At 40.4% G+C, this 1,153,433-nt stretch overlaps 13 protein-coding genes, 3 long non-coding RNA genes, 1 other non-coding gene and 5 pseudogenes across 33 annotated transcripts; 12 read left to right on the forward strand and 10 right to left on the reverse strand.

Annotated features, from left to right (window-relative positions):
* Positions 1-58,006: 58,006 nt before the first annotated feature.
* On the reverse strand, positions 58,007-76,100 carry LOC100720238 (cytochrome P450 26B1). Of its 2 annotated transcripts, none has more exons than XM_023564784.2 (6): positions 75,873-76,100; positions 72,259-72,483; positions 63,769-64,044; positions 63,438-63,593; positions 61,722-62,006; positions 58,007-61,380 (listed from the first exon to the last, which is right to left on the reverse strand). In XM_023564784.2, the coding sequence occupies exons 1-6, from the start codon at positions 76,074-76,076 to the stop codon at positions 60,988-60,990; spliced, it is 1,539 nt and encodes a 512-aa protein (XP_023420552.1). In that variant the 5' UTR covers positions 76,077-76,100; the 3' UTR covers positions 58,007-60,987. The 2 variants fall into 2 exon arrangements, with proteins under 2 accessions (XP_023420552.1, XP_063086428.1); XM_063230358.1 differs by lacking the exon at positions 75,873-76,100 and adding an exon at positions 75,070-75,532.
* Positions 76,101-102,674: 26,574 nt separating this feature from the next.
* Exoc6b (exocyst complex component 6B) lies at positions 102,675-643,965 on the reverse strand. 2 transcript variants are annotated; one of them, XM_063230357.1, is made up of 23 exons: positions 643,720-643,891; positions 593,539-593,684; positions 573,728-573,893; positions 568,130-568,177; positions 565,754-565,844; positions 565,600-565,645; positions 554,551-554,755; positions 422,265-422,438; positions 414,621-414,689; positions 376,467-376,550; positions 374,589-374,635; positions 373,119-373,239; positions 357,907-357,978; positions 357,033-357,130; positions 355,284-355,389; positions 354,365-354,474; positions 350,857-350,968; positions 343,673-343,807; positions 335,281-335,460; positions 291,228-291,369; positions 250,819-250,892; positions 110,573-110,685; positions 102,675-106,100 (listed from the first exon to the last, which is right to left on the reverse strand). In XM_063230357.1, exons 3-23 carry the CDS (start codon positions 573,857-573,859, stop codon positions 105,974-105,976), a joined length of 2,286 nt encoding a protein of 761 aa, XP_063086427.1. In that variant the 5' UTR covers positions 573,860-573,893; positions 593,539-593,684; positions 643,720-643,891; the 3' UTR covers positions 102,675-105,973. The 2 variants fall into 2 exon arrangements, with proteins under 2 accessions (XP_063086427.1, XP_003469051.1); XM_003469003.5 differs by lacking the exon at positions 593,539-593,684 and having other exon boundaries at positions 643,720-643,965.
* LOC111756581 (U6 spliceosomal RNA) lies at positions 115,510-115,610 on the forward strand (annotated as a pseudogene).
* LOC134471472 (uncharacterized) lies at positions 125,499-127,129 on the forward strand. Its single transcript, XR_010040917.1, has 3 exons — positions 125,499-125,573; positions 125,865-126,014; positions 126,989-127,129. It is a non-coding gene; the product is annotated as an uncharacterized LOC134471472 (long non-coding RNA).
* Positions 139,198-141,116, reverse strand: LOC134471471 (chromobox protein homolog 3-like; annotated as a pseudogene).
* LOC106027527 (translationally-controlled tumor protein-like) lies at positions 431,687-432,424 on the forward strand (annotated as a pseudogene).
* Positions 557,524-557,715, forward strand: LOC111756593 (U2 spliceosomal RNA). The gene has a single exon (XR_002791019.1). It is a non-coding gene; the product is annotated as a U2 spliceosomal RNA (small nuclear RNA).
* Positions 575,278-578,847, forward strand: LOC106027487 (pescadillo homolog; annotated as a pseudogene).
* On the forward strand, positions 613,188-616,447 carry LOC134471470 (uncharacterized). Of its 2 annotated transcripts, XR_010040916.1 has the most exons (3): positions 613,188-613,711; positions 615,501-615,574; positions 615,968-616,447. XR_010040916.1 is itself a non-coding variant. In XM_063230359.1 (2 exons), exons 1-2 carry the CDS (start codon positions 614,915-614,917, stop codon positions 616,055-616,057), a joined length of 750 nt encoding a protein of 249 aa, XP_063086429.1. In that variant the 5' UTR covers positions 614,552-614,914; the 3' UTR covers positions 616,058-616,447. The 2 variants fall into 2 exon arrangements, 1 of the variants encoding a protein (XP_063086429.1); XM_063230359.1 differs by lacking the exon at positions 613,188-613,711 and having other exon boundaries at positions 614,552-615,574.
* Positions 643,966-711,322: 67,357 nt separating the features above from the next.
* Positions 711,323-716,223, reverse strand: LOC134471299 (uncharacterized). Its single transcript, XR_010040658.1, has 2 exons — positions 716,052-716,223; positions 711,323-711,669 (listed from the first exon to the last, which is right to left on the reverse strand). It is a non-coding gene; the product is annotated as an uncharacterized LOC134471299 (long non-coding RNA).
* Spr (sepiapterin reductase) lies at positions 713,991-717,572 on the forward strand. The gene is made up of 3 exons (XM_003469002.5): positions 713,991-714,346; positions 714,901-715,191; positions 717,309-717,572. Exons 1-3 carry the CDS (start codon positions 714,040-714,042, stop codon positions 717,497-717,499), a joined length of 789 nt encoding a protein of 262 aa, XP_003469050.1. The 5' UTR covers positions 713,991-714,039; the 3' UTR covers positions 717,500-717,572.
* A 32,260-nt stretch (positions 717,573-749,832) lies between these two features.
* LOC134471302 (uncharacterized) lies at positions 749,833-751,916 on the reverse strand. The gene is made up of 2 exons (XR_010040660.1): positions 751,777-751,916; positions 749,833-750,595 (listed from the first exon to the last, which is right to left on the reverse strand). It is a non-coding gene; the product is annotated as an uncharacterized LOC134471302 (long non-coding RNA).
* Positions 751,917-753,233: 1,317 nt separating this feature from the next.
* On the forward strand, positions 753,234-769,527 carry Emx1 (empty spiracles homeobox 1). The gene is made up of 3 exons (XM_003469001.5): positions 753,234-754,184; positions 759,820-760,004; positions 768,965-769,527. The coding sequence occupies exons 1-3, from the start codon at positions 753,662-753,664 to the stop codon at positions 769,130-769,132; spliced, it is 876 nt and encodes a 291-aa protein (XP_003469049.3). The 5' UTR covers positions 753,234-753,661; the 3' UTR covers positions 769,133-769,527.
* A 7,016-nt stretch (positions 769,528-776,543) lies between these two features.
* Positions 776,544-884,850, reverse strand: Sfxn5 (sideroflexin 5). Of its 5 annotated transcripts, none has more exons than XM_003469000.5 (14): positions 884,693-884,850; positions 872,727-872,795; positions 858,494-858,571; positions 842,336-842,362; positions 841,724-841,778; positions 840,207-840,232; positions 827,661-827,714; positions 826,693-826,749; positions 825,348-825,413; positions 817,254-817,344; positions 801,478-801,593; positions 799,508-799,593; positions 794,152-794,269; positions 776,544-779,451 (listed from the first exon to the last, which is right to left on the reverse strand). In XM_003469000.5, the coding sequence occupies exons 1-14, from the start codon at positions 884,792-884,794 to the stop codon at positions 779,374-779,376; spliced, it is 1,023 nt and encodes a 340-aa protein (XP_003469048.1). In that variant the 5' UTR covers positions 884,795-884,850; the 3' UTR covers positions 776,544-779,373. The 5 variants fall into 5 exon arrangements, with proteins under 5 accessions (XP_003469048.1, XP_023420549.1, XP_023420550.1 ...); XM_023564781.2 differs by lacking the exon at positions 884,693-884,850 and adding an exon at positions 873,022-873,245; XM_023564782.2 differs by lacking the exon at positions 884,693-884,850 and adding an exon at positions 873,025-873,244.
* On the forward strand, positions 816,025-829,443 carry LOC106027525 (alpha-ketoglutarate dehydrogenase component 4-like; annotated as a pseudogene).
* Positions 884,851-886,519: 1,669 nt separating the features above from the next.
* Rab11fip5 (RAB11 family interacting protein 5) lies at positions 886,520-921,682 on the reverse strand. Of its 5 annotated transcripts, none has more exons than XM_013151579.3 (7): positions 921,080-921,682; positions 899,791-900,227; positions 899,029-899,704; positions 894,602-894,685; positions 891,378-892,985; positions 888,919-889,108; positions 886,520-888,706 (listed from the first exon to the last, which is right to left on the reverse strand). In XM_013151579.3, exons 1-7 carry the CDS (start codon positions 921,508-921,510, stop codon positions 888,503-888,505), a joined length of 3,630 nt encoding a protein of 1,209 aa, XP_013007033.2. In that variant the 5' UTR covers positions 921,511-921,682; the 3' UTR covers positions 886,520-888,502. The 5 variants fall into 5 exon arrangements, with proteins under 5 accessions (XP_013007033.2, XP_063085656.1, XP_005003412.2 ...); XM_063229586.1 differs by having other exon boundaries at positions 891,378-893,300; XM_005003355.4 differs by lacking the exon at positions 894,602-894,685.
* A 90,941-nt stretch (positions 921,683-1,012,623) lies between these two features.
* Positions 1,012,624-1,018,107, forward strand: Noto (notochord homeobox). Its single transcript, XM_003468921.4, has 3 exons — positions 1,012,624-1,013,120; positions 1,016,176-1,016,375; positions 1,017,529-1,018,107. Exons 1-3 carry the CDS (start codon positions 1,012,784-1,012,786, stop codon positions 1,017,685-1,017,687), a joined length of 696 nt encoding a protein of 231 aa, XP_003468969.2. The 5' UTR covers positions 1,012,624-1,012,783; the 3' UTR covers positions 1,017,688-1,018,107.
* Positions 1,018,108-1,018,250: 143 nt separating this feature from the next.
* Smyd5 (SMYD family member 5) lies at positions 1,018,251-1,038,820 on the forward strand. Its single transcript, XM_003468998.5, has 13 exons — positions 1,018,251-1,020,231; positions 1,030,900-1,031,008; positions 1,031,523-1,031,662; positions 1,032,142-1,032,263; positions 1,032,631-1,032,700; positions 1,033,244-1,033,348; positions 1,034,248-1,034,310; positions 1,034,524-1,034,594; positions 1,034,912-1,035,018; positions 1,035,432-1,035,488; positions 1,036,501-1,036,595; positions 1,037,293-1,037,363; positions 1,037,458-1,038,820. The coding sequence occupies exons 1-13, from the start codon at positions 1,020,136-1,020,138 to the stop codon at positions 1,037,600-1,037,602; spliced, it is 1,251 nt and encodes a 416-aa protein (XP_003469046.2). The 5' UTR covers positions 1,018,251-1,020,135; the 3' UTR covers positions 1,037,603-1,038,820.
* Positions 1,038,821-1,039,264: 444 nt separating this feature from the next.
* On the reverse strand, positions 1,039,265-1,044,173 carry Pradc1 (protease associated domain containing 1). Of its 2 annotated transcripts, XM_003468996.5 has the most exons (5): positions 1,043,186-1,043,414; positions 1,041,311-1,041,411; positions 1,040,404-1,040,513; positions 1,040,009-1,040,176; positions 1,039,265-1,039,797 (listed from the first exon to the last, which is right to left on the reverse strand). In XM_003468996.5, exons 1-5 carry the CDS (start codon positions 1,043,388-1,043,390, stop codon positions 1,039,677-1,039,679), a joined length of 705 nt encoding a protein of 234 aa, XP_003469044.2. In that variant the 5' UTR covers positions 1,043,391-1,043,414; the 3' UTR covers positions 1,039,265-1,039,676. The 2 variants fall into 2 exon arrangements, with proteins under 2 accessions (XP_003469044.2, XP_063085662.1); XM_063229592.1 differs by lacking the exon at positions 1,040,009-1,040,176 and having other exon boundaries at positions 1,043,186-1,044,173.
* A 127-nt stretch (positions 1,044,174-1,044,300) lies between these two features.
* Positions 1,044,301-1,068,148, forward strand: Cct7 (chaperonin containing TCP1 subunit 7). Its single transcript, XM_003468995.5, has 12 exons — positions 1,044,301-1,044,422; positions 1,055,505-1,055,658; positions 1,056,570-1,056,676; positions 1,058,406-1,058,531; positions 1,059,416-1,059,468; positions 1,059,812-1,059,983; positions 1,064,474-1,064,638; positions 1,065,336-1,065,524; positions 1,066,120-1,066,217; positions 1,066,551-1,066,683; positions 1,067,147-1,067,353; positions 1,067,784-1,068,148. Exons 1-12 carry the CDS (start codon positions 1,044,417-1,044,419, stop codon positions 1,068,003-1,068,005), a joined length of 1,632 nt encoding a protein of 543 aa, XP_003469043.1. The 5' UTR covers positions 1,044,301-1,044,416; the 3' UTR covers positions 1,068,006-1,068,148.
* A 1,107-nt stretch (positions 1,068,149-1,069,255) lies between these two features.
* Fbxo41 (F-box protein 41) lies at positions 1,069,256-1,106,234 on the reverse strand. 4 transcript variants are annotated; one of them, XM_063229589.1, is made up of 15 exons: positions 1,096,886-1,097,278; positions 1,086,826-1,086,867; positions 1,085,699-1,085,821; positions 1,082,118-1,083,158; positions 1,079,832-1,080,057; positions 1,079,311-1,079,384; positions 1,078,711-1,079,069; positions 1,077,890-1,078,131; positions 1,077,600-1,077,715; positions 1,077,335-1,077,487; positions 1,077,051-1,077,146; positions 1,075,239-1,075,357; positions 1,074,898-1,075,056; positions 1,073,342-1,073,457; positions 1,069,256-1,073,208 (listed from the first exon to the last, which is right to left on the reverse strand). In XM_063229589.1, exons 4-15 carry the CDS (start codon positions 1,083,020-1,083,022, stop codon positions 1,073,146-1,073,148), a joined length of 2,628 nt encoding a protein of 875 aa, XP_063085659.1. In that variant the 5' UTR covers positions 1,083,023-1,083,158; positions 1,085,699-1,085,821; positions 1,086,826-1,086,867; positions 1,096,886-1,097,278; the 3' UTR covers positions 1,069,256-1,073,145. The 4 variants fall into 4 exon arrangements, with proteins under 4 accessions (XP_063085659.1, XP_005003410.2, XP_063085660.1 ...); XM_005003353.3 differs by lacking the exon at positions 1,096,886-1,097,278 and having other exon boundaries at positions 1,086,826-1,086,871; XM_063229590.1 differs by lacking the exons at positions 1,085,699-1,085,821; positions 1,086,826-1,086,867; positions 1,096,886-1,097,278 and adding an exon at positions 1,106,096-1,106,234.
* Positions 1,103,648-1,106,537, reverse strand: Egr4 (early growth response 4). 2 transcript variants are annotated; one of them, XM_003468993.5, is made up of 2 exons: positions 1,106,096-1,106,537; positions 1,103,648-1,105,686 (listed from the first exon to the last, which is right to left on the reverse strand). In XM_003468993.5, exons 1-2 carry the CDS (start codon positions 1,106,229-1,106,231, stop codon positions 1,104,365-1,104,367), a joined length of 1,458 nt encoding a protein of 485 aa, XP_003469041.2. In that variant the 5' UTR covers positions 1,106,232-1,106,537; the 3' UTR covers positions 1,103,648-1,104,364. The 2 variants fall into 2 exon arrangements, with proteins under 2 accessions (XP_003469041.2, XP_023420548.2); XM_023564780.2 differs by having other exon boundaries at positions 1,103,648-1,105,683; positions 1,106,096-1,106,293.
* Positions 1,106,538-1,153,433: the final 46,896 nt, after the last annotated feature.

The following is a 1,153,433-nucleotide window of genomic DNA, read 5'->3' on the forward strand; positions in this document are numbered from 1 at the left end:
TGATGCAGTGTTAACTCTAAGGAACTGGAACATCTTGAAGACAAAATATTTTGTCAGTTCCAGTAGAGATCAGGCTTTATGGTAAAATCAAGGAAGCTCCAGAGGAGATAATCAGACAAAAGTTAATTATTCTGCCAAACTGTTACCATACCTTCCTTGCCTGCCTTGCTATATAAAGCAAGTGGCAAAACTCTATGCTTTATTGTGCCTCAATAAACTTGGGGGTTTGAGTCAGTTTGGGGCTTCACTCCATTCCAGTGAAGATCCTTGGCTTCCCAACAAAGATGTTTTCTCTCTTATGTCTTCATTCATATCTCTAATACAGTTTGTTGGCCTGAACCCAGCAGAGATACCCAGAGGTTGATGTCAGGCATGTGAAATGTATCCTGAGGAAAGCTACAGGATAAATAAAAGTAACCAAAGGCAAAGTCTAGCAACTAGCAAGGCTGTATGAGTGGGATCATCCAAGTTCTTTGGAACTCACGTTTCCCACTGTGTGCCCCAGGTGCCAAATATGGACCTGTAAGACTTAATGTTTGCCCTGCTACATTCTGGTCTAGCTTTGGTCTGGTTCTTTTCTACCTCCCTACTCCTCACTTTTGGTATGGGAACATTTGCCCTATGCCTTGTACTTGGAATTGCTTAACTTGTTTTTTATTTTTATAGAGATTCACAACTAGGATTTTGCCCTCATTCTCAGAAAAGATCTGAACTTGAATTTTTGAATAATGCTGGAGCTTCTGAGACTTTGAGGAAGGGATTGTTGCATTGCCAGCTGTTCATAGGATCGTTGTGTTATGCTAGTCAGAATTATGAATTGCTATTGCTATTATCTCTATTTGGAGATTGGGTGCTGTTTACGGAGATGTGTTCGAGTACGATGTTTGTAAGGATGAAATGTCAACTTGATTGAATTTTGGATCTCCCTGGGGGATTGATGGAGCACAATTTATGGATCATGGACTTGGGGTCTATATCTGTTCACCTGCCCTTTCCTTTCTGGCATCACTCTCCAACTCTACTGCCAGCCCACCATGAAATAAGTAGCTTATACAATGATGTTGCTGCCTTGGAGCCTGTTGACCATAGACTAAACCCTCTTAAAACATGAGCCAAGTTAAACCCCTCTTCCTTTAAGTTATTTTTATTGGTATTGTGTTCCAGTAAAAAGAAAACTAAAGCATTATTATATATAATAAAGATCAATGATGTAATATATATATTCCATGTATACATAATACCCTTGTTGAGTCTTTAACTTCTTGTAATGACCATACCAAGCAATTCCTGGCCTGGTTAAATTGGTCACCTGGTGACATTAGGGTCCTGGTTCAACCTCACTTTGATTCAGTTGCTTTCCCCTGAGTGTTTAAAAACCCTTGCATGGATCCCAATATTAAATTTTCACAGGTAATGTCTAAAAGTTAAAAAAAGAAGGTATTTTTCTCCTTGACTGACTCTTTTTAATAGGAAGAAATTTTTTCCTGGAAGCCCCCTAGCAGGATTCCTGGAGTCCATTGGTCAATTCCTATACCCATACCTAGCTTCTAGGGAGGCTGGGAAGACTATTTTTACCTCTTCCCCCAGAAGGAGGTTTCATACTAAGAGATGCTGAGCTAGAGACTGTACTTCCGTTATTTTGACATTTCTTTCCTTTGGAGCATTTCCATTATCCTATGTATTATTTTCCTGCAGCCAATGAGATATGCCAAGTGTTTTCAAAAGAACTGTAGTATGTCCACATGCTATATTTAGGGTGGAGGGGAATTTTTCATTTGTACCTTTTGAAAGTCACCACATTTAATTTAGTCCATCTCTCAGCCTGACAAGAGCTCTTTGACCTTTGCTCTTTACACTCAATCACCAGTCCTTTTGTCCTGGGTTATACTCTCATACGATAAGGGTATCATCTAAGTTTTCTTCTCCACAGCTACTAAAAGTATTGAACTGACCAAGATATTCTGATCTCAATCTTTCCCAACCTCTTTGGGTATTGTCATTCAGCCCTGAAGAACTGAGTAGGAGCAAAGCCTCAAGTAATCTCAAGAGATGGGAAAGGAGAAAAACCTGCCCGAGCAGGAGGTAAGAGAGGCTTGCGGGGAAGGAAGGAGAAATAGACTGACGTCTAGACTCCCAGAAGTACAGTGTATGTCTTTTCGTAGGCAAACACTCTCTGTTCCCTTCCTCTGCCTGTTTCTTTTTTCCTGCCTGACATCTGTGAGTTACTTCACTTTCAAAGTCCTCCAGACAGGTCTATTTGGGTCAGCTATGGCCATGCAGTAGAGAGTACCCATGCCAGATAAAATCCCTTTACCAGGGTAGCTCATGAGCAGCTCTCCTCCAGCCAATAGGTGGCTTCCTTGAACATAAGTCCTGATTCATGGCCAACCAGTTTTGGGGAGAGAAGCAAGGTCCCAGACCATAATACCCAACATTTAATTGAAAAGAGCTACCTAGAGCTGCCTTCCTCAGAAGAGCTGAAAAGGGTGGCAGACATTTGTCCCACAGACTAAGTACTCTGATACCCAACCTGAAAAAGCAGGGATTCAAGGCTTGTGGGCTGTGGAGGAGCTGGGATCTGGAAGACGACTCTAAAACAGCTGTTCTCTGAGCCCACAGCCAGTTTTCACAGTCAGGAGGTGCCATGGGGCTGTAGAAAGAGAACAGACAGCTAAGGGTGTCCAGCTGGGACCAGAAAAAAGCAGCAAAGAGCGGCATGCAGTGATGCATGTCTGTGAGTGTCCTGCCAGGCCAGGCTGCCAGGCCCAGCCCAGAGGCAGTGTGTGGTTCTCTGGGGAGATGGGATGCAATAGATCAGTAAAGACAAGTGACCAACACCTGGACAGACTGGAGTTCCTAGAAGGGCCCAGGCAGGATACAGGCTAAGGAACAGGATAGGCACTGTATCCCTTGGTTCAAGGAGAGCCCTTGTGTCTGGGGTTAGGGCACTGGGTCAAGGCTGCACCCAGGAGATGACAGTCCTCCCTTACCCAATTACAGACCCAGCTCCTTACATCTCCCATATCCCAAGTTGGGATTTATTATTTCTAGAAAGCTGCCTGTCTACTTGGCTTCAACTGGAGAGAAGGAAAGAGCGTTAGGGAAGGACCAGGCCATCCCAGCCCCTGGATCTCCAGTGGATCTCAGGAGGGTGATTCATTTTGGTTAAAACAGATACATCTGCCTCTACCCTGGCTGCACTCCCACCTCTTAATCTTGTGACCTATTAGAAATGAACATGAAAAACATTTTTTAGATTTGTTGGACAGAGCCAGGTCAGTTCCTCGTGTGACTATTATAGACAGCTAAGTTAGTTAAAATATTAAAGGCAGTCAGACAGAGCTGAGCCCTCCAGAGAGTCAGTGCAGAAGATAAGAACATACTACAGCTGTGGCTGGAGGTACATTCGTTAAAGGTCAGGCTTCAAGACAAAGAAAAATTATTATTACACCCATATACTTCCTCTAGGAATTAGCAGCAGTGATTGATATTCTAAATAGGAACCAATCACCCTGGATGGGGGAACCAAAACCTCCTTAGCTCATTCCTCCTGGTAAGTCCTGTTTGTTTCTTGTGCACTTACTATGTGACTGACTTCCCTAATGGATCCTCATTTAATCAATATTACCTAAGGGACTATATTTGCAATCTTATTAGCTGACCATAGTTTTGTCCTACCTTATATAAGCCTCGCCTTGTGGTTTTGCTCATAAAACTCCTTTGAGAAGCAGGATCCCAGCTCCCCCCCCCCTCAGGACCCCTTCTGTCTCTCAGATAGCTCTCCTCCTCTCAATAAATATTCCTCATTTTAACCTCCATTGTTTGTAGAATTGATTCTTCGATTTTAGAAAACACAAATTCAGCATATTGGACAGTTAGCAGGTTAAGAGTTATATTTCCCTTATATTAGCTAGATTATTTGGAGGTCCTATATCATCCCTGTATCAAGACCATTTTCTTTCACACAGATTTGCAAACTCTATTTTTTACCTGTCCAGTCAAAGACCCTCCCTAGATGTGATATCTTCTATCCTAACCCATTTCCCTGTGGCTCGTAAATGCATGATGCCTCTTGCTCTGGCTTCCTGACCCTCTCACAGGTCCCATGACGTGGTGGAGCACAATTGCCTGGCTCTCTCCAGGCTTGCTGGTTAGGACCCATAACTTACTAACAAAGATATCAGAAGGTCCGTTGAGTGCCCTGGGGGAAGAGTTGGGAATGCCTGAGTCACCAAGAAGCAGGGGTGGACCTGAAAGTCTGCATTAGTTCTGGATCATTCAATTGTGGGAAGGTTTAATTCAGCCCGGGGGGCAAAAGGTGGAGCCCTGGTTTACAGAAGCAAAGGCTCCTGGAGGGTAGTTAGCGTATGAGCCAGTTCCTCACTCACTGTGTAAGATCAAGTCCAAACTGCTCAGCCTTGTACAAGGAAATGACTCTACTGTAGGCAGCAGTTTTTCGGGGTATCAGTACTGTGCATTTTGAAACATGAACACTAGCCAGTAGTGATAAGGTGCCGGAAAATTATTTCACTTGAAAGGCCAGAGGGAGCCTGTGTGTGACGTCAGCTGTAAATGTTTGCTCATCCCTTGGTCTTAGTCATCTCTTCCCTCCAAGGTTACTGGAAATTAGATGTGTCCTACCCTGGAAGCAGAAGGTGTAAAGGTCCTCAAAAATAACATGAACTTGGAACCGAGCATCTTAACACTTTTTAGGCTTCATGTGTGTGATATATCCGTAGTGTTTCACACTTGGCAACTCCCTGCTTCTCACATGGTTCCCCCTTTTAATTACCATATCTTTTCTCAGATTTCCAATTCCTGGAGTCCTCTGTCTCACCTTCTCTAGTCTGTTCCAGAAGTCAACAGTCGCCATTGCTCTCTCCTGAGGACTTTTCTCTCTCCCACGGGTTCCATTTCATTGATTAGCTCAGGACTTTGCTGAACTCCAGAACAAAATCTTAAGAGCACCTCAAACCCAGCAGGTCCAAACCCATCCACCATCACCTCTGATCCACCTGCACTAAACTTTATCTCTGCCAGTGGTTTCTTACCCAACCACTTTTTTTGATTTAAAAAATGGGTGATATTCTTGACTTTCTCTTTCCCTTACCTTTTTCATTCAACCCATCTGCAAATTCCATAACTGGCCCCTTCCTAGGAACTCACAAACCACTTCCTGCACTCCAATGTCCAGTGTCCTTAGCTCCAATGTCTTCTTGCCTCATCAGGCCCCTGTAGTCTCCTAGCTGGTCTTGCTGATCATCCCACTTCCTGTGCACCCTGCCACACAGAACGCATATCTGATATTCTCCCCCTTAAAATATTTTGAGAGATCCAAATCACCTTTGGGAGGTGAGCTCCATCACTGGTCAGGTCTCAGCTCTCGAGTTGGAAGCTGCTTGCTCTTAAGCTCCTGTCCCGCACCACTTAGGCGGTCCCTCGTCAGTCTGCCCTGAGTCTCCTTTGACTCTCAAGCAGGGAATGGTATTTCAAGCCTCCAGGCCTTATTCCAAAATCCTACCATTGTATCACTTGGTCATGGTTTCACCAGCCTGTGGGAACAAATGAGGTCTCTCTCTTGATGATAACCTAGATTTCTCCATGTCATGCAAGAATTTGACATCTTACAATTGCTTCACCAAGTATTTCTAGGAGTCCGCAAGTGTGTCTTGCTTATGTTCATGTACAAATTCAGTTGCCACACAGTGATCTGCTGAGCACTGATGGAGGCTACAGTCCTGTCTTCCCATAATGTCCTGTCTTCCCAGCATCCACTTCATCTTTGCCTCTGTCAGCAGCCAAACTGTCTGACGTCCTGACCCCTTCTAAGCTCTAGAGAGGCTCTTGACTGGTCTAAGCCAGGGTTTCTCGATCTCAGCACTACTGACATTTTGGGCCACTTGGGGGTGGAGATAGGGGGTCCTGTGCATGGTAGGATGTTTAGCAGCATTGCTGGCCTTTATCCACTAGATGCCGGTCACATACTCATCCCTATGACAAAATATTTCTAGGCGTTGTCCAATGTCCCCTAGGGTGCAAAATTACCCATGGTTGTGCATCACTGGTTTGAACCATTTTTCTATGCCATTCCTTTCCATAGATATCTTCTAAGTTTCAATATATAACCTATATTGGTTGACTTTGAATGAAATTCAAGAATTGTGTTCAGTGATTTTGCTTCCCTCCTGCCTAATGTGTCGATCTGGAAACTGAAACCAGCCGTCCTATAAACAAACACAGGACAAACCAGCTATAAGATGAAGCTGAACCATGGAAACAAAAGCGTAAGATGAAAAGAAATCAAGGAGTGACATCCTCTGACTTCGAGATCAAAGTGCCTTTAGCTTACTGCATTGCTGGACATTTCTATACAGGAAACCTATAAATCCTCTTCGTTGTCCATGTCATCTGTAGTTGTCTCCCTGGCGACTGAAACCATGATTGCTCCTTTTCTGTCTGGGCCGGGTCCACAGTCTGACACAGGACCCCGTACAGTTCCTGGATACAACTAACTTTTCCCACTGGGCTTTGAACTCTGCCCCGCGTGTGGCACCTGCTTGCACAGTGGGCCCTGCCACCAACACCCTGAATGTTCGAAATGCAAAACAGGGAAATGGCAGATAGAGTATCTTTCTTCCCTTTGTGTTACTCTCTGGGACAACATAACAAGGCTTGTTGTTCTGGCCACAGTATTACTCAGAGTGTTAGTGAAACAGATTTTGCTTCTCCTAGCATTGCGGCACCCTCTTTCCCAAAAACAAGATATGAATTCTTGGAACAGGGCCAAGGACATATTTAAATAGAAGACACCACCCTGTATTTGATTCCTTTCACCTCTCCAAGGCAATTAGGCCACACGGGGATCCTTTGCATGCTACATTATTCTTTCCCAGAAGGCCCTGCATCCCTCACTCAGACAGACTCTGGTTTATTAGAGTAACGTCACCGTACCAATCAGTCCGTGCTGGTGCGGGCTGCAGTAATAAGCAACTCCAGAATCTCAGTGGCTTGTACCAGCGGTGACTTTTACCCTGTCTGAATTATATTTCTAATATAAACGTAGTGGTTCTATATGTAAATTTATTCAAGTTTCACCACCAACCCTTGAGTGAAATGGTTTCTCCACTTCAGCGTTCTTTGTTTAGATTTTAGAGTCATCTCTGGATTCCATCACCACGCAGTTTTCAGGATGTACTTACGGGTGCAGCGGGCCTGGCATGCTGTCGTGGTGGTGAATGGCTGCTGCCTGCAGATCTGAATGACAGTTTGGCCGAGCTAAGCCTTGATGGCTCACACTTCTTAGTACCTCGCCCCTCGCTGCAGTGGAGCTCACCGGGGAGGTGCCCGAGGCCAGTTGGTACCGTTCTCTACCATGAGTGATTCATTTCAAGGCCTGGATGGCCATATTATTCTTTAGTTTGAACCCTTCTTCCTTCTCAAGGATATGTTCTTTTTGTAACACAATGCAACCTTTCCAATTGTACATTTGGTTTTCCTTTTATATACAAGTTGTCTTTTTTCTTTTTCAGACTTTGTTTTTCCTGCTCCATTTATTCTGTTTATTTTTGCTGAAACCACAGTGAAGTCTTGCTGGACTTCTTTTTATCTGTCTTGAGCAACAACTTATTTTATCTACTCCTATTCTTCTCCATTTCATTTTTTGGAGTTTTTCTTTGGCTGGTTTACTGTGCATCTTGGTCTACTTTCAAAAATGTGTTCCATTCTTGTAATTACCAATAATCCTACCAAGAAGGGTTTTTGTTTTTGTTTTTATGAGATACGGTCTCAGTATGTAGCTCAGACTGGCCCTGAACTCACTATGTGGCCCAGACTGGCCTCAAACTCACAGCAATCCCCCTGCCTCAGCCTCCCGAGTGCTGGGACCACAGGTGTGTGCCACCACACCCAGTCATTCGCTTATATTTCCTTAGGTTGTCAACTTATGTTTTGCCTCGACCCATTTTTTCTTTGGGGGAGAGGGGTACTGGGGATTGAACTTATGACTTCACACTTGCCAAGCAAGCACTTATGCCACTGAGCTAAATCGCCAGCCCTCTACCCATTCTATGTTGCTTCTTTAAATTCTTGTATATTTTATCCGACTTTCTCCTTCTCTTCACAAGTGTGCACAGCCAAACCTTTGTGATGATGGACAGTGTATTATTCTGGATTATTCTTTCATTTCCTTTTTTTGGTTTTGGTATCAGGATTTGAACTCACAACTTCATGCTTGCCAGGCAGGTGCTTTGCCACTGAGCCATATCCCCGGCCCAATTCCTCCATTTCCTGAAGCAATTTTTTTACTGATATGTATCCTACATCAGCTTTTTACTTGCTAAATATTTTTCTCTTTATTCATTAAAACAATTTCTTTCATGATCCCTTTCTTTTTTTTTTTTTTTTTAATTTTCTTTTTTGGTACCAGGGATTGAACTCATAACCTTGCGCTTGCCAAGCAGGTGCTTTGTGACCCTGAGCTAAACCTACGGCTCCTCCCTTTCTATCTTCTTACTCATCATTTACTGGAGAATATTCTTGGCAATGCCTGCTCATAATTCCAGCTAAGGAAATGCCTTGAAACCACTTTTGCACAAAAGCCCTGTGTTCTCTGAACAGACACAGTATCACCCCAAGATCCAGCAGGCACCTTCATTTTGAACCGTGAAATTGAGCAGGTATTTTTTTCAGCACTGTTCTTTGAATATTCTCCCTATTACTTTTACATTTTTACCTGTTCATTTTTTAAAATAAGTTCTACGGAACTTTAACTTATACTTACTAAAAATGTCCAGTATAGTATAGGAGCAACTGAATAACTGTGCAGCCATTAAATCACTATGTTTTTATTTTATGAAAAAAAAAACAATATTTCATAACAAGATTATGGAGAATAGCAATAGTTAATGCATTGCATAGTATTATCATCTTTAAAGGAGTGACTCAGAATACAAGATATGGGCATAAAAATTCTCCAATTGATAATAGCACAGACTTTCCTTTTCTATGAACTAAGAGATGCCAACAGTACAGTTAAATTGCATTTCTCCCCTTTCCCATCCTTCCTTCCCCCTTTCCTCCATTCTAGTTCCTTTTTCCTTTTAAACAACTTGTTCCCATTTCACGATATCTATTCTACATTTTAGGCCATATTTACCGTTTCAATTTCTCATACCCGTGAGACAAAACAATGTTTACAGTTGTGAATCTAATTTATTTCGCTTCTGAGTGTGGGCTCAAGTTGCATCCAATTACCTATAAAAGTCTCAGGTTTCTCCTTCTTTATGGCCAGTAGTACTCCATTGTATAAAAAGACAACATCTTTTTATCTGCTCATTGGTTGATGGACATTTGCATTGTTTCCAGGATTTAGCTATTATAAATTCTGATGCTATAAACATGAATGCACATACATTGCTGTGGAATTTTTAATTCTTCTGGGAAGATATCCAGAAGGGGAATAGCTGGTTAGAATGAGAGCTCTAATCCTAACTTTTTGAAGGATCTCCATACTGATTTCCACAGTGGTTGCACCAGTCTGCACTCCCACCGACAGTGGAGAAGGGTTCCTGTTTCCCCACAGTCCCTCCAGCATTTGTTACTGATTGATTTCTCGACGATAGCCATTCTTTCCAGGGTGAGATGGAATCTCAGTGTTGTTTTAATTGGCATCTCTTGAGTGACAAATGATGTTGAACAGTTTTTCAGATATTTATTTGCCATTTGTATTTCTTCATTTGAGAAATGTGTATTTATCTCAGATACTCTTTTTTGGACTGGGTCTTTGACTTTGGGGGGTCAGATTTTTTTCCAGTTCTTTATACATTTAGATAGAAATCCTTTATCTGAGGGACAACTGGCTATAATATTTTTCCATTCTGTGGGTTGCCTTTTCACTCTGTTGGTGATTTCTTTTGCTGTGCAAAATCTTTGTAATAAGATGAGATCCCAGTTTTTGACTCTTTGAAGTATTTCCCAGTGTAGTTTGGGCTTTGTTCATGATTCTCTGCCTGCACCTATGTTTTCTACCTACTTCCTCTTCCAGTAGATTTAGTGGTACTGTTTAATTATTTAGATCTTTGATCCATTTTTACTTTAGTTTAGTGCATGATGATAGGCATGGTCTAGTTTTAGTCTTTGGCATATGGAGAGCCAGTTTTTCCAGCACCTTTATCATAAAGAGGTTATCTTTCTTCCAGTGAACATGTTTGACCCCTTGGTCAAAGATAAGGTAGCTGAGTGTTTATAATTGTGTCTGCATCTTCTGTTCTGTTCCATTTATCCTCAGGTCTGTTTTTTTGCCAGTACCATGCTGATTTTATCACAGTACTTGTGTAATATAATTTTAAGTCAGGGATTGTGATGCCTCCTGCCTTACCTTTGTTGCCCAGAATTGCTTTTGCTATTCTAGATCTCTTCTGGTTCCAAATTATGTTTAGGTAGGTTTTCTCTAGATCTGTAAGGTATGTTAATGGTATTTTGATTGGGATTGCATTAATTCTGTATAACAATTTTGGGAATATGTCCATTTTCACTATGTTGATTCTTGCTATCCATGAACAAGGGGACCTTTCTATATTCTGATATTTTCTTCCATCCTCTTTTTTAGAGTAATGTAATTTTCAATGTATAGATGTTTTACTTCCTTTGTAAGAGTGCTTCTTTTTGTTTTTTGTTTTTTGGGGTTTTTTTGGCTTTTTCATTTTTTAGCAGTACCAGGGATCGAACTCACGACTGCCTGCTTGTCAGGCAGGCACTTATGCCGCTGAGCTAAATCCCCAGCCCGTAAGTTTGATTCTTAAGTATTTCATTTTTTGGATGCTATTGTGAAAGGTATGGTTTCCCTAATTTCTTGTTCAGTGAGTTTGTTGTTTGTGTACAGGAATGCTATTGATTTTTGAGTACTGTCTTTGTATTCAGCTGTACTACTGAATTTGGTTATTAAATCTAGAAATCTTTTGGTGAAGTTTTTGGGATCTTCTATGCAGAGTATCTTGTCATCTGCAAAAAATGATAATTTAACTTCTTCCTTTCCTATCCTTATTCATTTTATTGCTCTCTCTTGTTTAATTGCTCTTACTAATGTTTCTAGAATTAATGCAATTGAGACTAAGAAAGTAATACAAAAAATTAATGAATTGAAGAGTTGGTTCCTTGAAAGAACAAATAAAATTGATAAACTCTTAGCTATTCATCAAAAAAGGGAAAGAAAATACTCAAATTCGTGCAGTAAAGAATGAAATGGGTGAAATCACTACAGATCTTCAGAAGATCATCAATACCTACTTCAGAAATTTTTACTCTCATAGAATGGAAAACATAGAAGAAATGGACAGATTCCTAGATACTTACAAATTACCAAAGCTGAATCAAGAAGGTATAAAAATTCTGAATAACTCAGTATCAGCTAATCAAATTGAAAATATAACTAAAAATTTATCAATAAAGAAAAGTCCAGGTCTGATGGATTCACTGCTGAATTTTACAAGAAATTTAGAGAAAATTTAATGCCAGTACTCTTCAAACTTTAATGAAATTGAAAGGGGAGCAATACTCCCTAGCCAATTCTTGGTGGCAAATATTACCCTGATACCAAAACCAGAGAAAGATCTAACCAAAAAAAGAGAACTACAGGTCAATCTAATAAACATAGATGTGAAAATCCTCAATAAGATACTAGCAAACAAGATGCAGCAAATTATCGAAGCAATTATTGAAGATCATGCAACATGACCAAGTGAGATACAACCAAAGAATGCAAGGATGGTTCAACATATGAAAATCAATAAATGTAATATACCATATCAACAGAACTAAGGCAAAAATCACATGATCATCTCCATAGATGCAGAACAAGCTTTTGACAAAGACCAGCACTCTTTCATGATAAAAAAAAATACTGCAGAAAATAAAATTAGATGAACTGTATCTCAATCTGGTAAAAGCCATCTATGACAAATCAACTGCCTACACCATATTAAATAGACAAAAAACTGAAAAATTTCACTATAAAATCAGGTACAAGACAAGGATGTCCACTATCACCACTTCTAATCAAAGCACTATTGTAAAGCATTTGTATATCTCTAAAAGTTTCTCTGTGTTCCTTTACATCAGTTCCCTCCTCTGACTCCCTCCGCTTCAGACAACCACCGATCTACTTTCTGTCAATATGATTTTATTTTTCTAAAATTTCATATAACAGAATAAAATAGTATAAAGGTTTTTGTATTTTACTTTTCTCGTTAGCATAAATACTTTTGAGATTCATACTTACTGTTGCATGTTTCCATGTTTTGTTCTTTTTAATTATGGAGTAGTGTTACATAGAAGTGCTGTGGTTTGCTTACATATTCTCCACTTGATGGACATTCGGATTGTTCCTAATTGGGGCCATTATGAATAAAGCTGCTGTGAACATCTACCTACAAACATGTGAGTGGCAAAAATCTTCCCTGTGGGTAAGTATCAGGAGTGGTGTTGCTTGGTTGTATGTTAAGAGTGAACCATGCTGTCTTCCTGAGCTACCCTATATTCCCAAATAATTTGTCAACTTTATAGTTGGTTGTCCTCCACAACACTCGGTATTGTCAATCCATTAAACTTAATTCTAGTAAGTATATCATGGTATCTCATTGTGATTTTGGTTCCTCTGAAAAATAATGAAGTCAAGCACATCTTTTTATTTATTTGTTATCTGCTCATATGTCTTTGTTGGAGAAGAATCTCTTCAAATGTTTTGCTTATTTTTAAGTTAGGTTATTTGTCTTAGCATGGTTTGTAAGACTTTTTTAAAGATTCTGGATGCAAGTCCTTGGTGAGATATATGTGTGGTAATTATATTCTCCCATTGCATGACTTGCTTTTTCATTTTGTCTTCTTGTTTTTTTTTTTTTTTTTTTTTTGTCTTTTTCGTTTTTACCGGTACCAGGGATCGAACTCACAACTGCCTGCTTGTAAGGCAGGCGCTTATGCCGCTGAGCTAAATCCCCAGCCCCTATTTTCTCTTCTTTTTTCTTCTCTATTTTTCACTTTGTTCTAGGAAGGGAACTCAAGACATCAAGCATGTTAAGCATCCTCTCTGCCACTGAGCTACATACCCAGCCTCTTGTTTTCTTAATGATGCCTTTTAAAGAGAAAAACTTGTTAATTTTGCCAGTAACACAGGTGTTTACCAGAGGGTCCCAGGATGCTGGAAGTGGGAGCTAAAGAGAAAACAGAATAACAGAAAGATATTCTGGCCAAAGCTCCCAGTACTAATCTACTTGAGCAGTAGACTGAGTACCTGTGTGTCCTTTGGCCACACAAAAACAGTGTGGGCTGGGTTTGGCTCACATGTCATGGTCTGTCAACCTCTGCTCTAGATGAGTGATATAAATACATATCAGATTATTGAAGTATACAGACAAAAGAAGAGCAAGTCAAGCCCAAAGCCAAAAGAAGAGAGGAAATTATAAAAATCAGAGCAGAAATCAATGCAATAGAGACTAAGAAAACAATCCAAAGAATCAATGAATCAAAGAGTTGGTTCTTTGAAAGAATAAATAAAATCGATAAGCCCCTAGCCAACCTTATTAAAAAAAGGAAAGAAAAAGCTCAAATTCATGCAATAAGAAATGAAAAAGGAGAAATCACTACAGACCCAATAGAAATACAGAGGATCATCAACACCTATTTCGAAAACCTCTACTCTCAAAAGTTTGATAACACAGAAGAAATAGACAGATTCTTAGAAGCATATGAAGTACCAAAGCTAGATCAAGAGGATATAAAACTGTTGAATAACCCAATCTCTGCTAATGAAATTGAAAATGTAATTGGGTCCTTGCCCACCAAGAAGAGCCCAGGCCCAGATGGATTCACTGCAGAATTCTACAAGAAATATAAAGAAGACCTAATGCTGACACTCCTCAAACTATTCAATGAAATTGAAAGGGAAGCAATCCTTCCTAAGTCATTCCTGGAAGCAAATATTACTCTAGTACCAAAACCTGAGAAAGACCCAACTATAAAAGAGAACTATAGACCGATCTCCCTAATGAACACAGATGCAAAAATCCTCAATAAAATATTGGCAAATAGGATCCAGCAAATCATCAAGAAGATTATACACCGTGACCAAGTGGGATTCATCCCAGGAATGCAAGGATGGTTCAACATACGCAAATCAATAAATGTAATCCACCATATCAATAAAGCCAAAAATAAGAATCACATGATCATCTCTATAGATGCAGAAAAAGCCTTCGATAAGGTCCAACACTTATTCATGATAAGAACTTTACAGAAAATTGGAATAAATGGTCTTTACCTCAATATAATAAAGGCCATTTATGACAAACCAACAGCCAGCATCATACTAAATGGCCAAAAATTGAAAGCCTTTACTTTAAAATCGGGTACAAGACAAGGATGTCCTTTATCACCACTCCTATTTAATATAGTACTGGAAGTACTAGCCAGAGCAATTAGGCAAGAAAGAGAAATAAAAGGGGTAAAGATAGGAAAAGAAGAAGTTAAATTATCATTGTTTGCAGATGACATGATACTCTACATAGAAGACCCCCTAAACTCCATTGAAATACTCTTAGATACAATAAATAAATTCAGTAATGTGGCTGGATACAAAATCAATACTCAGAAATCAATAGCATTCCTATACACGAACAACAAAATTACAGAGAGGGAAATAAGAGAAACTGGACTATTCACATTAGCAAGCAAAAAAATGAAATATTTAGGAATTACTCTTACGAAAGAAGTGAAAGACTTATACAGTGAAAATTATAATACACTGAAAAAGGAAATTGAAGATGATCTCAGAAAATGGAAAGACATCCCTTGCTCATGGATAGGAAGAACAAACATTGTGAAAATGGCCATTCTCCCAAAACTGTTATACAGATTCAATGCAATCCCAATAGAAATACCATCAACATACCTTATAGATCTAGAGAAATCACTCCTAAATTTCATCTGGAACCAGAAGAGACCTAGAATCGCAAAGGCAATTCTAAGCAGCAAAGACAAAGCAGGAGGCATCACAATCCCTGACTTGAAGTTATACTACAAAGCAACAGTAGTAAAATCAACATGGTATTGGAATCAAAACAGAGCTGAGGATCAGTGGAATAGATTAGAAGATACAACCACAACTACGAACACACTCAACCACCTTATTTTTGATAAAGGAGCCAAGCAGGTTCACTGGAAGAACGACAGTCTCTTTAATAAATGGTGCTGGAAAAACTGGCTCTCCATTTGCCGAAAACTAAAGCTAGACCCATGTCTATCACCATGTACTAAATTAAAATCTAAATGGGTCAAAGATCTGAATATTAAAACAGAAACACTAAATCTATTGGAAGACAAAATAGGTAGAAACCTTGGAGACATAGGAGTAGGTAAAGAATTCATGAACAGGACTCAAACCGCACGGGAAATACTTCCCAGAATCAATAACTGGGACCACTTCTTATTAAAAAGTTTCTGCATGTCAAAAGAAATCTCCAGCATAGTGAAAAGAAAACCCACAAACTGGGAAAAGATTTTAGTGAACTCTCTCTCAGACAAGGGCCTCTTGTCTAAAACATATAAAGAATTAAAGAAACTCAGACCTCCGAAATTCAAAGATCCAATCCAAAAATGGGCATCTGAGATGAATATGCAATTCTCAGATGAAGAAATGCAAATGGCAAATAAATACATGAAAAAATGCTCATCATCATTGGTCATTAGAGAAATGCAAATTAAAACCACACTGAGATACCATCTCACTCCTGAAAGAATGGCCAGGATCAAGAAAACCGACAACAAATGCTGGAGAGGCTGTGGGGAAAAAGGAACTCTCCTGCACTGCTGGTGGGAGTGTAGACTGGTACAGCCTTTGTGGAGATCTGTCTGGAGATTTCTCAAAAAGTTGGGACTGGAAATCCCATTTATTCCAGCTATTCCACTTCTAGGCATATTCCCAGAAGAACTGAAAGCATCATACCACAGTGATATATGTGTACCTATGTTTATAACAGCACAATTTGTAATCGCCAGATCTTGGAAACAACCCAAGTGCCCATCAACTGAGGAATGGATAAAAAAGTTGTGGTATTTCTATACAATGGAGTATTATTCAGCTATAAAGAAGGATCACATTGAGATATTTATCAATAAATGGGCGCAGCTTGAGACCATACTCATTAGTGAAATAAATCAATCTCGCATGTGTGAATACCGAATAGTTTCCCTAATGTAAATAATGATTCAAATATATAAAAATATGTGGTAATCATGATTCCCCATTAGGTGGCCTTGAAGCCTTATAAAGTTTTCACTCATTAATTAGAAAGGCTTTATTCTGGGCTTCTTGATATGAAAATATTTGAAGCTAGAGTATATGAAGTTTTATCCAAATATTTCAAGGAAAAAGACACTATGGTAACTACTATTAAGTCAGGTTATAAGGTGGTGAAGTACTAGGTTGTTGAAACAGTCATGCTGTGACCTCTATTGTTATATTGTTATGTCCTGTTTTATCTCAATCTCCCCCTTATTGTTTCAAAAAAAATTATTTAGTCATTTCTTATGTTTGTCTTAATTAAAGAAAAAATTCAAAAAAATTAGGATATATAAATAGTAACTCTTTTTGATTTCCTATTAACTTGTTTTGAAGTCCTGTAGTACTCCCACAATCTTGTTTTGACTGATTAGACTCTGTTCCATTCTATATGATAGTATCAAGTTTGAAGACATAGGCAACTACTTTGAAGACAATAAGATTCACTAAGATACCCATTCTGGTTTGACTATTGTCTTCTTTGGAAGTCCTGTAATGTTTACAATGCCTAAGTTTTATTGGTCTTGTTCTCTACTGTTTTGTCCAACTTTATAATAACTAATGAGATAGACAATTCTTTTTAAGGAAACAAGGGACAACGTTGATAACCATTGTTGATAAACTTATACTCTGTTCTACACCATGTGCTATGTCTATCCTTGGTATTGACTGACAGCTTTGTTTTGCCATATTTGACTGTATTCTTCCCCCCCCCAAAGAAAGTAATAAGCACTAAGGAGTAATAAAATCCAAGATGTGTAAATTTTGTTGTAAAAAAGAGAGGGAAAAAAAGAAAAAGAGCTCTAACGGATATAACAGCAAGTGTGTTTGGGGGTGTTAAATAGCTGACTTTATCAATGTTTTTGGAACATTGAACACAGCTGTTTGCAGTCTCCCTGTTTGAATGTCCACCTTGTGTTCTTTGATACTGTGATTTGAGGAACTATTTTCAAGAAGATAGTGTGTAATCTACTAGCAGATGATTTCTTACTGTTATGTTTTTTTGTTTTGTTTTGTTTTGGTTTGGTTTTTTTGTAGTTCTGTATTGCGTGTACCCTTACGCCGCTTTGGTTTGTTTTGTGTTTTTCTCTTTTTCCTCTTAAATAAAAAAAAAATAAAAAAATAAAAAAATAAAAAAAAGAAGTATACAGACAAGAAAGTGTTGGTAGAGATATAACTTTATACAGAAGTTGTAGTCAGGGTTTACAAGTGAATAGTTTCATACAGGACATATAATTTATAGGATTATTTTATAATATTCACCCAAAAAGTTAAATGCAGTAAAGTGTAGGAGACCTGGCCATGCACTAGGGCCCAGAGAATCTAGTGGAGGGCTTAGATGGCACAGCAGTGTCCTGTGTGAGTCCAGCTGGAGGTCTGGAGCCCATGACAATGACTCATGCAAGTCTGTATTATGGATCTGCACCAGAAGGCACAAAGGCCAGTGGTAGAAGCTAGAAAACCTGTGTCAATGGGCGAAGGATCTGTGCCAGCAGGCTGAAGGATCTGCATTTCACTCAAGGTGAGGACCAGAGCTCCCCTGAAGAGAACAGTAGCCACCCCTGGTGTTGTAAGAGCCCAGGCTCCTCTGACAAGGAGAACAGCTGCTTGTATCAGGAAAATCAGCCAGGCAATCTTCTCCAAGGAAATCAATAGCCTGCAATCTTCCCCATCCACTCTCCTTTTATGGTATTCAGGCAGGGATCCTCAGGTGTATCTTCCACACCCAGAACCACACTGACTGAGTTCAGCTCAGCATTGCAAGTTGACTATCACATACATTAATCTATTACATACAGGAAGGCCTCACTAAGAATGGTCCATCCGAGCAAAGTTGAAGGAGCTGGGAGGACCAAAGCCATTTAAATTCCTAAAAGAAGAAGTTCTTAGCCAGAGGAAATACATGTGCAAAGGCCCTGAGGCAGAAGCATTCCTGAAGAACATAAATAATTAAATGCTGCCTTGGTTGAGACATTGTAAGAAAAAGATAAGACTGTAGGATATGAGAATGGAGGTGAGCTAGAGCAGATCACAGAGGACAGGACAGGGGTTCTTGATTCTTTTATGCAACAAGATCTCTAGGATCTTTGTTACATTTCCGAAGTCAGGTCCTGCCCTGAAAAATTCTCATTTAATCAGCACAGGAGTAGGCATTTTTACTTCTTTTTAACATTTTCCACATGATTCTAATACACAGCCAGAGTTAAAAAGCAGTGGCACTGGGCCGTGGAGGTTGAAGAAGATCTGGATTTCTCCAGGAGGCACAGCAGTCATGGGGGATTCTAATGGAGGAATGAGACCACACCCAGTACAATTCGCACCAACTGCTCTGTGGAGAATAGGCCGTAAAAGGGAAGAACAGAAGAAAGGAGTCCACTCAGGAGACTGAACAATGATCCAAGAAAGGAGCTATAAAGTGCTGGCAGTAATGGTGAAGAGAAATTTTAATTAATGCTGTCAAAATTAGCTCTGGATTAATAGTGGACTGTAAGAAGAAGAGCACATTCAAGAATGATTCTAAAAACTTGAACAATTCTAAGGATGGATTTACCATTAGTTACATAGAGGAGACCATGGAGATAACAACTTGGGAAAGGAGAAAGACACTGGAGACGCTTGGTGGACAGTGGGGTAGAGAAGGTAAGCGGGCTGTTGAACGCACATCACATATCTAGAGTCCAGAACAGAGACCCAGACCGTACCTGAAATGTGTTAATCCTCAGGATAGATAGTTCGTAAAGACATCATATTGGATAAGATCACCAAAGGAGGAGATATGGATGGAGAAAAATCCGAGGAATGAACCTCTCAACATTTTGTGGCAATTGACGTGAGGGTTTCCTGAAGAACTTTCTAGGATTTTGCCTTTGAAAATATATTAAGAAGTACTTTTTCATGCAAAGATATACAACTATTCAACTGTAGTTCTTTTATGATGGAATTTTTTTGTATTGTCTTCTTACCCAGTCAGAGAACTAAAGTGCTTAGACAAATGGCTGATTCCAAATCTGGGGGAGGGAAAGTACGAAATAAACCTGAAATGTCTTGTACCAGCAAGCAAAGAAGTATCCAAGAAATGGTGGAAACAGATCAAGAGGATAGAAAGCCCGCTGTCGAAACCTGGGATAATTTGAGCATCAAAATGAATAAAGACAGTAACAGATGATGGTGCTTTGAATAAAGTAAGAATCCACAAGATCATGCTGAGAGGAAACAGAAAGAAAGAGGAAAAACTCTTATAGTAAAGTGTCAGCTAGAAGATTTAAAAGAAATGATACAGTCGGAAATCCATCACCTTTTGACAGTCCTAGTAACAACTAATTTAAGCTAAAATAGATAACAAGATATTCACCAGATTCAGAATACGCCCCACAGATTTTGCATTCATCACAAAAGGAAAGACAGTAATTTCCCAGCAGAAAAGTCTTCCAAACTATTTAGCCAAGTGATGAAAGTTAACATCATCAATAGTGAAGTGAACTCTGTCCTGTGCCTCCCTGAAGGACACAATGTGTCTTATGCTATGTTCCTGCAAAAGTGCACAGCCTATTTTTGATTATAAAGAAATAACACACACACACACACACACACACACACACACACACACACACACACACGGGAAGGCAGATTCTTCAAAACAACTGACTCGTGCATTTCAAAAAATATCAGTGATATGAAAGACAAAGAAAGGCAGAGAGATGATTCCAGATTGATGGAAACTAAATACCTGACAATTAAATACAATGAATGGTCCTGGATTGGATGGGGAGAGGGGACATTGCTACAAAGCATATTATTGAGAAACTTCCCAATATTTGTATGTGGACTAAGTACTAGGTAATAGGATTGTGTCAATGTTAAAAATATTGAATATGATCATGGTATTGTGATTACATAAGAAAATTTCCTATTCTTTGGACAACTCATTCAAAAGATTTTTTTTAAAGATGAAGGGTACATATTGCTTTCAACTCCCTTTTAAAAGTTGCATGTATATATACGCCTATATGTATATATAATATGTATATATGTGTATACATGTATATATGCATTTCAGAGTATGAAAATAAATTATAAAATATTAAAAATTGATGCATATATTAAAGATACGATGAAATTGATTATACTATGCCTATATTTTTGATTTAGTAAATTTGAAAGCTTTTCAAAGCAAAGAGTTAAAAATAAAAATATATGTAATGAAAAGTTAAGATTTGTTTTTATGTGTATTTCAAGGAAGTAATATAACTTAGACTTTGCTTATTGTCTAATTATTTCCAACTCTGTGGACTACCTCCACTGCAAATTTTCACATCTATTTGGATCCGTCCCCGCCATCCTACTCAGTCTCATGTGTCTTTCCGTGTATTTTCTTCCCCAGTAATTGTTGAAGCCTTTAATTATGTTTATTATCTTGTAGAGCAAGTCTACCCACATTGCTGTTATTTAACATTTTCTTTTCCACATATCTATTTTTCCAGAGAAACTTATAATAATTTTATCAGGATTTTCTTAAGAAGAAAGGAATCTCACTGAGGTAGTGATTAAAATTTTGTCATTTACAGATTAATTAAGACAATTGGAATCTTATATTACTTGCTTTTCCTAGAAAAGAAAGTTTGTATCTCTTTTTTTATTCAATTCATATTTTATGTTCCTCTGTAAAGTCTTTTCCTTTTCTTTACATAAATCTTGTACATTCCTTGTTAATCCCAATGAATTTTGTTGCAAAGGAAATGCAATGTATTTCCATGGTTTTATTCTAACAGCTTGCTCATTATCATAGAAAAGGTATTGGTTTTTATAATCATATATCTATATTTTGTGACTATTACCAGACTAAAGTCATTTGTTAGCCATATGACATTTTCAGTTGATTTTTTTAGATATTCAGATTACAGAACCATATCTCCTGAAAATAACAGTAATAACATTTTCTCTTTGGGAATATTTACAGTCCTTATTTTATCTTCTTGTATAATTCAATTCCTAGAACTTCAGCACATTAATAAATAAAAGTGCACATTGAGGCATCCTCATCTTGTTCTTGGACTTAACTGGGCTGTCACTAATGTTTTATCATTAACAATGCTGTTGCTTTGGTTTGAGATGGTTTTTGCACTGTTAAAGGACTGTTCTTTAATTCTTCTGTTTACAAAAGCCAAGAATGGATGGAAACGCCTTTGAATTTTTCTAAAACTGATTTACTAAGCTCTGATTTTGTGCCCAGCTTTGTACCAAGCATTTTGTATTCTTTATATTCATTATTTGATTTATTCTTCATATGACCCTGACTGTTAGATATTGTTTTCCAAATTTTAAAATAGTAAAATTAACCAAGTGTCCACAGTTATGAAGTGAAAAATAAGATAGGATTTGAACGTAAGCTCTTAGATTTCTATGACAATTACAATGTGGTCTTCCACCTTGATCTATTAATATACTTGATCACACTGAGATTCCTAACACTGAAAATTTGCATTGCTAGAATCAGCCCTACTCATACAGAGAATATCACTATCAGAAACATATGGCTGCACTTAGCTTTCTAATATTTTGAGTCTGTTTTTGCAAAACTGAGCTGCAATCCCTTTTGCCCATCTGGTTAGTTGGCATTAGTGACCAGGCAATGCCAGCTTAATAAAATGTTTGGAAAGATGATCGTCTTTATCCATGTGCTAACCCTATTTAAATAACATGAGGGTGGTCTGTTGCTTAGAAGTTTGAAAAAAACATGCCTTTGAAGGAGTCTACGTTTAGTGCTTTTTTGACAAATTTTTCAGCCTTATCTAAGATTATTAGTCTATTCGGTTTTTCTACCACTTCCTCAGTCAAATTTAATAATTTATAGTTTCCTAGAAAATTATCCACTTCATTAAGATTTTCAAATTTATTAGCATAAAGTTATGAAACTCATTTCTTTCTATTTTTCATTTACTTTGTCTCATTTCTCCACTCTCGTAGGCTCTCTTTCCTTAATTACGCTTGCCAGTGGTTTCTGTAATTCACTGGTCTTTTTGAAGAGCCAGACCTGGATTCATTTATCAATTTATGTTTTCCATTTTCTAATCCATTAATTTCTAGGGGATTTCATTATTAGCTTCTCCTTGGGCTGTGGTGGCGATGGTAGTAACTATTTATATTCTCTTTCTGTGGCATCTGGGAATAAATTCAGCCTCATTGATTTTTCTGCTTTTCCATCATTATCATTACTGATGTCTAACTGCCTTTAAGGCCCCGGCGTCACTTGGAGGAGTGATTTTTTAACTTCCTAAGTGGCTTGGGTTTGTTTCTTTGTTTGTTGCTTTTTGTCTGGATTTTCATTTCTAGTTTTCCTGAGTTCTGACCAGAGAAGTTGATCTCTACGATCACCTGATCTGTACACCTATTGATAGTTTCTGTGACATGGTAGAAGCACAGTGTTTGCAAATGATCTCAGCAGTAACTGAAAAGAATGTGCCTGGTCCATGCATCAGAGCACTCAGATGAGGCCCAAGTTAGCTGGAAGGATGGCGGACAGTGTGCCATCCAGCCCTGCCCATGGCTAGAAGAGTCCTGCTCTGTCAGCATTATGGAGATGACAATGCAAATGGAAGAGGTTAACAGATGAGGATCCATGGACAGCAAAAGTGCAGGATGGAATGATGACACTTCCTCATACTGTCCTCCTGCCTTGTCTTGAGATAACAGCTGAGGGTGGCTTGGAGGTTGTCTTTTGGGATGCTTGTGACAGGCAGTAGGTAGGGGTTCTAGGACACCTCTAGGAGCAGCAGCTGCCTAATCGAGTCTCAGTTTTGTGTTTGAATGGGAATGGGCAAAGGGATCAAATGAGTGTCAGAATGTCATTCAAAACAGCCAGGTTTGCTGGCACCCCTCTACCTGCCCAGAACAGACCCTTTTCTCCAGAGGTGTGGTGTGAGAACTAGGCTATGAGGAGGAAACGACTGTTTTCCTCCTGACAGTCTCAGCAAAGAAGAGCCTAGCTGCGCTGGTTCAGTGACTTGGTCTTGCTCAGAAAAAGACAGAGTGCAAATCAAGTATGAAAATCAAGATATGTATGAGTGTGTGTGTGTGTGTGTGTGTGTGTGTGAGTGTGTAAATGCACCTACACTGGTTTGTGGCCAGTACGGTGTGTTCCTCCATTAACTCCCAGACAGCACATCTAATCTCTCCCAAACTTCACCCTGCAATCCTTGCTCCCTGGAACCAGCCTTCTGCCCTTGCTTTGCTCTCTGTGTCCCTTATACTTGTTCCCTCTCTTTCTCCAACCCTCATCCCAGACCCCTCCTATCGAGACAGGCAAATAGAAAATCCTTATGCCTCAAGTGTGCAGAGAAACTGAGCTATCTTTCCTAACACTTCTCTCCAGCCCTCTCTCAAATTGCCTGCACGTTGAGCAGGGCTCCTGGGTACCATGAGAAGGCCTCTCTGCTCTTCCCACTGTCTCTTCCCACTGCTGCCACACTGAAATCCCTCGACTGAGCCAAGTACCATGGTGCAAGCCTGTAATCCTGCACTCAGGAGGCTGACGCAGGAGGTTTGTTATAAAGGCCAGCCTGAGCTACACAGTCAGTTCAAAGCCAGCCTGAACTTTAAAGTAAGACCCTGTTACAAAAACCTGATGCAATTATATACAGACTGGGTGATCCATAAATAATATATCTATAAATAAATTATGGAAACAGAGAAGTGCTAGCAGATTCGGAGTCTGTAAGGCCTCCCTCTCTGCTGCACAAACAGCACCTTATTGCTTTGTCTTCACGTGGTGGGAGGAAGAGCAAAAAGGCCTCGCAGGTCCTTGTAGCCCTTTCACAAGGCATTAATCCCATTCATGAAGCCAGAGCTGTTGTGAGCTAGCCATCTCCTAAAAGGCCCACGCTTTCATACTTCTGCATGGAGTACTAGGTCTCATCATGAGTTCTGGAGGAACACAAATATCCAAACCATACCACCACACTTTATTTGGTGAGAAATGCTAGTCTTCTTCTGTGGGTTGAAAAACAGAGCACTGATTCTCTCTCTGTCTCTGTCTCTGTGTCTGTCTATTTATCTGTCTGTCTGTCTGTCTCTCTCTCTCTCTCTTTCATCCCTTTCAATTTTTAGATTAAAAAATGCTTGAAGTCTCAAATCCCAACTCTTTTTAATAATTAAAAGTATCCACCCTCACTTGATAATAAACTTCATTGTAAACAGTTGTAGGTTACAGTGTGAGTTCTCAGTCCACCTGGCTTTTTCTGGTCAGCGAGAAGCAGTTACAACCTCAGCCCTCAGTGGAAGTGCGTCTGCATCCTTCAGCAGCCAGTCCCCCTGTGCCCAGCGCCTCAGCCTGAGAGCCACAGCCCACCTGTAGGTGTCAGACCCTGGCACACACTGTTCTGTTCCTCACGCTCTTCTGGGATCCTCTCTCGGTAGACATCAAGTGAGCAGAAGACTGACACTGGCTCTGACTCCCCAAAGAAATCCTTCCCTTCGGATTCTCTAAACCACCAACCAGGCCTTTCTCCAGGATGAGCAAGAGCCTGAGAGCCAGGAAGATGGCTGTATTACACTTTCCTTATTTCCCCATATTCTGTCAGGCAGAGGTTCGCAGGGTTAAAATGACCTGAGCTGCTTTAAAAATGAAAGCAGTGCTGAAGGCTGAGTCCCTAGACTCACATTTAGTTAGTGTGGGTGTAGCTCAGGCCCTGGGATTTAAGCTCTGTCTCTAGATGATGATTTTAATGAACAATCAAGAATAAGAACTAGTGTCCTCACACTAAAATGTGTTTATGAAGCGTCTGAGTTGCTTAGGGTTCTTCAGCAGGCTCAGCATGGCGCTGGGGGGCCTGTATTTCTCTAACAAGCCTCCATATGAAGTTGAGGGCTGTGAATTGAGAGCCGTACTCTAAGAACCAAACAGCGAGAATATCTGTGTGCGTTGGCAAAATTCTAATTTTTTTTAAAGCTAGATTTCATTTTTAAGAGCAATGTTAGGTTCACAGCAAAATGTAGTAGAAGGTACAAAAAGTTTCCCTGGCACAGTCTTCCCCATTATTGCTGCAGCTGGTGAACCTACACTGACAGGTGATTACCACCCAGAACCCATGGGTTACGTCAGCAGCATTCCCTGCTGGTGTCGCACTTTCTATGGGCTTGATGCATGTCTAACGATGGGTTTTCACCTTTAGTGCACATAGAGAACAGATTCAATGCCTTAAACTCCTCCATGCTTTGCTTATTCAATGCTCCCTCCCGCCTAGTCCTTGGAAACCACTTAAAACTTCTGACTTTTAAAGTTTTATTATTCATTTACAAATTGCAAAATTCCAAGCAAGTATTTTCCTAAATAAAGCAGGTAAGATGGATCTATAGCAGGTTCTATAGAGACATTGGGGTCAGATGATTCTTTGTTGCAGGACTGCCCCTTGCAAGGTAGGTGGATCAGTAGCCTCCCCAGTTCCCAGCCACCAGCTCCTGTAGTAATGTCCCCACCCCCACAATGTGACAACTGAAAGTGTCCCCAGACTTTGCTACATGTTCCCTGGGACCAGAATTACCTCCGAGCAAGAACACTTAATCTGGATCTATAGAAAGAATTTAGAAAATTTTCAGTTTTTCATTTAAAATTGTATTCATTTATTGGAATTATTTTTATGTTTATTTATTTGTTTATTTTATTTTGGGGGAGTACCAAACATCTGTCTAACTCAGGACCTCACACTTGCTAAGCAAGAGCTGTGCGACTGAGCTAAAGTGTTTGTTGTGGACCAAGCAGACCTCTAGAACAGGGTATAAAAGGTGAGTGAATCAAATGTTTACATTATAACGCAACACTGAGTAGCGGTTGTTATGTGCACAATATAAGGGAATGACAGTGACCTGCAGAAGGGCTGAGCCAGTAGGGGAAATCTCATCACAGAGAGGCAGGGAGAACGCCTTGAAGTCACTTTTGAGCAGCAAAATGAAATGCAAATGAGTTGAATACATGCAGAGTGAGAGAAAAGGACAGATTTTTGCAAACAAAGGGATGGCTGGTGCAAAACCCTGGTGGTGCGTGTGTTTTGATCCCAGAATGAAATCATAGGCTGAGCTGAGGATGAAAAATTTGTCTTTTCTTCCCCCAGCAGATCAAGGAAAGCAACACAGTCTTAGAAGGTGATTCTGCCCTGTTCAGATGGAACCTTGGGGTCTCCAATTTTTTTGTTTTATTGGTACATCTACATTATTTAATTTATTTCTATATAGATTTTGGTCCCCTTGATCTAACAAGTATAGATAGAATATGCTTAAAATCTTCACAGAGACTTGATTTGTGTGTGTCTTCTTTAATTTAAAATAGTTTTTGCTGTTTTTTTTAATGAAATGTAATTTGGTTCATAAAGCTTATGATGTATCTTTTTTGAGGATGATCATCTTGATCAATATAAAACAACACTCTCTTTCCTGGAATTCTATCTCTTTTACTACTAATATTTTACTGGTGCTTTCTTTTTGTTTGCATTATCTCAAACTAATGTTTTCTCAATTCTTTATTTTTTGCATTTTCATACCATTGTACGTTTCTAAAAACCAGTACATATTTCGATTTTTATACAATTGTGTAGTTGTCATCTATTCAGTGAGGAATTTTATATGTTTACATTTTTTGTGAAACTTGTGCGTATAACATTGTTTCTGTAATATTTGATGCTTTCATGTTTCCTTGCTGGTCTTTTTCTGAATTTATGTAAGTGGCCAATTTTTCCTGCCTCTTTTTTCTATAATAATTCAAAAGTCACACACCAGTGACTTGACAAAGTATTGAAAGCACAAAATTTGGCAAATATCAAGAATTAAATAATTAGTTACTGAAGTAAGATAACTTAGGATATTTTTACTGTTTTTTGCCTTGCCTTTGCTTAAGGTTTTGTCTGACTACCTGTATCTTTGGAATTTGTATTTCTTTTCCCTCAAGAATTATTTTTGATGTTTGCATTTGGTTTCACAATCATGTTACAAACAATGGTGTAGACAGTAGCTATTCTTTGTTGGCTTAATTACTCATTCTTGTTTTTCTGCACCTCCTCCTCCATCTTTGGGTTCTTGCTTTGACTCACTCATGTCTTGGTTGGTTGGCGAAACTTTCGGGGGCATTGTATTTCAGGCAGGTTACAAAAGTCCTTACATGTTTCAGAATGTCTCTCTTTTGACCTATATATGAATAATATCTTAGCTATGTACAGAATTTTTCTGAAATATGTTCAGAATTTTGTCTGCCTATGTTCAGAAATTTAAAGTTGCATCTGTGAAGACCAGAATAAGCCATTTTTCTCTCATTGTGTGTAACTTCTTTCCTTCCTGCCTAGACACTAAAAATGTTTTTCCTTAACTCTTGAAACATGAGATTTCATAAAATTACAAGTCTATATGAGCCCTTTTATATTAACTTGCTACTAAAATCTGAAAGCTTACACATTGCTTTAAAGGGAAATCTTCTAGTACAGTGGTATTTCAGTACTCATTGATAATTGGTTCCAGGAGGCCCAAAGAGCGCCAAAAATGACGAGAACCAAACAAATTGTTCCAGGTAGAAAGGGTAGTGAGCCACAAAGCAATTAACACAAAACAAAGGATGAGTACAATTTTCACATTGAAAGGTATGAGCATAGAACTCAATGGGTTTCAATGCAGTCAAGTATCAAGAAATGATTGTTTTTCTTAGATTACACAAATAGTACATTATAAAAAGTAACTGAAACTTCAAATAGAAACTTTAAACAAATACATAGCTTGTTATAAGCTCACTAAATATGTGTTGAATGAATAAGTAAACAAATCAATGGAAGAAGGAATCATTTTTCTCCTTTTTTGGTTTGCTTCACCTGCCTGTTACAGCAACATTGTTGCCTGGGTTCTTAATGCTTTTATGTTTTCTCTACACTTTTTCAAGCTAGTTTTCTAATATTTGGTTGCATGTTATTTGTGGTTTATATTTTTTAATTTTTCTGTTTGTGACTTTTTTAATCGGTACCGGGGATCGAACTCACAACCATGCGCTTTGCAAGGCAGGCGCTGAGCTAAATCTCCAGCCCCTGCTTGTGATTTTTCATATAAAAGAAATTTTCTACTGACTTATTTCCTTTTCACCAGTGCAATGGAGTCTTGTGGAAAAGACAGAAGTAACATAGTTTAATGATTTCCTTCCGTTAATTTTCCCTCATTTTGTGCAGGGACTTTTCCTCCAGGGAACATCTGTTGCCATCCTCAGGTTGGTCCCTGCTGGAGCTGTCCCTCCAGGACATCCCCCCTGCTTTCTGCCCTTCTCAGGGTGCCTGATCTAGTGAACCAGAGCTGACCTCAGAGCAGTGCGGGAATCTCATCTGGATGCCACAGTGCTAGAGTGTGACTTTGGGGGCTAGGTAAGAACCTGAAAAGGCGCTGCGGCTCCTCCTGTGTCCTTGCATCTCTCACCCTGAGGAAGCCCCCATCCTGAGCTGAGGACATCAGGCACCCCTGTATGAGGGTCCAGCGAGGAGGAAATGAACTCTTCTGTGGGCACCAACTTTCTAACCATGCGAATGAGCACTTGACTCACTGATCTCAGCCCGGGCTGTTGTGTTGCAGGCTGCAGTCTCGGAAGCCTTCCCAGAGCCAGAATCATCCAAGAAAGCATCTTCCAAATTTCTGACCCACCAAAACAAGAGATCAGAGTGCTTACTGTTATTATGTTAGGCTGCTATGTTTGTATTTCATTTGTTGGACAGTAGCAGATGACTGATACAGACTTCTTCCTTCAAACTCATTCATCATTTCAATTAATGTCATGTTTTCTCTATTTACCCAGTACTAATATTTTCTCATAGGTTCTGTCAGAGGTAAATCGGATTTAGAATTTTTCATTCCTAAGGAAGAGAGATGAGTGTGCCATGACTGTATTTCTCTTGTCCAGAGGTCTGTCCATGCTGAATGGAAGTTTCCATGGCTTGGAAACCTGATGCCGGTGTCTCATCACAGGATGGAAGGGGTTTCTCCTGCAGTATTTGCACGCCGGTACTAACAGGGATCTGTATCTACCCCACAGCAGAGGGTGAGGTCAGCAGAGCCAGCCACTCCACAGCTCCATCTCTGCCCTCACTATGCCATTCATGGGCCACAATGTAGACCTTTTTCTTACTTGCATAAAGTTCCCTAGCACCTGCGCTGTGTCTCCGAGGGGCTACTGCAGGCTTCCAAGATGTCATGTTGTAGAACATTCCAGAACCAAACGCCCCTGCATCCCTGAAGCCCATCTGTAGCATCAAACAAACTCTCCCTACTGGAAATTCAGAGTGTGTCAGGCATAAATGCCACGCAGGATGAACAAACTCTGGGAAATAATTTGGCATCCTCTTGTACAGCCAAACACTCATGGATCCCACAACCTGTATCTAAAGAAACTCTGGACTTTTAAAATCAGGAAACAAGAATGTTTATACCCACACTGTTTATAACACAAGTAACTTGAAGCAGCCAAATATTCATCAGCTGCAAGACTGATAGATTAAAATACCTTTATTATATGTAACGGACTATTAAACAGTAATAAACTACAATCCACACTGCAACTTAGAAGAATCTTAAAATTCACAATGTGAAGCAAAGGAAGCCAGGGACATGAGAATGGTTTACTAAATGGCAGTCAACATGAAATATTGTTTTGCTTAGGGCTGTATTGGGAAATGGAATGACAGATTAAAAATAGAAAATAAGGGATGAGCATGTAACTAAGGCAAGTTTTTCTGAGGTCAGTGCAAAGCCTGCAGGACAAATCTCTCATCCTGAGTGGTGATTGCATAGTTTTTACTCTGTAATCATTCTTTAACCTGGACACATTGTTTTCCAAAATCTTCAGTGTATGAGAAATGTTTCCCAGCAGGACAAATTGAAAGATTTGAACGAATCTCCTGACTTTGTCTTTGCAGTGAGAGTGTCCTCTGGACTGTACATTGGCTTCCCAGCCCTCTCCCGATGTCAAAGCAGTGGCCTCTCCCCATCTGGGGGGACCCCACAACTTCCCCAGGAGGAACCCACATTAACTGGTCCTCCAGGGGGTCATCAGGTTAAAAAATCCCTGTGTTCAGCCAAACTGGCACCAGATAGAAATTTCTTGGACCTGAAGTCAGCTGCTCCTGGGCCACCTGAAGTCAGAAAGAAATTCCTTCTTGTGCAGAAGCTAGTTTGGGTGGGGTTCCTGTCACTTGCAACTAGAAGAATCCTGAACAGTGCATAAGGGTTTGTTTATTGTCCATTCCTCCAAAGGCATGAGGTCCATTCTGACATGTGTGAGACGGTCTAAAATTTTTACCTACCTCCTCCAACCAGCTGGTTCCAGAGCAGGGGACATTCACTGATTCAATATTCAGAATGAAACTGACAAGTGGCAGGTGTTGGCCTAAGGGCCAAGAGAGCCAGGCTCTACTAATAGTTTTCATCCTGCTAAGCTAGGTGGTTAGGGGGAGGTCCCTACCTCTCCCAGGGACTCAGTCATATCACCCATTTTGTGGCAAACCTGGGACAAATAAAGTTCACATCAGTGCATTCTGTTAATAAAGGTCACTGAGTCAGATACACGGCCACACATAGCATATAATCAGAGGGCACAGGGTAGAGAGTCGTCACCTGGAGAGCTACACTTCCCAACACAGATGTACTGAGCACAGGCACTGTCTGAGAAAGCTTACCTACATCAGGTGTACCCGGGAGCATGCATGGATTGGGGTGGAGGCAGCTTGGTTCCTGCCAAGGAACCATATGGTCGTGTGGGAGTCACTGCCAGCCAGTTTCTGCCAGATGCAACCGTGGTAGACTGAGGAAGAGGTGACATGTAAGCATTCTAATGTCCAGCAGGGATTAGGACCCTGTATGCTTCTCCATCTGCACAAGTTTGCAAAGCGTGCCAACTTTCTAAAAGGGCGCTGTGATTGTCCCAGGGAAAGTCCTGAGGTGTCGGAGCTAAGGTCCCGACACTTCCCCTAAGGCTGACTTTCCACTGTGTAGACAGAGCTTGGGATGGTGCAACATCAGATCTCTCTGTCCTCATCTGCCTTGCTGATGAGCTGATGAGGTCTGGGGCACAGAACACGGCTGCTCTGCCCCTCTTTACTTTGTTCTTGCACTTGGTGGGATGTTTTTGTGAAGACTGATGCAGGATGGATAGTTTTCGGCTGAGCCAAGAGAGGAACGTAGCAGATAAGCTTTAACTTGCACCAAACTGAATCCCTGCTACTTGACTTCCCAGAAGAGGGAGCTGGCCACCTGCAGCGCTCCACAATACTTCACTAGTGCCCAGAGTAAGCACTATGGCAGAAAGCAGATGTATGGAGCAGCTCTCCCATGCTGATGGCTGCAAGAGCCTGGCACTGACTAAGAGCACAAAAGGGTCTTTTCCTGGTCAGCCTATGTAAGAGTCCCACAGCCCTGGTCCTTCCCCAACCTGGGCCCTATGTATTCTTTCTAGTGAGATGGACAGGGTGGCCACAGCCCCCTGCTGCACTGTCTGTGGAAGCCCCCGTCCTCAAATGCCCAGAAGACTGTGAGAACGTATTCTACTCACGTTTTGTTTGCTCTATGCACAAGGAAAAGTTAGTTCTCAGTAGGGGCTGTATGCTCTTAATTCCACTGGAATCTTCTTTCTTATTGAGATGATTCTGCTGCATACAGCCTCTCACCTAAGTCCCCTGAAGTCTTTTGTCATCCTGACAGTCCTTTGGTCCACACAACCCTTTGTGAAGGGGGCTCCACTCTCCCAACTGCGATATGCAAACGGTAATCTCAGGAAGGACTCCAGCTGGCTGTGGAAAGGGCAGGACTATACAGTCAGCCAGGAGGGCCATCTTCCTGTCCCCTACAATAAGGATGGAGGCACCACCATGAGCATCTGGGGCTAGAGAGAAGCCCACCCCCCACACGGCCAGGAGAAAAGTGGGAGAGTAAGCGAGCCATGCTTTGTCTCCGGGGCCCTCAGCCTGCTGCTCCTGTGGGCACCTGTACCTCTGACTGCAGCTCTGGCCCTGTCCCACTGTGTGACGTGTCATGGAGGAAGCAGATTCCCTAGCCAGTCCTCTCCCAAGAGGACTGGAAGGTTCAGATGCAGGGACAGGAAGTGAAAGGAGACAGGTTCACTGGACAAGGCTCTCTGAGGAAGTGGCAGCGTTGTTTGCCATCAGTGCCACCCCTTCCCAGCACTTTCACTGTCTGTGGGTCCCTTGCCTGTCAGTCATCAGCTGAGTCACCAGATGCCCTGGGGCTGGGGGCTGCCTGCCAGAGGCCTGACTCACAGAGCAGAGCGGCTGACTGGTTTCTCCAGCCCCTGCCCCTCCCTGTCATAACATGCCGAGCAAGGGACTGAGGGCAGGAGAGCACGCAGGTATCTCTCTGCTGGGTGCCTCCTCCAGCAGCACGGATGCACAGGACCTCTGTCCTGGATGAGCTGTTCTCCTACCTGGGCGCCAAACCAACCGGGAGGGCCTCCGCTGTGGTCTTCCTGCCCGAACCAAATGGAACCACATGTATGCAGGCATGCTGTGGTGACCAGAAGAACTCAGAATCGCTCCCAACCCTCCTGAGTCCAAGCAGCACTACACAGGTCCCTGGTCCCCTCAGTTCCACAAGACTGGGAAAGTTACCCTAATTTTTGTACCATGGTTTAGACATTTTCCTAACAGCCCACTTGGTCCAGTCATGAAATATAAATTGACACCTTATTTGCATGAAAAATCACTCACAAATTTTCAAGCAAAGGAAATAATGAGACAGCAGGATTTGGGGAAGTAGGTTTATAATCCAAACAGCTCAGGAGGCTGAGACAGGAAGATCAGAAGTTTGAGGCCAGCGTGGGCAATTTAGCAAAATCTCATCTCCAAATAAAATTTGAAAAACAGCCTGGGAGTGTAGCTGAGTGGTAGAGTACTTGCCTCACATGTCTGAGGCTCTGGGTTCAATGTCCAGTACTACCAAAAAAGAAAGAGGTAGCCAGGAAGTAACAGGGCAGCGTCAGAGCTGGGACCCATGCATGGGCCTGAGAACAAAGAGGGCCACTTGCCAGCCACAAACAAGGGAATGGACATCAGCCCCAGACTCCAGGGAGAACATCAAACTCCCTGAGGAAGACAGCCCCTCGGTGCTGCTGGGGGTGATGCTGAGGGCTGAGCGAAGATCACTGCTTGGCCCTTAACCGTCTCACACCTTGTCATAGGTGCAACGCCTGCCACACCCTCCAACCAGTGCACCCCGCCACACCCCACAACCAGTTCTCTCCGAGTGCTGCTCCGGCTTGCAGCCAGCTCTGACCCCCGGGTCATTCAGTTAAGCCATGTGCCTCAGCAGCTGCCCCCACCCTGCATTAGTGCTGCCAGTGTGACCCCTCAGGACGCACTTCCTCCAGTTTGGGCCCACACATGCCCGACTCCTCTTCATACGCACATCGCCCCTCCCAGCCTTTCAGGCACAGCTCCCTGCCTGCCCCTGCAAAGGTGCCCCCTCCCATCACCCCAGCCCTGGGGCCACCTAAAAGCCAGAGACAAGGCTACGTGATGATCTTCTTCCTGCAACTATCTCAGGGCCCTGGTGGAAGTGCTTTGTTCCATTTAGGGCCCCTACCCTGCCCGCCCTCCAGGAAAGGGAAGGGAAGCCACGCCTCGCAACTTTTGCCCCATCCTGGAGCATGAGCAACAGCAGCACCCCAGCCCCTTGTGTAGCCAGCCCACTCCCACCCTCTACTGTCTGCGCTGAGCCAGGAGAGGTCCTGGCCTCCCTACTCACCAGGACCTCCCCCGCGCTTTTGTCTAGCAGAAAACCCCAGGACAGCCTCTGGTGGAGGAATCTGACTAGCTAGCTGTGAGACCCTGGGCAAGTTAATCAGCATGTAGAGCCTCAGTTTCCTTGTCTATAAAAAGAGAAAGAAAAGAAAAATGAAAAGAACAGAAGGACAAGCAGGCCCAGGATATAGGAGAATGATAAACAAAAATGATCTCTTGTTTTTACTGTTACTAAACTAAAAATAGAGAGCACTGCCTCCTAACTGTTACAGATCTCTAGGTTTTTGAGCAGCTATGAACTTTTACCTCTGGGAGTCACTTATGCAAAAATTGGAACTGTGATATTGAGATGTGAAGACCTCCTGAACTTGCCCCAGATCCCAGATTTAAGAACTCTGTTCTGCAAGTGCTGTCTGGGGTCCAGCGCAAGGCTTAGTCCAAGACCAGCATTCACAGTTGCTCTGGCTTGCAGCAAAGCAACGTTTCTGCTGCACTGCTGACCCGTCCAGGGGTGGTGCTCTTAGGTCTGTTCAAGGTGACAGGAGCTCCCATAGGGTTTTGATCTGATGCTAATCAAGGCCTGGAGATGGCAGCAGCTCTCCTAGCAGAAGCAGAGGAAGCCTGTGGGGTGTGCGGCTCCCCCCCCCCCCACTGCTCCCTGAGGGCTGCAGTTTCCCTGTAGGTTGCCTGACACCCCGCAGCATTCTTCATGGGCACTGCCCAGAGGTGAATGCCCTCAGAGGAGCACACTGCGTGCCACACTCTTGCACCCCTCGCCCAGGACAAATTCTACATTCTTTTTAAGCTTTATGTGTTCAAAATACAACGAACCTATGGAAAAGTTTATACCAATATAGAACTGGAGGGTACAGCTTAGTGGTGGAGAGCTTGCCTAGCGTACATAAGCTCTGCATTCTATCTCTAGCACTGCAAAACAAACAAAGCACACAGACAATGAAAGATAAATGTACGATGTTAAAAATATTTATAAAGTTGTTAAAAGAGTAAACCAAAGAACAATAAATTTTTTTTTTGAGACAGGATCTCCCTTGGAGCTCAGCATGCCCTTGAACTCACTGGGTAGCCCAGGCTGGCCTGGAGCTAGCAGTCCTCCTGCTTCAGGTTGTCAAGTGCTGGGATCACAGATATGTGCCACCAAACTCTGCAGCATTCAATGACTTTTGTTTCCACAAACAACTGTTCATGAATTGGGCAGCTTCACACCAAGTCTGGAGCTCCACAGAGGAACTCAGAGTAGAGAGAGGCTGGGCTTTTAGAGGATACACAGGAAAGGAGGGCAGAGGAAACATGTAATTGATCATAGTAATACTGTTACCTTCTAACGACGGGTTTATCCCATTAAGTCCCCACTTTACATAAGTTTGTTGGCTGCTTCTGATTGGAAGTTCTACTTTTCTTCAATATAGGTTTTTATAAAAAATAGTTCCAGTTAAGTTTTGCTTATGTTTGCAAAATAAGCAATTATGAAGTCTAACAGGCTGTGTCTCCATAAGGTTGCTCAGGCCTAGTCTCATTTTTAGTTTACTTTAACCAGTATCGTCAGGATCTAAAAGAGGTTATCTACCCATGAAGACCTTCCTGGGAACTGCAGCTTTGGTCTCACAAACCAAAACTAATAATGTATTAAAAAATATACACCATGTCCAAGTGAAACTTACTTTGAGTATGTAATGCCAGTTTAGCATTCAAAAATAAGTCAATGTAATTCACCAGCTCCATAAGCTAAAGAAGAAAAATTTGATCTTATTACTTTATACCGAAAAAACATTTTACAGGCTCCTCTACCCATTAAAGGAGTAAATCACCAGGAACCAAAAAGGAGCTGAAAGAAAATTAAAAGCTACAGAGAAATTGTGGAAATGGACCACACAATGCAGAGAACAGAATGGAACCGTCCAGAAGCTTACCAGGTTCACAGAAAGAGGAAGCTGCCTCTGCAGACACAAGGTAGGCACCCAAGGCCAGCAACAATGGGGAGAAACACAGATCAGGCAGGAAGCATGGGCCCCAGAGAGGGAATCCAGCACGATACTTGACATCTTGCCAGAGAGTACTTAATCAGCTGCCATTTTGATTGAAGTCTGGGACTCAGAGCAACCAAAACAATCACTTCAGGGTTCCCAGTGTAACCCTCCCACAGTGACTGGGTGAGACACAGCCGGGGTGAATAGTCATAGATGGTAACAGGCCAGACAGAAAAACCTGAGAAGTTTAAACCTAGGCAAGGAACGACACAGGCCAGGCCTTTCTATGGTAAGTTGTGAGGCCTATCTGTGTCACACACAGAAATGGTTTGGGTCTGAATGTGTTAGCATTAATTACTTGAACCCTTGCCCTGTTGCTTGCATCCAGTACAACTTTGAGGTCCAAATGCCTTCCCCATCTACCACCTTGAACAAGGAAACACCTCAGATTGGACAGTTGCTACTCCCCGGGATAAAGAGAGAGACCTCTGGAAATGGGGAGCACCTCATAAACCCATAGGCCTTAGAGCTAGACAGAGAAAACCACGATTTGCTGGATTCCACAACTGTGGCTCCTGGAAAGAAAGTATTTATTCAAAAAATGAAGAGAATTTTTTCTCTTTTTTTTCCCTGCTTTTTTTCTCTTTATTCTTCACTGGTCTCAAAATTGATGGGGAACAACATTGTTTCCGTGATAAAGAGCACCTAGAGAAATTCATGACCATTGAACCAGTACTACAAAAGTTTCTCAAGGTCATCTTAGAAACAGACAATGAAGTCAACAATGCAAAGAAATCAAATACAGTGAGTACACCAGGCAGGGTGAGCAGTTAAGCATAAAGAGGACAAAAAAGGAATCAGTAACAGAAAAATAATGCAATGACAAGAATAAGTCAGTACCTTTCAGTAATCACTTTTTTTTATTTGAAAGAAAAAAATGATAATAACAATAAAGCAGTTTCAAAACAGATTAGGAGAATTACAATAATTAATACATTGCATATTGTTGTCTTCATAGTAGTTATTCAGAGTATAAAATATAAGTGTGATATCTTGTCCAAACAATATTAGCACAAACCTTTCTTTTTAGCAAACTAAGAGAAACTAGCTGTAGAACTATCTTAACTATGCTGGGTATAAATATAATTTTTATTTTTCCCTTTCTTCATTGCACATTTTGATCTTACTTATTCATTTATGTTATCAATCCTAGTGAGACAATATGATGTTTACACATATGGGCCTGATTTATTTCACTTATAAGTATGGTTTTGAATTGCGTTCATTTACCTATAGAGTCTCCAGTTTATCCTTTTTATGGCTAAGTAGTACTCCATTATATTTTTAAAGCATTTTTTATCCATCTCTCAGTTGATGGGCATTTGGGTTGTTTTCTAAGATTTAGTTATTACACATTGTGCTGCTATAATCATGAATGCACATATATCACTGTGTTGTGAAGTTTTTAATTCTTCTGGGAAGATACACAGGAAAGGAACAGCTCAGTTGAATGGGACCTCTAGGTTTTAAAGAATCTCCATATTGATTTCCACGTGATTGCACCAGTTTATACTCCCACCAACAGTTGAGAAGTTTTCCTTTTTCCCCACAGCCCCTCCAGCTTTTATTATTTGAATTTAGAACTTTATAGCACTCTTGATCAGGTCTGGAAGTAAAATTTTTTTTATCAGTACTGGGGATCAAACTCACAGCTGGGCTGTGCTCTTGCAAGGCAGGTGCTTATGTCACTGAGCTAAATCCCCAGCCCCCAGCTTTTATTATTATTTGATTTCTTGATGATAGCCATTCTTTCTGGAGTGAGATGAAATCTCAATGTTGTTTTAATTTGCATCTCTTGAATGACCACTGATGTTGAATATTTTTATGTATTTGTTTGCATATGCATTTTTCAGCTGACAAGTATGTGCTCATCTCAGATACCCACTTATGGGTTGAGTCTTCAAATTTGGGGGTCTGATTTTTTTCAATTATTTGTATGTTCTAAGTAGAATTCCTCTGACTGAGGGACAACTGGCTAAAATTTTTTCCCACTCTGTGGGTTGTCTTTTCACTCTGTTGGTGATTTCTTTTGTTGTGCAAAGGTGATACATTATTTGTTGATCCTTTGCAAAATTTCCTTTGCAATCTGGGTTTTGGTCATGCCTAGCTGCCTATATCTATGTCCTGGAGATTTCTACCTATTTCCTCTTCCAGTAAATTTAGTGTTTCTATTTTAATATTTAGATCTTTGATTCATTTTGACTTTAGTGCATGGTGATAGACATGGGTCTAGTTTTAGCCTTCGGTATGTGGAAAGTCATTTTTCAGCACCATTTATTAAAGAGGTTATCTTTCTTCCAGTCATATTTGGTCTCTTTCTCAAAAATAAGATGACTGAGTATGTTTGGAGCTGCGTCTGTGTCTTCTGCCCCACTGATTCTCAGGCCTGGTTCTCTTTCCCGATACCATTTTGATTTTATCACAGAAACTCTGTAGTGCAATTTCAGGTCTGGAATTAGGATGCCCCTCACTTGTCTTTTTTGCCAGCATTACTCTTGTTCTTCTAGGTCTCGCACTCAGTAATAACTCTCAATGTGAATTGTTTCAATTCTCCAGTGTAAGCACAGAGTGACAGAATAGATCAAGAAACAAAGCCCAATAGTATCTGTATACACAAAACATGTTTACTCCAAAAAGAAATTCACAGATTAAAAATCAAAGAATAAAAACCAATAGCTCACATAATGGGCACCCACAAAAATCAGAAGTCTCTATCCTAATTTCAGATAAAATGGAATTCAAGTGAAACTGATGAAAAGGGAAAAAGAAGATTAGTACAGATTAGTTTGGAAACAACACAAAAGGAAGAGATAATAATTGTAAACATATATGCACCAAACACTAGCATACTCAACTTAGTAAAACAAACACAGCACAGTTATGATGACCTCAGTGCCTCATTGTCATAAATAGACTGCCAAAAATGGACAGATCAGGGCCAGGCACGACGGTACATGACTGTAACTCCAGCACTAGTGAGGCTGAGGTAGGAGGACTGCTGCAAGTTCAAGGCCGGCCTGGGTTATAAAGTGAGTTTAAAGCCAGCATTAATTATATGGTGAAATCCTATCTCAAAAAAAAAAAAAAAGGTGCAAAACAACTAAACAAAAAAGTTAACAAGGAAATATCATAGTTGGAGAGATTCGGCCATGCTGGGGCTAGGAGAAGCCACCAAGAAATCAATTAGCCAGCCTTTCTGGTAAGCCGCACAAGCTGCATGGGTTCCAGGGAGAGAAAAGTCAGACAGTCTACCAGCACGTGGTCTGACAATCAAATTCTGTGCTCCACCCCCATAAGCAACCAGCTGGCTCAGAGCACAGGCGAGTTGACAGCAACTAAGGTGTAAAGCAACTAAATGCTTGTGCTGTTTGGTTGATTTTGCAGACCTGCGGCCAGCGGTCTGAGCATCTCTTGGGAGGATGGCAGTAAAGCAAATTCGGGGGATTTCCTTTTGTCTTGTCTTTGAAGTCCAATATTATTTTCACTGTTTTGCTTTATTCTATATTCTGTTCTGATTGGTTTTATTCTGTTTAGATTTGGGTTTGATTTTGCTATACCTGATGGAATGGACAACTATTGTGAAGATACCAAGATATACTCTGGTAGCTATTGTTGGTTTCCTGCTTTGAAATTCTGCATCAACTTTGCTGCATTGTTTTGATTGGCTTTGTTCTGTTTTGTTTTACTGAATTTTACTATCATTAAAATAAAATTTTTAATAAAAGAAATATCACAGTTGAACCAAACCTAACAAATAGACTCTATAAATATCTGTAGAATGTTCTATCCAACAACAAAAGAATACACATTCTCCTCAGCAGCATGTGGTTGAAACTGTTTCCAAAATATACCATATGTTATCCTATAAAGTAAATATAAAATAATTGAAATTGTACTATGCATATTATCAGATCATAGTGCAATATTACTAGAAATCATTGGCAAAAACAAAACACAGAAATTATGCCAACACATGGAAATATCCTCCTGAATAACCAATAGATCACAAAAGAAAGTAAGGAAAGAATTAGATAGTTCCTAGAATCAAACAATAATGCCAGTACAATATACAAAAACTTATGCACCATAATGAAAGCAGTCCTAACAGGGAGATCCATAGCTATGAATACCCATATCAGAAACAGAGTGAGCCCAGATAGATAACCTAATGAGGCATCTTAGTGTCCTAGAAAAACAAGAACACTTCAAATCCAAAGCTACTACAAGGAAGGAGATTTTACAGATCAGAGCAGCAATTAATGAAATTGATACAAAAAATTACAAAGAATCGAGTCAAAGTGTTGGTTCTTTGAAAAAATAAACAAAATAGGCAAACCCTAAGCCAGTCTTACCAAAAAAGGAAAGAAATGTCCCAAATCAATGCAATTAGAAAAGAAAAAGATGGAAATCACAACAGACATGGCTGAAATCCAGAAGATTGTTAGTAACTACTTGCATAACATGTACTCTAATAAATCGGAGACTTCAGAGAAACGGATAGAACCCTGGATGCATGTGAGTTACTGAACTAGAACCAAGAAGATAATAAAATCAGAAACAACTTAATAACAGGCAATGAAATTGAAGTAACAAAATAATTACCAACCGAAGAAAGCCCAGGTCCTGATGGGTCACTGCCGAATTCTATAAAGCTTCAGGGAAGATGTAATACCAATACCCCTCTCACTATGTAAAGAAATTGAAAGGGAAGGAGTACTCCCAAATCATTCATAGAATCTGCTATCCTGACTCCAAAACTTGAATAGAACCTAACCAAAACAAAACTACTGTACAGACCTTTAAAAAAAATGAATATTGACTCAAAAATCCTTAACAAGATACCGGTAAACAGAATGCAACAAATCATCAAAAAGATCATACATAATGACCAAATAGGCTTCTACCAGTGATGCTGGAATGGTTCAACATGTACAAATCGATAACTTTAATATATCACATAGACAGAAGCAAGGATAAAAATCACATGATCATCTCAATAGTTGCAGAAAACCCATTTGAAAAAACTCCGCATCTATTCATGATAAAACCCTGGGAGGCAATATGTATAGAAAGACCTTATCTCACTCTGATAAAAGCTATTTATGACAAACCAATGGCCAAAGGCTGAAAGCTTAACTTCTAACATTAGAAACATGATAAGGAGATCTCCTATCACTACTCCTGTTCAATATAGCTCTTGAAATACTAGCTAGAGCAATTGGGCAAGAAAAAAAAAAAAAAGAAAAAGGATGTATACAGTAAAGAAAGAAGACAAATAACTTTTATTTGGATAATATAAAAATCAAAAAGATTCCACCAAAAGACTCCTAGAATTAATAGCCAAGTTCAGCAGCATGGAAGGATACATAATCAACACATTAAAGTCAATATGCCAATAGTAAACTCAATGAGAAAGAAATCAGGGAAACAGTACCATTTTCAATAATATCAAGAAAAGTTAAATACTAAGAATTAACCTGATAGAGGAAATTAAAGGCATCTACAACAAAACCTACAATACTCTGGAAAAGGAGATCAAAGAGGACATCAGAATATAGAAAGATATATCCTGTTCCTGGATAGGCAGACCCTATATATTCTAAATGGCCATCCTTCTAAAACTGACATACAAATTTAACACCACCCCAAAGAAAATACCCATAGCCTTTCCTGCAGAACTAGAGAAAATAATCCACAATTCAGATGGAACCAGAAGAGACCTAGAATAGCAAAAGCAATCCCAGATGATAAGAGTAAGCCAGGAGGCATCACAATCTCAGACTTCAAGTTATATTATACAAGTTATAATGATAAAAACACCATGATAGTGGAAGAATACACACACACACACACACACACACACACACACACACACACACGGATTAATGGAACAGAAAAGAGAATGCAGAAACAGCTCCAGACACGTTCTGCTACCTGATCTTTGACAAAGGAGTCAAAAATTTAAGCTGGAGGAAAGATAGACTCTTTAACAAATGATGCTGTGAAAACCAGCTATCCACATGCAGAAGATCCATGGATTAAATGGATCAAAGGTCTAAATATTAAAATAGAAACACTTTAATCTTCTGGAAGATAAACTATGTAAACCTCTCAAAGACATAGGCATAGGTAAGGCTTTCTGAATAGAACTCTAACTGCATATACAGAAAAGAAAGAATTGAAACCCTGTATTGCTCTCACCATCTTGTTTCGACTGATTTTACCCTATTCTGTTTTGCTTGATAGTACCAAGTTTGAGAGTATAGGCAACAACTGCGAAGACAGTAAGATTCACTAGGATGCCCATTCTGGTTTGACTATTACCTTCTTTTGAAGTCCAATAATGTCTCCAATGTTTTGGTTTTATTGGTTTTGTTCTTTACTGTTTTGTTCAATTTTATTGTAACTGATGATATAGCCAATTCTTTTTAAGATAGCAAGAGGCATTATGGTAACCATTGTTGATCACCTTGTGTTCTGTTTTTACATTATGTATTATGTCTATCCTTTTGATTTGACTGACTCTGTTTTGTTATGTCATATTTGGTTTTATTCTCTTCAAAAAAAGTAATAAGAACTGTGGGAGCAATAAAACCCAAAATGTGTAATTGTCATTGTACAAAAGAAAGGAAAGAAAGTGCTCTAAAGGATATAACTGCATGTATATTTAAGATAGATAACCATATTACTGAGTTTTTGTTGGATCATTGAACAGAACTGTTTGCAGTCTCACTGTTTGAATGTCCACTTTATATGCTTTAATTTTGTAACTTGAACAACTATTTCTAAGATGACAATATGTAACTAGTGATATCCTACTGTTTATTTTTTTAAAATTCTGTATAACTTGTACCCTCTTTCTGTTTTTTTTCTTTTCCTCCTTAAATAAAATTTTAAAAAAAGAAAAGGAAGAATGAATATCATCAAGAAATCAAATAACAAATGCCAGGCTTCAGTGAAAAAGGAACCCACATACATTGTTGATGTGACTGTAAACTAATACAGAAGTTATGGAAATCAATATGATGTTTCCTCAAAAAACTAAAGCTAGAAATTCCATTTGACTCACCTGCTCCCCAGCTAGTTATCTTCCCCTAAGAGTTAAAGACATCACATTACAGTAATACATGTAATAGCTATGTTTAAAGCAGTACAATTGGCAATAACTAAATCTTGGAAATAATGCACATGTCCATCAGCAGATGGATGGATTGAGAAAATGGCCTACAAACGCATCAGAGTACTACTTTGTCATAGAGAAGGATGAAGGAATCCTGTTTTTGGAAAATGGATGCATCTTAAGACAATAATTTTATGTGAAATAAATCAGACATAAAACTTCTTTTACTTAAAGAAGAAAAAACAAAAAAGGGTAAAAATAAAACAGAATTTCAAAAAACATATTAACACTAAGAAATCATTAGTTGATAAATTACATATTGTCCTCTTAGAAATACTTGTTTAAGATACAAAATCAAAAAAGTAGATAGACACTTGAACATTGACAGTGCAAACCATTCTGTTCAATGATCCAATGAAAACTTAGTAATAATGTCATCTATCATAGACACTTACACAGTTATATCCTTTAGAGAACTTTCCTTCCCTTTCATTTTTACAATATCTATTACACATTTTGGATCTTATTAGTTCAGTTTTTATTATTTTTTACACTAGAAAGACAATGTAGGGGGCTGGGGATTTAGCTCAGCGGCAGAAGCGCCTGCCTTGCAAGCAGTCAGTCTTGAGTTCGATCCCTGGTACTGATTAAGAAAAAAGAAAGACAATGTGACATTTACTGTGAGTCTTACTTATTTCACTTATGAAGGTAGTCTCAAGATGCCTCCATTTACCTATAAAGGCCTTAAGATCATCCTTTTATAGCTGAGTAATATTCCATGGTATAAAAATACCACTTATTTTTCATCCTTTCTGTGGTTGATGAGCATTTTGGTTGTTTCCAAGATCTAGCTATTACAAATTGTGCTGATGTAAACATGGGTGCACATATATCACTATGACATGACATTTTCAGTTTTTCTTGGAAAATATCCAGAAGGGGAATGGCTTGATTGAATGAAACTTCTAACCCTAATTTGTTGAGGAATCTCCATATTGACTCCTATTAACAGTGGAGCAGTGTTCCTTTTTTCCCCACAGCCTCGCCAACATTTGTTGTCAGTTGATTTCTTGATGGCAGCCATTTTTTCCAGAGTGAGATGAAATCTCAGTGCTGTTTTAATTTGCATTTCTCAAGTGACCAGTGATGGTGAACATTTTTTCATGTATTTACTTGCCATTTGTATATCTTTATCTGAGGAATGTGTGTTCGTCTCAGATGCCCATTTTTGGAGAGGGTCTTTGAATTTGGGGGGCTTGATGTTTTTCAGTTCTTTATATGTTCTGGATATAAGTCCTTTGTCTGAGGGACTGTCAGCTAAAATTTTCTTTTTACTTTTTTGATGATTTCTTTTGAAGTACAAAAAACATTTTAATAAGATGAAATCCCAGTTATTGATTCTTTAAATTATTTCCTGTGCAGTTTGTGTTTTGTTCATGAATTCTCTGAACACTCCTATGCCTTCAAGATTTCTACCTACTTTGTCTTACAGCAGATTTAATGTTTCTGTTTTAATACTTAGATCTTTGATCCATTTTGACTTTAGTGCATGGTGATAGGCATGGGTCTAGTTTCAATCTTTGGCATGTGAAAAGCCAATTTTTCCAACACCATTTATTAAAGAGGCTATCCTTTTTCCAGTGAACATGTTTAGCCCCTTTGTCAAAAATAAGGTGGCTGAGTGTCTTTGTAGTTCTGTTTGCATCTTTTAATCTGTTCCATTGATCCTCAGGACTATCTCTTTTCCAGACCATGCTGACTTTATCACTGTGGCTTTGTAGTATAGTTTCAAGTCAGGAATTGAAATGCCTCCTGCCTGCCTTTGTTGTCCAGAATTGCCTTTGCTATTCCAGGTTTCTTCTGTTTCCAAGTGAATTTTAAGAGTATTTTCTCTATATCTGTAAGATATGTTAATGGTATTTTGATTGGGAATGCTTTAAATCTGTATAACAGTTTTGGGAGTATGGCCATTTTCACAATGTTGGTTCTTCCTAGCCAAAAGCAAGGAATATCTTTCCATTTTCTAATATCCTCTTCGATCTCCCTTTTTAGTATAATTTTCAGCATATAGATCTTTTGCATTCTTGTTTAGATTGATTCCTAGGTATTTCATTTTTTAAGATGCTAATATGAAAGGTGATATTTTCATAATTTCTTAGTAAGTTTTTTGTTTGTGTACAAGAATGCTATTGATTTTTGAGTGTTGACCTATATCTAGCTATACTGCTGAATTTGTTGATTAGCTCTAGTAGTCTTTTAATGGAGTTTTTGGGGTCTTCAATATAAAGTGCCATGTCATCTGCAAATAAGTATTTAACTTCTTCCTTTCCTATCTTTACTCCTTTCTCTTGTCTGATTGCTCTGGCTAATATTTCCAAAACTATATTGAATAGGGATGGTGATAGTGGACATCCTTGTCTTGTTCCTGATTTTAGAGTGAAGGCTTTCAGTTTTTGTCCATTTAGTATAATCTTGGCTGTTGGTTTGTCATACGTGGCCTTTATGAGATTGAGGTAGGTACCATCTATTCCGAGTTTCTGTAGGGTTTTAATCATGAACAAGTGTCGGGCTTTATCAAAAGGTTTTCCTGCATCTATTGAGATGACCATGTGGTTTTTGTTTTTGGCTCTGTTAATGTGGTGTATTACGTTTATTGATTTGCATATGCTAAACTATCCCTGCATTCCTGGAATAAATCCCACTTAGTTGTGATGTACAATCTTTTTGATGATTTGCTGCATTGTATTTGCCAGTATTTTATTGAGAATCTTTACATCAGTGTTTATTAGTGATACTGGTCTATAGTTCTCCTTTTTGGTTGGGTCTTTCTCTGATTTTGGTATCAGCGTGATACTTGCCTCCAGGAATGAGTTGGAATGGATTGCTTCTTTTTCAATTTCATTGAAGAGGTTAAGAAGTATTGGCATCAGATCTTCTCTAAATTTCCAGAAGAATTCAGCTGGAATCCATGAGGACCTGGGATTTTCTTTGTTGGTAAATTTTTAATCCCGTTTTCAATTTCAGTAGCTGATATTGGGTTATTCAAAATTGTTATATCTTCTTGATTGAGCTTTGGTATTTCATAGAAATATGTCCATTTCCTCTGTGTTTTCCATGCTATGTGAGTAAAGATTTTCAAAGCAGGTATTCATGATCTTTGGGACTTCCATGGGATCTGTAATAATTTCTCTCTTTTCAGTCCTTATTGCATAAATTTGAGTTTTTTCTTTCTTTTTCTTGATAAGGTTGGCTAGAGGTTTATCAATTTTGCTTATTCTCTTAAAAAACCCCAGCTCTTTGATTCACTAATTCTTTGTATTTTTTTTAGTTTCAATTGCATTAATCTGATCTTTACAATTTCCTCTCTTCTATGAGCTTTGGATTTGACTTGCTCTTCTTTTTCTGGATGCTTAAGATGTAGTATTAGGTTGTTTGTGCTTGTTCTTTTTTCTTTATGTGACAATTTATTGCTATATATTTCCCTCTGAGGACTACTTAATTGCTTCTGACAGGTTACAGTATGTTGTATCTGCATTATCATTGAATTGTACATATTGCTTTTTATTTCTTCTTTAATTTCACCTGTAACCTACTGGTCATTCAGAAGGTTGTCAATTTCCATGTATTTGTGCAGGTTTTGCAATTTCTTTTGCCATTAATTTCCAATTTCAGTGTGCTATGGCCAGATATTATGCATGGGATAATTTCAATCCCTTTATATTTACTTAAAATGTTTTATGAGCTAATATATGGTCTATTTTGGAGAATGTCCCATGTGCAGCTGAGAAGAATGTATATTCTGATATGGTTAGGTGGACCACTCTGTAAACATCTATTAAGCCTATTTGCTCACAGATATGATTCAATTCTGTTATTTCTTTGCTGACTTTTGTCTAGTTGATCTGTCTCTTTGTGACAGTGAGATATTAAGTCCCCTATTCTGTTCTTGTGTATTTGGTTTTTCATGTCCATTAGCATTTGTCTTATATAGTTGGGTGCTCCTATATTTGGTGCATATATATTTATGATTGTTAGTTCTTTGTAGCAAGCCGAGTGACAGGCATTGCTGCCTAGATGTCTCTCTCTCTCTCCCCTATGGGCACTGCGTCTGCCTACATTAACCATAATCCTCTTCTGCTTACGTCACTTATCTGGATGTGATGGTAACCCTGTTGTATTCATCTGTTTAACCTCTTCCTGTCCCAGCTCCCGCCCTTAGCCTATAAAAGGTGTGATTATTTTCTCAATAAACCGGAGGCTTGATTGGGTTAACATCAACTTGCCTTCGTCTCTTTTTGTCTCCCCTATGTCTTTTATTTAATCCCCGTTTCCCCTCCAGGAGTTCTGAACTTGTTGATCTGCAGGCCGGATCAGTTCTTCTTCTTGAAGTTTTCCACTAACTAATATGTAGTGACTTTTTAATCAATTTAGTTTGAAGTTCACATTGTCTGCAAACCAACAGCTACCTCTGCTTTTTTCTGGGTTCCTGTTGTATGGAATACTGTGTTCCATCCTTTGGCTTTTAATCTACGAGTTTCCTTTTGAGTCAGATGTGTTTCTTGTATACAGCATATTGTGGGATCATGTTTCTTGATCCATTCTGTCAACTAATTTCTTTTGATAGGTGAATTGAAGCCATTTACATTTGTGAATATAACTGATACGTACTGGCTTAACTTTGCCATGTTATGTTCCTGTTGTTTGTTTTCTGCTTTTCCTCCTTGTTTAATTTCTTGCCCTGCCTGGTGGTTTCTTTCTGTTGGTCTGGAGATTGTGGTCATTTCTATCTCTATCTAGTATGTCTTTCAATACTCTTTCTAGAGTTGGTTTGGTGGACATGAATTTCTTCAGTTGTTCTTTGTCATGGAAGTATCTTGCTTCTCCATTAAATTTGAAAGACAGTTTTGTTGGGTACATCAGTCTGGGTTGAAAGTTGTTTTTTTTTTTTCAGGGATTGAAATACTTCACTCCAAGCTTGTCTTGAAGGTTTGTGTTGAAAAGTCTGCTGTGATGCTGATGGGCTTTTCTTGATAGGTGAGTTGTGTCTTTTCTCTAACAGCTTTTAGTATTCTGTTTATATGCTATATGTCTGGGATCTTAATTATTATATGTCTGGTTGTAGATTTATGTTGGTTGTGACTGCTTGGTGTTCTATGTGCCTCACTTATCTGCATATCAGATTTTTTTCTCCATGTTTGTGAAATTTTATGCTATTATTTCTGTGAATAGTTTACCTATGTCATTCGGGCTGACTCCTGCATCTTCATTGATCCCTATTTGTCTTATATTGTTTCTCTTGGCATCATCTTGAAACTGCTGGCTTGTCATTTCATGCTGCTTTGTTTTTAAAAGTTCTACCCTTTCATGATTGCTAACTGAGATCCTGTCCTCAAGGTCCAAAATCTATCCTTAGCTTCATTTAAACAGTTTTTCCAGCTTTCAATACAATTTTTGTTTCTTGAATATCTCTTTGAATTTGTTTCATGGATTCTGCTTGTTTCTATATTGTTCTTTCAAAGTTTCAACCAATTTCTCATGCTCCTGTATTTTTTTATCTATTTCTTCTCTGGCTATACTGAGCAACTCCTTTAGTAAGGTTGTTAGTTCTGTCTTTACATGGGAAACTATTTCTAATATGATTCCTCTATAGCCTCAAGGATTTCTTTATTTAATTTGCTATATTTTCAGAGATTTCTGATGTATGACTTTTAAAGTCCTCTGTTTCAATGTTTTCTGTACTTGCTCCTGATGGACTAGACGTTTGAGATTGCACTTTGTTTTTTTTTTTTTTTTTAATGTGTGTGTTATTTTCACTTTTTGGGCTAATATTTGGTCTTTCAATCCCAATAATCCCAACGGTTGACGTGTGTATGTAGGGTCCTACTGTGTGATTGATGTTTGCCTCATTGTTGACTATCACAATGTAGGGGGTGCCAGGCACCTGTATTTCTTCTACAGGGCTTAAGTGAGTCCCATATTCTTTTTGGGCTGACTAGCCTGGGAGTATTGATGTAAGTCAACCCTTAGTTCCTGCTGTTACTATCTCTTCAGGTTGTTTCAGGTCACCAGATCTCCCTGTCTCTAGTGTTTGTCTCAGCTGAGGTCACTGGGTGTCTCATAAGCCCTTTTAATTTTCTCCAAGTTGGAGGAGCCCTTATTGGCACACTCATCAACCTGCCTGATGTTCTCTGTGTGGAGGAGGGGATCACCCATTCTCTTGCCAAGCTCACCAAGGTGTTACAGTTGGAGGTAGCTTCACTACTGCTCCTATTTACCCATGAAGACTTCTATTTTAGGGGAAAACTCAGCACACTGACTGGAGCCTGCTAAGGTCTTCTGTTTGGGTGAGGGGTTCCTGAGTCTCCCATCAACCCAGCTTGGTTAATGCACTGCAGCCCAAGGTTCTGGGAGAAGGCTGGGAGCCAAAATCAACAGTCGTACTAGGTCCAGAAGGTAGGAGGAGGTCCCCAAGGGCAGCCTGGTGGCCGGCTACATGGCGTGGCGTGCAGGAAGCACTGGCGTAGGCAGGCCTAAGGAAGGTCTATCTGAGAGTGGCAGGCCATGTAGCAGATGCACAACTTAAATATCACATGGTTTCTCTTACATGAGAAACCCAAAATATAAATAAAAGCAAAAAATTAACGGTCAATAATGGGAAACGGAAAGATAGATCTTTTGCAAATGGAAGGGGATGACGGGATGGAAGGAGGAAGGAATGAAAAGAGAAAGATATATTAAAAATTAATATGTGCTACGTGCATGTTTCAACTTCCCACAAGGAAAGTGAGCATTCGTACTACAAACACATACCAATAAAAATTGAAAAAATTTGTCAACCAGGCACAGAGGTACTTACTAGTAGCCTCGTAACTCAGGAGGGTATAGTGGGAGATCACTTAAACTCAAGAGCTTGAGGCCAGTCTGGCAACATACTGAGACCCTGTCCCCGCCAAACAAAACAAAATAAAAACAACAGAACCTCAGCAAATACAGGGGAACTATTTTAGTTTGGTTTATATCTTTAATAAAATATAGCATAAACTGCATTTCATGATGAAAACTCAAATGTTTCTCCCTCGGATTGGGAATAAGTTAAGGATGGCCACTTCACCACTCACATTTAACACAGTATTAAAGTTTTAGCTACTGTAATACAACAAAAAAGGAAAAAAATTCAGATTTGAAGAAAAAATAAAACTGTCCACATTCTCAGCTGACAGAATTGTCTACATAGAAAGATACCAAGGAATCTCACACAACAAAATCCTAATTACTCTAACACTGGCTTTCAGTGCCATTACTATATTCTAATAGTAAACAATGAACATATAGAAACTGAAATTAAACACATGCAGCCTTACCAGTGCAACGTGTCAATACTAGAGAAACAGTGGTTGAGAACTCCCTGAACATCCTCTTCAATTTCTCTGTAAACTTAAAACTGTTCCCCAAAAACCCTCTATTATTTTAAAATACCACAGCAACTACAAGAGAAATGAAATGGTTAAAACTATACTTAAAAATATGGACACAGTGTGCATGCTGAAAATTGCAGGTTAAAAGTGCTGGTTAAAGAAATGGATTAAGACCTAAATGACTGGGACGGCACACCACATCCACGGACGTTAGCACAGTAAAGTCAGCAGCTCCCCCAGACTGACCCAAAGGTTTAATAGAAACTAAAAACTTCCAACAAGGTTTTTTCAATATGAATATTTTATTCTTATATTTTTATAGAAAGGAACACACCCAGAATATCTGAAATAGTCTTTAAGAAGGAAAATGAAGTGGGAGAAATAGCTCTACTTGATATTAAAGCTTATTACATAGAAACAATAATCAAGACTATAGAACATTAGTCAATGGGTAGATACACAGATAAATGAAAAAGAAGAGATCTCTGAAATACATCCAAGAAAATATATATATTCTTCATTTAATCATCAAGTTCTGTTCCTGCAATGAGATCATTAAATGAGTTGGTCACTAAATAAGAAACTGTGTAGAGTATGTACATTACAATATTCAGAGCAAAGAAATGGTCAAAAGAAGCTCCAGATTGATGATTTTACTTTTATTTGCATAACACTGCACCACTGTAATATATAGCAGAACGGCTACAGCACTGTACTATACAGTACAATCAGCAAAAATTACAGCACTGCATAAACAAGGTTTACCGAGCCAAAAAAAAGATATTGAGGCTCTATCAACAAGATGTGCAGAACTGCACTAAAAAAAAAAGGTTATAAATTTGAGCAGTACATAACAAGTCGGTCCTAAGTCCAAACAGTGGTTTAACAGGTAGGTTATTAAATGACGAATACTGGTCCTGTATACCCAGCTGAAAAACTGATGCAATAGAGAACAAGCAGTATATCGATTGGTATTGGAATAATATAATATTCATAGGCCAAAAAAACAAGAAGAAAAAGAAATAAAGAGATGCAAAACAAAGAACTTCAACCTAAGTCTTGTATTCAAAAGACCGTATTCAAAAATTGACTCAAGACTCCCATAAATTTAATTATAAAATATTAAACTAAAGGATTTAAAGTTCTTTGACTTGACATCAAACTTCAATCAAAAGGACCTAATAAAAATTAAAACTCTTGCTTTGTGAAAATCCCTGTTAACAGTATGAGAAGAAGAAATATTCATTAGCCACAGATGCATCAAAGAATTCATTTCTAGACTACAAAAGAACTCGCAATGTCTAGCAGCAAAAACAAAGACACAAACATAAAAGTCAAACAATTCAACTAGAAAATAAGAAAAATACTTTTATCTCACATTGTGGTTTGAAATTTTAATGTTTCCGAAGGTCCACGTGTTAAAGGCTTGGTCTCCAGCCTGTGGTGCTGGCAGGTGGTGGAACCTTAAAGATGAGAGCCTAAAATAGGTGCCTAGGTCATTGGAGCTGTGCCCTTAAGAAGACAATGGAGTACTACTCAGCTATAAAGAAGGATCACGTTGAAATATTTATAAATAAATGGACACAGCTTGAGACCATACTCAGAAGTGAAATAAATCAAACTCACATGTATGAATACGGAATAGCTTCCCTATTGTAAGAAATGATTCAAATATATAAAAGTATGTGGTAATCATGATTCTCCATTATGTGGCTTTGAAGCCTTATAAAGTTTTCACTCACTAATTCGAATGGCTTTATTCTGGGCTGTTTGATATTATTGCCTGTGATGATATGAACAGCTATTTTGAAGAAAACAAGACATCATAATAGCTAGTGCTGATTTACTATCATCTTGTTTTGAAGTCCCACCAAACTGTTGTTCTTCTGTCTCCATTGGTTTTATCATGTTGTATCTTACTGGATTTTATTATATGTGATAGCATAAACAAAAATTTGTATAGGCAAAGAGATAATGTAGAAACCATTGTTCATTTTCTATTAGCTGTGTCTAAATACCCTGTAATACTTTCATCCTCTTGAATAGTTTCATACTGTGTTGATATGTTTGATGCTATAGTATACGAAGTTATATTCAAATATTTCAAGGAAAGACACACTATGGTAGCTACTATTAAGTCGGGTTACCTTGTGGTGAAGCACTAGGTTGCTGAAATTGTCACACTTTGACTTGTTATGTTATTATGTCCTCTTTTATCTCAATCTCCCCCTTTTTCATAAAAATTTTTTATTTTTTTATTTTTTTTAATTAAGGGAAAAAAATCAAAAAAACTAGCAGGATATATTATAATAACTTTTTTGATTTCCTATTAACTTGATTTGAAGCCCTATATTACTCCCACTATCTTGTTTTGACTGATTTTACTCTGTTCCATTCTGTTTGATAGTATCAAGTTTGAGGGTATAGGCAACTACTTTGAAGGCAATAAGATTCACTATGATGCCCATTCTGGTTTGACTATTATATTCTTTTGAAGTCCTGTAAGGTTTCCAATGTTTAGGTTTTATTCGTTTTGTTCTGTACTGTTTTGTTCAATTTTATTATACCTAATGATATAGGCAATTCTTTTTAAAGAAGCAAGAGGCATTATGATAACCATTGTTGATTACCTTTATTCTGTTTTTACATCATGTGCTATGTCCATCCTTTGTTTTGACTGACTGCTTTGTTTTGTCATATTTGGTTTTATTCTCTTCCAAAAAAAAGTAATAAGAACTATGGGAGCAATAAAACCTAAAATGTGTAAATTTGGTTGTAAAAAAGAAAGGGAAAAAAGTGCTCTAGAGGATACAACTGCAAGTGTGTTTAGGTGTGTTAAGCTAGATGACCATATTTCTAAGTTTTTGTTGGATCATTGAACACAACTGTTTGCTGTCTCACTGTTTGAATGTCCACTTTGTGTGCTTTAATCCTGTAACCTGAACAACTATTTCTAAGATGACAGTATGTAATCTATTAGCTGGTGATTTCTTGCCGTTTTTTTTTTTAATTCTGTATTACTTGTACCCTTATACTGTTTTGTTTTTCCTTTAAATAAAAAAAAGAAGACACTGTGACCCCAAGGCACGGGGACCCCAGCTCTTCTCTCTCTTTCCTCCCTACCCTCCTGCTCCACACATTCCTGCCAAGATCGCCTGCACCTCAGACCCAGGCAACTCAGAGCCGAGCAACAGGACCATGTCAGCCTGAGCTGAGACCTCTGAAACAGTGAGCCAGAGTAAAGCTTTCCACGTTGTAGTTGATTTTATCAAGCATTTTTGTCACAGTAAGAAAGCTATAGAACACACAGCATCCAAGACGTTTTACAGACATCACACAATATATGATGTTCTACATCGTTAGCTATTTGGGAAAAGCAACTTAAAATTATAATGAGACACCACTATGGAACTATAAGCAGAGCTAAAACTAAAAACACTGACAACAGCAAGTGCTGGCAAATATGTAAAGCAATAAGATTTCTCACACACGGTTGCTGGGAAGGGACAAAGGCACGGCCACTCTGGAAAATGCTTGGGTCATTTCATACACAGTGGAACTCGCAATATGCCGCATGATGCAATAATTACACTCTTCAGCATTGATCCCAGAGAAATAAAATAATCCCCACCCAAAAGCCTATTTGCAAATTCCATAACAGTTTTACTTACAATAACAAAGACTGTAAACAATTAAAATGTCCTCCAATTAATGAATGGTAAACAAACTGGTATATCTGTTTGGTAGAATAATACTATTTAACAAGAGAAAGAAAAGGGAAAAGAAGAAAGGAAAAGTGATAGAAGGAAAAATGGGAACAAATATTTTGTAAATAAGGAGGAGATGAGGGCTGGAAGGAAGGGAGGAGAATGGGGAAAAAGAAGAATCGAGATGCATCATGCGCAGGTACACACTCCATATGGTGAATGTTAGCATCGTGTATGTCTAAAAATGTACTAACAAAATGAATTTAAAAAGAAGAAAGGAAATATTGATGCACGTGACAACTTGGATGGCTCTTTAAAACACTCCATTATCCTGTGTGAGTGAAACCAATTTCAAAGCGTTATACACTGGATCACTCCCCCTCTTAATCTGGAGGGCTCGAGGATGCACAAACGTGCTAAATGGTATCAAATTATACATATACATTGTATCGGCATCAATTTCCTAGATTTACTATTGAACTACAATGGTGTAAGAAGTCTTCGGGAGAAACTTGGTGAAGAGTACATAGGCTCTGTCTTACACTTTTTAAACTTGTGAATCTATAATTATTTGAATGAGCGTGAGGGGAGAGAGAGGACAGGAGGAAAGGGGGAGCTCTTGGGAGACACAGTATTAGATTTGTTTCACTGGAGAAGGTTTTCATCTTAGTAGTCGAAATAATGTCACATGAAGAAGCAGCAAGTTTTATTTAGAGCTTCTCCGTCTTAACATGTCACTTGGTGTACACGCTCCTCCTGGACTCCCCACACACAATTTCAATAACCCTGGTCTGCTCTTGCGTTGCTAGCTGCTTAGCTGGGCTCTGGGGTAATTCACATTTCCACGCTGCCTACTCATCTCTACCTTAGGTTGTGGATTATACACCACCTCCCTGCCCCCAACAAAGTGACCAATCAGACGTGGGCATGTGTCTCCAATTGAGCTAAAAAAGTCTTTTCCGGAGCTAGCTCTAGGGTCTCAGGGTGAGCCCTTGGGGAACAGCCTATGTGCTGTGTTCTACACAATATTTGAACTACAGGGACTCTAGCCCAAGACCTAGAAGAAGCTGTGAAAAGGAAGGGTTTATGACATGCCAAGTATATGCCAGGCAAAGCAAGAAAGGCTTCTAGTTAGCCTTCCAGACAGCCCATGTCTCTTGCACCTTCGGGTGGACCAGCACCCTGGCCACATGATTTCTACCAGTCAAGGAAGCCCCGCATGCCTCGACCGTCATCCACAGCAGAAGGGTCTGCCACGTCTCTGCAGAGGATGGTCACAGAACCACACTCCATGGCGGCCTTTCTGGGCTGCCCTGTCACTCACTTGCTGTACAGCATAGGGGATCAAGGAAGAGGACCAGAGTTCTGGAATACAAAGGCTTGGGGTCCTCTTTGCAGAGACAGGTCAAGGATGGAGAGACTGGAAAAATTATCATGGAGGAGGCTAAATCAGAGAGTCAGGATAGCCAGGGGTGGGGAAAGAGAAGCTGGCAAGGAAGAGGAGGAGCTGAACCAAAGCCCTGACCTGCTGTCTGCATCAGGTTGCTAAGCCACGCTCAGCGCCCAGAACCCCTACCAGGAGCAGAGCCTCTGCACTCCGAGGAGAATGGTCTGTTCCTTTTGCTCCCAACACAGGTGCACGCAGTGTCTGTTCCACCCTTTGTCCCTCTCTCCTGCTCTTTCAGATCTCTCTCTCTCATTGCTGTCTCTTAGTCTCTCACTTTCTGTCTCTCTGTGTCTCTGTCTCTCTGTGTCTGTCTGTATCTCTCGTTTCTTTCTCTTAGTCTCTCTCTGTCTCTCTCTGTGTGTCTGTCTCTGTCTCCTTCTCTTCCCCAAAGCACCTCAAGCCGAGCAGAGCTGGCCGAGCACTGCCTCTGCTCTTCCCTGGTCACCTCACCCTGCTGGCCTCGAGGCCCCGCTTCTCCCTGCCTGTCCCTGGCTCGCAGCGCCCCGCCAGCCCAGCCAAGGCCAGGCTGTTTTGGAAAAGTGCTGCGAGGTGATAGAATGTGCGGTCTCCGAGTTCCCTCCAAACTGGCGCCCCAGTCTCTGAACAAACAGTGTCCGTGTTTGCTTGTCCACAGTGGCTTGTGTTCTCCTTCCAGGCTAGCAGATCCCAAGGGCAGAAGTCTGGCTGGAGGTGGGTGGGCAGGCAGGAAGGCATCACTGGCTGGCTGAACCCACCGGGGAGAGGCAGGAACAGATGGGCGACGACAGGGTCAGCAGCACCCTGCCACCCTCCACAGGGTGGTCAGGTCAAGGGTGTCCCAGGGACCACGCTTCTTTCACTTCTGCTGGCCACACAGGCCATTCCACCAGGGGAGCTGGAATTTACACGCTAAGGAGCTGCTGCCTTTCCCTGAAAGGTTCCCAGAGCTTCTGCTCCTCACTGACGCTGATGCCCAAGAGAGCACTGAGCCTGGGCATGCCCAGCGTGGGCCCCTGAGAGGTCCTGCCCTCCCTCCACTTCTGTCAGGCCTTAGGAATGTCGCTGCTATTCTGTAATTCTGCTTTTATGGAAAATAGGGGAAACCTCCAGTTCTCTACCCACCTATCCCGGGGATAGTAGAGTGTGAGGGTTAGAGTTTAGTGGGGCCAGGGAAGGATGGACAGAAAGACAGCACAAGGCAGAGACAGGCAGTTGGGGCCTGCTGCTCACCCCGTGGCATTGTCAGGTGTCAAGGTGGCTGGGCTCTGTGACCTGGGTGAGGTGAGATCTTGGTGCCTGGGCCAAGGTGCTCTGAGACGAGTTTGGGTTTGACCAACTGACTATATTGAAATTTTGCAGCCACAAAATGCCTTCTCTCAGGCTAGCTCAGGGGTGGGCCTTTCCTCTCAAGGTCATGACCAGGGCATGGCAGAGGCTAGGACATGGGCAGTCTTTCTGTCCCTAGCATGCAGCTTGCTGGGGGTGGGGAGAGGGTAGGGGAAAGGCTCTCTCATTGACCACCCCCTCATCCAAAATCCTGGGTCTTTGGAACTGTGGTGAGCACTGGTGCTTCTGTACCAGAGACGGCACCCTTCACTGGTCCCTACACTGTGAAAAAGTGTAACTGCTGGCCCAAGATCTCGAGGGCTCAGTCATCAGACAGACTTGAGCAATGTCATCACCTCTGTCCCCTGAGAGCACACTGCCATTTAAATCACACATCCGGGGGCTCAAGGCTCTGAGAATTCCTGCAATACAAGCACCTGCCTAGCGTGATTTTGCCTGTTTCCCAGACATACTTGATCATGGGATCTCTTGCAGTACCCCTGAGAAACACCAGAATGGGGTACCAGACTGAAAGACTGGGGGATCCTGGATCTTGTTTGCTTCACCAAGATGAGCTCCCCGGACAGGATCTCAAAGCTTTGGGTCTTTGTGTCCAGCCCAGAGACATCCGGCACAGTCAGTCATAAACAGTCAACCTTCCCACCGCAGGGAGTCTACCCAGGACACTGTTTCCTCCCCAGGGAGGCCGACTCCTCCCAGGACCCTGCCACAGACTTCATGCTCCACTCAAAGAATGGGCAGCTGCCCCTTAGGACACATGGCCTAGGCAAGGACTTCCTGGGTGCTGCTGATCTGAACATGAGTGGCCACGGAGGCTCTTTCCAGAGAGGCAGGGAGATAGAGACAGACAGGCAAAAGAGACCAAGGTGAGTCCCCACGGTTTATTATGGAAGCCTATAAAAGAGCCACTTTGAGTATTTCCAAAATCACAAAATGCACAACATTCATTTTTAATATGTAACGTGGAATATTATATACAGACTAAAACCACATGACAGCAAAACACACGGCACCAGTTTCATATCAAAACAAAACACACGAGTGCTTTTTCAATATTAAAACAACTGTGATAAAAACATATTAATATTTTGACCATGTTTACAATAGAGAAAAATTCATATTTTACTAAATAACAAATATTTAACAGCAAAAACTTTATACTAAATATCTATTTTGAATTATAACAAAAATAGTACTTATAATAGTTTATAAAGACAGACACAAAATTATAACATTTATGAAAAAAAAAGTTTTGTGTATAAAATAATATTATAGTGTTCCGGGCAGGGTCAGGTTGGTGCCCAGAACATAAACATCAGCGCCCAACATCGAAAGTGCTTCATTCTGCAAGCCCATGGCAGGAATTTTGTGGGGTTTTGTCTTTTTTTAATATCAAGTTACGATAGTTAGGAATGGTAAGTGAGAAAGGGTCACTCATCTACTGCCACTGCTGTGGAACACACACACACACACAACACAGGGACACAGAGACCTCAACACAGATCTACAGAGGGGACGGAGGCGTGGCCCCAGCGGGGTCCTGCAGGCCGGTCAAGAGCTTTCCTCACTGCTCTCCATGTTGCCTTTAGACCCCGTGGGGCAAATGACCCTTCCTTCCTCCTTCACAGGGATCCCTTCCACTTTTCCTTCTCCATTCCCTTCCCCAGGCCACTCCGCAGAAGACCACTGAAGGGTTCCAGAACCTTCCAGCCCCTCCCCTCACCACGGCCACCCTTGCCGTGCTCCCAGCTACTCAGTCAGCATCGATGGTTCAGGGTAAACGGGAGCAGCTTAGAGACCTGAACCTCCCGGACCCTCAGCTCTTTGTAAGAGTAACAGATCCTGCTGGACTCCAGAGCTACTTCGCATGCTTTGATGAGTCTTTACACATTTTGGCCTTTACGTATTTTGTCTTTCAGAACTGGGAGGGGGAATTAGGAGATTTTTGCAGCTTAAAAAAAATTAAATGCTTTTGCCAATAATACCTGTTCCACACTCGCTGTTTTAGTAGTGAAAAGTAGAGAACAAATGTATGTGGGAGTGGGGGATTACAGGACACTCGGGGCTGTCTGTAAAGCCTGAAAGTCGCCCTGCAGAGAGTTGCAAGCGGGTCTGTTGGGGGTTCACCCCTGGACACCACGGTGGAGGAACTGAGCTGGGGACAGGCATTTGCTGTGGTCTCCTGTTCTGGGTTTTCTTGAAAACAGGATTCATTGCTATTACAATGTCAAAAAACAACAGAGAAACACAAAAAGCAAAGAAAAATCTGAAAACAGACAAAATTGCTTAGAGACTCACCAAAGGCCCCAAACCATTGCCAGGACGTGTCCCAAACTGCCAACTCTCAAAATGTCAGGGGCGGGAGCTATTTTGCTTTGAACAGTCATGTCCGCCACCAAATCACTCCTGACACACCTCACCTCACGTACCCTCCTCCTCCTCAGCTCAGGGCAGCCTCCCCGCAGCCTCCAGACCACACAGGCCCGAGTCAGTGCTGAGGAAGGGCCACCCCTACCTCGCCTGGGCTTTGCTTTCGCCTCCTCCCCACACCCAGAGCTGGGCTCAAGCAGACAGTGGCACAGAGGTGGAAGGGACGGCAAGGACACCTTGCCAAGGGCTAAGGGCAAACAGCAAAGTCAGGAAAGGAAGACAGAGGCTCTGGAGCCCATCAGAAGAGAACCCGTATCCTTCTCCATACTCACTAGTGGAGCAGGGGGCATTGGGGTGAAGAGTGGCCAAACTGGAAATTGTGGCAGCCTCTCAGGGCTTTTAATAGGGCAGGGAGGAAAAAATGAGCCACCTTCCCATCTCCAGCAGGGGAAACAGGCACAGACACAGGATGGCAGTCGCGCAGTGAGGCTCTGAGATTAAATCAAATAGCCTGTCTGGAGCCCCCCAGGGGTGGGGAGTGCTGTTCAACCCTCAGCCAAGAAGATAAGGGGCTCGGTTTGACCAGCAACCCTTTCCTCTTTGTTCCCAGATGCCCTGCAGAGGGACAGCTGAGACAGAAGCTAAGGGGATGCAGGTGTTTGTTCCAGACCTCGATAGGGCCGAGACTAGCGAGGCGCAGGTTCCCATGAGCCCAGGGCCTTGCTTGGGTAATTAGAGCAGGGAAAGGCCTGGCTCAGTGGATTCCCATCTTGGAGAAAGGTAGGGATGTCAGTGCACCTGCCCAGGGCCACCAGGGAGTATGCTGGGGAACAGGCCTGAGGCTTCTGTGCCCCAAGATCAGAGGAGAGTACACGTAGCAGCAATAGGTAATTTCAAATGTCCAAACTGGCAGGGCTGGACAGGGGTGCTCTCCGGGCCCTGGCGCCCCCTGCACAGCCAGGTTGACTAGTGATGGGTGACCTAAGGACACTGCTCTTCAGCAGCCACAGCGCCAGGGGCACTGTCTGAGCAGTGGCAGGAGGGGCCGGGGAGCTGAAGAAAGAGCCAAGGTTGGGGGGCCTCTTCCCTCGCTGCCCCAGCACCACCACCTGGCTGCCAGCTAGAAGACAAGGGAGGGAAGGCCCAGGTCAGAAGGTCGCAAGCACACACTGAGGCACAGCCCGCTAACGCGTAACACTGGAGCGGCATGCAAAGCCTGGCCAGGCCATTCCCAAGAGCTAAGCTGCTGGGAAGCGGGGAGACACTGGAGAGAGCAGGGGCCAGGAGAGCCCCATCCCCAGAAAAGACGGGGCCTTTTTGGTGTTGAGTAGGGTTTTCCAAGAAGGGGACCAGAGCAGGGCGAGTATGGGGGCCGCTGGCCCTCCCTGGTGACCCCCTCCCACACACAGGTTTCTACCTCCACTGCCCCCACTCCACGTGGGCTGACTGAGGCTGGCCGTGGGCCTGAGAACCACTACTACACAGTGGCGCTCAGCATGGCCTCGGTCTCTGGCAGAATCTTGTTCTGGTTGGAGTCCAAGCCAAAGAACTTAACACTGAGGCCATCCACGGGGTGCAGGACGGGGACCAAGGTGATGCGGGGGAAGGTCCGGGTGGCCAGCTCAAAGCGGCTGGTGCTGGCCAGCTCCACCGCCAGCACTTTCAGGAAGAGCTTGGCCAGGTGCTTGCCCAGGCAGGTCCGGACGCCACCGCCGAATGGGAGGTAATGGAAGCGGCCATCCTTGTCTTCGCTCCGTGCCTGACTGAAGCGATCAGGGTCGAACACGTTCACGTCTTTGAACACAGGTGCCGTGTCATGGGTATCCCGGATGCTGTACATGACACTCCAGCCTTTGGGAATCTGGAAACCCTGGAGCAAGATGGGGGCCGGAGAGCAGAGTGGTATGAGCACTGCTCACCTTTTTGTCTCCTCCCACAGAGAGCCCCTGGGGTTCCCCAGACCCAGTCACCTCCCCACTCATCATGCTAGTCGGGGCTCCTACTGGTGCATGTCACATGTGCCACCCAGACTGGCCTTATCTCACTCTGCATCTGGACTGCGCCTCTCCCAGAGGACTGAAAGTCCCTTAAGTCAACCACCGTCTCCCTACCAGTGAGAGGTGCCCCACAGGATCTTTCCCACAGGTCATCCCCAAGCCCAGGCAGCACCCAGGGTCCCCTCAGCTCCATGCCCCTGGGGCCCAGGCTCACATCCAGCTCGAAGGTCTGCAGCACAGTCCGGTAGCCGCCAGAAATGGGTGTGAAAAGGCGCATGACCTCCTTGATAACGCAGTCCAGGTAGCGCAGCCCGCTCAGCGTGTCCAGGCGCAGGGTGCCTTCACAGGGGCAGCCGCCACTGTGCAGGATGCCCTGGGTCCGCAGTTCCTCCCGCAGCTTCTCCAGCACAGCTGGGTGCTTCAGCAGCTGCATGATGAGTGAGGTGCTGGCGCTGGCCGTGGTGGCATAGGCCGCGAATATCAGTTCCAGTGTCCCATCCTGCAGCAGCACAGAGAGGGGTGGCACCGTTGACAATCTGGGCCCAGTAAAATGTGTCAGCCCTGTTCTGCCAGCGTCCCCCAGGTCACCTGCGAAGCCCTGCCTGCTTCTTGCTGCCACTGCTGCTTCCCTGTGCCTGAAGGGCTGCAGTTTCCCTTGCTAGTCCCAGCTAGTCCCTTGCTCACTGCGGGGGCAGAAGTACGAGCCTGCTGGCTCCCTAGTGTAGGGCTCCCTCTTACTCACTGTCAGGTGCGGGCCGGCTGCAGCAGGCCTGGTCAGTGCAGCAGGCCTGGTCAGAAAAAGGACAATCCCAGGAGCCAGGCAGTGTGCGTGTGCATGTGTATGTGTGGCAGATAAGAGGATATGACCACCGGCTTTCCAACCCCCAAGAGAAGGATGCTTGTGAGGTGGTCAGGGGGACAGACAGAGGCTGGAGGCAGCCTGGAGCCACAGCCATGAGGGAAGGGAGGAGAGTGCAGTGAGATGGCTGAAGGGAAGTGGTCCCAGAGCCTCGATGAGGTTCTTGGGGACGACACTGGACCATGGGTGTCCACAGAAAGGATCCAGCAAGTCACTGCAGCCCATGCACTGCAGTGTACAGGTGTGGACACTGCGCCCAGAAGTGGATGGAGAGGACAGGGCCCCTTGCTTGCCATGGCATCAAAACTCTTGCTCTTGTGAAAGGAGAAAGTGATGCTAACCTCTTCCTGGTTTTCCAGGAGAAAAGTTAGAGCTCGGAAAGTGGAAAAGGAAAGATCCAGAGACTATGGGGAGGGGAGTCTGCAGTGTCTGTGGGTGCCCAGCAAGTGAGTGAAGTGGAGCATCCCCGAGGTAGAGCAGGGGAAGCCATGCCTGGGGACTAAGGTGGGCAGCCGAGATGACCACAGCCCGGCTAGGCTTAGGAGGGGGGACATAAGAGAGCTCCAAGTGCAACCTCGCGGCAGTGGGTGGGGCTGGAGCCCAAGTTAGGTCCAGTGTCCCCTGGGGGGGTCTGGCCTCTAGCAAGTGGCTTCCCCACTGGGCCTGCACTTCCCCAGGTAGTGAATCTGGAGGGTGTAGACAGTTCAAGGCAGGAAGGAGTCAACAAGCCTTTGACATTGAGCCTGTTCAGAGGTGTGAAGGCAATTTCTAGTGTCTTCTCAAAAGTGACAGATGTGTCAGCAGGACCAGATGCACGGTGCCCAGCTCTATCAGGACCCGTTTATCCCATTCATCCCATGAGTGTGGTAGAGTAGGGCACTCAGCAGGGGCAAGGACACAACTCTGATGTGTCCACCACCCTCCAGCCCAGGTGCAGCAATGGCCAGCACCACTCAGCAGCATATGCAGAGCCCGAGGGGGAAGAGTGGAAATGGCCAGGCACTTTCCCACCCAAGGGAAGCCCGAGGACAGACTGTCAGTGCACACGCTGCTGCTGGAGAAGCCCCACACCTTTAGCTCCTGCATGGTCATCTCCTTCCCATGCTCCTTGCTGCTCTCAATGAGGATGTCCAGTGCATCTGAGTAGTCCTTGCCCTGTGTGCACTGCAACTTCTCTCTGATGGCCTTTTCCAGCCCCTTCTGCAGGATCTGCCGAGCCTGAATGCCCTGTGGAGAGAGGGATCAGTGACCATAGGAAAGGCAGGGCTCCTGTCTGAGCTCATGGCTGCCAGGGAAGGCTCAGCCCACCTTCCTGCTGATACCTCTCCCTTCTGTCTATGTGCCCGTGTGCCAAGGTCCCTGTGGTCAGCACTCCCTCCCCTTCCAGGCCCTCACTGCTCACCCGCCGGTAGCCACTGAAGGGCAGGTCGACAGGCAGAGAGAAAACATTGTCCACAAATTGCTGGTAGACCTCAAAGAGGTGCCCAAGTTCCTCTTCAGGAATACTGAAGCCCAGCAGCACCCGGATGGCCATGCGAAAGGTGAGTTTCTGCGCCTCTTGGTACACATTGATGGCCTCGGGCTGGCTGCTCCAGGCTCGGAGTGTGTCCTGGATGACCAGCTGGATCTTGGGCAGGTAGCTCTCCAGGGCCTCATGGCTGAAGATCTTCGAGAAGATCTGGAGGGCAGGGGAGCAGGCCGAGTTTGGCTCCTAAGCTGATGCAGACCCCTCTCTGCCCAGGTGAGATACAGAGCCCTCAACTCCCTGGGGACACTCCCATGCTCACTCCCTCCACTGAGCTCCCAAGCTCCTCCAGGCACAGCACGCTTTTAGAGTCCCCTACTCTGAATCCCCATTCTACTGTGCATCTGGAGGGAAGGCAGGAAAGACCCACATTAGATAGAAAAGAGCTCATAAGCATTTTTATTCAAAGCTGAGACCTTCCACATAACTCATGGGTAACATGGGTAACATGAACTGTCATCTACTTTTCCAACCCCAGAAAAATGTGCATAACCCCAAACAATGGCAAAGCCTTGGGGACTGCACAGTCCAGCTGCCAACAAGTCTGGGAGGCTGTGGCGAACCCAGCCTTGGCAGGGCACAATAGGAGCTGAATGGGGCAGGAGCATGGAAGCTGCCCTTCCCATTACAGTGGCCCATTACCCAACTCCCAGGCCCTGGGCCAGAAGTTCGCAGGAGGAGTGGGGTACAAGTAGATGCTAGCACAGGGGAGGGTGGGAAACAGTGAGGGGCTATCCTTCTCCAACGGTAAGAGTGTGAAAGTAACCTCACGCTAAAAGGCAAGCAAGCAGGATGTCCCGAGAACCAAACTGTTCTCACTCCCTGAGAAACAACCATTGGGCATAGATACTGCATTTCCTAACAGCTGTACCCTTAAACTGTCTTTGGTGTGGCCAGGTCTGGAGGCCATGGAGTGGGGGCAACAGCTTTCCACCCTAAAAGATCACAAAAACCAACAGAAGCCCTTTTAAATTCCCTGCATCTTCCAGGACCATTTCAAGTAGCCAAGGAGTCCCTGTGTCCACCTCCCCTGCCTTGTGCCCTCCCGATTGGCTGGGCAGCCCCTCTCCGCTGCCCCTGCCCTCAGTGCACAGGAGAGGGAGGATGTTAGTTTATTTACTGACAGCCTACGGGTCTCCCTTATAACCAACTCCATCTCTCCAGTGTCCAGAGCAGAAGGGAGCGCCCTCCACAGCTGGGGCCAAGGGAAAGGTCATCTGGAAAGGTGACGAGGGGCAGGTCATGCAGAGGAAAGAGCCCCCACCCGCCACATGCAAACCACACACACGCGCCTGCCCCCCAAACACAACCACTGCACAAACTGTAAATGTGAGAATTTCCCCTGCAGTCAGCTTGAGGAGGAAAAGGTAACATTTTCCTGGCCTTGGCCCTGCATGGCTAATGGGAGGGCTGGTTTGCAGAAATAACAGTGCTGGCCCTTCAGTGGCCCAGCCGGTGCGCACAATAGCACTTTCATTCCGAAATTCCCGGTGGGCAGAGGGAGGGGGAGGGGGCCGGAGAGCAGCAGAGAGACCCACACTGTTCAGGGCCACTCCTGCTACAAAGGGACAACTGAAAGGTGGAGGATGATAGGAGGTCACTTAGGTCACCTCAGGTCTAGATGGATTACTCGCACCTTGCCCAGCAACAGGGGTTTTTAGTGACTTTCGGTGGGGGTGAGGGGTAAAGGCAGAGTCCTGCGCCTCAGCTTTTCACTCTGGCGTCCTTAGGATTCCAGACTTAGCCCTTGGTCAAGGGGTCTCGTGGAGTGGAGGCAGGCCCAGATTGCTCAGAATTGGCAGCAAGGCCCTTGTAAAACAGCGTAGAGGCCACAGGATGGACAGAAAGTGGCACATAGGAGTGGGACAGACACTCAGTGACTAACACAGTGGGGCAGAAGGATGACTCTGCTGTGACCAGGCCTCTGGAGGGAGGCTGTCGGGGGGACAGGAGGCCACGCTGGCTCAGAGCTGATCAGCCCAGCATATACTGGGAGCACCTTCATGGTAGAGGACAGCCAGGTCCCCAGCACACGTGAGACCTGGCCCCAGAAGTATGGAAGGGGACAGCACAATGTCATACTAGGATTAACCAGTGTAAAAGCTAGCTGGGTCTTGGGTGAGGAAAGTTAGATTACTTGCCCATAAACCTACATTTTAACCAGGTTAAACTTATTTTACATGACCGTGGCCAACTCACCACCCCTGAGACTCAGTTTCCTTATCTGTAAAATGGTGCTTTTGAGCTAAGGGACCTCTTAGACTCCTGCAACTCACAGGGCACTTAAACCCCTATACCACCTTGTTCTTGGTAGGAGCTAATCCCTTTCGAGCAGACAAGTCCAGCAATACTCAAGCCACCTGGAGAAGAACCCACAAGGCCCCACTCTCAAGCCCCCACCTTGGCCCCCAAGAGCCTCCAGGATACCCACAGGAGTGGCCAAACAGGACCACTGACAAGCCCTGCCTGCCCCCTAGCTTATATTCCTTGCGCCCTCTAGCGATAGTTGGCCGAATCACTCCTCACTCCCAAGAGGGCTGGGACAACCCTGGAAGAGAGAAGATCCCAGGGGACCTGGGACTGTGCAAAGGACTTCGAGTCAGGGATCCACAGCTGGCCATCGAGGAGAAGGGGTCTTGAGCTATACCAGGAGTCTGCTGCCACCCTATGCCAACAAGGACTGAAAAGAGAAAGCCAGGATCAGGGCTCTCTTCTGAACCCAGCTCTGGCTTGCCAAGTGACAGCAGCTGGCTATCCCTGGCTCAATTTCTCCACCAGTCTCAGGAGAGCTCTGTAAGATCCTTTTCTACTGTCTGTCCTCGAATTCTCCTCAAAGTCCCTCAAGGAGGGCAAATACCCAAATGCGAAACCAAGGGAAGGTGAGGGGGCAGACAGTCCAGCCCTGGGCAGACTTTGCCCAAAGGTCACCAAGTCCATGCCCCTGCCTCTGGTCCAGCTGTTTCACAAGCATGCAGGCCTCCCAGGCACTGGGAAGACTCCAAGGCTTCATCCCTGGGTCTGTGCCCAACAATATGGGCACTTCCCAAACCGGGGCAGCCCAGAAACCACCGCCCACCACAAAGGACAGGCGGAGGCGGAGATGCTGGCCAGGGCAGAGGGAGGCCTGGGCTGTGTCAGGGAGGGCTGGGTCTGAGGCCACAGCCTGCAAAGGTCAAGACTCGGGCACACTGAGAAGACACGGGAGCAGCTCAGTGTGAGGAGAGGAAGGGTTCCGGCCCCCAGAGCTGACGGCCTAACCGCAGTCTTCACAGGAGCCAGGGCTGCTTGATTGCCCTCTGGGGCTTCCCTGGGAATTCCCAAAAGTGAGCCAAGAATGCCAGACAAAGGTCAATGGGAACCAGCCCAGGGCCAGGCAAAGACCTTCAGAAGGAGCCACAGGTATGGACTTCTCACCACAGTCGCTGGGGAGTTGGGGGCGGAGAGGGTCTTCGGACTGTGAATTACCATGCCAGGGACCTGCAGGAGCTGCAGGGGAGGACAAGAGCTGAGGGAGGAGAGGGAGAGGGAGGATAACCCCTCCGTCCCACCTGATTCCCCAACTGCAGAGCAAGTTCAAGAGTGCATGTCCCTGGTTCCTTCTCTCTCTCTCCCTAACAGAAGCTGATTCTACCACGAGGGTCTCAGGTACCACCCATGGCTGCCAAAGCCCAAATTCCCGATGACTGTCTCAGCCAGGCCCCCTCACCCACCCCCCACTTCAGTGCCAGTGCCCCTGGGAGGCTGACTGCTCTGTCAACCCATGTGATCAGATCACCCCTTCCCCACCTACCGTCAGCTCTGGATGGGTGGCCGCTGGAGTGGGCAGAGCCAGAGAGAGAGCCCACTGCCCAGCTGGCCAGTGACTCAGACTGGGAGGAATGGAAGTGGCTGCCCAGGAGGGGTGGGGACCTGAGCAGGTCACCCAGCCAAGCCACCGGGCCTCAGGCTTCAGAGTGGAAAGAATAACAGGGGCAGGCAGCCGCTGGGGCAGCCGTCCGCACAGGGTGACGCCAAGGTATGTACTTTAAACTAAGTAAGGAGGGGGACAAAAGGACGTCATCTTCCAGGATAGCTGCATCCACTGGGACTCAGCTTCACTCTGAGCCAATCTCCGAGAGCCTCAGGTAGGGAAAGGCCAGACCAGACAGCCCCCTGCCCAACCTGCAGACCCCTTCCCTGCGCTTAGGGGAACATGGTGCCTGTCCCACAGTTGATTCCAGCTCAGATCACACACACACACACACACACACACACACACACACACACACACACACAGCACTTGCAAATACCTGAGCTCCTAACTGGAAAAGATTTGCCTGGTTGCTTTTACCCTCTTCCAGCCACAAGGAAGTGCCCCCTTCCCCAAAGAGAAAGGGCCTTTCCAAAGCCACTGGGCAGGCACAGCTGGCCACACCCAGCAGTACCCCTGAAGCCCCTGCCTCTCACCACTCTAAACCCCAAGGAGCTGCCCTCTACCAGCCCTGGTGGGCTCTGAAGTTATCTAAGTCCTCAAAGGGATCCTCTTCCATGGCCCAATTGATTCTAAGGGTGAGGCCAGCCCTTCTGGCTGATTTGGATTGTTCTCAGCATTTCTCAGACCCCTAGAGCCTCTTCCTTCAAGCTTGGGAAACCCAGAATGGACACAGCAGCTGGCACAGGGTGCTCAGGGCCAGTGCAGACCCCAGCCAAATCTCCCTACTCCGTACCAAGGCCACATGTGTCTTCCAAGGTTGGGAACGTAAACAACACATCAGTTAGCACCACGTTGTATCCCTCCCTACCAGGAAGAAAGACACAAAGAGGAAGAAGGTGGCCCCCATACCCAGTCTGCCCACCCTCCCACTACCTGGCACAAGGGCATGAAGAGGGATGTGCCCACTCCCAGACACGCTGGCGGCTGACTGAGCTTCCTCCCCCACTGACCTTCAGAGAGATCCGCTCCTGCTTCTCATCCTCTCATCCTCTCTGCAGCCGGTGCTAATGCTACAGTAACTTTTGGGTGAAGGATTTCAGCTTGCGGAACAAAGGCTCTGTGCCTGTGCCAGGATCTGCAGCACAGAGCTCTCCGTAGCTGGACTGCTTGGCTGTGTACCACCGTCCTCTCTAAATCAGGCTGAAGTTTCTGCCCTATGCTGAGCCTGGACATGGTTATGGGGCCAGAGACTGTGCCTTGGTGCCCAGAGCTGGATGGGGGGATGTGGGCTGGCCTCCCCCAGGATCTGTCAGAGCCACCTCCTGGCCTTTCCAACCCAACATAAATCTCAGATTTCACTGGGTTTCTAAAGTGAGTACACCAACCCTGAGCCTGACCTCCCCTCTACGCCAGGTGCTGGGCCCAAAGGCCAGGTCAGAGAGACTGGGGTAGTGGCTTCTTAATTCCTGTGCCTCCAAAACCTGGTCCCCCACTTCAGCTTCAGAGACAGAGGGCCTTGTAAGCAGGGGCATACATAGAAAGGACAAGAACACTATTATATCTCCCCATTTCAGGGACTCCAAGGCTGAATGTGTTCCTGAGGTGTTCCCAGGTTCCAAGAGGATATCTCAGGGCCCCTGTGGGGCTGTACCGAAACTGCTAGTCTCCTGGTGCCCAGGTTCAGCCCTATCTGCAAAGAAAATGAGAAAACGCCTAATCCTGCTTTGTGGGACTGGGCATCAGAGGCTTCCAGAACTACCCCCAACTCCTTCTCCATTTCTCTGACAACCCCTTCTCCCACATGCCCAGCCAGACTCCATGGGCCTTTCTAGTGCAATACCCCAGCCTCTCCACGCATTCATCAGAGAGGCACCATGGCCTGCTTCCCAGCCCAGGTGGGAGGGACTCTGAGGCCCTGGCTTCCATAGGTGATGCTGTTACACTGGGTGAGACTTTCTGGACCTTTTCCCTGGCAGCCTCACTCCTGCTGGCCCTGGACCACCAGGGTAGCTGGGGCTAACACCTGGAGGTGCAGGGATGGCAGTGAGGGGCTCCCTCCACACACATCTGGTCAGACCTCCCAGAGAAGGGGTGGGCCATCAGCCCCAATGGAAACAGTGACTCTTCTAGCTCCCTGCCAGCCTGGGCCCCCGCACACCTGGGCCCCGCTTCCTCATATGCACATCCTAGCTTGGCCAGGCCCTAGCTCAGCAGCCCCCTCTCCAGGCACGAACCTGGTTGCAGCCTGGACTGGTTAAGGCAGTATGAATGGTACCCAGCAGCCACTACCCTGGCCACAGGGAGTCCTACAGGCTGTGGGTCCAGAAGACTCGCCAATTTCTCCAAGACAACAGAGATACTCAGAACAAGATCCTTAAATATTCTCTTCATATTCCCCCCCCACAAGCTCTACTTCTTGAGGGCAAAATGGGGTTTTCTGCTTCTCTGAATTTCAACCAAGATTTTCTACAGTTCAGCAAACAGGATCATGGATTTTATCAATCAGGGAGACTTGAGGGAAAAGAGTCTTTTGTTTGACAACTATACATATGGCTCATACCCATCCCATGCAGCAAACATAAAACTAGCACACACAAAGTGGGCCCACACGTGGGGTTTGCAAGCCTCTGTCAAGGTGAACTGGCTTCTGGAGATTCTCCATCCCAAGGAGCCAGAGCACCAGGAACTCAGACCTTCCTGGGATCCCTCACCACGGTCCTAGACTCTGGCCTCACCCTCCTCCCCACCCTTCTCTCTCCCTGCTCTATGTATTCCTCTGGCATTGTTCATCTGGAGTACCGCGCTTCCCTGACCTCTCACCTCCAAGTGCACAATGCAGGTAAAAACCCAGGCCTTTCCAGACAGGTCCTCTCCACCTGGCACCTGACCGCCTGAGGCCAATGGAGGCAGAGGGCAGGATAGTTAGGCAATAGTCTCTCACCCTAAAACCTGCTGCAGCCCCAGGGCCTCACGCTCCAAGCTGCCTTCTTCCCAGCACCCAAGTGCACAGGATGGTGTGCGACTCTACTTCTGCTGGCCAGCCTTTACCTCTTAGCTTGGTCCAAGTCTTACTCAGGCTAAGTCTCAGTTTCCCCTTTTGCGCTAAAGCCTCTGTAAGAAGGAAATGAGGAAACAGTCATATCATTTGGCATTTGGCACTAAGTTCCTGCTTCCCAGTTCTTTCTTCACTCTTTTGAATGGATCTTTGGTGGGGTCCCAGAGACTAGTAGAGACTAGCTAGAGAATCACCATCCATCTATGAAAATATCTTATTACTGAACTTACAGGTCCTCCTAGCCACTCCCCAGAACACCTTTTTTCCAGCTCCGAGCAAGGCCATGGGAGAGAGGCCTTCGGGAGCCCCTTCCCAGCTCCTGAAACACGCACTGGCTCTATGGGGGACGCGCACACCAGACGCTTCCTTTGATTTCTTCTTTTGTCTGCTACCTGAAATTACCCTTCATAGGCATCACCTACTATGAGATGCTGGCCGAGTACAGCACAGTTCCCTAGTTCACCAACAGCACCTCGCGCAGACTTCCGAAGCAGAGGCTGCTCCGGCCCCTCCCCTCCCCCGCGCTGCACCGCCCTCCGGGTGCCCAGAGGCCGCTGCTTCCTTTCCTATAGGTTCCAACCTGGGTGAGTCCTCTGAGCCAATGGAAAAACGGAGTGGGGAAGCCGCGCAGCCTCCCTTCTGCGGCTCGAAGCCCGCAGGTCGGCACCCCGCCCACCAGCAGGCTCAGCTTTCGGGTTACTGCAGTTCAAACAGCACGTGCCGCCTGCGCTCCGCCGCGGCCGCCTCACGCCGGGAGGGGGCGGGGAAGCCTGCTGCGCTCGCCGGCTCGCCTCCTCCGCGCCTCTTCCAGTCGCTCGGGAAATCCACAGGATAAACACCCACTTTCTCTTCCTCTTCAAGGGGCGAACTGCATTTTGATCCTCCGCCCGCGCCAGGCTGCTCTCCCGCTCCTCGTCTTTGCCCCACTGTCCACTTGGTGCGTGCGCGTCCCTCTCCAAGGCAAGGCAGCCAACCCTGGCCGCACGGTGCCCCCAACTTCCCCGGCACGTGCCTGCATTGCCCTCAAAGCAACCTGTGGCCGAAAGGCCAACTTAGCTTCTAGAATGATTAGTCCACGGCATTCCCCCAGAGAAATGTGGCAAAGGGGGGAGCCTGGGCCAACTGTCCCGCCCCAGCTCTTCTCTTCCAGTTCTGTGGAGCGCTGGGAGGATCAGAATCGGACACCCCAGCCCTCATACTGTCAAGCTTTGCCCAAACCACTCCCAAACAGGTCCCATCGGGCCTGGGAGCGCTACTGCACAGATGGCCAGCAAAAGGGGAAGAGAAGGCGCCTGGGGCGGCCTTGGATCCGGACTGGCAGCGGTCTAAGCAAAGAAACAGGGATCCTTGCGGATCTTGACCTTGAGAGGGGTGCAGAAGGAAAGGTCAGCGCTCTTACCTTGCGCTTGTTGCGGTGGATGTCGCCAATGGAGTTGGCCACCGTGTTGGGACCCAGCAGCATGCGAGTGCTGCGCGGCCACTCGGTGCTCACGAGGTGGTGTTCGCCCATGAGAATCTTGCGCACATTCTCCGCGCCGGTCACCCGGATCAGCGGCCGCCCGAGCAAGTGTGTCTTGAATACGTTGCCATACTTCTCCCTCCTGGAGGACTGGAAGCCGGAACCCTGCGGGGGCCACACGGGAGACCTCTCTCAGGGCTCCTGGAGGGGGGGTCCGCCAGGCGGGAGCGGCCGCCCCACCCGGCACCCACGTCCCCACCCCCACCGCCCGCCCTGCACAGACACACGTGCAGGTTTTATTTTTCATAGTGTGCACGAGACTGAGAAGCAGGGCCTGGAGGATAATAAATGTGCGAGGAGGCTGGAGGCCGGGGGCACTCCCGGGAGACTTTTTAGTAATGACTTGCGGGAGGGAAAGGTACCCTGGACCGCGGGATCTGAAGTGGAGGCCTCCGCCCCTCCCAGCCTCCCACCCCCACCGCGCGCACTCCGGAGTCTTTCGGAATAAATATTTCCAGGCTCCTGGCCACGGGCTGGCGAGACCCCGCGGGGTGGCCGCAGGCCAAAGATTATTTATAGCGGTGCGCGGTCTGTGCCCGGAGGCAGTCACTAGAATTGGGGGTTGGAGTTTCCTCCGTCTCCCGTGTGGCCCGCGCGGAGACCTGGCGGCGCTCGGAGGGCTCTGCAGGGTGGGGTCAGGGGCCGAGAACTGAGATTTTCCTAAAACTTTTTGCCCTGGAAATAACTGAGACGGACTTTCGTCGCCGCCCTGGAGTTTGGAACCCGAGCAAGGCGGCGGAAGGCGCTTCCTGCCGGGCGGGGCGGGACCGGGCGGGGCAACCCGCGCAGGTAACCGGATCCCCGGCGGCGGCGGCGGCGGCGGCGGCGGCGGCTCGCGCCCAGGATCGCGGGGCCCCGCCTGGGACTGCAGCTCGGAGGAGCTGGCGGAGCGCACCTCGGAGGGGTGGCAGCGGGGACGTCTGGCTCACCTTTGACGTCGGCACTCGCCACCCCAGCCCAAGTTAACCCTTCTGCAGGTGAGAAAGGCAGGGCGCCACCTGTCCGCCTCCCCTGTTGACCGCCAGGAGACAGATGGACGAGTGGACCTCAGAAACACCCGCTAGGTCATGCAGCCCACAGGGGGACAACGCGGCTCCCCTTTTCCTGGGTCTGGCCCCCTCCTCATTTTCCTTTCTTCCACGGAAAACTGTTCTCCATCTAGATGTGCACACACCCCAGCCCGGCGAAAAGTGACTCTGCAGAACCCGGATTCCTAATCACTTTTCCACATGAGCCTCCGGCCCCGGCGCGCGACAGGGAACGAGCCGGGAGCTCCGGAGCCTGGGGCGGGGGGGTGCGGGGAAGGCAGCCCACTTCCAGGCTGGAGCGTCGGGAAAGCTCCCTCCGCAGCGACGCCGCTGCAGACGGTGTCTACCCCTTTAAGAAAAACCCCGTCGGAGGTGGGGTGCGACAGAGGGGGGTGAGGAGCGGCTTCCTTCCCAGTCTGCTAAAAGGTGTCCTGAGCTCCGTCTGACTCTCTCGTCTCTCCTCTCCTTCTTTTCCTCTGTTTTTCTTTTCTTTAGACACAAAAGTTAGGTTGTGAATTTTCCGAGGTTGCCGCCGTCTCGCCCCCAACCCCCGCCTCTGATCTACCTAACTATAATTAAAGTGCGTTTTTTGTGGCATTAATAAAGAGTTATTTGTCCGCCGTTTCCACGGTCTTCACAAAGAAGACTTTCATAGGGGCGGCCGCTCGGGCCGCGAGTCCAATTTATACAAAAATGTTGTATTTTTAGCCCTCGGCTCTGTTTAGATGGCGCTCGATGGAAACGGAGAGCCCTTGGAGGTCCCCCGTAAAATCTGATAAATGACTCCGAAAAAAATAACGCTGGGATTCAGAGGGTTCCCATTAACTCTTTCAGCACCCTCTACACGCAACCCCCAAATGCACCCCCATCCCCGCAAGATCTAGGGTGCAAGGGTGGAGAGATTCGGTGCTCTCCCCAGCTTCTGTGCAGCCTGCATGTAGACCCCTAGAGGCCATTGTGAGGGGTCATAAGGACATGGGGGGGGGGGGGCAAAGAAAGGTCAGGAAACGGGATGGGGGGGGGCAGGGTAACAGACCACGGGTGAATTCTACAGATAAGCTCTATCAAGGTGGAAGCCCTTGACTATGTGAGTTATTTTATTTTCTAAGATCACGATCAAAAACCTAGACCATCACCTAAATTAACCCTTTGTGTCAAAGAGAGCTTCCGGAGGATATCTTTCTGAGGGATAGCCCAACTGGTTGAAGTGAACCCCACCTCACTAGATGAACACCCTCAAAAAGACCGACTCCGCTACAGGGAAAACCCACAGCGCAGAGAAACCTCGCGTCCCCCTCCTCAACCCACTCGCTGTCACTTGGCCCTGGGCACGGCGGGGCGGGTGTGTGCGCGCTCGCGAGGACTGCACGCGTCTGTTAATTTCAAGCCAAGCTTTCACACCTTTAAACCCGCAGGTCCCCACGCTCACCTTCCCTGCGCGAGGCTGCCTGCTTCAGGATACGCAGGCTTCCCCTAACACCCATTAACACCCAGTAGACAAACGCGTACACTCATACGCCCAAACCCAAACACACCTCGCACGGTTACTCCAGAGGTGCAACCCCCACCCCAGGAAAAAAAAACACTGCTGTGTATCAAATTGCAAAAGCTACTGTCTAGTATTTGACGAGGTTAACTCCAGGTTAATCTCCCCATTACTTACCTGGGTCTGGTACTTGACGCGCCCCACCCCCATGATCACCGGCAGAGTGGATTTTTCGGGGTCTAACAACACATACACTCCCTCTAGATCTCCCACACATCTCTCCAAGTTCCTTTCTCCTGCTAAATTGTCCCCACACGATAAGTAAACAGACATTTCCTCCCCCTCCCCAAGCCGACAGCCCTCAGTCTCAGGCCTCTCATTTTCCTTGGGTTACCTTCTTCCTCTCCCACCACAAAACACACATACACTGGGAAGAACCGGGGACCAGGACTGTTGCACCCGGCACAGCTGGCTACACGTCAGAGCTACAGCCCTGGTCTTGAAGGGGCAACTCAAGCTGCCACTGATACCCCTGCTCCTCTCCAGACTCAGGTTTGGGACCCTGCCTCGCCGTCAAAGCCCGGGGCGCAGAGGCGAACCGGGACCTGGAGCGCCAAGAACAGGCAAAGACAACTCAGAACCCAACGCCCCCCGGGTCTCGCGCTGCGCGAGGACCCCCTAGGGCTTTTGGCGCACCCCTGCTGGGTGTGCTGCGACCCAGGCACGTCTGTGTGGGCGCGCTATCCGGTCCAGGAAGCCCGTTTACCGTCCTTCTCAACTGGCGCACCGGGCGCCAGCGCTCTCCGCGCCACGCTGCAGGCGGGCAGGAGAAAGCCCGGCCGCGCAGGCAGAGCGAGGGAAGGGGCGGGGCGGGGACCAGTGCCTGCAGCTCCCGGCGTCCCCTGGCCGGCCCTCGGCCGGGTCTGCCGGGCGCTCGAAGCTAGCGGATCCGGGAGAGCGGCTGGGGAGGGCGCCCTTACCTGGAGCAGCCAGTGGCCGGTCTCTCCGATGAGCGGGAAGCCCATAGAGCCTTTCGGGATGGGCAGCTTGCAGCTCTTGTCCCGGGTGGCAGCCCAGCGCAGCTGCCACAGCTGCTGCGACACGGCCAGCAGCAGCGTCACGGACACCAGGCACGCGGCGAGGGTGGCCAGCGCCGACACCAGCTCCAAGCCCTCAAAGAGCATGTTGGCGGCCGCTCGGGGGATTGGCTGTGCGGGCCGCGGCGGGGGAGGGGAGGGCCGGACGGAGCGGCGGGGGAGGGGAGGCTGCGGCCGGCCGGGTCCGGGCACCTCGGGCCGAGCGGAAAGAGGAAGGGGCGAGGGCAGGGGAGAGGCTGCGGGGAAGCGTGGGGAGTGGGCTCGCCTAAAAGAAGAGAGGAGACACAGGCGACTCGGGTGTAACTTTGTTTGTTTGTTTGTTTGTTCTTTTATAGCGGGCCCAGGGGCTGCTCAAGGGCAGTGAGATGAAGCCGCCGAGTCAAGCTGTTGGATTTGCTCTCCCCGAAACCATCACACATGGAAAACTTTGGAAAACTTTGTCCGGCAGGAGCTTCTCTCTCGTAAGCCCTTTCCCCTGTACGGGAAAGAAAAAAAAAAAAGGAGAAGAAGAAGAAAAAGAAGGGGAACAGAGAGCTAGCGGAGAGAAAATGCGATAGGTTTGTCAAAAGTATTCCCCAAAAATTCCTAGGTGGAAAAAAATCTGAATCCCCAAATTGCAACGAACCCAAAAACTTTTGGAGTCGAGGGAAAAGGTTCCCCAACTGAAGAGAGCAGCGAGGCCTGAGCCCAGCGTGTCTGGGCTGTCCCGGGCTGCGCGCCCAAGCCCGGGAACCGCTGCGGCACCGGAGCGGGGGCGGCGGACGAGGCGGTGAGGTGGGCACGGCTGCCCGAGCGCGGTGCGGAGCCGGCTGGCCGCGGCCGGGATGAGGCGCAGCGAGCCGCAGAGCCCCGGGCGGGCGCTGGGGCGCTGAGGCGGCGGCGGCGGCGGTGGCTGCGGCGGCGGACGGGAGGGGTAAGGCGGGGTGGGGTTGGGGGAGGAGGTGGAAAACCCGAGCCGGGCTATTGTATCAATTAAGCAAAGGCAGTCCGTCCCGGGACGCAGGCTCAGCTCTGGAGTTGCTGCTGGGGGAAGAAAGGGAAAAAGAAAAGGCAAAAGGATGAAAGAGGGGAGAAGCAAGAGGCCGGAGGCAGGATTTCGGGGCTGGTGGTTTTAAAAGCGTCTCTCCATGTGCATTGGAGCCCTAAGCAAGACGATGCGTGTGTTTATATAGAGGCGGGAGGCTGCGCCGTGGGCCCTCGGCCAGCAGCCCCCCCACCCCCACCCCGCCGCGCGCGCACAAAGCTGGAGGCGTGGTAAGAGGCCCGCCCGCGGCCGGAGCGTGTGAGCGCCCGCCGGCCTCCCGCCCCGCCCCGCCCTGCTGCCCGCCATCCGCCCAGAACCCACTTGTAACCGCCGCAGGATCAAACTCAGTTCACCTCTCGCCTCCTCTTCCTTCCCACTGGTGTTGCGCTGAGCTGGGCACCTACAGACGGACGAGATGAGACACACGCGCGCGCACGCACGCGCGCTCACACACACACACACACACACACACACACACACACACACACACGGTGCGCACTCGCTTAGTGCCCGCTTGGCTGCGAGGCTACTTCCTTCCCACTTTTCCTCCCTCCCGGGTCGCGGGCCCCCTCCTCCGTCTTCAGGCAGCCCTGCGCGCGCCGTGGTTCCCAAAACCCAGCTCCTGCGCAGACTAGCCCCTCGACCAGGAGCGCCAATGGCTAGAGTCCAGGACTCCCTTCCCGCAGGATCTTACCTCCTGGGACCCCTGATTTGACACTTGCGACATCCTCTGTATCAGGTCCCATCCCTGGTCCCTGCGTCCCCAAACCAAGATTCTCCTTTCCTCTCTTCTCATACCCTGCAGGATCTTGAGGTGCCTCTGCCCCTCCATACACCCCTCCCCGCGTCCCAGGCGACTGTAAGCCCTCCTCTCTGACACCTCCGAGAGCCCACCCCCCACCCCCAGTTTTGTAGTCCTTGTTGGCTGCCTGCAAGACGAAGGAACCTCATGGTGGTCGGGGTGAGTATCCCGCTCTGAGGACAGGCACAGAGGCCCCGGCACCCAGAGGCGAGAGGAGTCCGGTACAAACGTTCATTGATGCAAATAAGTAAATAAACACGCCCGGGTGAGCGTTGCTACCTTCTCAGTGCCGGCCGCAGAGGGCTCGGTAGGCATGCCAGTGTGAGGTGTGCTTATGGCCCGGGCCGCACCTGTGTGTCTGCCCTGCGCCAGGCGCCTGACGTCGTTGGAGCGAGATTGTGCGTCTGCAGGTTTGTGCTTTCTCTGGAGCTCTATGTGTGTATGTGCATCTATCCATCTGTCTGTCATCTGGCCTCTTCTCCTGAAAGCCTGGGATGGAGCTATGCACACCAACCCAAACATGTGTCTGGCTGGTGTCCGGCTCTCCGTCCTGCATGCGTCCTGTTCATCCCAGCACCCACGTCTGTGTCTTCTGTGTCTCGCACTCGCAGAGCAAGGCTAGCCATCTCACCTTTAGTTTATGGTGGTATGCATGTAAATGAAACTAGACCTCCCCTTTAACTAATACCCTGCACCCAATATGGGTTTTAGTTTAGCGTTCACTAGAAGAGAATGTGCGCGAGCGTCCAAGATGCGCGCATATGTGTTGTCCCTCTCTGGATGAGCGCCGGCGAGGGTGACCGGGCCAGCGGAGCTGGGCTATTGCTCTTAGCTGCTAGCGCTGGGTCCTCTCGGCGCTCACTCTCTACCCTGGAACCCCACCTGGTGGACAGTTGTAGTACTACAGACTCAGGGGGAAGCAATTCCTACTCTTCCCCCCTTCAGCAATCCTCTTTCCTAGTGAGAGATCGGCTCCAAAGGATATACTTGTCGGCTCCCTAAGTCCTCTGGCCCTAGAGACCTCACCTGGACTCGCTTGGGGCTCAGACCCGCACAAAGTTTCTGTGAGGACCTTCGTGGCCCCAGAGATAAAGAGTACACCCTCCATAGGACAGCCAAATCTGGTGGGGCAACAGGAGCAGGCAGGCCAGAGCTGCTCTTTCTGGGTCAGATGAGATTAGAGGAGCATCATGAGGCTCTGCCTCGAAAAGCTGAAACTATTGCCAGCTTCCCAGCACTGTTACAAAGTGGTGAAGTGGGCAGGACACTGGGAATCCACTGTGGAGACAGCCATGAGTGAACAGATGGACAGGAACACAGCCACACAGGAATGCAATCAGATGCCCAGGCCGATCTTGAGTACACACAAAGGCACAGCACAATGAAGACTTCACAGGGTCAGAACACACCTGCTTCTCAACCACCAACCTAGACCCACAAGGAAGTGTCTGCTGCACGGGTACCAGGGCCCTACACATTCCAATTGCTCCCCCTTACTTCCTGGGATTGCTTGTGTGTCCTTTTGTTCTACACTGCCTCGCCTTGCTTCCTATCCAGGTGTAGGGGATTTGGCAGGGGAATGGGAAAGAAATTCTGAGTCACCCCTACTGCTTAGCTGCCAAATAGGGTCTGGGCAGTGTCCACAGGGACATCCAATCCTACAGTAATGGTTGCTGGATTTCCTGGTTAGAACCGTCTTCCTGCTCAAGTCCTGAGAAATACATAGGAAGAAACAGAAGGAGGGCCACCTATAAGAGCCCCAACCAAGTCCAGGTGAGGTCTCTGGGGCCGGAGGACTTTGGGAGCCCACAAGCCGACTGGAGACTTCTAGAGGTCCAATGTGGACCTGTGGAACAGGCTGATAATGGGGCAAACAGGAGAAAGGCCAGCAACTGTCTTAGACAGTCAGATTCCATCAAAGGGCATTGCTATATCACCTTCAAGTGGACTTCTGACCCCAGCCCCAGACTGAGCCCTGATCCAGACCTTAGTCTGAACCATAACCCTGAGCCAAATCCCAAACTGACCCACAATCCTAGTCACAGACTGACCCTGTTGCTGAACCCAAATGAGCATCACCCAGGCTTTCATTTGGCCAAAGAGTGTGCCTGGCCCTTCATAGAGTGTCCCAAAGTACAAGGCTTTAGCAACAGGAATGAATTCTAGATCGAAATATTTCTCTTGTTTTGGGATGAGAATAATCTGCCTATTCTACAGTTGAGCATCTCTCCCAGGCTGGCTGTAATTAATATCACAGAAACTGCTGGGCACTTCCTCCCCGATTTTTCACAACACAGGGCATACTCCAGGGCTTCAGCTTTTGTCTGCAGTACTGTGAAGCCTGTAGCCCTTCAGGCACTTTGAAATCAGTGAAAGCAGACTGGCAGTTCAATCAGGGGATATTGGTTCAATCTTAGTACAGCCTGGGTGAAATTCACAATGCTTGGCAGAGGAGCTGAGAGAATAGGACGGCAGACTCTTGGCGTTTTAGAATAAGCAGACAATGGGCAAAGCATTGCCGGAAAGTGCCTATGGCAGGGATAGGTCTACCTAAAATCCTGCTTCTTCCTAAAGCATGAAACTACCCAGGAGTGCTATCTGTCCTCAACTTTCTACATCGAAAGGAATGAGGACGTTGCCCTTCCTGTCCATTGCCGAGTTCCTGTCTCATGTGTTGTGCTGAGTAATCAACAATCTTCTCCAGCTATTATTTGCTGTGAGGTAATTCTGTTCTTAGGCATCAGATTTACATATTCTTTCTGATATTGGTAAGGAAATTGGGGACGGCCCTGCCTCAGCATCCTCACTGTTATGTCCTATTTTCTCACTGATCAGAGCATATACCATGAGCCTTGATACCCGACCCCACAGCTCCCCCTTTGTTTTATGTCCTACTCCTGATGACTGACACCCACAAGAGAGAGTTGTCAGCTTACACTCAGTTTTGCATAGTTTTGATCCTGGATTTTTTCAATGGATGCCTGTTCATTTTCTTTTCTTAATTCCTCTCATTCTTCCCATTGGAGCCAAACAGAGACAGAGAAGCCCAGTACAAAGGCAGGGGTGGCTACCAAACTGTCCGGAGAGCAAAAGGACATCAGTGGACAGAAGGCAGTGTACTCAAGAGCCGACAGGGTCTCCCAGCAGGAAAATCTAGCTCAAGAAAAAAGCTTGGGATTCTGCCTCAGAGTTCTCATTACTTTTAGCTGTCTCTGACCTCACTGGTACTGAGGATCCCTTGGAAAACGCAGATCTCTGATTTTCCTCATCCTCCTGAGAGCCTTAGGTTGACCCCATTCCATTCTAACATCCTTGTACCTGCCTGACAGGCAGGACCCATAGCCAGCAAAAGTCCTGGGACAGCAGATCCCGCCCACATCCTTCTCCCAAACAACAGGAGAAACTGCTACTCCAGCAGGTTGGGAAGGCTCCTTTGACACTGAGTGGCAGCTCGTGGCCCCAGATATTCATCTGAGGCCCACTTACCTACCTTTTCCCACTCAGTGCCCTCCCTCTGGGTCAGGCGCCACAAAGCTGGCAGTACCCTCCAGGAGCAGTCCTCAAGGACAGCTTGGAGGACACTCCCCCATTGTGTTTTGGCTATTCTGAGAGGGACTGAACCCCTGCTCTCCAGGCTGGATGGGGTAGGAGGGGTGCGGTAATACAACATAACCCAGCTTGGCTTGGAAATTATCACAGTGCCGTGGATTCTGCCTTTCAGAAGTCTGCAGGGCTACGCTCTTCTGCAATCGCCCCACCCCTTGCAGTTTCAGAGTCTCTGAGGCTGTTTAGAGGATTTACAGACCCCTTCAGAACCACCATCTGCCAGAAACTCACCCAGTCCACCCATCTCTCTGGAGATACTACTCTGCTCTTTGCAATGCTGCTAAATCAAAAGCTGGATCCTGGATTATGCATTTATTTCTGAAGGCCTTCCTTCTTTTTCTTTGTCCCTTACTGAGACTTGGTCCCACCCCCACCCCCAAGTATCTTCTGATTCTTTTCATTTTGTTTTATAGATAACAACCCCAATCCAGACAGCTTTCTCTGGGAGAGCCAGATGCAGGCATGGCCTGCTTCTTCACTCTCAGCCCTGAGACACAACCGACCGACCCACCGGCTAGGAGACAGCCCCTCACCCACTCGTCTGCAGCCCTCTGGGAAGAGGGTGGCCCTTAGGAAAGAACTTTGCTGCTTTCTCCTTAGCATGAATATGGAGTATCACGTCATACCTTATATCAGACATCTCAGCTTCCGACACTTGTCCCAGAAAGAATTCTTTTTTAAAGAAGTGGGACTAGCCCCATCCTCCCCTGTCAAAGCCCCCATACCCAGGCCTTCTCCTCTAATGCTACTCCCGACCCAGCCCAAAGCAATCCAAAAGGGGACTTGCCGATGGAAGGTAGGAGGAACGCACTGACAGCTGTGTCCAAATTGGCATTGCTTGGAAGAGTAGTCTGCGGGATAGCGATGGGACACCGACAGTGCCCCAAGCTGGCTGTGGCTGGCAGGGACACTGCCGCAGCGATGGCGTTCTCTCAGGCCCAGGGAGCCAAGAGCCCTTTATAGCCTGAAACCTGCCCTGGCACCGCCCACTGGGCGGTTGCTATTAGGGCCTGCAACTAGGGGAGTCGATAGGAACTGCCAGGGTATCTGTCCCAGGACCCCAGACCAGGCCCCAACACACAAGAATCTGTAATTCAGCTTCCTTCTACCCCAGACAACTCTAAGTCCTGGGGTATGTGTGAGATTCTGTGTGCGTGAGTGTGTGTATGTGTGTGTGTGCATGCGCGTGTGCGTGCATCCATGCTTAAACGTCCATTCAAAGACCTCAGATCTCTTTCCCTCATCCTCTTTCTCTGGCAGTAACAGTTTTTGAAAGGATGGTGAGAGCAGTGTGTTTCTGCTGTTTATCAAATTACACTCAGTGACAAAGGACTGAAGTGCATTTTCTTGAAGGCTTGACAATTGGGATCCAGGAAGAAGAAAGAAAGGCATGATAGAGAACCCAGAGCTTTTGTGGAAGGTAAAACACGGATGTGAAAGGCAGGGGATATGGTTGGGTGAATGCAAATGAATTTGCCTTCATGTTGCCTGGTGTTAAAAACTGTTTCCCCCACTTTCCACCCAAGCTGTAAAAATCCCACGGATCCCAGAAATTGCCAGGTTGTTGATTTTTAAAGGGGACACTGTTCATTTTTACACAGACTGAATCAGACGAGGATGAGCAACAGCCTCCTCTCCTCTGGACTCTTGGGGTCCCAGGGTGGCCTTCTAAGTCCTCCAAGTCAGGAAATCCTCTATAGAGAGGTCCCTCACAAAGGTACAGTGCCATCCATCTGTCCCTTACTGCAGCCTGTCCAGCACACTTCTTCTCTTCGTGGGCACAGACAGGATAGGAATGTGGTGAACTCTTTCTGCCAACCAGAGTTCTGTCCTGTATCCGAACCTGGAGGACTGCTGGATGTAGGACAGACGAGCAGGGCAGGTTTGGGCCTGAGATAAAGTACATGGGGGCACTGGACTGTGTATCTCAAAAGCTCCCATTCTTTGGGGATAGAGATGAGGGCAGCAATCTAAATCACTGGCCCCAGATGTAAAAGAATAAGCCTAGGAGAAAAAACACCTTCTCATTCAGGGTTTGGAGATAATAACAGAAACAAGTCCACCCTGTTTTCCCATTCCTCATGACTTTTGTACAGAAGCCCCTAGCGGGCAAGCCAGTCAACTGATTAGCAAGCAGCCTTGCTTAGAACTAACCTGAAAATCTAGTTGCTAGGGCTCCATAGCCCAAGTTCAAAGTGCTACTCGATCAATTCTTCTTGCTTGTAGCCTTACCTCCTTCAGAGTCCCTCCCAGAAGGAGACAGTGTAGAGCCCAGCAGCCATGTGGTTGCCCATGTGAGGATCCTCCACATTTTCTACATACCGTACCCCACTTCCAAGTTCACTTGAGTTCCTGATGCTACAGCTTTACCTAGTTTCCTCACCAGACACTGGCGCGGTGATCAAAGGAGGACACTTTCCAGAATGACACTCCTTCCTTACCCCTTCGGGCCCTGTCTTGACTATTGTAATGACCAGAGTTGTTTTGGCATAGACTTGGGGCCCTCCAAGATTTTATCTGGTCCCCTCTCTGCAGGCCCCAGAGGTTCTTGGGAGAACTCCAACCCCTCTAACACATTCTCTCCACCTGCACCCCTACCCACAACTCTAGGCTTCCTCTTCAACCCAGCTTCGGTGTACGTTCCCTGGTTCCCTGACCCCTACAGGAAGATCGTCACTCTGAAATCCCTTTCATCTGGAGAATCTGGAATACTCTCCTTTAATCCTCCCTCTGCTGGTTTTACTCATTCCTCACTGTCCTGCTATTCCAAATCTATGTATTCTTCATGCTTGCAAACAGGCAGCATGGTTTAGTAGCTGAGAACAAGGCTCTGGAGTCATTTAGACCTGGTCTCAAAATCTGCTCCAACACTTACTGGCTGGAGCAGTATATGCTCACCTGCCTGGACAGCGGGTGCATCTCAAGTTAGAGAGTGAAAAAGAAGAGAGGAAGAACTGAGGCAGGGAGGCCTAGTGAGAGACTGTGGTGATAATTCAGGTAATAATAATGCACATGGTAACAATAATAATAGCAGTAACAATAATGGTCCATGCTTGTTTAGCTCTTGCCTCTATGCCAGGCATTTAATGAAGTAATTCACTTGTACGTTGTAATATGACCCTCACAGTAGGTACTATTGCCCTTACTTTACAGAGAGAAAGATTCTGAGGTACCAAGTGACTCAACATCTTGCCCAGGTTACTCCAAGTGCACTTAGGGCCAATGCAATTGCCTCTAGAATTCAAATCCAGGGAATCTAGATTCTGAGTCTGCAATCTAGCATACAAAACACTACACCAAGCCTGAACAGTGCTCCAAGGATGGAGCACAGCGCACAGATTTCAGAAGGAGAGTTGTAACGGAAAGGAGGAAGTATGTGGCAACAGAGGTTTCAGGATGGGCTTCTAGCTGGGGGCTATATATGGTGATGAAATAGCCAAGATCATGAAACTCCGGAGAAAGACGAGCTTGAGGGCCAAGATGATGAGTTTGATTTAGGCCCTGGTAGATTTTAGGTGCCTCATGCCCATGCATCCTTCTGGTGGCTATGGGCTGCACAGAGGTCTGCAATATGGAAGACAGTTCTGGCCTAGAGAAAGAGAGTTAGACAACATCTGTATTCAGATGTTAATAAGTATTCAGACTCTAGCATAGAGAGGCCAGAACAGAAAGAAGCAGGCCCAGGTACATGCCCAAGGAATATTCATGTCAACGTACAGTGGAGGGAAGAGTCTGCAAAGGTCTTTCTTTGCTCCAGACACATGACCTAGTTAATCTTGAGAATGACTGTACCTTGTGTTTGTTTTCTCTCAGCACTTATTTAGAGTTTTCAAGGAACTCAAATAGGTTAGCAATCTGAGCCCCTACACACACACACACACACACACACACACACACACACACACACACACAGAGGTGTATGTGGACACAGAGATTCCTGACCTATGGACATCCATTAATAAGACTCCTTATTCTGCTCCCTTTTTAGGGGTTAATGCTAGCATGCCATGTTTGTAGATAAAGCCATCAGTTTCACTGAGGTTTTTCTCTCCAGTATTCTGTGGCACAAGCGCCTCCTCTGTGGGTATGGGTCTCATCTACCCACATTCTGAGGCTGTGTCAGGTTGTGTCCCTTTCATGAGTGGCAGTCCTGCATTGCATGAGGGCATCCAACAGGCTGCTGTGCCTGGAGAACACAGCCTGACCTGGAGCCTGCTGCTCCATGTTCAGGCTGAGATGGCAAGGAACCCTGAGCCAGCAGGGATCCAGTGAGGTCAAAAGAAAGACCAAACCTTAACAGATGGAGTGGTTACACATAAACCTCATGTGGGACTGGGGAATGGAGAAAGCATGGGAAGAAATTCAGACAATGAGTGGAGAGAAATGGAAGCCCTTCTCATCTCACCCCGTTCATCAGTGTCCCTGCGTTAGAGTAGTAGGAGGAAACAGTGAGAGGAGTTTTGTCTTAGAAGCGGGAGGCACAGCCCCGTAGGGTGGCAGGGAGAAGAGGAGAGCAAGGGACAGGAGAGGGCAGGCAGCGGCTGGAGGAGTCTCAGCATCGTGATCTAAAGTTAGCAAAGCTCCACCTCAGACTTCTGGGGCTGAAGATGCCATTGGAGGAGACACGCACATTGCCCTCAGGGCAAGTGACAACTGTGGGGATGGTACCAGGTGAAACCATCAGATGAATGGGGAACAGTCATAATGCTCTTTAACTGAGTAGCCACATTCCTATTTTCACACGTGCCCTCAGAGGTTCCCAGCTTCTCTGCCTGTGCTATACATATCCAGCCTTCTTGATTACCCAGGAGCCAATTCAGAGGCTGAGCTTTGTGGTCCCAGGACTCTTGCCTGGTGCCTTTCTCAACACTTTAGGATCTAGTGGAGCAAGAAGTGGCTTGGTTGCAACATCCCAGAAGAACATAGGTGGAGAAGGGGATGGGGTGGGCCAGGTTTCTCTGAAGTCTACACTAATATATAAGAGAGCCAGCGTGGCTCTCCCTCTACCTGGGCCCCATATGTGGGCTTCCAGCTCTGCTGAGCTCAAGTTCCCTCATTCAAGAGTCAGAACAGATGAGGTCATGGTCAGTTTGGGAGAGGTGAGATTAACTATTGCAGAGCAAAGGTAGTCTCAAGCTCAGAGAACCCATCACTGATCTCTAGCTCTCTGTTACAAGGATTTCTTCCCTCTTTTCTATCCCCATTTCTGCCTCTTCCCGGTCTCTCTCAGACCCCAGGTACAACACTGGCTCTCGAGCTTCTGTATAGGGTAGGAAATCCCTGGAGAGGAGAGCCTGGACTCAGGAAAGAGACTCTGGGATGAGTACAAACCCAGGAGCCAATGGACAAGGACCCAGTCATTATTCTGTCATTTACCAACTGTAAGTGATCTGTCAAGTTTAAATTTCTTATGAAATGAGGAGAGTCAATCTTGCCTTGCTGAAAATTGGCAATTGTGAGAGTATTTTTAGAAAAATAATGCATGTAAGTAGGATTGTGTTGGGCTGAGCAGATGGATTGCAGTTCTGCTCAGTCCCTGAACTCCCTCATCCAGGATGCAGCTCAGATGGTACAAGTGTCAGGCACATAGCAGGGAGAGCTTCACATGGGAGTCAAAGAATCTAAGGCTTTAGGGCCCCTCACTTGCACAGGCTGCTCCCAAAGCTGAGGAGGGAACCTGGCAGCTTATAATTTTGCATGAAAAAGGGATTCCTCGAATCATACAAGCTTCAGTTGCCATGCATCTAGGGACCTGAAAGATAGCTGTTGGCTCTATTCTGAACTCCTTCAAATCCTCCTATGCACAGAGGCAGAGTCACTTAGTCTAGCTAGGGAATACAAAAGAGCCCTCAGTAATAGAAGACTGGGTGAAGTCACCTTCCCTGTGGCTACCTAGGACTGAACTCATTCCTGACTGGATTGGTGCCTCCTCCTCTCTCTCTGCCTTCAGCAGTTAACCCTACCTAGGAATCCACGTAAATGCATACCTTGGAAGTTTTAGAAGTTGTGACCAACTCTGGGCATTGCGTCCTCATTCTGGAAGGGACTCTGCTCCAAAAATTTTGAACTCCGAGCACCTAGTTCTAGGGCTATGTTAGGCAACATGAGGGACTCAGGAATGGGCCTTCATAAAAACAAAAGCAACTCGAGTGGCTTCCTGATTAGGACCCATTTCCCTAAGGAGCCTTGGAGGGAATGGGGACATAGGGCTTCCTCCTCAGTGTCTGGGAGATGGATGGGGCTGATTTTTTCAAAGATTCCTCCCCATAAATCTGATCTGGCCCCTCATCTGTCTATGCTGGTCTCCATGGAGGTGTATAGTAATGATGAATGGGCTGCCTGACTAATGTGACTGGCGTGGCAGGGACTTGGGGAGGGGCTTGGCTCTGATGGATGGTCCTCATGAGAGCACATTGCATTAGACACCCATAATGCAATCAGCAGGGCCATTACGATACCAATTTGTTGCTCTTCCTCACCAGGGTGAGGCAGTGGAGCTGGAAGATTAAGGAGGATGTCAGGACTTTGGAGACACCTGGGGGAATTGGAGGAGGGGGCAAGGTTTCCCTGTTGGGGGCTTTTCCTAGGTAAATACAAAAATATGGAGCCAAAGAAAGTACACATTAGAAGGGGAGGAAGAAGCAAGGCCCAGAGAGGAAGTGCAACCTGCCCAACATCACTTCTAGAACCCAGAGAGAAGAGCTGGATTTAGAACTTGGGTCTGCAAACTCTGTGCCAGGATAACCAGGTATGGAAGAAGAAATGGGGCTAGCAGGGAAGAGACAACTTCACTCTGGTCTCCATGTTACTAGAAATCTTCATAGCCTTCAACTGCCCACTAAGATGTGTGTAGCCAATGACTGGGTCCATTCCCAATGGAGGTGGCCTGCTGTGGGTCCCTGCATTAGGCCTGGATGGCACCCATTTGAGACCATCTGCATTGCTACCACCTTACTACCCACAAGTTCTCGTCTTGGCATCTTTCTGCTGTCATTTTAAAGCAGTCTCCTGAACACTGCATGATCTCAGTCTTTCCTTATCCTCCACACCACCAGAGGTGATCAATAACACAACGTTCTTTTTTGCTAGCTCTCGGCTGCTCCCTGTTGACTATGGGGTAAGGGCCATAGCACTAGGATGGCACAGATTCTCACCTCTCCCCAGCCTCAGCTCTGTGCCTCCTGTGACTCACTAACCTTGTCTGTGGTTATGCTATATGCTTAAGGCTTTGGAGTCCTTTATTAGCACCTTGTCCAGGAAATTGGTCATCCTGTTTATAGATTGTAATCTGCCATATTTATTCCTTATTATCCCCTTCAGTTATCAACCGTCCTTTTTGCCCCAAGATATATACCCTACCACATTGTTTTATGTCCCTGATGATGTCTTATGTATATTAAGAGAGAACTTTTTTATTTTTTTAAATTTTTTTTGAGACAGGGTCATGCTATAAATTCAGGCTGGCCTTGAACTCACTATGTAGTCCAGGTTGACCTCAAACTAATGGCAATCCTTCTGCTCTAGCCTTCTGAGTGCTGGGATTACAGGCATGTGCTACCATCCCCAGATTTGTGTGTCTGTGTATGTTGTTGCTTGCTTTTTTTTTTTTTTTAACTTAACTCTATTTTTGAAGTGTTACTTTATATACTTCTAGTTCATTACTTCTGACTATGGCAAACTATTTCAAAATATGTACCTAACACATTTTATCCCAGGAAAAAATACCTGGATTGCCTCCAGCTTCTTGTCCTATAGTGTTCAATACATATCATTTTTTTCTGGGTGCATTTTAGTCACTTCCCCATCACTGGACACAATACCCTACCTAACACTCAAAACTTAGAGGAGGAGAGGTTCATTTTGGCTCATGGTTTCAGTCCAGTTAGCTGACTCCAAGGTAGAAATAGGATGGCAGACAGGCATGGCAGAGGAAAGGGAAGCAAAGAGGGGAGGGAGAAACAGGAGAGAGAGAGAGAGAGAGAGAGAGAGAGAGAGAGAGAGAGAGAGAGAGAGAGACACCCTTTCAAGGCACATGTCCAGTGACTCACCTCTAACTAGATGCTAATAGCATACTTAGCTACTAAGATTCATTAATGCACGAATTTAGAATTATACATATATTATATGTATATATATTTTCTAGAAGCATAATGCTTTTTTAAAAAAGTGATTAAAACAAGAAAAATGAAACAATAGAAATGATATAGGATTTTAAAATGAGCTGATAGGAAATTAACAATAGTCACTATATTGCATATTATTATCTTCAAAATAGTTGCTCAGATTACAAGATACGGGCATGCAATATAAGCAATCACAGTTTCTTCCCCTAAACTAATACGATCAGTAGTACAATTATCTTAGCTATCATATATTCTCCCTTCCTTCTCTTTTTCTCCATCCCAATTGTCCTTTCCTTTTGAGCAGTTTTATTCCCTCATTGATATTTATTGTACCTTTTGAATCTTATTTAATCTTTTAGTTTCTTACACAAGGGAGACAATACAATTTTCATCGAGCATAATGCTTTTTTAAGTTTATAGATTTTTTCCACAAAATTATATAAAATATCCTCTACATTCTTTAAATTACTGCTTAAGATTTCTGAAATTTGTGGTTATTACCATTTTCTGAGTCCTAATTTGATTTAGGAATTTGAAAAGTATTTATATTTCTTCACATTGATTTTCCTTAGGGCTTTGTCTTTTTTATTCCTCAATCAGTAAGCAGCTCTCTAATTAGAAAGGTGTAAGATATCATTATGTACAGATAATTAGGACTGTCTATGACAGAATCTTCTAAGGAATCACTGCAAACCTATCAGATCTAATAAAAGCATTAAATAATTTGTTTGAATATAGGAAAGCATAACAGCTTTCTTATGTTAGCAACAATTAATTTAAAAATGTAATTTAAAATACATAATCAGACTGCAGGGTAGAACAAGAAGCCAACTCCTCCCTGTGAGGCACCATGCACAGGCTGGAGAGAAAACCAGCCTTTTCCTATGAGTGAGCACCATTTGTAGACTGTGGGGGAGGAAAACAAGAAGCCAACAAGAAGGTAAGCTCTCCCTGTGAGTCAGGTCATGTGTGGGCCACTGAGGGGAGAACCAGATGTCAGTCCCTTCCTGTGCATGGTCTGTGAGACAAGAGCCGAAGTGCCGCCCCCATCAACTGGCTGATCTGAAGAAACACAGGCTGTGAAGATAGCTACTGAGGTAAAATACAACATAGTGTTTAGTGTTTCTTTGACTTTGCAGGCCTAAAGCCAGTAGTTTGATCATCTATTCAGGGGATAACACTATGCAATATTGCATCCATGGGAGATCTCTTTGTGAAAGTGGTAGCCATTGTTAATTTCCTATTATCTTGTTTTAAAGTCCTTTATCATTTTCATTGTCTTGTTAGGTTGGGTTTTATTCTGTTTTGTCTTGTTTAATTTTATTATATCCAGTAGCATGGGCAGCAATTTTAAAGATAACAAGATATATTATGGTAGCCATTTTGGACTTACTATTATCTTGAAGTCCTTTATTGTGTTCATTATTTTGTTTTTATTGATTCTATTCCATTCTGTGTTGATTTTTACTATATATGAAGTTATGGCAGCGATTTTGAAGACAACAAGAGGAATATAGTAACCATTGTTGATTTCCTATTATCTTGTTTTAAAATCCTGTATCACACTGTTTTACTTTGATTGGCTTTATTATGTTTTATTTTGCTTGGTTTTATTCTCTTTAAAATAAAAATTACAAAAATTAACCAATATTTTGAATTCACTTGAGTAAATTCATGAATGCAAGCCCTATAAAATATATAACTTTATGAAATTCATAAAAGAATACCTAACTAAATACTGATTTCCTTCAAATTGAAAAGAGGCAGTATAATCTCCATCAAAATCTCCAAGGAATTTTAAAAATCCTTCACAATTTAATCCTAAAGCTCATCCTGTATGACTAAAAATGGAAAATGTAAGAGATGGGCCAATAGACTAGAAGAATAGATAGTTAAGAAAGAAACTCACACATTACAATTCAGGAAAAGACCACCCAAAATAAGAGATGTCTAGGATCTTTAAATAACCACTTGAGAATAAAAGTCATACCTGCATTTTGTGTAACATGCAATAAAATTCAGATAGATTGAATATATAAATATAAAGGAAAGCTAAAATTTTTATAATATGAGTGTAGTAGTAGATGACGAAGTCTTTCTAGGGAAGATATAAAACTCAAGAGCTGCCAAACTAAATAAAATTCCAAAATACTGTAGATGAAAGTGCCATCAATAAGGATTAAAAACAGGTGAAAATGGAGGATATGTTTACAAATTCTGAAACTGATACTAGGGTTGAATAAATAAGTACATGGCTGGTAGATGATGGGGGAGACCAGATCTCATTGTTGGAACGAGATAAATAAAGAGAAAAGACTAGAATTGATCCTTATGGTACTGTAGAGATATCAGTCTGTACAGATCAGGAGCATTAGACATATCTAATTGTGTGTACTTGGGTTATCACGCTTAAGAGAGGAACTAGGGCTCCATGAGGTATCTAATTCTAAGCTTGGAATAGAGAAAGCACAACCTTCTAGTATCTTGTAATAGTATGATAAAGTAAGAAAATATTCAGAAATCAACAAAAAAATGAGCGTATGTCAACAGTACACAGAAACCAACCTGAAAGAGTGCTGGTGGCCAAACCTGGAATGCAGTAACATAAGTAGACAACATAAAATTGGACTAAAACCCCAAGTATAAAATAAAATACATAAATTCAAATGCTATGAATAAAACAGTAAATTTTTCAGCAGTGGTGGGACAACCAGATATCTACATATCAATGAATTTGGACCTCTACCTTATATCATATAAGAATTATTTCAGAATAGACCAAAGACCTAATGTAAGAGCTAAAACTATAAAACCCCTAGAAGAAAATAAACCTATAAATCTGAATGACCATGGATCGAACAACAGTTTCTTAGATTCATAGATATCACACAGAAGAATAAGCAACAGAAGAAAAATGAATAAATTTAGAATAAAATTTAAAACATTTGGTATTAAGAACACTTGTCAGAAAGTAAAAAGATCTACAGAATAGGAAAAATAATTGAAAATCATATATATTTATTAAGGATTCAGGATCCAGAATATATAAAGAACTTTTAAAGCTTAAAACTAAAAAGACAAATAACAATTAAGAGGCATAAGGATTTGAATAGACATATCTCCAAGGATGATATACGATGTCCAATAGCCACAGGGGAAGATTTTCAGCATTAGTTTTTAGGGAAATGTAGATCAAAACTATAATGGGATATCATGTCATAGTAGGATAGGTATTATTTAAACAAGCAAAACAAAACAAAAAAGAAAACCTCATTCATTGCTGGTAGGAATGTGAACTGATGCAACTGTTTTGGTAGTTTGGCAGTTCCTCAAAGAGAAACATAGATTTGCCATATAACCCAGAAATTCCAGTCCTATACATATGTATAAGATAATTGAAAACACATGTTCAAACAAAAGCTTGTATCTCAATGTTCAGCTTTATCATAATAGTCTAAAATGAAAATAACCCAAACGTCTCTCAATGAATGAAAGGATAACAAAATGTCATATTATCTACACAATGGAATATTATTCAGCCATAAAAGGAGTGAAGTACTGATACATGCTACAAGGTAGATGACACTTAAAAACCTTACTCTCAGTGAAAGAAACCAGAGCTAAAAGGTCACATAAAATGTTCCATTTACATGAAATGTGCAGAATAGACCAATTCATAGAGAAAGTAGGTTAGAGGACTGGGAGAAAGGGAAACGAGCTTCTTTTTAGAATGAGAGATATATTCTGAAGTGAGATGGTAATGGGTATACAACAAGGTGAATATAGTAAAACCATTTTGAAATGATGAATTTATCTTGTATAAAATGTATTTCCAAAAATTTACAAGAAGAAAGCCTATCAAAATAGGTATAAAAAGACAAAAATACACCCATGCATTTATATGGATAACTCAATGATTCAAATGAATTGCTAAAGTAAAAGAAAAATGAAAGAAAACAAAAAAAAAAAAAAAAGAAGAAGAAGAAAGAAAAACAGGTAAGTATCCCATATAGAAAATGTTCAAATAATGTATGCAGTCTGTAGGAAACAAATCTTAACCCTCCTACTGCTGGCTGCTACCATTTTAAATGTGGGATGTAATAGTGACTGACATCTAATAAAAAATAGGGTCCAAAAAGGGAAAAACAGTACAGTGGTACTTTGGTTCACAAACTTAATTATTCCCGCTATTCTGGTCTCAAACCACATTGGATGAGAATCAAAATCAAATTCAATGGTTAAGTTCAATGTTTATCTTATAGGAAAATTTGATTCAGTTCTCGTCCAATTCAGTTGGTGACCAGAATCATAGAAATAATTAAGTTCATGAACTGAAGCAATACTGTAACTTTAAAGTGGGGCAATCTGGAAAACACTTAACCAAGTGATGAAGGTTAATATCACCAGTGATATCATCCCATAGACTTCATATAACCTGATATATATTGAGGAAAGCATTTCATCTTTGAGGTATTCTTTTAAAATACCCATCATCAGTCTAATCAAGAGAAAAACTTCAGGAATATACAAATTGAAACGTTTATGAAACGTCTATTGACCCTCCCAGCTCTGAGTCATGGGAAAGTCACAGACCAGAGGCAGCTGATGAGAAGTGACAACTAAATGCAATGTGGTGTCCTAGATTGGATCCTGGAACAGAAAAAAATGATAAAATATCTCGTGAAATTTAGGAAGTCCAAGTTTGGTTAATATCAATGGGTTAGTGCTGGTTTTAAAACTTTTTGTAAATGTACATGGTATCATATGACACTACCAATAGAACATCCTAGGTAAGAGCTACAAGTGAACTCTGAACCACTTGGCAACTTTTCTCTAACCCTAAAATTATTCCAAAGTAACAAGTTAAGAGGAGGGTAAAAGAGTAGGTGAAAATATTCATTCATATATAATAGACAAATAAATAACTTGGGTCAACAGTCAAGAATAGTGTGACAGATCGCACTTATTGACAATAATCATTTCCCCTGGCTTCCCTGAAGACAGCATGCAGCTGCTTCAAATCGTGATGAGGGTCTTCTCACCTCCCTTCTCAGTTCAGCTCTATTTACCTTTTAGTCACACAGTCTGCTCATTCAACAAAATTGACTGGATTGTGTGTCAGAAACGCTTCAGGCACTGGGGATAAAGCTGTGAACAAAAAGTGTACAGGGAATGAACCGTGTTGTATATTCTAGGAATGATGAATTTATTCCCTTTGGCAATGATCGTGATTCAGTTCTGATCAATAAGCTGTAAGAGAAGTAAAATAAACAGATAATTCTAGGTAGTAATTTGAATGTAAATACCTTTTATTATACTTTATACAATTTTAAGGAAAATAAATCTGTAAACCTAAAGAAAGATGGAAATCGTGGGCATTTAAGAAAGGGACAGATTCAGGCTGTGTAGGTCTTTTGTCTCCTTGCCTTTTCTTCTTTCATCTGCAAAGTAGGTGTGAGGTCTGGAGGTGAAGCACCGATCCTGTGCCTATTGGAATGACAAGGTTGCTCGGGATGACAGAACAGAAAAACAGGAAACGCATATGTTTCTGTTGCTCAGGTCCTTCTGTCCTGTATTATTCATCTCCAAAATCCTTAGTTAAAAAACAAAAATTCCTCAAAACTAAAAACAACAAAAACAAATAAAAAGAAATTCTGTTTACACTACCAATTTATTTTTAATGATCTTTAAGTCTGATGAAGATATTAACAGACAGTTTAATAAGAATAACTGCAAAGCTGAGGATTTAGCTCAGAGGCACAAGCACCTGCCTGGCATGTGCAAGGTTGTGAATTCAATTCCTGGTACCAAAACAAACAAATAACAACCAAAAAACTCCACAATCCTGTAAAAGCTAATGAGATATAAAAAGGTGATTCAGACCTCCTCAATCACTAACAGACTTTAGCAACTGAAAATTAATGTGACATTTCTTGCCACTCCAATTCAATAATCTTGTGGATGGTTGGGGAAATGGACACTCTCCTCCGTTGTCAGTTAAAGAGATAAACTGTTAAAACCTTTTTGAAAGATGACTGACATTATCTATCAAAATGAAAAATGTACAGAAACATTTGTACATAAAAAGATATCAAATATATTTGCTTTAGCAAATAATCAACAATCAGAAATTAAAAGTTAAATGCAAAAATGGCTAGAGATATTAACATTGCAGAATGCTATGCAGTCATGAACAGATGAATAGAATTGTAAAGAAATAAAATTTGTAAAAACATTTCAATATTTTTCTACATTCATATATTAAAAATAAATTAGAATTCATAGAAAAATATAAAACTTACTTTATACGCCTAGAGACCTTGTTCTTTTCCTCCCTTTGCAGAGATACACTAGTTATAATACTGGCTTTGATGTTTACCATCTGCAAACTTTAAATTGGATTGTGCACTTATCATTCTTCAACTTTTTTATTCAACAACTCTTTAGATTTAAAAACTATTGACACATGTATCAATAGTTTAATATTCTATTGGATAAATATCTGACAATTTTTCTCCATTAATGAACATTTAGGTTACTTATAATTTTTATCATTATAAATAATGCTATGATGAACATGCTTAGCTATGTCTTCTTGTGTGCATATGGAAAGATTTCTTTAAAGAATATCCTTAGAAGCAGAATGATTGGCTCTTAGGATGTGCACATGTATGACCTTACTAGATTCAGATCTGCGATACATTGTTCAAAATCCTTGGGGCCAGATATTTAAAGAATTTTTTGGCTTTTGGAAAGGCAGTATGTTTATGTACCATATATAACAATCTCAGGAGGGTTTGGGAAGTAGCCCATAATCAAATATATTACTTTTTCTGTGGTGACAAGTATAAGTATCCATATTAAGTGGGATGAATAACGACATACATTTTTACATCATGTCAGGTTTTGCCACCAAATAAATTAAGAAAGAACTTTCAGATTTTAGAGATTTTTGGATTTCTGAATTATAGATAAGGTATTTGGATCGGTACCACCAAATGGCTTTTTAAAGTAGTTGTGTTGGTTTATCTTCTCATCACCATGACATCCTGTTTTTCCACATCCTCACCAATGATTGTTCACATCAGATTTTGAAACTTTTGCCAATCTGATAGGCGCATACATAATATTTCTGTAATCTAAAAAGAAAATGTAAAACACTGGAGGAGATCTTGTTTATAACAGTAAAATGAAAAAATAGGGGCCGGGGATTTAGCTCAGTGGCATAAGCACCTGCCTGGCAAGCGCGAGGTTGAGTTCGATCCCTGGTACAAAAAAAATCATCTACTGGACACGGTGTCATATGTTTATAATTATAGCCCTCTGGGAAACTGAGGCAGGAGGACTGCAAGTTCAAGCTTAGTCCACGCAACTCAGCTACTTGGCAAGACACTGTCTCAAAACAAAAAAGGGTGGAGGATGGGGGATGCAGCTCAGTGTGACGGCCCTGGGTTCAATTGCCGGTAACACATACACACACACACACACAAGCACAAACACCATCCATCCATCCATCCATCATGTATACATTCATTCATCACCTATAATTGTACTAAAAAAAGAAAAATGAAGAATTCAAATGTAGAAAAATGTTAAAACTGCTTAAAATATGAATTTGTCATCATCGAATAGGCATGTCTATTACAAAGATGTCATTTACCTTTAAATAGTTTTATAAACTCATTGCAACTTTAAAAACACAACAGAACTTTTAAAAATTTATAGAATTATCCAGGAAGAACAAATACCCAAATATCCAAGAATATTCTGAAAGAGAAAACAGTGATATAGGAATGGACTATTAAACATGAAAACAGATTAGAAAGACACAATAATTAAAACATTGAATTAGGAACAGAATGATCATGGACATAGTAAATGAAGTCCAGGAATAGAAGTGAGAATAAATGGGCACTAAGTAGATGATGAAGATGACCCTTTAGAAAGAATCAACAATGTTGTGAGACAACTGGTTAGCAACGTGGAGAAAGAGGAAGCTGAGTTCCTGTCATAAGGTTCATTTATTAAAAGTAAACTATCAGAAGAAAACATAGACTGATATTTCTGTAACTCTGAGATGGGAAAAGTCGGTATGATCTGATCTTCTTTTTTTTTTTTTTTGTACCAGGTATCAAACTCACAAACTCGTGCTTGCCAGGGAAGGCGCTTACACGCTAAGCTAAGCTCCAGGCAATTGGTATGATCTAAACATCATGCAGAAAAAGGGTGATAAATTGATATTTCAAAAATAAAAAAACTTTCTATAGCAAAACAGCCCTCCAAGACAAATGAACGCCCACACCCCTACAGTAAATACTGTGAATGTTTCCTCAGTACTCCACAGCCTTGCTATGTGCAGCCGCCCTTGGCCATGAGTTTGTTTGGGGGTGGGTGTTTACACCGCCTTGCTCCTTGCCAGAAATGAAACCTGACTGCTTTAACCTATCAGGGTAATCTTGTTCCCTTCCCATGGTACACTAGCGTAATAGGTTCAAAAGCCACTACCATGTTCCTGATAAAAAAAGAATAAAATGTAATCCAATTTGGAGCTTTAAATATTGGGGAATTTTAGCATAAAATGTTCCTTTCTCTTCAAGAGTGCCACTGTCAGTTCTCACAATGAGGAGCAGGATGTAAAGCCTGATCAAATCACAGCCTTTTTTACCCACCATGAGAGAAGTCAGACATGAAATGACCTTGTCATCATAAAATGCAGAGTAGAGTAAAGGGAATAAAACAGAACTTCGATATGTTTTACTCATTGAATCAACCCTGAACTACCTTTGGTCTTTTAGTCAATAAACGTCCTGTTCTGAGTTGGGTTTTCATTTACCTGCAAAGTAAAAAATTCTTACTGATATACACCATGGCTAAACTCAAAACACAAACTGAGAAAAATATTTGCATAAGTGGTAAATATATAAGGTCCCTTATTCAAAGATGGACACATCAGTATGGAAAAGAAAACAGCCTATTTTTTTTAAAAGGTAGAATATCTGCATAGCTGGTTCATATCAAAGGAAATGAAATGACAAAAAAGCTGCGTAAGCTCTCTACAAATTAATGTAAATTAGAACACAAGGAAATAATTCATTTTTTACTTATAATACTGACAAGGATGAAAATTCTGATTTATTTAGGACTGAGGACATATAGAGAAACACTATTTTATAGCCTACTGGAGAGTATGAATTGGTGATTTTAAAAATCTACTCACAAATATTTAACTAGTCAACCAATCAATTCTACTCAAATTTTATGTTATAGAAATGACCAAGCAAATAATATACAAACACGTATATGATACCTTGCTATATTGTGTATAATGATGAAATACTGGAAACATTCCAAATACTGGAACTGGTTAAATAAACTTATGGCCCATCCAGGCAATCATTATTGTCAAATTATGGCCCATGGATTTCATAAAGGATGAGGATATTCTGTATGCTGCCAATGAAAGACATTTAAGATAAAATGAGTGAAAAAAGTGAAACTATAATGCACTATAGGTTTTGTGAGTCAGTATCAACACAGCAAGAACAGTGATTGTAAGTGGAAAACAGAATTAAGATTCAGTGTAGAATATCCCAATTCTGTCAGCTATGAATCAACGATACATATTATGGACTCACAAATACATACACAAATGTACACACAGTCATCACCATCACCAAGACATCCTGCTGATCAAGAACTAAACTGCTACTTCCTTTTTACAGCTAACTCAACCTACCTTTGACCTCTTCCATACTCAAACATTACAAGAGAAAGTGGCACATGTATTTTAAAACTACAGTAAAGCTGCCTAAACATTACCTCAGTTGGTTAGCAATACTGACAATCTTATATTGATAGTCTGTCAGTCCCAGTGACAAAATATCCCTCCAAGCAGAGAATACTTCTCTCAAACACCCTCTCTTGGTACTGACAGTCCCTTTTTAGTTTTCATTCTTTTGGTCATGAGTGTCTGTGTGTCATTTGCTGGACTAGGTGCTCCAGAGGTTTCAGACAGAAGTAAATTGTGTCAGCCTTTGAAGAACTCATGATCTACTGGGAAGAATCTGACAAGTCCACAGGTAACTAGAAACTGCCAGTCTCTCTGGAGTTTAATTTCATGCCTGCATGAGCCCAGGAGCCCCACTTCCAGCTGCCCCTGCCTGCCCGAGCCATAGCCTCACCTCACTTTCCTTGTTGTCCAGTGCCCGAGGCCTTACTGGCTTTCTTTACCCTAGTCAGGAAAAAAAAAAAGTCGATCTCTAAGTCTTTGTCCCATGCCATCTTTGCATTTCTGTCTACTGTCCAGATCACACATAACACTATGCTTTGGTCTTGAGAGTGCTGCCTGAAAATTCCCTCTTCCCTAAGCCCATAGAAAGACATTTAGGAGACAGGTTGGATGGAAAGTGACCTAGTCACTCAGAACCAGTGACCTAGCTGGCACAGTCTTGAACACCTTTCCAGTGTCTGCATAAGTCATTTCCCTTAGTAGGCTTCTCTGGAGAAGGGATTTCTAAGGGAGGGCAGGGCCTTAGTCTATCAGCTTTAAAAATAAGCACCCCATAGAATAGGAGGAAAAAAATCCAGCTTAATCTGAGCCTTGTAACAGAGAGGGGAGTGTGTGGGGAGAACAAGAGGGAGATCCAATTAATTACCCTTAGAAGCAAAGGTAAAAGTTGAGGATTCTGAGACCCATTTACAGGAGGGAATAGACCCATCATTGAACCTAGAGAATGGGAGGATTGTTTAGGGCCAGAAAAGCGTCTCAATGTTCAGATTCCTTTCCTTTTCTGGAGCTTTGGAGAGAGGAAGGTCATAGCTTGGGTTTGGAAGGTACACCTAACAGTGGGTTCAGCCTGGGAGGGGGACTGTTGTCTTGGGTCCAATTCTGGGCCCACAGCCTCCCCCCACCCTAAGGGAATAAGAGCTTCAATTCGATCTGGAAGCTGGTAGGGTTGGCAAAGGAAGGGGTGCCTCCTGTATGAGAGGCCAATCCATTATCATCACAAGGGCTGATGTCACAGACCCTACAAAGCTGGGGCCCCAAATGCAGGGTAACCCTAACCCCAACAGAGATGAAACAGATAGAGGGAGAGCTCTCCCACACAATGCCCCGGCCCTCCTCCTCCTTGCACTTCCTCAAGAGCCTTTGTCTTCTGGTCCCTTGGGCTTGAAGCCTCTCTCATTCCCCACAAATGCTGCCCATTAAATTCAAAATGAGGCCTCTGGGGAAAGGGTCTGGCGCTTTTCCTCTCTTTTCTTCCCCATCCTCATGAGCCTGGCAGCTCTGAGAAAGGTGCAAGCTGGTAACTGCTTCACATCTTTCCCTTGGTTTCTGTTTGTTTTCCCCCTTTAAAGCATTCCCCTGATGGTGGTCCCTCCTGGAAAAGGCCTAAGGTCCAAAGCTGTGACAGCTGGCACCTACAGATTGTGGAAAATGTTCTGTGGTGAGCCAGGTTCAGTTGGAAAATAATGGCCAAGCCTCTGTACTGGTCCTTTGATTTGTCATCTCCCTAATCAACTGTAGGCCTCTGAATTGTGAGGAGCGAGGAATCCTCTTGTCCCCTCAGTACCACAAGCCAGTGCGGCCAGAGAAATGAAGATGTGGCTTTACTCATTTTTAGATGTGACCTGGGTTTGATAGGGCTCTCAGGAAAATCGGTCGGTGGTAGAACAGCATCTGGTGAAAACCCACCAGAGGAGCAGGAAGCAGGGAGAGAAGGTTGCTGCTTAGAACTTCCGGCTTCCTCTCAGGGGCAGGTCAACATTTCTAAAGGAATTTGGTTATCATTCATGGTACTTTCCTCATTAATCTTTCTTAGACATTGACAAAAGGTCAAAATCTTTCCAGAAAACACGGGTGGGTGAAAGTGCACGTGCATATGTGTGCACGCGCTCGCGCACACACACTTTACAGGGTTTTAGGGACATTTGGTGAAGAATTTCTGAGTTCTACAAGGAGGTATAAACTTTGGCTCCAAAGTGAAAGCAATAAGGGTCCAGTGACGCGGGGAAGAGTTCACCTGAAGGCCTAGCTTTACACTAGCTAGGGAGCTGGTGGTCTGATCCGAAAGGCTGATCCTGCTTCCTGTGTAGGTGCATAAAGTGTTTCATTACCACAAACCCTATGTTGGGCTCAAGAGAAGCAATCAGGAGGCAGAGCAGCTCTGGACACATTTGCCCAAAGCTTGGCCATGAGGCATGCTGTGGAATTGGAAAGAAGGGAAGAGGTTTTAGATTCTCCATTTGCTGTGGCTCAGGACTAGCTAAGCATTTTAGCATTCATTGGCTCACATCACAACATCACTGTAAACTAGGGACTATCATTCTGATTTCACTAATAAGTATGATAAAATTTAGGGAGTTGGTTAATTTGTTCAAGGTCACCCAGCTAGTTAGCAGTAGTGTAGGGATAGAAATCCAGGTCTCTCAGGTGTGAAAGCTCATCATACAAGAAGACATAACTGAAAACATTCTTCCTGGCCTCTTTCCATGGCTTCCATGACAGATCAAGAGATAAACAGGTTGTGAGATGCTACACTGATATTCTGGTCTTACTAACCATGATTCCAAGTATACTTAGTAGATTTTTCATTATCTTCCCAGCACATACCAGGTTTGTGCCAATTTTGTGCTGCAATGTAGTCTGTACCTCAAATATTTTCACAGCGTACTCAAATTTGAATTGAATTAATTCATCAGCTAATTGACATCCTGCTTCTCTTTCCAACAGAGCTTTTCAAACAGGCTTGTTTTTCCTCCTCTTCCAGGCTGGGTTTGCTTCCCATCTTGAGGAAGCCTTTCCAAATAGGGTTGATTTTCAAAACTCACTGGACCTGACATTGCCTGGCTTAGCATTCTTCATAAATTAGACATTTCAAATTATTCCTCTTGATGATATCAGTTGTAGCTAAATAAATGGGAACATTAACCCAGGAGTCAGGGAGTCCAAGGCCACAACAGCTCCTTGCCTTGTGTGGAGATAGGCTTTCCCTTTACACCAGGATCCTGCCTACCCTACTCCTCAGTCCAGCTGAGTGGGAAATCAGTGTTTGCCTTTGCTGTCTATCACAAACCACACCTACACTGCGAAAGTTATGGAAGAACAAAAAACCCACGCGACAACACTGTAGCTTTTGAAACAGGTATGAAGGCTTTCTCGTTTAATAGCAATTAAAAGAGGAAAATGTACAAGAGGAATAAACATGCTCTTTCCATAGAGGCGCTTTCCCCTAACCACGTGGCCCATTTGCATCAGTAGCTTTACCAGAAAGTTTTAAAGAAAATGTTCCCTTTAGAGTTAAAAACAGACATCACTAAAATTTCCCCATAAACGTGTAACTACTTGTGCAAAATAAAAAGGCCATTTCCAACATATCAGTGAAAAATTCATTGCAAGTGCAAGCAAACAAAGAAGAGGAAGGAAATAGAAAAAGAATGGAAAAAACAAAAGAAAAAAAAAGAAAAGAAAAGAAAGAAAAGAGGCAATTGAAGCAGTAAGACAAGTCCTTGGAGAAGGGAGACTCAGGTAGAGGAATTTCTGAAGCAGCCCCCAGAGAGTATTCACAGACCTGAGGAAGATCACTGGCCAATGCCACTCCTTCCCTGGGTCTAGGACTTGATAAGCAAGCACTTGTCAAGTATGCAGCAAAGCTAGATGACTTTGAGGGCAGGGAGACTGGTCTGGTATACAATAAAATCACCAGGAATACTCCCTATGGGCTGTACATTCCTTTTGCCAATGGTGATTTTGCTGGTTCTAATTCCAGGTCTTCTCGTTCTTCCCCACCTGCAATAATATTACCCAGTCTGCTCAAAGAGACTTTGCTATAAGTGTTAAAACTACACAAGCTGTCTGTATTACTACTGAAACCCACAGGGGGTCCCAAGCCAGAATCTCTTTAGAAACATAGATCTGGGTTTTTTAGGTACATGGACAAAGGTTCATAGTGACCAGAAGGCAGAAGGCTTAAGTTTTTGCTCTCTGGGGCACTGGGGTATATAGGTAGGCATGTGAGGCCAGATATGAGGAGTGCGAGTGTCATGAACACATATACTTCACGTAAGTCTTTTCAAGTGGTAGCTCAGCTATAGAGCTGCAGACAAAACTAAGAAACTCCCACTTCACCAATTCAAAACCCCCTAACATTGATGGTCTCTGTTTTTACCTTTCCTGGGCCACTAAGGGCATGTCTCTATATACACTCAGAAGCAGCATGTTGGTTTGCTTTGTTAGGGAGGAGTAAAGGCAGATGGAGAAGGAAGACGAGACACACCCAAGGGTCCATCCTTATGAGTCTTGTGCTTGAACAAGCTTTTCTTGTAGCAGGACTTAGTGTCAAAGTGTAATGTAGCCCCTATTTCTCCATGCTGTTCACCTTTTCCTTTATAGTACAGTTCGTCCAGGGCAGTTTTGTAAGTAGACCAGCAGCGATGACTCTAGCAGTATGAATGCAGTGCCATGCTTGAAATCCATTCCAATCCATTCAAAGTCTCAGCATACAAAGCTGAAGAGATCTTCTAATAAACTGAGTACTAGTAAAGAAGGGGAGGATATTTAGGGTTCTTCTCAAGTAATAGGACTTCAGATTAGTGTAACCATTTCTCACTTTTTGCAGCAAAGTTCAGGGCTTGGAATCTCTTGGGTCTCATTCTTATGGACCCCTGCCTTCCTTTGGCTTATCAAGTTTTTAAAACCCTAACCTTCTTTCTAAAACCCAGGGCCAACTGCCTAGCCCATAGGCTAAGTGTTACATGCTTTTGCAGAACTTGGCTGCAGCCTCGTTGTTCCAGCTTTGAAGAGCGCTACCCATAGAATGTACATTTTCTTTTCTATGGTTTTCAAGATATGATGATAATGGCAGAGGCTGGGAAATGAAAAAGGAAAAGGAAGCACTTCCCTTCTCAGATGCAACTCAATAGCTGATAAAAATTGTGCAAAATTCTGTTTGGTAAGTCTCACTTCCCACTAATCCAATCTGGAAATTCCCACATGGCCTATTGGTCATTGTATGGTGATGTACAAGTATACTATTACCAGTAGTTGTAGTAGCATCTTTGTGAAGTGTCTGAAAGTGTCAATTCCTCTAACTGATCTTAGTGCAGGCCCTTACCTCAAGGCTCCAGAGTCCATCTGTTACAATAGATACAGCCTCCTAGTTAAGTTAGTTTAGACTCCAGAGTTTGGGGGACAGGGTTACAGGTAATTATTCTCAGATGAGTCCAAAAAGTGGCTTTGGGAATGGGTCTCAAAAAAGAATGGAAGCCATGGGCTTGACAAAGAATAGCTTTGTGTCCCATATATAATCAAGTAAAAATTGCAACTGGGCCAGAGGCAACACACCTCTAGCCACAGTTGGCCCTGTCTACTGTGGCAGTGCTTTCTTCCCTAGTCCAGCCATGGCTGCCTCCATGCAGAGCAAGTGACATTTCCTTTAAAGATAGTAGCCAGAAAGTTGTTTTTAAACAGAAATGAACATTTTAAGTAATCCTTGGGTTTTATGTAAGGATAAAGGAAGGGCTACTTTTAGGCTTCTGAGATCTGACCAATCTCAATGGTATTGGCTGGAAGCAAGTTGTGACTCTTTCTGTGAGAATCTACAGAAATAACTGTTCACCTACATTTTGAACCAAGTGCTCTGACCATAATAGAAGAGAATAAGGTAAAGAGGAAAAGGACTAGGGCTCTAGTTCAAACCATTTGCTTTTTCCCGAAAAACACCCTAGGCTGAGACCCAACACTCCCAAGGTGAGAGCAGTGAATCGTGTGATCCAATGGTACTGCTGTTTATCCTGTCAATACAAAAATAAGCAGGAAAATCCCTGGGTCAGATCAGGGCTAAAAAACTACATCCTTGGGAGACTGAAGTCAAGTGGTCACCTTACCACAAGCCGTGCTTGTTTACCAGTCAATGAAAGTCAGCAGACGAGAGATGGACACTTTAACTGTCTTTAGTGCATTAAATAGTAATGTTTGATAGGCCCCTTTCCTTGCACAAGGCAGGATCAGCCTCATGTAGGTGGTAAATGGGCACTCAGGAGTAAACAGGATATATTTTATCATCCTTTTGGTTACTCATCTTACCTCCCAAAAAAAGCACCCACTTTTCTGGCTAGTTCCTGGGCTCCAGCACTAAACTGTAGAACCATGGATGAGTAGTGGTTCATCACATTTGGAATGATGATACCACTTTTTCTAGGATGATACAGTGTAGAAATAACCTTCCAAGTCCCCACCTAGCAAAATTTTATGTACTTGCTTATCCTTATGTCTCTTTTATCAGGAAAAGATTATGTGAATACTGTACAGGGTTAATAAAAAAATACATATGTTCTCTTTGAAGAAGAATGCACAAAAGCAGTGCCAGCTTGAGCTGGATCCTAGAATGTGGAGCTGCAGGAAGTAGCCACTGAAAGCTGAGGCCAGCCTTCACGAGTGGTGGCTGCTGATGAGTCCTCGAAGCTGTTTGGCCACAGTGTCAATCAACTTCTGTTTGTCTCGCTCATTTTTCCGAAACTGTGCAAACATGTTGTTCTTGCGGCTAGTATCCTTCATCCTAAACAGAGAAGGAAAGAAAGAGGGACAAGCATTTGAAGAGATGTTAAAAGAGAAACTGCAGAAAGTAGGGTGGCCTGAGTGTGGAAGAGGCCCGCCTTTCCCATTGCTAGGCCTGTACTTACCTACTGATCTGGAAGCCGCCCTTTTGTTATGCTCAGCCCTCCCAATTTCAGTCACATTTGGGACAGTCAAAAGCCAGCTTTGGAGGACCAATCTTCTTGTTCCTCTTACATCTACCCACTTCATTCATACCCTTCTCTCCCCAGGTATGCACCTGATATAGGAGTATGAGACATGATACAGCTCTGCAGGGCATTAAGCCCTTAAGCCCTTACAGAAGGTCCAGGATCCACTCATTATTCATGAATCTATTGGGACCTTACAGAGAAAATGTTCATAAAACTAGCAATTCCAAGAAAACATGAATAACTAAAAGTCACTGTGTATTTCTAACATTCATTCTAGTTGGTTCTTTTCTCCCATCCCTAAAGAAATTAGGGCTTGACTAATTAATCTCTGTTCTTTGGTCTCAGAGGAAGGCCCCGACAGGCAGTCAGGTGACTAAGCAAGTACAATGTTAAGGAAAGAAAGCACCAAAAGTAGAATATTCTCTCACTTGAGAAACCAGGGTTTCAAGCAAAAGCCCTTGAATTATAGCTGTCTATATTCTCAGACTTTTGATCTTTGGGTCAGTGAAGCTCCACAGATGACACTATTCCTAGAGTACCAATAATTGGCAGTTCTGGCCAGTGGTTCTGTGAGATGCAGAACTCTACCTGGGAAGCAAGCAACTGTCACTGTTGTGGTTTGTTTAAATGTCCCCCCAAAGGCTCATGCAGTCATGGAGGTGGCTGAATCTAATATTTGTGACTGGTTGGTTGTCTAGCACTGGGATTGCTGATGTGAGTGCTGCACCTGCCCAGGGGTGAGCAGCCAACATACAATATAAGGGAGGGAAGTTGGTTTTTCTCCATTTTGTCTTTTCACTCTTGTCACTTGTAGCTACCATGAATGGCTATCCTTTACTATGCCATTCTGTCTTGGAGCCAGCTGAATATAGACTGAAACCTCCAAAAGCTGTAAGATAAATAAACCTTTCCTTACTTCATTTTGGGCATCTGGTATTTTGTCTGAACAACGAGAGAAAAGTAACAAAGACAGTCACAGAATCTCCAAGTCTTGAACAAGGCATTTTGACAAAAATCTATAAATGTGCTTGTCTAGATCCCCCTATCATCTACTAGTGATAATTAACTCTAGTTCCAGTCTCTCCACACCAGCCTCAGCCCATGACTACTTTTAGTGTTGGAGAATTAAGGACAGTGGACAGACCAATTTCTCTGGGACAGGGCAGACTAGTCTTTACATCACTTCCTAGGAGCTGGGCCAGCTCTCTTACTTCAATGCTACCTGGGCTGCATGGAGATAGTCTGTAAGAGAGAAGGGAAGGAGGCTGACAGTGAAGTATAAATTATTCCCAGGTATACTTCCCAACTGCCTAAGTCTGGGCCTCCCCCCGCCCTCGCAGTGGGCTATGGTTTGCAAAAGGGGCAGAATAAAGGTCAGTGGGTCAAAAGTGCAGAGATTCCACAAAGGCATTTATGTCTGCTATATGTATGTACTATTATCATATATACAATAAGCATATGGTATGTCATATATTCCAGAATATATATACTTCATAAAGGTACTATATGTGGCAAAAAAAAAAAGTCCTGATGAGAACCACAGCTGTAGAACTCTTACTAATGGTGGCAGCTAAAACTAATTGAGACTTTTCTCCTTAATTTAAGCTCAAAGTAGCTCTTCGGGGTTGGAACTGCTCATTAAACACATTCAGAATCACCACCCAAATGTGGAGGTCTGTGCTTCCAGGAGGAAGGAGGGGTGACTTGGCTTGGATGAAAAAAAAGCAGACAGGTTCTCAAGGCTCTAGTGATGATGATAGTATTTCATCCCTTACATACTAGTTGTACAATTTTGTTTGTAGAACTGGTCTCATTTTAGATGATCCCAGAGAAGATTCCCCTTCTACACTGGGCTATGCTATAAATCTAAAGAACAGTAATACAAAACAAAGGAAAAAGGATGAGGAAATGAAGAAAAATTACTTTCTGTATCACTGACTTTTTGTTTAATGTCCTATGTGATCATTAATTCCGTAACTCCTTGAAGCAGCCCAGGGATAGGCAGCCAGAGCAGCCTTTGCTGTAGAAGTGAAGACCAGGGCAGACTCTACTCCAAAGGCAAAGATTTCTTGGCCATTAAAGCATGGAATTAGGCACTGCATGGGTAAACCTACATGCCCTGCAATAGTGACATGCAGGTTTGTACTCAGTAATATTCCCAAGCCAAAACTCTCCATTTCCCAGCCCATTCTGTAAGCCTGATATCCTCTTATATTGTAGCTATGATCATTTATCGATGAGGTCTCTCTCTCTCTCTCTCTTTTTTTTTTCCTGAATGTCTTCAGCAGGTATTTGAGTTTTTCTATTTCTCATCCTGCTAAGAAGGGCCAGACAGAAGAGACAGTCAAGCTCAGTGAAGCTAGCTGTGGGCAAGCAGGAATGGATCAGGTAAAGGAATTGATTCCTAGGAGTCTGGAAGATGTGTATTTTAAGTGATCTGAGTAGCCTTTTCCTTATGGTGTTTGGAAGGAAGCTTTTAAAACTCTGTTGATTGCTAGGACTAGGACATAGCTGTATTATTGGTTAGGCCTTCAGAATGGTAAACAGAGGCTGATTATTTTAGCCCATTGCTGATCTATAGGAAGTGGATGAGCCTGTACATTCTGGATTTACAGATTCTCAGGAACAGAGGAGTAAATGGCTCCTTAGAGAAGTAACTGACCTGAGGGAATCTCAGAACCCATTTAGATACATAATGTAACCATTTCAGAACCAACTCAAAAGTCAAAATGTTTCCTTATTTCTGGCATCAGGCCTTACCTGTAAAGAGAATTTTCCCTTGGAGACTCAGGTGTCAGATCTTAAAGCCATGGGCCTTACCACTAGGAGGTAGGGAAAGTGCTTAGGAGTTCTTTTTGTCAGAGCTGAAGTTTAGGCTCTGTACTGGTAAAAGCACCAAGTGTGCCAGAAAGCAGAGTGGGAACAATCCTTTAGTGGGCACTTGGGGAAAAAAATCCCTGCTACTCCCACCCCAAAGGAATTGGTAAGCCAAGGGCCACTCTGAGGACCAAGCATGGGGTGGTAGCCAGCCAGTTGGCACCTGGCTGGTTTAGTAGATTAGTATGTCAGGGTGGGGGGAAATTTACAGGGTAAGGATTTTAGTGTAATTATTAGTGTCAATGAGGAAACCAGTAGGACTTGCCTCAGAGGGTGGAAAAGGCCCAAGTGAATAATATACTTACTCTCTAGATATCCTAGGGAGGAAGGTCAGTGGGAGAGAGAACGATGGGAAACAAAGTTAAAATGGAAACATCATTCCTGACACCATGTCAGTCTCTTGCTTCTAAACACTTAGTGCTGCATCCTGCTCTTGCCTTCCCTCCATTTTCTTCCTTTCTCTCCCTGTATCACTGCACACAGTATGAAAGATTTACACTTTGATTTCCTCTTCTTCAGGCTCTGCTCTAACCTCCTTACTCTGGGCTTTGCCTTCCTAGGATTTGAGATAAGCTTGACTGGTCATATATGTAGACTTTCTGCACTCCCTAAATGCAGGGTGCTTTTCTGATCAGTCATTACAATTCTAAGAGAAAGCTGCCTTTTTACATGAGTCATGATCTTTCGTATGCCAGCTCTTGCTAGGTGAGCAAAAGCCAGAGATAGGCCACAATGCATGCAGATGCTGGCTTCTGGGTGATGTATTAGTTAGCTCTGGGGTGTTCTGGATCTGGTTAACCCAATTCAAGAGGTAGTACTTGCTTCAGAGAGACTACAGCTTTTGGCAGAACAACTTTTACTGGCTGTTGAGCTTTCTTGGGGAAGTAAGCATAATAAAACTCACTCTGGCCAAAGTTCAGAGCAGATGAAAGTTTCAGTAATTACTAGGACTTCTGTGGTAAGAATCAGACAAACCACCTGCTCTGCAGGGATGCTTTAGCTATCAACATAGCCCAGGTATCTGTGACCATTTGCACTGTGCTCACCAGATGAGCTGGAATCCTAAACTAAACTAAGCCAGTTTTCTTTCATCTCTTATTTGCTTTAAAGACACTTTGCCCCATTAGGCTGATGGTATCATTGTCAGAGTCTGGTACTGTCATCGAGTCTAGTAGTACTGTTAGAGGTCTCTGTATTTGGGCTCACTTGTTGGGCTCCAGAATTAAGAAGCTATAAGAAGAAGGCTGGCCTGCCACATACACTGATTGAGATGGCTGATAGTACCTATGAGCACTTCAAGAACAAGGAAGCTTTTCAAGGTTGATACCAGGAAAATTACCCTGACAACATCCCCTTATCCCAATTCCCCCTCTTCCCAGTATAGGCCACTGGGCTGGGTACTCACTTCTCAAGCAGCGTCAGAGCTGTTACAGGGTTTACCCGTAGGTACTTGCAGTTGGGCTGGCCATAATCAGCAAGGTAGGTGGACCAGTCCCACTGGATGAAGAGATCCAAAAGCTGAAAAACATCCAAATCCCACATCAGGGATTAATCAGGGATAAGACAAACCAGGATGCCCAGAAAATACATTTGAACAAGTACAAGAGAAAAGTGACTACAGACTATGGGACAACTAAAACATAATGAGGAAACATTAGAAAATGGTTGCTGCCATAGCACAGTGACATCACTAAGAGTAAACGTCAGTAGTAAGCCTGCAGAAGCAGGCCTGTAAAGGCTGGAGTGATCTAAAACACAAGATTCATGGTAACCATTTATAATTTATTTAATAAATACTCATCTAATGCCTTCCACATGCCAAGCACCATTCTAGAGGACCAGCATCAAGCAATTTATGAATAAAAGTGGATGTAGCCCAGTGCTATAGCAAACTTTTAACCTCTGATTATTAAAATTGATACTATGCATATTCAATTCTGTAGACTGACCCAAGTCCTTTATAGCCTTTCTGTTATTGATTCATTACATGACACAGCTTAGGATCCATAATTATACTTTGTTGTCATGTGTCTTTAGTCTTAGTCTCCTTTAGTCTGGAATATTCTCACTGCCTTTTCCTTTCTTATATGATATTGATATTTTTTGAAGAATATAACCCCCCTGCCTCCATTTTTTTTCTCGACTTGGTTTTGTCTGACATGTTCTCGTAAGATTAAAGACATGCATTCCTGAACAGAATACTATGTAAGCAATGCCATGTACTCCTCAGGATAACACATCTGAGGGCATGTAGTATTCGTCTGTCCCTTGCTGGTGGTAATTTTATCACCTGGTCAAGATGTTGTCTGATTTCTTCACTGTCTAGTTATGCTTCCCACTGCAACTAATAAACAGTTTGGAAGACTATTTAAAACCACAAAAATACAGTACTCCTGATTAAAACTTATATTTAGCAGTGAAGATTCTTGCCTGATCCAATATTAACCATGTTAGTTGCAAACTCATGCTATTTCAACACAATCCTCTTCATGTTTATCACTTGTCACTCATTATACTGTGAGGAACTGCTCTTTCTTCTCCTCTTACTAGTATATTTATCAAATGATTATTGATATGGATTAATGGTATCCTGCTTTTCAATGGCTTATATTCATTGCTATGTCTATTGTTTTGGTACTGAAATCATCTCAGATTTGGCAAATGTGAGTCCCTCCACACAGAAGCATAGCTTTCTGTGACAAACCTCCTTTTTTTTTTTTTTTTTTTTTTTTTTCCAGTACTTTCTGGCATTCTACGAAGTTACAGGCTCATGTTGCATCTCTCCTCCCCATCTCTGCAATCATTCTTTTCTCTGAGGAAACTTTTAGTAGGAATGTTATTGGAGATCAAGATTTGGGTTATTTACCAGAGTGCCTTTGTTCACTGCTCTTGAGGAGAAATTAGCAGAGTTGAGAATAATGTGCATGTAAATATACAAACGTACACAAACACATTTTAGAAATTATAACGCCATATCAATATCCTCGGTTCTAATTCATTCACTCTTTTTTTTTGGTCTTCCTCAGTGAGAATCCTAGTGTTCAATTCATCATTTCATTTGTTCAATCCTAGAATATAGCTACATGGTTTCTGAATTGTTTGTACCTGGCACTAAAAAATGCTACTAAAAATAAGTTCAAGATTTGTTTGCAGTTCTTACTCCCATGTGAAGACAAAATGTATAATATCAAATAATGTGTTTATAAGCCTTTTTTCTCCTCTTTTAGTGTAGTTACAATATTCATCTAAATGCAATTAAGATCTTTCTTTTTCATTTGTTTTTAGTTTGAGGCCTATCCTAATTTTTTGAGTATGTAGGGCATTAACATGCTTCCTAAAGTCAAAACTGTACAAAAAGATTAACGTGGAGAAGTATCATTCCTTCCTTTACCATACTCCTCTCACCTCAATCTCCTTTGTTCTATAAGTCACCAACTTTCCTGTTTTTAGTTTGTTCTTCCTATGTTGCTATTTGTAAAGATAAAGCACACACACACACACACACACACACACACACACATATTCTTTCTTATCTCTCCTTTTATTCTTTTACAGAAATTAACATACTATATGTCCACTTCAGCATCTTGTATCTTGATAAGTAAGTGGTGAACAAACAGATTAGAAGTGGGGGACAGAACCAAAGATCATTATTTCCCAAATTTTATTATGAAGCATCATTTTCACAATTGTTATCATACCTTCATGGCACATGTATTACTAATTATGTCATAATTTTTATTTTTACTATCTATTCTTTAATTTTAAGAAAAACTTGAAAGAACACTTTATATCACTATCATAAATGGAAAACCACTGTATTTGCTATAAACAGAAGATAAATACTAGCCCCACAGTAAGACAGTCTCCTCACCACTAAAAAGCCTAAAAAGGAGTAGCTTTCTCATGTGATTTAGTGTTTAAGGCACATCTGGAGACTGTCTAAATGTATCCTGAGTATCTCTTTTATGGCCATGTGTACCTTCGGTATTCTACTCAACCTATATTTTAGGATTAGTTTGAGACTTCAGCAAAGAGTTGAACAGAGTTAAGTGGCCTATGGACAAAGTAGTACTTAAAACAGTTTTAGTCAAGCATCAGCCTCATCAGAGAGAAGCAGTGCACACTGGGAAACTGTGCCCTGGGCTAGCCAAGAAGGTCCATAGCTAAAAGATTGGTTAGAGCACGTAAGACTGATGAGTGTGCATGGGGTGGACAACTTGCTAACACAACCACAAGGACAGTTCATTAAAGAAAGCCGCTCCTTATATCCTTATTCTTCTCATGACCAGGTTTCTTCCAGCTCTTAGATTTCTTGAAAATTGATTTTTGATGACTTTTTACCTGTTTGTAAAATCATTGCTAAAATAATTGTTTCTCCATGTAATGGCTTCTGACAGAATTTGCAAACCATGCTTTATGTCTGCAATATATGCTGTTTATATTTTATAAAAGTTGCACGAAATGATAACTTGAAGTTTAAAAAGTTCAAGTGAAGAAACCTAAAGTCCACTGTTACAGAATCTGAAATACAAATAATAAAACAGATTTGGTTGTCTCAGATTTCCCTAAGGAAAATAAAAATCCACTGAATTCAGCAAACACTTTTAAAGTGTGTAATATGTGCAAGAACTGAGCTGGACCTCTCAAGTAATATCAAAATGAGTGGTTTCCTATCACATAGGAAAAAAAAGAAAAACATAAATAACTTCAATCAAAGCCAAATTAGTTCCATGCTATTAAATGACATGCTAGCTGTTCATTTTTTTGAATCACCAACTGAGTTTTGCAGTTTTTTATTTTTAATAAAATTTAAACAGCACACACACACACACATGCATGTACTTTAAATTTATTCCGGTTATCAGTGTCTCAAGGACTGAAATCATCTCAGCAATATCAAACAATCAGTCTTATATCTTTGTCATAGAGTTCAATGCAGAAAATTTACCTACATTTTGGTAGCATCAGTAGATTGTTTTCTTAGCTTTTTATTTTTATATTTTTGCTGCTGGGGATCAAACTCACAACCTTGCACCTATCAGGCAGGCGCTTATGCCAATCAGCTAAATCCCTTGCCAAAAAGCTTTTTATTTTGGAATAACTTTAGATTTATATAAATGTTGCAAGAATAGTTTCCATAGTTCCTCTATACCTACTAATTATCTTCTTTAATGTTTAGGTCTTACATTACCATAGTGAAATTTCTCACTTACAACTTGATTTCAATTTCTTTTCTTTTTTCCTGAGTAGCACTTTTTAAAATTAAGTTTATTGGGACAATTTAGATGCATATAATAACTACGTTAATTGTGGGGAATTTATTTCTGTACATGATATATCTTGATTCTTCTTTCCCCCCTTTCTCTCTTCTCCTTTCAACACCTCCTCCCTCTTCCTATTTACAAAGCTTTGTTTCCATTTTATCCTTCTTTTCTTATTTCTTTCTTTTCTTTCCTTCCTTTCTGTTTTTCTAGTTCCCTTTTCCTTTTGATCAATTTCTTCCTATTTCACAATTTCTATTATACATTCTGGTTCTTATTTATACTTTCTGTTTCTTACACCTGAGACTTTATTTCGGTTTCACCAGATTTTCTACTAATGTCCTCTTCCTGTTCTGGAATCTGATAGAATGTTCCATATTGCATTTGGTCAGCATGCCTTCTCAGTGTCTTCCAACCTGTTAGTTTTTTCAGTCTTATCTTTCAAAATCTTAAGCTTATATGTAGACATTTATTTTGTATAATTTCCCTCACTTTGGGCTTGCCTACTATTTTCTCATGATTAGATTAAGGCAGAATTTCCCATCCAGAAAAAGGTTTTTGCTTCCCAAGGTACACGTAGAGTATCTGGAGACATTTCTCATTGTCACAAGACTAGGGTCATAACAGTGGTGCTGGTACTGGTGCCCAGTGGGTTGAGTCATGAATTCCATCAGACATTGTATAGTGCAAAAGGCAATGCTCACAACAAAGAACCACCTGACCCAAAACATCAACATTTCCAAGGTTAAGAGACTCTGGATTGGCTGGGCATTGTGGCACACATCTGTTATCCTAGCACTCAGGAGGCTGAGGCAGGAGGATAGCTGTGAGTTTCAGGCCATAGCAACTTCAAGGCCAGCCTGAACTATGTAGTGAGGCTCTGCCTCCAAAAACAAACAAACAAACAAACAAACAACAAAAGACTCTTCTGGATTGGAGTTATGCATTCCCACCCCAAAATACCACAGAAGTCATACAATGCTCTTTTTAAGACATCAACCCAGGCAGTACAGTACGAGATGTTAGTGTATCTCATTATTAGTGATATTATACACAAATTTGTGAAGCATTCTATATTGTGCTCACTTTAGCAGCACATATACTGAAGTTAGAATGATACAGAGAAGAGCATGGCCCTGTGCAAGGACAACACAAGATATTAACCTCCATCACGTGTTTCAATTAGAACTGATGGGTTTCTGCACAGTAAAGGTACTACTCCCACCTCCTTCTCTCTCTCTCTCTCTCTCTCTCTCTCTCTCTCTCTCTCTCTATCTTTTTGAGACAGGGTCTTGCTATGCCATTCAGGCTGACCTTGAACTTAGTTTGTAACCCAGGCTGGACTCAAATTCACAGCAATCCTCCTGCCTCAGCCTCCAGAGCACTGGGATTACAGACATGTATCAGGTACTCTTAGGCACTCCACAGGAAAAGACAATAAAACAACATCTTTACTCTTGAGGAACTGTCTGGTGAATAAACAGATACAAAGGGATAGTGATACTCTGCGAGATATTCTAATAGGGTACAAAAAAGTTCAAAAGAAGGGCATCTAAACCTGAGGTAGGTAGCTGAGGACTGAAAAAGGTGAGGCTGGGGTGTCAGGCAAGGAATTTAACTTGGCTGAGTCTCTCACAGTGCAGTGGAAATTGTTAGGACAAATTAAACCAGCAATAAATAGCTTCATATGCTGAGAAGAGAATTTTAGCCTGGAGGTTTTCCAAGTTTTTATTATTAAGGTTGCTACCTGCTTTTTTCTTGATTTAGGAATGAAAAACTGTTTAAAGTTTTATTAAAACACAGACATGTTCTTTTTTTTTCCATTGTCATAGATGTTTTTGTGGTATAACAACTGAGATACATAGTTATGGCAGAGACCAAAGGGCCAGGAAAACCTAAATATTCACCATGATCTTTTGCAATCTGTCTCAAAAACCAGTGCAGGGAGAGCAGTGTACTTTGAGATTTTTTTCTTCAAATGTGAGATATATACTATATTAAATTGAAAAAAGGAAGAAAATAAAATGGCTTTAAGAAATCCTTCTATTTGTAATGAAATGGGAAATATTTCATTATCTGGGCAACTAGCACCAAATTCTTTAGAAAGAGAGACGTGTTTAGGTGAGATCTTCAAGGCACCAAAATATCTACTAGAAAAAGTGTAAGGAGATTGTTACACTGGTCATGAGAAGCAGAATGTGAAGACAAGAGGCTCAGCAAGTATGTATGAGAAGGGCTAAGAAGGAAATCCCTGAGGTCACTGTAGGCTGGAAACCTGGTATATCTAATAAATAGTTTTTACACAGCTGTTGCTGGGCAAAATGTGACATAATCTCCCCTCCAAACCTACTCCTTCCATGTCAGTCTTTAGACAAATCTATTTTGTTCCCAGTTACTCAGGTGAATGACTTTTCTCTGTGTACATGTATGTGTGTATGTCATAGCAGCTGGATTTCACACCTAGAAAGCTATAAAACAGCACTGTGAAATGGGAACCCAGGAGGCAAGAAGATGGAAGGTCTCTAAGGATTTACAGAAATCTGAAGGGCACTTTTGGATTTCCCACAGGCATTAAAACTGGGGTGGGGAGAGGTTCCAAGCTCCTCTGGCTTTCTATAGATTGAGGAGTCTGGCTTACACTTGAACCTTGTAACAGTGGTCACTCAATACGATGGCTCCTGAAATTCCTAGGAAGATCTGATCTTCTCTTTTACCTGGCGGAGGACAGAGGAAAAGGGCAGGGTACAGGCTACGTGGCTCCCTGCTTTCTTGGCAGCCCCGCTCCAGTGGATGGAGGCTTCATTAGGCTCTGTACCAGTGACCAGTTGCATATTAGCTATTGTCTTAGTTACTTTTTCTCATTGTTGAGACAAAACATCTGACAACTAAAGTTCTTTCTTTCTTTTCTTTTCTTTCTTTCTTTCTTTTTTCTTTCCTTCCTTCCTTCCTTCCTTCCTTCCTCCCCCCCCCCCCCAGGGATTGAACTCATGACCTCATGCTTGCCAGGTAGACACTTATGCTGTTGAACATTAGCTCTCTTTCTTTTACATTTTATGCAAACGACCTGTCCTAGGGCAGGTGCAGCACTCATCCTTGATCCCAGCCAGAACTGTACCAAGCCAACTGATGTACTGATTTAGTAGTTACACACCCTTGATCCCAGAGGCACACATTTTAGATCCAGCCACCTCAGAAACCACCTCTGCCATGACTACATGAGGGGGGACATTTAGACACAAGTCATAACAGCTGTTTCCTCTGAAAGGAAACATCACCTTGGGAAGTCTTTATTTGCCATATTTAGGTTTCTTCAGTCTAAAGTTCTCACTTCTAAAACTATGTTGGTAAAGAGAAAAAGATAGGCGCCTTTAAGGAGCTCTCAGTGTCATCACCTGTTGCCTACAGAAGATTCGCAGGTGAAAATGCTAACACGAAGCATCTCTTCCGGTGGCCTTCCTAAGACAGCTTCTCGCTCACTGATCGCAATATCCACGCTGTTGCAGAAGGAAACACCATGATCACATTGGATGGTAAAAACCATGCTGTAACTGCTCAAAAAGAGGATGGGAGGCCCCTACTAGGGGCTGAGTTGCCCCTCGTTGGGGTAGAGGAGGCAGGTGAGTGTTGAGTTGAGGTGGAATTGCTGCTACCGCTCTGATAGGAGGAGACAGGAGCCATGGACTAGTCTTTCTCTTTTGGGATACTGTGATATATTAAAGATTCCTAGATGAGGGCCAGGAATATAATTCAGCTGTATAACACCTGTCTGGCAAGCAGTAGGTCATGAGTTCAATTCCTGGTACCAAAAAAAAAAAAAAAAAAAAAAAAAGCTCCCAGATGAATGGATGAGCACCTATATTATTGAGTTGCTAACTAAACTACCCTTCGCCCCCAGTCAAAATGACTAAGTAGTCTAAAAACCTCTCTGCAAACAAGCTAATCAGTTGGTAAGTCAATCCCCAAATTAGAAATTATCAGAAAAGCTGTTTGAAATATGATTTGTATCTATTATGAGTAATGAACATTTCTTATAGTTCTTAAGTACATACTATGTACTGAAATATTAATGATATTAGTGTGCTTATGCATATACATGTGCACACACAAGCCAACTTTCAAAGGTAATAATAATGTTCTATGTCTTAAACTTCAGTGGGTAAGTAGGGTATATGTGGGAATTGTGGGGAGCTCTGGAAACTGGAGATTAATTACACTTACGCAGCCGAAGCAAGATTGATCCTGAGAACAAAGAATGCTTGAGGCGAGCCAAGTGAAAAAGCTGCTCCAGTCCAGAGAACACTAGGCACCAGAGGCAATCCAAGCAAACAGGTTGCTAGGCAGACAGCTGTCATGTGACATTAACCTGCTGAATGTATAAATAAACATGCCACAGAGGTTGGACAGTTTCTTTCTTCCCATCTGGAGAGAGGGCTTCATTTGACCTCAGCTTTCTGTTCTTAATAAAAAAAAAAGTGGTGACACTGGCTAAATAGTAACAGAATCATAAGAAAAATGGTTTGAGTTCATTTTCATAAATGGATAAATTAAACAATACAGCTGTAGAAAAAATTATTTATATTATATGGGTTATTATTACAAGTTATAGCACAAGTTAAGATAGGCTCAAGGGCTGGGCATGGCAGTGCACACCTGTAATTCCAGCACTCAGTAGCCTGAGGCAGGAGGATCACTATGAGTTCGAGGTCAGCCTGGCATCCATGGTGTATTCAAGGTCAGTATGAACTACATATCAAAACCCTATCTCAAAAAAAATTGTAAAAGATAGGCATAAGAAAAAAATGCCTAAGATTAAAGGATGGTAAATCAGGTAACATCCTTATAAGTTTAGAATAATCTAGAATCTCAGTGGCTAAGAAATATACCTGGGTCTCGCAAAAAGGCTTAGTATGAGTTAACAAACTTCTTAAGATCATTAGCCTAATCAGATAAGCATTTAAAATCTATTTTGTTCACTTGTTTGAGAGGCTGGAAATCAAATAAAGTTGAAACTCAGAATTCCGTTGCCAAATTTTAGAACTAATCAATAGATTAGTTTAATAGGTATTAGACAATCTGTGCTTCTCAACCAAGAGATCCTTTTTGGTTGTTTTGCTTCCCAAAGTCCATGTTACTGTATAAGTATATACACGTTCCCAGGAAGGCTGGTGTCTCAGCCCCAACAGGTTGGTATTTTGCTGTTTCTCTTTTAATTAATTTTCTTTTCTTCTTTTAAATTCTGTTTACTAATTATATTTTAAGTATCATTTTGATGAATTATTTAAACTCCATTTTGGAAATAAGTACAATTAAATAAATTTAATAATGCTAATGGATACAGTACCTGCCCTTTGAAATCAGAGAAAATAAATATCAGAGAGGCCCAAAAGACTATGGTTCCACTCTGGCTAAAATATGGGGACAATTTAGATAAACAGAAGAGGACAGAGGGAATTTCAAGCAAAGAAACCAGTGGTAACAGAAACAGGAGTAGCAGAAATGTATGGGAAGACGAAAACGAAAATTTCTTGAACATCTACTATGTGACAGATACTGAACTGATGTCTTACTTCTCTATTTTATTTAATTCCCAGGAAATACAACAGCCTAATAAGTAGGTATCTCCATTTTACAAATTAAGAAATCCAAGAAAAGGATAAAAGAATGGATTGAAAGGAAGTGACAGAGTCAGCATTTGAATCCAGGACAGTCTGGCTCCCAAACATGCCCTTTTTCTGCAGTATCTTTTTGGTTAAGAGCCATTCGATGTACACTTTGGAAGAAAGCAGCGGTAGCATGCAAAGGAACTGTAGTGGGGAAGATTTAAGAGGAAACAGGTCGGATTAGACTATGGAGAGTATTGACGCTTTGTCTAATATTTTTTTAAAAACTTACAATCCACGGAGAGTAGTAAAATTTCTGTAGTAGTACACTAGGTAGGATAAGTTTGGCAATAGGATACACAATGGATCTGAGCAGAAAACTTTCAGACAGGAAGATCTGAGGCAATGAGGCTCTGGACTAGGATGGCAGCCACAGGATGGGAGAAGAATGGTTGGCCATCATCTATGTCTAACTTGAGGGTCTGGAGGCTGAATGTTGGAGGAACTGGATGGGAAGACTACATACTGATCATTAGACAGTTTTCAAAATCAGAGACCAGCCAATAATGAAAATCAATGAATTTAGCAAATGAAATATAGTAGTAAATGATAAGAGTCATGGAAAACTACAGAGTACATAAACCCCAAAGGTATTCAAATGTAGATATTTTACTATGTCTGTCACTTCTTGGGCCATCAGTTTGAAACACTGGTACAGGTTTTGAAGCTGGATGCAATACAGTGCAGACTGAAGTGGAAACTTTGGTACTGCCAAAGATCCCTTTCACATTCCCACAGCCTATTTCCTTTTCCCTTTAGAGTATATACTATCTTAACAGAGTTATTACCAGTTCTCTCTTTTATCTACCAGTGGTGCTAACATACCTGTCCTACAATGAGGAAATAAGGCAATATGAAAACTGCTTCAAGTTCAAGTCATTGTCAAGGTTGCCTGGAACACCAGGTTTTGGCATGAACAACACCAGCGATTTTCAGAACAGATGGGTGCTAGATGAGGTGTTGCCTCCAAAAAAAAACTGGCCCAGAATCCAGGACCCACTCTCTAAGCAGAGCTTTTTCTTCCCCTGTCTTCCTCCTTTCTCTACTAGCAGTGTCCATTTGTAAAGGACTTGTCAAGTCAAATCACAAGATAGAGGGGAGAGAAGCTTAGGACTACTGAGAACCAGTAAAAGCTGGCTCAGTGGTATACATTTCACACAGATAATCTTATTTGATCCTTCACACTATTCTGTGAGATAGGTATTTATGGTCCATTTTTATAGATGTGAATAAAAAAGGCTTAAATGACCTGCCCAAGATCATAAAGTTAGTAAACACCAGACTTTGAATTTAAGTCTCTTTAATTCCAAAGCTACACCCTTCTACAATGCCAAGTTACTACTCAAAGGAAAAAGATGTCAAGGGCTAAAGTCTTCACTATTTCTCATAATTGTCTGCATTTCAAATAAAAGCAGCTGAATCAATACATATCTATCTACAGAAACCTGTCTTTTGCTTATATCATGTCCAATACAGTGGTACCTCAATTCATGAACTCAATTATCTTTATGATTCTGGTTGCAAACTGAACTGGATGAGAATCGAATCAAATTTCCTCATTAAGGTCAACAATGAACCTAACCACTGAATTTGATTCAGTTCTTGTTCAACTGGGTTTGTGACCAGAACTGGAAAGAACCGAGTTTGTTAAATTGAGGTACCACTATATTTTATATAATGCAATAGTCTTAAATTAATTACTACAAATCTTGTGTATTTGAGCTAGGCAAGTCCAAACTGTGGGCCACACTTAAATCTTGTTAGGAAGCAACTATCTGAATGTGAAAAGGGGTGGACAAATGCCCGACTTGCCTAACCTTTACTCCTGAGCTAGACTTTTAAAAGCTAGAACCTCACAGAAGGGCAGAGCAGCAACTCAGTGAAATCCAGGAAGCAAAGGGTTTACTAAGGGAACCACAGGAAAGACAGTGGTGTGACCTGTGCAAGTATTAGGTTTCAGAACTCAGAGACCCACCCACAATGGTTGGTGAGTCTCTCTTTTTTATTAGCATATGTTTGTGAAACATGGTAATTACATTCACCTTGGGGAACTGGTACATATACATACCACATCAGTAATTTCTGACAACAATTACACAATGATACTGCACCACCCTCTCAGGGAAATAGGAATTTCTAGATTCTCTAGATATTTTATTCAGAAACTAACTTACAGGGAAAGATTACCTTACACCTTTGCTCAACACCATGTTCAGTTCCCAGATTTTTAAAGGATAGAAATATAGGAGTGCTTGCTAGATATCATGACCAAGTCTAACTGATGGACCTTGATGAAGACTACTCAGAAACATGTGTAACGTTTGTGTGTGTGTAGACGTGTTGATTATCCCTTTATCTTTGCTCAATGAATTTTTATAGGCAGGAGGTAAGGTCTGTGGCAGGTTTCAATGACTAAAGGTTGTCATAGCTTAAGAAACAGCAAAGTCTTAGAAATTACCTAGGTTCTTGGACAACACCCTCTTTTCTACTCCATCCCTATCAATGTGTTTCCTTTTCTATCAGAATCTAATTTCTAAAATTGCACTTCTGCCAGAAATTGTAACGGTATTACTTCTCAAAACTCTCCTGTAAGGGATTAAGAATCCTCTACATGGAACAATTTTTGCTTGAATTTTGCCTGGTGTTTGCCAGGGTTTGTAAAGGAAACAACTTAATACAGGACATATAATGTATAGGATTACTTTTTATTAGTCACCTGAAGAATGCAGGAAACCTCTCTACACACTAGAGACCTAGAATCCAGCTGAAGGCCTGGATTCCATGGCAGAGTCCTGCATGAGTGCAGCTGAAGATCTAGAGCCTATGACAACATCCCAAAAGTCTAACTAGAGGTCTACAAACCATGACAATGTCTTATGCATATCTGTTTATGGATCTGTACTGGGGAGGCCCAAAAGGGAAGCTAGAAAGTCCATGCCAGTGGGATGAAGGATCTGTGCCAATAGGCTGAGGGATTCACCCTGGAGCCAAGAAGTGATGCTCAAAGTAAGGACCAGAGCTCCCCTCAAAATTACCACAGCCATCCTCAGTGACAATGAGGTCTTGAGTCCTCTGACGATAACAGCTGAGTTCTTATCAGGAAATCTGGCACAACAACTCCTCCAGGAGAAGCAACAGCACCTACCTCTTCCTCTCTACTTTTCCTTTTTTTATGTAGTTGGCAGTAATTCTCAGGTGGGCCATCCACACGTAGCACCATGCTGATTCAGTTCAGCTAGGTGTTACAAGGTGACCAGCAGGTATCAATCTACCACACCTGACATTTAAATAAATATCCTGGATCCCAGTTTGTTCCACATTACCTGTCTAGTAAACATACATTTAGTCAACCTGAATTCCTTTGCTACCCTTAGACACACTCCTTTGGTGATAGAAAGGATTCAGATTCTTGAAACAAAGACAGATGACCAGCACTGTAGCCCTGATCCTATTACTAGTCATCTTGAGACTCAAGATGTCTGAAACTTCCTTTTATTGACAATCAAATGTCTATTGTCTCTTCCAGTTCTAAGATTCTAAATCTTATGGGACAGAGAATAATTTTCAGGATTTAATGGGAATGAGGCTGCTAAAATTGTACACTGTGATGAACTGCCGAGAACAGCATCATTTCATCTTATAGAGGAGTAAACAGGTCCAGAAGAATTCATCATAACCCAGCAACTATGGCTTGGACTTCAGTTAGAGTGTGAGGCCTTGAAAGGGTCTATCTTTCTTTTATATAATGCAATTTAATTGGCTGTTGGAGAAACAAAATCTCCTGATACCCAGAGAGGCAAAGGAGAACAAAGGAATTTTTTTGTTTTAAAATTATGAAATAAAAGTAAAAAAGAATATAAAATTCATATTACCATTAGTGAATAAATATCAATGATTTGTCTAATTTATTTCAGATTGTTCCTTTGCTTGAAAGAATAAAACATAAATACAGGGGAAATACCCTCTTTCCGTTGTCGTTCCCAGAGAAGACTACTATCATGATTTTATGTATATACTACATATTTCTATGCCATGTGTTCTCAGATAACCAAAACAGAATTATTTCTTATCTTACTCTGCATATTCAAGCTTAATTTTCTAATAGTTTCGTGTAGCCAAAGCAATACAGTCTTTACTCTGATGGCAATGGAGTGTTTATTCAATATTAGATCCTTATGCTTATCATCTCCCTGTGCTACGATGGTTAGATCTGGAATGTCCTTCAAAAGCCTCCCGTTTTCAGAGATTGTTTTTGGAAGGTGATTGGATCAAGGAGGTGCTAATCAGTGGATTACTCTGCTGATAAACTAATAGCTGCATGTGCTTTTAGGACATGGGATCTGCATGGAACAGGTGAATCACAGAAGGTCTGACCTGAAAGGGTGTATCTCCCTCCCTAACTTCTCCCCTTTGCTCTCTGCTTTCTGGCTGCTATGATGTGAGTAACTTTCTTCCACCAGATTCTTCCATCATCCAATTTTTCCCTTGGAGCTGACTGACTATGTATGTACACTGAGAACTCTGAAACTGCATGGGAGACATAAGCCAAAATAAACTTGTTCTTTAAATTGTGGGTGTTGGATATGGTGTCCCTATGATAAGAAAGTGACTAAGATGTGGTTTGTTGTGAGGTCTTAAAACATTATAGACTCAATTTATCAATGAGGTAAATTTGTTAAAATCTTATCCAGTTTATTGAATAAGGATAAGAAAAGAGGTATAGTAAGTGAAACTACTTTAAAACTTCACAGCATTACTACAGTTAATAATTATTACCACAAAGGTATCGTTATTATTCAAGAACATTTTTAAAAGCAACTGAATACTGACCTTTGTGAACTTTATAGCAACAGGAGTTGTTCTCACTTTTGCTTCAATGTAATGTGGACCAGAGCCCCTGGCTCTCATACAAAATGAAATTCCCTTCTCCCAATTCCCAGAGCCATCATATCCATATTCTTTGTAAGCTAGGGCCAGATGGATATTCTCCAGATTAGCATTTGTCTATGTGGCTTGTTCCCTGAGAGCAGAGTTCCTTCATGGACCTTAATCAGGGCCAGATTATATGTGAGGACTTTTTTATGTGTGAAGAGACCACCCACAGTTTGAATACCATGAGCAAGCCGTAATAGAAACAGCTATCTTTTACCTGAGCCATGTCTGTGAGAAAGTCACCCAAAAGTTCATAACAAGGTGACACTGGGGAATTATCATCATCTTGTTTTAGACAGTTCCTTTGTCGAGTCCTTTCCACCTGGTTACAAGCCACATTTATAATTAGAAGACATTGTCCTTAGCAATTAAATTTTTCCAAAGCCTTTCTACCTCCTGTCCCCTTTACAGATATCATAAACAAACATTTTACAACTCAGTACTGGGGACAGAAGGTTGGGAGTGGTCAGGAAATCTTTGGAGTTATAAAGAGAAGTGGTGTTGAGGCAAATTCAAGATGTGCTTCCCAGGAGCTGCAGTCAGTCAGCAAGTAAGTAACCTATCTTTAAAGTAGAAACAATATCTAACTTTAAAATATTCAGCACAGTACCTGGCATACGCTAAATGCTCCTCAAATACTAGCAATGATGATGATGACACAACATGATTCCTTCACTCATACTCTCTTCTCACTTAGAAGCGTCTTCTTTTTCTCCTTGACCTATTCAAATCCTCCCCATTATAAACTGATCCTTACTAAATCTTCAGAAATCTCTTATTTGATACTATTAGAGTATATTCTGAATCTTGGTTTTTTTTTTTTTTTTTCTTTTCTCCTCAGGAAGATTATAAGTGCCTTAAGAGCAGAATTGTTTTTGCTGTTTCTGTCTGGAACAAGTCTGGGCCCAAGGTAGCTATGAAATAGTTGAAGTATAGCTGAGGTAAAGAAACAGCAAGCCCAACACAAAACCAATTTCACTCAGCTCAAAGGGTAAGTCCTGGCTGCACAACACCTTCAGATTTCCTTTACTAACTCATACTAAAATGATTCTAAACTGACTTTATAATAAAAAGTCTATGTTCTCTGAACACCCATCAATGAATAAAGAGTTCTAGAAGCTAGTTTGAGATTTAATACCTGCCAGTGGTAACTCACTAAGTAATTATCTGTTCCACATATTGAAATATTAATTATAATCCTATATAGCTAACAGGTACAGCAGAGGTATGTTCCCAATCCATGTTTGGATTGGCCCAGCAACTCCACCAAGGTATGGATTTTATAGAAAATGACAGTTGTTCAAAAACTATTAAGGGCCACTGATTGTTGTTGAGGGTTAGGCTATGGGCCCTACAGTATATATTGCCTCTGGTACTTGTGGAATTCTCTAGCTTAGGAATATCTCTGCTCATGAGCTGGACACCACAACACACCACTACATGGGCGGGAGCTTCTGATAGAATTTGATCTAGATGATAGAATTTGATCTCTGGACATAAGCAATGTCCTTCACCTTTATTCTCCTATCTCTAAGGTCAGATCACACAAGCTCTCACCTTTCAGCCTGTAAGCCACTTAATGAGTTATCCTGTCTTCTTAGCTTTTAGCCCTGTGTGGTGGGGAGAGAAGGTACTCAATAAAGGCGTGCTGACTGTTGACCGTGAGAAAACATGCTGGTTGCTGGTGTCCTACCAAGGCTCTAAATGAGTTGCAGCAAACACTATTCTCCCTCCTACCTCTGTCCCTTAGCTTTTTGAGGTCAGTAACAGGGCCTTGCTATATAAGGTGCTAGTCTCAGCTTTCTCTTGGGTTTTCTTTATGCTCTCTAAAAGACTAAGAATGGGTGGAAAGGCTCGGCCACAGGATATTGGACTGTTTACAGTTGGCCAGGCTAAGATTAGCGTGAGCACAACATATGCCAAATTCATTGGAAGTTACATTTTCCTTTTGTTTACACATTATAGGGGAGAAGACCAGAAGGGAAAAAAAAAGCAGGTGACCTCCTGTTAACCTCACCCGTCTGCAAGAGGCTGCTGCCCTCACCTCTGAATGAACTTTCAGATTATCTCAGACAAGATTCACCTTGCGCTGAACTTGTACACCCGCTCTGAAGCCCCCAGTCACGTAGCTGTGATTAAACATTACAGAGTGGCCATAAATTTACAGAAGTATTATTGTGGCTTGCTTTCCTCTTTCTTCTTTGGGAGAGGAAGAAAGCAATGGGTTTGGGGTGGGGGTAGTTAAAAAAAGGGAAATTCATAGTCAAACAAACAGTTCCTTTTTACAGTTCTGAATGAAACTGAAAATATCATGTAGGAGTCCCAGACAGAAAGGAAATTTGGTGATATGAGAAGAATCAGTGCTCCAGAAGCCTGCAAAAGTCCCAAACTCAGCAGAATAGCTGAGGTGCTACTGGTCCAATTTTTCAGACAACCTGGGCCTACAGGTGAAACACAAACCTGTCCTGTCCTTATCTTGGCTCGTTATGAAGGGGATCCCTGAACTAACACTTCTTGAGAGGATGAGTGACACTTTCCCTTGGGCTTGCTACATGAGATGGGTTAAGTAACAGGGTAGTAGGCAAGCAAAAGGTTCAAGAAAACACAGTATTCTTTGTTCTCTAAACTACAGTGAGAGATGAGGATGTCCCAACATCTGGGACATTTACAGAGACTGGACAGAAACTAGACCATGTTCTAAAGGAAACACTCTGTAGCTGGACCCAGGAGACTGACCAGATGACCTAAGAACATTTATTCGTATGATTCACTGCTTTATGCTTAAAGTAGGAAAAAAATGGATATCCTGCTATAGTTTGTTAAAACTCTCTAGGATTCCAAAGCCATGAAATGCCTGTGAAAGGCCTGTGCTGCCCATGAAACAATGAGACCTCTATAACAAGAAAAGACCAGGGAGTTTTCTACTTGTTCCAAAAGAATTGTAAAAAGTGGTCAGGAAGCCCAGACTGAGGTGATAGGTGCTGGCCAGCAAAGTCACCTTTGGAAAAGAGTCATTCTGTCTCTGGTTACCCTATGGCAGTGACAGGGGTGCTAAAGAGGCTCATTGTTTCTACAATTGGCAAGGATTTGTCCACTAAAGCAGCAAAGCCCAGGGTCCATCTACATGAGGAGGGCAGCTGATGGATTAGTTCGGCTCTGACTCTCGCTGCCTGTAAGAATCAGCCAGGAGTCAGTGCACAGGCCTTGGAAATGCTCAGGCATTGCCACTGACAGAGAACTGAGCCAGAAAGTGAAATGGCCATGGTGTCAGAGTAGTAGTGGGGATATTTAGTTTCAGCGTGGGTGTTCTGAGGTCAACCCTTGGTCCTAGTAGAAAGTAACCTGTGTTTAAACCTCTAGTCACATTTGGAGAAAAAATAGGTTCCTGTCTTTCAGTGTAAATTCTGTTTTGAACTATGAGTCTAAGAATCTGAATATACGGAGGCCCAGACATGAGAACCACATGGAGGCTGAGAGAGCAAGTATAGTACTATATTAAAGTTGGCAGTTTGAAATCAGGCAAATGGTCCTGTATTACATAGATGCTAGCCCAGGTCAATGAGGCAGAAGTCAATGAAGCAGATTCAGTAAGGCAACTAGGAACTAGAACAGAATACACAGAAGGAAGAAAGGACTGCCAGTACTAAATAAAATGCTTCATCAGTACAGTCTCATTTAATATAAGCCTAAGAGAAGGATATTATTTTCATACCTATTTTACACAGAAGATAACTGAGGCACAGAACAATTCAAGAAACTGTTCCAAATCACACTGATTTAATACATTCTGAAACGTCAGAATAGAATCCTGGGAACAGAATTAAGAAAATCTATAAAATTTCATGCCTTTGAGACAGTAAAATTTCCCTATTAACTTTCAAGAGTTGGTTTAAGTTCTCATCTCTTGTAGGAAATCTTCTTGAACATTATTGTCAATTTCTAAGATTTATCCCTCCTCTGATGAACTCTGTTTATTATTTATGATGCACAGAAGGTACTAGATCACATTTTTTTATTCTTCCAACTGTTTGTCCCTGATAACTGAGGGGTGAGTAGCTGATTATGTTAGTAAACCAGATGTTGATATAGAAAGAAACCTAAGTGTTTTATATCTCCAAAAACAGAATATCAATTATTTGTGGAAGGTGTGAGCCCACAATGCCTAGTATACCAAGAGACACATAATAGGACTTCAACATACTGTGACTATCTACCAACCTAACAAAAATTTCTTGATATACAAAACTTGTTCTTGAGGAAAAACTGTAGAGTTATTCATGAGTAGAATGTGCAGGAGCAGAGTGAAAGGGAAATATATGTGAGAGTAGAATGAGTTATACTTGTTTTGTGTACACCTCCCCCCAGTGACATAACTTTATTGGCAGTATCTTTATAAAAACAATATATGGTCTTTGCAAAAAGGAATTTCAGGGGGAAAAAGTGCTTTTAACTTAAGAGAGCACAATGGGAAAGTCATCCGTAATCTCATCTCCTTGGGATAACAATTTTTGCTCACCAAAAATGAAGCAATTATAATATTGCAAAAGACCAATTTTTTTTACATACACATAGATTAACTCAATTGTTTTCAACACTCCACACTATCTATTTTTAATGGCTATATCCCATAAGTTGAGCAAATCCTAACCAGTAGTTTAGTTTTTTCCTAATCTCTTCCTATATTAACCAAGCCCTTGATGAAAATACTTCAAAATGTATCTTTGTATACTTCTTCAAGTGTTTCCTTAGAAAATAGTGCAAGTTATAATACAGCACAGTGGTTAAGGGTTAACACCGGATCTAAACCACCTATGTTAGAGTCCTGGCTCTTCCACTTATCAGCCTCGCGATCCTGGACAATTTGTCTAACTTTTCTCCTATCCAATTCTGTCATCTATGTAATAGGGATGCTAGTACATTTACATCACTAGGTTGCCATGCAGATTGAATGAGGTGTTCACACAAAGCATGTAGAACAGTGTGTTTCACATAGCAAACACTCAACAAATGTTAGCAATGATGATGATGATAAATTCCTACAAGCAAAATTCTATGTCAAAGCTCTAATGTTCATAATAAACCTACTTACAGAATGGTGCATCAATTTAAACTCCATTAATAAGCATCAGAGTGTTTTTGCATTCAAACAACACCTGGCAGAAATATTAGAAGAGCTACCTCACGAAACAAAAAGCTTTCAGCTTATGATCTCAATGATCACCTTCTACCATGAAATCCCTTTTCCTTGTCTTATTCCTACATTATATAAACATAATAAAAGTTATGAGGACAAGTTTGAAAGTACGTGAAATACTAGAAAATGCTTACTTGTATTTAGATAGTGCTATACTGTTTGCAAAATGTTTTCAAATATATTCTCATTTTTTTATTCCAAAATAAATTACTGGCTATGTAAATTCAGCCTTTCTCAATGGAACAAATGAGGGATGATCAAACTACAAAATAACCAGAAATGTCTGGTCTCATCTTAACCCTTTTTCCAGTTCCTAAGATTCAGTCCTATGCCTCAGAATAAAATTGATCTTGGCCTGCAACCTGTACCTTACCACCCACAGACCAGAACTTAAGTGGGTCTCCTTAGTTATCTTCCACCATCATTATCCAAACATTAAGAAGCACCATTTCTTTGGATTTTAACCTTATAACCATGTTTTTTTCCCCTCTACTCTGTAGATCTCCTATATCTAATGCACACACAGAAAAGGAGATACCATCTTGTTTCCTGCGGTAACACGAAATAATTTAACATACTAAATTTTTACTTCCTCCATCAAATATGAGCATTTACTAGAATTTAACAAAAAATGATCCTTAGTGATTTTTATCTTGTTGCTTCCTACTCCAATAAAACCTTTCTTAGGTTTTCAGGTTTCTAAAGAAACAAAGTTTAGTGTTTCCAGGACTTCCCTAAATTTTTCTACATTGGTTCCTTCCTCTGCTCATAGGAAGTATGAATATTCCATCTAAAAACGGGATATGTTTGAAGCCAAAGACCCAGGATAAACATACATTCACAAGAGAAAACAAAAAACAAGTGGCTTATTTTAAGACTGGGCTCTGGTTATATTTCTGATCATCATACCATTTACTGAAGTAAGGCTACATGAGAACTAGTTCTATAACCAGTGCTCTGAGTGTTAAAATCAAGGCTTGGGCACTAAAAACACAACTGGGAGCATTTGAATATGCTTCTTTTTACCAAGGGCCATCTTGAAGAGTTCTTTTGTTTGAAATATATGCCATTTAATCCTGGTCTTCAGGATTAGAAGACCTGTAATTAGAATTGATAATAATTCTATCTGTGGCTCTTTATATTCAAATATGATGAACCTAATGATGCCATGCATGGATTATGCAGGCATACATTTTTAAAAAGTACTATAAATAGTATAACTTTCTTTTGGAAGTTATTAGTAGCTGCTATATGCAGAATATGCTGCTCTTCTGAGTCCTAAATCTTTGCTTGAAATCAGTCTCCTTTCTACTCTTTCCTGATTTCTTTCTGAGTATGTTTTAGGCAAGATAATAGTCAATCTTTATTGAGTATTTTTTCTGCATTTACCACCACATAAAATACTATGAGGACAGCTATGAAAGGAGAGGATAAAACTTATGCTCTCAAGGAGTCTACAATTTAAGTGGAGAGTCAGATTCCTATATTAAGTCATAGGATCCTATATTTAAGTCAGTCAAAGCACTATTTTTACGGGATGGCATATGATTAACTTCCCATTAATGCTAAATAAAATGAACCAGCCATTGTAAAGTAAGATAGGGATCACCACAGAAAGTCTATAAGGAAGAGTAGTGAACAATACCATTTCACTTATGCTAGATATTTATTACATTCTGGGCACAAAATTTGTTAATACTGGATTTCTTAGCACAGTGCATGACACAACTGATACCTGATAAATATTTATAGAATGAATTCCCCCCTCTCCTAATCTGCCATCTATTTCAAAGCTAAGGGACCAGGTGTTTTCCAGGACACCTACATTCCCCAAAGGGACCCTGAATCATTACAATTTCCGTAAGGTTGTGCAGTTTTCTGGCAGCCATCCCAGAGGGGGCAATGCCTCCTCTAACAAGTTAGTGTATGCTGTTTCTCTGGGGACAGTGCCCTTGGGAACTTGGTCTGCACTGTTAATGAGATTTTTTTGGGGGGGGATTTGAGTAGATGGGGGTGAGAAGTAGGAGGGTAGGAACATAGATCTTCAGTGGTGAGGCAGGAACTTTATAATCTTTGTCCTTGTTCCCACAGGAAAACATGCATATATCCTAAAAGGGCATCCAATTGTGGAATCTTGAATGTTATGACTGATTTACAAGACAGCAACACTTGTTTACAAAGGTATTTCCTCAAAATGTTTTTGCTTTTCTTTGGCACTTGAGGGTGCTGATTAAGCTAAATCCAACGAATCTGTAGAAAATGAAGATAAAATTTCCTTCCTTCTCCAGGCAACCATGGTTTCCTCTAGACAGAACTGACCCAGGAAAGTATTAGCAGATTTACTCTCTTCTTTTCTTGAAATGCATCTTATCCACACCAATTACATGGGCACCTGCAATCCCTAAGACTCATTCCTCAGTGGGCCAGTTTTCATGCTCCCTTGCAGGGCTCAATTACAGACATATTGACAGGTGATTCTGGCAAAAGTCATATTTCTGGACTCAATCTCTCCAATAAAATGAATTTTGGAGGCTAATTGATTTCCAAGGGCCTTTTTCTAGTTGTGAAACTTAATCCCTAAGTATGTCATATTCTCCAGTGAGAGACTGTGGTAGGAAAATGAGTCCTCTTCTGCTAAAACTGTAATATCAGGGAAAGGAAAGTCTTTAGAGAAGTCTGGCTCATGCTCAGGACTAAGACTGGATCCTATTATTGCTGTACATGCATTTATTTACTTATTCACCATTTAATGAATGCCTACAATGAATGCTTGTCATGTACCTCAAACAGTGTGAAGCTGTAACAGAAACGAAGACTATGTCTCTACTTAAGATGAAACATTATGCCATACCCACTGAAGGTTTTATGGAAATTTTCATGAAGTATCATGCATACTGAGGTTATTGGAAGGTGATATACAGAATTATGAATTTTTACCATACATCTATTTCCACTATAACTCTGGAATGTGGTGAGGTAGTATAACCTTGGATTTCTCTGAAACGAATATGATTTTGGATAAGTATGTTTTGTTTTGTCAATCTTAGAGGATGTATGAAGGAATTAGGAGGCTATGTATCAATTTGGTTCATCTATTGCTTTTCTTTGGCTTTCTCTGTCACCCAGTGTTACCTTACACTGCTTAAAGTTTTATCGCCGTGATTCTCAGTGGTGGACTTCTCCCAAGCCACATAGCCCTCTCCAAGACTGGTTGCCCTAATGAGCTGTGAGCCTCTGACAGCTGTAGAAAGAACTGTGTGGAATCCCTCAGGTATGTTCAGGTGGAAAAAAAGAGGCTCCATTGCTTTGGAATATACTGAAGGCATTTCTCCCTCTGGCCCAAGAATCATGTGTCAAAACGAATGCTGTTTCAAGCTTGATTGACAGGATCTTCCTCGTGCCTCGCTGGGGCCTCTTGGTATAGGAAGGTGGCATCTTTGCCCTCAGCACCTAGAATGCGTGTAGATATAGAAAATCACGGCAGTATTTTCAAGGGATGTAATGGTATCTGTCATCTGCCTTTTCAACTTTTAGGCTTCATAACAGTTTTAGTTTCTTGGGGCAGGGCACACTATTTTATGACTTGTAGAGATTTCTTTTAATTACTAACATATAATAGAGATAAACCTGAGTTTCCAACACACACAGGAACAGAATAGCCCTAGAAAATAACAGCCCTATAAAAGAGGACTCGGAGTTGCCAGTACTGAGAAGGGAATAAAAGAACAGCAATTAACAAAATCAAATGTCAGTTTCAAGCATATTAACTGAACTGAAAATCCCAGGGCGGATCATAAAACACCTTCAACTTAATAATAATACTAATTAATTTGACTTAAAATAATACTGGAGGAATGGACCAAGAATTTGCATATCCTTTCAGGTTTTTTTTTTTTTCCCCACAACTTCTAATCTTACTTAAAAGGGGCAGAACCCAAGTCCACTGGGTAATCAGTCTTTCATGGATGGATGGATGGTAACTCCCGTGTTTTCTATCTTCACTAATAAAGTGAACAAAAAGACATGAATTTCAATTGCAATCTATAAGGCCTGAGATAAATCCATATAAATTTACAGCAGAGCTGGACTGGAAGCCTAGGAAAGGAAGTGTTTCCACAGATGGCTGCACCTCTCCCACCTCATGTATTCTTTTGCAAAGTAACCAAACCTCCATCAAGAGGCAGAAGTCCATTTCCCCCTCCTTTTCAACCTAGGTTAGGTACAGAATGCATTTCAAGAGAATATGGTGACAGTGATAGTCTCTACCTTCTGAGGATAGGGCTGAGAGGGTAGAGCTTCTGCTTAATCGGTTGGAATATTCATTCTTGGAATCCAGTTGCCAAGTAAAAAAGGTTAAGCTATACATATGGAGAGACAGAGAGAGGCGCAGCCTTCTGACCGACCCTACCGATATGAAAATATCTACTTCCGTGTATATATATATACACACACACACACATCAATTAAAGCAAAACTTTAAAGAACATCATGCAATTTCAGCAAATAAAAGAAACTAAATATAATTTTTGGATGAATCTGGTCATTAAATGTGATTATGTAAAAGAGACAATGGAAAAATGGAGCATTATAAAGTATCAGCAAAACATTCATCCAAAGAAGATGGAGTTCAGATTTTCAAAAGATAATTTCAGGTGCTTCAGGTGTCATGATATTAAATGGCTTGGCTAAATGATAGCAAAAACTTGTCAATAATGAGAAGACTGTCAAACTATGAAATGATTTGTGGCTCTTACAAGTCTCATCTAGAATTTTCTCAGCCTGTGAGTCAGAGAATGATGCCTACAGAGGTGCTGAAATACAGATTGTTTCTGCCTGACGTAACAAATACATTTCTGTCAATATGATCCTCAGCTTTGAGGCAGGAGGCAGCTACTTGTGAGGAGAGGCCAGAGCATTTCTGTAACAGATGAGAAACTGCAAACCAAATCAGAGATCTCTGTCAGTAGCAAAAAAGGAACAAGAGCCTACTATGTGTTATGCACTGACTAGCAGTGCCACTCAGATCAGCGTAATGATTAACAAGTCATGGCCAGGCGTGGTGGTGCACCCCTATACATCTAGCACTTAGGAGGCTGAGGTAGGAAGAAGGCTTTGAGTTTGAGGCCAGTCTGGGCTACATAAGCAAGTTCAAGGCCAGACTGAACTACATAGTGAGACCACGCCTCAAAATAAATAAATATAATTTTTTTTAAAAAAGTCATCCTTTATGGTGGAACTTGCCTATAATTCCAACTACTTAGGAGGCTGATGCAGGAAAATTGTGAGTTCAAGCCCAGACTGGGCAAATTAACAAGACCATGTCTCAAAAGAAAATACCCTAAAAAAAAGGAGTGGTGGTGGTGGTGATATAGCTTTGTGGAAGAATGTTTGCCTGGCATGTGTAAGTCTATCAAGGCATCAGACTTATAAAAGAAGCTACCTCTGGTATTCTAGCCCCACGTGCCATCTGATTGCAATTCCATGAGAGATATTAGCTAACACCACATAAAACCATCTAACCCACCTCTAGTCAAATTTCTGACATAAGAACTGTGGACAAATAAAATGGCTGTGGATTAAACTGTTAATGCAAGGTAGCTTGTAATGCAGCAAAATAATTTTAACAACTGGAAAGATTCCTCCTTACTAAATTTTTGGAATATGTTAGCTATTTGTTTGGGGAGCATAGAAATAATGTGATGTTTCAACCTCAATCTTCAGGTTTTAATAATTTAATAAGGGTAATTTGGAGGAAGAAACTGACATAATTTCTGTAGTGAGTCTGGTTAAGACTTTCTGATAGAAAGACTTTAAGGTATACTATGTATGAATGTTTTATCTCTCCAAAGTTCATATGTTAAAATCTTAATCCCCAAAGTGATAGTATTAGGTGATAGGGCCTTTGGGATGTGATTAGGTCTTAGAAGTGGAGCCTCGTGAATGGGATTAGGCTTTTATAAAAGAAATTTGAGAGAGATCCCTTACCCATCTTATCATGTAAGAATATAGCAAGAAAAGTACCATGAGCTAGAAAGTAGACACCAGACATCTGCCTTGATCTTGGACTTCTTAGCCTTTATAATTGTGTGAAATAAATTTCTGTTGCTTATAAGCTGTCTAACTTATGGTACTTTGAGACAGCAGCCTGGATGAACTAAAACAAGGGGAAATTGGCTTTTGTCTGTAGGCTGGGTAGCTCTTGAACAGAAACTGTTCTTGCTTAAGGGGCTCCAATGATACTTTTCTATTCACTATTGCTTACAGTCCCTTTATGCTACGAAAAATTGAAGTCAAGAATATATCATTTCTGCTTAGATTGTCATTTGATATGATTAAGAACTGTTACTAGTGTGTTGGAGACAGGTTTTGTTCTTGAATACCCTTCCTTATGACTATTCATTACCATCCACGACTATGGTAACCCAACCTCCTTTACAGTCTCTTATGGCTAGGATTCTTCAGGCAATCTACCATGGTTCCATAGAAACACCTCTTGTATTTCTTTCCTTCTATCCATACTTCTCTTTCATCAGTTGATCTTTTGTTTGAATATTTCACATATGTGGAAAGGTGGCTTCTTCCTTTAAGACAGCTTCAATGCCACAGATAGGCAATTCTCACCTATCACAAAGAGATTAATTTGACCTTATGAACAGAAGTACAGGGGAAGCTTTCTTACAGGGCTGGTTGATGCTATGTTTTTGTATGTGAAAATGTTGCTTTCAGGTTGTGAACTCTTTAAAACAAACAGTTTAAGATCATTGTTAACAGAAGACAGGATGACTTGCATAGCTTTTGTCAAGACTGCTTTTAGTGAGGAAATGCAACAGGGTTGGGCCTTTTCACAATGACCCATCTTTCAAAAGCACACGTGAATGCCCTCTCTTAATAATGACAAGAGTCTGGTTTACACTGAAATGGGGAGCAAACACTATATGTGAGGCTATCATGTCTTTCCATTTTCCTTCACTTTTCTATTCAGGAACACCTCTCTGGGTAGACTGAACACAAGAGGAAGAAATGGACATTCAATTTAGGGAGTCTGCTTCCTTACTGGCTTCTCTGAGGTAGGCTGTTAGGGAGGAGAAATGTTGCACTGTGAGGATGCCCTGGGGAAGCACAAGTTCTAACATATTCCTTTGTGTTACCACTCTTCTATCACTCAGCAACCAGAAAGGCCAAAGCAGATGCATCTTCTGATTTACGTGATTTCCCTAACCTCTCTCATTCCCCTTCCTTACACAATACCCATTACCTAAACACTCACTTTCAAGAAAGAAATCATCACTCCCCCAACAGAAATGACCAAGGAAATCAATACAGAACAAACCTTTACAGGCAGTTTGTTACAGAACTGATTAATCTTGAATCTAAAAAATAATAGGTGCTTTAAGTAGACACTGAACATGAGCATTAGCTTACCCAGGGCAGATGCTGGGTGCCAGGAAACTTGGTGTCAAGTTAGCTAAGTAAGGCAGAAGCCACAGAAGGCCTCCTGGATAGAGGCTGGAGAGAGACATATATTAGCCACTACAGGAAGGAAAAAAGCTCCGTTCTAGGTACTTCTACCGTTTCTCAGCTACAAAACAAAAGCTGTAAATTACTGGGGTAAGGAAAGGGCAACTCTATTTTTTTCAGGGAGCAGAAGAAGACCCACTGTAGTGGGGTGAAGGATGTAGAAAAATACCAAATAAAACAAAACCAAAACAAGCCCCATGTCCAGTAGAAAGAGACAGATGAAGGAACTGGGTCTAGATCATTAATGATACTATCTGATAAGGGAGGGGAAAGATCATTGAGAGGAGAAAGTATGAATTATCTCTACTCACCACCACCAAGCTAGCAGGAAATGAGTAACCAATATTAGCAGTAAACTGCTGGGGGAAAGATGTTTCTCTTTGTGACATGAAATACAAAGAGAAGACTTTCAAGGATGCCCACTTCTATTAGTTTTCTTTAACAGTGTAGTAGATGCAATAAAGCAAGAAAGAGAAGTAAAAGGCTCACAGATTAGAAAGGAAGAAACAGCACTGTTCATGTATGATAAGGTCTTCAACATAGAAAATCCTTTCTAATTTATCCTAATGCCATACACTAGCAATAAATTACTAATAGAAATTGCTTTTCTTCTTTTTAAAAGAATTATCTATAGCAACACCAAAAACATTAAATATTTATAAGCCAGATATTTAAGAAAGAAACCAAAAACACCTAAAAAATAGATAAATATGCTATGTTTGTGGATTGGAGAATTTAAGATTATTAAGATGTTAAATTTCCCAAACTAATCTATCGATTCATTGTAACTACCATTAAAGTTTCATTAGCATATATGCACATGGATAGAAATTGGTAAGCTGATTCTAAAACTTGTATAGGAAAAGCTGACACAAATGTGAAAAAGAAAATAAAGTAGGAGGATTCATACTCCTTATTTTCAAAAATTAGTATAAAGTTACAGTTTTTATGACAAAGTAGTGTTAGTGAAATGATAGCTAGAAAGATCAGTGTACCACAGAAGGGAACCTAGAAGTAGGCCTGATGGACATGTGTAGTCGTCACAGGTCTCCTGTGACAAAGGTGAAGGCAACTGCATAGGAAGGACAGCTGTCTCAACAAGTGGTGCTACAAGTATTAGTTTCCTATGACTGCCATAACAAATTACAGTAAGCTAAGCGGCTTAAAAGAACAGAAATGTCTTCTTTCCCAGTCCAAAATCAAGGTGCTGGTAGGGCTCTATTCTCTATGAAGGTTCTTTGGGAGAAGCAGTTCCTTGTCTCTCCTAGTTTCTGCCTCTCTAGGTATCCACTGGCTTGTGAGTATATCATCTGAATCCACGCTGCTATGGTCATGCTGCTTCTTTCTCTTCTGGGTATCTCAAAAATCCCTCTCCTATCTAATGAGGATACGTATGATGATGTTTAGGGTCCACCTAGGTAATACAAGAAATTACTTTATTAAGATCCTTGACAGTTATATCTTTTTTTTTTACCATTTATATAAGTATTTTATTTATACACACACAAACAAAAAAACTCAAGAATGGTCCATAAGCACGTAAGTTATAACATGAGTTCTGATTTAGTTTGACTATGGACAATTCCCCTAACATTTAGAAAAGCAGAGGAAATGTATCAGGCTAGCTCTTTACTGACAAAGAAAAAGAAACTACAAAAGCTTTTATTTGTTCAAAGAAACCAGTGCTACAGATGCAAAACAAACAAAACCCAACAACCCTCCCAAATACTACTTTCAAAATTAACATATTCAACTTGATTTTCATTAGAATGCTGTTTTTTTCACACCAGTAAATCAAAACCAAGACCCGGTATTACCCATATTTTATATATATATATATATATATATATATATATATATATATATATATATATAAATATATACAAATGATATAAGTTATTGAGCTTCATCTTCTGGACAAGAATGCCAAGTTAGTCTCTCTTCATAAAAAGCAATTACAATTTGAAGACATTTCATATTTGCCTCTTTGCCAGCACCAAGTCAGCCTCATCTGAATCTTTCCATTTCATGAGAAACATCAATTCCCCACTACTGTCTGTGGCACAAATTATTCGTTCAGGATCAAGACCTCTAGCAAAGCCTCTAGGTTTGTCAGCAGCATCTCTTTTTTTCTTTGATTTGCTATCATCAGATTCACTGTCAGATAAAGATTTTCGTTTTGTACCATCTTTTTCTTTACCAGCTTTTTGAGAATTAAGAAATGCTTCAATTAACTCTGGACAATCTAAATTTTCTTCGGGTTCCCATGTATTGTCAGCATCTGTAAATCCCTCCCACTTCAGAAAATATTCCACCTTCCCATTCACTACACGTCGGTCCAATACTTTTTCTACCACAAATTCTTCAGGCTCTGCTTCCTCAACTTTTTTACTTTTTCCATTTTGTTTCTTTCCCATTTTTTGCAATGTAGTTTTATTGGATGCCATTTTTTATTGCAGACTTGAAGAGCTATTATTCACCGCCTCGGATGCTCAGTTGCAGTTATATCTTTAGCCATATAAAGTAATACTTATAGCTTCTGGAGATCAGGATATGGCATACATTTTCTGGGCTATCACTCAGCTACTATACCCATATCCTCCTCAAAATAAAACCAACCAACAAACCAACCAACCAAACAAACAAAAATGCCCTTCAATTCCAATCTATATATACTGCTGTACTATATATAAACATAAAATAAAAAAGACCATATGCCTAAATGTAAAACCAGCAGCCACAAATCTTCTAAAAAAATCTTTGAGCTTGTATAAAAGATTCTTAAGTATAACACAAAGTTTACAATCCAGAAGATTAAAAACGATAAAGTTAGACCATCAAAATTAAGAACTTTTGCTCTTAGAAAAAGAATGAAAATACAGTCACAGACTGGGAGAAGGCATTTGCACATCACATAACTGATAAACAATTTGTATCCAGGATATAAAGAGAACTTTCAAAACATAGTAACTAGAAAATAACCTAATTTTTAAAATGGGAGCTAGTGTGGTGGCTCATGCCTGTAATTCCAGTGTTATGGTTTAGATTTAAAACATCTCCCAATAGTCTCATATTTGGAAGTATCTGGATCATGAGGGTGATATACTGATCAGCAAATATAGCTGAATACATTATCGGCAGCTAGACGCCTGATTAGAGGACGTAGATCACTGGAGGAGTGAGCCTGAAAGGGTGTATTCTTCTCTGGGTGCCTCCCTTTCTCACTCCCTCTCTTCTCTGTATCTGTCTACTGTCTACTACTGCCTCCACCATACCCACTCATCCTGACATTTCTGCCTTGGACCCCGTTAACCATAAAATGAACCCACTAAAACTATAAGCTGAAATAAACTTCTGATCCCTTGGGTTGTGGATGTTAGATATTTTGTTCTGGTGACAAAAAAAAAAAAAAAAAAAAAAAAAAGCCTAATATGCTAGCATTCTGGGAGGCTGAGGCAGGAGGTCTGCAAGGTTGAGCCCAACCTGGGCAATTTATTGACTTAGCAAGGACTTGGCTCAAAAAACAAAAACAAAGAAACAAACAAACAATAGGATACTCATCTAAGAAGATACAGAGATGACAAATAAGCATAGAAAAAAGACATTCAGCATCACTGGTTATTTAAGAAATGCAAATTAAAGCTACAATAAGATATCCTAACACATGCTTTAGAATTTATTAAAAAATAGTACATCCATTCTGAAAGAGTTTGGAAGTTTCTCAATTAGGCTCAATATATAACTCATAAATCCTTTACCTTGGTATTTATAAATGCTAAATGAAGACCTACACTCACAGGAAAAAAATCTGTATGTGAAAACTTCAAAAAAGCCTTTCTTGTTAATTTAAAAATAACCTGGAAACAACCTAGCTGTCCTTTAATTATTGAATGGATAAACAAACACTATAAGCATGCAATGGAATACTACTGAGTAATTAAAAAGAAATGAACTACAATATGGATGAATGTTAAACATATTGGCGAAAGTAAAAGAAAACACACAAAAGAATTCTATGTTATGATTTCATTTATATAACATTCTGGAAAAGGTATAAATATAGGGACAGAAAACAGATCGTTAATTTGGGGTGACACAACTGTTGTATAAACCAGTTTTGATGTATGTATTTGTCAGGACTGTACACCATGTATAGTAAGTTTTCATGTATGTGAATTATGCCTTAATATAGGCACTATGCATGCACAAACATTCTCCTTACCCTCTCAGATTCTGACACCCTGTGCCAGCTCATTCTTCTGTAGAGATAGTTCCTTACTCTTAATTTTAACTTTTTGAATATATAAACTCTAAGGTCTACTGAAAAATAAGAATTACAGCAGCTCAGGGTTGAATTAATGTTGCCTCAGTTTTCAAAACTGGGAAGAAAATGGATGCTGAAATGAAAATAAAATAGGTGACTCCTATATTTGACTGATAATCTTATGGTAAAATATAATAATATTATTCCTGAGAGTAGTAAATCACCTGTTATCCTAAAAAAACTCTGTGATCCAAAACGATCACTACAGATTTATTTTTAACTAAAAATCTGCAACTTTTTGCCCTAAGGGATTGCTAATGTAATTCATAATGCAGCTGCGACATTTTAAGTCAAGTATATACAAATATAACAGAAATTATTCTTAAAATAGCCAATATTCAAAATACAGCATGTACAATTGAATACACAATATATACAATGAACTTGACTATGCCAAAGTATATATTAAGTGAAGGGGATACCTGAAAATATTTATAGTGATTATCTCTGGATGGTATCACATGAATAATTTTTTTCCTTCTGAATTGTATCTCTTACATTTTCTAAATTTACTTATAGGTATGTAGTAGATTTTAAGTGAGAAAATAAATTTGAAGACATTAATTAGCATCCATCCTCATTATGCTATAAGAACTACACAAAGTTAAATAAGGACAGATCTCACTTTTAGTGAGCTAACATTGTAGCAGCTTCCTATACCCAGGACCAAAGAGTGAGTCTCTTTTTAATGGGTAAATTGTCACCCTAGAAGCAAGCATAGAACAGTTTCAGGAGCTTGAAGAAGGACACTGTCATTGGACTAAGAGAGCATCAGCATTGGCAGCATGGGTGAGGATAACATTTATTAAGTACTAACTATGCTCCAGGTACTGTTAGTACATTTTATTTAATCCTCAGAGAAATTTTATGGGACCTTATTATTCTCTTCTTACAATTGAGAAACTGAGGCACTAAGCATTTACTTTATCTGTGATCAGCTTGTGGTAAAAACAGGATTTTAATATGGGCAACTAATTCTATATGCAAGTATGGACTGGATGGCTTATAAAAGAATGGACCCTCACAATCAAAAGGGCAAAGGACTGTAAAATAATGACTTTACATCTGTCTAATATGGCAAAGACAGCATATAGGCACCTGGTTCTATATGCAAGATCAAAAGCAATAAATCTCACAAAAAATCTATGACTGTAAGATCTTTGAGAAGAGAGAGATTTCCACTGAGTAGTAAAATGTAGGATGATTTAGTAGACAGACTATCAGAAAGATTCAGGTGGTTGGTTGCAGTAATCTAGGCAAGATAAGAAAGGAGCCCACAACAAAGTATTTCTCTCTGCTATTGGCCAGGGTTGGTGCATTAAACATGTGGATTACATTGTGTACTTCCCATAGAACCACATCTCATGCCTTGTTTTTCCATAGCAGACCCACCCTGAGTAATACCAGTACTAGCAGGTGAGAGGTTGGGGACTGAAAAACATTAATGCAATTCTGATACTTAGACCTCATAATCACTCCCTCTTTAACTTTCTCTCTCTTTTGCTCAAGTTAGGTTAAGGAACAGCTCATATTAGTTAAAGGTCAAACACAGAGGAGGGTCCAACAAAAGGATTTTTATGAGTAGACAGAGCATAGATACCCAAGTGAGACTCCTAAACTCAGCGACAGAGAATAAGACTGGCCATCTCTTTGACAACCCTTCAGTTACAAAGAAGAGCTGGTGGAAAAGGAAAGAGCATGTTCACAACATTCACTGTATATAAGTCTCACAATGCATCAAGTGCCTGTTAAGAAAGAAGTTTCCTCCATTGGGAGACATCTGTTCTAGAGGCTGAGACAGTTTTCCGTAACAGGGACATTCCTTGTTCAAGGCAGGAGGGAGGGACTCGCCTTCAGAGGACCACACACAGGACTGACGATCAAGGAAAGTGATAGAATAGGTACAGCAGACTACGGATGCCAAGTGCCACAGCAGTCTATGGTCTGCCTCAAGGGACTCACCGCTGGCATTTTCAGTGAGGGGTTCCTGGGAACTGAAAAGATGCTGAGCATCTCGAAGGCTCCTTCATCATGACTATTTTCTTCCTGGAGGGCACTCAGTACATAATTAAACACTCAGTAAGTAATAGCCTTAATACGGTTACTATGTGTCAGGCACTATGCTAAGCATTTTTATATACCATTTCAATATCTGATAAGGTAGGATTTATTGATAAACCCACTATTCAGATGAAGAGAAAGAGGTCAGACAGGATTGTAACTTTTAAATTATTGAAGGACTCTGGAAAAGGAAGAATGTATGCTTTAGGGATCCTAGTGTCAGTTGTGTGCATGTGTACATATGTATATCTATGTATTTAAAGCAGTTATTGGGAATATTAAAATTAACCTTAGTAATTATTTCTTGCCTGTCTTCCAACACTGTCCCTTATTTTGGTAGATTTTTACTTGTTCCCAAGACCTCTTCTTTTTGAATCTATCCCTTACTGCTCACTTCAGTGTTCACATTCCTTTAATTTTCCTTCTATGTGCTCAAAAATAAAGAAAGAAAGAAAAAAAAAAGGAAGGAAGCAAGGAAGGAAAGAAGGAAGGAAGAAAGAAAAGGAAAGAAAAGAAAAGGAAGGAAGAAAGAAAAAAGAAAAAACTGGTGAATAAAAGAATGTATGCTTTGGTAACTTGATGGTTTGGTATCTGAAATTGTAGTAGGGGCTTGATTTCTAGAATCAAGAGGCACTGACATTTGGCAGTGATAAACTGAAAGAAAACGTTGGTGTGGACTCTTAAGGCCAGGGAAGGCTGAAGGAATCAGTGTAATTATCACATGGCCAATCAGTGTTTAGCACTGACAACCAAGTTAATTTTTTTGTACCGAGGATCGAACTCGCAACCTCACACATGCCAGGCAGGTGTTTAGGCCACTGAGCTAAATCCCCGGCCCAGGTCATATCTTCTAAAGCTTGGCTCAGACAATGAAATGAGGGTAATTGTAGGAACTACAGAATTTTAAATATTTCCAGGTCTAGCACACAGATGACCATTTTAGACAACAGACTCCACCTACTAAACCATCTGCTCTTAAATGCTGAACCTCTTTTTCCCTACTGCAATACTGCTTGAGTTCATACAACGACAGTTATGCCAAAATTAGCAGTTCCCAAAGTTGTGTTGAGTTTTTTCTCCTACCACTTCCCACACTTTTATTCTTAAACTTACTATTACGTCCCTTCTTTTCTATACTGTAATCTAAACAGTATCCAATGAAGAGAGGAGGAACTTAAGTTTTGTTAGAGGGTTAGACATAGGTTTTCTCTCTTGCTTTCTGCTCCATTCCCAAATAAGCATTTTCTGAATATGAAATAATGAGGCTGCTGTGTCCCTCTGCCTTAATCCATTATTTAATTATACCTAATATCACAGGACTTTCGCTTTGCCTTATTTTACTTTCACAATCATTCTGTGAAACAGATCATTAATATCCCTTGTATGTATATAAAAAACACTAAGACTTAAATTAAGTGATTTATGTTGGTACAGGCACAGTTTAATACCAATTCATGTACTGTGGAGCTACTCAGAACCTGAGTCACACCACTGCCTCAGGTTAAGTCATTTAACCTATTTGTATCTAATCTCTAAAACAGGGATAAAAGTACCAACTTGCTTCCCAGAGAAAGTACAGAGATTAATTAGCTAGTAAGTAATTATAAAGGGATTTGGAAATTCCAAATGTTACATAAATGTTTTAATGACCTTTTAATGCTAAGATTCCATTAGATGTCTAGCTAAATTTATCTGTCAGCTTTTATATTTTCCTTGGTTTGGAGAGAACATCACTGGATTGGGCTACTATAGGCAATATGCCCAGCTCTTTCTAAATTGTTCCTAGGTGCTAACCCTACTATTTATAAGTCCTGTCTCTGCTGGTCCTCCTCTGCTTGAGTCCAAGCAGATGGACTGCTTTATATCTAGACAAGGCAATCAGAAAATATAGGAAGGAGGGCTGGCTCATGCTCATGTTCCCTAGGGGCTGCAGAGATGATCACAAGGAGCCTCACCATAAAACATCCTTAGTTAATTTCCAGTATACTCAAAAATGTATAGTGTGGTACTGGCCACTAAAAAATGACCCAAACTTATAGTTAAGTCTTTGGTTGTATTTTATCCTATTCATTGAAGTTCACTTAAAAGTGTAAGCATATTACATTGCAAAGACAAATTGATGACAATTACAATTAGTATCAAAGAAAATATCTAAAACCAATTTATTTTATAAGAAAAGAAATCTCTAAGTTCTAAGAGAGACAAGTTGTACAAGAACACTGTTATGGTGTTAATCTAAAACATTGTGCTTTGGGTACTTTGGGTCATCAGTTTGTGACTAAGAAAATGATATTCCCTTTCCTTTTTGGATTTTACTTTTTCAAATCTGTAAAACAAAGATAATGGCTTCTGACAAAAAAAATCTCTCAATAGAAAGACAGTTTAAGACAGCAATGACATTCATGTATATCCAGTTTCTTCATTTGAAAAATAAAAATAGTCTACATCAAATTATTAAATTTTAAAATACCTGTAAGTTTTAAATTCTAAATCATGGCTTTCCTATCAACTGGAATGCTATTCTTCTCTCTGATACCTATGGTTGACTTATATTTTTAAGTTTTGGAGACAGGGTCATGCTGTGTATTCCAGGCTGATATTTAACCTGCTGTGTAGCCTAGGCTGGTTGGCCTTGAACTTATGGTAATCCTCTTGCCTCAGCCTCCAAAGTGCTGAGATTACAGACATGTGCCATCACTGCTGGGTGACTGACTTACATCATCTCCCTATTCATGTCTCACCGCAAGGAGGTCTACCCTGCCTTATTTAACCAAACCGAACCGAACCGAACCGAACCGAACCAAACCAAACCAAACACAAAAACTCCTTTTTGTAAATCTTTGGACTCAAAATACTCAAACTTTAGGAATGTTAGTAAAGAGCTAAGTTCTGAGTATAGTTTATAAAAGATAAATATCTGACTCATTCCTTTGTGGTTAGATTATGAAACTAGCTCAGGCTCTCCCCATACAGTATTCTTATGAATATTAGATTGCAAACAGAGTAAGCCAGAAGGGTGAGCATCTCTATTACTACCACTGTTAAGGTTTGCTCCTAAGCATCCTTGAATAGTTTACAATTTAATTTTTGCCTTTGTAACCTGGAGTCCTTCTGTATATATCATCTAATGCAAGGCCTTTTTTGAATTAACATCATATTTGGAAAAAGAACATGTGTTTCTATTTTATTATTAAATATATTTATAAAGACAAAATATTCTTAGATCTAGTAGAAGTCTGGTTTTTGTTTGTTTTTTAAAAGCTAGAATCCTGTGGCACTCCAGAAGGATAGAATCCTTAGTACAAAAACTCAGATGGATCAAGGCATAATAGGTTTTGCTGGGTAGAGAGCAATTGTATAGCTTAGGAATTCAGATTTGCCTTGTCTGAAGGCAAGGAGGTAAACACATTGCTGTCTTTTCCCAGTTGGTTGGTGAGCTTGGCATTTGTTAAGAAGGACATTTTAAAATGTATTTTAAAAAATGGTCTATAGACCATGCCAGTTACCACAATAGTCTTGTTTCAAGACAGCTTGTTTATAAACGTGGCCACTTTCTACTTTAGTATCTCTCCTTTTTCAGTTTGTTTGAGGTCCAGATCTCTTCAGAGCATAAGGATTTTTTATATTACTGCCTGGAAATATGTATTAAAATAATAAGAGGTACCACAAATGTATATTGTATAAATATGTAGTTTATATATACTAGTAATTAGCGAAAGGACATCAAAGCAATGAGAATTTGCTATTATACAGGTAAGAATTCCAAAATAAATTTAAAATGGTAGCTTGATGTCTGTAAGGTTTTGGTAAAATAGATGTACTCCTAGATTACAAATAGTATCCTACAATGACAAATCACAAAAAAGTGATTCTCTCTTGATGCAATGATTCCACTCTTATACATTTACCTTAATATTTAATAGACTCAAAATACTATGTGCATAACTACGTATGTTACAAAATTTTCAGGATTAAAAAAAAAAAACAAATTGTAAACAAGCTATATATACAAATCTCAATTAGGGTGCAAGTATTCTTTTATCAGGGAGAGAAAGAAGTACATCCTTCAATGAATTCCCTAAGTATGAGCACAGCCAAGAGGTGGTAATTCTATGTAAATTTAACATGTCTTTAAATCAATTATTAATGTTAAAAGTAAAATAAATACTTTGAAATTATTGATAATATGTTTACAGAGGCAATTTGTCTGCACATTTGTTAGGTAAATGATAAACAATGGAATTGATAACCAATGTATAAAATTAAAAGAATTAAGAGAGATAATATAATCTATGTTACATATGTCACAGACTGAAAGTAATTTCAGTTACAAAATGCCCTAAAGATGTATGTACTTTCTATAATTCATCTTTGTAATGTTAACTTTTAAAACCAAAATATAAAAATAGAAGCAAGAAAAGGATAAAAACAAAAGAAAAAACACAAGCTGTCATGGTAAGTTGTACAAATAAAATGTCAGAAATAAAAAGGTGGTAGTGATTTTGGTCTAATTTTTTTTGAGACAACCTCTTTTTGTAATCCAAGCTGGCCTTGAACTTACTATGTAGCCTGGGCTGGTCTTGATAGTCTAAATTTATTAATTAAAATAAGTTTTAAGATTGTATTGATAAGAAAATATAATTATATGTTGTTCATATGACATAATTCTAAAAAGTAGGTGGGAAGATACAGAAAGTTTGAAGTTAAACAGTAGAGAGAGGTACAGTGAGCAAATACTTAAAAAAAGAAAGCTGATGCACAGACTATAATACAAAATAACTAGAAATCAAGAGGTCCACTATATACTGGTAAACAATAATTGGTTAAAAAGACATTAAAGCTTCTATACATTTACATTCCCAATAGATGGTATCAAAATATACAACTACACAAAAGTATAAAGATAAGTTGATACATCACAATTATAAAGGAACAGTTTAGCAGTCTTCTTTCAGTAATTGATAAAGCATATTTTTAAGAAATTATGAAAATGGAGAAGATTTAAGTTGCAAATTATTACAGATGACCTACTCCATGCATTCATTTATTGGAGAATACATTGTCAGGCATTTGCTAAAACTGGCCACAAAGATGCCATAAAGCAAACTTCAAACAAATACCACATTCTTTAAATCATTACAATAAAATTATAAATAATTTAAATCTGCATGTCTTTTTTTAAAAAAAAAATTCTTTCTTGAGAAGGCTTATATTTTACTCAATTTTCAAAACAACACCATTGAGCAAAAAAGCTAAGGAGATGATGACTTCATTTTAGCATTACACATCAAATGCAGCTCCCCAGTGATACTCTCCAGGGTAAGAGGAGTACTACTGCAGAGGAATGGTGTTTGCTAATGTTAAAAAGTTTGAAAGAACAAGGCATTTGTGGATAAGGTATGATTGAAACATAGTATGAGAAGGAAACGATCAAAAAGAGACTGAATAGATTGGAGTTTGGAAATTTGGGTTTTATTTAGGAAAAAGAAGTTTGACCTTCTGTTTCTTTTTAAAATTTTACCACTTAAGGAAAACAAGGCACTTAAAAAAGCTGAAGTGTGGGCAAGAAGAGATAAGGTAAGGGAATGGAGTTCACATCACTTGGCTATTCAACCTATGCCCCTATGTTTAGGAGAATGAATTAAATGAAAGAAAAAGAGGAATCAAGGAGAAATATGATTTTTGTTAATTTAGGTGACTGGATGGCCTCCTGTTAGTAGGCAGGAATACAGAAAAAAAATAAGAGAAAAAGTAAAAAGCATGGTGTTCAAGATTAATTGCATTTTAAGTACTGGGGAGACATCCTCAGGGAGATTGTTGACAGTGACAGGAGAGTTTAGAGGAAACATCAGGAAGCAAAGGGAAGGTTTGGAGCTAGAAAGATTCAAATTGGTTTGAAATAGGTCAGGTTATCATTTACTTAAAAGCTACTTTTTGTGACAAAGGGACAAAGTTCAGTTAAATAAGTTATGGTTACAACAATAAACAAGACAACTCTTTGCAGATCTGAAAGAAGTCAGGAATTATGAGAGGGAAACAGACAATGAGTCCCCTAATGAAGGCTGTAAAGCATCCTATAAAAGGAAGAGGAGATGATCCACAAGAGATTCCATTTTCATTTCTTTATACCTGATTCTGCATGAAAATATGTGCTAGAGTCATTTGCAGAAGCAAAAATGAGTTACAATCAAAATTTTCAACAAAGATTGGTAAATTATAATGTTTATTCAAATTATTTTTCAGCAAATATGCCTATTCAGAGAAAGAGATACCACATCCCACTTAATAATTTTCAATACAATTTCCACTGACGGGAAAACTTTGGCTTTCTTTCTTTCTTTGTTTCTTTCTTTCACTCTTTCTTTCTCTATTTATTTATTTTGCTACTGGATATAATTTTATCAATGAAAGGGATTCCTGCAGGCAGGCATCCCCAGCTCAACACATTCTAAAAATAAAAAATCAGTTTACTGTAATAATGTACCTTAGAAAACAAAACAAAAAAAGGAAAAAAAAAACAAAAAAAGGAATAGAACAGTCAAGGAAAAAAGGGGTGAATGCAGAGGGAAAGGCATAGATTAGCACTACTGCCCACAACACATTCATAGACTGTGGGGAAAAAAAGTTTTAGAGGCACTCAGTTTGATTAATTATTTTCAGGAGCATCCTTGTCTAACATCGAATCCCAATTTTGTTTACTATGAAATGCTTTCACCACCTGTCACTCATCAGCATGCTATTGAACTATGATCCTATTGAACACATTTTGAGAAATAAGAGTAAAATTTAAAAGAAAAGTTTGAAAACAAAGTAGCTTTGGAAAGGGAAGAACCAGTAGAAAGATAACAAGGCTGAATTTGGAAGGATGGAATTTTAAAATTAATTTTATTGGTAAGTTATAGATATATATAAAGTGATCACATTCAGCATAGGAAATTTGTATCTGTACATGATATATCTTGATTCTTCTTTTCCCATTCCCCTTCCCTCCCTTCAACTCCTCTTTTATAAACCTATTTATAAAAGCCTTGTTTCCATTTTTCCCCTTTTCTTTTTTCTTTCTTTTCTCTTCCTTTCTTTCCTTCGTTTCCCTAGCTCCCTTTCCCATTTGAACATTTTCTTCCCATTTCCCAAAGTTTGTTATACATTTTGGTCCTTATTTATATTTTCAGTTTCTCACACCAGGAAACTATGTGATATTTGAACATGTGTGTCCAGTTTATTTCACTTAAAGAGAATGATCTTAAGGTTCCCCTATCTGCCCAGAAATGTTGCAAGTGTATCCTTCCTTATGGCAGGGTAGTCCCCCATGATATAAAATATCACATCTTTTTTAGTCATTCATTAGTTGATCAGCATTTGGGCTGTTGCCAAGAGTTAGCAGTTACAAACTGTGCTGCTTTAATCATGGATGTGCATATACTGCTGTGATATGATGCTTTTAATTCTATTAGGAAGATATCAAGAAGGGGAAGAGCTAGGTCAAATGAAACCTCTAGTTTTAGTTTTTTGAAGAATCTCCACACTGATTTCCATAGTGGTTGTACCAGTCTACATTCCTACCAATAGTAGAAAAAGTGTCCTTTTTCCCAACAGCCTGCCAGTATTTAATATTGGTTGATTTCCTGATAATAGCCATTCTTTCTGGAGTGAGGTGAATCTTAGTGTTGTTTTAATTTGCACCTCTCAAATGACCCGTGATGCTGAACATTTTTTCATATATTTATTTGCTATTTGTGATTCTTCATGTAAGAAGTGTCCATTCATTTCAGATGCCCTTTTTTGGATTGGGTCTTGAAATTTGGGAGGGTCTGATTTTTTTCAGTTCTTTATGCATTCTAGATATTCGTCTATAGTCTGAGGTACAGCATTCAAAAATTTTTTTCCTACTTCGTGGGTTGTTTCTTTTCTCTGCTGGTCATTTCTTTTGCTGTGTGAAAGCTTGTTTTAAATAAGATGAGATCCCAGTTGCTTATACTTTGTAACATTTCCAGTGCAATAAGAAATGTTACCTGATATCTTTGTCTAGACCAATGAAGAGTTTTAACTCTTCTATCTTCCAGCAGATTTAGAGTTTCTATTTTAATATTTGATCCATTTTGATTTTAGTTTAGTGCATGGTGAGAGAAATGCATTTTTTTTTCGTTTTTATTGGTACCAGAGATCGAACTCACGACTGCCTGCTTGCAAGGCAGGCGCTTATGCCGCTGAGCTAAATCCCCAGCACCAAAATGCATTGTTTTAATTGGAGTGATATCTTTAAGTAATTAAAGCATATCATTTTATCTTATTGTTGTACAATTTTTCTTGTGTAAACCAGGAATAATAACTTATCTCACCTCTGTTTTACAGAATCTCATATACTAGTTGTATGAAATGCTGGCAGTAAAGATCTTACACATCAATGGACCTCTAAATTCCAATGCTTTAAAGATTTGACCCATACAATTAAATGAAATTTTTGAAAGTACTATCGCTAGGTACAAAGGAAGAGAAGAAATAGTTTATGCAAGAAACTTGTATTATCTGATAATATAAGACACACAGGACTAAACGAATTTATGTACTCAGTTGTTACACATAGATTACCAGTGTTGCTAGCATTCAGAAGACAGAAATGAAAGCTGGATGGAAGAGTTATGGTTTGGTTGGGTATTGAAGTACTGCTGGGAGATGGTCAGACAAAGGGCATTTCAGGCACTAAAAAGTATAAATGAAAGCAAGAATAAGGATTACATGTCATTAAAAGTGAAGAAATAAACTCAACATGTGTGAGTTGGAAAATGGTGGTTTAAAAAAAGTCAAACAATTAAAATGTCTTTTCTATCACCCAGAAAGCCTAAAGAATAAAGCAATTAATGTTGGTTTGATAAAATCATACTCAACTCACTGAGAATATTTCACTTAAAAGTTCCTGTTGAAAACAGAGCCTAGTTCTGATTTAACATGGTGGAGGACTTTCCTTTCTAACTCACTCTATCCTATGAACTCTCGATGTCTGTGCACATGTGCATCGGTCATTTTTCTCAATTGACTAGTCAGATTTAGAAAACTTAACTGTATGTATGAGACAAGAAATTCTCATTTCAGACCTGTCCAAAATAAATTCTACATGTAAGTTAATGGAGGTATTAATTTTATTTTTGGAACATGAATGGACTTTTAAAGAATAAAAGCAATAAGAAAAATCACAAAGTTATAGACTTGACTACATAGAAATTTAAAACTTAAGTATATAAAAACAAAAATAAAAGGTAAATAAATTAGGGAAAATATTTTCAGCAAAAATGATAAAGTAGTAACTCTATGAAGAATTATAATTGATAAGAATTTAATATGTCTAAGAAACATGGGCCAAAGAAAATTGACATTAGCTATTTCATAAAGACACATAAATAGGTAATAAACATTAAAGAATTTCGAGCCTGAAGTGTAATTGAAGAAATGCAAATTAAAACAATGTGATACCTTTGCCTATCACATTGGCAAAGCTTTTTAAAAAAATCTCAGATTTTAAGAATTCAAGAATCACTTCACAGAGTACAGGGCTTCCATTTGTGATTTCCACAGTCTAGCTCTTTCAGCTACAGACTTTTGGATATGTTAAGTTCTTTTAATGAAATATATTCCTTGTCATGCTTGCTGCATCTTGAAGGGCCTTGCTCTCTCCACTAGCTTTTCACTACAGTCTTTGTCTCAAATTTTGTTGCTGTTTGTGTTATCATCTATTACATTTATCACATACCATTCTATATTATAGCTTACCATTTTACATGTCTATTATGCCCCACCTCCTATTCAAGAGACCTGTAAACTCTTCAAGGATAACATTGACACACAAAAATGCTTAACAGTTTTGGGGGTTTTGTTTGGTTTTTGGAGACAAGGTCTTGCTAAGCACTTCGGGCTGACCTTGAACTCATTATATAGCCCAAACTGGCCTCAAACTGGCAGAGTGCTGGGATTACAGGTGTTCAACACCACGCCTGGCAAATATGCTTAACAGAAGCCAAAGGTGTAACACAGTTTAATACTTCTAAACTAATCATTATAATTCTGCCCATCCTGAGAAAAAAGAATTTCCAGTTACATTCTTTTTTTTTTTAATTTATGGAAAAAAGATAAAACAAAATTTCCTAAAATAATAGGAGAGAGGAGGGAACTGGCTGCTTGCCAGGGTAAGTTCCTACTCACCATCCCGAGCCCCAGGACAGTCTAAGATCATAGCTCCCAGTGAAGCTGTGATCACCACTCTTTTTCAATATAGTACTGGAAATATTAGCCAGAGCAATCACACAAGAGAGAGAAATAAAAGGGGTAAAGATAGGCAAATAGGAAGTCAAATTATCATTATTTTCAGATGACATGATACTCTACACAGAAGACCCTAGATATGATAAAGAAATTCAGCAATGTAGCTGGATACAAAGTCAATACTCAAAAATCAATAGCATTTCTATACACTAAAAACAAAATCACAGAGAGAGAAATAAGAGAAGCCACACCATTCACACTAGCATCCAAAAAAATGAAATATTTAGGAATTAATCTCACGAAAGAAGTAAAAGATCTATACAGGGAGAATTATAATACCCTGAAAAAAAGAAATTGAAGATGATAGCAGAAAATGGAAAGACATCCCTTGCTCATGGATAGGAAGAATAAATATTGTGAAGATGGCCATTCTCCCAAAACTTTTATACAGATTCAATGCAATCCCAATGAAAATACCATCAACATACCTCATAGATCTAGAGAAATCACTCCTAAAATTCATCTGGAACCAGAAGAGACCTAGAATAGCAAAGGCAATTCTAAGCAGCAAAGGCAAGGCAGGAGGCTCACAATCCCTGACTTGAAGTTATACTACAAAGCACTGTAATAAAACCAACATGGTACTGGAATAAAAACAGATCTGGAGAACAATGGAATAGAGTAGAAGATACAATCACAACTATAAACACACTCAACCACCTTATCTTTGATAAAGAGGCCAAACATGTTCACTGGAAGAACGATAGTCTCTTTAATAAACGGTGCTGGAAAAACTGGCTCTCCATATGCTGAAAACTAAAATTAGATCCATGCCTATCACCATGTACTAAACCAAAATCTAAATGGATCAAAGATCTGAATATTAAAACAGAAACACTAAATCTGTTGGAAGACAAATTAGGTAAAAATCTTGAAGACATAGGGGTAGGTAAAGAATTCATGAACAGGAATCAAACCACACGGGAAATACTTCCCAGAATCAATAACTGGGATCACGTTTTATTAAAAAGTTTCTGCATGTTAAAAGAAATCTCCAGCACAGTGAAAAGAAAACCCACAAACTGGGAAAAAAAATCTTAGTAAACTGTCCTTCAGACAAAGAACTTCTAAAACATACAAAGAATTAAAAAAAATCAGACCCCCAAAATTCAAAGACTCAATCAAAAAATGGGCATCTGAGATAAATACAAAATTCTCAGATGAAGAAATACAAATGGCAAATAAATACAAAAAAAATGTTTGTCATCATTGGTCATTAGAGAAATGCAAATTAAAACAACACTGAGATTCCATCTCTCTCCAGAAAGAATGGCCAGGATCAAGAAAACAACCAACAAATGCTGGAGAGGCTGTGGGGAAAAAGGAACTCTCCTGCACTGTTGGTGGGAGTGTAGACTGGTGCAACCACTGTGGAGATCAGTCTGGAGATTTCTCAAAATCTGGGATTGGAAGTCCCATTTGACCCAGCTATTCCACTTCTAGGCATATTCCAGAAGAACTGAAAGCATCATACCACAGTGATATATGTGCATCCCTGTTTATAGCAGCACAATTTATAACAGCCAGATCTTGGAAACAACCTAAGTGTCCATCAACTGAGGAATGGGCAAAAAAGGTGTGGTACTTACTACTACTACTCAGCTATAAAGTACTACTCAGCTATAAAGAGATATTTATAAATTATGCATTGAGATATTTATAAATAAATGGGTGCAACTTGAGACCATGCTCATAAGTGAAATAAATCAAACTCACATGTATAAATACCATATAGTCTCCCTAGTGTAAGAAATGGTAAGAGTACATAAGAGTTTATGGTAATCATGATTCCCCATTACATTGCTTTGAAGCCTTATAATGTTTGCATTCATTAGTCGAAATGGTTTTATCCTGGTTTGTTTCATTTTATTATTTGTGATGGTATGAACAGCTATTTTGAAGAAAACAAGACATTATAATAGCCAGGGATGATTTAATATCATCTTACTTTGAAGTCCTACCATGCTTTTGTTCTTCTGTTTTCATTGGTTCTATCATATTGGATTTTATTATCTGTGATAGCATAAACAAATTTTCTATGGAAACTGAGATAATATAGTAGCCATTGTTCGTTCTCTGTTATTTGGTTCTGAAGGCCATGCAATACTTTCATTCTCTTGAATAGTTTTATACTATTTTGTTATGTTTGATACTATTGTATATGAAGGTCTGGTCAACTATTTCAAAGAAAGAGATATGGTAGTTACTGTTAATTATGAGTTGTCTTGGGTGAATACTGTGTTGCTTATATTGTTCTATTCTGATCTCTTTTGTTATGTCCTGTTTTGTCTTAATCTCTTTAAAATAAAAAAATTGGTAGAATAATAATTAAGACATTATATGTTGTTTTCTTTAAAGTAGTTGTACCAATGATACAACAGATCAGGGTACAAGATATGGGCATACAAATTTCTGCGATCAATATTAGCACCAATCTTCCTTTTTAATGAACTAAGAGACATTATCAGTATAACTGACTTGCATTTTTACCCTTTGCCGTACTGTCCTTTCCCCTTTCACTATCCTACTTCCTTTTTCCTGTTGGATATTTTCCTCCCATTTTTATGATATTTATCATATATTTTAGACCTTATTTACTCCTTCAGTTTTCCATACAAGGAAGACACTATGATGTTTACACATGTGTGTCTGATTTATTTCACTTATGAGTATGGTCTCACATTGCACCAATTTACCTATAAAAGTCTCCAGCTTATCCTTCCTTATGGCTGAGTAATACTCCATTCTATAAAAATGCCACATTTTTTAATTCATTCTTTAATTGATGGGCATTTAGGTTGTTTCCTAGATTAAATGTACTGGAAGAGGAAGTAGGTAGAAATCTTGAAGACATGGTGTAGGTAGAGAGTTCATGAAGAAAATCCAGTCACATTTTGTGGAATGAAAAACTCACATCTAAGGAGTTTGTTTAGATCACTGAGGTGAACCAAAACGGACTACAAATTGTCTTCTCCAGACTAGATCACGAAGCCTCTTGGCTAAGCAAAGTGCATAACCCCTTCAGGAACACTTATCGCTTAGCAATATTATTGGTATTGATTTATGGCTTGCAGGCATGGGGCAACTGTAGAACAGGGCTGTTATGAACAGGCCATTCATACACCATAAGTAAATAAATGGTTTGAAATAGTCTGAATCTTGATTTTCTGTGAACTTGGAAAACGACCACCTGGTTACAATACTCTGGGGGCAAAGGAAAATAAAAATCATATCCTGGGATTGACTTTTTAGTACTATCTTGAATTTGGACTTCCAAAAATCACTAAATATTTGGTTTTCAAGTAGAGTATAATTTTCAACACATGTTCCTGAAAGACATCTACCAATAAATTCAAGTATTTTTAGTTTTGCAGAATCCCCTTGAAACTTCATACCAGCACTGTCCCTGCCTCAGAATTGTTCTGACATGTTTGGCCCAAGATGACTCAGTCAATTAGTAATGCTATTCCACAGGCAAAGGGGACGGGATTTCTGTGACTCTTGAAAGACATGGTTATTTTCCTTGCACTATTCAGATTTAGTGCAAAGAGATAATGCAGCATGCAAAGGTAGACAACAAAATTCTGGGGATTCTAGGATCCACAACCTCAGATGACCGCACTGCTCTTTGGCACAGTTGTGCTACAGCTGATCACTATCAACAGTAGGAGACTGGTACCACATTTCAATACAGCAAACACAGTAGTAGTCATGTTCTTACTTCTGGAATGATTTTCCACTTGCTAGGTAGAAAGATGACATGACTATAAACACTATACGGAGTTAATATTTCCTGAGACTTCAAGGTGGAAAGTTAGCTTTGGAAAAGAAAAGAAGTCATCACAGCTCATTTAAAATAGAAATTGGTGAAAGCACTGTTAGGCAGAGGTCATGCAGGTGCTTTATTCATTGATCTTCTCACTCATAAACACTTATGAAACATACAAAATGGCAGGCATTGTACAAAGCAACAGTGAGTGGAAAATGTTAAACTCGTAAAGCTCAATATATCAGTAAGGTGGAAATTTGTCCAAGCTAGGAAGGTACACTAATGTGTTGTTTACCAGGGATCTATAACTGGAATGCCATCTCCTTTCCTTTTGCTCACAAGCTAAATATGCCTTTTTATCAGCAGATTTACATAATGAAAATTTTCAAAGAAGCTAACACGTAGAAAATGGACAAAACCAAATTAGAAAACTGACTACATATGAAGTCATTTGCTGACAACAGAAAGCAAGCAACAAATGAAAATTCAAACGTGCTCCAGAGTTGACTGTGTCCTTCTTACCCATGCCCCCTGCGTGACCTCCGAATCTCTGTGTAATTGCCAGTTTGTGTCGGACTTCACATATTAGGGCTTTTTGGTTTCTGCTCTGTATAATATATTTCTACAGAGTTTGACATTGTGGCAGTGGGGGCTGTAAAATGAGTGCTCCTTGGAGGCTGCTGCCTTGAAGTGTGGGTAGAGAAGATGCAGGAAAGAGCCAAGACTGAGAAAGAAAGAAAACAGAATTTTCTCTCACTTCTGGACTTGGGAAACATTTGCCTTTAAAAAAATAATTTAGTTCATATATAATTTACATGCCATATAATCCACCCATTAAAAATATGCAACTTACTGCTCAATGGCCTTTATGATATTCACAGAATTATGCAACTGGGACCACAGCACTTTGGAGTATTTTCTTCAAAAGAAACTACTCCATTTTCAGTCACCTCTTCCGCCTCTGACCATCACTATTCATTCTACTTTCCATCTTTATAGACTTGCTAATTCTGGATATTCACAGACAGGGAATCATGTAATATGTTGTATTTCGTGGCTTCCTTCTTTCACTTTCATCCAGGTTGTAGTATGTATCACTAATTCATTCCTTTTTGTTGTTGAGTAATACTTCATTTTATAGAAATCTTATTTAAACATTCACCATTTCCCCGGCATTTGGAGTTTTTTATTGCTACTGTGAATAATGCTGCTGTGAACAATTGTCAACTAGTTTTTGTGTGGACATATGTTTTGGAATGGCATTTCCAGGTCACGTGGAGACTACCAGACTACTTTCCAGAGTGACCACATCATTTTATAGTTGCCCAGCAATATATGAGTTTCTCCACATCCTCTCCAGCAATTAGTGTTGCCTGTCTTTTGATTAGAGCCATCCTGATAGGTGTAATGTTATCTTGCATAGTTTTTAAGTTCTTTAATGATTAATGATGGTAAGCATTTTTTCATTTATCATCTATTTGAATGTTTTCTTTAGAGAATCTATTCAAACCATTTTTATTTTAAAATTTCTATTATTTATATTATTGAATTATAAGAATTCTTTATGTATTCTGAATGTGTCTTCTACCAGATATATGAATTTCTGATACATTCTCTCCATCTTAGGGTTGTCTTACATTTTATTGATGATATTATCGGTAGCTCAGATGTTTTTAATTATGATTATTCAAACTCACTTTTTTTTTCACTTGTGCAGATAGTGTCATAGGTAAGATGGTGTTGCCTAATCAAAGGGTAGAAGAATGATTCCGATGTTTGTTCCTCAGAACTATAATTTTAGCTTTTAGATTTAGGTTTCTGATACATTTTGAGTTTTTACTTAAAGGAAGTTATTTCATTATATGTATTTCATTATATGTATTGTACATCTACTAATGTAATATGCTTTTAAAAATCTTATAAGCACATGTTTGCTGCACATAATGATTACATTCATCATGGGGAGGTGCTACGTGGAAGTAATGCACCTGAATTCTTTTTACATTTCCTTCCCCTTCCCTGTCTATGTCCTCTGTCCATTCCTTGGTCTTCTTCCTTCTTTAAAAAGAACTATCTCCATTTTTCTATTTTTATTTTGCTCCTTAACTTATTTATACTTTGAGTTTCTCACAAGGGAAAGCATGTGATATTTTAAGCTTGTGTGTTTGACTTATTTCACTTAATACTTTGAGTTCACATTTGTGTATAATGTATTAAAGGGTTCAACTTCATTTTTCTTTCCTCTGAATATCCAACAGTCACAGCAACATTTGTTAAACAGACTATTACTTCCCTCCAATGAATTGTCTTCACACATTTGTCAAAAATTAATTGTCTAGCATTATAAAGGATGTTTTTCCTGAATTTTCAATTGTTCTATTGAAATATGTTTATTCTTAACATAGTACTACATAGTCTTGATTTCTGCACATTCATAGTTAGTTTCAGAATCAAGAGGTATGAATCCTCCAACTTTGTTCTTTTTCAAGATGGATTTTTCTAAATTATCTGAATTTCCATACTAGTTTTAGGACCAGATTATCCATTTCTGCAAAGAAGTCAATTGAAATTCTGACAAAAAGAACACAGATTTCACAGGTCAGTTTTTGGAATATTGCCATCTTAACATATTAAACTTCCCCGATCCATGAATGTGAGACCTATTTCCATACAATTTGGTATTATTCGTTTTCTTTCAACACAAATTTATAGTTTTTATAACAAGTCTCCTTCACATGTTAAATTTATCACTATGCATTCTATTTTTATTTTATTATAAATGGAGCTATTCTCTTAATTTCATTGTTGTTTGTTCATGGCTACTACATAGAAATACAAAGAATTTGTGTATACTGTATAACATATACAAAGTTACAAGTAAAAAGTTTTATCTTGTACTCTTCCCGAGCTTGTTTATTAGTTTTAATAGTTTTTCACTGAATTACTTAGAATTTTCTTTATCTAAGATCATACCATCTACAAAGACAGTATTATTTTTACCTTTCCATTGGAATACTTCTTATTTCCCTGGCTTGTGAAGCTATTCCAGCCAGTACCTCCAACATGCTGTTATCTTGTTCCTTATCATAAAGGGAAGCTTCTGTTTTTTAAGCAGTTTTTGAAAGGTTTGGTGCTTTCCTCAAGGGTTGAAAACAAATAACAATATAGTATAGTCAAAAGAAAAAAATGCATGTGAACCTCTATTTTCTAGGCTGGTAAAGCCTAAAACAAAACTAATTCTAATTTATACCTACTGAAAATTTTAATACATAAAGCAACACTAAAATGGGCAGCTACTAAATTGACTACTAAAGAAACAAGGCACTATGTATAGGATTAAAATATATAAAAATGACCTTTATTCCAAAGACTTCTGGAGCCCTAACATTAGCAAAACATTATATGAAGGATGAGTGTACCCATGAATGTTCAGTTGAGATGATAGCTACTACAGAGATCAACTATCTGTCTAAATAGGTTCAGACATTTACTAGAGTACTCGATAAGAGTGCTGTAGGTTCCTACAAAGAAAAACCAGACAAACAACAACAAACAAACCATTTCCCCTCCAAAAGAACACATTCAAACTGGGTGGTATAAATTAAATTAAGTAATAATGATTTCTACTTTCTATCCTGGCATTTAAGGGCCTTAGAAGCTTTTAACACAGCTTTTACAACAGGGAAAAAAAGAACCATAAAATCAAAAACCAATGGATTTTAGAACTATCATAGACTGGAGTCATAGGACAAACTGTTGCCTTAAAATCTGGAGACAGGTGTACAGAAGGAAAAGGACAGATGTAAAAATCATCAATACCAGTAAAATGCATCAGAAAATTTAATTTGTGATTGATGAATTGCTGTAAGTTTAGTGTAGACAAGTTTGAGAGTTAAAAACTACAAAGGACCCAGTCTTAGAGGTTATCTAACACTTTCATTGAGTTTTACGTCTAGAAGAAAAGAGGATTCAAATACGCTTCCACCAAAGAAAACTGAAACAAACAAACAAACAAACCAAACAATGGCAAATGGAATAATAATAACTAATCAGAAGGAAAGAAACAAAAATTGGGATAGACCAATAACATTCAAAATAAAAAACTTGAGAGAGAAAATCAACAATCATCTGATTCTTTAAAAAGATGAATAAAATTAATAAACTAGCCAGGCTACAGTACTAAAAAAGATTAAGCACAAACTACTAATATCAGAAATAAAAAAGCAGCTAACACTGTTAAGACACCAGAAGAATAATGGAAGATTTTTATAGGAAGTAATGAGGAATTATACAACAGGATACAAGATTAATATACAAATGTCAGTTGCTATCTTATGTACTAGCAATGAAGAACAGGCACTGGAAATTAAAAATACAGTACCATTTACACTAGCTGTCTGAAAAGTGGAAATACCTGGGTCTAACAAAACACATATAAGGTATGTGTTAGATGACAAAGTAACAAAAATCTAGGAAAAGAAATCAAAGGAATGGGAGCTATTCCATGTTAATGGATAGGAAAACTCAACACTGTCAGGATGTTAGTTCTTTCAAAAATTGATATATAGAAACAATACAATTCCAGTCAAATCTCAGCAAATTATTTTGTAGAAACTGACAAATTGATTCTAAAGTTTATATAGCAAGGCAGAAGATTCAGGGTAGCCAGCACAGTACTGAATGATAAGAACAATGTTAAAAAATTAATCATAGGGGCTGGGGATTTAGCTCAGAGCCATAAGCACCTGCTTTGCAAGTGCATGGTCATGAGTTCAATCCCCGGTACCAATTTAAAAAAAAAAAAAAAAAAAAAAAAAGGAAGAAAGAAAGAACTAACCCTACCTGACTTCACAACTTACTATAAAGCTACATTAGCTGGGTGCAGTGGCACATGAATATATTCCCAGCATTTTGGGAGCCTGAGCAGAATGACTGGGAGTTCAACTTCAGCCTGAACAATTTAGAAACTTAGCAAACCCTGTATCAAACAAAACAAAACTCATCAATCAAAAGAAACACACTGGCAGAATGGATCAGGAAGCAAGATCCAACAATATGCTGCACTCAAGAAACACATTTAACCCAAAAATAAATTCACAGACTAAAAGTCATATGTTGGAAAATAGTTCTCCGTGCCACAGGAACCCAGAAAAAAGCAGGATTAACTATTCTATTTGTAGACAATGCAAATTTTATGTCAAAACTAATCAAAAGAGACAAATAAGGTCACTACAAACTCATTGAGGGAAAACCCTAAGAAGAGATAACAATCATAAATATTTCTATACTGAACTCCGGTTTACTCAACTACCCTAAAACAAATATTATCTGATAAGAAAAACCAAATAAGCACTAACACAGTTATAGTAGAGGATCTTAATACCCCACTCACAAATGGATAGATCGACTAGACAAAAAACCAACAAAGAAATATTAGAATTAAACCAAGCCTGTGAACAAGTGGACTTGGTAGATGGTTGCACAGTTTTCCACCCAAAACATCAGAATATACATTCTTTTCAGCTACACATAGAATGTTCTCCAAAATAGATTATATATTAGATAACAAAACATGTTTAAGTAAATGTAGAGTAACTGAAATCATACTATGCATACTATCTGCCCATAATGCAATGAAACTGGAAATCAATGACAAAAGAAACCATAAAACTACATGAGCATATGGAAATTAAACAATCCGCTACTGAACAACCAATGGGTCACAGAGGAAATTAAACACTATATATGATTAAATGATAATGCTGACACAACATACTGAAATTTCTGGGATGCAATGAAAGCGTTCTAAGAGGGAAATTTACAGTGGTGAACTCAAACTTCTATAAAAAGAAGAACAGATGAAACCCAAAGCTTATACAAGGGGGGAAATTATATAAGAGCAGAGATTAATGTAGTAGAGTCTAAGAAAACAAAGACCCAATGAATCAAAAGTTGGTTCTTTGAAAGAATAAATAAAATTGATAAACCATTAACCAATCTCAACAAAAAGGGAAGAAAGAACACAAATTCGAGCAACGAAGAATGAAAAGAGGGAAATCACAATGTATCCCAAAGAAATCCAAGTGATCATCAGTACCTACTACAAGAACCTATATTCTAGTAAGATAGAAAACACAGAAGAAATGGATAGGTTCTTAGACAAAATCAAGTAGCCAAAACTAAATTAAAAAATATAAAAATTCTAACTAAATATATCAGCCAATGAAACTGAAAATGTAATAAAGAATTTACCAACAAAGAAAAGCCTAGACCTTGATGAATTCACTAGTGAATTCTACAAGAAATTTTAAGATGAACTGCTGCCAATGATGTGGAAACTCTTTACAGAAATTGAAAGGGAAGCAGTACCTCCAAAGTCATTCCTGGAAGCAAGTATTACCCTGACTCCAAAAGTAGAGAAGAACCCAAATAAGAAAGAAAACTGCAGGTCAATTTCCCTAATGAACATTGATGCAAAAATCCTTAATAATGTATTGGCAAACAGAATGCAGCAAATCATCAAGAAGATCACATAGCACGACCAAGTAGGACTCATCCCAGGGATGCAGGGATGGTTCAACACATGCAAATCAATACATGTAATATATCATATTAACAGAATCATATTAACAAAAATCACACGATCATTTCGATAGATGCAGAAAAAGCATCTGACAAGTCCAACACCCATTCATGATAAAGACCCTACAGAAAATTGGACTAGATGGTCTTTATCTCAGTCTTATAAAAGTCATCTATGACAAACCAACATCTAATATCATACTAAATGGTCAAAAACTGAAAACTTTAACTCTACAATCAGAAATGAGACAAGGATGTCCACTATCACCATTTCTATTCAATATAGTTTTTGGAAACATTAGCAAGAGCAATTAGACAAGAGAAAAAAAATTAAAGAAATAAAGACAGGAAAGGAAGAAGTTAAATTATCACTATTTGCAGATGACATCTCTACATAAAAGATCCCAAAAACTCCACCAAAAAACTTTGTAGATTTAATATCCAAATTTAGTAGTGTAGCAGGATATAAAGTCAACACTCAAAAGTCAATAGAATTCCTATACACAAACAACAAACCCACAGAGAGAAAAATTAGGGAAAGCAAACCCATCACAATAACAAAAAAATACTTAGGAATGAATCTAACAAAGGATATAAAAGATCTGTGCCGTGGAAATTATAGTAACTTAAAAAAGACGATTGAAGAAGATACCAGAAAAAGGAAAGACATCCCTTTGTTCTTGGATATGAAGAACCAAGATGGTGAAAATGGACATACTCCCAAAATTGTAATACAATCAAAATACCACTAGTATACCTTACCGATCTAGAGAAAACACTCTTAAAATTCATTTGGCACCAAAAAGACCTAGAATATCAAACTTAATTCTGAGTAAAAAAGTCAAGTCAGGGAGCATCACAATCCCAGACCTGAAATTATACTACAAAGCTACTGTGATAAAAACAGCAAAAACCAAAACAAAACAAAACAAAAAACCAGCCTAATGATCAGTGGAAAAAAATGGAAGATGCAGACACATTCCCAAACACATTCAGTCACCTTATCTTTGATAAAGGAGCCAAACACATTCACTGGAATAAAGATAGTCTCTTTAAAAAATGGTGCTGAAAAACTAGCTTTTCATATGTTGAAGACTAAAACTAGACCCATGTCTATAATCATGCACTAAAGTCAAAATGGATCAAAGATCTAAATACTAAAAAATAAACATTAAATCGACTGGAAGAGAAAATAGCACTCTCAAAGACATTAGATGTAGACAGAGACTTTATGAATAGAACTCAAGAGTGCTAGGGTAATAGTACAAAGAATCAACAAATGAGATTCTATCTTATTAAAAAGTTTCTGCACAACAAAGGAAATCACCAGCAGAGTGAAAAGACAATCCACAGGGTGGGAAAATAATGTAGCCAGTTACACCACAGGAAACTTATATCTAGAACATATAAAGAATTTTTTTAAAAATTAGGTCCTCCACATTCAAAGATCCAATCCATAAATGGGCATCTGAAATGAATATGTACTTCTCAGATGAAGAAATACAAGTGGCAAATAAATACATGAAAAAATGTTAGACATAATTGGTCTTTTGAGAGATGTAAATTAAAACAGCACTGGGATTCCATCTCACCCCAGAAAGAATGGTTATCACTAAAAATATCAACTGACAACAAATGCTGGCGGGGCTGTGGAGGAAAAGGAACCCTTCTCCATTGTTGGGGGGAATGTAGACTGGTACAACCACTGTGGAAATCAGCATGGAGATTCCTTTAGAAACTAGGAGTAGAGGTCCCATTCGCAGTCCCATTAGAAACTAGAATTAGAGGTCCCTTTTTTGTATCTTACCAGAAGAATTAAAAACACTGTACCAAAGCAATATATATGCACCCAGGTTCATAGCAGCATAATTTGTAATAGCTAAATTATGGTAACAATCCAGGTGCCCATCAACTGAGGAATGGATTTTTAAAATGTACTTTTTAATATAATGGAGTATTACTTAGTCATAAAGAAGGATATCTGAGAATTTTATAGGTAAATGGATGCAACTTGAGACCATACTTATCAGTGAAATTAATTAGACCAATATGTGTAAACATCATCTTGTATTACTAGTGTGAAAAAAACTGAACAAATAATTAGGGTGAAACTACACAATAGATATTGTGAATTGGGAAGAAACTGTTCAAAAGAAAAAACAAACTGTGATGGGAGAAAGGGAAAAGGAAAAGATATATGCAAATACAAGATAGTCAAGACAGTTATATAGCTAACTTCCCTTAGTTCCTTGAAAAGAAGGTTTTATGCTAATATTGTTTGGACAAAGATATCATGCCTATGTCTTATACTCTGAAGAACAACTACAAAGATAATATACAATATATCAACTTGGTTTTTTTTTTTTTTTTTTTTTTTTTTTTTTTGGTATGGGAATCAAACTCAGGACTCACTCACCCAGGCAGGCACTGTACTGCTAAATCCCTGGCCCTGGATATCAATTACTGTAATGGCCCAATTTACCTGTTATGAAACTCGGTTTTATTGTTACATTTATCTTTTATTTTTTAAAAATAAAGCAAAACAAAATGACCCTCTCCAAAATCTACAATAATAAAACAGTACAATTATTGGCCAAAGTGTAAATAAAAAATAAAAAAGTAAAATGAATATAAACAAGATGAATGGAGAATTTGTAAATAAATCCACACAAATTTAATCAATTGATCTCTGACAAAGAAGTAAAGGAAATTCGATGAAGAATGAACTCTTCAACAGCTGGGAAGAAATGAATATCCACTTGCAAAAAAGAAAAAAGAATGAACGTAGACAAAATTTACTCAAGTAGATCACAGACCCAGGGCTTTTTAATGGCTTTTTACATATGATGCCAAAGGGACAACAGATAGATAGGACTTCATTAAAATTAAAAATATCTTCTCTGTGAAAGACTAACCACAGACAATATTTGCAAATGGACTGCTTCACAAAAAACTCCTGGAACCCAACAATAAGAAAGCAAGCAAAGTAACTAAACAGTGGGCAAAAGATTTGAGCTGACATCTCATCGAGAAGATATCAAATAAGCACAGTAACACTTGTATATGCCATTAGAGGACTGTAAATTAACACAATAATGAGACTTTATTACACACTTATCACAATAACTAAAACTCAAAACACTGACTATTGTAAATGCCGTTGAGGATGTGGAGCAGAAGGAACTCTCACTTCTGGTGGGAATGCAAAACAGGAACTCAGAAGGCAGTTTGCTCAATGTAAAATTAAACACACTTTTAGCATGTAACCTACCAATTAGTATTTACTTGAAAATTTATATATAAACAAAAACTTGTCCATGTTTCTAGCAGCTTTATTCATTATTACAAGCAACCAAGATTTCCTTCAGTGGGCAAATGGCTACTGTGATATATTATACAATGAAATATCCAAAAATTAAAAAGAAGTGAATTATCAAGCCACAAAAAGATATGGAACAACCTTAGAAAGGGCAAATCTACGAAGATAGTAAAATATCAGTAGTCACCAAGGGTCTGGGGATGGGAAGTCAGGAAGGGAGGAACAAGAACACAAAGAAATTTTAGGGCAGTGAAACTTATACAAACTGGTGGACACATGGGCATTTCTTAAAGCCCATCAGATATAATACAAAGACCAAACCCTAAAATTATGGAATTTAGCTAATTATAATGCACCAATATTAATCATTTCAACAAATGCATAGTGCTGACACAAGATGTACATAATACAAGAACCTGGGGCAGGAAATAGTGGGACAGGCATGTGGGAACTGTATTTGCTGATCAATTTTTCTGTAGAAGTACAACTGCTCTAAAAATACTTGTTACTTTTTAAAAAAATGTAAAATATTTCTACTTTACATCAACTATAGATTTTGAAGGAACTAGACTTGAATTGTCAAGGAACTATTTGCCCTTTATATCTTTTTTCTTTTTCTGTTCCATATCTTTAAAAAAAAATCACTATTAATCCAGTCACTCAAGATAAAAATCTAAGTATATGTTCACATATTTATGTATTTATTCGTCCATTTGTTCAATCATTAAAAAATTAAATACTACAAATATGCTAGGTACTAAGGCACAACAAGAACAAAATATGTATCTTCACAAGCAAAACAGCCTTATATGAATTAATGAATTATTCACTATATGTCATCCTTTTTGTTTCCTAACTTCTCAATCTTGCACCAAATATCAGTAATTCTAACTTCTTTCATACCATCCTCCTTTTAAATATTCTTTTTACTAGTTTAGCAGTTCAAGGTATCATTTTATTTTAATGCATAAATTGTTACTGGTGTCTTACATTGATTTGTTGCTTACAATGTATAGACAGTGGGATTTTAAAAATCTGATTATATAAGTGCCTCACTTAAATTTTATTTATGGCTAATTGATTTTTGGATAAAAATTTGTAAAAATGAAAAATCTAATATGATTCCCAGAGCCATGATAGGTTTTCTGCCACAATTCAACTATTTCAAGCTCTAATGATACTGGATTTTTGTCAGAAGTTATCTCTCCTTTTTTGGTCATTATTCAAGTCTCAATTTAGATATTACTTTTTCACAAAAACTGTGTTCAAGGCCTCCAGGTTACGATAGGTCTCTAAGCTATGCATCCTTAACACTTGAAGCTTCCCTATTTTAATATTTTTTTATTTTTACTTTTTATTTTATTTTTTGGTTCCAAGCATAGAACTCAGGACCTGGTGCTTGCTAGCAAGGTATTGTGCTGCTGAGCCATTTCCACGCCAATACTTCCCTTTTCATATAATCCAACATACTTATATATTACCTGTTCTATTTTCTAGAATATGAATTTCATGACGGAAGAGTTACATTTTCATTGCTTTCTCTATGATCCCTAACATTTGGCAAGTACCAGAATCAGACTGACTTACTGACTGACACTTTAGAATAGGTTAATTTAGGAAGCAGATCCTCTCCATGGAGACAGAGCTAAGTAGAACTGAAATACTGGGTAAGGTATCCATATTTATTTAAGATCATTTTCCGTGGTCACTCTGTGAAAGCAGGCAGCTAAGAGAGATGACTTTCTAAGAACCTGTATGGTTGAGGTTTCTGAGTCTCTATAATTCCTCGTGGTGTGATCCAATTTAACAGTTTTTGATTACAGAAGAAAATGGTAACAAACACACATTTGTAGAAGGTAACAATACCTGCTACTTAGAAATAGGAAGGTAGGACTTCCTGCTGTGAGGTGAACACTGTCATCAAGAAGATGAAAGTAACTTTTTTGAAAAGTACTTTAAAATTCATTTAATGAACACAAATTCTATTTTGTGGGAGAGTTATTTGTTCAATCTTATTTCCATCTCAACCAGGAAGAAATGTAAAGGCCAGACATGTGCAGACACCAGCAGATGTACTACTGATACCCACATGTGCCCAAGACATGGAATTATGACTCACACTGTGGGGATCCAGAAGTCTTTGAAGGTATACAATAGGACACCTAAAGTAGTAGGGCCAAGAACTCAACAGAACCTGAGGGAAAAAAGACACTGGGAGTTACCACCATTACTGGACAGTTGCAGTTGCTTGCTTAGTGCTTTTTGTAAATTTTCCAATGTTCTGCTGACTCCTTCTAAGGTTTCCCAAGGATAACATACTGTGATGACCTGATGGTTTGTCCCTGGCCTATCCAAATTCACTCAGATATCAACCATTTAAATCTGATATGAAATTAGGACATTTTTATGGCAGGCTGAAGTTTGTGAGTGTAACTTTTCTTGTAAATTCCCAGATCCTTTTCTACAGCTGCCTTGGAAAGCAAACATGGAAAACTTGCAAATTTATTAGAATATGACAATTGGCCCACAGTTAAGATTCCTTTTGTTTGGGGGCAGCACAATTAGTAGTTTTTTTCAAAGTGAATAGTTTGAATCTTTCAATGATTTGTTTTGATTCATTTTGTGAGGAGGTTTGGAAGGCATACTAAAATGCTCTGAACTTGAACTTAGACTTTGGAAAGTTAGACAGGGTGTTGTCTTTTTTTTATGGAATAGGTAAAGAATGATTGCAGAATGGAAGATAAGACTAGCTATCCCTGCAGAGCTCTTCAGCAAAATTCTATAATACATTAGCAAAAATCAAAATGATTCTGATGTTGGTTATGCTAGCCAGGGGTCCTGGGATATTGGTTTGTTCTCTGCTCTCTTGGAAACTGTTCTCCACATTTCTAGATACCATGGGCCAGAAAGTAAACTACTTAAAAAATAGAAAACTGACAATGACAATGACTAAAAATTCTGTAAGTCATTTTAATGTAAATAGTAGTTGGTAGGGATACTTAAAAATAGTAATTTTATTTGGATTTGTAGACTCTATCATCTTTATGGGTAGTGGCATTTTAGTTCAGTTTTTATCATGTACCACACGCAGTGCAGGTTCATTCAGAGACTAATATGTAAAGTTGACTCAGCTTTCTGACTATGCAGTCTTCATCGAAACACTGAACTCAATTATTCATTTTTTGTAAAGGCCAAAGATCCATTTCACCAATAAGTAACTACCTTCTACAAACCTTACTTTCCTTACTTTGCTTTACATTGTTATATATTTTGTGCCTAAAATAGTAAATGCTCAATAACTATTTATAGAATAAAAGTTATGTACTATTTAATTAAATTGTTATTCATATGCTGCCTGCCATCAAAAGGACTTACAGTGGGCATATACAATATAAGGAAAATAGAAAAATATTTAAAAACAAGAATAGGAGGGAAAGAAAGATGAACTAGAAATCTAGGTGAATTTATCATTGTAATGAAGCAATAAATGTAGTTTTATTGGCTTCATGGCAGCTAAACAAAAAGAGAAAGAGAACACATTTTCAGTTTCAGGAAAGTTCATCTAAAAAGGCAGAGGCAAACATGCAAACATTTTCCTGGCCCTGAGCACTGGGAGAAAGATTTTTCTGTGAGGAGGCATGGATTCTTCCACATGGAATGGTAGACACTCTCCACTTCCCACACAGATTTCTTCTTCCATGTAGGCATTTCTCATAGTTGAATTTACAAAAGCAAGTGCATATGGTTTATTTTCACCATAAAGATTATCACTGACTGGTTATTTTAAGGTCATTTATTTATTGTGTGATTCCATCAGCTCATAAACAGATTGAGGGCTTCAGATATCTTATTCAACATTGCATCCCCAAGTCACAAAAGAATGCCTAGTATAGAGAAGATGCTCAATGAATGCTTGCTGTATTAACAATTTAAGTGGGTCAGGTGTTAAAAAATCATTAGCAATGGTTTTATTTGCTCCTTGTGATCATTCCTGGCAAAGGTATATGAAAAAATGCAATTTTTTGTTTGGGAGGTAGTTATTTATTAGTAGCTGGCTGAACTGCATGAAATTGCTAGTTTTGTAGAATATTGGCAGTTACATATAATTTAATGTAATGGAATAGCTTTTTAAAGTGATTTAGATTAACCACCAAGGGTAAGCACCATTCTGATATTATTTAGAACTGTCTATTTGAATCCAAGCTTCCTGGAAGTTGTGACTTGCCCTGTCTTGTTTACAGTTTAATCCTTGGCGTTTGGCAGGTAGTAAGTAGTAGGTGGTTTGTTGGGGAAAAAATGGATATAATTCAAAAAATAATTCAAAAAATGATTTCTTGAATTATGCCAGGGAAATCTTCCACTCAGAAAGTAATACAAAGGTTAAAAAACATAATAAAGGTATCCATGGTCGACTCAATCATTTTTATCACTTTGAAAATAGAGTTTCCAAATTCTTGCATTAGCACTCCATCTATCAAAAACCATAATGTGTAGCCAATCCAGGTACAGCGCTTATCGTATTGAACCAAACTGGTTCACCAACTTTCTAATCCTGACAACACAGTCTAGACATGAACATACTTGGAAAAGTATCTGTAAGCTAATATATTTACTCAGTTTTGAATCTATTGTGATTTTTAAAAATTTATAGATCCAGCCTGGCACGGTGTGACACATACCTGTAATCCCAGGAGAGGCTGAGCCAGGAGGATGGCTACAAGTTTAAGGCCAGCCATACATTCAAGGGTAGCCTGGTTTACATAATTAGTTCAAGGCCAGTCCTCAAAAGCAAAGCAAAGCAAAACGAAACTAAACAAAAATTTATAGATTCTTTTCCTATCACCATTTGCAAAAATATTCAATTTCCATTTGTTTCTTGAAAAATGTAAGAAGCACTGGTCTCCATTATTTCATTTCTTTACTTGTTATTTGATAATAGCAGTATCTCTAGAGTTGTCTTTTTTGCTATTTCATTACTTAGAATGCTTGTACCTGATCTTGTTCTTTGATGAATTATTTCTATTTGAATTTTAAATCTTTCATCATAGAAAAATTTCTTAGAATAGGTTTCCTAGGTACCTATATGTGCAGCATGTATTAAGAACTTATGTTTAAGTATCACAGCTTGTTTTCTGTAAGACTCTATTAATCAAAAGGAGTAATAATTTTTTTGTTGTTGTTGTTCTGGGATTGAACTCACGATCTTGTGCTTGCCAGGCAAGTGTTTATGCTGCTGAGCCAAATTCCCAGTCCTCAATTTTTAAAAATTTTTTTATTTGAGGCAAAGTCTGATGATGTAGTTCAGGCTAGCCTTGAACTCACTATATAGCCCAGGCTGGCCTGGAACTACCAGTAACCTTCCTGCTTCAGCCTCCTGAGCACTGGGATTACACATATGTGCCACTATGCCTAGCAGGAGTAATTAATTTAAATGCCTTATCTGGAAGGAACAGGATGATGACATATCTTCTGTCTCACCTAAGTCAGATGGGTTAGTACTTCAGAAGTCAGTATAGACACACACCAAATCCAGTGAAACTGAAGTCATGTATATAGAAGTGATAAAAGGCTGGTTAGTAAAGTACACTATGGGTTTAAGGAGAACATTTTAATTTTTACAAGGAAAAAATGACACAGATGAAATCTGAAACCATGATTTTAATAGTATTTGACATAAGTAGGTCTCAGGCAAATACACATTTGCCCATATTAAGATGCTTCCTACAGATAAAAGCATAAACGTATTGAATAGTGGGTGTGTAGGTATTACGATACTTAGCAATTTCTTACTTCATCCATTATGTGTAATCATAAATGCCATAATAGTAATTGAAATAAAATTTTGGAACCTTTCCATTTAACATTTAGCAGAAGTAATGCTTAAAGAACTTCACACCTGATCAACATCAATATTACTGGTTTTGTTTACACACTGTATCACCATAAAATCCAACAGCTCCCTTTTCACTTGGCCTATATCTTCTCTCTATTCTGATATAACACACTATCCTGTCTCTTAATTTGTACACTCAAGTCTACCCTTTCTGTCTTCTTTAGGGCTTTCCCTGCAATGATCTCCTCTTTCTCACTAGAATCAATGGTTTCCTTTACCAGATCTCTCTTATTACCACATATACTTTATATAGTATTATCCCCCAGTTTGATAAATCCTGAATAATATTAGAAAATGGGGAATGGAAGGTGGCTACAGAAAGGGTTACAGCTGTTTTTAGAAATTATACAATTTTATTTAATGGCATTTATACACACAAAGGTGAAATGTTTGTCACGACTGCTTATGTAAACATTCTTCTTGCTCCTGTTTGTTGTGTGTGTTTTTTGGGGGGTGCCGGAGGAACTATACATTCCTACTACCTGCTATTATCACAGGAATGGTATACTGCTCTAAAAAGCTCTACTCTGAATGGGGAGGCAATTCAGTTCAGAGTAAGCTTCAGTTTTTCCATCTGATTGATCTGAGTTCAAATCTACATTCTGTATTGTAATCCAGTAAATACAACATATCTAAAGTTATGCCTTGATTTAGTATCATTATTTATGTGTTTTATGTTTTTGGCTTGCTACTCTGGCTGTTAAACTGTACATATTATAATTAACTTTATAAAGAGTGATAAGATAAATGAAGCTGATGCTGGCAAAGCGGGAGTAAAGGGAAAGGGGAAAAAGAACTAAGATGTATTATGTATATGTATCAATTCCCCACAATGACTGTGATCATTAGGTACTGCAAACATGTACTAATAAAAATGAAAAAAACTTTAAAACTACATTCTGTCATACATTTATGTCTTTGAAAATATTCAGCATTAACTGGGACCCTAATTCCAAGGACAAGTATCCTTATAAGAGGCAGAAGAAAAGACATAGGGAGAAAACAAGCATTAATTGGAGTTATGAAAACTTCAATGTAAGTATCTGCAGTTGCTAAAAGCTGGTAAGACCCAAGATAGGAATCGCCCTTGGAGCATTCAGAAGGAATACAGCTCTGAAAACACCTTGATTTCTGGCCTCCCAAAGTATGAGAGAACACATTTCTGTTTTTGTAAGCTACAAAATTTATGGCAACTTTTTTTTAATAATAGCTCTCGGTAAATATAGATTTTGGTGCCTGAAAGATGACTATTGTAACAAACACTTTGAAATGTAGATGTGGCTGAACATGGTGGTACATACCTGCAATTCTGGCTACTCAAAAAGCTAAGGCAAGAGGATTCCTAGTCTAAGGCTTGATTGTGTAACTGTGTCAAAATAAAATTTAGAAAAGGGATAAGATGTAGCTTTCGAGTAGAGTGCTTACATAACATAAGCAATGCCGTAGGTTCAATCCTCAGCAACACACACACACATGCACACATACACAGAGCAGATGTGGCTGTGCAATTGGGTAATTGAAAGAGCTGAAAATTTTTTGAGAGAAATGATGGGTAAAGCCTAGATTATCTTGAACAAAGACTTTTGGTAAAAATATAAATGGTAGAGGCAATTCTCAGGAGAGCTCACAAATAAGTAGTACAGTACAGAAAGCTCCTATCCCCTTAGCAAAGGTATAAATCACTTTAAACAAAATGGCTGGTGCTTCCGATGAGGTTTCAAAATGAACACATTACTGGAAACTGAAAGAAAGGTGATTTTGTTACATAGTGGCAGAAAACTTGGGTGAACTGTTCTCCAGTGGGTGGCAAGTAGAAACTGCAAGTGATGAATATGTCTAATTTGTTGAGGTAAAATGGTAAATGTTTCTAGATAAAATGTTTAAGGTATAACCTGACTCCTCATTACTAATGATAAACTATGTGAGAAAAGAGATCAATTGAGGAAGAAAATAAAATATTATGAAGAAAGAAATCTGTACTGACATTGGTATTGGGGGTTAGAATTTTCTGATACAATTTAAGACAAAATGGGTAGCTTGAAAGTAATATATGCCAAGATTTTGATACATTCATATTAAAGAGATTAATGCAAATATTTCTAAAATTATATGAAGCATCCACGTTCTCAAAGTTTCTCTGAGTTTTGTTTAGTTATGTGTTTGGTTTGGTTTTCAGTGATTGTCTGGCATATTTAGAATCTTCAAACATGTGGTTATCTTTGTGTAGTGCCATAATTAGTGAATTTTACATTCAGTGTTATTATCAGGCAGCAATACTTTAGGTAAATTTAATTTGCTGAATGTAAATACTGAACCTCAAGTCACTGTAAGTTTAATTGCTTAGTGTATAAATTTTAGATGGCAGCACTGCATGTGCTGTGTTTATTCTGATTTTACTAAAATAAAAAGTTGAAGTTTAAATTAAAAAAAAAAAAAGGAATCTGCCCTTGATTTAGAAATGGGTCTATGCAGACTGTACTGTATGCCAAAGTTAGAAAACATACTGATGGGAAAGTATGCTCAGGAGATAAAGAGAAAGGTGTGGCTGGGCAACCTTTTGGTTTGAGATTTGGTAAGTGACTCATTGATCCACCTAACATATCAGCAAAGCCCCAGCCAGAAACATAAGGTAATCCAGGAAAGGGGGTATAGAAGACCTTTTGTTTCACAGATCTCTGTGACATACACAAGATACACATAAGGTTTTAAATAACTGCATCAGAAGTGATATTTATCGAGACTAATGAGGATAGAGACAAAGTGCTATAAAGAGAGATCACTGGATTTTAAAAATTCTACCATGAGAAAACGGAGCTACTTAGATGCAAACAGGTACTATCTTTCAACAAAAGGAAAGAGCCATGGGTATGGAAATAGAGCCTGGTAGGACAGGCACAGGTAAAGGGGTGGAGCTACATGTCTAGAGGGTACAGTCAAGAGCCACAGAGGATTTGTTCCAGCCCTTGAAACCTCATAGAATTTGCTTTGCTGGATTCAAACTTGCTTGGTACTAGTAAACCCTGTATTATCTCAAGTTTCTTCCTTTTGGAATAGAAATGTCTTTCCTACTGCTGTTCTATTACTATATTTTGAAAGCATATAAGGTATTTTCTAGGTTCAGAGTACACACATAATATTTGGTCCAAGGATGGACCACATCCAATGTCTTAACTGTGTTTGATATATATAATTTAGATGATGAATTTGGTATTTTTGAACTGGTGATACTCAGATGAGACTTTAGAGTTACTACTGTAATAAGTTAAAACACTGGAAGATATTACAAAAAGGTAAATATACTTTACACATGAAATACATGTGAATTTTTGCGGGCCAGAGGATGGGTTGAATGGTGATCTCAAAACTGTAAGTGGGCTGAATGGTGATTTCAAAAAAATACAAAATGCATGTGTGAGTCCTAACCTTTAATACCTGTGAATGGGACTCATTTGAAGAAAGAATCTTTGCATATATAATTTAGTTAAAAAGTTATAATTCATCTCAAAACGAAATGATTGTGAAGCCTAATGCCAATGGTCAGCATTCTTTTAAAAGAAAGAAAAGACAAAGGGAAAAAGAAGGTCCTGTAAAAACAAAAGTAGAGACTGGAGTTACGCAGGTTACAAATCAAGAAGTTGAATGAGGCAAGGAAGGGTTGGTTATCCCTTAGAGGCTTTGAAGGAAATGCAGGCCTTCTGACATGTTGATTTAGATCTAGAATTCTTAAAAAATAATTTGTCTTTTTTTTTTTTTTTTTTTTGTCTTTTTCCTTTTTATCGGTACCAGGGATCGAACTCACGAATGCCTGCTTGCAAGGCAGGTGCTTATGCTGCTGAGCTAAACCTCCAGCCCCGAAAAATAATTTGTCATTTTAAATCACTACACTGGCAGCTATAAGAAGCTAATACAGTAATGCAGATATTATCAAACCATTTGCAGATAAGATAAGTAAAGTTTAGAGAACCTAAGTGCTATCAGTTTAGAAGAGAAGCAGGAAATAGCTGGTCTCTAACTGTTCTCTCAAGTGAATGAACAGACACTGGAATGGGAATTAAGAGCCTGGAGTTCTTCTTCTGGCTTTATGTGTGACTGTGGGAAATCACAACTTCTCTGGGCATTAAGTGTCCAGTATTCATGATTCTGAAAATAGGAGTGGTGAGTGGAATCACAACTGGCTAATCAATTTAAACTACAGATTGCTAGACCTCACCACACTGTCCCAGGGCCAATCTGCTAAATTAGACTCATTAGACCCTTGACATCTATTTTTAAAAAGCTTCTAGGTAACTCAAGATTAACCAAGTTTGGGAATTGCATGGCTAGAGGATTACTGAATTTTCTGATGCTGAATTATACATTTTGGATTAGAGACTCATTCCAAGGTTTTCAGCACTTCAATATCTGTACCATACATTGCATGTGTCTATGAAAACAAGGAGGCTGAATACAAAAGTGAGTATCTGGAACCTATTTACTGCAGGTTCCAAGGGCACAGAATTTGGACCTAACTTAACCCTTACTATCCTCTGTTCTGCATAAGCAGCCAGTGTCCCCAGGCTGACTCCTTCCTGCCCCATCTCATCACATACTATAAATAAAATGACTGTGTAAAGTGTTTTCTCTTCAAAAAGGAAAGCACATGTGATACAACCTAAGCCAGGTGAAACAGTTATTATTCAGTGTTTGCATAGAAGCTAGTCCCTCCCACGTAGATTTGCTACATCTGAAAATAATATTCTCAAAATCATTTCCATGTTTCAGAAGTTATACAGTATAAAAAAACAAAACACAGATTTTTTTCCCCCTTAGAAAAATCCCAGTTTGACTACACAAGTGCTTTTGTACCCAGACCCAGGTTTGGGTTATGTTCTTGGCACTGGAATTAACTTTTTCTTTCCTGAATTTAATCTTTGACAATATTCAGATTGGATAAATTACATTTGTTTTAGAGCCCAAATTTAATCTTTAAAATTAGTTGATCCTGAGTAAACCTAATCTTAGTAGAATGAAAAAAGTACTGTCAATCTTTGGTCATTAAATCAATGCTGAAGGCAATATATTATTCTGATGTTTACCATTAGCTGAATGGAGTGTGTTAACAAGGCCCGTTAACACATAAAGCTTGAATTACATGTCTGTCAGCTACCAGAAGATTCATATGGAAGCAGGATTTGTGAATTCTCAGACTTAAGAAAACTTAGAAAGATCAATGAAGCCCTGATGCCTGCCTCTCCTGAGGAAGATCAAAGCAGGAGTTATTTCTTCTGTTGACTCCAAATCACCCAGTTTCCCAGGGCTCAACTAGTCACCACGATCTACGGTCACGGGATAGCAAGAGGCTTCTAGGGAGGAGTCTGATGGTCTCAGACAGTTTTCTGGTTTCCACTGTTTCAGTCTCTTTGAAGAGCTGGAGATAAATAGGCACAGAAATTTCTCAATCAGGCAGCTGGGAATATCTCAAACAGGTAGTTGGGACTGTTTCAATAAGGGCGCTCTCTGGGAACTTCCATCCTGAGATTTTTAGGAGGAGGCTGGCTTACTCACTAAATTTCAGTCTTTGAACTAATTTAAAGCTTAATGCTTACATGTGATTACATTCTTACACATTTTTTAAAATTAAGAGACCCATAGTTCTTTCAATATTTCTTTTTTAAATTCTAAGATTATGAAAACAAAGACAGCAAGGAAGCAGTGCTGTCTTTACAGAAGACCAGTCTGAATAGCTTGAAAGGATCCTCTTTCATTAGACTGTGAGCTCCCTGAGAACAGGGTTTTTCTTTATACTGATGCTCTCAGTACTCCCACCTGCACTTGACAGGGGGTGCCATCCCAAGAAAGCTGGTTGAAGAAGTGAATGAATAAATAGTAACAACATTTCTGGTATATTAGAAGGCCGAAGTACACACAGACATAATATTTACTTCACTAAGAATTTTAAGCTTCACTTTTTTGTCTTTGTGGCTGATACGGCTTTCAACCACACCCTATCAATATTTCCTGAAAAACTTCAAATGTAAAGAAAAACTGAAACAATTTAATAGCAAATATCCATACATCCAATACCCAACTTCTATAATTTACACTTTACTGCTTGTTTTATTATAAATACATTCAAGTATTTTTGACATATTTTGAAGCTATAGACAATTTCATTGTAAATGTCATTAAACTCAATCTGTTTATAGTTGTACTTTTTATTTTGGAGTAAAAGTTACATGTAACAAAATGTAAAAAAATTTAGTATACAATTGAGATTTTCTATCACCTAATCCCAACCCTTCAAAACTAATCATTATTTTGATTTTTTTCCATCTAGATTAGTTTTAATTGATTCATGAATATTATAGATGCTCACTTATTATAAAATTTAACATAAATAAGGCCATAAATTCTTTTTTATATTAAGATGTCTTTCATTCAATATATTCTAGAAATGATACTGTATTTCAATAGTTATTCTTCTTTTAATGAAGAACAGTATTCCATTATATGAATATACCACAGTTAAGTTTATACACTCTTCTATTGGTAGACTCGTAGGTTATTTCATTTGTTTCCAGTTAAGAATAATGTTGCAAAAAGCAACACAAGTCATTTTGCAGCCAACTTTTCATTTTGGATAAATTCCCGGAATTGCTAGGTTATAAAGTAAGTCTGTCTTTGCATCATAAGAAATTTTCAAACCATTTTCCATAGTAGTTGTACAAGTTTACACTTCCACCAACAATGTGTTAAGAGCTCTCAATGCTCTTTTTTTTTTGTCTTTTTCCTTTTTATCGGTACCAGGGATCGAACTCACGACTGCCTGCTAGCAAGGCAGGTACTTATGCCGCTGAGCTAAATCCCCAGCCCAAGAGCTCTCAATGCTCTAATCAGTCCATTTTTTGAGTAATTTAGCTCCTGTTAGGGTCACTCTAGCATGCCATTATGTATTCTATGCTTTGAAAAACAGTAGCAGACATTGAGTCCCTTCAAGTTTATATATAACAAAGTTCATATATAATAATAAAGCAGTCATTCTAATTACATATTATAAAAATGTAGATATATGAAGGGAAATTGAACTGTATGTATCTAAGGAGATGTCATGGTTCATGGAGACTTCTGGACTTTGATATTACAGGGTGAGGTGAGGATGATTAGGGCATTAAGAAAAAATGGCAATCTACTTTTAAAAAATGCATACTTTCAGAAGTCCTGTATGGTTTTGCGTAAAGCAGCAATTACGAACAAAGGGTACTAGCACAACCTCTGTGAAGTTAAGAGAGACTGGTTTAAAAAATGTCACCATGCAGATCAAGTTCAAAGATTCCTTTTCTCTGCCCCATGCCCAATAATCTAGACAGAATTTCAAACACCCTGAAAAAGAAATGGAAATGAATCTCGCATACAACATAGGCTCCAGTAGATTTCAGCAAGGGGAATGGGGGAAGTAAAAAGAGTCATCGAGATCATTTGATAAGAGAACAGAGAAGATCTTGGCAATTTCCTTGTAATAGCTGCAATTCTTGGTAACTTGATCCTTGGGGGGATGGTGTGGTGAAGATAGTACCACATGCAAGACCTTATTCCAGCAGCTTCCCCATTACAGACTGCCCAAGAAAACTGGGGTTTTATTTTCTACCTGGTTATAATCTATAGAATATCCTCCCCCTAAACCACTGAGTTGGGAAATATAAAACTTACTAAATTTATCCAGTTTACAGACTACTATAATTCTGTATGACTTTGAATGTGTCTGCTGCATGACATGTGTGATATCACGACCCTCTTCTGTTGATTCTTCAGAGATGGGAAGATGAATAGAGTTTATGTTGACAAGGACTATAAACTAAGCAGCTCCAAACATACTCCCCCAGGATCCCAGAATACAAAGAAAAAAGTAATCATTCCAAATGACCCCAACTATTTAGAATTTCATACCATCAAGTCAGATGAACCAAAATTGCTACCACCTGTACAGATTCAAAGAAATTCAAAAAAAAATCACAAAGAAGACGAATAAGGAAAAAAAAGTTGCAGATGTGCTTTAGGGAGGGAGAACAAGCGAAAGAGCATGCTTGGAGCACCCCCTCCAGGGAACTGTGATCATATCAGAGACTGAGAAGCCTAACAGATTGCAAAGTTCTAATGCAATATGTCTTCATCTATTTTTTTTTTCATACCTAGGATTTCAAGAAAAGTTTGTTAAAATTTAAAGAACTTTTAGGAGCACAGAAGTGAAGGCTGGAAAGAGTTTGAGTCTGTCTCGCAAAATTACAGATTTGTAGAATTGGAAAAGACCTTTGGAATCATTTAGAACAATTTGCTGCCCAATAAAACCTCATAAATGGGAATTTGTCTTCTGCTTGCTTGCCTCTAGTTATAGGAAATACAGGCTGCTATAATTCTTGAGAACTCGCACTATTGAAAAATTTTTCTCTTACCTTGAGGCAATTTATTTTCCCTACATTTCAGTCACATTTCCTAGGAAGAATACTCATCAGCAACACCAAAGTAAGTATACTCACGGTTCCCTATAATTTATTTGAAGTTGCATATTATGAGTCTCCTGAATCTTCTTTTTTTCGAGAAAAGTTCACCATTCTAACAAGGTTTCCAAACTTTGTGTTAAATTTTTCTTTTAAGTGTACTTTATCAATATCCCATACAAACGAAACGCAATGCCTTAGGCCTGGGCCTATAGCTAAATGTCTTCAATTACAATTGATTAAATAGATGCCAGGAAGGTCAGATTACTTGCTCACACTTAAGAAGGTAGTAGCAGAGACAGAAATAGGACACAGCTCTCCCTGATTCTCAGCCCAAAATTCTCACACAGTATCATACTGAAAATAACTAAATTACTTTTAAAAAACAAGAATATGTTCCTTTAACATAGATGATAGAGTTTTGAGGGTGACAAAAGAAATGAATACAATATAATGTTCTTATTCTAAATAACATTTAGAATGGATTCCTACACTGGCACACAAAGGGACCTCTCAGGTAATCAAATTGAGAAAAAGTCTTCAGGATCTAATAAAAAAAAAGCATATGAGTAGCTGTTGGGGTGTTAGGAGGTTCAGTGCAGTCCAGACAGCTTCTTTGAATTTCCTAACTGAAATGCCAATACTTATTTAGTCAGACAATAGTATCTTGTGACTTTGAAGACAGCTTACAAATAAGAAATGCAAAAGCAAACAAATTTTGATCAAGTAGAGGTGGTAGGTGGGATGGGGGAAACCCTAGTTTATAAAATATATTCATTTTTAATCAGGAACTTGGACATGTACATTTTATGTACATAGCAAATGTATTGAGTAAAGTGATACACAGTATATCACAGGGCAGTACTTAAAACTAAGTTTGAGAGTACTAACAAAACAGCATTCTGGTTACCTACTGGTTGAGATTTGGCTTAGGGACTTTCACTGTGTATCTTTCCTACTTCATAAAAGTTCTTAATTCATTCCTCAAAATACATATGGAATTAATTCAATATATACTTACTGAAAATCAACAAGACAAAAGCACTGAGAAATTGAGAAATCAAAATCACAACGAAGAGCAAATATGCAGACAATAAACAAGTCATACTGGTATACAGAATATATATGTGCAAACTATAAACATATATTAGATTAAAGCTTTACTTCTGGAAGGAAGATATAATTTAGAATTGGGACTAAGTTACATTTGACACTGGACTGAAAATACATGAAAGCTTCATAATACAAAAGATCCAGGAATTTCTTTCTTATCAATGAACTAAAGTTGTTCTATTACACCAACTCCTAAGATGAGAATTATTTGGGTAACAACCTGTTGGAGCAAGTTAACAACAGGGTAACAGAGAGTGCCAGACCTGGCCTGCCTGTCCCAGTATGGGCAGCTCTGTACTTCTTTGAACTTTCTATAACTGAAAATGGATTGCTGGGATAAGACGTCCAACCTTCATTTATTTGAGAGAGGACTACTGGTAGCTCTGGAGGAGAATAAGAAAAGAACAACTAAGACAAGGGCAGGGTAAGCCCTGCTGTCCTTTCCCTGCCGCCACTGGATAAACTAATAAGCAGAAAACTATTACCCTGGACACAAGTCAGTCTTATCCTCAAAGCAATGGCTTTTACAAGCCAAATAACAAACAGAAACCAAATCTAGGCATGTTAAATTCACTGTGCTCTCTCAAAAGAGAAATATCAATTGTCAATTCTTACCCAATGGGGCTGTAAGGAGAGGTTGAATACAGCAATTCTGCAAAATGCAATCCAAAAGTCCTCATTGTTTACTGCATGGTAAATCATAACGGCAGGAGTGGTCTTACCCTATTACACTGGAAAATGAACTAGAAGATAAAGTCACAGCCACAGCCACCAAACAAAGTAAATCAATACTTTATATATACAGCAGAATGCCTAGACAATGTACAGTCCTAGTATTCTCAGCCACTCCTGCAAAAGAAAATTCTGTCTTTCAGTTTCTGGTATGGGCGTCACAGTAAAACATTCTGACAGTTAGAATGCCATGAAGATCCTGAGCAGTTTGTTTAGAATATCCAGAGCTGGCTGATACTTGATTTCTGGGAAAAAGCTATTTTATTTCCAGTTTTCTGAATTAAGGAATGGGCCTATCCCTCAATGTATTTAAAAACAACAATGTACCAATGAAGAGCAAATGTCTGTACACTCAATTCTTACCTGCCTATGGAGGAATTCTACTCCATTCTCTCTGTTGAATGGTAACACTATTAAAGACAGTCATGAAACCCAGAATCTCTTATTTCTATACTTTGCACTTATTTTATCCACACCATACTTCTCTTCCTATATATTCCTAGTTTCACTTGACTTTCTCACCAAATAAAAATCTCATGTGCATAAAGAGAAAACAATTCAACAAGCTACTCTTTCTACATACAGAAATACTTTTAGGTTAAACACTCTCAGGAAGCAAGGTGTGATGATGAATGCCTATACACCCAGTACTCTGGGAGGCTGAGCCAGGAAGACTGCACGATTAAGCTTAGCTTTGGGAACCTGGCCAGACCTTATCCCAAAATAAAAAATAAAAAAGGGCTAGAGATGTAGCTTAATGCAAAGGACTCGACCTACTGGCATAAAACAATAAATGAAAAATATGGAAAATAAACTTCAAATTCATGGCAAGAAAAAGCTTGTCTAGGCCTAGGATCAAATAGGATGTTACATTTGTTAAATGCACTCCTTTCTTAAATACTTTTCTTTCTTTTTCTTTATTTCTTTCTAATATAGATAAAACAAAAACATTTTTAAGAATTAATAGTGGGAACATAGCGTTTATTTATTGTATTTATTTTAAGGTATGGAAAAATGTATCTAATTGTTGTAAGGAGTCCTAAACATAAGTAGAGACTTAGTACTGATGAACATTTCCTTGAAATTTAAAGGCAGAGAGTTCACGGCTATGTGAATACTTGCTAATTCAGATGTAAGTCAGTCATTCATCTTTATTGGTTCTAGGCAGGCTTATGGGACAGATGAGGAAACCAGCGTAACAGCAGAATGTCTGAATTCTTAACTCCTTGTTAGGCCAGTTACTGACTTTTTAAAAGCTTCTTAATACTCTTTACACTTCATTTCTAATTTTGACTTCAGGTGAGCTTTGGAGATAAAACATAAATACAGTAGTTAATTTTTATCTCGTACATACACTATATATCTGTAAAGAACTTTAAGGGATGAAGAAGCATTTCTTGAGTTTTAAAATAACCATTTATTTTGCTAGTTCAACTTATACGAGGAATATGGCACATTCCTATTAATAATATTGAGAGGGAATGTTGAAGGATGAACAGGGACAAGATATGAGGTGGTGACCAAGGACAGAAAGCCCTCTGGATGTGCCACTCTGTCTCCCATTTCATCACTGTCCTACTCTAGCAGAGGCAAGGCCTGAGTATAAGGCTCATGCAACTGCAGGGGCACAGCTGGTAGCAACTCGGGAGTACTGCTCCCTCCAGAAGCTTAAGTTTCGGAAGTCCTAACGTGAGAATGCTTGCTGGCAATAGTCAAAACCCCTGAGTAGACAAAATTCTGGTACAGAAGAAAGTGATAGTGGTGGCTCATCATTTGAAGTGGCCTGGAAGCAGTAGTAATATCCTCAGGGCAGCTCACCCTCAATCAGAGAGCAGAATCCTAAACAAAGACCAACAAGTTTCCCTAAAACATTTGTCGACACAAAGTCTCATTTCTTGTATAGAGTCAATACTATGCAGGGTCTGAGCAAAATATCTGTTTGATGTTTAAATAAAGTTTATTACATAAAAACACACTGCCGTTAATTACTCATTTCAGACACATTTATCATTCTTGCCACTTTCTGAATCAGTTCTAGAAATCTTTTATATGTGTCTTTAGTGCACTGTTGTGATTGCCTTGATGTCTTGAAATGATTCAGAATGTTTACTGTTTGTGATCATTTTGACTTTGGGGAAGAGCCAGAAGGTGCCAGACCTGGTGAATAAGGGAGGTATGAACACATTGCAATGCTTTTATGAGCCTGCCTTTTTGTGAATGACACTTAGTGGTAGTGTTCACCATACTTTCGATCACACCTCGTAAGAACTGAAAAAGAGGAAAAAAAAAAAAAAAACCTTCCAAAATTGCTTCAGAAAGTGGCAAGAATGACGGAATAAGTAAGTTTGAAGGGAACAGAATACTTTGAGGAGAATTAATGGAAACATAAAATGTGACTTTGTAATTTTGTAATTTGATCAGACCTTATTTGTTACTTTCCTCCATACATCAGTAAGGGTTCAGAATGAAAGACTAAAACAATGTGTACTCTTCAGGAACAGTAAACCATAGTCTTTGAAGAAACCTCCACTGAAGTTCATCTGAACACTCATTTTCTTTCTCCACCTTCCTGCCCCAATTACCCCAAACTCATTACTATAAGTCTCTATTTGAAAACATAAAACTGCTTTTCTTAGCTATTTGTTTCTTATCAGTATTTTCTATAAACTACTACAATTTTATCCAAAAAGCATCAGTAGCACTTATCTATTTTCAATAACCACAATGATCAGGAAGCAAATAAAAACAAAACCAACTCTTATTTATACAGCATTAAGCCTCAGTTGAATGGTTCCTTCCCTAGTAAAAAGGTGATGAATGTTTCTAAACTAATCTATATTTCTTGCTGAACTTTTAAACCTCTGCTCATTTAATGTTTATGTGTACACAACAGTTTGGAAGGAAGAGATCATCAACTCAAGCAATATGTGTTAGCAGTTCTCAAATGCAAAACTGCTCCTGCAATACTTTTTTCCAGATTTTCCTCTCAAACCAAAGACAGTGCCTAACACTTTAGCAGTTAGGCGCTTTGGCATGTTTCCTATTATGTTGGGAAACAAGGGAACAGATGGTGGGAGGGATTGAGTGACATGACGGAGGCCAAGAGCAAAGGTTTTAAAACTCTTCCCCTTTGATTTGTTGGGCTATGTTCTTTATTGTATACTGGTCTGCATTCTCTCAAAAATTTAAATAAAGTAGGCAAAGATCAGAGTGAATGTTCTGACTACTTGAAACTAACAGTTCAAATTCAGGTCTCTTGGATTTCTTGCCTATTACTAAGTCCTTGATTGAGTCTTCCCAGGTTATGAAATGTCTCACCAGGAGGGTGCCATGAAGGTCAGAGTTGGTTTGTCTAGTGAGATGTTTTATAACTGAGAATGACAGCCTATGAGAGGAGGCAGAAAGTGAGAAAAGGAGAGAAAGACACAAGGATTAAAGGATAGGGAGAAAGATAGGAAAGGTTTAATTTATTTGCCTGATTAAAAAAAAAAAACTTGAGGTTGTTCCTAATACTATACAACATAAAGTAGCCTGTGTACCTACCTATGGGGAATTTTCATGTTGACAAATACTTCTGAGTTTTTACATATATCATAATACATTGTAATACAAGATCAAAACTGCACCTGCAGTTCACAGTGAACTGTATTTTGCCCTAGTCCCCAAAAGTTGCTCTGTAGCAAAGCCAAGTCAAAACAATACTAAAAAAAAAAAAAATGCTGAAAGTTCCTGGCAATTTCTCCTCTACTCCACATGCTGCCAAGGTCAACTAAGGGTGAAGCTGAACTCTCCATTTGGCCTTTTTGCTTTTTCCTCCCTTTTCCGCTCTCTCCACCTACGTACTTACTGATATGGTTTATAGCCCGTACCTCAATAGCATTATCACCCTGGAGTTTTATCAGACCTGGAGTTAGGGGAAGCAAGGAAGGAGACTAGATGTGAGCCTGGGTGTGGCAAGGTCCTACTGCCTTATCAGGGGAGTAAGAAAGTGAATCCACCTGGTATGCTTCTGTGAAGTGCAGTGAGGTGAGCCAACGTGCCAAGGGGTCACTAGAAGTTCACCTTGGATAAGTGCCCAATGTTTGCAGGACATAGCTCATCAACCTTTCTAATTTGCAAAGATGTATTTCCTGTTAGGTTTCTTTCTCCCTATCATCCAGGCAAAAGAATCCAGCATGTAGCCTGTTTGGTGCGTACAGGAAACATCCCCTTTCTGAATTAAATCCAATTATGGTAATTCATTCAGAAAATCTTTGGGATCACTGGCACAAGTTAAGCTGCCCAGGGTGGAGGAATTGGGTGCTTAGCAAAACCACTGATCTGTCAAGGATACGTGGGTGCTTTCCTCACCACTGCACTGACCTGTACCTGAACCTACCCAACAACCCACACACTACTTAACCCTGGCAGGCCTTTTTTTTTTTCCTTGCCTATAAAATGGCAGCCTTCACTATTTCCTTCTGAATTGCTTCTGTCATCTGCTTAGATAGCCCTGGATTGTAAAACAATTAAGTTTTACTGACAAGAAAAGACTCACAAAATCGAATTTGAAGAGTTTTTGTTATTCATGAATAACAAAACTTGTTGATTCACTAATTCACTATCCTCTCCCACGGGGAAAAGAGTTGTGTTTCTGGATTGGGGACTTGATGGCTGCCTAACAGGAAAGGCCCTATAGCTAGCCTGAATAGGATGTGAATGTCATTGTTCTTTGATACTAATTTTTGATAGAACTGGTCATATCTTGGGTCCTACTGGAGAATGATTAAAGATACAAAAAAGATGAAAGTACTGACGAATTCCTTTACTAACCAATTTGGGCATAGTGGCATATACCTATAATCCCCGCATTTGGGAGGCTGAGGCAGGAGAATTATTCTGAGTTTGAGATCAGCCTGGGCTACATGGTGAGTTCAAGGCCAGTCCCAAATACAGAGTAAGACCCTGTCTCAAAATATAAAAACATTCAATAAACACTTTGTGGTTACCCCCTCAAACAAACAAACAAACACTTAGCCAAAAATAGTACAGAAAACTATGTCAAAGTTTTGATTTTCTGAAACTCATATTGGATTAGACGGCGAGTAAAAGATGAGACTGTAGATTCTTACAGGCCTAGTTACAGTCAAGTTGCCCTTACATCTACATAACCGCTTTGAACTCTAGATCTGGCCAACTACACATCAGTGATTACTTCCACTTAAACCAGAAGAGCTTCTCCACGTGAAAGAAATATCTACCTGAATTTTAGAAACTGAATAAATGTTTGCCTGAGGATGAAATGCCTTGTAGGAAGGAAGAAACTTTGCTACATTACTTTCAGGGCAACATAACCAATTTGTTGTGGATATACCATGGGAATGGCAAGACATGCAGCTGGAAAGGCAGGTGAGGTAACCCGAAAGGTACAAGGTACCTAATGCAGTATCTGTAAATCAAGGTTTTAGGACTGTCCCTACAGGTAATGGGCAGATTCTATTACCTCTGATTTTCTGGGAAATGCATTCTCTGTATACTGGTCTGCATTCTCTCAAGAGTTTCAACTAAGTAGGCAAGAATCATACAGACTGGTCAGACTTACATATCAGGGAATTATTAACTGAGTCTACCTATATGTTACAGTATTGCCTAGGGAGGGAACCTTGAGAGCCAATTGAGGTGTTAAGAGTTTTAAGCAGAATGATTAATCAAATTTGGATTTTTAGCAAGGTCACTTTGATAACAATGAGTGGTGGAGGGTCTACTATGCAAAAGCAATGGGAACAGCAAGACAAATATGCAAAATTGCACTAATAAAGTTTATAGTTAGTGCTATATTAATGTGCATAGCTGAGCAGTTTTGGCAAATATCAGCTATCATTATGAGTGCTACTGATTATTAATATCATAAGAGTATAGAATTTGGATTGGGATGATGAAGCAAGACTTCACAGAGAAGGCAGGCAGGAACTGAAAAACACCTGAAGCTAGGACAGGGAGAGCCTCCTAAGGTGCAGAAACAACGAAGACAAAGTATACTGCTTCTAAATGAATGATTGTGTCTATAAGTGAAGACTATCTGTCAAGTTGATAAAATAAAGGAAATAAAATAACCCAAAATTCTACACATTTGGTACCCAAATGTATTTCACATTATATAATAATATAGCACAAAATGTACCAAAATCACAACAGTCCATTTCTAAGCTTCTTCAAGTGACTAAGACAAAATATACTGTGCTACAAAAAATACAAGAGTATATAATGGAGCTGCTCATGCTGCTAAAAAGCTGAAAAAGTACAGTTGTTGCTTGTGTGTTCCAAGTGAAACTTCTTTTGAAATAAAAAAAATCTCTATGTGCTACTTACACATTTAATACTTAAACTAAGGAGAGATGTGAACAATTAGATCATTCCACATCCATGGAAAAAGTAATTTTATCCAAGTAATAAAACCATTTTAGATTATTATTTTTATTAGACTAACAGAAGCATTCATTTTAGCCAATCCATCAAAAGCACAAAATGAAATTAAACAGTTTGTTTAGTCTCTAAATAGATGTTTTAGGCAAAACAAGAAAGGACTCAAAACTTTTACTTTTATAAAATATAATTTTTCCATGGAATGATATTATATAATTTGAGCAAAGTATGGTAATGATAGAAACAATAAAATAATGTAGCTCATTTTAATTGTTTGAAAAAGTTATGAGATGGATTTTTTCCCCATTTAAAGTTGTGACAAGATGTCAAAAGTGATGGGTAATAAACTGTTTATGATAGTCCTTTAACTCATTTAGTAATTATAGTATCATTACTCAATTTTATTGATTGAGGCAGTAAGCTTTATATTTATTTTTAAATAATACTTTATGAACAAGACAAAATTAAAGTTTATCTGAGATTCATTATTTCTATACTATAAATGACTACCTCTCCTTGTCATGAACAATTCTAAGTTAACTACTGTATAGTTTTATCTACCACATTCTGAATAGTTTCATAAAGTTGTCCAACCCTTGTGCTGAAGGACCAATTAGAGTTCAGGCAACATTTCACAGCTCTCAGCTGGTAATTACAATGTTTCCTAAACATGTAGATACTAAATAATTGCTAATCTGCAACAGTCTTAGGCAACTATCAGGCATAGAAAGGTCTCTTCACTTAGGAATCAAGACTGAAAACTGGACAAGTAAAATTATTTCCTCAGCAGTTTTAACAAACATTATGGTTTTCAAGACATGGATGGTCAAAACCCATTTTTATTTTCTGATCAGTGCTGCTCAATTAATTCTTAACTCTCTTGCAACTGGCACTAAAAGAGACATAATCTTCTTTCTAAACATACAATTGGCTCCGGACATATCCTAATTTCACCTGTTCAGGTCTTTGGGTATTCAATAAAGCAAGTTCAGCGGCTGTGCCAAGAGGCCACACAGAGTTCAAGGTAACACCTCACAGCCATCAGCAGGTTAATTACAATTTCATTTTCAAACACACCAACTGCATGCTTGTTTCAACTCCAAATGACCTTACCTGCTTAATTTGGGCGGGGGGGAGTTCTACATGGAGTAAATTTCTGTCAGCAAAGCTAAAAGGCCACTCAGAGTTCATGGTAACAATTCATATTTTTAACAGGTTGCCCAGACTGAAATCCTCACCTTCAAACATTCCAGAGAAAACACTTAGTAGCTATGAAAAAAGTACAGAGTGGGGGCAGAGAAGGAAAAGGGCTGGGAATAGCAAAAGGGTAGGAAAGGGAAGGTGAGCTACAATTTCAGACTCTTGGAATTCTGAGTTTATTGCCAATGGCTGTGTTAGTAAGCCGACTGGCTCAATTGGAGAGGACCTGCATTTTTGCGGGTGGAGTATGACAGGTGTTTCTAGATACAGTACTTGAGACGCATCACTGCCAGAAACAAAAACTGGCTCAAAAGCAGCTTCAAAGTACATTGTGAAGTGACCACAGTAATGGGGGCTTGATTCTACAAGGCCGGCAACTTGGGGAAAAGCTGACTTCTGCTTTCTCAGTAAGGAAGAAACTCAAAAGGAAGTTCTCAGGTCAGTAGATGTTTTCTGCAGACAAGAGGTCTTTCAATCACCAATTAGGTTAAAAGATTCCAGTTAGCATCAATGAGAAGACAAGAGTCATTTCAGTGTAATTCTTTTTACTCTTTGCTGCCTTAATTGTATCAGATGACAGAATGACAAGCTTTGTGGAAATATTGTCTAGTACCAACTGACACTATTTTCCCCTTTAAAATTCCAACCCCAAAACAGTTGGCTTTAAAGGATTGCTCAGGAATGTTGTCTGCATAATTCATCACTCCTTGTATGGAAATTTCCTTCACTACTTCACAGTACTTACCTAATTTTTAATTTCTGTTTTCCTTAAATGACTCAGCTCCTCATAGAATTAACTGTTCACTTTGTAAGTTGACTTGAAAAAAACTGAAAATAAGTATAGAGGCACTAGTATATTTCATCTTAGCTATTCATTCACCTAGAAAGAATTATTAGTAGAATGAGGCCTTGCATTAAGTTGCTTAGGAGCAGTCTTCCTGAATTACACCTTGGCTGGGCTGCAGCTGCTTCTATATACTCTGATCTGTCTTGTCAATCCTTTATGATAAAATGACAATTTCTATAATGCTCACTTATTACTTCTTTAGAGGATCCTTTTCTTGGAGAACAAGTAGGTAATATAACAACCATTTTTAGTCTCAAATCTTAACCATAGATTTCCTTAATATTACTTTTTTTTTTAAATCAAGGAGGTAATTTTTGGTTGCTGCATTTGAGTGCCCCATACCTAAAGCCTCAATGGTTTATTATTCTTGCATAATCCAGCAATATAGTTCTTTTTGCAGAGCCTTTTTTTCTTCCCCCAAATGCATATTAAGAAGTCTAATATATAAAAGATTGAATAATGTCAGGTGTGATGGTGTACACTTATAATCCCAGCACTTAGCAGGCTGAGACAGGAAGATGGCCAGGAGTTCAAGGCCAGCCTGAACAATATAGTGAGAACCTGTCTCAAAAAAACCCAAAAAACCAAACCAAACAGTCCCAAAGAAATTTAGGCTAATCCACCCATATATTTATCATCCTAGCCCTTCTACTTTACCCCACTTTCCTATCTTGTAGCACTACTGCATAGAATCACACCCAAAAGAACTAAATAAAACCAGTAACTTGTATGAAGCACAGACTTAAAGCTAGTGAGAAGTAGGTGTTGGCATTAACCAGTAAGAAGGCATTTGTAAGTGGCAAATTGAGTCTTCAAACAACATATGATTGATCATATCAGAACATTCTTTTTCACTACATTATCATCTCTAGACTAACCCTAACCCATCAAGATTAACCCTAACTGTAACCCCAACGTTAACCCTAACCCTAACCCAATGCCTAGCACTAGGGTGGAGAAGGAATCAAAACCTCTCTTGGAAGGAAGAAGCTTTGGCTTGTTTGTTATTCTCTCACTATATCTTGACAGACTGAGAACCTTTTAGAGCTTTCAGTGATAATGAACAGCCTTTCAGAGCATGAATGTCATAGGTTCAACTACTGAAGCACATCTTAAGTATTCAATAAATGTCTGTTACACTAAATTTAACAAATATACTACCAGTCTCCAATTGAAAAAAACTTACTTTCAGATAGAATTTGAACTACCTCCTCTTCTTTACTCCATGTTCATGCAGAAATCCCTACTCATCACAGGGATCACTTGAGATTAGTCATCACATCACATTCTATTCAATAAAGAAATACTCCGCTATTCAACAAGTTGACAACCTCTATGCACCTCAATGTTTCTTAATGAAGAACCAGGTAGAGCCTAGCTCAGCATCCCCAAGCAGCTGTAGAGCTTTGGTGTGCCCTGTGGCATGAACTGAAGTCCGGCACAGTATACTCCATCTAGCTGTTCAGCCTTGGTATGCCACTCAGAACCTGGTAGAGTCCTGCCCAGCAACCTCAAGCAGCCCTGGAACAGAGTACCACATAGGGTGTGCTGAAGGCCTGCCCAGCATATCCCCACATTTGAGGAGCCCTTGAGTGCCACTAGGGACCTGGAAAGGCCTGACTAACAACCTCCACTCAATGGAGGAAACTCTCTGCAGTACAGACAGATATCCTCAACCCAGGAAGCAACTGAGACCTTGCATTCAGCTTTTCCAGGGAAATACAAGAAAATGACAAAAAGAAAGAGCAAAATGTAATCTCAAGCCTCCAGCCGATTCCAAATAAGCCTAGGAGACAAGGACATAGAAGAAAACGTAACTTGCAAGCAGGCAGTCGTGAGTTAGATCCCTGGTACTGATAAAAATGAAAAAGACAAAAAAAAAAAAAAAAAAAAAAAAAAAGAAGAAAATGTAAGCCATGCACCTGAAGCTTCTGAAATGACAGCAACTGAAGTAAAGAAACAACTCCATGAAGCTGTAAAGAAACTCAGATGAAAAATAATCTCCCAGGTAAAGTAAAACAATGATAAATGTAATAAAAGAAATGCTAAACACATCTAAAGGAGACTCAGTTAAAAAAAAAACTGAAGAGCATGGCAAAAAGATGGAACCCTTGAATGAATATGAGAAACAAACAGAATGCATGAAGCAGATTCACAGAGATATCCAGGAAATAAAAAATTCCACTGAGAGCTGGCAAAACTGCCTCAATGAAAGTGAAGATAGACTTTTTTTTTTTTTTGTCTTTTTTGTTTTTATCGGTACCAGGGATCAAACTCACGACTGTCTGCTTGCAAGGCAGGCGCTTATTCCGCTGAGCTAAATCCCCAGCCCCAGTGAAGACAGACTTTCAGACCTCAAAAACAAGATTGCAGTTAGTGAACAGAATAAGAAAGATCTTTTAAAAATAACAAGGAATCAAGAAATAACAAATAATTGCAAGATAATGCAAAGAAAAACAATATAAGATTGATAGGTGTAAATGAAAAAGGTGACAATACAAATGATATCAAAAGACTATTTACAGAATAGCCAAAAATTTCCCAAACATGGGAAAGGAAACTGACTTGCAGATCAGTGAAGCATATACAACTCCAATTAGACATAACCAAAATAAATCTACACTCAGACATATAATAACATTCCAGAAATTCAACATGAGAACAGAATATTAAAAGCTGTATAGATAAGACACAGATTACCTATAAAAGAAAGCTCATCAGAATCACAGTAGATTTTTCTACACAACAAAGTCAAGAAGAGCATGGAGTGAAGTATTTCAAATCCTACAGGAAAAGTGACTTTAAACCTAGATTGATATACACTGCAAAAACTGTCCTTCAAAACTGATGGGAGAACTAGGATAGTTCCATGACATAGAACAGGTGAAATATTTCATGAACACAAAAATAACCCTGCAAAGAATACTGAAAGATATTTTAGATAGTCACAAAAATAGTTATGACTTCAAGAGCACCAACAGAAAACAACCACTGAGCAAGGCTAAAGAACCAACAGGAGAAAAATAATATGAAAAAATGAACCAACAAACATCAGTTTTAACCATTAATATAAATGGCCTCAATTCACCAATTAAAAGAAACAGACTAGCAAAATGGATCAAGAAACAACATCTAGCTATATGCTGTATACAAGAGTTGTAAAGGAAATTCATAGACTGAAAGTCAAAAGATGGAAAATAATACTTCATGAAATAGGAACATCTACCCTCCCCAAAAAAGCAAGCATAGTTATTCTGTCTGCAGACAACGTAAACTTCAAACTAAGAATGATCAAAAGAGATGAAGTTCACTACATACTAATTAGGGGAAAACTTCATAAGATATAACAATCTTAAATATATATGTACCAAATATGGGGGCACTCAGCTATATAAAACAAATATTAATATAAATGAAAAATCAAGCAGTTACACAATTATAATGGGAAACGTTAACATCTCATTGACACAAACAGATCAACTACACAGAGAATCAGCAAAGAAATAACAAAACTGAATCAAACATGTGAACAAATGGACTTAGCAGATGTGTATAGTGTGTTCCACCCAACATCAGAATATAATTTCTTCTCAGCTGCACACAGGACATTCTCTAAAATAGGCCATATAATAGCCCACAGAACATAAGTAAATGCAAAAGAATTGAAATTATCCTATGCATATTATCTGATCATATTGCCATGAAACCAGAAATTAATGACAAAAGAAACTGCAAAAATTCCATAAAACCCATGGAAATTAAATAATGTGCTCCTGAACAATCAATAGGTCACAGAAGAAATTAAACAATATCTACAAGCAAATGAAAATACAAATACAACTGACTGGAACTTGTGGAATACAATGAAAGCTGTCCCTCACAGAGAAATTTACTGAACTCCACATCATGAAAAAAGAGCAAACACACAAATAAACAACCTGTTGCTATACCTCTAACATCTACAAAAGAAGAGCAACTCAAGCCCAACACCAAAAACAGGAAGGAAATTATAAAGATCAGAGCAGAAATTAACATAATAGAAACTAAGAAAATAATACAAAGAATTAATGAATGAAAGAGTTGGTTCTTTGAAAGAATAAATAAAAAGTCCTAGCCAACCTTATTTTAAAAAGGAAAGAAAAAATTCTAATTCAGGTAGTAAGGAATGAAAAGGGCAAAATCACCATAGACTCTGTGGAAATACAGAAAATCAAAAATATCTACTTTGAAAATCTTTCGTCTTGTAGGTTTGGTAACACAGAAGAAATGGATAGATTCTTTAAAATATATAAATTACCAAAGCTAGATCAAGAAGATGTATAACTTCTGCATAACCCAATTTCACTTAATGAAAATGTAATTTAAATCTTATCAACAAAGAAAAGTCCAGGTCTTGATAGATTTGCTGCTGAATTCTACAATAAATTGAAGGAAGACTTAACTCCAACACTCCTCAAACTGTTCAATGAAATTGAAAGGGAAGCAATTCTCCCTAATTCATTCCTGGAAGCAAGTATTACCCTAATACCAAAACCAGAGAAAGACCCAGCCAAAAAAGAGAACTACGGACCACTCTCTCTAATGAATATAAATGTAAAAATTCTCAATAAAATACTGGCAAACAAAATTCAGCAAATCATCAAGAAGATTACACACCAGTAACAAGTGGGATTCATATCAGGAATGCAGGGATGGTTCAACATACGCAAATCAATAAATATAATCCACCATATCAACAGAGCCAAAGATAAGACTAACAATCATTTCAATAGGTGCACAAAAAGCTTTTCATTAAGTCCAACACTCATTCATGATAAGAAATCCTATGGAAAACTGGAATAGATAGCTGGTCTTTACCTCAATTTGATAAAAGCCATCTATGACAAACTGATAGCCAGAATCATATTAAATGGTCAAAAACTGAAAGATTTTACTATATAATCAGGAAGAAGACAAAGATATCCATTATCATCACTCCTATTCAATATAGTGCTGGAAATACTAGTCAAACAAACTAGATTAAGAGAGAGAAATAAAAGGAATCAAGATAGGAAAAGCAGTTAAATAAATTATCATTATTTGCAAATGATATGATACTCTACATAGAAGACCCCCCAAAGCTCCATTGGAAGATTTCTAGGTATAATAACCAAATTCTTTAATGAAGCAGGATACTAAGTCAACACTTGAAAATCAGCATTCCTCTACACAAATAACAAACTCAGAGAGAGAGAAATAAGATAAGCCATACCCTTTACAATAGCATCCAAAAAATGAAATACTTAGGAATCAATCTAACAAAAAGAACAAAAGATCTATTCGGGGAAAATTCCAATACTCTGAAAAAAGAAATTGAAGAGTATCGTAGAAAATGGAAGGATATTCCTTGTTCATGGATAGGAAGGACAGACATTGTGAAAATAGCCAAAATTGTTATACAGAGTTAATGCAATTCCAATCAACATATCATTAGCATACCTTACAGATCTAGAGAAAGCATTCCTAAAATTCATCTGGAACCAGAAGAAACCTAGAATAGCAAAGGTAATTCTGAGCAACAAAGGTAAGGCAGGAGACATCACAATATCTGACCTAAAGTTATACTACAAAAGCTACTGTGATAAAATAAGCATAATACTCAAATATAAACAGACCTCAAGATAAATGGAATAGATTAGAAGATACAACCACAACTACAATTACACTCATCCCCTTATCTTTGACAAAAGGGCCAAACATGTTCACTGGAAGAAAGATAGCCTCTTTAATAAGTGGTGCTGGAAAAACTGGCTCTCCATATGTCAAAAACTAAAACTAAACCCATGCCTATCACCATGGACTACACTAAAGTCAAAATGGTTCAAAGATCTAAATATTAAAACAGAAACATTAAATCTGCTGTAAGACAAAGTAGGTAGAAATCTTGAAGGCATAGGAGTAGGCAGAGAATTCATGAACAAAAATCAAATTGCATGGGAAATACTTCCCAGAATAAAAAACTGGGATCTCGTCTTATTAAAAAGTTTTTGCATGTCAAAAGAAATCTCCAGCATAGCGAAAAGGAAACCCACAAATTGGGAAAAAAAAAATCTTAGTTAACTGTCCCTCAGACAAAGGACTTCTATCTAGAAAATACAAAGAATTAAAAAAAAAATCAGGCCCACAAAATTCTAAGACCTGATCCAAAAAATGGGCATTGGGATGAATATATACTTCTCAGCTGAAGAAATACAAATGAAAAATAAATACATGAAAAATGTTTGGCATCACTGGTCACTAGAGAAATGGACTTAAAAACCACACAGAGATTCCAAGTGCTGGAGTGGGGGAAAAGGAACTGTTCTACTCTGTTGGTGGGAGTGCAGACAGGTGCAACCACTGTGGAGGTCAGTCTGGAAGTTCCTCAAAAATCTAGTATTGGAAGTCCCATTTGATCCAGCTATTCCACTTCTGGGCATATTCCCAGGGGAACTGAAAACATCATATCAGTGACATACATGCACCCATGTTTATAGCAGCACAATTTGTAATAGCCAGATCTTGGAAACAACCTAAATGCCCATCAACTAACAAATGGATAAAAATAATGTGGTATTTTATACAATGGAGTACTATTCAGCCATAAAAAAGGATCACATTGAGGCTTTTATAGGTAAGTGGATGAGACTTGAGACCATATTCATAAGTGAAATAAATAAAACACATGTGTACATACAATATTGTCTCCCTAGTGTAAGAAAATGAAAGAGTAAATAAGATATAAAATCTTCAATAAATACTGCGAGAGGATAAGAAACTGCTCAAAGGCAAAAAATCACTTGGAAAAAAAGAAGGAAGAGAAAAGAAAAAAAGATACAAATTTATATATACATACTCAAGATAGCTAAGACAATTGTATTACTAACTCTATTAGTTCTTGGAACAAAACAGTTAACATTCATAAGGTTAGATTAATTTTGCATGTTTATTATCTGGTAATCTGAGTAACTCTTGAAAATAACTATGCAAAATACCAACTTTAGTTATGCTCCTACCACTTTGTCTTGAAAGCCTATATCATCATTGTTTTCAGCTCTTCGTTACTGTTATTTACTTGTTTCTCTTTTTTTCTCATAATTAGTTTTGTTTTTCCTCTAATATAGAAAGGATAGATATATATTTATAGGCTTATACATGCCTAGAACCTCTCCTAAAGAGTTTACAAGAATTGATTTTATTTTGTGTGATGGTACAAACAGCTACTTTGAAGATTATGGTAGCCATTCCTGACTTCCTGTCATCTTGCTGTGAAGTCTAGTAATGCTTCTATTCTTTATTTTGATTGGTTTTAGTCTGTTTTATATTATTTAATTTCAATATGTGTGAAGGTATAGACGCTATTTTGAAGAGAACAAGAGACATTATGTAACCATTGCTGACTTCCCTATTCTCTGGTTTTGAAGGCGTGTAATGCTTTCATTCTTTTGTTTTGATTGGTTTAATAGTTTTGTCTTGTTTGAATTCATTGAGCATGAAGACATGGACAACTATTTTGAAGAAAATAAGAGACATTATGGTAGCCATTGTTGATTTCTTGTTGTCTTTTGAAATCCCGTGTTGCTTGCATCGTTTTGTTCTGATCTGCTTTGTTCTATTCTCTTTAAAATAAAAATTTGAAAAAGTTCCTTAATGAGAAATGTAGAATAAAGATTGAAAATTCAGGTCTTCTATAAAGTTTATTTAATCTTAACTTTTCCATTTATGAATAACACAAATTAAACTGATCATTTACTTTGTGTGACACTCAAAAGGAAGGAGTCAATACCAAAACATGACAAGCAAATAATTTAAATTTGGCCTTTCATTTCAACAGAATTGCTCTTCTCTACTAACAATCAACCAGGAATTTACTGGTATCACTTTCTGTCCTAAGAAGACAACTAAACTTGAAGTCAGAACACTTGGGCTCAAATTTGGAATTCATGACTATATGACAACATTCAAGAAAATCATGGGTAGCTGCTTTTTGATCTTTATAAGTGGAGTGATAATTGCTACCTCTTCAGTTAAAAGGTAAGATTTATCTAGTGTTAGTCCTGGTACATATTTGATTCAGGGCCCTGTGTTAGTCCCTAGGAATGTAAAGGGTCAAAAGTGATGGAGTGCTAACTTTGCAAAACTATGGCCATAATTTAAAAATCCAAGCATTTTTATGTTAATACCCATAGGACTCAGTGCTATAAACTCAATTCAAGTGAATTAAAGTTCTGAGATGGGTATGGAAGGAACCCAAGGTTCTGGATTGGGTCCAGAGGAAGACTTAGGATATATCAAATTATTCAGAATACTATACAGAATAAGGAATACATGTGATTTGTAAGACAGGCATAAAAATAGATAACACTCTGACACCAAAAAGACTTATCCCATCACAGTATCCTCCCTTCACTATTTCTTCCCTCTTACTTTTTTCCCCCTTCTCTTCTTTTGTTCTTGAATCAGGGCTGAATTAGAGCTAGGACAACAAGTGGTTACCCTCATAAGTATAATCCTGTGGTAATAGGCCCATTTCCTAGTGCTAAAAATCCATTCCTTTATTTCTATGCCCGGTTTTTGTAAATTATAGAGTTACAAAGAGACACTTTAGTTTCCTCTTAGGAATAATCTGACATAGTCTTTGAGATTAGAATCAAAAATGATCATAGTAAGATACAGATGGATCAAAACATTTTTAAAAAAATTGAATATAAATTAGAACTACATTGAGATGCTACTTTACCCTAGAAAGAAATCATCATCAAAAAAAATCTAATAACAAATACTGATGAGGATGTGGGGGAAAACGAACTCTTCCACATTGTTGATGGTACAACCACTATGGAAATCACTGTGGAGATTATTTGAAAATCTAAAAATAGAAATTCCATTTGACTCAACTGGCACCTTTCTTGATATCTGCCCAAAGCAGTTTTTCAAAAAAATGTATTACAGGTATACGTGCATGCCTATGTGTAATGAGTTGTGTTTGGTTGTCCCCCTAAAGCCTCATGAGGTCATGGGGGACGGTCTCAGAGATTTCAGTTTGTTCATGCTGACACTATGTAATAGAGTGTGATGGAGCAAAGCAGGAGCACAGGGAAGCAGTGCACAGGAAAAGAATGCCATTGAGAGTTCTACCCTCCAAAGGCACATCATTGTAAAGTAAGTCCAATTGGGTCCCACTTCCTACCAGTATATTCAGCTATATATAGTGTAACACATTAGCACTACTATAATGAAATTACCTGTCTAGGAATTCCTTAATCTAGTCAAGTTGACAATTATGATTAACCATCACAACCCTATAATTTTTCATGCAAAATGGCTAGAATTTATTATAAAATTATCAAAACTCATCAAGAACAGGTGTAAGAGAAAAACACAACATAAATAGCACTCCAAGAGAATACAATTGGAAATAGACTTTATAATAACTATGATTAACATGTTCAATCAAACAGAGAACAGAATGCAATACAAATCTTCAAAACATAAATTATCTCTCTGAAAAATATAGTAGGCTAAAACTAAGAAAGAATATAGAAGAATCAATATGGCTGAAGAGAAGATTAATAAACTGGAATGTGGGTGAGTACAAAATATCTAAACTGAATCAAGCTCACAGTTGATGCAAGAAGAAAGAAGAACATATGGATCATAGGGAAAAGAACCAACATAAATCTGTTTGGAGTACCAAAGAGGAGATAATGAAGAAAGAACAGGAAAATTTGAAGATATAATAACTGTAAATTTTGTAATTTGATTAAAGACATCAAGTCACAGATTCAAGAGAAATTTTAAACCTTATGAGGGGAGACAAAATCATATCATGACACAGTACAGTAAAATGTTAAAAATCAAAGCAGAGTGAACATTTTAAACACGGGCAAATACAAAGACAAATCATCTTCAAAGAAGCATCCATGACTGACATCTGACTCTCAAGAAAAATTATGTACAACAGAAGCCAGTGGAATTATGCTTTGAAATGCAAAAAAGAAGATAGCTAGCAATTTAGAATTTAATATCCAAGAAAAATGTCCTTCAATAGTTAAGGTCAACCAAAGACATTTCATATAGAAATGAAAAAAAGAAGTAAAACAAAAGCAATATGGTCACCCACTTTCTCCAACCATGTTCCACTAATTAAGAGCAAATGCATGAAAATGAACAGTTAGATTCGACCAAGGATGGGGTTGTCTTTAATAAAGGAAAAGAAGAACAAGGGAGCAGAGCATGTATGATCATGTACAGTAGGGAAGGGAGGACATGAGAAAGAGGTAAAAAAAAAAAAGACACTGTTTCATTACTCTGCTTGTGTTAGCTCCAATAGGTACTGTCATTAACTATAACTGCTTATCTTCCCAACATGCCTATCTTCCTTTAAAACTCTTTTCCTTTAAAATTTCTCAATTCCTTTCCTTTTAGATAATTTTCTTCCCCAAACTTCAGCAAGATTTAACTGACAAATAAAATTTTTATACACTTATGGTGTTAAAAAGACATTTCAAAGCAAAAGTACTGAAATAATTCATCACTAACCTACAATGAAATATTAAAAAGTGTGAAAAGCAATAAAAGGGTAAATCAATACCTGTAAGTAAATACTGTCTATATTAAAAATATTAATGTTCTTTAGATATAAAATACTTTGAAGTTAAAATGCATAATAGCAATAATGAAAAGATATGAATGGAATAAGTTAAATTAAAGTAGTATAAAGTTCAGCATTTTATAGGCTCTGTTAAAGTTACATTAGACATTTTTTATTTTAAAGAAAAAAAAGACACAATGGAAACAGTCCTAAGAGGAAAGCTTTGTGCAATTAATGCTCACATAAGAAAAATAGAGAAAGCTCAAATAAATAATCTAATAGTGAACCTCAAGATCCTTTCAAAAACAACAACAATCCAAACTCAAATTTAATTTAAGGAGGAAACTTAAAGATCAGAGCAGAAATTAATCACTTTGAGATTTAAACAATACTAAGAATAAAAAAATCAAAGAACTGGTTATTGGAAAGAATAAACAAAATAGATAAACTCTTAGCCAAACTTACCAAAATAAAAAGAGAAAAGACAATTAGAAATGAAAAGGAAAAATCACAACAGACAGATTGAAAGTCAGAAGATAGTAACTATTATGAAACATTATACTATAAGAAATGGGAAAATCTTGAAGAAATGGATAAAATCTTAGATTCATACAAATTACTGAAGCTAATCCAAGAAGACATATAAATTATGAAAATAGCTAACAATAAAATAGAGGGAAAATTAAGAAAAAAACCTTGCAAACTAAGAAAAACCCAGAACCTAAGGGACTGACGGCTGAACTCTGTAAGATCATTAAGGATACTGTAGCAAAATACTCATCAAACTCTTCACTTTAAATGAAAGAGAAAAAGTGCTTCCAAACTCATTGCTGGAAGCCAGCATCACTCTGGATCCCCAAATCAGACAAAAACCCAACTAAAAAAGAAAACTACAGCCCAGTCTCCCTAGTGAACATAGATACTAAAATTCTCAATTTGACACTGGCAAATATAATACAACAAATCATTAAAGATCAAGTTGCTTGCAAGGACGGTTCAACATATAAAAATCAATAAATGTATTATACCTATAAACAAAAACAAGGACAAAAAACACATGATCATATCAACAGATTGAGAAAAAGCTTTTGACAAACCCAACATCGCTTCATGATAAAAAAGAAAAACCCTTAAGAAAATAAATACAGAAGAACCTTACCTGAATCTGATAAAAAGATATGCATGACAAACTAATGGCCAACATCATATTTAATGGGGGAAAACTGAAAGTTTTCTCTCTTGAAGCCAGAAAAGACAAGGAAACCCACTATCACCGCTTCTGTTGAAAGTCATACTCAACACAAGCCAGAAAAATAGGCAAAGGAAAGCAAAAAGGGAAATGTGTAAGAAGTGAAGAAGTCCACTTATCATTATGTGAGGATGACATGCTCCTCTGCATAGAGGACACAAAATATTCAGCAAAAGATTCTTAGAATTAATAGCCAAATTTACCAATGTAGCACAGTTCATAATCAACACACCAAAATGGATAGCATTCCTGTATACCAGTAATGAACTCATTGAGAAAGTAACATCATTCACAACAGCAGAAAGAAAAATTAAACATCTAGGAATTAACCTACCCAAGGGAATGAAAAAACCTCTATAATGAAAATTACAGTACTATAGAAATATTCAGGAGAACATCATAAAACTGTAAGATGTCCCATATTTCTGTACAGGCAGAAGGAAAGTCAAAATATGACTGTATTTCTATAACTGATTATACAGACTTAATGCAATTACAATAAAAATACCTACAGCATCCCTCACAGAACTAGAGAAAACAATCCTAAAACTCATGTTACCAGAAGAGATTCAGAGTAGCCAAAGCAATTCTGAGTAATAATAGCAAAGCAGGAGGCATAACAATACCTGACTTCAAGCTATACTACAAAGCTACTGTGATAAAAATGGTATGGTATGGACACAAAAAGAGTTATGCACATCAATGGAAAAGAATAGAGGATGGAAAAATATTCCCAGAGACATTTAGCTTTTTGATCTTTGACAAAGGGATCACAGATATGTTAGAAGAAAGATAAACTCCTTAGAAAATAGTACTAGGAAACTGACTATTCATATGCAGAAGACTGAAGCTGGACCCATATATTTCGCCATGTGCTACACTAAAATCAAAATGTATCAGTGATCTAAATATTAAAACAGATACACTTAAACTACTGGAAAATAAAACATGTCAGGTACATGTGCCAATTATCAACAATGAATGTAAACATTGTACGTCAAAAATGAACTAAAATAATAGTAACAATAATACAGCCAGGTAAGATTCATAAATGAATCTGATGCTGGAAAAATAAAGACATGTGGAAGGAGGAGGAAGAAGGGAACTGAATCTGTTATGCACATGCACTAGTTCCCTACAGTGAATGTAATCATTATGCATTGTAATCTTATACTAATAAAAGTAAAAAGATAACAGTAACAATGAAAATGGGATTAAGGAATCTAGAGCTGGAGGGGGAGATCTTGGGAGAACATGGCGGACAGATAGCAGCAGCTATGGAGGCTCTCTGATAGACCCACCTTAGAATCCAGGAATGATGCGGAGTGAGGAATCCTAAGCAAGAGGAGATATACCCTGCTGACCCAAGAACAAACTGGGCTGAGAGAAACCAACTGGGAATGCAATCCAGGTGTTATAATAGGAACAGAAAAGCCTCAGGGTGGAAACTGGAGCCCACGCCATTGGAAGCCGCAATTTGGGTTTCCCTCTGCCGCTGCTGCGTCTATATCGGCTCGGCAGGGAGAGAGATGCATGAAAGCTCTGAGAATGGGAATCGGTGAACGGAGTTGAGAGCGGAACGGGTGGGCAGCCGTGCATCAACCTGCAGTGAGTGAGAGAACCTGGGACTCTTCCATGGTCTAGGAGACTCCTACAGAGGACATTCTGGGATTGGGCAGACTTGTAGGAACAGGGCACTGCAGTGACTTCAGTCACATTTCCCCCTCTCAAGTGGGACTGGTGAGCAGTGCCTAGCCTACATGACACTGCTGGCTGAGACCCAGCTAGCACAACCCAGAACCCAGCACCTGAAGGTGACCTGGAGGGGTGGGCCCCGCATAGGCTGCCTGGTCTGCAACTTCCTGGTGTGCTGTGGTGGGCGGGAACACTCGGCTGGTGCAATTCAATCAGACTGTGGCCGACAGGGAAAGAAGCTGGGCCTCCTATATATGCTTGCATATATAAGGAACAAAGAATATGGGAAGAGGCAGCAACAAGAAAGGCTCCTCGGCCCCCAATCCTGAGAAAGAGGCAATAGCAGACACAGCACCAATAGATATAAAGCGCTATCTCCAGAGCCTCATAGACAAGTTCAGGAATGAAGTTATTAATGACCTGAAGCTAGACATAAGCAGAATAGTTAGAGAAATGCTAAGCACCACCCAAGAAAAAACAGATGGTGGAATGGAAGAACAGAAAAAGAGGGGAGAGTTGTTTAATGGAGAAAATAGAGAAAGCATAGAATACGTGAAGCAGGTTCAAAGAGATTACCAGGAAACTAAAAACTCTATCGAAAACTGGCATAACAGCGTGAAAGAAACTAAGGACCAATTATCTGAACTGGAGGACAGATTTGTAATATGGGAGAATGAAATGAAAAACTTCTTAAAAATAACAAAGAAACAAACAGCAATAATACAAAGACTAGAAGATGATAAGAGGATCTATAACTTAAAGAATTAAGAACATAAAAGAAGAAGTAGGGACACAAACAAATGAACTACAAAAGCTACTCACAGAAATAATCCAGGAGAATTTTCCTAATTTAGCAAAAGGTAAAGATACTCAGTTGTATGAAGCATACAGGACCCCAGCTACCTACAACCCAAACAGAGCAACACCCAGGCATATAATAATTAAAATTCCAGGAATCCAATACAAGAACAGAATATTAAAAGCCGTCAGAGACAAGAAACAGATCACTTACAAGAGAACACCCATCAGAATTACAGAAGACTTCTTGGCACAAACCATCCAATCACAAAGAGTGTGGGGGGAAATAATTCAAGCTTTGAAGGATAATAATCTCCAGCCAAGATTGATATATCCTGCACAACTATCCCTGGAAATTGATGGAAAAACAAGGTGCTTTCAAGATAAAGAGGAACTAGGGGAATATGCAACCACCAATTCAACTCTACAGAGAATACTGCAGGATATTCTAAAAAAGAAAAATATGAAGAAACCAGAAATAGTGGCAGAGAGGCCACAATGAATGGAACAGAAAACAAAATGAAGAAGACAAACTGACAACTAATGACAGAAAAAGAGCTCAAAAGGAATGAGACAGAGAAGATTGGATGATAGGAACAGCTATTTTGGAGAAAATGATGTCTTAATAGGTAATACTGATTTAGTATCATCTTGTTTTGAAGTCTCATCAAGCTTTTGTTCTTCTGTTTCCATTGGTCTAAACAGGTTGTATCTTATTGGATTTTATTATACATGATAGTATAAGCAAAAACTTTTATAGACAAGGAGATTATACAGAAACCATTGTTCATTTTCTGTTAGGTGATTCTAAATACCCTGTAATGCTATCATTCTCTTAAATGGTTTTACATTGTTTTGATATATTTGATGCTATAGTATATGAAGTTATACTCAAAGATTTCAAGGAAAGAGACAATATGGTAACTACTTTTACGTCGGGATTATCTTTTGGTGAAACACTATTTTGCTTAAATGGTTATGTTTTGATCTGCGCTGTTTTGCTGTTATGCCCTCTTTTATCTCACTCTCCATTTTATTATTTACTTTTTTATTTTTATCCTTTTAATTAAGGGAAAAATAAATTTAAGAATAGCAGGATATATTATAGTAACCCACTTTGACTTTCCATTATCTTGATTTAAAGCCCTGTATTGCTCTCACCATCTTGTTTTGACTGATGTTCCTCTATTCTGTTTTGCTTGATAGTACCAGGTTCGAAAGTTTAGGCAACAGCTGTGAAGATAGTGGGATTCATTATGACGCCTATTCTGGTTGACTATTATCTACTTTTGAAGACCTATAATGTCTCCAATGTTTTGGTTTTGTTCTTTACTGTTTTGTTCAATTTTATTATAACTGATGATATAGGCAATTCTATTAGAGATAGCAGGAGGCATTATGGTAACCATTGTTGATCATCTTGTATTATGCTTTTACATTATCTATTATGTCCACCCTTTTGATTTGACTGACTCTGTTCTGTTATGTCACATTTGGTTCTACTCTCTTCCAAAAAAGTAATAAGAACTGTGGGAGCAACAAAACCCAAAATGTGTAATTGTCATTGTACAAAAGACAGGAAAAGAAAGTGCTCCAAACAATATAACTGCATGTATATTTAAGTGTATAAGATAGATAATGATATTACTGAGTTTTGTTGGATCATTGAACAGAACTGTTTGCAGTTTCACTGTTGGAATGTCCACTTTATAAGCTTTAATTTTGTAACTTGAACAATTATTTCTAAAATGACAATATGTAATCCATTAACTAGTGATTTCCTACTGTTTATTTTTTTCTGTAAATCTGTATAACTTGTACACCCTTTCTCTGTTTTTTTTTTTTCTTTTTCTCCTTAAATAAAATTTTAAAAAAATAGAGCTGGAGGGGGAGTTAAGTGGGAAAGGATAGGAGAATAAAAAAAAAAAAAAAAAAGAATGCATGTCAACTACATGTACCTATTCCCTAAGATAAATATAAATACCATATATTGCAAAAGTACCAATTAATAAAATGTCAATGCCTTAAACACACACTTGGAAAAGTTATATTAGACTATTAAGCAAAGGATGGTTGCTGTAGAATTTAGGATAACCACTGAAAAGATAAAAGATTGTTAACTAACAAGTCAATAAGGAAAAAAATTAGAATGACATAATTACTTTTTGAAAAGGCAAGAAGGGAGGAAAAAGCAAAAGAAGATGGCAAAAAAATACACATATAAATCTTAGTAAAACTTACAAATTTAAATGAAATACTTCAATTACAAAGCAGATTTTTAGAATAAAAAAACAGTACATACTACTCATTATAGCATACTTTAAAGATAAAATTCTTGTAAAATTGAAAATGATTTTAAAATATAAACTATACAAATATCATCCATAAAACAGGTGGTAGAGTGATAGTAATGTCAGATGAAATAAATTTTAAGAAAAGAAGTATTAAAGCAAGATATTTTACAAGGTTAAAAAGAGCTGACCTACCAAGAAGCTAAACTGATCTTGAATTTATTTGTACCTAGTAACATAATTTGACTACATGTTAAACTGGAGGAGTAATGAGAAATACAATTTTATTATCAAAATTGGAGATGTAGGGACCTTTCTCAATAATTAACTATTTGAATAATAATAAAAATCAATAGAAAATAAAAGATTTGTCCATTGTGATTAGCAAATCTGATTTAATTTGTTTAGAAAACATTACACCCAATAATATCAGAAAACATCTTTTAAAGGTTACATAGGACATTTATGAAAACCAATCATAAATTAAACTGAAATGCAACTCAAAAAATTTCAAAAACTTATAATCATTCTGTAGTAGTTCCTGACTACAGTGAGTCAAGTTGGAAATTAGTAACAGAGAGATATCTAGAGGTAGTTCTGGTTTCTGGTTCCAAATGTCAGGAGCTTGGAAGTCGCCACTCCATTCTAATTAGAAGTAAAACAAAAAGTGAAAAATCAGCAATTCTTCCTAGCTCTGTAAGAGAAATGAGGTCAAGGTTAACCTGTGTCTCTGGTCTCCTGTTCTTTGCACGACTGGAGGGAGAGGTAGACAGAATCACAACATACTGGAGCAGAAACCTCCACAGGAACCAGTGCTGCGGCAGGAAACCACAAATATAATTAAAGAATTCCTGGAATCTAGGATGAAAAAGTCTATTAGGAGTTAAAAACTCCAGGAAAAGCCAACTATAAGTTTACAGAGTTTAAAGACCTCAACCATATTCTTAGAAATGTAAGAAAAATCTTCCCATAATTCCAGCAAGGTGTACATTGTCTGTGAGGGCGGGGGTGTGGAGCAGCAGTTGGTTAATGAGCCATTTTTAAATACTCTGCAGAATTCTATATTCCTGAACAAGTTCTGGCCACAGAAGAAACTAGTTAACCAGAGCCTAATATACTGGGATTTTTCAGAGTACAACTGACCTAGCAGAAGGGAAATACCCAATCCTAACCAGCTCTAGAGGCATGTGGAAAGACATTGTAAGCAACTTTATGCTCATAAATTTGATAACTTAGATGAAATGGACCAATTATTGAAAGACACAACCTGCCAAAACTCACACAAAAAGAAATTAACAATCTAAAAAGACTTAAATGTACTATAGAAATGAAATCAGTAATTAATTAACCTTGGAAAACAGAAAGTATCAAGCCCTGATGGGTTGGTTCACTGGTGAATTCTACTAAAAATTTAAGGAAGCAATTATATCAATTCTGACAATCTCTTTAAGCATATAGAAGCATCACCGTCAGTTCAAAATTAAACAAGATGTGTTCAAGAAAACTATAGACTAGTATCTCTCATGAACATAGATACAAACATAATCAACAAAATATTAGCAAATTCAATCCAACCACACACACATGCACATATACAAAGAATTATATTGTGAAATCAAGTGGTACTTAATCTTGGTATGCAAGATTAGTTTAATACCTGAAAATCTGGCCAGGCACTGTTGTACACACCTATAATCCCAACACTGGGGAGGATGAAGCAGGAGGACTGCTAGAAGTTCCAGTCCAGCCTGGCTACAAAGTGAGTTGAAGGCCAGCCTGAACTTCATAGTGAAACTCTGTTTCAAAAAGATCAAAAAAATAAAAATCTGAAGATCAATTAATGTAGTCCATCATATCAACAGGCAGAAAAATCACATGATCCTATCAGTATACAAAGAAAAGTGTTTGACAAAATCCAACACTAACTGATTATAAAACTCTCAGTAAATTTGGAGTCAGTGAACATGGCAGACAGATAGCAGATACTACGGAGGCTCTCTGAAAGGCTTGGTTCAGAAGTCAGGAATGGTGCGGACTAAGGAGACATAAGCCAGTAGAGATATGCTCTGCTGACTCAGGAACGAACTGGGCTGAGAGAAACCAACTTGGAATGCAGTCCTGGTGCTAAAACAGGAACAGAAAAGCCTTGGTGTTGAGGCTGAACCCCGTGCCATTGGAAGCCACGATTTGGGTTTCCCGCTGCGCGGCGACTGCCTCCACAGCGGCTCGGCAAGGAGAGAGACGCGCAGAAGCTCTGAGAACGGGAGTCTGCGAACGGAGTTGAAAACAGGACGGACAGGGAGGCGTACACTGACTTGTGGTGAGGTGAGTGAGAGAAACTGACACTCTACCACAGTTTGACTCCAGCGGAGGACTTTCTGGGCTCGGGCAGTCCTGCGGGAGCAGGGCGCGGTGGCGACTCCAGCCACACATTCCCCTCTCGGACGGGATTGGTGAAAGGTGCCTGGCCTGGATGACGCTGCTGGCGGACTCGGTAGGCTGGCCCAACCCAGATCCCAGAGCCTGACAGTGGCCCGGGGGGCGACTCCCACGTAGGCTGCCTAGTCCGTAACTCCTTGGTGTGCTGCGGTGGGCGGGAACACCTAGCCAGAGCAATTCGATCAGGCTGTGGCTGACAGGGAGGGAAGTTGGGCCTCCTATGTAAGCTTGCATATATAAGGAACAGAGAATATGGGAAAAGGCAGCAACAAGAAAGGCTCCTCAGCCCCCAATTCTGAGAAACAGGCAATAGCGGACACCGCACCAATAGACATAAAGCGCCATACAGAGAGCCTCATAGACCAATTCAGGAATGAAGTTATCAACCACCTGAAGCTAGAAGTATGCAGAATAGTTAGAGAAATGCTAAGCACCACCCAGGAAAAAACAGATGGTGGAATGGAAGAACAAAAAAGAGGGGAGAATTGTTTGATGGAAAAAACAGAGAAAGCATAGAGTACGTGAAGCAGGTTCAAAAGGACTACCAAGAAACTAAGAAGTCTATCCAAGACTGGCATAACAGCTTGAAAGAAACTAAGGACAGACTATCTGAACTGGAGGGCAGACTTGTAATATGGGAGAATGAAATGAAAAACTTCTTAAAAATAACAAAGAAACAAACAGCAATAATACAAAGACAAGAAGATGATAAGAGGATCCATAACTTAAGGATTAAGAACATAAAAGAAGAAGTAGGGACACAAACAAGTGAACTACAAAAGCTACTCACAGAAATAATCCAGGACAATTTTCCTAATTTAGCAAAAGGTAAAGATACTCAGATGTATGAGGCATACAGGACCCCAGCTACCTACAACCCAAACAGAGCAACACCCAGGCATATAATAATAAAAATTCCAGAAATTCAATACAAGAACAGAATATTAAAAGCTGTCAGAGACAAGAAACAGACCACTTACAAGGGAACACCCATCAGAATTACAGCAGATTTCTCTGCACAAACCATCAAATCACGAAGAGCGTGGGGGGAAATAATTCAAGCTTTGAAAGATAATAATCTCCAGCCAAGATTGAGATATCCTGCACAACTGTCCCTGGAAATTGATGGAAAAACAAGGTGCTTCCAGGATAAAGAGGAACTGGGGGAATTTGCAACCACCAATTTAACTCTACAGAAAGTATTGCAGGATATTCTAAAAAAAGAAAAATATGAAGAACCCAGAAATAGTGGTGGGGAGGCCACAACGAATGGAGCAGAGAACAAAATGAAGAAGACAAACTGACAGCTACTGACAGAAAAAGAGCTCAACAGAAATGAGACAGAGAAGATTGGATGATAGGAACAGCTATTTTGGAGAAAATGATGTCTTAATAGGTAATACTGATTTAGTATCATCTTGTTTTGAAGTCTCATCTAGCTTTTGTTCTTCTGTCTCCAATGGTCTAAATAGGTTGTATCTTCTTGGATTTTATTATGTACGATAGTATAAGCAAAAACCTTTTAAAGACAAGGAGATTATACAGAAACCATTGTTCATTTTCTGTTACTCGATTCGAAATACTCTGTAATGCTGTCATTCTCTTAAATGGTTTTACATTGTTTTGATATACTTAATGCTACAGTATATGAAGTTGTACTCAAGGACTTCAAGGAAAGAGTCAATATGGTAACTATTTGTGGGTCGGAATTATCTGGTGGTGAAACACTATTCTGCTTAAATGGTTATGTTTTGATCTGTGCTGTTTCGCTGTTATGCCCTCTTTTATCTCAATCTTTTTTATTTTTATCCGTTTAATTAAAGGGAAAAAATAGCAGGATATAATATAGTAACCCACTTTGACTTTCTATTATCTCGATTTGAAGCCCTGTATTACTCTCACCATCTTGTTTTTGACTGATGTTCCCCTATTCTGTTTTGCTGGATAGTATCAGGTTCGAAAGTTTAGGCATCAGCTGTGAAGATAATGAGATTCATTATAACGCCCATTCTCGTTGACTTTTGTCTACTTTTGAAGACCTACAATGTCTCCAATGGTTTGGTTTTGTCGGTTTTGTTCTTTACTGTTTTGTTCAATTGTATTATAACTAATGATATAGGCAATTCTATTAGAGATAGCGGGAGGCATTATGGTAACCATTGTTGATCACCTTGTATTATGTTTTTACATTATCTATTATGTCCACCTTTTTGACTTGACCGATTCTGTTCTGTTACGTCACATTTGGTTTTACTCTCTTCCAAAAAAACAATAAGAACCGTGGGAGCAATGAAACCCAAAATGTGTAATAGTCATTGTACAAAAGAGAGGAAAAGAAAGTGCTCTTAACTATATAACTGCATGTATATTTAAATGTATAAGATAGAAAATGATATCACAGAGTCTTATAGGATCATGGAACAGAACTGTTTGCAGTATCATTGTTGGAATGTCCACTCTACAAGCTTTAATTTTGTGACTTGAACAATTATTTCTAAGATGGCAATATGTAATCCATTAACTAGTGATTTCCTACTATTCATTTTTTTTCTGTAAATCTGTATAACTTGTACCCTTTCACTGTTTTTTTCTTTTCTCCTTAAATAAAATTAAAAAAAAACTCTCAGTAAATTTGGATAAATGAGATTGCTTCTTTAACCTGATGAATAACATCTACAAAAAAATCCCACAGCTAATATCATATTTAATGGGGAAAACTAGAAACTTTTCCACTAAGATATGCTCTCTTATCAGTTTTCAATGTTTTTTTTCAAAATCATAGCTAATGCAATAGGATAGGAAAAGGAATCAGAAGGTATGATTTGCGCTAGGAATTTAATTTAGCTCAGTGGCATAAGTGCCTGTGAGTTTGATCCCCAGCACCCCCCCCCCAAAAAAAGATATAGTGATTGGAAAGGAAGACATGAAAATTTTTGGAGATTATATAATTATTATATAAAATCCAAAATAATTGATTTAAAAAATTGCTGAAACTATAAAAAAGAGTAACAAGATTTCGGCAATAATGTAAATTTACTTTTTTATATACCAGCAATGAATAAGTAGAATTTAAGGTTAAAAATATAATGTGATTTATATTAGCATCTCCTCAAATGAAGTACTTCAGCATCAATGTAACAAAATGTGTGCAAAATGTGCATGAAAAATACTAAAAGCTACAACAAAAGAAATTAAATAGCTAAATGTATGGGAGCCATTCCATATTCATTGATAGGAAGACTCAATTTTGTCAAAATATCAGTTCTTCACAATTGGTTCTACAGATACAATGCAATCCCAGTCAAGATTCCAGTAAATTATTTGGTAGATATTAACAGTTGACCCAAAAATTAACATGGAGTGGCACACCACCAGAATAGCCAAAATAATATTGAAAGAGATGAACAAATTCTGAGAAGTAACAGTATCTATGAAGCTACAGTAATTAAGGCAGCATGCAAATGACAAGAGAGTGGGCAAACAAATCAACAGAAGAAACAAAAAGCAAAGATTTAAATCCATGTAAACATATTCAGCTGATCACTGACAGAATAAAAGGTAAAACAACGTAGAGAAGATGAACAAATCATGCTGAAACAACCAGACATCTACATGAAACAAATTAAGACAGATTTATTTCTGCCACAAAAATGAGTTCAAAATGGATCATAGATCTAAATGTAAAATGCAAAACTGTAAGATTCCTAGAAGATAACACAGGAGAAAATCTCAATGATCTTGGGATTGGCTGATCAATGATGATAGAAATATGCATAGAAATTGCTGTTGGGTATAAGTCATTGGGACTGCAAACAGGCATAAGAATGGCTTTGGGAAAAGTCAATATTTGAGTTTTTGATCTGGGTTTTATGAGCATGTTCATCTCGTTAAAATGCATCAGGTTGTGTAACTATGATTTATATAATTTTCTGTTCTTCAATAAAAGTTAACTTTGAAATATCAATTAGAAAATTTACTTTCTTTCTTTAAATCTGTAGTGCTTGACATCCTCTAAGTATAGCATATAAAATGCATAGCAGTTAATGGAAATCAGAACACTGTACTCATGATTCAGTCACTTAGCTGAGATTATAGTCACCTGAAAATAGGCGCTACGATATATGTGTATATAGACATAGATGTATAGCTACAGACATAGGTATAGATATAGATATAGATATAGATATAGATACAGATATAGATACAGGTATAAATATAGTAATATAGATGTAAATATATAAAGATTATAGTCACCTGAAAATATATCATATTATATCACACAAATATACACACATACATATATATCACATCCTCCAATAATTGTGTCGATTTCTCTGGAGAACCATGACCAATATACTCATATAGTTCTAAGATTTTGATAATAATAAACTATTTCTTAAAAGCAGAGCACATAAAGAATATTGGAAAATAAAAATAAATGAGCATCATAAAATGATTATAATTTCTCAATATATTTCTCAATAATATAATTTCTCAATAATATATTTTTAAATAAATGTCAAAGATGATCCTCAAAAACTTTGCAATTACATTCACTGATCAGAATACAGTCCTTATAAAGTACATAAATGTATCCTTGGTATAGTCTTTAAAAAACTAATATATAAACACAGGAAATATATTTATATTCAGTATGACTTTTCATTCACTAGGATTTAAGGTTATGCATATTGATACTGTTATTTTTAAAGAAGTACTTAAAATTACTAGCATAAAATATCTTTCATTTTATTTAAAAACAAAACTTGAGAATTATAAAAAATAAGTAAGTTTTTGATATTCACAAATAAAACTTTCAAACAGGTCACATAATTCGATCTAGGTCTTTAGATTGGTGTTTTAACCATATTTGATCGTAAAACAATCTGATAAAATTTTACAGTTGGATTAAGCCATAAATTACAGTCTTTCTTCTATATAATTAGTTTCAAATAAACCAAATTAAACAGTGTGCATAATTTTATGGGAAAAGGTGAAATTTCTTAATTGATATAGTGAAATTAAATTTACAATCCTTAAGATACAAAGAATCCGAATTTCTCTTATTTTATATGCCTTAAAAATTATATATATTTTTTATTTTTCTGGAATAGTACTGTCTTGGTTACTTTCCTCTCATTGCTGAGACAAAAATACTGACGTCCAAAATGAAGGAAGAAAAGGTTTATTTAGCTTATAGTTTTTGGAGGTTTCAGTCTATACTCAGCTGGTTCCAAGGCAGGATGGCATGGCTAAGGACAGCCATTCATGGCAGCCACAAGCAACAAGAAGGAAAATGGCAAAAAGAGGAAAGGCAAATGTCCTCCCCTCCCTTAAATGGTATGTGAGTTACCAGCCCCTGGGGCAGGTGCAGCACTCACAACACCAATCTCAGCACTAGACAATGAACCAATCACAAACTTTAGACTCAGCCCTAGAAAGAGCCACCTCCCATGACCACAGGAGGCTTTGAGGGACATTTAAACAAACCACAACAGATATGATCATGAGATTGTTTACTATAAGTTTCACAACTTAAAAATGTTTGAAAATCTGTATTTAATCAAAAGCATATCATTGGTTTTTACAGACAAAGAAAGAGAGGCCCATAAGAGTTGGACAAGTGAACCATTTTTAGTTAGTGGCAGAGTCCGAATAAGTACACAGGTTTCCTGATTATTGGCCCAGTGTTCTTTGCATCCCTGCATACTTTATCTCTTCTAGTATTATATATCATATGCTTAGCTCCACAGTTGATTTTTTCATATACACATAAAAAACCTAGTCAACTACAGTTCTTAAAAGGATGCTATATTCTGAGAAATTCTCAAACATAACAAGTTTTTACATTCTGCTCCACCTTCAATAGACTTGTCTTTCACTAGCTAATGCATCTTTGGGTAATTTTCAGCAGAGAAACAATAAATCAGGAATGTCAATGTTTGAGAGGAGAAGGCTTTTCCATTTTCATAAACAAAAACTTCAATGACAGCCACTTTCACATTTGGATGTAATTTTCTAAACTGATATCTTCACTGTGGTGTGCTTAGCTGTTTTCCACTCATTAATGAATCTTGGGAAAATGGGATTTATGTTAACACTACACTGATGTGAAAAACTGATCATAAACTATGACTCTGTAGTTTCATGGGAGAAAACTGGAATCAAGCTACCATTCACATGTGAATGAGGTAGAGACAAGCTGTTTTCAAGAGCGACAGTACCATTTTTTATTACCACCAGCATTGTACACATGAAAGATGCAGTTGCTCTGTATCCTCCACAGCAGTTAGTTTTTCAATTGCTATTTTTTGAGATGCACAAAGATGAGCATCATTTTTTCTCTGTGTCTACCTAGTACTTATGGTTTTGGAATACGATAGAAGGCAAGAGGATTTCAGGTGATAAAAAGCAGACACAAAAAGATACAACATAGGCATAGATTGAAGGTCCCAGGAAGGGAACATGTTAGACAATTGTTTTTCTTTTCATCTTATGGACTAATATAAGAGAAATGGATATGGAAAACACATTTATGATGAAAAGTAAACTATTAAAAGTATACTTCAGTGAATTGCTAAAGGTGAGATACCTGGATAGGAATTGTATTTCCACCAAATGTCAATGTGACATGGACCATCCACATTCAAGAACAGGAGTAATTGGTATCTGGCTTATAAAATTAGAAGTCTGGCATTAAACAAAAGGTCAGGAAATAAATACATGTTCCTATGTCATCTGAACCAACATTCTTGCTCATTTTCTAGGCTTACAATACACATTACTATGTCAACTCCTTATTTAGAGGAGCATGAACTTTTTTTCTGGTATTTTTGGGGACACTATATATATATGGCAAACAAACCCTGGAAACAATGTTCATAGTGAACCACAAAGTTTGTCTGTTAAAACACAATGCATTTGAATATTCTTCCTAAGATTATCAATCAGAGGGAAAATAAACTAAGGAAAAGTAACCTAGGACTAAAATAAAAGACTTATCCTTAAAAGACCAAAGTAATAATTTCTGAAAAGAAACTTAATATAGAAACCAAAAAGAAATTAAAAAATAAGACTGCTTTGCATCCTCAATAGGATGCACGAAAACAAAGGTCTATTATGAAAATAATCATGATAAGGGAGACAGTAGAAATGATGCAAAAAAAGCAACAGTGGAATTTTAATCAACACTAGAGATTTATTATGGTTTCTCTGCTCTCCAGTTCTCAATTTGACCCTCCCCAACAGAATCACACCATCAAGAATCTTATATAATTGCTTAGTTTTAAAATTTAGACCAATGTGGCTCTAATTTCAAGGCACTAAGGACCAGGCAGGTACATGCTGAGAATAGGCAAAAATCATCTTCATTTGTCTTCTATTCCCTAGAAATATGGGTGTATTTTGCTGCTTTTAATAAGAATTTTTTTTCCTTTCATGCACACATGCACAAATCCAAAGGCTAACACTATAATCTCCAGAAAGTAATATGTTTTCCACGAGAACTGAATGATCTTGCTTGATCAATAACTCTACAACATGTTTGATGAAAGGAAATGAAATTGTACTTCAAACCTAACTAAAAATCAATATACTAACTTCTAACATGCTCACCAATTATATTATAGCCTCTACATTCTCTCAAATTGTATTTTAGAATTTTTGCTTGTTAATATTTCAGAATCATTTTGCTATCTCAGATTTCTTTTCTTCCCTTTATTTTTTAAATAATTCTGAACTTTTTAGTGGGAATCTTTAATCTATTTACATTTATTATCTTAATGAGTATGGTAAGTAGGGTCCTGTGTTACCTGGCTTTTAACACTTTCTGCCCTGGGTTCTTTGTTATTTCTTTTGCTTTTGCTCACTGGCTATATACATTTTTCCTTGATTTCTTTTTTAGTAATTATATGTAATATGTATATGTAAATTATCTCAATTTAGGTCTTTTTTTTTTCTTTTTCCTAGTGCTGAGGACCTGAATTACACGCTAGGAAGGCAAACTACTGATCTGCCACTGAGATAAAATCTCAGTGCTACATTCAGTTTTAAAAATTTCAATGTATATAATTAATCAGTGTTAAGAATAAATGAGGATTTATTTGCTCTACATTTCTTCTTATCTCTCAATTTGATTCATATAATTAGTTTTTTTCAGATTTGGTTTTTCTGATATTTTAAATACCAAAAAAAAGGATCTTAAATATTTTTTACGTTTTATTTTATTAGCACATGTGTATAGCACATGATGTTTACATTCATTATGGGAAGCTGGTATATATACTAATACATCTCAACTTCTCTTTTCATTCTCTTTCCCTTCACTCCTTTCCCATCTAGGCATCTCTTCATCCCTTACTTTTTAAAGAATTTTTGGTACATGTTTACAGCATATAATATTTATATTTCTTATGTTGAATTAAATTATTTAAGACTTTAATTTTTTTTTTTTTTTTTTTTGGTACCAGGGATTGAACTCATGACCTTGCACTTGCCAAGCAGGCATTTGTGTCATAGAGCTAAATTCCCAGTGACTGTAACATTCTTTAAAAGATGTAATGCTTCAATAAGTCCATTTATACAAACATATTCTTTTAAAATATAAAAAACATTTTCACTGCCTTGTTATGGCTTATATCTATCTTCCTGCACTCATAAGTGGAACTTTTGAGAGTGACTGGATCATGGGTGTCCTTTAACTTGTGGGTGTTGGGTATTTTGTACCAGCAATGTGAAAATAAGTAAGACACATTTTCATTCCAGGAGTGTGGATGTTGCTGTGATGCTACCTGACTATGTGGTTCAGAAGCCTTTACTGGCTTGCAAGAGAAGTTTGCGAAGGTCTACAGATACCATCTGAAGAAGCAGCCCTAGAATGCTGTGAGCCAAGCTTGATGAGAGATTCTGGTGAGAGATCAGAAGACTAGAATGCTGCCAGAAATGCAGGAGGTAAAGACCCAGCTCAGGAGGCTTCTGTTGGGAACAAGGATTCTATTGGCAATTAGGTTCCAAGCCATAGGTGTTACATGTTGGCAGAAAATTTGTTTGTATTTTCCTTATGCCAGGAGCTTTTGTGGCAGACTGTTATTAAGGGTGTTGGATAGTTAATCTGGCAGAAGGAATTTCAAGGCAATCTAACATTGAAGCCTGGCTACTTCTGGGGATTTTTACATAGCTCTATCATGAGAATCAAGAGCAATGAATCCCGCAGAATGACTTCACAAGTTTTGAGTTTGACCAGAAAGTAAGCACTGATAAGAGTTGTGGCCTGGAGCAGAGAACTTGGTTGCTGAAAAGATTAATATTAAAAAAAACAAGCACTTTGGAAACGCGACAATAGAGACGATGGCCTTCACAGGCACCACTAAGACTCTAATCTTTGTAGCCAAAAGACATGGGGCTGGGGATTTAGCTCAGCCGCATAAGCACCTGCCTTGCAAGCAGGCAATTGTGAGTTCGATCCCCGGTACCGATAAAAAGGAAAAAGACAAAAAAAAAAAAAAAAAAAAAAAAAAAAAGATTTTGGGGCTGGGGATTTAGCTCAGCAGCATAAGCACCTGCCTTGCAAACATGAATATTTAGGTTGACAATTATGTAATCTGTTAATGATAGCTTTGTTTTCTTTCCAATATATTTTATGTAGGTGAATGATGGTGTTCATAGAGTGATAGGAATCACAGGCTCAAACAAAAACACAAAAATAAATGGAAACAAACAGTATTTACTATGTGTTAGGTACTATGTGTTAGGTACTTTTTAAGTACTCTTTTAGGTACTCTTTTAGATATTAACTCATTTAAATCTCACAATTCCTCAAAAAGAACTCAAATTTTCACAGAAAAGTGATTTACAGATTTCCTTTCAAGAAGTTTATAATTAGTTACATCAAAATGCCCTCATATAAGATAAGATGAACAATTTCCATGCGCCACTTACCCCCAGAGTTTCTTAGTTTACAAGTAAGTAGACCTATTCAACTTGACTCTAGAATCTGCTGTTTATTCAGAATAAAAACAAGGTCTCTAGGAATCTACTGTGACAGCCACATAGATTGAGTTGCTGATGGTGAATCTCAAGTTTATATATTACTCAACTCTGACTCACTGTCCACGAAGTCAAATCTTAGAAACCCAGACTGTATATCTGGCTGTGTCCATATAAAAATATTTAACTTAAAATAGATGCTTAGTGTATCCTTCCAGTCTTCTTATTGATATCATAGCTGATACATAATAACTTAGCTCTCTCTAATGACATAGTGTAACCAATTTGAATGTACATAAATATACATTTGTATTATTTTTAGTAAATTTATTTGATACTGTGAATATAACATTTCTGAAAAAACAGTAATTATAATACACTAGGCACTCTTCTAAGCGCTTTGCAAACACCACCAATCTTTATTATTTTTCTAGGAAATAGGTACCTAAATTTATTCAGTAATGTTAAATAAATCAAATTTTGATTTGGTGAAATTAAAATTTTAATCTAATTGCTACAAATTTTTATGAAAAACTTCCTTGTGTACACCCCTTTGCATAGTTGTATGATTATTTTTGTTGTCTAAATTAAATGGGTACCATTTTAATAGATTGCGATTAATGGCAAAGATAACGGAGTAAAGATACAAAGTCAGGAAGGGAGAAAGTGTGCCTGGGAAACCACAAATGGAGAAAAGGGACAAAAGGAACAGTTAATGAGTATTTGCTACTAGATACTATACTAGAAGCTTTGACATACATTGGCACATTTAATCCTGGCAAGAACTATTTGAGGTAACGTGTAATAATGGCCTTTTTATAAATGAGGGTACTGAACAACAAAGAAGATAGTCACTTGAGAAGGTCACCAGCCAGTAAATAATTGAGGCTTTGAAATTATCAGCTAAATGACATTAAACAAGTAGCTTAATCTATTTGATTAGTTTTCAGTTCAATTGTAACAGGAATCAAAAGACTAACCTAATGAAAATATAAAATAAGGTAATAGGGTCGAGGATATAGCTCAGTAGTACAAGTGCCTACTTGGCAAGTGCAAGATCGTGAGTTTGACCCAGTACCAGAAAAAAAAAAATGAGGTAATATATACAAATTATAATTAGTGGGAATGTTTTAACATTTTAAATGATTAAAAGAGCACTGAGATCAAATTTTTTAAAAGTCACAACTTTAAGAAAATCTTAACTTTACAACACAAATAGAATTTATACTTAAGCATTCTATAAGATCTACCTTTATAATTCTTAACATGATTCCAGGTTAGGGAGAAATATATCAAATGAACCACTGTATTAGTTATGTTTCATGGTGCTGAGACAAAATTCTCAACACTCAAAGTTAAGCTGGAAGGACTTATTTTGGCTTACTATTTGTAAAGGTTTCAGGCTGACTCCAAAGGCAGGGTAGCATGGCAGAAGGGTACCACAGAGGAGAAACAGTTCGTGGCAGGCAGAGCACCAATGCAGAAGGCACCAAATGGTCACACCATATGGTCAAACAGCAAAGGGACCGGCAGTGGGACAAGCAGTGACAACAATAACCCTTGATCTGTCCCTTATATTCCATCTAGGCTACCCTCCTTACAGTGAAGCACCCTTAATCCTGGTATCACACCATGAATCAGGTTCAACATCATAATCCTTAATCTCAGCATCATATACTCTAGATCCAGCCACCTCTGAAAAGTTCCACCTATGACCCCATAGGCTTTGGGGGACATCTAGATGCAAGCCATAACAACCACAAATAACAAAAGGACCACTGAATTACGATAACATTGGGTTGGATAAAACTTCAAAGAGCATTTATATAATCTTGCATTCAATGAGAAATTCTTCATGTAGCACTCTCAAAACTGGCCATCCTGCTCCTGCATTTTTTTTTTTTTTTTGTCTTTTTCATTTTTATCGGTACCAGGGATCGAACTCACGACCGCACACTTGCAAGACAGGCGCTTATGCCTCTGAGTTAAATCCCCAGCCCCTGCTGCTGCATTTTTATAGTGAGGGTTTCTTAGGTAATGATGAGAACATTAAGAATACCTGATTTCCCTTCTTTATCTCCCCATTAAAATTCTGGTAATGATACAGCAAGTAATAACAAGTTCTAATCTTATTATTTTTTTTTTTATTATGGAGAAAAAGAAAAAAACAGAAATAGGGTACAAGTTATACAGAATTTCAGGAAAAATAAACAATAGGAAATCACTAATTAATAGATTACATACTATTATCTTAGAAATAGTTGTTCAAGTTACAGAATTAAAGCATATAAAAAGGACTTTCAAACAGTGAGACTGGAAACAGTTTTGTTCAATGATTCAAGAAAACTCAGTAATATGGTTGTCTATCTTATACACTTAAATATATATGTGGTTATATTCTTTAGCGCACTTTCTTTTCCTTTCTTTTGTACAATGACAATTACACATTTTGGGTTTTATTACTCCCACAGTTCTTATGACTTTTTTTTAAAGAGAGTAAAACCAAATGTGACATAACAGACAGAGTCAGTCAAATCACAAGGATGAACATAATAGATAATGTAAAAACAAAATACAAGGTGATCAACAATGGTTTACCATACTGCCTCTTGCTATCTTAAAAAGAATTGCCTATATTATCAGTTATAATAAAATTGAATAAAACAGTAAAGAATAAAACCAAAACATTGGAGACATTACAGGGCTTTAAAAGAAGATAATAGTCAACTGGAATGGGCGTCATAATGAATCTTATAGTCTTCACAGTTGTTGCCTATACTTTCGAACTTGGTACTATCAAGCAAAGCAAAATAGAGGAAAATCAGTCAAAACAAGATGGTGAGGGCAATACAGGGTTTCAAATCAAGTTAGGAAATCAAAGTGGGTTACTATAATGTATCTTGCTTTTTAAAGATTTTTCCCTTAATTAAAAAGAAAAATAAAAAAGTAAATAATTAAAAAAAAAGAGACAGATAAAAGAGGGCATAACAACAAAACAGTACAGGTCAAAGCATAACCATTTAAGCAAAATAGTGTTTCACCACAAGACATTCCGACATAAAAGTAGTTACCACAGTGTCTCTTTCCTTGAAATTTTTGAGTATAACTTCGTATACTGTAGCACCAAGAAAATGTAAAATCACTCAAGAGAATGACAGTATTACGGAGTATTTAGAACCAACTATCAGAAAATGAACAATGGTTTCTGTATAATCTCCTTGTCTATAAAAGTTTTTGCTTATATTATCACAAATAATAAAATCCAATAAGATGCAACCTGCTAAGACTGATAGAGACAGAAAAATAAAAGTTTGATGGGACTTCAAAGCAAAATGATACTAAATCAGCACTAGCTATTATGATGTCTTGTTTTCTCCAAAATAGCTGTTCCTACCATTCAATCTTCTCCGCCTCATTTCTGTTGAGCTCTTTTTCTGTCATTTGTTGTCAGTGTGTCTTCTTCATTTTGCTTTCTGCTCCATTCATTGTGGCCTCTCTGCCACTGTTTCTGAAGTCTTGGTATTTTCCTTTTTTAGAATATCCTGCAGTATTCTCTGTAGAGTTGAACTGGTGGTTGCAAATTTCCCTAGTTCCTCTTTATCTTGGAAGCATCTTGTTTTTCCATCAAATTCCAGGGACAGTTGTGCAGGATATATCAATCTTGGCTGGAGGTTGTTATCTTTCAAAGCTTGAATTATTTCCCCCCACGCTCTTTGTGATTTGATGGTTTGTGCCAAGAAGTCTGCTGTAATTCTGAAGGGTGTTCCCTTGTAAGTGATCTGTTTCTTGTCTCTGACGGCTTTTAATATTCTGTTCTTATATTGGATTTCTGGAATTTTGATTATTATATGCCTTGGTATAGTTCTGTTTGGGTTTTAGGTGGCTGGGGTTCTGTATGCCTCATACATCTGAGTATCTTTACCTTTTGCTAAATTAGGGAAATTCTCTCGGATTATTTTTGTGAATAGCTTTTGTAGTCCATTTGTTTATGTCCCTACTTCTTCTTTTATGTTCTTAATTCTTAGGTTATAGATCCTCTTATCATCTTCTAGCCTTTGTATTATTTCTGCTTGCTTTCTTGTTATTTTTAAGAAGTTTTTCATTTCATGCTCCCATATTATAAGTCTGCCTGCCAATTCAGATAATCTATCCTTGGTTTCTTTCAAGCTGTTATGCCAGCTTTCAATAGAGTTTTTAGTTTCCTGGTAATCTCTTTGAACCTGCTTCACGTATTCTATGTTTTCTCTATTTTCTCCATCAAACAATTCTCCCCCTTTTTTCTGTTCTTCCATTCCACTATCTGTTTTTTCTTGGGCGGTGCTTAGCGTTTCTCTAAGAATTCTATTTATATCTTGCTTTATTTCGTTAAATACTTCATTTTTAAACTCGTCTATGAGGCTCTGGAGATATCACTTTATGTCTATTGGTGCCGTGTCTGATACTGCATGTTTTCTGTCTTCCTTTGCGTTTCCCTTTCCTGGATCAGTGTTCTCAGGATTGGGGATTGAGGACCCTTTCTTGTTGCTTCCTCTTCCCATACTTTTTGTTCCTTCCATACAAGCAAATGTAGGAGGCCCAATTTTTTTTTTTTTTCTCTTTTTTGGTTACAGTTTGTTTGAATTACGCCAGCTAGGTGTTCCCACCCACTGCAGTGTACTAGGGAGACAAGGACCTGGGTAGCCTCTGCTGGGCCTGCCCCTCCAGGTCAACCTCCGGAAGGCTTCACCGCTAGGGTGCACATCCAGGCGCTGGGACCTGTGTTGGGCTCGCCTACTGGGTCTTAGTCAGTGGCGTCACGCAGGCCAGGCTCTCCCCACCAATCCCGCTTGCGAGTGGAATATGTGACTGAAGTTACTGCAGTGCCCTGTTCCGGCAAGTCTGCCTGGTCCCAGTATGTCCTTTGCTGGAGCCTCCTACTCTATGAAAGGGTCCCCATTCCGCTCACTCACCGCAAGTCGATGTAGGGCTCCCTGCTAGTCCTGCTCTCAACTCCGTTCGCAGATTCCCGCTCTCAGAGCTTTCCCACATCTCTCTCCCTGCCCTGCAGATTTGGATACAGCAGCAGCAGCAGGAAATTTAAATCGTGGCTTCCAGTGGCACGGGTTCTAGCTTCTGCACTGAGATTTTATCTGTTCCTGTTATAGCAACAGGATTGGATTTCCAGTTGGTTTCTCTTAGCTTAGTTAATTCCTGGGTCGGCAGGGTGTATTTCCCCTTGTTTAGGACTCCTTGTACTGCAGCATTCCTGGATTCTAAGCAGGGTATCTCAGAGAGCCTCCGTAGCTGCTGCTATTTATCTGCCATGTTCTTCCAGAAGTCTCCAATCTTATTAGAAGCTAAGAAACTTGTTAGAATTCATAAAGAATTCCTAGTATTCAAAGCATGGAGAAAGACATTTCAGGACCATTATTCCCTGTAAAGGCACTCAAGCATGTACCAACTCAAAATGTGACAGTTTGACATAAGCATTATTTTGATGCATAAGGCAACTGAGAAACAATAGATACATGAAGAGTATTCTGTCATCTTTTCTGCCTAAAAGGAGGAATATCTTTTGTAAAAATATTCCTGTCTCCTACACCAGGAAGACCCAGCTCAATCTAAGAAAGCTTACTTACCAACCCTACCTACCACACATTTGCTAGTCAGTGTGCCTCAGTTTGCCACCCTAGGAGCAACCCTAAATTTTCTGAGTCCAGTCACTTTTCCACAACTTAATACTCTTTGGTAAAATGTGTTTAACCACTGCTTTGGGTTTTTACTTCTTTTCTATAAAGCTCAATGCACATAAAAATATTAAAATTTATGACTTTTCTCTTTTTAGTCTCTTTTATTCATATGATTCAATAGGTCCACTGAATAGAACAGAAAACTTTTTTTTCGCCTTTGTATCAGGAATAAAACACAGTTTAATACAGCCAAGGGTAAAGATTTACCCCTCAGAGTGAGAAGCTATCCACACACATGGGACCAACTAGAAAAGTTAAGAGAGTATTGCAAAATAGTGCTTATGTCAATGTCATATTTTGAGTTGGCACATGCTTGAATGCCTTACAGGAAATAATGGCCCTGAAATGTCTTTCTCCATATTATCACTTACCTTCCCCTCACCGGTTTCCTTTATTATGAGAAAAGGAGAATTGAAGATTATTTCCTCATAGAAAAAAATAATTAAGCAGATAATCAAATGGATCTAAAAGATATTTCCTCAGATATTAAAATCAAATACCCCAAACTGGCAGATAGATCATCTCTCAAACTTACAAAACTATAGGTGAGTATCCTAATACAGAGTTCGCCAAAAACAAAATGTATACACACTTCAGGAAAAGAAAACAGTATGATATTTATTCAACAAATGGTGTTACTCTCATATAGGGAACCCTAGAGGAATGTCATATACTGCAGAAAACCCACTACACTGCCATCCTTAGAGAAGGAATTGAACATGCATGTACAGTAATCTCAATTGCTTATAAATGTGTGGAAGTTAATGGTCACTACTTAGAGCACCTCTTATAAATGCAGAGGTCAAAGGTATTGTATTAATGTCATGATGCTTCAACAAGTTTAGTATTACAAATTTTTCTTTTCTTGAAGTATGTATACATTTTTTTGGCAGACTCTAGAATTCTTGTAGATTAGTGCTTTTTAAACTTTAATGCTCTATAGCAATCAAATAAGTCTCTTGTTGAAGTATAGATTCTAATTCAGTATACCTAGGATGGGGCCAGAGACTTTTCACTTCTAACAAATCCCTGAATGGTAAGATGCTACTCATGTGTAGACTATGCATTGATTGGTCAATAACGTGACAAGCTGTTCACTGGAAAATAAAAGTTTTGAATACAGCTTTGTTTCTAGGGTCATTAGATAGCTTTTTTTTTTTTTAAAGAAAAACAATGGCCTGGAAAAAATTGTGTAGCTTAAAAGAATAGTAGTGAAATTTATAACTAGGAAAAGAGTAAACTATATAGAAAAAATTGTGCAGAAGAAAAGTATTAATATTTTCAATGGACTTCAAAAATGATCGATTGTGGAGAAAAACTGTAGAATAAAGGTAAACAAAACAAATATTAGTTGTATGGAAAGTTTAAATGAGGAGGATACTCCATGAGATGGTAAAGAAGTAAAAATTTAAAACTAAAACTACAATCACCCTTATGCAATGATGCACAAAATCAATTTAGAAAACTTTAAAAATCCAGGAGATCCAGCCATTGGTTTTAGATGGATGCATCCCTGAAACCCGAAGAAAGGATAGAAAGAACATAATAGTGACTATAAAGTTATTATCACATATAGATCATTGAATCCAAGGCATAACATTTAAAAAAGATTAAGCAATGGAAAGAAGTAAGGATATATTGAAAAGATTTATCACATAATTAATAAGATAAATAAAAAGTCAATATCTAAATATAAGGTGTATGTCCTAGAGAATCTGTTGAAACCTAATAAGAAAGAAATGAATTTACAAATTAATACACAGAAAAAGTGGTAAATTACCAAGAAATAAAATTCAACCTGGCATACAGCAATTTCTAGGAGAAAAACAAGAGGTCATTTCCATATGACGTTAAAAGGAAGACATACTAGTACATAGAATGACAAATTTTACTTCATACTACTCTTAAAAACTTACTTTAAAAGTTACTCAAAGATACAAGAACCTATGAATGGAAGAATCATGCTATCAAAGATTGGTAATGAACACAGAACTCTGCCAAAAAAATCTAAAACTTGATACAAATATGGTCACAAAACTGAATAAAACCATTTCCTGAAAGGACTCGTATACCCAAATCGAGTGTCTTACATACCACGTAAATTCCTTTCACAGCACTGATCACACTGTATTATCATTGTCTATGTAACAGTCTACCTCTCTCACTAAACTGGTACCACCAATTATTACTTCTGTTATCTAGGTTTCTCCCTCTTTCTCTTTGTTTCTCTTTCTGTCTCTGTTTTTGTCTCTCCTCCTTTTCCCCTCCTTTTCCCTATCTATCTCTCTTTCTCATAGTCTGTAAATAAGAATTAATATCATCTAAAACAAAGACACAGTTGAGGAAAAAGATCACAGGAACAAAAAAATCATGCTCATGAGAATATGAATCGATAGATAATGTTTCATGCATGGAACAGGAAATCAAAATTCAATATGATAAAATTTCAACACTAGCAGAAATAAAAATGTAGCAAAGAAAATAAAACAGACCAAATAGCAAAGAGAAAGAAAATATAAAAACATAAAACATGCTAGGAAAAGGTGGGGGGTATTTGTGTATTTCCCTCCACTAAGGGGAGGACAACAAAGACACATGGTAGTTGCTTGTCCTTTTATTAAATTTTCTCTGGGGCTCGGATCTATAACTGAGTATCAGGTGACAGTGGGGAGATTTGAGAGCAATATTTTGAGGAAAATATTTATGATAAAATGTCATATAAGTATCAGATTCTATAGCCATGAAACTAATTTTTTTCTCCAAACTATAAATAACTATGCTAAATTCAAATATCAAAGCAAAATAGAATACCTACTGAGGTTTCTAGGTTAGTTTTGCCTCATTTATTCATTAGCAAGAAGTATATTTTATTCCCTAATTTACTTTAGAATTAGTTACTTCAATTCTAGACTGCTGATTCCTAGAGATACAGAAAACACATATCCAGCTTCTCCAGACTATAACAAACCAGGGGTAACTCCATTTTTTTTTTTTTTACATAGCACAAAACAAACAAAAACTCACTTGGTGTTGATAATCTGTATAGTCTCTATCATCCATCTCCTTCCAGTATATCAATAAATAAAGTTCTTAAAAGATGCTCTAAACAACACAGATTTTGGGACAGATGGAATAAACTTCACAGAGCAGAAATTCAATTCAGTGTTCATATTGCTAATACAAAATACAAAATGTGATATGAAAAGGCTGGTTAGCTCTTCACTCAGCAGAGCCCTTCCCAACATTTGGTTATACCACTTCTATTATTATTAATCCTCTTCATCAAAAATAGAAAGCTGTTGTTTGGGAATTAGCCCAGACAATATGAGGTAAGTTTAGTTATATTACAAATAGGTTATTTGAGGCCATTTGGCAGTGAGAACAAGGTTCCTTGAGAAATACGGAAGTCTAGAAGCCCCCAGCTCAGGGGCTGGGAACATATACACCATATACTTCTGTTCATTAGATCTAAGAAAGTGTATAACTAAAGGATGAAGAATTTCCTAAGCAGTACACTTAGTCAGAACTACAAGTCACAAACATTTATCAAATGTTTACCATGTGATAAGTAGTAGTTCAAGCCCTTGAAATTGGTTAGCTCACTGCTAGTGAAAACACGTGCAGGAGGTTGCTAGCATTATCTACACTTTGCCAGTGAAGAAACTGAGGTATACAAAGATTGTGAATCCATCGTGATCATTACTTTCAAGTTCATGTAGGAAGTTCCTGTAGGAGAATGTCAAGTTAGCTTTCTCTCTCAGGGTAGTGCAGAAATTATTTTATGGGAATGCTTAGCCAATTAAATTAAAAATATATGTGTGGTGAGTATGTACATGCATGTATGTACATTTAGTTAATCTCCAATGTTTGATCGATCATACACTTAACCAGCTGTCTCCTTTGACTCTTGTGAAAGAATACTAGGGATATTATCTTCATACAAAAGTAACTGGTAAATGTGAATACTAAAATTACTCGAATTGTCCAATTCAGATTGCAGAGTAGGTATAATTATAAAAAATATATACTGTATTCTACATAAAGGATCTGTAAGACACTTCATCGAACACTTACATAAAGTTGCACTCTAATGTTCTCAATTATATCTAAGTTTACATTTCCAAAAACATTTGCCTTTTGTAATTGGTGATAAATTTTCATATGCTCTAAATTTGCAAAATTCTAGGAAAATGTCATATAGTACTTACATGCTACTCATAAATTTCTTTGAAGCTCTATATTATTTAAGATATTTGCATCTCTGTTCATAAATGATATTATTGTCTTGCTGGTTTTTTAGGACTCACTTTTTAGCACACATTGTAGGATCAAGACCAAAATTAATTCACTTTCTATAAGAAACTAAAAAACATCTAAGTTTATCTTTCAAAGTCTGTGAATGCCCTCTTCCAATCTCCTCTTCACATTACAATCAGCATAATCTTTTTAATACTCAAGACTCATCATGTCCATTCTTTCAAATCTGAAAACGCTTCCTACTGGTTTTATGATAAACCAAAATTCTGTCTTATAGGGTTCTGAATCACATGGCCATGCAAGCCCTGACCTTCTCCTACTCTGAAGGTTTCAAATGCACTCTCCATAAAATTCCTCTCTCTCTCCCAGTTATATTTTATTGAGCTATTCTTGAAGGACAGAAACGTCTGCCACCAGATTAAAGCTCTCTCATTATCTGGCCCACTATATTCAAAATTCAGTGTCCATTCTCTGATAAACTGTAAATAATACTGGTTTCTTTAACAAAGACCTCTTTCTTCAGCCATAGGTAAGAAGGTATTCTTTTCCTCAAAAGTTTAAAAACTTGATAGTTACATATACTCCTTACTAGACTATAATCCCTACTAGACTCCTTACTAGACTATAATCCAAGGCAATGGGCCAGTTCATCTACATCTCTTCCACACAAAGTTTAGTAAAATGCCTGTACTCAATAAGTAATGGGTATATACTCCACAGAAATAATACAAACAATAATCTTAATAGCATTTGTATCTGGCAACTACTCCTTAATGTTTATAATATAAACTAAGACAGACAATCATCCACCATAAACACAGTCACATTAACTTTTAGTGTCCATTGAAAATTCATCCAAATTAGTTAAAACACTTGACTCAGTTGAAAATCTTATACCATCAAATGAGTAAAGACCTTAATATCATGACTAAGTGAAGAAATTCCCTCTATGGAGACCTTAAGGAAAGAATAATCAGAAAAGACCTCAATCTCAACACATGTCCATTAAATATGACCAATCAGAGCTATCAACTCTAAAAAATACCTCTTTGCCATAACAATGGATCTTAACTTTTAATATGTCAGCATTCAACTCTCATGTTTTATGGCATTATTAACTTTCAAAACAATTCACATACTTTTGGTACACTGAGAGCCTAAACCAAGAGGTGGAAGAAACATGGAAGAGGGAAAATTATGAATAAATTTAGTAATGGAAGGGCTATAGAATGGAAAAATAAAAAGGAACAAATTAAACTAAAATGTCATTCTCACTGACTCACTGTTCTTTTTAAAGAAAAAAAATTTTTTTTTTATAATTGGTAGCGGGGATTGAATTTAGGATGGTACACTTGCAAGGCAGGCACTTATGCTTCTGAGCTAAATCCCCAGCCATGACTCACCCATGACTCACTTTTCTTACTGAGAAGGTATACAATAACAGTAGTATCTACTTAACAAAGGTGTTGAGAGGCTTAAATTTACTAACTTAAATGAGTAAATATGTAGAAAGCACTTTGAACAATTCTGGCATTATTATTTTCTTGTTACTATTGTCCATCAGGCAGCTGAAGCTTATGCCTTACATAAATTAAAAACAATGGGCCAGCATTTGGGACAATAAACCGCCTGAAACTAATAACAGTCCTCATGAATGTACATTTGAGGGAAACTTTCTGTTACCCCAACATTACTTCTTAAGAGGCAGGAAGCACTTTATATATCTAAAACTACTGCAGTATAAAAATTTTATTTACTTTCTATTTTTCATTATTTGGAAAAGTCTTCAGGCTCAATCACAGAAGTAAAGGAAAATTAAAAAAGAAAAACTTCAGGGCAATTTTGTGTTGGTGTAGAAAACAACTATTTTCTTTTGTGTTTTATTAGAGTTATCTTTTTAACTCATAATTGTGCTTGAGATAACACATTCTTATGGTTTTATTCTTATTTTTATCACATTTATCTTGTTATGTTAGCACAAATTATATTTTTCTCTTTCTTATAGGTATCATCTTCATTTATATTATAGAAAATGTTTCCTTATATTGCACATAATATTCTGAGTAACTCAGAATACTCAGCCAATGAATTGCTAAATTGGCTGAACATTCAGAGATCACTTTTCCTGTAACATCTTGCTCTAGGCAAGAGAATAAGGGATCACTGTAGAACTCCTAAAGCAAGATAGCTAGAGAAATCTTGCAGTATCTGGATGGAGGATTCCAGGGCAGGCAGGTAGCATTCTTTACCTCCAAGTTTTCAAAAGGAGAAACCAAGCAGGCACCTGTTGTCAATATATTTTTCCCCCAACTGAGTCAAGTAACTTCTGTGAGGTATAGACAATCAGATGGAAAAGTATTAATTTAATTAATCATCCACAATAGGAAAAATAAAAAGGCTACTATTAATAAATGCCATGTTCTAAAATGCAAATGTAGTAATTCTTAGCAAGTATATAAAAAATTAAAGGATAAACTACCTTAAAGAAGACAAGTCATCTAAAACTAGTAAGTAAGATCAAGTGTTATAGAACATATAAGAAGTAAACTGGTATATAACATGAACATTATCTAGCCTAATTTTTTCATTTTACATTGGGGAAATCAAAGTACAAGGCAGAGGCAACTAGCCAACTGTGGTGGTGAATGCCTGTAATCCTAGTTACTTATGCGATTCAAGCAGCAGGATTGAGAGTTATAGGCAAGCCTGAGCAATTTAGTGAGACACTGTCTAATTAAAAAAGTGGAGTGGTGGGTTGTGATGCAGCTCAGTGGTAGAGTACCCTTGAGTTTAATTCTCAGTACTGCAAAACAGGTTGGGGAGGCACCTAGGAACTATGTGGCAGTTGGCAACACCAACAGGCACAATGACTTCCCCTTCTATACTCCACCTTCTAGGGTGGTCCAAAGACTGATTATGGTTAGATTCTACTTTCTCAGCCATTTTATTCTAGATCCTCAATGATGGGACAATAAGGTAGCGAAATAAACCAATCCTTACCACTACAAATGATTCTTTAGCTTTGACTCTACTAGAAACTTAGGAAAGAGCATCTTTTCAAAGTACTGTAATAGAAGATGACTTATATAAAAAGAAATGAACTCTGCTCCTTTTCAGGGAACAGCATACCTAGAAGAGAGAGTATACGACTGAAGACTTCCTACTTCTGCCTTAAGAGATTTTAGAAGTATACATATGTATCTAAAATTACCATTGCCTTCTGAGGGAAGAAAATAGAAAAGAAAAATAATGGTTTCACTTCTGCCACATCTGACTTTTTTGCCAAGATGTTTAAGACTCTACTACCTCATAAAAGGCAGGAGCCAAAATAAATAAATCTCTGAAATCTATGATTCCTAGCATATTAAGAGACACAACTAACATAAAAGCATGGCTATTCGATTCTGTTCTAAACTAAAATTTTAGAATAATTCAACATTTCAAGGAATCAGTTGGCCTAAATGGGCCTCCTAATCCTAGCACCTGTGCAATTAGGCAGTCATAGATTTAACAATTAACTCCCACGATCCCTGTCCAGGCAATCTGCTACTTGAAAATATGAGCTATTGCCAGCTGTACTCTACAAAAGCAGTAGCAAATTTCAGCAAGTTAGAACCTCCACAGATAATTCTCCATTCTCTGAGTTTCTTACAAGATACTGACTGCCATGCCCAGAAAGGGTGTAAGAAATAGACATGAAGAAAGCAACGGAATATGCCTTAATTAGCCCTTTATTAAGCTTTTTCAGATTTCTCTGACACTCCTCAGGAGGGGCTACTGAATTTGTAGACTCTAATTTAAGACTATGCAGCTTAAACACTTTTACTGTTATCTAAAGTACTGTTCCTATACTATCACATTGACTGGGAGGACTTCTGCCCCTCCTCTTGATATAATGATACTCAGTATTCTAGCTATCACAAACACCTGTTATCTTTTGAATTCCCAAACTCTCCATGTCTCATCATACTCTATTATATTTTGATGGAAAAAGAGGTTTCTCTGTCCCTGGAAAATGCTAAAATTTGACAACACATGTTTCCAATCAGGAGTCAATCTTCCATTTATCAAAACATTCCTTCAAAATATGTTCTGTCATGTCACTTTCACTATTTTCAAGTGACTTCCTTAACTCTCACTGCCAACTTAAAATAAGAAACCTGAGCAACTAGAACAAGCTTTTTGTCACCATACTAAGGATCACCACCAGCATTAGCATCATCATTCGTGTACTAAGGCGGAACACTTATCAGCAGGTATACATCAACCTGCTAGGCAAAGAAGGTGACCATCAAAAGCAATTTTAGGAAATATCTTTCCATACTTCATTGAAAGGTATATAGGTTATACCCAATATGTATAACATAATTTTAAACTAATGATCAAAAACTCTTTGAAATCTCTACTTTTAATGGTATATCAACTTGCTCTGTAGAAAAATTCTTGTCTAAGAATTATTAACAAATAGGCTCTTAAAACCAAGTCAGATATATAGATATCATACTTTTTTCTTTCAACAAATACTTGCTGAGCCCTACCATGAATGCAGGAGGAGTTGATCCAGGCATTAAGACTCAAAAGGTTCACAAAATGGGCAAAACCCTAACCTAATGAAAATCATTTTTTTTAGTGATAAGAAAAAAAATCAACTTAAGATATGTAAAATGTGTGGTATACTAGAAGAGGATAAGTTCTTTAGAGAAAAAGGAAGCAGGGAAGAACATGAAGAGTTGTGTTTTGATTCTGGTCTGGTGATGAGGTGGTAGAGGTAGTGAAAGAGGGAAGTTGTGAACTTCAATAGGAAAGGCCTCAATGAGGTGAATTTCAAGTGATTTGAATAGAAATCTAACAAAGGAACAAGCAACACAAATATCTGGGAAAATCTTCAAGGAAGACTCCTATCAAGTGCAAAGGCCCTGAGATGAAAAAGATACCTGGTATACTAGAGAAACAACAAAGAGGCTATCAGACAGTGAAACTGTATGTGTACATGTGTATGTACACTTGTATGAAGATTACAGATTCTGCAGATCATTAAAAAGACTTTTTACATAGAATGAAATAGGAAGCCTCTGTGGGGTTCTGGGTAGAGGAATGCTGGTTTTTAATATTTTTATGTTTATTGCTATATTGAGGGTGGTGCATTGAGAGTGATCTGTTTTTTAATATATTTATGTTTGTTGCCATATTGAGAGTGTTTCCATATAGAAAGGCAAAAACAGACCAGTTAAAAATCTATTGCAAGAATATAAAGACAAACAATTACTCAAATCAGAAGAAAGTTGATAGCTTTTGGGGTGTATTTTGAAGAAAAGGAAAACATAATTTTCTGACACTCTGGAAGAAGGATAGTACAGAAAATAGGAGTCAAGGATGACTCCAAGATTTCTATTCACAGAAGCAAGAGCACTGAGATGCGAGACCTGCAGAAGGAAAAAAATTTAATGGGGGCACTGGGGAAAGACAAGAAATTAGCATTAGAATATTTCAAACTATAATATGATATAATTGTCTTAGTTATTTTTTTACTCATTGCTGAGACAAAATACCTGATGCCCAAAGTTGGGAAAGGAAAGGTTTATTTCTTACAGCTTTTGGAGGTTTCAGTCCATACTCAGTTGGCTCCAAGGCAAGGTGGCATGGCAGGGCTGCAGTTCATGGCGCCTGCAAACAGCAAGGCAGAAACCGGCAAGAGAGAGACACACACCTTCTTCCAGCCATTACATTGTGTGCTGGTTCCACTCGTAGGCAGGTGTAGCACTGACACCATCAATCCAAGCACTAGACAACGAACCAATCACAATGCACAATGCAAACACATGAGGCCTAGGGGCTACTCCCACAAACCATGACAATAATATAATACACAAAGAATGTTTCATGATCATACAAGATGATGACAAGCATACTTCTGTCATGGAGAGTATGGAGAATAAAGCTATGTTACTTCCAATACAGTCACACTCACTCAAAACTCTTCATTGCTTCAGGATTATTTGCAAAATACTTTAGAAGTCTTCCTAGAAAGATTTTAATATCTTGGATTGGTTGTAGAGTTTGAATTGACATTCTGGTTTAATTTTACAACTCAGTTAAGTTTGGGTTACATATACCTCAGACAGATATTACAAGGATGAAATTCCTAACCAACTCCAATGGAGTTTGCATTGAAGGAAATGGTCTTCATTGGAGAGTAGGAACCAAAAAGCAATACTTGGTGCTTGATCCCAGGTAATCACTGTGGTTAAAACAATAGGACCAAGTGTTCCATCTGAAAAGACACTTCTTGTTGAATGGGAGTAATTTACAATGTAAGAAGCTATTTACCTTACCGTTACAGTATGAACCCTCTTGTTGGTAGTGCTCTTGTTGGTAGTCTAACGTCTTCTGGCTCTCACTAGAGAAATTTCTTATGGGTTCCCTTTCTCCATATTTGTTCTACCATCATCATGGTTGAGGTCTCTTTACTTCATTTAACATAATTAAAGTGAAATTTAAGAAGGGAAATGTGATTAATCTGTTTCCAAGTGTTTGAGCTTAAATAGTCTGAAATTAAACCTAGTTTCATTTATTTTTGAAATGTCATAACAGTATTAAGTTGATGCATTCTAAGCAAGCAAATCTGACACATAATATATAATAGGAACTATGTTACCCACTGAAGGAGGGGGAATTCAAGGATAAATACAATAGGATTGTTGCCCTTGGTGAACTCAGAATCTAATGGCAAATGATTAAACAAGTAATTATAAATGCATTTGTAATGAAGAAATACACAAAATGTCAGGGACTCAAAGGGGGAACAATTAAATCTGGCTGAGGAGGTTGGGAAGGATTTATAAAAGAGATGACATTTGAGCCAAGTGGTGAAGGAAGTCATTCCACCACAATAGAGCCTTCTCTGACAGGGGGCCTCAAATTATCTCATTTGAGGATTAGAGAAGTGTTAAGAGTAGTCTTGGTACAGGGTGTATAGGCAAGAATGAAAAGAAGAGGAGACAAGTAAAATAACCTGGGATCAGGTCTTTGCTAGGGGTTTGTTCTTTATTGTTTGGGCAACAAACAATTCTAAAACTCATTTTTAAACAGGCAAAAATGACATGATTGTAATAATGCTCTTTAACAAATGTAGGTGGCAGAATGAAATAAAATATGATTGTTAATGGTAGCAGCATAAACATTTAAAAAATTAAAACAGAATTTCATATGTCACAAAGATCATGAACATATCTACTTCTCCTTTCACTTGTATTTCATTCAAACAGGCACTCTTCTTTCAAAGAGATAATCACTCAGAAAGACAGATGGAGGAAGATATTATCTCAAAAAAAAAAAAAAAAAAAGAACTCCAACTACACTTGGATTTAGAACAAATGAAAAAGAATGATCACATCTATTATATTGCATTACTCAAGTTTCTCTTAGTATAATCTGTACTTGAGAAAATTTAAATTAACATATAGTTAATACTTAACTTTTACTGTTAACTTTTTAAAAGTGTTAATTGTGCCTTTATTATTTGATTATAATAAGCTAATGTTAAATTTCAGATGCATCAAATCAGATTGCAAAGTACCTTCCATCACAAAATAGAGCATTAGGAATTGAAAATATGGGCATGGCAAATTTATATATTTATATATTTACATTGGTAAATGTTATATCTCTAATGTTCATGGGCCATTTAGTAATTTTTTTTGTATGTGGCCAAAAAAATGAGACAAAAATCTTAAGAAATAAAATCAAGCTATCCTTTCATATCTATCAACAAATAACACTTAAAACCACGTGTCCCTGTATTAGTGGTGCACCTATAAAACTAATGTATAGGTAAAACTCCAGATATATTTTACTTTGGTATAACTTTCCCAGGAACTAGCAATGCATCTAAAAGCTATATGTTAACAACTGCTTCATAAAGATCTTCCCTGAGCACTTTCATTTAACTTTGTAGTGGAGGTCCTAGAGCAGAAAGGTAAGGACAAACGGCAACTAAATGGGAAAGGAAGAAGAAGTAAAACTGTCTTTATAGTAGACGTCAAAATTGTTCACCAAGAAAATTCCAAAGAACAAACAAAAAGCTACTAGATTTAACACATGAGTTTAATAATTTTGAGATTCAAGATTAATATACAAAATCAATTTTATTTCTTATACTAATGGTAAACAAACATCAATAGCAAAACAACACTGTTCGTAATGAACATCAGATAGTTTGGAATAAATCTAACAAAACAAGTGTAAGATTTTACTGAAAACTAATTCAAAGACATAAATAGTGGAAAGATCATGATAAATTAGAATATTAAATATTGTCAGAAAGTCAATTTTCTCCAAATTGATCCATAAATAAAATACAACTCTCATCAAGATCCTAGGAAATTTTATTTGGCACAAATTGACTAACTGATTCTCAGATGTATACAGAAAAGGCAGAATAAACAATGTTGAAAAAGAAGAAAAAGGAAAATGCATATCGCCAGATTTTAAGACAATATAAAAGCTCAAGAGATAACAAATGAATGAATAAATAAAGCAACTGAACAGAATATAAAAGATCCCGGAACAGACCAATTTACAGTCAACTGGGTTTTAAAAAAAGTGTCATGGCACATCAATGGAGAAAGTATACATCATTTTTAACAAATTGTGTTAGAAAAACTGTACATTTCATCTAAAAATATGAATCTTGATCACACCTCACATCATGGAAAAATTAATTTAAAATGTTTTATCATAGACCTACTTGTAAAAGCTATCAATATAAAACACAACTCAATACTAAGAATTATTTTTTAAATTGTGCAAAATGCTTCAACAAATGCATCATAAAAGAGTTAGTAATGCCAAATAAACACACAAAAGATACGTTTAATACTTAGTAGGTAGATACAAATACAAACCTACAAAAGCTACTGCTGCATACATGGTAAAATGAATGGCACACATTAAAAAGTACTGACAACCTCAAATATGAGCAAGGGTGCAGAGCAACTGCAACTCTCATGTATTGTTATTGGAAATGCAACACGGAAACCCCCTTTAACACAGCAGTATGACAGTTTCTTATAAAGTTGAAATACTGTAATTCTACTCCCTAAGTATTTAGAGAAATGAAAATATGTTCATTTAAAACTGTGCATAAATGTTTATCATGAACTTACTCATAACATTCCCAAACTGGGAGCTAAATGCTAATCAACTGCTGAATACTAACACAGGCAACAACAAAGATATATCTCAAAACCACTATGCTAAGCTGAAGAAGAAAAAATTATAAGTATGATTCTATTTAAATGGTATTCTAGAAAAGAAAACTATAATGTCAGAGATCACAGCAGGGTCTGGGAATGAAGAGAAAGAGACTGCAAAAAGACATAAGAACTTTTCGAGTGATGATTATAATCTACGCTTCGATTTGTGTTGTCTTTAACAAATGTAGAAGTCTGTAAAAATTTATAGAGCTGTATATATCAATAAATTTTATTAAGTGTAAGTTTTGCCCAACAAACGAACAAACAAATACTTCCAACATCATGAGTTGAAGAGGATGTGGTACAACTTACACTCTTATCCACATGCTAATAGGATTGGAAAATGGTAAAACTAACTTGAAAAAGTTTCACATTTTAAAAATAAAGTTAAATGTCCTTACCATATACCAACAATTCCATTTCTTGTATTATTCAAGACAAATAACCTGTATCACATGAACAGTTGTATATGTAGGCTCACAGCAGCTTTATTCATAATAGTCCCAAACTAGAAACAATCGAAGATTCATAAATATGAAAAAATGAGTGGATAGCAATATACACATATGATGGAATATAAATGAATAAAAGGAATGAAGTATTGATATATCAAAAATTATGAATAAATTTCAAAATATTACCCTGAATAAAAAAAATACACAAAAGAACCTAAATCCTAAAACTTATATAAAACTCCAAAAACTGCAAACTAATCTATAATGGTGCAGAGAAGACTAGTGGTTACTTAGGGGGAAGAGGACAGGACTAATTTCACAAAAGCGTAAGGGAGCTTCTTAGCATCATCATTGAGGGGTCTCTATGGTGGTTATATAGGTGTATATATTTATCAAAATTATAGGCTGTACATTCATTTTATTATAGGTGAAGTTTTTTGATTTAAAAGGAAAAGCCTAAAAAATTTAAAGCTAGTTATAAAATAAGCATTGTAAATAAGCATTAAAAAGACCACAAAGAAGCATACAAAAGAACAGTTACATTAGCATAATAGTTACTTATGTTTGATTTTTGATCTTTAAACATTATTTTTAATGGACTACAGTAATATTTTCCTAAATAAGTATTTGTTAATTGGGAAAAATACAACAAAAAACTTCCACTGTTGTTGGTTAAACATGAAAAGTTAACTTAAATTTTCTTTTGTTTTCAGTCATTTCTATACTCAGAAATGTGCTCAGAACATTTAGTAGTTATCCTCCTCAGTTCTTTACTTACTGGGGTACAGTAGGAACCCCATCATAAGCCGGCAGCCAAAGGTTCAAATACTCTGATTCAGGAATCAGTGTGCCTTAAGAGACTACTCTAGGTCTCCTCATTTAGATACTGTCCCCATGCAAGGCCCTTGGAGTAGGAGTAGCAATAGCTAAAGTAATAACAGGAGCTTACCAACTATGAAGCAGCACTGTTATATTGTCTTATCCCCAAGTTACAAGTTAAGTTATTTTAAATCTTCATCTTATAGCCTAGGGAAATTTAGCTGGATTAATTTGCCAAATGTCTTAGCCAATTCTGCCCAGTTTCATACTTCTTAGCACTATTATGTATTACCAAATGGTATAAAGAATTTGTAGTTACTGAAGTCCCATTTTACTCATGTGTGAGATGTTAGGGAAAACAGACATTAAAAGTTTAACATACCAAGTAACAATTTTCTTTCTTTATTCTTAAGGCATTTAGAAAACTGCTAAGACTGTAAACATAGCTCTCTGCTAAAGCCCTAGGAAAAAATCCTAAGTCTCTGAGTTGAATGAGAGATTCTGATTACTCACTAAACTAGTATTTCTCTACTCTTGGATAGTCTTTGCAAATGTTACACTATATACTATGAAAAAGGAACAACAGAAGCTATCTGAGGAAAGGGAACTGTCCTTTCTACAAATGCTGTCTAGAAGGGTTTTATGCCCCAGTTTAATTTCTTTCATGAATAAGAATTCCCCAATCACATCTTGTCTCTCCTTTTCAACATCCTCAATAAGCTGTTTTACCCTTGAAATCAACAGGCTAGAAAGAAATGACCCCACATAATTAAGAAGAAACTTCTTCAACAGAGATGAGAATCCCAAAGACACAGCTGTCTGTTATTCCTGAAGCTGCTGTCTTTACAGACCCATCCTTTGTGATCTACCCTGTAAAAGGCTTTTCCTCTGTACTACTGCCTCAAAGAACCAGTCTCTGATGACTGCCTTTGTCTCCTCAACGCACTCACTCTGGCTCTTCCTTTTATTTTGGTTCCTGTTTCATTCTTACTTGTCCTTTTGCCACTTAACACTTTAGACTTGTTTTTTTTCCTTATCTATTTCACTAATGCTGTGTGGTTGTCCTTTTCCATTCATGTCTTTATTCATTCTTCCTTCCTGAACCCGCTTAACCTTCAAGTTGGGGTTCTGGATTCTCTTTCTGAACCTTGTTTCCCAGGGGTATGAGCTTGCCATGATGGCTCCTGGGTAGCTGCTTCTGTTATAGCTCAGGGGTTTCTTTTATGCCCCAATTCCTTAAACTTAGCCCTCTGCTGTCACTCTTTGCTGCCCTCCAGCGGCTATGAGTAGAATATAGAAATGAGAAATCAATTCCAATGCCTGGCTTGGCTGCCCTTTCTGGGGCAGCAGCTAATGGGGTGTTAGTGTCTACGCAAACAGCAATCTTTGATAATACTGCTACTCTAAGGGAAATCTATCAATGTACACTTTCCTATTCTTTCTCCTAAAGATGTGAGTCTCTCAAAAACATAAGTTCCAGGCTCATGGCTCTCCATAATCATGCTGAGGTTGCTGAGAGAAGTGAAGGGTGCTGCAGTGTCTCTAGGTTACTCAAGTATCTTATAAGGCAAGAGGGAACTCTGTCTATGGACGACGACTAATCATTTCTGCCAAGCTGTTAAAACATATTAAAAGTTTTTCTCTGAAAGTATGGGTATCAGTGTATAGCACACTTGGCCTCCCTGAGATTCTGAAGCTGCCCCTAAAATTGAACAATATAAAGTCAACATAAAAATAACAAAATCTAGAGGAAATGACAGCCTTCTGAAGCACTAGGACTATCTGAAGAGTGACTATGGGGAGAACAGAATGTTGAAAAGGCCTATTCTACAAATATGAGCAATTATATAAGAATGAAAATTCCACAAAGGTATGGATCATGTTTTTTATTCACCATCCTATACCTGTCTATAATAAATATCCCCCAATTAGGGAAGTCTATATCTATATCCAATTGCTTGCTCTACCATGTCAAAGCATGAATAAAATTTGTAGGAATTGTCAGTAAATCTGTATCAGCAGAGATCAGTGGAAGTAGTCCAATACATTATGTCCTCTTCTAACCACCAAATTCTTTTGAGATCTAATGAATACAGATTCATTTCTAAATATACATGCTATTATATCAGTGGTACAGTTATCTTTACCAACATAATGGGCTTTATGGTTTAAACTATTCCTTCCAACCCCACCATTCACATTAGTCATTGTAATAGTATCATTCAATTCCATAAATTAGCAAGCTAAGTAGTTCCTGACTATGTGCAGCCATTCAGTTTTATAGTCCATTATTCAAGGTTATACACAATGTGAAGGCCAACAGAATATTTCAACTGAGCACCTGGACAATATTTCTACTGACAATATTATTGGTCCATATACTTCACTGGTAGATGGTTTTCAAATAACTCTTCACTTTCCTCTACAATACCTCTTTCATAAAAACTTTCCTTTTCTATATACTCCCATAACTCTCTCATCCAAAATCAAGATTCTTTGGTAAATGAACTACAGTATACACTTCAGAAGACTAGAAACTGTCCTTCAAAACCCGAGTTTCATTCCAGAAGTTTCAGGACCAATATTAAGAAGTACACATGTAGGAGATGGTTTTCTGTTAATTTAATTGTTGTGATGAAAAACAGAAGACAAATACTTCAAGCCTTTTGAGATTTAACCTGCCCCACTCATTCCTCTGCCTGTTATGAAGTCCCCTAGTTTATGGTAGTTTAGGATGGTTAAATGAAATATTTAAAAGAAATCCAATGGACTATCTAACACTTTGATAAGTGTTGTAACAGACAAAAATCAGCTTTTGGTATTTTTCTAGTGAGGCTTACATAAAAAGGATTATTAAGCAAAGCTAAACTCTTGCCATGTAAGTCACAGCAGCATAGGAGTCAAGTAAAGGGAGATGTTCCTCTTAGAAACAATATAATGTTCTTATAATAAATGAGCAAGTTATTTGAAAACCAAAATTTTATTGAACAGAAGATGAAACAGGAGGGAAAGTTTGACACGAGCTTTTGGGTTATTCTCAGGTTTCCCTAACTGATAGTAATTAACTGAGATTACTGCTTCTACCTCTAAGGAATAATATCAGAATTTGTTCAACATGCCATAAGAAATACACATTTATTTCTCTTAGGCCTCACAGTTGTTTTTAAAGCAGGTTAAGCATCTCCAATGGAAATGCACTGTGTTTACTTTAGATTGTAAGTTAGAAATTGGGGACTAACTGGCCTATAGGGAATATCAATAGCTCAAGCTATAAAAAGCCCTAGATATCTTGGGATGGCTTACTGTATGAGTTGTTGCCAACAAGCTCCATTCAGGAGATCTGATGCAATGCCACAACCTAGTTCATTCAGTTTTATAAAAACTTACGTATAGCAGAAGTAACTGTTGGGGTAAATGGAGTACAAGATAATCTGATATTACTGAAGAAAAGAATATTCTCAAACTTATTCCTGCTTCTCAAACATGCACAGTGAACTGCTATAAGTAAATAATGCAAATACTTATTTGAGTAGGTTAAGAGGCTCCCACAATTAATGCAAATAACAGAAATGTGAAATATTTCAGTGTAGCTCCCAATAAGCAGCATTTGATGAAGAGCAAGATAAACAGGCCATTTAAAACAAAGAAGTACATGAGGAAAAAAACCAGCAGGAAATACGGAATAAATAGCAGAAATTAGGAAATGATGGTTTCAAGGGGAAAGACATCTAGATCCCAGTGAAAGCCATCCTTAAATCTGCTATTTTCTATGATTGGGATAATTTACTTATTAATACCGTTCTAGCTTGACTGTGGATATTTTAAATATTTTATAACTACTCATGCTCACCAAGATTTCCTCTCTTCATGACTTCTTTCTGCACTTATTGATAAAATCTTGCTCCTTATTTGCATTGTGTATATGTAAATTTTATATACAAGGTAGAGTACAAGTGGGAATTTATTGCTCCATGTTTTGAATTTGGACTGACCTTGTCACTAGCTTTAGGCTATAGTATGGAACAGAAATAATGGTTTCCTAGTTTCAACTGTTGGCCTCAAGGACTTTGCACATTTCCTCTGTTCTCTTGGAACCCTGCATAGATAACTTAGAATAAGCCTGGATGAGGCTGTTGATAGATGAGACATCACATGGAGCACAGAAGGGTGGGTCTAGCTAAGGCATACTATGTCAGCCATTTCTCTATCAGTCTAGCAGCTGATCTCAAAGTATGAGTGAACCACTGGCATTTTGTAGAAACTTAAGTTTAATAAATGGTTCTAATTTTAAACCAATGATACAAAGTGACTTATTATGTAGCAAAAGCTGCTGAATTATACACAGTGGCTTTATCTTTTAATGTAATGTCTTTTATTAGGAGCAAGTATTTGCTTTTTAACCATTTACTCTCAGACGGCAGAAATTAAATTGTATTATACTGTATTATATTATATTTATTTGTATATATACATAGCACTTTTACTGTGCTTTGTATATAGCAGGGACTGAGTTTGATGAAATAAACTGAAGTGAAAATCAAATTCTGGTGTTCATCGGCATGTCTACTTATGGTTTAATCACAGTACTGCTGAAGAATGAAAAACTCAGAAACTTCTTAGACTTGTATAATTCTCAATTATGAACCATTTAAAGGCCAGCAATGGTTAGTACTTGATGTAAACATACCACTTCAAGCTGTTTCATTAAATGAGGCTGTAATTTGTTCTTCTCAAACTTTATCATTAACTCAAATTTGGATTTTGATAAAATATACACATATTTGATATTTGCATGTAAAACTCTACTTCAATCCTACTTTTATGAACATGTATAAAATATGCAATATGTTAAGAGAACTTTTGATTTGTACCATTCAATCACATTATTAACAGTTTTTCTAAACCCAGAAATCTGACAAATGTGATATGTATATTCATATGCTTTAACTCTGAAGTGCTATACAAATGTAAAATATCATGAAAGCTTGTATATTCAAAATGTCATTTCATTTTTTTCCTAAAGTATATAAAAGCAGAAAATAGAACAGGTGGAAAATAGTTCTGCTATCTATGCTTAATTTGCTTTCCAATGAAATTTTATAGATTTTTAAATGACACTCTGCTATTATAGTCTATGCAGAGATACTTCATTAAACACTCTATGTTTTAAATATCTTGAAAATTATCATTGAATTTATAGTGCCTGAAATTCTAATGCAAGATAATAAGAAAACAATGACAAGGAAAGCATATCTTTCAGCACTGCACGGGGACAAAGCTACTACTTGCATGGGTACATATATCATTCCTTCACTTAACCCTTTCCTCATGGTTTTGCTTCCCATTACATACACTTATCAATGACTTATAAAAGCCATAATGATTATATCAGTCATTATAATCTGGATAATGAAATAAGAACCTAAAAAGGGTTAGGCATGCCATTTTAGAAAGATGAAATACTATGTCTGAAAAAAAAAAGGACCAAAACCTGTAGTCTTTGAATAGTCCACAAAAATCAATCATATAAAGACTTCATTATCTATGGTAATGACGTTACATATTAAAAAGGAACCAATTACTAGCAAATAGGAAGTGCTGTAAATCAGGAGTACAAAGTCTACCATGCCCCAAACTAGGGATGCCATAATAAAATACAGATTCAAACAGACAATGTTAAATGAGACAGCTTTTTAAGAAATATTTTCTAATAATCATCCTGTCCTAAAGGAAACTTGCTGGTTTGGCAGTAAGTCTTTCTCAAGGATGATACTGAAGCATAGTCCTGGAGCTGTGCAAAGATTTAAGCATTAAGCTGACGACCACACTTTGTGATTTTTAAGATTAGCCTCCACCTTCAAAGAAAGGATTGAAAAACATCACACCACAGTGATATGTGAAACCATAAGGTTCAAAATATACAATAGTCACTGTGAAATGGAAGGACACTGTTTAATAAAAAGAAGAAACTAAGATAGGAGAAAAGAGAAAGGATAGAAGGGGAAAGAAAAAAAGTGCAAGTTAGTTATACCATTAGTGTCACTTAGTTCACTGAATAGGAAAGGTTGTGCTAATATTGATTGAAGTAATTTTTATGCCCATATTTTGTACTTGAGTGACTAAAGATAATGTTGTGTAATTTATTAACAATTGTTACTTTTTCATTATTTTGTTGTGAAAATTTGTTTTACCTTTTCTTCTTAATATTAATAAATAAAGTAATAAAAAAAAGAAAAAAAAAGATTAGCTTCCACCTCAAAATTCAAAAATTCTACTTTAGGATTTTGAAGAATACATGCAAAAGGGCACTTAATCATGGCTCATGTGATGTCAAGACATCACCTCCAGAAACACATTCCCGGGCTATTTGTACTTTCAACATCTCTATATTTCATAAGTCTTCCTTAAAAGAACATCCACTTTAAATAACTTGTGAAAATGACTAAGATTAACTGCAAAAAGAGGACATGAAAGGATCATTTTTCTCACAGTGATTCAACTTACCTGAGGCCTGTTAATACAACCCAAAAGCTAAGAAGTTTTCAAATTACCTCCTTTGGAAAATTTTACCCTGATGCTATTTCAAAAATAACAGACATAAGTAGATTTTAGGGGTAGATTCAATGGGAGGAGACATAGTCTTTCATTATCAGTAAAAATTTGGACTGCTGGTTTCTACCACTACAACACACAAAAGAAACTCTGGAATCACAAATGTAACAGAAAAACAGGACTTAAGCATAAATGACACTGTTGCTCACCGAGAGGTCACAAATACTGGAGCATTCATCCCCAGCTCAGATTTACCTTATTTTGACTGTGCTTTCTAACTTACTCCCTTAATTAACACTTTCCATAGGGAGCCAAACCACAAACTAGAGAGAAAAACCACAGTTCTTTCTTCTCAGGAATAGTAAGAAAAGAAAAACTTTTTTCTTGTGAATGTTTCTTCAGTGAAATTAAAATTCTGCTTTCCAAGAAGTCAACTGGCCTAGAAGATTCTAAGAAGGAATGAGGGGAGGCATGGTAGAATATAACACATACCACCCCCACAAAAGCCTAAATCAAAACCTCAATCTTTCAATCTTGTATCAGTGAAAGGGTTAAAACCTGAGTGTATCAATTGAATTGTAGAATCCACAGGTCTTAAGTAAGGGATGAGATAGCTCCATTTATGATCACTCTGGGAAACCTTTTATGTATAAGAGAACTCCCATTCTGGCCCCCAAATATTAAGTAGACACACGTTTCTGAAACACAGCCTGAATCCTCAAATTTGGTAGGTCTACAGACACAATTTTGTTTTCTGCTTCACAGGGCTTTCCAGGATTGTCATCAGATGACAGATTACACCAGCCATCCACAAGGATTCAGAGGTAGCTCAGGCCATCCATTATGGGTTAAAAGCTATTCCAGCATGAATCGAGTCACAGTAATAAGGAGACTACCAATACAAGGGGTCTTATAGCTTTAAGAAATACCCTGGGCATCTACAAGTTTTCAGAATGCAAACTATGTCAGCTCTGAAAACAAGAGGCACTGCATCATTATGGCAGGAGAAACAAAGCCAGCCCCCCTTTTAAAATAGACAAAAAAAAAAAAAGATTGTTTAATAGGAGAGAAGCATCAGTCATTGATTCTTACTTCATTCACACTTTCTATCCAACCCCATCCATCTTCAGAGTGAAGAGATGACAGAGCCCAGTTAACTCTCTCCCTTCTTTGGGCCTCCACCCTTTCTGTTCCACTATATCCAAACTTTCATGGCCCACCAACGCACCCATTTCAATCTATAAGAAGCAGTGCCATCGAAAGACTCTATGTACTGGGCTTGCCAACCTCAGGTGTGCCTAAGTACTAGTTTTCATTACATTACTTGACCAGTGCTGGTTTTCAGGTTAACATGCCTGGTCATGGTCTTTGCTAATCATCTTCAGGATGACCACTTGGTCACTTATGGCTGATCATATGTATCAAAGGAAGCAATGGGAAGACTTCAGGCAGCAGAAAAAAGTCAATGAATGAAACCAACAATCCAGAAACTAAAATATTTCATTTTTCTTCAGTGCCTCTGGCCACATTATCTGCAAACAAAGTTCTCCAAGCAGGCAATCTCTGCATCAGTGCACCTGCTTAGTATTGGCTTGATGAGTTATCTTTTTGCTGTGTCTGCAGAAGCCAACTACAACACAATGGGTCACATCACTTGAGGGTCACTTGAGTCCCTCTACTCCCTGGATCCCTCCTCCCACCCCCTGCCTTCTCTTCTGCCCACAAAACCTTTAACTCCACCATAGCTAAGGAGCCCAGATAGCTAAATAAAAGAGGTGGCCTCAAACACAGGGAAAAACCCTTAGGTCTCCAGTGTGAATCGCCAACGCCAATACCCCTCCCCTCCCCTTTTCCTTAAGACCTGATGGTCTTCAGTCACACATCTTAAAAGAAAAACAAAAAACAAAAACACAAAGACTTACTTGTCTCAAGTCGATGAAGGCCAACTGCAGCGTGTCCTCCTGGAACCCAGGCACCGGGCCGGATCTGGCAAACTCTGTGGGAAAGAAAAGAGGATAAAAAGCGCCTTTAACTAACCATGGACAGGGAGATTGGCAGACGGATGACAGGGAAGACAAGAGAGGCTGGGGGAGAGGAGGACCAAGCTTCTAAGGAGTCATGTCTCTCTCCCTTCAGCTTCTTTGTTTGCCCTTCAAAATTCGTGTCATCAAAACACCATTAATTCCAGCATCCTGACAGCAAGGAAACTGTACTAATTCGACCTGAAATTTATTCCCATGAGCAGCGCTGGGCTTCAGAGTATTTGTTTTGTGAATGGACAAACAACTTGCAAAGAAGGAGGGAGTGAGGGAGAGAAAAAAGTTTTTCCTCTCGACACAATAAAATCTTCAGCTGTGAAACTCTTTTCAGTTCCGAAAGCTATTTATATTTTAGATCGCTGAAGGAATTTTCTAATTTCACGCTTGTCACCTCATTCCCCAAGCATTTATCAAAAAATATTCCCTGCCACATCATTAATTATTCCTCACTGATTATCTGTATTATCTCATGAGTGCCAACACACACACACACAGCAGTAGCAGCAGCAGAGGCTGCCCCAATCTAGTCCTTGGCTTTTGAGCACAGGAGTATTTGCAGATATGAAAATGTCCATTTGAATGAATTTCACTATAAAATTAAGGTTTATTTACACAAGTCTCTCCATTTGGCATGCTATCTTTGGCTTTTATTTTCATTTTTCTCTCAGTTCGTTCTTCTCTTCCATCTACCCTAATTCCCTCTTAGGTCAGAGAGCACACAAATGCTATTTGCAATCTGCAGTAGCACCTCAAGCACAAACTGAGTTTATGACTTGGGCTTCCAAGTCATTAACAAGAAGATAACTGTACAGGGCTACAGGGACAAATACTAATAACAGTTAAGAATGTCAGGTTTTATTGTCCCTAAGCCCTGCTTATTATGAAATCAAAAGGTCTTATGTTCCTTGTAACATATACTACATGAATGCAGACAAAATTCTAAAGTCAGACCACTACTATGTCTCTGTTTTTGTCTATGAAGCCAAAGTATAAAGAAGGGCATTTAACAATCTATTTATTGCAAAAACAACTATCGGTTCAAAATGAATATAAAAAGGAGTGTTTCACTTTTGAATAATTTTCCCTCTGTGGTAAATCTAAGGAATCATAGAGTTGGTATCATATTTTTTTTTGAAGTTAAATAAAATCTATTAAGGTATCTCCATATGTCTGGAAAATTACTTTCAGTCACTGGATAAATTTAAATGATGACTTGTCAATAATGAATAGAATTTCTGTATAAAAATAATTTCTAGTTGGGAGCTTCTTAGATATAACAAGTTTTCATAAAATCCTTACCCACTTTTGAAAATAATGCTACCAAATTAATTAGATTGTAGGATTATGAGATTACTATGTGAAATGAATTCTAAAGTGATTAATTAAACTAATTTAAACATAGCACAAATGTATTATACAACTCTATAGAAATAATTGTACTATAAGTAAAGACTCATAAAAAGAATGAGATAAACTGTTTCATAGTCACAGAAAGTTTTTATTTGCTTTGAGAGGAAAATTCAAATGCCACTTATAAATTAACTCTATTGTGTATGCAGCCTAAGTTTTAAAAACCTAAAATTCTTTTGATTATAGCTATAGTCACTGTTTTTGACAGTCTTGTTAGGCAGTCAATTTAATATGCTTCCCATATTTGATGGTTTATTTTAAGATTGACAGATTCTGTCTATTGATCATGTCATTTTTTATGCTGCATCATTTGAAGCATTTACAGTCCTATAGAATATTAGGAACCTTACTTGCAACAACTATGAAGACATTCTGCTGTTCCATTTCTATCCTACTCCACAGAATTACCCTGTGATATATTTTCAATGCTTTGAAGCTGGTTACATATTCTTGAATCTCTTTATTGGACATTATTCCTGGGATTAATAGATGAAGCTGATGAAACCACTCAGGAATCTTGATATGATGCATATTTAGTTCTCAGAGTTACTTTATAGACCTTTTTTTATGACACACTGAATCTTTTAAGTTCCCAAAGGATATAGTGGCCTTTGATTTACCCTTTTATAAATCAGATTACAAAAAAAGGATAATTATACCAGGTGTCACAAGGAGAAGGGATTAATTTTATTATGAAAAATGTCTAATTACTGAATATTCAACTTCATACCTTTTCTCACTATTTCATGTATATAATTCTATATTTTCATGTAGTCAGTAAACTCCTGGGGGATACAGTACATTTAATAAAACCCAACAAGTGTACAAAACAGTAAGAGTTAACAAATATTATGTTTAATAATAATATACATAAATAGAAGCAGTCATTAACTGCATGTATTTGTCACTGCCAATGAAAATTTCTGGACTACTACAGTTAAGAGATGCTAACCTGAGTATCAATAAGCAGGCTTTTAGAATTAATGAGCTCCCTAAAATTACATGCACAATGATTTTAAGGGAATAAACTTTGGAGGTTATATCAACTACAATTTAAGCCCTTATTTTCTAGTTACTAGTTTCCTAGGTTTGCATAAAATAAATTGATGTTTTTATGCTTTAATATCTTTACAAAATTTAGGATAATAAAACAGCATTCCTTATACTGTGCTGGTAAGAATTAAATAACACATGTAAAGCTGTTGGCAGAGTGCCTAGCATATCACAAATGATTATCACTAAAATTAGTTTCTTTGTCTGAAAATGCATTTCTCTGAAAAGAAAGTTCATAGCTTTCACTGAATTCCCAGAGGGCTGGTGATCACAAAAGGTTAATAAATACTGTTTCATACATAGGACAAAATATCAGAAATTTAGCTACCATTCAGTAATGACTTAGTTAGTTTTGCAAATGTATTTGTAGACAAATATTTAATTGCTTCATTTAAAGGAAGTTCATATCCTAATTACTACTCTATCATCTACAGCACAATAATTTTCATTTGTATTCTAAAAAATTCAATAAATAGATAAAATGAAACCGTAGCTTCATAACTTAATATACTCTCAACAACATGACTGCCCTGCTAGAGTCAATTTTTTCTAATATCTGAAAAGGGTTAATACCACAAGCAAGTGACAATATTTTAAAAATAAATGAAAACTTAATATAGCCTGGTTTCTATGATATAAAATATAATATGCATAAAAACATGACAGTAAGCACTCTGTTCATAATGTTAACCAAAGCTGTTCTATAAAGGAAGGTTATAAAAAGGTTTTTTTTCACATTTCATAAATTGCTGAAATTAATATGTCAGTTTTATAACCTAAGAAGAGGAAATAGAACACACATGTACATGCACACATGCACATACACACATTATGTAGTAGTACTATATTAGTACTTTTCTTAGTGACAAGAGATATAATTTATTCAAGATTTGGCATTATAGGCAGCTAGGATTGGTCTACAAACTCTAATTCCCAGATATGAAAAGTGGACAACTACATGTGGGGTGGGGGTGAGGGGAGTCTTCTGCAACATGCTGATCAATGTAAAAATTGATTATATGTATACAGAAGACTCCCTTTTGAGTCTTCAATGAAAATTTTCCTTCTTTTGACATCACATGAACAGTTAATGCATGCAAATGTGGACAAGCAGAACCAAGGAATAAATGGTTGATATCAGGTTTTCAGTATGTAAGTGACCTAAGTAAGCATAAAAAAAGCTCAGATTTCTGCAGTGTAACTTCAGCATTAGGGAAGAAATCAAGGTGCTTAACATAATAACATAGACCAAACCTTTTCTTTGATCAGCCCCTGCTACTTAGGAATTGAGTCAAAGTTCAGGTGAGGCTAGCAAAGTGACTTCCTCTTAGGAGAATGGTTAAGGGTTAGGATTGCTGCGGATCAGCATAAGGCTGTCCTCCAGGGAGTTTGGCTCTCTCTTGCATCTCTATCCTGTCATGCGTAACCACGGTACTGACTCATCACCTTAGTACCAGAACCTGACTCCAAGATCCAATTTGCAAACATGAAATAGCTTTCATGAGAAAACTGCTAACTCACTAAAGTTTATAAAGAAAGTCTTTTCATTAAAAAAAAATAGAAGTATACAAAATTACAGGAAAGGCATATTGTCAGTAAAGACACAAGAGTAAAAAGAAAATCACAAACTTATTTGCCAAATGTCCAACATTTCATATTCTCATATACATATCTATGATACAGTAATCTTTCTTAACAAAACAGTATTATGTTCTAAAAATATCCTAAGAATTCAATTTCTAATAATCTTCACATTATAATAAAATGAAACTACTAAAGGGAAAAGAAAATGAATCTGTTTTAAGATCTACTATTTTAATTTTTAAGATCAGCTTGCAAAACTAGTTGCAAGCTGATCTTAAAATCCTCTGTCATTAAGGGTGGAGAAAACATTTTTAAAAATTTTATCTGGCACATATGACTGAAGAAATCAAGATATAGTAAAAAGCACATAATATTAAAGTAGACTTAAATGGAAGAGCTGAAGTTAGAAGGGGATTTGAGAAGTCAAAATGGCTATCTGTATTCTGTGTATCTAGAGAAGACATTACAGAATTGATCAAAAGCAAGTTGTGTGAGAAGCACAATATAAAACTAATTCTTCCATGTCTTTAAAATTGTCCACAGAAAAAGAACAGTTTTCAAAGGAAATTCTACCTTGGGCAACAAGTAAAATATATTTCTGAAAAGAAAAAAATTAGTACAACGGGAAAAAAATGAAATAACAATTGTGGGAGGAAAACATAATTTATTCAAATAAGGAGAAAGTGAAAAGACAATCTTCAAAATGGTAACAAGATGTCCCTAGATAACATCAACATACTACTACTTCCAGTGAGCTTCCAGTTCAGACAATGGATAAAACAGCTTTTGCTCAATGGATCACAAATCCAGTCTAGGCCAAACTGTCAGATAAGCAAGAACACTTGGTATCCCAGAGCGTAAAGTATACCAAGTACTTGTTTATATCTTAAGATCACATCAGGTCACATGTGTTTTTTGTAGAATTGAAAAAATAATGCTGTTGTTTCTGTATTAACATAATGGTTTCCTGGTATCTAGTTCCCTGGAGCAACAGATAAGAGGTATGCTAGACTAGGAAGGGTGGCTCTGGGGAAGTGAAAGCCTTCTTGCATCACTTCACAGTGGCTCCACTAGGCTAATTACAGAGAGGAGCTGATGGACTCCATAGGGAATCCACTTCAGGTCTTACTGGTCAGAGAAAAGTCTGCCAAAACAGAGGGAAGTAAGAATCAAGAATAATGCCAATAAGATAGAAAAGGAGGGAGAAGGGTGAAAGGGAAAAACTTCTTGGAGATTTAAACTCACTAGATCTCTTGCTTTAGGAAGGAGTGAGAGTGATATATTAATAGTTAACAATGCTGTATTACATGTTTAAAAATTTAAGAAGTTCAGTCTCATACATGTGTTCTTACTACAGTAAGGATGAATGAATGAATGGAAAAATATATACCACAGACTTACAGAAAATATCTAAAAATCAAGAACTTGTATCTATAATATATACTGCATTATTAAGCTCAACAATGATGGTAAAACTATTGAAAATAGTCCAAGATACTAGACAAAACAGAAGAAAGTATGTCAACAAGATGGTGTAACACATAGTCCTTACTCATACACCCACAGAACAACAATAATTTTGCAGTTATCCATGGCTAAAAGTGTTTTACTTGGAGTACCATGATTTAGGCAGGAGGTCATAAAACCCTGGAAGAGGCAAAGAATGAATAGGGACCTTTGAGAGGACACAACTGGACTCAAGTGACAAATTTGTCAACCATGTTTCTGGCACCAAATCCAGAAATGGCCAAAGCCATGTGAATTCTGCCAGACTCCTATTTATCCTTGGTGGATCCAGCTAACAAAACCACCTCCCAAATGAATCTAGAGAGGCATGCCTACTCGTGCCTTGAGTAATTTGAATGCTGATCTTGGTTTTGCCTGTGGATCAAGGAATTGCCCTGAGACTCAATTCTAGCACCTCTTAAGTATGGCACAAAACACTCTTCTTTACAGAGAAAACCAGAGGAAGACATGCTAGTATGAAACACTCATTGACCAGAATGCCACAACAGATCCTGAAAAGGCCCTGACATTTACTCTATACTCTCTTGACTACTGTCTGAGAGCAGTCCTGACTGCAAAGAGAATAAGAGAGGTTGATACATCCAGTTATGTCCCCAAAGATAGGCCTGCACATCTTGGTCATGTTTGTGGATCTTAAAACTGTCCACAGACTTAGTTTCAATGTTCTCAGTTATAGTCAGGGACCAATATTGCCAGTTGGTATAAAACATATAATAGCCATACCACCTATAAACTCTGAAACAGATTCTCATTTAACAACTGCAACCCTACAGCTCACAGTTGGTGGTCTCGCATCTCTGTAGATTCCACTGTGAACCAAGTAGCAGCCACTATTCCACAAGCAATCCTATAAACTAGGGGGAACTCTACGGTTTAAATGCTTTTGTCATCATAAAATTTCATGTTAAACTTAATCCTCAGTGTAACAGTATTAGGAGGTATAGACTGTAAAAGATTACAGACAAACGACAAAAAAATGGTGATTGAGTAACGAGGATTCATTTTTCATGAATAGTATTAGGTCACCTTATTTATACATAGGCTGGAAAGTTTGTCCTATTTTGTTCTTCGACTTTCTGCTAAGTTCCTTCCCTCTAGAAAATGCAGCATAAAGATGACAATGTGGAAGCAAACAGCAGCTCTTATCAAACAACTAAACCTGCTGATATTTTGATCTTAGCTGCCCGCAGCCTCCACAAGTGTAAAAATAAATACCTACTGTTTTTAAATTACTCAGCTTCAATAATTTTGGTATAGCATTACAAATGAAATAAGAAAACACCTAAGAGGAGATCTTTATCTGCTTAAACCAGTCTTTAAAGACTTGAAGAAATGTTTGCTCCTTCAAATGTATAAACACCAATGCAAAGCTAACCAGATAATGAAACAAAATAAAAAAACAGCCAAACATGACACCACTGAAGGAACCCAATAAAATTTCAAATGCAAACTTCAAAGATATGAATACCTACAAATTTCTTGAAAAAGAATTCACAATAACAACCTTTAAAAGGCTCGGTAAGATACAAGAAAATACATATTGACAAATAAATAGAATTAAGAAGATAAATAAAATGAGCAACAAAGAAAATGAAACCATAACAAGAATCAAGCAGAAATCAGTGAGCTAAAGAGCACACTGATAGAAATGAAAAGCTCAGTGGAGCACTTCAACTGCAGACTCAGTCATTCACAAGAAAGAATTGATACACTCCAAGACAGGTCATCTGAGATTAACCAAGTGGAAGAATAAAAAAGGAAAAAGAATGAAAAAGAAAAAAACTGTAAGGCACAACCAATCATAACAATATACAAATTATAAGAAGTTCAAAAAAGAAGAGAGAAAAAAATGGACAGAAAGATTATTTTTAAAAATATTACCTAAACATTCCCAAATCTTGAGAGAAAAACAAACATCCAGAAATTATGGAGCACAAAAGACCCCACATAAGACTAACCCCCCCTAAAAAAAAGAGAGAGACATTACTGAAATAAAAACTAAGAAGTCTTGAAAGCAGAACAGAAAAGAGATCAAACAGAAAAACATTTCTATTATAGTAAGTTTCTCAATAATAGCTTTGCAAGCCAAACTGAAGAAGGATGATATACTCAAAATGCTCAAAAGAAAAATATAAAACACTTGCTGACAATAAGTACTACAATCAGAAAGTTGTAAAGGAGAAAAGAAAAATTTCAGACCAAGAGAGAGGACATTTGTCTTTCAGGAAATGCAAAATGGAGTTTTTCAAGTTGAAAAAGATTACACCAAGAAATAACACTAAACATATGAAAGTATAAGCTCAATGATAAAGGTTAATAGTTAGTTGAATTAGGAATACTCTAATACTGTAACTGTGGCATACAAATCATTTTTCATTCCACTGTAGATGTTGAAGATAAAGCTATTAAAAGTAATCAAAGCTCCAATAATTTGTCATTGGATACATGATGAATAAAAGATGAAAAGTGTGATATTAACAGTGAGTTTGAAATAAGAATAAAACTGTAGATATTTTATGAGATTGAAATTACATTGCTATCAGTCTAAAACAGAATGTTAGAATTATGAAATGTTTTATGTAAGCCCCTTGGTAACTTCACAGTTAAAAAAAAAAAAACCACAAAAGATAAAAGTTAATAAATGTACCAGTATAAAAATTCAACAAATCATAAAGGTAGCAAATTGCAAGAAACAAACAAGATATAATACAGTAAGTAAATTTTAAAGCAGTAAAAATAAATACACATCAAGAATTACTCTATTTTTCTCTATTACTCTATTACTCTACACACTGATAGTTGTCTACCATAGAGAACTATTTTGAAAGTTTTATTTTTATTAATACATGTTCACAGCACATAATGGTTAACTTTATCATGGGTAGTTGGAACATGCACACAACAGAACTTAATTCTTTTAATGTTCCTGCTCCCTTCCCTAAAGGTAGATGAAATTCTCTAGCCAAAGGACACAAAGTTGCCAAGTGGATTAAAAGGAAAATCCAACAATATGATGCCTACAGACACTCATTTTTGCCTAAGAAGAAGCTGAAAATGAGGGATTAGAAAAAGACATGTCAATCAAATGGTAAAGAAAATAAAGATAGCTATTTATATTGGACAACAAAGAAAAGTCTCATATAAACAAGCTAAATTTGAACTTGAACAAGAAAGTAGAATAAATAAAATCTAAAATGAGTAGACAAAAGGAAACAATAAAGATTATAAAACAGATAAGAAAAATAACATTAAAATGCATAAAACTAAGAGCAGATTTTCTTAAAAAATGAAGATAAACTGTTGACTAGGCTAAAAAATGGGGAGAGGGTAGTGAGGATTCAAATAAATAAATTATTAATGAAACAAGAGACATTACAAACGATACTGGAGAAATAAAAAGAATTGTAAGAGACTACTGTGGACATATAACTTTATAATGTTTGGATTCCAAAGGGGAGCGGGGAGACAACAATTGTTAGGAAAAATTTTTTTTCTTGAAAATCACTCCCTTAGGAAGTGAATAAGCTTATATCAATAGCTGCCAGCCCTTGTCTGAATCTCTGTGATGAGAAGCAGAAAGCAGCAATCAAAATACCAAACCTGAGATTTGGAGGACAGTATCTTTCTACCCACCCTGGTTCTCACAAACTGTGTGCAAGCAGATCTAGGGACACACTGATAGTTGTCTACCATAGAGAACTAAGAAATGAAACTGATTAAAATTAACCACATTTTAAGGCCTAACATTTCACCTGCAATTTGCAAGCATTCAATAGACGTTGGAGTTCAAGATCAGTTATAGCAAACATATTCTGCCAGTGCAATTGTATTTTAAGGTAAGGAAAGAGTCCTGTTGCTTCATTCTCTATCTAAAAACATTCTTAGTCCTATGGTTCAGCAACTGCATTGCTCAGTTATCAAAACTTACATCCACACAAAAAACTGGGGACGAATGTTTACATTTATAATTTCCAAAGCTTTATTCATGACTGCCCAAGCTGAGAAATTACCAACATGTCCTCTAGTTGGCAAAAGAATAAATGGTATTATATTCAGATAGTAGAATTTTACTTATCAAAAAAAAATGGGCTATCAAGACTTTAAAACACAGGGGCTGGGGATTTAGCTCAGTGGCATAAGCGCCTGCCTTGTAAGCAGGCAGTCGTGAGTTCGATCCCTGGTACCGATAAAAAGGAAAAAGACCAAAAAAAAAAAAAAAAAAAAAAAAAAAAAGACTTTAAAACACATAAAGGAAGCTTTAAATACATTTTACTAAATGAAAATTATATATAATATAATTCCAATTATATTAAGTTTTGGATAAGGAAAAACTATGGAGGCAGTAAAGGATCAGTATTCTGTAGAAGGTTGGAGGGAAAGAAGGTTGAACAGACGGAACACAGAGATTTTTCAGCAAGAAAAGTGAAATTATAATATTTTATAAAATAATAATGGTAGACACATATTATTATTCATTTGTCCAAACCTACAAAATGTATAACACTAAGAATCAATCCTAATACAAAATAGGGACTCAGAACAGAAAGGATGTGCTATCGTATATTCATTAATTATAAGAAATGTCCGTCTTAAGACACACTGTTAACAGAGGAAGAGTCTACATATCAGACAGGTCAGGGAATATAAAAGAACTTTCTGTATTATCATCACAATTTGTTTATGAATCTAAAACTGCTCTAAAAATAAAATCTGTTTATCAGGTTGTCTTGTGGTGAAATACTGTGTTGCTTAAATTGTTCTGCTCTGATCTCCTTTGTTATGTCCTCTTTTGTCTTAATCTCTTTAAAATAAAAAAAATTTAAAAAAATAAAATCTGTTGATGATGGTGATTATAAAAGAGCAGAAGAAAGTGAACACTTAACTGCAACTTAATCTCAAAGTTTCTTTGCAGATAATCTGATTTAAACTGGTAATAATAAAGTTTCATGCCAAATGTCAAAGAAGTACTCCTAATAGATTTATAAATTGTTTCCAAAGTTCAATTCTCCTAACTTCTTTTGCTCTGAAAGACAATTGAGAATTACAATAAATAGTCATAACTTTTTACTTAAGGATTTAATACTCTATGAACTAAGCAGTAGCCACAAGCCATAGCTATGAAAGGTCATTCATGCTGCTGCTAAGTAAATAAGTCAATCAATCTCCATTTGGCTGAATCATAGTTTGTTAAGAGGAAATGAGGCTCTTGCAGTGACTGATGTGAATGGCAACATACATTTACCTGTCTTAAGGGGAATAAATCTAGAAAAGTGCAGAAGTGATTCCTATGTTTTGCATAATACACACACACATATATATATATATATATGTGCATGATCAGTAAAAATTTAGAGAAATTAATAGGGTGAATCTAAAAAAGGTAAGTAGAAATCTTTGTTTCAACATTTAAAGGAAAGAGATGATACAAGTTCATAGAGTTCAGGGGCACCATGTGCCATTGCAGAAATTAACTGCTGTTATTTGACTAAGGAAATACTATTCTAAATAAGGAATGAGATTATTTTAGTTACAATTAAGTTTATATAGAATGACATCTATATTGTATAAGAAGAAGGGTTAAAGAAAGTTAAGACCATAATAAGTGGCAGGAGAATGTCACGGAACATGACGTTGTATTTTCCCTTAATACTCCACAAATAATAGCAAAGGATACCAAAGATGTCCTAAGACTTAAACTGACAACCCTAGAGCCCTTAAGATGAAAGGAAAATTTGTAATTACAGGACTTTACCAGATGAAAAAATAAGCCCGAAGAGGTTAAGTCAGTGAACCAGTTAAAATCTAATCCCTCTGTCTATTACTTCAATATGTATCTCCTACCCTAGAATATCTAAAAAATACTCGCTTTGCATGTTCTTTTATACAAATATTAAGTATTTTTTTCCATTTATTGAGGGAATGGTTGCTTTTACGTAAATTAAGTGCTGTTCTTAAAATGCGTAGATTTGAGTAAAGTTATACTTTTCCACTGAAGTTTCTATTTCATGATTTAGCACTAATAAGGGACAATTTCACAACAGATCTTTTAAAACTGTGTTGAAAAAAGGTCTCTCTCAATTAGTAATCAGCAGCGCTTCTGTGTATAATCTTTGGGAAAGTTCAAAATCTACCATGAAAAGAGTGGGCTTCCTGAGAGTTGAGAAAGTCTGGTGTTCTAAAGTAGTAACTTTATATCCTTGGTATTTTTACTATGCTTTCAAGGACTTAATTTTATCCATATGTTTGTTTAGTAGTGATTATTCTGCTATATGAATACATTTCTAAGCCTATGGCTATCTAAAATTTTACACTGAAAGGATTCTGACTAGCCACATTTCAAGTGCTCAACAGCTACTTTTGGCTATTACCTAAACTACTGGCAATGCAGCTCTAATGACAGTGATATAATAAAAGCAAAGAAAAATAACTATTTGAAGGATGACAAGACTTTGAAATGAAAAGAAAGAAATCCTAAAAAAAATTTATGGCAGTATGAGTTGTTTTTACATTTACTATAAAACTGCAACTGAGACAAATGTATAGGGTATTATAAAATTGCTTAGTTTTATTTAAACTGCTATAACAAAATACCATAAGGCAAACAAAGATTTGTACCTCACAGTTGTGAATGTCAAAAGTACAACATCAAGACACCAGCAGATTTGGTATCCAACAAGGGATTCCTTTCCAGTTTACAGATAACACCTTCTCCTTATGTATTCACATGGTGAAAGGGATAAGGGATCTCTTCAGAGTCTCTTTTTGTGGGGACACTAATTCTTTTTATGTGAAGTCTGTTTCTTAAAGATCTAATCACTTCCAAATATCATCATCCTTACAGTAAGGATTTCTAAATATGAATTTTGAATAGATACAAACTTTCATATCATAGCACTTCTATCCTGTTTCTATCATGAAAACTTTCTCTTAGAATCTCAAATTTTAAAAATATTAGACTTTAAGTAATAGCAGAAGTGTGGTATTCTTTATTATGTCTGTCAATAACTGTTACCTCTCTACTAGTGTTATGGATTAAGATTGATGGTCAACTTAACGCCAGCTGAGTTAAATCAGCAGGGCACTGAGCATAGATGTTTCACCTGAGGAAAGTTGCCAGCATAAATAGAGATGTGGAGAAGGAGAAGGGAGGCGCTGAGGCACTGAGATATTGAGACACTGAGGCACTGAGGTATTGAGGCATCGAGGCATTGAGGCACTAAGGCATTGAGGCATTGAGGGTTCGCCTATGTGCTGCTGTTTGAGACATTGGTTCTCCTGGAGAAGCTCTAGTCCTTACATTGAGCATTGCTTCCTGGCTTTGGAGGGAAAGATGTGTGCTGCTTAATCTCCAGGATGAGCTTGTCACACTGGCTTCCTGATATGTACTCATCTGTGCTTATCATTAGAGGAGCTCAGGACCTCCATGTCACCGAGGATGGCTGTAGTGCTTTTCAGGACAGCCCTGGTCTTTATTATGAGCAAGACTTCTCGGCTCCAGTGTAGAACCCTCAACCCACCAGCACAGCTCCTTCTGCTGGCATGGACTTTCTGACTTCCACCACTGACCTTTGGGCACTCCCAGCACGGATCTGTAATAGAGACTGGCATGAGTCCTTCTTGTGGGCTCTGGACCTCCAACTGGACTTGTGGGAGGCATTGTCATGAGCTGAGGGACTTCATCTGGACTCATGTGGGACATTGCTGTGGGATTCAGGCCCTTGGCTAAATATTCTATGTCTTTAGTGTTGTGGATAGATTTCCTGCATTTTCTTATGTTAACTCTGGGTGGCCATCATAAATGATATTACAAATTCCATGTCCTGACTCTAATTGATCTCTGTACAACCCCTGACTACAACAACTAGTTTTATATGACTGAAAGGTCTAAGGTACCAGACTCTATTAGTAATGTACTTCACTTGTAATCTTGTCTAACTTCTCTTCATATGGTTTTTGCTTTCTTAAATCTAATATTCTATAAAAATGGTTTTAAATCATTCTGGAAAAACAGCACCTTTTAAAATGATGATAGCTCTGCGTGTGGTGGTGCACACCTAAATTCCAGCACTTGGGAAGTTGAGGCAGGCAGATCACTGTGAATTTGAGGACAGCCTGGGCTACAAAGTGAGTTCAAGGTCAGGCTGAACTGTATAGCAAAACCTTGTCTGAAAAAAAGGGAAGGGAAGGGAGGGGAGGGGAGGGGAGGGAGGGGAAGGGAAGGGAACGGGAGGGAAGGGAAGGGAAGGGAAGGAAAGGAAAGGTAAAAGGAAAAAAGAAAAAAGGAAAAAGGAAAAAGGAAAGGAAAATGATGACAGCTGATCGACATATATTTCTGGAAAAATCTCTTTGCTTCAGTTATTCTAGCCAATAATGAGCGTAACAATCTTGAGCTACAACTTCAACTGCTAATGGTTTAGATCTAAAATGTCCCCCAAAAGTCTCTTGTTCTGAAGTGAGGCTTTTAGATCAGATGCAGTGGTGCATGCCTGTAATTCCAGCACTCAGGAGGCTGAGACAAGAGGATCACTGAGAGTCTGAGGTCAGCCTGGGCTACAAACTGAGTTCAAGGCCAGCCTGAACTGCATACTTGCAAAAACACAACAAAACAAAACAAAACACACAGGTTAACTGGATCAAAGAGTCACTATACTCATTCATGGATTAGTCCAGTGGTCCTTAACCTTATTGACACCAGGAAGCTATTTCATGGCATAGGAGAGTAGGGATAGGTTTGGGTTGATTCAAGTACATTATATATATTGTGTGCTTTATTTTTATTACAATTACATGGTGATATATAATAATTTATTATAAAGCTCAACATAATCTAGAATTAGTGGGAGCCTAACCTTGTTATCTTGCAACTAGATTGCTCCATTTGGGGATAATGAGAGCCACCTGAAGTGTGTTGCTTATATCCAGTATACTACATAATCTCATTATGATTGCTGCCACTGCAGAAAACCCTGCTTCACAGAGATAGGACAATGGAAATGGAAGTATATTGGAAATGGAAGCAGAGATTTTGGGATATGGGTGGTAGTCTCAGAATATTCTGCCTTGGTTTTAATCCATCAGTTTGTAGATTTGAAATTGTTTTAAACATATAAAGACCATCATCACTTGAGATTTTAAGAAATTAATCCTATTTCAGTATGGAAAAAGTTGGTTCACTTGGAATATTCACAAATAGACTGAAGATCTATTCCTTCTAGTTTGGGTGTTTTTTTTGTGATTGATAAGTAATGTCTGAAATCTCTTGAAAGCTGAGATAGATAATCATGTACCAGCTAGGAGACCTTAGCTCAAATGTTTTCAAAAATCTCTGTTAATGTTTAAAACATGTCAAAAATCTCAGTGTTCACTTGTCCCCATAACCAGTTTGACTTTAAAAGCAGCCACTTCATCTGCTAAGTTGTATACAGTTGTCATTCTTCCCCATAGTGACAGATTGAGTTCACTAGGTCAACTGAATATGCAAAATGAGCAAGCAAGTTTTGGGACTCATTCTGTGTCACTGAAATGTACTGCCAGTGGCGACTCAAAGAAATCTCTGAATGACTCAAAAACTCTGGCCAGGGAAAGTCAATTCACTCCTGTAAGAGAAGACTTGTATACTCTATGTCCATCTCACTGAGCTGCAAAAACAGACATGATTTAAAGATATATATTTTAATGCTGTTGATCATTTTAATCATATTCTGTAAAATACTGACTTCAGAAGACATTTTTCAGTAGCCAGTATTTCTCTATGGATGGCACGGTCTGTAGACTCACATTCAGAAATCAGCTCTTTGACTTGACTGGTGAAACCAGGAAGCCATCCAGTCACAGACGCTGTTCTATCCTTCATTTACTAACACAAAAAAACCAATTCAGGTTTCCTGATACATAATCATTCAAAAATTTGAACCATGCTGCAGCTGTGGTGTTTTTGTCAATAAAGGTGCACATAACATATCCTCATATGAATTCTCCTGAAAAATACATTGTACAAAAACCAGAATTGTTGATTTGTCATACTGATAGATTTGTCAATATGGATTGCTTACCACAGTGATATATTAATTTTCTCTACCAATTGTGCCTCAATATCCTCTATTTCATGAATTCATCTATTTTATGGTGCTAGCCAAATGAGCAGCACAGGCCACCTTTTGAACAGCAGCCTGTCCTGGCCTGTCTTGACAAACATTCTCAGCAGCAAGAAGGATCAATTCTTTACCAATAATAAAGGGCCTCTTAACTTTAGCAATGTGGTTAACCAATAAGAATGATATTCACAGTGCAGACACATTTGATTAGGTGATGGCCTTCAATAACAACTTCTGTTCTTCATGTTCATGCCTTTTTTTTTCTTTTGAAAAACTCCAAAAGCTCACTTTTTAAAAAGCAGAATACTTGGTCTGCATGTGGCCTAGCAGTTTTGAAAGGTATCCTGGATTTATTCCAGAGCTGTTTGCCACATGTTGCACAAAGTGGGCTTGGAGAATGTGAAGCACCTTTTGCGATGAACCCATAATTTATATAAAATTCTTGGCATTTTCTTTTTTTTCACTTTTTTTTTGTCTTTTTTCATTTTTATCGGTACCAGGGATCGAACTCATGACTGCCTGCTTGTAAGGCAGGTGCTTATGCCGCTGAGCTAAATCCCCAGCCCCTTGGCATTTTCTTTTAAATGCAACTTTCTTTTTGTTGCAGTTTTAGAGCTTACTACTGTCTCATTGAATCTTTCCAATGACATTTGTTTTTTTACTCATTTTGGCTAGTTAACTTGTAGGCTCATCAAAACTGTTAGGCATCATTAACAATTGTAAATTTACAAATAAGCAGGCAATGCACAGGCTAAAATCAAGTGTCAAATGCTGGCTTAAAATTTACCACCTGATACAGCTTATCACTTGCCACTCACTGATAAGGTTCTGACAAAAGTCTGCAAGCAACTGATTTATTATGGGCTTTGTGCAGTAAACCTCTCTGCTAACATTAATCTGTATTTGCATCAAAAGTACTAGCATTACCACCTCAGCTCTAGCATCACTGCCTCAGCCCCATGCCAGATCAAGGAAAAGAAGGAGGCACTCTAGCTCCACTGAATTCACAGTTTACAGTAGACTTTGTGGTCTCATAAGAATCTAATGTTGTCTCTAACTCTGTGAGGTATGCTGTTGGTAATTTGATTAGGATTGCATTAAATCTGTACAGTAATGTTTGAAGTATGGTCATTTTCACTATATTGATTCTTCCTAGCCAAGAACAAGGGATATCTCTAAATTTTCTAATATCCTCTTCAATTTCTTTGTTCAGAGTAATTTTCAATGTAAACACTCTCTTACTTCTTTTAGGAGATCAATTCCCAAGAATTTCAGTTTTGGATACTATTGTAAAAGGTATGGTATTCTTAATTTCTCTTTCAATGAGTTTGTTACCTGTGCATAGGAATGCTATTGATTTTTGAGTTGTGGTTTTATATTCAGGTACACTGCTTAATTTGGTTATTAAATCTAGAAGCCTCTTAGTGGAGTTTTGGGAATCTATTATGTAGCGGATCATGTTATCTGCAAATAATAATAATTTGAATTCTTCTTTTCCTATTCTTATTCCTTTTGTTTTCCTTGTCTATTCGCTCTGGTAAAGGTTTCCAAATTATGTTGAATACAGGTGGTGAATTCATTTGGAAGCAAAAAGACATAGAAGAGCAAAAGCAATTATGGGAAACAAAGACAAGGCAGAAAGCATCACAATACTTGACTTGAAATTATAGTATAAAGCTACCAGGATAAAAATAGCATGACAGTGGCAACAAAACAAAACAAAACACCCGAGGATCAATGGAACAGATTATAAGATTCAGACAAAACTCCAAACATATGCAGCTGTCTTATTTTTGACAAAGAAGCCGAACACTTCCACTAGAAGATCGCCTCTTAAATAAATGGTGATGGTAAAACTGGCTTTCCATATGGTGAAGATTAAATCTAGATCAGTATTTCTCACCATTGCTCTAAACTAAAATAGAAGTCAGTCAAAGACCTAAATATTAAAAGAGAAACATTAAATTTATTGGAAGGTAGAATAGGTAGAACTCTTAAAGATACAGCTATAGACAAAGACTTTACAAACAAAACCTCAGTCACACAGGAAATATTACAAAGAATCAACAAATGAGATCTCATCTTACTAAAAATTTTTTACATAACAAAAGAAACCACAACAGAGTGAGGAGACAATCCATAGAATAGGAAAAAATTTTTGTCCACTGTTCCTCAGACAAAAGGCTAATACCTAGAATATATAAATAACTTCAAAAAAATCAGATCCCCTAAATGTAAAGACTCAATTCAAAAATGGGCAGCTGAAATGGACAGACACTTCTCAGATGAAGAACTACAAATTACACATAAATATATGAAAAAACAGACAACATTACTGGTCATTCAAGAGATGCAAATTAAAACAATATTGAGATTTCATCTCATCTCAGAAAGAGTAGCTATTATCAAGAAATCAACCAATAACAAAAGCTGACAGGGATTTGGGGAAAAGGTACCCTTTTCTACTGTTGGTAGGAGTGTAGACTGATAGAATCACTATGGAAATTAGTGTGGATATTCCTCAGAGAAACTAAAACTACAGGTGCCATTTGACTTAACTCTTCCCCTCCTTGGTGAAAGAGTAAAAGCACCATACTACACTGATTTATAACAGTACATTTTGTATTAGTTAAATGTTGGAAACAGCCAATGAATGGATAACCAATGAATGGATCAACCAATGAATGGATAAAGAAGGTGTGTTTTTTTTCTGTCAAGTACTAACCTGCTATAAAAAGGATAAACTTGAAGCATTTATAAGTAAATGGATGAACCTTGAGACCACAGTCTCAAGTGAAATAAATTGGACATGCAAGTCCCAATATCAAATAGTTTCTCTGGGGAGGAATTCAAAGTAAAATAAGGACCCCAAAATGTATGACAGATATTGGGAAATGGGAAGAAAATGTTCAAATGGAAGAGAAGGAGGAGGAAAAAAAAAAAGAGAACAGAAGAAAAAAATAGAAACAAAGCTTTTGTAAATAAAAGAGTGGGTGAGGTATTGAAGGGAGGACCAGGAGTTGGGGGAAAAGGGAATCAAGTTAGAGTATGTACAGGAACAAATTCTCTCTGATGAATGTGACCACTATGTATATCTAAAGTGGATCAATAAAATCAATGACAACAACAAAAAAAGAAACTATTGCTGCCAACAATAATTGGGGAGTAATTGTAGTAATGGAGAACAGCTGTAAATACAGCTAATGCTTTACTTTGCCAACCTGCCTGCCATCCACCTCCCGGTATATGGCCCAGTGCCTAACAGGGCACAGTCCAAGGAATGGTGAATTCATATTTGACTGCTATCTGGAGGTGTGATGTAGTCAGAAGAGGCAGGCCACTGTGATGTAATCTAGAAGGGTGTATTTTCAACTCTGGCTCCTCCCTTCACATTCTGTTTAATGGCCTTCATGGCATGCTCAATTTTTCTCCATTATGCCCTTTCACCATATCATTTCTGTCTTGGAGCCTGCCAACCAGCGATGGAATCCACTAGAAACTGTAAGCAAAAAGAAACCTCTCCTTTAAGTTATGTGTAACAGGTATTGTGTCCTAGTGATGAAAAAACTGTGTAACAGACAAAAATGGTAGAAAGAGCAGTGTCATTGCTGTGAATATGCATGACCATGTGGTTCAATAGCCCATAGAATCAGTTTGTGGAAGAAGTTTGGAGAAATGGGCTAAAGTCGCCCTACATTGCTGTTATCAGTGCTTCATGTTTCATACTAGTCAGAGTCCAGAAGACCGGAATGCTGATAGGAATGTGGGCAGTAGACATCACACGCAGTTTTCAGCTGGGAACAAGGATTTGGTTGGCAGTTGGATTTCAGGTCATGTGTATTTTTCTGCTAGAAAATTTGTCTGTATTTTGCCCATATCCTTGAGACTTTGTGGGAGACTGAAATTAAAGGTAGCAGACTAATTCTACAAAGAAAATTTTAAGGTAGCTCAATATCCATATTGTGGTATAGGTATTATTAGCTGATTTTAGCCAAATCTACTTGCTTATAGGACTGATTCAAATACACATTTGAGATCTCAGGTATCACAAGTAATATTTCTTGTCTTTGTGCTCAGGTCCTGGCAGAGCTTTAAAAACTCATGGAATTTCCTGAGGTATAAAAATATCTTTTGTCATTCATAATGATTTTCCTTTGATAATATCTGAGTTTATGTTAAAGAGATAACTCATGCCGAACATTTCCAGTGTTTTTTTTTTAAAAGGGAGCCTGGCCATCCTGGAAAATCCAGTCATATGATTGGAGAGTTAGATCTTTTATTCTTTTCTCTGACCTCCAGGTAGGGGATTGGAACTGGAGATTGAGTACAACCATGTGGTAATTATTTAATCAATAATGCCTATCTAATCAAATGCCATATACAAAGTCTAGACACTGAGGCTCAGTTGCAGTTTCCTCATTGGAAATACTGATATGATGGGAAGATAATAAACACAAATTCAATGAGGATACAATACATAAATTATATGTATTTCCTTGCTTGCTTCTCATGTCACATCTTTCCCATTTGCCGCTTCCTAAATTATAACCTTTATTACAAAATTATAATGGTAAGTACAAAGCTTTCAGAAAGTTCTATGAGTTATTGTAGTAAATTACTGAATTTGAGGGAGTTACAAGGAACCCTGAATTCATGGTCAGCCAAGTGAAGTCCAGTTAGCTTGGTGTAATGGTTGATATATTGTGTTAAGTTGAGGAGTTCAGAAGTTTAACTAAGTAACTTAGCAGTTTTATACCCTAGGGTATAGAGGACACCACCTAAGGTGGCTGTTTACCCTCTGGGATGCTGTCATGTTTAATTCACTGTGTTAACTTGTAAAGTTTAGAAGTTTAACTAACTTAGCAAGAAGTCAGATCGCTACCTTATAAACATCCTCATTCTGTGTAAGATGAGGGCATGGAGATGGTATGAGTGCTGCACCTGCCCTGGTAGGGAGTAGCCTGCTTACAATATAAGGGAGAAAAAAGAGGCTTGCTCTCCCCGTTTTTCCTCTTGTTGCCTTTGCTGTTGTCCACTCAGCCATGCCACCATGCCTAGGAGCCTGCAGATTATGAACTGATACCTTTACAACATGTGAACCACATAAGTCTTCCTTTCCTTAATTTTGGGTGTCAGATATTTTATCTCAGCCATAAAGAGAACAACAACTAAGACACTTGGGAACGCCTATAACTTACAGATAGATTCTGAAGTACACAGTGTTATAGTTCTAACCACTCAATCTATGAGATCTATGCTAATTCCAGGAAGACAATCAGTTTGAATTGAACTGAACTGTAGGATAGCCAGTGGTATCAGAATATTATGGTCAGAACACAGATTAAGTGCAGGAAAACTTGATATTGTGCCCATTTTCACATCTGAGTTACAGGAAATACACGTCTCGGCAAAATTAAGGTCAGAATTAAGGAAGTTTAATACAACAAAATGACAATATGCATTTTTCTGTACAAGATCAATTATTTAACAAATCAAAACAATTAAAGATATTAGATGAAAATAGTGTCCATTATTAGAGGTCATTTTTAAAATGGCTTAGTAAAATAGTCTGCATATGTTGCCTACAGAAAGTAACATTCTTGACATTTTCTAACTTTTCTTCTTTGCTTCATGGAATCATCCTAGAATTATTTCAGAATTTTATTCTGCCAAAACCTAATACTATTGTAAGATATAAAAACAGTGATTCAATATCCATGTTAAATGTTTGCATTAGATCAGTATCAATATAAATATAAGTCTGTCATTCTGTTTATACAGGTTAGTAAGTTTGTTTTCAGAAGTTACAAGTTATACTTAAGGTGCATCTTACTAGAGAATATAAACTTGTTTATAAGAGCACAGTGTGCAGTAGTGCTTTATTCCTAAATCAAATAAGCAAAAACAAAAACAAAAAAAAAAAATGAAAAAGAGAATCTCCACCAAAGAGATGTGAGTTATTGGGTTGGCAATTACTAAGTGAGGGATCAGGGAAGTTACTTCAGACAGCTCAAATACTCTAGAAGAGGCATACATAAGAAAAGGGTACATAAGAAAGTACTTTCCATGATAGACATGTTTTTAAAGGGATATCTTAAGTACTAAGAAATGTAGAGATTAATAGCACCTCAAGTACTAAAAGCACTCCTGTCTTAAAATGATCATTGTTGTAAAGGATCGCAAAAATACTTTTGTAGGAGAGAGTAGAAAACCTTACCCTTCCCTGATTAACTGCCTGGGCAGGGGATTATGCTACACCTTGTTTCGATTTATTAACAAGGACACAGCTCACAAAGAGATTCTAGTAAGTCATGGGGAAAGGGCAGGCCTCGAGCCATCTGTTGGCTTGGATTTGGTTAAAAAAAAAAAAAAAAAAGAAAGAATGAACTAAGGAGACCTGAATTTCTTAAAGAAAGCATAGTATTTGGAAAAAGAAAGGTTTAAAAAAGACAAGAAAAATTAGACAAATTTTACTGATGCTAACAAAGAAATAAAGTTTAATATTTGGTGTTCTTCACAATTTAGCAGTTCAGAGTTATTAAGCTTACCAATGACAACAAAAGAAAACCACCCCTGAAATTCTCAGTGGCAGTGACACACACCCTTTCTCCCCTCTCTTTTATAGTCAGTTTCTGAAAGAGATGTTTATAAACACTGATTCAATTGCATCTTGCAATCACTTAACTTTCTGGGATCTGGTTTTTAACACGTTACTTCTAATAAAGTACTATGCTGCAAGTCTTTTTTTGGCTTTTTTCTTTCTAAAGCAACACTTTTTTAGTTTTGGAATGCCAACACGACACTAGAGAAGAAAATTCATTCCTGTCCTCATGGACAGACTGCAGTAAAAAAATAAGATACATTAAAAATATTAGTTAAAAACTTACTTTTAGGCTATGTATAAAGTACATAAAAATGTAAGTGAATTATGTACATAGATGTGGGCCTCATCCCTAAGATATACCTCATTATAAATATCCAAATACCGTGAAACCCAAATATCCAAAATCTTACAGTTTTGGTCCAAGGTATTTCAAATAAAACATGTTCAACCTGTAATAAAAACTTACCTGAAATTCAACTTTATGCTGAAATTTCATGGTATAATTTTTAAAAATCTGACAATTCTATGACTGATTATCTAAGCTTTCCCTTGTCACCTTTTACCAAGTAATATTTTTCAGCACACAATGATGTTACACTTATACTTAAAACATATAAACAGTTCCCACTGTTCTCACAATAAAGTATAGACTTCTTAGTAAGCTTTATAAAATCTAACAATTACTTACGTTTATATCATTTGTTTTTGGCTACTCTACTTCCTTTCATTCCATTCTCAGTTACAATGAACTGGTTTTACCTATCTAATATGCTAGGTTCATTTTATCTCTCAAAATTTATCTATGTTGCTGCATTTCTGAAAAAACACTTCCTGAACTATTCATCACATATAAGTGGCTCTTTACTCATCTAGTAAAATTAGATATTCTATTTCAATCCACTCATATATACCAAGTAAGTACAAAATTTTTTGAAAGAGATTGAGTTGTACAAACTCATAACTATTTTGCTACTAAACAAATACAAAAACATAGGCCTCAGTTCACCCATCCAGTGACCCTACCATACAACCTTTCTCTTCAGGAAGGTAACACAAACAAAAGTGAAATAAAGATTAAATACTGTACCAGTATAGAACGTAAAGGCAGAACTTTAGTTCTGGTTTTAGAAATAAATCAAGAATGCCATAGTGAGATTTAACAGACTGATTAGATGATTTAACTCAAAGAACAGAATTCAAATTGAGAATATAAAATACTGAAAGGCTAGGACAGGTTAATGATGGAAAGTTAGAACATCTTTTCTTTTAAAATCTCTTATAATAGGACTTTCAGCAATTTCTTTTTGATATGTATAAGGTGTTATTCCGAGTTGCACATTAGATAGATTAAAATGTTACGGGAGTGGGGTATGTGGTACACTCCTACAATACAGCACTTGGGGAGCCTGAGGCTGGAGGATCACAAGTTCAAGTCCAGCCTGGGCTACACAGTGACTTGACAAGATTTTTCTGGGAAAAAAACCCAAAAAAACCAAACAAAAAACAAATTGTTTTTTAAAAAGGGACTGAAAGTATAGTTCATAGTGAAGACCATGAGTTCAGTCCCCAGTATCAAGCATCAAAACTTCTTGTAGACTTGAGTAAAATTCAGTTAATATTCAACAATTAAAATAATTTTAAAATAGACATAACATTCAATATAGTTTTCCAGTTTATAACTTACAAAATGGACAAATTAAGTAAGTACTTCACTGGTATTAACCCTAACAACATGAGATGAGGGCCAAAGAAAATACAAAACGTAAAACTCATACCAGTGTAAACACCTAGAGACAAACGTTTATAGTGATTACATTAGAAATTTTGGGGAGACTGGCTTACCACAAACATTAAGACTTCAGCAGGTGTGAGCAAAAGAAAAGTACAAATGGCTTGATGGAAAAGGAAAGCAGTGCTGAAAAAATAAAGTATTTTTCAAGTGAGATGATGATAAATAGCTGATACTCAGAGATGGCCATATGCTACTCTGGAGATAATGGGGAGTTTTCTGCTTTGAAATGTTTAAGATGAGTAGTTGTTTTGTTTATTACTGAAAATGCTTTCAAGTAAAAAACTCATGGGATTTAAAAATATTTATATTTAAATTTTTCTATAAATGCAGTAAACAGGCTTTGGAGATTTATTATTATGATATACTCCTTTCATTCTAAGAAAGTATCTTGTAAGTTTAGACCAGCATCAACTGATAAGTAGCAAAAAACACTATATATGGGTTTATTTTCTAGTACTGGGAATTGAACCTAGGATCTTCACAATGAGTTGTATCTCCAGTTCTTTTTATTTTTATTTATTTATTTATTTTTAAATTTAAGACAAGGTTTCACTAAGTTGCTAAGTTTCCCGAGACAGGCTCAAACTTGCAATCCTGCCTTAGCTGCCCATAGTACTGGGTATGCCATCATGCGTGGCTTCCTCTTTCTTCTTGGAAATGGTACTTCTTAAGTATTCTAGCACCAAAACTTCCAATTGGTAGAAGATCTTATAGGACTAAAATTTAAAACAGTCATAAGGGAAATGTAGAGAATGGAGGAAAGAGCACCAAATTTAGAACAAATTTTTTAAAAATCCTGTATTCTTCTTTTCAACCACACATGAAGAAAAGCCTCTTGAGAACTATCAGTTGAATAACTTAGATCTCCACCAGCAATCCTCAGCCTCATCAGTATCCACTGAATAAAACCAGGAAGAAAAACTCTAAACAGCCCAACTGGGAATTATGTCTTAATATAGCAGGCCATTTGTACTTGCTCATTACTAACATCTCCCACACACATGCACATACAACACAAGATAACATCTAGTACCAGAAAAGGTACTTTGTATTCACCAATCACTGGAAGCCAATAGCAAGGCTTGATAGTGATGCATAACATGGTTAGAGCAGCGTGATTCATCTCTTATTTTCTTGACAAAGATGGCATGTTAGACCATGGTAAAAAGAACGTATAGCTTGTCCCCACTGTTCAGGTTGGCAGCATCTACTATCAAATGACTTGGTGTCACTGGGCTGAGAGAAACAATGACTGCATTATCTCTTGGAATTCAAGGAACTTCAGCACATCAACTAAAGTTAAGTGCTGAGTGGTCAGTACTCAGTGACCCATGTCTGAGACAGGTCCTTCCAGAAAGTATAGGGCCCAGCATCCACAGTCAAAGAGAATAAATAAACATTGCTATTTTAATGGCAAGGAGGGTATTCCTTTGGGTTCTCCATAGCTTAGCAAGGCTTATTATATAAACACTGTGCCTAGCCTGAAAAGCATTGCAGACAGAGAAAAATGGCAAACAAGGCAGGTCTTTCGGACTTCCTATTTTTGATGGAGGGAAGATATCTGCAGTTTATGCTCTTCCCATATCATTTAGATCTGAGAATCCAAATTCAATTCTGCTTTTAAAACAACTGGTGAAGGCCTGGGAGATGGCAAAAGAGAAAGCCATACAATCCCTAAGTTTCCTAAGAATCTTTTGTATAGATTAATTGAAGCTTGTATGTCTAAGAAAATGATATTAGGCTCAGTAGCTCTAGTTCTATCCAACAAATTTCCATTGCATTTAAACTTTTAAGTCTAAATGCTTATATAAAATATGTAATGTGGCAATTGTTTCAGAGACAATAACAAAATAAATGAGCTATTGATTACTATCTACATACATAATAGCCAACTTAATGCTTCTCGCTTATATTAAATAAAAATAAGACTCAGAAATAAAACTGAGAAAAGGGAAAAACTAACTGATATAATAAAGAAGGCTAACAAAGAATGGCTACCCAAATATATATATTTCCAGTAAGAATAAAAGCTTATTGTAAAAAGCAGACATAAAGTATTTTCTGATTCCATTAACCAGTCAATCAACCAAAGGACAAAATTTATTAGCCATGAGACAAATTATGGTCTTCATCATATTACAGCAATAACACTTAAATTATGCATAGATTTTTACATATACAAAATGCTACAAATTATAGGAAATAAGTTTATTTTTCTATATACAAACTCAAAAGTCAATCATCAATCTTCTGACCTTAACGTTTCTGAGATGGGAAGGGCAGAAAGTAAAAGCTTTTAAAACTATAATTCAAAAGGATAAGGCTGAGGATAACAGCTAAGGTATCTGAACTGAATGATACTGAAACATTACCCAAGAAATTTGCATTTTCAACCACCCCATATTCTTTATTCAAAGGAGCATCTATTATTTTCATATAACCTAATAGATGAGGTTTAAAATTTTATGGGGATCAAATTTCTTCCATTTATCTCTTCAAATCTTACATTCTTAAAATGGCTCTCTTTTAATACTTGAGGAGGTTGGAATGTCCAAGATAAAATTTGAAAATCATCTGTTGGATAAAGTATCAAAAATACAGTGCAATTAGAAAGAAAGTCAATTGAAAAATTTTCACAAAAATTTCTTAGTCTAAAATGGTGCTGCTTGCTATAATGACTGAACACTTGTAGATTTATTTAATTTCATAGAGTCAACTTCTTGTTTTACAATTCATTTCCACTGGTATTCATACCCAGACACCTGATTTTTCAAGAGATATACTCATGCTTTTCAGTCTCTAGAGATTCAGAACAGGTAACACACTTCATTCTAACAACACTGACCTGTTCCACAACCACATTCAACATATCCACCAGCCTATTAAGGTATAGTACTTCAGGTTTTGACTACACAGGTTGACTTTCTTCTTAAGTCAACATTATGCAAGAGCATGAGTATAAAAGTGACTTTGAGATAAGGCTTCTTTAGGAAATTATGTATATAAAGCTTCTTTTAGAAAAAAACATTGACATTGTTGCAATGCTATTGAATACATAATCTTAATATCTTGGAACTAAATAGAAATTCAGAAATCATTTAGATTAACTATTTCATTTTATGAAAAAAACAGTCCTAAGGCTAAACAGGTTTAATGAACACCAAGACCATCTAATTAGCTGGTGGCAAAAACTAATGCTATAACACAGCTTCTAGCCCAGTACTCTCTTCCTATGATATTGACAATTACAACATGATGGCTGCCATAATTATTGACCATTTACAATAATAATTATAAAATCATCACAAGTCTATGTGATGTGTATATTCATTCTTATAAATGATAAACTGATGATTCTATTATACTAAAGATCCAAGTTTCAAAGGTCAATATTTTCATCATTTTAAGATTATAATAATTATCCATTATACAGCAGGCACATTTTCAAACTGTTATTTGCAAAAATGGCACTATAATCCATAGAGGTTTGCAGTAAGATCTCTTCAGTTATGCACCCTATAAGAGAATATTATTTTGGATTACAAACACATCCCAGTTTGTCTTGCTATCTATATCACACTTGAGCTAACCCCTATGTCTGTTCACTTCCAACTTCAGAGATGAACAAAGGGATCCAGAAACTGAGGTAGTTGCTAACCATGTCATTTTTTATTAGTTCAGCAAATATTTATTATCCAAATACCATTCTTCAGATTCTATGCTAGGGATTAAGGAGCCAGGACTAAGCAGTACAGACATGATTTGTGCTCTAAATAATGTACTTTTACCACTTTTGACATCACTATGAAGAATCCTCAAAAAACTAGGATTAGAGGTCCCATTTGACCTAACTATTTCCCTACCAGATATCTTCCAAGAAAAATCAAAAACATAATACCACAGCCATACATGCACACCCATGTTAATAGCAGCACAGTCTGTAATAGCGAAATATTCAAACAATCCAAATGCCCATCAATGTTTGAATGAATAAACAAAAATGTGGGATTTTTTATATGATAGAATACTACTCTGTCATTAAGAAGAATAAACAACACATTTATAGGTAAATAGATGCAACTTGAGACCATATTCTTAAATGAAATAAATTGGATTCACATATGTAAACACTGCATGGTCTCCCTAGTACGAGAAACTCAGAGAGTAAATAAGGGCCAAAATACACAATAGATATTAAGAAATGGGAAAAATTGTTCAAAAGGAAAGAGAAACTAGGGTGAGGGAAGGGGGAAATAGAGGAGGGGAAAAGGAAAAGAAGTATAAAATGGAAGCAAAGCTTTGCAATTAAGGAGGGAAAATGGATTGAAGGGAGGAAATGGGATTGGGAAAAAAAGGAAAAACTAAAATGAATCATGTAGGGTTGGGGATGTAGCTCAGTAGCACAAGCACTAACTGGCATGCATTAGGTCCTAAGTTTGATTTCTGGTACCCCACCATATAAAAGTTTTTTTTTTTTTAAATCACGTACAGGTACAAATTCTCTGTGATAAACATGATCATTATGTATATGTAAAATATACCAATAAAATTAATTTTTTAAAATGCACTTTTCTTGGATGTCAGTGAATCCATATCTTTAAAATAAGCTCTCTGTATTGTGAAGCTAATTTGAATAATTTTTGTTTTCTATTGTTGTAGTTTCACTATCTGTGCCTTTCAAATTTACAGTAAAGAGCATTATGTACAGGCCATGGGGAGGAAAACAAGATGCCAGCCCCTTCCTGTGAGTTAGCACCATTCATGGGCCACAGGGAGGAGAATAAGAAGACAGCCACTTCCTGTGAATTGGCGCCATGCACAGGCTGCAGGGAGGAGAACAAGAAACCAGCCACTTCCTGTGAGTTGATAGCATGTGTGGGCTATGGGGAGGACAACCAGAGGCCAGCCCCTTCTTGTCAACTGGTACCATTCATGGGCCACAGCAGGTGAGAACAAGAAGCCAGCTATTTCTTGTGAGTCAAAACCATGTGCAGGCCTGGGGAGAACAACCAGATGCCAGCCCCTTCCTATTAGTTGGTACTATTCATGTGCTACACGCAGGAGAACAAGAAGCTAGCCACTTCCTGTGAGTTGGTGCCATGAGCAGACTGAGAGGAGGACAACCAGAGGCTAGCCCCTACCTGTTGGTGCTATTCACAGGTCACAGGGAGGAGAACAAAAAGCACCATACACAGGGCAGTCCCTCCTGGGGCATGGGCTTGGAAAAAAGAATAGCCAAGGCCCACCCCAGCCCCTACCGTGAGCAATCAGCTGATCCAAAGAAACACAGGCTGAGATGATAGCTACTGAAGAAAAATATAACAGGGCTTTTAGTGTTTAGTGTTTCATTGATTTTGTAGGTCTAAATCTGGTAACAATTCACAGTATAGCATCTATGTGTGATTTCCTTCTGATGATGGTAGCGATTGTTAATTCCTTATTATCTTGGTTTCAAGTCTTGTATCGTTCTCATTGTTTTTTGTTTGTTTATTTGGTTGGTTGGTTTTAATTGTTTTGTCTTGTTTGAATTTACTATATCTGATGGCATGGATAGCTGTTTCAAACATACAAGATATGTTATGGTAGCTATTCTGGATTTCTTATTATCTTATTTTGAAGTTTTCCATGCATTTATTTTGTTTTTATTGGTTTTTTTCTGTTCTGTTTGTTTGACTTTCCTATGTCTGATGGTATGGGCAGCTATTTTGAAGATAACAAGAGGTATTATGGTAGTCATTGTTTGATTTCCTATTATCTTGTTTTGAAAATGTGTCTCACAGTGTTTTGTTTTGATTAGCTTTTATTGGTTTATTTTGCTTGGTTTTTTAAAAAATTAAAAATAAAAAATAAGAAAAAACAAATTCACAGTGAAAATAAACCCTCAGTTTATCAGTATTAAGAATTATGATCTTTATGAGGTGATTAGGCTATGAGGACTGAGTCCTTAAGGATGAGATTAACTGCCTTATAAAAGGACCAGCAGGAACCAGGTAGGCCCTTTTTGGCCTTTTATCTCCTCAGCCATGTGAGGACACAGTATTTAAGTTGCCATCTTGGAAGCTGATATAAGGTCTTCAATAGACAGTGAACCTACTAGCCCATTGATCTTGAATTTCCAGCCTCCAGAACTGTGAGAAATAACTTTCTGTTCTTTGTAAAGCACTCCAGTCATTTGTTATAGAAGTTATTGGACTCTAGTAGTACCTATAGATAAATATACTCTAAGACAGATTATTACTGGGGAACAAGATACTAAACAAAAACGGAAAATCAAATGTGTGGAACTGGATATCAGATGATAGTGGGGAACAGGGTGTTAAGATTTCTCATCATTTTCAAGGGCAGAAAGCTAACTAACAGTCCATGGAATATGGCAGCCATAATTAAGGCATTATCTTAAGTCACTTTGGGACATGTTCCCACTGAAAGTGAAGCACTGAAAGACTAGGTTCTACTAAAATTTATTGACTGAAAGAGATTGAGAAATACGGGTCATGCAATTGCTTTTAACAACTTAAAGTTAATGGCAGAGAAAATTCTGTTCTTCTTAGAATGTACAGTTGAGGAAACAACGAAGCTACAGAACTACAGTGAAGCTGTAATGCGCAGTCCCCTTAGAGGACCTGCTAAGTGAGCTGAACATCAAGTGTATAAATTGACCTATTAAATTTCAGTTGCTTTAATAATATTACTATATTTCCTTGATGAATACCAAGGTATTAAGAGAAACTATGCAATCCTGGTTTTTTGGAATGCTTTGTCTTTTCCTACTTTCCAATGAAGAGAAACAATGCTTTGCTTTATCTCTGTCACTAGGATCTAACAACCTGGTGTTGAGAATGATGAGCTCAATAAAAGTAGGAAAGAAAGGAATTACATCCAGAAGCAAATTCAAAACTTTTCTAAGGATGGGGATGTGCACCACTTCTCCAAGGACACCTAAATATAATTTTGATTGACAGCATAATTACCATACAGCATCTGACTAGAGAGACTTCATATAATATATTAGCTAGTACTTTCTTTCACAGTCTGCTTGGTTGGCTGAGGCAGGTTTGTGTTTAGTCCTGTCTTCATTGTTATTTAAGGGCCAGACCTCCCTTTGAATAGTATGCTTCAAAGGCTGCAAAAAATGGAAGTATAGATCTGTCACATTTTCTGCATGTTTCTCGCAGTATCCTAAGGCTCTTCTCTCTCCCTCACATTAGGAAGTTATTGGTAAAGTTATGTCTGAAGTCTGAAGAGATTTTCTCTACGAGAGTGTCTGAAGGTGGACAACTGACAATATGTAATTAAAGAGTCAAAGATGGCTGGACTTAAGTAATAGAGAAATAAAGAAGCAAGTATAATGTCACAATCTGAAACTATGTGTTTGGGCCTGGTACCAAGGGTTCAGAAAGATTTTTAAAAAATATTTCTTAGTTCATAAGGGCCAAGCAAGCCTATTAAGGTCAGCCTGTGTAATATTCACAGAAATAACTCACCCTAGAGTCAGGAAGGGCCAGCTATAGCAGCGACAGATTTGCAGCCATTTATTTTAATGAACATATGATAAGAGATGGAAATGTTCAAACTATTCAGGAACTTATAGGTATCAACACTGAACTAAAATTAATTCTTCAGGGAGACAGAAATCTGACTATTCAGTCAGTGTGGAGTGGCTAGGTCATAAATAGTATGTTCCTAAGTGAAAAATGGTGTTGGATCACCATTTTATATCATAATAAGACTCACAGATACCACAAATTTACTTTCAAATTGTTTCATGAATACTTTCTATGTTAAGTTTCCTGACTTGTAGCATGAGGCTATTTTAAGAGTGGTGCTGTAGAAGAATTTGGAGACCTTTGTCCCTTTTCCAGCAGTAAACCAAAGTTCAATTTAACTAACCATCGCATAACTAGGAGAATTTGGCAAGAGGTATCCTACTGCCTTCCTGTTCAAGCAACCAGTTCATTCTGGAGAAATACGTGTGTCATGGTCTTGGTCAATGAAAGATTATGTTATTAATGAACTGAAATGATAACTAAAACATGAAAATATTTAATACAACAAAGGAAGGAAAAACTCATGGGCAGATGGATATAGAATAGAATATATAACTGTAATATATAGAAGGTATTAATATTTTATTGCTTAGGGAAGTCAAATAAATTATTGATTCAATCACTCCCATGGCTTGAACCCTCACATAGACATATTTAAATTCTCAAATCATCTCTGTTATAGGTTACTACGACAATTGTCTAACAAGCTTCTCTAATGCTACTGATAAAAGTATGCAGTTCAAAAAAATATAAATCTAATCAAGTCATTCTCTTATTTAAGCTCCCTCATATCCCACTTTATCACTAATGTCCAAATGGAATATTCATCTAGATCATTTTATCTTGAATATATACAATTAAAGGTTAGAAAATCCTAAGCTCAGACACAAACTGAATATGGTAGTATATTAAAAAGTTAGTTGCTCAAGATAGATCACAAGGCAAATAGTAGGCAATCATCACAAGGAGACTAGCAAGTAAACAAGACCTGATATTTAAAATCCCTTTCTCTACTAAGATCTATTATTCCAATAGCCAAAGCCAAATGTAAGACATAAAAATACTGAGATGCAAGATGAAATTTATGCAAAGCAGAAAACCCATAGTATACTGAGAATCCTTAAAGGGGTAATTTTTTCCTAACTATGTAACTTCTACCTTAGTACCTGGTTTTGTAGCTTGTCAATAAGCATTACCTTAAAACAGTGCTCCTGTTAGATAATAATATCCTAGGCAGTAGTTACTATCTTCAGAGAACATTTCAACTAACTGACTGATTTCTTACAAAACCATCAAACCGAGAAATAGAAAATCATCAGTTTTCAATTATACCTTTCAGGAAACCTCAGAAGTTATTCAGAAAACTACCCAAAAAGAAAAAGTTAGTTTCTGATACCAAATTAAACTAGGGACTTAACTGATTCACAAACTATAGAGTAACCTACAAAAGACTTTCTGAGAGTTACTATATATATGCTAACTGCTACTGCTTCTCTAATAATAATAACAGGACTGCTACTCATTACTGTACATTTCTCAACCAGTAAAATAAATCTTTTCATACAGTCTCAATTACTCCTGATCTATACTGCTAAGAAACTATTATTAGTTTTATTTCATAATGGGGTTGTAAGGTTTGAGGTAACTTGTCAATGGTCACCTGACAAGTAAATGGTAACTTGAATCAGTTCTACCTAAAATCTACATACTTACCGATTATACAATACCAGCTGTGTATCTCAGGCTAATGGTGGTATATATAATTGCTTTATGCATGTTTGATATAAGAAAGTGGCAGCTTGGGCCTCAGAGAGAAATAATCAACCAATATTCACATTCTGTCTTGTCCAGAGTTTGATTTCTTTTAGGACCTATGCAGTTTTTCCAAGGATTCACAGACAAAAAGGGAAAAATCTCACACACACACACACCACTGGGTAGAAAGATGTAAGTATTAATTATCTTGTCATTTGGGCTGCTTTTATACGCCTCTGTATAGTCACTTGAATTTTATGTATCGTTTCTTTAGGATTTTTTATAGACCATTGAGCAGCTAAAGAAAAAAATGGGGACGACATAGAACAAAATTCTTTCTTTTAAAATAAACATCCACCGAAAGTTTGACAGACAAATTACTGCCAATCAGAAATGAAACATTAAATTCTAAGTCAATGAACCTTTGTGGCTCCACAATTTATGGAAAGAAATTTTTCAGTGCTGATATTATGGTTATTATTGGTACTGTCATGTGCTTCTAATGTTACTTTAAGCTGATACTAAGTCTGAAGACTACTGCAAATATTGAAGGGCTTTGCAGATGAAATACTGACTCTTTTTACAAGGCTAAGAAACTTTTTCATTAAAAGTTCTCTCCACCTCTTAGTCTTAACTGAAAATCTGGCTTTCAGCTAAGGACGCTAGTAGTATACAGATCTCTCAAACACAAGCTGTTAATTCTTCTAAATAAAATGTACTTCAAAATCAACCTGTAAAGATGAGAATATTTTTTTACCCTTCACTGCTTCTCCCAGACCACCGATTGTTTTGAAAGTACATGTATTTCTATTTAACATCTTTCATCTTTATTTATCTCTTAGTTTTATAACAAATGCAATGATGTAGTCATTTCTAATTATTCATCAGGCTTTATTACTCAATCAAATATATTGATTAGTCGCCTACCCCATAGCATTTTGCTTTCTTTTCTTTGTAACAGAATGAGGTCCTAATTTTTCTCAAATCAGAAACAATGACTAACAAGTCAATATGTTTTCATTCTCCTAGTAAGTCACTGGTTAAGATAAAGCCATGGGAAATACTAATGGCTGAGTAGATGCAATGAAACTGGTGGGCAGCTTTTAGAAACAGTTGTTATTGGATATTGTCATATCTCGACAACATTTATGAAATTCTGTATATTTCTAATTAAAAGATTACAGTGGTTTTTATACTTATTTTCCCCCAAATTTTCCAAAATGAGTAGGAATTATTTCTATGATTTAAAAAAATCCTAAAAGCCTTAAAAGGATATGCATTTGATTCTGATACTGGCCATGATAAAGTAAGAGGCAGGGACCTACTCTTTCCAACGGTAAAAAGAAAAATCAGCAAAAGGATACTAAAAACTAGAAACTGTCATCCAACAGAACAATTTTAGACATTAAAAAGGGGGCAATGCAGCACTATAATCCTGAAGAGACTTATGATCCTGAGACAGAGAAAACAAACTTCATATGCTTGCCTACAAGTAGTTTCCAGACTATCTTATAAGGAAGGAAGGAAACAGAACCTGAACAATGTAAGGGTTTCTCACTGAGCTGAAAAGAAAGAAACTGGAGGCCAGGAGATCAAACCGACTTGTATTATCAGAAGGTACATAACTGAGAACTCAGGAAAACTACACAAGGGTCCCATTGGATATTTGGCACAAATATTAATTTGGGTACTTGAATAAAACTATCAACAAAGTTTACCAAGTTGACATCTATAAGGTATACCACATACTGAGGGAAAAATACACATTTTTAAAGAATTTAAATTGTACTAAGTACATTCTCTGAAGAAATTAAACTAAATGCCTATAATACAGTACCTACAAAAATTTCTAAATATTTGGAAAGTAAACAACACATTTCTAAATAACCCACACATCAAAAAAGAACAAAGTAGTCAGAAACATCGAATTGAATAAAAATTAAAAGCAACATATCAAAATTTGTGGGCTTCATTTGAATCAGTATTTAGAGAATAATGTCAAAGACAAAATGTTCATATTAGAAAAGAATAAAGTCTCAAATTATCTAAATTTTCACCTAAAGCAACTAAAGAGTAAATTAACAAAAAGTACGTACGAGAAAGAGAATAATAAGAGCAGAAAGTAATGAAGCAGCTGGCAATTGGCTAGGTCTCTTTCTTTGTACATATACTCCCAGGTTTTGTTCATATGGTCTCTCCTCCTGACCTAATCTAAGCTTCCTCACGCTGGGGGGGCCTCAGAATAGCTGGACTTTTTACCTTCTCTTATGACTGAGCCTCAGGTCACAAAGGGTTACCATTTATTATTTATAATCAAGTAATTAGCTGGTCAGATTCCAGGGGAAGAAGATGTGATGCCATTTATTAATGAGATAGCATCAAGGTTCTAGAAAAGGATGTGTCAAAGGAGCCATTTTGGACATCTTTGAACAATGCACTCTGTGCTATACATAGGAGTTAACATACAACATACATTTTCTCTAACTGGAAACTCTACCTTTCGTATTTGTTGTGGGGTAAATGTTCTGATGGCAAATTACCTCAATTTCCAGCCATTTGAAAATATCTTTATTTTACTATTTTTTAAAGAATAATTATCATATACAGCAAAGAATTAAAATTTTCAAAATTAAAAAAATAATATGGAGTTTTAGATCAACAAGTTTCTTTTATTCTTCAAGCACTTTAAAGATGTCATTTTCCTGCCTTCTTATTTGTAGTGTTTCTGGTAAGAAACTAGCAGTAACATTTACATGCCTTTTCTTTGTTTTTTTTTTTTTTAATCATTGTTTAGCAATTTGACCACAACATGCCTTTATATCACTCTCTGTATTTATCCTGTTAAAAATTTTAAAACTTCATGAATATGTGGTTTAATTACTTTTTGAAAATACTTTCAACTAGGCATGCATTATGTCAATCTTACCTCTCAAACTATTGACTATGTTATATTAGATTTTCTACATTGTCTATCTACAAATTTACAATATTTGTGTCAATCTATTTCCATTGCCTATTTTTAATACTAGTGTAAGTCACATACCCATGTCCATTTCTAATACTGGTATAAGTCACAAATTTTTCTGTATCTTTATATAACAAATTTTAGGGTTTTTGCTGGGAAATTGTAGAAACTATCAGAGTGTGGGCTGCTTTTTCTCCTTGCAAAATCTGTTGAGTTTTATTTGGAAGGCATTTCTTTTCCTAGCAGAATAGTTTATCTTGTCAAGTGTTGCATTAGGCTTTCTTAGGCTGGGAAAAGAATGTTATTGGGTTTAGTATAAAAATACAACTCAAGCAACTTCACAGTAAGAAAACAAATAACTGGATAAAAATTGGACAAAAGACTTGGATATACATTTCTTAAGTCATACAAATAACCAACAGGTACACATACAGAAAAAGACAAAAAATTACTAATTAACAGAGAAATACAAATTAAAATCACAATGAGGTATTATGTCACATCTATTAGAATGGCTACTATCAGAAAAAAAAAAAAAAAAAGACTAGCATGGGAGGTTCCATTGGACCTGCTATTCCCTTCTTGGTATTTCCCAGAATTAAAAGCATCATACCACAGTGGTATATGTGCAATCATGTTTACAGCAACAGTTTGCAATGGCTAAATCTTGGAAACAACCTAAATGCCCATCAACATGTTGTTTTTGTTTTTTGTTTTTTGTCTTTTTCGTTTTTATTGGTACCAGGGATCGAACTCACGACTGCCTGCTTGCAAGGCAGGTGCTTATGCCACTGAGCTAAATCCCCAGCCCCATCAACATATGAATGGATTAAAAAGATAGTGGTTTTTATACAATGGAGTACTACTCAGTCATAAAGGAGGTTAATTTGAGATATTTATAGGTAAATTGATGGACCTGGAGACCATACTCTCAAGTGAAATAAATCAAAGTTGCATGTAAATATCATATTGTCTCCTTGGTGTGAGAAACTGAAAGTGTAAATAAGAATCAAAATGTATAATAGAAATTAATAAAAAGGAAGAAAGTATTCAAAAGGACAGGAGAACTAGGAAAGGTATGGGAAAGGAAGGAAAAAGAAAAAATGAGAAAAGAAGGATAGTAAGGAAACAAAACTTTGTAAATAAAGATGGGAAGAGGGATTGAAAGGAGGGAAGGGCAATGAGAAAAAAAGTAAGCATCACGATGTATCATGTTGGGCTGGGGATTTAGCTCAGTGGTCATGAGTTTGATCCCCAGTACCGATAAAAAAAAAAAGATGTATCATGTTAAGGTACAAATTCTCTATGATGAGTCTGATCATTAAAGATATCTGAATTGTACAATAAATTTAATTTTAAAAAAGGATGAAGGATACAAATTAGAGAAATGTGAATAAAGTGAAACCCTTGAAAATAACTGGAGGAATAACAAGTAGTATACAGTCATCGTGGATGATAGTATGGAAGTTCCTTAAAACATTCAAAATAAAACTACCTTACGGTACAGCAATTTTGTGGAGAGCAGCTGAGGCTTAAGATCAATTACATGTGTGAGACCAGAGCAGATCCAGTCCTGAGAAGGCAAAGCACCCTAAGTGAGCAGGGTGATCCAGCCCTGAGAACACAGGGTGTCTGAGCAACCAAGTAAGCAAATTGTTGCAGCCCCAAGAACACAAGGCTCCTGAGGTGAGCTAGGTAAAAAGTTGTTAGGCAGAGAGGTTTCATCTGACTTCCACCTGCCAAGTGTATAATTAAACATGCTGCAGTTGGTGGGTGGTTCTTTTCTCCCACCAAGAGACAGGGCTCCACCCAGTCTCAGCTTTCTGCCTTTTCACTCTTTGCTTTATTTCTTAATGGCCCTTTCCCTGGAAGTTTCCATGAGCTGTGCTGGATGTGGCATAATTTGACTATTAATATATATCCCAAAAAATGAAAATTTTCAAAGATATATCTGCACACTCATGTTCAACACAGCATTATTCATAAGATACAGAATCAAGTCAGGTTTCCGTCAGCTGACGACTATACGGAGAAAATGTGCATGAATACACAATGGAGTACCATACAACTTTAACAAAAGGAAGTCCTGATTTGGAACAACACGGAAGAAACTGGAGAGGATTATATTAAGAAAAATCATCCAGGCATACATACTATTTATACATACTTTTTATTCTTACTTATGTGTGGATCCAAAAAAGTTAGATTATAAGTAGAGAACAGAATACTGGTTATCAGGGATGGAGACTGAGGAAAGGTACTAGGGAGGTACAGGTCAAAAGACACAAAATTTCCATTAAATAAATAGTTCATGTGATTCATTATACATCATGGTTTTATCAGTTATCAGCTGATAACACTGTATTTTATGAAAACCTGCCAGAAGAAAGAATTTTAATTATTCTCACTAAAAAGAAGACGTGAAATAATACGTTTTATTACACTAATTCAGTCATTCCACAATGTATCTCTATTTCAAAACAACATGTAAATAACTGATAACTGGGGGAGGGGTAGAGTAGCTCACTCTATAACCCAAGGAGTACTGCTAAAGCCTAAACTGAGGCTTTTTAAATGAACCAGATATTCAGCTGGTTAATACACTTTGCTATCTGTCTGTTAATGTCCTGTGACAGAAAGCCAAGGTGAATGTAATGCTAACACAACATGCTTCCTACTGTCCAAAGCACAACAAAAACCTTCCATAAAATTTATCCAGCTTTATAGACATTGAGAACAAAATAGTAACTTTGATACTTTTTACTCTGTGATGGTTGGAACTGGAAAATATTAATACAGTATTCTTTTAAATTAAAAATAGCATAGCTAGTAAAACCTTAATCTTCATCTATCAAATGACAACCTAGTGTGTTAAAGTAAAAATGTAAGACAGGGTTGTTAATATACAATTTTCCATATTTTAATTTTTTCAGAATCAGAAAAAAATTCCCTAAGTCTTATAATTTTCTTGTTCATTTTAATTTCTCACTGATAGATAAATGAACAACACAAAACTTCATTATTTCCTGACCTGAAGAGATAATTCATGCTACGTCTAAAATGTGCCAATAATGATGCTCCTCTTTCATCACGCCAGGTGATCTCCCACGTTTCCTGGGAACTGGAAGTGACTATGTATGAATATTTTGATCAAGACATATACAGAAGTGTGCTATTAATCTCCTGAAAAAAGTTTCTACTGTATTTCTTAATAAAAGGAATTAAGTGAGGCTGGCCTTTATTTTTGTTTTGACTGTGGATCTCTTATGACTGTAATACATCAGGACAAAGGCCATATTCTAAATAGTGCAGAGGAGAAACAGATGAACTTGGTACCATAAGGATGTCACAGGGCAACTAACACACAAAATAATTACCTCTGAAAACTAATTTTTAAAACCATTCTGTGTTTTCTGTTCCCCAGAATTGAAATCATTCCTGACTGGTAAATATCATTTTATTCTTTCAACTTCTTAAGAAGATTCTTCAGGTAAGATGTTGTTAAAAAAAAAAAGAAAGAAAGAAAGAAAAGAAAAACAGAATCCAAAAAGGAAGTGGTTGGGAACTGCATTTCTTTAATATCTTTAATTTTCACTGATAGATGAATGAACTCTTCATTATTATTATTTCCTGACCAAGGTCTAATTATTTGTTCAACCTGAGTAGCTAATTCATGCTACGTCTAAATCAGCTTTTCTATAGTGTCTCCTTTACTTGCCTTCTAGAATACAAACATCCTTGTAGACTGGGATTTTCTCAGTTCAAAACAGGGGCCTAGGGACTTTGGGGTACTCTAAGTAGTTTAAGGATAGGTTTCAATTCTAAATATTCTATAAATTATGTCTGCCATCACAGTGTTCTTTGTCTCTAACAAGAATAAGGACACTATAAATCTAAAACATTTTTCTCATGGAATATGGAAGGCAGACAAACAAGCAAAAAAGATAGTTCATTATCTTACGTTCACATTCTCTGACATCCAGGTTGAACTGCTGTAAAGCTCCTAAGGTGAGCTGCCTTACTTCAGCCTCCAGCAAAAGTTGCATCAAGGATGTGGCTAAATGCTTGCAAGCTGACATACACGCTGTCTGAGCCACCTTTCCCTGAAATATAAGGGTATAAGTCAGAAAGTTAATTGGTTAAAATAAAATCCTAACAAAATTTAAATCACTTATTTTTCAATAGAGAATTTCTCTATCATTCTCCCCAATGCAACACTTTTGCCATATCATGTTAAATATTAGCTCCACACCAGGCATGGTGGCATATGCCTGTAATTCCAGCACTTGGGAAGCTGAGGCAGGAATAGTACTGCAAATTTGAGGCCACCGTGGGCTACAAAGCGAGTTCAAGGCCAGCTTTATCTGCATAGTGAAACTCCCTGTCTCAAGAAGACAAACAAAAACAAAACAAAATAAAAAAATCTCCATCCCCATAAGTCATGGTGGCTATAACACTGCTATAATTCAGAAAGCACAAATATTTTATCAAAAAGCACTTTTTAATTGACAATGATTAAATATTCAAAATCTTAATTTAGATTATTCCTCAGGGAATACATTTGAAAAAACTTTCTTTAAAAACTTTATCCAATCTTCACACACACACCCCCCCCCCCAGTACTGGTCATCAAATCCAGAGATACACACATGCTACACAAGTGTTCTACCACTGATCTACTTCCCTTAGCTTCCTTAAAAATAATTCTTCAAAAAACATATGGAAGGAAGAAGAGAATACTAGGAAAAAGCGGAAACAAAGCTTTGTAAATGAGGAGGGAAGAAGGCTGAAAGAAGGGAGGGAAATCAGAAAAAAAAGAAGAATCAATACTTATCATGTACAGATATGAACTCCCTATAACAAATATAATCAATATGTACACAGAGTTCAGTGCTATGTCACAGGACTAAATGCACATGAGTACAGGTAAAAAGTTTATTTCATATAATTCCCATAAGAATGAGGTATTTAATCCTTGATTTACAGATAAAGATAAAGAGAGGTTAAGTAATTTGAATTTTGTGTTTTAATCACTCTAAATCACAAAGCACTAAATATTAATTTCTAGATTAGAGATTATTTTCATTTACTTAATTTTGCTATATGTTTTTATTAGTACATATTTATTATACATACTGATGTTATACGTCAATTTTATTTATATATTACTTGCCATCTATTCTGAAAGACTGAATAATACATGTTTTTAAAAGTCTGGGTTCTCAAATTAGTGACTTCTTTTTGGAAATTATGAAATACGTTAGCCATACAAAACAGAGTCATATGATTAATATCTACATATTTGTTAAATCTCTGGTGTCCCTTCTCTCCATGGGAAAGTCTGCATCCCTCTACAACCTGCTTCTGGCTCACTAGGTCTCAACTTTTTAAGAACTAAAAAATGATCTAAAGACATCCGTTTCTGTCATTTGTTTAACACTGTTCTTTTCTACTGTGATTATTTTCTTTATCTTCCTTTCCTTTCTCCACTTCTTTTCTAGCTTTCTGTGGACCATTTTGATAGCAGTAATTGTAGTGATTACATAAAGCACTGAGAAAAATCACATCCACAAGCATGCACATCTGAGCCTGCACTGACACTTACATTTGCTTACATATGCTTTGCTGGCATTGCATATCTTTATTTGCAACCATATGAGTGGCCAGCATTTGATCAAGACTTTGGTTGTAAGTCAAACCTAAAATTGCAGTCATAACCCAAGTTGTACATGTGTGAGGCTGGTCATAACTCACGGATCTACTGTAAATGTGCAGCATTCTTAAAAACTTATTTGAAGAAATACAGAAAGCTCAGTATTCGTCACTTTCAATTACTATGTACTTTAGTTACACAGAGTTCAGTGCTATGTTCCAGTACCAAATGTACATGAGTACAAGTAAAAAGCCTATAAAAACTACTGTCTTCATTAATGCCATGACCACCATTTGCAAAGAGGCTGCTTCCCTTTACTGAGCATTGACCATGGGTCAGATGTTTTGAAAAGTTTATCTCATATAATTCTCATAAGAATGCCATGAGGTATTTAATTCTTGATTTACAAATGAAGATAAAGAGAGGTTAAGTAGTTTGAATGTATCTTGTAAGAGATAGAGTCCTGACAGACTGCAAGAAAAGGCACTTATAATAGGTGCTGCATCTTTTGGTTATTCAGTATCTTGGGGTAAAGGAATAAAAAAGACAAAACTTAGTCAAATTTGAAAACTAGAATATCCAGTAAGAAAAAACTTTTTTTCTTTGTCCATTTTAGGGAGCATCAAAAGTATGCTTTAGCTCACTGGGGATAATTAGATTTGTCTCCAACCACAGCTTTTGTCAGCCTGCTGGGAACACAGTCTGTGTTCTAGATCATCAAAGATCTTATCTAAGAGACTCCAAATTGCTAATGTGAAATTTACCCTTCCTGAAAATAAAGAAGCAAATTTCAAAGGAAGAAATATGGAAATAAAGGCAGAAGGTATTCTGTGAAAGAAATCTATGGTTTTACAAGTCGCCATTTTGCTTTCTCAGTAAAATGTCCCTTGGTCACATTTTGAAATATAAAACTTTATCTTTCTCCAGTTATTTGGTTATTTCACCATGAAATAAAAAAAAAAAGTTCAAACAGAAACTGATAGGGCAAGAGAAGTGAGAACTACTCAGAGAAAGCAAAAATCATTCTTTCATCTTTGTGCCCACAGCACTGAAATAACTTCCCATTCTGGCTCTGTCAACTGACCCTTGAGCCTTACCCTCTACCATAGACATTTACTTTATTATGCATCCTTGTCTTTTGCCTGCTCATGGGACTTGATTTTTGGATTGCCTCTGTAAATTATCTTCCTCAATAAATGGGGAAGCTAACTTTTTCCCTTTTCTCAATATCCCATAGCTACTGATAAGGTTGTTTCATCTCCAGAACAATAAAACCTCCTGCTTATGTGGGATGGATGCTTGATGATACTACATTCCAAATTCTGGAATGTATGTATGTTCATGTTACCTGAGACTCATGCCTGGAACTTTGGTTCTCATTTACTGAAGAAATTCCACAGCAAGGTCTTACTCCATTTTCATACTTAGATCATTTTAAAAATAAAAATAAAAATGAAAATAACCTATCCTCTTTAAGTAGATCCTCCCTCATGGGTTCCCACAACTGAATCCATGTGTTGTCTTAGGAAGAATTTTTTTTTTTTAACCAAGAGAAAGAAAACAGAATAGAGTCAATAAGAACAAAACAATAAATGGGATATAGAACCTCAAAATAAGATAAAAGGAAATTAATATTGGCTACCATAATGCCTCTTGTTATCTTCAGAGTAGCTGACTATACCATCAGACATACTAAAATCAAACAAAACAGAATAAAATCAATCAAAACAAAACAATGAAAGCAATACAGGGCTTCAAAACAAGATAACAGGAAACCAATAATGGCTATCATGAGAAATTTTTAATCTTTGAAACAGCTATCCATGCCATCAAATCTCCTGGCCAGTGCTGCTGGCTACAGGTATCAGATGCTGGCCATTGAGTGCGCTAGTAGACGGTGGCTGCTGCTTTTCCCAGTACATGCTGGCTACTGGCAGCACGAAACATCCCTGATGGCAGCTGATGTTCGCAGGGGTAGGGCTGGCCGCTGCCTCTAGGACCTGAGTTGACTACCCCAGAAAGACTTGTAAATAAATTCTCTTAAATATAGATAAATTAAAGACCAAAATAAAAAAGTTGAAAATAGGGAGATCTTTATCACAAAGGAAGGGAGCCAAGAAATAAAGGGAAAGGAAGAGAAGTGGACAATAACCAAACAAAATTAAGAGGTATTATGTCCATGTACCATCTCTCCATGATGAACGTGATCACTATGAGCTGTAAATACTAGCAGTTTTGTTTTCTTTTTAATTTTAGAAGTTTCATTGTATTGCATTCTGGCCTCTGTCATTTTTGTGGGAAGTCATGGATTTTAACATTTTTTTCACATAAATGTGTCTTTTTTCTCCCAAAAGAAAGCTGCTTTTAAGCTTTCTTTTTCTTCATATTTCCTATCAGCAATCTAATCAATAGGTCTCTAAATGCAATCTAGGTTTATCCTTGGGGGCGTGGTAAACTTGCAGAATCTATAATTCGCTTCCTGAAATGTGGAAAAAAAATTTCAAGCATTTTTTAATTAGTATATCTTTACAGTACATAATAATTACACTTATCCTGGGGAATCGGTACACGTATATGCGTAACACCCCTTAATTCTTTTTTCATCCTCTATCCCTCCTGTTCTCTGCTCTCCCACCTGTTGGTCTCCTTTCCACTAACAAAAGCTCTATTTCCATATTTCCCCTTCAATTCTTTCACTCTTCCTACCTCTTTTCCTTCCCCTCCGACCTCCTCCCTCCATCTCTCACTTCCCATTACAGAATATCTCCCTGTTTTCTAATATTGCTTTTGTACCATTATCTTTCCCGCTTCTCCATTCTAGGACATCAAGTACAGACAGACTCTGACAGTCTGCTTAGGATATGGTTCCATTTAGGATTTTTAAACATTGAGATGGTGTGAAATCAATATACATTTGGTAGAAATTATACTTTGAGTTTTGTTCTTTTCTAGGGCAAGTGATATGTGGCATGGTATTCTCTCATGATACTGGGAAGCATCAGCAAGCCACATGTCCCAGGCAGCGATGTGATAATGAGAATAAATAACACTCAATAGTTTCTGTGTTGCTAAGCTATGATAATTGGTAAATTAGGTATGTTAAACACATTTTAATTTACAACATTCAATTCATAACATTAATTATAAGTTTATTGGGATGCAACTCTACTATAAATTGAGCAGCATTTTAAAATGAATTTTAGCCATCTGAACTGTATTCCATTTATCTTTACGCTCCACTTCATTCCTAAGATTTTTTTTTTAATGAATTTTTTGTTCTTCAAAATGTACCCGCTTTAGTTTTGGTGCTTCCTACTTAGACTTGTCTTTGGGTTCACTAATCTTTAATTGTACTTTGTTGAGCCTGTTATTAAACCTATTTAATGTAACTTTTTAAAATTCATGTAATGAGTTTGAAATCACAGATTTTGCATTGTTAATCTAGAACAGACACTTGAATCTTAATTTGTTTAAAATAACACACATTTTAATGTATTTTGTACATTGCTCGTTTCTTGAACACAGAAGTCAAAGTTATTTTGAAGTCTTTGCTAATACCTGGGATCATCTCATGCTCTGCTTCCACTGACTACTGGGCTGTTTCATCATGGTCAGTTTTCTCTGCTTATTAGCATGACAGAAATTTTTGCTTTGTATGCTATGCATTGGAGACCAGATGATACAGAGTGTCTACAAAAATTTATTACGCTCAACAAGAATTTGAGTTTTATTCTAACAGGAAATAAGTTAATGGGTCATTTAATTTTCTTAGGCTTATTTCTACTTTTTAGTACAATAAGTATATGTAAGTTTTGTATTTACTCTTAGGGTTTTGTCAGTAAAACACTAATAGTAGTAGCAGTATTCTTAGGAGTGAATAGTCTTGCTGCTATATAAAAGCCACAGTGTTTACTAAATTTCTCTGTGGGTAATCCTCAATATCTTTCCTGAACAACTTTATTTCTCAGCATCTACCAGTTGTTGTATTGTAATCCGGTGTATGTCCTAAGCATGTGAAGCACAGAAAATAGCCAAGAACCAAAGGGAAATTTAGTGAAGATTTTTAAGGGTCCTTTTCTTTCTCTCTTCCTTGTTGTCCTAGTTCCTTCAGGTCGTATTCATATTGACAGCTCAATATTGATCTCTTCTCTTACAAGACAATACTGATTTTATATCTTCTCTAAGTTTCATGGTTAGTTATGAAAATAGGCCAAGTCTTTTATTAACTACACATATCTGAAGCAAAGATAATTTTTAACTTACTGATTTGTAAAAAACCAGGAGGAAAAAACAAACTCTTAAGAACTGTTTAAAAAATTTCTCCCTGGTCTACAATTTTATATGGTTCAGTAATGATTCCAATTATCACTTTGGCAAACACTTTTGCTTTATTAAAAAATGCATACACATGTGTCTTTTGAACACAAATTTACAATAAAGGATAAAGAATGCCATCAAGTGGCACACGTAAACTTCAAAACAAACAAACAAACAAACAAAACCTTGAGTTCTATTGAAGGACAAAAAAAATCCCAGAAAACGAAAAAATACATAAAAGCAAATAAAGAAATTAAGCATATATCTTAGTTACTTTTCTCTTATTGCTGAGAAAAAATACCTGATGTCCCAAATTAAGGCAGGAAAGGTTTATTTAGCTCACAGTTTGTAGATGTTTCAGTCCATAACCAGCTGGTTCCAGAGCAGGAGGAAATGGCAGAGATGCAACAGTTCATGGCAGCAAAGCAAAAACAACAAGAGCAAAAGGAAGGAAAGCAAGTCTCTTTTCCTCCCTTATGCTGTAAGCAGATTACCCACCCTCGGGTGAGTACAGCACTCACATCATCACAGCACCCTAATTGTACAAGCTTAGTATGTTTACAATGTGAGGACTCTGGTCTTCTGCTCATTTACTTCTAAACTTCCAAACTTTTAGTTTGACACAATGAATCAACCATTACAACATCCTAGAGCCTAAACAGTCTCCCTGGGTCATGTTCTATATACCACAGGATGTAGCACTGCTGAGTTACTTAATTAAGCTTCTAGATTTCTCAAGTTCATACAATGTATCAACCACTACAAATACATGGTTTAATGAAAATGACAATACATCTTAGATAACACACTTCAAAACACTGACATTAACTTTTGTCTCAGTTTCACTGTGAAATCAGACTGTTTTAATGATTAAATAAAATAAATCCTATGTAGCACAGTACTAGCTTATATCAAGTACTCAGTAAATATCCTATGTTCATGATTTTATTCCCATTACCCCAAAAATGTAAAACAATTGGAAGACACTGAGTGTATGTGCTTACAATGTAAGTATTTTATAAGTGCATAATACTTTACTATGTATTATAGTTATGATTTATTCTTTTTTTTTTTTTTATCGGTACCGGGGATCAAACTCATGGCTGCCTGCTTGCAAGGCAGGCGCTTATGCCACTGAGCTAAATCCCCAGCCCCGATTTATTCTTTTAAAACTAACAATTCTGTACAAAATGGTGGAATGTATACTTTCTTTTCTGAAGAAAATCCAGGAAAATAGAAAATTAAGTGCTAAATTGAGCAGAATAAACTCTAACCCTATGGCTGTAGAAGAAAGATTATAAGGCCAAAACCATTATAGCAAAAGTGGAAACCGTTGCTGGACAATCCTTATTACATACCAAAATGGTAAAGACAAAGACATGGCTGCCAGTATGAAACGGAAATGGAACTAACATAAAATGATCTACAAATAACAACAGTTAGCACTATAAAAAAATCTCGATAGAAGTTCTCACAATGAAAAATAAATACTTCTCTTTCCTCTACTCCCAGTCAGGTTACAAGTCAATTTCACAGTCATCTCATCACCACAGAAATGTCTTTGAAGGTGTTCAGTTTTTGCTATGATTGATGTTCACCAAACTACAACCAAGATGCCAAGGAATCAGATTCAAATATTAATGAGCAAAAGGTCATGATGAGGTAATCTCCAAAGCACTACTAGTTCTAGTTTTCTGACGCTATCCAATTCCTCCTGCCCTTTTTCCAGTCCTCTCTTACTACTTACATTTAGAATCACTGGCTTATTTTTAAGAAACACCCTCTAACTTGTAATTTCATTTGAAGTGCATTTTAAGTGGAGGCCTCCCAGATGCCGTATCTCCAGCTCATGGGTGTTTTGCAGTGATACAAAATTTAAAGGAAAAAATCTACTAAATCCAATTTTGACATTTAACTACAGTAAGAAAAAAAGAAAAGAATCTTCCTATTTCAAACTTTCCAGTAAGTTATTTAATAATGTGACAAAGCAGAACATATTAAAATATTAACCAAAGCTTCCAGGAAAACCTGTATAATCACAATTGTTTATTGAAGACTTTTACAAACCTCATAAAAAATTAAGTGAGCCTGGAAAATACACAACACAGCCATAGGAGAAAGTTTACAAAACACAATGGTACAGACGCCTGACTGTCTGCTAGCCAGAGCCTTTTAACTTCCATGTACCACTTTTTACTTAGTTCTTAACTGGTCAGTACCCTAAATAAGGCATCTCTCCTCCCAAACACCTCATTAGCTTAAATTTTTTTTTTTCACTTTTTAAGCTAAACCATCCTGTAGGTGCTTTGGTTCATTATTCTCTGCCAATAGCAAATGTTTCATTTCAGAATATTTAAAACCTTTGGTTTCTCTGAGGAAAATCATTTAAAATATTCTTTACAAGAATGTAATTAGCTCTTTTAATTAATCTTACTATGGCTGAAGAGTACATAAACCATCACGTATACTTTATGGGACAAGGTAGTGAAAAAAGGTTAAGACTAGAGAGGAAATGACAGAAAAAGAGCAAGAATTTTTGGGTACTTTCATTTATTTGACCTTTAGGATATTATTTAAGACTCATCAGTAAAATATAGATAATAATACCAACCTTACACATACTATGTAATAAATCAGCATTATATAGAGTCCTTTACAGTGTGGGGCACAGAGGAGGGTGTCAGTAAAACGGTAGCTAATTTATTATAAAATGCTCTGTCTTTTGAAAAACAGCTGTAGAGAGCATAAGGGAAATTTAACATGAAAGTTTAGACTATCCCAGGCAAAATTTAACATTCCATATTTTTAGAAAAGTGGTTATAGGAAAATTCAACATAAAATTGTAACGAGCTATTCTCCTTCATATGAATTTTTATACATCTAGAAATCTACCTTGAATTAATGTTGTAGGACACAGAATATAAAATATGAACATTTTTCACAACTTGGGAAGAGAAATAGTTTTAAATTATTGATATCTCAGGAAACTATTCTGCATATTCTCCTCCTTCTTCACTCCTTCTGAATATCCAAAATAGGAGTTTTAAAAGAGGAAACTTTTCATTACAGTATATCTGTAGGAAAGCACCAAAATATGTTAACAATTAGAGAAGAGGAAACCGAAAGCCTGCCTTGTTAATTAAGAAACTTGCTATCAAAGGACTCATTAAAAGGTAATAAAACCAAATGGTCATTAAAATAAATACCCACAGGGAAAAAAATGTCTGGCTAACAGCTCCTCAATATAGTTTCCCCTCCCTGAAATAGTGCCAACAGTAAAGTCTCAGAAAAAGGACAGTCAAAAACTTCTAAAATAAAGGTTGACAAAATCAGAGACAAAGTGATAAAATGATCCTAAGAAGAAGGCAGAAACTATATTGAGGAAAGTCTATCTTGATTTTAGATATGACATAAAGCATGTTTAGATAGTCCTCTACTATCCTATACTCTCAAAGCTCTGAGCAAAGCAAAATAGAAACTAATGGCTTTGCTACTCTTAGCCATTAAATTAGAAATCATTGTTCCTATTATTAGCGTCTATCTTGCATTCTGTGCCCAATTTTTAAAGGAGTTAGGGGTAAACCCAGGACCTTCACACGGAGCGATATCCCTAGCCCTACTTTTTGAAAGCAGTTTTATTTTGAGTCAGAGTCCTGATCAGTTGTCAAACTGCCTAGGCTAGGCTGGAACTTGAAATTCTATTGCTTCAACTTCCCACAGTGCAGAGATTACAGGTGTATACCAAAAGAGTCAGCTCCTTTCTTTCATAAACATTTAGACATGGAAGGTGAAAAATCTGCCAAATTGGACATTATTGCAGATGTACAGTGCCGTTAGCAATATTTTCTAAAAAAGACAATGAAGTGGAAATTTTAGTATCAGGACAAGTTAAAATGTTATCATTTACATTGTGCTCAGTGTTCGTCAGGCATTTTTAGAGTGTCAGACATTGGCACTAAGAAAGATAGCATCTGCACTGGAAAAAAAGAACGGATTTTTCAGAATATATTGGCTACTCATAGTCCATGCTCCCTTTAACCTCAAAAATGTTAGCTCACAACAATGTAAAATTTAAAAATTCAGATTTTCACCTTCTCAACAGATATGGGGGAAATGATTTGAAATGTATGCAGAAATCTATGCAGAAATCCTTTCACTTTCCCTCTTTATACTTTTTCCCTCATCCTGCTTTGGATGTGACAGGAAGAATTCTAGAAGATTTCTTTAACTTTTGAGAAGATGATCAAGTGAGTAACAAAGACCTCAGCCCTGAACTTCCTCAGTCTCCGAGCTGATATCATGTGTAGAATTCTTATTATGAAACAAGAATTAATGTCCTGTGTTCAAGCCATTTGAAGCTGTTATTTGTTATTAAGGATAACTCATATGTATGTGAAAGCCAACAGAAATAAGAATCAGATAGAGATGTACATCATTATGCATAGAAGAGATAAGCTCATCATGAAGCAGAAGGAAAAGATCAATGAATGTCTACTCTACTTGTTTGTTGACAAGCATATAGTCTATAACGATTTTGTCATGTCTAAGGTCAAGTAGAGAGGGAAGCAAAATTTTAGCATAAGGAACATAAAAAATTTCTGCAAAACAAGAAAAGGATACAGTTAAATTTATATGTCAATTGTATTGAGCCTTATATTGCTTAGATATTTGGTCAAACATTATTTTGAGTGTATATGAGGATGCTTATGGGTGAGATTAACATCTGAGTTAGTAGACTTGACGAAAGTAGATGGTCTTCCTTAAAAGGCCTTAATCCCATCAATTGAAGGCCTGAAAGAACAAAGGATAAATCCTCTTGAAAGATGGAACTTCTCTTGCTTGACTGCTTCAAGATGGGACATGAGTAATTTTTGACCTTCGGACATCAACTAAATCACTAGATTTTCTGGAGTTTTGAATCTGATGCTTTTCACACTGGAAGTTACACATGGCATCTTCTTGATTTCAGGCCTTTGGACTTAACTTCTACACAATTGCTCTCCTGTGCCTCCTGACTGCCAATTTCAAATCCTACGATTTTACAGACTCCATAAGTATACACACCAATTCCTTATAATAAATCTCTTTGCACACACACATTATAATGGTTTTGTTTCTCCAGAAAACTCTAGTTAGTATAGCATTCAAAAGACTCAAGAGAACAGTAAAGACTCAGAAGATATTATATCAGAATATCAAAAGAAAAAGTTTCACAAACTCAGTATCATCATCTAGAATATAAAAGAAAGCAATGAGCCATCCTTCCTGGTAAGCGGGGTAAGCCGCTGGCGTGACAGGGACAGAATAAGTCAGCGTGTCCCATAAGCCTACCAGCATGTAGGTTGAGAATCTAACTTCCCATGTCGTGTTCCCCCTATCTTCCACTCCCATCCTCTGTTAGCAGCTGGATGGTTTTGACATCCACCACAGTTGATAGCAACTAAGGTACATAAAACAACCAAATGCTTTTAATGTTTGGCTGATTACGCTGACCTGGAATCAGAGGTCTGAGCATCTCTTGGGAGGATGATAGTATGCAATATAGCAAATATGGGGATTTGCTTCTATCATCTTTGAAGACCAGTATTGTTTTCACTGTTTTGCTTTGTTCTGATTGTTTTGCTCTATTCAATATCTGTTTTGATGTTTTACAGTGTTCTGTTTTTGGTTTGATTTTGCTATACCTGATTGAATAGACAACTATTGTGAAGATAACAAGATACAAGATATACTATGGTAGCTATTATTGTTATCCTGGTAAACTGCTCCGAAGTTCTGTACCAATTTCACTGCATTGTCTTGATCGGTTTTGCTCTGTCTTGTTTTGTTGTATTTTACTATCTTTAAAATAAAATTTTAAAAATTTTCTTAAAAAAAGATTTTAATAAAATAGACCTAAACAGCAGGAAGGACAATATAGTATATAGTATGAGATGAATAGTAATATGATGGATCACAAAGTAAACAGAAATAGAAAAAAGAAGATAAACAATGAAAGAATTGTAAGAGAACCAAAAAAATCATAACTAAATTAAATTCCATTCGCAAGAGGACAAGTGCAGAATTTATGCTAAGAAAAACTACTCAAGTCATGAAGGACAAATGCAAGACATTTTCCAGAATTCAAAAATTAAGTATGGAATAAAAATTTGTAAAAGAAGACATTAATTTGAGGTAAAAGATAAAGTTTAATATCTGGTCAAACTGATTTTTCTAAAGAGGAGCCAACAGGAAAATGAAATACCACAAATGATTGATTTATTAGAGAAAATACTTTACAAACATTGGAAAGATCTATAGATGTAGGTAAAGAAAGTTCACCAAGAATCAAATAAAACAATGCTAACAGTCTCAGTACATGTACATCATAGAAAAATACATGGGCAAAATACTTTCAAGTATCTGCTGGGGACTAGGCTACATAATTTAGGTCTCAGTCTCAGGTTGGTGCTCTCTTGCTTCAGGAATAGGGCTGTATGGGGAAGGTTGCATACCTCCTGGATATGGGCAGAATGCTGATAACCCAACATCCCTGAGGCAATGCACCATCTACTGATGGCACTTGTCAAAATACAGGCATCTGGGTACAGAGAAAACTTAATTCCTCAATAACTTATTCCTTATTTATCTATTCTTCATAGTTGTTGTTCCATGAAATGTATGCTACTCCTTCCCCTGAGCTTATTGCTGGCTAATAAAAGTGGGTCAACTGCAGAGACTGTCAACACAGTCCACTAGAGACAGGTCTCCTCTCAGCTCTCCATACCTTGAAAACTGTCTCTGTTTTTCATCATTCTCTCCCCAAAACTGGTAGCTGAGGGTCTCAAGAGCCCTCAGTAAATATCTCCATTGAATTTAGTTTCTCCTCATTTCTATATTGCAGCATTTACTGTTTTTGACCATAAAAGCAAAGTAATCAATCCAGGTATGCTCTAACCAGAATAAAGTATAAAAGGATTTTGATCTAGATCAGAAGTGTCAGGCACAACCTGGGCACAACTTTCCAGCAACAAGGCTGCTTTCGGCATACTGCAGCCTCCAGATAGCATGCTGCCATCCACAATCAGGCAAACAACAGGAAAATGCAAAGGGGTCTGCTGTCCTGGAACAAACAGGACAGGATGTCACAAAGAGATAAGGTAAAGAGATTAAGACAACAAGAGGCTTCTCAGCCTCCAGAACAGCTGATAACATCTTTACCTCTGCACCAGACATTCTGAGAATCTTGATCACAGCTGTGTGCTCAGATCCCCTCACACGGTATCTGTGCCTGATCTCCTCACATGACTCCCCTATAAAGGACCCTGTTTTTCTTTCTTCAGCACTGATAGCCTTCTCGCCCTAATTCTGCCTGCATCCAGGTACAATAACTCCTGTGCTGCATCATCTTGGAGCAAGCCTACTCCAGTGGTCTATGGTAGTCTCTTACTGGTGCCACTCCTTACAAGTAGTTCTTATCCACACACATGACAATTACCTGATTATTCTTGAAAAGGCAGAATGCTGGATTAATGCCCGAGTTACTGATTTAGAAGGAATATAGGGGGCCTGAGATTTTGCATTTCAGAAAAATTCCATAGGGATATTAGCCTTGTTGTTTCAGAGACTACACTTTGAATACTGCTAGATAAAATTCTTCTATAGTGCAATCCAAAATTAATTTACCTTTCTGGCAGACTTAACCTTGACTAAATCTGAACTTGCAGTCAACTCAAATTACCAAATCTTTTTTGAAGGCACAATTGATTTTTAATAACCTATTTACCATCCCAGTTATTTTCTAAAACATTGAGGAAAAATCAACAGAAGTATTTTACAAATGATAGATTACTAATTATATATCTATATGAGAGTACGTAATTATTTACAGTATTTTACCTTGAATTCCAGAATCCTGTCAACAATAATTACAAGATAGCCAGTTTTTGAGATCTCTTGGTGTCCTTTACCTGACTTTAAGAAAACTCTGAGCCTCTGAACTAAGTATTTCACAAATTGTTTTCTAAAATTCCGTAACAGCGGCAGAATTGCTAAGGATGACCAAAAAACAATGAATCAGCCTCATAATGCTTTCTAAACGCCCTTAAAAAATAACCACTGGCTCCTTCTTAACTATATGAAGTTCATCTAATTATCTGATTACTAGATGTCTTATAGTTACCCACAACTGTAAAAATAAATTAGTTTCAAGTTTGAGTGCACAACTGTAGTTAACTAATGTGACAAAAAGATAAACTACCCTGCCATTTTCATGTAACATGAAAAGAGGCCCTCTGTGCAAGGATATCAATCTATTAAAAGAACAGCCTTGCAAAGTATAGATGCACTCAGCTTTATTCAGCTGAATTTCAGAAATTAATGACTCCACTAGCTTTGCTTAGTAAATTTTTCTGCCAACTTCTTGAGCACCAAAGTTCATTCAAGTCAGTGCATCCAAAGAATACATTCTTCAGTTCTACATAAATTAATTAGCTCAATGAAAGAGACCATCCCTAGTCGTACTCCAATGTAAAATGCTTTGAATAGCAGAGATATATGAGCTAGACTATTAATGCATCATAATATAAATGACATGACATTTTTGTCCCTACTTAAGTCTCTGTTCATTTATCCACTGCCATAGTTAAGCTGATAATCAGTACTTTTCTGTCACTGATTGAGTAAATGTATTTATGCTAAACAACATGAACATTGCTATAATAAGACTGAGGTGTGAATGCACATTTTTTAAGTCAGGAAAGACAATATATCTTAAGGCTATGCATTCAGCTAAATTAAAGAAGCCGAATCTCCAGAATATAGCTATGAAGTTTTGAAACCACAGGACATACTTTCCCAAAGGAAAAGATCCTAAACCCAGAATGTTTCAAATAATATTCTGATGAAAGACTGAATTGATCTCTCTATGGCAAAAAAAAAGTAGTGGAGAAAAAACAACAAAGTTTTCTCAGTTTAAAACAAGCAAACAAAAGCCAAAAATTCTGTTTGAAAAGCATCTTGAAAACACTTTTAAAATGCAGCGACACTAGCATGATATATATATGGAAGCCATTCCATGATTTTTTTCAGACAGTGAAATCAATCACAAACAAATGTTACAACTCATGATCTTCAAGTGTCCAAAGTTCAAGCAACAGAGTAGGATCCAAAATTTATTTAGTCATTTATTTATTATTTTTTGGTACCTGGGATGGAACTCATGACCTGGCACTTACCAGCCAAGTGCTTGAGCTAAATCATCAGCCCAAGGTTTAGATCTAAGAGTTAAACCGAAGATTTAATCATGCTATTGTAGAAGCCAAGTTTTGTTATAGAATACTGCTTTGCTATACTGATGTGGAAGAATAGGTAGTAGAATGCACAATTTGTGACTAATAGTCTTGACCTTACAACAAAGCCAATAAAATCTTGGTACACATAGGCAATCTGATATATATGAAATATTGCCATATAATACTAATTTCTATCTTTCACTAGTAAAGTATAGGAAAAAGTGATTTCTAAGAGATGCTGGGGGATTCTGTATGTGAGCACAAACACTCTGAATTATACTGATACATCAGAGCTTAAACTAGTTCATGCTACAGTAATGAACAATTCCAAATCTTTGTGACTTATATCTATAAATACTTATTTTTTTAGCTTATGTTACATGTCAGCTTCATGTCAGGCGGAAGAAATAGCCTCTTTTTGGGACATGTTGCCATCATGTCAACCACAGCAGACAGCCATGGCAGAGCAATGTGATGTTTATAAAGGATTCTGCTTGGAAATGATGACCATCCCTTGTATTAGCATTTCATTTAACAAATGAAGGTGCATGCCTAACTTTGATGTTACTGGATGGGGAATAAAAATTCTCTCCCAGGGAGAGCTTGCAAATCACTGTGGAAGGCAATAATATAGTAATCAGTCAATAGATCAAAAATATTTGCTTTTTCCACTGCATAAAAGAATATATACATCTTGATCCATAGAGAGAGAACTTTCAATACCTCTCCAATTATGGCTGTAGATCCAAAAAGTGCATGATCTTCCCTATTTAAAGGCCAGACATGACATCTTTTATTTGGAGATTTATAAACTAAGAAGACAAATTATCTGCCCTTCAAATATCCAACATATCACAGAATGTAGGAATATAAATGAGAAATACTACTGGAATAAATCTCCAAACTGAACTGATTTATGCCAACAAATTCTGAGATTTCAGTATGCCAAAGTATCAGGGGCGGCTGCTGCTTTCTATGGGAGTAAAGAACAATCCTGTGCTGCGCCTGAGAGAAACTTACTAGGTTACTATTTTCTGAGGATGCTGATTCTGTCCTTTAAGAGATGCTTCTCTTGGATTTTCCATCCATAAACAAGGGATTACAGAAAATGCATACACACACACACACACACACACACACACACACACACACACACACACATATACACAGAGCCACAAAGTTTGTGGTGAAGAAGCTTTCTTGGGGACTGCTTCCTATTCACAGATAGATTGAAGCACACAAGTCATAATAATTACAGTCTCTTTTACTCAAACTTAGTGGTTCACTAGGCAGAGCAAATCTCTAAGATTAATTTGCATTTTACTTTTTTGATTACAGTCATCTTGTATGGGAATAGGTATATTCACATATCTTTCTGTGATGTTATTTACTTTGAGTACAAGTTTCTAGGGGGTGAGAAAGTTTCTGTGTGACAGCTACACTGAATTTTTCCCTTTTACTGAGCTATGTCATACAAATAAAAAATTTATTAAGTACTAATTTTAAAGGCTATCTGGTTGGTGGAAGAAATATAATGGGCTTCTGTAAAGTTAAATAATTTTTAAGTTTATACACATAGATTATCATTTGAAACTAAGGAAGAGTCATATAGTTTGACCCCTCAAATCCTAGAATTCCTAGGTTTGCTCTATTCCCCTTATATTCTGTTCAAATATTGACAAATTTACTTTTTTTGTAATACTTAACCAAATAAAATCAATGGCAACCAAATATTTTATTTCTCACACATTTTGTCTGATACCATGTCCTTGTTTTCACACCTTATTTGATTTCTAGATATCTCAGGTGACAATATCAAAAATTCTATCATGTGAACCATCATTTGCTCAATCCCAATGTCAATGTTTTATATTTTAGGTATATTGTGTGTGTGTGCTTACTACAAGAGTATCCTATTCTGGTACCAATTTCAATTTGAGGCACCATTATTTGTCATATGAAATAACAATTTCTAAATCTAAGTGGTTGGCAAAACAACTGTAATCCTTACCCAAATACCATTGACTAAGGATTTAAGACCATGCTTCAAGTCATTTTAACTTTACAATTAATTTAGAAATAAGGCCACTCTCTTTGGAAAATTGCATATGCATGATAGAATCATAGAATTTCTCTTAAAACTTCTGAGAAATAACATACAAACTTATACTTCCATTTTTCTACGAAAAGGAAGTCTTATAACCAATTCTGACACAAAATAGGGAACAGGGTAATGAAATCTACAAAAAGAACTTTGCAAAGCATAATGAATGCAGAAATACATATAAGAATTTGGCTGAGAGGCCAGAGATTTAGCTCAGCAGCATAAACGCCTGCTTTGTAAGTGCGTGGTCATGAATTCAATCCTGGGTAAAAAAAAAAAAAAAAAAATCAGCTGACATTAAAGAAATGTGTAAAATTGAAAAACAATGCTATTGTTATTGTCAAAGCATTTTAGGAAATACCCACTTTCCTGAAGTTCTATTTATGTTAACATATATAGGATTATTATTGCTCTTAAAACGTAGTAAGTATTTCAATATCCTATTAATGTAGTGAGGATAAAATGAATTGCAAAGAAACCTGAAGGAAAGTGGAAAATGATGGTGAACTCTGGTACTTCGACAGATAAGATCACTTTCTCTGTGCCTAATGTAGTAACTCCATTCAACAGAATACACTACATGACATTAGTCAAATCACTTGAAGTACCCTGGTGCCATAAACTGACATCAGACCTGGACTGAAACTTTGGTTTATGTGAAGTTATGAAGTTTATGCTCATTAGACTCATACTCTGCCTTATACTTGGGAGCCAGGTTCCACCAAGAAGATAGATAAACAAAAAACACTGGAAGGATCCCCATGGACCACCGCTATAAGAATGGGAAATCCTAAAGAAAGAGCAAAATTAAATGTTCCCTCAGGAACTGATACCTTGTACTTCCTGTAGCATCTGCAGAGAAGCTCACCAACAATGTTCCTCTGACAATCTCAAAATAACTGATGTCTCTTCCTCTCCAATGTATCAATTAATATGCTTCAAGTTACAGTAAATGCTAAAGCCATAAATAAAGGTAGTTGAACACATAAAACTAAAGAATGCAAATCTGTAAAAACCAGAGATCATATACACCAACAGCATAATGGACATCACTACAATGCTAGGGAAGAAAAGATAGGGACTGGGAAATAGGAATAACACAAAGATAGAGTAAGTAAATGATAAAGTCACCAATTTGCTGTGACCAACATTATGATTCTCTTATGATAATAGAAGAAGTTTAATTTTAAAAATTACATTGGAAACTAAATTTATTCTTCTTAAAGGGTAGTACAATTATAAATTGATACCAGTAATGAAAATATTTGCCATATATATACATACATATATAATACTATATATATATATATATATATATATATATATATATATGCATCCTAGATAGAACTCCTAACAAGAACAGCAGTTCTCAAGGTACAGTCTGCACCAGTGGTGGCGAACGTATGGCAAACATGAGCAGCTGACTGTTTGTATTGCTGAAAGCTCTGTAAGGTCCACCATTACCAGTCTATACAGGAGATGCCTATGAGATCTTTAGAGGCTTTTCAAAGTTCTGCACGGTCAAAAAGTTTTTGAGTAGCACAGATATGTTATTTGTCTTTTCTATTGGACTGACATTTTACTGATTGTACCAAGTCAATGATGGTCAATTAACAGTGTCTTAGTCTCAATTAAGATCATGGCATCAAACATCTTAGTAATCAAACCTTATTCACTGCCAGGAAATCAAAGTAAAACAAATTACAGGCTGCATGCTCATGTACAAATGTCCTTGAATAAGCAACAAAAGCTATTAGCTTTATTAAGTCACAACAGTACAGTATATGTCATTTTAATATCCTGTGCAAGACTGAAAAGGGTACAGAAAACATTTATGCTACAAACCCAACTATGAGATTATCTCAAAGAAAAGTATTTATTTGAATCTTTGAATTGCGAACTCAGCCTATTTTTTCATGGAACATAATTTTTAAATGAAAGAATAAAAGACAAATTATTATCATTAAGACCTGCGCATTTGGTAGACATTTTCTTAAAAATAAAAAACATGGGGCTGGGGATTTAGCACAGTGGCATAAGCACCTGCCTTGCAAGCAGGCAGTCGTGAGTTGGATCCCTGGTACCGATAAAAACAAAAAAGACAAAAAAAAATAAAATAAAATAAAATAAAATAAAAAATAAAAACATAAGGACAGGCTGGCCCATGCTCCCAACTTGGCTCCCAAGTATAAGATACATACACACCTTTGGCAGACAGACTATCCCATATCCTGAGACCCAAGACTGATGACCAGGGCTCACAGGCCCACACAAGCCTCTGGAGGGCAGAATCATCAGCCAGACCAGCAACTTGGAAGTATCTGAAGCAGCAGTGAAGAGCCAGCAATTTTGCTGTGTAGAACGCCACCATTCCCAGCCTCTACATCCAGAGGCCAGGATCAGTTCCACACCCAGCATATCTCTGGGACTTAACATGACACTATCACAATACGGTAAACACTAGAAGTATTTTACTACTTTTATTCTCCTTGGTTTTTCTAATTGGCATTTCATTCCTGTCTGGCTGGATGTCATCTTGTTTTGTTTTGTAATTTGTGGCTTTTTGTTTTTTCTCCCCACTTTCTCTAGTCTCTCTGTCTCTCTCTCTTTCTCTCTCTCTTTTTTTTTTTGTCTTTTTGTTTTCCTTCCTTCTTTTTTCACTGTTTTTGAGTCTTACCTTTCTTTCACATTTTCTTCTACCGATCCTCTTTCTCTCCTTGCTCAACTACTTCTTGAATTTAAACTTTCTAGTAAGTAAACATTGTCTCATCCCTTTCTGATTGCACTTTCACATCGTTTGATTCTTTCACTCCTACGTACTCCGGTTTCCCAAAACGTGGATGATCATTCTTTGACCTCCAGCCTTGATTTTATTGTATTTGACTTCATTCATAACTTTATGCTGACCCCTACACCATCTTAAACTCCCTCCACTCCTCATAGAAAGGTAAAATCACTCCACTAAGTGAAAACTCACGTCATGCAAGTGTACGGTGTATGTTTGATTTTGTTGTATAACTTTAGAGTTTGCTCCTCTGGTTGGGGAGTAGGCTAGTGGTTGCCATAGTTTGTCAGTAGTTAAGCTGTACTTGAAACTATTACTATTATCAACTGTACTAACTTAGCCAGGATGTCACACATGTTATAATCAGTTTTTTGCCCCTGTATGATAACATTGTGATTGTATGGGGTCATAATTATCACCACAGCTCAGAATCAAAGGATTGGGTGCTGAGTTGAATAGTAACTTTTCATCCGTTACAAATTGGGAAGGTAGCTTCTTGGGATAGCTATAAAGAACCACCTGTATTTAGAGGACCTGCCTGAAGAACAAATATTTCCTAGGGAAGCCTCCATATTAGCAATAAAGCTTTCTAGCATAAGAAATCAGCAAGCATCGATAGAGAAAACAACATGAAATAAAAAGAGAAACTAAAAAATGACAAGACACAGAAGCAAAATGCAACCCCAGACCCCTGTAAAACGAGGAAAAACCTGGCACTAAATGAGACAGACAAAATTGAAAGTCAAACACTGGAAATTTCTGAAATGATAGCAACAAAAATGAAATGAAAAATAAAAAGCTATAGAGAAATAGTATCTCAGAAATACAAATAAATGCCGCTTAAAATCAAATATTCTAGAGAAGAAACAGATGAAAGAATGGATGAGATTAGAAAAAGATGAAAACATAACATGCCCAATATAGGAAACAAATGGAATCCATGAAACATATCCAATCAGAAATCCAATAGATTAAAACCCTCAGTGAAAGTATATGCAACATATTCAGCAGAGATGATACAATTGCAGATCCTAAAGACAGAATTGCAGCTAGGAATCATGAAAAGAAAAGAAAGATATCTTGAAAATAGAGACAACTGAAAAATCAGTCTAACAGCTACAAGATGAAGCAAAGAAGAATAAAATAAGATTAACTGGGGTCAATAAGAAAGCTGGAGATAGCACAAATTCCCTTAAAAAAATATTCACAGAAATAATGGCAGAAAATTTCCTAAGCAATTCTACATACAAATAAAGTGAAACATAGAACTCCAAACTACTCCAAACATATAATAATCAATCAGAAGCTCAACACAAAAACAGAATACTGAAAGTTGTTAAGAGCGGGGCTGGGGATTTAGCTCAGCGGCATAAGCACCTGCCTTGCAAGCAGGCGGTCGTGAGTTCGATTCCCGGTACCGATAAAAATGAAAAAGACAAAAAAAAATATGTATAAAAATGAAAGTTTTTAAGAGAAAAGAAACAGGTCACCTATAATAGAAAACCCATCAGAATCATGGTAGACTTCTCAACCTCAAGTGAAAAAGAGCCTGGACTGAAGTATTACAAGGCCTGAAAAAAAACCCTTGCAAACCATACTGATGTACCTTGCAAAATTATTTTTCAAAATTAATGGAGAAATAAGGTACTTCCATGACAAAGAACAACTTAAGAAATTCATGACCACCAAACTAACCTTACAAAGATTACCGAAAGATATGCTAGACCACAATTCCAAGGACAACAACTGAAAGAAACTACCAAGCAGAAGAAGCAATTAAACTGGGAAAAATCAAGGAAGCTACAGCAGGAAAATATCATGCCCAAGACAATGCAATACATATTAGTTATAACCATCAATGTAAATCACTTTAACTTACCAATCAAAAAAAAAACAGATTGGCAGAATGGATCAAAAAATAACAGCTAACAAATCTACTGTACACAATACATCTAACTGAAAAAGAAATTCACAGATTGAAAGTCAAAGGAAAGAAAACAATACTTCATGTAGCAAGAACTCAGAAAAAGCAGAGGCAGCTTTCTGTTCACAGACATTGTGAACTTGAAATCAAGAATGGTAGAAAGAGATAAAGAAGGACATTACATACTTGTTAGGGGAAAACAAGAGGAAGAGATGATGATTATAAAAATGCATACACTATGTATCCATTCACCAAATACGGGAGCACCCAACTAGATAAGACAACTATTAATAGACATGAAAAAATCAAATAAACAATAACACACTTGTAACAGGAGATTTAATGCCCTTTTATCACAAAGAGATAGATCAATTAGACAAAAAAAATCAACAAACAAATATCAGAATGGAAACAACCCTGTGAACAAATAGACTTAGCAGATATTTTCAGTGTTCTACACATCATCATTAAAATATACACTCTTCTGAGCTGTACATGGGATGTTCTCTAAAATACACCATATACTACCCACAGAACTCACTTAAGTAAAAGAAAAATAACTATAATTATCCCCTGCATAATATCTGAACATAGAGCAATGAAATCAGAAATTAATGACAAAAGAAACTACAAAAACATTTCCTGTCAGGGCCAGTGAGTCGGGCTGAGGCAGGGAATCCTGTCCCAGCCTGGCTAAACTCTCTCCCTCACCTGGGGGCCAGGCTGCGGCTTCCTGTCCGGATCAGTGGGTCCAGTGGAAACGCAGAACCCCATCCCAGCCTGGCAGACCTCTCTCCCTTGCCTGGGGGCCAGGCCATGGCTTCCTGCGGGGAAGTGAGTCCAGCCAAGCCATAGAACCCTGTCTCAGCCTGGTAGACCTCTCTCCCTAATTTGGAACAATACTTGAAGCTAGAAAACATAGGAAAATGACAAAACGAAAGACCAAAATGCAATCTCAAACATCCAGCCCATCCCAAGAAAGCCTAGGAGCCATGTGCACAGAACACAATACATGCCACATACCAGAAATACCTGAAATAATAGTAACTGATATAAAGAAGCAATTCTGGGAAGCCTTAAAGGATTTCAAACTAGAAATAATCTCTCAGGTAAAAAAAGAAATGAAGGAGATGCTGAACATATCTAAAGAAGACACAGTTAAAAAACTGGAGGAACTAAACAAAAAGAATCCCTGGATGAACAATATAAGAAACAAACAGAATATATAAAGCGGATGCAAAGAGATATACAGGAAATCAAAAATTCCATTGAAAGTTGTAAAAACCACCTCAATGAATGTGAAGATAGAGTTTCAGACCTCAAAGACAAGATTGCAGCCGGTGAACAGGAAAGGAAAGATCTTTTAAAAATAACAAGAAATCAGGAAATAACAATTCAACACCTGCAAGATGATGCAAAGAGGAACAACATAAAGTTGACAGGGATAAATGAAAAAGAAGGGGACAACATGAAGGATGTCAAGAGAATATTTAGAGAAGTAATAGCTGAAAATTTCCCAAACATGAGATTGGAAACTGATATCAAGATCAATGAAGCATACAGAACTCCAAATAGCCATAACCAAAATAAAACTACACGCAGACACATAATAATGGCCATCCCAGAAATCGAACAAAAGAATAGAATATTAAAAGCTGGCAGAGAAAAAAGACAGATCACTTATAAAGGAAAACCTATCAGAATCACAGCAGACTTCTCAGCACAAACAATAAAGTCAAGAAGAGCATTGTGAAGTATGGAGTGAAGTATTTCAGATCCTAAAGGAAAATTAGTTCCAACCTAGACTTATGTACCCTGCAAAACTGTCCTTCAAAATCGATGGAGAAATAAGATACTTCCATGACAAAGAACAGCTGAAAAACTACAAGATCACCAAGCCAACCCTGCAAAGAATACTGAAAAACAGCCTAGATACATTTAGGAAAAAACCACTAAACAAAGCAGAAAATTAAATAGAACAAAAGGATAAAGATGCAACAGCAGAAAGATAACATGCCAACAATACACCAATATATAAGAGTTATAAGCATTAATGTAAATGATCTCAATGCACCAATTAAAAGAAACAGACTGGCAGAATGGATCAAGAAACAAAATCCAACCATAGGAGGTCTACAAGAAACCCTTCTAACCCAAATGGATACTCACAGACTGAAAGTCAAAGGATGGAAAACAATACTTCTGCAACAGGAACCCCAAAAAAAGTGGGGATGGCTAGTCTTTTTGCAAACAATGTGAACTTCAAGCCAATAATGATCAGAAGGGATAAAGAAGGTCACTACATACTGGTTAGCGGAAAACTCCAAGAGGAAGAGATAACTATCTTAAATATATATACACCAAATTCCAGAGCACCCAGTTATATAAAACAAGTACTAACAGAAAAGAAAAATCAAATTAGCAGTCACACAATTCTAACAGGAGATCTTAACACACCATTGACACCAATAGACAGATCAACCAGACACAAAATCAGCAAAGAAATAAAAGAACTGAATCACACCTGTGAACAAATAGACTTAATAGACATATACAGAGTATTCTAGCCAACAACAGAATACACATTCTTCTCAGCAGTACATGAGTCATTCTCTAAAACAGACCATATATTAATACACAGAACATATTTAAATAAATGCAAAAGAGTTGAAATTACCCCTTGCATGCTATCGAACCAAGGGATAATGATAAAAGATACTGCAAAATTCCCACAAACACATGGAAACTGAATAACACACTCTTGAGTAATCAGTGGGTCACGGAGGAAATTAAAGAAGAAATTAAAGAATACCTACAAACAAATGAAAACACAAATACAACTTACCGGAATCTGTGGGATGCAATGAAAGATGTCCTCAGAGGAAAATTTATTGCACCTAGTTCCCACATCAGGAAAACAGAACAAATACAAATAAATAACCTGATGTTACACCCCAAACATCTAGAACAAGAAAAGCAAGTTAAGCCCAAAGCCAAAAGAAGAGAAGAAATTATAAAAATTTGAGCAAAAATCAAGGCAATAGAGACTAAAAAAAAAAAAAAAAAAAAATCCAAAAAAATCAATGAATCAAAGAGTTGGTTCTTTGAAAGAATAAATAAAGTTGACAAGCCCCTAGACAATCTTATTTAAAAAAGGGAAGAAAAAGCTCAAATTCATGCAATAAGTAATGAAAGAGGCGAAATCACTACAGACCCTATAGAAATACAGAAGATCATGAACACCTATTTCGAAAACCTCTACTCTCAAAGGTTTGATAACACAGAGGAAATAGATTCCTAGAAGCATACGAAGTACCAAAGCTATGTCATGAAGATGTAAAACTGCTGAATGACCCAATTTCTATTAATGAAATTGAAAACGTAATTAAATCCTACAAAGAGGAGCCCAGGCCCAGACGGATTCACTGCAGAATTCTACAAAAATACAACAAAGACCTAATGCCAACACTCCTCAAACTCTTCAATGAAATTGAAAGGGAAGCAATCCTTCCTAAATCGTTCCTAGAAGCAAATATTACTCTAGAACCAAGACCTGAGAAGGACTCAACTGAAAAAGAGAACTACAGACCAATATCCCTAATGAATACAGATGCAAAAATCCTCAATAAAATATTGGCAAATAGGATGCAGCAAATCATCAAGAAGATCATACAACATGACCAAGTAAGATTCATCCCAGGCATGTAGGTAGATGGTTAGATATACGTAAATCAATAAATGTAATACACTGTATCAATAGAGCCAAAAGTAAGAATCACATGATCATTTCTAGAGATGCAGAAAAAGCTTTTGATAAGGTTCAACATTCATTTATGATAAGAACCTTGTGGAAAACTGGAATAGATGGTCTTTAACTCAATATAATAAAGGCCATCTATGACAAACCAACAGCCAATATACTAAATGGCCAAAAATTGAAGGCCTTTACATTAAAATCAGGCACAACACAAGGATGTCCTTTATCACTGCTCCTATTTAATATAGTACTGAAAATCCTAGCCAGAGCAATTAGACAATAGAGAGAAATAAAAGGCATAAAGATAGGAAAAGAAGAAGTTAAGTTGTCATTATTTGCAGATGACATGATACTCTATATAGAAGATCCCCAAAACTCCATTGAAAGACTCCTAGATATAATAAATAAATTCAGTAATGCAGCTGGATATAAAATCAATATTCAAAACTCAATAGTGTTCCTATACACTAACAACAAAGTCGCAGAGAGAGAAATAAGAGAAGCCACACCCTTCACACTAGCAACCAAAAAAATGAAATATTTAGGAATTCCTCTCATGAAAGAAGTGAAAGACCTATACAGGGAAAATTATAATAGACTGAAAAATGAAATTGAAGATGATCTCAGAAAATGGAAAAAGACTCCTTGCTCATGGATAGGAAGAATAAATATTGTGAAAATGGCCATTCTCCCAAAACTTTTATACAGATTCAATGCAATCCCGATAAAAATACCATCAACATACCTCATAGAACTCGAGAAATCGCTCCTAAAATTCATCTGGAGCGAGAAGAGACCTAGAATAGCAAGGACAGTTCTAAGCAGCAAAGGCAAGGCAGGAAGTATCACAATCCCTGACTTGAAGTTATACTACAAAGCAACCGTAGTAAAATCAACATGGTACTGGAACCAAATCAGAGCCGAAGATCATTAGAATAAATTAGAAGATACAACCACAACTACAAACACACTCAACCACCTTATCTTCGATAAAGGGGCCAAACATGTTCACTGGAAGAACGACAGTCTCTTTAATAAATGGTGTTGGAAAAACTGGCTCTCCATAGGCCGAAAATTAAAATTAGACCCATGCCTACCTATCAGCATGTACTAAAATAAAATCTAAATAGATCAAAGATCTAAATATTAAAACAGAAACACTAAATCTATTGGAAGACAAATTGGGTAAAAACCTTGAAGACATAGGAGTAGGTAGAGAATTCATGAACAGGATTCAAACTGCACAGGAAATACTTCCCAGAGTCAATAGTTGGGATCACCTCTTATTAAAAAGTGTCTGCACGTCAAAAGAAATCTCCAGCATAGTGAAAAGAAAACCCACAAACTGGGAAAAAAATCTTAGTGAACTGCCCCTCAGACAAAGGACTTCTGTCTAAAACATATAAAGAATTTAAAAAAATCAGACCCCCAAAATTCAAAGACCCAATCCAAAAATGGGCATCTGAGATGAATAAACAATTTTCAGATGAAGAAATACGAACGGCAAATAAATATATGAAAAAATGTTCATCATCATTAGTCATTAGAGAAATGCAAATTAAAACCACACTGAGATTTCATCTCACTCCTGAAAGAATGGCCAAGATCAAGAAAACTACCAACAACAAATGCTGGAGAGACTGTGGGGAAAAAGGAACTCTCCTGCACTGGTCGTGGGAGTGTAGACTGGTGCAACCATTGTGGAGGTCAGTCTGGAGATTTATCAGAAAACTGGGACTGGAAGCCCCATTTGACCCAGCTATACCACTTCTAGACATATTCCCAGAAGAACTGAAAGCATCACACCACAGTGATATATGTGCACCCATGTTTATAGCAGCACAATTTGTAATAGCCAGATCTTGGAAACATCCTAAGTGTCCATCAACTGAGGAATGGATAAAAAAGTTGTGATATTTTTATACAATGGAGTACTACTCAGCTATAAAGAGTGATCACACTGAGATATTTATAAATAAATGGACGCAGCTTGAGACCACACTCATAAGTGAAATAAATCAAACTCACATGTATAAATACCGAATAGTTTACCTAGTGTAAGAAATGATAAGAATACATAAAAGTATGTGGTAATCATGATTCCTAATCATATTGGTTTGAAGCCATATAATGTTTTCACTCATTAATTGCAATGGTTTTAACATGGGTTGTTTGATTTTAGTATCTGTGATAGTACGAATAGCTAGCTATTTTGAAGAAAACAACACAACATAAAAGCTAGTGCTGATTTAATATCATCTTGTTTTGAAGTCCCATCAAGCTGTTGAACATCTATTTCCACTGGTTTTAACATGTTGTATCATATTATATTTCACTATATGTGATTTTTTTATAGGCAAAGAGATAATATAGAAACCATTGTTCGTTTTCTGTTAGCTGTTTCTAAGTACCTGTACTTCTTTTATTCTCTTGAATGGCTTCACACTATCTGATATGCTTGATGCTATAGCATACGAAGTTATACTCAAATAATTCAAGGAAAGAGGCACCATGGTGACTACTATTATGTTAGATTATCTGGTGGGGTAACACAATGATGCTTAAATTGTTCGATTCTAACCTGTGTTGTTCTGTTACAATGTTCTCTTTTATCTCAATCTCCCCTTTTTAAAAATTAATCTATTCTCTCTCTTTTTTTTTCAATTTAGGGGAAACTAAATTAAAAACTGGTGGGATATATTATAGTAACTTTTTTGTTTTCCTATTAACCTGATTTGAACCCAGTATTGTTCTCCCCATCTTGTTCTGTCTGATTTTACTATATTCGATTTTGATAGTATCAAGTTTGAGGGTATAGGCAACCACTTTGAAGGCAATAAGATTTACTATGATACCCATTATGGTTTGACCATTATCTTCTTTTGAAGTCCTGTAAGGTCTCCAGTGTAGGTTTTATTGGTCTTGTTCTGTACTGTTTTGATCAATTCTATTATACTTGATGATATAGGCAACTCATTTTAAAAATAGCAAGAGGCACAATGGTAACCACTTTTGATCACCTGGTATTCTATTTTTGCATCATGTACTATGCCCATCCTTCTGTTCTGACTCTGTTTTGCTTCGTCACATTTGGTTTTATTCTCTTCAAAAAAAAAAAAAAAGTAGCAAGAACTGTGAGAGTAATGAAACCCAAAAAGTGTAATTGTTATTGTAAAAAAGAGAGGAAAGGAAGGTGGTCTAAGGGATATAACTGCATGTATGTTTGAGTGTGTAGGATGGAAAACCGTATTACTGAGCTTTTGTTGGATCATTGAACGGAACTGTCTCCAATCTCACTGTATGAATGTCCACTTTAGATTCTTTAATTTTATAATTTGCACAACTGTTTCTAAGAAGACAATATGTAACCTATTAACTAGTGATTTCTTACTGTATATATTTTTTTTGAAATTCTGTATTACTTGTACCCATTTACTGCTTTGTTTTTTAATTTCCTTTCTTTTTTTCTCTTTAAATAATTAAAAAAAGAAACTGCAAAAACTCCATAAATGCATGAAAATTAAATAACAAATACCTAAACAACCAATGGATAAGAGATGAAATAAAAGAAATTAATCAATGAATATTTACAATTAAATGAGAATGCATCTGTAGTGAAGTTAAGGGAAAAAAAAACAATTAAATGAGAATACAGATACAACATACCAGAATTTATGGGATGCAACAAAAGCAGACCCAAGAGGGAAACTTATAGTAGTGAATTCTCAGAGCAGGAAAACAGAACAAGCAAAAATACATAGCTTAATATTACACCTCAAGCTTCTAGAAAAGGAAGAGTAAAGGAAAACCAATCCAAGGAAGAAAATTATAAAGATTACATTACCACTATACAGAAGGAATGTAATCATTTGTACTATAATTATGTGAATACATATGAGAAACTCAAAGTATAATTAAAGAATAAAATAAAAGAGACAACAAAAAGCAGGGAGATAAATCTTTCTCAAAGAAGGGGAATCAGGAAACGGAAAGAAGTGAAAGGAGATTTAAAAAATGAATTATGATCTGTCACATCATATAACAACTCCATACTAAGAATGTAACATTATTTACTATAAACATGTACTAATAAAAAATCTAAATATTAAAACAGAAACACAATCTGCTAGAACATAAAATACATAAAACTCTTGAAGACACAGACATAGGCAAGGACTTTTTGAACAGAAGCCCTACTGTACAAGAAAGAATGCCAGGAATTGATAAATGAGATTAAAATGGTCTGGACAGCAAAAGAAAAAAACAATAGACAACCTATAGAATGCCAAAAGCAGAATTTTTGCCAGTTACCCCTTACACAGTGACTAATATGCAGAATGTACAAAAAATAAAAATAACTAGGGGCCTCCCTAAATGACAGACTCAATTAAGAAATGAGCAACAGGGGCTGGGGATTTAGCTCAGCGGCATAAGTGCCTGACTTTCAAGTATGCAGTCCTGAGTTCAAACCCTGGTACCAATAAAAACGAAAAAAGACAAACAAAACAAAACAAAACAAAACAAAAAAAGAAATAAGCAACTGAAACAGACATGTCTCAGAAGTACAAATAGTCAAGAAGTACAGGAAAAATGTCAGCATCTCTGGCTATTAAGAGAAATACAAATAGCGGTCATTAAGTAATGAAATAATAACAGGTGAGGCTATAAGGAAACCACTATAGAAATCAACGTAGAGATTCCTCAAAAAGCTAAAACTAGAAATTTAGTTTGACACAGCTATTATCATAGATATATTCTTGAAAGTATTAACAATATTCTACTACAGTGATACATGCATACCCATATGTATAGAGGCACAACTCATAACAGCTAAATCATAATAGCTATATATCAACAGATAAATGAATAAAGAAAATATGGTATATATCCACAGTGGAGAACTACTACTCTGCAATCATTATTTGAATCATTTGCAGGAAAATGGGAGTATCTTGAGGCCATATGTTAATTAAATCAGACACAAAGGGTTAAATATCACAAGGTTTCTCTTACATGAGAAATGCAAAGTATAAGTAATTTAAAAGGCAAGATAAAGGATAGTAGGAAATAAGATGTGGACAAAGAGATGTCAAGAGGAAGGAGTGAAGGGCCAGGAAGGGGAAATACAAAGAATTAACATGTGGTATAAACATATACCTTGCTTCCTTACTAGTGTGGAAAACCATGGGTCACACACAACTAAAAGTTCTTTTTGTAAGCTCTAAAGGGGAATCTCTTCCTTGGTTTATTCAGCTTCCAGAGCTTTCCCAATGTTCTTGATACCTAGCTGTCACTCAAGCTCTTCCTTCTGGCATTACACTGACTGACTGATTCACTGATAGACTGATTGGTTAGTTGATTGAGACAGGATCTCACTGTGTAACCCAGACTAGCCTCAAACTCCCAGTGATCCTCTTGTCTCAAGAATGCTGGGTTACAAACATGCGCCACGCCACCATGCAGGCTCCCTACCTCCCTCTTTAACAACCCTTTACACTCAGTTCATCCTGGTAATACAAGATAATCTCCCTATCTCAAGATCCTTAATTTAATGATTTCTACAATGTCCCTTTTGCCACGTACCATATTTATAAAATTTGAAGATTAGAATGTAAATGTCTTTGGGAGACAATTATTTTTGTCTGTAACTCTTTCTGAACTAAATATATGCTGAACATTTAAAAAATATTTTTTAAAAAGGCAGATGATGCTACTAAAACAAAATGAAAAACAAAGTTTAAAAAGATACTTTAGCATATGAAATGCCACTCAATTTCATTAGGTCCCAGAAAAATAATAGTCAAAACAATAATACTACTATAGGTCTAATAAGAGAAATAACATAAAAAGGGCAGTTGGAAATATTGGTAAGAATTTGCAACAATTGAAACTCTCATATCCTACTGGTTAAGAATATAAACTGGCAAAATCTTTTGGAAAACCAGCAAGATCTTGGACATTTTCATGCCCTATAACACAGCAATTCTATTATAAGGTATACACTCAAAAATATAATATATATGCAATAAGTTTATATGTGCACTATGCTGTACAACAACACTATTTCTAATAATGGAAAACTGGCAACTCAAATATCAAACATCTCTAGAATGGATAATGTATTGTGATATATTCATATAGTGTACGGGAATGAAAATGAACCACTCTGACCTGCAGTAAATAAATCTCATAGATTTAGATATAATGTTAAAGTAACCCAAAAGAGTACACTCAGTTACCATTCAACAAATAAGCAGTTGGACTGGGAACAGAGAGATCCCAGCCTCTCCATTCATGAACTGGGGATAGAGAAAACAAAGCTGCATCAGCAAGCAAAGTCCATTTGGGAACCAGCACCATGCGAAGGCTGCCACCAGATTGGAACAGACCCTTCTGGTAAGTGGGCAGGCAAAATGAAGTGCCAATCCCCCACCCTACCCCCGTCCCCTTAAGGCACTGGATAATCTGAGAAACACAGGCTATGGTGATAGCTATGGAGGTGAAATACAATTGGACACCTGTGATGCTTTGGTGTTTCATTAACATTGCAGGTCTATGACTAGCGGTCTGATCACAGATTCAGAGAATAGTGGTAACCAGTGTGATGTGTAAGGGGCGTCTCCTTCTGAGGGTTGTAGCCATTGTTAACTCCTTATATTCTTGTTTTGGAAGTCCTATATTGTTTTTATTGTTTTGCTGGGTTGAGTTTTATTCTCTTTTGTTGGTCAAATTCGATGGCAGGAGCAGCTATTTCAAAGATAGCAAGATATATATTATGGTAAATTTTGGAATTTCTATAGGCTTATTTTGAAGTCCTTTATTCCATTCATTGTTTTGTTTTTATTGTTTGTATTCTATTCTGTTCTGCTTGGTTTTCACTATATCCAGTTATCTGCAGCTATTATATCCGAAGTTATCTGCAGCTATTTTAAAGACATCAAAAGGTATTATGGTAACTATTGTTGATTCCATAATGTTTTGAAGTACTGTATCTTTTACACTGTTTTGTTTTGATTGGTATTATTGTTTTATCCTCTTTAAAATTAAAAAAAAGCAACACCAATCAATATTATTAGTTGCAGAGATAATGATTACCCTCAGAAAATACATAATACTTTGAGGAAGAAGGAATGGAATATAGGCAGAAGGGTCTAGGAAACTACAAGTATTCTGTTACTTGATCTTGATACTGAATAAACTGGTATGCCTAAAAATCTGTTAGACCTATAATTAAGATTTCTTCGTTCCCTATGCTTACTTTTTTAATTTTAAAAAGGCCCATCAATTATTTAATTTTCTAGAAGGACAAATTATTTTTAAACTACATTTTTTCAAGGTCCCCTTAACTAAAACAATGAGCTATAAGAGTGAATGTCTAACAACTGCAGAAAGATATATATTGTCAACATAGTATCAAGAAAAGAGATCTGAAAAAGAACCTTTGGAATTTATACAGTTCCATCTGGAATTTATGCTCATAACTAGGAAAATTAGGCATGAAAGAAACTAATTTTAAACTTCATGAGAATATAGAACTAGGCAGTCTCTCAGTTAGAAAATCTTTCTTTTTCAGGTCCCAGGCTAGCTCTTGATCCTAAGACTTTCTTCCAAGAAAATTAACAAAAAATATCACATTTATTAGAAATTTAAAGACAAAAAATAGGAATTCACTAAAACTAAACAAACCACACATAGGAAAACACATAATATAAAACTTCCTTATTTTGTTACCATTTTAGAACAGTTAAACTTGCCAAATTATTCACTGGTAGGAATTCTATAAAGGCAACCAAATTTAGCAGATACATATCCTTAACAATGACCCTTTTTAAAAAATATAATGCATTCAGGGAAGCAGTGGAAGGAAGAAAATTCATCATTCTCCCTCTCAGTCTCCCCTCTTTCTCTTCCCCTACTACCCCACCCCATGTGTGTGTCCCTAATCACTTTTTTAAAATATAGTTTTTCCTTAAGAACCAAATGACCTCAAAACTGGCAACTGCCAATTCAAAGAAAGAGGACTCCCAAGGGCAAGTATGCATTGTCTGATTTCCAATAATGTGTATTGGGTATCTGAAGAAACTCAAGCACTTACTAAACCACAAGGAAAGTATGGCCATAAACCACCACAGAAGTATTGAACAGTAGTATGTACCAATTCGTCTTATTTTAACTGTTAACTTCTCATCCTGCACCATGTGCAATATATTTGAAGTACCCTAACACCAACATGCAGGCTCAAATTTGCCATCTTGTCTAAGAGCAAAAAATGTAATTCAAAATAATCTTATTGCAGTATTCTCAAGCAGCAATATGCTCCTCAATGGAAACTTGGATAAATATCTTTTCAGTGCATTTCCATTTTAATTCTCAGTGAAGCAGACTTGTAACACAAAAGACGAGCTAATCTCATCCAGACATTCACTGATGTCCTACTCTGTGTTGAACACAGTAAAAAGACACTTTCTTTCAAAGAACTTATAAACTTCATTAATGGTAAAAGGAATATACAGAAAAAAATTAAGAAAATATAACTTCAGTTTCAAAAAGACAGTGGAGACACAAAGATTCACAAGAAATCCAAACCTTTGGAGTACGGATTGTGGGAATGAGGAGGACCAGTCCTGAAAGACTTTGTGGGGGAAATGGGCTTTGAATTGCATTTGAAACCAAGGAAAGACGTAAAGTGAGATGATAAAGTCATTTTAAGGAGAAGAAATATTATGAACAGTGTCTACAGCCAAAAATAAGCACAGTATGTTTGGGAACAATGAACAGATGCACTTGGTAAAGTCATGGATTTATGTAAGAGAATTAGGAGAAATGTATTTAACCTGGATAGGAGAGTGGAGATCTTTAAAAAGAGTGAGTGACATACAAACCAGGTCTCATAGAGGGTGCCTGAGGAAATACACCGTACACTTCTTTACAATAACCACACCCCCTCAGTTTTATTCACTGAGGATTATTTTCTCTGAACTAATGTTGCCCAGTTTCTCAGTCCTCTTGCCTAGAACTTAACCTCAATCTCACACCATTCTTACATACTTCAAACATCTTCTTTTCGTCTTAAAATGTGAAGGAAAAAGCAAATAGTTTACAATAGAAATAACATAAAACTTTAAACATTAAAAAGTATAGGCTTTGGAATCTGAAGGATCTTGAGGACCTCAATTTAAATCCATTTTCCACTATATACTATTTATATAAACTTAGACAATGTTTAAATACCTAAACATAATCTGTCAAAAAGGGATTACCATAAAGTCAGAAATTAGCTAAATGAAGGACACTAGCAAATGAAAGAATCTAAAAATGTGAAAATTTTTATTTCACTATTTTAATTCTTGGCAACAGAAATGAGAGAAGAGGCTAAAAAAATCTAAACCATTTTTTAAAATTAAATTTTTAAATAGTTTAAATATCAAGAAAAATTATGAAGTATTGACAGTTTTGAAGAAAAATAAGAAGCCACATCACCAAGATAATTATTTATGTTTAATGTGTTACTCCTAAATTTTTTCCAAATATGAACATGTTTTTATTTTTATATACTCTCAATTTATTTATAAAATTTCCATTCTGCTTCTTTTATTTGACAATATATTTTGCAGTGATAAATGAATATTCATAAATTAGCTCTAACAAATTAATAACAGTTCGAGTTAATAGTATTACCTTACAGTTTATAAAACCATTTGTTTATTACACAGTCGAGGCTTCTGAATATTTGGTCTTATAAGCAACGTTGAAATAACTATTTTTGTCCTCAGGATAATACCCAGCAACCTACTATCTCAGGACCAATGAAAAAGAATCAAAGGAATCTGTCTGAATCTTACAAAGCTATCAAAGATTCAAAAACAACACAGAATAGCAATATCTAAAATATTCCCACTAGAATGTTAGGCTCCTTAACAGGATATAAGAATGGAGATTTACAGTTGTAAGATTATACAATCCTTGAAAATCTAGGCTCTGCTTATTTTCTACCTTATCTAGTCACCAAAACAGGATTAGAGGAAACGGTTCTTAGCATTTAAAAATAAAATAATTATTCTTTACATTTATAAGACACAAAGTTACAGAAAATAAATGTTTGATTAAACATTTATTCTTTAAGTTTATAAGAGAATGATAAATGATCAAAAGTATCATTAAAGACACAAAGAACTTCTGGCTGTAAACCAACTGAAAGAACAGTGATGTCTGGGAGTAATAGTTTTATGAGGAGAAATGTGCTAAGTAACAGCACACAAAGGTCTTTGTGAATATATACAAAACCTCTACAGAATTTAAACGATTAGCCACACCAAATCCCAAACTATATTAATAATAAGGAGCTGATATATTGCTCAATGTGTTGTAACACTCAAATAACTTAAACATTAACAAGATAGAAACAGTTATCATAAATTTTTTTCTTAGCAGGCAGAGATTAACATCAGCAAATTTGTTATTTTGGCTATCAGAGAATAAAAAAAGGGGGAAGGGGAAGGTAGGTGGGGAAAGAGAAAGACAAAAGAAAAAAGAAGGGAAAGAAGAAAGACAAAATTTTTTGAATATTAGCTCTAGCTAAGTAATTAATTTGTTGAGAAATGTGGTTATATCTGGAAGATTCTGATGTCTTCTGTCCCTTGAGGGCCTCTGAACATTCTTTATTATGCTCCAGAGAAAGTCACGGGCATTGAGCTGACTTGGATGCTCATTATTACCAGGAGAGAGAATTTCCACTTAAGTATCAAATAAGGGAGCCAGAGTTCGGTTACAAGCAAGCAACTCACTAACTAGCATCCTTCCTGTTACCTGAGGGAGTTGGGAGATGACTGTATCTTCCAGAGGTAAAATGTTCTGGTTATAGTGACTAAAATATATATTATATATATATATATATATATATATATATATATGTAAAAGAAAATAAAAATTATATAATATCTGGTAAGAGAAAAGGCATTCAAATGATGACTTCATAAAATCTAGCCTAGTGTGCCTCATACATAGTTTCAAGATAGTATATCCTAGTGGAAAAGAAAATAAGCGTTGGATTCAGTTTAGATCTTGAATCTTCTCTCTAGATATCTGCTTTCTACAGATAAGCAATATTTAACACAGTGCAATTTTTTTCAAATTTGTTGCAAGGAATAAATGAGAATATTATATAACATGTGTATATGTGTGTGTATATACAGAGAGAGAAGGGAGAGAGAAAGACTGAGAGAGAAAGCAGCATCTCACTTAGTACTTAGTATTTACAGTAGAGAAAAATGAAGCCCACTATGACCACACTTTGGTTCAGGCTATGTGCAGGAGTATGATTTGGAAGACAGTGAGTTCTGTTCACACAGAACAGAACAGGTAAATCTCTTCATACCTAAATGGAAACAACTGCTGTAGCTAAGGTTGACACTCGCAAGAATAAATAACTTACATATCCAATGTTGCTGCTGTCACATATGTACTTTGATATAAAGGTAGATTGCTATGAAAATAGGAAAACGAAGCAAGTAAGGACTGCTGCAAGAATGGCAAGGGGGCAAACCACTTCCAAGTGTGCATGGCTGGGGTGTGTTAGAGCCACTGAACAGACAGAGTACGACTAAGCAGTTGAATAAAAGATGCTTAATCCACAGCTCTATGTCTCTCCTTGTGCTGCCCAAATCTCAACTGAATTATTACCCAGTCTGAACTGGTGACAAGACAGCTACTTACTGAAAAGATGTTATCTATTATCCAATGTATAAAAACATTAACTACCTGAGCCTAGACAAGACCACTTGAGGTCTAAGTTTATGGATTTGTCAAATGGGGAAAATATTAAAATGCTTTTAAAAGGTTTAAAAACACAAGAGGTAAAATATGGGCAAATATGGAAGGAGAACAATCAATTAGAATTTTAACCCAAACTAACATTTGGTCATTATCTCAGAACAATAACTTATGACATTTTAAAAATAATTAAATTACTTTTAATAACACATATGGCCCCAAAATTGTTTTCAATACCTGGCCAATATTCACTTTATTATTCAAAACAATTGTATACCATAAAAATTTATCATGTACCATTTCATGCAAGATGTTGCAGTACAAAGAAAGAGATGAACAGTGCAGTCTTCATTCACAAGAATCACAGTCCACTGCTGGCAACCAACCCATTTAACTATGATGACTTAAAAGAAAACCTTTACAATCAAACAAATGCATTTAAATTCTGAGCTGCATGCCTGTTTGCTGTATGCTTTACAAAGTACATATCCTTACTGAGTTCATGCTCTCATTAGTAAAATGCAAGAGTAACACTACATACCAACTTAGGATACTTTAAATCTCTATTAATTGGGATGACATATAACACATGTAGAACATGTGGAACAAAGCAGATGCTCTTTTTTATTGTTGCTTTTTTTGTTTTGTTTTGTTTGTTTTGGTTTTTGAGACAGGGTGTCACTCTGTAGTCCAGTCTCACTATAAGCCCAGGTTGGCCTTGAGCCTGTAGCAATCCTCTTGCCTCAGCCTCCCAGATGCTGGGATTGCAGGCATTTACTACCACTGCTGGCCTAGTAGATGCTTGATTACCACTTTTTCTCCAAAGACACAAATGACATATTCCAACCAAGGTAAAAATAGGCTAAAAATATAAAAGAAGTGTCACAAAAAGGAAGGTTACATATGGTTAGAACTAGAGAAGACACTGAAGATGTGGTATTTGAAATGAGTCTTGAGGATGTGTAAGATTTTAGTACTAGAGCTTAAGCAGTAAAACTAAACAATACAGATATAATTCTTTTTCAAGATTCAGGGTAGCAAAGAGTTAAGTGTGCTTGACAAACAGTATTACTTCAGTTTTAGGAGAAGTACCTTTAATAAAAAAGACAGAAATGTAGACAAAATGTAGACAAAAAGTTTGAGGTCCTATTTATGGAAAATCTTAATAGTTTCAGAGAAGATTCTGTACTTAATAAGAGACACTGACAGTTTCTCAGTAGCAGAATCACTTGGTAAATCCTGAGGTGGCAGCAATTCATAGAAAAAAAAAACAAAAAATCCACAAAAACATAAGAGAATTTCCAAACCTAACCTATATACTAACGTGGATTCTGAGAGATCTTGCCCTAGGTCATACAAATTAATATTAACAGAAGACAGACAAAACAAATTCAGGATTCTCTCTTCTAGGTCGGTCACTTGAGACAGTATTTCTTCTCTTTCAAGCATTTCTCCAAGATAAATAGCAGGATAACAAAGATAAATTAGGATGATGTTAACATCAGATAGCTAATGCACAAATAAGAATTACTATACTCTATGGTACTTATAAACACTAGAATACATACTAAGGTATCATTTTTATTTTTTAAGAGCAGAAACACACCCTCACCCACACAAGAAGATGAGGATAAGAAACAACCATCTAGGGGCTGGGGATTTAGCTCAGCGGCATAAGTGCCTGCCTTGCAAGCAGGCAGTTGTGAGTTCGATCCCCAGTACCGGTAAAAACAAAAAAGGCAAAAAAAAAAAAAACAAAAAACAAAAACCAACCATCTAGAGGGATTTGACTTTCCACTATTTGTTTCTTATGATACGATTCATTTCAAATGAGTACAATCTTATTCATTTCAAATAACCATAAAAACCCAAGAGAAACATAATAGCCAAAATCTATTCATCATTTTCCCTCCAAAAAAATAAAACATATTTTTAAAAAATTCTTCAATAAAGTAGCTTTTTACACACATATATTAGTTATTAAAGACATTAATTCCTGGGATGATGAATATAATTTTAATTATCAACTCTATTTTCTGCCACAAAGATTTTAAAAAGTAGCAAATAATTCGCAACAGAAAAACATTTTAAAATACATAACATAGGAAAAATGAAATCTATATAGAAATAAGCTCAGCTAAACCAGAGTATACAATTCTAAACTAGTATTATATATAACATAAAGGAATATGTGTGTGTGTATATATATAGATATAGATATAGATATATTTAAAAATGAGATCATGCACTATGAACTATTTCGTAATGTTTTTTCACTTAGAAATAATAAAAGACTTTTTAAGCAGTCACACACCTACATTAAGGAATGAATGATATCAAACTATACTAATATACGTTACTAGATGTTTTGTACCAAATCTTACTATACAAACAATATATTGTGTTAAATATACCCATATCTGAATCCCATAATACACCCATGATTACATCATCTTATGTTTTATTTTCAAATGCCACCCCCTCAAGCCTCATGAAATCATGGACACAGACAAATCCATTGTTTGTGACTGGTTTGTTGTCTAGCACTCGGATTGGTGCTATGAGTGTTACACCCATACAGTGAGCCAGCATACAGTGTAAGGGAGGAAAGAAGGCTTGTCCTGTCTTTTGCAGTTAATTCTTGGGTTCGGTGCTGCCATGAACCATTGCCCCTCAGGCATGTCATTTTGCCTTGAGCCAACTGAGTATGGACTGAAACTTCCAATCTGTAAGATATAAATCTTCCCTTCCCAAACTTTGGGCACCAGGTATTTTGTCTCAACAGTGAGAGGAAAGTAACCAAGACACATCATCAAGTCACAATTCTAAAAGTGGAACTACGTGGTTAAAAGGTAGGCATATTTTAAGGGATTTCTGAGCCTTACTGAAAAACTGACTACTTAAAAGAATACAGTTTACATCGTCACAAGCAATGTCTCACAATACCTACTTTCAGAAATTTTTCACAAATACAGAACTCGAACATTTTTTACTTACTTTTGGCAAGTTTATGACCTTTTCTCTAAGGATTTCATTCTTTGGGATGATCTTTTGGTATGATTCAAACAAGATTATAAAAAAACAAGATTGTATTGATTTCCACATAATTTATTTTTTTCAAAAAATGGAAACAATAATTCCAACAGAATTCATTTTTGTATCTAAGACAGACTTTACTAAATTGACACACAAATTGTCAGACATTTTATCAAATGCCATTTTTTGAAAAATCTTTCATAGACTTTGAAATATTTTTAGAGTTTGAATTCTAATCCTTAATCTGTCAGTCTCTTCCAGTTTGAGAAAGATGCTAAAATATTTTGCTTTATAACATTTTAATATCTAATAGGAAAATATCAAACTGAAATTTTCTTTTCCATAATTTTTTATGAAATATTGTCCATTTTTGCTTCCAAATCAATTTTAGAATTATTCTGCTTTGATAATTCTTCCAATGAATTCACTTGGTACTCACAATCTTGAAAAAGCCTGCTACGGTATAAAATCTTCCTATTCTAAACCACTGTGTGCATTTTTGCATGATAGAATTTCTTTGTGATATATTCTTTCCCTTCTATTGATTATTTGCTAAGTAGACACATGGAAAAAATTTCATTGTTTATTAATTAACCAAATTTGTTTATGGCAACAGACACTAAGCTTTGCATGGCTGTATATAATAATTATAACTTAAACTTTGTTAACCTCATTTGATCAAATTTCTAAAGCTTCATTGAGAAGCATCTTCACCCCACTCCTATTGTTCATATAAATGTATGTGTTCCACTGTAAAATGTCTAGTAACTGCTAAATTTCAAATAGATATAATTTATCATAGTGTTGAAAACTGTACAGTTTATATTTCACTATTTTATATTTGACTTTACATCAAGAAATTAGGCTGGATTTTATATGATGCACTTCTACAACATAACAAGATACTTTATCTCCTTTATCTACTAATGTGAAAATCATATTAACAGATTTTAAGCATCCTGAACTATCTTTGCATTTCTAACATAAAGTCTATTTCGAAATGCTAAATTACTTCTCTCTCTCTCTCTCTCTCTCTCTCTCTCTCTCTCTCTCTCTCTCTCATCTCTCATACCAGGCACTGTGACACTCAGCTATAGCCCTGGGCCCCTAAATTAATTTCTTAAAACACCTGAAATTGACTTTCAAAACTTGTCTTACTTTTATTTAGAATTGTGAGGTTCATTTTGAAGGGTTTTTGTACAGGTTTTGCTGAGTACTGGTACTAGGATGGAACTAGAAGTGACGTAAGTTTCTGCAGGTGAATTCTCTCATCAAGAACAATTAGAAAAAAGAAACATGTAAAAAATGAAGACAAAACATTTCTTTAAAGACACAGAAGTACTATGGAGCAGGAAGACTAAAGGGAATAAAGTAGAGACACCAGGGCCTTCATATGTAAGCTTCAGATCTGCAGCTGTCCCCGGGAACTAAAGCTCTACATAGGCAACAAACAGAAATCAGATTCAGATAAAGAGTTGGTACGAGGAGTAAATAAACCATTAATTTTTCCCTTCTCTCTCAAGAGATTAAAGTACTAAAGTAGAGATCTAAAGGCCAGGTTCCCCTTCAAGACATTTGCTGTAAAAGCTACACAGCTGAGTAAACTGAAAATTGAAGAGTTAAACCCTTTGAAAAGCAAAGTGAGTCTCCTAAAATCACACAGTGCTTCACAGAAAATGACCCACTAGTTGAAGAACACATAAGAATCTCAAGAAGAGCACAATCCATTAAGGCTATAACAACAAAACACCATGGACTAGTTAGCTACAACAAAATTTTATCTCTTAGAGTAGTAGAGGCTGGGGAATCCAAAATTATGATGTCAGGAGACTCAGTTTCTGTTGGAGGTCTACATCCTATTTGATAAAAGGCACCTTCTTGCTGTATCCTCAGATGATGTAGGTAAAAAAACTGCTCTCAGGAGCCTCTTTAATAAGAACATTAATTTTATTCATGAGGGTGCCTCCCTCATAATCTGTCATACCCAAGGACTCACTTCCTATTACCATCATATTGATACTTGTGTTTAACATATGAATTTAGTGGGTATACAAACACTGATACTGTAGGAAGCCCTGACATTCTTGAAGGAGTAAGCTTTGATAGCAACATTTTTATCCTATTGTTAATTGCTAATCTGAGTACTGCGAAGACTCTTTCCCAAAGCATTTGCCAAATTTTAAAACTAAAGAAGGCAGGATGCTGAATAAATATGGTTCCACTGAAAAGAAGAAATTTCTACAGTCTTTGGTGCTGAGAAAAAGATAATGTGCCAGGCTCTCATTAAAAGCCTTAAAGAACCACGTAGCAACAGGGACAATCAGAGACACATTACATGTACAACTCAAGCTTTATCCAGATCAGTTCATAATTGACTGGGTTTAGGTGACCACTTTCAAACCACATCTCATATGCCCATTATTATACTTACTCAACAAACGAAAGAATAAAACTTTTCTGGTAGAAGATATTATCAATAGAGATCTCTACCTTAAACACAATGTTTAACATCAAGCAAACAAAAACAATACCACAAGACTGAAAACCAAGAAAAAAAATCAAAAACAAATCAACCAATGTCATGGTTTATGTCTGTGTCCCCCCAGGCCTCATGAGTTTGAATTGTGCATTTGTTATTGGTTCATTGTCTAGTGCTTGGATTGATGGTGTCAGTGCTCCACCCACAAAGGGGTGGAGCCAGGATGTGATGTAATGGCAGGAAGAGGTGTGTCTTGCTCTTTACTGATTCAAGCTTGCTGTTTGCAGTTGTTTGCAGTCGCCATGAAAGGCGGGCCAGCCATACCCGCCTGCCTGGGAGCCAACTAAGTGTGGACTGAAACCTCCAAAAACTGTAAAAAATAAACCTTTCCTTTCCCAACTTGGGCATCAGGTATTTTGTCTCAGCGACGAGCATAAAGTAACTAAGACAACCAACATGTAGGTAAATAAGCCATAAGAATCAATAAGCAATGACTTTTAATAAGCAAAACTAATATTTGCAAAAAACAAGGACAAATTAGATAAAAAGATTTTTATTATAGAATTTTGGTTTATAAGAAAAACAAAGGACATTTTAAAAGTAAAAGATGTCTGAAACTCTAACTCATAAGTTTCTTTTTTATTTTTACCAAGGTTTTCATTATATCTTCACGTGAAATTATCTTCACGTTAGCAGGAAGACATTATAGTAGGAGCCAATTTCAGAATAAACAAATTGAAACAGTCAATGAAAAAATAATAGTAGAGTTCTCTATCATTAAAGTTGATAAATACAATGTGAACCTGTATATACCAAAGAACTACCTGGCTAGTTACATCAGAAACTAATATTTTAAACCAGAGTTCAAAAGAACACTTTTCTATATTGAAAGGCAAAATAAGAACTGTTGTCACTTACAGGAAGATGTGTGAACACAGCAAAGGTGCTGCGCAGAAAGGCAATGAGGTCTATCAAGTAATCACTAGCTTTGTTGTCCAAATCTCCTGTCATCCAGTCATAGTCTGCCAGCTGTAGAAACTGGTCAATTTTCTGGTTTAAATTTGTATAAATCTCTTCCTCAGCTGCATGCCTAGCATCCTGTGAAATAATACGAAATTTGACAACGTTATTCGGGTGTTTCAGATTTCCAATATGAAAAAGGCAGAAATTTATGTGACTGGAGCTAATTCACATTTATACTCATCAAGTAACACAACTGGGGATACTGAGGAATAGCACAGTCTCCATTACTTTTTGTTTTCATAAAGCAGTATAGTAGTATAGGACCTCTCCCCCCTTCTCCTCCCCTCCCCTTCCCTCCTTTCCTCTCCTCTTTTGTCCTTTCCCCTCCCTTCCCTTCTCCTCTCCTCTATTCTCTTTTCTTCACTCACTACCCCTCTCTCATGTTAACATGCTATTCTTTTGCCTCATTAAAAAGGAAAACTACCTTGGTGCGCTTAGAAATCTGCACCTTGTTTCTTATCTGTGTTCAAAACTAAAGATACTCCCAAGATCCTGTGCCTTTTCAATTCTTCTATCACTCTAAAAAATCTCCTTCCTGCAATACTAGCCTCTCTATATGCACTAGTTTCTTCACATTGCTTATAAATATATTTCAGTTTCAATTTAATGTTATACAGTCTCACTGGTAACTGTCAGAGTTCTCTGTTTTCTGTATAATCAAATTTTTTCAAATGCTGGTACATTGTGATGTTTCCTAAAATACTCTGCATGTAAAAGTAGCCCTAAGAGATGATAAAAATATACCAAAGAGTTCCGAGACCACTTCAGTGTGAGATACCCTGTACAAGAGATTCATTATGAGCACTAGTTCTAAGAAGTGTGACTGTGTATGTTTTTAAACAGGACAAATGTGTTCTGTGGATAGTCAGGAAGCTAATACAAAAAAACTGGACAACAGGGACAGATTTAGAAGTGATAAACTGCTTGTACCACATCCAATATTTATTTTTCAGTATGATATTAACATGATCTTTATTAAATTGTCCACTGAAAACTCTGAAATATGTATGTATTGTTGAAAGGCTAAATGGAGCTAGTAACATGTTAAGCTTATCAACATGCATCAATTGAGCTATTGAACACATGCAAACTTTCACATATTTGTCACTTTTTTATAGTAAGAATACTTAAAATTTACCCTCTCAGAGGTTTTCAAGAGCATAAAACATTCTTAACAACTATAGTCACTGTATCATTCCATACATTTCTTGAACTAATTCCTCCTATCTAAAATTTTGTGTTCTTCCAGTAAAATTCCCAGACTCTTCCTCAATCCCTCTCCAAACCCTCCTCAACACCCTGGAAACAGGTCTTCAGCTCTCTTCTTCCATGAGATTAATGTTTTAGATTCCACATACAGTATGAGGGAGATCATGAGGTATTTGTCTTTTTGTGCTTCTCAGTTCACTTAACATAATGTCTTCATGGTTTGTCCAAGTCGCCACAAATGATAAGATTTCAATTTTCTTAATACAAAACAGTTTCCTCTGTGTACACATACCCTATTTTCTTCATCCAACCACTGATAGACACATAAGCTGATTCCTTATCTTGGCTACTGGGAATAGTGCTTTAATAAACATGGGAATTTAGGTCTCCTTTCAACATACTGATTTCATTTTCTCTAGATACATAACCAATAGTGGGATTGGTAAATCATATGCTAGTTTTACTTTTTTTTTTTCCGAAGAATTGCTTCCTACCAAGTATAATGTGATATCTCATTATAATTTTCCACTTCATTTCTCTAATGACTAGAGACATTGAGCACTTTTTTCACATACCTCTTTGATTTGTATATCTTACTTTGAGAATGTCTATTGAGGTCCTTTGCTTTTTTTAAAAAAAAAATTGGCTATACGGTATCTGGCTGTAAACTTGTCTGAGTTTCTTATAAATTTAGGATGTGGGTTCTTTTTTCTTTGTTGTTTTGTTTCTGAGTTCTCTGAGAGTGGTTGTCATTGAATGGTTCTCAAATGAGGTCTTTCTACACTGCCCAAGCTGGCCTTGAAGTCCCACACTCAAGCAATACTTCCTGTTTGAACCTCCTAAGTAGCTGTTATTATAGGTGCACACAGCTTAAACTTTGGATTGATCCTTTATCAGATATATGACATGAAACTATGTATTTTCCCTTCTGTAGGTATTCCTCTTTATTTTTGTTTTCTTTGTTGGGTAGTACTTTTTTAGCTTGACATAATCTCACCCATTTTTACTTTTCTTGCCCATACCTTTACACTCATATATAAAAACGTTCTTACACAAGACAATGTCATAGAGCTTTTCCTCCATGTTTTCTTTCAAGTTCTTACATTTCAGTTGTGAACAGCTTTAAATTTACTTTTAATACAGTGTGAAATGCAGAAAGTTTTAATTCTCACACAGTAATTTGTCTTCCCAACTCCAAAAATTAAATAGACTGTCCCTTTCTCTGTGTGTTTTGACCACTCCATCAAAACAAAATCAACTCATGAAGCCAGTCACAGTGATACACACCTATATCCTAGCACTCTAGGAGGCTGAGGCAAAAAGATCACAAGTTTGAGCCCAGTCTGGGAAACTTAGTCAGATTCTATCTCAAATAGAAAAAGACTAGAGATGTAGCTCAGTGCATATAGCACATTTTTACATACTTATCTGTCATCTGTACGTCTTTTTTGGTGAGGGATTTGTTCAGAAGTTTTACTCATTTTTAAGTGCTTTGTTTCTTTTGTTATTCTTGCCTTTTAAAAGTCCTTTGTATACTTTACACACAATTCATTTATTACACGTGTTTGAGAAATATCTTCTCCGAGTTTATGCCTTGTCTTTTCTTTCTCTTAACCAGGACATTCTCAGAACAAACGTTTCTAATTTTAATGAAGTCCAATTATCAATGCTCTTTTCTGTACATGCACTCAGTATTGTTTCTAAAATGTCACTGCCAAACCTATACTCTTGCGTTTTACATTCAGAATTTACATTTTCAGTTAATGTTTTATAGAAGATGTAGGGTCTGAATCAAGTTAGTTGCTACTTTGTTTTCTTTAGCTTGGCATATAGATGTCTATCTGTTTCTGGAGCATTTGTTGAAAAGTTCAACTCTATCCTCAATTAAGTTGTATTTGTTTTTCTTAAGTTCTATTTTTATTAGTACATGATTGCACTACAAAATGAATACATAACACAATTTAATTGTTCTTACATCTCTTCCTTTTCTCCTCTCTGCCTGCCATTCCTTCTTCTCAAATATATTTGTATGGGTTCATTTTGGGCCTCAAATTTCTGTTTCATTGATCTACTTGCCTATTTTTGATAACAAAACCACAGCTTCATTTTTTCCCCTCTATTGTTACAAGTCTTGAACTCAGAAAGCAGCAGTCTGCTCTCATTTTACCTTTGTTACCTTGGCTCAAAGTCTAATAATTTTATTTTATTTTCAAAGAATCAGCTTTTGATTTTGTTAATTTTCAATAATGTGTTTGATCATTATTTCCATTGACATGTACTCATATTTTTATTATTTCTATCCTTTTGCTTATTGAATTTAATTTGTTCTTCTTTTTCTACTTTAAAAGTGGAAGCCTATGTAATTGAATTTAACTCTATCTTTTCTCATATATGCTATTAATGCTATAAATTTCCATCTAAATAATACTTTCACTCCATCTCAAAAGTTTTGATGAGTTTTATTTTCATTTTCACTTCGAAGAAATATTTTTTTAAATTCCTTTTGTGAAATTTTCTATCCTATTTTTGGGGAGGATCTACAAATACTGTTTATCTATAAGTATTTGGGGATTTCCTAGCTATCTTTCTGTTAATGATTTCTAATTCCATGTGTTCTATGAGCAAGTTTTGTTATAATTTCTATCTCTTTCAATTTTGGTAAACAGTGGTGTTTTGTTTTGTTTTGTTTTTTTCCTACAAAGTGGCCAGTCTTGGTCAATGTACTGTATGAGCTTAGGAAGGATGTGTATTCTGCTGTTATTGAATGAACTATTCTATAAATGTCAGTCAGATCTAGTTGATGATGATGCTACTGGGTTCAGCTATATCCTTACTGACTTTCTACCTCCTGAATTTATCATTTACAAATAAAAGGTTTAGGAAGAAAAGATGTTGACATAAAAATACACCATCCTTTTTGTGTCTTTTGAAATACTCATTTGTTTTTCTTTTGATCTTTTAAAGAAGTGAACAGCTTGAAGTATTTTTAAAATGTTAATCATTTTTGCATTCATTCTTATCTTTAATGCCACATTTATAAATTTTTGTTTGATTTTTATGATTTTTACATCAGTATTTACCTTTAATTATTCACATTGTTTTTATGGTTTCTCTATATTTTAAATCATTTATGCTGACTACAAGTCAAAAAGAATTGAGATACTTTTCTTCTTCCTGTATGATTTAAAGTAGTAATTACCTGTTTCTTGACATTCTAAAACAATCTGCACCTCATACAATATAAAGTCTTTGACAATGTTTTCGTGTCTTACATGGATATTAGTCAATTTAGACTTTCTGTATCTTTAAATCACTTTTCATCGCACATTTTCCTATAGATCTCAAATTTATTGTAACAGTTATGCAAAGTATTCTAGAGATTTAATTGTAATTCTAAAACTGATTAATTTTGGGTTTACTTCTTTGTTTTTTTTTTCTATCTCTATTATTATGGTATTCTCTTCTGAATCTATCTTTGTTAAAGTCCCATTTTAGGCATCAATTTTTTTCTCTATCTATACTCAATTTCCAAGAGAAGTTAAATTCCATAACATTGAATATATCTCTATACTGCTGAATTCCAAGTGTTGATCTATAGCTGTGATTTTGCTGTACCTAATTAACACATCATTGCAGACGACAAATAAATGTCTCCAATATATCAAAAAATTAGTCTTGATTCTACCTCAATTTCCTAAATCTACTGTTCTCCTAAAGAACAACAGATGTTCCCCATCTCAGTAAAGACAATAACCATTCAATTAGTTTGCTCAGTCAAAAAATCTTGAAATTATCTTTGACCCTTCACCTTGTTTTAAAATCTCATATGCAATTCACCAGTGAGCCCTACCATCACTACCTTCAATAATACTTCTAACTCTACCACTCTAGTTCAAGTGATCATTATCTTACTGGTTTACAGTATATTTCTGGGTGGTGCTTTGTCTTGTTTTATTTCATTTCATTGTTTTTTGGTACCAAGAATCAAACTCAGGTCCTCATACTTGCCTGGCAGGCACTGTGCTGCTGAGCTACATTCCTGGCCCTACAGTATATATATTTTTTTCATGATAAAAGTTTACTATCTTGTCTCTTACTTTAACTATCAGTGATAGATAACAAATATCCAAGGTGAATATGTCAAAAATGAAATTCTTAATTCTACCTCCATGCTCTTTATCTACTATTCTCTTTAAAGTATAATGTTTCCCATCTCAGTGTGTAGGACCACCATGCAGAGAAACAGCACTGCTAGAATAATCCCTTTGCTATTTTTCCACTGTATCATTCCATTTGGCTGGAAATACATCTAGCAAAAACTCAGATGATTCAAGGTTTTTTATGTTTCTTAGGTCAGTTTTTCCCTTGTTCTTACCATGACCTGACATTATATTAGCTGTTTGTTTATTATCTATTAAATCATTAGTATATAAGCTGAGTAAAGTCAGGAGACTCACTTATTTTGTTAATTCCTGTAACATTGCCAGGTACATAGCAGATGCTTTATAAAAACCTGATGAGAAAGTAAATCCATTTGATATATTATTCTAGTACTTATTACATAGTTCTTTATAGAACTTACAGTTGGTTTTCTTCTCTATAGATCATAAGGTTTAAGATTAGATTGTCATATCATAGAAAGGAAAGCAGTATGTCTTGTGGAAAAATAAACATCTTCATTCTCTTTTGCAAGAAAATAAGGCAAAGTTTATGAATAAGAAAAGCTAAAAATGACAGCTTCATTATATCACATATGGAAAAACCAACAGGGAACTATGCAAGAAGATACCTGGATGACCTTCTGATTCTCTTTCCCTCTTTTCCAATATAAAGGTTTCCATCTGCAAGGGAAACTCTTCCAGAAACTGTAGCTTAAGAAAATATGCAACCTGTAGTAGCTGTTACAATTGCCATGTTTATATTGAGTTCTGGATTAGCTAGTCTGAAACACCCTAGTAAACACACACTTTCATCCTGTTTTAAACAATCAGTGTTTCCAGTAAGCAGAGTAAACATGACCTTTAGTAGTTCTCAGAACTTTTCTAAGCCTTTAACTAGCTATTCAACCCCTATGGCTTCCTGTCAGCTTAGGTTTTCAATTAGCATTTTAAATGTTGAAACAACAACTAAACACCTAAGCTATTGTCTAAGAGGACTTCTAAACATAACTTGAAAGATATGGAAAAGAAAAAATCTGACATACGTTTCAGAGTTTAGACTATCATTAAATACAACATATATCCCAAATAGTACACAAGTATGAATGAATCTAACCTGCTAATTCCTTAACTTCCTATTCTATCCTTAACACTACTATTACTCCCTTACCATTTTTTTCCTAGAGGAATTTTGGCATTCACAGTAGTGTAAATAAAAGCATTTTTGCTTAAAGTTATTACCCATGCTCCATAATAATGCTGGATCCTAGAACAAATTCTCCCTGGATACTAAGGGAGGACTGCAATTAAACATTATTGAAAAATTTGAAAAGAATGACAAGGGCACAATATGGTGCATAACAAATTTTAATAAATTTTATTGGTAATTTGAAACATTCCCTGGTCAGCTAATGAACAGGTGACTCCGTCCAAGTAGCTAATCTATAAACGTACACAAAGGTACACAAAGCATATTTGTACCTCAACAAAGTGCATTTTTATATCAGAAAAATAGTAAGTCTTATCAACAATTTTAATTTCTCCTGTAATGGCAAAATAAAGCAAATTTGATTTGTACACTTGTGTCTGCTCTTATGTGAAGGTACTAATAAATAAACAGTATAAAAAGAATGAAAAAAATGACATTAGGAGACATAAATGATGCTTTTATGTCTAGCTGTATCCAGTTGACAGTAATTTCTGAGTTTCAAATGGATGACATACACTATGTTTCAAAATTAAGCCAATCAATCAACAATTAAAAAAACCTCAAACTTTATAGGTTATTTTTATATCAGAAAACATTCTTTTTAACTCTTGAGATGTTATCCTGTTATACTCTTTCTGCTTAATAGCAATTTAAAGCTAAGCTGGAAATATTCAAGAGTTTATCAAGGCTAAGTTAAGATATTTACCCTCCAGAAATGCTACTATTTATCTATTTTTATTCTAAAAGAGTATCATTTTGGCCATTTGATCTAACACTAAATCAAAATACTTTGACCTTCTAATCATAAAATTGCTAACTATTATAGCATGGGACAGGAATTTCTCATTAAAAGTTAAATTTTAGAATTTATTCACAACGAACAAAGGGTTGAATAGAGAATTTAAATTGATATTTATATCAAGCATAACTATGAATACTCAGACCACATTAGAACTCTTGAGTGTGAAGGAGTCAATTTACAGAACTGGTGTTTGTTTCTTTGTTTGGTTGGTTGGTTGGTTTTTGGTACCAGGAATTGAACTTATGACCTTGCACTTGCCAGATAGGCACTGGGCTGTTGAGCTGTATCCCCAAACCTGAGAACTGTTATGTTCTTACATAACACATAAGAGAGTTTAGACAGAGCAAGGTGGTGCACAGCTGTAAGCTCAGCATTTGGAAGGCTATACAAGAGATTGACTGCATATTCAAGGCCTGCCTAAATTATATAGTAAGTTCAAGGCCAGCCCAAACAGCATAACAAGACCCTGTTTCAAAGACCCCCCCCCCAAAAAAAAAAAAAAAGAGTTTAGAAAACATAGGGTTTTTTAAAGACAAAATCTCACTAAGCAGTTCAGGTGATTTGGAACTCACTTTGTAGCCCAGGTCAATCTCAAACCCTCAACCATCCTCCTACATTAGCCTCCTGAGTGCTAGGATTATAGGTGTATGCCACCATTCCAGGCTTGGAATTTGTTTATCTAAGACAATAAACTCTTAATAAATACCTATATTCATGACCAATTATAAATTATTGAAGAAACAAAGTCATAAGATATTACCCTGTTACTTTTTCTGTGTAACAGCAATTTAACGCTCATGAGGCAATATTCAAAAGTTTATTAAGGCTAAGTTACTTATCCTCCAAAAACTGCATTATTAATTTGGTAATACATCAGCAGCATGTTCACTGTATAATACAGCATCTTACCTTAAAAGTTGTGGTGCCATAGAGCTTAGTGGTATGGACTGTTTCTGGAAGCACATTAGTGATATTGGTGATAAATTCTTCCAAATACTTACAGGACTTCTCCAAATGTGTTGTATTGATAATAATCTGAACAAGCTAAAAAATAATAAGCACATATAAAATCATTTTCCCCAGAATAGTTACTTTGAACCTATTAGTACAAGACAAAAAAAAAAAAAAAGGTATAATAGCAGAACTATTCATAATTCTGCAAAGTGTATTTAAAGACAGTGGTTTACAATCTCCTTGTTTCAAGAAGACTTTCATGACCTCTCAAAACATTTTCTATTTCTCTTTACATAGCAACACTTGTCACCCTATTTTAAACATGTTTTGTTCTTTTCTTAAAAACTGTGAAGAAAGCTTATATTCTTTAGCACAATGTCTGCCAAGACATAATTGATCATAAATGAATTAAATAAAGTAACAAGAATGACTGAAATAGTAACAGAAAGTTTCTGATGAAGACGTTAGGAGAAATTTCAGTATATAAAAATATTATGTTGAGAGATTAGGAGAAATTTCAGTATATAAAAAAACTATTGTTAAGAGGAAAAAATGGGTAATTGAAGTCAGAAACAATAAGAGATTAACAAATTATTGATTTTGAGAAAACTTTATAACTTTCCTAAGCCAGTTTCCTTATCTGTAAAAGGTCAATAACAATTGCTAACTCACAATTCTGAAAATTAAATATTCTGTTGTTAATATTATATTTCTTTTCTTATAAAAGAGACCATAAAAAAGTAGAATATTGGGGCTAAGGTATAAGTCAATGAAAGAGTGTGTGTTTAGCATTTTTTAGGCCCTATGTTCAATCCTCAGCAAACACATAGAAAAAAGGACATTAGCTGGGTATGACAATCAGGAAGAATAAATTATTTTCTTTATATAAAACTGAAGTTTGTTAAGAAATTCCAAATTCATTTTCTTACACTATCTTTCCATAAACCTGGAGAAGTAGATAAAATGGGTGTAATCACTACATCTATTTTACCATAATAGAAATAAATAAAAAGTGATTTCCTATCAATCCTATAACCTAAACAGAACCAAAAGGAATCAGCCTGCGTGAATATCTTAGGGAAACAGTTACTTTCAAAACACAATGATGAAGAATAAAGACAGAGAAGTAAAGTTGGGGAAAATATTCTTAGATAAAAAGTCAGGGCAAAAGTGGGTCTAGATATTTACATTATTTTCCAGATCTTATCAAACATGTTCATATGCATCAGCAACCCCTTTCAATTCACCCAAAGTATAAATCTAGAGATTTTGAGCTTTGGATGTAAGACTATAAAATTATTCAAAACAGTAGCTTCTTAATTTTTAGTACCCTAGAGGAAGAAAAAAGCTGAAAGAAACAATTTATCACTTTCGTCTTTTCACCATGTTTCTCCTTCAGCAGACAACTAAAGTCATTTTTAAATATTTAAACTGTCTAAATTAAATCACTCTTCTTCCTGAGTAGGATGGTGGCTACAACAAGGATGTCTTGATGTTGAAGTCAAAAAAGTAAGAGAGTTAATCTGGAGAACAGGAGAATTTCTATTTTAAAATCAGCATTACTTATAGGGAACACATTCTGTCTATCAAAAGAAATTCTAATAATAAGGAGAAATCGTGTCATGTTAGTGAAATAAAAAACAGAGGCAGTCAAAGAGAAAATTGTCCTGTTTTTTTGGATATTGGCAGCTTAAAAAAAAAAAGGAGGCGGTTTCACTGGGTAGAGTAGTAATTTCCTATGACTTTTTAAAGATCTGTCAACACAAAAGATCACCATGAATTACATCAGTTGGCTGTCAGTCACTTTTGAAATGTTTCACTGCTGAGCATAGAATGGACTATTAAAACAGTGCAGGATTACAGTAGATACCATGTCATTTTCAGAGGGAATATTGTCTGTTAAAGAGGGCTCAGTAATATCTACTTCTCATTGACAGCTACCAAAATCCTTACAAGGACATTAACAAGTGTAAAAACAGATGCTTTGGGGATAATTTTGAATTTAAGCATGAAGTGAAGCAATTTCAGATATCAACCATCATCATAGTTTAGGCTCCTTTGATAATATTTTAACTCTCAATTGCCAGTCAAGGCTGTATTTAATACAGTTTCAAGGACACAAAACAAGATGAAGTATTACGTATTTGTCATACAAAATTGTAGAACTGTCCAGAAAAAGAGAGAACTTTAGAAGGCAAAGCGTCATCTTTCACAAGTAAATAACTGAAGTCACTTAAGTTAAAAACCATTAGGAATTAGAAAATTTATCAGTCTCTCCTTCTTAATACCAGAGAAAATCTACTGAGAAAGTCACTGAGTACAGTGTGGACAGCACTTCTCCAATCCTGCTCCAAACACTGAAGAGAAAATGAAGCCATGATGACAGTTGTTCAATTCTTGACAAATTCCAGAAAAGAAAATATTTGAATCATTTTCAGTAGTTTAAAATTAAACCATAAACCTCAAGAAGAGGTTTATATTCCCAATTATAAATTACCTGTCTATATTATAAAGGCTTTTAACTTGTTTTGAACATAAGAAAACTCAGTACATTAAAAACTGAAAAAAACAGCAGGCAGTCGTGAGTTCGATCCCCGGTACCGATAAAAAGGAAAAAGCCAAAAAAAAAAAAAAAAAAAAAAAACTGAAAAAAAAGAAAATAACCTGAAGCAAAGAAAGGACAAGTCACATGGTACTAATGACTCCAAACTACTGGACTTTCCAGAAAGCAAAGAATTAAATGATGGTATTTATTCTATTTTATAAAAATTAGTTATCCCAAGACTTCAATGTATTTTATCTCCTTTGACTCCAGTGACAATAAGGAAAGCTGTATCAACTATTAATTTTGTAACTCCTAAAATACTAAATATATGGAACTACTAGTCCTGAAATCCAAAGTTTGGATACAATTTCTACTTCACAAGAGTTCAGTATAAAAGTTATTTTATTTAACATAGTATGAGCAGTATCACTGATGTTAACAAAAAGGGCTAGAGACTTCCAGGAGGATGGCAGAATTGTGAACAGTAGAGAAACAGCCTCTCTTGATATTCCAGATGCTGGAATGCAGTAAGATGAGGAAGTCAAGGGCTCTTGGAGCCCTCACTTGCTACATGGGTGGCTAAACTACAGACACAATGGAACTATAGGTGACCCCCAAAGGATTCTGTTGGAGAAAAGCACCAGTGGCACAGAAAACAGTGGACTGCAGTGGCTGGTGAGTATTTGGGTTCAGATGTCTCCCAAGAGATGGTGATGGCCAACTGTCATCCTGGAGATGGGCCAAATGAGTTAGGAACTCAGAGCAGCTGCAGGTTGTCTTCAACTAGCAGCTTTCAGTATCAGGGTGAGGCAGAACTGAGTTTAAGAAGGCAGGACATTGAGGAGCTGCGTTCAAGCTGGTAAGAAGCACACAGAGTGCTGCAGGCTCAAAAAATTGGGTTCCAGCCTCATAGCCAGAAACCAACCTGCACTTCAGTGGAATAAATGATGCAGGTTTCCTGGGATTGTCCATTATTCAAGCATAAACCTACTACTGGCTTATCAGGATTCTGGGCTTTGTCTGTACACTCTGCCTACCAGTAATGGCAGAGATATGCCCTGAAGTAGACTTTTTTTTTATTCTATATTCTTTTTTGGTTTTTTTTTTTTTTTTACTCTTTTTTCGTAATTATTTTTTTAATGAGTGTGAACACTGCTTATAGCTTTTTTGTTGTTCTGTTCTTAGTTTTATTTCTTCCTTTTTTTTTCACTACTCTCTTCTTCACCAGTTTCCCAAAGTTCAGGTAATCTCCCATTGTTCTCCAGCTTTGCGTCTAATATATCTTTTTTTGTATTTCTCTATTTTTCCCTATATGATCTTTTAAGTTTTAAGGCTTATTTTAAAACTTATTTCAAACTGCTCAGTGGATTGGTGCCCTGAAAGTTATTCATATTCACTATCTTTCATCATTTAAAAACTAAGATGATAAATGTTATGCCAAAGAAATAGTAAATATATTCTAAATAATTAAATAATAGCATAAATAAAATATGATATATATCTAATGTCACATTACTCAGTAATACTGACTAATTTATATTAGTAAGATATTTCGATATCCTATTCTAATCTTTTGATTTCTTTTAATTACATTTTCAATTTTTGTACTAAACATTGCTTGCCTGTAGTCCTCTTTATAATAACATGTTGACAATCAACACTTATTAACTATGATCCAGACACTATTGAAAGTTACATAGCATGCTCAGTTAATCCTTACAACAATACTAAGAAAATACATGTCACACTATTGTCTTCATTTTACCAAAAAAAGCCAAGTAATTTGCCCAAGAGCATGGCAATTCAGAGGAGGTAAGTTTTGGAAATCAGTTTTCATAAGAATATGTACCATCACACAGAACTCAGCTGTTCTGTCCAAAGACCTGAAGAAGACAATCTGTGTTAGGACACAACAGTCTCTATTAGTAATCAATTGTTCTGCATATAAACCTAAAGGAAGTAGTTCCAAAAAAAAAATTAGCAGTTCTTGCTGAATGAACTAAAAAAAAAAAAAAAAATCACAATAAGTTTGAGAGAGAAAGTTCTGTAGGTGCCACTTCTATAGGTATTGAATCTGGTCAACATGGGAAAGGAAAGAAATCATGAAAAAGAAGAGGAAAAAGCCAGTGTGCAGAGAAAGAAATAGAAGAACATATCAACAAACAAAGAATGAAGATAGCATATAACCCCAAGACAAAATAGGGAAACAGACATTAGTTTATGGAAACGGTTAAGTCCTAAGATATTACCTGGCATCTTGAAGCAGGATTGTATGAATTTTGTATGCTTATAATAATCCCATTGTTTGAGTGAGTTTCTGCTCTGTGACACAAAGTCATCTGAAACTCAAACAATTTTCATTTTACTATGGACCTCCTGTAAACTCTCTGTCTTGGTTGGGATGAAATAATTACGTCAATATGAAAGACAGTACAGTGTAGTAAAAATGAAAAGATCTGGACAAAAGAAAAGCCCAGACTTAAGTCCCATTTCGACTCTTGCTAGCTATATGACCTTTGGCAATCTCCCTGAACTTTAATTATGAATTCTATAAAATGGGAATAATAACACATGATATGCCACTTCAGATGTTACTGTACTAAATGAAATTGTATTTGTGAGTAGGCTTTGAAGCATATAAACTGCTCCACAAATGTTACCGATTATCATGATACTTCCAGATGTGAACTCACTTTAGGTACTCTCTTTCAAAAGGTGAATAATATAGCTATTCAAAGATTTTCTGGTTGGTAAGGAAAAAAATCATTTCATATGTATGTGTCTATACATGTACACACCATCATAATGGCCAGAAGACCCTAATATGTATGAATCTCCCTTCATACATAAGCAAAGATACTGATGAGGACAGTATATTTGCAAAAAAATCGCCTGATGTCTTAGAACTGCAGTGGAAGAGTGCCATGCATGAATTATTATATGACAGTTCCCTGGATAAGCTCCCCTTGGTTTTTCCTATCATTTCCAGATTTGAATAGTGCCTTGGTAATGGACATAGGGTTCAAGAATGCCCAACCCAAGAAGTTTGGTCTTCCTCTTGTCACAGTAAACTTATGGCATAGCCACAACTAAACAGAAGAGTCTTCTGAAGTCATAGCTATTTCTATCCCACCATGTCCTTGCAAGGTTTCTTCTTCTAAACTGGTTTGTAAGAGATTGCTAAACTGAACTACCTAAGAACACTTATATCAAATGTGATAGGGCTGGGCATCTAACTGCTTTCTAGAGCCCTTGCCTCACATTTGAAAGGCCCAGTGGTTCACTCCTTAGCATAATGAATAAATAAGAAGCAAACCTGTTGTCCCAGTTGGGACAGAAAAGCAAAACAGTATATTCTAATAAAAGCAGGAACATTTTCACTCCCACTTTCTTTTTTATAGACTTCCTAATTACAAACAGTGGTCCTATTTTCAAATACATGAAGGCAATGCCTAATGATTTTCTATCAGTAATAGAAACTGTAAAACTGGGGGAAGTATCCTAAATCATGTATGTCTTTGAATTTTCAAAAAAAAATTCAATATAGGAACTTAGTCACTGCTAATGCCCTACCTTATAATATAATATTTTTAATATTAATGCAGAAAATAAAATGGTATTATAAAATCAGAAATACATGCTCACCTGGTTTCCAGCTGTCTTTACCTATCAGGCAGTATCATTAACCATTGCTGAATTTTACCATAATCCTTAACAGTATATATTTTTAAATGTCAATTTTTCCTAGAACAATTGACATTAAAACTACATCACTCCTATAGGTAAAACAGATGGTCAACAGCCTTTCCTTTTTACTGTGGAAAAACATTCCTCCAAGTTCTTACTTTTGGCTGTATAATCTCAGTGAATGACAGATTGAGGTTACCATACAATCTTGGGTTTCCAAAAGAAAGAAAATGTCATATCTTTATAAATTTTAGGACTACACATCAATGGGCCAGTATTTTAGTATGCCAAGATACTGTTCCAACATAAGTACAATTTCAAATCTTCTTTTATTAGACTGTATAAACTACTGCCTTTTTCTCATGTTTCCACATCACAAACCCAGCATTTTGCCAAACAGATTATATGCTGAGAGAGAAACTCACCAATTGCATACATGAGAAAACACAAAAACAAACCATGAGTCTAATATTAATCAAGGATTATGAATGCCAGTATTGTTAACATCAATCATTGATGCAGGCAAAACGTACTTTATATTCTGTTCGGTAAATGAATTACCATTCATTTAGACATCGAGTTGATGTTGAAGATATTCTGCAACCAAAAGTTTTTCATATGATTAACAGCAAGCGTTACAAATTCATTCCAAGAGTATCAGAAAGGAAAACAGTTAATCATATATAAACAACATAAGAGGGAGAAAAAAGTGACTTCTTAGAAAAAATAATGGACTACTCAAAAGTCAGAAAAAGAACAACAGATTTTGCATTTTCAACTACAGGAACCCATAAACAAAAACATAATAGGCCATGTAAAAACTTTTAATTAATTCACACATAGTACCCAGAGCTAAGGACATCTGTTCACATAAGGGCTTGACTGCCATCATTAGCAGCAGCCTTACCTCAGTAAGTCCAATGTTCTTCCTTTTAATGACATTTTGCAGAGAGTTGCTCAGAGTCCTAGTAAGCAACAGGTTTGTTGATTTACGAATCATGTCATCAACTTCAGTAGAGCTGAAAAAAAATATCAAGTCATTTATACCAGCTAGAATCATTTTGGCAAACTAGGTGATACTGCCACATGTAGCATTCATGATAAAATAATAGTAGCACAGCAGCAGCAAATATTAGTATGTGGCAGAAAGCATGCCATTATTATCAAACTTGACTTTTATATGGCTAAAAAGAGGCATTTTTTCACTTTGCCTTAATTTTTGAAAATTATTGAACTGTTTATGGAGTTCTAACAAGATTTCTGCATTCTAGAAGTACCTTAAGGATGTCACCCCATTATCTCATGTTTATACAGTTTCAGACAAGATAATTCACATCATTATGTCTGTAGGTTGCATTTTTCTGAATGCCTTATCTTCACCTTTCCCTTTCACCAGTATGATATGATATCTTATTATTTTTGCCTGCTTGTTCTTTCTGTTGTTCATCTGGATTAGGATTCTCAATTCTTAAATCCCTGGGTCTGACGCCTTTCATTATTTTTAGCACATTCTCAGCCACTGATTCTCAGGTATTTTTAATTTCCTGCTCTCCCAGTCCTCTTGGGTCTGCTATATAACATTACTCCACAGATCTTGGATACTTTGTTTCCTCCCAGTTCTCTTTCCATCCTCTTTCATCTCCTTCTCTTTCTGCTCAGGATATTTGATTGCCCTTTCACTTCAGCTTTCTGAAAGCTCCAGAAAGTTTTAATTTTTTAGTTGTTTCTTTTTTCCATTGTTAGAGACAAAACTGAAAATATCTCATAGCAATGAATTTCTTTAAAAACAAAAAAGTGCTGAGAATGCTCATGTATGAACATAGAAGAAAAGACTAAAAGAAAAAACTCCACATATAAATAGGAAACTACCTTATGGTAGAGTCTGAGGTCTTTTACATTTTTTATCTTTGTGATACTCTGTACTTTTCAAATTCTTTATAAAGACGTAGTGTCATACTGAAAAGAATCTATGTGAATATGTGTATATTCTATTTTATTAAAGTGCAAATGCTAAAAAAGTATGTTACCAGGGGCTGGGGATTTAGCTCAGCGGCATAAACGTCTGCCTTGCAAGCAGGCAGTCATGAGTTCGATCCCTGGTACCGATAAAAAGGAAAAAGAGGGGAAAAAAAAAAAAAGTCTGTTACCACAGGAAGGTCATATCCTGCTAAAAAACATTTTTCAAACTTAAAGTTTTGTATCTTCAGAAGTCTTGGAATTACGTATTTTTCATTATTTATAATGATTTTCAGCATCTTCTGTCCCATATAAGAGAAAATTCTTGCATGAAAAAAGGTCAACTTCATGTAATCAAATAATTAACCTATAAGCTTTATGAGAATCTCAATGCAGTGATTCTCTTGTTTTGAGAATCTTGTATTTTGTTTTTATAATATTGTGCTACTAATGTCAGCCTTTATTCTCAGACAGTTATGATCCACAAAGTGATCCCTGTCACTTCAGGTTATAAGGTAAATTACTCTAGAAGACAAATGTCAACCACAAAGTAAAAGGCAGCTACAAAATCCCCCGGAGTTGAATATTTAATTTAAATTGTCTGTGTGAAATATGTCAATGGGAGTTTTCAGGCAAAAGCATAATAAAATATTCAACCAAGAAAAAGGTCTTGTCAGCAATGCTGAAAATAGAAGTACTTTGGCAATTCTTGGAAATAGCCTAAATGCTTTTGCATAAAGGGATGTGTATGAGTTTCTGGAGGTTTGGGGGAAGAATGTTATAGCTTGTGTCCAGATGTTGCCCCAAAGCTTCACACAGTCATAGGTGAGGCTTTTTTCAGAGGTGGCAGATCTACAGTGTATGACACTGGGATTGATTCAATGCTAGGCTCAACAGCACTAGGATTAAGGGTGTAAGTGCTATGCACCCTAAGCTTCACACAGTCATAGGTGAGGCTTTTTTCAGAGGTGGCAGATCTACAGTGTATGACACTGGGATTGATTCAATGCTAGGCTCAACAGCACTAGGATTAAGGGTGTAAGTGCTATGCACCCTAAGTAGCCTGGATAAAATATAAGGATTAGAAAGAGCTGTGGTAATCCCTTGATTGCTTGCTCTTGCCTGTCTGCTTGCTATCAACTATTTCTCCTCTATGATGTCCCTCTGCCATGCCACTCTGCCTTGTAGCCAGCTACCTATGGACTAAAACCTCTAAAAACTATGAGCCAAATAAACCTCCTCCCTCCACAAAAACAGGAAAGAAAGAAAGAAAGAAAGAAAGAAAGAAGAAAGAAACAAAGGATATCTGAATAATTCACTGATATTATCACTTTATTATATTACCTTTCCTCCACGTAAGTTCAAAAAGCCATTTTACAATGAATTCATAATAATTTACCCACAGTGATACACCTAATACCACCATAAAGACCATTCTCCAACATTGTGTTACTTGGTCAGTGGATGGGGAAGTGAGGACTATGGGTTTAGATAGAAATCAGGGAGGGAGATTGTTTTAGTATGTAACTTTCAAAGATAGCATCATTTTCAAGAGAACTTTTTGCTGAGGATAAGGCTCAGTGGTAAAGTGCGTGCCCAGCATATGCAGAGTCCTAAATTCAATGCCTAGCACTTAAGGGGAAGGAAGATTTCCTAATAAACTAATTTCACTTTCAGAGAAAAAGAACAAATTAATAGTGCAAATATCATTTTTTTCATAAGAACAGTTATCAAACAATGACTCAAACTAGTTACAAATTCTGTTACTTCGGAGTAGCCTGGCATCACATTTTACATTCACTCATTCATTTATTCATTATTTAGTTAGATATAGGAGATGTCTTTTTTCAAATATCATCAGTTTGTGCTTGGAGTGGCTCTTTTGTTGCTCTCATACATGTCCAGCACATATCATTAATTGTCTAGTTCTTCAGTTCAACTAGATACTTCTTGAAGACAAAAATACATGTAAAGCCTTCATATCCTCACTACCAAGCAGCATCTAACAAGTAACAGGTTAGCCATAATAGATAGCAAATAAACTCATATTCATACAAAGAAATAAGGCTGCAATCTCAATAAACAGAAAAATTGACCCAAGTAGGGCAATAACTGTGTTTCTAAAGGATTTTAATTGTTATTCTCCAGGTCTTAAAATTTTATCAGTTAGGCTAAACTTAATTTTCACAGAATTTTTATGAATAGAAAGTATTAAAGTGCAAATATATAAAGAAAATGGTGGAAAAAAAGATAGGTAAAATAAAGGTTAAAAATATTAAAAATTACCATATGTCCCTTTCATTATAACTTTAAAAATAAGCACTGTCATGCAATGAAGGACAAAGACTTTCAATGTTAGAGCTGCATGGAATACAAAAGTTTTTCAGAAACTTTAGAGAGTGAGTCACAGTCTCAGTATTCATTGCATTTCCACTGTTTTTGATTATTTCATGTTATACCTTAGATGAAGATCTTCTGAAAACTTCAGACAAGCGTAGATAAATTCTTTAATTTGACTGTAAACTTTTGGCACAAATTCAGAGAAAGGAAACTTTTTTGGGAATGGTTGCTGTAAATGCAAGAATTAATGAAAACAAGTCACAAACATACATTCATTATACTTATAAATTATTTAAAATGCAAAGGCAACTTGCTTCCACATTATGCTTAACAGTCTCAAACTTAAGAAATGTCTCTAAAACATTTTCATTTTCTAACAATTAAAAGAGTAACATAAATTTAAATAAAACAATAACCCAAATTTTCTTCAACATGTCAAGGTTTAAAAATTGTGGCACATACTCAGCAACAGGAAAAAGGAATAAACTATTGGTACATGCAACAACTTTGATGAATCACAAAAGCTAGTCAAAGAAGTCAGTCTTACTACTGTATCATCTCTTTTATATTGTACTCTCGAGAAGAGAAATGTAAATGGATGGCTTTCAGAGGCTGAGAACTGGCAGTGGAGAAAGGGAAACCACAAGGAAATTGTGGAAGATGATGGAGCTGTTCTGTATTATTATTGTGGTGGCAGATACAGGACTTACTGTGTTGGTGAAACCAACAATTAAATACCCAAAAATATAAATTTTACTATATATTTTTGGAGGACACTACTTTAAGAGTACAATAAAAGCACACATTTAAAAATGCAATCCAAAGTGAAACACTCCAGCAATCCACAGAGGCGTAATATCATCTACTAATTTCCGTATCAGAAATTTCTGTTCTTCTATTCTCCAAAAAAGAATTCATTGAAGGTGCTTTCAAATTCTAATCCACTGAGGTGAAGGTTACAAGTTTCGATGACAGTGATCTAGTAAAACATCAAGATGTCCAAACAACCATACAAGTTTACTTTAAAGTAATCCTTACCTTTTCCAGCTCCGTATCTTGGAATGGGAATTGTCCTACCACTTTTTTATACATATCTTCACTTGTTACTGGAATGGGACTATAATTGTCAGAATCAAGTATGCTTCTATTAAAAAATAATAATGGAAGGGAGAGAGAAAAAGAGATAGTACTTAATTATAATCTAGTTTTCTAATGGACTATACTGGATATATATATCACACAAGTTCAAATGAATATTTTCAAGTCCTTATTACTAAGTTCCTTCTTTAATAAAGCTCTTTGCTTTTGAGTAAGGCCAGGTTTTAAATGAAGAAAAAAAAAATTATGACCTTACAAATGAAACACAATTTTAAATGTGATTTCTCAGTATGTAAGATATACAAATGGGATATAAAATGCTATGGCAGCTAAGAAGTAAATGAAAAAGAATATATGCTCTAGAAAAGAAAAGGATTGCTTCTACCTATTTTAGTAAGATATATTTGAATTTGATTATTTTAATCTTATGCTAGATACTCTATTATACCTAATTGGCAGGTATAATAAAACCCAAACTATGTCACTTACTTAATTTACTGTTCTGTATTCATCAGGTTTTTCTCAATTTATAGGTTCTCCCACTTAACTATGCTGTGGAGTCTCTAAAAGTAAAATCCAGCCTACCAAAATCAAAATAGAAACCCACTGAAGGCACCATACCAAAAGCACCTGAACTGTAGACACACTATGTTAGTGGCTTTCAAAATTCTTATAGAGATAACCATTTCCTGAAAACAATTATCACCATTAGCTAAATCTAGATTTGGGAAATATAAGTATTTTTATTAATACGATTTGGATGATCAAGAACACATTAATAAATTGTGAAGACAAAAAGTAAATGAATCTTAAAACTATAAGAATCTGAAATAAATCAAGTAAAGCTTCATACAATAGGCAAAATATTGCTTAAAGAAATAAAGATTTAAAAAGAGAAGGAAGTGGCATAGGGTACGTGCCAAGCAAGGTTCCAATAGGTATTTGTGATTGTGAGATATAAAAGAATGACTTTCTTATTATACACATTACAATAACTACTTAAGTAACAGGCTTCAAATATTGCACTGAATTATACCTATTCTTTGGCTATAAATCCAAAAGATGAAGGATAACATAAGTAAGTACACAAAAAAATCCCAGGCATGCATAATGGCACATGATTGGAATCACAGCACTCTGGCAGTATAAGGAGGAAGATCACAAGTTCAGGCCCAGTCTGGAAACTTGAGTCTTAGCAAGGCACCATTTCAAAATAAAACCATAAAAAAGGTCTAGAGGTGCAACTCAGGGCAAAGACCCTGAGTGCAATCTGTAGTAACACATACAAATTTCCCAAACGTTAAATTGCTCATAATGGCTCAAATTCGACTCTCCTATAAATGAGCTATAAAATAGTTACTAATTCTCACAGAAAACTAAAAAACAGTAGGGGCATAAGATGATCTACATGAAATGAAACAATGAATATGACATTTATATAAGGTTACAAAAATGTCAAAATAAGACTGAGGTATGTCTTAACACACTAGATACCAATACCCTGAGATTAGATACTTTAGAGAACGTAATTTGGGATATCATTACAATTCATGTGAACTCTGAATCATAACCTGGAATAGCTAGATAAATACAAGCCTTATGTAAATGTTTATTACATCTTAAAAAACTGTACACACAGACATGTGCATACACATATGCACATTCACACATGTGACTGCAATGCCTCACCTGAAAATGCCTGCCCACTTCTTCAGCAGTGTTTCACTGTACTGGTCTCTGATTTCTAATAGCATGTCAAAAAGTTGATTTACAGGAAAACCATACACCTGAAATAAATCAGAAAACAACTTCATATTTCAAGGTGACTTTTTAAAGCAAAGTAAGAGAGATTAAGCACTGAAGGACATTCTGTTCTTTGAACAACAATTTAAACAAAAGCATCATAGTACAATCTTTCATTTTCAACTAATATTTACTGATTTACTCTCAAAAATTAAAATATATATGTTAAAATGATTAAGTCGGGAAAAAGGAAACAATAAAAATCAAAACAAATATACTCTCAACTAAATTCTCCCTCTACCTTCACATGTAACTCTTACTACCTAGGATGAATGACCTTCAGAGTAGGTAAAGAAAAAGTGCCAATGCTACCAATCGCACCCATATCTAATGTGATCCTCCTAATCACAACTATTTAAAGACTAAACTAACTAAGAGCATGTTTAAATAAGAGCATATTTAAAAACTAATGTAGAGAGTGGTCCAATTAATACATTTGAGCCGGGGACATAAGCTCAACGGCACAAGCGCCTGACTGGAAAGTGTGAGGTCATGAGTTCTTGCTAACAAAAAAAAGAAAAAAAAAAAAAAAAAAAGAAAAAGAAAAACATTTGATGTAAAAGGAAAAAGGAGCATTTATGAGAATATAAAGGATGAAGATGAAGGTCAGGAAATAACTATGAAGAGATAACAAGATGCAGCTAGGGAGGAGGGGAGAATTAGACACTAAAATGTACTCATCCAAACTTTTGTGGACAATAAAAAGATTTAGAACTGATGAATACTAATCTAGATGAGCATATGTAGACAATTTACCTACCTGGAGTGTATCAGCAAAAAGCACAATGAGGTTCTTCAAATCTAACACAAGGTTTGGATCAGAGCAGTAAGACTAAAGGACATTTAAAAAAGAGAAAATAATCGTAAGTATAAAAAATAAAACTAAATTTTTATTGATTCAATTTTTTATTGCTCAGCTTGGTCAAGGCTCTCACAAATAGGGTTCCATCCTTTCCTGCAACATAATATCAAAAGATTCAACCACTGAAGAGCTAAGTAGAAAGAGGTCAGTGGCCATGATCTACATTTTTAACATAGCAATTCAAAGCTATACACCCAAACTCTGTTATGGTTTATATATAGATTCCCCCGATAGCCTCAAGCTTGGTGATTGGATCGTGTGGTCCTGATAAATGTGATGTTGGGAGGTGAGGATTAATCCAAGGAGATGGGTCACTGGAAGGTGTGGGTTAGACGGTATTATCTCCCTCACTTGGATCCCACTGCCATAAACTGTTTTTTTGTTGTTGTTGTATTTGTTTTTGTTTTTGTTTTTGTTTTTATGCCATTATGCCCTGACCAGGAGACAGCCAACTATGGGCTGAAACCTGGAAAAACTGTGAGCCAAAGAGAAATAAACACAAATATAGAAAACAAAAATTACAAGTAAGGCTCATCTACAACTTCATATGAATAATTCTGAAAACGGATATGGAAGTGTTTCTATGGCCAAGATTTAAAAAATGCTATTATTCTAAAAATTCATTGATTTCAATACTAAAATTTTCTCATTTACAATTTTGTTATTTGTTCCATACTTGATCTTTCAATTGCTGAGAGAGGTGCCCTGAATTTCTTCAAATTAATGTAGTTCATCAGCTTTTCTTCTTACTACTAACGGTTTTGTGCATACTGTCCCTTGAAAAGGCTCTTATCACTTGGGTGGGCTAATACTAACTGTAACACAAAATATATCTCTGTTTACTCATTTGAGGTTCATCTACTTCAATTCTACTTCCATCTAAAAATATTGCTATTTCTGAGTCCCTTTTTCATTTTTAATAATTAAGTACTAATAATTTACTAATACCCAAATATCATACCATAAAACTTTCTCTGATAATTCCTAGAATTATCCACATATTTGGTCCTATTCAACCCAACTAATCTTAAGACTTCTAATGGCAATTCTTTTGAGAATTTCTATCTTTCTTTCTTTTATTTATTTTTTTGGATAAGCTACTTTTAATCTTACATTGATCAATAATTTTTATACTTCTATCAACTACTTATTTAAAATAACCTGAATTCTCCATTAAAATACTTTTTTAAGATGCTGTGCCTTTTGTAGGAATTATTAATACCACTAAGCATTACAAATGATGAAATATTCAGCTATTTGGATTTATCATTGGATGTTTCATACTTTTTGCATACATTTTATTTAATCTGATCCCATCTTATATTTTGGATTTTTTCTCATGCTTTGGAGAATACCATTAAATATCATTCAAAATTAAGATAATGATTTTGAATTCTCACATTTGAAAACACCTTTCTTTGCCCTCTAACTAAAATGTGGAAATTCAGATATAAAAATTTCTATTTCTCTCATATCATTTACTCTGTGTGGCAGAGTGAAGTTTCAAGTTCACTGGCGATGCAATCTACCCCAGGAAATGATGCAACATACTTCAGAGGAGTCTGGGTGAGTCACGGCGGCATAGATTTGGTATCTTCGTTTGTTCCCTTACCTTTTTCTCTCTGGCACTTCCTGTGCTCTATTTCCTGACTGCCATGAAGTCAGCAGCATTGCTTTGGCATGCCTCCCTATGTCACTATCTTGCAGCCAGCCAATTATGGACTGAAACTATACCAAGTTTATCTTCTACTCCTTTAAACTATGTATGGTGAGTACTGTGTCTCAGCAATGACAGAGTTGACTAACACTGTGCTTCACACTTGATGCATCCTAACAACTTTAAGAAACTTTTTCTTTTTATTGCCAAAATATTTCCTCCTGAATTTTTCAACTTTTAGTGTCAGTTTATAAAAAAAAATAAGTGATTTTATAAAATAATTTTGTATCCAAGAAACTTGACAAATTCAACAATTACAATGTCTTCTATTATTTCCTTTTAATTTTCAATATATCAAACCATATCAACAGTAAAAATAAGAGCTTTATTTCTTTCACAGGTTTATGCTTTTTATTTATCTATCCTTCCTTGAAGTAAAACACAAAAGAGAAATAGTAACTAAATCTTATAAATTATAGATTTTTGAGGATGGCTTTCATTATGGTAAGGTAAAGGAAACTCTCATGTGTTTCTCATTTACTGAGGGATTATACCATAAATTTATGGAATTTTATTACTTTCCTATATCATTAAGATAATTATACTAAATTTGTCATGTAATCTACTGTGAATTATACTTAATAGATATATTAGTTACATTCTCATTCCTGGGACAAAATATCCGACACCCATGAGCCAAAGAAGGAAAAGTTTGTTTTGCCTTACAAGTTTATAGACGTTTCAGTCAATAGTCAAGCTAGCTCCAAGGCAGGGCAGCACAGCAGAAGAGAAACAGTTGGACGGTATTATCTCCCTCACTTGGATCCCACTGGCATGGTAGGCACAAAGAAGTAAGTCTTTCTTTTTCTTTCCTTTTTATTCTATCACGGTAACAAGGCTACTGGTTAGTGCTACTCACAACTAGGGTGGTTCTCTTCCCTCTTTAGTAAATCCATCTTCCAAATCCAGAAGTATGCTAAACCAATCAGTGCACTAATCCAGTATCTCAGCCCCATGAGCTTACCCTGAGCACATGAGGCTTTGAGAGGGCACATTTAGATATAAGCCGTAACAATAGACTTTAAAATACTGAATTAAGCTTGCTTTAATTCACTTTTAATGTTTGTAAATGGCTAGAATCTCTTTTAAAATACTATTATCAATCATATTAGCAGATCTTTAACTTTTGAATCATTATGGAAACAAACTTTCCTTTCCTCTGCTATATTATTTTTTTAAATATATAGATACTCTTTACTTATAAGGGGTGTATACCCTGATATACCCATTATATGTTGAAAATACTATAGTTCAAAAAAAAACATTTAATACTGCTAAAAAGCATCCTCATCTAGCAATATAGTACAATACACTGTATCAGTTGCTTACCCTCCTGATGGTATGACTAACTGGGAGCTACAACTCACTACCACTGCCCAGCATTACATGTGATGTACTACATACACTAGCTGAAGAAAGGATAAAAATTCAAGATTTGAAGTATAGTATGTACTAACGCATACCACTCTCACACCATTCTGAGCTTGACTTTTATTCTGTTTGGTTTTGGTGGTACTGGGAAAAAGCGAATTGCAGTCACATGCTGAGAATAAGCCAGCTGAGGATAAAGGTAGAAGGCAGCCCTCCATATGCTAGAAGAAAGCTGTCACTGAAAGGCAATCGCCTTAACATGCTAAATTCTGACTTCCCGCCTCTAAAACTGAAAAAAAAAAAAAAAAAAAAACTTTCTGTTGCTTAAGCCACACCTCGTCTATGTATTTTGTTACAGCACCCAACATTTTCCAAGACAGCAGATAATCACAATAATGTTAATAGAAATAAGTCATCTTCAAATAAAGATAGAATCCAACCTCATAACCTATGCTAAAATAAACATTTTATGTTTGAGACTTATCAGTAAAAAAAAAAAAAGTATAGGAATACTAAACTTAAATATGAACAAGTAATTTGTTATTCTTTGTGACAGGAAAATACAAATGTCAAAGTGGAAGATAAATTTACATAAACATTTTTAGAACTCCAAAAAAGCTACAGAAAACAAAAGTAAATACAAGAGAATATGAAACTAAGAAAGAATATTTACAAAATACAGCAGAATGGAAGTTAACTTGCAGACTAAAGACTTACAACTATGTTTTATTAAGCAAAAATAAAATAGTTTAAAATCTATTAACTCAGAAGTATATTATTTTAATAACTATGTTCATTTATTTCCTCTCATGTTGACACTATTTTAAAACAAAATTTCTGCTCCCACATTTACATTACTTATCAGTAGCTTCTATCTAAATATCTAATATTGTAAGAATATTAGACTTTAAGGAAAGCATGGTTTTCAAATGGAAAATTTAGACTAAAGCAAAAGTGTATTTTTCTTAGTATTTCAAAATATTATCCTATACAAACTATTCTGTTTAAACATACTCATGGTTTTAAATATAAAAATTAATTTACTAATAGCTTTTTTTCTTTTTTTTTTTTTTGGGTATCTTAGTGAATCTTATTGTCTTCAAAGTAGTTGCCTATGTCTTCAAACTTGATACTATCATATAGAATGGAACAGAGTCTAATCAGTCAAAACAAGATCGTGGGAGTACTACAGGACTTCAAAACAAGTTAATAGGAAATCGAAAAGAGTTACTATTTATATATCCTAATTTTTTTGAATTTTTTCTTTAATTAAGACAAACATAAGAAATGACTAAATAATTTTTTTTTGAAACAATAAGGGGGAGATTGAGATAAAACAGGACATAACAATATAACAATAGAGGTCACAGCATGACTGTTTCAATAACCTAGTACTTCACCACCTTATAACCTGACTTAATAGTAGTTACCATAGTGTCTTTTTCCTTGAAATATTTGGGTAAAACTTCATATACTCTAGCTTCAAATATTTTCATATCAAGAAGCCCAGAATAAAGCCTTTCTAATTAATGAGTGAAAACTTTATAAGGCTTCAAGGCCACCTAATGGGGAATCATGATTACCACATATTTTTATATATTTGAATCATTACTTACATTAGGGAAACTATTCGGTATTCACACATGCGAGATTGATTTATATCACTTATGAGTATGGTCTCAAGCTGCGCCCATTTATTGATAAATATCTCAATGTGATCCTTCTTTATAGCCGAATAATACTCCATTGTATAGAAATACCACAACTTTTTTATCCATTCCTCAGTTGATGGGCACTTGGGTTGTTTCCAAGATCTGGCGATTACAAATTGTGCTGCTATAAACATAGGTGCACATAAATCACTGTGGTATGATGCTTTCAGTTCTTCTGGGAATATGCCTAGAAGTGGAATAGCTGGAATAAATGGGATTTCCAGTCCCAACTTTTTGAGAAATCTCCAGACAGATCTCCACAAAGGCTGTACCAGTCTACACTCCCACCAGCAGTGCAGGAGAGTTCCTTTTTCCCCACAGCCTCTCCAGCATTTGTTGTCGGTTTTCTTGATCCTGGCCATTCTTTCAGGAGTGAGATGGTATCTCAGTGTGGTTTTAATTTGCATTTCTCTAATGACCAATGATGATGAGCATTTTTTCATGTATTTATTTGCCATTTGCATTTCTTCATCTGAGAATTGCATATTCATCTCAGATGCCCATTTTTGGATTGGATCTTTGAATTTCGGAGGTCTGAGTTTCTTTAATTCTTTGTATGTTTTAGACAAGAGTCCCTTGTCTGAGAGAGAGTTCACTAAAATCTTTTCCCAGTTTGTGGGTTTTCTTTTCACTATGCTGGAGATTTCTTTTGACATGCAGAAACTTTTTAATAAGAAGTGGTCCCAGTTATTGATTCTGGGAAGTATTTCCCGTGCGGTTTGAGTCCTGTTCATGAATTCTTTACCTACTCCTATGTCTCCAAGGTTTCTACCTATTTTGTCTTCCAATAGATTTAGTGTTTCTGTTTTAATATTCAGATCTTTGACCCATTTAGATTTTAATTTAGTACATGGTGATAGACATGGGTCTAGCTTTAGTTTTCGGCAAATGGAGAGCCAGTTTTTCCAGCACCATTTATTAAAGAGACTGTCATTCTTCCAGTGAACCTGCTTGGCTCCTTTATCAAAAATAAGGTGGTTGAGTGTGTTCGTAGTTGTGGTTGTATCTTCTAATCTATTCCACTGATCTTCAGCTCTGTTTTGATTCCAATACCATGTTGATTTTACTACTGTTGCTTTGTAGTATAACTTCAAGTCAGGGATTGTGATGCCTCCTGCTTTGTCTTTGCTGCTTAGAATTGCCTTTGCGATTCTAGGTCTCTTCTGGTTCCAGATGAAATTTAGGAGTGATTTCTCTAGATCTATAAGGTATGTTGATGGTATCTCTATTGGGATTGCATTGAATCTGTATAACAGTTTTGGGAGAATGGCCATTTTCACAATGTTTGTTCTTCCTATCCATGAGCAAGGGATGTCTTTCCATTTTCTGAGATCATCTTCAATTTCCTTTTTCAGTGTATTATAATTTTCACTGTATAAGTCTTTCACTTCTTTCGTAAGAGTAATTCCTAAATATTTCATTTTTTTGCTTGCTAATGTGAATAGTCCAGTTTCTCTTATTTCCCTCTCTGTAATTTTGTTGTTCGTGTATAGGAATGCTATTGATTTCTGAGTATTGATTTTGTATCCAGCCACATTACTGAATTTATTTATTGTGTCTAAGAGTATTTCAATGGAGTTTAGGGGGTCTTCTATGTAGAGTATCATGTCATCTGCAAACAATGATAATTTAACTTCTTCTTTTCCTATCTTTACCCCTTTTATTTCTCTTTCTTGCCTAATTGCTCTGGCTAGTACTTCCAGTACTATATTAAATAGGAGTGGTGATAAAGGACATCCTTGTCTTGTACCAGATTTTAAAGTAAAGGCTTTCAATTTTTGGCCATTTAGTATGATGCTGGCTGTTGGTTTGTCATAAATGGCCTTTATTATATTGAGGTAAAGACCATTTATTCCAATTTTCTGTAAAGTTCTTATCATGAATAAGTGTTGGACCTTATCGAAGGCTTTTTCTGCATCTATAGAGATGATCATGTGATTCTTATTTTTGGCTTTATTGATATGGTGGATTACATTTATTGATTTGCGTATGTTGAACCATCCTTGCATTCCTGGGATGAATCCCACTTGGTCATGGTGTATAATCTTCTTGATGATTCGCTGGATCCTATTTGCCAATATTTTATTGAGGATTTTTGCATCTGTGTTCATTAGGGAGATCGGTCTATAGTTCTCTTTTATAGTTGGGTCTTTCTCAGGTTTTGGTACTAGAGTAATATTTGCTTCCAGGAATGACTTAGGAAGGATTGCTTCCCTTTCAATTTCATTGAATAGTTTGAGGAGTGTCGGCATTAGGTCTTCTTTATATTTCTTGTAGAATTCTGCAGTGAATCCATCTGGGCCTGGGCTCTTCTTGGTGGGCAAGGACCCAATTACATTCTCAATTTCATTAGCAGAGATTGGGTTATTCAACAGTTTTATATCCTCTTGATCTAGCTTTGGTACTTCATATGCTTCTAAGAATCTGTCTATTTCTTCTGTGTTATCAAACTTTTGAGAGTAGAGGTTTTCGAAATAGGTGTTGATGATCCTCTGTATTTCTATTGGGTCTGTAGTGATTTCTCCTTTTTCATTTCTTATTGCATGAATTTGAGCTTTTTCTTTCCTTTTTTTAATAAGGTTGGCTAGGGGCTTATCGATTTTATTTATTCTTTCAAAGAACCAACTCTTTGATTCGTTGATTCTTTGGATTGTTTTCTTAGTCTCTATTGCATTGATTTCTGCTCTGATTTTTATAATTTCCTCTCTTCTTTTGGCTTTGGGCTTGACTTGCTCTTCTTTTTCTAGCTGTTTGAGGTGTAGCATCAAGTTATTTATTTGTATTCGTTCTGTTTTCCTGATGTGGGAACTCAGTGCAATAAATTTTCCTCTCAGAACGGCTTTCATTGCATCCCACAGATTCCGGTAAGTTGTACCTGCATTTTCATTTTCTTTTAGGTATTGTTTAATTTCTTCTTTAATTTCTTCTGTGACCCACTGATTACTCAAGAGTGTGTTATTTAGTTTCCATGTGTTTGCGGAATTTTTGCAGTATCCTTTGTCATTAATTTCTATTTTCAGAGCGCTATGATCCGATAATATGCAAGGGATGATTTCAACTCTTTTGCATTTGCTTAAATATGTTCTGTGAGCTAATATATGGTCTATTTTAGAAAATGATCCATGTACTGCTGAGAAGAATGTGTATTCTGATGTTGTTGGGTGGAACATTCTGTATATGTCTATCAAACCCATTTGTTCACAGGTGTGATTCAGTTCTGTTATTTCTTTGCTCATTTTCTGTCTGGTTGATCTGTCCCTTGGTGTCAGTGGTGTATTAAGGTCTCCTGTTACAATTGTGTTACTGATAATTTGAGTTTTCATTTCTGTTAATAATTGTTTTATATAACTGGGTGCTCTGGAGTTTGGTGCGTATATATTTAAGATAGTTATCTCTTCCTCTTGGAGTTTTCCCCTTACGAGTATGTAGTGACCTTCTTTGTCCTTTATGGTCAATGTTGGTTTAAAGTTCACGTTGTCTGCAAACAGAATGGCTACTCCTGCCTTTTTTTGGATTCCTGCTGCATGAAGAATTGTTTTCCATCCTTTGACTTTCAGTCTGTGAGTATCTTTCTGGGTTAGATGGGTTTCCTGTAAACAGCATATGGTTGGATTTTGTTTCTTGATCCATTCTGCTAGTCTGTTTCTTTTGATTGGTGCATTGAGACCATTTACATTAATGGTTATTACTGTTAAATGCTAGTTAATTGTAGGAATGTTATCTCTCTGCTGTTGCATCTTTATCTTTCTGTTCTGTTTAATTATTTGCTTTGCTTAGTGGTTTTTTCCTTTGTGTATCTAAACTGTCTTTCAATATTTTTTGCAGGGTTGGTTTGGTGTTCATGAAGTTCTTCAGCTGTTCTTTGTCATGGAAGTATCGTATTGCACCATCTATTTTGAATGATAGTTTTGCAGGATATATCAGTCTTGGTTGGAAATCATTTTGCTTTAGGATCTGGAATACTTCACTCCATGCTCTTCTTGACTTTATCGTTTGTGCTGAGAAGTCTGCTCTGATTCTGATAGGTTTTCCTTTATAAGTGATTTGTCTTTTCTCTCTGACAGCTTTTAATAATCTATTCTTGTGTTGGATTTCTGGGATGGTGACTATTATATGTCTGGGTGTAGTTTTATTTTGGTTATGACTGTTTGGAGTTCTATATGCTTCACTGATCCTGATGTCAGTTTCTGATCTCATGCTTGGGAAATTTTCAGCTATTATTTCTCTAAATATCCTCCTGACATCCTTCATGTTGTCTCCCTCTCTTTCATTAATCCCTATCATTCTTATGTTATTCTTTTTTGCATCGTCTTGCAGTTGTTGAATTGTTGTTTCCTGGTTCCTTGTTATTTTCAAAAGATCTTTCCTTTCCTGTTCACTAGCTGCAATCCTGTCTTCAAGGTCTGAAATTCTATCTTCACTTTCATTAAGGCGGTTTTTACAACTTTCAGTGGAGTTTTTTATTTCCTGTATATCTCTGTGCATCTGCATTATGTATTCTGTTTGTTTCTTATATTGCTCGTCTAGGGATTCTATCTTTTTGTTTAGTTCCTCCAATTTTTTATCTGTGTTTTCTTTAGATATATTTAGAATCTCTTTCATTTCTTTTATCATTTCTTCTTTTATCTGGGAGATTATTTCGAGTTTGAATTTCTTTAAAGCTTCCTGGAGTTGCTTGTCAATTTCAGTGGCTATTGTGTCCGATATATGAGGTGAATGGGATATATTTTCTTCTATGTACATCACTCCTAGGGTTTCTTGAGATGAGCTGGAGGTTTGAGGTTGTAATTTGGTCTTTCGTTTTGTCATTTTCCTATATTTCTGTGTTTCAAGTGTTATTTGAAAGCTTCCTCAGGATCTGTTGAAAATCCCCTTCTATGTTTGGAGCTACTGGGACTCTGGCGCCGCGCTACTCCAAGCCATTAGGCCTACAGAACCAGTGGCCCTCCTCTGCCTGCTCAGAACTCCGCAGTTCCAGACAAGCTGGGCCTCAGGGACACTGTGCGCTCACCTGCCCCTTGGAAGCTCCACAGTTCTTCAATCGCAGCCGGGTTAGGGTACTCACCACAGGCCGCAGTGCTTCAGGAACCTGTGGACCCTCCCTGGTTGCAGAGATATCCACAGTCCTCCAGACACACAGAGAGGCCGGTGAGGGCACCCCAGATCTGCCCAGCTCCTCCTCTGCAGACCTATGGCCAGGCGCGGCAGCTAAACAGGCTGGGCTAGGCTGGTAGTGTGGGCCAGCCCACCTATCGGGAGCTCAGCAGGTCTCCAAATGAAGCCGGGAATGGGGAGGCTGATGTGGAAGCCTCAAAGCCACCTCTCCCCTTCACTGCACCTGGAAGCCTGAGGGAACTCCAGCAGACTGGGCGCAGATATCCAGAGTCCTCCAGACACGCAGAGAGGCCAGTGAGGACACCCCAGATCTGCCCAGCTCCTCCTCTGCAGACCTATGGCCAGGCGCGGCAGCTAAACAGGCTGGGCTAGGCTGGTAGTGTGGGCCAGCCCACCTATCGGGAGCTCAGCAGGTCTCCAAATGAAGCCGGGAATGGGGAGGCTGATGTGGAAGCCTCAAACCCACCTCTCTCCTTCACTGCACCTGGAAGCCTGAGGGAACTCCAGCAGTCTGGGCGCAGAAATCCAGAGTCCTCCAGACACGCAGAGAGGCCAGTGAGGGCACCCCAGATCTGCCCAGCTCCTCCTCTGCCTACTAATAGCTTTTTAAGAAAACATATATAAAAAGACTGTTCCATAGCTTTATTTTACAATTGCTTCTCCCATTTGTATGAACTGATGCAATTATATTTGTATTGTTTTCTTTCTGCACAAGCAGAGTTTGACATAAGTATCCCAAACCACGTAAAGCAAAGGAAGTATGACTGCCATTATTTCATTAACCCATAACACAAATACTGTTACATTTTCTTTTTAAAAATTCACATATCAAGAATCATGTTTCCTCCTGAAATTTCTTTTATCCCAAACTGTCTAATAAATCTGGCAGATGAGTTCAAAGAAGCTCATTCTTGGTGAAGCTGTCCATGAAGTCACCAAGAGCATTTAACTGTCATGAGATGTCACAGATGGGAAAGCCTCACAGACTGACCACCCTCTACTGTAGGTGGACATCTTCAGGAGTTTGTTCCTATATCAAAAGGTCACCCATTGTAACACAGCCAGTCTATGAGAATTTTTGCATCGAAGGAAGCTTCTAGGAACAGGTATTGCCTGGATCTAAACCAACCTAAACCCACAACTGCTAAAACTCTTACCTTTGTGGGGTTGAGAAAAACTTCCTATTTTGATATAATTTTCATCATGAGTTACAAGGAAAGTATGCAAAACTTCCATGTATCATTTTTCTAGATTCGCCAACTATTCGTACACACAACATTTTTTTACTGAACCATTTAAAAGTAGGTTAGAAATATTCCAGTACATATTTTCTAGCAAATAAGGTACTCTTGTGTAATTAGGTAGTTATTATCAAAATTAGGCAGCATCTTTGCAATTGTTGTATAATCCCATCTAGATTAACATTTCTATAAGCTAATAATTTTTTTCAGCTTCTTGTTTCCATTAAGGACATGTTTGTAGTACATAATGATTGTACCTCTTGTGTGGAATTAGTACCTGTACATAAGATCAGAATTCTTTTTCATTCCTTTCCCCTCTACCTCCCTCCATCTCGTGATCCTTCTCCCTTTTGAGAAAGGGTTATCTCCATATTTCCTATTATCTGTCTTCTATTTTGCTCCTGATTTGTATTTTATTTCTCATATAAAGGAAACCATGCAAAATTTAAACTTGTACACTACTTCAGGTTTATTTCACTTAATGTAAAATGTATCCATTTTCCTAAAAATTACTCAAATTTATCCTTATTTAAGGCAGAACAATACTCTGTTGTATATAAATGATATATTTTCTTCATCTATTTATCTGCTGATGTACATATAGTCTACATCTAAGATTTGGCTATTATGAACTGTGCTACCACAAACATGAATGTGCATGTATCATTATTACATGATGTCTTCTACTCATTTAGGAAGATATCTGGAAGGGGACTAGCTGGATCAAACAGAACTTCTACTTTCAATTTTTAAAGAAATCTCCATGATGATTTCCATAGTGGTTGTACCAACTTACATTCTCACCAGTGCAGAAGGGTTCCATTTTCCCTGCACTCTTGCCACCATTACCCATTATTTGATTTCTTGGTGATAGCCATTCTTTCTGAACGAGATGAAACCTCAATGCTATGTTAACTTGCAGTTCTGTAATGGCCAGAAATATTGAGCATTTCTTCACATATTTATTTGCCATTTGTTGTTTTTCTCTGAAATGCTTTTCACTACACTTGCCCATTTTTTATTAGAGCTTTAGCTTAGAGGGTCTAATTTTTTGAGTTCCTTATACATTCCAGACATTAGTCTTTTATCTAAGAAATAGCTGGTAATTTTTTTTCTTTCATTCTGTAGGTTGTCTCCTCACTCTGCTGGTTATTTCTTTTATTTACAAAAGCTTTTTAATTTGATATGATCCCATCTGTTGATTCTTGTTACTATTTCCTGTGCAACTAGGGTTTTCTCTGTTCATAAATACCTTGCTTACACCTATGTCTTCAAGAGTTTTATCTATTGTATATTGTACCAGATTAAGTGTTTCTGATTTAACTTTAGATCTTTGCACTACTCTGATTTTAGTTCATATAGTGAGCAGCCTGCACATGGGTAGCCACGTTTCCCAGCACTAGTTGTTAAAGAGGCTGTCTTTTCTCTAGTGTATGTTTTTGACCCCTTTGTCAAAGAAGAAATAGCTGAATGTATTTGGGGTCATTGCTGGATTCTATATCTGTTCTATTGGGCCATATGTGCCAGTAGCATGCTGTTTTATCACTATAGTTTTTTAGTATGATGTCAGGTGTGGGACTGTGATGCTTCCTGCTTTGTTCTTGTTACCAAGAAAGCTTTTGCTATTCTGGGTCTCTTCTGGTTCCATATGGATTTTAGGATTGTTTTATCCAGTTCTGTGAAGAATTCTGTTGGCACTTTGATTGAGACCGTATTAAGTTTGAATATCAGTTGTTGAATATGGCTACACTGTTTCTTCTCCTCACCACTTTGTCTCACTTTGCACTCCTCCTCTTGTCTTGTCCTGGTGAATGGTCCCTCTCCACCAAGCATTGCTGCCATGAGGTACTATGCTCCCATAGGCCCAAACCTATTGGGCAAAGTAGGTTGACACTTCCAGAACAGTGAGCCAAAAAACCTTTTCTCTTTATAAGCTGACTGTCCCAGGTATTTAGAAGGCTTACTAACAAAGAAAGCAGCCATACACTTATACATTAGCAAGAAATCTTTTTTCCTGTTACCTCTTAAACCTAATTCATCAGAAAGTATAATTAACTTTACTTCTAAAAAATTTTTCTTGAATTCATCATCGTATCTCTACAACCTCTACCTTCTCTTGATCTAAGCTAACATCTCCTGCTGAGAGTATTAGACTAACTTACTAATTTTTCTCTGGTCAATTCTTAACTCTCATACACTACCTATACTTCAGAAAAACTTAGCTGTTCAAAATGCAGATCTGGTTACCTCATTGCAGTCTATCCATGCTCACAGACATAGTGTTTCTCTATCTCTCTCTCTCTCTCTCTCTCTCTCTCTCTCTCTCTCTCTCTCTCTCCCCTCTCCTCTCCCTCCCCTCCCTCTCTCTCTCTCTCTTTCTGCCTCTCTCTCTCTCTCCCTCCCTCCCTCACCTCTCTGTTGTTTTCTTTCACCCCCCACCAAATTCAACCAACTATGGAATTCATTCTAAGTAATTCTTCTCTTTCCATTCTTCTTACTTTACCTGCCTAGCTTTCTGTATTCTACAATTTTGTATTTCTTTTAATGGTCCAAAAGTGCTATGCTACCTTTCACTATAGATCTAGTATATAGCTATTCACCTGCTAGCACACTAGACAAAGAGAACTGTAGAATCATGGATGACTTTATAAAGTTTCTAGCTGGCACAACTAGAGGAATATAAGAGCCATGTAATGAAATTTTTTGAAATATAAAATTCTCTTGTTATTGACTCCTGACAATTACTCCTCAAAAACTTTGTACATGAAAGCCTTTATGCCACTGTTCCTTATGTCTAAAGTAAAAGTGTCCTTAATAGGTGACTCCTTAATAATTTCATCTCAGAATGCCAATTACTTTTTAATTTTAAAACAACAAAGGAGAATAAAAACGATACAGAATTTCAAAACAAAATAATAGAAAATTAACACTAGTTAATATATTGTATAGTGTTATCTTCAAAGTAGTTATTCAGATTAAAAGATAGGGATAAAAAAGATCAAACAATGAAAACACAAATTGTTCTTTTTGATAAACTAGCAGATTAGTGGTATAGTTATCTATTTTGTATATATGTACACACATATACATTATACACACACACAGACACACACACACACACACACACACACACACACTAACTGAAGAAAGCTTGGTACCATACTATTTTCATTTTCAGAGTTGCATTATCCCTGCCAGATAGAATTATTTGGGTAACTCCTCCAATTAAAATACAACTCCCTGAGAGCAAAGGTTTTCTCTCTCTTGTTTAACACTGTATTTCCACTACCAATGCAAGAGTTCAAAATGTACTAAATGAATGAATAATTCAGAACTAGTGTTTATTTCCTGAAATAATGTAGATTATCATCAAAAATACATGCCATGTTAAAATTTATCAAAAATTATTATAACAACTTTATATGTCATAAACTTTTTTCATCAAAAAGCAAGGAGTAAACAATGAATTCCAAATCTGTGTTGAAAATATTAAAGGATAGCAGGTGATTATGAAGTAGAAGCTAAGCAAACAGGCCACAGTTGGCTTTAAATCCAAGTTCCAAATCTTACTCTGCGACATAACACTGGTTACCTAACCTCTCTCTAAGGTCAGTTTGCTATACTACAATATGAGTATAATAATAACTACATCAGTATGGGTGCAAAGAAGAGAAACTAAGACAGCATGTCTGAAATATAAAGAACAATGCCTGATACACAGAGAACAATCAGTAGATGTTAAATGCTGTTTTCTTTTTGCAAAGAATATCCATGCAAGTGAGCTCACAAGAATTTAACATTTAGACGATGCTTCTTCCTTATGCTTTTGAAGGACATATGTAGCTTACAAATAGGTAATCCCAAAGATATACATATATTGATTTTACAGCAGTGAAACATTGTATGGTATATAAATAATCAGCTCTAAAAATTCTTGGAATTCTTCATACGTACCGAGTGGGTACGGAGTGCTGCAATGGTTTTTGAAAGTGCCATTTCCCATAATTCATCAATATAGGCTCTATTTACTAAGCCCTGGGTTGTATGTAAAATGTGATCTTCAACCACAAAAAAGCTAAGATAGAAGAAAAAAGAATAGCTGTCAGAAATTAGCTGTAATAATACCTCTAGGATTTGAAAAACATTAACAGCTGTCATCAAGTTCAAACATAAAATTCTATTTTTGTTATCAGAAAGTGACTATTTAGACTGAGAATTATATCCACAACTGGAGATTGAACCCAGAGTATTTGCACTTACCTACATACCCACCCTTTTAAAAATTTTGAGACAGGGTCACCCTAAGTCACTATGTGGTCAAGCCAAAACTTGAACCCGATGATCATCCTACCTGAGCCTGGAGTGCTGGAATTACAGGTATGCACTGCCACATCCAAATCTAATTTCCATTTATTTTTAAAAACCAGGTCACCAATATGTTGAAAAATGGTAACAGATTTTTCAGAGATAATGAAATCTTATATTTATGCTGATATATATACAAGTATATATCTATCAATATGTATGCATATATATATATATATCCAACATTATATCAAAGTGTAGACTCTCTTAACAAAATGTTGAAAAAGTACCTTACAAATGTTTTTTTAAAAGAAAATTTATTTTTAAATATCTTTTGTGGCTTCTTGTTATGCATTTAAAATGTACCTTCAGCTATCTTGCTTATTGTTACTTGTTAATTAAAATAATTCTTTATTAGGAAATTATATATCTTAATCAAAATTATCAAATACACTGAAAAAATCTAAGCTGATAATGAAAAAAGACAGAAATTTAATGGAAGAATACAACTTATGCCCCTGTCTTTCAACTGTAGTCATTATTTTAAAGTAGAACAAACTGCCGATATTAGGAATAGTTCCTGTGGAATTAAAACCCCATACTACTATACATACTCTAGTGGCTAGATGATGGTGATAGTACAGCCCACAGGATAAACTCGGCCTACTGCCTATTTTTATGAAGATTATTTAACTGGAACACAGCCACTCTCACCCATTTATACATTGTCTGTAGCTGCTTTCAGAGTATGAAATAGCTGAAGAGTTGTGACACAGTGTCTATGGCCATTTATACCTAAAATACTACCTGTCTCTTTCAGAAAAAGCTTGTCAACTTTGGAAGACTATATGGTTTTATACACAAACAATAGAGAAATAAAACATCAATATAATAAAATTACAATTTGATGTCTTCCTTTATCCACAAAAAGTACTCAACAATATAATGCTGAAACCAATAGCATGTTCTTAAATCACACATAAAAAAAATTTAAACCTGTCTTAAGAATTTTTTAAAGAGTAAAAATAATTTCCTAATGAATATATCATTTATTTTTCCAAGTCTCACAAATCTATGAATTGAAAGTAAAGAAAAATTTGAAAATATACATATACATACCCTACGATTTGATTAAAATATTTCCTGTAGCCTTCTAAAGTTTCATGCTGAAACAGAGCAAAAGGAAAAAGTTACTGCTTCTAATTTATTACATTAAGGCAAAGTTAAAATCAGCTATCTAATCTTGAGGCTCAGTGCCCTAAACCAATGATGGTGAGCTTTTTAGAGACAAGTGCCCAAACCACAAAACAAAAGTCACTGTTGTAGTCAAGGTTTGCAAGGGAACAGATTTAATACATAATTTATAGGATTATTTTATGATATGTATACAAAAATGTGAAATGTAGAACAATAGAGGGGGTCTGTCCACACATGAGAGACCCAAAGTATCCAGTTGAGGGCATTGGTCCCACATCAATGTCCTGCATGAGTCCAGTTGAAGACCTAGAACCCATGGCAATATCCTCCACAAATCCTGTCTAGTGCCCACAACAATGTCCCATGCAAATCTGTATCAAGGATCTGTACTGGGAAGGCCCAAAGGTGAGTGGTGGAAGCTAGAAAGTCTGCACTGGTGGAATTAAGTATCTGTGCCACCAGACTGGAGGATCTCCACTAGAACCAGGAAGCAATCCTCAAGCACCAAAACTCCCCCCAAAAGAATGGCAGCCATCTTCTCAGTGACAGTGAGGACCTGAGCCCCTCCAACATTGAGAACGGCTGAGTTCATATCAGGAAAACCACCTTGACAAGTTTCTCCAGGAGAACTGGCAGCCCATTATCTTCTCCTCTAGTTTACCTTTTATGCTGTTGGCAGTAATTCTCAGGGGGCCTTCCATGCCCAGAACCACATTCAATAAGCAGGGTACTACAAGGTGACAATTACACCCACTTATTTATTAAAAAGTGCCAACACTGCAATTAAACCTGAGTAATACTGAACTTTAGTTTAGAAAAAAAGATCTGATGCTCAACTCCTGGGGCAACTTGGCTCACATGCCAATGGAGAGAGCTCTGAGTGCCAACTTCAGCACGTGTCCCATAGGTTCACCACCACTGCCGAGATGGTAAGATAGACATACTGATAGTACCTGATGGCTGAATGTTGAACTTGTGAGCATTTTGTTCAGTTACATATGAAAACCACAAAGACTGAGATTTATTGGCAAAACAAAGACATAATCAGGGGCCACAAGGCCTGAGGCTAGGTAAGTCATTCAAGCCACATTCTCAGAAGTTCCTACAGTGACTGTTAAGAAAATGCTCATAAGGCTGCTGAAAGACTTGCCTCTTTCCCCAACGTCAATACCAGTCATCTTCCTGATGGCAACAAGATGGTTCCTGTGAGGAGCCCCACTGTCTGCCAAGAAGCTATAAGAGAGGACAGGGCTTCTCAGCCCAGTTCAAACTGTGACATCTAAGACACTCCTGTGGGTGCCTAACATCTGCCTAGAGTTCTATTTCCCCCTGAGCAGACTGTTAATGAATATGACAAGTTGGCAGACAATGCCCCCCTTACTTCAGCTTCTGTTAGTTGCCCAGGTTAACAGTCCCTCTTACGGTTCCTGTCACTTCTGTTTCTTGGTACCTGGTCACTGCGATGCATATTGCAAGAAGCAATCAAAGACAAATACTATGACTCTGTATTTCCCCTTTGAACCACATAAAAACTTCCCTCCCTGAGCACTCAAATTCTGATATTTTGGGAATGATCCGGCTCAGTGCCCTTCAACATAAATAAACCTGCCTGAAAATCTTGGTATCGTTTCAGTGTTTCTGTTTCAGTTGATGATAGAACGAAGTGAACCAATACATATCTAGTATGTACATGACTGGTTGACACAACAATCAATAGATACCATTTGCTATTCGTACGGCAACACACATCCACATCATACACACACACTCAGTTACCAGACAAGAAAAGGGAAATGTTACCATGTTTGACGGGGGCTGGAGCACCAATCTGGCCTGTTTTCGCCTCTGTTTTCGATAGTAGTTCTCAAATGTTTCCCGGGCACCCTGTAAAATGAACACAAAGAGATAAGCTGACGCAGCTGGAGTAGTACTCTTAAATTCCAAGGGAAAAGAGAAAACTCCAGGTCTGAATTTGAGGCAGCACCGCTATTTTTCACAATCGTAATAATTATTGAAAATAAAAATTAATGATTACCATTTATTAATCCTTACTTGCAAATTCCATAAAAGGGACATAAGATTTTTACAACAAAATTACCAGAATTCAACTACCTGTAAAACCAAACTATTTTCTGGGTCAATAATCACAAATTTATAAATTCAAAAAAATGAAGGAAAACCACCATTGCTTATAGTAACAAATGAGAAAAATGTGCCTTAAAACTCCTAGGATACCCCAGAAGAAAAATGTTCAGAATTAAAACCAGCCTTCAAATAAATCATGAGCAAAGGCTATCAGAACATAAAAAAAGGATAAGAACTAAGAATGGTAAGTCCATCTTGCCAACAGAATAGTCACTGGACTGAACCCTTCAAAAAAGAAACAAATCCCTGAATGTTTTTGGTATCCAATTTCCGTATTTCATTTAGGGATTCCAAGGTGAAAATGAGAGAACAATATTGAGTTCACAAGGTCTGTACGCATGAGTTCCGTACTGGCTTCAACCGTGTCTTCCCAAACTTCATGTCATTCCTAGAACCTCAGAATGTGACCTTATACCATTGCAGATGTAACCAGATAAATTAGATGTGGTTACATTAGCATAGGGTGAGCTTCACTACTTAAATGATATCCTTAAAGACACAGAAGTGCAGACTCAGTGGGTTGTCACCCTGTGAATAAAAAGATAAACTAAAGCAATCCAGCTAAAAACCAAAAATACCAAGAATTGGTGATATCACCAGTGGAAGTCAGAAAGAGGCAAGGATTCTACCTAGAGTCTCAGAGGAAGTAATGTCTTTTTAATACCTTGAATCTGAATTTTGAAGTACCTGAACCGAATAGAATAAATTTCTGCTATCTTGGGGCACCTAGTATATGGCACTCTTATTGTAGCCCCTATCGGAAACTAGTGCAAACCTCAAGGTTTTTAAAATAACCCACATATACCATATGATTAAATTTCATTTTATATCAAAGGCTTTTCCAAATAAGCAAAAGTAAAAAAAAAAAAATAGCACATCACAGAAGTAAAGAACACCGATTTTGAAAACAAGTGATTACATTAAAATTGTGGCTGTGCTCCTTATTAATTGTATAACTGCTATAAACACCTGTATCACTCTCTTTCCACCAATTTAAATCCTACTATTTAACTTCCACCTACACATGTTCTGTGGTTTTTCTCATTTGCAGAAATGCCAATTTCATATGGTTGTTGTGAGTATTTAGAAAAGTAACAAAGCTCTTAAAACAGTGTTTGCCAGTAATAAGCATTTATGCGAGTGTTATTTAAAAAAACATGAAATTGATGATACAAGTGAAAGGCTTAAGGGCTAGGGATTTAGCTTAGCGGTGTAAGCACCTGCCTGGCAAGCATGAGGTCGTGAGTTTGATCCCTGGTACCAAAAACAAAAACAAACAAACAAATAAAAAAGCAAAAAAGTGAAAGGCTCATCCAATTTGCTCAGTTTTTTCTGTCTCCCTAAAATTTGAGGAATTTTATTTAACATGACTTGTTTCATTACTAAATTTACCCTAAATTGAGAAGATTCACTTAAGGTACAAGGTCATGCAATCACACTAAGGTAGCTCAGGAGTTGCAAACATTTTCTCTGCAGGGTGAGAGAGTAAATAATTTAGGTTGGTGGGCAACTACTAAACTCTGTTCTGTTTTTGTGCTGCAAAAGCAGCCAGAGCCAACACATAAATGAGCAAGTGTGTCTGGGTCCAATAAAATCTTATTTGTGGAAAGTGAACTCGAATTTTATAAAATTTTCATCTATTGTGAAATATTATTTTCTTCTGATTTTAAAAACATGAAAAATATTTTCAGTTAATAAGTACATAGACACAAGTAGCAATCTGGACTTGGCTCATGGATTACAATTGGTTAAGCCCTGTTGTACTTTAAAAACAAGGGTCTTAAAATACTACAGTGATTACAATTATATATAACAAGTTTTTCTGCTTATACAATGAAATCAAATAGAACAGGTATCTCAAGGTTTTTTTCATCCGTAAGTCAATGAATAAGCAATGATTCTATTTAAGAAATAAGTGGAAACTATTTAATTTGTTAAAGTTATTTCCTACTTGCCACTAGTACACAGCACAGTGGTATTAAATGTCAAATACATTCTGTACACACTGAAAGTCTTTTTTATTTTAAGGTTCACATTAAGCCCTAAACAACTTTATCATTCCGATGTGGCATACCTATTCAACATATTTTAGTCAATATATGCTTACTTAGGAATTTAGGGAAAGCATTCTTTCCAATTAGATCACAATATGCTAATTTGACTTTTTTTTTTTTGGTTAATTATAGAAAACATGAAATTCTATATAAAAAATCAAATCATGAGCTGCTACTTAATTTCAAACTGGATACAGTTTTGCCTTTTAGATATTACATGAATAGAATAAAAAATATTTATCTTCCTTACTTACAAAAGTAAGTTAGATATTCCTTAATGGACACTAAATGAATTTATGCTTGATTATTTTATTCCCTTTGGCAGTTCTGTCCTCTTAATACTTAAAGCATGAGTTTAAAAAGTAATTGTTTGAAATAGAGCAGCTAAGTAACTAGTGAAGAGCCTCACAGGTTTTAGTTCCGATACAAAGTTTCTTAATCACCTACATTTTTTAAAAAAGAAGCTGTTTGAACACATAAGTAAAGAGATACAAAATAACAGGCAGATAAAGGAAAGGGTTTTTTTCCTCTCTTCCATTCATCACTAGTATTACACAGGTCCAAGGCTTTGTGATAATACACACAATATCATAGAAAATTCATATTTATACCCAAGAACTTGCCATGTGACAGGTCAGGCCTTCAAGCCTTGACTGAACTTATAGCATACAGCGAAAGACTAGCAAATAAATAAGCAATTATATTAAAATGAACTGCAGAATACTATGGATTGGAGTAGTATGGAGGGCCTAGAGGGAGAGAGGCAGGGAGAGGGAAAAGGAGAAGGAGGGGAGGGAGACAGGAAAGAGGAGAGGGGAGAGAGGAGAGGAGAGACGAGAGGGGGAGGAGAGAGACTGTAAATGCACTTTATTGTGTGGGTGGTGTCAAAAAAGAAAACAGGTTTAAAACAATCATTTATACTCCTAAGTGAAGAATGAATCAGAAGAGTAAGCCAGGAAAATAATGATTCTAGTAGACATAAAAAAGGTTGTGAAGTGGGGGAGACATCACATATGAATATGACAGTTCTCCAGGGCTGGCATTTTAGAGTGCAAGGTATAGGGATGACAAGAGATGTGGCTGGAGGGCTCTTTACATTATTTGAGCATCAGCTCTAGTTACAGTAAGAGTTTTACACACATTGAATGCCATAATTGCAGACAGTAAAATGAAGAAAGGGAAAATTAGATTTAAAATGATGAAATAGAATCTGAGAGACATTTAGGAGGTACATGCTGGTAATTGATTCACTGTAGTGATAAGGGATGAGAAAGAAAAACGGCTGATGCTACATTGTTATCTGGGTAACTATTGGACAATATCAAGAAATACAGTTAGGCAGAAAAGAGGCAAGGAATGCTTAAGTGATTTGCAATTTCTGGACACAAAATTACCCAAGGATCCAAATTTGTATTCCTTAGGCTTGTTTAGGAACCCTAGGCTTATCTGCTTTTGCTTAGAGGTTCATCACCCAAAAATGCCTTAAAGATACTATGACTTCAAAAGAAGGTAGTAGGAACAGAACTAAGGTAGATATTTTACATAATGATCTTTAAGAGTTGCTCAGATCACAAGACACAAACACGCAAAATTGTTCAAGTACTATGAATGTTAACTGTTTGTTCCGCAAACTTACAGAATTTTTAGCAATATCATCTTAGCTATCCCAAGTGTGTTTATACAAATTTAGATATTTTTTCTTTTCCCTTCCTTTTTCTTTTTCCTTTTTTTCCCTGAGATATTGGGGCTTTTTTCTCCTTTGAGCAGATTCTTATCCTTTCACTGTATTTATTGAGGATTTTGTATCTTATGTAATCTTACCATATAGACAACTATTTAGAAGAAAACAAGACACATTATGGTAGCCACTGTAGATCTCCTGTTGTCTTGCTTTGAAATCTGTGTCACTTACATTGTTTTCTTCTGATCTGCTTTGTTCTGTGTTGTTATGTTTAGTTTTACCCTCTTAAAAATAAAGAAAAGATTTTATAACTTCATAAACTAACCTAGTTGAGAAGGTAAAGGGAAAAATTCTTCATGGAATTAAGATGAAGAAACAGAAATCAGAGTATGTTTTTAGGAAATACTGCTTAGACGACCTGTCTTAAAGGATAACTCCAAGAACACATATACACCTATGTCCATTTTTAACTCTGCTTAACAAAATCTGTCCATGCCTTGCCTTAAAAGTTTTTTTCTTGACAAGTCAAGAACCTACAGGGTAGGCCAAATTGAGGTCATCTGTTCCTTGGAGTAGCTTCTCAAACTCTGTTCAGTGACAGTATCATTATTGAGAGAGAAAGAAGATATGTACAATTCATCTTCATTATTGACAGATTCTGCACTTGTAAATTTGCCTATAGTATTTCCATGAGTTTTGTAACTCCAAAATCAGTATTCACAGATCTTTCAGAGTCCTGTGCAGTTTTGAAAAATTTAAATTACTGAATGCACACATTTCCAGTTAAGGTCAAACAAAGCCAACTTTATGAATGCTTGTTTTATTTTTCATACTGTAAACAAATACCATTTTCACAATCTACCCAGTGGTAGTTTTTTGCATTTTTGAGCTTTTTCTTAGAGATTTTGATGTTTAAAAGGGTTCCAACTAAAATACTGCCTGTGTTCCTAAACTCGAGAAGACTTGTGAAGTTATAGAAAAACACGTGTTATATAAGCATCATTTAATGACTCATATACTGCTGTTTACCGAGTTCAGTGTTACTCAATAACATGTTAAATAGAGATCTTTACACATAAATACTTGTAAGTCAAAGTGATACATTGACCAGTTGATGAAATATAACCAGACTCTCTCAGGAAACTGTGTATTTCCTTTAAAAGCAATGGCTGAATATTTGCTAACATTGTGTTCACAGTGACTTTACAGAACATAATTACTATCAACAAAGAAAATTCACTATATTTGGGGAGATACATGAGGATAACTTCTATACTGAACATTTTTAGTGACTCCCTAGTGACAAGTGGTAAGAAGCAGGCATACTTGGGTCAATAGCTGGGAAAATGGATTAGGCTAAAGATGGTTTCAGAATCTTAGCAGAGAGATAATAATCAGAGTGGGGAGTATAATTTAAGGAATACTTACAAAAAACAATTACACAAAGACATAGCAAGGACAGAAGCAAAAAGCCTGACTCTATTATTCAAAGATAACTTTGAACATTACCTTAGAGAAGGTTTACTACTCGACTTAAAATTGAAAGTCTTGCCTAGTACACAAGTCCCTCTTAATTCTTTGCAGGGAGCATCTGCATCTGACACTGTTCATTGTCTTTCTTCTTTCATTTGGCTACAAGTTCCATGAGAACAAGTTTCTAGTTTACCTTGTGTATTATACTCCCAATCACAATAATAGTGTGAAGCATATAGACATTCAATATATATTTCCTTGAGTAAATAACTTAAAATATAAAGTATTAATGTATATATTCCAAAGCTCCATTTTTATATTTACACTACCTCTACCATTGTAATGATTATTTCTTTATAATTATTTGTAGTCATCTCAACCTATTTTTTTGTTTGTTTGGTTGGTTGGTTGTTGGTTGTTGGTTGGTTGGTTGGTTTTGGGGGCGGTTTTGGTTCCAGGGTTCAAACTCATGACCTTGTGCTTGCCACGCAGTCACTGAGTAACTATCAACTTGTTATTTTTCTATCTCCATTTATTCTTTCAAAGTTTGTTCTTCTTTCAGAGACTACACTCTCCTTGTAACAAATTAAGTTTTAAGACTTTCTTCTTGATTTCTACAGAAAGTCATTTTTAGAGTCATGTTTCCTGTGGATTTTTATGATGATGTTCCTTGATCCACTGTAATCAATACATTTTCTCAAATTTCATTTTGCTTTGTATTGTTTTGTTTCCCCAGTGGCTCTATTTTGAACAAAAGTTCCTTCTGGATCGGTGCTTTCTCCCAGGCTCAGCTTGTGGTTTGGCTCTACCCCATTCACTATTCATCTGGCTATATATTGAATATCATTATGGAAACAGCAACAGAGCAGGTTGACATGCCTAAGTCAAAGGCTGTGTCAAAAGCAATCCTAAAACTAAGTCCAGTGTCTAGTAAGTGACTGATCAAATTAGTCTCCTACTATTTAGTTCCAAATATTTAATGATCTGAACTTCTTTATGTGAAGGAAAACCAGAGACTGATTCCAGGATCCCCCACAGACACCATCATCTGTGAGTGATGAAGTTACTTATGTAAAATGAGATAGTATGTGCATATGATGTATACACTTTCTCCCATATAATTTAAATATCTCTAGCTTACTTAAAATATCTAATACAAATGTAAATGCCATATAATTAGTTGTTGTATTGGATTATTTAGGGAATAATGATAAGAAAAAATCTGTATATCATTGATATAGATGCAGTTTTTCCTCAAGAATATTTTTGATATGTGACTGGTTGAATCCATGGAAACAGAGGGCTGACAGCTTTGTCCTGAGTATTCTCCAGCACAGGACAAGCTGTCCTAACACAAGCAATACAACTCTGTTCCTGACCACAGACTCCTGGTAGAATTTAAAAACAAAAACAAAAACAAAAAAACCTGTTTTTCATGTAACACAGGGGTCATTAAATATTATTGTCTATATTCACTTATATTCAAACTTAATCACAAATATGATAGTATTAAGAAGTGGGGCTTTTATACAATGATTAAATCATGAGGGTGGGGTGCTTGTGGATGGGATTAGCCCCTTTTCAAAGGGCTTACAGAAGTCATTTTTTCTTTTCCATTTGTTCCTTTTCGTCGTTTCTGCTACCTGAGAACACAATGTTCTACTCTAATACATGACAAGGCACCATGTTGGGAGCAGAGAGCAGCCAATCCTGCCAGGGCCTTGATTTCACACTTACCAGCCTCCAGAAGCAGAAGAACTACATTTCTAACATTTACACATTATCCAATCTGTGATACTTTGTTACATTAGTAAAAATGGACTAGAATAACAACTAATGTATTTATTAATTCAAGACTGTATTTTCAAACCAAAGGACATACAGTGGAAAAAGAATAAAGTGTACATTTGCTCTAAGTAAACCAGCTAAACATGTGCCACTCAACAAGCAGGTTTTTTGATCCACTTAAACAACCCAACAGTTAGAAAACACTTTACTCAAATTCAAACAAAATGTTAATTATCAGCTTTATTTATCAAAGACCATATAATTTTTCAGATTTTCATGCATCTAGAAGTTTTGGTAAAATTTAAAAAGACTTAGGAACCAAGAAAGGCATTAACATTTTTTGTATTAAGTGTACACTCCCCATTTGAAATTTAATCTAAATACTAAAACTTCTATTATTATAACTTTACAACAAATTTCTTTTCATTCAGATATAAACTATCGGAGTTAAGTGATCACAACATATCCTGTAATTTTTTTAAAGCAAGAGAAATATTGTCTAAGCTTTATTAACTTAGTTTTATTTTTCCTGGTATCATGGATTGAGCTTAGGGCTTTGCACTGAGCTAGTTCCTCAGCCTTTTTGTTTTTATTTTTTTGAAACTGAGCTCAAACCTGTGATCCTCCTACCTCAGTCTCCCAGAAAGCTAGGATTACAGATAGGCAGCATCATGCCCATCTTATTAACCTCAATCACTGAATACTTTATACAATATCCATATTTCATTTAAATAGTTAATATTATTTCACACCCTATGATAAACTTGATGAAAAGCACTAAGGATCAAATATTCTAAAGTAAGCCTAATCATTAATCTTAACATTATATTTAACAAGGAAATAACACTTCTCAGGCTATGCAAGAAATAGTTCTTTCTAAAAAATGTTTTTCTTATAGCTGCATTTTCTAAAAGGTTTATTTCTTTTTAAATTACAAATTATAAAAATAAAATATGATTTGTAGAAAAAGTAACACTAATTTTGCAGGAATAAAGGGAGAGAGAGAATAGCAAGGAGGGACGGAGGAAGAAAGGAAGGAAGGGCCACACAAAATTACAATATTTGAGCATTGGGCATGTTGGTGCACACCTGTAATCCCAGCACTCAGGAGGCTGAGGCAGGAGGATCCTTATGAATTCCAGGCCAGCCTGGACTAAGCATAAGTTTAAGGCCAGCCTGAACTCATAGCAACACCCTGTGTCACAAAACAAAACAAAAAATTCCAACATTTGGAGATAATTACAATTTATTTTTTGATATGTATTACAGGCTATTTTGCCTTACGAACAGATAGATAGTCACACATACAAATGCACATAAATAGGGTCATATATTACATAGTCTTTTTATTGAACTTTGCATGGAAAATTCTTTTCTCCAACATCGTAATTTGGTACAACCCAATTTTACTAAGAACACTGTTCCAACTCCCTTTCTTTAAACAAATACTTTATTTGCTCACCAGGCAAATGCTAGAATCATTGAAAAATGTTTAATAATAAAAATAAAGACACAAGTGAAAACCTTCAATTCTTCTCCATGTGTCTAGACACTTGTCTGGATATAAACTAGGAAACATAAACAATATTGCCACTTAGTATGAACATAAGTGTGAGGCTTTTTTTGTCTGTAAAAGTAATGAATTTGACTGCTTACAAAGTTCAAAGCCAAATTTTCATCATAGGCTACAAATGTTCACCATTAAGCAAACAAACATGTTAAGGGAAAAAGAGAAGCCCAGATGAAAGACATTTCCATGGATTTCTTTCTTCATAAAAGATGAATATATACTACATATAGTCAGCCCTCCAAATCTATAGTTTCAACCATGGATTGAAAACTTTGTCTTTGTACTGAACACATACAGACTATTTAACAATATAGTATTACAACTGCTTATACAGATTTGCATTGTCCTGGGTAGTAAAACCAATCTAGTGATGATTTAAGGTATTTGGGAAGATATATACAAGTTACATGCAAATGTCATCCCATTTTATAAATGGACTTGAGTACCTACATATTTTGGCTTCTGCAGGGGAAACGAATCCCCTACAGACTCTAAAAGACAACTGTACACAGACATGTGAGTATCTCACATGATTACTAGGCCAATCCTTCTAAACATTAGTGGCAACTCCACAACTATTTTGCAGAGGAAAAATGTTTGCACCTGGATCCTTCCTCATACAGGCAAGATATCTACATGGTATGGAAGAATACCCGTTACATACTTTTCATTATTTAAATGCCATTATAGAGCTGGCTGAACAGTGCATCTAGGAAATTTTTGCTGGTAGGTATCATTATGAGGTTTATGGGACTGCGGGCTGAGTCCTCCTCACTGACCATAACCCTCAAGTTGAGAAGCACCTAAGGATAATCAGACATACAACAAGGGAGTGAAATAGAAGAAAATCACATGCTATTGTTCTTCTCGCTCACAGGAAGCAATACTTGCATTTGGTCTTGGACAAAGCCTGTAATTTCACCACCCTCACTGCAGCTGGAATTCCCTTTTAACTATCACAGCATCCAAGTGAAGACAGGTTTACTCAGTTTAGAAAAAAAGAAAAAAGAAAAACTAAAAGGGCTATTTTAATTTGCTTCCATGTGTAAAGGGGAATACTTTTCATAGGGCCCCATAATGATGTTCAGCGGGATATTACACTTCACCATATGGCTAATTTGCACAGCAGGCCCAAAACAGGATTTTCTTTCATTAGAACTGCTCTAAGATGAGACTACAGAAACATGTGTAAGGAACAAATTCAAGGTGCCCCCTATTGCTTAAATCTAGAAACATTCAAGTCACAGATCCAACAGCTCAGAGAATTCTACATCAGGGTCATTCAAGAGTCATAGTGCTATTAGTCACAACTCCTCTTTCCCTATATTAGGGCTTTGAAAAATGTCCAAATTTCAAGGGCCATGTATTGTCAAAACACTTAGGAAAATAAACTAGTGTGCGAAAAGAATAATTGTTCTGATAGATAATTTATCACTAAAAACATTACTTCCAAATGCCCCAATTCTTGATATCACTCAATTAGCCTACAAAAATGAATCTACATAAACTTCTGACCCTTTCTGAAAAAAGCAGAGGCAGTCTGATACTCTAACAAAGTCTTGTTTATTTTTAAGATGGCTCTTCTAACCTGTGTTTGTCTTGGCATTTCCTCCTTCTGCTATACCCAAACTTAAACCACAGTAGAGCATCCCCTCCAGGGACTAACACAGTCTACAGAATTTTAAAACAGAAAAAGAAAGATATCTGATGTCTAATGATTACGGAGTAGTTGAGTCTGTGCTTTTGAAGAAAGTAAACAGTATGATTAACAATCTTGGTCTTTGTAATTAGCTTCTCCCTTCCAACACAGAGTGTTAATTCATTAAATATTTTAACAAAGAGTCTTTTATTATCAGATTCAGTTCGGCTGGCTCCTTTCATAGCATTCCCAATTACAACCAATAAAGCTTTAATTGATGACTATTTTTTATAACCTTTGACCCAAGATGATAAACAGTGGTACCTTAAAGTGAAAGGGTAAACCTCAAAGGGAATAGTGTCTTAATCATGCTTAGTAAACCAAACTGTGTAAAATTACAACTTACCTACTGGCCTAGAACAAAAGCACAGACTTCCTCTATAATTAGGGTAATTGATCAGGGAAAGATTTAAATTTCACTTTTAAGGTAAGTGTCCCTTTTATTCATAAAATCCTAACCTGAATAATCTGCATGTAACTGTGTACTTTGTCTACTATCTAAAAAATAAGATTCAATTTGTAGACAAATAAATGTTTTATATAACATGAATTTTAATATAAAGTATCAAAATGCAAGTCATTGTACTATTTTTGAGGTGCACTACGATTTAAATTATAACCCACCATTCCATCCTTTTATTCAGTGGTCTTAACATATCAAGGACCACTAAAAGGTACATATAAATTTTAGACAACTATATATGAATAAAAACTTTGCTGAAATTTTTATACAAATTTCATTAAGTCTGTATATCAACTTAGGAAAAATTCTTAACTTTACTGTACATGTTAGCTTCCAATCTATGAATAGTATGTTTCACTATTCACAATGATTTTCTCTCTCACTATTTTGTAGTTTTCACCATACGGATTCTGTAGATTATTTTTAGATCTATATCCCAAGTATTCTCTACAAATAGCCCATAAAATAGCATTATATTTTAAATTTTGGTATCTTCACATTCACATCTAGTATACAAAAATACAATTGTGTGGTGGATTAACAAAATTGCTACCAGGGGAGTGGGATCATTGTGTGATGACCATGAGGCTTAAGAGCCTTGGGAATGAAGTTGGAAAGTTTTTGAGACACCAGCTAAAGAGCCAGTCCCCAAATGCTGTAAACTACAGAGAACACTGGTCAGAGCCTGGAAAATCAGTAATAACGGAAATGCCACTGTTTAAGATGAAGCTAGGTGGCTTCTGTTGAGGATTGTACGGGCTGTTGGATCCCAGGTGGTATATGTTGTGGTTTGGCAGGAAGCTGGTCTACATTTTGCTTATTTAGAGATATTTCCTGGGTGGCAGAAAATTTGCAATGCAGTCTACTGTTGGGATGGTGGCATGGTTACTGTTGAGAGCTTTTGGCCAGATCTATCTTTCAAATTAAAAGTGAAGAGTATATGAAGTTGTTCATATTACTCTCTTCTTATCCTTTTGATATCTGTAGACTCTATAATGATACCCTTATTTTACTCTCAATATTGGTAATTTGTTCATTCTCCCTTTTTTCTTCATTATGATAGAGATCTGCCTATTTATAATTCTATTCTTTTTTTGGTACTAGGAATCGAACTTACAACCTCCCGCTTGCCAGCCAGGTGTATATCACTCAGCCATATCCCCAGTCCCATTTATAAATCTTTTAAAAAAAATTTTTTTCTCTATTGCTTCATTTCAGTTTTAACAATTTCTATACTTACCATTCTTACTTTTTGGGGGGCTTGCTTTGGGATTATTTTCTCTTTCCTTTTCTAGCTTTTGAGGTTAAAACTTACATTATTGGTTTGAGACTTTTCATCTTTCCTAATGTAAATAGTTTAATACTATAAATTTCACCTGCAACATTGCTTTAGGTATACTCTACACAGTTTCATTGTCATTCATTTCAGTACATACTTTTATTCTTTGACACTTCCTCTTAAACTCAGGTATTATAAGAAGTTTAGTTTCAAGGTGTCTGGAGATTTTCATTTATATTTCTGTTACTGATGTCTAGTCTTGAGTCCACAATTTCAAAATTTGCTGAGGTATATTTTATGATCCACAGTATGGTTTAACTTAGTGTATGTTTTGTGGATGCTTAAAAGGAATGTGTACATATTTCAGCACTGTTGTACAGAGTATTCTATAAATATTTAGTTAACCATCTTGTTGGGTGTTCCCAGCTGACCTATGAATTGTTACAAGTTTTGAAGTAATTAACTGTTACTGTGGATTTAGCACTTTCTCCTTTCAGTTCTTATTTCATATATTTTGAAACTTATTGTTTGGGTTGCACTCACTTAGGATAGCTCTCTCACCTTAATGAACCCACTTTTCTATATAATGTACTTTCATCTTTGGCAATTTTTTTCCTCTGACTCATTTGATATTAATATAGCTGATACTTACTTTCTTTGGTCAATGTTTAAATGATAGGTTTTTTTCCCATTCCTCTTACTTTAAAACTGCTTGCATCATGACATTTGAAGTAATTTTCTTCAAAATTATGTAAACAAAACATACTTAGGTTATAACTCTTTTTCTCCCCTTTTCTTCCTTTTTTATTCATGAGGAGGGATCGATCTATATTTCTCAGACTCAAGGCAATCCCCTGACTCAGCCTCCCAGCATACAGCACCAAACCCTACCTACTTGGGAATTATTTCTTAATCTACTCAGAAAATATGCTATTGAAGTACCTGCTGCAAAGTAAAGAAAATGTCCATAAATTTCATAGTGTTCAATTCTATATAGTTTTCTAGAAATCTATACATTGACAAAAGAGTATCACATTAAGCATTTTATAAAGAAAAAATCTAAATCCATTAAAAACACATGCACAGTGTAAGAATGCTGTACCAGTTTAATTTACTATCAGCTCTAAACTAGAAACAACCTATGTTCATCAGTATTCATAAAAAGGAGTTTCTAGCCAGGTACAGCGGTGCATGTTTCTAATTCCAGCACTTTGGACGCTGAGGCAAGATGATCACAAATTCAAAGCCAAGCTGAATTACATAATGAGTTCAAGGCCAATTTACCACGCAGAGTGAAATCCTATCTCAAAAGTGGAGGGAGGGGTCATAATACTCTACAATTTAAAAAAAGAAAGCAAAATATGCAACAACAAGCATCAATCTCAAAAAGTATTTCAGATAAAATATTTCTATTAATAAATTATAAACAATCTATACATACACCAAAATAAAATGACTGGCTTCTTAACCTTTGAAGAATATACGTAATCAACTGGTGTTAATTTCCTACTTTTTAAAAATTCAGTATCATTTGCTTTTTAAAATTAAATTTTTTTTTTTGTCCTGGGGATCAAATTCATGACTGTGTGCTTGCTAGGCAGGGGCTTAAGCCACTGAGCTAAATCCCCAACTAAAATAAAAAATTTTTAAAATAATTTTAACTAATCAGATCAGAGGAAAATGCTGAAAGAACTTAGGTTCAGATTCCAACAGTATGGCTTAGAACTTTGATTTACCCTTAGTCATGGATCTTATGCAGTTTATTTAATCTTCCTAGATTGCCTCAATTGCACTACCTATAAAATTGGGCTGGTAACATACACAACAAAATTGTCACAAGGATTTTTCTTTCTTCTTCTGTTATTTCTTCCAGCACTGAGAGAGAGAGAGAGAGAGAGAGAGAGAGAGAGAGAGAGAGAGAGAGAGAGAAAGAGACACAGAGAGAGACAGAGACAGACAGAGACAGACACAGAGACAGAGACAGAGAGGGAGTGTGTGTGTGTGTGTGTGTGTGTGTGTGTGTGTGTGTGTGTGTGAAATTTCACAGGCTGGGCTCAAACTTAGGATCTTCCTGCCTGGGATTACACATCTGGGATTATAGGCCTGCACTACCACCCACACCATAGGAATTAACTTTTTATGCAAAGCAAATTACATAGCACAGAATAAGTACTTAATAAGTGGTAGCTATTATCACCATTATCATCAGTTTTAACATTTACCATGTCCTTTCATTGTTGATACAACAAAACTGTATAATTCAGTAAACCTGTACAATGGGAACAAAAACAGTAAAATTGGGTCTATATTTATGGACAAGAAGAGATATTTGTGAAATGGCATATGTTAAAGAGAGAAAGCAAATTATAAAGGAATGCACAGTACAGTATAATTAAATGTCAGTAAAACTACATCAGGTGTGTCTAAAGAACAGTATCAGCAAAGAAGCAGATCAAAATTTTGGTGAAACTATATATAATTTTATTTCTTCAAAATTTTGTATTTTCTTTTAAAACACTAAACAATGACATTCAAAAAATACACAAAGGTACTTCCTTAGTTACCTTTTTTGAAGAAACAAAAAGCAACACAAACATCTATACCAAGGTATCCAAGTGTCCACTGACTAATCTCAGCAGGTCAGGACAGAAGGAACCCAGAGCAGACAATGGTACAATGATTTGTACATAAACTTACAAATGCCAAGACAGAACTTTCCTAGTTGATGCGAGTTTTAAAATAGATAGTCAAGGTTACAACAGAATGACACTGCCTTGCTGTGTTGTTTGAAAAAAAAATGACTATGGAACTAATAGTCATTGTTAACCTGAAATTATCTACCATTTATGACTATAGATACAGTAACTAGCTATCACATGACCCTCAGAAAACACCAAGTGTGCAACTATATGGCCACTATAGAGAGCCACTTCAAACATCAGAAGACATGCTGCACAATGGAAACCCAACACAAAATTTTTAAAGTAGCTAAACAGCTGAAGGCTTCTCTTAAGAAGTGATAAAGTTATGCTTGGAGAGAGGAAATTTTTGCTTTTTTCTGAGTAAGAGGTCCTAATGAAGTCTGATTCTGGAACAAATTGCACAACAACCTGGCAGGCATTATAAAGAACTATTTGGTAATTCAAGGAAGGATGATCTATCCTAAGACTAGTCCAGAATGAATTTGGCTCTGCATAACTTAGGGCTGGCAGGGATCCTTTTATTTTTTTTAAGAAAAAAAGACAAAATTTCAAAACAAGATAACAGAAGAGTAACAATGGTTAATACACTGTATATTGTTACCTTTAAATTAGTTACTCAGAGTGCAAGATATTGGCATTTAATTGTTGAACAATATTAGCATAAACCTTTCTTTTCAATTAACTGACAGAAATTAGTAGTATAACATATATATAATATTCATTAATTTATTTATTTTTGCTTTTCCCTGCCTTCTCTTCTCCATTTTCACATCCCAGTTTCCCTTTCCTTACAGCATTGTTTTTTGTTTTGGTACTGTTAAAAACTGGTTGAAGCTGAATCCTCTGTATTTGTCATGTTCATAAAAAGTATTTCATAGGGGGCTCAGGAAATGAATATTTTAATTATACTGAAATAAGGAAATGGAAAACTAAATCTATGCTTCAGGTTTATAAAGCATATAGTAGAGATTTCTCTTAAAGATGATATAAGTTAACCATAAATGTAAAAATAAGCATTGGCTACCAGTGTTGACAATGTAAGAGGTGGACAGGTTTGAGGATGTAAAAGAAGGGGCCTTATCCATTGTTATGAAATTTTTATTACAAATAATTAATATTAAACAACCACTATACTTATGTATGAGGTAATAACAGTAGCTAGAAGTGTTGTAAATCCTCTCATTTACTCTTCCCTATAACTCTATAAAATTCATTTGTCTATATTTGTAATGAAACTTAAAGCCAAAATTACAGAGATCACTGACAGCAAGACAAGTATTTCTAGTACTACCTCATGTTGTTTCCAACAAACCACCCTTCTCTATGCAAGTTCTCAACCTAGACTCACTTTCAGCAACCTGACAAGGTTAAAGCTCTGGGGTTCTTTAACCAAAAAGTGGATGAAAGTTTCCTTCTGAAACCCTTCCTTCCCTCAAACCAAACTTCAAAAGAGATGAGTAGGACTAAAGTGATTTCAAGAACTCTTCATCAAAATTATTTTAGTGAATGAATGAATGAATTTCACTTGTTAATTATAGATGAAAAGCTTAAAACTCAATAGCCACATTGGGTAATTAAGTCATTTAATTATATACCTGTTTTCCAATTTAAATATAAAATCTGTTTTAAAAAAAAAAAAAAAAGGACCTTCTGGATGTCACTCATGTTTAGCTAGGTGTTGAAATTTTTAGCAATCTACTCACTCCCAACAAGCACCCCTGGACATACTTCTTCAGTCAACTTGATTTGAAACCCACTTGCATAGAATAGAATATATCTGAAATAAGTATTTGTTAAAGGAAGAAAGTATGACTGTATACAAATTGTAATCACTTAGTTTTGTGATATAATTGTTTCCTATCCCTCCTTGTGAAGAGTGACCTGCTACGAGTCTACATAAACCTTGCCTTAAACAACAAAGCACCAAAACATTTTGGTTCTTCAAAACGGTTCACAAAAGAAACACCACCTGGTGTAGTCTGACTGATACATCAGTGGCCTTGAAATACAGGTTGCACAGAGACAAGAAATACGTAAAATTATCCTCCAATGTTTTGTGAACACGCTGTCAAGTTTTTCAGGATAAAGACAGTGCTATATAAAAATCTAGCAGCCTTCTGAAAAATTCTAACAGAATTTTTCTAATAATGTAATACTCAAATACAATCAGTTTAGAACATTTTTATTAAATTTTTTATTAACACATCACATGTAAAGGATTGATTTTATAATATTCCTTCAGTTCAAAACCTACTTTAAAGTCCACAGTATTAAATATATTTTTGCCTATCTTTCATGCTTCATTTCTAATTCCACTTACCTCATCAACGTAAGTACCCACTGTCTATATCATTTATAACATTTTATGTTTAGTCAGATAAGAATGTATTTTTTAAATAAGAACATACATAATTATTCTATAGGTCTGTTCTAATTTATATTAATGAATTACACCATCAGTTATATTATTTTTTACTTTGTTCCTCTCAGGAACATATCCCTGAAATATGTATATTATTACATTTAAACACTGATTATCTATTTAAACACTGATTAACTATTTGGTATATGTTGAATATTGCATCCAATCACATCAAAACATCAGTTTTATTAATCTACCCCTCCAGTAATCAATACTTGATTGCGTCCACTATTTGCTACCATAGAATGACAAGAGAAACCCTCATAAATGTTTCCTTTTGAAATACAGGAGAGCTCCACTGAGTCACGTGCCACAAAAATGCAGCCTCCAGTTCTGACAGCTTGCCACCAATGTAAATAGCTCAGCAACACTGATGAATCAGGAAAACATCTTCCTACAGAAATCTTTATTTGAACTCACTAATTTTGTAAATTAAACTCATAATAAACTGATCATTTCATAGCATTTAAATAACCTATTTATTAAAAGTTTTATGTCCATTTATTCTGTGCTTTGTCTTTTAATAGAATTTTTAAATTTTCATCATACATTTTTAAGTTAATACATTTTTAAGTTAATTTTATATAACATATTAAAAAGTTTATTTTCTACTGCATTTTCATGATGGATATTATTGATTTGGAGAAGTGCTACAGGTTATATATTGTACTATGTTTTTACCTACCATTTTTATTTTTCTCCACTTAAGACTTTGGGGAATACAAACAAGAGGGGTGGAAGTTGTCCTCACATTTCTTTTTGTCTTCTTTCAGAATTACTGAAAATTCTTCTAAAATTTAGTCCTTACATATGCTCACTGTGGAATTTTCACAGAGGCCCTTGCCAAATTAAGAAGCTTTCACACATATTGGTAATCATGCTGTAGGTTTAGTTCAGCAGCACAGCGTCTGCCTGGCAAGCGCAAGGTCAAGTCTCAGTACCAAAAAAAATAGTTGTCATTTGGTAATTATGTCATTTACATCAATTTTTCTTGAATGTGAAAATATGTCTCGTATATATTATCTTTTCTCAATGTATGAGAATGTATGAGAAGATATAATCAAATATTAATATTCTCAGACTGGCGTTTTGGGGAGGGGGAGTGGAGACAGGGTTTTGGGATATAGTTCAGGCTGGTCTTGAACTCACTATGTAGCACAGGCTAACCTCAAACTCTCAGAAATCCCCTGCCTCAGCCTGCCAAGTACTGGGATTGCAGGCATGTGCCACCATGCCCAGCAAGACTGGTCATCTTAACAAGAAGTGCAATGCAAAAACATGTGAGAGCCACTAACAAAAAACAATAGGAAAAAACCTGTGTATTATGGCACACACTTGTAATCCCAACTATTTAGAATGATGAAGCAGGACGACTGGAATTTGAGGCCAACCTGAGCAATTTAGCAATACCCTGTCTCAAAAGGAGAAAGAAAACCCATCTGCCACTTTGAGTTCCTATTGTGAGGCTACCTTTGTCTAGATCTATATGATATTTCTAAACTAAAAATCATTCAACTTATCAGTATCTTGTCTCAAAAGGAGAAAAGCCATCTCCCATTCTGAGTTTTTAGTAAGAGGCCAGCTTTGTCTAGATGTATATGATATTTCTAAGCTAAAAATCATGCTTCTACCTCATGTTTAAGCATTTCTATTGAAAGAGTCTTTTTCTCCCCACCTTAAATTTGCCAACAACTTCACTCCTCATCAGTACTACACCCTAGTGAGGCCTCAAGTCACAGAATCCCTAGAGCACTGAGAAATACCCATGCTATGTGTAAAACAGATTAAAAACACTCTCAAATTCATGTATGCCACCAACACCATGTATGAGCCACCTAAAGAAAAACAATTAGACAGGCATTATGGCACATACCTGTAATCCCAACACTCTGGAAGGCTGAGGCCCTCTGAGCACAGCCTGTGCTCCTTAGCATTTAGTGAGACCTTGTCTCAAATTAAAAAATAAAGGAGTTAGGGATATAGCTCGGTGATAAAGCCCTGAGTTCAATCTCCCATACTGAATCTCAGACAGGATGGGAGGCAAACTAAACTATTTGATTATTATGATAAAAGATGTTAAGATTGTCACAAATGTTTGCAGGGGGCTCAACACTAGTATATATAATACATACACTGAAGATTTAACTTCAAAGTTTTAGAAAATGAAGTCATCTGCAGAGCACTGCAATACTTATATCTTGGCAGCAGTCCCAGGGCATGAAAGCACCAAGATTTCAAAAGACAAAGCAAGGCAACTAACAAAATTTTCCCAGTTCATTCTCCTCTAAATAGAATGCACTGCAAATTTCAGCAATAAAAGGTAATCTTTGTAAATATCACTCTATATATGTGTGTATATAATCATTTTGTACTTATCTATAGTTTCACAAATGACTAAATGTTCAAGATTTGAGTTCTTATTTCTTTCATGTTTCACAATCTATTACATCATGCAAGTAACATGACCTCATGTCTCTAAAGCTATAAAGGTTAAAAAAAAAAAAGCCAAACAATAAAGGTTTCCTTTGAAGTTTTAGTAAGTTAGATAAAAATTCTAGTGTAAGTGATCAAGAATTTTGGGTAATATTCATCACTTTACAAATGTTACTTTGTTTGTTATCAATGAATGTGGTTGCCCAGAGACATGCATCCAGGTCCTAAATTTATTCAGAAATGGGATAGGAAGCTGACAAAAATTGATGGGATTTTGAAATATACTATTATCAAAACTGAAAGCAAAATAAAGGAGTGCTCAATAACTAGGAATCATAATCTGTTATGGAAAGACTAAACATATTAATACAATCCAAAATGCAGCAATGTTCAGCAGAAACATAATGCTAGCTGTAATATGCAATATTAAGATTTCCAATAAGCACAGTAAAATGAAAAGTTAAAAATAAGTATTATTAAATAACATGCTTAATTTGAAATATAGCAAAAATAGTATTTTGATATGCAGCCAATATAAAAGTTATTAATGAAATGTTTTACATTTCCTCTTTTAGTGATGAGTCTTTAAGATCTGGTACACACTGCACAGCATATCTCATTTTAGACTATCTTCATTTCAGGTGATCAAATAACATGTAGCCAGTTGCTACCATACTGAACAGAGTAATTCTAAATTATCCATAATAAAAATTGTGTACAAAGCCACAGGATTGCACAGATGTTCTACATACTATATATATTCAGTTAATAATATTAAATAGATAAATAAAGTTAGTGAGGCAACACAAAATCCTGAAGCAACAAAAGTGGTATAGCATAAAAATATAAATGAAAAAATATCAGTCATTAAACAGAATTTGAATCTGTGCAGTTCTCTACATTAAGCATCCCTGGCCTGCTATGTTACTAGTGTAATTTTTAAATTATAGGAACAGAACTCTATGGACAAGCCTCTTGGAGTGGGAATACATACTGGATAATCTAGAATGATTCTGGACAGAGGAGCCAGTGAAATGTAATAATGTTTCACTAACCTTTAAGTGTCAATTTTCTATCAATGGGGAAAACTCAAATGATTCAATTCACTAGAACACACTACTGTTCACAAAACTGAAGCACAATAGCTGCCCCTAAAGCAGAAAATTCTGCAAGACCTGCAGCTCATCAAACAGCATACCCAGAACTTGATTTGCCAAAGAAAAGGAAGTGAAGAAATAGAAGGGGGAGGGGAGCATCTAACATACCCTTTCTGCCCTGTTATTTCTATTCTGCAGAATGGCAAGACCTTTGTGAGCAGGCAAAGAAGTTGAGAAGACAGAACTCAATCTCTGAGTCCAAGCTGCTTCACATTTTTCAAAAATTACTGCATGTTCAAACAATGGGATATTTGTCAAAGTACAACTTGATCACCAGAATTCATCTGTTTTTCATAACCATATTTGACCTAAACTGTGCTGAATAAACAAGGTACTTTGTGTTTCACAGTCTGGCAAATGTATCTCCCAACATCATTTTTAGACCACATTAAAACCTCTGGCCCCTAGACTATGGCCTTTTAGTAACTAAGTGCATTCAGATTAGCCCAAGGATTATGTCTGCTGGCTTCCCTGGTTACTTGAAATTCTCCTGTGCTAGCCTTGTACATCGATAAAATTATAGGCATGCACCACCAACACTGGCTGAAGACTTAATTGTTTTAGAGCAGTTTTAGGGTCACAGCAAATTTGAGAAGAAGGTATATTTACCACATGCTGCTTGAGACCATGTATGCCCACTACCAAATAATACTTTTTAATAAAAAAAACTTTGGAGAATACTTTAAGACCATATACCTATTTCATTACTTATCAAAATGTCCTCCCTGAGTTATCAATAAATCTGAATAAATGTTTATTCCAATGACTACAAAATGAAAAAACGTGAATGTCTGAAATTTTAGCCATCTGTAAAGGAGCAGATTAGCATACTACTCTCTTGTAGGTAACCATCATGAGCAGGGAGAAGCACCCAGCCCAGCCCTCTGTGTGTATGCCAGTCACCATCAGGATCTCCCACAGACAGCCAGCGTGAGTCAGGAAAACTAGCCAGCCAAAAGGCTGGAGCTTCAGTTCAGTGGCACAAGTGCCTGCCTGGAAAGCATGAGGTTGTAAGTTCGATCTCGGGTACCCCCCACCAAAAAATAAAAAATTAAAAGAAATTAAAAACTTGCCAGGCATGCATTGGAGAACCCAATAGTGTCTGGAGAAGTCCACCCTACACCCCACTGCCTCCTGGGGAATCTGGGTTAGAAGAAACCCAGGTACTTGACCCATCGCTCTACACTGTGGATGGTTAGCTAATGTGGGAAGTACCTGAGACCACACAACTTGCTTATCCTGAGGAACCCAGGAAAATGTCAAGACAAGGAGCAAAAGGCAATTTTTGTCCTCAAGCCCAAAGAGAACAAGTCCAGAAGAATGGACATGGAAGAAAGCAGAAATCTCACACCTGAAATTTCTGGGATGATGATAACTGAAGTAAAGAAACTACTTCATGAGGCTGTTAAAGAAATCGGGAAAGAAATAGTATCTCTGGTAAAAGTAGAAATGACAAACATAATAAAAGGCTTGCTGTGTATATCTAAAGAAGACACAGATTAAAGAGGAGCATAAGAGAATGAGGGAAACCTTGAATGAACAATATAGAGAACTGGAATGCATGCAACAGATTTGAAGAGATATCCAGGAAATTAAAAACTCCACTGAAAGGTGTCAAAGCCACTTGAAAGAAAGGGAAGCTAGAGTTTCACATCTTGAAGAAAAGATGGCAGCTAGCAATCACAAAAGGAAAGACCTCTTAAAAATAACAAAGAACCAGAAAATAACAATTCAACAGCTGCAAGACAATGCAAAGAAAAGTAATTTAAGAGTGATAGGTGTCAGCAAAAAAGGAGGAGTCAACACAAATGACATAAAGAGACTACTTACAAAGTAATAGCAGACAACTTTCCAAGCATGGGAAAAGGACCCGACACACAGAAAAGTGAAGCATATAGAACTCCAACTAGCCACACCAAAATAAATCTATCCCAGACATATAATAATCAAAACCCCAGAAATTCAGCACAAGAACACAATATTAAAGGTTGTAAGAAAAAAGAAACAGATGACGTACAAAGGAAAACCCACCAGAATCACAACATACTTCTCAACACAAAATTCAAGTCAAGAAGAGCTTGGAACGAAGTATTTCAAATCCTGAAAGAAAATAACTTTCAACCCAGATTGATATACCATGCAAAATTATCTTTCAGAATTAATGGAGAAATAAGATACTTCCATGACAAAGAACAACTGAAAGAATTCATGCCCAGGGCTGGGGATTTAGCTCAGTGGCGAAAGTGCCTGCCTTGCAAGTGCAAGATCCTGAGTTCAATCCCCAGTACTGCAAAAAAAAAAAAAAAAAAAAAAAAGAATTCATGCCCACCAAACAAACCCTACGAAGATTACTGAATAATATTCTAGAGAGAGATAAAAATGACCATGGTCCCAGGAACAGCAGCAAAGTGGGATCACTGATCAGGTCAGACAATTGAATGGAAGGGAAAAGGAGGTAGCTTAAAAACAATAAAAAAGTATAGCAGAGGTATATGTTGGCCATAACCATTAATGTAGATAGCCTCAATTCATCAATAAAAAGAAACACAAGCAGAATGGATCAGGAGACAGGATCCATCAATACATAGTATACAAGAAATGTATTAACTCAAAAGGAAATTCATACACTGAAAGTCAAAGAAGAGAAAACAATGCTCAATGCAACAGGGAACCAGAAAAAAAGCAGAGGTAGCTTGCCCATCAACTGCAGAACAGATATAAAGCATATGGCATCTTTATACAATGGAAAGCTACTCAACTATAAAGGATAATCACAAGGCTCTTGTAAGACAAATGGATGGAACTTGTAATCATGCTGTTCGGTAAAATGGTTCAGACTCACCTATGCAAACATCATGTTGTCTCCCTAGTACAAAAAACTGAAGGAGTTACTAGGATTCAGAATGTACAATAGATATTGTGAAAGTGAAAGGTGAGGGAACATCTAAAAAGGGAAGGTGGTAGCCACTATTAATTTACTGTTTGTTTTAAAGTCCTATATCATTTTCAATGCTTTGTTGCGATTGATTTTATTCTGCTTTGTTTGGTTTGATTTTATTATGTCTGACAGCATGGGCAGCTATTTTGAAGTTAACAAGATACATTATGGTAGTCACTGTTGCTTTCCTATATTCTTGTTTTGAAGTCCTGTATCACTTTCACTGTTTTGTTTGGATTGTTTCTATTTGTTCTGTTTTATTTGATTAAGTTTGATGGTATGGGTAGCTATTTTGAAGATAACAGGAGGCATAGTAGCCATTGATTTCCTACTATCTTGTTTTGAAATTCTGTATTACTTTCATTGCTTTGTTTTGATTGGCTTTATTCTGTTTTATTTTGCATTTGGAAAATAAATGCAAATTAAAAGCACACTGAGATCTCACTTTATCCCTGTAAGAATGACCATTACTAAACAGAAAAAAGGTAACAAAAGTCAGTGAGGATATAGAGAAGTAGGAAATGCTGCACACTGTTGGTGAGAATATAAATTAGAACATGTACTAGAGAAAAGAGTATGGAAGTTTCTCAAGAAACAGACATTAGAACTAACACATAATCTAGTAATTTCACTACTGGAATATATCTTTTTAAAAATGAAATCAGTATGTCAAGAGACATGTACTCCCACGATTCACTGCAGCACTTTTCAGAATACCAAAGTAGTGGAAACAAGTGAATGTCCATCAACTGATAAATGGAAATGTGGTACACACACAAAATGGAATGTTATTTCATCATTAAAAAAGAATAAAATTCTGTTATTTGCAACAATACAGATGGAACTGGAGATCATTATGCTAAGTAAAATAAATCAGGCACAGAATGATAATTTACATATGTGGAATACAGAAAATCAGCTCTTATAAAAGTTGACAATAGATTAGTGCTTACTAAAGACTGATGCAGTTAAAAAAGAAGGGATGAATGGGGTTAGTCTATACAAAACTGTAGTTAGGAATAAGAACTTCTGGTATGCTATTACATAGTAAGTGACTATAAAAACCATTATGTATAGTACTTGCCTTAGTCATTTCTTGTTGCTGGCACACAATACTGGACACCCAAACATAAAGGAGGAAAGGTTCATTCTGGTTCATGTTTCAGAAGTTTCAGCCAATCTTTGGCAGAGATTAACACTAAAAGCAGCATAGGAGAAGGGCCTAGGGGAAGGAAAGCTGTTCACACCATGGCAGCCAAAAAGAAAAGCGCAAATACAGAACCCATGGAGAGAGACATACCTATCCCCAGTGACCAGGCACTTCTAGTCATAGCACTGAGTCACCAGTACACTCCCTGCTGAACTCACCAGTAGATGATTCCAGTACTGAGTACAATGACCCCATGATCCATCTTCTAATAAATCTCCAGGGAGCACATCAGGCCTTTGGAAGATATTCTTGATATAAATCATAACTTTGGCTTGGGCCCCCAAAGTAATAATGAGCATCTCTTTATGTAAAATGCATTTATTCCATCTCTAAGAGTTGCAAAAGTCCTAACAGTTTCACCATTGCTGAAAATCTCAAGTCCAAAGTCTCCTCTAACACTCAAAGCAAACCCTTAGCTGAAAGACCCTATAAAAACCAAAAGAAAACTTAAACACTAACAACATACAAAGGAAAGGGCAAGCATTCCCCTTCCAAAGAAGAGGAAGAGGGGAAGAGAATGAAGTTAGACTAAAGCAAAGCCAAAATCCATCAGGGCACACATTAAATCCCATAGCTTCATGTCTAGTACCCAAGGCAAGTTGTACCAAGATATGAGCTTAAATGTGAGCTCCAAAGACCTTGCGTGGCCCTGTCCCCATAGCACTGACTGCAGCCCTGATAGTCCCTCTCTGGCTCTGCTCATTTCCTGTGGCCCTTCTCAGATGACCCACATTCACGGCTTTTCCAAGGCACTTTCAGTTTTCCTCTCGCAGCTTCACACTCCTAGGCCTTCCTTTCAGTTCTGGGTAGAAGCCTCCCTGACTCTGTAAGTGTTACAATCTTGCCAACTTGTAAACCTAGTAGGATGTGCATAATGCCTAAGTCTGCAGGCAATTTGAACAATAGCTGGACTGACTGACTAGGATCTGACTACAGGGACCTCCAAGTATCTGGATGACTTGAGTATTGTGAACAGAATCCCTAGGTGCCTTCTAGAGCAGGGTGTCCTGGGGCTCTCTTCTCAAGATAATGACTTTTACTTTTGTACACTTGAACCAGGGTAATAGAGACATACTCCCCCTCAGCAATCCAACCTTTGCCAGCCAGGTACAATCTTCTGAGAGCACACTCAGCTGCTGATTCCACGAGTAGCGTGTCTCCATGATCCAATTACATCCCACAATTTCCAGCTGTGAGCACATGAAGCCTCTGGTGGACATTTTGGATTTAAACCATAACAGTCCTATGTATTTCAAAAAGCTAAAATAATTCTAAATGCTTTCACAATAAAGAAATAATAAATATTTAAGAAGATAGATATGTCTAGCCTGATTTAAAAGTTACACAAAAATAAAACAAAATACAATACTATACTACTGCCTCTAGTCACACTCTACCACAAAATGCTATAGTTCTTTATAGTACTCACCATTATCTATAATTGTTTTTATGTGTATTTATTACTTGACAAATCACAAAAGTAACGCTCTTCTATCTTATTCAATCTGTTGCACCTTCATAAGCAATAAAGACTGTTACATGAAAAATATATTTTTATATAAATGTGTAAAAATAATAATGTTTAAATTATTATATTGGGTTCTTGTCACATGCAGTAAAATATAATCTAGATTTCTATAAAAGTCACCTATAATGATCATGCCACTTTTCATATTAAAAAAATGTTACTTATGCTGTATTTTCAAAGCAATTAGAAATCATTAACCTTACTAAATAATACTTTGCATCACAGAACACTATATTAACCCCAACCAACACAACTAAATCTTCTCTGTGTAGTTTACTTCATAGCCTTTTTATAAATCTGTACTAATTTTTTAAGTACTGCTTTCTTCAAGTATTTTACACACTCATTCACTGATTTATCCTGTAACTATTCACCTCCTTGTATGTGGTGAAAATAACAGAATTTCAAGATCTCCAGAACCTCTGATAAAAGTATCTAAGTTAGAAAAGTAAGATGGATTCCATCTGTATTCCCTAAGGAAATTCAGGGTATAGCAAGCCAGAGACCAGACTGGTCCTAAAACTACTATGTTTTGAGATTATCATTTGAGATATCAGAACCTAAAACAGTAAGGGAATCTATAATAGTCCCAAACTCAGCCTTCTCAAACTCTTGATATATATATATTATGTATGTTAAAAAACAAACTTTTCATTGTGTCTGCTATAATCAACCATAAGTATGAGTTTAAATTATGCCATTTACTTCTGACAAGATCATTTTTGTATATGCCATCTTACATAATTATCTGAATAACCAAATTCCCCTGTAAATCAAAAGGAAACTCCTTTTGTCTCATATGATTTTTTGTTATTTAAATCACAGTTAGCTATACCCTTCTTCATGATAATCAAAATGACTAGGACAATACAATGAACTAGGTATTCAGGAAGTAACATCATAGATAAGCTAAATAAAACTGAAATTTTTACATTTGGAATACAAATAAATAAATATCGCAGTTATAATCACAATAGTTTAAAGGAAAAATGTGAAATATACACAAGATGAAAATATGTGTCATCATATTAATGTTTTTGGTTGGATCATTGAACACAACTGTTTGCAGCCTCACTGTTTGAATGTCCACTTTGTATGCTTTGATACTGTGATTTGAGCAACTATCTCTAAGATGATAATATGTAATCTATTAACTGGTGATTTCTTACTGTTTTTTTTTTTTTTTTTTGTAGTTCTGTATTACTTGTACCCTTACACCACTTTGTTTTGTTTTGTTTTTTCTCTTTTTCCTTTTAAATAAAATTAAAGAAAATATGTGTCAGAGACCTGACTAGGTATCTGAAATTAGGGAGAGAGTTATAAATGTCAAATCTAAGTCACCAATAGAAGAAATCTAGTATAAGTTGAAAGAGTCATCAAAAGGAAGAAAGGAGAGAAATGTGTTTCAGAAAAGAACATCTTGGGGAGTCACATCACTGCAGAATGCACAGGGTATCTCTGGAAGGTCAATCTTGAAAAAGCAGGAAAAAAAGAGCAATTTAAATAAATAAATAAATTTTAAAAAGAAAACAGGAATTAGAAATGAGATGAGAAAGTGAAGCCACAGAAGGAATATTGAAGACTACCCAAACCATGTTAAGAAGTTTATTCTGAAGACAGTGAAAAACACTGTACACTTTTTAAATATAATCCTAAACAAGAATAAAACTGTAGTTAGGATTACTTGTTATTATATGAAAAATGAATTATTTCTTGTCTACTTTGTCATAGTCTGATAAAAGTCACCATGTTATTGTGGTGCCTAAAGCTGTTTAAATAAGATTATTGTTTAAAAACAAGCAAGCACACTTGACAAGTATGAGTATTCTAAACTAAGCATTTTGAAAAACAAAATGTAAGCACGTCTAACAATTTTTTTTAAACAACTCACTTTTATTTTCTTTAGTTTTTTTTTTAGCCTATTCTTTTATTCAAAGCCAAATGATATATATGCCCATGGGTAATAAGGTCACCAGGTTAAAAGAGCAATATGACAATTATAAGAAGTTAGATTACAGCTACTACAAACCAGGGCCCATTAGCCTATACTGCAAGAAAGTTATCACTATAAATGGCTTTTCCTGTGTCCTTATCAATGGAGTGCACAAAGTATCTCACCCTCAGCTTTTTCCCTATGATCTACTTAGTGTTTACGCCTATCTAACCCCACCAGGCACCAGTGGGACAGGGAAGCAGGAGACAATGAGATATGACAGAAGAGTGATGAGACTACCTGTTAAGTGGCAGAAATGGACTAGGAATAACCAAGTATTTCAGACCAAAAGTTTCCACATTAATAAATATCTCTAAAGAGAATACTTAAAATATGTTCTTACTGCTCAGAAGTACTCAAAGTCACCATAGAAACAAACCAGAAAGCTTCTAGCTCTTTTCGAACAGTGTAAGTTGGCTCTTCAAAGGCACAACTTGCACTTGTCTTAGATAGTGTAGGAAAGCAAATGAACATTTTTGGAGAGAAAAATAAAGTCCCTTTAAAACAATAGATATAAAAAAGAGAATTAAAGTCTAAATATCGGTTTCTGAAATATTAAAGTTACCTCAAATTCTTAAAAATAAAATTCCAAATATATAAACATCTGAAAACCAATGCTACCTTAAAAGATTTAAAAATATTGCCTACTCAAATTACTGTTCTTAGGCAAACCTTCCCATTAAAAAATTTGATTTTTTTCTTATTTTCCAAAGAAAAAATATTTTAAATAAAAATAGTAGAGTTAAAAAATTACTCAGGTGTTTTATACGTAAGTTTTTCTTTCACTAAAATATAGACATTTTGAGAATAGACAGCATCCTGACCATCTTTAGTATAGTTTTTTTTTCTTCAGATCTTCTCAGAATATATGTGAAGACACTAATATGTACCATAAAAAGCCCAAGACAAAAATACAGTACCATAGAGTTCCAATGACATTTGAGACATAGGAGTCCTTTCATTTTGTATTTTGTTCTGTTTTGTTTTTAAACAGATCAATTGATGATACTTGTGTTCCCTATACAAGCATCTCTAGAAATAACTTTAAGGAGATCTGGATCATTAAGCTATGTGCCTCTGGCAATGTTGGAGTTATATACTATAATAACCAATTTTTCATCACTAGCAAAATGTTTCTGTCAGTAACAATGTCTTGGGAAATATCAAATAAGAAAAATAATGTATTCACAGGCTCTAGCATCTAGAATTTTGCATATAGGCAATTCTATCTGTCTTAATTTTTAGCACAGGAATAGCAGATTATCTCATTTGTGTTTATGGCCAAACTGATATTTAATGTTTACTAAAATACCTATTAGAAAAATTGAATAATTAAATAATGGATTTTTAATAAAGTTACATACAATAAATATAAATCAATAGTTCTAATATATAAAAGAATCAAGGTTTACCTTTTTAAAAAAAAGACTTTAAAAAAGGCTGATGTACATCTTTTATTCATTTCACAATCAACTGTTTTAATACCAAGATGTAGCACAAATGTTCCACAATTTTTAAAGTATCCAATTTTGAAAAGTCAATATACTATCAAAAATGTAACCTAGCCTTCAGATTTGTTTTAAGTCTATGTTCCAATTATTACAGTTAAATGTACCTGGTAATTAAATAGCAGTAGTGTCTTCTGGTACAAATGCAAAAACATAATCCCTAAAAGCTTCATCTTGGTGTCAACAAAGAAACTAAATCTTAGCATGATTTAATGAGTGTATTCTCTACCTAATGAGGTATTTCTCCATATCTAACACATGGATAATTTACCTATTTAATGAAATGGAATTTTTGAAGCCCCTTGTAAAGCAAACTGTTACACACGATCCAATATATTACAAATACATGTGAATAAACAACATTTCTGTTATCACTATTCAAAAAAATTATAAAGCCTAACTCTGTAGATGCTTGAAAGGAACATTTCTTTAATTAAAAACTCCAGTGTCTTAGACTCTTCAATTATTTACTAAATGATTTAACATAATGGCAACTTCATTAGAAACTAATTGCATTTATAAACTCTCTTAATACCTCAGAAAACGTGTTGTTTAGAATTGCTTATATCTGTCCCTGTTTCTACTCTCTAAATCTTTTCCTTGTTATTATCTGTAGTTACATGCCCATGGTTTTTGTAGTTTCTCTCAGCTGCCAGTGGAAAGCATACCAGCAGAAATCCTTAGATTAAGAGTGGGAGAAACATGTTCCAGGAAGACTCCTGCTTACCCTATTCCACTCTATCCTCTTCTGTTGCAGTGGTTATAAAGGATTGTGAGGGAATGTGGGTAATTCTAACTGTGCTGCTGACTCACTTCTTCTAATAATAGTCAAGTATTTAGAAAGAGATTTTATTAAAAGCAAATAGGAGCAAATCACAGTGGTACATGACTATAATCTCAGTTATTTGGGAGTCTAAGGTAGAAGGATCTAAATTCAAGACACACCTGGCAATTTAGCAAGACCCTGTATCAAAATAAAAGGCCCCTGGTGATGTAGCTCAATGATACAGCACTTGCCTTAGCATGTGTAAGGCCATGGATGCAAAAACCCTAGTATGAGGGGAAAAAAACAACAAATAAGAAGTAAAATATTTTGACACATCAGAATTACTTGTGTTCAGGAAGATCAATTACTAACCAACAATTCTCACAGTTATTTCTAAAATCCCTGTTTTAAGTAAAAGAGTTCAGAATATAGAACCAATGGTTTAGTTATGGAGGCTAACTTATTCCAACAGAAAAACAAATCATCTGTTTGTGACACACGGTGACCACCTAAGGAATAAAAATCTCTGACACAGAAATAAGATTACTTTGAAATATCCTTTTACATTTAGAATTTTGGTAAAGCTGTCAAATCTAAGAAAAAGACAAGGTGGTGGGAAGCTGTCAGCTGGCTTCTGACAAGGAGATACTCTAATGGAATTGGGATAAGCTACTCTGGGCATGTCTGTAGCCAGTTTTCTCTACAGATGAGAGGTTATCACTGGGTCTAATGATAAGACCCAGAAAGATGGGGAAGATTTTGACATTCTAATCAAAATATGACATTTACATTTGTACATTTCTTCCAGGTAGAGGATTCACAGCTTTCATCAAATTCGCAGAGCCTCCTTCCCCCCAAACATAGAAATACTGCATATGTCAGAACCTTTGTAAAAATGAACTTACTGCACAACAACATTCTGTACTTCTGTATATATTAGAGTATTTTGCAGTCTCTTTTAGTGATTGCAGAAATAGCAGGTAAAACTGAGGTTATGAGTCATATAATACTAGGTGGTTGCTTTTTTTTTCAATACCTATATATCGCTATAATGCCAAATGACTAAAAATATCAGAAGTCCTTAAAGTAAATGAATTACAGTACAACACACTCCAGAAAAATATATAAATCAAAGGTCTATATTTTCTCAATGATTTTTGTTAAATCTAAGAATCTATTTGTTAATGAACACATGATGTAGATCACTGGAGGCAAAGATACCACAAGAAGAAAAATCGCAAATGAGACACACAAGTTGGAGTTTCATTGTATTTACAAGTTTGCTGTTCATTCTTCTTAATGATAACCAAGCTGCTTGTTAGGGCGTGTATATGGAAGAATGAGTTACTGAACCTGCAGAGTTAGAAAGATGTGTCAGTGCACACAAAAAGTGTAAAGTGCACACAAATCTTTGTCAAAACTGACCTGGGTTTGAGGCTTAGAGTCCAAAACAGATGACAGATAACAGTCAACAGTTTTTTTAAAAATCTGTAAGACAGACTGGTTTCTGTCTTTGTTAGACATATAGTCCATCCATATTTTTAACTAACATTACAGTAGGTACAAGAAGTTCAGATTATTATCATTTATCATTACCTTAACAGTAAAATTTTTATTTTCCCCTGTCTAAAAGTTTTTTCTTTAATGACTATGTTTTATATTCTGCCCCTCACCTGCCCATCACTAAAATGTATGAGGACTTAAACCATGTAAGATGTTTAAAACAATCTCATAAAATATACCTACCTTTATCCTGCACACTTCCATTGTATTATTATATCAAGAACCAAGTCTCAATTAACCACTATCTGACCCTTGTTCACTTTCTTCCCCCCCACCAAAGTTTGCCCTTCCTGCCAAAGTTCAGCACTTCCTAGAAAAGTCTCACTGCCTGTTTGATATTGTACTTCACTTTAGTCACCAAAGGAAGAATTTACAGGTGCTTGGCCCCATCTATAAGACCATGACCGAAATCTGACCTCCTGTTACAATACATGAACTCTTGCCCTACTGATAAGGCTGGCAGATATAAGTAGGATTTTTCAAATAATCCTTTGGGAATTTATAAGCAGCACAGCCATAAAAGGGGGGTGAATGGAAGGTCGGTTTCACTAAAAATAATAAATATTGCCATGTTTATTCAAAGTGTGCCTTGTTATCCTCAGGCCAAAAGTTCAGATAAACACTATTGTAAATGACAAAATATTAGAACTTTTTGTTACTTGGGTTATGATCCTTCTGCTGAACACCAATAGGATTGTTTTCCCTTGTATAAGTCCCTGCCCTAATATTGTATAACACTGCCTTACTAGAATTCTAGATTCATTTGCAGGTCAGAAGGAGGAAAATTAGCTCTCAAAAATCAAAAACAAATACCTATGGAGTACTATGTGTTACTAATACTAAACATTAAATGCTGGAGCTAAGAAAAATAAAATTAATAAACATACCTGCCCTAAAAGAGCTTACACTCTATTGAGGAAAAAAGACTACCTTTAGAATCAAAAACACTGACTCAAATATGCATTGAAGGGAGTTCACTGATCTCAACCTGCAACATCAGGAAAATTTGCTAGAGGACACTAATAAAAAATAAATAAGAACTAGTAAAATAAAAAGAAATGGGAATAGTAATTCAAATAGGACTACCACAAACAAATGATGAGAGACATAAAATAACATGGTATACTAAAAAGAACGAAGCATTTCTGTATATAAAAGCAAGGGGATAGGCAGCAGAATCTATGGAATGATTTTCTGTTTCTATGTACAATATTTTCTTCTATAGTTCTTTTTTTTACTCTATACATGACCAATTAGAGAATTTTAAGCAGATAACATTCATATTAGATTTATATGCTAAATTATTATGACTACAGTGAAAACTGAGTGAAAGGTTCAAGGCTTAAAGTAGATCAGTTAAGGGAGATTTTTCAATAATTTACATGGAAATCTCAACTAGGAAAATAGTTTTAGGAAAGAAGTTTTAGGAATGAAGAGATGGAATTGAACTATATTTAGAAAGCAACATTTGCAAGAATTGGAGGTTTGAACATAGAAAAAGAAAAAACAAGAATTTAGATTTCTACCTGGTGACTACATACTGATATTACCTGGGACCACTGCAAATGCAAGAGAAGCAGACTAAGCAGGAGTGGGGTAATAATAGTGAGTACTTTTTGAAACATACAGATAAACTAAGTTGTTCTCACCTATGGAATTTAAAATGTTAGGTTTAATAGATGATTTTTAAGTTTGTTCATTTGTAGTAGGAAGGTGCTGGGAGTTAAACCAAGGGCCTTATAAGACCACCTAACTTCAGATGACCACATTATACAAGTTTGAAACTCAAGGGAAAGTTGAAAAATGAAAATATAAATTTGGAAGTTAGCACTTCAACTCATGAGAATGAATGTATCTTTTAAAAAGAAAAGAAACAAGAGAAATATGACAAGAGTAGAATCCTACGACACTGTGAAACACAGAGCAGAAGCAGTGTCCACAAAGACCAAACCAGGCAAAGGGCAAACACGCTGTAAAAGACAACAGGCTCAAGAGTTAAAGGTGAAAATAATCAACAAAGTAAAAGGCAGGAGATCTGTCTGATAAAAGATACAGATTCAGGGCAGGATAAGTGGTTAGTAAATTGATAAAAAAAAAAGTGCAGAAATAGAGACAAGTATTGAAATAGGAAAAAAATGAGAGAGAGAGAGAGAGAGAGAGAGAGAGAGAGAGAGAGAAGGGGGGCTTATTTTCTTTTCAGTCCTCATTTCTCTACTCTTAAATCCTCTTTTCCTTTTTTCTTTATTTCCTTTGGAGACTAAGAATTAAAACCAGGGCCTTGTTACTGACTTACATCCATGCCTCTTACTTTTCATTTTGAGAAGGTCCTGCTATGCCACTAAATTGCCTTGGTTGAATTTGAATTTCTGATTCTTCTGACTCAGCCTTCTGAAGGCTGAGAAGACAGGTCTGTGCCACCACGCTTGGTTCTAATCCTCTTTTCTTTTTTTTATTTTTTTGTCTTTTTCTTTTTTATCGGTACTGGGGATCGAACTCACGACTGCCTGCTTGCAAGGCAGGCGCTTATGCCGCTAAGCTAAATCCCCAGACCCTAATCCTCTTTTCTTAGAAAGTATTTTTTCTAGGTTTATTGTCAGCTATATTAGTTAACTAAGAAAAACTTTAAACTTATATTAAGTAATCTATTTTCAAGGTCTTTCTTGTTAATACTAAGAGGAGATATCCTTTACCATAATAGAATAATAAAAATTAGTGACTTGGGAATGGAGAAACAAGTAAAACAAACTTAAAAATTATAGTCTTCAAAATGCCATTAAGTCACACTGATATTTATACTGTGGCTCTTGCTTTAGCAAAATAAGTGAGTTTTTATTCAAAATTTTTATAAATCTGAAACAGCAATCTCTAAAATATAAACATATACTATATTCCACCCAAAATAAAGCTGAACTACTACTATTAACCACACCTTTTGAAACTAGGAAATACTGCGAATGGGGGAAGAGACCTGTTTCTGCTGCATAAACAATGCCTTCAAATTATTACAGAAAATCATTATGAGTATTAAATATTTCAATATTACAGAACATTAATGTATAGAATTTTTAATGGAAAATTTCAGGTCCTCCTCTTTTTCTATAGCTTTATCATTTCTAAAAAAATTACTCATACAATAGCTTCTATATTTGAGAATATATATGTATTGTATTTTGTCATTGGACAATTAAGAATGTGCAAATTTTCTCAAGTGTAAAATTTGTACATTGATGACAGACTAGAACTCCTATGTATATGTCTCTACTTCATGCCATATAATTTTTAAAATACCAAGACTGTGTCTAATCATCAGAGATAATGTTACACAGCAGATAGCAAGCATTTTAAATGACTATCATTTGCCAAGGCTGAATTAGGCATTATTCTTTCAATCTCTGTATCTGCACTAAGTAGGTCATTACTATACCATCTTATATATGAGCAAGCTAGGGCAGCCTAACACCATATAGCTAGTAAATATGCAATTAAATTACTTTACTACTCTTAGGAATCACTATCAGAATTCTCACTAGGGATAAATTTGTTGCATTTTTATAGCATAAAATTTTAATAAAGGTAATAAAATAGTATACACATAGCGATGAGATATAGGGTATCACAGTCATTCCATGAATATAACCTCTCCTGGTACACTGTAATCATTTTAAAGCATAAATTCTTAAGTTAATTGCATATTTTTGACTTTCAAAATCTACTTCATGCAAAAAGAAATTGAGTATTTATTAAAAATGTAAATAAATAGTAAGATTTGACTCAGCAAAATGTGAGTGGTAAAATATGAAATAAAGTATAAAGAGAATACTGTGTGACCATGTTAACAGAGAAGAACTTAATCATAACTCAAGCAATACGAACTTGAAAAGTGATAGATATGATTAAATCAAAATTAAGAAGTTCAGTCATGAAAAGATACTGTAATATCTATTCTTCCAGGTTGTCACAAAGTCCTAAACTGTCCCTATCAATAATACATAAATAATTTTTAAGATATTTTCCAGCAAAAATAAAAAAGACAAGAAGCTCAACACAAAACATAAAGGGTTAAAAATAGGCATTAAATTTCCATAAGGAAAAATAAAATTTTTATCAGAAGTCAGAGAAATAAAAATTTAGACAGAGATTTTATTCAATATACATCGGGTAACCAGAAATTAGAAATTACTGCACCAATTCTTATAAATTATGATGCAACAAATCTACTCTTTGGTACAGAAAACATATAAACTCACAGAAGTTCATAAGGGAGCACTATTTTTTGTTAGATTCAATTTAATAAAATACAGCAAATACAAACCATTAATTAACTATCACACTTTAGTGGGAGGAAATGAGTCAGATACACAAGCTACAATAAGGATAGATATTTACAATAGAGCTATCTGAGAGTGGTGGCATATTCTTATAATCCACGCACTGGGAGGATAAGGCAGGAAGAATGAAAATGTGAACCTAGCCTAGGCAATGTAGCACCTTAGCAGACCCTTAACTCTGTAAATAAAATTGAAAACAATTGCGTTATTTTAAACACCTTTTATAATTCAGTCTTCACCTGGTTTCATCTTCATATAAACAATGATAGATGGAGAGACAAAAACACAGAGATAGAGACAGAGACAGAGACAGAGACAGAGACAGGAGAGAAGTGAGAGTAGTAGGAGGCAAAGTAGTAAGAAGAAACAACAGGAAAAGGAAGAAAGAAGAAACTGGTAGGTTTTTCTTTAAAAATAAAGATAACTACAAAATTTTTTAGGCAATTAAAAGTCTACAGATAGTGTCCCAGAATTCTAGAGTAAAGACTAAGTGACACTGTGTTAAATATATGGAGGAAGAAATTTGGCAATAAGACATTCCTGAAAATATGTTTTAAAAACACCCTACTTAAGTTTCACTGAACTTTGCTACAAACAATATCAAATATGGGATTCTTTTGTACTATAGTTTAAATTTTTAAAATTCACTTGTGTCTGCATGTACATTCATTATCAAGATGCAGAAAAGGTCATTTTTTTTCTTTGTTTGTTTTTTGTGGTTTTGAGGAGAGGGCAAAGGGTGTACCAGGAATCAAACCCAGGGCCTCACACTTGCCAAGCAGGTGCTGTGCCCCTGAGCTACATCCCTGGGCCCAGAAAGGGTCATTTCTTAGAATGTTATTAATGCCTATAATATTTACCCACAGAGAACTTTTTCCCCTTGGGCTTTATAGAAAAAAAGAATAATTGTTATTAGAAATAAAACTATAAAAAGTCTTTTAAAACATATAAAGGCGGGCTATTATAAGTTAAATAATTATTAAATTTAATATTGTTATAAAATCTAAAATTTGTACATATATAACTGTTTTTAGTAATAATCTATTAATCAGCAGTTGAGTAATACAAATGTACTGTTACATATTATATGATAAAAATGAATAAAAGATTCAAGAAGCAAAAACAGAATGCAATCAAACTACTTAACACTAATTTCTCATTTTTTACCCTTAGTAATAGAGAAACTATCAAAAATCAAAATGAATTTTGAATTCATCACCTATCTTTATTAGGCAGATTCAAATAAAGACTCACCAGGACAGAATATATGTGTAGACAGCGATAAACAGGAGAGAAATCCACCAAATCTTGGGCTCCAGGTACCTGAAAGCACAAAATTATCACAAAAAAAATTTTAAATAAGACTATAAAAAACAATGACATTCATTTTTACTGTAAATGCGTTTTTCTTTAAGGCCAGGTCTAGCTTCTAGATGGAAAATACAAAACAAAAGGCCACTATGCCCCCCAAAACCTAGTTCTGTTACTGTAGGCATGTTAGTGATAAGCTGTGAAGATATATTCCATGGCCCAGACAAGCTCACTACCACAGAGAGGAGAAGGTAGACAAATGGCACTGGTCCTTTATCTGCCTATAGAGATACATCTTGGGCCATGGAGTGATAAAAAGAAAATACAAAGAATTATGTTCTACTTCTAACATATATGTTATATTACATTTAAAAAACTAAGTTTCAGTGGCCTAAAACAAAATTCCCTACTCAAGATGAATTAAGTGACCTGCTAGTCATCTTCTGAAGAGCGTAAGAATTAGAGAATACTTAAATAACCATGTAATCAAAATACAGAAATACATTGGAAAGAAGGGACATTTCATGTAAAAACTAAAATAATGAATAGAAAAATCAAATCTAGAATTAAAACCAGAGATTGTAATATAAATAAAGGATGCTGATTAAACTTAGACATAAAGGGAAAGTAAAACAAAAATCACACCAGGTAGAGAACTGGAATCAAGTTGCAGCACTAAAACTAATTTGTTATGTGACCTGACAATAACTAAGTCACAATTTACTTCGGCTTAAATTTTCTTAAGGCGATTGATAGTTGAAGTTCGTCGAGTCAACAAAAACAAAAGGTTACATAGAAAATACATGTTAAACAAACAATATGGAACAAAATAGGAAAAGAAAAACATTCATAAAAAATAAAGATCTAGCAGAAGTTTTTACTGTAATGCTGGAAGCTATATGGTTTATCTGAATATAAGCAGCAGGCAAGTCTAAATTCAGTGAGGCTGATTCATGATTTCAAAGTCAGTCAGCTTTTTTTATTTCATACAGTAAACCTCCTGTCTTCTTGGAGACATGCCTTCTCTAATCAAGATGCTTTCTTATTGAAATCTATTCATTCAACCATACAACGCTTACTTCCTTTCCCTCAGAAAACCATTACGGCTCAGTAAGTATTGCTTCAAATTTATTCACTATTGTGCTCCTCTGCTTCACTATATAAAGGCAAAGATGAATTTCTATATTTAAGTACTTTATCATGTTATACACTCTATAAGTGAGCAAAACAAACCTTTATGTGAATCTAAAGATTGCTAAAAGTCCTTTCCCATGCCCCAAGAATAACTGTATTTAAAAGGAATCAATCAGTAATCATTTAGGTAAGATTATTTGAAATGATCACAAGGCTGAAACTCCTTTGACTGCAAAGTTGAAATCTGCAGGAAGTTTATCTTACCAAATAAACCACAGCCTATTTTTTATCTTGCCAAAAAACCCAGGGAATTTCTTTTAACTTGCCAGAAAACCAGAGGCAACAGCTAAGTAAACTCAATCTCAAAAACAATAGAAACACATTTAAAAATTATACTCCAGATAGTATTTAAATAACAGTTAACTATATATGATATGAAAAAAGATAAGAGGAAATAAGTGATATTTTAAAAGTTTGAACTATATAGGAAACAGTTTTTTCTTTTATTTAGAATTAGCCTTTATATGTATTATAAATACATATTTATAAAAAGTTAAACTTTTTGCCTAATTTTGATTAACAAATTCAATTATATTTTGTAGTATATGTTTTTCTTCATATGGTTTATTTTGTTTTACTTTGTCTCATAGCCATGGTTTCACTCAAAAGGAAAACTCTTATAGCCATTGCTGACAGCCTTGGTCTTTTCCCATAGCAGACCTACCCTCACTGAACGAACACCCCATACTAAGGGACAGGTCCCGAAAAATCTGTGACAAATAAGTTAACAAACCCCTTAACAAGGAAAGATGTTTGGTTAATAATGGGCTGGGACTGGTTTATCCCAGAAAACTTTAAAAAGAGAAAGAAATATGTAGATGGGTAACAAAGGTGTTTTCCACATTACCAACAAATATTTACAATCAAATTTATTTTTGGTGAGGCTGTTTGACATTACTGTATCAGCTTCAAACTCTTTATAAAGGGTTCTTATGTGTAAGTGTTGGTTCTACTATGTCTTATCCTCTACAACTTTTATCTAGTTAGTTCTCCAAGTATAAGACTCCCTGATTTGAAAGCTGTACAAAAAGATCAAGGCAAACACTGAAAAAGCAAAATGGAGTGTCAGCTCGCAATCTTTGCCCCTATCCCCAAACAGGCGAATATTTAGAAATCATTTTCCTTCATGCTCCCCTCTGTGAGAAACACTAGGAATGAGCGCTGTGAGGAACCAAGAAGAATACTGTGAGGATAAAGGTATGTAAAGTATGTACTGACTCATGTTGCTTTGAGCTAGATGTGTTTTCTCTACTTTACTAATGAAAAAGAATCACTTACATCTACGGAAAGGCAAAAAGAGAAGAGCAACACACTGTACGTGATGGAATCCTACATGAATGCAAGAGTAAAAATGCATTTTCCAAAATCTAAACAAATGGAAGCAGGGAAGAATACTAGAACAAAAGGCACTTTTTCCAGACTCATAATCAAAACAATAGGTCAGTTTAAAAACCCACATTTTACTCTCTATTTAAAACATTAACTTTCTATCCAAGCTTTCTATCCTCCTTCTCCTCTTTGGCCCTCTCTTTCCCTTCAAGTTGCAAAGAATGATTAAAGCAGGTTTAGGTTTCAATAGGGAGGGGTCCAAGGACACTTTCCTAAGCTAACAATGACTGTCTCTAATGGTTTCTGTCTCCTAACAAAAGCCATGACTCCTTCTTTATCAGCCTCATCTAATTTTTCCTTTCCAAAGTAAATAACACAGCCTTTGCATTTTACACATGTCCAAATTTGACAAATCATTATCGACTGAGACTATAGCTGATAAGAGATAACTTTGTGGTAGGACATTGTCATTTCCTCTCATAGGGCTTTCTTTCTGAGAGACAGAAACATGATTAAAATAGTTAAACATTTCCTCTGCCTGGCAGTCAGGAACTCAAGATACTGGAGTCTGTATTTTTCTAGTTCAAATAGATCTATGAATACACCAACAATCACTATAAACAGTACATTTAAGATAACCCTGCTTTTTTAACTAGTTGTTTTCCTTCTAAGAGATCACATGAAATAATTTCATCACCAAGGACAGCAGCTGCCTAATTCCCTTAATAGTCTGAGTGAAGTGCATTGGTGCCTTTTGCCAGCTCAAACCACTAGGTTTTTAGGAGGATAGAATGGTAATATTTTAGATTCCACACCTAGGATCTGTGCCTCAGAACATATTCTATCATACCGATTAAGTGAACATGTGTATTTTTAGATAAATAATAAGTTATTAAAGAAGTTGGGGTGACTGAATCAGAGTATTCAGGAGTACATATCATGGAGGCAAGTAGTACATTCTTCTACAATTTTATATTTGCATATTCATCACAAATCTTATGCCCATTAAATAACAATTTATATGATGATCTACTTCAATACAATGATTGCTATATCTGTTTGATAAATATTAACAGCTTCTGTCAAAGCGATACTTCCTAATTTTTGTCTGTGGAATATTGGCTACACCAGCTTTCACATGTTACTATATAGATGACCAAAAAGAGTCTGGAGACAGGAAGATACTAAGTAAGAAAAGCATATTTATGGATATGATTGATAAAAGAACAAAATACACAGATTCAAAATAGGCATGGGAATATTAGGTGATCAGCAAAAAAGAATTACAAACATTTCTGATTGTGAAAATTCTTACAAAATAACACATCAGAATCTAACTTCAATGGTAGAAGGGTAGAATTCATTTGGACATAAGCTTTTATGGAGCTAGACTAAACACCATAGCCATACCAACAAACTAGAAAGCCTGTAATTCTAAATAACTAGAATTAGCGAAAGTGTGAAGATTTTCTAAGCCTTGCAGCATTTAATAATACACTTGCCAGACCTTTATCCTAAAAAGTACAAAATTTTCTATAGAGCTTCTCACATATTAGGATCCTTGCTGAGAAATATCTAAAGAAAATATCACTTAATTTACTCAAGCCTTTGTAATAAGCACAAAAAAAAAAAAAAAACAGACAAATCACCAGTTCTGCTTACTGAGCAATAAAAAAAAAGTATAAATAAATAAATAAATAGCAAGCTGGGGATACAGCTCAACAGCACAGCACTTGCCTGGCAAGCACAAGATAGTGAGTTCAATCCTCAGTACAAAAAAGAAACAAAAAACTATAACCAAATGCACAGGATAGTCCCTCTGGATTTCTCTGCTTAAAGCCAAACACCATTAACAAAAAAATAAATCAGTCATTTTTTAAGCAGAACCCACTATATGCTAAGTCACTATAATATGTGAGACCAAAAAAAAAAAGGACATTTAGCAATAAATATGATATTAAATATAAAGGCTGGGGATGTAGCTTAGTGGTAGAGCATTACCTAACATATATACAGAAAAACGTAAGGGGGGCAAAAGTAGGCAGAAAAAAGCTTACTAGTATTGGTAAAAAAAAAAAAAAAAAAAAAAAAAGTAATATTCCTAATAGTAACAGAATTTACAATAAGATTTACAAAAACTGAAGAATTAAAAGACTTCAATTCATGAGTGTGTGAGTGTGTGTGTGTGTGTGTGTGTGTGTATTCCCACAATTATGAGGTAATTTAACTTTATCAACAGTATCAAGGATACAAATTATAACAATACAGAGGGTTGGGAATATAGCTCAGCGGCACAGTGCCTACCTAGCAAGTACAAGGTCCTAAGTTTGATTCCTGGTACAAAAAACAAATAAACAAACAAAAACTGTACAAAGATAACATTTCTCCTCTATGAGACTTGCAAATATTTAAAAGCTTAAAATGTAGTCTATTAAAGGGTAAAGGAAAAAGCACCTCACACATTGGGAGGGTGGGAATGAGCTGTAGAAAATAACATATAGAAGGAAATTAGACTTTATCAAATTTATACAAGTATTTATCCTTTGACCTAATAATCTTGCCTTTAGAAAACTATTCTGAGAAAACATCTGCAACTATATGGAAAAATATTCTCAGGTTTGTCTTTTTATTGAGTAAGTATTAAGGCATTTTATACATCATAAAATTCAATTTCTAGGGAACAATTTTTTAAGTTTGATAATAAGCTAGTTTTCATTAAGAATACAAGTGAAATACTCAAAGCCTACAGAGGTTAATGAGTATCAGGAATAAATAAAGCAGGCCAGCATTTTAAGTTGTATTCTTTGTATATTGTTATACTTTGTATATGAAATATCTAGGACTACTACTCATTTTTACAAAGCACTGTGTTCTCTATAATATAAGCCAAGAATGGCAGTGTATATCTGTAATCCCAGCAATCTGGGAGGCTGAGACAAGAGAATTTCAAATTGACACCTAACTTGGTCAACTGAGAGATACTCTGACTCAAAAAAAAAAAAAAAAAAAGAAAAGAAAAGAAAATCTGGTGATGCAGCTCAGTATAAAGGAGCTGGGTTCAACAACCAATACTGAAAAAATTACATATTAGTGTTCTACTGTACAAATACAGCTGCTGGTATGTAGAAACAGCAGGGATTTGTGGCTTAGTGAGGTATACCATACCATTGGTAGCAATCTTGCTATTCAAGGCCAGTCCAATACTAAAACTAAGAAGCTAAGAAATTAAGTTAGAAAACCAGATTTTCAATTTCTATGACATTTTATTTTTAAGACTGGATCTTGCTTCAGGCTGGTCTTGAACTTACTATGTAGCCCAGGCTTGAGACAAACTTACGAATCTCCTACCTTAGGGTCCTAAGGGAGGGGATTATATGTGTGTATAACCACACCTGGATTTTATTGGCCTTTAAGAGTTTATTTGGACTGTAAATGTCTCCTCAAAGCACATATGCTAAAGCTTTGGTCACCAGCCTGTGGGCTTAAGAAGATAGCAAAACTCTTAGGAGGTAAGAGCCAGCAGTGTTAGTTTACTGAAAGTGGATCATTAAAGGTGATATTGTGACTCTGGATCCTTTCTCTGTCTTCTGCCTTACAGCACATTAAAGTTCAAAAAGTTAAGTTTATCGAGGGGTAAATTAAAGAATTTCATGAATTTCTGAAATTTCATGCAGAATTTTTTCTGAGTGAATATACAACAGATACATTTTACTAAAGAAAGATTTCATATATTTTCATCAAACTCTAAAGTAATACATGACTCCAAAATAGGTTAAGAACACTGCCATATAGGATTTTATGTCACAGTTACCATCTTCATAGATTATAAGTCAGACTACTCCAAAAACTATGCTGCTCTAACTGAGGACTGTTGAAGAATGACAAGAATGAAGGTCAGAACGTCACAGTGGGTCACGAAAGACCTTATCTGAAGAATTTATTCACACCATGCAAGAACTATGCCAAGAAACCAGTTTGGAGACATCTAAATAAATAATGCTCTACATGAGGTTCAAGATTAAGAATGTGCACTTGAAGAAGATTCAAACTGAGAAGTAAATAAATACAAGGTAGGATTTTTTTTAAAGATGGGATGCCATTAGATGACAGTGAAATGTTGAATTCTTGTTGCAAAAGCTTAATCAGCAAGTCCCTAATACAAATTGCTTGATTAGGGATATGGGATAATTTTAAAATATTAACTACTAAATACATTCTTATAATACAATTCCAGTTTGATGGGGGAGGGAGGTTAGACAGCATCTTGTATTCAGTTCAGGGTGGCCTTGAACTCATTATGTATCCCAGGTTGGCCTCAAACTTGAGACAACTCTCCTGCCTCAGCCTCCCAAAAGCTAGAATTACAGGTGTGCATCATCATGCATGGCTTGATTTTTTTTTAACCTAAAGAAATATAAGAATAGCCACACTGACAATAGTAATATACAACAGTAATCAACAAGGAAGAGCAATGAAAATAAGACAAAAAGGAACATTCATTAATCACGTTTAATGAAACAGACACCTTTACTATCTTTACTTAGCAGATGAAGATGACACCTAAAATTAGAAAGCTATAGAGTGACAAGTTCTTGAGCATAGGTTTTGAACTGAGAACACAACAGAAAAGATAGTATAAGGGCCAAGGATGAAGAAGTAACAGTGAAATCTGTTTTTATCTGGCCATACCTTAAAGCCACATCTTTTATTGGTCTCCAGTGACTGTTCAAGTTTCTGCAGAGCTCCCTTAGACTTTTGGTCTCTGGGTCAAGGAACTCTAGTCTTCCTTTTAGGTTCTAGTCAGTACAGAATCAAAGACTTTAGCAGATTGCAAACACTTGCAACCTTCTAAAAAATGTAAGAGTATATTTAAAATCTAAATTCTTTCAAAAGAATCAAAATGCAAATTATCTTCACATATCTTCAGTTTCATTAAATTAGGATTCATTTGGATCCAAGATATTTAACAAGCAGTTCACAGAAAATTATTATATTAAAAAACTCACATCTCAAATGTACTACATTTAAAAATGGTCTCACTTCCCCAGTTCATATATCAGTTACCTCTTCATCTTCCTCATCTTCAACATCCAGAATTCCTGAATCCTGTTCAGACTTGGGGCTAGTGCTTTCCATCTCTGTATCAAAGATCGTATATGCATCTTTCTTAGATTTTCTCTTGCTACCTATTCTGGGCTGTTGCAAGACGATATTATCCAGGTTTCGTTGTTGCTGAGCCTAGGACAAATAAACACATACATAGACACACCAAAAAAGAAACAAAATAAATAAAACAATTAAGTTGTCAGAGAACTTTTAACATTCATCAAATGAGTATCTCAAATATTCAACAAAACTCCTTAATATGCACTTGCTGTTTGCTGTATATACATATGTATTATGTATGTATGTATGTGTGTATATATGTATGTATGTATGTGTTTTAGGGAGACAGAGTATTGCTGGCTGGCCTTGAACTCACTATGTAATCCAAACTGCCCTAGAACTTGTGGCAATCCTGCTTCTGCCTTCCCAGTGGAGATTACAGTTATGCGCCACCCCAACTGGCAAAATATAAGCTTTTAGTCCCAGAAACATCCTAACATATATACTTTAACCTCAAAGTTTTCCCACTTTAATACACTTTCCAAGTTAAAACATACTTGTAAGATTTTTCAAATATATCTGCTTAATCACCACAAAATGAAATGTATCCATTTGCAACTAAGTAACTAAAACTAGTGCAAAAGCCTAATATTTAACTCTTACAAGAAAATAACATATTGAAACCATACTACTTGAAGGAGAAGAGGAGACACTTGGAGTTAATTTTGATAAATTAAAGTTTAGGACACATAAAAACAGTAATGTAGATATATCAAACTGATAAAATGTGATCAAGAGGATCAACTATCTTAAGAGACTTTTGAAGCCCTATAATGTTCTCATTCATTAGTTGGAATGGTTTGATTCTGAGTTGTTTGATTTTATTGTCTGTGATGGTATGAACAGCTATTTTGAAGAAAACAAGACATTATAATAGCAACTGCTGATTTAATATCATCTATTATCATGAAGTCCCACCAAGCTTTTATTATTCTGTCTCCATCAGTTTTATAATGTTGTATCTTATTGGATTTTATTACATGTGATAGTATAAACAAAAATTTTTATGGACAAGGAGATAATATAGTAACCACTGTTCATTTTCTGTTAGTTGGTTCTGAATACCCTGTAATACTTTCATTCTCTGGAATGGTTTTATAATGTTTTGTTATGTTTGATACTATAGTGTATGAAGGTATACTCAAATATTTCAAGGAAAGAGACACTGTGGTAGCTACTGTTAGGTCGGGTTGTCTTGTGGTGAAACACTATGTTGCTTAAATTGTTCTGTTCTGTCCTGTTTTGTTATGTCCTCTTTTATCTTAATCTTTTTTTTAATAAAAAAGAGAGACTTCTCCCTGTAGTATAATTAGAACTAACAGTTTAAACAAGAGCTTATGACTGTCACTTATGGGAAAAAGAAATAAAGAGTTTCTTCTTTTGAACTTATACAGGACAGGAAGTATGACTGCTTGGCCTAACAAAATTGACTGAAATTATGCTATGTTTTCAACAGACAAAAAGAGGTGTTACTATTCAAAATCAACAACAGAAGTGTTTAACCACACATTTCAGCTGGAAATGACTTTAGTCACCACTCAGAAACCTGAAGTAAAGACAAAGGATTTTTTTCAAAGTCACAACACGAGTGAGAAGCAATTCCAAAGCTTAGAGTATGATTTCGTAAATCCCAGATCAGTCCACTAACCAACAGTCCCTCCTAAAACCATGACAAAACACTTTCCAAACTAAGGTTCTATGGCCAAATCAATGGAAAAAACCGCATACCATATAGCTTTGTTGTAGATATACAATATATATTAACACAAAATAAAAGCTGATTGTAGTACTATTTTAAAGAAATTTATTTAATTTGGTTAAATCCAGCATATTCCAAAGTATTTCCCAATGGAACTTCTCCCCTCTGCTGAATCTCCTTATCTGTCTCTGTCTCTCTGTTTCTCTCTCTCTCTTGCTCTCTCTTCTCTCTCACACACATGCCAAGAAACAAAACTTGAACATATTTCCTATCAAAATATATTTCCTTAATCAATATATATTATTCCTCCTCAGTAACAAGTAGGAATTTGCTCAAAAGAAAAATCAGGGTCTTTAAATTTTTACAATGAGACTGAGGAATTCAAGATAAATATTAAATTCAAGAAGTCAGTTCAGGCACTAGTCAAATGCAACAATTTATTAGGACACAGAGAAACTTAAAACTATGCAAAGAAGTTTCTGCCAAGAAAATGAAAAGAATCTGCATTCCAGAGATTTGAATCAATGGACAAACTTGTTTCTCAGCACATTATCCATTGATATTTTGACTTAACTCATATAAAATACATGACCTCAGTAACAAACACAAAAGAAACTACTCTAAAACATTAAATTCAGGGTTGTATATTAAGACACATATACTATCCAAGTACTGTATTATACTTGAGGTCCCAAATTAAATAGCATACTCTTTAATAATATTAACCTCAAAGGTAAGATGTTCTTCCCCACCTATATCTAATGCCAACCCGAGCAAAATCAAGAATTCTAGACAGTATAAGGGAAGAGCAAACTTCAAAAGCTTTCATATTTCAAAAGCAAACACTCAACTAAAGAGTGATCACTTACTCCTTAAGCTCTACCTTCTTTTAGTAGCCAGCCTACATTACACAACCAAACCCTTACATAAGTAGGTCTTTTCTTCCTAAACCCAAGTCTATTATTTTTCTTTCACAATCAATAAAATACTGACAGTGTATCAAAAGCAACCAAGAGGAACCATACTGCATACTGTTGTTTAAACTTCAAATGATAAAAATCTAAAAAGTATTCCATGGAAGTAATTTCAGATTTGCTATGATTTTTTTTTTCTTTTTTCAATTGACATCTGGTGTTCCTATAAATTTAGAAGACTGAAAAATAGTTTGGGCTAAATCTGCAAATTGACCTACTGAGTACTTTGCTAGAAATGAAAGTATTTCAAGCTGTATTCTAAAGATCTGTCAGAGTCTGAAGTCTCTGTCAGAACTATCAAGAGTTCCCCAACTGTAAAAGAGTACTCAGAGAAGATAAAGTAGAAACTAGCCAACTTGGAAATATCGAAGTTCAGATAGAACAATAAAATAAACACTTTGATATTATCATTATGAATATAAATGAAATTACTATCTATTGAAAAATGTGTCTTGTGAGATTTGTAGGAAGTGGCAAAGGTTAAATGTAAATATATAAATGCACATAGCATAGGTTAAAATGAAAAAGTGACATTACAATGCATGACAAATACCTAATAAAATCCCTTCAGAGGCCTTTTTAACATGCTCTTCAGTTTCCCTTGGACCACATATTCCCTGCCTTACAGACAATGCTCAAAATAATGTGCCACAGAAGCAGGTGATTTCTGCTGTCTGTGTTGGATAGAGTGAGAAGAGTACAAAACCAAAAAGGAACACAAGGACATTAGGAAGCATTTCTTTAATATTTTCTTTGTTGTATGTTGTATTTGTACACGATTTTCATGTTTTACCACCTTTTCTTTGTCTTTCATATTTATTATTCTGATTTCCTCATATTTAGAAATTGCATAACAGTTCTCTCAGAGTTCTCCCTCTTGTCTGACACTTTCTCCTCTCCAGATATACACTAACATATCTCACATCTCCTATTATTATTGTATTTTCTACTATCCCCATAATGACAAAATATCCAAATGGAAATAATTCCCTTCTTACTACAATGCCCCTGCCAATTATAGCCAATGGATTTATCATGTAAATCAGGCATGAGAAAAACTGTATGGTTGGGAAGAAAGAATTAAACAAGCACCAAGTCCATACTCTATAATCTATTGTTTAGATTCTACCATAATGAAAGCTGAACTAATTTTCCAATGTAGTTATCAATATTCCCCAACGAATATTCCACTTGGATCAGACTCTACCTACTAATCCTACCTCTATATCTTATGCCATTTCTCTATCTGATGACTTCCTTCTGTCTAAAACCAGTGTTTCCTCCAAAACTCAATGAAAACTCTTTCTTTATGAAGCCTATTCTTACTGTCTAGCTCATATGGTGTGTTTCTAAGTACCATCATTTTCATTCAAATAAGTACTGAATATATCTGCTTGGTATCAGGCATTATGAGTACATAAGAAATACTAATTAGGCATGGTGGGCATGCCTCTAATCCCAGCATTCTGAGAGGCTGAAGCAGAAGGATTGCAAGCAAGAAAATATCTCAAAATAAAAATTTAACAACAAAATAGGAAGATGTTGGGATGTAGCTCAGCATAAAGGTCTTGGGTTCACTACCCAGAGTGATCTATGAACTTTGTACATACTATTACTGGAAGCAAATAGGCAAATAACTACTGTAATTCAATGTGATGAATATAAAAACGCAAATAAATAAAGAGGACAGTGACTGCATAAAGGAGGAAAGTAGTCAGATCTGCTTGGAGTGGTTTCAGGAAAGACTTCACAGAGGAAATGATACCAAATGGAATCCTTAAAAGACAAATATAAGCTGGGCATGTTGGCATATGCCTATAATCCCATCAGTTGAGAGGCTGAAGCAAGTTGCCATGAGCTGGAGGCCAGCCTACATTACACAGTGAGTTCAAGGGCAGCCTGAACGGCAAAGTGAGACCTTGTCACAAAAAAAAGTCCAAACAAAGATAAATAGAAAAGGTAACCATTGAAAAACAAATAAACAGCATGATAAAGGACCACATGTGAAAACATATTATCCACCAAGTAATGGTAAGTAACTTTGTGCAATTACAATAGAGCAAAAGGTTATAAAGAATTAACAAAGACACAAAGTTAAAGGTGCATAAAAAGCAATTTCAATGTTAGCTAGAAAAGAATGGAGAAAAACTGAAAATTTATGAAGAAAAACAAGATCAGCATTAGAACTCAGAAAAATTCTCTAGGTTCAGAAGAGTGATCAACTGGAAGAAAATGACAACTGGAAGCAGGAAAGTCTATATAGGACATTGCAAGAGTCTAAATAACAATTACAAGGGTTTGAATTAAGGGAGCAGTAGACATGCAAGTGGAAAAACTATAATTTATTGATTTATATGTTTTACAGGGAAAAAAGGAAGGAAGAAAGAATAATTCCAAGTATTTTGGCCTTAATGACTAAATGATATGGCCATTCCAAGTGAATGAGACCATGAAAATAGTAAGTTGAGTACAGTGAACATGCTGGACTTTGCTCAGTATACATTTTTTGAGAAAAAACACATTTTACCATTTATTGCATCCCCCAAGTCCAAACAACAAATTTGCATACATGTTAACTATGTAAAATCAATGAATCTGAAAAAGAGTCCCTATGAGAATGAGATTTGGCCCCATGATGAAAGACACAACTGTAAAGGATATGACTTGGGTACTCTCCTTACCTATCAGAAGGTAGGGAACTATTGCAGTCACCATAAAGATGACCTAATCTGAACTATTAATATGAAAAGTCACCATTAACATTTTTAAAACTCTCTAAAGATTTACTGTGGAATATTACAATGACCCAGGATACCTAAACAATAAGACTGAAGAGTTTTTAAAAAGAGAGAATCAAGTCAAAGGCTCTTGTGTTGACTAACCCAATACTGACCTCTGGTGGGCTGGAAGAGTATATACAAATGACCTTTAGAATCGACAGTTAAAAAGACAGACCTAATATAAACTGTACATAGATTTCCAGAACAGAGGAAAAAACAGGAAAAAAGTAGCAAAGAATAAGACAGGTCTTTGATTCTAACCACTGCAATTTATTAATTTCATAACCTCAGATGTTACCTTACTTCTCTGTTCAATATTCCTAGGTTTGCAAAAATGATTATTCAAAGTTAGAGGTACCACAAAAGATTAAATAAGATAATACATATAAAGTATCCTGAATTAAAACAAAGACATTTTAAAATAGTTCCAACTGTCCTCTTCCTGAAAATGAGGTTGGAATATTGTTTCACCATCTACTAAAGTAGCATCTGACCCCAGTCATAAGTAACTACAAAATGGTTAATGTCATGTAATTTAGATATATATTATTATTCAAATTTTGTATCTCTATACATTTCAACACTACATATCTGTACATGATGCTCTAAAATTCATCTCATATTAATCTCTTAATTCAAACTACCATTAGCAACCACTGCTGAGCAGGCTTGGATGCATCCCATTATATAACTTAACACCAGCTCAGGAACTTACAAACACCTCTAGCTTCCTGTTCAGAAGCTTTTCTAACACTATAAAATAGAACCCCACAAGAAATAACTTAGCACTCATGAAGTACAACACAGAAGTAAACAACCCTTGAAATGGAGCTGACAGATAAATGCTTCCTCATGTTGTTCCTTCCACAGTGAGATCCTCAAAACTTCTTATAAAGTCCCAAACACTAAGAAACCAGACTGCCTTAGCATTGTACCACTGAAGTGACTTCTATATTCACTATTTTTTTAACTGCTCCTAACACTCCTCTTTCTTAAGCTCATATGACCAAAATAAACCAACCACACATCAATCCCTGGGTTCATTCAGAGAAACCAAGGCTGGGGCTGGGGGTTTAGCTCAGCGGCATAAAGCGCCTGCCTTGAAAGCAGGCAGTCATGAGTTCGATCCCCGGTACCGATAAAAAGGAAAAAGACAAGACAAAAAAAAAAAAAAAACCAGAGAAACCAAGGCTAACATAACATCCTACACAACACATGAAATGAAATTATGACCCCATTTGCATCTGAAGTTCAAGGAAAAACTGTGAAAATAAATACAAAATCAAGAAGATTCTAATGTTACCTCTTCAAGTCTTACAAATTTAAAGGAATGCAAAGGAGCTGCAGATTCTAACTAGGGATTTTTCAGATTCATCAGCACTAGCTCTGGAACTAGCTTTTTTTTTGGCAGCTGATTCCAATATCAGATTCAAAGAAACTGAAAAAAAAAAAAAAAAAGATAATTCCAAATGAAAGAAAAAGAACATCTCAAGATCATCCCAGAAAGTTATTTGCATGTTATTGTCCACAGAAGTCTGCTTAGGTGCACATATGGCTGTGCTCTGTGGGAAATTTAAAGGACAAATTTAAAAATAGTCTTCACACTGAACTTCAGCCCCAAAGAATTTCCATCAATAGGATGAGGAGATTAAGATAATCATGGATTGGCATTCTTTTTCCATACACTGTACTGAGGAAGGAGTATCACCATTAATATTATAGTCAATAAGAATCAAAGAAAACAATAGAGTAAAAAGGCAACCCGAGAGTAGAAGAAAACAACTGCAACTAACGTATTTGGTAGGGGCTTAATAACCATAATCTATAAAGAATTCCTCCAACTTAACAACAATAAAAAAAAAATCAATATGCAATGGATCTAAATAAACACTTCTCGAAAAAATACAAATGGAAAAAGCACACAAAAGGGGGCTTGAGCTTGGGCCGAGAATTTAGCTCAGTGGCTTAAGTGCCTACCTGGCAAGTGCAAGGTAATGAGTTCAATCCCCAGTACCCAGAAAAAAAAAAGTGGGGTGGGGTGTCCTCAATATATCACTAATTACTAAAGAAATATAAATCAAAGCCACAAGAGAATATAATCTCATGCCTATTAGAATAGCCATAGCAAAAATAATGAACATGACAAGTATCATCACGAATGAGGAGAAATCAGAGCCTCTACGTACTGTTGGTAAAATGAAATGTATAGAGTTTCCTCAAATGAATAAAACATAGACTTAAAACACTATCTGACAATCCCACTTCTGGATGCATATTCAAACGAAATCAAAGCAGAGACTTAAGGAGGTATTGGCTTATTAGCAACAGCTGAAATGTAAAGGTAAGTCCAAATGTTTATGGAAGAGTGAAAGGATAAAGAAAATGTGGTATGAACATATAATAAAACATTAAGCAGCCTTAAAAGATAGAGAAATATTCTCACATATTACAGTGTGCATGTATGTCCTTTAAGGATACTATGACTAATGAAATAAGCCAATCATAAAAGAAATTGCATGATACTACTCATAATAGGTATCCAAAGTAAAACCAATAGAAACAGAAGTTGAATGCTGATTACTAGAGACTGATAGTGGGAAAAAAGGAAAGACAGAATTCAATGAGTACAGTTTCAGTTTTGCAAGACAAAAAATTCTAAAGATTGTTTCCATAATGATGTAAATTTATTTAACATTACTACATTGTATAATTAAAACTTGGTAAGATAAAAAATTAATACTTTTTAAATAATTATACATCTCTAATACTTTTTTAAACAATTGTACATCTCTAATTTACATTGAAACCTATATAACATTGAGGGGGGTAAAAAGTCTGTATTAACAGAATATAGAGCAAAAAAAGGAAAGAAATTATATTAAAATATCCATTCCGCAATTATAAGTTATTTTGGTGAAAAAAACTCCAGATTTCCAATATATATATTTTAAAATTTTATTTTTGTTCATCTATTCTTTCTGTTCATCTGCAATTAACATTTATACTGTTACACAAAAAAATCATTCAAAAGAAGTAAAAAGAAAACTTTAAAGACTTTACTCAAAAACATTTCATAAAGTCTTTTAGATAAATATATGTATATAACAATAATGATCTAGTGCTACACTTCAAAAATTGATGCTTTTTAAATCATAACCTGCAGATAGACATGCATACTATTCCAGTATTGTTTGATTTAATAGTGCTACAAAACTTTTCCCCAAAGATTTCATATTGTTAAAAGCATTATTAGAAGTAGAAAATCCAGATAAAATAAACATTACAAAATAAATGAACTGACAAACTTCCCTCCAGAAAATGATTTTCACATTATTTCATTTGAAATAATAGTTGCAGTTCAAATTCAAAAGCAAATTTCTTTTCTTCCTTTTACCATTTTCAACATTGTTGTAAAGTGCTCTGATTTTTAAAGGTTATCAAAATCCAAATCATTCAGTAGTATACACGGAAAAGGAAGAAGTTAAACTATCATTATTTGCAAATGACATGATCCCCTAATTACAAAACTCCAAAATTCTACAAAAACATTTCCACCATTAATAATCATATTCAACAATGTAACAGGATATAATATCAACACAAAAATAAACTGTATTCCTATAAACTTACAATGAGTTCACTGGAAACAAATTTGAAAATCTGTACTATCCATAGTAGCACCAAGAAGAAGTAAATATTTAAAAATTACCTTAACCAAGGAAGTGAAATATCTCTACAATGAAAATTACATCACTCTGAAGAAGTACACTGAAACAGACATCAGAAAATGGAAAATATCCCATATTCCTAGATAGGAAAAACCAATATTCTCAAAACAGCTACACTTACAAAACTGATATAGACTTAATGCAATCCCAGTCAATATACTCACAGTATTCCTTACAGGTGTACAGAATACTATACAAAACTTCATATGGAGGAGGGGCAGCTGAGTCAGCCTTTTCAGCCTGTGCCCTGCTACCCTCAACAGCTCCGTTCCAGCCGCATGGCGCTTGCCTTGAGCTCTCAGCTCTTGTTAAGCTAGCACGGGCACTGTCTTCCTTCAAATACCACCGTGATTATCTATCACAGGACCTTATCAACCACGATGAGACGTTCTCCGACATTTACAAGATCCAGGAGAGGGCCGGGCTGTGCCTAGAGGTGGAGGGCAAGATGGTCAGTAGACGAGAGAGAGGGGTAACCTTGATGACCTGCTCATTGGTGGAAATGCCTCCACTGAAGGCCCCGTGGGCAAAGGCACAGAAAGCACAGTAGTCACTGGTGTTGATATTGCCATGAACCATCACTTGCAGGAAACCAACTTCACAAAAGAGGCCTACAAGAAGTACATCAAAGATTATATGAAATCAGTCAAAAGATTTGAAGAACACAGACCAGAAAGAGTAAAACCGTTTATGACAGGGGCTACAGAACAAATCAAGCACGTTCTTGTTAATTTCAAAAACTATCAGTTCTTTATTGGTGCAAGCATGAATCCAGATGGCATGGTTGCTCTCCTGGACTACCATGAGGATGGTGTGACCCCATTTATGATTTTCTTCAAGGATGGTGTAGAAATGGAAAAATGTTAATGGATTCAGTGGTTACTTTGGATCTACCACTTGTCATAACTGGCTGCTGCTTGTCATCCACACAACACCAGGATTTTAAACAAATGGGACTGATGTCATCTTAAGTGCTTCATTTATTTTGACCGTGATTTATTTGGAGTGGAGGCATTATTTTTTAGGGAAAAAACACATGTCATGTAGGTTGTCTAAAAAGTGCAGTTAAATTCATTTGAGAGAATGCCTCTTAGTTTAATACATGTATAAAGTAAGTCCATTGTAGTGTTTGTGGAGAAGATAGACCACTGCTAAAAGCATAAGACTGTCTTCAGATAACTTCTGCAGTGCAAACTACTCCTGAGACTGGAACATAAGACAAGAATCAAAGTATTAATTCTGAATTGCAGTCAAGGAGAAAAAAGACTTTCATAGGACTACCAACATCTGAAGTGAAGCCTTATATATTTCATCGCCTACAATGGAACTAGTTAAGCCTGGAAGATATTACCAAAAAGATAAAAAGACTTAACTCAGTTGGAAGTAAAAAAAAAAAAAAAAATCATATGGAATCAGAAGAGACCCAGAATACCAAGAGAAATTCTGGATAACACTAACATCACACTCCTACATTTCAAGTTATATTACAAAGCTTCAGTGATTAGAAAAGTAAAACAGCAATGGTATTGGCACAGGAACAAAAATACAGATTAGTGAAAAAGAACAGAGAAAGCACAAAGAATCCCAGACACATTCAACTAGTTATCTTCAACAAAGGGACCAAAAACATACATTGAAGTAAAGTTACCTTCTTGAATAAATGGTACTGGGAAAACTGGCTACTCAGTTTGAATCTAGACCCGTCTTGGTTATTTTTTTCTCATTGCTGGAACAAAACACCTGACACCCAAAATGAAAAAAAGAAAAGGTTTATTTAGTTCATTATCTATAAAGATTTCAGTCCATAATCAGCTGGCTCCAAGGTAGGGAGACACAACAGAGGAGCAAGATTTCAAGGCAGCAGCCAACAAAAGCAGCCAGAGCAAAGAGGGTAACAGCAAGCCTCTTTTCCTCCCTTGTATTTTATTCAGGTCACCACTCCCCTCCCAGGGCAGATGCAGCACCCACAAAATCTCTGCCTTCCTCTGGAAGCAGAATGAGAATATTTACAAAGCAAGGATCCAAGCTCCCTACTCAGCTGCTTAGTTAAACTTATAAACTTCTCAAATTGACATACTTTATCAATCATAACAATCCATATATCTCACCATATACTAAACTAAAACAAAGATGAATCAAACATCTAAATGAAACAATCTCATGCTTCAAGAATAGGCATAGGAATGGACTTTCAAGTAGGACTTCAATGGTATAAGAAATAATACTAAGAATAAACAAATGGGATCATATCAAATTAAAAGTTTTAGCACATAAAAGGAAATAAACTATAGAGTGAAGAGATAACCTACAGATGACCCCTCCCTCCATCCTGAGGAAACTGGAGAGGCTCCAACAGCATCAGTGATCACTCCCTCATGGAGTGGAACGAGAGAAGGCCTGTGAGACCCCCAGTGATACAGTATGGCCTTGGAAGGGGCTCATGCTATGGACTGAAGGTCTGGAAAACTCTAAAGCGGCAGGAACAATACAAGCCAAAGATTGGCTCACATCAGTACTCCTATGTTAGTCAGTGTACCCAGGAGTCACCCAACTAGTCCACCAAGAGGAATGGAAGTAACTTGCCCCTCCCATACATATGGATCCATCAACAGGAAGCACAACAGCCACACAATGGGACCCTAAGACAAACACAATGAACAGGTGAGAATAGCAATACTGAAAAGACCAAAATATGAACCAAGATGTGAAAATCACAAGATAAAAAAGCAATATAGAATCTCAACCCATCTAGAATGAATACAGGAGACATGGATATAGAATAAAATGGAAGACAGCCACCTGTTTGTAAACAAACAAATCCATAAATCTATACAGGAAACCAGATCAGAAATAATGTCTCAGAAAAAAGAAATGCCAACATAGATGAAGGAATTATTCAGCTAGCTAGAGAAAACATAGAAAATAAATACAGGAGCATAGGAAAATGGTGGAAAACTTGAATGAACAAGATAGAAAACAAACAGAATGCATGTAACAGATTCAGAGATATCCAGAAAATTAAAAATTCCATTGAAAGCTGTCACTACCGCTTTAAAGAAACTAAAGATTGGCTTTCACACCTCGAAGACAGGATCACAGCTAGTGATCATGAAAGGAAAGATCTCTTAAATATAGTAACAGACAAGGAAATAACAATTAACATCTTTAAGATGATGCAAAGGTGTTAGTGAAAAAGCAGGAATCAACACAAATGACATTAAAGAAAAAAACTATTTGCAGAATAGCAAAAAAAATTTCCAAACATGGGAACAGAATCTGACATACACATAAGTAAAGCATATAGAATTCCAAACAGCCATAGCCAAAAAGAAAATGTTAAAAGTTATTAGAGAGGGGAAAAAAACAAAAACAAAAACAAAAACAGGATCATCTACACAGGAAAGCTCATTAGAATAACAAAAGATTTCTCAACACAAACCCTAAACTCAGGAAGAGTTTAAAGTATTTCAAGCCCTGAAAGATAAGTTTCCAATCCAGATGTATGTACCCTGAAAAATATCTTTAAAAATCAATAGAGACAAAAAAAACAACTAAAAGAGTACTAAACCCTAGAAGAGTACTAAAAGATATTCTAGATAGAGATAAAACCCTACAAAGAGTATTAAAAGATATTCTAGATAGAGATAAAAATGACAACAATTCCGGGAAACAACAGAAAAACATCACCAGGCAGGGTAAGCAATTAAACAGAGGGAGAAAACAGGGGAACCAACACCAGGAAAATACTATAACAAAAATAAGGCCATACATATCAGGTAAAATCATCAATATAAATGGCCTCAATTCACTAATCAAAACAAACCGGCTGGCAGAAACAAGACTCAACAATATACAGTATATAAAAAACAAGTTTAACTCAAAAAGAAACACAAACAAAAAGTCCAAGGATGGAAAATGATACTCCATGCAACAGGAACCTATAAAAAAGCATGGGTAGCTGTTCTGTTTGCAGTAAATGTGAACATCAAACTAAAAATGATTGAAAGAGATAAAGGTCACTATATATTAGTTAGAGGAATAATTCAAGAGAAAGATATACCATATATATTTATTCACCAACAGGGGAGCACCTAACAATGTAAGACAAATAATAATAGACATAAAAGGAGGGAGTTGAAAGATGGTGGATAATAGCTGGCTACAGAGGCTCCCTGAGATAGTCAACTTACATTACAAAATAATACAGCATGGGGAGCCCTGAAAAGAGGGAGATGAATTATCTTATCCCAAGAAGAAACTAAGGTGAGAAGAACCAATCAAACATACAGTACCGGTGCTATTATTAGAACAGCTAAAGCTCAGTGCTCCTGCAGCAGCAGGCAACTTGCCTAGCCACCCGAGGTCCCACTGCTTCTACTCACTGGAGGCAATCATACTGAGGTCAGGTGTCCGCCAGCTGAACTGAGAGCTGAGCTGGCAGGGAGCCTACATCGACCTGTGGTGAGTGATGGGAGTGGAGCCATTCCACAGAAAGGGGGCTCTGGCAGACCACATCCTGAGGTGGGGCAGAACTAGCAAGTACAAGGGGCAGTGACTTCAGTCAGCTGTTCCTTTCCCAAATGGGATTGGTGGAGTGAGCAAGGTCTGGGTCACGTGACCTGCCTGAGACTCAATAGGTTATCTGAAATCAATTCCCTATGGCGGTGATGCACACTAATGCAGTGAAGCCTCAGAAGTTTGACTGACCCAGAGGGGAGACCGTGTGTGAGTAATAAAATGCAGGCCTCAGAGGCTTGACTGATATGGAGAGGAGGTGCCAGCATAAGCTGTTCCTGTTTGCAATTCAGTAGCACACTGCAGTGGGAACGGTCTAGCAAGCAGGCTTCAAAAGAATCATAACCAACAAAGAAGGCAACTGGGGACTCCTGGAAGAAACAAAAAAGATGGGAAGAGGAAGCAACAAGAAAAAGTCCCCAGGTCCCAACCCTGAGAACAATGACCCAGGACAGGTAAATACAAAGGAGAATGAGAACAGCAAACATGCAATATCAGACCAGCACCAGTGAACATAAAGAGATATCTTCAGGACCTCATAGACAAGTTCAAAAATAAAATATTTAGCCAAGTAAAGCAAGATATAAGAAGATTATAAGAGATGCTAAGCACTCCTCAGAACCATTTGATGAAGAATATAAACAAAATATAGAATACATGAAGCAGGTTCAAAGAGATTGCCAGGAAATTAAAAACTCTATGTAAAAATGGCCAAGCTGCTTGAAAGAAACTAAGGATAGATTATTCAAACTGGAGGAAAGTTGTGCAATGTGGGATTATGAAAGGAAAATTTTTTTAAAAATAACAAGGAAGCAAGCAGTAACAATACAATGGATAGAAGACCACAAGAGGATCTACAATTTGAGAATAAAGAATGTGAATGAAGAAGCAGGGGTACAAACAAAGGAACCACAAAGGCTATTCACAGAAATAATTAAGGAAAACTTCCCAAACATAGGAAAAGAAAATAATATTCTGATGTATGAGGCATACAGAACTCCAGGCACCTACTACCAAAACAGAGCTATATCCAGGTATATAATAATCAAGATCCCAGAAATTCAATATAAGAACAGAATAGTAAAAGCTGTTAGAGACAAGAAATAGATAACCTGTAAAGGAAGGGCCATTAGAATTACGGCAGACTTCTCGACACAAACCATCAAGTCAAGAAGAGCCTGAAGTGAAATATTCCAAGCTCTGAAAGAAAATAACCTCCAAACCACATTGATACACCCTGCTAAACGGTCTCTAGAAATTAATGGAGAAACAAGATGCTTCCAAGACAAAGAGGAACTTGGGAAATTCACAACCACCAATCCAACTCTACAGAGAATATTGCAGGGCATTCTAGAGAGAGAGAAAAGCACTAGGATTCCAGGAACAGTGGCAGAGAAGCCTCAATGAATGGAGCAGAAAACAGAATGAAGAAGATAAGCAGACAACTGATGGCAAAAAAAGAGCATAACAGAATTGAGGCAGAGATGGTAGGTTATAATCTCTAATATAGATGGTCTTGATAGACTAAATTAAAAAAAAAGAACAACACGTGGAGTAGATCAGGAGAATCCCACCGAGATGCTATTTATAGAAAATATAATTAACATGAAAAAGAGTACATGGACTGAAAATCAAATATGAGAAAACAATGTTCTATGTGACAGAGAACCACAGAGTAATAGGGGCAACTAGACCAGTATTTGTGGATAGGTTGGAAAGGCAGGCTTTAATAGGACATCAACTCCAGGAAAGAGAAGGTTCAGAACCACTTAGGTAAATAGCAGGTTGCCCCCCACCAATTTAAAACCAAGGGTCTTGGTCAGACCCAAAAATGCACAGTGTATCCTGGGGAAGTAAAAAGGAAGGAAGAGTCTTAAAAAAGATTGCAGAAGACATTGTTAATAGTGTATCCAGATTTAAAACCCACATTACTCACACTACTCTGCTTAGATAGATTTTATTCTTTTTTTTTTTTTTTTTTGATAGATGTTATTCTGTCCCAGCTTGTCTACTTGCATTAGATTTGAGGGCACAGACAGCTATCCCAAAAACATCAGGATATAGCACAGTAATCATCTCTAATTTCCTATTATCTTAATCTGGAGCCCTGTATGACTTATACTATTTTATCATGACTAATCTTAGTTAAATCTGGTTTGTTTGATTGCTGTTTGGTATTGACAGATTTTATTTAAAACTATTAAGATTGATAGTATCAAGTCTGAGAGTATAGGCAACTACACTGAAGATGACAAGACTCTACGATACACATTCTGGTTTGATAACTGCCTGATTTGAAGTTTTATACTATATACAAAGTTGTGTTTTCATTAATACTGTTATGTACCAATGTATTCAATTATACTGTGTCTGATGATATAGCCAATTCTATTGAAGATAATAAGAGACAACACAGGAACTATGGTAGAACTCTTTGTACAATGGTCTTAATATGTCTTTTGCATTTCATGTGTTTAATAGGAATATGTTTTGTTTTGTCTTGCTTTGTTTCGTTTCTCCCTCTAATATAGAAAGGATAGAAATACATATTAAGACTCATGCATGTGTAGAATCTATAAACAGTTTATGAGAACTGATCTTATCACACATGATGAAATGAACAGACAGTTTGAAGAAAAAGAGACTCTAAAGTACCCAGTGCTGATCCTGGAGTGTCATAATGTGACACCCAGCAATAGTATTATGCTTTGTTCAGAGTGATATTAGCTTGGGTTTGTTCAATCTCAACATAATTGAAGATATGGATAACTGCATGTATGTTTAAGTGTATAAGATTGATAACCAGGGGGCTGGGGATTTAGCTCAGTGGCGTAAGCGCCTGCCTTGTAAGCAGGCAGTTGTGAGTTCGATCCCTGGTACCAATAAAAATGAAAAAACAAAACAAAACAAAAAAGATTGATAACCAAATTTCTAAGTTTTTGTTGGATAGTTGAACAGACCTAGTTGCAGTCTCACTATTTGAAGCTCCACTTTAGTATCTTCAATAACTATTTGGAAGAGGACAATCTGTAATCATCAACTAGTGATTTCTTACTGTTCTTTTTTTTCTTTGAAAATATGTATTATTTCTACCTATTTTCTGTTTTGTTTAGTCATTCTTTAAATTAAAAAAAAGAAGACACTACAATACCCAGTACTGATCCCAGAGTGTCATAATATGAAATCCAGCAATACTATTATTCTTTGTTCAGAATGACTTTAGCCTGCTTTAGTTTGTTTAATCCCAGCATAAATGAAGATGGATATGGATAACTGCATGTATGTTTAAGTGTACCGGATTGACAACCACATTTCTAAGTTTTTGTTGGATAGTTGAACAGAACTGTTTGCAGTCTCGCTGTTTGAATTCCCACTTTATATGTTCCACTTTTGTGTCTTGAACAACTATTTGTATAAGGAGAGTATATAAACATTAACTAGCGATTTCTTACTATTTATTTTTTTCTCTGAACGTATGAATTATTTCTACCCATTTTGTTTTGTTTAGTCTTTTTTTAATAAAATTTTTTAAAATAGACATAAATTATTAAATAAGCAATCAAAAATTGTAATGGGACTGTCATACCCCATTAATACTAAGAGACAGATCAACTAGACAAAAAGTCACCAAAGAAATAACAGAATTGGATCAAAAGTGCACAAATAGACGTAACAAACATTTACAGTGTCCCACCCAACGTCAGAATACATATTCTTCTCAGCTGCACATGAGATGTTCTCTAAAAAAAAAACAATATACTAGCCTATACAACACGCTTAAGTACATGCAAAGGAACTGAAATTATTAGATGCACATATCTAACCACCCTGCAATGAAATTGGAAATTAATAGCAAAAAACTACAAAAGCTCCATAAGTACATAGAAATTAAATAACACCCTCCTGAACAAACAATGAATTACAGATTGATTAAAGAACAAAACAATATCTGCAACCAAATGAAAATGCAAACACAACATACTGGAACCTGTGGAATGCAATAAAAGCAGTTCTAAAAGAAAAATATGTACTACTGAATTCTCACATCAGGAAAACAGAACCAGCACAAATAAACAACTTAATGCTGCATCTCAAGTTTGTAGAAAAATAAAAGCAAGTCAGGCCCAAAATTACTGAAGAGAGGAAATTATAAAGATCAGAGCAGAAATTAATAGACTGGATACCAAAGAAAAGAATATAAAGAATTAATGAACTGAAGATTTGGTTCTTTGGATGAATAAACAAAACTCTTAGTCAACCTTATTAAGAAAAGGAAAGAAAAAACTCAAATTCATGTAATAAAGAATGAAAAAGGTAAAATCACTACAGATCCTGTGGAAATTCAGAAGATCAATACTCACTTCGAAAATCTTTCCTCTGATAGGATGGAAAATACTTAAGAAATGGACAGTTTCCTACAAATATGAGAATATGAGTTGTCTAAGCTGAATAAAGAAGATACAACAATTTTGAATAACATAATATCAGTTAATAAAATTGGAAATGTAATTTAAAGCTTACCAAGAAAGAAAAGGTTAAGACCTGATGGGTTCATGTATGAATTCCACAAGGAATTTAAAGATTTTAACACCAGTACTCCTCAAACTCTGTAATGAAAGTGAAAGGAAAGAAATTCTCCCTAACTAATTCCTGATGATAAATTTCACTCAAAAACCAAAGAAAGACCCCACTCCCTCAAAAAAACCTACAGGCCAATCTCCCTAATGAACATAAATGCAAACATCCTCAATAAAATACTAGCAAACAGAATGCAACAAATCATCAAGAAGATACATCATGACCATGTAGGGTTCATCCAAGGAATGCAGGGATGGTTCAACATACGCAAATCAACAAACGTTATACACCACATCAACAGAGCCAAAGACAAAAATCACATGATCAACTCAGTAGATGTAGAAAAGGCTTTAGATAAAGTTCAGTACTCATTCATGGTTTAAAAAAAAAAAACTCTACAGAAAATCAGAATACAAGGTCTCTACCTCAATCTGACACAAGCCAAAAATAACAAAACCAACAGCCAACATCATATCATACTAAATGGACAAAAACAGAACACGTTCACTCCAAAATCCAGAACAAGACAAAGATGTCTACTATCTCCACTGCTATTCAATATAATTCTGGAAACATTAGCTATTGCTCAACAAGAGAGAGAAATAAAAGGAAAAAGGATAGGAAAGGAAGAAAAATTGTTATTTGCAAATCGCTGTACGTAGATACTGTACATAGAAGGCTCCAAAAACTCCACCAAAGGACTACTATAGTTAATAAACAATTTAAGCACCATAGCTGGATACAAAGTCAACAGTCAAAAATTAATAGCATTCTTGTACACAAATGACAAATTTACTAGGAGGGAAATTAGGAAAACACCACCTTTCACAGTAGCATCCTAAAATATGAAATACTTAGGAATCAACCTACCAAAGGAATTAAAGGATCGATATATTGAAAATTAGAGTATTCTGAAAAAAGAGATTAAAGAGGATATCAGAATATTGAACAACATCCCTTACTCGTGGACAGGAAGATTTCATCTCCCTCCAGAAAGAATGGCTACCATCAGGAAATCAACCATTGACAAATGCTGGCAGGGCTATGCAGAAAAAGGCTTCACTACTGTTGATACAGTGCAGACTAACACAACCACTGTGGAAATCAGTCTGGAGATTCTTCAAAAAGCTAGGATTGGATCCAGCTAAACCCCGTCTTGTTATCTTCCCCCAAAGAACTGAAGATACTATCCTGGGTGCAATGTGCACCCATGTTTATAGCAGCATAATTTGTAAGACCTAAATCTTGGAAACAACTCAACCCATCAAACACAGAATGCATAAAAATGATGTGGTATTTTTATACAATGGAACACTACTCAGCTATAAAGAAGAAATGCAAGACTGTTATATGTAAATGGATGCAATTTGAGATAATATTCATAAGTTAAATAAATCAGACTTACATTTGTAAGCATTTTATTGTGACCCTAGTATAAAAAACTGAAAGAGTAAATAATATCCAAAATATACAACAGAGATTGTGAAAATGAAAGAGGATGAAACTGCTCAAAAGGCAAGAACAACTGGGATGGCATAAAGAAGAAAAAAAGAAAAAGTGAAATATATATATATATATACATATATATATATATATATATATATATATACACACACACACATATATATACACGATAGATAATTATACTACTAATCTCTATTAGTTCATCATAAAGAATGGTGTGTGCTTTCATCGTTTCATCACTTTTTCATGCCTGTATCTTGTAATATGAGCAACTACTTGGAAGGTATCAATACATAATATATTAAAAATTGTTAATCTATTATTTTGTTTTTTAAATCCATATGATCATTTTTATTCTTTTTTCATTTTAAATTATTTTTAAAATCAAGATATAATTTATATATGCACTAAAATCAAAATATTGTAAAAAATCTTAATTCAAACAACTAAAAGAATATTCACTTCTAGCAATGATGACGAGGTAACTAAGATTTTTTTTTTTAATGAACAAAATATAAAGACCATATGCTTAAAGGAATCAGAGAACAAAGAAGGTGAAAATTCATTGGGACAAGACTCAGAAAAAGTAAATGACATAGGAAACTATTCTTCCTTTTAGGCATTTTCCAATACAGGAAGAGATTTCAGAGCAGCTAAATGCAATTTTGACAATTCCAAATTATTAAAAACAAATAAAAACCTTGTTCCATCAGGGATCACGGGCCTTGTAAACTACTCACTTTAGGTTGGAACCTGAACAGATGGACCCTATGAAAAGAGTATACCAGGATTAGACTGACCCTTGAAAGGACTCATACTAAGCATGAAACTGGATGAGGATAATCAGAAAGTATTAATGTCCCTCAGCATCCTAGAATAATATTGACTATACTGGTATCTGATAAAAGAAAATAGGACTCCCCTCCATAAAAATACACCATCATCCTAGGCTTTAAGTATTTTCTAAAAATAATTTTGAAATGACAGTAGTGTGATGCTATAATATAGTAAGTATATGTTTAGTCTTTACCTCCAATGCCTGTCACAGATTTCATAAACTCTCATCATTTCCTGAAGAAAAGGAATGACAGAATCATCACCTGTTGTAACATGCTGTTTTTGTCCTCAAACCATAGCAAAAAGTGACTTAAAACCCTTGAACTTTCAAGTGCTCAGGCCATAGAATGTCTTTTTGACTATAGCTGAGTTTGTGCTAATGAGGTAACTCCTAGATGATGACGGCTGGTTACCAGACAAACCAACCATATGATTAGAGGTCTTGAACTTTCAGTCCCCCACCCCAGATATCGATGGAGGATAGACAGCAGAATATGGGCAAAAGGCACTCAATTGAATTATCAATGGCCAATGACCTGATCAGTCATGCCTATCTAATCAGATTGCCATAAAAGCTCTAAATCAAAGGGCAAAAAACCTTCTGGATTGCTAATCACATCAAGATGAATGACAGGAAAGGGCACAGACTCTCCTTCAGACCTTGCCCTATGCAGTCTTCCATTTGTCTCTTTCTATACTGCATCCTTTCTAATAAGCTGCAAATAGTGATAATGAGTAGTGTTTCTCTGAGTTCTGTGAACCACAGTAGTAAATTATCAACTATGATACAGTGAGAACCACTGTAGTAAATTATCAAACTATGAAAATGGTCATGAAAACCTCGATTTGGTAGCCAAGGTGAACAGAAATGTGGACAACTGGGGGAAATAATCACTGCAATTGACATGTATATGGGAAGCAGTGTTGTAAAAATTAAGACTTTAAGCTGTGATATCTGTCCTAACTCCAGTAGTTAATGTTAGAATTAAAGAGTTAATAAGAGTTAGAATAATAGATTTATATTGTAGGATACTCAGCAGGCAAAGAATTAGACAATTACTTAGTTTGGGAAAATCCATACATTTGGTATCAAAAGTATTGTAAGACTAGAAAAAATTTTCATCCTTTCAGCATCCTTTAAATGCCCAGAACACACTCAAAAGTAATAAAGTACAAAAGGAGTTAAAACAACCAATATCAATGGGAGGCTGAATTATTTATAATGAATATTAACAGGAGTTCTTAAACTACGCAAAGGACAAACATGTGATAGAGCTCCAAAATTTCTAACTTTAGCTCAGTGTCATAGGTGCCTGCCTGCCAAGCGCGAGGTCCTGAGTTCGATCCCCAGTTTAAAAAAAAAATTGTAAATAGTCCATAAATACTTTCAGAATCCAAAAGCACACCACTACAAATCTAACAGGCATTACCAGATTCAAAACGTTTTATTACAAGTAACTTCATGCCTATACCTTTAACATGTTTGTTGAAATGGAAAAATTCCTCAGAAGATACACGCTTACTCAAGAACATATACATTATTTAATAATCTTACACACCTTCAAAAAATGGAATAGACAATAATCATCCAATAAAATTGCAGGCATCAGTGATTCAACAGTAAAGTCTATAAAATGTTTAAGGAAAAGAAAGTATCAATTCCACATAATACTTTTAGAAAACAGAAAAGAACTTATACACAATAATTTCAATAGCCGGTACCCTAATACCAAAACCAACACAGGAAAACCATAGGCAGATATCCCTTATGAACAGAGACAAAAATATGGAATATTTTTAGTAAACTGAATCAAACTGGGCATTTTTGTGTGTGATGCTAATATTTCATGACTAGACAGTACTTAGCTAAGGAATACAGTTTTGAGTTAATATTTAAAAGTTAACCAACTCCTATGGTATGAATGTGTTCCCAAAAGCCTCAATGTTAGACCCTTTACTTCTAATGCAAAACTATTGGGAGGTAATGAAATTTATAAGAAATAGTGTTATGGATTAAAAACTGATAGTCAACTTAACACCAGCTCAATTAAATCAGCATGGTGCTGAGCATAGATGTTCCACCTCAGGAAAGTTGCCAGCATATAGAGACATGGAGAAGACGAGCGGGGTGTTGTGGATTTCTCTAAATGTTGTTGTTTGAGCAGATGGTTCTCTTGGAGGAGCTAGTCATGACTAGCTTCCCCAGTGGGTGTTCAACCATTGTCATTGGAGGAGCTCAGGACCTTGTTGGTGAGTGGCTGTGGTTCACTTTGGGGGAGCTCTGGTCCTTATATTGAGCATCACTTCCTGGCTCTGGAGGGGAAAACATGTGCTGCTTAAACTCCAGGACAAACTTGTCATGCTGGCTTTCTGGCCATGCACTCCACTGTGCTTATTGTCGGAGGAGCTCAGGCCCTCCCTGTCACTGAGGATGGCTGTGGTGCTTTTCAGGACAGCCTTGGTCTTTATTATGAGTTTGACTCTCCCACTCTAGTGTAAAACCCTCAACCTACCAGCACAGTTCCTTCACTCCACTGGCATGGACTTTCTAGCTTATACCACTGACCTTTGGACTTTCCTACCACAGATCCATAAAACAGACTGGTGTGAGTTCTTCTCATGGGCTCTAGACTCCCAGTTGGACTCATGTGAGGCACTGTCATGAGCTCTAGGTTTTCACCTGAATTCATGCAGGACATTGCTGTGCGATCCAGGCCCTTAGCTGAATATTCTGTATCTTTAGAGTTGTGGACAGATTTCCTGCACTTTATGTTTAACTCTGGGTGACCATCATAAAATAATACTATAAATTCTGTGTCCTGATTATAATTGTTCTCACAACCCCTGACCACAACAGAAGCAAGTTTATTAAGAGGATTAGTACTATTCTTCAAAAAAGGAATGAGTGATTTTGAAAGTAGGTGATTACACAGTGGAGCTGCCCTTTCTTTAGTCTTTTCACAACAGCCTGCCTGTCTTTATGCTTTCTTCCTTGAAGCAGCATGAGTCCCTTACTAGAAACTGAGGAGATGTTTACCAGTACCATGTTCTGTAACTTTTCAGCTTCTAGAACAGTGAGCCAAAATGAATCTTTTTTTTTTCTTTATAAATTACCTAGTCTCCAGTATTGTTGTGGCAACAGAAAATAAATGAACATTGATTTATTCTCAATATTGAGAATAAAAATGAAAAATCAAATGGCCCCTTCAAAGGCTACAAAAAAAAACTTAAAAATTCAACACTTTTTCAAGACAAAAACTTAGACCAAACTACAGATAGGAGGGAACATTCTCCAACTGATAAATGAGTTCTTATTAAATATATAACATCACATTTAATGAGAAATGACTAAAAGTTTATTGTCTTGGATAGAGAACAAAGTAAAGAGACAAGTCCTCACCACCTCTATACAACATTGCACTAAATGTTACAGCCAGAGTACAATGGCAAAAATAAGAATTTTTAAAGGAGCTGGGAGAGTGTCTTCATTTGTAGGTAACATGACCATCTAAGTAGAAATACAAATTACTCAAAATAATTTCACAGAATAAACTTGGAGACTTGACAAAACTTGAATTTGAAATATATTGTAAAATAACAATAACAAAAGAGTGTGGTATGTACTGACATAAATACAGAAATGTAGATAAATGGAACAAAACAGAATACAAAAGACCAACAAACACATCTGACCATATCTCAAAACTCACAGAACTGTACTAAACATTTAAACCTAAATATAAGGCATAAACTTCAATTAATAATAATACATCAATATTTGTTCCACAATTCTAACAAATGTCACCAAGAATGCAAGCTATTAATAATAGAGTAGGGGGTGGGCATGTAACTAGTGAGAGAGTATTATCATCCTAGATTCAATCCCTGGCACAAGGGAGGAAGACAAGGAGGGAGAGACAAAGACAGAGGAGAGTCAGTCAGAGACAGAAACATAGAGATGTGTATGTATGTTAAGGTTTAAATCTAGATATCCCTCTAAAAATCTCATATGTTTATAGGTGAGGCTTTTTGGAGCTGGCTAGATGTAGGGTGTATGATACTGGGATTAGGGCAGTATAATATGAATCAGTCAACTGATTGGTTTAGCATAGTTGTGGATATGTGTAATGGGGAGGTCCACCATGGGTGTGGGGTGGCACCACCCAAAAGGCTTGCAACCTGGATAGGATAAAAGGGAAAGGGAGGCTTGCTTGCTGCTTCTGCTTCCTCCGCCATGGCTTGTTTTTTCCCCTGCCATGCCACCCTGCCTTGGAGCCAGCTGATTGGAACCTCTACAAATTTCTTTACTTTTTTGTGTCTGGTATTGTGTCTCAGTGACAAAGAAGAGTAACTAAAGCAGAGACAGACAGACAGACAGACAGACAGAGATAATGACTGAAGAATACAGGATACATATGGAAACTATGTGATCTTTGTTTTCTGTAAACTTAAAACTTTCCTTAAATACACACACACACACACACACACAATATGTAATAAAATGTGTGTGTGTATATATATATATATAGTATAGCCAGGTATGATGGTACATGCCTGGGAAGCTGACCATGCCCTCTTTTAGACTGAAAGTTCAAGCTCAGTCTAAAAGAATTACCAAGGCACTGTCTCAATTCTTTTTAAAAGCCCTGAGTTTAATCCCCAATACTACTAAATAAATAAATAGTCTATTTGCTTTTTAAAAACCAAAAAATATTTTAATATTGAAAAGTCAGGAAGATACACTCATTTAAAAAAGCCTGAGAGAAAATGACATCTTATGATAATAACCCCTTGAAAAATCTACTTGAATTTAGAAATACAAATAAACTTGATTCAAAATAAAATGCTCACCACTGACTATCAGAAGATCTGTAGTAAACACCAATTCTTTTAAATCTAAATTACTTCAAAGTAACATCACACACTGCTGAAACATACTACTATAATTATTAAAAGCATGACAGTATAAAAATTGTACCACTTTAAAATTTCACTTTATATAAAAGAAAATTTGAATTATAATTCTAACCAAAACTTGTAACACCTCCCCAAAAAAATAAAAGAAAAAGGACACATAGTAGTGTAGCCTCATTATTTCTTTATCCTTGCTTGAAAGACTCAGGCATCAGTAAGAAAATAAGTGAAAAAACAACTTGAGTACACACTGTGGATGCCAGTATAAATTGCCATAACACTGAGTATATATCTCTACTAAAACAATTGTCTTAGTCTGTGAAGATGGTTGAAACAAAATCCTATCAACTAGGTAGCTTCTAAACAAATGTTACTTATTTTTCACAATTCTAGAAATTGCAAAGCCCAAGGTTAAGATGATGTGATTGGTGTCTGATGAGCTGCTCTGTGGTTGAGAGAGGACATTTTCCTGCCGTGTTCTCACATGAGGCAGAGAGAACACAGTCTCTCTGGGGCTTCTTTTCTAAGGTTACTAATCCCATTCATGAATGTTCCATTCCCTTGATGGAATCGGCTCCTAAAAGTTCCACATCTTAATACATCACCTTGGGATTTAGGATTTCAACTTATAAATGCTGAGTGTAGGTGAAACAAGCATTCAAAACAAAACAGCTTCCATCCCATGAAATATAACCTGGCATAACCTTCACCAGGTTGAAATATATACAGATGACTAGAACAATCTCTGAAACATCCATAAACTGTTAAGAGTCCACAGGAAGCCTTAATAAAAATATCATGGCCTGACTGACAAAGAACTTTTTAAATATAAAACTAACATTTCATATTAAAGGAATATGTTGCTAAAAGAATTACTTTCTTTTTATCATTTCATTATTTTAAGTCATAAGATTAACTTTGAACAAAGGGTCAAAATCCAGCCAAGGTACTGAAAATGGAAGATAGATGATTTACTCATGAACTAAAGTTTCAAAAAATTCTGAAAGAAATTGGTTTTGAACAATTTGTAGCTATTAACTTCATTTTTAAAAACCATGTACTTTTGCCTCTAAAACAGTAAACAGTAAATGACTTAAGAAATGTAAAACACAAAAATTAGAAATTTGAGAAAGTTACTCTAAATGGCTTATATCACTTAGAAACCTCTATCTAATGAGGTTTAAAAAAAAAAACTATCTCCTAAAACGTAGAAAAAAGGTAAATTTGAGGAAATGAGTAACATGAGAAAAGTCTAGAATAGTCTCTCCAAAGAAAGTAATTATGATTTAAGAGATGACTGTAAGCGTTTTTAAGTCATCACAACTGTCTTGGTGAACTGAGGTAGTATGATTATAGCAGATAAAATCAAGATAGTTATATTAGTTTCTTCAGGAATAAATTTGATTCTTAACAAGAGTTTTTCTTATTATGGATTTTACTACTTATATCTCTTTCTTGTTCAATAAAATCATAGTTCATGTAAGAAAAGGTCAGCAATAATTAACACAGTAGTTAAGTGTTCATAGGTAGCATTCTCTCACCAACAGAACAGCCCAACTATGGTGACAACTCCATATTCACATGCCTATTAATTAACTAAAAATCCCATCAAATACACAATTTAATTCATAATTTATTTATAATAGACTACTTATACACTACAGTAATCCACATAACCTTAATTTCCACCAACACTTAAATACTATTATTTACATGATGAATACAATAATTCCTATAGTATATAGATTCATTTTATCATACTAATTACTGACTACTTCTAACATATCCACTATACATACAAATAATTCCTAGATTCAAAGGAAGCAGTGTGTTGAGTCTAAATAGCAGCTTTAGATCAAAATTGTCTTCTTCCCTATTCTCTCTTTATATATATATATATATATATATATATATATATATATATCTGATCAGTATTCATCAGAGCCATCAATGTATAAAAATGACAGCTTCTTGGAGATGTAGACACAAATTCTGTTGGGCACAGGTCTGGCTTTAACCTGAATCTTTGGGGGGAAGGGAGACAAAGGGAAAAAGAATACATAAAGAAGTGAGGATGGGGGAGGGAGGATGGCGTAATGGGGGGAGGGGGTGGAGAAGAAAAGAAAGAAAATAGTCAGGGTTAACTTGTGTATGGACAGATGGATTTTTTTAAAGCACTTTCTTTTCCACCAGGGAATATCAATAGCCTTTTAAGCAGTCTCGCATTTAAATGTGTGTTCTGACAGTCATGTCAGAGCCTGGGTAAAAGCCCTTTCATGGAAATCATTAAAACGAAAAGAGCCAGACAAGAGGCCTGTTTTTTTCCAGGGAGTGAGAGTGGAATAGAATCATGTCAGTTTTAAAGGATGGAAGTACCTTAAACACTGATAGATAGATGCAACACCTTCCTTCTTCTACTCTGGCTCTCCAGCACCTGAAAAGTTTTACCTGCTACTGTCTAAAACATTCTATTATAAATTGTGAAGAAACTTTGAGGATAGGGTTAGGAGCGAAAAGAAAAAGAAGAAAAAGCCAAAACACCACATTCATTTGTGTTCAAGACAAGAGGGAATAGAGCAATCTCACAAGTTCTGTACAGAGCTGATCCTCTTGGGTCCTATACTCCCTGTGTGTAACTTACAGTCTCACAGCTCTCAACTTTAAACTGCTGAATCATGTCAGCAAGTGCTGTGTACCTATCTGCTGGTGAGGAATAACAGTCATTCCTCACTTCAACCATCATTTCCTTACTTCCCACTGCTAAGTGCTCTGCTGCCCACTGTCAGGCAATGAAGCAAGCTGACTGACTCTCCCTAGGAAACTGGGGGCTCAGCCAGCTAGCCAGGAAGGTCACTTTATACCTTGGCTCAAACCCTAAGCTCTCTGCAAAAAGATGTTTTTTGTTCCTGAAAGACCACAGAGATACTGGTATTTCCCTTATCCAAGTTAACAACTTTTCAAGGACTTTCCCTACCCACATTTTTTCCTTATGGTCCTCTTCTCCTCCTCTGTCTCCTTTAATATAAGAGCTGAAATCTTGATATGTTACAATTTTTTTTCATTTGTATGTTTCACCAAAATAGTTTCTGAATGATTGTTAACTGTGCCAGAAAGAAAAGTCATCTTAAACTTATTATTACTCTCTGGTCACTTGATGCTAATGGAAGTCTCTGTCATACTGATCTTCTAAAATCCTCAAATGATTTAGTGGCCCTAACCACCTTAGAGAGAAGTATAACACAAAATGCAAAAACAGTGGTATTGAAGTAAATCTGAGATGCCTGGAAGTTTCCTCCTGAGAGTTTTCATTTTTTATAGTTTTGAACCCCAAAAAAACCAAACTGTGAATAAATTTTGGTTTCACATTCCTCATAGATACTTTGAAAATTTCATTTCACTCTTAAAATGGGGAGAATATCCCATAATCCTTTTTTTAATCTGTAATCACAAAAGGAAACATCATCATCATCATCATCATCATCATAATACTTTGCAAGTGTTCTTTATGTACTAGGCACTACACTAAACATATAATTTAGATTATTTAATTCTCAGGAACCTCTCCATAAGGTAGCTACTTTAGTTATTCCCATTTTACAGAAGAAGAAATTAAAAGTTTAGAGAGATGCTGTAAGTCACTGCATGTTGCAAACCAGAGACGAATGAACACTTAAAAGAAAAACTGGTGACAGAAGCAGCACCCCAATCTGTACAACTATAACTTCATGTGCATAATAAATACATTTCTCTTACTGATCATATTCAGACTCCTTTATACTAAAAATATTTAATTCTGAGTCTGTGTGTGTGTGTGTGTGTGTGTGTGTGTGTGTGTGTTCAAAGGTCTGCTCTGTCTTGCTATGTTACCCAGGATAGTCTCAAGTGCCTAGGCTCAAGTAATCCTCAGACTTCAGCTTCTCAAGTACTGGGACTACTGATGCAACCACTATACTTGGCTGGTCAGCTCACCAAAGAGAAAGAGAAATTCATTGTAATTGAATTACAAATGTATTGTAATTAGATATTATTTTCATAACTATCTTTTTCCTTAACCCAGAATTATTAAAGATAAAAATTTTAATTTTCATAGATATCACTGAATACTTGAATAACTCAATGTAATTCAACCTATGTGACTAGACAAAATGACTAAATTTGCCAAAAACTTAATGACAAGGTTACCTTTAGTATACATGTAATGCCCTCTACAGGCCATTGGGGATGAAGCAGAGAATTAAATAAAGATTTCTTAAACAAGCTTTCTAAGTATGCATTAATACAATTCATTTTCTAGATATGCTAAAAGTTACCATCATTTGCAACCTATTCAAAGAATTCTGTTACATTCATTTCTATAAATGAAGTTTTTCAACGTCATTCAAAGTGCAAGTTTTCAATGTGTTAGCAAGATAAAAAGGATTTATATATACTACCACTATAAATATGTATGTAGAATATTATGTATAACTAAGAATACATACATACTCTTACACACACAGATTTGGAAAGGTCCATGAAGTAAATTCCATATTAGTTTTATTCCATATGACTGAAAACTAATAGAAAATAATACATATATTAATAATAATTCTAATGTAAATTTGAGAAGATAATCACTCACCTAAGTTGTAAATATAGTACATTAACATTTTTAATTTAATGTTATCAAGATTTAACTAACAACAACTTGAAGAGTAAAACTTAACACATGGCTAATGCAATACAATGCAATAAAATGAAATTTATTTTAGCAAAATGGTTTATTCTTTTTTATCCTCATGGCATTTTAAACATACATTCTCATAATGGTAATAAGCTACAGAAATGGGATGGAGGAGAATACAACAAGAAAAGAAAAAAGAGAAAACAATTTACAATATAAAAATCTTATTTCCCAAATAGGGTTAGACTTGAACTAAATCTCACTGTATTTCAACTTTCTTTCCCATATTATTATGAGGGTTTTCGACACATAACTTACTATATCTGCTCCATGTTGATCTCTCCTTCTCATACATACACACATTAATAAGTATTTTATAAATGCTGTATAGTATTTAATCCAAGTCTTTATGTAAATGTGTTTAAAAAAACTACATCATACATCCTAGAGTCTAAAGTACACCTCAGGACAGAGTCACACCAGTTTTGATACAGTTAATATGATAATTTGACAATAATATAGTTCTTCTAAGTTCATAAAATTTTACATAAAAATATACTTTATAAGATTCTATCATGTCTTACAAACCCAAATATTTAATTTTATTTAATATGACAAATTAAGAAAACATTGGCCTATAGCTGGAAATGCACAGACAACACTTAAGGAAATGTCACACACACCAGATAGGAATTTAGTAAGATTTTCCAGTGGGTGGTAAGAAGTCAGCATAAAAATGTTCATAATTTTTTGGATGACAGAATGAAAACAAGTATGAATGTCATAACAAATTGAAAGAAATGAATTCCAAAGCATAGTGAACAGATATTAAGAATACTATTAGAAATGAGACCAAAAAAAAAATACAAATGGGACAAACAAATGGATATAATTTGAAGATAGGATGGTTTGAAATAAATTTTGCAAATATGAAAAAAAGACAATAATCAAAATAACAAGCTTAAATGAATTAAACAACGTTTTGACCCAGCTCGGGGTGGTCGTACTCTTCTGTAACCCCAGCATTCAAGAGGCTGAAGCAGAGAGATCACAAGTTTCAGGCCAGACTGGATTGCTACATGGTAAGTTCAAGGCCAGCCAGAACTACATAATGAGAATCTGTCTCGGAAAAAAAAAAAAAAAAAAGTCTTTTGACTCAAATGCATAATGTTAATAAATAATTGAACACAACAGATCATCTTCTAATTCACTTCCTGCATTTTTCAGCTGTTTGCCTCCCAGAATGAACAAATGACATATAGTACACAAAAACACAAAGCATCAAGGAACTTGAACAAACCAAGGAAGCTAACACAGTACTCTGTATCATCACAAAGAAGATATCAAAAAGAAGCAAATTTTAAACACACAAAATAAGAAACAAAGTTTAACAGATAGTAAAAATAGTTAAATTCCAGAATAGCCTATAGACCATTTCAAAGATGAAAACGCACTGAACTTGGAAATCACTGAATCATTTAATGATCACTGTTTTATGATCACAGTTTTAATACCCACAGAAAACTAAATCTTCCTGATAACTTCAACTTCATTTCTTCTCCTGGAAATAATCACATATGTATGTAATCATTACTGACCCAAGCATTTTTTATTATTTCTTTTATTGATTGTACACACACAGCAGTCATGAGATTGGAGCTTACTGTCGTTTGTGTTAATGTTTCAGCAATAAATGTCACAGCTAAAATAAACTTTTAAACTAACTTCAAAAAGCTAACTTCAAAAAGAAAGTGGTATTCTGATTTAGTTATGCTGTACAAAGACCCTTACTCTCATGACACCAATAACAACAATAAAAATAATACCAAAAAGAAGAAAATTAACTCTTTAAAAATATAAGAGATATGGGGTGGGGTAAAAAATATTGAGGAACAAAGCACCAAAAAGATAAGAACTCTTCCTAGGTTAGCAAAAATTGATATCTATTTTTAACACAACGGACAAGTAAAAACTCTCAATCACCAATAAGAAGAGTGTATCTACCATAAAGGAACACTGTTAGAACAAGGACAAACCAGTCAGATTTTTAACAGTAATCCTTAGGCTGCTGTTGGCAATCAGAATGTAGAGGAGACCCAAATACAAAGCTGATTATTCAGACTTTCCCTTACCACCACACTTCAAACCTCCTATAGGTCTATAACTGTGTAGGCAACGTGTTGAAAAGACAGGGATAGGATCAGAAAATGCATAGATATTGAGGGCCTCACGTGCTTACATCACATCGCAAAGCCTGGCTGGAAGACCAATCAAAACTAATAAGCCATGATAAAAAGCAGGAAAATGTTACTCAAAATCAGAACAACCACTAAAGGACCTAAAGAACAACCTAAAGATGGCCTAGTTACTCAAATTAGCAAACACTTTGAAATAACTACTGTAACTATGTAAAGAACTTACAGGAAAAATCAGACACAACAAGAAAAACATTAGACAATTTCTGCAGAATTAAAACTTTAAAAAATAGAGATTATAGTATTGAAATACACAATATTTGAAATTAGGAACTTACTGAATGGTCTTAAAAAGAAAATGAACAAGCTACAGAAAAAATTCATTAACTCACACAATCAAACTATTAAAAAAAGGATAAGACCAGCACAACAATATCTAAAAATGTAACTGGATTGCCAGAAGGAAAAAAGAGATTTAAAAAAAATGCAGGAAAAAAATATTTGAGAAACTGGATAAGAATTTCCCAAATTTGATAAAAGATTTCAAACTAAAGTTCCAAGAAGCTTAGTGTATCTCAAGAAGGATAAAAAGTATCATACATGCACACCCCAAGCAAAACACCACAACTAATCAATGGTACACAAGCCACATAGTAAAAGAAAACTATAAAGAACAGCTAGAAAAATTAGATGCATTATGTTCAGGTGAGAACAATTATAATTCCACTGATTTATCAGGAATAATGAAAGCAGGGGACAGTGGAATGACATGTTTAAAGTACTAAAATATAAATCAATAATGCAAGCTTTATAGCCTTTAAAAAGCAAAGCAGAAAACATGTGCTTAGACAAATAAAACCTGAGAGAAAATATTGCCAACAGACCTGTACTACAGTAAATACATATTAAAGTAACTGCTTCAGGCTACAAGAAAATGATCCCAGATGGAAGCCCAGGTACAAATGAAAGGGGAAGAAAGTGCCATACAGTAAAAAAAAAATATGTGGGTAAATATAAAAGAAATACAGTAATGTTATTTTATGATTATTATATACTTACAGTAATAATATACTGAGGTTTATAAAATATGTAAGATTAAAATATAATAAAACAATAATACAAAGGATAGGAATAGAGGCAAACTGATTTGTTTTTAAGTATGTAAATTATTTTTAATTGAAAAGTAATTCTGTACATATTGATGTGGTACTATGTAAAGTACATATTGTGTAATGTTCAAACCAAGGTAATATCTTCTTAAATATTTGTCATTTCTTTGTTGTAAAATAATTCAAAATTCTTATAGCTGGTCTAAAATACACAATACAAAATTTTATTCATAGTCTACCTTGTGTGCAACAGAACATCAGTATTTATTTTTCTTTTTTTACTAAAACGTAGTATCCATCAACCAGTTTTTGTCCATCCTTTCCTTCTGTTACTCCTCAGCCTCTGGCAAACCACTGTTTGTTCAAACTGGTATTCTGTTCATTTGCAATTTTCTCCTTCCTCCATCCAACAGAATTTCAGTGTTGTTAGAGGTTGCAGAACACTAGCAATGTGTACAAAAATCATTGAAGTTTCTATGCTTTTAAAAATACAAAGATTCGACAGGCGTGGTGGCTCACGCCGGTAATCCCAGCACTCAGGAGGCTGAGGCAGGAGGATCATTGCAAGTTCGAGACCAGCCTAGGCTACAAAGTTAGCTCAAGGCCAGCCTGAACTACATGAGACCCTGTTTCAAAAAGGCAAAAAAAAAAAAAAAAAAAAAAAAAAACTCAGCTCAGATTATATTGCTCTTCTTTTCTCATCCACCCTTTTCTTGACATAATACTGGAGGTAGAACCATCACTTTTAATTATAGGAAGACAAAATACAAAGATAAAATCATTTATATTTGTATTGCGGAGTAGAGAGATTAAAGAAGTCTGGGGTACACTTGACATCGCCTAGCTATTTTGTCAGCTCTGAGTCACCTGCCTTCACACTTTCCATTACAAAAGAAAAGTAAACCCCCTATTTGTTTAAGCACAATTAAGTTACGAAATTTTTCTCTTGTAACACATACATACATTCCAAACATTATCAAAATGATGCCTACTTCTACATAGTTAATGAGAATGCAAAGTAATACAACCACTATGAAAATCAATATAAAGATTCTTTAAACAAACTTAGAAATTCTATTTAACCCAGCTATTCCCCACATCTAGACATCTTCCCAAAAGAGTTAAACTCATCATAGTACAGTGATACATGTGTATCCCTGTTTACACCAACACAAAAGCTAAATCTTGGAAGCAGCTTATATATCAATCAACAGATGAATGGATAAAGAAAATGTGTTTTGATACACTATAAAGTACTTCTTTACTTTTATACTATACTTTAGACTTTTATATTATAAAATACTTCTTTGCCACAAAGAAGAATATTTGGGTCATTTATAGGAAAATAAATGGACCTTGTGACTAAAATATTAAGTAAAATAAATCAGACACGCAAGCTTAAATATCACATATCTCTTCTGTGAAACACCTTAAATATAAATAATTCTAAAAATAAAAGACGATAGAAAACAGATCTTTTGCAATGGAAAGTTATCTAAAGAAACAAAAAGGATTCTGGAGAGGATAGGAAGAGAATAAAATGAATAAGATTTGTTATATACATGTACCAACTCCCCACAATGAATCAATTATTATATACTGCAAATATACTAATTTTTAAAAAGTGACGCCTGCACTTGATTTTTTTTTTTTTTACTGGGTATGGTTTTTAAAAGAACAAAATATTTCTTTTAAAAATCATTCTATTTAATGATGTTTGGAATTTTCAAGTTGTAATTACTGTCCACTTCAATTCCATGACAGGGATAAGAGAGGAACAATTCTTTCGTTTAGTGGGTATTTAGGTCTAATTTACAACCAAAGTTTTGAGTTACGACCTGAATGTCAGCCACTTGTATAGTTGTGAACAAAGACCTGCTATGCCAGAAAAGCCTATGTAGGGGTACACAGGCATCTGCTGAAGTCCAGATGCACATGTGTATGGATCTGAGTTTGGCCAGTGCTTTATGTAACTGCCCTGATTACTGATGTCAAAAAGGTCCCATAAAAACTAGAGAAGAAAGCGAAGGTAAAAGAAAACAATCACAATCAAAAGAAGAAGGAAAGTGGAGAAATATGAGATTGGTGTTCATGTGATCGATCTTACTAAAGTGTGCAGCATGTCAAAAACCACCATCTTGACAATCTTACAGAGAAAAGTATAAGGAAGCTAGTGTAGAGGAGCTTTAGCCTTCAACTAACCCTGCAGCTGCTGACACTGTCACTTATAGCAGAGTGCACAGGTGTGCACGTAGACAGTGGTAACACTGAGGAACTGGTGGAGGAACACTCAGAGGAACTATCTGAAGAGAAACTTTAGTGACTTGTGGCTGAGCAACAGAGAATGGAATAATAAGCTTTCTGAAGAGGAGGAGTATCAATTATCAGTACAGAAAAGTTCTTCTAAAATAAAGGAAATCCTGAAAAAATGGACAAAACTACAAACACTTGTAGAAAAGACCCACTCAGACAGAGAAAAAACCAACTGTTACACTCACTTGCTTAATGACAATGTCATGCCACCCAACTGAGTCAAAGAAATTACAGAAACAGATCACCTTAGACCAGTTTTTAGTTCTAAAAAGGCTGAGACTGAGTAACCAGAAGCAGGTCTTAGTGGGCTACAGACTCTCCAAGGAGAGAAAGAACAGGAGAGAACCAGATTGCTGATGTTCTTATAGAAGGGACTCCCCTTCCAAACAATAACCACCTTCCATTCCATCCTCCCTTTCTGCACGTCAAAGATGTCAACTTGAATGGTGAGTTCAGTATGAAATTGTTGTTTTCTGGTAAAATAGGCATATTTTATGACTTCGTGAATACACTAGGAAAATTATTGGTGCTTCTGGTAAATCACACACATTACATAATGCTTTTTTATTATGAAAAGTTTAGTTAAGAGGTGCTTAGGAGTGTTCAAAATGCATTATGAGTATTTCATTTTGATTATTTCTCATAGGAAAAATAGTCTTGACTTAAAATGAACATGAGTTACAATCAGCCCTTGTGAATGAAATGAGTTTGAAAATCAGTATATATCTTAATTTTTGTTTGTAATATGTACCTTATAATATGTAGGGAAATGTAGGGTATGTAGGGAAAGCTACTTTCCATAAAAATAAAAATAGAAACAAAAATTCAAGGCAAATGCTTGGAAAATTTCTGGCCTTATTGTTTGTCAATGGTTTTAATTTAAAGAAATATGGCTATAATTTAAAAAATAACATCAACACTTTCATGTTTTACAACAGTAAAGTCTCAATAATGTTGCCTCTGGGCACTTAAGAAAAATAGTAGAATAATGACATAGTTACAGTGTTGTGAGGCTAAGAACCCCATCAAAATATAAAAGATGTGAGTTACAAACTAGTCCAAATATCCATAAATAAAAATGGGATATAGAAAAATATGTTCTAAACTTTTACTTATGTTGATAAAATCAAAAGGAATTTAAAAATCATATTGTGTAAACAGATAATTAAATTATGAAGAAATGTTACACAGCACTGATTAAACAAAGGGGTACAAAGCAAGTAGAAAACTTGGACAGCTTTAGTATTTTCAAGAGATAAAAGGTGAAACAGGTTGCTATTGTGTCTTCCTTTTCTTTATCACCAGTGGTGTATATTACTCTCACAATAAGAGGAAGGCATGAAATCACTGAATCAATCATTTTTGTGTCTTTATCCTAAGAAGAATGACACTACGAAGAACTAAATGAAATTTAATAATAAGAAGGCAAAATACAAATACAATTCAAAGTTAATTATGGGGTAAGAATGAGCTTAAAATTTTATACCCGAATCCACAATAAAAAGGTCAGTTAAACCTTCATACTTTCACCTTTAAGAAATATTCCCAAGAGGGCTAGGGATTTAGCTCAGCAGCATAAGCGCCTGCCTTGCAAGCAGGCAGTCATGAGTTCAATCCCCAGTACCGGTAAAAAGCAAAAAGACAAAAAAAAAAAAAAAAAAAAGAAAAAGAAAAGAAGTATTCCCAAAACAGCTAGTTTTGATTGCCAAACTCCTAAATTTAATCTGTGTCACCAAGTAATCACCAAAAAGTATTTGAAAAATACACCAAAAAAGTTAAAATTACTGAAGTTACAAGACATGGTCAGGAACGAAACTAGAACTTAATGCACTAACTCCCTTAATCTGCAGCTTTATTTTCCATGATTTCAGTTACCCAAAGTCATATGGAAAAATCCAGATATGAAGAATTCATAAATTTCAGATCCTATGCCATTCAATGTATTTAGTATAAAATGTCATGTCACTCATCAGGAACATCCCTGTGCCCAAAATATCCATGTTGTATATGCTACTACCTTTGAGTGACTTTGGAGCTATCTCAATTATCCAATCAACTGTCAGGATATTCTAGTTCTTGCTTCAAGTAAATCTTGCTTAATAATGGGATCAAATCACAATAGTACAGATACTGGTACAGGAAATCTTTCCCAGTCCTCATCACAGTCTGGAAATTTAAGTTCATACTCCCAAAAGAAAGATATTAGAATTTTAGCAAGTTAATTCCAATCTATCACTTCCAGTACAACCCAAAGCAATTGCAGATAACAATGATGGGTTCCACCCATATGGGACTCTGTCAGACTCACCATGGCAGTGATCCAACAGAACCTACAACCTCATATCCAGCCAAAGCAAACTTCTGTGTTCCTCTTCCAAGCCCAACATAAACTTCCTGCTACTCTTTCATGAATGGACCAAAGATCCTTCCATCTCCCAAAACCACAATCCAGTCTTCACCAACAACCCAACTTCATAAAAGCTGTTTCCCAGCTTCCCCAGTTTGAGGATCCTTGCAATTTCCTGTAGCCCTCCCACACAGGCAATAAAGGCTTTTTCCTATCTCTGTCTTGTGTTTCTCAAGGGCACCAAAGAACCTAACAACTGGCCCCACCCAGAGACCCCTGAATAGCCAGCAGCTGCCTGCATTTCACCTTAGGAGCCAAAAGAGCTTGCAGTGATTTCCAGCTCAGGGGGAAGCTTTGGTGCATCTCTCCAGTAAGACCCCACGGAGCATCCCACATAACAGGGCATATCAGAAGGTCCCACTGGGCTTATTTGGGCCCTGCCCAGCAAGCCTTAGGCAGCCCACAACTGCCTGCATTCCACCTCATGAACCAAGGTGTGCAAAGCAACATTCAGCCCACAGGGAAGCTTTGGCATATCTCCCCAAGCATGGTAAGACCCCGCCCAGCATCCCATATAAATGCAGGATGCACCAGAAAGTCCCTCTGGGCCTATTTGGAATCCAGCCAGCAAACCTCAGAAAACCTGCAGCTTCCTGTGTTCCACTTCACCAGCAAAAAATGTGCCCAAGGACTTCCAGCCCATGGAAAACCTTTGGCACATCACTACAAGCCCTATAAGACTCCGCCCACAATCCCATATACCAGAGGAGGCAAGTGAGGTCCCTCTGGACATATCTGGGCCATGGCTAGCAACATCCAAGCGGCCTGCAGCTACCTGCGTTATATCATGCCAGCCACAAGGGTGTACAACGATTTCCAGCTCACGAGGAAGATTTGGTGCATCACTCAAAGCCCAGAAACATAAGAAAATGACAAAATGAAAGAGCAAAATGTAATCTCAAACCTCCAGCCCATCCCAAGCAAGCCTAAGAGACATGGACATAGAAGAAAATGTAAGCCATACACCTGAAACTCCTGAAAAGATAGCAACTAAAGTAAAAAAACAACTCTGGGAAGCTATAGAAGAACTCAGATCAGAAATAATATTCAAGGTAAAAGAAGAAATGACAAATGTAATAAAAGAAATGCTGAACATATCTACAGAAGACATAGTTTAAAAAAATTAGAGGAACAATGCAAAAAGATAGAAACCATGAATGAACAATATGAAACAAATAATGCATGAAGCAGATTCAAAGAGATACACAGGAAATCAAAAATCCCATCAAAAGTTGGCAAAAATGCTTCAGTTAAAGTGAAGATAGACTTTCAGACCTCAAAGACAAGACTGCAGATAGTGAACAGGAAAGGAAGGATCTTTTAAAAATAACAAGGAATCATGAAATAACAATTTAATGGCTGCAAGATGATGTAAAGAAAAACAACATAAGATTGATAGGTATAAACGAAAAAGAAGGTGACAACACTAACGCTATTAAGAGGCTATTTACAGAATAGCTGAAAATTTCCCAAACATGAGAATGGAAACTGAAATACAGATAAATGAAGCAAATACAACTCCAAATAACCATAATCAAAATAAAATTACACCCAGACACATAATAATCAGCATCCCAGAAATCCAACATAACAGAATATTAAAAGCTGCTAGAGAGGAGAGACAGATCACCTATAAAGGAAAGTCTATCAGAATCACAACAGAAAGTCTATCAGATCAACACAAACAATCAAGCCAAGAAGAGCACAGAGTGAAGTGTTTCAGATCCTAAAAGAAAATGACTTCCAACCCAGACTGATGTACCCTGCAAAACTGTCCTTCAAAATGGATGGAGAAATAAAGTACTTTCACAACAAAGAACAGCTGAAGAATTTCATGACCACCAAACCAACCCTGCAAAGAATATTGAAAGACATTCTAGACAGACATAGGGAAAAAACCATTAAGCAAGGCAAACAATTAAACTGAATGGAAAGGTAAAGAATCAACAGCAGAAAGACAATGTCAAAAATAAGCCAATAGATATCAATTATAGCCATTAATGTAAATGGCCTCTATTAACCAATAAAAAGAAATAGACTGGAAGAATGGATCATGAAGCAATATCCAACCATATGCTGTTTACAAGGAATCCATCTAACCAAAAAGAAAACTCATAGACTGAAAGTCAAAGGACGGAAAACAATACTCCATGTAACAGGAAACACCCCCCCAAAAAATACATGGGTAGCTATTCTGTTTGTAGACTATGTGAACTTCAAACCAAGAATGACCAAAAGAGATGAAGCAGGTCACTACATACTAGTTAAGACAAACACTTCAAAAGGAAGAGGTAACAATATTAAATATATATGCACCAAATTTGAGAGCAAGCAGTTATACAAAACAAACATTAACAGAAATGAAAAATCAAATAAGCAGTAACACAACTGTAATAGAAAACATTAAAATGCCATTGACCCAAAGAAACGGAACAATTAGACAGAAAATCAGCAAAGAAATATGACAGAACTGAATCACACCAGTGAACAAATGGACTAGGTAGACATTTACAGTGTTATACCCAACAAGCTCAGAATATACATTCTTCTCAGCAGTACATGGGACATTCTCTAATATAGACCATATACTAACCCACAGAACATGCTTAAGTAAATGTAAAAGAACTGACATTATCCCATGCATGTTACTGGATCACAGTGCAAGAAACTAGAAATTAATGACAGAAGAAACTGCAAAAACCCCACAAACACATGGAAATTGAATAATACACTCCTGAGCATTCAGTGGGTCACAGAGAAAATTAAAGCAGAAATTAAACAATATCTATAAGAAAACAAAAATACAAATACAACTTCCCACAACCTGTGGGGTGCAATGAAAGCAGTCCTCAAAGAAAAATTTATTGCAGTGAATTCCCAAATCAGGAAAACAGAATGAACACAAATAAACAACCTGACGCTACACCTCAAACATACACAAAAAGAAGAGCAAGTCAAGCTCAAAGCCAAAAGGTAGGAAATTATAAAGCTCAGAAAAGAAATCAATGCAATAGAGACTAAGAAAACAATCCTAAGAATCAATGAATCAAAGAGTTGGTTCTTTGAAAGAATAAATAGAAGTGATAAGTCCTTAGCCAATCTGATTTTAAAAAGAAAAGAAAAAACTCAAATTCATGCAATAAGGAATGAAAAGGATGAAAATCAATACAGACCCTGTGGAAATTCAGAAGAACATCATTACCTATTTTGAAAACCTCTACTCTCATAGGCATGATAACACAGAAGAAATAGACAGATTTCTAGAAACATACGAATTACCAAGCCTGGATCCAGAAGATGTAAAACTGCTGAATAACCCAATTTCAATTAATGAAAATGAAAATGTAATTAAAACTTTACCAACAAAGAAAAGCCCAGGCCCAGAAAGATTCACTGGGGAATTCTACAAGAAATTCAAATAAGACTTAAAGCCAACACACCTCAAAATCTTCAATGAACTTGAAAGGGAAGTTCCCTTAACTCATTTATGGAAGCAAGTATTACTCTAATACCAAAACCAGAGAAAGACCAACCAAAAAAGAGAAGTACACACCAATCTCCATAATGAACATAGAGGCAAAAATTCTCAAGAAAATATTGGCAAAAAGAATGCAGCAAATCATCAAGAAGATTATATACCACAAACAAGAAGGATTCATTCCAGGAACGCAAGGATGGCTCAACATAATGCAGTTCAATAAATGTAATCCACCATATCAATAGAGCCAAAAATAAGACTCACGGGATCATTTCTATAGATGTAAAAAAAGCTTTTGATAAGGTCCAACACTCATTCACAGTAAGAAACTTATAGAAAATTGGAATAGAAGGTCTTTACCTCAAAATGATAAAAGCCATCTATGACAAACCAACAGCCAGCATCATATTAAATGGCCAAACACTGAAAGCCTTTCCTCTAAAATCAAGGACAAGATAAGGATGTCAATTATCACCACTCCTATTCAGTATAGAGTTGGAACTATTAGCCAGAGCAATTAGACAAGAGAGAGAAATAAAAGGAATAAGATTAGGAAAAGAAGAAGTTAAATAAATTATCATTATTTGCAGATGATATGATACTCTACATAGAAGACCCCCAAAGTTCCATTGAAAGACTTCTAGGTATAATAACCAGATTCTATTATGTAGCAGGATACAAAGTCAACACTCGAAAATCAGCATTCCTCTACAGAAACAAGAAACACACTGAGAGAGAAATAAGAAAAGCTACACCCTGCACAGTAGCATCCAAGAAAATGAAATACTTAGGAATCAGCATAACAAAAGAAGTAAAAGATCTATTCAGGGAACATTATAATACCCTGAAAAAAGAAATTGAAGAGGATCTCAGAAAATAGAAAGACATTCCTTATTCATGGAGAGGAAGAACAAACATTGTGAAAATGGCCCATTTTCCCTAAATTGTTATACAGGTTTAATGCAATCCCAATCAAAATACCACTAGCATAACTCACAGATATAGAGAAATTATTCCTAAAGTTCTTTTCGAACCAGAAAAGACCTAGAATAGTAAAAGGCAATTCTGAGCAACAAAGGCAAGGCAGGAGGCATTACAATCCCTGATCTGAAGTTGTGCTACAAAGCTACTGTAATAAAATCAGCTTGGCATTGTAATAAAAACAGATCTGAAGATCAATGAAACAGATTAAAGATGTAACTACAAACACACTCAGCCCTTATCTTTGATAAAGTGGCCAAACACATTCACTAGAAGAAAGATAGTCTCTTAATAAATGGTGCTGAAAAAATTGGTGCTTCATATGCAAAAAACTAAAACTAGACCCATTCCTATTACCATGTACTAAACTAAAGTCAAAATCTATCAAAGATCTAAATATTAAAACAAAAACACTAAATCTGCTGGAAGACAAGATAGACAGAAATCTTGAAAGACGTAGGGGTAGGTGGAGAATTCATGAACAAAAATCAAACCACACAGGAAATACTTCCCAGAATCAATAACTGGCATTTCACCTTATTAAAAAGTTTATGCATGCCAAATGAAATGTCCAGCATAGTGATAAGAAGACCCACAAATTGGGAAAAAAATCTTATTCAACTGTCCCTCAGACAAAGGACGTCTGTCTAGAATATATATTTAAAAAAAAAAAAATCAGACCCCCCAAATTCAAAGACCCAATCCAAAAATGGGCATCTGAGATGAATACATAGTTCTCAGATAAAGAAATGCAAATGGCAAATAAATACATGAAAAAATGCTCAGCATCATTGATCATTAGAGAAATGCAAATTAAAACCACACTGAGATTCCATGTCACTTCAGAAAGAATGGCCAGGATCAAAAACCTACTAACAACAAATGCTGGAGAGGCTGTGGGGGGAAAAGGAACTCTTCTGCACTGTTGGTGGGAGGGTAGACTGGTGTAACCACTGTGGAGGTTGGTCTGGAGATTCCTCAAAAATCTGGAATTGGAACTCCCATTTGACCCAGCTACTCCACATCTGGGCATATTCCCAGAAGAACTGAAAACAGCATACCACAGTGACATATGTGCACCCATGTTTATAGCAGCACAATTTGTAATAGCCAGATCTTAGAAACAACCTAAATGCCCATCAACTGAAGAATGGATTAAAAAAATGTGGTATTTTATACAATGGAGTACTACTCAGCTATAAAGAATGATCACATTGAGATATTTTTAAGTACATGGATGCAACTTGAGACAATACTCATAAGTGAAATAAATCAAACCTGTGTAAATACCGTGTTGTCTCCCTGGTGTAAGAAATGGTAAGAGGTACATAAGATACAAAATCCTCAATAAATACAGTGAAAGGATAAGAATCTGCTCAAAAGGAAAAAAATAATATCTCAGGGAAAATTTGTATAAATACACTTAAGATAGCCTAGGTGATTGTGCTACAAATCCTGTAAGTTCTTGAAACAAAACAGTTAACATTCATAGGATTGGAACAACTTTGCTTGTTTGAGTCTGGTGATCTGAGGAACTCTTGAAGATCATTATATAAAATAACAATCCTAGTTATGTTCCTACCACCTTGTTTTGAAGGCCTGTATCATTATTGCTTTGGGCTCTTTGCTATTGTTATTTATTTGAATACTTGTTTCATGTTTTTCTAGTAATCTATTTTGTTTGCTTTTGTTTTTCCCTCTAATACAGAAAGGATAGGTATACATGTACAGGCTTATACATGCTAGAACTTCTCCTAAATAAGTTTACGAGAATCTATTATATTACATATGATGAAATGAACAGCTACTTTAAAGAAAAAGAGACATTACTGTATCCATTGTTCATTCCATATTGTCATGCTGTGAAATCCAGTGTGCTTTTGTTCTTTGTTCAGAGTGGTTTTAGTCTGTTTTGTATTGTTTAACTTCAACATACATGAAGGTATGGACAGCTACTTTGAAGAGAACAAGAGACGTTATGGTAGCCATTGTTGATTTTCCTACTGTCTGGTTTTGAAGGCCTGTAATACCTTTATTACTCTGCCCTGATCAGCTTAATACTATTTTGTTTTGTATGAATTCATTGTGTGTGAAGGTATAGACAACTATTTAGAAGAAAACAGATATTATAGTAGCCACTGTTGATCCTCTGTTGTCTTGCTTTGAAACCTGTGTCACTTAAGTTGTTTTCTTTTGATCTGCTTTGTTCTGTTTTGTTATGGCTTATTTTAACCTCTTTAAAATTAAAAAAAAAAAAACCTACCATTCTTCCAGTGAAATACTATAAAAAGTATTTTACTTCCCTAGATGTCTAGAAGAATTAATGAAACTTTTCATAGATGGGCTGTTTTAGCAATGAACAACATTCAGGACCAGAGGTTAAGTGTCATTTCTGTGAGCAAAGAAAAACCTACATGCTTCTAACCAATAAATGAACTCAAACAACACATTTATATAGTAACTAATATATGAAACATAATACTAGAAAAGTATTAAAATATAAAAATGAATGTAACAATTTAGCATGGTCCTGCAAAACAGCTATTGCTTGTCAGGTACTTTACTAAAGCTATATACAAATATCTATATTTTTTCCATCAAGCAGCCCAATTAAGTGAGAGACACTAACAAGTGCAGACTAAACGCAATGCTGGAATAATATACACACGGCACTACCCTACCTAACACAGGGAACAGAAAGGAGGCAAAGACTCAGGGAAGGCTTCCACAACATGCTGACCCCAGGAGTGGATCTTATAAGATTTTTCTTCAAAAAGAGAAAAACAAACACACTAAATACAAGCGAATCTGACAAATGAAATACCCGGGAAGGTAGGGGAGAGAAGGCAACATGAGGGGAGGGAAAGCAATAGGAGAAGAGAATAATAAGGTAAGACCCCAAAACTGGAAAACAGCAAAAGAGGAGCCCATGAAGGAATTAACAGAAAAATACATTGCTCATACATACCAATTTTTAGTACGAATCACTTCAGAATCCACCGAGTATAGACTTTCTGGAAAGCAAAGCAAGATATGTGAGGAAGCAGGATGGAACCAAACAGTGGACAGCCTTAAAGAAGGGCTAAGAAGGCTGGATGTTCTTCCAGATGATGAAAAAGGGGTTTGCTTTTCACATTATTCTTCTAGCAACTGTAGAAAAATGGACTTGAAGAAATAACAACGGAAGGTTGCAAAGTTGTTAGCCCATACCTAAGATGCAAAGTCTGAACAGAAACAACAGAAGTAAAGGGAGGATTGTTGGAATACAGGTGGAGCTTGAAGCCATGCTGCTAAGTGAAATAAATCAGACATAAGGATAAAACCTCATAATATAAGTACAGAACAAAATAAAAGAAAGATGATGGGAAAAGGGGAGACAGACTTTGTAGAGATGGAAAGAGGCTAGAGGAGAGGGCAAGGTAGAAGAAAGAGAAGTAACAATGTTCAAGATATGATATGTATTCGTATTGACTTTCCAAGATGATTGCAACTACTATGTGTCACAAACACACCAATAAAAAAGGAAATATGAATATGAGGAAAAATATTTAACAAATATCTTTGATATAAAGCTATCATGATGTGCGAACAGGAGATTCCAGAGTCAAACTACAAAAATCTGCCAGGCTTCTCCACTGCGTAGTTCTACGATTTTGGACAATTCAACCTCTTAATGTCTCAAATTCTTTATTTGTAAAATAGGAAAAATATCAATAACTACCTCAATAAATGATTCAATGGATGTAGAGAGCTCAAAACAGGGATCTTAGGATGTAACTAAGTAGTAGTGGACTTGCTTATTATTTTTTTTAATTTTATTTAAGGAGAAAAAAAGCAGAGAAAGGGTACAAGTTATACAGATTTACAGAAAAAAATAAACAGTAGGAAATCACTAGTCAATGGATTACATATTGTTATCTTAGAAATAATTGTTCAAGTCACAAAATTAAAGCTTGTAAAGTGGACATTCCAACAGTGAGACTGCAAACAGTTCAGTTCAATGATCCAACAAAACTCAGTGATATCATTATCTATCTTACACACTTATATATATATGCAGTCATATCGTTTAGAGCACTTTCTTTTCCTCTCTTTTGTACAATGACAATTACCCATTTTTGGTTTTGTTGCTCCCACAGTTCTTATTACTTTTTTGGAAGGGAGTAGAACCAAATGTGACATAACAGAACAGAGTCAATCAAATCAAAAGGGTGGACATAATAGATAATGTAAAAGCATAATACAAAGTGATCAACAATGGTTACCATAATGCCTCCTGCTATCTCTAATAGAATTGCCTATATCATCAGTTATAATAAAATTGAACAAAACAGTAAAGAACAAAACCGACAAAACCAAAACGTTGGAGACATTATAGGTCTTCAAAAGTAGGTAATAGTCAATGAGAATGGGCGTTATAATGAATCTCACTATCTTCACAGCTGTTGCTTAAACTTTCGAACCTGGTACTATCAAGCAAAACAGAATAGGGGGACATCAGTCAAAAACAAGATGGTGAGAGTAATACAGGGCTTTAAATCAAGATAATGGAAAGTCAAAGTGGGTTACTATAATATATCCTGCTATTTTTAATTTATTTTTCCCTTAATTAAAAGGATAAAAATAAAAAAGTAAATAATGAAGTGGAGATTGAGATGAAAGAGGGCATAACAGCAAAACAGTGCAGATCAAAACTTAACCATTTAAGCAGAATAGTGTTTCACCACAAGATAATCCTGACATAAAAGTAGTTACCATATTGTTTCTTTACTTGAAATCTTTGAGTATAACTTCGTATATTGTAGCATCAAATATATCAAAACAATTTAAAACCATTTAAGAGAATGACAGCATTACAGGGTATTTAGAATCAACCAACAGAAAACGAACAATGGTTTCTATATAATCTCCTTGTCTTTAAAAGATTTGCTTATACTATCATACATAATAAAATCCAATAAGATACAACCTGTTTAGACCAATGGAGACAGAAGAACAAAAGCTTGATGAGACTTCAAAACAAGATGATACTAAATCAGTATTACCTATTAAGACGTCATTTTCTCCAAAATAGCTGTTCCTATCATCCAATCTTCTCTGCCTCATTTCTGTTGAGCTCTTTTTCTGTCATTAGTTGTCAGTTTGTCTTCTTCATTTTGTTTTCTGCTCCATTCATTGTGGCCTCTCTGCCACTATTTCTGGATTCTTTGTACTGTTCTTTTTTAGAATGTCCTGTAGTAATCTCTGTATAGTTGAATTGGTGGTTGCATATTCCCCTAGTTCCTCTTTATCCTGGAAGCACCTTGTTTTTCCATCAATTTCCAGGGATAGTTGTGCAGGATATCTCAATCTTGGCTGGAGATTATTATCTTTCAAAGCTTGAATTATTTCCCCCCACGCTCTTTGTGATTTGATGGTTTGTACAGAGAAATCTGCTGTAATTCTGATGGGTGTTCCCTTGTAAGTGGTCTGTTTCTTGTCTCTGACAGCTTTTAATATTCTGTTCTTGTATTGAATTTCTGGAATTTTAATTATTATATGCCTGGGTGTTGCTCTGTTTGGGTTGTAGGTGGCTGGGGTCCTGTATGCTTCATACAACTCAGTATCTTTACCTTTTGCTAAATTAGGAAAATTCTCCTGGATTATTTCTGTGAGTAGCTTTTGTAGTTCATTTGTTTGTGTCCCTACTTCTTCTTTTATGTTCTTAATTCTTAAGTTATGGATCCTCTTATCATCTTCTAGTCTTTGTATTATTGCTGTTTGTTTCTTTGTTACTTTTAAGAAGTTTTTCATTTCATTCTCCCATATTACAAATCTGCCCTTCAGTTCAGATAGTCTGTACTTAGTTTCTTTCACACTGTTATGCCAGTTTTCGATAGAGTTTTTAGTTTCCTGGTTGTCTCTTTGAACCTGATTCACGTATTCTATGCTTTCTCTATTTTCTCCATCAAACAATTCTCCCCTCTTTTTCTGATCTTCCATTCCACCATCTGTTTTTTCTTGGGTGGTGCTTAGCATTTCTCTAACTATTCTGCTTATTTCTAGCTTCAGGTCATTAATAACTTCATTCCTGAACTGATCTATGAGGCTCTCTAGATGGCGCTTTATGTCTATTAGTGCAGTGTCCGCTACTGCCTGTTTCTCAGGATTGGGGGCCGAAGAGCCTTTCTTATTGCTGCCTCTTCCCATATTCTTTGTTCCTTATAAATGCAAGCGTATATAGGAGGCCCAGCTTCCTTTCCTGTCAGCCACAGTCTGATTGAATTGTGCCAGCTAGGTGTTCCCACCCACCGCAGCACACGAGGAAGTTGCAGATCAGGCAGCCTATGCGGGGCCCGCCCCTCCAGGTCACCCTCAGGCTCAGGGATCTGGGTTGTGCTAGCCCACTGGGTCTCAGCCAGCAGCGTCACATAGGCTAGGCACTTCTCACCAATCCCGCTTGAGAGGGGGACACGTGGCTGAAGTCGCTGCAGTGCCCCGCTCCCGCAAGTCTGCCCAGTCCCAGAATGTCCTCCACTGGAGTCTCGTAAACTGTGGAAGACTGTCAGTTTCTCTCACCTCACCGCAAGTCAATGCACAGCTCCCCACCCGTCCTGTTTTCGACTCCGTTCGCCGATTCCCGTTCTCAGAGCTTCCGTGCGGGAAACCCAAACCGCGGCTTCCAATGCCACGGGCTCCAGCTTCCACACTGAGGCTTTTCTGTTCCTGTTATAGCACCAGGATTGCACTCCAAGTTGGTTTCTCTCAGCCCAGTTCGTTCTTGGCTCAGCAGGGCATATGTCCACCTGCTCACAACTCCTTACTCCACACCATTCCTGAATTCCAAGCTGGTTCTTTCAGAGAGCCTCCAGTAGCTGCTGCTATCTGTCCGCCATGTTCTCCCAGAAGTGTACTTGCTTATTATTAAGCAGGGTTTAAGAACAGTAGCTAACAGAATGAAAATACTGACAAATTGCTGGACAGCAGTGGTGGCATCAACAGCAACAATGGTATTTAAGGTGTGGTAGAGAAATGGATGTAAAAAGAGGGAAAGAAATGAGTAAAAGAACCATAACTGGAAAGACTATGTAGCTAGTGCAGCTACCAACTTAGAAAGAATAAGAAAGAGAAGGTTTAGGTGGGGCTTACACAGTGAATTAATGAGTTTAATTTTAGGCATCCTGAGTGTGAGGTGTCATTCTGAGCAACATCAAGGGGAAGCTCTTCTGTTTATTAGAAAGCAGAAGGAAAATCCGTGTGAGAGATCAAGGAAAGGACCTTCAGCAGTCAATGAAACCTCGGCAGCACTAGAAGTCCTAAAAGTTTCTGTATTTCTTTAGGCAGAAAACTTTGTACAGAAAAAACAAATAAGTAAAATCAAAGACAAACTTAGACATTAGTAGAAACTTATCAAAGAAAGTTCTAGAGTCTTTTGGTTGAAAGGGATAGGAAAATAATCACCACAAAATTTTCAGGATTAAATGAAATATATAAAATTCTTTAAATAGCCAAACTCTAGAAAATCATTGAGAAGATAAGAGAAAATGGGAAAGACACTAAAAAAGGGACTAGAAAACAAGAAGAGTGTAAACAGAGTTAAAGAAAACTAAAAATCCAAGCTGTATGCAATACAATATAATTAAGAATAATGTCAAACATGATGGATAATGGGAGGGAGGGATAAAGAAAGAAGGTCACTGCCTATTACTATTATCTCTGCTCAACTGTCCAGCCTCTTACAAAGATATTTCTTTATTCCTTCCAGTTTTTCTCCTAATACCTCCTATAAGGACCTGAGTATATCATACTCAAAGAGAAAGACAGCCAATCTCGAGCAGTAACATAATGAAACATAAATAATTCATCAAATGCAAGGTTATTAAACATGAACTGTATTATGCAACTAACCAAAGATTAAATGAAGTATGGGAGGATAATCATTCATTTAGAGAATTTAAAACCTCATTATAGAATCAAAGCAAACACATAAAGAACTAAACTTTAATTTGAAAACCATATGATGCTATATTCAGTCAAATAAAGTCAGAGCTGGAGTGCAAAGAGGCTGAAGAGATGAAGTACCAAAACTGGCAGTAATTTTCAATACTGGCTCTATTTTTCAATATTTTTTTTAACCATTTGAACCTAATTCCAAATTATTAATGTGGATAATAATATTAACAGATATACCATATAAAGAATCAAGTGAAATGTTATATACAAGAGTACTTTGCCAACAGTAAATCTTTTTTTAAAAAATTAAATAATATTAAAGACTACACTTCTCCCTATTCTTCCAAATAAGTAAAACAAATATAAGAAAATTCTGAAAGGTAGAGAAAAAAAAGGCAGACTTTAGAAAGGAACATCCCAGCAGTGAATTCCTAAATGTTTACTGTTTCACTTTAAGGAGTTACTGGTCTTGTGTAGGTACAAAAGACAGCAAAAGGTTTAAAAACAAAAGCCCAGGTATTTTAAAAAAAGACTCATCTCTCTATACCAAGGACTAGAAAAGGGTCAACCCCATGGCAACAAGCTTTTAACAATAACCACTCCCAGCCACTCCAGGAAAACACCAGAGCAGGTGCACCCAAGGCTTTATTCATGTCCATCTCCATCAGAAAAGGATGAATGGGGAGTCCTGGCTCCCGACATAGGCAATAGTAACTTAGTCCTTTCCCATAGTATCAGTGGAAGACATGGGGGATCCTGGACTATCATCACTATAAAGCGATAGAAAAGCACCTATAGATTCACTAACATAGAATTCCAGCAGGAAACCAAAAGTTCCATCATCATAGAGCAGTAACAAAGTTTCTGAGAAAATAGTAAAGTGGTCCTGCTCCCATAGACTTCTTCCTGAGTCAGTAAAAACCTATTTCACTGCTGGGGTGCTGTCCAAAACGTATCTGCTGAAATTCAATATTTAAATAAAATCCTGTTTCACAGCATAAGACATAAAATATTTATGATCCAATAAAAAGCCATACATAAAATCAATAATCAGGAATATATGATACTCTTAATAGGAGTTCTTTAAAATTAATAGAAGACATTTGAATTTTTTTTTAAATCTAGTACGTATATTAGATTAAGATTCTATTCTTTGAACTTGGCAACATACACTAGATCATTTTAAGAGTTGTTATTTGGAGGGCTGGGGATTTAGCTCAGCGGCATAAGCGCCTGCCTTGCAAGCAGGCCGTCGTGAGTTCGATCCCTGGTACCGATAAAAAGGAAAAAGACAAAAAAAAAAAAAAAAAAAGAGTTGTTATTTGAGCTAATATCCAGATTGAAAATCACCTAAATATCAAATAGGGTCAATAAAATGTGACATGTCTAAATGTTTCATCTCCATCTTCATCAGAAATGAATGAATGGGGAGCCTTGACATAACAACTTAAAATGTTCTCAAATAAACAGTAACATGAAATATTGAATATTTTAAAGATTAAAAACCTACATACAAAACAATGTACACACTACATAATCACGAAGGTATTTCAAAATTGTTCTTTAAAGAAAAAGTAAAATGTAAAAGAACTATCTTTGTGTTGTAAACTTATAAATGATTAAATTACATGTTACTAGGTTTTCCATAATGAGAAGCTATTTCCTTTATAACAAAAATGCTAACAATCCATATTCATACTCAAAAGCACCACTGACTATGTAGAAAAATGAATCCATACACAATGCAAAGAAAAGGGAAACGATAGACAATGTGTAAAAAAGAAGGAAAGAAAACAGAAAACAGAAGTTTATAATGTGAAAGGCAGAAAACAGAAGGCCAACCTAAGAACTAACATTTTACTAAGGAAGAAATAACCACTTATGTAACAAATGACTTAGTAAGACTCTTATCTCTCTATCCCAAGGACTAGAAAAAGGTCAACCCCATGACACAATGTCTCTTGACATTACAGATGAAACTGCACTCTAGCTTTCTGAAGGGTATCCACAACTGTTTGTCTGCAGACTGGTTATCCAGCTGTTACTTCAATGCCCCATTCTATCATCAATGCATACAAGCAGATCGTGGCTTTGTCTGTGGAAAACTGATTAAACATTGCCACTTAGTGAAAAGGTCAAGACCTTCTTGGTTAATTCTTCAGCATTTGGGGCTTCTGTCCCTGGTGCTGCTGCCTCAGCCATGGTTGAAGCCAAGGAAAAGCCCACAGAGTCAGATGAGAATATGGGATTTGGTGTCTGACTAACCACCAAAAAGCAAACTACTCAGTCTGCCTCACTGTCAAAACAGGGAAATAGGGAAGACCTCAACAGGGGACTTGATCCTCGGCTGCCTTCCCCTCCACCTGAAAGACCTCAGCAGTCAAGAGTAGCCTCATGGTCTTTCTCCTCCACACCCAGAAGACCTCAGCTGCCCTCCCCCCACAACAGGAAGATCTCAGCAGTCCATGGGATTGTTAGCTACCCACCCCCTGCACCTGGAGGACCTCAGCAGCCAAGGGAGCCTCGATACACCCCCCTCTCTTGCATCCGGAAGACCTGAGAAGCTCCTGAACCATCAGTGACCACTTTCACCACCTGCAGTATCTCAGTGAGCTTGTGGGAGCCTCGGCAATCCCTCCCCCAACACAGAGAACCTCGGGCATCTAGTTAAAATACAGTGAGTTCCTACTTCAAATAGGGGACCTCAGTGAGTCAGTAGGTGCCTCAGTAAACCCCATCCCCACCTGAAGGACCTTGGCAAGCCAGCAAGAAAGTGAGTCTTTCCATACAAAGAACCCCACGTGGGTTGGCAAGAGCGCCAGTGAGGCCTCCCCACCTAGAGGAACCCAAAAGAGTCTACAAGACCCCTAGTGACACAGTAGGGTCTCAGCTGGGGCACAAACTATAAACAGGTGGGTCTGGCAGCCTGGACAGCCTGAAGCCAAAGTAACAATACGAGCTATGGATGGGCTCACAATAAGCCTAGGCTAGTGAGCCTAAGAAATACATAGGATTCAAACAGACCCCTTAGAAGAAATTCAGGTGCCTGGCCCCTCCCCTGCATTGTAGGACCCAGCCACCGCGCAAACGTCAGCCATACAGTACAACCCTAAAACACACACAATGGACAGTTAAGACTAGTGGGATTGAATAGACCAAAATATTAACACAAGAGATGAAAAATGACAAAACAAAAAAGCAAAATGCAATCTCAAATGCCCAGTCTTTCAAGAACACATACAGGAGACATCAAAACAGAGCACACTGGAAGTCAGATGCCTGAAATTTCTGAAAAGGAAGCAAGCGAAATAAAGAAACAAATCCATAAGGCTATAGAGGGAATCAGATTAGAAATAATCTCTCAGGTAAAGAAAGAAATTATCATCTTAATAAAGGAGTTGTTCAGCATAGCTAGTGAAAACATACATTAAAATAAAAAGTATTAGGAGCATGAGAAAATGATGTAAACCTTAAATGACCAATATAAGAAAGAAATAGCATGAAACACATTCAAAGAGCTATCCAGGAAATTAAAAATTCCATTGAAAGCTGGTAAAACCACCTGAACAAAACTGAAGATAGACTTTCAGACCTCGAAGACAGGATCACAGCTAGTAATCACAAAAGGAATGTACTCTGAAAAATAACGAAGGATCATAAAATAACAATTTAATACCAAGACGATGTAAACAAAAATAATATAAAACTGACAAGTGTCAATGAAAATGCAGAAATCAATGTAAATAACATGAAAAACCTATTTGCAGAATAGCAAATTTCTCAAGCAAGGGAAAAGAATCTGCTATACAGTTAAGTCAGGCATACAGGACTCTACACATGGTAAGAGAACAATATGCAATATATTAACTAGTGTTAATTTCCTATTTTTTTAAAATTCTGTATCATTTCTATCCTTTTTAATATAAAAAATAAGTAAAATTTTAAAACAATGAAATAAAGGCATACTTCTCTTCCAAAAACAAATTTTTAAATAACAGTTTTCAAAACACATTTTACATAAAAAATCAAAGTTTTTTTTGTTGTTGTTGTTTTGTTTTTCTTTTTTTGTCTTTTTCCTTTTTATCAGTACCAGGGATCAAACTCACGACTGCCTACTTGCAAGGCAGGCACTTATGCCACTGAGCTAAATCCCCAGCCCCTAAATTCATTCTTGTAGATGAACAATCAGCGATAGCAATGAATGCCTCTTTTCAGCATTTATCAAGTCAGATTTATCGAGAAAAGTATAAACACTAATTGGCTAACAGGAATACAAAGAACCCATAAGAATTTAGAGTTCACCTAATGATAAACAATTTGCAAAACAGCTCCCAAAACTGAACTGGCAGGTAATAAGAGGCATTATAGTAGCCACTGATGATTTCCTATTATCTTGTTTGGAAGTCCTATATCACTTTTATTGTTTTGTTTTGATTGGCTTTATCCTGTTATATTTTGTTTGGTTTTATTCTCTTTAAAATAATAAAAATTTTAAAAATAAACTAATACGTATTTTTGATTTAACTTCATACAAAGATTAAGATTCTAATTTAGAAGTATCTTACAAAGACTAATCAGTTTTTAAGTGAGTTTTCAGATAAGATGATTTTGATGTGCCTGCAAACTGTGAGATGCTAGAAAACCTCATAGGCTGGCCTAGCAAGCACGAGGTGGTGAGTTAGATACCCAGTACCAAAAAAAAAAAAAGGGAAAAAGAAAAAGAAAAAGAAAACCTCTTAGGTAGCTTTGCTTGACACCACCAACAGGGAACTTCTGCTCTGATCTCTTTTAATGCATATATTTACTTCCTATTTACCAAGTCAATTTTCCTGTGTGTTATAGTTTTGTTTTCTCAAATTTAAAATACTAAACAAAACAGGTCAACCGTTGAAATATTTTTGGCACCTAAAATAATAATTTAACCAGATACTATTAAAATATTGGGGCTGGGAATTTAGCTCAGCGGCATAAGCACCTGCCTTGCAAGCAGGCAGTCGTGAGTTCGATCCCTGGTACCAATAAAAAACAAAAAGATAAAAAAAAATTTTTTTAAATATTATTTTAATAGTGCTATTTGTGATGCTATTTTAATAGTACTATTAGTGGTGCTATTTTACAAATACTATTAAATATTGCCATTTATGAGGAGAAAGAGCTTTTAACCTTCCTAGTTCCCCATGATCTCCTTTAACAGGAGAATAGACATTTTTAATTGTTTTTTTATTTTATGTTTGTTTGTTTGTTTGTTTTGTGACAGATTCTGATTAAGTAGTCTAGGTTGGCCTCAAACTAGCTGTGTAACCCAGCTGGGCTTCAGCTCACAATCCGCCAACCTCCTGTTTGCTCAGATTATAGGCATGTGCCATGAAGGTTAGTTCTATTTTTATACTGTTTTTAAGTATGTTCATTAACCAACTAAAATGCACTCAGTCTTATGCTGTCTGATCCCTACTGGGAAGTGATTTCAATTAAGATGATGTTTATCTATGTCCTATTAGACTGATATGAACATTCAGAATCATATCTATTTCCTATTTACTGAGGCTGGTTGAATTATATTGCAGAGAGTAGAAATGATGAAAATTTATAAAGGAGAGCAGTATCAGATGGGTATCACGTGGTCTGTGGTTAAGGAAAAGAAACTGATTTCTGAACTCTTATGAGGCTAGTCAATGGGGCAGAATCATGCACAGAATTAGTAATATCAAAAGAATCTGTCTTGATTCTTGTTAACTACTTGACTACCCCGTTTCTCAGGTTACAGAAAGTAAGGGCAAAATATAACCCAAATTCCTTCTCTAAGTCTAAAACAATGCAAATGTATGTATTTAAAACATTCTTCAATTCAGTAGTGCTACTTTCACTGAAACCACATCAGAAACCATTGCATGATTAAAAGAGCCACTCATAGATTAGAACTTTGGTAATTTAACAAACTATGCTGTACAGACTCTTCTATAACCAATGTCTCATCCATAGGAATCATTCCTATAAAGAAAAAGCTTTTTTTTCTTTTGAATTTAAAGAAAAAAAAAGGGTAGAAATAATATAGAATTTCAAAACAAAACAGTAATTAGTGGAAGAGCTTTTTTGAATGTAATTAACTGTAAGTAGAAAGCATTATGGTTTTCTATTCAAAAGAAAAATTAATAAAGTTACTAATAACAGTTCCTTCATAAACTATTAACGAAAACTGCTAGCTGTTTCTTATGTGAATAAACTGTTCTGCATGACTCAGCCAATCTTTGGAATCAGCTATACTGCAGGCCTGGCAGAAGTCTACCATGTCGATGTTATCTCTCTTTATGAAAGACATATAGTATATCCCTAGTGAATTTGGCCTCTGTAGTCAGAAAACGCCAAGGTGGGAGAGCTCACTCACAAGAAACACAATGTACAGAGCATTGAGGTTCTTTTACCTCTCGTTTTTGTTGGGATTTTTTTGATCAATGAATTCTTATAGGTACAGTTTTTGTTCTTAGCCAATTTTGTAAAAGTAGAGCACAGAAGTTAATTGAAGTAAATGACTGGCTTTTTAAATGCAGTTTTAAGCAAAACGGAACATATTTTAAGCACTTTTCACTATACAAAGCTAATGTGCTAAAGAAAATTTAATTATTTTAAAAATAGTTAAATCTTAGAAATAATCGAAATGCCCATCAACCAAGGAATGCATTAAAAAGAGGTGGCCTTTTCTACAGTGGTCTTTTTCTTTCTTTCTTTCTTTCTTTTTTTTTTTTTTTTTTTTTTTTTTGGTCTTTTTCATTTTTATCAGTACCAGGGATCAAACTCACGACTACCTGCTTGCAAGGCAGGCACTTATGCCTCTGAGCTAAATCCCCAGCCCCAACAATGGTCTTTTTCTACTCAGCCATAAAGAAGGATAAACCGAAGACTTTTATAGGTAAATGGATGCAGCTTAAGACCATACTCATAAGTGGAACAAATCAGACTCACACATCACATTGTCTCCCTGGTATGAGAAAGTAGAAGAGTGACTAAGTTCTGAAATGTACAATAAATACTGTGAAAGTATTCATAAAAATGTAGAACAAAACCCAATATGGAAAACAATTATTTAATCTGTAGTAAGAATCTTAAGAATATTTCTATTCTTTAACACAATAATTACATTTCTCAGAATCTATTCTAAATAGAAATTAAATATAGAAAATAATTTATAATTAGAAAATGTTTCCATTAATATAGAAAAGATTACTGTCACATACTTGATATTTTAATACATGAGAATTAAGTAAATGTCCATCATTTAATAAAAACTGACATATATAGCATGACTCACCACATAGAAAAAAATTCATTAAGTGTTTACATCAAAATATGTAATATGAAAATTACAAGTAAATGTGTAAAATAACATATACAGCTACATATATGATACAACTGGGAATATATTTTACATCACACAAGGGAGACAAAATTCTACAAGAAAATAAGCAAAAAAATGTGTAGTCTGTTACAATCTACTTAATTTTTTCCCTACTTCTTCAAATTCAGTGTTATATCTGGTAGGAGACTACATCACCTGAACTGTAAAATATTGCCCTAACTCCCTAATTTATCTCCTATCATAAACAGATATCTTCAAATTATCCAGATACAATGAACTGTATATCAATATTTTGCTTTATTTTTTACTTTATATTACATCATTCCATTAGTTTTACCTCATATTATAGCTCACTGCAAGTTACAGAATTTGCCTCTCTAAATAAAAATTCATCCTTACCAAAAGGTACTTTGTCCACCAGCAGGTGTAATGGCAGAGAATCTAAGCAGAATATATCTGGCTTCCTCCTGATTTCATCTTACTCAAGGAACACAAGAAAGACCTGGGTGGTATCACTGTGTTTGGCGGGTTTTGCTGTTTTTACTGCTTTCATTGTTTAAATATTACTTTGTACTTCTCTATTCACAAAGATTCTGATGCCTCAAGGTCAACTTCTTGGGGGAGTAATTAAGACAAAATAACTTTGGATTCAAGCAATTATCTGACAAATTCTTTCTAATTCACTAACCTTAAATTGCTTTACCTCTTATAGCTTTGGTAACTACACCTGTAAAGGGAATTAGCAATATTTCCCTTATAGATTTGTATAAATATTAAAATTAGCAAACACAAGAACACAGGTAGACATAAGTGAAACACCTAGAGCAGTATCATGGAACAGACTCAAATGCAAGTTCACTACTCCTTAATCAAAATCCTGACAGCTCAAGTACTGTGCTAAGTACTGAAATGCTGTTCTAGGACAATACAAGCTGGTGAATATAATATTAGGGCACTGTTTAAGTTCTTTAAATTCTGAAATAATAAAAGCAAACATAAACAATTAACCACATTAATAGTTAAGAACACAATACCAGCTGGTTTCTCACAAAAGTACAAAACCTTTTCCGTGGAAAAAGGATAGCAACAAATGATACTTAAACAATTTCATAACCAAAGGCAAAAAATAAACCTCAACAAAAAAATAAACCAAAACAAAAATTGCAGGACTTACTACAATAAATTTCAGACTTCCAGGAAGATGCCAGAGCAGTAAGCAGCAGAGAAAACAATCTTACTGAGAGTCACCCTCGAGATGCTAGACTATAGCATCATGAGAAGACAAGAAGGAAGGAAGTGAGTTCCCTAGAGCTAGGAAAAATCTTAAGTATGAATTGACGCCCACAGAGATAGTAAACTGAAAAACCTCAATGAAGAAGGTAGTAGCTGGCGGTGCCTTTCCCCCTGAGCCAGACTAACTGTGAAAGAGGAGCTGTTCGAACTTGGGGTTGCACAGTCACAGTGAGGGTGGCAGCAGGGATGCAGCAGTGGAGGGGAGCAGCGGACATAAAGGACTGAACTGGCTGGCAGGGAGTGCAGAAGACTCAGTCCTCCCAGGAGAGACAGTGATTAGCCAGGAGCCATTTTGAGTCAGGCTGGATAAACCCAGAAGGAGAACTCCTGCAAGCTTCCTCCAGTAGCCCCTGGTACGGCACAGACCAGGAAACTGCTTGGATTACATGCAGCAAGCTCGATGAATCTAGTCTCAGAGCATGCCTGCTAAGGTTACATACTACACCGGCTTAAAGCAACTGCTGGCTTGCTGGGATACAGTGGCGTGATTCGGGGCTCTGTCTCCACAGGCTGTCTACTAGTGAATCCAGAGAGAATTCTGGAAGTGGACTATTTGTTTTTCTTTTTTTTTTTTTTTTTTTTTTTTTGCTTGTTTCTTTTGATTTAGTCTTTTTTTTCTCTTTCTCATTCATTGTTTACGATGTGAGAGTGGTTCCTAACATCTATGGGGATGTGGTTCTGTTCTGTTCTTCCTTTTATCTCCTTCATTTCTCATTTCCTTCAGTCTGCTGCACCAGTTTCTCCTCAAACTGGCGGGATTCATCTTTGTCCTCCAACCTTACTTGAAATCTCTTTCTCTTCTTTCACTTCTCTCTTTTCTCCTTAATCCATTTTCAATTTGAAACATGATGGCAAAATAGATGAATTATGGATTAATATATTGCATGTAGTTATCTGATTTGTTTTACATTTTGTTATATAATCACAAATCTAATTCATATGGTTAAAAGCTGGAAATTAAGGGTTAACTTAGTTTATTGTTTCATACGCTGTGTTTGATGCTGTTGATAGCACTACAGCCAAAATTGACATAATAGTTCTAAACAGCTATTGGCCCTGATAATCCATGACTGAGACTAAGAGTCACAGAAAATACTGTGACACACTGCCAAAGAACCAGGCACAAGGCCAAACAAGCAACAACTTCTTATCTCCAACAAACTGAAGAGGCAAGATCCTCCAAGACTCAATACCCAAAAACCAGCTACACCTGGAAGATACCTCAGAGAAATAAACAGCACGTAAGGGCCCTAAATAACCACCAATTAAGCAATCCACCATACACAGTGTACAAGCATCAACCTGGGAATTAAACTATAGAAGAAAATAAATGAGAAGATATTTAAACAAGACATAACCCCAGACATCAAGTTCACCAGAGGCAAACCCAGGAGGCAATGACATGGGACAATGTGAAAGCCCCCCACCAGGTCTCTCTGAAGTGGAAACAACAAAATAATTGAATGAGGCTCTAGAAAAATGACATCAGAAATAATCTCTCAACTACAGATTACCAAAATACACAATGTTAGAGCAGATACATTACAAAAAAATAGATGAACTTAAGCAATTATGGAAGTGCAGTATAGGAAACAAATGGAATCCATAAAGCAGGTTCACGCACATATCCAGGAGAATAAAAACTCTACCGAAAGTATTCCAAGCAGATTAGGCCAATGTGAGTACAGGATCTCAGATACTGAAGAGAGGCTTGCGGTTAGCAACCAGGAAAAGAAACATTTCTCAATAAGGGACCATGAGAAAGCAATCCAGCAGCTATTAGATGAGACACAAATAACTTAAGATTAATTGGAGTCAGTGAACAAGCAGGAAATAACACCAATGACATTTAAAAAAAGTTCACAGACAGCATAACAGAAAACTTTCCTGATACAGAAAAAGAATTTGACATACAAATAAGTGAGGCATATAGAACTACAAATTGCAATGATCAAAAAAAAAAATCTATATCCAGGAATATCACAGTCAAGATTCCAGAAATTCAACACAAGAGTAGAATCTTAAAAGCTGTTAAGAGAAAAAAACAAAATACTTCTAAAAGAAAGCCCATAGGAATTACAGCTGACTTCTCAGCACAAACTCTCAAGCCAAGGAAAGTTTGGCGTGAAGTACTCCAAATTCTGAAGGAAAACAACATTCAGCTCACATTGCTGTATCCCACAAATCTGTTTCAAAATTAATGGAGAAATAACATACTTCCATGACAAAGAACATCTAAAGAAATTTGTGATCACCAAACAGCACTCCAAAATGTTCTGAAGAACATTCTAGAAAGAGATAATAAAGACCACAGCTCCATGAACCCTAACAGAAGGAATCCACCAAGAAAAGCAAACAATTGGAAGGAAAAAAAAAAAAAAAAAGGAATGAGCCAACAATAGGAACATAACATGACAAGGATAAGTCAATAGGTCTCAGTTTAACCATCAATTTTAATGGTCTCAATTCACCAATCAAAAGACACAGACTGGCAAAATGGATCAAGAAGCAAGATCGAGCAATATGTTGCAAACAAGAAACACATTTAATTCAAAAAGAAATTCACAGACTGCAAGTCAAAGGGCGGAAAACTATACACCACTCAACAGGAATCCAGAAAAAAAAAAAAACTGGGATAGCTATTCTATTTGCAGACAAAGTACATTTCAAGCCAAGATTGATTAAAAGAGATAAAGAAGGTCACTGCATCCTCATAAAGCGAACAATCCAAGAGGAAGGGATAACATTCATAAATATGTATGCAGCTAATATCTATGCACCCAACTATATAAAACAATTACTAACAGACATGAAAAATCAAATAAGCCCTAATACAATTGTATTGGGAGACCTCAATAACCCACTGTTACAAAAGACAGATTGACTAGAAAAAAAATCACAAATGAAATATTAGAACTAAATGAAACTTTTGAGCAAATGGACTTAATAGATGTCTGTAGAGTGTTACACCCTACCACATCAGAATACACATTCATCTCAGAGGCACATGGGACATTCTCAAAATAGACCATATACTGGCTCACAGAACATGCTTAAGTAAATGCAAAGGAACTGAAATTATCCCATTTATACTATCAGACTACAGTGCAATGAAATTGGAAATCCATGCCAAAGGAAACCATAAGAACTTCATAAATGCATGGAAATTAAATAAGACCCTGCTGAACAATCAATGGGTCACAAATGAAACTAAAGAAGAAATTACACAGTTTTTATAGTTGAATGATTATGACAATATAACATACCAGAACCTGTAGGACACACTGAGAGCCGTCTTAAGAGGCAAGTTTATACCAGTAAATACCCATATCAGAGCAAGTACATATAAACAACTTAATGTTGAACCTCAAACTTCTAGAAAAAGAAAAGCAGGCTAAAGCTTGTACAAGGCACAGAATTATAAACATCTGAGCAGAAATTAACACACTAAATACTAAAAAACAATACAAAGAATCAATGAGTCAAAGAGTTGATTCTTTGAAAGATTAAATAACTGAAAACCTTAACCAACCTTATTTTAAAAAGGAAAGCAAGGACTCTGATCCATGCAATTAGAAATGAAAAGGACAAATTCACAACAGAACCTGCAGAACTCCAGAAAATCATCTATACCTACTTTGAAAACGTGTATTCTAATAAGATAGAAAATACAGAAAAAATGGACAGATTCCTAGATACATATGAATATCCAAAGAAGAATCAAGAAGATATAAAAATCCTAACTAACCCAGTATCAATAAATGAAATCAAAGATGTAATCAAAAACCTATCAACAAAGAAAACGCAGGCCCTAACAGATTCATTGCTGAATTCTACAAGAAATTTAGTGAAGAGCTAACACCACTACTTCTCAAACTCTTCAGTGAAATGGAAAGGGAAGCAACACTCCCAAATTCACTCCTGAACAGAATCATTCCTCTGCTTCCAAAATCAGAGAAGGACCCAACTAAGAAAGAGAAATGCTGGCCTATCTCCCTAATGAACACTGATGCAAAAATCTTCAATAAGATACTGGCAAACAAGGGGTTGCCTGGTAAGCATGAAGTCGTGAGTCATGAGTCTAATCCCTGGTACCAAAAATAAAATACAAAGATACTGGAAAACAGGCTGCAGCAAATCATCAAAAAGATTGTACACCATCATCAAAGTGGGATTCATCCAAGGGATGCAAGGATGGTTCAATATCTGTAAATCTATACATGTAATATACTGTATTAACAGAGCCAAAGACAAAGATCATATCATCATCTAAACAGATGCAGAAAAATCTTTTGACAAAGTCCAGCACCCATTTATGATAAAAACCTATAGAAAATTGGAACAGATGGTCTTTATCTCAATATGATAAAAGCCATCTATGACAAGCCAACATTATACTAAATGGACAAAACCTGAAAGCTTTCACTCTAAAATCAGGAACAAGACAACAATGTCCACTGTTATTCAACATAGTCCTGGAATCTTTAGCTGGCGCAATTAGACAAGAGAAAGAAATAAAAGGAATAAAGATAGGAAAGGGAGAAGTTAAATTGTTATTTGCAGATGACATAACACTCTACTTAGAAGACCCCAATAATTCCACCAAAAGACTTCTAGCAAATTCAAAATTGTAGCTGGTTACAAAGTGAACACTAAAAAATCAATAGCATTCTTGTACATGAATAACAAACTCACTGACTCATTGAGAAAGAAATCAAGGCAACAGTACGTTTTACAATAACATCCAAAAAAATGAAATACCTAGGAATCAATCCAACAAAGGATGTTAAAAGACCTCTACACTGAAAAATGCAGTACTCTGAAAAAGGAGATTAAAGAAGATATTAGAAAATGAAGAGATATCCCATACTCTTTGGTAGGAAAAATTCATATAGTTTTCTAAAACTGTTATATAGATTCAATGCAATCCCAATCAAAATTCCAATAGCGTATCTCACAGAATTAGAGAAAACAATCCTAAAATTCATCTGACACAGAAAAATAGCAAAGACAATCATGAGCAACAGAGACAAGACAAGAGGACATCACAATCCTTGACTTGAAATTATACTATAAAGGTACTGCAATAAACTGAGCATGGTACTGGCAAAGAAAAACAGACCCAAAGATCAATGAAACAGATTAGAAGATACAGATACAATTCCAGACACACTAAGCCAACTTAACTTTGACAAAGGTGCCAAACACATTCATTGGAAGACAGCCTCCTTAATAAATGATCCTGGAAAAACTGGCTCTACACATGCCAAAGATCAAAACTGGATGCATGTATTTCACCATATATTTAGCTAAAATCAGAATAAATCAAAGATCTTAATATTAAAACAGAACCATTAAATCTGCTGGAATATACAGTCGGTAAAACTGTTGAAGACATTGGTATAGGCAATGACTTTGTGAACAGTACCTAGATTGCTCAGGAACTATCTCAAAGAATCAATAACTGGGATCTCACCCTACTCAAAAGCTTTTGCACGACAAGGGAAACCACCAACAGAGTAAAGAGACAACCCACAACGTGGGAGAAAATGTTTGCTAGCTGTTCCTCAGGTAAAGGATTACTGCTGAGAACATATAAAGAGCTCAAAAAACTCAAGTTTTCCTAGATTTAAAGACCCAACCCAAAAACTAGGATCTAAGATGAATACACAATTCTCAGATGAACAAATACAAATGGCATATGTGCAAAAATGTTCAATAGCATTGGTCACTCATGAGATGCAAATTAAAACAACACTGAGAGTTCACCTCACTGAGGAAAGAATGGCTACCATCAAGAAATCAACCAGTAACAAATGCTGCAGGGACTGTGGGGGAGAAGGAACGCTTTTCCACGGTTGGTAGGAATGTCGATCAGTGCAATCAGTGTGAAAATTTCTCAAAAAATTAGGATTGAAAGTCCCATTCAACCCAACTATTCTCTTTCTGGGTATCTTCCCAAAAGAATTAAAAACATCATATCACAGTGATATATGTGTAGCAATATTTATAGCAGCAGTTTATAATAGCCAGATATTGGAAACAACCTAAATGTTCATTGACTGAGTAACAGATAAAAAAAGATGTGGTATTTTTCTATAATGGAATACTACTCAGCCATAAATAATGATAATCTGGACACTTTTATAGGTAAATAGATACACCTTGAGAACATACACATTAGTGAAATTAAAACACACATATACAAACATCATATTGTTTCATTATTGTGACAAGCTGAAAGAAAAACCATGTGTATTTGTGTATGTATGTGTACATAAAAAATAATTAAGATACTTATACTACTGATTTCTCTGAGTTTGCTGGAGACAAAAATTTTTATTGGTATTGTTCAAACAATTGAACGCAGACGTCCTGTGCTCTGGGTGAATGATTTGGCAATGACAATGCACAATGTATGTACCCTGTATGCACAATGTATATTGCTCCCTGATTGACGTGCTTTGAAATTTTGTTGTAGTTTTCTTTCTTGCTTTTTTTTAATCCTTGAATAAAATGGATTTGAAAAACAAAAACAAAAAAAAAAGTTGAAAACTTTAACATTTTTGCTTAAAGGAAAAATAAAGTAAAATAAATTTAAATAAATCATACTTTAAACATAAAACATAAACCTATAAATTTTTTAGAAGATAACATAGGAGAAAATCATGTGAACTTAATGCTTAATACAAAGCTTTTAGACATGATACCAAGATTATAATACATAAAGAAAAATATCAATAAAATGAATTTCATCCAAATTTAATACTTTTGCTCTTCAAAAGATTCTTTTAAGATGAGAGACTACAAACTAAGAGAAAAAATATTCGTAAGCCATATATCATAAAGCACTCGTAATATATAAACTCTCAAAACTCAACAACAACAACAAACCCCAAGCAATCCAATTGGAAAATAAGCAAAGACATGACAAAACATACACCTAAAGGGGTATGCAGATGGCAAATCAGCACACGAGGGTGCTCAGTATCATTACAACACCCATCAGCACAGCTATCATAAAAGTGTCGGAATCAAATGCAACAAAGGATAAACAGAACTCGGATTTCTCATACATTGTTGATAGAAATGTAAAATAGTATATCCACTGTGGAAAACAGCTTGGCAATGTCACAAAATATGAGACATATGCAACTCAGTTTTCCACTCTGGGAATTTAGTCCAGAGAAATGAAAATGTATGTCCACATATAAACCTATAAATAGTTACTCAGAGCAGCTTAAATCGAATAGCCAAAAACAAACAACCAAAATGTCTCTTACTATATGAATACTTAAAGAAACAGTGCTATATTTATAACATGAGACACTGCTCAACAATAAAAACAAATTAATTACAGATTCATGAAACAATTGAGATATCTCAAGAACCAGTTTAAAAAACCAATCCCTAAAAATTACATATCATATGAGTTTACTCATATAATATTAAAATCACTTTGGGAGGCTGAGGCAGGAGAATCACAAATTCAACTTCCACCTAAGTATTAACTGATACTCTGTTTCAAAACTTATAAAATCAAATTAAACTTAAAAAGAGAGTTGGGGATGTGGCTCAGTGGTAGACTGCCCCTGGGTTTGAGCACAAAGGAGTCAACACCAATACCACATATACCAAAAAAAAAAAAAAAAAAAAAACCTCCAAATCACCAAATTATAAAGACAAAAACAAATCAGTAGTATTAAGACAATATGGTGGAGAAAGGGGTAGGTGTGATTTTAAAGGGATAGCACAAGCAAGTTCTTCGTGGGTATGACTAGTTCTGCATTTTGACAGCACACTGAGGTGATGGTAAACATACCTAAATAGAACTAAATATAAACAGTATACCTATGTCATTTCCTATTTCTCCTATTGCTCGGTAATTATGTAAGAAACAGCCATCGGGAGAACTGTGTGAAAGGTATACAGGACTTTTCTGTTTTATTCTTGCAACTTTCTAGGAATATGTAACTATTTTAAAATAAAAGAATTTTAACAATAATATGTAGTAAATGCTATATGTAGCTCACAAAGCCTAAAATATTTAATACCTACATTTATTCCCTGGCCCTTTACATACACACAATTATTAACGAGGAGAATTTGGAAAGGGTGACAAACACAGAAGTAAGGAATAAGAAAGTATTTCTTCTCTCTGAAAATCTTATGTGTATGCTATGCAATGAAATTCTGAATCCCAAAATTTCAGGAATAAGGTTATCCAAATGAATGCTAAAGCATTCGCTGAAAAAGTGGATGAATCAGTCAACAATTAACGAACTGAACAATAATAACAACCAGTTCTGATTTCTATTATGTTGCCAAGAATTATATTGTAATCTCTTTTATCTATTTTAATCCTTCAATATCCCTTTGAGTTAGGTCCATTATCTTAAACTGTGGGCTATGAAAATTAAATTTCATTTTCAAAGCCTGTTACAAAATGGAAGTACCACTACTCAAAATAGAAACATTTGGACCACAAAGCCCTCAGTCCTAATCCATTATTTAATACTGCCTTCACCTTTATCTATGAGAGAACAATAAAACAAAATGCAACAAATTAAAGAGTGAGATGAGGCTCGAGGAAACTGAACTGATAATTTAGTTTATATTGGAAACAGCACTTGAAAAGGAAACCTCTGAAAGCACAATTGCTCCAACTGTAACTAACAGATGTTACAGTAAGTTCTTATTTAGTTAGCATCCATTGCATCTATGCATCCATTCCACTTTACAAGAAAATGTAAGTATGATACAACGATAAGCAGATCCAGCAGTAATTTTGCCTGCCTCTGGTAGGGTACGAATCAAACACCTTCTGAAAGTTTCTTCCTAAATGATGCATAATTTCCATTTTTGAATTTATTAATTTTACAAATGAGGCAATATATTTTACTTTCCCATTTTCTATAAAATAAAACCATACATCAGGCATAAAAATTATGAAACATGGTATATTAAATCTTAAATTTTCCTTCTATAAATTAAAAAACTAATGATTATAAATAATAAACACAGTAGCAGAAATGTAAACCTTTAGAAGAAGTGGGAGTACAAAAGCTGTATGACCATCTGGCAACCATACAGTATTTGAGAAAATGTTAGTATTCTCATTGAGATCTAATTGAGTTTGATTTACTTGTCAGGATAATTGCTTCAGCATTAATTAAATATGTCTTGTACAGCTGCACAGAAACAAAACCTTACATTCTGCTGATTATATAGGATATGCATCACTCATTCAAGTCAACATAGCCAGGCTCATGTTACACCAAAAATAGCACTCCATATATTGATTATTAACATCTCAGATTTTGACACTAGTATTTCTCCACAGATTAAGAATAACATTCCTTAAACCTTGAGAGGAAATTGCTTTATGCTACCTAGAAAGCAGTTTAAAACAATTCACCACAAAGAATATTCAATTCTGAACAGCTTTTATTGGAATACAAAATTTAGTTTAAAACCTGAGTATCAAAAGAACTATATAATTATATATACTTCAATGAGTGACAAAACAGAATATAAGAAATCACCTTATTCTGTTTCGCTTATGTTTCTCTGCTTACAACATTGAAACCATTCTCCTAAAAGGTTGAAACCATCTTTACATACTGAAATAAAAACTGTCATTTCTCATTGTCTCAGTGAATAATTATAAAATTTTAACCCTGAAATTTAGTGTAAATTCTGCTATAGAATTAACCATAAAATGGTTAATTCATAAAATGCTAAACAGCTAATCAATATTTTTAAAAAATTATCTAGCATGCATATGACTTAAAGTAGTTTTAGATCATCCTGCTAACTTTCAGGTTATTCAGAATCTTGGTGATTTCATTAACTTTGCCCCACTGGCTCTATTTGCGAGTTCTTTAGTCATCAGGATGAATCTGTACCAAATTCCTTCTACGTTTTCCTGGATAAAATGAAGAAATTAAAATCTAAAGGGAATTCTACTAGTCTACCCAGAGCAGGTTACAGAAGTTAAAATTAAGGCCATATATCAGTGCAACTCTACATTTCATGTTCCTGTTTCATTCTTCATCCATTCATTCATTCATACACTCCTCAGCAAGTATTTCTGGAGCTCCCATTCTGTACTCAGCACTGACCCTACCCTCTGAGGTTATAGTCCACTGGATAATATAGATTAACACTACACACTGCAGTGCGGAGTGTCCTCCTACAAGAAAAGGACAGAAAGATGCCATGTGGGTACACAGAAAGGGTACTTAACTTAGAAGTAGGAGATGGTATCTTACAAAAGGCTCCCCAAAGGAAATGATATTTACTGAAGAATAAGAGTTAGCCAGAACAGGCAAAAAGGAGGAGGAGAAGCCAGCCCCCCCATAAAAGGAAAAGAAAGTATTCCAACATGGCTGGGGAACTAAAATATATCTAACAAAAAATAAATTAAAAGGAGTTCAGAATATCTGGAAAGACACCTGAAGAATCCTGAAAGATAAAACAGGTATGAACATATTAAGTAACTTTAAGCATTTATTTCAGTGAATTAAATCAGTATTTTATAGAGATTAATCTGGTTGCTTTATAAAGAATAGAATTAAAAATGGTAAGACTGGAAGTAAGGGAAACCAGGTTGAGCTCCAAAATCCAATGGTGAGATCACAGACTAAACTGCAATAATGAAGGAACAGCAAGCAGAGAAAAGATTTTAAAAATTACAGTCTAGAGACAGAGTTCAGTGGTAAACCAAATATTCTGCACCACAAGGCAAATGTTTGCATCCTCAGGAACTCCTTGCCCCCTAAAAAACGCTTACAAAGTAAGTGTGATAGGTCCTTATAGAAATACACATGTGAGATAACAGAAAAAACCATGAAGTTTGAAACTTTAAACTGTCTTTTTCTATCTTATCTTTTTAAGTTTTAAGTTTTTTTAAAGAGGAAAAAGAGAAAAACAAAAAAAAGGGTCGCAACAATACAGAATTTAAAAAAAATAAACACTAAGAAATCACCAGTTGATAATACATATTGTCATCTTAGAAAAGATACTTTACTATTTTTTTTTTTATCCGTACCGGGGATCAAACTCACAACAACGCACTTGCAAGGCAGGCACTTATGCTGCTGAGCTAAATTCCCAGCCCTATGTTTTAAGTTTTTCTCTCATTAAAAATAATGGTACTTACAGAAAGTCCCCAATTTACAAATAAGTTCATTTCAGGACAACTGTTTGTAAATTGGATTTCTTCACAAGCCAACAAATTGAGTCTTATACAGTATACCTGTGACAATTCAAGGACTGACTTTTCACTGTGGAAATTTTTAAGAACAGATGAATGAAAACCAGAAAATATTTTTACTCATAGGTGTTTTTAAAAAACCAATATCAGATGGACTCTGGAGAACATGGCGGACAGACAACAGCAAATACTGAACGCTCTCTAAAGGCTCGGCTCAGAGGCCAGGAATGATGCGGACTAAGGAGATACGAACCAGTAGAGATATGCTCTGCTGACTCAGGAACGAACTGGGCTGAGAGAATCCAACTTGGAATACAGTCCTGGCGCTAAAATAGGAACAGAAAAATCTCGGTGTGGAGACTCGACTCCGCGCCATTGGAAACCGCGGTTTGGATTTCCTGCCGCGCGGCGGCCGGCCACCTCCACAGCGGCTCAGCAAGGAGAGACGCGACCCCCGAGCTCTGGGAACGGGCGTCTGGGAACGGTCTCGGAAACGCGATGGGCAGGAAGGAAGGCTGACTGGTGGCGAGGTGAGCGAGGAACTGACTCCCTACCGCAGTCTGACTCCAGCGGAGGATTTTCTGGGCACGGGCAGTCCTGTAAGAGCAGGGCGCGGCGGCAACTGCAGCCGCGCATTTCCCTCTCGGACGGGATTGGTGAAAGGTGCCTGGCCGGAGGGACGCTGCTTGCGGACTCCCTAGGCTGGCCTAGCCCAGATCCCAGAGCCTGACGGTGGCCCGGAGGAGCGACCGACTTCCGCGTAGGCTGCCTCCTCCGCAACTCCCTGGGGCGCAGCGGTGAGCTGGAACAACTAGCCAGCGCAATTCGATCAAGCTGAAGCTGACAGGCAGGGAAGCCGGGCCTCCTGTGTAAGATTACATTTTATAAGGAACAGAAAATATGGGGAAGGGAAGCAACAAAAAAGGCTCCTCGACCCCCAATCCTGAGAATCAGGCAATACTGGACACTGTACCAATATACATTAAGCGCCATTTAGAGAGCCTCATAGACCAATTCAGGAATGAAGTTATCAATGACCTGAAGCTAGAAGTATGCAGAATAGTTAGAGAAATGCTAAGCACCACCCAGGAAAAAGCAGATGGTGGAGTGGAAGAACAGAAAAAGAGGGGAGAATTGCTTGATGGAGAAAACAGAGAAAGCATTGAGTATGTGAAGCAGGTGCAAAGGGACTATCAAGAAATCAAGAAGTATACCCAAGACTGGCATAACAGCTTGAAAGAAACTAAGGACAGACTATCTGAATTGGAGGGCAGAAACATGGGAGAATGAAATGAAAAACTTCTTAAAAATAACAAAGAAACACACAGCAATAATACAAAGACAAGAAGATGATAAGAGGAGCCATAACTTAAGGATTAAGAATATAAAAGAAGAAGTAGGGACACAAACAAGTGAACTACAAAAGCTACTCACAGAAATAATCCAGGAGAATTTTCCTAATTTAGCAAAAGGTAAAGATACTCAAATGTATGAGGCATACAGGACCCCAGCTACCTACAACCCTAAACAGAGAAACACCCAGGCATATAATAATAAAAATTCCAGAAATTCAATACAAGAACAGAATATTAAAAGCTGTAAGAGACAAGAAACAGATCACTTACAAGGGAAGACCCATCAAAATTACAGCAGATTTCTCTTCACAAACCATCAAATCACGAAGAGCATGGGGAGAAATAATTCAAGCTTTGAAAGATAATAATCTACAGCCAAGATTGAGATATCCTGCACAACTGTCCCTGGAAATTGATGGAAAAACGAGGTGCTTCCAAGATAAAGAGGAACTGGGGGAATTTGCAACCACCAATCCAACCCTACAGAAAGTATTGCAGGATATTATAAAAAAAGAAAAATACAAAGAACCCAGAAATAGGGGCGGGGAGGCCACAACGAATAGAGCAGAGACCAAAACGAAGAAGACAAACTGACAGCTACTGACAGAAAAAGAGCTCAACAGAAATGAGACAGAGAAGATTGGATGATAGGAACAGCTTTTTTTGGAGAAAATGACATCTTAATAGGTAATGCTGATTTAGTACCATCTTGTTTTGAAGTCTCATCTAGCTTTTGTTCTTCTGTCTCCAATGGTCTAAACAGGTTGTATCTTATTGGATTTTACTATGTACGATAGTATAAGAAAAAACCTTTTAAAGACAAGGAGATTATACAGAGACCATTGTTCATTTTCTGTTAGTCGATTCTAAATACTCTATAATGCTGTTATTCTCTTAAATGGATTTACATTGTTTTGATATACTTAATGCTACAGTATATGAAGTTGTACTCAAGGACTTCAGGGAGGGAGTCAATATGGTAACTATTTTTGGGTCAGGATTAGCTGGTGGTGAAACACTATTCTGCTTAAATGGTTATGTTTTGATCTGCCCTGTTTCGCTGTTATGCCCTCTTTTTTTCTCAATCTCCACTCCATTATTTACTTTTTTATTTTTACCCATTTAATTACAGGGAAAAATATAGCAGGATATAATATAGTAACCCACTTTGACTTTCTATTATCTCGATTTGAAGCCCTGTATTACTCTCACCATCTTGTTTTTGACTGAGGTTCCTATATTCTGTTTTGCTGGATAGTATCAGGTTCGAAAGTTTAGGCATCAGCTGAGAAGATAATGAGATTCATTATAACGCCCTTTCTCGTTGACTTTTATCTACTTTTGAAGACCTACAATGTCTCCAATGTTTTGGTTTTGTCGGTTTTATTCTTTACGGTTTTGTTCAATTGTATTACAACTAATGATATAGGCAATTCTATTAGAAATAGCGGGAGGCATTAGGGTAACCATTGTTGATCACCTTGTATTATGTTTTTATATTATCTATTATGTCCACCCTTTTGACTTGACCGATTCTGTTCTGTTATGTCACATTTGGTTTTACTCTCTTCCAAAAAAGCAACAAGAACCGTGGGAGCAATGAAACCCAAAATGTGTAATAGTCACTGTACAAAAGAGAGGAAAAGAAAGTGCTCTAAACTATATAACTGCATGTATATTTAAAAGTATAAGATAGAAAATGATATCACACAGTTTTATTGGATCATTGAACAGAACTGTTTGCAGTATCATTGGTGGAATGTCCACTCTACAAGCTTTAATTTTGTGACTTGAACAATTATTTCTAAGATGGCAATATGTAATCCATTAACTAGTGATTTCCTACTGCGCATTTTTTTATTCTGTAAATCTGTATAACTTGTACCCCTTCACTGTTTTTTTTCTTTCTTTTCTTTTCTCCTTAAATAAAAATTAAAAAAAAAAAAAAAAAAACCAATATCAATGTCATGGATGCCAAGTGACAGCATATTAGTTTTAAAAGGTATTTTTACTATTTTTATATGTCCTTTTTGTAAATAATCTGTGTTCTTTGACTACTTTTCTTATACTTTGCCTTTACAGTTTTCTAAAGTTAATAGTTATTAACTATGTATTCTGTAGAAAATAAACATTTGCCAATTGTTATTTGTCTTTTTTAGTGCAAGTTTTTAAAGACACTTTGCACTGGTGTAGTACATTTGTTTACAACTAATGAACCTATACTGATACATTATTACTAACAAGTGCAAAACTTACATTAGGATTATTTGTATAGGACAGTTTCATGGCTTTTGACAATTGTATGCTATTAACAGTTTCACACACAAAAACAGGCAGAACAAAGTATACTGAGGAATTTGTAACAGTTCTGTGATTGGTGAGTAGTTTTGTTATTGCCCAAGATAAATCCAAATGTATTATATTGAAGAAAATGAAAGATCCACCACTGGACCATAGAATTTGGAATTAATTAAAAAATCCAAACAAACTTGAAACATGGACATCTATACACACTGTAATATCAGGAGAAATCATTTGTATAGTGAGTGGATATAAATTCAGTGAGTATTAATGACTTCATTAAGACTAAGGAGGATTTTATTATGGACCACAAATTCTTAATCTTTTGAAGTAACACAGTGCGCTCTCTGTCACTATTAATAGAAATTTGGTTCACTGTCATAAAATAATATGCGAATTACATAAAAAAATAAGGAGAGCAGCATTATCTTAACTTACAATATATTATTTAATCTTCCAGTCTGAGAAAAATTACAATGTATTATTTAATCTTCCAGTCTGAGAAAAATCAATTGGAAAATTATTTTAGTAAGAGATCAGTGACTAGCTACAAATATGCAAAACTCAGTGCTTTACTATATGCAAGAAACAAATACAAAATAAAATGGAAATAGATCTTATAAACAAGAGTACTGACAACTACACCTACTGAAAATATGTATATTTCCTAGGACTAAAACTAATAAGGAAGGTGCTAGAGCTATAAAAAAACTGAGCAAACTGATCATGAAAGGATGTAAAATAAGACTTCAATGAAGGACTAGACCATACTGTTAGGCAAAAAAAATCACAAATCATACATAATTATAATGAAATGATTTTGGAGGGAATAAATTTAAAAAACAATTCAGAATTTTCTTAGAGAAAGAAGTACAAACATTTCACCTTAAGTAATTACATACATGATATCTTTTTGTGATTTTGTGCTAATTCATTAAATTACGCAAAGCAATAAAGTATAATAACAACAGAATACAATATAGATATACAAATCCTAACTCCTTGATAGTTTTCATTGCCCTGTGCAAACCACACTATCAATGTCTTCAAGAGCAACTCAACTGCCTTGCAAGCATGTGGTCCTGAGTCCGAATCTCCTTACCAAAAAAACCCAACTCAAACCACTCCCTAAAGTAATGATACTCTAACAGTTACAGTTTCTAAATCAAAAGTAACCTTCCTATCATTCTTCCTCACAAATTAAGTGAAATGTTATAATTATCAGCAATGATCTAGTGATAGACAAAATTTAATACCTTCCTACCCTCTCCACTGCTTTCCCCTTGAGATCCTAGTAAATGCTATTCTCCATTTTCATGAATTTGATTTTTTGAGATTCTACATATAAGAAAGATAATGCAGTATTTGGTTTTTAGTGCTTAATTTACACATAATTCCTTTTATGTTCATCTAAGTTGTCCCAAATGCCAGGATATCCTCCTTTCTTAAGGTGAAAAAAAAGTATTTATTGTATATTTAAACAATTATCATTTTATTGTCCGATAATCCATTAATGAACACTTATTCTGGTGTAGAATAAGTGTTCATTATTCTGGTGTAGAATAAGTGTAGAATATAGAATCCATTAATGATTCTATATTCTGGCTACTGACCAAGGGTGCAATGAATGTGGCCATGCAGATCTTTTTGACTTTCAAATTTCATTCCCTTTAAATGTATACTCAGAAGTGGGACTGCTGGATCGTATGATGACATGGAATGGTAGGTTTACACATATATCTAGAAGTGGTGATTGCTAGGTTCATATTTTATTTTTTTGAGGTGCCTCCAAACTATTTTTCATAATGGTTGTTCTAATTTACATTCTCGCCAATGATGTACGAGGATTCAACTATTCTCTGTATCTCTGTATCTTCCCTAACATTTGCTATCTTTCATCAGTGTGAAGTAGAAAACAGGTATCTTAAAGTTTACGTTACATGTACTATCTCAGATATTTTCCAAGAGACAAGAATACCAACAACATAATACATGTACTGGAATAAAAAAATTAATTCAGTTTTTCACTTACAAATATGTTTACCTTTTTTTAAAACATATTGGTCCAATAAACCAAAGCTACATTCTACCTGTACAAGTCTGATGTCCAGAAGTGTCCAGAAGTAGGGGTGAAGAAATGATACAAACAAGTACATTTTAATAACAACTCTATACAAATTCTACAAATAGTAGAATCTGTGCAGAAATATTATAGCCATGATCATATACTTCAAAATCCAAAGAATGTGGAAGTCTTTTTAAAAAAGTTACAAATACGTATTATGAATAACTAAACATACACTTATTTATTAAGATTATCAAAGAGTTTTTAATCCTTCAAATTCATGAATTTCTTTTTAAATGGGCAAGGTATAAAGAAAAACCAGATATTAGCCTTCTCCTAGAAAGCAAGACAACAATAACATGAAACACCTTCTGAGAAGAAAAAACAAGTAGCACAAGACCTTTAGCCTGGCATGGTGGATCATGCCTGTCATCTCAGCTCTCCAAGAGGCTGAAGCAGGAGGACAAGTTCATGCAGGCCCTGGGTTCAATCCCCAGCACCAAAAAAAAACCTGTATAGTCAAAGTTGTTGTTTGTGAGAGAATTGAAAACAGACTTCTAGGTTCATACTGAAACAACCATACTGTAAGAGAATAAAGGAGCATAACTATTTAATCTTGAAATAGAAAAATATTTCAGACCAGACATGGTGGTACACATCTGTAATCACAGCACTTAGGAAGGATAGGAGGGTCGCTGTGAGTTTGAGGCTAGCCCGGACTAATTGGCAAGCCCTATCTCACAGATAGATATGGATAGACCGACAGACAGGCAGGCAGGCAGACAGATAGACAGACAAGGAAAAAATTTTCAAAACCAAAGAGGAAAAGCTCAAAAAGATGTGTAATGTAGTCAAAAAATAAAATTTTATATTTTTTTAAAATGTATTACAGTTTAAAACACATTACTGGGGCTACCCAGTTGGTATCCCTTTCTGTCTACCTTAGACAAAAGCTTTCTTTCTCTTACTAAATTCTTCATACTCTTAACTTGTTGTTTCTAGAATTCATTCTTCAATTTTAGAGAACATAAGTGGTGTACTGCACATCTAGCAGGTTAGAAGTTATGATATTTCCCTTCTATTATTTGGATTATTTGGAGGTCCCATATCATCCTTGTTATATGTCCTATATCATTTGGAGGTCTTCCACCAAAATAATTAGGTAGAGAAACTGGAGTTTCGGTGTCAAAATTTCTTCCTTCTTTGGAAGGTACTCTTCAGTACCGTAGAATGTTTGAAATTCACATATTAAGAAAAAGTGGTCTGACATTTTTCTGCACCCACACATGCCCTGCCTACCCCTAGAGCCAAAATGGAACGCAGAGGAAAGTATTAATTATAATTTTATCTAATAACTGGACTCCTGCTATACTAAAGTGAAGAATGGTTAGAATCACCCAATGTTCAGACTCCGCAAAGGGATAATCCTTACTTTTGTTCAAAATGTAAATGTAAGCCACAGGAAAACCAGACACCTGTGTCCCTTAAGCATTTCACTATCATTGAGCATGAGGCTTTCTTCCTTGCCCTTTGGAAGCTGAGGATGAGGTTTCCAAGGTAACTTTAATCAAAGCTTCATCTATTATTACTGAGTCTGAGTCTTCCCCTACTTGACCTTCAGGTCTTAAGGGTGAAGCTTATAGGCCAGCCTAATTAAAGTCTCCATGAGGCTTAGCTGATTTTGTTCAAGCTCTTCCAGAACAATATCCTTTACAGGAAGTAAATAGAGAATTTGCAACAACCTGCATTCATGGGTCCTTCTCTCTCAGTGACATAAAACAGATCAAAGATCTAGGAAAATTGTCAGATGACTCTGATTAGGTGCATGAGGTCTGTTAAGGACTTACTCAGACCTATGAACTAAACTGGAAAGACGTAACATTATGCTTGAATCAAATGCTAACTTCTGGTGTGAGACAATGGGGAAAAACCTTAATCCATGACTTTCTTAAGTATATTACGGACACCTGGGAATACATAATTTCAGAGTGGGTTTAAATAGAACCTAGTCAGCAATGTTGTAAAGGCAAGCTACCTACATGACAGGACAGAGAACCCAAAATGTCTTGGAGATCTCCTTGTCCTAGGGCTAACATTTCTTCAGGTCTATTACCTGTCAGGTCTGTCCCCAGATGTGATAGATCTCTTTTGTAAGCTAGCATTTTATAACTTTCAATTCAGAGCCATTTATTAGAAAGAAGCCCTAAACAATGTAATTAAAATACTTACATTTTCTTTCTCATTATCTTTCAAATGGTTAAAAAGCAGCCAGTCAGATCCTTTGATTATTAGTTTATTTTCTGTTTGGCAAAGCAGTTGGAATTAAACATAACTTTTGTCTATGGGATGTTTTGCTAACCATTAGAAATCCACCCTGGGTAAACTTTCAATCTTGTCTTTCCAAGACAGGTAAGATTAAGGTTTTGTGACATACTTCAAGTCACTCTTGTGTCCTCCTCCATGGTCCTGCCCCTGAGAAATAACATGGTTTACAACAGTGTTTAAAAGGCAGTTCTATCCTCCATGGCTGCTGAATTTCAGGACCAACTTTCTAGAATGGTGAGTTTCCTCTCCTTGGGGCCCTCCAAAAGTGAAACTGACCTTCACTTATCTCTGGATCATATTCAAAAACTGGTCTAGATTTAATCCTGAAGCTTTCAAAGAATAAATGTACAAGTTTTAATCCAAGTTTATCTGCCTTTTCACCCTTAGGCAGAACTGCAGAATAATCACTCTCTTTCCTGAAGAATGATGCTTACTGGTTTTTACAGCACAGGCCAGACTGACTGGTTTTTATAACATGGATAAGTTAACTGATGGAACAAAACATTCCTAGGGAACCTTAAGAGTTTAATAACAGTTTTAAATGAACACTAACATTAAAGAGCAGGCACAGTCCCCACCCAGAGAACTGCCTCTCATCATGATTTCTCTCCAAAACATCTTGCCAAGCAAACCACTATTCATGGAGATATGCTACTAAGGCTCTACAAAGAAAGCCTATAGCTAAGTATAGATCACTGGTACAGGGGAAAAACAGTCAGCAGGGCAGGTTGCAGCCTTGGCAGGCCTTCTTCCCCCAGTGTTTTGAATTCATACTTAGTTCCAAAGAATGCCCCCAGTCTCTTTCTACCCCCAAACCTAGACAGCACACATCCATGGAAACAGTTAAAATTACCTTTACCAGTCTATGCCTTTAGAGAAAGTTACATGTGGCTATCAAAACAGCAATTTTGGCAGTAAGTTGTGACTATCTAATGACTATGCCTATCAAAACAATGAGAAGCCTGTAAAGCAGGATATTCTAAATAGATAAAAACAGCTTTGCTTTCATAGGTGTAAAAAATTTTTCTAATTCTTATTATAATAGATATGTTAAGCGACCTACAAAAATTTCTGACTCATCTATGTATAATTACAAACTTAAAAACTATAAGAGTTATAATTCAACTTGGCCAAATATATCTGAGCGCACTCTGTTTTATTAGCAATTGTCTTATGTGTGCCTGTATGTCTGTTCAGTTTGTGAGTGGGTACAATACTTACAGCTGTTTTTGTTTGAGCTCAATATTTTTTTTTTCTTTTTGCCTTTTTGGATTTTTAAAACATTTGTCTAACTTACTTTAGCTTATAGATGCCATCAGTTAAAGACATGCTTCTATCTAGGTTGGCAGCTGATCAAAAAGATGTAAAAACTAGTTTTGATAAATACAATGGATATTGTTGTGTGTATATATTAACTTGAGAGTCTTTCATTGGTCAAGAATAATGTGTTAATTGTTATGATCTCATTCTCATAGGTCATTTAAAAGATTTGTCAAGATGATTAAGTGGGGGTCTTTTAAGTTTAGGAAAACTGCTGAACAATATTTCCCTTGATTCATAAAAGAGCAGCTGCCTAAAAATACTTTCTTCCAGTCTTTCTTCACTCATGAGACACCAATAATTTCCATAACCTTATGAAAGACACACACTAATAAACATTGCTAACCACATTATTGTGATATGTTTCCATTGGTCTTCATCAAAAGGTAAGGTCTTCTGTGGATAAAAAAATAAAATTTTCTTATTAAAAGATGCTTTTGGTACAAAACTAAACCCAACACCAGAGATATAGCTCAGCAGCACAACACCTATTCAGCAAGCGCAAGGCACTCAGCTTGATTCCCAGTATAAAAATAAATAAAAAACACTAAACTAAACTAAGAGACAAAGGTTTTCATATAGCTATGTTATTCACTATTGCTAATCTCATGATGTACTAAATGTGTTCATGGCTTCTGGGTGTACAGATCTTCTAAGATGTATATAAAACTGGGATTTTCATGATGATAACCTTTTCCTACACTCAGCTATCTGCCTTTCACTTACGCTACAGCTACTTATGAAGAGGTATATGTCAAACCAGCATAAGACCACCAGTCAGATGATAGTTTCTATTTTTTAAAAAATGTGATATTATATATGTGTCACTACACTTCATTAATGCTCAGGAATTGAGCAGTCCAGACAATGTCACATATTTCTTTGATGACGAGCCATTAAAGGATAACAAGTTAGAAGAAAACTTCTTTATGTACTAGAGAAGATCAACAACAAAGGCTATTTTATATTAAGATAGACATTTAAATATGTTTCAAAGATAATATCATGATTATTATGCTGACAGATTATGTGTGGCTCTTGATCTCAAATTTTTTTGTAAAATTTCTATAACTATTGTCTGTTAACATTCTGGAGGGATTCAACTACCAAAACAACACAATTGGTAAGAAGTAAGTCATGTGGCTATACTTTATCTTTTTTTTTTTTTGTCTTTTTTTTTTTTTTTTCTGTCTTTTTGCTTTTTATCGGTACCGGGGATCAAACTCATGACTGCCTGCTTGCAAGGCAGGCATTTATGCTGCTGAGCTAAATCCCCAGCCCCAATACTTTATCTTTCAATTTGATATCTGGATGAAATTACCATAGTTGAACTCACTGTACCTACTGTAATACTAATGTCACTGATCTTCTAAGTGTTCAACAACTAAAATTTAGACACTGGAAAAAGAAAGGTAACTGGGCTAAAAGGACAGTTAATATTTTGGCTCTAGCCCTCCAAGATCAATGAGGGCCCAGGACGTGAACCTTTTCTTTTTCTTTTTTCTTTTTTTTTTGGTCTTTTTCCTTTTTATCCGTACCAGGGATCGAACTCAAAACTGCCTGCTTGCAAGGCAGGCGCTTATGCCGCTGAGCTAAATCCCCAGCCCCGAGAGAACCTTTTCTATGTCATCCTACAACTTTGTTAAGTCACCCAACCTCCTGAGGAGGGAGACTGCAGGACCTCCAAAATCATAATGCATACAGTGTACCAAAGGAGGATCACCAAAAGGGAAAAATCTCCCATGCTTTCACAGAAAGCAACATGCTCAAGTGAGGCTGTGACTCATCCTGATAGGTGACACTGACAAATGAGCTGAGAGGCTCTATACACGGTTCTAACAAAATGCCTAAGGAGATTTAACTGATCTTGATAGACAGCAAAAAGTTAATTTTAGGCCTGGGGATTTAGCTCAGCAGCATAAACGCCTGCCTTGCAAGTACATGGTTGTGAGTTTGATCCCCGGTACCAAAAAATAAATAAAATTAAATTAAAAAGGTTAATTTTAATTAACACAGGTCTCACTTTAACATGGCCTTAAACACCCAGCAGAAAAGCATTACCAAAAGATATATAAAAACAATGGCAATCAACACTCAGGAAGTTGAGGCAGGAGAACTACTGCAATTTCAAAACTAGTCTAGGCTACAAAGTGAGCCCAAGGCCAGCCTGAACTGCATAGTCAGACCCTATCTCAAAAAGACACACACACACACACACAAAAGACAAAAACAATGGCATAATAACAATCTAAATATAAAAAGGGGCTCCAATCACTGACCTCTTCTGGCAGTTTCCAACTACACACCAGTAGCTGGATGGATCATTCAGAAAAAAACTAAGAATCTATAAAAACTCAATAAGAATCTTTAAAGTCTTTAGCTAAAATTGTTCTTCAAAACCACCAAACTCTCTACCTTCTTACAGCTAAAACTAGAAAGACTCATGACAAAGTATCAGATTCTCATCAGCAGAGGTGTCTAAGAACCAGTGAGCTATTAGCACTGCTCCAGTCCCTTAAGAACAGTTTCTAGATTTGACTCTTTCATCAAACTTTCTTTGCATTCCAGTGCACATGCTTTGATTATATATGCTCTAATTTCTTGGAAATTTTGTTTATTCTTGCCAAAAGACTACGAAACACCAAGTGATCATAAAGATAAAACCAATGACAAATACACTAGACTTTTTCCAAGATCCATCAGACCAACTTTGTAAAAAGACTTCATAACTGCTAAATCACAGAATGACTTCTGAGGTCTATTAGATTAACTCTCTAGCAAAGGCTCCTGACTGCAGTCTCCTTTACAATGACCTTTTCTCAGCTTGAACCAGCGCCATGGAAACTATGTCCCTTCTGCACTTTTTTTTTTTTTTTTTTTTTTTTTGGTCTTTTTCGTTTTTCTCGGTACTGGGGATCGAACTCACGACTGCCTGCTTGCAAGGCAGGCACTTATGCCGCTGAGCTAAATGCCCAGCCCATGCACTTATCACAGTTACGGATAATTCTTCAGAGGTGAGTATACTGTAGACATTTAAGTTAGTCATAAACATTACAGGCAGTTAGACATGGCTGGGCCCTTAGCACAGAACACAGTTGTGGCCAGAGGAACAGTCACTGAAGGCCAAGTTTCGAAAAAAAGGAGAAGGACTACACCCACATACTGCCCCTAGAGATGAACAGCAGTGACTGATATTTCCAAATAAGCATCAATCACCTTGGGTAAGGAACCAAAACCTCTCTAGCCCATTCCTTCCTAGAAAATCCTTGTTCATTCCACGTACTTTTCCTGTGACACTTGCTTCCCCACTGATCCCCATTTAATCAGTATTACTTAAGCAACTATACTTGGAATCTTATTGGTTCACCACAAGTTTTATCCCAACTCACACTCACTTTGTGATTCCCCACTGGAACAGTATTAACTAAGCACCTATATTTGTAATCTTATTAGGTGACTATAGTTTTGAACTTGCCTTACCTTGTGATTTTGCTCAATAAAACATACTTTAGAAGCAGGGTCAGGAAGCCACCCCTCAAGACCCCTTTCTGTCCCTTAATACTTTCTTTCTCTTAATATTTTCTATTTTTTAAAAAATTGCCATAAACCTCTTATGTCATCATTCTTGCCACTTTACAAGAAAATTATGAAAATCCTTGAGTGTCTTTAGATGTGTAATTGTGGCTGCCTCAATGTCCTGAAATAATTCAAAACGCTTACTTTTTGTGGTCATTTTGACTTTAGGTTAGATCCAGAAATCACATGCTACCAGTTTTGGTGAATAAGGCACATGAGGACAGACTATAATGTTTTTATGAGTCTACTTTTCATTGAATGGCACTCATGGCAGCATTCTGTGTATTTTAAATCACACTTCTTAAAGACATAGACAAGGACTTCCAGAACTGCTTTACAGAGTGGCAAAAAGATAAGACAACTGGGGGCATGGGTTTCAGAAGAATATCTTTTATTGTAATGTGTGTCTTTTATTGCAATAATGATTTTTAACTTAAACATTCACCATCTATTATGATCAACCCCTGTATGATTATATAAAACTAAAACTTTTGTATGTCAATGCAAATAAAAATAAGGCAATTCACAAAATAATTTTAAAAATCTAAAATATATAACTCCAAGCAGTAAGATATCATTTTTTTCTTAAAAGTTTATTTTTAAAAAGTAAGCATCAACACTGTGAATTTAAAAGTCACACATTCAGTACTAGTGAAAGCCAAAACTCCTGATTCAAGGCTGGTTGTCTAAAAGCTCATAAAACTGCCACCCAAGAATGACTACTACTACACTGGTTTACATCTCTCCAGATATTTTGTATGTACAACTATATTCACATGTACATATGCATTCATACATGATTCTATAAAACATTATTACCTGTCATCTGCTTTTATTTTTAAATAACAACAGATCACCAATAAGTATTTTATTAACAACTTAATCATATTACTATAACGGTTCAACATGAATTCTTTTCAGGTCATGCCACTTTGTGGACCACTCTTCTGCTGGCTAGAATATGGTCAGGATAACTGCAACTTGGATAGTTATTTCACACTTGGAGGTAGCAGTGATAGACTACAGAGCAGTAAATTAGAAATAAGACTGGGTCTGATTTTGTGGAGTAGCATTATTAATCAGGCTTAGAAAAACTACCCTAAGCATTTTACATAAGAGAAAAATCCATAAATAGTAACTGCTATTATTACTGAAGATTATTCACTTAAATTATTGACATAATACTAGATTTTTATAGCTGGCAAAAAATTACAAGATTGCCCACCAGAACAATAGCAGCAGTCACCTCTATGTAAAAATTATATGCAATTATTTATTTTTATTTCCAAGCTGTTATGCATTATCGTTATTCAGTACCAGAGATTGAAGTCATGACCTTGTGCTTGCCAGGCAGGCACTTACACTGCTGAGCTAAATCTCTGGCCCAGAATTATCATTATTTGAAAAAAAATATTTGTATAATTTAAATGAAACAACAGATACAAGAAAATGAAATTCAAAGAACAGGTTAATATCAAACAAGTTCTTCAGTTCTGTTTCTATAAAATGATACTAAACAGAAAAATATCTCTAAAAAACCAACACAGACCATTAAAGGATCAATCTCTTCTGAATAGAAGGAATGGATTATAAAGTGAAGAAACCAAAGATATACTATGGTAAAACAAAACTAGTTTTTAAAAAATCGCCTTAATGTGAACTTCATAAAAGCTAGTAATTTAGAAGACCCAAAAGAAATTCCTTAATGGTAAGTATACCAAACATTTGTTTAAAATAATTTATATTTGTTTGTTACCTGGCTGAATTCTTGTTTTTCAAATATTACAATGGCTATAGGGAAAGGCAATGTATCACACTCCAGTTGCAATGTTCCTCCTTCCAATTACCCTCTCCATCACCTAATTCCTCTGCCATCATCATCCTTGCTCTGTGGGACTGGAGTCAACAACCTGCTGTTTGCCTTTCCTGTAAAACTGCCCATTTGATTGTTACAATTCTAACTGTCAAGAAATAGAAAAAGTGACTAAAAATCAGATACACACAACTATTCTACTAGAAAGTGTATACATTTTAATGAATAATTCTCATTGTTTCACTTCTTTTAATTGTATTAATTTTTACTATAGACAATATGTCTCTCTGCTCTATAATCAAGAGTTACCTGCCTTCATTCTCTGAGAAATTGCCAGCAGAAAAAGATTTCTTTTTTATCAGATAATAATGAAAATTATATAACACATTTTATCTTTTTTAACCTTGGTTGACAGAAAATTCAGAGTACTATACTGAAAATGTACTTTCTTAGATCAGGCCCCTGGTACTATTTACTCTTCTAATTAGCTATACCTTGTATCATCACATTCATTAACATACTAATTTTTTTTAGCCCTAATATATCTAGGTCTGCCTGTTCTCAAAGAGTTCCTCAAATTAGTTTTTGAAATAAGCAGAAATTCACAATAAATTGAAAACAAACTGCAATATCCACAGTGAAAACAATGCAGAGTTGATTACAGTTGTTTCCAATAACAATCTAAAATTAGACATTATTCTCCTGTCTCAAAAATATAAAGTCATACAAGAGCAAATCTCTCCCCATGGATTCACTATACTTCAATCAAGTGACCACTAGGTATTACCTTCTTTAGAATAGGTAAAATCCTAACTACTCATAATTCTTGTTTCATTGAATCCATAGAATACTCAAACTTCTAATTAGTATACTATAAGAAAGTTGAAAAGAACTATTTTATAGCTATATTTTATTTCCCCAAGCCTAAATATGATTTATCTTGTTATATATGAGGTTTTTTACCCCTCCTCCAAAATTTCACTACTGTAGTGACCACAGGCCTGGCAAATAGCTCCTGAGCTGGAAGCAAAACAAGATTTCAAGTCATTTATAAATAATCATTTCAAGAATACATCCATTTTTCTTTTATCCTACAAAAGACACAGTATTGTTCAAGACTCACAAGCTGTCAACTTCTCAGCATACTCAAAATCTCACTTAGTTCTCTACTGTAAACAGTGTCCTATTTCACTACCACATCAATAAATAAAAATCTTGAGAAGAATCATTTTTGTGTTTGATTCACATTTGTTCTGCATATGCCAATGAACCTAAGGTATTTGTAATGTTAAACTCTTAAAAGCTTTAGCTGACCAAAGGGTCAGCAATTCTGAGAACAACAAAAGGTCTATTCCATGAGACCAATCTAGACAAAACCCAAAACAAAGAATCGCAACATAAACTGATACAATAGTCTCTTTTACTAATCCATCCCACACTCTCCCTTTATTAACCATTCTTTTAAATAGTAAAAACAAAGGAGTACAGGAAGTACTACCCTAATTTTTTTTTTTTTTTTTTTTGGTATGGGGGATCAAACTCACAACGTAGTGCTTGTTTGTGTAGTGCAGGCAGGCGCTTATGCCACTGAGCTAAATTCCCGGCCCCCTAACCCTAATTTTTAAAACCAAGATTATCTGCTCAGAAAGTGTAAGAAATACACCCCATACTAATTCAATTATCTTGAATACAGTGAACAATCAATTCTGATTGCATGTGTTTTCAGTAGATTATATAAACTGGTGAAGACAACACTTTCTTTTCTCAGACCTAAAAAAAAAAAAAAAATTGGACTTTATTCAGTTTCATTATTTAATTAAAAGTGGCATAGGAAGAGAGCTCTTTCTAATAGCACAGAAAAGGACTTATCTACTGTGTCCTTGAAATTCCATTGAGGGCAGCGTTCAAATGCTATCATGATTCACTGTTTTCTATAAATGTCCCCACCGTGCACCTGTGTATTAACTGTTCAATCATAGAATGTTTTTATAACTATGGCAACATCACAAGTTCATTCATCCTGAGATTACTTAGTCTATACACGAGAGGGTAGTTTAGCTCAACCCCTATAAAATTTCATAAATGGATTCCAATTTCAGGTAAAATAACATAAGTACACTCAAACTTCTCTTACCCATTGAATACAGTTATAAAATCTACAGACAAAGTATTCAACAACTCTTTAAAGACTCTGAAAAAGTAAATAGTGTGAAGCACCCTGGGGAAGAATAGAATCTGAAATACCATGAAACCTGGCAGTAAATTACCCATCCACTCTTCTTTCTGGTATCACCGAATCAAAATTCAATGCACCAGAAATCTAATCAAGGAGCTCCAGTACTAGCTTCTAGTTCAAAGGGACTAACTAATGTTCAGAGAAAGTATGGAAATGCCCTTTCCTCTCTTTCTTTTTTTCCATCCTCTCACATTCCCTAAGCAATTTCCAAGTAACAGTAGCACCAGTCGCTAATGGAACTTTACAAGAGCTAAAATTTTAAGGGACAGAATGCTTTCACTCCATTTAGTGGAGCCATGGTTCCAAGTTAAAGGGTCAAACTTTGTTACTTTCTTTATACCTTCCATTTTCTTCCAGCTTGGTGCAGCATATAGGAGAGCTAGAAAAGCCCATACCAAGAATCTGTTTTCTAGATAGAGGACAAAAAGGAGAAGCCCCAGGGAACTTAGAAGTACAGTACCTAGTGAATACCACAGGACAAGAAAGATAAAATAAGTACATGGACCACAGAGAAACAAGATAAAGTTATCCCTATGTACAGAAGACACGATTGTCTATATACAAAAAATTACCAAAGAATCACCAAAAATTACAAGGCCATTCATGGACTGGGGAGAGACAGAACAAAGGCACACCAGCAAACAAACTCAGTCTGGGAACCAATGCCAGGCATAGGCTGCCACCGGACTGGGAACACCAATTCGTGGACTTGGGGGAGAGAGAACAAAGGCACACCAGCAAATAAACCCAGTCTGGGAACCAGTGCCATGCACAGCCCGCCACCAGCCTGGGAAAAGCCAGACCCCAACCCTTAGAGAACACAGGCTGGCAATACAAGAAGTACCATTCCCCTTCCTCCAAGTGACTGGCTTATTCAGAGAAACATAGGCTGTGATGATAGCTATCAAGGTGAAATGCAATTGGCTACCTTGGTGCTTTGGTATCACACTAACACTGCAGGTCCAGGATCAGTAGTCTGATCACAGGTTGAGAGAATACCAGTACATAGTGTGGCATCTCTTTCTGAGGGTTGTAGCCATTGTTGATTCCCCTTGGACTTGTTTTGAAGTCCTGTATGGTTTTCATTGTTTTGTTGGGTTGGGTTTTATTCCCTTTTGCTTTATGGTTAATCTCATGGCAGGAGCAGCTATTTAAAAAATAGTAAGATATATTATGGCAGCAATTTTGGACTTACTATAGATTTGTTTTGAAGTCCTTTATTGTATTCATTGTTTTGTTTTCATTGTTTCTATTCTATTCTGTTCTGTTTGATTTTCACTCTGTCCAAAGTTATCTGCAGCTATTTTGAAGACATCAAAAGGCACTGTGGTAACTATTGTTGATTCCATAATGTTTTGAAGTCTTCTATCTTTTTACACTGGTTTGTTTTGATTGATTTTAATTGTTTTTTTTATTTAAAAAAAATCATACTAAAAACAACTGAGTTTGGGAAATTTGCACAAAATACAGCCAACATTTAAATATTAACTATATTTCTATAAACTGGGAGTAAACAATTTAAAAACAAAAATTTAATATTACAATAACTCAAAAGTAACATTAAATAATCAGTACAAATCTTACAAAACATATCCAATATTTAAACTGTAATAAAAATATCCTAATGAAAGAAATCAAAGGAAACCTAAATAAGGGGAAGACATACCATGTTCATATCCTTATTTCTTTTGTTTTGTTTTTTGTTTTATATCAGGAATGGAACTAGCGGCCTCACATTTGCCAGGGAGGCACTCCACCACTGAGCTACATCTCCAGCACATACCATGTTCATAGGATGGAAAGAGCCAAAATAATAAAGATGTCAATCCTGCCTAAATGAGCCATTTTCTAAATTAACAAGTTAATTCTTAACTTTACACGGAAAAACAAAGGAACCAGAATCTTAGAAATATTATGAAAAAAGACGCAACAAGTGAGAGGAATTATACAATTTAAAACTACTTTAGCTATTGTCATCAAGATAGTATACTGTATTACTGTAGAAAGGAACAGAGACGTAAGTGATTCTGGCTGTCATCAGAACAGAATTGACATTCATAAATTAGATGCAAATAGTTATCTGATTTTTGACAAAACTGTAAAAACAAGTCAACAGAGAAAGGATATTCTTTTTATCAAATAGTTCTGTGACAGCAAGAAGTAGAACAAAAGAATAATAAAAAGAATGCTAAACTAAATATTACATGGCATACAAAAGCTGACAATGGATCATAGATCTAAATATAAAATTAGAAGATGTTTAGAAGAAATATTCATAGCCTAGTACAAAAAAAAGTTCTTAAACATGATATCAGAATTATGGCCAAATTTTAAAATTAATAAATTGGAACTTAATCATTAAAATATTTTTCTTTACAAAGAGTGTTATGAAAATTTACAAAGCAAGCAAACAGACTGGGAGCTAAGATATCTGCAAATTACACATCTCATAAAGAGCTTGGATCCAGAATATACAAACAACTTCCAAAATTAAAAAAAATAATAATAATAATCAATTTAAAAATTGGCAAAATATCTGAAGTCTTTTATCAAAAAGAACATTAGATAGAAAATACACGAAAAGTTGCTCAAGATCATTAGCCATTACAGACATTCAAATTAATAATAATGTATGATTATGCACCTAAGACTTGTGAGAAAAGATAACAGTACCTAATGGTGAGGAAGAATGTAGAGCAACTGGCTCTCAGATATATACAGTAGAACAGAAAATAAGAAAACTCGTTTTTTTTTCCCCTTCGGTACCAGGGATTGAACTCACGACCACCAGCTTGCAAGGCAGGTGCTTATGCTGCTGAGCTAAATCCCCAGCCCTCGAAGAGTTCATGAACAAAAACCAAACTACATGGGAAGTACTTTAAAGAACAACTGGGATCTCGTCTTATTAAAAATTTTTTGCACTTCAAAAAAAATCACCAACCCAAAGATTTTAAGGGAAGAGACACTATGGTAACTACTATTATGTCGAGATTATCTTGTAGTGAAACACTATTTTGCTTAAATGGCTATGTTTTGACCTGCGCTGTTTTGTTGTTATGCCCTCTTTTTTATCTCAATCTCCTTTTTATTATCTACTTTTTCATTTTTATCCTTTTAATTAAGGGAAAAATAAATAAAAAACAGCAGGATATATTATAGTAACCCGCTTTGATTTCCTATTAACTTGATTTGAAACTCTGTATTGCTCTCACCATCTTGTTTTGACTGATTTTCCTCTATTCTGTTATGCTTGATAGTACCAAGTTTGAAAGTATAGGCAACAACTATGAAGACAATAAGATTCATTGTGACGCCCATTCTGGTTGACTATTATCTTCTTTTGAAGTCCTCTAATGTCTCCAATGTTTTGGTTTTATTGGTCTTATTCTTTACTGTTTTGTTCAATTTTATTATAACTGATGATATAGGCAATTCTTTTTAAGATAACAAGAGGCATTATGGTAACCATTGTTGATCACCTTGTATTTTGTTTTTACATTATGTATTATGTCCATCCTTTTGATTTGACTGACTCTGTCCTGGTATGTCACATTTGGTTTTACTTTCTTCAAAAAAAAAAAGTAATAAGAACTGTGGGAGTAATAAAACCCAAAATGTGTAGTTGTCATTGTACAAAAGAAAGGAATAGAAAGTTCTCTAAAAGATATAACTGTATATATATTTAAGTGTATAAGATAGATAACCATATTACTGAGTTTGTTGGATCACTGAACAAAACTGTTTGCAGTCTCACTGTTTAAAAGTCCCCTCTATATGCTTTAATTTTGTAACTTCAACAACTATTTCTAAGATGACAATATGTAATTAACTAGTGATTTCCTGTTTATTTTTTCTGAAATTCTGTATAACTTATACCCTTTTTCTGTTTTTTTTTCTTTTTTCTCCTTAAATAAAATTTAAAAATTTAAAAAAATTTAAAAAAACAAAAGAAATCACCAACAGAGTGAAAAGAAATCCCAGAGAATAGGAAAGCATTTTAGCCAGATGTCCCTCAAATAAAGGACTTATATTAAAACATAGAATTTGAAAGGTGATACCATGTTCATTAATTTGGCAGCTAAATAAATGGAATTAACACTAAAATAAATGTCATTACCATTGGGATCACAGATTATTTAATTGTATATCAATATAACTATAGAAACACTAAATCAAATAGTGTTACCTGATTCACAAAATTATAAACATGATACTATACCACAGGTTAAGAAAATTACACACCACAGCATACTTCTCGAATTTTTTTTTTAAATGTGTAACAAAACCAGATCAAACATGCTATCATGCTTTAAACTAGGTAGGGATCTCTATGTTGTGTGTTAAAGGAAAGTATGTATTCAGATATATATGGAAGAGGTTTTCTTTTCAAGTTTTTTTTTAAATAGTGATTTTCATTTTGACATATTTGTACATGCATATAACATCTTTTGATTATGTTTACTCTCCATTACTCCCTTCTACTTCCCTCTCCCATCTCTGATCCTTTTTCATGATACCAAGCAAACTGAAATGTGCAGTATAGACCTACAAAGAGAAGAAACATTCCAAATCATGGACAATAGTTGGTCTCCTAAAAAACATTCACATAAGCCAAAATGATACCTGTAGTTATCTAAACTCATATTTTAATGGGAGTATTAATGCAAATATAGCTTTTGTACAGCTTTACTAATAAACAATAGCCTCCCCATATCTATAGGGGATAGACTTCAGTATCTCCAGTAGATGCCTGAATCCATGGACAACATCAAACCTTATATAGAATCATGTGTAAGGTAACAGTAAAAACATGTTCTGACCAATTGATTTTTAGGTAACTTTTAAATTGTGCAAACATCATAGAGTGTATTTAAAAAACATATCATTAACAAATAAATCTATGGTATCACTGTCACATATATTTGTCAACTCAAACATTATGTGGCACAGGACTCTGTATACAGTAGTTTTCAACACATAGAAACTTGTGATAAATCAGCCACAACAAAAACTAACAATGATAAAATAGATCAATTATAACAATATACTATAATAAAATTGTATGAATGCGGTCTCTGTTTTTCTCATGGTACGTTATACTGTACTCATCTTTCTTGTGGTGATGAGATGCACAAGATGATTCTGTGATGAAATGAGGCAAGGTGAGTAAGACGGGGGACTGTGACACAGGTGTTAAGGTTCTACTGACCTTTGATGACTAGTTGACCAGGAGCAAATGAAATTGTCAAATATCAAACTGTGAATATTTGGGTACTATAAATTAAACTTTCAAAAAACAATACTGCCCACCATGAGTCAGCACCATCACAGACTGCCACAGAGAGAACAAGGATTCACCAAGAAGCAAGCTCTCCCTGCGAATAAGCATGATGCGCAGGCCACCACCAGCAGGGGGAGAGTCAGACCCCAGCCCCTTTCAGCACACAGATTGGCAAAACAAGAGTCAACCCTCCCAACTCCAGTAAACAACCAGCTGATCTGGACAAACACAGGCAGCAATGATAGCTACTGAGGTGAAGTGAAGTTTGATGCTTGTGATGTTTTGGTGTTTTACTGATCTTGCAGGTCTAGGGCCAGCAGTCTGATCATATGTTCAGAGGACAGGGGTATGCAGTGTGGCATCTAGGGGATCTTTCAGGGGGGATAGTGGTCATTGTTGATTCTCTATTGTCATTTTGAAGTCCTGTATCATTTTCATTGTTTTGTTGGGCTGGGTTTTGTTCTATTTTGTTTTGTTTGATTTTGTTATATCTGAAGCAGCTGTTTCAAAGGTAGCAAGATATACTATGGTAGCCATTTTGGATTTACTATTGTCTTGTTTTGAAGTCCTTTATTGCATTCATTGTTTTGCTTTTATTGGTTCTATTCTTTCTGTTCTGTTTGATTTTTACTATATATGAAGATATCTACAGATACTTTGAAGACAACAAGAAGCATTATGGTCACTATTGTTGACTTCGTATTATCCTGAAGTTCTGTATCACTTACACGGTTTTTTTGATTGGTTTTATTGTTTCTTTTCCTAAGTTTTATCCTCTTTAAAATAGAATAAAAATAATAAATAAATAAACAAAAACAAAATCATGATATAAATTGAGATAGAACCCTATTTTTAGTAGGTGTAGAATGTTACAAAGTGTTTATTGACTCAGAAAATGAAATATCAACTTACAGGATTTGCAATGCAATAATCTGGTAGCAGTCCCCAATTTATAACATTCACTATGACATTAAGTAGCTGATAATTTTGTTATCATTAATATTTCATTTAGAGAAATGTATAACATTCTATTATAGAAATATGTAATATTCTACTTTCATTTCTCCATTACACTACAGATAAAACACTATCTTATTTTTAATTGCCAAGCTTTATTATATTACCCATAAATTTTAATTCTGGATTATAAGAAGAAATTGTAAAATAATCCTTATATAGCATTAGGACTAAACAGGGTTGAAACAGCAGATTAGACTATATTATCTCTTCTGTGAAACTGCAATATTTCACAGTCAGGCTCCTTTTTTGTTTTATCAGGCCTCCATGTTGTTACCAATAAACACAAACCTGTTCCTAAAACACAAACCTGTTCGTTCCCCTCTGTTGTTTATATATTTGAAAGGGCTATCAGAGGAAAAGGTGTAATCCTCAAAACCAGGAAGGGTGGCTACATCTGTACTTGACTGTATGTATTTTTTGTTATTCCCTAAGCAATATAGTTTTAACAATTATTTACATGGTATAAGGTATTATACATAATCTAAAGATAATTTAACATATTCAAGAGGATGTGCATAGGTTATATGCAAATATTACACCATTTTATATAAAGGACTTGAATATACATTTTGGTGTCTGCAGGAGTTCGGGAATCAATTTACCATGCACACTAAGAGACAACTGTGTCATTTTTAAGTCCTTAAAAATACATCTTTTACCACTATCACACCCCAATTAGTAAGATCATAAGAAGAGAGTTCATATCTACAGTATTTTCTTCACAGTTCCATGAACACCATCAATAGGACAATTTTGATGCAATGCAAATACTGAGATACAGTACTAAAACTTACAGAACATACGTTGATTTTTTTCAAAACATTTAAAATGTTCCTTCATTTAGAAGTAGTACTGAGGGGTGATTTCTGCTTTGGCACAAAGGATTTATTGACTTCAGAGTTTATGACTTCAAAAGCTTTTTTTAAAATCTGTTTGATTCTAAGAATCTGTGATTTCTTTATGTCAGTGCTTTGATCAAAAAGTCCTAACTCAGTCATTTTGGTCTTTTCTCCCTATGTTAGTCAGCTTTTCATCACTATCATGCAGTATCTGAGATAATTTATCTATAAAGAAAAAAGGTTGTTTTGATAACATACGCCTGTATAAATATCTATTTAATCATTTATGTCTACATGATGGTAATGATACATATACTTTTTAAAGGGCTGGGGGTATAGCTCAGTGGCACGGTGCCTGCCTGGCAAGTGCAATGTCATGAGGTGGTTTCCCAGTTCCAATAAATAAGTAAGTAAATAAATAAATGGTTTTTTACAAATGACTGACAAACAATATGATATATATACAATGTTTAGCTGCTTTGACTTAAAAACTCCTACAGAGCAGACGGTGCCAATTTAATTAAACTGTTCAATGCACAATAATAGATAAGGAAAATAATGACATTTAAAGGCTTAATACTGTTTCTTTTGAAGGAAATTAATGACATTTAAAGGCTTAATACTGTTTCTTTCGCCTCTTTAAGCTAACACCAAACTCAGGTGTCTATCTACTCTATAAAATTAGCTTCACGTGTTCCTTAACATATACCTTAAACAGTAACTACTAAAATTTGTTGTTGCAAAAGGATTTGTAGAGGTGTATGTTCAACATAGTACAATCAGAGGAGAGGTACTGATCAATGTTATATGATTAGGGAAAATCATACATGATTCTTTGAATTTTGCACTGACTTTCATGTTTGAAACTCTGTAGTACAAAACTGCCATAAGCTGATTAAAAAAACAAAAAGCTGAACAAGAGTTTACCCAGGTAAAAGATAACAAATACATATTCTATTATTCTGATATCATTAAAAACAATCTTCTAAAAAGCCTGCCATTAAAGAGACTTAAATCTTGTATACATAACTGTACAAACGGGACCAATTACTTAAATACTTTTCTTGTGGAATCTTTATGGCTCACAAGATCACCTCACTTGGTAAAAAGCAGCTAAATACCTTAAGCCACCATATTAAACATCAGGATTAGAAAAAACAATGTATGATTCTGCTTTTTTTCTCTTTTTTTTTTCTCCTTTTTTTAAAATTTTGTATCCTTTCTGTAAATAAAAAAAGAAAAAACAATGTGTGAAACACACATATCATTGGTTTGATATGCTTATGTAGTATTTTCCTCTATATTCTATTAACATATCCAGGACACCTTGGACATGCTATAGATTCCTCTGTAGAAACTGTCAAATAACAACAAAAAAAGCATCATACAGAAAGACAGAGAGAGAGAATTTTTCCTAAAGAATTTGTCATTGAATAGAAGGGTGCCTGAAAAACAGCACTTATGATAGAGATATGTCAACACCACACAATTCTCTGAACCAATGTGTACGTCTCATTCTAGTTTTTCTTTTTAAAAAGTTTCCAAATTTTGAAGAAAAGGTATCACTTTTGCATATGATAAGTCATTCTTAAGTCTTTAAGCAAACATCCTGGCCATTTTTGTCTCTCAACTTAGAACTTCAAACTTTGAAATGATTTTTTTAAAGTTCAAACAAAAGCATCTGATTTATTGAAAGCACTTTTAAATACCTCTCCAAGTACTCCCCACTGGATCAAAATGTCACAGACATGTTGTAAACATGATCAGTCATAGTCCACAGAACAATTTAAACAAACACTGTTTTGGTCTTTTGTCTGTAAAAGTAATTTCTGGAGTGAAGAGTTCAAAACTTTTAGCCCTACATACTAGGCAGCAAGGGGAAAAAAAAAACACATCTTTTAAACATCATAAGCAGAGTACACAATAGGCTTTGTCTTGTTAAACAAAAGAACATGCTTTTCTTTTCAATCATTTCCAGCTGTACAATCTGGCCTTCATGAGATCAGAAATTAACAGCATATGGCATCTGGCTACCTGCAAAGACTGCATATAAAATCTGAAGTCTTCAATAAGATTAACGGGGCCTAGTGGCTGAAAGTAGAGAGGGAATCACCAAATACCATTTCTTACACAGAGGCAAAAACCCAGAAGAAGGCCAAAAAAGTCATCCCTACCTAATCAGATGGTCGACTGTGCTCAAAGTCTTCCTGCTCCTCAGACAGAAGATATTGCCACTGACTACATAACTGGTTTGGTTCTCAAATAAGAAAGAGATACCAATGAAAAAGCCCCAGAAAAAGAAAGTTCAGGTTAACTCACCTGATGACACATCAGAGTGATGCTTTGGATCCAAATGAACCAGAAACAAGAAAAGTCTCAAATAGCAATTATTCTTATCATAAATTCCACTAACTCTTAGTTCTGGAATGTGAAAATACATCAAATCTTGGACTAAAAGATCTTCAAGGGTCTTCCAAAATAAAGGTATAACAGATAAAACATTCATTTGCCTTATTTCCCCCACTTCTGGGGACTGATCATCAGAGAGCCTCAACCATGCAGGTCACTCTTCCACTGATCTACATGTCCAGTCCTAACTCACCTTTTTTTAGTTAACATTAGTGACCAAAAAATCTGCTAATTCCTGGAACATTTCAGTATTTTGGACTCCACACTGCCTGAATCTCTAATCTGACAGTGTCAACTGGCGTAACATAAAACTTCCTTCTCACACTTAAGATATGGATGAAGAAAATGTATCCAGAACAATAAGGAATTAACTCAGAACCATCACACTTAAAAAAACAAACAAAATAGAGCTACTCAAAAGAGTAAAGACTGATCTTTCCTGTCCTTCCCCAATTGTTTTCTCTACAGTACCAAGTCTACTTTTTTCCAGGATCTTCACTTCTCACACTTTTAATTCTGCTTTTATCTGAACCCTCTCCAAAATAGTGTACTTCTACATTGAGCTCCAGTGGCCTAACAGTCAAATTATACTACATTCTTTGACAGTTTACTTCATAACTCCAAGAGAAAAATAAAATCAATGTTAATAAGATACTATCAGAAATAAGTTTAAGCAATTTAATCAAAAAGTTCATGCCCTTAAGCATTTGGATCTTACAAGAGTACTCAACAATGTCTGCTTTTAAGGAAAACCAGAATAGGAAACCCAAATACATTCAGAAGAGGCAAAAGTAAAGTCTCTAAAAGACAACTCAAAAAAAATTTAACAAAAAGATGAACAATATATTAGAGTTAACTACATACTTTAATATTCTAGGGATTCAGTCTAAGAATATCCTAAATTAAATGCTCTTTTAGTGATTATAAAGATTGCCAGACTCCAGTAGGACCATTATAGATTTGAAAAAAAAAAAAAAATTAAAGACTGAAACTAATAATAAGCTTGTTTTCCCCCTCAGATTCTACCTCCACAGCCTAATGACACCAATGTACTGCACACCCTGAGGGCTAGTACAAATGCAGGAATCTATCTATCACAGCTGCTAATGTTTTATCCTCACTTAAAACTTCAGAAATGCAAATACAATGCACTAACAGCTGTTCACACTTTCAATTTTTTCTAGCAAAGCTAGTCATGAATGTAGCTTGCAGAACATTTGTAAGGGTTACCAATTTTTGTTTCAATGCCAATAAATACTGAGATCACTAGCGTACAATCTGTTTTCACTGCCCAATAGTGAATAGGTGGTTGAAATAATTCTTATTCCCTGGAAGAGACAGCAAAACTAAAAGATAGGGTTGTTTATTAAGGAACTGGAGATTAATAGTAGTATGTTTAAATCAGGAACATAGATACATTAATGCAAACATACAGTAAAATGATATGTTACGTGAATTCTCAATAAATGCACTTTGTTAAAATTTGCAAAGACCTAGTATTTTGTTGTCTACTAGGATTTCATAAGACATAAAAATATCTCACAATACAATCTCTCTCCATGAGAATTATTAACAGAGTGACTCTTGAAATTACTCTGGGTTATCAACTAATCACTTTGACATCTGAAAGGAAGGTATGGACACTCTAAAAACATTTGAAAATGCATGTTTCAAAGGACTGATGAACTTATACTTCATCATTCCTAGATTAAGACCCCCAGTATTTTATGTTTTGAGTTTTTCTTAAATGTGTAAACTGGGCCTGGTGACATACACCTGTAATCCTAGTATACAGGAAGCTGAAGCTGGAAAATAACCCAAGTATAGACAGACAGATAGATAAATGGGCAGGCAGGTAGGTAGATTTTTCTTTTAAGATAAATAAAGGAAATGTGGGTCTATTTTCAGTGAGTGGGATGTGACAGAAAGAATAACATTTCTGATATAAAAAACTGGCAATTCCACAGAACTTCACTGATGGCATAAAATTTGTAAGATGAATTGGAAAGAAGTGATGGAAAAGGTAGAGAATGCAATGGAGCTGAAGAGCTGGAGCTGGAGAAAATCTGAAGGGAGAAAAAAGGAACTGTAAAATTATTAAAACTTTGAAGCTGATAGAAAAGGCAACAGAGGGCTCAAAAGAATAATAGAATATAATCAATGCATGGCGAACCGCTATGATTATGGAAGTACTAGCAATGGTAACAAACCCAAGGGAAGGCTGTACAGGATAGAGATTAAGAGCACTGGTTCTGAACAAACAATCCTGGGCTGAATCCTGGCCCCAAACAAATAATTTTATTTTACAAAATTTAAATTGATAGCCTGAATAGAAACTATTTTAAAATTTCCTGATTTTGATGATGTGATTAAGTAAAAGAATTCATTTTTTAAGAAAGGGTTCACTGTGTCAACTGTAAAGATAAGCATAAAGAGCAAAGGATCAAGCAGATGTAGCAAAACATTAACATTTCAGGAATTTGAATAAAGTTTATATCATTGTACACTATTTTGCAACATTTCTGTAAGTCTCATATTTCAAGGAAAAGATTTTTAAAACATTATACTTCTGGAACATGAAAATAAAGATTCAGTCATTTATTAGCTATGTGACCAAAGGGAAGTTGTTTTTTAATCTCTCTTTATATGTCTTCTCATATGAATGAGACAATAACAGTCCCATTCAGGTTCTTGAAAAGAATAATTTGATAATCAGATAATTGATATAAAGTGTTTAGAATAGTTCATAACAAATAAAAAGGTATTCCAATCTTTGCCATTATTGTTGTTGATAAACCTTTCTAAATGTAATCCTTATTCCTTCTCCATTTTACCTCACCATTCTCTTTCTTAGATTGGGAGGGGGCCAGAAGTAATACAACAATGGAAAAAGTCATTGTTTCTTATCTTTAGGCAAGGTCTACTTGAACCTCAGTGTGAGCTCCTTATCTCCAACCTGGCCTGCTGTAACCTGCCTTCCCACTGCTGTTAGGAGAATCTTCAACCTTTATGCACACAACTCTTTATATACACAACTCTGACCTCATTGCCTTCCGTAAAACCTTCAATGTTTGCTGGCTTTAAGAATGAAATTCTAATTCCTTTCATTTAGAATGTAAGCACCATTCTTATCTGGTTGCAGCATACCTCTTTTGTCTCATCTCTCAATACATTTCCAGAAATACATCCTTTGCTCAAGTCTCAATGAACTCTCTGAACACAAATCTTCATGCCATGAAACAGATTATTTCTTATCTAGAAAAGCACTTCCATCTTATTTATCAAGCCAACCATATGACTCTGAAAATTTGTTTAAGTCTGATGTAGATGCCTCTGTGAGCACACTGAAACTTTACGTTTTCAGCAAGGTATCCTATCTGTCATACTTATTAGGTTCTAAATCTTAAGGGCAAGATAATTGTTATACAGCTTTGAGTCTTTCAGTACCAAACACAAAACCTGACTTAATATAGGCTTTTGTTTAATGTTCAGTAAATTAATCTCCTGACCCAAAGGTAATGAGTACCAACTCTCACCTACATCAGGATTAATTCCTAAGATTCCAGATATAGGATAGTCTATTGAATAACACATGAAAGCATCTGCCAAGGGCAAAGGGTCAACACTTGAAGCCAACTCTATACTTTTAAGCAAGTATATAAACTCTTAGAGAGGTACATTTTAACCATTTGGGGGGGGGGGACTAGCTTTATAGTTCTAGAACTCAGAAAAAGTAGATAGAAGTGTGGTTAGTAAGAAAATGAATTCATCCAAAAGTCATCAGTCACAACATTATAATATCTTCATTTGTAAGAGTAATAGCTAAAAATACATTTATTGCCAGAGACATAACTCCACATAAAATGACACCTCTTATATGTCCTTTTTCTTCACTAGTCATGAAATACAATATCTAATTTCAGTTCATAAGATTACTTAAAATCAGAGTATTAAAAAACAAAAAACACTAACATCTGTCTAAGAAGTTTTTTAACCTTTCTGGTTATAATAGCTGGTTAACTCCTAGAACCAGAGTTTTGACCACAGTTCCCTCACCATGAGCTGGGCAGAACACATGGCCAAATAAAAAAGGTGCTTTAAAAAGAGCCCTTGAGCCATATTAAACACAATGGAAATAACATTAGAAAATGGTATCCTTCCCAGCTGTGTAAGAAATACAATGACTTCAGCCATCTGCTCTTTCTTCCTAAGACTGGTTTTTCACAAATGGGTAGACTGACTTATTATTTATCCCATTCAAGAAACAAAATCCCAGGAATTCAGAAATCATAATTTAAAGCAGATAAAATTTAGACTGTGGTGTGATATAAAGTACACAAACTACTAAGCTTATTTTGTTTTTTTTTCTTTTCACATTATATTCTCTACCTCCTTTTCCTCATTTAGTCTTTTGTAACTGTTTTCCCAATATAAGAAAAACCACCAAGCAGTTCTTAAAAGAAAATATGTTTTAAATAAATTTTGAAAAGAAAATGACAGGCTCACATAACCATCAAGATGAGAATGTATAGGAGAAAAGTAGAACTATTTGCTTAACCAATTATTAAAAAGATTTAAATTGGTGACAAAGTTACTAAATACTAGTATTTCAACTTACTTGATTCTGGCTTTATAAACATAGCTAAAAGGAAAATCATAAAGAAGAAATCATCTTGATCCCACACATAAAGTACAAATGCTATGAAACTATTCTATCATATTGTTTTTTTATGCTAGACCCTCAAAATCCTATTGTAGGATTTCACATAAACATTGGAAAAGACATGCTTGCTACAACTATTCTTTCAACAGAGCTCTATAAATTCTCATGTAATTCTATGGTTCTGAGGGACAACATTTGAAAACCAGAACACTTTTCTATTCCCAACTGCAACTAATTTACTATGCTTCACAGAATACTGAACTCTATCAATATTTGACAATCTTGTTAACCAAGTACAGTATACTAAAAGGACTGGCCAGCAATAAAACTATACTAAAACTGACTTAGAATTCTTGCACAAACCACCACACCTTCCCTGCATATTCTACTATGAAAACTACTTCGAAAGCTTTTAGCATCTGATTCAGTTTCACTGAATTATGAGTCCCTAGAAGGCAAAACTGTCTTTTTCATTTTGGATTCTCCACTTTGCTCAACTCTGCCTATTCAGAGCTTCATATACAGCAGATGCTCAAAACCTGGCTAGTTTTTTAAAAATTAGAATGTTTATATAAGCTAATGTTAAGTATTTTGGCAGATTCATACTTATAGATATTAAATACTTAAAATATAAATTAAAAGCTTGTAATTTGTGTAGCTCATGCCATTTTTCCAAATATGCATACATTGACATGCATGGATTTAAAAAAATGATTTCCATTGATCCACAAATAAAAACCTAAAAACCTTTTAAAAATATTAATGATATTTATCTATATAAGCAGATAATTAAGAGATTCCCAGGTTCCTGTTTACATCCACCTTTATGTAGTACATGAACTTCTAAAATACAGATCATTAATCCCTCCCATAAATATCAAAATGTAAAACACACTTTCATCTCCAGGTGTGGAAGTGGCTACTCAAATTTAATATTCGAAGCCAACTATAATTCTTGTTCCTAAATCTCTAAAGTAACTTCAGCCTGCCAATCCTCACTATTCTTTTGTCACTTGCTTTATCATTCGATATTTGTGTCCTGTTTTATTTTTTTTCACCCATACCCCACAGTACGATAGAAAATTTACTAGTTCACCTATGACAATCTGCTTTTATGACCTTTCCATCTCTTATTCACGTCCCATATTAAAGCAAAAATAAATAGTAACTACAATGAGATAATAGTATATATCCAGCCAAATACCTAAAAGACCATAAACAAATGATGTTGCAAAGAGGAAGAGCAATTGAAACTTTCATGTATTATTTGAAGAATCATAAAATGGCACAATTATTCTGTAAAAAGATTTGGTGGTATCCTACAGAATTCTGTCCCAGAATCCCACTCTTAAGTAAGTTTACCCAAGAAATGAAACATACATTCACAGAAAGACTTTTATAAAGATGGTTTTACTCATAACAGTCAAAATTTGGAACATCACAGGTGTCCAAAAGGAGAACAAGTAAGGAACTGCTGAATTTATACAAGGAAAAACTACTCATTAAGAACAAGAAAAAACTACTGAAAGATATAAAAATAAAGATGCATCTCAAACTCATTATGCTGAAAAAATGAGTTTTTCATGCTGAAAGACTCAAGCCCTACATTCTATTTGATTCTGTTTTTATGAAATTCTGTAATTAACAGAACTAATCTACACTGAAAAAAAATCAGTAAGCTAGTTGCCTCAGGGTATAAAATTGAGGAAAGAAGAACATGGAAGAACTTTCCAGGGTGATGGTAATGTTCTGTGTCTTTAATTCAGATTTAAGTTAAACAGGTGTATATGTTCATCAAAAATTCACTTCATGTTACCTCTAAAAGAAATAATAAACAAATACTGAGCTCTAATGTTACACATAATATAAGTATTAGTGTTTAGTGGTAAAGTGTATAGATGTCTCAATTTGCTTTGAAATACATAAAAAAGATGGTGGGTCAGTTGATAGATCATGGATAAGTATAAGAAAAAGCAAATACTGTATTAATTACAGGATACAGATAGAATAAATATGAATGCTGATTCTTCCAATTTTTCCATGTTTGAAATTTTTCAATATAAACTATTAAGAAAACAATAAATTTTATTTCTAACTCCAATTATCTTTGCTCAGTCTCCAGAGATAGTCTCATTTGGTGGCAAATAAAGTCAATTTCTCTCTACTTGGACCACTACACAAATATACTCTTTGCTACTCGGAGTGGAGTCACAATTGGTAAATCAGCAAACTTGCCCAGAGGAAAGACTGGACCCAAAGAATGAGCCAAACAGGAAAGTCATTGGTGCAAAGCAATCAAAGTAGGCTGTATTACTGTGGACTATAACAGCACCTTAGTAACTCTTTTCTTGAGCAAAAATCCAATAGCAATTCCAACTAGTACTAAATCCCCTATGGGAATCTGCCACCACCACCACCCAGATTTTTACTAACATTCCTACGCAGCTTTTCCACTCTAAGTGCAACCAGAAGTAACTTCTAACAAAAACACACACAGCTTTGAATTGCAGCATGGGACAGATTTATGGAATATGGAAGACATTAAAGTATTCGCTTTCTCTCTGAAAATAAAGCCTACAGACTCATAAACAATGCCTGAAAGGCATTTCAGCAGCTTAATCCACACAGGACATGTTTTGTTTTTTGAGACAATAAGGGACTGTTGGATACAGGAAGTCATAAACAACAAGAATCTGGTTTAAGAAGGAGAACAGAATAAATGTTTTTTATGGAAATCACTTAACATTTTTGAAGAGGTTTATTTATAAGTGACAAGGCCTAAAAGATGCAACTTTTATATAGGGAGCAGCTCCTACAACTCACTTAATATTGATTGACTTCTCACAACAGTGGCACCAAGCAGAAGCATACTGTCAGCATTTCCATCAACAACTACACTTCCTGGGCTTAATAATACCCTTTTCCCAATTTTCTCCAGACAGAGAAAAACACTTAGCTGGTTTTCAGCATTTAGCCTCAGCCAAGAGTTTTTCTTTCAAGTTCTATCACAGATCAAGTCTGGAGTCTAGGGAAGTAGATTTCCTTAGGTAAACTCAATCTTTTAAATTTGAGGAATTAGAACACCATGAGAGAAAACCACCTATAGAATTTTATAATTTAACAAATGTGCTATATGCAAACTTTACTGAATGGGTTAATAAAATATAAAAAGCCATTAGGCAAAGGGCAAGAGTATTCTCTCCTAGAGAAAAATTATTTTTTTAATAGATAGAATGTACAATTATGATCTGATAATCCTTCTGAAGCAAAACAACTCATGAAAGCCACATACATCCTGACCCCGCCAGGGAAGGTGCATTTATTTCAGAAAGTTCAGGCTTCAGAGATTATATTCTGAGCCTTTTATGTAGCCATAAAAGAATTCCAAATTCCTAATTATTCCATCAATGAAATTAACAAAACTTTCTAAATTATTTATATTCAAATATTTAAATTTCTCATATGAGCAGTAATAAGGATTATCATTATAATCCTTTCTGGTGACAAAAGAGAAAAAGTCTTGTGCAATACATATAAAAAGGCATTTAATCACACTGTATCATACACATGTACCCACTCCTGAAGACGATTGTAAACTGCAAGTACTGCAAACATGTATTAAGAAAAACTAAAATTTAAGAAAAGAATTTACAGTACAAATAATACTATTCAGCACAAAATATCCTAGACAAGAGAGTATATCCCGTATATATTATAACAGTAATTTTAATTTCTCCCTCTACATTTGTTTTTCTTACTTGAAAGTATTTTATGCATAAATGAAAAGAAATAATTGTTTTAAGTAGTTTGGATCTTTCTCTCTCTCCTTTTTTGTATTTTTCACTTTTTGTCCAACAAGTACTGGGGATTGAAACCAGAGCCTTTGCATTGAGCTTCTTTTAATTTGGGGGTATCACTAATTTGCCCAGGCTGGCTTGAATTTACAAGTCTTTCCTCAGTCTCCCAGAGTGCTGACATTACAGATAAGCACCATGATGTACACTTGGATCTTAAGTGTCCCCCAAAGACTCAGGTGTTGAAGGGTCAGTTCCCATCATGGCACTATTGCAAGGTAGTTTAAACCTTTAAAAGACAGTGGCAGTGAGAGGTCTTCAGGTCTTAGGAATATTCCCTTAAAAAAATATTGGGACTCCTCTTCCTCTCTTTGCTTCCCTCCCATGCAGTAAGCAGTTTGCTCTGTTCCATATGCATACCAAGATGTGCTGCTTCACAAAAAGCCCAAAAGTAATGAGATCAAGCAACTGGAAACCAGGACTTTTGAAACTGTGAGTCAAAATAAATCATCTTCTTTATAAGTTGATTATCTTAAGTATCTGCTGTAGTAACAGAAAACTGACTGACACAGACTCCTGAGATTCTCAGTAATGCATGAATTGACAACTATGGTGCCACTCTCTGCAGCCTATCATTTTGCTCATTACTATTGGCTTACACAGCCCTTTTTTATTGTTTTTTGATGAACACTAACTTCTATGACTTATCTTCAAATGCAGATTAAACAAGTGTACTGGTCTGAACTCTTTCCTAAAAATTCCACCAAAACAAAATTAAATAGCCTTTTTTTAAAAGGCAAAACCCCACAAAATCAAGGTATACAGAAAAGGAACTAAAGCAAGTTGACCCAGCTGGTAACCAAAAAAGCAAATAGTAGAGAAAAATCCAAGGGGCAGACTGACCAGCATCACATTGGTGGGAACCTTTGTGAAGGAAAAAAAAAAAATTAAAAATTTGAAAAATGAAGCTTGAAAGGTGGTAGTCTGCTTAAGGAGCAGTTAGATCCTTGAGAACACTTTCTAACTTTATCTATCTAAGCAAATCTTCTTCCCTCACCAAAGCAAAGAGCTGACGATTTATTCTTTAAGTAAAATAAAATAAGGCTCTGTCAAAATTGAGGAAACAGATACCATTCCAAAAACAGGGGGATTAAGTATGACATTTTACACACTGAATATTGAGATCTTCGGTCTCTTCCCCCTACTTAGACTGCTTTAAATGCTAGCAGACAATAAAAAATCTAGAAACTCAATTCTTGAAATAATTTGACCAATCTCTTTATGCCAAAAAACCACCAAAATCCACTGAACAGAAGTTTTCCCCAAAGAAAATTATCCATCCAGATCACCCTAGAAATAGGAGAAAAATAACGTCCATGGAAATTGGAGTTAAGTGATAAGAATGTTGTCTCAGATTCACTAGAAAGCCGTATTAATTGCCGAGAATGTATAGAAATAGGGTCCAGGCTTTTTCACTGTTGCTGACTGCTGTCTTAAGTTCCAGCAGAAGCAAACTCTGAGACACAGATTTGAGTCCAAAGAATTTATTTGGGAAAGGACTCCAAGAAGGACTAGTTACAACACGAGGAAATAAGATATGGAAAAGAAGAAACCCAATGTAGAATATATGATCAAGCAAGTTAGGTAAGCTAAAATTTAATTCCATGGGCAACTCCAAAATTATATAGGATACCTGGGAAAGGAAGTAAAGGTATTTATACACCAAACTTAGTGAGTTACGGATTTAGGACCACGGAAAATGAGACAAGAGACAAGAGGTGCCATTAATTTCCAATTCCAGCCTCCTGAGAAAGAACTTAGGGCAAAGAGATGCAGGTATTGGTAAACGGAGGACCAGTCAGCATGCACTGAAACAATTTAAAGGAGCGTGAGCAGCGCGCTAACAGCATCTGCTATTACATGATAACCAAGTTAATCTGTTTCACTATCTTATTCAACATAAAAATCACCTCTTACACATTCATTCTCGAATCTTTTTATTTCCTGTCTTTAAGACAGATAATTTCTAGTGACAAATGATAGAGGTTCCAACATGATAAAGCACTTAAATTACCTGGCTATCATTTTAGTTCATACAACTAAATTTTAGTTCATACAACTAACCTCAGCACTCCATTGGCAAATAAACATTAAGCGTCTGTATTTTAAAATGAGGAGATGAGCCCAAAACAATAAAGTAATATAATAGATCAAAAAGCAAATTGAGGTAAATTAAAAGGTAAACTCATGACTCCAATTATACAAAATGTTGTTTATTAACTTTCATATATTAATTATTCCAATTCCCAGCTCTCAGGCTTTTATCCCAGAACAACTCGGCAAAAGGTGCATGTTATTTTACTTCATGACTAGGAATGCAAAGCTAAAAGTTATACCTGGCTGCAACATTAAATCTCTAGAAGGTAAGAGCAACCTGATGTCCTCATGTCCTCAGGACCATCAACATGAGCATCCTATTAGGCTACTGTAACAATATTATGTTTCTAAACCATTTCACTTACCGAAGTCACTAAACCTCAGTCTTAAATCATAATCTTACCTCTGTTCTTAATTGTACAAAAATATCTTCTTTTTTAATATACAGTTTGTTTAAAGATGAGCACACCATAGAAAGATTGGAATTCTTACTGATAAAATCTTCCACTTTTATATTTTAAGGTATACAAAATACCTGGCTGTGAAATTAGGTTAGGGGATGAGACTAGGTTAGAATGATTGAATCAAGACACCTTCCTGCTATTCAAGCCTGTGGCAAAGTCTGACTCACAGGCAGATCTCTCCTCACATACCTGTATCTCCTGGGAACACTACTATTTTTCCTTGCACTCTGATTGCCTTACATCAGATTAAATATGCACAACTGTGGGCAGGGTTTACCTTCTTCTGCATATGGTCCATAAGGCATCAAACAAACATAGGCTATACTTAGGTGCATGTTTAAATAGCTCTAAATTTTTTGAGGCACTTAAGGCAACCATCTACCTAAAACACACAGAAAATATCCAGTAGAATATTAACTTCTCATTCCAGTTCTTACTCAACCATGTTACACAAATTTAAGCTGTTTACAATAGAAGAACAGAGGAGATTTATTAAATCTTAGGAATTAAACTTTCAGTTCCAATTAATTTATCACCAAGATTCTACAGCAGCCTGCCCAAAGAAGTTGGTTTTTGTCAGACCACTTACTTCCTAGCTTACAAAACGTATAACCTGCTTCACAAAAATATCCACAAAAACTCTAAATCCTCAAACAGATGTTTTGCCCACAGACTATAGTTCTAATCCCAACTAAACAGTCTTGAAATCATAGGCATATAGTTGTAATGTGTCAACTTGGCTATACCTATCTACTCTTCTCAGAATTTCTTTCCCTATATGTTTCTAAGGGGGAGAGGTATGTTTTTGTGAATGATTTAGAAAAAAAAAAAAATGGAGGTGCAATGGTTTTGTGGTTTGCACATGATGTATTCCTCTGCTGCTAGCTAAGCTTGCTAGCACAGGATACCAGCCAGACTTGCAATGACTCTACCTTCCCTGAATTCTCCTTCACCTTCCTCTGGGTCATGTGTGTATTTAGCTGAATGATGAAGGGCACCAGCTTCTCCAGCAGGATATTCACATCATTCAGGTCAAAATCACCAAGAACTGATAGGATTTCAGTTTATTCTCAAGAATTCCAACTCATTTGTGTGGGTTATAGTTTGTCCTTTGCTCTCCCGTATTTAATATATTCACTTTATATTCATGGGCACTTCTTTATGGATTTCACACCTCAGATAAAACACCAAGAAAATGACCTTTCTTAGGGATTTAATTTTATACAACAGTAGGAACTAAGCACTCTCCAAGTATGAATCTGACCGCAGACCATCTTAAGAGCCTATGTAAGTTATAAGCCAAGATAATACATATAGATATAGAGATAAAAATTTAAAATACTCCAAGAGTTGACCAAATTTATATCAAAAACCCTAGTCTGGGGTCAACTAAATGAAAAGTCCAAGCATTACCCAAAAGGCTAAATGATTTGACACATTCTGGATCTAAAATAAAATAGAACACAAATGCTCATAAACTGTCTAAACCTAAGTTATCAAAGATATCAATTGCAACAAAAATGAGCAACCAAATTTGTTTCAGACTTAATATGCAAATTTAAAATGCATACAATTGATCATGAAGTTTCAAAATACTTTCTGTGTGTTTATGTGTGTGACAGAGAGAAAGAGATCTGATGTAGTTTTCTAGTAGTCAAAGACACTATAAACACCACCAAAGGCAAATATAAAATTGTAAGTTCATTTGCTTAATAAAGTTATTTATAGTCAAAATTTAGTATATATGAGGTGGTTAAGTTTGCCAACCAAAGATGACCTAACCTCTAACAAGATAACAAAACTTCAGCTGATGTTAAAAGATGACTATATCTCTAAAATAGTAATATTTTTTAAGTTATCTAGAAAAAAGAATGCTGAAGAACTGAGTATCTTATCCAAGCCATAATAAACACTAATCCTTCCCTCACTTTATTGTTTCTACAGCAAATTTCACTGACACAATAAACTCTTTAAAATGTACATTCAATAGTATTTGTTGACTGAAAGAATAAATGAAGTATAAATCATCAAGAAAATTAATCTTGACATTTCTTAAGACTTATACTCAAAATCAGAGATATTATCAAGGAATAAATTAGTGTAGTAAAAGTGTTATGGGAGACTAGTGTGACTACTGATGTTTCAATTTTGTTTGTACTATTCTGCTTGTTTTACAATTTTCACTACACAAAGAAATGTGTAGAATCTTCCTCTTATCAACTGAGAGAGTCTCACAGACAAGCACATTTAGTAAGTGACCTAATTAAAACCCTAAGATGGTCTTTAGGAAGGATTTAGTACCTGACCACAATCGGATGCATTTTTCTCCCTATGCAATATATTCCACAAAAAACTCAAGAGATAAATTTAAGTGCATCTTAAGTTTCAAACTTCTTTTACTTGTCAATACTAATATCCTTGCAACAAGTTCTATTTTATCCAACCAGTAACCTAGGAGAGAAGGAAAAAAAAGCGGGGGACAGATTTTCAACTCTCTGAATTCCAAACTACCTTTTAAAACATTTAACCGAAAAATATGCTTCAGAAGTAAATACTACTGTGACAAAAACATTCAGTTTTAATGTCAGAAAAAAATGAAGAAGAAATTGTATAAAATTCAATTAAAGGTCCAAAATGGTATGCAAACAACTAACAATTTTTTCTATTAGTGCCTTTAATGTTCTCTGCCCTCATTTCAAAAGAATAAAAAAGAAACAGAGGGAAAAGAATAAGAAAGAGATAAAGACACAGGAAGACAAGACACAGTTTGAGTCAACAAAGAAATACACATCGCAACTAAACTGATGCTCTCACTTGGAAAACTGAATCATTCATATTTACAGCTTGCAATTTTTAAAAAAGAATTTATAAATGCAAATTTTGAACAATAAAATATATGTTTCCTAATCCAGGATCTACTGAATATACTGTGGTGCTTTTCTTTATCGATGAGGTTGTTTAAGTTATACTTGCCCACCACAAGTACAACCTAGAAGTGAACATTCAAAGCCATCTTTTGAGCCACTCTGAAAAACAAAAAGGCAATACACAGGATCAAACAATTTGTTAATTTCTGGAAATAGAGCCCTGAAGCAGAAAATGTCATGAAATGTATCAATGTCTATGGTGTTATTTAAATCAATGTAATTGTGGCTGCTTCATTCTGATGTATAGTATCCACTCTATATTTTGTTAATTCTTAATCTTTTATCTATTCTCTGTGGTACATTTATGAATGAAAAGCCTGGTTTACCTTTCTACTCTATTTACCCTCTTGTTTCTACCAATTTCTTCAATTTTGGTTTTTTAGTTTTGTTTTTTGCTTTTATTTTTTGTGCCACTCATCCTTCTTATTCTAAATTTCTAATCTTTTCTCCTTTCCTAACCAAGTATCTAAATCCCCTTAAAAAACTGACTGTTTCTCCATTTTACCCTTGTCATAAAAGTGGAGAGAGACAGGCCAGGGGTTTAGCTCAGCAGAACAAATGCCTGCCTGGTAACTGTGAAGTTGAGAGTTCAATCCCTGGTAGCAAAAGAAAAAAGTAGAGTGAGATGTCTAAGAAAATGAGGCCAGAAATACTAATATTGCCCACACTGCCTTTTAGGAAGGGTTGATCTACACTTACAAACACATGTTTTTTTTCCCTCAAAGGACAGCCTAAGGAAACCCTGTGACTAAAAGTCCTGGATACAAATTTATCTGCTTTGTAAAGAGCTTGTGTCTTTTAGTAATAAACTTCACAGATTTTATATCTCAATGATCCACAAATCTAGCTTTCATGTCCTTGGTCCTCATTAGGTTTTTAAACAAGCCTTCAATGGAATGAAAGCAGCAATGCAAGTTATTATTTACACATGGATTTTGCTGCTGTTGTTTAAAGAAGAAGAAAAATGAAAAGAATCCTGGATGTGCCACAGGCTGAGTATGTACACATGGCCAGAGTCACCTTTCCTTTTGTAGACTTGCATACTGCTAAGATAGACAGATTTCAGCTCTTCCACTTGTAAGCAAGAGATTTCTCTGTATGTCATTTGGCAGATGCAGCTGTAGGACTCTGCCAATTCACCCTGGAGCCCTCCATTTTAATCAGTATCACATAAAGTTTAACACATGCTTTGAAATATGCACCAGATCCAAAGTTTTGCCTGGGGACGGGGATGGGGATACTTGCTGCAAAAACACATACCATCCCAGCCGCCACTCCACAAGCAATTATCTTTCACCTTTGGCTGAACTAGAAGAACTGTCAACACCAGAACACTGCCAACCAGAGGAGAGGTTATAGGGTCAAACAGGAAAGAAGGCTACATGTTTTGGGCTTCAGATTGGCCATCTGTTAATCCTGCTGGCTGCATGGAAGAAGCATTATCTTTAGTCGTACACACACAGAAAAAGCCTACCTATGACATTTGAGTACACTACAATTTTAGCAAAGCTTTAACTAGTGAACTTAGTAAAAGTGAAAACCTCCTGTAATGTAAGAGGTCAACCATGTAAAAAAAAAAAGCAACTCAGATCAGCAAATTCATACACACCAAGACTTTGCAACTATATAGTAAATTCTGTATTGAGGATGTATTAGAAATAAACTTTTTTTTCACTTTCCATCATAAAGCACACCTTCAAAACATAAAAATAGTCTTTAAATATGGAAACCAAAGGAAATTTGTCACTGATAATTTTTTTAACAAGAAAAATTACTGTTAAAGGAAAAACCTAGATTCTCCCCCAAGTATTTCATGTAAGTTTCATATACACACATCCATACATACACACTGCCAATAAGACACACAGCTAAAATGCTTAAGTACACAACCCTCTTCAAGTAAAATTAATTCTCATAATCAGGAAAAAATGGATTTTATTTCATGTTTCATTTATAATCTATTTGTAAAAGCTGACACAGACTATTACATTAAGAAAGAATCTAAGGCTTAGTGCAGTGCAGTAGAAAGAGTTTCATGAGAAATCACATCTGTTGGGGTAGACACTAATCAGCACACCACAGCAAAGTCATGCCACTTTACTATTACACATCAGACAGACTAATGGTTCCAAAGTCGGGTGTGTCCACCCACAAGGTCATGCAAAAACGATCCATATTTATATTTATTTTCATCTTCTGCTTTGTGTTTTCATGCTGGAGATCAAATCTACAGCTTCACTCATGTCAGGCAAGCACTCTACCACTGAGCTATAATTGCAACTCCTATTTTTATCTCTCTATTGTGGCTTTTGCTTTTTGGATTTTTTTTAAACAGTACTGGAAATTGAAACCAGGGCCTTCACAGTGAGCTATAGGTCCAATTCTTTTTAAATTTTTTTACTTTGAGACAGGATCTCACTAAGTCATTACTTTTCCCAGGCTGGACTCAAACTTGAGATTCTCATACCTTAGCCTCCCAGAATGCTAAGATTACAGGCATGCACCTCCACACTCAGCTTCTATTTTTATCTTAAAAGAAACTAAACTTTACAAACATTTGATTTAAGGAATTACACTGAAACTTTTACTCTCTATTTGTCAATCTTACACCACATAAGAAATTCAAAGTACAGTGTACTATAGAAATATAGTGCAAAATGTTAGACAGTACTACTCTCATTTGCCATTCTACTGTAAATTATATGTGCTGAAATAAGTAAAATTAGATTATCCAGTTTAGTTCAACCTGTACAAAATAGCTTTTAAATATCCCTAAAATATTCCTGAGGTTTGAAAAAATACTACTATTGCAAATACCAAGAGAACAGTATGATGGTCCTCATGCTAATATGATAAAACCATTAGACTAATGGTCTCCAAATTATGACTTCCTATGCTCGTTTGTTATGGGACACTACTGCTTTATCTAGCAAAAGGTAGCAATCACTTACTTTTCCATCTTCTTGATTTTAGATTGGCTTTGTGACTTGTTTTGGCTAAAAGAATGTGAGAGACATTGCCAAATTCTTGAGCAGAGATCTGAAGATGCCTAATAGTTTGAGTTCTCTTCTTGTCTGAATGATGAGGGAACCATGCTAGGATGAGGTCCAGATGGAGGATGAAAACAGCCTATCTAATAGCTAATACCAATTGCTAGCCAGAAACAAGTAACTCCAGGTGAGGCCAACAGACAAACAATTCTAGTCATGACCAGTCTTAAATGCTAATTGATGGAACTGTAAGAAATAGTAAATCAGTATTGTTTGTTTTGGAATTGTTTAGTTATATGATAAAAAACAACTCATAAACCCAGTACAAGCCAAATACATCATGTAGTATAAATATATAATGATCAGATCTGAAAGAAATGAACACTTGAAATATGAAATCAGGATTACTTGCAAAAGAAATCAGAATGCATTATTAACAACAGACCTCTCCTTAAATATGCATCCTGACCTAAGATATCATCTAGTGAGGGTACTACATATATATACATGGTTATGTCCATATATAATAAGCTACATTTAGATTATAAATTTTTTAAAATGTTTTTACCTAACACAGTCCTTAATCAAAAAGGTTTATAGCCACTGAGATAATGAAATGTGTTCATATAAGTGTAAGTCATAAATACAAATACATAGATATTGAGTATAAACATTCTACTTCCTTTGAAAAAAATTGTGAAAATTAAATATTTTTGAAGAAAAATTTCTAGTGGGCTGCCAAGAATTACATGATGTACCAGTGGTAAATCTGATAAAGGAATCTCATATTATTAAGTTCATCTCTATTTCCAGACTATCCCAAGTTCATAACTATCCAGAATGTAAGCCTCCGTAGTTCTAATACTCTGTTACAAAGACAGTGTGTTTGTACTCTACAATATCGTATATACTCCACTATCCTACAACATTTTACTTACTATACTTAGATCAGTACAACTGAAACATTTATATCTACCCTATCTTCAAAGCCTTCAGGGGCCTGTATATAAAGTCCAAATTATTCATTATGGCAGATTCCCTCTTTATGTTACTAACAAGTCCATTCAATGAGATAGGAACTATAGGAAGAAAAGCATCTGGTTATTCAGAAGTAAGAAGTAGTAGTGCCGTGTTATGAATAGTAAAGATGGAGACTTGGGTACATAAAGTGAAGTGGAAAGACTCGTTGCAGTCAGTACAGGGGAAAACCAAAAGGAAGAGATAAATGAATTAACTGAAAGAAAGCAGAAATGAAAAAGAAGCTTTAACCAGAATGAATAGCCTCTTACTCTGAAACAGGAATTAAAGTAACACAGAATGATAGAGACAAGGCAATAAAGGAATAAGAATGTTGAAAGCCAAGGCAGCTTCTGCCTACTAGCCCTCAGTTTCTCTAAGACACTGATTAAGAAATAAAGTCACCAATACAAATAAGAGGGGTGGAAGGAAGTCCACACCACAGTAAAATGCCTCTTGTGTCACACAAAATGTTTAAATAGATATCAATTTTAAGTTTATGCATCCTATACTATCTCTACCTATTATGATCAAAATGAGAACATTCTTCATTGTTATTCTGTCCTTCCCTATATATTCCATACTACCATACAACACAAATAAGGAGAGAAACCAGGCATGGTGGCACACACCTATAATCTTAGCACTCCGCGAGGCTGAGGAAAGACGATTCCAAACTCCAGCCCAGTCAAGACAATTTAACTAATCAAGACTCATCTCAAAATGGGCTGGGGATGTAGTAAAATCCCCAAATTCAATCCCTAATACTCCCAACACACACGGGGGGGGGGGGGGGGAGACAGTGAGGAAGGGAGGAGAGGGGCGGGGAGAGGGAAAAGAAATGGAAAAAAGTGATGAAAGCACACCTGAGAGGCACACATACTGAAGTATGGAAATATAGCCTGATCTAACTTTACCACTGCCCAAATTAAAACAGCAATATAGGTCAACTTATTTCGGGATATCTGTTATTTAAACCTACTACACTGGGCCAAGCAATTAGCTCAGTGACATAAGTGCCTGCCTGGCAAGCATGAGGTTGCGAATTCAATTCTCAGTACCAAAAAACAAAGTACATTAGCTTAAACCTACTGCATCTACTATTTATTTAAACTTGGCTACTCAGAAACATTTACCAACATATTGAACCTATTTATCAATGTGTTCATGGAAGTAGCCACATTTTCACTAATAGTATAAAATTAAACACTGAGAAAATCATAACTTTATTCAACTTTTCTATTATGGACCCTTCACAAACCATGAGAAGAGTAGAAAAGATACACACACACATACACAAGAACTTCCTGAATTCCTAGTTTGTCCTAGATTCTGGAGAGATAAAAAGTAAAATCAATTCAGACACATGTTTTCAGACACTGCCAATGATTAATTATCATCTTTAGTGCCACCTACTGAAGTCTACACTAGCTTTAGGTTCCCCTCCTCAAACACCTGCCCTAGATTCCTTTTGTCACCTAATGCTCTGCAAGTAGATTTCCTGTGATTTAAAGTCCAGTTTCTTCATGGCAGAGTTTAAATAAAATGATTACTGTTTCCAACTGCTATGTTTTATGACAGTTTGTTATGTACTAGTAGAAACTGGAAAACCATATATCCAAATTTAATTTAATCAATACTTTATCATTAAACGTAGAGTATCTCACACATGTGTAAGAGATCATTTTTTTCTAGATTCTCCTAATATTTTATCTTTATTCTGTGGCATTTACACTTTTCTACTCTGTATTTTTGCCATTTATGTAAAGATACTGAACATTGCCATAAGCCCACAGTATTCCATTTATGTGTCCTGAAAAGAACAAGACAATATGAATGGAGAACAAATCAGTGATTTGTGGAGGTTACAGATGAAAAGAAAGTTTGATAACAAAGGTAGCTAAAAGGAATTGTGCGAAGTGATAGAATCACTCTATCCTGTTTGCATCACTGGTTAGGTGAATGTATACATATTTTATGACTCAAGTACACACAAACAAAACTAACTTTACAAATGTAATTAAAAACATTTTTAACCTGTGTTAGGGTTACTTGCTAAAACTCAAAGAGATTCAGATGGATGTGAGAAAACACAACTAGCAAGATTCCTCTCTCTTCTATACCAACTATAGGTCTATTGCTCTGGCTCTCCTGAATATGTTAAATATTTCTTTTTTCTTTCTTGGCATATTGGTTTCCTTGGTATTATTTCTATGGCATTTGCATGCTCAGTAAAGAAAACATTTGTCAGAGAATGTGACTAAAGCATCTGCTGAGAGCACAATCCTAGGAATTCTCAATTGGGTTTCTCCAGAGCTAGTCATCAGAGTACACCATGGGAATCTGAGAAGGGCTCTAGATCCAAACCCCAAAATGGGCTTCACAACATTCTACACATTTGGAAGGAGCCTAGAGTTGAGGAAAGAACACTACAGCCCACCAATGATTTTAATTGTTCTTTCCAAGAAGTATGGGCATACAAGGAGATGAAAAGTTTGCTGTACACCTCTACCTACTAACAAAGAAACACAACCACCAGATGTATAGTGAAGTTATTTGAAGAGGATAGAAAACATAAAAGCTCAAAGTCAAATTTATTACAAATAAATAAAGAGATTCATTTAAGACTCATTAGTCTCCATGGTCTGAATTGCTTATTAAAAGTAGATGTAGGGTTTGGTTTTGCATTGACAAAATCACCAATACAAATAGAGTTTTTTTGTTTTGGGGATGTTTGTTTGTTTGTTTGTTTAGAAAGAGTTTCACTATTAAGGCTGGCCTAGAACTCACTTTGTAGTCCAGGGTGGCCTCCAACTCACAGCAATCCTTCTGTCTCATCTTCTTGAGTGCTGAGATTATAGCCATGGGCAACCACAGTCTGTTTATACAACTTTTTTTTAAAAAATCATACGTTGTAGCATAGAAACCTGAAAATATTAAGAAAAAAATCTGCTAATCCTCTAAAAAAAATCTCTAAAAGCTCATATCCTCCCAAATCAATTTGCTTAAAAAAAAACTCATTAAAAAATATATTTGTAGTCATTTAATAAAAAGCTATTAAGGTTAACAGTTGGTATCAGACTATCAATATCTCAATAGAAGATTTTGATTGCCTAATAAAATAATACAGACCTCAAAACAAAGTTAAAATGCCATAATGACTATCAGCTTTGTAGTCTCTTATATGAATCTCACTAATAAAGAAATAAACTAATGCTTAGATTAAGTAATTTGATCCATCCATTTATAAATGAGAGTTCCAGGATTTAACTTAGCTTTCTTGACTCCAAAGTCTATAGTCTTTTTTACTAAAGATATTACAAAAGTTTTTCTAGAAATACAAAAGTTTTTCTACAAAGATCTGATGAAGAATGACATGAGCTGGCTCTCTAAGAAAAATCAGAAAAAAGATGGACTGCTGTTCTGTTTCTGCATAATAACTGTATAGTGAGATTAAGACATTATCTCTCTTAGTTTGCAATTACTACAAGTCAGGTACATATTGAGCAAATGCTATGGTTCTTGAGGATACCAGCAATTATCCCAAACCTTTATCTATTAAAAGATCATTATTCTTAGATTACTATCTCAAAAGTACTTATAACCAATATAGTCAGACTTTTGTTTTTCAGACTTAATTTTTAAAATAGCTTCAGTTGGTGCTAATTCCCATTTGATTATACTGTTTGATTAGTTAAAATTATTTTGTTTATAAAATGCTATAGTAACTTCTACAATTTCAAAAACATCCTGTTTCCTCGAGTATTAATGATCTCTGTGGGCCCAATTGAAAAAAACTAAAAAATAAAAGTGAAATAACCAAGCTAATCAATTATGCTTCATAAGATCTAGTTTATGGAATTATTTTAAATAGACTGAAACTTAGAAAATAACTGACCATTTTTAAAAAACACTCAGGAGCCAGGGATGTAGTTCAGCAGCACAGTGTCTACCTGGCAAGTATGAAGCCCTGAGTTCAGTTCTTAGTGTCAAAAAAAGGCACTCATCACATTTAAGATGGAATTCACAGAGTAGACAGAGTTACTGTCAGTGGGCAGGGTCCAATGCTGATTACATTTAAGTAAAAAATGGACAAAATTTATACTCATTTTAAAACACGGTGTTATGATTAAGACTTAACAGAAGATTATCAGGATATTAAAGAAACCAGGATCTGGGAAAAGCCCAAAGTGATTACTTTTAAATCTCTAAATTTAAGTCCTCTAAAAGTATCATCTTGGAATTGTTTTTATACAAAAAAAACATCATTCACACAACTTTTTTAAAAATGTGTGTTTGTGTATATATAGGGGATATATGGATATTTGTTTCTTACATATATACATATACATCATGGCTGTCAAACTTGATTTAAATGTTATTATAAACTTATATCTTATCTCTGCAATTGTTTCCAAAGATTCCAAATTGGAGCAGCTAACATGGAAACCTGCTCAGGAAGAATCTGACTCTTCACATTTTAAATAGAATTTCTAGAAATAAAAAAGGGAAAGAAGAAAGGAGGAGGAGAGGAAGGAAGAAAAGCAAAAGATAGGGAAAAAAACGAAAGGAACTAACTACGTTAAAGAGATGGGAAGTGAAAGAGAAGCAATTTTAAAATGCCTTATATTTCAATCATGCAGTGTTGGTGTCCATGAGAGCTCTCTTAAGTTCCCAGCGGGGAAGAAGAATGACAGAATAAAGAAAATAAAGACAGAAAGAGAAAGCTGGGGTCAGGCAGAGCCCTTCTCCAGATAGGAGAAAGAGAACCCTCAACCAATGTATTTATTTATGCGCTTGTCAGACCACAGCCCTTTGCTTAACAAACTCGCCTCTTCCTGTTCTCCCATGTTCTTGGGGCAGGAACACCTGTTCACCTCCAGCACTGTATGCCTTCAGGGCAATTCTCAGGCACTCCGTCCTTCAGGGCAATTCTCAGGCACTCGTACCTTTGGGGCACTCCTGTTCAGGCGCTTGTGCTTTCGGCTTCACTCATGTGAACTATCAATAGCTTAGCGGCTACCAACAATGCAGCTGTAACATTTCACTTGAGAAAATACCATCTATATCCAAGTAAAGTATGACAGGAACTTTATAAATATATGGAACACAAAAATGCCTTATCAGGTATTTATTAAGAGATCTACCCAGCAAATGTAAGTTTTGGTAATTTATTCCAAGTTGTGATATGAAAATATATTTTGTTTCCATCCACCTTCTAGAAAGGCAGAATGGCAGTGCCTGACCAAATCCAGACTTTATCTGATAACAATCTGTGGTTGTTCCTGGCCCCAGTGTGCTACTATGTACAGCACTCAGACTGTACATTACTTATTATGCCTAAAGCATGATCTTAAATAACCTTGTTAATATTCCTGCATATTTCAAAAGTTAAACTATATAATGAAGGCACAACTACACAGCATCTACTTTCTGATGAGTTTAATTCCTTTCCTCTTCATAACTTAGGTGTAAAGTGTTAGTCTCAAGATTAAAGTTAAAAATGAGTTTCAGTGAAGTGAACCTCGTATTTCCGTATTAGTTTGAGGCAAGAGAAAATCCCAGGTAAATTATAAAGAAACGAAGTTCAGGCCGGGGGTTTAGCTCAGCGGCTTAAGTGCCTGTTTGGCAAATGCGAGGTCATGAGTTCAATCCCCGGCACCAAAAAAAAAAAAAAAAAAAAAAAAAGAAATGAAGTTCAGTTATTGTATAAATCACACAAGAAAAACCTCACAGTGTGGGTCATATCACTTTATTTTAAATGTAAGGGAAAGTTAACTTTCCCAATGAAACAAACAATAATGAGGCCACTGGCTCTCTCCATGACTCGGACGCCCAGCCAATGATATCAGCACTACTTTCCATCAGTGTCCTAATTCCCTCTATTCCCCCATCTTCTTGTACAGCAGCACAAAGACTACTCACTCAACCCACCAAAACATGTGCCCAAGTATTAGTGTATGGGCCTGCAGTGACAACATAGGTAGGATAGAGTGACATTTATTCTTCAACCAAGAGTTTCAAGAACATATGGTTTCTTCCAAAGGCAGGTAAATATGTATCTTAAAAACTCAAGACTGGTGGGTTGGGGAGTCAGCTCAGCAGCTCAAGCGCTTGCCTGGTATGTGCAAGGTCCTGAGTTTGATCCCCAGTATCAAAAAGAAAAACATTCAAGAATGTCCTGGAAATCATGATCCACCTACCTCAGCCTCTTCAGTGATCAAACTACAGATATACACTGCCACTCAGTTTTATTTTTCTTATTTTTTATTGTAGCAAAATAAATGAAACATAAAAATTATCACTTTCACCATTTTTAAGGGTAATAGTTCAGGGATATTATGTACACTCGTGATGTTAGTCCACTATTCCAACCATTCATCCTTAGAACTTTCTCATCTTCCTCAACTGAAATTCTGTATTCATTAAGTACTGGGTCACCACTTTTTCTCCTATTGCTTCCAGAAAACCTCAACCCATCTTCTATCTCTATGAATTTGATCATTCGTGAAACCTCAAGTAATTAGAATCAGACAACGTATCCTTTTATGTTGGGCTTATTTCACTTAGTATTTCACCTTGTCTCCAAGGTTCATTCATGTTGTCATGTGTGTCAAATTTGCTTTCCTTTTTAATTCTGAATAGGATTCCATTTTTATACATCCAGGACATTTTATTTATCCATCTGTCAATAAATTAATTGGGTTGCTTCTACCTTTTGGTTATAATGGGGTTTTTTTGTTTTGGGGGATTGGTTTAGTTTTTTTGTTTTATTTTTTGGTTTGTTTGATTTGGAGTTTTTTGAAACAGGTTCTTGCTATGTAGTTGAGATTGGCTTTGAACTCAGTATGTAGCCCAAGCTGGCCTTGAACTCACAGCAATCCTCCTGCCTCAGTCTCCTGAGTGCTGGCATTACAGGCATGCACCACCACACTGGACCATTATGGGGTTTTTTAGAATAAAATATTATCTATTGACTTTCCACTACGGAAAATAGAATTTAGTTCTCTTTCACATATTTAACACAGTACCACTTATTTACAAGCAGTTATTTACCCACCTATCCTTGCAAAAGAGGTGTTCAATACATTAATTTTAATATTTAAGTATTACAACTATAAAAATATAATCCACATTCAAACCATATAAGATACTATGATCACTTTCCTTTCTTACACAACTTTTGTTCTCTGGAGTTAATAATTTTCATGTTTTTACGTTTGTTTAGTTTTCTATGTAGTTGATATTGCTTTGTTCCCAAACTTTTTTCCAACTATCTGAATTTCCCTTAATTATTCATGCACATATGCAGATTATATCACTTACATCTTCTTAGGATGTCTCTTTTAAACTGTCTTAAATGTCCCGCATTATACTGGTTGTACTTTCTGCCCATTACTTCCCTGTTAATCAAGTGTTTCTTTTAATCATTTTCTTAGGAACTCCATTTTTCTCTCTCCTCTATATCACAAATCTCTTATCGTCCTTCTTATATGTATGCATATGCAAGTCAATTATAAAGGCCTTTTAATACACAAAACATCTTTATTTCACCTTCACAGTTTCTTGGTTTTATAGATACATATAGAAACATAGATGAGTAACTTTTTGGGGGGAGTACTATGCGTCAAACCTAGATGCTATAGTTTAAATTAAAACCGTCCCCCTGAACCTGGGCATGGTGATGCAGGCCTGTAATCCCAGCACCTGGGAGGCTGAGGCAGGAGGATCGCTGTGAGTTCAAGCGCAGCACAGGTTCCACAGGGAGACTCTGGCCCCCAAAAAACGAACAAACAAAAGTGTCCCTCTCAAAAGCCTCATGTGTTCTGAGGTGGGGCTTCTGAAAAGTGATGAGAAAAAGGGGGCACATACTTCCCAGTGGGTAAATTTACTGATGACTTTGGAGCTGAATCTGCTGTTGGAACATGGGACTTGGTTAGATGAGGTAGATTACTTCCAGGGCATGACCTGGAAGACTATGTTCTTGTCTCCAACTCTTCCTCTCTCTCTCTCTCTCCTGCCTGGTTGCCAAGGGTTAAGCAGCTTTCCTCAACCATGCTAGTCTACCATGTTGTTTCTGCCCCACAGTGCCCATTAATTGAAGCCCCTACAAACTGTAAGCCAAATTAACCTCACTCCTTTTAAATTGTGGGTATCCGGTATTTTGTCCAGGTGATGAGAAATGTGACTAACACACAAAAAAAGGGCTCTATACACACTAGACAAGCACTTTACCATCCAGCCACATCTCCAGCCCTCCTTCAGAATGTTAAAGACTGCTTCATCTTAATCATCCAGTAGTGCTACTGTGAAATCCCAAACTACTTTTGATCCCAATTTTTTTATGTAAACTGTTTTCTTTCCCTGCTGCCACTTAGGATTTTCTCTTTATCCTCTGGATTCTGAATTTTACAACATATCTTGATACAAGTCTACTTTCATCCCTTTTGTTGAGCACTTGGTCTTTTAACTTGAAAATATGTATCTTACAGTTTTGGAAATTTTCCTGTATGATTTCTTTCTCTTTATTTTCTCTGCTTTCATATGAATTCTATGATGAATTCTCTCCCTTTATTTTCTCTGCTTTCTTTTGCTAGAATGGGTTAGCTTTCCTGGAGTGATGCTCTAATACACTTATAGCTTTTCTGTTTCACCTTTTGCATTTTATTCTTTTCTATAGATTTTCTCAACTTCTTCCAAATCTTTTTTTAAGTGATTTCTGCTATTATTTTTACTTTACCTAATAGTTTTTGTTGCTAGGTTTGTTGGGTATTTTTTTAACACAGCATTCTACTCTTGTTTTTCACATATTAATGATTTTTTTTCTAATGTTACTTATATTTATAATGTTACTTATGATAGACTGGTTGGTTTCACTGTTAGATTTCTCTCTACCTGGTCTCTATTTTCTCAAAACTGTTTATTTATTTTTTTATTTTATTTTAAAGAGAAGAAAACAGAATAAAACCAATAAGCCAATATAAAACATACAGGACTTCAAAACATTACAAAATCAACAATAGTTACCACAATGCCTTTTGATGTCTTCAAAATAGCTGCAGATAACTTTGGACATGGTAAAAATCAAACAGAACAGAATATAATACAAATAATAAAAGCAAAACAATGAATCCAATAAAGGACTTCAAAACAAATCTATAGTAAGGCCAAAATTGCTACCATAGTATATCTTATTATCTTTGAAATAGCTGCTCCTGTCATCAGTTTTGACATAGTCAAGCAAAACATAAGAATAAAACCCAACCCAACAGAACAATGGAAATGATATAGGACTTCCAAAACAAGATCGTAGAGAATCAACAATAGCTATAACCCTCAGAAGGGGATTCCCCGCTAGATGTCACACTGTGTAACACAATGCTCTGAACCTACAATCTGGCCATAGACCTGCAATGTGAAATACCAATGCACCGCAGACATCTAATTTCATTTCACCTTGATAACTATCATCACAGCCTGTGTTTCTCTGGATAAGCCTTTTGCTTGGGGCAGGGGCGGCAGAGGAGATTAGTTCTTGTGTGCCAGCCTGTGCAAAAGAAGGGGCTGGGGTCAGTCTGCTAAAGTCTGACTGCAACCCACACATGGTGCTGGTTCCCACACTAGGCTCACTTGCTGGTGTGGCTTGGTTCTCTCTGCCCCCAGTCTGCAAATGGTGCTGACTCATGCGAAGAGGCTGAGATCTGTCTGTTCCAGTCCACCGGTGTCCCACACATGGCACTGGTTCCCAGGCTGGGCTTGCTTGCTGGTGTGGCTTTGTTCTCTCTACCCACAGTCCATCAATGGCCCAAAGTGTTTCTTTATATTGTTTTTCTAAACTTCAGGTTAGATAGAGGCTTTTCTCAAATGTCTAGTAATCCAGAGGTAGTTGTTCATATTTTAAACAAGAACACTAAAAAGCTTATTGAAGTATCAGTTACAGACTTCAAAGTGATCTGACTTGCCCATTTTGTTGGGGACTATTCAGCAAAAGTTGTTTAAGAATTTTCTCTTTTGATAATCACATTATTCAGACAGAGTACCATCCAAAGACACAGTTAAAGGGTATAGCCTACTATTACAGTTCTGTGAGTCAAATCAGGAAATGGGTATGGGAAGGCGATGGATCTTATAACATTTCTTACACAGATCTTCCCTCCACTTTCAATTTAGTACTTGCACCTTCAACTTTAGCTTACTAGTTTTCTAGTTTGTTGTTACAGTCAGGATGGGAAAGTTATGAGTCAAACTAACTGCTTTTGAAAACAACCTTCATGCAATCCTATTTGGAGATCAACTTTAGCTCCTTTCCCAGAGAAACCTGACTGCACCAAGTACTACGATGGCAATATAACTCAAGACAAAAGTACTCTGCTCTAGTTAAGACTTAACCCCCCCCCAAAAAAAAAGCTGTGGTGAATAATTAATGGTTAATTTGTAACACCAGCTAAAATAAATCAGCATGGTTCTGGGTATGGAAGGTCCACCTGAGAATTGTTGCCAACAACATAAAAGGAGAACAGCAGAGGAAAATGGTGCTGAGAAAGACTGTCATGCTGGTTTTTTCTGACAAGAACTCAGCTGTTCTGTCAGGTCAGAAAAGCTCAGGTCCTCCTGTTGCTAAGGATGACTGCGGTGGCTCTCTTCAAGGTAAGCTCTGATCATTACCTGCAGCATCACTTCCTGGTTCCAGGAATACAGATCCCTCAGCCTGATGGCACAGATCCTTCAACCCACTGGTACAGACTTTCCAGCTTTTACCACTGACTTTTGGGCCTTCCCAATGCAAGATCTTTGATATAGACTTGCACAAGACATTGTCGTGGTCTCTAGCCCTCCAGCTGGACTTGTGGAGGAAAGTGCCATGGGCTCTAGGTCTTCAGCTGAACTCCTGCAAGGAATTGCTACAGGATCCAGGCCCTCAGCTAGAATCGTTGGGTCTTTAGTGTGTGAACATATCTCTTGCATTTGACATTTTGGGTGAATATTATAAAGTAATCCTATAAACTATGTATAGTATATTAAATATATTCCCTTGCAAACCCTGACAACAAACATCAAGGTTGAAAAACATCATGGTGACAACTAATGCTGCTCAAGAGTTAGTACTTTTAAAATCAGTTACTAAGCTGAGCATCACGGTATATATCTGCTATCTCAGCACTCAGAAGGCTGAGACAGGAGGATTACAAGTAGGGACCAGCCTGGGCTGCATAGCTAGATGTAGTCTCAAGAAATTTTGAAAGTTACTAAAAGAAGAATGCCTAAGAGCCATCAATTTCTGTTATCGATCATCAGTTTCTTTCTTTAACGTTAGTTATACAACCCATGTGATTTAGCAAAGGCAAGTTAGAATTTTAAAAAGTAAATAAATCCTTTGTCAAAGGGCATCACACAAAAATCAACCTAGCCACAAATATTTACACTGTAAATATTCTGTCCCACAAAGCCTAATAGCAAACTAATCAAAATAAGAAAAGCAAAATTTTCCTTTAACAGGAATCATTAACAAGTGAATTTCAAAAATCAAGTGACAATGAATAATTCTAGGCATTTTTTTAATTCAATTTAAAGTGATAAAGACATGCAAAGTATTTTAGAGGCTATACTGGAAAAAGATCAACACAAAAAGTGGAGTAGGATAAAATGGAGGAGCTTCCACCTGCTTTAAAGTTCACTGTTTTTTCATGAAGGAACTCACATGTGGGTTCACTGAAAGCTCTCAATACAACACCACGTTAAAAACAAAAACAACAAAAATGCAAAATACAAATGTGTTGTCTAATTTAAAATTCAATATAATGACAGGTAGTAAAATGAACAATTTGTTACTCCTCCTTATTGTCTGCTAAATGAATGGACCTCTATCCTAGTTTTCACACCAGTACATTTTCTGGTTTTTCTGCAACTACCCAGGTACTGAGAAGACCCATCTAGCTGCACATCATTTTAAACCATTCCATGCCATTTGTTTCCTGGATCCAAAATAGAAACAAGTAATTTAGTAAAATGTAACTCTGTTTGAAGCCAAAATAAATATTCATTTTTTTCTTACTATCTAACTAACTACAACAAACTTAGAAGCTTAAAACCATACACAATTACTATGTCAGAGGTTCTAGAGGTTAAGAGTTCAGCTTGTCCTTTAGCTCAGAATCTCACCAGGCTGGAATCATGGTGGCAGTCAGGGCTTCAACCTCCACTGCAGCTCAAGTTTTCCTCTAAGTTTATTCAGGTTGCTACAGAATTTAGTTGCTTGTGATTTATGAGGTTAAGGTCCCCATTTTCTGGTTGCTGTCATCAAGGATCACTCAGCAACTCAAGGCTGCCAAAGGCTTCCTGCTACATGGTCCTCTCCACCATTGTTCAAAGACCAACAAAAAAATATCATCTGCTGCTGTGAATTTCTCTTTTTCTATCTCTAATCTCCTGTCCCACTTTAGAAGCAGCACACCCACCCTCAGGGAAGAGACTTTATAGGATGTATACACCGGGAAGCAGGAATCTTGGGGCCATCTTAAAATTTCGCCAACCACATACAATCAAAGCATAAAGCTTTCTAGTGATAAAGTTCCATCCAAAGCCAATATAAAACCTCAAATACAGACTGGTGCACAAATTATATATATTTCACTCATCCTCAAATAGTATGATGAACTTAGACAGGAAACAGCGTGAGAGTATAATCTTGATTAAATACTTAGAACAACTGGGCATACTGACACATATCAGAAATCCTAGCACTCGGAGAGGCTGAGACAGTAGGATCACAACTTCAAGACCGGACGTGGCGACATAACAAGACCCCCTGAAAATAAAAAATAACAAAGGACTAGGGATATGGCTAAGTGTGAAGACCAAAGGTTCAATCCTTAGTACCATTAAAAAAACAACCACAAATGCCTAGAGCCCAACATGTTCAGTAGAACATTCCAGTGATTTGTTTTTGCTGGTATATCACAGAGAAAGCCAGCTGACCAATCTAGCCCCTTCAGATTACTGTTCTAAAAATGAAGTCTACCCATGCATTACTGCAGCAACTCACAAAACAAAACAAGGGGGGATATGCACCAAGAAAAAGCAGTCACCCATGTAATTTCTAAAAAATTTCAAGCCAACAACAGATACTAAAACCTTCAAATCTGTTTTCTCAATGATTCTATTTAGAAACATTTTAAATGGAAGTTACTGTAAGAACAATATAAGAAAAAATTATTTAAAAGTCAAAATCATGATTTCTGAACTAAAAATAATAAAGCACCAATAACGCTAAAAACAGAATTTGTAACCTCTTGGGGGATGACAATTATAAAGAAAAAGGCAAGAGACATGGAAAATATTTGTTATTCTATACTTTATGATAGCAGGTTCTAGAAAAAACTAGCTAGCTATTCACCAAAACTATTTCCTCCTTCCCTTAGACACAAAGTTTGACTGTTATTTCCAAGCCTCCTTTGTAGTGTTTGAGCTCTGGCCAATATAATGTTGGCAGAAGTAACATGCATCCCTTACAAGCTTGGTTCAGTCTGAAAAAAATTCATGACTCATTCACTTTCTTTTTCTTCTGCTTATACCAATGGAAGCTGTAGGCTGAGCAGTAGTCCATAAGTGAAAAGAGTCTTGATCCCTTGAGCATCTCTTGAAGAAATATCCATTTTAGCCTTTCCATAAGCAAAAAAGTAAAACTGCCATTGTGAAATTATGGAGATTTTTTATACCAGGCAGAATATTTTAATAAATTCCAAAAACTGTTGTTAGAAATATAGTGCTATGAAAACAATAGTAACAATTAAAGCTAAAATAAATACTGTTAGATTGATGGTTAGGCAACGGGCAGCAAGGAAACACATTTAACAAGCTAAAAGGCTGGAGAATGCAACTATATATGGAGAAACAACTAGTAAAATACAACTTGTAGAAAGTGAAAGGCGGGGGCTGGGGATTTAGCTCAGCGGCATAAGCACCTGCCTTGCAAGCAGGCGGTCGTGAGTTCGAGCCCCGGTACCAATAAGATAAAAAAAAAAAAGTGAAAGGCATACTAAATGCCTACTGGGCTTCTAGCATATAGCACTATAAATGAATGAAGAGTCAAAATTTCATGTACATTAGCATTTTCTATCTGCTTTTTGCGAAGTATTACATAAAAGAGGTGAGCTCAAAAAGAAGTTGCAGACTGAAATTGCAAGAAAAAGAAGTCTAGAAACTTGAGACTCAGAGAGGGTCAGAAAGCTGAATATATAGAGAGCCCAAACAGTAAAAGCATAATAAAGAGTTGAACAATAAATTCCAAAGAAAACTTGTAGCTAAACAAAGTGACTCAATCCTGAAGTGCAGATCAGATTCCAACGTGAACTTCTCTCTGATTGTTTCATACAGCCTCAAAGTAAACCACTAAACTAAGAAAAAAGAATGAGGCAAGGACATACTCCCCCTTCTTTTACTACTTCCCTAAACAGGGCATCACTAGTCTTAAAACACTGCTTAGGAAAGAATATTGGGTATAGTGTACACACAGTATCTACTAGAAAGAAATAGATTGGGATAATTATGGGAAAACTACAATGCCAAAAAACACAAATGTGGACTAAAATAACTTCCAACTGTTCAGAGCCTTAAAATAACCCTCACACCCCTAACCTTTTAGGAGCAAAAAACAGACAGTGAAAGCTATAAATAGATGTAGAAATAAATGTGAATGCAGATGTACCTAAACATAATCATATACACAGAAAAAGAGAAAAATATATGTCTTCTAATGAATGTCTTTTGCTCAACATCCTCTTCAGAAATGTACTAGATAAAAATAAGGGAAAAACAAGGCATACCTAGATACCCAGAACAATGGACACAGGAGTTCTTTCCGCAAAGAAAAGAAAAGAAGTTTCCCTATTACTCAGGCTGACAGACTTCCCAATGCTGCCCAAGAAGACAGAATAACTGCTACGGACCAGAGAATAATATTTGTCTTCTATTCGTTCTCCTTTTCAAAATCTAACTTTTTGTTTCATTTTGTAAATGGTACTTACTCCATCCTACCTTCCTTACCCTGTATTGGGAGTAAGTGCATATAACTCATAATTTTAGCTACTTGGTTACCAGCTTATGAAGAGCCACATCTGAATCTAACAGAGAAAGTTGAGCATCCTAGAGACCCCAGAGTAGACAGACCACTGGGCTCGCTCCCTCAGGGAAACAGTGACTGTAGTCTATGCCCAGGAAGACAACAAATAAGTAGTTAGTAACCAGGAAATGCCAGACACTAGCAACTAGTCACCAAATTTATGTGATCTTCACTTTAAGGAAAGAGTGGGATTATGTATCCCAGCCTTCCTTGTAGATGGACAGTGAGTTCTGACAAATGAAATGTGAACAGAATAATACTTTGCATACATGCTGCCCCTAAAAGCATTTCCCCTTCTGCTCCAATCTTTAAAGTCATACTAAAAATAGGACAGCCTCTCAATGGAGAGATTCTAAATCCCAAATCATCACCATGTATGAAAAAAAAAATCACAAATGAGAAATGCCATTTAAGGCTTTACATAAGTGAGAAATAAACTACTTCCTCTCCTTCTTTTCTAATATTCATGAATTCCACAAGTATTTGTTAACTTTTAAGAAATACAAAGTACTTACTAATTTCTCCTATTATCCTTACTTTCTAGGTACTACAGAAAATTTTTAAATATGTTAGATATGCTTATTCAAGGATTGCTCATATATATATAATACATTCACTAAGAATAATTCTTGAGATGAAAAATTTTATAGGAGGAATAAAGACTTAAATAAAATTCCTGAATTCATTTAATATTCCATTAAAAATGTAAAGCAAACAGCTAATAATTTATACAGACTGAGTAAACCATAGGAGATAAATTCATTTCAACCTGACCTGAATTCTACTGTAAGATCTGACCTCTGCAAATTGTTTGAACTTGAGCAAGTCTTTTCACTTTCTGGGGCATTCATTTCCTCAGATAGCTAAGTAATGAAACTACTTAATCTCAGAGTAAATAGGTAGTAACATTCTTAATGAATTCCTCTTTCATCAAAAAGGAAGTTAAATAAATTTCTCAGGCAAAGGCCTAAATAACAACCTTTAAAAAGGTAGCAACCATAGAGACTTTGTACTAGGCTTTCCTATTTTAAAATTTAACAAAAAAGTCAAAAATAGTAAAAGCTTGTCTTACTTGATATCTTTTTATCTAAACATAACAATGCAAAGGTATATCTTCAATGATTAATATGTTCATACCCACTATAAAACAAATGACATGATTATTTCTACCAGATTTATCATCAAAATAGTTTTTATCTTTGTAAAGAATAAGATTCAAAGGAGTGTGTGTGGAGTACCTGCACTGCCTTAAGAAAAAGATAACTGACAAACCTCTTTTACAAAATCAGAGAGACAGCCAAACTGAGAATATTAAAGCTAGTTGAGACCTAAAATATGGTTCCAAATAAAATCCATTCCCTCATTCTCCACAGAATGATAAGAACTCCAAATAACCCATTCAAGAAGATTGGTGTTTATGAAACCAGAACACACTTTCCATAAACAACCAAGTCTTCTATTTATTGTTGTAAGTTACATCATCAGGTATACTGAGAGGTTTAACAAAACTAAAGTGACTTAAATTTCAAAAAAACAAAAACTACTGCAAATCATTAATGTTCTTGTATTCATAATGACCAAAACAAACCTTTCTTTGATTATAAATCACACCATTTATCAAAAGGATTTATTCTCATTGATTTCTGTTTGTATCAGAAATAACTCATGTATAATATTATATGTTGCTTATATACCAAATAATCAGCCAAAGGTACAAAAGTTAGATCATTAACTAGAAGGAAAACTTTAAATTGCTTTAAGTTTCAAGTCATATCAAAATGAAAGGAAGTATTTATTTTTTTAAAAAGCAACAAAGTTAATTTCTCTCAAATCCTCAATATAAACCATAACTGATTAATGTATTGGACATCCAATTTACTGGACATCCACAGAGCAAAACAATACTAATTAATAGTTTACTGCTCTATTAAGATAATAAAAAATATTTTTAATCCTATGTTTCCACAAAAATAAAGGACTTACTTAAAATGATAAGAAACAAGCAAGACACTTGGCAAAAGAAATCCATATTCAACTGAATATTTGTAAAGGCAATGTCCAACCTATCATAAACCCAAGACTTACTTGCTTCATGGCTGTCTCTCCAATTTTGTCTGAATGTTTGCGGATGCTCTCCAGGAAATCCTTGAGATCAGACATAGAAACATCCTTTATTTCTTCTCGAAGCTTGGGGATGTTGTCCACCATCACCTTGCAGAATCGATAGTGGCTTACTTGAGGCAGATAAGTATGCTCTAGATGTTCCAGAGTTTTCAGTGCAGGATAATGCCTACAAAAGGAATTGATTCCTTTTAGCTGAATTCAGTCTTCCTTAGGGTCACAGATATACTCTTCAGGAAAAACTTCTAGCCTGATTTAGTTTCCACTATGCATTAAGATAAATCCATTATTGATTTTTTAAAAAACTATTCAATTATTTTTCAGTTTTTATTAATACATATTTACTTAAATAATGATTATGTTTGGGGAGTTGATACATGAACCACATCTCAATTCTTTTTCCATTCTCATTCCCTCTCTTCCTACACTCCTTTTATCTCTTCCTTTTCGCGTTTGAAAAAATCAAATTATTACAAATTAATATATGCTTTAAAATGCTAGTACAGTACAATCAAAAAAGATTTTATCTAAGGAATATATAAAGCTTAAAATAGATACGAGCTAACAAAAGAAAATGTAGAACGATCATCTCAATGCCAAAAATAAAATCAACCTGTAAAATGAAGTATTCTAGTATAGACTCCCAACTAAAGCAGGAGCCTGTCACATCTTCTACCCAGTGATTCATTCAAACTCATGACAAAACTATCCAAGACAACCATTTCAGGGCTCTAGAAACTGACCAAAAAATAACAACAAATCAAGAAATGTTTATTCCTGAAAACGGCTCAATGGTGGAACTCTGTAGTATTTTTCCCTGGGCCTACTTGCAGTAACACCACACCCTGCACGTGCGCATACACACACACACCCCAAATTCTTTGTTCCCTGGTCACTGTTCATGACTAACCATGAAAGCCAACAGCTTCACTGACATTAGAGGAAAACAAAATTTGGAGCAGAGGGTGCAAAACCCTTAATAAGTGGCATTCTTGGTAAAATTGGTAACCACAGTAAAAAACAAAATAAAAATAAAAATGTGAACAGGAAAAGTCTCCAACTCCACTGGCCTAAAGTTGTAGCCTGGCTGTGACAAAAGGCAGATTGGAGTACTAACCAGAAATTTAACAGGAAGGTCATAGAAATAAAGACTTGATGTGCTTTGTGCCTACGTCTAGCCCACTGAAAATCTGCACACAAGCAGGAAACACTCAGAAAAGACCTAAGCATTCGACTCAGTCCTGGCTGACTAGGAGGCTTCAGGAACACACAGGAGACCTAAGAAAGCCTGGCAGAAAGTAAAACTTCAGACAGACTTAGAAAATACCTGAATTTTTGGTGTAATACCTAAACATATCTACTGGCAAAGACTAGAAATCTTAACTGGCTCAAGTTGGTTTGAGCACAAGAACTAATCAATAGTTAGTTCATGAGAATCCTTTAAAAAATTGAAGTAATGTCCCAGGCATAGTGGTGGACACCTGTAATCCTCACACTTAGGAGGCTGATGCTGAGACCACAAATTCTAAACTCAGCCCGGGCTACCAGCAATTTCAAGGCCAGCCTGCTGGACTACTTAGTGATACTCTAAGAAGAAAAAAAGAAGAAAAAAGAGAAGGAAGAAAGAAGGAAAGACGGAATTTCTTGCTAGCCAACCTACCTTACAAGAAACTCTAAAGGCAGCCTGAAAGATATGACCACAGATTGAACACACATACACACACACACACACACTCCAAAGAACATAGGATATAATAAATAAATCCTAAATGTAACAGAGTAAAAACATATATTTTTCTTTTAATTTCTCAAAAAGTTAAGATTTTTAAAAGCAATGATTCTAATACTGTGTATTTGGGTTTATAAAATATATAGATGAATCAAAAAATTAAGTAACAACAAATGTGGGTGTGATCACAGTAGAAAACGATCCCTTGTACATTGTTGGTGGGAATGTAAACTAGTTACAACTACTATGGAAACCGGCACAGAAATCTCTCAAAACAGTAAAATTAGTAATTTCATTCAGCCATATACTCCGCTTCTAGCTTTCCCAGAAAGAATGAAAGATACCAAATTACAGTGATACATGCATACTAATGTTTATAGCAGCACAACTCATAACAAATAAAATCTTGCAAGCAGGCTACACATTAACGGAAGAATGAGTAAAGAAAATGTGGTAATGATACACAATGGAACACTACTCTGCCATACAGAAAAACAAACTAGAGTCATTTACAGGAAAATGGATGCAATCAGACACATGAACTTAAATATTACAGTTTCTCTTACATGAGAAAACTTAAGTATAAGTAACTTAAAACCCAAAACAAAAGACAATAGGAAACATAGAAATAGACCTTTTGCAAACAAGAAAACCTAGAGATGGAAGGAGAAATCAGGAAGGAAGAAGAAAGGGAATAAGAATAATTAAGATATGTTATATACATGCATTAACTCCCCACAATGAATGTAATCATCATGGACTGCAAACATATACTAATTGAAAAGAAAATGTGATACCTACACTTGCTAAATGTCCTTAAAATATATATATATATATATATTTTTAAGAAAGTCATTCAGCTCAGCAATACTTGGAACTTTCAAGATAGAAAAAGAAGAAGAAAGAAAAGAAATAGAAACAAAATTCACAGGAAAACAAAAAAGGACTAATATATATATATGCAAAACAACAAAAAAAAGAATTTTATCACTCAACTCAAGATTTCTTAAAACACATGTATTACTATCAGTATTTTCTCTTTTTTTCCCCATCAGTATTTTCAATAAGTAGAAATTCACAACCTGCTGGTAAACATATTTTCAATGAAAATGTTAGTGAAAACAACTATTCTAAACATGATATATCCATGTATTAAAAGAATGAAATAAAATGTGTGCAATATTGTTGAATGAAAATCATTTCAAACAATAGACTTCTCAACTTTTCAGTTAAGATAAAATATAGTATTTGTTCTTATTAGTTTCATATATGATACAGCCACTATCTAGGAGCAATACATCAAATGAATTTTGGGATCAAGGAGATGAAATGGGAGCTTGCTCCACATATTCCATGCATCAACATAGTAGTCTAATAACTCCAGGGATGGCACAATGATTATAAAATAATACATCTCTCAAGTATAACTGTAACATTTTAAAATTATAAATATATATAAATTATAAATATATGATCACTGAGTACACAAAGTACAGAACAATGACTAGAAAAACATATGCAAAGTGTTAGCCATGACATTTTTCTCTAGATGGCAGTATTATAAGTCAGAACTTTCTTTGTGTTTAAATGCCCTAATTTCCACATTTGCCATGAAATATTTAGTACAAGAAACCTCCAGTTTCACCCCTATAAATAAAAAAGACTTATAGCACTAGTTTGGACTTAACAAATGATTTTCACAGCAGATACGTTACCTCTTCTTGCTCCAATGCATTTAGTATCACAAACAATAAAGCCTAAAGACTAGTTTATTTTATTTCTTTCTATGGCTTCTCTCATGCATTCCAAGAATCAAAATCTTAATCCAAATAAATGAACAGAAGAAAGGTTTATTCCTAAATTTAGAAATAAAAATACAAATATAGTCAAATCTGAAATAGACTTTATTAAAATTTTACAGATGCAAAAACAGTACAATTCACATGGTTCAGTGTAAACAGAATGGTGTTTATACTATAATTAGGTATGAAGACCTATGTGTAATAAAATGCAATTCCTTTAGACAGAAACTTTAGAATGGATAGAAAGCCAGAAATTAAGCCAAAAAGATAAACATACTTTGGGGTTTAGTTATATTTTGGAACACTGTTTATAGAATGAAAAAAATCTAACAATGTTGCCTGCAGACACAAGGCACATTCACTGATGAGACACATGGCTCATGCTGAAAACATCTGGTCTGTCAAACAGCTCCACATTTTTCAAGGCTAATTAGTACAAAACTCAGTGATTCCTGGCAACAAAGAATGTTAACTTCTTTTCCTCATAGCATATTCAGGTTCCAACCATAGTAAATCATTAAGATTATTCAAATGTGTAGTATATTTCCATATCAACAATAGATAACTGATAACAAATAGAACACCTATATAAGTATTTAAAAAATCTATTCCCAGTGGCCATCAAATACCCACAAGATTTTAATATCTCTTTGGAAAATCTCCAAGCCTTATTAAAACTGAATCAAAAGTGTAACCCTAAGTTTTATTTGTATATGTTCACTCTTGCCTCCCTCATGCAGCAATCCAGAAACAGAAGAAATACAATGAAGCATATAAGACAAGAAATAAAAGGAAAAAGGCAGAAGAAGAGCTGAAAAATGTGTAAGTCGGGTACCTAAGATCCAAATAACCGAGACATTGTTGAATGCTATCATAAGAGAATGTTGATTCCAACCAAATAAAATTTCAGTAGTTTTTTGCCATGGCATGGAACTCTTTCATAATGATGGCTTTTAAAATTACAGGAAGTGGTCCTTAAAAGTAACTCATAACTACTTACAAGAATTTTTTAAAATTCAAGGTATGATAAAATATGAAGTAAAAGCTATTACCACAAGAAAATATTAGTTCCTTTCATAATCAAAAAAGTATCAGTAACCATCCCTTCTATTTGCTAGAGACAGATGGTAAGGTATCTTTTCTTTGGGAGCACAAAATGCAACAGTATTTGTTGTTTAAAAAAAAAAGTAAAATCCTAGCCTTGAAGGCATAACAAAGAAAGGCATAACCTCCCAATTTATAAACAAGTGTGGTAAGGACTAAAATGCATAAAACAACTGTTTTCACTGGACATCAGGCAACACAGAATTGTGATCTCTTAAACAAGAAAAACAAACAAGGCAAATTTAATAATCAATTGGGTTATTTACCTGAAGGTGATTTCTAGATAATGGACACAGAGAAACCCAAATAATGCCCAGCAGATTCACTGACTGAAAGTTGAAATAGTATTTCAGCAAGGCTGAGGTAGTTTAAAGAAAACAGTATACTCCTAGAAAAAAAATTACAAAATTCTACAAAAGGTTTCCCTTAAGTCTTTTATGAGTACTATACCAATCTTGGGGACAATGAAATTCTACACAGGCAAAAAAGGAAAGAAAAACTAGAGGAGAAAGGCAGAAACTAGAAGTGAGATATAAGATGAACATTTCAATGAGCTCAAAGCAGAGAAATGTCAACTCTAAACAGTCAAAATAAAGAGTTCATGTGGCCTGCTGACTTATTCAGAGTACACAGAGATCAAATTGTTATTTAGTAAAGGTGACTGACCCCAATGAAGGTGGGCCTAGCAGAGCTTTCAGATGAGGATGTGAAAGGATCAAGCAATCTGCAACTTACATTATTTGCCAAAATAAGGCCCAACATCTCTAAGAAGAATAAAGCACCCCCACCAGATCCAGAAGTTCATCAACATAATATCATAATCTCTGGTATCCACTCAAAAATTAATAAACTTAAGAATTTTAAAACCGATCTCTACCCAGACAAAACAAAGTCAATCTTGCAGAAGCAGATTCAAAAGAGCCAAAAGTGGCAGAAAAAGTATATGAAAACAGCTACGGGAATTGCGTGTGTGTGTGTGTGTGTGTGTGTGTGTACACGTATGTACGTGCACACGCATATGGAAACAAATTTTTTAACTCATCTTCTGCACATGAAAATTTTATCATCTGAAATGGAAATTTCTCTGGATAGTATAAAAACATCAGAGTACAAAAAAAAAACAGAGATCAATGTACTTGAACGCAGCAATAAATAAAACAGATTAACACAGACTGAGGGGGCAAAAAAACTGATCTTCAAGTAACCTATGAGACTGTATTAACCTGTTCAATAATTAAAGCCCCAGAAAGGCAATAGAAAAAGGATAGAAAAATATAGTGAAAAACTGTATCTGGACATTTTCCAGATTGTATAAAAATTAAAAACCTTCAGATTCATGAGACTAAATAAACCACAAACAGGAGAAATACATACATGCATTTATACACACACATATGCTTACACCAAAGAACAACAAAATCAAATTGTTGGAAATGAATAAGAACAAAGTCTTAAAATTGCTGATGAAGACACAGAGATGCCTTTATGTACAGAGAGACAAAGGTGAGACAATTCATATACGCCACCTCAAAAACTATACAAGCCAAATACAATGAAATAATTTTTTATGAGCTATTGAAACTAAAACTTAGAATAGATTCATCAAAAATATTTTTCAAATGAAGATGTACCAGATAACATTTCCTGCCCACTGTGAAACATGTGAACACAGACAATAAGTATTGACTAAGATGTGCAGAAATTAGAACCCTCACATATTACTGTTTGGAAGATAAAAAGATGCAGCTGCTCTGCAAAAAAGTCTAGTAGTCCTGCAAAATGGAGATACAGAATTATTATATGACCTATCAATTCCAGTCCTACGTATATTTCTAAGAAAATTGAATGAATATGCACAAAGATTTGTACATAAATATTATTATTTTTCAGAGAATTCAAAGCCAGCCAACTGATCCAACAAGAAATGTTAAGGGACAATCTTCAAGCAGAAGAGATAAGTAATACCAAAGGAAAACTACCAACAGGGCTAAAAGAGCATCAGCAAGAAGGTAAATATAAAATTTCTTTCTTTATTTTTTAATTTTTTAAAAAGCAAAAAAAAAAAATATTTCATAGCAAAATGGAAATAATTACAGTCACTACATATCACATTTTGAAATAAGATTTATAACTATGATACAGATAAAGGGATAATAAAATGAAAGCCTTTTAAATTTATTAATAACTGCATATACGTCTAGGATGCAGTGTGATAATCAATAAAGGTATACCTGTAATGGTCAAATCAGACTAGTCAGCTTTTCCACTTAAAGGAAAGTATAGTGTTAAAAGAATCTTACATTGTATGTGATCTGACATAATGTTACTTAAAGATCCATAATAAACTAAAGATATCCATTGTAATGTTAGAAGCAACCACAAAAAAACAAAAGAAAGCAAGTTTATAAGGCATTATTGAAGATAAGACAGAATCCTAAAATGCAGTCAACTGATTGAGAAAAATGGCATTACTAGAGAGAGGGGATAAAAAACAGAATAAATGAAATATAAATTAGAAGATAGATTTAAACCCATATACCGATAACTGAATTAAGTGTAAAAGATTTAAACAACTGAAAAGCAGAGACTGAAACATGAGATCAATTTTTAAAAGCAAGGTCATAAAATAACAAACACATAATCTTCAAAAATGACAAGAGTATAAAAGTTAAGGAGAAACCAAAGAGAATTCCAAACTCAAAAAAATTAAAGAAATATGACAACTACATGCAGCATATGATTTGAACTGGATTCTTTAGCTACAAGGAACAAGATAAAAGCAACTGGCAAAACAAATTCATTGTAAGGACTAGATGATAGTAATATACCAGTGTTAATTTCCATTCTCTATTACAATGCTGTTGCAAAGGAAAATATTTATAGTAAATCAGACTAAAGTACAGTATTAAAGGTGACAGAGTTTCATATTAACATCTTATTTTCAAATTGTTCAGGGAAAAAAAATTTACTGAATCTTTGAATGCTTAAAAGTAATACTTTTAGCTGGGGGGTGTGGTACACACCTGTAATCCCAGCTCTATGAAGGCTTGAGGCAGGAGGATCACTGAGAGTTTGTGGCCAGCCTGAGTATAAAGTGCGATCAAGGCCAGACTAAACTACACAGTGACACCGTGTCTCAAAAAGACAAAAATTAATAATAATGTTTTAATTCACAAAATAAATTTCACTATATCAAAAACTACAAAAATATTAACTCTATAAAGTTAATAAATAAGCCATAGATAGGAAGACAGTATTTGTACATATTGACAGAAAAAGGTACCCCATAACATATATAATTAATTTCTATGAATATGAAAATAACACAAGAAAATGAACACACTATATTAAATAAAACTTCAATGTCCAAAAGGCACTTACAATACTATAATCAAAGAAATGAAAAACTACCAGTGATCTATTATAATTGAAAAAAAAAAAAAAGTTTGGCAATAAAGATGTTACCACGAGGTAAAATAACAAATCTTACATAAAACACTGGTGTTAATGTACATGGGTGAACCACTTTGGAAAACAGTATCTAGCAAAACACAAGACCACACATCCTTTCTTTGATCTAATTGATTGCTCTCTAGGTAATCAATTGCCTGGACCTCTGGAACCCTCATGGCCTCTGGCTTGTGAAAAATGCAGAACCTCAGGAGCGACATCAGACCTGCTTATCCATGTGATCCATTCACACAACAGTGTTGTTTTGGGAACATTAAGTCACAAATGTCAGTCCAAAGACATGAACAAAGATATTTTTTCTAAAATATTTATTATACATTGTCTGCACCGCAAACAAATAGAATCATCCAAATGTCCCACCTAGTACCAGTAACAACAATCCCGAAAGTCTTACTGACCTAAAACACGAGTTTAAAACTTAGTAAGTAGGCAAGGAAGCTCTCCTCATTAAAAGTACCAAGGACTGAACTATCATAAACATTATTACTTATCGCAACTAAGGAAAAATAAAGTACTCTGAAAGATCCTGCATTTGAAATGGAATGCTAAACTCAAAGGTGACACACATTACTTTTACTCATATCTTATCAAAACAGTCATAGAGCCCTACCTATACAAGGAAGCCCAAGAATTATAACCCTACCTGGTTCCAGAATAAAGGTGAACTAAAAATATTGGTAAACAGCACTTACAATAAATAATCACTGAAACTAGGAGAGGAAATATGAGTTATTCACATAGTGAACAATCACACAATGACTAAAATGGGTGTACTAAATCTATACTCATAAAGGAAAGTTCAACATTCGCATGAAAATCCCATAAAGGCAGACATTTTTATGCCTTATTCATAGCTATATCCCAAGCATCAAGAGTGACACCTAACATAAACTAGAACATAATTCATTTTTGTTGAGTGAATGAATGGATCTCAACAAGAACTAAGAATCATCTAGATAATAAAATAACGTGACTTATAGACATTTAAAACACAGCAAGGGATTCAGCTCAGCAGCATAAGCGCCTACCTGGCAAACGTGAGGTGGGGAGTTCGACTCCCAATGCAAATAAGTAAATAAATAAATAAAACACAGACAAGAATACTAGTTTCCTCAGGCAATCGGGAAAAGGTAATAGAGCAAGGAAAGGGACATAAATTTTATTGACAATTTTTAAAAATATGATAGCCGGACATGGTGGTATATGCCTGTAATCCAAGCTATTTGGCAGGATGAGCAGGAGGATTATAAGTTTAAGGCTAGCCTGGGCAGTTAGAAAGACCCTATCTCAAAATAAAGAAGGGTATAGCTCAGTGGAAGACCACTTCTAGATTCAATATGTGTTGTGTGCGTGTGTGCGCGCGCCTGTGTATTTGCCCATATATATTTAGGCTACATGTTTATATACATAAGGATATGTGTTCACACATATACATGTTTATACATATCTTTACATATATATGGGTCACAACTGGAAAATCATTAATCTCTTTTTAATTCAGACAAGTAGGCATACACACTTTTTCTATTCCCTGCAATTTAGAAACTTGACAAAAAGTTATTAGGAAAACATCACTACATTTGTATTTCATTAAACATTACATTTCATAGTAGTCTATCAATTTATTCCATATGAGCATATTCTCCAGTGGAAGACAATTCAAAGAAACAAAATATTTGATGCTTCATGCTTTAGCTTCAAAATTCTTAAGAATTCAGACTTTTTATTTACAATGTTTCTAGTCTTATTTAAACATTAAATACACTTTTGGTCATACCTTTTCCCTCAAAACCAAGTGGAATTAGCATTACAGGAAGATGTACTCTGTCTAACTATTGCTTCACATAACATAATGCAAAGTGCCCCAGGGCAGAGAAGGTAAGGATGCTTACTTCAGTTTGGGAATAAAAGTGAAAGTCACTACAGAGTCTTCTCTGGAATAAAACTAGACGAAACACCACATAGGAGAATAATTCTCTGGATTTCACATTGCCCTTTGTGATGGTTACATTTATGGTTACATTTATGTGTCAATTTGACCAGGCTATGTTAACCCAGATATTGCCCTTTGTGATGGTTACTTTTATGCATCAATTTGACTAGGCTCTGTTACCCAGATATTTGCCAACATTTTTCTGCAATGTTCTGTAAAGCTATGTTTTGGGCAAGATTACCACTTAAATCAATAGACCATGAGCTAAGACTATTCTCCATAATGTGGGTGGCCCTCCTTCCATCACAATTGAAGATCTTAGCAAAAAGCAGCTAAACTTCTGAATTCTACCAGAAGATTATCTTAGGACTCAGGTTAACCCATTGCCTCCCCTGTACATTCTGGGCCTACTAACCTCCACACTCATACAGCCAATCACTTAAATATTTCCCTAGACACAGAGATGAGCAGACATGCACTTGCCTGTGCACACACACAAGCACAATATTTTATTGGTTGTTTTGCTAGGGAAGTCTGACAAATACACTCCTACACCAGAACCAGTGACTATTTTTTTCTGACAACACTAAACCATAATTTCTCTTTCAAACTATCACCAATTATATTCTCTTTCCATTAAAAGACTGGGGCTTCTAAAATCAAGCTATAAGTATTACTTTTTTATTAAATATAACATATGATCAGTAGTAAACAAATCTAAGCTGAATCAATAACTAGATACACATAAGGCTAAAGAAGATGTTATTATGTTTGGAAAAGTAATACCAAATATAGGCCTTAAAAGTATTCTAGAGCTGAGGATATGATTCAAGGGTAAAGTACTTGGCTAGTGCGCACCAGTACCTAGATTTAATCCCCAATATTCCACTCTTGATCCAAAGAAAGTAGCCAAAAAACAAGTTTAGACTATTAAAAGAAGATTTAGACAATAAATTTTCAATAAAAATTCTTACCTTTTAGTTTTCATCTGGTCTCTCAATTTGCTGTACATCTCTAGGACTTGAAAGAGAGAGCAAAAAACACACAGACATTATTTAGAGAAAGTGAAGGAAGAATTAAAGCTCAAAGAATTGCATCAAGAATCTTACTCTATTTCTAGTTGCTCACCTGGAAGACACAGAGTTAACTTATCAACAGTGGCAGAAATATTTCTTTGTTGTAGTCGACACTGCTTCAGCTCTTCCATTGCTATCACCAGCTTGGTAAGAAGGGAAAAAACACTAAATTATGCCAATAGCTGTAAATAAAAAGCTTTCAGTCACATTTTCCACACTGTGTTCAATTCATCAGAAAATCCCAGACAGTTTCATAGTAAGACCTGCCAAGTGGACTAAGAAACTGCTTTTCCCAATCAGTAAAACATCCTAGACAGTTTCCTACTTTCTCCCCAAAATACAGAGTATGTTAGAATGGACTACATGAAATGAAATCCTAAAATATAGAGGCTATTCAGGAGAAAAAAATATTTTACATATTTTCTCCAAACCCTATTCATACTCCTCATGATTTATGGTTTCATCAATCTCCTGAGTCTATATTTCTTTCACCAGAGCTAACCTGCAAGAAAACAGTCCTTCCTATACAGCTTCAAATGAGCATGAAAATGATCTTCAATTAAGTTTCTATTTCAACAAGTAAGCCAGAAGATGTGGCTTATCTATGAGACCCAGTTTAGTAAAGAGTAATCCACTTTTCTTCCCAGATAGAAGTTCCTAAAGGCTTCTTCCTGAAGTCAACCCACAATATATTAGTAGAAACTGTACTCCATATAATTACATATATTCTGTATAATGAGACAATAATTTATTTATCCATTTGTAGCACTGATCCTACACTCATATCTAAAAACATTATCCTTAGATATGCAAAAAAGAATGAAGAGAATGCCCCTAACTGTGTAATTGATCAAACAATCAAAAGCAAACTTTAAAGATTATTAAAACTAGACATCAAATAAGTGTGAGGGAATAAAGGAAGTACATGATACAGAAACCAGTAATGAACTATGAGTCAGAAAACTTGGGGGAGTTTTTTGGGTTTTTTGGTGCCAGGAACTGAACTCATGACTTTGTGCTTGCCAGGCAGGCACTGTGCCACTGAGATGTATTGCTGGCCTCGAAAACATCAGTTTTAATCCCAGTCTTACCAATTATTTTATAAACTTAGGAATCATCTGTTTTAGTCATCATCAATAAAAGTCACAATAACTGCTCTGACATTGTCATTAGTTTACTATGAGTATTAAGTGAGTAAATGAACATAAAATGTAAAGGTTTAAACAGTGAATATATCCATTAATAGAATCAATGATTTTTTTGAGCCCCCTGAAACTGGGGATTGAACTCCATACTTCATGCATACCAAGCAAGCATTCCACCACTGAGCTACATCCCCAGCCATCATTCATTTTATAAACAAGTATTTACTGAGTCCCACTTTGTGCCACTTGCTATTTAAGTAGAGACAAAGGATACACCAATGAATAGAACAAAGCTTTCTGATCATATAGAACTTATTTCCAATGGCAGGAGACAGACAAAAAACCAATATGTAAGTAAAAATATAAATCAAAAGTATGACAGGCTCAATGGAGAAAAATAAACTGGGAAGAAGTAAAAAAAAAAAAAAAAAAAAAACGCAGGAAGTATTGGGGATGTAGTTGGGTGGTGGAGTACTTGTCTAGCATGAACAAGGTCCTGAGTTCAATCCCCCATATCACCAAAAAACAAACAAAAAAATGCAAGGAATAAGGGTAAGGACACAACAACTAAGTTTAGGACAGGTCTTACTGAAGTTAAGTGAATATTAGGGAATGAACATTTCCAGGCATTGACCATATTTTCAATCAATGATTTAAAAACACAGTAAAGGAAGGCTGTACCCTTCCTCATTAAACTAATGAATATATATTTAACTGAGATAAACATCAGAAGAAGCAACAGTAATACCTAAGTACTTCCAATATATGTTTAGTCTTTTTTATTTTAATGAAATATATGTATATATTAATAAAGAAAATATAAAAACCATTCTGCTTTATTTCTATGAAAAAATAAAACAACACCTAAAGAATTCCAAAAAAATTAAGGCCCCCTCCCAAAATAAAGGACCTAATCAAAAATATGGCCAACCAAAATAAAAAGACACTTCTCAGAAGATTGCCAATAAATATAAGGAAAAACATTCAACATCACTGGACATAAGAGAAATGCAAATTAAAACTACACTGAAATACCATCATACCCCAGAAAGAATGGCTATCATCAAAAAAAATCTAATAATAAAAAATGCTGGCAATGATATGGGGAAAAAAGAACTCTTCCACAGCACATTGTTGGTAAAGACACAAACAAATACAACCACTATGGAAATCAGTGTGGTGAATGCTTACATACTTTTTGTAAGCCCCTAAATGAAGAACAATCATCAACAGACAATGGTATAAAACTGAAAATACTTTTTGAAAAGATAAAATGGCCTTACTTCTTTTCCCTCTTGTTGCAGTTTTCTATTAGTATCCGTCACTTGATTCTGTGGAAAGAAGATAGTTTAAACTCATAAAAACATTTAGACAACAGTTGGATAAGAATCAAAAATTAATATGAAACCAGGCACGGTTTCATATTAATGAAATCTCGTCTGTAATCCCAGCACTTGGGAGGCTGAGGCAGAAAGATCAAAGTGAGTTCGAGGCCAGCCTGGGCTACAGAAGCAAGCGTGAACTGCACAGGTTCATACTTATACTGCAGTGCCCTGTCTCAAAAAAAAATTAATATCAAAAGGTAACTAGCTGCTTTTCAGTATTTCACCACATGTTGGTCCAGTGACATTCTCCTGAATTTAAACTATATCCACTTTTCTGTTGGAAATCTGCATGACCTTTTGAACAATGAAAAGAAGTATTTAATGGACGATAGGTTTACATTGGAATATTCCAAACTATGATACTATAATGACTACAGATCATACTCGTAACACTAGATAGAAAAAACGAGAGAGAGAGAGAGAGAGAGAGAGAGAGAGAGAGAGAGAAAATAGAAGGACCTTATCATTTCTACAATAATCTAGGAAGAAAAAATTATAGCATGGACAATTCTCATTTTGCCAATGTATTCTTGAAAGCTTAGGTATAAATTCAACCGTTTTTTGGTATCGTTTTACTTTTGGCTTTTTGTTTGTTTTGTTTATTGAGACAGAGTCTCAGTATGTTGTTCATGCTGGCCTTGAACTCACTATGTAGCCGAGGCTGGCCTGGAACTCACTATGATCCTCCTGCCTCAGCCTCCCAAATGCTGGGATTACAGGTGTGCACCACCATCCTCTGTCCATAAATTCAACTTTTTAACACAGATCAAATTTTCAACTTTTTATCCATCTAATTTTAGAAAACATACTTCCATATATACTCATTAATCTCCCCATCACATCATCAAAAATATGCAACTAAGGGGCTGGAGGTTTAGCTCAGCGGCATAAGCGCCTGCTTTGGAAGCAGGCAGTCATGCGTTCGATCCCCAGTACCAATAAAAAGGAAAAAGACCAAAAAAAATGCAAATAAGACTTAAAATGATCTATAATTCATAGTTTAAAGGAATGGGCACACAATCATACTAGTTTCTACTGGTTTGGTACTGTGACTTGAATACAGGCCTCCACACAGACCTACATCTCTAAACCTTTTTGTAAGGTTTTTTGGTTTTTTGTTTTAGAGACAGGGTCTTATACAGTTGCCCAGGTGGGCTCAAATTTTTGATCCTCTTGCTTCAACCTGCTGAGAAGAATATACTTTCGATGCCTCTACCAATGTTAAAAAAAAAGTACGTACATAAAATAGTAATTTCTTCATCATCTCAGACATTAGAAAAACATGAACAATATTAATTTCTAAAACTGTCTTTAGTAAAAGCTTACTAGCCTTAAACCATTAACTACTACTCCTTATATTTAGATTATATTCCCCTAGCCCAGTATTTCCTGTAATTGTACCTTCAAAGATAAAGTATTAATGTTATTAACACAGTGTACATACTCATGCACGTGCGCACGCGCGCGCGCACACACACACACACACACACACACACATTGTAAATACTCAAGAAAAAGAGATCATATGAAATGTTTTCCAAATCTACTTTCAAGATTATCTCAAGAAACTAGTTTTTCAGGAAACCAATTTTTAAAAATCTTTTCTGAGCACTATACACACTTACTATGTATTTTCAGGGCAGATTCCCACATGTACCTCTGCTTTCAAAGACAAAATGAAATCTGACCCCTCCAGAAAACCTTTAAAAACTATTAGAAAGAAAGGCAAGAAACACTCAAATTACCTCTTTATTGCTTAACAGCACCACATGTAAAACACTTTGTTGTTTTACTGGACTATGAGTTAAAGAGTTTGAGGTAGCTGCCCAAAATGCAGATCCATGGCATTAACAGAAGCACTGTCTAAAGCAGAGATCCACAAATTGCATAAAAGGTCAGAAGTAAGTATTCTAGGCTTTGCAGGCCACACAGTCTCTGTAACTATTCAACTCTGCTGCTGTAGCAGGTATGCAATCATGTAAAAATGTAAATAAAAAAAGTAAATGTAAAAGTAAAAGTAAATGAGTTAACATAGCTGTGTTCTAATAAAATTTCATTTACCAACATAGAATCTGCTGACCCCTGGTTTACAACAAGTAAAGTAATAAGCAGTAAGACCATACTATGAGAATCACATTTAGATATCATGTTTTACAAAGGCCACTGACAGGCTAAAGCACAAAAGGTGTGAATGGATTTGGGGAGGGAGCTAAAGCTACCACGTGGGCATGAAAAAAAGATGAAGGAATTTTTTTAGCCCAAAAAGGGGGCAAATACTTATTCAGAGATACTACATTCAGATTGTATACACCCCTGAATAACAGCAGCCTTCAAATATCTTGAAGATCTAGCAGAAGAAAAGTGGAATGACTGTGCTTCAGAGGAGTTGTTCAACCATAAACTACATTTTTAGTTTAACCTTCTGCTGGAAATATCTTCTAAATTCAACCCTCCATAAATACTACTAAAGTCAGCATAAGTGTTCCTATTTAAGTAACTTTATTTACCTTATGAAGATACCATTTTTCACTTTTTTTAACCTCAGAAACTCATAGTTAAAAATATATTTTACGTAGCAATTCACCACATATACATCACAATTTCCAAGAAACAATTTTTGCCCTTACTACATGTAATATACTATATTTCCTAGTCAACTGTTTAATTTCAGTGTTTGTTAAAAGATCACTAAATCAAAGTCCACTAAATGGATTTCAATGCAAACTATAGTCTAAAATATATATATTTGAGCCAGGCTCGGTGGTATATGCCTGTAATCACATACATGAGAGGCTGAAGCAGGAGGGTTACCATGAGTTCAGGACTTATCTGAACTACATAGAGAGATTCTGTCTCAATAAAACAAAATACATCCTGAGGAGCCTGATTAATGTTTCTGGTAAGAAAGAAATAACTATTTAAATACTACTCAAAAATTATTTCAATATATTACAATGAAAAGAAACTATACTGACAATAGTTTAGGATAGTACATCTTTTGACTTAGAAAACATAAGTATGTTATGTATGTACACAGACATATATATAATGTATGCATGCTATAATCATGTAATGGACATCCTAAAGAGCATATTTTCATTGTGGTGTTAACATAGTATTGTAAATAAATAATACTTATCCTTTTCTATCTCTGACACTATTTTAGAAACTTTCTTATAGCTCAGGAAACTACCTTTTATTGGTTCTGGACCTAGATCAAATGGATCTCCCTACAGCACAGTCTATTGGGTGGGCAGCTAAACATCAATCCACTCAGCATCAGAGCAAGTGGGTGGAGCCTGAAGCAACAAGAACCCTGAACTGGTAGCATCCAGCTCAGATGTTCTTTCAGAGACATTCTGACCAATCTGAAGGAATCTGCAACTTGAAGCAACCTGAAGGGGAGAGAAAGAAGAGGAAAAGTGGATATCATCAGCTTATGAGCATTATAGGCAATATTCAGTGCTACATGGCCAAAGAGGTATTCCACCACATGGCCACTTTAATATCCTGTGGACTGTCATGGACTGAGGTCCCAAGACACTGTGTGAGGGGTTTGGGATACAAGTATGAAACAGGCAATGAAAAGAATAGCCAAATAGCCAAATCTGGGAAACAACCCAAATGCCCATTAACCGAAAATGGGTAAAAAAGATTTGATATTTTTATACAATGGAGTACTACTCAGCTATAAAGATGGATCACATCAAGACTTTTATAGGTAAATGGATCAGACTTGAGACCATACTCAGAAGTAAAATAAATCAGACTCATCTATGTAAATTGTCTCCCTAGTGTAAGAAACTCAAAGAGTAAATTAAATAAGATCCAAAAATTACAACAGATACTGTGAAAAAGTAAGAAACTGTTGAAAGGGAAAAAGAACTGGGATGAGGAAAGGAGAAAAAAAGGGAGGAAAAAGGGAAAAAATATAAATTTGTTTATATATATAATAGCTAAAATGATTATATTACTAATTCTATTCTTGGAAAAGAACAGTTAATAGTCATATGATTAGATCAATCTTGTGTGCCTGTATCTGGTAATCTGAGCAATTTTTTGGAAGATAACAACCATGCACTATTACAACCACTGTTAAATTCCTATCATCTTGTTTTGAAAGCCTGTTATTATTGTTTCAGATTTTTGGTTGTTCCTTATAATTGTTGTTTGTATGTCTCTTGCTTTTTGTTTTTCTATTCTTTCTCTTCTCTTTAAAATTAAAAAAAAAAAAAGAACAGCCCAAGATGTGGATGGAAAGCTAGGATAGCTAGGTAAGGACAAATAGTACATTAACAACATATCAAAAGACTTGTTACCTTTAAGTGGAGAAAGAAACTATGAGCGGTACAAAAGAGAAGCTTAATTTTGTTGGCAATATCTAATTTTTTTAAGATAGATAGATACTGTTGTATAGGTCTATGAACTTTTAAAACCTTCAGATGCAATGTTTTCTACACTTTAGAATTTTGAAGATTTTATAAAGAAAATAAGGTACATTTTATATAATACGTAACATCCTCTAGTGGAAACTAGTAGAATACTCTATAATCAAACATTAAAATTTGTATGGCAAAAGATAAACATTCACATTAAATAAATTTGATAGTTTCATGTTCATTTAAGTTGTTCTGCAGTCAAATAAGCTTTTAAAGTGCTGTAGATTCAGAATATAACTTAATATCTAATAGCCCACTTTACCTCTCAATAAAGTTGTTTCTTTTTCCTACCAATTTGTTCTTTTAGATGAACTATATCTTCACCATGAAATTAAGCCTAAGAACATTCTTTTGGAGTTTTAATTCAAATTCCAACCAGAAAAGAAATAAAAGCATAAGGACTATAAAGAAGAAAATAAAACTGCTAATCACTCACAGATTATATGAGAAATATTTCCACAGAACACTAAAAAAAATCTAAGCATAAGTTATTCAATATAACAGAATAAGTTTAGTAGAGTAGTTAGATTTAAGATGAATAAGCAACGTCATTTATCCAACATAAGGGAATTTGCTACAAGGACCAGGTTAACTTGACCAGCCACTTTCTTAAAACATGAATCTGTCACATCAAGAAACAACCTTTATGCTTTGGTAATCCATGACTACACAAACCTTTTTTCCTTTGGCCTACATGCCATGCTGCTAGTAATTTTAAAGCAATGTCCTGAAATTTTTTCCTTCTCAAAAATAGCTTTTATCCAGCAAGGAAGAAGATGACAAGAAAAATCAAACTCAGTTTCTATCTGAAAGAAACAGTAACTGATCGCTGGTTTTGACCCAAGTGTAGATATCCCAGTGAAACTCTAACTAAAAAGGATTTTCTTTTTGGCTAAAAACTCATGAGCTCAATTATCTAGGTTTCAGTATAAAGTCCTTCCTACTACACAAATATTTCTACTATAAAATCATGACCTGTAAAGTAGTTCATATTCTTTTAATGCTAATCAGAACCTCAGAAGAAAAGAGAGCAACACATATCTTGTAGTCTCCTTACTTTGAGTTTCTGGGCTTCTCCTCTCACTTTCAGCAGTTCAGTAATAGAGTCAACGAAGCCCTGGTAATGAAAGTTGCACATTTTCTCAATTTCTCGGTCATGATTGCGAATGCGTGTTTCAAGCTTCTCCATGAATCGTCCATGTTCTTCACCATCATAGACAGACCTTTTAAAAAAGCCGGGAAAATTACACCACAGTTAATTTTAAACAGAAAGAGAAACACAAACCCAGGAACAATTTTATTTGAAAATTAGATTTTTAGGGTATATATACCACAAAGTAATACAATTGTATTAACATTATTTTAATGACAAAGAATGCTTTTTAGGAAAGTCAAAATTTGTGCTTTCTGATTCACCTAAAAATATTTCAACAGTATTCATTACAAAGTGAATCACAATCCTCCCCCTTCCCTCCACCCCCCGTCTGTCTTAATTTAACTAGTCAACAAACTCAACTTTGGTAACCTAACTATACAACTATTCCATTACTAGATCAAAAAAGCTAAAAATTGCTGTAGAAATTTCATAGTTAGGTTGGTTATACTCAATATAACTCTATAATTACAAATCTACACTAGGCATTCAATATCACTAGAAAATTCTACTACAGGTTGAATAGTCCATATCTAAAAAGCTTGAAGATGAGAAATGTTTCAAATTTTGAAATTTTTCAGATTTCAGACTATTTGTATATATATAATAAGATATCTCAAAAGTGGGACCCAAATCTAAACAAGAAATTCATAAATGTTTCATACACATCTTATATACACAGCCCAAAGGCAAATTTATAAAATATTTTTAGTGCATCAGCATTTTAGGAAAATCAAAAGTGCAACTTATCATGAAGTCAGGTGTGGAATTTTCCACGTGTAACATCTGGCATGTGGCACTCAAAAAGTTTTGGATATTGGAGCATTTCAGATACTGGATTTTTAGGTTAGGAATGCTCAACCTGTTACTCCTTCCCCAAAAATAATTTGTATTTTCTAAAATGTCTATCCTTACTTTCTCCACCCCTCAAATGTTAACTGCCTTTCAGCTACATGACCTTACTGTATACCTCACAGGAAAAAGACACAATAAAATATTTCTTCTCTCATGAAAACCAACCAGCCTACCAAGACATGTGCCTCTTACTCTGTCCAGTCTCCTGTAACAATGGAAGAAGTGTTCCAAGTTTTCGATATAGTCAACCCTTCTAGCTATCTCAAGAACTGTCCCTCTATAATCACTCCCTTTTAGCCCTCCTCTGCACTACACATTTCCCCCTACCTACAAGACCATTCTCATGTACATGTTAATAGGACCTTTAAAAACCTGCCTCTAGCTACACATACCTCCCTCTCCAGCTATCTATTTCTCTGCTCCCCTACCCAGGGAGGAAAAAAAGAAAAGCAAAATCCCTTTCCATTTCCTCACCATCTCAATTCATTGTTTCACAACAGGTAAGTAATCGTCATATTCCACTTAATAGTGGCATCTGCTAGTTTTATAGTCTCTTCATTTTTAAACACTAGAGAAGATTTCAAAGATACCATACTAACATGACTTTTAATCTTAGTGATCACTTGAGAAGTCTTCTCCATCTCCCATCCCAGCTCCTCCTCTTCTATGTGACTTCTAAATATTCACAGAACCATTTATTTTCTCAATCTGTGCTTTCTCACTAAACAATCAGTCTCACAGTTTTAAAATACCATCTACTTAGTGCTGATTTCCTAAACTATACTTAAAATTGAGAGCACTTCCCTGCACACTCGATATAAACCTTTAGCTACTACTTAACAACTCCAATTGTATTTTTTAAAGCTATCTCGAATTTAACACAAAAAAAATCATTTATAACCAACCTATCTCTACTCCCAAGCTTATTCATCACCAAAGTTCTCAACCACCTACTCACACAGCTAGTGGCACTTTCCACTTGCCCAAGCTAACTATCCAAGAATCACTTCTAATCCATTTCTTCCATCTTATCTTCCATTCAATCCATTAGTAATTCCTGACATTCAATCTCTAAAATATACCTCTTAAAACTGACCATATCCCACCACTTCTATTAAAACTAGCAGTTCTTCCCGCCTTAAAAAAGGATTTAAAATAGAGAAAGACTGCCACCTAGTGATAGCACATTCCAACAGTCCTTAAAATTTGAATGTGATGAAGCCAAGTAAAAGGGATTGCTAAAAGAAATCTAAAAACTATATTTTATAAACCTGTTAGCCAAAGAATTATAGCTATTAAATGATATGTAAATTACTTTTATCTTTAAGTTTCTATTTATTAAAAACAGGATCTTTCAAATAAAATCATGTGTTTCTGACATATCCAAATACGACAGTTAAACAACAACATGGAATAAACTGCAGCACTGATTTAGTTATTTGTGATAATTACAAGAATATTACAATACTTAATAAAAGATAAACAGGAAACACTTAGAAATTAACAATAACTTTTCATAACCTAAATTTCAAATGAAATAAATAAGTGCCAGTATATGGAGTCTGATTTTCAAATTCTACCCCACAGAAAACCACAGGTGTTTGTAAAAAAAAGTTTTTATCCTAGCATCCATATCTCATGCATACTCTTAAACATCATAAAATGGTATTATATCCTTCCTCCATCTAGAATTCATATGCCTGTTAAGAAATTCTCACAAAACGTGAAGAATTCAATTAAACAAATACTTATCATTCTAGTGTAATAGCTATTGTAAAAAAGAAAGGGAAAGAAAGTGCTCTAAAGGATATAACTTCATGTATGTTTAAGTGTGTAAGACAGATAACCACATTACTAAGTTTTTGTTGGATCATTGAACAGAATGGTTTGTACTGTCATTGTCCATTTTTTATGCTTTAATTTTGTAACTTAAACAACTATTTCTAAGATTACAATATGTAATTTATCAACTAGTGATTTCTTAGCATTAATTTTTTTGAAATTCTGTATTATTTCTGCCCTTTTTTCTGTTTTGCTTTTTTTTCTTTAAATAAAATAAAAATATTTATCATTTTACACTGAACCACCACAGGATTATACAACTTGCTTAAAGCCTACATCAGCTCAAATCTGAATGTTAAGGAGGAGAAGATAATGGTATGAATATTATGCTACTTAAAATCTGAAACCCAAGAAGATAAAGTAACTTGCCAATTCACACAGCTACAAAATATCCTCCCCAGTACATCAGTCCATCCCATTACAGCAAGAAAAGTATGTGCATCCACCCTGTTAAGAGTTGAAAGAAGGGAGGAAGTGGCACTGTCTGTTCGTGCAGACCTCATAGGGCCTTCAACATGGAGCCATAGAAGGCTTGGGAAAGAACAAGTATGAACAAGGCTCTGCCATAAATTGCATCACCTGAAACAAAGCCTGGAAGAAGCTGCAGTTGAGTTTGGTAGACTTTGGACGGCTATGCATCAGCCCAAACATAAGAAGGTCAACAAGGGCTCTACAAGGGCTCAAACTTTTATCTCATTAAAGACATCAAATTTCTCATCCATCAACCCAATGTCAACAAATTCCAGAATACAAGATATTTGTTCAGAAGCTTCAGAAGGCCTATGGGAAAAGCAAGTGGAACACTGTGGAGCACTATAGGACAGTAAGCCCAACTAGCAACTTGGCCATATCATCAAGGAGTGGTACCCTACGTTCATCAATGCTCTGTGGGACCTGGACACAGCAGGCACCACCACATGGATTGGGCTGGCTATGTGCTTTCTCTTTTCCACCTTCCTACAGAGAGGCAAGTGCCGCATGCAGACCATCAGTTGTGCTGCCCGCTCACTGTGAAGTTTTTGCACTCTATCATTGTCCCCTGTGCCCTGTGCAAAGGTCTTCCTGTCCATCAAAGACATTTACTACCATGATGAGGTGCTGGTAAGCCCACTGCATGAATCACATTCTATGCCTTCTCCCATGACCACCTGACAGACGTGGACTACAGGGCCATGGCCACTTTTACTGAGTTCTACACTATCTTATCGGGCTTTGTCAACTTCAGGCTCTAATGGTCACTCAACCTCCACTAGCCGCCAAAGTTCAAAGATCAGGGTCAAGCAGAGGTGAAGGCAAGGAAGGATGCCTATTCATTGGACTCTGAGAGCTCTATAAGGAAACTGGCAGCACTCAGAGCCAGCCCAACCCATGTGGTGGTGCCTGCTCTGGAGGAGGCTGAGGCCAACAAATTTCCTGCTGACGGGAAGATGGCGGTACAGGAAGAGAATCACAGGGAGGAGCTGGAAGCTCAAAAAACACACAAGAGGTTCTTTGACAGCCTGACATTCTTCCTGAACCTCAAGGTGCACCAAGAAGCCCTGGCCTTCATCATTAGAAGTTTTGGCAGGGGACGTGTTCTGAGACAAATCTTGGTGCAATGGGGCCACCTATGATGTCACAAACTCCCACATCACCAACCAGCTTGTCCTCTGGCCTGGACAGCAAAGCCCCATCATCAGCAACTAGTAGGTACAGCCCCAGTGGATGCTTGTGTCAATGCCCGGCTCCTCTTCCCTATAGCACAATACTTCCCTGAGTTGCAGCTGCTCCCATACCTTTTCACCCTTCATGTCTGAGAAGGAAGGAAATTGCACTCCACCTGAGAAGCTGAAGCTGCTGGCTCTGCAGCAAAGAGAGGGCCCAAGAAACTTGAGAGAGTCAGAAGATGCAGAAGAAGAAGAGAAGGAAGAAGTCAGTGAAGGTGAAGGTGATGGTGATGAGGAGGAAGGTGTAGAAGTTGGTTCAAAGAAGGAAAATGAGGCCCACCTGACAGCCCTGGAGGAGCAGAGGATGGAGAAGAAACCCAGGATGATGGTAGGCACCATGAAACTGGAAGACAAGCAGCGGCTAGCCCAGGAGGAGGACAGAGAGGTCAAGCACTGGGCCATCATGATAACGAAGAAGTGGGAGAAGTACCTTTATCAAAAGATGATGTTTGACAAGAAGCACACAATCTTACAGAAGCCAACAAACTGGCACAGAACTGGAAAGCTCATAACAAGGCTCTGAGGTCTGAGAAGGCAGCAAAAAAGGCAAGGCTGTGTGAGTGCTTGTGGCCCTCCCAGAAGCTGGACAGGGCAGAGACAGGCCAGCGGACCTATGCTTGATGGCAGGCCAGTCAATTCTGTCCTCATCTCCATTCTCCTTTCAGATAGCCCTGATTGAGTGCATGAGCTGTCCAGGCTCCTGTGGACCAAGTTCCCTCCTGGTGGATGGACAGAGAAGAGATCTTCTGCATTCTCAGGAGTCAGTGACATGGAGAACAGGCACCTGAAAAATCCCTCACCTGCTGCCTACATTAATTCTACATTAACTCTTTCCGTAAGTAACCTCCTCCGTAACAGTGTTGTGATGGCATGAGAGTAATGAAGCTTTTTTTGTTATTAAATAGCTAGGATTCTACAGCCATTTGAGAGACAAAAAAAGTTGAAAGAGATCTTAAGAGTTTGAATACAAAGCTTTCACTATACACACTTAAGGAAACTAAGGCCAAGAAAAAGTGAAATGTCTTAATCAAAATTGCATTGCTTGTTACTGATATAGCTGGACTTGACTCCCAGTGAAAACATAATTAGAAAAGCTAATACAATATGAAGCTTGACACAAGATATGCAGTTTAAAAGAAAGCTTAATCTTCTCTTGGGCACAAACTGTAACTTGCCCATTTCATCTCCACCTACTAGCATATAGCCTTGGTCAGAGATGTCTACTAAGACAGACAAAGAGAAGGAAGGGTAGGAAACTAACAGGTATGGATTTCCAATTGTTTCAAAGGTGTATGCAACAGAGTATCATAAAACATACAGCACATCTGGTGAGATGTTTTGGGAACCAGGGAAAACATCAAGACACATGCACTAAACATTTTGGTGTTTTGTTTTTGATTAATCCAAAAAAAATTCCAGAGTTATTCTGGTCTTTCTCATATATGTTTTTTTTTAAATTCTGTCATGGTTTTAGTCCTCAAACATTTTCTTTTCATTAAGCTCCATAAAAGCATCATTCGTATTTTTGTTTATTCCAAAAGTTAAAAATAAAGTGGAAAAACAGATTTGAGCATGATGTTGAAAGAAAAACTACAGGAGGTCAAAGGGAGTTTAAAATCTCTTCTCCTTCAGTGAACTTATCAACTTAATTCAGATATTAATGTTATAATTAATATTATAACCTAGATGCTCTGTGTTCATAAAGATGAAGTAGATCACTGTGTATCATCATCGATAGAAGCATATGCCAATTAATAAATTCTGAGTTGACCACCAAATCCAAATGATTTTTGTACTACCACAAAAGATCAAACACATTCAAACTCTTTCTCCCTCCTTGTAAATCCCAAGGTATCCAACTGGTTTTGCCAAGAGAGACCATGCAATCGAAAGAATGCTGTGATGATGATCTCCTTCAAGGTAGGCAGAGAGCCCCCAAAATGGCTATCTTCAAAAGGATAAAAACAGGAAGGGGTAGTTTCAACTGGTACCTAGCCAAAGAGCTTACGGAAAATCTGGTTTTGGTTAAATACCAGTGGAAAGTAGAAAAGGAGAATTTGTCACAAAGCATGAGTAAAATCAATAGCAGAAATAAAACAGGAAATAAACTAATGAAAGCAAGGAAAATCCAAATTAGAATATAAAGACTGGGGGCTGGGGATTTAGCTCAGCAGCATAAGCGCCTGCCTTCGAAGCAGGCAGTCGTGAGTTCGATTCCCGGTACCAATAAAAAGACAAAAAAAAAAAAAAAAGAATATAAAGACTGACATTACTACTACCATGATAATGCTGTACAGAACAATTAATTACTAAAAAGGAAAAAAAAAAAAAAAGAACAATTAATTACTATCAGTAACTGAATACACAAAGGCACGAAAGGATACATTAGTGGCTTTGTTTTGTCCTTTATCCCAATATGTGTTAAATGCAAAAAAAATTTTTTCCATTCCATCTTTCACTGGTAGTCATATATGACAGCTAAAAGTTCAATCATGACTACTGTTTCCAATGATAAGAAAGAGCACTTACACAGCTTGGTGACACTTACTGAATCCAACCTGGGACCCTGCTAAACACAATGTAGTAATGTAGTTAGCATGTATAGACAAGGTTATAATATGCCTGGTAAATAGTGCAGTTTTGCTGTGTAGAAATCAGTGTGTGTAATTTAACATTTAAACACACAATACTGGAGCTAAGTGAAACTACTGGTACATTTAATATCTACCACTGCCATAAGAAGTCTGATTAAAATTCATTGATTATTTATAGAATATATTATTTACTTAACAATTAGTCTGAAGAGATAAATATTGAGACTCATATTACTGACTGAAACACTTTGCATATTTAAAATTTTTATTATAGCTCCAATGATAGATATCATAAAGCTACTAATAGCGACAAACCCATTTTAATACTGGTATAGTAGAAACACTGCAGTGACTAGTCCTGTTCTACTTACATATAAAGATTTAATATGGGCTTAACAAAAGAGATCAGTAAAGTTTCTAATAATCACAGTACAATACATATAAATGACATCCTTTATAAATGTGTATTTGTATATACTATGGATACTATGTAATATATGTACATACATATATAGTATGCACATTATATATCACAGACATATACATATTTATGTAATTCACACACATATGCAATTTTCTGAGAAAGAACCAGGACTACTAAGAGCATAATAAATTACTAGTCCAAATTCATCCTTAAGTGGTTGTTTGCTGACATCCGGTGGCCAAAAAGACTACATTTTAAAACTCTACTATCTATAAACAGTAAAGACTTCAAAAAGGATGAATGAAAGTATTAAAGTAGTTTCCAACCAAAAAAGTGATAGAGAAGAGAGTAGGTAAAACAGAACAGGGAACAATACGGAAGACTGGTTACCCCATGAAAAGCTTTTCTACTATCAAATTCCTAAAAATGCAAAAATTAAGTTTCTAGAACTTTAGCACATGGGTAAGTAGAAAACAAAGTACGGAAAATCTGCAGAAGCAAAAACAAGTCAAAAGGATCAAGATTCTGCCAATTTCCTATAAGTTCATGCTTCTATTTATAACCACAGAGAAAACAAGAGATTCAGTCTACAGTCAAGAAAAGGTAGGGAGTCAAATGAGAGGCCTCCAAATAAAATAAAATAAAGCTAAGATATCTAAGGACTACATAAGACTATATACTTAGTGAAAGATAAAGGAAACAGCTCCCCACAATAGGAGACAATATAAAACTTTTCTCTCTGGTAAGATTAAAGTCACAAGAAGGGAGGCCCATATTAAACTGTTATCTTTGTGGCTGGAGAAATCTCAAATTAAAAATTTATTTTAAAAATAGTCCCAGTCCCCGTGCCCCCAGATATCTGACTAAATGAGAGACTAGAAGAATACAACTTAGTCCATACTTTTTTTAATGGAAAAAAAGGTAAAACAAAATATCATAACAAAATTAATAGGAGAATAATAGGTAACACATTGAGTATTATCTTTAAAGTAATTCAGAGTACAAGGGCTTAAAAAATTCTCGAAACGATATTAGCACATACCTTTCTTTTCAATTAACAGAAAGAAACTAGTAGTATAGCTATCTTGTATTTTGGTTTTTTCCTTTTCGTTCCTTCCTTCCCTTTCCCCTCATCCTCGTTCTTTTCCCCTTTCAAACAATTTCTTCCCATTTCACAATATCTATTGTGCATTCTGGACCTTATTCACTTTTAGTTTCTCACACCAGGAAAACAATATGAGTCTGATTTGCTTCACTTATGAGTATGGTCTCTAGTTGTATCCATTTATCTATAAAGTCTCAAGTTTATCCTATATGGTTGAGTAGTATTCTACTGTATAAAAAGATCACATCTTTTTAACCCATTCCATGGTTGATGGGCATCTGGTTATTTCCAAGATTTAGCTATTATGAATTATGTTGCTATAAACATGGGTGCACATATTTCACTGTGGTATGATGTTTTTAATTCTGGTAAGATACCCAGAAGAGAAATAGCAGGATTGAATGGGACTTCTAATCCTAGTTTTTTTGAGGAATCTCCATACTGATTTCTACAGTGGTTGTACCAGTCTGCATTCCCACCAACAGTAGAAAAGAGTTTCTTTTACCCCACAGCTTCTCCATACTTCTAAGAGTTTTCACAACAATATTTCTTTAAGTTGGAAATTAAATAACAAAAACTTGTAAGAAACACAAATAGTAGAGTAAGCCTTAAAAGGCTTAAAAATTAATATGTATAAATTAAAAATGTATATGTTTAAAGAAAGAGTACACATTTAATACCAAAAACATTTAGGGAACTACAAAAACTATTAGAAATGAATAAGCAAATGAAATAAAATACTGGACTTTTAGGATAAAAACCGTAATTGATATTTGAAACTTAAGAATGAACAGGGACAATTTCTAACTGGAGGTCTATCTAAAACACACATGCAGCACAGAAAGACAAAAGGTGGAAGTTATTTCTAAGAGACATGGAGAATAAGATGTGTTTAATGAAAGATCTAGTAATAAATAATAGGCAATATTCCAAGAAATAACTGAGAAGGCCCAGAATTAGTAAAAGATATAAGAAGCTGTCATCTTCAAAATACAGACAGAGCTCTTGCCTAATTCAGTCCCCCAACAAAACAGCACCACTGCTCTCTAGGTCTTGTTACATTTACCAAACATTTTGAACTAGTGCTTATTTATTCCTTCTTTTAATGGCTCAACTTCATTAACAGAATCTCACTTTGTGGGATCTAATTATATAAATATGGACTCAGCCCCATTCCAACTTTTAGTGTGCCTTTTCTCAGCTTGTTCCTCCATTACACAACGTCTGTCCCAAACCGTGCCATTCTCTTTAAGATCCCAGCCTCACCTGCAGTGTTCTTTTACAACAAATAACTTTGTCACTTATTTTGTTAAAAAAAAAAAAATTCAGGTTTATTTAAGGCATGAATCTTCCTAACTTCCCACTATCCAATACACGAGTTATCTATACTTCTCTCCACCCTTATAAATATTTGTTCCTTCCTATCTCAATGGAATTCATATCCCATGTTGAAGTAAGACTAACCCTATGCTCTAAAAATTTTATTTCCCCTGCACCTCAGGAATATCATTCCATCAACAGACGGGGGCGGATAATTCTGTACTTTCATGTTTATTTCTACTGATTTCTTTCCCTTGACAAAAATTTTCCCCTCTTAGCAAAACAACAGAGCCCATTACATTTTGAGGAGGGCTTGCTGATAAATTTTCTCCTGGCATTCTCTCTCTTTCTTCCTCCCTTTCTCTCTTTCAATAATTACAATTATTGAAGGAATAATTACAATTATTGAAAGAATAATTACAATTATTACAATAATTAAATAAGCACTCTGCACAAAGTGCCTCCATTTCCTCAGACTGGCCTTGCCCCATGTAATCTGTTTCTTACCTATATCACTCCAATAAACCTATTCTTATCAGGCAATTAAAGCCTACTAATCGTATAATCAAGTATTCACTTTTCATCTCATCATTTGCTTCGTTCATTTTTGTAGGTACAACTGCTAATTAAGCCCTCTTCCTTAAATCTTTACTCTAGACACCTCTATTACATCCCATTTTGATTTTCCCTTTTTCTGTCTCCTTGCATAATTCTTCCCTCTTGCTGTCAATACTACTGGGCCTTCAGTTCCTCCCCTCAGTTCATGAACTTAATTTTTTCCTCAGATCTGGCTGCAACTTATGGAAAGAATCAAGTTCGTGAACTGAGTTACCAGTGTGTACTTGCTCAGTTTTCTCATCAATACCTCAATTTTCACAATAAATATCCCGATTCATCCCAACTCAATAACATCTGGGTATCTCTGTTAAATTCTATAAACCTGAATATCTAATTGCCTCCCGTTCTTCAAGATATCTCAAATCACACATCCAAATCTGAATTCATGAACTTAGAACCCAAACTTAAACTTCTCTCCTAACGTTTACCATCTCACTTAAAGACACCAACAGTTACTCAAAGTAAAAATACGTAAGTCTGACTCCTCTCACCTAGCCCTAATTACTAATGCCTACCAGTTCTAATTCCATGTCTCTTCATGCTTTTCTCCATCCACATCCTCCTACTGCCTGCTCATATGCTTACGCTCTTCTAAACAGTTATTTTCCGCCTTCTTCCTCTTAGCTTGCTAATAATCCATCTTCAATATTTCTTTGACAGTAATCTTAAAAATGACATCTAGATCATGAAATAAACAGAAACAGACACAGACAGATGCACACACGCGCACACACATGCACACAAGCACACACAGTCAAGCCTCAAAATGAAATCCAAACTCCCAACCATAACTTGTAAAATCCCTCCATGTCCAGTTTATCCTGAGACTTCCCATATTCACTCTACAATTCTACCTGAAGGTTTCTGAATATAGTATATACTCACTGTGCCTGGAATCTCCTTCCTATCACTTTTTCTGGCAAATTCCTGTTCATCCTTCAAGATCCAGATCAAAACAGCTCTTCTATAAAAACTCCCTCAATAATATTACTACTATGAGGTGATACAGAAGCTTCACTCCTTATCAACAAGGTAGAATTTAAGAAACTATTCTTCAGAAAGACCAGACATTATGAAGAGTTTAAGTTTATACACTCTGGAAGAAGTTACACCAAATAAGATTTTGAGTCCATGCTTTCAAGATTCAAGTTAAATCTTGAATTCAAATTCTTTTCCTGCTTACTGATATACTGGTATTAGGCATTTTTTCTCAAAAGAGATCGATTTCATCTACAATAAAAATCTGTAACAGCATGTAATATTCTAATTTTTTGAGGACTATATTTTTAAATCTATTTTTCAAAACATGAAGAATCAAAATCTCACCTCTATGCTTGATAAGGAGTTATCACTAGGAAAAAAAGTTACTCCTTAAGAGCCATGGTATCATGTACGAATTGGCCCTCACTTGGACACTACACAAATCTGAACTGCCCTTGTGGTTTGAGTAAATTTCACCAAAAGTACTGCCATCCTGCTTTGCTTTAAAATCTTGCACAAATGCCTAATATTATCCTGAAGTTACTAGGACAATGAGTGTGGGAATGAATGGGGACTACCACTAAGAACATTCACTGGTGGAAGGCAGAGTTGATATCCTTTTGTTTTGAAATTTATGCTTTTTCATGTCTTTAAAAGGGGTACGCTATATGCAGTACTCATTTATTTGTATATCTATCTCCCACATACAGGACCATGAGCTTCCTTAGAGTTTCCAAAGGTGGCACTATAAAGTGACAGGGGGGCCTAATGCAAAGCTCAAAAATGTTCCTCAATAGACAGGCACTAGAGTTAATAATAAACATTCTCACTAAAAGGTAAACTCAAGTTCTAGCAATGCAAATAGTATTAATTTCAGCTACAAGACTAAATAAGGAAAGAAGGAGTCAGAGGAAGAAACTTAGAAAGGTCAAGGAAATTTAACATAGAATAATATCTGGGAATAATTAGTTATTTCACTAGCTTTTCTCTAATGTTCTCTGGAAACTAGGAGAAAGAAGATGACTAAATTGCAACAAAACCTAGCTCTTAAGGGAACTGGTGTTTCTGGCCCTTGCTGCCAATAGAAGGAAAAGGGTGACAGCAGTCTCTAAGGGCTTTTACAAAAATTGCTTCCAGGTGGAAATTTTTTATGGCACTGCGCAGCCTGCAGCATTTTTTTTTTTTTTTTTTTTTTTGCTTCCCTTCCAAACACTGATGATTAAACCATGGACAATCAAGCTGTAACAATGGAAACAGATAACTCCCAAACATTATGTTCATAATGCTCCAAATAACCAAGTTAACTCTCAAAAGAGAAAAAAAGAAATTGTTGGCAAAGTTTGAAGTTGAAGGGAAAGGTAGAGTGTCTTAAGGATTTGTATTGAGAACACAAAAACCAGACAAAAACTCTGTATCATAATGATAAACATCAGTCCCATGACAACTCTAGACTAAAAATGTGCAATCACAGAGAGATGAACAAAAGACAATCTTAAATGTTCTGTCATTTAACAATTTTTACTACTTCATTTTGACCCAGATTAAAAATGTTTTATTAAATGGTTACACAGGTAAAAGGAAATCCTACCACACATGTATGAGACAGATTTGTCAATTTATACCTGATCATGGCTCTGAAAAAAACCTTGATGTGTATATCTGAGTTTGTAATGACAGCTCAAGAACATCAGCAAACAAAGTTACTTATATTATCAACTCAATCAAAAGCACAAAAGACCAATTATCCAACTATCTAAAAATCTGATCTAGGCAATCTTATCTACCCTACCTTTCCCAGACCACCAAAGGATAAAACGTAGCTCAAATTTATATTAGTAAAAGTATCTAAAAAATCTGTGCAAGGCCCTTAGATCAACATTTTATACTATTTCATTTCTACCTCAAATATAATGGTACTAGAGTAATTATTAATATCAACATCATTCTGTATGTGAAGCAATCTTTCCAACATCACTAGTGTATACAAATACCTAATTTTTCCAGTATGTCACATTTATATCAAGAATAAAATTTTAAAAAAGATGAGGGAGAGAAAAAGGAATGTGCAAAAGAGGAAAAGAACAAAGGCAAGGTAAAAAAAAAAAAAACGGTATAAAACCATAAATATAGCCAACATGAAGGTAAACATATCCATGTATTTTTATTTCCACTTCTAGGGAAAAAAAATAAAGGACAGCAAAAAAAAAAAATCATCTGCAATGATGTAATTATATTTTATCTAAATAAACATTAATTTTTTTATAATTGAAAAAACAAAATGTATTTAAAAGAGTTTAGTACAGTCCCTAGTTCATAATACTCGTGCAATAAAATGCTAATTTAAGTAAAAACCAATTAACATTTCAGGGTTAACTTGAAGTCTAAATTGAATAATTTCAAGTAAAATAAACATAAAAGTCAAAAGGAAAATTCCTTCTTAAAAAGTATCTCCTGTAAATCCAATGAACAGTCAGCGCTGGTCAGAACTTTAAAGATTCAGTGTTTTTTACACATCTAATTTCCTCTATTATTGATTATGATCCTAAAACGGATTTAATTAATGTTTTTTTATTTTCTCTCAAATGGGAGGGAAATGAAGGATATCATAATTGTTACTATGACTCAACCCATGATGTATTTTTAAGTAACTTGATTTGTGAACTAGAAAAGTAGGCCATTTTTGTTTTGCTTCCTACTCTACTAATACAATATGCACCCATGAACATCATAAAACTATTTACAAAACAACTGTTATGTTTCAGACAAAAAAAATAAATGTGGACACCCCTCCCTGCATGTGTGCCAAGTTTCCATCAGAAATAAATACTGTCATTTTTTCACAGAAACACTTGTTTGAAGATAGTATAACAATTTTATGACCTTTCTTTACATACAAATGTGCAAGGAAAAAAAAAGAAACGTCAGAGACAATCTAGTTCAGTTTCACAGACATGACCTTTTTACCAGATATCTCCATCAAATACTAATTCAGCTTCTGCTGAAACATACCCAGGTAAAAAGAAGTTCACTACAAAACAACAAATCTCACGAATTTCAACAGCTGTTGCAAAGCTTTTAATACAAAAATCAAAATTTGCCTTCTTGTAATGTTCACCATTTATCTATTTTTGCCCTAAAACACACACACACACACACACACAAACGCACGCACGCACGCACAAAAAAAAAAAAGCCCTTGATCCTACTCTTCCTTTATACAGACTGATCTCAAATCATTCAACTATTACACATACAAGCAGCCTTTCCTTTCAAGTTTTCACCTTCTAAACACATTCTAGTATGAACTCTTAAGACAAAACTAAACAGGCAGTATTGCACAGTGGTCAAGAACAAGCCACATTAAGGCCTTGGTGCTGTTACTTATGAATCATGTGACCTTGGGCAAGTTATTAAACTTCTCTTTCCTGACACACTAAAAGCATTCCATAAACATTAGCAATTTTTAAATCAAGAATGGTCAAACTAGGAACATGAGGTATATCTCCTTTAACCGGGTTTTTCAGTTTCTAACAGTAATGCTTATGTGGGGTCTTTTTGTTTTCTGTTTTGTGTTGTGTTCCTTTTCATTTCCTTTGTGGTGCTGGGTATTGAACTCAGTCTTTACATTGAACTATAGCCCTAGTCTTCTTCTTATTTAATTTCAAGATAAGAGTTCTCACAAATCACTAGGGTACCCAGGCTGGGCTAGAACTTATAACTCTCCTCTTTCGCCTTCCAAAGGTAAGCTTTGTTACTACCTTACCCCGCTGTTTAAGCACTTTTGACAATCATATTATGCTATATATTCAGCAACAGTCATCTAATATCTTTTAATATTTTGTGTATTGCTATTGCAATTGGTATTCTGAATCTACAATTTAGTAGCTACTACAATGATAGTCCATTTTTCCAGGCTATTGAGATCTTTCAGGACAATGATTTTGTCATTCAAACTTCCACTTCCATGTCTCCCTTTGTAAGTAGGCACAAGAGGATTTTCACAAAAGAAAATTCACTATGGAGAAGAGAAGAAAACAAAATAATTCCAGAATATAAAAAAGGAGAACATGAACATTTGAAACTGAAACTTAATGGTTTCCATTTTTAAAGAGAAATGAGAGACCACTGATCACATAAAGTTAAATACATATCTGAAAAAGTTAATATTCAGCTTTTTTTTAAAAATCCAATAGAATAACTCACCAATCTCACTTCCTTAAACCAATATTTAGCCCCCCAACAGTGTCCAACTTGGAAAGAACTTACCATGAGCCAACGCTTTTAATGTCCTTCTCTTTTGAAGGCACAATGGAAACAATTCCCCAGAACAAAGGAGTTGCGTCAGCGAATTCACTGCTCTTTCAAGTTGAAAGGACAGTTGATTCACACCATGTGTCAGAGAGAAACACCAGTTAGAATCAAGTGAGATAAATTTTAGGCTTACGGAGCTGTTTAATATTAAACTATAATAAATCATCTTTACAGCAAATTATAAACAAAATATTTAGTTTACTCTCTCTTTCATATGTGTTCCTTCTCTTGAAAAGAAATTTTAAGACAATCCATAACTCCAAGGTCACAGATGAATACCAAGAAATAATTTTCAAATGTTACCATCCAGAACCAGTGATTCAGATCATATTCCAACAGACTATCTTGTTGTATCACAGTGAGCCTTGTGATATAGCCCTTTGTAGTCCAATGTAGGTTTAGTTCAGTAACAGTCATGGTCTTTAGTCTAAGGCCTCCTTTCAGTCATTAACTATCTATACAGCCTGGCCTGGTGGTGCACACTATTAATCTCAATTACTTGTGAGTTTGGGACAGAAAGATCAAAACTGTAAAGCCAGCTTGGTCCATTTGGCATGATGCTGTGTAAAAGCAAAGAATAAAAAAGGCTGCAGATATAGCTCAGTAGCAGAGTACTTGTCTAGCACGTATAAGACCCTGGGTTCAAACCTCCACACTCAAAAAAAAAGAAAAGTTTCTACATGAATCATCACACTGTTCACGCTACTCAATAATTTTACTTTTTACCTAAATCAAGAAATCACATACACTATTCAACTATATAAATGATATTAAACTGATTGTATTTTTAAGAGTCTGAAAGATAAGAATTAAAGCCTAGAAAATACATGCATTTGGAGAGGAAAAAAAATCCTAAAACGATCAAAATAAAATTTAACAGACTGAGTGATAACAAAACTCAAATAATAAAATAAAGGTAGAGAAAAAACTACTTTAACAATGTTTACCGCATTACAAGACATCTTTCTGAAAGTTCATTAAAATTGCATGATTCATTCAATGTAAGAAATTGCAATCAATAACTGCAGGGAAAACAAATTGTACTCCTTTTTGGAAATAACCTCTGATTAAAATCTGATGTTTAGCTTTTGCCTAGAACATATTTTCAATATCATCTATTACCAAGAGATCAGTCCAGATACAATAGAGAATATGATACCTTATACAGATCAACTCTAAATTCAACAAAGTAATTATCTATTTACAGACCTAGTCATCCTTGAAAAAACAAAGATTGCTTATCAACAAATTATCCTTCCATATGAGCATATTTAGGATAATTCTCAAAGTTATGAAACAGACATAAACTAGGTGTTCAATTTATGAGGTAAGCTGATTTACTCAATTTACTCAGTGACAGAAAGCAGGGGCAACTTCTTGTAATGTTTAAGCTGTACCAAAATAGAAAAAAAATAAACTTCTAAAAGAAGAAGTATGACTACTGAATAATAAAATAAAATAAAATAAATTGATTTGACACATTAAAAACTTTTCTCAGAAATTTAACAATATTGGGTATGCTGGTGATACAGGCAATTTCCTATCATAGGTTCATTTAATAAGTATTTACTGAGGATTTACTAAAATATATATATATATATATCTTCTCTGGAGGAAGCCCATATTGTAATCCGTAAGGAAATACACAAAAAACTACAATTAAAGGTAATTACAAACCTACTTAAAAATTATATGTTTAAATGTCTTCACTTAAGATGATATAGCAATGCAAAATAAAGACATGCTCAGTGTAAAAGTGGATTAGTCAGAAACAGCTTGTCAGAGTTGCTGAAAACACGCAATAAGGAAAAAAAATTATAAATATTAAAAGCAAGTGAAAGAGGACAGGAGAAAGGAAAGATATAAGAAACTCAGACACAAGAATGACTGCAGACTTCTTACCTGAATTATGTAAGCAAGAAGACAATGGAAACATACCTTTAAAATACTCAATGAAAAACTATAAACCTAGAATTCTATATCCAGCAAATATATCCCTTCAAAACCAAGAGCAAATAAAAGATTTACGTTCGACAAAATCTTGAGAACTTGTTGTCAGCAGTTAAAAGCATTTGTTTAAGCAAAAAGCTAATGAAAGCTTCTCAAAATCTAGATCTAAATAAAGGAATAAAGAGCTTAAGAAATGGTAAATATATAGGAAAATTTTTTTATCATTTATCATTTTTAAAATATTTTTCATCACCTTTTTTAAAATTTCTTTGAAAGGAACTTTATGTGCTCATTTGGCAACACATATACTAAAAGGTAACTTTACAACAAAAATAACAAATTTTGAGATTTATGACATATATAGAAGTAAAATGTATATAATAAATCAAAGATCAAGAGAGCCAAGCCCATAATCCTAGCATTTGGATGGAAGCAGGTGGATCACCACAAATTTGAGGGCAGATGGGACTACAAAGTGAATGGAAGGCCAGGCTGAACTACATAGCAAGATCCTGTCTCCAAAAAAAAAAAATCACTGGAAATGAAAATATACTGTTATAAGAATCTTATGTTATATGTGGAAGCATTATATCATTTGAAAATATTATTTTGATTAATTAGAGATATATATTGTAAACCTACCAGAACCACAAAAATAACAAAAGCTATACACACAAGAAGGTACATCTAATAAACCAATAGTGGAATAGAATTAAATCCTTTAAATTTATCTGGTTTTTCTAATTCTGCTAAGGAAGAGTAAAAGAAAAATAGAGGGACAAATAAAATACAAATAGGAAAACAATAAATTAAATCTAGTCACATAAGTAGTTATATTAATAGAAATTATTTTCTCCTTTCTTGCTTGCTTCCTTTTTTTTTCCCACAGTGACTGAACACAAGGCCCTTGCACTGAGCTGTATCTCCAGCCCTTTTTTTATTTTTTATTTCGAGAGAATCTTGGTAGGTCACTCAGTTACCCAACTGGGCTTAAAATGGCAATCTTGCTACCTTGTCTTCTAGTTTGGTAAGATTACAGGAGTAAACCACCTGACTCTGGTCTTGCATCCTTTTTAATTAACTGATTATATACCCATTTCCCTGCTCTTTGCAGTTATGGTCATTCTTTTTAGTAGAACTGTGGGATAGTTTTATTTTTTATTAATAATTTCCAAGCTTCTTAATTTGCTATTCCAATTTTCCAAAGAAAATAACCTGGAACTTTTAAACATATTTCTATTTTGAATTTTTTGGCAGTATGCCTATGTCTTTAAATAATATAGTAATATTGTTATTTGGTTTTTGTCAGTTTTAAATATTATCTACTACTGGTTATCATTGGTTGAAACGCACCTTATCATACCTTAGTCTTCTAGTCCTCTCATTTCAATATACTTACACCATTTTTACTTTTTCTAAAGACTTAAATAATACTCATTTTTAGTTCTTATATCACTAACAAAATATATCCTGCAATGAATACAAAATGAAGCATTTGCTCTCCCAACTTCTTTTTTTTCTGCCTCTCAAACTAAAGTAAACAGTATATATACATATATTATGCTCTCTTATCATAATTGTTTTCATGGATCCCCAATACTCTATTTTTGAAACCAATAAATAACATTTGCACTGTTTTAATGATATATAAATATTCTTTACTATCGATAAGCCAGGTTGCCAGGCCAGGGATTTAGCTCAGTGGCACAGTACCTGCCTGGCAAGCATGAAATACTGAGTTCAATTCCCAGTACAAAACAAAGGCCACATTACCTATTGATCATCATTCCTTTTTTGTGGAAATTCAACCTTTTCTCTTGAAACTCTGCTCTCCTCCACCAATCTAAACTAGTACCTCTCCAGAACTTCTGCAAATGTTTCTGATGTTCTTCCTTCCTTAACTTACATAGCTGCTCAGCCAACACTAAATTACGAAAACAAACAGTAAAGAAGATGGGAACAATGAGAAGGGGTAAATCAACATTCTTCAGTCCCTTTTTTTTTTTTACCTTCAGGGCATCTGTCTGCACACAAGAGACTGATGGTCCTAGGAAAGGGATCAAGCAGAAGGATGTGACTAAGCGGTAAAGAATCAGCTTTTCACAGTTTTATGGAATTCAAGTAATTTAAATTGGAGACATAAGAGATTACAATTCTGCAAAAGAAAAACAGAAAGAACAAAATATGCATAAATTTCTCTCAAAACTGGAGAATTCTCCTCCCCTCCCCTACCTCCCCCTTGATGCATTACTGAACCTAGGGCCTTTGCACTTAGCTACCTGCCTAGTCCTTTTTTTGTTATTTTGAAACAGGGTCTCACTAAGTTGCCCACGCTGGATTCAAACACAAGATACTCCCAACTCAGCCTTTCAAGAGTTCACTCAGTACATTCGCAGAATTCTTAAGTACAAACTAAGAAGAAAAACAAATAGTCCCAGAGAAGCAGAATACTTTCAGAGTCATGAGTAGAAGAAAAAACAAAGAATAGAACTCAGTCTCCAACTGAGGTCCCTAAGCCTCCCTCCAGGTACTTTCCAAAGTCTGAAAGACATCAAAAAGCATTAAAGAACCAAAGAGCATGACAACTTTGACAAAGCTGAACCCTAGATTTAGCCGCCTCAGTGCCTGAGTGCACTGAGGAAATAACTGCCATAGTACCTGCCTTAGAAAATAAAAAGCAAGCAAGCAATCCTTCTCCTAAGAACAAAAAGACTTTCCAGAATCTGCACAATTGTTTTTATGTACACTCAGTCCACAATTACCAGGTATGCCAAGAGAAAGGATCATGTTACTTAGAAAATTAAGATTCACAATAACACAGACACTGAGGATGCTTAAATGCTAAGATTGAAAGAACAGGAAAAATCAGAAAAGAAGAACAAAACTGAAGAAAGAATGAAGAATTTCACCAGAGCCTTGAAATGTTTTGTAAAAACTGAGAAGAAAATCCAAAATTTAAAAATATAATTTTTAAAAATTTTTACATTAAGAGGAATGGGGGTATAATTTAGTGGCATGCAGGAGGTCCTGAGTCCAATTCCTGATCAAAACAATTTTTTTTTTACATTAAGAACTCCATTAAATGGCTTACCATCAAGAAAGGATTTGTGGAAACAAGTCACCAGAAAATATTCAATGTACAATGTAAAGGAGAGCCAGGCATTTTGGTGCACCCCTCTAATCCCAGGACTAGGGAGGCTGAGGAAGGAGGATTACCACAAGTTCAAGGCCAGACAAGGATACATAGTAAGACTTCGTCTCAAAAAAAAAAAAAGGAAAATGTAAGGAAGAGTATATACAAAATACAAGAGAATATAAGAAACATATAGGACATAGTCAAAAAGACTAACTTTTTAGCCAAACAATATTTTTATACTTTTTAAAAAATATAGGATTTCCCAAGAAATTATGTATATATGGTTATATTTACTGACATTTGCCATATTAGAAATTAAAAGTGAAAATAAAATTTAAACCTAAAAATAAGGACAAACTACATTCACCATTAAAACAATGTAGCAAGTTAAAAGAGCAATAGCATATCAGGGATAACATGAAAATAGTTTTGAATTTGTGACTCCTCTGAAAGGGGTTTAATCTCTGTGTGATGGGGCAAAAGCAATAAGGAAGCCATGAATTTACTAAAAATAATGAAAGACATCAATCAATAAAGCCCTACAAACCCAAAGCAGGACAAATACAGAGAAAAAACATCCAACTGCATCAAAATAAAACTCCTGAAAATCAAAAACAAAGAAAAAATATTACAAGCTGTAAAAACAAAAGGCACATTCCCTGCAAAGGAACAACAGTAAGAATAAGAGCTGAATTTTTAACAGAGAAAATATATCAAACGACAACTGAATGATAATTTATGTCCAAAAAATCTGCCATCTAGAATTCTAACACTAATAAAATAAGGCATTTAATTGTGTGTGTGTGTGTGTGTGTGTGTGTGTGTGTGTGGTATTAGGGATAAAATCCAGTGCCGCCTCATACTAGCTAAGCACTTGACCACTGCAGGGGCCTAAAGTATGTCTTTTAAGAAATAGAGCAAAAAATATAAAACGTAGTCTAACTGTTAAGGAAAATAATATGATAGTTTCTCAAAAAGTTAAAAATTAAAAATAGAATTACTATATGATCCAGAAAAATCTAATTCTGAATCTATAGTCAAAAGAATTAAATCAGAGAATTGTGGAAATAGTTATACATTCACCTTCATAGCAAAATGGAAGATGCAACTCAAGCATCTACAAAAGAATAATGGGTAACTGGAGGGAGAGAGAACAAGGTCACACCAGCAAGCAAGCCTAGTCTGGGAACCAGCACCATGCACACCTGCCACCAGACTAGAGCAGACTGACCTCAGCCCCTTCCAGCACACAGGCTGGCAAACAAGAACTAACAACACCCAACCCACCCCCACTCCTTGTAACCAAAAGGCCTATCTGGAGAAACACAGGCTGTGATGATAGCTATTGAGGTGAAATGCAATTAGATGCCTCTGGGGCTTTGATGCTACACTAACATTGCAGGTGTGGGGCCAGTGTTCTGATAATAGGTTCAGAGGATAGTGGTATACAATGTGGCATCTAAGGGGGAATCTCCTTCAGAGGATTGTAGTCATTTTGATTCCCCATAGTCTTGTTTTGAAGTTCTATATCATTTCCATTGTTTTATTGGGTTGGGTTTTATTCTCTTTTGTTTTGTTTATGTTAAATCTAATGGCAGGAGCAGCCATTTCAAAGATAGCAAGATGGGGCTGGGGATATAGCTCAGCAGCACAAGCGCCTGCCTTGCAAGCAGGCAGTCATGAGTTCGATCCCTGATACCAATAAAAAAAGAAAAAGACCAAAAAAATAAACAAAGATAGCAAGATATATTATGGTAGCAATTTTAGATTTACTACTGGCTTATTTTGAAGTCCTTTATTGCATTCATTGTTTTGTTTTCATTGTTTCTATTCTATTCTGTTGTTTGATTTTTACTGTGTCCAAAGTTATTTGCAGCTATTTTGAAGAGATCAAAAGGCATTATGGTAACTACTATTGATACTGTAATGTTTTGAAGTCCTGCATCTCTTACACTGGTTTGTTTTGATTGGTTTTATTGTTTTACCCTCTTTAAAATAAAAAAAAAAATGGATAAACAAAATGTTCTACATATATAAGTATACACATACATAAATACAGTGGAGTATTATTCACCCTTTTAAATGGAAGGCAACTTCATATGGAACAACATAGATGAACATTAGAAGTATAAGCTCAGTGAAATAAGCTAGTCACAAAAGGTCAAATACTACATTATTCCACTTAAATGGGTTACCTAGAGTCTTCAAATTCATCAAGACAAAATGTAAAATGGTGCATGCCAGAGGCTGGGGGAGAAGAGAATAAGTATTACTCTTTATTTGGTATAGAGTTTCATTTCGGAAAGATCAGAAAGTTCTTCAGATATATGATGGTGGTAATTACAAAAAAGGACAAATACATTTAATGCCACTGAACTGTACACTAAAGGTGCTACATCAATGTTATTTTATAACTTAAAAATAAGGTGAGACATTTTTCATATAAACAAAATTAGAGAATCTGTAACAGGAAGCCCACACTAACAGAAGAACTAAAATGACTTCCTCAAATAAAAAGAAAGGCCAGAACAACAAAGAGGTGCAAGAGAAAATGAAATTCAAATTAAAGAGTAAACAAGTATCAATGAATGCTGACTTTCAAAATAGTAAGCTTAACGTTTTGCAAGAAATGTTACACATAAAATTAAAATTTATAATAGCAAAGGAGTAAGAAATAAAAAAGTAATACCCTATACAAGGTCCTAGCTATGTTGAAGGCATAATAAAAGTATTAATTTATATTAGACTCTAATGAGTCAAAGATACACGCTGAAATCACTTGAGTAATTCCTCATGATTAAAAAAGAATAAATAATAATAATAATAGAACAAGCATTTCAACAGGGGTAAAAACCTCTAGCAGAATCAGACTTCCCTACAGCAAAAATGAACAGAAGAAATTCAAAGAAATAAAATATGAACCAAGAATTTTAATGTCAACCAAGCTATCCTTTGAATATCAAGTCTACAGAAATACCATTCCAAATATACAATATATAAGTTGTTTACAAAGTATATATAAAGTATTAAATATAATTTTATATTACATAATTCAATTATATAATTGAATATAAAATTACTGAACATACAAAAATTACTGGAGACCTTCTTCTAAAACAACTAGTGAAGAAGGAAGAGATTAAACCACATCAAACTACATGATAGAGAAAACTGCAGCACAAAAACTAGCAGTGAGAAGTGAAAATATCTAACCACAACCTAAAACAAACACCCAAAAAACCAAGGTCAGATTAAGAATGAAAAATGATACATAAAATTAGTATGTAAAAGTTATAGAACTAGCAAAAATAAAAGTAGAATGAGATAGCTGCCTGCCTCATATTATTTACTCCAGGAATCAAAGCTAAGCAAACCAAGTACAAGCACAAAATTCTTTATCTAAAATCTTTAAGGCAGAAATGTTTCATAATATCAAATTCTGCAGTTTTCAAAAAACCATCTATTTGTGCATATTATGACATTACATAACATCACTAGTGAGATCTTAAAAAGTATCTCAAATCAATGTACATTACTATTTCAGCAACATGCTTTACAAATATTCCACACAAATGGTAAACAGAAACTTTATCAGTACTTATCAACTCACATCCTATTATCTTGGCAAATACATTAAGGAAGGTTTTCACAACAAGCAGTATGCAGAGCCTTTGGTATTTGGGAATTGCAAATGAGACACAGTACTGATCCTATTAAGCTACATACCAACTACAAATCACTACAAGGTAAAAAACGCTAAAACTATACTACTAACAGTTAGTGGTAGGGGAAAATGGAAAGAGGTACAAAAGTTGGTTTTATTGTTGCTCTTCAGTGAGAAATCAATAAATACTAAGAAGGAGGTGGAGGAGGAGGAGAAAGAGGAAGAGGAGGAGGAGGAGGAATAGGAGAAGGAGGATTGGGTTTAGCATGCATATGGTCTCCAACATTCCCAGTATCAAGGAAAAAAGTAGAGGAAAAAGAGTCAAAAGGAAAAAATAGAGGCCATGGGATGTGCCTTTTATGGTAGTATGTCCCACAAACTCTTGAGAATTATTTCACTTAATACTAAGTTGTGGGGCCGGGAATTTAGCTCAGTGGTGTAAGCACCTGCCTGGCAAGCACGAGATCATGAATTCAAACCCTGGTACCAAAAAAAAACTAAGTTTTGTTTAACTGATGATAACAAACAACACTTTTAAATTCCAAAGTAAAATACTAGCACTAGCGAAATGAATTGCTCATGAACGTAAAACGTCAGAAGGGGGCAGCAAAGTACAGAGTGTCCTCTGAAAAGTAAAAACTCTAAAGGTGTTTCCATAGTTTCAACTACTCAAAACATTTCAGTCATTCACAAGCACAATAAAACATTTTCCAATTAATGTGTAAAAATTTCTTCTATCAGTAAGACACTCACTACATCACTTCATAATTTTTCATTTTGAAATAATTTCACATTACACAAAAAACATCTGTAGTCTTCACGCCAGCTTTAATTTGTAACATTTGCTTTATCTAAATATATGTAAACAGCATATACATGTAATCAACATGCACTGTGTTACAAATTACAACAGGAATGACAGCAGCAAGATGATAGAAAAGTAGTTTCAAACTATTTGAATAACCATTCATTCACAAAAATAATCTCACCAGGGCTAAGAAATTCAAGGGGGAGATCACAGAACCTAGGTGGAACCCAGAAATAAGAAAAGGCACATTGCAAAAGAATAAAGGATAGTTTCACAGTAGCCATAATTTCCTTGCCCCCCAAGTAGGCACAGTGCAGCTCAAGAAAGATTCTCTCTTTATAGGGAGATGAGAGTGAAGTAAGCAACTGACTTCACCAGGCACCCCAGCACAAGGCCTAACCCAGAGAACCTCAGTGCCAGACTGGCCACCTGGAACCCAGGGTATAGTCCCATCCTTAAGCCAGAACAGCCTCTTGGCCAGAGGCTCCACACTTGCATCTCCAGACTCAAGTCTCCAACACAGTCAAAATGCAAGGCCAATTCCCCAAAGCCCACACTGTAGACTCATCTCAGGAGAATCGTGCCAGGATGCTCCCCTTGGACCTGGCACCAGCCCTGTCCCCAGGGATCCAAGTATGTCCCCAAGGAACCCAGGCACATACCCACCCACAGGCTTAGGCTCCATACCAGTTCCAATAGATGCAATCATCAGCACTACCTCAGTGTACCCCATTGCCAGGCCAGCCAGGCCAGACTCAGGCACAAAGCTCACCTCAGCAATAGGTTGAGCCTCCAGTACTGTCTCCAAGTCCAATCCAAAGGATAACAGCATGAGGCTGATCTCCCACAGACCCAGGACCCAGGACCCAGGACCCAGGATCCAGGACCCCAGGACCCAGGCCAGCAACCAGGATCCGAGGCAGCAGTACTGATCCTATGAAGCTAGGTACCAGACACAGGTAACTGCTGACCCATGAGCTAGCCCAACCTACCCAAGAACTCTAGCCTCAAGTGCACCCCCCATCAGCCAGCCTGCCCAGAATCTCCAGATGGGCTTACTAGTATCACCAACTTCCCCTGCCAAAGCCAGTCAGTAAAAACAGAAAATCTTGAAATGCACAGCCACCAAAACAAGGCCACAAAGATTGTGACTGAATAGAAAAATCCTAACAATATCAAAGGAACAAAATTAGGCACCAATAACCAATCCTAAATAAAACTGTGTCTACAAACTACCTAGAAAACACTTCAAAATAATCACCTTAAAGAAACTCTAGGAACTACAAAAGAACATGGACAGCATGATGACTATACCATAACATATATTTGATATGCTAATCCTATGTAATATATATTTATTAATATAATTTATATTTGAAATTTGCTGAGAACAGCTCTCACAATACTATAATTATGTAACTATATAAATTGATGGACATGCTAATTAGCTTAATTGCACTAATCACTGCACAAAATATGTATATATCAAAAAATCACATTTTATACGCTAAAGTGGTACCTCACTTCACAAACTTCTGTGTGCGAACAATTTGGTTCACAAATCAAAGCATCTGTCAAGATTTTGTTGTTGTTTGCAAATTCTGCATCAGGTGACAAACATGACTATGGCCAGATTTCCCACACAAACACAAATGTGGCTGTCTTTTCCAAAATTGTAAAATAAATTATATTGGTGAACCAAGGAACCAAGATGGCATAATTTGTATCAACTATGTCTCAAGGTAGAAAAACTAAATTGAAACAGAAATTTTAAAATATTAACTCATTTTAAATTTAAAAATAAGCCAGTGCAGGTTAAAGAATATGTTTTGTGAAAAATAAATATATAAGTCAGGCACAATAGCACATACCTGTAATCAAAAGGCTGATGCAGGAAAACTGCAAGTTTGAGGTTAACCTGGTCAACTTGTCTCAAAATAAAAATTTTTTTAAAAGAAACAAAAAAGGCTAAGGATGTGGTTCAGTGGTAGACATCCTGAGCTCAGTCCCTAATAAGTAATTAAAAAAATAACAAAGCAACTATCTCATACCCAAGCAAAACTTAGTTATAAAAGCCTGTTCTACATTTGTGCAAGACTCTTCAATACCTGGCTCAACAGAAAACATCTGGATCTTGTAACTTCTTCCGTATTCAATGTATGAATACGGAATATGAATACATTGTGTGCTGTTAGTAAAAGTGTATAAAGAAAGTCCAGCTAAACACGTGTGTCTAAGAGAATTTTTTAAATTTTTTCAAATAAATATATATAGAGATATCAAAAAGTATATCTGTATATATAGATAGAGAGACATATCTTTCAATCTCAAAACTTTACGAGTGGTACTTTTTTGGGGGAAAGGGAGGTACCAGGAATCAAACTCACAACCTTGCATTTGCTAGACAGGTGCTTATGCCACTGATCTATATCCCAAGCCTTGGTACTTTCTTAAAGGAAAGTTATAATGTGAAAATTATTGTAAACTTACACTACAATAAGTACAGTTATTGTATTCTGCTACATTAAAATTAATTAAGTCTATTCTTACTTCAAATGAATCTTTTATGTGACTCTATAACATAAGGCACAGATCATCTGGAAAATACTGGTTGTCAATTATAGTAGAGGCCTTTTTTGACGTACATGGTTGTACAACATGAAGACATCACAGTTGTTCATATCATCCCAGTCTTATACAGTATCAGCATTCTGGAGGAGGGCAACAAACTACATTAGTGAAAATATAGACAGGCAGTAATAGTAAATCTGACACACATAGTACCAATAATAAACTGCTTATTCTGTAGAACATCATAATAAAGATGAACTTAAAATTGATTCATACTAAATAATACTACAATTTCACTACACATCAAAATGATTAAAATAATAATAGCAATGTCACATGTTAGATACAGAAACTAAATCACTAATTTTTCACTCATAGAAACATGAAACAGTGCAACCGCTTTGGAAAATAACTAAACAATTATCTTCTTAAGAAAATAACTGTTTATTTAATACTTAAACATATACACTGTGGTACTGCTCAGTCGTAGAATACATGCCCACCATCAACTCCTCCCTCCACCAAAAAAAATTTAAGTATACATTTTCCATACAACCCAGCAACTACACCGTTGGGAATTAATTACACAGAAATGATAATTTATGTGGACAAAAACATAAAACTACAAAATCTGTAACTGAACATTCATAATAGCTTCATTCATAATAACTAATGAAAAATTTTATCTCCGGGTGACAACAAACATGGGGTGCTTTCTCCCACACCAAATCTCTGACACCTACTATTATTCACAATTACATTCAATTCTGACACTTTTCTTGGAATGAATATCATACTCTTCAGGTTAATAGTTCAATTCCACAGACTGTATCCTACCTCAGATGCTAGCGACAAATGGAATGGCCAGGTGTGCCATCTTTCAGCATATCTAAGTACAAATTCACATGTTCCCATACCCTGTACCCATTCAGGTTCAATAAACCACAGAACTTGGGAAAGTATTTTACTTATTGTTACTTATTACTAAAAATATATATCCCATAAAATCACACAGAAGAGATCCATAGGGCAACATACGACATACGTAGTTTTCATTGCCTCTTCAGACCCCATTCCCTCCCAGCAGCTCAATTTCTTTGCTAATCTGGAAGCTCTCTGCACTTTATCATTTTGGGAGTTTTATATGGGTTTCATTACATATGCATGACTAATCAAATCATGAGCCAGGGATAACTGAACTTAATCCCTAGCCCCTCTTCCCTGCCATCCAGAGGTTGGCCAGTGGAAATGAAAGCTACAATCCTCTTATCAAGGCCTGACATTTCTGGTAACTAGCCCTCACCCTGAAATCTATCTAGAAACCCACAAGGAATCATCTCAGTAACATAAACATGAGTATGGGATTTTTATGAATAATGAAACATGCTATGATTCCAATCACTTATAAAATTCTAAGGACTTTAGGAGCTGTTCCCAGAGTAAGGAACAAAAATCAAATAAAATGTTTTATACCACAAATAAAACCTGGAAACAACTCAGATGTCCTTCAACAGGTTAATCGTTAATGTTAAAAATAACTGCAATATATTATATAACGGAATATTACTCAGCAGTAAAAAGGAATAAACTATTGCTACAATAATTAGAAAAATCTCCAGAAAAGTATGTTGAAGGAGCCAATCCCAAAGGTATGGTATAACTTTATTTATATAACAGTACCAAAATGACAAAACTTCAAGATACAGATTAATGGTTGCCAAGAGAGAGAGGAAACAGGATACGGGTATGGTTGTAAAAGGCAATATAAGGGATTCTTACAGTAATAGAACTGTTCAGGATACTCACTATATGATAAATATATAAATCAACATGAGATAAATGTATATAGAACTAAATACATACAAACCAATGACTACAGTAAAACTGTAGAAATCAGAAGAAAATTGACATATCAATGTCAATATCCTCATTGTAATACTATTGAGAGAAATCAGGTAAAGGGTACAAATGATGTTTCACTATTACAGTTTTTACAACTATATGAAAAACATAATTACCTTAATCAAATTTTCAATTAGGGAGTCAATACTACACATACGAAGAAAATTCTGAATAATATTCATATCATTTTGAGGTAAGAAAGGCCCTTTTCAACGAGACATAAAATTCAGATGCCATAGAGGAAAGAACTAGTAGATTTTAATTCAAGAAAATGTGAAACATGAATGTGTAACATGAATTAGGTCAAAAAGCAAAAAACAAAATGGTGAAGTGTATTTGTAAAAATTAACAGCAGAATATCTATGATATCAATGAATGTCAGCTTTCTATCTCCCTTGCCTTCAGATTCTGCTGCTGTTCTCTACCTGTTAGATCTAACATGGACCCCAAGGCCTCAGGTGTTTGCAAGGGGACCAGATTATGGGGGCACTATAATTGATTTCCTCTGGTGGGAAGAGGCAGGTTGCTGGGGCATGAACTGGAATGCTGTATCTTCTTCCCCTCATCCTCCCCTAACTCTCTACTTCCTGACATGACAGCTCATGACCTCCATGACTTCCATTCATGAACAGCTTTCATCCACTCTTTTCATTTTTTGCTTTAAAGTCATCAAACCACAAACTATAACAATGAGCCAAACAAACTTTGTGAGTGTCAGGTATTATGTCTCAGAAATGAAAAAGTGACTGAGGCAGATTTTGATACTAGGAGTGGGATTGTTGCTTGATTACCTCACTATGTCTTTCAGAAATGTTTAGAACTAGGTTATGGGATAATTTTGGAAAGATTTGGAGATGTCAGCCACAGAAACCTGCCAATGCTTTAAATCAAGCTTAGTGGGAGATTCAGAGCTCAGAAGACCAGAATGCTGATAGAAACACAGATGGTAAAGACCATGCTCAGGAAATTTCAGATGGGAACAAGAATTCCATCAACAGTTGGCTTCAAAGCCATATGAGTTTAAGCTCTGGCAGAAATTTTGCCTATATTTTCTTGTCTTAAGACTTTGTGGAAGACTAAAATTAAGAGTGGCAGATTCACTAATTTGGCAGAGAAAATTTTAAGGCTTAGTGGCATGTGTATTGCTGCATGTAGCAAAGTATACCTTGATAATAAGAACAAAAAGCAGAGCTGAATTTGAAACATTTTGCTAGTAGCCAGAAAGAAAGCACCTAAAAAGCTGATGCCAAAAAGAGCTAAGTTGTGGAAAAGATTAAAAAGAAGCCAAACACTATGCATTAAGATAATGAAGATGGTTTGAGGGCATCTCAAGAATTAGCAAGACCATATCATTTGCAGGCTGAAAGGTGGAAAACTAAAAAACTTTTATTTGAAAACAGTGCTCCGCTCTTTCTCAGCTAAAAGGGGAAATATTTCTCGGAGTGCAACCACTCCGGCATTCAGAGGCCTCTACAATCATTGTACTCCTTGAACTGATAGCAAAACTTGGCATCATCCACGTGGTACCACTTATTTTACAGGCATGCAGCTTGTAAGAATAGTGGGGTCAAGCAAGCTTCCACCCAGATTTCTGAAGAAAGTGGGAGGGGTGAGGCAGTGTGTCACTGAGACAACAGCACATGAAACTAAGAATAGAGCCAAAAGTGCAGTGACTAGGAAGTTAAAGAAGCTAAAAACATGGAAGGTCTGCTGAGAAAGGCTGTAAGCATAATAAGCACCCAACTTAAGAAAGAGACTATGAGAAGAAAGAAAGAAAGAAAGAAAGAAAGAAAGAAAGAAAGCAAGCAAGCAAGCAAGCATGGACTACAACTGGCAATGCCATAGGAGTGGGCCACCCAAGCCCTTTGGAGTTCACATCTCACCACTACCTACCTATCCCAGCTTCCGAACACAGAGCTACCAGATTTATAGATTTGCCCCACTGGATTCTGATCTTGCTTTGGTTCTTTTTTTTTTTTTTTTTTTTTTTTTTGTCTTTTTCCTTTTTATCGGTACCAGGGATTGAACTCACGCAAGGCAGGCACTTATGCCACTGAGCTAAATCCCCAGTTCCCAGTTCCATTCTTTTTTATCTCATACTAAAATATTATTTTTCCAGCAGGGCATGGTGGCTCAGGCCTGTAATCCCAGCACTCAGGAGACTGAGATAGGAGGATCACTGCGAGTTCGAGACCAGCCTAGGCTGCAAAGTGAGCTCAAGGCCAGCCTGAACTGCATACAGAGACCCTGTCTCACAAAGACAAAAAAAAAAAGATTTTTCCTAAAATGCCAAGTTTCAAAAGAAAGTTAAGATTTCCAATTAGCTCTGAAATTTATTACCTTCAGTTTTGTTAGTTTATGAAAAAAGATGAAGTTCAAGAACAGTTTTTTAAAAGGCAGAAAACAAATTTTGTGTGTACCTATCTAAATAATGTAACACCTAAAAAACACAGTACAAACTGTACATAAACACATGATATAATGTACAAAGATTATTGTTTATAATAACTAATATTTATTACATATTTGTAACAGAGCAGACTATTTCAAACATTTTTTACATATTATCTGACTTAACTTCAAACTCACCATAATGATATAGAATAATATTATCTTCATTTCACATACAAAGGAACTAAATCACAGATTAGCTAAATTATTTGTCCTAGTTATAAAGCTAGTGAGTAAAGCCATGATTAGGCTATAAGTACACAAACTCAGAATCCCACACTCAACCATTTCTCAGTCACTGTGCTAAAAAAAAAGTAAATATGTGTGTATATATACATGTATATACACACATATAACTATATGCTATAGATTATAAAAATAAACATATCAATAACATGCTGCCTGATCAATATACATACACAAAATATTATTTAACATAAAAACTTATGTACTAAATATAAAACTCTTTCACACATGCATACACATATTTTTTCAAATACACAAAGACATACATGTTTTTGCATATTAAAATGCTTATAAAAGCTGGGCATGATAGTACAGGCCTGTAATCCCAACATGTGGAAGACTGGAGCAGGAGGATCAACTCAAGTTCAAGGCCAGCCTGGACTACATAGTAAGAAAGAAGAAAAAATTTTTTTGCTGAATATGCTCAAATATGAATTACACCTTTGTCCCATTTTCAGTTTTTCTAATTAGTGTTATATTCACCAGAAAGCACTATAGTGCCAAGTATCTTTGTTTGACCTTGATCCTTGTCATGGTTTATGTCTGTGGCCCCCAGGCCCCATGAGTTTGCATTGTGCATTTGTAATTGGTTCATTGTCTAGTGCTTGGATTGATGATATCAGTGCTACACTAACATAGGGGTGGAGCCAGGATGTGATGTAATGGCAGGAAGAAGGTGTGTCTTGCTCTTTGCTGGTTCCTGCTTGCTGTTTGTAGCCAACATGAACTGCAGCCCAGCCATGCCCACCTGCCTGGGAGCCAACTGAGTGTGGACTGAAACCTCCAAAAACTGTAAGAAATAAACCTTTCCTTTCTCAACTTGGGCTTCAGGTATTTTGTCTCAGCAACAAGTAAAAAGTAACTTAGACACCCCTCAAGTCAATTCTTTCTAGCAAAAGACCATATACACCCAGCCACAAAAGTGAACAGTAGACCAAACTGGAGCCAAATATAACATTCCATGTTGCTGAGATCACAGACATATATTCTTTCCTAAAGAGCTGGAAACAGATCCTTTTCCTAAGGTTTTAATAACTGAGGCAGACAAAAAGGACCCTTTCCTCTGTAGTTTCCAAGATGTTATGTATTCTGTTCCCTGTTGCATTGATGAAGCCAATTTTAGAACAAGATGAAGGTAGCACAAGAAAGAAGATACAAGAAATGACAGTGTCACTGGATGGAGTTCAAGGAAGCCCCCAAGAAAGGAGCTGGTGGCCTCAACTAACCCCAACTCATATTATAGATTCTGGTCTCATCATAGGTAAGTTTGAGTCCACAAATTCAAGACCAGCCTGAGCAACATAACAAGGCAAGACCTCAAGAAAACACAGACATACACTGACACAAACACAATGTTAGTGGCAATGATATGAAAAATGGACTGACCAGCAGACCACACACTCCACTAAGTGCCATGTTGTTATTACCTGCTGACACATTCCTGAATGCAGTATCCAACACATAGTAGACCTTACTGAGTACATAGTTATTAACAAAGTTGAAACAAATGAAACAGCTACCAATGCTGAAGTAAGTATTTAAATGCTAAATTGTATAGCTTATGAAGAACTTAGAAAACAGCTATAAAGCTTAAAGAAGCAATCTGGTCACACATACACACAAAAAAAGACACTTCAACATGAACTGTAATTCAAGATAACCATCAAACAACCTTAAATACATTATACATTATTAGAACGTGATTCTCCCATAGAAGTATGAATTTATGTCAGAAGACCTTTAAAAGGTCATCTCAATCTCTAAAAGTTTTCTTTTTGTTTCTCTTTTTTTCCTCTTATTTCCCGTAAGAAATAGCTTGCATTGTTTTTTTGGGTTTGTATTGAACTCACGACTGCATGCTTGCAAGGCAGGTGCTTATTGCCGCTGAGCTTATTCCCCAACCCCAAATAGGTTTAGTTTTAAGGTTATAATTTACTTTTAAATGTAACACATGTTTCAAGAAGGTCTTACTTTAAACCCAGAAAAAGATTACTGGTCAAATTTCTAAGATATGACACACTATACTTTTAACAGACTTAAGGAAAGACCCATCCATCTATCTGTGCAAAATAAGAGCAATAAGACTAAAAGACAGTCTTAACCATCATTATCTTTTTACTATTCAGGGAGAACTTCAAAGAAATAATTTATAATAGGAATGGAATAGTACCTACCTCATAAAGTTCTTATATGATATAGCATAATTATTTGAACTCTCAAGGTTCAAACCCCAGTTTGCCTAGAGATGATTGACCTCAACATTATTTATCCTCTCTAAACTTGTTTCCTTATCTAGTTCACAGAGTTTACTACATTAAATGAGTTAATGTGTAAAAACCTAGCAAAATAAGGGCTGGTACAAAATAAGTACATGGGCTGGAAATTTAACTCAGTGACATAAGCATCTGCCTGGCAAGTGCAAGGTAGAGTTCAATTCCCAGTACCACAAAAAAAAGTATTAAAATACCTAGTACAAATACAGACATGAAGTTTGACATGAGGAATAGTGACTCACTTAGCCCATAGGTGAGTCTAGCAAGTGATCTAGTATCAACATTTCAATTAGCATTCATTTTTCAGGACACATTAATACAGAATACTGAGATTCATTTTTATATATGGGTACATACATACAACAAATTTTGACTATTTTCATTGCATTATCCCCTCCACCTTAATTCCCTTTCCTCTCATCTTCCTTATCTCTAAAAGTCTAGCTTCTAATTTCCTATCATCTTTATTTTTTAATTTATTTTTAGATTGCTCATGAGATAAAACATGTGGTATTTAACCTTCTAAGACTGACTTGTTTTGCTTAACAGTCTATCCATTTTCCTGCCCAGTTCCCAGTTTCCAGTTGTATCCAATTTCCTTAAAATAATATGATTTCATTCTTTATAACCAAATAATACGTCACTGTGTATATAGATCACATTCTCTTGCCTATACATCCACTGATGACATCTCAGCTGTTTACACAGCACAGCAGTGTGAAATGCACTCCTATAAACACAGGTATGTATGTATTATCTACAATATGTAATCTTTAATTCTTTCAAGAATATACCAAGGAATGGTATCGGCTGGATCAAATAATATAACTATTTTTAGTGTTTTGAGAAACACCATACTGAATTCCACAGTGATATTTCAGTTTATATTTCCATCAACAAGGCTTTTTCTCTGAGTCCTCAACAATATTGTTTTCTGTATGCTTGATGACAGCCATTCTGACGAGGGAGATACAGAATCTCATTGTAGCTCTGATTTAAATTTCTCTAAGTCTCAAGACTGGAACATTTTTTCATATACTTGTTGGTGACTTATATTTGAGAATTTTCTGTTCAATTCATATACTACTGAGTGGATTACTTGGTTTTTTATTTGGGGGAGTTTTTGGTGTTAAGTTTTTCAAGGCCTTTAGATAGTCTAGATATTAATCCTCTCTCAGAGGAGTAGCTACTAAAGATTTTGTCTCATTTTGTCTGCTGTCTCTTCACTCTCTTAATAGTTTTTCTTTGCTGTGCAGCTTTTTAATTTGATGTAGTCCCATTTGTTGATTCTCAATATTATTTCCTACACTACTGAAGTCCTATTCAAAAAGTCTTTGCCTATGTCTATGGCTTCAAGTGTTTCCCATGTTTTCAATCAGCAGTTTCGAAGTTTCTAATCTTCTAAGTCTTTGATGTGATTTTAGTACAGAGAGGCAAGAATCTAGTTTCAATCTGCTACATGTGCATACTCGATTTTTTCTTAATACTATTTGTTAAAGAAACTAAAAATCCAGCATGTTTTTAGCTCCTTTATCAAAAATCAGATGGCTGTAAGAACATGAGTTTATTTCTGTACCTTCTGTTCTACTCTATTTTTCTACATAACTCTTTATGCCAGTACCCTCTTATGCTTTTTAGTTGCTGTTGCTGCTGTTGTTATTATTTCTTGTTGTTTTGTTTTTGGTAATACAGCTTTGTAGTACATATAGTTTGAAATCAGGTATCATGATGCCTCCAGTATTCCTCTTTTGCTCAGGCATACTTAGGGTCTTTTGTGTTTCCATATGAATTTTGGGGTTTTTTTCTAATTCTGTGATGAATGTTGTTATTATCTTAATAGAGGTCATACTGAATTTATAGATTACTTTTGGCGATATGGCCATTTTAGAATATTAATTCTGCCGAACCACGAACAAGAGAGGTTTTCTGTCTTCTAATGTCTTCTTCAATTTCTTTTTTCTGTGTTCACTATAGATTCTTTTACCTTCTTGGTTAGATTGATTCCAAGATACTTACTTTTGTAAGCTATTATAAATGGAACTGTTTTTTAATTACTGAGTTATAGAAAACCTATTAGATTTTGTGTGTTGGTTTTACATCCTGAAGCTAGGGGTTCTTAACAACATATATTCTTTAGGAGTATCAAAAATCTCTGATTTCCCATCAGGCTTTGTGGTGCATGCCTGTAATCCCTGCTCTCTATAGGCTGATACAGGAGAATCACCATGAATTTGAGGTCAGCCTGGCCTACAAATTGAGTTCAAAGCCAGCCTGAACTTTACAATGAGACTCTGTCTTATAAAAATAAAACAAAAAACTCTCCCATATTCCTAATGCTACCTAATGAACCCTAGCACATTATGAGCCCATTCCTTGCTTTTTTTCCTTTGACTGTCACATCATCCAGGATCCTGGAGTGAGTCACAACCTCTCCCACTGAATTCGTGACTCAGGTTCTTTTATGAGCTGTGCCTGCTCAATTCTGGGTGTGGTGTCATGTTTGGCACTAGCTCATCTGAGAATGCTGACATGGTAAATTCAACTATATTTAGGCTGGTTTATCCTGTAATTTTCCACTGTTTATTAGAATGAGCATAAGCATAATACTTAACTGTATGTTCTACACTTAACGTTATCAAGCCCTCTAAAAATGTCATGAGAAGACTTTCAACCATCTTCTAAGAGGCAGTACTGATACATCCCACACAGACTGCCTATCATATGGCATCCACCTTATCCAACTATACAACAGTAAGAGTATTATATTCCACCTGAGACTTCTAATTCAAATGTCCTATAATCACTGTAACACAAAAATAAGACAGATTTTTTAAAGTTCACATAAGGACAAATGTTCAGCTTCATACCTGCAAATGTTTATCTTTTATTAAGAATGTAAAAGAAAACTTACTTGATGACATCAAAGTTAATTTTCTCTCAAATAAAAAATCAATATGGATGGACATGGAAGCACACACCTGTAATCCTAACTTCAAGAGAAAAGAAGAAAAATTTGAAGGTCAAACCTAGTATGGGCAACTTAAAAAACTTAATGAAGAGACTCTACCTCAAAATTTAAAGAGGATAGTGATAAGCTCAATTGGAAGGCCCTGGGTTAAATCTCCAGTGTTATAATAAATATATACATACATGCATGCATACATACACACAACTTGACATGCAGAAGGGAAATGTAGTTAGCATAAACATGGCAAAATGCTAATAACTAATTACTGAATCTATGCTAATAATTTTTATTTCTATTTTTCAGTAAGAAATTTTTCTTAATTAAAAAACTAGGGCATCAGACAACTAAAGAACTTGATAGTCTCACACTAACACTGTCAGAGATCATAGAAATAAACAATTTACTGTTTATACTATCTAATTAATAGAAAACGAAGCCTCCCTGATTCTGCCCCACTTTATCACTTTTATCATCTTACATCAATCTGCCTACGTGCTCATAGGCCAGCCAGTACAGTATTGCCATATGCAAAACAATGGCATAGGGCTGGTTAGGAAAAGGAACACCCATCTAGCCACTGTAAGTCCCTATGATCTCTCATACTCATTTTGAATAGATGCTGATGAAGATAATCCCAGCCTCCAGCATGAAAGCACTTCCACTCTAAGAACAGAAAACTTACTGAGATAATCTTTTTTAATTTTCTAAATCCAAAACAAAAAAATACTGAATACAATCACATAAACCAAAGAAAAATAAAACAGTAAAGCAGATGCAGTTAAGTACAAAGTTCTATACCCTTAATGGCAAAGAGGGTTTTTTCCAACTCAGTAGTAGTGAGAAAAGAATTTGGTATGTGGTATTCTAATCAACACTGTGTTCTTTATAAGGTACAAATGTAAAATAATGTAAAGATAAAAACATTAAAAATTCAATAACTGACTTATTAAAAGGTCTAACTAATTTCTTGAACCTAATGTATTCCTATCAAAACTTTGCCTTTAGCACAGACTTTAAATATACTAAACACACTGTCCATATTTCCTTTCTTAAGTAATTTAGGAGGCAAAACCACTCAATAGAAAACAAAACTCTAGCAAATTAGATTAGGGGATTACTATTAACACAATAACTAGGAATATATATCATATTACTACTACAGCCTCCTTATGCAGTTTTTAACCAATCACTTAATTATATGTACATGCTAAAACTGAAAACAATATTGTTATAATTTATATGTAGATGTCCTCCCAAAGCCTCATGTACTTGAAGGTGGGGCTTTTGAGAGGTAACTGGATTTTGAGGTTTATATTTGACCTGCTGTTACAAGGTAGAGTCTGGCCAGAAGAGATGAACCAGAAGTGCAGGGAGGAAGGATCTATCTCCTTTCCTGGTTCTTTCCTTGACCTTCTGCTTCCTGAATGCCATGATGTATGTACTTTCCTCCACCCAGGCCTTTCTGCCATTCTGTTTCTGTGTTGAAACCTGCAGAACACAAACTTGGATCTTGTGAAACATAAGCAAAACAAAACTTTCCTCTTTTAAATTGCAGGCTTCAGGTAGTATGTTCCAGCAATGAAAAAGTGACTCAGAAAGACTTTGGTATCACAAGTCTGGTTGTTGTTATGCGAAAGGTTTGGCCCAGACAGGACACTGTAGCCAGGAAAGCCACAACCGGAAGCAGGAAGCCCCATCTTGCCCTGCCCCTAGGGAGTTACCTGTGACGCCATCTTCCCGCCCCTGGGAATTTACATATGGCGCCAAACCTAGGACCAATGGGCTACCTGTGTATCCCTAATGCCCGCCTTAGGTTCCACCCCAAACCGAGGCTATTTACAGGCCCCCACGCCGCGTGTCGGCCGGAGAGATCGCCGGACGCCAGCGGTGGGGGTTGCCGGTCATCTCTCTCCGTGTTCTCAGAATAAAGGCCGCTTTTTATTTTATATTTCTCATCTTTTGTTAATATTTTTCATCTTTTGGAAATAACTCTATCATTTGGTGCCGTGACTCGATCGGCAGGCAACTAATTCTTGGGCCACATACCCAGAGTTTCCTCGCCGATAATCAGATAACATCCTGGATTAATCCCGAGCTTTTTCCTCTCCCGAGACGTTCCTGTCGCCAGCCGCCTGCACTCCGCATCGGCCAGACTGATTTCAGGTGAGCACTCCCCGGGGAACTTTTCGCACTGGGCAGCCCCAGTGGAATGTTCTCCCCGTCTGCGTGGGTCTGTGCATTTTCACGTCCTTAGGACCGCCCAGGGCAGGGTTCTTTCTGGGCAAACCTGCGCCCACAAAATCTCTCACGTTCTTTGGGTTCGGATAGCCCAAAGCAGAGATTTTTGGGACCGCCCACACTGAAAGAATGCCTCACTTCCCTTAAAGCCTTGCGCTTTCACGGGCAAAACTGTTACTGACCCCACGTAGACTCCATTCGTAAATCTCTCAGTGACGACTGGAGTTTACGGTTTGGAACCGTAGCTGCCGCGTGGTACCACAAATAAGTGACGACTTTTTTCTGGACCTCCGGTTTTTTTTCTTGCCGGAATCAGTCATGGGGAACGTATTTTCTAACTCCCAAAAGACGCCTTTAAAATGCCTAATTTCCAATTTACGTACTCTAAAAATTAAAGGTACCATAAAAACTAAACAACTAACTTTTTACTGCCAGGAGGTCTGGCCAACCTACCCGCTTATCGGCAAGCCTTGGCCTCGGCAAGGAACATTTGACCCTTGCATTCTCAGGAACTTGTATGATTTTTGTCAAGCTGGCAACAAGTTATTGGAACTCCCTTATGTCCAAGCCTTTCTTATTCTGAGAACACGCCCATCTCTCATTAAGTCTTGTGCTCTCGCTGAGATACTTTTAGCTAAGTCTACTGCGCCGCAAACTTTTCCGTCCTGCTCTCCGTTTTCCCAGCCGCCGCCTGCCTACCACCAAACTTGTTCCCTGCCGTTACCTCCCGCCAGACCGCGCTCTCCTCCCCCTATGCCCGATTCTCTCAGCAGCTCTAATCCCTCTCTGTTGCAGATACCTCCCGCTGTGCGATCATCTCCCTCTCCACCTTCCAGGACCCATAACTCTCCCAGCAGCTCTAATCCCTCTGTGTCGCAGTTATCTCCCGATGTTCAATCCTCTCTCCCTCCGTCTCCAGGGACCCATATCTCTCCCAGCGGCTCTGATCTCTCTGTTAGTGCTTCCTCACAGTCTCTGACTTCTCCTGAGAATTCTGTATCCCCTACAGCATTCTCACCACCCGCCCACCATACTAGGTCTCGGTCGCTGTGTCCTTCCAGCAGGTCGCATGATTGTTCCAGCTTGCGCGGGGAACAGTCGCCATGTTGCAACCCTCTGCCACGTGGCATGGCGCCGCCATGTTCCGGAGGGCCACATGGCGACAGGGCGCCGCCATGTTTCGGGCCACGTGACAGGGCGCCGCCATGTTCCCAGGCACCGCCATGTTTTGGGTCACGTGACAGGGCGCCGCCATGTTCCCAGGACCCTCACTGTCAACAGGCGTCTCCTTGTGGCTCCTCTTGTGAACTACAACAGCCGCCCTGTTGCAGTGCACATGACGCTTCATTGTGCTGCCGACAGCAGTCCTCTAGCTGCGAGGCACACAGTGAGACGCCATCTGCTCGTGTTTCCCAGGGTGACCGGCAGCAGCTCTGTAGTCACTCTACAGATGATTGCTCACACGCGCCTACCGGAAGGATGGCTGCTCAGTGGCCCTCTGCTCCGGAATCTCCTCAGGCTCTGCTACCGCTTCGGGAGCAAGCTGGCCCCAAGGAGCTTGTTAACATCCATGTGCCTTTTTCCCTTTCTGATCTATCCCAGACTGCCCATAAATTAGGTAGCTTTTCTGTTGACCCACAGAATTATATCAGGCAATTTAAATTCATTACTAATTGTTATGATTTACGTTTTAAGGATGTTTATGTGATTCTAGATACCTCTCTCATCTCACAAGAATGGAATCAGCTGTGGCAAGCAGTTCGAGAAAAAGCTGATCACAGACCTGAGGTAAACACCGCTGGTAATGACTCTAGGCCTATAGCTGTGCCAGAGCAGGACAAGCATACTAACTATAACAAACTTTTAAAACAGGTCCAGGAAGCTAATCAAAACCCAGCTGTGTTCCTAAATTGGCTTTCTAATCCTCGAGCCCTGCAAGCAGTTCCAGCTTTGCGAGCTGTGTCGGGCCGCCTCCCAGCCCCTCCCCCATGCGCCGTCCCAGCCCCTCCCTCCCCCATGCGCCGTCGCCGCCGCTGCCACCTTACACGTTTCCGGGGGCAGTCCGAGCCCGCCCCTGCGCGCTACATCCCAGCGCTTGCCCCACCCACTGGGCGTGCTCTGCCGGAGCGCTGCGAAACAGCAGCTCAGCGGCTCTGCTCAAAAGATGCTTTTTTATTACAGTTCTCAAACCATTTAATCAAGGTTATTGGCCACCTGATAATTTTACCAGCCTTGTTTATCAATCAAAGCCTTCACCAATCTCCTGTTTAACAACTAAGGTTATAAATTCCTTTTTGCTGGGAACCACTAGCTCTATTTCAAGACAAGGGTTTTCTTCAAAGTTTTATTTTATTTGTCTTGGTTCATACTACTGCAAATAACAACTTTAAAAGTAAATGTGTTCAGAATTTGACAGTATTAGATCAGTTTTGATTGATTTATTCATAAGATTGCTAAACCTTTACTGCAAAATGTTTCCATTAAAGCCTTGTTTGGCAGACTAAAGCTTTGTTAATTCTACGTGTCACCCTATAAAAAGCAATGTGCCATCCAGATAAAGCCTGCTCTTTAATCCAAAATGCCAATATTAAATTCCTGCATACTTACTTAATTGTACTGTAGTCCAAATCCCAAACAAAAAGGCAAAACTTGACCTTCAAACCTTATAGAGATCTTAATATGTTTTTTTTATATTTTTAACACTTGTGACACTTGGAGTTCTGAGACAGGTAAACCTACACAAGGTGGAGCTGCCTGCCCTCTCCATGGACCACGCTCAAATGCAGCAGAAGATACTGGGCAAGAAAATGCCCCATCCTGGCATTCTTTGAGACCTTACTCCAGGGCTACTGGACTGTCCTAGCCACCAGAGAGTGGGTAAGTCATCATAGCCCTCATAGGAAATGTCAACACTGCCAGATTCGTCACCGACAGAAAATCGCTGCTGGAGGCTGAGGGGGTTCAGGGCAACAACAGCCCCCTTTAAGGTGTCCGTCTCAGATTCCAAGTCGCACTAAAGTCTCAGGTAAGACATTCTCTATATTTGTGGACATAGAGGCCATATATACAGAGGTCTTCCTGAGTATTCAGGCTGCTATATTAAGTCCTCAATCTCTATGACAAGGTATTGATGGTCAACCTATGCCATTTACAAACAGGGCCTATTTTGTGCAGGTCCCAGTCCTAAATCTTAAAATGCCTTTTACTTAGACACACTGAGGCCTCAACACCTGTTGTTGCTGGTGGACCCTTCCTCAGTGATATAGACCCCCCCCCTCCTATTTTTTTTCACCAATTTCTCAGGTATCCCTGGTCAAGACTGACAGATACATTTTGTCTTCTCACTTTGTTTATACTTTTTCAGGAGACATAAAAGCCTTTCTCATACTTGCTAAAGTTCTGTTACAGCAAATCATTCCAAGGACTACAACCAGGATACAGCGACCCATGCCCAAATCAAAGTTGCTGGACTGCCATCCTGGTTTCACATCGCTCAGGCTAAGAGGTGCCCTTCCAGCCCTAAATCTGATCATTCTGAGTTGTCATCTCATCTTCTGTTGCCTACCCGTCTCCATCTCACAAAGGCCTCACAGCCACAGTTAACAGGCTAAGTCATGTTTTGTTATCCAATTTGGTTCCTAATTTCTTACATTCTATTAATGATCATTTTTACAGCAGGACTCTTTAACAGTATTGCCTACAGACTCCAACATCATGCATACCAGAGACAAGCCTTACCAACCTACTGTCTTAACTTTTATGCTTTCAGATGGAGGAGTAATCACCTCTCATAACTCTCAACTCCACTCCTCCTAACCCCACGTTTAATTTTCAGAATTCTGCCTCACCATGGAAATGTTTCTACCTCAACATGGTCCTGATAAAATGATATGTCTAAATCAAAGGCACCTTTCCCTTTACCTCACCTGGGTCCTTAAATATGACAGTGCCATGTCTCCTCATAACATTTTGTCTCTTTGTTTTTCCAGTCTGACATACGTGCATTCACCAGTGAAGCTGTCCTGGCCAAAACACCTGGCACCAGCGTCTACCTGGGCATCAACCTTCATCCCGTCGACTCCCCAGGCTCCAGTACAGCGCCCTTTGCCAGCAGGAAGTAGTTAAAGAGAGAAATCTTCGCCCCTTTTCATAATAATAACCATAAGACGGGATATGAAAGGTTTGGCCCAGACAGGACACTGTAGCCAGGAAAGCCACAACCGGAAGCAGGAAGCCCCATCTTGCCCTGCCCCTAGGAAGTTACCTGTGACGCCATCTTCCCGCCCCTGGGAATTTACATATGGCGCCAAACCTAGGACCAATGGGCTACCTGTGTATCCCTAATGCCCGCCTTAGGTTCCACCCCAAACCAAGGCTATTTACAGGCCCCCACGCCGCGTGTCGGCCGGAGAGATCGCCGGACGCCAGCGGTGGGGGTTGCCGGTCATCTCTCTCCGTGTTCTCAGAATAAAGGCCGCTTTTTATTTTATATTTCTCATCTTTTGTTAATATTTTTCATCTTTTGGAAATAACTCTATCATTATGATCCTACCTCACTATGTAATTCAGAATCTTGTGGAAGTGGTTCTCAAGAGGTAACACTCAAGGGATTTGGAGATGCTGAAAAAGCTCTGGGATGCTAATAAGCTGAGCTTGATGGCAGATTCTGGCATAGTTCTAAACAGCAGAATGCTAATAAATATGCAGACAGTAAAGACCAAGATTAAGAGTTTTCTTTTGGGAACAAGGACGCTAGTAGTAGTTGGACTCCAGGCCAAGAGTATTATAATCAGAAAGAAAAAAATTTGTATGTCCCAAAACGTTGCAGGAAACTGAAATTAAGAGTGGTGGCTAAATCTGGAGGTAATTCCAAGGCAGCACAACATTCAGGTTGTAGCATGAGTACTATTGGTGGCTTTTAGCCTGCTTCACATTGAGAATCAAGGAAAAAGCCCATTTAAAAGGTTTTAGTTTGTAAGAAAGGAAATACCTGCAAATGCAATGCAAAAGAGAGCTAGATTGCTGGGGGCTGGGGGCTGAGGACTGGGGGCTGGGGGTTGGGAACAGGAATATGCATTAAAAAGAAGCCAAGTACTCTGGATCAAGACCATAGAAAAAATGGCTTGAGGATATGTCAGAAAACAACAAGAACCCTCCCTTTACAGCTCAAGGCTATGAAGTTTCAATTTGAGAATAAAATCCCAGAGCACTGTATTGCAGAAGGGCCTCTTGGGTTCAGTTTACACTGCTCAGCCACACAGGCACTTAAGAGTCTCTCCAGCCATGATGCAAAAGCACCTGACTACTGCTCAAACTGGCAGGAGATCTTGGCATCATCCACATGGTGCTACTTTTACAGGCACAAAAAAATGCAAGAGTTGTAAAGTTACAGAGGATTTCAGCCAGATGTCAGAAAAAAATATGAGAGTCCAGGCAGTGTGCCCCTAAGAAGGCAGTGTGTAAATTTGTGAAAGGGAAGCTCAAAGAGCAGTGGAGGCCCCAGAAAATTAGACAAGCCAGGAACATGGAAAACATCTGATAAAAGTGGAATGAGGCAAGCAAATCCAGTCTCAGAGAGAAGCCATGAGGGTTACAACTGCTGGAAAGGCAACCCAAGCCCTTTGGGGCTCACATATAACCAGTTTTTCCCATTGCTGGACATGGAGCTACTACAGGATTTGATGTGCGCTTGGTTTCAGATTTTCTTTGGTCTCACTGTTTTCTATTCTCTTCTTTCCCCTTTCTGGAATGGAATGTTTATCCTGTACAACTGTACATCACTAATGTTTAATTTCTTTTTTATTTTGTAGGAGATCACAGTCAATAATTTGTTTTGAGAGCTGGGAATATAGCGTAGCAGCACAAGTGCCTGCTTGGCAAGCACAAGATCCTGCGTTTGAGTTCCAGTATAAAAAAGAGAGTCAGAGAGAGAGAGAGAGAGAGAGAGAGGAGGAAAGAGAAAGAAAAAGAAAAAAGACTGCTTTGAGTCTCAGAAGAGACTTGGGACATGTACTCTAAAGCACTGGTGAAACTGTTAAGACTTCAGCAATTGTCAGAGATGGACTAAATGTACTTTATATAACGAGATGTGCTTGAGTCTTATGAGGAGGCCAGGGCCAGAATTTTATAGCTTATAACTGAAAGGTTTTGGCCCAGATAGGACACTGTAGCCAGGAAAGCCACAGCCGGAAGCAGGAAGCCCCATCTTGCCCTGCCCCTAGGAAGTTACCTGTGACGCCATCTTCCCGCCCCTGGGAATTTACATATGGTGCCAAACCTAGGACCAATGGGCTACCTGTGTATCCCTAATGCCCGCCTTAGGTTCCACCCCAAACCGAGGCTATTTACAGGCCCCCACGCCACGTGTCTGCCGGAGAGATCGCCGGACGCCAGCGGTGGGGTTGCCGGTCATCTCTCTCCGTGTTCTCAGAATAAAGGCCGCTTTTTATTTTATATTTCTCATCTTTTGTTAATATTTTTCATCTTTTAGAAATAACTCTATCAATAACTAGATGCCCCCAAAAAAGCCTTTATGCAATCCTTTTAAAAGAATTATTAGGGAATTACAGATCATTAGGTTTTTAGGAGGTGGGGCCCCATCAGAAAAGGCAGATCCTATCCCAGGTCCTTCTCTAACTGCTTCCTAGATGCAAGGACAAGCAGCTTCCTCTCCTATGCCCCTCTGCCATGCCATACTGCCTTGGACTATAATCATGAGCCAAAATAAGCCTATCTTCCTTTAAGTTGTAGGTGTCAGATATTGTGTCTAGCAATGAAAAAAGTGACTAAGATAAATACTAGCCAAACTTTCTGACCTGAAAATACACCTATTAAAAATAAATTTAAAATGAAGGGCTACATAAATGATAATTAAAAAGTAGTAATGATGTGAGAACAAATACAGTTGGATGCCCAAAGACTATATATTTTCAAAAACTAATGGATAAGCAATCTTTGATGAAATCATTCTTTTAATCTTTTGAGTATACTATAAGTCTGAATGCAAACCATCAAATCTAGACTCACTACACAATAAACATCAAAGACAATGATCATATATAAAACTGATCTGAGATGTAATTCAGCAGCCAGCCCTGTAATTCTTGGTGTATAATCTTCCTTCTACTGGGGTGTCTATGTTATTGGGGATTGAACCCAAGGGCTCATGAATGCTCAGCAAGTGCTGTAACACTGAGCTATTATATCCCCAGCCCTACCTGTAATCTTGGTTTCACAGAAATTTAGATAACCAAATAATCTCCCAAAATCTAAGTTGCAGCATATTATTGCAAGACTCTATTGAATTAGCATTAATCCTGAAGGCTTAGAAAAAATCGATTTAGTATAACCAGATTTTGTTGCACAGCCATGAAATGTGCATATTTGCATATGCAATGAATACAGATTAACAAGTATTTTCTGAAAATTTTCAAGTCAAATTTAATTATTACTCTCAGCATAGCCAAAAAAAAAAAGCACTTGGTTAAAACCCAAACCTCTACTTATTACTCTCTAGAACCCTGTGAAACATACCTAACTGGATGTAAAATAGTGTCAGTAACACCTAAGCCAAGACACAATGGGTTAGAGATTGAAGCAAAGATGGTGGATAGATAACAGCTGGCTACAGAGGCTCCCTGAGATAGTCAATTTAGAATTCAACATAATACAGCATGGGGAGTCCCAAACAGAGGGAGATGAATTCTCTCATCCCAAGAAGAAACTAAGGTGAGAAGAACCAAGCAAACATACAGTTCCAGTGCTATTATTGGAACAGCTAAAGGTTCAGTGCTCCCACCGCAGCGGGCAACTTGCTGAGCCATCAGAAGTCCCACCGCTTCGACTCACTGGAGACGCAGTCACACTGAGGTTGGGGGTCGGCAAGCCTAACCGAGAGCTGAGCTGGTGGGCAGCCTGCATCGACCTGCAGTGAGTAACGGGGGTGGAGCCATTCCACTGAAAAGAGGGCTCCAGCAGATGACATTCTGGGACCGGGCAGGACTGGCAAGTACAAGGGGCAGCAGTGACTTTAGTCAGTTGTTCCCTTTCCGAACTGGACTGGTGGAGTGAGCTTGGCCTGGGTCACACAACCTGGCTGAGACCCAACAGGTTATCTGAAATCAGTTCTCTACGGTGGCGGGTCACACTAATGCAGTGAAGGCCTCAGAAGTTTGACTGACCCAAAGGAGAGGAGCCAGCATACGCTGCCCCTGTTTGCAACTCACTAGCACACCACAGTGGGAAGGGTCACCGAGCCAGCATGCTTCAGAATTGTAACCAACAAAGAAAGAAACTGGGGACTCCTGGAAGAAACAAAAAAGATTGGAAGAGGAAGCAACAAGAAAAAGTCCCCAGATCCCAATCCTGAGAACACTGACCACCCAGGACAGGTAAATAAATACAAAAGAGAATGAGAACAGCAAACATGCAATATCAGACAAGGCACCAGTGGACATAAAGAGATAACTTCAGGACCTCATAGACAAGTTCAAAAGTGATATTTAGCCAAGTAAAACAAGACATAAGAAGATTAATAACAGATGCTAAGCACCCCTCAAGAAGACACAGACAGAAGAAGGGAGGAACTCAAAGGAGAGAACCATTTGATGAAGAATATAAAGAAAATATAGAATACATGAAGCAGATTCAAAGTTACCAGGAAATTGGCTGGGGGTTTAGCTCAGCGGCATAAGCACCTGTCTTGCAAGCAGGCGGTCGTGAGTTCGATCCCCGGTACCGATAAAAATGAAAAAAGACCAAAAAAAAACCAAAGTTACCAGGAAATTGAAAACTCTATGGAAAGATGGCAAATCTGCTTGAAAGAAACTAAGGATAGATTATCCAAACTGGAGGACGGTTTTGCAATGTGGGATTATGAAAAGAAAAATTTTTTAAAAGTAACAAAGAAACAAGCAGTAACAATACGAAGGTTAGAAGACAAGAGGATCTAAAACTTGAGAATAAAGAATGTGAATGAAGATGTAGGGGTACAAACAAAGGAGCTACAAAGGCTATTCACAGAAATGATTAAGGAAAACTTCCCAAACATAGGAAAAGGAAATGATATTCAGATGTATGAAGCATAAAGAACCCCAGCCACCTACAACCAAAACAGAGCTACACCCAGGCATATAATAATCAAGATCCCAGATATTCAATTTAAGAACTGAATATTAAAAGCTGTTAGGCGAGACAAATTTGAAACTGACAAAGAAAGAAACTGGGCCTCCTACATACGCGGGAAGGAAAGAACAAAAAATATGAGAAGTGGAGGCAACAAGAAAGGGCCCTCATTCCCCAATCCTGAGAACACTGATCCAGGAAAGGTAAATGCAAAAGAGAATGAGGACAGAAAATATTCAATATCAGGCATGGCACCAATAGACATAAAGCGATATCTTCGGGACCTCATAGATGACTTCAAAAGTAAAGTATTTAACCAAGTAAAGCAAGATATAAGTAGAATAGTTAAAGAAATGCTAAGTACCTCCCAAGAAAAAACAGATAGTGGAATGGAAGAACAAAAAAAAGGGGGGGGGGAGAATTGCTTGATGGAGAAAATAGAGAAAACAAGAATACATGAAGCAGGTTCAAAGAGATTACCAGGAAACTAAAAACTCTATTGAAAGCTGGCATAACAGCTTGAAAGAAACTAAGGATAGATTATCTAAACTGGAGGACAGGTTTGTAATGTGGGAACATGAAAGGAAAAACTTCTTAAAAATAACAAGGTAACAAGCAGTAACAATACAAAGGCTAGAAGATGACAAGAGGATCTGTAATTTAAGTATAAAGAATGTGAAAGAAGAATCAGGGGTACAAACAAAGGAACTGCAAAGGCTATTCACAGAAATAATCAAGGAAAACTTCCTAAACATAGGAAAAGGAAAAGATGCTCAGATGTATGAGGCATACAGAACTGCAGCCACCTACAATCAAAACAGAACTACACCCAGGCATATAATAATCAAGATTCCAGAAATCCAATATAAGAACAGAATATTAAAAGCTGTCAGAGACAAGGAACAGATCACTTAACAAGGGAACACCCATCAGAATTACAGCAGACTTCTCAGCACAACCATCAAATCTCAAAGAGCAAGGGGCAAGATAATCCAAGTCTTGAAAGACAATAACCTCCAGCCAAGATTGATATATCCTGCACAATTGTCCCTAGAAATTAATAGGGAAACAAGGTGCTTCCAAGATAAAGAGGAATTGGGGGAATTCGCAACCACCAAACCAACTCTACTGAGAATACTGCAGGACATTCTAAAGAGAGAGAAATGTACCAGGATTCCAGAAACAATGGCAGAGAGGCCACAATAAATGGAGCAGACAGTGAAATGAAGAAGACAAACAGACAACTAATGACAGAAAAAGAGCACAACAGAAATGAGGCAAAGAAGGTTGGATATAATTTCTAATATAGATGGCCTAACTACACTAACTTAAGGGAAAAAAGAATTGCAGACAGAGTGGATCAAGAGATAGGGTCCACCACGAGGCTCTTTGTAGGAAATATAATTAGCCTCAAGAAGGTTATATAGACCAAAATCAAACATGAGAAAACAGAATTTGATGTGATAGGGAACCAGAGAGTAATAGGGGTAACTGGGCCAGTAATTACGGACAGGTTGAACACACAGGCTTTAATAAATGAAGAAATATAATTAGAAATCCAGCCCAGGAATGAGAAAGTTCAAAACACTTAGGTAAATAGCAGGTTGCCCCCCACCAATATAAAACTGTGAGTGATGGGGAGACCTAAAAATACACAGTTCATTCTGGGGGAGTAAAGGGAAGGAAAAGTCTTTAAAAAAAAAAAACAGCAGAAGATATAGCTAATAGTGTATCAGGAATTAAAACCCTTATTACTCACACCACTCTGCTTGGTTGGAACTTGTTCCATCCTAGTTTGTACATAAGCCCTGGATCTGAGGGCACAGACAGCTGTCCTGAAGATATCAGGACATAGCACAGTGGTCATCTTTAATTTCCTATTAACTCAATCAGGATCCCTGTATGACTTATACTGTTGTATCATGACTGATCTTAGTTAAATCTGACTTGTTTGAATACTGCTTATTATTGACAGATTTTATTCAAAACTGTTAGGTTGCTGGTATCAAGTTGAGGAGCATAGACAACTATTCTGAAAATGACAATGATTCACCACGATATCCATTCTGATTTGATTACTACCTGTTTTTGTAGCTCTACACTATCTATAAAGTTGTATTTCTGTTAATTCTGTTATGTACTGATATGTTCAATATCTGATGATATAGCCAATTCGGTTGATGATAACAAGAAACAGCACAGTGACCATGGTAGAACTCCTTATATAGCAGTTTTATATGTTTTTTTTAGTTTTGTGTGTCTATATGAATATGTTTAGTTCTGTCTTGCTTTGTTCTGTTTCTCCCTCTAATATAGAAAGGATAGAAATACATGTTAAGACTCATGCTTGCATAAAACCTATTAACAGTTTATGAGAACTGATCTTATGACACATGATGAAATGAACAAATACTTTGAAGGAAAGTAAGGGGCACTGCAGTACCCAGTGCTGATTCTGGAGTGTTATGATGTGAAATCCAGCAATATTATTAATCTTTGTTCAGAAGGATTTTAATCTAATAAGTTTTGGTAGGTCTCAACATAAACGAAGACATGGATAAATGCATACATGTCTAAGTGTATAGGACTGATAGCCATATTACTTAGTTTTTGTTGGATAGTTGAACAGAACTGTCTGCAGTCTCCCTGGTTGAATTCCCATTTATATGTTCCACTTTTGTATCCTGAACAACTATTTGTGGGGGGACAACATGTATACAACAACTAGTGATTTATTACTGTTTATTTCTTTTCTTTGCAAGTATGTACTGTTTTTGCCTGTTTTCTATTTTGTTTTATCTTTCTTTAAATTAAAAAAAAAAAAGGTGTTAGGCACAAGAAACAGATAACCTATAAGGGAAGGCCCATCAGAATCACAGCATACTTCTCGACACAAACCATCAAGTCAAGAAGAGCCTAGAGCGAATATTCCCAGCCCTGAAAGAAAATAACTTCCAGCCCAGATTGATATACCCTGCTTAACTGTCTCTAGAAATTAATGGAGAAACAAGATGCTTCCAAGACAAAGAGGAATTTGGGAATTTTGCAACCACCAATCCAACTCTACAGAGAATACTGCAGGGCACACTCAAAAGTAATAAAGTACAAAAAGAGTTGAAACAACCAATATCAATGGGAGGTTGAATTATTTATAATGAATATTAACAGGAGTTCTTAAACTACGCAAAGGACAAACATGTGATAGAGCTCCAAAATTTCTAAATTTAGCTCAGTGTCATAGGTGCCTGCCTGCCAAGCATGAGGTCCTGATATATTCAAGTATTCTATGTCTGATAATATAGCCAATTCTATTGAAATAGCAAAAGACGACACAGGAACTACGGTAGAATACCTTGTACAATGGTCTTATATGTCATTTTCTTTTCATGTGTTTATAGGAATATGTTTTGTTTTGTCTTGCTTTGTTCTGTTTCTCCCTCTAATATAGAAAGGATAGAAATACATGTTAAGACTCATGCATGTGTAGAATCTATAAACAGTTTACGAGAACTGATCTTATGACACATGAGGAAATGAACAAATACCTTGAAGAAAAAGAGACACTAAAGTACCCAGTGCTGTTCCTAGAGTGTCATAATGTGACACCCAGCAATAGTATTATTCTTTGTTCAGAGTGATATTAGCCTGCTTGGTTTTGTTCAGTCTCAACATAATTGAAGATATGAATAACGGCATGTATGTTTAAGGTGTATAGAATTGATAACCATATTTCTAAGTTTTTGTTGAATAGTTGAACAGAACTGGTCTCAGTCTTACTGTTTGAATCCCCACTTTATATGCTTCACTTTAGAATCCTGAATAACTATTTGGAAGAGGACAATCTGTAATCATCAACTAGTGATTTCTTACTGTTTATTTTTTTTGAAAGTATGTATTATTTCCTGTTTTATTTGTTCTTTAAATAAAATTTTAAAAAAAGAAAAAAAGACAAGATGGGTTAATACTGGTTTATACAACTGAATCTGACCTCAGATTCATTTTAAAAGATTAAATAAAATAATGTGCCTGACTAGCACGGCATTATGACCCAAAATAGCATAGTATTCTTATTATTTTTGATAGTTTTCCTTTTTAATTTAATTTACTTTTATCAAACTTTATCTTTCCTGTATCATCTGCTTGTAGTACTGGTAAGATAGAAAAAAATGAGAAAAATATATCATATATCATCTGCTTGGAGTACTGGTAAAATAGAAAGAAAAATAAAAAACATATTACATGTCATGCTTAATATGAGCAAGACACTGAGTGTTTTATAAAGTTTATCAGAATCCTTACAATTTTCTTAAGGTAGATATATACTGCCATTTACACTGAAACTGAGGCTTAGGGAATAGGTTGTATAAAGTCACTTGGTTATCAAAGTCAAATTCACTTTTGCCCTGCCACTATCTCTCCTCAATCACTATCTCATTTCTTTCTCCAAAAAGTAACCATTACCCTGAGCTGTGTGGCAACTATTCCTATATATTCTTTATACTTAATGAAGATAGGTATATCTATAAACAATATTTGTTAACTTTCCCTTTTCTTGAATATTATACTAAGGATATCATAGTATTATATTCATTTATGACCAGGTTCTTTTGATATTACAAAAAAGGAGCTCAATTCATATTGTTTTAGCTTACCCATGGATTCATCTATTTTCACTGCTGTATGCAGTATTAGACTGTGTGAACATACTATAAGTTACTTCCCATTCTCTTGGTTTTGGACATCTGAACTATTTGCATGTTTTAACTATTATGTACCTGAACCTAGTAAACATTTCTTTTACACATACACTGATACAGATGCACAATAATTTTAGGGCAATGACCTTCAAACACAGAACTATACAAAGGCTACACAAAGAATCCATGAAAACTCTACAAATGATAAATGGACAGTTTTTTAAGAACTGAATTCCAGACTCACAAGTGTAATATATACTGTTCCGTAAAATTCATGTATCTATAAACAGGCTGCACTAAAAACCTTATAAAATAAAAGTTCTCCATTGCCTATCCTGTATCTTACTATTTCTTGTATAGGTTCTAAATGTAAACTTGCTGATAAGTAAAAATGCCTAGTCTTAAGGGAGAGGAAAAACTGACAAATGAAAAAGTGACAAATTCTATAGCAGGGATATAAACCAGTATGTTCTTTTGTTTTGTTTTGTTTTTGGTATGTGTACCTGGAATCAAACCCACAACCTCACACTTGCCAAGCAGATGCTGTGCCACTGAACTATATCTCCAGCCAAAACAGTATTTTCTTTAGAATGAAAATGAAAATGACATAGGTGACAAACTGAAAGCAGGTTGACATCTTCAGCATGCCCTGAAGAGTGAATATGGATGTCCAATACAAAATGGTAGAAAAGACATTCCTGACAAACCTGTCAACAAGAGTTATCAGGAAGTTGCTGGTTAGTTTCAGGAAAAATTAATAAAGGAGAGTAGGACAGAAGTCCCTCTTGCCTCTTAAAGGTATAGTTTGAACTAGAAAGAACACAGTACACGAGAAAACAGAATGCAACTGAGGTGTAATGGTGCACTAATTCTAGCACTTGGGAGGCTAAGGCGAAGGAAATTGAGTTTGACGCCAGCCTAGGACACGTAGCAAGTTCAAGGTAAGACTGGACTATGTAGAGAGACTCTGTCTCAAAAATAATAAGTGAGGGGCTGGGGATTTAGCTCAGCGGCATAAGCGCCTGCCTTGCAAGTAAACAATTTACTAATTTACCAAGTGATCAAGGTTATACTACAAAGTATACATCCCAAAGGGACAGTGTTAATGCTATACCAATATCCCTCAGGTTAACTAACACATTTCTCAGAGTGGGCAGGCCACTTTAAGCTTCCAAGAGGACTTCTAAGTGAGGAAGAGATCTCTAGACAAAAGAAATGAGAGGAATGAAATGGGAGTCAGCTTCTCCTGGAAACCCCAATAATCGAATTTCAAACAATTTACTTTACCTCTCTGGGCCTCAGTTTACTCTTAAATGAAATACAGAGTTTGAAACGAGCTTGAAGGGTACCTAACAACATCCTTTCCTTTATTATTCACTCTCCATACCGTGTTCCTAACACTACCATCTTTCCTTGTATTTTCCATAGATAAGGTCATCAAGTAGAAAGCTTGTACTGCCTTCCCTGAACATTTATATGATCTAGAAAGATTAATCCATACTCCATTCACTTTTCCACAGCAGAATCCACACTCATTCTGCTACTCATTAAATAGATGATGAGCACATGGTGGGAGTTCATAATACTACTTTCTCTCTGCCTATCTGAAAATTTTTGTAATGTAAAGTTTACTACCTAGAAAGCACCCCAAAATATTTTAACATATTCCATGTATTGAAAAGAAAAATATGCTTAATTATAATATGGTATTTCTATATTGGCTTTTAATACTCTATTTTCCCATCTCAGTGTTCAGTAAATCTAGAACTAAGTAGTAACTTTACTAAACCACAAATTGAACCAAGTTAAATTACAAAGACCAAATTTTTCACAAATTAAACCTATATATTTCCTAGACATTAATGAACAAAAGAGTTCCTAAAATTTCACTTTAGTTCAAGTTCTAGATTAACTAAATCTTCTGTATCTATCAACCAGCTACAATAATCACATATAGAATTGTTTCACCCCTACCTACACTTCCTACAGAAAAAAACACTAACCACTCACAAAAAAAAAAAAAAAAAAAGATGATACAACATGTTTCACTTCCTATATTTCTAATACTTCATGAACAGTTGCTTTTCTTTACAAGAAGGCATCTGATATTATGGAAAAATAACTTAAACATGACTTTTCAATTTAAGAATCTGAGTACACTGCCAAAGATATTTCCAATATAATATGCTCATTTAATTTCATGTTTATGTTACTTGGCATTAACACAGTAACGGACTTAGCAGATATTCCAGAAATGTTTATAAAACAAACAAATATGTGGGGGAAAAAATACAAAGATAATGTTATGGATTAAATCTAGATGTCCCCCAAAGTCTCATGTGCTTATAGGTTGAGCCTTTTATAAGGGGCTGGATCAAGGATGTGTTGCACTGTAATTAAGGCTGTGAAAACTAAATGGGTTAGCACAGATAATGGAAGTGAGTGTCATTAGCACCAATCAACAGCTTATAGCCTGGATAGAAAAAAAGACTGAGGGAATATAGGCTTGCTGCTGGTGCTTCTGCCTGCTTTACCATGGACTGTTTCTCCTCTGCCATTCCCCTCTGCCATACTGTCTTGCCTTGGAGTCAGTTGACTATAGGCTGAAATTTCTATAAACTGTGAGTTGAAATAAAACTTTCCTGGGCCAGGGATTTAGCTCAGTGGCATAAGCGCCTGCCTGGCAAGTGTGAGGTTATGAGTTCAATCCCTAGTATCAGAAAAAAAAAAGAAACCCTTCCTCTTTTAACTTGTGGGTATATCAGGTATTTTGCCTTAGCACTGAGAAAAGTATGCCAGGTAACAAAAGTAAATTTAGCCAAAGATTTAACAACTGGAAAAGACAAGCAGAAAAGATGAGAATTCATTTTGGGTAACTGTATAAAAGCAAAGAAAAATAATTATATCTAATTTTTATAAATTTTAAGCTTTCTCATTACAAATGCATATTCATCTTACACAAATTCAAATTTTAAAAAAGAGTAGTAGGCATGGTGGTGCATGCCTATAATCCTAGCATTTGGGAGACTGAAGTAGGAAGATCACCGTGAGTTCAAGGCCAGCCTAGACTTCATAGAGTGTGTAAGGCCAACCTGCACAATGACACCCTGTCTCAAACAAAGAGTAGCACATGACATTGAATATATTTTGTTAAAACTTAAATTCTGATACGAAACATGTTGGCAACATGTTAGACATTCTAATCACTAATCAAAATAAGTTATTTAGAGACACATTGTGAAGTGTACATACAGCGATCACAAAGCTTAGATTATTTTTCACTTGGACATTTTCAAATATTTGGTCCCAACCACAATAAATTCCATTATTTCAGCAAATAACAACTAAAGTATTTCACATCAATATATTTTTAAGTTTTAAAGAGAGCCACAAAAAAGAGAACATAGGCAAAGAAACACAGTAATCACTCATGAAAACATGTACACAATAATATGTATCAAGTACATATAGTGAGAAAATTGACTAATAGCTGAGTAGCATAAAAGCCTGTACAACTGGGTAACAAGAGAAGGCTGACAATATTAGAAACTATCACTAGCCAACAATAGCATTTCATGACTATAATCCCAGCATTCTGGGAAAGAATCATACAAAGGTAAAGTCCACAGCCTTTACCTGTTACAAGACCACAGACTTGTAACAGAACTAGAAACTGAAATGAAGTAATCAAACTCCAGAAACTTGAGCCCTTAATTACTATACTGCAGTAAATTTTAAGTAAATAAAGAGAGATGAGATGGAAATTTTTTCTTTTTAATGCTACTGGGGATTAAATCCAGGCAAACACTATCAATGATGTTAAATAAAAGTTTAATATCTACTTCAAGTTACAAATACATCTTGTTCCTCTTCATTTTCCACCAACTTCAGTGTTTCCAAAGTTGCTAAAGAAATATAAAGTATGTTACAGAGCTCAGGAACAAATAATCAAAAGAATACTTAGGACTTGGTAGGGTTGTAATAGGTACTAACATTTTTATTGAGATATATGCCTCAAACCAGAAAACCCCTTTGCCCTCAGTAGAAAATTCCCTAAGACATGATCCTGCAAAGTCAAGTGAGTGGTATACATCAATGATCCTAGCACTGAGGAAGGCTGAAGTAGGATGATCTTAAGCTCAAATCTCACATGGTAAAAACTTATAAGACTGTTTCGCAAATAAAAAATAAAAAGGGACTAGTGAAATTATGCAGTGGTACAGCATCCTGTTACCAAAACAGAGACATAGAGACAAAGGGACAGAGACAGAGAGACAAGACAAGCAAAAATAATGCCTACATACAACAGAGTTTACTGAAATACAGAAAGAGAAAAAAAAAATTATATATATATACACTGAATTGTGTGTGTGTGTGTGTGTGTGTGTGTGTGTACTGAAGATTCAATCCAAGGCCTCTTGGCAAGCACTCTACCACAGAGTTATGTAGCCTTAGCCCTTAAAGGTTTTATTTTATACCCTAAAGTTTAAGGACATATTTAGTTAATTCATCACCAGATGATTCCTAAAGCACTATGCTGATTGTCTCTACCCTATAATAAAGGACTTTTCAGGAAATGGCCTTTCAACAAAATGTGAGAAGGACAAATAACACAGTTATCATCTGAGAAGCCATCCATAGTATGCGTACAAAATTATGTGTTTGGGGGCTCAGCAAGATTAAATAATGTCATCAGCACTGTAATAGGAATTTGAAGGGTTAAAGATTTCCTGTCCATCTCAGAACTAGAGTCATCAGCTATCTTAGAGAAAATCTTTTCTACTATAGGAAAAATGGAGTAAAGGAAGTTACTATCTTTAAATTCACCGCACTTTACAGAAAAAGTTTTGGCAGTGTTAGTCGAAACATTCATTTACACTACCTTTCTGAGCACAATCTGGCACTAAGTATGCATCAAAATGTTAAATGTACATTTCTTTTGATCTAGCAATACACTATTACAATTCACAGTAAGACACTAATCACAGGTACAAAGATATGGTACAAGAACATATAAATGCTAAAAATCTGGAAATAATCTATTTATCACTATCAGTGATTAAACAAATTGTTCAGTCTGTATAATGGAACATTACATTTGACACATATCTTTATTGTACACTGGGCAGTGTGGAAGGTAAGCTATAAAATGTCAAGTATAAAAATCATCATTTTAAGTGAGATTACAAATTTGTATAAATGAAAGAAAAATAGTGGCACCATGTATACCAAACTTTTTACTGCATTGATAATGGGCTTTTAACTTTTACTTTTCTTATCAAGCTTTTCTCTATCCTCTGAATTTTTTTATACCATATATTTGCATTCAAAACCAGAAAGTAAAAACTTCTTTTCATTTTGAAAAAAAAAAAAAATTCTAGTATTCTGATTGTTTTCTTAAAAACCTAAACCTAATTCCCCTTCCATGCTACATGCTATGAAGTACATATTTATCCTAGTACAGTGGTTTTCAAAGCATACCCAAACCCACAGCATAAACATCATACATGAAATTAACTACAAATGCAAATTCTGAGGCTTCACTTCAAAATAGCTGCATTAGAAACTCTAGAAGTAATGAGCCAGGGACTTAGCTCAGTGGCATAAGTGCTTGCCTGGCAAGCACAAGGTCATGAGTTTGATCCCTGGTACCAAAAAAAAAAGAAAGGAACTCTAGGGTGGAGCCCAGTAATCTGCCTTAATAAGCCTCCAAGAAGTCAGGGATATTGCTCAGCTGCGTGAGGTCATGAGTTCAATTCCTCTTTACAAAAAGAGTACAAAAAAAAGTCCTCAAGATGGTATCAACACAATCAAGTTTGAAAACTACTTTTTAAGATGCTCCAAATTTAGTGACATGGAACATCAATTAAATTCCTCTTGACTTATTAATGCCACATAAATAATCTATCAAATGTAGGTAATGTTCTTACCCAGAGATCTTGCCTGCATTAGCCTTTGTGATATGAAAAACCTCCAGGATGTTCAAAACATCAGAAATAAAACTGTAATCCCACTTGCACTGTGACTAATAATGATAGAAAGTGAATGAATAAAATTTTCAAATCCAATTATAGAAATAACATCTCCAGATAGTGAATGATATTAATAATAGAAAAAAAAAAAAAAAACCTGGTACTACCCTGAGCACCTTTCCAGAAACTCTGAGCAAAAGCAAATGAACTTAGAACCCCAGCTGACCATACAATCATAGAATCACAACTGAAAATATGCAAATCTCTGGCAAAACTGTGAGGTTTATTCAACAAACAATGAAGCTATTAATTGAATCCAAGCATTGTAATCTCGACAGGGCAAGAATATCTTTATCAAAGCTTCAGTGTTACTTAATGGTAAACAGACTAAACACATTAAAATCCAAAACATTTTCAGAGCAAATTCACCTGAAATATCATTTTTCCAGGGGAAGCAAAACATGCTCAGTATTAACATAAGGAAAATGTGGAAGAAACAAAACAAAAAAAGGGAAGATAAAGAAATAGTGCACTTAAATTACTACATCTATAGACACAACTTTGAAAAGAGTTCTCATTTACAGTTTTAAAGAATTTTTTTAATACTTTTAAATGAGGTCTACTCTTGTCCCTTAGTATATTTTTTTTTCTTCAAGATATTGTACTTGACATCAAGTATGAGCAAGGATGTGGAAAAATGCAAACTCTCACATATTACTGTTGGAAAGGTAAAATGGTACATCCTCTTTGTAAAACAAGTTTGGCAGTTCCTTAAAATGTTAAAGATTGAGTTACACTGACACAGCAAATATACTTCCAGATATACAGGCCAAGAGAATTGAAAACCAATATTCACATAAGAGCCTGCACACAAATATCTATAGAAGCTTTATTTGGAATAGCCAGAAACAATGAAGATGTCCTTCAACCGGTAAATCATTAAACAAACTATGGTATAGTCATACTATGAAAAACTACTCAGCAATAACAAGGTATAAACTAGTATACATAAAACAACCTGGATGAATCTTCATGAAATTGTACAAAGTGAAAAAAGCAAGCCTCTTAAATTTATATAATGTATGATTTTGCTTATACAAAGTTCTTTGAAAACCTTACAGAAATGCAGAACAGGTTCATGGCTGCCACAAATTAAAGAGGGGAGGAGGGAAGCCAGAAGCTGCTGGAGCAGAAAAAAAAAAAAAAAAAAAAGACACCAAAACTAAAGCTTACAGTTATGGTGACAGAAATATCCTGTATCTTGACCTTCAAAGTACTAGGTCAATATCTTGGTCCTGATATCGTACTGCAGTTTTGTAAGATGTTACCATTGGGAGAAACTTGGTAAAGATCAAAGTATCAGGGGCGGGGATTTAGCTCAGCAGCATAAGCCTGCTTGCCTGGCAAACGCAAGGCTGTGAGTTCAATCCCTGATGCCACAAAAAAAAAAAAAAAAAAAAGGTCAAAGTGTCTGTATTCTTATAATTACAGGTTCATGGGGCTGAGGATGTAGCTCAGGGACACAAGTACCTGCCTGGCAAGCACAAGATCATGCGTTCAACCCCCAGTATCAAAAAAAAAAAAAAAAGTATGATAACTCCATGTTCATTTATAATTCTCTCACAATCCTAAATTTAATTTTCAAAAATATATTCGGTCATATTCACATTTACCATTTTAAATTATGCGAATAACTGATTTTCAGATCTCTTCTCATTTTACCTTCCTCTTTCTTTTGCTACTCCAACACCAAAAGATCTTCATTATATTGCTCTTTCTTATTAATGTCAAGAAACTCCTTTACTTTATCAAAAATATTTGGCTACCTCCATATCCTTTCCCTTTTTCCCCTTATTGTATTCCTTAAATAAAATTTCATACAAAAATGTTTCATAACTGAATTCAGTCAAATCTGATGTCTGTTGTTTTAACTAAAACTATTTGATAAGATCACATTTCATATCAGTACCTGTAGAATTTTGTTTATCAGCACCATAGATTCCCAGAAAATGGAAATCGGTTCCATTCTGATGATTCTTGCTTGCTTAGATAACTCACTAAACAATGTGTGTTTTTAAGTTTTAAATTACAAGAAGCAGAAGGGAGATATAAAGGCAAACACAAATGTAAAGAAAAAACAAATGCTCGATTTGCAAAGAAAAAAAAAAAAAAACAAGTTTTAAAAACAGAGATATTGTATGGGGATACAGCTCTGAGGTAGTGCTTCTCTGGCATGCACAAGGCCCTAGGTTCAATCCCCAGTACCATAAAAATGTATGTATACATATATGTTTTGGTTTTTTATTTTGTGTATTTATAGATATAAATATAGATATAGATATACAAATATACAGAACTATTGAGAATAGGAAAACGTGGCTATGTTACAGAACATATCCACATGGGATATGTTCGTAGTTCATATACACTATCCCACTGCCCAATATATGTCACAGATCTTGTCATATTCCATCTCTGTAAAAACAAGGTCAACATTGAAAGTCTGTGTTATTCTACAGTTTTTTAATAACAAAATTATGTGAAGCAAGAAGCCCATATTTTAACTCAAATCACCACCTTTGGTAAATGGCTTCCATTATTTATATAACAGAACATTCTAGAGTTCTAAATATTAGAAGCATCTAAATAAGTAGAACTGTTCTAAAAGAAGAATTACTGTTGTCACTGACTTTTTTATTTTTAACTAAAGATTAATTATCAACCCACAGTAGTAAATGAAGATAAATTCACTCTACTGTAAGATGAATGCTAATTGGAAGATCTCTAAGGCTGTGAATAGCAGGTAGGGGTTTTAACAGAGTCCTAATCCACATGTACCATTGTAAGTCAAATAAAGGTAGTCATGTTTGCATTGTCATAGCTCTTGTTGGCTCAGATGTGTTACTGGGAAATGTGTTTTAAAGTTCCAAATTAGAATTATGCAAACAGATTACATGCTTACATTTTGTTCTTGGATATTACCATATCTCAATTTTTTTAATGATAATTTTTTAAAGTTTTTTTTTTTTTTTTTTTTTTTTTTTGCGGTACCAGGGATCAAACTCATGACCTCATGCTTGCCAGGCAGGCACTTATGCCACTGAGCTAAATCCCCAGCCCCATTTTTAAGTTTTTTACAACAAGGTCTTCCTCAGTAGTGTAGAGTTGCATTGAATTCACAATGTTGTCCTGACCAGCCCCCAACTCTAGACAATTATCCTGCCTTGTCTTCTTGAGGGCTGGATTGCAGGTGTGTATCACCATGCTTACCACTAAAAATGTTTAACTTTTCAAATAGGGTAGGTTCTAGATATTCTAGGTAAATAATGTCTTTACTAAGTCATATGTTTTGCAGCCAGTAAGTTTTCTAAATTACATACCTTAAAGCAGAACATACATCTATGACTTATTTTCTTAATTGTCAATGTTTGAGATAGAAAAGATGAACAGGTTTTTTTAACCTTTAAGACTATTCCAAACCATTATGGCCTGTATTTCTGATTTATTTCTTTTTTTTTTTTTTTTTTTTTTTTTTTTTGGTACCGGGGATCAAACTCATGACTGCACACCTGCAAGGCAAGCTCTTATGCCACTGAGCTAAATCCCCAGCCCCAATGGCCTTTATTTCTGAGCTGGACCACACCCAAATTGTTTCTAGGGAGGAACTATGGCCCTATCCTTGGTATCCTCTCATTGTTTTTGAAGGAATAAGGTAGCTTCTTCTGGTTCTTCAACTTTTATAAAAGATATTAATCCTACCCAGACCTGGTTTACTCCTCCTAAAGCACATGTCACCTTGTCCTCATCCAAAACACAAGCAAGTAATATGTTCAGAAAAGGGAAAAAACTTAAACTTATTGATACTCAACAATTAACAAAAAGCTTAACTGCTAAAAACTTGTGAAGCATTAATTAAGGTATACACAGTGCATACATTCTACAAGATTACAAATCATAGAGCTAGATATATATGCATTTCACTAAGGAAATGATCTATTTTTTTCATATCAATCTCAAAGATCCCAAGGGTAAAACACTTCTAACTTCCACTGTAGGTATTAAAATCTACACAATGACTAACCCAAGAGCAACAAACAAACTATATTCCTGGACCATTTTATTTTGACTCCCTGCGTAACTGCTTTTACTAATTGTACATTAGCCATACTAATGTTTTCACTAAAGCACACAAACAGCCCCGTCACATATTGCTGGATTTATTATATGGAAACAAAGTCAGGATCCAAGGCAAAAACAATTCTCTGATCTTAAATTAAAAACCAAGAATAACTAGTGTTTGAACCAAGTAACTACTCTTTAACTTTATAGTACCATAACTCATATAATAACTATGTCTCTTTTTACACTGTCCACTGGAAGGAAAACCTACAGCCAGATATGAATGAGTCTCCTAACTGCTCTTGCTCTTGACTTCACATTCTCCTCCCGACTCTAATTTTCCTTTGCCCCTTTCTTCACCACCTTTAATGTATCTATAATATAGATTTATTTTTCAAATCATAGATGTTAACAATTTAATTTTTTGGAGAAATCACAGAGACTAATCGTCAATCAACCAGAATATGAGAGAAAGGAGATTAAGAGTAACACAGAGAAAAAAATAGTTAAAACAAAATTAATCTCCCAAAAATAGTCAAACTGCAGTATAACATACTAAGTTAAAGGTAGATGACTCACATTATCTAAGTGACTGGTACTGTGGAGGACGCTTTAACTTTCTCTCCCCCACTCTCTCCTCTCTTTTCCTCCCTCTCCATCTCTATCCCCTCCTTTTTACTCTTCTCTTAAAAAACTTAAAAGATATCTCTAAAAAAAAGACAGAGCCTCTGTCTTTTTTCTTTTAATACTCTTCCTACATTACAGGCAACACCCATTTTATAGATAAGAAAAGGACTTTATCAAGAAGTATGATTAACTGATTTTTGTGTAACTAATGGACAGAAGGGGAGGGTAGAAAAAAGTTGTAAGACTCTTAAAGGCACAAAAATAATAAATGGGAGAACTACCTCCTCTTATTTAGTTATCAAATGACATTAAATTTATAATTTTTAAACATATCCTATTTGCTCCCAGTAAGATGTATCTACAATTTGTTTAAAAGTGAAAAAAATTATATACAGAAAGCATCATTGTGTTATCACAAAATATATAAGGCAAAGGGATGTGCACCAAAATAGTAACAGTTTGTTATAGAACTATAATTTTTAATCTAGTTTCCAAATCTCTTATAATGTTGACATAATGTTTTAATGGTAAAATATTAAAAAGATAAGATTTTACTATTAATGTCATTAACTATGTTAAACTTAAATCTGTGTAGCATTACACAAAGCAATTTAAGACGATAATCAGTTTATAAAGTTGTCTACCATGATGAAATATAGCAATCATATCATTCTTACAATACAGGAATATCAAAAATTGGAGGTAGCAAGTAAGCTAAAGAAGAGGAACTTGTCAGCAAAAATCTTAGAGCTAACCACTCCCTGGGTGAGAGTGCTAAATGAGGGACACATTTGACAGGGCCCTATATAACATACCTGCAACCAATACAGAATATACATTTTATGGTAGGGAGATCAAAACAAATCAAGCAGGAGTCTGGACTTAAAAAGACGACATTCACAATTGGTACTGGAACAACTAAGATATTCATATGCCAAAGAATAAAACTGGATATCCTTCCATATATCATACATAAAAATTAACTTGAAATGGATCACAAAGATAAGACATAGGAGACAAAATTATGACATTTAGAAAGAATACAAACAATTCATCAAGATATTGGGTTAAGCCAAAGCCTCCTATGACATTAAATATCAAAAGCAAAAAATAAATAAACTGGATTTCATAAACATTAAAAACTGTACAGCAACAGTTAAGAAAATAAAAGACATCAAGAAAGTGAAAAGAAGAATCACAGAATAAGGCAAATTATTTATAAATCACATTATCTGAGAAGACACTGATATGCAAAGAACTCCTTCAACTTCACAGTAAAAAGACAACACAATTTAAAAATGGACAAAGGATCTGAATACACTTTCCTAAAGAGATAAATGATAACCAATATCCACATGAAAAAACAAATCAAAACTACAATGAGATGAAACTTCATATCCACTAAAATAAAAAAGATAATAACAAGTGTTACCAAAAATATGGAGAAATTAAGACCATCATACATTGCTATGAGAATGTAAAAGTGGTGCAGACTCTGGGAAAGTCTGGCAGTTCTTCAAATGTTAAACAGAGTTACCACATGCCTAAAAATCACACTTCTAGGTATACCCCTGAGAAAAATTAAAACATAAAACTAATACAAAAGCTAACACAACTACAGGTAACAGCAGCACTGTTCACAACAGCCACAGTTTGGAAACAACCTAAATGTCCATGAAACTACTGCTGTTCATGAGTGATTAGTGATCAAAATTTTAGCATTTGTATTATGAAGCAGGAACCTGTATTTTAAAAATAGGACAGACCCTAATATCTACAGAACTCTTCCAAAATTAAACTTGTGGCCACTAGATAATTTTAAAGATAAAAACAAGAGGCAGACGGCTGGCTGCTTTTCCAAAAGACTTTGTTAGGCAATGGCCTCTGATGGATGAATATGTTTGGAACTTTCAGAATTACTTAGCACATATGGAAATCTACTAACATTACAGGTATGGTTCAAGACAAAAATAAGCATAGTTTTTTAGTGAAAAGTCAAGCTGCTGTAATTTCTCAAACAAAAAGGTAAAGACAAAATGAACAATTTGGAATCACAGAAAGAAAATAAGTGATGATGGGAAACCAATAATTGGCAAAGAATATAGTTAGGCAACATAGCTAAATGGATTTTCTTAAAAAATTAGAATTTTAGAGAACAATATATAATCTCATACCTGCTACCAATTTATTGTTATTTTCTGTTCTCTAGTGCCTCTTCTATCTTAGAAATGGTTAAAAATCGGTACCTTAAAAACATTACTGTGGAGCTGAGCACAGTGGCTCACACCTGTAATGCCAGCTACTTGGGAGGCGAAAGCACTAGGATCACCAAGTTCAAGGTCATCTGGGCAAATTACAGTTATATGTTAAATGTTTTAAAAAGAATGTTGTTTGGGGGGAGGGGTGGCTGAGAATGTAGGTCAGTGGTAGATCACCTCTGAGTTCAATCCCCAGTACCACAAAAAAAAAGAGAGAAAAAAACTACCTCAGAAGATAGAAGAAATAGTAAAGTCATTCTATAAAAAGTGGGAGAGGAATTTAAGATTTACAATTGAGGGTAACTAGGGAAGAGAGCATACTCCCTTAATCAAACCTGTTTAATGACTGTGATGAAGCCGGGGATATAGCTTGGTGGCACAATACCTGCCTGGCAAGCACAAAGTCCTTAGTTCAAGTCCCAGTACCAAAAAAAAAAAAGAATGGAAAAAAAAACAGGAAATAATCGAGATATATGCAAGGAAAGGCCTGGAATCTGAAACAAAAAGCCTATGCATGCCCTGCTTCTGAACAGGGTAAGGAAAAAAGTGAAATCATCTTAGATAGAGAGATGCTAGCCTAAAGATGAAGATAGTTGGGTACCTACTTGTATTTAGGATGTTTACTCTGAAAAAGATCGAAGGTCATCTCTCAAAGAAAAGGTGAAGCCAAAAATGAAAATCCTCTAAGTGATGAGTTGGGATGAAAAAAAAAAAAAAATGAAAATCCTCTAGTAATGATATAGAGGGTCAGAAAAAGCAACTAAAACTTGTAGGATCATATAGTGGCTCCCAAACATTTTATCTTTTACAGAGTCCCGTTAGGGCAAAAGAACCTTAATTCATCTCCACAAAATTCTCTTTCTAATGGAAAAATAATTCAGTGATGGTCATGAGTCATATGTGAATCATAATACACATATTTTGAAGTCGATACTAGACCCAGGCATGGTCAAGTATAACGATAAGCCCAAAGCCCAACACTCTGGGAGGCTAAAACAAGAGGATCACAAGTTTAAGCCCTGCATGCGTATACAGTAAGACCCTGTCTCAAAAAATGCTTAAAAAGAATTGGGGATGTAACAGTGAAAATATCCTGTGTTCAATCCCCAAACCATTAAAGAAAATTGTAGTTGATATAAATATAGTATGTATTACTATTTGGATGAGGACATATGATAACAATAAACTAAATTTATAACATTATGTTAAAAAGTCATTTACCATATAAAACAAGAATGATATTACCTTAAAACCACAAGACAGAACCTGGGATTTAGCTCAGCAGCACAAGTGCCTGCCTGGCAAGCACAAGATCATGAGTTCAGTCCCCACAAAAAAGAAAACAAAAAAAACACAAGACAACACTCATGGTACCCTGATATGGTATCTTTACAGCAGGCTTCAGTGCAACCTTCATTAGACTGACAGTGCAGTTCAGCGGCCAAATTTCTTAATACTGAAATTCTATTAACATTTTATTTTATGAAAACCAAATCTTTTTAACCACTGGTGATACACTTAAGAGAATATTACTAAGTAGCCCCTAGTTTTTATAAAAGACTAGGAAATGAGGATAAGTGACTTTTGAGAGCTTAAGAAAACAGGAAATGAGAGGAGCATGGTGATCACAATCATAATGCCAAGGTGGGCAGAAAGAATTGAGTAAAACAATTAGTCCCAAAAAAGGGAGCTCAAAGTCCCTTTAAAGAGAAAAAAGGCAACCTACTACTCCAAGGATGACATAGGCAGAACTGTGCTAACAATGTGTAGGGGAGAAGGAAGTCAGGCAGCTGAGGACCTGGAGTAGTCTCCAGCCTACTCTTCCTCTCTTCTTTCCATCACTCTTTGATCAGGTACCTCTCTTTGTGGGCATTCCTGGGGGTTGGGGGAAGGGCAATGAGTAGTAACTTTTTGAAGGGAAGAACAATGACTCAAGACTGTATAAAAAGGGTCATGTTATTATCCATGTACTGGTTGCCTGGAGATCAGAACGCATCACAGGCCAATAGAAGGATTCAGTAGTTCTGTACCACAGGTAAACTAAGGGGAAAGGAGAAAGTAGTCCAAGATTGGACTCGGTGAGCGATTATCAACAAGAAGTAGTGGAGATGGTAATCTCCAACTAAGACAGCACAGTATTTAAACATGTGTGGGCTGCGGGTATTGCTCAATAGGAGAGGAATTATTGCCTAGCATGCTCCTAGGCCCTGGATTCCATCGCTAGAACGAGGGTAGGAAATGGGAGGGGGGTCTGTATCGGGCCCACTTCACTTTCTCTGTGACCTTGGGCAAGTCATTCAACCTCTTTGTGCCTTATCTGTCAAATGAGAGTAACAGTGTTACCTACCAAATGGGATTGTCCTATGATTTAAATAAATTATATTTGTACATCATTTAACACAAGGTTTTGCACTAGATATAACAAGTGCTACCTGAGTTTTGTTAAATAAGTTAAAGGTCAGAGTTTGTTTTGAAATCTCCAAATAAAATAGTGCAGAGTAATGGTAACCGGGTGGGGCAGCTCAGATGGGTTAAATGTTCCTCAGCTCTCTGAATACTAAAAGGCTGCATCTTGGGGAAGGGGTCGTTGTCCTCACAGTATTCAGAGAGCACCGGGGCGCTGTTTGAAGGAAACTTGCTTCCTTTCAGGGCCTAGGATTTTCAGGAACTCGTTTTTTGAGTAGTTGTGATTTTTCAGACAAGCATCAAATTTCGCACAACAGACCGCAGAGTGACATTTGTTCTGTTTAAAGATCAGGACTTTCTGCTAAGGAAGGACAGGGGTGGGATCGCTGGGAGAAGGGTGATATCCCCTGGGGGACAGATCTGCCACCATCTGTCTGGCGGTCCCCAGCTTCCCAGCGCTGGGCTGCCCCTGAAGGGAGAAGGAAGGCCACCCCTCTAGGCAGGACAGACGTAGCTTCCCACTAACAGTCTGTGGGGCACAGGGGTCGGGAAGGGACCCCTATCTGGGCTGAACAGAGACCCGCCTCGACCAGGTCCCAGCCTGTCTCTCCACAGGGCGGCGCTGACGCTGGCCTTGTGGGCTGTCGGCCAACACACAGATCCCAGGAAGCCTGCCGGTCCCGCCCGTCCCGCCCATGCCCGCCCGTCGTCGGCCCCGGTACCCACGGTACCTGAGCGTGGGCCCGATGCAGGCCGTGTCGGTGCTCTCGATCTCTCGCAGGATCCGCTCGTGCTCCGCCGCCGACTCCAAGCTCTCTGCCTCCGCCATCTTAGCCCTCTCCATAGACGGGGGGCGCCGGGCACCGCGTCCCCTCTTTCAGCAGGCTCACCTTTCACTCCTCACACTCCCTCTCACCCAAGGTTTCACCGCCGCCCCAGCCTCCAGCAACCCACAGTTCGACCCCTCCCTCAGGAACACCACGCCCCCTTGCGTCATACGTCATGACGTTCGCGCGATCCCCGCTGGGATTTGCAGTCCTCTGAACATTACTGGGCTGGGTCATTAATACCCTGTAAGTGTTGATAGCCCATATACGTTAGAAACAGGTAACAACACTGTTTATATAGTGATGCTCAATCCAGTCAATGGCACTACCTTTACAAATAGTTGTTTAACACCTTTGCCACAAGTGCAAACAGCTCCGTAGGAACGAAAATAAGAAACTAGTCATCTGCCCGACAGAAATCTCACAGAAGGTGGGTGGGGAGCACTGGTCAGAGCCGGAAAATCTAAAACTACGATACAAGGCAGAATTTTGCTTATCGGTACTGCAGAGAATTGCGCTCAAGAATCCCTTCTGGTCGCGAAGATTTCAGGCTTCGTAGGGACAATGTTTGGAAAGTTAGAGTGTGACTGGAAGGTGTAAGGAGCACCCAACAGTCCTCAAGCATTTAATCTGCACTATGGTAAAAGAAGTATTAGTAAGAAATTGGGGCTGGCAAGGCATCGTAAGAGAGAATTTGTGAAGAATTTGATATACTGGGGTGAGGGAGGGCAGTGCCTTAGTCTGATGGGTCTAGCAATCCTATAGACAACTCCATCAGAAGCACCTGAAAACTTTATTTTTTACATACAAAGAGTCCTTTGGAGATTCTGATGCAAGCATCTGCACAACATAAACTCCCTAAAATACAACTTTGAAAATCAGATTTATTGATCAGTGTTAACACAGTAAATGGGAAGCCATTGCAAGCATTTCACAGAGGATTGACATAATTTAGAACCTCGGCATTAGGAAATGTAATCAACAATAAAGGCACAAGCTATGCAGAGAAACAATTCGGAGATAGAGAGACATAGTAAGAGTTGTTAAGGTCTAAACCAGAGAAGCACTAATTAGAATTTTTTAAAAATGAATCAATAGGAAAAACATTATAAAGGAAGAACTGGAAGGGTTTACAGGATAGCAGGGTAAGTATTACTTTAGAGGCAGGAACCAGAGTGACAGGGAGAATAGTGCTGCTATCAAGAAAAAAAAAAGATTTAATCTTTGACAAAGAGATCAAAAAACATACACAGGAAGAAAGCCTCTTAAATAAATGGTTCCAGGAAAATTGGATATCCACATGCAGAATGTTGAGAAGATATACCTCACAACGTACTACAAACTAAAATCAAAAGTAATCAAAGATCTAAAATCAAGAGAAACATTTAATTTGCTGAAAGATAAGATAGATGAAACTCTTAAAGACACAGCTGCAGACAAGGATTTTCTGTTTGTTTGTTTGTTTGTTTGTGTTCTTTAGTTTTGGTTTTTCAGGACAGGGTCTTGCTATGTAGTTCACACTGGCCTTGAACTCAATATGTAGTCAAGGTTGGCCTCAAACTTACAGCAATGCTCCTGCCTCAGCCTTTCAAGTACTAGGATTACCAGAATGCACAACCATGCAGCAAGGACTTTCTGAGCTCACTAAGCAGCACAAAAAGAGTATACTCTGAATCCAAAAATGGGATTTTATCAAATTTTAAAAACTTTTACACAGCAAAGGAAACAATAAAGCGAGTAAAGAGAGAACCTAAAGAATGGGAAACAATTTTTGTCAGCTATTCCTCAAAAAGAGGACTTATCTGGAATATAGAAGAACTCAAAATACTATACCCTCTAAAATAAAATAGTCAGTCAAGTGACTGCCCAAGTCAAGCCCACCTGTAATCCCAGCATTTGGGGGCTCAGGTAGTAAGATCACCATAATAATCAATAAGAGACCCAGTCATAAAATGTGCCACCAAAATGAATAGACACTTCTCAGAAGAAGTACAGATGACCAATAAATATATGAAAAAAATGTTCAACATTACTGACCATTACAGAAATGCAAATTAAAACAACACTGAGATACCATCCTACTTCAGAAAGACTGACTATCATCAAAAAAATCAAATAACAAATGCTGGCAAGGCTGCAGGGAAAATGGAACTCTTTTACATTGTTGGTAGAAATGTAAACTAGTACAACCTATATGGAGATCAGTGTGGAAATTCCTCAAAAATCTAAAAACAGAAATTCCATTTGATCTTGCTATTTTCCTTTTACATATCTTTTTGAAAGAGTGAAAGTCATCATATTACAGTGATACATGCATACCTATGTTTACAGCAGCATAATTTATAATAACTAGATCTTGAAATGGCCTAAATGCCCACCAACAGATGAATGGATAAAGAAAATGTGATATCCCTACACAATGGAATTAGTTCTAGCTGCTATAAAGAAGGACTAATTTTAGGGGCTGGGGATTTAGCTCAGCAGCATAAGCACCTGCCTTGCAAGTGTGTGGTCGTGAGTTTGATCCCTGGTACCAATAAAAAAGAAAAACAGACAAAGAAAATTTTTAAAAAGAAGGATAAATTTGAGGAATTTGTAAATAAACAGACACCCTCATGCTAAGTGAAATAAATCAGACATGTAAGTTTAAGTATTGCATGGGTTTGCTTATATGAGAAACCCAAAATACAAATAAAAGAGCCAAGTAAAAGGCAGACAATAGGAAACAGATCTTTTTCAAATGAGGAGAACAAATGATAGACGATATAGGAAGAAGGCAAGGGAAAGGAGATAAAAAGAAAATTTAAGAAAGACATGGAAATAGAGATTTTACAGATGGGAAGGGGATCAAGAGTTGGAGGGAGCAGAAAGACAAGAGGAAAAGAAAACAAAAAAATTAGGATGGGTTATGCACATGTAGAAACTGCACTATGATAAATGTAATTATTATGTACTGAAAACATAAATGTAATTATTATGTACTAAAGAAAATAAAGAAAAGCCATGGCAAAACAAAATGTAAATTGAGTCTAAGTAATTTGTGCTACAGCCATACTATGAATTATTATCAAATCATTAAAATAAAGATAAGACTGTATTCAAGAATGTGTTACCAGGGGCTAGGGATTTAGCTCACCGGCATAAATACCTGCCTTGCAAGCAGGTGGTCGTGAGTTTGATCCCCTGTACCGATAAAAAAAAAAAGAATTTGTTTCCAAATTATACTGTTGACTAAAAAAAACGAAGTCATGAAACAATATATAGATCACATTCACATTTATGTGTTAAAGAATATCCATATGTGTTTATATATTCATAAAATACTACATAGATATAATATTTCTGAAAGGATATTCCCAAAATTTCTAATAGTAGCAGCATCTAGGAGAAAGGTTGAAAGGAAAGGGACTGAGTAGGAAGAAGGTGATTATGTATCATTTTCATTTTTGGAGTTAGTTTCCTTGTGCATGTATTGCTTTTTAAATACAAATAATCATTATTAAATAAATATGCATTTAAAAATAAACCAGTGGTGAGGAGAATGGGTTACAAATCCTGGTGTGCAGAAATGGAGCAAGTTGCTAACCCTGTCTGTTTCTAGGTAATCCCTGGCTGTCCTCACTTTATTCTATTATTCATGCTTAAACAATTTCAGGCAGATATAGGAGAGGTAAGGAAAAGATGAACTCTTTCATATTTCTAAAGATCTCTTGAAATATATGACAGAGATCCCACTAGGCACTCATTTTAGCATTGGCTAAAAGCTTTTCATCCATCTCAAGAAACTGTATGTAGACCAAACATGTATAGTAAACAATTCTGCCATGGTCAGCATTTTGTCACTTTCTTTTGTTTTGTAATGATTGGTTTTGGTTTGTTGTTGTTGTTGTTGGGTTTTTTTGTTTTTGTTTCAGTCCCTGCAGAGAGGAGATGCCCGGCATCTTACCTACAATGGTGTGTGAGTCCTGAGGGACTGATATAAAAAAAGATGCAGTAAAGATAGACTGTGTAATGTTTTGTGCCCTCCAAATAAAAACAATGTCAGGGGCTGGGGATTTAGCTCAGTGGCATAAGTGCCTGCCTTGCGAGCAGGCAGTCGTGAGTTCGATCCCTGGTACAGATAAAAACTTAAAAAAAAAAAACAGGTCAGGTAAGTGTGGAATGACAAGAAAGATCTGGACAGATTTGGAGTCCCTTTGATTCAATTCCAGCATTAGTTGTTAGCAGCTACGTGTATCAGAATCTCCAGATGTAAGATCTGGTATCGGGGATTGAACTCACAACTGCCTGCTTACAAGGCAGGGACTTATGCCGCTGAGCTAAATCCCCAGCATCCAGATACAAGGTCTTTAGACTGCATTTTGAAAAGAGGGTGGGAGCCCTCACTGGCTGTTTGATCAGCAGAACCATTAGAATAAAATACAAATGTCTCCACTCTGTATTTAAGGCTGCTCATAATTTTTATCCAAGGTACTTTTCCAGGCACAATATACCAAAGCAACACTCCATATACATCAACCACATTAAATCCTTAAAATACTCCTTTACAACAGGTATCATGTGTCCTACTTTATCGATGAAAAACCTGAAACATAGGATAGTACCCCACATCCCACAGCCAGTAAATAGTGAGCTGGTATTCAAATCATGTCCATCTGATTCAAAGGCCCATTCCTAACCAACACCAGTGACGGTGAACCTCCTAGAGACAGGTGCCCAAACTGCAACCCCGAACTCACTCATTTATTACAAAGTGCCAACACCACAATCAAACCTAAATACTGAGGTTTTAGTTTAGAAAACACAATTTGTACATTAACATCTCTTGTCTTAAAAGAAAAACAAATAACACATGTACCATAGGTTCACCACCACTGATAGCCTGGACTGTCCCACACATACCCTCCACTGCCAGTTTACTGTGTGAGCTTATCAAATCATTCTGCCTCTGCATCTGCTTCCACACTATTATAATGAACTGTATCATTTCTGAGGCGTCTTCCAAATCATCTTGGTGATCTCATCAGAAAATCATATTCCCTTAATTACTCAAATGAACTTTTTTTCTCTTCTGCATCCTAAGTACACAACATCACAGCTCCTCACTGCCACATGCAGGCTGTTGTTCAAACATGTGATTCTCCTTTGAAGTTTAGGGCATCAGAGGTACTGTGGCCACGTACTAATATCCGTGTTCCTCCAAAATTATACTACTTGGCTCTATTTTCCTCCTCACCCCACTGTGCCATCATCCTGAGGAAATCCAACATCGTCATGGAAAACCCATCTAACACTCTGACCTCCCAGATCCCTACTGTTCCAGCCAAGTTCCTCCTGCAACATTTGTAATATATTCTTGGCCTTGCCTTTTATCTGAATATTCCATAAACACCACCGCACTGAAAAAAAGACTATAAACACTGGCTTCTCTATTAATCATCTGGTGAAACTGGGACAGTTACATGGCTTCCTAAAGTTTCAGTTTTCTCATATATAACCTGTATCTAAGGCAATTGAAAGAAATAATTGTATGGGAGTGTACCTCAGTTGTAGAGAACATGCTTAGCATGTAAAGATTCTGGGTCCAATCCACATTACCAAAGATAAACAGGAAGGGAAGAAAGGGGGAGGAGAAGGAGGGAGAAGGAGGACGAATATAAAGGGTTTAATATCAGTTGCTACCTGCACGTATTCCCATAACCCACGAATTTGACTAAAACTCATTATTTAATTCTCTAGCTTCCTTTAACATAATGATCTTCTACTATTCATATACTGTCAACCTCTCCCCCTTCTACTGTAGTGCTAGAAAGACTGCAACATGACAACCAGTACCACAACACATATGCATTACTTAACATCGTTTGGGCCCTTGGGGATGGGCAATCATCCATTGGCTTGTATTCTTATTTACAGCATGCATTCATAATCCTTTCTTCTCTAGTTGAGACCCTGGTTCAGCTCCCATTTTTCTCATTCTTAGGAAATACCTTTGCCTCCTACTTCATTGACAGGCCCACCACCCATTGTTAAATCTCAATCCTCTCTTCCCATTACATAAGGACTCCTTATCTCCTATGAGAGAAATAGAGATCCAAACCACTTTCCAAAGTCAGCTTCTCTAAGAGAATTTCTTTGCAACAATTCTTGCAATTATCTCTTTCTTCTGACATACTTTTTCTTCCTTCCTTTAATAATGTTCTCCTCCCTCACCTTCTAAAGCACTTAACTCTTCTGATTTTATTCCTAATTGTCTTGAGCCTTAATCTTCTTCACCATGCGTTTTAGTCTGTCTATGGACATGGTTTTCTGCTCAGCCTCCCATTCTAGCCATTTTAGTCTTTATCCCTAAATATCACTTAATTCCAGAGACCCAAAAATAACCTCTACTTTTGACTCTAAAGCTCTTATTTAAACTTCAGACTCAAACATCTGACTGCTTTCTGGACATTGTTTCTTAACATCTTGCTATCACTTCAAACTAACTATTCTAAACAAAGTTCTAAAATCATGGTAAAATTACTTCTTACTCCTTCTCAGGTTTTCTCTGATGAATAATGCCACCACTATTATTTATTTAACTGATATAATTCTGTATAGATCCATCCTATTTCTACAGAGAGCCAGGGAACACCCAAGACAAACAACTGCACCCAAGCTGACCCATAAACTGGTTGATGTGAGCTACCATGATAGACAGAAGTCAACCGGGGCTGGGAATTTAGCTCAGCGGCATAAGCGCATGCCTTGCAAGCAGGCGGTCGTGAGTTCGATCCCTGGTACCAATAAAAATGAAAAAGACCAAAAAAAAAAAAAAAAAAGAAGTCAACCTTGAGGAGTTTACCCTCTGAGCCCCATTCAGAGTCCTGATCAGAAGACAACAACACTACAAATATGTGATCTTTGCTTCTAATTCTAATCATCCTGGGTACTATCCAAAATGTACTCTCACTCAGACTCTCAATCTTTTCCTTACTGCTCCCTTACTTCCTCTGTAATTCTTCCCTACTGCAGACTTCTACCATGAGCCAGTCTTCTTTAAGATTTTCCAAGACTGTCTCTGCCACCTCTGCCCTACATGAGCTTTGGCCTCCCTTCATGGTGGTGTATGCCTGGAATTCCCACACTTGGGAGGCTAAGGCAGGAGGCTCATCATAAATTCTAGGCCAGCCTGAGCTACACAAGCAAATGCAAGACCAATCTGGACTATATAGTGAGATCATGTCTCAAAAAAATCTACAAAAGCAAACAAACAAAAACACTGTGCTCCTTTCAGCCATCCTGAGACAAAGTCGATGGTTCTGTTCTTCCATCACTAATCTCAATGCCTGCCTTGGTCCTCCCACTTCACAGTCTTACAAATTCCAACTGCAAATCTATTATCCTTCTCTACACCTATGTACCTATGAACAGCTAAAAGGTAACCAGAAAAGAGAGCACAAACATGCAAATTGATGCTGGATGGCCCCCAAAGTGCCAGTCTCAAAAAAGACTGTGCTCCCCAATTCCTGTCCCCTGTACCTGCCTTTAGTAAATTCTCACTAATCTTCTCAAATCCTTCCACTTTACACCATGCATACACAGACAGACAGACGACAGACAGACAGACAGATACACACACACACACACACACACACACACACACACAGAGCAGTTTGCCTCATTCTTCTTCATTTACAAAGACAATGTTAGACAAGGACTTCCTTATTCTAGAACTATTGCTGTTACAAGTCACCCAAACTTAGCAACATAAAACAACAACCATTTTACTGTTTCCATACATTATTTGATACAGTGTTTTTGGTATATCAAAAGATTTGTGCAAAAGTCACCACAACCAACTTTACAATATTTTCATCACCCCAAAAGATAGCTCATTGTTAACAATTCCTGTTTCATTTCAACTTTCTAGGTCTAGATAAGTACTAAGTAGTTTACTTTTTGGCTGTACAGATTAGCCTATTTTGAACACTTCATATGAATGGAACAATACAATATGTAATATTTCATGTATAGCTTTTGGTTGTGTTGTGTTGGTTTATTTGTTTGCCTGTTTGTTTTGAGATCCTGGGAATTGAACTCAGCACCTCATACAAACTACCCAAGCGTTATACCTTTGAGTTACATCCCCAGGCCTCATGTCTATTTCATTTAACAAAATGTGTTCAAGGTTCATTGATATTGTAGAATGTGTCAGTTCACTTCTTTAAGGATCAAATAATATTCCTTTATATAGCATATCAAATTTTGTTCATCCACTTATCAGTTAACTGACATTGCAGTTGTTTCTATCAAAATGAATGATGCTGCTAATAAATATTAATGTACGTGTTTTGTTGTATGGACATTAGTTTTAATTCTTTTGGGTAGATATCTAGAAGTAGAATTGTTGGACCAATGATAACTCTATGTTTAACATTTTGAGAAACTGCAAGTCTGCTTCCAAGGTGGCTGTATAATCTTACGTCCCCATCAGTCATATGTGAGAGCTCCAATTTCTCCTCATATTTCCTAATACTCTAGTTTTGTCCTTTTTATTTTAGTTATTCCAGTGAGCATGAAGTAACATCACACTGGTTTGGCGGGGGGGGGTGTTTTTGGTTTTGGCTTTTGTGCTAAAGATTGAACCCTGAGCCCTGCATATGCAAGCATACATTCTACCACTGAGCTATACCTCTGGTCTCTCTTATCATTTTGATTTCATTTCCTTAATGGCTAGTAATATTGAGAATGTTTTCAAATGCACATTGGCCATTTGTACTGTGTATCTGCTTGGAGAAAATATCTATTTAGATCTTTTTCCCATATTTCAGTTGGTTTTTATTTGTGGAACTGTAAGATCAATTTATGAATTCTGGATATAAGTTTCCTTTCACATATATGACTTGAAAATATTTTCTCTCATTCTGTGGGCTGTCTCTTTACTTTAAGGATGTTGTTCTTTGGAAGCTGTTTTCAATATCAATCAAGTACAATGCATTACTTCTTCAGTTCTTTATGCCCTTTGCATCACACATTATGTCATTGCCTAACTCAAGATAATAAATATTTACTCTATATTTTCATCTAATAATTTTATAGTATTAACTGAAGTTTTTATCTATTTTTAGTTAACTTTTATAAATGGTATGAAGAGTTCCAACTTCTCTCTTTTGCACTTGGTGTCCAGTTAGCCCCATAACATATGAAAAGATTATTCTTTCTCTATGAAATTCTTGGAATTCTTGTTGAAAAATCAGTAGGTCACAAATAAAGGTTTATTTCTGTACTCTCAGTTTTACTACATTGATCATAATATCTGGACTTTTGTCTATACAACATGGTCTTGATTACTGTGTTAGGTATCACTATAAAAAAATACCTGTGAAATTCAATTTAAGGATGAAAACTTTTCCTTTGGCTCATATTTTCTGAGATTTCGGTCCATGGCCTCTCAGTCAGTGGCTTTTTGGCTTACAGGAAGGTTCTTCATCATGGTGAAAACACATGACAGAGAAAAGCTGTTCATCTCATACTGACCAGGAAGCAAAGAGAGAGAAAAAAAAAAAACAGGCTAGGCGGAAAACATACCCTTCAAAGGCTCACCCTGGAGTCATACTTTCTACAACTAACACTGCACTTCATAGAGTTTCCACCACCTGCCAACAATGCATCAGATGGGGACCAAGTCTTCAATATGAGAGCTTTTGAGGTTGTTTAACATCCAAACCTAACAATTACTACAGCTCTGTAGTAAGTTTTAAAATTAAAAAAAAAAAAAAGTAAGTCCTCAAACTTTGTTCTTCTTTTCCAAGGTTGTATGGTTATTCTGAGTCCCTACATTTTCAAATTAATTTTAAAATAAGCTTGCAAACTTCTACAACATTTAGTCAACTAGTAAGTTTTGATAGGAATTTTGTGAATCTATAGGTTAGCTTATAGGACACTGATATATTGACAATATTAAGCTTCCTGATCAATAAACAAAGGATGGCTTTCATTTATTTCTTTTTGTCAGAAGTTTTTATTTTTTTATTTTTGCAATACATATTACACAGATTCATTCATATCACACCTTGATTCTTTCTACTTTCCCTTCCCCTAACCTCCTCATTTTCTCCGTGTTCAGAACTCCTCCCTGTCCTTCCAAAGAATCAACTCTTTGATTCACTAATCCCAAGTATTGTATTTTATCTCAATTTCATTACTTTCCACTCTAATCTTTATAATTTCCTTCTTTCTATTAGTTTCAAATTGAATTGCTCTTGTCTTTCTAGGAACTTGAGGTGAAGCATTGGTTATTTATTAGGGATCACTCTATTTTTTTCATGCATGCATTTGCAGCTATAACCAACGCTCTTAGAACTGCTTTCATTGTGTCCATTAGGTTTTGGTAGGTTGTGCTTTCGTTGTCATTTGTTTCCTGGAAATTTTTAAAAATTTATTTGCTGATTTTTTTTCTGTGATTCACTAATTACTCCATAATGTATGATTTAATCTCCATGTGTTTGCATATTTTCTGAGTATTATGAATTAAAAACTGATGGTCAACATAACACCAACTGAATTAAATCAGCATGATGCTGAGCATAGATGTTCCACCTGAGAATGTTGCCAGCATAAATAGAGATGTGGAGAAGACGAGTGGGGCATTGTGGGTTTCTCTGAATGCTGCTGTTTGAGCCACTGGTTATTCTGGAGGAGCTGGTCATGACTAGCTTCCCCAGTGCGAGTTCAACCATTGTCATCAGAGGAGCTCAGGACCTTGTTGGTGAGTGGCTGTGGTTCACTTTGGTGGCGCTCTGGTCCTCATATTGAGCATCACTTCCTGGCTCCAGAGGGGAACACATGTGCTGCTTAATCTCCAGGGTGAATTCATCATGCTGGCTTTCTGGCATGTACTTGACTGTTCTTAACATCAGAGGAGCTAAGGACCTCCATGCCGCTGAGGATGGTTGTGATACTTTTCAACACAGCCCTGATCCTTGATTTGAGCATGACTTCTAGGTTGCAGTGTAGAACCCTCAACCTACCAGCACAGCTCCTTCACCGCACTGGCATAGACTTTCTTTCTTTTTTTTTTTTCTTTCCCTGTTTCAGGGAATATTTGTTCTTTTTTTTTTTTATTTAAAGAGAAAAAAACAAAACAGAAAAAGGGTAGAAATAATACATAATTTCAAAAAAAGTAAACAGTAAGAACACTAGTTGATAAATTATATATTGTCCTTTTAGAAATAGTTGTTCAAGTTACAAAAGTAAAGCATACAAAGTGGACATTCAAACAGTGAGACTGCAAACAGTTCTGTTCAATGATCCAACAAAAACATAGTAATATGGTTATCAATCCTACATGCAGTTATATCTTTTAGAGCACTTTCTTTTCCTCTCTTTTTTACAATAGCATTTACACATTTTGGGTTTTATTACTCCTACATTTCTTACTACTTTTTACACTACAGACACAATGTGATATTTATAAATATGATTCTTATTTATTTCACTAATGAGTATACTCTCAAGTTGTCTCCACTTACCTATGAAGGCCTCAAGATCATCCTTTTTATAGCTGAGTAATATTCCATTGTATAAAATACCACATCTTTTTCATCCACTCTGTGGTTGATGGGCATCTTGGTTGTTTTCAAGATTTAACTATTACAAATTCTGCTGCTATGAATGTGGGTGCACATATATCACTGTAATATGACCTTTTCAGTTTTTCTGGGAAAATACCCAGGAGGGAAATAGCTGTATTGAATGGAACTTCCAATCCTAGTCTTCTGAGAATTCTCTATACTGATTTCCATAGTGGTTGCACCAGTCTGCACTCCCACCAACAGTGTAGCAGTGTTCCTTTTTCCCGTAGCCTCGCCAACATTTGTTATTAGTTACTCTCTTGATGAGAGCCATTCTTTCTGGAGTGAGATGAAATCTCAATGCTGTTTTTTATTTTCATTTCTTGAATGACCAATGATGGTGAACATTTCTTCATATATTTATTTGCCATTTGTGTATCTTCATCTGAGAACTGAGTGATCATATCAGATGCCCATTTTTGGAGAAGGTTTTTGAATTTGGGCGGCTTAATGTTTTTCAGTTCTTTATATGTTGTGGATATAAGGCCTTTGTCTGAGGGGTTGCTGGCTAAAATTCTTTCCCATTCTGTGGGTTTTCTTTTCACTCTGTTGGTGATTTCTTTTGAAGTGCAGAAACTTTTTCAATAATATCAGATCCCATTGTTGATTCTTTGAAGTGTTTCCCGTGCAGTTTGCATTATGCTCATGAATTCTCTGCCTACCCCTGTCTCCAAGACTTCTGCCTAGCTTGTCTTCCAGTACATTTAGTGTTTCTGTTTTAATATTTAGGTCTTTGATCCATTTAGACTTTAGTTTTGTGCATTGTGATAGACATGGATTTAGTTTCAGTCTTCAGCATGTGGAGAACCAATTTTTCCAACAGCACTTATTAAAGAGGCTGTCCTTCTTCCAGTGAACATGTTTAGCCCATGTCAAGTATCAGATGGTTGAGTGTCTTTATAGTTGTGTTTGCATCTTCTAATCTGTTCCATTAATCCTCAGGTCTAGTTCTTTGCCAGTACCATCCTGATTTTATCATTGTGGCTTTGTAGTATAGTTTCAAGTCAGGAATTAAGATGCTTCCTGCCTTGCCTTTGTTGCTCAGAACTGCCTTTGCTATTCTAGGTTTCTTCTGTTTCCAAATGAATTTTAGGAGTGTTTTCTCTAGATCTGTGAGGTATGTTAATGGTATTTTGATTGGGATTGTGTTAAATCTGTATAACAGTTTTGGGAGTATGGTCATTTTCATAATGTTAGTTCTTCCTTGCCAAAAACAAGGAATATTCTTCCATTTTCTTATACCCTCTTCAATCTCCTTTTTTAGTGTAACATAATTTTCAGCATATAGGTCTTTTACATTCTTAGTTAGGTTGATTCCTAAATATCTCATTTTTTAAGATGCTGTTGTGAAGGATGATATTTCCATAATTTCTCTCTCAGTGAGTTTTTTGTTTCTGTACAGGAATGCTATTGATTTTTGCGCATTGACTTTGTATCCAGCTACACTGCTGAGTTTCTTTATTACTTCTAGTAGTCTTTTAGTAGAGTGTTTTTGGATCTTCTATATAGAGTATCTTGTCACCTGAAAATAGTGATAATTTAACTTCTTCCTTTCCTATCTTTATTCCTTTTATTTCTCTCTCTTGTCTGATTGCCCTGGCTAGTGTTTCCAGAACTATATTGAATAGGAGTGGTGATAGTGGACATCCTTGTCTTGTTCCTGATTTAAAAGTGAAAGCTTTCAGTTTTTGTCCATTTAGTATAATGTTGGCTGTTGGTTTGTCATAGGTGGCCTTTATAAGATTGAGGTATACACCATGTTTTCTGAATTTCTGAAGGGCTTTTATCATGAACATGTGCTGAACTTTATTGAAAGCTTTTTGTTCATCTATTGAGATAACCATGTGGTTTTTGTTTTTGGCTCTATTGATGTGGTGTATTACATTTATTGATTTGTATATTTTAAACCATCCCTGCGAGGCTGAGGGAGGAGGACCGCCACAAATCTGAGGTCAACCTGGGCTGAATAGTGAGTCCACGGCCAGCCTGAACTACACAGCAAGACCCTGTCAAGAGAGAGAGACAGAAAGAGAAAGAGAGAGAGACAGGTAGAGAGAGAGAGAAATCTATGACAATAACATGGACAAAAACAAACCAAGTTTTAACATATAGTAAATTTCTACTAAAAGCAACCATACCACCATTACCAATAAAAAAAAATTCAGCAACAATAATATCAAGTCAACTAAATAGCTAAAGATTAATAGAGCATATAACAATAATAATAAAAATGGAAGGAGAGGAAGAAGAAGAAAATGAGAAAAGTAAAGTTTGAAAAAAAAGAAAGATGAGGAGAAAAGGTGGGGGCAAATAAAGAATAAAAGAAAGTTAACAGAATAGGTCAAAGTAACAGAAAAAAGACAAACAAGAAAAAATAAACAAATGAGCAAAAGATGGGGAAAGTCAGATGTGGTGGCAGATCCAGCACTTGAGAGACTAAAGGAGAAGGATCACTGTGAGTTTGAGGCCAGCCTAGAGTACCGCAATGAATTCAAGGACAGCCTGAACTACATAGTGAGACCCTGTCTCTCAAAAAAATTTTTAAATATTTAAAAAAAGAAAAATTAGTACAAAAAAATTCCTCTGTGTTTGGGTGAAAGGTTCAAAGACAGCTTGGGTTATGTAGTGAGTTCTTTCCAGGACTTCCAGTATTACTATACACTAGAGATGGGGAACACAGTGAAGGCCTATTTTGTTTCCAAATCCATGTTTATTTATGTGAATACTGAGTCCTGCCTTGCTTTTCCTATTGGGCAGTCAGTCAGTGATGTGGTACCTGCCTTAAAGTTGTATGCATTCCAACAGGGTTACTCTGTGTGCCTTTGTATGTTCCCCAAGTCACTGCTATCTCACACTGGCTTATGGTCTGCAGACACGTGAGGTGTCCCTCTTGTTCCAGAGGTCCGCTGTCCATACACTCCAGGATGTGGCAACTGTTCAAGCCAAGGTATATTCCTGATCACATTGGCAGACATACTACTGAGTTCTGTGCTGGAAACAGGCAGTAAGTGAGCCTAAACAGTCCTCTAGACTTACTGTCTGCCCTTTCAGATCCAGCCACCTTAGGATACAATCCAATCACCCTAGCTTCTCATTACGGTGGTGGACCGCCATGACCTTCACAACCTGTGCTCACCACTGCTTAAACTTCTCAGGGGATCTGTGACTAGCCCACCCTTTCTCCCTGACTGTCTCTTCGGGCCATGTACCACCTAGTTACTGTAGTAGGACAACTCCAGATACCCTGAAGAAGAGTTGCTCTGTGACTTCTGATTCACAGAGTAGCTCAATCTGAATACATTTCCATTAGTTTGAGCCAAGGTCGTATATGCCAGCCTGTCCCATTGGGCAGTTTATACCATCCAATGGGACTGTCCTATGTTGCCCAATGGGAGATTCATACACGTAGCATTAGTAGTTCAGAGCTGCTCAGTACTGAGATATACAAATTACAGTGAATATGTTAAACAATAAACCACTTCCCAAAATGACTTATGACTATATCACTCACAAGAATGGGAACATTGAAATGAATTGTTTCTTCAATTCTAACCGGTCATGCAGAGTCACTTTTAGAGTAAAACTCCATACTGTACTTGCTTTACAATAACCAGTGGCTTTTCTTGGGGTTAGTACAGCTAGTTCATTGTATCTTCCTAAGGCTACCAGCATTCTCTGGGTTCACCATGTGTTTGTGGAGACAACAGGAATCAGGGTTAGCATTCCAGACTACACTGGGGTTTTTTTCTGTGTTATCTTCAGTTTCTCTATAGTTTTTAATTTTCCCCAAAGCTCCTTTGTTATTCCTGAAATTACTTCTTCTTCTTTTTGCTGTTTTTTTTTTCCAGGTATCTCCACTCCAAGTCCCATAAAGTCTGTATTTTGCTACTGGCCTTTTTTCCATCATTTTAAGTATCTATGTAAATTTTTCAAATTTTCTTTCAATAATGCTTTGCATTATTGAAAGTATCAGATCTTGCATTTTTTCATTAAATTTGTAAGTATACTTTTTTACTTGAGTCTTTTCCTTGTTTATCCTAGTCAATCTAATTAAATATTTTCTCACTGTCTTGTTTATCTTTTCAAAAAACTGACATTTGGTTTATTGGTTTTCACTTTTGTTTTTCTATTCTCTACTCTATTTACTTGATCTCTTATCAGGAACTGGGCCCCAAGAGTCCTGATTGTGTCTCAAGAATGTCTCAAGAAACATTAAAAACAGAGACAAGTATCATATTCCAACAATGGCTGGGAAGTCAATATCTCTTCATCTGACTTTTTCATTCCTGAAACACCTACTATTTCTTTGGTCTACACCATGATAGGTGGGGCTAGCAAAGGATTCATCCAAAAACTCCACACAAGAGCACATAGAAAATCTTATGTTTGAAGTATCTTGACCCAATTATAATACTGAGATGATTTAAGAAGGCAAAGATGATCTTATGCTTGAAAGAGTCAATGGGAAATCCCAGATGAGTGGCAACAACAATCCCAATCCTTCCTTTCATCCCACAGGGAAATACGCAAAACCAATCACTATGAATTTGTGGCCCCCAACAATCTCTAATTTGTATTATTTCCTCTTTTATGCTGGCTTTGGGCTCAGTTTTCTCACTCTTATTTTTCTAGTTTCTTAAGATTTTTGACTTGAGAAATTTCTTCTTCTTTAGTATACAGAAGATTATACAGTATAAAGTATAAATTTAATATATAGTATATAGTATAAATTAGTATATAGCTATAAAGTTAGTATATTAGTTATAAATGTACTTCTTGGTACTACTTCAGCCGCATCTCATTGATTTGGATATGTATGTTTTCATTTCCATTCACCTCAAAATGTTTTCTCGTTTTCCTTGTGATTGTATTTTCAACCCATTGGTTATTGGAAATGTGTTATCTAATTTTCACATTTTTGTGAATCACAAATTTCCTTCTGCTACTTGTTTTTAATTTAATTTCTTTGCAGTACAGAAAACACTTTGTATTACACTTCAGTTTCTTTAAATCTATTGATATAGGTTATTATAGAGAATGTTCCAAGTGCCCTTAAGAATGTGTACTCTGCTGTCATTTGGTCCTTCTATTTTCTTATTCCTAGTTGTTCTAACCATTATTGAAAGTGGGGCAATGAAATCTATGATCATTTTGTTGAATGATAGCTACTTGTAAATATCTCCTAGATACTTCAAATTCAATGTGTTAAAAATTGACTATATATTGACTCACTTCTCAAGCCCATCTAATTGATAACACTCAGGCGCTCTCTCAAGAAGCTTGGGGGTCATTCTAGATCCTTACTTCCTCTCATTTCCTACATCTAAACAGACAACCAAGTCCTACTAGTTTTATTCATTTGTTCCCTATTCTTTGTATAATCTATCTCTGCCCTCCCTAGATTCTGTTCTTGCATCTCATGTCAGATTGTAACCAGTTGGCTTGCTTCTATTCTCATTGTTTAGCGAACATTGTTCATTCCACCTGGAATAACACAGTCATCTTTTAAGAATTATCCCCAGAGTCATTCTCTTCTCTCAGAAGTCCTCTATATGACCTCATTCTCCCCTCCGGATCTCAGCCTCCTGTGTATGCTTCCATCCCAGGAGTCACCCCATGGTTTTACCACTGTCTTGCCCTAGACAGTGATGGCCAATCTTCAGAGACGATTGCCCAAACTACAACCCAAAACCCACTTACTTATCACAAAGTGCCAACACCACAATTAAACCTGAATACTGAGTTTTTAGTCTATAAAAAAGTCATACATTAACATCTTTTGTCTTAAAAGAAAAACAAATAACACATGTGCCACAGATTAACCACCACTTCCCTAGGGCATCTCTGTCTCTTGTAGCAAAGTAGTTAAGAGTACATACTCTTGTGTCAGTACCATATAGATTTAAATCTTGAGTGCTATAGGTTCAAATTATGTGATTGAGTCAATTATTAATCTTTTTATGTTTCATGTCTTCACGCATTCTATAAGGATGGTGATAGTGTCAATTTCATAGGGTGATATATAATAATTAGATGTCAAACACTTAAATGTTGTTGTTGTTATTATTATTATTGTTGTTGTTGTTGTTGTTATTCATCTCTTTGGTCCCAGCACTTTAGCAAAGGGCCTAGAAAAAAAATAATTTAGTTCATGTACCTTGAGCTGAAACGAGCTTAACTAGTTCCTTCCCTCCTTTGTATCTTTTCATACACTCTCCTGTTCTTCTGTATGACAAATTTTCCCTTTATTCCCCTTGCTAACATGGAAAATTCATTCTTTAAGATCCAGCATGTGAGAGCTCCCTCACTAAAGAAAACCCTTCCTTTCCTATCACAGGCAGTCAGTCGCTTTACACTATCCCTGTCATATTATGTGCCATTGAGTAGTGGTAATAATAAGTGCTATTGTTTATTTGCTGGGTACTACATACATAATAAGATTTTCCTATTTAGTCCTCAAAATTACAAGTATGAGACAAAATTATTGCCTCCATTTTATTGATAAAAATATTGTGGTCTCCAGTGTACTTATATAACTAGTCCAACACCAGACACCTACAGATTAAAGCTAGAAGCCAAGTCTAATAACTTCAAAGCTCATACACTTTCCTTTGTTGCTTCTGTTAGTTTGCATGCCTGTTTCTCTACCTCTGAGCTCCTTAGGGGCAAGGGTCTACCCTATCAAGTGGCTGTCTTAGAGAAACGAATGTATCTCCCTACGAGGCCTCACTCTTGGGTGCAGACATCAGTACTTCCTTCTGGCTCTCTCCACAGTACTGAGCTAGGGTTCTATGCTGGAAGACAATAAAGGAAAAGAACGATAATTGAACGGCTATGAAAGCAGCTCAGCCCCCAGGGCCCTTTTGATCATGTTTGCTGCCGTTCAGCGCCACTGGGGAATGTGAAGAGGCTTCTCTGGAGTCTGAGCTCACTGTGTCCCCTGGGTGGTGATGTCAGCCTCCCGCTCTGCCAGGCCCCTGAGTCTACAGTCACACTGACATCATCATGTTTCTGTGGGCATAATAAAGAACTCAGACATCATTTACAGGTCCTTGCCTGAGAAAACTTCTATGATCATGTTTTTGGGGGTCCATTCCTTTGCTCAGGGATCTCTTTTCCTGTATAGTCAGCTTTCTTTCCTGGGCTTCATCCTAACTTATCTGCACCTTAAAACCAGAAATTTCACTCAGTACCTTGTTCAACTCAGAAGCTTCCTGGAATCTGTGACACAACAACCTAAATTGAGAAAACACGTGGGATTACAAAAAATAAAAAATCCCCAGTGATTTGTGTCAGACTGTGAAAGAAAAAGCTAAGCAAAAGGAAATTAGGACAACTTGTCAACTTTTCCAGGATCTTGACCTTCACATTCTGCTCTACTTTAGAGTAGCTAAAAACTTGAAAAGCCTTTGTGATGTATTATGAAATAGGTATTTGGCCTTTATCCTTGTTTCCTGATTTGCAACTACTAAAAATCCTTGAACTAATCAGTGGTATGTCTGGATATGCTAGTGAGTTGGCAGCTGGCATTTTCCATGTGGCTTCAAGATGGTTGCAGAAAAAAACTAAGCTAGAAGATATGGGTAACTGCATGTATGTTTCAGTGTATAGGACTGACAACCATGTTACTACGTTTTTGTTGGACAGTTGAACAGAACTGTTTGCAGTCTCGCTCTTTGAATTTCCACTTTACATGTTCCACTTTTGTACCTTGAACAACTATTTGTAAAACGACAATATGTAAACATCAACTAGTGATTTCTTTTTTAAAAAAAAATTTTTTTTATCAGTACCGGAGATTGAACTCATGACCACACGCTTGCAAGGCAGGCACTTATGCCACTGAGCTAAATCCCCAGCCCAACTAGTGATTTCTTACTGTTTCTTTTTTTCTCTGAACATATGTATTATTTCTACCTGTTTTCTGTTTGGTTTAGTCTTTCTTTAAATTAAAAAAAAAAAAAAAAACTAAGCTAGAGTTGGAGGGCTGGGACTTTCACAGCCCAGTCCCTGAGGGGAAGAAAAAGACCCAAAAGTGAAATGGACCACCAGTGGCCGATGATTCATGCTTACGTAATTAAGTCTTTATTAAAAACCCAAACCACAGGGGCTGGAGGTTTAGCTCAGCGGCATAAGTGCCTGCCTTGCAAGCAGGCAGTCGTGAGTTCGATCCCTGGTACCGATAAAAACGAAAAAGACAAAAAAAAAAAAAAAAAAAACCCAAACCACAAGGTTTGAAGAGCTTCCAGATAGTTGGGCATATGGAGGCTCCTAAAGGGTGGCAGCCCAAAAAGGGCAAGGAAGCTCTGTACCCCTTCTCCCATACTTCACCCTGTGTATCACATCATCTGTATCCCTTGCAAAAAAGTGGTAGCTATAAGTACATGTTTCCCTGAGTTCTGTGAGCCACTTAATGAAAGCTGCGGAAGGGGTTATGGAAGCCCTTGTTTATGGCCACTTGTCAAAATTTCAGGTTAAAAAAAACTCCTAGATCGTGTGATTGGCATCTGAACTAGGGAAGGGGGAACTCTTAAGGACTGTTTCAGAAGCAACTGAAGTAGAGGACACCCAGATGGTGCATGCTGCTGCATTACTTGTGTGGTAGGTGGGACAAAACCCACACATTATGTGTCAGAAGCATGTCGTGAGAACATAGTGAGAGAAACTGAGCTTGAGTTTACTCTTTTTCTCTACATCCTCTGAGGCTTCAATCATAAACTCGAGGGTTTTTAACTTGCTAGTCTCTGTTAACCATAAGGAAAACATTTCCATAAAGGGATTCCTCTCTCCACCCACAAACTCTTGGTTTAATTGAATTCATCATCAATTAAACAGTCAAACAGTCATTTAGCCTAATACCTGCCACTATGGAATATATATATTTTTTATTAATTAGAACATGTTTTCAGTACATGCATTTTACAATCATGTTGGGGAGCTGACACATGTACTTGCATATGTTTTTAAAACTAAAATTAGGTAGATACTGCTCTGCTTAGAATCCTTCCATGATTCCCACTGCACTCAGAACAAGTCCAAACTTCACAGCGGTCCCGTGCATCTCTTCTGAACACCCTCAACTCTTAGCTTCGCCTTGCTTCACCCTTCCTATATTCACTCCCCTCCAGCCACATTCAGGCCCTCAAACACATCAAGATCACGAATGTCTCGGGTTTTTAGTATGTATATTTATGTTGAGTCCTACAGGATGAGTCGGCACTAGATCTTAGGTTAGCTACCTCCTCAGAGACAGTAAAAGCACAGTGGGGCTGTGCTTTTAACAACTTGAGTGTGGTGTTTGAAAAACTGGTGGAGGTATCAACCTTCCAGAAAGCAGCTCTGGGCCCAAGACAAATGGAGCTATTGCTCTAATGGAGAAGAAGAGGCCTGGGCAATATTTGTAAACCTAATTGCTCCTGTGGTGACAATGCTGGCTTAGGGGCCAACTCTGACATAGTGTTGTGTTAAAATGGTGACTATTATGGTTGAAATATAAAGTGTCCCCCCAGGACTCATGCATTCAGGGCTTGACTCTCAATGCAGCAATGTTTAGAAGCCTATAGAGGTGGGTCATGAGGATCCTGACCTCACTGATGAATTAACCCATTGATAAGTTCACAGTTGAAGGGTCCAGTAAGGGGTGGTACCAATACATAAAGAACTCAAGAAATGTCCCTCTAATAAAAGACCCAATCAAAAACTAAGCAACTAAAATGGATAGATGCTTTTCAGTAGTACAGAGGGCCAATAAACACTTGAAAAAATGTCCAGCATTGCTGGACATTAAAGAAATGCAAATTAAAACAAAACTAAGATACCATCTTAATCCAAATGTAATCGTTATCAACAAAAAATCAAATAATAACAATTGCTGCCAAGGCTGCAGGGAAAATGGAACTGTTCTACATTGTTGGCGGAAATGTAAACTAGTACAACCAATACGGAGATCAGTGTGGAGATTCCTCACAAATCTAAAAATAGCTAAACTTGATGGGATGGACAACTACTGTGAAGATAAGTTATACTGTGGTAGTTACTGTTGTTTTCTTAGTATCTTGCTTTGAAGTTCTGTACAATTTTTCTGCTTTGCTTTGATTGGCTTTGTTCTGGTTTTTTTTTTTTGGATTTTATTATCTTTAAATTTAAAAAGTAAATAAATAAATCTAAAAATAGAAATTCAATTTAACCTTGCTATTTCCCTTTTATGTATACCTATGTTTATGGTAGCACATTTATAATAGCTAAATCTTGGAAATGACCTAAATGCTGACTAACAGATGAATGGATAAAGAAAATGTGATATTCCTACATAGTGGAGTACTACTCTGCTATAAACAAGGATAAACTTGAGGCATTTGTAAATAAATGGAAAGGCTATTCTTTCAGGGATCATTTCTATAGTAGGTAAATAAATGGAGGTACTTCAAGACCATAATATTAAGTGAAATAAATCAACACATAAATTTAAATGTTGCATGGTTTTGCTTATATGAGAAACCTAAAATATAAATAAAAAGCCAAATAAAAAATAGAGAGTAGGAAGTAAGGAGATCTTCCTCAAATGAGAAGGGCAATGAGAGATGGAAGGAGGGTGAGGGAAAGTGGATTTAAAAAAATAAGAATTGAAAAAAATGGAAATATGGTAGAGCTTTTGTAAATGGGAAAGTGACCAGGAAATGAAAGGAGCAGGGAGGGATGGGAAGAGTAGAGGACCAAAAGGAGTTAAGATGTGCTATGGACATGTCCCAACTCCCCACAATAAATGTAACCATTCTGTACTACAAACATGTACTGATAAAAACAGAGAATCAAAATTTAAGAAAGCATTTATTAGTATTCAGTTCCAAAAAAAAGAAAGATGTGGGGCCCAGTTGGAGGAACTAGGCCGGGCCACCGGGGGATGCTCAGGAAGGGTATGTCCGCTCCCCAGCCCCTTCCTTCCTCTCTGGCTCTTTCCCCTCTTCTCTGCTTCCTGGCTGCTATGAGATGAGCAGCTTTCCTCCACCATGCCTCTCTGCTATGATGTCTCTGCCTTACCACAGGCCCAAAGCAATGGGGACAGCTGACCATGGACTAAAGGACACCTGCAATCCCAGCTACTCAGGAGCCTGAGGCAGAATGACTGCAAATTCCAGGCCAGCTTGGAGAACTTAGTGAAAACTATGACAAAATAAAATTTAAAAGGGCTGGGAATGTAGCTTGTTGGTAGAGAACATGCCTAGTAGGTGCAAGGTTCTGGGTTTGTTTCCCAGCACTGCAAATAAACAAAGGAAAGCAAAGAAAAACTTAATACATTTTCTGGCTCTATTCCAAATAGGAAACTTTACAAAGACAGAATATAATAATGTACTAAGCTGGAAATTACCAAGCAGCAAAATGTGTACTGTAATTAGGAGTGTTTGGGGCTTTTCCTTAGTTCCCAAGTAAAAGTTCTCTATGTGCCCATTGTAGGCAATTTTTTCTTGCACACAAGAAAAATACACCTGGCTGCACATTTATATTGTGAGTTCTTATCAATGATTCTATTTCCTCAGGGGCTTAGATCCTGCACTCTTTATCTAGCACTACTAACATCAGAAGTCAAGGTGTAATGTGTTGTGCGAAAATTGTATCGTCTATCAACTCATTGTATTAATATCCTCTTTCCCCATCATTCATTTCTTTACTCTCCTATTCAAAAAGAAACATGTTACAAGCAGCAAGAGTGATTGTGTAGCCTTAGGTAAGTTGCTTACACTCCCAGTGCTTTGATTTTCTTATCTGTAAAATCAGAGTGATGATGATAATAATATTACCTGTCCTCTAGAATTGTTGTAGTACAGTGCTTGGCATGTAAGTCCTGGATAAATTTGGCTATTATATTTTTTATAGCTATTATAAGTATTATTGTTGTTATATTACTTGTCAGGGGGCTGGGGATTTAGCTCAGTGGCATAAGCAGGCAGTTGTGAGTTTGATCCCCGGTACCGATAAAAAGGAAAAAGACCCAAAAAATAAAAAAATAGATATTACTTGTCAGACACTCATGCTAGAGATACAGTAGGAAACAAAAGACACAAGATCTCTGTTCTACAAAGTTTATAATATGATTAGAAGGAAGGGGTGTGTATGTGTGTGTGTGTGTGTGTGTGTGTGTGCAAATTTTCAGACACTTATAGAAATGCTTAGATAATTAAAATACAGTGACAGACCATTTACACTCATAAGGATAGCTATTAGAAAACAAAACAAAATAATAATAAAAAACAATTGTTGGGACATATCAGGTCCTGACCTAGATCCCTGATCTCCCAAACAAGTGTACGGCAGAGGTTAAATAAAAAGAGACAAATTGTATGATTTTTTTAGGGTTCCAGGAGGGTCAAAACCCTTTAATTAAGCTTACAACTCCAAGGGCTAAGACAAAGACTTCTCTGGATCGGCCCACTTTTATTAGGACCAAGGACAAAAGGCGGAGAAACTAAGGAAAGCACGGGCAATGAGCAGGACTTCGGGAGTCACTTCAAGGACGTCTCCAAGTAATGAATCAAGTCAATTCAGTGAAACTGTCTTAACATGAAGACACAGTAGGAGTGAGACTGCAGGAATAATTTCTGCAACTGTAGTCTTTATCTTGTTAATTGGGGTTGGAGCCAAGTGTCCACAGCTGTGGCTTTATCTTGCCCTTTGAGGTATCTCTGGCCTCACAGGCCACTAAAGGCTTCAGCCAGGACCAGTGATTCATAGAGGTTCACTTACTATGAATCAGCTTCCGTCACCAGGCAGGGAGCTGAGGCCTAGGACAGACTCACAGATAAACATAGAAAGCCAGTTAGTTAATTTTAAATCCTGCTCAGAGCCTCTGGGAGTCTCTAACAGGTACAGATGTGGAAAAATTGACTCTTGTACATTGCTGGTGGAAATATAAAATAGTACAGATTCTGAGGAAAACACAGAATAATTTTTCAAAAAATTAAAGAATTACTATATAACCAAATAATGACAATTCTGAGTCAATATCCAAAAGAATTGAAAGGACAGATTCAAACAGTTACTTGCACTCCAAAGTTCACAACATTGGGTCAGGGCTATAACTCAGTGGCACAGCATCTGTCTGGCAAGCATGAAGTCATGAGTTCCATTCATGGTACAAAAAAACAGTTTCACAACATTGTTCACAGTAGACCAAAGATACAAACATCAGGACCTGGTGATATAATCCTTGCACTTGGCAGGCTGAGGCAGGAGGATCACTGCGAGTTCAAGATCAGCCTAGGCTAACAAGTGAGTTCAAGTGTAGCCCAAACTGCATAGTGATGAAATCCTGTTTCAGAAAGACAGAAAAAGAAGGCAGAAACAGCCCAAATGTTAGCAGATGAATGGATAAACAAAATGTGACATACACAAAGAATGAAATGTTATTCATCCTTAAAAAGGAATGGAATTTTGAGACATCCGGCCATGGTGGGACTCAGGCAGCTTATTCACCTGCTGTCTTGGTAAGTACCCGCGGTGTGGGCTAGGAAGAGAACCATTAGCTGTGAGCCTACTGCCACGCAGGCTGAAAATCAAGCACCCTTCCCCCGCCCTCCCCCCATAGCTACTGGGGATAGATGTCTCAGCATCTCTTGGGAGGATGACCATATGCAGTATAGCAAATATGGAGGATTTCCTTCTGTCTTCTGTTTGAAGGCAAAGGTTGTTTTTACTGTTTTGTTTTGTTATGTTTCTTTTGCTCTATTCAGTATTCTCAATTGGTTTTATAATGTTCTATTTTTGGTTTTGCTATATACCTAATTGACTGGAAAACTATTGTGAAGTTAAAAAGATATACCATGTACCTATTACTGCTATCCCAGTATCCTACTGTGAAATCCTGTACCAATTTCACTGCATTGTCTTGATTGGCTTTGTTCCGTCTTGTGCTGTTGCATTTTTACTACCTTCAAAATAAAATTTAACAAAAAAAGGAATGGAATTCTGAAATATACTACAACATGGATGAAACTTGAAAACATGCTAACTATGATGAAGCACCAGAATGGTGAAATTCACAGAGACAGAAAGAAGAATGATAGTGTCCGAGAGCTTGGAGGTTAGGTGAATGGAATACTATTGCATGATGGGTATTGAATTTCAGTTTGGAAGATGGTGGTAATGGTTGCATAATGTCATATGAACACAATACCACTGAATTTCACACTTTAAAAGGGTTAAAGTTGTAAATTATATATTATGTATAACAACAGAAATAAATATTCTCATAAATGGAATGACATCACCATGCTGATACAGGCAAGTTCTAGATTGATGGCCACAAAAGCTAAATGAAGAAGCGACATTTAAACTGAACTCTGTATGACAATAAGCTAAGAGGTCTGTGAAGATGGCGAGGAGGAGCAGAGGACAGAAAGGGGACAGAGTATGCAAAGCCTTCAGGCAGAAATGCATTTAGATGGGGCTGAAGATTTAGCTCAGCGGCATAAGCACCTGCCTTGCAAGCAGGCAGTCGTGAGTTCGATCCCTGGTACCCATAAAAACAAAAAAGACAAAAAAATATTGAAAAAAAGAAGAAATGCATTTAGACTGTTCAGGGAACCTGAGGAAGGCCAGTGTGGAGGGGTGTAGAGGGCAAAGGAGGAGCCAGCTGGAATGGGAGGTGGAGAAGCAAGATGATAACAGGACCGCACTTCAAGACCAGCACCATGTGTTCTCTCTCATACATGAAATGAAATACTCAACCTGAGTGTAGAATAGTTATTAATAAGTTTTTGAGGGAGTTTGGATAAAAGGAGGTTGAATTTCATTGGTGCATGTTGGTAAATATTACACTGAACCCCATTAATATCTTCAATTAATACATGTTAATCAAAAAAGGTAAAAGTTTGTAATACATAAACACTTGGACTTGTTAAACACAGAATGTAGGAATTTGCATGGGAGAAAGGCTAATGAAGCTATCAATTAAATGTTTAAGCCACAAAAAAAGTTTTTCTATAAAAGGAAACAAATGGGGCAGATATCAAGGGGACCAGTGGAGAGACACTGGTTTTTTTCAAGATGAAAATGACCCTGCAGAAAACGAGAACAGATGGTGTACAGGGATGAGGCAAAACTGTAAGAGTAAAGTTCTTGAGTAAAGAGAAGAAACGGAATCCAGACCACTCCGGAGACTTGGTTCACTTGATACCACTTTAATTCTTTGTTTCTGTATTTAACAATACTGAGTGATGCATACTTTCCTACTTTTGTGTTAAACACTAAGATCAAGTGAAAGTAGCTTAACCAATTGCTCAAGGAAATACCTGCTCCTAGACGATAAGACCATGAGCCAGCTGAAATGACTTGTCCAGTACTAGGGGCATGGTTTAGTGATAGAGCACTTGTCTAGCATATGAGAGGTCCTGGGTTTGATCCTCAGCACCAGAGAACAAACACCTAGCAAAATGATTTGTTCTTCAAGACCCACTTTAAGACCTTCACCTAACTGTGTCCGTCTGCCCAAAGCTATTTTAAACTCTCTAATCCTAACCAGTTCTCCCACTTGCAAAACCAACCTTAAAAATTATCCAGCCTGGGCCCTAAAACCTGTCCTAACTTCTCCATTTTGAAGTACTAAGTTGGTAGCATGTTATTGCCCTCATTACTGGAGAAAGTCTGACAAACTCAATTTAATGCAATAAACAGATTTTTCTCACGGTATTTTGGGGACTCAAAAGTAGCTGCTGCTAGGGGGATAGATAGTTATGCATTGTATCAGAGACTATAGGTGTAAATGCTATAGTGTTCAGATAGTGGTGCTAAAATGGAGTTGTCATCCTAAAACATAAAAATTACAGTATTAGTTTCCTAGTACTGATGTAACAAGTCACGACAAAACTTCGATTTGAAATGATACAAATATTTAAGGGTTCTGTGGGCAAGAAGTCTGAAATGAGTTTTATTATACTAGAATCAAAATGTAAGCAAGCCTGCATTCCTTCTGAAGGATCTCAGGGAGAATCAATTTCCTTGATATTTTCAGTGTCTATAGGCTGACTGCATTCTTTAAATTGTGGTCTCTTTTAATCTCCAAAGCCAGAAATATTATCATTGTGATATCATTGCACCTCCTTCTCTGACTCTAACTTTCTCATCCTCTTCACTTATAATTACATTAGAACCTTATGACTGCATTGGACTCACCTAGACTATCCTGGATAATCTCTCCTTTATGATCTTTAATCCACCTGCAAAATTACTTTTGCCATGCAAAGTTGACGGACCATCTTAGCAAGACCCTGTTTCAAAAAATAAAAATAAAAAAGGGCTGGGAATGTAGCTCAGTGTGAAGGCTCTGAGTGCCATCCCTAGTACAACAAGAATAATAAAATGGAATCAGATGTATAGCTTGACAATAAAATCCAGCCACAATCTAACCTTTATAATCTCATCCATTATCACATTCCTCATCCAATTGTACTCATTCACGTTATTAAAATGCACTGAAGACTTTAAATGTCAGGCGTTACATTAGTTTCTAGGTATACGGGAAGGGGAGAAGACAATAACAAGATGACTTGTGGTAATAAGTTCTATGAAGAAAATAAAGCACAGTAAGGAGGATGGAGAACAACAGTACAAGTGATAATAGATGATGTAGGTGGTTGTGGGAGGCCTTTCTGAAAGAGAAAGTGTTGGAGAGAGCCATGGGGAGTCTGGGAGGAACACAGAAGAGTCTGTGGAGCACCAACTGTGAAGACCTTGACTGGAAAGGTCTATTAGCCCTAAACCCAGCCAGCCCATCTCACTTAGATGTCTCTAGCCATTATCCTAAACCTGTAATCATCTGCATTCCTTTTCTTTCCAGCATTCCTGAAACGGCAGAGCCCACATGACTAAAACCACAGAGAATCATTTCATAGAAGCAGAAACACCCTCGAGCCATGAAGATTCCAAACCTGTGAAACCAGGACTGAGGTAATGATCACCTGGACCCTGACCCTCCTCAGCTAACCCTCAAAAGCTGTCCTCCTGCCTGTGGGGTTGGGGAGTGCAGTCTGCTCCCTTCCATCAGAATGTGCTTGCCTCCATCTACTACCTAAATCAGAGTCCCTTACTTATCTTCTCTTACCTATTAATCTGCAAATTCATGCTTTAGTTTTAGTTTCCATCGCAAGGATCCTCTAGCTGGTGATACTTTTCTTTCATGCTTAAGGTGACATGCTCCCTGTCCAGAAGCCAGCCCAGCTCACTTCCACGTTGCTCACTTAACCCTTAGGACACTCGTTCCCCGCTCACACTGCTCTGCTGCTCCCTTCCTCGCCCCCCTGGTATTTCTCTCTGTCTTGCTTAGCCTGGGCCAGATCAGGATTTCCATTAGGCTGACTCAAGGGGTGGAAGGTCATCTAACACCTGATCTCTGTCAATTGTGACCCAAAGTTTGCCCTTTTCTGGCTTGTGGACCCACATAGACCATCCTTCCTCCCTCTGGCCTGCCCAAAGAGGGATGCTGACTATCACCTGTAGTGAGGCTGGTTTCATCCCCTTTTCCTAGTCCCTAGAAAAGAGGTTAAATTCTTGGCTATTTTTTAAAATAAAATATATCCTTAGCATTTTTGTTTTTTCAGGGTTTTGTCCTCAGCTTTATGCTTTAGCTACCATTTCTATGTAGCAGGAAGACCCCCACTCAGCACCCTGTTCTAGATTTATGGCCCAAGTGTTGATGAGAAGACCACCAGTTGGAAAGCTGGTGGAGAACTTTGGCTGGGAGGCTGGCAGACATGGGGCAAGAGACATGCCCAAGTCAACAGCCAAGAGTCACTGCCTGGACCTGTTGAGTTCATTGCCACACTCTGGTTTGTTGAAGTGCTGAGAATTTTCAGTGTCTAGAAACTTTGGAGGAACTATATTATTTTTATTTCTTACAAAAAATGTCTTTTTGAGACAGACGACCAAAAAGGAAGAAGAGGAACCTCAGAAATATGGAAAGACTGAAATCCTGTGTTATTTGCATTGTTTTTCTCTGATCTGCTTTGTTCTATTCTGTTTTGTTTTGCTTGTTTTATCCTCTTTAAAATTAAAAAAAGCTATAAAGAAAAAAGAAATACAAAAAGATGTTCAGCCTTATTATTAATAAGAAAAGTAAAAATTAAAACATATACCGAAGTATTTTTTACCTATTAGGTTAGTAAAATTAATAATTTTTTAAAAACTTTGATTATAAAAAAAACTTTGATTATAATTCATGTTAAAAGAATGAGGCAAAAGCAGCATTTTCTACAATGTTGGTAGAAGCTGTTGACTAAGAATAAGATCAACTTAGTCAAGAGCAAGGAAAATTACATCTATTTCAGGCTAATTAGAATTGCAATCTGGGAAAACACAGATGCAAACAGCTTTTAAAAATGTGCCCCAACTCTTTACAAAATGATGACCATATTTTTAACTCTAAACTGCAAGAAGGTTGGAGATTACATCAGCTGTGGGTCAGAAATTGGTTGGTGCCGGCAAAAAATAAGCTGCTTTGTAAGAAAGGGGTTAGATGTGGTCCCAGCCTCTGGGTAGTTTGGGGAAAGGGATCTTTCAAAAGAACCTCAGCAGAGGTTAACAATGTTTCTATGCTCAACTATAATGCAGAGAGGGCAGGACAGGTACACCTATAACTCAGTGGGAATGTTAAAATGCAGAAGAGTCTGCGACCTGATTAACAATGGCCTCTGACTTCATTCCGAGTGTCCCAAACCAATGCTACTTCATTTTTATTTTTCCTCCTTGGCAAAGTATAAATTGATAAATTGATTCAACATCTAAGGAAAGTGATTTGGGTTGTTTTTTGTTTTGCTATAGTGGGGATTAAACCTAGAGCTTTAGCACAGAGCTACATCACCATTCTTTTTTTTTTTTTTTTTTTCTTTTTTCTTTTTTTTTTTTTTTGAAACAGGGTTTCACTATGTAGCTCAAACTGGCCTCGAACTCCATTTTCATTTTCAGTCTGGTTTGGTAGGGGCGAGAACAGGAACTTAGCCTGAAATAATAGTCTCCTTTTTCTTTTAGTTTGGGTTTGAATCCAAGGTATTCTCCATACTTGGAAGTACTTTGTCCTGGGGCTACATCCCTAGCCATTTTTATTTTTATTTTAAGTCAGAGTCTCACAAAATTTCTCAGATTGACCTTGCATTTCAGATCCTCCTGCCTCAGCCTCCTGAGTGGCTCGGATTATAGGCATATACCACTGCGCTTGGCTACAATGTTTTATTTAAAATTCACTAGTAAGCTAAGTACATTCTCCTGGATGAAAGAGGAATGAAGCTTCATCTCTTAAAAGGAATAATTATATACATTAAATGAAATTTGGTAGGAATTTACTTACTTATTCAAACATATACTATTATCACTATGAGCACATGTATTTTTATTTTATATTTCAGGCAATAATTTTGTCACTGGATGGGATCTAATGAGGCCCCACAAATAGGAATCAAGGATCTCAACTGCCCCCTTCTTATGGAGTAGAACTGTCAACTCTTGTGATGTAAAAGCATTTCAGGATGTACCAAAGGCAATTTACTAGACAGAGCTAGAAAATAAGAGAAAACAGAGAAGGGATTTCAGCTTGAGCAGCATCTAGAGGGGTCACAGCTCTAGTAAAGAGCATTAGACTGGCCTGTGTTATGGTTTAGATCTAACGTGTTACCCAAAAGTTTTGTTTTTAAAGATGGTGCCTGATTAGGGGGGATGTCACTTGAGGTATGATCTGGAAGGGTACATTCTTGTCCCTGGCTCCTCCTTTCCTTCTTCATTCTGGCTACCATAGAGTGAACAGTTTTCACCTGCTTCTATCTACCATGTTGTTTCTGCCTGGGAGTCAGCTTATCATGGACTGACCCCACTAGAACCATGAGCCAAAAGAAACCTCTCCTCCTTCAAACTGTGTTTGTTAGGTATTATGTCCAATAACAGAAAGTGACTAATACAGCCCATTGACCAAAACAAAAGTGATACCAGGTTTTATGCATTTGTTAGAGTGGGCGAGTCTGGCTGATACTTATCTCAGTTCTGGTTTTACAAGATGTCTGTGGAGGGGACAGTTCTGACTCCATGAGAGGAATGTGTCTCAGTTTTATGGAGGCTCTGCTGGAATCCAAGGTGACTGTAGATTCAGGGCAATGAGAGAAGACTTCTGGGTGCTTATTGGTAACTGAATATCCCTGTGGATTTCTTACTTTGGTGTCTTCAGTCTTGTAGGGGGATAACATAGGTTATATAAATTAAGGACCGATCAACCTTGTTTTGCCAATTTTCAGACAAACCCTCCATAAATGATTTAGATGGCTATAGGCAAAGCTCAGAATGGATCTCACCCAAAGTTTTAAAAGTAAAAAATAAAGATCAAACTTTGTTCTGCTTTTAGTCTCATGTGAAGAGTTACTGTTTTTAGCAAAAAAAAGTATAAGTCCCTGACTGCCTCAGAAGAAAATACAAATCATGCATTTAATGAGTAATAGTGAGTTTTTCTTGTCCCTACAGTAGTCTCCAACTGTATGGATCCAATATATTTATTTATTTATTTATTTAGTCTTTTTGAGTCAGGGTCTCACTAGGGTCTTGAAGTCTAGGCTGGCCTTGAGCTAACTTTGTAGCCCAGGCTGGCTTCGAACTCGAAAGGATCCTCCTGCCTCAGCCTCCCGAGTGCTGGGATTACAGGCGTGAGTCACCATACCCGGCTTATGTTATTTATTTTATTGCACAAATTGTTCTAGCCTCAGCTATTGGGAGTTCCTTCAGGTTGGTCTTTGTGCCTTCCTGCCAGGCCCCCATCCTGTTGTGTTTTGACACTTCCTCACTTTTGATTCTGTTGCTTGGAGGCCAGTGCCTGGCTTCCTTCTCTCTCTCAGCACCTGGCCCTTTCCTCATGGCCTCTGGCATTTCCTCCCCTTTGGACTGTATACCCTCCTCCCTTTCCTTCTGGTTCGTATGACCAGCCTTTTATGGAGGGCTAAAGCCAGGAAACACCACAGCTCAGCTGTGTCTGTCTCCAAGACAACTAAGCAGGCCTGCAGGAAACCCCAGGGGTGTAGTTCCCAAACCTCCTTCCACTTGTGGTACGCTGGGTCCGTGGGGCACTGAGGAGGGATCTGTCCCCGTAACACTCTGGTGCAGCTTCGCCAGGGCATGGGACTCAGGGAGGCAGGACTGCAGAGGAGTGCCCAGACAACTTGTTCCCAGGGTTCTAGGGGTACAGCTGGACTCACAGACATGCTGAGGAGGGCCACGGTGGCAGGATCCTCTTCCAATCTCTACTACACATGGTTTTTGGCTTCTTTGGTTTTGGTTGTTTTTTTTTTTTTTTTTTTTTTTTTTTTTTTTTTTTGTCTTTTTGAGACAGGGTCTCACTATGCAGTTCAGGCTGGCTTTGAGCTCACTCTGTAGTCCAGGATGGTCTTGAACTTGCAAGGATCCTCCTTCCTCAGTCTCCCACTTGCTGGGATTAAAGGTACACTCCACCACGTCTGGTTCCTTATGCGTGTTTATCTCCTCACTCAACTCCCAGATTTCTCCATCAGAGGTGACTGCTAAAGACCACTTTTCTTCCAAGAATTGACAGAGAATGGACCATAGACCGTGAGCATCTGCCGGCTTCCATGCCTTTGGTGCAAGTACCAAAGCACAGAGTGCACAGGGAAGAAGGGAAAGAGTGAAAGCCGGTGTGAGTAGGTGCAGCATGTGAGCAGGTCAGAGGACAGTGGCCTCGTTCTTATACTGTGGACCTCATGCTTGACAGGCAGGCACTGTGCTGCTGAGCTATATCCTTGGAACGCCCACCCCCGGATTCTAAACAGGTTTTCTCTCCAGCTCCATGACACCATCCTCCTGCCACCATCATCTTTTACTGGGACCATACTTTATCCGCCTAACCTGCTTATATCTTACTCCAACCATCTAACAGGTGGTTTTCTTAGCCACAAATCAGATTACATCATGAATCTGCTTCACACTCTTGAATGAGGGTGCCAACATAGCCCAGCGTAGAACACTTGGTTTACCTAGCATGTTCAAGGCCATGAGTTCAATCTCCAGCACTGAAAAAAACATCCTTGAATGATCCTCCTTGATTATGCTCACTTCGAGAGCCCAGATACTAAAATTGGAACGATCCACCTTGACTGTCATAACAAAGACCAAAATCCTTGTTCATTCCATTTACTCCCTCGGGCCGCTCCCACCTCACCACCTAACCCAAGCCCCCTCCCCTGCCCTCATGCTAGCTATTCCTGTCTCCACTGCCCGCTGCCCCTTCAACCCCATTTGCTTCAACCTCACACCTTTATTGTGATCACTGCTTCCCAGAGAAGCCTTCCTTTTATCTAAATTAGACTGCAAGGAGTATTTTTTTCAGAATGCCTGTATACATCCTACATACATTCATAGTTACATACTTTCTAACTATTTTAAAATATGTTTACTTCACTATCTTGTAAATTCCTTAAAGGCAAACATTGTATTTATATAATAGTATTATATTTATTTAGCTCAATGTTGAAGGTGCTTCATTCCTCTTTAAGGATGAATAATTTCATTGTTTGGATAGAGCACAATTTATTAATTAGTTCAGTATTTGGGTCGTTGCTACCCAAATCTGGTTATTATGAATAACGTTACTGTGAATATTTATGTACAAATTTTCACATTTACATATTTTCATTTATCTATACTTGGGTATATATTTGATGGGTAAAATGGAAACTTTACATTTAACTTTTTATTTTCTAGTACTGGGGATTGAACCCAATGCCTTGCATATGTTAGGCAAATGGTCTACCACTGAGCAATATCTCTAACCCTTTTTATATTTTAATTTCTTTTATTGTAAAAAGCAAGACAGAAAAAAAGGATAGAAATGTACAGAATTTCAGAAAAAACAGTAGGAAATTAACACTAGTTAATATATTGTATGTCATCTTACTTGTTCAGGTTACAAGATCTAGGCACAATAATAATCAAACAATGGCACCACAAACTTTTGATGAACTACCAGGTTGGTGGTATGGTTATCTGTCTTGCATACATACACATACATACATTTATATATGCTTATCAACATACATAGAATCTTTTCCTTTCTTCCTTGTCTCCTTTCCCCTCAGTTCTTTCCTTTTGAGCACTTTCTTTCCCTTTCATTATTACAACATCTATTGTACTCTTTCAGCCTTTTATTTATTTTTTATACTAGGAAGATATTTACAAATACGAATTTGATTTATTTCACTTATGAGTATGGTCTCAAGTTGCCTCCATTTATCTACAAAAGCCTCAAGATTATCCTTTTTGTAGCTGAGCAATATTCCATTATACAAAAAAACCACATCTTTTTATCTGCAGTTGATAGACATGTGAGTTGTTTCCAAGATTTAGCTATTACGAATTGTGCTGCTATGAACATGGGTGCTCACATATCACTATGGCATGACATTTTCAATTCTTGGAAAATACTCAGAAGGGGAATAGCTGGATTGAATGGGACTCTCAATCCTAGTTTTTTGAGGAATCTCCACACTGATTGCACCAGTGGTTGCACCATCAGTCTACATCAACAAAATGGATCAAAGATCTCAATATTAAAATAGAAACACTAAATCTACTGGAAGACAAGGTAGGTAGAAATCTTAAAGACAGAGGGGTAGGCAAACAGTTTATAAACAAAACACAAACTGCACGGAAAATACTTCAAAGAATCAACAACTAGGATCTCTTCTTACTAAAAAGTTTTCATACCTCAAAAGAAATCCCATAGAATGAGAAAGAATTTTAGTTAGCTGTCCTTCAGACAAAGGACTTGTATCTAGAACATATAAAGAATTGAAAAACATCAGGCCCCCCAAATTCAAAGACCCAATCCAAAAATGGTCATCTGAGATGAATACGTACTTCTCAGATGAAGAAATACAAATGACAAATAAATACATGAAGACCTGTTCAACATAACTGGTCACTCAACAAATGCAAATTAAAACAATATTGAGATTCCATCTCACTCCAGAAAGAATGGCTGCCATCAAGAAATCAACACATAACAAATACTGGAGGAGCAGTGGGGAAAAAAGAACACCTTAAATTTTAATTTGGAGACAAGGTCTTGCTACATTGCCTGGGCTGGCCTCAGACCTGAGGTCTTTATCCCTCAGTCTCCTATGTAGCTATAATTACAGGAATGTGCCACCAGGTCCACCTTCATTCAACATTTTGAAGAATTATAAAACAGTTTCCAAAGAAGCAATTCCTACCAGGAATACAGGAGAGTTCTGCCTTTTCTATATCTTAACAAATTCTTGCTATTATCCAATATTTTTATTTTATCCCAGTAGGGTGAAATATTTCATTATAGTTGTGGTTTGTATTGCTCTGTAAGTAATGATACTAGATATCTTTTCATGTGATAATTGGTCATTTGTAATTCTTCGTTGGAGAAATGTCCATTCAGATCTTTTGTTCATTCTTAAAACTTTGTTGTCGTTTTATTATTAAACTGTAAGAGTTCTTGATATATTCTAGATATATATCTCTTATTGAGTATATGAGTTGCAAATATTTTCTTCATTCTGTGTTGTCTCTTCACTTTCTTAATAGTGTCCTTTGAAAAATAAAAATTTGGGTATGGGATTTAGCTCGAAGGCTCAAGCATTTACCTGGAAAGTACAAGGTCATTAGTTCGATCCCCAGTACTAAAAAAAAAAGTTTTTCTTTATTTTTTAAAAGTATCTACTTTCTTTTGTCACTTGTGTTTTTGGTGTCATATCTAAGAACTATTGACAAATTCAAGCCCATAGATTGATCACTATGCTTTCTAGTTTTATAGTTTTGATGTAGCCAGGTATGGCATATAACTTTAGTCCCAGTAAGTTCTCTTTGCATTTAGTATCTATGGTAGGAGGTAAGGATTTCACTTTATTCTTTTGCATATGGCTATCCAATTGTCCCAGCAGCATTTGTTGAAAAGACTTCATGAGCCAGGCATGTTGGCACATACCTATAATCCCAGTATACAGGAGGTTAAGGCAGGAACATTTTGGAGGCCAGCCTCAGCTCTATAATAGAAGTTCAAGGCCAGTCTGAACTACATAATAAGACCCTGGCTCAAAAACAAAGACTATTCTCTCTGATTAGTACATGGTTTTGACACATGTCAAAACCAACTGACCACATGTTTTTTTGTCTTTTTGAGACAGTGTTTCACTATGCAGTTTAAATTGGCCTTGAGCTCATTTTGTAGCCTAGGCTCATCTCAAACTTGCTATGATCCTCCTGCCTTAGCCTCTTGACGGTTGGGATTATAAGCATGTGCCACCATGTCTTGTGAGACCACATATTTTTAAAAGATTTGTTTTATTCTTGGATTCTCAATTCTCTTCAAATTAATTTATATGTGTATCAAAAAATGAAATTAGCATTATAAAGGAGAAAAGAGGCTTGTCTCCCCACTTTTGGGGCTGGGGATTTAGCTCAGCGGCATAAGCGCCTGCCTTGCAAGCAAGCAGTTGTGAGTTCAATCCCCGGTACCGATAAAAAGGAAAAAGACAAAAAAAAAATTTATATGTGTATCCTTATTCAAGTGCTACACTGCATTGATCACTGCTGCTTTGCAGTAAGTTTTGAAACTGGAAAATACAAATCCTTTGATTTTGTTTCTCTTTTTCAGGGAGGTTTTGGCTACTCTTATAAATTCATATAAATTTTAAGACCAGTATATCAATTTATATGACAATTTGTCTTTAAATGAAAAACCTGGACCTAAGAATAAGCTCCTGGTTTAAAATATAACTGTTGAGGCATACTGTTTGTTGTACACCTATAACCCCAGCACTCAGAAGGCTGAAGCAGGAGGATCACTGCAAGTCTGAGGCCAGCCTGGGATAAACAGTGAGTTCAAAACTAGCCTGAACTACATAATGAGAACTTGTCTCAAAGAAACAAAAACAAATATGATGAAAAAATTAAAAATCCATGGAAGAGTTGAAGGACAGAATTGAGGAAAGTTTCTAGAAAACAGAACAAAAGACGGAAAATAAGATAAAATGATTTAAAGTGTTGTTAGGTCAGAAGATCCAATATCCAGCTGGCTCTGGGCAGTGGGGATGATGGTAGTGAGAGGGGCTGCCACAATGGTGGCCCCAAACCTTTTGGTGGGTCTCCATGCTGAGGCAGGTCACGCCCTCTGCCTGGCCCAACTTCAACAGCAGAATTTCCCAGACATTTGTCTGAGACCTCATAAAAGGATGGCTGTAGTAACAACAGGGACCTTTCATTGTGAAGGCCTTAGCTAGGCACATAGACTCAGTGGGTCTAAAAGTCTAGTGGAAGAAGGGGCAGAGAAGGGAATCACACCGCTGAGGTCACACTTGGCTGTTGTATACTGGGGAGAGGGCAGAATTCTTTTAGATAAACCTTCTGTCTCCTGAGAGTCTCTGCCAACAATGCAGACACATCCAGCCAGACCTCTGTCCCCCTCCGCCGGAAGATGGTAAGCAGTATGCGTGGGGAGGAAAGGAGGGTGCCCCTGCCCCGTGCCAGCTCCAGAAACCTTCAGGTGTAAGGCGCAGTGGACATTCAGCCCCACTCGTGTCCTGGCTAACAGTGCTTAACGCAGCCTTTTTAAACTTTCCTGTAAAGCACCATGAAAATAAAGAGTGGAAATGAAAGACACAAACCAGAGTAAACTCATCCCAAATCTCCAAGTAACCAGTGATAATTGTAGATAGAGAGAGCATGGGCAACTTGGTAACACCAAGGTCATTTCAGGATTCAGTCCTCTCTCCCTCACGATGGTGTTCCATTCCTCAGACTTAGCTAGTTCACAGATTTTGCTTAAAACTAGATGCCAGCATCTTGGGACTGGCAACTCAAGAAAGCCTTGTATTACTCATAAATCAAATGCGCACTGAAACAAATATCTACAATGAGATACAGAGCATATATTGTTTTATGTCATTGATATCTGGACTAGGACTTGAGAACAGCTCTTCATGAATTTGCAACAGTAATGTTCTAATGCAAATCAGGGCCACGTTGTTCATTTTGTGGGAAGTGGTGGAGCAAAGGGACAGAAAACAGACTTTAAAGCCCCAGTAGAAACCAAAGGTTTTGCAAACAAGGAGACTTCTCCTACCTTTGTAGATCAGGAAGGCAAGGAGGAAGGGTCTGGACTTTGTTTCAGAGAAAAAGCTTGAGATTTTGCTGCCACCTTGTGGCGGTCCTCCCAGGACACCACGGTCTGGTTTGCCGTGGCTCTTGCATCAGGTCAGATCTAGGATCAAAAGACCAAGGTACACATGTATAGTATATTCGTTTTTTCATATGTATGTAACAAGAATAGAGAAAAATAACTTTAAAAGCATAGAAGAGTAGAATATAAACTAAGGCCTTTGGAGCCGTTAGACCACCAGCTTGGCATAGCTGCCCCATGATGCCAACAAGACACTTTATTCTGTGAGACACTTAGATGTTAAGTGGCAACAGTAATAGTACTGTGCCTCCTTCATGATGGGAGAATAAATCACATAACAATTATTTGGCATTGAGTTCTTGGCATGTGGTTATTTACAGATAAATAACATAGGTAGGCAAGGAAATCAGGAATAGGCTTTTCTTTTTTTTTTTATTTTGGCTGCACAATTGAAATTAATCAAAATATTTTATTTGTAATATACAGTTATCACCAGTTTCGGGACACAGAGGATATGGGCTTCTGTACAGACGTGAATGTTGTCTTTCTCGTTTTTATCGGTACCAGGGATCGAACTCACGACTGCCTGCTGCAGGCACTTATGCCGCTGAGCTAAATCCCCAATCCCTGACACTACAACAACCCCCACCGTTGTGCGCACATTTACATTTTTACATACACACAAAGCTCTCAGCGTTGCCAACTAGCTGGAGTCACTCATTTCCCCCTTATGCCACTTTGTCATCAAGAGGACTGCTCCTATCCCATCTGGGCTAGGCTGGTATGAAATCAGCGGGCTTCAAAGGTGAGCTTCAAATCTAGTGGGAATGAATTCCAGCCTATGACGAAGGCTCTTCCTAACGGACGGGGCTAGTTGGAAAGAAAAGAGCACTAGGGCCTTTCTCAAGGACCAGGAAAGACATTTGTGTTTTGCATTTTCTGTGAGTGAAATACATCTGTTAATTTAAAATAGGAACCATGCACTCTTTTCCTAATTAAGTAATTTCCACAGTTATATCTCACTCTTTAAAATTTTTTTCTAAAATTCTAAGTCAAAGTTAAACTTTTCTCTTTATAAATAAATAAAATTCTAAGTGTAATATTCAATTTATTTTCTGTTAATAAAAACATTTAAATCTATCAATTCACATCAATAAACACAGGTTTAAGTTGTATTTCTAACCATTCTTTCTCTGAAGGATGTGATGTGATAATACTGATTTCTCTTTTACTCCAGTATTATTGGCAATTTCCCCTTTTTAAAGAAAAATACATTTTTTTTGAGACAGAGTTTCACTACATAGTTTAGGCTGGCCTTGAACAATTTTTCCCAGGCCAACCTCAAAGTCACAATGATCCTCCTGCCTCAGCCTCCCAATTTGTTGATGTTAAAAGCACCACACTTGGCTATACCTTTTTAAACTTTGAAATAGTTGCACGTTTTGTTTGGACATACTCCTTAATTACAGTGTAGCTAGAGGATTCATTTGATCTATAAATTTCTGCTTTTTGATATGTATTAAAATGTTATACATAGTTAACTTTATAAATATTTGCAGCTGATTTGCATTTTACAGACCACAGATTTAAGCCTGATAAGAAAATATAATAGCATCTTATTAACATACTTTTTCCCAATTTTGGTTACTCATTTACTTCAAATGTCCATTAAAGAAAAATTAACAAATAAAAATAACCACACCTCCACAGTATTAATCAATTTCAGGTAATTTCAGTCTTGTCCAGTGTTCTTTTTTTCTTTTTTCATTTTTTTTTCAGGGTTTTCCTGATTAGAGCTTTCCCTTGCTACCTCCACCAGGGGGCTGCATGTAACTCATGACCCTTTAACGCAGGGTCCTCTGAATGTCCTGTGGACACTTCCTGTCCACTTGGGCATCCATTGAGATGTCGGCCATCGTCCTCCCCAGCCAGGCCTTTGTCACCTTGCAGACATTAGTGCTTGCCTCTCAGATTCGGGCACGCGCGTGTCTGGACGAGATCCCCACGCAGTTTCCACTCTCCTGGCTTCCCGGAGCCGCCCTCGGACAAAAGCAGCCCCCCAGCTCTGGGATCTGTGCAGCCGCGAAGCTGCCCGCCGCGTCCAGTCCGCGCACCACCTTGCTTCAGGAGCTGGGGCGGGCAGGTTTGCCGCCTTCCTGCTCTCCCTGGAAAATGTCCACTCCGGAGCTTGCATTTCTGATTGGGAGGCTTTCGAACCCCTTCAGCGTAATTTCAACCGTCGAGAAAGGGCGGGCAGACAGCGGCCGCGGCCGATCCCAGAGACCCGCAGCGTCTGTTTGACTCTCGCGCCCTGAAAGCCGCAGGTCTAGCGGCGCCGTGTGAATCCACCAGCTGTCTGGCGTGCTTTGGCGCCACCTGGTGGTCATTTAATGACTGGCGTGTAACGCCGCCGAGGACGTTGATGGCAGCGCCTTCACCGGGCCGACAGCAACCGGATCTGCCTGCTTAAATGACGGATGCAACCTGGGGATGGCCCATTTTCTACTTCCACGTTTCCCAAAGTCAAGTGACCTGCGTTTCACCCCTTGGCTTCCCCACAGCCTAGTGCACGCTGGCCCTGTGGCAGAAAGCAGGGTGCAGCAAAGCTGCTCACCTCGTGATGGATGGGAAGCAGCAAGAGAGGCTGGGGTCTCAATATCCCCTTCAGGGGAAGCCGCTGACCTGACCTCACCTCAGTGGCACCCTGCCCGAAGGTTCCATCACCTTCCAGTAGCACCACAGTCTGGGGAGCAAGACTTTGAAGCATCCAAGCCTTGGGGAATATTTACAATCACAAACCACAATACCCTTTAATCCCAGTCCCTGGAGGTAAGAAACAAACCACCTTGAGTTAGGTGGAATTCAGCACTGTCCTTCCACATGTTCAGTGGGAGGTGGGAGCATCCTGCCCAGATGAGTGGAAATTAGGATGTAGATAGCTGGGCTCAGGAACCGAGGCGGCAGGAGAAATGAGGGAGCAGAACCCCAACGAGAGCCTCGTCATTTAAAGCTGCCAACAAAAGCTGCCACTGGAGGGCTCTTGTCAGTGTCTGGCTTTCTCGCGGGAAGTTGTCCTGGCAAGAGAGGCCCATTAAATTTTTTTCCTGCATTTTATTTTATCTGATATTAAATTTGCTAACCTTGTATATGCCCAGCTTGTAAAAAAATGTATCTTTACCATGGACAAGTATGGAAAATTTCTTTCAAGTGTTTTATTTTTGAAGGAAACAAATCTTTCAAGCTAAATTTAATTCACTGACTTTTATCCTATTTTTCATAATGAAAATTTTCCATCATCGAAATGCTTATTCAAAACAGGACTCTAATAACTATGCCATAAACCATCTTAAATATGTCATATTTCATTTAATTATTCAGTTAACACTGAGTGGTCATAACTTTCTGGAAACACAAATACCTGATGTAGTGAACATTCTAAGAAAAATCTAGCTTCTAAAGGAACATTTATTCTTCTTTTCACTCCTCAATTTTCCCCTTCTATGCTAATATCATCCCAGGGGTCAGGGATTTAGCTCAGTGGCATAAGCACCTGCCTGGCGAGCACAAGGTTGTGAGTTTGATCACCAGTACCAAAAAAAGAAAAAAAAACCAAACTGATAATACCACCCCAGTTTTTCTTGAGGAACTAACATTACCCTGTTGGACAATGCTTGATGAGACTGCCAATTAAAGATGCACTGAACATTAATTTCTATATTAGACAATAGATGTGAAATCAGACCTTTGCTAATTGGATTATTTCTCTGTGACAAATGAATTTTAAGCAAAATGGTAAGACTGAAAACACCCGTAGCTGACTTACCTGGTAGCTGACTTACCTGGTAGCTGACTGATGTCATAGCTAATTCATTGCTTTCTGTTATCTGATCCCCAGAGCCACTCTAGTTTCTGCCTTTTGAGGGCTGAATTTTTAACTTTCTCATTCAGTTCTGTTAGCTGAACCACAATTTACTTTGGTGTTTTGTCCAAGTTGATTTGCTTTTGCAAACAAAAAAATCTGAACTTCTACAAGGTGAATACTTGATTAATCTATTTTTGGTCTTTTTATTTGTTTCTAATAAAAGACATAGTAACATTAATTTTCCTGCGAGGACTTTTCTTTTTGTGGTGATACTGAAGGTTGAACCAAGAGCATTGCACAGTAGTCTACGACTGAGCTACATCTCTAACCCTTTTAATTTGGACACAAGGTCTCACTAAATTGCCCGGCCTGGCCTCAAACTTGTGATCCTCCTGCTTTGGCCTCTGTAGTACAGATCTGTGTCATCACACCTGGATGAGGACGGTTTTGTTGGTGTATAATGTAGCATACTCACTGTTACTGTTTTCTGAACAGACTTCTTTGACCTCAGTTATTTGATTTTTTTTTAACTTCAATTATTTGAAAAGGTGTTTCTTATGACTCCAAATGATATTGTGGGAGTGAGAGGTTAGAGATTGAACTCAAAGTTTTTGTTCTAAGCTCTATCTCTAATTTTTGGTTGTTATTGTTGTTGGTTTTTTCTTTGTTTTGTTTGTTTTTTATATTGGTTGCTTTCTAAGTTGCCAGGTTGCACAAGCTAGGCCTTAAATTGCAATCTTCTTCCCAGTGAGAGTGGGTCTGTGATTGTGAACTCTTGGGAAAACAGACTCCCCCACCCCACTTTCCACACCGAGCTAAGACAAGCTAGGCACACACATATGCCCATCATCTCCCTTTGTGTGTCACTATGCCCAGCCTCCGAGTGATATTTTTGACCATACACAGATACACATACATGCACATATGCACGTTTATGTCCAATTTTGTTTAGATAAGTTCTCACTATATAGCCCAGACTGGCCTTGAGCTCACAATGTGACCCAGGCTGGCCTCAAACTTGTGATCTAGGGGAATGAAACTCCTGATCTACTATGTCTGCCAGTTCATGCTCTTTAAAATCAAAGAATGAATTTGAGGAACAATGGAGGTTAAGAGTAGAATATATTTATTGAGAGAAAGAAAGCCCCTGTCTGAAGAGAGGCAGAAAGGGTTCCAAGCCAAGCGGGTTGCGAAGGACTCTGTCTTTTCCAGGGACTTTTATAGAGTAAAACCATGGGTTCAAAGTGGGGGAAGACTGAGAACTCACAAGGCAGATGGGCAAAAGGTGGGACATAACTATAGTTAGCCAATAAGATTAATAGTTCAGGTAAAATTGATTATATTAGGGACAAATGGGGAAGCCAGTCACATAGAAAGCGGGCATTCTTAGGAGCAGTAACTCTTCCCTAAGGGGATGGGAACTTTTTAGGGTATCAATCCTCAGGATATAGATGCATTTGCTTGGTTTTTTGTCTTGAGCTGTGGCCCACAGCAGGAGGTGTCTGACTTTCCCATAGTTGCAAACTCTCTGGGCTTCTGCACTGGCTCCATCGAGGACCTAGCCCTGTCTCATTGCCTATCATATTTCTAACTAACTCAGCTGCCTGCAACACTGCCTCAGCCTCCTGAGTGCTGGGATTACTAGTATGTACCATCATGCCCAGCATGGCATTATGTCTTTTAAATGAAACTTGACTGTTACTCAAATCCTGATACCAAACCTACCGAACCCTGATCCAAAGCTACCCAATAACGCTACAAGAAAACTACAAACCAATATCATTTATGAATATCAATAGAAAGGTCCTGACAATCCTGGTAATTGTTTTATTTCATCTTTTTTCCCTAAATAAACATTCCATATTCATTTATATTCTGAGAAACCTGATCAACAAACACTTTTTCTCCCACAGACAGTCTAGTTGTGTTTGTGACTAACCAAGGATGCTAACAACACAGTATCCCATAGATTTACTTTCACAGAGTTTCATTCAAAGTATACATTTTAGTTCCCATCTATGTAAAAACTGGCCTGCAGTTAGAAATTCTTAGAAAGGGAATTTCTACACCTTTTGATGTAATGCCTATTGACCAAAAGGTTAATGATCAATATTGGCTAACGTCCAAGGCTAAAACAAGTTACTGGGCAGAGAGGGAAAGAGAAGGAACATAAAAAGAATTTTTTAAGATGGGTTTCGCTCTTGTACAAACTGTCATGGTGAGTGACTCATCATGCACTGCAAAAGATACTAATAAAAATAAAAATCAACAAAAGAGAAGAAAGACTTCAAATGTTAATCTCATTAAGAAATACAGGGACAGACCCACCAAGAATAATATTTCATCAAATATCAGAGCACTGCATTGCTCATTTATCTTGGTACATAAAATTAACCATAATGCCTAATATAAACAAATTCATGGTTTATTTCTCTCTTCCTACTGAATAGAAAGATAAGAGTTACAATTGAAAGGGGTGTTGGCCCAGACCGGACACTGTAGCCAGAAAAAGCCTCAGCTGGGATCAGGGAGCTCCTGTATCCCCCACCCCTAGAGATTTACCTGTAATTCTATATCCCCCCACCCTTTGAAACCTGCCCCTGGCGCCAAACGTGGGCATCTCTAATGGCCTTAGGGCACTGCCCTAAGCTTAGGCTACTTATATTCCCCCACGCCGCGTGTCCAAGAGAGAGATCGCCAAACTTCAGCAGCCAGGGTGCCGGTCATCTCTCTCCGTGTTCTCAGAATAAAGGCCGCTTTTTGTTTTATACTTATCTTTTGGAAATATTTTTCATCTTTTGGAAATAATCCTATCATTTGGTGCCATGACTCGATCGGCAGGCGATTGACTCCTGGGACATACACCCAGTTGAGTCCCCAGCCGATTCACAAACCGGATAACATCCTGGTTTAATTCTGTGCTTTTTCTTCTCCTGAGATGCATTTCACTTGCCGCCAGCCGGCTGCCTCCACACACCACCAAACAGATTGATTTCAGGTGAGAACGCTCCGGGAAACTCATGGCACTGGACCAGGCCCCAGTGCACTGTTCTCCCCTGTTTGCGTGGGTCTCTGGCATTTTCATGTCCTTAGGACAGCCCTGAGCAGGGTTTTTTTCTGGGCTAGCCTGTGTCCACACTAAAATCTCTCACGTTCTTTGGGTTCTGATAGCCCAAAGCAGAGATTTTTGGACCACCCACACTGAAAAATCCCTCTCTTCCCTTAGAAGCCTGGTGCTTTCACTGGCAAAACTGCTACTGACCTCATGCAAACTCCACTCATAATTATACAAGTTTTTGGAACCTTAGCCCCATCGTGTGGTGCCACAGAATCAGTGACGGCTTATTCCCTGGGCCACGGTTTTTTTCTTGCCTGAACTAGTCATGGGAAATATATTTCCTAACTCCCAAAAAATGCCTTTACAATGTTTAATTTCCAATTTACGTACTTTAAAAATTAAAAGTACCATAAAAACTAAGCTATTAACTTTTTACTGCCAGGAAGTTTGGCCTACGTACCCACTCCTCTGCAAATGTTGGCCCAGGAAAGGAACATTTGATGTCTCCATCCTGCAAACACTACATGATTTTTGCCGAGCCAGTGACAGGGTGATAGAGCTGCCATACATAGAAGTGTTCTTGGTTCTGAGAACATGTCCGTCTCTCATTAAGTCCTGTAACCCCATGCAACTACTCTTAGCTAGCTCTCCTGTGACCCAATCTGTTTCATCCTATCCCCAGGATATGCTTGACGATGTTCCTCCAATTTTTTCTCGGGCCCTGCCCCAGCATATCCCCAAATTGATTCCTAATCCTTATCTCACTCACCACCGCGGTCCCCTTCTCCCGCCTCTGGTCCCTCTGCACCAAAATTACCTCTCACTGCTCGATCCTCTCACCCTCCACCTTCCGCAATACAGGCCTCTCCCAGCAGCTCTGCTCTGCCCTCTGACATCTTCTTGCCACCCACCCACCACACTAGGTCATATTCATTGTGCCCTTCTGGCAAGCAGCGTGATTTTTCCAGCTTGCGCCGGGAACAGTCCCCATGCGGCAGCCGTCAGCCACGCGATGGGGTACCACCATGTTCAGGGTTACCACCGTGTTCAGGGGGTTGCCGTGGCGATGGGGTGCCGCCATATTCAGGCGGTTGCTGTGGCGACAGGGCGCCGCCATGTTTGGTTGGTTACCATGGGGACAGGGTGCCGCCATGTTCCTTTGGGTCTCGCGGTCAATGGGCGCCCCCTTGTGGCTCCTCTTGTGAACAGCAAAGCCACCTTGTGGTCCACATGACAGTTGCAGACAACAATCCTCACCCTGCAAGGCACACAGTGAGATGCCATCTGCCTGTGTTTCTTCATCCCAGGGTGAGCAGCAGCCGCTCTATAGCCACTCTGCAGATAATTGCTCACACGTGCCTACCGGGTGGATAGCTGCCCAATGGCACTCTCCTCCACATTTTTCTCCTCAAACTCTGCTACCACTTTGGGAGCAAGCTTGTTAATATGCATGGGACTTGTTAATATGCATGTGCCATTTTCCCTTTCTGATCTGTCTCAGATTACCCATAAATTAGGTAGCTTCTCTGTTGACCCACAGAATTATATCAGGCAATTTAAATTTATTACTAATTGTTATGATTTACATTTTAAAGATGTTTATGTGATTTTAAATACCACCCTTAGCTCACAAGAGCAAAATCAGCTGTGGCAGGCAGCTCGAGAAGAAATCGACCGCAGGCATAGGGCAAACACCACTGAAAACGACCCTGGGCCTGTAGCTGTGCCAGACCAAGATCCTAACTGGAACTATCAGAATGGACAAGGTTCAACAAAATTACATAAGATGATTGAGTGTCTGATTGTGGGCCTTAATAAGATTGTTCACAAGCACACTAATTATAACAAGCTTTTAGAACAGGTCCAGGAGGCTAACAAAAATCTGGCTGTGCTTTTAAATCAGCTTCGGAAAACCATAAATAAATATACTAATGTAAACCCAGACTCTCATGAAGGGATGACTGTTGTTAACTCATATTTTATTTCACAGTCTACTCCTGATATTCGTGCAAAATTACAAAAGGTTGAACATGGTCCTCAAACTCCACAAGGGGATCTACTTAAATTAGCCTTCTTTGTCTTCAACAATAGAGATAAGATTCAAAAAGAGGAAAAGCAAGCTCAAAAATTAAAGTTTGCTAAATATCAGTCTGACCTCTTAGCAGTGGCACTTGGAGCTCCCAAGACAAAGAATCCACAACAAGGTGTGGCTGCCCGAGTCCCGCCTGGACCATGCTTCAAATGCAGCAAACAAGGACATTGGGCAAAAGACTACCCTAACCCTGGCATTCCTCTTGGGCCCTGCCCACACTGCAACGTTAAAGGGCATTGGAAGAGTGATTGTCCTAAATGCCAGCAAGTGGCTAGGCCATCCTCTAATCCCTTGCCCTTGCAGGAGACTTTGTCAATGCCAAATTCATCACTGACTGACCTGCTCGGACTTGCTGTGGAAGATTGATGGGACTCGGGGCTCACAGCCCCCACTCCGGTAACCTTGTTGGAGCCCCGAGTCTCACTGGAGGTCTCTGTTGTACTCTACTCAAAAAATAAGACCCCATGGTGAAAAACGGGTCAAGGCCCCAAGATGACAAACAGGGCAAGATGTCTTTTTAAAAGAAGTGCTTTTATTTTAGCTGGCCCAGCGACATAGTGCAGATGGAATTTGCAAAGCTGTGCAACTGAGTTAGTGTTTTGACTAATTTTTATAGTTCATTTATGATTAGCTCATTGATCATTAAGTACATAGTGATGAGAAACAGAAATAAGGTGGGCCTTTGTTCCCCTTTGCTTGAGGCCAGAGGCATTTCACAGTGGGTGGTTAGCCAATTCATAGCCCTTGGTCTGCCAATTCCAGGAACATTTGTCTCTCATAAAGGGAACAATGGTTGACACAGCATCATTTGTCTCTTACAAGGGGAACAAAAGTTGACATAGCACACAGGTCACTAAGGAGGGGGGATGACGCATTACAGAACAGCAGAACGATGTGATCAGTTAATTTATAACTATGTGGTTGGTGCTTGGTTACTAGGGTAATGAGTTCAGTACAGAATGACAATATTACTAATAACTATATTTTTAAGTAACTATTTTTGTTAATTATCTTTTAATCAATTATTTTAATTTTTAGCATCTTAGTATAACAGTCTCAGGCAAAATAATATCTCTGCTTGTGGATACGGGGGCAACTTATAGTGTACTTCCTGAAATTTCAGGACCCTGTAGTAAGTCCTTGATTTCTGTTGTGGGTGTTGATGGCCAGCTGAATCAACCTTTGCAGACTGGGCCTATCCCATGTAGATTCCAGACTCTTTTCTTTACCCATAGCTTCCTAGTAATCCCAACATGTCCCATACCCCTCTTAGGTAGAGACCTTCTTCAAAAGCTTAATTTTTCCTTCACTTTCTCTCTCCCCACAGCCCTAATCCTCCAAACAGCCTCTTAATGCATCACAAAGCCATTCCCCCCTCCTTCCTCCTTCTCCGGTTGACTCCATGGTTTGGGACACATCCAATCCCACTCTGGCTACACATGCCATGCCTGTTTTAATCTGTCTCAAGGATCCCTCAATTTTTCCCTGCATTCTCCAATACCCCATAGCTCCCCAACATTTAAGGGGACTTAAACCCATAATTAAGCAGCTTTTAGACAATGGTTTTCTTAAACCTACCCATTCACCCCACAATACTCCCATTCTCCCGGTACTCAAGCCTGATGGGTCCTATCACCTGGTACAGGACCTTAGGGTGATCAACAGTGCTGTTACCCCAACTCACCCAATGGTGCCAAATCCTTATACCATGCTCTCTCATATCCCTCCCTCCACTACTCACTTTACAGTTATAGATCTTAAAGATGCCTTCTTCACTATCCCCCTACACCCTGATTGCCAGAACCTCTTTGCATTTACATGGACTGACCCAGACACTCTCAGGTCTCAAGAACTTACTTGGACAGTACTTCCCCAAGGGTTCAGAGATAGTCCCCACTTCTTTAGTCAGGCTCTTGCTACTGATCTCACAGAACTTGATCTCAAACCTAGTGTTCTTCTTCAATACATAGACGACCTCCTATTATGTTCTCCATCCCATATGTTAGCCATACCTCACTCAGCCAGTCTTCTTAATTGCCTTGCTAGTCGTGGATACAGGGTCTCTCCTGCTAAAGCCCAGATAGCCTCCCCAAAAGTCAAATACCTCGGTCTCGCTCTCACCCCCACCACTCGCTCCATCACCTCAGATTGTAAGGAAATTCTTCGTGATCTCCAGGTGCCCACAACTAAACAGCAGGTTACATCTTCCCTAGGTTTAACTAATTTCTTTCATCTCTGGATTCCTAACTTTGCATCCCTAGCTCAACCCCTCTACAAGGCCGCTAAGGGCCCCTTATCAGAACCCCTGGACCCTACTATGCCCATACATGCCTCCTTTCAAAAATTAAAAGAGGCTCTCCTAAAAGCTCCAGCTCTTACCCTTCCTGATCCCACCCAACCTTTTATCCTATACACTACCTGTCAGGGCCACAACGCTATAGGTGTACTAGGACACAAAAAGGGACCTTCTTTTCAAGCAGTAGCTTACTTGTCAAAACAGTTAGATCACACAGTAAAAGGATGGGCTCCTTGTCTCCGAGCTCTTGCAGCTGCAGCCCTCCTGACACAGGAAGCTAAAAAGTTTACATTAGGACAATCTATTACAGTACACTCACCTCATCACCTATGTGACTTTATGTCACATAAGGTGCTCCCTACCCTAATGACCCCTTTTCACCTTCAACAGGTACACTAGCTCTCTCTCAAGACCCTTGCATCTCTATTGCAAGTAGTGGTCCTCTTAATATAGCCACCTTACTTCCCACCTCAGAGGGCCATGCTCACCATGACTGTATTGAGTTTTTACAGATGACTCCTACCCCTTCCCCTCACATCAGTAGCACACCTCTCTCCTTGGCCTTTGACACGTAGTTCATAGATGGCAGTTCAACAAACACAGACAACCAAAAGAAGGCAGGATATGCAATAGTTAACCAGTCAAAAGTTATAGAGGCAAATCCACTGCCACCTGGGACCTCTTCCCAGAGGGTAGAACTTATTGCCCTTACAAGGGCTCTTACACTAGCAAAAGACAAGATTATAAATATATACACTGACTCAAAGAATACATTTAGCATTTTACACTCTCATGCCTCTATCTGGCAAGAACGGGGTTTTGTTACCACTCAGGGAACCCCCATCAGTAATGCTCCCCTTATCCTTAAGCTTCTAGAGGCAGCCCAACTTCCAAAGCAGGTAGCAGTTATTCATTGTAGAGGACACCAAAACTCTACAGATCCTATTGCTCAAGGCAATGCCTTTGCAGATTCACAAGCCAAGTTAGCTGCAGAAGGGCCCTGCCCTTCTCATCTTCTCCCGTTAGTCCCCAACAGTCTACTTCAGCCTAATTATTCACCAGAGCAGCTACAGCTGCTTCATAAACCAGGTTATACACAAAACACTCAGGGATGGATTTTTCAGGGATCTAAACTTGTTCTCCCACATCAACAGGCCTCAGACATCATCACTGACTTATACAATTGTTTTCATATAGGATCACAGGCCCTATACAAACTCTTAGCCCCAATAGTCACACACCCTTCTCTAAAAGCTATCATTCTTAAGATTACTCACACCTGTGATCTCTGTGCCAGGACCTCTCCTCAGGAGTTCAAGGCTCCCCCCTTCCTTTCCTACCCATCAGTTTTGGGGACACAGCCCTGGTCAGGACTGGCAGATAGATTTTATACACATGCCCTGCCACAAGACTCTCAAATATCTTCTCACCTTTGTTTGTACCTTTTCAGGATGGAGAGAAGCCTTTCCCACAACCAGGGAAACTGCTGATGTAGTTACCAAAATCATATTACAAGAAATCATTCCAAGGTTTGGTCTACCTCAGAGTATTCAGTCAGATAATGGTCCCACCTTTATTTCTCAGATCACTCAACAGGTATCCTTGAGCTTACACATCACCTGGTACCTACACATCCCATACCATCCACAATCCTCAGGAAAAGTAGAAAAGGCAAATGGCCTCATAAAGACACACCTTACAAAACTCACTTTAGATCTATACCAACCTTGGCCTCAACTTTTGCCCTTAGCCTTAGCCAAGCTCAGGGCACTTCCCCAGGCTCCTACTTTCGTAAGTCCTTTTGAACTTATGTATGGCAGGCCATTCTTACTCCACAATCTTCCTACTCCCCAAAATCTCCCTCCCCTGGCTGACTATGTCCCAGTCCTCTCCTTCCTCTGACACCTGTTGCGACAACATGCTGATCTCTGCCTTCCACAACCCTCTGGAGAGGCCAAACCAGATCCTCCTTGCTAGTCGTGGATACAGGGTCTCTCCTGCTAAAGCCCAGTTAGCCTCCCCAAAAGTCAAATACCTTGGTCTCGCTCTCACCCCCACCACTCGCTCCATCACCTCAGATTGTAAGGAAATTCTTCGTGATCTCCAGGTGCCCACAACTAAACAGCAGGTTATATCCCCAGGAGATCTAATTTATCTCAAATGTTCTAAATCCACAGGACTACAACCAAGGTGGAGTGGCCCTTACCTGGTCTACTTGGCTACCCCTACAGTGGTTAAAGTTGCTGGACTCCCATCCTGGTTTCACATCACTCAGGCTAAGAGGTGCCCTCCCAGCCCTAAATCTGATCATTCTGAGTGTTCATCTCATCTTCTGTCACCCATCTGTCTCTGTTTCACGAAGCCCTCACAGCCACAGTTAACAGGCTAAGTCATGTTTTGTTATCCAATTTGGTTCCTAATCTCTTACATTCTATTAATGATCATTTTTACAGCAGGACTCTTGACAGTCTTTCCTAGAGTCTCTCACATCATGCGTAAGATCATCTTTATAATGTTCTGTGTGATAATGGTCATAGTTCTTTCTACCCTCAGCTGTCTGGTTAAACGTGACATCCCTGAAAGCCTAAGCCCTTACCTTCCCTATACTGGTACAGCCACTGCCTCCCCTACTCCCTCTATTTTTTTCCAGTTCAACTCCTGGACCGGAGACAAGTTTTACACACCTACCCACCTAACTTTTATACTTTCAGATGGGGGAGTAGTCACCTCTCATACTTTCACTCCTTCTAACCTCACACTTATTTTTCAGAATTCTACCTCACCATGATAATGATCCTACCTCAATGTCATCCTGATAAAATAACATGTCTAAATCAAAAGCACCTTTCACTCTACCTCACCTGGGTCCTTAAATATGACAGTGCCATGTCTCATCATAACATCTTGTCTCTTTGTTTTTTTCCAGTCTAACATACGTGCATTCACCAGTGAAGTTGTCCTGGCTAAAACACCTGGCATCAGCGTCTACCTGGGCATCAACCGTCATCCCGTCGACTCCCCTAGGCTCCAGTACAGCGCCCCCTGCCAGCAGGAAGTAGTTAAAGAGAGAAATCTTCGCCCCTTTTCATAATAATCATAAGACAGGATATGAAAGGGTTGTTGGCCCAGACTGGACACTGTAGCCAGAAAAAGCCTCAGCTGGAATTAGGAAGCTCCTGTCTCCCCCGCCCCTAGAGATTTACCTGTAACTGTATATCCCCCCCCCACCCTTTGGAATCTGCCCCTGGCGCCAAATGTGTGCCAATGAAATACCTGTGCATCTCTAATGGCCTTAGGGCACTGCCCTAAGCTTAGGCTACTTATATTCCCCCACCCTACGTGTCCGAGAGAAAGATTGGCCGGGGTGCCAGTCATCTTTCTCTGTGTTCTCAGAATAAAGGCCTCTTTTTGTTTTATACTTCTCATCTTTTGGAAATACTTTTCATCTTTTGGAAATAATCCTATCAACAATACTTACAGATATTTCTCCACTGTCACCCTCTATTTTTTGGTAGATACGGTTATTTGAGGATTATGTTAGAAAGTTAGGAAGTTCCTTTCTTTCCATTTTTTTCAGGGTTTTGTTATTTTTACTATTCCCATTAATATTCAAAAAATGAAGACAGAATTTTGCACTCAAATCAAGAGAGTATGTGCAAACTGTAACTCTGTATAGTTTTAAGTTTGTAATATTAGACAAATTACCTATAACTGAAGAATTGAAATATATATTTATACCATTTTTATATGGCTTGTCATATGAATAAAGTTATGTTTGTATGAGCAGAAAAAAGGCAGAAATCACCATTACAGAATGAACTTGAGATAAAAAGAATAAAGTAAAATTTTATCAAAATATCAAATTATTTTAACTATTACCATGCTAATGGTCATTTTTTTAAAATTTTATTTAAGGAGAAAAGAAAAAAAAAGCAGAGAAAGGGTACAAGTTATACAGATTTGCAGAAAAAAAATGAACAGTAGTAAATTACTAGTTAATGGATTACATATTGTCATCTTAGAAATAATTGTTCAAGTCACAAAATTAAAGCTTGTAAAGTGGACATTCCATCAATGATACTGCAAACAGTTCTGTACAATGATCCAATAAAACTCTGTGATATCATATTCTATCTTATACACTTAAATATACATGCAGTTATATAGTTTAGAGCACTTTCTTTTCCTCTCTTTTGTACAATGACTATTACACATTTTGGGTTTCATTGCTCCCACGGTTCTTATTACTTTTTTGGAAGAGAGTAAAACCAAATGTGACATAACAGAACAGAATCGGTCAAGTCAAAAGGGTGGACATAATAGATAATGTAAAAACATAATACAAGGTGATCAACAATGGTTACCATAATGCCTCCCGCTATCTCTAATAGAATTGCCTATACCATTAGCTATAATACAATTGAACAAAACAGTAAAGAACAAATCCGACAAAACCAAACCATTGGAGACATTGTAGGTCTTCAAAAGTAGATAAAAGTCAATGAGAATGGGCGTTATAATGAATCTCATTATCTTCACAGCTGATGCCTAAATTTTCGAACCTGATACTATCCAGCAAAACAAAATAGGGGAACATCAGTTAAAAACCAGATGGTGAGAGTAATACAGGGCTTTAAATCGAGGTAATGGAAAGTCAAAGTGGGTTACTATAATATATCCTGTTATTTTTTTTCCTTTAATTAAAAGGATAAAAATTTTTTTAAAAGTATTAAAAAAGTAAATAATGGAGTGGAGATTGACATAAAAGAGGGCATAACAACGAAACAGCACAGATCAAAACATAACCATTTAAGCAGAATAGTGTTTCACCACCAGATAATCCTGACCTAAAAGTAGTTACCATATTGTCTCTTTCCTTGAAATCCTTGAGTACAACTTCGTATACTGTAGCATTAAGTATATCAAAACAATGTAAAACCATTTAAGAGAATGACAGCATTACAGAGTATTTAGAATCGACTAACAGAAAATGAATAATGGTTTCTGTATAATCTCCTTGTCTTTAAAAGGTTTTTGCTTATACTATCGTACATAATAAGATCCAGTAAGATACAACCTATTTAGACCATTGGAGACAGAAGGACAAAAGCTAGATGAGACTTCAAAACAAGATGATACTAAATCAGTATTACCTATTAAGATGTCATTTTCTCCAAAATAGCTGTTCCTATCATCCAATCTTCTCTGACTCATTTCTGTTGAGCTCTTATTCTGTCAGTAGCTGTCAGTTTGTCTTCTTCACTTTGTTCTCTGCTCCATTAGTTGTGGCCTCCACTATTTCTGGATTCTTTGTATTTTTCTTTTTTTAGAATATCCTGCAATACTCTCTGTAGAGTTGAATTGGTGGTTGCAAATTCCCCCAGTTCCTCTTTATCCTGGAAGCACCTTGTTTTTCCATCAATTTCCAGGGACAGTTGTGCAGGATATCTCAATCTTGGCTGGAGATTATTATTTTTCAAAGCTTGAATTATTTCCCCCCACGCTCTTCGTGATTTGATGGTTTGTGCAGAGAAATCTGCTGTAATTCTGATGGGTGCTCCCTTGTAAGTGGTCTGTTTCTTGTCTCTGACAGCTTTTAATATTCTGTTCTTGTATTGAATTTCTGGAATTTTTATTATTATATGCCTGGGTGTTGCTCTGTTTGGGTTGTAGGTAGCTGGGGTCCTGTATGCCTCATACATCTGAGTATCTTTACCTTTTGCTAAATTAGGAAAATTCTCCTGGATTATTTCTGTGAGTAGCTTTTGTAGTTCACTTGTTTGTGTCCCTACTTCTTCTTTTATGTTCTTAATCCTTAAGTTATGGCTCCTCTTATCATCTTCTTGTCTTTGTATTATTGCTGTGTGTTTCTTTGTTATTTTTAAGAAGTTTTTCATTTCATTCTCCCATATTACAATTCTGCCCTCCAGTTCAGATAGTTTGTCCTTAGTTTCTTTCAAGCTGTTATGCCAGTCTTCGATAGACTTCTTAGTTTCTTGGTAGTCCCTTTGAACCTGCTTCACGTATTCTATGCTTTCCCTGTTTTCTCCATCAAACAATTCTCCCCTCTTTTTCTGTTCTTCCATTCCACCATCTGTTTTTTCTTGGGTGGGGCTTAGCATTTCTCTAACTATTTTGCATACTTCTAGCTTCAGGTCGTTGATAACTTCATTCCTGAATTGGTCTATGAGGCTCTCTATATGGTGCTTTATGTGTATTGGTGCGGTGTCCGCTATTGCCTGTTTCTCAGAGTTGGGGGCCGAGGAGCCTTTCTTGTTGCTGCCTCTTCCCATATTCTCTGTTCCTTATATATGCAAGCTTATATGAGAGGCCCAGCTTCTCTCCCTGTCAGCCACAGCCTGATCGAATTGCGCCGGTTAGGTGTTCCCACTCACCGCTGCGCACCAGGCAGCCTACGCGGGGCCCGCCCCTCCCGGCCTGCGTCAGGCTCTGGGATCTGGTTTGGGCCAGCCTACGGGGTCCGCCGGCAGCGACACGCAGGCCAGGCACTTTTCACCAATCCCGCCCGAGAGGGGAATGTGTGTCTGGAGTCACCACCGCGCCCTGCTCCCGCAGGACTGCTCGGGCCCAGAAAGTCCACTGGAGTCAAACTGTGGTGGAGTGTCAGTTTCTCTCACTCACCTCGCCACAAGTCAGAACATGCCTCCCTGCCCGTCCTGTTTTCCACTCCGTTCGCAGACTCCCATTCTCAGAGTTTCCGCGCGTCTCTCTCCTTGCCGAGCCGATGTAGAGGCAGCCAGCCACTGTGCGGCGGGAAACCCAAATCGCGGCTTCCAATGGCGCAGGGTCCAGCCTCAGCAGCGAGACTTTTCTGTTCCTGTTTTAGCACCAGGACTGCATTCCAAGTTGGTTTCTTTCAGCCGAGTTCGTTCCTGAGTCAGCAGAGCATAACTCCACCTGCTTATGTCTCTTTAGTCCACACCATTCCTGGCTTCTGAGCCTAGTTTTTCAGAGAGCCTCCGGTAGTTGCTGTTATCTGTCCGCCATGTTCTCCAGGAAGCCGCTAATGGTCATTTTTAACAGTCTGACAAGATAGTAGAGAAATCATTGTCAAATTATCAGCATTGTCAAATCATCAGTTTGTTCCTGTGCTCACCAAACAGAGTACTTTCAATGCTAAATAGATGCTAATTTTCAACTGAGCCCAATGAAAGATCAAAATATTTTTTGCTTCCTCTGCCATTCAGATTCTGCAGATGGTGATGTTGTCACCAAGTTTTAACTTTTCTTTTCTGCAAAATACCTGACTCAAGAGTCACTGAGCAAACACAGTGGTATTTTTTTGTTACAGAGATTTTACAAACTGCGGCTTTATTCACTGTGGATAGAAAATGCTTTTTGCATATTTTAACACCAGGCCCTACAGACCTTTTGCTTTGGGGTGGGAGCTGCTTCAGCAAGGGTGTTGTTCTGTGTGATTTTAGTTTCCTCCCCCTAAAGTTCAATGGCAGCAAAGTTAATATTCTCCTTTGAATTCATCCTCATGAAATGTGAAAAATTCCCAAATAAATTTTTTTAGAAAGATTCACAAAAGTTAAATGACTAAAAATTAAATGTAGTATTTATTTTATTTAATGCTATGAATGCTAAAATGCCAAATCTACAAAGATTAAAATTCTAATGTAATGTTTTCATACATAAATGTACGAAATGTTCTAGTTAGTACATAAATATCTTCATTTAAGAAGTTCTTATTTATTTATTTTTGAATAGGGAACACATTTTCATGGTTTTAAAAATGCAAAAATAAGCTAGGTGGCATGTGTCCCAGCACTCAGTAGGATGAGGCAAGAGGATCACTGTGAGTTTAAGGCCAGCTTGGGCTACAGAGCAAGACCCTGTGTCAAAAAAAAAAAAAGAAAGAAAGAAAGAAAGAAACAACAAAAATAAGTTTACTCACTTTCATCCCAACTTCCTTCTCCTTCCTCTACAGTTAGTTAGTTTTATAGTTTATTATGGATCTTTCTAGTATTTTATTTTATTTTATTATCAGTACCGAGGATTGAACTCACAACTGTGTGCTTGCAAGGCAGGCGCTTATGCCGCTGAGCTAAATCCCCAGCCCTCTTGCTAGTATTTTAATATATGAATGTTTAATATATGTGAAAGTTTAACTTATTGCATGAAAATATAATTTCTTCTGTTCTTAATTCTGCCTTTTGCACTTAATATATCCTGAAGATTCTCTCACATCAATATATAGAGAAATTTTTATTCAGCTGAACCACATATCAAGCATCCCATCATGTATTTAACCAGGTGTCTGTTTAGCATACTTGAAGTAACTTTTCAGAAACAGGATTACCAGTTAAAAGGTAAAAGTATTTGCAAGTTTGAAAATATTTCAATTGCCTTTCATGGAATTGTAATCTTTTAGGCCCCATCAGCAACGGGTAAGAGCTGTACACACAGGGCACCGAAAAGGATTTATTCTACAAAGCGCTAAACTGGACTTCTACCCACAGTTCCCTACTACACCTTACAGACTGACACTATGGTGATTTAAACAACTAGCTCCAGAAATACTCATGGAACTAGCTGGGCACAGTGTTGCACACTTGTAATCCCAGCACAATGAGAGAGAGGATGTGACAGGAAGATTGCAAGTTCAATCCCAGCCTAGGCAATTTAGCGATTTAACAAGACTCTGCTTTAAAATAAAAAATAAAAAATGTGGCTCAGTATGTAGGCCTTGGGTTCAATCCCAAACAAAAGAAGACTGATTCATGGGATTCACATGAAAAAGATGTACATACTAATAAGACAGTAAGTGAAAACATAAGAGTTACAAATATAGGGGCTGGGGATTTAGCTCAGTGGCACAAGTGCCTGCCAGGTTGTAAATTCAATCCCAGGCACAAAAAAAAAAAAAAAAAAAGAAAGAAAGAAAACAGTTATAAATATAGCGAAGAAATCCAAGAACTAATTATAAGATATCCAATTGAAGAAAATAGAAAAAGAGAAATTATAGAAATAGACTTTAGCTGAAAAAAAAACTTGAGTCTTTGTAATGAAAAACAACTAAATTACCAAGAAAATAGGGTAGATGCTCATTAAACATTTGGATAATAAACTAATAAACATTAAAAATAAGGCATACCTGGACACATCAGATAGACTTTTAAAGTTTCTAGTATGAATAATTTTTTAAAAAAACTTTAGAACCTAGGCAGAAATAAGTGGGTTACTCACAAAATAAAAAACAGACAGTAGGGAAGGACAGCATACACCTGTAATCTCAGGTCTTCACGAGGCTAAAGCAGGATTGGGAGTTTGAGTCCCTCCTAAGCAATTTAGTAAGACCCTGTTTCAAAATAAAAAAGAAAAGAAGGCTGAAAGTATGATCAGTGGCAGAACACTTGCCCAGTATGTGCCCAGGGTTCAGTGCCCAGTGTATTACAGAAACAACACCCCATAGAGAAACATCAGAGTTCTTTTCAGACTAACACGAAACACTAGCAAGGTGATGGAGCATCATTTTAGACTGTCAGGTTAAATATTATGAGCTGGCCATAGCATCTGCCTGGCAAGAATGAGGTCATGAGTTTGATCCTGTTACCAAAAATAAATAAATAGTAAAAGCTAAATATTATGAGACAATAAGTCTGTGCTCTACTAGGGTCTCATTCAGAAGAGAGAATAATAAAAACTTTCACACATTAAAGGTCCTCCTTCCACCCCAAACAAAACAACCTAGCTGTCCTCTCTGATAAAAAAAAAACACCCAAAGAAGTATTCCAAGAAAGGAATCAAAATAAAGAAGTGAAAAATATGGAAGATATAGTACAGTAAAAAGTAGATAATAATTTGAGACCACAAAATATAGTGTTCCAATATTTTTTGTTTCCACACTATTGAAATAGTTAATATTTCTACTATTTTTTTTGTCTTTTTTTTCGTTTTTATCGGTACCAGGGATTGAACTCACGACCGCCTGCTTGCAAGGCAGGTGCTTATGCCGCTGAGCTAAATCCCCAGCCCGAAATAGTTAATATTTTAAAATTAGCTTCATGAAGAGCTGGGTGTGATGGACATGTCTATAATCCAGCATTCAGGAGGCTGAGGTAGGAGTATAGTCGCAAGTTCAAGGCCAGCCTGGGCTACATGGTACTTTCAAGGCCAGTCGGAACTGCATAGTAAGAGCCTGTCTCAAAAACAAAGCAATTCATAAAAATAAAGACATACTAGCTAAGCATGGTTGAGCATGTCTGTAATCCCAGCACTCAGGCTAAGGCAGGGAGATTGCTGTAAATTCAAGGCCAGTCTGAACTTCACAGTGAGACCTTGTCTCGAACAAAACAAAACAAAAGATAAAGACATATCATATAAAATACTAGTAAGGTAAATCTAAAGGGTATTTTCTAGTTTTGATCTAAAGTGTCCTTGAAAGACTCATATGCTAAAGGCTTGGTCACCAGCCTTTGGGAAGGACTCAGGAAACGGTAGAACTTTTAGGAAATAGAGACTGATGGAAGGAAGATAGGTCAATGGGGACATGCCCTTGAAGGGGACGCTAGGATCCTGGACCTGGCTTTTTGCTTCCCAGCTGCCATCAGGAGTATAGGTGTTATGGCTTATATCTAGACACCCCCCCCAAAGCCTCATGTAGTCACAGGTGGGGCTTTTCAGAGGTGGCTGGATCTAGGACATGTGGTACTGGGATTAAGGGTATGTGGGTATTTCTAATTAGAGTATTTCTAATTCAGAAATTAGTCTAATGATTAGAATTACCATAGTTCTGTATGGAAGCCCCACCCCAGGTATGGGTGGCACCAATCAATAGGCTTATAGCCTGGATAGAGCATAAAGGAAGAGAGGGAAGGCAGGTGCTGCTGCTGCTGCTGCTGCTGCTGCTGCTGCTGCTGCTGCTGCTGCCGTGACTGTTTCTCCTTTCTGATGTCGCCCTGCCACACCACCTGCCTGGGAACCAGTTGACTATGGACTGAAACTCTACAAACTGTGAACTGAATTGAACTTTTGCCCCTTTAACTTTGGTTGTCAGGTATTTTGTCTCGGCAATGAGAAAATAATCAAAACAAAGTTTCCCTCTGCTTCACGCTTCAGTCATGTTGTTCTGCTTTACTACATGACCAACATAATAGAGTCAAGTAACCATGGATTGAAACCTCTGTAACTATGAGCCAAACTAAACTTTTCCACCTTCTAAGTTGATTTTATCAGGTATTTTGTCATAGTGGCGTAAAGCTAACAACAAAGGATCCTAGAATTTTTTAAAAAAACTTGTACTTGGTGAGATATGGAGGAAAGAACCAAATGTGATAAATCTCCAATAATATCAAGGGATATTAATAATAATCTCTACTATTTATTGAATTATAAAACAATATACTTAGTGCTTTATATTTAGTTGATTTATTCTACTATCTATGAATATAAGGATTGTCTGGGTTAGTTACCATTGTAACTCCAGAGCCTCACCCATTTCCTGGCTCATAGTAGGCACTCAAAAAATATTTGTGCAATGTAGAATAATCAAGCCTGTACAATAATCATGGCTTAAAAATATTACATGATCTAGTCAAGATTGCATTAGTAAAAGTTAGGATACCAACCAGGCCTGTTTACCTTTGAAATTATCTCATATTTTGTCCCTAAAATATAATGTTTTGATTTTAATATTGATGGAAAAAGACAAGTTCATATAATTTTATTTCAAAAGTAACAGAAGACTTAAAGTGGGATGTTCAATTTCCAAATCAGTAAGAGATGCAGTGGAACAAAAACTTGAGTAAATGGGGGCCTGGGGATTTAGCTCAGCAGCATAAGCACCTGCCTTGCAAGTGTGCAGTCATGAGTTCGATCCCTGGTACCGATAAAAAAGAAAAAGACAAAAAAAATAAATAAATAAATGTTAAGTTTTAAAAAAAATGAGTAAATGAAAAAATAAAAAGAAGCCTCAAGGGCCAAGGATTTAGCTCAGCAGCATAAGTGTCTGCCTGGCAAAGTGCAAGGTCACAATTTTGATCCCCAATATCAGAAGAAGAAGAAGAAGAAGCCGCCACAAAGAAGCCCATCCCGAAGCCTAATAAAAAATGGGCAAAGCGGGGCTGGGGATTTAGCTCAATGGCATAAGCACCTGCCTTGTAAGCAGGAAGTCGTGAGTTCGATCCCCGGTACTGATAAAAAGGAAAAAAGACACACAAAAAAAAAAGTGGGCAAAGAAACCAAACATGGTGTCACATATCTATAATCCCAATAGTCAAGGAGCCTGAGGTAGGGTGACCATAATTTCAAGCCCACCTGTGCAATTTAACAAAAGCCTGTCTCAAAATAAAAAATAAAAAAGGTTGGTGGCATACTTCAGTTCAAAAGCCTTAAGTTTAATCCTCAGTACTGGGGTTGTGGGAGGAGCATAAGCAAAATGCTTATGGAATAAAAAAGTAAAAATGTTTATTCTAGGACTGAAGGTATAGCTCAGTGGTTAGAGTACTTGCCTAATATGTTTGACTGAGGCCTTGGGTTTGATCCTTATTGTGTATATACACACACATACATATTTAAACCTAAGAAAATAAAGTTAGTATGGTGAAATAGACATGCTTATATAAGTTGGAATTTCGAGTACAGAATTATTCTAATCTTTTTAAAAGTTCCTTATGGGGCTGAGGATTTAGCTCAGTGACATAAGAGCCTGCCTGGCAAGCATGAGGTCATGAGTTCAATCCTTGGTGTGTATATATATATATATATATATATATATATATATATATAGTTTTTTTTGTATTGTTATGATGTTATGTGTTTAAATGTCCCCCCAAAGCCTCATACAGTCATGGAGGCAGCTGAATCTAGCATTTGTGATTGGTTTGTTGTCTAGTACTGGGATTGGCAGTGAGTGCTGCATCCAGGGGCGGATAGCCAATAGTGGGGAAGGAGGCATGCTTTCCCTTTTTTTTTTTTTTTTTTTTTTGTCCTTTTCACTTTTGTTACTTGTGGTTGCCATGAATGGCTGTGCCTTAGCCACACCATCCTGGCTTGGAGCCAACTAAACATAAACTGAAACCTCCAAAAACTGCAAGCTGAATAAACCTTTCCTTTCCTCATTTTGGACATCACATACTTTGTCTCGGCAACAAGAAGAAATGTAACCAAGATATAATTTGATACCAGGAGTGGGGTTGTTACTATAATTATACCTTACCATGTGGTCAAAAGCCTCTGGAAATGGCCTGTGGGAAGAATTTAAAAATGTTCTGAGATGTCACCTAAAAGAATGGTGTGGAAACACCTTTGGCTGTACTGTCTGGGAGACTCTAGTCAGAGCTCAGGAGACAAGAAGGCTGACAAAAGTCCTGCCAGGAAAAACCAGGCTCAGGAGGTTTCTGCTGGGAAGGACTGCATTGATTGTTAGAGTCCAGATGTGTGTGTGATGTCTTGACAGAAAGGTTGTCTACATTTTGTTCATGTCCACAGATTTTGCCTGAGACTAAGATTAAGGGTAATAGATTAATTAATCTGGTAGAAGAAGCTTCAAGGCAGTCAAATGTTGAGGTAATAGCATGGCAATTGTTGAGGGCTTTTAGCCAGATTAATGTTGTGAATCAAGAGCAAAGAGCCCAACAGGATGATTTAAAACATTGTGAATTTAACCAGAAAAAAATCTCCAGAAAAGCTCTGGACTACAAAGATAGAGCTTTGATCTCCACTGTTGAGAAGAAACAAGAGAATAGACTCTGGAGAACATGGCGGACAGACAACAGCAACTACTGAACGCTCTCTAAAGGCTCGGCTCAGAGGCCAGGAATGATGCGGACTAAGGAGATACGAACCAGTAGAGATATGCTCTGCTGACTCAGGAACAAACTGGGCTGAGAGAATCCAACTTGGAATACAGTCCTGGCGCTAAAATAGGAACAGAAAAATCTCGGTGTGGAGGCTCGACTCCACGCCATTGGAAACCGCGGTTTGGATTTCCCGCCGCGCGGCGGCCGGCTACCTCCACAGCGGCTCAGCAAGGAGAGACGCGACCGCCGAGCTCGGGAACGGAGTCGGAAACGCGATGGACAGGAAGGAAGGCTGACTGGAGGCGAGGTGAGCGAGGAACTGACTCCCTACCGCAGTCTGACTCCAGCGGAGGATTTTCTGGGCGCGGGCAGTCCTGTAAGAGCAGGGCGCGGCGGCAACTGCAGCCGCACGGTTCCCTCTCGGACGGGATTGGTGAAAGGTGCCTGGCCGGAGGGATGCTGCTCGCGGACCCCCTAGGCTGGCCTAGCCCAGATCTCAGAGCCTGACGGTGGCCCGGAGGAGCGACCGACTTCCGCGTAGGCTGCCTCCTCTGCAACTCCCTGGGGCGCAGCAGTGAGCTGGAACAACTAGCCAGCGCAATTCGATCAAGCTGTAGCTGACAGGCAGGGAAGCCGGGCCTCCTGTGTAAGATTACATTTCATAAGGAACAGAAAATATGGGGAAGGGAAGCAACAAAAAAGGCTCCTCGACCCCCAATCCTGAGAATCAGGCAATAGTGGACACTGTACCAATATACATTAAGCGCCATTTAGAGAGCCTCATAGACCAATTCAGGAATGAAGTTATCAATGACCTGAAGCTAGAAGTATGCAGAATAGTTAGAGAAATGCTAAGCACCACCCAGGAAAAAGCAGATGGTGGAGTGGAAGAACAGAAAAAGAGGGGAGAATTGCTTGATGGAGAAAACAGAGAAAGCATGGAGTATGTGAAGCAGGTGCAAAGGGACTATCAAGAAATCAAGAAGTCTACCCAAGACTGGCATAACAGCTTGAAAGAAACTAAGGACAGACTATCTGAATTGGAGGGCAGACTTGAAACATGGGAGAATGAAATGAAAAACTTCTTAAAAATAACAAAGAAACACACAGCAATAATACAAAGACAAGAAGATGATAAGAGGAGCCATAACTTAAGGATTAAGAACATAAAAGAAGAAGTAGGGACACAAACAAGTGAACTACAAAAGCTACTCACAGAAATAATCCAGGAGAATTTTCCTAATTTAGCAAAAGGTAAAGATACTCAGATGTATGAGGCATACAGGACCCCAGCTACCTACAACCCTAACAGAGAAACACCCAGACATATAATAATAAAAATTCCAGAAATTCAATACAAGAACAGAATATTAAAAGCTGTAAGAGACAAGAAACAGATCACTTACAAGGGAGCACCCATCAAAATTACAGCAGATTTCTCTTCACAAACCATCAAATCACGAAGAGCATGGGGAGAAATAATTCAAGCTTTGAAAGATAATAATCTACAGCCAAGACTGAGATATCCTGCACAACTGTCCCTGGAAATTGATGGAAAAACGAGGTGCTTCCAAGATAAAGAGGAACTGGGGGAATTTGCAACCACCAATTCAACTCTACAGAAAGTATTGCAGGATATTCTAAAAAAAGAAAAATACAAAGAACCCAGAAATAGGGGCGGGGAGGCCACAACGAATGGAGCAGAGAACAAAACGAAGAAGACAAACTGACAGCTACTGACAGAAAAAGAGCTCAACAGAAATGAGACAGAGAAGATTGGATGATAGGAACAGCTTTTTTTGGAGAAAATGACATCTTAATAGGTAATGCTGATTTAGTACCATCTTGTTTTGAAGTCTCATCTAGCTTTTGTTCTTCTGTCTCCAATGGTCTAAACAGGTTGTAGCTTATTGGATTTTGTTATGTACGATAGTATAAGAAAAAACCTTTTAAAGACAAGGAGATTATACAGAGACCATTGTTCATTTTCTGTTAGTCGATTCTAAATACTCTATAATGCTGTCATTCTCTTAAATGGATTTACATTGTTTTGATATACTTAATGCTACAGTATATGAAGTTGTACTCAAGGACTTCAGGGAGGGAGTCAATATGGTAACCATTTTTGGGTCAGGATTAGCTGGTGGTGAAACACTATTCTGCTTAAATGGTTATGTTTTGATCTGCCCTGTTTCGCTGTTATGCCCTCTTTTTTTCTCAATCTCCACTCCATTATTTACTTTTTTATTTTTATCCATTTAATTACAGGGAAAAATATAGCAGGATATAATATAGTAACCCACTTTGACTTTCTATTATCTCGATTTGAAGCCCTGTATTACTCTCACCATCTTGTTTTTGACTGAGGTTCCTATATTCTGTTTTGCTGGATAGTATCAGGTTCGAAAGTTTAGGCATCAGCTGAGAAGATAATGAGATTCATTATAACGCCCATTCTCGTTGACTTTTATCTACTTTTGAAGACCTACAATATCTCCAATGTTTTGGTTTTGTCGGTTTTATTCTTTACGGTTTTGTTCAATTTTATTACAACTAATGATATAGGCAATTCTATTAGAAATAGCGGGAGGCATTATGGTAACCATTGTTGATCACCTTGTATTGTGTTTTTTATATTATCTATTATGTCCACCCTTTTGACTTGACCGATTCTGTTCTGTTATGTCACATTTGGTTTTACTCTCTTCCAAAAAAGCAACAAGAACTGTGGGAGCAATGAAACCCAAAATGTGTAATAGTCACTGTACAAAAGAGAGGAAAAGAAAGTGCTCTAAACTATATAACTGCATGTATATTTAAAAGTATAAGATAGAAAATGATATCACAGAGTTTTATTGGATCATTGAACAGAACTGTTTGCAGTATCATTGTTGGAATGTCCACTCTACAAGCTTTAATTTTGTGACTTGAACAATTATTTCTAAGATGGCAATATGTAATCCATTAACTAGTGATTTCCTACTGCGCATTTTTTTATTCTGTAAACCTGTATAACTTGTACCCCTTCACTGTTTTTTTTCTTTCTTTTCTTTTCTCCTTAAATAAAAATTAAAAAAAAAAAAAAAGAAACAAGAGAATATAAAAGATGGTCTGAGAACATCATATGCAACAGCAATGAGTCTCCACTCTGCAGCCTCAAAACTGCAAAAGTAAAGACTTTTCTTAGAGGCGAAAACTACATAGCAATATGTACCAGAATGGTGGCAGCCACACTATGTTCTAAAATGGCGGTGGCCACACCAGGTTCCAGAATGGTGGCATCATAAAAAAATATGTTCTTCAAAATCAGGTTCAGAGTACCCAAAAATCCAGGCAGTTGATCCCTACAGCCAAGAGAGAGGAAAAACTGGTTACTACTCCAGCTGACAGCAAACCCTGGCAGTATCCATGTGGTGATGGCTTTTGATACATACAAAATGCAAGAGATCTGAGACTGAAAAGGCTTCCACCTTGATTTCAAAAGGCCTGGGAGACCAAATAGTGTATCCCCAAGAGGACAATATGTGAGACTACTATGTATGTGAAGCCAAAGGTACAGTGGAGACTCCAAAAGTTTGGAAGATCCAGGGACATGGATTCCGGCGCCGCATCCGTCCCGCGGAATGGAGCACACGAACACTCAGCCTCTGCAAGCACCTTTATTGACTGGGCAGCAACCTCAATACATGTCCGTCCTCGACGGCTTCTTCCGTGTTGTGCGTCGGGCACTTCCTATACTTGGGCTTATATAGCTAATGTTATCCAATCATGGGATTACACGTGGGGACAGGCGATTGGGCGGCAACAAGGAAGCAATCAATCATTACCATATATGGCGGGGACAGTAAGCCGAGCAAGAACCAGGAAGCAGGATGTGTGCGCCATCTTGGGCACACGATGGGCAGGGGAGCAGCGAGGCGGTAGGCGGACGCCATCTTGTGGCTATATTCTCATGGGTAATACGGCAGGCTCCCAACAATGGATCATCTAAGAAAAGCCACAAGAAGAAAACAAAGCAGACCTAAGAGAGAAGCCACAGCAGCTACAACCACCCGAAGTGCCATAGGGATGGACCCACACAAGCACTTTGGAGCTCACAATTTGTCAGATTGCTTTAGATGCTGAACATGCAACTACAAGACTTAACGTTTGCCCTGCTGGGTTTTGGACTTGCTTTGGTCCCAATGCTTTGTATTCCCATTTGTACCCTTTGGAATGGTAATGCTTATCTTGTGCCATTGAATGTTGGAAGTGTTTAGCTTTGTTTTCATTTGTACAGGGGGTTACAACTGAGAGTTTGCCTTAGGTCGCATAAGAGATGGGACTTGGACTTTTCAGCAATGCTGAAACTGTTAGCACTCTGACAACTCTTGGAGACAGACTAAATATCTTTTACATAAAGGATGTACATGAGTCTTTGGGGGGCCAAGGATGAAATGTTATAGTTTGTGTTTGAATGTCCCCACAAAGCCTCATACAGTCGTGGAGGTGGTTAATCTCACACTTGTGATTGGTTTGTTGTCTATCACTGGGATTGGCGGTGCGAATGTTACCCCTGCCCCAGGGGTGAGTAGCTGGCATACAGTATAAAAGAGGCATGGTTTGCCCTTTTTACTCTTGTTGCTTGCAGCCACCATGAATAGCTACCCCTTAGCTATGCCACCCTGCCTTGAAGACAGCTGAATATAAACTGAAACCTCCAAAAACTATAAGCTAAATAACCCTCTCCTTCCCTCATTTTGGGTGGCAGGTATTTTATCTCAGCAACAAGAGAAAAAATAACTAAGATAGGCACTATCTATTAAAATGAAAAAAATCTCTTGTCTTTTTACAGTTTCCAGAGCTTTAGAAGTTATTTTCTATTTTTAAAATCATTTAGAAGTTTTAAATTTTATTTTTCTAGTATAAAAAATGTTCAAACGTACACAAGAGAGAATAATGGATCTCAATATACCCAGCCAGACACAATAATTATCAAGCTTTTACTTGTCCTAGTTTTATATATCCCTATTCTTTTTCCTGTATATTATTAAAATATTTGAAAGCAAATCCCAGACATCATGACATTTAATGTCTAAAAAATTTTGTCATTTTCTTCTATAACCATATGCTGTTTCATACCTAAAAACCTAACAATGAATCACAGACATCATTTCATATCCATTCCATATTGGAATTTTTCCAACTGTCTCGAAGCATCTTTAAATTAATGATTTTGAAACAGAATCTAAACAAGATCCATATTTTGAATTCAGCTACTATGTCTCTAATACAAATGCATGCCACTGGCTCAAAGAAAGTCATCATATGTACTGAAGAAAGCTCATATATTACCACCAACTGCAATTACAGTGGTTCCCAGACTTGTCCACACATGAGAATCACCCAAAATCTAGGCCTGTTGGACACAGTATTTTTAAATTCTTCAGTGGTTCCAATGTGCAGAGATATTTGGGAACCACTGTGCTGTTTTTAAAGGAATTCTAGGCTATGTTTCCCCTGAGATATTACTTGTAAGACTGGTGGGAGAGGGGGACAAACAGCTTCCTCAGAGGAGAAACTTCCCGAGCTCTCTCTAGGTAAACCCTTCAGCTTCTAAAAGCAGCTGGGTTCAAAAGAGGCGATGTCTGATTTTCAGTCATGCCTCCATCCTGGCCTTTTTTCCTTCATAGCCTGGCATTCTAAGAAATGTCTAGTCAATTGATAGATGAGATTGTGCTAGCACCAATCTCTTCTAGGGTCTGGAGAGCAAGAGGAAATTACTGAATTCCTAAGGTGCAAAGTCCTGGAGAACACTGACAGGAGGGACAGAATTCAGAAACTGCGAGGTGGGAAGGAAAAGATGAGCACTCAAGTGCACAGGGGGGAAAAAAGCTTTTTACATCACTTGGAGGAGCCACTGTGATTCCCCCAGAGGAAGCTCCTCGCATCCGGAAAGCGGGGAGTTCTCCAACTCCAGCAGGGATCCAAGCCTTCGAGCCCAGAAGTAATCTGGGAGAAGGCTACGGCGCGGGGAACTTGGGCCTGAACTGGGAGGACCTTTGGAGCACGCGTCTCAGCGCGGGTGGAGCCTGCGGAGAAGGGAAGTGGCCGGCCAAGAACCTGGCAGCGCTGGGACTCCGGTTAGGCTTTCCCACGGGGCCTTGCCTTCCGCCCCTTTTTGGTTATCTCTCCGCACGGATGAGGGCCGGAGCCCCTTCCCACTAAGCACCAGCTGCGGAGGAGGCGCAACACCGGATCCCTCAGGTCCTTGCCTCGGCCCCGCCCAGCAGAGGCTCCTCCCCCCACGCCCCGCCCCGCCCCTCCGTGACCCGCGCCGGGCGTTCCGGCGCCAGCCGGCCTGCGGACAGCTGCAGCATGGAGGCTGGCAGCCTGGGTCGCGCAGTGTGCTTGCTGACTGGGGCCTCCCGCGGCTTCGGCCGCGCGCTAGCCCCTTTCTTGGCCCAGCTGCTGTCGCCCGGTTCGGTGCTGCTCCTAAGCGCCCGCAGTGACGACGCGCTGCAGGAGGTCGAGGCCGAGCTCGGCGCCGGGCGGCCTGGGCTGCGCGTCCTGCGGGTGCCCGCCGACCTAGGCTCGGACGCCGGCTTGCAGCAGCTGCTCAGGGCCCTTCGCGAGCTGCCCAGGCCCGAGGGCCTACAGAGACTGCTGCTCATCAACAACGCAGGTGAGGCACCGCGAACTGAGGCGGACCCTCGTCGCTGGGAACTCCACGGGCGACGCTGAGGGACGCCGCCTAGACAGCTAAAGTCCAAACCCTAGTTGTTAAGGTTTGAGCGGCAAGCGGAAGGGAGGTGCACGCTGGAAACGCGCAGTGCCACCAGGGCGACCTCACCCCCAAGCGGGCAAGGTTCGCCTAACCAGGTTTTTTAAAGCGTTTGTAGAACTTTCCCGACTGCCTTGCGCAGCGCCCTCTGGTGGACTCCTGAGTCTGGGCATGGAGTTCCCTAACAAGTTCCTTTGCTTCTCCAAAGTGTGTCAAGCGCTCCCCCATCCTTTTCCGGTAGCAAGGCAGCTGTGTGGGAATGCAGCGTGAGGGGTTGTCTTCCCAGGCATGTGTGTCTGCAGAGTTAGGGAACAGGGAAGTGTCCTGGGAGGTGCTAGACAGATGCTCTCTAGATGAGCCTGGGAATGAAGTATCTGGAGGAATTGGGAGAGGGTTAAAAGAGGAGAAACCCACCCCCACTTGCACCGAGTTATTTCTTTGGTCTGGTTTTTCAGCCACTCTTGGAGATGTTTCCAAAGGCTTCCTGAACCTGAATGATCCCACTGAAGTGAACAACTATTGGGCTATGAACTTGACCTCCACGCTTTGCCTGACCTCTGGTGCTTTGAAGGCCTTCTCTGACAGTCCTGGCCTCCACAGGACAGTAGTTAACATCTCATCCCTCTGTGCCCAGATGCCCTTCAAGGGCTGGGCATTGTACTGTGCAGGGAAGGCTGCCCGTGACATGATGTTCCAGGTCCTGGCCGCAGAAGAGCCTACTGTGAGAGTACTGAGTTATGCCCCAGGTAGGTGGGAAGTACTTCCTCCTGTCACCCAGAACTGTCCAGTTGCTTGCTAAGGGCTGAACAAGGGGCCTAGTCTGTCTCCTTAAGAAAGGACCCACAGAATATACTGTCCCTGAATCCTGGTATATATAGTTAGCAAAGAAGTTAAAGCTGGCCAGGGCTAAGGATACAGAAAGAGAATAGAAGTTGCCTGGACTGGAGGGTGGAACAGGGAAGTCCAAGATATTAGATGGTATGTGGACAAAGACCAGAGTTTGAATTCTAGGCCTGAACACCATATCCTCATGAGAAATGGAGAAGATGCTGGCTGTCTTACAGGGCATTTTGAGTGACTTTTGTAAGAGGCAATACATGTGAAAATGATCCTTAATAGTGAACAACTAATGGTTAGCCCTTTTGATATAGGAGTTGTCACACTGTGTTCCCTTCATGTATGCACTTGTCAGCTTCCTTCCCTTGCAAAGCTCCACTGAGGCAATCATGGTGAATGTTAGTTGAATGAAGAGCATACAGACATTGCAGAGTTGTGATCATCCCAGTCTTCCCTGAGCTGGAACATGGCAAGTGGGTACCGAGGACTACTGGGATAAATAAAAAAAGGACTCTGATCCCATGAAAGTGAAAGGGTATGGGGTCTCATGATACCTGGTCTGGTTTCTGACCACCTGCCAAGATACCACTGTGCCAGGCTTTTACTCTAGATTTGTGGTTTCTGCAGTTGGCAGATGGTGACAGAGCCAGGGTAAACTGCCTGAATTACTTAGGTGGAGATCTAGTAGTCTACGCCCCTTCAGAATCCTGGGGTCACAGATGTAGAATGCCCTGCCCAAAGCCCAGATGTGGCAGGATCAGGATCCTACCTTGCTTCCAACTTCATGATCAGTGTGTCTTGATCAGATGTGTCTACTTCCTCATGTTCTCTGGTGCCCCCTAGTGTATACACACATTTATTCTTGCACCAACATCCAATTTATCACTCCCTCAAAACCACAGTCAGGAGCAGAGCAGATTCTAGAGTGCCATGTGGCTGAGTTAGATCTCAAGAAGCTACCCTGGGCATTGTGAGGCAACAGATTCTTTGGAGTTCCCCAGAGTCTTAACAAAGCCACAGGCCACTCTGGCTATTTCAGTAGATGGACAACTGATAGAATCCCTGCCTGGCATGTGCAAGGCCCCAGATTGAATCTCTAGCACTACAAGAAAAAAAAAGTTATGATTTTTCAAGAACAATATTTGGAAAGGTTGAAAGGATTGGTCATCAAGGATGTACAGGTGAGTGGAATTTAAGTGTCAGAATGATTCTCTTTCCAGCTATGGGATTCTGTGATTTTTCCATCCCTAAAAATGATTAACCCTTAATTCTGGGGTGCTGTGATTATGATACGAAGAACAGAAAGTGTGTATAAGAGTTTAGGAGGGAAGTTATTCCCTTTAGGTAGGGAGATCAGGTGTGGATTTACTGGAAGTAGCCTATCTGTACATTGACCCTTGTGGGCTTCTTGATGTTAGCAGATGGAAGATATGTTCCAGAAATGCAAGTAGAGGTAGGACAGCTTATTGCGGGGTGTGGGGGTGGTGGCAGCTCTTCTAGTCTGGCTCAAGGCTGCACGTGCTCATAGAGTAGGCCTGGAGTACATGCCAGGATACTGGCAAACCTGTAAGTGGTTTGGAGCAGAGGAGTGGTATGATCTTGGAGCAGAATTAATTTAGCAGAAGGCTTGCCAAGGAGTTGAAGCAGGAGAAACTCAAGGTTGTAAAAAGGGCCAGGTTGAGGGATGTAGACACAGTGGTCCTGAGTGGTTCCCGGTATCTAGTACCAGGTTGGCTGGGGAGGGTGGGAGGGAATGGAGGAGAATGGAAGTTTTGAGTACTTAGTTAATAGAAGTTGGAAAATCAAGAGAAGTTCTACTTGGACAGGAGATAATGAGTTTTGTTTTAGACACGAGGGAGCATGTTCAGTGACCTTTGGAATTTGAGTCTGAAACTCAGTGTTGACAAAGTGGTGCCTTTGTCTACCCTGACCATGCACTTCAACCCCTGGGCAGACCTGAATCACCCCACCTTCCATGCATAGTGGGGAGCCATGACCTTCTGTCCATCTGTTTTTCATCACCTAGGTCCCCTGGACACAGACATGCAACAGTTGGCCCGGGAGACCTCCGTAGACTCAGACTTGCGGAAAAGCCTGCAGGACCTAAAGGCAAAGGGGCAGCTGGTAGACTGCAAAGTGTCAGCCCAGAAACTCGTGAGCTTGTTGCAAACAGACACGTTCGAGTCTGGAGCTCATGTGGACTTCTATGATAAATAAGCCCATGTCCTTCACTTCCTGTCCTCACATCCTGCCTTTGCAGCCCTACAACACTGTCTTATACAGATAAGCACTCATGCCTACTGTCTTGCCTTCATATACAGCCAGTTGGGTGTGACTGGCATTAGCAGCCATCCAGAGTCTGGGTTGTATGGCCTGGGTGATGAGGCTTCTGTAGGGGATTGGGAGAGAGGTTATAGGTATTGGTATTCTCTCTCCCTAATAGACTTTTACGGATGCCAAGAGCAGCTGAAATGCTGCAGAGAAGAGTGTGGGTCTCTTGCCTATGGCCAGTCCATGGGGGTGAGGGGGTGACATCAGGTATAAAGTAGGAGGACCCATGTAGGTGGCCTAGAGGGATGGAGGGACACACAGCAAGTTCCAACCCACATGGATGCCCCTTGCTCAGGATAGTGAAAGTTCAACTGCTGTTGAACTTTCTGTCCTCGTTCTGGCCTTCTTCCTCCAAAACCTGCCATCCCTCCCTCTGCTGAGCATAGCATAGCCAGCTACAAATAAAATGTGCATTACCTCCTCCTTCCTTTTCTATGAGGCCCATGAGGTTCTCTGTGCCTGAGGCTGTTTCTTGGCACCTAACCCAAACTTAGGAGGCTGCCCTTATTTCCTAGGGGGTTGTTTCAGGTTCTTGCCTTCCTGTCACCAAGGCACACTCAGTGGCAAGCCTGGGTCCAAAGAAAGTTGTTCTAGATGGAGATGCTGAGACACCTCTTCCTCCTTCATGTTTTTGCCAGACTGACCCACGTCGTTATTATTCTTTCCTTCCTCTGGAGCCATCCCTTCAGGGCTCAACACAGCCTGCCCTCCCTCTGGCCCTCACAGTCAGGCCCTTTCCCAGGCATCCCATTGTGCCCCTTGCCCACGTGGAAGTGTCCTGCATGGACACAGCTCCCCTCTTGGCGTCCCCTGTCTGGTCTGTGGTCCTCCTCAGTGGGGTGGGTTAGGACTAGCTCACTTTCAGGGGAGGTAGGCAGGATTCCAAGAAGAAAGCCTTGAAATAGCCCCTCCTGCCAGTAGGTAGATGTGAGCTGTGCTGGGAGCCTTCCATAGCAGTGGTGGTCTGCAGCCAGCCACTTGGCTCCTGGCCCATATTTGGGAAGAGAACACAGTTCTCTGTCAACTGATGCCAGGACTCATGGCATCTGATTGTGTAGAAGGAAGTGCCCTGCTCCTCCTTGTGCCCAGCAGAGGGCACACTGAGGCCATGTCTCCTGGAAAAGTGGCAGCTACTCTTACTAGAGGGCTGGAACTGGCAGTGCCTGCAGGGTCCCTAAGGAGTGAACCTTGCCTGCCAGAGCCCTCACCCTTAATGAAATAAAAACCACTGGATTTAGATCTCTGCCATGTACCAGCTGGCAACCTACGCCAGGTTGCTTTCTCTGCCTTGGTTCCCTTCTCTGAAAAATGGAAATTAAAATATATCTACATCATAAATATGAAGTGACAATGTTTGTAAATGTTCAGCACAATGCTAAGATTGCAGTAAAAAGTGCCCCATAAAACATTTATTTCCTTTTAACATCAAGATCCTGATGATCCTGGAGCCCCATGGACAGCTTCCAGTTTTCTCGGTGTCCATATAGCCTGCCTCTACCAACCTGTGGCAAGAACTTCCACTGCGGGGGAGTTGGCCTATTTAGGGGTTAGATTCCATCTGGACAGCTGTGTGGGACTCAAAGGAGAATACATGAGCTTTAGGACCCTTCAGTGGGAGTCCCAGGTTCCCTCCCTGGGCTACAGTTTCATTAGGGCAAATGAATTCCAGGTTTCTTGCAGACCTGCCCCTAAGATGTTGCAAGCACAATCAGTTGTACCATATGGAATTAGGTGTGCCCTTTGCAGTGAGGATGGACCATCTTGGGCTGCCCCTTCTGCTTTGGTGGGTGGGTTTCCTCCCTTGAGGGGATGTGAAAATAGCCAGCCCCTGGTGGGGGGTCTAGCCCTCTCTCCTCCCCTGGTTGGCTGACCAGAGGCTCAGGGAGGAATACTACATGTTCCCACGAGGTGGCGAGACACTCTCATGCCTGACATTTGTCTTTTTACAGCACAAGGTTTAAAAGCCTTGGATCCCAGCTGTCTCCCTGTGCTTATCTTGCAGGCTAAGATTCTAGACTACCAGGGGTCTGAAGAGGTCAGAAAGGGAGAAGGTCACTCTCTCTGGCAGGCTTTTAAGACTTGCTCAGTGACCCGTAGTCTCTGCCCATGGAGATTTCCCAGGCCTCCAGCCCAGCCCATTGGAGAAGGAGGTTTTGGTGTTAGCCTCCAGGAGCCAACCATCTGTGTTCCCAGGGTGCATGCCCTGGCCTGGGCCAACACACACAAGCACATATGAGACACACATAAGTACATGCCTACACATGACCAGAGCCCAGCTGCCAGGGTGAACAGGGCCACAGATTAGCCAAAAGACAAACAGGGTTTCTCTTTGTTTTTGGTGTGAAAGAGCTGGGCAGTTTTTGGTCTGTGTTTAATATCCTGGAGCTAGGAGCCAGCAGCTGGCCTGTGAGAAATAGGAAGATAAAAATATTCCAGGGTCACCCCAGAGAGCTCTGCCACCTCTGTTCGTGGACCTAGCCAGCTGGGGCTGGTCAGGAGCTTCCCCCACCCCTCAGTTCCTGTCCCATGAATACACATGCACGCCCTACACCCAGGCTTGCACTGAGTCCATTGTTAGCCGAGCCTATTGGGGCCAGCTGCTCCTTCCTCCCCACTTGGGATCATTCTCCTAGGATAGGCTCCATCCTAGCATATCCCATGTCTTGCCCAGGGACCTGCCTAGGATATTTCCCCTGACTTCCTTCACCCACCTTCTGCCCCACAGAATGTACCCTCTTACAGCAACATGCATCTGCAGTCACTCTGAACCACAGCCAATGTGCACTCCCTTGGGTGGACACACCCAAGAGACCTAGCTGTGCTCCCTCCATCTAAGGGATCCCATGTAGTGACAGGAAGTGATCGAAGAACACTTCCAGCCATTCAAGTGGAGACTCTAGGGGGTGACACCTCCAGGCCTGTATTTTAGTGATCCAGAGTACAGGAGAGATGGGGAGTGGACTAGAAGCCATTAGCCAGCATGCTGGGATGTTAGCTGGATGGCCGCTTGGAGCCTTTGGGACAGCTTGGAGGGGTTAAGTGATGAGGGCACTGAGGAGAGAAGGGAGCGAGCCACCCTGAGACCTTCCTCATGCAGTGCTGGAGACAGAATCAACGTGTCTCCCTGACTTCTGGAGTAGAATCCACACCCCCAGGCCTACCAGAGCTGTTACTATCCAGTAAGGCTCTCTCCTTCCTTACCCACTTCTCTGTTTTTCCCCTCTAGGAAACTTCATCCTCAGGCCTAACTGCACTGAGTTTGGAGCACTCTGGGCTCCTGTATTTATTTTTATTTTTTCCAGTACTGGAAATTGAACCCTGGACCTCTGCATTGAACTTCATTCCCAATCCTTTTATTTTCATTTTTATCTTAATAAGCTGCTAAATTGTCCAGGTGGAGGAAAGGAGAAGGGGAGGGAAAAGGAAATTCTCTCTTCCTTTGGGTTGCCCACCTCTGGGGCCCTCCTCACAGCTGAGAGTGGTGCCTTAGCTAAAGAAACTGAAAGCTGTCCCACAGTCACTTTGTTCCCACACCTGCTGCCCTACCCACCCCCAGGGGCAGGGGCAGAGGCCTGGTTCCACTGCCTCACAGCCCTGGGTGACTTCCTAAAGCTGCAGGACTCAGTCTGGCCCACACTCCAGATTGGATCTTGGTTCAGCTGCTGCAGGGGCCTGTCTTGCTCAGGCCTACAGTGGCTGCTGGGCTTCAGCCTTTTGCAGGGTTCCAGGGCCTCAGACTCAGAGGCTGTATGGATTTTATGGCCTTTGGCCAGACCCAGCACATTGCATTTGTTGAGTGTTTGCTAAATGTTGAATGAATGGGAATGAGAGTGGGTGAGTGAATGCTGCCGTGCCTGACTGCCAGGTATACTGCAGAGTGTGCGAAGGGCTAGTTATGGTTACTGTAACTGTAGATGGAGGAGCTTAATGGGTCCCACCCGGTGCAGGCACTGCTGGGCGGGGCATCTCTAGAAGAGCCTGCACTGTCCTGAAGTCTCTAGGAGAAACACCTGAAGATGTAAAACACTGTTTTGTTGCTCTTTTTTTTACCCTAGAATCTAAGTCAGTGGAACTAGAAGTGACTCCACTTGCACCAGCCTGTGAGCCCAAGCAATACTGTCAGAAACCAGATGCAGAGCCTCAGAGAAGAAGTTCATGGGAGCATCAGGGTTAGGGACTGGGGTCAGTCCATGGTCAGGGTAAAGGATCAATATGTGGGCAGGGGCAGGATAACAGTGAGGCCAGATTTGAGGTTAACACAGAGCCATGACCACAATCTATAGTAGGGTGGGGAATATGGAGATGGAGACCGAAAACCTGAAGGGAGGAGAGGTCTGCTGTTAAAATGCTAATTTGCTGCCAGGGATTTAGCTCAGTGGCATAAGCACCTGCCTAGCAAGCACAGGGTCTTGAGTTGATCCCTGGTACAAAAAAAACAAAAACCAAAAAAACCCAATTTGCCTATACATGATGGTCAGAAGGCCAGGCCTCAAAGGACTGCTTTCCTGACCTAACACGAGTCCCAGATCTTCCCCTCAGCTAGTCGCTCTGTCTCTGTCTCCCTCTCTGTCTCTCTCTTTCTCCTTCCCTCTCTCCTTCCCTCCTTCCTTCTCTGTCTCTGTCTCACAATCCAGACAGGAGCCCCGTGCAAAGAAAGTGTAGGGGGAGCTGCATCATTTTCTGGAACAAAAAATAAGCTTTACCCAGTAGTCTGCCTGAGTGGTCTGCCTGGCCAAGACAAGCAAGGGACCAGGGGTGAAGTGGACACTGAGGGGAGGCAAGGCCCCTCCTTTGGAGCATCCAGGCAGAGAACAAAAATAGACAGAGGAAGTCAAAGACTGAGACAGAGTGAGCAGTACTGTAAGAGAGAAGACAGAGAAAGGGCCACAAACTGGAAACCAGGGAAAAAAACAGGACGGAAAGATTCCAAGATATAGTAAGACAGATTTACATGGAGGGAGAGTGATGGTGGGTGAAGCCATACACACACACACACACACACACACACACACACCAGGGTATGTGCTCACGCAGCCACCCTGAGCCTTGCTGGAAATAATCCCGTTCACAACACCGGGGCCTCAGCTGCACAGGCAGTGCCGAGCTGTTACCTTGCACATCTGTCAGCTCCAAATGTGGAAGCTGTCACAGGGTTTTGTGTGTGTGTGTGTGTGTGTGTGTGTGTGTGAGAGAGAGAGAGAGAGAGGCCTGTTCCTCCCAGGGAACCATGAGGCCTGAGTCGGCAGAGGGAGCTCCCCAGGGACCCACAGTTCTTTAGAAAGTCCAGTCCTGGCCGCAGGTTTGCCCTCGCCCTGCTGCCCAGGCAGGAAGAGCATTAGGAGGCATCCTGCTGGATTTGCCTTCTGCAGCCTGGCTGGGGGGTGGGGGGTGGGGGCAGGGATAGGAGTAGGATCAAGTAGCCAGGCCCATCCTGTCTCAGAGGCGGTGATGAACCCCTGGCATGATGGGTGTTAGTCACTCCTGGGCCATCAGGAATTCCTCTCCTGATTATAGCTGGGAGGTTTCCCTGTGTCCAGCTCTCAATTCTGGGGATCCTTCCAGCAAACATGTTCCTCTGGGGCGCTGCTTTCCTTACTGTACCTCAGCATGCACCTTGGCACTAACTCTGGGCTACAGAATGTCTGAGAACTCAAACTCCAAGCCTCCAAAAACAGAAAGGATTGGCACAAAACCATCAGTGCCCCCCTTTCCTCCCTTTCTCTCTCTCTCCTCCTCCCCTTCTCCTTCCTTCCCTTCTTCCCTTTGGCACTCTCCCTCCCTCCCTCCCTTCCTTTCCTCCTTCTCACCCATCCTTCCTTTTTGAAACATGTTCTTTAAACATGTTCTTGAGGTCATGGTTTGACCTCAAATTCTCTGTTATTCCAGGATCAAACTCTTGATCCTCCTCCCTTAGCCCTCTGAGTTCTGGGTTACACAGGTGCTGAATTACAGGCATGCACTACCATGCCTGGCTGTGCTTAGCTCTTTCTTACGAGATTAGAGCCCTATGCCCTTCTCTCCGGTGATCTTTTCCCCCAGATACCGTTCTTTCTGTGTTGGCCCTCCTTCCTACTTTAATCCTGGCTTATGACAAAGGGAGTTTACAGCAATTAAGAAGAAGCCCCAGAACATACCCAGTAGGGAGGCTACTTTTTCCTCTAAGTAAGGGGAAAGAGAAGCCTTGGCCAAAGACACTAGCCCCCATGTCAGTGCTCCACCCATGATGCCATTCCCATCCAATTTAAGTTTTTCCTGTCTCCATCAAGATGTGAGCACAAAGGCCCTGCTGGCTGTTCCATTGGCTGGCAGCCTTAGGCCAGCCTGGACTCAGCAGAGCCCATCTTAGCCCCCCCACCATCTCCTCAGAGTCACTGTGCTTTCTGCCCAAAGGTTAGAGCATAGTAAGCAGGCTTTGGATGCTCAGAGCAGGGGATTCTGAGAGAGGAGTTGAGGCAAAGACCTTGGGTCTGTGACTGGAGCTCTGTCTTTCCAGGAAGATTAGAGATCACCACTCAGTATGTTTGTTCCACGAACCTGGGATTCTGTATATGCACATTATGGATATGTATGAACCATCTATAGGCTGTAGCAGTGTATATGTGTGCAACAAATTGCCACTTTTGTATGTTGTGTGGGAGCTTGAACACCCAGATTTGCTTATGTGTAGAAAAGCCATTGTGGGTGTGTCTGTGCATAAGTATTTTGATATAAACCTTGCATATAACTTGCCATATAATTGTGCCAATATGGGTTTAGGTGTATAATATGTGCACATACCTATGAGCCTACTGAGTGACTATAACTTTGAAAACTTCTGTTCGTGTCCATCAGCATTTATATTAGACTATGTGTTTGTACACTTAAGTCACATATCATGCAGCAGTGTGCAAACATGATTAAGTGACTGTGTATAGTCACCTGTGTGTCCCTGGGTTACTCTTGGTTCATAACCAGCTGTGTATGTGTGCACATGAGACCTGGTGTTACCTTCCAAGCAGGAAATCTGTGTAAAGCTGTCTGAGATTTAATCAGTATGCATGTGTGTGTGATTTGTCTTGTTTAGTTTTTTGAGACAGGGTCTTACTACATAGTCTAGGCTGGCCTTAAACTGCTTTTGTATCCCAGGCTGGCCTCAAACTCTCGATCCTCCTGCCTCAGCCTGCCAAGTGCTGGAATTACAGGCACGTACCACCATGCCTGCCTTGGTGTGTGTGTGATTTTGATATAGGACAGGAGTTCCTAGAGAAATAGGGGTGTTCAGGCCTATGACTGGGGCAATCATGTGTTGACAAACTCTAGTTAGCCCTCAGGCCATGTCCAGCAGGAAGGAAATGTGTAAATGTGTTTGTTAAACACAAAAGGGAACAGGGACAAGATGCCAGGCCCTGCAGTGGCAGCCGCAAGTGAAAGATTGCCTCCTTGTCTCTCTCTCTCTCTCTCTCCCTGTCTCTCTCTCTCTCTCTCTCTCTCTCTGCAGCATCCCGGCCCTCTCTGGCACTGTTCCCTCACACCTAAGCCCAATGGTGTTTTGCAGTCTTTCAGCTGTTACCGCAGTCCCTCCTGCCTCATTCCCGATTCACTCCGTTGCTATAGGTATGTTTGAAACCCCAGCGTGGTAGATTTTAATTAGTCTTCCTACAGATGGCCAATTAACATTCATTACTTTTGCCTTGAGCGATTAATTATGAGTTTGGATAGAAAAGGAGAGAAGAGGAGAGGAAGATGGGCAGGTGAATGAAAGGAGAAAAGAGAAGGGGGTTTGATTAGGAGTTTGGAATTTTTATACAGAGTAGGCTGGTGGGGGAGAGGGTGGGAAAGAGCCATTTGAATCCCCTCACTACCAGCGGCCTCCTTCAGTCCACAGCTGCTCAGGGGCCCCTAATCAGCTTGGCTGGCCCAGCCCTCCAGGAAAATAGAGCTCACATCCTCTTTCGGGGGTCCTTAAGCCTTTGGTGTTCCCTGACCTCAGCGCTTTCATATTACCGGCCTCTTGTTTCTCATGCCAGAGCTGGGTGGGAACTACGTCAGGAATTGTCCCAAATGCGGCAGATAACCTAGAAACAAAGCTTCGCTGACATCCATTCATTCTGAGATTGTAGTGGCCTCATTCACAGATGAGGAAACTGAGGTCCAGACAGGAAGTGATTTCCCCCTGCTCAGGCATCTCAGGAGGAGAGTCTAGGTTTGTTGACACCACCACTCCTGCAGCCCACTTCTCTTTCTGTTGCATAAAGACTATGCAATATTCAGCATCCTTGAGCGTACCCCTACCTGCTGCGTGATCCTGTGATTTCCAGCAGCTCTGGGGAAGCCTCCCTCGGTAAAGAACTGTCTCTATGTTCCTCATCATCCATCAATTCCAGCAGTGGAGGAGTGATGCCTAAAAAAAACAGTGGGCTCTTGCTTGGGTGGTAGGATTACAGATGATTTTTGTTTTCCTCTTTAAGATCAGCTGCTTTTTTCTTTCTGTAGTCCCAATATAGTACTTGAACAATATAAAGTATGACCAGACGTTACTTGAAATTTATAAAACATAAATTTTGTACAAAGAAACAGAAAAGGCGTCCATGCTAATTTACAATCTTTTCTTTAAAAAAGACCATAAATGTAAACACCAAAATTTTAATGCTAGAACCAGCCTGTCTGATTCAAGTCCCAATTTTACCACCTGTTTAAACAATATCCTCATCTGTTAGGTCAAGTTCAAAAGAGTACCTGTCTCATAGGGTCATAAGGATTCAACAAAATAATGCATGGAAAGTCTTGGAACAGTGTCCTATATCTAGAAAAAGCTCAGTAAGTGTCAGCTATTTTTAATATTGGTAACAATGAGATTTTAAATTCTATCTGGGTGGTAAGGTTTTGAGGAATTTTTACTGAACTCATTTTGTATTTCTGAGTCTTGCAGTTTTTCCATGGTGAGCATATATTACCTTGGCAATGAGAAAATAGTGTAACTTGGAAAGAGAATGGGGGAGGTAGGGAAGGAAGACAGAAAGGAGGAAGGAAGACTAGAGGGGGAAGCGAGGAAGAAAGGGAAGGAGAGAGAAAAGAAAGGAAGGCAGGCAGATATATTTATTCTGCTCAAGCAAATGTTCTGCTGTTTTAAATTTCTATTAAATTTCTGCCATTTTGCCCCCAGTTGTGGTAGACGTGATTATGACAATTGGGTAGCCCATGTCTTACTCCTGCCATGACAAACACTGTCCCCTCGGGGACGCTCATTCACTCTCCTGTCCTGTGGCCCCTCATCCTTCACATCTTCAGCCTTTTTTTTGGCCTAGCCCAGTGGTAGTGAACCTATGGCTCAAGTGCCGCAGCAGGTAGTTTTTATCTTTGAAAGCTGTAGAAGGTTCACCATCACTGGACCAGCCCATTCCTACTGACACCTGGCCTAGCCAGGGGCCTGTTTTTGTGGGGTCTCATTCATTGTGTGGCTGTGTGGTTCAATGTCTGGATGGCTGGTGGGCGGGACCTAGAACCCAGACTTCTGCTCTCAGGGCTCCATTCTCCCCTCTCTGTCTTCCAGCATATTTTATCTGCTCACATGTCCCTGTCCCTGAGACTTTGGCACTCATGAGGCTATTCCCTGTGTCTCTTATAGTTCTGAGCATGAGAATCCTTTTGGAGCCACTTTCTAGGTCACTGGCCAGGCCATAGATTGACCTCCATGGACCATGTATCCACTACTGAAAGGTGGGATAGTAGACACGGTACAGAGTATCACTGGTTGGCCAGAGATTCTTCTGATGGGAAACAACAAATGGCTGGCTTCTTTGATACTGTCCTATCATGTGCCCCCTAACACCTGCTCCCCAGATTCTACACCATTCACACTACAGTTTCAGTATCCAGCAGCTCATTCTAGTCCAGCCAATAAGCTGAGTTCCATGAGGAAGCAACCATATTATGTGTCCTGCTCCCAGTTCTGTCTTCAGCACCAAGCACAATGCTTAGCACAGAGTAGGCGCTTGATATATATCTTTGGGATGCTAAGCAAGTACATCATGCGGTGATACCATCCAGTATATTATAAAGGTCATACAGAGACATCAAGGAATGCCTGCATCAAGACATGCAATAGAGTCATTTGTCAACTTCACTTTCTATGAGGACTGACTGATCTGGGCGAATTAGACTTAACAGTAGGGCTGGCTTTCCAATGGAAGAACAAATGGAGCTTGAAGGCAGAGAAGTGAAGTTTCCCCTGCAGCATGAGAAAGCTTGGCTTCATGCCTAGTGGCATTCTTTGTGGCTTATGTCTAGACAACCCCAGTGTCAAGACTTAAGAATGGGACCAGACATTGGTGGCACATGCCCATAATTCCAGAATTCAGGAGGCTAAGGTGGGAAGATGGCCATGAGTTTGAAGCTGGCCTGGGCAACACAAAGAGTATAAGGCCAGTCTGAATTACACAGACACCATCTCAAAAAAATAAAAACCAAAAAACTAAGGATGTGGCAGCAGACCAGGGCCTGGAGTCAGGCTCCAGAGAACAGAGGGCAGGAGCAAGATTGAGACCTGAGCTGCAGGTGATGGCAGGGTGAGAAAGGAAAGGCAGAGTGAAGGTGCAGATGAGGATGCAAAAATCTGTGATCAGTCCCTGGAGAGGTGGAGGGTCTCTGGGAGGACTGCCAGCTGGCTCATTAGGATAACAAGAGGCTTGCCTGCTCAGGCTTTCTGGACTCCTGGGTTCGCCCAGCCAACTGAGCACTAAGGTGCTCATTAAAGCATGGTTGAAAGCAAGGTACTGGAGATGAGCAGGCTGATGTGAGAGAGGAAGAAACAGGGTTGGGGCAGGATGACTGAGTGGGCTGAGGCTGCAGGGAACATCTCTGTGCCTCTGGGGAGGTCAAAGGTGAAGGAATGGCTGAAACCAGAGGCTCCCTAGATATGAGAAGGAAGGCAGTATTGGAAACCCATCCATAGATGTGGGAGAAAGGATCCTCTTCTGACTCTTCCTCTCTGGGCAGGGCTAAGTGAGGTAAAAAGGGAGGAAGGTCCCCAAATTGCTGGTATGGGAATCAAGAGCAGTAGCCATCTTGTTCTTGGTCCTGGGGAGTCCTTTGTCCCTGGTTCATGCCTTTCCTGAGCTATGCAAATGCAAGTGTAAGGGGTAGTTCAAGACCCCAAAGGGCACTGCTTAGGGGAAGGATGGTCATAGATGGGCTTTTGAGAAGTGGCTGAATCTAGAGTGTGTGATTAAGTTGGATTAAGTATGTGATGCTCAGATCAAGGCTGTGTGATTACTAAATTAATCCACTGATTGACGTAGTTCTGGGACTGGATAATGGCAAGGCCCACCCTGGGTATGAGTGCTACTCGTTCTAAGGGTGGGCAGCTTGGATAGAGTGTAAGGGACAGAGGTCACTGCTGTCACTTCACTGCCTGCTGCCTCTGGCTTCTCTCTGCCATGAATTTTCTTTGCCACACCACCTTGTTTTGGAGCCAGACTGAAACCTCTACAGACTGTGAGCTGAAATAAGCCTTTCCTCCTTCAACTTTAGGTGTTGGGATTTTGTCTCAGCAAAAGAAAAGACAGATACTGAAAATTGTTACATGTGTAACTATTTTTTCATTTAATGTACTAAGTAGCTCTGAAATTGCTTTCCTTTTCCTGTTACTGATTTTTGAAAATAATAAGTTTTGCAATATGGCCTTTATTCATTAAAAATAAACATTTATTCTAAATTGCTTTTCTGATGTAGTAGAGAAAAATGTACTATCTGAATTACCATGAACATTTTTCTTCTTTAAAATTTTCTTCCCATTTTTAAACCTTTGGGGATTACTCACTAGCATAATTTCTCTGTTCTGTCCCAAATGGTTTTAAAATATTTGTCACTTCTCAGATGACAAGCTACGAAATATTGTTTCAGTCTTTGATGGCAAAGAGAAAAATGTTTATAGGTTCAACTAGAAGCTCTTTAGGAAAAAAATAATGCTTGTAGTTCTTAAACCACTGTTTAAAATTTGTTAACAATTTGTAAACAAAAGGTGAATTCCAATTTGGAAACCAAAGTCAGCCAAGCCCTCACTACACCAACCTGTGCATTTCAATAGCTTAATACAGTTTCCTATGTTTGAATAATCTGCAGAAGCTCCTCAATCACCACCAATAATCCAACATGCTTTCAACAACCCCAGAGCTTCCTGTATGTTATGCCTTCGCTCTGCTTAAAAAATTTGTTTTGAAAATTTGCCAGATTTTCAGAGATGGATGAATAGTGTCGTACAAAGAATTGACAGTACTGAGATCACTTCAGAGTTCTTTCATATCATGACAAACCTCAACACCATTAAATCCCAAGACATGCATGACAATGTGTGTGTACAGCTCTTGGCTCAGCCTCCATAATCGTTGTAACAACACCACTAAATCTTCCACTGTGTAAGCCACTCCAGTGTAGACAGAGCTGTGCATTTTATTAAAATCAGCTTCCAAAGCAATCAGGAAAAAGAGCCTCCCAGGGATCTTATCCGTACTGATGGCACCCTTGAATGCTGGCTTACTTAAGACAGCCACAGACATTTTTCTGCAAGGACCCTTTACAGATTAGGAGCTGGGCATCATGACACCATTGGCTGTGTCATTGTATCTCATGAGTAATCTCTGGAAACAATATCCATTTCTACCTTTTCATTAATAATTCTAATTTCATTAATAATTCTAGTTAATAATTCTAAATGCTTGCTATATGTCAGGTCCTAGTGATGTGCTTTAAATATATATAATCACTGAATTCTCCCAACCAACTAGAATGCAGTCTCCATGATGTATTCCTATTTTTTTTTTTTGTCTTTTTCGTTTTTATCGGTACCAGGGATCGAACTCATGACTACCTGCTTGCAAGCAGGCGCTTATGCCACTGAGCTAAATCCCCAGCCCCTATTCCTATTTTTTGGATAAAGAAGCTGTCACAAATAGGAGAAATAACTTGCCGGAGTTTTACAATTTGTAGAAATCAGCTTAAATTAGTTGTAATTTGTTTCTTTTTCTTTTCTCTTTGTTTCTTTTCTATTCCTAACTCAAAACATTTATCTTTGCTCACAAATTAGATTCCATATGCCTATGATAGACACAGTTTCCCCAGAAATAGAATTTTTCAAGTGCAGATGCATCCTATTGTTCTTGTTAAGTGTCAGTTAATCAGATAATAGCTTACAGCAGACAATGTCACCAGAAAGTATATGATTACAAAGCTACACCAATTATAAGTACATTTATAATGTTTTCAGGTTTTCTGAAGACTTCCAGGAATCTTTCCAAGTTACGATTGCCCTTTCATTCCTGAATGGTTTTAGGAGAACAAGTAGAATGGGTGGCAGAATTACACTTCCTTTATGATGTCTTGCCTCATTCATGAAAAATGCAATTTCTAAAATCTTTAAATTTTTAAAATCTGCCTTAAATCCTTTATGCTTTAAAGGTAGTTTGGGGATGATGAGCAATTACTTCCTTGCAAATTTCAAACCATGTGCAGTATCTTGTTTTGAAACATGTTGCTCTCTGTACCCACCCTCGTGTCAACCCTGATTTACTCTTCATGATGAAATATTTAATTACTCACTACAACTACTACTGGCATCATAATTTGATGGTAAACTCTTGAAATTTTTTTGTGAGACATAGAAACTCAAACTTTTGTTTTGACATCAATTTTTAGATTCCTGTGATTTAAGTATTTATTTAGAATTGCTCAGTGATTGTGTTCCATCTACAAGAAGAGAATGCCAATGACAGATTCTCTAACACTTCTTGTTAAGACGCTTTCCATGTTTTCTCAGTTATTTTCTAACCAGATTAATGTCCCAAAGCAGGGCTGCTTCAGTCTGGTGGCATATTCCTGCTATGGCTTAGAAACCATGGCTTTCCACTGATTATAGTTTATTAGAAATTTTTTTTTCAGCAGTACTGGGTGCTGTAGTCAGGAATTTGCAAGGAAAACAAGACAATACAGTCTTTATAGTATTATTTATAGTATTATATTTATAATGGCTACCCAAGGAGTCAAATCAAAAAATCTGTCCAGAAAACAAAAAAATCTGTCCGTACACTAAAGACCTAGAATATTCAGCCAAGGGCCTAAATCCCATGACAACATCCTGCATGAGTTCTGCCGAAGACCTAGAGCTCAAGACAATGCCTCCCACAATTCCACCTGGAGGCCTAGAGCCCACAACAATGACTCACGCAGGTCTATTTCATGGATCTATACTGGAAAGGCCCAAAGGTCAGCAGTGGAAGCCAGAAAGTCTATATCAGCAGGTGAAGGATCTGTGCTAGGAGGCTGAGGGTTCTGCACTGGAGCCAGGAAGTGACACTCAAAATAAGGGCCCCCTCACAGCCATCCTCAGTGACAATGAGGTCCCAAGCTCCTCCAACGATGCGAACAGCCAAGTTCATATCAGGAAAGAAGTTCAGCAAGCTCCTCCAGGAGAACCCACAGCAACAGGAGAACAAATAGCAACAACACGGAGAACCAGTAACGTTACTCTTCCTCTCCAGATCTCCATTTTATGTTGGCAGCTTTCTTCAGGTGGACCATCAACACTCAGCACCATGCTGATTCAGTTCAGCTGATGTTTAAATAGACCACCAGTTTTTAATCCTCCACACTGGGGACTGAACCTTGTGTCTTTGCAAGGAGCTACATTTCCAGTCTTTTTCTTATTTTTTAAACAAGATCTTGCTGAGTCCCTAAGTTGCCTAGACTGGGTTTGAACTTGCATTTCTCCTGCTTCAGCCTCCCAGAGTGCTAGGATCACATGTGTGCACCATTATAACCTACTGGAAATTATTTTATTGTTATTTAACAATCTTTTTCATTCTAATTTTTAAAATTCTGTTTTGTCACTCATTTGGAAGTAATTCCATTCATATTATTTTGAAGGTGGCTATAAACATCTTATCAGGTATACTACACTATCTCAAATCTAATCTATCTCTGCCCTCCCTTAGAAAAGTATGCATCAACTTTGATCTCCACTACACTCCAACTCCTGTGATATTTACTTTCCACTTAGTTTAGAGCCAAAAATTATTCAACAAAAGTTACCATTTTATGTGGTCAATATTTATATAGGTTAATTTTACTCACCATTCATCTTTCCAGCTCAGACTTTTCTTCTACAAAATTGTCCTTCTGCCTGATTCCTTTGGTGATAATTGGTTGGTAGAAATTCTCATTTTTGAGTTGTCTGAAAATGTCTCTATTTCACTCTTATCCTTGAAAGACAGTTTTTGCTAAAAATACAACTCTAGTTTGTAACTTATTTTCTCAGCGCTTTGAAGATATATCTGCCTTGGTCTTGGCATTCACAGGCAAGAGTCAGTTGTCAGTCCAATGTCATCACTGTCTAATAAGCCATCTTTTCTCTCTGCTGCTTTTAAGACCTCTTTTCCTTAGATATTCTGCAATTACATTGTTTATGTGTAAATTTATTTATCTTGCTGGAATCCATCGAGTTTCCCTATCCCAAGGAGCAATGTCATCCATCAATTTTGAAAAACTTCTGGCCATAAGCTTGTCAAACAAAGTTTGTGATGGGCTTCTCTACATCTAGAACCCCTGTTAGATTTGATAATGCTCAGCCATTTTTCTATCCCTTAGTCCATCAGTCTATTTTATAGCTCTGCCTCTCTTCAGCTCTTCTTATTTTTAGTTCATGAATTTTCTCTTTGCTATGTGTAATATGTTAAATTCTTATAAACTGAATTTCTAAGTTCAGTGACTAGAATTTTTATTCTTTGCTGTTACTTTTCCAAATCAGCAAGGTCTTCTTTGATTATACTGACATCTAATTTATATACTGTAAGATACATGAATTTTAACTGTATATTTCTCTGTGTGTGTGTGTGTGTGTGTTACTATGTATTACAAGGCCTTCACATTGGGCTACTGTCCCCAGTCCCCCTCTTTTTATTTCTTTATTTGAGTTTTATTTTTTTTTAGACAAGGTCTCAAAGTTTCTCAGGCCTGACTCAATTTTTTTTTTTAAATCGGTACCAGGGATCGAACTCACGACCACCTGCTTGCCAAGGCAAGTGCTTATGCCGCTGAGCTAAATCCCCAGCCCCTCTGGCTCAAACTTGCAACTCACTGTCTCAGCCTCCTAAAATGCTAGGATTACACCATCATGCCTGGCTATTAAGTGTCTATCTTGACATACTTTCAATCTATGTGTGTATCCCTGTAAATACTACCAAGATCAAAATGTGGAAGATTTCCAGGACCTTGGAAAGTTCTACTGTGCCATCTTCCAGTCCGTATTCCCCCAGAAGTAACCACTTTTCTGACTCATATCAACATATACTGCTCTGCAGTATTGTATAAATGGAAATCTTTTTTTTTTTTTTTTTTTTTTTTTTTTTTGTCTCTTTGAGACAGGGTCTCACTATGCAGTTCAGGCTGGTCTTGAGCTCACTTTGTAGCCCAGGCTGGTCTCGAACTCGCAAGGATCCTCCTGCCTCAGCCTCCCGAGTGCTGGCATTACAGACATGAGCCACCATATAAATGGAAATCTTATGGCATGCATTTTGTGGTGAGGGAATCTTCCTTCTTTTACCCAGTGGTGGATCTGTTTATTTTTTTTAACTTAATTCTATTGTACAAATCTAACAATTTATTTATTCCACTGTTTATGGGCCTGTTATGGTTTGTGATATCCCCCAAAGCCTCATGCAGTCACGGGAGATGGGCATTTCAGAGGCTAAATTTAGAGGTTTTTTTTGTTCCTGGTGTGGAGGAGATGAGTACCAGCAGTTGAACTCAGGACTTTATGCTTGGCAGGCAGGCGCTGTGCCACTGAGCTATATCCCCCAGCCATGATTGATTCTTGGTTCAGTACTGGGAATAAGAGTGTGAGTGCTATACCTGCCCAAGGGCAAGAAGCCTGTATATAATATAAAGGAAAGAAAGAGTCATGCCTTCTCTTGTTGCTTTTGGTGTCTTCTGCTGCAATGAACAGCTGCCTTTCTGCCATGTGCAACCCAGCCAGGGGATTATGGACTGAAACCTCTACAAACTGTGAGCAAAATAAACGTTTCTCCATTAATGTGTGAGTGCTGGGTATTTTGTCTCAGCAATGAGAGAAAAGTAACTAAGACAGGGCATGTGGATTATTTCAAGTTTTTGGCATTATAAATAATTCCTTTCTGTGGACATATGCATTCTTTTCTCTTGGGTAAATACTTAGGAGTAGAATAGGTGAATGGGTAGAGGTTTAATTTTATTTAAAATGCCAATAGCCAGATGTGGTGGCTCATGTCAGTAATCTCAGCACTTGGGAGGCTGAGGCAGAAGGACCACTGTGAGTTCAAGGCCAGCCTGGGCTACAAAGTGAGTAAAAGTCCATCCTGGGGGGCTGGGGATTTAGCTCAGTGGCATAAGCATCTGCCTTGCAAGCAGGCGGTCGTGAGTTTGATCCCTGGTACCAATAAAAAGTAAAAAAAAAAAAAAAAGAACTCCATCCTGCACTACATAGTGAGACCATGTCTCAAAAAGACTAAAAGAAAAAAATTAAATGTCAAATAATTTCCCAGAGTCATATCACTTTACATTTTTATGCTAGATATTTTTTAGTTTCTTTTTTAATCTCCTCTTTTATTTTCTGACCTGTTAAATATAAGTATTTTACATTCTGTATCTGACACACACAAACATACATACATACCTCCACTGAGGATCAAAATCAGGGCCTCTCACCTAGTAGACAAGTGTTCTACAACTGACATTAGCCCTATCCCTGATGATTCTAATATATGTAGTGTTGCAAATTTGGTTGCATAGTTTGCAGTTTCTGCTGTCATGATTGTTTTTCTGTGTGTTTTGTGATTTTTTCCATGTTTATCTTTCTTAAAACTTTACCTGTAAGAATTATTTGAAATATGACTTTCAGATGTATTTCAAGGGTAAAAAGAAAAAAGAAGAAGAAGAAGAGGAAGAGGAAGAGAAGAGGCAGAGGAGAAAGAGGAAGAAAAAAATCCCTACAACAAGGTCTCAAAACACGTCAATCAGAGGGCAACAGTGGTACATGCATTGCACATTGTCATCCTCAAATCATTTACTCAGAGTATGAAACATCTGCATTCAATTTTCTGAACAATATGAACACAAATCTGTCTCTTCAGTGAACTCGGAGAAATCAGAGGTATAACTATCTTAACTGTTTTATATTTTATATATATATATATATATATATATACACACACATATACATAGTCAAATGTATTTCTCTACATTGTTTGTTCTCCTGAGAGACATAACATTTTCAGCTTAAGCCTCTTAAGCTCTTTGGTCCCCAGTCCAGGTGAGTGTGGGCCTGTGATTAGGAACTCTTAGGAAACAGGCCTCCACCTTTCCACACAGGGCAAAGGTAGGTTAGTGCCTATGCCCACCGGCTCCCTCTGTGGAGGTGGGAAGTTTATTGTTCATTCTGTAAAGATGTCACCTTTCAGGGGCCTCTGATCTAAATGAGTCCCAGGCTTTGTCTGTTGTCCTTGTCACTTGTCCCTTTAAAGCCCAAACTCTGGGCCACCAGCAAATTGAGACAAACAAACTCTAGCTTTAGAACTCACTTCTTTATCTCCATTTAATCTTTGGACAATTCAAGATTTTCTTATTTTTGTGCCAGTTCAACCATCATTTAAAAGAAGGTTTTTTAAAAAATTGGCAAAAGGTTAATAATTGAAACTACGCTGGGGATTTAACTGCGTAGCATAACTGCCTGCCTGGCAAGCATGAGGTCATGAGTTTGACCCCCAGTACAAAAACAAAACAAAACAAAAACCCTTAGTAATTGAAACTGAGTAGTAGAACATGTTAAGTTTATTATGCCTTTCTCTTTACAGTGTCTTTGAAATTCCATGTAAAGAAAAGTGTTTTTCAGAAATTACTCAGATTCATACTGAGATATTTAGAAATAAAACATGATGAATTTAATTTGCTTTAAAATACTTCAGAGAGGGATATGGATAGAGCTCAGTGGCACAGTGCCTACCTGGCAAACATAACATCCTGAGTTTGAGTCCTGGTACCAAAAAAAACCCTCAAGAGATAAAGGGTTGAAGCAAAATAATAAAATTTTACTAATTATAAAATTCATGGATGTTCTTTATACTAATTTGACCGCTTTTATATATTTTGAAAATGTTGATAATAAATGTTAAAGTAAAATAGATTGGTAGTTATCAGTTCTACTTGGAGTAAGGCAAGAACCTTTATCATTTGTGGCCATTTGGACCTACTGAAGGTCATTTTGGAGCATTGATTGGTGTGACAAGAGATTCAGAGGTAGAAAAAATTTACAGTGAAAAATGAAAGCAAGAGCCTTCTGTAGTCACTGGCCATTCAACTACTTGGCTAATGTTGAATCTAGAATCTCTCTTCCAGGAGCCCATCACTCACCATCTCTTGTAGCAAGCCAGCCAGGAGGTCCAAAGAGGCTTGGAGACCTTGGTGACCTCAACTCTGGATGGAACCCAAGTCACCTGAAACACCAGAAACAAAGAAGAGAGATCACAAATCTTTTATACCTATGAACTGGTAGATGGCCTCAAGTTTTTTTTTTTTTTTCCTGACAGTCAACCTGCTAAGGCAGATAACCATTAAACTACCAGTGATGGCCCAAGCCAAGGACCAAAACCTGCCACCACATCCATGGTTTTTCAAGAAATCATCTGAAGAGAATGGTTCTCTTGGCCCCTAAAATCAGGCAGGGTGAGAGTTCCTAGATTTCCACATAGGTAAGGCCAAAGGCTGTATTCAACTGGAAGTAGCCATGGAACATCCTTCCTATTCATTTCTTAAAGGTTTTTCAGGGGCCTCCAGAGGGAAACGGTATACACAGCACAATTAGGGATGTGGGACCACTCACCCTCAATTCACCTGAACTTGGTCAGTACCCCAGAACAACCCCTCTTCACTGACCTAAGGAAGACAAAAGTAAGAAAAGTAAAAATCCCTCAAGTTCTATACCAATGACCTTTCCTCACTTGAAATTCATGAACAGTTCATACATACTGACTGAATATCATGTACATAATTAGAACTAATGTATTAATTAGGGAAAAAAATCATGCACAATAGGTACAGTTGAGATGACTCAGCATCCTGTCAATAATGTGGTCAATTATATCCTAAATGTCCTGATGAGAGGCATCCGATTTGGGTGAACATTTTCAAATACAAAGGCTTATTCCTGGGTCATTTCTTTTCTTCCCTCTGGCCTGTGCCACTTCTTTCTCTCTTCATGCCATTTTTTGTTCTACTTGTACAAACCTGCTTGCTTTAAGGGCACCTTCCTCCATTAACTTCAATAAATTTAGCTGCTTTTTCTTTGAAAGAAGAAGAAGAAAAGGAGAAGGAGGAGAAAGAAAAGGAGGAAGAACAACAACAACAACAAGAGGAAGAGGACAAAGAAGAGAAAGAAGAAGGGATTCTTAGACGGTCTGTTCTAGGAAGGCTCACTGAACATCTGGTCTACCACACTATTAGAAATACATTTGACATTATATTCAAATGATTATTCTCACAAAAGAAAATCTTCAGATAATTTGAGCCAAATTATTCACAGCTAATGAAAAGTAACAAATATGTGTATTGAGTAAAGCAAAGCTGTTCAAATACAGAGATGAACAAATGAACTTTGTGAGTGGGTAGCAGGTAAATGAGCAGGACAGCAAGTCTGTTGAACATCAGGTGAGGCAGGAGTGGACTATTGACATGTCCTGATATTGAGCTCTACCAAAAGACCTGATTTCTCTTTAGATGAATAAAATCTTCATAGGCTGATACTCACATCCATGTAATAGCAAGCATTCAATTTCTCCCTTTCCTCCATACAGCCTCCATAATTTTAAGAGGGAGAAACTGCCTCCTAGCTCCAGCCCAAACCTCACTCACCCTCTAAGTCCTCCCCTTGGAGCCCTTGCTTCCTCTCATCAGATGTCCACTCCAGAACTCCAGGGTCTGGCCTTGCCTAAAGCTCTACCAGTCAATCCAGCACTGTACACTTATTAATCAGGAGTACCTTTCCCAAAGTCTGGGGATTCCTTGTAAATGAAACTCTGAAAGTCACACATATTCCAAAGAAGGAGCCCTAATCTTCAGGGACAGAGTGGCCTAAATACACCTGTAGGAAAGAAACATTTCCCTAGAATAAATCAACAGATAGCCTGTTAGAGAGAAAATATTCATATTGTTATGCAAACTGAGATCTTAATTGCTCTTTATGAATTAAGTCTTTGAACTTCCGGGAGAACATGGTGGATAGATAACAGCAGCTATGGATACTCTCTGAGAAAGCCAGCTTAGATTCCAGGAATGGTGCTGTGTGGGGAGTCCTAAGCAGGAGGAGATATATTCTGCCGACCCAGGAACAAACTAAGCTGAGGGAAACCAATGGAAATGCAATTCCAGTGCTACGACTGGAACAGCTAAAGTCTCAGTGCTGAAGCTGGAACCTGTGCCTCTGGAAACCGCGGCTTGAATTTCTTGCCACCACTGCTGCATCTGAATCAGCACAGCAAGGATAGAGACGCGAAAGCTCTGAGAGCGGGAATCAGCGAACCAAATTGAGAGCAGGATTGACAGGGAGCCCCGCATCAACCTGCGGTGAGTGAGAGGAACGGGGATCCTTCCATAGACTAGGAGGCTCCAACAGAGGATATTCTGAGACCAGGCAGACTAGCCAGAACAGGATGCTGCAGTGACTTCAGTCACATATTCCCCTCTCAAGCAGGATTGGTGGGGAGTGCCTGGCCTGGGTGACACTGTGGACTAAGACCCAGTAGTCTAGCCCAAACCAGGTCCCTGCACCTGGCAGTTCACCCTCGTGCAGTGAAGGAAGCCTTCAGCAGGTTGACTGACCTGGAGGGGCAGGCCCAGCATAGGCTGCCCAGGTCTGTGTCTCCCTAGTACACAGCAGTGGGTGGGAACACCTAGCCAGTGCAATTCAAACAAACTGCAGTCAACAAAGAAAGAAACTGGGCCTCCTCTATATGCCTGTATGGAAGGAACAAAAAGTATTGGAAGAGGGAGCAACAAGAAAGAGTCCTCAGTCCCCAATCCTGAGAACACTGATCCAGGAAAGATAAATGCAAAGAAGAATGAGGACAGAAAATAAGCAATATCAGGCACAGCACCAATAGACATAAAGCAATATCTCCAGGACCTCATAGAGGAGTTCAAAAGTGAAATATTTAACCAAGTAAAGCAAGATATAAGTAGAATAGTTAAAGAAATGCTAAGCACCTCCCAAGAAAAAACAGATGGTGGAATGGAAGAACAGAAAAAAGGGAGAATTGTTTGATGGAGAAAATAGAGAAAACATAGAATACATGAAGCAGGTCCAAAGAGATTACCAGGAAACTAAAAACTCTATTGAAAGCTGGCATAACAGCTTAAAAGAAACTAAGGATAGATTATCTGAACTGGAGGACAGATTTGTGGGAGCATGAAAAGAAAAACTTCTTAAAAATAACAAGGAAACAAGCAGTAACAATACAAAGGCTAGAAGATGATAAGAAGAGCTATAACTTAAGAATTAAGAATTTAAAGGAAGAAGCAGGGATACAAACAAATGAACTGCAAAGGCTATTCACAGAAATAATCAAGGGGAAGTTCCCTAATATGGGAAAAGTTAAAGATACTCAGATCTATGAGGCATACAGGATCCCAGCCACCTACAACCCAAACAGAACTACACGCAGACATATAATAATCAAAATTCTAGAAATCCAATATAAGAACAGAATATTAAAAGCTGTCAGAGACAAGAAACAGATCACTTACAAGGGAACACCCATCAGAATTACAGCAGACTTCTCAGCACAAACCATCAAATCATGAAGAGCGTGGGGCAAAATAATTCAAGCTTTGAAAGACAATAACCTCCAGCCAAGATTGATATATCCTGCACAACTGTCCCTAGAAATTAATGGAGAAACAAGGTGCTTCCAGGATAAAGAGGAACTAGGGGAATTTTCAACCACCAATTCAACTCTACAGAGAATACTGCAGGATATTCTAAAAAATGAAAATACCAAGACTTCAGAAACAATGGCAGAGAGGCCACAATGAATGGAGCAGAAAGCGAAATGAAGAAGACAAACTGACGACAAATGACAGAAAAAGAGCTCAACAGAAATGAGGCAGTGAAGGTTGGATGGTATGAACAGCTATTTTGGAGAAAAAAAGACATCATAATAGCTAGTGCTGATTTAATATCATCTTGTTTTGAAGTCCCATCAAGCTTTTGTTCTTTCTCCATCGGTCTTAACATGTTGTATTTTATTAGATTTTATTATATGTGAAAATATAAACAAAAACTTTTATAGACAAGGAGATAATACAGAAACCATTGTTCATTTTCTGTTAGTTGATTCTAAATACCCTGAAATACTGTCATTCTCTTGAATGATTTTACATTGTCTTGATATGTTTGATGCTACAGTATACAAAGTTTTACTCAAAGATTTCAAGAAAGACACTACGGTAATTACTTTTATATCAGGATATCTTGTGGTGAAACACTATTTTGCTTAAATGGTTATGTTTTGACCTGTGCTGTTTCGTTGTTATGTCCTCTTTTATCTCAATCTCCTTTTTTATTATTTATTTTTATCTTTTTAATTAAGGGAAAAATAAATTAAAAATAGCAGGATATATTATAGTAACACACTTTGATTTCCTTTTAACTTGATTTGAAACCCTATATTGCTCTCACCATCTTGTTTTGACTGATTTTACTCTATTCTGCTTTACTTGATAGTACCAAGTTTAAGAGTATAGGCAACAACTGTACAGACAATAAGATTCACTATGATGCCCATTCTGGCTTGACTATTATCTTCTTTTGAAGTCCTGTAATGTCTCCAATGTTTTGGTTTTATTGGTTTTGTTCTTTACTATTTTGTTCAATTTTATTATAACTGATGACATAGGCAATTCTTTTTAAGATAGCAAGAGGCATTATGGTAACCATTGTTGAACACCTTGTAGTCTGTCTTTATATCATGTACTATGTCCACCCTTTTGATTTGACTGACTCTGTTTTGTTATGTCACGTTTGGTTTTATTCTCTTCAAAAAAAAGTAATAAGAACTGTGGGAGTAAGAAAACCCAAAATGTGTAATTGTCATTGTAAAAAAGAGAGGAAAAGAAAGTGCTCTAAAGGATATAACTGCATGTATATTTAAGTGTATAATCATATTACCGAGTTTTTGTTGGATCATTGAACCGAACTGTTTGCAGTCTCACTGTTTGAAGGGCCACTTTATATGCTTTAGTTTTGTAACTTGAACAACTATTTCTAAGATGACAATATGTAATCTATTAACTAGTGATTTCCTAGTGTTTATTTTTTTGAAATTCTGTATAACTTGTACCCTTTTTCTGTTTTTTTCTCCTTAAATAAAATTTTAAAAAAATTAAGTCTTTGATTTATTTTCAAACTTACAAGGTATCTTTAAAGAGACCTTCCCAGAAGAAAGTATATTTGATTCAAGTTCAAGCACCTTATAAAAACACACTGGAAACTGAATTTATGGTCCTTCCTACCCAAGGGTTTAGCCAATTATTGTACAAGAGGTCCAAATTCATAATGTCTGGGTTTCTCTTCCTTGCAGCCAAAAGTTCTGCAGGAGTATTCTTCTTCCAGGATAAGGCCTAGAGAGGGAAGCTTGTACTGAGGATCAGGGAAGAACTGAAACTATCCTTTTGTGGAAAACCTCACAGAGCATGAGCATCTCTTTTTTATGTTACTGTGGTTAAAACTTGCATTTTTTTTTTTACTGTCTCAGAACATTCACAATCTGGACTGTGTCTCTCAAATTCATGCATTCAGTCAACAGATATTTAATGAGTATCTATTATATTCCAGGCAAGATGCCAAGTGTTAAAAACACAACAAAATAGGTGTGAACAAAATAGGTGAAGTCAGCATTCTGAATACTTGACTGTGTGTACTTTTTTCATTTGTTTGTATTTGGTTTTTTGAGACAGGGTCTTGTTTTGTAGTGCAGGCTTGCCTTGAGCTAACTATGTAACTCAGGCTGAGTTACATAGTTAGCTCAAGCGGTTTTCCATCCTCAGAGTTCCAAATACTGGGTTTACAAGCATGCATCACCACACCTGGCTGACTGTATGCCCTTGTAATAACGTTTTTACTCCCAGAAGTTGGACTACCACGTACTGGGGTATAATGTTTCGAATAAGAGTTGAAGGAAATGCTTAGGGCAAGCACAGAAAGGCATAGGTGTTGTAGCTTGGCATAACTAACATCATCTTGTGCCTTGTATTTGACCCAGAAGAGTGAAAAATTACTTGGGGTACAAGTCCCGAGAGAAAAGCAGAATGAGCTGCACCCACAAGAGAAAAATTAACCTGCTCGACAAAGAAGCAGGATACAGGTATCAAGCAAAAATTAATGTAAGATTCTAGCTAAATCATTTCCAACAGGATGCCTTTATTGTGATTTTCTGTTTTTAAAGTTCTGTAACTTTCCAGTTCAGGGGCACTCGTTTTGACTCTGAAACAGGGGTCTAGGACTGGATGCTGAACTCAGATAATAAAATTCCAAATTTATCAGTTTGGCTGCTTAGATTCCTATACTGTTAACGAAGCTACTTCAAGTGGACATGGAGTCCCTGGATGGAAGCCCTACTGGGGGGCAGAACTATGCAGTGCAGGCTGCCCATAGTGGAGGGCGTGAGGCTGGAAAGGTAGAAAGGTTGAAACACGGCTCTTTGAGGGTTCAAATCCCCAGGTAAGGAGTGTGAACTTGATGGGAAATAATGACACTAGTAGTAATGCTTTTTGAGTGTTTACTGTGTGCTTACAGCTATACATGGATTACCTCATTCTAGTCTCCTAACAATTCTCCAGAGCAGTTATCACTATTCTCTCTACTTTCCAGGTGAAAAATCAAGTCACAGTTTATTTATGAAACTGCCCTGAATCCCATCAGTGTAAGAAAAAAAAGTTAATAGTGTAGAGCTGTGTTGTAGAAATTTGGTAGCCACGTGTGAAATTAATTATAATGGGAGAAATCACAAATGCTTCTTATGTGGGCATCATCAGGGAAAGGCACCAGGACCCCAAATTAGGCCAGTGGCAAGGAGGATGAAAAGAAAGGAATTAGTGTGCGGGGCATAACTGAGAGAAAGTGGGTAAATGCAGATGCCTCACAGCTGTATGAGCCTGGGTGCCTTGCAGACAGATATGCGCAGGATCAGTTGAGGAGGACAGGGAGAGGCACAGATATGGCAGGAAGGATGTTAAGCTCAGGTTTAGGGTATGCTAAGTATCTAAGGGGCCTATGGGATTCCCTAAAAGACATCTTGCAAGCACTTAAATTTAGTGACTTGATCTGGGGAAAAATATAAAACCATAAGGAGTCTGTATCAAGTATTGGTGGAACATATGGTTGTAGATCAGATAGACAGGTGATAGATAGATAGATAGATAGATAGATAGATAGATAGATAGATAGATGTAGAGTGGTTAAGAGGAGTGGGGTAGGGTGCTAAAGACAATGACACCTTGGTGAATTCCCATAAATTTCCATTAAGAAATTACCACTTCCAAGGAGTGGTAGATAGAGGATCACAAGTTCCAAGCAAGTTCCTTGTTTGGATAACAAAGGGGAGAGAGTTTCTGGAAGAAAAAGGAGTTGAAGGTGCTCAGTGATGAGGAGCCTGAGGACAATTACAATTTTAAAATTGGAGAAATTTAGAAATAAGAAGTCCTGAGGAATGTCCCAGAAGCTGAAGAAAACTTCTTGAACTCTGCTTGCAGGAGCATAATGGATGCATCTCCAGAGGTCAAATTGATGCTGTGGATGAAAGGAATTAAAATATTGCTTAACTGACTTCCGGGAGAACATGTCGGACAGATAACAGCAACTACCGGAGGCTCTCTGAAAGACTCGGCTCAGAAGCCAGGAATGGTGCGGACTAAGGAGACATAAGCAGGTGGAGATATGCTCCGCTGACTCAGGAACGAACTGGGCTGAGAGAAACCAACTTGGAATGCAGTCCTGGTGCTAAAACAGGAACAGAAAAGCCTCGGTGTGGAGGCTGGACCCCGCGCCATTGTAAGCCGTGATTTGGGTTTACCGCCGCGCGGCGGCTGGCTGCCTCTACAGTGGCTCGGCAAGGGGAGAGACGCGCAGAAGCTCTGAGAACGGCAATCTGCGAACGGCAGGGAGGCGTGCACTGACTTGTGGTGAGGTGAGTGAGAGAAACTGACACTCTACCACAGTTTGACTCCAGCAGAGGACTTTCTGGGCCCGTGCAGTCCTGTGGGAACAGGGCGCGGTGGCGACGCCAGCCACACATCCCCTTCTCGGGCGGGATTGGTGAAAAGTGCCTGGCCTGCATGACGCTGCCGGCGGACCTGGTAGGATGTCCCAACCCAGATCCCAGAGCCTGACGGTGGCCGGGAGGGGAGACGCGTAGGCTGCCTGGTCCGTAACTCCCTGGTGCGCAGCGGTGAGCGGGAACACCTAACTGGCGCAATTCGATCAGGCTGTGGCTGACTGGGAGAGAAGCTGGGCCTCTTATATAAGCTTGCATATATAAGGAACAGAGAAGAAGAGGCAGCATGGGAAGAGGCAGCAACAAGAAAGGCTCCTCGGCCCCCAATTCTGAGAAACAGGCAATAGCAGACACCGCACCAATACACATAAGGCGCCATATAGAGAGCCTCATAGACCAATTCAGGAATGAAATTATCAACGACCTGAAGCTAGAAGTATGCAGAATAGTTAGAGAAATGCTAAGTACCACCCAAGAAAAAACAGGTGGTGGAATGGAAGAACAGAAAAAAAGGGGAGAATTGTTTGATGGAGAAAACAGAAAAAGCATAGAATACGTGAATCAGGTTCAAAGGGACTACCAAGATACTAAGAAGTCTATCGAAGACTGGCATAACAAGCTTGAAAGAAACTAAGGACAGACTATTTGAACTGGAGGGCAGACTTGTAATATGGGAGAATGAAATGAAAAACTTCTTAAAAATAACAAAGAAACAAACAGCAATAATACAAAGACAAGAAGATGATAAGAGGATCCATAACTTAAGGATTAAGAACATAAAAGAAGAAGTAGGGACACAAACAAGTGAACTACAAAAGCTACTCACAGAAATAATCCAGGAGAATTTTCCTAATTTAGCAAAAGGTAAAGATACTCAGATGTATGAGGCATACAGGACCCCAGCTACCTACAACCCAAACAGAGCAACACCCAGGCATATAATAATAAAAATTCCAGAAATTCAATACAAGAACAGAATATTAAAAGCTGTCAGAGACAAGAAACAGACCACTTACAAGGGAACACCCATCAGAATTACAGCAGATTTCTCTGCACAAACCATCAAATCACGAAGAGCGTGGGGGGAAATAATTCAAGCTTTGAAAGATAATAATCTCCAGCCAAGATTGAGATATCCTGCACAACTGTCCCTGGAAATTGATGGAAAAACGAGGTGCTTCCAGGATAAAGAGGAACTGGGGGAATTTGCAACCACCAATTCAACTCTACAGAGAGTATTGCAGGATATTCTAAAAAAAGAAAAATACAAAGAATCCAGAAATAATGGCAGAGAGGCCACAACGAATGGAGCAGAGAACAAAATGAAGAAGACAAACTGACAGCTACTGACAGAAAAAGAGCTCAACAGAAATGAGGCAGAGAAGATTGGATGATAGGAACAGCTATTTTGGAGAAAATGACATCTTAATAGGTAATACTGATTTAGTATCATCTTGTTTTGAAGTCTCATCTAGCTTTTGTCCTTCTGTCTCCAATGGTCTAAATAGGCTGTATCTTACTGGATTTTATTATGTACGATAGTATAAGCAAAAACCTTTTAAAGACAAGGAGATTATACAGAAACCATTGTTCGTTTTCTGTTGGTTGATTCTAAATACCCTGTAATGCTGTCATTCTCTTAAATGGTTTTAAATTGTTTTGATATATTTGATGCTACAGTATACGAAGTTGTACTCAAGGATTTCAAAGAAAGAGACAATATGGTAACTACTTTTAGGTTAGGATTATCTGGTGGTGAAACACTATTCTGCTTAAATGGTTATGTTTTGATCTGCGCTGTTTCGTTGTTATGCCCTCTTTTATCTCAATCTCCACTCCATTATTTACTTTTTTATCTTTATCCTTTTAATTAAAGGAAAAAAATAGCAGGATATATTATAGTAACCCACTTTGACTTTTCATTACCTTGATTTAAAGCCCTGTATTACTCTCACCATCTGGTTTTTAACTGATGTTCCCCTATTCTGTTTTGCTGGATAGTATCAGGTTCGAAAGTTTAGGCATCAGCTGTGAAGATAATGAGATTCATTATGACGCCCATTCTTGTTGACTTTTATCTACTTTTGAAGACTTACAATGTCTCCAATGTTTTGGTTTTGTCGGTTTTATTCTTTACTGTTTTGTTCAATTATATTATAACTAACGATATAGGCAATTCTATTAGAGATAGTGGGAGGCATTATGGTAACCATTGTTGATCACCTTGTATTATGTTTTTACATTATCTATTATGTCCACCCTTTTGACTTGGCCAATTCTGTTCTGTTATGTCACATTTGGTTTTACTCTCTTCCAAAAAAGTAATAAGAACCGTGGGAGCAATGAAACCCAAAATGTGTAATAGTCATAGTACAAAAGAGAGGAAAAGAAAGTGCTCCAAACTATATAACTGCATGTATATTTAAGTGTATAAGATAGAAAATGATATCACAGAGTTTTATTGGATCAATGAACAGAACTGTTTGCAGTATCATTGATGGAATGTCCACTTTACAAGCTTTAATTTTGTGACTTGACCAATTATTTCTAAGATGACAATATGTAATCCATTAACTAGTGATTTCCTACTGTTCTTTTTTTTTCTGTAAATCTGTATAACTTGTACCCTTTCCCTGCTTTTTTTTCTTTTCTCCTTAAATAAAATTTAAAAAAATATTGCTTAACTGAAAGTTACATTTCTGCAGATTTAAATAAAAAAGAAATATTCACCAACAAGCAGTAAGATAATGCTAAAGGCTGTTTGTCAAAGTTTTGTTCAAAGGGTAAGGGGTGTGGCTCAGTTGTAGAGCTCATGCAAAAGGCTCTAGGTTCAACCTACAGTGTTAAAAAAAATCCAAAATTTATTAAAAGCATTAAGTGTTCAACAATAAAAAATGCTTAATGAAGGATAAAAGTATTTATGATCGAGTATAAAGATGCAAAACATTACAAAACAATGTAGAGTATGATATTTTTAAAAGAAAGGTACATCTAGAAAGAGCTGGAAGAATACACTGCAACAATTTCTTGATAGTTATTTCTTGGTAGATTTGATAATTAATTGTAAGAGCTTCATTTTCCCTTCTCTCATACCCTGTTACCCTCTCTTTTTTTGGATTCTCTGTGTTTGCTGTAATGGTTGCCTAACAGAAATCTAACTTGAGACATGTATGTAATATTAAATGTTCCAGTATCTACACTTTAAAAGCTTAAAAGATCCAGACATGGTGAGACATGAAGATAATTCTAGTACTCAGAAGGCTGAAGCAGGAGTATTTCAAGTTTGAGGCCAGACTGGACAATTTAGTGAGATCCTGTCTCAAAAAAAAAAGTTAAAAAGAACCCAGATGTCAGGACATGGTAGCACATGCTTGCAATCCCACCTTTCTCAGAGGCTGAGGTAAGAGCATCTCAAGTTTGAGTCCAGACTGGGCAATTTGGCAGTTTAGCAAAACCCTGCCTCAAAAAATTAAAAAGAGATATAGCTCAGTGCAAAGGCCATGGGTTCAACTTCCAGTATGAAAGAAAGAAAGAAACAAAGAAAGAAAGAAAGGAAGGAAGGGAGGAGGGAAGAAAGAAAGAAGAGGTAAAAAAGAGAAAGAGTTAAGGAGGGAGAAAAAATACGGTAATGTGTTTTATTTAACAGCATATTCATGGCTGACTGTAGTGTGCATGTATGTAACTGATGCACTTGGGAAACTGAGGTAGGAGTATTGCAAGTTTGAGGCCAACTCGGGCTATGTAGGAAGACCCTTCTGAAAAACAACAAAACTCTGCAATATATTCATTAAAACATGAAATATAAAATATTTATATGATATTTTATACTTGTTAAACATTACGCCTAACATCAAATTTGATAATTTTATTTTTGACTTACTATGTAGTTCAGACTGGCCTTAAATTTGCAGCAGTCTCCTGCCTCAGTCACCTGAATGCTGGGATTACAGGTGTGCATGAGTATGCCTGGTGTGGTGTTTAATTTTTCTTAATACTTTATAGACACCCTCTTGTGTTCTAGTGTAGTATTTTTTTGTATTTACAAAATGTCTCAATTTGGGCCATCCATTTTTGGTGCATCTATTAAGTAGATGTGACTGTTGGCTTTCCCATTGGACAGTATACCTATATAAAATAATAGCAGCTAACATTTACCAAGTCCTTACTATGTGCCAGAGACTTCTCTAGTCCATCAGATGGAGATGATAACTTATTCAGTCTTGCAATAACTCCATCAGGTGGTTATGTATTCAGCATTTCCATATGCACATGGAGCTGTTGCAATAACACCACCATGAAAATTTGGGGGAATTTGTAACCATTTTCCTAATGTGACAGGGAAGAAGTCTTGTCACAAAGGCTTGAATGAATGAGGAAGTAAAAGAGTTGGAGAGACCAGAAGTTTGATAGTGAAGGAGACAAATCAACAGACAGAGGGAAACATGAAGGCAGAAATGGTTTTTCTTAGGGCCAGGGACTAAAGATGAAGGTAAGGTGGACAGGAAGCAGGAGACGAAAGCTAAAGAATTATGGCTGAGGATGTATTGGACCAAACCCTCTGCAAGAGCAAAACTCTATTGAAGAAATTGCCAGACCTGAGTGGGAGACAGGGTACATACCGCAGCTTTCCAGCAGGAGGGAGGATGTGAGACCGATCCTGTGGTTTCTGCATGGACCAAGGCTATGGCAACGCCTCTTACCTAGTGTTTCTTTGGCATTAGGCACCGATTATGTGTTTTGCACGCTATCTAATTTCGTCCTGTCAGATTTCTCACACGGTCTTTGCCACTTCTAAGATGTGAAAGCCAAGGCAAGATCACTGCTCCCAGGTCTCATTGTTAATAGTAGAAGAATTAGGATTTGAACGCAGGTTATTCCAGAAATCAGAGTAAGAAGGAGAGATGTGTTTTTTTAATTAGATTTTACTGGTATGTTTACATATACATAACAATCGCATTCACCGCAGAGAATTTGTACCTGTACATGACATAATGTTTTTTTCTTCCTCATCCTCTTACCCTTTCAACCCTTCCTCCTCTCTCAATTTACAAAGCTTCTTTTCCATCTTTTCTCACTTTTTTTTTTTTTACTTTTCCCTTTTTTCCTTCTCCCCTTTCCTCTCTCTTGTTCCCCTCCCCATTTGAATATTTAGGAAGGAGAAATGTTGATGTGGGGCCAGGACCAGGGCAGGGGGTCCAGGTTGCATCACGTGGGTGGATATCAGGCTCCTCTGCAGGAAGCTAGGCTCTGGGTTGGGGGAGGTCAGAACTGGGTGTCGGTGGCTGGACACATACGGAATGAAATGAAATGTAAGCAACCCACAGACTTTGGTCTTCCATGATCAGTCTTTAGCCTCTGGTATAGCTCTGCAGTTTGGCTGGGAGGACTGAAGATGGGGGAGGACAGCAGGTTTGGAAGAGATCGCACTGCAGTCTGCAGGTGAAAAGAGGGGTGCTTGGTGAGAGAGGAGGTATGGTGTCTGATTCCAGCTCTGGGAGCAGGCAGTAGGGGAGAGGTGTAAGAGTTTGGGAGACACAGAGCAGGAGAGAGGGCACCGGAGACTGGAGTGGGAAGGCAGCCTTCGTGCTGAATCTGGAACACAGTGGCAGGCCTAGAGACTCCTTGATGGTGACAGATTTTTCTCTTAAAAATTAACTGGCTGCAAGGGAAACACAAGAGAGAAGAGGCCCTAAGGTGAGTGGAAATACAGGAAGCCAAGCAGGGCGGATCTATCTACAGAATGAAGGAAGAAAGGAATTACAGGAGAGGAAAGTGAGAAAAAGGGACATCGGGAGAAAGATGAGGAAAGGTGAAAGCAGAAACTCACTCCCAACCCCTCAGCCCCACAGCTCTGGGCACCAGTCTGGGGGAGCTGCTGCAGCAGTCTGGATAAATGAGGAACAAGGGTGGATCCTGGCTCAGGCCACGACTACTGGGCTCAACCCAGACTGTGACCAGATTCGAACCCCCAATCATCTGTGGCCTATTTAATTTGTGAAATGAAGTTAATGACAGACAGCTGGACGTCAAACAGTCCTCAAACACTACAACAAAGGAAGGAGGTGTTATTAGAGAGGTCTACCATTTAGACAGAAACAGGCATGAATGAAAAGAGATGTGGCCAGAGTGAAAGCAAGGCTGGAATGGTCTGGTTAACTTGAAACCCCTTTCCCTGCCTATTTGATGCCCAGCCTCTCTGAGGGCAGGAGAGGCAGGAGCTACTGCTGGTCCAGGTCGATTCATCCAGCATCTAGGGGAGCGAAGCCCTGGGGCCAGGTTCAGCTGCCTTTAGCTCCTGTCTTCTGTGTTACAGACCCCAGCACTGGGCTCTTACTTGCAGAGTGTAAGTGCAGACACTCATCCAACTGAAAGTGCGTCCCTGCGGGAACTTGTTCCAACAAAGTGCCTATCAGCTCCTTCCCCACAGAAGGAAAATCTGGTTCTATGACCCAACCATTGTCCCCTTCCCAAAGGTGCTTCCAAGAGAGGGTGAGGCAAAGGAAAAGGAAGAGGAAAAAGAGAAAGAGGAGGAGGAGAAAGAGAAGAAGAGGAAGAGGAAAAAGAGAAAGAGGAGGAGGAGAAAGAGAAGAAGAGGAAGAGGAAAAAGAGAAAGAGGAGGAGGAGAAAGAGAAGAAGAGGAAGAGGAGGAGGAGGAGGAGGAGGAGGAGGAGGAGGAGAAGGAAGAAGAAGAAGAAGAAGAAGAAGAAGAAGAAGAAGAAGAAGAAGAAGAAGAAGAAGAAGAAGAAGAAGAAGAAACAGGGGACTAGTGGGGACAAGGAAGTCCAACAGGAAAATAGCCAGAGACAGGAACTGGAGAGATGGGTGAACCCCACAGACTACCCGAAAGATCCGGAGAGATCAGCGGAGACGAGGGTACCGCCTTGGACTCTGCAGCAATTCCTTCCCAAGGCGTTTCTGGGCCGTCTCCGCAGTGCCCGGCCCGGGTTGCCCAGGACAGGAAGGGCTCCAGGGTGCGGTCCCTTTGCCTCCTCCTCCTCCTCCTCCCGTCATTCTCTCCCCACCTCGCCCAAGGGGGCCGGAATGGCGTCGGCGGCGGGGGGCTTTTCGAAGCAGTCGAGTGGAAAATAGACTTTAACCCGCTTTGTAGCTGCGAGGGCCCCCGGAGCGTTGTCCAGGATGCAAGCTCCCCGCGCGGTGACCGGCCACTGTCAAGACCTGGCCTGGAGTCCCGCAGAGTTGCGCCGCGGGCAGCCCCCCACCCCTACCCCGGACTCTGGGGCTCCAGGGCTTCAGCTAGGATCTGCGCACTGCGGGTGTGCTCCGGCCATCCGGACTGACCCTGCCAGCGACGAGAAAGCGGAGCCGTGCTCCGGGACCCAGTCTCCCCATCAGCGCTCAGAGCCCTCTTAGGCCTCGGCGTTGCGTCTTCCTGCGGCCTGGAAAGCCTGAGCGAAGTTTGTGGAGTGCTGCTTCTCACCGCCAACAGCATCTTCACTCGTGGGATAATAATTTGCACAACATGGAAACTGACCGGAGCAGACCCATCCGCAGCTCCGGGGTCGCAGCTGAAAGGTGAAGGTCGGGGAGTCCAGGCTGCTTCCGCCCTTCCTGGAGGTCGTTTGTCCCCTTGGAGTTCAGCTCGAGCTGCTTGGCCCAGTTCGAGTTCAAGGCACAACGCCCCAAACAAACTTAAGCCCCACCATTAGAGAAGGCAAGGAAAGTGGATCGCCCTGCTGCGAGGCCCAGTGTCCAGCGTCTAAGCCACCGGTATCCGCATGGATAAGCGCGGGCTGCTTTGAGCGCCGTGCGCTGCTGCTGGAGGACTGCGGTGCGCAATCCCGCGGCTTTTCTCCGCGCGGGGCCGGCTTGGTTCCTTGAGGAAAGAATGAGCGTCCCCATTCCGGAGCTGTCCTTCATGACAACCTAAAGCCGCGAAACCTCAGGAACAAGCATCCAGCTTCAGATCGCTCTCAGGAAACCGATGCTGGGTGAGCAAGAGGGCGCCTCAGGTCAGAAGAGCAGGGAGCTGGTTCTCGGGAGAACCTATCTGTCCAACCCCAAACGCCCATCCACTGCTGGGATCCAACTTCTCTAAGAATTGAAACAACATCCCTGGACGAAAGGGCGAGTGTTGAATTGGGTCACACTGCGGGGAGAGGGATGCAGGATCTGCCCAGAGTCCAGGCTCTTGAGACACCTCTCCGGCCCGAGCGTGGGTTCCACCAGACAGCAGAAGGGCGGAGTCGCGAGAGGACGCTGGGGGTGCCTCGGCGGTGGTGTCGCTGGGATAGATGGTCCCCCAAAGGTTCCAGTCCAGCTTTTGCCTGCGACTGCAGACTCCCTCCCTACCCCAGTCCCTCGCCCCGCCCCGCCCCGCCCCCCACCTTGGGGCAGGTGAGCGGCGGCCAATGGGCGCACGCGGGGCAGGTGCCCGCTAACTCGCGCCAAGCGGCGCAGCGTCCGAGGCCCGGCGGGGCAGAGCAGCGAAGATCGCGGGCCCGGGTCGGCCCGGGCTACACTTGGAAGCGAGGGAGCCGGGTTCAGCCTTCGGGCCCTGGAAGCAGCTAGCAGTAACGCAGGCAGCGCTCGAGCGCTGGTGCCCGCGCCGGGAGCTCCCCGCTGCGGCCGACGCTCCCGGCAGCGCACGGTGGCCGGACCCCGCGCCGCGGGCTAGCGCGCCCCTCACCGCCCAGCGCCTGGCTCGCCGGCGGGGGCTGAACGCGGGCGGGAGGGCAGAGGGGGTGAGGGGTGCGGGTGTGTGTGCATGTGCCTGGCTGGGTGCACACCCCGCAAGGCGGCAGCGCCGGGACGCGGAGCGCTCCCCAGAGCCCCGCTGTCTTGCACGACTACGGCGGCCAGGAGCATGTTCCAGCCCGCGGCCAAGCGGGGCTTTACCATTGAGTCCTTGGTAGCCAAGGACGGTGGCACCGGCGGGGGCACTGGCGGCGGGGGAACCGGCTCCCATCCCTTGGCGGCGGCAGCCTCAGAAGAACCGCTCCGGCCCACGGCGCTCAACTACCCTCACCCCAGCGCAGCCGAGGCAGCCTTCGTGAGCGGCTTTCCGGCCGCTGCGGCCGCGGGCGCCGGCCGCTCGCTCTACGGAGGGCCGGAGCTCGTCTTCCCCGAGGCCATGAACCACCCCGCGCTGACTGTGCACCCGGCGGCGCACCAGCTGGGCGCCTCCCCGCTGCAGCCCCCGCACTCCTTCTTCGGCGCCCAGCACCGGGACCCTCTCCACTTCTACCCCTGGGTCCTACGGAACCGCTTCTTCGGCCACCGCTTCCAGGGTGAGTGCCCACGTTGTGCCCGCCGGCGCGGGCTGCCGGCATAGCTCCGGCGAGGACCGGGGGAGGCTCGGGGGCGCGCGGAGCTGTTGAGAAGTTGCTGAGAAGGGCGCAGGTCCGCGGAGGTCCGTTCCCAAACATAGTAAAAACCCGTAGGATCCATCTGTGCTCTGCCGTGTGGTTCTCCTGCCCAGAGAGCACGACTGGAACCTCCAGGCTTTCCCAAGAATGAGACTGGTCAGGACGCCAAACCCAGGCGCATTCTCGCAGTCACTCCTGGCCCTTCCTCAGGCCGGCCTGGTCTCTCTCCCGATTGAGTCAGACCCAGCATAAGAGCTCAGGGCCCGCTATCCTCCTACGCCCCGGCTCGAGCCTGGGCCATACTTTGCTCTCGCGTTCGCCACTAACTTTCAGGGATCAGCACTCGCTGGTGCATCAAGACAGGGTAAAGTCCAGTGTGTGCCCGGCCCGGTGGGAAGCAGGGCAGCGGGCAAGGTGGACGGCATGGTTAATGTTCAGTATGGAGTGCTCAGACGTCTTGGGATGTTTCTCTGCAACCTTGGCCAGACTTCTTCAAGTCACCAGCGCCTCTCAGACCTAGGCTGATGAAGGTTTGCAATAAGCAAACTGGCTTCTTCACCGCTGGCCCTGTCGAGGGGCCCGCCAGGCTGCAGCCAGACCGAAGACAGTTCTCCTGGGCAAGGGGCGTGGGCAGAGGGCTTTTAAGGTTGTAGTGTCCTAGCCCCCTGGTTGGCACCTGGCAATGGGTTTGCTAGTTAAGATCTCCTATAGGCCACACACACACACACACACACACACACACACACACACTTGAATTATCTGACTTTTCCAAAAAAGAATTTCATTTGTTCGAGTTCATTTATTCCCTTGAATCTGTTGGTCTCTCTCTCTCTCTGCCTTCATTTGTACTGAAATTACTTTAATTCCCAGTTTTATTTTGTTAATGTAGACTAGACCTTAACATGTGAGGTTCCATTACTTAGAGGGAGCTAGATTATTCTGCTTTTAGTAAAACAATGAAACGAACAACGCTAGAGCTTCTCCTCCTGTAGCTAATCTGATAGTAAGCAAAGTGTATACATCCAAAGTAAATTAGATGTTTGGTACAGTTACTCACAATAATTGCTTCTTGAAGCTTTGTCAACTGCTTGACTGAGAAAAAACTGCTTTCCGAGGTCCAGTTTTCCCAGTGCCACCTGGCCAATAGATGCTTACCTGGCAGATCCCATTGATTAGAGAAAGTGATTACTTGAACAAGAATCTTTGTGGGTAGACTTCTCTCCATTGGATTTTTTAAGATTTTTCCAAATCCAAATCCAAGAAAAGGAAAAAAAAAAAAGATAAAGAATGAAATACAATGTTAGCCACTTTGGAAAAAAGTTACTATGACTTAAAAATAAATATTTACTGATAAAACGAGGTTTCATTCGATTTTACCCGGATCCCAAATGGTATTCTTTAGTCTGGGTCTCAAAATCTGCTGCCCACGGGCAGAATTTGAACCTCGGCAGTTAATGAGCCCGCAGTAGATGGGTAGGTAGGTGGGAAGGGGACAGGGGCTTGATGAGGAGGGGTGGCAGGTCCTAAGCCCTGTCCAGACACTTTGCTTGACCTGAGATGGCTACTCGGGCGCCGCCCTCTGCTTCGGATCCCGGGTCCCGGATCCATTGCCTGCCGCACCACTTTTGCTCCTCCAGCTTCACCCAAGTGGACCAGGGTTGCGGAGGGCAACAGACGCCTTGGGAGAGATTCAGCTCCGTTTCTTGGCATCCCTGGCCAGGTGAGGCTGGATAAATTCTCTGCAATTCCCTCGGAAATTGCCGCTGTTCCCTGAGCCACAAGTCTCAGTGGGTAAATTGTCGAGTTGCACAAACGGTCGGATTTTTCTCTCAAGAACCGTGTCTGGACGCGGAGATGGAGCCAACTGTGGCCGCATTTTCCTACTGAGAAATTCGGTGGTATTGAAGGACTTTTCAAACCCTAACGTACTGTGGCCAGTCATCTCGGCAGACCGATGCGCGCCTCGCGGCTTTGCATTCTCCAGTCCTGGCAGCGCTTCTGGGCTGAGAGCGGAGCCGTCCCAGGGCCTCCGGCGCCGCGTTTTCTAGAGAACCCCGTCTCTGCGATGCTCTTTTCAGCCCGTTTTAAAGCAAGAAACCAAACCCTACCCGAACGAAAAGAAAATGTGTCTGCGCTCTGGCTCTGTGCGTTGCGCTCTCAAGCTGCGCGGTCCTGGCGCTCCGGGAAGCCGCATCTCCGCTGAGCGAGGCTGTGGAAGAGGAAAAGCGAGCGCTGAAAGATCAAGACCTCCGAGACCCGGGCAGCTCGCAAAGCCTGCAGCAGAGGAACCTGCGAAGAGCCAGATTGGTTACATTTTGGTGCTATTTCCTGGAGATCAAGAACTTTCAAGGCAAGAAAGCGGCACCGGGAGGGGTCAGTGAGAGAACCAACCCTGCCGACTGGCGCTGGTAATGGGCCGAAGCTTCAAAGGGTGCTTTTGTTCCGGTAGGAGGTGGGAAGGCAGGAGGTAATCTCTGTTGCTTGGCCTGCCTCGCTCAATCATAGCCCCAGGCCCCTCCGCCCTGTAATCCAGCCTGGAGTCTCTGGCCAGCGAAGCCTCTCCAGAGAACTGCTGTTCAGCCCAGGCGCTTTGGACCCCTAGCTCTGGCTTCCTGCTTTCTCATTCCTGGAAGTATCTATTACTAGTTCCCAGCCAGCCATTGCCTTGAAGAGGCCCGAAGAGGCTGTGGGAAAACCGGTGGGGTGGAGAACGTTAAGTTCCTAACTCCGGGGAAGGCTGTAACAACAGTCCCTTTCCACTTTTCTACTTGTCCTGGTCTGAAACTGGCAGCACATCCTCACAGCCTGATTACTGCTGTCATCCAAACAGGCTGCACCCCAGCTCCAAGCTTGTGGTCCAGCCTTAGAAACTGAAGAGCAGGGAAGGCTGGAGGCCTTAGGACTGAATGCACCGAACCGTTAGGTTAGAGTAAAAGGGGCTCAGGTAGCTAGAAACTTAAGGTACCCTTGCTTGTCCTTTCAGAAACAAGTAACAATTGATCAGCACCTTGGGGCAGTTAGTTTTGTACTAAACATCCTCTTTCTGAGAAAAGCCCTACTTCTTTTGGAATCAAATAACCGATCTATCGTTTAACAGTATTTTGGATAATTTCCCAATCACCTCCTTCTTCATGTTGGCTTAAAAGGATTTCTGTGTTCCTGCGTATGCAGATGGACACCAAGACATCACAGTGAACTGGGACCATTCTTTCAGTGAGGTAGAACACGAGCAACTTAGTTTTCCCCAACACTAGCCAGACTAAAGGCAAGGAGCGTGCATGTCAGGGCAGAGCTTCTTGCTGCCATCCTTCACTCTGGATTTAGAAAAATATAGAGCACTCCACTCCATCACACAGGTGACTGACACAAAACAGCCGTGAAGGAGGCACAGCACAGCAGCGTGCACCCGTGCCTTCCCAGCCCCAGGCGTGCTGCACACCTCTGCACCCCACTCACTCACATCTGTGGGGCTTTCTGTGCTGACCAGCTTAGGCCAGCTGGAGGCTAAATCCAAATGCTGAGATGAGCTACGGTTTGGTTTTGTTTTTTAAATTCTCTCTCTTTCTCCGGTTCATTTGTTCAGAGGAAACCACTGTGGAGACATCACCGGGACTCAGAGCAATGTTTTCTGAAGCAATTCATTTTAACAAGAATAAGAAGCTTCCTGTATGCCTTCCCCACATTCCCTTGCCCACTACATTAGTCTTCAGCCCCAGAGACTTTAATCCTTTGTACTCCCCCTGAGCAGTTTCATTTTTCTTCTCTCAGCCTTCTGTGGGAGAATGCTTCCCTTGACTCTGTCTTTCCACCACCTCACTTAAACTGAGGCTTGGGGCTTGCTCCACTTTGAGTGGCTCATTGGGCACTGTGTCCCTCTATCACTTGCTTATAATATCATCCCATTGACTTTTGTATCAGCCCAGATCTAGCTGCTTGAAATGGATAAGGTGACTAGAGGTTAATGCTTGTTTCTCTGGAAGTAGTAGCCCCTCAATTCTTGGCAATCATGTCCTACCACAAAGTCCAATGAAATTAGCCTGCATAAGTCTCTAAAGCCAAAGGACTTGGAGAAAGTTAGGCAGATTCTACCAGCAGAGAGAGTAATCTGGAGAGTGTTAGCAATAGCATCTCCATAATGTGTTTCTATTTCACTTACATAGATGTTTCCAAAGATGGAATATCTCGGGTGAATTGTCAAATCATTGTTTTAAAAGCAAAACAATAGGTCAAATTGAGTCAAACCAGTAGCCATCTCTGAAGAAATTAATTGGATCAGTCAATCTCAACGGCTAAGTCTTGTCAAAACATTCCATCTAGGGCTCTGTGTTGTTGATGGGTCAGGGGGACTGTTAACATGCCACTGTGTGAGAAACCATAGGCGATGTTGTCAGGGCTTGTTTTGGGTCTGTGAGCATGTGCAGCTAAGGCAGAAATCATGTGAGAGCCGTGGTGTGTGTGTGTGTGTGTGTGTGTGTGTGTAGGGGAGTGTTGCTGTGAGTGGGGGCAAAGGGTGGGTGGATGCCTGTTTTGGGCCTTAACACTGACCACCACTCCAGCCTCATCCAGTCCTCCTAAGTGTGGGAGCAGAGTGCAACATTTGCCAAGGGACAATCACACTTCAATAATCCTATACAATGAATGAGAGAGAAAGACAGTAGAGAAACTGGAGCATATTTACACATGCCCATGCAGAAACCTATATCCATATATATTTTAAAGAGCAAGATGACATCTAGATATTTATTTTCTTGTTTCTTGAGTATGGCACTTTTCGGGATGAAGTAGGTTCTTTTCTCATCAGAGAGCAGTAAGAATCTGCTGTGAAGACTGGGTTTTAACCTTGCAGCTGGCCTCCAGACAGTTTAAGGACTGGGGAGAGAAATGTCGGGAAGAGGGGAGGAATAACCCTGACTTTAGATCTCCAGAGGCTGCCCCAAGGGTGGACCTAGCTTTTGACCTACTTTTACCTCTTACAAGACAAATTTTGGGCCTGTTGGCAAGACTTTTCAAGGGCTAGTAGCCAGGGCATTTTGCTGCAAAGACTAGTTTAAGCAGGTGTAAAGGGAGAGTCCTAGCTTGTAGTTTCTGAATCTGAATCTGATTGCTCACTGCCCTTATCACCTTCTGGACAACCAGTCCTGACTTTACTTTTCAATTAAATTTTTAATTAAAAACAAACCGTTAGGGGCCCAGAGGAGGCGGCTGGGAAAGGACAGGAGAAGAGAGCCAGGGAACTTTTGCCACCCCCTTGGCTTCCAGGCAGTGTGGATTTGGGCAGATGGGGGCTTCACCGGGCCTGGGCTCACCTCTCGGTCCCAAGAAGTGAGCCCCTGAGATTCAGTGTGTCCTGGGAGTAGTACTGCGTGTGTGGGGGAGACGCTGGGAACCGGGGTGGACTTGGACAGGTGTGATTGCAGAGACAGCAAGGGCTCCGGGGCGCAGGAGCCTGGTGGGAGGCTGGCCCTGGCCAGCTCTCCAGGCTGCAGCTCACGGCGCCCCTTCTCTCTGTCTGTACCTGCGTGTGCTGCCCTGCCGTCGACCGGCCGCGGGCCCGCAGCGAGCGACGTGCCCCAGGACGGGCTGCTTCTGCACGGCCCCTTCGCGCGCAAGCCCAAGCGGATCCGCACGGCCTTCTCGCCCTCGCAGCTGCTGCGACTGGAGCGCGCCTTCGAGAAGAACCACTACGTGGTGGGCGCCGAGCGGAAGCAGCTGGCCGGCAGCCTCAGCCTCTCCGAGACGCAGGTAATAACCCTGGCCGCGCTGCCCTGCGCCCGATGGAGCCGGGAGGTGGGGAGGCGGGGCGGGCCGTGCAGCGCGGCTCTGGGCCTCGCCTAGCCGGCCGGGGTTGGCTCCCGGAGAGCCGCCGGGCGCTCCTGTTCTCTTAGCCCTGGCCTCCGATCGGGTGCTGAGGCCACCAGACTTCCGAGGAGTACTAGAGGCCCGGCACTAGATGCACCCGGCCTGTGGCAGTGGGTGCCCCGGGACGCCCAGGGTACAGAGAGCCAGCGGGCAGCACCGGTTCTCCGGACCGATCGCGGCCTGGGGATCTGTGCAGCCACTGCCCTGGGGCGCCTGGCCTTCCTGGCTCGGGCAGCGCGGCTATTCGTGGGCAAAGCTAGCGAGGCCGCAGCTGTGTGCAGTAGTGTTGTGTGGGAAGAAAGCCCAGGCGTCCTCGAGCCACCGGCGTCGGAGCTGAGGGACTGAGGCTGGGAGCAGCCAGCTCCTGTCTAGGTCTGAGATGGCCCTGGCCCTGGCGTGTACTAAGACTGTGTGCAGGAGGAGCCTCTAGCAAGGCGCAGGAGGGCAGGGAAACAGGCCGGGTCTCGGGGGTGCTCTGTCGTGTCAAGGGCTGGGGGAGGAGGGATAAACTGCAGAGGCATTGGTGGGGGCTTCAGCTGGGGAGATTACAGTTTTACCAGTAGCATGTTTGTAACTGATAGTGAAAACGTTTTTTAAAAGAAGTAGATGGGCGCTGTAAGAAGGCAAACTGAGTTCATCCTAAGCGTTTTCCCATAAATATATGCTACCTGGAAGCAGTGTCTAAGCTCTTGGTCCGCCCAGGCAGGTGTACTGATCCGGCCAAGTGACCCTCAGTCCAGGTGCTGCCCCAGAGGCCTTCTGTGCCTGCCATTTCCCGGAGCTGAGGGTGAGAAAGGTGACTTCCAAGCCCAACGGTTTGCTCACCCCGCTGGCATTTCACCTGCTGCCCTTGGTTGTGCATCTGTATTACTGTCACCTCCCGTCCCAGCACAGTGGGAAGGTCCCCACTTGAACAGGTCCCGGCCTGGGGCCTCCCACTGGCAGCTAGGGTAAGAAATAGCCTGTTGGGGGAGCTGGAGAACCTCACCGCGACCCGTTTTCTGGCCCAACCTGGCCCTGTGGTCCTTTGGCATCTACTGCAGTGTGGGTCTGATGCCCCTCTTAACAACCAGCGCGTGGTTCCCGGCTCCACCGCAAGACCAGTGCGCTTTCAGATTTGCTCCTGAGCTGCTTTAACTGCAGAGAATAATCTCCTAAAGCAACAGAGTTAATTTTAAAAATGTTTTAAAAGAGAACTATGTTTGAAAGATAAATTAGGAGCACCTCTTTTGGCTCCTGGCAGGCGGTTTTTAAAAATTATTGTTTAAAACACGGTCTCAACTTAAAAGGGATGTTGCATTTAAAAGTAATATCTATTAAATTTTAACTGCAGAAATGTAAGAAAACACGAGTTTGTAATCCTACCACTCACAGATCAGCACCTGTTGAAATAATGTCATTGTTTTTAAATTTTCCATTTTTTAGCTCAGGGAGAGCACTTTTAATTAACTTTCTTTCAAACTGAATCTAGCTGCCTATCAATATTTGCACCTCACAATGCCAGTTTTTATTGAGATTTTCAAACATATATTTAAGATAAAATCAGATAGAATAAAATGACATACCCAGATTTATTATCAGAATGCATGGCCAATCTCATTTCCTTTAAAACAAGCTGATGTTTGCAAAGGAACAACAAAAAATTGTAGAATTAGGAACTTTGAGCATGAGGAATTTCATGGGGGCCACATCTCTTTCCAAGTGAAGATCACAAAATATAGAGATGAACTGAGCACAGTCAGAAAGATATGACCTCAAACCTCCCTGCTAACTAAATGTGTGACCTTGGACAAATCACCAACCTCTCTGAGTTCTGATTTTCTATAGGTTATGCAAAGATTATAGGCACCTAATAAAAACTCAAATAATATTAATTCCTACCCCAGTCTGTTTCTTCCCTTTGTTTAAAGAAATATGTCAGGTTAGTGGCCTAATAAGAACCAAACCTGTATGTCCTCCAGGCTAGTCCTCTTCCTTCGTCATCTGGTCTCCATCATCAGAGTTGACTTTCTGTTGTCCTCATAACTTATCATTTGACAGAGGCTATGTCATTAACTAATTATCTATCCACCTCTTAGTATTTACCAGGCAAGTTTAACTGTCATTTTCAGCTGTCAACTATTTGTCAAACATCGGTTACTCCCATTAGCACCCTGCTATATATTTCTGCTGTCAGTAACTACATTTGTAGCTCAGAGCTTTCTAATCTGCTCATGAATAGCGGTTTTATATCTATCCGTCTACATCTGTTAATTTAAAAATTATTTCCTATTTTCTGTTAATTACATGTTCTTCTTCCTAACAGTAACTGCTATTTACCCATCTGTTGATTATCTCTTTTGTTTCATCTTCTGTGTCTATCCATCTCAAACTTCTATCTAAATACAGCTATAAGTAACCGGTAGTTTATTCATGTCAGCGGATGGTTGTCTACCATCCCATGAGCTCTGGCTTTGTCTTCTCTCTGGGTCTCAGTTGATGTATCTGTGCCACTGAGTGAAATGAATTCCAGCGTTTTCTCTAGTCCTTAGTTTCTGTGGCTCATTTATATTCTACTTCTCTGTATCTCTAAATAATCCCTCCTCCACATTCACAGAGCTCACAGTATATTTTCCCTACAATCATAATATGCATCACATTGTACTGTTATTACTTGTTTAATTATCTGTCATGTCCAAATATCAAGCTGTTTACATCTCATAGGGAGATCTTAAAATACAGATTCCCAGGCATCACCTAGGAAATTGTCTTAGAAGGTACATGATAGACTCCAGGAGAAAGTTTAAAAACAGTCCCCTGGATGATTTTGAGGAACAATAGGCTTGAGCATCTTGGCTGTAGCCTGTCTGTTTCTCACAGGGCTGGGCTCAGTGCCCAGCATGGAATAGATGCTCAATAAACTTGCATTGAATGAATATACCTACTCCTTTCAATCTCACATATGTGAATGTTATCTGTCATTCCTCTTGCTGCGTGTTGTCACTGTCTCTCTCCTCGCTCTATTTCTCTTTTCCTTGCACTTTTATAGCTGATTGTTGATTTAGATGCTAGAAATTCTGGTTTGTGGATAAAGCTTCTGGGAAGGTTGAGCAATAGGAAAAGGGGGTTGTACTCCCAAAGCTTCAGTACCAGATCTTGGGAGTGGGCAGATGATGCTATTTTGTTGTTGGTGTAGGGCTTTATGTTTTGCCAAGAATAGAGAATTTGTCCTGGGATGGTCAGTGGGTCAGCTTGGGAAATGGAAGTTTTCCATCTGGTCCTAATTATTTTGCTCTTCATTGCCATGGTATAGCTATTGAATGCGACAGGGAAGGTACCTAGCTCAGCTTTAGTCCTTGAGACTTGTTGAACAGACTAATCCCTGAGTCAGGTTGGAGACTTAAGTACAATGAGTGTGTGTGTGTGTGTGTGTAATGAATATGACTTATTGTAATTGATGCCCAAAGGTCAGATGATATTATACCTGATGCCTTGAGGCAACCATACAGTGTGAGTGCCACTTGCATGCTTCTATGTAGATGTATATGTTCATGTGAGGGGGTACATTAGTTTTAGCAGGAATGGAAGCATGTAGGTATTCCTGGAAGATCATTTTGGTCAATGTGTCCAGATGTCCCTTCTGCTCTGAGTAGTTCTGCCTTGACCTTGCCTAGTTGTGAGTTTAGCTGAACTGCGAGGGAAAAGGATGCAAAACTGTGATCCTTAACCTTAGAGAGTACTCATTCAGTGGTGGCGGCTAAATGCAAAGTATGGACACTTGTAGAACATACAAGGATGAGTGCCTGGAGTCCCCTTGAAGTCACCGCTACAGGATGAAGGTGGTCAGTGGGCAGAAGGATTCCAGGAGATCTCTGCCTGAAAGCCTTGTAGGGATGCATAGGATTCTAGATTAAAGGCAAGGAAGGGAAAGGTTTGAGATGGCAGGGTAAGAAGGCGAAGGAGCCATGAAGTCCAGCTACCATCTTGGAGCCTGAGAGCAAGGAGGAAGGTATTGACAGGCAGGAGTGTGTAGTCTACCATTTGTGGGTTTCCCCCCAGAGGTATGCAAAAGAAGCTTCTAGAAGTTCCTTCCTCATCTAGAATGCTCTATCCTTTGGAGGATGGGTGATAGGGAGCTGTCTAAGCTTCCCTGAATTTCAGGGAAATCAGGAGACTTTTGTTATTAGCTTTCTGTGGTTCTGTGATGATGTGTCCCTTTTTGGCTTTTCTCTTCAAGAGTTTCTGCATCTCTGATGTTCTTGGAGTCCTGTGTGGTGGGGTGAGGAGCAGGTAAATAAGACTGGAGTGGTTCTACAAGGAGCTGGGACAAGAAACATGGTCCTGGAGAGGCTAGTGGGTATTGTGATGTCTCCCTGAGAGTGGGGGGAGGGGGGGCCCAGGATGGGCTAAGAGAAGAGGAGATGGAAAGACACAGAAAGAGCCGGAGATTTAACTCAGTGGCATAAGCACCTGCCTGGTAATTATGAGGTTGTGAGTTCGACCCCCGGTACAACAAAAAAAGAGTTATACCATAGTTGGTGTGAAGTTGGAGTGATCTCAGCTTGGGGGATAAATGTTGAGCTTAGCCTGGCATTAGGCTTGACCTCGAGAGTGGGAACATTGACATGAACAAATGAAAGGAAATGGATCCTCAGAGGAGAGGGCAGAGAAAGCAGGCTGAGGGGTAACTTGATTGATGTCTCCAAACTGTCTGTTCTGAGGACTTTCTCTGTGTCTGAGGATGACAGAATAAGATGACAGGCTTAAATTAAAGCAGAACAGATAACAGTAGAACATAAGGAGAAGCTTCCTGTGTCAAAGATCTTCATACGGATATTTGAACTCCTTGAGAAGGTCTCCTGAAAATATGCAGGGCTGAGGTTGAAGAAGTGATAAAAAAGAAGGGGTCTAGACTCCCTTCACTCAAAACAGCACATTATTTAAAGGTAAAATATGATTTGCTCTAAGATGTTGGGTAGAGTTGGAGCTTGCTTGTTTATTGGCTCATTTGTGCCTTTACTCATATATTAACACACGCATGCCTTCACTTTAATGCATACACTGGCCGGCCCTTTAAAGAACTAACACATTCATTCATCCACAGTAGTTTCATCTTCATTTTGTCTGACTCAACCTGAGCTTTGCCCCTGTCAACAATGGATTTCCCTCCCATTCCTTCAAGAAGTAACAATCCAATCTGCCACACAGAATTAAGAATCGACTCACTTGTAAAATTGTCCTCTAAAATAATCCCTCCCAAAGGCTCCCATCTTTCCAACACTCAGCACTTCCCAAACCCCTTTTCTGATTATTAGTCTTCTGTTCCTCTTCTACTGATTTCCTCCCATTTTCCAGGTCTGCCCTATCATCTTTTCCTTAGAGCACAAGGTTAGGTCAAGTCACCATGTGGGAAGATCCTGTCTGGGACCTTCAGAGCAGGATCTTAAAGGCCAAGTGAAAGTATTCCAAGTTTGGGAACTCAGGCAAAAGTGGGGAGTCTTGAAACAATCTGACTTCAGTTGGTTGAAAGGATCCCAAATTAACATTCTATCTGTGCTTTTGGGGCTAAGAGAGGTGAGTAGTGTATCGGTGTTGGGTTAGGGTGCAGAACAGGTACAGCCTCTGAAGGCTAGCTGGCTCCTATGGGCTGGCGGCCACACCATATGACCTGCTTTCTTTCTAGGTTCACTGTTCTCCTTAGGTGACTCCAGAGCTGCCCTACTAAGTAGAAATTTTATATCACTCTCATCTGTTATATTCAGAACTCATTTCCTCTTTTATTCCCAAGTGAAAAGTAACTATTACTGGGTATAGTGGCACACTCCTGTAATCCCATGTTGGGAGGCTGAGGCAGGAGGATTGTAAGTTCAAGACTAACTTGGGAAACCAAGTGAGATCCTATTTTAAAATAAAAATTTCAATAGGCTGGAGGTATAACTTAGTGATAAAGTACTTGTCTGGCATGTGCAAGGCGTTATATTCATTCCCCAGCACCACATACATATTTGTTAAAAACTATTGTTAATAATGCATTAAAGAAAATTCAGATAAGTGGAAAGAAGAAATAAAAATCACTCATAATTTGGGCACATTTGTTTCTAGTCTTTTTTCTATCCATGGATTCTGTTTTCCATGGTTGTGACCACACTGTGCCAGTGCTGTGCATCCTAGCTTTGTCACTAGCATTATGAAGTCATAAGTGTCCCCGTTAGCAGTCTGTAAACAGCATCTGGACACTCAGCCCAAGGCTATTTTCCAGAAGATGCCAAGCTGCCTAGGGAAGGGTTGTTTCCTTGTTTCTAGAGAGCTGCTTCCTTGACCACAATATTTCCATGGAGAAAATACCCTGCATCACCTTTTCCTTGGTATAACAGGAAGCTGCCTCTGGGCTGGGCACATATCCTGTGCCTGCAGTTCCACCATGGGTGCTTTACTTCTTAGAGTCAGTGTTGCTGGGTGAGGGTAGTATTCTGGGTCCATTTTGCTAGAGACCAGTGTGAATGCCGTTTCCTTCACAGGAGACTTGGGAGCATGTGTGGGAGGAAGAAAGGTGCGAGGAGGGACCCTCTGTCCCCGATGTCATCCACCATCACCTGGGGATCTCCTATGACCAGCTCACTTGGGCTTCTTAGAAATGACACCCTAGCCCTGCATCCAACCGTGAGTCATGCACAGGAGGCAGGGTGAGCTCACCCACCCACTGGCTGGCACAGACACAGCAGGCTCTGGGGCTGAGGGCAGGGGCTGGGATGGCTGCCATATGGTTGTGCTGAGAACCATTGATGACCAGCCCTATGCCCAACAATAGGTGGGCATGAAATCCAGATGCCCTTGCATCCAGAGCATCTGCCTTCCTCCCATGCATACCTAGTGAGACACATGGGCTACAGGTGTGTTTCATGCCTTGGAAATAAAGGAAGAAACCCCATGCCCTTACTCCATCCCTTTCGCAAGGAATCCTGCGTCTTCCTGGGCCAGCCTTCCTCTCTGTGGCTGGCTGTGGTGTCCTTATCCTAGTGCTCTAAAATCAAGTTGCCAGGCAGATGGTATAGTGGGAATCCTGATGGTGAAGAGGGGGATTGTGAGGGGAAAACCAGGTAAGACTCAGTGGAGAGGACAGAGAGGAGTATCTGATGGTGTGTGAGGTGGCTCCTCCATCTTGGCCCATGAAGCTGTACCAAGCATTAGAGTTCCTTCATGTCGAGTCTCTGCTTTGCGTGGTGCAGGCACTTGGATGCCAGGCCTGCCTCTGGCTGCACGGCCTGGCTTTGTGGCTAAAGCCTGTGCTTGCTGTAGGGGCTACACTGGGTGGCCTTTCTAAGAGCTTCCCTCACCCCTGCCCAAGGTCCAGGATCTCTTCTCAGCAGCTACCACTGCTGCCCAAAGGTGCCCACCACCACTCAACCCCCGCAGCTCAACATATGCTTTTTGCACAGCTGCAGCAGGCACACTGACCTGCTTTTCAGTGAGTTAACATGTCAAGGGAACCGTCTGTGTCTGGCAACCTGCTCTCCCTGTGTGCCCTTCCTGGGCACCCTCAGAGCCTCCATCCAGGAGGAATCTTGGAGCTGCAAAGGTTCCAAACACATTTCTCCTGTGGATGAGGGACCTAAGCCCAGAGAAGGGAAGAGACAGCCACAGTAGATGCCTTGCTCCCTTTGCCAGCTCTGAGTGGGGTTTGGGTCTGGCCTGAGTAAACACTGGAGGAGGAAGAGAGGGATAATTTAAAAAAAAGGCAGGGGATAATTAGAGATGAGTCTAAGGTTGGGGAGGCTTCCTGGAGAATCTCGGAATCACAGACCTGTCCCTTCCCCATCATGGAGGATGTGTGTCCAATTTCAAGGTTGAACCTCAACATTCGCATTGTGAGGGCTATCACTGCCTGACACAGAGGGGAACAGGGCTCACTATGTTCAACCAGGAGCTTGATCTTTTCCCTCAGGATTTCTCCTGTGACTTGTTCCCACATGTGGATGAGCCATAAGGACCAGTACTATGTAGGCAGGCAGGCAGTCTAGAGCTGCCACTGAAGGACAGAGCAGTACTCTGAGATGGGGCCTCTGATACACTTCCTCTCCATTCTGTCTGTTCGAGAAGGACAAGAGCTTGCAGAGGAGCTGGCACCCAAGGACAGGGCACCCTGCTGCACAGCTTGATGTGGAGCAGGGGAAATCCACATAAGGAAGCTCTTAAAGGGTCCTCTGATGAAGGACTCTGACAGCATGTTGGTCAGAGCCTCCAGGGGCAGTTCTGGGACACCCAGGTGTGGTTAGACTGCTCTAGGGCCTGCTGTTGGTACGGATGCCATCTCCTGCTAATAAAGCCATGTCTGCTCTGTCTTTTTGTGCAGCAAAGAGTGTGGGGATAGTCCAGGGCATGGGCTCCCTGGGAACTCACCTGTGGCTTGTCACATGTTCTTGCATTGACTGTTCACTCAATCCTGCAGTGAAGCGATTATTATCTCTTCTTTAGAAACTGGTGGAGTGGCATGTCTCACATGTGCTCTCTGCTTTGCTGTGGCTGCAGGAACCAGGATGATCAGCAACTCCAGAACCCCCACCCTCACGTTTGCTTGAGAGAGAGACAGGAAAACCATCTCTCTCTCTCTCTCTCTCTCTCTCTCTCTCTCTCTCTCTCTCTCTCTCTCTCTGGCCCAGTATCCTCTTCCTGCCCCATCTCACTTGCAGCTAGAAGAGCAGTCCTCCAGACCCATTCTGTGGCAGCTGGCTGGAGGAAGGGACCTTTGCCCTGCACAGCCTCAGTTTCCCCATCAGGGTCCCAGCTCACCCCAAGTGCTGAGCTCGTCTGGCTGCCCTGGGGCCTCTTGGGTGTTTCTCACCTGTGCCCCCTCCCTCCCTGGCCAGGTGAAGGTGTGGTTCCAGAACCGGAGGACAAAGTACAAACGGCAGAAGCTGGAGGAGGAAGGACCAGAGTCTGAGCAGAAGAAGAAGGGCTCGCACCACATCAACCGGTGGCGCATTGCCACGAAGCAGGCCAACGGGGAAGACATCGATGTCACCTCTAATGATTAGGGGATCACCTATGAACTCACGAGGGCAGAGTGCTGCTTGCTGCTGGCCAGGCCCCTGGGGGGCCCAAGCTGGACTCTGGTCACTCCCTGGCCAGGCTACAGGGAGGCTTCGGGTCACAGCCCCATGTGGCTTGGAGCCTGGGGCCACCACCAGCAGAAGGACAGGAAATGGGCTGGCTGAGGCCTGGGACTGCTTGGCCTTATCCATGGAGAGCCTGCCTGCCTGGGCAGGCTGCCTGCCGCTGCAGCCTCCCAGCTGCTCTCCATCTCTCTTATCTTCCTTTTGTTTTGATGCATTTTGGTTTTAATTTATTTTCAGGCACCCACTGTAGTTCTTAGTGATCCCCTTGTGTCTCCCTTCCCTATGGGAATAATAAAAAAGCTCTCTCTCAATGACACAGCATCCAGCTCCAACCCTAGAGGCTGGGGTGGTGGGTTCCAGCTCTGGGGCCTGTGGGGCTGGTACGGCAAGTATGTTCAGGGACCTGGTGCCTGAGGTGAGGAACTGGATGGGCAAGGTCAATCTACTGACCTCTCTCCTTTGGTTGATGGTCAACACTGGTCTCTTAACCCCAGCTCTCTCTCAAGCAGGAGAAACTGATTTTAGACTAGGACAGGGCCACCTGTGTTTTAAAGGAGGCCAGGGCCAGGTTTTTCCAAACTCACTGAGAGGTAACAGTCAAGTGAGGGAGCTTATAGAGACTTAGGTGGCTTCTCCAGTTGAGCAGAAACCAGAGGGACAGTGTAGTGGTGTCACAGAGGCTGACTCTCTCAACCCTACGTCCTGGCCCCACCAGGCTACTCATCTGTCCTTGAAGAACCCCTGGGCAGATTACAGCTCCCAAGACAGGGCTTGAGGCTGAGCCTGTGCCAGACCCCAGTGATTCCTGGCGCAGGAAACAGTGACAAGGCAGGGCCCTGAGGTCCCTTGTTCACTTGTCCTTCATTCATTGGTCATACAAGATTTTCTTCATTCTGGAAAAGCAAACCTGTGTTCCTAATAGTCTTGTCTTTCCCACTTGGAGAACCGCCTCTACTTCTTCACCCCTCATGTGCTCCCTAAAGCTCTGCTCTTTGGCCTCTGCTCCAGCACTCTGCTGATGCTAATGACAGTCATTGGCCTCCTGTCCAGACTCACATGGCCTCTGGCCTGCTGGCCATGCTCTCCTTACCGCCTGCCTGCATTCTGTACCGTGGACACCTGTTCTGGCCTCGCTGAGAGCTCCTGGGCTTCATCCATGCATTGTTTGCCTTTGCTGACCCTGGTCAGTCCTCCCCATTGTGCCTCTGCCAGCCTTCATATCTACTTCGTAAGACCCCTCTTTGGCTCCTCTATCTGTGTCTCTAGGCACCCGCTGCCAAGCCTGCTGTACCCCACACTCCTCAGCACCTCAAGCCCAATACATTCACTGCTGGGCTCCTTTCCTTACTGCCCTCTAGGACTGCCCCCTCAGCAAACAACCTTCAGGTAAAGGGAAACTGGGAGTCTTCCTCAAGCTTCCTCCTCTCCCCCAGCCACTCCACCTCAGTGCAGCACCCTCAGATGCCCGGCCCCTGGCCAGGCCCAGCTCTGTTCCCCTGAGGGCCTCTATGAATGTCTAGGATGGATACCATTTCAAAGGAGGCCATCCACACTGCAGCTAGGGTTCTCTTCCTCACACCCAAATAGGATCCTGTCCTTCTTCTCAGCCTGTCACCACCTCCACTTCCCCATCCTCTGCTGCTCCCGCCTTGTTTCTGGTGCCCTCTGCTTCAGTCTCACCTGTTTTAGTCCCTGAGCGAGCTGAGGCTCTTTGCTGTGCTGTGCCTTTGTTTATGCAGTAGGTGAGTACACTATGGGTGCTGGATCCTTCTGAAACATGATGGAAAGATGTCAAAGGCCTGGCCTTGTTGCCTGGGCCACATGCAGAGATCCAAGCACACTGGTCCTTCTGTGGGACGCCAGATCCAGGTCCCACAGGCCTACTGGACTCACTGTCTCCTCTACCCGCCTCACCTGTGTCCAGTCAATGCTAGAAACCAAAGGGCTTTGCAAAAATCCGTCTGCCACCGCCCCTAATTCCATTTACCAAGAATGCATCCTTCACATCTGGAAAACCCTCGCCTGAATAAGTCCAGGTTACACCAAGAGGTAACTCTCTCACTGCCGAGCAGGTGGGGTGAACTCTGGAGGGCACTGCACATACAGTTGGGGTGAGGGCAAGAAGAGGTGCCTTTTGGTCCCAGTGGGGGACCGAGGAATAGATGAGCTGCTCCTCCCTAGATCCTGTCTGCTTGGTGGGGGGAAGGGTCCAGGAAGATCACAGCAGAGCACCCCCTCATGCAAATAAAGGGCTGGGAAGGACCTGGGGGAAAACTGCCAATCTCCCCACCAGGCCTGTGGGGCGGGGTGGGGAGTCCCCGCTGCAGGCCCATCCATCCCCCATGTTGTGCCTCTCCCGCAGACGGTAAATATTGGTGTTGTGACTTCATTAATAAAGGCTTCTGTGAGCCTGAAAAACATGGAATCAGGATGAACTATTTTCTGAGCTGCGGGCTTGCCAGGTTTGCTAATTTGGGAGTTTTTGGGCCCTCTCCAGGGAACAAACCAAAGTCTCTCTTGAAGAGACGCAGATGCAGCTGAGAAGACAGGACTGCTGCTCCCTTCCCTCCCCTGCTAGCCCCTCCCACCTGGAGAGCAGGAAGGCACAGGGCAAGGTGGACAGTGGACACTGGCCTGCTGGTTTCCCGTGTGTGGGAGTTGCTGGCCAGGCCTTCCCTGAGGAGCCGAGTCGGCCACCTCCCCTCGGCTGGGCTGGCCTCCTGGCCCTGCAGAGTGAAGGGCTATCATGAACACTTGTAAGAGCTCTGAGATGCATGGGCCTGGGGTGGAAAGAGTGCAGGGAGCTGTTCTTAACTCATGGCTGAAGTCACAGGCCTTGCCTTCCGAGAACAATCTTTACACATCTTGTCCACAAAACTTTACAAGATTGGTCCGCTGTGGCCTTTGCAGTGCAGTGCACACTTCTAGCACCTCTGCATCTGTGTGTAGCCTCCTTGCAGGTGTGGTGACTGTGTCCCACAGAGCACAACATAGCCTTGGCCAAGTGGACTTGGCTCTGTCCTGGAGAGAGCCATCAGGGCCTACAGGCCTCCCAGACCCTGCTCCAGGGCAGTCTTGCAGGGAGAGGGGGTGGGGAGGCCAGCAGGCTGAGTGGTGCGGGCCCAGCCAGCTTTCCTGTCAGACGGGGCTGCCAAGGCGGAGCCAGACATCGGGAACAGGTTTAACCAATTACCCAGGCACCCCATCTGCTGTCTGGGGTTCGTGTGAGGGTGAGTGCATGTGAGGGTGTTCGGAGTGTCTGGGCGGGCTGTGGGCGTGCGCAAAAGTGTGACTGTGTGGGTGTGTGTGGGCGTGCGGCTGTGCATGTGTGTTGTGCATGTGTGCAATGTGTGGCTGCACATCCCAGTCAGTCCCTCATTTGTCCAGACAACCTGTTTATGGTCTTCCTGACCCCTCAAGACTTCAAAGTATGTCACAATCCACCCAGCACCCCCCGTTTCTTTCCTACTCTTTGTCACCCCCTACTCTCAGGATTTATCAGCTCTGAATAGACCCTCTCAAGTCACAAAATCCTTTCCTATCAGATCATAAGCCATTCCCATTGGCCTGCTCACTGTCCCTTTTATGGTCAGTGCTGGGCCTTATGAGACCTCCTTACCATGGCCCCCTATATTCTCCAACACATCCCATTACGCCTTAATTGCACCTTCCTGGCAAAGTCTCATGCCTGCTTGGATCATTTCTGTACCTGCCCTTGCCGTCAGCCTATGAAAACATCAGGGAGCATGCTGGGTAATTTCCTTCAGTCTCCGGGGCTCAGTCCCCATTGATGAGACCCCTCAATTCTATAGGACATGTCTCAGACTGTCATTCTCCTCAAAGCTCTCTTCCCCTTACTCTTAGCAGAGGACTTCAATCTTCAGAAAAATAAAAGACAGCTCTAGAAGGGAAGGCTTTTTTCTCATCAGTCAGAGAAATTGTCATCAAACAGGGCAATGGAGGAGAGTTTAATAAGAGAACAATTAATTCTTGAAACCCACAGGGGATGTTGCAATACTTCAGGGCTGGTAACAATGGGGAGCTCACAGAGCCTACACAGCCTGGGCCCAAAGAAGTAGGCACAGTGGCCAGAACTTGAGAGGATAGCTGCTTGGGACAGGCTTCCAGACAGGAGCTGTGACCTATAGTAGAAAAGCTGGGCATGGTGGCACCCTCCTATAATCCCAGCATTTGGGAGGCTGAGGCAGGAGGATCGTTGCAAGTGTGAGACCCGCCTGACTACAATGTGAGCCCAAGGCCAGCCTGAACTGCATAGCCAGACTCTTTCAAAAAGCCACATATGGCAGGAGGGACAGAAGGATACATCCTCCAGTCTCACTCAGTCCTCCAGCTTCCTGTTAGTGGCTCCCACTGGTGGAAGACAGACAGCAAGTACAGACAAGCCCGCCTCCCCTGGAGTCCACTTCCCTCAGCAGGAAGGCAGGGACACAGGCAGGTCTGGAGGAGCCTAACCTTTGACTCCCACCCCACCCTCACTACCTGCCTCCCGTTATACCCATGACACCTTTTTCCTAGGAGGATCCATGGCTTAGGCTCCAAATTCCATCTGTACTCCTGGGACCTCATGCCTGGTCTGTTCTTCTCTCCTGTCTGGACAGCCTCTTTTGCCTCCTGCCTCAGCATCTCCTACCAAGTGCTTTCTTAGTCCATGTTACTCGAGCCATTGACATGTCTGCCCAACTTGCACCAAATCTCTTTAGAGAATTACGTTTGCTGACATCAGTGAAAGGCCACTGACTTCACACCACATGGAAACCATTTGCCCTGACCACACTCCAAGACTGCAAGACCCCGAATGCTTTGGTCTTCAACTTCCTTGACTTTCAGGGCCAGTTAAGCATGAAGAACAACTCCTACTGTACCACTCTCCTCTCTTGGCCCTCTGGAACACAACACTCTCCTTCTTCTGTGCTTATCTCCTGTATTAGTGTACCAGGGCTGCCATAACCGAGCACCACAGTCTGGGCGGGTTTCTTCTGAGCCTCTGTCCTTGACATGCAGACAACTGCCTTCATGCTTACCTGCCTTCTCTTGGCATGTCCTGATCTCCTAATCTTATAAGGACCCCACCATAATAGTCCGGTAATAGGATCAGGGTTCACACTACTGATCTCATTTTTAACTTATTACTTTTTGAAAGTCCTTATCTCCAAATACAGTCACATTCTGTATTTGCAGCTGAGACTTCAGCATCTGAACTTCGGGATCCTATCAGATCTCTCACAGGAACACTAAGAACTTGCATCACCTTTCCTGTAGATTTTTCTTCCTTCTCTGTTTCTAGACTCAGAGAAACCACATACCCTTCTCCCAAGCTGCCCAAGCAGGAACCTAGGGCATCTCAGCCTCCTCCTCCTTCCCACTTTACAGGGAACTATGGAGAGCTGCTCAATCCTGCATGCCTCTGCCTCTCTCCATCCACATCCCTACCATGGTGACCCAGGCCCCATAACCCCATTGTGACTGCTGCAGTCGCCCCTATCTGGTTTCCTCAGTGGTTCTGTGTCCACTTTCCCCTCTGCATGGCTCAGGAAGACACCTTTCTCCATGTTAGGTCTCAGAAACTCACTTGCCCCTGGCCTATGGCAGCTGGTCCCTAGCCCCTCCTGGGACTTGCCTGGTCCTCTAACATCCATGAGCTTGGAGTCTGGACTGACAGTGGTGGCAGGGTCCTTTCCCCTGCCACATCTGTATATGCAGAAGAGGAGCGCCAATGTCAGGTGTCCTGGGACTGATGTATGAGGTTTCCAAGGAAGGGTCTGTCCATTTTTCATCTCCTCTTTCCTCTTTTTTGTTTTCTTCTTTCCATGTCTCTACTCCTCCATAAGGCCAAGATTCTTGTTTTGATTGAGGAGGTGTCCTTGTTGGGAAGGAGGCAAGCTCTGGCCTTAGACAAGGATGCCAGAAGCTGCCTTGGTGCAGGGATGGAGAAGAAATGATTCTTGGCCACTGGCCTGAGGGACACTTGGTACTGAAGGGTGGCCCTACAGGGGTTAGGCTTTGGGGGAGTGGCTGAGACCTTACTGTTTGAGGGGTTAATCAGGGAGCGAGGAATGGGCAAGATGACGGTAGCAGCAGCAGCACTTGGGTACTGATGGGAGACTCCTTTTCCAAAAATGAGGTAGGTCCCTAAGGCCTCAGGAAAGGGCCACTCATTGCTCTGACCCCCTGGATTTCTGGTCTCCTAGGCTTTGACTGAGTGGGAGGAGGGAGGCCCTACTGGCCAGGCAGGTGGGGATGGCAAGCAGGGAAGACTGCATTCCTGGACTGTTAATGATCTCTGGGCTGGGCAGGAGCTGAGCCCCCAAACAGCTAAAAACAACAAACAGCTCCCAGAAGGGATTTGTGTCTTTCCAGAGAGTCAAAGATTTCCGCCCCACAGAGGCTGTGTCCTGTGCGCTAAGCAAATTCCCTAGAGACCAGGAGCCTCCTGGCCTGGAGGTACCACTTTGAGAACAGACCCCACCCCTACTCCTCTCTCCTCCCTCCATCCTCCGAGGCCCAGTGGCCAGGAGGGGAGGCAGCACCTACACACACCTAGCAGGCAAGAAAGGAGTCTCAGTACATTCTTCATCTGGGTTCTCCGTCCTTCCAACAGGCCAGCAAGTGACATAAGGACCCCTAGGCCCAGTTATAAAAGTGCCCCACAGAAAAGTCACTCAATATCACCTGACTGGACAAGTAAATAAGGGAAGTGACCCACTAGAAGCCACTGAGTCATGCTGGGCCATGATGGGGCTGAACCAGGGTCTGGCTGATACTAACTGTGATGGTCTTTCTCTGTTACCCTTCATCAGCTTCTCTCTGCAGGGTTGGAAGATGCTTGGGGACCTCTGGAAGCTGCCTGGAAGAGGAGGAGAAGGTGGCCACGTCCTCCCCCAAGGGACCATGGAGGAGTTAGAAAGGAGAATTTCTAGGACTGGGACCATGCACACGGCAGACATCGGCACCTTTCCACTTAACCTAGGCCTTCCCCCCACTGAAACTTCTCCTGGTCACAGGCAGTCCAGAAGGCCATGGCTCGCCCTCTCCCATCCTCAGGAGTAGAAGCAGCATGCGAGTCAGTGGAATCCTCATGTAGTGGTTCCTTGAATTGAGTACCTCCCTGGGCACGCACTAGCAATTCTATAAGAGGTCCTTTGGCAGGTTCAACTTACCCGCTTTGCCCAGCTTCTTACCTTCACGTGCTCTGTCCTTTCCTCCATGTTCCTCTGACCTTGTTCATCATCCCCCAGGGGCCTTTCTATAAAACCTTTACTCTTTCCCATTGTGCTTCCATACTCCCACCATGATTCACAAAGCCATGCTCTGATGCTTTAAATCATTTATTGCCCACAGCTCGTTAGTATTACATAAATCACATAGGTTGAGAAATTTTTTGAGGTTAAAAAGACATTGTAAAGTCCCTGGGTGTGCTGAGGCCTGTAGGCTGGGGCCTCACTCATCCCTGCCTAAAGCTGGCAGACCACCTGGGATCTTCCCACTCCTCTCCTCAGGACCCCACCCTTCTCCCAGGCCAGAGGCTCCAAACAGGAAACAAGCCAGCTCACAATCAGGAAGGGAGCAGGGTCTGCTGGCCATCTGACATCTTTCACTTTTAGAGCCTGTACTCTCAAACTGCTTTCTGAGAATGGATGAAGGGCATCCCTGGGACTGAAGGAATGTTTGAAGTGACCAGAAGAGGGTTGGCTAGGAAAATTTTGGTCTCTTTGCCAATCATGAACCAATCTACTCCCTAGACCTCTCTCCCCTGGCCTCAGCAGAGATGAGAAGCAAGTCTCCTTTATGGGGTGTTCTAAAGCCAGACCAGGGCTTAGCAGCATGGACAATCGAACCCCCTGTCACTATCACCCTGAGCTATAAGGATCCTTTTCAGTGCACCCCTCTGCAAAGCAGCCCCTTTAGCTCATCTGGAATTGTATTTTAGTGCATGAAGAAAATCATCCAGAGACAAAGCAGACAGCTTATGAAATGCTGAGGCCATGGTGGGAGGGTGCGGCTATGCTGAAGCCCCTGGCATGGAGAAGGATGCAAATGCCCACCTCTGCTGGGCCTCTGGGAGGGATAGTTAGGGATGGGGGGGAGTTTTGGCCCATGATAAAGTGCACAAGAACAAGACCCATGACAAAAGTAGGGTGAGCTCAAAATGAGCTTTTCAAAAGAAGACCCAACACGCCCAGCTTCTAGTCTAGGCCTAAAGACTGGCACAGCCAGCAGTCATTGGCACATTCACATTATGGTGGGATTGGCTCAAAGTTCCTGCCCTCTCCAACACTGTGGCCCCCTTTTCCTTACTGCTCTGCCTTCCATGCTGATCTACATCTCTCCCTGATAAGCAGGGGGTAGGCTGCTCCTCCAGAGTGTGGCAGACCTTCAGGGCAATGTCCTGCAGAACCAGCCGTTGGCCACCGAAGTGCACATGGAAGACCCACCTCACCAAAACTACGTGTCCCTCAAGATGTGGAGACGGTGCCCGTGGCCACATCCTTGCTGCTCACACATGCATTTCCCCACACACACGTGTGTTCACCTCCAGCCTAGAATCCTCTCAAGATCACCAGGAGAGGGAGGCCCAGGGGCTGCATGGTGAGATGGCCAGTCCTAGTGGGAGTCAGGCGAGGAGCACATTGAGGCCATGAATCTCCTTCTTTTGGGCCTTTCAGGAGAGGAATCACCATGCCTCCAACTTCCCTCTCTTCCTCCCTTGCCTGCAGATGGGAGAAAGAGCCAGCGGCAAGAGCCTCAGGTGGATGCAGTTGTGAGCCCCTGCTGATGCAAAGGCATCCATGCTGTCACCTCTTCCGGAACAGTGAAACGTTTGGCAAAGGTCAAGTGCTCCTGGGATGTAGGGTCACATAAAGAAGGGCACAGTCCAGGTTCTGAGCCAACTGCTGGCCAATCCCAAAGGGCCTGCTCCTTTCACAGGCCAGTGTCCTTGTTGAGGAGATGCCTGAGATGACCAGCATCTGAGCAGAACAGGCAGAGGTGAACTGGGAGAGTAATGAGAAACCCTTGATCCAGTATTTGCTTCTGGGCAGGGGCTGGAGGATCAGAGAAGGGAGTGGATTGCCCAAGACCACATAGCTAGGTTCACCATTCCTGGATTGACGTTGCCTCTCAAATAGGTCCCAGGGATCTGGCCTTGACACCCTCAGGTATGAGACCCTCCTGCTCAGAAAAGGGTAGATAGGGCAGGCAGGTTCCATGATGAATACTCTCCGGACAGCAGTCAACCCAGTTCTGGCCCACCCTTAGCCCAATGCCCAGCCTGCAGGCTGTGAGCTACACCCTGCACTTGAAAGAGGATCTTCCCACAGAGGCCAGCACAGGCCCGTGGTTCTTGCCAAAATTCATTCTTTCTTGGAACTCTCTTCCTGGAGCTGAGCCTCAAAGGCCTAAAATCAGTGAATGCTCCATGAAGGCAAACCTCAGTTCCATACCACAGTGCTTCACTCAGGAACTGGTTCCACAGCTATAGCATAGGTGAGGGCAGGCCACATTCAGAGTCTGCTGGCCACAGGATCTTCCAGAGCCTGCCAGGGCCTCTTGATAACCTTGAGCCAATTCCTGAGGACTTTCATCATGGCTAGTTCATCCTGTGGGGTGCAGACCACCTCCCTTCCCTTCCTCATTCTGGTTTGGTCACTCTAATATCCTAAATCTACCAGCAAGGCCATTGAATCCACCCAGCACCCGGCCTATTATGGCTCCCAACATCTGTGTGCCTGCCTCTTCTGGTCTGCTTCAACCAAGGCTCACACTTGATTCTGATTTTTTAAAAAAGAAAGAAAAGTAAAAAATAAAAGTATAAAAGAATCCTATGTCTACCCCATGGGCATTCCTAGTTTTACAGCTTCACACATAATTGTGCTGAGTGGAGTTCTGACAACCCCACGTAAGGCCCAGAAATGCACTTGATGCTTTTATATAGGAAATGTGTCAGAATTCCTCTCCCCTACCTACGTTAAAAGGTGAACGGGTTAGTCTCCTACCACTGTGGACTGAGTATTCCCCAGGTGACCCAGGCCTGTGGGGTCCATCCTGGCCCTTCCTGCAGGTGCAGCCTGTGTGACTCCTTCCTGCCCCCAGCTCCTCACTGGCCTGGGCATTGTGCTGTCCCCAGGCCGGCCAACCACCGCTCACAGCCCCTTGTTGTACACCACTGTCCGGCTGCTCGTGGCCTGGGCAATTTCAGGTTCTAACTGGGATGTTTCAATCTGAGGAGAAAGAACAGAGAAGAAAGGTCCAGTGGGAAAGGGGTGTTGGACCAGCAGTCAGGATGATTCTGGTGGCCACAGTTCTGCCTCTCTTCTCTCTGAACCCCCTACCAGAGCCATGTTTCCTGCTTAGTGACACAACTTCTTTCTCTAGCAAGATGCCACTGTTGGGGCTTGGTGTCCCTGCCAGCCCAGGTCTGACCTCTTCCTTCTTACAGTGCATCCATGTGGGTGAACATCCCACTCTGACTTCTGGATTCTAGGCCTCCCCCATCTCCGGGGCCCTTGTTCCTCCTCCTAGGGGTCTCCTAGGATAGACCCCTGGACCTGCCAAGCTCCACCCTCGTGGTCCCCATAGTACCTTGTAGCCACACCCGTCTCTGCTGCTCCTCTCCATGTTTAGATTATTGAAACTGCAGGCTCCAGCTTGCCCCCCCCCCCACTTAGTCTTCAGCTCCTTTCTCCAGCCCAGACCCAGGGACCACTTCAGCTTCTTCCAGGCCTGAGTGGTAGAAGCCCTGCTTTGGAGGTCCCCAAGCATACATCTATCATTTCTGCACTTAAACATAACTACCCACGCCAGACCATTCAATATTCACTGTCCCTCACCCTGGTTGGACCCTCACAGCAGCTGGCAATAACATCACCCCACGGTACTGCCCACTCAACTCCCTCTCTCTCTCCATGGCAGCCATCCTAACCTTTCTCTGCTCACTCTGACTACTCTGTCTTCAGCTCCCCACTCCATGAACCTTTCCTACATCAGAGAAAAAGGCAGAAGGCACCAGAAGGGAAGCATTAGCTTCTCATCCCCCAGCTTCCCACAGCCTCCCTGTGACCACATGTGCCCACCTGTGCCCCAGCAGCCATCCCTCCCTTGCAAGGCAGCAGCAGAGGCTCCCCTTCCCCCCAGCCTGCGGGTAGCTTCCTCCCGATGCCCTCCTCTTTCCACCTGGCTGTCTCCTGACTTCTGCCCATCAGTGTCCTTGGTCTGAGAATGGCTCCCCTCCACTCCACGGCAGGCTCCACCACCGCCTCATCATCTCCTCCCCGGCAGCCACATCTCCTTAAAGAATTGTCTACCCTAGTGGTGTCCACCTCCTTACCTTCCACTGACTTTCCAACCCACAGCAAATCTGACTTCTTCTCATCGCCCTCCACAAAAATATTCCTCTTCAAGGTCACCACCACTCTTCATTTATGACACCCACCAATCGCTTTTTAGGGTCCTCTGGGCTTGCTCTACCTGGGCCCCCTGGGTTCCCACATCTGAGGTGTTTCCAGCCATAGTGTAGTCCTGTCTTCCAGGCACAACCCAATAACATTCTAGTTGAAAATCCTGGGGCCTCCTCACCTATTTTTTCCTTCCTGCCCCCAAGGTCTCATCTATTTTAGTTCATCCTCAGCATGGCCAGTGCCCGCCTTCTAAGTCTCAGGTCTGGTCATGCCTCTCTTCACTATAAAGAGCCAAACCCAGAATTCCAACTCTACCTCTATCCCTACTACTGCCCACCCCTCAACACCTTCCCCTTTCCTAAAGAACATGCACCACATGCACTAAATTTGAGTTCCTTGGACACCCTAGGATATTCCTCATGTTTCCAGTCTGTCCTCTGTGTCCCCTCTGCCACACCTGCCCTCCATGCACTTAAACTACCCACTGCACATCTTCCCCATCTTCAGTGGCTCTCATGGCTCAGCTGTAGACATCTTTTCTTGTTCAGTATAGGTATGTCACCCTCTGGCCCTGCAGCCTCCTGCACTTCTCAAATTCAAGTGATACCACATTGTTTTGGGCCTGATATTCACTCACCTCCCTCCTTTCCACATGAGTTCACAAGCTCCCTAAGGCAGAGGGTATGCAGGTCTTTGCACTCCAGTGTCTTCAAGGCCTAGTAGAGTGCTGGTATCACTAAGTAATAAACAAATGGGTGGAAAGAAAAGAGGTAGCTGGCACTGTGGGATAGGGTCTCCCTGGCGACCAGCTGCTGGTCTTTGGCTCCAAAGATTGAACCAGTGGAGATCCCTGGGACCCAGGCTAATAGAGCCAGGTTGAAAGGTGCTCCTTCAGTTAGAAGGCCCAAAAGGCCTGACATTTGCCCTGGGCAGGGTCACAGCAACACCAGGCCTGTGCAACTTAGCTCAGCTGAACTTGGTCCTTGGCACTTGCCATATGCCAAAATATAGCAACCCTGGAAAGTTAAGAAGAAGGTGGCACAGATGAGCCTGGCTTCCAGAGAGCTCAGTCAGGACCAGGATATGCAGGTCAAAGTTCAGAAAAGAGAGAGTTTGGTGAGGACTGGAGCTGGTGGCTATGGTGGGGATCCTAGAAAAGGGGGACCCCTTCCCCCATAGTCCCTGATACATTAACAGTAGTGCCCTACTTGATATGGCCAAACAGACAGAAAGAGCGAGGTTCAGGACCCAGGTTTCATCCCCAACCCTCTCCTCAAACCACCTTCTCCCTCCCTCCCCCTGCTGGCTTGAGTCCCCTCCACCCTGAGTCCCCTCCACTCCATCGGTTCCCCTCATCCCTACACTGCCACTGACACAATGCACAGCGCCCACGCTTAAAAATCTAAATGCTTTTGAAAATGTTTAACCTAGTTAGACAAATTAGCAAAAATTTGTGCAAAACAATTTAGGTATTTAAAATATTCAATGTTTTTAAAAAACTGGAAAACTGTTCTTAGCTTTCAGCTGCAAAAACCAACAAAATATAACATCCCAGCAATCTTACCATGAGGTGTAACATAACCCTTCGGGAAAGCTGTTAAACAGCTACTGAGGCATCCTGGGAAATAGCACTTCATTTATTCAAATGCACATATGTCAGGCTTTTGCACCATATGTCATTCCAAGCTATTTACAGTAATAATTAAATCTTAATCAACGTTTAACCTCTGTAAAATGTTTGAAGAATCCTAATCACCCTTCAGACTGCACTAATGAAGGAGAAATATATAAACATAAAAGGAAAATGATGCATAGATAACACACTGGAAAGAACCAGTAATTGCAAAATTGTATTTCTTTTAAATATAATCAGTAAATGATGTAAAGTAAGCCAAGGAGTATTTTAAGTTAAGACATCTTGGATGTCAGAGGTGTGAGCAGCTAATTTTGTTCTGCTACCCATAACAGATGTAGCATATTTTATTTTAGTGCCATTATTAGCAACTTCTCATGCCGGCTTTCACTGAAGCACTGAGGCCCGCATTAAAATCAGAGAGGCTGCTCAGCATGGAGGTGGAGGACCACGGCCCAGGGCCACGGCCCACGGTGTCGACTCCTTGCAGTGCACAGACTGGGGGTAGACCAAGACCTCTCCCTCCTGGCACCTGAGGCTCCCCAGGCCCCCTCTGAGCTGAGGGTAGCAGCTAGGAGGGAAGTATGGAGAGATGCAGCCAGTGGGAAGGCTCTAGGTAAAAGCAGTTGAGATGCAGTGAAGCCCAGGCTTGGGGACAGAGCTGCCACGCTAGGGCTTCTTTCTGTCCCATCCATCAGCCCTATGGCTGTCAACTCCATGTACAGGGCCAAGTACACAGAGATGCTGAGAGCAGCCCATGCCCTTGAGAAGCTCCAAGTCCATGGGAGGAGTCAGTGCGTGAAAGCAGACGGGTTCCAGAGAGACAAAGTGCCATGGAAACTGGGGGTTACCACTTACTGATGAAAGAATCAGGAAGGAAGACTTCTCAGAGAAGGTGGATCAGGGAGAATGAAGGGTTTTGATGAGAAGATAAAAAAATACTTGCTGGGTAAATGAAAAAGCTTTAGCTGACCAGCGCAGGCAGGTGAAATATGGAGTCGTGTTGGGCTTGTTGGAAATGTGACAGAAATTGGAGGCCAGGATAGGCAGGACCTTGTAGGCTACATGAGGGTGTCAGCCTTTTATCTTAGGGCAATAAGGCCCCATGGAAGGGTTTTGAGTATAGACGGCCATGGTCCAGACTGTTTTAGAAAGGTCTCTTCAATAGTGGAGGTGTGGAAGATAGGCCAGGGGGCTAAGTGGTAAGGCAGAGAAACTTCCCAGGGAGCAGCTGCTAGAGTCAGAGAGGCACCAGGTTCTGCGTTATCTTGTTGCCAGTGGGGGAAGATGGGTGGGTACACAGAGGATCCTGAGGACGAAATCCATAGGAGTTGATGACCAATCCCACGTGGGGGTGAGAGGGAGGTGTCGAGGATGACTGTGCGTTGGATGACTCCTAATTCTAGCTCAGGAGCTGGGGTGGCTGGTGATGCCATTCTTAGCAGAGCGAGTATGGGAGGGGATGGGCTGGAGGATGGGCTCAGGGTAGCCATGCTGAGTGTGGGGCACCTGTGGTTTCCCCAGTAGAAAGGCCTGAGAGCCAGATGGGTCTAGGGCTCTGAGCTCTGGGCTCTGAGCAAGAGAGACAGTATGGAAGCTTGCACAAAGCCAGAGCCTCCAGAGTGAAGGAGCTTGCCCAAGAGAGCAGATGGAGGAGTGGGTGCCAGGGCCTTGGGAACAGGTACATGTAAGGGACTGGTAGGGGGAACAAGGCCATGCTTGGGACCAGTGTGAGGATTGGAAGCAGTAACAGAGGGTTCCCAGATATGGAGCAGCCATGGCCACCAGCAAACAGTCTTCTGGATGTGGTCTCCTGAAGGCTCAGAGGCTTTGGTCTTGGCTACTGGACTGTGGTGACCTCTTGTGGCTTGGATTTCCCAGGCCCCACTCAGTACAGACCCTGGACATAGCCTCCCCTTTCCATCAGAGGCAGCTCAACTGATCCTCTCCAGCTTTCCTGCTGGGGTTGGGTATAGGCCCAATGGTCTGCTATTTTCTTTCTTTCTTTTTTTTTTTTTTTTTGTCTTTTTCCTTTTTATCGGTACCAGGGATCGAACTCACGACTGCCTGCTTGCAAGGCAGGTGCTTATGCCGCTGAGCTAAATCCCCAGACCCCTGGTCTGCTATTTTCAAGTCTCATGGGTACTGGGGACTGTGGGAGGTCCTCACAGTTGGGTTCACCAGGGGAAGCCAGGGTGGGGAACCTTGTGCTGTCTGTTTGATCTGATCTGTTATTTCCTCCCCTCTCACCAAAAATAAAGAGCGCTCCTTGGAAGTCACCTCTCTGATGTGTGTGGGGAAGCCCAGGCTCTTCCAAGGAGTCACATCACATCTAGGGCCCGCAGTAGACTATGGAATGGCAGCAGTGAGTATGGTTTGGGATGGCCTTCTGCCACCTTCACAGGTCCAGGATCCCAAAGCAAGGACTAAGGGTGAATGCTGTTTTCTCTGGGTTCCCTGGTACTGGGAAGGACAGGAAGCAAAAGTCAGTTTTATGGGCCATGCTGGCAGCAGAAGAGCCACTGTGACTCGCAGAGGGAGCTGTGGGGGCACAGGCCGAGGCTTGAGGAGGTGGAGCAAGGGAGGCTACCAGCACCAGCTTCCTGAAGGCCAGACCCTCAGGGTGCCGCACTAAGAAGCAGCCTCTGGTTTTGACCAGGAACTAGCATTAAGGGGCCTTCTCTGGGAAGAAGCTGAAAGGGAGAAACTGAGTAAGGAGCAGCAACAGGAGATGGGGTGCCCTGGGTCCAGGTTGTGCCTATGTCTTTTTGGGCTCCTCCCAGATGCCAGAGAGCAAGTGGCAGGGGATCTGGAAGTAAGGGGTCTCGGATGGGAAGCCAGGGCCCTGGAGGATGGAGGCTGCAGGGACCACTGAGGAAGCTGGGGTTATTAATCAGCACTGGCTGAGTGGGGGTGCCAGGTTCATGCCCAGCCTGCTATGAAATAAGCAGTGTCACCCTGCTAAACCTGCCCTACTCAGGTAGGATTTGCACCCTGGCTCCCAGTCATGCTCTTAGCCTTCCTGTATCACTGACCCAACTCCATCCTGCAGACTCAACTCAGACCCTGCAGTACCTCCCAGGAGATGTCCCCAACGGCAGAGCACCCCAAGATCCAGCTGTCTTGAATCCCTAGAACAGCTCCCGCAGCCTTCCTCTGTGGCCTGGGAAGGGTTAACCTTGAGCTATTTACCTGTCTCTGGGCTGGCTCATTGTGGGTGGGGGGCCAGAGTCAGGAATGCATTCAAGGCACCTCTGCCTGACAGCCTGGGAGCACACACACCTGCAGCCAGGGCCAGTGGATAGTTTACATATTTGAACCTGGAGCTAAAGTGCAGAGACATAAACAGGAAACTGGATCCCCCAGCCCGTGCCCCACTCTCAGGGATTTTACCCACTACAAAGCCCTCCCTCCTCCTGGCCTTTCTGCTGCTGGCTTTTCGGCCTTCTTTTCAAAGACAAAGGACTGGGGGTAGGGCTTTCAGCCTGACCCTGTGACACAGCTCAAAGCCACTTCCTATGCCTGGCCAGGGGTCTGAGCTTCTGAAGGTCCACAGGTGGTGGCAACAATGACCGGGCCCCAAAGTCCAAAGACACTTTGCTGACTCTGTGTGACTGAAGCCTCTGCTAGGCCCGGGACTGGCTTGCTTACCAGGGATCCACATTCACACTTTTAGCAGGGCTGGGTAGCCCCAGGTCCTGCTCACACATACACACATGCACAGGCCCTATCTTGAGTGCCCTTGGAAGACAGGGATGTTAGAGGAGCAGCTAGTGCCTGAGCCTGGACCCCTGATCAGGCCTTTGATAGTGGTTTTGGGCTCCTAGGCCTTCTCAATGAAGCTGACTCCTTGGCTGGACACTGGGGACTTTCTCTGGGTTCCTTGCCCACCAGTTACTTTCCATTTCTCATATTTGAGGCCAGAGGCCAGGGTGTATCCTATTCTAAGACTGCCTCTTCCTGAAAGCCTCCCCTGATCTTTTCACACCAAATCCATGTTGCTGCTTCTGGAGCCCCCAGCACTTGTTTTCATCCTGACAACCATAAGTGAAGACCAGGTGTACATCCAGGGGTTCTTCAGCCCACTCCACGGTGAGCCACTTGGTGTCCCTTGCCTTACTCAGATAGTCTTGATAATGGGTGAACCAAACCGGACAGGAGTGTCTCAGTGCAGGGGCTCCTCTTACTCTGCATTATCCCATGCTTTGCCCATCTGGCAAAGATTCTGAGCCCCTTCTTCACTTTGGAGCACTGCACTACGCCTGGGTGCCCTCTGGTGGACCAATCCCAAAATCATTCTCTGTCCCCCTTCTTCTAAGCCTCAAGGCTTCAGGCACAGTAGGAAAATTTTCTATCTCCTGGGACTAGGATGAGGATAAGATCTAGGAATAGATGGGAGAGCCTTTAGAAGGTCTAAAATCCCCGTGTGATGCTATGCAAAGAAGGCAGGGCCTGCAGTCAAAGCAGCATCCACGGCCTGTCTTGCTGGCTTGGCTCCCGTGGCTGAGCTCTTGCTCAGTTTGCACAGGTCAATGCTTTTATCTTTTCTTTTTTTTCCGGATCAAACTCATGACCTCACACTTGCCAGGCAGGTGCCTATGCCACTGAGCTATATCCCCAGCCTTGCTTTTATCTTTTCCACAGAAGTATCTCATGCCAAGCTTCTTCTTGGCCCTGAACTCACTGAGCTGGTCTAGAATGTCCTGGGAGAGGCAGAACTGGGGGAGACAGGCTGGGAGATAGCCTGGCTGAGGCCTGTCACTGGGAGTATGTGCACACTCATATATGAGAGTATGCCTGTGTGTGTGCATATGTGTGTGTGTGTGTGTGTGTGTGTGTGTGTGCGTGTGTGCATGCGAGGGCTGGGGCTGGGGGTGTGGGGAACAGGCAACATGACAGGTGGCGTTGGCGTTCCTGGGCTCTGAGTGGCTTTGCCATCCCCATTCGTCCCTCCTGGGGGGTCCTGTGGGCAAACTCCAAGAAAGCAGCGGGCGGGGAGGCGGCAGATTTCTGAAGGCAAAAATAGCCTGCTTTGGAGTTCAGTAAGGACTGATTAAAGCAGTAAATGAGAAAAACCCCAAACAAACATCTCCAAGCAAAGTAGGAGACAGATTTGATACTGGACGGGAGGAGGTCCCTGCTATGGGGACAGTGAAAGCCACTGTGGACTCAGGAGGGACATTAGACAGTATCTCTAGCTTTGTACCAGACCTAAAAACAGGCACCAACAAAGTCAAGGTGAATCCACATAAGCCATGTTCTGTTAGGTGTGTAGAGAGTACAAGATGTTGGCCTGATGAAATCCTATGTACCACAGTGGGAAACAGGTTTGTTGTCCTGAGGCAGGAGATGGGACTGCACATGTGAGATGGGACAGATCCTGGAGGTCACAATGGGGAGGAGTCCTCAGGAGAAGCCATTTCTAGAACAGCTTGAAAGAGGATCTGAGGCAATTCCCAACTCTTAGCCAGTCTTGGTGAGAAGTTCAAATACTTCCTCAGAAAAAGGGAGACAGGCTGGAGAGACTCTGGCTTCTGGTGGGTCACAGCCACGTAGCCAAACGGGTTCATCAAACCACCATTTTCCTCAGTGCTGGTGAGGGGTGGAGGTTTTGGTACCCACTGGAAGTAAAACATTCTCCTTCAGTGCATGAGGGGTGCATCTCTTTGTTTCTCAGCCCTAGAAACTGTAAGGGGCACAGGTAGGCATAAGGAGTAGCCATGTCCGACCCATGTTCCGCACCTACAAATGGGTGTGGCTTCTAAGAGCCACCCTCTGCAGCCAAGGGGGGAATGTGTCTCCAGAATTATACTGAGGACATGGGAAGGGCTCCAGGCTCCCTCAAAGCACATCTTCAAGTCCCCAGGTCCCTCCAGAGCTTAGGGGAGGAGGGGGGAGGCTGAGAAGGAAGGGATCTGGGGTTGACAGGGCTAACGTGGAGGCTTAGGGCAGGAAGCCCTGAGGGCTCTTAGGTCTTTTCTTCCAGGCAAGGCCTTCAGCAGAAGCTGGGGAGGGGGAGGGAGGAGGAGTTCTCTCCTGAGGTGTCAGGGAAGGTCAAAGGCCAGGGGACAAAGGAGGAGACAACTGACAGGCAAACTGGCCAAACAGGAAACAATCCTGCTGGCTAGTGAACCTGACTCCTCATCCCCTAGAGGCCCCTGCAGTCAGGGCAGGGAAGAAACACACTCAGAGCCTCCAGCCCTGCAGAAACAGCCTAGAGCTTCTGTCTGCAGCCTTCATTCAAAGACACACAACCCGAGCTCCCCTCTCCCTCACCCTTGACCAGGTCCCTACAGCAGCTGGTAGTGGGCCCAGGGGACCATGAGGCAAGCTTCAAGGACAGCTAAGGCCTTGCCTATTTGCCACTTGGTATTTATTCATAAGCCAGTCCCAGCCCCAGAGAGTGGCTCAGAGGATACTCCACCTGGCAGGCCAGGCAGGCATCAGACTTTAGCTCACAGGGCAGCCACTGCTCTCCTGACTCTAGCACCCGGACTATGCCTGGTATTTCCACCCCTAGAATCCTACCCAGCAAGGCGGGAAGAAACTTAATTCCAACTTACAGCTGGGTAGACTGAGAGCTCTGAGGTTAAAACACAGGCCATGCTGAGAGTTGTGATCGAGGGATATTAGCCAGAGGGACCAAGGGCAGGCCAGGGGGTCACAGCACAGCCCCTGCCTGAAAGCCACCTTGGGGCTCGGCCTTGCTCTGGATGCCCCCATTTCCCAAGTCACCCTCCTCCCCAGACAAGCCCCACCTTCTGTGGACACATTTCAACCTCACCAAATCAGCTAATTATTGACAGTTGGTGAAGAGGAGATTTCACTTTTTCCTCCTGTTAAACTGCTCCTAATTAGTTCCCTGTCACCACGCTGGCTCGCCCGCCGCAGCCCGTTCACAGTGCCTCATTAACCTTTTGCTCCTCTCCGGCCGCCTGCCAACAAGATGAGGACAAAAACAGATTGTTGAACAATGGCTCCGGCTTGTATGTGCAGCCCTGTTCCCCAGCCCCTCAGCTCTTGGGGAAACAGTGGGGGAAGGGGGGAAGGACACACTAGGGATTTGGGGACAGATAGAGAGGAATCTAGGAAGGGAAAAGAGGCACAAAGAAGGACAGAAGCAGAAACAGAGGCAGGGTGGAGGGAAGTGGGGCTTGGCCAAGGTACCGCCTCTTGCTCCCAGGAGACATGAGGTTCATTAAACAGGCCTGGAAGCGCTTCCAGGGAGGGAGCACCAGCTGTTGGAGTTGGAGGGACATTTGCCATCACCCTATTCAGCCTCTTGTGGCACCCAAGCCCATAGGTCACAGATTGGACTCTGGACCTCCTTGAGGGAACCGAGGCACCCGTGTATGTGCGTGAGTGTGGGGAAGAGAGATAAAGACAGCCACTGAGGCCTGGAATTCCCAGCCTCAATCTCCAGAGAGGGAAGGACCAGAAAGGGAAGGGCCATCACAAACCTATCACAACAGAGGGAGGCTTCTACTTCCTACCTGACCTAAAGTGGGTGCTGGCAAGTGCAAGAAGAATCTTCCCTACTGTCTCCACCATAGGACTGGAGGCTGGCTGAGACCCCAAGTCATTATCTAACCACAACTCTTACAAGAAGGGAAAGTCCTCCCAGTCTATAAGAGGGATTACAGGGCAGGGAACAGATTCTGGGTGCCAATGGGCCTGCTCATGCTGGGGACAGCCTAGCCAAGTGTGCCTGGGTAATAGGGCCCATCTGGTCAGGTTTCAGGGCCCATTTGTGTAGACTGCCCTGCACAGGCAGTGAGACTGGGGGGAGGCCAGGCGCTATCCCCCAGTTCTCACATGGGTCATGAGGAGAGTCCAGGTCCATCTCTTAGACCAACACACTCTATCTTTTCCTCAGCTCTCAGAAAACCAAGACGCACACTCTAGTAGGTCCCTGTGAAAATGGATACCAAGGATAGGAGGCCTATGGGAGGATGCTAGAATGTTCTTATTGATGAGTAAGCTATGAGGGACCTGGGTCACACACTGAGGTCTCATTTTACAGTGAGATGTGGACAGGGTGAGAAGGACTGTAGAATCTTTCTGCCTGGTACTAAGCCAGCTCCACCATTACCAACATGTACCCCAGACAAGGTATTCAAACTCTATGAGCACAGTTTCCTTATTTGTAAACAAGGGATACTGGTGCCTGCCTTGTAGGATTGCCATGTCCTGGACTCGCCAGTTCCTTGCCATAGCAAGTCAACTGGGCCCCTCTTCCCACTGGGCCCCAGGACCCCAGGAGGCCATGGTTTCCCACTTTGGGCTATGGGCCGTCTCCCAATCACTTTGCCAAGCTCCCACCCTCCATTTCCCAGAACCCCAAAGAGTGAATATGTTTTGCTGCTCTCTCAAGCTTACCTATCCCTGAGCTCACTTCTCTGAACAAGGACAAAAAATTGACTACCATTTTTGCTTCCTAGACTGCTACATCTAGCTCTATCACCCAGTTATCAAGTTTTATCTACTCCACAAATTCTCTCTGTGGTATCTCACTCTGAAATGCTTATGTCCTTAGTTTCCAGGAACATATTTCACCTGGGTTTCTCCTCCTGGCTCTGGTCACTCCTTCCCTCCCCTCTTCCCTTGTCTCTCTCTGTCTCTCTCTCTCTGTCTCTCTCTCTTTCTTTTTAGAGTAGGAAAGTGTACTGGGGAATAGGAATACCTCCTGAGAGGTAGTAGGGGTCCTGAATGGGTTGCCCTCCTTTCCTTTCTTATGGTGTTTCCTCTTCCCACAGTGACCTCACTGCTGCTTGGCTTCAGTTCCTCCTGTGCAATGAAGGTTCCTTATTTTCAGCCAAATCTCTCCCCAGAGCCATGGTTATACACATCCAATTGCCTAGTTAAAATCCACTGATATTCAATAATACTTTGGACTCGAAGGGTGTTAGGCGGACTTAATATAATGAGGCCTGCAGAGTTCCCAGCATGCTGCCTGGTCTAGTAGATTCTTAGTAAAACATATTATTATTATTATTATTATTATTATTATCAACATTATTTGCAGTTTGACCCTCAGTGTCATCTTAATAGGCAGGAATACTGATTTGGAAAGAACAGACAAAAAAGCTCCTTCCCAGGAATTGAAGAGGGGATTGAAGTTCTCCCCTCATCCTCTAGAAACCACACCAATCTCTGCAGGCCAGCTGTTCTAGGACCCAGTTCCTAAACTTGATCTCCAAGTCCCCTAATTAATTAATTAGTGTTTCAGTGATTACTTCTGCTGACACCTTAGTGACTTTTGGCAAGGCTGGGTCAGGCCAAACAAGTCCAGACTTATTATAGTAAATCCCACTGGCTTCTAGGATGAGGCATGGTCCCTGTATGGCAAGAAGCACCTCGTTAGAATTAATTGGGAGGATGAATGGGGGAGCATGAGGTCCTCTTAACCACTGGCTGATAGCCTTGGTGCTATGGGTCTCAGACAGGCCTCAAAATACCCCACAAAGGATGCAGCAGCCTGCATCCCTTTGAGATTGACACGACCGAACAGATAGCTCTGAAAACCATGCTCCTACGCTCCCTTCCCGGGGAGCAAAGACCTCTTAGGCACTGACAATTTTCTTCTCCATCTAGAGAAAGTAGCTTGGGTTGTGGTATAAGAGGACTTTGGTGAGATACTTAGAAAAACTGTCTTCCATGCTTATTTGGAAGGGGTGGGCATCAGGGAAGCTGGGCTCTGACAGGGAACCTCTGTGAGGCACACAGCTGCTGCTGGACCACCTCTCTGCACTGGAATTGTGTCTCCACAGTTTTCTCAATTTCACACCTGGCTTTTTGACCTGGGGCTGGCCCCATGGCTGCCCAGGGCCTTCATTTTCCAGCAGAACCAGGAGACCTTGAAATCCCTGTGGCTGGCAAAGGCTCAGATTCAGTGTCCTGGTTTTTCTGCCCTGGGTTCCTCCCCTCATAAGTCCCTGAAACTCTAAGCACAACTGTGCTTCAAGCATGCAGGGTCCTCGGAACCTCACCTAGAGCCTTGGGCTCAGGCTGACTGTACAGAGACAAAGAAGGACTCAGGGAGTGCCAGTCCAGCCCGTCAGGGATGCAGATCCCAGGGATCTCCAAGAATATTCTCCTTCCTGTCTTTAAAACTAGGTAAGCTGGCATCCAGGCTGGGCTTTCCAGAGGGTGGGAAGGATGTTCCTGTCCTCATGGCAAAGCTGAGCCCAGAAGCATCAGATGGATGCTGGCTCTTGTCACACACCAGCTTCCTACCCTGGCTTGCCTTGGATGGGATCCTGCAGGACCTGGGCCTGGAGGCTGGCTCTCACCATCCTGCCTCTTACTGTCACCTTTCCTGGCTTCCCTTCAGAAACCCTTGCCCCTCCTACCACCTTTCATGGCTCTTTTCTGAAGCATGGTCAATCCTGAAATCACAAATGCAGAGTGTCCCTATCTGGCCCAGACTCCCCGCTCCGCATTCCCGTGCTTTCTGTGAGCCTGGTTACTCTACAGGTCGCCCTCATTCTTTGCCCCCTTGGGCTGGCCTCCTGCTTGTCTCTCAATCCCACTTCACCTGCCCCCTACTTTTGCCCCATCCTCTAAAGAGGGGAGGGGGCTCCTACCCTGCCCAGGCTGGCCCCCTGGTCTGCCTTCTGGTTCTCTCCCTTTTTTTGTGCCATGTTCTCAGTTTCCCTTCTCAATTTACACAAGTCCCAGTCCCGCCTATTTTAAAAAGAGAAAAGTAAATAAATACAGGTTCTCTGGATCCCACATCTGTTCTAGCTATAACCCTGTTTCTCTTTTTTCCTCCATGCCAAGCCTCACCTTTCACCTGGGCCCCACCCCTTGGGTCCAGGGTTTGCCTGAAGGATAACTAGGGCTCCTCAGCCTTACGGGGCTCAGATGGTCCACCTGCCCTTGATCATACTCACCTGGACCTGTCTGTACCAGTACTGGTTTTATCCCGGTGGCCTCTACTTCTACCCCTGAGCCCAGCCCTCTCTCCTGAATTCCAGACCCAGAGCCAGCTCCCCACAGAGCAGCTCCATTTGGATGCGGCACAGGCTCCTCACACCCCTGGGTCCATCCAACTCAACATGCTGTCCTCCTTCAACCCTGCCTCTCCTCGTGTCTCCATCTTGTAAAGCAGTACCTATATTTGCCTTCTGCTTTCAAAACCAGAAAGCCAGACATGCATCTTGCCGGCTCCCTTCCCTCACACCACACGCGGTTCTTCAAGAAATCCTGATGAAGCGGCCACCCAACTCTCTCTCAAAGGCCCCATTTCTCTTGATGCCCACTGCCAACAGCTTGGTCCAAGCTGCCATCATCTCTTGCTGGACGCCCGCCACAGCCTCCTGATGGTTCCTTCTCCTCCAGAGCTCCAACCCAGCCTCACGACACAGCTCTGGGGACTGTTCAAAATCAGGAATCTGCAGTCCTGCTTTGGGGGGTCCTCAGGATAACATTTACCTTCTCTGCTCTGGCTTCCAAGTTCCCCACACCACCTGGCCCAGCTCCCCTCACCTGACCCACTCTCTGCTCTTAGCAAGTGCCATGTGCTTCTCTTCAGTACGGTCACACCACCTGGTCCCCAGCTCATGTGTGCCCCATCCCTTCCATCTGGCCAGCGCCAGCCCAAGCTCCAGGCCCCTGGCCCAGAGAACTGCTACTTTGCTCGGGTCTGTCCCCTCCTATGTCCAGCTGAACTTCTCTCATTCTAACCCTACTCTAACTTCATTTGCTAGTCCTTGTTTCATCCTTGTGTTTACTGCTTGACCTTCGACTCTGAGAAGCCACAGCCTGGCCAGTCTCACAGCTCTAATCCTAGTACCTACCACAGTGCTAAGGTCTCATCACTGGATAAGTCTTTGGTAATAAATGATCCAGCTGCACCCCTCCCTTCTCTGCCCTTGACCCCCACTGACCTCTGACATCTGTGGGAAGAGGCTGATAGCCAGCGGCAGGGCCAAGCCGAAGGCTGCCAGGCACACGAGGCTTTGCACAGGCAGAAGCAGCCGGGGGCGCGCCTGCAGGAGAGCTGTCCTGTTGGGGAGAGGGAAGGAGGAGTACGTGAGGCTCCAACACCTGGAGGTGGTGCAGGCTGGCTACTACCCACCCTGCGGTCTCAGGGCAGGAGCACTCCGGTTCTGCAGCTAGGACAGTCCCTAGCGAAACAGATACTGCAGAATTCTGGGTTTGTGACCATCTCCAATCATCACTCCTCCTCCCAGAACCAGTCATGAAGGACAATGCTGGTTGAATCTTCAATTACTCATCATAAATGAGTACCTGTGGGTAGCCACCCACCCTGTCCAGCCCTGTGTCAAGAAGGTCCCAGGTGTGGGAGACAATAGAAGGGGCTGTTTGTTCCTGCTGCTGGAGAGACATGGAGGAAACAATTAATTGCAAACAAACCAGACCATCCTGCAGAGAAGACAAAGCACACACACACGTGCACACACACATGCATGTACATGTCCAGAGGGGGTGGTCCTGTCCTATGTGTGCGAGTAGAAGACATCCCACTGGTCACCTCATCAACTTCATCCAAGAGCCAGCGAGGGGAAGGGACTTGCCAGGACCAAGGCCAAATCTGCTGCTGCTGCCTGATTCCCTGAGTGCTGTTATCCCAAGCTGCTCTTGGCCTCCACATTCAGGGCCTTTTGCCAGCTTCATTCCCTGCATGGCACAGCTGGTCCCACCCCCTGTGGCAGGTTTTGGAGGTGAGTTCCTGGATGGCAGTGGTGCATGAAAACCCCCCTTCAGGGACCGAGGTGTTCCAACTCCAGGACTGAATGGGATTCCTAGACAGTGACACCAGCTGGCAAGTGCACCTTTACCACACTCACCAGAGTTTTCCATGGTGCATGAGCCAGCAGTCTCCATAGTGGAAACCATAGCATTCTACTTGCTGGCAGCAATGTAGGAATGAGGGACCCAGCATGCTGCAAAACTGGACTGTTGGCCAGGGGATGTTTGGTAGGCACTAAATCTGACCTCCGCATCAGCCTCCATGTCCTGATGTGAAGGAAATACAATAGGAACTTTTGTGTCAACCCACTGGAGCAGCCCTGGCGTGAACATAGATGAGAGGCCTCTGGTATGGTTTGGATCTTAAATGTTCCCCAAAGAGCCATGTGTTAAAGAGTTAGTCACCAGTGTGATAGAAACCCTAAGAGGTGGGGCTTAAAGCCTGGTGTGGTAGAACACACTTGTAATCCCAGCTACTCAGGAGGCAGAGGCAGGAAGATCAAGGGCAGCCTGGACGACGTAGGAAGATGCTATTGAGAGAGACAGAAGAGGAAAAGATGAAGAGCTGAAGATACAGCTCAGTGGTAGAGTGCTTGCCTACTATATACGGGGCCTAGTAGAAGGTCTTTAGGTCACCGGGAAAACATGCCCTTGAAGGAAACAGACACTAGGCTTGCTCATTCATTCTCTCTCTCTCTCTCTCTCTCTCTCTCTCTCTCTCTCTCAACCTCTTCCTCCCCCTCCTCCTCCTCCCAAGCAATAAGAGGATCAGATTTGCTATTTCACCTATTTCTTCCATGATATGCTTCCTCCTCAGAACAGAACAATATGGCCAATCAATCACAGACTGAAACCTCTGAATCCATGAGCCAAAATAAACCTTTTCTCTTTGTAATACCTCTCTCTGATGTATTTGTTACAGTCATAGAAAGCTGACTAACATAGGCCCTTTGGGCTAGGTCCACAGTATAGGGGCTGGCAACCCTCATCTCATTTCCTGGGACAAGAATCCCCAGAATACCTGGCCTTGAGCCAATAGCAAAATTGGGAGCAGCAGTTCTCAAACTTTTGTGTGAATTGAAATGATTTAGGCAGCTGGTTAAAAATGCAGACTCACAAGGGCCCCTTGCACCCCAAGAGTCTGATTCCTTTGGTAGAAGATGTAGCAATTTATAATTGAAACAACTCCTTTGAGTCTAAAATAGGTGATTCCAAGATCACACTTTTAAGAAATCCTGTCCCAGGATGTCTCTGTTAAGAGCAATAAACTTAATTTTGCGCAAGATAAAGGCTAGTTCTTACTTGGGCTTCAGTAAGTGCTCTGTAATTGTGTCACTATTGCTGTGGTTATTGCCTGTGTTACATGCAAGAAAGAGTAACAGCCTGGTGGCTGAGCTGTCCTCTAGTCTCTCACATGGGTGCAGATTTGTCCAGCTGTCAAATTAAGCCTGATGAGCAATAGGAGAGGGGACTCCACGGAATCAAGAGCATTGGGAACACAGGCCGCTTATCTTTCCCTCTGGTCTCTGCTAGCTCCAAAGCTTCCCTGGAACCAGCTCAAGGCCTCCTGGACTTTCTTAGGAGTTATGGAGGGAATGGAGAAAGGGTAGGACCAACCTTGAGATGGCTTTCAGCTCAGATTCAGAGCCCAAGTTGTGCAAAGGGGAGCTGTCTCCTGTTCCAGTGGAAATGACATGAGGGTGTGATATTTCAGGAGACACCCCTGAGGGTCTCTGAAGGCAAGAAAGAGTGACGGGAGAAATTGTGAAATTCCCTCCAGGCAGGTGAGGGGCAGCCCTTGGGCTCCCACCTTGGAACTTCCAGAGTGACAGAGCATTGCATAAATCCCCTTCTCTGTGGCCTGTGACTAGGGCTCTTCTCTTGAGGTGCCTGGTTGCAGTCTCTGGGCGCAGGGAGCCCAGGAAGCCCTAGGCTTGTGTTCCCAATTCCGGAAAGAGAAAGGCCCAAGGCCTGTCCAATCAGAGCACAGGAGTACTCCCAGCCCCAGCAGGCAGAGCGTGAACACAGCAGGGCAGGGGGAGGGGAAGAGGAAAGGGAAATGGCAGGGAGGGATTGGAAAGGCAGCTGGGGGAGTTAAAATATGCAGATGGAGAGATGTGCAAATGCCTGGAGAAATGAAAGACCCGGATCCCAGGGAATGAAGGAGGATGGGGGAGCGGATTCAGGGACCCACCAAGGGTGTGGCCTGGACCCCCACCCAACTTAGATCCAGCCTGCATTTTCCATATGCATCCCAGGGCCCAAGAGCGAGCTATGGTCCTCCAGACGCAGCACAGGTGCTGGCCTCAAAGGTACAGACATTACATCTGGGAGGGCTCATCCGAGCCCTAAATCAAAACCCAGTTTCCACCCTGGCGCTAGAGGATGCAACCTCTGTACACCTGCACTCCTGAGGCAGCCCAGCTCTGGGCAGCAGGCCAAGGTCCCTGTACTTCTTACTGGAGACTTTTCCTTTCAGTCTCAGAGGCAAGGACTGTGGAGCTGATAGCTCCCACCTCTCCTATCCTAGCAGGAAGCTCTGGCTCCTCAGCTCAGTGTTCCTCCTAGAGATGATAAAGTGAGGCCAGAGGCAAGCAAGTCAAGTCCCAGCCCTGCCACACAACAGCTGGTCTCCCCCATTGCTGTGCATTCCTTCAGCACTTGGAGCACAGTTTTAATTTGCACTCCATTAATTTGCAAGTAGGCTGCTTTGTAAGTGTTCTTTTGTCTTTTTTTCCTGGCTATCCGGACTCCCTCACCCATCCTGGGCTCCAGAGGGTGGGAGCTACCTCCCCCATGAGCCTCTTGAACAGAGGTTCTGCACTAGGGACCCTAAGAAGGGCACACTTGGTAGGGCCCCTATAATGGACCACAGAGCGTCAGGATGGTGCGAAATACAAACCCCCAGTGAACAGTGTCCTCATTTTTCCGGGAGAAACTAAGGTTGACAAGTTTGGTGATCGCAGCAGACTGTCAGGCAATCGTGAGGCAGTAGCCCATGTTTCATTCTCCTATCAGAAGTCTCAGTTTCCTCTCCTACCTTGTCCTTCCTCTTGCTGCCGTGTCCTGCAGTTCGTGAGCAGGTCTGAGGGTGCAGACCAGGTCTTACTCATCTTGATATTCATGGGGCATCTCGGGGTAGATTGTTTCTTCTCCCCAGAGACCCTCCTTGGAGCTTGTCATCTCTTTGTGTGTACCTGCAGTGGCTTGTTTTGGGGGGCAACCTTATTTTTCAAGGGAGCTACAGATATAAGGCCTAGAGGCACAAAAGAGATTGCTCTCTTCAGATCTACTTATTTTCATCTTTGGAATTTCCATCCTAGATGAATTTTCTTCATTCACAATGTCCAGCACAACTTGCTCAGGTACCAAGAGGCACTAACCTCTTCTAGGGTGACAAAGATGATCTCAGCCAGCTGCACAAAGTCTTCCATCTGCTGGTCCCAATGAGCATGCTTTGCTTTGGCCAGGCTGGATTCCCTAATGTCTGCAGAACAGGTCTGCACCCTCCCCAGAGAGCCCTCCCCTCTGCAAAAACTATCCTGCTTTCAGCCATCGCCTCCTCACCATCACCCACACAAGCCAGGGCTCTAAACCCCTCGATTCCCTTCACTTAGGGCCTTTCGCAGCTCTGTGCTATTCACCTACGACTACCCTAGATCTCAGGGCGTGGCTTCTTCCTCCCTTTCTGCTCAGGCTGTCTCTACAGCACCACTTCAATTTCACACTCACCTTCCATTTTCACACTCATTATCTGCTGGTCCCAATACTGCAGATCCTCCCCCCATACTGCAGATCAAACTCAGGGGCTCTACCACTGAGCTGCATCCCCAGCCCCTTTTTTATGTGAAAGAGGATCTTGCTAAGTTGTCCAGGCAGGCCTCAAACTTGCAGTCCTGCTGCTTCATCTTATTAATATTATGTTCCCTTATTTATTTACAGTCATGGCAGATATGCATCCTCAGGCCAACCTTCGGAGGGAGGCAGGGAGGCTACTCATGGTGGATGCCTGTACGGAATAATGCTGGCCCTAAATCCAAGCTTCTTACCTGAGACCTCAGATTCCGTCTCACGGTGGTCCTGCACCATTTACTAGGAGAGCATGGGTATACACATACATGCATGGGTGTGTGCACACAAACACACATGCACACGTGCATGCCACCAGCTTTTCGTTTTTCGTTTTTATCGGTACCGGGGATCGAACTCACGACTGCCTGCTTGCAAGGCAGGTGCTTATGCCACTGAGCTAAATCCCCAGCCCCTACCACCAGCTTTTCAAGGTGGGATTAATCTTGCCTGTGGCCATCCCATAGCACCAAGCACACAGCCTGCATAATGGAAGTCCACAAATTTTCACAGAACCATTCTACCCCCACTTCCTGAGAGAGAGTTTGATAAAGAGCAGGGTATTTTCCATCCCTGAAAAACTGGCCGGGCTGCCACCAGCTTCCCTGTCCCTTCCCTTAGGTCCATGAGATCCCCACACCGTCCTCCCCTTTGTCCCTCCATTCCAGCTGCCCAACTTACTTCTCCAGCATGGACATGACAATTGGGGGGAGCACCAGGATGGGCATAGGCAGGACCACTCGAGTCAGTGCTGTCTCCAGCAGGGCCTGTGGGCAAGACAAGCTGCAGTGAGAGGTTTCTGCGGTGAAACACAGTCCCCTGGAAGCCCACCCTGCCCCAGAGGTTCTAGGTGTATGTGCTGCTGCTAAGCACATCTGGCAACATAGAATTATTCATGGAATTGCTCACAAAGTTGCATTCCAGTCAACAGAAAAAAGCCACCTCTGTCTTCTCACCACACATATTTGGAAAAAGCAGATTCCTGTCTCCTGCCACGTGTTGGAAGGTGGTAACAGAAGCAGCCTAAGGAAGGGGCCAATGCTCAGGCAAGTGCTTTGGGTGGATGGGCAATCTCCCAGGGTTGGTTATGTAGGGGCTGGGAGTAGCACATGGAGAACCCGAGATGCTCTCAAAACAAAGCAGGTGCTGGAAGGGCCAGAACAAACCACTGGGGCTAGACAGGTTCTAGAATTCACTTTTTTGGGAGGTGCATCTTTTAAAGACAAAGAGTCAAAACATCTCTGTCTCTTGGCTCTGGAAGACTCTTTCCTAGTGACAAGAAGTCAGCCTTGTAAGGGGCTGTTTCTGCTGAACCCCTAAGGGTTTCCATCAAGGGTCTGCTTGGCATTATTCCCTTGCCCTTGGGGATCCCACAGGATCCTTGTGGCCCAGCTCAGTGGCAGTTCCATGCTCTGATGGTGAATATGGAGAGTCTCTTTAACCCCACAGGCTTCCATCCATAGAGGAGATTCCGGCTATGGCTCGTAGCCTGCAGATCCTAGTCTTTCCCCAGACAGCAAGGAAAAGATGCGGCTAGGCTGAAGAAAGGCCAGGGCCGCAGAAGTGCCTGTGCTTCCTTACTGCTTGACCATAAGAAAGAGCTGTCATAACTGTCCTACCTGATGACGACTGGGGAAAAGAACAGCATTGGGGTCAGGTAGGAAACAGACTAAATCCATGACCAGCCTTGGGAAGGCCGCAGAGAAGGTCCCTTGGGGCTCCTGAATAGCTGTGGGAAGGATAAGAGGCCCCGAGCCAGGCAGGGCAGAACTCGCACTGTTGCATGGCCTCCAGTTTCTGGCCTGCCCCAGGATGGACAGGCACAGCCTTTCACTGAGATTGATGGGGCCAGGAGGGTGGGGACTCACAGAATGTTCTTCCCAGACTGCAGGCTTAGCAAGAGGCTTCACGGACAGGGGTGGATGCTCAGCCACCTCATGGCTGACCACTTGCCCTTTCCAGCACTCAGAGACTAAAGCCCAGGACAACAGGACAAGACACAAACCACCATCAGGATGAAGGCCTGGGAAGCACATGACATGTATACATGCACTAGGAGGTTTGAGGTTTTTTCCTTAAATCACAGTGGGGGTGGGCAGTGAAATAAGATGAGAAAGAGGGTCTCGTAACAAAATATTTTTCTCCAGTTGCCTTCAAAAGCCTGAGAGCCCAGAGCTCCCAGTGCTGGGTCCCAGTGAGGCAGCGCTGCAGAAGTACCTATTAGCCAGCTCACACTCTATTCACCTGCAGCTTCCTCTTTGTACCCAAGAGGGTGGTGAGGCCCAGGGTGACAGGTCCCTGGGTCCTGGGGACCAGGAGCAAGCCCTGGGGAGTGGGGGGAGGTCTCCCTTATCCTCACCAATTAACACTTCATCTGAGAAGCTGGGTCCTGAGGGGCTGGGACAAGAAATGAGGGCACTTTACAGTGGTTATGGGAGGAGAGGATTATAGAAATGAAGGACTATCCTGTGGAACAGGCTTGGCTGGGGACAGACCTAGAGGTCTGAAGCTCACGCAGATAGGAAGGGGGGGAAGGTGAGGAGGAGACTTAAAAAGGGTAAAACCAGGGTATTGTGGTAAGAAATTCCCAGGAAGTAGTATAAGAAAATCAACCCACTGCCAAGGTCCCTTAACCCCTCAAGCCAACCCACGTGTCTGGCTGCAATCTTGGAGGAGCCCACGAGGTTGCCATCAGCATCGAGGACATCAATCCCTTCCTCCAGCTCCCCGTACCGCATCAGGACCACGTTGCAGATATTGGCACTGGCTGGAGAGAAAGGGATGCAGGGAACTGGTGAGGGGGAGCGGGAATTCCACCTGGGGGCGTACCAGCACCCCGCCCTGCCCCTGCACTTCTGAACAAATGCCAAGACTGCAAAAAGACTGGGAGAAGTTGTGGTTCCTATCGTGCTAGTGAAGGATTTGAGGACCCTTGGGAACTCGTGAGCAAAGATGGAAAATCACAGGTGTTGGTAGGGACCATTCAGGGCTTAGAAAACCACCACCTATAAAAGGTGCAGCTTTCTTCTCCTCTGGGGCAGCCCTTCAGGCAGGCAAAATGGATGCAGCTCTGGGAAGGCTCTCTGGCTAGCCACAGATCCTCTGGAGGCCTGATCTTCCACCATCAGTGACTCAGCCCGTGGGGTTGTCCTATCCTCTTGAAATGCCAGTCTCCACATTCAATCCCTCATGCTTCTCAGAGCAAATCAAGTTCCCAGAGATTTGCATCTCTGAGAGCAGGTGCTAGAGCAGGCAGGAACCTCAGTGTTCACCCAGCACCACCCCCTCATCATATGGATGGAAGACTGAAGCTCAGGGAGGGGGATGACTGAATGGAGGTCACACAGCAAAGTGGGACAGAGCAGAAAGGCTCTGGTACCTACACCTCTAGGTATTCAAAAGACAGGTGGGGATAAGTGGGGGTCTTCCAATGGTTGCCGCTCTGGTTTGCCTCCGTGTCTTCCCGCCTCAGCTGGGATCTTGGGGACCAGAACTGAGGGATGGCTTCCAGTGCCTCACTGAAGCACTGGACACAGCCTGTGGGCCTCATCAGGCCTGGGTTCCTAGTGGGGTGCAGTGAGCCTTGTCCTGAACTCCACCAGCTCCGTTTCAGGATAGAAGTGGGGGAGGTTTGGGGGTGGCGGGTGGGTGGGAAGTGGGGGTGACAAATGCAGAGCCCGCCTGCTTCACTCCTCCCCCCAAAGCGCCTTGCTGTGTTTAAAGTTTTAATTTTTGCTAATTAATGTCAATTAATTTTGTATAATGAGTGTTTAATTTTGGGGAGTGTGTGAGCCTGGGAGCGACTGCAGTTCTGGGCTGTGAACGCTGATTAGCATCAACACCTGCTGCTTCCCCCCCTCCAGTGTGTGGGGGGGCACCCGGCTTTGGGGAGCTGGAGGGCGGCAGGGCCCAGTGGGCAGGCGGAGTAGGAGGGAGCCCACAGATGCTCCTGGAGCCCGAGCCAAGGGCCAGGGAGCCTATGGTCTCAGAGGCTCACAGCTGGGGGTCAGGACTCTGCAGGTGAGGGGTAGCTTGAGACCCTGGTGTCTCTAAGGCCATCTCTGTTACGGTGACGTGGGGAGGCAAAGACTGAGAGGCTCTGCAGTCTTTAGCGAGGAAAAGCAGGAGAGCAAATACAGTTCTAAAATGTATTTAGAGCACATATGCCATCTTTGAGCATCTACTGTTGCCACACGATGTTGCAGCGTTAACCGCGGGCAGACTTCTGCGGCTGGGGCGTTCGCAAGCCTCTGCCCTTCCTGTCCCCACAGCAGGCGCACTTACCCATTATAAACAGAGGTGAACAACCAGGTAGGATTCTGAGGGACATTTGGTCCTATCTGGAGATGCTTTTGATTGTCACAATCTGGGAGTGGGGGGGGAGTGCTGCTGGCATCCAGTGGGCAGAGAACAGGGATGCTACTAAACGCCCTGTGATGCACGGAGCAGTCCCCCAGCAAAGGACTGCTGCACCTCCAGTGATGACACTGGGGGAGAAGCTTCCCCTCTGAACCACAACCAGAGAGGGAATTAGGAGTGTGAATCTGATGTAAGAGAGATTCAGGCAGCAGAGAAAGCTTGGCAACCTGGGTCTGGGGCCATCTGGGTTTAGCTTTCAGTCCTGGCTATGCTCTCCTCCTGCTCACCCTGGAAGTGAACTCCTGTTCCGGGATACTCAGGGCACAGAAGCTCCTTGCCCCAGTGGCCTTGGGAAGTTGGCACCTGGCCTCTGTGTTAGTGACCCGCCCTCTAGTGGCAGTAGGGATGCTCTACACACTCCATGCCCTTGGGGCTGCTAGGCCCTCAGTTCCCAGGAGACCAAGAAAACCACTGAAGGGGACAGTAGGGTTTTCTGCCCAATACATAAGTTTACACCCTCTGAGAATGTCTTCCTCTGCCACAAACAATGCTTGAAAAAAAGGCAAAGTTACAGAAGTGGGGCCCCACGGCCTGAGTGTGCCCTGAAGGTCAGAGGCCACCACTCCTCGCCTTAGTGGCCCTTCCCAGGTACGAAAGGAGAGGCACCACTTAGAATCCTGCAGGGTCCCTGGGTGTAGGTTGCACACACAGAATGCCAGTCTTTGCGCCTGTACCCATGCTGGGGCAGAAGTGGGTACAGCTGAAATGTCTTTAGCCCCTATTTTGTGTGTGTATGTGTGGGTGGAAACAGAGAGGAGAGACGTGGACTTGGAGGTGGTGGACCAGCTCATCTCACAATTTCCAAACATGGAATGCAGGAATAGTGGAATCCAGAAAGACCTTGGTTCGGTTACAAAACCATGTTAGACAAAATATGAAGCACAAAAGAAAGAGAAGTCCAACCTCCTCCCTTCCCCTCACACAGCCTCTCCAGGACACTATTGGGGATGACAATGCACCTCTCTCCTCTAAATGGCCCGGATGTAAAAAGGTAGAGAAGACCCTAACCATTCCAGAAGGATAGCGACTCCCAGGGCTTTTCCTGGTGGCATGTGTCCTGTCATCTCTTGACTATGTACATTGGTGCTTCGTTTACTGAGCACCTCAGAATCTGCAAGCTACTAGCCACCCCAGCCCTTGAGCAATGAGAACACAAGCCTGTGATAGTTCTTTCATACCCATCATGTCATCAAGAACTTCTGATTCAGCCATATATGTCCCTTTCAAGCCTCCCCCAGTTCCACCCCACTCCTGGGAAGTCCATCTCCCAGACAGAGACAGCAGGGTGGGGAGACAGAGAGAGAGAGAGAGAGAGAGAGAGAGAGAGAGAGAGAACAAACCGTGGTCTCCTTTCTGACACACCAGCAAGATCTACTATTGACAGTATCAGTGGGTTAATTAAGCAGTCTGTTAGTGATAATGTTAAGAAAGCTGGCACATTTTCAACTTAGATTGACACCATTCAAGACTCAGGCATAACTGATGTTGGAGCAGTAATGCTAGGAGATGAAGAGAGAGAGAGAGAGAGAGAGAGAGAGAGAGACAGAGAGAGAATGAGTTCCTTCATGCTCATGGCAAGCTCAGTGTCAAGGCCTCAAAAAAAACATGCTCTTGAGTGCGGCAGATATTCTCACAGCCAAACTGATACAAAGTCCTGCGAATTGTGAGCAGCTAAGGAAGCACCCAGAGTAAAAGGAAGAGTAAAAGAAAGAACAGCAGACAAATGTGCAGGAATGTCCCCAGGAGGAAGTGTGCAGGGAGCTCAGCCATGAGCCAGCACAGGACAGACAGGAAGGTCGCGCTGAGGACCCGTCCAGCAACACACACACCTGTGCCAGAACCGATGGGGGAAATATTCGAACACTCAGGAGGAGCAATGGGCTACTGATTTGGGGAAAATTAGACAGCATTACTCCTTGATTCTAAGTTGTATTCTCCTAATATTACAATTCTTGTGTGGGTGGGTTACTGGGGTTCTAACCTAGAAGCAGTCTACTATTGAGTTACACCGCAACCCTTTTGATTTACTAGTGTGAGACAGGATCTTGCTAAATTGCTCAGGCTAGCCTTGAATTTGCCTGCTTCCTGTTTCATTTCCTGAGTAGCCGGGATTACGGGCATGTGCTGCCACACCCAGCCCCCTACCTCAATTTTTCACAATGTACCTTATAATGGTCTTGGGACCCCGAGGACAGGGGGATCTTGCTGCTACCTAACTCAACCATCAGTACCTTTAAAAACTTCACCATGAGTAGAGGCATCTCTATTCAAATGTCACCTCAGCCGACCATAGCAATCCACACAGAATTTGAACTTAAACTTAGATTCCTAATTGTTGCCTAAAACATCTTTTTAAAACTTACACTATAATGGTGCACGGACATGAAAAGTTATTGTACATGCAGAAGATCGTCTGCCAGATACCAGGCAATGCAATTAAAGGCAGTAGAAATTGCCAAACCATAGATAGCTACCCTAAAGAAATGCTTGCCCATATGCACAAAGAGACATTTACAAGGATGTTAATTATAGCACTGTTTGTAAGAGCAAATAATTAGAAACAACCTAAATGTCCACCATTAGGGAACTCACATGGGAAGATCTCCAAAACAAATTGTTATGTGAAAAAAGCTACTGAGTGTGTGCATGATGATTTAGTGTATGTAAAACCCTGTAATTGGTATACACACATATATGTGTGCATAAATCCACAGGTAATGTTTTGGAAGGCTCATGCCTCACAGATTGCTGTCCTTGAAGAAGTAAACTCAATTTGAGGCTCAGAGGTTGAGAGACTTCAATTTCTTTTTTTTTTACGCTAAATTTTTGTCTTTTATATGAATTTTTACAATGTGAAGGTGATCATGCTTTGCTTACCTAATAAACCATCTTATAAATATGGCAGTCAAGATCTATTTTAATCTACATTGCAAGAAATGAGAAGCTGGGAAAATACAATATATATGATAAATAGAGGGCCCTAATATTAAGCAACGGAGGGTAATGATGACTAACTCCTAACAGCTCTTCTACCCCATGCACAATTAATCCAAATTAACGGTGATAATCCTCCCCTTGCCAATGATTGGTCTAGGAAGGACACATAGTCCAGCTCTAGCCAATGAAGAGTGTCTCTTCTGAGGATGCTGAGGAAAATCTCCTCATATCTAAGAAGGGGTAAGGGGCAGGCAGAGCATGAGACTCAGTTGGGCCTGGATGTGATGCTTAAAGTTACTGCTTCTGTCTTATGACCATGAGAGGAGTTGGCCTCAAGATGAAGCCCACTGAACAGCAGGTAGAACAATCAATCAGAAGAAAGGGAGACCTAGATGTCACACTAGAACTTTGCCTTTTGTAAATTGGTAATTTTTTCTTAGTATTTAAGCCAGTTTGAGTCGAGAGAGGCTGCTCATTTCAGCCAAAAACATCTATGCAATAAGTAAAGTGCTTTAAAAATTAAGAAAAAGATATAGTGATCAAAATCACATAAAATACAAGTAGGAAATTCATAAAATATACTATAAAAACAATAAACATGAACTCAACCTTATCAATTGTCAAAGAGAGACTTCTGAGTGTACGAAAAAGTAATGGCAAGAGTTCTTCATGTTTCAAAGACTAATTCTCATTGGCTAAATCATTGACAAGTGGCTATTGTCAGAGTGTGGCTTGTTATTCCCCTTTGTTGATGATGTGTGTCCATCCTATAGTTTAATATGTACTCAAATAAACAATTTTTCTCTTTGTGGCATACACTTTTTATCATGGAGAAAATCTGCCACTAATTCAATGCTCATCCATATTTTCTTTAAAATATTTAAAGATTTTACTTTCACACTTAAATCTTTAGAAAATTATTTCTGTGTATGATATAAATAAGAGTTTTCTTCTATTTGGAAACCCAAATGCCTAATAAAGTTAAGAAAGATTCTCAATCCTACTAGGAATAATAAACGTACATTTAGATGACAAATGAATCATTTCAGATAGATGAAATTTAAAAAGACTGATAACACCAAATGTAGATGAAGCGTTGAAGAAGACATGGGAAAGCAAAATTTCACGCCTTTAAGTGCAATAAACGCCAGAGTACTTACGCAGCAACATCTAGTAAAGCAAGATACAGACACACTGCTAACACACTCACCCCATTTCTAGGTATCTAGGGCTTGGCAATTTCTCCTGCCTTTAATCACCTGGCCTGGTATCTGGAGATGATCTTCTGGGTGCACAATAACTTTTCATATTTGTGTATCATTGTAGTTTGTAGGCACCCAGTGGGCTTCATTCTCTTTTCAAGCTCCCCAGATAGATGTGATACGGATGAAGGTTTGAAAACCCCTGCCTAGGAAAAACTCATCCATGTGACATGGGCCCATGTACATGCTTCTTTGAGCAGGACTACATGTGATGAGAAATGAAACAATCTTAACATTCCAAATTAGTGATCTGTAGATAGTCACAGTATAGAATATCTATAGCACAGAAATGGATGCATGCGTATTAATACAGATAAACCTCAAAACTGCAGTCACAAGCAAGTTTCAAAAGGACACACATGGTATGACGCTACTAATATAGACTTTTAGAAATACATAGACAATGCAACTGATGGTCTGTGGCACATGCAATCAGCTATATGGGGAGAAGACCTGGCTGCAGGAGAGAAGACCACAGTCAAGCAGGGGGAGGGCACAGAAGGTTTTGAGCATAACAAACATTTTATTTCTGTATTTCCTTAGCTTACATTGGATTTGAAATAGCTCATAATTTAAACAAATGTCACCACAGAAAGAACTCCTGCAGTTGTTAAGAAACATAAATTAAACCATTGTGGTGTTGCACACATAAAATCTCAATTTCTTGGGAGGCTGAGACAGGAAGGTCATAAGTTTAAGGCTAGCCTGGGCAACTTAGTGAGCCCCTGTCTCGAAATAAAATGAAAGGAAAAAACGGGCTATGTGTATGGCTTAGTTATAGAGCATTTGCTTACCATGTGTCAGGCACTGGGTTTAATTCCCAGTATGAAGAAAAAGAAAAAGATAAATTAAAATTTTATGAGAACAATGGGAAGATATCCAAAATGTATTATAAGGGTAAAAAGCAGCTTTCAGAATAGTACACAAATTTGATCCCATTGTATTCAATTATATTTCTATGGAGACAATAAATAAGTAGAGATTCATATGCTTTTAGATATTTCCTTTAAATTGGAGGGATAAACTCTTCTCTGAGGAGAGTAGGATTATTATTATAAGACAATTATATATCATCACAAAGAATAGAGCCTGTTAGGATTTATATCTAGATGTTTCCCTAAAGCCTCATGGGATCTAGCGGGAACATTTGGGAGGTGACTGGATTATAGTGGCATTATAGCTGGTTACTGTTAGGAGATAGAGCCTAGTCAGGAGCCAGGTCACTATGGATATGACCTAGAAGGTCACAGCTCCCTTCCCCAGTCCTCCCATGACTCTCTGCTTCCTGGATGCCATGAGGTGAGCTGTTTCCTCTTCCGGGGCCCTTGCACCATGCCATTCTGCCTGGGAGCCAGTCAACCATAGACTGAACACTCTTCAAACTGTGAGTCAAAATAAGCCTTTTCTTCTTTAAGTTGTGGACATCTGGTGTTGGGCCTCAGTGACAAGAAAAGTGACAAAGAGCCAGTTCACGAAACAAATAAGCCAAATAGTCTAACAACTAGAAGACTTGAGTTTCCATTTTTAGCTCTAGACTTGCCCTAGACAAAGTACACACAGACTCCATTTCCTCATCTGCAAGGAAGGGGCCGACAGGGCCGGCCTTCTCCCGTCTTGGCTCAGCTTCCTTGGCTCCCTCCTTTTTGCTATTTTGTTTGTAGTATGTGCACATACTAAACAGTGCAAAGTGGGCAGAAGGGTGAATAGTAAAATGCAAATCTTAACAGGTGTGATGACGCATGCCTGCAATCCCAGCTACTCTGGAAGTTGAACAAAGAAGACCACAAGTTCAAGGCCACCCTGGGCAATGTAGCAAGACCCCGTCTCAATAAAAAATTTAAAACAAGGGTGAGTTCAATGGTACAATACTTGCCTAACATGTGCAAAGCCTTGAGTTTGATCCCCAATACCAGAAAAAAAAGTGAGCCAAGTGATTCCCCTTCCTAACCCCAGTCCTCAACTACACCCTCACCAGGGCAACCACCATAGCACGATTCTTACTTCTCCCCAGAGATGATCTGAGCCTTCACACGGACGTAGTGCAGCCAGTAATACCACCTTTACTCTCACTCCCACACGCACACATTCTCTGATGTGACTCAGCAGAATGCAGCCCCTCTGCCTTGGAAGGGGTGCGGATCGTCAGGAGGATGCATGCCCTAATATCTGCTCTACTGTACAATATTCCCTGTTACTTTGAGTGGCAGTGCTAAATGGCACAGATTTTCTTTTAAATACCGAAGTTTGAGAATATGAGTAGACTTTTATAACTCGTATTGAAGTGTCACCAATTCAGGACTGGGAATTTCTGGACTAAAAGTCAGCCTGTAAATCTAGGTATAGACTGATTCTGAAGTTTGGAATCTCTAAGATTCTTGAAAGTCATCTGAAAAGCTCCTTCTAATCACAACTGTTTCCCAGCTCAAGACTACAATGGTCCCCACTAACCCTAAAATAAAGCTCACACCCTAAGCCCCTATTCCAGGTCCCAGCTCCTCCCCTGCCTTCCTCCTGCAGGTCTCCTGTCCCTCCTGCATCCATTAATACCCTCACACACCTTGGCACCCATGGTCTCACGCTGTCCCACTTTTTCTGGCCCCAGGTTTCTCTGCCCTCTGGACATTAGGAATCATAAAATCTCTGGATTAGAAAGCCATTCACTCAGTATTTACTAAGCACCTACTGTATGTCAGGACCTGGGCAAGCTGCCCATAAGCAGGTGACTTAGTCACATGTGAGTGTCCCTTGCAGCTTTTTGGGCTGATCTGCTAATTGGACACTTTTGTGACAAGGATCAGACAATTAATGGGACTAATGCACAGTCATTTTTCAGAAGACCCTGCCACTCTTGTGGGCTCCCCCTTAGCTGAGCTACTGTGAACTCAGCTCTTCCATTCTGCACTTAGTAATGCCTGGAAATCTGAGGGAGCCTCAACAGAGCCACCTGCCACGTGGGAGCTCCATGAAACCTCCTGGCTCCCTGGATCTTCATCCTCAGGACTCAGCAAATCAGGCCTTGGCACCCCTGCATTTGTGCAACTACATTTGTTGAAGAAAACTCATTATATCAAGCTTTGTGAGATCTTATCAGTCCATGTCTACAGATCTTGTTAGAATCTGTACCTCACTTATGAATTCATAGTCCTGCTAGGCTGGTGTCCCTATCCTTGAATGTGAGCTACAGGCTTCCTCCATGCAAGACAGTGATGAAATAACTGAAGGGGATGAAATGAAGACAGGGTCCCAGGCCACACCACTGGAGATGTACTGCTGGCTGATCTGGACCCAGTGCACAGATCACTGTGGGGCCTGAAGTGGGGCCTGAAGTAACTAGGACCCATGCTATTCTGAGCCTGTCCTCAATTCTGGCATAACCAGTGAAGTCCACCTGTCCTTCCAGGACCTCTAACATCAGAACTGTTCATGGCTCCTCAAAATCCACACCCATGTATCTCTTTGAGGACAAAGTTTTAACAACTGGGCAAAATCTAAGCGCTCTCCCAAACCCGGCCAAATGAAATTTAGGAAGTGCTGAAAGGTGGTTTAGAAATGTGCCTAACAGCTGGGGGTGGTGACACACATCTGTTATCCCAGCACTTGGGGAGCTGAGGCAGGAAGACTCTCTCAAGTTTGAGGACAGCTTAGACTACAAAGTGAATGCAAGGTCAACCTAAACTGCAGAGTGAAACCCTGTCTCAAAAAGACAAACAAATAAGTAAAAACTAATGTCTAACAATTTCATCCTCTATGAAATTTTATAGCACTCACCACTGAGATGTTTGATTTTTGTGCCATTTTGAGAATCTCACCACTGCTTCTCTCCAAACCACAATGTCAGAAATGTGTCATCTCTGGTTTTGGCCACCATGATTAGGGAATGTGGAACTGAAAGAGGACTAACACTTACTGAGCACTTGTGCGGGGATATAGCTCAGTAGCACAGCAACTGCATGGCAAGCATGAGGTCCTGAGTTAAATTCCTAGTACCAAAGCAACAACAACAACAACAACAAAACAGAAAAAAAAAATAGGTGATATCTCCCAACATTAATTGAGTACTCATAATGTGCCAAGAGACTGACAAATTTAATCTCCATGAAAACTCTGCCTAGAGATAATAATTTTCCCCTTTTTAGATGGAGCAATCATGGCCTGGAAAAGCTGGATAACACACCCAGAATGAGTTGGTAAAGTGGTAACCATTCACCCAGACCTGATGACTAAAAGAATGGATGAGGATTATGGTGAAAACTTATACAAACACAACACTCAAAAACAATTTTAAAAATCTACTGTAATAAATAAGATATGATCAAAGTTTAAATGGTAAATGTTTATTTTTTTAAGTTTTAAAAATATATTACAGTAAAAAAAACACACTGCCATTAATCCTTCTCAGAATGCTTCTACCGTACTTCAAATATTCTTATCCTATCATTATTACTACTTTCTTAAGAAATTCTGGGAGTCTTGTTTCATGAGTGTCTTCACAAGGCATTGATCAAAAATATAGTGAATACTGCTATAAGTATCATCCAATGAAAAGCCAAACATTACAGTGCACCTCATCTACCGTATTCTCCAGATCTGGCTCTGTGCAAATTCTGGATCTTCCCCAAAATAAAAGTGATCATGAAGCATAAACTTTTTAATCAAGTCAGGACATCACGATAGCCCCAAGAGCACAACTAAAGATTCTCAAGAAAGAGGACTTCCAGAACTGCCTCAAAAACTTGCCAGAGGAGCCAGGGGTAGAGCTCAGTGGTGTAAATTGTCTCCCTGTAAAGCAGGAGGTAATGGGTTCAATCCCTGGTACCAAAGAAGTGGCAAGAAGCATGGGTAAGTGAGTTCAAAGTGAGTGGACGCATTCTGAGGGCCGTTAGTGGTGATGTGGCTTTTTAATGGGATAAATGTGTTCCACAATGTTTTTGAACACTCACCACAATTTCTGATCACACTATGTCTGTTTGGACAGTCATGGAACCTAGTCACCAGTGCCATCAGGAGTTCCTCTGAAAGTGACCAACCTAAAATTTTTGTGTCAAAGTTCTCATTTGATTATTTAACAATCCCACAGTTAGCAGTGACCATGCACTGGGCTCTGAGGGGACCTGGGGAAGAGTGATCCCTGAGACCCAGTGTCTGCCTTGGGGTACTCACAGTCTGATGAAAGATGCAAATTTGGAAATAAACCAGGCAGTCCTGATGAGACATAGGCACACTCAGGGTGCTGCAGTCTAACTCCACCTGGGGCTCCCAGGGAGGGCCTCCTGGAGGGAAGGTGTCTGAGCCAAGTTCCACAGGCCATAGGGCCAAGGACAGGAAAGCATGGTATCCAGTCTAGCAGAACCACGTGCAAAGGCCTAGGACCCACCAAGAGGCAGGCAAGAGGCAGGATTCACCACGGCTGCAAGGAGTATAGGAAGAGGCAAGGACAGAGAAGGCACATGGCCTGCAGTGCCGTCTCGGGGCCCAGAATGGCACATGAAGTACTACTGACCTTGATGGAGGGAATGCACATTACAAGGCCCAGGACACAAGTACCATGGTTACACTCTACTGTCTCTTTCTCAGAGTGGACAACAGATGGAGAAGCAGCAGGCCTGGGAGCTGTGCTTGGAACTGGGTGGCTCCTCAGGCTCACACAGTGAGCAGTGATCACTTACTGGACTAGCGGGGTAGCCTGAGCACCGAGTAAATCAAAGACATCAAGACCCTTGTGGCCTGGGGGTAAAAGGGGGTGCAGGGCATGCTGGGTATGAACAAAAGGGAGACCCTCTCCCATAGGCTGCCCAGATGCCCCGAGCACCTGCTTACAGTTTCCTTCACGGTAACAAACTAATGTTTTGACATTTAACAAAAGAGGTGGCTGGAGACAACACCAGAAGAAGCCATTTCCCAGCAAAATCAGTGCTGAGACTGGCATTTCCCATCCACAGGAAAGGTTATTCTTCTGTAGAAGGAGGCAGAGCAGGCTGAGACTGAGGCAAAGGCCCAGGCCTCCCCCATCAGGAGCTCAGGGACAGGATGGGGTCTATAGTAGTGCATGGCTCTCACACTGTTCCCTTTCCCTCAGAGACGAGCCAGGCAGCCTTTGGCGACTTTCCATGTAGACACAGAGCCTGTGCTTCCAACGTTAGAGGTGAGCTTGCTGAGGTCACCTCCAGGGTCTTCATCTCTCTAAAGTGCCCCCTCCTGACAACAGATGTGTCAGTTCTGCTGACCAGGGTCCCCTTGGGGGACCCCTCTCCCCCAGCTCTCTCCCTGCTGTTGACATCTTCTTGCACCTTTTCCCATGGTCCCTCAGAAAGGCTGTTTGTGGAGACTGCCTCTTCTAGAATGAAGTCTGCTCCGGGAGACCTGCGGCTGGACTTGGGGATGTGTGTTTTTCCAGTGTCTCCTCCATTGACCTTTAATTACACTGTTTGCCCAGCTTCTCAAACCATTAACTCCCACCTCGCAGCAACCACACGTCAATTAATGGAGGGCCTGCTCCAAGCTTGAGCTCCTGAACACAATTAAGCGTGACAGTCCACAAATAAGAAAGAACTGGAGAATTAATTAAGGTCTAAACAAATTAATTACCAGTCCCCAATCGATTCCAATGCCAGCACACATGCTTCGGGCTCACCGTCTTTCCTAACATCTCCACGCATAAATAGAAAATGAGATTTCCCACATGACTGCTGTTCTAGACCGGGGCACAGCATGGCTCTAAACCACCTTGAGAGAGCGAAGTGGCTGCAAGAAGCTTCCCCGGGCTGCCTACACACTCAGCATGCACACACACACACAGAGGCATCAGTCACACACATATGCACACGCACACCACACTCACATATTTCCACCTCAACAAATCAGGGGTAAACCTGGCAGGACACTGAATGGCCTCACCACCTCTGGACACAACCCTCAGTCTCGCAGCTACAGAGTCATTCACATAGGCTTGAAATGGCCCTGGGATAAGCCTGAGAGCCTGGGCTTGGGTCAGCTCAGTATAATTTTCAGCAAATTTGAATTTGCTTATTTTTCTGGAAAATGAATATGGCACACACTGTCTCTGGGGCATCACAGCACACATGACCGGTGAGGGGGAAGAGGCCTCGGTAACCCCTGGGAGAACAGGGCTCTGCAAACTCAGGGGAGGTCTGGGGGCCTGTGGGAAAGATCCTAGCAGCAAACAAAGGGACAGGAAGACCTCTGTCAACAGCAGGGAGCTCAAAGAAGAGACATCTCCTTCCTCCTCTCTGCATCTGATCAAGAATGAGTGTGGGCTGGGTGTGGTGGTGGACACTTGTAATCCCAGCACTTGGGAGGCTGAGGCAAGAGGATCACACTGCTAGCTGGAGTCCAGCCTGGGCTACAAAGTAAGTTCAAGACTGGCTTGAATTACATTAAGCGACTTTGTCTCAAAAAGAGAGACAGAGAAAAGTGTGTGTGTGGAGAGAGAGAGAGAGAGAGAGAGAGAGAGACAGACAGACAGATAGACAGACAGAATGGCCTGAGAACAGGGCACACAGGCCTCCTTAGGACCCCTGTCACTGCAGGTACCCCCTTTTACTACACACACACACACACACACACACACACACACACACACGCACACACACGCACACCCTCCCAACAACAGGGCTTCACTTGCATACCTTGCTCACCGAGACCTGCCCTCCCCTGCACCATGCCAGTGGCCCCAAGGGACAAAGTGAAGCTTTTACAAAGTGAAGCATGTCCTGCGTAAGCTTCTCAGCAGCCTTTAGCAGTGCCCAACCTGCCTCAGAGACAGAGGTGAATGCCAAGCAGGGCAATGCTCCACAGCTACAGCATAGCCTAGAGATGCTCAGACTTGGCCAGGGCATTGGGAAAAGGTACAGGTGGGCCAAGCGCAGGGGCTGGGTGTGGAGGCCTTTCAGCCTGGCTGGGGAGGGACACAATTTTTTCATCTCACATAGCGCTGGGTCTGCAATGACAAGGGGCACTGGCAACTGCCCAACTGATGGGCCTGGATTGCAGAAACGATGAGCTTCTCATGGGACTCTAGTGAGCCAAGACCACCAGGGCTACAAACTGGCTCGGGATGGGAGGATCTCAAGATGCCCACCAGTGGCTCAACTTGTGAGAGAAGGCTGAAATGAGATAGGAATCCAGAAGGAGCCCAAGAGGGGCAGGCCAAAAAGGCTCAGACCTAAGGAAAGGCCTTTCCTCCTGGGGAATCCCAGAGAGCTTACAACCACCTCAAGGTCACACAACAAGATGGTGGCAGAGCAGGCTGGAATGGGCCTGTGGCAAAGTTGTTATCTGAAGCTCAGTGAAGGACAGATTACATCTCCGGTGAGCCTTAGATCCAGTCTGGGGCAGCTAAGAGCTGCCCTTTCTCAGGCTGCTTCTGACCCTCCAGCCCCAATGGCCACAAACACCAGTTGAGCAGCCACATTTGCTCTGTTAGGCCCCGTAACAAAGTCAGATCTAAAGAGTTATTCCATTAATGGTCCATGACAGAAATAGCTGGGAGTTTATTAAAAGTGTGGAGTTGCTATAGCAATTATCTGGGTTGGCTGAGGCTTAGCTAGGTGGTTGGTTCTAGGAGTTTATGAGCCTCTGAGCCATGGGGGAGGTGGGGCTGCCCAGGAAAGACTTCCTACCTTCTCATGGGCTTCTTAGGTGCTCCGAAACACTCGCCAATCAGTGGAATCTGGTCTGTGGTCTCACTTGCTCCTCCCTGAGCTCTTGTCTGTAGGAGGTGGGTACTGGTGTCTGCATTTTACAGATGGGGGTAGTGGGGTCGGGTGGGCTAGGGGGTAAAAGGATGGGGCAGCTGAGCCCTTGGGTGAAGATTAGGTCAGGGCCATGAGCTGGGTCTGACTCTGGGCCCCTCACACTGAGTCTTGGTACCTGGGAAGTTAGGGGTTTTTGGCCCCTGTGCTTGTCCGTAACCTTTGTTCTCAGGTACCTGGAGGGAGCTCTGGTTTAGGGTTCAAGCATTTGCTTATTCCTTTCTTCTAACAACTAACTGTGCACTGCTTCTGATATTATCTATTTCTTTTTTGGAAATTTTTTCCTTACGGTATAGGCTTCTTAAAAGCCCACTTGGGCTTTGCAGCAACCCCAGGGCCCAGCAGAAGCTCAAACCTTCTTTTGTGCCAAGGAACCCTCTGAAGTCAGGTGAGGCCTATGTATCCCTCTCAGAATAATTTTTCTAAATGCATAAAACAAAATTCACAGGACTACAAAAGGACTGTATTGAAACAAGTTAGCCAAAATTTAAAAATTGTGATTGAGATGTGCTTTTAAGTAATGAATTAAAAATACACAATCTAGCACTCAATGTATTCAATGAGATAATTTTGGATTAGTGTTGAGCATAAGTGATATTTTAAGGTCTCTGAGTAACAACTATGATGGGATATGAAAGTATCTGTGATTTCTATCCGTGACAGAGCCAGAGGTCCTGCTTCTCACTGTGGTTTGCTGAGTACGTTTGTGTTAGAAGGAAATGTTAAATTTTAGGTAGAAGTTACTGTAACTATTTCCAAGTTCCTAAGATCCATTACATTCTATCTACTGACCATTGAGGGTCTAGGGACCCCAGGCAAAGAAATTCTTGTGGTAAAAGCCAACTCCCAGGCATGGAGCTGATCAGTGGGCCACTGTCATCCTTTCTTATCCCTGAAAACATTTTGTTCCAGTTCCCCAACTGGAGCCCAGAGGCATCAGGGGAGGTGTGGACAGCTGTCCATCCAACTGGCTGAGAGCCTGCAGCCCCTCTCCCCGATGCATGGCACAAGGATGTCTGTGCACTGTGCAAGTCTTACCTACAGCAGGGAATGGCACAAATCTCTGGACGAGAAGCCGGGTGGCTGGGGTGAACTTGTTGGCTTTCTGAACCAGGACATTAAGGCCCACCTTGGAAAGAAAAAAAAAGAGGTAGTATATGGTGCCGCAGTAGCTTGTGGGAGGAAGGGGGCGGAACCAGAGGAAGAGCAGCCAGAGATCACCCCCTCTCTGCAATTTCACCCCACAGCCTGCGTGAGAAGGTGCAACCCCCACCCCTCGCCACTCCTAGCACCCACATGCAGCCCTGCAAGGCCATATTGTGTTCATCAGATGCTGCATGAGTCTCTAGATGCAGGGCTTTTGCCAGTGCTGGTCTCTAGTCTGGAATCTGACCCCCAACTCAGGCTACACCTATTTTTTCAGGCCCAGCTCTGAGTTCTGTACCTGCACCATATATTAACAATGGGACTTAGGCAGGTAAGTGATTATCCATTATCTGCCTGGGTTTCAGAGCCCTGCCCTCCAGTCTAAGCCACATTCTGGTGTTAAGAGTCCAATCCTTGTCCTTACTGCTGGAGATAGGCAGCAGCTTGGACTCCCTTCATTAGTATAGTAGGGGAAGGCCTGAGCTACTGCCAGCTATCTTGGCCCTTGCTGCTCTGTCACCAGTGGAGCTCACTATGTCCAGGTCTCCCCGGCTCAGAAAGACTCAGACATACCCCCTGCACCTCCAAAAAAAAGAAAAAGTGCAGAGCAGGAAACCATGGAGGGAGCCAGAAGTTACGTGGTCAGGCACCAACACTGACAGCCTGGCGGAGGCAGGGGTCTGGGACCTCTGCACCACTCAGCACACATCTACAGGCAGTGTCTTAATGAAAAGGGCCATGTTGCCCCTTTTTGCAGATTATAGGCAGGTTTAGAGAGGTTAGAGGATTTTCGGAGGTCAGCCATGCTGAGGCAGTTAGAGCTAGGACCCGAACCCCAGCCTGCTAGTTCCAAAGCTTCAATCCCAACTTTCATTTCTTACTTTCCAAATGTCCTTCTTTTCAAGGAATGATTCTGTGATGCCTGCGTGCCATTTAAGACTGGCTGCTTGCACACAGCATGAAACACCCTGGCAAAGGCCCACCGAAGCAGGGGTCCAGAGGAGAGAGAAAGAGAAGATAGGTCCTTTAAGCCATCCCATTCCCTCCAGCTAGAGGTCCGAAGGCTGGTGTTCAAAGCCTCACACACTCCCTTGGAAGGATGAGGATATCTGTAGGTGAGGGGAGAGAAGGAGCCATTCTGGAAGCCAGCAAGGAGATCTGGAGCTTTCTGGAACCTTCCCCACTGTAGCCTCTTAGGGGCAGGCAGGGCCAAGGTGTGGCAGGAGGGCAAGGAGGAGCAGAGGTCATCGCTTGTTGCTAGACCCCGGACCCTTCTCTCCTCCTGCTCCCCTACCTCCTCTTCCTCCTTCTGGCAGCCACACTGGCCTGGTGGTCAGAGATAAGGAACACTCAGAGAAGGCCCCTGGCTTCTTCCAGGCCGTAGCTGCTGTCCCATGGGTTCTAGGCTTGTGCTTGGCCACATGAGGAATTCTTGTGCAAATCTGCACCTTGTTTGTTTTCCCGCTCTGCCCAAATGGAGCCCCTGTTTGGTTAATTTCTATTTTGTAGCCTATTTGGAGGCTGTTAAAACAGACCCTAGGGGACCCTCAGCAGTGATTGTTCCATATCTCATTATCTTTCCCAAACCTGATTATTAGCTCTGATTTTTCTGATCGCTAGCTGCTGTTCATGATGAGTTGTGTGCCATTAATGCCAGCTGGTTCCCTTAAACAGGACCCACCATGCCAGGGAAAACGAGCTGGCATTCTGAGCCCCCAGTCACTTTGCTTTTTAATTTTAATGGGCTTTGCCAAATGTTCCAGGCCAAGAGGCCCTAAGGAACCAGAACAGACGGGTACCCAGCCCCTGGTCTGCAGCCCACCCTGGGCTCCTGCCTAGGTTATGGCTGTCCAAGGTACTGGGGCAGTAGACTTTGGCTGGGGCCTTAGGCAGGACAGTAAGAGTCATTTGCTTCCTCTTTGTAGGTGTCATCCCTGCCTCTAGGCCCATTGCTGGACAGTGAGCAGGGTGACTGCTGTGTCTCCGGGTAGACTCACATTGCTGACCCCTGGCCCTTACCCTGGGCTTGGCCTGTTCTCAGATACACACATGTGGCTTGCTGAATTTCACCCCATTCTCCATGAGCTTCACCTTTAGCAATATACTATTTACCCTCCAATTGCCCTTCTCAAGGAATGATCCTTAATGTCTGCATGACACTTAAGACTGGCTGCTTACTTAGCAAAAGCAATTTCCCATAAGATGAGAAAAGAGCTAACCAGCTCCAAGAACAGTAGGTAGGGGTGAGAGTCATGACACAAATCTTTCAGTGTAATGAGCCACACAGCCAGAGCTGCATCCTTGCATATCAACATCTTTCTAGGTCAAGAGCAGCCTCGTTCCTCCAAGGACACACTGTGTGGGGCTGAAGTAACAGTATTCCTGTCTCACCCAGCTGCATCCTCTACTCCAGCCACACAGGCCGCTGCCTGGGGAAGCCTCTGTTTCCAAGGGCATCAGCATGCCACCCAGTGGGGGGTTTCGAGCTCCGCCTCGCCCATACACTGTCTACTTCGCCAGCTCAGCTTCTCCTGCCAGACACCTTGGGCTTCTCCTGGACCAGCGCCTCTCTGGGCCCACAACTCCTCCAAGGCTACCTGGTCTAGCTCCTGGACATCTTGAATGCACCTCTGTTCCTACTTAGCATTCACCATCTCTTCTCACAGGACTGCCCTCCTCCTAATCAGGCTCCCTGTTCTAGTCCTGTCTCTCCCATCTGCTCTACTCAGCAGCTACAGTAACCTGAACAGAGAGACTCTGCAATGACCTTCAGGGACATCTCACAGCTCTTAGAAGCCGCACACCCTCTGTGGCCATTCAACCTTGTTTGTTTCCAGGGCTCCGGGCACCTGGCTTTCTCCCTTTTCCTTTTGTAAGCCAATTCCCACCCCACCCTCATCCCAGGCCTTCCCGTGCTGTCCCTCCGTGACCTGCCCCCTGCTTTCAGCCTCAGGCCTCTCAGCTCAGAGCCCCCTTTGACAATCTCTCGGTAAGTCTGAAGTTTTTCTTGCGTGTGCCTCTTGCAGTATCTTAGTACATATTTGTTTATCTTCTCACAAATTTCTAAATGAAAATAATACTATCTGAGGTAAAAACTTAGTAGCACAGAAATGCTTTTACCTGTAAACTCTTTACTAAAGATCCATGTCTCCCAACAGACCTTAAGTACCAGGGCACAGGGCCTATATCTCTCTTATTTGTCACTGAACTTGAGTGTAAGGTGAAATGAGTAAGGGCTTAAAAAATGCTTTTAGGGGCCAGGGATTTAGCTCAGCGGCATAAGCGCCTGCCTGGCAAGTGCGAGGTTGTGAGTTCAATCCACGGTACTGCAAAAAAAAAAAAAAAAAAAAAAATGCTTTTAGAATAAATCAAGTGATCTCTGAGGCAGGAAGAGAACAAACAAGAGCCACAAAGAGAACTGCCTGTGAGGACGGAATATGCCACAGGAGGGATGGTATGAGATCAGAATTTATACCCACTCTTGGATGGTCACTACCAGCGCACAAATGCTCAGGGGTTTGGGTGGGTTCTGGGGGCCAAAGGCTGGGGCTCCGAATTACCAAAAATACCCACCAGAGGGCGCACTCCGTAGACTAAATTTGGTTATCAAGCCGACCCATGACTCTCCCTAGAGGTCAATAGTCCTTCAACCCCAGCCAGCTGAGCCAGCTTTGCTGCTTGGCAATGGGCTCAGTAGCAAAGTGACAAGTGGTTGAGACAGTTATGCACAGGCTCAAGCACCAGTCAGCTCCAGCTGCAGCTCAGCGGTTTGTTTCCTAGTAGCCAACCCTGACCCTGAACCAGGCCCCACAAAGACCAGGATGGAGGAAACTAATTACATCAAACCCTTCCGTGTAAGAGGGGGACAGCAACTTGTCCTCCCCAGAATAGATTCAGAGCCATGCTTCTTGCCAGACTCGCCACTGCCAACATCACCATCTGCAGGCTTCTGGAACACTTCAGATGCTGCCACGGGGTCCATGTGACGGCCCCTCCAACCCAGCAGCCACTCGTAGCGAAAGCACACGAGTCTGGTCCAGAATTCACAGATGCTGAATCCCCCAGGCCCGGAGAAGAACAGAAGGGCCTGGGGTCCACGCTGCCACAGAGCCAGCGAGGGCCTGTCTTGCAGGAGGCAGGGCAGCTCTGGAGCAGGGACAGTAAATTGCTGCTGGCTTGACTTTGGCCGGAAAACGGAAGCCCGGCGTCTGAAGGGGCACAGCGGGTCTGACAAGCCTCTTAAAAACTGTTTTCCACTGCTCTCAAGAGTACCTGGGAAGGATCTGCCAATCAAGGGCATGGTGTCAGCTCCTCCAGCATGGAAGCTGAAACACTGTTGGCTTTTTTCGGTCTCTTCATGCCACTGGGGTGGCAGGGGGAAGAGGGGGTTTTGTGTCAACTTTGTGAGTAAGCCTGGGTAGGTTCTATCACTGTCACCCTGTACCTCAGTTTCCTCACCTGAAAAATAGGGACAAATACCTAAATAGTGCCTGGCACAGTAGGCATTCCTCACGTGTTAGCCATTGGCACTATTACTATGATTATCTGCCAGTCTGACCACCAAGGGGACACAGCCAGTTACCATGGAGTCACCAGTCAGCAGTGAGAACAGGAAGAGGCAGGGTTCACCCTGTCAAGGAATGAAGCATCTCCATCGTCTGGCTCCACTGACCAGCACCTGACTGTTCCTGGAGGACTTCAGCCCTGAGTCTTCCTCCCCTGTCCCAGGCCCCTTACCCAGGCCCCTGTGTTCATCAATAGTCGGTACAGTACCTGCCAAACCCCTCCTTGCCTATGATTTCTCCTCCAGCAAATTTCCGCCCAGGCCCTGAACCGGGTTGGGTTCTTGGTGTGACCTGTGTCCTCCTCGGCAAGACAGTTACTCACACTGGACCGCCCTACTTCTTTGCTCTGTCCCCATGACCTCTTCAGCCTTGACCCCTCACAGCAGATACTTTTTGACCGTGCCTGGGACCTGTGTCTCTCCTGTGGGTCTCTGCATGCTCGCTGTGCCCTCTCACTCTCTCTGGGACACTTAGCACCACTGTTCCCTGGCTCTCTCCATCTGTCCTACAAATCAACCCACAGACTGTGACAGAGGTGCCCTTCTGGTCCCGCCCTGTCCTAGAGTCAACCTCACCAGAACAGTTCGGACCACACCACATAGCGCCCCAGGTTTCCCACCCTGGCACCCTGATGGTCACATCAGCTGTGGTCCTGGACCTGCAGAGTGCCAGGCACATAGCACTCCCTGCAAGGCACCAGGGGTCTCACCCATTCTCTTGCCCTGGTAGAGCCAGTGAGGACTAAAATGTTCCATATAAACTCCGGGACAAAAACACAATGCGGATGGAGAGAGGCTTCCTTTGTTAAAAGACAGCAAACTGTTAGATTTCAAAAATAACTTAAGACGGAATTTCTTTTTTATTCTCAAGCAAGAAATCAGACATTGCCAAATCTATTTAGGAGGTTCACTGAAAGGCTCCTAACCCTGGTGGTCCTGGAGCTATCATGAGACTTCACTTGGGGACCTGCAGACTGGGGATGCCTGACTCGAGGGATGCTGGCCAATGCCAGGAGCTCTTCTGGGAGGGAGCAAGGACCATTCAAGATCCACAGAGGCTGACTTCTCAAGGCCTGGCCTTCACCCAAGTCACCTCAGACCCTGGAACCTGCTCTCAGCCTGTCAGCCTCATCCAGACTGCCTGCTTGTGGGGACTCGTTTTAATTAATGCCAGAGCGAGGCCAACCACTGGGGCCGTGACACTTGTTTGCAGGTCATCTCTTCCTAACAGGCTCGCCCTGGGAGAGAATTTGTCACTAATTGAAGCAGAGATCAGTTAATGAGGCCGCAGGGCCTGGGGTTCCAGAGAACAAGAGAAAGGAAAATAAAACAAAGCCTGTTTCTTTGGAGGTTTTGTGATTTATACACACAAGAGAGAAGCAAGCGAGCTGCAGATTTTCCAAGTCAGAAACTCCACTCCATCTGCCGAAGTGAGCCCCTCACTGTGTGAAGATGTCAGGCAGAGACCTGCCAGGCCACGCTAAGGCTCGTGGATGGGAAAGGAGAGGGGCCTCCCGAGGTCAGCGATCAATCAGCAGCCTAATTAGTAGTATTTATGGAGCAGTGCTCCGTGCTCCCCTCTGAGGAGACCTGGGGTCTGTCCCTGGTTAACTTGTAATCCAGCTGAGGACAGAGTCTCAGGCTGTGGAACAATAAGAGGACAGGGACACGGGGCACAATTGAGAGTGTGGGAAGAATAAAGGGTTTTGGATTTGGGCTGGGGAAGGGCAGCGTGGGCTGGAGTAGCCAGCGGACTCTAACTAGACACAGAGGAAAGAGGAGGGCAGAGCGCGTCCCCACGCAGCGCCGTCCACAGCAAGGCCCCCAGGTCCTGCTGGAGAGACCTCAGCTCGGGAGTCCTGGAGACTCCACGTCCATGCTAATTCTGATGGGCCCTGTCTAGACTCTCCACCCACCAATGTGGGCCAAGTGTGGCCCTGGAAAGTGATTGCATGGCATGACCGAGGTTCTATTTGTGGGGTGACAGGGACTAGGGACACAGAGTCCCAAGCTCTCTGCAGAAGCAGAACTCTTCTGCCAGGGCTCCAGGCTTGTAGGGGATGGAAGCTCCTCCAGGACAGACATCCCCTTCCTTCAAGCTCTTCGGAGTCACTCAGCTTCCTCCCTGCTGTGACCTCTCCCTCTCCCTCTGTACATCTCCAAGGAGAAAAGGGAGTTTTCCAGCTGCTACGCTGGGAAGACCATGGGTCAGCTCCTCTCATTTTAAGTGGCTCTGATCCTGGCTCAAGAAGCCCCCAAAACAGGAACCCCAATTCTCCCAATTTGTCTGATTCCCAGCAAAGTAAGCCCCATGCTGAGCTCTAAGGCTACCAGGGTGGGGTGGCCGTCTCTTGGTGAACCATCTACATAGATTTGCTAACACGTGGCTTCCTGCAGGCAGAAAGATGTCAGAGCTTAGGGAAGGAAAGAGATCCTGGGTACGTGATGGCCACTAACAGCCATTTGGAAGTGACTTGGTCCATGTGAGAGTGAAATAAATAAGGACACTTCAGGGCAACCTGAAATCTTTACTTTAGAAAAACAACAAAACTGAGTGTGGGGTAGGATATGATGCTTTTTTTCATAGTCACAAACCATTATATTTATTTAAGACCACGGGGAAGATAAGGAAAGGGTTTTACCAAAAGAGTAATATATATGAATTTTTTTATTATATTTGTGTTTTTACTTGAATTTTCCAATGTTTTCTACGGATTATATGAACGCATTGTATGATGAACAAAACATCAAAGTTGCAGGAGATTTTGGCTTCTGGAGCTGACCACAGGAGCTCGCCCCAGTGGGGATGTAGACAGTGCCAGACATAGGCACAGGAGTGGGATCAGAGCTGGACCAGGTTCTACGAGTCTGATCTTCCCCTCTGGGAAGGCCCAGGCCCCTAGCTATGTCACTGTTTCTCTACCCTCTTTGAGAGCAAGGACCCACCATTTATCTACATTTGCTCAGTCCATCTACAAACTCCCCTATTCCCGGAGTTTTATGGAGGCTCAAAGTGAGCCTAATGTCCTTGTCTTTGGGAGCCTGCAGTCCTTCAGGATGGGCTGGACAATAACCACATGAGAATGGCCATGGAGGGGAATGAGAAGGAGCTCAGACAAAGAGCGAATGGGCCAACAGAGTGTGGACTGCACCCCTGTGTGTGAAGGCCAGCAGCTCCAGGAAGACTGAGGGCAAACGTGCTGACCTGCGAGCCTGAGGAAGAGGAATAGTTCCACCTCCCTCCAAACGCTGGAGTGTGGCTTTGGCTGTCACCTTTCCCTGCCAGGCAAGTGTCCCCCTCCCACTCCCACGGATCCTATCTGTTCATCCTTCCTAGCCCTGGCCCTGGCACAAGAGTCCCCTTGCAGTGCTGAGAGGGGTCAAAAGCTACAGACTGAGGGGTTCGGCAAGGAGTTACTCACGGCGATGGAGACGGCACTGATGACAGCTCCCAGGTAACCCTGGATGAACTTGGATGCTGGGGAAGGCTGGAAAATAGATGCAGAACTGCAGGCCCACTGGGTACCCGGTGCTCCGCACACCACCCTTGCAAATCACCCCAGCAGCTCCAAATGTGCGGACACACGGGAGCAATGTCCAGGGAGGTGTGGAAGGGCCACTCCCCTTCTGCCCTGATGTAGAGCAGTCAGAGGCAGACTGAAGGCTGGAGGCAGGGAAAGCCAGGCCAGAATGGGTTTTCTACAGCTGGGCAGTGAGCTCCAGTGTAGGCAGGCCAGTGTGTGTCTAGCACTGGGAGCAGTCTAGGTGGAACAATAGTGTCAGGGCTAGTGACCGGCTGGCTCTCACAACACAGGCAGCTTCTGGGATCCCTTGTCAGTAGGTGATAGTATTTTTATACAAAAACAGATCCCAAGTTCCAACACAAAATTAAGGAAAAAGAAAAAAGCAAAGGGACATGTCTTTTACTGCAGCTGCAATCTTGGAGACATTTGGTTTAAGGTAAACAGGAGCCAGCCCAGCAGAGAGGCATGCATGTGAAGCCTGCAGGCATAGAAGCTGGACAGCATCCTGAGTCTCAGGACGATCCTTAAGTTCTTGATGCCCAGGCAAGCTTCTAATGCTCTTCTCTAGCATCAGAAAATGCTAAGGTCCTCCCTTTCCCAACCTGACATCCCCCAAGAGAGATCTGGATTCCCTCTCTCTGCCCTTGGCCTTTGGATTGAAGTAAATAATTGGTCAGGAAGAAAAGTGACTTTGCCAGCAAAGCAGGGACCCAGCAGCCCTTCCTGGACAACAGAACACTGACCAGACGTCCACCATGGACTTGTTCCAGGGTACAGAGGACTTGAGGGAAAATGTGCCAGGCCTCTTATACCCCTATCCCTCAAGAACAGCCCTTAAGCTTTGTGGACAGCAGTCTGGGAACTGGGGCACTGAGGCAGCTTCTAGGCTGGCCCACACTCTAGGGGAATTTACTGCCCAGGGCACTCATCCCATCTGAGTCCACAGTCTGAGAGTAAGAGCTGCCCAAGGAGAATTCTAAGCCAGGAGAATGCATCCCATGCATGACTACTCAAACACCCTCCTTTATAAGATCCCTTCAGTTGGTGCCACCAGTGCTCTCCCAGCAGGTGGGCCCTGCCTGGAGGCTCCAATCCGCTCCAGCTAGCCAGAGGAGCTGGCAGTATAAATAAGGTCCTACAGGAGGGCAGTGCTAACACCAGTGACATTGGTCCATCACAATGTAGGGAGCACTGGCTTCCCCCAGTCTGGACCCACCCCTAGGTGGAGGGCAGGGATACTCACCTTGGTAGCATTTCGGTTTGCATAGTTGACACAGGCATTATGACTCTGGTTCAGCCACTGAAAGGCAGCAGGGAGAGAAGATATCAGAGTGGTCACATTCCTGGAAGGCCACACATACCCAGAAAGACATAGGACAGTCTCCAGCTCCACAACACTGGTTGGCATGCCCAACTGATCCAGTTTTCCTAGGGTTATGCCACCATCAGCATTGGAAGTGTTGAGTCTCACAAAAACCCTCATTTCCTGCCGAACTACAGCAGGAGTCAGCCCAGCCCATGAAGTCAGGCCTCTCTATTGGAACGGTGGCATCCACTGCCCCAGCACCTCGGCCACATCACAATCATAGAGTACAGAAGGTGGAGTAACTAACAGCGGTGCCCCTTCTTCCCACACTCCTAGCTGTGCACCTCCCCAATGCCCAGGCATAGAGACTCTTAGCAGCTTCATAAAGGGAAGCTTTCCGAATGTTTTTCCTGAAAAGACAGGTTTTCTTTCCATGTGTTTGCTCTGCAAACACAGAGTCATCCTCACTGTTTTCAGCGGGCTCTGACTGGACTGTTCCCACAAGCAGAGGACAGGCATCTGTGATGCACTTCACTACCTTGGGATAGCAGTGGTTCAATCTTCACCCACAGATTTAAGTGAACTGATGTCAAAATGAGGCCGTGAACCTCAGATCCCCAGACACACAATCAAGGGACAGAGAGGACTGCCACCAACGAGCCATCATACTCCAGGCAAGGCATCCAGTTCCTTCATCACCTCCATCCAAAGGTCAGAGTGACAAGTAACAGTCAAAGTCATGTTGGGCTGGTAGAAGCCTGTTCAGCTGGCTTGGTTATTTTCTCCAGTAATATCTGGGCTGGAGATGGGGCCTGCACAGAGCAAGACACTCTGGGGCAGGAAGTTCCCAAATGGCACTTGTCTGGATTGCTTCTTGGGGAGCCTTCTGCTGTGGAGACCCTTACCTGCCAGAAGACAGTGGATGCCAGAGTCTGGTTGGGCAGGAGAAGACCTACAACCTAGATCAAGAGAGGAACAGGCTGAAGACAGCAAAAGGAACATTCCACACTGCTGCACAGAAAAAATACACAGCTGTGAACAAAAATGAGCCGGACCTGCACTAACCCATTCCCATGAGATGGTACAATGAAAACAGTCAAGATGCAGGATTATATTATAGCCGAGTTCTGTTTATGTACAGAAAAACTAATACATAGCTATATACCCAAACACACGTACATATATGTCTCCAAGCATGTCTGTAGCATGGCCTGACCATTAACTGTGGATTTCTCTGAAGCACATCACAGGCTAGTTCCTCACATTCTTCTTAAGTATTTCTCTATTCTTTTTAGTGGGAGAAAAGCATTCTTTCCATAATTTAGAGGAGTCAGTAAAAATAAACATGCAAACAAAGGAACACTTCCATGTCCACTCAGGTGACCTGAACTTTGTGCCCTAGCCATCCTAGAGGATTTTTTGTGGGAATGAAAAAATAATTATTTCAAATGCCTTCAGTAACTTATAAATAGAATTTGGGGACTTTGTTATGTCTGAATCTTAGTGAAAACTTACACTATGTTTAACCTACTGAATGGAGATAGCTGTCTAGTAAATGGTAACTGAGTGACTGATGAAGGCATGAAAAAATGAATAGATACATGCGTGAGACTACATATGAACACACAGGGTGGATCCATTACTTCCAAATAGCACCTGAGAGCTAGCCTCACTCACTACTTTTTTGGTTTAGCTCAAAATTAGCTGTGATCTTGACCCTAGCCATGCATTGGACTTCAGGAATCCATTATGTCACTTAAGATTATCTTTAAAGTGTTAGTGTGCAAAATAACATCTACTAATGGAATCCCCACCCCCAGCTGCCAGCGACTCCGGATACCAAAGCAGTGCACTCGCACCCCGGAAGCTGCCCATTCCCCGGGATCATGATGGGCAGCAAGATGGCGTCTACCAGCCTGGTCATTCAGGTCATCAAGCCACGTACACCGTTAATAAGGTTCCCTGATAGAAAAGACAATCCCAAACCCAGTGTATCAGAAGCTTTGAGATCAGCAGGGATCATCTCACTCTTCTGTAACTTTAGCCTTAGAAGGGGAGTAAATCACCATAGCTGCTGATGCATCCAGGTCCACCAGACCCTGCATAAATACTAAAAACGCTACCTCAGAAACACAGAAGGAAACTAATTTCTCAAGAGGAAATGGAGTTTATCCAACGTGGAGGTCCAGAATGGTTGTGGCTGTTTGTAATCAAACAAAGAATTATCTTTATAGTGAAGGACATCCAGAATGACACGAAAAGCTGTATATAAAACAACCTTAATAAATATTCTGCAAAAAGAAAAAAATAACATCTACCAAGTACCACTGCGGATGGGAAAAATGTGCACAACCATCCACATATTGACTTATTTATTATTCCTATAGATAAAATGGCTCTTTGGCAAGAATATCTGTAAGGAACAAGTATAAACATTCAATACTATGCTGTAAATCAAACTCTAGACATCGTCAGTAGCATTAGTAAATCATGTTTTAAACATTAAAATGTTTTAAAACAGTGAACACACGCACATTTATATTTATTGGCGCATATCAGTTTGAATAAAATTATATAATGCAAAGCCATTTTGTAGCACCAGTGAGTTCTCTTATGAGATTTTTCTCCTAGAATAGGATTTCCGTTCAGTTTGTCTTTGCAGTGGCAGCTCAGAGAACCAGACTGAAAGTCAGGGGACTTGTTTGCAATACATAATGATCACGTTCATTGTGCGGAAGTGGTCATGTACGCAACACACCTCAGAGGACTGTGCTCACTGTATCACAGGGTCCTCTTCATGGATCCCCTTGGGAGGAACCCTTTCTGGTCTCAAGTCAGAAATTACACTTCTGAGCAACTGGTTTACAGATCCTGGACCATTTACCTACAGCTCTTTGCACTGACCATCCAGAAACCTGGGCCACTCTGCACCACCACATCTGCCCAGGGGACACACCCACCTGGGACATTTTCTGGGCCCAGAGCTCAGTCCTGGATTCATCTTATCTTCCCCTCCCCAGGAGTTTTTGTGTTTCATTTTCACCTTCACTTGCCTTATTTGTGGAATGAGTTTTAAAAAGTATCATCAAGTATTTTCCAGAAAAATTCTGAGTCCTAAACTGAACTAGCACTAGTAGCCAGGCTATATTTACACACACACACACACACACACACACACACACATGAACTTTCCACCTTTTTGGACAACTCCCATCTACTTTCTGCCCTAACATAGGCCTGGTGTCCATGTGGCACCTCAATTGCTTTAACAAATCTCATGTTTCCCAAAGAGATTGATTTTTGCCAAGCATTTTCCCATATGTCACCACCTCATCATAACTCTGGGGATCAGAAAAAAAATAGAGATTATTTTCCATATTTTACAAATGGGGAAACAGACTTAGAGAAATTCAGTGATCCTCCCATCTTTATAGAGAAAGACTCGGGTGTCCTGATCCCTGGCTTGCTTGCCCCATTCTGACTTTAGGATACTTCTCCAGTTCACCTGAGCACAAAGGAAGAGGGGTTCAGCCACCACCTCAGCTTATTTATGGAGCACTGTCTCCCAGTGTGTAACAGCAGAGAAGAGGATCGTGATTCCTAACCACAACTAACACAAAGACCTAACAAAGAAGTGTGTAAGAAGGTCCTTTATACACTCAGGAAAATGGCAAGGTGGATTAATGGGACATGTGGTCGTGTGAAATGTTGGTCAACCTAACAACCAAACAGGGGCCCAGGAAAGGCAGGTCAGAATGCCCACATTATCTGCTGCAGGAGGAGGTAAAATTGAGCTTCAAGGTGTGTGTGTGTTCGTATGCAGGAGACACAGGGGTAATGACTGTCCTGGCTAGGAGGAGGCCTGGGAAATTGGCAGAAGGCAGTCTGGAGAGGGTAAAAGCTCAGAAGAAGTGAGTGGTAAGTTGTGCTGCCAAACAGATCCCAGGGAGCCACTGGGACTGAGGCTGGGGAGCAGGAATGCTGCCTCCCAGGTCCTTATAGCCGGGTGGGGACCAGCAGATGCGATGCCAGCCCCGTTCCCTATTAGGCAAAACGCAGCACCATCTGCACAATCCCAGGAGCAAGAGCAGATATTTTATAACTTCCTTTTTTCTTTTTAAGTCTACATTAAAAATAAATGTTCCCTTCAGCTCTCAGATGTATATCTCTGGTGCAACCTGCCCACATTCCCTCCCGCTGCCCTTTCCAGAACATGGCAGGGGAAAGGAAGAAAGAGAGGGATAGAAAGGGAGCCAGTCCACCCAGCTCCATCGCCAGTGGATCGCACCTCTTCCAAGAGGGAAGCGCTGCAGGCGTGGCCGCGCAGACGGTGGAGAGCGCCCAGAACCTGCCGGTACCAAGCAAAGTGGCAGGCAAGGGAACAGGAGCCAATGCCAGGCTTTCTCCCAGCCTCCACTCGATCTTGTTGCAGGACCTTGGCCAAATCGCACATCCTATCTTTGCTCCCATTTATAGTTCGTACCATGGCTGGTGTCCCCTTGGCAGCTCCGCCTCCCTGGTGGTTGGCCTCTCTGCACATCTGTCTTTGAGGTCCCTGTCCCCTCAGGTGCCTGGCCATGGACCCGAGCAGCTAACACTCAGACCCTGACTTTCCAGTGCTGGTGTCGGGGTTGGCCATAGGCGAGTTACCTGAGCTCGTGCCTCTGTTTCTTCATTTGTTAAATTGGGCACAATCCTGGCACATCTTGAGCAATCAGGAGAGGGAGAAAGACATGGAAGAACCTGGCGGGCTGCATGTGCTCCTGGATGTCGCCGTTGCTGTCACTCCTCTCCCCGTCTAGTTTTTTTCCCAGCCCTTCCTGACTCCCCTTTCTCTGAACCCCACTACCTGCATTACACAACTGACCATTACCTTTGAACAGTTTTTTATCTCTTGCAAGACAGTGACTTCGAAAATACACACAGGGTTTATCTCCCCCAAAGCATCTGGCACGGGACAGGCTCACAACCAAGCTGGGAAGACACTGCTAATTCATCACTAGGAATATTCAATACTCCTTGGCCAGGGACCAGACCTCTGCTGGGCTATGATGATGACCATTTTGCCCATCTCCTCACTCCTCCCATGACAGTGCTAGCTGCAAGCGATGCTGGCCTCAGCTGGGATGGGGGAGATGCTGATTCTTCCCGCTCCCTGCATCTTTTCCTGTGCCACAGTGTCCTCCTGCAAGGTATGTGTTCCCTGGCTTGTGTAGCCATCTTACTGGCTCTGGCAGTGACGTGTGGGTAAAATGGACAGTGCGCCAGTGCCAAGCCCAGGCCTCTGTGGCCTCAGACAGCTCTGACGCCCTCCTGTGCATCTAACAGTGCCACAAGCGCACATCCCTGACTGGTCTTCTGGTCCGAGGAGACTGAAAAAAATGAGGAGCAGAGGCCAGTCGCGTCTGCAGACATGGGTGACTCACAGACAGGCCCTGAGAAGCAGAACCACCTCCCTTGAAACTCAACTGGAGCAGGCCAACCCCGTCAACCACAGCACCCTAAAGGCAAGTGCTTACAGATATTCTCGCGGTGCTGTGGGTGCTGGGTACACCATGCACAGCAGCCATCGCTAACTGGCTCAGACGTGCCACAGAGAAAGAGTGACTCTGCTGTCCTTCTTAGACTAAAGCTCTGTGTTGTGATGCAAGCACCACTGGCTCCTAAGCCATGCTCACTGCCCCACTAGCTCAGCTATAGGACGTGGTTTGTATGGAAGCCTGGGTCAGGACAGAATAAGGAAGGGGACCAGTCTCTCCCATCTGGACACATTTCTCTTGAGTAAAAGTCCCATCTGCAGCCCAAGCCCCGCTCTGAGAGAGTTCTAACAGATGCAAGTGGCCAGTCTCCATTTGGAAAGGTGACATCACCAACCTCTCAGCCTGCTTGACCAAAAGTGAGACACAAGCCGTTGAAGGTGAGAGCTGGGAATAAGGCCACTCACAAGTCACCACTCTGTTACCAGCCCCTTAGCCACCTCCCACACAAAACATACTCAAGTAATGCCCAGAACAATTGTTTAAAGTGTGGGGAACCCGGAGAGGAATCAGGGTGTGTGTGAAGACAACATGGTGGTAAACCCTTTACCAGGGGAAGACTGCGGGATACAGAATTATCGTGCTTGCCAAGAAAATGGCAGAAACTACTGTCCCTCTCATCCCCACCTCATCTCCTGTCCGCTTGCTCCTCCTCCCTCACCCCACAGGTTCCAGTTTAGTTGTCCCTTCCTCCAGGAAGCCTCTCCTGACCCTCTTCCAGCTGAGGGCCCTGGACACCTGCTCACCAGTTCCCTGAAAATGTTTCTTTCTTTTTTTTTTTTTTTTTTTTTTTTTGGAAAGGGGGAGCATTTATTGCATTGTTCCACACCTGTTGGTGGTCTGTCTTTCTTGAGAGCATCTAGCAGCGCTGGAGGGGCACATTTGCTCCCAGACCTGGGTCACTATCCCTCCCCTGACCTCATTCAGTCAACTGTCAAACCTTCTGCTTTGATAAGCCTGGTATGCAACAATTTGCCAGCTTTTTCTATGCTGTGATTTATATGGCTAATGGCCTAGGAAGTAACACCTCAGTGCATTAGGGATGTTGCTATTTAAAGGATCAAAGTCAGCTAAAGAAAATATCTTGTGTCAAATAAATGCCTCTCCCTGAATGGTCAATTCTAGCTTCACTGAACCAATTACCTCTTGAATGGGCTAAATTAGGCCAGAATGGCTGGTGTCAGTCCCCGTGGAGGGATTGGGACCAGGATGTGTAAAAAAGGAGACTCTGGGATGAGGAGAGCTAGGAGTTGTCAGGAAGGTGCTGATGTAATGTGAACCATTTGTGGTCCACAGGCACGTGTCCCCCACCTCCTAGAGATAAAGTGACCCTCACTGGCCAGTCTATTCCGACACTTGGGGTTTCCACCTCAACGGGATCATCTGTAGAGGTGAAGTCAGCAGCCTCAGAACATCAAATCCAAGTTCTTAACGTCCCAAGAAAGAATCTGCTGTGGACTGTGCCCAAGTGTACCAGACCACTGACCTGGTGCTCGTGGTCCTGAGAACCCCTGGTTCAGGACATTTGACCCCTGAGTTTTGAAAGTTCTGGATGCTATGGGAAGCACAGTAGTACTGGGGAGCTCAGGGCTAAGGAGAAAGCCAAACTGCTCCCAAGGAGAAACTCATGGCATCTGAGGCCTTGCCATGGCCCAGCATGCAGGACACAGAGGGCTGGGAAGGGACAGGAAAATGGAGAGAGGAGGATGAGGGCCAGACCTTGGGGCCTAGGTGGCCCTACCTCCGTCCAGGGCTACGTGTGTGTAAAGGACAATGCTATACACCTCTTACTGGATACCTGGGAGCCAAAATGCAGATATAAAAAGTGGCCACAGTGGTACAGCTCTTCTGGGAGGGTGCCTGAAGAAGGGGTACTGGGGACCACAGGAGTCTCTGAATGGCCTTGGTGCATGGGCTTAGCTGCCCTGCTTGTGTATAAATTGGGATCTTTTTGCTGCACACCAAAGGGGGAAAAGTTCCCATCTTTAAATGTTAAGCTTAAAATAAGACGCTACATGGGTGCCAGTGGATCTGTGAAATCTGCTGACTAAACTGGCAGCGGCCCCTGGGAGGGAACCAGCTCATTTCTCTCGAGCTCTGGGGTGCGGAGTGCAGGCGGGGCTGCTCTGGGCGAGGCTGCCCCAGCGCAGGGGTCGAGTTAGGGCTGTTGCTTGGGCAGAAGGCAGCTTGAAGCTGATTCCAGAAGCTTTCAGTGGAGACACCTGCCAGCCTTGCCCGCCCCTTCGCTTCAGCACTCGGGGCCCCATCCCTAGCACATTCGCCGGCACCCTCATTTCTATTTCGGTAAGCATTTTTAGTGGCTTCTGCGTGCATCTATTTTCTACCCACGCTGTCTGACCAGGGCCTCCCTGAGGTGCGGACTGGAACCTTCTCTCCTCACAGAGCCAGTGTTGGTGGGGACACTGCATCGGGCATCTGCCAGGCCTTAAAGGGGCTGATGGGGCTGGTTGTGCCATGCATGGGGTGGCAGTGCTGGAGCACAAGGTGCCAGGTGCCTGAGGTGGCAGGGCAGGACCAGGAACAGGGCCTGTCCATGACAAAGAGCCTGGATGGAAATCACAGGTTTTCACATTCAAGGCTCCCAAGGGCCAGCCTCAGCCAGCTGCTCCCTTCTCAGGGCCAGGAAACAGGACAGTGAGCACCATCATCCTGGGTCCACCTGCAATGGGAGGCCTGCCAGGAGGAGTCCTGGGCCTGGCGGTCTGCTTGGTCCCCATCAAGCGATTGTCCAGGCTGGGCATCCTGTGCCATGGCGGTGCACGTTCACTACCAAGGCAGGTGCACTGCCAGCTGAGGGCAGACCCTCTAGGGCATGAACAGCTTCTGCTTCTGCGCAGAATCCCTGCGCCCTAGGGAGAGCCTGCAAGGCCTCGGGCGCTCTCGAGGCACATGGTGACCAGAGAGTGGGGAAGCACAGGGAGGATCTCTTGGTTTAGCTGGGTCACTCTGATGGCAGCCTTCAGCTCTGCAAGAGTCTCCTCGGCCTTTTGCAGGGAAACCAGCCACACATTCGCCTGTCAGCTCAAACGCTCTCTGCTTTGAAAACAGATGATACTGCCTAGTGCTATATATGCTACATCTCTTCTTTTCATGTGTTGATGGGACTTTTAAAAATTACTCCTTTTTTGGGGAGGGACAGGGAATCGAACTCAGGACCTTGTGCTTGCCATACAGGTGCTGTGCCACTGGGCAATATTCCCAGCCCTAAAAATTTATTATGGCAGACTGTTGTTTGCTTATCTATTAATTATTCTTCTTTCTCATTAAAATTACTATATAACTGAACTATTTACCAGCTAAATTCAACATGAAATGTAAGCATAACTGCTTTGTGGAACTTTCAAGAAACTGCTTTAAAGAAAGTTGACTTAGTTGGGCGATTCATCCTTTCACACTCCTCTTGTCTTTATCCTCCCTGGAATACATATGTGATGACTGGAACTCCAGCAGCTATACTGGTCTGTTGAGTGACTTTTACACTAGAAACCTGCACTGAGAAAGAGGTATGTAGAAAAATGGAAGACAGGGTACCTGATGATATTGTGGGGATTCTGCCTACCACTAATAATAGGCAGAAGTGAAAGAATAATAAACCATTCAATGTAAGAGAAAAATAAACTATTTTGTTTAAGCTCCTGTTATTTTGGACTTTTTGTTATGTGCATGTGATCTTACTCTTAATTGATATAATTACATACTGTGCCACAAGGAAAGAATGACAGAATTACAGAGATCACTGAAAATAACCTATAAAAGAATACATTTTTAAAAAATCTCAGGGCCGGGGATTTAGCTCAGCGGCATAAGCGCCTGCCTGGCAAGTGTGAGGTCATGAGTTCGATCCCCGGTACCAAAAACAAAAAAAACAAAAAAACTCAACCACTTAGATTGTAAAATATGTTCTTCTGACTAATTGACTAAAGAGGGGGCTGAAACTATAATTTCAAACTTACTTAGAAAATAACAAAACAGAATCATATATGTGGAAACATATTAGATGCAGTAAAAAATCACAGCCCTAAGCACTTTCATTAGGGGGAAGGAACGAGAATAAATTAAGCATTTAAGGCAAAAAGTAAGAAAACCAATCACAAACAAGCAAAAAAAGAGAAAGGAGATATCATAAAATGAAAGCAGAAATGAAGATAAAGTAGAAAAATCAATAAATACACCCCAGAGTTGATTTGTAAACATAATTCTCACAAATTCAGTAATTTTAACAAAGGAGAAGTAGGTAAAGAGCAAAACAAACTCAAAATCAATCAGCAGAAGGTCATTACATTTTAAAATATCAACATTGCACATTTTTCTATAACAAAGGCACCAGAGATTTTAGCCAGAGAAGAGATCTGCAATGCACTTGTAATTCTAAAGATTAATATCATATCTTCTGCAAATAAATTAGCAAAATAGAGCCTATGGAACAATGGACCAAGTAGTTTATACAAGTAATGCATAGAAGAAATAACCGATAAATATCTATGAAAAAAAAGTCACAATCTTCTTAGTTTTCAGGGAACTAAAAGTTAAAGACATAATACAAAGCCAGCCCTCCACCCCCCGTTAAATTGGTAAAAACTTCAAAAAGCTCAATGCCAGCACTGTGCAGGTCTGAGGAGACTCTCCTTTTGGCAGGGAAATTCACCAATACCTGAAAAGTGACTGCAGAGGGTCCTTCGTGCAGCAGGCTCACTCACAAGGCGCCCTGGAGAAACCCTCATGCTTTGGGAGGATCTGTTACAGTAGGGTTGCTTTTAACAGCAAATACTCAGAAGCGATTTAAAATGAGGGAAAGAACACTACTCAGCAGAAAAACAAATGAATGTAACTGCTAAGTGTAATAAGCTAAAAGCCGATAAAAATACTGCTATATGCTTAATGAAAAGCTCCACAAGACAAAAACATTTTTTCTTTTTTGTTGTTGTTATAACTGTTGTTTTTGGTGGTAAAAGATAAACCCAGGTTCAAAATATGCTATACCACCAAGCTACACCCCTAGATGTGCTTTTATTTGGGGTGACTGGATTCTCCTGTGCTGCTCAGCTCAGTCTGGAACTCCTGGGCTCCAGTGAGTTGCAATTTTCAGCCTCCCAAGTAATTGGGACCAGAGACACAAGTTACAGTGGCTCCAAGAAAACACTTTTCAATGAAGGATTAACATGCACACGCAAAGGCCTAGATAAAGGTAAAGAAACTCACACTGAGCTCCTAACAGAGGATGTGTGTGGCCACAGATTTGGGGTGGAGGGTCACCAGAAAGACTTTTACTTTTGTTTGTGTTGTTTAAATTCTGAGCAAAGAGGACATTGATGTATTACTTGCAGAACTTTAAAAATATTTTATATAAAAATTTCTTAAAAGTATTTTTGAATCCCAAAGAACATATTAATGTATTACTTGAATAATTTTATAAAACATACAGAGAAGAAAATTTTAAATCCTAGAGATATTTTTAAATTCTAAAGAAAAAAATGTCAAATGATTCCAAAGGAAAGGAGAAAGTTTACTTATAAAAGAAAACCAGGCAAACTATTGTTCATGTAAAAAAGGGAAAAACAGACATTTCTAGGTAGCCTAGAGGTCCAGAAAGGGGGTTGTCCATATTCACTGAATGTCATTTAAAAATGTATGCTAGCCAAATACAAAACACACAAACCTAATTAGCTATAAAATTTAGTATAGCTATCAATAAATTTTAATAAGGGTGTCATAAATCAGACAAGACTCCAGGTTATTTCCAAAAACTTGGTGGATATATAGAGTTAAAATGACAAAGATTAGAATAAAATGACATGCTAAAAGTATCTGCCTATGTGAGCCAGGCTGGGGAAATCATACTTATTATCTAATTCTTGATATTTATAAGGTATAAAATATCTCTGTGATATGAAATACTATAGCTGAATGGTAATTACAGTTAGTTAAGATGCTTCCTTTCCACACTCCTTAAGAAATTAAAAGGTCTAATGGAAGCAATTACTCTAGTGTAAGTCAGAAATAGAAATAAGAAAAACTTCATAAACAAACCAGCAAAAAACCCATTTGATGGCTAGAATAAGAGGTCACACCAATCAGTGGTAGAACAAATACAAATTGATTCCATCATTTCATTAAAGATAATATTCTCAAATTGGGTAAAAAGGGAAATATTAAAAAACAATATTCCAAAATTAAAGCTAATTTTCTCAAATTGCTTAAAAAAATAAAGTTGAACAATTTTGGTCCAAAGGAAACCTGTTATAAAAAATGATACAGAAAACAAATGACTCTGGCATAAATATATAGGCAATGATATACGAGATAAACAGATGAAACAAAACAAGAATAGAAATTAACATGCGATGAACAGATTTAAGGCAAAAATATTCAATAAAACAGAGATATTTCACGTGTGTGAGAATGATACTATCAAGAAAATAAAACGGTCACAAACATACCAAACACCATTGAACTGAAATACATACATTGCAAAAAATGCAAAAAAATTAAACACGCGCACAATTATGGTGGGGAATTTATAATCTTTTTTCAAAATATTTCAGAAGAGTAATAGTTTCAGGGAAACTACGTATGAATGGTGATGTGAATAATAATACCTCTCTTTATATAATTAAATTATATGCATACAGTTAAGTACAAGGGAAAATTTCTACTCTTCTGTAACAGAGCAGGGTAACTATAGTTCACATATAGATTTGATTAAGAACTAAAAGAAAGGAGTTTGAAAGGCCTCTGCCAAGAATTTAAAGAAGAGATGCTAAAAAAAGAGAGATGCTAATTACCCTGATTTGGTCATTATGAATTATATGCAGATGTCAAAATATCACACTATATCCCCTACAGATATGCCATTTAAAATTTTTAAAATTAGAAAATATAATCTGGGGAAACAATTTTTAAAATGTGTATAATGAAAGATTTCAACGGTATCAAAAAGTTTAGGGGATGTTATAAGCATCCATGTGTTGTCAGGCCTTATGATTTTTCATATTTTTGTGAAAAATTGCCCTTTCTGAAAGATGAAACAGCACAAACCCAATGAAGCACCTCTACTTTGCCGCTGGATTGCATCACCTTCTCACCCCAGAGGAGAACAGCACCAGGAATTATCACTCCACTGAATGTTTTCACAGATACATAGGAAATATACATAAACTATATATAATATTGCTTTGCGTATTTTTAAACATTATCTACATGACATCAGAGAGTATTACTACTGTGCTACTATTTTTTCATTTAACACTGTTTTTGAGACTTATCCATATTCATAACGTGAAATACTTAACACAGGAAAGAAAATAATGAACACAGGCTAACCTTGATTCCAAAACTGAACAAAAAGAATACCCAAAACCCTCTTTGCATTAATTTTTAACTTTAACTTTCAGCAGGCTCCTATATATTCTTACTCCTCTGTTCCTTTAGAAAACTTTCCTCATTTCCCTGGCAATTCTGTGGGTAGAGAAGGTGCAGGGAGAGGCCTTTTCCAACTTTTGGAGGGAGGAGGTAGGCACACCTGTATCAAAGGAGCTTGGTGATCAGTCAGTGCACAGCAAGCTGATCCGGTGTTACCCAAAAGTTCTTCTCTGGGAATTTGTACTAAATAAAAAAACTCAGTCACATCTCTATGAATGGGCCGGGCATGGTGGTGGCAACAGCTGTGTACACCTATAATCCCAGCACCTGGGAGGCTGAGGCAGAAAGACTGTCGTGAGTTTGATGCCAACCTTCGCTACACAGTGAGTTCAAGGTCAGCCTGAACTGCATAGCAAGACCCTGTCTCAAAAACCAAAAATCAAATCAAATCAATCAAATCTCTAAGAACAATGATGTAAAATTGTACATTCAAAATTGTGTTACACAAGAAATTGTTTTGAAGGAAATACTTACAATTGGCGTTCCAAAAGGAATATAACCTGTGAGTGGGGAAAGAAAATAGGAGAGAGTCAGGTCAAGAGCCTGCCAGGCTTGGCCTGATCACTGGCACTGGCAAAGGCACTCAGGACAGTTAGGCTGGAGGCACCCTCCATCCCTCAGACTTCCCCCACACCCCCAGCTCAGTCCTTGCCATGGCAGAGGGCCCTGTGTCCCCAGCCTCCTCTCTCAGTTGCTCTGCAGCCAAGTGCTCTCACTCCCCTCCTCCTGCAGGCCAGGCTGCTCCCCGGGACCCCAAGTAGGTACTCAGCAACTTCCGGCAGGAGACACTGCACCCCCTGCCATCAAGCCCTACACCAAACTGGTCCTCAGAAGGGTTCCATCAGCTTGTCTTTCTTTACTTCCCCAACATTACAACCATTTTGGGAAAGAGAACTCCCTGCCTACCTGTGACAGACACCTCTTGGTGTTTGAGCTTAACTCCCTAGTCCCTGGGCTGGACAGTGCCAGGGGATTGTGGAGGTAGGCATGGACCCCCCAGCTCCTCGCTGCATGTGATCGCCCAGGGAGCTTCTGCCAGTCCCACTGCCAAGACAGGCCCTTGTCCCCAGCCTCGAAGCTGGGCAGCCAGTCAGCTGGCAGGCAGGCAGCAGGCAGCATGCTCTCCTGAGCTGCATCTAAACCAAGGATCACTCCTGAGTCCTCACTCACTGCCTGCTCCCTTCTTCTGGGAGATCCCAACTCTGGTTGGGCCTCCAAGGAATATATAACTTTAAAAGGTCCAGAATTACAAGAGAAGCCAGGCTCTGGGCACGAGCCTGCAGGGCTTAGGCACCATCTAAACTGTCTCCAAGATGCTCAGAGCCTTTGTTCCCAGAGTTCTTCAGGGAAAGCTAGGGATCACTGAATGCTAGGTGGTCCACAAGATCTTCCATTCCCTGGCTGTTTATTCTCTCCCTGGCAAGGTCAGGCTCTCTGGGGGTGGGAGTCTGACTGACTCATCTGAGGTCTCTTTCTCCAACTGAGAGCCTGCCCAAGGCAGCAGCAGGCAGTCCTCCACACCACCCTTGTGACTCAGAATTGGTCTGCGCACTGCATAGGGAAATCACAAAGAGGAGGTGTCAGCACACTGGTGAGTGTGACCCTCTGCACAGTGACTCTGGACAAGCTCTAAAAGCTCTCAAAACCAGACCTGGCCAGCATACATGCAGGTTCTCCCCAGGCCCCAAAACCCAGATCTACAGGATTTATGCCTCTCTACCAATCACCGTGTAGGCGTGGAGGTGGGGGACACCAGATTCACATGGAGCAAACACAGCTCCACCCCAACTGCTCAGGCAGAAAAGAGCAGGTGAGTGTCCCAGGAGATCCTGAGCCTGGCTGGTCTTGTACAGTTGAGCCAAAGTGCCAGGGTGGCCCCATTTGTGATGGGCTCCATCCCCTCCCCAACCTAGCACAGGTAGATGCCCCTGGACCTGTGGCCACTGCCAGCTCCCCAGGCTGAGCAGAACCAGATGGGCCCAGGAGCTTACCTGACATTCTAAAAGGCATGAAGATCTTCTCATTGGTGTCGGGGTGTAGAATAGCCTGCAAAGAGTCAGGAACAGAGCGTGGCAGCGGGGTGGGCAGAGGGATTAGGGGAAGAGAGTGGAGAAAAGGACATCTTCCCAGGAAGACCGATACCAGTGACGGTATGTGGCCTTCTGGTCAGGCAGCCTTTCCCCAACTCCCCCACTCAGGGCAAGAGAAAACCAACACATGGACCATCAATAGCACCCTCCTCTGACTAATCCTCGAAGCCGAGTACAGCAGAGACTAAAAGCCCACAGGGACCCAAACTGCATGTACTTCAAGGGCTTTGTCTCCCTTTGCCCTGCACACAACAGGCATATAATCAGGATTTTGTGAACAGAGCCTGGCTTTGCAGGAACTCAGAGCACCCAGAGAAGGGCCAGCTTGGCCGGAGCTCCAGGCTGCAGGAGAACAGGCCTTTGGGCTCTGGGGTGGAAGGAGGAGGAAGGCAGCCAGGGGCAAACAGGAGGGAGAAGGCTCCTAATGGTGTGGAGGAGGGGCTAATCCCTGGGATGGGGTGGGAGGGGTCCAGGAAAGCAGGGAAGAAGGAAGATAATCCCAAACCTGGTTACCTGCTTGATTTTCTGTGCGCTCCAGAGCTGCAAGAGAGGGGAGAGTAATAAAAATTAAAAGTAAATACATCAATTTAAACTCTGTGAGGTTTATTTTCTTGAGTGATCAAGCTCCAGCAGCGTAAAAGGCTCCAGCTGTCCAAGTCACCCCAGGCTCAGCAGCCATCAGGAAGTCAGAGGGTAAGAAGGCCACCGATCCCAAATGGCACAGCTAGGGCGTCACACAATCCCTGAATTCAGCCAGGGACTGTGCTGTGGCAGTCTGTTAAAACAGCTTGGAGAAACCTTTCTATGTTTCCCCAAAGCTTCCTAGTTAATTTGAAGGTACAATCAGGTAAAATCCGCTAATCTAAATAATAATACTTTAGCTCCCAGAATCACTAGTGGCAGCATAGTGTAACTTTTTTTCAGAGACAGGCTGAACAGATTGTTCGCTTTGCCACTGCCGCCACTGAGCCTCAGTTTCCTCCTCTGGAAACGGGGATAACTGCCGTGTTACCGACCTAGGATTTTTGGAGAGGTCTCTGAAAAGTGCTCGAAGCAGTGTCAACACATAGCAGTGCTTTGTAAGCCTTTACTGCTGCTGATATCATTATTACTACTGTTGTTATAATGTAAGAAGGTTCTAGGGAGATAAAAGTCCCTCTCACATGTGTGATAATATTTCTCTCTAGCACAGCCACGGATGAAGGGCAAGTTGGGAAAACAGAACAATTTGTCAATTCTTTCAAATGATATAAACATTCAATTCCATTAAATCTAAGACGACCTTGGTCCTAAGATACACTATCGTGTACCACAGAAGAAAGAAAAGTGTGATCTAATGCCAAGGTCCCAACAGTTATAAGACATATCCTATTTTAAAGATTTTAAAATATGATGAAATATGTCTTTTTGAATCAATAAAACACAGTAAATAAAAATGGGCACTGCGGGCAAACCAAAGGCCAGTGCTTTTTTAATGGAGCAAGAAGGGAACAGAGCTGGAAGAAAAAGGCCACCTACAGCTGATGCTTAAATTGTCCCAATGTTAGGCTTCATTTACATGCACCCGTGGTCATCTGGAGTATAAAGGAAGCTGCTTAAGTTAAGAAGGCTACTGGGTAGTAAAAATAGAAGTTATACAGTTGATGTTAAAGTTGATACATTTTACTCACAGCTGAGTCTCTCAAACCTTAATTCACAGCTTAATTAATGCTTATTTTAGATATGCTGCAAACACACTTGATTGTCTTCTATTTCAGGCCAAGAAGATTAGAAGCAGTAAGTTTTTAAGAAAATAATAATAGGGAAACAGGATTGAAGACAGAATAATAAAACAAATGCAGAATCACTGTGATCAGAAAGGTAAGTAAGCGGGTGAGGTGGCTCACGCCTGTAAATCTCAGCACTCAGGAGGCGATGGCAGGAGGACGGCCGTGAGCTCCAGGCCGGCCTGAGCAACGTGAGTGAGTTCAAGGCCAGCTGGGACTACATAGTAAGAGCCTGTCTCGAAAAAGAAAAGAAAAACAGAAAGATAACTGAGAACATATAACAGAGAGGAAAAGAATTATGCAAGTCTAGTTCTTTTCTCGCTGAAGTGCATCCTGCAAGTCCAAGTTTGGGGTCAAGATGAAACTCTGGGCCTGGGCAAACTCATGGCTTTCCCCCAGAACCCCTAATCATAATTTTCCATTTCTCTGTTGTCTCCTTTGGGTTTGCAGTCCAGCCTCTGGGAGGTAGGAACTTGCTTTTCAGCACCAGCTCCTGACACCTTCCACAGTACTTGGCACACAGTCGGTGCCTAGTAAGTGTTGGTGGAGGAGACTCACATTCTGAAATGGAAATCTACCCAAGGCTCAAGCGATTCCTGGTTAAACATGATGCGATGCACAGGGTTCTCCTCTTCCCTCCAAACCTTCCAGCAGAGCATGACCAAGGAATAGACCTCATGGAAGCAGGCAGGAGACGCACACAACTTTGAGTGTGGAGAGCTGATGAACCAGTGACCAGCAGTGCTGTGGGGGGCAGCAGTGAGCCCCACGTGTTGCAGATGGGGCTCAATGGGAGGCAAGTGGGCTTGGGCACTAGGAAAGCTCGGTGGAGCAGGGCTGTGAGCGGGGAGACCCTAAGCTCCTGCTCGGAAGATAGAGGTTTATTCTGCAGAGTTAGGGTCAGAGCAGCCCAGCGGTGGGCTTTTCTGTGTCCAGCCCCAGGATAACACAGACAGGAGGATGGAGACCCCTTCCCTAGGAACACAAATGCGCCCAGAAAAACAACCCAAAAAGGGGACTCCAAAGACACGCTACCAGCAGCACCGAGAAAGAGACCTTGTCCTAGGGTCTGGGGCATGGACCCAGCTTTAATCTGCGCTGTGTACACGGACAGCAGTGGACAGTGGAGCACATGCTAGGGGCCTGCAGCCTCAGGTCACACGTGGCCCTGCCACCTGCTGCCTCCTGTCCCCTTGTGGACCACTCAGTGACCACTGCCACCCTCCACTCTGGAAAGATGGGGGAGGATGGACAGGGCCCGGCTGAGCTGCCCAGCTCTAGGTGCCTGTGAGACCCTGCAGTTGTCCCCAGGGCCAAGGTGTGTGACACTAAACAGCAAATAAAAACAACCTGCGGGGGTGGGAGAGAGGAAGAGGAAGACAGAGACAGAGAAGCGGGGGAGAGGGAGACAGGGAGGGAAAGGAGACCCTACAGAAAAGAGGGACGAGAGGTTTTTATGGTTTGTAGTAGGGTGTGTGTGTGTGTGTGTTTGTGTGTGTGTGTGTTGCTGTATTGGGTTTGAACCCAAGCCCTTCATACTTACCACATCCCTAGCCTTTTAAAAATCTTTCAAATTACTTTGAGACAGGGTCATTAAGTCGCTAAGTTCAAACTCACAGTCCCCAAGTGCCGGGATTATAGGTGTGTGCCACCTCACTTGGCTCTTTTTGTCACTTTTTGAAGGAGGATCTTGAATTTTCATTTTGCATTGAGACCCATAAATGATGTAGTTACTCTGCTATACATACACTGATATTTGGAGGCCCTAAATGAAGAAGAGCCTTGCTCAGTGAGCATACACACACGTATAGAGAATAGGATTCCTAAGGAAATGAGACAACACAGGAAATGAGTTAAACTCTAAAAACACTGCAGTACCTTCAGAGGGTGAGAAAAAGAAAAAGAAGATGAAATTTAAAAAAAAAAAAAAACAAGCAGGGGGACAAATCTCAATTCTGCCACTCTGTCCATGTGTAGCCCTGGGAAAATTACGCTGCCCAGCCTTAGTTTCTCCATCAGTAAAATGGGTTGCTGCGGGAGTGGGGCAGAGGCAGTGTTTGGTGTCCCCTGACTTCGTCTGCTTTTCCCCGAGAGGACAGTTAGATCTGTACCTCCCATGCTCCCCACAGTCAGGGGCCCCTGAAAGCACGTGCTGGGTGGTGGACTGAAGGTGGGGATGGTGAGCCTCATTTCTCCTGGCCCCAAGGCCTCCCAGAGGGGATCTGGTGGAGGGCAGAGAAACCCAAGAAGATGACAAAGCCATGCTGTAGAGGAACATGGTCCCTGAACATGGCACATGGCACATGCCAAGCCGATGAGTTGTACTGGATTCAGACGTGAGTAACAGACCTAACTGTCATAAGTGCCTGAAATCTGGGGCTCTGTGAGAGTACTTGGCTTAATATAGTGGGTTAAATGAGATACACATATATAAAATATTTGACTCATAGAACGTGCTTAGTGTGGTTGACTAAAATAGAGGAAGGAATTCAAATGAGTGCTATTTTTACGGGATTTAATCATCTGCCAGAGTAACTTCGTTTCCATTGTCTTGTTCGCCCAGCACGCCTGGGAAGTGGGGAGGTTCTTTCCACACAGGGTAACTCATGTCAGAGAGAGGAAGCGGCCCTGAGGGCCCTGAAGGAAGAATGGACGCGGTCCTCCTTACCACCCGGGCCCTGAGGCTGTCTAGCGTAACCGTAGGGTCTTGGCCTTGAGTGGCTGGCACCATCCTGAGGTCCCAGGTCCCTCACAAACAGAGGCTCCCCAGCAGCCCCTCGATCCTCCCTTCCCATCTGTGCCAGCTAAGCAGCCCTGCGTTTCTGAGCCAGGCTGTGTCATGGCCCTTGGGGTCAAACACCACCTTCCCCACCTGCACCAGCGGGCAGCAGCCTGACAGATTGCAGCAGGGCTGACTGCAGGACCTCCTGGCGCCCAGAGTCCTAGACCCGATCCCACCCACATGGACCCCAGCCAGGCCAGCGCCACAGCTAAAGGCCAGGGCAAAGCCACCGCAACAACTCATGCTTCTCTGCTTTGCTGAGCAGGCTCCCTCCCATGAACTACTAGATCTCACACTAGAAACCTGTTCCCACAGGACACATGAGAAAGCCGGTGCCGAGAGCCAAGAGGAGACGAGAGCTGCAGCGCTGACCTCCGACTCAGGTCCGCTCGTCCCTCCACTCCCATTCACCCGCTCCACTCATCCAGCCTCATCCCAGTGCTCTGTCTCGAGCTTTGTATCTCCTAATTTAGTTAATCTCTGCAACAACCGGGAGTTGGGACTAGCGGGTCGCCCGTCCACCAAGGTGGAACTGAGGCACAGGGAGATTAAATGACTCGTCCAAAGTCACAGAGCATGCAGCGATTTGAACGCAAGCAATCTGGCACCAAGCCCTTGCTCTTAACCACCACACGTGCCCGTCTCTGAGCGCCAGCCACACTGCACACTGTTCAGCCTGTGAAGCAGGTCCACGGTCGGTGTCTTTCCGTATCACTGCCTTCCTCTTCTAATGGAAACCTTCAGTGAGTACATTACATACTGTCCTGGGCCGGGGGTCCAGCTCAGAGGCAGAACTCTTGTCTGGCATACATGAGGCCCTGGGCTCCATCTCTGGCACTACAAAACTATAAACATAAAATGAGCAGTCTCCATGATCAGTTGGCTTTTATACTATTTTCCTTTTTTATTGTGGGAAACTATATGTGGCATAAAATTTACCACATTAACCATGGTTAAGAGTACAGCTCTGCAGCATTCAGTGCATCATCCTCTCCACCCCCAGGAGCCTTTCATTTCTCCCTGCTGGAACTCTGTTCTCTCCCAACCAGTTCTCGGCAATCATTAGTTTACTTGCTTCTGTCTATGAAGTCGACTATGGCAGGTACCTGATGTTACTGGAATCATATGTGTGTGTCTTATTTTTTGTCAGAACTATTATAAACCATGCTCCAGTGAATTCCAATCAAGATATCATTATGATATCTTAAACATTTAAACAAAAAGGGTAAATTGTTCAAGAGTCTCTGGCATGATGCAGAAGAGATCAACGGTTACTCTAAGGAGGGGAACTGGGCAACTGGGAGGCAGGGAAAAGGGAGACTTCTTTTTCTGTTTTCTGTTGTTTTTATATCTCTAAAATTTTATATATTGTTTATATATCATCCACTCAAATCTGTGTTAAAAAATTAAAAGTAGGGCCGGGGAGTAACTCCCTGCCTGGGGCAGTGCTTGCATAGCATGTGTGAGGCCCTGAGTTCTATCCCTAGTCCCACAAAAGGAAAAACAAATTAATGTTAATCACTAAAAGAAACAGAAATAACTGGGTAGGGTGGCCCATTTCTATAATCCCAGCACTCAGGAGGCTGAGATGGGAGGATTGCAACCAGTTCAAGGCCAGCCTGGACTACATAGTGGGTTTGGGTCTAGCCTGGACTACCTAATAAGACCCTGTCTCAAAAAATAAAAATAGGGTGTGTGACATGCAAGCACTAAATTGACCTCTATGGCTCAGACCATTAGCTGTCCAAGAAAATCTGTATCTTCGTTGTCAGAGAATGGCAGCCGGCAGAAACACCCCCTACCCTACACCTCCCAGCCTCCTTTGCAGTTGAGCTTGACAAGAGCCTGGGCCCGCTGACACTGGATCCTTTTCAGCTAGTGCCTTCCCACTGGCCCATGCTGCTTTGTCCCCTCCTGCAAGCCAGAGCAACGATTTGACCACGCAAATAACACACCACCCAAGAAGACAGCAGAGAGTGTGGGGAAAGGAGCTTTAGCCCCTGCATGAACCCGTAGCGGATAGCCACCTGCCCACTGGACTGGAACTCGAGAAATAAACTTCTCCTATACTTTGGTATCTTTTTATTACAGCCCCTAGGAAAAGTCTCACTAGTATATGGCCTTTGCAGCCATATAAAACTGCCTCTCATAATATGAGCAAAAGTTTTCTGGGGAAGAGAGGAATGGGTAGAAGCCAGCATGGAGTCTAAGGCTCTTTTGTGTGTGTGTGTGGTGGGGGGAGGTGGGAGACTCATACTGGGGACTGAACCTAGAGTCCTTACATTGAGCTACATCTCTATCCCTGTTTAAAATTTTGAGACAGAGTCTTGATAAGCTGCTAAAGTGCTCAGGCTGGACTTGAATTTTCAGTCCTCTTTCCTAAGCTTCTTAGGTGCTTCTTGTGGCATCTGGCAGTGTATCAGCCTCAGTGCACTGAGGAAGGAGAGAGGAAGCTCTGTTTTCAAGTAAAATTCCTAGTCACGTGGGGGCTCATCTCATCTCATCTCAGGCTGCAGTGACCACAGTCAGGTCGTGCATCTGGCGCAGCCACTGACTTGCTTGACCTTCATGCAGAAGTCACCTCACAACTTAGCTGTGCATAGTTTAAAAACAAATCAGGTAGAAGGTGGGGCAAGTCTGTCCAGGGCCCCTCCATCTACAATCTGCAGTGGACTCAAATTTCACTCCCTCGGTCTGGGCTTTTCCCTGCCACCTGCTGGACCCATAAGTTAAGTGCTATATGGTAGCCAGCACTGCCCACAGGCACATTTCGTGGAAGGCCAACTGAGAAGCAGTGGATGGGCTGCCCACACTGTGAATCTAGGCCAGGGAGCCCCCGGCATCGTTCTCACCCACTGCCCACAGAAACTTACCTACTTCAAACTACAATCTCTACCTGTGATCTGGAATCATCTGGCCTCAGCCCAGCTCTCTCTGTGCCTCTGGCTAAACGTGAAAATGCAGCCTTGATCTCTTGGGACAGACTGGCTCCAGAGACAAACCAATGTAAATATGTGATTTTGGACTTAGCTTGATTTCCCAACCTGGGGAATGAGGACAGAGGGGGCTGGAGCAGTACAGAAGTTTGCTGATTTCAGGAAGAGCCAGTTCTCAGCTAATCAGCCCTCTGAACTCTGAATCTGTATGGAGACTAAGGGCCCACCTGCTTCCAGGAGCACAGGACACCCGGAAAAAGAGCCACTGCCCAGGCCCTGCCCCCTATCTGGCTCTCTCTACTTCCCCTCTGCCTCCTTCCAAGCTGCTTCTCCAAACCTCCTAAGGCAGCAAAGACAGCCTATTTAAAACAAACTCCAGAAGGTAATTAAACAGAGCCTGAAGGGGATCCTTCTGTAAAGCAAAGGATGCCTCCATCAAACAAACAAAAAGAACTTCTAATTTATCATTTGGGCCAATCACATTATACTTTACCATTAATTTAGTTGCCATGGTAACTCCCAGGTAATATGTACTGATGGAAGTCTGTGTGGGGTGAAGGTACCCCCAGTTCTACAGATGCACGAGAGACCCTGCACCTGCGTCAGCACTCTGCTCCCTATCCACATGCCTTCTCTCTTATGGGAGAACAGATCCTAGAGTTGAACTCGGTTTGAGTTCTAGATCTCCCACTTGCTGGCCATGTGATTTGGTATAACTTACTTATTCTTTCTGAGTCTCTGCTTCCTGATTTGTAAGATAAGCACAATGAAAATTACTTTCAAGGTTACTGTCACAATTAATAATTCATTTATTCAGTGAATAAATGCAGTGGTACCTTGGTTTATGAACTTAATTTGGTTTACAATTTGGGGGACAATGGCTGCATTGGTGTTTGTGTGGGGAGGATGGCTATGGTCATGTTTGTCACTCGATGCAGTTTGTGAACAGAAGTAAAATTTTGCCAAGTGCTTTTGTTCACAAACTGAACTGTCTGCAAAGAGAAGTGGTCATGAGCCAAAGTATTACCGTATTTATTGGACATCTACTTGGTGAAAAATATTGCTGTAGATGCTAAGGATACTTCAGTGGTTTAAAAAAAAAAGATAAAAACCTCTGCTATTATGAAAGGGCCGGAGAGAAGGGGGAGCCCAGCAGGAGCCACTGCATGACCCAGCAGAGAGATGTGAACGTGGGTCACTTGCCCACTTGTGCTAATGATAAGAAAAGCAAGGTACTAATCAGATTCCCAGGACCTGAGGCTCTGGGAAGACCAGGGAGTCTGCCTTCTCTTCCCTTCCCCAGCTTTGCCAAGCCTGCTGACACCCACAGAAGATCTGGGATGAGAGTAATTCTAAGTCTCTGGTGTTTGCTCTGCTTTTTCAGCAGCGCCCAAACATAACTGACCCATTTCCTCCCTGCCAGAGGAGGAGACCTGCAGGATCTCTTACATCCCAGCTCCACTCTCTCCTTGGCAAGCCCCTGACACACATCATCCTGCTTGCAAGCTCCAAGCTGCCAGTGAGCTGCGCTGGGGGCAGAGCAGGCACTTCACAAAGGTTGTTTGGTCCCATGTGGAACCATGGCAGAGTCCCAGCGTGGGAGCCTACAGAACTTCCCAGAGACCGGCTCACTGCACTATTTATTCTGCTAGCTTCCAGGGAGATCCCTGTAATAGCCTTTCTTCTTCCCAGAGCACCCACCCAGCACTGGCATCCGGCTGGTGCTCTCCCCACCCCCCACCCAGTACCTCTTGCACGACACTCCCTTACTCAAGAGCTTCCAGTAGTTTCTTCTTGCCCCATCTGACACATCCAATAGCTCTACTTGGTTTACAAAGACTTTCACAATCTGGCCTATGACTTCCCAACTTGCTCTCCTCTGATCGTGTGATCCCCTCTGTTAATCTCTATCACTGCTTCCCCATGCCTCTCCACTCCATTCTGCTTCCTGGCTATTGTTCATAACTTACAAGGACTCTCTCTCACTCCCAATAGATCAGGCCCTCTGTCAGCTCCCATTCCACCACAGTCTTCCTATGTGAATTCTCTTGAGCTTCAGTTTTCTTCCTTATAAAGTGGGGGTGATACAGGTACCTACTGTTGTGGTTTACATCTAGATGGCCCCAAAGAGCTTCATGTACACCAAGACAGGTCTTTAGGGAAGACACTGGACCATGGACCAAAATAGCTGTTAGGAAGAGGGACCTAGCTGAGACAGGTGAGTTGCTAGAAGTGTGACCCAGAAGGGCATATCTCTCTCCCTGGCTCCCTTCTTCTCACTCTGCTTTCTGGTTGCCATGCTACAAGCAGCTTTCTGCTGTTTCCACTTTGAAACCAGCTAGCCATGAACTGAAACACGACTCCTCCTTTAGCTGCCAGGTATTTATTTCAGCAATGGAACAAATGAGGAAAGTGACTAAGACACCTATCAAATCTATTAAGATTAATTGAGATACTATGCACAAAGTGCTAGTACTTAGTTTGCTGCCTGGTACTTGGTAAGATGCAGTGAGTAGTGGTGGCTCATGGGAGCATTGCTTATTTAACCTCATTCATTCAAAGCACACCAGCAAAGTGCATATATATATATATATATATATATATGTGTGTGTGTGTGTGTGTGTGTGTGTGTATGTGTGCATATATATATATAGTGAGACACTATAACTGGGCTTCAATAATACACTGGGCAGAAAAGAGCACATTCAAGTTACTCAGTACTACCCAGAACAGCAGAACAGGCTTACAGGCTTTCAGGCAGAAGGACCACCCAAGGGATACTGATCCATGCATCTTCAAAAGGCCAATGTGCAATACACAGCCATTGCCCACTCTGAGACCAAGAACTCCCCTGGGCTACTTCACATGAAGAAGAAATGATCCTTGGTCAGAGCCAAGCTGGGCCAGGAACCACAGCTCTCCTTAACTCTAGATCACTAACCCCAAGACACATGCGGTCTTTAACTGTGATATGTCAACTTGAGTGGATTAAGAAACATCTTATGGATTCATGGAGCGCAGTTCTGGGTGTGTCAGTGAATAACTGACACACAGGCTACAAACTGAGGAGGAAAGACCCAGAATACATGTGGCACCAACCAATAGGCATAGAGCCTGTAGAGAATAACTTTGGAGGAGCTCTGGTCTTCCTCACTGTCTCTGGGCATCTGCATCCAGTTCTTTCAGGTTTCCAGCACAGATTCTTGAGTCTTCGAGGGCAGACTTCTTGGCTTTTGGACACAGAGTCACACTGGGCTCTGCAGTAAACATGAGGCCTTCAATCTTTGACTGGGTCCTCCAATCTCTCTAGCATGCAGATGACCATTTTACATTCATTCTTCTACCCCTGATCCATGGGTAGTCATTGCATTGTAAGATGACTTAGTATATTATATATAATTTATATCGTATTTATGTATATATATTTTAAATCTGTTCCTTTAGTGGACCCTTAACTGATACAGATGTTAGTACCAGAAATGGTTCTAGAGAAACAGAATTGTCAGGATGAATTTCTCTTATTGGTTTAGTGATTCCTGGAGTTGGCCCTCTAGTGTGATAAGATCTAAAGTTGCTATAGTCTCTCCTTCTGAGAATACTGTTCAGAATACTGATAGTCTGTCACATGAACTTTTTAAAGTCATATGCAAGCTGACTATGGTGGCACATGACTGTAATCCCAACACTCAGGAGGTTGAGGCAGAAGGATCACTGTGAATTTAAGACTGGCATACACTGTGAATTCAAGGCCTTGAACTACATACATAACAAGACCCTGTCTCAAACAAACAAACAAAGTCATACACAATATGACCCATTTAATTATCCTAATTCAAAACTTGAGATGCAAGAAACTTAGCGACTCTATTTATCATACTTTAGAATATTTTTGGAATAGTGGAAAAATATAATGATGCTAGTTGGTTGCTCTTGGAATTTCCGGAAAAATCTAGTAAAGGAAAATCATGAGTGCCAGACATGCATAAATATTTTATAGTCTTCTAAATATGAAGACAACTTAATAAAGTAAAATAAGGAACTCAAATATTCAGATACCCAGCTCCAGAGATGCATAAAGAATCTTAAGTTTTCTAAATGTGTCTCAGTGATGAGGAGAGTGATCCAGACTCATTTTGGTACTAGAAGTAGGGTTGTTGCTTGGACTATTCCTGACCATGTGGTCCAGATGCCTTTGGAACTGGTTGGTGGGAAGAGTTTGGAAGGGTTTGGAGATACCAGCTAAAGAAACCCTAGACACCTACAAGATAGAACTGATGGGTGATTCTGGTTGGAGCCCAAAAAGGCATAATGTGGATAGAAATGCAGATGATAAAGATCAGGCTCAGGAAGCTTCATTTGGGAGCAAAGACTCTAGCTGCAATTGTCTTGAGACCATATATATCAAGCTCTGTTAGAAAATTTGTTTACAATTTGCTCATGTCCTGAGACTTTGTAGGAGACTGGAATTAAGTAGAAAGAACTAGTTAATCTGGTTGAGAAAATTTTAAGACAGCCCAGTGTTGCGGCTGTGGAATGGATAGTGTTGGGGGCTTTTTGACAAGTTTATACTGAAAATCTGGAGCAAACGCCTATTTAAAAAGCTTTCAGTTTTGCCAGAAAGAAAGTTCCTGCAAAGATGGAGCAGAAGAGAGGTTGATTACTGAAAACATTACCATTAAAAAGAAGCCAAGTACTTTAGATCAGGACAACAGGGAAAATACCTTACAGGCATGTGAAGAACTAGCAAGGTTCTACACTTTGCAGGTTCTACAAATTTGCAAAACTGAAAGACTTTGGTTTAAGAAGAGAGCCATAGGACACGGTATTATAGAACTATAGCCAACTAGGGAAATTATTTTCTCGGATTCGATTCACAGCACTCAGTCATACAGGTACTCAGAGACCTCTGTAGCCATGATACAAGGCAGCTTGACTGTGGCTCAAGCTGGTGGCAGAGCTTGGGATCATTCATGTGGTTTTACAGGTATGCAGAATATGAATTGTAGGGCCAAGAAGGCTTCCACCCAGATTTCAGAAGAAGGCCTGGGAGGCCAGGCAGCGTACCCCTGAGAGGGCAGTGTGTAAATCAGTGAGAGTGAAGCTTAAAGTGTGTGGAGAAAGATGTAGAAGCCAAAATATGTAATCCTGAGTGAAACCACAAGGAGTGAGCCCCAGAGAGAAGCCACTGAGATTATGACCACTGCAAATCCATGTGGGTGGGACCACCCAAACCCTTTGAGGGTCCCATCTCATGGCCACAACTTGCCCTCAGTGATGGACACAGAGCTAAAAGATTTAATGTTTGCCCTGCTGAGTTCCAGTTTTGCTTGTGTATCATCCCTTTCTATCCCCTGCTTCTTTTCTTTTGGAATGAGAATGTTTATCCTATGCTATTGTATGTTAGCAGTGTCTTTCTTTCTTTCTTTCTTTCTTTCTTTCTTTCTTTCTTCTAAGAAAGGCTCTCATGAGGTAGTTCAGGTTGGCCTTGAACTCACTATATAGTCTAGCCTGGCTTCAAACTTACAGTGATCCTCCTGACTTCTTCTGAAATCTGGGCAGAATTCTCCCTGACTCACAACTCACGTTCTACATGTCTACAAAACCACCCCAAGGTCAGCCACCAGTTTGAGTGCTGCTGGGATTATAGGCATGAGCCACCACAACATGGCTTTTTATTTTTATGTGTACAAGGACTCACAGCTAAGAGTTTGCCGTAAGTCTCAGAGGACACTTTGGACTTAAAACTTTTCATCAGTGCTATAACAACTCTTAGAGAGTAATTAAATGAATTTTGCATAAAGAGATCTATATGAGGGCCAGGGTTTAGCTCAGCAGCATAAGTGCCTGCTTGGCAAGCACAAGATCGTGAGTTTGATTCCCAGTATAAAATAATTAATTAATTAATTAAATTTTAAAAAGAGATGTGTATGAATCTTTTGGAGGGCAGGGGTAAAAAGTTATGGTATATATCTAGATGGCATCCTCTACAGAGCCTCAAGTAATCATAGGTGGGGCTTTTGAAAAGCAAGATTATAGGGGTAATAGCTGACTTGCTGTTAGGAGGTGGGATCAATGTGCGTGTGACCTGGAAGGATGCGTCTCCCTTCCTGGCTTTTCCCTTGACTCTCTGCTTTCTCTTTCCTCTTGGATGCCATGAGGTAAGCAGCTTCTCTTCTCCCAGGCCCTTCTACCATGCCATTCTGCCATAGAGCCTGCTGGCCAAGGATTGAAATCACTACAAACTATGAGCCAGAATAAACCTTTTTTCCTTTAAATTATGAGTGTTGGGTAGTATGTCCCAGTGATGAGAAAGTAACAAAAACAATGCTATCACTATCCCTTATGTTCCTGTGTCTGTAGAGGCCAGAGTCAGGGAGGCACTATGAGAGCCACGAAGACCCAATTCCTCAATCTCTGCAGAGCCCCAGGAAGGGAGAGGAGAGGAGAGGGAAGATCAACTTCCAGGGGCCATGGAGGCAGGCTTACACCTCAGCCCTGTGCTACCCAGCCACCAGATGGACCTTGCAGGCTTCACCATCAGAAGCCAGAATGAAGAAGCACAGCTCGTGCCAAGCTGTCTCCAGGTCCCCTCCTCCCACTCCCTGAGGCACATGGGGCTTTCAGGACAGAAAACAAAGAGGCCTGGGAAACAGGACAGGCAGCTTTAAGCCACTGAAGGAAGCAAATAAGGGAAATGTGACCTTATTCCCCAAACTCTGTGAGCTGAAATAAATCCCAAGAGGACAACCTCAGCAAGAATGGGACAGAAAGGAGCTGGGGCTAGGAGCAGACAAAGGATCAGAAAGAGCTTCAGCGGTGGTGAGGGGACCCATCCCTAACGGGTAGAAGGAGAACATTGGAGGCTCTGAAGACTACTTCATGCTACCAAGGTCAAGCCATGCGGGCCCTTCAACACCAGTAGCCAAAAAGGACACCTGCTCGGGAGCAAGACTGCAGCCTCCTTCCCAATGATGCTGTCCACGGCCCAGCATGCAACGTGAACACCTTAGCACAGGCTGCCTCATCATTTCCTGGGAGCCTCAAAAGACATCTGGCAGGGCTGGGGTTTTAGCTCAGTGGCCTGGCATGTGCAAGGTCGAGAGTTCGATCCCCAGTACCAAAACAAAAAAGAAAAGAAAAGGAAGACAGACAGACCGACATCTGGCCATGGTACGGTGTCCACATGCACTTGCCTTCCTTGCACCCAGCCTCGCTGCTGGCCAGCATATTTGCCTCGCTCACCTTGTCTGCAAGAGCTTGCTCTCAGCTTTTAGCTCCTGTGCTTCTTTGCCTGGAGCAAAGCTCTTGCCCTGCTTTCTGGCCGCAGGCCCTTTCCTTCCCTCACATCTCAGAAAGCCTTCCCAGACACTGGCGTCTGGCTATTGCTGCTTGTGCTGCTCTCCCTCTGTATTGTGTGTCTGCACTGTCATTGTCTGTTTCAGGGGGTCTATGAAGAAAAACCTCATCCAGCCTCTTCCCTGTTTTTTTTTTTTTTTCTCAACCAATAGCCCCACATCTGGCCTACAAGAGAGGGGACGGAAGAGAAAAAGATAGGCTCTCAGTGTCAATTTAGGATGTCTAATATTTGACTAATAGAAGATCCAAAATAAAATGGAATTACTACAGAAAAAGAACAAAAGTTTGGACCAGAACAAAAGGACAGGAGGCTTCAAATTGAAAGAGGTCACCAAGGATCTAAAATAATGAATTTCAAAAGACATAGCATTGAAGAATTTCAAAATAATTTTACAGATAAAAAGATCATAAATATTTCTAAAAAGAAACAGGCCATCTGCAAAGACTCAGAAATGAAATGGCATTAGATTTTTAAAATTTGATTGATTGATTGATTGACTGACTGATTGTTGAGACAGAGTCTCACTATGTAATCCAGACTGGCCTTGAACTCACAGCAATCATCCTACCTCAGCTTCCTGACTGCTGGGATTACAGGTATGCAGCACCACACTGGCATCAGAATTTTCAAAAGCTATATTGGAGCCCAAAAGAAAATAAAGCAATAGTCTTCAAAATTCTAAAATAAAAATGACTATCAACCTTTAATTTCATCCTCACCCAAACTGTTAATTAAAGCTAAGATTCTGTAGAATTACAATTTTTTAGATACAAAAGAATTCAAATGTTTTTCCCATTTACTTTTTTTTTTTTTTTTTTTTTTTTTGGTGTTAGAGACCAAACTCACAACCTCACACTTGCTAGGCAGAGGCTTGTGCCACTGAGCTAAATCCCCAGCCATATCTTTTTCAGGAGTTACTGGAATAAATGTGCCACCAAAGCTATGGTACACATCAAGAAAAAGAAAGACCTGCTGGGAGTTGTGGTGTATGCCTGTAATTCCAGCACTTGGGAGGCAGGGGCAGGGGCATTAACAGTTTGAGGCCTGCCTGGGTTACATAGTAAGTTCAAAGCCAGCCTGAACTATATACAAACTGGTGAGAAGTAAGCCCGAGAAAGAAAAATTTCAGGTAGTGGGAGAGTGATAAAACAGAAAGACAGAAGTCTTCCATTGAAATGGGGCACTGAAAATATGGAAAGCCTGCTAGAGATTACAAAACAAGTTAGAGATGATACAAAGGAAACTACATCAATGGAAAAAATGAAACAAGTATAAACTCCAGGCAAAACATAAAGTTGACAAGGGGAAGAAACATGATCATGATACAACCAACAATATGCTGTGAAAATTACTTATATAATCAGTAAGTGAATACTGAATTACAAACCTTTAAACCATGGTAACTATCATTGGAGGGCATGGGAGATGGAAGAAAAAGTGTATTTGTAGAGATGGTTAAGAAAAAAGCTAAATCTTCAATTATAAGAGACAATGCAGAAGAACTAATTGAAAAATAGCAGCATAGTTAGGTGTGTTAGTTTGTTTCATCTGAGACACAGCAAAAAGTAGTTGCACCTAGGGAACAGGATTGGGAATTGGAGAGGGTGGGCTGCATTCTATTTTGCCTTACAAGTGTTTTAATCCTACTGGGTTTTTTGAATGATCTACACATTTTATATATACTTTGAAAAATGCATTAATATGTTAAGTTTTAAAATAGAATTTATGGACAAAAAGAAAAACTTTAGCATGTCAACCATCAAACTCTAATCCTTAATGCTGTCCTTCCTTCCCCTCCAGCCTGCCTGCATCCATCTCCAACAGAGTTACCTGTTCATTGGTGACCCCAGGGCGCAGGGTCCCATGCTTGTAGTCCTCCAGCAGCTGCACAGCCTCTCTGAGGCGTCTCTGCAGGGGAGAGAAAAGCGATATCGTGGGATTGTGGGGCACAGAACCAGAGCTCCTGAAAACCATTCCCCAGGGGGAGTGCACATCAGTAGCCACCAAAGTGACAGTGTTTACAGTGCGTGAGGCCTCAGCCCTCAGTTCATGGGACACCCGGTAAACAACAGGAGGGTTACCACCTAGATTCCCTTCCACAGGAAAGGGCTGACAGCAATGGGACAATAATGGTATAGAACATTACTGGACAGTTTAAAAGTTAAGTAGAGCCAGGCAAGCGCGAGGTTGTGAGTTCGATCCCCGGTACCAAAAAAACAAAAACAAAAAAATAAATAATAAAAGTTAAGTAGAGGGCTTGGGTGTGGCTCTGTGGTAGAGCACTCGCCTAACCTGTGAGAGCCTTGGATTGAATTCCTGCACCACACACACCCCAAAAGTGAAGTAGAACTACACGAAATTCCACAGCCACAGCTTCCAGACAGTTTACTGAGTGAGGAAAAATTGCCAAGTAGTTTGATGCCATTTGTTCTACCAAACAACAAAATGCACTCACATGTATAAAGCAGATTTTTCTATGAGAATATTTATATGTGTAAATATATCAAAAAGGCTGCAAAAGAGACCCACCAAACTGCTGACAGGGTTACTGCAGGGGACAAGAAAGAGGCCCAGATTTCCAGGAGGAACTTTAACCTTAATTAAATATTGAAAGCCTTTATGAGAATATATGCACAATACTTCTATAATTTCAGCATTTTAAAAACACAGAGATTTACTTACTAAAATATGAACGGCTACAATAACAAAGAGAGACAGAGGAAGAAAAGGCAGAAATGTGTGATTTTTTTTTTAACCTTAAAGCTAAAGTGACAACAATAGTGATAGAAGGTAACATTTGTACACCAAAAGGCTTGTACAGAATGTTCACTTCGGGGATATAGCTCAGCAGCACAAACCTGAGGGGCAAACACAAGGTCGTGAGTTCGATTCCCAGCACCAAAAAAAAGAATGTTCATTTCAGCACTAGCCACACAGCCCTAACCTGCAAGTAACTAATGGGAGAATGGGTAAGTAAACCACTAATACATGTTACAAAGTGGATAAATCTTGTGAGTTGGGAATTTAAGTGTCTGCCTGGCAAGTGCAAAGTCATGAGTTCGATCCCCAGTACCAAAAGAAAAGGGAAAAAAAAAACACATATGAATCAGAGTGGGTAAATCTCACAGACATAATATGACAAATGTATCTTTCAAAGCTGGCCACCTCAGTATCCCCACCTCCTGTTGTCTTCTAGAAACTTCTACATTCCCATCCAGAGGTAAGTCTTATGTCTCCAACCCTCGATTCTAGGCTGGTTGGATTCGGTTACTACCTTAACAAACAGAAAATAGCAGAAGGAGGGTGATGCGACCTCTGAAGTTAGGACATAAAAATGCCTGGGACTCCACTCTCTTAGAACACAGCTACCATATTATAAGAAAGCCCAAGCAGTTTGGGACAGATCCATGTGCACACAAAGTAGGCCCTGACAGTGCCAGCTCAGCCACATGAGGTTTGGAGTATGGAGATCTTGCCTGCGGAGGAGGAGAAAGGTGAAGGAGACCCTCACTTAGATGAAATTAGGGAGATGTGGGGAAATGTGGGGAACAACACAAAATCTTGTTAAAAAAAAAAAAGCACCACCTGCTACAGCAGTATATGCAATACCCACGTCCTCAAAATATTCAAAAGGAGGAGCGGGCATTTAGCTCAGCAGCACAAGTGCCAGCCTGGCAAGTGTGAGGCTGTGAGTTTGATTCCTGGTACAAAACAAAACAAAATTCAAAAGTATGCAAAAGCAAGTGGATAGGTTCCTTGGTAAATTAGCATAAACAGAAAAAGATTCCTTTGAGCCAACAAATAGCACTGACTCTGTTAATGATAGTGAAAGTCATCCTACCTTTTCTCTCTTGTCCCCCCACAGCAGCCATGAAGGTTTGCAAAGGTAAAGGCAGGTTAATTTATTTCTCTGTATATTTTGTATTTCTCTATTTTTATGTATTGTATTATGGTATTGTAATCATTTTTATACAGATATTTTTTGGGTTATGGAACAAATCATCTGAGTTTCCATTATTTCTTTTGGGAAATTTGCTTTGATATCCAAATACTTTGGATTACAACATGCTTCCAGAATGAATTATGCTTACAAACTCAGGATTTACTGTACATAACTTATACTTGGAGGGTTGGGTACTGCCTGAGAAAAATACAAAGGGACCTTTTAAGGTAATAGAAATGTTCAGTATCTTGATCTGTGTAGTAGTCATGTGGATATAAACAGCTATAAAAATTCATCAAGTTATACATACTTAGGAGTCATGCATTTTGATATACAAAAGGTAATCAAAATACAGTGAATGTTTAAATTTTAAACATTTGTTACATTAAAAGACATACTGTTATTAATTCCACTTCAAACACATTAATCTCATTGTTTTTGCTACTTTTTAAAATGTTTATTTATTTATTGAGATAGGGTCTCCCTGTTAACTCAGGATAGCCTTCAACTCACTATGTTTCCAAGGCTGGCCTTGAACGTGTGGCCCTTCTCCTGCCTCAGCCTCCTGAGTGCTGGGATTACAGGCTTGCGTCACCAGACCTGGCTTTGTTCTTGCCACTTTCTGAAGCATTTCTGGAAGTCCTCTTTCATGAATGTCTTTATGAGATATGATTTTAAAAAAATACAGTGCAAATTGCTGCCAAGAGAAAGCAGGCCTGTAAAAACATTATAGTGTGTCCTCGTGAACCTTATTCACCAGGTCAGGCACCTTGAAACTTCAGGCTCCTCCTCAAAATCAAAATGACCACAACAGGTGAACATTTTGAATTATGTTTGAATTAAGCCATAATTCTCTGACTAAAAATCCTCATGAAATAGGGCTTGCCAAACTGCTTGAGAAATGACAGGATAAGTGTGTTCAAACTGAGGGTGAGTATTTCGAAGGGGATTAATAGTAATGTATCTTTTACTGTAATAAATTTTTTTTTTTTTGGTACCGGGGATAGAACTCACGACCTTGTGCTTGCCAGGCAGACACTTATGCTACTGAGCTAAATCCCCGGCCCCTACTGTAATAAATCTTTTAAAACTAAACAGACATATTTTTAAAATCATACTTCCTATGTATCGAATACCTCAAGAAATTAACAAGAGACACAACAAGCAGTTTAAAGTTCTGATGTGAGACCCAGACATCAGGAATTGTAAGCATGGTGGGGAGAAGCCACCCTGCTCCCCTTCTGCCAGTGGGTCAAGGCTGGCCGGGGACAGGAGTATAGAGACCTCAGCACAACCTGAGGGCACCCCGAAGGCAGGCAAGGTGTGCTGAGCACACAGCCACCTGCAGTGAGATGGCAGCCAGAATCACTGCCAATCACACAAACAACTGCCTTTGCCCATCAGGTCTGTGTGGGCAGCACCGGTGGCCAGCACTGATCCAACAAGACCTGGCCCGCAGCAGAACCGCAGGCAGTCAAGGGGCTGAAACAGGTCTTACTTGGACTGGTCTGAAAGCTGAAAAGGACTGTCTGTTTCCTTTCCAAGGTACAGATGTTAGTTTCCTAATTCCAAAGAGTCTCTTCCTGGAATCTATTTACAAAGTAGATAGAGTTTGTGGTTGGATTTCTCCCCCACCCCCCTCCAATTATATAAGCAATTTGTGCTACTTTTTTTAAAAAGTTAGAAAAAAATAGGAAAACATAAAGTCATTTTAAATCACCTGTGCTAAGATAACTACTGCAAAATTGAGGTTGATTTTCCTGCTAGATTTAATACATTTGTTGTTCAACAAAATTGGATGTGCTGATTGTTTTAACTTGCTTATAGCCACTTACAAATAGTAAGTGGGCATTTAGTGTTTGAACCCAGAGTTCAGTGAAACCTTTATTCTGCACGCTCCTGCCCAGCACCCCCAGAGCCTCCTAGAGATGCGGCCGGCTCCTCCTGCCCAAGCCTGCTTCCTCCTGCTGCCTCAGCCTCTGTGGACCTGGACAATGCACGCTCTACTTTCCAACTCTGAATGTGAATGACCCCGTGTTCTCATTATTTCTCCCACTCCAGGGATTCTCCTGAGTTCCTATAACAACCTGGCCAGGCTCCATCTCATTCGCCGCGGTCATCAAAGAGAGCCCTCCTGCCAAAAGAATAAGCTCCAACAAACTCTGATCTTGGCACAGGGTGTGGGTGAGGGAAAACTAAGCCCAAACTTCCTGGAGACTCGCATGAGGATCCAGGACTGAAGCAGGAAGCTGGAATGAGGCTTTGGCTTTGCTAAGCCTCTGTCAAGGTTGGGAGCTGTGGGATAGGGAGGGTCCCAGCCACCTGTCTGGAGAGGTCCCTGAGACCGGCTATCATGGGGCCTGAAAAGGGGACCCAGTTCATGGAAGCTGGGGGCTGGGAGGAGGATCTTCCCGCTTTGCATGCTCCTTGACAGAAGGGCTTCAGGAGGGGAGCGCTGGAAGGTGGGTGCAGGGTGAGCTTTGTTGGAAGTTTTTTCATCCAGCAGGCAGCCCCTGAATGCAGAATGTATGAGGGGCACAGCTAGCCCAAAGAGCAGGAGCAGGCTGCAGGCCCTAACTGGAGCCCTGGACCCAGAATATAATGGCCCCCACACTGCTGCTTCCCAGACACCTCCTTTGCCAGCCTGCCTGCTACCAAGTGTCACCATGAGAGACATTCCTCCTATTTAACAGAGGCATGATGTCCAGAAGTCCTCAGCAAATGCATGTATCTGGGAGGTCTGGGAGCAGAGAATTTGAACAGAAGAGAATCCCAGCTCTTCTAGGCCTATCCCAAAGTACCACGGTATGAGATATAGGAAGAGAGCAGGTTTGGAGTTACAGTGGAGGAGGGGAATCCCAGGGACATAGGGACACAGGAAGAAAAGGGCCCAAGAAGGAAAACGGGGGAAAGAATCATCACAACATAAACTAATCTTTCCTGGACACCACAGCCCAGCCCCAAATTAAATCCAGGTTGAGATTAATCCCCTTATAACTAAGGATATGTCAAAATGATCTAAATATTTAATTTGTTATGTTCATATCTGGTATACTTAACATGGTAGTGATAGCACCCGGCCAAGAGATGAAATACTTCAGTCACCCACTAAAGGGGCACAGTCACCCTGAAGGTGGCACTTGTGAGCTCCTATCTGCTGACCCTGCCCATACAATTTCCCTCACCAGAAAATCCTTCCTTCTCCAGCAATCTATTACCAGCCCCACCCACCCTACAAGGCTCCCTGCAACCTTCTCCAGGAGTCCTCCATAAATGTTCCCTTCCCTATTCACCTAGAGGATATGGTTTGTATCTCCTTGGTGTCCCTGGAACCCAACTCACAGGCCTGTTCTATCAGGCAGAGAAAACAAAGTGCAGGAACACCAGGTTTTAGGCATTTTTCTAGAAACACAGAATCTGTTTCTGTCCCTTGGCCCATTACCAACGTAGGGCCATGTATAATGGATGTAACATAAATGAATGATTGGCGCTGCCCAGAGAAACGTGAACAGCAAGGTCAGGGTTAGGATATCAGGTTCCAGTGCAGCAGGCCAAAGTCCTTCAATGGCGAAGCTGGTCTTAGGGAGCCTGGGACACCAAGAGAGCATGCCCAGTGCACACAGGACATGAATAAGAAGTCTCCTCTGCATATGCATAATATGGAGCCATCTTGACCATCCCCTTCTGAGAAAACTGGACGCAAGATGGAAATGCACTTTCTTGCCAGGGCCCCAGAATGGGTAGGTGACACTGGAAACCTGAGAACCCTCAACCCCAGTTCTGAGCAGTTCCAAGAGACACCATCCTGGAAGCACTGCCTGTATTCATCAGCAACTGCTTTCCAAATAAACCACAGCTGTGCGGGCAGCCTCCCCAGTTCAGAGCACTACCAGGGTGGGCACTCAGGTGCCAGAAGACCAGAAGGAAAGGCCTTTTAACCCTCACTCACACTGAGCTAGCCTGACCCAGAAAAAATGGAGAGTTCTTCCCCTAAAATGTTGAAAAGCAGTACAATGGAGACATGGAGCATTTCAGGCGAAGTGCAGAGTTTGGGGTTCCAACACTTATAGAACTAAAAAGAAGTAAAGAGAGCTTGTGGAGAATCAATAGGCTTTGGGGTGCATACGATGGCAGGAGGCTAGCAGGTGACATCGTTTTATGCTTTGGCTGTCCCAGAGCTGACTGTTTTCACCGAGCTGGTCTTGCTGAGATAGGGCCTTGCATTCTTTTTAAATTAAAAATTCCATTAAAGATTTTTAGATAAGCTAACTAAGACAATCCAAAATGCTTTTAGCATTGGGGTGGCTGAGGCAGGAGGACTGTCACAAGTTCAGTGTCAGGTTGGGTCAGCCTGAACTACTTTTTTAAGACCCTGTCCTAAAAAAAAAAAATCTTAAAATGAATAGCCTTATTTAGATTGAGAATATAAACTGAGGAAATCTTGGTACAGTTAGGTAAAATTTGCAGGGCAATTTGGCAATATATATATCAAAAGCTTTCAAAAAGTCTTTTCATCCACTGTACCTTGAGACCATAATGTTAAGTGAAATAAATCAGACACACAAGCTTAAATATTCCATGGTTTATCGTATATGATAAGCCCAATGTGTAATTAAAGAACAACATAAAAGATCATAGGAAGTAGGGAGATATTCTTTTCTGATGCAGAGGATGGAGAGACTGGGGTGGGATGGGGAGTGGAGGTAGGGGAAGAGCATGAAAGGACAATTGAGATATGTTCTGCACATGTACCAACTCCACATGAAGAATGTGGTCATCATGTAATGCAAGTATACACTAATAAAAAATAAAACCCGAGGGCTGGGGATGTGGTTCAGTGGTAGAGCCCTTGCCTTGTATGTACCAGGTCCTGGGTTTGATCCCCGTACCACAGCAAAGGAAAAAATTTGCTAAGAGATTTTAAATATTCACACCATATACAAAAAAGATAAATACATGAAGGAAATGTTAATTTTCATGATTTAATCATTCTATAACGTACATATATGGTTGGTGTCTGGATGTCCCCCCAAGGCCTGCTGAGGTCATGAGGGGAGGGCTTTTTGGAGGCTGATGAATCTAGGGTTTGTGATTGGTTCATTGTCTGGGATTGGAGGTGTGAGAGCTATGCCTTCCCTAGGGGGCGGGTAGCCTGCATACAATACAAGGGACAGAAAAGAAGCTTGCTCCTGGCTTTTTGCTCTTGCTGCTTTGCAGTCTTTTACTGTGATGAGCTGTCTACGTCACCCGGCCTTGGATCCAGCTGATTAGGGACTGAAACCTGTATAAACTGTGAGCTAAATAAACCTGTCCTTCCTTAACCTTGGGTGTTGGATATTTTGTCTCAGCAACAAAAGAAAAGTAACCAAGACACATATCAAAATGTCACTGTGTATTCCATAAAAATATACAATTTTTATACATAAAAATACACAATTTGTCAATTTAACTTGAAGTCTTTCATTCAGAAATTCTACTTCTAGAAATTCATCCAAAGGAAATAAAGAAAAATACAGTGAGATTTCTGTACAAGAATATATGCTGCAATGTTATTTGTAATAGCAAGAGAATTAAAACCACCTAAGTGGTCCCCAATAGAGAAAATGATTAAATAAATTATAGAATCTGTGTGTTGGATTGTGAAGGACAGGTTTATTTAGCTCACAGTTTATACAGGTTTCAGTCCATAATCAGCTGGATCCAAGGCAGGGTAGAATGATGTGGCAGACGGGCAACAGCTCATCACAGTGGAACACTGCAAAAGCAACGGGCAAAACAGGAGGAACAAGCCTCTTTTCTGTCCCTTATATTGTACGCAGGTTACTCACTCCAGACAATGAACCAATCACAAACTCTAGATTCACCTGCCTCCAAAAAGCCCACCCCTCATGACCTCAACAGGTTTTGGGGGGACATCCAGACACAAACTATAGGTGTACATTATAGAATGATTAAAACATTTAGTGAGGGGAAGGGCTATACACGAACACTATATTAAAAAAAAAAAGTATGCATCATATATGCCTATATTCGTAAATGATTCTGTTATATGCATAGAGATAGAGCTACATAGATACACAGTATACATATTGTACAAATTATATACATATATATATATATATATATATATACACACATACATCTATTATATGGGGAGCATATAATATCAGATTTTTCACTGTTAGTGAGGTCATGTGGTTACCTGGTTAACGAGTGTCCTCCAAGCTCTTTGTAAGAATACTTTTGCCACTTCATGATTGCTAAGTAGTGATCTGTGAATGATACTTTGAGAGAAAATGAATATCCTGTTTCCTAACAACTTTCTACTCTTCTACTCTACAGAAATAGCATCCATTAATGATCTTGCTGGGAATAGCTTTCCAGGGACAATTACACAAGGTTATTTTCTTCAACATTTATGAGTAGAGATTCTTCCCTGAAAAGCTTCCCCTTTCTTGAAATCTTCCCCTTCCCTTTTTAAAAAGTATGACTGTGGAGTCATGGATGTTTTTCTTTTATTCACTATATTAGAATCCATTGCCCTTCTTTAAAATTTATTTATTTATCTTTTGGTGTGTGTATAGTACTGGGGCTGGCACATACTTGGCAAGTGACCTACCACTGAGCTACATCCTCAGCCCATTTACTTCTATATGTACTTATGTATGTATGCATGTATGTACATATGCTCATACATGCATAGGAGAGACAGCTCTAAGTTGTCCGGGCTGGCCTTGACATCTTGTTTCAGCCTCTGGATCAGTGGGGATGACACACAGGCACCACCATGCCCAGTCATTGCTGTTCTTACTGTTTGAATTGTCTCCGACATGGACTTTCTTTCAAGAAAATTACTGGGATGCTGTCATTTTATCAGCACTTCCTTAATTTCTATGCAGTCAACTCTCTTTCCATCAGATGTGATTGCACCATCTCGCCAAGAAACTGTAGGGTTTTTTGTTTGTTTTGTTTTTGTGTGTGTGTTTCAGTGTTTTTTTTTGTGGGGGGGGTCAATGGTATCTAGAAACTAAGATCTGAGTGCTAAGTGTGTTCACTGTTACTGGAGCATCATTAAGTCTCAGCTCTCTCAGTGAAGAGAACCAGGAGGTTAGGAAATGTACTGTACAGATGTGTGGATACAAATCACGGGTTCATATTGATGCCTCCGTTTCAAATGCACCACCATGGTGCTTCATCTTTTTCTCTACTCTGTATTTGTTCCTCCCGACTCTCACAGTGAGAACACTGCTTCCCAACATTAATATAATTACTTATTTATTCTATTCCACTATATACTCAAAATAGTTTTATATTACATCAGTATTAGTATTGGCATTAATACTATTTCGGTTCATTTTCTTGGCCACTCAGGATGATAATCTGTCAACCTTCCCACAATTTCAAACTCAGAATAGCATATTCCTCCCATCTTCAGCCCACCATTAAGAGTAACTCAGATGCCATCTGGGGTAGCCTTGCCCTGGAGATCTAGACCTGAGTTCATGGGTTGTAGGGAAGGAGCTCTCTCCCACCCTGGGCTTCTGCAGGCTCCTGGTGGTTTTGTTCCTCAGGCCTGATGCTGCACACGCTGCACCCAGGACAGGAGACTCACAACCCTTCAAGGTTCTCCAAAAAGCATACTCCTGCAGAGGCTCGTGAACCAGGCAAATTTTGCCAACAACGTCCTGAGAACGGTAGTGGAGGGAACAACAGTGCAGGTTCACAGCTTTCACAAACACAGTGCCATCTCAGAAGATCCGGCTGCATTGTCACTGTGGCATTTCTTGCCTTGATCTTTCCGCTCTCTGTCGTTTCTTGCCTTCCGTCCCACTGTTTTCTCTCCTTCTTTCTCTCCTCTCCTTTTAAGATCAAAAGGCACAATTTTTCTCCTGCATCAAGCAGAGCAAACTCCTCCTCCTCTGATGCTTTATTCAAGGCATTCTTAGAACAAAGACAGCCTTCTTCCCAAGAGAAATTACGGTGAATAAAATTTCCTCCACTTCATTACACATACAAGGGTTGGAATCTTTTTAAAGCTGTGTCAGTTATAAATTGCAAACAAGCAGCTGCAAAACTCTCAAGATGAGTCTATCCATGGACTCAGCTATTGCTCCTCAGAACCAGGTCACCAAATGGCTCAAGCCGCCCAAGATCTTTCTATCTCAGGAAACTCTAGCTTCCAGAGCCACCTCACCATGCCATCCAAAGTCCTCTCACTCTACAGACAAAAGGGCCATCCAGATTCCTCCAGCTGGGCAGCCACTGCCCCAGGCTCTCTTCCAGGGCACCAGCCACTGGCCCTGCTAAAGAGGTTTTTCATAAACAAGAGCCAGGGTCTATTGACTGGCTAGCACTATGGAGGAGCCTGATCCACCCTGGGACCTATAGGTCAAGGAAGGCAAACTGAGGTCAAAGACTCTTTTTGCTGCCTCTAATTTGACAGTAAGAGATAGACATGATCTTGCCAAATAACCTGCCTGAGCTGGTGCTGGTGGAAGTTAGGTTACTGCTTTGCTGGCTGGAGGGCCCATTCGGGGCCCTCCTAGAAATTTTAGGGCCTAGAACTTCTGAGAGTAGAAACTTCCCAGAGGGCTGCCAGATACTCCTGGAAATAACCTCCAACTCAGACACGGCAAGCAAGGGAACAGTCATTCTTTCTGGAAAGCCTTTCAAATCTCTGATTAGGGGAAGGAACATGTGAAATAAATGAGTACTCTGAAATCGCTGATGCTCTGGCTATTTCTAGTTATAAATATTTAAGTTGCTCTGGCAATTAAGAGTAGGAAAAAAAGCCTGCGTTGTTTTTATGTATTGATAGAAGAAAAAGGACAAATATGTTTTAGTGATGAACAAGAATGTCAGGGTCTCTCAAAGTGCAAGAGTTAAAGAAAACTGACTCAAGAAGGAGTAAAATGAAATGGTCTGCGAATGAGAGGAAGAGGGATGGGGAGAAGGGAGGGCGTGAACCCTCGAACAGGTAGCTGCAGCCGCTCACTGATTTCCCAAAGTCCCTGCCTGCTCTGGGTAAGCGGAGCGCTGACACGCCCGCTGCTGCAGTCCAGATCCTGGTTTCCAGCCTGAGACACCCAGTGGAATTTTTAACAGGTGGACCTAACTGAAGGGAGTTCGGTTCCTGGAGGAAGGCCCTTGGAGGAGCTATTGGAACCGTGGCCCTTTCCCTGCTTCTCTCTCTTTTTCCCTTCCCATCCACCAGGAAGTGAGCAGCTTTTCCCTATGTGCCCCACCATGGCATGTGGTCTCACCACAGGGTAAAAAGCAACAGGGCTAAGCAGCCATAGCCTGAAAACTCTGAAACCATGAGCCGAAATAAAACTTTCCTTCCTATAAGTGGATCCTCTCAGGGGTTTTTGTTTGTTTTGTGTTTGTCTTTTTTTGAGATAGGGTTTCACTATGTAGTTTATGCTGGACTTCAACTCACTTTGTATTCCAGGCTGGTCTCCAAGTGTCAGTGATCCTCCTGCCTCAGCCTCCCGAGTGCTGGGACTACAGGTGTGCCACCAAACCCAGCTCTCAGGTATTTGAGGTCTGAGACTCTTTCTTTCTTTCTTTCTTTCTTTCTTTTTTGTTGTTGTTGTTGTTACTAGGAATCAAACTCAGGACCTCACGCTGGCCAGGCAGACGCTGGCCACTAAGCTATATCCCCGGCTCTCTCAGGTATTTCTTTATGGTAAATAAAAGCTGGTTAATGTAACTCCCCACCTCTCAGTCCTCCTCTACTATTTTTAATGGGCTTCAAAGTTCACTAGGAGCAACTCTATCTTCAGAAATATAAATGCAGGTAGCTTTTTTGGCAGGGGCAGGTAGCACTTATATTGAAATTTAAAACTTTAATTGTACCTAGTTTTATAAAGTTCTGGAACTTTGTAGGATGACACATTACCTAGTCTCAGTAGGTAGTTTCTTGAGTTTGGTGCTCTTCCAAATTCTTATGTAACTGCATTTAGTAGAATACAGATTAAGTCTAGAAGCATGCATTTTAAAAGATGGCACGGTTCAGAGGAACAAATATGGCCAAGGAGTAAAACACATGAGCCCTTTGTCCTTGCTGAAATACAGTAGGAAATCACGTATCAAGGTAATTCCAACACTCAGTGTCACTGGGCATAATGGAAGAAGTTCTAGGCCCACACTGCCAGTAATTCTTGTGCTTCCTCCCCCCACTCCCCACCTCATGGCTTTTTTCTTCCAGAGTTGGCCAATGCCAGGGCTGCAGAAAGCCAATGCTCAGCCAGGAAATCATGGTGAAGTGCTGTCTGGTTCAGAAGCTGCCCCAGAGGCTCAATGACTTCCATCTGGGGAGCCCAGGGTAGAGCTCAGGCCTTTGGCCAGCTGAGTGATCCTGGGTAAGTCCTTAACCTCAGGTTACCTGAACAGAAATGCTAAATGGCTAACAGTAAGGGTCTGGAGACAAGTGAACCTGGACCCACACACTGGATCCACCACTGACCAACGCCATGTACCTGAGAATTAACCTCTTCCTTCATCTGTAAAATGAAACATATAATAGCATCACCTCTTAGCTTGGCTTAAGCTAATGAATTAATATGTATAAAATTTATCACAAAGAAAGGATAAATGATAACTAATTAGATGAGCTTACTCTGATTTGAACATTGTACAATGCATCAGAATATCACATGGTACCTCATAAGCATGTATAATTTTTATGTGTCAGTTTGAAAAATGCTTACAATTTGCCTTGCTCACAGTGTGCTTAGTAAATATTTGCTATTTTATATGTATGCAGTCCTATACACACTTGTAAATACATATTTAAAAACCCTTTAAAGACACACTTTTTCTTCTTTTTTTTTTTTTTTGGTACCGGGGATCGAACTCATGACCTCGCACTCGCCAGACAGGCACTTACACCACTGAGCTAAATCCCCAGCTAAAGACACACTTCTTCGGATGGCCAAAACACTTTTCTTCAAAAATTTGACAATATTCAGTACTGGCGAGAAAGTAGAGCAACTGGAATTCTCATACATTGCTGATGAGAACGTAAAATGTACAGCCTCTCTAAATGGCAGTTTTGGCACTTTCTAATAAATTTAAATATATTTTTATGGTACTTACTACATGAGCTGGAAATCCCAGTTCTAGTTATTCACTCAAGAAAAATGAAAGCAAACATCCACACAGAGAATGTTGATAGCAGTTTTATTCATAACGTCAAAAATAAGGAAGAACTACGTAATCACCAACAACTGACTGGACAGATTCCCTTTCATTAGATCGCTACTCAGCAATAAAAAGGAATGAACTACTGACACATGCACTAATATAAATACATCTCAAAAGCATATGTTAAGGGAAAGAAGCCAGACAAACATAAAGAATTCCATTAATATGGCATTCAGCAAAACAATAGAAACAGAAAACAGATGAGTGGCTTGCTGCCAGGGGAGGAGGAGGAAAGGAAGAAACTGATCATAAAGAAGCATAAGGAAACATGTTAGGGTGATGGAAATGTTTTACATCTTCATCATGGTGATGGATACAGGATTGAATACATTTGTCAAGTCCTAGAACTGTGTACCTAAAAAAGGTAAATTAAGTAACAATTATTATTACCTGGGAGAGGAAAGAACTGGGTGGAGGATGACTAAAGGATACCTTTTTGTTCTACTTAAATGTGTCTGTACTGTTTGGACTTTTTTTTCAGCCTTGGGTATCAACCCAAGGCCTTCTTCATGCTAGAAAAGCGCTCTACTGCTAAGCTACACCCCCAATCCTGTTTGAACTTCTGTAATGAACACATAATTTATGTACTTGGTAGTATTTTCACTAAGGTCTTAAATAATAATAATAATGCAATAATAGCAACACTATCTGTCTTGAAGGGACGTTGTGAGATTCAAATGAAAATGTGAGAAAGCTCACACAACCCAGGGTATGAACTCTTGCTAGGTATAGAGATGGATGGATGGTTGGATGGATGACAGATAGTCAGACAATGTTACCTTCCTCTCATCACTCAGTCCCCAAGTCACCTTTATACTCCCCAAGCCCTACCATTCAGATGACCCCCACATTTGAAAGTGACGAAGTACAGAGGCCAGGGGACCTCCACTGAGAGTGACAATCATGACCTACCTCAGTGACAAAGAGCGTGCGAGGGTCGATGATATCCAGGAAGTGCCTAAAGCGCCCATAAAAGGATGTCTGGAAAAAGAGGTGGAGAAAGAGAAGATTAGCTGTGGTATGCTGTGCTCCACGCACTGGGCACCGTACACCCAGTGCACCCTTACGACTGGGGACCCCCAGTCCCCAGGACATCCTGTATAATGAATAAATAGCAATGAGGCCTCATTGCTCAGGGACCTGGGAGCAGCTTTCCCAGGGCAGAGCACAACCTCAAGTCAATTCAGAGAGACCACAAAATACTCACTACCTGCCTATGTCTCACTTTGCTCCTTCTCTTCCATTGTCCTGAGACCTCTTCTGAGCTCTTCAGAATCCCCCACATATCACTGGGCAAGCAAGCACAAATTGCTGAAAGGTTTGGGCCACAGTATGAAGGGTCACCCCCCACTTCCCTTGCCCTAGAGCAGGGGCCCTGGAAAAGGAGGGCTTTGTGCTAAGCAGGCCACAGGCACTGGAGCACAATGAAAGGAAACCAAGCAACGCTGCTGCTGCAGGGCCTTCTGCCTGGGGACAAAGCCAGCTGGGCAAAGCCAAGCTCGAGGGAGACGAAAGAGTGCCAGACTTGGGGATGAAGGTGAAGGCTGCAAACGCTGGAGGGTTCATGCCTCACTACACTCTGGGCTCTGCCCCAAATTCCTCCCAGAGCCCAACAGCTCTCCAAGTACCATCCTGGGCACAGTGGAGAAAACAGAAGCCTCCATACACCTCCCCTTGTCTCCTAGGACAGCAGACCATGCAGTCAAATTCTGGCCATGCCTCTCCCACTGCAGACCCTGCAACAGACCCAGGGTCACCTCAAAACTCTGACACACACACAACACCCCTTCCACCTTCTTTCTGTGCTCACCCTAGGAACCATGCGTGGGGCAGGCTGCCTGTCCCCTGCTTCCACTTTCCTCCAAGGAGCCAACTACACATCAAGCCTCAGGACCATTCCCAACTAAAACAATTGCTTTTCCAACCTCTCACTGCTCAAATGGCCTAAAGTTTAGGCCCTAAACCATCCACTGCTTAAGTCATATACATTCATGATACACGCTTGTCTTGGTGAATTGTCATCTCTAAGAATTTAGCCTAAGGAAACAATCCGAATGTTCAGAGACGTGGTCAGAGATGCTTGGGGTGTTCACTGATATACTCTTTACAAAGGTGCATAGTGTGGTCCATTCATGTTGATTGAGACAAGAGTCATTCAAAATCACATCTTTCAGACAACGGTTGTGACATGGACAAAGGGTTGATTTTATAAAATGTGCATAAGGAGTATGATTCCCGCTTGATAAGCAAGGAGATAAATAGATGAATACTACAGGAAGAGCAAAAAGACTGAATGCCATCCAAATCCTGTACCACTAGGTCTCAGGGCTCCTTAAGGAAGTTGCTGATTCCCATGGCTGGGGCAGGGAAGTTACAAGATGAAATTATTTTTCACTTTTGTGTCAGAATGTAATGAAGTACCACCTTTGCCCCCAAAGTGACAGGGATGTGTTTATGGGGCCACTGAGGGGCAGATGGATGTTATGCACCTCAAGATGTAATCCCTGAGAAGGCCACAGTGTCACCAACATAATAAACAGAGGGACCAAATCTAATCACAAAGAAACATCAGACAAACACAATAAAATAACTGGCCTTGCTTACCAAATACATCAATGTCATAAGGATCGAAAGAGACTGGGAAACTGGTCCACGGTAAAGGAAATTAAAGAGACAGATAACTGTACTGTGTGATTCAAGATTGGATCCTGGATTAGAGGAGGAAAATGCTTTCAAGGGCATTATTGAGACAAGTAACAACACTGGAGTATAGATCATATATCAACAAAAGTATTGTATAGTTGTTAAATTTCCTGAGCTTAATAACTTCACTGTGGTTACAAAGACAATGTCCTTGTTCATAGGAAACGTTCACTGAAGTAGTGGTGGGTACATGGACGCATCTACTCTCAAACCTCTGAGGAAAAAGAAAATGTAAATACACAGGGCAGCCATCAAATTGGAAAACATAGGTACTATATTTCCTCCACAGAGGAAGGATGTCTTCAATGATACCATGTATATTAGCTATGTTTCCAGACTTTTTTTTTTTTTTTTTTTTGGTGCCAGGGATTGAACTCATGACCTTGTGCTTGCAGGCAGGCATTTATGCCACTGAGCTAAATCCCTAGCCCTTTATGTTTTCCAGGCTTTCTGACCATTGGTAGATAAAAAGGATAACAAGGACATGTTACAACTTGTTAAAAACTGGTGGTGTTAAAAACTTGCCTGCCTGGCAAGCTCAAAGTCATGAGTTCAATCCCCAGCAATAAAATGAAAAAACAAAAGCTGGTGGATCTGGGCAAAATGGAAAAGGAAGTTTCCTTCTGCGTACAAGGCAACTTTTCTGTAAGACTAAATGTTACAAACCATATTTTTCAAAATGTTAGATAAAAATACATTTAGATGTTAATAGAGATTGTCTTTGGGTAACAGGATTATGGATGATTTTATTCGTATATATTGTAAATTGCTTTTAAAATCAATATAAGGTATCATACATAGAAGCAAAATTTTATTGTTTAAAATATGTAAATTAAACTTCAAACTGTTATGTTAAGTAACAGAGTTAATAATCTTTTCAAAAGATCTGGGTTGTTACACATTCCTTCCTGATCTTCCTTGGCTTGGGTCTCTTTGGTTTTTGGTTTTTCTTACCTTTCTTTTTTTTTTGGTACCAGGAATCAAACTCAGGGCCTCGAACTTGCAAAGCAAGTGCTGCATGAATGAGCTACACCCCAGCTCTGGGTCTATTTGGTTTTCTGGTTTTTTGGTTTTTTCTGAGACAGGGTCTTAGTATGTAGTTCAGGCTGGGCTTGAACTCATTATGGAGCCCAGGCTGGCTTTGAACTGGAGGTGAACGGTCTGCCTTGGCCTCCTGAGTACTGGGATTACAGGCGTGCCCACCACACCCAGTGGCTCTGGTCTCTTCATACACCTAGGAAGGGCTCACAGACACACCCACTGTGGAATGAATGAGTGGACAACCACCAGCAAAGACTCCCAGGGTTCCTGAAGTGGGCGGGGTTTGGGCAAGGCTCTGAGGGGACCATAGGATTATCAAAGGTAATGACAAATTATTGCCCTTTTTTTGGTTTTTGGTTTGTTGGTTTGTGGTTCAGGAAGGATGAGGATGAGCAGGAGTGGGAATGGGAACCCTCAAGGGGACCTAAAAGGTCTCTGGCAGATGCTTCTAGCCTGTGACTTGCCCTTTGGACTTGATCCTGTCCCAGCCCTGACAGCCCTCCTGAGTTACTTTCTACCTCGGCTACTGGAGAAATCCCACGCCAAACATTTAGCTCCACAAACGTCTACAAGTCCTACTGAGCAAGGCTCTGACCATTACAACAAAAAAGCCCTCCAGGAGCTCATAGCCGTCAAGAGACAAATAACTACAAATAAGTAAACAAGTACTTTCAAGATGATGTGATCAGGGCTCAAATGAGGCATCACCCTGATTTCTTTAAGAGTGAGTCAGTGGCAGAGGAGCTGGGATGAGGAAGTGGCTGACTACCCAGTGGAAATGGTGATTAGCAAGTCTGAAGACATGAGGAAACTGTATTAGACACTTGGGGTATCTTTATTCATTCGCTGTTCTACTAGCCAACAAGATCTACTATGTGTCTAGCACTGTGTGAGAGTTTGGGGGAACGAGGAAGAACGTGAGTCATGGCTGAGGCCTAGTTCTAGCTAGACACTAATCTAGGAGAAGGAAAGCAAGGAGCAGAGGAAGACACCACTGGACATGTACATTCAACATACATGAAACTGTTCAATAAACCCTTGGAAATACCGGTCTGAGATTCATGGAGAAAGTTTACAATTGGAATGCTGACCACAGGAGCTTAGTGCAACCACTCTCAGCCCTCTGGGACTAACCTGTAGTCAGACATAATCTGATTTATTGCAACAAGGAAAATCAAACAGCAGGAGAACAATAGGGCAGGGGGTGAGGTCCCTCCACAAACAAAGGAAAAGATAGAGTTTGTACAGAGTGTCTGGAATGGCGACCATGTAACAATCAACTCAACACAGCAAAGTTAGGTATGTGAGAAGGGTCAACTTAGATCTAGACTTGTAGAACACAAGGCCTTGTGAAAACTATAAAATTAAGGTTTGTATGAGAGCCATGCATGTTGGCGCATGACTGTGCCACTGCCCTCGGGAGGCTGAGGCAGGATTGCCATGAACTACATAGTGAAATCCCGTTGGAGAAGAAAAAAAACAAGGTTAGTAGTATGGTATGTTGGTTCCAGAAACTTTATTTGAGGCTAAGCACCTGGGTTGACCATGAGGCAAAGTGGGTTAGAGAGCTGCCAATCAAGAATTTCAAGTTTCATTCCTGCAGACGTGATTTAAAAAGCAAAGTTCCTCCCAATCCATGATTTTAGAAAGTAAAATCTCCCCACAAGTGGGTACTCAGAAAAGCCAGTCCTTTGCTGGGCATGGTGATGCACCCCAGTTCACGGCTACCAACCTGGGCTCCCAAATGAGATCCTTTCTCAAACAAACAAAAACAGAAGACTGTTACTGTTTGTGGAAAATTGTTTCCACAATCAATGGCTTTATCTGCGTCTGTCCTCCCTGAGAATGAGTGGCAGGCAAGGTTTTCACTTTCTCTGTCTTTCAATTTTATTTTCTCAATACTTTAAAATGTACAGTCCTCCCTACCCCTTCTTTATCCATTCACACAGTGGATATTTTTCCTTCCATTTTTCTTTACCAGAAGAATGAGTCAACCAACTGATAGCTCTTTTCCTTGCAACAAAGGTGGGTCAGCTCAGTCAACTAGTCCTCTGCAGGGGCCCTGGCCCTGCAGCAGCCGGCCGCCTCCCCTGTCCCTGATGTCCTCTCCCTGGGTGCAAGCTGGTGGGGAAGGGGCAGGTTTTCTAGGCAAGATGAAAGCAGCAGCCTGACAAGCCCCCTGCCCTAGACTCTGAATTACAGTGCTTAGAGACTATTTAAGGGATAAAACTGAGCTACAGCCCGAGGCAGAGAGGCTGGAGCAGTCCAGGTCTCCTCAGCCAGACCATCACCTGCTACTTCACAGCCAGGCCACCACTCAGACATCCTGGGGTGGGCTCCAGGACTCAGTATCTGTTTCAAAGCTTCCCAAGTGATCCTGGGAGGTGTTGTACCCCACGCATAGCATAAACAGAAAAACACTCAGAACAGCCACTCTCCAGCCTGAAAAAGAAAATGATTGCAAGAGGTAACTAAGGCTGAGGCTGTAGCTCAGTGGTAAAGCACTTTCACATGCAAAATCCTGGGTTTCATCCTCAGCAGTAAAAGAGAAGAGAAAACAACCCAAAACCCGCTGCCTACAAGGCCCTGTGATTTCAGAACTTTATTTCAGACTAACTATATGAGAAACTGCCCCACAGCCTCCTGACTCATGCAAACCTCTGGACTTTGATAGGAAGAAGCTTGCAGGCTCCAGAAAGAGCCCTATGCAACCATCTGTTCTGCTGAATCAGCCTCAGTCCACATGGGACCCTAGCACACACACACACACACACACACACACACACACACACACACACACAGTACCCCAATCATCCTGAAAAGGAAGCAAGGTTTCTAAAAAGCAAGGAAGTTACAAACATGAGAACTACACAAGATGTATTTCAATGTTTCCTTCCTGTCCTTGGACCCTCAACTTGCCAAATGAGGGACTAGGCTGGGGAAAGAAAAGTTGGTCCTGTAAGAAACAAAAAATTTAAATGGTCTGTTTCAGGAAAAGGTCTTTTAGCCTAAGGACTTGACTGAGGTCAGGCATTTGAGGTTTTTTTTTTTTTTTATAAAATAGCTCATGAAAGGCATTTGAGATTTAAACAAAGTGGGGAGGGTAAATAGTCAATTAAGTATGGAATTCACTTTGCAAACTCTTAAAAAACCACTACAAATTAAGAAGTTACCTCCTGTAGTTTAATCTTTTGCTTTTTAGAAACCCACAAATGGTTTACAGAGGGAGCAGGGTAAAGGGGGTTAGGCAGAGATCAACATACTGCAACTCAGGAACAGGAGACTGGACATTAGGATTTATACTGCTCTTTGTCACCACCTGAGGGTGTGTCAGTCTGTCTGGTGGGCTAGCGCCCCACTCTTGCAAAAACAAGAACTAAAAGTCTCAGTTTCACTGCTTTTCCTGCCTCTACAGTCTGGCCTGGGTCTGGACAAGTGAACCCATTTCTCACAGCCCAACAACAGCAGTAGAAAAGGAAAGAAGGTAAGCCAGGTCCCAGAGGTCCTGGGTCTGAGGTGCCACCTTTTCTCCTTCACCAGGCCACATGGGGCAGTGTTAGAAAGTATGGATTGTGGGAAAGTAGGGAGCAGAACACAGTAAACAATACCATAAAAATGCCATCAACCACATTCACTATGGCGGGGTGGGGGGGGCGTTCTACAGGACAAACGATCCAGTGCCATCAACAAGTATAAGGAAAAAAAGAGGAGAGCTGATGAAAAAAGAGATAAAAGAGATTTAGGAGCCACGTGTAAAGTGTGAGACTCATGGGAGCCCCACTCAAATACACCAGTAATAAAAAAATTAGGTGACAGTGCCGGGTGTGGTGGCACACACCTGTGATCCCAGTATGCAGGAAAGAGTTCAAGGCTAAATGAGGCATGATGGTCCACACTGGTGATCCCAGTATTCTAAGAGGCTAAAGCAGGAGGACAGTAAATCTGAGCCCAGCTTGGGCAATTCAGCATGACTCTGTCAAAATAAAAATTTAAAAAGCACTAAGAATGGAGCTCAGTGTGAGAGGCCTGGGTTCAATGTCCAAAACAGAAAGTAAGTAGATAAATAAATAAAACCAGTTCACGGCCAGTCTGCATTATACAGAGAGCTCAGGGCCAGCCTGGATTACATACCAAGACCTTGTCTCAAAAAATAAATAAAATAAAATAAGGTGACAATCAGGGAAATCATTACTGACAGGTCACTGGATGATATCAAGAAATAATTAGCCAAGGGGCTGGGGGTTTAGCTCAGCGGCATAAGCACCTGCCTTGCAAGCAGGCAGTCGTGAGTTCGATCCCTGGTACCGATAAAAAGGAAAAAGACAAAAAACAAAACAAAAAAATACTTAGGCAAACGTGGCAGTGCAAGAGTACCTCGGGACTCTTGGTAGAGCAAAGTACCCAAGGTCCCTTACTAGCACAGAGTAATCCCAGCACTCAGGAGCCTGAGGCAGGATTGCCACGAGCCTGAGGCCAGCCTGGGCTGCACAGGGAGCTCAAGGCCAGCCCGTTCTACAGAGCGAGACCCTGTCTCAAAACACACACAAAAAAAATCATTTTAGGTGAATAAAGGGTATTATAGTTATGTTAAAACTAATCTTTAAAAACCTCTGATAAGATGTGATGTCGGGGGCTGGGGATTTAGCTCAGCGGCATAAGTTCCTGCCTTGCAAGCAGGCAGTCCTGAGTTCGATTCCCGGTACCGATAAAAAGGAAAAAGACCAAAAAAAAAAATGTGATGTCGAGGACAGCTAACCTCTGTGATATTCTTCCAAGAACCACAAATCCAATCTGCCTATGAGAAAGATATTCAGCAAATCCAAATTAAGAGACATTCTACAAAATATCCTACTAGTACTTCCCCAAACCATATTCGTCATTAAAAACAAGTCTGAGGAGTTACTTTCTTCTTAGAAAAGACTAAGAAGGCATAATGACTAAATATAATGTGAGGATTGGTTGGGGCCTGGAAGAGAAAGGAAGTGTGGAGTGTAGACAATAGAAATGTACCAATGTGGCTTAGTTTTGACAAATGTACCATAGTAACGAGAGACGGCACTGGGAGACCCTGCATGAAATTTATGGAGGAATTCTTTGTTATATTTTAACTTCCATAAATCTAAAAGTACTCCAAGCAAAAGTTTACTTTAAAAACTAACCAAGCTGGGGACATAGCTCAGCGGCATAAACACCTACCTGGTAAGCGCAAGGTCCTGAGTTTGATTCCCAGCACAAATAAATAAATACTAACCAAAAGAGAACTTATTTGTTAGAGATATTACCAGTAGGTCAGTGAAATAATAGGATTTTGCTTTTGCTTTAAAATAATTCATTTTGCTTATCTGGATTTTGATTCAAAATAATTTATTGAATTTTGAATAATACATGTATGAAACAAGGTTGGCCTTAAGTGACTGTCAGAGCCAAGAGATGGGTACACAGGGGTTTGATGATGATTGTCTTTACTTTTATCTGTCTAAAAACCTCCAGAATTAAAAGTTGATAATAAACAAATACTGACTCTGGAGCTAAACCACCCAGGAAGTTAATCCATGTGCTACCTTCCTTACCTATACATTAACGTCATCATAACTTTTTTTTTTTGAGACAAGACCTTGCTAAATTTCCTAGGCTGGCCTCAAACTTTCAATCCTCCTGCCTCAGCCTCTCAAGTAGATGAGATTATAGGTAGGCACTACTGTGCCTAGCTCATTATCATCCTATGGAGGGAAAAATGGTCACAGACCAAAGCCCATCACCCTTTCCAATCCTCTGATCCAGCTCAGTGCTTTTATTTCTGTTGTCCTGTACCAGGAAGCTCTTGAGAAGATAAAGGAAGAAGGGTTCTGAGGTGACTCCAGGGAGTAAGGAAAGATCTTAACAAGTCAGATATCAGCTAATAACCACTGCTTAAAACACGTAAGTCCTTCAACGGGGAGAGTTTTACAGAATCAAAGAGGCAATCCCCAGTGTGGGCTCTGAGAATGGACCTCAGGTTATGAACCACTAAAGCAGGCTTCTGTCAGCCCGCAGCAGGGCACTAGAAGCATTCACGGGATGCCTACTGTATCCCAAACACTGAGAGCAGGACCCAGATGAAGATGGCTAGGGGAACATAGAGGGCAGACTGTTCTCTTTAGGTTCACCTCCCTAGCAACCCCACTCTGGAGGCTCAGGGCTGAAGAATCTTGCACAATCAAACATGTTCCCACTCAGTTACAATTTTACAAATTCCTAAGGAACAATCTGGATAAAACTTGGCCCACTGCAACTTGTATGTCAATTTTTCCACAAGACCCACTGAAGTGCAGTAGTTTCATTTATTCATAAATCAGTATCAAGCATCTATGAAGTACCAGCCTCTGGGATGAGTCAACACAGAGTCAAAACAGGTCCAGCATGACTCAGCCTGTGGTTGAAGGGGGGAAGCATAAATAATTACCCCAAATCAATGTGTATACCAAAGTGCTTCGCAGAAGGGGAGCACAATCAGAAACTTGACTTGGAGGTAGGGATGCTCCATGACACATTTGGGATGATCAGACTAAATGTTGAGGGTAAAGGAAAGGTGGTGCTCCAGCAGATGACCAAAGGATTTGGGGAAAGGGCTCTTGACACAGCATGTCCAAAGTCCGAAAAGTGTTGGGGGTAGTTTTGGGGTGGGTGGTATCACTCAAGCAAGGAGTTAACAGAGTAGGTCCCTTCAGAAGGGAGGTCTTGCTGGGGAATTAGCTCAGCAGAATAAGCGCTTGCCTGGCAAATGTGAGGTTGTGAGTTCGATCCCCAGTACTAAAAAAAGATGCAAAACCGAAGGGAAGTCTTTATCTCAGAAGCAGGAGAAGCCAGTGCTGGGTGTTTTAATTGTCTGTGAGGGGGTGGCAAAGATGGGGGTCACCTGATCAGACCTGCATTGTTGGGATACTGCTATAGAGAAGAGGCAGCAATTAGAAGACAGCCAGTGTAGAAGTGGAAAGACCTGTCCAGTCTTTTACAGTGGCCCAAGGCCTGGTTGGGGAGGGGCCTAGGACTGGTTAAGGAGGCCAGCCCTGGAGATGGGTGGATGTTAGGACTGTTTGAGAGGTGAGATATCTCTGGTTGTATTTAGAGGGTGGAGAGAGAAAGTATACATAAATCCTAGGTTTATGACTAGAATATAGGTGGCTAGCTGAGCTGCTTGGAGGGCCAGGGAGCAATGTAAGAGGAGCAGGCTTGAGGAAAAGTTCCTGAACATGGATAAATCACACGAGCCCACACACTATGCCCACACAGGCCACTATGTTAGTTAGGGGAATTCCAGTAAGACAAACCTACTTTAAGGACAAATAGGGGTCTCAGCAATGGCTGCAGGAATTCACCGGCCTCAAAAGTGCATCTATGGCTCCAGCAGTGATCAGAGCAAAGGTCCTGGCCTTAACGCTACTAAGACGCTCAATAAATGTCTGTTAGGTGATTGCCTGTCCCACGTGCTGCACGCAGACAAGCAGCACCAGGGAAAAAACGAAAAAGCAAAAGCCAGAAGTCTTTACTCCAAAGGTTATTGCAAATATAACCTCACCTCAAGGTAAGAGACAGGGAAGGGCAAGATCAGCCCTTCTCTCAAAAAGGGTTTGAGGAAACCAAGGAACCATAAAGTTAAGGACCACACAGAAAACTACAGGGAAAAACTGGGCCATGGGGATTTCACTACGGATGGCCAAGAGGCAAGAGGGATTCAGTCAGCAAGGGGACCATGGACTAAAGGCACCACAGAAGGGAGCAAATGTTTCCAGACGATACCACCTGAGGGAAGCATGAGCAACAGCAGGACAGGGGCAGGAAATGAAGGGGCACCCAAGATCAGGCAGGAACTCTCCTGGCAGTTTCACCATAGGTGGCATCTTACCCCACCAGGAAGATGCCAGACTCCTCTCAAATACTTGCATGAAGGAGATTAACTGTTTTTAAAAAGAAGTCTTCTTTAAAGACCCTAGGGACTTTTTCTCAGAAGACTTAGTAGAAACTCCTTAATTATCAGAGAACCTCTAGTTACATTCAGCCCTCCTCCCACCACCATAGCCCAAAAAACCCATCACACCAACCTTTGAACTATTTCCTATCTTCCCCGGAAAAGTTCTTTCTGGCGTCCCCGCTGTCACCTACCTCCACCCCCTCCCCGCAAGCCTCAGTTCACTTTAGCCAAGTCTCCTTGCTCTTTTTCTAACAAAGCGCGTTTCTTCCCCAAGTATCTGCAGCGTGGGAACTGTCCTTGTCTGGCTGTGGCTCCCAGGACGGGCCTCCACATCCCAGCTGCGGATTTGATCCCTGGCTCCGGGGACCAGGTCCAAATTAGTGACACGCTGAGTGGGGGAAGGCAGGAAAAGGACCGCAGTTCCTGTGCCTGGAAGAGCCCCGATGTCGGTGGCACCTGGCCCAGGTGCCAGAGACCCTCCGCGGAGAACACAGCCTGGGTGGCGACCCCAGGGGATGACACAGCGCTTCCTCTGCACCCACACCCCCGCTCTCCCTACACTTCTGGTTCCATTCCTGCAGGATACCTGCCGGCCACTTCGCTGCGTCAGCGAATTCTCACAGGGAGGAAAGAGTCGCCCGGCCGTCACACCCAGCGGCGTACTACAGACCCCGAAAGAGCTGGAGGAATAGGAGCGTGACCGCGGGGTGTGGATGCTGCCCAGGAGCTCGGCCAGCAGCTCAGGAGGGATGTCAGTCCTACCCGGGGGAAAAGTTAGAAAGCATCCTGGGCAGCACAACTTTTCATCAAGGGAGTCGAACTTTATACCCAGAGCAAGTCGCCACACAAGCCGGAGAGACCCTGCAAAGCTGCTGGGACCCAGGCTGCCGAACCCGGGCGGCTGCCAGCAGCAGCCAATCACAGAGTGCCTCGGGCGGAACGGCTAAAGGGCTTGAGGACCCGGGGAGTGACGGCGCCGTCCGCCAATAGAGAGCCAATGTGGGCATCCTCACCCATCTCACTGACCAATGGGAAAGGGTGGTTGTGGCCGATGTCCCCGCGGCACTAGCTGCGGGTTCCCGTGGCCGCGGGTCGGGGACCCTAGAGCTGAAGGGGACTTTGAAGGGGAGTTTGCTTGCCCTCCCTGTACTACTCGCGTGCCCACAGACCCCGGCTCAATCCTCACCTGCTGGAAGCGGGGTTTTCCCAGCTGAAAAGGAGGCGCATCGGTTGCAGCATTAGCTGCGCTAGCCGCCGCCGCCGATGCTGTAGTCGCTGTATCCGCCATGGCCACTGACGCCTGCAATCCCCGGCCCTTTTAAAATGTCCCTCCTCGGCCCCCGCCACAGCTGCCTCTCCCGATTGGCCACAAGCAACCGCAGCGAACAGGGCACGCGAGAGGTTGTGGGAAGTGTAGTTTTTCTCATCTCGTTTCGGCGCCCGGCAACCTCCGACTGCAGAGTCGCACCCACGCAGGTTGTATCTCCGTTCCAGCCAGCCGTGTTGCATGGTCTGGAGGCTGGGAACGGTGGTTATGTCCAGCCCCAGCCCTGAGGTCCCAACAGAGAGCCACGCGGCGGCCACTCTGCTCTCCTGTCCCTAGAACTTTAAAGCGCTGCCAGAGGGTATTTAGAGCAGCAGTCTACAACCCGGGCAACACACAAACAGGTCCTACTCAGACAGGATGGGCAAGGACCCTAGGCAAAGCAGTGTTAATTCTGAAGCCTTTCAGCAAGGAGTTGCAGTGTGAAATTTTGCTGCAGTTTCTTCACACTAGCTAGCCTGACCGTGGTTTTGCGCTGCCTGATCCCATTTAACACCGTGTACTCACTCAGAAGACTTTTCTCCTAATGCAGGCTCTTTCTGGCCTCAGAAAATACTTATTTTCCTGACCTATGCACAAAATCTATTACAGGATCGATCTATAGTCTCTGACACTTTTTTGCAGCACTTGAATTTATGATTTTTTGTTTTTGATTTTGGTACCAGGGATCAAACTCATGACCTCGCACTTGCCAAGCAGGCACTTATAACACTGAGCTAAATAAATCCCCAGCCCTGTAACTGTTTACAAATTTAAATACTTGTCTTTTCTACTATAGGGCCCATAGGGCTGGGGTTGTTTTTTTAATTGAATACAGGATCACGAGCTTGCCAGGCAGGTGCTGTGGGGCTGAGTTATATCCCCCGCCCAGGGGGGCTGTGACTTTTTGATTCACTAAGTCTTCAGGACCAGCCCTATTGGGAGGGTTCATATTAGAGACAACTAAGTGCTGGAGTTCAACATTCAGGGCTTGAGAGCCTTAACAGCCCTCACTCCTTTGACCATCAAGGAAAACCTCTCCCAGGCCTAATTACTAGAGGGTGAGGAATAGGGTTCAGTAGTGTTTTGTCAAGTACCGGCTACAAATACTTTAAATGTGGCAGTACAGCAGGTTGTAACCCAAGCCTAGCAGACACCTACTCCTGCAGAATAGGGGCATACCAAGCCAGGCTGGGGTGGAGGAGGTGCTGCTTGTTTCATCCATGAAAAAAGAATTATTTGGTCTCAACTTGAGGGAACTCTTCCGGGTCTCCATCTGATGGTGAGGTGTAGGGTTGGCCTACACCTGCTCATCTCTTTCTGGACACTGCATGAGTAGCAGTCCAAGTTCCTCATCCACTCACTAATGGTTGAACCTAAAGAAATAGATTTTTCCTAAAGCTGGGGAAAGTCTAACTAGCTATGAGGAACAGTCTGAATGTGGGATTTGTATCTTCTCTCCTCATACTAGACTAAGTAGCTTGAAAACAAGAATCAAGTCTTGTAAAAAAAAAAAAAAGAGTCAAGTCTTTGGCCCTCTGTATTCCCCCATAGTACCCAATAAATGTGCAATAGTTGGTGCTCAATAAACAGGCACCCTGAAAGTGGGAAAACACTGTGTCACATCACTGGGCTGCTGGCTGTGACACTGGAACCCCACAGGCAGCCTCTATGAACCACTCATTGAAAACAGGAAAGCGATAGACCACCTGCAGTATGTGAACTTTTTATTCTTCATAAAGTGCTCAAAACATGAACAAGCTCTTTATAAACTGGAGGTCCACCTAGGAAGACAAACAGCAACGCAGAACTGTGCTTGCTACCTGCACACCCCCTGGAACCTTGTGATAAAACAGCAAACAATCCTTGGCTGTATTCAATTCAAAACTGCTTCTGAAGATACATCTACCCAGGGCTGGGTCTGGAACCAGAGAAAGGAGGGGAATGGCCTTCTCCTCAGAAAAATTATTTCTTCAATCTTTGATGACCCTTCAAAACTGTGACTGAAGACTAGGCACCTGTGGATGCATTTCTCAGCTCTGGTGAGGGAACCTTAAGACAGACAACTGCAAAGGCTTTCGCTAGGTGCAGGGCCCCTCCGTTCCATTCTGGCAGAAAACAGACATCACCCGCAGAACACATCCTGAGGAATTCTGAGCAAGCCCACAGGAGACAGCCCCACTAAACTAAAAATATCCCCCTTTGGCATGTCCTTACTCCCCATCTTTTGCTAATGTGGGTGCTCAAGGTACCACAGGATGCCTGCAGATGTCATGGGGAAACCTGCCATGTTTTCCACAAGAAAACCAGGGGCTGGGCCAAAGGACAAATACTTCATTTCACAGTGCACTGCAGCCAAGCCAGGCAAGGCAGAAGGGACAGACTGGGACAGCAGCTTAGTGGATGCGTGGGAGAGCAACAAAGGAGAACGAACGGGTGTCTCCTAAGGCATAGTGCAGTCTCCCACTTCCAGAACAGCCAGCTGCTCCAGCACGGCTGTCCTGAGGCCAGGCCAGGACTGGCCCCAGACCGGTAGCTTGCCAGAGGTTTTTCCAAATGGCACTAAAGAGGAGGGGGAAGACAGGAAGGTTAGTAGCAGCAGCTTGGCCAGACCCTTGGCTAACTCAGAGAGGGGAGGAACATACAGCAGGAATGTTCAACCCCGTTCTCCTTCCCAAAACCCTGACAGAGCCATCCAGGTATGCTCAGACAGGAAGGAGGGGGATGCCACAGCAGGAAAGAGATCTACATCCAGAGGCTCTTGACCCCATCCATGAAAGGCACATTTTAATTGGTTTCCAAAGTTCAAACCCTGCAGGAGCATAGAGTTTTGGCATCTGGACAGAAAACAAGAACAGACATGGAGGCTTGACCCCAAAAACATAAGCAGCCTACAGCACTGACACGGTGGGCCTGTACATCAGAGATAAGTGGGAACCGGAAGTGTGAGGAGGAGCTCTCTGCACCCAGCCCTACCTTCACAATCACCAGTGACACTCAGTGGGAAGAAGGTCCAAAAAGGGGCTGGGAGCAGTCTGGACAACAGACATCATCACCTCCTTCCACACCGCACTCTGCCACAGCTCAAAGCAGAAAAAAACTCGGGACATGGCACAGACTGGACCACAGGCCCCTGCTCTCAGAGAAAGAGGGCCAGGCAGAAGAGTAGGCACCCAGGTTGCCCACAACTTGGACAAATGGTCAGATTGGTCCCTATCCCAGTCCCCATAATACTAGATCCCCTCCAGAGCCTGGAGGGAAATGAAGAGGGTAAGAGATTGCTGTGGAGAAGAATGGCAGACCATCCTTGGGAGCTAATAGCTAGTAGTCTGTGCTAGCAATAGCCTCTCTCAGATACACCAAACTGCAGTCCATTCCTGCGCATCTTGAGGGCTAATTTCTTTGTTACAATTCACAGAGCCCCCAAAGCTAAGGGATATGAAAAGACACAGGTGGGAAGGACCCAAGATCCCCAGACACAGGGTGTACATGGAACTTGGTGCCTCCAGTGGGAGTCCCAGGCCCCTCTTCAGAGAGGCAAGTGTGGGAGTGCAGGAAATGACCACAAGGACAGGCTGTACCTGCCCAGGTGTGTTTGGTGGGAAGGTGGGTGGGCAGGCGGGCAGGCACACAAGCCTGTCTGGGCAGCAGGTCCTCACCAACCCTCCAGGGATGAGGGTGGAGGTGGGGTGGCTACTTGGGGGGACCAGGAGGGATCTGCAGCAGTGTGGGTGAGGTCTCCATGATCCGCACCAGCAGCCGGTCAATGTAGCTCTCTAGCTCCTGCACGTGCTCATCCCGCTGGCTCAGCTCACGCTCTCGCTGCAGGAGCAGGCCGATGAGCTCGTCGTGTGTCAGGTGGTAGTACTTGGCTGACTGGTCTGGCACAGCAGAGTCCTGGGGCCAGATAGAATGGGTGTGAGTAGCATGGCCAGGCCTGGGGCTCACCTGCCCCACCAGCACCCTGTCCTCCCACCATGGACCTAGAGCTACCTCTGACACAGGCAGTCGAACTGGCCTCAGGCCTGGTATGGAGGACCCAGTCTCCTCCTTGCTCCACAGCTCCTAACCTTTCTTTCAGATGCCCCTTGCACTCTACTGCACCTCACCTTCAGCCTCTTGGTGTCCACAGTCTGGCCAAGTTGGGGTGCCGGAGCCACAAGCTGACTGCTACCAGAGGTGACTGTTCTGAGCTTCTCCAGTCCACTGCACAGGGCTGTGCTCAGGCTGGAGCGGGGCTGCTTCCTGTCGGGGCTGCCCTCCACAGGGGTTGCACTGAGGGGCTTCACAGGGTGGGGACTGCAAAGACAGAAGGAGATGAGTTATTGGGAAGAGAAGGATGGTATAAATGTGGGGCTGCCTTCTCTATGGAGTCTCTAGGTCTGCTGGACAGCTGCCCATGCATGCCTCAATCCTCCTCTCACCGTGTACTTCCTCCCCACTTGACTCCCTCTTGGACCTGAGGAGCCAGCACGTTGACAGACACAGCAGAGATGCCCCTACACACTTCTGTTTCTGGACTCAGTCTGCCAGGGATGCCCCCTCCAGCCATCTTCCCTCCTGTCTCTTCTACACTTTTTCTAATTATATTTCTGGAGGGACAACCAGGTTTCCCTAACAGTATAGGATTCCCAAGATAGTGCTAAAACTAGGAAAGAACTAGGCAAACTGGGACCAGATCTGACCTCAGATGAGGCAAGATGGTGCACCCCTATAGTCCCAGGGCTAGGAAGCCTGAGGCAGGAGGATTACCTTGAGTTCCAGCTTGGGCTACATAGTGAGTTCAAGGCCAGCCTGAACTACATAGTGAGATACTGTTTCAAAAACCAAAAGGATCTAACCTTTCCAGTGCATAAAAACCCTTTAGTGGCATCTGTGGGGGTAGAAAACAATCTAACACATCCTGGGCCTGCCCTTTCTTCATAGCCTACAACTCCCCTAACCACAGGAAGCAGTGCTATTTTTTTTAACTTCAGGCGCTAACAAAAGCTATTCCCTCCCTGGAGTGGGCTCTTTCTCCCACTAATCACATTCCTACTCCCATTTCAAAGCTATGCAAATAGGAGTACTCCAAGAAGCCTTCCTGATTCCCCACACTGGAATTCCTGAGATCCATTGTGCCCTATACCTATTGCACTGACAACCTGTAAGCATCAGGCTCTCAAATCAGCTAACTTCCCTTGCAGAAACTCACAAATTTACACTCATTCTGTAGCAGGTTTAAACCTCAGGTGAGCAAACCAAATGCTTAATCTCAGGCCCTAAACTCCACTGAAGGCAGAGGGGAAGCTGAGAAGCACAGTGCAGGGTTTGGAAAGCAGATCAGGCTCCAGCACAGCCTGGGTGAGGCCCCAGGCTCCTCAGGCTGGATCAGTTACTGGAGCTCACGGAGCTCTGCTCAGTGCCAGGCCAGTGAGGAAGGCTGAGGCCTCTGCTCACCCTGACCCAGAGAAGCACCTCTGTCACTGAAGAAAGGCTGTCAATCCAGGCTCACAGATTCTGAAAGTGGCCAAGTACTCACGGGTGGTGCAGAGCAGGGAAAAGATGTGTGCATGTCAGCCTTAATGCCACCTGTGAGCACACACTAGGTACAGGATAAGGCCACCTACGGGCAGTGTGGGGAAGGATGACCAGGAGCTGCCAGGAGCCTAGGTTCATGGTCTGACTGCCCCTACATCTGAAGGACCCTGGGCCCTGCAGCTCTTATCTGAGACAGCGAGCTGAACTTGGCTCTCTCATGACATGAGAACCACTTCATGATATGAGGTACACACCAAGGACAGACATAAAGCCAACTCTGAAAACAACAAAACTTCCTAAAAGTGTTGAGTATAATTAGAAGTTGTGCTGGAAGCCAACAGGGCCAGCTGAGGATGCTGTTATCAGGAAGCAGGGAAGCCACTCAGCCTTTCTCAGTTCCCCTCACTGTAGGGGAAACACAAAACCATCACTTGCCCTGGGGGAGAAGGGTGGAGATGCCCAGATTTGCTCTTGCTGTATCTCGGCTATCAGCCCTACCCTGCAAGGCTCCTTCTTCCCTAGACCTCAGCCTTCCTCCAGAGAGGGCAGACGGAAGAAAGGCCTGCAGACCAGAGAGGGCAGCCAGCGAGGCCGCCGCTGCGGTGGAGGAGTCTTTCTTCTGAGGGATACATATGAAAAAGGCATTTTGCTTTTCTTTCTGCCCTTTGAAGGTGCTTCCAGCTTGCTTCCCGACCTAGGCCCTGGTCCCTCTGGCTCTCTGCTAACCCAGGCTACCAGACAGAAACCTGCTCAGAGCTCCTGCCAGCCTGCTCCCTGGGGCCTCCTGGGGAGCTCACTCCCCTCCTCTGCAGTGCACATCAGCTCTCCCTCACTCCACTCCTCACCCCTGCTCCCTGTCACTGCTAGTGCCCCCCAAGCCCTGGTTTGTGCTAAGTTCTCATGACAGAGGCAGCTTCAGAGCTGGTAGAGGAGGCCCTCACCACCCCCTTGGCAAGGACAAGGCTGGACCGTGAACACCTCCACCCCTTTGCTGCTATGGCCCCTCCTCCCCTTCCTCTTGGGAAAGGTTCTCAGGGTAGAAGCTCACCTGGCACTGCGCTGTGGCTCTTCAGCTGGTCGTGTCTCCAAGGGCAGAAGCACAAGCGGGGAGGCTGGGGTGGCTGCAGCGTGGTCTTCCCCAAGTGGGACAGGGGAGCCTTCAGCGGGGGAGGGCTTAAAGAAGCCAGGGGGTGAGTCTGGCTCGCCTGGAGGTAGGGAGGAAGAAGTCAGGGGCCAGGCTCCAGGCGAGGGAGAGCATGGAGAGCCAGCTCCCCCATGGCGGTGGCTGGCCCAGGGCGGGAGAGGGGGCGGTGGAAAGACAGGCTCTGGGGGCGTGGGTGGCTCTTCTGAACCAGAGTGGATGGAAGAGTCCCTGGACCCTGGTGGGGATGTAGATGGAAGGCTAGGGGGATCTCGGCTCCCCTGAGACAAGGGGCTCAAGGCATCCTCCTCCAAGGCCCACACATCAGCCTGCTGGGGAGAGTCTGACAGAGGAGCAGGGCCCTCTTCCCCTGGCTCTTGGCTCTGGGCCTCGGGGCTTTCTCTCTCTGAAGCCCCCCAGGTCTGAAGACTTGGAAGAGCTGAGCTTGCTGAATAACATGGTACGGGCACAGTTGGGCAGGCCCTGGGCCCAGGATGGCTGCTGTCATCCAGCTCCTCCAGGCCTGGCTTCCCTAGCAAAGCCCCAGAAGATGGGCTATCCGACTCAGCTTTCTTGTCCTCCTCCCTGGTTTCCTGAGGACCAACAAATACAGCACTTGAGGCGGCATCTTCTGTCCCTGATCCCTGGTTACTCAGCTCCCCCGCAGCCTTGCCTTCCTCTTCTTCCACCTGTGAGTTGGAGGGCATGAAGAGGCGTGGTGGCTTGGGAGGTGGGCTGGGCTGCAGACCCTCATCCAACCCCCACTCATGTTTCAGCTCTGTCTCCAGCTCCAACAGGCGAAAGCCCTCGCTGTGTGTGGAAGTCACAGTTTCAGGTGATTCTGGCAGCACCTGGGGAGCAGGCAGCTCATCAGACTTCCCCTGTAGGACTGGTGAGGCCATCTCAGCTGCAGGAGAAATGGTGACCACATCCCAGGGCCAGGAATCATCAGCTGTACTGAGTTCGTGGAAAACCTGGCTTTCCTTTTGGAGGGCCTCCCCGTCCTGGCCCTCAAGAGTGTCATCCAAACCAGGCAGCTGCTCCCATGCACTGACTACTTCTGGGGAGCTGAACAGAGATTTTCCGCTATCCGCTGGACTCTGCCCTGCCCCACCTTCTGGGGCCAGCGGTTCCCTGTCTGGTGCCGAGGCCAAGGCTGGAAGCTGTAGCTCGGGAGACAGGGCGGTCTCTGATGACTCAAGGGGCCCCGGGTCAGATGCACTTGTGCTCTGCTGATCCAGTGCCAAGTCCGGAGGAGTCCTGGGCTCTGACCACGTGCTGCTCCCACAGCTTCCTCCCCCAGGATCTCCTTGGGGCTCAGCTGCATTTACTGCCATGGCCCCTGGGCCTGAGTCTTGCAGCCCAGCCACCTCCAACCCCACTCCTGCTGGGGCCAGGATCTTGTTCCTGGCCTCTGGATGCAGCCTGTTGGCAGCAAAGATGTTGAACGTGTCGTCCCACTCAGGCAGGGCTCTCCTAGGGGAGGCCAGGGGGGTGGGGCTGGCCCTGGAGGCACTGGGGAGAGAGGGAGCAGGTGAAGGAGAGTTTAGTGCTATGTTGGCTACCAGTTCCTCGAAGAAGGGGTTGCTCTGCAGGGAGGTGAGGAATGGGTTGGTGACACCCAACAATCCAGATAAGGTGGCTTCGGGGGTGGTGGTGGCGGTGGCAGCAGCAGCAGTGGCGGCAGCAGGGGAGGCGGCTGCAAAAAGGTTAGTGCTTAGCATGGGAGCAGCAGTGGGAATAGGAGTGGGGGGGGCCAGAGCCCAGGGGGAGCAGGGGAGGTGAGGAGCAGCAGCTGGGCCAGATTCTACCTGAGGAGACACGTCCAGGCTGTGGAGGAAGACAAAACCATGAGCCTCCTGGTTAATGCTGAGACCATTAACTGCCCTGCTGGGTACCATACCCCTGCCTCCTGACCCCCCACCTCTGCCCTACCCCCACCTCAGGACAAGGTGCTGCTGGCCACTGGGACTCGGGACAGGGGACAGGGGGAAGACACCAACATGTGACATTCTTAGGTACCATCCATCCAAGGAGAAGAAGCTGAGCAGAGCTAATTTAATCCTCACATCAACTCCAGACAGCTGGAATCTCATTTTACATGCAGGCTCCAAACCTAAACCAAGTGAGTCTACTTGACATTGGATTTAGGCTTAAAAATCAATCCAAAACCACCTGACATCCCTTTTAGGACTAAGAGCAAGCAAAGAAAATACGAGCTGGCTTGAACAAGAGCAAGAGACCAGAGCAAGGCAAAGCCTAGACTTGCCTGAACTAACCTGCCACTAGGAAAACCAAGCAGGGCACCTGGAATTCAGACTCCTGAAACAGGCTGGTCCTACTGATTTTTTGCAAAATAAAGAGGTAATAAAAGGCTGTCATCAGGCGTGACAAGGCATCAATCATTTCTTTGAGGAGGACAGGACACCTTCTGAGGGCACCTAAGGTCAGGCATCCACACAGCCCAGCAGATAGTGCCCCTCTCGCCACCACACCTCCTTCATGGGCCACCCTTAGGAGACAAAGGCTGAGAGCACAGCAGCCACAGCAACTCTGGATGTCACCGGTAATCTCAGGGGTCTTCTCCCAAATCCCCAGCTCCCTATAGGGCACATCCTCTCGGGAATTCCATCCCATAGCAGTGAGTCTACACTGAAGATCAACATCAGGCATTCTCAATGATCTCCCAGGAAGAGGACCCTGCACCTGAGCCCTGGCCACAATGACTTCACACGTGTCAGGGATACTCTAAGAGCCTTTGCTTTTTGGGACACGGGAGGCTAGAGAAATAGTACCAGAGAAAAGAGAGCCAAACACCCTAATTTTCAGCAGGTGACAGTGGCTTGCAGCTAAGGCTGTTCAGAGCCAGACCTCAGTCTTATTCCCTGCAATCTAGGTCTCTTCCTCGTGGCCAGGCTTTTACCCTCTCCCCAAGCTCCTAATACCCCATCCCTCATCCTCTGCCTCCCCAGGTAGAAATATCAGAGGGAAGCTCGGCTACTGGTCTTCACTCAACCAGCTTCTTCCATAGGAAATGTAGCGCTGAGCCCTGCAGCAGAAGCCAGGTTTCAGCAGCCAGCCTGTAAGTAATAGCCAGCCCATGAGGAAGGTGAGATGGAGTTGGAAGGTACCTGGGGAAAGAGGCCAAGCTGTCTGGAGTTTGCCAGACTCTTCCAGGAACCCAGGATCCAGGAGGGAAAGGCCTGTACATGGAGCTTGCAGGTGACAGAAAGGAAGGTCCATTCAGTTCAACCACAGGCAGAGGTACAGGGAGCGGGGAGGTCATCCTCACAGGCAGGATATCACTGGGTCCAAAATTCAAGGATTTCTCATAGAAATCCAGCTTCCAGAGAGTCTTGTGACCCTAATGTTTCCCTAAAATAACTCCATATTCAAGGATGTACTTTCAGGGTCATCACTATCTCCTTCTTAACAGCGATGAAAAGAGGGGGTAAAATTTCCATGTGCTCCCCACCCTGCACTCTGGGCCCACAGCATTACCCCGCTTCTGTGGGCAGAGGGAAAACACTGGACCTAGACACCCAACCCAGAAAATGCCCCCTTTTCATTCTAGGAAGGCCTCAGGGCCAAGGCACACAGGCTTACCCGAGGAACCAAGAGGAGTGAGAAGCAAGTACCATCACCAGTGGTCAAGACCCTACCCGCAGCACTCTGATCAGAGCATCCGTAGCAGCCCCAGTTCCAGCCCTGCAGCAGGGCTCTGGCCACCAGAATCAGGTGTGGGATACTCTACCTCTCTCTAACCCCCAACTGATGATGAAAAATCCAAGGGCCCTGAAAGAGAGCCCCACCAATGATAAAGAGCAGCAAGCCCAACTCCACACCCCACAGCCTAGCCTGCTCCCCAACTCACCCTGGGTTCTCAAAGCAATCTGCTGGCAGTCACCTCTACAGGGAGAGGAGCCCCAAAGCAGACTGTGACTTCCAGCTACATGTGGCAGCCTCCCTCCCCATCAAGGCTCCCCAGACACACACACAAACCCGTTGGTATGGAATCAGCTAAGGCTCTCCCTGGAGGGTGCGCCCAGCTACCAGGCCCAGGAGGCGCCCCAGAGCCAGCAGTGCACCACAGCATCCTGTCCATCCTGGTCTCCTGTATCACACATCATCACACATCATCTCCTGCTCCACATGAGTAGCACATCAAGAAGGCTCTTGCTGCACACCATCCCCTCACCACCTGTCCAGCTGGCACAGATCAAGGCATGGTCCCTTGTGTGGTCCTCTCTGTAGGCTGAGCTCCAGGAACAGACACACAATAAACACCTCTGTGTTCTAGAACAGACCTCACAGGCCTGGCACAGCCTCCCACCGTCAAGTAGCAGGGGTATAACATTTGCTAACTTTTCTCTTTTTAGGGCTAAATACTGGACGACAAAAAAGCAGAAGTCCAAGTTGCCCCTTCCCTTCAACTGAGGGATAAAACTTGGGGCCCACAGGAACCTTGAACATGCCAGTTGATGTGAATCACATATCCACTCAGATACCTGCCCCCTTCAGCCCTGTACCCAGGGCCACCTCTGAGTGACAGGGCAGGCTTACTAATAGCCACTGCTTCCTTGGTCTCAGATGAGCTCTGTGTCCTTGTTCCATGCTTTAGTCCCAGACATGATTAGCTGACCTGCACATGCTGTCCCCTGAAGGGCCAAAGCCAGCCTTGAGACATACTTGTACCAGCCAATATGCCCTCAGCCATCCCTTCTTGGGCAATGGCCTCCTAGCATCTGTCTCTCCTATGTCCAGAAACTGATGAGAGAGAAACTTGTGAGCGCTAAGGAAGGAAAACATACCATTTATCTTAATTAAACAAGAACACTGCTAGTATAATAATTATGCCAGGAAAACAAGCACAAAGGGGGCAAAGAGACACACGAAGTCCAAGAGACTGGGCGTTACTCAGAACACAGCCTGGACGCTGCACTCTATCAGCACCGCAGCACATCCTGCCACCGGGACACACTGTTCAGCACAGTGCAGGTGGGGCTGGTAAGACTGGGGAGACAGAGATGCTAAATAAAGGTCATTTAACCCCAATTTAAAAGGTGTATTCACATAACATCTCTCCCTCTGCCCAAGTTCTACAGTTATGTGGGGGAGGGGACAGAAGAGGCACAAAAACAGCTCGCTCTTGCATCGGTAGGTTTAACACACATGGCCTTGCCTACCCTCAAACCGCAAGCGACCAGCACCACCTATCTGTGCACATGGCTCACAGGCAGGCGGGGGTGAGTCCAGCAGCCCAAACAGGGTTGTCCGAATGACTCTCCCCAATACACAGACAGGGACTTAGTGTAACTTCCAAGCTACGTCAGACACATCAGGCACAGGAGGACCCATCTTCTAGGTGCTGTCTGCCAGCCACTGCATTCTCCCACAGCAACACATTCTGCTTCAGGATTCTCTAAGGGGGCATCAATACCGCAAGTGAGCACTAGAGGGCGCTGCTACCTTTGTTACAGAGGAACACCAGCAATTCGCAGAGGAAATACCCTGTGCAGAGGGTACCCGAAACTAGTCGTGTGGACCCCGGACCCCGGCTCGACAGCCTCAGCCACATTAGTTTATTCCAGTTTTGAGTCCAGCCTACAGTCTGATGCATGAACTCTCCCCCACCTTCTCATTTGTCCTCAGAAGCCCTAAGGAAGGCCAGGGTCAATTATTTTTTTCCTTCCAGGCCTGTCATTTCCTCCCTACAAGGCACACAGGGCCAAAGTTCTGCTGCCAGAGCTCACGGCCCAGGTTTCATCTCTCTGAGCCAGTACTTCACCCAAACAGCAGTCTCTCCCACCTTCTCTGGGTGGGTGGCCCCAAGCTACCCTCAGTGCCCTGAACAAACGGGCCTAGGAAGTGCAGAGATATCCAGAGTCCCCTGCAGTCTGCTGAGGACAGGCTCAGGATCCAAGTGTGAACAGAATGAAGCCTCAGCCTCCTTACATCCATCAGCGACCTAAATTCTCTAGACCCTGAAAGTCTCTTAGGAGACAGACATAAGAAAGGAAGAGAAAGAAGAAAATTTGAGATTGTTGGTAGCCTGAACTAATAACCGCCTATCAAGCAGTCACAGCCTGCAGAGTATAAGCAGAACCCTGTATGCTCACCTACAAACCTCTCAGAGAAGACCTCAGTACCTGCCCTGCTGTGGAAGAGACCCAAAGACACCCACAGACATTGCACCTGGGCCCATGGTCTGCACCCTTCTGCCCAAGCCCCCAGCTCCTTCCCTGTCGTCCAAGTCATCGGCCTCCCTCCACCTCAAATACCTGACTATCACAGGACCATCAGGCTGACCCTGGATAGCTAGCAAAGGGTCTAACCCCTTCTTCCCAAGCGTCCTTAGATTGCAGGTGGCCAAGTCTCTGGAGCACTAGCAGTAGGGGCTGGACAATAGGGACAAGAACTACCATACTAAACTATCCCATACTCCTCACCTGTGAGGCCCTAAGGAGATCAGTTGGCCTAACATGGGGGCCGGCATGAAAAGGCCCCACAGAATCTCCCTCCTCCTCACAGCAGTCACTATTCCACAAGGAAAGAGGAAAAATAGGACTACAGGGTTCCTCTCCCCACTGCTAGAGGAGAGCGGTACGGTTTCCCACGTACTACCTCCTGACCCCTCACCGCTGGGGCCTGGCTTCCCTCCCACCTGTCCCTACATCCATTGGTGACTAAGGGGCTTGGTGAGGGAATGGAAGCAACTGACCTCTAGGCTCTCACCAGCTGGACCGCCACAGATGGTGTCACCTGGGGCTGGAAAGGGGAGACGGGTCTCTGTGACCTACCCCTGGGGCCCTTGCTGGACTCTGCCAGGCCACACAGCCTTCTCCCCTAGCTCGGAGGGAGGAGGCAGCCAAGGGGTCAGGGTGGAGGTCAGGGTCTCTGTCCTGGACCCAACTGGAGGACTCAGCACATTCAAAACAGGTCAGCCATCATCAGCACTCCCTACAGAGCTGTACCCAAAACCAGGAGACACAGAGGCCAGAGCTCCAGTAGTCCCCAAGAATAGGGGTCACATTTTTCAGGGAGTTGCCATAGCATCTTGGGGTTGGAAGAGGGTTGGAGAATAAATTATTTGACTCCTATCTCTCAGGAGAAGAGATACCAGAGTCAGCAGGGCAGCTGAGAGTAACAGTCTAGCTTCGGAGTGGGACAGTCCCCAGCTATGACCTCCCTACCAGCCAAAGCTTTCTTACTTTGAGGCCAGATGGCAGAAGGTGGAGGTCAGGAAGCCAAGAACACAGAAGTGTCCCTGCTCTGCTTTATCCTCTCCTCCTCAGGGGCTGAGTATGCCAACTCATGCAGAAGCTTAGGACGATCTCATCTATAGAACCTTCAAGGCACCGCTGCAACTCACCTGTGTCCATGTGACAGAAAGAGCCTTGGCTGAGGGAGACAGGGTACTCCTGCTTTACCATGCAAAGCCAGAGCCCCAGCAGCCTACCCAAGGGCCATATCTGCTCCCTGTTCCCTGCCCCAGGCTCCAGGCAGCAAACACCCAGCATCCTCCCTAGGAACAGAACTGGTCTACCCAAGCACATACCTGGGTTTCTGAGTTGATTCCTTGGATTCTCTCAGGCCAAACCAGCTACTCTTGGGCTTTTCCTCCCCACTGGACAAATGTTGGGGAGAAGCCCCTAGTGGGAGACCTCCCTTCTCCCCCACAGAACCACGACGCCCCAACTCGCTGCGATTCAGGCCCTGGTGATGATGGTGGTGGAAAAGGCCCATCCGGGGCTTACGTTCCTCCTTCCGAGCGCCTTCCTTCTCGATCACAGCCTCAGAGGAGGCCAGTATGGGCATGGCAACCTGGACAGGCTTCCCCTCTGGGGGGTGGGCCCGCTCCTCTCCAGACAGCGCTTTGGCCTCAGTGCTCAGCTCCTCCTGTGTGGGCACCACTTCGGACGAGCTGCCAGCATCTCGGCTGCCTCTGGCCCATGAGTCATCCGAGGACCGAGACCCCTCCTCAGAGGGCCGGGAAGAGACGCTGTGAAGGGAGCTGGAGGCGGGGAAGGGGCCTGAAATGGAGCTGCGGTGCCGCACAGGGGGTTGGGGCTCTTCATTGTAAATGTGGCTCCCATTAACACAGAGTGAAGAGCGGGGGGCAGCATCAAGGTGGTCAAGAAGTGCCCGGGGAGGGGCTGCACGCAGCTGGCTGGCCTCGTCACTATAGGTCCTCTTATGTGTGAGCAACTTGGGGGACTGTGTAGATTCCCTGCCTGCAAAAGAGACACATGCAGAGTTAGCACAAGTGAAGAGGAGCCCGGGCCCTCCTCACCGGGGCACGCAGCCCTCCCTCACTCACCCCCTTCACTGGAGAGCCAGCTGCTGCGGCTCGGCGAGCGCGTGAGGAGCTCCGCACCAGGGCCCTGGTAGGCCAGGGTCCCACTGGCCGAGGACAAAGTGCTGTCCGAGCCCAGTGAGGTGTTGGACTGAGTCAGAGATGACTTGCGCAGCTTGTTACGGAGGAAGAAGCCTTTGGCTTTGCCCATCTTGCCCAGGCTGCCCAGCTCGGGATCGTCTAGGGCACTGCTCGGGAGGATGGCAGAGGCCGACTCCAGGTCAAACTTTTTCTTGCCCTTCATTTTATCCTTCAGCTTGCTGAAGGGGGACCGAGGCTTGTCCTTAATGGACAGGTCAAACATGCTGGCGCTCAAGTTGTTGCGAGTGAACTGGATGGTGACTTGGATCTCTCCACGTTCCTTCTCCCTTTTGCCTGCCCTGGAGTGCAGCTTGTACCATCTGTGAGAGAGGGTGGGCAGAGTTCTGGTGACAGGGCCAGTCACTCGGCTCCCCCCGCACCCAGCACCGCACTGTGTCTCTTCCCACAGGCCCTGCTCTGACACACCAGGCTGGCTATGCCACAGGTGCAGCTGAGAAACTGTCCAAACTATCCAAACCCACATCCTGAGAGGACAAGCACCTCAGGAACACCAAGCAGGGCAGAGGTTACCGCGCCATGCACCGCTCAGCCAGTGCTTTGTCCTGGAGCTCAGAGACGCCAGGCTGTTTGATCTTCCCAACGTCTGAAACTCTGAGCTGGGCCTGGGAGGGCCACCATCTATCTTGGCCCTGGTACAGACAGATCTACCCACAGTCTTCCCTGGTAACATCATGTCCTCTAGCCAGTCCCAGTCAAAGCTCTACTGAGCCATCAGAAAAGAACAGCTCACACGGAGCCCCAGGCCAGGAACACTAGTACATGCACACATACACACACTCAACCTCACCCACACAGTGACTCACCCCCTCCTCCTGCCAAAATACCTCTGCAAGCTGGCAGAGCAGGCCAGAATGGCCAGGAGACCCCGGCTGGGCTGGCGGTGGGGCTCTCATCTGCTGATGAGTACTCCTCACTCCCCTTCACACCTCACAAGGAGGCACTTGGGGCAGGAAGACTCACCCCTGCTGCAGGTCAGGAGGGTGACACTCAGATGAAAAAATGCAGCAGAGAACAAGCAGACAGGGAAGGAGAGGTGGGTCACAGCCTGCGTTCTTCCCAATCCACACTCCCCAGGGAGACAGACAAAGGACCCCTAACAACCATGACACAAGGTGAACAGAGGCTGCTGTCAGGGTAGGGGGAACCAGGCAGGAGTGAGCAACTTCTTAGACAGTTAAGTGTAATCTCACTGTACAAGCAACAATTGCTCCTCGATTTTTACATATGGAGGTGAAAACGTATGTCCATAGGAAATCCTGCACATAAATGTTCACGGTACCTCTATTTATAACTGCCAAAACCTGGAAGCTATGAAGATGTCCCTCAGTAGGTAAACGGACAAGGAAACAGTACATCCAGAGAATGGAATATACTACAATGCAATAATAAGCTGTCAAGCTGGGAAAAGACAATGAAAGATTTGAAGGGTGATCTGAAAAGGCTAAATACTTTGATTCTGACATAGATCTTTCTGGAAAGAGCAAATCTATAAAGATGGTAAAAAGATCAGTAATTACCAGGAGGGAAGAAGAAAAGATACTGGATGTTTAGGGAGTGAAACTCTATTCCATGTGACTAATAGCAAGTGTATGTCTTCACATTTTTCAGAACCCATAAAATGTACCCTACAGAGAGTGAAGCCTGATAGAAGTTACACACTCCAGTTAACACCGATGTACTGATGTTGGCCCATCAACTGTAAAAAACGCATTACACTAATAATGTAGTCAGAGGAGGAACTGAGGGGATATATGAGGCTCATACTTTTTACTGTATAAACCCCATAGTACTCTAAAAGTAAGTGCTAAAGCTATACTTTCAAGGGTTGTATGGATAGTGTTAAAAATAAGTTCTACTCAAGGCCACCCTGAACTGCATAGTGAGACTATGTCTCAATAAATAAGTGAATAAATGTTCTAATAATGAAAAAAAGAAAACAAAAAGTAAAAAAATACGAAGGAAATAATACAAAAAAGTTTTCCTGGGGGCTGGGGATTTAGCTCAGTGGCATAAGCGCCTACCTGGCAAGTGTGAGGTCATGAGTTCAATCTTTGGTACCAAAAAAAAAAAAAGTTTTCCTGATCTGATGGACAAGAGCAGTAACCAGCAGAAAGGCCCACCCTGGGCCTGATCCTTTAAGACTTTAAGGCTACACCCCAGTCACTTTCCCCAAACCCAGACCAGGCCCCATTTAGCACAGGAAGACCCTAGAGGAAGAGCAAAAGAGAAGTTCATGAACGTCACCCCTCAATGCAAGCAAGCCCCACCTTAGTAACTGGAATCAGCAACACAGATGCCCCTGCTGGGCAGGCAGGTCAAGGGTGCTAGGCCCCAGCTGGTCACATTCCACACATGCAGTGGTAACAGTGGTTATCTCTGGGGCGTGGGACTACAGGAACTATCACTTCCTACACTGGCTATTTTTGTCCAGTTTGAAGTTTTTATAAGCTTTTATAAGAAGCTTTGTATTACTCCAGCTCCTATCTTATCCCTCAGCTTCCTGAGCCTTAGAATGCAACTCTCCTCTCCCACCCCTGAAGTGAAGGCATGGGCATCACTCACCAGTGAGGCTGGGCCCTCTACCAGACGGGTCCCCCTGCCCCATAGCGTCTCTTCCCCCGGGGAATTCAGGTGTCTCTCTGAACACGCATTTCATGTGGCTAGGAAAGGGTGGGGAAAGGCTTTCCTTGGTAAGAATGAAACTGAGGCCAGGTGTGGTGGCCTGTAATCCCAGCACTCAGGAGGCTGAGGCAAGAGGGTCACTGCGAGTTCGAGACCAGCCTAGGCTACAAAGTGAGCACAAGGCCAGCCTGAACTGCATAGTGAGAACAAAAAAGAATGAAGCTGAGAATAGTAGACCTGCCTCCAGACCTAACATCCACGCCCTTCTGTCCCCAGCAACCCATCCCATCTCCCTCTGCCCACCAGTCCAGGCAGGGCTGAGCAGGACACTGCTGGCTGACTTGGGAACCTGAGGACTTAACCAGAGCAGGCTTTCTCCTAGAAGTGTGACTTACTCAGGCTGAGATGGCAAGACACACAGCCAGCAGCTCCTGAATGAAGGTGTACGCCCACTGCCACCACCAAAGCTCCCCCGCTCCTGGACCAGGCATCCCTCAAGAAGTACTGCCAGGCACTGTGGCACTCTTTCCGCTGGAGGCTGCAGCCGCAAACACTGCCGATGTGGACAGGAGGAGCCCTGACTTACACAGCTGGCCTCTGGCTCTCTCCAGAATCTCACACCTGGCAGACTCAAGAGGTAAACTGGCTCCGAGCAGCTCATCCCTGCAGACTGAGAAAGAAGGTGGTCGCAAGCAGCCAACAATGCTTCTGATCAATCCCCTCATTCTCCTCCACAGCTTTGAGCTCCGGGGACTCTGGGTGTTGATCCCTAAATCTGAGCACAGTACCTGGCCTTCACAGCGACATTGGCTCTCTTAACAAACTCCCTGATCCCCAGGACTGTACACAGAGGAGACGGTCCCCAAGGCATTCCTTTCCCCTCACTGCCTTTCACCCTGCCTGCCTGCCTGTGTGGGACATCACACCTCTGAGGCCCACGCTGAGGCTTGACCTGTCACTCCCATACAGCCCGAGACCCAGCCAACAGAATCACTCAGGATTGGGGCTGGGGATTTAGCTCAGCGGCATAAGCACCTGCCTTGCAAGCAGGTGGTTATGAGTTCGATCCCCGTGACCGATTAAAAAAAAAAAAGAAAAGAATCAGTCAGGATTCACCCAAGGTTCCAACACACACCTTGGTGGTGGCTCACGGGACAGAGCTCTTTTCTTCAGAGACATGAAGAATGTAAATACCAAAACACTACCCAACTCTTACTGAACCATAAGGCCCAAGGCCAGGAACCTGTATTTGAGGAGGGGGCAGTTTCAGATGAATGCACATAACCTCATGTGGGAACCACGGTGGGAACGGCATAGTCCCTGCTTCCTCTGTATCACCTGGCAGGTCAGAGTGCACCTTTCCCTCTGCCTGGCTTCACTGTCAAGACACTAATGGGGGCCCAGGAAAAACCTGTCACTCTGTGCCTGGTTAAGGCATGCATTCCCAAGTCCGGAGGTCACACTGCTTCTGGGAGGACTGATTCTAGCAAACCCTAGAAATGGCCAGCCCTGCTCAGTCACCCTCTCAGAAGAGGGTGACTTGCCAGAGGATGTACACATGGGTGAGAGTTGGCACCATTAAGTACTTCCTATAAATTAACAGTACTGCTGGACGTGGTGGGGTACATTCATAATCCCAGCACCTGGAAGGCTGAAGGAGGATCACTGTAAATTGGAGGTTAGTCTAGGCTACATACTGAGTTCAAAGCCAGCCTGAGCTATACAGCAAGACCCTGTCTCAACAACTACCCCTGCCAACCAAAATTAAATACACTAAGAGTGCTAAGAACTAGGCCTATTCGAGAAATACAAATTAAAACACTGAGATTCCGTCTCATTTCAGAAAGAATGGCTATCATTAAGGAATCAATAACAAATGCTGGAAGGCTAGGGGCAGTTCTCCATTGTTGGTCAGCCTGTACAACTATTGGTACAACTACTATGGAAATCAGTATGAAGATTCCTCAAAAAAACTAAAATGACCACCATTTGACCCTGCTATTCCCCTTCCCAAAAGAATTAAAGTTATCATACCATAGTGATACATGCACAACCCATGTTTGTAAGAGCACAATTTATAAGAGCTAAGTCTTGGAAATAGCCCACATGTCCACCACAGATGAATCAATAAAGGAAATGCAGTATCTAGGTACAAGGCAGTGCTACTCTGCCAGAAAGATAAACTTCAGACATTTTTCAGTAAAAGAACACACCTCGAGACCATAACTTTGAAATAAATAAGTCAGACACACAAGTTTAAATAGCACATCGTTTCTCGTATGACAGAAACTCAAAGTATAAATAAGGAACAAAATGCAGAGTAGACAGCTCCGTAGGAAGAACTTGTTCAAACAGGAAGAGGAAACAGATTGGGGAGGGGGGAAGGAAGGGAAAAGAGATTTAAAGGAAAAAGAATTTGAAGAAAAAGTGGAAAAGATTTTATAAGTGGGGAGAGAAAGAGGGGAGGGGGGGAGGGGGCCAAAAAGAAGAATTAAGAATTGTTACGTACATGTACAAATGCCCCATGATGAAGTGATCATTATGTCCTGCAAATACTGAAGGAATTTTGGGATTTTGTCCATTATCCAGACCTTCAAAATCTTGTCAGGGACAAACCACCGGGGACCCCTTCTGTTTCTCCCTTGGACAAAAACTTTCTTTCTCTCAACAAATATATTCTGCTCTTTAAAACACACACACACACACACACACACACACACACACACACACACACACCCCTTGTCAGAAGCAGCCTGCTTTAGTGGTCAAGGTCCAAAATTCCTAAGAGCCTGACCATGAGAAAGCTCCCGAGGGCCCCCTCCTGGGCTTTTCTTTCCCCAGCTCATCTGCCGGGCAGTTCAAGGCCCAGTATGGACTCAGGACTTGGTTCTCAGCCTCCCTGACACCAACCCCCAGAGCTGAGTACAAGCGTGGGATACAAACGTGGTGTGGCAGTGCATACCTACAATCCCAGCACTCAGGAGGCTGAAACAGGAATGTAACTGTGAGTTTGAGGCCAGCCTGACTACATAGTGAGAACTGTGTCTAAAAAAAAAACAAAAAAGTGAGCTACAGGCGGGAGGGAACAAGGGTGTCACCGAGATTACAGCCCTAGGCATTTCTTCCTGCTAGTGGGGCTCCCAGTTTCTCATACCTAGCTCCCTACTCTCAAGACTCACAGCTAACCAAGAGACAGCAGCAGCCACACATCTCGCCCAAGTGCCAGGTGAATCCTGTGGGGGCTGTGAGGCCCAGACCCATCTGGTTCTCCCCCACTTCTTAATCTAAAAGTCAGGCCCAATAACCATACGCCTTTCTGAGCCTCCACCTGTCACTTACTACAGACCTGCAAGCCAGAAACCAGCTGTGCTTTTTTGTTCCCCCTCATACCTCACCCCAAACTTGAACTGTTAGTTCTGCCTGTAAATACTGTCTAAAGTTCAACCTATCTCTCCACCGTCACCCTATGGCCCAGCCCACCACCACCTCCCTGCTGGACATTCTAATTCCTTGCTGCCTGCCACCTAAGATCCACCCAGCAAATAGCTGAAATCAGGGCAAAGCCATGCGCCCTCCCCACGGCACCTTTGGGATCTTGGTGCAAATGGCTCTGCATCTCTCAGTCCACTCAGGCCACACTGGCCCTCCTGGTATTCATGGAACCATGACAAGTGTCCTTATCTTGAGGCCACTGTACATGGCCTCTGCCCAACACAGGGGCCCAGACCTTGCAGTCACAATTCATTCACTCACCCTGGTCAGGTCTTTTCTAGGCCAAAGTTCCTCAGCCCCATCTGAGCACCCAAACTACATTTGTCTCTCACTCTATGTTTTCATTGTACCCACCACTCTGATACAATGTGTACCCACTGTGTACAACCACACAGCAAAATGATGTACACACGCAAGCCTTGTTTGGCATCTGCCTCGCTCTTCTCATTGCTGAGAAACAATACCTGACACAGCTCTAAAGACGAAAGGTTTATTTTGGCTCACAGTTTGTAGAGGTTTCAGTTCACAGTCTCGGCTGCCTCCAAGACAGGAAAGCACGGCAGAGGAGCATTGCAAAGAAGAGACTGCTCAGGCACGGCAACGGGAAGCAGAGAGAAATCCAGGGGGAGGGAGGGGCATCAGAGTCTTCCAGGTTGAAGCCGGGCATGGTGGTGCCTGCCTTTAATCCCAGGACTTGGGAGGCTGAGGCAGGAGGATTACTGCAAATTTGAGACCAGCCTGGGCTACAAAATGAGCTCAAGGCCAGCCTGAACTGTACAGTGAGACCCTGTCTTTTTTTTTTTTTTTTATGTTGGAAAATTGTGAAATTTAATGACCTGTAAAACTTTATTATAATAAAAATGACTGAAAAGGAAAAGTGGATCACAAGGTAAATTTAAGTACAAAAACAAAAAGATTTATGAAACAATTTATAGGACAAGAAATTTCCACATTGTTATCCAAAGTCAAAAGGTGATTTTTACAGTTGTTGTTAACATTAAGATTATCATAGGAAAAAGTAAGAGTCAGTTTTCTACTAATGTAGACCCACTATTTTAATCTAATGGCTAACCCATAAATGTTGCAGATTTGCCCGGGAAGCACTGAGACCCTGCCTTAAAAAAAACGTCTTCCAGGTTGTGGCCCGTGATCCACACTACTCCACCCAAGCTTTACTTCCCAACATCACATTGAGTTATAAACTCATCAATCAACTAATCCACTGATGAGCCTCATGTCCCCATGATTGAATCACCTCCCCAAAGCCCCACCTATGAGCACAGGAGGCTTTGGGGGTGGGGTGGGCATCTAGATATAAACCATAATGGCATCTGTCCTCCCTGCATGTCAGCAGCTTTCTTCTGTACCCTTAGCACTTAACAGCAGACATTCGAGTATGTGTTCAGTGAACCACAAGATAATTTAAGCCTTTAGCAGGAACTGTTGGTTTAGCAGGTGCTGTCTGGTTGTTCCCATCATGATAAACCTACGGGCCTCACCCATGAGGACCACAGCTCCAGAAGAGAACAGAAACCTTCCCTATTTACTATACCCCCAGACAGGAGCCTCCAGAGGGCAAGGGCCCCAGATTCTAAAATGGTACCTTCTTTAACACTGGGACTTGGCCCAGGCCTCTAAGCTAAGAACGCTAGGTCTGGCTGTGGAAAAGACGCCAGCCAGACTTGAAAGAGCACAGCCTCGGAAACTGAAGAGGTGGCGTGCTGGTTCTACCTAAGCCCGTGAGTTAGTCCTGGAAGCCACCAGTCTTACAACCATTCCCAATTACAGCCACCTGGTCAGTATCTACTGTGTGCCGTACACTACAATAAGCAGCCAGCACACTGAATTCCACCTTAATTCCTTGAAGGACCCGGTAAGGTCAACATGACGGGCAGGCCCTGAGAGTGGCTAAGCACAGACTGGGTGGGGGGGGAACCCTGCTTCAGGTTAAGCACCAGCCCACTATTAACTGTGAGATTTCAGGTTAGATTAGACAATCTCTCTGTACTTAGTTCCCTCACTGTTATAGGTCAGATCTAGAATGTCCCCCAAAAGTTTCACATGTTCAGAGGCAGGGCTTTTGAAAGACGACTGGATGGTTGGTACCATACCCTTTGGCTGACTCATCCACTGATGAATTCATGGCTGAATGTACTGTTAGGAGGTGGGAGTGGTTGGAAGAAGCGGGTGATTTGGGTTTGACAAGGAAGGGTTTATCTCCCTCCCAGGACCTTCCCTTCTTTCTCTGCTTCCTGGCTGCCATGGTGTGAGCAGCTTTCCACTGCTATGTCCCTCTGTCATGCTGCTTCTGCCCTGGAGCCTGCCGTCTATGGACTAAACTATGAGCCAAAATAAACCTCTCCTCCTTTAAATTGTGGGTGTCAGGTGTTAGTCCAAGAGAGGAAAAAGTGACCAAGACACTCGCTTATTATAAAGTGGGGTAACAGACGTCCCTTTTCATAGGACCACTATGAGTATTCATCAGGTTATGCAAGAACTCTCAGAACAGTGCCGGGAACGGTCATTTTAGGATATGTAGATGCTGAAGTTCATTCTTACCTCCGAGAATTTCCCCAGGATAAGTCACACTCTCAAAAAGTAGAAGAGCTAAGATGAGAACTTAAGCTCCCTGCCTCCAGTGCCCTGGACTTTGATCGTTGTACTACACCACCTCCCCCTTCAGGTACAGCATTCAACCCAGGGCCCTGAAACTCCCAAGTCTCTGCTCCACTACAGACTCCAAAGCCACCTCCTTATTTTTCTTAGAGTGTGTGTGGGGGAGAGGAGGATATGTTAGGAGAATAATTACATCCTTATTTCCCATACTCTCTAACTGAAATGTAGCATGCTCCTAACAATGAATTTTGCAATAGTAACAGATTAGCAATCCTTCGAATTTTGTCACCAAGAGAAACCAGACATTTTCCCATGGAATTAAACTCACTGTAGATGTCAACAACATGCATGCTTATCACTACTCTGAACTGTAAAGTTATTAGACTACTACTAGGTCATATTATTTAATACAGTAATAACATAGTACACACTTCTTTGGCAAATGTTTTAAAACACTGGTGAATGTAGCTGAGTCTCCATATTATACTTTCTAGAGATCTTGCTCTGAGAAAAAGCCAATGGGCTTCACCAGCTGCAAAAATGGCACAAAAATGACTGAGAAATCCCATCTAGAGAGAAGGCAGAACCAGACACGGTGGCACATGCTGTAATCCCAGCACTCAGGAGACTGAAGCAGGAGGATCACTGTGAGTTCAAGACCAGCTTAGGGTATATAGGAAGTTTAAGGTCAGTCTGAACTACATAGTAAGACTGTCTCAAAAGAAAAGAAAAAAAGAAGGAAAAAAAGAAAAAATAGAGAGGGCAACCAGCTCAACAGGCTTCTCTCTACCCCGCCCTGCCAGCGCGCAGGCTGAGAGCTCAATGTAGAGGACAGGCACTGCTCCCATTTTCACAGTGCTGGTGAACAGCAAGAGTTGACCAAAGGTTCCCACACTCCCTGGTGTCACGCCTTGGTGCTCAGGCTGACCCTCAAACACCCTGCATACCAATGAAGGTGACTCTAGAGAAACATAAACAACCAGGACACCTGCTAGCTGGAGAGGAGGAGCTTATTTTGTTTGACTCTGCTCCGAGCACCACAAACTCCAACTTCCTCGGCTGATTCTCATCTGTGCCTCACAAGCTACTGTTACACCCACCATGTCTGCATCGTCCTCCTTCTGGCTGCAGCCACCACACACAGCCTCTTTAAAAGGCAGCTCGAATGCAGCTAACAAGGAGCCAGCTCCATGTAGGCTATGAGGAGTCTGCAAATGGGAAGCTGGAAGAGTAAAACCCCACCCAGAGGCAAGAAGTCTGGAGGTCTTTAGGAGATGTGATTGTGCTGCTCCATGCACAGGCTGAGCATCTTCAAGGTAAAGTAAGGAGCCAGCATGAAGGAGCAGAACAAATGTAGATGTAGGGCTCCTGTCCCAGCTTCACTCCCCTACAGGCTTCTGTAGAGTTAGGACGAACAGGAGGACTGTGGAGTTCCAGAGTGCAGAAAGTACACGCCTCAAAAAGCAGTGGCACAGATCTGTAATCCCAGCTGCTTAGGAGGATAAGGCAGAAGGATTACAAGTTCCAGACTTGCTTCAGTAACTTAGCAAGACCCTGTGTCAAAAATAAGATAAAAAGACCTGGGGATGTAACTCAGTGGCAGAGCGCTCGTCTGCCATAAATGAGACCTTGGGTTCAAACCCCGGCACTAGGGGGAAAAAAATCCCAAAAATGTTGATGTTGGGAAACATACTAAAATGCCTGCCTGTAGTATGGCCTGCCCCAGGACTGCTACTCCTGGCCAGCCATCAGCCATTGCATACAACCCTGAACGATAAAATCATTTGCCCTTAGAGGCCTATAGGCTTCCATGACTAGTGTCATGGACAGTATTATAAGGCAGACAATTTTTAATTTGCAAATCATCACCAAATTGAAAAATAAGACTAAGAATCACCGTTTTTGTCAGTCCTGAGTGGGCTACCCCAATCTGCCAGGCAGCGTAGCCAGTTGAAAGCAAAAGCTCTTCCCTATGTAGGTATTTCTGCTGATACAGATCGAAAGACAGAATGGGAGACCCAGCTGACAATGTCAACGGTCACTAAAATCATTAGGGAAAGGCTGGTAAGGAATTTCTGAATGTCTTGGGGGCACTAACAGCCCCACCCCATTGCTTCCCCTCAGCCTCCCTCAGGGTGATGCAGGCAGTCACCCAGCCTACCTGCAGAGGACTTGTGCCAGGAGAATTAGGGTAACAGCATCAGGAGAACCACTCTGCAGGGCCAGAGTGAGTAACATCCTTAGCGACACACAGCCAGTCCCCCCACCCCACAAAGAGGGAGGGGACTGCTATAGCAAGTAGATATACCATGAAACGTAACAACCAGGTGGTGGTACCTGACTCAAACCACCCATGAGGAGAGATTTTCCTTATCACAGAAATTTGAATACGGACCAGATACTGGATAATTATCAAGGAACTTCTGGATTTATGTGATAAAGGCATTACGGCTATATTGGAGGTGGCTAGAGAGCACAGAGACATTTAGGGGGCCCTGACTCAATCATTCTCTTCCTGGTCCCACTAGGGACCACATGGGGTAACCTTAGATGCCAGGAGGTTGTGGGTCAGCCTCAGGCCAGGACGGGGCCTTTTCTCCTTGTCCTGTGACTGCACCCCACTCCCGCTCTCTCCCACAGACCCTGAGCCTTGTGCTGAGAGCTCCTCAGCCCCACCCACTCACCCCCCTAGAACACTGAGATCCCTGTAACCCAGCCTGACGCCCACGGTGCCAGCACTGTCCCTCCTAGAAGAACACATAACTCACCAGTGAAATACTACCCAACCAAAGGTAGCCTCACCCAAGCCTCCACGTTCACATTCCCCAAATACTGGCCAGGAACAAGAACAGAGCATCCTCGCAGAACTTACATGTGAGCGGAGAAATAAACCACACAAATAAAGGAAGAGTAGTTGACACTACAAAAACACAAAGTGCATAAGAAAGTTAAAGGAAGTAGCAAGCTTTTATTTATTTATTTATTTACTTTTATTTTGGAGACAAGGTTTTGTTATGTAGCTCAGGCTGGCCTTGAACTCATGGTGATTCTCCTGCCTCAGCCTCCCAAATTCTGAGATTATAGGCATGCTCCACCATGCCCAGCTTGGAAGTGGCAAGATTTTGAGACGGGGCGCAAAGGACCTGACATTTATTCTGGACCTTAAATGAACAATGGGAAGAGGCAAGGACGGGGGCAAGGAGGAGAAAATAGACAGATGCCAGAGCTATGATAGTATAGGGCTGGACTGGGCAGACAGGTGCTTTAGGGCAGATGGGAAATGGCATCCAGCATCACACAAAGGAGCTGAGACTTTATTCTAGACTCTGAAGTGTACTTCAGAGTACAGTGCAAAGATGGGACCAAACAGACACTACACAGTGGCAGAGTGAGGGTCAGCAGGAAGAAGGACAGGTAAGGTGGTGAGACGGGAGGCCACCACAGAGCCGGCATCTAGCCAAGGCAGGTCTTAAGCCCAGCCAACCAAGCCAACTCCTTAAGCCTTAGCATCAATTTCTGATTATAAACTAAATTAACAAGCAGGCACTCTTTCTGGAGACATGGTCTCACTATGCCATCTTGGCTGATTTTGAACTCAGGCTCAAGTGATCCTCCCATCTTTCAATCCTGAGTAGCTGGGACTGCAGGCATGCACCACTGTACCTGGCTCAGGGACTCTTCTTCAAAAAAGGCAACCACAGGCAACAGTCCAGAGCAGAAGTTAAACAAAGTCCTCAACTACAATAAAAACAGTAGGGGACGGGGATTTAGCTCAGTAGTGTGAGCACCTACGTGGCAAGAGGTTGTGAGTTCAATCCCTGGTACCACCAAAAAAATTAAAAATTAAAAAAAGGGCTAGAGATTTAGCTCAGCGGCATAAGCACTTACCTACCAGGCATGAAGTCATGAGTTTGATCCCCATTTCCAAAAAAAGAATAGGAACAGTAGGAAGGTAAGAGGGCCATGTAGCCTCCTCCAGTGCCCTTTTCAGGGGCACACTGTGGCCAAGCCACTCCACCCTGGACTCTCACTGCAGACAGTAGGGTCTGATATTCACCTTTTATCCCTCACAATCTGCAACAGGGCCTGAAATACAGTTAACATGGCATCATGGGCCTGTACTCACAGCTAATTTAGAAGGCTGAGGCAGGAGGATTATTTAAGCCCAGGAATTCAATACCAATCTAGGCAATATGGCTAGACTCCATTTCAAAAAATATCAAAGCTGGGCATGGTGGTATATGCCAGTAATTCCAGTACTGCGGAGGCTGGGGCAAGAGAATTGCCACAAATTCAAGGTCAGCCTAGGCTACATAATGAGTCTGAGGCCAGCCTGAACTACACAATATGACCCTGTCTCAAAAAAAAAAAAAAAAAAAAAGAAAACCAACTAAATAACAAACAAACAATATCTTCTACAACTGCTAGGTAAACAAAACCAAACTGGCAGGAATCAACTTTAAGTCACTGAGGCTAACCCATTCTCCCAGTGCTCATGACACCTAACTACCTCTGATTTAGTATCTACCGTGAAACAGCAAGTCCAGCACAATCACAGGACAGGATATGGCCTCTTATCAGGCCCAAAGACAACTGTATCATCTCCTCTGACCCTGCGCCATGCCTGGCACAACCAGCCTTCAGAGGGAGCCCAACATCCTTCACCAGCTCCCCCTCCCTCCAGAAGCACAGCTCACCTGGCTCACCTTGTGCCCAGCCAGTCATAGCCTCCCTCCCTCGTAGGCACAGAAGTCTCCTCTAATTCTCATCCTATTGCTGTAGGCTCCAAAGATCTGTCACTGTCAGCTTGCCTCAGTAGATGCTGGGGCCCACGCACACCAGCATGAGAAAAAAACCGTAAAAATGCCAGCAGGCAAGTCTAAGCACCAGAGAGCAGTGCACAGTATGTAGGGCTGATAGCACATAGCAGAGGGAAAAGCAACGGGCTGGGAGGTCAGGAATCTGGCTGCCACAACAGGCCATGTGACCTTGGACAGGTCATTTTTCCTCCAGAGACCCTATTCTCCTCATCTGTGAAAATGGGGGTCACTCTGATGCCCACAGGGAAGAACGAAATGAGGTGTTGCTGGGAAAGTACTCTGGAAAGTAGGCCAAGCCACACATAAAGATTTGTGTCTATTGTCTATCAAAGGCCTTTTATAGGCTGTCATCAGCCCCGTGAGAACGAGGTTGCCAGGACCAAACCGTGACGACCCTGCCCAGGAAGAAGGAGAGAACCAGCAAGATGACCTCTCCCGGGGGATCTTCAGCAGCCAGGAAAGAAGGAAGGATTTCTACATAACCCACCCCATCCTCAGAGTGTACCGAACCTCACATCACCCCCCAACAAGAGGCCTGGGTCAGAGAGGACAGAACTAAGCAGTGGCCATCCCCACCTCCATGGTCCAGTCCAGACTCCACTATAGATGGAGACAAACAATAAAAAGTCCCTGTGTGGGACAGTGAGGCCCAATCAGGTACAGAGCTGTGGATTGAGAATGGCGCACTGGACAGAGTGGGGGCACACAATGTACTTGCTTATAAATCACGACACAACTTTGGAACAAACACTGGAGTTTTTAATGTTGGTTGCCTTTGAAGACAGACTGAATGACTCGAGATCAGGGCAGCTGCGGCCTTCTATACCTTGAGAACTGTGAACCACATGAACTCCCCAAAAATAAATAAGAAGTAAAGAAAGCCAGGCTGTTTCACTTGAGAAAAGCACAAAAGAACGGAAGTGTGACTCCCTGATACCTTTCCTAGGCCAGCCCCAGCCTCCCCTTCTGGAGGAGCCCAGCCTCCCGCTTCACTGCTGTACCCCCATGGGTTCTCCTTTCTTCAACTCACTCCTCTCTGATTTTTATAGGCTGCTCTGTGAGGGTAAATATCCTTCCTGTGTCAGTTGTCTCAAAACACATCTCTGTCCTGCCAGGTAAGGATCTATCCATTTTTTTTTTTTCCATTTCGGCATCAGCATTAGCTTAAATACAGTGGTTGCCTAGCCATGGCTTCCTGGCTGTTGAACAAAAGGAAAAAATAACTGCAAATGACTGCATGGTTGTGAAGGGGAAACCAGTCTGCTGGGGGTGTTCTGTCAGATAAAGGGAACAGGTAGGTGGCTCTGAGCAGAGGGATGGGAAGACCAGGGCAGGGCAGAGCTTCCTACAGACACCTGACGGCAAGCAAGACCTCAGTGCACCTGCCTGGCCTGTAAACTTGGGGCTCTCCTGAAAGAAACAAGTCACACTTAGAATTCCAAGGCTAGCCGTAACCTGCAGCAGGGAGAGGAGGCTTCACTCAGCAGGCACCTGACCTTGACAGAGTGGACTCTTGGGAAAAGATGGAGACGGGCAGTTACAGCACAGACTACGCCCCAACTGCCTGTTAGCCACATGGCTGCGCTGTGTATCTCTAGGAAAGTCATTTCACCTCTCTGTGCCAAAGTTTCCTCACTGCTCAACATAGTAATAGCACCTGTATACCTCAAGGGCTTGCAGTGAGCTAACAGCAGTCAAGCATCTAGAAAGGGCTTAATAAAAAGCTACAGTAGACCAGTGAAGGTGAACCTTTTAGAGATGGTGCCCAAACTGCAACCCAAAACCCACTTATTTATTGCCATGTGACAACACTACCATTAAACCTCAATACTGAGGTTTTGGTTTAGAAAAAACTCATACATTAATATCTTTTGTCTTCAAGGAAAACAACACGTACTACGGGTTTGCCACCTCTGTGTGGCTAGACCAACATAGCAATGATGATGATGATGATGATGATAATGATACATCAGAACAGATTCCAAAGGCAGGGGTGGCAGACAGGCTCCCTGCTGGCCCCCTACAGTCTCAGGTGCATGTCTTCTCCTTCAGAAAGGCTGCCTTGATCACAAGCGACCCCAGGGGCCCTGTTTCCTCTAACATCTCCAGGGCTCCCTATTTAGGCCCCAAATACAGCTCTTGGCTACGGAACTTTCTTCAAATATAGGTATAGCCACACCCTCCCCTCCTCTGGAATCCCACCCCACCGCGGGCCCTTCTGGGCGCTGTCCAGCTACTCCAAAAACATTTGGAATTTGCTGACCCTTCCAAGGTCCCCTCCAAACCTCTCCCAGTGGCAGGACTCACACCTCACTAAAAACCCCCAGGAACTTCCTCAGAAACCAGGGGATGCACACAGGACTCCAAACACCATCTTTTCTTTCCCTAAATCCTCCAGCTCTGCAGACTGCCAGGGTTTAACAGGAACCACAAAGAGCCACACCCTCCACTAATTGCTGAGTAGCCGAGACTGTGTCCTCTCCTCTCCCTCCCCCAGCCTCAGTTTCTATAGACAAAGCTATCTTGTCACTCTACAGTGGAATTCCCTGAAAAAGGGCTGCTTCCCCTCCCAGGTGAACTGAAGGTCAAGATGGCCCTGCCAGTCTCTCCCCAGCCTGTGGCTTCCCCACTCACATCTCCTGCTTACTGCTGGCTGCGAGACACCTGGCCTAGCCCCACACAGAGGTCTCCATGTGACTTGCCAAGTCCCCTCTCCTTCCTGAAGGAAGAAACAACCACAGCTCAGCTCAGAAAGAGCATGGTCATCAGACTTCCCCATAGGACTGCAGCAGCACAGCGGACTCCAGCTGGAGACACATTTTTATCACTTGGTGGTAGGGAAGGGATACGCATACTACAGAGGAAAAAAGAGGACTGGTTTCCACAGAGCAACCACAGTTCCTGACATTGTGTTAATCATCTGTTCCAGCTCAGGGAGGGATAGGCAAGGGAAACATCTGGACAAAGCCAGACCAGAGGTTTAGCAGCAAGAAATCAGTCACAGCACCAGAGTAGCAGCAATAACAAGACGGGTGGAAGGCTGGGGACACAGCTCTGCCACACAGAGCCTGGCTGGCAAGCTCAAGGTCCTGAGTTCAATTCCCAGTACTAGAAAAAAGAAAAAGTTAAAAACGGGGGTAGGCAGGCAGCTGCTGTCAGAAAAAAAGGACAGCCCTCAAGCTTATCTGGGATGGCAGCCCAGCTGAGCTGCACCTCATGCCCAGCTGCCCACAGGGAGAAGGAAGCAGGGCAGAGATGGGGTTGACACAGTCCCAGGGCTCCTGGCCAAGGGCAGATGTAGAAAGAGGAAGCCACTGTTCCATAAGGAGGAGCTGCTCAGATGACTGAAAAGTCACACTTCCTACCCCTCCCCAGACACTGCAGCTCCAGCAATCCCAAATAAAAATGACCCCATGATCAAGAGATGAAGCCTGTGTGGCCTAATGACTGGCTCCTGAGGCAGCCACACCCTTCCCCAGCAGCCCCAGAGGCCTGGCCTGGAGTCCTGGGTAGAACAGGGGCCAAATCCAGAGACCCAAGTGTCTAAAGGGTAAGGTCATACCGTGGCACAACGGACAAAAAGCTGTGGGGTCCTGCTGTCATCAGCCTACCGTAGTTACATGCAAGTGCCCCGGAAGCTAAGGAATGGGAAGAATTCCCTAAAAACCCTCCCATCCTTTGGCTAATGAGCTGCATTTCCCCTCAGGTGCTTTCCAGAGTCCCCAAAACAACTCTTTAAAGAGGTCTCAGAATGTTATGACCAGCCAGCCAGAAATACTTGTCCCAAACCTGTCCTCCAAAGCCACAGGCCTCTCTCTGTGCTTCCTTTCCCCCAAAAACAAACACACAAACAAAAAACTCTAAAGGCACAGCCTGGGCAGGGGCTGACAGTGCCTCTTGAGGAACACAAATAGCAGTCTATCTATGGTCACAAAAGTTTTGGTCTTAGTGATGAAAAAAGGCACCTGGTCCCAACCCAAATGGAAGTCACAGCTTCAGCCTTCTAAGGCACCGGCCTCTAGCCACTGACCCAATAGGCCTCTGTACTCCAGGCTTTACAAGCAGGGACCACTTCATTCCATAGGAGGTTGAAGGAGAAGGCATAACAGGGTTGTTCTCTGCCTCCCCCAAACACATAGACGAGCCCTCCCAGAAGGCCAAGAGCAGGGCTTCCCTACCCAAGAGGCAGATTCCTAGCTTCCCTTTATAAACCCTTTGCTGCTTCTTCCATCCCATTCCTGTGTGACACAAACTCAGGGACATTCGCCTGGGGCCACAATCCACATCAATACCATATAAAAGCCAGAGGGTCCAAATGACCCACCTAAACCTACAGAGGACTTCGTGTGTCTTGGCAGGACCTACTGGAGACTCCCAGGAGGGATGCTGTTGGGATACGTCAAGAAAGGAGTTACCAAAAAGGCAACTCAGGATTTTCAAACCCATCAGAACCATGAAGATCCAACGCATGGTTCCGTCGAGGGGAAGAGAGTCTCATTACTATCCTTGAGTACATTAAATTCTATTATTTGGAGGCTTCCAGTGAAATTCCTCATGTCAAAGAGTACCCCCTGCTAAGAATCTTCAGGGCCTAGTAGGATACCTAAATCTCAGCCACGACCAGCACAAGAGGCAGGGCACCACAAAAACTCAAAATTGCCACTTTCAAAGCTTTTATATATCTGGAACCATACTAAAGCTTTCACAGATGGCATCTTATTCAACCTGTGTAACTCTTGATAACTATGAACCACGACCTTTTCAGAAATGAGCAAACAGGTTATGTAGCCTGCCTACCAGTAAGACACAAACTAGGAACAAAACCCTGTTCCCAGATCTTCCAGTACTGTGCTGTCCTGCCTTTCCCCAGGACAGCAGGAGACCCAGGCAAGGCTGCCAGGGAGGAGAGCTGTAGAGCCACAGGCAAATCGGAGCCTGGTTTCAGGACCACAGCTCTTTCCCAAGCCAACTCTGGCTCTCAAGCCTCTAGCAGCAGAGAATGGCAGAGGTTGGGAAGGATGAGCTCCTTTGGTCGAGAACTCCCATACTCCTGTCACCTCCCGTGTCTCCAAGTTTTCCCAGGCTCTAAGTTTTGACTATCTCCCCCACCTCATGAAAAGCTACAGCAGGGGATATCTTCTAGACTAGCATTGCCACACGATGCCACCAAAACCTTCATCCACTATCACTGCTGTTCACCTACCCTCTACCATACCCTGCACTATGCACTTCACCTACATTCTCATTTCATTCCTAACATCAATCCTGGGAAGGTATAAATTATCCCCCATTTTACAGATAAAAAAACTAAGGCTCCAGGAGTTTGCTGAACTTGTCATAAGGTGGCATATTTAAGACTGAGATTTGTTCTTGCACAACTCCAGTTTCTTAACCACGAACCTGCCTTCCCCGTCAGGTTCCCTCTGGAACACACGTCCGCTAGGTGACAGGGCCACCACATGCTCTTGCAGAAGCCACCAAAGCTGCTTTCTGGAGTTAAACATGAACATTATTCTTTCTCATCATCATCCAAAGCTGAAGAAGGTACGATCTGGTCTCTCCACCTAGCCGTGTCCTGACTAGACATCAGGGACTCTCAGCAGCCTATGCCAGGGTGCTTCAGGAAATACCACCAGGAGTAGCCATTGAGCATGAGGTAGAGGACCAGAGCAGGGGTGACATGCTATGTTCAATGCTCCAAAGCGACAGCCCAATTTCAGGGCTTGTCCTCTGCCCACCCTACTAGGTACTACACCACCCTGCCGCCCCTCCAGGCTCTATAATTAACCCAGGTCAATGCATCAGAAGAAAGGCAGCCAGGTGGGTATGGAGCAATCCCAGTGGAAAAGGTGACTTCCATAAAGTAAATTAAGGCTCCCATTCACACAACGGATTGCATACATCAAGTTCTCCCAGAGGCACTGCTCTTGGCTGCAAACAGACCCACCTGGATCTGCAGGCTGGGTCAGCTCAGGAAAGAAAAGCTGGAGGCCAACAACTATGGGGTAAAAAAAGAAATCAAAGAAGCTCCTCCCTGTAAGCTAGAGTTTTTTTTCTGTCCGGTTCAGTCCCCCTTCTGTCCCTGAAACACACACCAGATACATCATCTACGTCATCTACCACTGAGGCATGGGAGCTGAGTGGAGGGTGAAGGACTGGGGGGAGCGGGGAAGGGACATGGGGACAGGCACTTCTAAAAAAGAACGGACTAAGAGACCCAGAGCAGAGCACTCTACACCACAACCACTCCTTGGGCTTCTGGAGCCAGGAAGGAGGGAAAGGACAGAAAAGGGAAGAAAAAAAACCTGAAACAAGGGCCAAGCAACACCACATGATCCCACACCCAGCAACCAAACAGCAAGTCATGAGGGAAGGCGGGGAGAAGGCCAGGGGAGGGGGCAGATGGAGCCAGGTCACAGCCCTGCCTGGAACGTGCCCTTGCCCTAACCCACTTCCCACCCCAAGCCCCAGTCAGCCAGCCAAGAAGGCCCTTCCTTATGAAAAACATTCAAGGTCAGATCCTTTTCTACTCAAATCCTGCCTCTATTCACTGCTGCACGAGGCTTAAGGCTCATCCCTCTCCTCCAGCAGACCTTCCTAGATTTACTCACTGTGTACTATTCCCCCAGCCAGGCCTTGGGGCCCCAACCAGGCACAGCTCTGCTCCCACCCTCTTCCCTTCCCCAGCTGGGTGGCTCCCAAGTTAACCACTTGAGTGACCCACAGCAGGTGCTCAGGCCTGGTGACTGGCTTCCAGATCCCACCCAACCACAAAACAGGAAATGGTGCTTCAAAAGTCTGAAGCCAAGATCTTTACAGGGATGGCTAAATGCTGCCAAAATAAATGATGATTAAAAAAAAAAAAAAAAGACAACCCTGCTGGTTCTTCTCAGAGAAAGTGACAAGCAGATGATCTACTGCTGTGAACTGAAGTGCCACCACCTGGGGAGGGCAGACAGCTCACAAGAAGCCCGGCCCAGGTGTTTGACTCTTCTACTTAGGAAGGTCCTCCCATCCTCACACTAAGGACCCTGAACACAGGATCAGGGTGAAGGGGAGAAGGGGTTAGCGGCTCTAGAAGGTGAAGGAAGGCATCACAGAACAGGCAAGAGGCAGATGTGTGGCACAACCTCCAGGTTTGGTGGAGTGGCAACAGTTCCACACTCATCATGGAGGTTAACGCCTGACCTTCCTTACCCCGCTGAGCAAAGCAGCCTCTCCACTCTTTCAAGGACTGGGTTCAGACAGTGCCTCAGGTCCCCTCTCTTCAAGGAAGGGAGAAAAGCCTGGCGGCTTCAAGATTTCCCACAGCCCCAGAGCCACAGAATCCCACTACTAACTTTCCATGACAGTCTACTCCTAACGTTTGGATCCCATTCAAATTCCCCAGGGACGCTCCCAGAGCCCAAGCCCACCACAGCGCCTGTCTACGAGACCAGGAGGACCCCAAAATGTTAAGAACCAACTTCTGCATGTCGGCTTGCGGCCCTGAGCACTGGACAAGGGGCTCAGGGTCCAGACTGAGGTTGGGGTCCTGATCCCGGCCGACCCCACCCCGGGAAACCTTCAACTGCTTCCGTGACCCCGCACCCCTTACTTACTGCGTGTGCTGGGCTCGGCCTGCGCTGAAGACTTCGTCTAGCGCCACGGTGGCCTGGCCCAGAAACTTGTCGATGCCGATGAGCGAGCGGTGCATGGTGGTGAGCACCAGTTGGCAGGCGGCGGCCGAGCCCGCAGCCCAGGGCGCCGGGCCCGCGTCCGCCTCCTGAGCCCGCAGCAGGCCATCCAGGGCGCCGGGCGGCAGCTCGAAGGAGCACTCCTCGCGCCACTCGGGGCAGCCCTGCGTCTTCTCCACCACCGACGTGCTGTACTTCTCGCGGCCCACCTGGATCACCGTGTACGCGTCGCTGGTGCTGCCGACGCCCGAGCTCTTGCCCCGCAGCCCGCGGGCTCGCAGCACAGTCACCTGGACGTGCGTGGGCAGCCAGCGGGAGGGCCCCGAGGCTGGCTCGGCGTCCCTCACCAGGGCCATAGCGGCGGACGAGCAGTGGCAGTACGCAGCGGAGGAACGGCCCCGGGTGACAAACTCGGCAGCGGCGGACGGCGCTCAGGAGCCGGCTACCAGCGCCGCCGCCCGCACACCCGGCCCCGCCGCTGCGGGATGGGTTAGGCCGAGCCAGCCACCGCCTCCCTGCCTCCCTGGCCGCGCCGCGACGTCATCGCCCCGCCCTCCACGGTCCCGCCCCCCGCGGCCCTGACCCACCCGCGTGGCTGTGCGGCAGCGCTGCGGGGCGCCGCGCCCGCCCTGGCAGCCGCGCCCGCCCTGGCAGCCGCAGACCCGCGGACGCGGGGGAGGCGGGGCAACGAGAGGGGCGGGGCGCGCGGCCTCTGCAGAGAGATGGGCGTGGCCCACCCAGGCCCCGCCCCTGGACAACCGGCGCGACCCCACTCCCCCTGGGGCGCGCGCTGGGCCCGCCCTCCTCCCAGTCTGAAATACCCGCTCTGCGCCTGGCGGCCAATCCCAGATCTTTCCCCGGGAAGCCAAGCGCACGGCCCCGAATGGCCTCGGCCCGCCCTCCCCGGGACTGCTGTCCCTTGGCGCGGACTTTTGGGGGCGGAAGGAGCCCCGGCTTTTCCCCAATGCACACGTCGAGACCTCCCGTGCCCTCCTCCAGCCCGCCCCTGCGGGGAAAATGCCCCACTAAAACGAGCGACTCGGCTCCGCTCGCGACGGCCCCGCAGCGCGACCTGAAGCGGCCGAGCTGCCCCCTCCAACCTCTGGGCCGGGGCAGAGACCAGGCTGCAGCGCTCCAGGGCCCCGCGGACACTGCGGCGCGGCCGGGTGATGAATAAATGAGTAACCACATCAATATTTAAGCGCTCACTCCCTGCGCCATGGCTCCTGCGTCATGGGTTGGGGGTTCTGAATAATTACTGACACCCACTGTTAAGTGCCTACTATGTGCCAAGCCCTGGGTCGTAGCGCCACGCCTGGTTTATATTACTAATCATAATGGCTAATAATTATAAATGCTGAATTTCGGCCAACACTGCCCAGTGTGCTTTATAGACATTACCTCATTTTTATCGTCAGGCCTACCCTGTGATGTATGGTTTTTAACCCCTTTTTTCCAAAAGATAAAATGCAGTAAGTAAATTTGTCCAGGATCCATAATGACAGAGGTGGGATTTGAATCCACCCAGTTGCCCCCAAAGCCTTTACTTTTTTTCTTTTGGAGCTTGTACTTTTAATACAATAATTTAAAATTGTAACGGGCACCATTTTTAAAAAAAAGGTCAGAAGGGCTTGTGAGGAAAAGCACAATCTCCTTCACCCCTGAATTCAGAGATACCACTTAAAGCCCTTTGTGTTTTCAGGCTCTGTGGTTGTCCCCACATGACTGTGTAAAATGTTCCATGGCTCTATCCGGACTTATCAGGGATGGTCTTTATTGCCTTCCTGCTATGATGGGTAATGATTTCAGCTGGCTCATACGCATTTCCCTCTCAACTTTGCATAGTTATATTTTTAGTTCATCCATTAGATGTGTGATAGTTATTTCCAAAAGATGAAAAATATTAACAAAAGATGAGAAATATAAAATAAAAAGCGGCCTTTATTCTGAGAACACGGAGAGAGATGACTGGCACCCCACCGCTGGCGTCCGGCGATCTCTCCGGCGGACACGCGGCGTGGGGGCCTGTAAATAGCCTCGGTTTGGGGTGGAACCTAAGGCAGGCATTAGGGATACACAGGTAGCCCATTGGTCCTAGGTTTGGCGCCATATGTAAATTCCCAGGGGTGGGAAGATGGCGTCACAGGTAACTTCCTAGGGGCAGGGCAAGATGGGGCTTCCTGCTTCCGGTTGTGGCTTTCCTGGCTACAGTGTCCTGTCTGGGCCAAACCTTTCATATCCCGTCTTATGGTTATTATTATGAAATGGGGCGAAGATTTCTCTCTTTAACTACTTCCTGCTGGCAAAGGGCGCTGTACTGGAGCCTAGGGGAGTCGACGGGATGAAGGTTGATGCCCAGGTAGATGCTGCTGCCAGGTGTTTTAGCCAGGACAACTTCACTGGTGAATGCACGTATGTCAGACTGGAAAAACAAAGAGACAAAATGTTATGAGGAGACATGGCACTGTCATATTTAAGGACCCAGGTGAGGTAGAAGGAAAGGTGCCTTTGATTTAGACATATCATTCTATCAGGACCATGTTGAGGTAGAAACATTTCCACAGTAAGGCAGAATTCTGAAAATTAAACGTGGGGTTAGGAGGAGTGGAGTTATGAGAGGTGATTACTCCCCCATCTGAAAGCATAAAAGTTAAGACGGTAGGTTGGTGAGGCTTGTCTCTGGTATGCATGATGTTGGAGTCTGTAGGCAATACTGTTAAAGAGTCCTGCTGTAAAAATGATCATTAATAGAATGTAAGAAATTAGGAACCAAAGTTGATAACAAAACATGACTTAGCCTGTTAACTGTGGCTGCTAGGCCTTTGTGAGACGGAGACGGGTAGGCGACAGAAGATGAGATGACCACTCAGAATGATCAGATTTAGGGCTGGGAGGGCATCTCTTAGCCTGAGTGATGTGAAACCAGGATGGCAGTCTAGCAACTTTGATTTAGGCATGGGTCACTGTAACCTGGTTGTAGTCCTTGGAATGATTTGCTGTAACAGAACTTTAGCAAGTATGAGAAAGGCTTTTATGTATCCTGAAAAAGTATAAACCAAGTGAGAAGACTGGGACCTGCACAAAATAGGCCCTGTTTGTAAATGGCATAGGTTGACCATCAATACCCCATCATAGAGATTGAGGACTTAATATAGCAGCCTGAATACTCAGGAAGAACTCTGTATATATGGCCTCTATGTCCACAAATATAGAGAATGTCTTACCTGAGACTTTAGTGCAACTTGGAATCTGAGACGGACACCTTAAAGGGGGCTGTTGTTGCCCTGAACCCCCTCAGCCTCCAGCAGCGATTTTCTGTCGGTGATGAATCTGGCAGTGTCGACATTTCCTGTGAGGGCTATTACTTAGGATGACTTACCCACTCTCTGGTGGCTAGGACAGTCCAGTAGCCCTGGAGTAAGGTCTCAAAGAATGCCAGGAAGGGGCATTTTGGTGCCCAATGTCTTCTGCTGCATTTGAGCGTGGTCCATGGGGAGGCCAGGCAGCTCCACCTTGTGTACGTTTACCTGTCTCAGAACTCCAAGTGTCACAAGTGTTAAAAATATAAAAACCATATTAAGATCTCTATAAGGTTTGAAGGTCAAGTTTTGCCTTTTTGTTTGGGATTTGGACTATAGTAGAATTAAGTAAATATGCAGGAATATCACTTTTTTTTATAGGGTGACACGTAGAATTAACAAAGCTTTAGTCTGCCAAACAAGGCTTTAATGGAAACGTTTTGCAGTAAAGGTTTAGCAATCTTATGAATAAATCAAAACTGATCTAATACTGTCAAATTCTGAACACATTTACTTTTAAAGTTGTTATCTGCAGTAGTATGAACCAAGACAAATAAAATAAAACTTTGAAGAAAACCCTTGTCTTGAAATAGAGCTAGTGGTTTCCAGCAAAAGGAATTTATGACCTTAGTTGTTAAACAGGAGGTTGGTGAAAGCTTTGATTGATAAACAAGGCTGGTAAAATTATCAGGTGGCCAGTGACTTTGATTAAATGGTTTGAGAATTGTAATAAAAAAGCATCTTTTGAGTGGAGCCAAATTGTAAAAAAAAAGCATGCCTGAGCAGAGCCGCTGAGCTGCTGTTTTGCGGCGCTCCGGCAGAGCACGCCCAGTAGGTGGGGCAAGCGCTGGGATGTAGCGCGCAGGGGCGGGCTCGGACTGCCCCCGGAAACGTGTAAGGTGACAGCGGCGGCGATGACGGCGCATGGGGGAGGGAGGGGCTGGGACGGCGCATGGGGGAGGGGCTGGGAGGCGGCCCGACACAGCGCGCAAAGCTGGAACTGCTCACAGGGCTCGAGGATTAGAAAGCCAATTTAGGAACACAGCTGGGTTTTGATTAGCCTCCTGGACCTGTTTTAAAAGTTTGTTATAGTTAGTATGCTTGTCCTGCTCTGGCACAGCTATAGGCCCAGAGTCATTATAAACGTCCTTAAAATGTAAATCATAACAATTAGTAATAAATTTAAATTGCCTGATATAATTCTGTGGGTCAACAGAGAGGCTACCTAATTTAAGGGTAATCTGAGATAGATCAGAAAGGGAAAAAGGCACATGGATGTTAACAAGCTCCTTGGGGCCAGCTGGCTCCCGAAGCGGTAGCAGAGCCTGAGGAGATTCCGGAGCAGAGGGCCATTGAGCAGCCATCCTTCTGGTAGGCGCATGTGAGCAATCATCTGTAGAGCGGCTACAGAGCTGCTGCCGGTCACCCTGGGAAACACGAGCAGATGGCATCTCACTGTGTGCCTTGCAGCTAGAGGACTGCTGTCGGCAGCACAATGAAGCGTCATGTGCACTGCAACAGGGCGGCTGTTGTAGTTCACAAGAGGAGCCACAAGGAGACGCCTGTTGACAGTAAGGGTCCTGGAAACATGGCGGCGCCCTGTCACGTGACCCAAAACATGGCGGCGCCTGGGAACATGGCGGCGCCCTGTCACGTGGCCCAAAACATGGCGGCGCCCTGTCGCCATGTGGCCCTCGGGAACATGGCGGCGCCATGCCACGTGGCAGAGGGTTGCAACATGGCGACTGTTCCCCGCGCAAGCTGAAACAATCACACGACCTGCTGGAAGGACATAGCGACCGAGACCTAGTATGGTGGGCAGGCGGTGAGAATGCTGTAGGGGATACAGAATTCTCAGGAGAGGAAGTCGGAGACTGTGAGGAAGCGCTAACAGAGGGATTAAAGCTGCTGGGAGAGATATGGGTCCCTGGAGACTGAGGGGGAGAGGATTGAACATCGGGAGATAACTGCGACACAGAGGGATTAGAGCTGCTGGGAGAGTTATGGGTCCTGGAAGGCGGAGAGGGAGACGATCGTACAGTGGGAGGTATCTGCAATGGAGAGGGATTAGAGCTGCTGAGAGAATCAGGCATAGGGGGAGGAGAGCGCGGTCCGGCGGGAGGTAACGGCAGGGAACAAGTTTGGTGGTAGGCAGACGGTGGCTGGGAAAACAATGGAGGGCAGGACGGAAAAGTTTGCGGCGCAGTAGACTTAGCTAAAAGTATCTCAGCTGGAGCACAAGACTTAATGAGAGATGGGCGTGTTCTCAGAATAAGAAAGGCTTGGACATAAGGGAGTTCTAATAACTTGTTGCCAGCTTGACAAAAATCGTACAAGTTCCTGAGAATGCAGGGGTCAAATGTTCCTTGCTGAGGCCAAGGCTTGCCGATAAGCGGGTAGGTTGGCCAGACCTCCTGGCAGTAAAAAGTTAGTTGTTTAGTTTTTATGGTACCTTTAATTTTTAGAGTACGTAAATTGGAAATTAGGCATTGTAAAGGTGTCTTTTGGGAGTTAGAAAATACGTTCCCCATGACTGATTCAGGCAAGAAAAAAAAAACCGGAGGTCCAAAACAAGTCGTCACTTATTTGTGGTACCACGCGGCGGCTACGGTTCCAAAAACTCGTAAACTCCAGTCGTCACTGAGAGATTTACGAATGGAGTCTACGTGGGGTCAGTAACAGTTTTGCCCGTGAAAGCGCAAGGCTTTAAGGGAAGTGAGGCATTCTTTCAGTGTGGGCGGTCCCAAAAATCTCTGCTTTGGGCTATCCGAACCCAAAGAACGTGAGAGATTTTGTGGGCGCAGGTTTGCCCAGAAAGAACCCTGCCCTGGGCGGTCCTAAGGACGTGAAAATGCACAGACCCACGCAGACGGGGAGAACATTCCACTGGGGCTGCCCAGTGCGAAAAGTTCCCCGGGGAGTGCTCACCTGAAATCAGTCTGGCCGATGCGGAGTGCAGGCGGCTGGCGACAGGAACGTCTCGGGAGAGGAAAAAGCTCGGGATTAATCCAGGATGTTATCTGGCTATCGGCTAGAAGACTTTGGGTATGTGGCCCAACAGTCAGTTGCCTGCCGATAGAGTCACGGTACCAAATGATAGAGTTATTTCCAAAAGATGAAAAATATTAACAAAAGATGAGAAATATAAAATAAAAGGCGGCCTTTATTCTGAGAACACGGAGAGAGATGACCGGCACCCCACCGCTGGCGTCCGGCGATCTCTCCGGCGGACACGCGGCGTGGGGGCCTGTAAATAGCCTCGGTTTGGGGTGGAACCTAAGGCGGGCATTAGGGATACACAGGTAGCCCATTGGTCCTAGGTTTGGCGCCATATGTAAATTCCCAGGGGTGGGAAGATGGCGTCACAGGTAACTTCCTAGGGGCAGGGCAAGGTGGGGCTTCCTGCTTCCGGTTGTGGCTTTCCTGGCTACAGTGTCCTGTCTGGGCCAAACCTTTCAATGTGATTAGAGTGGAAGCCTTTATTTCTTCTTAAGGAGACTCAACAATATTCCTTGACTTTCCACTTCCCCTGCCATATCCACCAGCAGGAATACCAGTACAGAAGACAGATCTAGTAGTAGAGGAGACCAGGGGAGCACAGCCATAGTTCCCACAGCCTCCCATAACCTTCCGCTCAGAACACTGCAGTAGGACGTAGGACGGTGGGGCGTCAGGGCATCAGGGCATCAGGGCGTCCAGAGCTTGCTTTCAGCTTTCTAGCTTAAATATGTTCTCATCTGAAAATGGAAACAATGACTCCTACTTCAAACAATTGCTAAGATTATACAAACTGTCCAGTTCTCATTAGGCAGAGATCATCACAAGGTTGAATGTAATCACTATCCATGTCAAACACATTAATACAATTTTTTTAAAAATTAAATTGGATGATGCAGGGCATGGTAGCACACACTCCTGTAATCTTAGCACTCAGGAGGTTGAGGCAAGAGGATCATTGCAAATTTGAGATCAGCCTAAACTACAAAGTGAGCTCAAAGTCAGCCTGAACTGCAAGACCCTGTCTCAAAAAGACAAAAAATTTAAATTGGATGGGTATCTCAAGGAATTTGAAGAGCAAAAAATTAAATAAATAAATAAATAATAAATTGGATGGGTATATAAGTAAAACATCTGAGTTATTTATAATAAAAAAATGAGTTCAAGAATCTGATTATCAAATACAACTTTCCTTTTCTGACTATAAAAGTAATTGGAAAATATAGAAAAATGTAAGGAAAATAAAAATAAATCATAGTCCCATCATTCAGAAATAAACAATTAACAATTTGTTATATTTCTTTCCAGTTTTTACACTATGTGTTATTTTGTATACATTAGAGCTGCCCCTGTGGGCTGTGGAGTCCAGTTCTACCATTTGCTTTCTGAATATTATCCCATTCAATCCTGAGACCACCATTTGCTGTTCCCTATAATGCTGTTCCCTCTGTTCCACTGTTGAGGGAACGGAAGCAAAGAGAGCTTGGATACCTTTCCCCAAGTTGCCAATTGGAAAATTGCAGAGACTGTAGAACAGGAGAGAAGAGCTCCTTTTAATTTTCTCCCAAGGCTGCCCCAGTGCTTTACAGCTGGCTCAACTACATCAGGCTCCCCAGAGCCACTTAGACAGACGTTGGCTCTGGCTGCAGCGGGCTTCAGAGTCAGAGCTGTCCCAGAGGATCCTGCCCTGCACCCTCTCTGAATGACTACAGCTCTGCAGCCTTCCTCAGTGGAGTTCATGAAGGGTTGACTCCTGCCTTGTTTTGAATATATTATAATGAAATAGGTAACAGGTAACTACTAGTTTTTTGAATGTATGATTTATTATATATCAACTCATACAGCAAACCCTTATTTTATAAACTGTATGTAAGCAGGTATAAAGTCTTGCTCCCTGTTACTTATTAAATTGAGTTTAAGTTATTTAGGCTGGGAGAGCACATTATTTTTAAGAGTTTTTTTTTTTTTTAAGACAGGGGTTTTGTAGCATCTGTATCTCTTGAGGCTAGAGTATATGGCTGGTGAGCGAAGCTCAGCCTCTCATTAAAGATGACCACATATAAGTTGCAGTTCTGTGATGCCTCTTTATTCGTGGTTTTGTGATAATTTTCACACATCTGTCACTCTGGTTGCGACAGGTGGGCCATCTTTTTGATGTAACCAATCAGTTTGTGTTGGGGGGTGCTGCTCTCTTAAAATTCTTGAAAACTCTCCACCTCAGCTGTCAGCACACTGTGATATCTTTGCATACTTGATATGACCAACACCATATTCCTTACACCTGCCCTGACCGAACAGAAAGCCTGACACTGCATATGCTTGAGCCCACTTTTTTCCCTTTATAAGCAACCTCCCCATACCCTTAGCAGTGTCGGTCTGTACAGTTTCCTCTTATGTTTCAGCCTAAGTCCTGGTAAAACCTCTTCCAGATGGCATATTTTTGCCTACCTGTGCTTTTTTTTTTTTGTCTTTTTCCTTTTTTATCGGTGCCAGGGATCGAACTCACAACTGCCTGCTTGCAAGGCAAGCGCTTATGCCGCTGAGCTAAATCTCCAGCCCCTCTACCTGTGCTTTTTGTCTCCAATAAAGTGTACGTACACTAGGAGCTGGTAACACCAAAGGCCAATGGTGCTGAAAGCCACCAGTCACTCAGACCATTAGCACTGAAATTGACTAGCAGCAGAGGACTACAGGGAGCAATAGAAAATTGCTAGGAGCTCCCATCTCCAGTGCCCAGAAACGTCCCCCAGGTTGGCTTGCTCTGAGCAGCAAGGAAGGTAGCTAACATTGACAGAGCTGATAGCCACAAGCATTGAAAGCGGTTTACACTGAACGAACTACCCTTTGCCAATTTGTGATTGTTGTAAGAACTGAGCAAGAACCCTCAGCTGATTAGTAATACATATCTTAGAACCCCAGATGGGGATCCTCACCTCCAGAGCCCCGAAGGAGAAGACAGACAACACTAATCGGCAGATTCAAAATCCAGACCATGTCTGATTTCCATCTTGCAGCTAAGAATCCACACTAGCTGGTGACAACTGGACTTGAATTCAGGCCTCGGGGACTTTCCTGACTGGCACTCTACCTTCACAACAGCTTACTGGTCATCTGAACACTACACCCATTTACAATCAACAAAGTAGGAAGTGTTCTCACTGCCTTTTTATAGATGAAGTATGAAAAGGTTAACCAATTACCCAAGATTACAAAGTCAGGATGAAGTCCCCACTTTACAAGTAGATTCTTCAAGGGCTTTACAAACGATATCATTACCAAACGCTAACTAAATAAATTGGTGCCGCTTCTCTAATGATCTGTTTCTTGTTCACCTATTCTCCAGCATAACTGCTTCCCTCCCTCCCTCTTGCTCTCCATGGCTAGCGGGTCCAGGAAGGGCAAACCAGAGTTCTCTTAGGCTACTTTGCCTGCTTCCTTCTTCCTCCTGCCTGCCTCACACAGTTTGGCAAGTTCATGTTTCCTGCTGGCTCAGGGTTATGGTTGTAGGATGATAATAAAGCCAGGAAGAAATTCCCAGTAGGTCACTTAGCCTTGGAAGAAACAGGGGGTCTTCCATCTGTCTTCTGTTAGGAAAAAGTAGAAACACAGATAGAGCTCTTAGCCACCTAGAGTGGTACTGAGGGCTGAACCTGGGACCTTCTCACTGAAATATATGCCCGATCTTTTTTTTTTTTTTTTTTTTTTTTGAGATTATGACCTTGCTAAGTTGCTAAATTGTTCAGTCTGGGTTTGAAGTTGCTACCCTCCTGACTTGACCTCCTACAATGTGAGATTACAGGCATGTACCAGAGGCCCACTAGTCTGAACCATTTTGTAATGGTAGAAAAAAAAGGAGTTTGGGGAGGGGGACACATTTAAATATGTCAAAAGTCATTTGGAAAGGGTTCCCAGTGGCAAGACTAAAGCCATTTCAACCACAAAATAATCCACAATAGTATTAGATTCTAATCCATAAAATTTTTTCTTGCAGTACTAGAGGTTGAACCCAGGGCTTTGTGCATGCTAGGCAGATGCTCTACCACTGAACTACAAACCCCAGTTTTATTCTTTAACAAAATAAATATTCTTCAATCTGTAGTGATTTTTTTTTTTGTATTTTTACCAGTAGCAGGGATCAAACTCATGACCACAGGCTTGCAAGGCAGGCGTTTATGCCACTGAGCTAAATCCCCAGCCCCTACAGTGATTTTTAATAATTGAATGAACATATAAGGTAAATAGATGAGAAGAGAAAAAATTCCACCTTACAGAATTCTAAATGACATATGTCGGTATTGTCCCTTCCAAGAGGTATGAACTGGACTCACTGAGTCACTTTCAAGTAATAGACTATGAAGAATAGTACTTTTGAGTCAGCTGTGGTGACACACCTATAACCCCAGATATTCAGAAGGCTGAGGCAGGACAATTTCAATTCAAGGCCAGTGGGGGTACCTAGCAGACCCTGTCTCAAAAACAAAATGAGAAGTACTGAGGATATAGCTCAGTGGTAGAATGCAAGCCTAAAGTGTATGACACCTTATGTGCAATCCCCAGACCAAAGGAAAAAAGAAAGTACTTTTATAATGACAAAACCTGGCAGACACCACCATAAAGTAATCCAGATCTTCATCACCAGTAACTTTATGTATTTATTTTTGTACCAGGGATCGAACTCATGACCTCACACTTGCCAAGCAGGCCCTTATGCCACTGAGCTAAACTTCCAGCGCCACCAGTAATGTTTTGTTTTGTTGAGATTAGGGTCTTGTTATGTAGCTCAAGCTGGCCTTAAACTCACTATATATCCCTGGCTGGCCTCAAACTCCTGGCAACCCTCCTGCTTCAGCCTGCTGAGTGCTGGGACTAAAGGCGTGTGCCAATATATCTGGCCTGAAGATCTTAATGTTAAAACAGAAACACTTAGTCTGATGGAATATAATAGGTAGACCTCTTGGAATCATAGACATGGTCAAGGACTTTCCGAACAGAACCCCAACTGCACATGAAATAACATCAAGAATCAACAAATGGGATCATATTGCATTAAAAAGCTCTGTACAACTAAGAAAACAACCAACGAAGTGAAGAGACAACCTACAAAATGGGGAAAACATTTGCCAGCTAGGACGGAGGATTTAGCTCAGCAGCTTCAGCACCTGCCTGGCAAGCATGAGGTCGTGAGAAACAGACACACTCAGAAGAAATACAATGGCCAATATAAAGAAAGGAAAAAATGTTCAATATAATCTGGTCAGTAGAGAAATGCAAATTAAAACAGTACTGAAAACATCTTACTCCAGCAAAAATGACTGTCATCAAGAAACTGAATAATAGGGCTGGGGGTTTAGCTCAGCAGCATAAGTGCCTGCCAGGCAAGCATAAGGTCATGAGTTCGATTCTCAGTACCAAAAAGAAGAAGAGGAGGGAGAGGGGAGTTGGAGGGAAGGGGGAGGAGGAGGAGGAGGAGGAGGAAGAAGAAGAAAAAGAAATTGAATAATAACAAATTCTAGAGAAGCTGGTGGGAGGGCTTCTATATTGTTGGCAGGAATAAACTAGTACAATCATTATGGAAATCAATATGGAGTCTTCAAAAAATAAAAGTAAAAGTCCATTCAACCCAGCTATTCCCCTTCTAGATATCTTCTCAAAGTTAAAGACATTATATCACATCAACACATGCATATCCATGTTTGCAACAGCACAGTTCATAAATAGCTAAATCTCAGAAGTAGCCTGCAAGTCCATTGACAGATGAATGGATGAAGAAAGCGTAATATTTATACACAATAGAGCACTGTTATGCCATAAAGAAGGATAACCTTGAGTCCTTGGTAAGAAAATAGGTTTGCCTTAAGTGAACTAACTCAGACATGAAGCTTAAATGTCACATGGTTCCTCTTATGTGAGAAACCCAAACTATAACTAAAGATGGAAGTAAAAGATAGTTTGTAGGAAGCAGGGAAATACATCTTTTGCAAAAGAGAAGAGAGCTACAAGATGGAGAGAGGGGAAGGGATGGGGGATAAAAGAATTAAGATGTGTCATGCACATGTACCGACTTCCCGTGAGGAACGGAATCATCATGTACTGCAAACATGTACTACTAAAGAACTGAAAATGAAGAAAATGGTTTAAGAAAGGAGCGAGCCAAACATGGTGGTGCACACCTATAATCCCAGCACTCAGGAGGCTGAGGCAGGAGGATTTCCGTAAGTTTAAGGCCAGCGTGGACTGCAGAGTGAGTTAAAGCCAGCCTGAACTACTCAGCAGGACCCTGTCTCAAACAAATTTTTTTTCTAAAAAGGACCAAAAATGATAATCCAAAAAGAGGGCAAAGAAGGGAGAGATATCAGTGCTCACATACTCATTTTTAATGGAGGCATGGATGGAAAGTCAATAGATATTGGTGGTGCATGAAGTCATCATTAAAATCTTCTTCAGCCAGGCATGGTGGCAAAGACCTGTAATCCCAGCACTCGAGAGGCTGAGGCAGGAGGGTTACCATGAATTCAAGGCCACCTGGGCTACAAAAGCAATTTCAAGACCAACCTACACTGCATAGTGAGATATCTGTCTCAAAAAAATTTTTTGGAGGGGTTGAGGGCTTAGCTCAGTGGCATAAACGCCTGCCTGGAAAGTATGAGGTTATGAGTGAGATCCCCAGTACAAAAAAAAAAATTGTCGGGGCTGGGGATTTGGCTCAGCGGCATAAGTGCCTGCCTTGCAAGCAGGCAGTTGTGAGTTCGATCCCTGGTACCGATAAAAACAAAAAAGACAAAAAAAAAAATGAAAAAAAAAATTATCTTCCGAGGGCAGATTCTGGTAAATCAGAAGTTGGCCCATTTGTTTCTTCTGGGCCTAGGTGTAACTTGATGAGGAAAGCAGCCCTGAGGGCTGGTGTGAAAGCACAGACTAAAGAACTTAAATTTCTTTGTGAGTTTCATGTTTCCCCAAGTCATTCAGCAATCCAGAAGAAAGAGCAGACAGGACCAATCAGAAGGCCCAGAAAGTCAACAAAACTGCAAAAGGCATGTATATTTCAGCATTACTTATATTAGTACATTACTGACATGGTCTGTATGATATCCTGTGAAATTTATTATACCTTCTTTCATGGCCAGTGTAAATGTCCATCTGGTACTTTAAAATAATTTATACTCTCTGTTGGGTGTAGAGCTCTGTTATACCTAATAGGACATATTTATCAATTTTATTGTTTAGATCTTCATTATCCCTATTTCTTTGCTCTCATAACTTGTAAGAGGAGTCACCTTGGAATTACACAGATTTAAGGACATTTATTTAAAAATAAATAAATAGCCAGGTATGGTGGTGCACACCTGTAATCCCAGCATTCAGGAGGCTGAAACAGGAGAATCTTTCCAAGTTTGAGAGCGGCCCGAACTACACAGTGAGACTCTGCTTCAAAAATGAAACAAGGCAAAACAGACAAACATAAATCAAACAAGTATAGTATTCCCTCTTTTTTTTTTTTTTTTTTTTCTTTTTTTTTTTTCTTGTCTTTTTCCTTTTTATCGGTACCGGGGATGGAACTCACGACTGCCTGCTTACAAGCCAGGCGCTTATGCCGCTGAGCTAAATCCCCAGCCCCAGGTACAGTATTCTCTTAAACCAGGCAAGTTAATATGATATCTAGGAATTTACTCTTTGTAAAAATTCACCCAATTCTTCCAAGCACTTTGAATAAAGATGTTGATTTCTGCATGACTTAAAAGAGTAAAATGCTTGAGGCTGAGCCTAAATATCTATTAATAGAGATGAGAAATGGTGCCTCCCAGAAAAGGGCGAGAGCCCTGTAGGTGGCAGAGGGGAAGCAAGCTGTCACTTTGGCTTCCCAGCCTCACAGCTGGGCTCCCCGCCAGGGGCCCTATGCTCAGGCTCCCCAAGGCAGCCAAGCTACTCTGACCAAGAAGCATCTTGGGTGATTTCAGTTTTATTTTGACAAAAATAAAGTCTTCAGCCAATGAGGCAAATAGTAAAGATCCAGCCAACATCTTACAAAATCAAAAGATTTGAGGGGAGTTAAAAGAATTAAGATAGGTTATGTACCAACTCCCCACGGTGAATGTAATCATTATGTATTGGAACCACGTACTAATAAAAATTTTAAAAGACTAAAAGATTTAAAACAAGAAGGTCTGCACCTTTTAAATTGTTGAGGATGGAGGGAGAAAACTATTTGTGGGTGATCCCCTTTCACTCATTTCCGGATTCCACAAAGGTGTGGCAGACACGCACTGTCTCTCAGACAGCTCACTATGAGGAAAGGAACTCTCATGGTGGAGACAGAAATTACATACAAAAGCTACAAAATATGGAACTACAAGCATCAGTAATCACGGAGAAGGGAGCGCACGGGACTGTGGGAGATGTAGTTCAGGTGACTCAATTTCATTTGGAGATGGGGGAAAGTTTCCCTGAGGAAACTGCGTAGGGCAAGACAGAGAAAACTGAGAGGCAGAAAGAAAGCAATCCTGGAAGAGTTTGTGTGGAGTGGGAAGGACTTGTTCAAAGACCAGAGGTAGAGGAGAGCAGGAACATTTACGACAGGGAAATATTCAGTAGATTGGAGCCAGTAGAAGAAACAGGAGCCACCATTCCTCAGGCTCCGGGAGCGGGTGGAGCCTTGAAGACTCAGGATTTTCCATTAGAGGCAATTCAAAGTCCTTTGAGGATTGAGAGATGCTTATTTTTCAAAAATATAATTCAGACCTGGCAGTTTCTGCAGCTACGAAGGAATGATTGAAAAATATGGTGAAATATGGTTTAAAAAATTTTTTTAAAGAAACATTGCCATTAATCCCCCTCAAAATACTCCTGCCTTACAAATACAAATACATGTATCCCATCATTCATGCCACTTTTTGAAGCAGTTATGAAATTCTGTTTGTGTTGTCATGGTTACCTTGTTGTCCTGAATCAATTAAAACATTTCCCTTTCATTGGTCATTTTCAATTTGGGGAAGAGCCAGAAGTCTCATGGTGGCAGATTCCATGAATACGGTGGCCAAGGACACACTGTAATGTTCTTTCAAGCCTACCTTTCTGTTAGATGGCACTCAGCAGCTGAATTTTCCAGTCTTTTGGTTTTGGTGTTTTGGGGTTTTTTTGGTACTGGGGACTGGACTCACGACCTTGGGGCTTGCCAGCAGGTGCTTATGCCTGAGCTAAATCCCCAGCCCTTTCTGTATTTTATTTTTCTCACACCTGTAACAACACTGCAATTTAAGGACACTGCAATTCAGCCAAAGACTTCGGGTAAGCCTAGTAGCTTCCACATGTGCTGTAGTGAGCATTTAAAGAGATCCATGTGCTCACGTTCCATCCGCAGAGAGCAGCTTTCCCCTTGCACAGCTGAGACTGACATAGGGGAGCGAAGTTCCCAACCTACTGTATGTCTGGTACAAGTTCGTGTTCTCTAAAATCAAAGAATGGATTTTAGGAACAGTGGAGGTTAAGAGCGGAAATATTTATTGAGAGAAAAAAAGTTTCTGTCTGAGAAAGAAACAGAAAGGGTCCCGAGTGGGTTGCCAAAGACTCTGTCTTTTCTAGGGATTTTTATAGAGTAAAACCATGAGGTGAGATGGGTCTAAAGTGGGGAAAACTGAGAACTCAAAAGGAAGACAAGTTTAATTGTTCAGGTAAAATTGACCAGATCAGAGACAAATGGGGAAGTGAGTCACATTGAGCATTCTTACAGATCAGTGACTCTTCAAGTAGGGGACTGAGATGGAGACTCCTGGCTTCTCAAGGTGATCCATACCTAATCTCTGATGTTTATACTTAGAGTATGGTTGCATTTGTTTTCCCTTCTGTCCTGAGACCTGGCCCACAGCAAGAGGTGTGTGTCTCCTCCAAGGTCACCAGACATTTTGTCCTCTGTGCCTGCCTATAATATTTCTAACTAACCCAGCTGCCTGTGACAAGACCACCGAATACTCACAACCTCCTTCAGGAGAAGAAGGTGGTGGTCCTGGAACTGCAGGTGGTGTCAGTACATGGTCAAGTAGAAAATAGTGAGGGTGGATATGAGGGACTCACAGTCTCCAAATAGTCCAGAAAGATCAGAGGCTTGACAAGACAGAATGAATGCCTCATTCATGGGCAGGGGCTTTTGAGCCAGAAAACGTGTAGATGACACAAAATGAAATCAGATACTCCAGAACTAATTCCTCTGTCCTCTTTCAAGATCTCTCAAAAAGCAGACAGTAACGGGGCATGGCGATCCACGCCTATAATTCCAGCACTGTAGTAGGCTGAGGCAGAAGGATCATGAGCTTGAGTCTAAGATGGGCAATTTAGCAAAACCCTGTCTCAAAAAGAAAAGAAAAGAAAAGAAAGAAAGAAAAGAGAAGAAAAAATAGGGTTGTAACTCAATTCTAAGAGCACACTTTTAATCCCCTTTACTACCAAAAAATAAGAAGCACATAGTTATAATCCAGTTTGGTAAGAAAGATGTCACATCGGTTCAGAGTGACTGGACCACATGTCCTCAGACACAGATGCACATCTGGTTGCTGAAGCTCCAATATGCAGTGTAAAGTTGGGTCACAAACCTGTAGGAGACAGGCAGATATCACAGAAGAGCAGGCCAGTCTGCAGACAGTAAAGTGTGCTGGGCCACTGGCCCTCAAATCCAGATGACAACGGCTGCACTGATGGGAAGATGTGTGCTGCCTACATTTCCAGTTAGACAACAAGACCATAAATCCAGATTGCACCGTAAAATTTTTAGATTTTTATATGTTTGCAACTAATTAAAATAATTATAAAAACTGGGCAAGATGGCACATGCCCATAATCCTGGCATTCTGTTAAGTTGAGGAAGGAGGATAGCAAGTTGGCCATCCCAGCTTGTACAATTTAGCCACTTAGTGAGACCCTGTCTGAAAATTTAAATATATATATAGAAATGTTGCAGGCAGCTGTGTGAGAAATACTATAGGCAGTGAGACAGGGCTAGGTCCTCCATGGAGCCAGCGCAGACTCCTGGCAACTTTCCGGAGACTGACACCTCCTGCTGTGGGCAAGACCTCAAGACAAAAGACCAAACAAATGCACCCATATCCTGAGGACTGCTCTTCTAATTAGTTCCCTATCACACAGAGGAAGGTTGGAGTCACCATCCCATACCCTTAGGGAAGATTCATGGCTCCTTAAGAATGCTTGCTTTCTACGCAACTCACTTCCCCATTTGTCCCTAATTAATCAATTTTACCTGAACCATTAATCTTATTGGTTAACCATAGTTCTGTCCCACCTCTGCTTTGTGAGTTCCCAGTCTTCCCCCACCTTGAACTGGTCTCCCACCGTGATTTTGCTCTATAAAAGTCCCTAAAAAAGACAAGAGTCCTTGGCAACCAGCTCAGGACCCCTTCTGTCTCTCTTCAGACAGAAGCTTTCTTTCTCTCAATAAATATATTCTACTCTTAACCTCCATTGTTCCTAAAATTCATTCATCGATTTTAGAAAACACGAACTCGCAGACATAGTAGGTCAGGAGTTTCACTCCTCTAGATCAGAAACAGGCTCAGTGTAAAGGTCTCTTGATTCAGTCTCAGTACTAAATACAATTAGATAGATAGATAGATAGATAGATCAAATATGTTTTCTTACTGTTCTGCAGACCAGAATCTGGTGTTAGTTTCCGGGGAGGACAGTCAGGGTGTGGTGGGGCTGGTCTTACTGAAGGCTCTGAGGAAAACCTGTTTCCTTGCCTTTAATAGGCCACCAGCATTCCTTTGTTTATGACCTTTTCCTGCAGCCTCCTGATTCCCATCACTTTGTGGTCAAAGCTCTCTCTGCCTTCCACTATAAAGGCATTTGTGATTACATTTAGGGATCACCTACCCAGACAATCCAGAATAATTTCTGAAGGAACCAGACCACTGCCGTCTTAGTCAGATCACAGGCCACAGCCATTTTAAGCCTTCCCCTCTCTTAAAACTCATGATCTTTAAGTTCTTTTTCCTCAAAATAGACCACTCCAGGCTGACAAAGCCCAGTCAGCACCACCTTAGGAAAAGCCAACACAAGCAGAATGACCCAGTGACCCCGGCCTCAAAAACACTCCCACTCAAAGAGGGCTACAACTTCCTCTTGTAACCCTACAGTAAACCCCCATAGAGATTTACTAAGAGACTGCACCATTCTGGACCTGCCAACGATCCCTCTCAGGTTTTAACACCAATTAAACTTGTCCACTATTGTGGAGGTCAATTCCTTTTTCTTGATTCTTTTAATTCTCAGTCTTTTCCCTAACAATTTTCCCCATCTCACTTGGCCACACTTACAAATTCCTTTTGCCATCTAAAGATTACATTCACAAACCAGGTCTGGCTGTGCACACCTGTAATCCCAGCTATTCAGAAAGTGGTGGCAGAAAGATTACAAATGCTAGGTTGCCCTGGGCAACCTAGAACCTATCCTAGAAAGTAAAAAGCACTGGAGATGTAGCTCACTTCTTTGCTATGTGCAAGGCCCTGGGTTTCATCACTTGTACCTATTAGGTCTGAGAAGAAGGGAGAGGAGAGGATGGGAAGAGGGGAAAGAGGTCCGTGGAAGGAGTGGAGTGGACTGCAGTGAAAGTAGTGGGCGGCGGTGGCTTTATTTCGGGAATGCGGGGAGAGACACGCCCCACCCCCACCCCCACCCCCGCCCCACCCCGGGCGCAGCATCTCCACTGCACCCGGGCTGTGGTTATTCCGGAAACACGGGGAGAGGAGACTGGCGCACTGGCCGCTGGAATCTGGCGATCTCTCTCTCGGACAACGTGGCGTGGGGGAATATAAATAGCCTAAGCTTAGGGCAGTGCCCTAAGGCCATTAGAGATGCACAGGTATTTCATTGGCACACCGCCAGAAACAGGTTTCTAGGGATGGGGGTTAGGGTTACAGGCAAGTCTATAGGGGCGGGGGAGGCAGCGGCTGCGGCTTTTTCCTGGTTAAAGTGTCCGGTCTGGGCCAGCAACTCTTTCAGTACCAAACTCCCCCTCCAAAAAAGAGTCAAGTTTGCAGAAACCAGGATCTGAATAGTTTTGGGGGCCATTATTTGGCTGATCACAGGAATAAGTCCTAGTTCTCAAATATGAACATGCTGCTAAAGGTAATGAAACAACCTGACTTTGGTGGACTGTTGACCGAGGTGTGGCTACTTACAACACGTCAAAGAAAGACGGCACTGTCTCTGCTATTAGCTCCTTGTTAGACATAGGAACAGCAAGATAGATTCCCCCCAACTGGAATAATAAAATAAACTCAAAACATTTCAATACTAGCTAAGCACAGTGATGTACACCTGTAATCCCAGAACATGGGAGGCTGAGAAGAGAGGATTACATTGAGTTTGAGGGCAGCCTACACTACATAGTGAGTTCTGAAAGCAAGGCTCCATCAAAAAAAAATTCAATACTCTATGCTATGAGTCTATGAACCTTCTCTTCTTGAACAGGTTTATTGATATTTAATGTGTATACTATAAATTATACTCATTGTAAATATGCAACATTTCAACTATTTTCTCTCTCTCTTTTTTTTTTTTTTTTTTTTTTTTCTTTTTTGTCTTTTTGATACAGGGTCTCACTATGCAGTTCAGGTTGGCTTTAAGGTCACTTTGTAGCCCAGGTTGGTCTCAAACTCAAAAAGATCCTCCTGCCTCCCTCCCAAGTGCTGGGATTACAGGTGTGCACCACCACGCCTGGCTCAACTACTTTCAAATAAATGTATAGGTTTGTGCAATAATCAAAAAAATCCAGATTCAGAAGATAGCCACCGTGCCCAAAATTTCATTTTTGCTCATCTCTAGTTACCTTCTGTCCCAACATCTAGCTCAGGCAACCACCAATCTACTTTCTCTCTATAGAGATTTGCTCTTTCTGTATAATTCATGTAAATGAGGTCAAGCAGTATACATCCTTTTGTGTGTGGCGTGCACTTAATGTGATTTGGTAAAAAAACAAAATGAAACAAAAAACACATGGTGAATGCTGCCACATGTCATTCAGTGGAAAGACAGGGACCCTCACTACAAGAAGTAGCAGACGGAATCTTAGTCACAGACTATGACAGGCTGCAACTTGTTCAGTGCAGTCAATCATTTGTGAGCTACTGCTGGGTATATTTTATTTTATTTCAAATTTTTTTTTTATTTTGAAGAGGATAAAATAGAATAAAACCAATCAAAACAAACCAGTGTAAGAGATACAGAACTTGTAAACATTACAAAATCAACAATAGAGTCTGCTGTGGTGGCTCACATCTGTAATCCCAGCACTCTGGAGGCTGAGGCTAAGGATCATAGCAAGTTCAAAACCAGTCTGGGCTACAAAGTGAGTTCAAGGCCAGCCTGAACTGCATAGTGAGACACTGTCTCAAAAAAAAAAATTTCAATGTCATTGGAGTTTTTAAATTGTGCTGCTTTGACTTGTGCTAGCTTGTTAACAAATATTATGGGAGGTAAAAGTTGATTCTATGAGACCAGTGGTTAGGACATCAAGGCAGCCATGACAGTGCAAACAAAGACACGTGACAAGAACTGTTGGGCATGATGGTGCACACCTGTAATCCCAGAATTTGAGAGGCTGAGGCAGGAGCATCACTGCAAATCTGAGGCAGGCCTGGGATACAAAATGAGTTCAAGGCCAGCCTGAACTGCATAGCCAAACCCTGTCTCAAAAATTAAAAAAAAAAAAAAAGAGAGCGAGAGACCAAGAACAATGGGATAAATGTGGTTGAAGTAAGGTGGGGTGTTAGAAGCAAGGGGGAGGGTTAATGGCAATGTGTCTTTTTCAATAATAAATTGGGGGGCAGTGGGTACCAGGAACCAAACTCAGGACCTTGCACTTGCCAGGTACGCTTTGTGCCACTGAGCTATATCCCAGCCCATAAAAATTTTAATTTATACATTTTATTTATCCACTAATTTGTTGGACATTAAGATATTTTGTTTGGCACTATCATGAATAATGCTACTATGAATATTCATGTACTAGTTTTAAGTGGACATATATGTTTGTTTCTTTTGGCTAGATAGCTAGGAATGGAATTGTTGAGCTGAAAATTAAGTTTATGATTTAACTTGTGTATGTGTATGCTGGAGATCAAACCCAGAGCCTTGCATATGATAGGCAAGTGCTCTGTACCAAGAACATCCTCAGCCCTATTTTTAACTTGGAAGAAAACTGCCAAACTGTTCTTCAAAGTGGCTGTATATTTTATGTTCTCATCAGAAAATATGAGAGATCTGATTTCTCCACATTCTTGCCAACCCTGTATTAAATATCTTTTTCCCATTGACTTGCTTTGGCACCTTTGCCAAAAATAAATTAACCTTACATATAAGGGTTTACTTCTGAAATTTCAATTCTATTTCATTGATCTATGTAACTGTCATTATGGGTATCACATTGTTTTTGCTTACTGTGGCATCGCAGTAAGTTTTACCTAAACAAGTCCCAGTTCAGAGTCTATGAAGCAAAAGCAAATTCTTACCTCCATCCGATGATCTCAGTGGAAGCCTTCCAATCGACATGGTAAAATGAAACTCCCAACCTACTAGATGTCTGGTACGAGTTTGTGTTCTCCAAAATTGAGAAATGAATTTTAGGAACAACAGTGGTTAAGAACAGAACATATTATTGAGAGAAAGAAAGTTTCTATCTGAGAGAGAGAGACACACACAGAAGTGGTCCCGAGTGGGTTGTCCCGTAGTAAGTTTTAAAATCGGAAAATGTAAGTCCTCCAGTTTTTGTTTTATTGGGGTTGGTACTGAAGATTAAACTCAGAAAGCACTGAGCTACCTCCCCAGTCCTTATAAAGTTTTATTTTGAGACCAGTGTCTTAGTCATTTTCCTTGTTGTTTGGACACAATACCCAACACCCACAGCTTAAACAAGGAGAGATTTATTTTGACTCGCAGTTACAGTCCCTGCTTGGCTGACTCCAAAGTGGAAATGGCACAGTAGAAAGGCCTGGGGGGGGAAAACTGCTCACATGACAGTATTCAGGAACAAGAGAGAAGGAAGGAACTGGGGAGGGATAGGTACCATTCCAAGTCACGCCCCCGTGATCTGCCTCTTCCCTGAAGGGCTCCACCTCTCAACAATACACTCTGCCTCTGAAGTCACCAGGGGATGAATTCACATGTGAGTTCAGCATCCGTGATCCAGCCACCCTTTAAATCCCTGAGCACATGAGAATTCCGAGGAACACTCCAAATCCAAACCATTTTACCTTGCCACAAAAGACCCATGTGCACACTTCCTTTTTTACTTTGTTTTCAATAGCACATGTTTGCAGGACATGACAATTATCTTCATTCATAGTGGGAAGTTGGAATATGTACATTATATATCTTAATTTTTTGCATCCCCATAATCTTCCTTCCCTCCATCTATTGGTTCTTGTACATCTCTGTGCTTGTTTGTTTTGATTTTTTGAGACAGTGTTATGGTTTGTGTTTGGATGGCCCGCTCAAGCATCATGCAATCCTGGATGCAGCTGAGTCTGGTGTTCATGACTAGTTTGTTGTCTAGCACTGGGATTGATGGTGTGAATGCTACACCTACCCAGAAGCGGAGCCGGCAGACAGTGTGAGGGCAGGGAAGAAAGTACGTCTTGCCACTTTTGCTCAGTTTATGCTTGCTGTTTGTGGTGGCCATGAATAGCTGCCCCACAATGCCACCTTGCCACTTGGAGCCAGCTGAATATGGACTGAAATCCCCAAAACTGTAAGAAATAAAGCTTCCATTGCTTCTTTTTGGAGGTCAGGTATTTTGTCTCAACAATGAGAGGAAAGTAACTAAGACAGACAGGATCTCACTATGTAGTTCAGGCTGACCTTGAAGTCTGGTGTAGCCCAAGCTGGTCTCAAAATCACAGTGACCCTATTGTCTCAGGCTCCTGAGTGCTGGGCTTACAGATGTGCACCACCATGCCATGCTTCTTGTGGATCTCTTTATGCCAAATGCACTTCGTCCAACTCTATTTATGCCAAATGTGTTTAATGCAACCAAAATCCTAACAGTTCCAGCATTGCTGAAAAATCCAACTCCAAAGGCTCCTCTGAAACTAAAGGAAAACTCTTAGATGCTCTTATAAAAATAAAAAAGCAAATTGAATACTTCTGACATACAATGCCGCAGAGTAAACATTCCCTTTCCAAAAAAAGAGAACTAGGTAGACAGAAAGCAATGGTATCAAACAAGATAAAAATCCATCAGGACAAACATTAAATCCGGAAGCTCTGTTCAGGTCCCAGGACAAGCTGTGGCAAGACGTGAGCTCTCAAGGGCCTGGGCAGCCCCACCCTATGGCACTGCTGGCTGCAGCATTCATGACTTCTCTCTCTTGGTGTGGATTTGTTCACTGCCTACAGCTTTTCTCAGAAAACATTTCACATTTCTGGTTTTCCCAACTTCCTAGATCTCCACTGCTTCTAGAGCTTCATTTTCATAGCTTCACATTCTGCCCTCTCAGGGACATACTGCGGGCCCTTCAGGCCTTCTGAAATCTTGAGCACAACTTATATTCCACATGCTTATAAAATCACCATCTTGTAGATGACACCAGAGTGCTACAAAGATGGAAGGTAGCTGGGACCCCTTGAATCATGAGAGTCTAGAGGCATTCCATATCCAAACCACAATACGGGATCTTACTAAGTTACCTGGACTGTTCTCAAACTTGCAATCCTGCCTCTGCCTCTCAAGTAACTGTAATTTCAATTGTGTGCTGCTATGCCTCGCAGAGTCCTCCACTTTTGTTCTTTTCCCAGTTTGTTTTGGCTACTCTGGATCCTTTACACTTCTAAATTAATTTTAGAATAAGCTTGTCAATGTCTGCAGAAAGGAAGCCAGGATTTTGATAGGGCTTTGAAATTAAAAACAAATGAGTTTCTTATACTCAAAAACACTCTGCACCAAATGTGTGGGGATGTTTTCTCCACATCAAGCAATTCTCCAATTTTCTGTAAATACTAACTTGGTATCCAGTGATTCAGCACAATTCTGACATCAACCATCTTCAGTTAATGTCTGCTTCCCTCTCAGCAAGGGTTCTGCCTCACCAGCCTGCTCTGTACTTCAAATGCCAGCTCAGCGGCACTTCTGTCATTTTGGCTGCAAATCAGAGGTTTCCCAACCCCCTCCTCTGGTTTGATCTTTTGCCATCATGGCTCACAGCACTCATGGAAACATTTTACTTACATATATTGTTTTTTGTTTTTTTTTATTGGTACCAGGGATTGAACTCACAACTGCCTGCTTGCAAGGCAGGTTCTTATGCCACTGAGCTAAATCCCCAGCCCCGCACATATTGGTTATTTATAAAAGACACAACTCAAATATAGCCAAGTGGAAGAGGTGCATAGTGCCAGGTGTGGGATGAAGAACAGAGCTTCTGGGCCCTCAGCAGTTACTCTCCTTGATAAGTTCCCCAATCCAGAAACCCTCCAAAACCTGTCACTTACGGCTCTAATGGAGGTTCCATTATGTAGGCCTTTGGTGTCTGAATCTCTGACCCTTCTCCTCTACTCCCCAGATGTTGGGGAAGTGAGGCCAAAAGTTTCAACCTCCAATCATCTGGTTGGTTCTTCTGACGACCAGCCCACCTCCTCCAACAGGATCCTCTCTTTCATCAAGGAAGCTAAATCTGCTGATTGTACAGGTTGACCTGAGAATTTAGAGGGCAAAGAATAGAAGATTTTCAAGATTGCTCAAAATCAGTTGTTCCTCAGTTCACCTCCTCACCCCCACTGCACTTTTGCCTACCCAAGTTCACCCATGACATCCTGTCCTGAGATCTGAGCCCTGACCTTTTCACAATGGGGTGACAAATGACTGTCAAAGGCAAAGGTACAGGAAAGACAAGATAGATACCAGTCCCTTTTCTCTTCATTTACCCTCACAGTCCCCTGTGCCTTAGGCTGTCACCAACCGCTTCCCAACATACCCTCTGGGGCTAAACAGCCTGTCAGCTCCCCGGATTCTCCTGGTTGTTATTTCCTGGATTTCATATTTTCTTTTCTTTTTTTGGCCTTTTTCCTTTTTATCGGTACCGGGGATCAAACTCATGACTGCCTGCTTGCAAGGCAGGCTCTTATGCCGCTGAGCTAAACCTCCACCCCCCACCTTTTTTAACCTACTTTAATTCCTCCCATGTTTAACCTGGGGAGGAGCCAATAGCCCTAGCAGCTTCCCATGTGGGCAGAAACTACAACCACCCAGAGATGCCTGTTAGTCAACCTAAGGGAAAGAGAAACTGTAAATAAAACTGAGGTCTGATTTATACATTAAGCTGTGATCAAGTTGGCCGTATGAATCAGTTCTGATGAGACTGCTCATTTTGGGGAACTCACAAAATTCAGGGATCTGGTTCAGGAACTCTAAGACCTAGACCCAGGGCCTCCAGGGTCTCTCCACAGGCCCACCCATCCCATGCATCCACCACCAGATTCTCTCTGCTTATATTTCCTGTGTCATTTTAACATCTTCTGGACAATGTGAGTAAATAAAATAGGGTATGTAGAAAAGTTTTGAGAAGTTGACTGGGTTTGTTAAGTATATTTCATCTTTCCATCATAATGGTCTCTTTCTCTCTGAGGGGCTAAATAGACATTTATGATGTCAAGAGGTGTTTAAGTCCTGAAGGGCAAAGCCTTGCTTAAGACCATCAGGTCACAACAAATCTTGAGGCAGGTGAGCGAGCTGAGCCAGGTGGGCCATCCACACCCAGCACCATGCTGATTCAGTTCAATGGGTGTTACAAGCTGATCATCAGTTGTCAATCTACCACGATCACCTTGATGCAAGTATCAGGTCCAGGTGTCACTAGACCTCAGCCTTATGGGCCGATGAAAGATACTCTTTAGCATTTGCTTCAAAGAAACGCTGACTAGTAACTTTCTATCTAATAACTTCTCAAGGGTCTTGCCACATAGCTCTGGCTGGCCTTGAACTTACTATGTAATCCACACTGGCCTTGAACTGGAAGTGATTCTCCTGCTTCCTCCTCCCCCAGCCTCAGCCTCCTGAATGCTATGCTGCCATGTTCGGTTTCAGTTTAGTTTTTGCTTGTTTGCATTTGCTTTTTATTTTCCCTTAAAGATTTTTCCTGTTTCTAGTCATAGGGAAAGGTGAGACCCTTAGGTAGGGCTAGAGTAAGGGACACTGACCATTTTAGAGAGGAGGAAAAAGCAGCATCTGGGACTGTGAAAACAGACAGTTTTGTAATTTTTACTTCTGAAGAGTTAACTTTGGACCATCTCACATAATTGCTCCACTTGAAAGGCTTTTGGCCCAGGCCAGACACTGTAACTGGAACCAGGAAGTCCCTATCTCCCCCACCCCTAGGAATTTACCTGTGATGCCGTCTTCCCCGCCCCTGGGAATTTGCCTATGGTGCCAAACCTAGGACCAATGGGCTACCTGTGCATCCTTGATGCCCCCTTAGGTTCCACCCCAAACCGAGGTTACTTACATACCCCCCCACGCCAAGTGTCTGCTAGAGAGATCGCCAGACTCCAGTGGTGGGAGTGAAGGTCATCTCTCTCCATGTTCTCAGAATAAAGGCCGCTTTTTGTTTTATACTTTTCATCTTTTGGAAATACTTTTCATCTTCTGGAAATAATCCTATCATTTGGTGCCGTGACTCAATCAGCAGGCGATTCACTCCTGGGACACACCCAGTTGAGTCCCCCAGCCGATTCATGAACCAGATAACATCCTGGATTAATTCCACACTTTTTCCTCTCCTGAGACGTCCTTGTTGCCAGCCACCTGCACTCACCATTGGCCAGATTGATTTCAGGTGAGCACTCTCCGGGGAACTCTTGGCACTGGGCAGCCCCAGTCGACTGTTCTCCCCATTCGCATGGGTCTGTGGCATTTTCGTGTCCTTAGGACAGCCCAGGGCAGGGTTCTTTCTGGGCAAACCTGTGTCCACACTCTAAAATCTCTCACATTCTTTGGGTTTGGATAGCCCAAAGCAGAGATTTTTGGACCACCCACACTGAAAGGACCGCCTCACTTCCCTTAAAGCCTCACGCTTTCATGGGCAAAACTGTTACTGACCCCACGTGGGCTCCACTTGTAAATCTCTCAGTGACGACTGGAATATACAAGTTTTTGGAACCTTAGCTGACCTGCATTGCCACAAACGAGTGACGGCTTGTTCTGGACCACAGTTTATTTCTTGCCTGAATCAGTCATGGGAAACGTATTTTCTAACTCCCAAAAGACACCTTTACAATGCCTAATTTCCAATTTACGTACTTTAAAAATTAAAAGTACCATAAAAACTAAACAATTAACTTTTTACTGCCGGGAGGTCTGGCCACCCTACCCACTTAGTGGCAATCGTTGGCCCAAGGAAGGAACATTTGACCCCTGCATTCTCAGGAATTTGTATGATTTCTGTCAGGCCAGTGACAAGTTATTAGAACTCCCTTATATCCAGGCCTTTCTTATTCTGAGAACACGCCCATCTCTCATTAAGTCTTGTGCTCCCACTGAGATACTTTTAGCTAACTCTACCACACCACAAACTTTTCCATCTTGCCCTGGATTCATTTGATGATGTTCCTCCAGTGTTTTCCGACTGCTGCCTCCCTACCCCCAAAATGGTTCCTTGCTGTTATCTCCCGCTGTGTGATAGACTTCCCCTCTGTCTCCCGGGACCCATAACTCTCCCAGCGGCTCTAATCCCTCTGTTAGTGCTTCCTCGCAGTCTCTGACTTCTTATTTTCCTGAGACTTCTCTATCCCCTAAAGCATGCTCACCGCCCGCTCACCATACTAGGTCTCGGTTGCTATGTCCTTCCAGCAGGGCGTGTGATTGTTCCAGCTTGCGCTGGGAACAGTCGCCATGTTGCAACCCTCTGCCATGTGACAGGGTGCCGCCATGTTCATCAAGGTCACATGGCGACAGGGCGCCGCCATGTTCAGAAGGGTCACATGGTGACAGGGTGCCACCACGTTTGGACAGGTCTCGCGGTCAATGGGTGCCCCCTTGGGGTTCCTTTTGTGAACAGCAACAGCTGCCCCATTGTGGTCCACATGACGGTTGCTGACAGCAATCCTCTTTCTGCAAGGCACACAGTGAGACACCATCTGCCTTTGTTTCCTCATCCCAGGGTGAGCGGCAGCTGCTCTGTAGCTTCTCTTCAGATAATTCCTCACACGGGTCTACAGGACAGATGGCTGCCCAGTGGCCCTCTACTCCACAATCTTCTCCTCAAGCTCTGCTACCACTTCGGGAGCAAGCTGGCCCCAAGGGACTTGTTAATATACATGTGCCTTTTTCCCTTTCTGACCTATCTCAGATTACTCATAAATTAGGTAGCTTCTCTGCTGACCCACAGAATTATATCAGGCAATTTGATAACAAACTTTTACGAACAGGTCCGGGAGGCTAATCAAAACTCAGCTGTGTTCCTAAATCGGCTTTCTAATCCTCACGCTCTGAGAGCAGTTCCAGCTTCACGCACCTCGTTGGGCTGCCTCCCAGCCCCTCCCCCATGTGCCATCCCAGCCCCTCCCTCCCCCGTGTGCCGTCATCGCCCCGCCTTACACATTCCCGGGGGCAGTCCCAGCCCGCCCCTGTGCACTACATCCTGACACTCGCCCCACCCCCATGCTGGGCGTGCTCTGCCAGCATGCCACAAAACAGCAGCTCAGCGGTTCCGCTCAGGCATGCTTTTTTTACAATTCAGCTCTGCTCAAAAGATGCTATTTTTTTATTACAACTCTCAAACCATTTAATTGAGGTTATTGGCCACCTGATAATTTTACCAGCCTTGTTTATCAATCAAAGCCTTCACTAATCTCCTGTTTAACAACTAAGGTTATAAATTCCTTTTTGCTGGAAACCACTAGCTCTGTTCCAAGACAAAGGTTTTGTTAAAATTTTATTTGTCTTGGTTCATACTACTGCAAATAACAGGTTTAAAAAAAGTAAATGTGTTCAAAATTTGACAGTATTAGATCAGTTTTCATAGATTTATTCATAAGATTGGTAAACCTTTACTGAAAAATGTTTCCATTAAAATGAGATTATACTCCAAAAGGGGGAGGGCAGACTAAAGCCTTTTTTATTAAATATGTAATTCCACACAACACCCTAAAAGCGATATGCCATCCAGATAAAGCCTGCTCTCTGATCTAAAATGCCAATATTAAACTCCTACATACTTACTTAATTCTACTGTAGTCCAACTCCCAAACAAAAGGCAAAACTTGACCTTCAAATCTTAGAGAGAACTTAATATGGTTTTTCATATTTTTAACACTTTTGACACTTGGAGTTGTGAGGCAGGTAAACCTGCACAAGGTGGAGCTGCCTGGCCCCCCCATGGACCAAGCTCAAATGCAGCAGAAAACATTGGGCAACAAAATGCCCCTTCCTGGCATTCTTTGAGACCTTACTCCAGGGCTACTGGACTGTCCTATCCACCAGAGTGTGGGTAAGCCATCCTAACTTCTAGCCCTCACAGGAAAGGTTGACACTGCCAGATTCATTGCTGAAAAAATTGCTGCCAAAGACTGAGGGGGTTCAGGGCAACAACAGCCCCCTTTAAGGTGTCCGTCTCAAAGTCCAAGTCGAGTAAAGTCTCAGGTAAGACAATTCTCTATATTTGTGAACATAGAGGCCATATATACAGAGTTCTTCCTGAGTTTTCAGGCTGCTATATTAAGTCCTCAATCTCTATGACGGAGTATTGATGGTCAACCTATGCCATTTACAAACAGGGCCTATTTCATACAGGTCCCAGTCCTAAATACACAGGCTAACTTAGACACACTGAGGCCTCAACAGCTCCCACCTGTTATCGCTAGTAAACCTCTCCTCAGTGATATAAGACCACCCCCTTCCTTTCTTATTTACCAATTTCTCAGGTAACCCTGGTCAAGACTGACAGATACATTTTGTCTTCTCACTTTGTTTATACTTTTTCATAAAAGCCTTTCTCACAACCAGGGAAACTGTTGATATACTTGCTAAAATTCTGTTGCAGCAAATCATTCCAAGGACCACAACCAAGTTACAGTGACCCATACCTGATATTCTTGGTAACTTCAACAGCAATCAAATTTGCTAGACTGCCATTCTGGTTTCAAATCACTCAGGCCCTAGATCTGACCGCCCTTTTCCTACTCATCTCTGCCTTACCAAGGCCTCACGGCCACGACTCCCAGGTTGTCATGTTTTGTTATCCACTTGGCTCCTAATTTCTTATGTTCTATTAATGATCATTTTTACAGCAGGACTCTTTTAACAGTATTGCCTACAGACACCAACATCATGCATACCAGAGACAAGCCTTACACACCTACCCTTTTTAACTTATGCTTTCAGATGGGGGAGTAAGCACCTCTCATAACTTCACTCCTCCTAAACCCACGTTTAATTTTCAGAATTCTGCCTTACTGTGGAAATGTTCCTACCTCAACATCATCCTGATAGAATGACATGTCTAAATCAAAGGCACCTTTCCTTCTACCTCACCTGGGTCCTTAAATATGACAGTGCCATGTCTCCTCATAACATCTTGTCCCTTTGTTTTTCCAGTCTAACATTCGTGCATTCACCAGTGAAGTTGTCCTGGCTAAAACACCTGGCACCAGCTTCTACCTGGGCATCAACCATCATCCCGTCGACTCCCCTAGGCTCCAGTACAGCGCCCTCTGCCAGCAGGAAGTAGTTAAAGAGAGAAATCTTTGCCCCTTTTCATAATAATAATAATCATAAGATGGGATATGAAAGGCTTTTGGCCCAGGCTGGACACTGTAACCGGAACCAGGAAGCCCCTATCTCCCCTGTCCCTAGGAATTTACCTGTGATGCCGTCTTCCCTGCCCCTGGGAATTTGCCTATGGTGCCAAACCTAGGACCAATGGGCTACCCATGCAACCCTTATGCCCCCTTAGGTTCCACCCCAAACCGAGGCTACTTACATATCCCCCCCCCCCATGCCAAGTGTCTGCTGGAGAGATGGCCGGACTCCAGCAGTGGGAGGTGCCAGTCATCTCTCTCCGTGTTCTCAGAATAAAGGCTGCCTTTGTTTTATACTTCTCATCTTTTGGAAATATTTTTCATCTTTTGGAAATAATCCTATCACCACTCTCCTCTCTATGGCTTGAACATCCCGAAATGTTCCTAAGCTCTGTGCTGTAATGACCCTGAGCCTTGTATGAGCTTGTACCCTAGCAGTAGGCACATTAAGTGATTAAGAGCAGACCCTCTGGGAATGTGGAGATGGCCTCTAGCCCAGGCAAGACTGCTGCCCTGTATCCTGTGGTCATCCAGCTCTGGGGCCTCACTCCTTGGAGAGGCTTTGTAACACCTTTGCAATAAATTTACTTTCATTTTGCTGCAATAAATCTGCTTTTGCTTTGCACCATGATTTCTGACTCTTCTTCCTGAGAGATAAGCCTGGGAAAGTTTAAGGGTGGACTGGTGCTCCCAGACCCACAAGATGCAGCACAGTGACTCCAGAAAAAACATCATGTTTTACACAGACTCTCATTATGTTGTAAGAGAAGGGCTCTCCGTGAATATCAAGTAGGCCATACTACTAACAATGGGAGCCTATGGCACAATTTCTAGATTAAAATGTGGAAATGGCTGTCCATCAGTACAATAGAGCACCATGGAATAGTTTAAATCAAGAAGAGATGGACTAGGTGCAGTGGTCTGTGCCTGTAGTCCCAGCTATTCAAGAGCTGAAGCAGGAAGATCACTTGGGCCTAGGGGTCCAGGGCCAGCATAGGCAACATGGTAAGACTGTCTCAAAAAAGACCATCAGGGGAGGGAGACTGAGATTTATGTGTGGTCATGTGTAAAGTCTCTAGTATATATTGCTAAATAAAAGAGTAAGCTAGGACTCTGCAGAATGATATTTTTTATGTATTAGAAGCCTAGCCCAACATATATGGAAGTAAATAAACATAAAGGGGCTTTGAAGAGCCTGAAGCAATCTGTTAATTCCTCTGAGACTTGAGGTCATAAAGCAGGTCAGGGGAGTTAATTTGAGTGTTACTCTTTACACGCTCTATATTGGTATGGTTTGATTTTTTTCTTTTGGTATCATGACAATGAACTTACTACTTGAATAAATTTCCTCTTGAAAAGGAAGCTATTTACAATGTCAATTGCCTCCGAGAGGCCAAGAACTCCCTGGCAACTTGGAGGATATTGGTGACTCCAGGGAGAGCTGCTGGGGAGGTAGATGCCAGACTGCAGGGGTTCAGGGAGGGCCAGAGGGGTGTGGAGATGGGTGTATCCTGTGAAAGGAGAAAGAGATGCATAGGGGGCAGTCAGATAGGAGCATAAATCATGATTAAGTAAAATTTTCTTCAGATGGAATCTGAGGCCTTGGCGGGCATTCAGAGCCCCTTGGCGGTGGGCAGGGATGGGGTGGGAGAGGAGAAAACAAGAAAGCAGTAGTCAGACATCCAAGGATCAGGACCCCACGGGGAAGACTGTATGGGTCAGGTGACTTGTCCAGGGAAAAGGCTGTGATTATTATCCAGGGGACACTGAATGAACGTGTATCCGTGTGAAGTCTGGGGTGCTGGATCAGAGGACCAATGAAGCTGGCTACTGGACCCTTGTTTGGAGGAGGCTCAGAAGGCAGTTGAGGGCCAGAGTCAGAGAGCTGTGAGGAGTGGTGCAGGGCTGCTCCTAGGAGCCCCCTGAGTAAAGAAAGGCATAAAGAAGAAAAGAACCTAGTACTATACCTGGCTGTAGTAGATGCCTGATAGTTGTTGATGGTTTCAATTCAAGTGTTGTAAAACTGAGTGTAGACATTGGTAATTTAGGGACTTGGTGCTAGAAAGCAGGATGTTGAATGTTGATTTCTACAGTGGGATGGATTTGATCACAACAAACTCCACTATGGCTTAATGGAGTGGACTAGAAACTGAGATTTCTCCGTACCCCTGGCTTTTTGAGGTGCTGGAGGTTGAACCTGGGCCCTTCACACTGCTCTACATTGCCAGCCCTTTTAAATTTTTTATTTTGAGGTACAGTCGTGCTAAGTCACTAAATTGCTCAGGCTGGGCTTGAGTTTACAATCCTCCTGCTTTCTGGCCTCTCAGAGTGCTGGGATTACAGGTGTGCACTACCATACCCGGGAGAATGAGACCTCTTGAGGAAATGATAGAACAGTGAAGATTTCAGAGTGCAGGAGACTTTCGCTTGGGGTGCCCAGCTCGTGGTGGTCTCATCATCTTCAGTCTTGTCTCTGAATTATCTCCCAGCTTGGTTCCATCAGAGAAACAACAACCTCTTCTGGTGATTCCCTTCTCTTGAGCAGCATATTGTTCATCTACATATCTCCTACCTTCTTTTGGGATACTTTTTTCTTTTTTTCAGAAGAATGTGGCCAAATTGTTATTTTCATCCAGGGTACAAGTGGACAAAATGTCCAGTTGGACAAATCAGACATCTCATCACAAGAGGTCAAAAACAAGGGTCAGCCAGGCATGCTGGCCCACCCCCGTAATCCAGCACTTGGAGGTTGAGGCAGGAGGATCACTGCAAATTTGAGACCAGCCTGGCCTACATAGTGAGCTCAAGGACAGCCCGGGCTGTGTAGTGAGATCTTGTCTTAAAAAAGAGCAAAAAACAAACAACAAAACAAGGATAAAACTTTGAAACCCATCTGCAAACCTACGAGGATCTGAAAATCACCCTAACATTCTTTGTTGGGTGCCTGCCACTGAAAAAGAAACCTGAACTCTCTCTCTTGCAGGATGAGATATGAGTTCAAAGAGTATGAAAGTACACTTTGAGTATGTCACATGGGGCTAAAAGCTGTCTGAGTCTGAGGAGGGCACTCATTAAGACACTTAGAAATCAAAGCCCTTCAGTACAGACTGCCACTCTTTACCCATCTCTTGAGTCTCTCTGGGGAGCCAGACTCTGACAGAGTTTCTGAGTCACCTGAAGAGGATGAGGTTGATTTACTGGCCTGAGGATTATAAGGAGGAGTTTGGGTAACCTCCTAGTGTGGCTGTTTTCATTAAATAGGTAGGAGAGACCGGTATGATCCCCCTGAGAGACAGGTGAGTGTCCTCATGAGGGTGAGATCATCAACAATGATATCAATTTCCTCTTCATTAGAGGTCTAAGTATCATAGTTCTTGAGCCTTAATAGAGATAAAAAGTCATAAAGACCTGAACATATGGATTTCATGCCACTTTCCTTCCCTTTTGCAGATAAGATCTAACTGAAGAATAGTATCATATTATAATTCAGACTGCCGTTTTGTACCCATCTCTTGCCATTTCCTAGTTTGTAGTGAACTCAAATAATATTGCAAGAGAAGATAAGTTGTTCTTTTTCAGATTGTCAGGGTGAAATTGTTTCCAATTGTTTTTTGTTTCCAATTTTTAAGGATACAATGTAATAGTGAGGTTGGTGGAATCTGCAAGGTGTTTCCCATGCTGAATTGTGGGGCCTACGGAGAGAGAAAAGACTAGATCTGTGGTTCCCCTGGGGGCTTCCCCCACAGAAGGATAGAGACCCACTGAGTCCCCAGGGGGTTCTTTGTGAGACTCAAATTGTATACCAGACATCTCTGGGCAGGTGAGCAGCTTTAAACTTTTGGTGTCCTTGCATTAAATCTCTCCACAGCTTATGACCCACCATAACTCCTTAAAGATCAGGGTAGACTTCCTGAGTCCCATCTAGCCACTGAGAAACAGTATCCCTGCCATTTATCCTGATAATAAAAGCTTTGGTAATTACTTTGTTTAAGGTAGTAACTATAAAAACTCTTTTTCAACATTTAAGAGAGAAAGAAAAGAAAAAAAAAAACCTTAGAAAGTTCTAAATATAGAGTTTGTTATCTATTGACTCCAGCTCTATTTTTGCATCCTCATAGTCTGCCAAATTGACCTTCATGGGCTGTTCTTTTTGTTAGAAGAAACGGGGAGAGGACCTAGTCAGATTTAGAAAAGAAGAGAGGAAGAGGGCCAAATGTTCCTTGAAGGCTCGTATCTACAAGGGTGAGATTTCCTGGTATCTGTGAAGTAATTTGGAAAAAAAAAATGGTGAACAGTCATGGTCAAACCACATGACTGCCCCACATCATGAAACAAAATGGCTGCCAAACATGTCAGAAAAACCAGGATGACTCCCTGAGAGTTTAAGAAACAGGTCCTGGGAAAGTGACTCATTAAGGATATCTAGATGTAGAAGGCCATCTAGGTGAAAAGTATATATGTGACCTTTATAGTATATATGTGAGCACAAAAAGAAGCAGGCTTGTTATCAGGTAGTTCCTTTAGAAACGGCTCACCGGTTAAACTTATTCCAGGCCTTTCTTGCCTTGAACAAAAGAGACAAGCCAAAAACAGGCCAAACGTTTATTTGAAAAGTGAGAGATGAAGGGGTAAGGAAGGAATTGATTCTGCAGAGTAAACTTGGACCAAACAAAAGAAAGGAAAGGATAAAAACAAAAATAAAAGTGTACCCTGGTCTAGAAGGCACAGAGTAGGCTACTATGAAGAGTGATGCCCGCAGGCTCGTCATAGCATCTGTGACCTTATGTGTCATCCACATCTCATGGGAACCTGCAAGAAACCCACATACAGGGTCTTGGGAATTATTTGGTGCTGTCCTGAGATCTTGTAATTAACAGCTCCTGTTATTTTCCCAGCCAGGTTTACCACCCACTATATCAGGCTGGAGTAGGTAGCTAATCAAGCAAAGACCAAATATAAATAATTATTTTTCCCAAGAGATGAGAAAGCTGAACAAAGTGTTGGGAAGAACAAAACACGGGCAGCAAAAGGCATACTAAACTCTAGGTTGGACTCATGGAACCTGAATGGTCTCTTCCATAACTAGGTTAATCATAGGCTCTCTGTAAGCCCCCAACATGCATGACCATGGATGCCACCAATGGGACACACATCCCTGGGGTACAGCCCCCCACACACCATGGGCCTAAGCTCAAGCCCACGCATAGTGGGACGCACTAGGGAACTGTTCCAGAGAAATGAGAAAACTTTCCAAGGCCTCCGGCTTCCAGCAACTTTTTTCTCACCCCCAAACAAAACTAACAAAACTGTTTAACTCCTGGCTGGCCTTACTAAATGTTACTAGATTCTGGGGTTCTGTAGATTCTTTCCAAGGTCTTGGCATTCTGAACAAAGAATTGGACAAGACACATAACAGTAGCAAAGCTGGGGATATAACTCAGTGCACAGCGCCTGTCTAGCAAGTGCAAGGTTGTGAGGTCGATCTTGGTACCAAACAAATAAATAAATGCAGCAAAGTTTTACATTTATTAATGCTAGGAAAAGAAGAGCTCTTATGTTGCCCAGATTAAACTCAAACTTAGCCTCCTTCTGCCTCAGCCTGCCAGAATACTGGAATTACAGGTATGCACCACCATGCCTGATAAATTTTTATTCTTCAAATCAGATTTTATTGGTACATTTTATATATACACAATGATCACATTCATCACCTGTATATGACATAGCTTGTTTCTTTTTTTCCAATTCCCTTATCCTCTTTTCAACTCCTCCTCCCTTTCCCACTTATAAACCCTTTTTTCCCATTTTTTTCCTTTTTTTTTCTTTTGTATTTTTTTGTACTTGGGATTGAACTTATGACCATGAACTTCATTTTTCCTTTTCTCTCCTTTACTCCTTCCTCCCTCCATTGTTCCCCTCCACATTTAAGCATTTTTTTCCTATTTTTCAATACCTATTATAAATGTTGGTCCTTATTTACACTTTAGGTTTCTCACATCAGAGAAACAATGTGGTATTTACATATGTATCTGATTTCTTTCACTTAAGAGTATGCTTTTGGGGCCAGGGATTTAGCTCAGTGGCACAGTACCCACCTGGCAAGCATAAGGCCCTGAGTTCAATTCCTGGTACCTAAAACAAACAAACAAGAGTATCATCTCAAGGTATATCCATTTACCTAGGAATGTCTCACACATAACCTTCTTTATGGCAGAATAGCACTCCATTGATTAAAAGAATCACTACCATTCACCAGCTGATGGGCATTTGAGTTGTTTCCAAGATCTATACGGCTAGTACAAACATCCATGCTATAAACATGGGTGCACATATATCACTGTGGTATAATACTTTTAATTCTTTTGGGAAGACTCTAAGAAGGGGGATAGCTGGGTCAAATGAGACCTCTAGTCCTAGTTTTTTTGAGGAATCTCCACACTGACTTCCACAGTGATTGTACCAGTCTACACTCCCACCAACAGTGGAAAAGGGCTCCTTTTTCCCCCATGGCCACTTACTAGTTGATTTCTTGATAACAGCTTTTCTTTCTGGTGCTGACATGGAATCTCAGCATTGTTTTGCATCTCTCAAATGACCAGTGATGTTTAGCATCATTTATTTATTTATTTATTTTCTGTTTGCACTTTTTTAAATCTCAGAAGTATATATTCACCTGAAATGCTCATTTTTGGATTGAATCTTTAAATTTGGAGGGTCTAATTTTTTTCAAGTTTTTTATATTTTCTTAATAGTAATCTTTGTCTGAGGAACATCTGGCAGAACTGTGGGTTGTCTCTTCACTCTGTTGATGATTTCTTTTGCTCTGAAGAAACTTTAATAAGACGACAACCCAATTGTTGAGCCTTTGTGATAGTTTCTGTGTGACTGGGGTTTTTTCATAAAATCTTTGCCTACAGTAACATCTTCAAGAATTCTGCCTAATCTACCGTCCAGCAGATCTAATATTTGTGTCTTCATATTTGGATCTTTAATCTATTTGGATTTTAGTCTAATTATGCCTGATAAATTTTATCTGAACAATTTTATGCTTAGTTGTTAGTATTTATTTCTCATAGTTACAATAAATGGTGCAGAATACTGTGTGAGGTTTTGTTTTGTCTTTTTTCTTTTTATCAGTACCAGGGATCGAACTCACGACTGCCTGCTTGCAAGGCAGGCGCTTATGCCACTGAGCTAAATCTCCAGCCCCTGTGTGGGATTCTTGAAGTGTGATTACTTTGATATCCTTGCAATAATCTTGTAAAGTAGATATTAACTGTCATCTAGGAAAAAAAACACTACTTCTTGTTGCATTAGTTTTTTTAGACAGAGTTTTACCATGTAGTTCAGGCTGGCCTTGAACTCACAGTGATCCTCATGCTTCATTCTCCCCCATGCTGGGATCACAGGCATGCACGAACACACCTAGTGTTTTTGTCTTCTTATGCATAAAAACTAGTAAAATGTTTCACTTAAATTATCTTGTTTTACTATTCCAATACAATGCTCATTTCCAAAAACATTAATTGGTTCTCTGCCAATTTTCCAAATTAGTTAGGAATAGTTTTCTGACTATAAAATTATGCACAGTGAGATGTGGTGGTACATACCTGTTATCCCAGTTGGTCAGGAAATCAAGGGAGAGGAGGGCAAATTCAAAGTGACCCTGGGAAATTTAGGGATTTAGTGAGACCCTGTCTCACATTAAAAAATAAAAAAGGATTGGCGAATGTGTGAAGGCCCTGGGTTCACATCCTAGTACAGAAAGAGGGAAAAAAGAAAGAAAGAAAGAAAGAAAGAAAGAAAGAAAGAAAGAAAGAAAGAAAGAGGTATTTATCACCCAAATTAGTAACCAGCACTTGCAAAATCCCTGCCACTCTAAATCTGATCCTTCTTTAATTCTAATAACATTAAATTGTTTTGAACTTGATGTTTTCATTTTTAAATTTTCTTTATAGCTTTACTACTCTGAAATAGGCAATTTCAATTTCATATGGTCCAAACTGGTGTCCGTTCCAAACAATATATTGTTTTGTTCGTTTTGGGTTTTGCTGTGCTGGGGATCACAAATTCACAATGGCTAATTTTACAATTTTTCCCTATGAGATAAAAGGAAGAATTAGGATTATTGGTACCACTCATCTGGGATTTTCCATTGACTCTTCTAAGCATAAAATCCTCTGCGCCTTCATGAGTCATTTTAGGATTATACTCAAAATCAAAATACTTCTAAGCCTAAGATTATTTACGCCCCCTTGAGTCTGAGTTTCGGGATGAACTGTGATCCTTTACTAGCCCCACCTATCATGGAATACAGAAAATAGAGTGGCTGCTTTGGGAGTGAGGAAGTCAGACGGAGAGACACTGCCTTCCCAGCCACTGTTGGATATTATATTTGTTTCTGTTTTTAATTTTTCTTTCCGCATTCTGGAGACTGATAATTCAGATGCTTGGCCAGGTTCCTGATATTTCTTAAATCACACTGCATGCTTTCTTCAATGGTTTGACTTGTCACAGTCATGATTAGATGCATTTGTGTTGGTTTGGGAATCCACACTGCATTATTTTTCACGGCTTTACAGTGTGCATGACCCATCTTATCTATTTTGTTTACCTATTCTACTTTCTCTCTCTTTTTGTTTTATTTTTTGATTTTTGTTACAGGGTCTCACTATGCAATTTGGGCTGAACTTGAACTCACTTTGTAGCCCAGGCTGGTCTCAAACTTGTAATGGTCCTCCTGCCTCAGCCTTTTGAGTGCTGGAATTACAGGCATATGCCAACATGCCCACCTACCTATTCTACTTTCAAAGTATCACACTTCTTATTTCTATGCATGTATTTATCTTTATATTATTACATATTACATCATATTATCACTTATATTTTTATACAGTCGTCCCTCAGTTGCTGGGTGGGGGTTGGCTCCAGGATGCTCACGGATAACCAAATACCCAGATGCTCAAGCCCATTACAGAAAATGGCATGGTATTTGCATATAGCCTACATAGTATATGTCTTTATGTATATTAAATTTCTCTAGATTATTTAACATTCCTCATACAATTAAGTTCCACATAAATAGTTGGTTAACTATATTATTTAAGCAATCATGATGACAAAAAGCCTGTACATGTTTAATATAGTTGAAAAAAAATTTTTGTACTGGTAATCAAACTCAGGGCCTTGTGCTTGCCAGGCAGGCGCCTGTGCCACTCAGCTATATCCCTGGCTTTAGAACGAATTTTTTCTGAATATTTGTGATACCTAGTTGGTTGAACCTGCAGAAATCAAACCCACCAAATTCAAGCCAACAGTATATAAATAAGATAAAATTGTGTTTATCATTGATATCTTGGTTTTCTGCCTAAAGTATTTAAGATAATTGGTACATTTTTAAAACTTTGTAAAATATTATGTTAATGACTTCCTAATATTATGTATATATAATAATTTCCTAATGCATTCACCTAATGCTGGATAAAATTTAATTTTCCTCCAACTTTTCAACAATAAAGAATATTACAATGGCCAGCGATTTAGCTCAGTGGCCTAAGCGCCTGCCTGGCAGGCACAAGCATGTCAGTTCAAGCCCTGGTACAAATAATAAAAATAATAATAATACTACAATGAAAAATCATTTCATCTAGAATCACTCACTAGACACTATTGAAAAGAGACACAATGAAAAAAGAGTTGAAGAAATTAAAATGCAGCAAAGGGATAAAAAATATGTAAGAAGGTTTAAGAAATATTAAATATAGAATAAAACTTTAAATGAAATCTCAGTAGGTTCCTATGAAAAGAATGTAGAAACTGATATATAAAGAGATTAAGGGGCTGGGGATTTAGCCCAGCGGTATAAGTGCCTGCCTGGCAAACATAAGGTCATGAGTTCAATCCCCGGTACCTAAATAAATAAATAAAGAAATTAAGGACATTCTGGAGCAGATGAAATGTATGAATTCACACATAAAGGATGCACAATCTAATATCGAGATGAGTAGAAAGAAATCCATCTGTAGCTTCTCAGAAGGAAATGAAAGAACACTAAAGATAAAGATTTGGAAAAGCACCCAAGGATTAAAAATAAAAGAATTTTAGTTAAAGACCTTGTAATTTTCAAATTAAATTGGAAATATCAATATAGACTTGTATTTTATTTTTCTTGCTAAATAATATATTCTCCAGCTCTGTCCTCTGAAGAAATGACAACCCAGCAGCCATAAGTGTCCTGAGTGCCCAATTTTGCCCTCTAAATACCATTTTCAAACCAGGCACGGTAGTGCACCCATGTAATTCCAGCACTTGGGAGTCTGAGGCAGGAGCATCACATTCAAAGCCAGCCTGGGCTCCATAAGAAGTTCAGAGCCAGTCTGAAGTATATAGTAAAATCCTTCCTCAAAAAACTCATAACAATAAAAAATAAACACTATTTCTCGCTGAAAGGAAACCAGTGTTCCCTGGAGAGATGGCTGATGCAGGATGAACCAGGAAGGTCTCAATGAACCACAAAGTATAAAAGTTGCCAATGACCACTAGGACCCAGGAACCAACAATGTAAAAGAACACTGGAGTACATGGGATAATCTTAGCATTAAAAATAACTAAAAACAATTACATTATAGTGAAGCACATGAAATACATAACATTCCATAATTTTACAGTGTCTCGCTCTCTCTCACACACACACACACAGAATCCTCATCGATCACCTTGATAGGATATCAACTGCATTTTGATGCAGTGATTAAAGAAATAAAGGTTTCTAAGAGGTAAGTTCCAGTTAATAATTAAAAAAGAAATGACAAAATTAGAGGGGACTCATTATTTTGTAATCCTTAATTGAGTAATGGGTGAATTCAACATTAAAGGTCAACAACCATCAAACACAAAAAACTTCATGATGTGATAAAATAGGAAATATATGGTGACAAGTATGACTAGAAACAAAAGCCAAGCAAAATCTAAACTTGGGGCTGGGGATTTAGCTCAGCGGCATGAGTACCTGCCTTGCAAGCAGGCGGTCGTGAGTTCGATCCTCGATACCGATAAAAAAAAAAATTGAAACTCACAAAAATCTAAATTTAATCAAGGCTTAGGTACAGCTAACAATTTTTGAAAATACAAAGTCTAGAGGAACAAGAGAAATGACACCATGAAGAAGAAATCAACTCAATTCTAACTATGGGAAATTCTCCTGTATACATGGTCTGTTCTTATCAACAAAATAATAACATAAAAGGTGGGTAGAGTAGAGCTAAACAGATGAGAAAAGACCAGCTTCACAGTGTGGGCTACAAATGCTGAGTTGAACAAACCATCATGGCCTGTATCTAAATGTCCCTCAAAGCTTCATTCCCTCCTAGGTGGAGGCTTTTCAGAGTTGGCTGTATCTAGAGTGCATGATACTGAGAAAAGGATGTGTGGTAGTAATTAGTCCCCTGATTGGAATTAACTTAATTCTGGGTATGAATGATTGGACTTATTGAAAATAGAAGCCCCGCCTTGGGTGTGGGTGGCACAACCCAAAAGGCTAGTAGCCTGGATGGAATAAAAGGAAAAAGTAGGCTTGCTGCTTCTGCTGCTACTGGCTTCTGCCTGCCACCCCATGGACCATTTCTCCTGTGTGATGCTCCTCTGTCATGTAGTCAGACATCTGTGGATGGAAACCTCCACAAACTGTTAGCCAAAATAAACCTTTCCTCCTCCAAATTTAGGGGTTGGGTATTTTGTCTTCGTGACAAGAAAAATAACTAAAATACCAACTGTAAAAAGGAACAATCAGAAATTTGAACATGCATGAGAAATTAAAACTAAAGCAAAAGCTGCTTACCTATAAAAGATACACTCTGATTCATATATTGTATGGATCCAGCAAAAAAAAAAAAATGCATGGGGGGTACAAGCATAAGGAAACACTATTGACAAAATGTTGATTGTTGTTGAAATTGGGTGTTGAATAAGTAGAGACATATTATACTCTTGTCAAGCATGATGGCACAAGCCTATAATCCCGGCACTTGGGAGGCTGAGACAGAAAGATTGCTGTGAGTTTGAGGCTAGTCTGGGTTATAAGTGAGTTCAAGACCAGCCTGAACTACATAGCAAATTCCTGCTCTAAAAAAATGCATTATACTCTTTCTTCTATTTGGGAGTATATTTGAAATTTTCCATAATAAAGTAATTTTAAAGACAATCAGAAAAGGAAAGTAAAAAAAAAAAAAGGAATGGAAAAGAAAAGAAATTCATATCACCAAAAGGAAAGAACTATTAAAGTGAGAGATTTTTCAGCAGCAAGAGTAAACAGGACATAGCAGAATAATACACTCTTTTTTTTTTTCTTTTATCGGTACCAGGGATCAAACTCACGACCACCTGCTTGCAAGGCAGGCGCTTATGCCGCTGAGCTAAATCCCCAGCCCCCCTTCTTCATCTCTTTTACTTTCCCCTTTTCCCTTTACCCCTTCCTTGTCTTCCTTCTCACTGGAACATTCTCTTCCTGTTTCACAATATCTATTAAACATTTTGGCCCCTATTTATATGTTATATCACTGTCCTTTGATGTTTTCATTCTTTTGGGGAGATACCCAGAAGGGAAATAGCTGGGTTGAATGAAACCTCTAGTCCTGGTTTCTCCAGGAATCTCCACACTGATTTCCACAGTGGTTACACCAGTCTGTATTCCCACCATCGGTGGAAAAGGGTTCCTTTTTCCCCACTGACTGCCCTTCCGATATTTGTTATTGCTTGATTTCTTGATAGTAGCCATTCTTTCTGGGGTGACATGGAATCTCAGCACTATTTCAATTTGCATCTCTCAAATGATTAGTAATGTTGAATATTTTTAATTTATTTACTTGCTGTTTGTCCTTCTTTATCTGATAAGTATGTATTCATCACAGATGCCTGATTTTGGATTGGGTTTTTTAATTTTGGGAGTCTAATTTTTTAAAGTTCTTTTTATGTTTCAGTAGTAATTATATTATACAATAGTTAAAATTATATAATTATCTATACAGAACAGCTGGGAAGAGTTTTTCTCCCACATTGTAAATTGTCTTTTCACTGTTGGTAATTTCTCTTGCTGTGCAAAAGCTTTTTAATAACATGAGATTCCAGTTGTTGATTCTTTGTGATAGTTATGGGATTTTGTTCATAAAGTCTTTGCCTGTGCCAGTGTCTTCAATAGTTCTACCACTTCTGTCTTCCAGCAGGTTTAACGTTTGTGTTTCAATATTTGGATCTTTGATCCATTTTGAGTTTAGTTTAATGCATGGTGAAAGACATGGGTCCAATCTTAATCTTTGGCATGTGCAAGTCCAGTTTTTCCAGCACCATTTATTAAAGAGGCTGTCTTTCTTCCAGTGAGTGTATTTGATACTTTTGTGAAAGATAAAATGGTAAAAATGTGTGGAGTTGTTTCTACATCTGCTAGTCTGTTTCATTATGCTATTGATTTCTGGTAGTTTTCTTCTGTTGTGTTAAGAAAACTAATTTAGGTTGCCAAAGTTTAATGAATTCCAATAATAGCTGAGGCTCTATTGCTATACAGTGCCATTCAGAGATATGTTATCTGGCCTCCAAACAGAAATCAAGAAGACATTTTAATTTAAGCTCTACTAAAAGGATACAGTTCTATGATCACCCCCCCCATTCCCCTTTCTCTCTCTCTCTCTCTCTCTCTCTCTCTCTCTGTCTCTCTCTCTGTCTCTCTCTCTGTCTCTCTCTCTGTCTCTGTCTCTCTGTCTCTCTCTCTCTGTCTCTCTCTCTCTGTCTCTCTGTCTCTCTCTCTCTCTCTCTCTCTCTCTCTCTCTCTCTCTCTCCCTCTCTCTCTGGCTATGTAGTTCAGGCTAGCTAGCCTTGAACTCACTATGTAGCCCAGGCTGGTGTTGAATTCAAAGTAATTGCCTGTTTTTGTTTCCTTGGTGTAGGGATTTTAGGAGTACACTACCATGCCTTTTTTCTCTCTTTTATCAATTTTTGGATAGACACAAACTTTGTCTTCTTTTACAAATGTTTTATTTTCTTTTTCGAGACAGGGTGTCATTATGTAGTTCAGGCCCACTTTGAAACTACTTCATAGCCCAGGCTGTACTCAAACTCATGCTTGGGAGCCTGCTTCAGACTCCAAGTGCTGGGATTACATGCCTGTGCCACCACCCTTGGAATCTCTCTCTCTCTCTCTCTCTCTCTCTCTCTCTCTCTCTCTCTCTCTCTCTCTCTCTCTCTCTCTCTCTCTCTCACACACACACACACACACACACACACACACACACACACACACAGGGCAGCGATGAACTGAAGGCGTGCTCTGCTGTCAATTTAGAGAACTACAATTTCAGGAGGTTTGCTCCCACACCTGCCTACTGGTGGCCAGGAAACCTGCCGTCCTCCTTCCCTTCCCCTGCTCTCCAGCATGCCCACAGCTGCCCTCCCTCCTCTCCTAGCTCCCACCTGCCCAGGACTCCCCCAGGCTGAATCGGCCCCTGGGCTGCATGGGCCAGGAAAGAGCTCGCCTTCTGGTGGCTACCTTCCCAGGCAGCCCTGAGGACACCTACCCCACCCTCTGGGATGGGCAGCCCTACAGTTTGACGCCTCAGTCAGGGGAATCTCATCCTGCCAAAGTGAATACTCAGGCTCTGTGGCTTCTAAAGTGAGGCCCCCAGTCTGATTGAGAAACAGATAAAAGTGGGGATCAACAGATTTCAGTGTCTGGACTTGGTGGTTGACTAAAGTCAGTAGTAAGTAAACCTTTACTGAAAGTTCTAGCACTATGTGGAGCCCGGGGAAAGCCCGAGGGGGGGGGTCCAAAGCCTTTACACCCCAGTCCCAGAAGTCTGGCCACCACCACACCTACTAGATTCTGTTTGTTACACCTGAGTCACAAGTCCAGTGCATGCCCAAAGGGAGTGGAATTAAATGCCAGGTCCTAAAGGAGGAATACCAAAGAATTTTTGGACATTTTAAACTGGCAAAACAAAATATTGCTTACAAGACACACAAGATACTATTTTAGCATTTAATTCCTAAAAGAAAAGAACTGGAGGGCCACTGCCTGCCTGGCAAACACAAGGTTGTGATGTTTGATCTCCAATACCAAAACAAACAAACAAAAAAACAATAGCTGGGAGATGGATTGAGGGAGGATTTCATTTTGTATTGCTTTTTTCTGTAGGATTTTTTTTTTTTTTTTTTTTTTTTTTTTTTTTTTTTTAGGAGTACTGGGGACTGAACCCAGGGCCTGAGCTTTTTGTTTTTTTTGAGACAGTCTTGCTAAATTGTAAAATTGCCCAGGCTCAAATTTGCGATCTTCCTGCCTCAGCTCCTCAAGGCAGAGAAAGATTATAGGCATGCACCATCATGTCCAGTTTATCCTTAGGATTTTTAACTATGTAAATCTATAAACTGGAATTTTTAAAAATTAAATTGTTGCACCATCTAGTTGTGGTTTGATTTGGGACAAACTTGATTCCAGCCCAGCAGCTGCTAAATGAGACCTCTGTTCTGGTAAGAATATTTGGGGGGAAGGGGGTACCCACAGAGGGCGAGGTTTATGTTAACGAAGAGGGGAAAGGTGGGTGCAGTGGTGCATACCTGCAATCCTGCGATAGGCGATTAGGCCGTGCAGAAGCTGGCTGGGGAAGCAGGGCTGGCCTGTTAACTATAAGATCTCAGACACATTGGCAGAACAGTCCCCAAAGCCCTGCAAGAGAACTCGAGCAGGTGTTGAATAAAATAGTCTAGACCTGATATCAGCCTGGCGTGCGGAATTCCACCCCCAGTCTTTCAAGACCTGTACGTAAAAGTTCTCGGGGGTTTAGAGGTTCTCACAGGTTTCCTCGAGATTTGGACAGCATAACGGGGCACAGCGATGCCATCCTGTGTTTCCATGACCTCTTACTCAAAAAGTGTTGTTACCCACTTTTTCTATTTACTCAGCCCAAGCTTGCTCTGCCGAGCCAGTTTCTCACTCTTCACTTTTACTTTCTCCAATAAACTTTGCCACTGATTTTTGCTCATTTTGTGTAGTTCTTTGTTCGTGAGAGGAAGAACCTGGAATCCAGCTCTGGAAGAAGAGGCAAGCATGAGCCGCGTTTCAGAAGCAAGAAACCCGGTAACAATCCCAGCAGATGATGGGAGGGAGCTGAGGCAGGAGGATCACAAGTTTGAAGTCAGTTTAGGCTATATAGTAAGACCCTGTCTCAGTATAAATAAAATAAACTTTAAAAGGGAAAAGGAAGGAGTTTTGGAGTAGAAATTAAAGGAATTCCTTTTTATAACAACAGTTTTCTTGGTAAAGTAGTGGCTTTGAATCTGCCAGATACCAGAGTTGCACTAACTCCACGGAAGGGCCGTGCGACCCCTGGTGGAGACAGTGGAGAAGTGAGTATTAGGAGGACACCGCGATGACCTCCGCGATGACCAGAGGGTTCAGGGCATGCAGAAGACAGAGGGCAGCTTAGTCCAGTGCAGGGAGCCCTTGAGAGGCCAGCCTGGGTGGCACCAGGGCTTCATCAGGGCAGGGGAGGCTTCTGATCTGGCTTATGCTGTAATCAGAACAGCGCTCTGGGCAACCTGTGAGTTGAGTGGAGGTGGTTTGACAAGGTCTGGGGGTCACACCACTCCTCTCACTGAGGAAGAAGGGGCCGGCAGGCAGTGGCCTTGTCACAGGTGCAGGCTCTGGATCCACCACCTATTAACTGTGTTTGCAGAGCTTAGCTGTAAGAGGCCAGGTACCTGTCTTGCAAGGTGGATTGAGGTTTACATGTCATCTTGCCCAGTGCCCTGCATGTAGTAAATACTCAGTAAAAGTTAGCCTGTGTTGTCGAGGGGGCCGTGGCTGGGTGTTTTGTTGTGAGGTGGATCAAGGGAAGGGCAACTTTTGGTGACTAATTTGTGGGAGAAGAAAGCAAGGGCCACGTAGGTATGAATGAAGGTGGGGGACACAAAGGCTTCCAGGTCCCTGGTAGCTCCATGAACAAAACCTAGGAAGACAGATAAGGTATAACTTCTGGAGATGACAAAATACTAAGTTAGGTTTGCGAATTTGGGCTCATTTCATGAGCAGGAAATTGACCAGAGCTTTAAAAATATCTTAATATTCTCTCTCTCTCTCTCTCTCTCTCTCTCTCTTTCTCTCTCTCTCGCTCACTCGCTCTGTCTCTCTGTGTCATGCATGTAGATACGCACACAGCACAATATCTTTAGATCAACAGAAAAAGGTACCTACGCATGGTGGTTCCTGCCTGTAATCTGCCTGTAATCCTAGCACTTGGGAGGTTGAGGCAAAAAGATCACCATGAGTTTAATGGCTGGAGGGGGGGAGTAATGCAGCTGTTCAGAGAACTGGATGACTAGAAAACAAACTTGCTCTTTTTCTTTATTTTTAAATGATTATCTGCCTAGTAAACACATTGTACACCAATGTGCCCATAGCAACTTTATTTATAATAGCCCCAAACTGGAATGGACCCAAATGTCTGTCAATTGGCAATGGATAAACTAAGTGGTAGAGCCATATAATGGAACACTAGTCAGCACGAAAAAGAACAAACTACTGACACATGCAACGAGTGATCTCACATGCATTGTGCAGAGAGAAAGAAGCCAGACTGAAGAGGCTGCACATGTAGGATCCCATTTAGATGACATTTTGGGAAGACCTAAAGCTATAGGGAAGGAGAGCGGAGTGGTTGCCAAGGGCTGGGGTGAATGTGAAGATATTAAGAGGAAATTGAGGATGCTAGAACTGTTTCACCTTTTTATTTTAATGGTGGTTACAAGTCAAACCCTATAAAGGTGTTTACCAAAAACAGTGAATTTTGCTGTGTTCACATCAACCTCTCAGATTCTGTTTCTTACTTTTGTGTTGCTTGTGTCAGTTGAGATAATTCCAAAAGAACAAACATGGCTCTTCCTACTTGCAACTGTAATGTTTGGGGCACTATTTTCAATTTTCTGAAGAGTTACTATCAGGCACTAATATTTGGCAGCAGGGGCGGCCTCTACAGATACGAAGGAGGGATCCTCATTAAAGGAAGGGACTATGGAGGGGAACATGAAGGATATTTTTCAACCAGACAAGGGAGGAAGGAGTCTGAGCGCTCCCAGGGAAAGGAGGTTGACCAGGGAAGCGAGCCCTGCAGTCTGGAGGTGCAGAAGGGGAACACTGAGCCAGGTCGGTAGAGAGCTGCAAAGAGCGGCTCCTGGGTCTGCAGGGTGATCAAGGTGAGGTGCTCCTAGTTTAGGGGCCAGCGATGCTGGAAATAGGCCTGGCTGGTAGGGTGTGAGAGCTCGAGGGGCAGGTATGGAGCAGGAGCCCAGCTGCAGGGCTTGGTCACTGGAGCCAGGAGTCGTGGCTTATCTGCCCCATCAGGGCTGCCTCCACCTCCCTCAACCCCAGCTCCAGCTCACTGCCCCGCCTTGGGGAGAGGGGGAAATGGCTCGCTCTGCAGCTAACTGACCTCCACAGAGCTTCCCACCCCGCATCGCCTCCAAAGTGGAAGTGATTGCAGGAGAGCTACAGAGGAACCACAGCTTGACCAACTACATATCAACTCATTTCACCTTTACATCTCATTGAGGGAAGAGATATGATTATCGGTAGGTGCCCATTTTACAGATAAGGAAATAGAGAAAAGTTAAGGAAGTTACCCAAGGCCACATGACTAGGGAAGCCTTTTTTTTTTTTTTTTTTTTTTTTTTTTGAGACAAGGTCTCATTATGTAGTTCAGGCTGGTCTTAAACACATTATGTTGCTCAGGGTGGTCTCCATCTGGCAGCGATTCTCCTGCCTCAGCCTTCCCAGTGCACTACCACATCCCACACCTCATGCCCAGCAAAGATTTGGGTTTTGAACCTGGGTAGGATTTGGTTTCCTTGCTGACTGAGATACTCCAGTTGGGAGATGAAGCTGGTTGACTCTTGTGGGGTGCTTTGGGTTTTGTTTTTCCTATTTAGCAGTTGATGGTGATGCCTTTCAATTCAGAAGCCCTATGGGGGCAGGGGTTGGAAGTAGTAATGGTTCAATTTTGGCTTCCAAATGAGTTAAAAGATAAATCTCTTGTAAAGCAGGTGTGGTACCACGTACCTGTAATTCCAGTACTAGGTAGGCTGAGACACGTTCCAAAAATTGGAAACCAGCCTGGGCTACATTGGGAATTCTAGGCCAGCATGAACTACAAAGCAAGACTGTTTTAAAAGAAATTTTTAAAAGAAAAAAAAAAAAAAAAAGAAACAAAAGCCCCTAGGCTGAATTTGCATTGGTAGAAAATGTAGCCAGGGCTGCCACCCGGTGGTCGCGTCCTAATTGACATCTCACTGTTCTTTAGGCCTTTGAAACTGGAAAGACTGAGCCCCCTCTTTCTCCTGGCTAGTGGGTCCCCAAGACTTGACAGCCCAGCCCCCCCACACACCCAGAACCCATCAGTTTAAGCAGTTTTTCACAACTGATCCTTGCACATGAAATTTATTTAGAAGGCCACACCAGCATTTTCAAAGGAAGAATTAGAAATATAGAAAATGCAGGTAGGTTCTAAATGCAAGCGCTATTTTATAGATCGTTTATTTCAAATATAGTATGTGTGTGTACACTGGTATCTGATGCAGATCTATTTCTTACTGAGAGTTAAAGCCAAAATGATTTTTAAAATATTGATTCAAAATCCGTTTTATTTCAAGTAGAAAAAGAAAAAGAAAGAAGAAAAAAACACCTGCCACCATTCATACTAACAAAAAATTGATTAAAAAATCTTAACTTCTGAGCTGGTATGATGGTACACGTCTATAGTCCTGGCACTCAGGAGGCTGAGGCAAGAGGACCACTGTGAATTTAAGCCAACCTGAATTACATAGTAAGACTTTGTTTCCAAAAAAAGGAAGAAAAAATTAAACAAAGAATCTTAACTTCCTAAGGTTAAGAATCCACTTATAAATTATTCTAGTTTCCGCCTCTTCTTTTGTGCCTATCTTTCATTTTTTTCTTTCTTTTTTACAATATTCCTTACTGTATTTGTGTGTGTGCGTGTACACGTGTATGTGTATGTGTACACATATGTGTGTGTTTCTGGGGACTGAAATCAGGGCCTTGTTCCTGAGCTACATCTTCCAAAAACAAATTTTTTTGTTTTGTGATAGGGTCTTCCTAAGTTCGTACATTGCCCAAAATGGACTTAAATTTAACATTCTCCATCTTCAGTCGCCCAGAGTGCTAGGATTTTAGATGTGTACCACCATACCCTTGTATTTTTTATTTAGTAATCATAGTGGTATTGTTACGGGCAGCTGAGTTAGATAGAAATATTATAGGCAGTCAGACAGGGCTATGCCCTCAAAGGAGCCAGTGCAGAAGATCAGATACCTTACAACCTTGGAGGAGACAGACACCTTTGCTTCGGGGCAGAGCTCAAGATAAAAGGCAAGCAGGGGATTTAGCTCAGTGGCATAAGTGCCTGCCTTGTAAGCACATGGTTGTGAGTTCGATCCCTGGTACAAAAAAAAAAAAAAAAGGCATAAACAAGAGGGACTGATACTCTAAATAGGTATGGGTCACTTTGAGGAAGCCCGGAGTCACCATCCAACCCCTTACAGAAAGTCACTGCTCTTTAACCACATCCACTTGCTATATGACTCACTTCCCCATTTGTCCCTCACCACAGTTCTGTCCACCTATCTTTCCAGTTCCCATGTTTTCCCCATCTTGGATCCATCTGGCCTCATGATTTTAGTCTATAAAAATCCCTAGAAAACACAAGGTCTTTGGCAACCCACTCGGGACCCCTTCTGTGTCTCTCTCAGAAAGAAGCTTTTTTTTTCCTCTCAATAAAATATATTCCACTTGGGGCTAGGGATTTAGCTCAGCGGCATAAGTGCCTGCCTTCAAGCAGGCAGTCGTGAGTTCGATCCCTGGTACCAATAAAAAGGAAAAAGACTATATATATATATATATATATTCCACTCTTTTTTTTTTTTTTTGTCTTTTTCCTGGTACCGGGGATCGAACTCACAACTGCGTGCTTGCAAAGGCAGGCGATATATTCTACTCTTAACCTCCATTGTTCCTAAAACTCATTTTTCAGTTTTAGAGAACATGAACTCATACTGGCCATATAGTAGGCTGGGAGTTTTATTCCCCTATGTCAATATAAGAACACAGTCTGGGGGCTGGGGATTTAGCTCAGTGGCATAAGCACCTGCCTTGCAAGCACATGGTCATGAGTCGTGAGTTCGATCCCTGATACCAGTAAAAAAAAAAAAAAAAAAAAAAAAACCAGTCTGGTAAGAACCAGACATTTTCAGAGGTACAAAGAGTAAAATGCCAACGAATGCCCCCACCCCATTCTCAGGCATGTGGGCCCCCTCAGGAGTGGTGCGGGGAGCTAGTTCTAAGTGTCTTTCCATGCATACGCATGCATGGTGTCATTTTTACTTTATTAAATTGAGCTGTATGGGCTAATGCATATTGTGTTTGTTTGTTTTACTTACAGTGTCCTAGAGATCTTTTCCTGTCCATTCATGTCAATGTATCTCATTCTTTTTAAAGGCTGTGCTATATTCCATGATGCAAATGAACCAAACACACTTAGCCTTCCCCTACAGGTTTCTTGCCTGATGGCTGTGAGGACAGCCCCTCTCTCCCTTCCTGGAGGACCACAACCTACAGAAGCCTCCTTCCGTCTTTGCCTTAAAGGAATAAGTACTACAGTGGGGCCTGAACAAACTCCAAGGACTAAACAGAGGCTGCAGAAGGTTCTTCTGTGCCATTCTGTGCCCTCAGCCTCTGTGGTCTAAACACCCCTGCGTCCCCTGCTTCTCCAGGGCACTCTTCTCCCTTGTCCTGCCCGGAAGAAGAGGGGGCCCTCTGGGCTCCTGCCAGCACCTTCTTTTCTCAGCACTGGCCAGGCCCTGGCTGACAGCAGCCACAGCCTAGCAGGAGAGAGCCTCCAGGACTGGGAGATGTTAGCTGAAGATGCTTAGCAACACTCTGAGTTAATTATTTAATTGGGTGAAACATCTATTAGGGAGGATTCTCACTTCCCAGACAGCCTGTGAGTAAACATGTCAAGAAGGGAAGACTGAGGTGTTGGCGAAAGCTGCCACTCACTGTGGCTCCTCCCCTGCCCCTCACTCCCCAGCTGGAGAAGGGGACCCCAAAGGATTTGCTCCACATGTTTGTGCAGGCTAGGACAGGACAGGCTGGCCAAGCAAGTCTCCAAAGAGACAGACTGGCTGGAATGCAGGGAGCTGTGACTGGAGGCCCTCAGCTCCACTTCAGGACAGAGGGGAGCAGGACAGCCTGGAACAGACACCCAGAAGCCCACTGGAGAGGGGACTCCATTTGGGACCCCAGTTATAAGAGTGATAGAAGAGCCAAAGTGGTAGGCGAGGCTCACTCAAAGGAAGATGCTTCTACCCCAGGAACTGGAGTCAGAGGGAGGAGATGGTGCTTACTAAATCCAGGAGCTCAGAACCCTAACTGGAGGGTCCCAGAGCTAGCAGGCAGAGTCATCCAGTGGGTTACTTGGCAAAAACTGGCCTCGCAGAATAGATGCCACTGAAAACAAAGGAAGGGGAGAGAACAAGAGCCTCTCTGGCTTCCCCTGCTCCCACCCTCCAGCCTCCCAACAGTGCCTTCTGTTGGATGAACCCAACAGAAAACCCATCGCCAAGGTAGGTTGGCAAATGTCACATGCAGGATACAGGACAGAGCAGGCAAAGGACAGGAAATCAACGGTAGCACATACAGGCAAGTGACCAAGACATAATCAGGCAGTGCTGAAGCCCAGCATGGTTCTGGGTTGTTCTGTGTGGGGAATGAGGCTTTCACACAAGGAAAGGTAGACCTGTGACACGGGATGCAGGAGGAAGGGCTGGCCTCGTTCACACCGGTACCTGTCAAGTCTTAGTTCGGAAAACCCTTCTGAGCATTTTAACCAAGGAGAGAGTGAATAGGGAATGAAATACTTCTAACATTGTTGGAAGGGCTGGAATAGTGGCTTCTAGTCTGAACATTCAGGAAGGACTTCCAGGAGAATTGTGAACTGTCTCCCACTTGGCACCACAACCCGAGGCCACCCCTTGACCTATGGGTTTAAAACCACTGTACCTGTAATACAGAGATCAAGAGATCAAGAAACGAGACACAAGTGACTATTGACACAGTCACCACTGCCTTTGCCTCTTACCCAGAAACCAGAAAACAATGGGAATTGGCTGCTGGATAACAAATTTCTCCAATCCTGCTAGCCATGGGAAAAGCAGAACAGGAAACAGCCTGGAATCCACCTTCTCAAGTTCATGAGTGTCACAGATTAGTGAAGGCCAGTGCATCTCCAGAACCCAGCCTGCGAGGGAATCTAGGAAATGCAATCCTTAATGTCCAGCCTCTCCAGACAAAAGAAGATGGCCTAGGAGGATGAAGGATCCTGTCCTCCATGTCGGGCATGCCACTCACACATCTGATGGCTATACAATGTGACAGTGTCTCCAAATGCTGTGGCGCTCTGAGAGGACAGCTGGCCTAATAGGCTGTAGCAGAAGGGACTTTCCATGTGCACAGCACTGAGCTCAGGTGGGGCTTCACCGGCACCAGCTCATCGCATCTTCTCATTAGTCACTGGGCAGGTCCTACCACAAGCCCATTTACTCAGGAAACTCAAGAGTTTATATGTCCTGCAGGGCTGTGTGTTTTGGCTGAGTAAAATGGGACGGGTGAAGAGATGGGAGGAAGGGCTGGGGAAGACCCTCTAGTGAGGGCCCGCATGAGCAGAGGTACAGGAAGGATGAAGGCGGCGAAGGGAACTCCGGGAGCAGGTCTGGCAGGGGCTGCTAAGAAGGACAGAAGAGAAGACTTCCGCTGCACACAGAGAAGAGTCAGGAAGGAGGTCTGAGAAAGAGGGGAGCTACAGAGACTGCCCCAGGGCGGGAGCCCAGGGGCACAGGGGCAAGGAAAGGAGCCATGAAGCAGTCACTGGGAGAAAAAGGATAGCACCAGGCCCAAAGGGGAGTGTGGGGTCCAGGTGGGCCCTGGAGCAGGAGGACACCCTCCCTTACGGGGAAGCTGTTCCCTCTCCATCACTTCTGGATGGGAGAATGGGCACTTCCAAGGGGAAACAGCCATGCTGACAACTAATCTGGAGCTGGGGACCTCCTGCCCGTCACCCCTTTACCCTTTTATTATTTTGAGACAGGATCTCACTAAATTCCCAGACTGGGCTTGAACTTGTGATCTTTCTACCTGAGCCTCCCAGACTTTTGGGATTGTGGGGTGAACCACAGGTCCTGGGTTATACTGAAGTATTCAATAATTTTTGAGCAAGTTGCTCTGCATTTTTATTTTGTACTGGAGCTCACAAAGTATGCAACTCATCCTGCCTAGACCCAAGAATAATTTAAGAAAGTTTTCCATGGGCCTTTCAGGGATTGGGATTGCAGGATTTAAAAAGCCCTTCCTCCCCTTGGTTTAGGATTTCATGCCACCTCCTGACTCCTGAGCCTCAACTGTGCCAACATCTTCCTTTGCAAACTACTACATTTCCAAGTCCTGAGCCCAGCCCTGTCCAAGGCCCAGAAGCTGGGCTTGGACCATCTCACTGTGTACACTGAGCCACAGCTTCAGCTCCACAAAGGATCTTGCACACAGCCATGGGGGATCCATGGTTCTTGCTGACCCCCACCATGGCCTGGCTGGGTGGACAGACAGACAGCTTTCACCATGCTTTTCTATAGCAGGAGTGGAGGAGGGGCAAACAGGAGGTTCGTGCTGTGACAGAGAGAAGGAGGGAGGGCATAAAACAGAAACAAATAAAGAGTTCAAATGTGAAACGATTAAAAAATAAATCGAAAGGAGTGAGATAAGGCAGCGGAGCCTCTGCTCCCTAGTTAACATTCATTGGATTGAATAATCAGGCTTCATTATCTCAAATTGTCTGCATATTTGCCCTCAAAATGCTAATTTACAGTTGGCTGCGAGCAGTCTTAACCTATTTTGACTAAAATATTATTTCACTTATTGAGCATTGTTCTTAGCTGTTGGGCATCTTGGTTTGCAAGGGAAAGGAGGGGAGGAAATGGAGGGAAAGGGGAAAACATTTTCTATCAAAGCTGTGCCCGCTCAAGTCTGATTATGGGCTCCCTGCTTTGTGTAGAAATGGCATTTCTAAGCCTCCAAGTAAAATTAGAGTCTTTATCATTTTTCTTTCAGGGAATAGACAGTTTATCATTAATCTCAGAGAAGGAAATAGGAGAAATAATTCTTTTTGTTTTGTTTTTCTGAAGGGATGAACAATCTCACACATCATTTCCCCCCTCTCCTCTGCAGAGAACTCAGCCCCCTCCCCTTTATCTCTGTAACTACAAAGGCGGGAAATTCTGTGCCTCTTGCCCTGCTCTGTCCTTCAGGACCCAGTGACCAAAGAAATTGTCCCAGCCTACAAAAGTCACTCTAGATCCCTGAATCTCAGCCCGAGCTATCTAGAGATGTAGGTTCCAAATCTGATTTGTAAATTCTGGGTGATTTTTTTTCTAGTAGTAGGAATTGAACCCAGGACCTTCCCAGGGAGTTTTATCCCCAACCATTTTTTATTTTTTATTTTGAGACAGGGTCACTAAGTTGCCTAAGCTGGGCTGTGCTCAAAACTTATGATCCTCCTGCCTCAGTCTTCCAGAGTTCTGGGACTATAGGTGTGTGACCTGACTCCTGGCTCAAATTTAATTCTTAAATTGGGGTGAGCCACACAGAGCCACTGCAACCAGTCACCACCTATCCAGCTTCCTGTGGGGTGGGGAAGGAGCTGTGAGGCCAAACTGAGACAGTTCTAGGTCAGGCTAGCTCAGGTTATGGCTGGAGTCAAAGAGAAAAGAGCCTTAAATTCAATGTATTCCACCTCTCTTATTATTATTATTTTTGTCTTTTTTTTTTTTGAGACAGGGTCTCGCTATGCAGTTCAGGCTGGCCTTGAGCTCACTTTGTAGCCCAGGCTGGTCTCTAACTCACAAGGATCCTCCTGCCTCAGCCTCCCTGAGTTCTGGGATTACAGGTGTGAGCCACCATGCCCGCCTCTACCTCTCTTATTAATGAGGTAACAAAACCAGGCCAGATGGAGATTAGCAGTAGAAGGTCACACAGCCAGTTGGTGAGGCACTTTGCTGACTCTGCCATGTTTGGTAGGCTCCTGGGCCCCTCTCTTTCAGGCCTCTTTCTGAATGCCGTTCTGGAAAGTCTTCTCTGTGCTGTTCTGTCTTCTCTGTTGTCATGGTTGTCCTATGGCTGGTGGGTGGCCATTCTGATGGGTCAATGGAGCCGAAGGCTTTGGGTTGCTGTGTCTACCCTGCCTCCTCTGTAAGGCCAGCCCTAGTCTCATGCAGCAGTATACCCAGCCTGTATTTCCCCTATTGCTACGGCAGGTCCCTTCCCCCTCAGACCTTCCCTCTGCACAGTGTGAGGAGGACCAGCTCTTCAGCTCAGCACTCCAGTCTCCACCTGTCCTGGAGGAAGCAGAGGAGAACAGAGACTCCCAGGCCAAAGTTGTTTGTGGGTGGGCAGGTTGTACACTACACAAAGAGCACCTGGTCAGGGCAGAAGGGGGCTGAGACGCTGCACCCTAGCATGGGCTGCCTTTGTACAAAAGGCTATCCAGAGCTGGTTCACTCTTTCCCCTACTTCCCCCAACCATCTGAGCTCAGCCTTCTCCCAAGGCTCTTCCCCTGTCCTGTTCAGAGCCCAAATATATTGGATTGAGAGTCAGACTTCCATATGTCCACCCTCTTCTCTTGCTTAAGGTCTGTATGGTGCATGGGGCCTCCAAGCACTGGCCTTTGCCCACCTATTGCAGCTAGCATATCATGGACTGGGCCTCCAAGCCCATAGTCACAGCAGTTACTGCTGTCCCTCAGCTTCCTGACCTCCTGAAACACCCAACTTCTTATTGCATCCCAGGCAGAGCTACCGGTTGTGGGAGCTTATAGGCTGTAGAACATGATGAGGCAGCCTATTGGCATCCCTGGCACCTACAGGCCCTCAGAGCAAACAATATGCACATGCATCCCAACCTGTGTCACACACACTCTGCAGACACCACTTACCCTAACCCTCAGCAAAATGCAGAAACAAAATCACAGTGTAGGAGATGCCACATATGTACCTACACCCCACAGACATGCATACCCAGCCCATAGCCCACGAACCTACACTCATACATGAATAGTCACCAAAGTCCATACACAACCCCAGCTGACACCACACACACACACACACGCACACACCATACGTAGCAGACAGCGTGCACACCCACACCCCAACAGATCCCACATATTCCCACCCACTCACATATACACCATCGCATTCACTGCAGTCTGTGACCATGAGAAGATCTGAGAATTTCCCCCACACACACACTCTTAGCTACATACATGAGGCCTGGAGATGACAGCTTCCTAATTTGACCAATGTTGTCCCTGGATGTGAGGAGAAAGTCCTACAGCCTGTGCACAGAGAGGCCTCTGGGATGCAGGACCCTGCTTTAAGCCCAGTTCTGCCCCTCCACAGACAGGCAAGCTGGATCACCATCCTCTCAATCAGAAATAATGCAATAAGGGAACTTGTCCAACCAAAGTCTTTAGAGAGGGAGGAAATGACAGGTGTTCACCATAAAGCATGTGCTGAAATCCACCTTGGTCTGGGTGTTGCAGGCAGATAAGGAGTTCCTGATCAGGCCTGGCCCCTGCCCTAGGAGTTTGGCCTCTGGCCAGAAAGACAAGGCAGGCTTAGAATCACAGGATTGGAACACACACACACACACCACACACACACACACACACACACACACACACACACACACACTGTGCAAAGCATCCACGGGTAGCAGCAGCTGCTGGTCACATCTAGACAGAAGAATTCAGGCAGGCCAGGGCTAGGTGGGGGATTACAGGGATATTATTCATTTACCAGCTGTCTATTCAGCCCTCAGTGTCTACTAGGTACTGTGCATAGCCATGACAGAGAGCAATAAGGCTCCTGCCTTGTGCTGCTGGGCCTGGGAGACAGAGGGTACCGGCAAGTGCTTATGAGGGTGATGTCAAGGTGACCTTAGGTCAGAGAAAGGCTCTGCTAGAGGCGATGGATGCAAGCCTGGGACTGAGAAAGTAGAGAAACACTCGTGGGTGCCACCACTGCATCTTGCAACCTTGAGAGGAAGTAACCCCTTAAAATGCATGCATATGGGGAGCATCCATGACCCCACTCTGGTCCAGCCCCGTCCAGGAAGGCACCAACGTGGGTCTCATGGCTGCTGTGTCCTCTTAGCCAGAAGCCTGATTTCTCTCCACCTCGGCTTTGATGTGCTTGTCCTGGCCCAGATCTGTCCCTGGCTTCTGCTTTTCTTCCAGTCTCCAGGTGTTAGATGAAGGCCACAGCACCAAGGCTTGCCCTGTCTAGAGGAGCCACGCTTTAATTAGACCCTAGGCTGGCACCGAGGGTGGTGGCTCAGGGGTCAAAGAAGACTTCCTTATCTTGGCCAGGGTAGCTGTCCTGGGAGAGGGAGGATGGAGGCGCTGGTCTGGACTGGGAGCTGAGAGGTGGGGGGCAAGAATTCTGTCCCGGATGGGATGGGGGTCTTTTCTCCTGGAAGTCCAGCAGTCAAAAGTGTATTTTCCCCTAAAGCTCTCATAGCACCTCGACTATCTGCTCCCCAGCACTGACTGACTTTTCAGTAACTACGTGTAGAACAGGCCGCGTCTCCTTTCCAGGTTGGAGTCCTTGGCAGTCTGCTGCATGCCAGTCCCCTTCTTCAGCGCATGAAGGACTTAATGTGGGCGCTGTGATCCCCATCCCTAGGGCAGACCACAGGAAGGGGGGACTTCACTTCCTCTGCAGCGAGCTTGCAAGGTGTCAACCCCAGCCGCATCCAAGCGTGCTCTGCACTCCCTCCTTGACCAGGCGAGGGACATAGTGGTCCGGACTCTAGACTCTGTGCCGGCCTGAAAGGAGCTGGCCTGGGCGGCTCTCGGATGTTTGCAGATGTCCCCCTCCCCCAGCAGCGCGAGGCCCCTTTCAGGGACATCCTCGGGCTCAGGGTCTGAGGGACCTCGGCTGATGGGGGTTGGGGGCCCTCCGGGAGCTGCCGCTCTAATCAATGGGCCGCAGGCGGCGGGAGAGGCCGGCCGGGGATTAGGGGGACCCGGAGGGCGATTACACTGGGGCCCCGCCTGCTCCTGCGGCCGCGCAACTCAAATACTGCATTTCGGATGCAGCGCCGCGCTTGGCGTGTTTGCTGGAGGGGTCCGGGCCGGGGCAGGAAGCCAACTCGCAAGTGTATCGGAGATTAGGGCCGCGGGGCAAACACACCCGGCCGCCCCAATCCCCCGGTGTGGATTCCGCCCGCGGCTGCGCCTGCCGGCCGTGACTCGGCCTGGCAGGAAGGAGGGGGTGCTGCACCCAGCCCCCGGGAAGGCACCCGGTGGGCACTACGGATGCTTCTCTTCCTTCACGGGTCATTGCACCTTTTCTATAATGATTGTGCCAGCGGAGGGCCAGCCTCGCCCTCCCCCTTAAAATTGGGCTGGTAGAAAGATCAAGTTAGGAGAGGGGCTCAGACAGAGACAGAAGAGATGAACGTCGGTCTGGAAGACAAGAATGGGCAGAGGAAGAAGAGAGAGGGTGAGAAGAGCACCCTGGATCCCTTCTCCCTGGCCACCCCCATCTTCTAGGCCTGGCTGTAACCCTTCTCTCTCCCTACCTGTAATTCCCCACCTGTCACAGTGGGATTGGGTGGATAGAGAGCATGGTGGGTGGGGGAAGAAAACAGCCAACAGCTCAGGTGTGAACACTGGAGCCTGGCGGCCTGTTTTGGGGCTGACGGCGGTGCCACAGTGCCAGCCACTCCAGGGTGGGCAGATGGGGGATGGGGCTGTTTGGTGCCCAGGAGCTCCCTCTGGACATCACTGCAAGTCTCATTCTCCTGTTGCTCCAAGAAGGGAGTCTTCAACACACACACACACACACACACACACACACACACACACACACACACCACCATGGCCTGCCGCAGCCTCTGCCACAGCCACCACCACCACCCAGCATGTGTCCAGGTCTTAAGTCAAATCTTTCACAAGAGAAGCACACTCCTCCTCTGCACTCCATAGGACTTGCTGTCACACTCCCTAGGGCCAGGCCTTGTCCCCAGCTAGAGCTCCTCCTGCCCTGCCTTCCCTTCCTCCCTCTGCCTTCCATCCCTGTGCCTGTCCAGTGCAGAGGGGTCCTTTCTGCAAATGCCCTTTGCTTGACCTTCTTGAAGGATCCGGGTCTTGCCATCTAGCAAGGCACAATTGCATCTCTTTCCAGCCTCTTCCTGCAGGACCTCCCTACACCCTGGTCTTGGGCTTAGAGGATAAATGAACAGATTTATTATCTGATTCCAGATCTGGGTCACTGTGGTGTCCTTAGCCTTCCCTTGTCTTCCAAAGGTAGGTTATGAGTTCAGTTTGGGCTGTAAGATTTGGCCAAAGGTAGGATCCCTCTCATCTCCAGAAGATATCAGCTTCAAAGAGCAGAAATCTGGTCCTCGGTCACCCATGCCCACACAGGCTCCTCTCTGTCCAGAGTCACACAGGAACTCCCCCTGCACCTTGCTCTGACTGGTTGTTCCAATACTGCCCTTGGGAAACAAAAGCTCTTTGTAATCAGCCCTCTTCATGGAGGGGTAATGAAGTCCTTTCTCCTGCCATTGACACTTTGGAGGTGAACAAACAAGTCCTGTCCTCCTCTGTGCCCTTTCTTCTAAATTCCTCAGGAAGCTGCTAGACCCGAGAAGTGACTTGCTCTTGTCCTCTGGGGAGAGGTCAGCACTGTTGTTTCTCCCCTCACTTAAGTGGGTAGGGGAAGCCGGGTGTTGTGGCGCATTCGTGTAATCCCAACACCAGGGAAGCCAAGGCAAGAGGATCATTTTGAGTTGGACATCATTCTGGGTTCAAGGCCACTCTGAACTACATAATGAGACCCTGTCAAAAAAGAGGGGTGGGGGAGGCTTTACTAGTCCCAGAACAGAGCTCCCAAGTGTTTCTCACTTCCCTCTCCCCACAGATCCTCTGCTCGCTCTAGGGTAGGAGAAGTGAGTCCAGCCTCCAACCTCTCCTCCCCTAGGAGGGAGAGAGTATGTAGGCCAAGATCGTCCAAACTCCAGGCTCCTGTGTAACTAGGCATCCGAAAAGCTGAGGTCCTGTCCTAGCCAGCTGCCTAAAGTCAGCGTTTTGCGGTCTGCGCGCGCCCCCTGCCGCCCATCGTAAGAGATGACACTGTCATCTGGGCCTGGCTCTCCAGGAGGTGGATTCCAGCACCGGCCACCTGGTTGGTTACATCTGGTTGTCTTCTAGGGTCCTCGCTGGGACAACGCCCAGGAGGAGCAGACATTTACAATACAAGATGATGTGTGGTTTACGGGCTGAGCACCACCCAATGCTACCGTGGGACTTTTTTTTCTAATCCTGAGGGTTTGAGAACTGAATCTGAAATAAACTTACAGCAGACAAATTTTTAGAAAATGGGGAAAGGCATCATGGGAAAGAGAAGTAAATGCTTAGAAATCCAGTGGGATCTAAAAGCTTCTGTGCTCTCACCCCCCGACTCTGTTCTGGGGATTGAAGTCAAGGAACTTGTTTTAAATTGTATTATTTACTTATTTAGACGAGGTATAATTATGTAGTTCCAGCTGGCCTCAGCTCTTCTCAAATTTGTGTCAGTCCTCCTGACCCAGCCGCGCAAGTGCTGGAATGACAGGTATGTACTACCAGACCTGCTAGATACCCTCGATTTTTTTTTTATGCAGACAAGAAGACTATCCCAAATTTCTCTGCATTCATAATTTCAGGATAATTTTTTGTGTGTTTTAGAAATTTTATTGGTACATTTTAGATAAACATAATGATAGCATTCATCATAGGGAATTTGTACCTGTACAGGATATATATTGTTTCTTTTTCTCCCTCCCTACAACCCTTCTTTCCTTCCTTATTTACAAAAGCTTTGTTTTCATTTTTTCTTTCTATTTTTTTCTCTTGACCCTTCTTCCTTTCCTCCTCATCCTCCCTTGTTCCTCTTCTCATTTGAACAGTTTCTTCCCATTTCTTAATATGTATTATATTTTTTGATACTTATTTACACTTTCAGTTTCTCACACCAGATGAACAATCTGGTATTTACACATGTGTGCCTGATTTATTTCACTTAAGAGTATGATCTCAAGGTGCATCCATTTACTTAGAAATATCTCAGGCTTATCTTTCTGTATGGTAGAGTAGTACTCCGTTGTATTAAAAAAAAAAACCCACATCTTTGGTCCAGGGATTTGGCTCAGCAGTATAAGCGCCTACCTGACAGGCACAAGGTCATAGGCACAATCCCCAGTACCAAAACACACACACACACACACACACACACACACACACACACACACACATCTTTATCTATTCATTGGTTGATAGGCATTTGGGCTATTTCCAAGTTTTAGCTATTAGTAATAGTGACACTACAGATATGGTTGTGCATAATATCATGTAGGCATATGTGTGCATAAGTATATGTATGATGCTTTTAATTCTTTCAGTAAGATACAAAGAAATGGAATAGCTGGATCAAATGGAACCTCTTGTTTTCATTTTTTGAGGAATCTCTATATTGATTTCTACAGTGGTCGCACCAACCTATGTTACCACTGAGAGTAGAGAAGTGTTCCTTTATCCCCACAGCCTTCCAGTATTTGTTATTGGTTGGTTTCTTGATAATAGGCATCCTTTCTGGAGTGGGATGGAATCCCAGTGTTGTTGTAATTTGTATCGCTCAAATGACAGCATTATGTTTTGTGTTCAGATAGACCTCCCAAGCCTCATCCAATCATGGACATGGCTGAATTTAGTGTTTGTAATTGGTTTGTTGTCTAGCCCTGGGACTGGTGGTGAGTGCTGCACCTGCCCATGGGTGGAGCCGACATTCAATGCAAGGGAAGCCAGGAGGTATGCTTTCCCTTTTTTACCCTTTTGCTCTTGCTGTTTGTAACAGCCATGAACAACTGCCACTCAGCCACTCCACCCCAGTTCAATATGGACTGAAACCTTCAAAACTGTAAGATAAATAAACCGTTCCTTGCTTTACTTTGGGCATAAGTATTTTGACTCAACAACAAGAGAAAAGTAACCAAGACAGAATTTGGTATCAGGAGTGGGGTCCTCGCTGTGACTGTACCTGACCATGTGGCTCAAGAGCCTTTGGGAATGGCGTGTGCAAGAGTTTGAAAAGGTTTGGAGATGTTGCCTGAATGTATAGTGTAGGAACAACTTAGGTTGTAAGAGTTCAGGAGACCAGAAGGCTGATATAAAACCTGCTGGTAAAGACCTCAGGAGGTTTCTGTTGGGAAGATGGACTGCACTGATTGTTGGACTCCAGATGATATGTGTTATAGTTTGGCAGAAAGTTTGCTGCATTTTGCTCATATCCAGAGACTTTGCCTGAGACTGAGAATAAGGACAGCAGACTGATTAATCTGGTAGAAGAAATTTCAAGGCAGTTGAATGTTGAAGAAGTGGCATGGCTATCATTGGGTTTTTTTTTTTTAGCCATATTTATGTTGTGAATCAACAAAGGGCCCAGTAGGATGGTGTAAAATGTTGTGAGTTTGACCAGAAAGAAAGCTCCAATAAAGCTGTATGAACTACAAAGACAGAGCTGAGGAGATCTTGGTTGCTGAGAAGGAACAGGAAAATAGAAAAGATGGCCTAGAGGCATCATGGGAAGTGATGGTGGGTCTCCATCCTTTGCAGCCTCAAAACTGCAAAAGGGAAAGATTCTGTTTGGTGGAGAAAGCTGTAGAGCACCATGTTCCAGAATGGTGACAGAGGCCACATGAGGTTCCAAAATGGTGATGGCCACACCAGGTTCCAGAATAGCAGAGACATAGAGAATCTGTCCCTCACAAACAGGCTCAGGGTGCTCAGCAATCCAGGCATTCGGCCCCTACAGCCAAGAGAGAGGAAAACCTGGCTACTGCTCCAGCTGGCAGTAGATCTTGGCAGCATCCACGTGGCACTGGTTTTAGACACATGGAGAATGCATGAGTTCTGAGCTTAAAGCAGTTTCCAGCCTGATTTCAGAGGGCCTGGGAGACCAGGCCGTGTGCCCCTGAGAGGGCAGTGTATGAAGCTGTGAGTTCTCGTGAAGCCAAAGGTACAATTCAGAGAATTCAGAAGTTTTAAAAAAGCCAGACGCATCTAAGGAAACCTGTGAGGGTTGAGTAGGGTGGGCCTAAGAGAAAAGATCTGAGAGCTAAAACCACCAGAAGTGCCATGGGGGTGGAGTCACCCAAATCTTTTGGAGCTCACAGTTTGCCACAGATTGCTTTAGATGCTGGATGTGCAACTACAGGACTTAACATTTGCTATGTTGGATTTTGGACTTGCTTTGTTTTCAATTCTTTGTATAGCCCTGTTTGTACCTTTTGGAATAGTAATGTTTATCTTGTGCCATTGCATGTTGGAAGTATTTAACTTTGTTTTCATTGTACAGGGGGTTACAGCTAAGAATTTATCTTACATCCAGGAGGAGACTTGGGACTCAGACTTTTCACCAATGCTAAAACTGTTAGGACTTTGGCAACTCTTGAAGATGGACTACATGTCTTTTGTATAAAGGATGTGCATGAATCTTTGGGGGGCAAGGGGTAGAATGTTATGGGTTGTGTGCAAATGTTGTGGCGTGGATCCCCCAAGCTTCAGGCAGTCATGGATATGGCTGAGTCTAGCATTTGTGATTGGTTCATTGCCTAGCACTGGGCTTGGTGGTGTAGTGCTGCACCCACCTAGGGGTGGAGCTGACATGCAATGTAAAGAGGCAAGGAGATGTATTTTCCCTTTTTTTTTTTTTTTGCCCTTTTGCTCTTGCTGTGCAGCCACCATGAACGACTGCCCTTCAGCCACTCCACCCTATATAGGAACCAGTTGAATATGCACTGAAACCTCCAAAACTATAAGATAAATAAACCTTTCCTTGCTTCACTTTGGGCATCAGGTATTTTGTCTCAGCAAAAGAGAAAAGTAACCAAGACAGACAGTGATATTGAACACTTTTTCATATCTTTATTTACCATTTCTGCCTCTTCATCTGTTCATTTCAATGCTCATTTTTGGATCAGGTTTTTAAATTTGAGGGGTCTGATTTTTTTTTTTTTTAGTTCTTTTTATATTTGTCTTAGTTACTTTTTACTGGTCACTTAGACAAAATACCTGATGCCAAAAGTTGGGAAAGGAAAGGTTTATTTCTTAGTTTTTGGAGGTTTATTTCTTACAGTTTCAATCCATACTCGGTTGGCTCCAAGGCAGGCTGGCATGACAGGGCTGCAGTTTATGGTGGCTGCAAACAATAAGGCCAAAACTGGCAAAAGAGCAAGACACACCTTCTTCCTGCCATTACATCACATCCTGGCTCCATCCCTATGTGGGTGTAGCACTGACACCATCAATCCAAGCATTAGACAATGAACCAATCACAAATACACAATGCAAGCTCATGAGGCCTGGGGGCCACAGACATAAACCATGACAATATTCTAGATATTACTCCTTTGTCTGAAGAAGAACTGGAAAAAACTTTTTCCCACACTGTTGGTTGTCTCTTCAATCTACTGGTGGTTTCTTTTGCTGTACAATCATCTCACTTGTTGATTCTTTGTGGTATCTCCTGTGCAACTGGTGTTTTGTTTGTAAAGTCTTTGCTTATACTAATGTCTTTAAGAGTTTTACCTATTCTATCTCCTAAAAGATTTGGTAATTCTATTTTAATATTTAGATCTTCAATCCATTTCAATTTTAGTTCAGTGCATAATGAAAGAGTTTTAAATCTTCAGCATGTGGAAAATCCAGTTTTCTCAGCACCATTTATTAAAGAGGGTATCTTCAGTGAAGATGTTTGGCTCCTTTGTCAAAGACAATGTGGCTGGGTATGGTTGGAGTCATTTCTGCATGTTTTAATCTCTTCCACTGATCCTCAGGTCTGTTTTTTTTTTTCCCCCAATACCATGTTGTTTTATCACAGTAGCTTTGTATATAATTTAAAATCAGGGATTATGATGCTGTCTGTCTTGCCTTTATTGCCCAGAATTGCTTTTACTATTTTAGGTCTCTTCTGGTTCCAAATGAATTTTAGGATTGTTTTTTCTAATTCTTCAAGGTATGTTGTTGGAATTTTGGTTGGGAATGCATTAAATCTGTATGACAATTTTAGAAGTATGGCTATTTTCACTATATTGATTGTTCCTACCCAAGAAAAATGGACAGCTCTTGATTTTCTGATATCCTCTTAGACCTCCTTTTTCAGAGTACTGTAGTTTTCAACATAAATTTCTGTTACTTCCTTCATTAGGTTAATTCTGGGTATTTCTTTTTTTTCTTGGATGCTATTGTGAAAGGTGTTATTTCCCTAATTTTTCTCTCAGTGAGTTTGCTATTTGTGTACAAGAATCCTACTGATATTTGAGTGTTGACTTTGTATCGAGCTATGCTATTAAATTTGGTTATTAAATCTAGAAGATTTTGGCGCACTTCTTGGGGTCTTCTGTGTAAAGTATCATGTCATCTGCAAATAATGACAATTTAACTTCTTTCTTTCCTTTCCTGTCCTTATCCCTTTTATTTCTTTCTTCTATCTAATTGCTCTGGCTAATGTGTCCGGAACTATATTGAGTAAGAGTGGTGACAGTGGGTATTTTTTTTTTATTATGGAGAAAAAGAAAAAAAAAAAACAGAAATAGGGTACAAGTTATACAGAATTTCAGAAAAAATAAACAATAGGAAATCACTAGTTAATAGATTACATATTGTTATCTTAGAAATAGTTGTTCAAGTTACAAAATTAAAGCATATAAAGTGGACTTTCAAACAGTGAGACTGGAAACAGTTTTGTTCAATAATCCAACAAAACTCAGTGATATGCTTATCTATCTTATATACTTAAATATATATGCGGTTATATTGTTTAGAGTACTTTCTTTTCCTTTCTTTTGTACAATGACAATTACACATTTTGGGTTTTATTACTCCCACAGTTCTTATTACTTTTTTTTGAAAAGAGTAAAACCAAATGTGACATAACAGAACAGAGTCAGTCAAATCAGAAGGATGAACATAATAGATAATGTAAAAACAAAATACTAGGTGATCAACAATGGTTACCATACTGCCTCTAACTATCCTAAAAAGAATTGTCTATATCATCAGTTATAATAAAATTGAACAAAACAGTAAAGAATAAAACCAAAACATTGGCGACATTACAGGGCTTTAAAAGAAGATAATAGTCAACTGGAATGAGTGTCATAATGAATCTTATTGTCTTTACATTTGTTGCCTATACTTTCTTTTTTGTCTTTTTCCTTTTTATCGGTACCAGGGATCAAACTCACAACCACCTGCTTGCAAGGGAGGCGCTTATGCCACTGAGCTAAATCCCCAGCCCCTTGCCTATACTTTCAAACTTGGTACTATCAAGCAAAGCAGAATAGAGGACTATCAGTCAAAGCAAGATGGTGAGGGCTACACAGGGTTTCAAATCAAGTTAATAGGAAATCAAAGTGGGCTACTATAATGTATCCTGCTATTGTTTTATTTTTCACTTAATTAAAAAGAAAAATAAAAAAGTAAATAATTTTTAAAAAGAGACTGAGATAAAAGAGGGCATAACAACAAAATAGTGCAGGTCAAAGCATAACCATTTAAGCAAAATAGTGTTTCACCACAAGATATCCTGACATAAAAGTATTATCATAGTGTCTCTTTCCTTGAAATCTTTGAGTATAACTTCGTATACTGTGCACTGAACATATCAAGACAATGTAAAACCACTAAGAGAATGACAGTATTACAGGGTATTTAGAACCAACTATCAGAAAATGAACAATGGTTTCTGTATATTCTCCTTGTCTATAAAAGTTTTTGTTTATATTATCACATATAATAAAATCCAATAAGATACAACCTGTTAAGACCAATGGAGACAGAAGAACAAAAGCTTGGTGGGACTTCAAAGCAAGATGATACTAAATCAGCACTAGATATTATGATGTCTTGTTTTCTCCAAAATAGCTGTTCATACCATCCAACCTTCTCTGCCTCATTTCTGTTGAGCTCTTTTTCTGTCGTTTGTTGTCAGTTTGTCTTCTTCATTTCACTTTCTGCTCCATTCATTGTGGCCTCTCTGCCATTGTTTCTGAAGTCTTGGTATTTTCATTTTTTAGAATATCCTGCAGTATTCTCTGTAGAGTTGAAATGGTGGTTGAAAATTCCCCTAGTTCCTCTTTATCCTGGAAGCACCTTGTTTTTCCATCAATTTCTAGGGACAGTTGTGCAGGATATATCAATCTTGGCTGGAGGTTGTTATCTCTCAAAGCTTGAATTATTTCCCCCCACGCTCTTCGTGATTTGATGGTTTGTGCCGAGAAGTCTGCTGTAATTCTGATGGGTGTTCCCTGTAAGTGATCTGTTTCTTGTCTCTGATGGCTTTTAGTATTCTATTCTTATATTGGATTTCTGGAATTTTGATTATTATATGCCTGGGTGTAGCTCTGTTTGGGTTGTAGGTGGCTGGGGTCCTGTATGCCTCATACATCTGAGTATCTTTACCTTTTGCTAAATTAGGGAAATTCTTTTGGATTATTTCTGTGAATAGCTTTTGTAGTCCATTTGTTTGTGTCCCTACTTCTTCTTTTATGTTCTTAATTCTTAGGTTATAGATCCTCTTATCATCTTTAGCCTTTGTATTATTGCTGTTTGTTTTCTTGTTTTTTTTTTTTGTTTTTTTTTTGTTTTTAATTTTTATTTAAGGAGAAAAGAAAAGAAAGAAAAAAAAACAGTGAAGGGGTACAAGTTATACAGATTTACAGAATAAAAAAATGCGCAGTAGGAAATCACTAGTTAATGGATTACATATTGCCATCTTAGAAATAATTGTTCAAGTCACAAAATTAAAGCTTGTAGAGTGGACATTCCACCAATGATACTGCAAACAGTTCTGTTCAATGATCCAATAAAACTCTGTGATATCATTTTCTATCTTATACTTTTAAATATACATGCAATTATATAGTTTAGAGCACTTTCTTTTCCTCTCTTTTGTACAGTGACTATTACACATTTTGGGTTTCATTGCTCCCACGGTTCTTGTTGCTTTTTTGGAAGAGAGTAAAACCAAATGTGACATAACAGAACAGAATCGGTCAAGTCAAAAGGGTGGACATAATAGATAATATAAAAACATAATACAAGGTGATCAACAATGGTTACCCTAATGCCTCCCGCTATTTCTAATAGAATTGCCTATATCATTAGTTGTAATACAATTGAACAAAACCGTAAAGAATAAAACCGACAAAACCAAAACATTGGAGACATTGTAGGTCTTCAAAAGTAGATAAAAGTCAACGAGAATGGGCGTTATAATGAATCTCATTATCTTCTCAGCTGATGCCTAAACTTTCGAACCTGATACTATCCAGCAAAACAGAATATAGGAACCTCAGTCAAAAACAAGATGGTGAGAGTAATACAGGGCTTCAAATCGAGATAATAGAAAGTCAAAGTGGGTTACTATATTATATCCTGCTATATTTTTCCCTGTAATTAAATGGGTAAAAATAAAAAAGTAAATAATGGAGTGGAGATTGAGAAAAAAAGAGGGCATAACAGCGAAACAGGGCAGATCAAAACATAACCATTTAAGCAGAATAGTGTTTCACCACCAGCTAATCCTGACCCAAAAATAGTTACCATATTGACTCCCTCCCTGAAGTCCTTGAGTACAACTTCATATACTGTAGCATTAAGTATATCAAAACAATGTAAATCCATTTAAGAGAATAACAGCATTATAGAGTATTTAGAATCGACTAACAGAAAATGAACAATGGTCTCTGTATAATCTCCTTGTCTTTAAAAGGTTTTTTCTTATACTATCGTACATAGTAAAATCCAATAAGATACAACCTGTTTAGACCATTGGAGACAGAAGAACAAAAGCTAGATGAGACTTCAAAACAAGATGGTACTAAATCAGCATTACCTATTAAGATGTCATTTTCTCCAAAAAAAGCTGTTCCTATCATCCAATCTTCTCTGTCTCATTTCTGTTGAGCTCTTTTTCTGTCAGTAGCTGTCAGTTTGTCTTCTTCGTTTTGGTCTCTGCTCTATTCGTTGTGGCCTCCCCGCCCCTATTTCTGGGTTCTTTGTATTTTTCTTTTTTTAGAATATCCTGCAATACTTTCTGTAGGGTTGGATTGGTGGTTGCAAATTCCCCCAGTTCCTCTTTATCTTGGAAGCACCTCGTTTTTCCATCAATTTCCAGGGACAGTTGTGCAGGATATCTCAGTCTTGGCTGTAGATTATTATCTTTCAAAGCTTGAATTATTTCTCCCCATGCTCTTCGTGATTTGATGGTTTGTGAAGAGAAATCTGCTGTAATTTTGATGGGTCTTCCCTTGTAAGTGATCTGTTTCTTGTCTCTTACAGCTTTTAATATTCTGTTCTTGTATTGAATTTCTGGAATTTTTATTATTATATGCCTGGGTGTTTCTCTGTTAGGGTTGTAGGTAGCTGGGGTCCTGTATGCCTCATTACATTTGAGTATCTTTACCTTTTGCTAAATTAGGAAAATTCTCCTGGATTATTTCTGTGAGTAGCTTTTGTAGTTCACTTGTTTGTGTCCCTACTTCTTCTTTTATGTTCTTAATCCTTAAGTTATGGCTCCTCTTATCATCTTCTTGTCTTTGTATTATTGCTGTGTGTTTCTTTGTTATTTTTAAGAGGTTTTTCATTTCATTCTCCCATGTTTCAAGTCTGCCCTCCAATTCAGATAGTCTGTCCTTAGTTTCTTTCAAGCTGTTATGCCAGTCTTGGGTATACTTCTTGATTTCTTGATAGTCCCTTTGCACCTGCTTCACATACTCAGTGCTTTCTCTGTTTTCTCCATCAAGCAATTCTCCCCTCTTTTTCTGTTCTTCCACTCCACCATCTGCTTTTTCCTGGGTGGTGCTTAGCATTTCTCTAACTATTGTGCATACTTCTAGCTTCAGGTCATTGATAACTTCATTCCTGAATTGGTCTATGAGGCTCTCTAAATGGCGCTTAATGTATATTGGTACAGTGTCCACTATTGCCTGATTCTCAGGATTGGGGGTCGAGGAGCCTTTTTTGTTGCTTCCCTTCCCCATATTTTCTGTTCCTTATAAAATGTAATCTTACACAGGAGGCCCGGCTTCCCTGCCTGTCAGCTACAGCTTGATCGAATTGCGCTGGCTAGTTGTTCCAGCTCACCGCTGCGCCCCAGGGAGTTGCGGAGGAGGCAGCCTATGCGGAAGTCGGTCGCTCCTCCGGGCCACCGACAGGCTCTGGGATCTGGGCTAGGCCAGCCTAGGGAGTCCGCGAGCAGCGTCCCTCCGGCCAGGCACCTTTCACCAATCCCGTCCAAGAGGGAAATGCGCGGCTGCAGTTGCAACCGCGCCCTGCTCTTACAGGACTGCCCGCGCCCAGAAAATCCTCCGCTGGAGTCAGACTGCGGTAGGGAGTCAGTTCCTCGCTCACCTCGCCACCAGTCAGCCTTCCTTCCTGCCCGTCGCGTTTCCGAGACCGTTCCCAAACGCCCGTTCCCAGAGCTCGGGGGTCGCGTCTCTCCTTGCTGAGCCGCTGTGGAGGTAGCCGGCCGCCGCGCGGCGGGAAATCCAAGCCGCGGTTTCCAATGGCGCGGAGTCGAGCCTCCACACCGAGATTTTTCTGTTCCTATTTTAGCGCCAGGACTGTATTCCAAGTTGGATTCTCTCAGCCCAGTTCGTTCCTGAGTCAGCAGAGCATATTCTACTGGTTCGTATCTCCTTAGTCCGCATCCTTCCTGGCCTCTGAGCCGAGCCTTTAGAGAGCGTTCAGTAGTTGCTGTTGTCTGTCCGCCATGTTCTCGGGATCCTCTGTTTTCTTGTTATTTTTAAGAAGTTTTTCATTTCATGCTCCCATATTACAAGTCTGCCCTCCAATTCAGATAATCTACCCTTAGTTTCTTTCAAGCTGTTATGCCAGCTTTCAATAGTGTTTTTAGTTTCCTGGTAATCTCTTTGAACCTGCTTCACGTATTCTATGTTTTCTATGTTTTCTCTATTTTCTCCATCAAACAATTCACCCCTTTTTTTCTGTTCTTCCATTCCACCATCTGTTTTTTCTTGGGCGGTGCTTAGCATTTCTCTATTCTACTTATATCTTGCTTTATTTTGTTAAATACTTCATTTTTAAATTCATCTATGATGCTCTGGAGATATTGCTTTATGTCTATTGGTGCCGTGTCTGATATTGCATGTTTTCTGTCTTCCTTTGCATTTCCCTTTCCTGGATCAGTGTTCTCAGGATTGGGGATTGAGGACCCTTTCTTGTTGCTTCCTCTTCCCATACTTTTTATTCCTCCCATACAAGGGAATGTAGGAGGCCCAATTTTGTTTTCTCTTTTTTGGTTACAGTTTGTTTGAATTGCGCCAACTAGGTGTTCCCGCCCACTGCAGTGTACTAGGGAGACACAGACCTGGGCAGCCTATGCTGGGCCTGCCCCTCCAGGTCAACCTACCAAAGGCTTCACTGCTAGGGTGCACCTCTAGGCACTGGAACCTGGTTTGGGCTAGCCTACTGGGTCTTAGTCAGAGGCATTACGCAGGCCAGGCACTCCCCACCAATCCCACTTGAGAGGGGAATATGTGGCTAATGTCACTGCAGCGTCCTGTTCCAGCAAATCTGCCCAGTCCCAGTATGTCCTTTGCTGGAGCCTCCTACTCTATGAAAGGGTCCCCGTTCTGCTCACTCACCGCAAGTCGATGTAGGGCTCCCTGTTAGTCCTGCTCTCAACTCCGTTCGCAGATTCCCGCTCTCAGAGCTTTCCAGCGTCTCTCTCTCTCTGCCCTGCAGATTTGGGTGCAGCAGCGGCAGCAGGAAATTCAAATCTTGGCTTCCAGTGGCATGGGTTCTAGCTTCCACGCTGAGATTTTATCTGTTCCTGTTATAGCACCAGGATTGGATTTCCAATTGGTTTCTCTAAGCTTAGTTCATTCCTGGGTCGGCAGGATGTATTTCCCCTTGCTTAGGACTCCTCATACTGCAGTATTCCTGGATTCTAAGCAGGGTAGCTCAGAGAGCCTCTGTAGCTGCTGCTATCTATCCTCCACATTCTTCTGGAAGTCGACAGTGGGTATTTTTGTCTTGTTTCTGATTTTAGAGTGAAAGCTTTCAGGTTTTGTTCATTTAAATTTTTTTAAAAATATTTTTGTTCATTTTTAATAAATTGATGGCTGTTGCTTTGTCATAGATGACTTATCAGATTGAGATAAAGACCATCTATTCTAATTTTCTGTAGAGTTTTTATCATGAATGGGTGTTTGACTTTGTAAAATGCTTTTTTGTTTTATCTACTGAGATGATAAAAACATTTTTTGTCTTTGGTTCTGTTAATATGGTATATTACATCATTGATTTGCATATGTAAAGCATTCCTGCATCCCTGGGATCAATCCCACTTGGTCATGGTGTATAATCTTGATCATTTGCTTCATTTTTGTCTTTTTTTTTTTTTTTTTTGTACCAGGTCTCAACCTCAGGCCTCATACTTGCCAGGCAGGTGCTTAACGCCACTGAGCTAAATCCCTGGTCCTATTTGCTTGCTACCTTTTGTTTTACAGAGGATTTTTGCACCTATGTCCTTTAAGAAGGTTGACTTTTGGTTGTATCTTTCTCTGGCTTTGGTATTTGGGTAATTCTTGCTTCCAGGAATGACTTTGGGAGTATTGCTTCCCTTTCCATTTTATTAAAGTGTTTGAGAAGTAGTGGCATTAGATCTTCTCTAAATTTCTGTAGAACTCAGTAGTGAATCTGTCAGGGCCTGGCCTTTTTTTTGTTGGAAGGTTCCCAAATACATCTTCAATTTCATTGACTGATATTGGTTGATTTAAAAGTTTTCCATCTTCTTGATTCAGCTTTAGTAATTCATATGTATCTAGGAATCTGTCTATTTCTTCTGTGTTTTCCATCTTATTATAGATTCTCAAAGTAGGTATTGATGATCTTTTGTATATCTGCAGGATCTGTTGTGATTTCACCCCTTTCATTCCTAAGCATAGATTTGAGTCTTCTTTTCCTTTTTTTTTTTTTTTTATTTTTTTTTGGTAAGGTTGCCTAAAGGAATTTCAATTTTATTTAATCTTTCAAAGCACTAAGTCTTTGATTCATTGATTTTTTTGGTATTGTTCTCTTAGTCTCAACTGTATTAATTTCTGCTCTGATCTTTATAATTTCCTTCCTCATATAAGTGTGGGATTGGATTGCTCTTCTTTTCCTAGAAATTTGAGGTTCAATATTAGGCTGTTTATTTGAGTACACTCTTTTTCTGCTATGGGTACTCACTGCTATAAATTCCCTCATAGGGCTTCTTTCATTGCATCCATAAGGTCCAGTATGTAATGTATTGGCATTATTAATTGTAGAAACTATCTAATTTTTCAAAAATTTCATTATGATTCCATCATTGTTTTAATTTTCATGTGTTTATTAAGCTATTATGGTTTCTTTTGCCATTGATTTCCAATTTTATTGCACTATGGTCTGGTAATATGTAACAGTGGGGTATTGAGATCTCCTATTATAACTGTATTAGTATATATTTGATTTTTCATGTCCATTAATATTTGTTTTATATAGTTGGCTATGCTGGTATTTGATGCATATATATTTATGATTGTTATCTCTTGCTCTTGGATTGTTCCTTTTACAAGGATGTAGTAACCATTTTGTCACTCTTAATCAGTCATAGCTTCAAATTCACTTTGTGTGCAAATAAAATAGCTACCTCTGATTTTTTCTGGGTTCCTGTTGCATTTTCTGTCCTGTGACCTTTAGTCTGTGAATTTCTTTTTGAATTAAATATGTGTCTTGAATGCAGTATATCGTTGGACCTTGCTTCTTGATTCATTCTGCCAGTCTGTTTCTTTCTATTGGTGAATTGAGATCATTAACATTGATGGTTATGGGCTGGAGATTTAGCTCACTGGCATAAGTGCCTGCCTTGCAAGTGTGTGGTCGTGAGTTTGATCCCTGGTACAGATAAAAAAAAATTTTTTTTAAACATTGATGGTTAGAACTGATATGTATTAACTTATCCTTGTCATTTTATTTTCTTGTTGTTGGTTGTTGATTCCTCCCCCCCCCCCACTTAATTATTTGTGCTGCCTTACAGATTCATTCTGTTTGGATTACTGGAGTTGTGGACCTTGTTATCTCTTTCTCTTTTATAATTCATTAATTTCAGGGTTTCACTATGCAGTTCAGGCTGATGCACTCACTTTGTAGCCCAGAGTGGCTTCAAACTTGCAGCAATTCTTCTGCCTCAGCATCCTGAGTTCTGGGATTACAGGTGGTGCTCAGGTCCGTTTTCTCTTTCTAGAATGTCCTGCAGAACACTTTGGATTGCTGGTTTCATAGGCATGAATTTCTTAAGGTACTCTTTATCATGAAAATATCTTATTTCTCCATCAATTTTGAAAGATAGTTTTGCAGGATACATCAATCTGGGTTGGAAGTTGTTTCCTTTTAGGCCTTGAAATACTTCACTGCTTGAGTGTTTGTGTGAAGTCTGCCATGATTCCTTTAAAGATGATTTATTTCTTTTATCTGTTTTTAATATTTTGTTCTTGCGTTGAGTTTCTGGAATCTTGACTGTTATACGGTTTGTTATATTTTTGGATCATGGCTAATTGGAGTTGTGTATGTCTCACTTATCTGTATATCAAAATCTTTTTCCCTGTTTGGGAAATTTTCTGCCTTTACCCCTATATCAACAGTGTTTTTATCTTTTGTGCTGTCTCCTGCTTTTTCATTGACTGTGATCATAATTATATTATTCTTCTTTGCATTATCTAGCAGATGTTGGAAATGGTCCCTTTTGTTTTGTTTTTTGAGACAGGGTATCACTATGCAGTTTAGACTGGCCTTGAGCTCACTTTTGTACCTCAAGCTGTTCTTAAATTCACAACAATCTTCTTGTCTCAGCCTTCCAAATGTTGAGATTACAAGCATGTGCCACCATGCCTATCTTTTTTTTTTTTTTTCCGTACCAGGAATCAAACTCACAACCTTGTGCTTGCCAGACGAGCACTTACGCTGCTGAGCTATATCTCCAGCCCAGTCCCTTATTATTTAAAAAACCTTTCTTTTCATGATCACTAACAGCAAATTTGTCTTCTATGTCTCATATTCTGTCCTCACATTAGCTCTTTCTGCTGCATATAGTTTCAATGGAATTTTTAATCTCCTGGGTAGCTATTTGAGCCTGTTTTATGGATTCCATTTCTTTCCTATGTTGTGTGTTCATGGTTTCCATCATTCTCCTAAGCTCCTCCACTGTTAAAAATTCTGTATCTTCTCTAGAGTCACTTACCATGGCTTTCATTATGGTCACCATTTCTGTAATTCTCTGAGAAATTATCTTTAATTTGATTTTTTCTAGAGTCACATTCACCTGCTTTATCTCTTTCACTGTTACCACTTCAGAGATTTCAGTCGAATGGACTCTGAACGGCTCTACCTCATCCTCATCCTCTCTACTCTGGGTTTTCCTTTGGTGAGCTGGAAATCTGGGGTGGCATCTTGCTTAAGTGCTTTCTCATTTCTTTCTTTTTTAAAATTTTAATTCATGGGTTGATGCTTAAAAATTGCTTATGGCAAGTAGCTTTGTTGCTATTGTTGTATTTAGAACCCTTAGGAAATGACTGCTTCTCAGAGATGTCTTCCAGGTAGAGCTGGCTGTTGAGTTTTGAACCTATTGCAAGATCTTGTATCTTCAGTGTGTTGGGAACAAGAAGTTGCAGTCTTTTTGGCCTAGCCCTTATATCTTTGGCACTGGTCTACAGTATTTTTATGACCTGTAGGCAATCTCAGTCTTGGCATATCAGGAAGAACAATTGGTTAGAACAATTATGTCCCCTTAGCTAAAGTGGTACACAGCAATAACAAAAACATGAAACACAGACTAGAAAACGACATTGTTGTAACTATGAATTTGTCACCTTTAACCATCTGAACTAGATTTGTGGTTATATAACAAAATCTAAACCAAACCAGAAAATTGTGTATAGTAGATACATCCTCAGCATGGTGATTTTACCCTCAAGGGAGAAACAGGTTAATGGGGGAAAATAGAGAAATAGATTAAGAGGAAGAGTTTAGAAGCAAGGATGGAAGACAAAGGAAAATTATGCAAAGTTTGGGAAGCTGGGAAAGAAGATGAGAAGGAAAGAGAGAAAAAGTAAAACCAAGACCAGAACAACCAGAAAAAACTAGAAACAATGTTCACACTCATAAAAATAAGGATAAATAGTCAAGAAAAAAAGAAAACAAAAACAAGAAAAGAAAATAAGAAAAAAATGTCCACTTCAAGGTGAGCCTCTGCTGTCATTGACAGATTGACTGGAAGATCCAGATCCATGTGGATTAATCCCTGAGCCCTGATTAATCCCAGCAAGTCAGATTAACGGCAGGGTAGTGGATAATCCCAGCAAGCCCACACCTTTCGTTCCACTAAAATTTAGGCTAGTTTCTGGCTGATTTGTTCAGCCTACAGCTCTCCATGTGACTCCTGCTGGTTTGAACTCTGCTCCTTGATCTCCCAAACTTGAACTCAGTTCCACTTCATCCTAACCCTGGGAGCCACTAGATGGAGCTGGCCCACAGTGGCTCTGAGTTCCAAGCTCAGTTAGCCCCTCTCCTAGAAGGCTACAGCCAATCTTACTGGAGTTCATTGTGACCACTGTTTGTTCTACTGGTGTGTTTTTCCCTAGAGGCCTCTGGGGTGTCTGGTAGTCACCGTGCATTTGTACCTGCCCCTCCCATGCAGTGAGTCAGGGTTCAGGGAGAAAGTGCCACATGCCACCTTTTTCTGCTTCATTGAAGTCTCTTTATTTGCTCTCTCCAGGGTCTTTATTTATTTATTGATTGATTGATTATTCTGGTATTGTGGATTGAACTCACGACCTCAGGCTTGCCAGGCAGCTGCTTATGCCACTGAGATAAATCCCTGGCCCTCTCCATGGTCTTTAAAATTTGGCTTTTTTTTTTTTTTTTTTGTACTAGGGATTGACCTTATGACTTCCATCTTGCCAGGCAGGTGCTTGTGTCTACTGAGCTAAAGCCCCCAGCCCCTCTCCATGGTCTTTGATTCTTGCTTCAGATCCTTGCTGGGCGTCACATACAGCAGCTAGACACTAAATCTTGAAGAGGCTCTTTTACTGTTGTTCATCATTCCACCATCTTTCCAAAATTCTGATTCTTTCCCTACCTCTTAGCCCTAGCTAGCCCTGATGGGACTACACCTGGAAGAAACAGCTACAAACAGAAAACAGAGATCTGTGTGCCAGCCAACAGCTCTTACACAATCAAAGGAGGACACTTACCTCTTCATGTACTCGCCTTATAGAGGAGAAGGGAGGACAGATATGGTAAGAAAATAAGAAGAGAAAGTGATTTGGAGAAAGAAATAGATCTTAGAAAAACAGGAGACACCTATAAAAATGTCTGGGCACAGTGTTAACCTCCAGGCTGCTCTGGTATGGTACAGGTTAATCTTCCCTTGTAGATGAAATTCTGTGTGATTGACAATTGAGTTCCTTTTGGAGGGTCTGTCCTTAGGTAGTTTAGGGAAGTTCAAAAGAAAATCCCTCCCTGTTTATAACATTCTTCAGGTGTCCTCAATTTGGCTTAACCAACATCTTCCAGGCATGGTGGTGCACACCTGTAATCCCAGGATTTGGGAGGCTGAGGCAGGAGGGTTGCCTCGATTTTGAGTCTAGCCTGGGCTACATAAGTGAGTTCAAGCCAGCCTGGATTGCATAGTGAGACCTTGTCTCAAAAACCAAAAGGATTTAAGAGGTTGTGGCAGGAGGATCACTGCCAGTTTGAGGCCAGCCTGGGCTACGTAGAAAGACCTTGTTTCATAAATAAAAAATAAAAATGAAGTAACCAAGACCTCAAAATGGCACACTTTGAAGTGGCACTTTCTGCTGTCTTTCAATAGCATCCCTGCCCCCAGGGCCCAAGGGGACTCAAGTTTTAAATCACCAGAGAGCAGACTAGAGCCCGTGTTGCCTGACAGCAAGAGCAGACTTCTACCAACACGAACTGAGGCTTACATTCTCCACAGTATGAGGCGCTGTGTGCAGACTGAGAAAACAAGGTTCTGCCTCCCTGGAGCCTGGACCCTAAAGGAAGCACAGACCTGATTCTGAGCAGGGCAGCATTGTGGGTCGGGTCCCCTGTACTGTGCACTGAACAGGTGGACCAGGCAGTGAATACCACAGGAGTGTCCCAGTCACCTGGGCTGTGCAGGGTGCTGAGGCTGTGAGATCTCTAGGCAAAGATGGACAGTGCAAGTCCAGGGCCAGAGGAGCCTGGAGGGGAGAGGGCACCCTCTTTTCCTGTCACCAGCTGCACGAGCTGGATAGCTTGTTGCACTATCCTCTTTTATGAGTAGTGTGTTTCTTATTTGCAGAGTAGGAGTGATGATTTTTCATAAATATAGTGAAAATACAATGCAACAATTCTGTTACACCCACCATGGTGGCCTGAAACCTTTAGATTCCCTAATGATCTCCAGTCAACCCACAGAACTGCTTGAGTGTGGCCAGCAACCCCGAGCAGCAGGATTTGACCTTTGTGGCACCATCCAAACAAGCACAAACCAGTTGTGCTTGTGTAGTGCAAATGCCTGTAATCCCAGCACTTGAGAAAGTAAGGTGGGAGGATCAAAAGTTCCAGCCCAGCAGGGCAATTTAGTCTCTCAAAATAAAAAAATAAAATGAGATAAATTGGACAGTGAATGTAATTTAAAGGTCCTTTGTCCAATCCCTAATCCCACACCACACACACGTGCCCATGCACACACATGCACGTGCACATACATGCATTGCAGAGCCTTGTTTTCTCCATGTTCATAGGGCTAGCCCAGATGCAAGGAAAGGGTCTGAGTATGGGCAAGAGCATTTTGCAGCAGCATATGAGGAGCCATCTTTGGAAACATCCTACGACACAAGGTTTATGTCATCTAAGCCAGCTACCCTGCATTCACAGGAGGAGAAAAGAATGTGCTACGCCTTCTGCTCCTGCCCTTTGCCCCAGTCATCTATACTCCCCAGTGGGAGCTCACTGAGTTGGCTTGTATCTGTCTACTTTGACCCCCCCCCCCACATACACACACAACCTGGAGGACTGGCCTTGGACAGACAGTTTGCCATCTAGGATGGTGGGGAAAGGTGGGCTAGGTGAACAGGTGCGGGAAGCTTGCAGATCTGGCCCTGCCTGCTTCCCTCTGAGCAGAGGAATGAAGAGGCCAAAGCAGGGATAGAGCCTTTGCTACTCAGTACATGGTCTCAGAGCAGCAGCACTGGCAGCCAGGGGGTAGTTCAAATGCACAGCTGAAGGCCCCAGTTTAGATCTGCTGAGCTGGAGCCACAGTTGCATCAGGCTAGGAAACGTGCATGCGTGTTAAGGTGTGAGGAGCTGCCAGCCCGTGGAGCAGAGGTGCTCAGCACTGGCCACACTGGGAAATCAGCTAGGATGTTTTGCAGCTCCCCAGCCACACTGCAAAGCCAACGAAGTCAGAAGTATAGAGGTGGGGGCACCAGCATGAGACATCTGTTCCTTACCAGGGGCTCCCACCAAGTGAGGGGCCAAACTCCAAACCTTCCAACAGGACTCCTCATTGGATGAGCCCACATGGCTCTTGTGAGAAAAGTAGGGAGCCAGGCTGAGCATCTCGCTCTCCATGCAGCTTCCGTGGGACCCTCCTCTCCTCCACTCCTTTTTCTGTTTTTTGTTTGTTTTATTTTTGAGTTAGAGTCTCACTATGTAGTCCAGGCTGGCTCAAAACTACCATCCTCCTGCCTCAGCCTCCCAAGTGCCCTTTGCTCTTTAGGAGCTTGCAGACATTGACTTTCCCAGGTTATTCCCTGGGTTTTTCAGTCTCTGAGTTCACCCCATCTCCCCCTCCTCAGGCCCACCCCTGAGTGTGAAGCCAGGACTCCAAAGGACACCTCTCCACGTGAGTGTGAACAGCAAACAAATCAGCCTGCACACAAACATCCTCACAGGAACCTCAAGTTGGTGCTGAACAAACAGCAGCCAGACCCCATCCCACTCTGAGAGCCCCTGCAGGGCGGGTGGCTGTCCCGCCCCTGCACCTGGCCAGAGCGTGAGAGTTCTCAGAGCAGCCCACTCACCATCAGTGCAGCCTGCCTCACCATCTTGGCCTTAGGGCCCAAGGCAAAGGCTCAGTGACAGAGGCTCCTGTAGAGACAGGTTGTAGGAGGGAAAGGAAGGTGTGGACTGGTAGGGGAGCAGCCCAGCAAATCCCCGTCCCCCTCTCTGCCCAGCACCGTGGGGTATCTACCTGCAGGTCACCCACCCACCACCAGCAGCAGCTGCAGCCACAGCAGCATCTCTATCTCTTCTTTCTAGGTGGTTCTGTCACCCTCTCCCTTTCTAACTCCACCTGCTTCCAAGACACTGGGAAAGGTCACAAACGTGCTGGCTGGCCTCCCTCCCTTCATGTCTGTCCACTTCATCAATGCTTGGACTCTCAGACCAGCTCCAATGGCAAGATGCTAAGAAAGGAACTGAAGCTAAGGTGGGTAGTGACTTAAAAAAAAATAAAGCAAACAAGAACTCAACCCATCTTCCATCACCCTTCAAAGGAAAAAATATTTTTTGCCCCTCTGAAAGCCAGGGCACAGAGGAGAAATCAATTCAATTCCAACTCAATTAAATTTCAACCATTTAAATGGATGCTGTCATTGTAAAAGAGAAAGAGAGAGAAGGAGAGAGAGACTGGGATTAAACCCAGCGCCTTGCACTTGCACATACTGGGCAAGTTCCCTACCACTGAGGTACAGCCCCAGCCCTTACTGTGGGGTTTAGAGTCAGAGAGGCCTAGGTACCTGTCTAGGATCAATTTCCTTATCTGTAAAATGGGAACGAAACACAACCATGGGAGCAACAAAATGTATATGCCTTATGCAGTGCCTGTGAGATGAGAGGGTTCCTTAGGGGACCATCCCTCTTTCTCTTCAGAAATTGTTGAAATAGGGAGAAAAGTAAATGTGAAGCACCACAGCAGGCAGGCAGATAGAATGGTGAAAGAGATGTTGACCTGGGCCTCGGGCTGACCAGGGGTGTTGGGGAGAGTGAACCAGAAGCTCAGAAACCTGGACTTTTGGGCAAATCATTCCTCATTTCACAGGTCCTCGATGTTCTTTCTTTTCTTTTCTTTTCTTTCTTTCTTTTTTTCTTTCTTTCTTTCTTTCTTTCTTTCTTTCTTGAGATAGTGTCTCACTACGTAGCCCTTGAACTCATGGCCTCCTGTCTTAGATTCTCGAGTGCTGGGATTACAAGGGTGTACCACCATGCCTGGCCTTTAACGTTCTTTTTAGCACAAGAAAGACTTTTAACTTTTACTTTTGTCAGTGTATGTGTGTGCAGTACGTAATGATATATTCATGGGGAGCTGGTACCTGTGCTTTCCGCCCAAAAAGGGCTTTAAAGAGTTTGCTGCTAAGATCCCAATCAGCACAAAAGTGCTCCGAATGGGTGGGAAGCATATTGTCTCAGTGCACAAGGGCTCAGGCCCTCGCTCCTCCTCTCGGACTATCCTTCTCTCTGTGTGTTTGCCCATCCCCAAAGGTAGGAGCCCCCAAGGTTGCAGACTCGCCCTTCAGTCTTCTCCTACAGCTCTGTCCCTCTGCACAATCTCCCCCACTCTTCTGCCTTCATAGGCTTCCTTTTCTTTAATGCCAACCTTCACCTACTGAGTGAAGACAACAGTCTTGGAACACATGTGAAATATACAATACTGGATTAAGTAACAAAACATTCCTATTTATTTATTTATAGTCTTTTTGAGACATGGTCTCACTATGCAGGCTGGCCTCAAGCTTACTGTGTAGCCCAGGCTGGTCTTGAATTTGCAACAATCCTCCTGCTTTAGCCTCCACAGTGCTGGGATTACAGGGATGTGCCAGCATGCCCGGCTTAAAACATTCTCTGTTACATACATTTTTATGGTAAAGTTTTTAAAAGAGGGCAATAAAAACTTAACGAGTAAAAGTTTTTATTTCAGTACTGAGTTGAACCAAGGACCTTCACACTAAGCTATATTCCAGGCATTTTACTTTATTTTTTATTTTGAGACAAGTTCTCAGCAGTGCACTTGCTCAGGTTGGGCTGAATTTGTCATCCTCTTGCCTCCGATTTCCAGAGAGCCAGTGTTCCAGATGTGTTCCACCATGCTCAGGTATAATGAGATATTTTACCTAGTTTTTGTGAATCAAATACATCAACGTCTGGCCTATAGTTGCAATTCTCTCTGCCTCTGTCTCTCTCTGTTCTGTCTCTCTCTGTCTCTATCTGTCTCTCGCTGTCTTTGTCTGTCTCTGTCTCTCTCTTTGTACCAGGGATCAAACTCATGACCTCGCACTTGCCAGGCAGGCACTTAGGCCACTGAGCTAAATCCCCAGCCCTTTTAATAAGTTCTTAAGGTATTCATCAGAAATTTTTTGTTTATTTTGTTTTTTAAGGCAGGGTAGCCTTGTCTTATCTGAAGACTATGTAATTCAGGTTGGCCTCGAAGTCAGGACATCCTCCTGTCTTGGCCTCCTGAGTGCTGGAATTATAGGTATGCATCACCACACCCAGTGTTTGTCAAAACTTTTTCCTTTCTTTTTTGGGCACAGGGGATTGAACTCATGACCTTGCACTTGCCAGGCAGGCATTTACACCACTGAGCTAAATCACTGGCCCCTGTCAAAATTTTTTCATCTAATACTACTTTGTGTGCTTCATCCTTGAAAATAGTTGTTTACAAGTATACACTGCCAAAAAATAATGACAAGAATAAGACTTGTGACAATTTGTAATAACCAAATCTTAGAAACAACCCAAATGCCCTCAACTGAGAAATGGATTAAAAAGATGTAGTATTTTTATATGATGGAGTATTATTCAGTTATAAGGAAAGATAAACTTGGGGCTGGGGATTTCACTCAGCTGCATAAGTACCTGCCTAGGCAAGTGCAAGGTCCTGAGTTTGATCCCCGGTACCAAAAAAAAAAAAAGATAAATTCAAGGCTTTCATAGGTAAATGGATGCAACTAGAAACCATATTCATAAGTGAAATAAATCAGACTCATGTACAAATATCATATTGTCTCTCATATAGAAGAGACTGAAACAGTAAATAAGTTCCAAAAGGTACAATGGATATTGTATATGTATATGTATATGTATATGTATACAAGATAACTAAGATAATTGTACTATCAGTTCGTGGAAAGAAACTGTGAGTGCTTATATTGTTTGATCTGATTTGTATGCCTTTATCTTGTAATCTGAGCAACTTTTTTTTTTTTTTTTGGTATCAGGGATCGAACTCACAACCTAGTACTTGGCAGGCAGGTACTTATGCTGCTAAGTTAAATCCTTAGCTCTGAGCAACTATTTTGAAGATAATAATATGAAGTATTATGACCACTGTTAATTTCCTCAGATCTTGTTTTGAAATCCTGTATAGTTTTTATTGTTTTGTTTCCTTTCAATCTTTTTAAAAGGAAAAAAAAAAAGAATAAGACACATGGCCAGGCATAGCGTGATAGATAGATAGATCCTATGCTTTTTTTTTTTTTTTTTTTTTTTTTGGTCTTTTTCATTTTTATCAGTATCAGGGATCGAACTCACAACTGCCTGATTGCAAGGCAGGCGCTTATGCCACTGAGCTAAATCCCCAGCCCCTGTCCTATGCTTTTTAATTAGGCTGATGCCAACAAACACTTATTTGTTTGAGGCCTGTTCTATCCATTGGGTTTTGTAAGAAGTACAAAAAGTAACGAAGAATAGTTCCTGCCCAATGGGCTTTCAGTCTCCTGAGGCGGAGAGAGACAGAAGTACTCATCCACAGCTAACCAGTGCAACTGTGGGGAAAGAATGTTTCTATGGGAGTATGAAGGACAGAGTAGTTAGTGATAACTTCAGAGGTCCAGGGTGGCTCCTTGGAGAAGATTCTCCTTTGCAGATGCTGCTAAAGCAGTTGCCAACTCCCATTGGGCAGAAACTATTTTCTTTATTGTTCTTTGTACCCCTCATAAAACCTCATAAAACAGGTAAGTGTTTGCTGACTTCAGTCTAATTAGAGAGCATAGGATTTGAGAGAGTCTTAACAGCAGCATACATAAGAAAAAGCTAAGAAACACTAGGTAACGGTGAAGTGCAATGTGTGTTGGCATATACAGCATCTCCTGTCCCTGTGTACTCCCAGGAGGGAGGAACAAACAGCTCTGTTTGTTCTAGGCCTGTCAGGTGCAGGGACAACGTGGGAAAGGCAGAGGAGGAAGAGCAGGTGTGGCCTGAGCTGGGCCAGCCTGGACGGGGGGAGGGGCTGTGGGGTCTCCCTGGGAAGCCCTCACCCTCACCTGCAAGCACGGGCCTGACCTGAGGCCTGCTTCTGTGGGTCTTCCATCCCAGCTCTAGGGGAACAGCAAGGGGAGAGAGAGAGAGAGGTGGAGGGAGAAGGGAGGGAGAAGGGAAGGGAAGGAGGAAGGAAGAAGGGGATTCTGTGGAAGCATCCTACAAAAGGTCAGTTGAAAAGGAGAAACAGGACAAGGATTCACCATGAATGTCAGGAGAAAGGGCAGCAAGGGGACCTCCCGGTGTCAACCCCTGATCATTCTGAGATCTAAACCAGGAGTAAACTGTTGGTGCCTCGAGGCTTCCTCCCTCATCTAGAGGAGGAAACTTACTCTCTACTTAAGTGAGATACACAGTGCAAAGCTCAAGTGATAGCATCACCCGTTATTATTATCGTGCTCCTTCTTTCTGCCCAATTCACTTGTATGTTAATGGTTTAGAAAGAAGCATTCCCTTAGTGTGGAGGGACGATTGGGAAGGCGGAGGGAGAGCTGATGGGGGACACTTGGAGAGCTCTTGGACAAGTTTATTTATTCTTTCTAAGTATATATTTTAAAGTGGGTGTGTGGCACATGTCTATAATCCCAACATTCTGGAGGGTGAAGCCGGAAGATTGCAGCAAGATCAAGGCCAGCCTGAGCTACATAGAGGTTTCAAGGCCAACCTGAACTGCACACAGTAGGACCTGTCTCAATAGATAAATAAATAAATCGATAAGAAGAAATAGGAGTTGGAGTCCGGCATGGTGTCACTTGCCTATAATCCCAGCACTCGGGAGGCTGAGGCAAGTGTATTGTTACAAGTTTGAGGCCAGCCTGGACTACATAGTGAGTTCAAGGCTATCTTGAACTACGTATCGAGACCTTGTGCCACCCTCTAGCAAAAAAAAGGGCTGAGGATGTATATTACTCAGTGCAAAGGCCCTGGGTTCAGTCATCAGTAGTACACACATGCACACACATACACATGTATATCACATACAGATAAGTGAATGTGTAATCCTTGGCATTGTGTTGGGCCCTTAGGCTATGGCAGGCAATAAAGGCTCTGTAAATTGTTACAATGTGTTTTGGAAATCAGTGTGGTATAAAATATAAACTTGTAAGTTTCTGTTCATTAATTTTACTTCTGGAATTTCTTATATATAAATAAATGTACTAGTGTGCAACACATTTTATATGTGTATGGGGGTGGTACTGGGATGAACCTAGGACCTTTGCACTGAGCTACATTCTCAGATCTTTTTGGTACCTAGAATCAAACTCAGGACCTCTTGCTTGCCAGGCAGCCACTGTGCTGGTGAGTTACATCCCCAGTCCTTTATTTTCATTTTGAGGCAGAGTCTCACTAAGTCACTGAGTTAATCAGGCTGAGCTTGAATTCACAACCCTGCCTCAGTTTCCCAGGGTGCTGGGATCTCAGGCATGTGTCACCATGCCCAGCTACAATGGATATTTAAAACGGACAAGTCTGTGAGTAGGGGCAGACACTGAAAATAATCAATGCCCTTCAGCAGAAGAAAATTGAATAAATTGTTCTATCATGCTGTGCAAAGCGGTGTAACCACAAAAAACAACAAGTTAGCTCTAAGTTGGTGGCTTAGAGGGCTTTCCACAATTGAGTGAGAAAAAGAAAACTGATTGCTCCAAGGTGAGCACCAAACACTAATTTCATCAGAAAATTCTGGGTTGCTTCTGGGCATTGGGAATCTAGGGAATCCTTGTCTCCAAAGGTGCTACAATGTAAATTCCTATGTGAGAAACTTTAAAAATAAATATTTGAACATTTTAGTAGTTACTGAAAATTCTTTTCTTTTTTTTTTTCCAGTACTGGGGATCAAATTCACAACCTCACACTTGCCAGGAAGGTACTGGTGCTACTGAGCTAAATCCCCAGCCCTGCAAATTATTTTCCACAAAATGAAACACTTATACCCTTAGAAGTATCATATAAGAAAGCCTACTCCCCTACAACTTCATCAACACTGGATATTACCAATCTTTTAAATCTTGGGAATCAATTTTTTATTTTAAAAAATTTTATTAGTATGTTTATAGTACATAATGTTGACATTCTTTGTGTTGAGTTGGCATATGCACAAAACACACCTTTATTCTTTTTTCAGTCCCTTTTTCCTCCTTCTCTGCCCTGTCTCTCCATTTCTTGAAGAAAGAAGCCCATTAATAGAACGAAGAAGCAAGCTACAGAATGGGAATCAGTATTTGAGGCTATATTTCTGCAACAAAGGGCTAATTGAATTAGATATATCTATCTATACCTAATGTACGTATAAGTTAATAAAAAAAATCATGACCTAACACAAAAAGAAGCAAACCACTAACAGGCACTTCAAACAAAAACAGATGTCCAAGTGGCTGCTAAGCACATGAAGAGACCTTACCATAAACAGCCTTCAGGAAAACATAAGCACATTAAAACTAGAAGGGGCTTTGATCCAAGACTGTAGTCAAAAATTCCAGCTCTGTGTACTGCCCCAGGACCCCCATTAGGAACCAGTGAACTTGGACCTGGACTAGCTAGTCTGCCTTCTGTTTGGCCCCAGCAAAGCTCACTTGCCAGGTTACTTGCAGGTCTGCAGAGAAGGCCACAGGGATTTGCTGAAGGGGGAGCCAGGTTCCTCCAGCCTCCAGCTGTGCGGGCAGGAGGATAATGTTTGTGCGCCAAACACGCCACACTGATAGAAAATGACCTGTGGACCTGATTGAGTAGTTCTGGTGTTAGGTGTGAATTTGGGAAGACAATGTGATGGGAGCCCAGAAGCCAGGAATCTCCTGGACCCCACAGTCACAGCCTACTGCTTGTTGAGCACCAGGCCAATTCTAAAAGTGTCGTGTGCATAAATTGGTTTAATCCTCTCTGAAACTCCAAGGTAGTTACTGATACTGTCTTTTTTGACAGGTAGGAAACACAAACTGATGTGGTTCCAGTGGCTCGTGCCTTTAATCCTGGTAATTCTGGGAGACTGAAGCAAGAGATTGCAAGTTTGAGCCTAGCCTGGCAATTTAGCAATTTAGTAAGAACTTGTCTCTAAATTTAAAAAAATGTTTAAAGGCTATGGGTGTAGGTCACCATGAAGGATCTGAGTTCAATTCTAACCACTGGAAAAAAAGAAAAGAAACCATAACCTTTAGCTTGCCCAAGGAAAACTGCTATAAAGTACTGATTATGCATCAGTAGAACTGCTATGCAAAATTGCCACACACCTATATAACCCAGAGTTTTGTAGGCAGTCAGTTTCTACAAAACATTGGCAATGAGTTAGTATTTTTAACCTGGAACCATAATAGTGTCTAAAAACTCTGTATATACACTCTCCTTTCTACCTTTTTGGACATAAAGGAATATTTTTCCAGTGGGGATCTGCATGGTGTGGGTACCAAACATTCCTGGAGCCAGTTGTGGTGGTGCACACCTGTAATCCCAGCACTTGGGAGGCTGAGGCAGGAGGATTGCTTAGTGTCTGAAGCCAGCCTGGGCTACATAGTGAGTTCAAGGCTGGCCTGAACTGTATAGTGAGACCCTATCAAGAGGAAGAAAGAGGAAGAAGAAGGAAGAAGAAGGAAGAAGAAGAAGGAAGAAGAAGAAGAAGAAGAAGAAGAAGAAGAAGAAGAAGAAGAAGAAAGAAAGAAAGAAAGAAAGAAAGAAAGAAAAAAAGAAAGAAAGAAAGTTCCTGAAATGATTAAAAAGAAACGAATAATCACAGCAGTGTATTCAAGTTCTGGGGACAAGATGGAAAATTTAATTTTTTCTCCTTCTCTCTCCAGTCTTCTTCTTCTTCTTCTTCTTCTTCTTCTTCTTCTTCTTCTTCTTCTTCTTCTTCTTCTTCTTCTTCTTCTCCTCCTCCTCCTCCTCCTCCTCCTCCTCCTCCTCCTCCTCCTTTTTCTCCTCCTCCTCCCCCTCCCCCTCCCCCTCCTCCTCCTCTTTGGTGGCACTGGGATCAAACCCAGGAAGGAGAGCTACATCCCCAGCCCTTTTAGTTAGTTTAATTGATTAATTTGTCTATTGAGACAGGGTCTTGCTCTGTGTGGCCTTGAACTCACTAGCTCAGGCTAGCCTCAAACTCATGGTGATCCTTCTGCATTCACCTCCCAAATGCTAGGATTACAGGTGTGCCCCCACTACGTCCAGCCCTTTTGATTTTGAGGCAGGATCTCACTAGGTTGCTCAAACTGGGCTTGAATTTGCTATACTCCTGTGTTGGCCTCTCAAGTCACTGGATTACAGGCATGAAACACCTCGCCCCGCTTATAAATAATTCGCCCTGCTTATAAATAAAGAATTTAAATTTTTAAAAATGCTGGGGCATAGGTGAATCTGGACAGGACTTCTGTTTGCAAGATAGCTCAGATTAATGAAGGGCTGACAGGTGGGCACTGCCCCATTCTCCTCTGAACTGGTTCCACCCTAGTAGGGTTCAGGGGTGAGTGGTGCTCACTGCCCTGCAACGTAGGGGCAAAGACAGTGTAGCCCATAATTCCCAGGAGAAAGAGAGAGAGAGAAGAAAGAAGAGAGAATAGAAAAGAGAGAAGAGGGGGGGGGAGGGGAGGGAAGGGCCTCCCCACCGCTCCAGGATGGGCTTTTCCATCCACAAGGCAGGCGCTTATGCCGCTCAGCTAAATCCCCGGAGGCATTTTTGAAGTCAGGTTCTCATTCTGTAGTTCAGACTGTCCTTCAGCTCCTCAGTGATCTTCCTGCCTCAGCCTCCTGGGTACCGGGATTCCATCCAGCACGCGCCTTTGTGAATGCGTGGCAGAGGCAGGGCACAAACCCTGGCGTGCGCCCCGCCCACCGGCCTCTCCGGGGCGGGGCTGCCGAGGCTGCCCTCGGCGCTGGGTTCCGGAGGCCCCGCCCGCCAGGTTTAAAGCCCGCGGCCACAGGCGGGGCTCTGACCTCGGGGCCCGGGATCGCGAAGTCGCGCTTCCCGCGCAGCGCACACCCACCCAGCTCCCCTCCTGCGCCCGTCCCGCAGGGCCGCGCCATGCCCAGCCCCGGGCCGCGACCCGGCGGGCTGCCCGCATGCCCCGCACTGCCGCGCCACGCGTCCTCCTTCTCTGTGGATGCCATCCTGGCGCGGCCGGGTCCCCGCGCGCCGGCCACCTCCCCGTCGCCCGTCCCCTTCCCCGTCCCCGTCCCCGCAGCCCCGGGGCTCTGGCCCGCTCCCTGGTGGTGCCCCGGCCCCGCCCTGCCCTGGGCGTGCGCGTCCTCCTGGCCGCCCGCCCCCTCGAGCGTGGGCGCCCACGCGTGGCTCCAGCAGCCCGCAGTGCCCCGGCTCCACGCGGCTCCCTCCTGCGGCCTCGCGGGCGTCGGCGTCACAGGTACGGCGGGGACAGGTAGGGCCCGGGTGGGGCCGGGGAGCCGAGCCGAGCCGGTGCTCAGCGTCTGAGAACCACGCGTGGCCTGAGTGGGAAGGGGCCCGACGGCCGCTGACCTGGCAGTGGAAACCGCGCGGACGGGACTGTTGGGGAACCGCCGACCTCGAGCATTCATCTGCGCAAGCTTTTGCCATTTTTGGCTGAGTACTTTGGGGTTGCTTATCATGTTGCCATGCGGAAAAAAGGAGCAAAGTTAGTTCAGACTTTAATTTCCGTATCAAGATAACGTAACAAAGTCAGCCTGGTTCCTATCCAACCCCGCCTCCCCAGTCCAGGCTCCTCCTGCTGCGCCCACCCTCCAAACCGCCTCTCCGAGCTCTTCACACACCTGAAGGCTGGACTGCAGTTTACTCATTTTGGTTGCAGTTGTCTCATTTTCAAGTTGGTTTTTGCAAGAGTTTTACATCCGCACAGTCCGAACTTCAAAATGTCTACTAAGATATGAAAAGTTTCCTCTCCCACTCTCTCCTCTAGTCACTTACAAAGGGAGTTATTTTATGCATATTTAATAATTAAATATGAACCTCCATATGTCTATTTTTCTTCCCTTTCTCTGTTAATACCATATATACTTTATACTGTTCACTTGACCATGTTTTAGAGGTTTTTCCAGTCCATAAAGAATTTTTACAACACAGTGGAGTCCATTGTAAGAAGACAAGATCTTGCTAAGTTTCCCATGCTGGGAAACAGAATTTAAAATCCTCCTGCCTCAACCTCCAGAGTAGCTGGGATTTGAATCTATTAATCTTTTTTATAAATGAGTTGTATATTTTGTATCAAGCTTGGGGAGATCTTTTCCACTCTAAGATCATAAAATAATCCTCTCCTTAAAAAAAAATAATAATCCATTCCTGGCCTCCAGTTGATTTTTTCGAGTATACTCTTTTACATTTAAATACTCCATTTGGAATTTTTGTTTTCTTTCCTTTTAGTTTGCTGTTTTTTGTTTATGGTATTGGGGATTGAACCCAGAGCTTTCACACTGAGCTACTTCTCCAGCTACCCTCAATCCCCTTTATAAGACAAGGTCTCCCTACGTTGCTTGGGTTGGGCTTGAATTTGCAATCCTGCTTCCTCAGCCTACCAGAATGCTAGGATTACAGGTGTATGTCACCATGCCCTACTTGAAACTTTTCTCAGTATAAGGTATGAGGCATGGATCCAGTTTCATTTTTCCCTGATCTGAAATTTATCTGGAAAGAATTTTTCTCTTCCTCCACTGCATTCTCTCTTGGGTTGTTATAGCATATACACATATACATATATAGAATATACATATCTATATAGATATAGATTTTAAAAATAATTTTTAAGGCAGGCATGGTGGCATATGACTATAATCCCAGCATTTGGGAGGCTGAAGCAGGAGGACTGTTGTAAGTTCAAGACCAGCCTGGGCTACAGAGTAATCTCAAGGCCAGCCTGAACTGCATAGTGAGACCCTGTCTCAAAACAACAAAATAATAATAATTTTAAATTTTATTGGTATATGTTAGCAATTCATGCAGTTTACAATCATCTTGGGGAATATATATTCCTCAAGATGATTTGTATAATTTCTATTGACTTTTTCTTTTGAGACAGGCTCTTACTATGTAGTTGAGGCAGGCCTTGAACTCACGGTATTATTCTGCCTCAGCTTCTTTTTTTTTTTTTTTTTTTTTTTTTTTTTTTTTGGTACCAGGGATCAAACTCATGACCTTGCGCTTACCAGGCAGGTGCTTATGCCACTGAGGTAAATCCCCAACCCTGTCTCAGCCTTTTGAGTGGGGGATTTTAAGTGTGTTTGACCATGTTTGACCCTGGCATATTTTTAAGTCCTGGTGACCTCTGGAAGTAGATAATTGGAGGTAATAGTAGTATTATCACTGTGTTGCACATGAGGAAGTTAAGTCTCACAGAGATACACTGAATGACTCCCAGGTCCCACAGGGAACTGATGGCAGAGCTAGGATTCCAAACACCAGCTTTTAAATAACACACGATACAGCTTAATTTCTTCTTCAATGGCTACAACCATGAAACAAGGCAGAAGAGATCAGGCTGCGTGCTTTCTGGGATTTTCCTGACCTTTTGGTCGTACTTCAGGCAGGCACATGGCAAGACTGGTAGGCTCTGCTCCTTTCACTGGGTGGTCAGAATGCCAGCTCTGAGGCCTCCCCGCATGTTAGGGGGCTCAGAGCAGTCTCAGTACTGTACCTAACGTTCTGGTGCATTCTCCTCCCAGATAGACTACTCCCTCGTCCTCTTTATATTCTGACTCAGGCACTGCTCTCTGGCTGATGCATCTGCCCAGGTCCATCGCTTGGTGAACAAAATTGAACTTCTGTGTCTCTTAGAAAAGAGCATCTTTCCCTCCAGGCAGACACAGTACCAAGAACTGGCCTGCAGAAAGTGGACAGAATTTCATACCCTACTCACCTTTCAGCTGTGTATGGAGGACAAACTGTACCTAATGATCCTGTTCAAATATCACCCCAATAAGGTGGCTACCGTGTCTCTAGATGCAAACTGCTCCCCTTCAGTGCAACCACTCTCATCCTGTCTTCTCTTCTCTACTTTTTTCCCTCCTTAGCACTCTCTGGCATATTAAATATTGGCCTATGTTCCTTGTTTCCCTACTTCCGAGATGTAAGCTCCATGAAGACAGGACTTTCTGTTTTGTCCTGAAATCATGTCTGATACATAGCAGACATTCAAAAAGAGGCTGCTGAATGACTGAAGAGAGTGATGATGCCCCCGAGGTTACTAATGAAAGGGATTCTTGTTAGGGGCCAGAAGTCAAGCCACTCAGCTAGAGAGTAATGGAGGCAGAAAACATCTCATAGCATTTCCCCTCCTTTTTCCTTTGTTTTGGGTTATTTCTGTAGCCTTTTCCCCCTGTGCCTTCCTGTTACCTAGTCAGGGGGAAGGTAAAGCAGTGGAGCCATTCTCTCCTCCAAAATGGGCGAACAAGGAGCTGCTGGCTGACCTCCCTCTGCTGGTTGTTCTTTAGGCTGGGAACTGGCTCACTGCTTAGGCCTCTGGGCCCCTCCTGAGGACCTTCAGGACACGGAGAGACACCAAAAGAGAGTTCGAACTATGTTCAACTTGGAGCAGCTGGAAGAGTTGGAGAAAGTGTTTGCAAAACAGCACAATCTGGTGGGAAAGAAGAGAGCCCAGCTGGCAGCCCGGCTGCACCTTACAGAGAACCAGGTGGGAGGGAGGACTCCTGTGGGGCTGGGCTGAGCCTGAGACAGCGCTATGTCCAAGCTGGGAGGGAGACACAGGCCTTCTTCCTGTGTGCCAGCTCTTCAGAAGACAGGCCTTTTTGTTCGCTCCTTAGATAATGAGAAAAATAGTCTATTTGAAATGACATAATGGGAATAACATGCAATATTCACCCAGAACTTTATGATAAACTATTACCATGATAAATAAGGAGTGAAATTAAATAAGTATTCAAGACTTTCAAAAGATTAATAAATATTCCCTTGACACCCCACCACCATCATGAACTCACTATGTAGCCCAGGCTGTTCTCCACCTATGGTGTAGTTTCTGTGCTACAGGTAAACTTCTCAAGAATTCACTACATTCATTCCTTCTGTGTCCTCACCTCCCATTCATTCCTTAACTCATTCCAGTGCACTTTCCCTCCCATTCCATCAAAGCTTCTCAGAAAAATCTCCAGTGACCTCTGTTCTGAGAAGGTAAACAAATGCTTTCCTCAACTGCATGACCCTGCAGCAGTTGTCACTATAACTGATCCCTCCTTCCTTTCCTGAAACGCATACTCTGGGTTTTCCTCCCAGCTTTCTGGACACTTCTGACCCATTTGCAATCTTCTTTCCTTCGGGATTACAAACAATGACTGGTCTCATTTATTTCTGTGGTTTAACATACCACCTCTGAACACATCCTTTTCTGCTGATGTGGACCCAAACCCTTTGCACTGATACACACCACCAACTCTTTTTGAGACATGGTTTGCTAAATTGCCCAAACTGGCTTGAACTTGAAATATTCCTGCGTCAGGTTCCTAGAGTGCTAGGATTATACGAATGTGCCACCACGCCTGGTTTATTTGGCTCATTATTGCCAGTCTCCTTCCCCTTGACTGTGAGCTCCATGAGGGCAGGAACTGTGCCTCTGTTGCTCATCACCAGATCACCATCACCTAGGGTGATGTCCAGCATATCATAGGAGCTTATGAAGTAAACACCGGGATGGATGAATGGTGATGGGACCTTTTAAAGGGGTGTTTCCTGTAACAGGATCAGCAATTTTTGGCCAGACCACTCTGGGCTTGGGGAGTAGTGAGACTGCTGGTCACATTTTGATTTCTGCTCACTATTCCTGATTATAGGTAAGGATCTGGTTCCAAAATCGCAGAGTCAAGTATCAGAAACAACAAAAGCTGAAACCGCCAGCTTTGTCTGCTGTGGCTGCCTCCCCAGATGAGCCCTCCAGCAGCTCCGACAGCAGCATCCAAAGTGAAGATGCTGAGTCAGGAGCAGACAGCTGAGGACAGCGACAGAAGCCCTACTACCTGGGGCACCCACTGGACTTAACTGTCTCACATCCAGCTGAAGAGCCTCCTCAGGGTCAGAGAGCACCAAAGGAATCCAAACTGTCAAGCAGGCCTCCCTTTTCCATATCAGATCCTGGGAGCAGGAGTAACGATTTTTTTGTTTTTGGTTTGGTATCAGGACTAGAACTCAGCACCTCACACTTGCCAGGCATGTGCTGCACCACTGAGCTAAATCCTGGCCCTAAAGAGCAGGAATAATGTAATGACTAGAGGCACAGACTGGCTGTCAGCCTTGTCCTTGACCAAGTTACTGAACTTCTGAACTATTTTCCTTCATTTGTGTAAAGGGTATATTAATAACTTACACTTACGCAGTGGAACATCATGTCTGTAAAGCACCTACAATGTGCTGGGTCCAGTGGTGAATGTGCAGTTACTGTTAAGGCTTTTAGGCTTTCTTACTCGAGGGACTAATACCTACACCAGTCCTGGCTTCCCAAGGATTAATTCATCTTTTTCTCTCCATCTACCTGCCTTTACTTTACTTGAAGTAAGGAATCCAATTTGTCAGCATATTTCTATATTTTCACAAAAGTTAGGCCCTTCCATGCTACCCTCCATCCTCTACAAAATCCTGACTTGTGGCTGCCTTTCCTTCCCAGGAATTCGCTCAGTTTCTCTCGAGGGAGCCTGCTCTGGTGAAGCCAACAATCTTCATTTTCAGAACTAGTATTTACACTGTTTATTCAACAGTAGCTAGGGGTAAGGGGATATAGCTCAGTGGCACAGTGCCTGCCTGGCAATCACAAGGTCATGTTTGATACCCAGTACCACACACACACACACAAAAAAAAAAAAAAAAAAAAGACTGGGGGTGTGGGGTGTATGTGGTGGGGATAGAGTAGAAGGAGGCCTGCCCTGCCTCCTGGTGATGAGAGGGCAGGTCCCTAGCTACTCCCAAGGCTGCTTGCTGAAGGCCAGGGAGGAAAAATCAGGGAGCCAAGGAGGCCCTGGAAAACAACCTGGACCCAAGAGACTGGATTCCTGGATGTCAGGTAGCAGGCTTGAGGGAAGCCAGCGTCCAGCCTTAACATTGCTTCTCTGGCTGTGCTGGTGGTACACACCTAAAATCACAGAGGTTGAGGCAGAAGGACTGCTGCAAATTTGAGGCCAGTCTAGGATACGTAGTTCAAGACCAATCTGAACTACATAGTAAAACCTTGTCTCAAAAAACAAAACAAAACAACAACAACAATATTTCTCTGTCCCTATCTACAGGGAAGCCTTTCCTAAGGCAAAACCCAAAGTCCTATTTGTCAAAGGAATCCAGCTACATCTGCCTGTTTCAGGAAAAACTGGGCCATTTGTATTTTATTTTATTTTTGTGGTACTAAGGATTGAACCCAGAGCCTTTACACTGAACTGTGATCACATGTTCAGCCCTTTTTACTTATTTTATTTTTAAAATTTTGAGGCAGGATCTTGTTATGTTGCCCAATTAGGCTCAAACTCAGGATCCTCCAGCTTCAGGTTTCCGGAGTATTGGGATTTCAGGCATGCCACTACGCCTGTCACTTGTTTTTTGTATCAATAGATAACTGACTCTACCCAATTCCCAGATGTCACCATGGGAGCATAGCAGGTGCACACACACAGGTTCATTTTTAAAGAACACAGTCAAATGAGGAGCAAGGAAATAAACTATGATAGGCCTACTTGTGGGGATAAATACTATAGGTCAGTGGTGCTGAAAAAAGGGACACATGTCTCTCCTGTTCGCAGAATGTGTTCATTCACTTCATCCAGTTTAAGGGGTCCTTAGACCTGACTGAGGTTGAGTCTAGACCTTTCCACCAGCTAGGGTGCCAAAGGTCCGTAAGCCTCTGGAGAATACTGAGGCAGACACCCACCCAGCGTTTAGCGTCCCTTTGATCTTTCCTACGACAGTCTGCCCCACTGCAGGTTTATGGAGAAAGGAAATCTTGCATCAGATTTAGAAGGATGAGTAGGTGGGATGAGTGTGCCCAAGCTATAAGCTATTTCCACCATTTAGTATGAGAGAGAGGACAGAAATAACTAACTGCCTTTTGCTCATTCTATCTCTATGCCAGGTCCATAGAACGTTTTCTAGATTAGCAAACCCCTAGGTGGACAAAGGCACAATAGATACAAAGGTGAAATCAGACTGAAATATGTCAAAACTACACATACATAGACTCCGATATTGGGCTGCGCAGGCAGACAGCCACAAAACTGCAGAGATGTGAGTACAAAGGCAATCTCCGCGACAGCTAGTCAATGAACTAAGGGACTGAAATTCGAACTCTCAGGACTGTGTGTGCAAATTCCGAGCCCCTCCAGAGCACTCAACAAGGGGCGGGGCCTCGGGGGCGGAGCTTCCAGGGGCGGGGTCAAGGGTCAGAAAGCGGAGGCGTGCCCAAGATGGCGGCCTCCATGTGCGAAGTGTTCTCTTTCTGCGTGGGCGTGGCGGGTTCGGCCGGGATTGCAGTGGAAGTCCGATTCGTGAGTAGCGCCAAGGTGAGGTCAGGGCGGACTCCGCCTGGAGCCCAGACTTTGTGAGTCCTTGGAGAGAGCCCCAGGAATCCATGTCTAAAGCTTCTTGTACCGCCTGGCCCAGCCCATGCTCGTGTCCAGGGTTCCCTGTCTTGCCTCCGTGCTCAGGCTACCAGACTGGTCGCGCCGTAGATCCCCGTCTCTAGCGTCTTAGTGCACGCCGGGTTTTAGCGGAATCCGGTCCTAAGGCCCTTAGCCTCCTGTGGCTGCTTTAGGCGGAGCTGGGGCCTCGAGGCCTCCTGGCTCAGGCTGAGGGAATTTGCTGCCGAGATCAGGGAGCGGTTGATGGGGGCGTTCAGCGCAGAGGAACTCAGTTGCAGAAAACCATAGGTTCTCAGGGACACTTTATGTGAGATACGGGTGGTAGAATGCGGAGAGACCAGGATTTTATGGTCTTGAAATGTTAAGGAACTTGGGTGAGAACTCAAATGCCGGGCAAGCATTTGAGAGGTTTTAAGCAGCAATGACATGATTTCATCCTTTTTATTATCATGTTATAGAAGAAGAAAGTATAGGATATATATAGTATATTTTCTTTTCGTAGAAGAAAATATAAAATGTATATAAGGAAACTAAAGATAAAAATCACTCATAATCCTATACTTGTGCAAATGTGTATGTCTATTACATCATGTTTTAGAAAGTACTTTTTGGATGCAAGAGTGAATCTTTCAATATCAATAAATGTATTTCGATATCAATAAGCCTATTAATTTTTTGAAGATAGAACAATTTCATATTAAGATAATAACAATACTGTGTATTGCTATCTTCAAAATAATTAATCAGTAAAAGACAGGATGTGAGCCATGCCTAGTGGTGCGTGCCTGCAGTCCCAGCACTCAGGAGGCTGAGCAGGGGGATCCTTGCAAATTCGAGACCTGCCAGGGCTACACAGTGAGCTCAAGGCCAGCCTGAACTGCCTAGTAACACTCTCTCAAAAAGGCAAAAAAAAAAAAAAAAAAAACTGAGAGCAATCTGACTGCAACATGTGTCATCTCATTAATTCTTGGCTGACCTGGCTGGCTAGGCAGCTGTCCCTTTCTCCCGCTCTGTTCCATGGTGTCTCTCTCTTGAAGCAACACACTTGGGAGAGGAAAACTACCCTGTTTCCTTGATCAGAGGTATACAAGTAGCTGCGTTCCCCTACTGGAACCTCCAAAAAACTCTCAAGAGTAAAAGACATTAAAAAAAAAAAAAAAAAAGTAAAAGACATAAACCAAAAAAGATTCTTACAAAAAAAAAAAAAACAGACAATAACGCTAAACTTTTTTTTAATGAACTAAGATCAATTGGTAGTATAAGTGAAATAAATTAGTGTATAAAAACAGTAGGATTTGTAATTTGGAGTATTTGAACTTCCTACTTGCTATTTGTCTTCTATTTTGTACTGGTGCTGTCTCTATATATGCACACACAACCATCATACAGTTATATATATCATATGTATATGATATATATAACATTTCTTATGTAAGAGAAACCATGTTATATTTGAGCTTCTGTCACTTATTTCATTTAGCATTGTTCTCAAGTTGCATCCATTACCAACCAATGTCTTATCTTATGTCAGTGTAGTATTCCATTGTGTATAAATACCACACTCTTCTTATTCATTTATCAGTTGATGGACATATATGCTGTTTCCAAGAACTATTATAAATTGTGCTGTCATAAATATGGGTATGCATAAATCCCTGTAATAGGATGATTTTCATTCTTTTGAGAAGGTACTTAGAAGGGAGATAATTGGGTCAAATGAAATTTCTATTTTGTTTTTTGAGGAATCTCCACACTGATTTCTCTAGTGGTTGCACTAGTTTACAGTTCCACTAACAATGTACAAGGGTTCCTTTTCCCCACATTCTCGTCAGTATTTGTTATTATTATATTACTTGATGATAGCCATTCTTTCTGGGGTAAGATCGTATCTCAGTGTAGTGTTAATTTGCATTTCTCTGCTGAGCAGTGATGATGAGCAGTTTTTCATTGTTTTATTTTTTTATTGGTCATTTGTACTTCTGAGAAGAGTCATTTTGTTTTGGTTTCCCTTTTTTTTTCTTAATTGGGTCTTTGGGAGATCTAATTTTTTTAACTCTCTATATTCGTTAGTTTTGAGACAGGGTCTTGCTGTGTAATTCAGGCTGGCCTTGAACTAGCCAGGCTGGCCTAGGCTGGTCTTGAATTCATGGCAGTCTTCTTGCCTGAGCCTCTTTTGGGATCATAGGCATGTGTGCTACTACCCCCAGCTGTTTATGGACCATTTATGTTGTGTCTTAGTTTTTGTTCTGAGATAAAGGATGTTGGCATTTAAATCCTATGAAGACACCCTTTGTTCTCACTAGCATTATTTGCTTTCCTGCTTTGTCATTTGATATGTGCAAATGGTATTGCTTTGTTCTCTTGGGTGGGGCAGGTACTAGTGAGGTTCAAGAATTTATAATATATAATGTCTGTGTTTATTCTTAGTCCTTGCACAAGATATTAGCTTTCTAGTCATCCATCTTCTGCTGTCAGCGTCTTTGTATTGATCCAATTTCCCCCTGTAGGCTTCCCTTCTGTTATTTCTGCTCTGGAGGCATCTGAAGTGCTATCCTTCTAGAGGAAATCAGCTGTTCTATATCCTTTTTCACCTTAGCTGCTAACATCTCCATCTCCACCCAGAGCTTCTGGTGCTCCCAGGTGGCTCCCAGTGTGATAGGTTTCCATGCCATCACTCCTACTTTGTGGTAATATTTCATCTTTATCTCTAGCTTCTCTCATCTCTTAGTCACCTTCTTCCTTCACTCTTTCCTTCTAACTTCCATCACTTCAGCCACTCCTCTTGCTCAGTTGTCCTGTCCCAGGCTTTTATCATGACACTAGCAGTGGCACATGCCTGTAACCTTAGCTACTTGGGAGGCTGAGGCAGGAGGATTGCAAGTTTGAGGCCATCCCAGACAACTTAGAGACTTAGTAAGAACCTGTTTCAAAATAAAAAATGAAAGGGGCAGGGGATGTAGTTTAATCATAGAGTACCCCTGGGTTTGATCACCAGTACCACAAAAAACCCAAATAAAAACCATAGCTGGTTGCCCTCTCCATATGTACATCTAATCTGCTGTTGGAGAAAATCGTATACCTATATGAACTGGTAACAAGATGGATTATCTTGGACTTTTGCAACTGTATTCATTGAGTGAGATTGGTCTGTGATTTATTTCTTTGTGTCATCTTCATGTTACTCCATGAAGGTCATGTTTGGTTTAAGGTAAAATGATAATTATTTATTGTTTGAAAGTCTGTGAGAACTATCTTATGAAACCATATGGACAAGTGCATGTAGTTGTTTACAGCATTTTACTATTTCTACAGATGTTGACTGGAATGATTTTCAAATATGTACCAACTGTTTCCTAGGGACAGGACCAGTTGGGTCAGAAACCCAAGTAGATCCTGTGAACTACCTGGAATGCCATTCTGGTATACACTAGCCTGAGCTCAGCCTGTTTTACTAGTATGTTTGGGCTTTCTTCCTTTTGAATTATTTTGGACATTTGTAATTTTCTAGAAAACCGTTTAATCAAGATTTTAGAATGTACTACATGGAAGCCAGGTGTGGTAGCACATGCCTGTAATTCCAGCACTTGGGAAGCTGGGGCAAAAGGATTGACACAAGTTTGAGGCCAACCTGGACTACATAGAACCTGTTTTAAAGTATCATAAATAAATAAATAAATAGACAAATGAACAATCTACATGGAACTGGACATGGTTGAACACCAGTAGTCCCAGCATTCTGGGAGGCTTTAGGTAGGAGGATTTAAGTTCAAGCCTAGCCTAGGCAATTTTTAGCAAGTTAGTGAGACTCTGTGTTGGTTGTTTTTCTCTCTTTGCTGAAATGAAACACTGATACCCAAAATGAAGGAAGGAAAAGTTTATTTAGCTTACAGTTTGTGGAGGTTTCAGTCCATACTCAACTAGCTCCAACACAGGGTGGCGTGGTTGAAGGGCAATCATTCATGGCAGCTGCAAAGATCCTAAAGGCAATGAGTACAAAGGGAAGAGCCCACCTCCTTCCCTCGCTTATATTGTATGCCAGCTCCCTGCCCCTGTGTGGATGTAGCGCTCACACTGCCAGTCCCAGCATTAGGCAGCAAACCAATCACAAATGCAAGTCTCAGCCTCCTTCAAAAGGCCTGCCCCCCATGGCTCTATGAGGCTCCAGAGGCACACCATAACATTCTGCCCATGGCTCCCCAAAGATTCATGTACATCCCTTAATGGAAAAGGCATTTAGTTCATCTGTAAGAGTTGCCAAAGTCCTAACAGTTTCAGCATCACTGAAAAGTCCAAGTCCCAAGTCTCCTCCAAGATTTAAGGCAAACTGTTAGCTGAATCCCCCTGTACAAATGAAAACAAAGTAAACACTTCTAATACTCAGTGGCACAAGATAAACATTTTCATTCCAGAAGTTACAAACAGGAGGATACAAAGGATTGAGACAAAGGCCTGTCCAAAAGCCAGGAAGGCAAACATTAAGTCCTGTAGTTCCACTTCTAGTATCTGAAGCAGTCTGGTTGTGAGCTCTAAAAAGCTTGTGTGACTCCATCCCCTCTACACTTGTGATTGTACTCCCACAGTTTCTCTCTGGCTGGCTTTGTTCCCTTTTTGCAGATTTTTTTAGATGATCCATGCTCCTGGCTTTTCACACTACTTGGGTCTTCACTATACCTTCAGCTTCACACTCATAGCTTCACACATTGCCCTCTTAGAGGCGCACTGCCTGGCCTCCCAGGCCTTCTGAAGTTGGAGTGGAAGCCTTTTTGTCCTCAGAACTCTTACATTCTGTATGCACCTAAAACTAGCACCATGTGGATGATGCTGAGGTCTGCTGCCAGCTGGAGCAGTAGCTAGGCTTTCCTCTCTCTTAGCTGTAGGGATTGAGTACCTGGATTGCTGGGCAGCCTGAATCTAATCCTGAGGAAATTTTCTCTGCCACCGCCATTCTGGAACATGATGCTCTTTGACTTTCACCTCAAAGCAAAATCTTTCTCACTTTTGCAGTTTTTTGTTTTGTTTTGTTTTTATTTTTTTGAGACCAGGAATCGAACTCAGGACCATGTGCTTGCCAGAAGGTTCTTATGCTGCTGAGCTGTATTTCTGGCTCTCTACTTTTGTAGTTTTGAGGCTGTAAATGTTTGAGACTTGCTGCTTTTTGTAATGTCATCAGGCTATCTTTTTAATTCTCCTGTTCCTTCTCAGCAATTGAGATTTCCTCAGCCATATTTTTACAGTTCACAGCTTTATTGGAGCTTCCTTTTTGGTCAACTTCACAGTGTTTTAAATCATTCTGCTGGATCTGCCAGCTGCTATAATTCTCAACATAAATCTGGCTAAAAGCCACCAACAGTAGCCATGCCACAGCCTCAACATTAGCATTGAAAGTTTTTCTGCCAGATCACTTAGTCTACCACCCTTAATCTTAGCCTCAGGCAAAGTCCCTGGACATGAGCAAAATGCAAACTTTCTGCCAAGCCATAACACACATCATCTGGAATCCAGCAACCCATGCAGACCTTCCCAGAAGAAACCTCCCGAGCCTTGTCTTTAATGGCAAGATTTCTATCAGCCTTCTGGTTTGAGCTCTGACCAGAACCTCCCATATTGAACAGCCTATGGTGTTGCAGTGCTACTCTTTCAGGCACCGTCTCTGAATCTTTCCAGACTCTCCCCATAAAGCTATTCCCAAAGGCTGTTGAACTACATAGTGAGGTATAGTCATAGCAATGGTCCCACTCCCAATACCAAATTCTGTGTTCGTTACCTTTTCTCTTGTTGCTGTGACAAAATACCTGATGCCCAAAATTAAAGAAGGAAAAGTTTATTTAGCTCACAGTTTGTGGAAGTTTCAGTATGTAATCAGCTGGCTCCAAGGCAGAATGGCATGGCACAGGGGCAGTACTTCCAGAGGGCAAAAGACAGCAAAACAAGAACCAGAAGCAGGGAGAGCAAGCCTCATTTCCTCCCTTATATTGTAAGTAGGCTATTCTCCTTGGGTGGGTATAGCACTCATGCCATCTGCTTGCCATCCTCTTGCACAGGCTGAGGATGTTATAAAGTAAGGACCCTGGTCCCCTGCTGAATCACTTAGTTAAATTTCTGATCTTCTCAAATTGACAGTCAACATCTTAGAACAATAATGGCTTATCCTCTACACCCAGGATGTAGAACCACTGAACCACCTAGTTAAGCTTCTAGAATTTTCAAGTTGACACAATGTATCAACCATAACAGACCTGTTATCAGAATAAAAAATAAAAGGCTGGGGATGTAGCTCAGTGTGAAGGAGCAGGGTTCAATCCCCAGTGCCACACCGGGGATTACTACATGGCTTAGAGTTTTGTGTAATTTTTAAAAAGTTTCTTTCAAAGTAGAAGAATAGTTTTTCTCCTGTCAGTGCTCTTCCCTGATTTTTTTTTTTTTTTTTTTAATCACAGAATATTGCTTGTAGCCCAGGCTGACCTGGAACTCAAGTCCTGGGATAAATGGCACGCACCATCACACCCAGTCACACTTCTTGACATGAATGTTTTGGGGATGAGTGGATGTATAAAAGGAACAACTCTGATTCTTTTCCTGAATTTTTTTCCCTTAGTACTGATGTATGTTTCACCCCCCACCCCATTTTTCCCTTTTTGATTTTTTTTTTCTTTTTGAGATAGGGTCTCACTGTGCAGTTCAGGCTGGCCTTGGGTTCACTTTGTAGCCCAGGGTGGTCTTGAGTTACAATGATTCTCCTGTCTCAGTCCCCAAAGTGCTGAGATTACAGGAGTGTGCCACCACACCCTGCTCCCTTTTTGATTTTGATTACTAAGTATTTTCTCAATTTGGCCCTCCAGAAGAGGAAGAAGGATATTTATGTATTTATCCAGTACTGAGATTTGAAAATTTCATTTTGCCAGTTTGGATTTCAGAGACCACAAAATGTGGGGGTTGGGCTTCCAGGAAATCAGTCAAGGTGCATTTGTGGCTTTGCTGGCTTTGTTCACCTGTCCCATTCTCCTGTTAGTGTTGTTCACAGAATTCAGATTTTTGTGACTCCTGGGTTGCTTAGGGCCTATCCTGGTCTATACATTTAGGTTTTCTGCTCTAGGTTTGCAAGGGGCCCCATCTTGCCAGAGTACCAGTGCTAAAAAGACAGTACTTGAGAAAGTCATAGTGACAGGGCGTTTTTACTGCTGTGTTAAGCAATTTTCTTTTTGCCCTTTGTTTTGGCAGCTCAGTATTGTTAGGGGCACTGCTGTCTTCCCTAAGTGAGCAGGGGGATCAAGTGCCAGCAGGGCCAGTAACTGCATGGGTCCTGAAGCTGACTCTTGAGTCTGGCACAGTTGAGACGGGGCAGTTCAGAGACTGTTTACTCATTGTTCATCATGATGTACACAGTGTTATATATATGAGAGAGAAGAGAGAGGGTGAGTTAGACCAGTGCTTCTTAAACTTTAACATGTATAGGAAGCTTCTGAGAAGCCTGGTAAGATCCAGATTCTGGTTCAGCTGGTCTGGAGTAGGGCCTAAGATGCAAATATCCCAAGTGATAACTGCTGTTGCTAGTCATGTACCTCAAACTGAGTAGTAAGGAGCTAGAGCTCATGAGATGCCTGTGCTATATCACTGAATCTTGGAAACTACCTATTAGGTGTTATCATACTTCTCATATGGGAAATGGTGTAAAGAAGTGACTCATTTGGCTCACAGGTTCACAGAAAATTAACATTAAGGCTGGTGCGAGGATTAGCTCATTAATTTTATTGCAACTCTTTTTCTTGGTTACTTTTCTCTCCTGCTGAGACAAAGTAGTTGACGCCCAAAATGAAGGAAGGAAAGGTTTATTTAGTTTATAGTTTTGGGAGGTCTAAGTCCATATTCAGCTGGCTCTAAGGCAGGGTGACATGACTAAGGAGAGCCATTCATGGAAGCCACAAGTGACAAGAGCAAAAAGGAAGAAGCATCCCTATTTCCCTCCGTTATATTGTGTGCTGGCTACTCACCGCGATGGATGCAGCACTCACACTGCCAGTCCCAGCATTAGACAACAAACCAATCACAAACACTAGTCTCAGCCGCCTCTATAACTATGAAGCATGGGGAGCCATCCAAACACAAGCCATAATGTTCCACTTCTGGCCCCACCAAAGACTCATGCACATCCTTTATACAAAATATATGTAGTCCATCTGCTAGAGTTACCAAACTCCAACAGTATCAGTTTAAGTTCCAAGTCTCCTGCAAGATCTAAGGCAAACTCACAGCAGTAACCCCTCATACAAATGAAAACAAAGCTAAATATTTCCAACATAAATGGCACAAGATAAATATTACCATTCAAAATGTACAAACAGGATACAAAGAATTGGAATCAACACAAGTCCAATATCCAGAAGGGTAAACATTAAGTCCTGGAGTTCACACTCTGCATCTGAAGCAGTCTGGTTGTGAGCTGCAAGGTTTGAGTGACCATCCTTACATCACTTCTGGTGGTTATGGCTCCCAGGACTTCTCTCTTAGGCCTGCTATGTTCCCTTCTTCCAGGTTTCCTTAGATGATCCACACTCCTGGCTTTTTCTTTTTTTTTTTTTTTTTTTTGGTCTTTTTCGTTTTTATCGGTACCAGGGATCAAACTCACGACTGCCTGCTTGCAAGGCAGGCGCTTATGCCGCTGAGCTAAATCTCTAGCCCCAACTCCTGGCTTTTTCAAACTTCTGAGTTCTCCGTTGCACCTTTGGCTTCACACTCACAGCTTTACACATTGCCCTCTTTGGGCACACTGCCTGGCCTCCTATGCCCTCTGAAATGAGGTGGAAGCCCTTTTAACCTCAGAACTTGTGCCCAAGGTCTGCTGCTAGCTGAAGCAGTAGCCAGGTTTTCCTCTCTGTTGGCTGTAGGGACAAAGAGCCTGGATCACTGGACACTCTGAACCTGATTGTGAGGAACAGATTTTCTATGCCAACTCCATTCTGGAGCCTAGTGTGGCCACCACCATTTTGGAAGCCTATGTGGCCATTACCACCATTCTGGAACATGGTGCTCTGAAACTTTCTCCTCCAAGCAAGGTCTTTCACTTTTGTAGTTTTGAGGCAGCAAAGGGTGGAGACCTGCTGCCTTTTCCTGTGATGCCTGCAGGGCATCTTTTCTATTCTCCTGTTCTTCTCAGCAATTGAGATCTCAGCTCTATATTTGTAGTCCATACCTTTACTGGAGTTTCCTTTCTGTTCAAACTCACAATGTTTTAAGTCACCCTGCTGTGCTCTTTGCTCTTGATTTGCAACATAAATCTAGCTAAAAGCTCCCAGTAATAGCCATGCTACCATCTCAACATTTGATTGCTTTGAAATTTCTTCTACCAGAATAATCAGTCCATCCTTAATCTTAGTCTCAGGCAAAGTCTCTAGACACAAGCAAAATGCAGACAAACTTTCTGCCAAGTCATAACACACATCTTCTGGAGTCCAGCAGCCAATGTAATTCTTCTTCCCAGCAGAAACCTCCTGAGTCTAGTCTGGCAGGCTTTCTGTCAGCCTTCTGGTCTCCCATACAGAACAGCCTATGGTGTTCCAGCACTACTCTTTCAGGTGACATGTCTGAACCTTTCCAGACTCTTCCCACAAGCCATTACCAAAGCTCTTGAACCACAGGTCAGGTACAGTCACAGCAATGACCCCATTCCACTGGTACCAAATACTGCCTTGGTAACTTTTCTGTCATTGCTGAGACAAATACTTGACACACAAAATGAAGGAAGGAAAAGTTTATTTAGCTTACAGTTTTTGGAGGTTTCAGTCCATACTCAGCTGGCTTCAAGGCAGGGTGACATAGCAAATGGGCAACCATTCATGGAGGCCACAAGTGACAAGAGCAAAAAGGGGAAAAGGGAAAAAGCATGCCTGTTTCCCTCCCTCTTATTGTGTACTGGCAACCCACCCCTGGGCAGGTGCAGCACTCACACCACCCTTCCCGGCACTAGACAACAAACCAATCACAAACACTAGTCTCAGCTGTCTCTATATCTGTGAGGCTTGGGGGCCATCCAAACACAAGCCGTAACACTTCACAAACTTGTTTGGTTGCCAGGTGCTATGCTACCATAGATGCTGTAACTTGCTGATCAAGGAAAGAGGCTTTTCTCCAAACTAAGCTTACTTCCCCACAGGTATAGGATTTCTCTGCAACTCTGAGCAGCAGCACTATTGCTGGGAACTTGGAGGGTTGTAAGGGTTGGGATTGGGCATAGAGGGCTGCTCTGTCATTGTCATTAGTAGCTCCTGCTACAGGAGGCCTCAATCTGCTGGGGTGTTAAGCTCTATTTTAGCCATGTTAAGAATTCTCTGAATGGTCTGACACACAGTTGCTGTTGCAGCTCCTTCCGCTGCCAGGCTCCAAATGGGTGGAAAAGTGCATCTGAAAGGAGGTCAGAGCCACTTTCTAGGGCAGGAAGTTATCAGGTTGCAGAGCATTCACTCTGAACTCTTAGGCATCTGCTAGGAGGAAGGCCTGTGAGTGTGAGTCTTGGTGGCCTTCCAGGAGCTCTTGGAGGTCTGTCTTCTGACCCTTCTTATGGCCATCCCATTCTTTTTGTTTTCTCTCTCTGTTTAGGGAAAGGGACTGTTTGCCACACAACTGATCCGGAAGGGAGAAACGATCTTCGTGGAAAGGCCCCTGGTGGCTGCACAGTTTCTCTGGAATGCACTTTATCGCTACCGAGGTGAGCACATCTCATCTATTCCTCATGGCTGCTGAGCCCTGTCACTTTTGTGTATAAAAGACAACTGCATACACTGTACTAACTGATGTCTCTGGTACTCTGGGTGTTTGGAGCCACTGCAGAGCTGCCTGAGAATCATACCTCTGTCCACTCTCTGGTGTTAGGGGCAGTGTTTTTGCAGTTAACAGGCTCCTCTGACGTGATTCCTAGGGGAGGACTGCCTCTCAGGCAGAACTCAGAGCCCCACAGTCTGAGTCTGATTGAGAAGCAGGAGGAGTTAGAAAGAGGTGCCAGGGAGTTCTCGAGAGGAGGAGGGGTCATTTGTTTTTGGATGCATGTGAAACTCATTCATTCACATCATTAAAGTAGTCATTCATGCTCCAGACTTGTATGGAGCACCTGTTTTGTGCCAGGCACCATTCTAGTTGGAGGGGTGGAGGGGGAAATAGTAGTGTGAAAGGAGATGAGGCCTAGCTCTTGGGACAGTTACATTGTGTCTGGCTTTCACCCTTAGCCTGTGACCACTGCCTCCGGGCTCTGGAAAAGGCAGAGGAAAATGCCCAGAGGCTGACTGGGAAACCAGGCCAGGTTCTCCCTCACCCAGAGCTATGTACTGTGCGCAAGGACCTCCACCAGAACTGTCCCCACTGCCAGGTGAGCATCTCAGGGGAATGCACTTGAAAGGGGATAGATGAGGAAGGCCTTAGTTGAAGTTCTCACTGAGGAACAAGGGCCCAGACAGGGCTGGTTATAACCCTCAAGAACCCTGATTGGGGGGTGGGGTATAACATTGAAAGGACTCAGAAATTGTTTGTTCCGTCCTTCTTGTTCCAGTTCTGTTGTCTAGTAAAGGGGCTTCGTGGGAGCTTGCCTTCTTCTTGGGGCAGGGACTCTCCTCTCTACCTGAAAATTTCTCTTTTTTCTATGATTGTAACTAGTCTAGGTTAGGTACTCTTCCCACATGCCTTCAGAGCATCCTGTTTTTTTACCGCATGATTCCTGGGCTCTTGCTCAGAGGCTGTTGGGGGAAGAAATGCAGTTAGGGTAGGCGAGTGCTTCATGGGATGTCTGTGAGTTGCTCTCTTCACCCCATGGCCAGATTCTAGGGCATTGACCTTTGTCTCACCAAACAGGTGATGTACTGCAGTGCAGAATGTCGGCTGGCAGCTGCGGAGCAATACCACCGGGTCCTGTGCCCAGGCCCCTCTCAGGATGACCCCCTGCATCCTCTTAATAAGCTGCAGGAGGCATGGAGGTAGGTTTCTTCCTCTTCTCTTTATCTTTCCCTCCTGGCGTACCTGCCTAGGCTTAGCATATGTTGCCAACTTTCTTATTACCATCCTGCAGATATTTCTTTCATTCTTAGGGCTAAATAGAAGACATATCAACCAATTCTCTACCTTAAATCTGGGCCACCAGTTCCACCATCTTCTGTGCTTTACAGTTTCCAGAAAGAGCCCATACAGATGCAAAATCTACCTAAGTGCTGCCCAAGTCCTGCCTCTTTTGGTAGTTGATGGAAAGTGGTAGAGTTTTTCTGTAGCATTCAGACTGGGCTTCCTAGAGCTCAGCTATTAAGGAGGGAATTTCAAGGCCAAACTGCTCTTTTTTTCTTTCCCTAGGAGTATTCACTACCCACCTGAGACTGCAAGCATCATGCTCATGGCCCGAATGGTGGCCACAGTGAAGCAAGTAAGACCACCTGACTCTTCCAGGGAAGATGACTGGCACACTCAGCCATGGGTCTTGTCTCATATCGGAGCCCTGGCTTAGATGCACAGTTACTTCTGGGCTTCCCAAAGGAAAGATGCTAGCTGTGTACAATCTTAGCTAAATAAAAAGGGTATGGGGAGCCAGGGTTCATTTTGCAAGTAAATCTTATAGGAAGATGTGTCTTGCAGCATTTGATTTATAAGCACCACTTTTTCCAGATTCTTTCTCTCACATAGAGTGATAAAAGCTATTCTAACCCTCTTCTATTTCATATTGTGGATCCTTAGCCTAGTTTCCTGTTTTCCAAGTGTTTTGAATTGGTTAGTTTGGCCCCTGCAGGAGCCATGGTTGAGTGTGGGCAGTATAGGGTGTCAGTCTCAGGCAGAGGCAGGGAAGCCCATGTGAGGTGATGGTTCTCTGAAGGCAGGGACTTTAGAAAGAGACTGTCTATCCCACATGGATGGGGGTGCCATTAAGGAGGTAGGTGTGTCCAAGATCCTTAAGTACATTTGTCTTCTACAGGCCAAGGATAAGGACCGTTGGATCAGGCTTTTCTCCCAGTTCTGTAACAAAACGGCCAATGAAGAGGAAGAGATTGTCCACAAACTCCTGGGGGACAAATTCAAGGTTAGTTCTCCCTTGCCCCGTCTCCACCCCTCACCCTTCCCAAATAACCTGGGAGACGGTGGCCACTTATGGGAAACTACATTTCATCTTTTCCAAGCCACAGAAAGGGATTAGAACCAGGACACCTTAAAATGATCAGAGGAATTACTTCCTGCCACTATTTAATTTCATGATGTAATGTACAGCTAAAATTGGGAAGCAGAGGGCTGGGGATATAGTTCAGTGGCATAGCACCTACCTGGTAAGTACAAGGTCCTGAATTTTGATTCTCAGTACCAAAAGAAAAAAAAAAGTTGGGAAGTTGGCGGGTGGGGAGCGCTTGGATACCCTATGTTGAGAGTGATCTTCACATTGTCTGAGAATGCAAGACTCTTGTTAGAGGGTGCAGCAGGCAAGTCAGTTATAATGAAGAATGGAGGGCTGCAGGTCCACACAGTTAGCTGTCAGCCCACCCGAGTGCCCATTCCCACAATACAGACTTGCAATGAGGACAGCACATTTCCATGGGGAGCTGCCTGAAGGCAGAGACATCTGTGGGTAAGGCATGCTTCTAGAATGGGCATACCTGTGCTGAATTCAAGAGGAAAATAAGGAAGAGCTTAGTTGGTTTTGAGGCCAAGTCAGGAGGATAACAAAGGTAGTGAAAACAAATGTCCTAAGCCAACCTGCATCAGCCTCACTGGTACAAATGCTAGAAAACAAGAAAGTTTAGGTTCATTACCCTGGGTTGAAGGTCAGCAGACTGCCAAAGCTCTTTTGAGATAAGGACTCTGAGGCCTTTTTTTGGCTCCAGGAAAAGCTCAGTCTGCACAGCAGGCCCTTTTTCCTTCCCTCACCTGATATTCTGGTCCTACCTGGATGTCCAGGGATGCAGGTCTTTCCCTACTTCCCTTCACCAGGGTGAACTAGAACTTCTGCGGAGACTCTTCACAGAGGCTCTCTATGAGGAAGCACTCAGCCAGGTGAGTGTGGGGAGATTGGGGCCACCACCTCCTGGTTACCTCACTCCCCAGGAGCAACTGGGTTTCTCCTGGGACAGCAGAGCCAACGCTGGCTTGGTTTTTTGGAGTTGGGATGTGGCAGAAGCTTACACGTTTTCCTGAACAGAGCCATAGCAGAAAGAAAAGCAAGTGATTAGAATCCCAGTGCTCAGCTCTTCTCTTTCTCTCCCACAGTGGTTCACTCCAGATGGATTCAGGTCTCTCTTTGCCCTTGTTGGGACCAACGGACAAGGAATTGGGACCAGGTTAGGAGAGAATGTTCCAGAGCTATTAGATTGTCCCTCAGGGTTCAGTTGGGAGGTTGACTGAGGAAGGTGGGCACACCTTCTTTCAAGCCTTGGGTGGGGCTGGGTGTGATTTTGGCCAGAGTGCTGAACTGGATATGGTAGGGGGAGTCCAGTGGAGAAGAGTTTGTTCCTAAGAGCTTTGATCTGTTGGGGAATTGGGGGCCCCACCGTGAAGAAAGAATCGGGGTGTGGTGGGAGCCCCTTCTGCCTGGGCTTAATTTGCCCTGTCATTTGAGGCTTCTTCTTTCCAAACATGGGCCGCCTGGGAACCCCAGCTCCTTGAGCCAGTGGGTCCATGCCTGTGATGCTCTAGAGCTGAAGCCTCAGGACCGCGAGCAGCTGGATGCCTTCATTGACCAGCTGTACAAGGACATCGAGGCAGGTTGGTGAGAGGGGGTCATAGCCTTGCCCAACTTTGGAGACACCCTTAGTCAAAAGGTGGACACAGTCATTCTCAGGAAGCTCTGAGTTAATGGTGGGGAAAGTCATCCCTTTGTACCTATGGGCAGCTTCAGATCTGTCCACAGGACACATGCTTGAGAAATGGCCCAGAGATCCACCCAGAGGCTCCATCCTGGGAGGAGGGGGAGTGCCGGACAAATAGGGTGATGTTGCAGACAGAAGAGCAAGCTTGTGCTTCAGAGAAGCAAGTTTCGGTAAAGTGGTAGGGCCTGAGTATGTTAGTGTGGTGGGGTGGCAGGACAGTGGAGCTGGTGTTTTTCCTCACCAGCCTAGTTTCCTTCTACCTATAATATAATATGGGTGGAACAATGTCTGCATGTTACTATTTTATAGCTACCGGCGAGTTCCTTAACTGTGAAGGGTCTGGCCTCTTCGTGCTTCAGAGCTGTTGTGAGTCGTGGCACTGGGTAGGGGTGGGGGTAGACTGGACCCTTGCTGGGTAGCCTCATAGCCATGAGGCTTTTTTCAGTTTTCTTAGGTGGCCCTTCTAGGCTGGCTGGATTGAATCTGGGTGTGGGATTAGACCTGAGTTTCTTTGGGGATTCCCTTAGGTGACTTCGCTTCATTTTTTTTCCTCCATTTAATTTCATTTAATTTATTCAATTGCTTTTACTTTTTTTTTTTTTATGGTGCTAGGGATGTTTGGTCCAGAGCCAGACATATGCTATGTAAGTGCTCTGCAACTGAGCTATACCCCCAGTCACCTGCTCAGCTTTAATAGATGCTTACATATGAAACAATGTGCCAGGCCCTGGCTAAGACCAGAGATTGATGTCTCACAAAGGAAAATTTGGGCTTTGCGGCATCACTGTCCAGTGGGGTGTGTTAAGGGAGCATTCAGAGAGTCCAAGAGGCCTGAGGGTACTGGGGAGAGGGAGTACGGGTGAGAAGGCCAGTCTCGTCAGCACTTGACTGGGAGGGCCAGAGTTAGCTCTACCAACTGCCTTTACCAGATCTCAGCACTTGCCCCTTGGTTTTCTCATGTATTTCCCTTTCTGCCAGGCTCCAGGGAGGGTTCTCAGAGGGCCCGAGTTAGCCATTACCTTACATCTAGTAGCAGACAGGATTGAATTGGGTTGTATAATATGGGCAACTCTTCAGAGCCCTATCTGTTCTTAATGAGACAATGAGAACATAACTCAGAATGAATGGCCAATCTTGAGAGGTTGGAGTGGGCAGTGATGTGTGAGTGCTTTTATGCCTGTGTTCTGCGGTCTTCAGAAAAGAGCACTGGATGGGGAGGCAGGAAACCTGGGGTCTGATACCTACTCAGCCCTGCCAGGATTCTGAGAACAGGAAAAGAAGGAACTCACAGTGCTCTGCAGAGTTGAGATGATGATGATAACAATAATTAATACTATTATTAGTTAATAATATTCTTTACCTGCCTCTTATGACCTAGGTAACCACAGCTGTGTCCCCAATGCAGAGACCTCCTTCCCAGAAAACAACTTCCTTTTGCATGTCACCGCCCTGGAGGATATTAGCCCAGGAGAGGTGAGGTGGGCTAGGGCTGCAAGGGTTGTTGTAGACAGTGGGCCTGGTAAGTTCTCTCCAGGGATTAGGAACAGTGGTGGCTAGAGCCTCTTAAGGTCAGGATCTTGGAGACTTCTCACATTCCTTAGGTCCTGAGTGTTTGCCCTTAGGTATATTCTAATCCCACCCTGCTTCAAAAAACTCCAGAAAGCTTCAGAGCAGTGTTTGAGGGACAGCTGTGTGCCCAGATTCCTGTCCCCAGCCACCTATTGATCAACAGATCTGCAGATTCTAAGAAAGTGGGAGGTAGCTCTTTGTGGCTTGGTCTGGGGGGAGCTGGTGTGGTTTGGGTGTCCTGGCTATGAATGCAGTATACAGAGCACGTAGAATCACACCAGGGTAACCTCTGAGCCTAGCTACAGACCTTGGCCACTGACTGGCTTTCACCATGCCCCAAAGCCACCTGGAGCCTCCCTTCTGTCTCTGATGCTGGTTGTTGAAACTTCAGTGCCTGCCTGCTGAAGCCATGGGAGGTGAATTGGGGTAGCCTGTCCTCCACTGAAGGGCAGCTCAGGCCTGGCTCCCAGGACATGGACTGTGATTGGAGACAGGGCAGTTGTTGGTGGAGCCTTCGCCTGTCTAAGGGAAGGTACATCATCTAGTTACTCTAATCCAGTCTGTCCGAATATGAGACCTCTGTCTCTCCTCTGTCCTACAGGAAATCTGTATCAGCTACCTAGACTGCTGTCAGCGGGAACGCAGCCGCCACAGCCGCCATAAGATCCTCAGGTGCCACCTGGGGACATGGTTGGGCAGCTGGGCTCAGGGGCCTTTCATCCTGTGGCTGCCTGACTTTTCACCCTCATCATCCTCCCACCTGCAGGGAGAACTATCTGTTTGTCTGTTCCTGCCCCAAATGCTTGGCAGAGGCTGATGAACCCAATGTGACCTCAGAGGAGGAGGAAGACGAGGAGGAGGAAGGAGAGCCAGAAGATGCAGAGCTAGGGGATGAGATGACTGATGTGTGAGGTTGCCCTCCCTGGAAGGGGCCCTGCCCCAGACCCTGCCAGAAGAGGAGCCTTTCCCCCAGAGAAGAGGCTTGGAAGAAACTCCCCATTACCTGCTTTCCCCCTTCCAGCACTCTGCCAGAGCGTGAGACGAGGGCTGCATCCTAGGCCCTAAGCACTGCTGCTGAGTTGCTCCGGCCCTGTGCCATCACCGAGCCTTCCAGAACTGACCTCCCTTGAGTTTACTCCATGTAGGTGTGAGGGGGTTGGAACCAGGCTCTGGGCCTACCAGTGTTTCTTAGTCCACACTCACCTGTCCACCAGAGGCTTCTCCCCTCATCTGATTATTGGCTTATTTTGAGGGGTAACAGTGGCATATCTCATAGCACACCAGTATCATTGAAGTGGGAATGGCAGGTGTGATGCTTCCCTATCTCACACCTGCCACAGCTGTAGCTGATAGGATGAGCCAGAGGATACAGGCAGAAAGGAGGATCTGGGCCTCCAGAGCACCTTCCTTCAGGCTGGCTGCCAGGGAACACTAGACCAGGGACATTTCCCCTCCTGTCCAGTTCTCACACTTTGGACATCAGGAGAAGTGGAGATTAACCCCTTCCCTAGATACCAGAATCTCTGTACCTCGTGCCTTGACTCCTAGGCCCTGGCACAGTAGCAGGCCCCATGGGGTATGGAAGAGGCCTTTGCCTTCCTCAGGAAGGGCTCATTGCCCTTTCTTACACCTTCTTCCTACTGAAAGTTCTAGCAGTCTGGCTGTGACATGTAGGATGACAGGCCTGTGTTCCTTGGTTTAGGATGTTCGAGTCTTCCGAGACCTGTTAACATGGGCCAGTGAAGGGCTCTCCATCTTTAGAGTTTCCACAGGGAACATTGAAGTCTTCCAGAAACCTAAAGGAGCTAGGTTAGATACTTGGCAGTTAGCCATGACTGTCCCTTCCTTCCCCCAGATAAGCATTTCTCATTCCTGGGTTGGGTGCTATGGGCATCACAAGCATCACAACCCAGTTTCTTCCTGCCTACCTTCCTTGAGGGGCCATCCCATCATCTTTCTTAGTGATCCCAGGGAAAACAGGTACCCCCTTCAGACCCTTCCCTGGCCATGGAGCCACGTGGGACCTGACCATCTGGCTCCCTTGCTTGCTGGGTCTTTGTTCCTTCACAGCAGTCAGCGCCCTCTCTGCTATACCTGCCCACTTCCTCAATAAAGTATGAGTGGCGACAGGCCTTTGTAAGTTTGTTTTGTAGAGAATGGCTGAACAGGGCTTCCAGCAGTCATACGGGTTGGTACAGAGGGACACAAGTTAGATGTGATGGCAGGAGATGGGAGCTAGTTTCCCCAGCTATGTTCATCTCTCAGCTCTGTGCAGGTGTTCCTAAAATCAGAATAAACGTCCTCCAAAGCCTGGTTTTGATCCTAGGAGCTAGGCTACAAGATGATTCATCTCCTCAAGGAGCTGAACTACAGCTTTCTGGGGCTTCCTGATCTCTTCAACAAGGAACTACATGGGGATCCAAGACTAACAGTCTGAGCATTGGTCCTAAAGGATCTCGGGAATGATTTTATTCAATGGACTTCAACTACCTTTCCTCAAAATGATTGTTTGAGACCAGAAGAGTAAGTCTGGAAACCTCAACTCTGTGTGTCCTTATTCTAGGAGGCAGAACCCTGATGAGAAGCTTTATTGCTATAAAGTTAGTGAGGGTTTATTGAGTCCCCAGACACCAATTACTTAAACTTCTCCAGCAATTCCTGTGAAGGTCATTGTGGGGAGACCGTGGATTGGGTAGGTTGAACCAGGTGGAATGTCACAGGTCACAGGTGCGTTCTCAGGTGGCCTGCCTCTAGCTCCTTTTGTTCTAGATTCCTGCCAGAAGCCCTGGAGTCTGATTCTTGCAGCTTCCTGTAGCACAAAATATCCTTGGGAGCCTTGGTGAAGGGAGAGCCAGTGCTTCGGCTTTCTTCCCTCTGCTTGGTTCCACTTGTTTCCAGATGCTCTCCCCAGATTCCAAATAGCAGAATTTCTGGGTTTCTCCTTCCCAGTCCAGAGTCACTTAAGGCTGGAATGTGGAACCAGTTCTACCAGAAGGTCCAGGGTGGTTGTAGCAGCTCAAAGGTGGGGATGCTGGTGACATTGACTGGGATGGAAATGATGGCCCATGGCAGCCCATGCTGTTCCAGAGAGCGACGGATCATGTAGCTGGTAGGGCATGAAGAGGTGATGATCACTTTCTTGGCACTCAAAGCTGCCCCACTGTTTCCCCTTGGGAGTTCCAGAGCCTAAGAACTTTTTTTGTGTTTCAACTAGGTTACCCCAAGACAAACTTGTGGCTTGGAAATGGTAATTACCCATTACCTTCCAGTCATGACATCCCACTTGGTACTGACAAGCCAGAGACAAGAGCCCTCACCCATCTCGGCCGAGCAGGAAGAGAGCAGGAATGTCAGCTGTGCGCTGGGTACTGTCCTGGATCATTTCTACATAGAAGCTGTCATTGTCCACTGCATTGTCAGAGATGATCACGGCCCGCCCACCGTGCTCTTGTACCACTCGGGTTTTAGAGAGGAAAGAGCATCCCCTGAAAGGTGGCAATGAGACCAAAAGAAAAGGTCCTGGTTACTCCTTTCCCATCCCACAACCCTAAAAGGATGAAAGCACCATGAAGAACTTGTTACAAAGGTTCCTAACTACATAGCCCAAAGCACGGATAATCTTAAGGCATTTAAAGACCCTTAAAGCAGCTACTTCACAGCACCCCCATGAGCCATGGTCTCAGAATCTGCCTTATGCTTGTCCACTCCTTACCCCCTCTCCACCAGAGCGATTTGGTCCTGAATGAAGAAACCGTTGCTGAGTTCCCCACAGGCCTCTGGAGGTTCAGCAGGGACAAGGTGAATCTGTTCATACCTCGTGTGCTGAAATGTTTAGACATTTGGACAAGTGAGACACATCTGCTTTGAGACCAGGCAGACAATCTCATCTCACTAGCACTGTATCACAAAGGGTGCAGGAAATGTGGAGTGGTTTCTGTGTTTCTGGGCACCTGAACATTTTTACTTAATTCTTACAAAGGCCTATATAGTTGTCCAAGCTCACTCTGCATTCCTGTGAAATAAATAGGGAAGCTGATTATAGACATAGGGAAGGGAAATAGGTACCCAGAGGTAGAGCTGGCAGAGAAAGCTGTGCCCTGTTTTTCCTTGCTTTTTTTTTTAACACTTTTTTTTTCTTTTTTATCGGTACCGAGATCAAACTCATGACTGCCTGCTTGCAAGGCAGGTGCTTATGCCGCTGAGCTAAGTCCCCAGCCCCATTTTTTTTTTTTTTTTTTTTTTTTTTTTTTTTTTTAAGATCTCACTGTGTCCAGGTTGGTTTTGAACTCACTATGTATCCCAGACTGGCCTTGAACTCATGGTAGTCCTGCCTCAGCTTCCAAAATGCTGGGACTGCAGGCATGCACCACCACGCCAGGTAAGTTTTGTCATTATTTTATGCTCCCAAAGAAGACAGCTCGTGTCTCCATGGTGCCCAGAGCTAAATGTGATTAGTGGTGTAGTTGCAAGTGTTTTCTCTCTTGAATTCCCACTCGTGGGACACTGCTAGATTCTGATTCTTTCCCTGTCTCAGCACTCAGGGGATTAGAGGGGCATCATAGCTCAGTAAAGGAGTGGGGAGGCTGAAAATCAGAGATCACGGGTGTTGCTGAACTTACAAAGATACCACCAAAGTCCTTGGCAGGTGTGGCTGTGAAGATGTATCGAATGTCCCCAGGACTCAACACTTGGAAGTACAAATAATCATGGATGCGTAAGCCTGAAGGAAAAAGAACAGATAAAAAGCCCCAAGGAACAATGTGGTTTGAGTTCAAATGATAGGTTCCATGTCTTCAACTTTTCTGGCTATAATCTGGGTCTAGAGGCCCAATTTTAGCTGTATTAGCCCTGGGCAGGCAGGATAGTTTTTCTCCTGGGGAGCTCATGTGGATGGAATTGGTAACCCCAGAGAATTAAATTTGTTGCTGCTGTTGCTGCTGCTGCTACAACAGGTGAATCAAGAAGATTGAGAGCTTTAATCTGTCTTTGCTCTGAAGTGCACCTGAGAATTTCAAGATGCAGGTGGAGTGCCCTGGGCACAAGAAGATTCTCACTGAAACTTAAGGTTGACTCTGATCCACTACTATTCCCCCCTATTCCCCTAGCTCAGTAACTATCATCTCTTAGCTTGATTATTCCAGCTGCTTCCTCCTCTCCTCCTCCTCCCCCTCTTGCTCCTCCTCTTCCTCTTTTTGAAAGGTTTTCACTATGCAGTTTAGACCGGACATGAACTCACTTTGTAGTCTAGGTTGACGCAGTGGTTCTCCTGTCTCAGTGCTAGTACACTTCCGAGTGCTGGGATTTCAGTTGTGTGCCACCATGCCTGGCTAATGCAGCTGGTTAACAGGTCTATCTGCCTCCACTTCTTTATTCTTTTGAGCCTTGCTATGTTGCCCGGGCTAGTTTCCAACTCCTGGATTTAAGCAATCCTCTTGCCTTAGCTCTCTACCTCCACTCTTGTTCCCTAAGGTTCATCCTCCAAATAAAAAAAACCAAGGTACAATATCCATAATTCTTACTGTCTGCCTCTCCAATAGGGCAAGGATTATAAATTTGCATAAATTCAATGCTGAATCCCCAATGCCTAGCACAATTGCTGGATTATAGTGGGTGCTCAGTAAAGGTCACAGTGAAAGAACAACTACATCATGCTCCACTGCCATTAGCAAGAGAACTGCCAGAACCACCAGTTTTTTGGGGAATATAGGAATTTCTTCAGTGTCAAGAGTTTAATGTTTTATCTGGATTGAGTCCCCAGATTTCTTAGTTCTAAGACTGACAAATGCTCAAAGAAGCTGTGGCCACAGGTCCATTAGGCAACTTAGCACTATGAGCCAGCTGTCCTTGCCCAAGTCACAGCCACCAGGCAGAGCTCCATGGGCTTGGCAGTGGGCTATATATGGCCTTTTGTTCTGGGAATGAGGAGTCCATCAGATTCAGACGCATCCCCCAGGAAGCCTTATCAGACTGATATTAAAACAACCCCCTCCCCACAACACCTTTGCTTGACCTTTACATACCCTTACGTGTGTGTAGATTGCAAGTATATATGTACATGTTCATATATGTGTGTAGGTGTATATCCTTGAGAAGACGCATGCGAATTGTGTACATGGATGCTTCTGCATGTGACCCCACGTGTAGGAATTTTGCTGTATATGCATGCGAATGCTCACATGTTTCGCTGGCTTGTATTTCCAGTTGTGCCTGTGTCTCCTGGTTACGTCTCAGATCACCTGGGTTGGTTTTAGTTGAGGGGGGTTGGTGGGACTTGCCTCGACCTGGGGAGCTGAGGACTCAGAACCTAGAGTTAGGCTGCACTCGGCTCAATGTCCCTAGGGGCCAGCACCCACTCGCTCCGGCCGCCTGTCCCTAGACCTGCTCGGCTCCTAATTCGCTGGGTCCCCAAGGTGACCCGTAACACCCGGCCCGAGACGTGCGCAAGCCGGACGACCAGCCCCGCCCCGCAGCGCAGCCCCGCCCTTGTCGCTCACCGTGGGCCGCGACGCACGCGGGCAGCCAGAGCACCAGAAACCACCAGCCCGCGGCGCCAGGGACCATTTCCAGAGCCCGGTCCGGCGCCGCGCTTTCTTCTGTCCAGCCGCGCGTAGCTCTCCGGACTTTAGCTTGACAGCTGCTCCGGCCTCCCGCCCCCAGACCCGCTCTCTTCGCCGGTTGACGGACGAGAACGAGGCCCATTGCTTATTGGTTCTGACGCCTGCTCATGAAGCTTTATTTTCCGCCTCTGCGCCATAGCCCACTTTCTATTGGTCAAGAGAAGTGGGGCCAATGGCTGGTTGGCCTAAACTCTTAACAGCAACTGCTAGCCCTCACCCCTGCCCCGCCCCGTTTGTCAGTATAGCTTCAACTCTCCAAGACCAGGTTGGCAGTGGGCGGGCCGAGGAGGCTGGGTAACGGGGTGGGCGGCTTTAGGGAGCTCTTCAGCTGCGCAAAGTCCTGGTCTGCTGCTCTTGCTTGTGACAGCTTCGCTCAGTAACCACTTTCCTTCTCCCAGGGGTTCCCTCCTTCTCCCCAATTCCTCCTGGGGGAAGGCATTCGTTTAGCGCCCAAGTGGTGGTCCTCGGCCCAGTTTCATCACCAATTGCGCGCTCACAGTTATCAAATTCTGAGGCAATGGGCTGATGCACCCCACCTGTGAGGAGGCGCTGATCGGCGCACAGCCAGACAGCTGGCTTTGGAGCCAGTTTCCCACGCTCGCTTCGCTCCCACTTGCTGTGCATCTGTGACTGTGAACACCTTTCTTAACCTCTCAGCGTAATCTGTAATGTGGGCACAAAAACGGTACCAGTGCACTAGGGTTGTTAAGAGTTAAATGAGATCACTCACATAAGATGCTTAGCATAAGCTTATCCCACGGTCAGCGTTCAATAAATGAGTTTATTGTATGTCTTGGTCTGGTGTCCAAGAGGAGAAGGGAATTGAGCAAACATGCTACATTGTCAAAGAGAAAGCTACACACCCGTAATCCAGCCTCCATAAACAGTGCCTGGCTCTAGAGCGCCCCGGAGGCCCAGCCTTTGGCCCTTCTAGCCGCACCAACTCTATGGTAGCGAACCATAGAGTGGCGGAAGCGTCTAGCCCCTTCCTCTTCTCATCTAACTGCAAGGCTTCTCGGGACTGCTTTGGCGCAGAGGATTGTGGGCCATCTGGGCGGCCGGAACACAAAGAACAGAGGAGTAGCGGGCCACTGAGGAAGTTGCCAAAATGATGGTGAGTGGCGTCTTGCGAATCCATCGCCATCCACTGCCATCTGGTTGATGGTTGGCGCTGCCCAGCTAGAGCCTGCTCTGTAGGACCCCCTTCAGTCAACTGCCGCTCACCTTGTCCCAACTCCCGTACGTGGGGGTGATCCTGACCTACCGCGGCTGCTTTCGGCCTGGGCGCGGAACAAGAGCCGTTAGCGATGGCTTTGTGAAGCTCCAGGTCCTGGTTGGGCCGGGGACTACAGATCCCAGGGTACTAGCGGACTGTGAAATCACGTCGCGGACTCCTTTTGCGAGCTTCTCAGTCAGGATTTGTGTGAAATGAGTGTGGGTCGAGCGTGCGTACACTGTCGGCAGCCGAACTGCAAAGCTCGGGCTGGCTGGGGAAGTGCGGAGTATAAAACGTGTGTGCTTCTAGAACGCGCAGAGACTGCCTGAGGACCTTATTTTGCGTCTATTTCAGGATCTTAGTGTGGTTGCTTGCTGCCCTCTTAAGTTGCCCACTGTGACGTGAGTGGAAGCAGACTACGGTTGTTGAATTCACTCACTTGCTCAGACAGTAAATAAATGCACATATAATGCCTTTTGAATATACCAGGCCCAGCCGGTTGCTGAAGATGCAGACTCAGCCAGGAGAATGGGCAAGGCAGATGGGGGGTAGACCCTAGGGTCTGGTGACATTAGGGAGGATTTCCTAGTTAGTTGGCTTCCTAACTGTGGCTCTCGTTTTCAGAGAATTTTGTGTGTGCAAGTGATGTCGATGTTGCCACCTACAGGTTTCTTTGTACTCTTATCGAATGTTAATTCTCCGCTCCTAAGAACCTTGGATGCCTTCCATGGGTCTTCAGCTTCGGTGCTGTCGCCTTGGTCATTACTAAACAGGGCTAGATTCTAAAGAGATGTTTGGTGGTGAAATCCTGTGCATTGGCAGTTCATTTACTAATTTAGGGTTGAGGGATGGTTGAAACTACTGTTTATTTCCGCCTGGCCTTGAACTCACTATGTAGCCCAGAGTGACCTCGAACTCAAAGCTACCCTCCTCCCTCACACTCCGAAGTGCTGGAATTAACAGGCGTGCACCACCACATCTGGCTCATTTTGGTTTAATAATTGCACTCAATATTCTGTTCTGTCCTTCCTTCAGCTTCTCCTTGTCCCAGTAGATTTCAGACTGACATCTATTAGATGTTCCTTTTGCAACCTCCTATTATCTGAATCCGGTTTGAACTCAAGGTAGAAGAAACAGATATCTATCTCCCTTTATACTCTTCTTTCTGTTCTTTTTTAGTTTCTATGGAACATTGCTTATTTTTGTTTGTTCTTTTTTGTTCTGTTGAAACGGTTCGCACTAGTAGTAGGCTGTCCTCAAACTTGTGATCACTGCCTCAGCCTTCTGAGGGCTAGGATTACAGGTGGATGCCATGCCATCACACCAACTAATGTTACCTATTCTTAGTCTGTGCAGAGGCAATGCAATATAGTGTAGCTGTTAAGAGGAAGGGTGAAATAATGACTGTGTAACTCAGCCCTGCCATACACAGCTTTGTGAATTTGACCATATCATCTAATTTCTGGTGATGCCAGATGATGAGATTTTTGGTACCGGGGATCACACTTAAGACCTTGAGCTTGCCAAGCAGGCACTTAGGCCCCTGAGCTAAACCCCCACCCGAACACGGTGAGATTTTGCTCACAGATAATAAAAACAAGGCTGGATCAAGTATTGTACAACTCCTGCACAGAAAGCTTTATTAGGAGGAGGGGGGGAAAGGGGCCTCAGCCAAACCAGGGCTTTGGTTAAAGAGAATGAGCAGTTGGTTGAGAGAGGTTCAGAGAGTGACCAAACTGCTACTCACAAAACAGAGAATAGGAGATTTGTGTTGGTTTTCTGGGGTGGGCTAAAGTCAGGTAATTTACTTTGGCCAGGAGTGTGGTTCCAAAAGATGGGTTTTTTTCATGATGGACATGGACCTCCTGATATTCAATTCTTAGCTAGTCCTAGAACATCCTGCCTTTGTATTTTAATGGGCTAATGGGCAGTCAGTTTTACTCAGAAGTTACTCTTAGAGTTGATATCATTTTGTATAAATGTTTTGACATAATTGGACTGAAAGATTGTTAGTGATTGACCTGCTAAAAAAGTAAAAGTGGGGTAGAAAAAACACACCAGCTTCAGTGGACAAATTGATGTGATATTGTAGTCTTAGACAAAATATTGTTTTCTGTGTGTGTGTGTGTCACGGGAGATGAAAGCCAACTTTCACATTAAGGTAAATCTGCAGACCTTTTTATAAAAAATTTTTTATTGGTACATTTTAGATGTACATAATGATAACATCAGGGAATTTTATCTGTACATGATATATCTTGCTGCTGCTTTAAAATTTATTTTGAGCAGGATCTCCTAAATTGTCTTGGTTGAGCTTGTACTACTGCCTTAGCTTCCCAGAGATACTGAGATTACAGGCATGTGCCACTGACCCTGACTCAAAATATTTCTTAAATGATCAACCTGTTTATCTACAGAGCTAAGTAAAATCTGACTCAGGAGTTAAGACAGCATGGGGGCTGGGGATTTAGCTCAGCGGCATAAGCACCTGCCTTGAAAGCAGGCGGTCCTGAGTTTGATCCCTGGTACCGATTTAAAAAAAAGAAAAAAAAAAGAGTTAAGACAGCAAAAGGGACAGACACAATATAAAGAGAGACGCCATGCCTTTTATCTCAATTTAGTCATCTATCAGGTATCTGTAGGCCCAAGGTAAGAACTGGTGTTCTCAGCAAAAGCAAACACCAACCCCCCCCCCACATACACCTGTTTTTTTTTTTTTTTTTTCAAAATAGGGTCTTACTCTGTAATTGAGGCTGGCCTTGAACTCCTGGTAAACCTCCTCCTGCCTCAGCCTCCTGAGTAGTGGAATTATAGGTGTGCCCCGCTACACCTGGCTAAAAGCAACCTTAATTTTTTTGAGAAGTAACCCAAGCAGCTGGTTGGGGTAAATGTATTTTAACTATGTGATCTCTAAAGTTAGTCACTTTAAGTTGATTTAAGAGCAAGTGCGGCCAGGGATTTAGCTCAGTGGTGTAAGCACCTGCCTGGCAAGCGTGAGGTCATGAATTCGATCCCCAGTACCAAAAAAAAAAAAAAAAACCAAGTGGAGCCAGGTGTAGGGCCACCTTCCTGTAATCCTAGCACTGGGGAAGCTGAGGCAGGAGGATGGCCTTCAGTTCAAGGCCAGCCTGAGCTACACAGTGACTTCTTTTTTTTGTCTTTTTTGTTTTTATCGGTACCAGGGATCGAACTCATGACTGCCTGCTTGCAAGGCAGGCGCTTATGCCGCTGAGCTAAATCTCCAGCCCCTACACAGTGACTTCTAAGCCATACTGAACTACATATCAAGTCGCTGGCTCAAAAAGAAAAAAGAAGATGAAGCTAGAGGGTTTAATTTTTTTTCTTCTTGGCAGCAATTTTCCATTGTATGAAAATATTTTTGTGGTTTTTTTAGTTTCACAACAGGACTGCTGAAATGTGAAGGTTAATAAACTCCCGGGAGTAATACATCATTGCTCGCGAGATTTATTTTGTTGTTTCAGCCGTCTTCTGTCCTGCTACTGTTCTACCATAGTGATCCCTGTTTTACTGATCTCAGTCTTTTAGAGGGAATAGCAGTATTGTTATGTAGAATTAAATGAATTAAACATGTGCCTAGCAAGTAGTAAGCTCTCAGCAGGTGTTAGCTAGGGAGTTGCTTGCCTCCTTTTCTTTCTTTAATTATGTCCTGCTGCCAGGGCTACCAGAAGAGTTTTCATTGACTTTCAGAGAACTGGTAATCAGTGAACCAAAGTTCTCTGTACTGTAGGGAGGGGGTGGGGGAATCACCCATGAACTCCAGACCACCACTCTTGAGTTTACATAAACTGATGCTTGTTGTTCTGTCAGACTGATTCATTTCCCTCCTGGATGTCTCTTTTGGAATGCGAAATCAGGAGTCCTTTATGTTGTTATGCAATTGGCCTCTGATATTCTGGAAAATTTCTCTGTTGGGAAGAGGTAAAAAGATGACCTGAAGCAATCTTGTGACTTTGGCATAGCTTGAACACTATATATGTGTATGTATATATATATATATATATATCTCCAAGCCTTTGTGGTATTAAGCTGTGGGTGCCTTGGCATATATTTATTTTTTTGTTTTTCCATCAGTTTAGGCTGGCCTTGAATTCACAGTGATCCTCTTGCCTCAGCTTCCCAAGTGCTGGCTCAAATCATAGGTAGATAAAGAGGAAGATCAAGCTGAAACTGCAAGGTGTTTCATAATTCCCATGGCAAAGAGCTGAGGAATAAAAATGAGATTGAAAGTAATCTAGGGACAAAAAATATATTCGCCATAGCAGTGCCTACTGCTGGAGAAGTAATGAGAGAATCCATCCTCCTTGGCCCAGCTTGGCATAGGCTAGTTCTGTTGGCTCTTCTCTCCCTGTTGGATCTCTCCTTTTTCCAATTTTCCATCTCAGTGGGTCTCTAAAGCATAGGGAACTTGAGAACTGTGGGGTCAGTTGCTTTGAAATCCTGGCTTTGTATTTAAGAATTTTTAGGAAATTTAGAGCCACCCTGCTACCAGTGTTTAAAAAAAAAAAACCAAGAAACTAGTGCTGTCTTATTATTTCATGGGTTATATCAGGCATTCCCAGGTAACAGTTGAATTTTTTTTTTTTTTTTAGTAGTGGGAATTGAATTTAGGACCTTGCCAGTCAGGTGCTTATGCCACTGAGCTATATCCCTGACCCAACAGTTGAATTTTCAGTATCACAAGTTACTTAATATTTTCTTCATTTTTGGCCAAATACACAAAGTAGTGTTATTATTGTCTTTACTGTTAGGAAGATGGATGATGATTTAATGAAGGTAATAAGCCAGGGGAAATAGAGTTGTGGGATTTCTGTTCCAGATGCCCCTGTTTACCATTACAGAGAAAAGTTGGGAAGAATTCTGGCTTTGGTTTGCTGACCTAGTAGTAACAAAGTGGTTTTGGTAGAACTTGTACATGGAGATACAGATTGGAAGTAGAAGTGAGAATGCATATGTAGAAGCATTGTATTATTATTAGCCAACTGAAGAGGTGAAAGAACTTGTTGAAGGTGTTAGGAAAGGATTTGATTGAAGTGGTTTTATTGTTTGTTTGGGGTTTTTTGGTACTGGAAATGTACTGCTGAGCTATGTCCCTGACTTTTTTTTTTTTTTTTTTTAGTCTTTTGAGACAAAAGTCTCACCATGTAGTCCAGCCTGGCTTCTCTGTAAGCCCGGACTGGCCTTGATCTTCTAGCCTGAGCCTGCTGAGTAGTGGGATTACAGGCGTGCCCTACCATGCCCAGTTTTTTGGGGGTTTTTGGTAATTTTTATTTTAAAGAGGATAAAACCAAGCAAAATAAAACAGAATAAAGCCCATCAAAATAAAACAGTGTAAGTGACACAGGACTTCAAAACAAGATAATAGAAAATCAACAATGGTTATTATAATGCCTCTGGTTATCTTCAGAATAGCTGCGCATACCTTCAGACATGGTAAAATCAAACAAAACAGAACAGAATAGAACCAATAAAAATATAACAGTGAACACAATAAAGGTCTTCAAAGCAAGATAATAAGAAGTCCAAAGTAACCATCATAATATATCTTATCTTTGAAATAGCTACCCCTGCCATCAGATGTAATGAAATCAAACAAGACAAAACAGAATAAAACCCAGCCAAACAAAAATGATAATAGCCAAAACAAGATAATAGGGAATTAACAATGGCTGCCACTCTCAGAAGGAAGGAGATCCCTGTAGATGGTCAGTTTTAGGCTTGCAAAGTCAGTGAAACGCTGAACACTACAAGCACTAAAGTAGTAAGTCAATAGCTGTCATTGCAGCCTGTGTTTCTCTGGATCGGACAGTTGCTTACAGGGGGGACAGGGGTAGAATCTTGGCTCTGTCTCCCAGCTTGAGTGCTGGAAGGGGCTGGCATCTGGTTTTCCCCACAGCGGCCTGTGCATGGCGCTGACTTGCAGGGAAGGCCTGGCTTCTTGTTGGCTTCTTGTTGTCCTTCTCTATAGTCTGCGAATGGCGCTGACTCAGGAAAGGGTTGATGTCTGGTTCTCCTCCCAGCGGCCTGCACATGGCACCCACTCACAGAGAGGGCTTGACTTCTTATTGGCTTTTTGTCCAGCTTGGTTTTTAATTTTGAAGTGTAAGTTTCCATGTAAGGCAGGGATGGACAACAAGAGGTTTGAGGAATGATTTCACAGGAGTAAGAGAAGGTGAGGCCTTTCAGGAGACATGTTTTTTCGTCCTGAAGACCCTAGCAATCAGGCTTTCTGAAGGACCCAAAAGAATGCTATCATCAGACTTGGAACATTCCAGAAAAAGGAAAGAATTTTCCCTTTAGTCCTATACCTGATCCCAGATACAAGGTTATCTGACAAGCGTTCTTTAAAAAAAAAAGAAAAGAATCCAGTGATATGTGATTATTTAGTAAGTATCCTTTTAAAAAATTCTTATTTTTATTGGCACGTTTTATTACATGCCTAATAATTACATCCATTATATATAATGATGTATATAAGACATCTTAATAATTTTTTAAAAATCCCCTTCCCTTCCCCTTCTATCTTTTGGTCCCCATCTCTTTTGTAGAACTTTTTTTTTTTTTTTTTTTTTTTTTTTTTTTTGGTACTGGGTGGGGATTGAACTCATGACTTTGCACTTGTCAGGCAGGCACTTATGCTGCTGAGCTAAATCCTCAGGGCCCAAGACTTTTTTTTTTTTTTTGAGACAGTTTCACCATGCAGTTTAGGCTGGCCTTGAGCTCACTTTGTAGCCCAGACTGGTCTCAAACTTGCAGCAATCCTGCCTCAGCCTTTTGAGTGCTGGGATTACAGGCATATGCCACCACAACTGGCCTGTCTTTTGACAGGTCTTCCTTTTAAAAATTTAATGAGTAATTATTAAATTACTGATAGAATTTTGGCACAGCTAAAAAGATAAGTATGAAATATAAATGACCTTTATTTTAAGAATGTGGGGAGAGACCCCCTGACCCTCCGGAGGCTGGCATTGTCTCGTCTGGCATTGTCTCCGTCAGACACGTGGTGTGGGGACATAAATATAGTTTAGGTTTGGGATGATGCCTAAGAGGCATTAGGGATGCACAGGTAGTCTATTGGTATTCAATTCGCCCCACAAGTAAATTCCTAGGGGCGGGGAACATAGAGCTAAAGATAGAGTCCCTTGGTTCTGCCTCCAAGGCTTTACCGGCTACAGTGTGCCTTCTGGGCCAAAATCCTTTTATTCCTGTCTTTTGATTATTAGGAAAAAGGGCAAAGATTTTCTTTCTTTTACTGCTTCCTGCTGGAAGGGGGCACAGTACTGGGGTTTAGGAGTGTTGACGGGATGAAGGTTGATGCCCATGTAGAAGCTGGTGCCAGGGGTTTTAACCAGGATGACTTTATCACTGGTGAATGCCCATATGTTAGACTGGAAAAACAAAGAGACAAGATGTTATGAGGAGGCAGGCCACTATCATATTTAAGAACCTAGGTGACGTAGAAGGAAAGGTGCCTTTGATTTAGATATGTCATTGTATCAGGACCACATTGAAGTAGAATTCTGAAAAATAAGTGTGGGGTTATGAGAGTTGCTTATTTCCCCATCTGAAAGGGTAAAAGTTAAGAGGGTAGGTAGGTAAGATTTGTGTCTGATATGCATGATGTGGGAGTCTAGGAAATACTGTTGAGAGTCCTGCTGTAAAAAGGATAAGAAATTAGGAACCAAATTGGATAACAAAACATGACAGCCTGAGAGTTGTGGCTGTGAGGCCTTGGTGAGGTGGAGATGAGTGGGCAAAAGGATGGTTAGATCTAAGGCTGGAAGGGCACCACTTAGCCTGAGTGATGTGAAACCAGGATGGCAGTCTAGCAACTTTGACCGCTGTTGTTGAGGTTGCCAAGAAGACCAGGTATGGACCGCTCTAACTTGGTTGTAGTCCTTGGGATGATTTGCTGTAACAGGACTTTAGTAAGTATATCAGCAGTTTCCCTGCTTGTGGGAAAGGCTTCTATCCATCCTGAAAAGGTACAAACAAAGGTGAGAAGATATTTGAGAGTTTTATGGCAGGGCATGTGTGTACAATCTGTCTGCCAGTCCTGACCAGGGGTGTGTCCTTGAAACTGATGGGTAGGAAAGGAAGGGGGTGCCATACATCCCTGAGGAGAGGTCCTAGCACAGAGATAACAGGTGTGAGTAATCTTAAGAATGATAGCTTTTAGAGAAGGGTGTGTGACTATTGGGGCTAAGAGTTTGTATAGGACCTGTGATCCTATATGAAAACAGTTGTGTAAGTCAGTGATGATGTCTAAGACCTGTTGATGTGGGAGAACAATTTTAGATCCCTGAAAAATCCATCCCTGAGTGTTTTGTGTATAACCTGGTTTATGAAGTAGCTGTAGCTGCTGCTCTGGTGAATAATTAGGCTGAAGTAGACTGGGACTAACGGGAGAAGATGAGAAGGGCAGGGCCCTTGTGCAGCTAACTTGGCTTGTGAATCTGCAAAAGCATTGCCTTGAGCAATAGGATCTGTAGAGTTCTGGTGTCCTCTACAATGAATAACTGTTGCCTGCTTTGGGAGTTGGGTTGCCTCTAGAAGTTTAATGATAAGGGGAGCATTAATGATGGGGGTTCCCTGAGAGTTAATAATCTTATCATTACTCCCACTCTTTTTTTTTTTTTTTTTTTTTTTCTTTTTTGAGACGAGGTCTCACTATGCAGTTCAGGCTAGCCTTGAGCTCACTTTTGTAGCCCAGGCTGGTCTTGAACTCTCCACGATCCTGCCACTTCAGCCTCCCAAGTGCTGGGATTACAGGCCTGAGCCACCACGCCCAGCTATTACTCTCACCCTTATGCCTTAGTTTCTTGGGCATCTTTCCAGTCCCTTTTTATGTATTTACATATTTGTCTTGCTTCTTAGCCATTTTCTACAGTGGTTTTTGTTTGATTTTAACATAAATCCTGGTGTGCTACTCCTATTAAAAGCTTTTCCAGGGCTGTCCTTTGTAGGAATAAAATTTCAGTTTCTTCTCCTGGCCAGTTTCAAGTATATACGATCTACCTTCTGCCTGCCTCTTTAGCTTTATTCTGATCTTCCTCTTGCTCACTCCTTTTCAGCTGTATTGGTCAAAGGAGTTGACTTTTTTTTGTTTGTTTGTTTGGGGTTTTGTTTTGTTTTTAATCGGTACTGGGGATCGAACTCATGACCAGGCACTTGCAAAGCAGGCACTTATGCCACTGAGCTAAATCCCTAGCCCAGGAGTTGACTTTTTTTAAGGAATTGCCCAGTTAATATGGTATCAAGCTTATGTCATACAGCTTTTCTGAAATGTGAGTTTCTTACTGCTTGGTGTTAAACTGGGACAGCCCTGTGCTTTCTTATACCTTCCTTACTCAATAACTGAAGTACTCCTAGGGGTGGACAAGGTCAGTGGTCTTCATACTTCTATTGCACTCCACAGTAGGAAACACATTTGTGTCAGCCACTAACACACATATAACTGACAGTAAATGTGTTGAAATAGTACTTTCCCTTACTATGTTCTATTTCACACAAAACTAGACATTGAGAAGTCAGGACGGTGCTTATCTCTGAAAGTTTGGACTTGGATACACAGTGAACGCTAATTTGCCAGTACTGTCCATACTGCTGGTCTTAAGAAGAAAGACTAAAGCAGGCCTTTTGAACAAACTGTCTTCCCAGAATTTCTGAAGCAGGTCTGCAAGCCCTTATATGGTTATTTTTTTTAATTGTACTTAGAATATAGTAAAAATACAACAGAACAAGATAAAGCCAATCGAGACAGTGTAGTGACATTGGTACAGAACTTCAAAGCAGGATACTGGGATAGTAGTAATAGGTACTATAGTATGTCTCATTATCTTCACAATAGTTGTCTAGTCAATTAGGTATAGAGAAATCAAACCAATAACAGACCGTTGTAAAACCATTTGAAGGAGAATATTGAATAGAGCATAACAATCATTACAAAATATAACAATGAAAATAACCTTTGCCTTGAAACAGAACATAGAAGGAAATCCTCCTTATTTGCTATATTGTCTATGGTCATCCTCCCAAGAGATGCTCAGAACTCTCCCTAGTTGCTGACTGGGTGGGGGGGTGAGGGAGATGTTTGATCTCACCCTGTGTGCGGGTAGGCTCACGGGAACAGCTGACTGGTTCTCCTCGAGGCCAGCGCCATGGCACTTAACCAAGGGGAAAGGCAAATAGCCTTCTTGTGCAGCCACCTGAGTCCCAACATCCCGTACATGGTTTTTGACCCTTTTGGGAGCCTAAAGAGAAAGAGAAAAATCTGTGAAATCTGATTGCACATCAGTCACACACAATTCAGAGCCAGCATGAAGGTGGAAACATTACTGTATGAATTAGATGTGTGTCTTGTGAGGCCAGACAGAGGTTTGTTTCTCTACCTGCTTTCCTATACTCCAGCTGAAGACTACTGCTAAGGTTGCTTGCTGGGAATCTCTAGAACAGCACCTCATGCTGTCAGCATCTTGTCTACCATACCAGTGTCCCCTCTGCTTCTCTGAAATTGAGCTGTAACATAGATAAGCAGATATTTTGCTGGCCCTTGAGCAGGGCCTGCTGCTTCCTCCTGAGCTGTGACCTGAACCTTAGCACAGAATAAAAGGTCAGGAGTTGGAAAGACTGTGTTCATGGAGCTGGACATTGGTGAACCCAAGATTTGTTTTTTATATTAGATTGATGCTTCATAAACCATTTTCCTGGTTGACATATCTGCAGGATAGGTTGTGGTCTACTCTCAAACTGGGGCAGTTGGAGGATGGGTGTGGTGGACAGTGGGGACTGTGGTTTAGAAACCTACCCAGACAATTTCTGTTGTGTGCAGTTGGGAGCAATTTTCTTCCCCTTTGCCCCTTGAGTCCCATTGGAATAGGTTTTCAAAATTTTTAAAGTTTTTGTTAGTGCATGTTGTAATAGATGGTTGTTAAAGTCAGTCAATTCCTCTTTCTTTTCTAGCCCACACCAGTTATACTGTTGAAAGAGGGAACTGACAGTTCCCAAGGCATCCCTCAGCTTGTGAGTAACATCAGTGCCTGCCAGGTGATTGCCGAGGCTGTAAGAACCACCCTAGGTCCCCGTGGCATGGACAAGCTTATTGTGGATGGCCGAGGTAAGTCTGTAGGTTCCTTTAGACCTGTCTGCAGGGGACAGGTGTCTGGGAGTGTTTGGGATTAGCAGGTTGGCTCAGAAATTCACTGTAAGGTGTTTCAACAGATTACTCAACCTACAGCAGTGCCAGTGTGTACATTGTCCTGAATGCGAGAGTATTAGCATTTCACTGCTGGAATAAAAATACCTGACATGCACAACTTATAGGAGAAAGGTTTGCTTTTACAGGTTGCGATCCACGTATGGTAAGGTGCCTCGGAGGCAGAAGCAGCATGGTAGAGGAAAGCTGCTGAACTCATTTCTGGAAGCAGAGAGTTTGGGAAGAGCCAGACTGAAAGGGGCCAGAGAATAGATAAAGAGTCTTCAGGTCACACCCTCATGATCTACCCAGAAGTGTTTTAGTCTAGGTATCTCTGAAGCTAGTCAGGCTGACGAGATTAGCCACCACTCTGAGCTGTTTCAGGAATACGTAGGAGAACCTGGGCTCGAGAACCTGCTACCTAGTGGGAAAATGTAGCTTAGAAACATGAAATAGAACCACCTGGAGTTCTCTGTAGTCACATCTATTTCATTAGGCTGCCAAGACGGAGAAAAGTGCCTTTTATTTTTTAGTCTATTAATTGATAAGTGTTAAGAATATACAAGTAGTTATTTGTGTTATTTTAAAGCATTTTTCTGCATCTGGCTTAGTTGTACTAATTGCTGTTCAAAGAAAATCAGGAGCCCTTGGTCTTCAAAAGCTTGTGATTTTAGCTCATTGTGCATAGATCTAACTATAAAATCAGATTAATCTTCTTCCTTTACATTCCTACTGTGACCCTTTGTGCCTCATCTCAATGAAAAGCAGACTCCAAGTCCAGATAGAACCAAATTTTTAAAAGGGACTCCAAATTTTTTTGTTTTTCTCTTAAGGCAAGGCAACAATTTCTAATGATGGGGCCACAATTTTGAAACTTCTTGATGTCGTCCATCCTGCAGCAAAGACTTTAGTGGACATTGCCAAATCCCAAGATGCTGAGGTAGGAAAATCAGTCATATGTATTTAAATGAAGGTTGAAACATATACCTGGTTGCTATTTTATTCTTTAATTTTTTTCATGGCTAAAATTATTGTGTAAGCAATGTATGCCTATAAAAATACTAAAAGTAGTCTTTAAAAAAGTGTACTGTTTTATTTCATGTAAATTTTTTTTTTTTTAACTTTTTTTATCGGTACCAGGGATCGAACTCATGACCACCTGCTTGCAAGGCAGGTGCTTATGCCGCTGAGCTAAATCCCCAGCCTTCAGTCTGTCTTTAAAAAGTCATTTCTAACGCTGAAGTTTTAACATAATAAGCATCAAGAGAGATAGAATTGCTTTTGTTGTACTGCAAAATATTTATATTACAGATATATTTGGAAGTTATATTAAAAGGTTTGTTAAACTGGGCATAATGGTGTGCACTTGTAATCCTAATCATTTTTACCTTGGAAACAGGAGCATCTCAGTATTTGAGGCCCAAACTCCGTAGCAAAATCTGCCTCAAATAAACCAAAGTATTAAACAAAACAAAAACAACAATTTATCCAGACACAGTAGCTTATACAGTAGTATGGCTTATATAGAATTAAGCTTCAGGTCTAGACTCGATGTATTAATATATTCTACAAGGGAAAATATCGTCCTGTCCAGAAATGTGCCAGCTTCAACTCTTCTCTATAGTAGTCCCTCTTTTTCCCCTTATGAATTCTTTACCTCTTTACTTTGTGAATTCTTTACAAAGCACATGAACTGAGGGGTGGGGATTTAGCTCAGCAACACCTGCCTGGGAAGCTCAAGGTCATGCGTTCAATCCCTGGTACCAAAGAAAAAAGAAAAAAAGAAAAGCCACAGACCAAGGACATGAATTAAAAATTCCTTCTCAATGGGCCGTGGATTTGGCTTAGCGGTATAAATGCTTGCTGACAAGCACGAGGTTATGAGTTTGATCCTAGGTACCAAAAAAAAAAATTCCTTCCCAATGAGAGCTTAGCCAATTTTCTTTAAAGTTCTTGTTCTTATCTTCTGTTATCAGAAATAGGGTTTAGATACCATTACAGAAAAGCTTGATCTGAGCAAGATTAGAATTTTATTAATCCTTATTTGATATAATTTGTTTTGTTTTGTTTTTTTGTCCTTTTCCTTTTTATCGGTACCGGGGATCGAACTCACAACTGCCTGCTTGCAAGGCAGGCGCTTATGCCACTGAGCTAAATCCCAAGCCCCATTTGATGTAATTTTTAAAATAATAGAACACTGACTGTTTTGGTAGGATTTGGCTGGAAAGTAGCCTTTTGTAAACTCCTGAACTACTTCATGTCCTTAAAGAGTGTTTATCTTCCTTTTCTTGATATGGTAGTTCTGCCCTGTAAGCATTGTGTTACAAGAATGACAAGGACTATCTGTCATTGTGTTGCCTTGCACATCATAAGGGTCCTCAGTTAACTCACATGAGTGATTTCATATCTTAAGAAAATTCATTTGTCTAAATCAGCCCTCTTTGAAGAATAGGTGTATTGGGGAATTAATTTTGTAACCCAGAACTGTTCATTAAGGTGGTTACATAAGTACTATCACTTTCTATTTATTGAAAAAAACCTGTGTTTCTAGGAAAAGCTTGACACCCATTGAAAGAGTGCCAAGTGTATACAGGTAGATTGCCTAAAAATGGAGTTCTGGAGTTTTGTTTCCTGAACATTAGAAAACATTTTCTGTTATCCTCTTGCAGGTTGGTGATGGTACCACCTCAGTAACCCTGCTGGCTGCAGAATTTCTGAAGCAGGTGAAACCATATGTGGAGGAAGGTTTGCACCCCCAGATCATCATCCGAGCTTTCCGCACAGCCACACAGTTGGTATGAGAGTATGATTACTTGGCCTTGTGCCTGTGCACCTTCACATTTTTCTTAGTGAGGAGAATATCTTTACTGTGGTCTGGAAGGACTGGAACAGGCTTATTTGATCATTTCCTGACTTCCGGACTTCTCCCTAGTAATCTCATTTCCACTGTTTAGTAATTATTTAATTAGATAGATAAAGCCTCTGATTAGAGTCAGGTTGGTAGATTGTGATATATATAAAGTATTTAATAAGTTATAGCTATTTTTTTGTGGGGGTTAAGGGCACGGGGTTGGAGGGCTGTAAGGTGCTAGGGGTGGAAACTAGTACCTCACATATGCTAGGTACATATTCTACCATAAATTATGTTCCTATCTCTATTTTTTTTATTAAGTACTTCACAGCATCTCTTGGAATCTAGCTGTTATTTACCCTCTTACCTTCATTTCATTACCTGGGACAACTCTTTACTATTTGTTTTGGGTGGTAACATTAACATGGGATCATATATGCGGAGTACTTTAGAAAAGATAAATGTAAAATATATTTATAAGTAAAATATCAAGTTCTAGGAGTTGCAGTAGAGGTTTTTGATAAGCCAGAGCTTTGGCCTGATCTTGTGCTATGATTCACTTTCGGTCAGTGTGTTAACTGCACGTGCAGAATTGAATTGTGGAAGTGCACTGATGATGCTTCAGCAGTACATGCCTGCTGTACATATCTAGCTTGGAGAGTTTTTTACATCTTCCTAAGCAGCTATCGGTCCTAGATATGCTATTCTACCCACAGAACAGAAATGTTTAAAATTTGATAGTGAACAGACTAGGGACTAAGAGGTTGAGATCTACTTCCCCAATGTGTCTTTAGCATGTGAGGCTCACTCAAGTTCTGTTCTTGGCAGGCAATTAACAAGATCAAAGAGATTGCTGTAACTGTGAAGAAGCAAGATAAAGTGTAAGTTTGCAGTCAGCTTTGTCAGAACCTTGACTTCCTGTGGCCAGATTGGATGCAGAGAAACATGTTGCAATCCCTGTATGAGTCTACATCTATTTGGCTTTTATCACACCCTTGGCTGTAACCTAGCCTATAGATCACAAGAGAGGCTGTTGAAAGCTATCACATGTGATACATGACTGCAGCCAACATCTGTGACTGATGATCTGTGCTAAAGATACAGAGGGTGATATTGGAGAGCGCTTTTCGTGTCTGGAAGGGAATGACCACTGTGTGGCAGTAGGCTGAGGTAAGAGGATTTGATTTTCAAGACATGATGGGAGTTTCTGCCTTTGTGTCCCAGGGAGCAGAGGAAACTGCTGGAGAAGTGTGCCATGACAGCTCTGAGCTCCAAGCTGATATCCCAGCAGAAAGCCTTCTTTGCTAAGATGGTGGTTGATGCTGTGATGATGCTTGATGATTTGCTGCAGCTTAAAATGATTGGAATCAAGAAGGTACAGGGTGGAGCCCTAGAGGTAAGTTAGTTGTGGTCTACAAAGATAGCTTCTACTTTCAGATAGCTTGATGTGGGAAGAAGGCACATAGTACAGGTGAAGAAAAAATTCACATTGCAGAGAAAGTCAGACTTGAGAGCTGTACTTCCCCATACTGCCACTACAGGTAAGTTTTGTAACCTCTGTATTCAGTAGAATAAGGAATTATACTGGTGGTTGATTTTTCAGAATTTTGCTTCTTCATGTCAGTGTTTGGTGTGGTAAGGATAATTAGAAAAATTACAGTCTCTCAGTTAATAAGTCTGAGAGATATTTTTCAGTTCTAGCGAAACAGTCAGGGTTCCCCTTCTATTCATTTATCTTGGATAGATGAGCATAGTTGAAATTGTGTAAAAGCCTTCCCCTCCTCCCAGAAGTGCCCCATATACTACCCCTATCCCATATATAGGCACTATTATAAGTTTATGGGTATGCATCCTTTCAGAACTGCTGGATTGATGTACAAGCATGTAGATACTGTTTTTTAGACATAAATAATTCCTTATAGTATTTACTGTTCTGTAACAAGCTTTAATCCATTTAATATTATGTTTTAACAGTTGATCCATATTAGTACATGTAGCTCTTAATTCAGAAGTGTCCAGTAAGCTAGCATAGAACTTTGAGTTTGTCCAGTGTCATAACCCTATCTACTCATGACACCTGAGCACCTGAAATGCATTTAATGCAACTAAGGAGCTGTATTTACGTATATTTTTATTTTTTTTAAATTATTTTTTGGTTGTGGGATTGAACCCAGGATACAATAAAACACATCCCCAGCCCATTTTAAATTTTTGAGACAGGATTTTTATCAGTTTTCCAGACTAGCCTCAAACTTGGGATCCTTTTGTCTCCTGAAAAGCTAAGATTACAGGCATGTGCTATGCCCAGCCGTAAATATTTCTTTAATCTGTCTCTTTTATTCATTCCTAGGACTATTGTCACTCTTTCTACAGTCTTGTATTCCCTGAATTCATTTTTCGTGTTACAGGGTGAAGTTTTCCACTTTTACTGCTTTATGCAAAGACTTCTGGGGTTTCACACTGCCTACTGATAAAAGCTAGGCTTTCACCTTAGCTTAGTTTATAACGACACACAACCACCTCTTCCTCTCTGCTTGCTCCTTACTGCCTTGTCTCTGCCCTCTATTTTATATTCTAGCAAATTCAAAAAGACTTTTCATTTCCTATTTCACCTAACACTGACCCCCTCACCTTTTTGGGACACTTCTTTTTTCTGCTTAATTAATTTCTGCTCATATATTACCCTTTTTAGAGCGCTGGATTCAAATGACTCATAACTAGATGTAGATACTGTTCATTGAGAGACTACAATAATATAGATGAGCACTGGTAGAGAACCTAAAGGTCAACAAATTGGTTACTCCTTTCATGGAATGAGAACAGTTTGCTTTTTTGATAAGAAAGAGAGCTGAGATTTGAACCTGTCTTGTGATAGGGTAAAGTCAGTTCCAAGTTCAGCCTTTCTGTTTACACCTGCTGTTTCATCCAGCCTACAGGCAGCTCTATTAATAGAATAAGCTGTAGAAATTCATGTCTGTAGTGATTAATATGTGAAAAATGGTGACCATTGTAAAGAATTTCTGATTTATTTTCATTACTAGGGATTGAACCTAAGACATTCACACTGAGTTATATCCCTAGATTTTTGATTTTTTATTTTGAGACAGGATCTCACTAAGTTGCTTAGTTGCTGAGGTAGGCTTAAACTTGCAATTCAGTTCTTCTGTCTTGGTCTCCCAGAGTTCTGGGATTATAGGAATGTAGCATCACAACTAGCTAGAATTTCTGATTGAGGGGGCTTATTCTTTCTTTTTTAAAGGTAGCAGAGTTTTATTAAAGGTAGAAAAAGAAAGACTGCAGAGTGAGCTTCGGCTAGGTAAAAGTAGGGAAAGTAGTATACCCTACAATGTGAAAGCAGACCACCATGCAAGAGCGAACACAGTGGCCATGTTAGCAGTACTTAATGATTACCTTTATCATGGAGAGTTCACACACACACACACACACACACACACACACACACGGCATCTGGATTTTTTTTATGTCCTCTTTGCTTTCCTTTTAACTCTTACTATCTCTTGGTCCCTTTCCCATTTGCAAAATATCTTAATCTCCCTGTTTCCTGTTATTTTGCTCTTTATTTATACTTTTGAATTTCTCATAAAAGAGAAACCATGTGATATTTAAGCTTACATGTCAAATTTATTTTACTTAGTTCTTAGTTCTGCAGTCTCAAGGTACATTTATTTTCCTAAGGATGACTTTTCCTTAATAGTTCTCCACTGTTTATATATACCACATTTTCTTTTTCCATGTATCTGTTAGACATATAGCCTACTTCTTAAGATTTAGCTGTTATGAATTGTGCTGCCATAAACATGGGTATGCATGTATCACAGTAATATAATGTCTCAACTTTTAACTAATACCAGGAAGGAAAGTAGCTGTGGTGGATGGAATTTCAATACTGATTTCCATATTGGTTGCCCAAGTTTACACTCCCACCAACAATATAGAACAGTTCCCTTCCTTCCTACAGCCTCACCAGCATTTATTATCTGATTTCTTGATGGTGGTCATTCTTTCTGGAATAAGAACTTGCATTTTGCTAATGGCCAGAAATGTCAAACATTTTTTTTTTTTTTTTTTTTTTTTTTTTTTTGGTCTTTTTCGTTTTTATCGGTACCGGGGATCGAACTCACGACGGCCTGCTTTCAAGGCAGGCGCTTATGCCGCTGAGCTAAATCCCCAGCCCCATGTCAAACATTTTTTCATGTATTTATTGACAATTTGTACTTTCTGAGATGTGTCCAGCTTTTGATTGGGTCTTTTCTTGGTAGAGGGAATAATTTTTCTGAATTCTTTATTCCAGATGTTGGCCCTGTATCTGAGGAGTTCCGGCAAAGGTGTTTTCTGATCTCTTAGTTGTCTCTTCACCCTTTTGGTTTTTTTCCTTTGCTGTGCAGAAACTTTTTAATTTAACATAATTACATTTGTTGATTCTTGATTTTATTTCTGTGTAATTGGAATTTTGCTCACAAAGTCTTTGCCTTTGCATATGTCTTCAAAAATTTTACCTATTTTATTTTTCTGCAGAGGATTTCTGGTTCTTCTAGCCCCTTTCTTTGTCTTCTGAAGAAGGAAACCTCTAGGCTATAGCACTTAAGCTGTGTGTGTATGTGTGTGTGTACGTGCGCACGCACTTGTGCATGCAAAGAAAGTAAAAGGAGGAGGACATTACATGGCTTCTGCCTTAACTGTAACCACCTGACTTGGCCTGTCACTCATTGTGAGGATACTGTTATTCATTGGCAGGTGCTTCAGAGGATAGTCCAAGCCAGGATTTACCATTGAGAATGATCTTCCTCAGACTAAAGAGGCAAATAAACCAGGCATAGTGGCACACACCTAAAATCCTACCACTTGGGATGCTGAGGTGGGAGGATCATCATGAGTTGGATGCCAGCCTAAACTTTATAGCAAAGTCCTGTCTTTTTTTTTTTTTTTTTTTTTTTTTTTGAGACAAGGTCTCACTATGTAATTCAGACTGGCCTTGAACTCACTATGTATCGTAGCCCTCAAACAAACAGCAATCCTCCTATCTCAGCTTCCTCAGGTTGAGACAGTGTTGGAATTACAGGCATATGCCATCATGCCTGGCAAGGCCCTATTAAAAGAAAAAAAAAGAAGAACCAAATAATACATTTTATTGTTCTGAATAATTAGCCTGGTATAATTGTAGCACATACCTACAGTCTCAGCACAAGGTGTTTTTGTTTTTTTAATTTATTTTTTTGGTGGTACTTGGGGTTGAACTCAAGACCTCATGCTTGCCAGGCAAGTGCTTATGCCACTGAATAAATCCCTAACCACCATCCTGCTTTTATTTGTTCTGAGGATCAAACTTGTAACCTCACACTTAGGCAGGCGCATGTGCCACTGAGCTAAACCTCGGGCCTAAGGAGTTTTTATTGGTACAAGTTTGCAGTACTTAATGATGACATGCATCATGGGGAATTAATACATCTACATAATACATCCTAATTCTTTCTACATCCCTTTCCCCTCTGCCTATGGCAGGAGGGTCATAAGTGTGAGCCCAACCTGGGAAGTTTAGTGAGACCTTCTCTCAAAATAAAAAGGGCTAGGGATGTAGCTCAGTGTGAACGCCCTGGGTTCGATACTCAGTGCTGCAGAAAAAATTTGATTTGTCCCGAATTTGTCATTATAAGAAGGCTTTGTTACACCAGTGAAATTAAGTTTTTTTTAACTGTTGCAGATTCACAGGATGAATAAGTACTAACTTTTGGAGGCTGGGGAGGGACCATGCTGGAGGCGAAATCCAGGACCTCCTTGTACATGCTTCACAAGCACTCCCAACAGCACTGGCTTGATTTTATTTCATGGTAATAGCAAAACCAATGAACTGTCTGTCTCTTTAACCAGGAGTCTCAGCTGGTGGCCGGTGTGGCATTCAAGAAGACTTTCTCTTACGCTGGGTTTGAAATGCAACCTAAAAAGTATAATAACCCCATGATCGCCTTATTAAATGTTGAACTTGAGCTGAAAGCTGAGAAAGACAATGCTGAAATCAGAGTCCATACAGTGGAGGTAGGCACCATGGCATGGAAATGGCAGCTTTCTGGGCAGGGTTTCTAGTCTTCTTGGCTCTCTCAGTCCTCTGTCTTCCTGTCCCACCTCGGTATTGTGGGCTAAATACTGGGCCCACTATTCTCTACTGTGCTTTTTCTGACCTCAACTTGAGGCAATTTGGATGTGGAAGACCTGTTGAAATATTTAACTATTCTCCCAACCTCAGAATGGAATTGGCAGGAGCTATCTAGCTACACAGCCTGCCTAGAATTTTGATTCCTCTTCTTGGACAGGTGTGGGCTCCTTCCCTTCTTGACTGGGTGGGTCTCCTGCATTTCTGTGCTCCCATCATTATCAAGTTGCCTCTGGAACTAACAGTGGCACCCCGTGCAGGGTGACTTTAGGGAGGGGTTTGTCATTGGGAAGTCCATGGGTGCAGTACTCGAGGAGGCTTGGATTCACGGGGTAGACTGTTTTTCGTATCTGGCAATGCCAGTTCTAGCATAGCTCCATGGCCCAGGGTTACTTTTTGCTTTTGTGTTTAAAAGTATTAGGTGGTGTCTGTTCACCTGAAAGCAACCTTATTCATTTGGATTGAGAAATGGCTATTTTGTTTGCCCTTGTTAATTCCTACATAAATCATTGTTTTATTAGGAGGAGGGTAATATTGTAGCCAACTTCAATGACAAAACACCATCTTTTTCTGGGTCTCTAGGATTATCAGGCAATTGTTGATGCTGAGTGGAACATTCTCTATGACAAGTTAGAGAAGATCTACAATTCTGGAGCCAAAGTTGTTTTATCCAAACTCCCTATTGGGGATGTAGCCACCCAGTACTTTGCTGATAGAGACATGTTCTGTGCCGGGCGGGTACCTGAGGAAGATTTGAAGAGGACAATGATGGTAACGAAATTTTAACGAGCTGCTTCTTAACTTTTGTAGCTCTCCTGGGTTTTGTTCTATCCCTGATGTAGCGTTAACTTTTTTTCCCCCAGGAAGTTCTCTGTTCCCAGTATTTATGTACCTAGCGATACAGCTGCTTTAAAGTTTGTCTTAACTGGCTTCTCAAAGAATCCAGCAGTAAATGCTCTGATTATCCAGTCAACCTCAAGGAGTATTGCTTCTAGCCAGATACTTTCCCTTTCTTGAATATTTCATGAAAGTTGCTTTTAGATCTAAAGTTCTACTTGTAAAGTTTGCCGTTGGCCGTAAAGCATCTTAGTCTTAGGGAAAGAATGTAGGATAAAGTGAAAGGGTCCCTGTCTCCTTTTAACTGGGCCTGCTTACCTTTTATTTATTTTAGTTCTGTCCAGTTTTCTGCAATTCCATCAGGGGGTGGCCTCAGGGTTTTAAGGGACAGGATGGATTTTCCAGTGCACAGGGTTCTCAGGTCCCTAGCACAATCCAGCTTGAAACTGGTTTGAAGAGGGTGACAGGCAGTCAGCTGGCCTTTTCATGAGCCTTCTCTGCTAGATGACCTTGCTGTCCTTCACCTTAGGCCTGTGGAGGTTCGATCCAGACCAGTGTGAATGCTCTATCAGCAGATGTGCTGGGCCGCTGCCAGCTATTTGAAGAAACCCAGATTGGAGGTGAAAGGTGAGTGCATCTGGGCTGCCTATAGACTGAGCTCACACCACCAAACAGCCGTCTCCCATCTCCTGAGTGTGGTGTAGAGCTTGCACTGTTCTTTGTTGATATGTTGCCTTTTCAGGTACATAGAGTGTTAGAGGAAAGCAGAAGATCTAGTTAGGTCTTAAGTCTGACTCCATAATCACATCTTGAAGAAAATGTCTTTGAGGTTGGGTTTGGGTCACCTGGATGAAGAATAGAAGAACAGCTGCTGAGTGTTTGGAGGGCTTGGCAGAGAGAAAAACAGCAAAATGACAGCAGAAAGGCATTCACACAGGTATGATTTTATCCTGGGCGTAGGTACAATTTCTTCACTGGTTGCCCCAAGGCCAAGACTTGCACCTTCATCCTCCGTGGCGGTGCTGAGCAGTTTATGGAGGAGACAGAGCGGTCTCTGCATGACGCCATCATGATCGTCAGACGGGCCATCAAGGTATAGGCTGATGGCCTCCTGCCTGCACAGCCCATTCTATCTTCCTAGCTGATTAGACCCTGAACTTTGTGTGTTGATTCCTTCCCTGTATAGTTTGTCCTATTGTGGGTGACTTGGGGGGGACCTGATTTTTCCCACAAATTGTAGAAAAACTGAACTTCAGTCTGAAAAATGAGTCATGCTGTCTTATAGGCCAAGACTTATTCTTGTTAGTAAATTGTGGACTTGACTATCCTGGTGATTATGCCAGTGTCTTCAGGCTACATGTGACCTTAATGGTAATATTATGGTTCACCAGGTTGAAGTTGGGATGTGCTAGGAAAAGCCATGTCTGATCTTTTGGGGCTTGAATTGGGGGAGGGAATGAGGCACTGTCTTTTTCTGGGAGGATCTGCTGAGTGGCTCAGCTTGGACTTGCACCAGCCAGCACCTCTTGCATTGAAAGATGTTCTGGTTTCTATAGAATGATTCAGTGGTGGCTGGTGGTGGGGCCATCGAGATGGAGCTCTCTAAGTACCTGCGGGATTACTCAAGGACTATCCCAGGAAAACAGCAGCTACTGATTGGAGCATATGCCAAGGCCTTGGAGATTATCCCACGTCAGCTATGTGACAATGCTGGCTTTGATGCCACAAACATCTTGAACAAACTGCGGGCTCGGCATGCCCAGGTAGGTGCCTCCTCTTGTCACAGTCCAGGGATTGGGTAGATGGGGCTAGAGTCTCAGGCAAGATGTGCACATTATCCCAGGTGACTGGCTGGAACAAAATTCAGTACAACTGGGTAACTGCCTTCTGGGTGGTAAGACGACAGCTATGGTGTCAGCACTGGAAATAGCAGCTCTTGGGAGAGACGCAGAGCTCTTATGTGATCATGTCACATAAGTTACTCTCTTCCAACCCTGGACATGCTGATCACATAAGAGCTCTGCGTCTTTATGTGCGAAGAGATTCCTGTATGATGCTACAGGAAGATGCTGTCTTCCGCAGGGAACTGTGTCATGTTTGTGGAGCCTAAGGATTCCTGACAATTCCAAGTGTTTGGAGAAAAGAAGTTTGGGAGCAGTTTCCTACTGACCTTCTCTTTTCTTGCGCTTTCAGGGGGGCATGTGGTATGGGGTGGACATCAACAATGAGGACATTACTGACAACTTTGAAGCCTTTGTGTGGGAGCCAGCTATGGTGCGGATCAATGCCCTCACAGCAGCCTCTGAGGCTGCATGCCTTATCGTGTCTGTGGATGAGACCATCAAGAACCCTCGCTCCACTGTGGATGCTCCTCCAGCAGCTGGCCGGGGCAGGGGCCGGGGCCGCCTTCCTTGAGAGATCTTACCCATCACACTGGCTGGCAGCTGGCTGCAGGTGTGCTTGCCCTTCCTGTCTTGGTTCATTGGTGTTATGAAGTGGTAGTAACTGGTCTGCTCTGTTCTCACTGGAGGTTACTTAAATAAAGTTTAAGACTTAGACTTAATTTTGTAAATTATTTCGGCACCATAGTTGCATTTGTGACTTTAAGACTCCGTGCACCACCCAGCAGGTAGAGAAGAGAATTCTCTGTTGGCTGGAGTGAGTTCTACTAGAGTTCCTCTGTCTGGACGTTCCACTGTGGTTATATTCTTTATTTCAGAAGTGGCTAGCGTATATGGAGTTGCTTTTCTTCTGGCATTTTACTTAGCTCTGCCTCCCAGAGGTTCCTTGGTATGAGATGTCACATTACTTTGTCTGCTTCTTCCATGTTCACATTGTCTTGGCTCAAGAGTTTTTTCCCTCAGACCTAAAATCTTGAAGTTGAGAGTTTGGTGTGGAATGTTTTGGGAAGATTATATCCTCTCAGTTCTGGTGACCTCTTGAAGACATTGCAAAGGGAGCTGAAAGAGCATCTAACCAATCTTCCCTGTCCAGACACCAATGACTTTGTGGGTACATTCTGCTTTCATGTGACCATTCAGAATTGGGAATGACTGGCACAGATCAACTGGTGCTAATCCAGTGAAGTCTTAACAGCCATCTCAGTTGAACTGGTCCTGATAGCCAGTCTTAGAGCTAGAGCTGTTCTTAGTAATTAGAGGAGCTGGAGGCAAATGATGTTACCTTGAGTTACTGCGTTTGTGTTCTCTTTGCTAGTTTTGAATATTTTAGAAGCCCAGCCATCATATTAATCAAACAAGCCCATGTTATTAAAATGGGTAAATCTAGGCCAGGCCTTGGGAGTGAATTGGTCCCCCCTCCAGGCAAAGCCTAATTGGCTGACCAGTGCCTTCAGAAGTAGCCAAACCATCCAGGGAGGTTGGGGGTGGGAAACCCCTGCTGTTGTGCTAGATTTGTCTTTGAAGGTGACTCCTCCCAAATGAAAGAAATGATTTGTTCCAAGGCTCTTTGGATGCAGACACTGAAAGCAGGTGGGGCTGTGGCTTAGCAGTAATCTGGATGGCCTTCCTCCAGCACTGCTCATAGGCCTCAGGCAGGTGTTTCCAGCTCTTCACCCTGTGGGATTACCCGCCTTCTTTCTACCTCAGTACACTTACGCTGCAAAAAGGCTGTGGTTACAGAATGACAAATCCGGCCACATAACATTTACTTTCCTGGGGCAGATATACCAGTTTCACCATCTTTTATTGGATACAGAGCCATAAATTCTCTGATGCCCATGTGTCCTTTTTGAATACATATAGTCAGGTACATTCTGCAAAGGGCATCAATGGGTAATGTAGAGCAAAGTGCTGGGATGGCAATGCCTGGGTGGGGCAGAGAAGTGGGGCCAGGGAAGGCCCCCTGGGGGCTGGAGGTACAGGCACCACTTTAGAAATAAAAGTAAAATCCAAAGCTGTTCTCCACCCCTCTGCCTCATGTGCTTGGGGTGGGGGAAGTACCCACTCATGGTCAGGCCCTTGTGCAGCCTGGCTGTGGGGAAGGTGGAGCCTAAGAGCCAGTTGTGGAGGTCCCCACCAGCAGTGCCCTTTAGAGCCAAGCCTCCTGGCAATAGCCATGAGGCAGGCCTGATCACCTCAGACCTCTCCTCTGGATACAAGATCCATGCTGGGGTGGCAAAAGAGGCTTGACTTTTGATGGGGCACCTGCCTGATTGTCAGGGCAGTCTTGGGACTGGCTGAGGTCCCGACTAATTAGGGAGGAAGGCCCTAGTGATCTGATTTTTCACCCAATCCTAAACCTTATCCTCAGGCAAGGGCTACAGATGAGCACACTTGTCCAGGAATAAATACATACACACAGTACACAGCAATATATACAGAAATGCAGGCCTGGAACAAGGCTGGATGAGAAAGCATGGCCACTAGGGGTGGAGTGAGTTGCCAGGTCCCTGGGAGAGGGAAGTTAACGTTCATCCGGGACTGGCAGGTGGGGACAGATCCCATCCATCAGTGGGAGATAACTCCTCTGGGCACTTGGGCCATACCCAACTCACCATCTATAGTTTCCACTCCAGGTTTGCCAGGAACTGGGTCTTTGGCACCAACAATCATTCTGGAAAGGTCTTTATCCTAGCGCCTTAGAGGGATTGGGGTCCAGGGAGCTCCTCTCCTATAACTCAGAGGCCATGGCCAGGAGGGTGGGTAAAACCCAAAGGCAAAGGACCGTAGTCAAACCCTGGAGCAGCAGGCTTTGACAGGGAGTCTTTTTTTCCTTTTGAAGCCATTCCAGAGGAACTGACTCAACCTCTGCTTACAGGGTGCAGAAAAGTGAGTGGCTGTGATCTCAGTGGTCTCAGCCAGTGAAAGCAGGGGTTTAGGCAGTCTTTTTCCCTGCAGGGATTTATGTGTGTACATCTCTGCTTCCTGCCAGTGCTGTGGGAAGCAGGCTGAGGCATTAAGTACTCAGGCCAAACTTTAGGTGCCAGGGTTGGGTTGCATGGCAGGGGTACTAACTAGTAGTGGGGATACCAGTGACCGTCACCCATGGGATTGTTCCACAGGTCCCTGGACAGAGCTTTAATTTGTCCTCAGATTTTTTATTTTTTTGCATCTTACTAGGTATTGGATAAGGGCCTCAACTGGGTGAAGTTGGGATGAGGTGCTTCTAAATAAGTCAAGATCTGTGTCCCAGTTCCCCATCCTCAGCTAGCTCTGTGGTTGCCAAGGAAGTAAATGGAGCACCCCAGCAAGCAGAAGCTCCCACTCAGCAGCAGGGCTCGTCCCGGTAGGGAGAGAGCAAATGAATAACATCACGTGGGTGCTGTGAAGCTGCTGGTTCTAAGGGCATGCGTGAAGGCCAGTGTGTACGAACACTTGCCAGCCTGGGGGTGGGGGTACAAGAGAAGCTGTGACCTGGCATTGGGGTAGGCAACATGCACTCCCACATAGCCTTCATTCAGAGCCTGAAGATAAAAGGTGAACTTGGGTTTGTGGAACGAGGGAGACCTGTGGGAGGCGCACTTGCACCTGGCAGGAGAGGGGTCTGTCTCCCACCCCTAGTGCTCTCAAAGAATGCATAAAGAGGCAATACCAGTCCGTTTAGCACCACATCTCCCCACCTGTTGGTTGCCTGGACTGCTGCCCTCCTTCCCCAGTACTGACACCAGGCACTCCAGTGAGTACCACCCAGGAAGAAACTGCCTAGAGCTTTGTATTCAGGCAACCAAAATCCCTTAGTTGGGTGGGCTTAGGTCAAACAGGGCATCCCTTTGTGCTTTATCCAGGAAACGGAAGGCAGCACCTCTGGTCCTGGGTCAGAGGGAGCAGGGGCTGCAGGAGTGCAGTTGGCAATAAAAGACAGACACACCCAGGTTCTGTGGCTCTCCACCTTCCTTTCAGGCCCCTGGAGGAGAGGAATTGTGCTGCTGTTCTTTCCTGTGACTATTGGGGAGTGGGGAGGTGGGAACTGATGGAGACAGCTGTAGGGGGAGGGGTAGGGGTGCCAGAGGCCCAAGATTCATGTAAGACAGGTCAGGGAGTTGCCAATGTACCATCCTTGGCATTTCAGGTCTTAAAGGGCAGGGGTAGAACCAGCCACGGAAAGAAAAGTCAGATCAATGATGAAGAGCGCTAGGGGAGCTGGGTGCATTGCTGAGACCCAGAGCGAGTGGCACTGGACAACTTGGTACAAGGTAACCAGGGCTGGGTTTTGATTCCAGGCTAGGTTTTGGTAGAGATGGGTCCCTGGAGAGGATCCCAACTCCTGCCAGGACCAGCAGCCTATGGCCAGGGATGCAGCCTGATCGTGTACAGGAGCAAGGGAAACAAACCCTACTAGGTAAGATGTTGAAGTGACTGTCCAAGTGAAGGCTGGCATGACCCTGGGCTTCCGAGTCACTGTGGGAGTTCTGAGAATGGGGTCGGGTCTCTGAGCACGGTCTCAGTCTTTGGAGCCTTGGTGCCAGAACTTTGTCTTTTGGGCACTGTGCAAAGGGGCCAGTGAAAACCCCCACTGGCGTTCTGTGGCTTCTAAACCCCGAGGTAAAGACCTCATGCAGCCTCAACCCTTGGCAGATGGAGCCTGAAGAAGGGGGGAAGTCAGCTGAGGAGCCTCTTCCTTGGCCACAGCCACATCTTCAGCAAGCTAACTAGATAAGGAAGCAAAGAAAATCACCCTACAGGCCCCAGCTGAGTGGGCAGTGCAGTACTCCCTTTCAGACAACCTTGAGGACCTAAAGGCCATGGCTTCCTGCCGAAGCACCTGGATTAGAAGGAAATTCCTTCTCATTGCAGACAGGGCCTCCCAGGGGTGGGGCCTGACCCTCCTTTAGGTCCCTTGGGGATGAATGGTAGATTCAGAAACATGCACCTCTTAGCTCTGAATTTAGCTCTGGTGTGGTGGTGTACGTGGTGGTGGGGAGGAAGTCTTGTCTATAGTAGTAAGTTTTCTCCCGTAGAAGTTCCCTTCACCCTTTGAGAGGATTGCTCTCATCCTGGGGAGAAATTCTGGATGACACTTTCCCCTTCAAGCCCACCCACTGAGGACCCACCTTAGGCCTTCAGCTGACCACAGTGCCCTAGGCCTGCTTGGTAACCCTGGAGAATGTGGACCCAGAGGTGTAGTGAGCTGTCTGAAGCGGGTGTCGCACAGTGGGCTGGGACAGGTAGATGGAAGAGAGCCCTCCTTGCCAAGTCTGACCTGTCTCATGGAGCCCCTGACCACACAGCAAGGCCCCAGGAGGATAAGGCCTGCCTAAGTAGCTGAGGAGCCTCTGGGTGGTTATTGCAGATCCTCCAGACGATGACACCAGGTGCTGGTGGTGACAGCTCCTCTGTGGCTGTACCAGAAAGCTGCTCCAGCTGGGAATAGGTGGAGGTTGGAGGGCACCTTCTGTCCAAGCCCCTGCCCCTGGGAGGCAGTGTCCTCAATCAGGCCTGTAGCTCCACTGTTCCAGAAGGATAGGACATTCAACCCTTCCCTGGAAGCTGGAGTAACACTAGGCCACCGAAGGTCTAGTCCAACCAAGGTCCCTCTGGAGTCCAAACAGCGCCTTGGTATGGGGCTGGCAGGGGCCCTGCCGCCCCCACCCGGGTTAGCAGCCACCTTCCACCTTGATGTGCAGGATCTTAGAGAAGCCGGGCCTCCGTCGCAGGGCCTGCAGACCAGACCCTGGGTTAGTTGTCTCTCAGAGACAGGTAGGTGGAGTCCTGCCATGCTCATGCAGGCCACCAGCCCCAGCCTGTGGATTTCACTTGGGGTCTTGGATCACCTTGAAGCTAATCTCTCACCTGGAGTTTTGTCACCATATCCTCAAACAGCTTCTGGGCCTCAGGGCTGCTGGGCTCCTTGAAATAATCAGCAATCCCAATCTGGACCACAATGGACTTGAGGTTCCGGCAAATGCCTGGGAAAAGGTGGATAAGGAGGCCAGTGTTTGGCTTCGGCCATGGGGCTGCCTCCTCCTCTTTAACTAATGAATGAGATCAGACCTTTACTGAGAAACAACTGTGTGCTAGATACTGGGACCACGAAGGGCAAGCCTGTGCTGGCCAGGGTGCACAGCTGGACGAAGGAGGTGGATGACGGCACAGTAGGAGGGGTAGGTAACAGTCAACTGCTCAGAGGCAACTGGTCCAGCAGAGAAGACTGCAAAACCACTTGAAAATAACTTACAAGGAGCACAGTGGCTGAGGTAAGGCTCACACACAGGCAGGGACGATGGTGAGCAAACTGCCATGGGAGCAGAGGGCAAAAAGGGCTGGTGGGGAGAACAGGAAGGTAGGGACTGAGGGGCCTGGAGGGCATGATTTCAGGGGCCACGTCAAGCCATCAGAGGAGTGGAAGAAGAGGAGGGGACTGGAGCAGGGAGTGGAGAGGAGGGTCCTGCAGCTGATAAATCTGGCCTCCCAGGGACCATGTGGTCATGGAACAGCCTAAGCAGGGCACTCATGTCCTCACCTTGAAGGCAGAACACTGCCTGAAAATGGGTGGCAAGAGGAAGGTGGGGAGACAGAAGGCATGATTTGAGGTCCAGGGAAAAGAAAGTCCTTACCCTAAGAACTGCCGTAAGGGGCTTACACATTATGCCGTAATTTCCTGCCACCTCCATCTTCCTAGAACCGATGGCAAACCTATGGCATGTGTACTGCAGTGAGCATGCACAGCCCTCTCTGTGATGATGTCATGAACTAATATGAGTTATTTCTTCTAAAGTAAACTCAAGCCAGGCATGGTGGCACACGCCTATTGATCTCAGCATCTGGGAGGCTGAAGCAGGAGGATCGTTTTGAGTTTGAGACTAACCTGGGCTACAAAAGTGAGCTCAAGGGCCCTCCAAATGCATAGCAAGACCCTGACTCAAGACAAAAATAAAATAAATAAAATAAACTCTCAGCATTCAGGTTTAATTGTAGGTTTTGGGCTGCAGTGTGGACATAGTCTCAAAAAGGTTTGCCGTCACTGTTCTAGAAGATGGGAATACAGGATTCTGAAGCAATTTCCCTGAAAGTCACAGCTAATAAGGAACAGAGCCAGATGTGGAACCTAGGGCAGTGCTGCTCCAAAACCTATGCCCCTAACCTGTCTGCCCTGGCTAGAGGGTCACACGAGACCAGTGGTAGTGCATGGCACAACAGGTGTTTGTGGAACTGGACCAGAGGCTGGAGGATCTGGAATATCACACCGGCCTGAGCAAGGGCTGGTGATAAAGCCAGAACAGTACCCCAGGCAGCATCCCCAGTGCTGGTGCTCACTGATTAGGAGGGATGGGGACTTGGTTTTGCTACTTGCTGTAGGGCACGGTGAAGACACAGTCATATCTTGTCCTTCATCCCCTATTACTCACTGTTGAAATGCAACAGGGCCTTAGGGGTGACAGGGGTGGCCGTGAGCACTAGCATCTCCAGTCCCTTCAGGCCTTCTCGGCAGACCTCAGCTGCCACCTCCTGGGTGATCTCTGACACGTGGTCCAGCTCTAAGACCTGCAGCCGCATACAGTTTCTTGCTAGAAAGAGGAAGAACAGAGGCCTTGCTGACACACCCTCCAGGTCACCTGCCGCCTAGCACCCTAGGTCCCCAGCCACCACCCTGGCTGCAGCCTCAAACCCATGTGGAGTTTCACAGAGCAGACTTGCACTCTTGCCTGGTTCTCATCATGCCCCACCTTAGTCCCAAGGGAAAACTCACCAAGTGATGCCAGGCCCTGCACCCCACAACCGGCGCCCCCAACCCCCAGGGCCCGGAGGTGAGGCCAACAGCGACCAATCATCTGCAGGCAGCGGTTACTGAAGCGAGTAGGCTGCTGGCTGGAGAATGGAGAGGGACATCAGTGAGGCCTCGGGATGCCTGGCATCCCAAATATGCTCCTCCCTGGGGACCCCTCCTTGCCCCAGGCAAGTGTCCCAACAACAACTCAGCTGGGAGAGCCAGGAATCAAATTATGGGATTCTTTACACCTCAACTACTATATCTTGCAGCTTCTGGCTCTTCAATAACTCCGGAACCACAGTTCAGACCCTCACTGGCATTCTCCTAGACTACCAGTCTCCCTGGCAGTTCATGTTCCACACTGCTGACAGTGCCCATTCATTCCTACAGCTACTTAGTGTCAATCAGCAGATGGTTATCAAGTGTCTGCCATGAACTGAGAACAACTCAGTCAGGCCCTGAGGGTGCAGGGCTAACAATATAGACAGGGTCCCTGTTCTCAAAGCATAGATAGTTCATTACACAGAACATTAGCAATCTGATCTCAATCTCCTTTTAAAAAGCCAAACTTCCACTAATAGCTTCCCAGTACTTTCTAGATAAAATGCAAAAATCTAAACCCCTTAGCAAGGGTCCTTCCAGGCCTTGCCTGCCCTGCCTTTCCATACTTGGTTGGGTCTGCCGCATCATTCCACACCAGACTTGCCCTTTTCCCTGAACCCCATCCCTCAACGTTCATCCAAGTGGCAGACAACTCTTTGGTACCTGCCATATATTTGGTACCAGGGACACAGAAATGGGCATTTAAAGATTCTGCTGTTGACTGAGCAGATCTGATCTCAGCAGACCTGCTGAGAACTGTGTGATTCTACATAGGAGACTGAAATAGAAATGACTGCAGTAACCAGGCATTGGTGGTGCATGCCTGTAATGCCAGCACTCCGAAGGCTGAGGCCAGAGGATTGCTATAAATTCGAGGCCAGCCTAAACCATAGTGAAACCCTCAAAAAAGACAAAAAAAGAAAGGAAAAAAAAGATAGCAGGACAATGTACAGTGGGAATCAAGGCAGAAGTGCTGTGATAGATTCCACCAAAGTGTTAGTGAAGGCACACTGGGTGGCCTGGGAGAAGCTCTCATGTGGAGATAATGCTTACAAGGTAAGGCATATGGCACAGAAAAGGATGGTTGCTGGAGAAGCTCAAAATAGAGTGAGGGATAACTTCACATCTTGGATTCTCCAAAAAGCAGCTCATGTGAATTAGACAGTGACCCTGAACTGTCTGTCATGTGTGGAACAAATCTGGTTGTTTTTAGATAGTGTTTACTGAACACTGTTGTAGGCCCTGCAGGCTCTGGGGATATAATCTCATTGGAGTTGGCACTAAAATCTCTGGACAGCCCTTATAAAGTTGGTAAGCACTTAATATACCTTCGCTTTGCAAGCTGAGAAACAGACATGGTTGGGCTGTCCAGAGTGGTACTGCCTCTAAGTTAGGGCAGACCTCCAGGTCTGATTTCTTTTTTTTTTTTGTCTTTTTCGTTTTTATCGGTACCAGGGATCGAACTCATGACTGCCTGCTTGCAAGGCAGGTGCTTATGCCGCTGAGCTAAATCCCCAGCCCCCAGGTCTGATTTCAAAGTCCTGCTTCCACTGCCTCAATGCACAGATTATTACTGTGAGTGAGCCCATCTCCCAAGCAGCTTACAGAAAGGCCTCCTATCTGCTCAGTCTTCAGTCCCAGACTAGGTTCAAACATGTTCCCTCCCCACCCACTCCTGTGTGGGCTCACCAGGGGTGAAGAGGTGCCACCTGGAGGGAGACGATCTCTCTGCAACCTGCACCCAGGGCCCAAATGACCTCATGGCCCACGGGGTCTGTGGCACTCCTGTTGAAAAGAAAAACTGGAGGGGCCCACCATGGTGGCTTCTGCTCCTGCCAAGGGTTCCTTCCCTTGGGCCACAGAGCTCTTAGGTCCCTCCACCTGAGACCTGGGGGGAAGGTCATGCAGTGTCTAGGGATCCCTGAGGCTCAACACCAAACGGGCATGGGCTTGCTTCTGGTGGGGGGACCCACCTGTAGGTAACGGCCTGCAAGGCACGGCAGTAGCAGCTGGCCAGCCAGAGTGAACGGTCAGTGAGGATGTTGGGACAGTGGGAGATGCGCAGGATCAGCAGGTTCCCCCCTGCTGCCTTTAGCAAGGACTCCAGCCCTGCTTCAAGGCAGCCCCTGGGGACAACCAAGAGGTCAAGGAACTGCCTGCATCACCTCCTCCTCTGGGAAGCATCCCCACTTGGTTCACGTCTGTGGCCCAGGAACGCCCACCCCATGCAGGCCTCACCGGGTGCTGCGGGCATACTCCTCCTTGCTCTCTTTCTTTCCCCGCTGTCGGGGCTTAAGGTTCTGGAGTGTCAGTGAGTGGGCCTGGGTACACCACTGAGCCAGCATTGCCAGGAACTGTGGGGAGATAAAGGGTTCTTGGAGAAAAGGGGCCTGAACTTGGTTGGCTGGAGATGGAACCCCCCTGACAGCCTTTTGTCAGGGGCCAGGCTACAGATAGGGTGCTCTAAGGGTTGCAAGTCCTGATTTTGCCAAGGGAAAGGAGCTGCCCAGCAGGGTAGGGACAAGCACCTTGGAACAGACTCGGGCATTCTCGAGCAGCACCCTTGTCCAGACGGCAGGGTGTCGGGCCACAAAGCGCCAGTCCCGGCAAACCTCAGCCGCATGCAGGAGTGTGCGTGTGTCCAGGTAGGTGAAGATGCAGAACAGGGCAGCTCGCATCTTGAGGATCTCTGGGCTGATGACCTCGTTGGAGCACGAAGGACTACTCCTCTCAGCTCGCCTGCCTCGCCCACTGCCTCCCTCAGGGCGGGCTACAGAATACAGATCAAAGAAGACAGTGGTGTCAGAGGCCAGTGTGAGGATGTTGGCCAGGACCTGGGGCAGGACAGGAGCTTCAGGAAGAATGGGCACGAGAGACCCATGCTGGGGACTAGTGCGCTGGGAAGGAGGAAAAGGAGCCTCTGCTGTCCCATACTATGGTACCTTGACTCTAATTTTACAAATTAAGAAAAAGTACCCCACCCTCATATAAACCCCTGACCCTAAATCACTCACAGATGTGCATGGCCTGGGAGCAGATGGGAGGGGCGCTGTGCCTCACTGTGCCAGGGGCTTCGGAGTCTGTAGTCCACGCCCAGACCCTCTCTACATGTTACAGGGCCCACTGTGTGCCCTGACCCCTTCAGGGGCAGACTTGAGCACCCGCTCCACAGCAGCCCTGTCACATAGTCTCTGTATGTTGTAAGTGGTGTGCGTGAGTCAGGGTGGAGGTGGGGGGCAAGAGGAAAAGAGATGCAGGCGCCCTGGAGATTCACTGCCTCTGCCCTGTGTTGCTGAGAAGGCCCAGTACTGTGGGGAAGGCGGCCTTTCCACCCCCTTCCAGGACTTACCTGACAGCCTGCAGCTGCTCAGCGGCCCGGCTGCTGCAGGCCCCGAGCGAGGGACATCTGAGGGGCCCTCGGCCTCTGACTCAGTGGTTCGGGAGCCCACGTCTGAGACATCACCCTCTTCACCCTCAGTACTGTGTCGGCGGGGTCTGCGCTGCCAATTCTGGATGGCCTGGCGCCGCAGGCCTGAGCTGCGAGGAGGCTGGGCCCGCTCTGAGCCACCATTGGTAGCTTGGGGCCGTGAGCCCAAGCCCCCAGGGCCACTGTCCTCAGGGGCCCCTTCCTCTTGCCGGGGCAGCTCCAGACTGTCACTGTCATAGCAGCCTGAACTCTGGGACGCGGCTGGCACACGGCTGGAAGCCCTGGGCAGGGTGGACCCAATGGTGAGAGGCAAGGGGCACCAGGCTTCCCAAGCTCCCCACCCTACCCCTACCACCAGCAAAGGGCAACCCACCCTGCTCCCCAGCAGCTCTCTCTGAGTGTGGAAAAGAAGACAGGTAACCCATGAAGGATGGGCACAGGAGGAGGCAAGTCCCCAATGGGCCCGTGCATCTTTCCAGGGTACAGGTGGGCTGTGTGGGGCAGAACAGACCTGAGGCTTACCCTGTGCTGGGAGAGGAGCCATGCCGTGACACTGCGTATGTGCTAGGCATGGCTGGGCCTGCATGGTGTTCTCGCTGTGGACCCCAGAGCAGATGGGGAAGGACGAGTGGACAGAGGAGGCAAGATGGTGACCAGGCAGTATGAGAGAGACAGCATAAGATGGAGAAAAGAGAGGAAGGAGAGAGAAGGAAAAAAGTTGGGGAAGATGGACAAACAGACAGCCCAAACAGGCAGGTTCACCAGCCCCCTCCCCACACCCACCCAGCACCCAGATCCTGAGTGTGGCTCCTGGGCTCTCAATTGCAGGGATGGGAAGAGATGGACCCCTGAGGGCTGGGCTGCTAGACCACACCTTCCTATGGCTTCACAGACTGGCACTTCTGCCCAGAGAGGCACCCTGTTCCTGAGTCTGCTCTCAAGGGAAGAGTCAGGGAATGGGAAGCACTCCAAGCGGTGGGAGGCTGTACGTGAGTGCAGGCTGTGGGGGCCCAGTGACAGGCTGAGGGGCAAGGGGCACTCACCATTCTGCCTGGGCCCCGGGCCCCAGGCCCTGCGCCACTGCCCCCACCTCCACGCCCCAGGCTGGCGCTGGGTGTGCTGCCACAGCTGCTGCTGATGACCTGCAGCTGCCGCTCAGCGCGGTCAGCGCGTTCCAGGAGCTCCTCGATGAACTGCTGCAGTCGCAGCTTGGCACTTGCCTCCCGTGCCGCCGTCTCCTTCAGGAACTGATCGATCTGCACCACCTCCCTGGGCCCAGAGCAGTCTCTTACCCGAGGGCCTCACCCTGGCTGTCCCCCACCCTCTAGAGGACAGTCTGGCTAGTGGGAAGACACAGGGCCCAGCTGCTGATGGTCACACAGGGCCATATAGAATAGGCCTAGCACACAGCCCCATACAGTGACACACACACACACACACACACACACACACACAGAAATGCAAACACACATGGAGTCACACATTCATAGTCCACCTAGCTCTAAACACACAACTACACACAACAGTCTCTCTCTACACAGGAATACTTGGAGGCACACACAGTCCTACACTCAGCCCTTAACCATGTCCAGGCTCACACAGAGCTTATACCTCTATTCCATACCTCGACACGCTGGGTTATACAGGAATGAAGAGACATTCCCAGTTACCTGTGGCCTCAACACACAGCCATGTACACCTGTCGCTGCACCTGGACCCATACATAGCACCCAGTGCAGCCCCACACTATTATCATTATTATTATTGGTACTAGGAATTGAACTCAGGACCTTGCATTTGACAGGTAGGCACCGTGCCACTGCCCTATATCCACAGCCCTCCCCACACATTCTTATACATGTCCTCATTCTTATTCTCAGGCACATACTTAGTGTAAGACATGCAGAAAACCCTGGAGGTAGAGGCACACAAACACTTTGACACACACATTCTTTCAGAAACACTCCAAAATGCACTGTCACTTAGATGCAGAAACAGAGTCTGCACCAACCACTAGGAGTTGTACTAACACACAGCACACCTACCGTTCCTTGAGTGTGTTCTCACAAATGCATGCGTTCACACATCCGTTCAACACTTACTGAGCACCTTCCAGGTGTGAGGCACTGTTCTAGGTACTGAGGAAACTTCAGTGAACAAAAATAGAAAACCCCTGCCTTCTCAGAGTTTATATTGAATGGAAACAGAGCAACCAACACCTACATAGTTCATAATCCTACAGCCTATAAGACCAAAAAAGTAAGGAGAAGCCAACAAAGAACAATGAGAAAGAGCAGACAAAGAGACAGAAGGAAATCCAGGGACAGTTCCCTGAGAGCCAACTGAAGACAAGTGTTTAAAGATCAGCTGAGCCAAGTGCTGTGGGCTAAGATGAAGATGTGGCCTCACTAACATGAAGTGACAGGAGGACAGAGGTGAGGGTAGAAACCCGATCAGAGTGGGTCACAGAGAAACCCGAGGAAAGAAACCACAGGCTGGAGTATAAGGGCTACTTTCAACCAGTTTTTTCTATAAGGAGGAGAAAGGGGAAAGCAGCTTAATGAGGAAGTGGAGTTACGGCAGGTGAGAGAAATGACATCAGGTCTGCAAGCTTTTAGGAGTGATTAGGTAGACAGGGAAAACCGTGCAAAGGAAACACAAGAGGGAAAACTGGGCTGTGTCTTTGAGGAAGTGAAAGGAAAGATGATACGATGCCCAAATGCAGGTGTTGGCCTTGGCTGGGACAGAGAAGGACAAGAAACAGCCAGTCAGCTGGGCATGGTGTGGCACACTCTTGTAACCCTTGTACTCTAGGAGGCTGAGTAGGATTGAAATAAAAATAAAAAAGACCCAAGAATGTACCTCAGTGTCAAGTGGAGGCCTGGAATTAATTCCCAGTACCAAAAACAAAAAGCAAAACAAAACAACAGCAACAAAAGCACTTTAAATCACAGTATTTAAGCCATTGTCACATGCCTGTACTCTGGGAAGCTGAGGCAGGAAGACTGCAAATTTGAGCCCAAGCAGAACAATTCAGCAATCTGGTAAGCCCCTGTTTGAAAAAGTGGGCGAGGCTGGGCATGTGGCTCAGTGTGAAGGCCCTGGGTTGAATCTCCAGTGACAAAAGAAAAACAAACATCAGGCAGTCTTCATAGACAAGCATGTGGTTCCACACACACTACCTAACACCGTTGGCTCCGCAGGAACCACGATTCCATGCTCACCACCACAGATCCCATACTACAGCACCATGGGCACACGCAGACACTCAGGGTGGAGCCGGCAACGTGACACAGGGACACACCCCAGCAGACCGAGCGCCTACTCACTGCTGCTTGCGGTTCAGTTCCTGCTCCTTGTGCACCAGGTCCTGCTTGAGGGAGGCCAGCAGCTCCACGCTCACGTCCACCTGGCGCGAGAGCTCGGACGCACGCTCCTCCAGCTCCTCCTTCTCGCGTCCCAGCCGCGCGCTCTCTTGCCGAGCCGTCTCCAGCTCGGCGGCCTTGCGCTCCAGTTCTGCCTGCAGTCGGCCCACCTGGCCCGCGATCTTCTGCTCCACCTCCTCGCTCAGCCGCTCCAGCCGCCGGTCCACCTCAAGCTTCTCCAGTGCACGGATCTTGAGGCGCGCCAGGCCCTCCTCGTACGCCACATCGGCGGGCGAGGGGGACGCCGGCGAGGCGGAAGCGGGCCCAGAGCATGAGCCAGGGCCAGGCCCGGGCGGTGGTGTGGAGCAAGCCGAGGACGCCACGGACTTGCGGGCGAACAGCTCCCCCAGGGGGATCTCGATCTCGCGCAGCGCATAGCGCGCGGCAGCGGCGGGCACGAGGCCTGGTTCGCCCAGTTCCTCGCAGGGCAGGCTGGCGGGCACCAGGTCGCCGGGAAAGTGGGCGAGGGGCGCGTGATGGTGGTGGTGGTGCAGCAGGTGTGGTGTGGCGGGTGCCGGCCCAGCCGTCTGCTCTTTGCCCTGGAAGGACGTGCTCTCGAAGACCTCGCGCCGGGCACCGGGTACGGCCAGCAGGGCGGCGGGCTCGGGCGCCAGGGGAAATCCTGAGGCCGCTGCGGCGGCAGCTGCAGCAGCTGCGGCTCCATCGCATATGCTGTTGGTCTTGGAGAGGATGTACAGTGTCTCATACGTGTGGCTGTACTCCAGGTGCGCGCGCAGCGACGATAGGCTTCGGAAGCGCTTGTGCTCCCCGCAGCGGGGGCAGCGGTAGGGCAGGTCCAGCGAGGCCATGGCCCCGCTGCCCCCGCGGTGTGCCGGCTCCACCGCGGCCTCCGCTGGTCAGCCGGGGGCGCTCATGGGCGGCTGCGGGTGAGCCCCGCTGCGGGATCAGGAAGGATCAGGGCGGCTGTGGCCAGGGCTGAGGTGGCTAGAAGAGAGGGAATAACGCTTAGCAGGCTAGTGTCCCACGCACCCCTCCCAGGCTTGGTGCCCTATTCCCCTACTCAAGGAAAAACTGATTTCCCCAGGAAACTGGTGCCCAGAACAGTGGGGCCAGGGGAGACCAATGGCCACGCAGCCCAGAAGCAGTGCCCTGCTCTCACTGGTACCTGTACAAGGGCCTGTACATGTGTCAGAGTAAAATAGTGAAAGTTCTTTAGGGAATTACGTGATTTTGTTTACTTTTGTTCTAGCCTAGAAATAACCCATGTACTCATTAACAGTAGAATGGGTAAATGGTGATATATTCATAAGGAATTACCATCCACTAGTAAGAAAAGGAACTGTTGATATGCACAACATGAATTAATTTAGTTCTATGCTACAGCAAAGAAGTCAGACCCAAAAGTGCATACTGCACAATTCCACAGAGATGGAATCCCAGAACATACCAAATTGATAATGACGTAAGTCAGAGTAAAGGTTATCCTTCAGGGATATATGGACTGGGCTGAGCAGAAGGGTATCTTTTATGATGCTGAAATGTTCTATATCTTAATGTGAATAGCGCTTACATATGTAGATAATCACCAAGATGTCCCAAATTAGTGGCTTATATGTATTTAATGTATGTTACATCTAAGAAATCCTTGGGGCTGGGGATTTAGCTCAGCGGCATAAGCACCTGCCTTGCAAGCAGGCGGTCACGAGTTCGATCCCCGGTACCGATAAAAAGTTTTTTAAAAAAAAATCTAAAAAATCCTTAAAAGAAGTGTGCATGCCTATAATCTCAGCACTTGGGAGGCTGAGGCAGGAGGATTGTCATGAGTTCATGAGTTCAAGACCAGCCTGGGCTACATAGTGAGTTCAAGGCCAGCCTGAACTACATAGAGAGATAGTGTCTCAAAAAAACCAAAACAAGGGGCTGGGAATTTAGCTCAGCGGCATAAGCACCTGCCTTGCAAGCAGGCGGTCGTGAGTTCAATCCCCGGTACCAATAAAAATGAAAAAGATAAAAACAAAAAAGGTGCTTATTTTAATCTCATATGAACTATACCTACCACACAGGCTGCCTGCAGTAAGATGCCACGGGGGCACCTGATGAAACCTGTGCATGTCACCGCAAGTGCTGTCCGTGCCTGTACCACACTGAACCATCCCTGCTACTCCCGCCACCTAAGTCCTTTTTGCAGATCTGGCAAATGTTAGGTAGCTCTCCAGTAAGTGTCTTTGTCGAACTTTCACTCCAAGAGCCGTATTGTGTGTCTTCCCCACACTGTTTCTGGCTCACATCCTATCCCTATGGCATCCTATCCCTTTCACTCTAAACTCCTGCTGCCCCCTCTCTGCCCATCTCTGGCTTCCTGTCACCCTTCCCCTACCTTGTGGGGTCTCTACCCTCTTCTGCAGTGCTGTCCTTTTCTTAATTTCCTGCACTTAGGCTCCAGCACCCTCTGCTGTCATTACAATCCTCAGGATTCCAGACCCCCAGCTACTAATTGGATAATGTGGTTACATCAAGAGCCTTCATTCATTTGGTCCCTTGGCTGACACTCTTCACTCCTCTAACTTCTTAGACTGCCACAATGCTGTTTCAGTTTGCCTCTGGCTTCTGTCACTTCCTGTTCTTGCTGCCTTCCAAAAATTACTGTCTCTTTGTGGGGTGATCTCTCAACCCCACCCTCCAGGAGTCTGGTTCACTCCCACAGATTTCACTCACACCTCAAAGCTGCTGAATGTCAGCTCTGCCTCCATCCTGACCTGCTCCTGAATTCTTCTGCCATTTTCACATGGGTGTATGGATAAATAACTGTTCCCTTTGCCACCCAGCACTCATCCCTCTTCATAGTATCTGCACCCTGCTCTGACCTTGGGAACTGTCTTCCCTGACTACTTGCTCTGTCTGTCCATGTGGCCTGGGAGTTGTGACATGGCCAGGCCTATCAGAGTCTTTGGGATTGGCACATAACACCCAAGTTGACTCCAAGACTGTCTGGAACTACCAAGAGGAGGTTTCTAAGGTGGGGATGTATTAGGACCATCTTTATCACTTTTTGGGAGAAGCCATCTGGGAATTAATTCATTCAGATAAGTGAAACTGAGATGGGAAGAGAATTTCTTACAGATACTATATAAAACTCTGGCCTGTTCAATTATGTGAACTAATTAATTGTCTTTTTACCTAACTTACCTGTTGGATCTGTACTTATATCAGGAACAAAAATCCTACTCAAGAAACTGGGATTATGGGCTGAGGATTTAGTTCAGTGGCACAGGCGCCTGCTTGGCAAGCGTGAGGTTGTGAGTTCAATCCCCAGTACCAAAAAAGAAAGAAAGAAATTGGAATTACAGACAAAATTTTCTTTTGCAAATAATAAGTTCTAAAATGGAATTAGCTGAACTAAGGACTGGCATAAGATGGCATGGCTTCCTGCACTGCCCACTCTGAAGCTGGTGAACCCCATCATGCAGCAGCAGAACAGCTGATTAAACTGTTTCTCAGGGCCTCTGGAGCCAGTCTTCATGTACCTATGAAGACTGGACCTCTGGGAGACATATAGGAAAATGGCAGGATGTTGGCAGTGTGATCTTTCCTGTAGCCTCAGTCAGGTCCAGCAAGAAAGAGACACACTCTGGTTGACTAGGGCCCATCTGAAAGCAGAGGAAGAAAATGGCTTGTTAGGAGAGGCCCTTTCTGCCTGAGGCCAGTAACTCTATATGGCTGAGAGTCAGATAATTAAGAGCCACTTCTGTGCTTCTAGCTAAAGTCAGCTCAAGCAGAGACAGGGAGGCTGGAAACTCAAAGGGAGAGCAGCCTGGAGGCTGGCAGCCTCTTGACTCCTTAGGCCCTGCTGTGCCCTCCCAGCACCACAGAGGTTTCCATTATAAGCAGCCTTTTGTTGAGATGTAGCCTGAGAAGGAAGAGGCAGAGCTCCGCTTCCAGCCCAGCCAGGGATTAGGATGGGCCTTGTGGCAGAGGCCCACAGTGAGGCCCCCGGAACCCTGGGCTCCCTGGATGGGCGGGGCACCTGGGCCTGTTGCTAAGAGACACCCCTCTTCTTGCTCACCACCACCCCAGGGACTTCATTCAAGAGTACTAACTTTGGATAAGGTCTTTAGCTCTGACTAATGTTTCCAGGGATGACAGAATACAAATTGACTGAGAAGTCTCCTAATGATTAATGGAACTGTATTACCAGAAACCTCGCAAACCTGGAAAGCAAAGGCGAGACTACTCACCCCTTAAAACTGTTCCTCCATGTCCCCTAACGTGCACCCCTTAATGCCCCGTTCATATGTGGCCACAGGACACCGAGACAGAGACAGCAGAAGCAGGCAGCTGGCCGGAGAGCCAGGGAACCTCTTCCTTGCCTTTAGTCAAGGGTGGGAACAAGAGGGAACATTTGTCCTCCTCTTGCCTCTTCAAGGAGACATTTTGTTCTTTCAGCTGTCTAATGTCCCTCTATCACGGTAGTCTGGCCACAAATTGAAAGGCACTGAGGGGCTAGCTTCCTACCTAACCAAACAGGCCTTTTGAAGGTCTTGAACTGGGGCTGAGGATGTGGAATGGCTCCTTCCAGATATGGGCCAGCCAGGTTCAAGTCTCGTGTGGAATGACTGCATTATAATAAACTGGGAAATATTTTTAAAATTACCTAGGATGGGTGGCTGGAGATTTAGCTCAGCGGCATAAGCACCTGTCTTGCAAGCAGGCAGTCATGAGTTTGATCCCCGGTACAGATAAAAAGAAAAAAGAAAAAATATTTACTGTTTTTACTGACCCCCAATTTTCTCTTGGAGAACCATTTCGCCCACTATGAATGGATTTGGATGGGGGACCAACCATTCACTCTAGAACAGCACATGTGACCCTCAGTCTGTCTCATTAGAGATCAGGTCCGTCATGCACATGTGGGCCAGTGTAGGCACCCCAGGACCTGTGCTCAGCTGGCAGGATAGGAGCCTGTGGAGCTGCTTGTGGCCACTTCTGACCTCTTTTGGGGAGAGAAGAAAAGATTCCTGCTGATTTCACTTGAATAGCTATATTCAGATGCACCTGAAACTTTCATCCAGGACTTGTCAGTTACAAGGAACAATGCATTTTTTGTAGCTTAAAACATTTCAGTCAGTTGCTGGTCTCCAGTAATGAGTCTCCAAGTGACCACAATGCCTCATAACGTCAAAATCAAATTCTAGACTTTCCCTCATCCACTCCTTTCATTTCCCTTTAGCAATGCCACTGTCCTCCCAGCCATACCACTGGCTATTGTGATTTTTCTTTTTTGAAACAGGGGCTCACTATGCAGTTCGGGCTGGCCTTGAGTTCATTTTGTAGTGCAGGCTGGTCTAGAACTTGCAACAATCCTCCTGCTTCAGCCTCCTGAGTGCTGCAATCACACTACCACGCTGGGCTTCCTACTGGATTTTCTTTGGAATACTTTTAATCCTTTTTTTTGGGGGGGGGCAAGACCCAGGGATTGAACAACCAAGGGCCTTTGCTCTGAGCTATATCCCCAGCCTATTCCCCCAACAAGTTTTTGAGGCAGGCTGGGCTTGAACTTGCAATGTTCCTGCCTTAGTTTCCCACAGTGCTGGCATTATAGCTGTGTGCTACTATGCCTGGCTTTAGTTGCTCTCTCCTTGTCCCTTGCTCTCTGAGGTCACACCTCCTCACACCTGGGATGCTGCCCCAGTTCTCTTCCAGTCTCTGTAGGTGCCAGACCCCTCTTTCTGCAGATGATTTCCCGCTTAGACTCCATCAGTAATTCTCCATCATCTACCAACTGCAGCTGAACTTCTCTGCTTCACTCTCTGGCCCTACTGTACTCTTACCAATTTAAAAATGAAAACACAAGGGCTGGGGATTTAGCTCAGCGGCATAAGCCCCTGCCTTCAAGCATGCAGTCGTGAGTTTGATCCCCAGTACCACCAAAAAAAAAAAAAAAAAAAAAAAATGAAAACACAACTGCTTGCATTTCTTTGATTACCACGGTTGGACATTTTTCCATACACCTGTCAGCCATTACATCTCTTTGGTCATTTGTACTACTTTGTTCATTTCCACACTGAACATTCAACATTAGCTGATTGATTTGCAAAAGCTTTTCATAATATTGATCCTTATTTATATACTGCAAATGTTTTCTCAAATATGCTGATTGGCTTTTACTTTTGTTTATGGTTTTTATTGATATACTAAAGTTGTTTTTTTTTTTTAATATCAGGAATTGAACTCAGGATCAGGCAGGACCAGAACTATTTGCCAGGCAGGCTCTTGTGCTGCTGAGCTATAGTCCTGGTCTATACTAAAGTTTTAAGGTATGGTTTAGTAAAAATCTTTATGAGTTCTGATACTTACGAAGTCTGTTCCTACCCAAAGATTATATTAGTTATGTATATCTTCTTTTGGTATTTGTGATTTCATTATTTTAAATTCCAGATTTGAAAATAAAAACTAGTACTTTAAACAAATAATCATAAACTGATCAGAATTTAATAGCATGCAAACACTTTCAGGATATGTAAGTGTCTTTTTTACATTTGGATTTTTAATCCATCTAGAAATATCTGGTGTACATGATAAGACAGGGATCTAAAACAAATGAATTTTCATTATGGACATTTCCATATATATTCAAAGATGAAATGTTGTGATGAGCCCTATATACACATCATCTAGATTCTACAATTAACAATTCATGGCCATTTTCCCCCACAGCCTGTGGTACTGGGGATTGAACTCTAGGTTTCATGCATGATAAGCAAGTACTCTGCCACTAAGCTACATTCCTGGTCCTTTTTATTTAGTTTTAAATTTTGAGACAGAGTCTCATTAAGTTGCCCAGGTTGTCCTCAAGTTTGTGGTCCTCCTGCCTCAGCCTCTGAAGTAGCTGGGATTAACAGCGTGTGCCACACTTGGCTTCTTGGCTAGTTTATTTTTCTTCTGCATGCTGCTCTTCTGCTTCAGACTTGTGCACTCCTGACATTTGGATTCTTTTTAGAAAATCCTAGATATATTATTTCAGGCACAGATACCTTAGGCTTAATTTTCTTTGTTAAAAAAATACTTGGTAATTGCTCCAATCTCATTATCTTTTGGGTATATTGAAATCTAAAAGCAGCCTTGAGAAGTAAAGCCAAAAGACGGTGCTCTGAAAATCCAACAAAATAAAATATGAGAGAGAGAGAGAGAGAGAGAGAGAGAGAGAGAGAGAGAGAGAGAGAAGAGAAGAGAGAGGACACACAGAGAAAAAAATTACTAAAACACTACCAGGTCCAACTCTTGGCCTAAATTCTAAAAATCTGAATGAACTGAATGTTTTTCTAGGAAAATATAAATTATCAAAATTGACTCAAGAAGAAATAGAAAATCTGAACAGAACAGTAACTATAGAGAAAACTGATGAAGTTGGCAGAGTGACAGCAGATACTAGAGCTCAGTACACACACAGACGCACGCACGTCGCACACACAGCTGTTCAAGAACAGAGTTATCAGGGCTGAGGATCTGGCTCAGTGGCATAAGTGTCTGCTTGCCAAGTGTGAGGCTGTGAGTTCAATCCCTGGTCCAAAAAAAAAAACCAGAACAGAGTTATCCTGTAATAGATGGTGAGCCTCATGTCAGGGCACCTGCATGTGCCTGTCCTTCCCCACTAAGTGGTACACAGGTCCTTTCCATGGGTAGGTCCCTTTTAGGGCCTTAAAAATGCCCAGCCTTCTCTCTTTGCATGTACTTTGTATCTTTTTATTTTTCTTTTTTGCTTATACATCATCCTGTTAGCCAGGATCTGTGATCAGGCGGAAGGAGGTGCAGACCTGTGGATACATGTGCAAGGTAGAGGGGAGGCTTCTGGGGTCCAGGTGGCTCTTTACCCTGCTCCAGCCCACCCTACAGTTTCCCTCCATCTGTTAGAGCTGAGGCATGACTATGAATCACTCTTAGAAACATTTTTGTTTCAGCTCACACACCTCCTTAGCATAAGTGTGAAATTTTGCCTGAATGCAAGCAAGAGGGTGATGGGGATAGAGGGTCAGAGAGAGAAGAGGAAACAGACAAATACAAGTGACATGTATTCAAATTCCAGCACAGTCCTGTATTGTGAGCACTGTTGCAGAATGGACAGATTTTCCTTGGATTCTAGCTTCCCCACTCAGCAATCTCTAGCCCTAGCACCTGTCTCCTTTTTCAGCCTGGTCTCACGACTTTCCAGACCTGCCACACTTCTTCTCCCATCTGTGATGCCTGTCTCTGCTCTTTTCAAGTCCAGTTCAAGGTTTTCTTTGGATATGATTCTATGGGCTACACTAATCAGAGGCTGTGTATTTATTTACTAATTGATCGGCTTTCATGTGTGTTTCACTTCTTTAAAAGACCATTTCAAATGTGTCAACTCTAGCTCTTTTTTTTTTTTTGTTGAGACGGTTTCCCTATACAGTTCAGGCTAGCCTTAAACTTACTTTGTAGCCCAGGCTGGCCTTGAACTCACAGGGATCCTTCTGTCTCAGCCTCCTGAGTGCTGGGATTCCAGGTGTGTGCCACCACACCTGGCCTAACTCTTAACTCTTGTCTACTGTCATATTCTCACTTGTTGACATGGCCAGAAACACAGATGATCTTAAACTTCTATAGCTTTCACTGCCACGTGGTCACTAACAGTTCCTACAGTGGAACTGTCAGCCAGTCTTCACTTTCTGGTCACAACATCCTCTCATCCTTTCTTTGGTGAGTTGCCCCTGTCTACTCCATGTGGTTCTGGCAGGCTATGTTACCGAGCAGGGCACAGTACATGACTCCTGCCTGGTCAATCACAGTACTCCCCACCTCCCTGGCCACAGTGACAGCCCCAGAGGTGGGAAAATTCCTTAAGTAGAGCCGATACAGCCCTTCACTGAAGTTTCACCAATGAAGTCTGAGGGGTCCTCTTTTCATCCTGGGATCACATGCTGGATGAGGAAGTGATTTTTATGGTTTGTGGACTTCCGCCCACCACATGGAGAAAGTCCATATATGGGGAAGGGATAATGCGAAGGCTAGGAATGAAGCTGAGCCAAGAGCTGCTGAGAGTTCTCATACTGTTGAGAACTTGTGTATGGTCATAGCTGCTTGGGTGCAGTTATACCCAGTTATTTAAATGGTAAATATCCTTTTTGCTTAAAATAGTTGAGGTCATTTCAAATCATGAGTCCTGACAGACTCTCTCAAATCTATATTTCTAGCCTAGCATTCTCACCTAAGCTCTACTCAAACATTAAACATAACACTTACTAAGAATCTATTCTATGCCATAAACTACACCAGGCGCTGTGCTAGGTGTGTTGAAGACACAGATAAACAAGATCCAGTCCTTGTCTTTAAGTAACTTGTGATCTCCTGGGGCAGACTGATGTATTAGATGATATGTCATAAGATGAACATTATGCAAGTAGCTGGCACAGGATTCTATACTTAACTGAGCCTGAAAAATTGAATGACTGAGAACTCCCAGAGGTGGTAGAATGCAAGTTGACTCTTGAAGAACAAAGCAGAACTGCCAGGTGAAAAGGGGCAACTATAAGGACATAGGGGGAAAAAAAGCATTCTGAGCCAATGGGGTGGGGTGTACAAAGACAAGAAAGTGCGAGTATGCTTCCCTTAGAGAACTAAAGTGTAAGCTCTATAAAGGTAGAGATATATGTGTCAATCTCTGCTATACTGTCCTAACACGTTTAAAGTGCATGGCATGTGATAGGTGCTCGATAACTGTAACAGACAAGTGGATGGCAAGAACTTGACCAGACTTCCAGAAGGCCAAGCTAAGGAAGAGTTGCTAGAACATTAGAAGTAGAAATAATTCAATTTTATTGTTACAAGTACTTTCGATGCTGGGGATTGAACCCAGGACCTAGTGCATGCAAAGTGTGTGCTATACTACTAAGCTACACCCCCAGGCTAGAAGTGGAAATTATTAACCAGCATAGCAGAAGCATGAATGGAGTGAAAGATGGATGTGGGAGTAACAAAGGAAGGCAAATAAAGAAGGTCTGGTGACAGAATGACTATGGCAGGAGGGGAAGGGAAAGTCAAGGATGAATCTCAGGCCTCAGGTTTGAGTTTTGAGCAACTGGGTAGATGAAGACATGGCTCAGTAAGTAGGAAAATGGAAAAAGGCAGGTCAGATTTTAGGGCAGATATTACAAGTTTGGTTATGGATTCCATGAGTCTTAGGTTCAAACGGGCCTTGGAAGTAAAGTTATTTGGTACAGGCCATGCAACACAGAGTGTAACATACAGGTTTGGCAAGTGAAGCATAAAAAGCATATATGGCCAGGGAGAGGGAAAAGAGAGAAGAGACACAGACAGAGACAGAGACAGAGACAGAGACAGAGAGACAGAGAGAGAAATCGATTCTCAGGGAGGCAGAGAGAGAACCAAGGAGAACTGATAGCAGAAATGCAAATTCTGACAAACCTCAGGGAGGAGAGGATGTGAAGGAGGGAAAAAGTGGGCAGCGGTGCAATAATGCTGACAACTCCTATAAGAGAAGAAATGGAACAGGCCCACTGGCGACTTTCAAGAAGGCTTCTTTGAGGAACCCGGCTAATATGGGTTGAGAAGTCAGGTCAGGCAATGAGTATACACAGAAGGCAAACTGAAGGGGAGGAGGCAGCACAGGAGGATTTAAAGCATTGTTCAGGTAATAGAGATGGGCTGGGTATGATAGCTCCCACCTGTAATGCCAGCTACTCAGAAGGATGAGGCAAGAGGATTGCAAGCTCAAGGCCAGCCCAGGCAGCTTAGTGAGACCTTGTTTGAAAAATGAAAATAAAAAAGGCTGGCACTCCCTGGGTTTGATTCTCAGTATAAAAGTCAGGAAAAAGAAAAAGAGAGTCCTGAACATATTTAAATCCTTCTTAGATATAATCTAATTCTATTCTTTACCAGTACTTATACTGCTCTAAGGCACAAATGACTCAATGCCTCAGACCTGAAACTGATAGTAATTCTTTTTTTAAAAAGTGCTTTTAGAAGCCAGTAGAGAGGGGGCTGGGGATTTAGCTCAGCGGCATAAGTGCCTGCCTTGCAAGCATGCAGTCATGGGTTCAATCCCCGGTACTGATAAAAAAAAAAAAAGAAAAAGACAAAAAAAACTTTAAAAAGGAGCCAGTAGAGAGGCAGAGAATCAAAAAATAGCATTTTTTCAATGCTGGTAGCTCAAAGCTCAGTATGGCTAGTAATGAACTCACAGTACTTCCGTACACATCCTTGAACTTGCTTTTCATGCTTCTCATCGCAACCAACAGCTCATCTGCTCAGCACCCTGGAGAGCGACCCTCCGTGGCATTTCAGTCAGTTACTGACCACACTGTCTTCTAAACATGGGACTCTACTTCTTCCCTTTCCTATACCCAGTATCCAAGTTCAGCACTAAATCTTCTTCCACCTGGACTTCATTCTGTCTGTCTCTACTTGGCATCTCTACTCTTCCAGTGTTGAATTCTCATGGCTTCCAAAGTTTTACTTTTTAAATTTTTTTTTGCCAATATGGACCCACTTGTGTTGCTTTTACTTTAAAACAATCTCTGAAGGCTACCATATTTGGAAAGGTAAAATCCACCTGCCAAGCTTTTCCAGCTCTGCTTCCCTCCTACACACATCCTCAGTGAGTCCTGTGTGGCTTTTTTGCTCTACTTTAGGTACCCTCCTATCCTCAAGTCTAGACCGACTCCTTTTCTTAGGACTCCTTTCTCCACCTGGTGAATTCTGCAGGTCCAGATCAAATGGCACTTTTTCCACGAACCCCCTCCCTGACCTCTTCATCCAGTTCCAATCACATCATAGCAGGAATCACTCCTTACTATGACTCTTCAAAGATTACAGGTTAGTTCTTTCCTTAATATACACTAGAGGGAGAGAGTAACTGATTCATTCTCACACATATTAGACATCAGTATGTCTCTCTTGGAGATCGAACTCATGACCTCATGCTTGCCAGGCAATGCTTGTGCCACTGAGCTAAATCCTCAGCCCTAGACTTTAGTATGTTTGTTAGAGAAATCACACTGACTAATGGACAAACTAATTTCATGTAATGAAGCACATTCTGCTACTCATCATCACAAAATTGGATAAAATGGTTACAATTAAGTGAATTCCAGAATCAGCTTGGATAACACATGCTTTCCTGTCTCTTCTAGTGACTTATTGGAGGCGTCAGAATGTCTTCTCAACACTATGGCTCATTCTAGCTGAGCTTCATGGTCTGAAGCTTGTTTGCTTCATTCTATCTTATCTACCCAGTAAAGGATACCCACAGGACTCACACCAGACACTGGGTATATCAAAGCAAAAGACAGCTGTGTGATGAGAGTACTTGCAGCCTAATAATCAAAGCAGTGGACATTTATCTTGTAAGGATTATGGTCAGATGCCATGCTAATCATTTGTCCTCACAACAATGGTGCCAAGTAGGTAGAGTTTTTTCCATGCTAGGATAAGGAAACTGAAGCTCAGAGTGGCCTAGTCACTTGCTCAAGGTCAGTGAGGACCCCGGCAGATTGTTGCTTTGGGCTCCACCAGTAAACTGTGCCTCTCAATATGCTTGCCTTATGTGGCCCTGTGCCATACTGACTCAGGGCTTGGCCATGTGTTTTCCTTTGGCCAGGGAGACATTAGCAAACCGGATGGAGGCAGAAACTTGATAAGCAGTGGTACCTTAGAGTTTTCCTCTTGGGATACTCCCTTTTGGGATCTAGATGCCAAGAGAAACTCAGGTCAGAGTACTCAATGACCAGAAGCTATGTGTGGAGAAACCTAGAGGATGAGAGGCCACTTTGATGTTCAACTTCTGTCAGTCTCCTAGCTGCTGCAGCTGTGAGAGAGATTCCAAGTAGGAACAGCAAAATCCATAGCAACAGCCATAACCAATCCATAGACTATGAGAAATATAGTAATAAGTCATTGTTGTTCAAAGTCTCTAAATTCTGTATTGGTTTGTTACATATAAGTGAGTGCCTGAAACTCTGACAAACTAGAATTTGAACCCACTACTACCTGACCAATCTCTTAATCTTAACATTATGTTACTTCTGGCTAGGAGTAGAGTATCATACCAACCCTGAAATATTCACCGATAAGCCCACAATAGTACTCAATGAATATCTGTTGAATGAATAAATCTTTAGCAGAAAGGCAGAAAGATCTAGGGAATTCTAACGCAGGATAGCAATCACCTTTCAACAGCCATCACCACATTCTCATAAATATTCGTATACAAAATTAACATAGGCATTCTTAGATCTAGAAACAACTATGAATATTTTCTCTCTCCTCCCCTCTCTCCATCTTCATTTTCTTCCATCTCCCCCTCCTCTTTCATATTTAGATAACGTAAAAGTTTGAAGTTAGTGGTTTGCTTTTGAATGGTTCCTGCTCCATCCTCAAATCTGTCCCCAGCTTTCCACCATGTCCGTGGGATTTTCTTTCCCTTGCACTTGGTTTCCAGGGCCAACAACTTTCTTCCTCTTTCCATCTAAAATCCACATGCAGGAAAGGAGCAGAAAAGGTGGAAATTATAGACATGGGGGAGGAAGGTTCAGACGTTATTAAATGGATTTACAAGTAAAAGTAATGAAGCCCTAAACTGGGTGCTTTGAGGAGGCACGTACCAGCAGGTGGAGGTATTCTAAGGATGGGGCAGCAGCTGGAGATGTCTATACCCTGACTGTGCCTATGCAGTTGAAGAATAAAGGAATGCCCCCTGTCTCTCTAATTCCTGCTGACCTCCTAAAAACCCTGGGCTCTGGCTCTGTGGCCCCAACACTTGTACCTGCAGAATAGTCATTCCAACCTGGTGAAGACCCACAAGGATTAGTGCAGCCAGTTCTCTGCTTCCTGGTTGTCCTGACACCGCCTTTTGCATTCTAAGGTCTCCTCCTGTTCCAGCAAACATGCACACACCTCCCAAGGTCACACACACAGGCTCCAGCACCTGGATCCCACATTCAGAAAACCATCTAGGTCCTTTGCTGCAAACTCAACCTAAAGGAGAGAGAGGAGGCCCCAGGCACTACTCAAAGACAGAGTTCAGGCAGCACAGGCACAGTGACAGTCTCTCTCTCTCTCTCTCTCTCTCTCTCTCTCTCACACACACACACACACACACACACACACACAAACGCAAAGCAATGCAGCGGGGCCCACACATCCAGAGACACTATGAACACAGTCATCCCCACAGACACTGGGGTGTGAGGAGCCAGAACCAAGCGTGCACACCCATGTACACCTCCAGAGCATCACACGTGCACACCGGCACGCACCGACACCCGCACAGGTGTCCGGCCAGGCCTCAGCTCCAAGCCCCTCCCCCACTCCCTCAGGAGCAGGTGGGAGGGCTGGGGTTTTGGGGGGGCTCTCCCTCCTTCATCCTACTGTCCCTGGCTTTCCGAGGTCCAGTGTCCCGGTGGGGTTCTGAAGCCGCCCCCGCCCCCAAACAGGATCTGGGAGCGACAGGCTGGAGGGGGGAGGGGAAGCCTGGTCTCAAACCGTTCTGATTTCAATTCCTTAAATTAACTCCTTCCAGCCTCTGCCCGGGCCTGCCCAGAATCCGAGTAGGGCGGCCTCGCGGGCCTCGGGAGGGCAGTAGGGAGGAGGCGGGGAAGGAGGCAGAGACTGGGGTCCTCCCCGCCTCGCCTCTCCCGGAGCGGTCCCACAGTACGCCCGCGACTCGCCCTTACCTCCTCCACCCCGTGGCGAGGCCAGGCACCGCGGCCCTGGGTGGGGGTGCAGAGGCAGCCCCCGCGTGCCAGGTCCAGACGCAGGGCCGCCTCGGGGCCTCGGATCGCGCTCCCCTCTGCAGCCTTGGGTGCCACCGCTGCTAGCGCCCCCGCCTCCCTTTCGGGGCCCGGGCGGCCGAGCCTTCCAGCCAGTCGCAGCGGGAGGGGCGCACTAACGGGGTGGGGGAGGGATGGAGGAGGAGGGGAGGGAGGAGGAGAGGGAGGAGGGGGCGCGCGGTCCGAGGACAGCCGGGGAAGGGGGAGGGCGGCGGCGCGGAGGTGGGGCGGAGCCGGCCCCTCCTCCGGGGCGGGCTTTCAAACGAAAGGGGGAGCGGCAGAGGCAGCTAGGAGCGACTGCGCCGGGACCCCACGTTCTCCGCTGAAGGTGGCTTGGGTGGGGGAGGGGTCCGCGGCGCCGCCCTGAGGTTGCAGAGACCGCCCGCGCCGCGCTGCTCCCGGGCACCGATCTTCCCGCCTGCAGAAACCGCCCACGGCACTCACTTCTCTGCCCCTGGCACCTCCAGCGGTGGCTTCTGCTGCCCACCTTACTACACCGCGAGGGCCTGCACTCTTCTGATCCGAAGTCTACACAACCGCCCACCCTAGCGATCTGACCGAAAGGGGACAGGCAATGCGCCCTGGTTCTCAAGCGTCTTCTTGAGCAGCGCGCCTGGGTCGTGCACTTGACAACCTCTGGTCAGACGAAGCCTTCCCAGAGTCCTCTTGGAATGATCCTCTCTTGGCGGTGTTCACGGCTGGGTTAGGTCCTGAAACGGGCCAGGACTCAATCTTGCATTTATGGGGTCGCTTTGAACGTGTCTCTCCATGTCACAAATAGCCTTCTGAACACAGAAGGAGAGGGGCAGGGAATGTGGCCCTAGTACCCTTCCAGCCAAACCCACCCACCACTTGATTAGTATAGAAACCAGGCTCCACAGGACTGGAGCACCTACAGTGCCCCCACCCTTAGTTTAAGGCCTATTCAGCTGGTGATGCAGGAACAGTCTGGCTGTCCTAAGCTTGGAGGAAGTAAGTCATCAGGGCTGGAATGGGCCTGAGAAAATACAACGTTTAAGAACAGGGCTGAGCTGAGGCTTGGATGAGGAAAAAGAAAGATGGTATTTTAACCTAAGGGTAATGCATGGGCAGAGCTGCACACAAGGCCTTGAGGGACAGTCAGACTGCAGCAAAGGAGAAATCCAACTTAACCCCAGGATTCTCCAGAAAATTTGAGGCTGTTGAAGACATCTACTGACCCTATCCCACTCCTGTAAAGGTTGGAGACATCTTGACACTCTGTGTCAAGAAGGATAATTAGTAAACTTGTAAGACATCTTTGGGGGAAAGGGAAATTTAGTAAGGACTGGACTAACAGGTCAAACCTCCCACCTCCCCATGTTCTCTTCCTTTCTGTAGCTCCTGAGTTTTACTTCTACTTCTTCTCCTCCTCCTCCAGGAAGTCTTCTTAAATTGAGCAAATGAGAAATCACTTCTCCTGAAACTTAAATGCTAATAATGCCTATGAACCACGCATCATGCTTAATCATTTTATGCATATCATTTAATCTTTCTAATAAAATCTTTCAAGTAAAACATGATTATCTCTGCTTTGAAGGTGGAAAAGCTAAAACTCAAGAGCTCAACAAATGGCATGATGTGGTTTTGAACACAAGCTAGTCAACTCCAGTCTGCTCAACCACAGAATTCTTTGTCATACTTTTGCTACACTTAATGAAGGCCACTGAACCTTCTCCTGTCAAAATGCAAATTCCCTAAATCCACTTGTTTTTTCAGGTAGCCAAAAGTAGCTCTATATTGTTTTGGTTCCACTTTTGCTGTGATAGTTGTCCTGACTCAGTGCATCCTGTGAATGTGTGGAAGCAACTGGGGGCAGGCTGCATATGTATATGTGTGCTTTTGTGCACGTGTATATGTAAATGCATGCATGCACATATATATGCAAATTTATACCTGTGAATAAGCATGTATACAAAGGATCATGTATGTGAATGCATGTGTGCATACCTGAATGTGCATATGGGTGTGCATGAGTACATATGACTGTGTGCATGTATGTATTTATATACATAACCAAAGGCATATGTATTTGTACATGTGCATATGTTCCTGGGAATATGTATGTAGGTCTGCATGTGTGCATGTACTTATGTGTGAGCATGCTACATTTCATAGACAACAGTTCCTGCTTGGTTGTTATGGGAACCACAGTTCTAAAAATGTTAAACTGAATCCCACTCCATGTAGGCCAAAGAAAAACCGAGAGAGAGAGAATGAGAATATGAGGCTGACTCTGACTCAGTGGAAAGCCCATCACATCTGGGGTCCCAGAGGAGAGGCAGAGACTTGCCGGACAGGCCTGGACTAACTAGAAGCATGGCCCCACTCTACTCATGGGGCCCCATAGTTGGACCAGCCTTCATTCTGTTACATTGCATCTTCTCTTCTCTGGTGTCATGCTTCCCAGGCATATTCTTTCTCTTCTTCCCTATTTCTTACCCTTTTCCTTTTGAAGCTTTGTGCGTGTGGAAGGGGGAATATCAACTAACCAGCACAATAATTAAGTGCTTAAATGAGCTGGGAAGTAGGCCTGGTGGTGTGGGAATCAGAAATGTGGACCAAAACCAGCTCAAGGGTGGGAGTATTTGGGTAATAGGTGGGGAAAGGAGACAGGGCAAAAAAGAGAGATGGTAGAGGAGGTTGGAGGACAAATTTGAATCATATGTGGAATGCCGTAACTGCAATCATGTGCATTTTTGTAGAAGATGGAAGCCTTCCACATATGAAGGATACTCTAAGGAATTTTCATCAGTAGTGTACAAAGCATGATTACAGACTATGGTGAAGAAGTAGAAATAAAATGTATTACTTAAAAGACACATTGCGGGGCTGGGGATTTAGCTCAGCGGCATAAGGGCCTGCCTTGCAAGCGGGCAGTCGTGAGTTCGATCCCCGGTACCAATAAAAAGGAAAATGACAACAAAACAAAACAAAGCAAACACACACACACATTGCCATGAGTTCTCCTCAAAGTACTCTCCTTTGCTTTGAACACATTTATCCCGTTGTTCTTGCCACTTTCTGAAGCAGTTCTGGATGTCTGTTTTTGTGTCTTTTTCATAGCTGCCTTGATGTCCTGAATTGATTCAAACACTGACGAAAATTTCTGTCCCATAAAAACATTATAGCATGCCCCATCCACCTCATCTGGTACCATGTGACAGGTGGCTCTTCTGACCATGAAAGGTAAACATTTTCATGGCAGCTATGACAGTGCAACTAAAAATACAAAAGACTTCCAGAACTGCTTCAGAAAATCATATAAATTGTGGGATAAGTGTTTAAAGTGAGTATTTTGAGGGAATAATGGAAGTGTCTCTTTTACTGTAATAAATTTTTAAAAATTTAAATGCATATCATATTTTTGATCACATCTCATATACGTACTGGTTTTAAAACTCAGAGGCTCAGGTTTAAGGTCTACTGTAGTCTCTTACTATGTGCCCTTATGAAAATTCTCAAATCTCTTGGCCTTAAGTTTTCTATACAGTTGAAGGTGTGGATGAAACATTCTTACAGGCTCCATCCAACTAAAAGGTTATTATGTGCTTATCATAGCCAAGGTGTGTGTGGATGTGGAAAGGATGGTATAGACCAGTAGTGGGGAACCTATGGCACACATGCCACAGCAGGATGTTTGTATCACTGAAAGCTCTAAAAGGTTCACCATCACTGACATATACTGAGGTGCTGGCAACAGGCACACAGAAGATGTGGGAAATAATTTAAGTAATGGAATCAACATCTTTTGACTTCAATTTTCAGCAACATTGTCAAGTGGGTATCTCAAAGACTTGCTACAGACTTTGTGGACTGCTTCACAAAATGCTTAGTTGAGTTTGCTAGAAAGGAAATAAAATTTATATAGATTTTTAAAAAGGGAAATGAGAATAAGAAATGTGAGCACAAAGTGTTTTGAGACAAACCCCTGAAGGAATAAGAAGGAATCTGTTGCTTGTCTGTCCTGATCTGCGCTCTTTATGCAGTACAGTGAGTTACCTTTGAAAAAATTTAACTACTTGAGTTGGAGTTTGAAGTCAGAATACCTGCAAGGTACCAGAACTCCAAGCCAAGAAACTAACAAGTGACTGAGTACCATCAGGTGATACTCTTTAGAGTCCCTGGCAGAAGCAAACATGAAATTGTACAGGAGAAACATACTTTCAACCTAGGCCACAGAATATTGCTACTCAGGTAAATCCCCACTGAAGATGAACTCACAAGGTAAAAATCACAATATGTACAAGAAAACAGTGTGCCATAATGAGACTCAAGAAGACCCTGAAGGATGTCAATAAGATCCACTGTGCACCTGCTTCAATATGTGGGTGAAGGAGGAGGAAATGTGATTTTTAAAGAACTCTTGTTATCTTATGTGAATTTAGAGATCTGAACAAATGATTGTCATATTAATGGGGCCTGGGTAAATGGATGATTTGATTTTATATAAGTTGTATCTGAAATGGTAGTAGGCACCCACGGAGAGATGGTCTGATCTATAGTTCATCTATGTGATGGTTAAAAAAACTAGGAATTAATATGCTAAGGACAGAGTTGAAATGAGGAAATAAAGAATTAAAAACTGGGTTTGGAGAGATGCTCATATTTTGAGGGTCAGATGAAATGAGTAAGTAAGGAAAAGCTAGTTCTCCAACAGCTCCCAACTCTGTTTGGGTCCTGGATTTGAGATGATTTTCTGATTATCTGATTTTATTCTCTCCATCTCTGGCCTAACACGCTTTCCCCTCAAGATCCCTAGGGAAAGTGTCAGTAAATGGGGACACAAGAGGGACTTCTTGGCTAGGAGTTCTAGAACCAGGCTAGGCTCCAATACCAGGCTACTACTAAATCACTTCTTTCTCATCAGTTATGCTAGGCCTAACATCAGGGTATGAGGACAAGATGGGACATAGCAGAGCTGACAACACTTGATGGAATATAGCTGAGGGGTAAGGGTAAGGGCCAGAGGTCAGACACCCACAGTCTATCTACATTTTTCTGTTTAGGCTGTGTAGTCTGACTAGTTGCTTAAAATATGAGCATTTATTCATTACTCGACTGCACATGGAAAGCAAGGCCAGATAGTCCATGTCTACAAATTAATGATCTAGTCACTCCACTAGTTAGATGACGAGTGCCACCATTATCTTATTCTTTGGAATCTACCATTTACCTATCACATTGCCTGGCAACCCATCTTTTGAGTCACTTCATGGGTTACATATTGACCCTGCAAGCTACTCTTCTAAAATGCCAATTATCCTAGGAGAGGTAGCATCAAATTCTCTGCCACATATCAGCTTATTAGGATACCCGGCTTTGTAAAAGCATCATGGGGGGGGGGAGGGAATGAGGGAAGAGCTGGGAGTGGTGGTGCACACCTGTAATCCTAGCACTTGGAAGGCTGAGGCAGGAGGCCAGTTTGGGCTATGAAGTGAGTGCAAGGTCAGCCTGAACTGCATAGCGAGACCCTGTCTCAAAGAGAGAGAATTCCCTGGATTAGTTTCTGGCCAACTGGATTGTGGGGGTGGAAGGTGAGTGTATTTGACAGCAGAGGGGTGAAGAAGCCAGAGGACAACTGGATGTAGTGCACAACAGTAATGCCAGCGTTCCAAAATGCCGAGACAGGAGGATCACAAATTTGAGCCCAGCATGGGCACCTTATCAACTTAGTGAGGCCCATTCTCAAAATTAAAAAGTTAAAAAAAGGTTGTAGGTACAGTTCAGTGTGAAGGTCCTCAGTCCAATTCACAGTGCTGGGGAGGTTGAAGGGAGCAGAGGATCAGAGATTGGGTTGATCTGGCCTCAGAGAGCTGTGCTCTGTTCAAGGACAGCTCAGTTTAGAAGGGGGAAGAATGTCAGACACAGGCCCTCTTCCTGCTTTAGCAGGCAGGACTCACCATGGAGGGACGATGGCGCATAGAACTCCCAAGGTGGGGGAAGAAAAAAGGTAAACGCTTTGGTGGAGAGTGTTTAGAAAGGAAAAGGGGGAGGCCCACCTTCTCCATTACAGGATTATGCTTTCCTCCCCTTCTCCTGATCACCCCTCCCCCAAACCATGAAAAATCACTGGGAAGGAAAGCTTGGCAGCAAAGGACTGTGGTAGGGGCTGGCTGCTGCCTTCTAGAGAACATCTTTTATGGGAAGAGTAACTAACTGTGAGCTTCTGGCAGGGCCTGCTCCTTGATAGACTCAGAAGTGGTTCAGCTAAACGCTGAGACCCTTTCGGCTCTTCTAAGATGTGACTCTACACAGGCACTGGCTGGCATGCATGTGACACTGAGCAAACACTATTCAAAAACAGCACTGAAATACTACCATTTGATGCTGTCTAGGGCTCCCTCTAGTTGCCAAACCTGTTTCTAGCAGGAAATCTTTCCAAACAGTTGTGTTAAACTCAGACACCTTTATTTTGGTGTTGAAAAGAGTATTGATTTTGGAGTCAGATCTGTTTGATCCTGTCACCAGCTGGGTTACCCAGAATTTACCTACACTGCCTCCTCATATTGGAAATGGGGTCTATGCTGCTTAACTTGAAACTGTGAAGATTAAGGAGGATAATGCATGCACAATGTTCTACAGCTTTCAACCACTTTCTAGATCCAGAACCAACTCTAGTCTTCAGGTCAGTTGTGATTAAATTGATTCGTTAGTTCAATACATATTTATTGAATGCCTACTATGTGTCACTGAATTGTAGGTGTGCATGACATAGGTCTGGAATATGTTTATGGCCTGTACCCAATGAACACAGGGACTTCTTTTGTCTTCTGACATATACTCTTAGGGCAGGCGTTGTTTACATGGCAGATTCAGTAAGCTTTTAGCACAATAATTTTAATTGCAAAAATAAACAGTTTTGTCAACTGCTTAAGAGTAGCGTCTGCTTTACAAAAACGAACAACAAAAAGGAAATAACCCCAAAGCAAAACGTTACATCCAATGGCTTCTGGAATCGACACTGCTGTACAAAGTCCCGCGCGAGACCAGCTCAGCGCAGCCCCACCCTATCTCTGGGGGGTTATACAGGAGGCTGTGGGGCGCGCGCCAGCTACAAAAGACTGTCTTGAGTTCCAAGAAAGAGCCTACTCGATGGATTGGACAGATTGTCCGAGAGGACTTGCCCCAAAGCGCGGCAGACACAGAGACTGCTCCAGGACTGCGGGAGCTATCCACGCAGCTAGTGCTGACCGGGGCGTGCGCGGCGGGCGTCTGAAGGGAACTGGAAGCAGTACTGGAGGCCGGCCCCGAGGCGTGCAAGGGAAAAATGGGAAGACAGGGAAGGGGAACGGGTCAGATCTTGTTGTGGGGCAGGTAGTGACGCCCCATCCTCCAAGCCCAACCTCCAAATTCGGCTCCTGATTACATGGTAGCAAAGGAGAGGCCCAGCGAATAAAAGCCGAGGCCCTTGAGCCGCTCTTCTGCGCGTGCCTTCTGCTTGAGGTGCACCTTACTGTGCCGTTTCTTTTCATCGCTGCGCGCGAAGCGACGGCCACACACGTCGCAGGCAAAGGGCTTCTCGCCAGTATGCGTGCGCACGTGAGTGGTGAGGTGGTCGCTGCGGCTGAAGTTGCGGAGGCAGATGCGGCACTGGAAGGGCTTGTGGCCCGTGTGGATACGCAGGTGGCGATTGAGCTCGTCGGAGCGCGCAAAGCTCCGTACACAGCTCTCTACCGGGCAAGCAAAAGCCTTGGCGTGAGGCCGTGGGCAGAAGCAGCGCGCGCTGCACTTGCTCCCCCGGCGCCCCTTGCGCCTCGCCTTGGCCTGGGAGAAAGGGGCCGACGGCGGCAGCACGGGTGGTGCAGCCACGCCACTGCTCCCGGAAATTTCGGCCACGAGAGGTTTTGGGAAGTCCGTGGTGGCGACGCTGTGAATGCCTAGCGGGGAAAGCTGCGGCTGCGTACCCGCCAGAAAATCTCCGCCGTCACCACTATTCACTCCCTCCCCGCTAGGAGGGGTCAAGAGCCCCGGGAGGCCCTCGGCCCCCTCCCCTAAGTCACCCGGGGCCAGCGAGAAGCCGTCGTAGGCCCCGGTAGAGTACAGTCTATTGGTTGGGCCGGCCGGCAACTCGGCGGAGCAGCTGATGGACAGCAGGTCTTCAATCTTAGTTCCTATTGAAGGGAAACGAGCCTCAGGAGCAGCTTGGTAGCTTCCCTGTGACCCACAGTTCCCTGGGGCCCCAACAGAAAGCAGCTCCCAGGGTGCGTAGGGACCCTTGAAGGTCGAGGCAGCGTCTGGAGCTGGAGAGACCGGAGGGGCCCGAAGGCCGGGCTTGACGTCGGGCGGAGAGAGCTGAGGCTCGTACACGCACTGCGAGGGGGCGCCAACGGTAGGCGAAGCCTCCCAAAAGGCCTCTGAGAAGGCAGCCGCGCTCAGATCCGGGGAGTAAAGGTCCGGCGGGCTCGAGAGCAAGGTATCGGAGCCCGCGGGAAATGGGGCATCCAGCGGAGACCGGGAAGCTCCCGCCTCAGGGCTGGGGAAGGGTGCCAGGCCTAAGATGCCCGACATGAGATTGAAGAGTGCCTCCGGGTCGTGTGGGTGTTCCGGTACTGCCTGAATGAAGAAGCTACCGCTGTAGCTGAGACCCGGAGGGGGCGTGGGTGCTGGACCCTCGAGGAAGCAGGAGTCGGCTAAGTCCCCTCCGGTGCTGCAGCTGCTCAAAGCCCAGCTCAAGAAGTCGCCTGCTGAAGAGGGAGCAGGAATCAGCTCTGGGCACATTAAAGGGCTTGTTTCTGACTGCAGTCCCTACCTACGAAGCCTCTGGGGGAACACATGCAAAGTGCTTTTTGTATGTTCTGCTTCAGGAGGGGCCAGCATACGCCCCAAGACGCCCACACAAACATGCACAGGCAAAACACACGTGCATAGGCAAAAGGGGGTCCTGATAAAACGCAAAGGTTCCAGCGGAGGTGGTGGCGGCCTAACGCGCGAGCGCGCGCAGGGGCGGGGGTGTTCGGTGGTAATCGGAGTGCGCACCCCGTGACCCCCGCGCCTGCCATCTCCCCATCCCCACACTTCCAGCGTCCCAGACCCTATGAATTCTCTGGCATCGTGCGCCCCCGCCGTCTGAGCACCCCTGGCCGCGTTCCTTACCTCCAGGATAGCCAGGAGCTGCGGGAGCGTCCCTGGCCGGCAGCCGGGGCAGTTCAGCGCTGGGTTCGACGCAACAGCCTTCGGTGGATTTGAGCAGCAGAGCGTCGGGGCCAGAAAGCTCGCCAAGGTGGAGCATGGCGCGGCGGCGGCTGCGGGGCGTCCGGGGCCTCGCCCGCTGGGCTTGGTGGAGTTCAGATTGCGGGGAGGCCGGCGGTCGGGGCGCCCCGCGGCTGCGTGCAGACCCGGGCGCCCGAGCTCCTGGCTTCGAGCGTTTACCTCTTGGAAAAGGGTTGGAGGTCCGCGGCGCCTTCGCTCGCCCGTGCCGGCCTCGGGCGGCGGCTCCTCGCCTCTCCAAAGCGCAGTCCAACTCCCCCAGCCCACAGCCCCCCCACTTATATAGCTGCGGTGGCGCTGGCTTCGGGCTTCCGACTCTCCGGGCTACTGCCATTTCGGGAGGCCCCGGCCCTGCCGCTGTGACGTAAATGCCCAAACATGGACACAGGATGTGTGCCGGGGACTCCCGAAAAGGAAAGCTCGGGCTGTGACGCGGCCGCCGCCGCCGCTGCGTGCGCGCGCGCTCCCCGAGCATGGCACCCGGTGCGCGCCGGGCCGCGGGTTCGCCGGGCAGGGGCTGTGCGCCGAATCAGGTAAAACTTGCCTGGGTGGAGATTCCTGCCTAGAGGAAGAGGCTGGAGGTGGCGAGGCGAGACCGCAGGAATTTTGAAATCTGTAGTTTGCGAGTTCAAATCTGTCCTTTGCCACTCACTACATTTACCCTTTCCTAATCTGTGAATTTGCAATGTAGAAAAACTGAATCACAGGACATAAAGTTTCTGGATTACTCTCTAAACTGTTACATGTGCTTTTGTTCATGTCTATTTTCCCTTTAAAAATTTTTCAACCCTCCCATTTTAAAAAAAGATTTTGTTAAATTTTTTAAGTAGGGAAATCAATTAATACAAAAAGCCTATTTTTTCGTCACTTAATATGCTTATTTATTTACAAAAGCATGCATTACAAATTTAAAAATAAATGTCTCTCCTTGTTCCACTCACCTTCATTCCTACTTCCTGAGGTAGCTGTATTTAAGATTTTTGTGTATTTCTTTGCAGAAAAAACCTTACGCATATGCAAGCAATAACTATTTTTCCACCTAAAAATCTGAGACATTTCACCACGTCTAAACACACTCAGTTATCTTCTAACACCGTACAGTATTCCATTATAAGGGAGAACCATGAGTCAATTGGTCACCTATTAATAGCATGTGGACAGTTTCCAACCTTTGTTTTTACCAATTTGTTGAGTTAACAACCTTGACCTACAAAAGGTTAACACATCTCTGGGATAAATTACTATGAGTGCAAGTCTGGAGCAAAGGATATTAAAATTTTGATAAATATTTGGCTAATTGTTCTTCAGAGAAATAGGGCCAATTCCTGCTCCCTGTTCAATGCTTCTGTAGACAATTGGGTTTTTTTGGCCTTCATATAAATGAAGAAATGTTGTTTCCACAACCCACAGGGAACCTACCAGAAATATTTCCTTGGAATCAATACCTGGAATAATAGGCGACCTTCTGAGGGGAAAGAGATGCTTAACTTTAAGGAGACTCTGAATCTCCATTGCAGAAGCATCAGAATCAACTCCGGCAAAGAAGTCTGCCCTTTTACTCTCTAGGTCCCTTTTCTGCTATGGCTTCTCCTCTGCTTCATTTATTTATTGTCTTTTTAAAATGTTATTTTACCTTAGTTCATTAAGTCTTTTCTGGAACCAACCAAATGAAGGAAATATTTAATATCTAGAATGGCTTTACATTTGTTTTCCTCTTCATGGACAGCTTCAATTCTTGGGACTCAGGGTGCTGGAAAGTGGAGGGGGGCAGTCTGGGGCCCCCTTTCCTTTTCTACTCTACTTATATGGAAATAAAAACCTTTCTGGGTGACTGGCAGTATATCTCCCAGCCTCCCCATCCCCACTCTTCCTAACTCCATCAAGTTCTCAGGCCTTTCACTCTCTCTATTTTGTAGATATCCTTTCATTCAAGTTTTCAGTATTCACTCATTCATTTATTCATTCATTAAGTGCCTATCATAGGCTAGATGGTAGTTTTAATGTTTTCTTTTACTGGAGAAGCCTCTCTCCATCCTTGGCTACCCACTTCCACACCACACAAATGTGTTCACAGATCTGTCCCATCACACAGTCACCTGCAAAACATATGCTGACATATTTATGGACAATTCCTCAAGCCTGCAAATCATGCAAAGGGTTTCACAGTCATGCTTCTGCAGGATATCCTAATAAGTGACCAGGTGCGTGGTTCTATGTTAGCAGCACATATCTGTGCCTGTAGGCACTGCAGAAACCCAGCACTGTTTAAGGATTGGACACACAGACCACTATTTTCTTTATGCTCTTATTTCAGACTCAGGATTTGATCCTAATCCAAACGTATTGCCAAGACCAGAGGAGTCTACACTAGACACACAGGGCACACATGTCTCATGTTCACTCTGGCATCTTGCTGCCTATGAGGGAGGAGGAGGGGAAGATTTTTGCTGGGCTGGTGTCCAGGGCTCCCCAGGTCACCCCGTCGGGCCAGATTGGCTAGCCCCAGGTTGCCCATCCCTTCTGTTGTTCTGCCCTCTGCCATAGCATTCCTCCTCCTTCTTAACCATGGATAATTCTCCTTGTCCTTTGGTGAGTGGCCAGCCCATTTCTGCTCTCTGCCAAAGGTTGTTGGGCTTGGTCTGTGCTAGGACAAGGGTCCAGATCACCTGCACTTGCTTTCATTAGAGGACAGGACTGGAGGCTGGGCTAGGGAATAGGAGTGATTAAGAGAGGAGATGAGACAATTTGCTTTGGGTATAGACTGACCCACGTCCTTCTCTCTGTGACACTTGTTCTCACACTAAGAAGGCTGCCTCTGGAGGACAATTTGCACCTGCAATTGGTTCCTTAAGCACAGGGAGGAGTCATGATGGGGGGAGGCTGAGTATTTTATAGCCCTTCTCAGTTCAGCCCTTCCTCCCCATGACTTTTAACAGCTTAAAAAGGGATTCTGGGCCCAGATGGAATAAAGGTCTTTGGGAAGGGATGGAAGAGGGGCTTAGATCTTCTAACTCCACTTTAATCACACTTCAGATATAAAATATACATTTACAGAAGGGAAATCACATATATCCAGGCAGTTGACAAACGTTCTATCACTAAAGTCTTTGGAGCAAGAAATTGCAGATTCATTTTCATAGATGAAGAAACAGACTTAAAAATGTTAAATGTCTTGCCTAAGGCCATACTGCCATACTTTCCTTGTGCGACAGGGTTGAGCTGGGGCTTGTCTACTATAAAAGATAATTCAGAAAATGACAATTCATTTTACTGTGAAATGGCTTTAGATGGAGATCCACCTATAGCTTTTCAAGCAGAATGTGATGTGCAAACTCCATCTGGCCATTGCTTATTCTTGTAAGACTTCCTTGGCTCGACTGCCATGCGGAGGACTATAGCAGGCACTAGGCTGAGGGGTTATGTCCTTAGAAACTATTATGGAGGTGGTTGTTTTTGTTGGTGTTGGTGGTGGTGGTGGTTGGTGGTGTGTGTATGTGGCTTTGGAGAGAATGAGAAGGAATTTCATATTTCATGAGGACAGATGAGGGAGAGTTTACTTTCTAGACAAGCATCAAACTTGCTGAACGAATTAATGAATGAATGAACTCATTCACCAAATATTCATTGAGCACAGCCCTGTGCCAGGTGTTGCTCAGGCCCTTCAGAGTGGCAGTGCCAAGGACTGGAAGCTCTGTATCCAAGGGGTGAGGGGGTAGCGAGAGAAGAGGAGAACGGAAAGGCAGCCCCCCTTGTTCCTTCTGGGAAAGGCCCTGCCCCTCTCATAGCTCTGGTAACGCTCCTGTTCCCTTGCCCATGCCCCACCTTGATCCTTCTGCTGTAAATATCATTGTGTTCAAATAATAGTGTATATATTTAAAAAGATTCCAAGAAGACAGCTGCCTGGCAGTATTAATCACGAGGAGACCAGTGCTCAGTCTCCATGGTAACTCCTGACAGAGAGCTGAAGAGCATTTCCACATCCCTCTTCCTGGGGCCATGGAAATGCAGGGACACTGCGTTTCTCACTTCTCTCTTTCCTCTCTATCTCTCCCCTCTTCCTCTTCTTTCTTCTTTTCGCCTATCCTCCCACCCACTCTCTCTCTTTTTTCTAACAGAAGGATTTGTTTAAAAGCAGGTACTGAGGCAGGGTGGAGCCATCAGACTGATAAGGAACAAGGCCAATGAGACGGCAGCAGCAGTGAAGTTGACTCCCACTTTTATCCCCCCAGATTCCTCAGCACCCAGCTTCCCTCCCAAGACCCCTGCAGTGCCCCCGCCAGGCTTTGTTGACCACTGGGACAGAAGGAATCTGATAATCTGCTTCTGAGGCAAGGGACCCACTCTCAGTGTCCTTCTCTGTGTCTTTCCTCTGTCTTGCCCATGACCAGTCATTGGTTTGTGGTTTGAGTCACTGCTATGATTTTTTTTTTTGCCTTTTTCCTTTTTATCGGTACCAGGGATCAAACTCATGACTGCCTGCTTGCAAGGCAGGTGCTTATGCCACTGAGCTAAATCCCCAGCCCCACTACTATGATTTTTAAGGTCCACAAAAATATGAAAAAAACCAAATATGCTAAAAATTCTACTATGGAAAGTGAGAATACTTTCATAATCTTGACCCAGATATCCATTAAAGTTTCTGATTCTATAGATTTTTTACTCATGCTTATTCAAAATTTGTTTATTACACAGTTGTATTATTACCTTATTTATACCAATAGTAACTAATATAACTTGTGCCTTTTATTGTTTTTATTTTTTCCATCATGATACAGATTAGTCTCTTGTGTTGTAAACTGCTCTATAGTATTTCATCACGTGTAGATATTTATGTTTTTAACTCTGTAGTTTCCTGATTTGCAGCTTTATAAATAATCTGGCTGTATAAACCTTTTATGTATACTTGATATACAGGAGAGGTGTTAATATTTCAATCTTTGTTGGTATTGAGAGCTTTATGTACACTCGCCACTTTTACAAATGTTTAATAGTACGTGTTTGCAGTACGTAATGATTACACTTACTGTGAGGAGTTGGTATGTGCTTATAACACATCTTCATGCATTTTACTAGCCCTTGCCCTCTCTTCCCTCCGTTCTATCAGTATTCATCACTTAATCCTCACAATAAGTACTATTATTATCTTTAGTTTACAGATTAAGGGGTGAGGTTAATAATTTTTCTAAATTTATAAGGTTAGTAAGTGATGGTGTTTGAACCTACAATCTAGTAATAGATTCCAAAGGGTGGAATTTCTAGGTCAAAAGTATATATATTTAAAGTTATTATATATATATATATATATATATATATATATATATATATATATATGTCTGAATATTCCTGAGTCAACCAGAGGTATACAAAAACCAACCGGTAAGAAGAAATAGTTACACTAATAATATTTCAATTTGAAATTTTAATATTATCAGTAAGAATGGGAATCTTTTTACAAGGACTTGTATTTCCTTTCTAACATGTAGGGACCTAATGCCTCTCTCAGGCATTTGCATGGGAGCTCCTTATGCCTCCACACTTCTCTGAAGGTAAGACTCTCAGGCAGTGGATTGGGAGGAGGACTGGGTGGGGATATTGGGTGTGGGGGCCTCTACCCTTTCCTTAGTTTGGTCATTTTCTTTCTGTTGAGGGGGGAGGTGGAGAGGAGGACAGTAAAGTGGCTATAAGCCATGTAGGGAAAGTTAATCCTTCCTAGGTACTTCGTGAGCTGTGTCCCCCGGGAGAGGAGAGGCAATTCTCCTATTTTCAACTTTGCATCCTTTCTCGAACAAAATCAACATCAAACAGCAGAAAAGTGAGTGGTCATCAAAAAGATATGCCAAGGATGGACTCTGGGAGGGTCAGAGGTAGACACAGTGACTTTTCCCTGCTGCTTCCTTCTCAGCCTGCCACCGTCTTTTGTATGTAAGCTTGGTCCTCCCTCAATGAGCAATAATGGATTTTGATTTTGAGAAAATTTTTGTTTCATTAGAGGATGGTGTTCAGAGCATTGCATTTCAGTTTATGTGTTGAGAAAGTGAAAAGGAGGATAGGAGACCTGCCTGGTGTGTTTTTGTTTCCCGGGCTTTTTCTGTTTCTCTGAAGTCACCTTAGTGTTTTTTTTTAAACTGTCTCTTCTTCCTTATCTTTTGTAGTGGTCTTTCCCCCACTGGGGAGGGTTGATGGAACTCAGCGCTATCATACTGAGCTACATCCCTGGTCCTTTCTTTCTTTCTTTTTTTTTTTTTTCAGACAGAGTCTTGCTAAATGGCCTGGGGTGGGTTTGAGCCTATGAGCCTACTGCCTCTTAGAGTTGGTATTGTTTTAAAACCTCTTTGAAGTGCATTTTTATTGGGACCTAACCACACGACTTCAAAACACCCAGGTAATATCCTGGGCCCTCCGTATGTCCCTCAATCCTCTTGACCACCATCCAACTGTGTTTCTGGTACCAAGCCATAGAAATACAGCTTTGATTAGCTTAGAACAAAAAAGAGGGGTGATTTATTGGCCCAAAGGAGTGTCAGCCAACTTGCAAGGTGGTCAGGGCCACAGCCAGGAATCAGGAGGTGGCAGAACCAGAAGCTGAACGTTTTCAGAATATTCTCAGTTCTATGTCTTCTCTCACTGGTGACTGAAACTTGGCCATAGCGGACTCTGTGTTTGATACATCTGCTGCTGTGAAAAATAAATTTTCATTCTCAGCTCTAGATAGGGAATCTTAAGAAGGACTTTTGCTTCCCTTTCTAAGGCAATTTTCTGGCCTCAGAAAAGAGGGTGATACACAGCTGGCAACCCTACTAGGGGCTGTGTTTGTGCTTTGAGAGCCATTTCCAGAGAAGAGGAAATCACTGTGAGCCAGAAACCTCCTAAGAGACCTCAGCCTGGGTCCCTGAGGGCAAGAAATGGGCAGCAATGAGTTCTGGCACATTCTTATAACCAGGGACAGAAACAAAAGTTCCTTTTACTTAACAATGCCCGTGGAACAAGTCACCTACTCCATCTGTTGCCGGCTCCAAGGAACTCTGCCCAAAATAAAAATTCCTAATTAGAAATTCCTGCAATCCGGAGCAAAACAACTTATTTGTTTCCTAGAATAATCTGGAGCCACATTTGACTGGGTAACCAGTGGGTCGCTCACAATCATGTAGTGTACCACGTGAAGAGTCCAGCAGGGACCTTATTCAGTCAGGGCACAAGGGGAGGTCCTTGGTGGTCACCTCCCGAGGCGACAGCAAGCAGGGACCTAGAACAGAATTGGTTTTATCAATGATGTGCAGCGGGGTTCTAGAACAGGTAAGTAAGGAATGTTAAAAACTTTAATAGAATTTCTAAGCACCATTTCCCACAAAGACCTAACCAGTTACCCCTTCATTTGGTAGGGATGTGGTGTGTAGGAGACATAGAGGATCCAGTGATAGAGTCAAAACCTCAAGCCTGAGAGTCAGCATAACCAATTCCAATTCAGCTCTGCTATTTGCTTGTTCAGATTACTTTAAACAAACCACCAACCCTTTCTGTGCTTGTATTTTCTTACCTGTGAAATGAGAGGATGTTATCTGCTCTGCCTGTAGCCTTCAGATCAAGTTAGAATAAACAAATTAAGTAGTTAAAGCATAAATCCCTGCTATAGCAAGGAAAGCTATATGAGAAACAGTATGTCCAGTTAAGAAATAATGGCTAAGCCTTTCTACCCCAATATGTGTCCTGTGTTTTGAGGTACCTTCTCTTATAGAGGTAGAATTGGTCATTGTGGACTGAATTTCATGGTTGTCTTTTTTTATTTTTCTTCCTTTCTTTATCAAAAAGCAAAGGCAAAGTTTATTCAAGAAAGCAAAATGAAAAGTGGGAGAAAACTGGCTACGTAGAGCAAGCTTGGACTGAGTAAATTGAAAGAGAAGAGCAAAGATCAAAGTACGTGGTGCATCTGGGAAGCACAGTGTGGGCTATCGCAGACAGTTATGATAGCTCCTGGTTGTCTTCTTGCTCCTATTCATGAATTAATTCATTTAAATATCAATTAAAGGCCTACTATTTCAGCCAATTTATCAATGTAATACAGCTTAATACAATTTAATATTTTATTAGTTTAATACAGAAGCATGGGATGTGTGTGCCAGGCAGGGACAGGCATGATGATCTGAGATCCTAGAATGAGGAAGGCCGTGGTTATCTGGTGGGGATACTGAGGGAGATTTCTCCTATTGAGGCTGACAGCATGAGTAAAAGCCTGCAAAAGGGTCGAGTGAGGTAGATATTGCAGGCAAAAGGAACAGCATTTGCAAAGGCCAGAAAATGAAAGGACAAAGCAGAAGAGGATTCAGGACACTGAAGGCAACTTATAAATGCTCGGAATGTAAGGAGTGAAGGATGCTAGAAAGGAAAAGTGGGGTCTGGCTGGTGAGATGGGCAAGGCAAGCTCATGGTCATGGAGGAACTTTTCAGTGTGTTTAGACTTTCTCATTAAGGCAGTAAGATGCTGGTCAAGAGGTTTAAGCTGTGCAGGAGAAACAATTCTCATCTCAAGAGGGACCCATGAGAAAAGGTGACCTGAACAGAGAGTGGCTAGGAGGCTGGGCAGGTGAGAAAGGGTCCCATGTCTCAGCCAAAGTTGTGGTGGCAGTGGAAAAAGAGAAACTTCAGAGTAAATGCCCATTTAGGAATTTTTTTTTTTGGTCAGTGTTTGGAATTGAACTCAAGGCCTCATATATGCTAGGCAAACACTCTACTGCTAAACTATGTACACCACCGTCCAGGGACTTTTCTACAATGGATATATGTGGGTGACAAAGGACAGAAAGGCATTGGAGCTGACTTTTGGGTTCTGGTTTTGACAGTGGGGTAAGCATTTATTTAGGTGGAAAATCAGCAGGTGCAGCAGAGTCCCCCCACCCACACATACTGTGTTTTTATTTATGGAGCCGTAATGTATATTCAGTAAAAGGAGCGAATCTTAAGTATATGATTTGATGACTATTTACTCACATGAAGATGTAAAACATTTATAACTCCAGAATGTTCTCTTGTGCCCTTTTCTAATCGATAGATATCCCCTCTCTGAAGTGGCCACTTTTTTCAATTCTAACATGATAGATCAGGGTTGGTTTTTTTGTCTTTTTGAGACAGGGTCTCACTATGTGGTTCACGTTGGCCTTGAGCTCACTTTGTAGCCAAGGCTTGCAACAATCCTCCTGCCTCAACCTTCTGAGTGCTGGGGTTACAGGCGTGCCCTACCATGCCTGGCTTTTAGATTAGTTTTGCCTATTTCTGAACTGTCTATAAATGGGATAATTCAGAATGTACTGTTTTGTGCTGAGCTTTGTTTATGCAACATAATGACTCTAAGATTTATCCACTCCATATTTTGCATTTTCAGTGGCTTTTTCTTTTTTTAAAAAATTACTACTACCCCATTGTTTGAATATACCATAGTTAGTGTATCTGTTCTTCCAGTGATGAGAGTAGGCTTTTTTATTGGTTGTATTTACATTCGTTAGTTTTGAAGAGGCCAAAAGAAGATGATTTAGAAATGGATGACAATGAGAAGATATCACAGTTATACATCCTTGTGATGTACTACATAGCTTTAAACTACATACAAAAAGAGTGAGTGAATCCACACTACCTCAACAAAAGACTTTAAAAACCTAGTGACAAGTCAGATTCAGCAGTGCACGCCTCTAATATGAGCTACTCGGAGGATGAGGCAGAAAGACGGAAAGTCTAAGGCTAAACTTGGGAAACTTAACAAGAATCTGTCTCAAGATAAAAAATAAGCCATGCACAGTGGTGCATGCCTGTAATCCCAGCACTTGGGAGGCTGAGGCAGGAGGATTGCATGAGTCCAAAGCCTGTCTGAGCTACATAGTGAGTTCAAGGCCAGGCAATTTAAAATTCTAGTAACAAATGATTCTTTTAAGGAATAGGGGTGCAAGTTGACAATTTCATTCTTAAGTGTGCTTGGAAGATGCTAAAAGATAGCTAAGAGAATTTTGGTAATGGCTCATGCCCTACAAAATATCCCAAGTGGTAAGATTAATGCTCGGATTACAGGGGTTCGCCATCATGCCAAGTTCACAGCTAGATTTTTGAATACAAATTAAGCAAGCAAGTACACACGTTATATGAGATTAAGAAGTTTACATGGGGCAAAAGTCATCTTTCTGCCTCCTTCATTGTGTTTCTGCCATGAGTCATGCCGAGAAACATGGTTTTGTCCCAGCAATGTCAAGGAATTTGAACTTTTCACATAGTGGTGTTCCACAGTCCTGGGCTTTTTTGTTGTTGAAAGGAGATTGTGTGGGCCAACAGGGACTTCCTTTAGTGTGTTTACACCACATCTACTTCAGCGTGTTAACTCCGTGATTTTACATTCTGAGATTTATTCCAACTCTTCCAAAGATTTTACATCTGATATACTCTAATAAATCTTTTCCTTTTTAGAATACATAGTTTCTATTTCCTTGTTTCAAGTTATTTTTATGGCTGCATAATGAACCACCCAGAACTTCCTTTAAAACGGCAACAATCATTTGTTTTGCATGCAAATCTACAGCCTGAGCAGGGCTTGGCAGGCAAGGCTCATCTCTGCTGTACCTTGTGTGAGTCAGAGAGGCTCTACCAAAGGCTGAAAAGATCTATTTCTTCGAGGGCTCAGATACCTGGTTTTGCTAGCTGTCAGCTGAGATCCTTGGTTCCAGTTCCCGTCCATGTGATGTGGGCTTCCTTACAGCAGAGTGGCTGATTTTGAAGACAAGCTGAGAGAGAGAGAGAGACAGAGAGAGAGAGAGAGAGAGAGAGAGAGAGAGAGAGAGAGAGACAGAGAGAGACAGAGAGAGACAGAGAGACAGAGAGAGACAGAGACAGAGAGAGACAGAGACAGAGAGGCAGAGACTGACAGACAGAAGGAGAGAGAGAGAGAGAGAGAGACATATATACATACATACATCCCATAGAATCCCTTCTGCCATATTGCTGTAGTAGAAACAGTTACAAACATCCATCCAGGTTTAAGGAGAGAGGACTTAGACTTCACATCTTAATGAAGGAATGGCAAAGTTCTGGAGTGGAATAACTTTTCTTAGGAACCATTTTTAGAAAGTATAGTATGTCACATTCCTCCTCTGAACCATGATGAATACAGTTAATAAGAAGGATTTTTTAAAAAAGAATAAAGATTGAAAATCAAATACAATAATAAGTATGAAATATGTAAATATCTAACAAATAAGGAATATACTAGTAAATCAGTTTATAGGCACATTTTCAAAGGTTGATATTTTTAAAGTAAAAAAGCTATGATAGAAACAAGTAGTTTTTAAAAGGAAAAGTTTAATACATGAGATGGGAAGTGAGGGAAAATAATAGAAGAAGGTAGATATTAGAAAGGGAAACAAAATCGAATAAAGAAGAATAATTACAGCTCACACCAAAATAATAATAAATGTTCAAGTAGCATTGAGATATTGAATCAATATATCTTTGTTAAAATAAGAAAAAAAGGAAGGGAATGGCCAGGTAAAGGACGATTCTGACCCTAGATAGGAGGAGTCTCTCTTCAAAGGCCTTCTACAGCCCAGATTCCCTTTTAGGGCAGCAGCTGTGGCTGGTAACCCTGTCACAATAATGTCAGGGCTTTGGAGGTTTTGTCTCTGGCTAATGTCTGTCTGTCTGTCTGTCTGTCTCTTCTCCATGCTAGTTTCAGGCTTTTGCCTCAGCAAATCTCTTTGGACTTTGCTGTCTTTATCTGCAGTCTTTCTTGGTCCTTGTGGCCACCACACTGGGTCACCATCCTGGTCTTCATCAGGAGGGAACAGAGCCCCAGCAAGCTACTTCTTGCCGAGAACATTTTGCCAGCCTGCAGGCCGAGGAAGGAGGTAGTCTTGGACTTGATGTGGGCAGCTTGTCCTGAGGATTCAGGAGTCTGTTATATCTTCATAAATGCATGCTGTCAGTCCATGGGTTTCTTCATTTCTCTTATCTAATTTGTCACTGCCTTTATGATTGCTTTATTTTCATGGCAGGGATTAAGTGATCAGTCTTCATTCCAACCTTATGTTGTTTCCAAATAGGAGAATTCGGGCTGATTTGCTTTCCTGGACAGTGCTTTTGTGTGTGTTCTTTGACCTTTTTGTCAGGCTCTCTTCACCAGGAATTGCAGTTATACCAGAGGAGCTTTGTTGAGGTCAAAGCCCTCACATCATAGAAGTCTCAGATTTCCTGCAGGGCTGTTTAGGAAGCTCACATGAGTAGAATTAATCCAGCTGTTGGGCACCAGCTGCAACACCCCCCTCAACCCTCCCCACCCCCTTACACACACCCCCAAAGCAGCCCCAGGAGAGCAGGAGCTAAGCTGGGGGTAGAGGGGTGAGAGGTGATCAAGGCAGGCTTCAATTATGTTGCTAAATTCTGAATTGCTTGTTCCCTGAGTGGCTGTGCTCACCCTAGAAACAGCTGCTTTCTCGGCAGTTCTGTGTATGGGCTGGGGCTGCCTGTTGGCATCACCTTCAGTCTGAGCTGCTCTGCTCCTGACAGTTCTGCTGCTTTCAAGAGTCTTATGTCCTTTGGCCATCAGAGGCTGATCCTCTCTCTAGAGCAGCAGGAGCAGTAAGATTCACCAGTGGGATGTTAGCTGGAGTACATAAGAAGTGGAAAGAAGAGGGACAGAAGCCTTTGAAGGAAATTTTTTTTTGTCTCTCTCCTTATTTTAGAAAATTAAAGATGATGAGAGCGGCAGGGCCCAAGGTGATTATTCAGTGGGGTGCTTTCCTACAGGTCCCCTGCTGATCAAGGGCACCTGCTGGCTGGCCCCTCAGGCTGAGGACTGTTGGAGGTATGTTCATTTTTGATAGAGAATGAAGAAGCCTTAAAATAGATTCATAGAGACTGAGCCATAACCCAATGGCCTGAATAGTTCACATTTTGGCCAAATAAGTAAATTGAGCATGGATTAAAATGAAACAAATGTTTGGAAAAAAAAGATCAGTGGGCATAGAGAGGTAGGGTGGGACTCAGGTCAAATGCCTAGAAGAGAATCCTAGATGAATGTCAATTCCATGCTAGTACTTTGTACTTGTCAATACTCTCTCTCTCTCTTTCTCTCTCTGTCTGTCTGTCTCTGTCTCTGTCTCTCTCTCTCTGTCTCCCTCTCTCTCTGTATTTTTGTGAGACAAGGTGTCACGATGTAGTTCAGGCTGGACTTGAACTCATTTTGTAGCCCAGGCTGGCCTAAAATGCACAGCAATCCTCTTGCCTCAGCCTCCCTTGTGCTAGGATTACTGGCATGTGCCCCCATGCCTGGCTGTCAGCTCCTTTTTGCTCACTGTTGTATGAAGTAGGTGATTTATTATTCACATGGTACAGATGAGAAATTTGAGGAATAGACAGCCTAAGTTCTGATCCAAGATTAAGGAGCTAGAAAGTGGGAAATGTGGGACACAGATTCAGAGGTTGAATTCCAGACACATGTCTCAAACGACTTTTCTCTATTGTCCCTACTTTCTAAATATAGTGCCTGACCTTCCTACCGGTCTTCTGACCTAGGCTTGGATTTAGCTGTGTTGGCAAAGGCTACCTAACCTACTTTAGAGCTGGTCCTCTAGAGACAATTCCCTGAGGCTAATGCAGCCTTTCATAGTTCCCTCAGGAACACCCTATTCATATGTGCCTAACCCAAACTCTCTTTGGCCATGTTAGCCCCATCCACAGGGACCCTTGGGTTTTCTAGAAATCCCAGGAATGTGAACTAGACTTACACAGTTCCCTTCCTAATGCCCCTTTCTAACCTTTCAAATCTGTTTTCTTCAGCTCAGTGTTATGGTTGATAACATTGTGTCAATTTGAGAACTCCAGACTTAAGTGACTCAACAGCTTTACATCCTGGATGTGGAGGATAGTCTATTACTGCTTTAGGATGGCCTTCATTGTGTCAATTTGAGAAGGTCAAAAATTTAACTAAATGATTCAGCAGGGGGTCAGGGTCCTTACTTTGTAACATTCTTAGCCTGTGTAAGGGGCACAAAGTGTTGTGAGTTCTACACCTGCCCTGGGGGTGGGTAGTCGGCTTACACTGTAAGGGAAGAGAAGGGGCTTATTTTCCTTACTTTTGCTCTGGCTGCTTTTGCTGGCTGTGCCTTAAACTGTTGCCCCTGTGCCATGCCACCTTGCCTTGGACCCAGCTGATTATGAGCTGAAAGCTCCACAAACGGTAAACTAAATAAACCTTTTTTTTCTTCATTTTGGGTGTTGGGGATTTTGTCCCAGGAACAAGAGAAAATTAACCAAGACAGTCAGCTTTCTATTATTATGATAAAATACCTGAGATGGTCAACCTATAAGATGGAAAGGTTTATTTTATCATGGTTTGAATCTACGGTCATTAGGATGACCCATTGCTTTGGGCCTGTGGCAGCACAGGACATCATGATAAGGGTGTGTGGCAGGGCAACCCGCTTGCCTCATGAGGCAAGGAAGCAAGGTTAGAGGAAAAGGAGGATTCAGATGCCTAATGTTCCCTTCAAGGGCACACCCCCTAATGACCTAACTTCCTTCTAGTAAGTCCCACCTCCAGAAAGTTCCATCACCTCCTGCTAGAGTCTCAGGCAGGGGACCAAGCCTTCAACACAAAGACCTTTGAGGGTGTTCAATATCCCAACTCACAGCCTTCTTCAGGGGTGCTTTTCCTCGTTTTTCCTCCAGAAAAAATGACTCAAACTCTTAGACTAGTCCTTCCCTTCTCACTGTGTTTTGTCTTGTGTTTCACCATGGTCCAGTTCTTAAGTTGTACTTGAAATAGCTATTGTGTAAACATCTACCTCTCTTCTACACTCCAGACTCGTTGAAGACCAGCACTGATGAATTAATCTTTGCACCTTTTTCAGCATCCAGCCAGGGACTTAGCATGTATTAGATCCATGCACAGGTGAATGTTAGAGGGGCTCAAATTATTCCTGGTGTACTCAGAACTCATTAAATGGTCTTTACCTTTGTCTTAAAGTGCATGAAAGCATCCTATTTTCCCCCTTTAGCCCTTTTCTCTTAGTTTATGTGTGTGTTTGTATTATATTTCACAATAAATACTTTAAACATTTACAATCAGCAACGTGAATGTTTGAACATCTCTGATTATTTACAAACATGCTTCTCACCAGGTGTGGTGGTTTACACCTGTAATCCTAGCACTTGGGAAGCTGAGGCAGGAGGAGTATTGTGAGTTCAAGGCCAACCTGGGCTACAAAGTGAGTTAAGACCAACCTGAGCTGCAAAATGAGATGCTGTCTCAAAAAAACACACAAAAACCCCCCAAAAAAACATGCTTCTCAAACCTTTGAACAAGTTGTAAATCACATTCAAAATAGTATAAATGCTTGAAAACTTTATTCATTTGCTAGAATTTGCCTAATGATTATAATGGTTATAGAATTTTTAGGTGAATATCTAAAATTTTCAAAAATAATGCAGCTAATTCTATCTCTCCTCTCTGGGTAGTACATTATTACATAATACGTATTTAAAACTTCATCCTTTAAAATGTATATATGCTTACATAATATATGCTTATAATGTACTTAATATATAATATCCTAGTAGCTATATTTAAACATAAACATAAACAAAAATACTTAATTGTGGAAGTATGCTAAAAATGTTCTTTTTTCAGCTTTACTGATTTATAATTTATAAGTAAAAGTGCAGATTTGAGATGTACAAACTGGATGTTTTCATATGCATATAATTGTGAAATAATTACTTTAATGAAGCTAATGATTATATCCAGCACTTCATATATTTAACATTTTCATTTTATTTTTTATATGTGTTCTGAGAACGCTTTTTATACTTAGAAAATTTCAAATATATGCAGTATTCTTCAATTGTCAAATAAAAGTTGTATATATGTGTGATGTACAACATATATGTATACACTGTAAAATGACTATTTCAAGCAGTTTAACATATGCATTACTTATCTTGTTATTTGGTAGTTGGAACACTGCAGTTTTCAGGAACATACTGTTATTAACTATTTTCACAATGATGTACAGTATTGTTTGGTTTGGTTTGTTTTTTTAATTTTTTTTTTTTTTTTTTTTTTTTTTGTCTTTTTCCTTTTTATCGGTACCAGGGATCGAACTCACGACTGCCTGCTTTCAAGGCAGGCGCTTATGCCGCTGAGCTAAATCCCCAGCCCCTGGTTTGTTTTTTTGAGACAGTGTCTTGCTATGTAATATAGGCTAGCCTTGAACTCATGGCGATCTTCCTGCCTCAGCCTCCCAAGTACTGAGATTGCAGGTGATTAGACTCACATTGCCTCACCTTAGAGCTCCAGAATTTATTCATCCTGCATAACTGAAACTTTGACCAAAACTCCCATTTCCTATTCCTTTCAGCACTGTTCTACTGTTCCTGTGAGTTTGGCTATTTTACATTCCATGTATAAGTATGATTATGCAGTGTTTGTCTTTATATGCATGGAGTATGTCATTTAACATAGTGTTGGGTATGTTTATCCATGGTGTCAAAAGTGTCAGGGTGCTGGGCATACTGTTGCATACCTGCAATCCCAGCACTTTGGGAGGCTGAGACAGAAGAATTGCAAGTTTTAGCCCAGGGTGGGCAAGTTAGTAACTTAGAGAGACCCTGTATCAAAGTAAAAAAATTTTAAAAGGCTGGGGATGTAGTTCGTTGTGAAGGCCGTGGGTTCAGAGGAAGAGAGAGAGAGAGAGAGAGAGAGTGAGAGAGAGAGCACTTTATTTTAAAAAGCTGACTAATATTCCAATGTGCATGGGTTTGTGTGTGCACCCATTTTATTTGCTCACTTATCTGTTGACAGACACATATGTTGATCTTGTATCTTGGCTACTGTGGAAAGTTGCAGTGAACATGGGTTCAGCTGTTTCTGTGATATTTAAAATTTCTTTTCCTGTGAGTACATACTCAGAAGTGGGATTATGAGGTAATAAGTAACTTTTAATTTTCCCAGACAGCCCATTCTGCTTTTCATGATGGCTGCACTGACTTACACCCTTACAATAGTACCCAAGTGTCCCCTGTCCTCCACACCCTTGCTGTTGCTGGTTACCTCCTGTCCTTCTGAGCAAAGCCACACTAACAGCTATGAGGCGGCGCTGTGCTTTTGATTTGCATTTCTCTGATACTGAGCACCTTGTCATATACTTGTTAGCCATGTGTGTGTCTTCTTTCATGCTCATTTCCCATTTTTTAAAAAATCAGCTGGTATTTTTTGTTGTTGAATTGTGTGGCTTCCTTATATATTTTGGTTTCTAACCACTTAGGTATATGATCTGCAAATATTTTCTCTCATTCCATAGGTTGCCTTTTCACACTGTTGATTCTTTGCTGTGCAGAAGATTTTAGCTGTTGCAACTCCACTTGTCTATATTTGTTTTTGTTTTGTTTTTTCAGTTTTTTTGAGACAAGATCTTGCTATCTTTGAACTCACCATGTAGTGAAGGCTGGCCTCAAACTTGCAGTGATCTTCCTCCTCCTTCCAAAGCCTCCTGAGTGCTGGGATTACCGGTGTGCATCACCACCCCTGGCTGTTGTTGTTTCTTATGCTTTTAGTAAATAATTACCCAGTTCAAAGACATTAGGCTCTAGCTATCTGTTATCTTCTAGTAGTGTTATATAGCTTCAGGTCTTAATGTAGGCCTTTCATTTCTTTTTGAGTTGATTTTTGGGATTTTTATACAGTGAGAATTAAAGAACTAACTTCGTTCTTATTCCAGTGGATACCAGATTTCCCAATAGTGTTTACTGAAAAAAAAAAAAAAAAAAACTATCTTTTCTCCATTGTATGCTTTTTGGCATCCTTGTTAAAAGTCAGATGACCATAGACATATGTATTGAATTCAGGTAGTACAGAGAGCTATGTTTCCTTCTCTTTTATGTTTTACGTGTCAAACAAGGTCTTATTAAGATCCCTAGGCTAGCATTGAGCTTGCAACCCTTCTGCCTCAGCCTCTCTGGTACCTGGAATTCTTGGCGTGTACTACTGTACCAGGCATTGCAATATATTTTGAGGTTTGGGATTGTGATCTCTCCAGGTTTGTTCTTTGTCTTGATCGCTTTAGCTTTTCAGGGTAAAAATGACTTCCTTTACATTTGTGTATTTATTTAATGGCTCAGAATCTCAGGCTTTCCTAATCATTTCTAAATGACAACCTTATAGGAGTTCCAGAATCTGGGCCCATTCACCTCACCTTGATCATTCCTTAGCCCTGGATCATGGTAACAACATGTGTATAAGCACTTTTGAGATATTGAAAGCGATACTTTTACCACATGGACAAAGGTGCGGGATAAAGGGAGCCAAATAGTTCCCTATTGTATTGCTATTTTATAAGTTGTGGAGTACTTTATCTAGACTTACTGAGATCACCTCTGGAATTTAGAGAAACGGTGGGAGACAATTCATGGTTTCTAAGTCCAAAACATGGTCGGATTATAAAGATGTTTACTTTTTGTGAATCTAATACTTAATAAATATTTTTAAAAAATAACTTTTAAAAGGAACATGGAGTTACTAAGGGCTGACTGATTTTTCTCGTCTCACCCCTCACCTGTATGTATAACTGGCATTTATAATAATAGTAATATAAGAAGCAATCACAAACTCTCCAATAACCACAAAACTAGGCTCTCAGCAGTAACCATTCTAACCCATCTCCATGCAAGTTTCATCCAGTTCTATGCTGTCTTCACATCAGGTCTGGAGTTAGGGCCTGTCCTGTTAAAACATTTTCTCATCTGCTCCAATTGTCACCAACAGGGCAAATCTGCTTTGGCAGGCTTAACATTTAAAAAATCCTTAAATGGCTTCACTTGGCAGAGAATAAAGCTCAGATTAAATGCTATTTTCTGTAGCATAATTTTCTATGTTTGAGAGGAGCTCAAATATAGCTGAGATATTATTCATCTTGAAGCTATCACCTACCAATTTGAATATATCTTCCTTTGTCCAATTCTAGAAATTCTAGGATAGAGCAGCTGACTAAGAGATCCCCCACCCCTCATTTCCTGCCTACCTCCTCTGCAGTACTGAACAGTGTGTTTCCCTCAGGTAGTGCCCTGGAGCATAGTGGCTCCTGGAAGTCGTTTTCCTTTTAGCCTCACAATGTAGTAGGTGCTGGGTGGAGTGACACATGCTGTTGTTAGCATTGAGTTTGTGTCTAAGCAGTTGTAGACAGTAACTAGGAGTCATAGGATGCACACCCAGACATGAAGGGGAAATAAAACATGATCTGTTACATGAAACCTCTTGGTTCATCTTTACCCGTATTGAGGAGAGCATATCTTAGAATAAAAAATTCTGGAAGACGATTTGTCTTATAGACATTTTATTCTAGAGAATCTGTAAGACCTAAAGTTATCTAGACTTAAATTTCTATTCAGAGGCTCCATCTGTCCCTGAAAGAAGTCTCCAAGACACCGGCCACAGGGGACTCTGTCAGAATGAAACCAAGAATCCAGGGTTTCGGAGTGAGGGTAGGGTAGACAGGAATATAGCAAAGAGAGGGGGAAGGGGCCAGGGAAAAAGAGACTCAGGTGTGGCACCTCAGGCTTATTAGGTCTGCACTGAAGGACCCTATGAAGTGAAAGTAAGGACTATTCTGTGTTACCTCTGGATTCTGGGTGTCTTCGTGGCCGACCCACGGGTAAGATTGTTTTGTTTTTGGTCAGTGTGTTAGAAGACAGAAGAACAGAAAAATGCAAATGAGTGCACAAGGGAAAGCAGAGATTTGAACTGGCCTTGTGCTGGCCAGAGCTCTCCTGAAATGATGTGCCACAGACTGGGAGCTGTCTGGGTGGCACTCGGCTTGCCTGAGAATTGCCCTCAAATCCTAACAGTGAGGCTCAGCAACAAATTCTGAGCTCACACTCTTTCTCAAGGCAGGCAATTGATCTGGAGGAGGAGACCTATTCAATTGGGGCCAATTGAAGGTCTATTAAATTGTAACCTATCTTCTTGGAGAATCTGAAATATGGAAACAAGAAACTCACAGACTGGGAATCCCATCATATCAGAGTGATCTTCTAGAAGGCAACTTAATGATCCTCCACCTCTGAGATCTTCTGAACTGCCTGGAGTCTGGCATTTCTGATGCTTGGGTTTACTGAAATAACCTGTGTTCTAGAATAGAGCAGTGCCCCATTTGTCTTTGTAAACTAGTGCCACTGGGCGTCTGATATTTGCAATGAAGAACATTTTAATTCATGCAACTCACCAAGTTTAGAGATTCCTCTATTAATTTGTTTTTCTAGTCATCTATGAATTTCTCTAAATCCATCTTGTTGTACTTATTTTCCTGCTTGAAGTACTTTTCATAGAAATGAGTTACATATTTTTAGTGAGTACAGCAGGATTTTTTATGCTTTCCTTTACATTTTCTTGTTCATATTTTTAGCTATACCTGCAGTTTTGTATCTGGGATTTTGGGACCAAATTCACATTTCTGCCCTCCTGCTATTCTTTTTACTCCTAACTGTAATCTTTTCAGGCTTCATCCTGCCAAAAGAAGAAGTTATATATCTTTTTTCCTTGTAAGATCTTTTGAGATTGATCGTGGAACTAGCAGAGGGAATAAAAACATAGACAAAGTTATGAAAGTGTTCAATTTCCAGGGTTAGGAACATAAATTGTAACTAGGAATATTAAAATATTTTATTTAATTCAGTGGTATAGAAGATCTAAAAACTCTTTGAAAATTGTGGTGGTTCTCCTCAACAATGATTCTCAGTGATCCTTTTGTATTTATGCCCCTCCACAGTCAATAGAACTGACCTGTGGAAGCAATAAGATATTGTAGAAAATGATGATGTGTGACTTCTGAACCTAGATCATAAAAGACATTTTTCTCTTGAGTCCCATGTTCTAGAGGAAGCCAAGTCTTTGTTGGAGACCACTACCCAGCAGCTCTGAGCAGGATTTAAAATTAACTAATTTGCTTTGTATGTTTATCTGTGAGTCTGTCCTAGGCCTCGGCCCCTTGCCTGGCAATGGGAGTTGATTCATAGTAAGTGAGCCTCTATGAATCACTGGTCCTGGCTGAGGCCTGCAGTGGTCTGTGAGGCCAGAGATACCTCAAAGGGCAAGATAAGGCCACAGCTGTGGACATTTGGCTCAAACATCAGTTAAGTAGATAGAGGCTGCAGCTGAAGGAATTACTCCTACTTCTCACTTCTACCATGCCTTTATAAGACAGTGATACTCTGAATTGACTTGATTCGTTACCTGGAGATATCCTTGAAGTGACTCCCAAGGTCCTGCTCATTGCCTTCGCTTTCTTCAGTTTCCCCGCCCCATGTTGTTGGACCTATTAAAAGTGGGCGTTCCAGAGAAGTCTTTGTCTTAACCCTCGGAGTCTCAAGCTCAGCTAAAGGTATTTGACCCTCCTGGAGCCTTAAAATCATACCACTTGCCTCATGTTATTTAAACCTCCACCATACACTTGTTTGGGAGATCAGGGATCTAGATCAGGACCTGATAAGTCTTGACATCCAGCAGCCCTCTGGAGAGGTCAACACAGAAGATCTCATTGCTGCTTAGCACCATCCATGTAAATAAGCCAGTGTAGAAGTGGATCCTCCAGCTCAGTTAGGCTTTCAGATCAACACCTTGACTGTAACTTCTCAAGACTTACACCAGAACCAGAATCACCTGCTTGAGTTACTCCTGAACTCTTGACCTATCTCCTGTGTGAGAGTAAGTATTGTTTTAGGGTGTGAAGTTTTGGAGTACTTTGTTTTATAATAATAAGTAACTACCACAGCAGTGTCTATAAATTTGAAGTTTAATAATCAGGAATGTTTTTGACTCCAAGTATCAGAATACTTGGCCATAGCTTAAATCTTGGAGAGTTTTAATTTCTTAGGGCTTCTATAACAGGGCACCAAAAACTAGATGCCCTAGAGAATAACAGAAATGTATCATCTCACAATTCCAAAGGCTAGGGCTTTGAAATCAAGGTATCAGCAAAGCCATGCTACTCTGAGGGTCCTAGGTAAGGATCTGTTGTTAGTAAGCCCAGCCATTTCTGGTCTTGTCAATGGCTGTCTTCTCCTTCTGACCTCTTTAAGGCATCTTCCTCTGTATATGTGTCTGTCCTTGTGTCCAAATTTTCTCTTTACATAAGGATAACAGTCAGTTTTCATCATGGCCCAAACCGATGACCTCACCACATTCATTTGATTATTTCTGTAAAGATCCACATAAGGTCACATTTGGAGGCACAGAGTACATTAGGATTTCACCATGTCTTTTTCAGAGGCACATAATTCAACCTGTAACAAATGCTTACGTATCAAGTGGTCTTGAGGCGGGAAGCCTGAGGATTGGTGGGCAACTGAAAGGAGGATCAAAGAAGCAGGATCAAGTTATCTTTTTTCTCCATATGCTTAGTTTTCTTGGAAGATTTTTTTTCTTTTTTGAAAAATTTTTTATTTTAAAGATAGCAAAATCCAACAAAACAAAATAGAATAAAGCCAGAACAATGCAACAAAATTGGTGCAGAACTTCAAAGCAAGATACTAGGAAAACAACAATAGCTACCATAGTGTATCTTATTATCTTCACAATAGTTGTTCATTCCATCAGGTATGGCAAAATCAAAAACAGAACAGTATAAAACCTATCAAAACAGAATATCAAATAAAGCAAAATAATTAGAACAAAACAAAATAGAACAATATTGGACTTCAAAGACAAGACAGAAGAAAATCCCCCATATTTGCTATGCTGCATACTGTCATCCTCTCAAGAGATGCTCAGACCGCTGGCTCCAGGCCTGCAAAATGAACCAAACAATGCAAGCAGTTAGTTGCTATCAACACAGCCTGCGCTGTGAACCAGCCCATTGCTTACAGGGGCCGGGTGGCAGCGGGGTAAGTTTGGGGGGGGGGGAATCCCTGGTAGGTGCTATCTGACTTTTCTTTCCCTAAAGCCCGCACAGCTTGTGAGGCTTACCAGAAAGGCTAGTTACTTTGTGGCTTCTCCCAGTGCCAGCATGGATAATTCTCCCTTGGAAGATTTTTTTTCTACGCCTTTTTACTTCCATGAGCAGGGACACCTATGAATGTAATTCTTCTCCTTTCTCAAAGGAAATAAGGGTCCTCTCTGACCAAAAAGTAGGATAGGATAGGTATGCCTGTCTTAGCTCTGGCTTCTTGCTTCTTGAGAGTTAGTTGCCAGCAGAAAGGTCAGGATTTTCAACACTGTCCCATGTGACAGAAATGTTGTGTGGGGAAGAGTCTTAATTTTGTGAGGGTGTAATATCAGAAACATCAATGCCTGATACCTTCTTCTGACACATTAGGAAATAAAAGCCTAAAAGTGAGCATATGGAGGAACAGAACATTCATCTGGAAAAGCTTTTGGAGGTGGGGGGTGGGAAGCAGGATGTGTGGCTTGGAGCCTTGTACCCTAGTTGTGGTGGTTTGTTAAGGAGAAGAAATTTTTCTCAATTAGCTTTCAGTTCTGAGACCCAGAAGACAGGCTGGCTATGTTGAGCGCTCAGTAATGAAACTGTAGCTTAAGGAAGTTTTGTCCATAGGTGAATGAGTATTTCTTTAGAACAATGGTTTTCAGACTTGGATATGAATAGGATATCCGGAAGGACTTACTAAAATCAAGATTTCTAGGTGTCCCCTCTTTTTTTCTTTGTACTGGGAATCAAACTCAGGACCTTGCACTTGCCAAGCAGGCTCTTGTGCTGCTAAACCCGCACGTCTTTTTTCTTTTTCTCCAAAGGACTATTTTGAAGCCACGTGATTCTACAAGGCCCACCTAGCATGGCCAAGTGACCAGAAATGTTTGCTTGCTGTGTGCAGCTTGGTTGTGTGCCTGTTTGGGTTTGCTTTTCTGCTTTATCTTATCTCAGTCTCACTTTTTATCATTTTTGCCTACCTGGGTCCCATTCCTCTCAATACAAAATGGACATATAAGCTTTGTATTCTGTTCTTTCTGCTAGGGAGCCTGGCAGACAGAGTTGATGAGACGAAAGTTAAGGGGTAACATACAGGTGGCTCCTTCCTACAGAAATGGTAGGTGCATGTTCCCCAAATTAACCTTTTTCTTTTTCTTTTTGGTGGTACTAGAAATTGAATCTGAGGATTTGTGCATTCTAAGAAAGTGCTTTGCCACTGAGCTATATTCTGACCCCTTTTATTTCATTTTGGGATTTGGTTTCATTAAATTGACCAGGCGAGGGCTGGTCAATTTAGCTCAGTGACTCAAGTGCTAGCCTGGTAAGTGCAAGGTTATGAGTTCAATCCTCAGTACCAAGAAAAATAAAACAAAACAAAAATTGGCCAGGTTAGCCTTGAACTTGTGATTATCCTTTCTCAGACTCCCAAGAAGCTGGATTTACAGGCATGTATCACTGTAGCAAGCCCAAACTAATCCTTTGCTAAGAGGTTTCTCTCTTTCGAGTCTAAGGCCAACCACGTAATCTGGCATCCTGATAAAATCAAAACAAAAGAAAATTTTCCATGTCTCTGTCAGTTATTTCTAAATGTCTTCTGGAGTCTTGAAACACTTGGTACCCAGTTTAGTACCACTACTCTCTAAGGGAATGAGATGGAGTTGTTTCCTTAAAATTTAGTAATTATGAGACCAATAATATTATTATCTTGTATATCCTTTTGCATCTTTGGACTCTATATAAAAAGTGTGCTGTATTGTTGATAGGAATGTAAATTAGTTCAGCCAATATGGAAAACAGTATGGATGTTTCTCAAAAAAAAGTAAAAATAGAACTGCCATATGATCCTGCTATCCCGCTACTGGGTATATATCCAAAGGAAAATAAAATCAGGATCTTGAAGGTATATCTCCAGTGCTCACTACAGCATTATTTAGAATAGCCAAGAATGGGATCAGTCTAAGTGTTCTCAGTAGATGAGTGAATAAAGAAAATGTAGACCAGCTACACAATGAAATACTATTTACCTTTTAAAAAGAAAAGAATCTGAGATTGGTGACAAGTTGGACAAACCTGGAGGACATTATGTTAAATAAGGCTGAGTACAGAAAAATAAATAGAATGTTACTGCATTTATGTGTGGAATCTTAAAGTATACGGCATAGAAGTAGAGACTAAAGTAGTGCCTATCTGGATCTAAGAGGTAGATTTGGGTTGGGAGATATTGGTCAAAGGACACAAAATTTCGGTTAGAAGTACATTCAAGAGCTCTGTTGTACAAGATGGAAAATTGTGACTGTAGTTAATAACAATGCTTTTATTTTTTAACAGGGATGCTGGGATGGAACCCAGGGCCTTGCATATGCTAGGCAAATGCTCAAACACTGAGCTATGCTCCAAGTCCAGTATTCTTGAAAATTGTCAGGAAAGTAAATGTGTGGTTCTTACCACACAATGGCAAATATTGTGAGGTGATACATACTGTATTTAGCTGAATTTGGCCACTCACACATCTTTCAAAACATATTATATTAATTTTTATGCATCAATTAAAAATAAATAATTATCTAGGTGTGGTGGTGCATGCCTGTAATCCCAGTTATGGAAGAAACTGAGGAAAGAAAATTGTAAATTCATGCTCAATATGGGCAACATAACAAAATTCTGTCTCAAAAAAAAATTAAAATACTAGACTAAAGTAAAATAGTGTGGCTTCATTTTGAAATAATTCATTCCAGAGGTCTGAGATGAGTAGCAGCCATTCCAGAGAAGGCAGCCTAAGCATACCCACAGAAGATGACTCCAACTAGATAGCAGAGGCTTTGGGGCTGGGACTCAGCCTGAATTGAGGATGAATAAGAAGCCAGGACTTTCATAGTGAACTTTGATTCCACTGACTGTTAATGCATAAGAACAAGAAAATTCGACTTTGGTTGTTAGATTCCTTTGAACTTTAACCTACAAGGAAAAGATATAATTTCCTGGGTAATTTGATCAGTTTATGTTTTGCGTTTGGAGCAACTACCAGTCAGCATTTATTACTGGAGAATTTCAGTATTCTTATGTAATCTAACTGTAGAAGCTCTGGTAGACTGTTAGACACAGGTAGCAATTATTTGGAAGGGGAAATAAGAGAGAATGAATTTTCAGCCTTGGAGACAGTGGCCTGGTTGTGGCTTTAATTAACGCCGTATTTAATTCAATTCAGGGACTTGGTGGCAGATTCTCCATTATCTCCATCATGGTCCTCAGGATTCTCACAACAGCTGAGGCTGGCGTGTGTGTGGGGTTGGGGGGAGGGAGGAAGGTGGGAGCAGCACCTCTTTATGGTGGTCACTAGGCTACTATATTAAATTATGCCTATACGTTAGCTTTGCCAGTAATAAAGCCAATATTTTGATTCTATTTACTGAGCACTATTTTATTTCTCAGTTGGCTCAGAACCTGGACAAGAAATATTTACTGAGCCTCCTCAATGCCCCAACATTAATTTGTTTATTCTCCTTATTACTTCTTATTAAAGAATGGCTGCTACCATCACAGACATTGCATCTGCAAGTTTCTCACTTCTAGAGTACAAAAGGAAAAGCAAAAATAGACTGGGATTGGCTTCTGGGTTATGCTCGTCTGCCCTATGAGTTTGATATGATGGATATGATTATTATTCTTGTTTTTTGGTTTTTTTTTTTTGTCTTTTTCCTTTTTATCGGTACCGGGGATTGAACTCACGACTGCCTGCTTGTAAGGCAGGTGCTTATGCCGCTGACCTAAATCCCTAGCCCTATTCTTGTTTTAAGAGTGCTTACTCATAGTGTTTCCCAGGATAGTCACTTAGTACCCATATAGCTCAAAACACTTCTCTATTTCACATGTATGTGTGTTTAGAGTCCATCTTACCCACTTGATTAGTCTTCCTGTGCAGTAGACTAAGCTCCATGCTCTATTTTTTCAGAGCCACATGTTCTTCAACTCCTGCCCCAGGCACCCCAAATATAAGGTAGAGGGCTCCATTCTGTTAGCAGGAGTTGCTCCTCTTGCAAAGAAGAAATAGATGAAAAATAGGGTCGGGGGTTTCGGAAGATGGCGAATCAGTAAGCAGCAATCAGGAAGCCTCTCTTGAGAGAAACAGCTCAGATGCTGGAATAAAACATCCTGGAGAAGACCAGACGGAGGGAACTGGATCTTCTTGACTCAGGGAGAAACTAAAAGGAAAGAAAAAAATTTTTTTTTAAGAAAAAAATTAGAGTCACACTGTATGGGTTTCATTGTGGCGCTGTTCTTTTACTTGTAATGAATCTTGTGGGTTGACTGTTGTCAACTTACCTACATGCTTGATGGTAAAATGGGTCAGGAATTAACTTACTGTAAGTGGTGGCAGTGCTCTGTCTGGGAGCTCTTTCTCTAGAAAGTTAAATGAGTCAAAGAAACTAGATTTTTTTTTTTCTGTTAGATTTTCTACTTTGGAGCTATAACCTTCAATTCCTTACCTTCTGTCCATATCCTTTAGCTTCCCAGAGCTCCTCATCTTCACTGCTTTCCTTCTTTAATTTCCATAGAATGTATGGTCTAAATTTCCTGTTTGACCCACAACCTCACACTGTCTTGAATTTTATTTCATGCTTTCATGGTCAGAGCCTCATTTCTACACTGAGCCTATCTGATGTTCCACCTGAGAGCAAGCAGTTCCATAGATTCCTTGTTTCCTGTACCTCTAACTATTGATACAATGTCAGAACTCAGTAGATAACTGTCAAACTGAATTTGCAAAATCTCAAAGATTAGAAAGAGCATGGGCGGGGGATTTAGCTCAGTGGTACAAGTGCCTGGCAAGCACGAGATCCTCAGTTCGCCTGTGCCATGCTAAATGGAAATTGGAGCTCTGAAATTCTTTTCTGGCTCTGTCGCATTCTGATTTATCAGCGTGGTAAGATTTTAAGGATTAGGACAAGATATACAGTGCACTAGCTGGCAGAGTGATCGTGCTTCATACAGGTGAAAGTTAAGGCTCCACTTGCTTTTACTCCCTTCCTCCACACGGTGAGCAGGGTAGGTTTGGCCGTCCTTCTGGTTGGGTCACTTCCTCTATTCTAGCTTCTCTCCAGGACCCATGGAAGGAAGGCAGTGGGAATGCTCTGGAGGTTCAATTAGCTCTACTTGGGAAGGCATGAAACCCCTCCTAAGCTTTCAGTACTAAGCCTGCCAATGGAGCACAGCTCAAGACCTTTGAGCAGCTCCTTGGACCTCAGAGGCACCACTAATAGTCCTTATCGTCAAGGCAAAGATATACGAAGAAAATAGTAGAAATATTCTTGCCTTGCACAGGACTCCTCCCCCCCTTTTTTTAACTTTCCCCTTTTAAGGTGATCTCTTTTAGTTGGAGCACAGTACTTCCACAGCCCCATGGAGACATACAAACATTCTTTAAAGTAGAGGCAGAATACATTGACGGTGTTCTATGATGTAAGAAGTTGGGAATCAAAAACAACAAGGATGTAGACTCTACTCTAAATAGTTTGTCCAAGGTTAGTTAGCTAGTGAGATACAGACTCCAGAATTGCACCAAAAGTTCTGACTTCAGTGTTTGTCTGTAGCAGCCACATTGCATTTCTGTGACGGAGGATAAGATAACAAGGATGTTACAGGAGCTCACGGGAGGCCAAGTACCCAGATCCCAGAGGCAGGGAGAGTATAGAGATGCGCATATATCACTCTGTGAATGCCCAAGCCTTCTTAGGGAGCAGCCAGATACATGGGGGCAGAAAGAGAGCATTAGTAGGTCAGGTCTGCACAGGACACCTCAGCAGGAGCAGGAGGGAAGAGAATGCTGCAAGGGGTAAGTGGAGAAAGGAAAGACTGATGTGAAGGTTTAAGTTCACACGTATCTATGAGTGAGTTCCTTCACCTCCAGGTTAATCCAGAAGCCTTTGATAATGACCCCTATTGAGACTGGTTAACATTAAAATATTTATCTCTGAAGGAAACACAAATGAAAATATCTCAGAGGAGTGAGTGGAGACATCAGGGCACCAGGAGCCGGAATCTCAACCATCTGGAATCCTACTGAGACTTGGCGGCCCATTCCAGAGTGTCAGGTGTTTTGCCAAGATCTTTTTTAAAGGAGAAAAAACATAATAAGTTTGCTTGCTATAATAGTGCACCAGATACTCCTCACACCGGCCTTTACAGACTTCCTGCCAGTGGCCCGGAGAGCATATAATGGACAAATAGCAAAGGCAGCAAGGGGGGAAAAGCAACTGAGTGACTGAGCTGGGCCTCCTCGGGTTTTTATTATCATTGCAGCCTTTAGCCATATGCTCCTCAGAGGCACTGACAAGCCTGGATGGGTTTCAAAGGAATTCCTAAACCCAGATTTCATTATCGTCATCACATCTCTGGGTTGTCAGTGTGCTGCGGAGGAAACACAAATTTATGGGAGCTCTTAAATATTTCTCCGTAAATGTTGATCAGCCTTTCCTGTCTTTAGAGGCAATGCCTGGGATGTTGAAATAGATGCTAATAAATAGTCAATCTAGCTTATTGCCAAACAATTAAAAGCATTTTCGTTTCTTGAAATAGAATGCCTTGCCACTTGAGTGGCTTCCAGAAGCTGCATAAGGGAATAAAATGGTTTCTTTTTTAGTCTGTTTGGTTGTTCCTTACCACCCCCACCCCTACTGCCACTTTTTAAAACAGAATGAAAACAGACTCAATCTGCTGAGGACACCAGTTTTTCAGTACAGCGTGGACCGTGTTTGTGCTGCAGCTGCCATCCAAGGCGTTTGTCATTCTTTGCCACCACCAGAGGTCCCATTTGGTTATGACTCTGCATCCCCTCCGGTCTTTCCTCGTTCTTTTTCATGTCCCCCTTCCACCCACTAACCTTGCTCAACTTCACAGGCAAAAACAACTGCACCAGAGGCTGAAGATTGAGGTGACCGATGTGTCAGGAGCAGAGCATGGGAGACCCCATCACCAAATGCCGCTCTGGAACTCTGCAGCACACTTGGCCACATTTGCATCCTGAAGGACAATATACTTCTTTGCAAGAACGATGCTGTCATATCAAAGGTTCAGGAAACCTAAAAGTCATAAGTGCACAGGGTGCTTTCTTAAGACTTGTATAAACGGAGAAAAACCAAGGCATAAATTCTGTGAAAACATAGGAGTCTTTCACTTGAGAGTTCTTGGATGGATGGGGTGGACAGAGATCTGGGGAGCCCTGGATAGTCACTCCAAAATACAAGGTAAGTTGCTTCGTTTTGTGTCCTACCACTAAGAAAATTAATGGTTCAAGAACACACTTGAATATTGGAGGCAAGATACCAACACATTCAAATGTCTAACCTAAACATTTGCTCTATGTATTGGATAATACGAATACTCACTGGGAGCTGATATAGTCGTGGTCAGCACCTTGAGATTTGAAACACAGGACCATTAAATATTTTCCTGGTGTGCGTATTTCATGCCAGGAATTTTCCAAAAATGCTTTATATGTGTCATCTCGCTTAATCTTCACAAAGACCAGGTAATGTGACAGAGCCAGGATCTGAACCCAAGCCATGCATCTCCTGAGCCCATTATTCTTAACCACCATATTTTACTGCTTTCTTTTTCAGAGAGAGTTGATCTCGGAGATTGCAGTTTCCAAGTGATGTTCGTCCTCATCTAGTCTAACATAATTCCAGTATTTTTCAATCTATGGAATGAATAATAAATTTAACTACCACCTACACAGCCACTTACAATAGTGAGATGTGGGAATGGGTAAGAGAAAGAAATTTACCATAACTAGTATTTTAAAGGAAAGAAAAAGAAGAAGGTAGTTATTCAATCTTCAAACCCCTAAAAGCAATATAGAAATATGCAATTGATTATGAATATGATAATTCATACATATGAATTTTGTCTCTTTATCATGATCTCAATTTAGAAAGTATATATATATAACCTCCAGGATTTGAGAATGATTGCAGTGATCAATAATTTAAACACTATTTATTCCTTGTTTTCCTTTAGCATTACAATTTCATGCAAAGCAATCTTTCTTATTCATTTCTCCCATGACCTCAAGTATTTTTAGGTCATAGTATGGTTTTTTTGGCTATATTTTTCTTGCTACCTACATAAGAAAACATTTTGTTCCCAGGCTTAAATTTCCTCTTCAACTTCTCTTTTGCTGTTGGGTAAAGGGAGGGCTCCTTGAAGTCAAATTTTCAGGGTTCTTTCTGTGAGACGCCTAGCAGCGATAGAACAAAACATTACTATTATTTTAACGCCCTACTGCCCTGTAAGAGTGGTGGGGTCTTTTGTTTATTGAGTTTTAATAGTTATTGTCCTTAGTATAATAATCTTGTACATTCTTGAGGATATAATTTAATGCTGGGGTGGAGAGGAGATATACAGTTTTAGATGTAGAATCTGGAAGAAAGCAAAATTACTGTGTTTAAGGAATAAAGAACTATAAAATAGGAGTAATAAACTTTCAAGATGTAGGTTGATTTTGAGGGCTAAATAAGATAATTTAAAGTGTCTGGGCACAGTTCTCAGCACGTAGCAAGAGCGGAAGCAAAGTAAAAACATTTTGTACTGTTATTATTATTGCTATTCTTATCTAAATCATTCTTGAAAAATATACTAATGATGAAAACAGAATCAAGATGAGAATCAAAATACAAGCTAGAAATGATGTTTGGAAATACTGCTTGCAATACAAATTTAAACATAGAGATAGACATCAATGATAAAGAAGTTAAGTTCATAGACTAAAATGTACACATTATAAACCTTGACAATGGAACGTAAAATGAATGTACTAAAAGTCAGGAGATGAGAAGTGTTGAGTGCTAATTTGTGGAGATGTCTCTAGACTCCAGAATGTAGTTGAGCCTTCCAAGCCAACATACAGTTCCTTTTGTCTGAATAGCTAAGTGTTATTCACTTACATAAGTGTATGTGACTTGTGAGGCTTTGTTTCTGTAGTATATTATTTTATACTCTTTTTTTGCTTTATCAAATCTTTCACTCTATATTTGCTTTTATATTACCAATTTTTTACTGAGATATTAATATAATTAAATATTACATTCATCTCATCTCTCATGTTCTCCTGGTATGAAATGAGGAAGAAGATCACTAGTATAAACAAACCTTCTCTTTTTTTTTTTTGGCAGTACCAGGGATTGAACTCAGGACCTTGTGCTTGCCAGGCAGGTGCTTATGCCACTGAGCTAAATCCCCAGCCCCACTGAGCTAAATCCCCAGCTCAATAAACATTCTATTACTGGTAATCATTTAGAGATTATACATTAAAACATAAATTTTTAAAATTCACAGAGATAATTACAGTGTCACAAGAAATTATAGAGGTTCTCTATAACCTTTACTCAGTTTCCACTCAGTTTCCAATAATAGTATTTTGTAAACCCATAGTGCAGTATCACTGCTAGAGTATTATCATTGATATACCAGCAATTTTTTAATGTTTTGTCAGTTGTTTGCTTTGTTTTTAAGCATGTTTCTTCTCATAATGTGGAAGCTTTCTATTTTTATTCCAGTTTTTAGCTTTGCAATTTTTGTGTAACTATCTTACTCTTTGTCTCTTCAGATAGATTCTGTTAACTTTTCACTATAAGCAATTGTGGAATTAAAATATTTTTACTTTGTTCCCCTTTCCTCTGTCCTCTTCCACTTAATTTTATCAGTTTTATTTCTGTAGAGCTAATTTTTTAGCAAGTAGACTTCTTTCACTGGATTTGGCAGTTACTACAGATAAATAAATAGATGTACACTACAACATGTGGACGCTTTATCTCGTCTCTGTTCACCTTTCCATTCTGAATTTTTGTCAGCTACATCACTTCTAGATTGTTTACGGTTTGTTCATCCATCGTAGTTACTGTGTATGACTTGTCTTGTTCTCCAGTAATAAATAGAGTGCTCTCTGCCAGTTTTTTTGGGTTAGGTTTTCCAGTCATCTCTTCATTAGCCCGAGTTTATCCTCTCACAGATTTCTTTATTCAAACTCATTGGCACTCTCAGAATTCTTTTATGTATGAATCTGTTTAACTGTTGCCTACTCACTTGCATGGCGGGCTGGCTTGGAAGAAAATGTCATGATGCTTTTCTGATTCTTTTTTCACTGCCATGCAGCATTTTAAAAATTGCATAAAAGTCATTATTTTAAGTGACAATAAAGTTATTATTCTTGAGGAGAAAGGAGAAGAGGTAAAAAAGTGGAAGAGAGACAATAAAGAAGAAAGTCATGAAAAGTACAAAATAGGGGGCTGGGGATTTAGCTCAGCAGCATAAATACCTGCCTTGTAAGGAGCAGTCGTGAGTTCGATCCCTGGTACCAATAAAAAGGAAAAAGACAAAAAAAAAAAAAAGCACAAAATAAAAATACTAAGTATTAATACAATAGTTTAAATTTTAGGTGGTATAAACACCAGGATAGATTCACTTTAGAGCAAATTAGTGAGTCAGAAGACCACATTACAACATTTCCAAGAAGAAAGCAGAAAATATAACCTGTAAGCAAAGTTTCATGTGGTGGTACATGCTTATAACTCTAGCATTTTGGGAGGCTGAGGCAGGAGGATTGCAAATTTAAGGCCAGTATGAGAGACTTAGCAACTTATTGAGATCCTGCCTTCAAAAAGGAGCTGGGTAGGATTGTAGTTCTGTGCAGAAGGCTCTAGAATCAAATCCCAGGATTCCTCCCTTCCGTGAAAGACAGAAAGACAGACAGAAAGAAAGAAAGGAAAGGAAAGGAAGACATGTGAAGAATGTAATTTGAAATGTTAGGTTCCACATAGCCAGTCTCAACATAAGAAAAAATTAAATTATGGGAAAGTAATATTTAAAGTAATAATGATGATAAAGTTACTGGAGTAGAAAAGAATCATACATGTCAAATAGGATAGGTAAAAAAAGTCACACCCAGGCAATTTGTGGTGAAATTTAAGAACATCAAAAGTAAAGAGAGACAACCTCTAGAACAAAACCCTTAAAAAGGAACAAAACCCATATTCACATCAGTTTTCCCACGGTAAAAGATCCAAGAAGTAAATGAAGTAATATTTTTAAAGTTTTGCAGAAAAGAAATTTCAAGTTCCTATTTTTGCATACATTCAAGTTATAATGTAAGTGTGAGATGGTAATAAAGATTTCCTTGGGCACAAAGGTGTTAGTGGGTTACCACTTTTGAAATGCTCTAAGAAAGTGTTCAGACAAGAGAAACCATGCATCTGAGGCAGATAGATAGTTGGTAAATGTAAGGACGGTTAACTAACTTAGCAAATGTTATCATTATTTAAAAGCCCGATGACCAAAAGGGAGAAAAAGAAAATTAAAAATAAAAAGGGGCCTGAGGAAATAGCTCAGTGATACATTACTCCTGTGTTTTATGGCCTGTGCAAAGAAAAAGACTAAATTGTACAGTTGGAGCACATAAATTAAAATTCTTATGAATTTTAGCTTAATAAAATTACTAAAATTTTGCACATATGCATATGTTGTAGTCAGAGGTTGCAAGGAGAACAATTACAGGACACAGAATTTATAATATTATTTTATGATCACCAAGAGTTAAACACAAGAAAGTGTAAGAAATTTGTCTACAACACTAAAAACCTAGAAAATCCAGCTGAGGGCCTAGATCCTACAGTAATGTCCTGCATGAGTCCAGCTGAAGACCTAGAGCCCATGACAGTGCCTCCTACAAATCCAACTGGAGGTCTAGAACCCAAGACAATGACTCGTGATGCAAGTCTGTTTTATGGATCAGTACTGAGAAGGCCTCAAGGTCAGTGGTGGAAGCTAGAAAGTCTCTTCCAGTGAGATGAAAGATATGTGCTAGTATGTTGAGGGTTCTACAGTAGAGCCAAGAAGTGATACTCAAAGTAAGGACCAGGGCTCCCCTGAAAAGTTCCACAGCCATCAGTGAAATGAGGTCGTGAGCTCCTCCAACAATGAGAACAGTCAAATACATATCAGGAAGCCAGCGTGACAACTTCTAGAGATTAAACAGCACACATCTTCCTCTCCAGAGCTCGGAAGTGAGTAAGGACCTCCTCTAAAGTGAACCAAAGCCAGCCTCAATGACAAGGTCCCAAGCTCCTCCGATAAAAATGCTCGAATTCATTTCGAGGAAGCCAGCATCACAAGCTCCTCTAGGAGAACCAACAGCTCCAAACAACAACTCTTAGGAGAACCCACAATACCCCACTTTTCCTCTCCGTGTCTCTTTTTATGTTGGCACTTTTCCTCAGGTGGGCCATATCTACACTCAGCACCATGCTCATTTAATTCAGCTGATGTTAAGCTGACCACTAGTTTTTAATCCATAACAGCATAAAAATATATTTCAAATGATGTTGATGAAGTATATGCATTAGGGGTGATTTGTTTATATATTAGTTTATTTTAAAATATGAATTTATTTTTACAAAAATTATTTTTTTTCAAAGAAGTAATGGAGCAAATGAATACAGATGGAGGTCTCAGATCTTAAAAAAAGAGAGTAACTGGTAATAAGAGTAGAGTTTGGAGAGAAAAGCTTTGTCTACAGTGGTTGCTATATGCTGTACCTGTGCTTACTAAAGAAATGCAAACAATTAATAATTGTGCTCTCATATGCTGAGTAATTTTCAAATAAAAATTCCTGTGATGCAATTTATTGAACTCAAGGAAGATCTTTTGGGACAGATAATTTAGTGGCAGAAAGGCCACTTTCAGAGAGGCAAGAACAGAAATATCTGCTTTCTGTGGTGTGCCTCTGACTTAATCTTGAAAAACTGTGCCTGCAAACATTATCTCAGCAGGCCAATCCATAATTAGAGCTCTAATTTTCCTCCAGGCACTTTCTTGTGAATTGTTTAGGGGACTCAATGAGAGGTGCCTATAACAACATGATGTTGGTTCTAATTCTTTTCAAAGTGCCAGCATAACACAGAGGGGATGCGTAGGTGGTGGGAAGTTGCACCTTGCTATAGGAGAAAAGTGACTGCATACCCATAGGCTTGAGTCCAAATTCCTCTCTCTAAGAAGGGTTAGCTAGGGAGACCCTTCCCAGTGAAAATTCACCTCCTCACTAGAGGTTGCAGAACAAGATAATGGTAATCAATAAAACCGAAAGTAATTGATCAAGCTTGGGGAAACTTCATTTGCAACAAGAATGATAAGTTAAGAATCAATAAGATCTCAAAAGACTAGCACCTAAACAGCTGTCAAGCTGGGGATGGTGGCGCATGCCTGTAATCTCAGCACTCGGTAGGCCAAGGCCAGCTTGGGCCACGTAGGAGTTCACCAGCCTGAACTACATAGCAAGATCCTGCCTTGGAAAAAGCCAAACAAACAATAATAGCAACAACAAAACCAAAACAAACCAAAAACCCAAAACGTGTCACTGCTGATTTCTATCCACTTCCAGTATCTTGATTGTAAGCATCCCTCTTTTTGACTACTACACACACTCTAGCAATTCTTTAACCACCCGAGGTCTCAGTTCATTGATTTTCACTTTTGGTCAATTGCTTTAGGGACTCGCTTCATTCCTACCCAGCCTGAACACTTAAAACTCGGAGAAGTTTAAATATATATGTTTATTTATTTTCATTTGTGTCGGTGTCACTCCCGGCCGGCAGGAAGGACACACAACAAAGTCTGGCAGTGGACAACCTTTTTCTTTTATTTTCCTTCTCCGTACAGCCTGCCCCGGGAATCCTCCCGGCCGAAGCCTCTGTTGGTCCGCTCCCCGCGGCTCCTTGCGTGCTTCTCCCTACAGTCTGTCCCGAAGCCTCTACTGGTCCACTCTCCGCGGCTCCTTGCGTGCTTCTTCCTCTTCTTCTTTCGTGGCGGGAGAGGCACTCACTTTTATAGGGTTACAGTGGCCAATCAGTTCAAAGCGCGCGATGCGGGCTGATTGGCTAACATCAGTTGTTGCTAGGCAGACTATCTTACAGGGCGGGTTGTTTACCAAGCAGGAAGCAGGAGATCTTACAGGGCGCGTTGTTTACCAAGCAGGAAGCAGGAGATCTTACAGGGCGGGTTGTTTACCAAGCAAGAGATAAGCGCCATCTTAGCACACTCGATGGGAGGGGTAATCTAGCTCAGGCTTTGCTCTTTCCTACAGGCCTCACGTCCGCCAAGTAAGGCGACCGGGCTCGGGGCTGCGGCTCCCAACATCTCCCCCTTTTTTATTTTTTATGAATGTGCGCATCGTAGCCCTTTCTGGACTGGGTGCAGAGGCTTATGCCCTATGCGTAGGCCCACCGTAGGTCCTTGGCTTAGACCCTGGTCGGCCGTCCCATGGTCTGCCAAGGCCCTGAGGCCCTCGTCCTTTTTCTAGGGCCAGGCACAAACTGGACGGAACCTGGATGCACACAAGCTTGCACTCATTTCCTCTCCGTAAAGAAATCCCCTCGGAGAGAAATTTAGACCTGGGCAGCATCTAACAGTCCAGCGGCTTACGTGCAGGATGGGGTAGGGCCTGGCTTAGGTTGAGTCGCACCGGGGGAGTACGCTCTTACCCGTCATTGACTCTCCTACCCAGCTATGTCATAATTTTTTAGAGGAGGAGTGTGGGAAGCTCACCAACCCTAGACTCGGTCGTAGGCTAGGCGAGCGAGCCATGCATATGCCTGAGGATCTTTTTGTCCATTTTGGGCTACCGCTATTTCTATTCATCTTGTTGGTTGGTCTGTGATGGATCTCCGGTAGGGCAGGTCTGATCTTCAGTTGAGGGCTTTGTTGCCCGTGTCAGTCTCTCCGGTACCCACAGTGGTTCTCGTCCCGATTCCTGTGGGAAAACACAAACCGCGCCTCGGTTCCAGCTGACCACTGGATCCGGGCCCATCCATTGTCCTGTCAGGACATCTTTCCACTTCACCCACCCTTTATGGTTGGGGGAAGGGTTGCAGTGCTCCACGGCTGGGGAGCAATTATCATTATTTAAATTTAAAAAATTGTGTGTGAATAGTGCCATGGATAATCGTGCCTTTGGGGCCAGGCCTTGGCCTACTCCCCCTTTTTGTTTTTGTAAAATTTCTTTGAGGCTTCTATGAGCCCTCTCAATGATTCCTTGACCTTGGGGATTGTATGGGATACCATGTTTTAATTGAACCTCCATCATTTTGCAGAACTCATTGAAGGCTTTGCCTATATAGGCTGGTCCATTATCAGTTTTTAATATTTTTGGTTTGCCCCATGCGGCCCAAGCCGCCAGGCAATGATTGATCACATTAGACACTTTTTCACCTGTTTCTGCTGTTGCGAATATGACGTGAGAACAGGTGTCTGTGGAAACATGAACATATTTAAGAGTCCCAAACTCCTGTATATGTGTGATGTCCATCTGCCAAACATCACCAGGGATCAAACCTCGAGGGTTTGGCAGTATGGCAGGTTTGTATGTGGCACAGGAGTCACATAGTCGCACGATATCTCGTGCATCTGCTCTGGAAACATGGAAATGGTTTGCTAGTGTCCTGGCATTGACATGAAACTTATTATGGAAGGCACGGGCTCGCTCGATTGGTGTTAGTAAGGTAAAAATCCATAACGGGCGAGTGGCAGTATCAGCAGCCGCATTCCCCTGTGCCATGGGCCCCGGCAGGGATGTATGTGCTCTTATGTGGGTGGTGAAGACCTTATGGTGTCTGTTCTGAAGCAATGTCTGGATAGACAGGAACAGCCCAGCCACTGTGGAAGTGGATCTAATTAAACCGGCAGTCTCAAGCACTTGCATAGCATTGACCACATACCTAGAATCGGAGACAATATTAATGGCTTCTGAGAACCGTTCAAGAATCATTTTAAACGATCTGCAGTTCCACCACCTGAGGCTGATCAGGTTCAAATTGTATGGTAACCGGGGGCTTGCCTAGGATCACATAGGCGCCTATCCCCGTCTTGGAGCCATCTGTGTATATTGTAGTTGCTGGGACTAATGGCTCAGAGGCAGTAACCTTTGGAAAAATTATAGGGTGCTGAGTGACAAATGACAAGATAGGGTCTTTAGGGTATTGATTGTTTATATCCCCATGGAAAACACATCTCAGAATGGCCCATGTATCTATGCAGGCAGCCAGGGTCTTGATCTGGCTGGCGGTATAGGGTACTCGGATGGCTTGTGGTCCTGAGCCAAAATGTTGGACAGCTCTATCATGCGCTTCAAGGGCCAATGAAGCGACTGCCTCCGGGTAATGCTCTATGACTTTTGCAGGTGAGACCTTAGGGTGTATCCACAGTAATGGTCCTTTCTGCCAAATCACCGCTGTGGGCTGTAGACTAGTCTGTAGCAAACAAACATCAAAGGGTCGCCCTGGTTCAATTCTGTGTAAGGTAGCCCCACCTAAGGCTTTTTCCACTCTCTGTAAGGCAGCTCTTGCCTCAGGAGTGAGCCTCCTGTGGGAGGCTATATCTGGGTCTCCCTTCAGAAGGTCGAACAGGGGTTTGAGATCTGAATTTGGTATATGTAAATATGGCCTAATCCAATTAATGTCTCCCAATAGCTTTTGCATGTCATTTAGGGTCCTAACGCCATCCGTCCTAATGGTGACCTTCTGTGGAGAGACTAGCATAGGGGAGATTTTCGCGCCTAAGTAGGTCACCATTTCTCCTCCCTGAATCTTGTCGGGGGCAACATGCAGATTAGCTTGTCTCAGGGCCTCGACCAACTGGCCGAGCATATTATTTAGCATGTCTGGGTCCCTGCCGCTGAGCAAAAGGTCGTCCATGTAATGCACACATCTTATCTTGGGAAAGGATTTCCGTAGGGGGGCCAGTAGGGAATCAAGGTAAATCTGACACATAGTGGGACTGTTGGCCATACCTTGGGGCAGCGTTATCCACTCGTATCTGAGATCAGGGCTTTCTTGGTTAATGGTGGGTAAAGTAAAGGCGAACCTATGAGTGTCCTCTGGATGCAGGGGGATTGAGAAGAAACAGTCTCTAAGATCTATAACATAAACTGGCCAGGACTGAGGGATGGCTGAGAGAGCTGGCAGCCCCCTCTGGACCGCCCCCAGGGACTGCATCTGCGCGTTGACTGCCCTTAGATCATGGAGCAGCCTCCATTTGCCAGACTTTTTCTTAATTATAAAAATGGGGGTGTTCCATGGGGAGGTTGACGGCTTAATGTGTCCTAATCTAAGTTGTGTACTGACTATTTCTGACAAGGCTAATAGCTTCTCCTTAGGCAGGGGCCACTGAGGTACCCAAACCGGATCATTTGACCTCCAGGTGATTTTGATCGAAGTGGGTAGGAGAGCTTCTTCAGCGGCCCCTAAGAAAAACCCAGCCCTTGCCTACCTTTTTTGTTCTCTACTGGTATTGGGGATGTCCGACCCTGTAGGGCATTGCCCAAGCCTTTGCCGGGGGTATATCCCTGGTTCCTGAGTATATCCTTAGCCTGGGGGGAGCAGTTTGACGTAAGCGTGACATCCATCTGAGTGAGGATGTCCCTTCCCCATAGAGACACTGGCAACTGCAACACAAATGGTTGGAAATGGCCCTGATGACCCTCCTCATCACACCAGAACAGGGTTGAAGCACTAACCCGAGGAGCTGACACCATCCCCAGGCCCTGCAGCGTGTTATCTGCAGTGTTGGTGGGCCAGTTGGAGGGCCAATCCTTTCTAGAGATAATGGAACGGTCAGCTCCTGTGTCTAGGAGCCCTGTTATATTCTTGCCATTGACCTTAAGTGAGAGCATGGGCCTTTTATCAAGTATTATATGGAGTCCCTCGAAGACTTCCCCTGAGGAACCGAAACCTTGACTTTCTCTAATTTTCTGCTTTGAGGGAAATCTCTTGTGGAGACTGGGGAGCAGCAAGAGCTGCGCTATCTTGTCTCCTTTATTGATTACCATAGTACCCACAAGAGATTGAACCATAATTTTAATATGTCCTGTGTAGTCTGAGTCTATGACCCCCGGGACTATTGTGAGACCCCGAAGGGCCGTGGAGGATCTCCCGATCACCAGACCCACGGAATTTTCGGGTAACGGTCCCTTAAAGGTGGTTTCAACCACTTGAACACCCATATCAGGCACTAATATAAGTCTGGAGGCGACACTGAGGTCCACACCTGCTGACCCAGGGGTGGCCCTTGTTGAAGGCTGCCATCCTGAGCTGTCCTGTCTCTGGGGCGGGGGCCCGCCTGTGAAGGGGGCCCCCTCTGGCCGTTTTTTGGCCCTCTAACATCTCGTCCACAAATACGGTTGCCCTGAGCATCAAAGACCGACCTACACTCCTCAGCTTTGTGTGATCCCCTCTTGCATCGCCCACAAACATATGGTTCTTCATTCCTAGGGCGAGGCCTAGCATCTGTATTGTTTGGGCAATGACGTTTAATGTGTCCTGGCTCCCCGCAGGCAAAACACCCTTTAGCCTTACATTCCCCTTCTAACCCGCGAGGTCCCCTCTGCTGTACAGCCGCGGCCAGGAGAGCAGCCACTCCCGAGTTGGAGAGCGGCCCCCCTATCTCTCTACATATCCTAATCCAGGCGTTGAGGTCCTTGTTCTTATGAGGAGCTATCGCTGCCTTGCACTCCTTTGTACATTGCTCAAAAATCAGCTGCCTTACCAGCGGTCGAGCCACTCCCGGATCAGAAAATATCTTATCGGCAGCATCTTGCATTCGGGCCACAAAGTCAACAAATGGCTCTGTGGTACCCTGAATTATTTTTGAAAGACACAAGGAGGCTGTTCCGGCACCACTTACCTGCTTCCAGGCGCGGAGCCCTATGGCGTTGATTTGTTCATAGACAGCGCCGGGGAACTGAGTCTGATCATCAGCGTGCCGACCTTCTCCCATAAGCATTTCCTTGTTCCACCCCCGGTTTCCCCGACTGGCGTTTCTCTCAGCCTGCTCTGCAGAGAACTCTGCGTACCAGGCTCGCCAATCCAGGTAACTACCCGAGGGCAGACACGCCTTTGCCAGCTGAATCCAGTCCGCGGGGGTGAGGGGCCCAGAAGACAGGTTCTCCAGCATGGCAATGGTGTAAGGCGCAGTCGGCCCAAAGGTTGTAACTGCATTTTTAAGTTCTCTAATCTGCTTTATCTCAAAAGGCTCCCATGCATTACGTCCCTGGCCCATAGCTACTTGTACAGGAAATATCCCGTAGGGGCCACTATCTATCCCAGGTGGTGGATGTACCTCATGAGACAAACGTCCCCCCTGCCAAAGCCGCCTGTAAAAATACCGACCCGCCAGCGGCGGAGCATAAGACGGCGGCCGTGATTGGGCGGAAAATGGGGGCCCGTGCATCACTTCCTGTTCTGGCGAAGGGGAAGGGAGCTCCCGGGCGGCCGCCTCGTGGCGAGGGATGGCTTCCGGGAACAGCCCCCAAGGTGGGGCGGAAGGCTTCGCCTCCCTCTCGCGCCGGGGAGCGCTCAGGAGCTCTCTACTCCTCCGCAGACCAAGTTGAGCGGAGCGCAATTCACGGCGCAACACTGGGAAAGAACCCTGCGACTCCTTATCGAGCGACTTAGGCTCCTGACAGCTGGTCTCTTTGGCCTCCTTGCCATTCAACTTTCCCTCGTCCTCGGAGTCAGACGACTCCGAGGCTAGAGCCCCGTCCTTCTCCTTAGCATCTTTGTTCCCCTTGACGGGCCCCTCTCGGGAGCTCCCCGACTGGGCCTGCTCAAATACCCTGCGTACTTTTGTAAGCTCTTGAGAGCTTTCTCCACAACCACCCTCGCTCTTAGTGTTGCTACCTAGCATGTTTCCCATCTTTTAATATGTTACTCACCGCGTGAGGCCCAAGGAATCCGCCACTTACGCGTGAGCCTGAGGGGAGTCTAAAAGCCCTGTAGGTGCGCGCCACCCAGAGCCCAGGCTTATCCCCAACTCACCTGTCTCGCAGCTCTGTACTGGAGCGTTGTCCGCTGTCACGTCTCGGGGGTGATCAGTCCCCGCACGGGCCACCAGATGTCGGTGTCACTCCCGGCCGGCAGGAAGGACACACAACAAAGTCTGGCAGTGGACAACCTTTTTCTTTTATTTTCCTTCTCCGTACAGCCTGCCCTGGGAATCCTCCCGGCCGAAGCCTCTGTTGGTCCGCTCCCCGCGGCTCCTTGCGTGCTTCTCCCTACAGTCTGTCCCGAAGCCTCTACTGGTCCGCTCTCCGCGGCTCCTTGCGTGCTTCTTCTGCTTCTTCTTTCGTGGCGGGAGAGGCACTCACTTTTATAGGGTTACAGTGGCCAATCAGTTCAAAGCGCGCGATGCGGGCTGATTGGCTAACATCAGTTGTTGCTAGGCAGACTATCTTACAGGGCGGGTTGTGAAGCAGGAGATCTTACAGGGCGCGTTGTTTACCAAGCAGGAAGCAGGAGATCTTACAGGGCGGGTTGTTTACCAAGCAGGAAGCAGGAGATCTTACAGGGCGCGTTGTTTACCAAGCAGGAAGCAGGAGATCTTACAGGGCGGGTTGTTTACCAAGCAAGAGATAAGCGCCATCTTAGCACACTCGATGGGAGGGGTAATCTAGCTCAGGCTTTGCTCTTTCCTACAGGCCTCACGTCCGCCAAGTAAGGCGACCGGGCTCGGGGCTGCGGCTCCCAACACATTTGGTCCTTTAAATTCACCTACTTCCCAAACCTGTTTGAGATGGATAGAAATAGCAAAACATTCATGACAGAACAGAGTACAGATTTAGAAAAGGAAATCAATTTAAAATGTCAATCAAGGGGGAATTGGTTATGTAACTGGAAGAGGAAACACCCTTTCTCGTCTTCTCTTTCACAGTCAGGAAGTGGAAAGGAGTAGGCTTTAACTAACTAATAGTTCAGTTCAACTGATGGTAAAGAGAAAGGGCATTTCCAAAACCAGGTGTGTGTGTAGCTAAGCAGTGGCTGTTAAGAAGTAAGTAGGTTAGTAATGAGCCCTGAATTTGGGTTCAGAACACTACTGATTTAAAGTACAAGGTTGGAGAGTAAGATGAACTCACACTGTGTTAGGTATTCTCTCTCTCTCTCCCCCTTGGAGCTAGGTGTCATAGTTTATGTTGGTGACCCCCAGGCCTCATGCATTTGTGATTGGTTCATTGTCTAGTACTTTGGATTGCTGGTGTCAGTGCTCCACCCACATAGGGGAGGAGCCAGGATGTAATGTAATGGCAGGAAGAAGGTGTGTCTTGCTCTTTTTTGCCTGTTTCCTCCTTACTGTTAGCAGCTGCCGTGAACTGTGGCTCTGCCATGCCCGCCTGCCTTGGATCCAACTGAGTATGGACTGAAACCTCCAAAAACCTGTAAGAAATAAACCTTTCCTTCCCAACTTTGGTCATCAGGTATTTTGTCTCAGCGACCAGTAAAAAGTAACTAAGACACTAGGTGTGCCACTAAATTTAAATGGTGCTAAGGAAAGTCTGTTCTCTTTTTTTGGTGCCAGGAATTGAACTCAGGACCTTGTACTTGCCAGATGCTTATGCTGCTGAGCTACATCCCTAGCCCAGGAAAATCTTTTTACTTGGATATATTGTATTAATTTTTAATTTAGACCATGTGAAATTAATAGTTGTTAGTGAAATTAGTAGTCCAATAAATTAATATTCTTTGAAAATATACATGATTTATGTGTCAGTTTGATCAATGGTTACCTATTAGAGCCAGAAAGATAAAAAAGAGCAGCCACAGCTCAGCCTGTGTAGCAGGCAGACTCTAAGGTGGTTCTTACAGTTTTTATGTTCTGTTGGCCACATTGTTTTTAACACCTCCCTTGAGAATAAGTGATTTATCTCTAACACATAAGATATGGCAAAGGTGATGAGCTGGCACACTCATGATTACATTATATTATATAAAATTCCTTCTTTCTGATTAACCCACACCTTAAAGAAGGAAGATAACATGGACTAAGTGGCTATAAGGTTAAAAAAAAAAACCCTCTGTGCAGCTTGTTGGATCTAAGAAAAGCCTTCAATCAGAAACTAAAGCTCCTAGTCCTGCAGCTTCAAGGGAATGAATTCTTCCAACAACTGATGGGAGCTTTGCAGTGGATCCTTTCTCAGCCAGGCCTTTAATGACAACGCAGCACAGGTGACACTTGGCTGTAGCCTGGTAAGACCCTGAGGAAGAAAGCCCAGTTAAACTGTGGGTAGACTTATGAGGTACAGAAACAATGAAGTAATGAATGTGTGTTGTTTTAAGTCACTAAGTGTATGGTAGTTTGTAGCAATAGAAAACCAATACACCTTGGATGGTGGTAGCATTTTTGGAGACAAGAAAACATAAGAGATACTGGTTGGACATATTGTAGGGAATAAAATTTGTTTTACACATGTAAAATTTTAGCTTTCCATTAGATATCTGAGTGAGATGTTAAGCAGATAATTAGATATGTAACTCTGGAGTTTAAGGGAGAACAGAACTAGAAGATAATTTTGGAAGCCATCAGAGGATGGCATTTAAAGTCATGAAACTGGGTGAGTTCTTTACAGAGAAAGTGAAGAGGAAAAGTGAGAAATGCCCAGATAGAGCACAGTGGTCCACTAAACATTTAGTAGTGGTTCATAGCAGGAGCAGCAGTTAAATGGAAGAGAAGTAGCCAGAAATATTGAAGGATGGATGGCCAAGAAAGAATGGTGGCTGTCTATGTTGGAAGTTGTTAACATGTTGAGTAAGAGGAGGCTAGATCAGTGGCCATCTGATTAGGTCACATGGAAGTCATGGATGACCTTGGTAAAAATCAGTTTCAGTGGAATGAAGGAATGAAATAAGAACAAGATCTGAGAGAAATGAGGAGGGAATAGAGCATGAGGAATTGGTAAGGGTGAATATAGGCAATGTGAGAAGAAATTGCTTTGAACAAAGATAAAGGGAAAAATAACAGAAGGAGGTTCTGGGGACAAGCATTTTTTAAAAATGGGAGATCTGAGAAAAGCACTTGGGACCCCTTCTGTCTCTCTTTCAGACAGAAGCTTTTTTTTTCTTCAATGAATATATTCTGCTGTTAACCTCCATTGTTCCTAAAATTCATTCTTTAATTTTAGAGAACATGACCTCATACTGGACATCTAGTAGATTGGAAGTTTCATTCCTGTATATCAATTGGAGGTCCCACCAAGATCACTTGATGGAGACATGGGCAACTCAATGCCAAAGCCCCTTACTCCTTTGGAATGCATTTTTTTAGATTCTTTTTATGTTAAATATAGTAAAATATGACAAAACAAGACAGAACAAAGCCAATCAAGACCATGAGTGAAATTGGTACAGAATTTCAGAGCAGGATACTAGGATAACAGTAATAGTTATCATAGTATATAGTGTTACCTTCACAATAGTTGTCCATTCAATCAGGTTTAGCAAAAGCAAACCAAAACCAGAACACTATAAAACCAATGAAAACAGAATATTGAATGGAGCAAAACAATTAATCAGAACAAAGCAAAACTGAAAATAATATTGGCCTTCAAAGAGAAGATAGAAGGAAATCCCATATTTGCTTTATAGCATACTGTCATCCTCCCAAGAGACGCTCAGACTTCTGGCCCCAGGTCAGCATAATTAGCCCAACAATACAAGCACTTCATTGCATTATGTACCTTAGTTTCTATCAACTCCAGCTGACCTTGAAACCATCCAGTTGCTAATTCTCAGCCCGTGTGCTAGTAGGCTCATGGGAGACACTGACTTACTCTCTTCTTGGGGAGCCTGCAGCTCGTGCCACTTATCAGGAAGCCTGGCTCATTGCTTTCTTGGTTGGTCTCCCAAGTTCCAGCATGGCTGATTCTGCAGAGATGCTGACTTGTTCTCTGGAATGCATTCTTAAGCACTGTAAGATGTTCAACATTTTCATATTGAAAAAGTGCAGTTTGCTATTTCTCTGCACACATGCATGGCCTAAATACCAAAATGGAATGCAGAGACTTAAAGCTGTAGACTTGACCAACATTAAAATGCCTGCTGTCTAAAAGGGTCTTAGACAGACCCTCTGTGTAGTATCTCTGACTACTGATCAACAACCATGACCCCCTTTTAGCCTAAAGAAGCCAGATTGATCATCGCCCATTTCTCCCTCATGGCAGTCTGGGGTATTTGTTCAGAGGGGAGAATGTTATAGGCAACTAAGTTAGATAGAATTATTATAGGCAGTCAAACAGGGCTAGGCCCTTGAAGGAGGCAGTGTAGAAGATTAGATACTTTGCAACCTTGGAGGAGACAGACACCTCTGCTGCCGGCCAGATTTCAAGAGGAAAGACAAAACAAATGCAGCCACACACTAAACATAAACCTCAGGGAATAATATTCTAAATAGGTGTCACATTGCCACCTTGGTCTCTT

The sequence above is a fragment of the Cavia porcellus genome, unplaced genomic scaffold, assembly GCF_034190915.1.
Source record: "Cavia porcellus strain 051 isolate PalLab524CR breed Dunkin Hartley unplaced genomic scaffold, mCavPor4.1 scaffold_18, whole genome shotgun sequence".
Lineage (NCBI taxonomy): Eukaryota > Metazoa > Chordata > Mammalia > Rodentia > Caviidae > Cavia > Cavia porcellus.

Excerpts from the sequence above, each read along its gene's own strand:
- LOC100720238 (XM_023564784.2), bottom strand. The coding sequence starts at position 76,076 with ATGCTCTTTGAGGGCTTGGAGCTGGTGTCGGCGCTGGCCACCCTCGCC. Across the intron at positions 64,045-72,258 it reads TCCACCGCAACAAGCGCAAG|ATCTTCTCGAAGATCTTCAG; the intron begins GTAAGAGCGCTG and ends CCTGCCCTCCAG. Across the intron at positions 63,594-63,768 it reads CCTTCAGTGGCTACCGGCGG|GGCATTCAGGCTCGGCAGAT; the intron begins GTGAGCAGTGAG and ends CTCTCTCCACAG.
- LOC134471470 (XM_063230359.1), top strand. The coding sequence starts at position 614,915 with ATGGCGCCGCCATGTTCCGGAGGGCCACATGGCGACAGGGCGCCGCCA. Across the intron at positions 615,575-615,967 it reads AAGCTGATCACAGACCTGAG|TTCTCAAACCATTTAATCAA; the intron begins GTAAACACCGCT and ends TTTTTATTACAG.
- Exoc6b (XM_003469003.5), bottom strand. The coding sequence starts at position 643,832 with ATGGAGAGGGCTAAGATGGCGGAGGCAGAGAGCTTGGAGTCGGCGGCG. Across the intron at positions 573,894-643,719 it reads TGCATCGGGCCCACGCTCAG|GTCTGTCTATGATGGTGAAG; the intron begins GTACCGTGGGTA and ends CTTTTTTAAAAG. Across the intron at positions 354,475-355,283 it reads AAGATACGGAGCTGGAAAAG|CAACCATTCCCAAAAAAGTT; the intron begins GTAAGGATTACT and ends TTGCATTTACAG.
- Spr (XM_003469002.5), top strand. The coding sequence starts at position 714,040 with ATGGAGGCTGGCAGCCTGGGTCGCGCAGTGTGCTTGCTGACTGGGGCC. Across the intron at positions 714,347-714,900 it reads GCTGCTCATCAACAACGCAG|CCACTCTTGGAGATGTTTCC; the intron begins GTGAGGCACCGC and ends CTGGTTTTTCAG. Across the intron at positions 715,192-717,308 it reads AGTACTGAGTTATGCCCCAG|GTCCCCTGGACACAGACATG; the intron begins GTAGGTGGGAAG and ends TTCATCACCTAG.
- Emx1 (XM_003469001.5), top strand. The coding sequence starts at position 753,662 with ATGTGCCTGGCTGGGTGCACACCCCGCAAGGCGGCAGCGCCGGGACGC. Across the intron at positions 754,185-759,819 it reads CTTCGGCCACCGCTTCCAGG|CGAGCGACGTGCCCCAGGAC; the intron begins GTGAGTGCCCAC and ends GCGGGCCCGCAG. Across the intron at positions 760,005-768,964 it reads TCAGCCTCTCCGAGACGCAG|GTGAAGGTGTGGTTCCAGAA; the intron begins GTAATAACCCTG and ends CTCCCTGGCCAG.
- Sfxn5 (XM_003469000.5), bottom strand. The coding sequence starts at position 884,794 with ATGGCGGATACAGCGACTACAGCATCGGCGGCGGCGGCTAGCGCAGCT. Across the intron at positions 827,715-840,206 it reads TTCCTTTTGGAACGCCAATT|GTTGTAGGTCTTCTCCTGCC; the intron begins GTAAGTATTTCC and ends CTCTTGATCTAG. Across the intron at positions 826,750-827,660 it reads CATCCACTGTCTTCTGGCAG|TGGCTGAACCAGAGTCATAA; the intron begins GTAAGGGTCTCC and ends GCTGCCTTTCAG.
- Rab11fip5 (XM_063229586.1), bottom strand. The coding sequence starts at position 921,510 with ATGGCCCTGGTGAGGGACGCCGAGCCAGCCTCGGGGCCCTCCCGCTGG. Across the intron at positions 900,228-921,079 it reads GGCCGAGCCCAGCACACGCA|ATGGTACAAGCTGCACTCCA; the intron begins GTAAGTAAGGGG and ends CCTCTCTCACAG. Across the intron at positions 888,707-888,918 it reads TGGACACCAAGAGGCTGAAG|GACTCTGCTGTGCCAGACCA; the intron begins GTGAGGTGCAGT and ends ATCTGGCCCCAG.
- Noto (XM_003468921.4), top strand. The coding sequence starts at position 1,012,784 with ATGCCCAGCCCCGGGCCGCGACCCGGCGGGCTGCCCGCATGCCCCGCA. Across the intron at positions 1,013,121-1,016,175 it reads CGCGGGCGTCGGCGTCACAG|GCTGGGAACTGGCTCACTGC; the intron begins GTACGGCGGGGA and ends GTTGTTCTTTAG. Across the intron at positions 1,016,376-1,017,528 it reads TGCACCTTACAGAGAACCAG|GTAAGGATCTGGTTCCAAAA; the intron begins GTGGGAGGGAGG and ends TCCTGATTATAG.
- Smyd5 (XM_003468998.5), top strand. The coding sequence starts at position 1,020,136 with ATGGCGGCCTCCATGTGCGAAGTGTTCTCTTTCTGCGTGGGCGTGGCG. Across the intron at positions 1,034,595-1,034,911 it reads GGACAAGGAATTGGGACCAG|CTCCTTGAGCCAGTGGGTCC; the intron begins GTTAGGAGAGAA and ends TGGGAACCCCAG. Across the intron at positions 1,037,364-1,037,457 it reads AGCCGCCATAAGATCCTCAG|GGAGAACTATCTGTTTGTCT; the intron begins GTGCCACCTGGG and ends TCCCACCTGCAG.
- Pradc1 (XM_003468996.5), bottom strand. The coding sequence starts at position 1,043,390 with ATGGGCCTCGTTCTCGTCCGTCAACCGGCGAAGAGAGCGGGTCTGGGG. Across the intron at positions 1,040,177-1,040,403 it reads ATCGCTCTGGTGGAGAGGGG|GGGATGCTCTTTCCTCTCTA; the intron begins GTAAGGAGTGGA and ends GCCACCTTTCAG. Across the intron at positions 1,039,798-1,040,008 it reads TTCCTGCTCGGCCGAGATGG|CTACATGATCCGTCGCTCTC; the intron begins GTGAGGGCTCTT and ends ATGCCCTACCAG.
- Cct7 (XM_003468995.5), top strand. Across the intron at positions 1,056,677-1,058,405 it reads CCAAATCCCAAGATGCTGAG|GTTGGTGATGGTACCACCTC; the intron begins GTAGGAAAATCA and ends ATCCTCTTGCAG. Across the intron at positions 1,066,684-1,067,146 it reads TCGTCAGACGGGCCATCAAG|AATGATTCAGTGGTGGCTGG; the intron begins GTATAGGCTGAT and ends TGGTTTCTATAG.
- Fbxo41 (XM_063229590.1), bottom strand. The coding sequence starts at position 1,083,022 with ATGGCCTCGCTGGACCTGCCCTACCGCTGCCCCCGCTGCGGGGAGCAC. Across the intron at positions 1,075,358-1,077,050 it reads GTGGCACCTCTTCACCCCTG|CCAGCAGCCTACTCGCTTCA; the intron begins GTGAGCCCACAC and ends TCCATTCTCCAG. Across the intron at positions 1,075,057-1,075,238 it reads GCAGGGCCTGGCATCACTTG|CAAGAAACTGTATGCGGCTG; the intron begins GTGAGTTTTCCC and ends TCCTCTTTCTAG.
- Egr4 (XM_003468993.5), bottom strand. The coding sequence starts at position 1,106,231 with ATGCTCCACCTTGGCGAGCTTTCTGGCCCCGACGCTCTGCTGCTCAAA. Across the intron at positions 1,105,687-1,106,095 it reads AGCTCCTGGCTATCCTGGAG|CAGGCGACTTCTTGAGCTGG; the intron begins GTAAGGAACGCG and ends CTCCCTCTTCAG.